Raw genomic sequence first — 1,139,212 nt, 5'->3', positions numbered from 1 at the left:
TGTCTAAAACTGTTCCTGTACAGAAATCCCCTGCGGATGAGGGACATGTCAGATGCTGCTGGGCATCACAGAGAGCTGAGGGAAGAGCTGAAATGGTTATTACACTGATCAAATGTTTAACTTTTGTTCGTTGGCAAGAAACCTTTCTGTGCCTCTGAGTGTCACCATCCCTGAGCCCAAAGGACACAAACCTGATGAGTTGTGGTTCCCACTGCAGGGGCTGCACTTGGACCTTGGCTCTGCACAGGAGAGCTCTTCATCCACTTTCCCTCTTTTCCTCCCTCTGGGCATGGAGGCAGCTCCTGACTTCAGCCTGTGACTTGTGTGTGCAAAGAGCAAATCTGGGCAGAATTGGGGCAGGGAAGGTTTTGGGGGACCTTGGGATCTGTGCTGGGCACAGAAGGTGTTTTCCACTGCTCTGAGACTGTCTGGATTTAATAGCCAGCAGAGGAATGACTTTTGCATTGGATGGAGCTGTGCCTTCCCCAGGCTTTGTTGGCTGGCAATAAATGAACATCCCTCTGTGTCTGGGGCAGCTCCTTCTCCAAGGAAAGCAGGTGGGAGTTGGAGCCAAGGAGCTGAAACCTGCAGGTGCAGCCTGGGCTGGAGGGAGCTCAGATTTGCACAAGGCTGCTCTGAGTGCCAGGGCTGGGATGGGGGAAATGGTGGGGTGAGGGTAGGGACAGAGTCTGATGGATTGTCAGCCATAAAGGGTCTTTATTTTCGTATCTATTCAAACTGCATGAGGAGGTACTTGGATTCAGTGTCAATTGGAGATTGCACATATCAATGTATTAACTAAAAAATCAAAATGGGACCTAAAAAATGGTTCCTCACTCCCTGTGTAAATAAAATTAATTCATTTCAATTACACTAATGGAATCCACCTAACCAACCACAAAGGATTTGAAAACATAAATCAAATTATTCCCAGAGGCTTGGCTTCTTAATGTGTTCTGAATGTTAATGAGCCCTGGAGCACTGAATTCCTGCACTGAAGAGCTGAAGGCTGAAGAAGCCTCTGGAGCAGGAAAATTCAGCAGCAGCCTCCAAGTGTCTGAGGATGTCAGCAGCCCCCACTGAGGCCATCCCTGCCCAGAGACCCTGGGGGAATGGGCAGACAAGGAGAGCGTCCCTGGGGCTGGGGCAGCAGAACTCAGAGGCACCAGCGGCTCCAGCTGGGAAATGGAGTGTGGGATGGGGCTGTGAAAGCCCTGCCTGGGCTGTGCCAAGCAGGACACACAAGCCCTGACCCCCATACAATAAAAAACTCTCTCAAGGTGACATTCAAAAGGAATGACAATTATTTCTGTCCTCTGAGTTGGATGGACTGGAGCAATACTATCAGGAGTTTCTCAGGAGCTCTAAACAACTAAACAGCCTTTACTAGGAAATTTAGAAAAATCAGAGAAACTTTGGCAAATGTTTTAATATGGCATTCAATCAACAAAAAAAACTTCTCAAGGCATTAACTTGGCCCATTCAACTTCACAAACTCTAAACCTGTTCAATTTTAAGATAATCAAAATTTGCAAGAGGACAGAAACAGAAGAAGTAGACACAGAAAGAGAGAAAAATAATACTTAGAGAAGCACACACAGAGCTACCAACTACTGGATTCCTGCAATGTTCAGCTGGAAATTCCAAGAGGAGGAAGGGTCAAGATGTGTGCTTGCCTTGTGGTCAGCCTTAAATCCCCCTTGGTGTTCCTGAGCCCTTCCCCCAAGTGGGACCTGGTGTCATTTGGTCACTCAGGAGCTGGGCTGGGGCTCCAGAGGTGGCTGTGGAGCATTGCCTGTGCTGTGCCAGGGACTGGCAGACACTGCTGGGCTGGGATAGAGGCTCTGGGGAGATTGGGGTTCCAGGGCAGGGCAGTGCTGGGGTTCCAGGGCAGGGCAAGGCTGGACCTGCCCCTTCCTCCCCCACACTGAAATGTTTCCAGCCAGCAATCTCCTCCAGTCTGTCACAACAGTCAATATTGGTGGTGAAATCCCAATATGGCCATTGACACCTGCAGGAGAAGGACAGTTGTTTTCTATAGGAAGGAAAGCCCCGAGCCCCAGTGAGAAGAGACCCTGCAGGTGCCAAGCTGTCAGGCAGCCCCTGGAGGTCAAACCAGCCAGACCTGTTCCATGTTCCCTTGGATCCTTGGGACCCCACAGTGTCCCAGGGGTCTCCGTGGTTCCCAGGCCCCAGAATGTCAAGTGACTCCTCTGTTCCATGAGGCCCAAAATGTCACGATGGACCTTTGGACCCTGGGGGTTTGTGGTGTCACAATGGTCTCCTTTGGCTCCTCAGTGTCACAATGGAACACTGATGACACGAGGCCCTGCAGTGTCACAATGGACCTTTGGTTCCCTGCAGCCCTGCAGTGCCACAAAGGCCTCTTGGTTTTTCGAGGCCCCACAGTGTCACAATGGTCCTCTTGGTTCTGTGGGGACACCCGGGGTCACAATGGTCTCACTGGTGCTGTGAGGTCTCACAGTGTCACAATGCTTTGCTTATTCCGTGGGGCCTCATAGTATCCCAATGGTCTCCATGATTCCATGGTGCCCCACAGTGTCACAATGGCCCCTTGGTTCCATGAAGCTGTGAAGTCTCTTAATGGTGTCTCCATGACTCCATGAGGCCTTGCAATGTCACAATGGACCTTTGGCTCCCTGGGGTCTCACCATGTCACAACTGTCCCTTGGTCCCATGACACCCCAAAGTGTCATAAGGGTCTCCACGGTTCTATGAGGCCCCACGGTGTCACATTGGCCCCTTGGTTCCATGGTTCCTGTGCTGGTGCATTCCCCCCTCCCCTTCTCAGGCCGCCCTGCCAGATGAGAAATGCTCGCTGGCCTCAGCCTTGGCCAGCAGCCCCTGGGCTCAGCTCCTCTGGAGCTCAGCACAAACACGCTCTGCTCCAGGCACTGCTGCTGCCCAGCCAGCTCCTGGCTGCTTTAGGAGCAGCCCTGGGAACTGTTTGTGTTCCCTCGGTGGCACAACATCCCTGTTCTCAGCCTGCCAAAGAAAGCTGCTGATGCCAAGTGCGGCCAGGGTGAAACATGGCTGGGACTGCAGCCCCTCTCTTGGGGCCCTACAAACAGCGCTCCAAAAGGAGCCCTTGGAGCTCTCCTGGGCCAGAGACTCCTTCTGAGTGGGGCCTCTCCGAGCCGGGAACTCTCCCGTTTGCTGCACTCGGGGATCCCCAACAACGAGGGAGCCTGGGCCGATCCCCCCACTCCTCCAGGCTCAACCCTTCCCTGCTGGGGAGATGCCAAAGCATCCCCAGGGAGCATTTCCCTGCCCTCAGGGGAATTTCTCACAGGTGCCTTGCACTGACTCTCTGTGTCTGTGTGCACACAGGAATGCCTGTGCTGGGGAAATGTGGCAGGAATGCTGCTCCCTGAGGGGTCTGACTGCCTTGGATAGCTGAGCCAGTCAGGCCTGTAGGTAAGGCTAAATCACGAGGTCTAAGCTAAGTTAAACGCTGCTAAGAGTTGTTCTTTTGCTAAGTTCATATGTTTAATATAAGTTATATGTTAAGTTAAATATTGTTAAATGTTATTCCTGTTTTAAATTGCATAGTTATAGTTTATAAGTTAGGTTAAATACTGTTAAGCTCTGTTCTTTTGCTAAATTGTTAAGTTTAATGTAGAAATTAAGGTAAAGGTATAAGGTAACTCCTATTAGGTTTTAGGTCTGTTAAGGTTTTGGGCCATATTCCTTTTATCCTTGCCCTCATTTTTTTTGTGTCACACACACAGGGACAGTTCTCGGTTCATTTCTGGTTTGATTGCCTGGATTTTGTTTGGTTTTGTTGTTGCTTTGTTTCCTTGCTGTGCCTGAAGTGTCCAGTCAGGAGCAGAGTGACTCTTGCCAAGGAACTTTGTGCTGCTGTCGCTTAATATTAAATCTGGTTTTTGCTGGGGATTTTTTCAGCACTCTCAAACCCTCATTGGTTACAGGGTGAAGGAGCCCTGGCCCAGGCTCTGGCCCTGGGGGACACGGGGACACTGCCGGGGGGTCCCTGTCCCCCTGTCCCACCCCCACAGCCTTGGCCCCCGTCCCCGTGTCAGGCTCTGGGGTCGATCTCGTGGAACATCCTCTGGGGGAGGCTGCGGCGCCAGGGGCAGGGGGACTTGGGGGGACAGGGGACCCTGCTGTGCACGAGCAGCGTTGGACTTCTCTGGGGGAACTGGGAGGGGGCTAGGGCAGAGTGACCTCCCCGGTGACCTCACACAGCCTCTCAGATGTCACATAGCCATCTCTGTGATGTCACACAGCCCAGTCTGTAATGTCATACAGGCCCTGTGATGCTGGGCAGTTCCGGTGCCATCCCAGCAGTGGCCTCTCCCTCCTGCCCCGTCCCTCAGCTGGTGCCACCCTTGGGGCTCTGGGCTATGGCTTCTTCTCCCTGGGCATCCCCTGCTGCCCGCCCAGGTTTTCCCGAGGAGCTGCTGCCCCTGAGCCAGAGGCTCTGCTCTGCTGCCCTGGGTACCCCGGGGCTCCCAAAGCACCCCACGGCCAGGCCGGGCCCAGAGTGTCACAATGTCCCCTTGGGTCCATCAGGCCCCACAGTGTCACAATGCTCCCTGCGCTCTCTGAGGCCCCACATCACCCAGGCCAGGCCATTGCTGTGGTTCCAGTCCCTCCCAGTATGATCCCAGTGATTCCCAGTCTCTCTCAGTATATCCCACTTGATCCCAGCATGCTCCCAGTCACACCCACTTCCTCCAAGTTGCTTCCAGCATAATTCCAGTTGCCCAGAACCACTTCTAGCCACCCTCAGTGCAGTACTAGTTGCTCCCAGTACATCCCAGTTGCACCGACCATGGTCCAAACTGCCCTCAGAATGTTCCTGGTCACTCCCAGTATGATCCCAGTCCCCCTCGGTGTTGTTCCAGTTCCACCCAGTATGTTCCCAGTTGCACCTAGTCACCCCTAGTACAGTCCCGCTCACTGCCAGTATGACCTCAGTGGCCCCCATTACAGACACAGTCACTCGCAGTTGCCCTCACTTGCCCCCAAAATGGTCCCAGCTGTTCCCAGTGTTGTCCCCTCCAGTATGGTGCCAGACACTTCCAGTATATTCCAATTGCCCCCAGCATGCTCGATCCCAGTCACCCCAGAGTCCCCAGTATGGTTCCAGTTGCCCCCAGGATGACCTCACTCATTCCCAGTATATCCCAGTTACCTCCAGCAGGCCCCCAAACCCCCTCCCAGCACCACAAATGGCCCCAAGAGCCACAACAGCCTCTCTCAGTCCCACCAGGAGTCCCTAAAACCCCTCCCAGCCCTCCATGGAGCTGAGCGGGAAAGGTTGGTGGACAGGAACATCCCCAGCAAGGGTCAGCTAGGACACTTCAGCAGCAATTTGGGCATTTTGTGGGGAACACTTGGACTGGGCAGACACAGGCCAGGGACTGGGACAGACAGCCGGAATTCCTGGAGAACAGATGAGGTTAGATGGACCCGTTCTGCTGGAACAACTACAAGAACATGGCCATGTCCCTTGGCTTGGATGGTCCCAGAAGAACCAAATCCTCCCCTTAACCTCGAATTCACATTCAAATCCCAGTAAAATGATTCAGCTTTAGATCTCTTTACTTGATTTCTTTATTTTTACCCCAATTCTAGGTGTTTTGATGGGATAAACAAGGAGATTATTCAGGTGGGAAAAGATCTCCATGATCATCCATTATTGCTTGATGCCACCAGAAGAAAAAGTGACACAGCAGGTAAGAATTTCTTGGGCTTTAAAGTCAAAGAAACAGCTCTTCCCAATTAATTTTCAATGTTGATCAGAGTCCCGATGGATTTTCCTGGTCTGTGTTCATCCAGGTGTCTATGGGCATCCAGGAGGATTTGAAGACCACTTTCCAGGTGTCTTCTCATCAGAGATCACAAGGAATGTGGGTCACCAGGGCTCTGACCAACATGGGTCTACTAAAGGGGGATGGAGTGGGAGCAGCGCATGAAGCTCTTCCTGCAGTCGGGGCAGTGACAGGGCTTCCCTTACCTGTGCCTAAGTTGGTGTCGAGTCAAGTGAAAGCTCCTGGAGAAGCTCTTCCCACACAGGGGACACTCATAGGGCCTCTGCCGGGTGTGGATGTGCCGGTGCCGGACAAGGTGGGAGTTTTGCTTGAAGCCCCTCCTGCAGTCGGGGCAGCGGAAGGGCCTCTCCCCGTTGTGAATCCGCTGGTGCTTGCAGAGAGCAGAGCTCCACCTAAACCTCTTCTGACACTCGGGACACTCATAGGGCCTCTCCCCAGTGTGGATGCGTTGGTGGATGATGAGTTCTGAGCTCCAGCCGAAGCCCTTCCCACACTCCCCACACTTGTAGGGCCATTCCCCGGTGTGGATCATCTGGTGGCGGATCAGGTGGGATTTCCGCCTGAAGCTCTTCCTACACTCCGAGCACTTGTACGGCTTCTCCCCATCATGAAGCTGCTCATGGACCACCAGCTCTGAGCTCTGGCTGAAGCTCTGCCCACCTTCCTGACACTGGGTGTGTCTTTCCTCCTCAGATGACCTTGGGCTGGTTTTGCAGCCCCTCCTCCTGTGGGATCTCTGGGGCTTTTCCTCCCCGTTGGGTTCCTGTGCTGTGGAGCCGCTCAAAATGGCCTCTTCCATGAGGTTCTGCTGCGGGGATTTGTCCTTCCTGGTCTCCATCTGCAGCTCCTGCTCTGGGGGAGGAAGGACAAGGAGAGGATGGGATTTGCCAGTGGGAAGGGCAGGGAGATCCCCCGAGTGCATCCCCAGCAGGAGGACACCGGTAGCGGGGCTGTCCTGCAGCTGGGAGCCAGGCTGGGCTGGGAGATGGAGCAGGAGAGAGGTGGAAAGGGGCACTGACTTCCTCCTCACCTGCCTGGGCATCCCAGGGCATCTTCCTCTTCCTTGCAGCCTCCTCCTCCATCTGGAAGATATTTGGAGATGGGAAATCCTGTTTTGAAAGGAAAACAAGGGATGAGCACAGAGAGTTTTGTACTGGTTTCAAAGCAAACCTGGGAGAGAGTCTAAGCCAGAAGGACAATTTAATAGGAAAATTAAGATCAAAGCTATGATACAGAAAGACTGGTTTAAACTCACAGAGTCAGGATATAACCTGACACCCTGATAATCAGGGTGGTGGTAGCAGGCTGATGAAATGGTGGCTGCAGTCCGGCTGGAGTGATGAACGTGATTCTGCCAAAGCAGTGATCCTGTAGAAGGGTCTGGTCTTCCTCTGAATGTCCAGTGATGCTTATGGAGCTCTTGTCCTCTGGGAATGCAGCAGGCAAGGTGATTGTGGTGTTGCAGAGGTGAGATTATATCCAGGTAGGAATGCTTGGTTCCTCCCCCTGGGCGGAGCATCCCACAATGGGATGATGTAATTTTATCAGTGCTGCAGTGATACTCAATGGCCCATTAAGAGAAGATGGCCCCTGAAGGGCGTTATCAGGGCTGAGCCATGGAAGAGATAAAGAACACTGCCCCACCTGTTGATAACAGTTTTTGGAGATGGGGACTGAAAACACTTTTGGTTACATCTGACATTGTAACCTGAAACAGTGAGGCAATCCCTGCTCGGGGTGGGGATGAACACCACCCCCCTTACCCAAACTGGCTCAGGTGTAAAACCCCCACCCTGGGAAGGCCACACACACAGGGGACAATGTCACACTTGCCCTGTCCCAGGGGAGACCTCTGTCCCTGTCAGTCCCTTGCTCTCCCCCCTTTTCTCTTTCTTTCAATCTATCTCTCTACATCACATTTACTGTCAATAAAATCCACTTTGGATTTTGTCTCCTTAGCAGCTTAATTGCGGCAGAGGCATCTCTCTAACAATTTTGTTAACCAGATTGTGACATTATTTTTGCACAGTGAGTTCAGGGCACTGTTGTCTGACCCCAAGCGTGTTTGACAGAAGCGTGGTTCCCTCCTCTGAGGAGTTTGTGGCTCTTTCTGGAGGAACTCTTGGAAACTTGGATGCAGCTTCCTCTGAGTGACTTTTGGGAGAATTTATGAGGAAAATGGCTCTTGTGGGTGGCCAGTGTAGAGAAAATATTTTGTTTTCCTTCTTTGAAAAGTCTGTTAAAATCACTGGAAGAAAGGGATAAAATCATACCAGCAAGACTGGCAAGGATCATTCACCACGCAGTGAGGAACAAAAGGTTACTAACGTCCCACAAGAAGTCCTGCTAAAGTAGCTAAATGCCAAATAACTCCTGAATACACAAGCTTTGGGGCTTTGCCAAACGTGAGAATCATTTTCTCTTGCTACCTGTCTCCTTTGTGACAGCTGCACTGAGCTTTCCCTCCCTTTTAATAACCTGTATTGGGCTAAATGTCCACTTTTATCACAACCTGCCAGCAGCTGAGCTGGAGTTGTGCTGGAAGTGGTGAAATTTGAAATTGCCACAGAATTGCTTCTATTGTCAGTTTATTAATGTTTGGGATTTGTTTGCATTTTCATCACAAGTGACTTGTGGGAAGAGCAAATATTCCTCAAGGCATTTTTTGTAGGGTTAAGTTTGATTTCTGGCAAGTTTGTTTAACCTGGTCCCCAGGGGATGCTCGAGTGGTCTCTGTGCTTCTCACCCTGGGGGATGCTTGGGAGGGGCTTGGATGGGTTGTCCCTTTCCCTGTCACTCCAGGCCATTCCCCAGGGGTGTCCCTGGCCCTGTTACCCCAGGGCATTCCCTGAGGGATTGTCCCCATCTCTTTCACCCCAGGCTATTCCACAGGGGCTGTCCCTGTCCCTATCCCTGTTACCCCAGGCCATTCCTGAGGAGGTGTCTCTCTCCCCGTCACCCCAAGCCATTCCCCAGGGGGTCTCCATCATTCTCACCCCTATGCCAGGGGAGTGCTCTGTCCCTCTCAGGCAAGATGTGCTTGGGCGTTGAAACAGGGTATTTTACAGGTTAAATTTAACAGGGTAGAAATCCATTTGGATTTAGGTGAAATGTGCTGTTTTGAAGTATTAGCAGCTTGCTAACATAGGTAAAATGTGCTGTTTAATCTGCTAGCTCTGTTGCTGAAACGCAGATAGAGAATCAATCCCCACAAATCCTGTAAGGAGTTGTATGGACGGTATGTTTATTGCAGCGCTGGATGCATGTGGGGATCGTTCCCCTTCAAAGGACATCAGCACCCTGTGTAAGAGACGGTCCCAAGTTCCCCTCATTTTTGCCTCATGTTTGCCGCAATGGCAGAGACTGAGATCCTGGAGACCCTGATTGGAGTTCCGGCTTGGAGAGGTGATTTTTGCAGGTGTATTTGCTGTACCACCACAGACCACTGCTTCGAGCAGGGCCTGGCAAGGACCTGGCAAGGAGTGGCTTGTTCTACGCGCTCACACCGGCTTCATGATACCTGCTGAACCCACGGATTTTCCCACCTCTTGGCCAAATGAACTTTGGGGTAACTCTGGTGATCTCTCATGGAAGACCCCTCATCTCTCTCGTGACCACTGTGACAGACAGAGATCGAAGCCCCTCCCAAGGACTGAGACTGAGACCCCCACCACAGAGAGGAGGGCTGGCCTGATCAATGTGAGATGTTTCCCAGGTGTGGTTGATGGACTAAGAAGACAATGTCTCTCACAGCTGAAAACATGACCTGTTCCTCCTCGGTGGCTTCAATGGACTTATTCTTCATTCTACCTGTTCCCCCTCAATTACTCCAATAGACTTTCATTTTCTTTTGCCTGTTTCCCCCACTTAGACAGAGGACCATGAAAGACCCCTGAGATTACCAAGATTTTGAGATTCTCCCTGACACAAGAAAATAGATTGTCATTGTCTGGACCAGAGAGGATTTTGTCTGCTTTGAAACTATAAACCTCTTTCCCCTCCTTTTCTTTCTATCCTTTATTTCCCTTCTGTCCCCTCCATTGCATTTGCTGTTGGCACTCTATAATTAAGATGCATTTGTTGTGATTAAAGTGATGGTCCCCTGCTGTTTGCCTTTTTGCATTTTCGGGATTAGTAAATGAAACATCATGACACCCTGCTCCTCCAAACGGATCTTGACACTCCCTCACGGGATTGGGACCTGCAGGCAGGGTCCCTTCCTACCCCAATAGTTCTGGGATTCTGTCAGGGACTCGCTTCCCTTTCCTTCTTCCCTCTGCTTCCAGCTGTGAATGTGTCAGAAAATGCCCAGCAAATCCACCTTTGCTGTGTGCTTTGGGAGCTCACACAGCTGCTGCACCTTGTCCCCTGCCCTGCACAGCTCCTTGGGAGGCACGGCAGGAGCAGCACCCTGAGAGCCTCAGGAATGCCCCTATGGGATCCATGTCACACACTCCCAGGGGCTGGAATTCCAGTTCCCAGCCAGGAAAAGATGTTCCTGCCCTTGAAGGAAAAGCTCTTAACAAGGACCCAAAAGCCAAGTGGAGCAAGATCCTACAGTGACATTTCACTGCCAGCCTTCATAACTTCACCCATGGTTGTTGTAGCTCATGGATTGGGAATGAAATCAGGGCAGGGTCTTTTGTAAGAGCTGCCCTGGGTCAAGGGAGACACTGAGAGAGAAACAGAGCAGGTGAAGGAAGGCAGGAGAGAAAGGAGGACACAAACACAATCAGCTGAGAAGGTGGCACTCTGAAAACAGAAATGCCATGGACTGAAAATGAATGGGATGAAAAGAAATAATTTTGTATCTTGTATTTCCAATCAAAACACAATTTCCTCACTTTTTCACCAGCCTCCTCCTGGTGTCATTCAGCAGGGCTGTCAGAAAGTTCTTCATTCTGAGCGGATGCTCCAGGCTGCAGCCACAAGGAAACAGGGAATGGGGATTTTCCTACTCCTGGGGAGTTTGACATCCTCAGCTGAGGAGAGAAGGAGGCAGCAGCAGAAAAGGACAGCTGGGCTTCACCCTTCCAGAAGAAAGAGGAGGGGAAAAATCTCTCATCATGTTTGCAGCTGCTCCCACAGGGATGTGAGGGCTGATCCCAGAGCCCCAAGGATCACATTCAGGGCAGCCCTCAGGGAATGTTCACCTGGTATTGGGGGGCTGCATGGGAGCACCTGGATCTTGGAGCACCCAGCTGCCCCCCATGTTTGGAGGTGCCTGAGGAGGGCTGGGACGATGCCAGGGACATCCTGCAGTGACATCCCCCCTGTCCCACTCTGTGTGTGCTCAGTCCCAACCCTGACCCTGATCCTGGTCTCAATCTCACTCCATGGTTAGACACACTCAGAGTTCCGTATTTAATCTCAGCCCAGTGCCAAACTTATCTAGGCCCAGACCCAATCCCAGCCTCAGCCCTAAAGCCAATCCCATGTTTTGCCTTAACCCCAATCCCAGCTCTAATCCAAATCTCAGCCCCAACTCCAACCCCAGACCCAATTCCAGCCCTTTCCTAAATCCTCAGCCCCAAACCAAATCCCAGGCTCAGCCCTTCTGGGGGTTTGGGGGTGTCTCTGTCCCTCTGACCCCAATGATGTTTGGGTGGGGTCACACCAGGGCTGAGAGGGACAGAGACGCCCCGGCCTCCCCAAGGATGAGAAGGTCGGAGAGCCCCCCCAGCCCCGAGCACCCTCAGCGGTGAGAGGGACACAGAGCCCCTGGTCCCCAGCCCTGCACAAACTTTCCCGGAGGTCAGAGGGATGAAGACCCCCTGAGCATCCCCCAGGGTGAGGGGACAGAGACCCCTTGAATATCCCCTGGGAACCAGACAAAATAAACTTGCAGAAATCAAACATAACTCTGCATAAAGTACTTTGATGAATATTTCATTTTCCCACAAGTCACTTGTGATGGAAACGCAAACAAATCCCAAACATTAATAAACCAAGAATAGAAGCGATTCTGTGGCAATTCCAAGTTTCATCAGTTCCCATGCAGCTCCAGCTCAGCTGCTGGCAGGTTCAAATAAAAGAAAAGTGAAAATTTGGCCCAATACAGATTATTAAAAGGAAGGGACTGCGCTGTGTAGCTATGACAAAGGTGACAGGGAGGAAAAAGATATTGATTCTCATATTTGGACAAAACGTCCAAACCTGTGAATTTGGGAGTTATTCAGGAATTTAGTGAGAGCTGGGCTTCTTGTAGGACTTGTCAGTCTTGCTGGTATCATTTGTTACCTTTCTTTCAGTGATTTTAACAGACTTTGCAGGGAAGGACAAGAAAATATTATCTTTACACTGGCCACCTACAACAGCCATTCTCCTCATAAGTTCTTCCATAAGTTGCTCAGAGAAAGATGCATCCAAGTTTCCAAGAGATCCTCCAGAAAGAGGCAAAACCTTCTCAGAGGAGGGAACCACGCTGCTGTCAAACACGCTTGGGGTCAGACAACAGTGCCCTGAACTCACTGTGCAAAAATAATGTCACAATCTGGTTAACAAAATTGTTGGAGAGATGCCTCTGCCGCAATTAAGCTGCTAAGGAGACCAAATCCAAAGTGGATTTATTGACAGTAAATGTGAGGTAGAGAGAGAGATGGAAAGAAAGAGAAAAGGGGAGAGAGCAAGGGACTGACAGGAACAGAGATCTCCCCTGGGACAGGGCAAGTGTGACATTGTCCCCTGTGTGCGTGGCCTTCCCAGGGTGGGGGTTTTACACCTGAGCCAGTTTGGGTAAGGGGGGTGGTGTTCATCCCCACCCCGAGCAGGGATTGCCTCACTGTTTCAGGTTACAATGTCAGATGTAACCAAAAGTGTTTTCAGTCCCCATCTCCAAAAACTGTTATCAACAGGTGGGGCAGTGTTCTTTATCTCTTCCATGGCTCAGCCCTGATAACGCCCTCCAGGGCCATCTTCTCTTAATGGGCCATTGAGTGTCACTGCAGGACTGATAAAATTACATCATCCCATTGTGGGATGCTCCGCCCAGGGGGAGGAACCAAGCATTCCTACCTGGATATAATCTCACCTCTGCAACACCACAATCACCTTGCCTGCTGCATTCCCAGAGGACAAGAGCTCCATAAGCATCACTGGACATTCAGAGGAAGACCAGACCCTTCTACAGGATCACTGCTTTGGCAGAATCACGTTCATCACTCCAGCCGGACTGCAGCCACCATTTCATCAGCCTGCTACCACCACCCTGATTATCAGGGTGTCAGGTTATATCCTGACTCTGTGAGTTTAAACCAGTCTTTCTGTATCATAGCTTTGATCTTAATTTTCCTATTAAATTGTCCTTCTGGCTTAGACTCTCTCCCAGGTTTGCTTTGAAACCAGTACAAAACTCTCTGTGCTCATCCCTTGTTTTCCTTTCAAAACAGGATTTCCCATCTCCAAATATCTTCCAGATGGAGGAGGAGGCTGTAAGGAAGAGGAAGATGCCCTGGGATGCCCAGGCAGGTGAGGAGGAAGTCAGTGCCCCTTTCCACCTCTCTCCTGCTCCATCTCCCAGCCCAGCCTGGCTCCCAGCTGCAGGACAGCCCCGCTACCGGTGTCCTCCTGCTGGGGATGCACTTGGGGGATCTCCCTGCCCTTCCCACTGGCAAATCCCATCCTCTCCTTGTCCTTCCTCCCCCAGAGCAGGAGCTGCAGATGGAGACCAGGAAGGACAAATCCCCGCAGCAGAACCTCATGGAAGAGGCCATTTTGAGCGGCTCCACAGCACAGGAACCCAACGGGGAGGAAAAGCCCCAGAGATCCCACAGGAGGAGGGGCTGCAAAACCAGCCCAAGGTCATCTGAGGAGGAAAGACACACCCAGTGTCAGGAAGGTGGGCAGAGCTTCAGCCAGAGCTCAGAGCTGGTGGTCCATGAGCAGCTTCATGATGGGGAGAAGCCGTACAAGTGCTCGGAGTGTGGGAAGAGCTTCGGGCGGAAATCCCACCTGATCCGCCACCAGATGATCCACACCGGGGAATGGCCCTACAAGTGTGGGGAGTGTGGGAAGGGCTTCGGCTGGAGCTCAGAACTCATCATCCACCAACGCATCCACACTGGGGAGAGGCCCTATGAGTGTCCCGAGTGTCAGAAGAGGTTTAGGTGGAGCTCTGCTCTCTGCAAGCACCAGCGGATTCACAACGGGGAGAGGCCCTTCCGCTGCCCCGACTGCAGGAAGGGCTTCAAGCAAAACTCCCACCTTGTCCGGCACCGGCACATCCACACCAGGCAGAGGCCCTATGAGTGTCCCCTGTGTGGGAAGAGCTTCTCCAGGAGCTTTCACTTGACTCGACACCAACTTAGGCACAGGTAAGGGAAGCCCTGTCACTGCCCCGACTGCAGGAAGAGCTTCGTGCGCTGCTCCCACTCCATCCCCCTTTAGAAGACCCATGTTGGTCAGAGCCCTGGTGACCCACATTCCTTGTGATCTCTGATGAGAAGACACCTGGAAAGTGGTCTTCAAATCCTCCTGGATGCCCATAGACACCTGGATGAACACAGACCAGGAAAATCCATCGGGACTCTGATCAACATTGAAAATTAATTGGGAAGAGCTGTTTCTTTGACTTTAAAGCCCAAGAAATTCTTACCTGCTGTGTCACTTTTTCTTCTGGTGGCATCAAGCAATAATGGATGATCATGGAGATCTTTTCCCACCTGAATAATCTCCTTGTTTATCCCATCAAAACACCTAGAATTGGGGTAAAAATAAAGAAATCAAGTAAAGAGATCTAAAGCTGAATCATTTTACTGGGATTTGAATGTGAATTCGAGGTTAAGGGGAGGATTTGGTTCTTCTGGGACCATCCAAGCCAAGGGACATGGCCATGTTCTTGTAGTTGTTCCAGCAGAACGGGTCCATCTAACCTCATCTGTTCTCCAGGAATTCCGGCTGTCTGTCCCAGTCCCTGGCCTGTGTCTGCCCAGTCCAAGTGTTCCCCACAAAATGCCCAAATTGCTGCTGAAGTGTCCTAGCTGACCCTTGCTGGGGATGTTCCTGTCCACCAACCTTTCCCGCTCAGCTCCATGGAGGGCTGGGAGGGGTTTTAGGGACTCCTGGTGGGACTGAGAGAGGCTGTTGTGGCTCTTGGGGCCATTTGTGGTGCTGGGAGGGGGTTTGGGGGCCTGCTGGAGGTAACTGGGATATACTGGGAATGAGTGAGGTCATCCTGGGGGCAACTGGAACCATACTGGGGACTCTGGGGTGACTGGGATCGAGCATGCTGGGGGCAATTGGAATATACTGGAAGTGTCTGGCACCATACTGGAGGGGACAACACTGGGAACAGCTGGGACCATTTTGGGGGCAAGTGAGGGCAACTGCGAGTGACTGTGTCTATATTGGGGGCCACTGAGGTCATACTGGCAGTGAGCAGGACTGTACTAGGGGTGACTAGGTGCAACTGGGAACATACTGGGTGGAACTGGAACAACACTGAGGGGGACTGGGATCATACTGGGAGTGACCAGGAACATTCTGAGGGCAGTTTGGACCATGGTCGGTGCAACTGGGATATACTGGGAGCAACTGGTACTGCACTGAGGGTGGCTAGAAGTGGTTCTGGGCAACTGGAATTATGCTGGAAGCAACTGGGAGGAAGTGGGTGTGACTGGGAGCATGCTGGGATCAAGTGGGATATACTGAGAGAGACTGGGAATCACTGGGATCATACTGGGAGGGACTGGAACCACAGCAATGGCCTGGCCTGGGTGATGTGGGGCCTCAGAGAGCGCAGGGAGCATTGTGACACTGCGGGGCCTGATGGATCCAAGGGGACATTGTGACACTCTGGGCCCGGCCTGGCCATGGGGTGTTTTGGGAGCCCCGGGGTACCCAGGGCAGCAGAGCAGAGCCTCTGGCTCAGGGGCAGCAGCTCCTCGGGAAAACCTGGGCGGGCAGCAGGGGATGCCCAGGGAGAAGAAGCCATAGCCCAGAGCCCCAAGAGTGGCACTGGCTGAGGGACGGGGCAGGAGGGAGAGGCCACTGCTGGGATGGCGCCGGAACTGCCCAGCATCACAGGGCCTGTATGACATTACAGACTAGGCTTTGTGACATCACAGAGATGGCTATGTGACATCTGAGAGGCTGTGTGAGGTCACTGGGGAGGTCACTCTGCCCTAGCCCCCTCCCAGTTCCCCCAGAGAAGTCCAACGCTGCTCGTGCACAGCGGGGTCCCCTGTGCCCCCAAGTCCCCCTGCCCCTGGCGCCGCAGCCTCCCCCAGAGGATGTTCCACGAGATCGACCCCAGAGCCTGACACGGGGACGGGGGCTGGAGCCATGGGGGGTGGGACAGGGGGACAGGGACCCCCCGGCAGTGTCCCCGTGTCCCCCAGGGCCAGAGCCTGGGCCAGGGCTCCTTCAGCCTGTGACCAATGAGGGTTTGAGAGCGCTGAAAAAATCCCCAGCAAAAACCAGATTTAATATTAAAGTGACAGCAGCACAAAGTTCCTTGGCAAGAGTCACTCTGCTCCTGACTGGACACTTCAGGCACAGCAAGGAAACAAAGCAACAACAAAACCAAACAAAATCCAGGCAATCAAACCAGAAATGAACTGAGAACTGTCCCTGTGTGTGTGACACAAAAAAAATGAGGGCAAGGATAAAAGGAATATGGCCCAAAACCTTAACAGACCTAAAACCTAATAGGAGTTACCTTATACCTTTACCTTAATTTCTACATTAAACTTAACAATTTAGCAAAAGAACAGAGCTTAACAGTATTTAACCTAACTTATAACCTATAACTATGCAATTTAAAACAGGAATAACATTTAACAATATTTAACTTAACATATAACTTATATTAAACATATGAACTTAGCAAAAGAACAACTCTTAGCAGTGTTTAACTTAGCTTAGACCTCGTGATTTAGCCTTACCTACAGGCCTGACTGGCTCTGCTATCCAAGGCAGTCAGACTCCTCAGGGAGCAGCATTTCTGCCACATTTCCCCAGCACAGGCACTCCTGTGTGCACACAGACACAGAGAGTCAGTGCAGGGCACCTGTGAGAAATTCCCCTGAGGGCAGGGAAATGCTCCCTGGGGATGCTTTGGCATCTCCCCAGCAGGGAAGGGTTGAGCCTGGAGGAGTGGGGGGATCGGCCCAGGCTCCCTCGTTGTTGGGGATCCCCAAGTGCAGCAAACGGGAGAGTTCCCGGCTCGGAGAGGCCCCACTCAGAGGGAGTCGCTGGCCCAGGAGAGCTCCAAGGGCTCCTTTTGGAGCGCTGTTTGTAGGGCCCCAAGAGAGGGGCTGCAGTTCCAGCCATGTTTTATCCTGGCCGCACTTGGCATCAGCAGCTTTCTTTGGCAGGCTGAGAACAGGGATGTTGTGCCACCGAGGGAACACAAACAGTTCCCAGGGCTGCTCCTGAAGCAGCCAGGAGCTGGCTGGGCAGCAGCAGTGCCTGGAGCAGAGCGTGTTTGTGCTGAGCTCCAGAGGAGCTGAGCCCAGGGGCTGCTGGCCAAGGCCGAGGCCAGCGAGCATTTCTCAGCTGGCAGGGCGGCCTGAGAAGGGGAGGGGGGAATGCACCAGCACAGGAACCATGGAACCAAGGGACCATTGTGACATTGTGGGGCACCATGGAACCAAGGGGCCATTGTGACACTGTGGGGCCTGTGGGACCAAGGGACCATTGTGACACCGTGGGGCCTCATGGAACCGTGGAGACCCTTATGACACTTTGGGGTGTCATGGGACCAAGGGACAGTTGTCACATGGTGAGACCCCAGGGAGCCAAAGGTCCATTGTGACATTGGAAGGCCACATGGAATCATGGAGACACCATTAAGAGACTTCACAGCTTCATGGAACCAAGGGGCCATTGTGACACTGTGGGGCACCATGGAATCATGGAGACCATTGGGATCCTATGAGGCCCCACGGAATAAGCAAAGCATTGTGACACTGTGAGGCCTCACAGCACCAGTGAGACCATTGTGACCCTGGAGGTCCCCACAGAACCAAGAGAACCATTGTGACACTGTGGGGCCTCGTGAAACCAAGAGGCCTTTGTGGCACTGCAGGGCTGCAGGGAACCAAAGGTCCATTGTGACACTGCAGGGCCTCGTGTCATCAGTGTTCCATTGTGACCCTGTGGAGCCAAAGGAGACCATTGTGACACCACAAACCCCCAGGGTCCAAAGGTCCATCGTGATATTTTGGGCCTCATGGAACAGAGGAGTCACTTGACATTGTGGGACCTGGGAACCACGGAGACCACTGGGACACTGTGGGGTCCCAAGGATCCAAGGGAACATGGAACAGGTCTGGCTGGTTTGACCTCCAGGGGCTGCCTGACAGCTTGGCACCTGCAGGGTCTCTTCTCACTGGGGCTCGGGGCTTTCCTTCCTATAGAAAAGAACTGTCCTTCTCCTGCAGGTGTCAATGGCCATATTGGGATTTCACCACCAATGTTGACTGTTGTGACAGACTGGAGGAGATTGCTGGCTGGAAACATTTCAGTGTGGGGGAGGAAGGGGCAGGTCCAGCCTTGCCCTGCCCTGGAACCCCAGCACTGCCCTGCCCTGGAACCCCAATCCCCCCAGAGCCTCTATCCCAGCCCAGCAGTGTCTGCCAGTCCCTGGCACAGCACAGGCAATGCTCCACAGCCACCTCTGGAGCCCCAGCCCAGCTCCCGGGTGACCAAATGACCCCAAGTCCCACCTGGGGGAAGGCCCAGGAAGACCAAGGGGTATTTAAGGCTGACCACAAGGCAAGCACACATCTTGACCCTTCCTCCTCTTGGAATTTCCAGCTGAACATTGCTGGAATCCAGGAGGTGGTAGCTGAGTGTGTGCTTCTCTCTTTGTATCTTATTTTTCTCTTTCTCTGTATCTACTTCTTCTATTTCTGTACTGTTGCAAATATTGATTAACTTAAAATTGAACAGGCTTAGAGTTTGTGAAGTTGAATGGGCCAAGTTAAAGAAGTTTTTTTTGTTGATTGAATGCCGTATTAAAACGTTTGTCAAAGTTTCTCTGATTTTTCTAAATTTCCCAGTAAAGGCTGTTTTGTTGTTTAGAGCTCCTGAGTATCTCTTGATAGTATTGCTCCAGTGCATCCAACTCAGAGGACGCAAATTATTGTCATTCCTTTTAAATATCTTCTTGAGAGAGTTTTTTAGTGGATGGGGGTCAGGGCTTGTGTGTCCTGCTTGGCACAGCCCAGGCAGGGCTTTCACAGCCCCATCCCACACTCCATTTCCCAGCTGGAGCCGCTGGTGCCTCTGAGTTCTGCTGCCCCAGCCCCAGGGACGCTCTCCTTGTCTGCCCATTCCTCCAGGGCCTCTGGGCAGGGATGGCCTCAGTGGGGGCTCCTGACATCCTCAGCAACTTGGAGGCTGCTGCTGAATTTTCCTGCTCCAGAGGCTTCTTCAGCCTTCAGCTCTTCAGTTCAGGAATTCAGTGCTCCAGGGCTCATTAACATTCAGAACACCTTAACAAGCTAAGCCTCAAGGAATAATTTAAGTTTTGAAATTTTTTGTGGTTGATTAGACAAGTTTCAGAAGCCTATTCAAAGTCAATACATTATATTTAAAAAGACAGTGAAAAAATATTTTGTAGATGCTGTTTAGTTGGGGTTTTTTTCTGTTAATTTATTGATATGTTCAATGTCCAGATGACACTGAATCAAACTTCGCATGCAGTTGGAATAGACATGAAAATCAAGACCCTTCATAGCTGACAATCAATCACACTTTGTCCCTACCCCATACCCACCAATTCCCCCATTCAAGCCCTGGCACTCAGAGCAGCTGAGGAATGGAGTCACATCCAGGGGTGTCCCCAGGGCACAGGACTGGGGCCAGGTCAGTGAAATCTCTTTGTTGCTGATCTGGACGAGGCCATTGAGGGCACCCTGAGGCAGTTCCAGGTGAGCCCAGGCTGGGTGGGAGTGTGGCTGTGCTGGAGGGCAGGAAGCTCTGCAGAGGGATCTGGACAGGCTGGAGCCGTGGGCCCAGGACAATGGGATGAGGTTCACCAAGGCCAAGGGCCGGGTCCTGCCCTGGGCTCACAACCACCCCAAATCCCTGGCCGTGCCCTGCCCCTGATCCCACAGTCTGTCCTGTTTCCTTCATCCCTGCATTACTAGGGACTTTCTGGGACAAGGGAGCTCTGCTCTTGGGATGGAGGGAGCTCCAAGTGCCACCACTGGAGTGGGAACCACAACTCATCAGGCTTGTGCCCTTTGGGGGTCAGGAACTGGTGAGAGCCAGAGGCACAGAAAGTTTCTCTCCATGGCCAAAGGACCATGGTTGAACAGGACACAATTGAATAACAACCATGCTCTGCCATGAGCTATGTGCAATGTTCTAGCAGCATCTGATGAGTCCACCATCCACTAATGATTTCCATGTTATAATGAATTTCAGACAAACGTGGTTCTGTGATAGATATAAACACAATTACATTCTTGTATCAGGATGCTCATCCTGAAGTGGGGGAAAAATAGCTCAAACAATTTCTGATTTGCAAAGCTGTCAGTGGTGGATGGAGAAGGGAGGTCAGGCTGCTTTTGGTGTTGAGGAAATGCTGAAACCAGCCTGACTCATTTCATCTCCTCCTGCCCTGGCTGATCTCCCCTCTTTCCCCTTCCACCCATTGGCTTCTGTCTCCCACCAGGCCCCCTGGTGAAGAGCCTGGCTCTGTGCTCTCCATCCCCTCCTCGCTGGCACTGCCAGGCTGGGATGAGGAGCCCCTCAGCCTTCCCTGCTCCAGGCTGGACAAGCCCAGCTCCCTCAGCCTCTGCTCACAGCCCAAGGGCTCCAGCCCCACTTTGGAGGCCCTTCCCTAATCCTGCTCCAGCTGCCAGACATCTTTCCTGCCCTGGGGAACCCAACCCAGGCCACAGGGACCTGGATAATCCACGTCCTTGATGTCCTGGTCACACAGCCCTGGCCCCTTGTCCTCATGTCAGACTCTGGGGTGGATCCTGTGGAACATCCTTTGGTGGAGGCTGTGGCTCCAGGGGGACTGGGGGGATACCAGGGGACAGGGACCCTGCTGGGGATGAACAGCATTGGACTTGTTGGGAGAAACTGTGAGGGGGAGCTGGGACGGAGTGACCAACCCAGTGACCTCACAGAGCCCGCCTGGGATGTCACACAGCCCCACTGTGATGTCACAGCCTGCTCTGAGATGTCACAGCCCATTCTCTAATTTCACACAGCTGGTCTCTGATGTCACATAGAGCTCTGTGATGTCATCACCTGCTCTGTGATGTCAGACCTCTGCCCTGTGATGTCACAGCCAGCTTTAATGTTACAGGGACAGTCTATGATGTTGTAGCTTCTCAATGACCTCACTCTGTGATGTCACAGCCCACTCTGTGACCTCTTGTTACCAGATGATAAATTGTCTCCACCAGGTGAGCTGACACCTGGAGCTTGTTCTCCAAACCCCAGGCCTATGGAAACCACACAATGCCCATTGTGTGAGAAGAGGAACTGGAAGTTCACCAGCCTCAGTGTCCTGCCAGCTCAGCCAGGCCCATAGGAACATTGGGGTTCACGACCACCAGGGACCACCAGAGAGAACCCCAGGACAGAAGAACACATGGGTAAAAGGGAGGGGAAATATGTTAATGATTCTGGGGAAATGATTATCAGATGTGTGTTTAGTCCAGAATAATCAATGAATATGTGTGCAAAATAGAGAATATGAACAGAAACTTTCCTGTACTCAGCATGCTCGGCTTTGGGAGGAGCTATCCCCTGTGCATCCAGCTGAATAAAGAATGCTGCTTCTTAATGCTGCACCGGTGTTAAGGAGTTTTCTGTTTTACTGAATTTTTGGTAACAGTCCACTCCCAAGGAAAGCTCTGTCTCCTGCTGACAAAGAGAGAAGGGCTGGTGGCAGCTGTGGGGTTCGGAGGCTGCCTGGGGCACAGTGACCATAAAATAATCAAGTTTTCAATGATCTGTGAAGGAAGGAGGTGCAGCAACAAAACTTCCACATTGGAATTAGGAAGGGCAGACTTTGGCCTATTTAGGATGCTGATTTGAGGAGTACAAAATCAGGTACTGATTATTTTAAAGGAAACAGCCCTTAAAAACAAAGGGATCCAGGGAGGATGGACACATTTCCAGAAAGTAATGTTAAGGGGGAAGGAGAAGCCTGTCCAAGTGTGGCAAAAGTTAATCTGGTGAGAAAAATTACTTCCCTGACTGCCCATGGAGCTTTTGTGGGAACTCAAGGGAAAAAAGAGAGTGTATCAATTTTGGACAGAAGGTCAGGCAACTTAGCAAATGTTTAAGGATGTTGTTAGGTTATGGAGAATAAGCTGAATGGTGAAATCTCAATTAGAGCTTAACCTGAACACTTTAGTGAAAAATATTAGAAAATATTTCTATAAATAACTCAGTAGCAAAATATGGGATAATGAGAACCTCTACTATTTATTGGATGCAGTGGAGAGTAGAGTTACTAGAGATAAGGAAAAAAGTGGAGTCACTTAACACCTTGTTTGTCTCAACTTTCAATATATGGAGAGATTTTCCTCAGGACAGGAGTTCTCCTGAGCTGCTAGATGGTCACAGGGAGCAGAACAGCGCCCTGTAATCCAGGAGGAAGCAGCTGCTGACCTGCTGAGCCACTCAGATGCTCACAGGTGTATGGGATCAGCTGGGATCCATCCTGGGGGATGAGGGAGCTGGTGGATGAGCTCCCCAAGCTGCTCCCCATCATTTACCATCAGTCCTGGCTCACCAGGGAGGTCCCAGAGCACTGGAGGTGCCAGTGTGAGCCCATCCCCAAGAAGGGCTGGAAGGAGGATCTGGGGAGCTCTAGGCCTGTCAGCCTGACCTCGGTGCCTGGCAAGGTTATGGAACAGATCACCTTGAGAGCCACCACAGGGCACCCACAGGATGGCCGACATGGATTTAAGAGGGGCAGGTCCTGCCTGAGCAACCTGATCTCCTTTTATAACCAGGTGACCCACCTGTGGATGCGGGAAAGGCTGTGGATGTGTCCATCTGGATTGTAGCAAAGCCTTGGACACTGTCTGTAACAGCATTCCCTGGAAAAGCTGCAGCCCATGGCTTGGGCAGGTTCCCTCCTGGCTGGGAGATGGAAGAGCTGGCTGGAGGCTGGGCCCAGAAGCTGGTGTCCAGTCCCTGGTGCTGTCCCCCAGGGATCTGTGTTGGTCCCAGTCCTGTTTAACATCTTCACTGATGATCTGGGTGAGGGGACCGAGCCCACCATCCCCAAATTTGCAGATGACACCAAGCTGGGTGTGAGTGCTAATCTGCTGGAGTGTAGGAGGGCTCTACAGACGGACCTGGACAGGCTGGATCCATGGCCCAAATCCAACAAGGTGAGGTTTAACAAGTCCAGGTGCCGGGTCCTGCACTTGGGCCACAACAACCCCTGCAGCGCTACAGGCTGAGGACAGAGAGGCTGGACAGCAGCCAGGCAGAAAGGGACCTGCAGGGACTGATGGACAGCAGGCTGGACGTGAGCCAGCCGTGTGCCCAGGTGGCCAAGAAGGCCAATGGCTCCTGGCCTGGATCAGGAATGGTGTGGCCAGCAGGACCAGAGCTGCTGTGCCAGCACTGATCTGCCCCAGCTCTGCACACAGACATTGTTGCCGCAGCTCCAGAGAAGGCATTAAATGGGCAACTCTGCAGAAAACTCTGTTGGGAGATCCTTTAGTTCCTTTAAAGCCACTGAGAGGACAGCCCTTCATTGACACAGTCTGTGGCCGCAGGAAAGGTGAAGAGAAACAAAATGAGAAATCACAAACAATGACATTTCTTTCTAATGTGGAAAACATTAAAATGTAAAACAAAGAAAAAGGACCTCTGTATGAAACCAACAAGAAGTATCAGAAGTGACTTTTATTACAAGTGATTTGCAGAAATTTGCAAGCAGTTTAATGTTTCTGAAAGCATCCAGTCATCAGTGTCCACACTGCAGCCTTGAGTTCCTGGTTCCTCAGGCTGTAGATGAGGGGGTTTAGGGCTGGAGGCACCACCGAGTACAGAACTGACAGGGCCAGATCCAGGGATGGGGAGGAGATGGAGGGGGGTTTCAGGTAGGTAAATACACCAGTGCTGATAAACAGGGAGACCACAGCCAGGTGAGGGAGGCAGGTGGAAAAGGCTTTGTGCCGTCCCTGCTCAGAGGGGATCCTCAGCACAGCCCTGAAGATCTGCACATAGGAGAAAACAATGAACACAAAACAACAAAATGATAAACTGCTAGTAACCACAAGAAGCCCAAGTTCCCTGAGGTGGGAATTGGAGCAGGAGAGCTTGAGGATCTGGGGGATTTCACAAAAAAACTGTCCCAGGACATTGCCCTGACACAGGGGCAGGGAAAATGTATTGGCCGTGAGCATGACGGCATTGAGAAAGCCACTGGCCCAGGCAGCTGCTGCCATGTGGGCACAAGCTCTGCTGCCCAGGAGGGTCCCATAGTGCAGGGGTTTGCAGATGGACACGTAGCAGTCATAGCACATGATGGTCAGGAGGGAAAACTCTGCTGAGATGAAAAAGACAAAAAAAAGAGAGCTGAGCAGCACATCCTGTGTAGGAGATGGTGCTGGTGTCCCGAGGGAATTGTGCATGGCTTTGGGGACAGTGGTGCAGATGGAGCCCAGGTCGCTGAGGGCCAGGTTGAGCAGGAAGAAGAACATGGGCGTGTGCAGGTGGTGGCCGCAGGCTACGGCGCTGATGATGAGGCCGTTGCCCAGGAGGGCAGCCAGGGAGACGCCCAGGAAGAGGCAGAAGTGCAGGAGCTGCAGCTGCCGCGTGTCTGCCAGTGCCAGCAGGAGGAAGTGGCTGATGGAGCTGCTGTTGGACATTTGCTGTGGCTGCACATGGGCACCTGCTCATGGTGAAAGGACAGGGACAAGTCAGGAAAAGCTGCTTGGAGCCAAACCTGGGCCATTCCCTGCAGCCTGTCCTGCTGGGACTCACCCACACTTGTTCCTGCTCTGGGAAAACCTTCACCCAGGTCCCTGCCTGAGCTCCAGTTGTGCTGGATGAGTGTGCCAGAAGCAGACAGGCCTGGGCGTGGGGGCTCTCGAGGAGCCATCCCTGCCCTGCTGCCCTGGGTTTGTGGCCATGTGGCACAGGGACAAGGCTGGATATTCAGGATTTTTCAGGTGAATCACTCCTGATGCAGAAAGGTTTGGTAGCATCTACATTCAGACTCCTAAAGTAATTTCACTTTATTTCTAAAGGAAATAGATGGCAGGAGTTGGTTTTAGGAATTGTTTTCCTACCCACTCATCATTCCTGGCTCCTGGAGGTCATAAATCTCCAGCATTCCTTCTGCGCTCAGAGTTTGCCACTGAGAGATGTGAGAGGCAAAGGATTCCCTGTGTCTGAGAGCAGGTGAGGGGCTGGATGGGTTTGTTCCCGCAGCACTGCTCTGTTCAGCCCCCTCTGCTTCCCTGATCATCTCCCTGGGCCTGGACATCCCCTCCTGAGAGGTGCCTTGTCCCTGCCAGCGCTCACAGAGCCCATCCCACCCTGTGTGCCCTCGGCCCAGCCCTACAGAAACCTGCCTGTGTGCAGGGCCCTGGCTGGGGCAGGCTCTGTGTGCAGCTGGGCAAGGGCAGCTCAGGAGAGCCCTGCTGGGCCCTGCAGAGGTGATGCTGCTGCTGCCCAGGGCTGAGGAGTGGCTGAAGGCCCTTTGGGAGGCTCCCAGCAGAGACACTGACCACCCAAAGTCACAGTTCTGGAGTCTCTGTAAATGTTCAAACATTCCTTTGATGATCCTGTGTGTCCCTTTCAACTCAGAATGTTCTGTCATTCTGGGATTACAATTCCTGTTCTGCTTCTCTCATCCCCCTGTTGTCTATAATCAAAAGAGAAAAAAAGAACCCTTGCAACAGTGTTAGAACAGTGAAGTTAAAACCAGAACTTCATTGGAACCTTCCAGGTGTCCCAGTGGGGATGAGGCACACCCAGCCCCTGATTTCAACAATTTGTTAATGTTGATTATTTAGGATATTTAACAGGAACATTCAATGGGAGATTCAGTACCCAGTTACACACCCCTGGCTCAACCCACTGGAATAAGTCCAGGGCCTTCTTTGTCCCAGTTTTTCTTATCACTGCTCACATTCAAAACCCAAAATACTCTTCTTGTGGGTTCTTTCTCTGATAAAAAGATTATATAGCACTTTAAAAATGTATTTAGACAGGTTATAGTTCTAAAATCTAAGAGAAGGTAAGGAAACATACTAGAGTTAATTAAGGATCATAAATATATTAAATATATAATAGTAGTTAAAAAGAGTTATTTAAGAGTTTAATAGAGTTAGTTAAGGATTATAATTTTAAAACTACATAACAGTAATTTACAGAACTATGAATATATGAAAAATATATAAAAAGCAAAAATATTTTTATCATCATCACAAATTTATCATCTTTCTCCAAGCAGAAAATTGAAAACACTCTCAGGAAAGCTCCTGACCTTTACAGCAAACCCAGGCTTACCTTCTTTGGGAAGTGCCCTCTGGAGCTGGTCTGGAGCTGGAGCAGCCCTGCCCCAGCCAGCCCCTCTCAGCAGCAGCACCTGCCCTGCTCAGGGTGGCTCCTTCCCCCCACAGCTCCTGGCCAGCGCTAGGAGCAGCTCCAGGGCCGGCTGAGAGCTGTCCCTGGCAGGCAGCAGAGTCCCTGGCCCAGCACAGCGCCCTGGGCTGCAGGACCCTGCTCTGCAGGACAGCCCTGGGCACCCCTGGCTGCTCTGCACAGGAGATGAGCAGAGAATGCACTCACAGGGTCTGTGGGCATTGGCATGTTCCAGCTTTAGGAGATCTCTGCAGGAGCTGCAGCTGCATTGTCCTGCAGCCAGAGGTTCCTGTGCCAAGGGCTGGCAGTGATTCTGCCCCAGGCACTTCTCAGCCCCTTCCCAGCCCTGACTGATTGAAGCTCTCTGTGCCTCTGTGCTGTGCCCGGGCTGGCTGCAGGCAGTGCCCCAGCCCTGCTGGGCTGGGAGAAGAGCTGCTCAGCAAGAGAAATGTGCTTTTGAAGCTCTCCTTGGTTACCAGCATCACCCTCTGTGCCAGGAGCCCGGCCCAGCTCAGCAGCACAGACACAGCACAAGGACTTTAATGACCCTCTGGGGCTTTGTGCTCAGGCCCTGAACATCCGGCCCTGAGAGGGAGCTGCAGAAACCTCTCCAGAGATCCAAGTCAGAATCCAACTCCAAAGTTTCTTGGACTTTTAATGGATCCCACTGAGGGACACGACTGAGAAAGTGTCCCCAGGCCCCAGGCAGAGCAGAGAACTGGAGGCACTGATGCCAGGTGGGGACAAAGAGAAGCCAAGTCTTGGTGCCCTGGGGCACAGCAGGGTCTGTGTCACCAAGAGCTGTGAGGAGACACCTTGTCCTGAGGCCCTGGGGCCTCCTGGCACAGCCCCAGCCAGGCTGGGCACTGTCAGCCCCTGGTCCTGCCCTCAGCATCCCCCCCTAGCCCACATCCCAGTGGCCTCAAGGATCTGCTGGAAGGAGTCCCTGGGGAGCCTTGGTCAGGAATGGCCCTGGGGGCTCCTTCATGCTCCCAGTGACTGCAGCTTTTTCAAAGGACTTTGGCTTTTTTCTTTTGCCTTGGAGTCTTTGAGAGGTTTCTGCAATCATGGCCCCAATTATCTGCTGTAATTAGTCCCTGGAGAGGCTTTGTACTCACAATCAGTTGGGCTCATTAATGCTTTGAGATACACAACTTTTTTCTGGTACTTTGGATTTTCCTTCCTACGTTGAGTGTTTTTTGTGCCATTTTGAGTCTCTGAGAGGTTTTTGTGCAATCCTGGACTCCAATTATCTCCTCCAAGGAGGCCAAGAGGAGCCTGTGTTAAGGATGGACTTCATGGGGACCCATTAATTCTTTGAGACACTTTTGGGTTTTCTTCTGATTTTGACACTTGGATAGGTTTGTGCAATCTTCTCTCAGGCTCTGAGGTTCCAGGTCTCAGCTCCAAATGCGCCACGGGGCTCATTAGGATCAAGCAAGTCCTGACAAACCATGGCTCTGCCTTGATTTCCCTCTTGTCTGGGGCAGTTCATCAGGAAGTTTCTGTAGTGGTTTTGCTTTGCCAATTTGAGATTTCTCGGCCAATGCATTCATTAATGTGGTGGTTTCAGTGTTGGCTAATTCCCAGTGCACTCACTAGAATATACTTACTCATTTCCTCCTCTGAGGTAGGATTAGGAGAAAGGCAAAGTGGGCTCAAAATTTTAAAAGTGTATAAAGAAAAGTTTATTAACAGCAACTAAAAGAGTGAGTGATGAGGATCAGAACAAAACTTTCAGAACACTTCCCCTCTCTATACAACTTGACAATGTAAAGCGACAAAACCTAAGATTTTCTGTCACTTTACCACCTCTACAATAGTCTGTCTTCAGTTCAGTTAGGGAGAGAAACTCCTCTTGTTAATGTTATGGAGGCTTATCCACAAGAAAACAGTTTTCTCATGGCTTTTCATTTCCAGAAATAGCAGCTGCCTGGAATAATCTGCAATTGTGAAGTCCCTCCAATTTTTTCACAGCCGTTCCCAGAGCTGTGTTCATGAGCCTTGCCAGCTTATGGGGTATTGGTTTAAAGATGAGCTGTTTAAGAGCAAAGGTTCTCTTCATCTATTTCTGAAATCATCTTCATCTCTGGGAACAGAGGTCTTCTTCTCTCCCTGGGGACACAGGGTCTCATCACTCTCCTCTTTCTCTGTTCAAACTTCTCATGGGATCACAGCTACTACAACATTTGCTTACTTTAGCATGGAGGCCTTTGCTGAAACAAGTCATCGCCCCATACTTTTCAATGTGTTATGGGGAAAAAGAGAGTTTGAGGTATCAATGACATCCTTCTCCATAGCTTTAGCAGAGGATTTCTGCCCCAAGATCAAGGCATCTCCTCATCCCTCCCATATGGGACTCAACTTCCTCTTCCCTGCCCTCGGTGTGTCCATGCTGCTCCTCTGTGTGCCTGCCCTGTGTCCTTTTCTCTCACTGGAGGGAGGATGGCAGCACTGGCAGAGTCAATATCTGCCCGGGGCTGAAGATGGTTCCGTGAGCCTGGCCGGGCTCAGTAGCCAACTTTAATTTTGGCCATGGTTCCTGGACATGAAGTCCAGTTCTTTTCCATAGGAATGAAGGGACAGATCCCCACTGTTTTAGGGGCAGATGAGAGGTGACCACAAGAGGAAAAGGCCAGCCTGAGATGGCAGGTTTTTGTCTGGGAGATACTCTTGCATATAGGGAATATTTTTGGGAGAGTACCAATTTTGGCAATGTGCATCTGAAAAGACAGATGGTTCTTTTCCATAGGAAGGAAAGCACGGAGCACCAGTGCTCCAGGAGCTGATGAGAAGCAGCCCTTGACATCCTAATAGCACCCTGACCTGTCAGGTGGCTCCTGGCAGGCCAAGCCAGCCAGACCTGGTCCATGTTCCCTCGCTTCCATGGGGCCCCACAGTGTCCCAATGGTCCCTTGCTTCCAGGAGGCCCTGAGGTGTCACAATGTCCCCTTGGTGACACCAGGCCCTGAAGGGTCGGAATGGTCTCCATGGTTCCATCAGGCCCCACAGAGTCATAATGGTCTCTGCGTCCATGAAGCCCCGCGGTGTCACCATGGCCCCTTGGTTCCATGGGCTCCAGTGGTGCCACAATGATCCCCTTGGTTCCATGAGGTGCCCACAGTGTCACAGTGATCTCCATGGGAAGGAAAGAACCGAGCCCCAGTGTGGCAGGGGCAGCCACATTAGACCAAGGCCAGCCAGACTTGATGGTACTGGCAGATTTTGTCTGGGAACAACCCTTGGATATAGGGAATTTTATAGGTGGAATCCCAGTTTCAGACATGGACACCCGAAGTAGAAGGATGGTTCTTTTCCACAGGAAGAAAAGCACGGAACACCGCTGTTTCAGGGACAGATGAAAGGCTTCCACCAGAGGCCTAAGGCAGCCAGACTTCTCTGTCCTGGTAGCTTTTGTCTGAAAGCAACCCTTGGATATAGGGAATTTGGGAAGTGGAACCCAAATTTCAGCCATTTCTGCATAGATAATAAGGATGGTTCTTTTCCATAGGAAGGAAAGCACAGAGCCCCAGTGTTTCAAAGGCAGAAATGAAGAGAGGTGGCTCTTGAGAGGCCAAGCCAGCCAGACCTGTTTGTTCTGGCAGCTTTTGTTATGGAGAGATCCTTGGATATATGGAATTTGGGAGAAGGTATCTCAATTTTGACCATGAACACCTTGAGAAGAAGGACAGGTCTTTTTCATTGGAAGGAAAGCACTGACCCCAGTGTTTTGAAAGCAGGTGAGAGGCATCCCCAAGAGGCCAAGGGCAGCCAGATCTGTCTGTCCTGGCAGATTTCACTGGGAGCAATCATTGGATGTACAGAGTTTTGGAGGTGGAATCCCAGTTCTGGCCATGGACGCCTGCTCAGGATGGATGTTTTTTTCCTATAGGAAAGAAAAGCACAAAATCCAAGTGTTCTAGAAGAAGATGAGATGTGGCCAGCCTTAGGCCAAGCCAGCCAGACCTCTCTCTCCTGACAACTTTCATCTAGGGGCTATCCTTGGACATAGAGCATTTTGGAGGTGGAATCTCGGTTTTGGCTGTGGACACCTAGACAGGAAGAAGAGTTATTTTCATTAGGAATGAAAGCACAGAGTCCCAGTGTTTCAGAGGCACATGAGTGCGAGCCCTCAGGAAGCCAAGGCCAGCCAGATTTGTGATTCCTGGCATCATTTTTCTGGGAGCTATCATTGGATATAGGGAATTCTGTAGGCAGATGCCCAATTTTGGCCATGGGTACCTGGTTGAAATGGATGTTTTCTTCCCATAATAAAGAAAAGCACATGGTCCCAGTGTTTGAAAGGCAGATGAGAGGTGGCCCCCAGGTGGCCAAGGCAGCCAGACTTGTTTCTCCTGGCAGATTTCATCTGGGAACAATCTTTGCAATATAAGCAAATTTGCAGAAGGAATCCCAATTTTGGCCCTGGGTCCCTGGAGGAGAAGGACAGTTCTCTCTCATAGGAAGTGAAGCCCAGAGACCCAGTGCTTCAGAGGAGATGAGAAGCAGCTCTAATCATACCAAGGTGTTCAGGTGGACCCCAGGAGGCCCAGCCAGCCAGACCTGTTCCATGTTCCCGTGGTTCTGTGGGACCACAGAGTGTCACAATGGTCTCCTTGGTTCCATCAGGCCCTGGAGTGTCACAATGTTCCCCTTGCTTCTGCAGTGTCACAATGGCTTTGTGCTTCCATGAGGCCTTGCAGTGTCACATTGGCTTTGTGGTTCCACAAAGCCCTGATGTGTCACAATGGCCCCTCAGCTTCGTGTGCCCTCGCTGTGTCACAGCAGCTCCTCTGTGACACTGCAGCTGCACAAGGTCACCATGGACCCTTAGTTCCTTGTGATCACTGAATTCCACGGTGGTTTCCTTGATTCCATGAGTCCCCACAGTGCCACAATGATCCCCTTGGTTCCAAAACTTCCCACAGTGTCACTATGGCCCCTTGGTTCCATGAGGATCTGCAGGGTCACACAGGTTTGTGACATTTGTCCTTGCTGCCCCTCACATTCCCCTGCCCCACAAACAGCCCCGAGCCACCCGTGAGGGACAGGCCCTGCTGTGCCAGGCTTGGCTCAGGGCTTGGCCTTTCTGCTTCCCCCAGCCAGCCCAGGCCTTGCTCAGAATTGCAGTTCCCTGCTCTGAGACTTGGGCTCCCTGCAGTCCTGGCCTCAAGGATCTGCTCTCAGCAGTCCCTGGTAGCCTTTGGCAGTCCCTGCCCTCAGTGGGGCCCAGTGATGCTCCAAGAGACTTGGACTTTTGCTTCTGACTCCTTGAGCAGCTTCTTCAGCCTTCTCTCAGTGACTGAGGGTCCTGGACTGAGTCTCAAATCCATGTTGGGGATAATCAAAATACAGAAAGCCCTCAGGGGAGCTTTGTCTTCATTCAATGGTCTGCAAATCTCCAGGGCTTGTGCAGCTGATTGGAGTCAGTTTGGAGTTCTTGTAAGGAGGAGGATTTCAAAGTGCACCTCATGACATTTTTCTTTAATTAAGTGAGTATTCTTAGTTTCCAGTTCAGAGAAGAGCTGATAGAAGTATTCCCCAGGTGATCTTGATGCTCAGTGTCTCCTTAGGAGGTCTGGGCATGTAGAAGAATGAGCCCACTGAGGGCTGATCCTGTTTGGACAAGCTGTTCCTCACCCCCAGCCTCACCATGTCTGACATCGCCCACCTGGCACTGACATCCCTGTGCCCTGCAGCAGAACCTTGTCCCTGAGCTCTGCAGCTCCATGTCCCAGCCCATTGCACCGTGTCCCACCTGCTCTCCTCAGGGCTCTGCCTGCACACAGGCCCAGGAGAAGTTTTGCTCTTGGGAAAGAAAGAATGGAAAAGCCTCAGCAGGTTTCCTAAACAACAAACCCCACTCAGGAGCCACCTGCTCAGTACAGGCTGCCTGGAATGGTGTCACCTTTCTACAAGGCACAGTGTGACCAGAAATGATCTCTGGAAGCAGAATTCTCTGAGTCTCCCAGCTGAATTCTCTGTCCCTGTCCTTTCCCTGGATCTCTGTTGCAGATGGAAGCTGCTGGTGCCATCCTCAACTTTAACCTCTCTTTGGAGTGCAAACAGATGTTCCCCGGTGTGTTAAGCAGGATTTTCTCAATGTTTCTATAAACCTTTTGTGTCCCCCATGGAACAAAGGGGCCATTTTGGAACTGAGGGAGTCACCTGGAAGCAAAGAGTGAATGGTGACCCTGGGGTCCCATGGAACCAAGGGGCCATGGTGACACAGCAGGGCCACGTGGATCCAGTGGTCCATTGTGACACTGTGGATCCAAGGAGACCATGGAGACACCCCCAGAACCTCATGGAACCAAGGAGTCCATGGTGACCCAGCGGGGCTGCATGGAGCCAATGGTCCATGGTGACACTACCCATCCAAGGAGGCCATTTGGACACTGTGGAAGCTCATGGAGCGAGGTGGCCATTGTGGCACTGAAGAACTTCATGACACCAAATATCAATGGGGACACAGCAGGGCATCATGGAACCCAAGAATCGCTCTTGACAGTGTGGAAACTCCTGGAACCAGGAGCTGTTGTGACACTGCAGCACCAACACAGCTGCTGCACCTTGTCCCCTGCCCTGCACAGCTCCTTGGGAGGCACGGCAGGAGCAGCACACTGGGAGCCTCGGGAATGCCCCTCTGGGATCCATGGCACACGCTCCCAGGGGCTGGAATTCCAGTTCCCAGCCAGGAAAAGATGTTCCTGCCCTTGAAGGCAAAGCTCATATGGAAGAGCCAAAAGCCAAGTGGAGCAAGATCCTACAGTGACATTTCACTGCCAGCCATCATAACTTCACCCATGGTTGTTGTAGCTCGTGGATTGGGAATTAAATCACGGCAGGGCCATTAGTGGGGGCTGCCCTGGGTCAAGGGAGGCAATGAGAGAGTAACAGAGCAGGCAATGGAAGGCAGGAGAGAAAGGAGGTGTTTTGGTTTGGAAACACAGGTGTCTGCTAAGAAAGGCATGGGCCTCCCCTGAAATGGAAAAATGAAGACTCTTTCTTTAAGAATTGTTATAAATTTGAAATTAAGGGCGGCTGTCAGGTAAAAATATGGAAGCAGGAATAACAGTTTTTTACTAGGGGAAAAAAAATAAAAGAAACAATGAAGTGAACTAAAACAACACTGACAGGGTCAGAATACAACCTGACACTCTGTTGGACAGGGTGTTGGCCGCAGTCCAATTGGAATTGTGGCTGCAGTCCTCCAGGAGTGTCAGGTGTGGTTCTGTTGGAGAAGTGATCCTGTAGGAATGGGTGTCTTCTTCTAAAGAGGCACTGGAAGAGGCAGCTGTTCCTCTGGGAAATCCAGCGCAGAAAAAGCTGTGTTGGTGCGCCAGAATCTCAAGACTAGATGCAGGTAGGAATGCTTGGCTCCTCCCCGTGGCGGGGCATCTCACAATGGGATGTTACAGTTCTTATCAGTCATGCTGTGACATTCAATAGCCCATTATCAACAGATGTCTCCCCTGAGGGAGGATTGATTGTGGAAGAGATAAGGAAAACTGCCCACTTAACACAGGACAACTGCCATACAGATGGCAAATAGAACACATCTTGCTTTTCAGTCTGTGGCAGGAGGACACAAACAAAATCAGCTGAGAAGGCAGCACTCTGAAAAGCAAACCAGAACTGACAGAAAAGGAATGGGACAGAAATCAATAGTTCTGGAAGTTTCATTTGCTATCAAAATAAATCACACCCACTCAGCCCCGCACAATCCTGATCCCACAACCTCAAATTTGGATCTCACTTCTCCTGATCTCCTTCCAACCCCATATCAACCTGGAGGCTGTGGAATTGAGTAATTTTGGCATGGGGCTGAGGTGGGAACCAGACATTTTGAGGTGGGATTCACCTATTTTGGGGTAAGATTTTGGGGTTTCGAGTGGGATTGAGTCATTTTGAGGTGAGAGACAAATCCACCTTGGCTTTTGGAGTGCAAAGATATGGAAAATACTACCAGATATCCCCCAAGAACCAACAGATCCTCCAGAATATGTTCCCAAAGGATAAATTCCACCTCAAATACCTCTAAAATGGTGGGACTTTTAACATCTCTGGTCAATACTCTTTTTAGTCATTTTTCAGGTGTTTTTAAGTGATAAAGACAAATCAGAAGAAAATTAGGGCCAAACCAAAACCAGAGACCCCTTGAGCATCCCCTGGGCACTGAACAAAACAAACTCAGAAGATATTAAACTTAACCCTACAGATAATGCCTTGAGGAAGATTTGCTCTTTCCGCAAGTCTCTTGTGATTGAAACGCAAACAAATCCCAAACATTAATAAACCAAAAACAGAAGCAATTCTGTGGCAATTCCAAATTTTATCAGTTCAAGCACAGCTCCAGCTCAGATGCTGGCAGGTTCCAAAAAAAGAAACACAGAAATTTGTCCCAATACAGATTATTAAAAGGAAGTTAAAGGTCAGTGTAGCTGTCACAAAGGTGACAGGGACCAAGAAAATAATGCTTCTTCTCCAAGACTGTGAATTCAGGAGATATTTGTAAAATAACTTGAGCTGGGCTTCTTGTAGGACTTTAGTAGCCTTGTGTTCCTCACCAGGTCATGAATGATCCATGTCAGCCTCACTGGTGTCATCTGCTCCCTTTCTTTCAGTGATTTTAACAAACTTAAGAGAGAGATGGAAAGAAAGAGAAAAGGGGAGAGAGCAAAGGAGTGACAGGGACAGAGATCTCCCCTGGGACAGGGCAAGTGTGACATTGTCCCCTGTGTGTGTGGCCTTCCCAGGGTGGGGGTTTTACACCTGAGCCAGTTTGGGTAAGGGGGGTGGTGTTCACCCCCCACCCCGAGCAGGAATTGCCTCACTGTTTCAGGTTACAGTGTCAGATGTAACCAAAAGTGTTTTCCGTCACCATCTCCATAAACTGTTATCAACAGGTGGGGCAGTGTTCTTTATCTCTTCCATGGCTCAGCCCTGATAACGCCCTCCAGGGGCCATCTTCTGTTAATGGGCCATTGAGTGTCACTGCAGCACTGATAAAATTACATCATCCCATAGTGGGATGCTCCGCCAGGGGGAGGAACCAAGCATTCCTACCTGGATATAATCTCACCCTTGCAACACCACGACCACCTTGCCTACTGGATTCCCAGAGGACAAGAGCTCCATAATCACCACTGGACCTTCAGAGGAAGACCAGACCCTTCTACAGGATCACTGCTTTGGCAGAATCACGTTCATCACTCCAGCCGGACTGCAGCCACCATTTCATCAGCCTGCTACCACCACCCTGATTATCAGGGTGTCAGGTTATATCCTGACTCTGTGAGTTTAAACCAGTCTTTCTGTATCATTGTCTTCATTTTAATTTTATTATTCAATTATTATGGCTTAGACTCTCCCCTGGTTTGCTTTGAAGCCAGTACAAAACTCACTGTGCTCATCCCTTGTTTTCCTCCCAAAACAAGATTTCCCGTACCCAAACATTCGCCAGATGGACGAGAAGGTTGCAAGGAAGAGGAAGATGCCCTGGGACACCGAGGCAGGTGAGGAGGAAGTCAGTGCCCCTTTCCCCCTCTCTCCTGCTCCATCTCCCAGCCCAGCCTGGCCCCCGGCTGCAGGACAGCCCCGCTGCCGGTGCCCTCCTGCCGGGGACACACTGGGGGGATCTCCTTGCCCTTCCCTCTGGCACGGAGGCAAATCCCATCCTCTCCTTGTCCTTCCTCCCGCAGATGAGGTGCTGAGGGTGGAGAGCAGAGAGGACAAATCCCCATGGCAGAACCTTGTGGAAGAGGCTGTTTTGAGTGGCTCCATGGTGCAGGAACCCAATGGGAGCTGCACAAGGAGGGACTGCAAACGCAGATCGAGGGGATCTGAGGAGGAAAGATGCACTCTGGTCCAGGAAGGTGGACAGAGCTTCAGCCAGAGCTCGGAGCTGGTGGTCCCTGAGCAGCTTCATGATGAGGAGAAGCCCCATAAGTGCTCAGAGTGTGGGAAGAGCTTCAGGTCAAACTCCAACCTGATCCAGCACCAGAGGATCCACACTGGGGAGAAGCCCTATGAGTGTGAGGAATGTGGGAAGAGCTTTTTGTCAAATTCCAACATGATCCAGCACAAGAGGATCCACACTGGGGAGAGGCCCTATGAGTGTGGGGAATGTGGGAAGAGCTTCAGGCGGATCTCCCACCTGAGCAGCCACAAGAGGATCCACACTGGGGAAAGGCCCTATGAGTGTAGGGAGTGTGGGAAGAGCTTCAGGCAGTGTGGTGCCCTGATTGTCCACCAGAAGATCCACACTGGGGAGCGACCCTACGAGTGTTCCAAGTGTGGGAAGGGGTTTCAGACTCGCTCCTATCTCCTCTTGCACTATCGAGCTCATACAGATGAGAGGCCCTTCCGCTGCCCTGACTGCGGGAAAGGATTCAAGCACAGCTCCAACCTTGTCAGGCACCGGCACATCCACACTGGGGAGAGGCCCTACGGGTGTCCCCAGTGTGGGAAGAGCTTCACCCAGAGCTCTCACTTGACCAAACACCAACGGAGGCACTAGTAAGGGAAGCCCCAAGAGTGTCCCGCCTGCAGGAAGAGCTACGTGCTCTGCTCCAGCTCCATCCCCCACTGCAGGACCCACATTGGGCACAGGTCTGGTGACCCACATTCCCTGTGATCAATGTTGGGAACACACCTGACTGGTTATCCTTTTGGTTTGGCCCTAATTTTCCTCTGATTCATCTTTTTTCTTCAAACACAGCCAAAACAGGGTTAAATTAAAGAAACTGATCAAAAATATCTGAAGTGTCACCATTTCACAGGAGTTTGAGGGGGAATTTAGGATTTGGGGACGCATTCTGTGTGGAGTGCCCCTGTTGCTAAGAGGCAGGAGTTTGATCTCACCCTTCTTGTGTTGCCAATAATTCCTCCCTTGACCCAAACCCAAACTCCACCCCTGGGATACCCTATACAAATCCCATGGCTCTGCCTTTGCCCTGTCTTTCGGTGATAAGAAATGGATTTTGGAGTTTTGTGAAACCAAGATACATCTCATTTGTTCCTGCCACCGGCAGCTGCACTCACCCTGGACACCATGAACTCAACTTCTGGAGGATTTGTGGGTTCTGGGATGATTTTGGGCAGTGTTCTCCATCTCTTTGCATTTCAAAAGCCAAGAGGGATGAATTTGTCACCACAAAAACACTCAACCCCACTGAAAATAACTGGATTTTAAACTATAAAGGCACAATCCCACCTCAAATTGCTTGTTCCCCCTCAAAAAAACCTCAATCCCACAAAGCTCACTCGATTCCACAGCTGACCGGGTGGGATGGGGTTGGGAGGAGATTGGGAGAATTGGGATCCCAGTTTGGAGTGGAGAGATTGGGATTGTGTGGGGCTGGGTGGCTGGGATGTATCTGATAGTGAATAAAACTTTCAGAGTTAATGATGTTTGTCCCATTCATTTTCAGTCAATTCTGTTTGCAGAGTGGCTCCTTCTCAGCTGTTTAAATTCCTATAAAAATCCTTTTTTAAAAATAATCTAACCCAAACAATCCAAAAAACAATATCCATATAAAACCACCCATCTGCAATTATATTTCTTAAAACTATTTAAATTTTTTTAGAGTGTTTAAGGGTGTTTTTAAAGTTTAATTGTTTGGTTAAATTGTATGAGACATTATAGTGGTGTTTGGTTTCGTGTTTAGTATATCTGTAGTATGAATTGTTTTACTAAGGTGTGTTCCATTGTATGTTTAGATTGGCCGGTGCTGCGAGAGGCGCTGGGCTCTGCCTGGCAACTGATGAGTCAGAGCCGTTCCGGGCGCTGATTGGCTGAAAATCGCCAGGCGGGACCAGCGCCGAGTTCCTGCCCGGGAACTGAATCGTCATCAACGCCGCGCGCTCTGATTGGCCAGGATCTGTTTCGGGGCGGGGCCGGGAGGAACTGGGGACCCCCAGGAGCCCCCCGGGTTTGGGGGTTTCCATCCCCCCTCGGCCCCCGGGGCGGCCTTGGGGCCACCCCAACACCCCAAAATGGGGAGGGTCCCCGGAGCCGCTTGGAAGTCCCAAAAATGGGCTGGAAGCGGCAGGAGCCGCCCCAAGAAGGGATTGAAGGGTCCGGTCCGGGAATGGCTCCGATCCGGATTGGGGCGGGCTGGGATTGAGGGAGGGTCCGGTCAGCGGCTGCGGAGGGGCTGGGATTGGGGAGGGGTCCGGGATTGAGGGGCTGGGTCCATTCCGGGACTGGGGCAGGATCGCTCCCTGGGGGTGGGCTCCATTATTGAGTCAGGGTCTCTCCCCTTCCTGATCCCAATCCCGTTCCCTGATCCTGTTCCCGATCCCAATCCCATTACCATTTCTGTTCCCGTTCCCGGGCGAGTTCCCGATCCCATTCCCGTTCCTGTTCTCGATCCCGATCCCACCGCTGTTTCCAGGGAATGGCTCCTACCCCAACCCCGACCCCAAACCCGGGGGGTCAAACACTGGGGTCAAACACCCCAAATCCCAACACTGGGAGGGGAGGGTCAAACATCCCCAGACCCAAACTCTGGGATGTCAACCTCCACCCTGCCCCAAACTCCAAATTTTAGGATCAAATCCCCCAAATCCCAGATCCTGGGGTGTCAAACACTCCTCAATTCCCAGACGTTGTTGCTAAATCTACCTGACTTGAAATCCTGGGGTTCAAAACATTTGGGGTGTCCAACACCCCCAATTCCCAAAGTCTGGGGTCAAATACCCCCAAATCCCAAATCCTGATGTGTCAAACACCCCCAGCCCCCAAAGTTTGGGGTTAAAACCCCCAATCCCCGACTCCTGGGGTTTGAAATACCTGGGTTGTCCAACCCTCCTCCTCTCCAAAGTTTGGGGTCAAACCCCTCAATTCCCAAACTTTGGGGTCAACCCCCCCCAATCCCAAACCCTGGGGTGTCAAATCCCCCTGATCTCCCCCACTTTGGGGTTAAATCCGCCCAAATCAGTTGGTCAATCCCCCCAGTTTCCAAATTTTTGGGTCTAAACCCCCAAACCCCAAATCCTGGAGGTTGAAACGCCTGGGTTGTCCAACCACCCCGATCCCAACGTTTGGGAGTGAAACCCCCTGATCCCCAAACTTTTGGAAAAAAAAAACCAAAATCCCAAATCCTGGGGTGTCAAACTCCCCCAGTTCCCAAAGTTTGGGGTCAAAAACTCCCAAAGCCCGAGGTGTCAAACCCCCCTAAACCCCAAATTTTAGGATCAATCCTCCCAGTCCCCAAAGTTTGGGGTCATGACCCCCCCAAATCCACTCCAGCCCTGGGGGACACAGTGGGGTTTGTTTGGGGTTATTTGGGGTTTGTTTGGGGTTATTTGGGGTTGGTTTGGGGTTATTTGGGGTTTGTTTGGGGTTATTTGGGGCAGCTCCAGGTGCAATGTCTGCAGAAAGATCCTGGGTACAACACTGGGAAAGAAAGGGGAATGGGTGGGAATTGGGGGATTCAGGATGGGGAAAGATCCTGGGTGGGAAAAGGGGATCTAGGGTGGACAGGGAAGGATTTGGGATGGGAAAAGGGGATTTGGGATGGGGAAAGGGGAACGAGGTGGGGAATTGGGGTGGAAAAGGGAGATTTTGGCATTGGGAAAGGGATTTGGGGACAGACAAAGGATGTGGGGAGGAAAAAGGAGAATTTGTCATGGGAAAAGGAGGATTTAGGTTGGGAAAAGAAGGATTTGGGGTCAAAAAGTCGTTAGGGATTAAAAGTGATTTTGAGTTGAAAAAAGGAGGATTTGGGATAAAAAATGAGGATTTGGGCTGGACTGAGCTGAATTTACCTGGGGGAGTGGGTGCATGCAGGGTGTTTGGGGCAGGGTCAGGACCATTTTTGGGGCAGTTTTCTGGGATTTTGGAGTATTTTCTTGGGATTTGGTGGCAGGCCTATGAGATTTGGGTGCAATTTTATGGGATTTAGGGTGTTTAGGTGTGGTTTTGAGGGATTTTTGGGTGTTTCTGTGGGATTTGGGAGCACTTTTATGGGATTTCAGGGTATTTCTATGGGATTTTGAGGTGGTCTGGAGGGACTGCAGGGTGTTTCTACGGGATTTTGGGGCAGCTTGAAGGCATTTGAGGTGTTTTGGGCATGTTTAGGGTATTCTGGTGCAGCTTTGAAGAATTTTGGGGTGGTTTGGAGGGATTTCAGGGCATTCCTCTGAGATTACAGGGTGGTTTGGAGGGATTTGGGGTGTTTGGGGGCAGATTTTGGTTATTTAGGGGCGGGTTTGAGGCAGTTTTTGAGGGGTATTTCAGGCCCATTTTTTGGGTGTTTGGGGTTATTTTGGTGGGGTTTGGGGTGTTCTGGGTCACTTTTTGGCAAAGGAGATCTCCATGGATGGCTCTGGGTGATGCTGAAGCCCTGCAGGGCCTCGCGGGCGGCGCCCGCCTGCACCTCGGTGTCCAACTGCAGCGAGGCGATGTCGCGGCGCCCGGGCACCAGCGCAGCTCCTGGAACCCCGGGAACCTGGGATGGGAACGGGGCCAGGAGAGCCCCAGACACCCGGGAACCTTCCCTAGACACCCGGGAACCTTCCCCAGACACCCGGGAACCTTCCCCAGACACCCGGGAACCTTCCCCAGATACCCAGGAATGTTCCCCAGACACCCGGGAACCTTCCCCAGACACCCAGGAATGTTCCCCAGACACCTGGGAATGTTCCCCAAAAACCCAGGAACATTCCTCCAGAAATCTGGGAATGTTCCCCACAAAACAGCAGAAATGCCATAAAAAAAAAAAAAAAATCCTGAAATATTCCCCCAGAAATTCAGAAATTTTCCCCAAAGAATTACAGAAATGATCCTCCATAGAATCTTGGAACATTCCCAAAAAACTAGGACCTTCCTCCAGAAAATCCAGAAATACTCCCCCCCAAAAAAAGCCAAGCCCAACTCCATTGCCCATCCAGCAACATTCCCAAAAAATGCAGAAACATTCCCAAAAATCCAGACATCCCCCTTCAAAAACTATCCAGAAACCCTCCCCAAAAAAATTCAGGAATTCCCCCCAAAAAATCCAGAAATTTGCCCCCCAAAATACAGAAATTTCCCAACAAAAATCCAGACATTTCCTCACTAAGAAGTCCTGAATTTCCTCCCCCTCAAATCCTGGTATTTTCCCCTCAAAATCCAGAAACTCCCCCCTAAAACCCCAGACATTCCCCCCAAAAATCCCAATATTGTGCCAGAAAAATCCAGCCCCAAGCCCCCCTCAGCCTATCACCCTCCAAGCCCCAAAATCCCGCAGTGCCCCAAAGCTGGGCCGGAATGCCGGAATGCCAGGATTGCCTCCATGTGGCCTCATGGAACCATGATGACACCAAGTTGTCTGGGAGTGTTGATCTGCTGGAGGGTAGGAGGGCTCTGCACAGGGCCCTGGACAGGCTGGATCCAGGGACCAAATCCAACAAGGTGAGGTTTAACAAGTCCCAGTGCCGGATCCTGCACTTTGGTCACAACAACCCCTGCAGCACTACAGGCTGGGGACAGAGTGGCTGGAGAGCAGCCAGGCAGAAAGGGACCTGCAAAGACTGATGGACAGCAGGCTGGACATGAGCCAGCTGTGTGCCCAGGTGGCCAAGAAGGGCAATGGCTCCTGGCCTGGATCAGGAATGGTGTGGCCAGCAGGAGCAGAGCTGCTGTGCCAGCACTGATCTGCCCCCAGCTCTGCACACAAACATTGCTGCTGCAGCTCCAAAGAAGGCAATAAAAGAGCATCTCTGCAGAAAACTCTGCTGGGAGATTCTTTATTTCTTTTAAAGCCACAAAGAGAACAGCCCCTCATTGACACAATCCACAGGGAAGGCGGAGACACACAAAATGACAAATGGCACAAAAATTATATTTATTGTGGATAATATGAAAAAAACTAAAACAAAGGAAAAAAAATCCCCACAACTAATTCAACAAGAAGTGTCAAAGATGACTTTTGTAACAAGTGACTACCAGAAATTGGCCAGCATTTTAATGTTCCTGAAAGCATCCAGCCATCAGTGTCCACACTGCAGCCTTGAGCTCCTGGTTCCTCAGGCTGTAGATGAGGGGGTTCAGGGCTGGAGGCACCACTGAGTACAGAACTGACACTGACAGATCCAGGGATGGGGAGGACATGGAGGGGGGCTTCAGGTAGGCAAACATTACAGTGCTGACAAACAGGGAGACCACAGCCAGGTGAGGGAGGCAGGTGGAAAAGGCTTTGTGCCGTCCCTGCTCAGAGGGGATCCTCAGCACAGCCCTGAAGATCTGCACATAGGAGAAAACAATGAACACAAAACAACCAAATACCAAACAGGCACTAACACCAATGAGCCCAAGTTCCCTGAGATAGGATTTGGAGCAGGAGAGTTTGAGGATCTGGGGGATTTCACAGAAGAACTGGCCCAGGGCATTGCCCTGGCATAGAGGCAGGGAAAAAGTATTGGCTGTGTGCAGCAGAGCATTGAGAAAGGCACTGGCCCAGGCAGCTGCTGCCATGTGGGCACAAGCTCTGCTGCCCAGGAGGGTCCCGTAGTGCAGGGGTTTGCAGATGGACACGTAGCGGTCGTAGCACATGATGGTCAGGAGGGAAAGCTCTGTTCCAAGGAAGAACAGAAGGAAAAAGAGCTGTGCAGCACATCCTGTGTAGGAGATGTTCCTGGTGTCCCAGAGGGAATTGTGCATGGCTTTGGGGACAGTGGTGCAGATGGAGCCCAGGTCGCTGAGGGCCAGGTTGAGCAGGAAGAAGAACATGGGTGTGTGCAGGTGGTGGCCGCAGGCTACGGCGCTGATGATGAGGCCGTTGCCCAGGAGGGCAGCCAGGGAGATGCCCAGGAAGAGGCAGAAGTGCAGGAGCTGCAGCTGCCGCGTGTCTGCCAGTGCCAGCAGGAGGAAGTGGCTGATGGAGCTGCTGTTGGACATTTGCTGTGGCTGCACATGGGCACCTGTTCATGGAGAAAGGACAGGGACAAGTCAGGAGAGGCTGCTTGGAGCCAAACCTGGGCCATTCCCTGCAGCCTGCCCTGCTGGGACTCAGCCACCCTTGTTCCTGCTCTGGGAAAACCTTCACCCAGGTCCCTGCCTGAGCTCCAGTTGTGCTGGCTGAGTGTGCCAGGAGCAGTCAGGGCTGTATGTGGGGGCTCTGGAGGAGCCATCCCTGCCCTGCTGCCCTGGGTTTGTGGCGATGTGGCAGAGGGACGAGGCTGGATATTCAGAATCTGTCAGGGGAATCACTCCTGATGCAGCAAGTCTTGGTACCATCTGCACTTACACTTCTAAGAGAAATTGATGGCAAAGGTTGGATTTAGGAATTGTTTTCCTACCCACACACGATTCCTGTCTCTTTGAGGTCAGAAATCCCCATCATTCCTGCTGCACTCAGAGTTTTCTACTGAGAGATGTGAGAGGCAAAGGATTCCCTGTGGCTGAGGGAAGGTGAGGGGCTGGATGGGCTTGTTCCCCCAGAACTGCTCTGCTCAGCCCCCTCTGCTTCCCTGAGCATCTCCCTGGGCCTGGACATCCCCTCCTGAGAGGTGCCTTGTCCCTGCCAGCGCTCACAGAGCCCATCCCACCCTGTGTGCCCTCGGCCCGGCCCTACAGAAACCTGCCTGTGTGCAGGGCCCTGGCTGGGGCAGGCTCTGTGTGCAGCTGGGCAAGGGCAGCTCAGGAGAGCCCTGCTGGGCCCTGCAGAGGTGATGCTGCTGCTGCCCAGGGCCGAGGAGTGGCTGAAGGCCCTTTGGGAGGCTCCCAGCAGAGACACTGACCAGCCAAAGTCACAGTTCTGGAGTCTCTGTAAATGTTCAAACATTCCTTTGATGGTCCTGTGTGTCCCTTTAAACTCAGAATGTTCTGTGATTCTGGGATTACAATTCCTGTTCTGCTTCTCTCATCCCCCTGTTGTCTATAATCAAAAGAGAAAAAAAAGAACCCTTGCAACAGTGTTAGAACAGTGAAGTTAAAACCAGACCTTCATTGGAACTTCCAGGTGTCCCAGTGGGGATGAGGCACACCCAGCCCCTGATTTCAACAATTTGTTCATGTTGATTATTTAGGATATTTAACAGGAACATCCAATGGGAGATTCAGTACCCAGTTACACACCCCTGGCTCAACCCACTGGAATAAGTCCAGGGCCTTCTTTGTCCCAGTTTTTCTTATCACTGCTCACATTCAAAACCCAAAATACTCTTCTTGTGGGTTCTCTCTGATAAAAAGATTATATAGCACTTTAAAAATGTATTTAGACAGGTTATAGTTCTAAAATCTAAGAGAAGGTAAGGAAACATACTAGAGTTAATTAAGGATCATAAATACATTAAATATATAATAGTAGTTAAAAAGAGTTATTTAAGAGTTTAATAGAGTTAGTTAAGGATTATAATTTTAAAACTACGCAAAAGTAATTTACAGAACTATGAATATATGAAAAATATATAAAAAGCAAAAATATTTTTATCATCATCACAACTTCATCATCTTTCTCCACGCAGAGAATTGAAAACACTCTCAGGAAAGCTCCTGACCTTTACAGCAATCTTAGGCTTACCTCCTTTGGGAAGTGCCCTCCGGAGCTGTGCCCAGGCTGGTCTGGAGCTGGGAGCAGCCCTGCCCCAGCCAGCCCCTCTCAGCAGCAGCACCTGCCCTGCTCAGGGTGGCTCCTTCCCCCCACAGCTCCTGGCCAGCGCTGGGAGCAGCTCCAGGGCCGGCTGAGAGCTGTCCCTGGCAGGCAGCAGAGTCCCTGGCCCAGCACAGCACCCTGGGCTGCAGGACCCTGCTCTGCAGGACAGCCCTGGGCACCCCTGGCTGCTCTGCACAGGAGATGAGCAGAGAATGCACTCACAGGCTCTGTGGGCATTGGCATGTTCCAGCTTTAGGAGATCTCTCCAGGAGCTGCAGCTGCATTGTCCTGCAGCCAGAGGTTCCTGTGCCAAGGGCTGGCAGTGATTCTGCCCCAGGCACTTCTCAGCCCCTTCCCAGCCCTGACTGATTGAAGCTCTCTGTGCCTCTGTGCTGTGCCCGGGCTGGCTGCAGGCAGTGCCCCAGCCCTGCTGGGCTGGGAGAAGAGCTGCTCAGCAAGAGGAATGTGCTTTTGAAGCTCTGCTTGGTTACCAGGATCACCCTCTGTGCCAGGAGCCCGGCCCAGCTCAGCAGCACAGACACAGCACAAGGACTTTAATGACCCTCTGGGGCTTTGTGCTCAGGCCCTGAACATCAGGCCCTGAGAGGGAGCTGCAGAAACCTCTCCAGAACTCCAAGTCAGAATCCAACTCCAAAGTTTTTCTGACTTTTAATGGGTTCCTCTGAGGGACACAACTGAGAAAGTGTCCCCAGGCCCCAGGCAGAGCAGAGGACTGGAGGCACTGATGATGCCAGGTGGGGACAAAGAGAAGCCAAGTCTTGGTGCCCTGGGGCACAGCAGGGTCTGTGCCACCAAGGGCTGTGAGGAGACACCTTGTCCTAAGGCCCTGGGGCCTCCTGGCACAGCCCCAGCCAGGCTGGGCACTGTCAGCCCCTGCTCCTGCCCTCAGCATCCCCCCCCAGCCCACATCCCAGTGGCCTCAAGGATCTGCTGGAAGGAGTCCCTGGGGAGCCCTGGTCAGGAATGTCCCTGGGGGCTCCTTCATGCTCCCAGGGACTGCAGGTTTTTCAAAGGACTTTGGCTTTTGCTTTTGACTTGGAGTCTCTGAGAGCTTTGTGCAATCATGGCTTCCAATTATCTGCTGTAATTAGTCCCTGGAGAGGCTTTGTCAGGAACAACACTCATTAATGCTTCAAGGTACTTCAGTTCTTTTAAGGTACTTGGTGTTTCCCTTTTGATACAGACTCTGTGGGAGGTTTGTGCAATCATGGCCCCAATAATCTGCTTTAAGGAGTCCCTTGAGAGCTTGGCACTGACACTCAGAGGAGCTCTTTAATGCTTTGAGATACTTAACTTTTGTAAGCTACTTTGGAATTTTCATTTCCAGACTGAGAAGTTTTTGTGCCATCCTGGCCTCCAGTTCTCTCCTCCAAGGAGTCCATGAGGAGCCTGTGTTGGGGATGGACCTAAGTAAGTCCCATTAGTACCTCGTGACACTTTGGGTTTTTCCTCTTGATTTTAACTTCTGGAAGGTTTTTTGCAATCTCCTCTCAGGCCCTGAGGTTCCAAGGCTCAGCTCCAAGTGCACCACGGGGCTCGTTAGGATCAAGCAAGTCCTGACAAACCACGCTTCTGCCTTGATTTGCCACTGTTGTAATGTAGTTCATCATGAACATTCCTTTACTGGTTTTGCTTCACCAATTTGAGATTTCCTGGCTAATGCATCGACTAGTGTAGTGGGTTCAGTGTTGGCTAATTATCAGTGCACACACTAGAATATACTTACTCAATTCCTGCTGTGAGGTAGGATTAGGAGAAAGGCAAAGGTCAAACTTTTAGAGTAAAAAGAAAAGTTTACTAACAGTAAATAAAAGAAGGAGCATTAAGGACCAGAACAAAACTTTCAGAACACTTCCTCTCTCCTGACAACCTGAAAATGTAAAAAGAAAAAACCAAATATTTTCAGTCAGTTTACCATCTCTAGAATTGTCTTTCTTCTGTTCACTTAGGTAGAGAAGTTCCTCTTGTTTATGTTATGGAGGCATCTCCACAAGAAAACAGTTATCACATGGCTTTTAGCTTCTACAAATAGCAGCTGCTCAGAAAAATCTGCAATTGTGAAGTCCCTCCAATTTTCTCACAGGCTTTCTCACAGCTGTGTTTATGGGCCATGTCAGTTTATGGGGTATTAGTTTAAAGAAGAGCTGTTAAAAGCAAAAGTTCTCTCCTTCTATTTCTAAAATCATCTTCATCTCTGGGAACAGAGGTCTTCTTCTCTCCCTGAGGGCACAATGTCTCATCACTGTGCTCTCTTTCTCTGTTCAAACTTCTCGTGGGATCACAGCTACTGCAACATTTGCTTACTTTAGCATGGCGGCCTTTGCTGAGCAAGTCATCTCCCCATAGTTTTCAATGCCTTATAGCCAAAAAGAGAGTCTGATGTATCAATGACATCCTTCTCCACAGCTTTAGCAGAGGATTTCAGCCCCAAGATCAAGGCATCTCCTCATCCCTCCCACCTGGGACTCAACTTCCCCTTCCCTGCCCTCGGTGTGTCCATGTTGCTCCTCTGTGTTCCTGCCCTGTGTCCTTTTCTCTCACTGGAGGGAGGATGGCAGCACTGGCAGAGTCAATATCTCCCGGGGCTGCAGATGGTTCCGTGAGCCCGGCTGAGCTTGGTGGCTAAGTCTTGTTTTGGCCATGGTCCCTGGATATGAAGACCAGTTCTTTTCCACATGAATGAAGAAACAGAGTGCCACTGTTTTAGGGGTGGATGAGAGTTGACCACCAGAGGCAAAGGCCATCCAGAGCTGCCTGATTGTGTTCTAAGAGATACCCTTACAAATAGGAAATTTTTTAGGGAGGGTACCAATTTTGGCAATGGACATCTGAAATAGCAGACAGTTATTTCCATACAGAGAAGAGCACTGAGCCCCAGTGCTCCAGGAGCTGATGAGGGGCAGGCCTTGACATTCCAAGATCAGCTAGACCGGTCAGGTGGCCCCTGGCAGGCCAAGCCAGCCAGACCTGGTCCATGTTCTCCTATTCCATGGGACCCCACAGTGTCCCAATGGTCCCTTGCTTCCAGGAGGCCCTGAGGTGTCACAATGCCCCCTTGGTGACACCAGGCCCTGAAGGGTCGGAATGGTCTCCATGGTTCCATCAGGCCCCACAGAGTCATAATGGTCTCTGGGTCCATGAAGCCCCATGGTGTCACCATGGCCCCTTGGTTCCATGGGCTCCAGTGGTGCCACAAGGATCCCCTTGGTTCCATGAGGTGCCCACAGTGTCACAGTGATCTCCATGGGAAGGAAAGAACCGAGCCCCAGTGTGGCAGGGGCAGCCACCAGAGGCCAAGGCCAGCCAGACTTGATGGTACTGGCAGATTTTGTCTGGGAGCAACCCTTGAATATAGGGATATTTAGAGGTGGCATCCTAGTTTCAGACATGGACACCCGGAGGAGAAGGGCTGTTCTTTGCAAGGGAAGAAAAGCACAGAACACCGGTGTTTGTGGGGCAGATGAAAGGTGGCCACTAGAGGCCTAAGGCAGCCAGACCTCTCTGTCCTGGTAGCTTTTTTCTGAAAGCAACCCTTGGATAGAGGGAATTTTGGAGATTTAATTCCATTTTTGGTAATTTCTTCATACATAAGTACAGTTCATTTCCATAGGAAGGAAAGCAGCAAGCCCCAGTGTTTCAAGGCAAGTGAGAGGCAGCCCCCAAGGGTCCAAGGGTAGCCAGACTTGTCTTTCCTGGCATTTCATTTGGGAGAAATCCTTGGCTGTATGTTGTTTTGGAGGTGGATTCTCAGTATTGGCCATGGGCGCCTGGTCAAGATGGATGGGTTTTTTTCCTATGGATAAGAGAAGCGTGAAGTCCAAGTGTTCTGGAAGAAGATGAGAGGTTGTCTTAGGCCAAGCCAGCCAGATCTGGCTCTCTTGGCCCCTTTTGTTTAGAGGCTATCCTTGGACATATGGCATTTTGGAGGTGGAATCTCAGTTTTGGCCATTTCTTTAGGAAGGAAAGCACAGAGCCCCCGTGTTTCTGAGGCAAATAAATGCCAGCCCTCAGGAAGACAATGCCAGCCAGACTTGTCAGTCCTGGCAGATTTTATCTGGGAGCTATCCTTGGATATAGGGAATTCTGGCGTCAAATGCCCAATTTTGGCCATGTGATCCTAGTTGAGGTGAATGTTTTTTTCCCATAAGAAAGAAAAGCACATGGTCCCAGTGTTTCATAGGCAGATGAGAATTGGCCCCTGGGTGGTCAAGGCAGCCAGACCTGTTCCATGTTCCCTTGGTTTCGTGGGATCCCCCAGTGTTGCAATGGTCTCCTTGTTTCCATGAGGCCCTGGAGTGTCACAATGTTCCTCTTGCTTCTGCAGTGTCACAATGGCCCCGTGCTTCCATGAGGCCTTGCAATGTCACAATGGCTTTGTGGTTCCACAAAGCCCTGATGTGTCACAACAGCCCCTTGGCTCTGTGTGCCCTCGCTGTGTCACAACGGCTCCTCTGTGACACTGCGGCTGCATAAGGTCACCATGGACCCTTGGTTCCTTGGGGTCTCTGAGTTCCACAATGGTCTCCTTGATTCCATGATGGATCATGGTGTCACCGTGGTTCCTTGGTTCCATGAAGTTCTGCAGTGTCACCGTGGTGTCCTTGGACCTGGACTGTCACAACTGACCCTTGGTTCCATGAGGTTCCCCAGTGTCCCCGTGGTCGCTGTCAGAGGCTGGATGAGATCCATGTCCCGAGACACCTTGGGATGCTCGGAATGCCCGTGCGGGGCCGGGGCCGGGTCAGGCCTTGGTTTGTGGTGGGACAGAGCCCCGTCCCCAGCCTGGCCTGGCAGAGCTGTCAATCACACAGCAGGGGCGGTGCTGATTGGCTGAGCTGTCAACCAATCACACACCAGCAGCTGGTGCCTACCCTGGCTCTGATTGGGCAATCACCTGGCAGTCCCACCCCAGGGGCGGGCCCATGGAGGCCCAGGGGGTTAAAAGCCGGAGCACGAGGCCAGCCCATGGTCTGGATCCTGCCTTCTCCTGGGGTTCCTCTGTTAGCGACGCTGGAACCCATGAGGTTGGTGCTTGTGTACATGTCTTTCTATAGATCTCCTGTCTTTCTGTTGTTCTCTATTTATCCTCTTTCTAATCCTACTTACCTGGAACATTTTTTGAAAAATTAACATATTAAGGGTTAAAGGTTTTTAGGTTATATTAATTAAGTTACTGAAGTTAATGCTAAGATAAGAGATTTATGTTGAAGAGGGTGTTGTATTAAAGCCGTAGGTAAAGTTCCATTCTTGTCTATATTTTGTCAGTAAAATTTTGTGTCATTTTGACCTCTTAGCTCCATTGGTTAGAGCATGGTGCTGGTACCACCAAGGCTGTAGGTTCAATCCCTGTGTGGGCCATTCACTAAAGAATTGGACTTGATGATCCTTGTGGGTCCCTTCCTACCAAGAATATCCTTTGCATCTGGCTATGGTGAGAATATCAGGTTGATGTTTCTCCTGTGCACCAAACTCAAGTAAAGGAACCTTTGGTGACCCCCAGCATTTCAGTGTTCTGGGGTGTTAAATCCTGCAGACTCACAATGGCCTCGTGTGTCCATGAGGCTCCACAGTGTCACCCTGGCCCCTTGGTTCCATGGGCCCAACACTGCCACAATGATCCCCTTGGTTCCACAATTTCCCACAGTGTCACACCGGCCCCTTGGATCCATGAAGATCTGCACGGTCACACAGATTTGTGACATTTGTCCTTGCTGCCCCTCACATCCTCCTGCCCCACAAACAGCCCCGAGCCACCTGTGAGGGACAGGCCCTGCTGTGCCAGGCTGGGCTCAGGGCTTGGCCTTTCTGCTTCCCCCAGCCAGCCCAGGCCTTGCTCAGCATTGCAGTTCCCTGCTCTGAGCCTTGGGCTCCCTGCAATCCTGGCCTCAAGGATCTGCTCTCAGCAGTCCTTGGGGAGCCTTTGGCAGTCCCTGCCCTCAGTGGGGCCCAGTGATGCTCCAAGGGACTTGGAGTTTTGCTCCTGACTCCTTGAGCAGCTTCTTCAGCCTTCTCTCAGTGCCTGAGGGTCCTGGACTCAACCCCAAATCCAGGGTGGGGATAATCAAAATACAGGAAGCCATCAGGGATGCTTTGTCTTCATTCAATTTTCTTCAAGTCTCCAGGGCTTCTGCAGCTGATTGGACTCAGTCTGGAGTTCTGTTAAGGAGGAATATTTCCAAATGCACCTCATGACCTTTTTTTCTTCAATCAAATGAGTATTTTTCTTATTTCCCATTTCAGAGAAGAGCTGATAGAAGCATTCCCCAGGAGACCTTGACACTGAAGTTCTCCTTAGGATGTCTGGGCATGTAGAAGAATGAGCCCATTGAGGGCTGACCCTGTTTGGACAAGCTGCTCCTCACCCCCAGCCTCACCATGTTTGACATCGCCCACCTGGCACTGACATCCCTGTGCCCTGCAGCAGAACCTTGTCCCTGAGCTCTGCAGCTCCATGTCCCAGCCCATTACACCATGTCCCACCTGCTCTCCTCAGGGCTCTGCCTGCACACAGGCCCAGGAGAAGTTTTCCTCTTAGGAAGGAAAGAATGGAAAAGCCTGAGCAGGTTTCCTAAACAACAAACCCCACTCAGGAGCCACCTGTTCAGTGCAGGCTGCCTGTAATGGTGTCACCTTTCTACAAGGGACAGTGTGACCAGAAATGATCACTGGAAGCAGAATTCTCTGAGTCTCCCAGCTGAATTCTCTGTTCCTGTCCTTTCCCTGGATCTCTGTTGCAGATGGAAGCTGCTGGTGCCATCCTCACCTTTAACTTCTCTTTGGAAGGCAAACAGATGTTCCCAGCTGTGTTAAGCAGGATTTGCTCAATGTTTCTATAAATCTTTTGTGTTTCCCAATGGAATGAAAGGGGCCATTTTGGCACTGAGGGGGTGACGTGGAAGCAAGAAGTCAATGGTGACCCTGGGGTCCCATGGAACCAAGGGGCCGTGGTGACACAGCAGGGCCATGTGGATCCAGTGGTCCATTGTGACACTGTGGATCCAAGGAGACCATGGAGACACCCCCAGAACCTCATGGAACCAAGGAGTCCATGGTGACCCAGCAGGGCTGCATGGAGCCAATGGTCCATGGTGACACTGCCCATCCAAGGAAGCCATTTGGATACTGCAGAAGCTCATGGAGCGAGGTGGCCATTGTGACACTGAAGAACTTCATGATACCAAATATCCATGGGGACACAGCAGGGCATCATGGAACGCAGGAACTGCTGTTGACAGTGTGGAAACTCATGGAACCAGGGGCTGTTGTGGCACTGCAGAACCAACACAGCTGCTGCACCTTGTCCCCTGCCCTGCACAGCTCCTTGGGAGGCACGGCAGGAGCAGCACCCTGGGAGCCTTGGAATGCCCCTCTGAGATCCATGGCACACACTCCCAGGGGCTGGAATTCCAGTTCCCAGCCAGGAAAAGATGTTCCTACCCTTGAAGGCAAAGCTCTGATGGAAGAGCCAAAAGCCGATTGGAGCAAATCCTACAGTGACATTTCACTGCCAGCCTTCCTAACTTCACACATGGTTGTTGTAGCTCGTGGATTGGGAATTAAATCTGGGCATGGTCTTTGCTGGGAGCTGCCGTGGCTCAAGGGAGACACTGAGAAAGAAACAGAGCAGGCAAAGAGAGGTGGAAGGGAAGGGAGGACACAAACACAATCAACTGAGAAGGTGGCACTCTGAAAAACAAAAGAGAACTGACTGAAAATTAATGGGACAAGAAGCAATAATTCTGAGAGTTTTATTTACTATTTAACTATATCCCATACACCCAGCTGCACACAATCATGGTCCCACACCCTTTAAATTTGGATCCCACTTCCTCCAATTTCCCTCCTACCCCATCTCACCCTGGAGGCTGTGGAATTGGGTGTTTTGTCATGGGTTAGAGTTTTTTGAGGTGGAAGAAAGCCATTTTGAAGTGGGATTATAGCATTTTGGGGTAAGACTGAGGTGATTTTAGTGAGACTGAGTCATTTTGAGGTGACAGATGAATCCATCTTGACTTCAGTAGTGCAAAGATATGGACAACACTGCCTGAAATCCCCCAAGAACCCACAAATCCTCCAGACTATGTCCCCAGACTATAAATTACTTCTCAAATACCTGTTAAAAGGTTGGACTTTAGAAATCTGTGAATAATTACTTTCTTTTCAGTCCTATTTCAGGTGTTTTAATTGATAAAGACAAATCAGAAGAATGTTAGGGTGCAACCAAAAAGATAACCAGTCAGGTGTCTTCCCAATATGGATCACAGGGAATGTGGGTCACCAGGCCTGTGCCCAACATGGGTCTTCCCATGGGGGATAAGGCTGGAGCAGTGTACAAAGCTCTTCAGGCAGTTGGGGGACTCACAGGACTTCCTTTACTAGTGCATCCATTGGTGTTTGGTCAAGTGAGAGCTCTGGGTGAAGCTCTTCCCACACCGGGGACACTCGTAGGGCCTCTCCCCGGTGTGGATGCGCCAGTGCTTGACAAGGGAGGAGTTGCACTTGAAGCCCTTCCTGCAGTTGGAGCAGCAGAAGGGCCTCTCCTGTCTGTGAATCTGCTGATGACAGAAGAGATTTGACCTGGTCTTAAACTTCTTCTGACACTTGGGACACATGTAGGGCCTCTCCCCAGTGTGGATCATTTGGTGGATGATCAGTTTGGACCTCTGGCTGAAGCCCTTCCCACATTGCTCACACTTGTATGGCCTTTCCTCAGTGTGGATGATCTGGTGGCGAATCAATGAGAACTTCTGGCTGAAGCTCATCCCACATTCCTCACACTCGTAGGGCCTCTCCCCAGTGTGGATGCACCGGTGGGTGACAAGGGTGGAGTTGTGCTTGAAGCCCTTCCCACACTCAGGGCAGCAGAAGGGCCTTTCCTCTGTGTGAATCTGCTGGTGGCAGAGGAGATCAGAGCTGGTGTGAAACCTCTTCTGACACTTGGGACATTCGTAGGGCCTCTCTCCAGTCTGGATGTGTTGGTGGGTGACAAGGGCAGAGCTGCAGCTGAAGCCCTTCCCACACTCCCCACACTCGTAGGGTCATTCCCCAGTGTGGATAATCTGGTGGCAGATCAGGGTGTTGCTCTTCCTGAAGCTCTTCCAATACTCCAACCACTTCTAGGGCTTCTCCCCATCATGAGGCTTCTCATGGACCAACAGCTCCAAGCTCTGGCTGAAGCTCTGCCCACCTTCCTGGCACAGGGTGGGTCTTTCCTCCTCAGAGCACCCTGGGCTGGGCTTGCAGTACCTCCTCCTGTAGGATCACCGAGGGATTTCCTCCCCGTTGGATTCCTGCACTGTGCAGCTGCTCAAAATGGCCTCTTCCACTAGGTTCTGCAGAGGGGATTTGTCCTCCCTCATCTCCATCCCCAGCGGCTTGTCTGGGGGAAGAAAGACATGGAGAGGATGGGGTTTGCCTCTGAGCCAGAGGGAAGAGGAAGGAGGTTCCCCCAGTGCTTCCCCAATAGGACAGCGTCGGCAGTGGGGCTGTCCTGCAGCCGGGGGCCGTGCTGAGTTGGGAGATGGAGCAGGAGAGAGGGGGAAAGGGGCACTGACTTCCTCCTCACCTGTCTGGGGGTCGCAGGGCATCTTCCTCTTCCTTGCAGCCTCCTCCTCCATCTGGCAAACTTTAAGGGATGGGAAATCCAGCTTTGGAAGGAAAACAAGGGGAGAGCACATTAAGTTTTGTACTGGTTTCAAAGCAAACCAGGGAGAGAGTCTAAGCCAGAATGACAACTGAGTAAGAAAATTACGATCAAGGCAATGATACAGAAACACTGGATTAACCTGACAGAGACAGGATATAACCTGACACCCCGTTGCTCAGAGTGGTGGTAGCAGTCTGATGAAATGGTGGCTGCATTTTGGCTCAAGTGATGAACATGATTCTGTCAAAGCGGTGATCCTGTAGAAGGGTCTGGTCTTGCTCCGAAGGTCCAGTGGTGATTATGGAGCTCTTGTCCTCTGGGAATGCAGTAGGCAAGGTGGTCATGGTGTTGCAAATGGTGAGATTATATCCAGGTAGGAATGCTTGGTTCCTCCCCCTGGGCGGAGCATCCCACAATGGGATGATGTAATTTTATCAGTCCTGCAGTGACACTCAATGGCCCATTAACAGAAGATGGCCCCTGGAGGGCGTTATCAGGGCTGAGCCATGGAAGAGATAAAGAACACTGCCCCACCTGTTGATAACAGTTTATGGAGATGGGGACTGAAAACACTTTTGGTTACATCTGACACTGTAACCTGAAACAGTGAGGCAATCCCTGCTCGGGGTGGGGGGTGAACACCACCCCCCTTACCCAAACTGGCTCAGGTGTAAAACCCCCACCCTGGGAAGGCCACGCACACAGGGGACAATGACACACTTGCCCCGCCCCAGGGGAGATCTCTGTCCCTGTCAGTCCCTTGTTCTCCCCCTTTTCTTTTTCTTTCCATCTCTCTCTCTACCCCTCATTTACTGTTCAATAAAATCCACTTTGAATTTGGTCTCCTTAGCACCTTAATTAGGGCAGAGGCAACTGTCTAATAATTTTATTAGCCAGACTGCAACATTATTTTTGCACAGTGAGTTCAGGGCTCTGTTGTCTGACCCCAAGTGCCTTTGACAACAGCCTGGTTCCCTCCTCTGAGGAGGTTTTGCCTCTTTCTGGAGGAACTCCTGGAAACTTGGATGCAGCTTCCTTTGAGTGACTTTTGGGAGAACATATGAGGAAAATGGCTGTTGTGGGTGGCCAGTGTAAAGAAAATAAATTCTTGTCCTTCCTTGAAAAGTTTGTTAAAATAATTGGAGGAAAGGGAGCAAATCATACCAGAGAGACTGACAAGGTTCATTCTCTCCAAGGTGAGGAACACAAGGCTACTAAATTCCTATAAGAAGCCCAGTTCAAGTAGATAAATTCCCAAGTAACTCCTGAATTCAGAGGTTTTGGGACTTTGCCAAATATGAGAATCATTATTTTCTTGGTCCCTGTCACCTTTGTGACAGCTACACTGAGCTTTCCCTTCCCTTTATTAATATGTATTGGGCCAAATTTCCACTTTCCTTTTTTTGGAACCTGCCAGCACCTGAGCTGGAGATGTGCTGGAACTGATGAAACTTGGAATTGCCACAGAATTGCTTCTATTTTCAGTTTATTCATGTATGGGATTTGTTTGCATTTCCATCACAAGTGACTTTTGGGAAGAGCAAATATACCTCAAGGCATTTTTTGGAGGGTTAAGTTTTATTTCTGCCGAGTTTGTTTTGTCCAGTGCTCAGGGGATGCTCAAGGGTTCTCTGTGCTTCTCGCCCTAGGGGATTCTTGGGAGGGGCTTGGGGTGGTTGTCCCTGTTCCCGTCACTCCAGGCCATTCCCTAGGGGTGTTCGTGTCCCTGTCACCCCAGGCCATTCCCCAGGGTGTCTCCATCATTCTCGCCCAGGGAATACCTGGGGGGTCTCCCACCCTCTCACCCCTGTGCCAGGAGGTGCTTGGGGCAGTCTCTGTCCCTCTTAGCCCAGGGGATGCTCAGGAGTCTCTGTCCCCTTGCCCTGGGGGATGCTCAGGGGGTCTCCATCCCTCTGGCCTCAGGGAATGCTTGTGCAGGGCTGGGGACCAGGGGCTCTGTGTCCCTCTCAGCACTGAGGGTGCTCGGGGCTTGGGGGGCTCTCCGACCTTCCCATCCCTGGGGAGGCCGGGGGCGTCTCTGTCCCTCTCAGCCCTGGTGTGACCCCACCCAAACATCATCGGGGTTGGAGGGACACAGACACCCCCAAACCCGCAGAAGGGCTGAACCTGGGATTTGGTTTGGGGCTGAGGATTTAGGAAGCGGCTGGAATTGGGGCTGGGGTAGGAGTTGGGGCTGAGATTTGGATTAGAGCTGGGATTGGGATTAAGGCAAAACATGGGATTGGCTTTAGGGCTGGGGCTGGGATTGGGTCTGGGGCTAGATGAGTCTGGCACTGGACTGAGATTAAATACAGAACTGTGAGTGTGTCTAAACATGGAGTGAGATTGAGACCAGGATCAGGGTCAGGTTTGGGACTGAGCACACGCAGAGTGGGACAGGGAGGATGTCACTGCAGGATGTCCCTGGCATCGTCCCAGCCCTCCTCAGGCACCTCCAAACATGGAGGGCAGCTGGGTGCTCCAAGATCCAGGTGCTGCCACGCAGCCCCTCAATACCAGGCGAACATTCCCTGAGGGCAGCCCTGAATGTGACCCTTGGGGCTCTGGGATCAGCCCTCACATCTCTGTGGGAGCAGCTGCAGACATGATGAGAGACTTTCTCCCACTCATTCCTGAGGAAGGGTGAAGCCCAGCTGTCCTTTTCTCCTGCTGCCTCCTCCTCTCCTCAGCTGAGGATGTGAAATCAGGAGCAGGAAATCCCCATTCCCTGTTTCCTTGTGGGTACAGCCTGGAAAATCCACTCAAAATGAAGAACGTTCTGACAGCCCTGCTGAATGACACCAGGAGGAGGTTGGTGAGAAAGGGAGGAAATTGTATTTTGATTGGAAATACAAGTTAAAAATTATTTCTTTCCATCCCATTCCTTTTCAGTCTCTTGCAGTTCTGTTTTCAGAGTGCCTCCTTCTCGGCTGATTGCGTTTGTGTCTCTCTGCCTCTCTTTGCCTGCTGTTTTTCTCTCTCTCTGTCTCCCCTGAGCCAGGGCAGCTCCCGCCAAAGACACCAAAGATAATCAAAATCTTGGTTATCTCAGAGGTCTTTTATAGTCCACTGTCAAAGCAGGGGAACAGGCAAAAGACATTGAAAGTCTATTGAAATCGTTGAGGGGGAACAGGTAGAATGAAGAATAAATCCATTGAAGCCACCGAGAGGGAACAGGTCATGTTATCAGCTGTGAATGAGAGCCATTGTTTTCATCATCCATTGACCACACCTGGGAAACATCTCACATTGATCAGGCCAGCCTTCCTCCCTGTGGTGGGGGTCTCAGTCTTGGTCCTTGGGAGGGGCTTCAATCTCTGTCTATCACAGTGGTCATGAGGCAGATGAGGGGTCTTCCGTGGGAGATCATCAGAGTTACCCCAAAGTTCATTGGGCCAAGAGGTGGGAGAATCTGTGGGTTGAGCAGGTATCATGAAGCCGGTGTGAGCATGTAGAACAAGCCACTCCTTGCCAGGTCCTTGCCAGGCCCTGTTAAAGCAGTGGTCTGTGGTGGTACAGCAAATACACCTGCAAAAATAATCATCCATCTCTCCAAGCTGGATCTCCAATCAGGGTCTGCAGGATCTCAGTTTCTGCCATTGCGGCAAACGTGAGGCAAAAATGAGAGGAACATGGGACTATCCCTTACACAGGGTGCTGATGTCCTTTGAAGTGGAATGATCCCCACATGCATCCAGCACTGCAATAAACATACCATCTCTGCAAATCCTTACAGGATTTGTGAGGATCAGTTTTTCATCTGTGTTTCAGCAGCAGAGCTAGCAGACTAAACAGCATATTTTACCTATGCTAGCAATCTACTAATAATTCAAATCAGCACATTTCACCTAAATCCAAATGGATTTCTACCATGTTAAATTTACCTTATTAAATACCCTGTTTCAACCCCCGATCACACCCTGGGCTGCGAGGGACAGAGTCTCCCCCGAGCACTCCCCTGGCACAGGGGTGAGAACAATGGAGACTGCCCTGGGGTATGGCTTGGGGTGACCGGGAGAGAGACACCTCCTCAGGAATGGCCTGGGGTAACAGGGATAGGGACAGGGACAGCCCCTGTGGAATAGCCTGGGGTGAAAGAGATGGGGACAACCCCTCAGGGGAATGCCCTGGGGTAACAGGGCCAGGGACACCCCTGGGGAATAGCCTGGAGTGACAGGGAAAGGGACAACCTATCCAAGCCCCTCCCAAGCATCCCCCAGGGAGAGAGGCACAGAGACCCCTTGAGCATCCCCTGAGCACTGGACAAAACAAACTTGGCAGAAATCAATTTAAACCCTCCACAAAATGCACTGAAGAATATTTGCTCTTCCCACAAGTCACTTGTGATGGAAATGCAATCAAATCCCAAATATGAACAAACCAACAATAGAAGCAATTCAGTGGCAACTCCAAGTTTCATCAGTTCCAGCACAGATCCAGCTCAGATGCTGGCAGGTTCCAAAAAAAGAAAAGTGGACATTTAGCCCAATACAGATAATTAAAAGGAAGAGAATGCGCTGTGTAGCTGTCACAAAAGTGACAGGGACGAAGGAGATAATGATTCTCATATTTGGCAAAACCCCCAAACCTGTAAATTTGGGAGTTATTCAGGAATTTAGGTAGAGCTGGGCTTCTTGTAGAACTTGTCAGTCTTGCTGGTATCATTTGTTCCCTTTCTTTCAGTGATTTTAGCAAACTTTGCAGGGAAGGACAAGAAAATATTATCTTTACACTGGCCACCCACAACAGCCATTTTCCTCATAAGTTCTTCTATAAGTTGCTCAGAGAAAGCTGCATCCAAGTTTCCAAGAGTTCCTCCAGAAGAGGCAAAACCTCCTCAGAGGAGGGAACCAGGCTGTTGTCAAAGGCACTTGGGGTCAGACAACAGAGCCCTGAACTCACTGTGCCAAATTAATATTGCAATCTGGCTAATAAAATTGTTAGAGAGATGCCTCTGCACCAATTAAGGTGCTAAGGAGACCAAATCCAAAGTGGATTTTATTGAACAGTAAATGAGGGGTAGAGAGAGAGATGGAAAGAAAAAGAAAAGGGGGAGAACAAGGGACTGACAGGGACAGAGATCTCCCCTGGAGCGGGGCAAGTGTGACATTGTCCCCTGTGTGCGTGGCCTTCCCAGGGTGGGGGTTTTACACCTGAGCCAGTTTGGGTAAGGGGGGTGGTGTTCACCCCCCACCCCGAGCAGGGATTGCCTCACTGTTTCCGGTTACAATGTCAGATGTAACCAAAAGTGTTTTCAGTCACCATCTCCATAAACTGTTATCAACAGGTGGGGCAGTGTTCTTTATCTCTTCCATGGCTCAGCCCTGATAACGCCCTGCAGGGGCCATCTTCTGTTAATGGGCCATTGAGTGTCACTGCAGGACTGATAAAATTACATCATCCCATTGTGGGATGCTCCGCCCAGGGGGAGGAACCAAGCATTCCTACCTGGATATAATCTCACCATTTGCAATACCACAACCACCTTGGCTACTGGATTCCCAGAGGACAAGAGCTCCATAACCACCACTGGACCTTCAGAGGAAGACCAGACCCTTCTACAGGATCACTGCTTTGACAGAATCACGTTCATCACTCCAGCCTGACTGCAGCCACCATTTCATCAGACTGCTACCACCACCCTGAGCAACGGGGTGTAAGGTTATATCCTGACTCTGTCAGATTAAACCAGTGTTTCTGTATCATTGCCTTGATCTTAATTTTCTTATTCAATTGTCATTCTGGCTTAGACTCTCTCCCAGGTTTGCCTGCAAACCAGTACAAAACTTAATGTGCTCATCCCTTGTTTTCCTTCCAAAACAGAATTTCCCATACCCAGACTTTGGCTGGATGGAGGAGGAGGCTGCAAGGAAGAGGAAGATGCCCTGGGACCCCCAGGCAGGTGAGGAGGAAGTCAGTGCCCCTTTCTTCCTCTCTCCTGCTCCATCTCCCAGCCCAGCATGGCCCCCGGCTGCAGGACAGCCCCGCTGCCGGTGCCCTCCTGCTGGGGACGCACTGGGGGGATCTCCTTGTCCTTCCCTGTGGCATGGAGGCAAATCCCATCCTCTCCTTGTCCTTCCTCCCCCAGACAAGGAGCTGAGGATGGGGACCAGTGAGGGCAAATCCCCGTGGAAGAACGTTGTAGAAGAGGCCATTTTGAGCAGCCCCACAGCACAGGAATCCAACGGGGAGGAAAAGCCCCAAAAATCCCCCAGGAAGAGAGGCTGCAAACCCAGCCCAGGGTGTTCTGAGCAGGAAAGATCCACCCTGGGCCAGGAAGGTGGGCAGAGCTCAAGCCAGAGCTTGGAGCTGGAGCTCCATGAGGAGGTTCATCATGGGGAGAAGCCGTACAAGTGCTCGGAGTGTGGGAAGAGCTTCAGGCAGAGCAACAATCTGAAACGACACCTGATGATTCACACCGGCGAATGGCCCTACGAGTGTGGGGAGTGTGGGAAGGGATTCAGCTGCAGGTCCCACCTCATCATCCACCAACGCATCCACACTGGGGAGAGGCCCTACGAGTGTCCCAAATGTCAGAAGAGGTTTCACACCAGCTCTGATCTCCTCTGCCACCAGCAGATTCACACAGAGGAGAGGCCCTTTCAATGCCCCGACTGCAGGAAGAGCTTCAAGCGCAACTTCCACCTCATCAGACACAAGCGCATCCACACTGGGGAGAGGCCCTATGAGTGCCCCACATGTGGGAAACGATTTCAGACCAGCTCAAATCTCCTCCTGCATGAGCGGATTCACACGGATGAGAGGCCCTTCCGCTGCCCCGACTGTGGGAGGAGCTTCCAGCATAACTCAACCCTTGTCAGGCACCAGTCCATCCATACCAGGGAGAGGCCATATGAGCGTTCCCAGTGTGGGAAGAGCTTCACCCAGAGCTCTCACTTGACCAAACACCAACGGAGCCACCGGTAAGGGAAGCCCTGCAAATTCCCCAGCTGCAGGAAGAGCTTTGTGCACTGCTCCAGCTTCATCCCCCATTGGAGGACCATGTTGGGAAGAGCCCTGGTGATCCATGCTCCCTGTGATCCATGCTGGGAAGACACCTGTCCCTTTTCCTGCCCCTGCCAATGACCTGATGTGGGATTGAAGAACATGAGGGTCTGGCCATGGCCCTGTCACTACATTCACTCCCACCTCAGGTCATTGCCAGGGGCAGGAAAGGGACTCTTTCTCTCTCCCTGAGGAGAAGGGTGTCCTTTCCATGCAGGAGGAAACATGTGGCCAGGAAGAGACAGTCACTGGTGATGTAGTTTTCTGTGGAAATAGTTTATCTTATCCCTTCTGTTATCAATATTCTTTCTGTTCCTGTTTGGTCCCGGTCTTGTTGCTGTTCCTAGTAAATTGTTCTTATTCCAGCCTGGAATCTTTGCCTTTTGTGCTTTCCATGGTAGGTGGGAGGGCAGCAAATGGCAGGGCGGTTTTAGCGGGAGCAGGAAATTGAGGAATCCCATTCCCAAACCCCAGTTCTTGGAAACCGAGCATCCCAGCTGGTGCCAGCCCTGGTTGCCATGGCAGCAGCCTTGGGAGCAGGTCCCTGGCTGGGGCTGAGGGAACCTCTTCACTCTGGTGCCCAGGGACAGGAGTGGAGGGAGCGGCTGCAGCTGAGTCGGGGCAGGCTGAGGTTGGATCTCAGGAAAAGGTTTTTGCCCAGAGGCTGCTGGGGCACTGCCCAGGCTCCCCAGGGAAGGGTCCCAGCTCCAGGGCTCTCTGAGCTCCAGCAACGTTTGGACAGCGCTGCCAGGCCCAGGCTGGCAGTGTTGGGGTGTCCTGTGCAGGGCCAGCAGTTGGACTCGAGGATCCTGATGGGTCCCTCCCAGCTCAGCCAATTCTGTGGTTCTGGGATCCATGACCCTGGGGATGGGAGTGCCAATGGTTGCCATGGCAACGGGCTCCAGGCCTGAGCTGGTGTCCATGGCAACCACCCCTGGCATGGGGTCTCCATGGAGCTGCCCAGGGACTGACCATAGCAACAGGGGCTGGGGATGGTTATGATGGAAACTGACTACAGCAACAGGGGCTGGGGATGGTTGCCATGGAAACTGACCATAGCAACAGGGGCTGGGGATGGTTGCCATGGAAACTGACCATAGCAACAGGGGTGGGGATGGTTGCCATGGAAACCGACCATAGCAACAGGGGTGGGGATGGTTGCCATGGAAACTGACCATAGCAACAGGGTTTCCTGGTGATGGTTGCCTCCTTAGGATGAGATTTGTCACAGGATCTCAGAGGGGTTCCATGGGGACTTTCCAAGGGTTTCCAGGCTGTTCAAGAGCTGGAATGTCACACACAGAGACAGGGGCTCCATGGAGCCCTCCCAAGGGTTTCTGGGGATGGCAAAGAGCCGTGTGGTCAGAGGCATTCACAGCCATTCCATGGTGACTTCCCAGGGCACCTTGGGCTGCAAAGGCACCGATCTGTCACAGGCACTCACGGGGGCTCCACAGTGACATCCCAGGGGTCCCCAGGCTGCCAAAGAGCTGGGATGTCACAGGTACTCACAGGGGTTCCTGTCATGGGCAGAGAGGGAGCTTCAGGCAAAAGCTTTATTTCATTATTGGAGAAACTCCTGCTGAGTCATGAGATGGAGACACCCAGCAGCCACCATGAGTTCTAAAAGCCCTGCAGAGCCCCCAGACTTCTAAAATTCCTTTTAAGAGAGGAGTCTGGGAGTGACTGGATCCAATCCCGGCCCCAGAATTTGTCAAAGGTTTATGTATAAACGATTGGACAGGTAGAATTGAACAATTTGTCAATGCAATTTTTCCTACAGGATTAATGATGGAATACCAGACATATTTATATAAATACAATCAGATCATGACTAGACAGTAAGCTCTAAACCAGAGTTATTTACTCCACAGTCCAGAAGCTACAACACCCATAGGATATTCTGCTCTAGGAAGCAATTTTGAAGTCAGCAGGGCCTTGCTGGAGTGGTTTGAGCCCATTGCAGGCAGAGCCTCCTGCTCCAGCAGGAACTGCCTTTCCTGTGCCAGGAGCAGGACAGGTCCCGCTGCAGGAACAGCCCCAGGCCAGCCCCAGCACAGGGAAGGCCTCGGGCACAAGGGCAGAGTGCCGTGCTGGGAGCTGTGCCAGGGACAGCCCGAGGCACCACAGGCACCTTGGCAGCAGCAGCTGCTTGCAGGGCATGGCCAGAAGCCTCCCTTGCAATCCGGCCTGGTGGCCAGCGCTGCAGAGCTGCTGCCTCAGGGCTCATTTCTGGATGGGCTCTGAAAAGCCACTTCTGCTCCAGGAGCCTGTCTGGGAAGCCATTGGCCCAGCACCTTGGGGACAAGATATTATCAACAAAACTCTTCATGCCAGCAGAGACAAGGCAGGGGCAGAGGAAAGGGGAGAGCCAAGCCCAGGGCACAGGGCTGCCATGGTGATGGCTGTGAGGTCACTGCCCTGCAGCAGCCTGGCTGCCCTCAGCAGACATTCTGGTCAGAAGTGTTGTGAGGGCACCCAGCACATCCGAGAACCCACACAACAGGAATTCCATCCTTGGGGAGGGGAGGGGATTTCACTGGGTCAGGTTGCACACATTCCCTGATTTTGGAGCATTCCTGGGATGGGGAATACATCTTTGTGGAAAAACAGTATCCATTTTGTGTCACTCTCATAATTATAAAATATTTCGTCCTTCTAACAAATGTAAATCCACCCTCATTCAGTTTAAATATATTGATCCTTGTTCTGTCACTGCAAGATTTTGAAGAAAATAACTTTGACTGTTTTTCAATTTTCACAGACCTTGTAGAGGGCCCAAAAATCTCCCAAGATGGGGTTTGGAGGCCTCATCACATAACCAGCAGGTAGAGGCTGCAGACTCTGGGGTCAGTGATATGGTGATTGAGGACAGAACAGGAGTAGCCTGGGAGGGATTGAAGGGTGGTTTCAGAGAGGATGGAGATTTTTTTCCTTGTATAAAAAAGTGAGAGAAAGAAATAATGGCATCAAGGACAGCTGGGGAGGCCCAGACTGAACACCAGGAGAAAGGAATTTCCCTCCCAGGGCAGGGCTGTGGTGCTACACATGCCCAGCAGGAGCCTGGAGCAGCCCAAGGCTTTGTGTGGCCAGGCAGGGGCAGCAGGAGGCAGAGCTGCCAGCAAAGGAAGGGCCAGCGAGGTGGGGCAGCCGGGGGTGACAACAGCCTGCAGGGACAGAGGCGCAGGGCAGGGACACCGTGGGACAGCCTGGGCTGCAGAGGGCTCAGGGATGTGCAGCAGCTGCAAGGCCCTGACAGAGCCAACCTGTGCAGCCCTTTGGCCATGGCTGCTGGCCCTGGGCCTGAGGCCACGAGGGGACAAGTGACCCTTGCAGCCCTGGGGCCTCAGTGCCTCCTTGTCCCTGCTCAGCAGCCTGGCAGGGGCCGCCCCATGGTCCTGCCCTTGGCACTGCACATCCCCACATGCCAGTGCCCATCCCGGGAAGAGCCCTGAGCAATGAGGGAGGGACAGGATCTGCCTTGCCAGGGGCTGGGGCTCTGGCCTGGGCCCTTTGCATTCCTGAAACACATCCAGGTTTGCTCAGCACCAGAGGCACCTTCCCCTTGCTTGTCCCCAGCTCTCATCACTGCCTCCAGTGTTCTGCCCTAACTGGAACCTGGGGACACTTTCTCAGTGTCCCTAACAGTGATCTCTTCGAAGTACAAGAAACTTCAATGTTTCAATGTAACTGAGATCCTGAGAGGTTTGTGACATCTCTGAGGGCGATGTGACATCACAAAGCTGGCTGTGATGTCCCAGAGTAGGGTGTGAGGCCATCGAGCAGACTCTGCCATCATCGAGGGTGGCTCTGTGGCATCAGAAAGTGTTGTAACATCATAGAGCAGGCTGTGACATCACAGAATGGACTGTGACTTCACATAGTGACTTTGTGACATCACAGTCTTCTGTGATATCAGAGCACTGCTGTATGGCATCACAGGGTGACATCATAGAGTTGGCTCTGTGACATCACAGGGAGATGTGTGACATCACAGGGGCTGTGTGAGGTCACTGGGGAGGTCACTCTGCCCCATTGCCCTCCCAGTTCCCCCAGAGAAGTCCAACGCTGCTTGTGCACAGCGGGGTCCCCTGTCCCCCCGGGTCCCCCTGCCCCCGGTGCCGCAGCCTCCCCCAGAGGATGTTCCACGAGATCGACCCCAGAGCCTGACACGGGGACGGGGGCCAAGGCTGTGGGGGTGGGACAGGGGGACAGGGACCCCCCGGCAGCGTCCCCGTGTCCCCCAGGGCCAGAGCCTGGGCCAGGGCTCCTTCACCCTGTGACCAACGAGGGCTTGAGAGTGCTGGAAAAATCCCCAGCAAAAACCAGATTTAATATTAAAGTGACAGCAGCACAAAGTTCCTTGGCAAGAGTCACTCTGCTCCTGACTGGACACTTCAGGCACAGCAAGGAAACAAAGCAACAACAAAACCAAACAAAATCCAGGCAATCAAACCAGAAATGAATCGAGAACTGTCACTGTGTGTGTGTGTGTGTGTGTGTGTGTGACAAAAGGGCAGTGAGGGCAAGGATAAAAGGAATATGGCCTAAAAGCTTAACAGAGTTCAAACTTAACAGGACTTACACCTTAACCTTAAATGATAGCTTCACAGTCACAATTTAGCAAAAGAAAAGAGCTTAACAATATTTAACCTAACTTATAACCTACAACTTAGCAATTTAACAGAGGAATAACATTTAAAAATATTTAACTCAGCTTATAACTTATATAAAACTTAGCAAAAGGACAACTCTTAGAAGCATTTCACTTAACTTAGACCTTGTGATTTAACCTCACTTACAGGCTTGACTGGCTCAGCTGTCCAAGGCACTCCAAGCCCTCATGGAGCAGCATTTCTGCCACATTTCCCCAGCACAGGCACTCCTGTGTGCACACAGACACAGAGAGTCAGTGCAAATCACCTGTGAGAAATTCCCCTGAGGGCAAGGAAATGCTCCCTGGGGATGCTTTGGCATCTCCCCAACAGGGAAGGGTTGAGCCTGGAGGAGTGGGGGGATCAGCCCAGGCTCCCTCGTTGTTGGGGATCCCCGAGTGCAGCAAACGGGAGAGTTCCCGGCTCGGAGAGGCCCCACTCAGAGGGAGTCGCTGGCCCAGGAGAGCTCCAAGGGCTCCTTTTGGAGTGCTGTTTGTAGGGCCCCAAGAGAGGGGCTGCAGTCCCAGCCATGTTTCATCCTGGCCGCACTTGGCATCAGCAGCTTTCTTTGGCAGGGTGAGAACAGGGATGTTGTGCCACTGAGGGAACACAAACAGTTCCCAGGGCTGCTCCTAAAGCAGCCAGGAGCTGGCTGGGCAGCAGCAGTGCTGGAGCAGAGCGTGTTTGTGCTGAATTCCAGAGGAGCTGAGCCCAGGGGCTGCTGGCCAAGGCCGAGGCCAGCAAGCATTTCTCAGCTGGCAGGGTGGCCTGAGAAGGGGAGGGGGGAATGCACCAGCACAGGAACCATGGAACCAAGGGACCATTGTGACACTGTGGGGCCTGTGAGACCAAGGGACCATTGTGACACTGTGGGGCACCATGGAACCAAGGGACCATTGTGACACTGCGTGGCCTCATGGAACTGTGGAGACCATTATGACACTTTGAGGTTTCATGGGACTAAGGGACCATTGTGACACTGCATGACTCCAGGGAGCCAAAGGTCCATTGTGACACTGGAAGGCCTCATGGGATCATGGAGACACCATTAAAAGACTTCACAGCCTCATGGAAACACGGGGCCATTGTGACACTGTGAGGCACCATGGAACCAAGGAGACCATTGTGACACTGAGGGGACTCATGGGATCATGGAGACCATTGGGACACTATGAGGCCCCACGGAATAAGCAAAGCATTGTGACACTGTGAGGCCTCATGGCACCAGTGAGACCATTGTGACCCTGGGGGTCCCCACAGAACCAAGAGGACCATTGTGACACTGTGGGGCCTCGTGAAACCAAGAGGCCTTTGTGACACTGCAGGGCTGCAGGGAACCGAAGGTCCATTGTGACACTGCAGGGCCTCGTGTCATCAGTGTTCCATTGTGACCCTGTGGAGCCAAAGGAGACCATTGTGACATCGCAAACCTCAGGGCCGAAAGGTCCATTGTTACATTGTGGCCTCATGGAACAGAGGAGTCCCATGTCATTGTGGGGCCTGGGGAACCACGGAGACCACTGGGACACTGTGGGGCCCCAAGGAACCAAGGGAACATGGAACAGGTCTGGCTGGTTTGGCCTCCAGGGGCTGCCTGACAGCTTGGCACCTGGAGGGTCTCTTCCCATCTGCTATTGAAGAACTGGGGCTCAGGGCTTTCCTTCCTATGGAAAAGAACTCTCCTTCTCTAGGCACACATGGCCTGAATTGGGATTTCACCTCCATTTCCTTATATCCAGGGATTGTTCCCATGAACATATTGCCAGGACAAATCTGGCAGATAGTTGTTTGGTAAGGGTCACTGCTTATCTGTCCCTAAAACACTGGGGAAGGCTCAATGCTTTCCTTCCTTTGGGAAAGAACTGTCCTGCTTCTCCAGGTGCCCATGGCCGAAATTGGGATTGTCTCCAAAATTCCCTAAATCCAAAGACTGCTCCCAGACAAAATCTGCTATTTCTGAAAAGTCTGGCTGGCCTTGGCCTAGTGAGGCTCTCACCTGCCTTCCAAACAGTGGGGCTCTGTGCTTTCCTTCCTATGGAAAAGAACTGTCCTTATCCTACAGGTGCCAATGGCCATACTGGGATTTCACCTCCAGCACTGCCTGACAGACTGGAGGAGATTGTTGGCTGGAAACATTTCATGTGTAGGGGAGGAAGGGACAGGTTCAGCCTTGCCCTGCCCTGGAACCCCAGCCTTGCCCTGCCCTGGAACCCCAATCCCCTCAGAGCCTCTATCCCAGCCCAGCAGTGTCTGCCAGTCCCTGGCACAGCACAGGCAATGCTCCACAGCCACCTCTGGAGCCCCAGCCCAGCTCCTGAGTGACCAAATGACCCCAAGTCCCACCTGGGGGACGGGCCCAGGAAAACCAAGGGGAATTTAAGGCTGACCACAAGGCAAGCACACATCTTGACTCTACCTCCTCTTGGAATTTCCAGTTGAACACCACTGGAATCCAGGAGCTGGTACCTTTGTGTGCTTCTCTGTATCTATTCTGTCTTTCTCTCTTTCTGTGTCTTAATCTTCTACTTCTCTCCTCTTGAACATTTTGATTAACTTAAAATAGATCAGGCTTAAAGTTGGTGAAGCTGAATCAAGATGCTTTGTGGCTGACAATCCATCAGACTCTGTCCCTACCCCCACCCCACCATTTCCCCCATCCAAGCCCTGGCAGTCAGAGCAGCCTTGTGCAAATCTGAGCTCCCTCCAGCCCAGGCTGCACCTGCAGGTTTCAGCTCCTGGGCTCCAACTCCCACCTGCTTTCCTTGGAGAAGGAGCTGCCCCAGACACAGAGGGATGTTCATTTCTTGCCAGCCAACAAAGCCAAGGGAAGGCACAGCTCCATGCAATGCAAAAGTCATTCCTCTGCTGGATATTAAATCTGCTTTGCACAGCAGACAGTCTCAGAGCAATGGAAAACTCCTTCTGTGCCCAGCACAGATCCCAAAGTCCCCCCAAACCCTCCCTGCCCCAATTCTGCCCAGATTTGCTCTTTGCACACACGAGTCACAGGCTGAAGGCAGGAGCTCCCTCCATGCCCAGAGGGAGGAAAAGAGGGAAAGTGGATGAAGAGCTCTCCTGTGCAGAGCCAAGGTCCAAGTGCAGCCTCTGCAGTGGGAACCACAACTCATCAGGTTTGTGTCCTTTGTGCTCAGGGACTGGTGACACTCAGAGGCACAGAAAGGCTTCTTGCCAACAAAGACAAATTGAACATTGGAACAGTTTAATAAACATCACAGCTCTTTCCTCAGCTCCCCGTGATGTCCCAGCAGCATCTGACATGTCCCCCATCCCCAAGGGATTTCTTTACAGAAACAGTTCTAGACAAAGACATAAGAAAGTGTAATTCTGTGATAGATATAAACAAAATTAGGATGCTGATTACTGATATATTAATATGAACTTCAGAAAGACAACTCCCTGAAACTCAAAGCATGAAAACAGTTAGTTGAGAGACACTTGAATGACCAGAGAGCACCTAGAGGAGGAAATCTGGGAACAACAGCTGGTCTAGTGGACAGATATCTTTTGACATGGCTTTTCAACAGAAGAGGTGGAAACAAGTGAAGGAAGCAGGAGACGAAGTAATACACTAAATATTGGTGACACATGAGGACAGGAAAATCAGTTTTTCTTCTCCTTCTGCCATCAGTACACCTCCAGGAAATTCCTGTTCAGGGAGGGAAAATTTTACTGTTTCTTAAAAGTACTCAAGTGGCCCAGATAATACTAATTGTGGGAGGTGGACCTGGGTAGGATTCTCCAGGAATGACACGGGAAACCACAGTGGTATAAGGAAAAGTATTGCCCCTGGATTGCGGCCTTCCCCATGCAGATGAATGTATGTCTGTCATGCACTGTACACTCCCCAGTTCATGTCTGTCATTGGCTGTACTATCCCCCCTGTTCTAGAAAGTTCTCTGTTCTCATTATTCCCAGTGGTTCTCTCTGTAAACCACTCCTTCCCTTTTTCCCTCATTGGCCCAGTTTATGTCACTCTACCCCTGCTCCTCCCTTACACCCCTTCCCTTTGGAGCTTTTGTACCCTAGCCACTCCCTCCCCTTTCCCAGTTTTATACTCTGGCCCCTCCTTCCCACTCACACTTGTAGCCTGCTTCCCCTGCGTGCAGGTGTCTCCCTGCTCCCGTTCCCGTCTCTTTTGTCCTCGTTCTACCCTCCATGAACTCACGTGGACTGCAGCAGCTCAAGAGCCCTTCCGTCTTTTGGTGGAGATTTTATTACGCTGTCCAGGCACCTGTAGATCAGCCAGCAGTGGACTGCACTGGGGACTTGATCCGAGGCCGCCTGTAATGAATGTCCTTGTATAATATGAAATGTACAAGTATTAAAACCTATGCCCCTTTCCAGGCAGACATCAGCTGTGTGCCCATGAACAGGCAGTGCCAATTGTGCCCTGAGGTGCTGAGCTGGGACTGGATCTCTCCGAGAGGAGCTGAGGGAGAGCAGAGCACCTTGCAAGATGCAGGTCCCTGCCAGCCCCGCAGTGCTCCTGTGCCATCAACATCAGCTCTGCTCCAGTCTGGAACAGGGCCCAGCACGGTGCTGGGATCATCAGAGAGCTGAGGTGTGTGCTGGAATTCTATGCCCTCCCCATGGCGCAGCAGCCCTGCATTTCCCTGCTCCAGCCTTGGTCTCCAGCACAGCCATGGAGGCTCTTTGGGCTCCTGAGTGTTCCTGCAGCCCCAAGGGCAGCTGAGCTCTGCCTTGGGCACAGGCAGCCCTGGCCAGCGCAGGCCATGCTCAGCAATTCCTTGTCTGTGCCCGGCCTTGCTGCCAGCCCCGGCAGCGGCTGCGTGGCCCCTCTGTGGCCCTGTGCTGGCCCAGCCATGGTGCCACAGCCCCTGTGCAGCCCAGCCCAGGACAGGAGCATTGCGGCTGTGAACGGCCCCTGTGCCGTGGGGCCCTGGGCAGCCTTGGGGCTCTGTGCCCCATGGCCTCCCTGCTGGGCAGCCTCTGCCAGCTCCTGCCGAGCCCGTGGCACCTGTGGGGCTGCACAGACAGCCCTGCCCGGGCTCTGCCGGCCTCTGGGCCAGCAGAGAGGCGGCCAGGGCTGGCCATGGCTGGGAACAGGCCCTGAGCCCCGCAGGAGGATGGAGCTGGGCCACAGCCAAACTCAGCCCAGGGCAGAGCTGGGCTCAGCAGCCAGGGCTGCCCAGGGCTGGCACAGACAGAGGCTGGCGCTGACAAATGTCCTGGGCCCCTCCCTGCTCTGTCCATGCCCAAAGGGCACAGAGCAGCCTCCTCTCTGGGGCTCTTGCCTGTTTTCAATGCCTGCCCAGGCGCTGGCCCTGCCCCACAAGGCCTGGGCTGAGTCCTGCCCCTGCCCGCTCAGCCAGGCTGAGATGGACACTGATGGTTTCTGTGCCAGGCTCTCCCAGCCCAGCCCAGCTCCCTGCCAGCTCTGCCAGCTGCCCTGAGCTCTGGGCAGCACCAAGGGCCTCTCCCCAGCACAGCCCAGCCGGCTCTGGCCCCACAGCTCTGCTCAGCCCAGGCTGCTCTGGGCACTGCCCCACGGCCTCAGCCCCTGCCAAGGGCACAGCAGCAGCTGCAGCTCAGCCAGGACTCAGCCCCACCATGGGGGAAGGGGCTTGGCCAAGGCCAAAGGAGCTCCCTGCCTGCCCTGCTCCCCTCTGCCTGAGGTGCTGAGAGCTCTGCAGCCCCTCCTGCCATCCCATCTGCCCAGGCCAGCACAAGAGCCCCGGCCCTGGGGCCCTCCAGAGCTGCTCCTGCTCCAGGCCCAGGGCCCATCCCAGAGCTGGGGCAGCCACAAAGCTGTGCCCATTTCTGCTCATTGCTGCTCTGATGGAGATGGATCCTCAGCCTTGATGATGAATTTTCCTACTCCAGAGGCTTCTTCTTTCTTGAGCTTTCAGCTCAGGAATTCCTTGAGAAAATCTCAAAACCATTTGTTCAAAACATCCAAAAAAGAAAAGCCCCTGAGAATAATTAAGTTTTCAATTTTTCTGTAGTGAATTAGACAGATTTCAGAGGTGTATTTAAAGTGAATATACTGTATTGAAAACAATGAAGATGGAATTGTTTTGTCCTGTTTTATTTTCCTGTTTATAGATTTCTATCAGCAATGTCCAATAGATACTTAGCCCCATCACCTCCAAATGCAGCCTGAACAGATATGAAAATCAAGACCCTTCATGGCTGACAAGCAATCAGATTTTGTCCCCACCATTTCCCCACCAATTCCCCCATCCAACCTCTGGCACTCAGAGCAGCTGAGGAATGGAGTCACATCCAGGGGTGTCCCCAGGGCTCAGGACTGGGGCCAGGTCAGTGAAATCTCTTTATTGCTGATCTGGACAAGGCCATGGAGGGCACCCTCAGGCAGTTCCATGTGAGCCCAGGCTGGGTGGGAGTGTGGCTGTGCTGGAGGGCAGGAAGCTCTGCAGAGGGATCTGGACAGGCTGGAGCCATGGGCCCAGGACAATGGGATGAGGTTCACCAAGGCCAAGGGCCGGGTCCTGCCCTGGGCTCACAACCACCCCAAATCCCTGGCCGTGCCCTGCCCCTGATCCCCACAGCCTGTCCTGTTTCCTTCATCCCTGCATTGCCAGGGACTTTCTGGGACAAGGGAGCTCTGTACTGGAGATGGAGGGAGCTCCAAGTGCCACCACTGGAGTGGGAACCACAACTCATCAGGTTTGTGTCCTTTGCGGTCAGGAACTGGTGAGACTCAGAGGCACAGAAAGTTTCTCTTCATGGCCAACAGACCATGGTTGAACAGGACACAATTTAATAACAATCACGCTCTTCCCTGAGCTATTTGCTACGTCCCAGCAGTGTCTGATGAGTCCACCATCCACAAGTGATTATCATACTAGAATGAATTTGAGACAAACATGGTTCTGTGATAGATATAAACACAATTAGGTTCTTGTATCAGGATGCTCATCCTGAAGTGAGGGCAAAACAGCTCAAACAATTCCTGATTTTCAAAGCTGTCAGTGGTGGATGGAGAAGGGAGGTCAGGCTGCTTTTGGTGTTGAGGAAATGCTGAAATCAGCCTGACTCATTTCATCTCCTCCTGGCCTGGCTGATCTCCCCTCTTTCCCCTTCCACCCAATGGCTTCTGTCTCCCACCAGGCCCCCAGTGAAGAGCCTGGCTCTGTGTTCTCCATCCCCTCCTTGCTGGCACTGCCAGGCTGGGATGAGGAGCCCCTCAGCCTTTCCTGCTCCGGGCTGGACAAGCCCAGCTCCCTCAGGCTCTGCTCACAGCCCAAGGGTTCCTGCCCCACCTTGGAGGCCCTTCCCTAAGCCTGCTCCAGCTGCCAGACATCTTTCCTGCCCTGGGGAACCCAACCCAGGCCACAGGGACCTGGATAATCCACGTCCTTGATGTCCTGGTCACACAGCCCTGGCCCCTTTTCCCCATGTCAGGCTCTGGGGTGGATCCTGTGGAACATCCTTGGGTGGCGGCTGTGGCTCCAGGTGGGCCGGGGGGATACCGGGGGACAGGGACCCTGCTGGGCATGAACAGCATTGGACTTGTTAGGAGAAACTGTGAGGGGGAGCTGGGGCAGAGTGACCAACCCAGTGACCTCACAGAGCCCTCCTGGGATGTCACACAGCCCCTCTGGGATGTCACACAGCCCCTCTGGGATGTCACACAGCCTCTCTGAGATATCACAGCCCATTCTGTAATGTCACACAGATGGTCTCTGATGTCACAGACAACTCTGTGATATCATAGTCTGCTCTGCAATTTCAGAGCTCTGTCCTGTGATGTCTAAGCCTGCTCTGTGATGTCACAGAGCTGGCCTATGATGTCATAACTTCTTGATGACATCACATTAACCATTCTGTGATGTCATGGACCATTCTGTCATAGATCACTCATGTGATGTCATAGCCCACTCTTTGACCTCATGTGACCAGATGATAAATTGTCTCCACCAGGTGAGCTAACATCTGGATCTTGTTCTCCAAAACCAACAGGCCTATGGAGACCACACAATGCCCATTGTGGGATAAGGGGAACTAGAAGTTCACCAGCCTCAGTGTCCTGCCAGCTCAGCCAAGCCCACAGGAACATTGGGGTCCCCGACCACCAGAAACCACCAGAGAGACCCCCAGGACAGAAGAACACATGGGTAAAGGGGAGGGGAAATATGTTAATGATTCTGGGCAAATGATTATCAGGTGTGTGTTTAGTCCAGCACAATCAATGAATATGTGTGCAAAATCCAGAATATGAAACAGAAACTTTCTTGCACTCAGCATGCTTGGCTTTGGGAGGAGCTATCGCCCGTGCATCCAACTGAATAAAGAATGCTGCTTCTTAATGCTGCACTGGTGTTAAGGAGTTTTTTGTTTTAGCGAATTTTTGGTAACACTCCACTCCCCAGGAGAGCTCTGTCTGCTGCTGTTCACAAACAGAGAAGGGCTGGGGGCAGATGTGGGAGTCGGAGGCTGCCTGGGGCACAGGGACCATGAAATAATCAAGTTTTCAATGATCTGTGAAAGAAGGAGGGGCAGCAACAAAACTTCCACACTGGAATTAGGAAGGGCAGACTTTGGCTTATTTAGGATGCAGATTTGGGGAGTAGTGAATCAGGTCCTGATTTTTTAAGGGAAACAGTCCTTAAAAACAAAGGAGTCCAGCAGGATGGAGATATTTCCAGAAAGTAACCTTAAGGGAGAAGGAGCAGTCTGTCCCAGTGTGGCAAATGATGAGCTGGTGAGGAAAATGACCGTCCTGGCTGCCCGTGAAGGTTTTGTGGGAACTCAGGGGAATAAAGAGGGTGCATCAACTTTGCACAGAAGGTCGGGCAACTTAGGAAGTATTTAAGGACGTTGTTAGGTCACGGAGAAAGAGAAGTTGAGTGGTGAAATCTCAATTAAAGGTTAACCTGGCCACTTCTGTGAAAAATAATAGAAAATGTTTCTATAAGCAAATTATTAGCAAAACATCGGATAAAGAGAACCTCTACTATTCTTTAATGGATGCAGTGGAGAATATAAGAACTAAAGATAAGGAAAAGGCTGAGCTACTTAAGACCTTGTTTGTCTCAATTTTCAATATTAGGATAGGATGTCCTCAAGACAAGGGTTCTCCTGAGCTGGTAGATGGGCACAGGGAGCAGAGCAGCCCTCTATAATCCAGGAGGAAGCAGCTGATGACCTGCTGAGCTGCTCAGATTCTCACAGGTGGATGGGATGGGATGGGATCCATCCCAGGGGGATGAGGGAGCTGGTGGATGAGCTCCCCAAGCTTCTCCCCATCATTTACCATCAGTCCTGGCTCACCAGGGAGGTCCCAGAGCACTGGAGGTGCCAGTGTGAGCCCATCCCCAGGAAGGGCTGGAAGGAGGATCTGGGGAGCTCCAGGCCTGTCAGCCTGACCTCGGTGCCCGGCAAGGTTTTGGAACAGATCACCCTGAGAGCCACCACAGGGCACCCACAGGATGGCCGAGGGGTCAGAGCCAGCCAGCGTGGATTTAAGAGGGGCAGGTCCTGCCTGAGCAACCTGATCTCCTTTTATAACCAGGTGACCCACCTGTGGATGTGGGAAAGGCTGTGGATGTGTCCATCTGGACTTCAGCAAAGCCTTGGACACTGTCTCTGACAGCATTCCCTGGAAAAACTGCAGCCCATGGCTTGGGCAGGTTCCCTCCTGGCTGGGAGATGGAAGAGCTGGCTGGAGGCTGGGCCCAGAGAGGGGTGGGGATGGTGCTGCACCCAGCTGGTGTCCAGTCCCTGGTGCTGTCCCCAGGGATCTGTGTTGGGCCCAGTCCTGTTTAACATCTTCACCAATGATCTCGGGGAAGGGATTGAACCCACCATCCCCAAATTTGCAGGTGACACCAAGCTGGGTGTGAGTGTGGATCTGCTGGAGGGCAGGACAAGAAGACACAGCCTTCAGCTGCACCAGGGGAGGTTTAGGCTGGACAAGAGGAAGAAGTTCTTCACAGAAAGGGTGAGTGGGCATTGGAATGGGCAGGCTAGGGGGGAGGTGGCAGAGTCACTGTCCCTCTCCAGTGGCACTCAGTGGCATGGTCTGGGTGACAAGGTGGTATTAGGACATTGGCTGGACTTGGTGATCCCAAAGGTATTTTCCAGCCTATTTGATTCTGTCATTCTGTGATGACTGGGACACTCTGGGGCTATTGTGACACTGCAGGGCCTCATGGAACTAAGAGGACCATGGTGACACTGTGCAGCCCCATAGAACCAGGGCTCCATTGTGGTGCTCTGGGGCCAAATGGAACCAGGGAGTCCCCGTGACACTGGGTCCTGGTGGAACCACAGAGGCCATGGTGACACTGCAGGGCCTCGTGTGACCAAGGGGTTTCACCACTGTGACACTGCCAAACCAAGGAGACCATTGGGAGAGGCCAGGGCCCAGGGGAACCAAGGGGCCCTTCTGACACTGCGGGGCCTCATGGAACCAAGGGGACACTGTGACACTCTGGGGCCTCAGGGAATTTGGAAGACCGTTGTGACACTGTGTGGCCTCGTGGAAACAAGGAATCCATTGTGACACTGAGGGGACTTGTGGAAGCACAGAGAGCATTGTGACAGTGTGGGACCTCGTGTGACCGTGGGGCCTTTGTGACACCCTGGGGCCCCATGGGACCAAGGGGCCACTGTGAAACTGCGGCACCAACGAGAACATTGTGACACTGTGAACCCCATGGAACCAAGGAGAACATTGTCACATTTTGGGACCCATGGAACCAAGGAGACCAGTGTGACAGTGCAGGGCCTGGTGTAACCAAAGGGACATTTTGACGCTGAGGGGCCCCTTGGAACCAAGGACATCTTGGCAGATGACACCAAGCTGGATTTGAGTGTTGATCTGCTGGAGGGTAGGAGGGCTCTGAACAGGGCCCTGGACAGGCTGGATCCAGGGCCCAAATCCAGCAAGGTCAGGTTTAACAAGTCCAAGTGCTGGGTCCTGCATTTTGGCCATAACAACCCCTGCAGTGCTACAGGCTGGGGACAGAGGGACTGGACAGCAGCCAGGCAGAAAGGGACCTGCAGTGACTGATGGACAGCAGGCTGGACATGAGCCAGCAAAGTGCCCAGGTGGTCAAGAAGGCCAATGGCTCCTGGCCTGGATCAGGAATGGTGTGGCCAGCAGGAGCAGAGCTGCTGTGCCAGCACTGATCTGCCCCAGCTCTGCACACAGACATTGCTGCTGCAGCTCCAGAGAAGGCAACAAAAGGGCATCTCTGCAGAAAACTTTGCTGGGAGATCCTTTAGTTCCTTGAAAGCCATCAAGAGCGCAGCCCCTGAAAGAAGTCTTTGGTCACAGGGAAAGTGGAGAGAATCAAGATAAGAATTGGCACACACCATGACATTTCTTTCTGGAGAATCTGAAAAACTTAAAGAAAAAGAACCTGAAAAATAAAGCCAACAAGAAATATCAAAGACATCTTTTATTACAAGTGATTTGCAGAAATTAGCCGTCAGTTTAATGTTCCTGAAAGCATCCAGTCATCAGTCTCCTCACTGCAGCCTTGAGCTCCTGGTTCCTCAGGCTGTAGATGAAAGGGTTCAGGGCTGGAGGTACCACCGAGTACAGAACTGAAAGGGACAGATCCAGGGATAGGGAGGAGATGGAGGGAGGCTTTAGGTGAGCAAACATAATAGTGGTGATAAACAGGGAGACCACAGCCAGGTGAGGGAGGCAGGTGGAAAAAGCTTTGTGCTGTCCCTGCTCAGAGGGGATCCTCAGCACAGCCCTGAAGATCTGCACATAGGAGAAAACAATGAACACAAAACAGCCAAATGCTAAAAAGATAGAAAACACAAGAAGCCCCAGTTCCCTGACATAGGATTTGGAGCAGGAGAGCTTGAGGATCTGTGGGATTTCACAGAAGAACTGGCCCAGGGCATTGCCATGGCACAGGGGCAGGGAAAATGTATTGGCTGTGTGCATGAGAGCATTGAGAAAGGCACTGGCCCAGGCAGCTGCTGCCATGTGGGCACAAGCTCTGCTGCCCAGGAGGGTCCCGTAGTGCAGGGGTTTGCAGATGGACACGTAGCGGTCATAGCACATGATGGTCAGCAGGAAATACTCTGTTCCAGTGAAGAAGAGAAAGAAAAAGAGCTGTGCAGCACATCCCTTGTATGAGATGTTCCTGGTGTCCCAGAGGGAATTGTGCATGGCTTTGGGGACAGTGGTGCAGATGGAGCCCAGGTCGCTGAGGGCCAGGTTGAGCAGGAAGAAGAACATGGGTGTGTGCAGGTGGTGGCCGCAGGCTACGGCGCTGATGATGAGGCCGTTGCCCAGGAGGGCAGCCAGGGAGATGCCCAGGAAGAGGCAGAAGTGCAGGAGCTGCAGCTGCCGCGTGTCTGCCAGTGCCAGCAGGAGGAAGTGGCTGATGGAGCTGCTGTTGGACATTTGCTCTGGCTGCACATGGACACCTGTTCATGGCGAATGGCAGTGAAGAGTTAGAGAAGATACCTGTACCCAAAATCAAAGCCATTTCCCATAGACACTCCTCTGTCACACACACGGACAGATTTTTGTATTTATGAGTTCTGGGGTTTTCTTTATAAGCTCCCCTATATCTGTCCTGCTATTCTTGGATATGAGAAACCCTCAGCATTTCTGCTGCACTCAGGGAGAACAGAGCAAGGTTTGTGAGGCAAAGTGATGAGTGGAGAGTGAGGGGAGATGCTCTGTCATTCTGACCTGTTCAGAATTTTTCTGGGCTTTAACCTTTCCCCAGGGAAGGATGATCAGCTTCCCACATTTTCCCTCAAAACCTCCAGGTACAGCTCAGAGCAGATAGATGCACCACAGCCTGGCTCCATATTTGCAGGCAAGGGCTCGCATTGCTCATTTCACCAACCCAGCAGCATTTTCAGGGTCACAACAGTTCTACATTTCCCCATCAATCTTACCTCTCAGAGATGCTCTAGGACATGTTTGCATCCTGGATTGAAGCTCCCAGCTTGGACTGAAATCTCAAGGAGACTTCCAAGTGTCCTTCTGATGGCACTGGATGAAGGGAGGTGCAGCTCCTTCCCTGGCTGCACTGCCAGCATTGCCCAGAGCCGGGCACTGGGGACAGCTGTGTCACCCTGAGCCATCTGTGCCCCTGCCAGAGCCCCCAATGCTGGGCAGCTGCTCCCAGCCCTGTGCTCTGCAGAGGGAACTGGCCCCGGGGCTGCAGAGCTGCCCCACGGCTCTGCTGCAGCTCTGCCTGCACAGGAGGGGCTGCACGCCTTGGAGCCCCGGCCCTGAGGGCAGAGGCTTGGCTGGGGCACAGGAGGGAGGGGGCTTGTGCAGAGGGAGGGGCTGCACTGGAGGGGATCCTCTGGACATCTCTAAACTCTCCCTGCCTCAGCATTTCTGGGTTTTGTTTTCTCTCCTTCCCTGATCTTCTCTCTGCTTCCTGGAGATTTTCCTCCTGCAGGTGTTTCCCTGTGCCTGATCTCTCCGTGCCAGCACTCCCAGACCCCAAATCTCTGTGCACTCTCCCTGGCCTGACAGAACCCTGCCTGTTTGCAGGGCACTGGCTGGGGCAGGTTCTGTTTGCAGCTTGGAGAAAGGACAGCTCAGACTGAGTCTGATGGCTCCAGCCAAGGTGATGCTGGTGCTGTCCATCGGCAGAGAGGCTGAAAGCATATTAGGGATCTCCTGTGAACCTATTGATCACTAAAATAACAGTTCTAATGTCTCATGCACTTGTCAAAATTCATAATCAACCTTTAATATTTATCTCCCCTCCCTGCCATACTTAAAAAGTAGGAAACTGAATAAAAAATCTCTGGAAATCTAATTTTTATCAAATCCTTGTCTTGGAAATATTCAGTGACTCATCAGAAGCCCTCAGCATTTCAGAGCTTCATGAGCATTTCACCTTCCCTGCTCCAGAAATACTCAGAGTTGTACTCACAGGATCTGTGGGCATTGGGATGTTCCAGCTTTAGGAGATCACTGCAGGAGCTGCAGCTGCATTGTCCTGCAGCCAGAGGTTCCTGTGCCAAGGGCTGGCAGTGATTCTGCCCAAGGCACTTCTCAGCCCCTTCCCAGCCCTGACTGATTGAAGCTCTCTGTGCCTCTGTGCTGTGCCCGGGCTGGCTGCAGGCAGTGCCCCAGCCCTGCTGGGCTGGCAGAAGAGCTGCTCAGCAAGAGAAATGTGCTTTCGAAGCTCTCCTTGGTTACCAGGATCACCCTCTGTGCCAGGAGCCCAGCCCAGCAGCACAGACACAGCACAAGGACTTTAATGAGCCTCTGGGGCTTTGTGCTCAGGCCCTGAACATCAGGCCCTGAGAGGGAGCTGCAGAAACCTCTCCAGAACTCCAAGTCAGAATCCAACTCCAAAGTTTCTTGGACTTTTAATGGGTCCCACTGAGGGACACGACTGAGAAAGTGTCCCCAGGCCCCAGGCAGAGCAGAGAACTGGAGGCACTGATGGCAGGTGGGGACAAAGAGAAGCCAAGTCTTGGTGCCCTGAGGCACAGCAGGGTCTGTGCCACCAAGGGCTGTGAGGAGACACCTTGTCCTAAGGCCCTGGGGCCTCCTGGCACAGCCCCAGCCAGGCTGGGCACTGTCAGCCCCTGCTCCTGCCCTCAGCATCCCCCCCTAGCCCACATCCCAGTGGCCTCAAGGATCTGCTGGAAGGAGTCCCTGGGGAGCCCTGGTCAGGAATGTCCCTGGGGGCTCCTTCATGCTCCCAGGGACTGCAGGTTTTTCAAAGGACTTTGGCTTTTGCTTTGGCCTTGGAGTCTCTGAGAGCTTTCTGCAATCATGGCTTCCAATTATCTGCTGTAATTAGTCCCTGGAGAAGCTTTGTAATTAAAAATACTCAGTGCACCTTATTAATGCTTCAAGGTACTTCAGTTTTATTAAGGTATTTGTTGTTTCCCTTTTGCTACAGACTCTGAGAGAGGTTTGTGCAATCATGGCCCCAATTATCTGCTTTAATGAGTCCCTTGAGAGCTTTGTACTGACACTCAGTGAGGCACAAAATTGCTTTGAGATACTGAACTTTTGTAAGGTACTTTGGATTTTCCTTTCCACATTGAAAATTCTTTGTGCCATTTTGAGTCTCTGATAGGATTTTGTGCCATCCTGGCCTCCAGTTCTCTCCTCCAAGGAGTCCATGAGGAGCCTGTGTTGGGGATGGACCTCACTGGGTCCCATTAATGCTTTGTGACATTTTGGGTGTTTCTTCTATCTCTGACTCCTGGAAAGTTTGTGCAATCTCCTTTCAGGCCCTGAGGTTCCAGGGCTCATCTCCAAATGCACCATGTGGGTCATTAGCGTCAAGCCAGTCCTGATAAACCATGGCTCTGCCTTGATTTCTCTCTGCTATAATGCAGTTCTTAAGGACGTTTTCTGCAGCAATTTTGGTTCACCAATTTGATATATCTCGGCCAGTGTGGTGGGTTCGATGTTGGCAAATTACCAGTGCACACACTAGAATATACTTATTCCTTTCCTGCTGTGAGATAAGATTAGGAGAAAGGCAAAGTAGCTCAAAATTTTAAGATTATAAAGAAAAATTTATTAACAGTAACTGAAAGAAAGAGTAATGAAAAACAGAACAAAACTTTCAGAACCCTCCCCCTCTCCATACAACCTGACACTGTAAAGAGACAAACCCTAAAATTTTCTTTCCATTTTCCCACCTTTAGAACAGTCTTTCTTCACTTCACTTAGGGAGAGAAGTTCCTCTTGTTAATGCTATGGAGACTTCTCCACAAAAAACCAGTTATCTCATGGCTTTTAATTTCCATGAATAGTATTTGCTTAGAAAAATCTGTAATCATGAAGTCCCTCCCATTTTTTCACAGCTTTTCCCACAGCTGTGCTTATGGGCCATGTCTACTTCTGGGGTTGTAGTTTCAAGATGAGCTGTTTAAGAGCAAAGGTTCTCTTCTTCTATTTCCGAAATCATCTTCATCTCTGGGAACAGAGGTCTCCTTCTCTCCCTGAAGGCACAGGGTCTCATCACTCTTTCTTTTAAAACTTCTCATGGGATCACAGCTACTGCAACATTTGCTTACTTTAGCACAGAAGCCTTTGCGGAACAAGTCATCTCCCCATACTTTTCAATGCCTTATTGGGAAAAAGAGAGTCTGATGTATCAATGACATCCTTCTCCATAGCTTTACCAGAGGATTTCAGCCCCAAGATCAAGGCATCTCCTCATCCCTCCCATCTGGGACTCAACTTCCCCTTCCCTGCCCTCGGTGTGTCCATGCTGCTCCTCTGTGTGCCTGCCCTGTGTCCTTTTCTCTCACTGAAGGGAGGATGGCAGCACTGGCAGAGTCAATATCTGCCCGGGGCTGCAGATGGTTCCATGAGCCCGGCCGGGCTCGGTGGACAATTCTAATTTTGGCCATGGGCCCTGGACATGAAGACCAGTTCTTTTCCTTAGGAATGAAGGAACAGAACTCCACTGCTTTTGGGGCAGATGAGAAGTGACCACCAGAGGCAAAGGCCAGCCAGAGCTCCCAGATTTTCTTCTGAGACATACCCTTGAATATAGGAAAGATTTTAGGCAGAGTGTCAGTTTCAGCAATGGGCATCTGAAAAGACAAATGGTTCTTTTCCATACAAAGGAAACAATGGAGCCCCAGTGCTCCAGGAGCTGATGAGAGGCAGACCTTGACACTCCAACATCAGCCAGACCTGTCAGGTGGCCCCTGGGAGGCCAAGCCAGCCAGACCTGGTCCATGTTGCCTCGCTTCCATGGGGCCCCACAGTGTCCCAATGGTCCCTTGCTTCCAGGAGGCCCTGAGGTGTCACAATGCCCCCTTGGTGACACCAGGCCCTGAAGGGTCAGAATGGTCTCCATGGTTCCATCTGCCCCACAGAGTCATAATGGTCTCTGGGTCCATGAAGCCCTGTGGTGTCACCATGGCCCCTTGGTTCCATGGGCTCCAGTGGTGCCACAATGATCCCCTTGGTTCCATGAGGTGCCCACAGTGTCACAGTGATATCCATGGGAAGGAAAGAACCGATCCCCAGCGTGGCAGGGGCAGCCACCAGAGGCCAAGGCCAGTCAGGCTTGACAATACTGGCAAATTTTGCTTGGGAGTAACCCTTGGATATAGGGAATTTTAGAGATGGAATCCCAATTTCAGACATGGACATCCGGAGTAGAAGGACGGTTCTTGTCCAAAGGAAGAAAAGCACGGAACACCGGTGTTTCAGACGCAGATGAAAGGTGGCCACCAGAGTCCTGGGCTAGCCATACCTCTCTGTCTAAAAGCAACCCTTGGACATAGGGAATTTCAGAGTTTGTATCCCAGTTTCGCCCATTCCTGCATGGACAAGGATGGTTCTTTTCCATAGGAAGGAAAGCACAGAGCCCCAGTGTTTCAAAGGCAAAGAAGAAAGAGGTGGCTCCTGGGCGTCTCAGCCAACCAGACCTCTTCTTCCTGGCAGCTTTTGTCATGGAGGAACCCTTGGCTATATGGAATTTAGGAAGAGGAATCTCAGTTTTGACCATAAACACCTTGAGAAGAAGGATGGTTCTTTTTTACTGGAAGGAAAGTGTTGCAGTCATGCTGGCATGGTAGCGTGGAGGGTTGTTTTAGAAAGGCCTTGGGAATGGTAAACTGAGGAAAAGGATACATTCATGTATGCCCCATTGTATTAGAAAGGCCTTGGGAATGGTAAACCGAGGTAAAAGATACATTTATGTATGCTCCACTGTTTCGGGAAAGTCCCGTTTCAGCATTCCTCTGTAGACCCCCTTCTCCCCACCCCTGAGCAGTTCCTATTGGACCTGGCCCCTGGGGTGGTTCTGATGTGCCTTAGCTGAACACTGTCTCTATTGTTTAAGACCTTATCTCTTAATTTTGCTGTATAAAACTGTATCTGGGCAATAGCCCAGGGCCTTTGGTCACTGCAACGCTTCAGGCAATACAATCTATCTGGACAAGCATACCATTGGTCTCTCTTGGTCTCTTTATCTCGAACCCTAGCGGCGACTGAGGCAACACCGCAGCTCGGACCGTGCTAACCCAGACGCTGCCTGGTAAGCCCAGGGCAGCGGGACCGTGAAAAACCCTGGCCCCGGAGGGGACAGCTAGCCAGAGGGTCCCGGGGGGCCAGGGAGGGGCGGGGGACAGCGGCGAGGAACCCCCGAGAGCAAGGGGGCGGTCGAAAGAGAAGCAACAAGTGGCGCACCAACGTTGGGCTTTGCACTGGTCTGAGCAAGCCTGCCCCAGCCGTTGTGGACAGTGCACTGGCTAGGAGCTTTTCCAGACGCTTTGCAGTGTCACCGCGAGCTACAGAGCGGAGAGCAGTGTGAATAAATCGCCACGCAGGCTGTCAGCTCCACGGGGAGAAGCTCTGGGATCACGCTGGTGGTGTGAGGCATTTGCCTCTCCACACAGCCCAGCGGGACTGTTGCCGTGGAGACAGACGCTGATTTCTGTCCGGCGAGGTCGCCACAGGTCGGACGGCACCTCTCCACACCTGGGAGAGCGCCCGGGGTTCGGGAACCGTTGCTGCAGTGGTGTCTAAAGGACGGTGGTGGGTGAGTCTTGGTACTGGGGGGCAGGGGCCCGGCCAGGAGACATCGGCTCCTGTGTGCCCGTGGGGGGACACGCCAGCACGCAGGCGTGACGGGAGTCTCCGTCGTAGCTTTAGAACTTTGGGTTTGCTGCAGTAATTGGTTGAGATTTGCTGTGAAGCCAGCCATGGGTGTCAGGCTGACTACACAGCAGAAAGAGATTTATAAACAAGTTCTGGAGCCCCTGCAGAGTGCAGGTGTCAAATTTCCTAAGAGCCTTGTGGAAGAGTTTGTCAGATGGTTATCAGTAAGTGTTCCGAAAGTAACAGAGCAAGTAGTGAGAGAAAGACAATTTTGGAAGCGTGTTGGTGCAGCGCTGAGTGAAAGGACAAAGGCAGGAGATCCCTCAGTGAAAGAAGGTTTTATGAGAATGTTTTTGGTCGTTTACGATGTTGTGAAAGAGAGTGCAGACACTCAGGGCACCCGGGGAGCAGAAAAGAGCCCCGTCGCGTCCCCAGTGCCCCCCCGCATCCCCCGCGGTGAGAAAACTAACCATGTAGATGTAGATTTCGTTTCTAACCCTTCTCCTCCTCCTGCTTTCGCTCCCGCAGCTGAAAATCCATGCTTTGCACTCCCCACCCCCCCCCCCGTGCAGCCTCCGCAAGATGGAGGCAGCCATGCTGTTTTCCCTTCTCTATCCCCGCATTCCCTGCTCCCTGTGCCAGCCCAGAACACGCCCCCAGCCCTCGCATTCCTCCCTTCACCCGTCCCCGATCCCAACCCCTCCTCCCTTGCGGCGATCCAGCCCACATTCCAGCCCACATTCCAGCCCACATTCCAGCCCCCGGTCCAGCCCTCAGCTCCTCCTCTCACAGTTGCCTCACCTCCCCCTGTCCCTGCCCCGCTCCACGCGGCCCCGCCGGCTGCGGCCACTCCCTCACAAGCCAGCCTTCCTCCGTCTCCCTCTCCCGGTCTCCCTGGCAACGGCAGCGCACAGGCTGTCAGCCGGGAAGTGCTCAGAGAGACTGAGCCTGCGTTCTTAGCCCCCATGATTTATAATACCAGGGGACAGAACGCCAAATGGGAGCCCCTTTCGTATGATAGTATTAGGGAACTTTGCAAAACGAAGCGTGAGTTTGGGGAAAGAAGTGAATTTTTTAAGAGCATTTTAAAAGCTACTCTATGCTCCAAGACATTTGTCCCCGCTGATTTGAGGCATCTTTTCAGTTGCTTGCTCCCTCAGTCTGAGTTTAGATTGTGGGAAAGAACGTGGAAAAGACTTGCAGCAGATCTCCTCCCAGAGATTCTGCAAAGTCCAAGCCTTTCCACAGATATAGAGGATGAGGAAATCACTTTAGAACATCTAGTGGGTGAGGGTGATTGGAGTCAAGCTGAAAAGCAAGCAGCAGGCATTCCCAGGGCAGTGTTAGACCTGTCAAGGGATGCAGCAGAACGTGCATTTTTTAACATGCCTTCTAAAGACCCTGTTGTCTCATATACCGCTTTAAGCAGTCTGTTTCAGAACCATTCATGGATTTTGTGGATCGAGTGCGAGCCTCTGTGGAAAAAAGGGTGCAAAATCCAGAGCTCCAAGACCAACTTACATTAGAACTGGTCACCACAAATGCAAATGAAGTCTGTCAGCGAATCATCCTAGCCCTTCCATCATCGCCTCCCCCCACACTCGATCAGCTCATCGAGGAGTGCACCAGGAAAGCCATGCTGATGAGAGAGGACTCAGTGATAAAACCATGGGAAAGGATGGTTGCTTCAGCAGCAGCAACCCCCAGGACTCCTGGGTCTGAAGGGCCTCCTCAACAAGGGGGGAAAGTGGGAGGGGGGAGAATCATTTTCCTTCATACTGGCAGAGCAAATTGTATATTTTTCAGAGTTAGTTCACTTTGTTGTATGATTTTATCTTTCTTTCAGAGTAGCAGAATGTCAATTTCCACATTCCTGCTCATCGTTTGGTTCCAGGGAATGGTCATCTACCCTTCCAAGGTGGATGCATGGATTGTTCCACAGCCCAAGAAAAATGTGTGGGTCACGCTAGCCCAAGCCTTGCAACAAGATCATATGTGTTTGTCCACTGCCTCAGCAGAAAATCCAATGTCCACATGTTTAATAGGGGTTCCAAGTAAGGAGGATGAGTTTCCAATTGATCTGGCCCGTTTGCAAAAGCAGGTGAACGAAAATAAAATACCTAAAGGTGCAGGACAAGTTGAAGCACAAGTGCGAAATCCCCTCATTTTGTGGCAAGGGTGGGTTTCACATTTGCCCACTGCTGAGGGGGAGCCCCAGGAATTAGAACTCCTAGGCTCTGCAAAAGCTGAATTTTGCATTCAATTTGATTTTTCCCCAACCAAAGAAGTAAAATTATATGAGCATGTCAAACAGTACAAGGTAGAATTCAGAGCAGGTCAATGGTGCACAGCTGTCTACAAGCTGAAATTTGCATCCACCACTGATTTCCGTCCACGCAAGCTGGACAAGGGAATGTTTCTTATCTGTGGGGACAGAGCGTACCCAGGAATCCCCTCTCGTCTTATTGGAGGTCCATGTACTTTTGGGCATCTGACCCTTGCTTCCCCCAACATGACCCAAATTCCAATTGGGCAAGCAAAAAGTGGGAAAAAAATTTACTAAGCGGAGTGCAAGCCAATTTGATGAACATTGTGATGCAGAAATTTATCATTGGGCAAAATCCAAAAGGGTTGCTGTCTCTGTGTTTTTACCATGGGTTGCAGCAGCCAAAGCATTGAGTGAATTAGGCAATCTAGAAGGCTGGGTGACCAAGCAGGCAAATTTAACATCAGCAGCCCTGAGTGACCTCCTAGAAGACGAGGAAATAACCAGAAAGGCTACCCTCCAAAATAGGGCAGCTATTGATTTCCTGCTGTTGGCACATGGTCACGGATGTAAAGAATTTGATGGGTTGTGTTGTTTTGATCTGTCATCTAAAGGACAGAGTGTCCACTCGTCCATTCAGGAAATGAGAAACCTCATTGGGAATGTGAAGCAAGAAAATGAGGATTGGTTTAAAAATCTGTTCAAAGACTGGGACCTTTCTGGGTGGGCAGTGTCTCTTTTAAAAGACATCTTTTACTTTCTAGTTGCATTGTTTTTAGTTCTGTTAGCATTTGGGATTCTGAAGCGGATCGTCTCCAAGGTCATCACCTCAAAGCCGAAGGCTTCCGCGCCGGTTTTCATCGCTGCTGCCGCCACGGAAAGCGATTGGTGGGAAGATGACAAGCAGAAAGACACTGCAGTTTAAGAGCCACAGTTTACCTTCTCCCAAGGCATCGTTCATCTTATTAATTGAAAAGCGGGGAATTGTTGCAGTCATGCTGGCATGGTAGCATGGAGGATTGTTTTAGAAAGGCCTTGGGAATGGTAAACTGAGGAAAAGGATACATTCATGTATGCCCCATTGTATTAGAAAGGCCTTGGGAATGGTAAACCGAGGTAAAAGATACATTTATGTATGCTCCATTGTTTCGGGAAAGTCCCGCTTCAGCATTCCTCTGTAGACCCCCTTCTCCCCACCCCTGAGCAGTTCCCATTGGACCTGGCCCCTGAGGTGGTTCTGATGTGCCTTAGCTGAACACTGTCTCTATTGTTTAAGACCTTATCTCTTAATTTTGCTGTATAAAACTGTATCTGGGCAATAGCCCAGGGCCTTTGGTCACTGCAACGCTTCAGGCAATACAATCTATCTGGACAAGCATACCATTGGTCTCTCTTGGTCTCTTTATCTCGAACCCTAGCGGCGACTGAGGCAGCGCCGCAGCTCAGACCGTGCTAACGCAGACGCTGCCTGGTAAGCCCAGGGCAGCGGGACCGTGAAAAACCCCTGTCCCTGGAGGGGACAGCTAGCCAGAGGGTCCCGGGGGGCCGGGGAGGGACGGGGGACAGTGCGAGGAACCCCCGAGAGCAAGGTGGCGGTCGAAAGAGAAGCAACAGTGTTTAAAAACAGATTATTAACAGGGAAAAGTGATCAAAATATCTATTTCCTCTTGTATTAACAACTGAAATATGACTGAAGAAGGGATCAACTCTGCAGTCCCCTGAACCAAACTCACAACTTCTTTAACAGCATGCTCAAAGTTTTCTATACTTCAAGCTTTTCTAGAAAATTCACTTTCTTAATTTCTGCTGTTTCTGTAGCCCCAGACCCTGTATAGTTTATACCAGCTGCATTCTACAGAAGGGATACCCAACTGAGGATACAAATTGCCTGCTGAATGGCCTTCTCTGACTCCATGCTGTTACTTTTGACTTCAGATGGCACAGAAAATGCTCTCCAGTTGACTTGCTTCCAAATGCCAAAAAACCCCAACCCCCAAACTTTTAAACATAAAACAGAAGGAAAGCTTAATTATTTGAGTTAAAATAGCACTGCAAAACAGTTATTCACAAATATAGCAATAAAAGTGTTATAAAAGATGTGCCTCCTGATACATAAAGATATCCTGAAGAATGATTTTGTATTGTTTATATACATTCAAAATTAGTTTTCATCTTTTTTATTGAAAACTGCGTTTTCATAGACAAACAGAATTTTTTCCTATAACTGGATATCTGCCTGGCAGACATAAATGTTTCTGTCAAATTCACCATTCTGCCATGGATATCAGAAGACATCTTGGAGTGACATGGACAGGGTTTTGCTTCCTTTATTAATGTTTCCATTCTTTGGTTCTCACGTGACCTGTGTCATTTCTTTATTTAAATTCAGAAGCTCTTGCCAGAATACTGTTTCAACTTTGTTTGTAGTCGCAATGCAAGAGGTCTGCAACTCTTGCTTTAATTTGGGACAGGATTTATTTCTTCTTGTAACTGAAGACTAATGGCAGACATCACCTTCCTCATTTCTCCTGAAGTAATGCCTCAATTCTCTGTCTGGGTTAGCTGGCTAAATTATTTCCTTTCTAAATAGTCAGGTTCTGCTGTGTATAGAGAACTGTGACTTTCAGTGCTTAATATAAGCAAGCACTGAGAGGAGGGATGTACTGAGAAGACTATTTTCTGCGAGATACATATAATACCCTTTCTGCTCCATGTGTTCCTGCTGCAGCCTCAGTTGTAGCTGCAGGTCCAGAGTTTGATAAGGATTTAAAAAATATTGGGCACCACTTAGGGTCGATTAGACTAGCAATGTCCAGGGGTTTAGAAATTGCATCCTGTAGAAAAGGGAGTTTTTCCTCAAAAGCCTGTAAAATGTACAGGGTCACATAGACCAGAAACCTGATCTTTCCCTTATGTCAAAATGGCTCCTAGCTAAATTTCTGGGACCCTCTATGCTAAAATAAGAGAAGTTTGTCAAAGTAAAGCTAATAGTGGCAAAATTCCTTAGCCCAACCAATCAATTGAAATGTCAAGTGCAAATTAAGGATCAGAAAGAAGAGAAAGAAAATAAGAGGTAAAAATAGTCTAACAGAGGCTCCTGACTTAATCATATCAACAGCTGAAGTTAAAAGGTTAACAGAGGTTGATCTGACTGTTAATGTTTTCTCATCATTTTGTTTATGAGAAAGAAGAAGGGAAGAAGGCTTCCATCCCTGGTATCAGGTTAAAGTTCCTCTGCTTGAGTGGAACAATTCAGTACTCCAAATATAAAAGCTCCAAAGAAGCTCACACAAGGATGTTTGTCTCGAACTGTAATTGGAGTAGATCCATTTGTTTGTGTATTTGCCACCATGGTGGAAATCTGTGCTTCTCTATTTGTGCAACTGCAAATATTTTCTAGGAATGAACCATCTGAATTTTAATATCCCATAGATTCAGTGCAATACAGAATATTACAATATCTTGACCTTTTCAGTGTTCCATAAATTGATTGTCTGGTTGTTCCTGTCCCCCCTTGTTTACAGGCCTGGAAACCTTAGAAGAAGAGGTAACATGGCTGTCTCTGAGTCGTATCTTTTATATTTATCAGCATTTCCAGAATCACACTTCTAGTGTCTTGAAGGCTTGACAGAAGTTACATACTGTGTGCCTGAGGTGCAGTAGCATATAAAATCATGCCAGAAAAGGCAGGGATGAGTGCCACAGGCGGGCTCACAAGGTTCACCACAGGTGGTCCTGTTGAAGGTCACATTGGTTGACCAGCATTGTTATAAAATTGTGATCTCTCCAGTGAGTTATTCTGACAGCCAGATAAACCTCCAGCTAAATAAATATCATGGGCAACCTTCAACCAACCAAATGCAACTGTTTAATTAATGTGCTTTTCCTAAGTAAATTAAAAAGCAGAGGGAAAAGGCTTCTGGTCTTTAAAGGATGCATAAAGCAGAAAATGAAAGATCTGAATATGAAAGGGAGAGAATCCTCTTAAAGCTGAGGATACAGTGGTAAGAAAAATTATTATTCATTTGCAGACATCACCTCAAACTGATGGACTAGTGAAAAGAAGATACAAATTTTAATAACTGCAAATGTTGGAGTAAGATGCAGAGAAAGAGCAATTGCCACTTTTTCATTGCTTGTCTTTCATCAAAGAAGGGAGAGGGGAAATTCACATTTGGTAGTGCTTATTACAATTATTATGCCCTCAAAAAAAAAAAAAGAAAAAAAAAAAAGCCGCCAACCCCAAAATTATAGAACAAAACAGAAATGCTCTGAGGTGGCTCAAATTCTTCCTCTGAGACTAAATGCAGATATTTTTTCTCAAGATGCTTTTTCACTTCCAGATGTGCCTTCAGGTCCAACATGTGCCTTGAGGTAAATTCCTCTGCCTAGTGAGTGTGCAGCTGAAGAGGCTATTACTGTTTTGGTAGCTTCCTACAAGCATAGCTCAAGCCATCTCATCTGCCCCTTCCAGCAGCAGCAGAAAGAGGTGTTGAGGTGTTTTGTCTCAAGCGCTGAACAGAACAGGATGCAGATGACATGCATCACCTTTTGAAGTCTCACATCCAGTCTGGGGTAGGGGGAGTGCTGTGTGGCTGTGAGACAAACTACATAAGAGAGCCTGAAATGCAAAAAAAGACTTCAGTTCCTTTCTTCTCTGCATCGGGGCCATGATGAGTTCCATGACCAGGCTGGGACGGCGGGCAGGGCTGGCCTGTGATGCGCTCTGGGCTCTGTGACAGCACAGGGGCCGTGTCACAATGGGGGCAACTATAAAAGGCCCCAGGCCGGTGCCGCTGCCCCAGTAGAGCCTCGGCAAGCGGTGAGTGCACAGCAGAGGGGAGAGGGGGCTGGAGGAGGGCTGGGACAGGAGCGCCGGTCCCCGGGGCTGCCCCGTCTCCAGGGCCCAGCGCCGGGCGCAGCGCCTTGCTGGGGGCGCGGGGCGCGCGGGGCAGCAGTGCAGCCTTGCCAGCTGCCGGGGGCCCTTTCCTTCCTGCCACCACATCCCTGCCGCTCCTGCCCCTCACTGTCTCCATTCCGGCCCCACTGAGCCCCTCCTGTGTGTCCTCCTGCAGACCATGGCTTTACTGTCACTGCTGTTTGTGCTTGTGCAAAGCCTGATCCAGTACCCCCAGCCAGCTGGGGATGGGCTGGATGAGGCCACGCACCAGAGAATGCGGGAGCGTCAGGAGCTGCTGGACCGTGAGATGGCCCGGCTGATGCAGGAGCTGGAGCAGGGGCCCCTGCAGCAGCAGGATGAGGGCTGGGGAGCCATGCACTTTGGTGCCCTGCAGCAGTGGCCATTCTGGGTTCTTGCTGGCATCCTGCTCCTCTTGGGCCTGTGGCTGGGCTGCAGGAGAAGGAGCTGTGAGGCCAGCAGCAGCAGCAAGGACCAGAGCTCCCGCAAGACCTTGGGAGATGAGAGAATAACTGAACAGGAAGAAGACACCGCTGATCCAGAGGAAGGTGAAGAAGACAGAGATATGACTCTGGAGGCAGAAAACAGCGGCACTGAAGATGACAGAGAAGGCAGTCCTGTGGCTGCAGATGATGGCAACAAGGATGATGCCACTGAAGACAATTATGATGTGAAGATGAAGGAGGACAGCGATGTCAACAGTGGCAATTATGATGTGAAGGAAGACAGCAATGTCGACAATGGCTATCACTTAAAGAAAGAAGGACAGAGTGATGGGGATATGCCAGGAGACACTACCACTGAAGGAAATGAAGAAGAACCTGGCAATGTTGCTGGAAATAAAGAAGATCTAGAGAAGCAAATGAAGAAAAAACCAAGGATGTACAGGTGGACCAAGACAAGGACACTGGAAAGGAAGAAGGAGAAGGAAATGAAGAAAAAAACAATAGTGTTACTATAAAGGCAGGCAAAAACACTGATGTAAATGAAGGTGAAGACAATGTAGATGGAACAGAAGAATACATGGATGTGAAGGTGCAGGAAAGCAGACGTGCCAATGACCAAAGAAGTAAAGACTGGACTGGGCAGGAAGATAGCAATCAATGTGGGAATGAAATTGCCCATAGTGGTTTTCCTGCACCTGAGGAAGTAAATAAGGATGTGATAGCAGAAGATGGCAATGATAGAAACAAGGATGAATAACAGGCTGATGTGAATGTGGAGGGAAACAAGAATAATGATAGACAAGAAGAGGAACAAGGTAATGTGGCTGCCAGTGAAAAAGGTGGCAGTGATGGTGGCAGGGAAGAAAATGCCAGTGGTGGAATTGAAAACAGAGAAGACACCCAAGATGCTGGGAATGAGAAGGACATCCTTTTAGTGGATGGTATAGAGTGGCCTGTGGAGGACCTGGAGAGAGGCTGCTCAGTGACAGCTGAGCTGATGGAGAGCTTCACGCGTGTCTTTGTGTACAGCGTGAGCAATAGCTTTGATCCGGTGCCTCAAGTAGCCATTGGGGTGGGCAGTGCCTTTGAGGGCTGGAGCCCCCATGAGTGGGATGGGGTGTACCGTGTGCTGGTCCCACTGAATCCCACCAGGGCACACCTTCCACCTAGAGCCAAGCAGTGCAGGGCAGACGGCAGCAAGGACCTTCAGCGTCCGTGTGGAGCTGGTGTGCACGTGTGAGAGCGAGCAGCTGGGCGAGAAGCTGTTGTGCCTCCTGCACCACTCGCAGGAGGAGCTGCAGCGGAAGCAGCAGCGCAGCCTCCTGGAGACACTCTGCACCGGCTCCTACCTGGATGTGGAGAAAACCTCCCGCTGGTTCTTCCAGATGGTGAGATGCTCGTGGCTGCATGTGCCTCAGTCATACTCATGGCACTTGGTGTTTCAGCCCTGCAGCCGGTCCTGCCAATTCCAGCTGAGCAGAGGCAAGAGGACCCTGTCGGTGGAGATGCTTTTTTGGGTGTGCCAAGGGGACTATGACATCTTTGTGGTCAACCAGCCCTTAGAGGCCCAGAAAGGCAACTCCGGTAACCTTGTGAGCAGTCAGCCCGCCAAGGCCAACATCCTCACAAGAACAGCATGGCCTGAGACATTCGCTGTGGCGGAGGCAAAATTCTTCCAGCACATTGCCAGGCAGATACCATGTAAGAGGTTGCACCTGAAATACCTGCAGCTCTTCACCTGCATGCTGAGCGGCACAGGTTTTTCCACCTCTAACTGGAAGACTCTGGTCATGCATGTGTTAAACATCTTACCACCGGTCTACTGGCGCAGGAAGGAATTTCCACTGCAGCTGTAGGACATCATGGCATACATGCAGCTCTGCCTGAAATGGAAACGCCTGGACCATTTTGTTCTAGGCAACGAGAAGCTTCCTGCAGAGATCAGCTTGCCGCCAGCAATGCAAAAGGTTGAGCCACTCAACCTCTTTGAGTACCTGGCCCGAGATCCGGATGCCCACAGAAAGGCAATGGAGGCTTATGCTCAGCTGCACTTTCGCCTCTGGATGATGCTCTCCAACACTGAGAAGAATTCCCTGCACAAAGCTCTGATGGAGAAGTTCGCAGCCAATTGCTGCGACGTCGACTCTTTGTGATTGTTGTATTTGTCCGTGGCAATCCTGAAGCTGCTTTCCTGCTCCTGTGAAAGGAAGATGGTGCAGCACATGGTTTCGTTGTGCAGACACTTCCATGAGTGGCCTTGCCCTTCACCTTCCATTTGCAACAGTGCTGTTGCCCAAGTCAAGGAGGCAGAAATGGGCTCCGCCTGCACATCCTTGCAGAAGAACAGTGAAGCTGATGGAGGTTGCTTGGAATACCTCGAAGACAGCAACCTAGCCTATTAGGGACTTAATGTAGTTATTTAGTGAGTTGTAGTTTTAATTAGACTTGTTTCTTAGCATTCATTCCAGAGGCCCTTTAGTGTTGGCAGTATATAACTATTTTGCAAAGCTACCCTTAGTGTAGAGAAATAGAGTTTAGACTAGATTAGTTTAAACCCTTAGTTTAGAGAATTCCCCCAGTTGCTTGTCTGCTTTTAAATAATACTTGAATATCTATGTTTGAGAAACTAATAAAAGAAGTAAAGTTTCTCAAATTGCCTGAAATGTGTCATGCTTTGTACGTAACCCTCTATATCTTTGAGAATGTCCTTCCTATACCTCTATCTGAAATAAAGACTCTTTGCAAACAGAGATGTTGGATATATTAAGTATGCTGTCTCTTGAGCATTTCCATAGAAATGCTTGAAGTTTGAAGTGAAAATGCCCTGAAATACCTGAAATTTTGCAGCAGAGTACTCTTGAATTTTTTTAGCAATCTTTGGAAAGATTGCTGAAGTTTTCTTTACACAGTCACTTTCACAACTCCTAGGGAACAATTTAGTCTTAAAAGATTGAGCTACCCTTCAGTAATAGCTGCCCTTCAGCAATATCTACATATATATGTGTGAAGAAATAGCAAAAGAAGAAAAATTTCTCAAATTGCCTGAAATCTGTCCTTCTTTTTATTTGACCCACCATTTATAGCAGAAAACAAAACAGGTCCCAATAGATGCAGCTAATTAAAGGAAGAAGAAAAAGCTTCAACTTCTGAGTAAAAAACTACAAATGAACACAGTGATAGTTACAGCATGGTCACACTGTCTAGGTGTGCTCTAACCCTTGAGCTGTAGTGTAGCAAATTTGAGTAAAGTAGCAGTGTCTTCCAAAAAACAATCTATTTTCCCTCCATATCCAAACTAAAGCTGTCAATGTACCTGCCATTAAAGCAGTTAGTCACTTACATGGGGCTGCAGGGTAAAACATTGCTTGATCTGCTCAAGTCCCCCAACTTTTTCTGTGGCATTTAAATCCTGAGAAGATATAAATAACCTATCTTTATCAATTTGGCTGATATTTAGCTTTGAGCAGCATACTAATTCATAGTAAGGAGCAAAGTGCAAGAAAAAACACTACAAACAGTAGAAATGAAAATAATATGCAGGAAAAGAAAGGCCAGTCATGAAGCAGGTGAGAGCAGCCACCCCACAGTTTCCTAAAGCCCACAAAGATTTGCTCTAGGTGGCCAATCAAGCTTTTTGGTTCTTTGGCATATCTCAATTCTTTCTTGCTTCAGGTACTCTGTTCTTCTCACCTCCTTCCACCAAGGCAGAAATAGGCTGTAATAAGTACTTCAACCCAAATCCTCTCAGTCCCCAAGTATTAGTGAATTACTATCCAAAATAAAAAGGCTGCTTTAACCCCAGCTTGCTCAATGACAGTGCCTTCAGTCTAAGGAGCAAGGTACACCCAGGAGGATTCACAGCAATGACACAAGGTTCAAATGTCGTCATGGGCAGTCAATCTTCGCTTTGTGCTCTGTGAAGCATGGCCAGTGGGCAGCGATTTAATCTCTTGAGTCACCCCTGGTTAAAAGTGCACTTGTTTCCTCTTCTTTTTTTGCCTTTCAAGGTCTTCCAAGCCAGAAGCAAGGCAGAAGCTCACAGAAATCTTGAGGTAAGAAGCAGTGTTCTTCCAAGGATTCTGACCTTGCTATGGCTCACATAGGAAGCAAATCAGCCCTGCAAAATAGGACTTCTCTGCATTTTCCATGTGGATCAGAATATTCAAAAATAACTGGAAAGCTTGCTCTTTCAGAGCCATGCAGGGCTTAGGCAATTTTTTCCATTAATGTATATTGACACTACTTACCATTTCATTATCTGTTCTCCTTGTAAAATAAGTTGTGTAGCTCTGAATTTGATTTCTACTGCTTATGCTTATTATGGCAGCATGGTTATGTCACAGTGTTTCCAAGAGAAGAGATAATTGTAGAGAAAAATTTATGAGAACAATAGAAACTCCTAGGATGGACAAGCTCTCAGGCTCTGTTTCTTCAGTTCTGGAAATATTTATTATGATTACAGTGCATTAAAGACACAGAATTGTATGAGTATAGGGGAAAATACCCATAAGTACTTTTGTCACCATCTTTAAAAAGCCATTGAAAGTCATCACCATTCAACTCAAACTCTTTAAAATGCTGGTTTGCATATTTTAATTGTTGCTGGCAAGGAAAGTTTAGTGCTCATGATTTTTCTGTAAGGCTGCATCCTGACCACAGCTCATATAATCAATTTTCAGGCTCCTCATAATGTTTTCCTGAAGTATCCAAAGAAAAGAAATGCACCTCATACAGAAATGATGTGAAATACAATCTGACATCAAAATGACCTGAGGTACTGTTGTTCCCTAGAAATGAAATAAAATTTAAAACAACATCAAATACTTAAAGTATAGAAATGTTTCTGTATCTGGCAGGGCAAAGTAGCACAACCATCCCAGGAGGTTTGTTCTCATTTTCATTATCACTACTGTATAGTCCACACTTCAGAAAAAATAGCTCTGTAAATTTTGGTTTTGTAGTTTTTAGCTTTAAACAATTCCAGAAAAATTGGGGGACAAAGTGGGGAGTGTTTATTTTTTATTCAGTCTTTTCAGTGGTTATTTTTTTGAGTCCATTATCCTACTGTGGCTACATTATGTTCTTATCCTCAAATTTCCAGATTTGACTACATGTATTTAAAAACAACAGCAGAGGATTTTTTTATTAAAAGCATTAAAAACAACCACTTGAACCATGAGCCATTTTACCCAGCTCTGATACTGAATTTCTTTCCTTTGTCAGCTCTATACATATGTCAGAGATTGAGGATTTTTCTTTTTATGCACAAACTCTGTACAGTAATTGCATCTTCTATGGAACATCAAATCTTTTGGCAAAAAGACCATCGTACTGAAGGAATACTTGGTTATATAACTGGGAGATATAATCCAGAATAAGTGCTTGGCCCATGCAATAGTGACTGATATCTCAACATGTCAGAGTAAATGATGGAATTTAATTGTTAAACTTTTTCAACATGGAAAAAAATCCCACTGACAGTGATTGCTGTTGGTTTGATCTGTATCTTGGCAAACCCCCAGATTTTTAGTCAAGCAAAAACAAGAACAAAAAATTTAGTTTCCCCTGCAAATATTTAAGGATTTTTACTGCTCACAGAATACTGGAAAGTGACAACAAAAAAAAAAGAGAGAAAAAGAAAAAAAAGTGAGAGACACCTGCTTCTGTTAGTGTCTCCTGCTTGCAAGTTTGTTACTCACACCATTGGAGGCAGGAGAGAATGAGCACCTGTCCCCAGGCTGAGGAACTTGTATGGCACTGCACAGTCCCTATCTCTGCACAGTGAGAAGGATGGCTGGGGCTGAAAAAAGCCCCATTCTATCTTTTTGAGGAAGAAAGGAAGGCAGCTGCAATAGTTTTAGGAGTGGGTGACAGCTGAAAGTATGTCTTGTGAAGATGCTCTTTGATGAATGTACAGCATATGTGGAGGAAAAATAAGAGTTTGCCAAGTGCAGACATCTTCTATTGTCTTATAGCTAAAGCTGCTTTGATCTCAACCTGACAAGCCATGTGTATATTATATCACTGAAACCACTTTAGTCTTTTCAACTCAAAAAACAAAAAGCCCAGGGACCTAAATGCGGGATGACCACACTCCAGCACGGTGTGGGTGGAGGGAGGCAGAGATCTCTGAAGGTTGCTCTTGGGGAAAGAGGTTTATTGGGGGTGTAGGAAGGTCCGAGCCTCGTGCTCTCAGGCGTAGCATGTGGCCGGGATTAAGAGGGCAGGGGAGGGGAGAGACAAAAGGAGGGTTTAGGAGAGGGGAAGCCCCAGGGGGGGAGGGAGAGGTTCTAAGAGGGGAGGAAGTTCTAAGAGAGGGGAGAGGTTCCAAGAGCGGGAAGAGGTTCCAAGTGGCCGCATGGCTTCTCGGAGCCCCCTTATCAGGGGCTCCTAGGTGGGCTGAGATAAGGCATGGGCCAATGGGGTTACAGACACTGATGTTTTAGGGGCAGGTACAGAGGTGTGGGATGAGCCACACATCTTCTGGGGGGTGAGATGGAACAGTCCATTTCACTCCAGGATTCATCCAAGGACAGAAGTGACATCCGGCTAGCTGGGAGAACTTTTCTCATCCTAGCTGTATTATTTATGAACAATCATATCTATCTATCATCTGCAACACTCTGAGTTGGATGCACTAGAGCAATACTATCAAGAGTTTCTCAGGAGCTCTAAGCAACAAAGCAGCCTTTACTGGGAAATTTAGAAAATCAGTGAAACTTTGGCAAACGTTTTAATATGGCATTCAATCAACAAAAAAAACTTCTCAAAGCATTGACTTGGCCCATTCAACTTCACAAACTCTGAGCCTGTTCAATTTTAAGTTAATAAATATTGGCAAGAGTACAGAAATAGAAGAGGTAGATACAAAAAGAGAGAAAAATAAGATACAGAGAAGCACACACTCAGCTACCAACTCCTGGATTCCAGCAATGTTCAGATGGAAATTCCAAGAGGAGGTAGGGTCAAGATGTGTGCTTGCCTTGTGGTCAGCCTTTAATACTCCCTGGTCTTCCTGGGCCCTTCCCCCAGGTGGGACTTGGGGTCATTTAGTCACTCAGGAGCTGGGCTGGGGCTCCAGAGGTGGCTGTGGAGCATTGCCTGTGCTCTGCCAGGGACTGGCAGACACTGCTGGGCTGGGATAGAGGCTCTGGGGGGATTGGGGTTCCAGGGCAGGGCAGTGCTGGGGTTCCAGGGCAGGGCAAGGCGGGACCTGCCCCTTCCTCCCCCACACATGAAATGTTTCCAGCCAGCAATCTCCTCCAGTCTGTCACAACAGTCAACATTCGAGGTGAAATCCCAATATGGCCATTGCTTTGTTCAGTTCCCATGGCAACCATCCCCAGCCCCTGTTGCTATGGTCAGTTTCCATGGCAACCATCCCCAGCCCCTGTTGCTATGGTCAGTCCCTGGGCAGCTCCATGGAGACCCCATGCCAGGGGTGGTTGCCATGGACACCAGCTCAGGCCTGGAGCCCGTTGCCATGGCAACCATTGGCACTCCCATCCCCAGGGTCATGGATCCCAGAACCACAGAATTGGCTGAGCTGGGAGGGACCCATCAGGATCCTCGAGTCCAACTGCTGGCCCTGCACAGGACACCCCAACACTGCCAGCCTGGGCCTGGCAGCGCTGTCCAAACGCTGCTGGAGCTCAGAGAGCCCTGGAGCTGTCACCCTTCCCTGGGGAGCCTGGGCAGTGCCCCAGCAGCCTCTGGGCAAAAACCTTTTCCTGAGATCCAACCTAAGCTGGCCCCGACTCAGCTGCAGCCGCTCCCTCCACTCCTGTCCCTGGGCACCAGAGTGAAGAGGTTCCCTCAGCCCCAGCCAGGGACCCGCTCCCAAGGCTGCTGCCATGGCCACCAGGGCTGGCACCAGCTGGGATGCTCGGTTTCCACAGGCTGGGGTTCAGGAATGGGATTCCCCAATTTCCTACTCCTGCTAAAACCCCGCTGGCACTCATTGCCCTCCCACCTTCCATTGAATGAAAAAAGGGAAAGATCCCTAGCTGGGATAAGAACAATTTACTGGGAACAGCAACGAGATAAGGAACAAAGAGAAACAGAAAAAATATTGACAACAGAAGGGATAAGAAAAACTATTTACAGGGAAAACTACATCACCATCAATTGTATCTTCCTGGCCACATGTTTCCTCCTGCATGGAAAGGACACCCGTCTCCTCAGGGAAAAAGAGAGAGAGTCCCTTTCCTGCCCCTGGCAATGACCTGAGGTGGGAGTGAATGTAGTGGCAGGGTCATGGCCAGACCCTCATGTTCTTCAATCCCACATAAGGTCATTGGTAGGAGCAGGAAAAGGGACAGGTGTGTTCCCAGCATGGATCACAGGGAACATGGATCACCAGGGCTCTTCCCAACATTGTCCTCCAATGGGGAATGAAGATGGATCAGTGCACAAAGCTCTTCCTGCAGCTGGGGAATTTTCAGGACTTCCCTTACCAGTGGCTCCGTTGGTGTTTGGTCAAGTGAGAGCTCCGGGTGAAGCTCTTCCCACACTGGGGACACAAGTAGGGCCTCTCCCCAGTGTGGATGCGTTGGTGGCTGACAAGAGTGGAGTTTTGCTTGAAGCCCTTGCCATAGTCAGGCAGAGGAAACGCCTCTCCTCAGTGTGAATCCGCTCATGCAGGAGGAGATTTGAGCTGCTGTGAAACGTCTTCCCACAAGTGGGGCACATGTAGGGCCTCTCCCCAGTGTGGATGCACTGGTGCCTGATGAGGTGGGAGTTTTGCTTGAAGCCCTTCCTGCAGTCAGGGCAGCGGAAGGGCCTCTCCTCTGTGTGAATCCGCTGATGTACAAGGAGATTGTAGCTGGTCTGAAAACTCTTACAACACTTGGGACACTCGTAGGGCCTCTCCCCAGTGTGGATGCGTTGGTGCCTGATGAGTTGGTAGCTCCAGCAGAAGCCCTTCCCACACTCCCCACACTCGTAGGGCCATTCCCCGGTGTGGATCATCAGGTGTCATTTCAGATTATTGATCTGCCTGAAGCTCTTCCCACACTCTGAGCACTCGTAGGGCTTCTCCCCATCATGATGCTGCTCAGGGACCACCAGCTCCGAGCTCTGCCTGGAGCTCTGGCTGAAGCTCTGTCCACCTTCCTGGCCCAGAGTGGGTCTTTCCTCCTCAGAGCATCCTGGGCTGGGCTTGCAGCCCCTCCTCCTGTGGTGTCGCTGGGGATTTTCCTCCCTGTTGGATTCCTGCGCTGTGGAGTTGCTTAAAACAGCTTCTTCCATAAGGTTCTGCTGCAGGGATTTATCCTTCCTGATCTCCATCCTCAGATCCTGCTCTGGGGGAGGAAGGACAAGGAGAGGATGGGATTTGCCTCCATGCCACAGGGAAGGGCAAGGAGATCCCCCCAGGGCATCCCCAGCAGGAGGGCACAAGCAGCGGGGCTGTCCTGCAGCCGGGGGCTGTACTGGGCTGGAAGATGGAGCAGGAGAGAGGGGGAAAGGGGCACTGACTTCCTCCTCACCTGCTTGGGGGTCCTGAGGCATCTTCCTCTTCCTCGCAACCTTCTCCATGTGGCGAACGTTTGGGTATGGGAAATCCTGTTTTGGGAGGAAAACAAGTGATGAGCACAGTGAGTTTTGTACTGGCTTCAAAGCAAACCAGGGGGAGAGTCTAAGCCAGAATGACAATTGAATAAGAAAATTAAGATCCAAACAATGATACAGAAACACTGGCTTAAACTCACAGAGTGAGGATATAACCTGACACCCCGTTGGTCAGGGTGGTGGTAGCAGTCTGATGAAATGGTGGCTGCAGTCCGGCTGGAGTGATAAACGTGATTCTGTCAAAGTGGCGATCCTGTAGAAGGGTCTGGTCTTCCTCTGAAGGTCCAGTGGTGGTTATGGAGCTCTTGTCCTCTGGGAATCCAGTAGGCAAGGTGGTCGTGGTGTTGCAAGGGTGAGATTATATCCAGGCAGGAATGCTTGGTTCCTCCCTCTGGGCGGAGCATCCCACAATGGGATGATGTAATTTTATCAGTCCTGCAGTGACACTCAATGGCCCATTAACAGAAGATGGCCCTGGAGGGCGTTATCAGGGTTGAGCCATGGAAGAGATAAAGAACACTGCCCCACCTGTTGATAACAGTTTATGGAGATGGTGACTGAAAACACTTTTGGTTACATCTGACACTGTAACCTGAAACAGTGAGGCAATCCCTGCTCGGGGTGGGGGGTGAACACCACCCCCCTTACCCAAACTGGCTCCGGTGTAAAACCCCCACCCTGGGAAGGCCACGCACACAGGGGACAATGTCACACTTGTCCTGCCCCAGGGGAAATCCCTGTCCCTGTTACTCCCTTGTTCTCCTACATTTTTCTCTTTCTTTTCATCTCTCTCTCTACCTCACACTTACTGGTCAATAAAATCCACTTTGGATTTGGTCTCCTGAGCTCCTTAATTGGGGCACAGGCATCTCTCTAACAATTTTATTATCTGGATTGCAACATTATTTTGCACAGTGAGTTCAGGGCACTGTTGTCTGACCCCAGGTGCCTTTGACAACAGCATGTTTCTCTCCTCTGAGGAGTTTGTGGCTCTTTCTGGAGGAACTCTTGGAAACTTGGATGCAGCTTCCTCTGAGTGACTTTTGAAAGAACTTATGAGGAAAATGGCTGTTCTGGGTGGCCAGTGTAAAGAAAATATTTTGTTTCCCTTCTTTGAAAAGTCTGTTAAAATCACTGGAGGAAAGGGACCAAATGATACCAGCAAGACTGACAAGGATCATTCACCCCAAAGTGAGGAACACAAGGCTACTTAAATCCTACAAGACGCCCAGCTCAAGTAGCTAAATTCCCAAATAACTCCTTAATTCACGGGCTTTGAGGGGAGAAGCATTATTTTATTGGTCCCTGTCACCTTTGTGACAGCTACACAGAGCTTTCCCTTCCTTTTAATTATCTGTATTGGGCCAAATTTCCATGTTTTGTTTTGGTTTTTTTTTGGAACCTGCCAGCATCTGAGCTGGAGCTGTGCTGGAACTGATGAAATTTGGAATTGCCAGAGAATTGCTTCTGTTTTTGGTCTATTAATGTTTGGGATTTATTTGTGTTTCCATCAGAAATGACTTGCGGGAAGAGCAAATATTCCTCAAGGCATTTTATGGAGGGTTACATTTTATTTCTGCTGAGTTTTCTTTGTCCAGTGTCTAGGGGATGCTCAAGGGGTCTCTGGTTTTGGTTTGGCCCTAATTTACTCCTGATTTGTCTTTATCACTTAAAAACACATGAAAAATGACTAAAAAGAGTATTGACCAGAGATCTCAGAAGTCCCACCAGTTAAGAAGTATTTGAGGTGGAATTTACTGTTTGGGAACATATACTGGAGGATTTGTGGGTTCTTGGGGCATATCTGGTAGTATTCTCCATATCTTTGCACTCCAAAAGCCAAGGTGGATTGGTCTGTCACCTCAAAGTGACTAAATCCTACCTCAAAATGGCTGTTTCCCACCTCAGACCCATGCCAAAATTACTCAGTTCCTCAGCCTCCAGGATGAGATGGGGTTGGAAGGCGATCGGGAGAAGTGAGATCCAAATTTGAGGGTGTGGGGTCAGGATTGTGTGGGGCTGGGTGGGTGTGATTTATTTTGATAATAAGTAAAACTATCAGAATTATTGATTTCTGTCCCATTCATTTTCTGTCAGTTCTGGTTTGCTTTTCAGAGTGCCGCTTTTTCAGCTGATTTTGTTTGTGACCTCCTGTCCCAGACTGAAAAGCAAGATGTGTTCTATTTGCCATCTGTATGGCAGTTGTCCTGTGTTAAGTGGGCAGTTTTTCCTTATCTCTTCCACAATCAATCCTCCCTCAGGGGAGACATCTGCTGATAATGGGCTATTGAATGTCACTGCATGACTGATAAGAACTGTAACATCCCATTGTGAGATGTTCTGCCCAGAGGGAGGAGCCAAGCATTCCTACCTGCATCTAGTCTTGAGATTCTGGCCCACCAACACAGCTTTTTCTGGGCTGGATTTCTCAGAGGAACAGCTGCCTCTTCCTCTTCAGAGGAAGACTCCCATTTCTACAGGATCACTTCTCCAACAGAACCACAGCTGACACTCCTGGAGGACTGTAGCCACAATTCCAATTGGACTGTGGCTGACACCCTGTCCAACAGGGTGTCAGGTTGTATTCTGATTCTGTCAGTGTTGTTTTAGTTCACTGCATTGTTCATTTTATCTTTTAATTTTCTTCCCTAATAAAAACTGTTATTCCTGCTTCCATATTTTTACCAGAGAGCCCCCTTAATTTCAAATTATAACAATTCAGAAAGAGTCTACATTTTTAAATTTCAGGGGAGACTCCTGCCTTCCTTAGAAGACACCTGTCTTTCCAAACTAAAACACCTCCTTTCTCTCCTGCCTTCCTTTTCCTGCTCTGTTTCTCTCTCAGTGTCTCCTTTGACCCAGGGAAGCTCTCACCAAAGACCCTGCCATGATTTAATTCCAAATCCATGAGCTACAACAACCATGGGTGAAGTTAGGAAGGCTGGCAGTGAAATGTTCCTGTAGGATCTTGCTCCACTTGGCTTTTGACCCCTTCTTAAGAGCTTTTCCTTCAAGGGCAGGAACATCTTTTTCTGCCTGGGAACTGGACCTTGAGAGCATGTGCCATGGATCCCAGAGGGGCATTCCCTAGGCTCCGAGGGTGCTGCTCCTGCCGTGCCTCCCAAGGAGCTGTGCAGGGCAGGGGACAAGGTGCGGCAGCTGTGTTGGTTCTGCAGTGCCACAACAGCCCCTGGTTCCAGGAGTTTCCACACTGCCAACAGCAGTTCCTGGGTTCCATGATGCCCTGCTGTGCCCCCATGGATACTTGGTGTCATGAAGTTCTTCAGTGTCACAATGACCTACCTCGCTCCATGAGCTTTTGCAGTGTCCAAATGGCCTCCTTGGATGGGCAGTGTCACCATGGACCATTGGCTCCATGCAGCCCCGCTGGGTCACCATGGACTCCTTGGTTCCATGAGGTTCGGGAGGTGTCTCTATGGTCTCCTTGGATCCACAGTGTCACAATGGGCCACTGGATCCACGTGGCCCTGCTGTGTCACCGTGGCCCCTTGGTTCCATGGGACCCCAGGGTCACTACTGACTCTTTGCTTCCATGTCACTCCCTCAGTGCCAAAATGTCCCCTTCGTTCCATGGGGGACACAAAAGATTTATAGAAACATTGAGGAAATCCTGCTTAACACAGCTGGGAATATCTGCCTGCATTCTAGAAAGAGGTTAAAGGAGAGGATGGCAGCAGCAGCTTCCATCTGCAACAGAGATCCAGGGAAAGGACAGGGACAGAGAATTCAGCTGGGAGACTCAGAGAATTCTGCTTCCAGAAATCATTTCTGGCCACACTATCCCTTGTAGAAATGTGACACAATTCCAGGCAGCCTGTACTGAGCAGGTGGCTCCTGAGTGGGGTTTTGCGGTGGTGTGTCTTTAATTTGATTTTTGTTCAATATCTGTTTCCCCCCCCGCCCCCATCCCTAATCTCCTCCTCTCCCCAGTTGTCAATCTTCCCTAGCTCTCCCCTAACCCCCTCATCTCCAAGTTGTCAATCCTCCCTTTCCCTGCCCCTTCCACTGGAACCTTCCCTGTCATTCATCCTAGCCCCCTCCTCTGCTTCCAGAGCATTCCCTGTCTGTTTAGTAAGACTCAAAACCCTATTGCTTATTTTGTGTTATTTCACTTCCCTGCTCCCCCTGATAGGTTTGTGATATGTTAGTTCTGCCCTAAACTCCTCCCCTCCTGTTCCCTCATTGGTTGCTGTTCCTACACCCGTCTCCCTGAATTCTTGTATAAAACCTCTGCTCCCGCCCCCGAGGGGGTCTTGGGGCTCACTGAATAAAACCATCCTGTTCACCCCCAAGTCCCGTGTCGCCTCCATCTGTTCCCACACCACCGACTGGGACTGCAGAGCTTCACCGGGGGAGCGGCCACCTGTTCTCTTCCCTCTCGCAGCCCAGCACGGCACCGCTCGGGGAATCGCAGCGAGGGGAGCGCATTGCCGCACTACAACAGGGTTTGTTGTTCAGGAAACCTGCTCAGGCTTTTCCATTCTTTCCTTCCCAACAGGAAAACTTCTCCTGGGCCTGTGTGCAGGCAGAGCCCTGAGGAGAGCAGGTGGGACACGGTGCAATGGGCTGGGACATGGAGCTGCAGAGCTCAGGGACAAGGTTCTGCTGCAGGGCACAGGGATGTCAGTGCCAGGTGGGCGATGTCAGACATGGTGAGGCTGGGGGTGAGGAGCAGCTTGTCCAAACAGGGTCAGTCCTCAGGGGGCTCATTCTTCTACATGCCCAGACCTCCTCAGGAGAACTTCAGTGTCAAGATCACCTGGGGAATGCTTCTATCAGCTCTTCTCCGAACTGGGAAATAAAAAATGCTCTGTTAAAATAAATAATTAATGTTTTATTAAATCTCTCTTCTTAAAGGATCTTTAAACTGACTCCAATCTGCTGTACAGGGCCTGAAAACTTGTAGAGAATTGCAGGAAGAGGAAGCCCACCCCAACGAGGGTTTTGTGTACTTTAATGAGCCCTACAATGGATCTTCAGCTGAGTCCAGGAGACTCAGGCACTGAGAGAAGACTGAAAAATCTGCTCAAGGAGTCAGGAGCAAAACTCCCAAGTCCCTTGAAGCATTACTGGGCCCCACTGAGGGCAGGGACTGCCAAAGGCTCCCCAGGGACTGGTGAGAGCAGATCCTTGAGGCCAGGATTGCAGGGAGCCCAAGGCTCAGAGCAGGGAACTGCAATGCTGAGCAAGGCCTGGGCTGGCTGGGGGAAGCAGAAAGGCCAAGCCCTGAGCCCAGCCTGGCACAGCAGGGCCTGTCCCTCACGGGTGGCTCAGGGCTGTTTGTGGGGCAGGGGGATGTGAGGGGCAGCAAGGACAAATGTCACAAACCTGTGTGACCCTGCAGATCCTCATGGAACCAAGGGGCCAATGTGACACTGTGGGCCTCATGGACACAAGAGGCCATTGTGAGTCTGCAGGGCTGTAATACCCCAGAACACTTTGGGGTCACCAAAGGTTCCTTTACTTGATTTTGTTGCACAAGAGAAACACCAGCCAGATATTCTCATCATGGCCAGATGCAAAGAATATTTTGGTAGGACGGGACCCACAAGCATCATCAAGTTCAGCTCTTAAGTGAATGACCCAAACTGGGATTAAACCCACAACCTGGGCGATACCAGCACCATGCTCCAACCAACAGAGCTAAGAGGTCAAAATGACACAAATTTTTACTGGCAAAATATAGACAATCAAGGAGCTTGAGCAAAGGGTTTCATACAACATCCACTTCAACATAAAACTCTTATCATAGCATTAACTTCATTAACTTTGCCCACTTTACCTAAAAACCTTTAACCCTCAAGATGTTAAATTACAAAAAAATGTTTGAGGTAAGCAGGATTAGAAGGAGAAGAAATAGAGAACAGCAGAAAGGCAGCTGATCTATAGAAAGACACACACACAGGCACCAACTACTCAGGTTCCAGAATCACCAACAGAGGAACCCCAGGAGAAGGCAGGATCCAGACCATGGGCTGGCCTCGTGCTCCGGCTTTTAACCCCCTGGGCCTCCATGGGCCCGCCCCTGGGGTGGGACTGCCAGGTGATTGACCAATCAGAGTCAGGGTAGGCACCAGCTGCTGGTGTGTGATTGGTTGACAGCTCAGCCAATCAGCACTGCCCCTGCTGTGTGATTGACAGCTCTGCCAGGCTGGGGGCGGGGCTCTGTCCCACCACAAACCAAGGCCTGACCCGCCCCGGCCCCACACAGGCATTCCGAGCATCCCAAGGTGTCTCGGGACATCGATCTCATCCAGCCTCTGACAGCAACCACGGGGACACTGGGGAACCTCATGGAACCACGGGGCCATGGTGACACTGGGCTGCCTCATGGAATCAAGGAGACCATTGTGAACTCAGAGACCCCAAGGAACCAAGGGTCCATGGTGACCTTGTGCAGCCGCAGTGTCACAGAGGAGCTGTTGTGACACAGCGAGGGCACACGGAGCCAAGGGGCCATTGTGACACATCAGGGCTCTGTGGAACCACGAAGCCATTGTGACACTGCAAGGCCTCATGGAAGCACGGGGCCATTGTGAGACTGTGGGGTCCCACAGAACCAAGGGAACATGGAACAGGTCTGGCTGGCTTGGCCTCCTGGGGACCACCTGACAGGTCCAGCTGACCTCGGCATGTCGAGGGCTGCTTCTCATCTGCCTCTGAAGCACTGGGACTCTGGGCTTTCCTTCCTATGGGAGAGAACTGTCCTTCTCCTTCAGGGACCTATGGCCAAAATTTGGATTCCTCCAAATTTCCTTATATGCCAAGATTGTTCCCAGATGAAATCTGCCAGGTCTGAGACAGGTCTGACTGCCTTGTCCACCCAGGGGCCACCTTTCATCTGCCTTTGAAACATTGGGACCATGTGCTTTTCTTTCTTATGGGAAAAATCATCCATTTTGACCAGGAGCCAAAGCCAAAATTGGGCATCTGCTTCCAGAATTCCCTATATCCAGTGATAGTTCCCAGAAAAATGATGCCAGGACTGACAAGTATGGATGGCCTTGGCTTCCTGAGGACTGGCACTCATGTGCCTCTGAAACACTGGGGCTCTGTGCTTTCCTTCCTAATCGAAAGAACTCATCTTCCTGTCCAGGCACCCACAGCCAAAATTGAGATTCCACCTCCAAAATGCCCTGTATCCAAGGATAGCCCCTAGACGAAAGGTGCCAGGCGAAACAGCTCTGCCTGGCTTGGCCTAAGGGTGGCCACCTCTCATCTTCTTTCAGAACACTTGGATTTCACACTTTTCTTATAGGAAAAAACCTTTCATCTTGACCAGGCACTCATGGCCAAAACTGGGATTCCACCTCCGAAACTCCATAAATCCACGAATTGCTTGCAAGTGTAATCAGCCAGGGCAGACAGGTCTGGCTGCCCTTGGCCTCTTGAGAGATGCATCTCATGTGCTTTTGAAACACTGGGGCTTGGCGCTTTCTGTCCAATGTAAATAGTTGTCCTTCTCAAGGTGACCATGGTCAAAATTGAGATTCCTCCTCCCAAATTCCATGTATCCAAGAATTCCTCTATAACAAAAGCTGCCAGGACAAACAGCTCTGGCTGGCTTAGCCCCCCAGGAGCCAACTCTCTCCTCTTCTGCCTTTGAAACACTGTGGCTCTGTGCTTTCCTTCCTGTGGAAAAGAACCATCCTTCTTGTCTTTGCAGAAATGGCCGAAGTTGGGGTTCCACCTCCCAGATTCCCTATATCCAAGGGTTGCCATCAGACAAAAGCTACTGGGAGAGAGAGGTCTGGCTGGCTTAGGCCGCTGGTGGCTGCCTTTCATCTGCCCCTGAAACACCGATGTTCTGTGCTTTCCTTCCTGTGGAAAAGAATTGTGTTTCTCCTCTGGGTGTCCATTGAAGAGAGCCTGACAGAGGAATGGTTGAACGACAAGGGACATGATACTGTAAAATTAATCCAAATAGGGAGGGCTACGTGACTGCTGCAAAGTTCGCATGGCCCTGAAGAATAGATGATGTGCAGAAAGCAGGATATTGAAATTGCTTAGTATGTAGAAGTAGATAGAGAAGAACAAAGGGGTACTAAGCTGTTCTAACTGCAAGGCCAGCTGGACAGGCATGTATCGATCATAAAGATACTTTTAAGATAATAGTACAAGTCACATAGCAACCAATCATGAGCTTGGCTTTTGCAATATGTATGAGCTAATTAACGAACATATATAAACTGTGTAATCTGTTACAATAAACTGAGACTTGATGATCATGATATCATGAGTCTTGTCTCCCGTGGCATTCCCTCTAACAACTGGCACCCGAAAGCAGGGACCTGATCCGAGCCTAAGGCGAGAGAGGTGCTGCGTTGGAGTGCGGGTCCTGCGGCTGGAAGGACGGCGAAAATAAAAAGAGGCGAAACGCTCCTCTCCACGCCCTGAGTGACCGTAGAAGCGGGCTCAGCCGATACGTGCTGCCGAAGCCTGAAGGAGCCAGCAACGGTACCGACGTAACCATGGAAAGGCAAGCAGCATATGATTTATTTAGTGCTTCTCTTAGAAAAAGGCAGATTAGGGGGATTGACTTAGATAAGGATCTCCCTTCACTATTGCATCATGCTGAGTCTTACGGCTTTTTCGTTAACCCCCATAGTGTTCATGAACTTTCCAAATGGAGGAAATATGGAGATAAGTTGGTGGAGTTAGTGTTAGATGAGGATAAAACGGGTAAGAAGATGGGAAAGCTTTGGCGGGTAGTTCATAGTGAATTGCTAATGTGTCAGGCAGAAAAGAAGGCGGTGGAAGGGATACGGACAGCCCGGGAGAAAAATAAGGAATATGAACCCTCGCTTTCTTCTAGTGAGCCTAACCCTCCGGTCCTTACAAATTTCCCTGTCCCCATCTCTGCTCCTGAAATGCCTGCACCGCCCACAGATACTCGTGGCATTGAGGTGCTGCCATCAGCTCCCTCTCTACCCCCACCATCGCGTCCCCCTCCGGTAATTCAAAATGTTACCGTAGCACCCTCCTCGCGGCATCCGCCGTCTCCCGGCCAGGCGCCTGTCCCTAGGGCAGATTCTGACCTCGTGGAGGCCATGGCTAAGGGAAGACGTGAGTTATGGGCTGCTATTGCACAGGAGGGCATGCAGACGGGGGACGCTGAGCTCTTCACGGCAGCACAGGAAACCCTTGCGTTTCCGGTGATATTTTCGCCGAATGGCAACGGGGGGTACACTGCGCAGGTCCAGAGCATGGACTGGAAACTGTTGACACAGCTGCGTGCCACTGTGGGGAGCTATGGTATCGCCAGTGAGCCTGCCAGGCAAATGCTTGATTTTATTTTTAATGCTCACACTTTATTGCCTTCCGATGTTAGGGGAATGGCCAAATTGATCTTCACGCCGCATCAACGCTTACTTTTTGAGGCACGCTGGAGAGAGGAAGCGGAGAGAAGTGCCAATTTACCAAGGGCTCAGGGGGATCCTTTGGCAGGGCTTACTGTAGCCGAACTCATGGGACAGGGTAATCATGTACGCTTAGAACAACAGGCGGCACTAGGACCTGACAAATTAAGAGAAGCCACAGTGGTGGCAAGAAGAGCCATAGACAAAGTCAAGACCCCGGGTGGAATTCCAATGTATATGGGGATTAAACAAGGCAGGGAGGAGCCTCTTGGCACATTCGTAGATAAATAATGGAGGCGTTGTCCAAAGCAGGGGTGGCTGATCATATGCAGGATGCCCTACTTAAGCAGTGCATACTCCAGAATAGCAATCCTACAACTAGAAATTTGATTACTTCTATCCCTGGGGATTGGACTGTCCAAGCATTGCTAGAAAAGGCTGCTTCAGTACCAGTTGGAACTCAGGCACTATTGGTTAATGCTTTGCAAGAGATAGGACAGGGATTACGAGAACAGGCAAGCTCTCAAAATCAGGTTTTAGCAGCCCTTGCTCCCCTTCAGGCTACGGCTGGGCGCCCCCATTCTAATACTACCGGGGGGGCACGTGTAAAATGCTACCGCTGTGGAAACTTAGGTCACACTCAAAGGGAATGCGGAGCAACAGGAGTCTGGTGTGGCAGATGCCAATCAAACACCCACAACTCTAACGCATGCAAAAAGAAGCAGAGAAACTTCAGGAGCAGCGCGATCAGCGGCCGCGCCGGGACACAAATAGCAGCTGCAGAAATGAAGCCACTCAGCAATTCCAGCCTGCCACCTGCGGGAGCCTCGGCCTGGACTTGGCAGCCGCAGTAGACACTGATCTCCTAACTTCAAGACCACATAAAATTCCAACTGGAATCCATGGCCCCTTGCGAATACACGGACAAGCTATGGGAGGACTCATTATTGGCCGCTCTTCAGCCTCTATTTTAGGCCTCTTTGTGGAACCAGGGATCATCGATGCCGACTGCTGCGGCGAAATCATGATCATTGCTCATACGCCATATCCCCCCGTGACAGTACCAAAAGGTCAAAGGATTGCTCAGTTAATCCCACTGCCACAAATGACCAAAGGATTGGAACCTATATCCCAAGTCCCCAGGACTCCAGAGGGATTTGGCTCAACAGGAGGTCTCGCATTGCTTACCTTGGATCTCAACACCCACCCCAGGAAATCCTGTCGCTTGATCCATCAGGGACACAGCATTGTGCTTAAAGGACTTCTGGATACGGGCGCAGATACCAGCATTATTGACCCAGGTCATTGGCCTGCGTCTTGGCCCACCCAGCCCACAGCAACCACGGTGAGCGGCATTGGCGGAATGACACTCGCAAGCCGCACCCCAGTGCTGGCTGTTGAAATTGAAGGGAGACAGGCGTCTGCAGCGCTCTCTATAACAACCTTACCACCTGCTGTTCAATGCTTGATTGGCCGTGATGTTCTAGCCCAGTTGGGCCTCGTCCTTACCGACGATCATTCTTTTCAGTGACGGCCATTGCTTGGATCTTCCCGCTACCACTTACATGGACTACTAACGAGCCTGTGGTAATTAAGCAATGGCCTTTGAAACGGGAAAGTCTGGAGCAGGCACATTTGTTGGTTGATGAACAATACAAGCAGGGACATCTTAGACCATCCACAAGCCCTTGGAACACTCCGATCTTTGTTATCAAGAAAAAGTCGGGCAATTACCGGCTCTTGCATGATCTCAGAGCAGTAAATGATCAGATGGAATCTATGGGAGCACTGCAACCTGGGATGCCGAATCCTGCTATGTTACCACAAGAATGGCCCATTTTAGTTATAGATTTGAAAGACTGCTTTTTTACTATTGCTCTGCACCCTGCAGATACTAAAAGGTTTGCCTTTACTCTCCCTGCCCTCAATCATGGCGAGCCAGCCAGGAGATTTGAATGGACGGTTTTGCCACAAGGAATGCGTAATTCGCCTACAATTTGTCAGCTATATGTGGATGCAGCACTTCAGCCACTGCGACAACGCATGCCCGATACTGTTGTGGCGCAGCATGCGCTCCTCGCCGCGGCACCCCGAGCGGTGCCGTGCTGGGCGGTGAGGGAAGAGAACGGGCGGCCGCTTTCCCCCGCAAGCTCTGCAGTTTCAGTTCGTGGCGCGCGGGGACAGACGAAGGCGACACGGGACTTGGGGGTGAACGAGATGGTTTTATTCCATGAGCCCCAAGACCCCGGCGGGCGGGGGGGCAAAGGTTTTATACAGAACTCAGGAGGAGGGGTGTAGGAACAGCAACCAATGAGGGAATAGCAGGGGAGGAGTTTAGGGCAGAACTAACATCTGGAAGCTGAGGAGGGGGCTAGAATGAATGACAGGGAAGGTTCTAGGGAAAGGGGCAGGGAAAGGGGGGTTGGGGGGGGGGAAACAGATATTAAACAAATATCAAATGAAAGAAAAACACACCACCGCATCTCCCTCTTTTCTTTTACAAAAAGAAGGAGAATTCTGTGGTTTAAGCAAATTAATAAAACATGCAAATAATATAAAATCATATGATAACATTGTAAATTATTTAAAGGACATGAAAGACACATTATTGCATTTATAGGGCAGGAAGAGTAGTAACAGCCTAAATTAGACACAAGACTGCACAAAACTTGCTGTTTTGCTGCTCTGAGTAACAATCTAAAATAATGTAAATAATGTAAATAATTGAAATAGAATGAAATAATTGACAGAAATTAAACTAAAAAATTTAATTAGAATGATTAAAATTACAACTATTTAATTTGAATAAAATAATTAAATGGAATTATTGGAATTAAATATAATAAAAGATCAACTAAATATAACTAATAAATTTTTTAAATTTCGCAGCAATGCAGCAAGCCTGAAGCGATATAGTAGCTGAGTGATTCCTGTAGCAATAATGGTTAAACACAGCCTTTAAGTTAAAAAATATCAGAAAAGACTGAATTAATTATAATTACAACAAAACAACTTAATATAAAATCAAATTGTAACATTACATATTATTAAAAAAACATAAATTGAAAGACATTAAAAAATGATAAACTAATTGTGATTACAACATATGAAATATATAAAAACTTCATCTGGAATATATAAAATTGACTTAAATGAAAGTCCAAATTAAGGGTACAAAGTACAGCAGGATTTGTGACTTCATCTGATTTAGAATTTGCTTCGTCGCGGCGCTTGCGATGTTTAGCTTCTCAAATTCTTAAAGCAGAGTTAGCGGATAACGGCGCTTGTCTTAAAGCAGAGTCAGCAGATAGCGATGTGGTTTGTTTAATTTGAATGTCCGTTTGAGAGGTGGGCATAATATCTTGAGTATTAATTAACTGGGATGATTTTTTTTTTTCTATAAAATATAACTCAACAAACAGATTATTCAAAAATAATCAAAAGCAAAAAGAGGAATTCGTAGTTAAATAAAAAGGAGTATTGGGTAGGGTACATTAAGGAATAGGATAGGGGAATCAGACAATCACTTAATTAGTGATTGCCATGATTAACAGGGGGTATCGGTAAGGGGTGGACCGGGGCGCCGCCATTTCAGGGGGAAGACAAAATGACGGATCCCCAGTCCCGGGTTTCGGCTCCATTTCCTCGGGAGAAGATCCCTCCCGACCCTCCCCCCGGAGGACGAGCCCGAAGAAGGATGGGGGAATATCCAACCCCGCCTCCCCACAATAGGGACTAGCCTCGTGCAGGGACGGTGCAGGGCTATTGGGGGAGAAATGGGACTGGCGGGAAACCAGGGGCGGAAAAGAAGGGTCAAGGCGGGAAATGGGTCCCGAGCGGCGTGGCCAGCGCCATCTTGGGAGGGGTGCCAGATACACTGCACTTGGCCTGAGCAGTGTCCGGCAGGGCACTTGGGGCGGCTCGGCCACAGCAATCCCCAAGGGAGGATAGGAAAGGGTTTTAGGAAAGTCCGAGGGGATGGGGATATAGGGAGCTTCACAGAAGCAAAAAGGGGAAATTTATAGGAGGGGGGGGGGGCCGCCCGACGCAGCTGGATGTCGGCGCAATGCGTGGGTGTAAAGGGCCCCTTTTAACAACGCTCCTATAGCTAACGTGTTGCCCTCTTAGCTGATCCTTACTGGTGTCTTTTCTACCCCCTCCGTCCAGCCCAGAATGGGGAGGGGAGGATAGAGAAGACAACTTTTTCGAGGAGAAGAAAAAGCGATCTAATCTAGGTCCCCACAGAAGACTAGGCGAAGGATAGCACTCAGTGCTAGCTTCCCCCAGAAAAAGAAAACCCACCCGCTTGCCAGGGACATGCAAGGCTACAGCCCCAGTCTGGGCGCAGACGGGGGTCAAAACGCAAGAAAAAAAAAAGTGGCAGACCCAGCCGCCCGTCGGGGCGATCCCCACCCCGTCTAGCCCACCTTACCTTGCAGGCTTGGACGGAGATGGCTTGAATCTTCTCCTCGACTCGATGGAAAAGTCGCGCTGAAAACTGGGGATGTTCCTTCCCGGTTTTGGCCCTTCCGGAAGCCTGGGTGTTCCCGTTAAACCAAGACTCGTCCCCGAAGCCTTGGTTTCGGCCACTATCAGCCTCCGGTGGTCTCGCTGCAGATGCTGACCGAGGAACCTCTTCTCGGTCAGTCCCTCTTCAGGCTCCCCCGAGCCGCTGCCAAAACCGCTCTCTGTGTCCTCGGGTAAGTCTGCCCGCCAAAAAGCTCTGCAGCCCGGCTGCCCGTGCAGCGCGGCTGCTCCCGGGCGGGAAGATGGAGAGAACAAAGAGGGTCCCGGAGCGTCAGTTTTTCGCTCGGCGCTCAGCTCCTCTTAGCATCAGGCAGAGCTTTTACGGCCGTAGATGTTCCTCTTCCCTCCTTCTTCTTCTGTGAGGCGGGCGCCCCCACGAATCTGCCCGTTTTTTTTACAAGACGAAGGAGGGAACCATCCTCTCGCTACCATATGTTGTGGCGCGGCATGCGCTCCTCGCCGCGGCACCCCGAGCGGTGCCGTGCTGGGCGGTGAGGGAAGAGAACGGGCGGCCGCTTTCCCCCGCAAGCTCTGCAGTTTCAGTTCGTGGCGCGCGGGGACAGACGAAGGCGACACGGGACTTGGGGGTGAACGAGATGGTTTTATTCCATGAGCCCCAAGACCCCGGCGGGCGGGGGGGCAAAGGTTTTATACAGAACTCAGGAGGAGGGGTGTAGGAACAGCAACCAATGAGGGAATAGCAGGGGAGGAGTTTAGGGCAGAACTAACATCTGGAAGCTGAGGAGGGGGCTAGAATGAATGACAGGGAAGGTTCTAGGGAAAGGGGCAGGGAAAGGGGGGTTGGGGGGGGGGAAACAGATATTAAACAAATATCAAATGAAAGAAAAACACACCACCGCACGATACCATCATCTATCACTACATGGATGATATTCTGTTCGCACAAGCAACCCCCTTTTTAGACTCTCAAATCCATGATATCCTGCATACCTTAGAGAAGTCTTCTCTTGTCATTGCACCCAACAAAATTCAATTTTCTGCTCCATGGAAATACTTGGGATGGACGATCACTCAACAGCGAATTACACCACAGAAGCTATCTATCCAGTCATCAGTCAACACCTTGCATGAAGCGCAAAGGCTTTTGGGCGACCTACAATGGCTCAAGCCAGTTACTGGAATTCCTAATATCCTTTTAGATAAACTGCGCCCACTCCTCAAAGGAACCGATCCCTGCACTCCAGTTCATCTGACGTCAGATCAACGTCGTGCTTTACACGACATTACACACTGCATCTCTACTGGTTTTGTGAGACGTCTTGATCCTGATCTTCCTTTACATTTGACCATTTGGAACACTGAGGACCACCTATTATGGGCTGTCACCCAGCATGAAAAGAAAACGGGGGAGACGGTGGTGCTAGAATGGATCTCACCCCCATTACAGCAAAAAAGAACAGTAACCTCCAAGGTCGACAGCCTGGCAACACTTATCAAGAAGGGACGTACTCGTATTTTAGAGATAAGTGGTTCAGAACCAGTAAAAATCAATATACCCATGGAAAAACCCACTTTGGACTGGTACCTTCTAAACTCTGCACCCCTTGCCGAAGCATTGCTTTCATCTGCAGCTACTGTTAGTACAGGACCCCTTACACCCAAACAATTACAATGGGTAGGAAAATGGACATGGATACAGAAACCCCTCAGAAAGGAGAAGCCTATCTCAAATGCCATTACAGCTTTCACAGACGCAGGCTGCAAATCACGCAGAGCGGCTGTGGTCTGGAAGACATAACAACAATGGCATTACCAGATACTGGAGGCAACATTTCAGGACAACTTACAGACATTGGAGTTAAGGGCAGTTATTTGGGCAGTGTCTCACTTGTTGGGGCCGCTGAACATTGTTTCTGACTCACTCTATGTCGTAGGAGTGGCATCAAGGATTGAAGATGCCGCCATCAAGGAGGTCCAAAATCAGCGCCTTTACGAGCTCTTTCTTCAATTAAAGCGCGCCTTAAGGAACAGAAGGGAGGCATATTCTATCATACATGTCCACAGCCACAAATGGAATGAAGGACTGGGAGCAGGCAATGCCAGAGCCGACAAATTAGTGTCAGTGTCAATTGCTCATCAAGTAGTACTTCCACGGCAAACAATGGCCCGAGAGAACCATGCTATCTTTCATCAGAATGCCAAAGGCCTATCACAGGAGTTCCGTATTCCACTACAAGAAGCTAGAGCTATTGTTAAGGCTTGCCCCATATGTAGCCATCACAACAGAGGAGTGGGCCTGGGAATAGGAGTAAATCCGCGAGGCCTGCAAGCTAATGAACTTTGGCAGATGGATGTCACCCATGTACCTAGTTTTGGTCGTTTGAAGTACGTCCATGTGACTATTGATACTTACAGCCATTACATATGGGCTACTGCTCAGACAGGATAACGGGCCCTTCATGTGGAGCGACATCTCAGCAGCTGTATCGCAGTCATGGGAGTGCCTCAGAAGATCAAGACTGATAATGGCCCTGCTTATTGCAGTAAACGTGTTGCCCGCTTTATGCAAACATGGAACATCACACACGTTACAGGGATTGCAAACTCCCCTACTGGACAGGCAATAGTAGAGAGAGCCAATGGAACTCTTAAACAATATCTGGAAAAATACATTGATACAGTCAGCGTGCAGGATAGGTTATTGAAATGCCTGTTTGTGCTTAATCACTTATGTATTTTTGGAGATGGGGGGTTACCCGCAGCAATTACTCATTTTGCCTCTAAAGCCCCTACCCCTCCGCAAATGGTAGGTATAGAGATCAAAAAACAGGGATTTGGCAAGGTCCAGCCAAAGTATTATACTGGGGCAGGGGCTATCTGTGTGTTTCTACACCAACAGGTACTGTGTGGGTCCCAGCTAAGTGGGTGCGGCCCACCAATGACCAGCCCGGAGCAGAGAAGGAGGCAGCGCCTACAGAGGACGATCTCCAGGATCCTGTATGAGCTAGAAGAAGAGTTTCAGACTAAATTCCTGTTTGACTCGGAGAGAGAAGTTGAAGACTGCCTCTTGCCTCATTTAGCTAGAGACTTTGACCGCTTTTGTCCACTTGCTTGCTTGACTTGCAATAGTTATGACCACCAATCTTGGGTAAAAATATATTGTGGAGGGTGCTCTCATCGTTGGTGGATTCATCAGCACCACCTTACCTCTGCATTCTGGTGTCTTACCTGTCAGCGCCAGTGGAGCTTTGACTCACCACAGCGCACTTTAACACGACTAACAGGTCAGCCTATCAGGGAGAGCCTGAGATTAATAGAAAATACAGAAGACCTGGAATTAAGAAGGCTAGCTTGGAGGGTACAGCACTTAGTAGAGAAAATTCTAGGTGTTAAAAGGACAGGGATTATAGATTCCTGTTGTCAGAATGGTATCGGCATCCCCATTCAGTGGCAAGTTGACCCAGAGGAATGGGACACGCAGTGTAGGAGGTTTCGTCGTCGCAGCCGTGCTGCTAAGCGTGCAGGCATACGTCCCACCTCAACCTAAAACAAATGTATGGGTCACAATGGCAAATCTAACAGGGCAAGAGTCCATCTGTCTTGCTTTATCTTCCCCAGGCAATCCGTTCTCCACCTGCCTAGTCGGTCTACCATTGGATACATGGCCATGTCCTACACGTGTTCCAACTTGTGATAATTTAAATTTGAATACTACTGTAGATAATTGGGACAGGTGGGTGCCCTACTTACCGATCACCCCAGCAGAACCCCAGGAGCTAGAGCTACTGGGGGCAGTTGGCATGGATTGCTGTTTGTACTTTAACTGGACAAGCAAGCAACAGAGAATCAATGGGTCTGCAATTGTCGTTAATTCCACTTTGCCAATTTACAGAAACAGTAGTATCTGGTGTCAGTACACGGCCAAAAAGGTTTCAAAGTCAACAAATAATCCGCTTTCTTTGCCCCGAGGAATATTCTTTATTTGTGGTGACAGAGCTTGGGCTGGCATACCTTCCAGAATAAAGGGAGGCCCTTGTTCGTTAGGAAGATTGTCATTGCTGACACCCAACACATCAATGATATTAGACATGGCTCGGCGTCATCATGGCAGCAGATTGCGACACAGTGTACATAACTTTGCCAGTAACTGTCAAGATAATGTTAGATTTTGGTCCCCTGAGGCGATTATTGCTGCCTCTTTCCTAGCGCCTGGTGTTACCTCAGCAGGAGCATTAGCTCAACTCAACAAGCTGGGATGCTGGCTAGCTAAACAGACGAATGCTACATCGAAGGCCTTAAGTGACCTGCTTTTGGATGTAGACTCAGTAAGACATGCCACACTGCAGAATAGGGCGGCTATAGATTTCCTATTGCTAGCCCAAGGTCATGGTTGTGAGGAATTTGAAGGAATGTGCTGCATGAACTTATCTGATCACTCTACATCTATCCATAAGCAAATACGAAAATTGACCGAGCTAACTCAAGAGTTGAAGGTGGAGGACGGATTGGGCTTAGAAGGCTGGCTGAAAGGATTGGGGATCGGACCATGGTTGAGGGACATCATCAAATATGGCATAATAGTTCTAAGCATAATTGTGATACTTTTGCTTGTTTTGCCCTGTGTGTTTACTTGCTTGCAAGGCTTGATGCAGCAGCTTTTGCAGAAAATGCTGAATGCACACCCTCTTGTTCAAAAGGAAAACGGGGGAGATGAAGAGAGCCTGACAGAGGAATGGTTGTACAACAAGGGACATGATACTGTAAAATTAATCCAAATAGGGAGGGCTACGTGACTGCTGCAAAGTTCGCATGGCCCTGAAGAGTAGATGGTGTGCAGAAAGCAGGATATTGAAACTGCTTGGTATGTAGAAGTAGATAGAGAAGAACAAAGGGGTACTAAGCTGTTCTAACTGCAAGGCCAGCTGGACAGGCATGTATCGATCATAAAGATACTTTTAAGATAATAGTACAAGTCACATAGCAACCAATCATGAGCTTGGCTTTTGCAATATGTATGAGCTAATTAACGAACATATATAAACTGTGTAATCTGTTACAATAAACTGAGATTTGATGATCATGATATCATGAGTCTTGTCTCCCGCGGCATTCCCTCTAACAAGGGTCCATTGTGATCCTGTGGCCCCAAGGAGACCCCTGTGACCCTGCAAGGCCCCATGGAAGCAAGGGACCATTGTGACACTATGGAGCCCCATGGAAACAAGAGGCCAGCGTGACACATCTGGGCCTCATGGAACCAAGGATCCAATATGACACCACCAGTGTGACACTGCAGGGCCCCATGGAAACAAGGGGCCGGTGTGACACTGCAGGGCCCTATGAATCCAAGGGAACAGGTCACAGGTCTGGTTGGCTTGGCCTGACTGGTCCAACTGCCCTTGGCATGTCGAGGGTTTCTTCTCATGTACCCCTGAAACAGAGCCCTGGGGCTCTGGGCTTTCCTTGAAATGGAAAGGAACTGCCCTTCTCAATCAAGCATCCATGGCCAAAATGGGATTCCCCTCTCAAAATTCCCAATATCCAGGGATTGCTCCTAAACAAAAGCTACCATTACCAACATGTCTATTTGACCTTGTCTTCCTGAGAGCTGGCTCTTACCTTCCTTCAAACACTGAGGCTCTGTGCTTTTCTTCCTGTGGAAAAGAACCGTCCCTCCTGCATAGGCAACCATGGCCAAAATTGACACTTTTCCTCCAAAATTCCCTATATGCAAGGGTTTCTCGCAGACAAAAGCTGCCAGGACAGACTGCTCTGGCTTGCCTTGGCCTCTGGTGGTCTCTCTCCCTATTCTGCCCTGTAACACTGGGGCTCTGTCCTTTCCTTCCTATGAAAACAACCATCCTTCTTCATCCTTCATCCATCTCATTCTTTCAGCCAGGTGTCCATGGCCGAAATTGGGATTCCACATCCAGAAATTCCATAGTCAAAGATTGCTCCTGCACAAAAGCTGCCATTACAGACAGGTCTGGCTGGCCTTGGCATCCTTAGGTGGGCTCTCACCTGCCTTCCAAACACAGGGGATCCATGCTTCCCTTCCTATGGAAAAGAACTGGCCTTCTCCTCCAGGCACAAATGGCTGAAATTGGGATTCAACATTCACAATTCCAAATATCCAAGGGTTGGTCACAGCAAACCTGCCAGGACAGACAGGTCTGCCTGGCCTTGGCCTCCGGTGAGTGCAGAGTTCATCAGATCCTGAAACACAGGGGCTCTGTGGTTTCCTTTCTGTGAGACCACTGTGACACTGTGGGGCCTTGTGGAACCCAAGGGCCATTGTCACCCTGGGGGCCTCATGGAAGGAAGGGGCCACACTTCAGAAGCAAGCAGAACATTGGGACACTGCAGAGTGCCATGAAACCAAGGGAACATGGAACAGGTTTGGCTGGCTTGGCCTCCCAGGGGCCACCTGACAGGTCCAGCTGATCTTGAAATGTTGAGGGCTGCCTCTCATCAGCCCCTGGAGAACTGGGGCTCTGTGTTTTCCCTCCTATGGAAAAGAACCATCCATCTTTCTAGGTGCCCATGGCCAAAATGGATACTCCTACTGAAAACTTTCATATATGCAAGAGTAATCCCACCCAAAATCTGCCAGGACAGACAGCTCTGGCTGGCATTGGCCTCGGGTGGTCACATCTCATCTCAAGAAAGCCCTGAGGAAAGTATTTGAAGAGGTTTGGCTGCTGGAACATCAATGAGTCTCTCATTCTCTGAAAAACGCAGATGCTCTTCTGATCCTATGTGTATTTTTTTCTCATTGTGCATTATGTGTGAAATATAATTTTCAGCTAAAAAATATTATTCTTATCACTCTCCCAGTGTTATCTGTCACTAAATAGCTCATCTACATATAGATCCAGGTCACCTGTATAAGCAAACCCAAGGAAGAGTCCACCAGGAATTATTTGTCTCTGATCCCATCTGTCACATCTCCTCTGGAGCTGGAGGTGCAGCCCCAGCACTTGGGAGGGCTCAGTGGGTCACAAGCTCAGCTCCCACACAGAGAACTTGTGGACCTTGGATGCTCTTCCTGCCCCTGCTCGCTCAGCCAGGCTGAGATGGACACTGATGGTTCCTGTGCCAGGCTCTCCCAGCCCAGCCCAGCTCCCTGCCAGCTCTGCCAGCTGCCCTGAGCTCTGGGCAGCACCAAGGGCCTCTCCCCAGCACAGCCCAGCTGGCTCTGGCCCCACAGCTCTGCTCAGCCCAGGCTGCTCTGGGCACTGCCCCACGGCCTCAGCCCCTGCCAAGGGCACAGCAGCAGCTGCAGCTCAGCCAGGACTCAGCCTCACCATGGGGGAAGGGGCTTGGCCAAGGCCAAAGGAGCTCCCTGGCTGCCCTGCTCCCCTCTGCCTGAGGTGCTGAGAGCTCTGCAGCCCCTCCTGCCATCCCATCTGCCCAGGCCGGCACAAGAGCCCCGGCCCTGGGGCCCTCCAGAGCTGCTCCTGCTCCAGGCCCAGGGCCCATCCCAGAGCTGGGGCAGCCACAAAGCTGTGCCCATTTCTGCTCATTGCTGCTCTGATGGGGATGCACCCTCAGCCACTTGAAAGCTGCTGCTGAATTTTCCTGCTCCAGAGGGCTCTTCTTTCTTGAGCTCTTCAGTTCAGGAATTAAGTGAGAAAAGCTCATAAATATTTGTTCAAAATGCGCGAAAAATAAAAGCTCCTTGGAATATATAAATTTTCAATACTTCTGTGGTTAATGGAACAGATTTCAGAAGTGTATTCATAGTGAATATACTGTATTGAAAACAATGCAGAGAGAGCAGTTTTGCCCTGTTTTCTTTTCCTGTTTATAGATTGATATCAGCCATGTCCAATTGATATTGACCCCCAGCACCTTCTAATGCAGTCTGAACAAATATGAAAATCAAGACTCTTCATGTCTGACAATCAATAACACTTTGTCCCCACTCCCTCCCCACAATATTCTGAGGCATTTCTGAGACCCACAGGAATCAAGGACTCTGAGAAGAGAGGGAAATATTGTTATTCTATGGTGCTCCATGGAACCAAGGGTTCCTCGTGACACTGAAGGATCTTGTGTCACCAGGGCTTCATTTTGACTCCGCAGCACCAAGGAATTACTTGTGGCACTCTGAGGCTGCATGGAACCAAGAGGCCACTGTGACCCTGCAGGGCCTTGTGGAACCATGCAGAGCTTTGTGACAGAGCAGGACCTCATGTCATGATGGGGCCATGGTGACACTGCAGGACCCCATGGAACCAAGGGGACAGTGCTGCTCCTCAGAGACTTGTGGAATGAAGGAAACACGTTGGACACCGTGGTGGCCCTTGGGACCAAGAGGCCATTGTGACACTGTGGGACCAAGGAGAGCATTGCTGCCCTACCAGACCTCATGGAACCAAGGATCCACTGTGACACTGCAGGGCCTTGGGGGACCACAGTGACATTGTGACACTGCGGGGCCCAAAGATCCAAGGGACTTTGTGACACCAAGGGGTCCCATGGAACCAAAGGGACATTGTGACACTGGGAGGCCTCATGGAATCATGGAGACCATTGGGACACTCTGGGGCCTCATGGAACCCTGGTGACACCAAGTTGTCTGGGAATGTTGATCTCCTGGAGGGTAGGAGAGCTTTGCACAGGGCCCTGAACAGGCTGGATCCAGGGCCCAAATCCAACAAGGTGAGGTTTAACAAGTCCAAGTGACGGGTCCTGCACTTTGGCCACAACAACCCCTGCAGTGCTATAGGCTGGGGACAGAGGGGCTGGACAGCAGCCAGGCAGAAAGGGACCTGCAGGGACTGATGGACAGCAGGCTGGACATGAGCCAGCAGTGTGCCCAGGTGGCCAAGAATGCCAATGGCTCCTGGCCTGGATCAGGAATAGTGTGGCCAGCAGGAGCAGGGCAGTGATTCTTCCCCTGTGCTCAGCACTGGTAGGGCAGCACCTCGAGAGCTGTGTCCAGTTCTGAGACCCCCAATTTAGGAAGGACATGGAGGGTCTGGAGCATGTCCAGAAAAGGGCAACAAGCCTAGGGAGGTGTCTGGAGAGAAAGTCCTGTGAGAAGCAGCTGAGTGAGCTGGGGTTGTTATCTGGGAGAAGAGGAGGCTCAGAGGAGACAAGGCAGTGTCAGGGCATAGCTTGAACTTGATGTTCTCCTAGGTCTTCTCCAACCTTGCTGATGCTGGGATTCTCTGAAACCACCCTAGGTACATTTCCAGGAGGAGCCCTGGGCCTCCTCTTCAGAAGCTCCAGCAGCCCAGATCCCTCAGCTTCTCCTCACAGCCTCAAAGCCCATCCTGTCAGTCCTGCAGAGCCTCTGCAGCTCCTCCTCACTGCCCAGAACAGGGAGCCCCACAGCCAGACACAGCAGCCCAGATGTGCCCCCCTGGCCTGGGGTGCCTCTGGCAAGGGAGCAGCACCAGGCACTGCAGGAGCCTGCAGACAATTCCTGCAGCATTTATGGGATGATCCTGCTCCCCAAGGGACGTTCCCATGGTGCCAAGTCAGGAACTGCAATGGGGAGTGGGGCCAGAGAGGAAAGGGAAAAACACAGATGGACTGTTTGCAGGGGAGGGAACAGGGGTGGGCAACAGGAAGAAATTGTATCAGAAAGAGTAAAGAAAGCAAAGGGGAAGCCAAGGAAATGCTCAGGGCAGTTTGGGGGTGGCTGCCAGGCAGCCCTGGCTCTGAGCAGCAGCGTCTGCAGTGGGACAGGAAACTCCCAGCTGATGAGAACAAACTTTCTGGCTGACTGCAGAGGCCAGGACAAAGCTGAGTGGTTTCCCTGGCATCCCCCAGCCCTTCCTGGCCCCAGGGGCTGATGGCATTTGTGCTGCCTCAGGTCCATGTCCCCACAGCACCAGCATGGGGGTGCTCCCGCCTGCTGTGTGCAATGCAAACAGGGGCTGCTGAGCCAGTGCTGCCGTGTCTGTGCCTGCAAGGATGCAGCACCTCTGTGAGCTGGGGGAGAGGCCAGGGCTGCAGAGGGGGGATGTTGTTGGCAGCTCCATGAGGACACTCTGGGACGCTGCCCTGGGCTGTGCAGCACTGGGGATGGATCAGCCCCTGCTCTGCTGCTCCTTCCCATCGCCCCCAGGGCCCTTGCAGAGCACCAGCCGTGCTGTTTGCCCCCAGCCTGCCCACGGCCAGCCTGGGGCTGCTCACGGGGGTTTTCTGTGCTGAGCATTGGCCTGGCCGTGTTCTTGAGAGAGCCTGGGCAAGGAGCCTGGAGCCCCCAGGCCCTGGCCTGAGGCGTCAGCGCTGCCCCAGCAGTGCCCATGGCCTGTCCCTGCTGCAGCCCCGGCACTGCCACCCCCAGGACTGTGCCCGGCCCCGAGAGCACTCAGGCCCTGCAGCAACACCAGGGCCACCAGGGCAGCGGGGCAGGGCCACGGGAGCAGCACTGGCAGCACCAAGTGCTGCTGCTCCTGGGCACAGCTGCTGTGCCAGCCCTGATCTGCCCCAGCTCTGCACACAGACATTGCTGCTGCAGCTCCAGAGAAGGCAACAAAAGGGCATCTCTGCAGAAAACTGTGCTGGGATATTCTTGAGTCTCTTGAGAGCACAGCCCCTCATTGACACGGTCTGTGGCCACAGGGAAGGTTGAGAGAAAGAAAATTAGAAATGGCACAAAAAAATTCATTTATTGTGGACAATATGAAAAAAAGTAAAACAAAGGAAAAGAACTTGCAAAATGAAACCAAAAACAAATATCAAAGATAACTTTTATTGTAAGTGATTTGCAGAAGTTGGCCAGCACTTTAATGTTCCTGAAAGAATCCAGTCATCAGTCTCCTCACTGCAGCCTTGAGCTCCTGGTTCCTCAGGCTGTAGATGAGGGGGTTCAGGGCTGGAGGCACCACAGAGTACAGAACTGACAGGGCCAGATCCAGGGATGGGGAGGACATGGAGGGGGGCTTCAGATTGGCAAACACTGCAGTGCTGACAAACAGGGAGACCACAGCCAGGTGAGGGAGGCAGGTGGAAAAGGCTTTGTGCCGTCCCTGCTCAGAGGGGATCCTCAGCACAGCCCTGAAGATCTGCACATAGGAGAAAACAATGAACGCAAAAGAACCAAATCCAACAGACACAGTAACAGTAATGATCCCAAGTTCTTTGAGGTAGGATTTGGAGCAGGAGAGCTTGAGGATCTGTGGGATATCACAGAAGAACTGGCCCAGGGCATTGCCATGGCACAGGGGCAGGGAAAATGTATTGGCTGTGTGCAGCAGTGAATAAAGAAAGGCACTGGCCCAGGCAGCTGCTGCCATGTGGGCACAAGCTCTGCTGCCCAGGAGGGTCCCGTAGTGCAGGGGTTTGCAGATGGACACGTAGCGGTCATAGCACATGATGGTCAGGATGGGAATACTCTGCTGAGATGAAAAAGACAAAGAAAAAGAGCTGTGCAGCACATCCTGTGTAGGAGATGGTGCTGGTGTCCCAGAGGGAATTGTGCATGGCTTTGGGGACAGTGGTGCAGATGGAGCCCAGGTCGCTGAGGGCCAGGTTGAGCAGGAAGAAGAACATGGGCGTGTGCAGGTGGTGGCCGCAGGCTACGGCGCTGATGATGAGGCCGTTGCCCAGGAGGGCAGCCAGGGAGATGCCCAGGAAGAGGCAGAAGTGCAGGAGCTGCAGCTGCCGCGTGTCTGCCAGTGCCAGCAGGAGGAAGTGGCTGATGGAGCTGCTGTTGGACATTTGCTGTGGCTGCACATGGGCACCTGTTCATGGAGAAAAGCACAGTGAAGTGTTAGAGGTGATACCTGTAAACAAAATCAAAGACATTTCCCAAAGCCCCTCCCCTGGTACACACATAGAAAGCCTTTTGTGTTCTACAGTTCTGGGCTTTTCTTCATAAACACCTTTATATCAGTCCTGGTGTTTCTGGAAATCAGAAACCCTCAGCATTTCTGCTGCACTCAGGGAGAACTGAATACGTTCTGTGTGGCGAAGTGATGAGAGGAGAGTGAGGTGAGATGCTCTGTCATTCTGACCTGTTCAGAATTTCTCTGGGCTTTAATTTTTCTCCGGGGAAGGATGATCAGTTTTCCACATTTTCCCTAAAAATCCCCCAGGTACAACTGAGAGCAGATGGATCCACCACAGCCCAGCTCCACATTTGCAGCCAAGGACTCACATTGCTCGTTTCACCAACCCAGCAGCATTTTCAGTCTCAGAACGCCTCTGCCTTTTCCCATCAATCTTATAACTTAGCAATGCTCTAGGACATGTTTGCATCCTGGATTGAAGCTGCCAGCTTGGACTGAAATCTCAAGGAGACTTCCAAGTGTCCTTCTGATGGCACTGGATGAAGGGAGATGCAGCTCCTTCCCTGGCTGCACTGCCAGCATTGCCCAGAGCCGGGCACTGGGGACAGCTGTGTCACCCTGAGCCAGCTGTGCCCCCTGCCAGAGCCCCCAGTGCCGGGCAGCTGCTCCCAGCCCTGTGCTCTGCAGAGGGAACTGGGCCCAGGGCTGCAGAGCTGCCCCACGGCTCTGCTGCAGCTCTGCCTGCACAGGAGGGGCTGCACGCCTTGGAGCCCCGGCCCTGAGGGCAGAGGCTTGGCTGGGGCACAGGAGGGAGGGGGCTTGTGCAGAGGGAGGGGCTGCACTGGAGGGGATCCTCTGGACATCTCTAAACTCTCCCTGCCTCAGCATTTCTGGGTTTTGTTTTCTCTCCTTCCCTGATCTTCTCTCTGCTTCCTGGAGATTTTCCTCCTGCAGGTGTCTCCCTGTGCCTGATCTCTCCGTGCCAGCACTCCCAGACCCCAAATCTCTGTGCCCTCTCCTTGGCCTGACAGAACCCTGCCTGTTTGCAAGGCACTGGCTGGGGGCAGGTTCTATTTGCAGCTTGGAGAAAGGACAGCTCAGACTGAGCCTGGTGGCTCCAGCAAAGGTGATGCTGGTGCTGTCCATGGGCAGAGTGGCTGCAAGCACATTAGGGATCTCCTGTGAACCTACTGATCACTAAAAGTAACAGTTCAGATTTCTCAGGCACTTCTCAAAATACAGAATCAACTGCTGATATTTATTCCTCCCTCCCTGCCATTCTGCAATGGTAGGAAACTGAATACAAACTTTTTGGGAATTTCTTCATTTTTATCAATATCCTTGTCTTGGAAATATTCTGTGACTGATCAGAAACCCTCAGCATGTCAGAACACCATGAGCATTTCACCTACCCTACACCAGAACACTCAGAGTTGTACTCACAGGGTCTGTGGGCATTGGGATGTTCCAGCTTTAGGAGATCTCTCCAGGAGCTGCAGCTGCATTGTCCTGCAGCCAGAGGTTCCTGTGCCAAGGGCTGGCAGTGATTCTGCCCCAGGCACTTCTCAGCCCCTTCCCAGCCCTGACTGATTGAAGCTCTCTGTGCCTCTGTGCTGTGCCCGGGCTGGCTGCAGGTAGTGCCCCAGCCCTGCTGGGCTGGGGGAAGAGCTCCTCAGCAAGAGAAATGTGCTTTTGAAGCTCTGCTTGGTTACCAGGATCACCCTCTGTGCCAGGAGCCCGGCCCAGCTCAACAGCACAGACACAGCACAAGGATTTTAATGAACCTCTCAGGGGCTCCTGTTGTTTTCATTAGTCTCAGTCCCAGAGAGTGTGCTCAAAAAACTTCTCAAAACTCAAAGTGAGATTGAAACATTGAAGTTTCTTGGACTTTTAATGGGTCCCACTGAGGGAAACGACTGAGAAAGTGTCCCCGGGTAGAGCATAATGCTGGAGGCAGAGCTAACAGCAGGGCACAAGCAAGGGAAACGTGTCTCTGGTGCTGAGCTAACCTGGATGTGTTTCAGGAATGCAAAGGGCCCAGGCCTGAGCCCCAGCCCCTGGCAAGGCAGATCCTGTCCCTCCCTCATTGCTCAGGGCTCTTCCCGGGATGGGCACTGGCATGTGGGGATGTGCAGTGCCAAGGGCAGGACCATGGGGCGGCCCCTGCCAGGCTGCTGAGCAGGGACAAGGAGGCACTGAGGCCCCAGGGCTGCAAGGGTCACTTGTCCCCTGGTGGCCTCAGGCCCAGGGCCAGCAGCCATGGCCAAAGGGCTGCACAGGTTGGCTCTGTCAGGGCCTTGCAGCTGCTGCACATCCCTGAGCCCTCTGCAGCCCAGGCTGTCCCACGGTGTCCCTGCCCTGCGCCTCTGTCCCTGCAGGCTGTCGTCACCCCCGGCTGCCCCACCTCGCTGGCCCTTCCTTTGCTGGCAGCTCTGCCTCCTGCTGCCCCTGCCTGGCCACACAAAGCCTCGAGCTGCTCCAGGCTCCTGCTGGGGACGTGTTGCACCACAGCCCTGCCCTGGGAGGGAAATTCCCTTCTCCTGGTGTCCAGTCTGGACTTCCCCAGCTGCATTTTGGGCATAATTTCTCTCCCTGCCTGATTCCCACTATGGAGAAAAGCTCCACCATTTCCACATCCACCCTTGAAGCCCTGCCAGGCCACTCCTGATCTGTCCTCAGTCTCTTCACAACTGAGCCCAGGCACATCAGCCTCCATACGTGGGTTATGTTCTTGAGGCCTGCAAAACCCAGCTCGGGAGATCTCTGGGTCCTGTCCAAGGTGTTTGCAAAGGAAAACATTCTGCTCATATCACCAGAGGCCAAGGCCAGGCAGAACTGTCTGTCCTGGCAGCTTTTGTCTGGGAGCAATCCTAGGATAGATGGAATTTTGGCAGCCACATTCCAGCTCCTGCCATGGCCCCTGCACAAGAGGGTCAGTTCTTTTCTGCAGGAAGGAAGGCACCGAGCCCCAGTGCTTCTGAGGCAACTGAGATGCGACCATCAGAGGCCAAGGCCAGCCAGAGCTGGCAGGTTTTTTTCTGGCAGATACCCTTGCATACAGGAAATTTTTTAGGGGAAATACCAATTTTGTCCATGGGTGTCTGAAAAAAGGGACAGATCTTTTCCATAGCAAGGAAAGCACGGAGCCCCAGTGGTTCATGGGCAGATTAGAAGCAGCCCTTGATATTGCAAGATCAGCCAGACCTGTCAAGTGGTCCCTGGGAGGCCAAGCCTGCCAGACCTGTTCCCTGTTCCCCTCATTCCATGGAGCCCCACAGTGTCCCAATGGTCCCTTGTTTCCAGGAGGCCCTGAGGTGTCACAATGCCCCCTTGGTGAAACGAGGCTCTGAAGGGTCGGAATGGTCTCCATGGTTCCACAAGGCCCCACAGAGTCATGGTGGTCTCTGGGTTCCATGGAGCTCCGCGGTGTCACCGTGGCCCCAGAGTGTCACAATGGACTCCATGTTTCACCAGGTCCTCACCGTGCCACCATGGTCTCCACAGGAAGGGAACAACCCAGCCCCAGCATTGCAGGGGCAGATGAGCCACAGCCACCAGAGGCCAAGGGCAGCCAGATCAGGTGGTGCTGGCAGATTTTGTCCTTGGATATAGGGAATTTTAGAGGTGGAATGCCAGTTTCAGACCTGGCTGCCTGGAGGAGAAGGACGGTTCTTTTCCATAGGAAGGCAAGGACGGAACACCGGTGTTTCAGGGGCAGATGAAAGGTGACCATCAGAGGCCAAGGGCAGCCAGACCCCTCCATTGTGGTATTTTTTTTCTCTGAAAGCAACCCTTGGATATAAGGAATTTGGGAGGTGGAACCCCAATTTCGGCCATTTCTGCATTGTTAAGAAGGACGGTTCTTTTCCATAGGAAGGAAAGCCCAGAGCCCCCGTGTTGCAGGTGCAGAAGCAGAGAGAGAAGGCTCCTGGGAGGCCAAGCCATTCAGACCTGTTTGTCCTGGCAGCTTTTGTCACTGAGAAATCCTTGGACCTAGGGAATTCTGGAGGAGGATTCCAAACTTTGGCCATGGGCATCTGGTCGAGATGGATGGTTTTTCCCATAGGAAAGAGAAGCGTGGAGCCCAGGTGTTTTGGAAGGAGATGAGAGGTGGTCACCATAGGCCAAGAGAGCCAGACCTGTCTCTCCTGGCACCTTTCATCTGGGGGAAATCCTTGGATATTCAGAATTTTGAAGGTGGAATCTCAGTTTTGGCCATGGGCACCTGGGCAGGAAGAAGAGTTCTTTTCATCATAAAGGAAGGCACAAAGCCCCAGTGTTTCAAAGGCAGATAAGGATCAGCTCTTTGGAGACCAAGGCCAGCCAGACTTGTCTCTCCTGGAAGCTTTCACCTGGGAGAAATCCCTGGATATAGGGAATCCTGGAGGCGGATTCCCAACTTTGGCCATGGGTGCCTGGATGTGAAAGGTGTTTTTTTCCCATAAGAAAGAAAAGCACAGGGTCCCAGTGTTTCGCAGGCAGATGAGAGGTGGCCCCCAGGTGGCCCAGCCAGCCAGGCCTTGATGCCTTGAGAGGCCACCTAGAGCAGAGGCTGGACAGTGTTACAGGAGTAAAGTGGGGATTTATTAAAAAGGCCTTCAAAGGATTCACTTGGGCAGTACAAGGGCCTGGCTGAGGGTACACCCAGGATGGACGCCAGGTCACGTGTTTACACACTTTTTTAAGATTTGGTTCATTTCCATATTGGGGTTAATTGTCCAATTATACCTTCAGGTTATGCAGCCCCACCCTCCCAGTCTGCTCTCCTCAATTCGCTGTTTTCAATTTTTGGGCCCGAAGCTGCAGCGGTGTCTATGGTTCTCGGGCAGGAAAAGGATTGTTTTGTCTGACTACACTGTAAAAGAACTTGCTGACACTCTGCATGAAGTTCAGAGTTACAGACTGATACAGCACAGAATTGGGAAAATATGGAAGCTAAAACTTAAGGCATCAGCCTGTCCCATGTTCCCTTGGTTCCATGGGAACACACAGTGTCACAATGGCTCCTCCGTGACACTCTGGGCTCCACAGTGTCACCCTGGGCCCTTGGATCCATGGGAGCTTCCCAATGGTCTCCTCTGATTCCACGAGGTCCCCACAGTGTCACAACTGATCCATGGCTCCATGAGGTTCCCCAGTGTCACCAGGGTGTCCTTGGACCTGCCTTGTCCCAACTGACCCATGGCTCCATGAGGCTCCATGAGGTTCCCCAGTGTCACCGTGGTCGCTGTCAGAGGCTGGATGAGATCAATGTCCCCAGACACCTTGGGCTGAGCTGTCAATCAGTCACACAGATGGGACAGCGCTGACCCAGCTCTGAACACCTGAGATATCAGAAGTCCCAGCTGGGGGGAGGCCCACGAAGGCCCAGGGGCTTAAAACCAAGGAGCACAAGGTCAGCCCCTGGTATGGACTCTGCCTTCTCCTGGGGTTTGTGTCTCACCCACACTGGAGCCCCGGGAGCTGGGAGCCACATGTGTGTCTTTCTGTGGAGCTTCTGTCTTCCTGTCTCTCTCTCTCTTTCCTCTCCTTCAAATGCTCTTTATATGGAACAGTTTTGGGTACCTCAACAACTTCAGTGTTTAGGGGTTTCCAGGTTAAATGGGCTGAGGGAATGAAGTTACAGCTGTGACAAGTGATTTAAGTTGGATTGGATTTGTATTGAACACTTTTCCAAAGTTCCTTGTTCTTTTGTACTTTGCCAGTAATATTTTGGTGGTCCCTAATGGGCGCTGAGGGCACTTGGGGGTCCCGGAAGGTCTGGGGGACACTGATGGGACAGATGGGGGCGGTACCGGGGTTCTGTGGAGCGCGGGGCATGACGGGCGTTGTAGTCCCGGCTTTAATGGGGCTCTATGGGGCCGCAGAGCATGACGGGAGTTGTAGGCAAAAGAAAATATGGCGCAGGCCCCAGGCCCCGCCCCCAAAGCCATGATCCCTGGCGCTGATTGGTTGGGGCCGTGATGGGCGGGAGACCTGGCCAATGGGAGGCGGTGCGGGCGGGAACAGCCCATTCAACCCCTCCAGTCCCTCCCAGTACAGCCCAGTTCATCCCCAGTACAGCCCAGTACAGCCCCAGTGCCCCTCCAGTCCCTCCCAGTACAGCCCAGTCCCTCCCAATACACCTGAGTTTATTCCCAGGCCCTCCCAGTCTCCCCAGTGTCATCCATATCCTGCTCCAGTGTCCCCCAGTCTTCCCCACAGCATTCCTGCCCATTGCGGGGCAGCGGCGCAGACGGAATGTCCTGCGGCCCAAACCTCCTGCTCCTGCCACACAGCGCCAGCCTTCTCCCCTCCTCCTCCTCTCCCAGCACGGCACAAATTGCAGCTCGGAGGAGGCTTCCCCAGACAGGGCTCCGGCTCCTGTCTCAGCCCAAGTGTCCCTGCAGAGGAACAGGGCATCTTTCAGGCACTTCCACAAGCTCAGGGTTCCCATTTCTTGGGGAATCTGGGATGAAAATGGCCTTTTTCTGAAAGACAAATGCAGAGGAGATGGATTAGAAATTATTTGGAAAAAGTGACCCTTCTTCCAGACAAAGTTCACCAAGTCATTGCCTGCATTTCTCCTTTTCAGATTCTTACAGTCATCTCCTGAAAGGTCCAGAATGTTCTGGTGCTTTTCATGAACTGATTGAAGTCTTGATATATATCAGTGCATGAGATGTGGAAGCTTCTAAACTGAACACAGAAACAAACTCCCTCTGTCAGTCCATTTTCATCTTCTACATCACTTTCAAGCTGTCCATGGGGATGTTGGAATGATTATCACACAGCTCTCCATTTCTGGCTGCAGGCTCTGGAGATTCTTTCTCTGCATTCAGTCAGGCTTGCATTCCCTGACAATTCCTGGTAGCCCATCATGGTTTCTTAGGGCAGAACAATAATAGTGAAAATCTCACCAATGGCCCAACTGCCCAGCCCACAAGGAAAAGAAAGAACAAGTTGTAAAGTTCTTCAACTATTTGTCCCACTTTTCTGCAAGAGTCGAGCTGCACACACGGTGTGGAAAGGCAAGAAAAGCTGCAGCTGGTGGCACATCTTGTGACAGAAGCTGCTCAAACCTTCCTCGTTCTCCAGCCAAGGTTCTTGGAAAACAGAAACAGCTTTTAAGAAATGAAATGAAAATGGAAAGAAACAATCCAATATGTTTTTCTCTGTTTGTTTTTATTCTACCCTTTTCTATCTTTCACTACTTCTCCTTCCCATTAATTGCAAGTAGATCTCACTTTTATGATCCACGACGTGGCAAGTTTTAGGCAGTGTAAAATACCATGAGCTACACACAGTTTGCCTTCCCCTGTTTTGTTTTGTTTTTCTTACTTTTTTTTGGAAATCAGTGCTGGGGACTAAGTGCAGTTCTTGGGTCAGGTACAAATTCAGCATTGAGGGAATGTGCTCCAAGAGTGTTTGATCCTCAGCAGGGACAATGCACAGCTGTGACCGAGGGGATTCCTGTGCCCCTGGGCAGGAGTCCAGGCTCTGGGTCTGGGCTGGACACGGCAAAGTTCCCGTGTTTGGACAGGCTCAGGGGCTGCCCCGGGGAGCGCGGGGCTGGGCGCGGGGGCAAGCGGGCAGCGGACACACGGACACGGGGACACACGGACAGGGGGACACAGGGACATGGGACACACGGACACGGGACACACGGACACGGGGACACACGGGCACGGACACACGGACATGGGGACACACGGACACGGGGACACACGGACATGGGGACACATGGACATGGACACACGGACACGGGGACACACAGACACGGGGACACATGGACAAGTACACACGGACACGGGGACACAGGGACATCGAGCTTAAGCTGCAGCGGCAGCAGCAGCAGCGAAAGCAGCGAAAGCAGCGAAAGCAGCGAAAGCATCCGGCACTGGGGCGAGCTGGTGATGAGCGGGGCCAGCGGCAGAAGCCGGGCCGTGCCGGGCGGGGCTGAGCCGGGGCCCGGCAGGGTGGGAGCTGCCAGGACGCCTGGAGGGAGAGCGGGCGTGGGGCCAGCGCAGGGCGCAGAGCATCCCGGGCTGGCTGAGGGGTTCCCGACCCCCGGCACGGCATCAGCCCCACTGACGGCATCGTGCTGCTCCCGCAGCCCCACGGCACCAGCGCAGCCCTGGAGATCGCGCTGCTGGACAAGGTCTCCTCTGGCTGTGCTGGTGTCATTCAGCTCCAGGAGTGGCTTCAGCTCCCCGACAGCTTTGTGCTGGTGCTGGAGCATCCGGAGCGGTGCCAGGACCTGTCGGGTTTCCTGGCGGAGCGGGGGTTCCTGCCGGAGGAGGAGGCACGGGGGCTGTTCCGCCAGGTGCTGGAGGCTGCAGCATCCCCCTGATGAACTGTGTCTGTGTTCCACAGAAACCCTGTCCTACAGCCCACCAGAGTGGATCCACCAGCAAGGCTACCACGGCGAGGCAGCGACGATCTGATCCCTGGGCCTCCTGCTGCACCACCTGGTCACGGGGAAGCACCCGTTCAGGAGGGGCCAGGAGATATCTGGGGGCAGATCTTGTTCCCAGGATGGCTCTCTCAAGGTGGATCCTCATCTCTGGGCAGAGGGGCAAAGCCAGGGCTGGGAGACAGCAGCAGCTCATGGGCGTCCTGCTCTGGCAGCTGCTGAGGAGGTGGCACATGTCCTCCTCTCCTGCTCTCCTCCAAACAGAAAATCCATGGGGAAGTTTAGGCCCAGCTCTGGGCACACCCAGCATGGCCTGGAAGTAGGGGGGCAACTTCTCCATCTGACTGGTGATTGCTGGTTTCTCTCCCCAGAGTGCCAGGATGTCATTAAGAGGGGTTTGTCCATGCAGCCCTTGAACAGGCCATCCTTAGAAGAGCTTTTCCGTGATCCTTGGGTGCAGGGTGTTCCTCTGCCCTAGAAGGTGGGAGAGATCCATGTGCACAGTTGGATCCAGGAGCCTGGCACGTAACAGCTCCACACATCTCTTGTCACTCAGTGGCAAAGCCAACCAGACAGGTTTTGTCCTGCCTGTAGCTCTGAGCAGGGGTCATCAGGAGGGAACACAGCTCATGGGCTGGAGCTGAGCTGGAGACCTGGTGTGGCAAGCACTGGGGGCCACCATCCCCCTGGTTTTGCTTGCCATGGTTCATGGATGGCTGTGGCCCTGGGCAGAGCCCTGACAGCCTGGTCTGGCCCAGGGAAGGAGAAGGAGCCCCTGGAGAAGCTGTCCCAGGTGGGGCTGCTGCTGCTGGGGACAGTGAAGATGATGTCAAGGATGACAACCTCTTGCACCACCTGGTCTCTGGCATGCTGAAGATGATGGACTTTGATTCTGACACCTTCTCCAAAGCCAGGTTCCACAGGGAGTTTGCAGATGAGTCCACACACTGGGGGATGCTCCCAGATTTGGGCATTGCACAGCCTGGCTGGGAACCAAAGGTTCCCCCTTTGCTGGGGCGGATGCAGCTGATCCTTCAGTCGGCTGCCAGGCTGCTTCTGGCAGGGCTGGGGGCATGGGCTGGGGTGGATATGAAATGGGAGTGGGCTCCTGGCCCTGCCAACAGCCCCCAGCACCCACCGTGCCTCGGGCTGGGGCTGGGCTGGGGCAGCCAGCCTGACACAAACAAACCCCCATGGTGGGAGCAGAGGTGGGACTCCAGACCCTGTGCAGGGGCTGCTTTGCTTTGCAGGCAAGGAAGGACTTGGGCTGCTCCACTGCCCTTGTTTGCTTTGGGATCACCATGGGGGCAGTGCAAGGGAAGGGAGAAAGCCTGGGATTCCCTCACCCATGGTGGGTTTTTCCCTGGCATGCAGGGGTTGGGCCTTCCTTAAGGCCCTGACAGAGGTAAGATCTTTGACCTTTTTTCTTGTTCTCCTTTTTGTCTGTAACCTATTTTCCATAATTTGATGTTTGTCTTTCTAGAGGAAGCGTTCCAGGTGGGGCCCAGTCTGGATCAGGACGTGCTTGGGAGCAGCTGTGGCGTGGATGGGCCGTGCCCTTGGAGAAGGCTGAGGGCATCGTTTGGGAGCAGCTTTTCTTCCAGCGGGGGATGGCGTGAGGTGGGTCCTGTCTGCTGGGGATGGTGGGATCAGAGCTTTGGGGAGATGGCAGCGAGCACAAGAGCATCCTGCTCTGGGCAGCTACTGAGGGCTGGAGGTGCCGTGGCTGGCTGCAGGCTGGGCACATGTCCTGCCCTCCTGCTCTGCTCCCAAAGGCAGCAGTGATGGGCAGCTCTGGGCACAGCTCTGGCACGGCCAGCATGGCCTGGGCACCGCGGGTGGCTGGGACAAGGGGACAGGAGCCTTCAGCTGACGGGGCTTTCTGGTTTCTCTCCTTGCAGCCGGGCTCTGTGGGTGCTGAGGCTGCTCTGGGCTCTGCCAGGGCCCTGCTGGAGCTCAGCACTGGGCTGCAATCAGCCAAAGGAGAAATGGGGTGACCTGCAGCACAGACTGGCTGGAGCATTTCAGCAACACAGCTCAAGTTTGCAGAGTGTACACCTCCAAGAGAAAACATGGCACCACCCAAAAAATAAACTTGTTCAATAACTTCTGAAATGAAATCAATCTGGGATGACCCCAAATGACTTTTTGCAGCTTGCTCAAGCAGTACCTCAGCCCTTCTCTGAACTGTTCTCTCCCCCACCTGTCTTTTACTTCCCAGCTGCTCCCTATTTTCCCTCAGTGAGTTCCCAGCCCATTCCAGTCTCCATCACACTGTTGCCTTCCCTGGTGCCCCTCACCATGAGGAAGGCCGAGCCCCAGACTTAAGGACTCATCCTGTCACTGGCTGAGGAGCAGCAATGTCTCAGATGTCCGGTGGGATTTTAGTGTCATTCAGAGCTGCTCTCCAGCCCCCAGCTCTCCTCACTGCTGAGTTCCCGCTCCCTTTTCCTCGTCCTTGCAGCAGAATGAGCTCTGTGAATCCCCTGGAGCCTCCCCACTCTTCCCAGCCCACAAACCCACCCCAGTTAGGCTGAAGCTGCAGCTTCTCTGTCTCCTCTGGCACACCAGTGCAGTCTCCTGTGTGGGGAGCCCCAGCCCCAGAGCACAGCACTCAGCAGTGCAGTCGGGGCTGGAGCAGCTGCCCTACAGCCCTGCCTTGGCTCTTTGTGGCAGGGAATGCTCCCTGTTTGCAGCTGTCCGTGCAGGATGGCCCCAGGGCAGAGCCCAGCCGGGCTCCCACTGCAGCCCCTGAAGCTTGGGGCAGACAGTGGTCCCAGAGCTGAGGTTCACGGGGAGCCCCCGGAGCTGTGCCTCGCACTCTGTTGCCGTGTCACCGTGCAGGCTGGCTTGTACGGGGTGAATGAACCAGCCCTGCTTTGACTGACAGGGGCCGGGCCCATCACATCTCTCCCAAGGCTGCAGGTATTGCCCAGGACAGAATCTGAAGGGGCACAGAGATCAGAGCAGTGAAATCATCCAGACTGGGTTTTCAAATGCCCTTCAGAAAGAAAGTCTTGAGAATAAAAGTGTTCTTTTTGCCACACAAACATCAGGGTGAGTGGTCTCTTTGGCTCCAACCCACTTTCCTCCCCGAGCCAACGTTACCCTCTCCCTCACACGTCCCCCCTGTGCCTTCCCACTGCCTCGTCCTGTCACGGCTTCTGCAGCCCCTCATCCCTTCGTGGCCCCGTCTCCTCAGGGTCTCCCCAGCCCGGCCAACCTGCCCGGCAGCAGCGCCGCAGCCCCACAGGAGCTCCAGAGGAGCCCCACCAAGAGGCACCTGGGAGCCCTCAGCAATCCAGCCAGCAACACACGGGCAGGAGGACACGGATGGCGCTTCCTGCCTGGGACAGGGCTTGTGGCCGTCTCCAGGCACCGCTCTCACAGAGATCCCCACAGCTCCAGCCCCTGCCCATCTGCTCTGTGGGCAGCACAGAGGCTTCAGCAGAACCACCAAAGGCCAAGGGGCTTCTGGCCATTTTCCCTGCAACCCTGCAAGCCTGAGCAGCTTGCTGAGCCCAGGAACCCTTTTCTCCCTCTTCCCCTCAGCCCTGCAGAGCCTGGGCAGCCAAAGAAAGATCCTGCGAGACTGTCTATAGCAACACATCCTATATTTATACGCTAAAGAAAAAAAAAGAAAGAAAAGAACAATCTTAAAGAAACAAAACATTCCTGCTGGCTCAGGTGGCCCCAGCAGACAGAGCCTCTGGAATCAGCTCTCTGCAGAGCTCCAGCAGCGCAGCCAGCCGAGCCCCGACAGACGAGGCCGTCTCCTCCATGCCCTGCAGAGCCGATCACGCAGGCTGTCAAAGATGGAATATGGAGCTCTCTCTGCTTCCTGGACGATGTATGGTGTTTGAACTGCCAGGCTTGCAACGGCGTCACTGTTGTCATTTTCCAAGCCTTCAAGGGCTGAAAGAGAGAGGAACAGAGCCATGGTCAGTTCCCACATCTGAGGGGACCCGAGGGGACTCTGTGCCAGGGCCATCCCAGCTGGCTCTGGCCATGGCCAGCAGGGAGCAGGGACCAGCCGGATCAGCCCGAAGCTGCTGGCCACGAATCCCCCAGGTGCCCTGAAAGCTCTGTGTGCTCTGCCCACGCCGGCCCTGGTCCGCACAGGGAGCAGAGCCCTCCGCAGCCGGGGCAGGGCTCGCAGCTCCCCCGGCAGCCCCCGCTGGCAGCCCGCTGCCCTTGGTCACCCTCAGAGAGGAGCTGGAGCTCTTCCTTCCTCCCCCTCAGGTACCGCCCGGCCGTCCCTGGGAACACAGAGCCTGTCAGGCCCAGGGCACAGCTCCCTGCCAGCGGCGCCGCCAGCCCTGTGCCCACACGCCCTCCTGGCCCGGCTCGTGGCTCACCCATGAACCTGACGGCCGCCTCTCGCAGGGGCTCCTGTGGGCTCTGCAGGTAGGGCAGGGCCTGGCGCAGGTGCTCGGCCACGCTGCTGCTGTCCTCTGCCAGCTGGAGAGAGCGACAGGAGGGAAGGGTTGGCCCCGCAGCCCCCCGGGCCGGGGCTCCATGGGCACCCGGCTGGGGCCGCAGGAGCCTGGAGCAGAGCCCGCGCGGCCTCGGGCTGCAGCAGCGGGCAGGGGCACAGCTGCCTGCCCGCACACCAAGCACCGCGCTCAGGGGCTGCTCCAGGCTGGGGCTGCGGCTTCCCGGCACTCCTTACCAGGCACTCGGTGAACTGCCACAGCTTCTGGTTCTGAACCATCTGTCCAAGATCCCTCCTCTTCAGGAACTCGGCCGCACAGAGCAGTGTTTCCTGAGAAGCCTGGAGAGCAGCAGAGACGCGGAGATGGCCCCACAGCCCAGGGCGCAGGACCCCGTCCCTGTGCCAAGGCCAGCAGGAGCTGCAGCCTGCGAGGCGCCAGGGCAGGGCCAGCCCAGCCCCTGCCAGGGGCCAGCGGCAGCTGCCGAGTCCTCACCTCTGCCACTCGCTGGTTCTCATCGTGGCAGTGGAAGAAGAGTGGTACCAGGCTCTGGTGCACATGTGCCTTGAGGACCTTTTTTTCCTCTTCCGGAAAAAAATCCAGCATCTCTTGGAAGATAAACAGGGAGCACAACTGCACCTCGCTGTCCTCCTGTATGAAAGGAAGGAAGAAAGACCTCAGCGTCAGCTGTTTCAGGCCCACCTGGGCACAGCCCGTGAGTGCACAGGGCACAAAGTGTGCGGGCAGCACCCGCTGGCCGTGGCTGGAGGCGCAGAGCCTTACGTTGTCAAAAAGTGGCAGGAGCGCCTCAGCCAGCTGCAGGGCGAGGGCGCTGGTTACTGGGGCACCATTGCAGAAAAATAACGCTCTGAGGAGAACTGTGGTCATCCTGAGCATGGTGCTGTCATCTTCGTGCAGGAGCTCCACGAGCCTTTCATGCAGGCTCCACATCCTTATGGCCATCTACTTGTGGAACACAAGTGTGTGAAACACCATCCTGCTGCCACAGGGCCCAGGGGCCCAAGGCCTGTGCCAAAGCCCTGGGGCAGCTGCAGCAGGAGGCAGGAGAGCTGGCAGCAGCTGCCCCAGTGCCCCAAGGCCAGGCAAGCCCCAGGGACTTCCTTCCCCAGCCCCACGCTGGCAGCACGGCTTCAGCCCCTGCGCTCTTCTCACCGAGACACTGGTGGTGCCGAGCGCCACGAGGCCTCGGAGTGCCAAGCGACGCCTCCCCCTGCACTCGCCCTGCAGGTGCTTGGACAGGAACTGCAGGACGCTGTCACGGCACTCACTCACATTCAGGTGCTCCAGGATCTGAAAGGCACAGGCCGGTGACGGGGGAGCGGCCGGCGGGAGCCCAGAACCGCCCAGGGCCGGGCCCAGGCAGCAGCACAGGGCGCGGGCTCCGTCCCAGGCACTGCGGCCAAGAGAGGGCAGAGAGCCGGGAGGCAGCTCAGCGAGGCAGCGCCGGCCTTCAGGCTCACCTCCACAAGGAACGCCAGGGTGGCCAAATCCCGGCACGGCGTGTCCTTGCTGAGCAGCCCGAGCAGGTGGAACGCGATCCCGGAACACGCGGCTTCGGATGCGCGGTGCATTTCTCTGACAGGAGGAAACACGAGTCAAAGCCCTCAGCCAGCGGAGGCAAACCTCTCCCAGGACTGCCTCACAGAGGTCTGGCCTTTCTCCACCACCCTGCAAGGGGCAGCTGAGCCCTCTGGGAGGTTGCTGCTCTTGGGCACGCTCCTCTCCCAGCCTTTTGCAGCCTCCTTGGCCGTCCCTTGGTGACAAGGCCTTCTGGCCCACGGCCACGGGGACTGTGTGGGGCACCTCGGGCACAGGGCACACATGCCGGGGACAGCTGGGGAGCAGGGGGTCTCACCTGGCCAGCACGCCCACAGCACAGTGGTGGGTGTCAGCACAGAGCAGTGTGTCCCAGCCACGCTTGTCTTCCATGGCCACCACCACATCCTCATAGTGCAGTCGGCAGAGCAGGGCCTTCAGGGTCTGCTCTGCAAAGCTGTGCACAGAGCAAAGCCCAGGTCACACTGGGAGCACTGGCCCTGCCCTGGGCACATGGCAGGGACAGGAGGACTGGCATGGAGCACCTGCTGGGGCTGGTGGCAAGGCCGTGTTGCTGCTGGCATCCCTTCCAGAAGGTATCGACCTCCTCTGGCACATCCAGAGTGCTGAAGAGCACTTGGAAGAGCAGATGCACAAAGAGGCCGGGGAAACACACGGTCACTACATGTGGCACACAGGGCAGCTGGAGGATCTTCCACATCACCACGGTTGCCTGCAAAGGACAGAGCAGCCCAAGACAGCGCTCAGTGCCGAGGTGTCCGTGTGGCAGGGCCCGAGCACGGGAGGGAGAGGCCCGGAGAGACACAGGGGGAGCACCGGGCCTGGTGGCCCTGGAGCTGCCCCGAGGCCAGGTTTCAGCCCAGCGCCTGAGGCAGGGAGACGCCGTGGGAGAGGGAGGATGGAGAGCTGCTGGAGAGGTGGCCTTGGGGCCAGCAAATGCAGGAACTCACAGCCAGGGCAAGGACAGCCGTGTGGTCCCCATCGGAGGTGCACGTGCTGTGCTCTGGCCAGCTCCCCAGCACATCGAGGAGTACGAGCATGGCCGGCTCTGCAGTCCTCAGCGAGCACATGATGTTCTTCCACATGGCCAGAGCAGATCTGTGGGGTCAGAGCTCTGTCTCAGAGGAGTCTGGGACACAGCAGCGTGGCCTGGGTGGCAGCAGGGAGCTGAGCTGCTCTGCCAGCCCTGCCTCTGCCCACTGCCCCTCACTGGCAGCACGCAGGCAGCCCAGCCCTGTGGGCACTGGCCCCTGAGGGGCAGGGGGGAAGCATGGCAGCACGCTGGGGGGCTGGCAGGGGCCAGGGCTGGCAAAGGGAGCAGCCAGAGTGCCCTGGAATTCTCTGTGTCAGACACCTGGGACAGGCTGCACAGGGGAAAGGCTGCTGAGCCCTGAGCCCTCTGGGCAGGTGGGCCCCGTACCTGTCACACAATGGGGCCACACGCAGGAGAGCCATCACCACGTCAGAGGGCTGTGCCTCTGTCAGATCCAGAAGGGGCCTGTACAGATTGTACTCAGGAAACTCATTGGCCACGAGCCACTGGTGGATGTACCTCACCATGGCGGGCACCTGGAGAAGGAAGGGGAGACTTGGAAAGCTGCTGGAGGAAGGAATGTGCCCAGCTGCCCCAGAGAAGTGCTTCCCTTGCCACCACACTGCTATGGCCTCAAAGGCTCCCAGGGAGCAGCAGGTGTGGCTTGGGAGGCCAAGCAATTGCTGGGAGAAGAATAGCCAGGCCACAGGCTGCTTACTTGCTTTGGGCTGGAAGGACCCTCCTCCACAAGCATATCCAGCAGGGCAGCGCTGGTCTTGGTTTTGAAGATGGGAGAGTACGCTCTGAGCACGGTGCCCATGGCGCTGCTCTCTTCCTCCCGAATCCTCTTCATGAATTTGCAAACCATCTGCAGCAGAAAGGCAAGAAGCCCGGGATGCTGCATGGAGTGCTCCGAGCACAGTGCTGGGCTGAGCGGTGCCAGCAGGCCCAGCCCAGGTGGGGATGGCTGCAGATACCTGCGCTGTTCTGCGGAAGCGGCCACGGGTGCGTTCCTGCTCTCGTGTGCGCTGCACAGCTGCACCTGGCAAAGAGCGAGCGCAGCCCGAGCTGAGGGGCTGCGGGAGAGGCCGGAGAACACAGCCCAGCCCTGCGCTGCCCAGGCAGGGACAGCCCCACGACGGCCCAGGGCACGGAGCACGGCTGTGGGGTGTCTGCCCGGCCCCTATTCCATCCTGTCCATGGGCATGGCCCCAGGGGATGGCATGGCATGGCATGGCATGGCATGGCATGGCATGGCATGGGGCCAAGCAGGCTGCAGGCACCAGCCCTGTGGCCCAGCTCTGCCACTCACCCTTCTGCCATGGCTGGAACTGCTCCAGCTTTTCAGGCTGCTGTGCTGGGGCAGCTCCAGGGCCTTCTTTCTCCTCCTTCCCCCAGGCCAGCTTGGGCACGCTCGCAGGTCTGTGCTCTACGACACTGCCTGGATTCATGGCTGCTTGCAGAAGGTGAAAAGGAAAAGGTCCGAGTCAGCAAGTGCTGCAGTCGTGCCTTGAGGGCACCTGCAAGAGTGAAGTCTTGGCAAGGCTACAGGACAGCAAGTCCTGCACTCTGCTCTTGGGGCTCCAGCCACAAGGACAGGAGGCTCCTGTCAAGGGCAGTGAAAAGCAAATGCCACAGTCTGCCCTCGAGGGCAGCTGCAGAAGATTTGCCTCGGGAAGGCCAGGGGTAACCAAGTGCTCTGGTCTGGCCACGAGCTCACCTGCAGGAGTAATACCTCTGGAAAGCTCTGGGTCAGCAAGGAACGAGTGTCTGTGCAAGGGCTCCTCACAGCACCGCTCTCTCGCGTCCTCTCTCGTTGAGTGCACTGAGCACTGTGGAGTGTAACTGTAACTTGTAACTGCCAACACCTCTGCCAGAGCGTGTCACCAAGGGCCCTTGGAATCCCTGCCCCGTTCCATTCCACGGTGACCATGCTGCACCGTGTCACCAAGGGCCCTTGGATCCCCAGTCCCGTTCCATTCCACGGTGACCATGCTGCACCGTGTCACCAAGGGCCCTTGCACTCACTGCCACCTGCCCTGGGGCCACCCCCAGCCCCCAGAGTGGCCCAGGGTGGAAGGAATGCCTTGCCCCAGGTGTGTCAGACAGCCCAACAGGATCTTTAGGAAGGGCTCAGACCATCAGCAAACGCTGCCCTGCTCTGCGGGCTCAGAGCAGCAGGAGCCCCCGCAGCTGCCGACGCAGCCGCGGCGGGAAGGGCACGGGGCCTCCACAGAAGCTGGCACGGCCTCCTCGGGACACGTCCCACATGGTGGCCATCCTGAGCACGGCCGTGGAACACAGACCAGGAACGTGTGGGCCAGGGCAGGAATGCTGCTCTGAGCCCTGGGGCCCGGGCAGCGCTGACAGCAGCAGGTGAGGCACAGTCCCCGCCCAAGCAGAGTTCCCCCAAGCCCTGGCAGCACCGGTGCCCGTCTCCTGCCCAGAAACCTGTGCCCCAAAAGGGCTTCTCTGCCCGAGGGCAGCCAAAGCTGGTGTGCACTGGGGGCTGTGCTCTGTCCTACAGGGGCTGTTGGTAGCAGCACCTGGAGCAACTGGGGGCAACATTTGGTGCGTGTCAGATGTTGTTGCTCCTTCCCAGAATGATTTTTTCATGGAAGGGATTAGCAGCAGCACAGAAACACCAACAACTACTGAACTTCACAGGACAAAGAGACTCCACTGAAACACTGTCATGTTTCCTTGTGCTTTTGCGTCTTTCTTGCACTCTGAAAGAAAAAGAATTGGCCCAAGCCCTGCTATTAAAATCTCCAGCTGCTGTGTGTCTTCCTGTGGCAGCTCACTGCAAACACAACTGGCTGCCTGCTCAGCTGGGCAATGGACGGCCACAAACAGGGAGGGCCCTGGTGAACATCTCTTTGGTCTCGTGGGGCAGCGAGGGCACAGGAGACAAAGACTGCTCCTCCCGAGTTCATGGGGCAACAGAGAGATTTTATTTCCCAAGCCCCCCCTTACACAGGGCATTTGAAAGACCAGGCCTGGAAGCTCTCATTGGTTTGAGCTCCACGCCCCTTCAGGTTCTGGCCCGTGAGGTGCCTGCAGTTTTGGGAGATATTTGATTGGTCAAGACCCCTGTCAATCATGGTAACACCTCACCCTTCTTTTCTTTATAAAATTCTGTGTATTGTTCTCTGTCACCCATCTGCAGGGGCCCTTTGCAAACATGGGGACAGAGGACAGCGTGCATCTAATTTACACTGGAGCTGCAGCATTCCCCTCCAGGAACTGTTAGGGGAGAACTCAGGCCACAGGCATAATGCTTCTTGGTTACAAATTGAACTTATCTCTAAAAGCAGAAAGCTATTTAACCCTGAGCCCTTACAAATTGAACTTATCTCTAAAAGCAGAAAGCTATTTAACCCTGAGCCCATTTAACCATTAGAGAAAAACCCAATTTTAAAAAACAACCTTTCAGCACTTGATCCCTTGGACAAATACTGAACTTCCAGAAAAGAGTCTGTAAACAGAAAAACTGTTTGCAAACATGAGAAATAATTTGTAAACAAGTAAAGTCCTTATATGAACTGTCCATGAGGCAGGTGATCATTTGTAATGTTGTCTGTGGTTTCCAGTGTCCATATTTTAGGCACCTGTATTGTACTGTTGTAGGATTTATTGTAAAACATGAGAACAGACTCAGAGGGGAGGAGGGTGTACCCTCAATCCAACCCCTTTCCCCTTTTTTCTTTGTCTAAGAAATAATAATAGGATTAGAACATGGATTTTGAATACTATTAACTTATGCAAAATTTCATCCACGTTTACTGATAATATTTTTCTTTACCAGCCAGGTTCACAGCGAAGAACTTGATTGGGAGATATTTTGATCAGGGCAAGGAACTTGGTTGGGAGACATTTTCTGTATTTCTATTTTTTCTAGTGCAAACCATATACTTTTTTCCCTTTGTTCAAAGTTAGAAATTTTGTTGTTGACTTTAATAGCTGACTTTTAAAATGATGACAAGTGGCAGAATTCAGTGAAAAAACTTTGCAACTGCAATTTGCTTATGATAAATCGATGTTCTATGTGTACCTCAGTGGATATTCTTTGAATCATACCAGTTTATCTTGAAACAATGCAAGAATAATTACTAGAATATTAAGAAAAGACACGTTAATGCACATACTAGGACTTCTTTAAGACAATGATTTACTAAAATATGAGTATCAATTTAATATCGATATCCAACTGAGATGGACAAAAACTCTCTAAGAGTTTAAAGTTAGAAAGTGTATGTTTATTGAGACAGCCAGGCAGTAAGTGGGATAATTCCCTAATGCACACTGCAAAAATCACAGGTATTACAAAGCTTTTTTATTTGCAGAAGTCTTGAATACACAAAATATGAATGCATATTCATATCCCTGTCACTTCCTCTGCTCCGCTTCATGTGCTAATTGGCAAAAAGGCAATTAAGCATGTGTGGTTCTGTTCCCTGAAATGAGTCGGGGGTCCATTTCGGGGAGGCGTCTCCAAAATGAAGAAGCAATATAAGCCTTCCTTGTTCTGACCTTTCTGCCTTTCCCATGGATACGTGACAAATGAAACCTTGCCGTTTTCCTGTGCTTAATGGATCCCTAAAGTATGGGAAGTCTGCAACTGTTTTTGTGCCCCTGAAATCTGTTTATCAGCAGGATTGGGGCTGGGATGTGCCCTGGTGCCTGGGACATCACCAGGAGCGGGGCTGGGATGTGCCCTGGTGCCTGGGACATCACCAGGAGCGGGGCTGGCTCTGATGCTCTCCGGTGCCTGGGACATGACAAGGGGCGGTGCTGGCTGGGGTTTGTTTGGTGCCTGTGCAATCCCAAGGGCAGTGTCACAGCGGGGCAGCTCTCAGTGTCCCCAGCAGGTCACAGTGTCCAGGGCAGCCCGTGCCAGCGGTCACTGCACACATGGGGCAGGCTGGGCTGGACAGGGGACGGGGCAGAAACGCTGCCCCGGGACTGGGGTCTCCCCCTGCCTCTGGGGCCCAGCCCCTGCTGGGAGCGCCTTGGGCAGGGCACGGGGCTGCTGCTGGGCCAGGGGGACAGGCCGTGCCCCCTGTCCCCTGCTGCTGGGCCAGGGGGACAGGCCGTGCCCCCTGTCCCCTGCTGCTGGGCCAGGGGACAGGCTGTGCCCCCTGTCCCCTGCTGCTGGGCCAGGGGACAGGCCGTGCCCCCTGCCAGCTGCCCAGGCCCCTCTGATGCCTGTCCCTCGTCCCTGTGGCTTCTGTCCCCACCACTCCCCACCACCTTCACTCCCTCTGTCAAAGCCCCACTCAACCCCTTCACAGTGACCTCTGGAAAGAAAGAATGAATGAAGGAAAGGAAGTGTTGGCTGTTCACCCTGGCTGGATGTCAGGCACCCACCAAAGCTGCTCTCTCACTCCCCTCCAGAGATGGACAGGAGGGAGAAAACAGAATGAAGGCTTCATGGGTTGAGCTAAGGACTGCGACAGATCACTCAGCAAATGCCATCATGGGCAAACCATTTTCAAAATTGGAGATATTAATGGAATTTTTGCTATCTGGATCAGGGCAGGATAGTGAGAAGTAAAACAAAGCTTTAAAAACACCTTCTGCCCTTTCCTCCCTCCTTCCCATCTCTACCTCCCCCTGCAGTGGGTGCAGGGAGACAGGGAATGGGGGCTCTGGTCAGTTCATCCCCTGTTGTTTCTCCTGCTGCTTGGGGAGAGGAGTCGTTCCCCTGCTGTGCCAGGGGTCCCTCCTGGAGACACTTCTCCATGAACTTCTCCACGGTGAGTTCATCCCACAGACAGCAGTTCTCCACAAGCTGCTGCAGCGTGGCTCGCTCCTCCATGGGCTCACAAGTCCTGGCAGGGCCCTGCTCCAGCGTGGGCTCCTCTCCAGGGGTTTGCAGGTCCCTGCCAGGTCCCTGCTCCAGCACAGGTTTCTCATGGGGTCACAGCCTCCGCTCAGGCATCCCCCTGCTCCAGCACGAGCTCCTCCAGGCGCTGCAGGTGCATCTCTGCCCTCCGTGCCCTCCACGGGCTGCAGGGCCCAGCTGCCTCCCCAGGGACTGACCAGGGAATCTCAGGGCAATCAGCTCCAGCAGCTGGAGCAGCTCCTGCCCCTCCTGCCCTGCCCTGCCCTGGGGGTGTGCAGAGCTGTTCCCCTCACAGGTCCTCACCCTGTTCCTCCCTGCTCACAGCCACAATTCCAGGATCACCCATTTCCTTAAATCTCTTATTCCAAAGGTGTTACCACCATTTCTAACTGGGCCAGCCTTGTCCAGCAGCCAGTCTGTCCTGGAGCCAGCTGGAATTGACTCTGTGGGACATGGAGGAACAGCTGCTCTCACAGAAGCTGCTCCTAGATCCCCTGCCTTACCAAAACCTGGCCATGCAAACCTGGTATAAGTATGGTAGGGTTTTTATTACCACTATTAATTCTTATTATTTCTATTCTCTCAAATTTTTGCTATTAATGGTACAGTTGTTATTATTATTACTAGTATTTTTAGTCTTTTGGACTCTATATTAATAGTGGCTAGATTAGAACTGGAAACAAAGGTACTTCATTGCAAGTAGCGGTTAGAGTTTTGTCAGCCTCTTGCCCTGCCCTGTTCTCTGTCATTGCTGTGTGTGAAGCTGCTGCTGCCAGGCCTCCCTATTTCCCTGGTTTGAGAAATTCCATGGCATTGCTCACATGTCAGAAAGAGAGGGGCTCATTCCATTCAAACACATGCTCTTAGCTCTTCGAGTCCCATTGTTGGAAGCTTGTTTTCTAACATTGTTGACTTTCTCAGCTTCTGTTAATATTTGTGATTTTATAACAAAATGTTCTTGGGTGTGATTGTGCAAGATTCTCTAATCAGCTTTCAGTTTGCTCTTGGGTTTCTTACCGGTGTGTCCGAGCTGAAGGCAGCATTTTGGGTGGGAGGCTTCAGTGGGAGGTGGGATTGCCTCGGCAGCAGCTGGTTTTGCAATGTGAGCAGCGCTGACAGAGATTCCGTGCGCTGAATATTCCGCCTGGTTGGAGCCGCAGTGCCCGGCTGGAGGGAGCCGGGCCGGGCGCTGCGGGTTGTGCCGGGCCGGGCAGCGGCCGCAGCCCCGGCAGGGCCCGGCCGTGGACACGGAGCCTTTGCTGGGCAGGGCTCGGCCCTGCGGCGCCGGGCGGGCGGTGCCGCTCCCGCCGGGAGCCTGCGGGAGCCGGGACAGCGAGAGAGCCCGGGCCGAGCATCAGCCCCGGGGCACGGCCCGGGAGGGGGCACAGCCCGGGGGTCCCGCAGAGCCTCCCTGCTCCAGAGCCGCGCCTGCCGCAGCGGGGCAGCTGCGGCACCTGCGGGGCACGGAGGAGCCGCAGGCGGCGTTCCGAGCGCTCCTTCGGGGCAGGATTTTGTCCCGCTGCGGGGAATTCCCGCGGGCCGGGCGGGCCGGGGCCGCTGCCGAGCGCCGCCGCCTTTCCCGGGAGCCGCCGGGCAGAGCTCTCTGCTCGGGGCTGGGAAAAACACCTTCACTGCCCTGGGAACATTTAAAAAGTTTAATACAGGACAAGAGGAGACAAGGGCCATAGAGCAAAGGTTCTTACGGCCGGGTGCATCTCGGCACTGAGCCAAGAGCACACGCTTATCTCCGGAGATACCCCTTGAATACCTTTTCCCTTACACCAGCCGGTTGCATATTCATAGTCCCTTATGCATAGTAAACTTTTTCCCAAGCTAGTTTACATATTCCAAGAACTGTTCAGCATGGCTCCTCCTCGGTTGCACCTTTTTAGGGCATGTGTATTCCTTGGTTGTGGTTTTGGTCCTTTTTTATCATCATCTTCAGTTTTGGCCCCGGCCCACACTGCCTTCAGACAGTGAGTGCTGATGGTTGGCAGATCTGTACAGGTGTCCTCATCCTGTGCTCACTGGATGTTATCCCATCCAAGCAGGAATTTTAACACAAGCATGCTTCTATCAGCTATGGCACTACTATGTCTGAGCTTAATCAATGAACAACAGAAATAAAAACTATATAACAAAGTTATTGTAACACCACACATATAAAATCCAGTGGAATATTTGCAAAAAGCCAATATTATAATATGTATCTATGACAGGGCCAAGGGCCGGGTGCCCGCTCGGTGGCCCCGGGACAGCAGAATTTTGGGGTCCCGGTGCTGGCTGCCGGCAGAGCCCCGGCGCTGGGCCGGGGATGCGTGGGACCCTCCCGCGGTGGGGTTGGGCTGCCCGGGGCAGGCGCTGCATCGTCAGCCCGGAGCCACCGGGGATCGCCCGGTACCGGCGGGGCGGGGCTGGGGAGCGGAGAAGGGCGGCACCGGAGCTGGGGGACCCTCTGCAGCCTGCGGGGTCGGACATACCGATAAGGGGGTCCCCGGGAGCCTGGAACGTTGTGAAAAACGCCAATCACTTGGTTTTTAAAATTTTAAACGTTTAATAATAATAAAATGGTTATAAAAATAGTAACACAATTAGAGTAATCAAATTTAGAGTTAGGACAATTACAAGACAATAAAAAGCAAAAAATTATAGACGTCCAGATGCTCTCGGACACTTAAGCCAGGACAAGCATGCCCTGTGAACAAAGGAATAACCTTAAAAGCAATAGCCTATTGCATATTCATGTATCTCATACATGATGCAGAAATTCCTTGCAAATTAGGAACTTTTCTGGATTTTGTCAACTTCTTTCCCTTAATCCTGGTGCTTCCATAAAGATGGAGACAAGATGGAAGAATGTTTGTCTTTTCTGATAAGGAGGTTGTAACTCTTTATGTGCCCCAAGTCACCGCCATCCCTGTGTGAAGAGTTTATTGATTATCTCATCTCTTGCTTGAGCAAGTAAAAAAATCCTACATCGCAGAGTTTCTATTTTAATATTGTTACCTAAAACTCTATTTAACACACTACTTAAGAGAATTAATACAGCATAACTTTCTAACATTACACATATAATATTCATTGTAACATTTGTGAAAAGCCAATCATAAAATAAGCATTCTACACAGAAAGTGTTGAAATGGTAAAACCAGTCAAAACCCCTTAGGAATTGGAAGGAAAACCAGAGGCAGTGGCAGCTAACACCTCAGAAACCCGTGGCTTTTGCTCCTCTCTTCGACCTGAGAGCTTCCTGGGCAGGGGCGACTCTTCCAATTGCACCAGCGTGGCCATGGCTGGGAAGGGCAGCGAGCAGATGGGTTGAGCTTCTCCTGCCAGCCCCTGAAGTGCCAGCTGTCATTTGTGTGCGCTGAGGATTCTGCTTCAGGCTCGGAGCTGGCGCAGCTGCTCCTGGGCGCTGCTCGCCCGCGGGCGCAGCGGTGCTGCAGCCGCTGTCCCGCACACAGGGAGGGCTCTGGAGCCTCCCAGGGCACCAAGGAGCGGAGCAGGGAACGTGCCGGGATCTGCTGCAGGACCGTGGGGCTGTGGGGGATCCTTCGGTCTCTTGGATGGGGCAGGGAGGGGGCAAATGGAATCAAGGTGAGACAGGGATCGGGCAGCCCCACGCCAGGCAGCGTTTTCTCCTCTGAGAGCTCCTCTGAGCTGAGCGAGCTGGTGAATCCTGCGGAGCAAATGAGACCCGGGAGCGAGGGAAAGGCTGGCTGGGAAGGAGTCAGATAAACCCAGTGGGTATTTCCCTTTCCAAGGGGCTCCTGGGGAGACAAAGGAGACAAGAAGGATTCCCCATCTCATGACATTCCCTTTTTTCCTTCAGTAGCCCTATTGCAGCCACTGCATACAAGAGTTTAGTTGATCCCTTTGATGCCAGGGAGCACCCAGAACTTGAACCTGGCTGGATCCAGCCCTGTCTGCCTATCACCGAGCAGAGGGAAAAGATAAAGAACCTGGGTGGGGGTTGAGCCAAAATGGCATTTTGCCACTTCTGATCTGCTCCCAGCTTTTGCAGCAGGGCAACAACCCCATCGCTGCAAACCACTCCCTTTTGCAAGGCACACGTGGACCTCGCTGGCAGCTCAGGGCTCCTGAAGGGGCTGCTGCAGTTGGCAACTGGAGCTGTTGTTGAACTTTTCACATTGCTTACCCCCCCCATCCAAATGCCATCAACTGTCTGAGGAAGGACACAAAAATATTACCCTGGAGGGGCCAAAAACTTGGAAAAGGATGAAAGAAATGTTCTGATGATGACAATGACAAAATAACACAATTTATTTTTGACAGCAAATGAGTAACCACAGCCCTCCAGCCCTCCCAGACTGGCAGGCCGAGTGGGGCCGTTTCCATGGCATGAGGAGCTGGCAGCCTGCAGAGAGAAACCAGAGAGCCACGGTCAGTCACAGAAGGCTCCTGTGCCCCTGTCCCACCACGGCCTGTGCCTGGGCCAGGCTGCTGTGTGCTCAGAGCCCAAACCTCCTGACCCATTCTCCGTTTTTAGAGAAGGGCAGAGTGGTAAGCCACATTCCATCTCCTCTGCTGAAGCACAGCCCAGCAGCCTCCTCAGCAGCTGGAAGGGCGGGATGCCCGTGTGCCTGGTTTCCTGGCTCCCCGGCAGACCAGGGGTTAAACGTTGGGTGTCTCCTGGATTGTCCCCAGAAAGAGCCCATCTCTGCACTGAGATACCTTTTTTCATTTGTAAATTAGGTCTTTCTTTCTCTGCCAACTGTGGTTTCTCCAGCCCCAGCTGCAGCCACTGGTCATATAAAACTTTAAGAATCTTTTTCTACAAGCACAACTGACTTGATGTATATTTTACATAAGCACAAATTATTCCATAACATATATTACAGTGGGGCTGCAGAGATCCCCTGCAGGTCCATGGGGATGCAGAGATCCCCCTGCAGGTCCATGGGGATGCAGAGATCCCCTGCAGGTCCATGGGGATGCAGAGATCCCCCTGCAGGTCCATGGGGATGCAGAGATCCCCTGCGGGTCCATGGGGATGCAGAGATCCCCCTGCAGGTCCATGGGGATGCAGAGATCCCCTGCAGCCCCTGGAGGAGCCGGGCTGGAGCTCGGCGATGCCTGAGAGGAGCTGTGAGCCCGCGGGCAGAGGGGCCCCTCTGGAGCAGCCTGTCCTGGCAGGACTGAGCCCGTGGCACAGTGACCCACGCTGCAGCACTCGGAGGGGGCTGTGCCCAGGGGATGGACTCCGCTCCGAGAAGTTCCTGGAGAAGTCTCGGCCGGGAGAGAGCGCAGGGTGCAGCAGGGAACGACTCCTGTCCCTGAGCAGAGGGAGAAGCCCCGGGGGATGAGCTGAGCATGGCCCCATTCCCTGTCTCCTGCCCTGCCGGGGGAGGAGGTGCAGCTGGGAGCAGGGAGGCGTGGGGAAAGCTGCATTTAAGGCTCTGCACTGACTTCTCCTGCTCCTGCTCCGAGTCTTTGGAGTTTTCTGCCAGAAATCTCTCCCCTGCCCCACCCACCCACAGGGCTTGGGGCAGGTTTCCCTTTTCGGGGGAAATCAAAGCGAAGCACTGATGCGCTAACGAGGGGCAGGAGAAGTGAGGCTCCTGGGCTTCCCGCAGAGGCGGAGGCACGGGAGGCGCAGGGCCGGGAAAGCCGTGGCGGGAGGCGCGGAGAAGTTTGTTTGTGTGGGCAGCTCAATCCCGGCTCGGGCCGGGCCCGTGCCGGGGCTGTTCCTCATCTCCGGCTTTCCCCTCACGCAGCCCGGGGGCGCCGAGAGCGCGGGGCGAGGCGGGGCCGTGCGCAGAGCCCGCCCCGAGCTCGCTGCCATTGGCCGCCGGTGCCGTCAGTCGCGGTCGCGGCGCGCTGATTGGTGGGAGCGGGGCGCGGCGCGGCCCCGGCGGCGGGCTGAGGGCGGCCGTGGCCGCGCAGCGCCGCCATTGGCCGAGCGGCTGTGCGGGCCCGGCAGCGGCGGCAGCGGCCGGAGCGCGGTGAGGCGGCGGCGGCGGAGCTCGGAGGCGGCCCCGGCGCAGGTGGGAGCCGCGCTGGGCTCTGCGGGGGCTCGGGGCCGGCTGCGGGCGGAGGGGGCGGCAGGGGGCTCCGGCGGCTCGCCGGTGCCGTGTCCGGCCCGTGCCGGCCCCGGGCTGAGGGCGCTGCGGGAGCGGCTGCCCGCGGTCTCCTTCCCGCCGGGGCCGGGCAGGAGCCGCTGCCGGAGCAGCGCTGGCTCGGCCCGGCTGCTGTGGGTAGGACAGAGGGGCTGCCCCGCGGCCGGGAGCGGGCGGGGAAATTCCCATCGCCGGAGGTTCGTGTGCCCGGCGGAGAGCGAGGAGTCCTGTCAAAGTGACTTTATTGCCGAGCAGGGGCAGAGGCCGTGGGGCATTTGCCGTGCGCTCTCTGCCGTGGCTGTAGTCCGCAGCCTCCTTTTTATCCTCATTTTCCCGGCCGATCTCCCTCTGCCTTTGCCCACCGGCTGAGTTCCTTGGAGGGTTCCGACTTCCCGATGCGCCTGCTGCCTGTCCTCGTTAATGTGCACCCTCCTTTTGTAGAACAGCCGATATTCATGGCTCTGTTAAGTCTTTGTTCTTCTCCTCGAAGTTCGGGAATGTAGCGGGACTTCGAGCAGCTGTCTGGGTCAATTTGAAACATTTATTGGACCTGATGGTTTCTCCCCTTATCTACATGTGCCTGGCCCTATCTCCAGGCAGATTCACTCCTTGACTCTGTTTTGTTCTTCCCGGGTCCTCTTTGGTTTTGGGATTATTCTCGGTGCCCTCATTCCCTGTCCTTTTGTCGCCGTTTGTGGATCAGGAGGCCTGGCTGCCACCTGCATGCCCTGGCTCAGCTGCTGGATGAGCTGCACTGCCAAGGTGTGGAGCATGGTAAAAAGATGAGAGTTGCTGCAGCACAGAAGAGGAGAAGCAGCATTCGTTTAACCCCTGGTCTGCCAGTGCACCACAAAATCGTGTCCCATTCCCATCCTTTCCACATTTGGGCCAGAACATGAGCTGCTTTCTTATTTCCTTTGTTAGCTTTTTCACCAGTTTTCCTTGGTCATCTCTGTGCCAACAGTAGTTTGAGTCACTGAGTTTTCCATAAACTCCTCCTTTTTCTGCTAACAGATAATCTGATCCCGTCCCCTGGTGAAATGTTGTGTTCCTCATTTCAGTGGCTTGGTCAGCAGGAAGGTCAGGAGTTGGAGTTGTCTGGTTGGTTCTTATTTGGAGGACAGCTTGTAATTTAATGATGCCATTGAAATGATAAACGGTTTATCTGTCTCCTGATAGGAATTGGTTTGGATTCTCAGGGGCTGGTCCGTGGTGTTGTAGGATTTGTTCTGGTGGCCCTTCATCTTTTCCCCATTTTGGGGTGCTCCCTTCAGCTGGGGCTCCATCAATTGGCTGATTTTCTCTAATGTAAACATCAAATACTTGTATTCTAACTGATTTTTCTGAACTTGTGGTAGCAAAAACCCCAATGCTCTAATCCACCCTATAAAACATAGACAGTGACAGCAGATGTTGGAGTGGGCAGAGGGATGATCCCCCCCTTATTTTAGTGAAGTTTTCCCAACATTCTCCATTTGCTGTTTCCCTTTGCAGCTTCAGCCATTTCTGTTGCAGTCAGAGATCCTCACCACGGGCTCTGCCTTCAGCTGTGCAAATTCCATCTGTGGGAGATGGCAGAGTTTGGGGTGAGGGGGCAGAGGGAATCAGCCAATTCCAGCCCCAGGCAAGAAACCCAAATACATTGTCCATGCTTTATCCCAGCACTGTCAATTTGCATTTCTTAAGCTCCTCTCCAGGCTGCTGGAAGGAAAATTCTCTTCCAGAGCAGCCATTGGATGACTCATATGTGGCCACCCCAGAATATGCTGCTTTTATTTTTTCTTTTTAAAGCATATTTTTAAACACACTATTAACTGTTAATGAGTTAAAGGATCACCTTTGTGATAAATGAATGCTCCAATTTATTAATTAATGAAAATTTATTAAATGATCAAAGTATAAATTTAGAGAAAAAAAAAAAAAGAAGAGCCACAATCCAGGCAAAAAGGGTCAGTGCAGAGCCTGGGTACCGGTGCTGGGCGAGACACAGGTCTGATCGCTACAGCAGAGGGTCTCCTCTGTTTCACACCGATTGTCCTGCCCGAGGCAGAGTCCCTTTCCTTCCTTTCAGGTCTGCACATATTCCTGTGGAGTTCTTTCTCTGCAAGGAGCTGAACAAAACCATGTCCGGGGAGTGATAAACATTCAGGATGTGTTCCCAGAATCCAGGAATCCAGTAATCCAGTATCGAGATGTATCTCACAGATGGCTCCAGCTATCTCAGTCTTAGATGTTTATCAGGTATTCATCATCCTGGTGGATCACCTTGGGGAACACCCATCTGTGGGCTGGCCACATTCATTCATTTGTAAATGAAGATCTCCTTCCTCTTGTCCAGGTGGTTTCAACACTGTGATGCAATCCCCGACACTGACTTGTGTGCTGAAAAATCTTTTTATAAGGGTATTTCTTACCAATACATACATAAAATATATATGGCAATTTTTATCTGCATGAATTATCCCATATACACAAAACAATCCCTCCCCTTCTACATAAACATAGTAATTCCTGCTTTCTAAACTTTCTACATAATTATGTGTGACTTTACTTCTACCCTGTACTACTATCCCATTTCCTAGTTCTTTATAAGGAGAGAAATCTCTTAGTTCCCTCAAGGCTTATTATCCCACTCTTGTCTTGGAATTCCCTGGTACAATTTGTAGACATCCCCTTCTCCCTGTATCTGCTCTTTGAATCTGGCCAAAGCATCTGCTGCCCTACCATGTAGATTTTCCTCCCCCAATTTCATTATTTTTGATACCTGATTTGTTTTTCCCATAGCACATTCTGGGTCTGTGGGCATGGCAGCCACCTGCATACCCTGCACTACTGAGTGTATCGACCTGATAAAGCATGGTATCAGGCAGGGTAGGAATATGATCCCAGCTATTGAACACAATATTAAAAAATATTACCTTTTTCCACCATGCTCCATCAAACAGATGATCCCACCAGGATGCTTGGAGTACGGAATTCCATTTTTGTACTGGGACATGTGCTACCCTTTTAATTTCTGTCACAGGCCTCTGATGGTTTCTCCATAGTCATCAATCTCTATAGAGCATTATGATTCATTAAACTTTCCACAGACCCCTACTCCCTCTGCTAGTAAATAGTCCAGGGCTATTCTGTTTTGATACACGAAGGCCCTCATTTGGGAGTGTTGTTTAGACAACAGCTCAAGGGCATTTGAGGTGTGGTTAGAGACCATGTCTACCACTGCCCAAAGTCTTATTAGTTGGTTTAACAGATAAATTGGGGTCCTATACCCCCAGCTTTCATCCTGGGCCCATGTTGCAGGACCATAATCCTCTATTATTCTTTCTGCTGGCCACTTCTCGCCCCAGGTCTGACCCCCACCAAAGATAGGGAATTTCTTTTTCAAATCCCTTCTTCTTCTGCTCAAAGTTTTGTATAAGGGGGCCCCTAGTGAGCTGTGTTCTGATTGAGGTAGGGTAAAGAAAACGTGTCTGATCAATTGAATAGTGCATGATCCTCTCCACCACTGAGGTAGTTTGCTGTATGCTTTCTTCCCACAAATCCAATATAAACCATTCAGGGCTTTCCACCTGACTTTTGTGTTTTTGGGTTTACTCCAGAATCCTCTCAATTCATCTAAGGATTGGTAAGGGTTAGCTCCAGAGCCTTTGTTCCAGCAGTGTTCAATTTTTTTCTCTCCATTCACATTTAGTGCCTTTTTCCCAGCTCCAGTACCCTACTAGGTACCTACTAGGTACTGGAGTACTCCAGTAGGGATTTCTGGCTGCCAGATTCTGCTTTTGTTAAGGGAATTTACTGTTGGAGTGGACAGACATGAAGTGTATCCCACCATTTCAGTGTGCTCCTTTCCCTCCCTGCTAATGCAAAATGTCCCAATTATAGCATTATCCCATTTCAGGAGTTGATCTAGAGCTAAGTTCTCACCTTTTCAAGGCCACTTCTCTGCAGACTTGAGCCCTCTGCAGATCCAGCAATTGGACAGCCCCAATTCTGTTGCAGTTTCTTGCATCAGATCCACAAATAGGTTTTGATCGGAGGCAGGGAAACTCCAACTGGTATATTGGTTTTTGAGCTGATCATATTGCTCGCTTAGGGTTCTCAGCCTTTCTTGCTCCATCCTTCTTTTTCTCATCTCTGCCTCTTGTCTTTTTAGTTCCTGTGATACCTGTTTAATTTTGCTCTCTGGGTCCACTCGCTCTTTGTTCTTGAAAAGCAGAACATCCTGTCATATTGCAAACAAACACGGTCATCCTAATCCTCTAAAAGGTCCAAGATAACTGGCTCATTTTTGAGGGACATCTTGGTCTCATATTTTAAGTTCTTCCTGACCCAGTATGTCTGTCCACCCATAACACACATTCCCAAGTGGTTATTGTCATAACACAATGGGTTAGCCTGAAAGTATGCTACAAACACTGACTCCATCCTTCCCCCAGTCCATACTGTGCAGTTACATTTATCACAGATCGGGACAGATATCTGTTCAACATTTCTTTTATGTTCCTTGTGCTCTGACTGCCCGTCCTTGGGGGTCGCCCTTTGTGAGTAACACCTTATTCTTTCTTTTAGCTTGCGTATCCCCTGCTGGGTGCCGTTTATGGGACAGTGCCCGCTTATCTTACCCTTGCCGCGGTTCCTTGGGGCTGGGGCTGTCGGAGCCTCCGATTCCCCGTGTGCTCTCCGGACAGTCTGTATGCAGAGCCCGCACCTTCACCGGGGCCTCACACCTCTGTGCTGGGCCAGTCAGTGCAACGCGTGCTGGTCTTGAGGCACATTGCTGGACTCAGATTGATCAGGATCCCCACGATTATTATTCCTCTGCCTTTGCCTGTGCCCACTGGGTTGACACCAGTGGTGAGGTAAACCATTTTCTCGGCAGCAAGAATAGTCTTCTGTGGTGTCATACCTGGACTGAGCTGCATACCTCCGTTTAAAGATGCTCCACCTTGGTAGTTTAACTGTATCTGCACTGCAGGGTACTTTATTTAACCTCCGGCACTCAACAGTAATGATTTGAGCTTTTGATCTCAATTTTCCCCTTAGCCTGTTTTGAAACAAATGAAAGCAGATCTCAGAGTCCGCTTCGATTATTCCTAGGCTTGTGGCAAGCTCTTGTTGCTGTCGAGGCAGGATGGGAATGAATAGACTTGACTCAGAAGGCTGCTGAGAGTAAAACTCCCATTTATTCAAAATACACACCTCTTTTATACAGAGCTTAGCAAGGATCAAATCTATTTGTTCTGAAGTGAAAACAACCCAGAGCATTGGTGCAAAGTGCTTGATGCACAGTGATAGAACTTAACTATAAACAACGTGAAAAACAAGAGAAATAAAGCATTATTTACATTCTTTCCCAGCTCTTTCCCAGCTTTTTGTCTGGCTAGAAACTCTCAGTTTCTTTCTTTGACTGAATCTGAGACCCACAGCTCTAAGATATGGCTAGTTCCCCTTCTAGGCACTTATCACATAAACCCTTTGGCCAATATTCCCTTCTACAGTGTGTGACCCAAACCTTGTTACAATACTCACATTTGAAATATACAAATGGATAACATTCACAATGAGGTTCAGTGCATCTTATCAGATCCCTGTCAGTCATTTACTTGGCCACCACAAGGTTATCTTCAAATCCCCAGGAGGAGAAGTGACTTTGCACTCTGGCATCTCTTCCTGGTGCTCAACCTTCTTCACTCGGGATGCGTGTGTCCACCCCTTTTCTGCTGTTTGTATTGCTGTATCTGTGGTTAAGAGGACGAGAAAAGGGCTTTCCCAGTCAGCTGTCAGTGGGGCTTCTCTCCACGTTTTTATGAGCACTTTGTCCCCAGGATGTACTTTATGTGTGGAAAAACCTAAAGGGGCACCTTGTGTTATTATTCCCTGCTTACGCAATTCCTGCAGATTCTTACTTATGGCTATGAGATGCGGCTGTGTCTTGTCCATCTTCTATCCTCAGATGCCCCACTGGCATACCATGTTCATATGGCATCCCATACAGCATTTTGAAAGGTGACACTCCAGTCTCAGAGTGAGGCATGGTCTGGATATTTAGCAAGGCTAAGGGGAGGCACTTTAACCAGGACATTTTTGTTTCCAAAATCAATTTTGCTAATTGAACCTTTAATGTTTGATTTATCCTTTCAACTTGTCAGAGCTCTGAGGCTGCCATGGGGTGTGGTATTCCCACTGGATCCCAACAGCATTGGCTTGTTGTCTAATAATTTTTGAGGGGAAGTGTGTCTCCTGGTCCGCATCTATGTATTTTACTAACCTATATCAGGGTATGATTTCTTCTAGTAGAAATTTTGATACTGTCTGAGCCATCACCTGAGAGCTCGGGAGGGCTTCTACCCTGTGGGTTAGTTTGTCCACTATTACCAATAAAAATTTATATCTCCCCACCTTAGGCAGATCAGTAAAATCTACCTGAATCATTTTGAAAGGTCTGTATGCCACTGGGTGACTTCCCAGTGCCAGCTGCCGTGTTTTTGCCTGATTAATCTTTTGACAAATCATACACCCCTGCACCTCTTGTTTTACCAGTTCATAAATCCCCTTGCACCCGAAGAATCCAGGGAATTGCTCTGCCAGGGCCTGGAATCCCCAGTGTGTTTGTTGATGTAATCTCCTCAGGATGTTTCTGCTGTAGTCTTTAGACAACAGCTCCCTCCCATCTGGCAATTTCCACTTACCTCCTTCTAGCTGGCCTCCTATCTTCTTGTACCCCTCGATTTCCTTCAGGAAGGGGTGGGGAGGATATTCCTGTACCTCCCCTTCTTCGATTCCTGGGGTACTTACCTTCATTAGAGGCATGCTTTTGGCCTCTTTGTCTGCTAAATTGTTCCCTTGGGTCCTGAACTGCATTCCTGTCTGGTGCCCTTTCACGTGGACTATGGCAACTGCCTCTGGCCCCCTTATAACCTTTAAGATTTGCCTGATTATTTCTTCATGCACTAGCCTCTTTCCCTGAGTATTGAGTAACCCTTGTTCTTCCCAAATCTTTCCAAATATGTGTACCACCCCAAATGCATAATTTGAATCTGTAAAAATTGTTCCTTTTTTCCCTTCTAATTGCCACAGGACCCTCAATACTGCGTACAACTCACAAGCTTGTGCTGACCATCCGGGATTCAGGGGTCCTGATTCCACTACCTCCCTGGTTTTGCCATCAGAAAATATCCTGATTTCCTTTTCCCATCTATGACCCTTGCAGAACCACCCACAAACCATTTTTCACCTTCTTCTACATCTGGCCTTATTTTGATCTGCAGCTCCACCACTTCTGCGCAGTCATGGGAAGGCACTCCTGCGGCTTCCCCAGCCAGGAATCGCGCGTGATTTTGCACCGAGGTAGTTCACAATTCCAAATCCCGGGAGTGGATTAATACAGCCTCATATTGTAGGAGCCTGGCGTCAGTTGGCCACTTGTCAGCCTTTTGCTGCAGAATGCCCCGACGGTCACCTGCGACCAGGGACCTCAGATAACGGGAAGCTGGACAGGACAGAACGCACATCCAACCAATATGATTAATGCAATGTTCTCCATTTATTCGAGAGAAGATGGCAGTTTTTATACACTTCTATATAGTTTATAGTTTACAAAGCACTCTCATTGGCAAGCTAACATTGTTTACCTTTGTCTTAAAGTGGCCTAAACCTTACACTATAAACCTATACTATTTCACACCCAGACAGCCCAGTGCTTTGCATCACACCTTAATACAATTTCTATCTGCACCACAAGCTCTTCATTTCTAACTGCGTCAGAGGCTGGAAGGCCTCACAAGCCCCAAATCTGTGGCCTAGACTGAGGGGAAGCTCAATTCTCACTCCAGACATAAATCATGCCCTCTCTCTCAGAAATTCTGAAACAGTCACCTTCTTAGCCTCCTCCACCAATACTGTCACTGCTACAATTGCTTGTAAGATCCCTGCTTACAGGATCTAAAAGCTTTGATACATACCCCACCAGCTTCTTGGCCCCTGCCCAATCCTGCGTTAAAACCCCATGGGCAGTGTGATTACTGATGTCTAGGAACAGCTGAAAAGGTTTCTTTACATCAGGGAGGCTCAACTCTGGAGCTGCCGCGAGGGTTTCTTTTAATTTCTTGAAACCCTCCTCATCCTGCTCTGTCTACTTTAGCTTGTCCGTGATAAGCTTTTCATGAAGAAACTTTTCCTTCTCACTATATCCCTCGATCCATTGCCTGCAGTATCCTGGAAGCCTCAGCAGCTGCCTGACCTCCTTTTTTGTTCATGGAGGGGGTAAAGTAATGATACCTGTTATCCTGTCCGGATCCAACTTCTTACCTTTTGTTAACCAATGCCCTAGGTACTTGACCTCAGGCTCTGTGAACTGTAATTTCAATTTGAGACCTTCAACCCTTTTTCCCCAAAGAAGTTTAATAGTGCTATGGTCCCACACATCCTCCTCCCTGAGTCCGGCTGCCAATAGGTCATCTACGTATTGTAGTAATTTGGTCCCTTTAACGGGCACAAACTCACTTAAGAGTTTTTCAAGGGCTTGTCCAAATAGGTTTGGTGAGTACACAGAATAGATTTACCACCCTCAAATCTTGCACCAGCCTGTAATTACCATCCGCCTTCTGTACTGCCAAGGTAGGAGTGTAATGTCTTGACATGCACAGTTCCAATGTGCCTTTCTTTATTAGATGTTCTATTACAGCCTTCAGTCCATTCCTGCCTTTCATGGGAATGCAGTACTGTTTAATCCTGATTGGATCCTCCGGTCTCTGGATCTCAGTGTGAATTGGCTCCATGTTTAACCTCCCCGCCTCTTCCTGAGTGGAGTGTTTAACCTCCCCGCCTCTTCCCAAATCACACTTTGGGATTTATCTCATTTTTGTCCTCAGCGGTTATTTTGTAATAACTTACTGTGAGGTGGGAGTCCTGTGCTATCAGGCTTATCCCAGAGCTACCATTAGATCCCCCCCCAGCAAATTATAATCTGCTTCTTCTACCAGTACTATGTTCCCCAGACAAAACTTATTTTCTATTTCCACATTTGTTAAAACCGGAACCTTAAAGGGTTCCCCTTTAGCCCCAATGACCACCATTGAATCCTTGCTTTTAGTACATCCAGGTGGCAGTCTCTGAACTGTAGCTCTTTCTGCGCCTGAATTGACCAAAAACACCAATTCTTGTTTTTGGGGTCTAATTTTTAATTTTATCAAGGGCTCTCCAGGTGTTCTGGACCCCAAATTATAAAGCCCCTGACACCTCTAATCCTCCTGGAAGATCTGTTCATCCTTCATTCTCTTCTTACAGTCTCTTTTAAAGTGCCCTTTCTGTTTACAGTAAAAGCACTCAGGGCTGCTTACCTGTTTGTTTATGCCTTTCTTCTGAGAGGGGTTAGGTTTTCCCTGGGGCTGTTGTGTTTGTGCCAGCTTTCCGGGATTTTGTATCTGCTCCTGTTTTTGCACTTCCCTTATTGGGCCACCAGTATCCTTGCCTGTGCTTTTTATTTTTCATCATTCCTTCTTATGTAAACCTTCTGTGTCTCCCTTAACAATTCTTGGAGGCTTTTCTCTTGACAAGTTTCTATTTTTTCTAGCTTTTTCCATATGTCCTCCCATGATTTAGCAACAAATTGTGTTTTAAACAGAATAGCCCCTGACAGGTGAATTAGGGTCGGTATCCGAATACATTTGGAGGCTCTTTCTCGGCCTCTCCAGCCATTTGGTGGGTATTTCATCCCTCCCCTGGCATTCCCCCAATGCTTTACTAATGTTCTGTCCCTTTGGTACCGTCCCCCAAATTCCCTGTATTACCATGTTCCTTAGCCCTATCATTTTAGACTGATCCTTCTCTGCCTGGGTGTTCTATGATGGCCTCTGTTCAGGCTTTCTCTCGTGCCACTCCCTCCTTGGGGATTCCTGTGTTCTCAATCATTTATTGCAGCCTGCCGTATCATGTCCTGTTCCTCGGCGTTGAATAACGACCTTAGAATGGTGCAGATGTCATCATATGAATAGATGATGTTCCCCAAAAATTCATCCAGCCTCTCTGCCACCCCTAGAGGATTATCCATTAATTTCTGCATTTCCTTGCTGAAAGCTCTTACATCTCCCATATTGATCGGCACATTTACGTACCCAATGACTCCGGGAGCAGTTGGTACTTCCCTTAGAGGGTAAAGACTGGGTCTGTCCCCTTCCTCCTCACTATCGTCATGGTTTTCTCTCCGTGTCTTGCACCGTGTTCTGCTAGCTGGAGGATAAGCAGTTTTCCCAGGGGGAGGTGTGTGCCCGGGATCGTCTGCCTGTTGTGGTGCAGGTGGGGCTGGGAGGGACCTGATGGGTCCGGCAGCAGCGGAGCCGAGGGCTGTGTGTTACACGGCGGTGCCTGTGCCTGTGCAGGCTGAGGCGGGTGCCCCGCTGGTGCAGGCACAGGGGCCTGAGCCTGGGGAGGAGAATTCAGGTACAGGGGTGGAAGATTGTCCAAGGGCTCTGTCTTGGTTTGAAAAGGCAGGAGTCTGTGAAGGAAGGCAAGAGCCTCCTGTGAAATGGAAAAGGTAAACTCCCTCTCTCCGAATTACCACAATTTCAAAAAAAGCTCTTAGGTAAAGATATGGGAATGGGAATAACAGTTCCTTATTAGGAGAAAAATTAAATAAAAATAATAACAATAAAAATGTAATTAGTACAAACAAAACTAGTGATAGAGTAGGAAACCTAACACCCTGAGGAGTTAGGGTGTTGGCAGTAGTCTAGTTAAATGGTGGCTGTTTTTCCTGGAGTGGCAGATGAAATGCTGCTGGATTGGTGATCTCTAGAAGGGTGGAGTTTTCTTTGGAGGTCTGGTAGTAGTTGGGCTTGGTCTTCCTCTGGGAATCCAGCAGAGAAATGAGCTGCTTTTCTGGAAATCCAGCTAATAGCTGCTCAGTGTCCCAAAAAGTGCTGATTTTATGCAGGTAGGGGTGCTTGGCTCCTCCCTCTGAGTGGAGCATCTCACAATGGGATGATGTAACTTTAGCGGTCATGCAGTGAGTCATTCAATGGTCCATGAACTGAAGATATCTCCCCAGAGGGAGACTTTGTTCTTGGAAGAGATAAGAAAACTGCCCAACCTCCAACAGACGGCAGATAGAATACCTGCTTATCTTACAAGTCAGGACAATTATTTCGGAAAGTTATTCTCATAGTGTAATCTTGTCTCTGAAACTGCAGGGAAAAAAAATTTCCAACAATATCTTTAGTGCTAGAGAGTCAAGGCATTCCTTGGTTCTGGCAAAGATGTGCAACAGAAATCATTTCATTCACACATAGGCTGGCTGTGCAGAGAAAATTATCCCATGACATGTGAGTTTTAGTAGATTTTCCTAAATTTATATAGTCTGAACCAATCTAAATCCATTGGTTTAATGTTCATTGCTTCCAAGTTGTGTAGTTTTTAGTATCTGGTTTCCTACTGGACCCAGATTTCTTTGCCTCTGATGTTAATTAGGTTCGAACTCCTGGATTTCCTTCTCAGCCTTTTGCAGACCAGGTGCCTCTAACTCTGCTGGGGGCAGTGTCTGGGGTAGGTGTTGGTTGCTGTTTGCTGCTGGGGTTGATGTTTTGTGGGTATCTTTTGGGGTATTCCCAGTGGGTTGAGATGTTAAACTCATCTCCACTGAGTGGTGTAACAGCCCTTAACAAAACCTTTAAAATTTCTTTCCCCAAGGCAAAGGCAAACCAAGCCTGAGTAGAAAAATAATTTTTTTTTTTTTAATGAAACTTGCTACATTTTCCACCAACCCAGCTAATGCAGTGTGAGTGTAACTGAGTGGAATTGTCCCGGTGTGTCCCCAGCAGCTGTGGCAGTGCAGGCCCAGAGATCACTGAAGCTGCAGCAGTGGCAGCAAGGGCTGGCCCCGGTGGCTGGAGCTGCCCAAGGAGGGTGGCCAGGCCGAGGATTTCAGCAGAGGAGGTGTGGGCAGGCCCAGGGCCTTGCCCCGCTGTGGAGCCCTGGCTGCTGCTGCGCTGCCTTCAGTGCAGGCTCAGGGGGGCCTCCCATCCTCCTGCTGCAGGCGGGAAGTGCAAATCTCCGGGGCTGCAGAGACCTGGAGCCCAGGCTGAGGGGTCCCCCCGTGTTCAGCTGTGCTGGCGGCTGTTTCTGGCCTCGGGGCCCCTTGGCATGGGCCACGCCACTTGGCCACCAGTGGTGCTGCTTTGCACTCCTTAGGCAGAGCCCATGACCTGCTTGGATGTTGGCAACAGCAAAGTGCCAAGGCAGGCTCTGTGCCAGCCCAGCTTCCTGGGAGAGATTGCACCAGAGACAGGATTCTGGCCACAGACTGCTTTAAATGTGCATCCCTTATCTCCACCCTGCACTGGGTGGAGAACTCCCAGGGTAAGGAATTCCCGAGATCAATTGCAAGGGAGAGAATTGAATATCTGCCCTGGCTCTGGCTCTTCTTCTTACCCAAGCCAATGGCAAAAGCCATACCCATGGCATCTTGGTCTCTATCACCAGCTTCCAAAGGTGTTTCTTTATTTCCCCTTTCATTCTTTGTACCCATCCTGAGCTCTGGGGCTGCCAGGGGTTATGGAGGTCCCATTGTATTCCTAAAGCTGCCATAACCCCCTGGAGGATTTTTCCTGTAAAATGAGTTCTGCTGTCTGAGTTTGTTGCTTCTACAATCCCTTTTATTGGAATGATTTCTTTTGGAAATACCTTAATAAGTGATCCAGTGGTTGCTGAGCAGTCAGAATTGCTTTTGCCCCCCTGTTAGGTGAGATGGTGTCACCAGAAGATATTGAAGCCTTCCTGCTCAGGGCGTTTCAGTGCCAGGCTCTTACAAGCACACACAGCTGTGCTGGTTGAGCTGACCATGGGGGTAACCTGCGCTTTGTCTGATTCCCTTTCCTCAATAACAGCGTGTCGTGGAACTCTTTTCCCTTCTGCTGCCCCTGAAGAGCCATCCACAAACACATTTTCTCCATTTTCAGACGAAGACTGAGCGTTCTCCAGGGCTCCAGTGTGGTGGGTCCCCGGTGGGATGGGAGCTCAGAGAGCCCTGACAATCCATGTCCATGCAGGGGTGGACTTGCTCCTGCTGAGGGTGCTGCTGTCTGTGCTTGCAGTGTCCTTGTGGGCTGCAGCTGGAGCCCTGACTCCTTCCCAGGGGCTGTTTGGGTGGGCTCTGCCCTGGCCAGGAGGGCAATGCCTCTGCCAGGTGCTTGTGGCCGACCCCGTCATGCCCTGGGTGCTGGGGCCCCCTTGGGCCCTGGGGTTGATCCCTCAGGGCTGAGGGAACTCTGCCGTGGCCTTTGCCTTCAGCTTGGCCTTTTGCTCATCCCTTCTTGCCTTCAGCTGCTGTGCCTTTGTGCCCAAGTGCTGCAGGGCTTCTTGTGCCACTCCTGCAGCCCGGGTCACTGCCTGTGGGTGCTCATCCTCTGAGAGCTGCTGAGCTTTCTGCAAAACCTTTCCTTTCTGCAGGGACCCAAAGCAAATCCTGAACAGCAAATCCTGATCCTTCATGTGCACTCTGCATTTCCCAGCTGTTCCTTTGTGTTCCCCCCTGTGCTCAGGGTCCCTGCCCAGCCCGTGTGGCAGAGCCGGTGCCTGTCCTGCCGCAGTGTCCAAAGGCGGCCCCCCCGGCGGGCAGGGCCGGCAGCTCCCCGGGGCCGGGCAGCGGCCGGGGCGTCCCGCAGCCTCCTGGGGGCCGGGGGCCACTGCCGGCCCTGCCCGGGGCTGGTGGGGTCAGGCAGCGCCCGGCGCTGAGCCCCGGCTGCCCCACAGCCCCGGCCCGGCCCCGCAGCTCCCCACAGGCCCCAGCCCGTGCTCCCGGTGCCGCACCTCTGCGCCCGGTGCTGCCGCTGCCACCGCAGAGAAACCCCTGCCATCCTGACCTCCTGCTTTTCCTGTCTGGGAAACTGGGGATACGAAGGATCTGGATCAGCTGGCAAATGTGAGGATAAGACCCTGTTGAAAAACATCTCAGTCCTCTGTATTTTTCTCTTTCTCCTCTTTTCCATCATCCTTTTTCTTACCACATAGATTCCTCCTGCTGCTTCTTACCTGAACAATATTCCTGCACACTCCTCTTCACCCGATCCCTTCCCAGCACACCAACCCCATCCATCCCCTGTTGTCCAAATCCCTTCTCCCCTTCCCTTATTGCCCCCCTGGGTGTCCATGTCCTTAATTACCTCTGGGGAAATATGCAAACTACCTCAACATTCTCCCAGGGGACCCTTCAGAGACATTTTGTGATAATCATCCCTTTGGCCAGGACCCTCCCTGGCTTTCCCTTTTCTCCCCTCCATGGGTGCCCTGCCATGTTCACTCCCCGAGGATCCCAGGGCACTCACTGATGAGATTTTCAGTGCTCTCTCCCTGCTGACTCTTCACAGACCCCCTGATGTGTCACTCGTCTGTCTCCTGGTCACTCCCGGGTCCCCAATCAATCTCTGGTGCCACCGCCAGCCAAGGGAGCCGATCACCCAAAGTGGGTGAGGCACCTTCAGCTGCACTCCCTGCCCGCCGCCCCGGATGGTGGAAGGAATTCGGGATGAGCCCCAGGGTGTGCGGGAAAATTGACATCACCAGACGATTCTGTCCACAAAGAATACAGAGGAGTACTGTAAAAGTAATTTCATTTCTAAAACTGGGAGAGGCCATGGGACATTTCCCATGGGATCTCTCCAATTGTTGAAGGACACAGCCCTCCTTTTCATCCTAATTCTCCTGGCCACATCTCACTCTCTCTTTCCTCATTGGCTGAAGTACTTGAGAGCTACAGATATCCCAGTCCACCTACTACATACACCATTAATATGCACCCCACTTTCATATAGCAAACGATATTAATGGCTCTTTAAGTCTTTGTTCTTCTTCTGGAAGTTCATGAATAGAGCAGGACCTTGGCTGAGCAGCAGTCTGTGTCATCAATTAATAAAATTTTCTGAAACCGATGTCTTCTCCTGTCACTTCCTTACATAAAAAAGTTGTCTGGCCCTATCTCCGAGCAGATTCAGAGCATCTGTTTGTAAAGACACTTTCCTGTTGTTCCTTCCATGGGGTCCCCCGTTTGTGGGACATCCCCCCTGGAGCAGGGTGTCCCCTCTGTGCTGCAGCCCCAGGGCTCGGGCCGAGCTCAGCCAATCAGAGCCCGCGGCGCTGATGACTCACCAGTTGCCAGGCAGACTCGCAGCTCCCCGCGTTCCCCGCCTGGACCCACCTGCGCCCCCCCTCGGCCCCATGGCCCCGCGAGGGGAATTTGGGGAGGTGGGAGTGGGGCAGCGCCAAGGCCGGGCCCCCCCGCGCTGTCCTGGCGGGAGCGGCTGCAGTGGGGACCGAGTGCGGGCGGGAGCGGCCGAGAGCCCAGCGCTGCCCCAGCCCGACCTGCCCCAGCTCCATCCCTGCCCCTGCGCTGGGATGCTGTGGGGCTGGGGGGAAGAGGGAGCCGGCAGTGGGTGCTGGGCCTGGGGGCAGGAGGAGAAGGGAAGGAGAAGTAGGCTTGAGGAACAAAATGGTCAAAGGATGCAGGTGGCAGGAGAGGGTGGGATTGTGCAGGAGAAGGAGGAATAGCAGGAGGAAGAGGAGTGTGAGGAAGAGTAGAGACACAAGAGGAGGAGGAGGCGGAGCAGAAAGAGGAAGCAGCAGAAGGTTCCACCAGCCCTTATAGGTGCAGCCTCCCCCCAGCCCCAGGAGTGCTGCTTCCCCCACATGCAGCAGGTGACTGTGGAGGGGGATCCACAATTTTCACGGGGTGAATCTTGGTGTTTCTGAGCTTTCTTGGGCTAAATGTTGGTGCTCTGGTTTTATGTGGCAGCTGAATCTTTATCTTTTGGAGGAGGTTTTTGCTGGCTTTTGATGTTTGGGGTGTTTTTGTTCTGTGTCTTGGAAGTTTACGGGATTTTTGGGCTGAATCTTGGTGCTTTGGAGGTTCTTACAGACACAAGATTCGCAATGACTTCCTGAGATGAACTTGGGCAAGGAGGAACCTCCAGTCCAAGGTGCTCTCCTCTTGTTCTTTCCCCAAACCAGGATTTGTCATTGCCAGGGCGTGGCTGGATGGAGGAGGAGAAAAAGCCCAGGAGATGCTGCAGGAGGAGGAGCTGCAAACCCAGCCCAGGGAGTTGCGGGGAGGAAAGAGCCCCCCTGAGCCAGGAAGGCGGGCGGAGATCCAGGCGGAGCTCGGAGCTGGTGGAGAAGCCTCATGGCAGGGAGAAGCCCCACAAGTGCTTGGAATGTGGGAAGGGTTTCAGCTGGAGCTCCAGCCTGATCCAGCACCAGAAGATCCACACTGGGGAGAGACCCTACGAGTGTGGAGAGTGTGGGAAGAGATTTCAGATCAGCTCCCATCTCCTCCTACATGAGCGGATTCACACAGAGGAGAGGCCCTACCGCTGCCCCGACTGCGGGAAGGGCTTCAAGCACAACTACAGCCTCACCGTGCACCGGCGCATCCACACTGGGGAGAGGCCCTACGAGTGTGGGGAGTGTGGGAAGAGCTTCACACAGAGATCAACCTTGACCAAACACCAACGGAGGCACCAGTAAGGGAAGCCCTGTGTGTGCCCCGAGTGAGGGAAGAGCTTGGAGTGAGGGAGGAGAGTGAGGGAAGAGCTTGGTGCGCTGCTGCAGCTCCATCCCCCATGGGAGGATCCGGGCTGGATGATCCCCAGTGACCCCCGTGGGGCAGAGCCCTGGTGTCCCCGCATGGGGAATAAAACAGAGAGTAAAGCAATGGAGCTGATAAAGGGGCCCGATATCTGAGGCCTGACTGAGCAGAAACTGGGAGACACAGACACAGTTTCAGTCTCCCTGGGCAAGAAGAGGGGACAGTGGGGGGTGGCAAGGGTGTGACAGAGGGGATGAGGGGGTGACAAAGGGACAGAGGACACAGCAGAGCCCTCCAGGGAGGGGACAAAGGGGACCCTGGGAGGACACAGAGGCCACTGCAGGAGGCCACAAGTGCCACCAGGTCTGTGACACCTCCCCTGTCCCTTCCACAGGTGTCCCCGTATCAGCTGGAGTCACGGGTGAACGTGGTGGCCACCCTGGGTGAGGTGGCAGCCACCGTGACCAGGTTACAGAAGGACGAGCAGCAGCTCATGTCCCCAGAGTCCCTGCACGGGAACCTGAGGAACTTCACCTGGAGTCTCTGTGAGACCCTGGAGCAGGGCGGTGTCACCTCCCTGGGCCACCGTGGTGTCCCCTCCCTGGGCGAGGCCCTGGCCGTGCTTGGGGCCACCCCAGGGGCCACCTGGGCCGATGTGAGAGCTGCGGCCTGGGCCTGGCAGGAGTTGGTGGTCAGGCTCGAGGACAGCCGGGCCCTGCTGGCCTGGGATGCCACCGAGCTCCATGACACCCGCTGGGACGCGGCCATCGCTGCCATCCGGGCCGGGGACCTGCAGAACGTGGCCACCCGCAGGAGGACAGCTGGGAGCAGCCTGGTGGCCACAGCCCAGCAGCTGAAGGTGGCCCTGGGCAGGGAAAAGAGGGCCTCGGCAGGGCCACGCACAAGGCCCAGGTGGCTGCGGCCACCAACAAGGCCGTGGGAGAGGCCGTGGTGGCCAGCAGCCAAGCCATGGTGGCCACCAGAAGGGGACATTGGGCACAGGTTGCCCTGGGGCCGCTGGAGCGCTTGGTGGAAGAGTGTGAAGGAGGCAGGTGGTTCCCCGAGGAGCTGCAGCGCTGGCTCGGGGACATCGAGGACATCCTGGAGGGGACAAAGAAGGCGTCCCCCGATGTCCCTGAGGCCTTGGTGGCCGAAGTGGCCGAGTTTGAGCAGCCGTGGGATGCCAGTGCCTGCCTGGGCAAGGATCACCTGCTGGGGACACTTGGGGACATCCACGACCTCCTCTTGAGTCCCTGTGGTGCTCCGGCGGCCCCGGTGGCCCCAGCAGGCGCGCCCTGGCCCAGCGGTGCCAAAAAGCCGTGGAGGATCTCCCCAGTCTGCTGCAGCGATGGCACCGCTCTGATGCCATCAGGGACAGTGACATCCTGGTGGACAGCGCTGGCGTCACCAGTCCCCTCCTCGCGCAGGATTTGAGACCAATTCGGAGAATTTTCTGGGAATTTTCATGGGCATTGTCCCACATGCTGATGGGAGTTTCTGGGATGACGTTACCAGCCGCACCTGGGGCCATTCTGAGAGGACTCAGAAGGCTTTTGCATTCCCCTGCTGCCTTTTGCATTTTTCTGCTTTTTCTGTTGGGTTTGGCATTTCTCTGTTGCCTTTTGTACGTTCCTATTGACCCCCAGCATTTTGCTCAGGTGCTCATACTGATACTGATTATTGATAATTCCTTGCAGCTGCTCGCTGGCACAATAAAATCTCAGAGTTTGCATGGACAAGTCCAAGGCAGTGTGAGCTTTCTGCCAGGATTTGGGAATCCTTTACGAATCTAATTCTCACATCCCTGGGCCCCCCCGTTCCCAGCGCTGTTCCCGGGGGTCCCGCGGCTCTGGGGGTCAAAGGGGAGGGGGAGGAACCCCCGTGATGGGTGGGGGGCACAAAGGGGGGTCCGGGCCCGGTGCTCGGGGGGTCGGGGGCACTGAAGGGGTGCGGGTGCGGTTTTTGGGGGGTCCCGGTGCTCGGTGAGGGGGGGTCAGTGCTCAGCAGCGGGGGCTGTCCAGGGACCCCCCCGGCCCCCCCAAATCCCAGCCGGGTGTGAAAAACAAAGTTCACTAAGGGATTACTAAACAAAGTTTAATCAGGGATAAAAAAGGGTTTTGGGGCTGGCCAAAGAACTTGCCCTCAACTTAACCCTTCGTTCTCCGGATCCGGTTCCACTGCAGGGCCACGAACACACTCCTGAGTTTTGACATTATTCAAACACTCCCGGGACGTTTGTGTGTCCCAGGAACTCGTGTTTGGGTCTCACCTCTGACTTGTCTGCAGGACATTCTGTAGATTAAGTCTATATTTTTGATTTCTTCTCATGGTTCCACCCTGTTGTTTCAGGCCCCCTGATAAATTCATAAATTCTTCTGAGCTTTGTGTCACTGGTATCACCTGGTGAGGCTGGTCCACAGATGTGGGAAACAACTGAATTGTTTTACACCTGAGTCAGTCACACAAAAGCATTTTAACATTGCATAGTCGCTATTTCAATGTTTATTATTGATCTATTTAATGTTTATCTATTTTTAATATATTAAGGCCTATGATATAATATCTGTTCATTACTCTAGCAGTAAATTTGTTATATGGTGCACACATAAATGGATCGATTTTGTTGTACCAGCGAGCAGCTGCAAGGAATTATCAGTAATCAATATCAAGTACCACAGCAAAATCCTCGTGCTCAATAACAACGTGCAGAAGGCAATACAGAATTTCAAAAGCTGATTATTCTATTGTCATTTATAACCCGGCTCTGCTGCAAGGCACCGAGGGGCTCATTCAGCCCCTGACCCACCGCCACCCCCATCAGTGTCCCCAGAGCGTCCTCAGAATGTCCCCAAGTGTCCCCAGTGACGTCACCCCAGGAATTCCCATCAGCATTTGGGACAATTGCAATGAAAATTCCCCGAATTCGTCTCAAATCCAGTGTGGTTTGGGGAGGGGGGAGAAGTGACAGCAGCGATGTCCCTGAGGATGTCACCGTCCCCGACGATGTCACAGCGGTGACATCGCTGTCCCTGCAGCAGCCTCGGGATGTCCTCTGTGAAAAATGCATATTTTATGGTTGGCTTTTGCAAGTATTAAATTGAATAGGATTTGTATTATGTTACATTGATTAGTAGTGCTGTATTAACATTTTAATGGCAGGGTAAATGCAGATTTGTGGTTAAAACGGAGCTTTTGTGGTTAAAATAGAAACTCTGTGCGTGGGAAGAAAGGAATGAGGTACTTGCACCGGGACAGCAGCCAAGGACACCGAAATCTTCCAGAGAAAAAGAATTTACAGTTTATTGTAAATGCAGGCGAGCCGGGGGGAAGAAATGACGATGCCTGACTCCAGCTCAGAAGGATGAATGGTTTCTTTATTACAACTATACTAATATAGATTAATATACTGTTTAAAGGAGACACTAAAACTACTAACCTGCTTTTTCTATTAATATATTGTTTAAAGGAGATACTAAAACTACAAACTGCTTTTTCTAACTCCCAAATGTAACTCCTCACAACTCGTGACCCTCTCTGAGATTCCAGCCCCAGGTGGGTTGGATTGGCCCCAGGCTCAAACGATCCTCACCAGAACCCAACCCAGCAACCACCCCACAACAATTTGGGTAACAAATTGTTAAACAATTCTCCAAACACGTTCCACATGCTAAAACAAGGAGCAGAAACAGAAATTGTTTTCTCTTTCGTTTCCCTCTGTGCTCCTCTGTGGAAAATGCTGGGAGGCAGAGCAATGTGCTGTCACAAGGGCTCCCTGATTAAAGGAAATTCACTCTCCGTGCCCCGCTCAGCCCTGCGGGCGCCGCGGGATGAGCAGAGGCTGCCACTGCTCCGGGTCTGTGGCTGGACAGGATTGATGCATCATGCATGAGATCGATGAATATGCAACAGGCTGCTGCTTTTGGGTTATTCCTTGTTCAAGGCGTGGCTTTGGCAGCTCAGTGCCCAAAACATCCGGACGTCCGTAATCCCTCGCTTTTTATTGTCTTGTCACTGTCCTGACCTCATTGTCCACATTGTTATTGCTCTGATTTTATCGCTGGTTTTTTACTAACTGTTTTATTACTAATAAACCTTTACAATTTTAAAAACCAACTGACTGGTGTTTTCCACAGTGCCCAAAAACATCCAGATGTCCAAAATTCTTCACTTTCTATTGTCTTGTCATCGTCCTGACCCTCATTGTCCAGATTCTTATTGCTCCAATTTCATTGCTATTTTTATAACTATTTTGTTACTAATTAACTTTTTGAATTTGTAAATTTTTAAATTTCAAAAACCAGCGAGTGGTGCTTTTCACAGTGCCCAAGAACTCCTGGATGTCCAAAATTCATTTTTTATCATCTTGTGGTGTTCTCATCCTCATTGTCCACATTTTTATAACTCTGATTTTATTTACTATTTTATTATTTTTTGGTTTGGTTTTTTTTTCACTATTTTATTACTAATAAACTTTTAAAATTTAAAAAACAACTTATTGTTATTTTCCACAGTGCCCAAAAACTCCTGGATATCTGAAATTCTTAATTTTTTATCCTCTCGTGGTGCCTGACCCTCGCTATCCACATTTTATTACTCTGATTTTATTTTTAAATTTTATTTTTTTTTTCTTATTATTTTATTTTTATTTTTTATATGTCTTAATAATTGTTTTATTACTAAGAAACTTTTAAAATTTCAGAAACAACTGATCTGTGTTTTCACAGTGCCCAAAAACTCCTGGATGTCCAAAATTCTTCATTTTTTATCATCTCATAGTGCTTTGACCCTCATTGTCCAAATTTTTATTACTCCTATTTATTGCTATTTTTATAACTATTCTATTACTAATTAACTTGTTTGAATCAGTAATTTTTAAAATATTTTAAAGAACCAGAACTGGCATTTTTCACGGTGCCCAAAAACATCCGGGCATCCAAAATGATTTTCTTTTTATCGCCTTGTGGTGGCCTAAATGTCATTGTCCAGATTTTGATAACTCTGATTTTATTTTGTATTTTAATTTTATTATTTTTATTATTTTAATTTTTTATTTTATATTTTTAATAACTATTTTATTATTAATAAATTTTTAACATTTCAAGAACAACTGATCGGTGTTTTCACAGTACCCAAGAACTCCTGGGTGTCCAAAATTCTTAATTTTTTATCATCTTGTGGTGTCCTGACCCTCATTGTCCATGTTTTTATTGCTCCGATTTTATCGCTATTATAATTATTATTTCATTACTAATTAACTTGTTTAGTTATTTATTACTAACTAACTTGTGTAATAATTAGTTTATTATTAATTAACTTGTGTAATTAGTGATTAGTTTGTGATTTTACAGACCCGCGATCGGCGCTTTCAGAGCTCGCCGCGAGCAGGAAACGTTACACAGGAACGAGCTTTGGATCGATTCCTGTGTGATACTGATCAATAATCAATAATCAATAACTAATGCTGGATCGATTCCTGTGGCATTGCTCAATAATCAATAATTAATAATTAATACTGGAACTATTAATTTGTGATATTGATTAATTAATAATAAATAATTGACATTGGATTGATTCCTCTGTAGCATTGATTAATAATAAATAATAATGAAGAGTGGATAAAAGTTTCTGTAATATCGAGTGATTAATAATTAATAATTACTAATATCTAATAACATTGATTCCTTTGTGATATTGATTAATAATTTATAATTTATATTGGATTATTTTATTTTTAACATTGATTAACACTATTGGATTTGTTACTTTGTAATATTAATAATAATAATATAGGATCGATTTCCTTGTAATATTGATTAATAATAAATAACTAATAACATAGGATTAATTTATGTGTAATATTGATTCTTAATAATCAATAATTAATAATTAATATCGGATAAATTTATCTGTAATATTGATTAATTAATCCTTAATAATTAATAATAGATCAACTTATTTTTAGTGTTGATTAATTAATAATCAATAGTTGATATTGGGTCTATTTCTTTGCAAAGCTGGTAATAATAAAGAATTAATAATTACTACTGAATTTATTTATCTGCAATATTGATTAATCAATAATCAATAGTTGATATCAGATAAATTTATTTGTAATGGTTAATAATAATCAATAATCAATAATCAATAATCAATAATCAATAATCAATAATCAATAATCAATAATTAATATTGGATTGATTTCTTTGTAATATTGTGGAAAATGCCAATTTAATGATGCACTGCTATTGATTATTGATAACTCCCTGATATTGATTATTGATAACACCCTGCTATTGATTATTGATAATCTGCTATCGATTATTGATAACTCACTGCTATTGATTATTGATCACTCACTGCTATTGATTGATAATCTGCTATTGATCATTGATAACTCCCTGCTATTGATTATTGATAATCTGCTATTGATTATTGACAACTCACTCCTATTGATTATTGATAATCTGCTATTGATTTTTTATAACTCACTGCTATTGATTATTGATAATCCGCTATTGATTATTGATAATCCGCTATTGATTATTGATAACTCCCTACTATTGATCATTGCTAACTCTCTGCTATTGATTTGGATGTGTGGAGATGAAGGAACAATGGGAAAGGAAATCTCCTTTTTTTTCCTTTTTTTCCCCATTTTTTTCTCCTTTTTTTGCCCCTCTCTCTCCCGTGACAAAAGCGAAGATTTGATGAAAAATCGATAAAATGGGAAATTGAACTTTTTTAAAATTGCTTTCTAAAAAAAATCCAGTGAACAATTGGAGCTGGGTAATTGGTTCTTTAAATTCTTTAAATTCGTGCTTTGGGTTTTTTAATCAATGCTTTAAAAAAGAACCTTAAAATCCAAACTGGAGCAATCTCCTCCAGTGCCACCAACCCCACCAGTGTCCCCAATGTCCCCAAACTCCCCAAATGTCCCCAAACCTCCCCAAATGTCCCCAAACTCTCCAAATGTCCCCAAATATCCCCAAACCTCCCCAAATGTCCCCAAACACCCCAAATGTCTCCAAACCTCCCCAGATGTCCCCAAACCTCCCCAGACCTCCCCAAATGTCCACCAGGCCCATCCCTGCCATGTCCTCCACGCTGGGCCTGGTGGCACCTGTGGGGACATTGGGGACGTGTCACCGACACCCCCGGGTGGCACCGACACCCCCGGGTGGCACCGAGCCCGTCCTGGTGGTACCGGCCACCCCCCGATGTCCCCAGCTCTGCTCCTGATGTCCCTTAGGAGATCCCAGTCCTGTCCCCAGTGTCCCAAACCCCATCCCCGGTGTCCCCAACCCCGTCCCAGCTGTCCCCAGCCGTATCCCAGCTGTCCCCAACTCCATTCCTGATGTCCCCAACCCTGTCCCCAGTGTCCCCAGGCATCTCTGCTGTCCCAAGACCCTCCAAACCCCATTCCCGATGTCCCCAGCTGTCCCCAACCCCACTCTTGATGTACCCAACTCCGTCCTGGTGTCCCCAGCTCTATCTTCAATGTCCCAAACCCCGTCCCAGGTGTCCCCAGCTCCAGTCCTGGTGTCCCAAGACCATCCACACCCCATCCCTGATGTCCCCAGGTGTCCCCAACCCCATCCCTGATGTTCTCAAGTGTCCCAAACTCCGTTCCTGATGTCCCCAGCTGTGGCCAAACCCTGTCCCTGATGTCCCCAGGTGTCCCCAAACCCCATCCCTGATGTCCCCATGTGTCCCTCACCTGCCACCACCACAGTGACCCGGTGTGGCACGTCCCAGCCGGGCCCCAGGGTGGTCACCAAGGTGTCCCCATCGGTGTCCCCCTCAGTGTCCCCCAAGCGTGGCCTGGGGTGTCCGTGGGCGCGGTGCTCCCAGCGGATCTCCACGTCCAGCGGGAAGAAGCCGACGGCGTCGCAGCGCAGCTCGGCCGGGAGCCCTGGGGACAGCGGGGATGGCAGCAGGGACACCCGGGGAGGGGCTGGGACACGGGACAGTGAGCTGGAGATACTGGGAGGGACTGGGAGGGTCTGGGACATACTGGGAGGGACTGGGACATACTGGGAGGGAACTGGGAGGGACTGGGATGGACTGGGAGGGACTGGGACATACTGGGAGGGACTGGGACATACTGGGAGCCCCGGCCCCGCCCATTCCCGGCACTGACCAATCAGGCACAGCCGCAGCACCTGCTGCACCTGCCCTGGGCGCGCTCACGGAGCAGACGAAGGCGCCGTCGTCCGACACCGAGAGCGGCGGCAGCTGCAGCGACACCTCCCTGGCGCCCCCGGCGGCTGGGAGGACCGAGGAAACGTTCAGCCTCAATGGTGCCCCCTAGCAGCTGGGAGGATCGTGGCCGTTCTGTGCCCAAAAACCCCCAGAACCGCCCCCCCAAAAAAAAACCAAAATGCTCCCAAAACCCACAAAAATCACCTGCTAAACCCTCCCAGAAACACACAAAAAAAGTCCCCAGAAATCACCCACAAAACTCCCCAAAAAAAACCCAAAAAATGCCCCCAAAACCCCCAAAAATCACTCACTGAACCCCCCCAGGACCTCCCAAAAAACCCCAAAAAATGCTCCCAAAACCTTCCAAAAAACCAATGCCCACAGCGCCCCCTAGCGGCCAGGAGGATCGAGGCTGTCCCGTGCCAGTAGCGCCCCCTGGTGGCCGGGAGGACTAAAACCACCCACTGCCAGTGGCGCCCCCTAGCGGCTGGGAGGAGCAAAGCAGTTCCATGCCTGCAGCGCCCCCTGGTGGCCGGGAGGACCAAGGCTGTCCATTGGCGCCTCCCAGTGGCCAGGAGGACTGAGGCCGCCCACTCCCAGCAGCGCCCCCTGGCAGCCGGGTGGACCTGACACCCCCCTGCTCGGTGGCGCCCCCCGCTGTCCCCGCAGGGCTCTGCAGCCCCTCCCCTCCCCTCACCTGCGCGGTGCCGGGGGGGCTCCCGTAGCCCCCCAGGAACAGCAGCACCCCCGGCATGGCCTCGGTGCGGTGGGCGGCAGCCGAGTCGAAGGCCAGCAGGTGCCGCATGGCGCCGTGGCGGTGCCGCAGCCGCTGCAGCGTGAAGGGCTCGGCCGGGGGCGCGAAGGCGCAGTGCAGCCGCCCCGGCGCCCCCAGCAGCGCCCGCGTCTGCGGCGTCCGTGTGGACACCAACAGGGACACTGAGGAGTGGGACAGGGCGTCATGGGGCGTGGGGACATCAGGGACAACGGGGGGACATTTGGGATGTGGGGACATCAGGGATGTGGGGGGACACTGGGGACATCGGGGACAATGGGGATGTGGGGGGACATCAGGGATGTGGGAACATCAGGGACATCAGGGATGTGGGGACAATGGAGAGACACTGGGGACATGGGGACAGTGCAGGGGCATAGGAGACATTGGGGGACATGGGGACAATGTGGGGACATTGGAGACATTGAGATATTTGGGCCAATGGGAAGGGGACACTGGGGACATCAGAGACATCGGGGATAATGGGTGGACACTGAGGACATGGGAACAATGCAGGAGCATAAGGGACAATAGGGGGACATCAGGGATGTGGAGACATTTGGGGGGACATCAGGGATAACGGGTGGACATTGGGGACATCAGAGACATCGGGGACATTGGGGACATCGGGACAGTAGGGGGACACTGGGGACAATGGGGATGTGGGGTGTCCTGGTTTGTAAGATAAGCATGTATTCTATTGCCATCTGTTGGAGGTTGGGCAGTTTTCTTATCTCTTCCAAGAACAATGTCTCCCTCCGGGGAGATATCTTCAGTTCATGGACCACTGAATGACTCACTGCATGACCAGTAAAGTTACATCATCCCATTGTGAGATGCTCCACCCAGAGGGAGGAGCCAAGCATTCCTACCTGCATAAAATCAGCACTTTTTGAGACACTGGCAGCCTCTTTGCTGGATTCCCCGAGGAGCAGCATCTTCTCTGCTGGATTCCCAGAGGAAGACCAGGCCCAACTACTACCAGACCTTCAGAGAAAACTCCACCCTTCTAGAGATCACCGCTTCAGCAGCATTTCATCAGCCACTCCAGGAGGAGCAGCCACCATTTTAACTGGACTATTACCAACACCCTGACTCCTCAGGGTGTCAGGTTTCTGACTCCATCACTAGTTTTGTTTGTACTAACTGCATTTTTTTAAATTTAGTTTTTTTTCCTAGTAAAGAACTGTTATTCCCATTCCCATATCTTTGCTCGAGAGCCTTTTAATTTTTAAATTGTGGTAATTCAGAGGGAGGGGGGTTTACCTTTTCCATTTCACAGGAGGGTCTTGCCTTCCTACACAGACTCCTGTCTTTTCAAACCAAGACATTGCATCAGCCCGTTCAGGGAAAATGGCTAAAGATGTCTCTAGAACTTCACTGCTGCTTTTGTAACTCTGGGTATACCACCTGAAGTAAAGGCAATGGCCCAGCTTATACTTCCTGCTGAGTTGCTACCTTTTTTGCCTTTGGGGAATTATGCACAAAACAGGTATTCCTCATTCCTCAAAAGGCCAATCTGTCACTGAACGGGCTCATGGCTCCCTCAAGCGTCTCCTGGTACAATAGAAAGGGGGGGCCAGAGAGGACAACCCTTCCGAGAGACTGCAGAAAGCCTTTTATGTGTTCAACTTCTTGAAATGATCTTTGATGGACCCCAACCCCTGATTGTTTGACATTTTATTTGTAATTCACAATTGCAACAAAAGGAAAAATCCCTTGCCTTAGTGAAGGATCCAGGATCTGGTAAGATACTGGGGCTTTATCCTTAGGTCACCTGATGTCACCTGGTGTCACCACTGAGTCAGGAACAAGAGTCAGGCGACACATAAAATCTAATTCTCTCCAGGAGACTAATACTAGTTTTATTAGGAACCCATTTCTTTTTATACACTGCTCCAACACCGGTAGACCTGACTGGTCCTTTAATCAACACACCTCACCTGATTGGCTAATTAAGGAAACACCCTTTAGTAAACATAAGAAAACAACTGTTCAAAACACCAGCTGCAAGATTGTTTTAATTCTTTCTCTCAGCCTTTTCAAAACTCCCCAGAACAATTCCTAGGAAAGTTTACCTGGCTTTCTCTCTGACCAGGCTGGGGTAGAGGTTTTGCTTGCATGTCCACAGAGAATGGTTCCAAGTGGATTCCAGCAAACAATGTGAAGGCGTTTTGAGATTCTTTGACTGCATCACTTGAAGATTCACCTTAAACATCAACATTGGAGGAGAACCCTTGTGAACAGGACCTTGCCACCACATCAGCACCTGTTTAACCTCTAGCAGACTTATGCCCTTGGGGAAATGGTTATGATTACCCAGTGGTATCAGGGTTTACAGGGCTAGATCAGCTTCTGGGGGATTGGAGACTTGGTGGATGGATAAGAAATTTAGTTAAAATAGGCTTATATGTATTAGGATTATATTATGTATTGTTATGCTTATTCCTTGTATTTTATATTGTGTGAAAAAATGAATAGAAAAATCACTTAAGAATGTATTTTTGTTTGAACAGATAGGGGGAGGTATAGGGAATAAAACAGAAAGTACAGTGGAACTGATAAAGGGGCCTGATATCTTCTTCTTCTTCTGCCTGACTGAGCAGAAACCATGGGAGAGACAGACACAGAGAAATTCTCCCTGGGCAAGAAGTGACCAAGAAACATATTGTGAGACATAGTGATAAAATAATGTTACCAGGTCATGTGATGTCATAAAGAAGTGTAACCAATGGGAAATTGTTACCAAAAACAGAGCCCTATATAAGCACCATACAAGTGAAACTCTATATAAACACCTGGTACACTCAATAAAATTGGCTTCTGATCCCAACTCAGATGCCCCCGACTCTCCATCATTGATAACCCCTGGTCTGGGTGATCCCTGTTGGGTGGGGGGAAGGTGTTGGAGAGATTTCTTTCCCTTCTCCTGCTGTGATTTGGATGGTAATAAATTCCCTCCCTGTGCCCGGGCTGGGACTGTTTTGCCAGTGCTGGTGCTCGGGGCGGGATCTCTCCCGATCCTTTTCCTACTCCCGCCTTCCCTCAGCCAATCAGAGACAGCGCGGCTGATGACTCACCAGTTGCTGGGCAGACCCGCAGCGACCAGCGGTCCCGGCCGGACCCGCCCCGCCACGGCCCAAATCCTCCCAAATCCTCCTGAATCCTCCCAAATCCTCCCCAAATCCTCCCCAAATCCTCCCCAAATCCTCCCCAAATCCTCCCAAATCCTCCCCAAATCCTCCCAAATCCTCCCAAATCCTCCCCGAATCCTCCCCGAATCCTCCCCGAATCCTCCCCAAATCCTCCCAAACCCTCCCCAAATCCTCCCAAATCCTCCCCAAATCCTCCCAAATCCTCCCAAAACCTCCCCAATCCTCCCCGAATCCTCCCGAATCCTCCCAAATCCTCCCAAATCCTCCCCGAATCCTCCCCAAATCCTCCCCAAATCCTCCTGAATCCTCCCCAATCCTCCCAAATCCTCCCCAAATCCTCCCCAAGTCCTCCCAAATCCTCCCAAATCCTCCCCAAATCCTCCCCAAATCCTCCCCAAATCCTCCCAAATCCTCCCCAAATCCTCCCCAAATCCTCCCGAATCCTCCCCGAATCCTCCCAAATCCTCCCCGAATCCTCCCGAATCCTCCCAAATCCTCCCAAATCCTCCCAAATCCTCCAAAATCCTCCCCGAATCCTCCCCGAATCCTCCCCGAATCCTCCCAAACCCTCCCCAAATCCTCCCAAATCCTCCCAAAACCTCCCCAATCCTCCCCGAATCCTCCCGAATCCTCCCGAATCCTCCCAAATCCTCCCCGAATCCTCCCCAAATCCTCCCCAAATCCTCCTGAATCCTCCCCAATCCTCCCCGAATCCTCCCAAATCCTCCCCAATCCTCCCAAATCCTCCCCGAATCCTCCCCAAATCCTCCCGAATCCTCCCCGAATCCTCCCCAAATCCTCCCCGAATCCTCCCAAATCCTCCCAAACCCTCCCGAATCCTCCCTGCCCCATCACAGGGGGTCCTGTGCAAGGCCACGGGGAGCGGCTGCGGCCGCCGCTGGCTCAGGAGCTCTGTGGGCAGGAAAGGGGGTGACACTGGGACTGGGGGTGCTCGCAGGGCTTCCCTTAATGGTGCCTCCTTCGGTATTGGGTCAAGCGAGAGCTTCTGGAGAATCTCTCCCCACACACAGGACACTCACCGGGCCTCTCCCCAGTGTGGATGTGCCTGTGGGTGACGAGGCTGGAGCTGTGCTTGAAGCCCTTCCCGCACTCAGCGCAGCAGAAGGGCCTCTCCTGTGTGTGAATCCACTGATGCACTGAAGCATGGACAGACAGCTCCTCAACTAATTAAAGCTGGAAAGAAGGGTATTTTATTGCAGTGCTGGACACACATGGAATCATTTCCAAATACATGTGCAAGGAGTTGCAGACTCCTGCTTTCTATTTATACAGGAAAGGTTTTACATATCCAAGCTGTTTCTAAGGACACATAATACATAATCATTACCTGCCCGCTTCGTATTATAATCAGCTGAATATCCATTACGGCTGTGCAATCGTGTTTCCTTAACTGGGTCTTTGGGATTTTGAAATAAGGGAGTGGGTGTAAGGGAGGAAGAAAGCTGTCTTCCTCAAGGTAAACTCTTCACCCATGGCCAGTTTGCAGGACTTTTTGATCTGCTGGTCACGGTAGCCTCTCCTAACTGCTGATTATTCTTAAGGCAAGATATTTCTATGGTCTCTGCTCCTTCACAATTCCTACATCTATCCCTGTCACTCCTAGCTTTACTTTTCTAATATATTTGCTACTCTTTAACTAAGGCATGTGATTTTTGCTAGCTAACTTGGCTTCTTAACTAATTTTAAAATCTTAACTAAAATACGAAATCTTCTACTATCTCAGTTATATTCCCAGCTGTCCCCTTGACTCATCCACAGTTTTCAATTATCCTAAATACATTTCCAGCTGATCCTTGGCTCATTACGATGAGATTGGAGCTTCTCAGAAACCACTTCCTACACTTGGGACACTCACAGGGCCTCTCCCTGGTGTGAATCTTGTGGTGCTGATGAACTTGGAGATCCACCCAAAGCCCTTCCCACACTCCCCACACTTGTAGGGCTGATTGATTCCCCATCTGGATCACCTGGTGCCAGATCAGGTCTGATCTCCGGAGCTCCAGCTGAAGTCCTTCCCACATTCCAAGCACTTGTGGAGCTTCTGACCGCCATGAGTCATCTCTACCATCTCTGAGTGCCAAATGGATCTCTGGCTGCCTTCTAGGCACAGAGGGGCTCTTACCTCCTCACAACTCCCAGGGCTGGGTTTGCAGCCCCTCCTTGTGTGGGATCTCCAGGGCTTTTCCTCCCCATTGGGTTCCCATGCTGTGGAGCTGCTCAAAAAAGCCTCAAAACAGAGGTTCTGAGCAGCGATTTGTCCTCCCAGGTCTCTGTCTGCAGCTCAGTGCCTGGGGTAAGGAAAGAAAAGAAGAGGAAGGGATGTGGAAGGAAGAAGGATAGAATGAGAAGAGAAAGGAGGGTGGACAAGGAGAGGATGGGATTTGCCTCCATGCCAGAGGGAAGGGGAAGGAGATCCCACCAATTCATCCCTGGCAGGACAGCGTTGGCAGCAGCGCTGTCCTGCAGCCAGGGGCAATGTTGGGCTGATAGGTGGAGCAGAGGAGAGGGGGAAAGGGGCAGTGACTTACTCCTCACCTGCCTCAGTGTTCCATGCTATCTTCCTTTTCCTCACAGCCTCCACCAGCTCCACCTGCACAAAGGTTGGGATGGACAAATCCTGGCTTGGGGGAAAAACAAAGGGTGAGCACCTTGGTCCTGCTGCCCAAGTCCAGCTCGAGAAGTCACCACCCTGTTCACAGTTGGATGGGCCCAGACTCTGCTCATCTCCAGAGTCCCCCACTCCTCCAGGCTGCTGGGATCCCCCAGCTCCAAGATTGGCCGTTGCTGCTCTCCCCACTCCGATGCCAATTGGAACCCCAAAACCAATGTCCCCCCCAAACTGTTACCACTGCCCCAGCCGGTACAGAGATCGCTAAAGGAACCCTTCACAAGTCTCCAAAGGGGCATCTGCATCTCACCTTTGGGGCAATGCAAGATCCAAATATCCCTTTCCCTGCAAAAAAAACTCCCAGAAATCCCCCAATGGATTTGGGGTGAGCTCCCCCTCCCCACTTACCTGCAGGATCTGGGCGAGTAAATGCTGCCATGACCAGGGGAGCTGCAGACTCAGCAGAAGGGCAGGCAAACCGTGTGGATCTGCTGCGGTTCCTCCTCTTCCTCCTCCTGTTCCTGTTCCTTCTTCTCCCTAACCTCCTCCTCATCTCTCTCTCCTCTTCCTACTGCTCCTCCTCCCTGACCACCCCAGATCCCCCTTTCCTACCCACCTCTCCCCCATGGCTGCAGCACCAGCGTTTGGGTAGAGGGAACCTCCCATGAGCCCCCCAGGTATGGGCAGGGGGCTTGGGGACCCACCCAGTGCAGATCCATTCCCCCCTCCCAGAGCCTCACGGAAATCACTCCAGGGATCAAGCGATGGGGACGCTAAGGGATCCCCATGGAACCACCCATTTTTGATCCCATCCCCACCCTTCCCTCCCCACTCCCATTGTTCCCCCAACCCAAAGACCCCTCCCAACTCAATCTGAGGGTCCCATTCCTCTCCTGGTCGGAATCCTCTTTTCCCCTGCTCTCCCACCCCTTCCCCATTGTGCCTCCAGCTCTATCTCTCACCCCTGGGCTTGGATTTGGGGATCCAGGCCCCTCCTGTTCAGTTTGGGGATCACATCCCCCCTTTCCCTCAATTCAGGCAGCTCCTGGCAGCTTTTTCCTGGGAGGAATCCCTGAGTTTTGGGACTTTTAGGATGTAGCTTAGGAGGAGAACAGCTCTGTCGGGCTTTCTCCTCCCTGTTGTGGCCCCTCAGCTGTTCCCGACACCCTGGGGGTGCTGGGATTTCCCTCCCAGGGACAAGGACCTTCATCCCCTTCCAGGAGCCCAGTGCCCAGCTGGGGCTCCAGGTCAGGGGTCCTTGAGCAGCTGCCCCAGAACCTCCACCAGGTTCTCCCAGCGCAGCCGGAGCTGCTCGGCCTGGGCTCCCCAAAGGCCTCAGCAAGGTCCAAGTCCTGCTCAGGAACCCTCAACTCCCTCAAACCCAGCATCCCCCTCATCCCCTGCAAGTTCCTCCCATGGCACCGGCCACGGCCATGTCCCCACTTGTCACTGGCCATGTCCCACCATGTCCTCAACCATGGCTGTCTCCCCACCATGTTTCCATCCCTGTCACTGTCCCCCATGTCTCCATCCATGCCTGTGTCTCCCCATGTCCCTAGGGATGGCCCTGTCCCCCTCCATGTCCATGCGTGCCCATGTCACTCTCCATGTCTAATGCTTTTTCTCTTTTTGAGCCTGGTCTTATAAGCTCTCAGAGATAAGCATTATACCCTTGATAGCTCAGCTACCTCAGGTGGCATAAAACAAGCAGGATGGCTCATGTGACAGTGTTGGGAATAAAAAGTTTTAATAAAAGGCAAAAATAAAAAAGCTTTTTACAGAGAAAAGCCAAGTCAGGGCAGAGGCTCTTGCTCTTGCTAAAACACTTCACTAAAGCAATTAACTTCTTTTGTTCTCTTCTTTTCTAGGGAATTGCTTAGGTGGGACTTTTTGGCTCCTGTCCAATTAGCTACCCTTAAGTTTGAGGTGAAGTCCCAGAGGTCCTATGAGGTGTCTTTCAACCAAATTGAGGAGAGAAACACCTGGCCTTTTGTCCTTTTTAAGGGAACAAAAGGTAACTTGTCTACTCTGTCAACAGAGGGCACATTCTTACACGTGTCCCACCATGTCTGTGTCCTACCATGGCCATATCCACTAACTTAGTTCAATGTCTATTTTTACTTCAATATTGGATATTTTAAAGGGATAAAGAGAAATGAAAACAAAATCAAGGCCAAAAGAAAAAGACTTCCATGTCCATGCCAGCTGAGGATCCACGTGCTTGGGTGGAGGGAAGAACCTTTTTGGTGGAGTTTCTACCCCATTGTCTCCAAAATCTTGGTCTTTTCCCCAGTTTTTCCACCATCTGGCTGCAGAAGACACCCTTGGGCAATAGGAAATCAAAATCGTGGAATCCCTGAAGTTGGAAAAGACCTTGTCCTGGTTCAGAGCAAATTTGGGAGAGAACCTCCAAAGGGATTCCTCTGGAAAGCAGATTCAATTGGCTCCTCCCCCAGCCAGTTTGGGAAAAGTATCTCCTTGGAGAACAGTGGAAAAAACTGTTTTTTAAAGAATAAAACCTAAACAATATTAAACAATAAAACCTCTTGCTGCTCTAAAAGAGAGACAAACTCAGGAAGTCCCTCCGTGGGTTGTAGCTCAGCTCACTCAGTCTCTTATCAGTCCCTCCAGTGCTGGAAATGCCACAGTCCAGGCCCGGCCCGCTGGGCCACAGGTGTGAGCTGCCGGTGCTCTTCTGGGTGTTCAGGCCAGAGCAGGTTTAAACAGGTCCAAAGAAAAGGGAAAAGCAGCCACAGTCCAGGGAACTTCTCTGCCACAGCTAGCTAAAACTAATTAACAGCAAAGGAGAGCTCTGTACCTCTGTCTGTCCATCTGCAGACAACCCGGCCCAGGAGCAAGAATGTGGAGGAGTGAGTGCAGTTTCTGAAAACAAACTCTGCCCTTCTCTCCCTCCTTTGTTCTCGGAACAAGTCTTAAAGGTGCAAAAATTATAATTCACTATAAACAGAACAGACAACTGGAGATACAAGCATCATATAGTCAACCTAGGACATACCTCCAAGACCATTCAGTATTCCTTGATGCCACCAGAATATAGGATTGAATGCAAAAGATTTTATGGAGTTGGAAGTCATTAAATCTGCTCTCCCCAAGGAATTCTCATTGTTGGTCTGTGCCCCAGTGGATGTTCCTGCCACTGGGTTTATCTAGGTGCCCGCAGGGAATGAGGAAGATGTGGAGCCTCCCAGCCAAGTGTCTTCCCAACACAGATGACCAGGCCCATAGATCACCAAGACTGCCCAATGAAGGTCACTGAGGATCATCCAACGTGGATCCTCCCATAGGGAATGGAGCTGGGAGGAGCATAAGAAGCTCTTCCCACCTTTGGGGAACTCACAGGGCTTCCCCCCTTAGTGGCGCCTCCGTTGGTGTTTGATCAAAACTGATCTCTGTGAGAAGCTCTTCCCACACTTCCCACACTCGTAGGGCCTCTCCCCGGTGTGGATGCGCCGGTGCACGGTGAGATTGGAGTTGTGCTTGAAGCCCTTCCCGCAGTCGGGGCAGCGGTAGGGCCTCTCCTCGGTGTGACTCCGCTGATGTACGAGGAGACTGGAGCTGATCTGAAACCTCTTCCCACACTGGGGACACTCGTAGGGCTTCTCCCCGCTGTGGATGCGCTGGTGCTTTCTCAGGTCTGAGTGCCACCCATAGCTCTTCCCACATTCCAAGCAGGTGTAGGGCCGTTCCCCAGTGTGGATCACCTGGTGCCGAATCAGGGCTGAGCTTTCTCTGAAACTCTTCCCACATTCCCCACACTTGTAGGGCTTTTCCCCAGTATGGATCTTTTTGTGTTCCGTAAGCTGGGAGTTGAGGCTGAAGCTCATCCCACACACCCCACACTCGTAGGGCTTTTCTCCAGTGTGGATCCTTTCATGTCTCCTCAGGCCAGAGCTCTGCCTGAAGCTCTTCCCACATTCCCCACACTCATAGGGTTTTTCCCCAGTGTGGATCCTCTGGTGTTGCATCAGGTAGCCCTTCTGGCTGAAGCTCATCCCACATTTCCCACACTCAAAGGGCTTTTCCCCAGTGTGGATTACCGAGTGCTGCATCAGGCTGCTCCTCTGGCTGAAGCTCTTCCCACATTCCCCACACTCAAAGGGCTTTTCCCCAGTGTGGATCCTCTGATGTTAGATCAGAATGGAGTTCTGGCTGAAGCTCCTCCCACACTCCCCACACTCAAAGGGCCTCTCCCCGGTGTGGATCCTCTGGTGAAGTCTCAGGTTGGAGCTCCAGCAGAAACGCTTCCCACATTCCTCACACTCGTAGGGCCGTTCCCCAGTGTGGATCACCTGGTGCTCGATCAGGGTGCAGCTCCAGCTGAAACCCTTCCCACATTCCAAGCACTTGTGGGGCTTCTCCCTGCCACGAGGTTTCTCCACCAGCTCTGAGCTCTGGCTGGATCTCTGCCCGCCTTCCTGGCTCAGGGGGGCTCTTTCCTCCCCGCAGCTCCCTGGGCTGGGTTTGCTGCCACTCCTTGTGCGGGATCTCCAGGGCTTTTCCTCCTCCTCCATTTCCTCCATTTTCATTCCTCCCCGGGAATGAAAAATCCTGGTCTGGGGGAAAAAAAAAAGAACAGAGCATCTTGGACTGGGAGTTCCTCCTGTCCCCACTTCATCTCACCAAGTCATTGGGCATTGTGTGTCTATAAGAACCTCCAAAACACCAAGGTTCAGCATAAAAATCCTCAAAACTTTAAGACACAGATCAAAACCTCCCCAAACATTAAGATTCAGTAAAAAATTCCTCCAAAACATAAAGATTCAGCCCCTAAAAAAAATAAAGCACCAACATTTAACCCAATAAAGCTGAGAAATGCCATGATTCACTCCTGTGAAAATCGTGGAACCCCTCAACAGTCACGTGCTGCATGTGGGGTGGAAATGCTCCTGGGGCTGAGGGGAGGCTATAGATACACGGAGGGATGGAACCTCGTGGTGATCCTTGTTTCTGCTCCTCCTCCTCCTCCTGTGTCCCTATTCTTCCTCACACTCCTCTTCCTCTTCCTATTCCTCCTTCTCCTGCACAATCCCACCCTTTCCTGCCACCTGCATCCTTTGACCATTCTGTTCCTCCACCCTGCTTCTCCTTCCCTTCTCCTCCTGCCCCCAGGCCCAGCACCCACTGCCGGCTCCCTCTTCCCCCCAGACCCACAGCATCCCAGCGCAGGGGCAGGGATGGAGCTGGGGCAGGTCGGGCTGGGGCAGCGCTGGGCTCTCGGCCGCTCCCGCCCGCACTCGGTCCCCACTGCAGCCGCTCCCGCCAGGACAGCGCGGGGGGGCCCGGCCTTGGCGCTGCCCCACTCCCACCTCCCCAAATTCCCCTCGCGGGGCCATGGGGCCGAGGGGGGGCGCAGGTGGGTCCAGGTGGGGAACGCGGGGAGCTGCGAGTCTGCCTGGCAACTGGTGAGTCATCAGCGCCGCGGGCTCTGATTGGCTGAGCTCTGCCCGAGCCCTGGGGCTGCAGCACAGAGGGGACACCCTGCTCCAGGGGGGATGTCCCACAAACGGGGGACCCCATGGAAGGAACAACAGGAAAGTGTCTTTACAAATAGATGCTCTGAATCTGCTCGGACATAGGGCCAGGGAGCTGTAAAAACGGAAATGACAGGAGACACCATCAGTTTCAGAAAATGTTATCAATTGATGACACAAACTGCTGTTCAGCCAAGGTCCTTCCCTATTCATGAACTTCCAGAAGAACAACAAAGACTTAACAGAGCCATGAATATCGTTTGCTATATAACAGCAGGGAACATATCAAGGTGGGTATGTAGTAGGTGGACTGGGAAGTCTGCAGCTCTCAAGTACTTCAGCCAGTGGGGAAAGCAGAGGGAGATGTGGCCAAGAAAGTTCAGATGAAAAAGAGACTGTGTCCTCCAACAATTGGAGATATCCCACGGGGAATGTCCCATGGCCTCTCCCATTTTTAGGAATGAAATTCCATTTACAGGACTCCTCTGTCTGCTCTGTGGACAGAATTCTCTGGTGATGTCAATTTTTCCGCACACCCTGAGGCTCATCCCGAATTCCTTCCACCCTCCGGGGCGGCGGGCAGGGAGTGCAGCTGAAGGTGCCTCACCCACTTTGGGTGATCGGCTCCCTTGGCTGGCGGCGGCACCGGGGATTGATTGGGGACCCGGGAGTGACCAGGAGACAGACGAGTGACACATCAGGGGGTCTGTGAAGAGTCAGCAGGGAGAGAGCACTGAAAATCTCATCAGTGAGTGCCCTGGGATCTTTGGGGAGTGAACATGGCAGGGCACCCATGGAGGGGAGAAAAGGGAAAGACAGGGAGGGGGCCTGGCCAAAGGGATGATGATCCCAAAATGTCTCTGAAGGGTCCCTTGGGAGAATGTTGAGGTAGTTTGCACATTCCCCCAGAGGTAATTAAGGACATGGACACCCAGGGTGGCAACAAGGAAAGTGGAGAAGGCATTTAGACAACAGGGGATGGATGGTGTTCGTGTCCTGGGAAGGAATCAGGTGAAGGGGAGTGTGCAGCAATATGGTTCAGGCAAGAAGCAGCAGGAGGAATCTGTGTGGTAAGAAAAAGGATGAGGGAAAAAAGGAGGAAGAGAAAAATACTCTGGATTGGGATGTTTTTCCACAGAGTCTTAACCTCACAATTTGCCAGCTAATATTTTGAATTCCCAGTTTCCCAGACAGGAAAAGCAGGAGGTCAGGATGGCAGGGGTTTCTCTGCGGTGGCAGCGGCAGCACCGGGCGCAGAGGTGCGGCACCGGGAGCACGGGCTGGGGCCTGTGGGGAGCTGCGGGGCCGGGCCGGGGCTGTGGGGCAGCCGGGGCTCAGCGCCGGGCGCTGCCTGACCCCACCAGCCCCGGGCAGGGCCGGCAGTGGCCCCCGGCCCCCAGGAGGCTGCGGGACGCCCCGGCCGCTGCCCGGCCCCGGGGAGCTGCCGGCCCTGCCCGCCGGGGGGGCCGCCTTTGGACACTGCGGCAGGACAGGCACCGGCTCTGCCACACGGGCTGGGCAGGGACCCTGAGCACAACGGGGAACACAAAGGAACAGCTGGGAAATGCAGAGTGCACATGAAGGATCAGGATTTGCTGTTCAGGATTTGCTTTGGGTCCCTGCAGAAAGGAAAGGTTTTGCAGAAAGCTCAGCAGCTCTCAGAGGATGAGCACCCACAGGCAGTGACCGGGGCTGCAGGAGTGGCAGAAGAAGCCCTGCAGCACTTGGGCACAAAGGCACAGCAGCTGAAGGCAAGAAGGGATGAGCAAAAGGCCAAGCTGAAGGCAAAGGCCATGGCAGAGTTCCTACAAGCCCCTGGGAAGGAGTCAGGGCTCCAGCTGCAGCCCACAAGGACACTGCAAGCACAGACAGCAGCACCCTCAGCAGGAGCAAGTCCACCCCTGCATGGACATGGATTGTCAGGGCTCTCTGAGCTCCCATCCCACCGGGGACCCACCACACTGGAGCCCTGCAGAACATTCAGGCTGGGTCTGCATCCAGAGGAGGCCTCTCCTGATGGACACAGGGGCCTCTCCATCCACTCTGAATCTTACACCTAAGGGGGGAAAATTGTAAAGGTATGTTTAATTATTAAGGGAATAAATGGGAAAGTTGAGCTGGTGTCATTTGTTCAATCACTATTAGGAGCTGAAGAGAATAGGTTTGAAATAAACTAATTTCTTTTTCTTCCTACTCTGATTGTTATTAACTAGGAAGGAATTTGATGGTGGCATTGTAATATTGTAAAAGGTGATACAGAGGCTATTACTGCTGTACCTTTGTGTCAAATGTCTGGGAAGGCCTGTGCTGAAGGGAACCCAGAGGTGTGGGCAGCCCCATGGAAAGATGGAAAATTTGATGTGGAGCCTCTCCAAATTACTTGGAAGCAACCAGGACAAGTGGTGTCTAAAAGCAACACCCTGTTCCAGGGGAGGGAAGGAAGGGCTCACAGCCTGGTATGGAGCCCCTGTTAAAGGCAGGGCTTTGAGAGCCAGGGATGTCTCCCTACAGCACTCCTATCCTGCACTCAAGGAATCAGATGGCTCCAATGAGGAGGACAAGAACAAGTGCTAGACAAAGCCCCTCTGAAATGGCTGAATTTTCTGGCTAAAAGTTGTATTTTGAGTATTTGAAAAAAAATTACAAATGGTGAAGAGAAAGGTTAAATATATGGGACATAATTTGACTGAAGGATTGATCCAGAGAGAGTCTAGGCAATTTCAGATGTAAAGAAGTAAACTAAAATAAGGAAAAGACCAAGACGAGCTGCAACAATTCTGAGAATTAAAACACAAATACACAACCTGGATTGAGGATTCTATGTTCCAGCCAGAACATTGTAGGACTTTTTAACCCAGACAGCTTTCATGCTGTGGTATGGACAGGAGAAAGTGAGCAAAACTTGAGAAAATGAACAACCAAAAATATTGATGCCTCAGCTCTGGCTCTTCCAGACTCAGAAAAGAAATTGGAATTGTAGGTGAATGTTCAACAGGGCCATGCCAAAGGAATCCTTGGGCCAAAATGTTTCACCCAGTGGCCAGAGTGGCCTCATTGCCTGCAGAATTGTGCAGCCACAGCTTCAATGGGAACCAAGGCCCAAAACCTGATGACAACAGGATCTCCAACTGTTCCAGTCTGCCATCAAGTTCAAGCTTTGATAACCAAAAGAGTCTCGCAATGGATGAGCAGTGCTCGGTTATTACAGTGTGAAACTTGTTCAGTGGCACAGGAGGATTCAGAACTGAGGACAGGGGAAGGGTTTAACCCAGCCTCCTGTTTGAACAGCCCACAGAGGGGTTGGGAAGAAACCCAGCACTGCATTCAAGTGACACAGCTCCAGACCCAGCCTGGGGGAGATTCAGGAGACATTGCCTGGCCTGAGGCAGAAAATGTCTTTGTGGATGGCTCTTCAAGGGCAGCAGAAGGGAAAAGAGTTCCAAGACACGCTGTTATTGAGGAAAGGGAATCAGACAAAGCGCAGGTTACCCCCATGGTCAGCTCAACCGGCACAGCTGTGTGTGCTTGTAAGAGCCTGGCACTGAAATGTCCTGAGCAGGAAGGCTTCAATATCTTCTGGTGACACCATCTCACCTAACAGGGGGGCAAAAACAATTCTGATTGCTCAGCAACCACTGGAACACTTATTAAGGTAACTGTAAAAGAAGTAATTAATATAAAAGGGATTGTGGAAGAAACAGACTCAGACAAGCAGAACTCATTCTCCAGGAAAGATTCTCCAGGGGCTTATGGAAGCTTTAGGAATACAGTGGGACCTCCAGAACCCCTGGCACCCCCAGAGCTCAGGCTGGGTACAAAGAATGAATGGGGAAAGAAAGAAACACCTTTGGAAGCTGGGGATAGAAACCAGGATGCCATGGGTACGGCTTTTGCCATTGGCTTGGGCAAGAAGAAGAGCCAGACCCAGGGCAGATACTAAATTATTTCCCTTGCATTTGATCTCGGGAATTCCTTACTCTGGTAATTCTCCACCTAGTGCAGGGTGGAGATAAGGGATGCACATTTAAAGCAGTCTGTGGCCAGAATCCTGTCTCTGGTGCAATCTCTCCCCCAGGAAGCTGGGCTGGCACAGAGCCTGCCTTGGCACTTTGCTGCTGCCAACATCCAAGCAGGACATGGGCTCTGCCTAAGGAGTGCAAAGCAGCACCACTGGTGGCCAAGTGGCGTGGCCCATGCCAAGGGGCCCCGAGGCCAGAAACAGCCGCCAGCACAGCTGAACACGGGGGGACCCCTCAGCCTGGGCTCCAGGTCTCTGCAGCCCCGGAGATTTGCACTTCCCGCCTGCAGCAGGAGGATGGGAGGCCCCCCTGAGCCTGCACTGAAGGCAGCGCAGCAGCAGCCAGGGCTCCACAGCGGGGCAAGGCCCTGGGCCTGCCCACACCTCCTCTGCTGAAATCCTCGGCCTGGCCACCCTCCTTGGGCAGCTCCAGCCACCGGGGCCAGCCCTTGCTGCCACTGCTGCAGCTTCAGTGCTCGCTGGGCCTGCACTGCCACAGATGCTGGGGAGACACCGGGACAATTCCACTCTGGCTCTCACTCACACTCACACACTGCCCTGCCTGCCAGTGCATCCACGGAAAATAGACCAGGTCATAGACTTGAACATTGTTAACCTTTGATTTCTCTACTCAGGCTTGCTTTGCCTTGGCCTTGGGGAAAGAAATGTTAAAGGTTTTGTTAAGGGATGTTACACCACTCAGTGGAGATGAGTTTCACATCTCAACACACTGGGAATGGCCCAAAAGAGACCCACAAAGACAACGACCAGCAGCAAAACATCAACCCCAGCAGCAAACAGCAACCAACACCTACCCCAGACACTGCCCCCGGCAGGGCTGCAGACACCTGGTCTGCAAAAGGCTCAGAAGGAAATCCAGCACTTCCCACCTCATTAACAGCACAAGCAAAGAAATCCGGGTCCAATAGGAAACCAAATACTAAAAACTGCACAACTTCAAACTACAGAACATTAAACCAATGCATTTAGACTCTATCAAGTTTGTGAAAAATCGACAAAAACCCACGTGTCATGGAACAATTTTCTTTGCACACTCGGGCTGTGTGGGGATGGAATGATTTTTGTTGCACATCCTGGCCAGAATCAAGGAATGCCTTGACTCTAACACTAAACATATTGGTGGAGTTTTTCTTTTTCCTGCAGTTCCAATGCAAAGTTTAGAGAATTAGAGTATTTTTTTGTAATAATCCCACTTCTATATTGCCAGTTATGTTTGGGTCAGGGATGTGAGAATTAATTATTACTCCAAGGAGAAGTAGAAAAGAACTGAATTGCCTTGGAATTTTTTTGTGTATGTTTCTGTAAGAGATACCAAAATTTTGGTGTGGGTTGGTCAACATTCACCTTTAGGCTGCACTTTGCAAAACTAGAAGAGATTTAAAGGTGACCCTTTAAGTCACTAATATTAAATGGATTACTTGAAGGAAAAAATAAATAAAGCAGCAGGTTGTGGGGGAGGCACATGTGAGGCTGCTGAAGCTCCTCTGGAAGAGAAGCTGCATTCCAGGCACCCAGAAGGAGCTTCAGAAATGCAAATTAACACTGCTGGGGCAAATTTGGGACAATGTACCTGGCTCTTCTTGCCTGGGGCAGGAATTGGCTGATTCCCTCTGCCCCTCACCCCAAGCTCTGCCTGCTTGCACAGGTGGAATCTGCAGAGCTGAAGGCAGAGCCCATGCTGAGGATCTCTGACTCTGCAACAGAAATGGCTGAAGCTGCAAAGGGAAACAGCAAATGGAGAATGTTGTAAAAACTTCACTAAAATAAGGGGGAGATCATCCCTCTGCCCACTCCAACACCTGCTGTCACTGCCTGTGCTGTACAGTTTGTATCAGAGCACTGGGGTTGTTGCTATAGCAAGTTCAGGGAAATTAGCTGGAATTCAAGTATTTGATGATGTAATTAGAAAAAAGGAGTCAAATGACGCAGCCCCAGATGGAGGGAACACCCAAAAACGGACAAAAGAATTGAAGGGCCACCAGCACAAATCCTACAACACCATGGACCAGCCCCTGGGAACTAGAACCAATTCATATCAGGAGACAGGGAACCCATTTATCATTTCAATGGCATTATTAGATTTCAAGCTGTCCTCGGAATTAAAACCAACCAGACAGCTCCAGCTCCTGACCTTCCTGCCGACGAAGCCACTGAAATGAGGAACACATCATTTCACCAGGGGATGGGATCGGATTATCTGTGTGCAGAAAAAAGCAAGAGTTCGTGGCAAACTAAATTTCTCAAACTGCTGTTGGCAAAGAGATGACAAAGGAAAAGTGCTGAAAAACATAAAAAAAGAAATAGGAGAGCACTTTATGTATTCTTAAAAAACACTGAAAGGATGGGAATGGGACAGGCTTTTGTGGCTCCCCAGAACACCAGGGGTTAAACGAATGCTGCTTCTCCTCTTCTGTGCTGCAGCAACTCTCATCTTTTTACCATGCTCCACACCTTGGCAGTGCAGCTCATCCAGCAGCTGAGCCAGGGCATGCAGGTGGCAGCCAGGCCTCCTGATCCACAAACGGCTACAAAAGGACAGGGAATGAGGGCACCGAGAATAATCCCAAAACCAAAGAGGACCCGGGAAGGACAAAACAGAGTCAAGGAGTGAATCTGCCTGGAGATAGGGCCAGGCACTTATAGATAAGGGGAGAAACCATCAGTTCCAATAAATGTTACAAATTGACCGAGACAGCTGCTCAAACTCCCGCTACATTCCCGAACTTCGAGGAGAAGCACAAAGACTTAACAGAGCCATGAATATCGGCTGTTATACAAAAGGAGGGTGCACATTAACGAGGACAGGCAGCAGGCGCATCGGGAAGTCGGAACCTTCCAAGGAACTCAGCCGGTGGGCAGAGGCAGAGGGAGATGCGGCCGGGAAAATGAGGATAAAAAGGAGGCTGCGGGCTACAGCCACGGCAGAGAGCGCACGGCAAATGCCCCACGGCCTCTGCCCCTGCTCGGCAATAAAGTCACTTTGACAGGACTCCTCGCTCTCCGCCGGGCACACGAACCTCCGGCGACGGGAATTTCCCCGCCCGCTCCCGGCCGCGGGGCAGCCCCTCTGTCCTACCCACAGCAGCCGGGCCGAGCCAGCGCTGCTCCGGCAGCGGCTCCTGCCCGGCCCCGGCGGGAAGGAGACCGCGGGCAGCCGCTCCCGCAGCGCCCTCAGCCCGGGGCCGGCACGGGCCGGACACGGCACCGGCGAGCCGCCGGAGCCCCCTGCCGCCCCCTCCGCCCGCAGCCGGCCCCGAGCCCCCGCAGAGCCCAGCGCGGCTCCCACCTGCGCCGGGGCCGCCTCCGAGCTCCGCCGCCGCCGCCTCACCGCGCTCCGGCCGCTGCCGCCGCTGCCGGGCCCGCGCAGCCGCTCGGCCAATGGCGGCGCTGCGCGGCCACGGCCGCCCTCAGCCCGCCGCCGGGGCCGCGCCGCGCCCCGCTCCCACCAATCAGCGCGCCGCGACCGCGACTGACGGCACCGGCGGCCAATGGCAGCGAGCTCGGGGCGGGCTCTGCGCACGGCCCCGCCTCGCCCCGCGCTCTCGGCGCCCCCGGGCTGCGTGAGGGGAAAGCCGGAGATGAGGAACAGCCCCGGCACGGGCCCGGCCCGAGCCGGGATTGAGCTGCCCACACAAACAAACTTCTCCGCGCCTCCCGCCACGGCTTTCCCGGCCCTGCGCCTCCCGTGCCTCCGCCTCTGCGGGAAGCCCAGGAGCCTCACTTCTCCTGCCCCTCGTTAGTGCATCAGTGCTTCGCTTTGATTTCCCCCGAAAAGGGAAACCTGCCCCAAGCCCTGTGGGTGGGTGGGGCAGGGGAGAGATTTCTGTCAGAAAACTCCAAAGACGCGGAGCAGGAGAAGGAGAAGTCAGTGCAGAGCCTTAAATGCAGCTTTCCCCACGCCTCCCTGCTCCCAGCTGCACCTCCTCCCCCGGCAGGGCAGGAGACAGGGAATGGGGCCATGCTCAGCTCATCCCCCGGGGCTTCTCCCTCTGCTCAGGGACAGGAGTCGTTCCCTGCTGCACCCTGCGCTCTCTCCCGGCCGAGACTTCTCCAGGAACTTCTCGGAGCGGAGTCCATCCCCTGGGCACAGCCCCCTCCGAGTGCTGCAGCGTGGGTCACTGTGCCACGGGCTCAGTCCTGCCAGGACAGGCTGCTCCAGCGGGGCCCCTCTGCCCGCGGGCTCACAGCCTCCTCTCAGGCATCGCCGAGCTCCAGCCCGGCTCCTCCAGGGGCTGCAGGGGATCTCTGCATCCCCATGGACCTGCAGGGGGATCTCTGCATCCCCATGGACCTGCAGGGGATCTCTGGCTCCCCATGGACCTGCAGGGGATCTCTGCAGCCCCATGGACCTGCAGGGGATCTCTACCCATTGTAATATATGTTATGGCATAATTCGTGATTTTGTAAAATATACATCAAGTCAGTTGTGCTTGTAGAAAATGATTCTTAAAGTTTTAAATGACCAGTGGCTGCAGCCCGGGCTGGAGAAACCACAGTTGGCAGAGAAAGAAAGACCTAATTTACAAATGAAAAACGGTGTCTCTGTGCAGAGATGGGCCCTTTCCGGGGACAATCCAGGAGACACCCAATGTTTAACCCCTGGTCTGCCGGGGAGCCAGGAAACCGAGCACACGGGCATCCTGCCCTTGCAGCTGCTGAGGAGGCTGCTGGGCTGTGCTTCAGCAGAGGAGATGGAATGTGGCTTACCACTCTGCCCTTCTCTAAAAACGGAGAATGGGTCAGGAGGTTTGGGCTCTGAGCACACAGCAGCCTGGCCCAGGCACAGGCCGTGGTGGGACAGGGGCACAGGAGCCTTCTGTGACTGACCGTGGCTCTCTGGTTTCTCTCTGCAGACTGCCAGCTCCTCATGCCATGGAAACGGCCCCACTCGGCTGCCAGTCTGGGAGGGCTGGAGGGCTGTGGGTACTCATTTGCTGTCAAAAATAAATTGTGTTTTTTTGTCATTGTCATTGTCATCATCAGAACATTTCTTTCATCCTTTTCCAAGTTTTTGGCCCCTCCAGGGTAATATTTTTGTGTCCTTCCTCAGACAGTTGATGGCATTTGGATGGGGGGGTAAGCAATGTGAAAAGTTCAACAACAGCTCCAGTTGCCAACTGCAGCAGCCCCTTCAGGAGCCCTGAGCTACCAGCGAGGTCCACGTGTGCCTTGCAAAAGGGAGTGGTTTGCAGCGATGGGGTTGGTGCCCTGCTGCAAAAGCTGGGAGCAGATCAGAAGTGGCAAAATGCCATTTTGGCTCAACCCCCACCCAGGTTCTTTATCTTTTCCGTCTGCTCGGTGATAGGCAGACAGGGCTGGATCCAGCGAGGTTCAAGTTCTGGGTGCTCCCTGGCATCAAAGGGATCAACTAAACTCTTGTATGCAGTGACTGCAATAGGGCTACTGAAGGAAAAAAGGGAATGTCATGAGATGGGGAATCCTTCTTGTCTCCTTTGTCTCCCCAGGAGCCCCTTGGAAAGGGAAATACCCACTGGGTTTATCTGACTCCTTCCCAGCCAGCCCTTCCCTCGCTCCCGGGTCTCATTTGCTCTGCAGGATTCACCAGCTCGCTCAGCTCAGAGGAGCTCTCAGAGGAGAAAACGCTGCCTGGCGTGGGGCTGCCTGATCCCTGTCTCACCTTGATTCCATTTTCCCCCTCCCTGCCCCATCCAAGAGACCGAAGGATCCCCCACAGCCCCACGGTCCTGCAGCAGATCCCGGCACGTTCCCTGCTCCGCTCCTTGGTGCCCTGGGAGGCTCCAGAGCCCTCCCTGTGTGCGGGACAGCGGCTGCAGCACCGCTGCGCCCGCGGGCGAGCAGCGCCCAGGAGCAGCTGCGCCAGCTCCGAGCCTGAAGGGAATCCTCAGCGCACACAAATGACAGCTGGCACTTCAGGGGCTGGCAGGAGAAGCTCAACCCATCTGCTCGCTGCCCTTCCCAGCCATGGCCACGCTGGTGCAATTGGAAGAGTCGCCCCTGCCCAGGAAGCTCTCAGGTCAAAGAGAGGAGCAAAAGCCACGGGTTTCTGAGGTGTTAGCTGCCACTGCCTCTCGTTTTCCTTCCAATTCCTAAGGGGTTTTGACTGGTTTTACCATTTCAACACTTTCTGTGTAGAATGCTTATTTTATGATTGGCTTTTCTCAAATGTTACAATGAATATTATATGTGTAATGTTAGAAAGTTATGCTGTATTCATTCTCTTAAGTAGTGTGTTAAATAGAGTTTTAGGTAACAACATAATATTAAAATAGAAACTCTGCTATGTAGGATTTTTTTACTTGCTCAAGCAAGAGATGAGATAATCAATAAACTCTTCACACAGGGATGGCGGTGACTTGGGGCACATAAAGAGTTACAACCTCCTTATCAGAAAAGACAAACATTCTTCCATCTTGTCTCCATCTTTATGGAAGCACCAGGATTAAGGGAAAGAAGTTGACAAAATCCAGAAAAGTTCCTAATTTGCAAGGAATTTCTGCATCATGTATGAGATACATGAATATGCAATAGGCTATTGCTTTTAAGGTTATTCCTTTGTTCACAAGGCATGCTTGTCCTGGCTTAAGTGTCTGAGAGCATCTGGACGTCTATAATTTTTTGCTTTTTATTGTCTTGTAATTGTCCTAACTCTAAATTTGATTAGTCTAATTGTGTTACTATTTTTATAACCATTTTATTATTATTAAACGTTTAAAATTTTAAAAACCAAGTGATTAGCGTTTTTCACAACGTTCCAGGCTCCCGGGGACCCCCTTATTGGTCTGTCCGACCCCGCAGGCTGCAGAGGGTCCCCCAGCTCCGGTGCCGCCCTTCTCCGCTCCCCAGCCCCGCCCCGCCGGTACCGGGCGATCCCCGGTGGCTCCGGGCTGACGATGCAGCGCCTGCCCCGGGCAGCCCAACCCCACCGCGGGAGGGTCCCACGCATCCCCGGCCCAGCGCCGGGGCTCTGCCGGCAGCCAGCACCGGGACCCCAAAATTCTGCTGTCCCGGGGCCACCGAGCGGGCACCCGGCCCTTGGCCCTGTCATAGATACATATTATAATATTGGCTTTTTGCAAATATTCCACTGGATTTTATATGTGTGGTGTTACAATAACTTTGTTATATAGTTTTTATTTCTGTTGTTCATTGATTACGCTCAGACATAGTAGTGCCATAGCTGATAGAAGCATGCTTGTGTTAAAATGCCTGCTTGGATGGGATAACATCCAGTGAGCACAGGATGAGGACACCTGTACAGATCTGCCAACCATCAGCACTCACCGTCTGAAGGCAGTGTGGGCCGGGGCCAAAACTGAAGATGATGATAAAAAAGGACCAAAACCACAACCAAGAAATACGCATGCCCTAAAAAGGTGGAACCGAGGAGGAGCCATGCTGAACAGTTCTTGGAATATGTAAACTAGCTTGGGAAAAAGTTTACTATGCATAAGGGACTATGAATATGCAACCGGCTGGTGTAAGGGAAAAGGTATTCAAGGGGTATCTCCGGAGATAACCGTGTGCTCTTGGCTCAGTGCCGAGATGCACCCGGCCCTAACAACCTTTGCTCTATGGCCCTTGTCTCCTCTTGTCCTGTATTAAACTTTTTAAATGTTCCCAGGGCAGTGAAGGTGTTTTTCCCAGCCCCGAGCAGAGAGCTCTGCCCGGCGGCTCCCGGGAAAGGCGGCGGCGCTCGGCAGCGGCCCCGGCCCGCCCGGCCCGCGGGAATTCCCCGCAGCGGGACAAAATCCTGCCCCGAAGGAGCGCTCGGAACGCCGCCTGCGGCTCCTCCGTGCCCCGCAGGTGCCGCAGCTGCCCCGCTGCGGCAGGCGCGGCTCTGGAGCAGGGAGGCTCTGCGGGACCCCCGGGCTGTGCCCCCTCCCGGGCCGTGCCCCGGGGCTGATGCTCGGCCCGGGCTCTCTCGCTGTCCCGGCTCCCGCAGGCTCCCGGCGGGAGCGGCACCGCCCGCCCGGCGCCGCAGGGCCGAGCCCTGCCCAGCAAAGGCTCCGTGTCCACGGCCGGGCCCTGCCGGGGCTGCGGCCGCTGCCCGGCCCGGCACAACCCGCAGCGCCCGGCGCGGCTCCCTCCAGCCGGGCACTGCGGCTCCAACCAGGCGGAATATTCAGCGCACGGAATCTCTGTCAGCGCTGCTCACATTGCAAAACCAGCTGCTGCTGAGGCAATCCCAGCTCCCACTGAAGCCTCCCACCCAAAATGCTGCCTTCAGCTCGGACACACCGGTAAGAAACCCAAGAGCAAACTGAAAGCTAATTAGAGAATCTTGCACAATCACATCCAAGAACATTTTGTTATAAAATCACAAATATTAACAGAAGCTGAGAAAGTCAACAATGTTAGAAAACAAGCTTCCAACAATGGGACTCGAAGAGCTAAGAGCATGTGTTTGAATGGAATGAGCCCCTCTCTTTCTGACATGTGAGCAATGCCATGGAATTTCTCAAACCAGGGAAATAGGGAGACCTGGCAGCAGCAGCTTCACACACAGCAATGACAGAGAACAGGGCAGGGCAAGAGGCTGACAAAACTCTAACCGCTACTTGCAATGAAGTACCTTTGTTTCCAGTTCTAATCTAGCCACTATTAATATAGAGTCCAAAAGACTAAAAATACTAGTAATAATAATAACAACTGTACCATTAATAGCAAAAAATTGAGAGAATAGAAATAATAAGAATTAATAGTGGTAATAAAAACCCTACCATACTTATACCAGGTTTGCATGGCCAGGTTTTGGTAAGGCAGGGGATCTAGGAGCAGCTTCTGTGAGAGCAGCTGTTCCTCCATGTCCCACAGAGTCAATTCCAGCTGGCTCCAGGACAGACTGGCTGCTGGACAAGGCTGGCCCAGTTAGAAATGGTGGTAACACCTTTGGAATAAGAGATTTAAGGAAATGGGTGATCCTGGAATTGTGGCTGTGAGCAGGGAGGAACAGGGTGAGGACCTGTGAGGGGAACAGCTCTGCACACCCCCAGGGCAGGGCAGGGCAGGAGGGGCAGGAGCTGCTCCAGCTGCTGGAGCTGATTGCCCTGAGATTCCCTGGTCAGTCCCTGGGGAGGCAGCTGGGCCCTGCAGCCCGTGGAGGGCACAGAGGGCAGAGATGCACCTGCAGCGCCTGGAGGAGCCCGTGCTGGAGCAGGGGGATGCCTGAGCGGAGGCTGTGACCCCATGAGAAACCTGTGCTGGAGCAGGGACCTGGCAGGGACCTGCAAACCCCTGGAGAGGAGCCCACGCTGGAGCAGGGCCCTGCCAGGACTTGTGAGCCCATGGAGGAGCGAGCCACGCTGCAGCAGCTTGTGGAGAACTGCTGTCTGTGGGATGAACTCACCGTGGAGAAGTTCATGGAGAAGTGTCTCCAGGAGGGACCCCTGGCACAGCAGGGGAACGACTCCTCTCCCCAAGCAGCAGGAGAAACAACAGGGGATGAACTGACCAGAGCCCCCATTCCCTGTCTCCCTGCACCCACTGCAGGGGGAGGTAGAGATGGGAAGGAGGGAGGAAAGGGCAGAAGGTGTTTTTAAAGCTTTGTTTTACTTCTCACTATCCTGCCCTGATCCAGATAGCAAAAATTCCATTAATATCTCCAATTTTGAAAATGGTTTGCCCATGATGGCATTTGCTGAGTGATCTGTCGCAGTCCTTAGCTCAACCCATGAAGCCTTCATTCTGTTTTCTCCCTCCTGTCCATCTCTGGAGGGGAGTGAGAGAGCAGCTTTGGTGGGTGCCTGACATCCAGCCAGGGTGAACAGCCAACACTTCCTTTCCTTCATTCATTCTTTCTTTCCAGAGGTCACTGTGAAGGGGTTGAGTGGGGCTTTGACAGAGGGAGTGAAGGTGGTGGGGAGTGGTGGGGACAGAAGCCACAGGGACGAGGGACAGGCATCAGAGGGGCCTGGGCAGCTGACAGGGGGCACGGCCTGTCCCCTGGCCCAGCAGCAGGGGACAGGGGGCACAGCCTGTCCCCTGGCCCAGCAGCAGGGGACAGGGGGCACGGCCTGTCCCCCTGGCCCAACAGCAGGGGACAGGGGGCACGGCCTGTCCCCCTGGCCCAGCAGCAGGGGACAGGGGGCACGGCCTGTCCCCCTGGCCCAGCAGCAGCCCCGTGCCCTGCCCAAGGCGCTCCCAGCAGGGGCTGGGCCCCAGAGGCAGGGGGATACCCCAGTCCCAGGGCAGCGTTTCTGCCCCGTCCCCTGTCCAGCCCAGCCTGCCCCATGTGCGCAGTGACCGCTGGCATGGGCTGCCCTGGACACTGTGACCTGCTGGGGACACTGAGAGCTGCCCCGCTGTGACACTGCCCTTGGGATTGCACAGGCACCAAACAAACCCCAGCCAGCACCGCCCCTTGTCATGTCCCAGGCACTGGAGAGCATCAGAGCCAGCCCCGCTCGTGGTGATGTCCCAGGCACCAGGGCACATCCCAGCCCCGCTCCTGGTGATGTCCCAGGCACCAGGGCACATCCCAGCCCCAATCCTGCTGATAAACAGATTTCAGGGGCACAAAAACAGTTGCAGACTTCCCATACTTTAGGGATCCATTAAGCACAGGAAAACGGCAAGGTTTCATTTGTCACGTATCCATGGGAAAGGCAGAAAGGTCAGAACGAGGAAGGCTTATATTGCTTCTTCATTTTGGAGACCCCTCCCCGAAATGGACCCCCGACTAATTTCAGGGAACAGAACCACACATGCTTAATTGCCTTTTTGCCAATTAGCACATGAAGCGGAGCAGAGGAAGTGACAGGGATATGAATATGCATTCATATTTTGTGTATTCAAGACTTCTGCAAATAAAAAAGCTTTGTAATACCTGTGATTTTTGCAGTGTGCATTAGGGAATTATCCCACTTACTGCCTGGCTGTCTCAATAAACATACACTTTCTAACTTTAAACTCTTAGAGAGTTTTTGTCCATCTCAGTTGGATATCGATATTAAATTGATACTCATATTTTAGTAAATCATTGTCTTAAAGAAGTCCTAGTATGTGCATTAACGTGTCTTTTCTTAATATTCTAGTAATTATTCTTGCATTGTTTCAAGATAAACTGGTATGATTCAAAGAATATCCACTGAGGTACACATAGAACATCGATTTATCATAAGCAAATTGCAGTTGCAAAGTTTTTTCACTGAAATTCTGCCACTTGTCATCATTTTAAAAGTCAGCTATTAAAGTCAACAACAAAATTTCTAACTTTGAACAAAGGGAAAAAAGTATATGGTTTGCACTAGAAAAAATAGAAATACAGAAAATGTCTCCCAACCAAGTTCCTTGCCCTGATCAAAATATCTCCCAATCAAGTTCTTCGCTGTGAACCTGGCTGGTAAAGAAAAATATTATCAGTAAACGTGGATGAAATTTTGCATAAGTTAATAGTATTCAAAATCCATGTTCTAATCCTATTATTATTTCTTAGACAAAGAAAAAAGGGGAAAGGGGTTGGATTGAGGGTACACCTTCCTCCCCTCTGAGTCTGTTCTCATGTTTTACAATAAATCCTACAACAGTACAATACAGCTGCCTAAAATATGGACACTGGAAACCACAGACAACATTACAAATGATCACCTGCCTCATGGACAGTTCATATAAGGACTTTACTTGTTTACAAATTATTTCTCATGTTTGCAAACAGTTTTTCTGTTTACAGACTCTTTTCTGGAAGTTCAGTATTTGTCCAAGGGATCAAGTGCTGAAAGGTTGTTTTTTAAAATTGGGTTTTTCTCTAATGGTTAAATGGGCTCAGGGTTAAATAGCTTTCTGCTTTTAGAGATAAGTTCAATTTGTAACCAAGAAGCATTATGCCTGTGGCCTGAGTTCTCCCCTAACAGTTCCTGGAGGGGAATGCTGCAGCTCCAGTGTAAATTAGATGCACGCTGTCCTCTGTCCCCATGTTTGCAAAGGGCCCCTGCAGATGGGTGACAGAGAACAATACACAGAATTTTATAAAGAAAAGAAGGGTGAGGTGTTACCATGATTGACAGGGGTCTTGACCAATCAAATATCTCCCAAAACTGCAGGCACCTCACGGGCCAGAACCTGAAGGGGCGTGGAGCTCAAACCGATGAGAGCTTCCAGGCCTGGTCTTTCAAATGCCCTGTGTAAGGGGGGGCTTGGGAAATAAAATCTCTCTGTTGCCCCATGAACTCGGGAGGAGCAGTCTTTGTCTCCTGTGCCCTCGCTGCCCCACGAGACCAAAGAGATGTTCACCAGGGCCCTCCCTGTTTGTGGCCGTCCATTGCCCAGCTGAGCAGGCAGCCAGTTGTGTTTGCAGTGAGCTGCCACAGGAAGACACACAGCAGCTGGAGATTTGAATAGCAGGGCTTGGGCCAATTCTTTTTCTTTCAGAGTGCAAGAAAGACGCAAAAGCACAAGGAAACATGACAGTGTTTCAGTGGAGTCTCTTTGTCCTGTGAAGTTCAGTAGTTGTTGGTGTTTCTGTGCTGCTGCTAATCCCTTCCATGAAAAAATCATTCTGGGAAGGAGCAACAACATCTGACACGCACCAAGTGTTGCCCCCAGTTGCTCCAGGTGCTGCTACCAACAGCCCCTGTAGGACAGAGCACAGCCCCCAGTGCACACCAGCTTTGGCTGCCCTCGGGCAGAGAAGCCCTTTTGGGGCACAGGTTTCTGGGCAGGAGATGGGCACCGGTGCTGCCAGGGCTCGGGGGATCTCTGCTTGGGCGGGGACTGTGCCTCACCTGCTGCTGTCAGCGCTGCCCGGGCCCCAGGGCTCAGAGCAGCATTCCTGCCCTGGCCCACACGTTCCTGGTCTGTGTTCCACGGCCGTGCTCAGGATGGCCACCATGTGGGACGTGTCCCGAGGAGGCCGTGCCAGCTTCTGTGGAGGCCCCGTGCCCTTCCCGCCGCGGCTGCGTCGGCAGCTGCGGGGGCTCCTGCTGCTCTGAGCCCGCAGAGCAGGGCAGCGTTTGCTGATGGTCTGAGCCCTTCCTAAAGATCCTGTTGGGCTGTCTGACACACCTGGGGCAAGGCATTCCTTCCACCCTGGGCCACTCTGGGGGGCTGGGGGTGGCCCCAGGGCAGGTGGCAGTGCGTGCAAGGGCCCTTTGTGACACGGTGCAGCATGGTCACCGTGGAATGGAACGGGACAGGGATTCCAAGGGCCCTTGGTGACACGGTGCAGCATGGTCACCGTGGAATGGAACGGGACAGGGATTCCAAGGGCCCTTGGTGACACGCTCTGGCAGAGGTGTTGGCAGTTACAAGTTACAGTTACACTCCACAGTGCTCAGTGCACACGACGAGAGAGGACGCGAGAGAGCGGTGCTGTGAGGAGCCCTCGCACAGCCACTCGTTCCTTGCTGACCCAGAGCTTTCCAGAGGTATTACTCCTGCAGGTGAGCTCGTGGCCAGACCAGAGCACTTGGTTACCCCTGGCCTTCCCGAGGCATCTCTTCTGCAGCTGCCCTCGAGGGCAGACTGTGGCATTTGCTTTTCACTGTCCTTGACAGGAGTCTCCTGTCCTTGTGGCTGGAGCCCCCAGGACCAGAGTGCAGGACTTGCTGTCCTGTAGCCTTGCCAAGACTTCACTCTTGCAGGTGCCCTCAAGGCACGACTGCAGCACTTGCTGACTCGGACCTTTTCCTTTTCACCTTCTGCAAGCAGCCATGAATCCAGGCAGTGTCGTAGAGCACAGACCTGCGAGCGTGCCCAAGCTGGCCCGGGGGAAGGAGGAGAAAGAAGGCCCTGGAGCTGCCCCAGCACAGCAGCCTGAAAAGCTGGAGCAGTTCCAGCCACGGCAGAAGGGTGAGTGGCAGAGCTGGGCCACAGGGCTGGTGCCTGCAGCCTGCTTGGCCCCATGCCATGCCATGCCATGCCATGCCATCCCCTGGGGCCATGCCCATGGACAGGATGGAATAGGGGCCGGGCAGACACCCCACAGCCGTGCTCCGTGCCCTGGGCCGTCGTGGGGCTGTCCCTGCCTGGGCAGCGCAGGGCTGGGCTGTGTTCTCCGGCCTCTCCCGCAGCCCCTCAGCTCGGGCTGCGCTCGCTCTTTGCCAGGTGCAGCCGTGCAGCGCACACGAGAGCAGGAACGCACCCGTGGCCGCTTCCGCAGAACAGCGCAGGTACCTGCAGCCATCCCCACCTGGGCTGGGCCTGCTGGCACCGCTCAGCCCAGCACTGTGCTCGGAGCACTCCATGCAGCATCCCGGGCTTCTTGCCTTTCTGCTGCAGATGGTTTGCAAATTCATGAAGAGGATTCGGGAGGAAGAGAGCAGCGCCATGGGCACCGTGCTCAGAGCGTACTCTCCCATCTTCAAAACCAAGACCAGCGCTGCCCTGCTGGATATGCTTGTGGAGGAGGGTCCTTCCAGCCCAAAGCAAGTAAGCAGCCTGTGGCCTGGCTATTCTTCTCCCAGCAATTGCTTGGCCTCCCAAGCCACACCTGCTGCTCCCTGGGAGCCTTTGAGGCCATAGCAGTGTGGTGGCAAGGGAAGCACTTCTCTGGGGCAGCTGGGCACATTCCTTCCTCCAGCAGCTTTCCAAGTCTCCCCTTCCTTCTCCAGGTGCCCGCCATGGTGAGGTACATCCACCAGTGGCTCGTGGCCAATGAGTTTCCTGAATACAATCTGTACAGGCCCCTTCTGGATCTGACAGAGGCACAGCCCTCTGACGTGGTGATGGCTCTCCTGCGTGTGGCCCCATTGTGTGACAGGTACGGGGCCCACCTGCCCAGAGGGCTCAGGGCTCAGCAGCCCTTCCCCCTGTGCAGCCTGTCCCAGGTGTCTGACACAGAGAATTCCAGGGCCCTCTGGCTGCTCCCTTTGCCAGCCCTGGCCCCTGCCAGCCCCCCAGCGTGCTGCCATGCTTCCCCCTGCCCCTCAGGGGCCAGTGCCCACAGGGCTGGGCTGCCTGCGTGCTGCCAGTGAGGAGCAGTGGGCAGAGGCAGGGCTGGCAGAGCAGCTCAGCTCCCCGCTGCCACCCAGGCCACGCTGCTGTGTCCCAGACTCCTCTGAGACAGAGCTCTGACCCCACAGATCTGCTCTGGCCATGTGGAAGAACATCATGTGCTCGCTGAGGACTGCAGAGCCGGCCATGCTCGTGCTCCTCGATGTGCTGGGGAGCTGGCCAGAGCACAGCACGTGCACCTCCGATGGGGACCACGCGGCTGTCCTTGCCCTGGCTGTGAGTTCCTGCATTTGCTGGCCCCAAGGCCACCTCTCCAGCAGCTCTCCATCCTCCCTCTCCCACGGCGTCTCCCTGCCTCAGGCGCTGGGCTGAAACCTGGCCTCGGGGCAGCTCCAGGGCCACCAGGCCCGGTGCTCCCCCTGTGTCTCTCTGGGCCTCTCCCTCCCATGCTCGGGCCCTGCCACACGGACACCTCGGCACTGAGCGCTGTCTCGGGCTGCTCTGTCCTTTGCAGGCAACCGTGGTGATGTGGAAGATCCTCCAGCTGCCCTGTGTGCCACATGTAGTCACCGTGTATTTCCCTGGCCTCTTTGTGCATCTGCTCTTCCAAGTGCTCTTCAGCACTCTGGATGTGCCAGAGGAGGTCGATACCTTCTGGAAGGGATGCCAGCAGCAACACGGCCTTGCCACCAGCCCCAGCAGGTGCTCCATGCCAGTCCTCCTGTCCCTGCCATGTGCCCAGGGCAGGGCCAGTGCTCCCAGTGTGACCTGGGCTTTGCTCTGTGCACAGCTTTGCAGAGCAGACCCTCAAGGCCCTGCTCTGCCGACTGCACTATGAGGATGTGGTGGTGGCCATGGAAGACAAGCGTGGCTGGGACACACTGCTCTGTGCTGACACCCACCACTGTGCTGTGGGCGTGCTGGCCAGGTGAGACCCCCTGCTCCCCAGCTGTCCCCAGCATGTGTGCCCTGTGCCCGAGGTGCCCCACACAGTCCCCGTGGCCGTGGGCCAGAAGGCCTTGTCACCAAGGGACGGCCAAGGAGGCTGCAAAAGGCTGGGAGAGGAGCGTGCCCAAGAGCAGCAACCTCCCAGAGGGTTCAGCTGCCCCTTGCAGGGTGGTGGAGAAAGGCCAGAGCTCTGTGAGGCAGTCCTGGGAGAGGTTTGCCCTCGCTGGCTGAGGGCTTTGACTCGTGTTTCCTCCTGTCAGAGAAATGCACCGCGCATCCGAAGCCGCGTGTTCCAGGATTGCGTTCCACCTGCTCGGGCTGCTCAGCAAGGACACGCCATGCCGGGATTTGGCCACCCTGGCGTTCCTTGTGGAGGTGAGCCTGAAGGCCGGCGCTGCCTCGCTGAGCTGCCTCCCGGCTCTCTGCCCTCTCTTGGCCGCAGTGCCTGGGACGGAGCCCGCGCCCTGTGCTGCTGCCTGGGCCCGGCCCTGGGCGGTTCTGGGCTCCCGCCGGCCGCTCCCCCGTCACCGGCCTGTGCCTTTCAGATCCTGGAGCACCTGAACTTGAGTGAGTGCCGGGACAGCCTCCTGCAGTTCCTGTCCAAGCACCTGCAGAGCGAGTGCAGGGGGAGGCGTCGCTTGGCACTCCGAGGCCTCGTGGCGCTCGGCACCACCAGTGTCTCGGTGAGAAGAGCGCAGGGGCTGAAGCCGTGCTGCCAGCGTGGGGCTGGGGAAGGCAGTCCCTGGGGCTTGCCTGGCCTTGGGGCACTGGGGCAGCTGCTGCCAGCTCTCCTGCCTCCTGCTGCAGCTGCCCCAGGGCTTTGGCACAGGCCTTTGGCCCCTGGGCCCTATGGCAGCAGGATGGTGTTTCACACACTTGTGTTCCACAAGTAGATGGCCATAAGGATGTGGAGCCTGCATGAGAGGCTCGTGGAACTCCTGAAGGAAGATGACAGCACCATGCTCAGGATGACCACGGTTCTCCTCAGAGCTTTATTTTTCTGCAATGGTGCCCCAGTAACCAGCGCCCTCGCCCTGCAGCTGGCTGAGGCGCTCCTGCCACTCTTTGACAACGTAAGGCTCTGAGCCTCCAGCCACGGCCAGCGGGTGCTGCCCGCACACTTTGTGCCCTGTGCACTCACGGGCTGTGCCCAGGTGGGCCTGAAACAGCTGACGCTGAGGTCTTTCTTCCTTCCTTTCATACAGGAGGACAGCGAGGTGCAGTTGTGCTCCCTGTTTATCTTCCGAGAGGTGCTGGATTTTTTTCCGGAAGAGGAAAAAAAGGTCCTCAAGGCACATGTGCACCAGAGCCTGGTACCACTCTTCTTCCACTGCCACGATGAGAACCAGCGAGTGGCAGAGGTGAGGACTCGGCAGCTGCCGCTGGCCCCTGGCAGGGGCTGGGCTGGCCCTGCCCTGGCGCCTCGCAGGCTGCAGCTCCTGCTGGCTTTGGCACAGGGACGGGGTCCTGCGCCCTGGGCTGTGGGGCCATCTCCGCGTCTCTGCTGCTCTCCAGGCTTCTCAGGAAACACTGCTCTGTGCGGCCGAGTTCCTGAAGAGGAGGGATCTTGGACAGATGGTTCAGAACCAGAAGCTGTGGCAGTTCCCTGAGTGCCTGGTAAGGAGGGCCGGGAAGCCGCAGCCCCAGCCTGGAGCAGCCCCTGAGCGCGGTGCTCGGTGTGCGGGCTGGCAGCTGTGCCCCTGCCCGCTGCTGCAGCCCGAGGCCGCGCGGGCTCTGCTCCAGGCTCCTGCGGCCCCAGCCGGGTGCCCATGGAGCCCCGGCCCGGGGGGCTGCGGGGCCAACCCTTCCCTCCTGTCGCTCTCTCCAGCTGGCAGAGGACAGCAGCAGCGTGGCCGAGCACCTGCGCCAGGCCCTGCCCTACCTGCAGAGCCCACAGGAGCCCCTGCGAGAGGCGGCCGTCAGGTTCATGGGTGAGCCACGAGCCGGGCCAGGAGGGCGTGTGGGCACAGGGCTGGCGGCGCCGCTGGCAGGGAGCTGTGCCCTGGGCCTGACAGGCTCTGTGTTCCCAGGGACGGCCGGGCAGCACCTGAGGGGGAGGAAGGAAGAGCTCCAGCTCCTCTCTGAGGGTGACCAAGGGCAGCGGGCTGCCAGCGGGGGCTGCCGGGGGAGCTGCGAGCCCTGCCCCGGCTGCGGAGGGCTCTGCTCCCTGTGCGGACCAGGGCCGGCGTGGGCAGAGCACACAGAGCTTTCAGGGCACCTGGGGGATTCGTGGCCAGCAGCTTCGGGCTGATCCAGCTGTTCCCTGCTCCCTGCTGGCCATAGCCAGAGCCGGCTGGGATGGCCCTGGCACAGAGTCCCCTCGGGTCCCCTCAGATGTGGGAACTGACCATGGCTCTGTTCCTCTCTCTTTCAGCCCTTGAAGGCTTGGAAAATGACAACAGTGACGCCGTTGCAAGCCTGGCAGTTCAAACACCATACATCGTCCAGGAAGCAGAGAGAGCTCCATATTCCATCTTTGACAGCCTGCGTGATCGGCTCTGCAGGGCATGGAGGAGACGGCCTCGTCTGTCGGGGCTCGGCTGGCTGCGCTGCTGGAGCTCTGCAGAGAGCTGATTCCAGAGGCTCTGTCTGCTGGGGCCACCTGAACCAGCAGGAATGTTTTGTTTCGTTAAGATTGTTCTTTTCTTTCTTTTTTTTTCTTTAGTGTAGAAATATAGGATGTGTTGCTATAGACAGTCTCGCAGGATCTTTCTTTGGCTGCTCAGGCTTGCAGGGTTGCAGGGAAAATGGCCAGAAGCCCCTTGGCCTTTGGTGGTTCTGCTGAAGCCTCTGTGCTGCCCACAGAGCAGATGGGCAGGGGCTGGAGCTGTGGGGATCTCTGTGAGAGCGGTGCCTGGAGATGGCCACAAGCCCTGTTCCAGGCAGGAAGCGCCATCCGTGTCCTCCTGCCCGTGTGTTGCTGGCTGGATTGCTGAGGGCTCCCAGGTGCCTCTTGGTGGGGCTCCTCTGGAGCTCCTGTGGGGCTGCGGCGCTGCTGCCGGGCAGGTTGGCCGGGCTGGGGAGACCCTGAGGGGACGGGGCCACAAAGGGATGAGGGGCTGCAGAAGCCGTGACAGGACGAGGAAGTGGGAAGGCACAGGGGGGACGTGTGAGGGAGAGGGTAACGTTGGCTCGGGGAGGAAAGTGGGTTGGAGCCAAAGAGACCACTCACCCTGATGTTTGTGTGGCAAAAAGAACACTTTTATTCTCAAGACTTTCTTTCTGAAGGGCATTTGAAAACCCAGTCTGGATGATTTCACTGCTCTGATCTCTGTGCCCCTTCAGATTCTGGCCTGGGCAATACCTGCAGCCTTGGGAGAGATGTGATGGGCCCGGCCCCTGTCAGTCAAAGCAGGGCTGGTTCATTCACTCCGTACAAGCCAGCCTGCACGGTGACACGGCAACAGAGTGCGAGGCACAGCTCCGGGGGCTCCCCGTGAACCTCAGCTCTGGGACCACTGTCTGCCCCAAGCTTCAGGGGCTGCAGTGGGAGCCCGGCTGGGCTCTGCCCTGGGGCCATCCTGCAGGGACAGCTGCAAACAGGGAGCATTCCCTGCCACAAAGAGCCAAGGCAGGGCTGTAGGGCAGCTGCTCCAGCCCCGACTGCACTGCTGAGTGCTGTGCTCTGGGGCTGGGGCTCCCCGCACAGGAGACTGCACTGGTGTGCCAGAGGAGACAGAGAAGCTGCAGCTTCAGCCTAACTGGGGTGGGTTTGTGGGCTGGGAAGAGTGGGGAGGCTCCAGGGGATTCACAGAGCTCATCCTGCTGCAAGGACGAGGAAAAGGGAGCAGGAACTCAGCAGTGAGGAGAGCTGGGGGCTGGAGAGCAGCTCTGAATGACACTAAAATCCCACCGGACATCTGAGACATTGCTGCTCCTCAGCCAGTGACAGGATGAGTCCTTAAGTCTGGGGCTCGGCCTTCCTCATGGTGAGGGGCACCAGGGAAGGCAACAGTGTGATGGAGACTGGAATGGGCTGGGAACTCACTGAGGGAAAATAGGGAGCAGCTGGGAAGTAAAAGACAGGTGGGGGAGAGAACAGTTCAGAGAAGGGCTGAGGTACTGCTTGAGCAAGCTGCAAAAAGTCATTTGGGGTCATCCCAGATTGATTTCATTTCAGAAGTTATTGAACAAGTTTATTTTTTGGGTGGTGCCATGTTTTCTCTTGGAGGTGTACACTCTGCAAACTTGAGCTGTGTTGCTGAAATGCTCCAGCCAGTCTGTGCTGCAGGTCACCCCATTTCTCCTTTGGCTGATTGCAGCCCAGTGCTGAGCTCCAGCAGGGCCCTGGCAGAGCCCAGAGCAGCCTCAGCACCCGCAGAGCCCGGCTGCAAGGAGAGAAACCAGAAAGCCCCGTCAGCTGAAGGCTCCTGTCCCCTTGTCCCAGCCACCCGCGGTGCCCAGGTCATGCTGGCCGTGCCAGAGCTGTGCCCAGAGCTGCCCTTCACTGCTGCCTTTGGGAGCAGAGCAGGAGGGCAGGACATGTGCGCAGCCTGCAGCCAGCCACGGCACCTCCAGCCCTCAGTAGCTGCCCAGAGCAGGATGCTTTTGTGCTCGCTGCCATCTCCCCAGAGCTCTGATCCCACCATCCCCAGCAGACAGGACCCACCTCACGCCATCCCCCGCTGGAAGAAAAGCTGGTCCCAAACGATGCCCTCAGCCTTCTCCAAGGGCACGGCCCATCCACGCCACAGCTGCTCCCAAGCACGTCCTGATCCAGACTGGGCCCCACCTGGAACGCTTCCTCTAGAAAGACAAACATCAAATTATGGAAAATAGGTTACAGACAAAAAGGAGAACAAGATAAAAGGTCAAAGATCTTACCTCTGTCAGGGCCTTAAGGAAGGCCCAACCCCTGCGTGCCAGGGAAAAACCCACCATGGGGGAGGGAATCCCAGGCTTTCTCCCTTCCCTTGCACTGCCCCCATGGTGATCCCAAAGCAAACAAGGGCAGTGGAGCAGCCCAAGTCCTTCCTTGCCTGCAAAGCAAAGCAGACCCTGCACAGGGTTTGGAGTCCCACCTCTGCTCCCACCATGGGGGTTTGTTTGTGTCAGGCTGGCTGCCCCAGCCCAGCCCCAGCCCGGGGCACGGTGGGTGCTGGGGGCTGTTGGCAGGGCCAGGAGCCCACTCCCGTTTCATATCCACCCCAGCCCATGCCCCCAGCCCTGCCAGAAGCAGCCTGGCAGCCGACTGAAGGATCAGCTGCATCCGCCCCAGCAAAGGGGGAACCTTTGGTTCCCAGCCAGGCTGTGCAATGCCCAAATCTGGGAGCATCCCCCTGCATGTGGACTCATCTGCAAACTCCCTGTGGAACCTGGCTTTGGAGAAGGTGTCAGAATCAAAGTCCATCATCTTCAGCATGCCAGAGACCAGGTGGAGCAAGAGGTTGTCATCCTTGACGTCATCCTCACTGTCCCCAGCAGCAGCAGCCCCACCTGGGACAGCTTCTCCAGGGGCTCCTTCTCCTTCCCTGGGCCAGACCAGGCTGTCAGGGCTCTGCCCAGGGCCACAGCCATCCATGAACCATGGCAAGCAAAAACAGGGGGATGGTGGCCCCCAGTGCTTGCCACACCAGGTCTCCAGCTCAGCTCCAGCCCATGAGCTGTGTTCCCTTCTGCTGACCCCTGCTCAGAGCTACAGGCAGGACAAAACCTGTCTGGTTGGCTTTGCCACTGAGTGACAAGAGATGTGTGGAGCTGTTACGTGCCAGGCTCCTGGATCCAACTGTGCACATGGATCTCTCCCACTTTCTAGGGCAGAGGAACACCCTGCACCCAAGGATCACGGAAAATCTCTCCTAAGGATGGCCTGTTCAAGGGCTGCATGGACAAACCCCTCTTAATGACATCCTGGCACTCTGGGGAGAGAAACCAGCAATCACCAGTCAGATGGAGAAGTTGCCCCCCTACTTCCAGGCCATGCTGGGTGTGCCCAGAGCTGGGCCTAAACTTCCCCATGGATTTTCTGTTTGGAGGAGAGCAGGAGAGGAGGACATGTGCCACCTCCTCAGCAGCTGCCAGAGCAGGACGCCCATGAGCTGCTGCTGTCTCCCAGCCCTGGCTTTGCCCCTCTGCCCAGAGATGAGGATCCACCTTGAGAGAGCCATCCTGGGAACAAGATCTGCCCCCAGATATCTCCTGGCCCCTCCTGAACGGGTGCTTCCCCATGACCAGGTGGTGCAGCAGAAGGTCCAGGGACCAGATCGTCGCTGCCTCACCGTGGTAGCGTTGCTGGTGGATCCACTCTGGTGGGCTGTAGGACAGGGTTCCTGTGGAACACAGACACAGTTCATCAGGGGGATGCTGCAGCCTCCAGCACCTGGCAGAGCAGCCCCTGCGCCTCCTCCTCCGGCAGGAACCCCCGCTCCGCCAGGAAACCCGACAGGTCCTGGCACCGCTCCGGATGCTCCAGCACCAGCACAAAGCTGTCGGGGAGCTGAAGCCACTCCTGGAGCTGAATGACACCAGCACAGCCAGAGGAGACCTTGTCCAGCAGCGCGATCTCCAGGGCTGCGCTGGTGCCGTGGGGCTGCGGGAGGAGCACGATGCCGTCAGTGGGGCTGATGCCGTGCCGGGGGTCGGGAACCCCTCAGCCAGCCCGGGATGCTCTGCGCCCTGCGCTGGCCCCACGCCCGCTCTCCCTCCAGGCGTCCTGGCAGCTCCCACCCTGCCGGGCCCCGGCTCATCCCGGCACGGCCCGGCTTCTGCCGCTGGCCCGGCTCATCACCAGCTCGCCCCAGTGCCAGATGCTTTCGCTGCTTTCGCTGCTTTCGCTGCTTTCGCTGCTTTCGCTGCTTTCGCTGCTTTCGCTGCTTTCGCTGCCACTGCTGCCTCTGCAGCTGAAGCTCCGTATCCATGTGTCCCCGTGTCCGTATGTCCCCGTGTCCGTGTGTCTCCGTGTCCGTGTGTCCGCTGCCCACTCGCCCCCGTGCACAGCCCCGCGCTCCCCGGGGCAGCCCCTGAGCCTGTCCAAACATGGGAACTTTGCCGTGTCCAGCCCAGATCCAGAGCCTGGACTCCTGCCCAGGAGCACAGGAATCCCCTCGGTCACGGCTGTGCGTTGTCCCTGCTGAGGGTCAAACACTCTTGGAGCACATTCCCTCAATGCTGAATTTGTACCTGTCCCAAGAACTGCACTTAGTCCCCAGCACTGATCTCCAAAAAAAAAAAAAAAAAAAAACAAAACAGCTCATGGTATTTTATTTTACACTTTCTAAAACTTTCCACATCGTGGATCATAGAAGTGAGATCCACTTGCAATTAATGGGAAGGAGAAGAGGACAAGTAGTGAAAGATAGAAAAAGGTAGCATAAAAACAAACAGAGAAAAACATCTTGGATTGTTTCTTTCAATTTTCATTTCATTTCTAAAAGCTGTTTCAGTTTTCCTAGAATCTTCTCCACAGTCCTGTTTGCTATTTCCAAGAACCTTGGCTGGAGAACGAGGAGGCTTTGAGCAGCTTCTGTCACAAGATGTGCCACCAGCTGCAGCTTCTCTTGCCTTTCCACACCGTGTGTGCAGCTCAACTCTTGCAGAAAAGCGGGACAAATAGTTGAAGAACTTTACAACTTGTTCTTTCTTTTCCTTGTGGGATGGGAAGTTGGGCCATTGGTGAGATTTTCACTGTTATTGTTCTACCCTAAGAAACCATGATGGGCTACCAGGAATTGTCAGGGAATGCAAGCCTGACTGAATGCAGAGAAAGAATCTCCAGAGCCTGCAGCCAGAAATGGAGAGCTGTGTGATAATCATTCCAACACCCCTATGGACAGCTTGAAAGTGATGTGGAAGATGAAAATGGGCTGACAGAGGGAGTCTGTTTCTGTGTTCAGTTTAGAAGCTTCCACATCTCATGCACTGATATATATCAAGAGTTCAATCAGTTCATGAAAAGCACCAGAACAATCTGAACTTCTCAGGAGATGACTGTAAGAATCTGAAAAGGAGAAATGCAGGCAATGACTTGGTGAACTTTGTCTGGAAGAAGGGTCACTTTTCCCAAATAATTTCTAATCCATCTCCTCTGCATTTGTCTTTCTGAAAAAGGCCATTTTCATCCCAGATTCCCCATGAAATGGGAACCCTGAGCTTGTGGAAGTGCCTGAAAGATGCTCTGTTCCCCTGCAGGTTTTAAGCCCCTGGGCCTTCGTGGGCCTCCCCCCAGCTGGGACTTCTGATATCTCAGGTGTTCAGAGCTGGGTGAGCGCTGTCCCATCTGTGTGACTGATTGACAGCTCAGCCCAAGGTGTCTGGGGACATTGATCTCATCCAGCCTCTGACAGCGACCACGGTGACACTGGGGAACCTCATGGAGCCTCATGGAGCCATGGGTCAGTTGGGACAAGGCAGGTCCAGAGACACCCTGGTGACACTGGGGAACATCATGGGACCATGGGTCAGTTGTGACAAGGCAGGTCCAAGGACACCCTGGTGACACTGGGGAACCTCATCGAGCCATGGATCAGTTGTGACACTGTGGGGACCTCGTGGAATCAGAGGGGACCATTGGGAAGCTCCCATGGATCCAAGGGCCCAGGGTGACACTGTGGAGCCCAGAGTGTCACGAGGAGCCATTGTGACACTGTGTGTCCCCATGGAACCAAGGGAACATGGGACAGGCTGATGCCTTAAGTTTTAGCTTCCATATTTTCCGATTCTGTGCTGTATCAGTCTGTAACTCTGAACTTCATGCAGAGTGTCAGCAAGTTCTCTTACAGTGTAGTCAGACAAAACAATCCTTTTCCTGCCTGAGAACCAAAGACACCGCTGCAGCTTCGGGCCCAAAAATGAAAACACCAGCGAATTGAGGAGAGCAGACTGCGAGGGTGGGGCTGCATAATCTGAAGGTGTAATTGGACAATTAACCCCAATATGGAAATGAACCAGAACTTTTAAAAGTGTGAAAACGCGTGACCTGGCGTCCATCCTGGGTGTACCCTCAGCCAGGCCCTTGTACTGCCCAGGTGAATCCTTTGAAGGCCTTTTTAATAAATCCCCACTTTACTCCTGTAACACTGTCCAGCCTCTGCTCTAGGTGGCCTCTCAAGGCATCAAGGCCTGGCTGGCTGGGCCACCTGGGGGCCACCTGACAGGTCCAGCTGACCTTGGCATGTCCAGGGCTGCTGCTCATCTGCCCCTGGAGCACTGGGGCTCGGTGCTCTCCTTCCTGTGGAAAGAACTGTCCTTCTCTTCCAGGTGCCCATGGCCAAAATCTGGATTCCTCTTCTTAGTTTGCTTCTATGCAAAGATTGTTCCCAGATGAAACCTGCCAGGACAGACAGACCTGGCTGGCTTGGGCACCCAGGGGCCACCTCTCATCTGCCTGTGAAACACTGGGACCCTGTGCTTTTCTTTCTTATGGGAAAAAAAGCACCTTTCACATCCAGGCACCCATGGCCAAAGTTGGGAATCTGCCTCCAGGATTCCCTATATCCAGGGATTTCTCCCAGGTGAAACCTTCCAGGAGAGACAAGTCTGGCTGGCCTTGGTCTCCAAAGAGCTGATTCTTATCTGCCATTGAAACACTGGGGCTTTGTGCTTTCCTTTCTGATGAAAAGAACTCTTCTTCCTGCCCAGGTGACCATGGCCAGAACTGAGATTCCACCTTCAAAATTCTGAACATCCAAGGATTTCCCCCAGATGAAAGGTGCCAGGTGAGACAGGTCTGGCTCTCTTGGCCTGTGGTGACCACCTCTCATCTTCCAAAACACCTGGGCTCCACGCTTCTCTTTCCTATGGGAAAAACCATCCATCTTGACCAGATGCCCATGGCCAAAGTTTGGAATCCTCCTCCAGAATTCCCTAGGTCCAAGGATTTCTCAGTGACAAAAGCTGCCAGGACAAACAGGTCTGGATGGCCCGGCCTCCCAGGAGCCTTCTCTCTCTGCTTCTGCCCCTGCAACAGTGGGGCTCGGTGCTTTCCTTCCTATGGAAAAGAACCATCCTTCTTAACAATGCAGAAATGGCTGAAACTGGGGTTCCACCTCCCAAATTCCCTATATCCAAGGGTTGCTTTCAGACAAAAAAATACCACAACGGAGAGGTCTGGCTGCCCTTGGCCTCTGATGGTCACCTTTCATCTGCCCCTGAAACACCAGTGTTCTGTGCTTGTCTTCCTATGGAAAAGAACCGTCCTTCTCCTCCAGGCAGCCAGGTCTGAAACTGGCATTACACCTCTAAAATTCCCTATATCCAAGGACAAAATCTGCCAGCACTATCTGATCTGGCTACACTTGGCCTCTGGTGGCTGTGGCTCATCTGCCCCTTCAGCGCTGGGGCTGGGTTGTTCCCTTCCTGTGGAGACCATGGTGGCACGGTGAGGACCTGGTGGAACCATGGAGTCCATTGTGACACTTTGGAGACATGGTGACACCGCGGGGCTCCATGGAACCCAGAGACCACCATGACTCTGTGGGGCCTTGTGGAACCATGGAGACCATTCCGACCCTTCAGGGCCTGGTGTCACCAAGGGGGATTGTGACACCTCAGGGCCTCCTGGAAACAAGGGACCATTGGGACACTGTGGGGCTCCATGGAATGAGGGGAACAGGGAACAGGTCTGGCAGGCTTGGCCTCCCAGGGGCCACCTGACAGGTCTGGCTGATCTTGGAATGTCAAGGGCTGCTTCTCATCTGCCCATGAACCACTGGGGCTCCATACTTTCCTTGCTATGGAAAAGAACTGTCCCTCTTTTTCGACACCCATGGACAAAATTGGTACTTCTCCTAAAAAATTTCCTGTATGCAAGGGCATCTTCCAGAAAAAAACCTTCCAGCTCTGGCTGGCCTTGGCCTCTGATGGTCGCATCTCAGTTGCCTCAGAAGCACTGGGGCTCTGTGCCTTCCTTCCTGCAGAAAAGAACTGACCCTCTTGTCCAGGGGCCATGGCAGGAACTGGAATTTGGCCCGCAAAATTCCATCTATCCTAGGATTGCTCCCAGACAAAAGCTGCCAGGACAGACAGTTCTGCCTGGCCTTGGCCTCTGGTGATATTAGCAGAATGTTTTCCTTTGCAAACACCTTGGACAAGGCCCAGAGATCTCCCGAGCTGGGTTTTGCAGGCTTCAAGAACATAACCCACGTATGGAGGCTGATGTGCCTGGGCTCAGCTGTGAAGAGACTGAGGACAGATCAGGAGTGGCCTGGCAGGGCTTGAAGGGTGGATGTGGAAATGGTGGAGCTTTTCTCCATAGTGGGAATCAGGCAGGGAGAGAAATTATGCCCCAAATGCAGCTGGGGAAGTCCAGACTGGACACAGGAGGAGAAAGGAATTTCCCTCCCAGGGCAGGGCTGTGGTGCAGCACGTCCCCAGCAGGAGCCTGGAGCAGCCCAAGGCTTTGTGTGGCCAGGCAGGGGCAGCAGGAGGCAGAGCTGCCAGCAAAGGAAGGGCCAGCGAGGTGGGGCAGCCGGGGGTGACGACAGCCTGCAGAGACAGAGGCGCAGGGCAGGGACACCGTGGGACAGCCTGGGCTGCAGAGGGCTCAGGGATGTGCAGCAGCTGCAAGGCCCTGACAGAGCCAACCTGTGCAGCCCTTTGGCCATGGCTGCTGGCCCTGGGCCTGAGGCCACGAGGGGACAAGTGACCCTTGCAGCCCTGGGGCCTCAGTGGCTCCTTGTCCCTGCTCAGCAGCCTGGCAGGGGCCGCCCCATGGTCCCGCCCTTGGCGCTGCACATCCCCACATGCCAGTGCCCATCCCGGGAAGAGCCCTGAGCAATGAGGGAGGGACAGGATCTGCCTTGCCAGGGGCTGGGGCTCAGGCCTGGGCCCTTTGCATTCCTGAAACACATCCAGGTTTGCTCAGCACCAGAGCCACCTTCCCCTTGCTTGTCCCTTGATGTCATCTCTGCTCCAGCATTATGCTCTACTTGGGGACACTTTCTCAGTCGTGTCCCTCAGTGGGACCCATTAAAAGTCCAAGAAACTTCAGTGTTTCAATCACACTTTGAGTTCTTGAGAAGTTTTTTGAGCACACTCTCTGGGAATGAGACTAATGAAAACAACAGCAGCCCCTGAGAGGGTCATTAAAGTCCTTGTGCTGTGTCTGTGCTGCTGAGCTGGGCTGGGCTCCTGGGACAGAGGGTGATGCTGGTAATCAAGCAGAGCTTCAAAAGCACATTTCTCTTGCTGAGCAGCTCTTCTGCCAGCCCAGCAGGGCTGGGGCACTGCCTGCAGCCAGCCCGGGCACAGCACAGAGGCACAGAGAGCTTCAATCAGTCTGGGCTGGTAAGGGGCTGAGAAGTGCCTGGGGCAGAATCACTGCCAGCCCTTGGCACAGGAACCTCTGGCTGCAGGACAATGCAGCTGCAGCTCCTGGAGTGATCTCCTAAAGCTGGAACATCCCAATGCCCACAGATCCTGTGAGTACTGAGTATTTCTGGTGCAGGGGAGGTGAAATGCTCATGAAGCTCTGACATACTGAGGGCTTCTGATTAGTCATAGAATATTTCCAAGACAAGGATTTTGATAAAAATGTGGAAATTTCCTAAGAATTTGTAGTCAGCTGTCTACTATTGAAGAGTGACAGGGAAAGAAGGATAAATATTAAAGGTTGATTATGAATATTGACAAGTGCATGAGACGTCTGAACTGTTACTTTTAGTGATCAGTAGGTTCACAGGAGATCCCTATTGTGCTTTCAGCCTCTCTGTCCATGGACAGCACCAGCATCACCTTTGCTGGAGCCATCAGGCTCAGTCTGCGCTGTCCTTTCTCCAAGCTGCAAACAGAACCTGCCCCCAGCCAGTGCCCTGCAAACAGGCAGGGTTCTGTCAGGCCAAGGAGAGTGCACAGAGATTTGGGGTGTGGGAATGCTGGCAGAGAGAGATCAGGCACAGGGAAACACCTGCAGGAGGAAAATCTCCCGGAAGCAGAGAGATCAGGGAAGGAGAGAAAACAAATCCCAGAAATGCTGTGGCAGGGAGAGTTTAGAGATGTCCAGAGGATCCCCTCCAGTGCAGCCCCTCCCTCTGCACAAGCCCCCTCCCTCCTGTGCCCCAGCCAAGCCTCTGCCCTCAGGGCCGGGGCTCCAAGGCGTGCAGCCCCTCCTGTGCAGGCAGAGCTGCAGCAGAGCCGTGGGGCAGCTCTGCAGCCCCGGGCCCAGTTCCCTCTGCAGAGCACAGGGCTGGGAGCAGCTGCCCATCACTGGGGGCTCTGGCAGGGGCACAGCTGGCTCAGGGTGACACAGCTGTCCCCAGTGCCCGACTCTGGACAATGCTGGCAGTGCAGCCAGGGAAGGAGCTGCACCTCCCTTCATCCAGTGCCATCAGAGGGACACTTGGAAGTGTCCCTGAGATTTCAGTCCAAGCTGGGAGCTTCAATGCAGAGTGCAAAGCTGTCCTAGAGGATCTCTGATTTATGAGATTTATGGGGAAAGGTAGAGGTGTTGTGACACTGAAAATGCTGCTGGGTTGGTGAAATGAGCAAGGTCAGTCCTTGGCTAGAAATGTGGAGCTGGGCTGTGGTGGATCCATCTGCTCTTACCTGTACCTGAGTGTTTATAAGAGAAACATGGGAGTGTGACCATCCTTCATGTGAGAAAAATGAAAGCCAAGCGAAGCTCCAAACATAATGAATAATCATCTCCTCTCAGTCTCCACTCATCATCTTTCCTCAGAAAACTCACTGTATTCATCAATGAGATGGAGATATGCTGAGGGTTTCTGATATCCAGGAATACCAGGAGAAACATGGAGGCAGCATAAAAAGAAAACCACAAAACTCTCAAATACAGAAGTGTATACATCTGTGTTACAGAGGAGAGTGTATGGGAAATGGCGTTAACTTTAATTACAGGCATCTCCTCTAACCCTTCACTGTCCTTTCTCCATGAACAGGTGCCCATGTGCAGCCACAGCAAATGTCCAACAGCAGCTCCATCAGCCACTTCCTCCTGCTGGCACTGGCAGACACGCGGCAGCTGCAGCTCCTGCACTTCTGCCTCTTCCTGGGCATCTCCCTGGCTGCCCTCCTGGGCAACGGCCTCATCATCAGCGCCGTAGCCTGCGGCCACCACCTGCACACGCCCATGTTCTTCTTCCTGCTCAACCTGGCCCTCAGCGACCTGGGCTCCATCTGCACCACTGTCCCCAAAGCCATGCACAATTCCCTCTGGGACACCAGCAACATCTCCTACACAGGATGTGCTGCTCAGCTCTTTTTCTTCATGTTCTTCATTTCAGCAGAGTATTTCCTCCTGACCATCATGTGCTATGACCGCTACGTGTCCATCTGCAAACCCCTGCACTACGGGACCCTCCTGGGCAGCAGAGCTTGTGCCCACATGGCAGCAGCTGCCTGGGCCAGTGGCTTTCTCAATGCTCTGCTGCACACAGCCAATACATTTTCCCTGCCCCTGTGCCATGGCAATGCCCTGGGCCAATTCTTCTGTGATATCCCACAGATCCTCAAGCTCTCCTGCTCCAATTCACACCTCAGGGAACTTGGGCTTCTTTTGGTTACTAGCAGTTTATTATTTTGTTGTTTTGTGTTCATTGTTTTCTCCTGTGTGCAGATCTTCAGGGCTGTGCTGAGGATCCCTTCTGAGCAGAGACGGCACAAAGTCTTTTCCACCTGCCTCCCTCACCTGGCCGTGATCTCCTTGTTCCTCAGCACTGCTATATTTGCTCACCTGAAGCCCCTCTCGATGTCCTCCCCATCCCTGGATCTGGCCCTGTCAGTTCTGCGCGATGAAATCCTGCTCAGCGTGGGCAACTAAGCCCTTGAAAGACTTAGGTCAAGGCTTGCTTTCCCTCCCAAAGCCTTCCCTTGGCAGCCTTGGGCAGGGGATTCATCCTCCCTCCCTCCTCCTTCCCACAGACCTTCTCGGAACCACTCTGTTGGCACTTTCCATTCTCTGTGTCTGTCCTCAAGTGCAGTGCCAACCTGGGTCAGTCCTGGCTCTGTCCTGAGCTCCCAGGAGTTCACAGGCTGAGATGGCAACGCTCAGCTACACCAGGGCCCTGCCCCTGCCAGCAGCACCCCCACAAGCAGCAGCAGTAGCAGCAGCAGCAGCAGCAGCAGCAGCAGCAGCAGCAGCAGCAGCAGCAGCAGCAGCAGCAGCAGCAGCTGCAGTCGCCTCTCAGCTGTTGGTGCCCTTGCACTGCAGCCACTCCTGCTGGCACCAACGTTCCCTTGTGGCCTTGGAGACAGTCCTGAATCCATCCATGGGGTCACAGAGCCATGGAATCCCAGAGTTCCATGTTCCTGGAAGCCTGGAGTAATTGAATCCTGAGAACCACACTCAGAGGAGGAGGAGGAGGAGGAGGAGCAGCAGGAGGAGGAGGAGGAGGACGAGGACGAGGACGAAGATGAGGAGGAGAAGGAGGAAGAAAAGCAGGAGGAAGAGAAGGAGGAGGAGGAGGAGGAGGAGGAAGAAGAGGATGAGGAGGACGAGAAGGACGAGGAGGACGAGGAGGAGGACGAGGACGAGGAGGAGGAGGAGGAGGAGGAGGAGGAGGAAGAGGAGGAGGAGGAGGACGAGGAGGACAGGAGGACAAGGACGAGGACGAGGACGAGGAGCAGGAGGAGGAGGACAAAGAGGAGGAGGAGGATGAGGAGGAGGAGGACGAGGAGGAGGACGAGGACGAGGAGGATGATAAGGAGGAGGACGAGGAGGAGGAGATCGAGGAGGAGGAGGACGAGGAGGAGGATGAGGAGGACGAGGAGGACGAGGAGGAGGAGGAGGAGGAGGAGGATGAGGAGCAGGAGGAGGAGGAAGAGGAGGAGCAGGAGGAGGAGGACAAGGAGGAGGAGGAGGAGAAGGACAAATAGGACGAGGACGAGGAGGACGACGAGGAGGAGGAGTAGGACGATGAGGAGGAGGACGAGGAGGAGGAGGAGGAAGAGCAGGAGAAGGAGGAGGAGGAGGAGGACGAGGACGAAGATGAGGAGGGGAAGGAGGAAGAAAAGCAGGAGGAAGAGAAGGAGGAGGAGGAGGAGGAGGAGGAAGACGAGGATGAGGAGGACGAGGAGGACGAGGAGGACGAGGAGGACGAGGAGGAGGACGAGGACGAGGAGGAGGAGGAGGAAGAGGAGGAGGAGGAGGACGAGGAGGACAGGAGGACAAGGACGAGGACGAGGACGAGGAGCAGGAGGAGGAGGACAAAGAGGAGGAGGAGGATGAGGAGGAGGAGGACGAGGAGGAGGACGAGGACGAGGAGGATGATAAGGAGGAGGACGAGGAGGAGGAGATCGAGGAGGAGGAGGACGAGGAGGAGGATGAGGAGGACGAGGAGGACGAGGAGGAGGAGGAGGACGAGGAGGAGGAGGACGAGGATGAGGACGAGGAGGAGGAGAATGAGGAGCAGGAGGAGGAGGAAGAGGAGGAGCAGCAGGAGGAGGACAAGGAGGAGGAGGAGGAGAAGGACAAATAGGACGAGGACGAGGAGGACGAGGAGGAGGACGACGAGGAGGAGTAGGAGGACGATGAGGAGGAGGACGAGGAGGAGGAGGAGGAAGAGCAGGACGAGGAGGAGGAGATTGAGGAGGAGGAGGATGAGGAGGAGGCTGAGGAGGACAGGAGGATGAGGACGAGGATGAGGACGAAGAGCAGGAGGACGAGGACAAAGAGGAGGAGGAGGACTAGGAGGAGGACGAGGAGGAGGAGGACGAGGAGGAGGAGGAGGAGGACGAGGAGGACGCGGAGGAGGAGGAGGACGAGGAGGAGCAGGATGAGGACGAGGACGAGGAGCAGGAGGAGGAGGACATAGAGGAGGAGGAGGATGAGGAGGAGGAGGACGAGGAGGAGGAAGAGGAGGAGGAGGAGGACGAGGAGGAGGAGGCTGAGGAGGACAGGAGGACGAGGATGAGGACGAGTAGCAGGAGGACGAGGAGGAGGAGGACGAGGAGGAGGATGAGGAGGACGAGGAGGAGGAGGAGGACGAGGAGGAAGAGGACGAGGACGAGGATGAGGAGGACGACGAGGAGGAGGAGGAGGAGAAGGAGGAGGAGGACGAGGAGGAGGAGGAGGAGGACAAAGAGGAGGAGGAGGACTAGGAGGAGGACGAGGACGAGGAGGACGAGGATGAGGAGGAGGACGAGGAGGAGGAGGACGAGGAGGAAGAGGACGAGGAGGAGGACGAGGAGCAGGAGGAGGACAAGGAGGAGGAGGAGGACGAGGAGGAGGAGGATGAGGACGAGGACGAGGAGCAGGAGGAGGAGGACATAGAGGAGGAGGAGGATGAGGAGCAGGAGGAGGAGGACAAAGAGGAGGAGGAGGACGAGGAGGAGGACGAGGAGGAGTAGGAGGACGATGACGAGGAGGACGAGGAGGAGGAGGAGGAGGAGGACAAGAAGGAGGAGGAGGAGGACGAGGAGGAGGACGAAGAGGAGGAGGAGGAGGATGAGGAGGAGGAGGAGGAAGAGAAGGAGGACGTGGAGGAGGAGGACGAGGAGGACGAGGACGAGGAAGAGGACGAGGATGATGAGGAGTAGGAGGACAAGGACGAAGAGGAGGAGGACGAGGACGAGGAGGACGAGGACAAAGAGTAGGAGGAGGAGGACGGGGAGGAGGAGATTGAGGAGGAGGACGAGGATGAGGAGGAGGAGGACGAGGACAAGGAGGAGGAGGAGGAGAATGAAGAAGATGAGGAGGAGGTGGAGGAAGAGGAGGAGGACGAGGACTAGTAGGAGGAGGACGAGGAGGAGGAGGAGGAGGACAAAGAGTAGGAGGAGGAGGACGGGGAGGAGGAGATTGAGGAGGAGGACGAGGATGAGGAGGAGGAGGAGGAGGACAAGGAGGAGGAGGAGGAGAATGAAGAAGATGAGGAGGAGGTGGAGGAAGAGGAGGAGGACGAGGACTAGGAGGAGGAGGACGAGGAGGAGGAGGAGGAGGACAAAGAGTAGGAGGAGGAGTACGGGGAGGAGGAGATCGAGGAGGAGGACGAGGACGAGGAGGAGGAGGAGGACGAGGACGAAGACGAGGAGGAGGATGAGGAGGAAGAGGCGGAGGAAGAGGAGGAGGAGAAGAATGAGGACGAGGGGGAGGCGGAAGAGGCGGAGGAAGAGGAATAGGAGGAGAAGGAGGACGAGGAGGAGAAGGAGGATGAGGATGAGGAAGAGGAGGACGAGGAGGAGGAGGACGAGGACGAGGAGGAGGAGGATGAGTAGTAGGAGGACGAGGACAAGGACGAGGACGAGGAGGAGGAGGAAGAGGAGGAGGAGGAGGAGGAGGATGAAGAGGAGGAGGAGGACAAGTAGGAGGAGGGCGAGGAGGATGAGGGGGAGGACGAAGAGGATGAGGAGGAGGAGGATGAGCATGAGGAAGAGGAGGAGGAAGACGAGGACGAGGAGGAGGACGAAATGGAAGAGGAGGAGGAGGAGGAGCAGGAGGAGGAGGAGGAGGAGGAGATGGAGCAGGAGGAGGAAGAGAATGGGGAAGAGGAGGAGGACGAGGAGGAGGACGAGGCGGAGGACGAAGAGGACGAGGCCGAGGAGGACAAGGATGAGGACGAGGAGGAGGAGGAGGACTAGGAGGAGGCGAAGGAGGACGAGGAGGAGGAGGACGAAGAGGAGGAGGAAGCTGAGGATGAGGAGGACGAGGTCGAGGATGAGCATGAGGAGGAGGATGAGGAGGAGGACGAGGACGAGGAGGAGGAGGACGAGGACGAGGACGTGGATGAAGTTGACTAGGAGGAGGAGGAGGAAGAGGAGGAGGAAGAAGAGGGGGTGGAGGAGGAGGAGGAGGAGTATTAGGACGAGGACGAGGATGACGAGGACGAGAAGGAGGAGGACGACGACCAGGATGAGGACGAGGATGAGGACGAGAAGGAGGATTAGGAGGAGGACGAGGAGAAGGACGAGGAGGACGAGTAGGACTACGAGGACGACGAGGAGGACGAGGAGGACGAGGAGGAGGAGGATGAGGAGGAGGAGGAGGAGAAAGAGGAGGAGGAGGAGGAGGAAGAGAAGAATGACGATGATGAGGAGGATGAGGAGGAGGACAATGACAAGGAGGATGAGGAGGTGTAGGAGAAAGGGGAGGAGCAGGAGGAGGAAGAGGAGGAGGAAGACGACAAGGACTAGGGCAAGTATAAGGAAGATGGGGAGGAGGAGGAGAACAAGGAAGAGGAGGAGGCAGAGAAGCATGAAGAGGAGGAATAGGAGGAGGAAGAGAGAGGACAAGGACAAGGAGGATGATGAGGTTGAGGAGGAGGAGGACAACGAGGAGGAGGAGGAGGAGAAGAAGGATGAGGACGAGGACGAGTAGGAGAAGGATGAGGATGAGGAAAAGGATGAAGATGCAGAGGACAATGAGGATGAGGAAGAGGAGGAGGAGGAGAAAGAAGATGAACAGGAGGAGGAGGAGGACAAGGAGGAGAATAAAGAGGAGGAGGACAAGGATGTAAATAATGACGGGAGACAAGTCCATTCTATAATGTCAACAAGTCTCAGTTTATTCCAAGCACACATGTACAGTTATACCCGTTATAATGAAGCTCATGCATATTGCAAAACTTAGGCTCATCATTGGTGTATTAAAAACAGGTCAACCCCGCCTTTGGAGCTTTCTGAGCTTGCTTTGTTTTCCCTTACATTTATCTTTTTGCTGACCATTCTACTGTTGGGAACCAGCTTACCCAAGGACATAAGATATTATTGCTACATCTGCTATTGCTGCACTGTGCAATTTTCACCTACTGCTTCACTAACTGCACGTAGTCATGTCTTTTCTCACGAAGCCATTCATCCACAAAACTCTCCACATTTCTTATCATTCATGCTGTGACATTCAATAGCCCATTATCAGCAAATGTCTGTCCTGAGGGAGGATTGATTGTGGAAGAGATAAGGAAAAACTGCCCACTTAACACAGGACAACTGCCATACAGATGGCAAATAGAACACATCTTGCTTTTCAGTCTGGGACAGGAGGACACAAACAAAATCAGCTGAGAAGGCAGCACTCTGAAAATCAAATCAGAACTGACAGAAAATGAATGGCACAGAAATCAATAATTCTGATAGTTTTACTTATTATCAAAATAAATCACACCCACCCAGCCCCAAACAATCCTGACCCCACACCCTCAAATTTGGATCTCACTTCTCCTGATCACCTTCCAACCCCATCTCATCCTGGAGGCTGTGGAATTGAGCAATTTTAGCATGGGACTGAGGTGGGAACCAGCCATTTTGAGGTGGGATTGAGTCACTTTGAGGTGACAGAAAAATCCACTTTGGGTTTTGGAATGCAAAGATATGGAGAATACTACCAGATATCCCCCAAGAACCCACAAATCCTCCAGAATATGTTCCCAAACAGTAAAGTCCACCTCAAATACCTCTTAAATGGTGGGACTTCTGACATCTCTGGTCAATACTCTTTTTAGTAATTTTTCAGGTGTTTTTAAGTGATAAAGACAAGTCAGAAGTAAATTAGGGCCAAACCAAAACCAGAGACCCCTTGAGCATCTCCTGGACACTGGACAAAACAAACTCATCAGAAATCAAATTTAACCCTACATAAAATGCCTTGAGGAAGATTTGCTCTTCCCACAAGTCATTTCTGATGGAAACACAAATAAATTCCAAACATTAATAGACCAACAACAGAAGCAATTCTCTGGCAATTCCAAATTTCATCAGTTCCAGCACAGCTCCAGCTCAGATGCTGGCAGGTTCCAAAAAAAAAAAACCAAACACGGAAATTTGGACCAATACAGATTATTAAAAGGAAGGGAAAGGTCTGTGTAACTTTCACAAAGGTGACAGGGACCAAGAAAATAATGCTTCTTCCCCCAAAGCCCATGAATTCAGGAGTTATTTGGGAATTTAGCTACTTGAGCTGGGCTTCTTGTAGGATTTAAGTAGCCTTGTGTTCCTCACCGGGTGGTGAATGATCCTTGTCAGTCTTGCTGGTATCATTTGGTCCCTTTCCTCCAGTGATTTTAACAGACTTTTCAGAGAAGGACAACAAAATATTTTCTTTAAACTGGCCACCCACAAGAGCTATTTTCCTCATAAGTTCTCCCTAAAGTCACTCAGAGGAAGCTGCATCCAAGTTTCCAAAAGTTCCTCCAGAAAGAGCCACAAGCTCCTTAGAGGAGAGAACCATGCTGTTGTCAAAGGCACCTGGGGTCAGACAACAGAGCCCTGAACTCACTGTGTAAAATAATGTTGCAATCTGGATAATGAAATTGTTAGAGAGATGCCTCTGCCCCAATTAAGGTGCTAACAAGATCAATTCCAAAGTGGATTTTATTGAACAGTAAATGTGAGGTAGAGAGAGATGGAAAGAAAAAGAGAAAAGAGCAAGGGAGTGACAGGGACAGAGATCTCCCCTGGTGCAGGGCAAGTGTGACATTGTCCCCTGTGTGCGTGGCCTTCCCAGGGTGGGGGTTTTACACCTGAGCCAGTTTGGGTAACGGGGGTGGTGTTCACCCCCCACCCCGAGCAGGGATTGCCTCACTGTTTCAGGTTACAGTGTCAGATGTAACCAAAAGTGTTTTCAGTCCCCATCTCCATAAACTGTTATCAACAGGTGGGGCAGTGTTCTTTATCTCTTCCATGGCTCAGCCCTGATAACGCCCTCCAGGGCCATCTTCTGTTAATAGGCCATTGAGTGTCACTGCAGCACTGATAAAATTACATCATCCCATTGTGGGATGCTCCGCCCAGGGGGAGGAACCAAGCATTCCTACCTGGATATAATCTCACCATTTGCAACAACACAACCACCTTGCCTACTGGATTCCCAGAGGACAAGAACTCCATAATCACCACTGGACCTTCAGAGGAAGACCAGACCCTTCTACAGGATCACTGCTTTGACAGAATCACGTTTATCACTCAAGCCGGGCTGCAGCCACCATTTCATCAGACTGCTACCACCACCCTGAGCAACGGGGTGTAAGGTTATATCCTCACTCTGTCAGGTTAAGGCAGTATTTCTGTATCATTGCCTTGATCTTAATTTTCTTATTCAATTGTCATTCTGGCTTAGACTCTCCCCCTGGTTTGCTTTGAAGCCAGTACAAAACTCACTGTGCTCATCCCTTGTTTTCCTCCCAAAACAGGATTTCCCGTACCCAAACATTCGCCAGATGGAGAAGAAGGTTGTGAGGAAGAGGAAGATGCCCTGGGACACCAAGGCAGGTGAGGAGGAAGTCAGTGCCCCTTTCCCCCTCTCTCCTGCTCCATCTCCCAGCCCAGCCTGGCCCCCGGCTGCAGGACAGCCCCGCTGCTGGTGCCCTCCTGCTGGGGATACACTTGGGGGATCTCCTTGCCCTTCCCTCTGGCACGGAGGCAAATCCCATCTACTCCTTGTCCTTCCTCCCCCAGAGCAAGAGCTGATCGTGGAGACCAGGAAGGACAAATACCTGCAGCAGAACCTCATGGAAGAATCTGTTTTGAGCAACTCCACATCGCAGGAATCCAACGGGGAGGAAAAGCCCTGGAGATCCCAGAGGAGGAAGGGCTGCAAGGCCAGTCCAGGATGCTCTGAGGAGGAAAGACCCACCCTGGGCCAGGAAGGTGGGCAGAGCTTCAGCCAGAGCTCAGAGCTGGTGGTCCCTGAGAAGCTTCATGATGGGGAGAAGCCCTACAAGTGCTCAGAGTGTGGGAAGAGCTTCAGGCAGAGCAACAATCTGAAACAACACCTGATGATCCACACCGGGGATTGGGCCTACGAGTGTGGGGAGTGTGGGAAGGGATTCAGCTGCAAATCCCACCTTGTCAGGCACTTACACATCCACACTGGGGAGAGGCCCTACAAGTGTGGGGAGTGTGGGAAGGGCTTCAGACAGAGCTCCGACCTCATCATCCACCAACGCATCCACACTGGGGAGAGTCCCTACGAGTATCCCGAGTGTCAGAAGAGGTTTCACAATAGCTGCAATCTCCTTGTACATCAGCGGATTCACAAGGATGAGAGGCCCTTCCGCTGCCCTGACTGCAGGAAGGGCTTCAAACACAACTCCACCCTCGTCACACACCAGCGCATCCACACTGGGGAGAGGCCCTACATGTGCCCCACTTGTGGAAAGAGGTTTCAGAGCAGCTCCCATCTCCTCCGGCATGAGCGGATTCACTCCGAGGAGAGGCGTTTCCTCTGCCCCGACTGTGGCAAGGGCTTCAAGCGCAACTGCCACCTTGTCAGCCACCAACGCATCCACACCAGGGAGAGGTCCTACTTGTGTCCCCAGTGTGGGAAGAGCTTCACCCAGAGATCTCACTTGACCAAACACCAACGGAGCCACCGGTAAGGGAAGCCCTGAAAATTCCCCAGATGCAGGAAGAGCTTTGTGCACTGATCCAGTTTCATCTACCATTGAAGGACCCTGTTGGGAAGAGCCCTGGTGATCCATGTTCCCTGTGATCCATGCTGGGAAGACACCTGTACCTTCTCCTGCCCCTGCCAATGACCTTACATGGGATTGAAGAAAATGAGGGTCTGGCCATGGCCCTGTCACTACATTCACTCCCACCTCAGGTCATTACCGGGGCAGGAAAGGGACTCTCTCTTTGTCTTTACCTGAGGAGAAGGGTGTCCTTTCCATGCAGAAGGAAACACGTGGCCAAAAAGATACAATTGATGGTGATGTAGTTTTCCCTGTAACTAGTTTTTCTTATCCCTTCTGTTAATATTTTTTCTGTTTCTGTTTGTTCCTTATCTTGTTGCTGTTCCCAGTAAATTGTTCTTATCCCAGCCTGAGATCTTTCCCTTTTTTCCTTCAATGGAAGGTGGGAGGGCAATGAGTGCCTGCAGGGTTTGAGCGGGAGCAGGAAATTGAGAAATGCCATTCCTGAACCCCGGCCTGTGGAAACCGAGCATCCCAGCTGGTGCCAGCCCTGGTGGCCATGGCAGCAGCCTTGGGAGCGGGTCCCTGGCTGGGGCTGAGGGAACCTCTTCACTCTGGTGCCCAGGGACAGGAGTGGAGGGAGCAGCTGCAGCTGAGTTGAGGCAGGCTTAGGTTGGATCTCAGGAAAAGGTTTTTGCCCAGAGGCTGCTGGGGCACTGCCCAGGCTCCCCAGGGAAGGGTCACAGCTCCAGGGCTCTCTGAGCTCCAGCAGCGTTTGGACAGCGCTGCCAGGCCCAGGCTGGCAGTGTTGGGGTGTCCTGTGCAGGGCCAGCAGTTGGACTCGAGGATCCTGATGGGTCCCTCCCAGCTCAGCCAATTCTGTGGTTCTGGATCCATGACCCTGGGGATGGGAGTGCCAATGGTTGCCATGGCAATGGGCTCCAGGCCTGAGCTGGTGTCCATGGCAACCACCCCTGGCATGGGGTCTCCATGGAGCTGCCCAGGGACTGACCATAGCAACAGGGGCTGGGGATGTTTGCCATGGAAACTGACCATAGCAACAGGGGCTGGGGATGGTTGCCATGGAAACTGACCATAGAAAAATGTTTCCTGGAGATGGTTGCCATGGAAACTGACCATAGCAACAGGGTTTCCTGGTGATGGTTGCTTCCTTAGGATGAGATTTGTCACAGGCCCTCAGAGGGGTTCCATGGGGACTTTCCAAGAGTCTCCAGTCTGTTCAAGAGCTGGAATGTCACACACAGAGACAGGGGCTCCATGGAGCCCTCCCAAGGGTTTCTGGGGATGGCAAAGAGCCGTGTGGTCAGAGGCAGTCACAGCCATTCCATGGTGACATCCCAGGGCACCTTGGGCTGCAAAGGCACCGATCTGTCACAGGCACTCACGGGGGCTCCACAGTGACATCCCAGGAGTCCCCAGGCTGCCAAAGAGCCAGGATGTCACACACACTCCTGTCATGTGCAGAGTGGGAGCTTCAGGCAAAAGCTTTATTTCATTATTGGAGAAACTCCTGCTGAGTCATGAGATGGAGACACACAGCAGCCACCATGGGTTCTAAAAGCCCTGCAGAGCCCCCAGACTTCTAAAATTCCTTTTAAGAGAGGAGACTGGGAGTGACTGGATCCAATCCTGGCCCCAGAATTTGTCAAAGGTTTATGTATAAACGATTGGACAGGTAGAATTGAACAATCTGTCAATGCAATTTGTCCCACAGGATTAATGATGGAATACCAGATATATTTATATAAATACAATCTGATAATGACTAGACAGTAAGCTCTTAACCAGAGTTATTTACTCCACAGTCCAGAATCTATAACAATTATAGGATATTCTGCTCTAGGAAGCAATTTTGAAGTCAGCAGGGCCTTGCTGGAGTGGTTTGAGCCCATTGCAGGCAGAGCCTCCTGCTCCAGCAGGAACTGCCTTTCCTGTGCCAGGAGCAGGGCAGGTCCCGCTGCAGGAACAGCCCCAGGCCAGCCCCAGCACAGGGAAGGCCTCGGGCACAAGGGCAGAGTGCCGTGCTGGGAGCTGTGCCAGGGACAGCCGAGGCACCAAAGGCACCTTGGCAGCAGCAGCTGCTTGCAGGGCATGGCCAGAAGCCTCCCTTGCAATCCGGCCTGGTGGCCAGCGCTGCAGAGCTGCTGCCCTAGGGCTCATTTCTGGCTGGGCTCTGAAAAGCCACTTCTGCTCCAGGAGCCTGACTGGGAAGCCATTGGCCCAGCACCTTGGGGACAAGATATTAATGACAAAACTCTTAATTCCAGCAGAGACAAGGCAGGGGCAGAGGAAAGGGGAGAGCCAGGCCCAGGGGACAGGGCTGCCATGGTGATGGCTGTGAGGTCACTGCCCTGCAGCAGCCTGGCTGCCCTCAGCAGACATTTTGGCCAGAACTGTTGTGAGGGCACCCAGCACATCCAAGAACCCACACAACAGGAATTCCATCCTTGGGGAGGGGATTTCACTGGGTCAAGTTGCACACACTCCCTGATTTTTGAGCATTCCTGGGATGGGAAATCCACTTCTCTGGAAAAACATTTGCCATTTTGTGCCACTCTCATCACTGTAAATATTTCCTCCTTCTAACAAATTTAAATCCACTCTCATTCAGTTTAGAGATATTTACCATTGTTCTGTCACTGCTAGACTTGGGAGAAAATAACTTTGATAACTATTTTTCCATTTTCACAGACCTTAGGGAGGACCCAAATATCTCCCAAGATGGGGTTTGAAGGCTTCATCACATAACGAACACGTAGAGGCTGCAGGCTCTGGGCTCAGTTGTGTGCAGACTGAGGACAGAACAGGAGTAGCCTGGGAAGGATTGAAGGGTGGTTCCACAGATGCTGGAGTTTTATTTCATTGCATAAAACAGCCGGAGAAAGAAATAATGGCACCAAAGGTGTAGAGTGCCCCTGCCCAATGAGGTGGGAATTTTACCCAGACACAGCATCCGGCGAGAGTGTGACTTAAAGAAGATTCCACCCCTCCACGCTGTGGGGTGTGCCCTTGAAATCCTGGGAAAAGACACTCTACCCTATCTGATCAAATGAGGAATGGCCCCAGAATGTTCTTATTTTTCTGTACCCTTATTGGCTTAAATTGTGCTGCAATGTCCCCACTGTAGTTTTTTCCATTGATTGTCCTCCTCGATCCACCCCTTTGCAGTCTCCTGCTCCTCTTAATATTGGACCTTGATCCTAAACTCCACCCCTACCCTGTAATATAAAAGTCTTGACCCTACCACCTCGTTTCTTGTGTATGTCCCTGGGAAAATGAAGAATCCTCAGTTTTCTAAACCAAGACCTGTCCTGTTGCCTTCCTTTCCCTGTTGGTCATTGGTGTCTGCCTGAGGTCTGAGACTCTGGGGCCTGGGGCAGTTGTTGTGCCTTTTGCTGCAGCAGAACACAACAGTGCTTTCCTCCCTATGGAAAAAAGAACCGTCCTTATCTATGCAGAAATTGCGGGAATTGGGCTTCCAACTCCCAAATTCCCTATATCCAAGGGTTGCTTTCAGACAAAAGCTACCAGGAAAGAGAGGTCTGGTTGCCCTTGGCCCCTGGTGGCCGCCTTTCATCTGCCCCTCTAACGCTGGTGTTCCATGCTTTCCTTCCTATGGAAAGAACCATCCTCCTCCAAGTGTCCATGTCTAAAATTGGGATTCCACCTATAAAATTCCCTATATCCAAGGGTTGCTCCCAGACAAAATCTGCCAGTACCATCAATTTTGGCTCCCATTGGCCTCTGGTGGCTGCCCCTGCCACACTGGGGCTCAGTTCTTTCCTTCCCATGGAGATCACTGTGACACTGTGGGCACCTCATGGAACCAAGGGGATCATTGTGGCACCACTGGAGCCCATGGAACCAAGGGGCCATGGTGACACCGCGGGGCTTCATGGGCCCAGAGACCATTATGACTCTGTGGGGCCTGATGGAACCATGGAGACCATTCCTACCCTTCAGGGCCTCATGTCACCAAGGGGGCATTGTGACACCTCAGGGCCTCCTGGAAGCCTGCAAGCTCTGGCTGTCCTTGTCCTCTGGTGGTCACCTCTCATTCCCCCAGGAAACATTGGCACACTGTTCCTTCATTCCTGTGGTAAAGAACCGGCCTTCATGTCCAGGGACCATGGCCAAAATTAGAATTTGGCCTCCCAATTTCCGTGTATCCAAGGATGCTCCTACACAAAAGTAGCCAGGACAGACAGGTCATGCTGGCCCTGTCATCTGGTGATTTTCTTAGACTCTGATCTGAATGTTTTCATTTGAAAACACCTTGGAGAGGGCCCAGAGATCTCCCAAGGAGGGGTTCTGAGCCCTTGGGCACATAGCCACTGCATATGGACAAAGGAGCTCTGTGCTCTGTGCTGCCATGGTGGTTTTGCATCATGGAAGGGATGTCCTGGGAGAAGCTGCTAGCAGTTTCCTCTGTGTCTGACAAAAACCAATCAGTAATTAGCTCTGAGAGCTGACAGTCTGTTAAAGCACTAAGGAAGCTGCAGACGCCTCTGTGCAGACACAAGTTACAGATGAGAAAGCCTGGCTGGGTCTCTCTCCCTTCTGGCCCCACAGAGGTGCCGAGGCCGGCCCAGCCCCGTCTCGGCCGTGGGGCCGGGCGGCTCCTGCCGTGGGGCCGGGCCCCTTCCCAGGGAGCTGCCAGGCGCCATCGGCTGCCGGGCAGGGCAGGGGAGGCCGCGGGGCCGAGGCCGGGCCGTGGCTGCGGGTGCTGACATCTGGCCCTGCCGAGCCCTGCCCCGCCGCCAGCCCGGGCCCGGCCAGGATCCGCCGGGCCCCAGGAGCAGCCCCGGGCCAGGCCGGCTCGGCCAAGGCTCTGCCGCCCTTGGGCTTCGCCCGCAGCCGGCGGGCAGGGCAGGAGAAGCCATCGGCCCCGGCCGTGCTGCTGCTGGGCTCTGGCCTGGCTGCTGAGATCCTGGCCCTGCCCCAGCGCGGCCCAGCCTGACACAGCCCCAGCGCAGCCGCTGCAGAAACCTCCATGGCAAAACAGCTCCGGCCGCAAGCACCGAGCCCGGCCGGGCTCACGGAACCATCTGCAGCCCCGGGAGATATTGACTCTGCCAGTGCTGCCATCCTCCCTCCTGTGAGAGAAAAGGACACAGGGCAGGCACACAGAGGAGCAGCATGGACACACCGAGGGCAGGGAAGAGGAAGTTGAGTCCCAGATGGGAGGGATGAGGAGATGCCTTGATCTTGGGGCTGGAATATTCTGGTTAAGCTATGGAGAAGGATGTCATTGATATATCAGACTCTCTTTTTCCCTGTAAGGCATTGAAAAGTATAGGGCGATGACTTGTTTCAGCAAAGGCCTCCATGCTAAAGTAAGGAAATGTTGAAGTAGCTGTGATCTCCCATGAGAGGCATGAACAGAGAAAGGGAGACCAGTGATGAGACCCTGTGCCCTCAGAGAGAGAAAAAGACCTCTGTTCCCAGAGATGAAGATGATTTCAGGAAGAGATGAAGAGAACCTTTGCTCTTAAACAGCTCATCTTTAAACTAATATCCCATAACTCGGCCTGGCCCATAAGCACAGCTGTGGGAAAAGGTGGGAAAAGATGGGAGGGACTTCTCGATTGCAGATTTCTCCAGGCAGCTGCTATTTGTGGAAATGAAAAGCCATGAGATAACTGTTTTCTTGTAGGGAAGTCTCCAAAACATTAACAAGAAGAACTTCTCTCCCGAAGTGAACTGAAGAAAGACTATTTTAGAGGTGGCAAAGTGACTGAAAATTCTAGGTTTTTTCTCTTTACATTGTCAGGTTGTATGGAGAGAGGAAGTGTTCTGAAAGTTTTGTTCTAATTCTTATTACTCGTTCTTTAGTTATTGTTAATACAATTTTATTTATACCCTTTTAAAATTCTGTGACTACTTTGCCTTTCTCCTAATCCTATTTCACAGCAGGAAATGAGTAAGTATATTCTAGTGAGTGCACTGGTAATTAGCCAACACTGAACCCACCACACTCATTGAAGCATTGGCCAAGAAATCTCAAAATGGTGAACCAAAACCACTACAGAAACTTCCTGACAAACTGCACGAGGGCAGAGAGAAATTGAGGCATACCCATGGTTTGTCAGGACTTGCTTGATCCTAATGAGCCCCGTGGTGCATTTGGAGCTGAGACCTGGAACCTCAGGGCCCGAAAGGAGATTGCACAAACCTTTCCTGGAGTCAAAGTCAGAGGAAAACCCCAAAGTGGTTGGAGTCTAAAGCATTAATGGGAACCACAAAGGTCCATCTATACCACAGGCTCTTCATGGAGTCCTTGGAGGAGAAACCTGGAGGCCAGGATGGCACAGAAACCTCTCAGAGACTGAAAATGGCACAAAGAACTCTCAATGTGGAAAGGAAAATACAAAGTACCTTAGAAAAGTTAAGAATCTCAATGTATTCATGAGCCCCACTGAGTGTCAGTACAAGGCTCTCAGGGGACTCATTAAAGCAGATAATTGGGACCATGATTGCACAAACCTCTCACAGTCTGTATCAAAAGGCAAACACCAAGTACCTTAAAAGAAATGAAGTACCTTGAAGCATTAATGGGCCCCACTAAGTGTTGTTACTGACAAAGCCTCTCCAGGGACTAATTACAGCAGAATATTGGAGGCCAGGATTGCAGAAAGCTCTCAGAGACTGCAAGACAAAAGCAAAACCCTTAGTCCTTTGAAAAACCTGCAGTCCCTGGGAGCATGAAGGAGCCCCCAGGGCCATTCCTGACCAAGGCTCCCCAGGGAATCCTTCCAGCAGATCCTTGAGGCCACTGGGATGTGGGCATGGGGGGGATGCTGAGGGCAGGACCAGGGGCTGACAGTGCCCAGCCTGGCTGGGGCTGTGCCAGGAGGCCCCAGGGCCTCAGGACAAGGTGTCTCCTCACAGCCCTTGGTGGCACAGACCCTGCTGTGCCCCAGGGCACCAAGACTTGGCTTCTCTTTGTCCCCACCTGGCATCAGTGCCTCCAGTTCTCTGCTCTGCCTGGGGCCTGGGGACACTTTCTCAGTTGTGTCCCTCAGTGGGACCCATTAAAAGTCCAAGAAACTTTGGAGTTGGATTCTGACTTGGAGTTCTGGAGAGGTTTCTGCAGCTCCCTCTCAGGGCCTGATGTTCAGGGCCTGAGCACAAAGCCCCAGAGGGTCATTAAAGTCCTTGTGCTGTGTCTGTGCTGCTGAGCTGGGCCGGGCTCCTGGCACAGAGAGTGATCCTGGTAACCAAGCAGAGCTTCAAAAGCACATTTCTCTTGCTGAGCAGCTCTTCTCCCAGCCCAGCAGGGCTGGGGCACTGCCTGCAGCCAGCCCGGGCACAGCACAGAGGCACAGAGAGCTTCAATCAGCCAGGGCTGGGAAGGGGCTGAGAAGTGCCTGGGGCAGAATCACTGCCAGCCCATGGCACAGGAACCTCTGGCTGCAGGACAATGCAGCTGCAGCTCCTGGAGAGATCTCCTAAAGCTGGAACATGCCAATGCCCACAGACCCTGTGAGTGCATTCTCTGCTCATCTCCTGTGCAGAGCAGCCAGGGGTGCCCAGGGCTGTCCTGCAGAGCAGGGTCCTGCAGCCCAGGGCGCTGTGCTGGGCCAGGGACTCTGCTGCCTGCCAGGGACAGCTCTCAGCCGGCCCTGGAGCTGCTCCCAGCGCTGGAGGACAAGATCTGGGGGGAAGGAGACAGCTGGTAAGTCTTGGAATGTTCTCCTTGTGTGGTGAGGATGCTGTATTGTTCAGGACTTTTCCCAGCATGGCATTTAACTCCAGAACTTTTCCAAATGGATTATACAGGGAGCATAGCAAGACAGGAACTGCATAAATAGGAAATTTCTTTTTTTCTTATGTACTAATCTTTGTTGCCTGGATGGGGAATTCCCCATAGGTATGCATCTCTCAGTTCATATTGAGAAAAAGAAAAGTTTTTTTTCACATCTGAATAAACCAGGCAGTAACAGAATTCAGCACAGGGCCCCTTAGATGCATCATCTTTGTGCTTTTTCCAGCCTGCTCAGGATTGCTCTGAGGTTGCCATCAGAGCTTGCAGAGCCAGAGCTGCCCCTGGGCAGTGCCTGAGCTGGGAGGGGTCTGCAGGGCAAAGCTGAGCCCCCAGGGCTGGGCTGGGCTCTGGCAGCTCTGGCAGGGCTCAGCCCTGTGTTATGATGCGGCAGGCACTCCCCTCGCCGCGGCACCCCGAGCGGTGCCATGCTGGGCGGCGAGAGGGAAGAGAACAGGTGGCCGCTCCCCCGGGGAAGCTCTGCAGTCCCAGTTGGTGGCGCGGGAACAGACGAAGGCGACACGGGACTTGGGGGTGAACAGGATGGTTTTATTCAGTGAGCCCCAAGACCCCCTCGGGGGCGGGAGCAGAGGTTTTATACAAGAATTCAGGAGGAAGGGTATAGGAACAGCAACCAATAAAGGAATAGCAGGGGACGAGTTTAGGGCAGGACTAACATATGACAAACCTATCAGGGGAAGCAAGGGAGTGGAATAGCACAAAGTAATCAATAGGGCGTTGAGCCTCACTAAATAGACAGGGAATGCTCTGGAAGCAGAGGAGGGGGCTAGGATGAATGACAGGGAAGGTTCCAGGGAAAGGGGCAGGGTAAAGGAGGATTGACAACTTGGAGATGAGGGGGTTAGGGGAGAGCTAGGGAAGACTGACACTGGGGAGAGGAGGAGATTAGGGATGGGGGGGGTGAACAGATATTGAACAAATAACAAATGAAAGAAAAACACACGGAGCTTTGACCTGCTCCGTCTCCGACCTGGGCCGGTTCACCCCTCCTTAGTCAGCCCTGGGCACAGGGAAGCAGCTGCTGGCAGGGACAGCTCCAGGCAGCAGAGCCCTGGGCAGTCAGTGGGGGGAAGATTCCCATAAGCTGTGCTGGGATATTTAAAGTCCTCTCCACACTCTACTATTCCATAATTCTTTTTCTTACAGATTCCCATGTGCAGCCACAGCAAATGTCCAACAGCAGCTCCATCAGCCACTTCCTCCTGCTGGCCCTGGCAGACACGCGGCAGCTGCAGCTCCTGCACTTCTGCCTCTTCCTGGGCATCTCCCTGGCTGCCCTCCTGGGCAACGGCCTCATCATCAGCGCCGTAGCCTGTGGCCACCACCTGCACACGCCCATGTTCTTCTTCCTGCTCAACCTGGCCCTCAGTGACCTGGGCTCCATCTGCACCACTGTCCCCAAAGCCATGCACAATTCCCTCTGGGACACCAGAAACATCTCCTACACAGGATGTGCTGCTCAGCTTTTTCTTTCTGTTCTTCCTAGGAGCAGAGTATTTCCTCCTGACCATCATGTGCTATGACCGCTACGTGTCCATCTGCAAACCCCTGCACTACGGGACCCTCCTGGGCAGCAGAGCTTGTGCCCACATGGCAGCAGCTGCCTGGGCCAGTGCCTTTCTCAATGCTCTGCTGCACACAGCCAATACATTTTCCCTGCCCCTGTGCCAGGGCAATGCCCTGGGCCAGTTCTTATGTGAAATCCCACAGATCCTCAGGCTCTCCTGCTCCAAATCCTTCCTCAGGGAAATTGGGCTTCTTGCTATTAGTACCTGTTTAACACTTGGCTGTTTTGTGTTCATTGTTTTCTCCTATGTGCAGATCTTCAGGGCTGTGCTGAGGATCCCCTCTGAGCAGGGACGGCACAAAGCCTTTTCCACCTGCCTCCCTCACCTGGCCGTGATCTCTCTGTTTGTCAGCACTGCAGTATTTGCCTACCTGAAACCCTCTTCCATCTCCTCTCGATCCATGGATCTGTCAGTGTCAGTTCTGTACTCCGTGGTGCCTCCAGCCCTGAACCCCCTCATCTACAGCCTGAGGAACCAGGAGCTCAAGGCTGCAGTGGGGAGACTGATGACTGGATGCTTTCAGGGACATTAAACTGTCGGCCAATTTCTGCAAAACACTTGTAATAAAAGTCATCTTTGATATTTCTTTTTGGTTTCATTTTGCAGGTTCTTATTCTTTGTTTTACTTTTTTTTTTATATTGTCCACAATAAATGAATTTTTTTGTGCCATTTCTCATTTTGTTTCTCTCCACCTTCCCTGTGGCCACAGACTCTGTCAATGAGGGGCTCTCAAACCACTCTCAGTGGCTTTCAGGGAACTAAAGGATGTCCCAGCAGTGTTTTCTGCAGAGATGCCCTTTTGTTGCCTTCTCTGGAGCTACAGCAGCAATGTCTGTGTGCAGAGCTGGGGCAGATCAGGGCTGGCACAGCAGCTGTGCCCAGGAGCAGCAGCACTTGGTGCTGCCAGGGCTGCTCCCGTGGCCCTGCCCCACTGCCCTGGTGGCCCTGGTGTTGCTGCAGGGCCTGAGTGCTCTCGGGGCCGGGCACAGTCCTGGGGGTGGCAGTGCCGGGGCTGCAGCAGGGACAGGCCATGGGCACTGCTGGGGCAGCGCTGACGCCTCAGGCCAGGGCCTGGGGGCTCCAGGCTCCTTGCCCAGGCTCTCTCAGGAACACGGCCAGGCCAATGCTCAGCACAGAAAACCCCCGTGAGCAGCTGCAGGCTGTTGGTGTGGGGACATGAACCTGAGGGAGCACAAATGCCATCAGCCCCTGGGGCCAGGAAGGGCTAGGGGATGCCGGGGAAACCACTCAGCTTTGTCCTGGCCTCTGCAGTCAGCCAGAAAGTTTTTTCCTTTCAGCTGGGAGTTTCCTGTCCTACTGGAGACGCTGCTGCTCAGAGCCAGAGCTGCCTGGCAGCCACCCCCAAACAGCCCTAGGAATTTCCTTGGCTTCACCTTTGCTTTCTTTACTCTTCCCTGGTCCAGATTTCTTCCTCTTGCCCAGCCCTGTTCCCTTCCCTGCACACAGCCCATCCCTGTTTGCCCTTTCCTCTCTGGCCCCACTCCCCATTGCAGTTCCTGACTTGGCACCATGGGAACATCCCTTGGGGAGCAGGATCATCCCACAAGTGCTGCAGGAATTGTCTGCAGGCTCCTGCAGTGCCTGGTGCTGCTCCCTTGCCAGAGGCACCCCAGGCCAGGGGGGCACATCTGGGCTGCTGTGTCTGGCTCTGGGGCTCCCTGTTCTGGGCAGTGAGGAGGAGCTGCAGAGGCTCTGCAGGACTGACAGGATGGGCTTTGGGGCTGTGAGGAGAAGCTGAGGGACCTGGGCTGCTGGAACTTCTGAAGAGGAGGCCCAGGGCTTCTCCTGCAACTGCTCCAAGGGTGTTTTCAGAGAATCCCAGAATCAGCAAGGCTGGAAAAGACCTTGGAGATCATCGAGTCCAACCTGTGCCCTGACACCACCTTGTCTTCCCTGAGCCTCCTCTTCTCCAGGATCAACAACCCCAGCTCCTTCAGCCACTCCTCACAGCACTTGTGCTCCAGATCCCTCACCAGCCTTGTTGCCTTTCTCTGGACATGCTCCAGCCCCTCCATGTCCGCCCTAAATTGGGGGTCCCAAACCAGACACAGCCCTCGAGGTGCTGCCCAACCATTGCCCAGCACAGGGGAAGAATCACTGCCCTGCTCCTGCTGGTCACACCATTCCTGATCCAGGCCAGGAGCCATTGGCCTTCTTGGCACCTGGGCACACGGCTGGCTCATGTCCAGCTTGCTGTCCATCAGACCCTGCTGTCCATCAGACCCTGCAGGTCCCTTTCTGCCTGGCTGCTGTCCAGACACTCTGTCCCCAGCCTGTAGCACTGCAGGGGTTGTTGTGGCCAAAGTGCAAGACCCGGCACTGGGACTTGTTAAACCTCACCTTGTTGGATTTGGGCCCTGGATCCAGCCTGTGCAGGGCCCTGTGCAGAGCCCTCCTACCCTCCAGCAGATCAATACTCCCAGCCAACTTGGTGTCACCAGGGTTAATGAGTCCCCAGAGTGTCCCAATGGTCTCCACGATTCTGTGAGGTCTCCCAGTGTCACAATGTCCCTTTGGTTCCATGGGACCCCTTGGTGTCACAAAGTCCCTTGGATCTTTGGGCCCCGCAGTGTCACAATGTCACCGTGGTCCCCCAGGGACCTGCAGTGTCACAGTGCATCCTTGGTTCCATGAGGTCTGGAAGGGCAGCAATGCTCTCCTTGGTCCCACAGTGTCACAATGGCCTCTTGGTCCCAAGGGCTACCATGATGTCAAACATGTTCCCTTAATTCCACAAGTCCCTGAGGAGCAGCAGTGGCCCCTTGGTTCCATATATTTTTAGACTGTATTAGAAGGTGCTGGGGATAAATATCAATTGGACATTGCTGATATCAATCGATAAACTGGAAAAGAAAACTTAACAAGACAAAACAATTCTTTCTGCATTGTTTTCAATATAGTATATTCACTTGGAATAAACTTCTGAAATCTGTCTAATTCACCACAGATGAATTGAGGACATGAATTTTCCCATAGGTTTTTCTTCTTCAGGTGTTTATAACATATATTTATGGGCCTTTTTCACGGAATTCCTGAACAGAAGAGCTCAAAAAAGCAGAGGCCTTTGGAGTAGGAAAATTCATCAGTAACCTCCAAGTGGCTGAGGATCAATCGCCATCAGAGCAGCAATGAGCAGAAATGGGCACAGCTCTGTGGCTGCCCCAGCTCTGGGATGGGCCCTGGGCCTGGAGCAGGAGCAGCTCTGGAGGGCCCCAGGGCCGGGGCTCTTGTGCTGGCCTGGGCAGATGGGATGGCAGGAGGGGCTGCAGAGCTCTCAGCACCTCAGGCAGAGGGGAGCAGGGCAGCCAGGGAGCTCCTTTGGCCTTGGCCAAGCCCCTTCCCCCATGGTGGGGCTGAGTCCTGGCTGAGCTGCAGCTGCTGCTGTGCCCTTGGCAGGGGCTGAGGCCGTGGGGCAGTGCCCAGAGCAGCCTGGGCTGAGCAGAGCTGTGGGGCCAGAGCCGGCTGGGCTGTGCTGGGGAGAGGCCCTTGGTGCTGCCCAGAGCTCAGGGCAGCTGGCAGAGCTGGCAGGGAGCTGGGCTGGGCTGGGAGAGCCTGGCACAGAAACCATCAGTGTCCATCTCAGCCTGGCTGAGCGGGCAGGGGCAGGAAGAGCATCCAAGGTCCACAAGTTCTCTGTGTGGGAGCTGAGCTTGTGACCCCCTGAGCCCTCCCAAGGGCTGGGGCTGCGCCTCCAGCTCCAGAGGAGATGTGACAGATGGGAGCAGAGACAAATAATTCCTGCTGGATTCTTTATTGTGTTTGTTTATACAGGTGGCCTGGATCCATATGTAGACGAGGTGTTTTGTGTCAGATAACACTGGGAGAGTGATAAGAGTAATATTTCTTTGCTGAAAATTATCTTTCACACATAATGCACAATGAGAAAAAAAAATACACATTTTATCAGAAGAGCATCTGAATTTTTAGAGGATGAGAGACTCATTGATGTTCCAGCTGCCAAACCTGTTCAAATATTTTCCTCAAGTCTTCCCTGAGATGAGCGGTGACCACCAGAGGCCAAGGCCAGCCAGAGCTGTCTGTCCTGGCAGCTTTTTCCTGGGAGAACCCTTGCATATAGGGAATTTTTCAGGGGGAGTATAAATTTTGGCTGTGGACACCTGGAAAAAATTGATGGTTCTTTTCTATAGGAAGGAAAGCACAGATCCCCAGTTCTCCAGGGGATGATGAGAGGTGGCCCTCAATGTTCCAAGATCAGCTGGACCTGTCAGGTGCCCCCTGTGTCATGGTTTGACACTGGCACAATGCCAGCGTCCCCATGAAAATGCAACCCCACAAATGACTGCTGTGAAATGCAATCAGGAACAGAGCACAGTAGGCCCAAGCTCAATAACAAAGGAGAAACTTTATTAAACTACTACTCCTATAAAATTAAAAAAGCAAGAAAAATTAAATCCAAAATTAAAACCTTCCAAAACACTCCTTCTTGCTCCCTCCAGTTCCAACAAACCACAGTGAGACACAACTTGGACCCCCAGTCAGTTTCCCACCCTTCAGAGGATCAATACTCAGTCCACCGAGGGAAGAGGAGTCTCTCCTGTGCCATAGACCCCCAAGAAACACAGCTGCCACCTCTTGTGTTTCCATGTCACACATGGCACCACCCGGAGAGAATCTGCCAGTGTGACACTCTCCTTTCCATGTCACAGTGCTCTCACCACCATGCATGGACAGACTGCTCCATGGACAGACTGCTCTTAGGATTTTTCTTTTCAAGGATGCTTTGCCAAGTGGAAAAAAAAAAAAAAAACCCCAACAGTTCTGTTTTTCATTTTTGGGACCGCAGTCCCGTCCCATTTCCCCCTGGGGCTGAAGGTCCAAGAACAGAGATCTTCTCTTCTTCTTCTCTGAAGACAGGGGGCATCACCACAACCCTCCTCAGCTCTTCTCTATTCACTCCACTCCTGTTTTTTCTCAGCTGCTGAAGCAGGTCTCTTGCCTCACCATGCATCCTCCTAAAATACAGTTTCTCTCTTGGAGGAGAAAATTGGTTCAGTCTATGGCTAACAAGAGAAAGTCCAGCCAAAAACCACTCCATCATCTCCTCCCACCTAGAATTTCTCCTTCTTACATCTCAGGCCCCAGACTGTCTCTTTTCTTCTCTTTCAAATCAAGGAGGAATAATGTTTCACAAAGCTTTCATCATCCAAGAAGGGGTTAAATGTCCAAATTCCCCGTCCAGCTGGCCGGGCTCTCTGCCCAGACCTCCAGCTCCCCCGCTGGGCACCTCCTGCTCCCCTTCCCGCTCTTGCTGTCTCTTTCTCTCTCTCTCCACAGAGACTCTGGAGGGGGAACGCACACATCCCAGATTTCTCCACCCTTCCATCTGCAGGGGGCCAGCCCGGTTCCATCCCCTCCACCCTTCAGCCAACCTCAGTCAGGCCATGGGGCTTCCCCTCCCCACCCAGCCAAGGGCTGGGCAGGGGAGAGGCTGCACTGCGCCCTGACCAGAACCAGAGAGAGCGAGTTCCCCTGGGAATTCTGCTTTTAACCCCTCTGTGTTCTCAGAGGCGTGTCCAGCCTCAATTGGTCACCCCAAGTGCCAATATTCAACCCCAATCACTGACTGGCTTGACCCTCTTCCTTCTGTGTTAAACCACAACACACTCCCAGGGTCTGGAATACCAATTCCCAGCCAGGAAAAAATGTTCCTGCCTTTGAATTTCCTTCCTATTATTTCAACAAATTATAATAAAATTATACATCAAAAAATTAGAATAAAAAATTAAATAGGAAAAAAATGAAATATAAGTATTTCAGCTCTTAATACAATACTCCAACAATGATTTAACCCAAAACAACAATAACTATTAATGTAACATTACAATAAATATAAATAAATAACTTATATACCAAGAAATACCTTTTGAAAGTTTCAACTCATTATCTAATAGACTTTAGATAAAAAATATCCAAAAAATATAAGATACAATCTAACACACCTTAGTAAAACAATTCAAATTACAAATTTACTAAACACAAAAAACCACACAACTATAATTTCTCATACATTTTAAGAAAATAATTAAACTTTAATAACATCCTTAACTACTCTAAAAAAATTAAATTATTTAAAAAAATTAATTGCAGATGGGTAGTTTTATTTGGATATTATTTTTTTGATTGTTTGGGCTAGATGGTTTTAAAAAAGGGATTTTTATAGGAGTTTAATCAGCTCAGGTGTCACTCTGCAAACAGAACTGACTGAAAATGAATGGGACAGGAATCAGTAAGTCTGAACGTTTTATTTGCTATCAAATACATCCCAGAAACCCAGCCCCACACAATCCCCATCCCACTGCTCCAAATTGGAATCCCACTGCTCTGAATCTCCTCCAACCCCATCTCACGCTGGCAGCTGTGGAATTGAATGAGCTTTGTGTGGGATTGAGTTTTTTTGAGGTGGAAACAAGCAATTTGAGGTGGGACTGTGCCTTTATAGGTTAAAATTCAGTTGTTTTCAGTGGGATTGAGTGGATTTGTGGTGACAGAACCATCCCTCTTGGCTTTTGAAATTCAAAGAGATGGAGAACACTGCCCAAAATCACCCCAGAACCCACAAATCCTCCAGAGGTTGAGTTCAGACTGTTCAGGGAGGGTGCAGCTGCTGGTGGCAGGAACAAATGAGACAGGTCTTGGTTCCAGAATCCATTTCTTACCCCCTGAAAGACAGGGTAAAGGCAGGGCCGTGGGGTTTGTATAGGGTATCCCAGGGGTGGAGTTAGGGTTTGGGTCAAGGGAGGAATTACTGGCAACACAAGAAGGGTGAGATCAAACTCCTGCCTCTTAGCAACAGGGGCACTCCACACAGAATGCGTCCCCAAATCCTAAATTCCCCCTCAGACTCCTGTGAAATGGTGCGACTTCCGATATTTTTGATCAATTTGTTTAATTTAACCCTGCTTTGTCTGTGTTTAAAGAATAAAGATGAATCAGAGGAAAATTAGGGCCAAATCAAAAGGAGAAGCAGCCAGGTTTGTTCCCAACATTGATCACAGGGAATGTGGGTCACCAGACCTGTGCCCAGTGTGGGTCCTGCAGTGGGGGATGGAGCTGGAGCAGAGCACAAAGCTTTTCCTGCAGTTGGGGTACTGGCAGGGTTGCCCTTACCGATGCCTCTGTTGGTGTTTGGTCAAGTCAGAGCCCTGGGTGAAGCTCTTCCCACACTGGGGACACTTGTAGGGCCTCTCCCCGGTGTGGATGCGCCGGTGCCTGACAAGGTGAGAGTTGTGCTTGAAGCCCTTCCCGCAGTCGGGGCAGCGGAAGGGCCTCTCATCTGTGTCAATGCGCTGGTGTTTGAGGAGATCAGAGCTGGTGTGAAACCTCTTCTGACACTCGGGACACTCATAGGGCCTTTCCCCAGTGTGGATGCGTTGGTGGATGATGAGTTCTGAGTTCCAACCAAAGCCCTTCCCACACTCCCCACACTCGTAGGCCCATTCCCCTGTGTGGATCATCTGGTGGCGGATCAGGTTGTTGCTCTTCCTGAAGCTCTTCCCACACTCCAAGCACTTGTAGGGCTTCTCCCCATCATGAAGCTTCTCAGGGACCACCAGCTTCGAGCTCTGGCTGAAGCTCTGCCCACCTTCCTGGCCCAGAGTGGGTCTTTCCTCCTCAGAGCATCCTGGGCTGGGTTTGCAGACCCTCCTCCTGTGGCGTCGCTGGGGCTTTTCCTCCCTGTTGGATTCCTGTGCTGTGGAGCCGCTCAAAACAGCCTCTTCCATAAGGTTCTGCCGTGGGGATTTGTCCTCTCTGGTCTCCATCCTCAGCTTCTTGTCTGGGCTAAGAAGGACAAGGAGAGGATGGGATTTGCCTCTGTGCCAGAGGGAAGGGCAAGGAGATCCCCCCAGAGTGTCCCTGGCAGGAGGGCACCGGCAGCGGGGCTGTCCTGCAGCCGGGGGCCAGGCTGGGCTGGGAGACAGAGCAGGAGAGAGGGAGAAAGGGGCACTGACTTCCTCCTCACCTGCCTCGGTGTCCCAGGGCATCTTCCTCTTCCTCATAGCCTTCTCCATCTGGCAAAGGGTTGGGGATGGGAAAATCTGTTTTGGGAAGAAAACAAGGGATAAGCACAGTGAGGTTTGTACTGGTTTGAAGGCAAACCAGGGAGAGTCTAAGACAGAATGAAAATTGAATAAGAAAATTAAAATCAAGGCAATAATAGAGAAACACTGGCTTAATCTGACAAAGTCAGGATATAACCTGACACCCCAATAATAAGAGTGGTGGTAGCAGTCTGATGAAATGGTGGCTGCAGTCCAGCTCAAATTATGAACGTGATTCTGTCAAAGCAGTGATCCTGTAGAAGGGTCTGGTCTTCCTCTGAAGGTCCAGTGGTGCTTATGGAGCTCTTGTCCTCTGGGAATCCAGTAGGCAATGTGGTCCTGGTGTTGCAAATGGTGAGATTATATCCAGGCAGGAATGCTTGGTTCCTCCCCCTGGGCAGAGCATCCCACAATGGGATGATGTAATTTTATCAGTCCTGCAGTGACACTCAATGGCCCATTAACAGAAGATGGCCCCTGGAGGGCGTTATTGTCCTGGGTTGTAAGATAAGCTTGTATTCTGTTGAAGGCAAACCTGTTGGGCAGGTTTGTTATCTTTTCCAAGAACCGGTTTTGCTCCTAAGAGGTAATGGTTTGTTAGTGGGCCATTCACTGATTCAATGCAGGGCTGGTAACATAACACAATCCTATTGTGAGATGTTCCACCCAGAGGGGGAAGCCAAGCACTCTTTTATTGGATATAAGGGGGTACCTTTTGGGGACAGAGCAGCTCTTTACTTTGGGGGATTGCCAGAGAAGCAGCTCTCTTTGGCGGCACTCGCAGCGAAGCAGCCGGAGCGCGCTGAGGCGACGGCGGCGGAGCTCGGAGGCAACCCCGGCGCAGAGGAAGACCGGCCCCACTGCCACCAGATCTTCAGAGGAAAACTATACCCTTCTAAAGATCACCACTGCAGCTGCAGTTCATCAGCCACTGCAAGGGGAGCAATCGTCCCAGCAGGACTGCTACTGGCACCCCGAATCCTCAGGTTCTGGACTTTTTTCACTGGTTTTGTTTGTACCAATTGCATTTGCCTTTTTAAATTGTTGTCTAGTTTTCTCCTAGTAAAGAATTGTTACTCCCATTCCCATATCTTTGCCTGAGAGCCTTTTGATTTAAAGCTCCTAGTAATTCGGAGGGAGGGGGTTTACCTTCTCCATTGCACAGGAGGCTTTAGCCCTCCTTCGCAGATTCCTGTCTTGTCGAACCAAGACAGATTTTGGCGATCAACGTGGGGCTCGAGGGCATTGAGAGGGAAAAAGGATTAACAGTTCTTAAGTAATTTGGTTTTTTGTTGCGTGTAAAAACATCTTCAGCATCACCATGTGGTCTAGTTTACCTTGGTTTGGGTGGCATGTGATCGTAGCTATACTTTTCCCATTTGCAGACCCTTATCTAAAAATGGGTCCTATAACTAAGGCTACGGTGTCTGTTATCAAGTTTGGCTTCTGGGTTAATTGGGTGAGGAATTCATGGATCTTTAATTTCCTCTGGAAGGCAGGTACATGGATTCATAACTATCACACACTAACTGTATGTTTTTGGGGATACTTTAATAACGGTACCTACTGTGAGGAAATAGCGCCTGGGAAAACTTTCTCCCAACCTTTTAACCATCTTTTTGGGTCTGCTCCACCAGTTCTCAAAGGGTTAAGATCCTTTCTAAGTGCTAATGATACCATACAATGGGTGGTGTTGCTGATAGTCCTGTTATATTTAGCATTCAGAGATAAGGGAAGATTAACGTGGATAACTACCCTCACACCTACACCACAGACTCGAGGTGCTGCTGCTCCAGAGCCTGACCCTGCCCCACAGCCCACCTCAGAAATGAACCACCCAGATTGGGTGAGGGCTCTGGTTAAGGAGATACGAGAGATGCTGAAGGAGTGCATTTCCCCAGCTGGTGAGAAAACGGCCCTTTGCCTTGAGGAGGGACAGTCTAATAGTACAGCTGTGGAACTCACAGATGTTACAACTGTCCAGGTTCCAGCTGAACCACAAAGGCAGTCACGGTCAGCAGCAGTTGCCCCGGTAGAAACAAGGAAGTCTAAGGTGAAAGCAGAGCACCCTGCAGATAGGGACAGGAATGGAGGAACCTCACAACCCACAGGGGAGCCAGAGATTGCTATCATCACCGAGTCCCTGACATACGAAAGTCTTCGTAATCTGCATAAAGACATTGTGCGACGAGGGCGTGAGGCTTATGCTACCTGGCTACTCCGGGTTTGGGATCTTATGGGTACAGGCATGCAGCTGGACGGTGGTGAGGCAAGGAACTTGGGACCCTTGACCCAGGACTCAGGTATAAATCAGGTTTTTGTAAGGGAACCAAGGTCCCTTTCTCTCTGGGAGCGGCTCTTAATGAGTGTCAGGGAGAGGTTTGTCCACAGAGAGAGAATGCAAGAGCACCATCATAGAATGTGCTGGAAGACCCTCGAGGAAGGGATCCAAGAGCTGAGGGAAGTGGCAGTATTGGAGGTACTCTTTGGGAGGGATGGACGACACAATAATGACCCCGACAAGGTCAGGTGTACGGGACAAATGCTGTGGAGTCTGGCAAATCTGGGGCCATCTCAATACACCACCTTCATTGCAACAATCAATGCTGACGCTCACCGAGAGACAGTGGGTTCTGTTGCCAACAAACTTAGGAATTATGAGAGTATGATTAATGGCCCAATGCAGGCTCATATCTCAGCTGTGATTAAGGAGTTTAAAGAGGAGATGAGGGAGGAGATAAGGAAGGTTAATACAGCACCTGTGAGAGTCACAGGCCCCAGAATCAGCGCCCAACAATCCCAGCTAGAGACAGAGGGTACACCCCAAGGGCTAATCTGTGGTTCTTCCTGCGTGACCATGGGGAAGACATGGGGAGGTGGGATGGGAAACCCACTTCTGTCCTGGCAGCACGGGTCCGTCAACTTAAGGAGGGAAACTCTAACCGGGGGAGTTCCACCAAAGTGAAGGTAGCCTCAACCTCCCGTGACCAAGCTTGTGGGTACGATCTGTCAGACCCCCTTGAAGGGACCTCTAGTATGTATGCCCAGGAAAGGAATGATAACCAGTGTTAGAGGGGCCCTGTCTCTAGCCAGGGAGAGGCACGGGAAAACCGGATCTTCTGGACAGTGTGGATCCGATGGCCTGGCACATCAGAGCCACAAAAATATGATGCTTTAGTTGATACTGGTGCACAGTGTACTCTGATACCATCGGGACATGTGGGGGCAGAGCCTGTTTCCATTGCTGGTGTGACAGGGGGATCACAACAATTGACTCTGGTGGAAGCCGAGGTGAGCCTGACTGGGAAGGAGTGGAAGAAACATCCTATAGTGACTGGCCCAGATGCTCCGTGTATTCTAGGCATAGACTTCCTCCGGAACGGCTATTACAAAGACCCAAAGGGACTCAGGTGGGCTTTTGGAATAGCCGCTGTAGAGGCAGAAGACATTCAGCAATTGAACACCTTGCCTGGACTGTCAGAAAACCCCTCTGCAGTAGGACTCCTAAGGGTGGAAGAACAACGCGTGCCAATTGCGACCTCGACAGTGCACCGCCGGCAGTATCAGACGGATCGAGATGCCGTGATCCCCATCCACAAAATGATTCGGGAGCTGGAGAGCCAAGGGGTGGTCAGAAAAACCCACTCACCCTTCAACAGCCCCATCTGGCCTGTGCGCAAATCTGACAAAGAATGGAGATTGACTGTGGACTATCGTGGCTTAAATGAAGTGACTCCACCGCTGAGCGCTGCTGTGCCGGACATGCTGGAACTCCAGTACGAGCTGGAGTCCAAGGCAGCAAAGTGGTATGCCACTATTGATATTGCTAATGCGTTTTTCTCCATTCCTCTGGCAGCAGAATGCAGGCCTCAGTTTGCTTTCACCTGGAGGGGCGTGCAGTACACCTGGAACCGACTGCCCCAGGGGTGGAAACACAGCCCCACCATCTGCCATGGACTGATCCAGGCTGCACTAGAAAAGGGTGAGGCTCCAGAACACCTGCAATACATTGATGACATCATTGTGTGGGGGAGCACAGCGGCAGAAGTGTTTGAGAAAGGTGAGAGGATCATCCAGATACTACTAGAAGCTGGCTTCGCCATCAAAAAGAGCAAAGTCAAGGGACCTGCCCGAGAGATCCAGTTCCTGGGAGTGAAATGGCAAGATGGACGGCGCCAGATTCCCACTGAGGTCATCAACAAGATCACAGCTATGTCCCCACCAACCAGCAAAAAGGAAACACAAGCTTTCCTGGGTGCCATAGGTTTCTGGAGAATGCACATTCCTGAGTATAGCCAGATTGTGAGACCTCTTTATCTGGTTACCCGAAAGAAGAATGATTTCCACTGGGGCCCTGAGCAGCAACAAGCCTTCACCCAGATCAAGCGGGAGATCGCTCATGCTGTAGCCCTTGGCCCAGTCAGAATGGGACCAGAGGTCAAGAATGTGCTCTACTCTGCAGCCGGGAACCATGGGTTGTCCTGGAGCCTTTGGCAGAAAGTGCCTGGGGAGACTCGAGGCCGACCACTGGGATTCTGGAGCCGAAGTTACAGAGGGTCTGAAGCCAACTACACTCCCACAGAGAAGGAAATCTTGGCTGCCTTTGAAGGAGTTCAAGCCGCCTCGGAGGTAATTGGCACAGAAACACAACTCCTCCTGGCACCCCGACTACCGGTGCTGGGGTGGATGTTTAAAGGAAAGGTTCCCTCTACCCACCATGCCACTGACGCCACATGGAGCAAATGGATTGCCCTCATCACTCAACGCGCCCGTATTGGAAACCTGAATCGCCCTGGGATTTTGGAGATAATTACGAACTGGCCAGAAGGTGAAAACTTTGGTCTCACTGATGATGAGGAGCAGGTACAAGTGACAAGGGCTGAAGAGGCTCCACCATACAACCAACTACCAGCAGAGGAGACCTGCTACGCTCTTTTCACTGACGGTTCCTGTCGCATCGTAGGGATGAACCGGAAGTGGAAAGCAGCCGTATGGAGCACCACACGACAAGTTGCACAAGCTACCGAAGGAGAAGGTGGATCGAGCCAACTCGCTGAACTCAAGGCCGTTCAGCTAGCTCTGGACATTGCTGAAAGGGAGAAGTGGCCAAAGCTCTACCTTTATACTGATTCATGGATGGTAGCCAATGCTCTGTGAGGCTGGCTGGGAAGGTGGAGGAAGGCCAACTGGCAACGTAGAGGAAAGCCAATCTGGGCTGCTGATATATGGAAAGACATTGCCTCTCGGGTGGAAAAGCTGACGGTGAAAGTCCGTCATGTAGATGCCCATGTCCCCAAAAGTCGGGCTAATGAAGAACACCGAAACAACGAGCAGGTAGATCAGGCAGCAAAAATAGAGGTGTCAAAGATAGACTTAGATTGGCACCATAAGGGGGAGTTGTTCCTGGCTCGATGGGCTCATGATGCCTCAGGTCATCAGGGCAGAGATGCCACCTACAAGTGGGCACGAGACCGAGGGGTGGATCTAACCATGGACAGTGTTGCCCAGGTTATCCATGACTGTGAGATGTGTGCTGCCATCAAACAGGCCAAGAGAGTGAAGCCCCTATGGTATGGTGGGCGGTGGTCCAAGTACAAGTATGGGGAGGCCTGGCAGATTGACTACATCACACTGCCCCAGACACGCCAAGGCAAGCGCTACGTGCTGACCATGGTGGAAGCCACCACTGGATGGCTGGAGACTTTCCCTGTACCTCATGCCACTGCCCGGAACACCATCTTAGGCTTGGAAAAGCAAGTCCTGTGGAGACACGGCACCCCTGAGAGAATTGAGTCTGACAACGGTACCCATTTCAAGAACAGCCTTATCAACACCTGGGCCAGAGAACATGGTATCGAATGGATATATCATATTCCCTATCATGCTCCAGCTGCCGGCAAAGTTGAACGGTGCAACGGACTCCTTAAGACTACCCTAAAGGCACTTGGTGGGGGAACATTTAGAAACGGGAAATTAACCTGGCAAAAGCAACCTGGATGGTCAAAACCCAAGGGTCTGTCAATCGAGCTGGCCCTGCTCAGTCAGAACCCTTACACGCAGTAGATGGAGATAAGGTCCCTGTAGTACAGATGAAAGGTATTTTAGGGAAAACTGTTTGGATTAATCCCACCTCAGGCAAAGACCAACCCATTCGTGGGATTGTCTTTGCTCAAGGACCTGGTTACACTTGGTGGGTAATGCAGAAAGATGGGGAGACCCGCTGTGTACCACAGGGAAACTTGGTCTTAAGAGAGAACTGGGTGTAAGATTTCATGGTGTGCAGATGGAAATAGAATAAGGGGTGGATAATGTCCTGGGTTGTAAGATAAGCTTGTATTCCATTTGCCATCTGTTGAAGGCAAACCGGTTGGACAGGTTTTTGTTATCTCTCTCAGAGACAATGGTTTGCCCCGTAGAGGCAATGGTTTATTTATACACCATTGACTGATTCAATGCAGGGCTGGTAAATGTAACACCGTGAGGGGTCCCACCCAGAGGGGGAAGCCAAGCACTCTATTATTGTTTAAAGGGGTAGCTTTTTGGGGAGAGGAGGCAGCTCTCTGGGCGGGACTCCGAGAGAAGCGGCTCGCTCTCTCTCTTCGCGGGATTCCCGGAGAAGCAGCTCTCTTCGGCGGCACTCGCAGCGAAGCAGCCGGAGCGCGTTGAGGCGACGGCAGTGGAGCTCAGAGGCAACCCCGGCGCAGAGGAAGACCGGCCCCACTGCCACCAGATCTTCAGAGGAAAACCATACCCTTCTAAAGATCACCACTTCAGTTGCAATTCATCAACCATTGCAAGGGAAGCAATTGTCCCAGCAGAACTGATACTGGCACCCCGACTCCTCAGGTTCTGGACTTTTTCACTGGTTTTGTTTGTACCGATTGCATTTGCCTTTTTAAATTGTTGTCTAGTTTTCTCCTAGTAAAGAATTGTTACTCCCATTCCCATATCTTTGCCTGAGAGCCTTTTAATTTAAAGATCCTGGTAATTCAGAGGGAGGGGGGTTTGCCGTTCTCCATTGCACAGGAGGCTTTGCCCTCTTTCACAGACTCCTGTCTTGTCGAACCAAGACAGTGACCTCACAGGGTCAGTGTGACATCACAGAGATGTCAGTGTGATGTCACAGAGATGTCCATGTGACATCGCAGAGATTTGTGTGACATCTCAGGAAGTTCTGTGACATCACAGAAATACCCATGTGACATCACAGGAAGGCTGTGTAATATCACCCTGCTGTTTTAAATGCATTAAACTTCTTTTAAGTTTTCGTTGCCTCCGAAGATTTATATATTTCTTCTAGAATTCTCATGCACTGTTCATGTAAATAATAATTGTTGTGCATTTTTCTTTATAAGAAGGGAGAATAAGTTAGAGAAGTAGCAATTTCATCCTCCAATCCAGTGCCACTTTGTAAATTTCATATATTATAGAAATAAAAAAAAAAAGTTATGTCCTTTTACTCTTTTAATCTTAATATGAGTGCGTGAGTTATTTTGTGTCCCTGTGCAACAGTTTAACATCAGAGGGAGCTGTGTGAGGTCATAGAGATGTGACATCACAGGGGCTGTGTGACATCTCTGGGGCTGTGTGAGCTCACTGGCGAGGTCACTCTGCCCCATTCCCCTCCCAGTTCCCCCAGACAAGTCCAACGCTGCTCGTGCACAGCGGGGTCCCCTGTCCCCCCGGGTCCCCCTGCCCCCAGCGCCGCAGCCTCCCCCAGAGGATGTTCCACGAGATCGACCCCAGAGCCTGACATGGGGACAGGGGCTGGAGCCATGGGGGGTGGGACAGGGGGACAGGGACCCCCCGGCAGCATCCCCGTGTCCCCCAGGGCCAGAGCCTGGGCCAGGGCTCCTTCACCCTGTCACCAACGAGGGCTTGGGAGCACTGAAAAAAAAACCAGGAAAAAACAGATTTAATATTAAAGTGACAGCAGCACAAAGTTCCTTGGCAAGAGTCACTCTGCTCCTGACTGGGCACTTCAGGCATAGCAAGGAAACAAAGCAACAACAAAACCAAACAAAATCCAGGCAATCAAACCAGAAATTAACTGAGAACTGTGTGTGTGTGTGTGTGTGTGTGTGTGTGTGTATGTGACAGAAGGGCAGTGAGAGCAAGGATAAAGGGAATATGGCCTAAAATCTTAACAGAGATCCAATTTAACAGGACTTAAAACTTACATCTAAACCTTGAATGACAGTTTCACAGCCACAATTTAGCAAAAGAGAAGGGCTTAACAGGATTTAACCTAACTTATAACCTACAACTTAGCAATTTAACAGAGGAATAACATTTAACAGTATTTAATTCAGTCTATAACTTATATTAAACATAACAACTTAGCAAAAGAACAACTCCTAGAAGCATTTAACTTAACTTAGACCTTGTAATTTAACCTCACTTACAGGCCTGACTGGCTCAGCTATCCAAGGCACTCAGACCCCTCCAGGAGCAGCATTCCTGCCACATTTGCCCAGCACAGGCACTCCTGTGTGCACACAGACACAGAGAGTCAGTGCAAGGCACCTATGAGAAATTCCCCTGAGCAAAGGGAAATGCTCCCTGCGGATGCTTTGGCATCTCCCCAGCGGGGAAGGGTTGAGCCTGGAGGAGTGGGGGGATCGGCCCAGGCTCCCTCGTTGTTGGGGATCCCCGAGTGCAGCAAACGGGAGAGTTCCCGGCTCGGAGAGGCCCCACTCAGAGGGAGTCGCTGGCCCAGGAGAGCTCCAAGGGCTCCTTTTGGAGCGCTGTTTGTAGGGCCCCAAGAGAGGGGCTGCAGTCCCAGCCATGTTTCATCCTGGCCACACTTGGCATCAGCAGCTTTCTTTGGCAGGGTGAGAACAGGGATGTTGTGCCACTGAGGGAACACAAACAGTTCCCAGGGCTGCTCCTAAAGCAGCCAGGAGCTGGCTGGGCAGCAGCAGTGCCTGGAGCAGAGCGTGTTTGTGCTGAGCTCCAGAGGAGCTGAGCCCAGGGGCTGCTGGCCAAGGCTGAGGCCAGCGAGCATTTCTCAGCTGGCAGGGCAGCCTGAGAAGGGGAGGGGGGAATGCACCAGCACAGGAACCATGGAACCAAGGGGCCATTGTGACACTGTGGGGCACCATGGAACCAAGGGACCATTGTGACACTGTGGGGCACCAAGGAACCAAGGGACCATTGTGACACTGTGGGACCAAGGGGCCATTGTGACACTGTGGGGCCTGTGAGACCAAGGGACCATTGTGACACTGTGGGGCCTGTGAGACCAAGGGACCATTGTGACACTGTGGGGCCTGTGAGACCAAGGGACCTTTGTGACACTGTGAGACCAAGGGACCATTGTGACACTGTGGGGCTCCATGGAACCAAGAGTCCATTGTGACACTGTGTGATTCCATGGAATGTCGGGATCACTGAGACACTGAGAGGCCCCATCAAACCAAGGGTACACTGTGACACTGTGCGGCCTCATGGAACTGTGGAGACCATTATGACTCTTTGGGGTGTCATGGGACCAAGGAACCATTGTGACACTGAGAGGCCCCATGGAGCCAAAGTTCCATTGTGACATTGCAAGGCCTCATGGAATCATGGAGACACCATTAAGAGACTTCACAGCCTCATGGAAGCAAGGGGCTATTGTGACACTGTGGGGCACCATGGAACCAAGGATTCCATTGTGACACTGAGGGAACTCATGGGATCATGGAAACCATTGGGACACTACGAGGCCCCATGGAATAAGCAAAGCATTGTGACACTGTGATGTGGCTGCAACTCTCTGGCCACAGAGCTGCAGGCACAACTTTCCCAGGCATCATCCTGGGGAAGGCTGTGAGAAGCTCAGAGAAAAGATTGAGAAACAATTCTTATCTTTTCTTGCTGTACCTGCTGTTGCGAACATGCGGAATGTGTTATGGAGATTTGTTACCAAAGGGTGATTTCTTAAATGGCCAGTGGTGCTGTTGTTTGCATTCAATGACCAATCTGGTCTGCGTGCATCGGACTGTCTGTAAGCACGATGAGTTTTTCTTAATAAGTATAGTATAGTATAGTATAGTATAGTATAGTATAGTATAGTATAGTATAGTATGATTAAGCGATTGATCAGCTTTCTGGAATCATGGAGTCAATGCTAACTATCACCACGATGGGGATATTATGCTACAATACTGTGAGGCCTCATGGCACCAGTGAGACCATTGTGACCCTGGAGGTCCCCACAGAACCAAGAGGACCATTGTGACACTGTGGGGCCTTGTGAAATCAAGAGGCTTTTGTGGCACTGCAGGGCTGCAGGGAACCAAAGGTCCATTGTGACACTGCAGGGCCTCGTGTCATCAGTGTTCCATTGTGACCCTGTGGAGCCAAAGGAGACCATTGTGACACCACAAACCCCCAGGGTCCAAAGGTCCATTGTGACATTGTGGGCCTCGTGGAGCAGAGGAGTCACCTGTCATTGTGGGGCCTCAAGGAACCATGGAGACCACTGTGACACTTGAGGGTCCCATGGAACCAAGGGAACATGGGACAGGTCTGGCTGGTTTGGCCTCCAGGGGCTGCCTAAAAGCTGATCTTGGCATTTTGAGGGTCTCTTCTCATCTGCTATTGAAGCACTGGGTCTCAGGGCTTTCCTTCCAATGGAAAAGAACTGTCCTTCTCCTCCAGGCGTCCATGGCCAGAATTCAGATTTCACCTCTGTTTCCTTATATCCAGGGATTGTTCCCATGGGAATATTGCCAGGATATATCTGGCTGGCAGTCATTTCATAAGGGTCACTGCTTATCTGTCCATGAAAGACTGGGGAAGGCTGCATGCTTTCCCTCCTATGGGAAAGAACTGTCCTGCTTCTCCAGGTGCCCATGGGCAAAATTTGGATTCTGTCTCCAAAATTCCCTATATCCAAAGGCTGCCTCCAGACAAAATCTGCCATTCCTGCCAAGTCTGGCTGGCCTTGGCCTAGTGAGGCTCTCACCTGACCCCCAAGCACTGGGGCTCTGTGCTTTTCTTCCTATGGAAAAGAACTGTCCTTCTCCTGCAGGTGGTAATGGCCAGAATTGGGATTTCACCTTCAAGTGCTGATTGTGACAGACTGGAGGCGAATGTTGGCTGGAAACATTTCATGTGTGAGGGAGGAAAGGGCAAGTCCAGCCTTGCCCTGCCCTGGAACCCCCTCTGCCCTGGAACCCCAATCCCCCCAGAGCCTCTATCCCAGCCCAGCAGTGTCTGCCAGTCCCTGGCACAGCACAGGCAATGCTGCACAGCCACCCCTGGAGCCCCAGCCCAGCTCCTGAGTGACCAAATGACCCCAAGTCCCACCTGGGGAAAGGGCCCAGGAAGACCAAGGGGTATTTAAAGCTGACCACAAGACAAGCACACATCTTGACCCTACCTCCTCTTGGAATTTCTGTCTGAACATTGCTGGAATCCAGGAGTTGGTAGCTGTGCATGTGCCTCTCTAAATATTTTTTGTCTTTCTCTCTTTCTGTCTTCTTGTTCTAATTCCATCCACTTGCAAATTTTGATTAACTTAATGCCGCGCTCCCGCCCCGGTTCCCTTTGTCTCAGCCCCGGCTAGCTCTTTTCTGGGGCGAGAGTGGGCGATGGAGGCACCCTCCGCCGCTCCCTGCTGGGGTTTGGAGAGTGCCTTTGTGGGTTCTGGGCAGCGCTAGCAAGCCTCGCGGTGGTAAATGAAGAGCGGATCCTGCTGGGGGCTAAGTCCAAGTTTATTGTAGCCCAACGGGGCCAAATATCCTAGAACGATGCCAGCCAACAGGAACAAGCACAAGGTGCTTGCACTGGCTTATAAACTGTAAGGGAGGGGTATCCAACGACCAATGGGGATAGGGATAGGGGGTGGCTCCGGGATGGGGGGGATATGATGGGGTCCAATGGGGGAAGGATATGGGGGGAGCCCCAGGTCCTCGCCCAATCACCCGGTGCCCTGAGTAGAAGCTTCTGGATGGATGGGAAGGGGCATCGAGTGATAGACAAGGCACCCGGGGGGGGGGGGTAAAATGCCTCTTTCAGGGTGATGGATAGATACTGGGAAGGCGGGAAGGGAGGACAAGGCGGGAAAACTGGGGATAAACCAAGTTGCACACGGGGGTACACAGGAATAAACCAATACATAATACAGGGATAATAAAACATCCAAATAACGCAACTCCACAACTTAAAATAGAACAATGTTAGTGTTTGTGAAGTTAAATGGGCCAAGATACTGCTTTGACAAGTGCTTTTGTTCTTTGAATGTCATATTAAATTTTACCAAAGTTTATCTGATTTTCTAAAGCTCCCAGCAAAGCCTGTTTTGTTGTTTGCAGCTCCCAAGAATCTCTTGTTGGTATTTCTCCAGGGAGTCCAACTCAGAGGACACAAATTATTGTAATTCTTTTTGAATGTTTCCGTGAGTTTTTTAGTGGATGGGTGTCAGGGCTTGTGTGTCCTGCTTGGCACAGTCCAGGCAGGGCTTTCACAGCCCCATCCCACACTCCATTTCCCAGCTGGAGCCGCTGGTGCCTCTGAGTTCTGCTGCCCCAGCCCCAGGGACGCTCTCCTTGTCTGCTCATTCCCCCAGGGTCTCTGGGCAGGGATGGCCTCAGTGGGGCTGCTGACATCCTCAGCAACTTGGAGGCTGCTGCTGAATTTTCCTGCTCCAGAGGCTTCTTCAGCCTTCAGCTCTTCAGTTCAGGAATTCAGTGCCCCAGGGCTCATTAACATTCAGAATATTTGAACAAGCCAAGCCTCTGGGAATAATGTAAGTTTTCAAATATTTTCTGGTTGATTAGACAGATTTCAGAAGCCAATTCAAAGTGAATATACTATATTTAAAAAGACCATGATAAGAGATTTTTCAGGTCCTGTTTAGTTTTTTTTTCTGTTAATACAATGATAGTTGCCATCTCCAACTGACACTGAATCCAAGTACCTTCCCATGCAGTTTGAATAGATATGAAAATCAAGACCCTTTGTGGCTGACAATCCATCAGACACTGTCCCTACCCCCACCCCACCATTTCCCCCATTCCAGCCCTGGCACTCAGAGCAGCCTTGTGCAAATCTGAGCTCCCTCCAGCCCAGGCTGCACCTGCAGCTTTCAGCTCCTGGGCTCCAACTCCCACCTGCTTTCCTTGGAGAAAGAGCTGCCCGAGACACAGAGGGATGTTCATTTATTGCCAGCCAACAAAGCCAAGGGAAGGCACAGCTCCATCAAATGCAAAAGTCATTCCTCTGCTGGATATTAAATCCACTTTGCACAGCAGACAGTCTCAGAGCAATGGAAAACACCTTCTGTGCCCAGCACAGATCCCAAGGTCCCCCCAAACCCTCCCTGCCCCGATTCTGCCCAGATTTGCTCTTTGCACACACCCGAGTCACAGGCTGAAGTGAGGAGCTCCCTCCATGCCCAGAGGGAGGAAAAGAGGGAAAGTGGATGAAGAGCTCTCCTGTGCAGAGCCAAGGTCCAAGTGCCCCTGCAGTGGGAACCACAACTCATCAGGTTTGTGTCCTTTGGGCTCAGGGATGGTGACACTCAGAGGCACAGAAAGGTTTTTTTGGCAGAAAACACAAGTTGAACATTGGAACAGTTTAATAACCATCACAGCTATTCCCTCAGCTCTCTGTGATGTCCCAGCAGCAGCTGACATGTCTCCCATCCCCAAGGGATTTCTGTACAGAGACAGTTTTAGACAAAGACATACCAAAAAGTAATTTTGTGATGGATGAAAATACAATTACGATGTTGAGTAATATGATATTTATTTGAACTTCTGAAAGAGTGAACAACTCCCTGAACTCATAGCATGAAGCCTGTGAATTGAGAGGCGCTTGAATGACCAGAGAGCACCTAGATGAGGAAATCTGGGAGCACCAGGAAGGACATAGATCCAGTTGGTTTAGTGAAGAGATGTCCTTAGACATGTCAATTTCAACAGGATACTGGAAAATCCTGAAGGAAGAGGGAGGTGATATAATAAATTGAATATTGGTGATGAAAATAGAAGACAAGATCAGTATTTCTCCTCATGCAATCAGTACACTTACAGGAAATTCCTGTTCCTGGTGGGAAAACTTTGCCATTTCTTAACCATTCTCAAGTGACCCAGATAAAAAAAAAAAAATAACCATGTATACTATGAAATGTACAAGTACTAACATCTGTGCTCCTTTCCATACAGACATCAGCTGTGTGCCCATGAACAGGCAGTGCCACTTGTGCCCTGAGGTGCCGAGCTGGGACTGGATCTCTCAGAGAGGAGCTGAGGGAGAGCAGAGCACCTTGCAAACTGCAGGTCCCTGCCAGCCCCCAGGGCTCCTGTGCCATCAACATCTGCTCTGCTCCAGTCTGGAACAGGGCCCAGCACGGTGCCGGGACCATCAGAGAGCTGAGGTGTGTGCTGGAATTCCATGCCCTCCCCATGGTGCAGAAGCCCTGCATTTCCCTGCTCCAGCCTTGGTCTCCAGCACAGCCATGGAGGCTCTTTGGGCTCCTGAGTGTTCCTGCAGCCCCCAAGGGCAGCTGAGCTCTGCCTTGGGCACAGGCAGCCCTGGCCAGCGCAGGCCATGCTCAGCAATTCCTTGTCTGTGCCCGGCCTTGCTGCCAGCCCCGGCAGCGGCTGTGTGGCCCCTCGGTGGCCCTGTGCTGGCCCAGCCATGGTGCCACAGCCCCTGTGCAGCCCAGCCCAGGACAGGAGCATTGCGGCTGGGAACGGCCCCTGTGCCGTGGGGCCCTGGGCAGCCTTGGGGCTCTGTGCCCCATGGCCTCCCTGCTGGGCAGCCTCTGCCAGCTCCTGCAGAGCCCGTGGCACCTGTGGGGCTGCACAGACAGCCCTGCCCGGGCTCTGCCGGCCTCGGAGCCAGCAGAGAGGCGGCCAGGGCTGGCCATGGCCAGGAACAGGCCCTGAGCCCCGCAGGAGGATGGAGCTGGGCCACAGCCAAACTCAGCCCAGGGCAGAGCTGGGCTCAGCAGCCAGGGCTGCCCAGGGCTGGCACAGACAGAGGCTGGCGCTGACAAATGTCCTGGGCCCCTCCCTGCTCTGTCCGTGCCCCAAAGGCACAGAGCAGCCTCCTCTCTCGGGCTCTTGCCTGTTTTCAATGCCTGCCCAGGCGCTGGCCCTGCCCCACAAGGCCTGGGCTGAGTCCTGCCCTTGCCCGCTCAGCCAGGCTGAGCTGGACACTGATGGTTTCTGTGCCAGGCTCTCCCAGCCCAGCCCAGCTCCCTGCCAGCTCTGCCAGCTGCCCTGAGCTCTGGGCAGCACCAAGGGCCTCTCCCCAGCACAGCCCAGCCGGCTCTGGCCCCACAGCTCTGCTCAGCCCAGGCTGCTCTGGGCACTGCCCCACGGCCTCAGCCCCTGCCAAGGGCACAGCAGCAGCTGCAGCTCAGCCAGGACTCAGCCCCACCATGGGGGAAGGGGCTTGGCCAAGGCCAAAGGAGCTCCCTGGCTGCCCTGCTCCCCTCTGCCTGAGGTGCTGAGAGCTCTGCAGCCCCTCCTGCCATCCCATCTGCCCAGGCCAGCACAAGAGCCCCGGCCCTGGGGCCCTCCAGAGCTGCTCCTGCTCCAGGCCCAGGGCCCATCCCAGAGCTGGGGCAGCCACAGAGCTGTGCCCATTTCTGCTCATTGCTGCTCTGATGGGGATGCATCCTTAGCCACTTGGGGGTTACTGATGAATTTTCCTACTCCAAAGGCCTCTGCTTTTTTGAGCTCTTCTGTTCAGGAATTCCGTGAAAAAGGCCCATAAATATATGTTATAAACACCTGAAGAAGAAAAACCTATGGGAAAATTCATGTCCTCAATTCATCTGTGGTGAATTAGACAGATTTCTGGAGTTTATTCAAAGTGAATATACTATATTTAAAACAATGCAGAAAGAATTGTTTTGTCCTGTTAAGTTTTCTTTTCCAATTTATCAATTGATATCTGCAATGTCCAATTGATATTTATCCCCAGCATCTTCTAATACAGTCTAAAAATATATGGAACCAAGGGGCCACTGCTGCTCCTCAGGGACTTGTAGAATTAAGGGAACATGTTTGACATCATGGTGGCCCTTGGGACCGAGAGGCCATTGTGGCACTGTGGGACCAAGGAGAGCATTGCTACCCTGCCAGACATCATGAAACCAAGGATCCACTGTGACATTGCACGGCCTTGGGGGACCACGGTGACTGTGACACTGCAGGGCCCAAAGATCCAAGGGACTTTGTGACACCAAGGGGTCCCATGGAACCAAAGGGACATTGTGACACTGGGAGGCCTCATGGAATCATGGAGACCATTGGGACACTCTGGGGCCTCATTAACCCTGGTGACACCAAGTTGTCTGGGAGTGTTGATCTGCTGGAGGGTCGAGGGCTCTGCACAGGGCCCTGCACAGGCTGGATCCAGGGCCCAAATCCAACAAGGTGAGGTTTAACAAGTCCCAGTGCTGGGTCCTGCACTTTGGCCACAACAACCCCTGCAGCGTTACAGACTGGGGACAGAGTGTCTGGACAGCAGCCAGGCAGAAAGGGACCTGCAAAGACTGATGGACAGCAGGCTGGCCATGAGCCAGCTGTGTGCCCAGGTGCCAAGAAGGGCAATGGCTCCTGGCCTGGATCAGGAATGGTGTGGCCAGCAGGAGCAGGGCAGTGATTCTTCCCCTGTGCTGGGCACTGGTTGGGAAGCACCTCGAGCGCTGTGTCCAGTTCTGGGCCGCCCAATTTAGGGCGGACATGGAGGGGCTGGAGCATGTCCAGAGAAAGGCAACAAGGCTGGTGAGGGATCTGGAGCACAAGTGCTGTGAGGAGTGGCTGAAGGAGCTGGGGTTGTTGATCCTGGAGAAGAGGAGGCTCAGGGAAGACAAGGTGGTGTCAGGGCACAGGTTGGACTCGATGATCTCCAAGGTCTTTTCCAACCTTGCTGATTCTGGGATTCTCTGAAAACACCCTTGGAGCAGTTGCAGGAGAAGCCCTGGGCCTCCTCTTCAGAAGCTCCAGCAGCCCAGGTCCCTCAGCTTCTCCTCACAGCCCCAAAGCCCATCCTGTCAGTCCTGCAGAGCCTCTGCAGCTCCTCCTCACTGCCCAGAACCGGGAGCCCCACAGCCAGACACAGCAGCCCAGATGTGCCCCCCTGGCTTTGGGTGCCTCTGGCAAGGGAACAGCACCAGGCACTGCAGGAGCCTGCAGACAATTCCTGCAGCACTTGTGGGATGATCCTGCTCCCCAAGAGATGTTCCCATGGTGCCAAGTCAGGAACTGCAATGGGGAGTGGGGACAGAGAGGAAAGGGAAAACAGGGATGGGCTGTGTGCAGGGGAGGGAACAGGGTTGGGAAAGAGGAAGAAATTTTTATCAGGAAGAGTAAAAAAAGCAAAGGGGAAACTAAGGAAATGCTCAGGGCAGTTTGGGGGTGGCTGCCAGGCAACCCTGGCTCTGAGCAGCAGCGTCTGCAGTGGGACAGGAAACTCTCAGCTGATGGGAACAAACTTTCTGGCTGTCTGCAGAGGCCAGGACAAAGCTGAGTGGTTTCCTTGGCATCCCCCAGCCCTTCCTGGCCCCAGGGGCTGATGGCATTTGTGCTCCCTCAGGTTCATGTCCCCACACCAACAGCATGGGGGTGCTCCTGCCTGCTGTGTGCAATGCAAACAGGGGCTGCTGAGCCAGTGCTGCCGTGTCTGTGCCTGCAAGGATGCGGCACCTCTGTGAGCTGGGGGAGAGGCCAGGGCTGCAGAGGGGGGATGTTGTTGACAGCTCCATGAGGACGCTCTGGGACGCTGCCCTGGGCTGTGCAGCGCACTGGGGATGGATCAGCCCCTGCTCTGCTGCTCCTTCCCGTCTCTCCCAGGGCCCTTGCAGAGCATCAGCCATGCTGTTTGCCCCCAACCTGCCCACGGCCAGCCTGGGGCTGCTCACGGGGGTTTTCTGTGCTGAGCATTGGCCTGGCCATGTTCTTGAGAGAGCCTGGGCAAGGAGCCTGGAGCCCCCAGGCCCTGGCCTGAGGCATCAGCGCTGCCCCAGCAGTGCCCATGGCCTGTCCCTGCTGCAGCCCCGGCACTGCCACCCCCAGGACTGTGCCCGGCCCCGAGAGCACTCAGGCCCTGCAGCAACACCAGGGCCACCAGGGCAGCGGGGCAGGGCCACGGGAGCAGCACTGGCAGCACCAAGTGCTGCTGCTCCTGGGCACAGCTGCTGTGCCAGCCCTGATCTGCCCCAGCTCTGCACACAGACATTGCTGCTGCAGCTCCAGAGAAGGCAACAAATGGGCATCTCTGCAGAAAACTTTGTTGGGATATCCTTTTTTCTTAAAAGGTACCAAAAGTGCAGCCCCTCCTTGACACAGTCTGTGGGCACAGGGAAAGTGGAGACAAACAAATTGAGAAATGGCACAAAAAATGATACTTTTTTGTGGACAATCTTAAAAACCTAAAATAAAGAAAAAAGCATCTTCAAAATGAAACCAACTAGAAATATCAAAGATTATTTTATTACAAGTGATTTGCAGAAACTGGCCAGCAGTTTAATGTTTCTGAAACCATTCAGTCATCAGTCTCCTCATTGCAGCCTTGAGCTCCTGGTTCCTCAGGCTGTAGATGAGAGGGTTCAGGGCTGGAGGCACCACTGAGTACAGAACTGACAGGGCCAGATCCAGGGATGGGGAGGAGATGGAGGGGGGCTTCAGATAGGAACATGTGCCAGTGCTGAGGAACAGGGAGACCACAGCCAGGTGAGGGAGGCAGGTGGAAAAGGCTTTGTGCTGTCCCTGCTCAGAGGGGATCCTCAGCACAGCCCTCAATATCTGCACATAGGAGAAAACAATGAACACAAAACAACCAAGTCCTAAAGAGGCACTAATTGCAATGAGCCAAAGTTTTCTAAAATAGGACTTGGAGCAGGAGAGCTTGAGGATCTGGGGGATTTCACAGAAGAATTGGCCCAGGATATTGCCATGGCACAGGGGCAGGGAAAATGTATTGGTCATGTGCATCAGAGCATAGAGAAAGGCACTGGCCCAGGCAGCTGCTGCCATGTGGGCACAAGCTCTGCTGCCCAGGAGGGTCCCGTAGTGCAGGGGTTTGCAGATGGACACGTAGCGGTCATAGCACATGATGGTCAGGAGATAAAATTCTGCTGACATGAAGAACAGAAAGAAAAAGAGCTGTGCAGCACATCCTGTGTAGGAGATGTTGCTGGTGTCCCAGAGGGAATTGTGCATGGCTTTGGGGACAGTGGTGCAGATGGAGCCCAGGTCGCTGAGGGCCAGGTTGAGCAGGAAGAAGAACATGGGCGTGTGCAGGTGGTGGCCGCAGGCTACGGCGCTGATGATGAGGCCGTTGCCCAGGAGGGCAGCCAGGGAGATGCCCAGGAAGAGGCAGAAGTGCAGGAGCTGCAGCTGCCGCGTGTCTGCCAGTGCCAGCAGGAGGAAGTGGCTGATGGAGCTGCTGTTGGACATTTGCTGTGGCTGCACATGGGCACCTGTTCATGGGGAAAGGACAGTGAAGGGTTAAAGGAGATATCTCTAACTAAAATCAAAGACATTTTGCATACATCCACCTCTGGAGCACACTCTGACTCACTTTTGTGTTTAAGAGTTTTGGGGTTTTGTTTTTAAGCTCTGCAGTATTTTTCCCAGTATTCCTGGATACCAAAATCTCTGCATTGCTGTTTTCCCCAAGGAGAACAGAGCAAGTTCTTTGAGGCAAAGTGAGGAGTGGGAAGTGAGGGGAGATGGTCTGTCGGTCTGACCTGTTCAGATTTCTCTGGAGTTTAGCCTTTTTTTTCGGGAGGGTTATCATCTTCCCACGCTTCCCCTAAAATGTCACCAGGTACTGCTGAGAGCAGATGGATCCACCACAGTCCAGCTCCACTTTTGGAGCCAAGGACTCACGTTGCTCATTTCACCAACCCAGCAGCATTTTCAGTGTCACAACACCTCTGCCCTTCCCCATCAATCTTATAACTCAGAGATGCTCTACGACATGTTTGCACCCTGCATTGAAGCTCCCAGCTTGGACTGAAATCTCAGGGAGATTTCCAAGTGTCCTTCTGATGGCACTGGATGAAGGCAGAAGCAGCTCCCTCCCTGGCTGCACTTCCAGCACTGTCCAGAGCCAGGCACTGGGGACAGCTGTGTCACCCTGAGCCAGCTGTGCCCCTGCCAGAGCCCCCAGTGCCGGGCAGCTGCTCCCAGCCCTGTGCTCTGCAGAGGGAACTGGGCCCGGGGCTGCAGAGCTGCCCCACGGCTCTGCTGCAGCTCTGCCTGCACAGGAGGGGCTGCACGCCTTGGAGCCCCGGCCCTGAGGGCAGAGGCTTGGCTGGGGCACAGGAGGGAGGGGGCTTGTTCAGAGGGAGGGGCTGCACTGGAGGGGATCCTCTGGGCATCTCTAAACTCTCCCTGCCACAGCATTTCTGGGTTTTGTTTTCTCTCCTTCCCTGATCTTCTCTCTGCTTCCTGGAGATTTTCCTCCTGCAAGTGTTTCCCTGTGCCTGATCTCTCCCTGCCAGCACTCCCAGACCCCAAATCTCTGTGCACTCTCCTTGGCCTGACAGAACTCTGCCTGTTTGCAGGGCACTGGCTGGGGGCAGGTTCTGTTTGCAGCTTGGGAAAAGGACAGCTGAGACTGAGCCTGATGGCTCCAGCAAAGGTGATGCTGCTGCTGTCCATGGACAGAGTGGCTGAAAGCACATTACGGATCTCCTGTGAACCTATTGATCACTAAAATAACAGTTCTAATGTCTCATGCACTTGTCAAAATTCGAATTCCACCATTAATATTTATCCCCCTTCCCTGCTACTCACCAATAATAGGAAACTTAATAAAAAGTCTTAAGGAAATTTCCTCCTTTTTATCAAAATCGCTGTCTTGGAAATATTCTATGACTTATCAGAACCCCTCAGTATGTCAGAGCTTCATGAGCATTTCACCTGCCCTGCACCAGAAATACTCAGAGTTGTACTCACAGGGTCTGTGGGCATTGGGATGTTCCAGATTTAGGAGATCACTGCAGGAGCTGCAGCTGCATTGTCCTGCAGCCAGAGGTTCCTGTGCCAAGGGCTGGCAGTGATTCTGCCCCAGGCACTTCTCAGCCCCTTCCCAGCCCTGACTGATTGAAGCTCTCTGTGCCTCTGTGCTGTGCCCAGGCTGGCTGCAGGCAGTGCCCCAGCCCTGCTGGGCTGGGAGAAGAGCTGCTCAGCAAGAGAAATGTGCTTTTGAAGCTCTGCTTGGTTACCAGGATCACCCTCTGAGCCAGGAGCCCAGCCCAGCTCAGCAGCACAGACACAGCACAAGGATTTTAATGAACCTCTCAGGGGCTGCTGTTGTTTTCATTAGTCTCATTCCCAGAGAGTGTGCTAAAAAAACTTCTCAAAACTCAAAGTGAGATTGAAACATTGAAGTTTCTTGGACTTTTAATGGGTCCCACTGAGGGACACGACTGAGAAAGTGTCCCCAAGTAGAGCATAATGCTGGAGGCAGAGCTAACAGCTGGAGACAAGCAAGGGAAAGGTGTCTCTGGTGCTGAGCAAACCTGGATGTGTTTCAGGAATGCAAAGGGCCCAGGCCTGAGCCCCAGCCCCTGGCAAGGCAGATCCTGTCCCTCCCTCATTGCTCAGGGCTCTTCCCGGGATGGGCACTGGCATGTGGGGATGTGCAGTGCCAAGGGCAGGACCATGGGGCGGCCCCTGCCAGGCTGCTGAGCAGGGACAAGGAGGCACTGAGGCCCCAGGGCTGCAAGGGTCACTTGTCCCCTGGTGGCCTCAGGCCCAGGGCCAGCAGCCATGGCCAAAGGGCTGCACAGGTTGGCTCTGTCAGGGCCTTGCAGCTGCTGCACATCCCTGAGCCCTCTGCAGCCCAGGCTGTCCCACGGTGTCCCTGCCCTGCGCCTCTGTCCCTGCAGGCTGTCGTCACCCCCGGCTGCCCCACCTCGCTGGCCCTTCCTTTGCTGGCAGCTCTGCCTCCTGCTGCCCCTGCCTGGCCACACAAAGCCTTGGGCTGCTCCAGGCTCCTGCTGGGGACGTGCTGCACCACAGCCCTGCCCTGGGAGGGAAATTCTTCTCCTGTGTCCAGTCTGGACTTCCCCAGCTGCATTTGGGGCATAATTTCTCTCCCTGCCTGATTCCCACTATGGAGAAAAGCTCCACCATTTCCACATCCACCCTTCAAGCCCTGCCAGGCCACTCCTGATCTGTCCTCAGTCTCTTCACAGCTGAGCCCAGGCACATCAGCCTCCATACATGGGTTATGTTCTTGAGGCCTGCAAAACCCAGCTCAAGAGATCTCTGGGCCCTCTCCAAGGTGTTTGCAAAGGAAAACATTCTGCTCATATCACCAGAGGCCAAGGCCAGGCAGAACTGTCCTTCCTGGCAGCTTTTGTCTGGGAGCAATCCTAGGATAGATGGAATTTTGGCAGCCACATTCCAGTTCCTGCCATGGCCCCTGGACAAGAGGGTCAGTTCTTTTCTGCAGGAGGGAAGGCACAGAGCCCCAGTGCTTCTGAGGCAACTGAGATGCGACCACCAGAGGCCAAGGCCAGCCAGAGCTGGCAGGTTTTTTTCTGGCAGATACCCTTGCATACAGGAAATTTTTGAGGGGAAGTACCAATTTTGTCCATGGGTGTTGAAAAAGAGGGACAGTTCTTTTCCATAGCAAGGAAAGCACGGTGCCCCAGTGGTTCATGGGCAGATGAGAAGCAGCCCTGGACATTCCAAGATCAGCCAGACCTGTCAGGTGGCCCCTGGGAGGCCAAGCCAGCCAGACCTGTTCCCTCTTCCCCTCATTCCATGAAGCCTGGTCCCTTGTTTCCAGGAGGCCCTGAGGTGTCACAATGCCCCCTTGGTGACACCAGGCCCTGAAGAGTCGGAATAGTCTCCATGATTCCACAAGGCCCCACAGATTCATGGTGGTCTCTGGGTTCCATGGAGCCCCGCAGTGTCACCATGGCCCCAAAGTGTCACAATGGACTCCATGGTTCCACCAGGTCCTCACCGTGCCACCATGGTCTCCACAGGAAGGGAACAACCCAGCCCCAGCGTTCCAGGGGCAGATGAGCCACAGCCACCAGAGGCCAAGGGCAGCCAGATCAGATGGTGCTGGCAGATTTTGTCCTTGGATATAGAGAATTTTAGAGGTGTAATGCCAGTTTCAGACCTGGCTGCCTGGAGGAGAAGGACGGTTCTTTTCCATAGGAAGGCAAGGATGGAACACTGGTGTTTCAGGGGCAGATGAAAGGTGACCATCAGAGGCCAAGGGCAGCCAGACCTCTCCGTTTTGGTATTTTTTTGTCTGAAAGCAACCCTTGCATATAGGGAATCTGGGAAGTGGAATCCCAATTTCGGCCATTTCTGCATTGTTAAGAAGGATGGTTCTTTTCCATAGGAAGGAAAGCACCGAGCCCCAGTGTTGCAGGGGCAGAAGCAGAGAGAGAAGGCTCCTGGGAGGCCGAGCCAGCCAGACCTGTTTGTCCTGGCAGCTTTTGTCACTGAGAAATCCTTGGACCTAGGGAATTCTGGAGGAGGATTCCAAACTTTGGCCATGGGCATCTGGTCAAGATGGATGGTTTTTCCCATAGGAAAGAGAAGCGTGGAGCCCAGGTGTTTTGGAAGAAGATGAGAGGTGGTCACCATAGGCCAAGAGAGCCAGACCTGTCTCTCTGGCACCTTTCATCTGGGGGAAATCCTTGGATATTCAGAATTTTGAAGGTGGAATCTCAGTTCTGGCCATGGGCACCTGGGCAGGAAGAAGAGTTCTTTTCATCAGAAAGGAAAGCACAAAGCCCCAGTGTTTCAGATGCAGATAAGAATCAGCTCTTTGGAAACCAAGGCCAGCCAGACATGTTTCTCCTGGAAGCTTTCACCTCGGAGAAATCCATGGATATAGGGAATCCTGGAGGCGGATTCCCAACTTTGGCCATGGGTGCCTGGATGTGAAAGGTGCTTTTTTCCCATAAGAAAGAAAAGCACAGGGTCCCAGTGTTTCACAGGAAGATGAGAGGTGGCCCCTGGGTGGCCAAGCCAGCCAGGTCTGTCTGTCCTGGCAGGTTTCATCTGGGAACAATCTTTGCATAGAAGCAAACTAAGAAGAGGAATCCAAATTTTGGCCATGGGCACCTGGAAGAGAAGGACAGTTCTTTCCACAGGAAGGAGAGCACCGAGCCACAGTGCTCCAAGGGCAGATGAGCAGCAGCCCTGGACATGCCAAGGTCAGCTGGACCTGTCAGGTGGCCCCCAGGTGGCCCAGCCAGCCAGGCCTTGATGCCTTGAGAGGCCACCTAGAGCAGAGGCTGGACAGTGTTACAGGAGTAAAGTGGGGATTTATTAAAAAGGCCTTCAAAGGATTCACCTGGGCAGTACAAGGGCCTGGCTGAGGGTACATCCAGGATGGACGCCAGGTCACACGTTTTCACAATTTTGTAAGACTTGGTTCATTTCCATATTGGGGTTAATTGTCCAATTACACCTTCAGATTATGCAGCCCCACCCTCCCAGTCTGCTCTCCTCAATTCGCTGGTGTTTTCACTTTTTGGGCCTGAAGCTTCAGCGGTGTCTATGGTTCTCAGGCAGGAAAAGGATTGTTTTGTCTGACTGCACTGTAAGAGAACTTGCTGACACTCTACATGAAGTTCAGAGTTACAGACTGATACAGCACAGAATTGGGAAAATATGGAAGCTAAAACTTAAGGCATCAGCCTGTCCCATGTTCCCTTGGTTCCATGGGGACCCACAGTGTCACAATTGCTCCTCGTAACACTCTGGGCTGCACAGTGTCACCCTGGGCCCTTGGATCCATGGGAGCTTCGCAATGGTCCCCTCTGATTCCACGAGGTCCCCAGAGTGTCACAATTGACCCATGGCTCCTTGAGGTTCCCTGGTGTCACCACGGTGTCCTTGGACCTGCCTTGTCACAACTGACCCACGGTCCCATGAGGTTCCCCAGTGTCACCGTGGTCGCTGTCAGAGGCTGGATGAGATCAATGTCCCCAGACACCTTGGGCTGAGCTGTCAATCAGTCACACAGATGGGACAGCGCTGACCCAGCTCTGAACACCTGAGATATCAGAAGTCCCAGCTGGGGGGAGGCCCACGAAGGCCCAGGGGCTTAAAACCAAGGAGCACAAGGTCAGCCCCTGGTATGGACTCTGCCTTCTCCTGGGGTTTGTGTCTCACCCACACTGGAGCCCCGGGAGCTCGGAGCCACATGTGTGTCTTTCTGTGGAGCTTCTGTCTTCCTGTCTCTCTCTCTCTTTCCTCTTCTTCTAATGCCCTTTATATGGAACAATTGTGGGTACCTGAACAACTTCAGTGTTTAGGGCTTTCCAGGCTAAATGGGCTGAGTTAATGAAGTTACTGCTATGACAAGTGATTTAAGTTGGATTGGATTTGTATTAAACGCTTTTCCAAAGTTTCTTGTTCTTTTGTACTTTGCCAGTAATATTTTGGTGGTCCCGAATGGGCGCTGAGGGGCACTTGGGTGTCCCGGAGGGTCTGGGGGACACTGATGGGACAGATGGGGGCGGAACCGGGGTTCTGTGGAGCGCGGGGCATGACGGGCGTTGTAGTCCCGGCTTTAATGGGGCTCTATGGGGCCGCAGAGCATGACGGGAGTTGTAGGCAAAAGAAAAGATGGCGGAGCCCCCAAGCCCCGCCCACAAAGCCATGATCCCTGGCGCTGATTGGTTGAGGCCGTGATAGGCGGGAGCCTCGGCAAATGGGAGGCAGTGCGGGCGGGAACAGCCATTCAACCCCTCCAGTCCCTCCCAGCACAGCCCAGTTCATCCCCAGTACAGCCCAGTACAGCCCCAGTGCCCCTCCAGTCCCTCCCAGCACAGCCCAGTCCCTCCCAATACACCTGAGTTCATTCCCAGGCCCTCCCAGTCCCCCCAGTGCCATCCATATCCCGCTCCAGTGTCCCCCAGCCTTCCCCACCGCGTTCCCGCCCATTGCGGGGCAGCGGCGCAGACGGAATGTCCTGCGGCCCAAACCTCCTGCTCCTGCCACACAGTGCCAGCCTTCTCCCCTCCTCCTCCTCTCCCAGCACGGCACAAATTCCAGCTCGGAGGAGGCTTCCCCAGAGAGGGCTCCGGCTCCTGTCTCAGCCCGAGTGTCCCTGCAGAGGAACAGGGCATCCTTCAGGCACTTCCACAAGCTCAGGGTTCCCATTTCATGGCGAATCTGGGATGCCGGGGGAGAACGCCGGGGCATGGCCGGCCCGGGGCGCTCGGGCGGCGCTCGGGGCCGCTCCTGGCCCGGGCCGAGCGCTGACAGCCGCGTCCCGCCCGCAGGGAAGGCGCAGGAGGCCCGGCAGGAGCGGCCCCGGCGGGTTCGCTGCTGGGCAGCGGCGGCTGCGGCGGCGGCTGCGCGGCCACGCGGCTCTCGGACGGCGCCCGGGGAGCGGCGGGGCCGGCGGCGGGCACGGAGGAGGGGAAGGAGGAGGAGGAGGGAGAGAAGGAGAAGGAGGAGAAGGATGGGGCTGTGCGGGGCAGGCGGCGAGCTCAGCCAGCTGCTGCCCTCGGCTCGCAGGTGGCCATCAAAAGGGTGCCAGGGAACCGCGTCCGGCGCCGGGGCGAGCTGGTGATGAGCGGGGCCAGCGGCAGAAGCCGGGCCGTGCCGGGCGGGGCTGAGCCGGGGCCCGGCAGGGTGGGAGCTGCCAGGACGCCTGGAGGGAGAGCGGGCGTGGGGCCAGCGCAGGGCGCAGAGCATCCCGGGCTGGCTGAGGGGTTCCCGACCCCCGGCACGGCATCAGCCCCACTGACGGCATCGTGCTCCTCCCGCAGCCCCACGGCACCAGCGCAGCCCTGGAGATCGCGCTGCTGGACAAGGTCTCCTCTGGCTGTGCTGGTGTCATTCAGCTCCTGCAGTGGCTTCAGCTCCCCGACAGCTTTGTGCTGGTGCTGGAGCATCCTGAGCGGTGCCAGGACCTGTCGGGTTTCCTGGCGGAGCGGGGATTCCTGCCGGAGGAGGAGGCGCGGGGGCTGCTCCGCCAGGTGCTGGAGGCTGCAGCATCCCCCTGATGAATTGTGTCTGTGTTCCACAGGAACCCTGTCCTACAGCCCACCAGAGGGGATCCACCAGCAACGCTACCACGGTGAGGCAGTGACGATCTGGTCCCTGGACCTTCTGCTGCACCACCTGGTCATGGGGAAGCACCCGTTCAGGAGGGGCCAGGAGATATCTGTGGGCAGATCTTGTTCCCACCATGGCTCTCTCAAGGTGGATCCTCATCTCTGGCCTTGGGAGCAATACCAGTGCTGGGAGACAGCAGCAGCTCATGGGCATTCTGCTCTGACAGCTGCTGAGGAGGTGGCACATGTCCTGTTCTCCTGCTCTCCTCCAAACAGAAAATCCATGGGGAAGTTTAGGCCCACCTCTAAGCACACCCAGCATGGCCTGGGTACGGGAAAAGGGGGCAACTTCTCCAAATGACTGGTGATTTCTGGTTTCTCTCCCCAGAGTGCCAGGATGTCATTAAGAGGTGTTTGTCCATGCAGCCCTTGGACAGGCCATCCTTAGAAGAGATTTTCCGTGATCCATGTTCCTCTGCCCTAGAAGATGGGAGAGATCCATGTGCACAGTTGGATCCAGGAGCCTGGCAGGTAACAGCTCCACACATCTCTTGGCACTCAGTGGCAAAGACAACCAGACAGGTTTTGTCCTGCCTGTAGCTCTGAGCAGGGGTCAGCAGGAGGGAACACAGCTCATGGGCTGGAGCTGAGCTGGAGACCTGGTGTGGCAAGCACTGGTGGCCAACATCCCCCTGGTTTTGCCTGCCATGGTTCATGGATGGCTGGGGCCCTGGGCAGAGCCCTGACAGCCTGGTCTGGCCCAGGGAAGAAGGAGCCCCTGGAGAAGCTGTCCCAGGTGGGGCTGCTGCTGCTGGGGACAGTGAGGACATCAAGGATGACAACCTCTTGCTCCACTTGACCACCGGCAGGCTGAAGATGGTGGACTTTGATTCTGACACCTCCTCCAAAGCCAGGCTCCACAGGGAGTTTGCAGATGAATCCACACACTGGGGGATGCTCCCAGATTTGGGCATTGGACAGCCTGGCTGGGAACCAAAGGTTCCCCCTTTACTGGGGCGGATGCAGCTGATCCTTCAGTTGGCTGCCAGGCTGCTTTTGGAAGGGCTGGGGACATGGGCTGGGGTGGATATGAAATGGGAGTGGGCTCCTGGCCCTGCCAACAGCCCCCAGCACCCACCGTGCCCCGGGCTGGGGCTGGGCTGGGGCAGCCAGCCTGACACAAACAAACCCCCATGGTGGGAGCAGAGGTGGGACTCCAGACCCTGTGCAGGGGCTGCTTTGCTTTGCAGGCAAGGAAGGGCTTGGGCTGCTCCACTGCCCTTGTTTGCTTTGGGATCACCATGAGGGCAGTGCAGGGGAAGGGAGAAAGCCTGGGATTCCCTCCCCCATGGTGGGTTTTTCCCTGGCACGCAGGGGTTGGGCCTTCCTTAGGGCCCTGACAGAGATAAGATTTTTGACCTTTTTTCTTGTTCCCCTTTTTGTCTGTAATCTATTTTCCATAATTTGATGTTTGTCTTTCTAGAGGAAGCGTTCCAGGTGGGGCCCAGTCTGGATCAGGACGTGCTTGGGAGCAGCTGTGGCGTGGATGGGCCGTGCCCTTGGAGAAGGCTGAGGGCATCGTTTGGGACCAGCTTTTCTTCCAGCGGGGGATGGCGTGAGGTGGGTCCTGTCTGCTGGGGATGGTGGGATCAGAGCTCTGGGGAGATGGCAGCGAGCACAGGAGCGTCCTGCTCTGGGCAGCTGCTGAGGGCTGGAGGTGCCGTGGCTGGCTGCAGGCTGGGCACATGTCCTGCCCTCCTGCTCTGCTCCCAAAGGCAGCAGTGAAGGGCAGCTCTGGGCACAGCTCTGGCATGGCCAGCATGGCCTGGGCACCGCAGGTGGCTGGGACAAGGGGACAGGAGCCTTCAGCTGACGGGGCTTTCTGGTTTCTCTCCTTGCAGCCGGGCTCTGCGGGTGCTGAGGCTGCTCTGGGCTCTGCCAGGGCCCTGCTGGAGCTCAGCTCGGGGCTGCAATCAGCCAAAGGAGAAATGGGGTGCCCTGCAGCACAGACTGGCTTGAGCATTTTAGCAATACAGCTCAAGAAAACATGCAGCCACCCAAAAAATAAACTTGTTCAATAACTTCTGAAATGAAATCAATCTGGGATGACCCCAAATGACTTTTTGCAGCTTGCTCAAGCAGTAGCTCAGCCCTTCTCTGAACTGTTCTCTCTTCTCCCTGCCTTTTACATCCCAACTGCTTCCTCTTTTCCCCCAGTGAGTTCCCAGCCCATTCCTGTCTCCATCACACTGTTCCCTTCCTTGGTGCCCCTCGCCATGAGGAAGGCCAAGCCCCAGGCTAAGGGACTCATCCTGTCACTGGCTGAGGAGCAGCAATGTCTCAGAGGTCTGGTGGGATTTTAGTGTCATTCAGAGCTGCTCTCCAGCCCCCAGCTCTCCTCACTGCTGAGTTCCTGCTCCCTTTTCCTCATCCTTGCAGCAGGATGAGCTCTGTGAATCCCCTGGAGCCTCCCCACTCTTCCCAGCCCACGCACCCACCTCAGTTAGGCTGAAGCTGCAGCTTCTCTGTCTCCTCTGGCACACTAGTGCAGTCTCCTGTGCGGGGAGCCCCAGCCCCAGAGCACAGCACTCAGCAGTGCAGTTGGGGCTGGAGCAGCTGCCCTGCAGCCCTGGCTTGGCTCTTTGTGGAAGGGAATGCTCCCTGTTTGCAGCTGTCCCTGCAGGATGGCCCCAGGGCAGAGCCCAGCCGGGCTCCCACTGCAGCCCCTGAAGCTTGGGGCAGACAGTGGTCCCAGAGCTGAGGTTCACGGGGAGCTCCCGGAGCTGTGCCTCGCACTCTGGTGCCGTGTGTCACCGTGCAGGCTGGCTTGTACGGGGTGAATGTACCAGCCCTGCTTTGACTGACAGGGGCCTGGCCCATCACATCTCTCCCAAGGCTGCAGGCATTGCCCAGGCCAGAATCTGAAGGGGCACAGAGATCAGAGCAGTGAAATCCAGACTGGGTTTTCAAAGGCCCTTTAGAAGGAAGGGCTTGAGAATAAATGTGCTCTGTTTGCCACATAAACATCAGGGTGAGTGGTCTCTTTGGCTCCAACCCACTTTCCTCCCCGAGCCAACGTTACCCACTCCCTCACACGTCCCCCCCGTGCCTTCCCACTGCCTTGTCCTGTCAGGGCTCCCACAGCCCCTCATCCCTTTGTGGCCCCATCTCCTCAGGTTCTCCCCACCCCGGCCAACCTGCCCGGCAGCAGCGCCGCAGCCCCACAGGAGCTCCAGAGGAGCCCCACCAAGAGGCACCTGGGAGCCCTCAGCAATCCAGCCAGCAACACACGGGCAGGAGGACACGGATGGTGCTTCCTGCCTGGGACAGGGCTTGTGGCCATCTCCAGGCACTGCTCTCACAGAGATCCCCACAGCTCCAGCCCCTGCCCGTCTTCTCTGTGGGCAGCACAGAGGCTTCAGCAATACCACCAAAGGCCAAGGGGCTTCTGGCCATTTTCCCTGCAACCCTGCATGCCTGGGCAGCTTGCTGAGCCCAGGAACCATTTTCTCCCTCTTCCCCTAGGCCCTGCAGAGCCTGGGCAGCCAAAGAAAGATGCTGGGAGTCTGTCTATTACAACACATCCTATATTAACATGCTAAAGAGAAACAAAAGAAGAAAAGAACAATGTTAAAGAAATAAAACATTCCTGCTGGCTCAGGTGGCCCCAGCAGACAGAGCCTCTGGAATCAGCTCTCTGCAGAGCTCCAGCAGCGCAGCCAGCCGAGCCCTGACAGACGAGGCCGTCTCCCCCATGCCCTGCAGAGCCGATCACGCAGGTTATTGAAGATGGAATATGGAGCTCTCTCTGCTTCCTGGACGATGTACAGTGTCTGAACTGCCAGGCTTCCGACGGCGTCACTGATGTCATTGGTCAGGCCTTCAAGGGCTGAAAGAGAGAGGAACAGAGCCATGGTCAGTTCCCAATTCTGAGGGGACCCGAGGGGACTCTGTGCCAGGGCCATCCCAGCCGGCTCTGGCCATGGCCAGCAGGGAGCAGGGACCAGCTGGATCAGCCCGAAGTTGCTGGCCACGAATCCCCCAGGTGCCCTGAAAGCTCTGTGTGCTCTGCCCATGCCGGCCCTGGTCCGCACAGGGAGCAGAGCCCTCCGCAGCCGGGGCAGGGCTCGCAGCTCCCCGGCAGCCCCCGCTGGCAGCCCGCTGCCCTCACTCACCCTCAGAGAGGAGCTGGAGCTCTTCCTTCCTCCCCCTCAGGTGCCGCCCGGCCGTCCCTGGGAACACAGAGCCTGTCAGGCCCAGGGCACAGCTCCCTGCCAGCGGCGCCGCCAGCCCTGTGCCCACATGCCCTCCTGGCCCGGCTCGTGGCTCACCCATGAACCTGACGGCCGCCTCTCGCAGGGGCTCCTGTGGGCTCTGCAGGTAGGGCAGGGCCCGGCGCAGGTGCTCGGCCACGCTGCTGCTGTCCTCTGCCAGCTGGAGAGAGCGACAGGAGGGAAGGGTTGGCCCCGCAGCCCCCCGGGCCGGGGCTCCATGGGCACCCGGCTGGGGCCGCAGGAGCCTGGAGCAGAGCCCGCGCGGCCTCGGGCTGCAGCAGCGGGCAGGGGCACAGCTGCCAGCCCGCACACCGAGCACCGCGCTCAGGGGCTGCTCCAGGCTGGGGCTGCGGCTTCCCGGCCCTCCTTACCAGGATCTCTATGAACTTCCACAGTTTCTCCTTCTTTACAGATTTTTCCAGATCTCTCCTGTTCAGGAATTTGGCCACACAAAGGAGGGTTTCCTGAGAAGCCTGGAGAGCAGTAGAGACACGGAAATCGCCCTACAGCCCAGGATCAGCATCCCTGTGCCAGGGCCAGGAGGAGGATCCAGCCTACTAGGTGCCAGGGTAGGAGGCAGCCAAGCCCTCTCCCAGGGGAACAGCAGCAGCCCGCGAGTCCTCACCTCTGCCACACTCTGATTCTCATCATGGCAGTGGAAGAAGAGTGGGAGCAGGCTGTGACACACTTGTGTCATCAGGAGCTTTTTTCCTTCCTCTTCTGCAGTAGACAGCAAGGTTCGAAATACAAACATGGAGATCCACTGCACATGCCTGTCATCCTGTGTAACAGGAAGGAAACAAGACCTTGGCATCATCTGATTCTGGCCCACGTTGGTGCAGGCCTGCATCTCCACAGGGCACCAAGTGTCTGGGCAGCAGCCAGTGGCCGTGGCTGAGGGCACAGAGCCTTACGTGTTCAAAGAGTGGCAGGAGCACCTTAGCCAGCTGCAGGGCGATGGGGCTGGGTATTGGGGCGTCATTATCCAGGAACAAATCACTAACTAGAACAATGGCCATCCTGACCACATCACTGTCATTTTCCTGCAGGAGCTCCCCGAGGCTTTCGGTCAGGCTCCACATTCTTTTGGCCTGTGCGGAGCAAAGGTGTGTGAAAGGCCACCCTGCTGCCACAGGGCCCAGAGGCCAAAGGCCTGTCCCGCAGCACTCGGGCAGCTGAAGTGGGAGGCAGGAGAGCTGGGAGCGGCTGCCCCAGTGCCTGAAGCCCAGCCAAGTTCCAGCGACTGCGTTCCCCAGCCCCACGCTGCCTGCACGGCTTCAGCTGCTGCCCCTCCTTACCAGCGAGGGATTATCCCTGAGCAAGAGGAGGGCCCTCAGAACCTGGCGGCGCATCTCTGTGCTCTCACTCAGCAAGTGCCTCGACAAGAGATCCATGATGCTGTCACTGCATGCGCTCAAGTCCAGGCAATGCAGGACCTGAAAGGCACAGGGCAGTGACAGGGGACCCGGCCGGCAGGAGCCCAGAACCGCACAGGGCGGGGACCAGGCAGCAGCACAGGGCGTGGGCACCGTCCCAGGCAGCTGCGGCTACGAGAGGGCAGAGAGCTGGGAGGCAGCGCCGGCCTTCAGACTCACCTCCACAAGGAATGCCAGGGCAGGGAAGTTCCAGTATGGCATCTCTTTGCGGAGCAACTGAAGGAGACAGTCTGAGATGCTTTTACACAAATCGATGGATTCATTGTGTATCTCCCTGGAAGGCGGAAAATGGCACTAAGATGTGGCAGCAGCTCTCTGGCCTCAGAGAGAAACAGACAACCTTCCCAGGCATCGCCTGAGAAAGTCTGAGAAGATCAGAGGAAAGAATGAAAAAACATTCTTATCTTAACATGCTGCACCTGGTATTGTGAACATCTGAATATGTTACGGAGATTTGTCTACCTAAGCGTGATTTTTTAATTAACTAATGGTGATAATGTTTAGACTTGAAAACCCATTAAATCAATCTATATCATAACTATCTATAAGAACACTGGGTTTCTTAATAATAATTATTATTGATCGGACCTCTGAAATATATGGAGTCAGTGATAATGATTACCCAGCTGGGGGCCTGCTCCTATGACACTAAGACCCTGAGCCGGGGGGGGAAGCCCCTCCCAGGACAGACTGATGCAGTTCTTGTCTTTACCCCCCACCCTGCAGGGGGACCTGGGCCCTTTGAGATGTGGCTGCTACTGGGCACCCTCCTCTCCCAGCCTTTCCCAGTCTGCTTGGCCGTCCCTCGTGCCTCTGGCCCACAGCCACAGGGACTGAGTGGGATACCCCAGACACAGAGCACAAATGCCGGGAGCAATGGGGAGAAGGGGGTCTCACCTGGCCAGCAGACCCACGGCATAAATGTGGGTGTCAGCACAGAGCAGCGTGTCCCAGCCACGCTTGCGTTCCATTGACAACACCACATCCTCATAGTCCATTTGGCACAGCAGGGACTTCAGGGTCCTCACTGCAAACCTGAGTGCAGAGCAAAGCCCGGGTCACACTGGGAGCACTGGCTCCTGCCCTGGCCATGTGGCAGGGACAGAAGGACTGGGATAGAGCACCTGCTGGGGCTGGTGGCAAGGCCGTGTTCTTCCTGGCATCCCTTCCAGAAGGTACCAACCGCCTCTGGCATCTCTTTGGTGCTGAAGAACACTTGGAAGAGCAGATGCACAAATAACTGCGGGAAATGCTCATCCACTATATCTGGGACACAGCGCTCCTGGAGGATCTTCCATATTACCACAGTTGCCTGCAAAGGACAAAGCCCCCCGAGACAGGGCTCAGTGCCGAGGTGTTCGTGTGACAGGGCCCGAGCGTGGCAGGGAGAGGCCCAGAGAGCCACAGGGGGAGCAGCGGGCCTGGTGGCCCTGCAGCTGTCCCTAGGCCAGCTTTCAGGCCCTGAGGCAGGGAGATGCAGTGGGGGAAGGAGGATGGAGAGCTGCTGGACAGGTGACCTTGGGGCCAGCAAAGGCCGCTGGCAGAAACTCACAGCCAGGACAAAGACACCCGTTTTGTCCCCATCGGAGGTGCACGTGCTGTGCTCTGGCCAGCTCCCCAGCACATCCAGGAGTATCTGCTGTGCCAGCTCTGCAGTCCAGGGCGTGCACATGATGGTCTTCCACATGGCCATGGCAGCTCTGTGGGGTTAGAGATCTGTCTCAGGGCATCTCAGACACAGCACCGTGGCCTGGGCATCTCTAGGGGCCCGGGTTGACCGACGGCTCTGCCTCTGCCCACTGCCCCTCTCCAGCAGCAGCCAGGCAGCCCAGCCCTGTGGGGACAGGCCCCTGTGGGGCAGCGAGGGAGCATGGCAGCAGGCTTGGGGCTGACATGCCAGGGCTGGCAGAGGGAGCAGCCAGAGGGCCCTGGTACTCTCTGTGGGTCAGACACCTGGCACAGGCTGTGCAGGGCGATGGGTTGGGGTGAGCCCTGAGCCCTGTGGGCAGGTGGGCCCCGTACCTGTCACAGGATGGGGCCACACGCAGGAGTGTCATTACTGCGTCATTTGGCTGCGCTTCTGTGAGATACAGCAGGGCGTTGTCCAGCCTGTGCTCAGCAGAATCATTGGCCATGAGCCAATGGTGGATGTATCTCACCATGGATGGCACCTGGAGAAGGCACAAGGAGACTTGGAAAGCTGCCAGAGGGAGCAGTGTTCCCAGTGTCCCCAGAGAAGTGCTTCCCTTCCCACCACAATGTGATGGCCTCAAAGGCTCACAGGGCCCAGCACCGTGGCTTGGGAAGACGTGTGACTCATGGGGAAATTGAAGCCTGGCCACAGCTGCCTACTTGCTCTGCTCTGGAAACACCCCTCTGCACAAGCAAATCCAGCAGGGCGGCACTGGTCTCATGTCCGAGGAGCTCTGAGTATGCTCTGAGCCCAGGGCCCATGGTGCTGGTCTCTTCCTGCCGAATTCTCTTGATGAATTTGCAAACGAGCTGTAGGAGAAGGGCAAGAAGCCATGGAGTGCTGCAGGCGTGCTGCTGGGCTGAGCAGTGCCAGCAGGCCCAGCCCAGGTGGGGATGGCTGCAGATACCTGCGCTGTTCTGCGGAAGCGGCCACGGGTGTGTTCCTGCTCTCGTGTGCGCTGCACGGCTGCACCTGGCAAAGAGCGAGCGCAGCCCGAGCTGAGGGGCTGCGGGAGAGGCCGGAGAACACAGCCCAGCCCTGCGCTGCCCAGGCAGGGACAGCCCCGTGACGGCCCAGGGCATGGAGCACGGCTGTGGGGTGTCTGCTTGGCCCCTATTCCATCCTGTCCATGGGCATGGCCCCAGGGGATGGGATGGGATGGCATGGCATGGCATGGCATGGCATGGCATGGCATGGCATGGCATGGCATGGCATGGCATAGCATGGCATGGAATGTCATGGCATGGGGCCAAGCTGGCTGCAGGCACCAGCCCTGTGGCCCAGCTCTGTCACTCACCCTTCTGCGGTGGCTGGAACTGCTCCAGCTCTTCAGGCTGCTGTGCTGCGGCAGCTCCAGGGCCTTCTTTCTCCTCCTTCCCCCAGGCCAGCTTGGGCACGCTCGCAGGTCTGTGCTCTACGACACTGCCTGGATTCATGGCTGCTTGCAGAAGGTGAAAAGGAAAAGGTCCGAGTCAGCAAGTGCTGCAGTCGTGCCTTGAGGGCACCTGCAAGAGTGAAGACTTGGCAAGGCTACAGGACAGCAAGTCCTGCACTCTGGTCCTGGGGGCTCCAGCCACAAGGACAGGAGACTCCTGTCAAGGTTGGTGCAAATGCCACGGTCTGCCCTCGAGGGCAGCTGCAGAAGAGATGCCTCGGGAAGGCCAGGGGTCACCAAGTGCTCTGGTCTGGCCACGAGCTCACCTGCAGGAGTAATACCTTGGGAAAGCTCTGGGTCAGCAAGGAATGAGTGTCTGTGCGAGGGCTCCTCACAGCACCGCTCTCTCGCGTCCTCTCTCGTCGTGTGCACCGAGCACTGTGGAGTGTAACTGTAACTTGTAACTGCCAACACCTCTGCCAGAGCGTGTCACCAAGGGCCCTTGGAATCCCTGTCCCGTTCCATTCCACGGTGACCATGCTGCACCGTGTCACCAAGGGCCCTTGGAATCCCTGCCCCGTTCCATTCCATGGTGACCATGCTGCACCGTGTCACCAAGGGCCCTTGGAATCCCTGCCCCGTTCCATTCCACGGTGACCATGCTGCACCGTGTCACCAAGGGCCCTTGCACGCACTGCCACCTGCCCTGGGGCCACCCCCAGCCCCCCAGAGTGGCCCAGGGTGGAAGGAATGCCTTGCCCCAGGTGTGTCAGACAGCCCAACAGGATCTTTAGGAAGGGCTCAGCCCATCAGCAAACGCTGCCCTGCTCTGCGGGCTCAGAGCAGCAGGAGCCCCCGCAGCTGCCGACGCAGCCGCGGTGGGAAGGGCACGGGGCCTCCACAGAAGCTGGCACGGCCTCCTCGGGACACGTCCCACATGGTGGCCATCCTGAGCACGGCCGTGGGACACAGACCAGGAACGTGTGGGCCAGGGCAGGAATGCTGCTCTGAGCCCTGGGGCCCGGGCAGCGCTGACAGCAGCAGGTGAGGCACAGTCCCCGCCCAAGCAGAGTTCCCCCGAGCCCTGGCAGCACCGGTGCCCGTCTCCTGCCCCAGAAACCTGTGCCCCAAAAGGGCTTCTCTGCCAGAGGGCAGCCAAAGCTGGTGTGTACTGGGGGCTGTGCTCCGTCCTACAGGGGCTGTGGGTAGCAGCACCTGGAGCAACTGGTGGCAACATTTGGTGCGTGTCAGATGTTGTTGCTCCTTCCTGGGATGATTTTTTCATGGAAGGGATTAGCAGCAGCACAGAAACACCAACAACTACTGAACTTCACAGGACAAAGAGACTCCACTGAAACACTGCCATGTTTCCTTGTGCTTTTGCGTCTTTCTTGCACTCTGAAAGAAGAAGAATTGGCCCAAGCCCTGCTATTCAAATCTCCAGCTGCTGTGTGTCTTCCTGTGGCAGCTCACTGCAAACACAACTGGCTGTCTGCTCAGCTGGGCAATGAACGGCCACAAATAGGGAGGGCCCTGGTGAACATCTCTTTGGTCTCATGGGGCAGCGAGGGCACAGGAGACAAAGACTGCTCCTCCCGAGTTCATGGGGCAACAGAGAGATTTTATTTCCCAAGCCCCCCCTTAGACAGGGCATTTGAAAGACCAGGCCTGGAAGCTCTCATTGGTTTGAGCTCCACGCCCCTTCAGGTTCTGGCCCGTGAGGTGCCTGCAGTTTTGGGAGATATTTGATTGGTCAAGACCCCTGTCAATCATGGTAACACCTCACCCTTCTTTTCTTTATCAAATTCTGTGTATTGTTCTCTGTCACCCATCTGCAAGGGCCCTTTGCAAACATGGGGACAGAGGACAGCATCCATCTAATTTACACTGCAGCTGCAGCATTCCCCTTCAGGAACTGTTAGGGGAGAACTCAGGCCACAGGCATAATGCTTCTTGGTTACAAATTGAACTTATCTCTAAAAGCAGAAAGTATTTAACCCTGAGCCCATTTAACCCTTAGAGAAAAACCCAATTTTATAAAACAACCTTTCAGCACTTGATCCCTTGGAAAAAAACCGAACTCCCACAAAAGAGTCTGTAAACAGAAAAACTGTTTGCAAACATGAGAAATAATTTGTAAAGAAATCAAGTCCTTCTATGAACTGTCCATGAGGCAGGTGATCATTTTTAATGCTGTCTGTGGTTTCCAGTGTCCATATTTTAGGCAGCTGCATTGTACTGTTGTAGGATTTATTGTAAAACATGAGAACAGACTCAGAGGGGAAGAGGGTGTGCCCTCAATCCAACCCCTTTCCCCTTTTTTCTTTGTCTAAGAAATAATAATAGGAACAGCACATGTATTTTGAATACTATTAACTTATGCAAACTTTCACCTAGGTTTACTGATAATATTTTTCTTTACCAGCCAGGTTCAGGGCAAAGAACTTGATTGGGAGATGTTTTGATCAGGGCAAGGAACTCGGTTGGGAGATATTTTCTGTATTTATATTTTATCTAGTGCAAACCATATACTTTTTTCCCTTTGTTAGAAGTTAGAAATTTTTTATTGACTTTAATAGCTGACTTTTAACTTTTAAAATGATGACAAGTGGCAGAATTCAGTGAAAAAACTTTACAACTGCACTTTGCTTATGAAAAATCCAATCTCTGTGTGTACCTCAGTGGATATTCCTTGAATCATACCAGTTTATCTTGAAGCAATGCAACAATAATTATTCGAATATTAAGAAAAGGCATGTTAATACACATACTAGGACTTCTTTAAGACAATGATTTACTAAAATATGAATATCAATCTAATATCGATATCCAACTGAGACAGACAAAAACTCTCTAAGAGTTTAAAGTTAGAAAGTGTATGTTTATTGAGACAGCTGGGCAGTACGTGGGATAATTCCCTAATGCACACTGCAAAAATCACAGGTATTACAAAGCTTTTTTATTTACAGAGGTCTTGAATACACAAAATATGAATGCATATTCATATCCCTGTCACTTCCTCTGCTCCGCTTCATATGCTAATTGGCAAAAAGGCTATTAAGCATGTGTGGTTCTGTTCCCGGGGCCATTTTGGGGAGGAGTCTCCAAAATGAGGAAGTAAAATAAGCCTTCCTCGTTCTGACCTTTCTGCCTTTCCCATGCATACGTGACAAATGAATCTTTGCCGTTTTCCTGTGCTTAATGGATCCCTAAAGTATGGGAAGTCTGCAACTGTTTTTGTGCCCCTGAAATCTGTTTATCAGCAGGATTGGGGCTGGGATGTGCCCTGGTGCCTGGGACATCACCAGGAGCGGGGCTGGGATGTGTCCTGGTGCCTGGGACATCACCAGGAGCGGGGCTGGGATGTGCCCTGGTGCCTGGGACATCACCAGGAGCGGGGCTGGGATGTGCCCTGGTGCCTGGGACATCACCAGGAGCGGGGCTGGCTCTGATGCTCTCCGGTGCCTGGGACATGACAAGGGGCGGTGCTGGCTGGGGTTTGTTTGGTGCCTGTGCAATCCCAAGGGCAGTGTCACAGCGGGGCAGCTCTCAGTGTCCCCAGCAGGTCACAGTGTCCAGGGCAGCCCGTGCCAGCAGTCACTGCGCACACGGGGCAGGGTGGGCTGGACAGGGGACGGGGCAGAAACGCTGCCCCGGGACTGGGGTCTCCCCCTGCCTCTGGGGCCCAGGCCCTGCTGGGAGCGCCTTGGGCAGGGCACGGGGCTGCTGCCAGGCCAGGGGGACAGGCCGTGCCCCCTGTCCCCTGCTGCTGGGCCAGGGGGACAGGCCGTGCCCCCTGTCCCCTGCTGCTGGGCCAGGGGGACAGGCCGTGCCCCCTGCCAGCTGCCCAAGCCCCTCTGATGCCTGTCCCTCGTCCCTGTGGCTCCTGTCGCCACCACTCCCCACCACCTTCACTCCCTCCTTCAAAGCCCCACTCAACCCCTTCACAGTGACCTCTGGAAAGAAAGAATGAATGAAGGAAAGGAAGTGTTGGCTGTTCACCCTGGCTGGATGTCAGGCACCCACCAAAGCTGCTCTCTCACTCCCCTCCAGAGATGGACAGCAGAGAGAAAACAGAATGAAGGCTTTATGGGTTGAGCTATGGACTGGGACAGATCACTCAGCAAATACCATTATGGGCAAAACATTTCCAAAATTGGAGATATTAATGGAATTTATTGCTATCTGGATCAGGGCAGGATAGTGAGGAGTAAAACCAAGCTTTAAAAACACCTTCTGCCCTTCCCTCCCTCCTTCCCATCTCTACCTCCCCCCGCAGTGGGTGCAGGGAGACAGGGAATGGGGGCTCTGGTCTGTTCATCCCCTGTTGTTTCTCCTGCTGCTCGGAGGGAGGAGTCGTTCCCCTGCTGTGCCAGGGGTCCCTCCTGGAGACACTTCTCCATGAACTTCTCCACGGTGAGTTCATCCCACGGACAGCAGTTCTCCACAAGCTGCTGCAGCGTGGCTCGCTCCTCCATGGGCTCACAAGTCCTGGCAGGGCCCTGCTCCAGCGTGGGCTCCTCTCCAGGGGTTTGCAGGTCCCTGCCAGGTCCCTGCTCCAGCACAGGTTTCTCATGGGGTCGCAGCCTCCGCTCAGGCATCCCCCTGCTCCAGCACGGGCTCCTCCAGGCGCTGCAGGTGCATCTCTGCCCTCCGTGCCCTCCACGGGCTGCAGGGCCCAGCTGCCTCCCCAGGGACTGACCAGGGAATCTCAGGGCAATCAGCTCCAGCAGCTGGAGCAGCTCCTGCCCCTCCTGCCCTGCCCTGCCCTGGGGGTGTGCAGAGCTGTTCCCCTCACACATCCTCACCCTGTTCCTCCCTGCTCACAGCCACAATTCCAGGATCACCCATTTCCTTAAATCTTTTATTCCAAAGGTGTTACCACCATTTCTAACTGGGCCAGCCTTGTCCAGCAGCCAGTCTGTCCTGGAGCCAGCTGGAATTGACTCTGTGGGACATGGAGGAGCAGCTGCTCTCACAGAAGCTGCTCCTAGAGCTCCTCCCTTACCAAAACCTGGCCATGCAAACCTGGTATAAGTATGGTAGAGCTTTTATTACCACTATTAATTCTTATTATTTCTATTACCTCTATTTTTGCTATTAATGGTACAGTTATTATTATTACTAGTATTTTTAGTCTTTTGGACTCTATATATATTAATAGTGGCTAGATTAGAACTGGAAACAAAGGTACTTCATTGCAAATAGCGGCTAGAGTTTTGTCAGCCTCTTGCCCTGCCCTGTTCTGTGTCATTGCTGTGTCTGTGTCTGAAGCTGCTGCTGCCAGGCCTCCCTATTTCTCTGGTTTGGGAAATTCCATGGCATTGCTCACATGTCGGAAAGAGAAAGCTCATTCCATTCAAACGCATGCCCTTAGCTCTTTGAGTCCCATTGTTGGAAGCTTGTTTTCTAACATTGTTGACTTTCTCAGCTTCTGTTAATATTTGTGATTTTATAACAAAATGTTCTTGGATGTGATTGTGCAAGATTCTCTAATGAGCTTTCAGTTTGCTCTTGGGTTTCTTACCGGTGTGTCCAAGCTGAAGGCAGCATTTTGGGTGGGAGGCTTCAGTGGGAGGTGGGATTGCCTCGGCAGCAGCTGGTTTTGCAATGTGAGCAGCGCTGACAGAGATTCCGTGCGCTGAATATTCCGCCTGGTTGGAGCCGCAGTGCCCGGCTGGAGGGAGCCGCGCCGGGCGCTGCGGGTTGTGCCGGGCCGGGCAGCGGCCGCAGCCCCGGCAGGGCCCGGCCGTGGACACGGAGCCTTTGCTGGGCAGGGCTCGGCCCTGCGGCGCCGGGCGGGCGGTGCCGCTCCCGCCGGGAGCCTGCGGGAGCCGGGACAGCGAGAGAGCCCGGGCCGAGCATCAGCCCCGGGGCACGGCCCGGGAGGGGGCACAGCCCGGGGGTCCCGCAGAGCCTCCCTGCTCCAGAGCCGCGCCTGCCGCAGCGGGGCAGCTGCGGCACCTGCGGGGCACGGAGGAGCCGCAGGCGGCGTTCCGAGCGCTCCTTCGGGGCAGGATTTTGTCCCGCTGCGGGGAATTCCCGCGGGCCGGGCGGGCCGGGGCCGCTGCCGAGCGCCGCCGCCTTTCCCGGGAGCCGCCGGGCAGAGCTCTCTGCTCGGGGCTGGGAAAAACACCTTCACTGCCCTGGGAACATTTAAAAAGTTTAATACAGGACAAGAGGAGACAAGGCCATAGAGCAAAGGTTGTTAGGGCCGGGTGCATCTCGGCACTGAGCCAAGAGCACACGCTTATCTCCGGAGATACCCCTTGAATACCTTTTCCCTTACACCAGCCTGTTGCATATTCATAGTCCCTTATGCATAGTAAACTTTTTCCCAAGCTAGTTTACATATTCCAAGAACTGTTCAGCATGGCTCCTCCTCGGTTGCGCCTTTTTAGGGCATGTGTATTCCTTGGTTGTGGTTTTGGTCCTTTTTTATCATCATCTTCAGTTTTGGCCCCGGCCCACACTGCCTTCAGACGGTGAGTGCTGATGGTTGGCAGATCTGTACAGGTGTCCTCATCCTGTGCTCACTGGATGTTATCCCATCCAAGCAGGAATTTTAACACAAGCATGCTTCTATCAGCTATGGCACTAGTATGTCTGAGCGTAATCAATGAACAACAGAAATAAAAACTATATAACAAAGTTATTGTAACACCACACATATAAAATCCAATGGAATGTTTACAAAAAGCCAATATTATAATATGTATCTCTAACAGGGCCAAGGGCCGGGTGCCCGCTCGGTGGCCCCGGGACAGCAGAATTTTGGGGTCCCGGTGCTGGCTGCCGGCAGAGCCCCGGCGCTGGGCCGGGGATGCGTGGGACCCTCCCGCGGTGGGGTTGGGCTGCCCGGGGCAGGCGCTGCATCGTCAGCCCGGAGCCACCGGGGATCGCCCGGTACCGGCGGGGCGGGGCTGGGGAGCGGAGAAGGGCGGCACCGGAGCTGGGGGACCCTCTGCAGCCTGCGGGGTCGGACAGACCGATAAGGGGGGCCCCGGGAGCCTGGAACTTTGTGAAAAACGCCAATCACTTGGTTTTTAACATTTTAAACGTTTAATAATAATAAAATGGTTATAAAAATAGTAACACAATTAGAGTAATCAAATTTAGAGTTAGGACAATTACAAGACAATAAAAAGCAAAAAATTATAGATGTCCAGATGCTCTCAGACACTTAAGCCAGGACAAGCATGCCTTGTGAACAAAGGAATAACCTTAAAAGCAATAGCCTATTGCATATTCATGTATCTCATACATGATGCATAAATTACTTGCAAATTAGGAACTTTTCTGGATTTTGTCAACTTCTTTCCCTTAATCCTGGTGCTTCCATAAAGATGGAGACAAGATGGAAGAATGTTTGTCTTTTCTGATAAGGAGGTTGTAACTCTTTATGTGCCCCAAGTCACCGCCATCCCTGTGTGAAGAGTTTATTGATTATCTCATCTCTTGCTTGAGCAAGTAAAAAAATCCTACATCGCAGAGTTTCTATTTTAATATTATGTTGTTACCTAAAACTCTATTTAACACACTACTTAAGAGAATGAATACAGCATAACTTTCTAACATTACACATATAATATTCATTGTAACATTTGTGAAAAGCCAATCATAAAATAAGCATTCTACACAGAAAGTGTTGAAATGGTAAAACCAGTCAAAACCCCTTAGGAATTGGAAGGAAAACCAGAGGCAGTGGCAGCTAACACCTCAGAAACCCGTGGCTTTTGCTCCTCTTTTCGACCTGAGAGCTTCCTGGGCAGGGGCGACTCTTCCAATTGCACCAGCGTGGCCATGGCTGGGAAGGGCAGCGAGCAGATGGGTTGAGCTTCTCCTGCCAGCCCCTGAAGTGCCAGCTGTCATTTGTGTGCGCTGAGGATTCGCTTCAGGCTCGGAGCTGGCGCAGCTGCTCCTGGGCGCTGCTCGCCCACGGGCGCAGCGGTGCTGCAGCCGCTGTCCCGCACACAGGGAGGGCTCTGGAGCCTCCCAGGGCACCAAGGAGCGGAGCAGGGAACGTGCCGGGATCTGCTGCAGGACCGTGGGGCTGTGGGGGATCCTTCGGTCTCTTGGATGGGGCAGGGAGGGGGCAAATGGAATCAAGGTGAGACAGGGATCAGGCAGCCCCACGCCAGGCAGCGTTTTCTCCTCTGAGAGCTCCTCTGAGCTGAGCGAGCTGGTGAATCCTGCGGAGCAAATGAGACCCGGGAGCGAGGGAAAGGCTGGCTGGGAAGGAGTCAGATAAACCCAGTGGGTATTTCCCTTTCCAAGGGGCTCCTGGGGAGACAGAGGAGACAAGAAGGATTCCCCATCTCATGACATTCCCTTTTTTCCTTCAGTAGCCCTATTGCAGTCACTGCATACAAGAGTTTAGTTGATCCCTTTGATGCCAGGGAGAACCCAGAACTTGAACCTCGCTGGATCCAGCCCTGTCTGCCTATCACCAAGCAGAGGGAAAAGATAAAGAACCTGGGTGGGGGTTGAGCCAAAATGGCATTTTGCCACTTCTGATCTGCTCCCAGCTTTTGCAGCAGGGCACCAACCCCATCGCTGCAAACCACTCCCTTTTGCAAGGCACACGTGGACCTCGCTGGTAGCTCAGGGCTCCTGAAGGGGCTGCTGCAGTTGGCAACTGGAGCTGTTGTTGAACTTTTCACATTGCTAAACCCCCCCTGCCAAATGCCATCAACTGTCTGAGGAAGGACACAAGAATATCACCCTGGAGGGGCCAAAAACTTGGAAAAGGATGAAAGAAATGTTCTGATGATGACAATGACAATGACAAAAAACCACAATTTATTTTTGACAGCAAATGAGTACCCACAGCCCTCCAGCCCTCCCAGACTGGCAGGCCAAGTGGGGCCGTTTCCATGGCATGAGGAGCTGGCAGTCTGCAGAGAGAAACCAGAGAGCCACGGTCAGTCACAGAAGGCTCCTGTGCCCCTGTCCCACCACGGCCTGTGCCTGGGCCAGGCTCCTGTGTGCTCAGAGCCCAAACCTCCTGACCCATTCTCCGTTTTTAGAGAAGGGCAGAGTGGTAAGCCACATTCCATCTCCTCTGCTGAAGCACAGCCCAGCAGCCTCCTCAGCAGCTGCAAGGGCGGGATGCCCGTGTGCTCGGTTTCCTGGCTCCCCGGCAGACCAGGGGTTAAACGTTGGGTGTCTCCTGGATTGTCCCCGGAAAGAGCCCATCTCTGCATCGAGCTACCTTTTTTCATTTGGAAATTAGGTCTTTCTTTCTCTGCCATCTGTGGTTTCTCCAGCCCCGGCTGCAGCCACTGGTCATATAAAACTTTAAGAATCTTTTTCTACAAGCACAACTGACTTGATGTATATTTTTCATAAGTACAAATTGTTCCATAACGTATATTACAATGGGGCTGCGGAGATCCCCCTGCAGATCCATGGGGATGCAGAGATCCCCCTGCAGGTCCATGGGGCTGCAGAGATCCCCCTGCAGGTCCATGGGGAGGCAGAGATCCCCTGCAGGTCCATGGGGATGCAGAGATCCCCTGCAGGTCCATGGGGCTGCAGAGATCCCCTGCAGCCCCTGGAGGAGCCGGGCTGGAGCTCGGCGATGCCTGAGAGGAGCTGTGAGCCCGCGGGCAGAGGGGCCCCGCTGGAGCAGCCTGTCCTGGCAGGACTGAGCCCGTGGCACAGTGACCCACGCTGCAGCACTCGGAGGGGGCTGTGCCCAGGGGATGGACTCCGCTCCGAGAAGTTCCTGGAGAAGTCTCGGCCGGGAGAGAGCGCAGGGTGCAGCAGGGAACGACTCCTGTCCCTGAGCAGAGGGAGAAGCCCCGGGGGATGAGCTGAGCATGGCCCCATTCCCTGTCTCCTGCCCTGCCGGGGGAGGAGGTGCAGCTGGGAGCAGGGAGCCGTGGGGAAAGCTGCATTTAAGGCTCTGCACTGACTTCTCCTTCTCCTGCTCCGAGTCTTTGGAGTTTTCTGCCAGAAATCTCTCCCCTGCCCCACCCACCCACAGGGCTTCGGGCAGGTTTCCCTTTTCGGGGGAAATCAAAGCGAAGCACTGATGCGCTAACGAGGGGCAGGAGAAGTGAGGCTCCTGGGCTTCCCGCAGAGGCGGAGGCACGGGAGGCGCAGGGCCGGGAAAGCCGTGGCGGGAGGCGCGGAGAAGTTTGTTTGTGTGGGCAGCTCAATCCCGGCTCGGGCCGGGCCCGTGCCGGGGCTGTTCCTCATCTCCGGCTTTCCCCTCACGCAGCCCGGGGGCGCCGAGAGCGCGGGGCGAGGCGGGGCCGTGCGCAGAGCCCGCCCCGAGCTCGCTGCCATTGGCCGCCGGTGCCGTCAGTCGCGGTCGCGGCGCGCTGATTGGTGGGAGCGGGGCGCGGCGCGGCCCCGGCGGCGGGCTGAGGGCGGCCGTGGCCGCGCAGCGCCGCCATTGGCCGAGCGGCTGCGCGGGCCCGGCAGCGGCGGCAGCGGCCGGAGCGCGGTGAGGCGGCGGCGGCGGAGCTCGGAGGCGGCCCCGGCGCAGGTGGGAGCCGCGCTGGGCTCTGCGGGGGCTCGGGGCCGGCTGCGGGCGGAGGGGGCGGCAGGGGGCTCCGGCGGCTCGCCGGTGCCGTGTCCGGCCCGTGCCGGCCCCGGGCTGAGGGCGCTGCGGGAGCGGCTGCCCGCGGTCTCCTTCCCGCCGGGGCCGGGCAGGAGCCGCTGCCGGAGCAGCGCTGGCTCGGCCCGGCTGCTGTGGGTGGGACAGAGGGGCTGCCCCGCGGCCGGCAGCGGGCGGGGAAATTCCCGTCGCCGGAGGTTCGTGTGCCCGGGGAGAGCGAGGAGTCCTGTCAAAGTGACTTTATTGCCGAGCAGGGGCAGAGGCCGTGGGGCATTTGCCGTGCGCTCTCTGCCGTGGCTGTAGCCCGCAGCCTCCTTTTTATCCTCATTTTCCCGGCCGCATCTCCCTCTGCCTTTGCCCACTGGCTGAGTTCCTTGGAAGGTTCCGACTTCCCGATGCGCCTGCTGCCTGTCCTCGTTAATGTGCACCCTCCTTTTGTAGAACAGCGGATATTCATGGCTCTGTTAAGTCTTTGTTCTTCTCCTCGAAGTTCGGGAATGTGGCGGGACTTTGAGCAGCTGTCTGGGTCAACTTGTAACATTTATTGGAACTGATGGTTTCTCCCCTTCTCTACAAGTGCCCGGCCCTATCTCCAGGCAGATTCACTCCTTGACTCTGTTTTGTCCTTCCCGGGTCCTCTTTGGTTTTGGGATTATTCTCGGTGCCCTCATTCCCTGTCCTTTTGTAGCCGTTTGTGGATCAGGAGGCCTGGCTGCCACCTGCATGCCCTGGCTCAGCTGCTGGATGAGCTGCACTGCCAAGGTGTGGAGCATGGTAAAAAGATGAGAGTTGCTGCAGCACAGAAGAGGAGAAGCAGCATTCCTTTAACCCCTGGTGTGCTGGGGAGCCAGGAAAGCGTGTCCCATTCCCATCCTTTCCATGTTTGGACCAATACATAAACTGCTCTCCTAATTCCTTTCTTATCTTTTTCAGCACTTTTCCCTTGTCATCTCTTTGCCAACAGCAGTTTGAGCCATTTAGTTTTCCACAAACTCCTCCTTTTTCTGTTCACAGATAATCTGATCCCATCTCCTGCTGAAATGTTGTGTTCCTCATTTCAGTGGCTTGGTCGGCAGGAAGGTCAGGAGCTGGAGCTGTCTGGTTGGTTCTTATTCTGAGGACAGCTTGTAATCAAATGATGCCATTGTAGTGATAAATGGGTTCTCTGTCTCCTTATTTGATTTTCTGAGAAACGCCAGTCACTTGGCTTTTAAAATGTTAGAAGTTTAATACTAGTAAAATGGTTATAAAAGTAGGAATACAATTAGGCTAATAAAAATTTAGGGTTAGGACAATTGCAAGACATTAAAAAGCAAAGACTTACAGATGTCTAGGTGCTCTCTTGGGCGCTTAAGCCACAACAAGAATACCTTGTGAATAAAGCAATCACCCCTAAAAAAATACACTATTGCATATTCTTATATCCTTCATGGTTATGCATACATTTTATTTAAAACAAGAAACTCTGTCTGTTGTATGTCAGCTATTTTTTTTAATCCCCACGGCATCCTCCAGTCTGAGCATGGCCTGAAGAAATTAACTTCTTCTAGTAAGAAAACCATAAATTCCTCTTGTCTGGAGAATTTAGGTGTTCCTAGAGGGAATTTAGGTGTTCTCATTCCTTAACCCCCCCCCCCCCACACACACACACACACATGCATATTTTCTCTTTTAACTACTAAAGCTTAATTTTATCTCCAAAGCTACGTTTACCATACTATTAAGATGTTCATACAGCACAAGTTATCATTATAACATAATACATGTAGTAACTATCTGCACAGAGCCATATAACATGCATTTTTCACAAAATCATTTTGGTTCCCAGGGGCTGGTCCATGGTGTTGTAGGATTTGTTCTGGTGGCCGTTCATCTTTTCCCCATGTTTGGGCGCTCCCTCAAGCTGGGGCTGCATCAATTGACCATTTTTTTTCTTACTCCTTCATCATATACTTGAATTCCAACTGATTTCCCTGAACTTGTTCTAGCAAAACCCCCAGTGCTCTGATACACCCTGTACAGCACAGACAGTGGCAGCAGATGTTGGAGTGGGCAGAGGGATGATCCCCCCCTTATTTTAGTGAAGTTTTCACAACATTCTCCATTTGCTGTTTCCCTTTGCAGCTTCAGCCATTTCTGTTGCAGTCAGAGATCCTCAGCATGGGCTCTGCCTTCAGCTGTGCAGATTCCATCCCTGCAAGCAGGCAGAGCTTGGGGTGTGGGGCAGAGGGAATCAGCCAATTCCTGCCCCAGGCAAGAAGAGCCAGGTACATTGTCCCCAGTTTGCCCCAGCAGTGTTAATTTGCATTTCTGAAGCTCCTCCTGGGTGCCTGGAATGCAGCTTCTCTTCCACAGCAGCCTTCAGCAGCCTCAGTTGTGCCCCCCCCCCACACCTGCTGCTTTTTTTTTTCCTTCAAATCATCTATTTATTGTTCATGAGTTAAAGGGTCACCATTAAATCTCATCTAGTTTTGAAAATTTTGAAAAACTCTTATCACTTGGTTTTTAAAATTTTAAAAGTTTAATAATAATAAAATGGTTATAAAAATAATAATACAATTAGAGTTAGGACAATTACAAGACAAAAAGAGCAAAGAATTACGGATGTCCAGATGCTCTCGGACTCTAAGTCAAGAAAAGCTTGACTTGTGAACAAAGGAATCACCCTTAAACCAAGACACTTGTTGCATATTCATACATCCTTCATGGTTATGCATACATTCTGTTCTAAACAAGAAACTCTGTTGTATGTCAACTGTTTCCTTTAATCCCCTGGAGTCTTCAAGTCTGAGCAAGGCCTGAAGAAATTGGCTTCTTCTGATAAGAAGCCATAAATTCCTCTCCTTTGGAAGATTTAGGTGTTCTTCAAAGTGAGTATCTCATTCCTAAAAGAAAACTCCCCCCACATACATAATCTCTATTTTAACATAATGTTGTAACCTAAAACTACACTTAACACAATACCTAAGGGAATTAATACAGCATAACTTTCTAACATGACACATATAATATTCATTGTAACATTTGCGAAAAGCCAATCATAAATATGCATTTTTCACAATCCCACCTCTTACTGCTCAAGCCAAATGATTTATAAAGAATATTTCCTGTCCTCTTGCATTCTTTGGACTCTGTTGGTAATCAAATAAAACATGGGATTAAACAAAGAAGAAATATCAAAACACTTGTAACACATAAAAGGAAGAATCCTAATTTCTTCCAGCATCCCATTCTCAATACATTACCCCACCTGCTAGTTTTTAACATTATTTTCCCATTTTTGGACTGATACCTAGGTCATAATTTTTTTCTGATATCCTTTGTTTTTTCCAGGATGACATCCTCATTGCCATCTATTTTCAACAATCTGTACACCCCATTCTTTAGCCAATAAATAGCGTAAAGCCAACCTATTTTAATGCACTGCAGGTGATGTTTCGCTTTGCTGACTCAATATTTATTCCAATGCCTGAGCAGCTTTGTTTATTATCTTCTCTATAACTGCTTGGAGTCATTTAATATGACTCAGGATATAATTTGGGGTTAACACAGAGCTAGACTGCTGTGCTTGTTTTACCTTTTCTTTACTAATTGTCTCTACTGAATCTTGGACTATATTTCTAAGATCAAATGTAAAACAAATCCATCTCTCTCCTTTTGGACATTCCATGCCCCAAGTATTACTACTTTTTCCTAAGTTCTTCGTAATGTGATAATTTTCCCCCTTTTTCTGCAGGTACTTAATTTGGATGGGTTATAACAGTGGCTGTTGACATGGGTGTGTGTAACAAAAAGGAACTTTGGTTTCTTTCCATGTGATACTTTCTGTAGCATTTGTGACACGATCTTGCTGCTATCTCAGAAGGGAAAAGACAACAAATGAGAGACAGAAACAGGAATGACAGAGGTCTGGCATGGCTTATACCCCCACCTCCCCTGCCTGTGGGGCTGCTGCCCACAGCAGGTACGTGTGATCTTCTCGCTGGTGAGTACAGTGCTCAATCCAGGCTTGCCCTCTGTTTTCCTTGTCACTCCTTTTTTACTCATTTCCAGGCAAATTGTTTTTGACACCTTTTAACAGTGGTTTTCCACCATTCCTCAGGTATCTCTCAGTCCACAGGCATTGATAATCCCCATCTACAAAAGCAATTTATTACTTCAGTTTTTGAGGTCTTTCTGTATAGGGGATTGATTCAGTACTCAATACTTCTTGCCACGAGAACATAGATTTTGTGAGCTACAATGCCAATTATTCTCATAATTTAAACATTCACTTATAACCCAGCTGCCATGTCCAATATGGGGATGAATCAAATAAAGTATACAGCATAGTATTAATGGTAATTTCCCTTTTTGCCTGTACAAGTCACAGGCTAAGGCCAGACTATCAGAACTCTTTGACTCAAACACTCCCGATCCTCCTGTTTGAAGTGGCAGTGTTCCTCTGCCAAGGAGGTGTCGGAGGCGTCTCAGGGCTTATTCAGGCAGGGCTTAGAACCAGTGATGCAAGCTTTGCCTTATTTCTCAGTTAGGTGTTATTCTTTGTACCTGCCTTGGATCATTTGGCTCTTCCCAAACCATTACCACCCAGTCCTGGTTGAAAGTCAATTTGGTATCACCTGGTTTTGATGTGATAGTCCATTCCTCACATTTCTTCACAAATTCTTTTATTTTGCTGGCATGAATTCACCCTCTTTTCCATGGTTGGGATTGCTGCTTTAGTAGTACCTGGAAAAGACTTCTTTATAACACAGTGTTAAAAGAAAAACAATACTGCATTAACTTTCACCATTAGTTTTCTTCAAAACTTTCTGGGTTTAACTAAAAACTTTTTCTGTAGCTGCTTCTTCTTCTTGTATCCAGCTTTGCTAATTGCTGCAGAGGCAAATTCTTCTTCTTGTGAGCTATAATTAGTTAAATAAAAAAAGACTAGCCCAAATTTAACACAAGATGTATCACATCTCTTGGTTTTTTGCTTTTTAGGCAACATCTGTTTTAGTCTTACAGACCCATTCTTCAGAACAAAAGCCTTCTCTTCTTAACAACAAAAATCAGAAGGAAAGAAAAGAAGTCTTGTTTAAAAAAATAAACCACTTTGTGAGAGTCAGCTATCTCTGCTTTGATCTTATCTCTATTGGCAGTCCCACTCTCCCTGTTTTTCACAGCTTTGGTTTTGACTCTGTCCTTGTCACTCCCCCTCCCCTTGTTGTCACTCTGTCTAGCAGGAATGGGGGAGAACTTACAAATAGCGACGGTATGGGGACTTTGGGGTGTATTTCGCTCTCCCTCTTTCCCGCTCCCTTTCTCTCTGTTTCGCCCTTTTTTTCTCTCTTCACATTTCAACATCCACATTCCAATATCAGTCCACTTTCGAACATTAGTCCTACATCCTGGAGAGGTGAGTCTGCCAATCACCTCTCCCCCCTTTTTCAACTTCCTTACAAATTTAATTACTTTTGTTTCGTCTATTCTGCAGGCCTGTAATTCACGGCACCCTCCACCAAGGGCTACCAGCTACCCACAGCTGACAGTGCTAAAACTAAAGACTTATTTTGCTGTCACAATTTTCCATTCACAAGCTTGAAAGGGTTGTAGGAACAAGGTAAACCACAACTTACTTCCAAAGTGACCTTGCCTGCACTAAAAAATTTAAGGCAATCCTTGTTCATGCAATATAATTTGCAAAGAAGCCAAGGTTTGATTTGGGAAGGGCATCTGAGGACACAGAGCATGAGTTTTGCAAATCTATAATTTGAAGAGGGAATAGACAAAATGTGGATACCGTGGGGGAGACGGCAAGTAAGGAATTTATCTCTGCAATACTCTCTTTTTGACTGCCAGGAGACACTCTCTGAAGAGGTTCTTACAGTACAAACAATAACTGGATGGAAAGAGGCACTCTTGAATTTAAGCTTTGGTGTCAAAGTAGGAAACTGCCCCTGAGCACTGCAGTGCTGGAGCACCCTGCCTGCAAACTCACCAGAGGCAAGCCACTGCTGCCACGCTGCAGGGCTGCCTGCAGCACAGAGGGAACCATGGCCAAGCCCTCCCTGCAGGCCTGGGTAATCCACACAAGGAATCACAATTGCTTCATAGCTCTCTAACTCATTCAAGAAATAGGAAACTATAGTAAACAGAGATCTCCCTCACCATCTTTTTCATATGTGTGTGTCACAAACCCACAGTGATGCTGAAAGTAAAAAATTAACAGTTTACATTAGAAGATACTGAAACTTTTACTTCATCTAGCTTTGTAGTTTCCCTTTTCTATATGTAGCCACCTCCCATTGTGGGAAAAAATGAGCCCTATTTTGTTACAAGTGTTTGGTATGCACAACTTGAATTGCTGTTCTAGATACACTGCAAGTAGTTAGCACTTCCAGAAAAACTAGCAAACAAACAAAACAAAAAAACTAAGAAAGCAAAACACATTTGGGTACATGAAAAAGGACTGGTTGGAAGGAAAAATGTTTCTCATTGACCTACCAAGCAGCTGGTGTTACCTTTAGTTTAACTTTACACACTGAGAACACTTGATTGAACAGCCTGCATTGACTCAAATTAATAGCAGGTTTTGCTATGTCACAGCTGTAAACTAGTTTTTCAATCCTAGAGTACAGTAAGTTACGTATTTCAAGATAAAAATCACAATGCAGATTGGAAGAAATTTAGTACTGCATGAGGTGTGCACACAATTAATTTACCTCCAAAAGTCAGTTTATGACTTTCCTCTACTAGGATTGCAGTAGCTGCTATAGCTTGAATACACACTGGCCAGCCTTGATTTACTGGATCCCACATCTTTGATAAATAAGCCACAGGTCTCTTTACTCCTCCCCACTCTTGAAACAAAACCCTATGAGCTACCCCTTTTTTTTCACTTACATACAAATTAAAGGGTTTGCTAGTGAAGGTAAGCTTAAAGTTGATACTGGGGCTAGTTTTAACTTCTTTTTTCTTAATTTTTTCATTATCCTTTTTGATCCATTTTATATCATCTCCCTCTGTCAATTTTTTTTATTCAAAAATTTTATTGCCTGTGTATATCCTTCAATCCACAATCTATAATATCCCAATAATCTGAGTATCTTTCTGATTTCCCCCTTTGAAGAGGGAGGGGGAAGGGATAGAATCCCTGTGTTTCAGTCAGGGTTGAGCTTCCAACTACCCTTTCTAAGCAAGTGTCCAAGATATTTTACCTCTGATTCTACAATTTGCAGCTTCCCTTTTGATACCCTTAATCCTTTTTCCCCAAGAAAATTCAAAAGCTTTATAGTAGCCTCTCTAACTTCAGCTTCAGCTTCCCCAGAAAGTAAAAGATTACCCACATATTGGATAATTTGTATTTCAGGGGGAGTGGGGAAAGTTTGTAATATTGTTTCTAAAGCTTGTCCAAATAAGTCTGGGGATTCCGTAAGCCCCTGTGGTAGTTTTGTCCATCTTAATTGCTGTTTTCTCCAGTTAGTGGGTCCTTCCATTCAAAAGCAAAGATAACTTGCTCTCCTGGGCTAATGGGCAAGCCCAAAAGGGATCTTTAAGGTCCACTACACTAAACCACTGATGCTGGGGAGGGACTTTACTGAAAAGAGTATAAGGATTTGGTACCACTGGATAGCAGGTCTGAGTTCCTTTGTTAACCTCCCTTAAAGCTTGTACCAGTCTATAGCTCCCGTCAGGCTTCTTTACTGGGAGTATTGGGGTATTATGGGGAGACATACAAGGTTCTAATGTCCCATCCTTTATTAGTCCTTCTATTACTGGCTTTAAACATTCCTGTCCTTCTAAAGATACAGGATACTGCCGTACATGTATGGGACAATTTTTTTTTCCTCAGTTGTAATCTTTATGGGGTCAATATTTAATCTTCCCCTATTTCCCTCCCAGCCCAAACTTCCTTGTTAATTCTTCTTCCATCCTCCTGGCCTAGTTTTAAAAGTCTAGCTGTCATCTTCCCATCTTCTGGAACAACCCCTATTCCTAATTTCACTTGTAAATCTTGTCCCAATAAATTGCTACCTGCCCCTGGGACCAAGAAAACATCCCTCATCCAAAATTTAGTTTCTCCCTCTATTACCACATTTTTAATAACGGGTACTGTGAAACTCTCTCCTTTTCCTCCTGTTACTATTACGGTATCTTTGCTTACACTATAACCTTTTGGAATATTTAACAGAAAGGTTCATTCTGCCCCTGTGTCTACCACAAATTCCAATTCTTCTTCTTGGGGTCCCACTCTTGAAATTATCTCAGCATTCCCCACCTGGACCCCACCTGCGCCCCCCCTCGGCCCCATGGCCCCGCGAGGGGAATTTGGGGAGGTGGGAGTGGGGCAGCGCCAAGGCCGGGCCCCCCCGCGCTGTCCTGGCGGGAGCGGCTGCAGTGGGGACCGAGTGCGGGCGGGAGCGGCCGAGAGCCCAGCGCTGCCCCAGCCCGACCTGCCCCAGCTCCATCCCTGCCCCTGCGCTGGGATGCTGTGGGGCTGGGGGGAAGAGGGAGCCGGCAGTGGGTGCTGGGCCTGGGGGCAGGAGGAGAAGGGAAGGAGAAGCAGGCTTGAGGAACAGAATGGTCAAACGATGCAGGTGGCAGGAGAGGGTGGGATTGTGCAGGAGAAGGAGGAATAGCAAGAGGAAGAGGAGTGTGAGGAAGAGTAGAGACACAGGAGGAGGAGGAGCAGAAAGAGGAAGCAGCAGAAGGTTCCACCCCTCCCTGTGTCTGCAGCCTCCCCCCAGCCCAGGAGTGCTGCTCCCCCCACATGCAGCAGGTGACTGTGGAGGGGAATCCACGATTTTCACAGGGTGAATCTTGGTGTTTCTGAGCTTGCTTGGGCTAAATGTTGGTGCTTTGGTTTTATGTGGGAACTGAATCTTTATCTTTTGGAGGAGGTTTTTGCTGACTTGTGATGTTCAGGGAGTTTTTGATTTGTGTCTTGAAGTTTGTGGGACTTTTGGGCTGAATCTTGGTGTTTTGGAGGTTCTTACAGACACAAGATTCCCAATGACTTCCAGGGATGGACTTGGGCAAGGCGGAACCTCCAGTCCAAGCAGTTCTTCTCTTGTTTTTCCCTCTAACCAGGATTTGTCATTTCCAGGGTGTGGCTGGATGGAGGAGGAGGAAAAGCCCCGGAGATGCTGCAGGAGGAGGAGCTGCAAACCCAGCCCAGGGAGCTGCGGGGAGGAAAGAGCCCCCCTGAGCCAGGAAGGCGGGCGGAGATCCAGACAGAGCTCGGAGCTCCTGGAGAAGCCTCATGGCAGGGAGAAGCCCCACAAGTGCTTGGAATGTGGGAAGGGTTTCAGCTGGAGCTCCAACCTGATCGAGCACCAGAGGATCCACACTGGGGAGAGGCCCTATGAGTGTGGGGAGTGTGGGAAGAGGTTTCAGACCAGCTCCCATCTCCTCAGACACGAGCGGAGTCACACAGAGGAGAGGCCCTTCCTCTGCCCCGACTGCGGGAAGGGCTTCAAGGACAACTCCCACCTCATCAGGCACCGGCACATCCACACCGGAGAGAGGCCCTACGAGTGTGGGAAGTGTGGGAAGAGCTTCATACAGAGGTCTAGCCTGTTCGAACACCAGGTGATCCACACTGGGGAACGGCCCTATGAGTGCTTGGAATGTGGGAAGAGCTTTGGGTGGAGATCCCAACTGAAAGCACACCAGCGCATCCACACTAGGGAGAGGCCCTACGAGTGTCCCCAGTGTGGGAAGAGGTTTCAGACCAGCTCCAATCTCCTCCTTCATGAGCGGATTCACACAGAGGAGAGGCCCTACCGCTGCCCCGACTGCGGGAAAGGCTTCAAGCACAACTCCAGCCTCACCGTGCACCGGCGCATCCACACCGGAGAGAGGCCCTACGAGTGTGGGAAGAGCTTCAAAGAGAGGTCTGGCCTGATTGAGCACCAGGTGATCCACAGTAGGGAACAGTCCTATGAGTGCTTGGAATGTGGGAAGAGCTTTGGGTGGAGCTCACACCTGATCCGACACCAGCGTATCCACACTGGGGAGAGGCCCTACGAGTGTCCCCAGTGTGGGAAAAGGTTTCAGACCAGCACCCATCTCCTCCTACATGAGCGGATTCACACAGATGAGAGGCCCTTCCGCTGCCCTGACTGCGGGAAGGGCTTCAACCGCAGCTCCAATCTCACTGTGCACCGGCGCATCCACACTGGGGAGAGGCCCTACGAGTGTGGGAAATGTGGGAAGAGCTTCACAGGCAGGTCTGGCCTGATCCAGCACCATGTCATCCACACCGGGGAACGGCCCTATGAGTGCTTGGAATGTGGGAAGAGCTTTGGGAGGAGCTCTGCCCTGAGAACACACCAGCGTATCCACACTGGGGAGAGGCCCTACGAGTGTGGGAAGAGCTTCTCCATGAGCTCAAACTTGACCAAACACCAACGGAGGCACCACTAAGGGAAGCCCTGTGCGTGACCCGAGTGAGGGAAGAGCTTGGAGTGAGGGGAGAGCTTGGAGTGAGGGAAGAGCTTGGAGTGAGGGGAGAGCTTGGTGCGCTGCTGCAGCTCCATCCCCCATGGGAGGATCAGGGCTGGATGATCCCCAGTGACCCCCGTTGGGCAGAGCCCTGCTGATCCATGGTCCTGGTGATCCCTGTTGGGTGTGGGGAAGGTTTTGGCTTCTTCTCCTTGTGCTGCTGTGATTTGGGTGGGTTCCCATGGATGGGGGATGGGAGGTGAGTGGGGGGTCCTGGTGCACTGGGGGGGCTCATGGCTGGGGGGGTCGGTGAAGGGGGGAAACAGTGAATGGAGGGGGTCCCAGTAAATTGGGGGGGCCCTGATGATAACAGGGGCTCCTGGGAGATAACGGCGAGGGGTGGGGGAAGGACCAAACCCTAAGGGACTCCCCTGGTGCTGCTGAACCCCCCCGTGCCTCCCCAGCGCTTGGGGTCCCCCCCAGTCCCAGCACTGTTCCTGGGGGTCCCGCAGCTCTGGGGGGTCAAAGGGGAGGGGATGGAACCTCCGTCATGGGTGGGGGACACAAAGGGGAATCCAGGCCCAGTGCTTGGGGGGGTCGGTGCACGAGGGGGGCCCGGTCCCTGTCCCTGTGAGGAACTGCATTGACTTGTTTGTTCATCAAAAGTATGAAATTAGGATAAAAGGGGGGGAAGTCGGGACATGGAATTTGAAGGCTTGACTGGTAACCACAAACAAAGATTGTGAAAGATTTTGCAGGACTGGCTGGAACTGATAACAGCAGTGGAAACCCATTGTTGCTGAAAACTGATAACCGCAGTAGAAGGAGACACACCACCCCCACTTGTGAAACCCATTGTGCTGGAACTGATAACCACAGTGGAACGAGACCCATCACCCCCACTTATGCAGGATAAAAAAGGACTGAGGAGAAGGAAAGGGTGTCAGCTTTTGGCGGAGCCAGGCTCCCAGCTGAACCCAGCGCTGTTTTGCTTGCTATCGCTTGCTGTAATTAATAAAATTATTAATTGATCTTAAAAGGCTGAATCAAATTATTCGCCTCAACTTATAACAAATTTGGTGCCGTGACTCAGATCGGAACACCCAGAGAGGAGGCCTTGCTGAGGAGGCACCCCACTGCCTTTGCTTTAACAGTGGCCTTACGGGGACACTCCTCCCCGGACTCCGACCGATGAACCTAAAATCCGATAGCAAGCAAGGAACTGCCGGCTACCCCCTTAATCTTTGTGCACGAAGCCCCAGGCGAAGACACCGGATGGTGTAAGTATTTTCCGAAGGACCTGGTGTCCAGAGGAGGCCTGTTCTGGGAGAACGGGACCGCCTGGTCGGGGGTTGGAGATCCTGGAGTGTGACGAGTGTGGTGTATGAGAGGGGAGCCGGCAGCTCGGACTCCCCAAGCAAGTGCGGACCTCATAGTAGTGCGGTTCCCATATCTGGCGACGGACTGGGCCACGAATTGAGGGAAGCAAGTGTGTGTGTGTTAGAAGGCACTCCAGAAGATGGGTCAGAGGAAAAGCAAGCCTGCTGAACCCATGGGTGGGGGAATCCCTGTAAAACTTCCCCATATTTCAGAGGATAGTCCATTAGGCTTAATGATTAAATATTGGAATGCCTTTCCTTCTAGGAAGGGAAAAGATAAAGTAAAAATGGCTCATTACTGCATGGAAGTTTGGGGGGAAAAACAAATAAGAGGGAATCAGTTATATTGGCCAGTATTTGGGTCTTCTGAGGATTGGATCTGTCAGGCCTTAAATGTCTACGTTAATTCAAAAGAACCCTTTAATCTAGAAGAAAGTGAATATGCAGCCCTCTGGATAAGAGGAGAGACAAGGGCAAAATTATTTGCTCTCAATACCGAGAGGAAGAAAAAGAGGTCAAAAGAAATTGAATTACCTCCAGGCGTTCCCCCTCCATACATATCGCCACCACCCCCACCTATTCCATTGCCACCTCCACCGCCACAACTTTTATACCCCCCCTCCCGGAACCTTCGCTAATCGACCACCCGGGTCCCTCGGCACCCACCCAAGAATTATCGGAGGATGAGGGACCAGCAGGTGAAAGGTTGGAGGAAAATATCCCTGAGGGTTCTCGGCGAGTAACTCGAAGCCAGACCCGACAAAAGGGAAAACAAGAATTGGGAATATTTCCCCTTAGAGAGCATGGAATGGGAATAGTGCCTAACCCGAATGCTGCGCAACCAGGACAGCCTGCTCAGATTCTGGGAATAGGGTACATATCCATCCCATTAAACTCAGGGGATGTTAGGGAATCTAAAAAGGAAATGGGACATTTGTTAGAAGATCCTTTAGGGGTGGCAGAGCAGTTGGATCAATTTTTGAGACCTAATATTTATACTTGGGAGGAGATGCAATCCATGTTAGGGATTTTGTTTTCTGCAGAAGAAAGAAGAATGATTAGAGAAATGGGCATGAGAATCTGGGATGATGAACATCAACAGGGACCATTAGCAGATATTAAATGGCCCCTACATAATCCCCAGTGGAATAATCAAGACACGTTACACCGTACCCATATGGGCTATTTGCGAAATATAATAATACAGGGAATAAGGAAGGCTGTCCCTCGTGGACAGAATGTACAAAAGGCATTCAAGGAACAACAAAAGAAGGATGAAGATCCAACTGAATGGTTGGAGAGGCTGAGAAAAGCCTTTCAGTTATATTCAGGGGTGGACCCTAACACTCCTGAAGGAGACGCATTGTTGAAAGTTCATTTTGTGGTAAATTCGTGGGTGGATATTCGAAAGAAGTTGGAAAAGTTAGAAGGGTGGCAAGCAAGGGGGCTGGATGAGTTACTGTGGGAGGCCCAGAAGGTTTATGTTAGGAGGGAGGATGAGAACTACAAGAAGCAGTCTAAGATTATGTTAGCAGCTGTAAGGGAAGGACAGAGGCAATCTCCCCAGAGAAGGGGTGGTGGTCACCCAGGAGGTTTGAGGGGAGCTGGTCGACAGGTGCATGAAGGAAGACAAGGTGGAGGAGATAGAATTGTTTGCTTTTATTGTGGGGAAAAGGAACATATGAAGCAGGAATGCTGACAAAGGATGGCTGATGAAGAGCAGTTTAAGGAAGATTACGGGTGTCAGGGGCTCTATCTGCTGGGGACAAGAGAAAGAACAAAGCCCCTGGTAAAATTTAAAAAAAAAAAAAAAAAAAAAAAAAAGTCCCCAGCAGCAAGAATATGAGTTCCTTGTGGACTCAGGGACGGAAAGATCGACTGTCCAGACCCTTCCCCAAGGGTGTAAGATTTCATCTGAAATAATACAGGTGATTGGAGCCAAAGGGGAACCCTTTGGAGTACCTATAATCAAGGATGTGCTCTTAAAAAGTAACTCCAAATTAAGAATTGGGTCGTTTTTATTAGTACCAGAAGCAGATTATAATTTACTGGGAAGGGATTTAATGATTGAATTAGAAACAGGGATAGAGATTAATAAGGGAGAACTGACAGTAAAATTGTGTCCTCTCCAGGCTGAAGATGAGAAAAAGATTAATCCAGAAGTTTGGTACACCCCTGATAGTATAGGAAAATTAAGTATTAAACCCTTTGAAGTAACTATTAGGAACCCGGAGATACCTGTCAGAATTAGACAATATCCTATATCTAAGGAGGGGAGGCAAGGACTGAAACCAGAAATAGAAAGGCTTTAAAAAAAAAAAAAAAAAAAAAAAAATAAACAAGCTTACAGGTGATAGTGGCCACTGCTCTCCTAGTAGAGGAAGCTGGGAAGATAACCTTTAGAAGTGAGCTAAAAACCTTATCTCCCTATAACATTCATGGAGTTTTGCAACAGAAGGCCGACAAATAGATAGCGGATGCCAGATTCCTAAAGTATGAAGGCATCCTAGTCTCCTCTCCTAAGTTAAGAAACAATGGGCCTGAAAAACCCAGCCCAGTTTTTTTTTATATAAAGAACCAATTACAGAACTAACACATGATTACCTCCAACAAATAAAAGAACAAACAAAAATAAGGCCAGATCTTGAGGAAGAAAAACTAAAAGAAGGGACTCAATTATATGTGGACAAGTTCTCTCAAGTTCTGAAAGAAAAAAAAAAAAAAAAAAAAAAAAAAAAAAATCCGGGTATGCTACAATAGATGAGAAAAACATTTAAGACAGTAGAATCTGGTCCCCTTAGCCCCAGCTGGTCGGCCCAAGCATGCAAATTATATGCTATGCTTAAAGCTCTAAATTTATTGAAAGGAAAAAGTGGGACTATTTTTACTAATTCTAAGTATGTCCATAAAGTAGTTCATACTTTTGGTAAAATTTGAGAAGAAAAGAAGACTACAAAAACTGCAATACGGATGGCCGAAAAAGAGTGGACGCATGCTAGTCGAGTTAAAAGTTCGGCCACCACGGATGACCAGTGGAAGGTAGACAGCCAGCCTGGGAATTTGAAGGTTACCATTAAGAAAAATCTATGAACTCTGTGTACATCATTTAAGTCGATCGCAAAAGAGAACAAAAAGGGATATAATTACCTACTTATTAGTAATTATTTAGTAGTTTATAATAAGGTAAATTATAATTATTATCCTTTTGTATGTGTTAGTAATTATTTTAACGATTATTTAATAATTTGTAATAAGGTAAATTGTGATTGTTGTCCTTTTAAGTGCTTTACATGTAAAATTTGCCAAGAACGGTGGCAGGTCCATTGCCAAGGGGGGAAGCCACCAACTGGGGTCTGAACAGAAATTGTGGTAAAATCAAGAAAATTGAAAAATCAGTAGATTTGTTTGGAGTCTGAGGACTGGTAAAAAAAAAAAAAAAAAAAAAAAAAAAAAAAATATATATATATATATATATATATATATATATACACCAAAAGAGTGCATCAGGAAACTTTTGTTTCCATATTAACAAACCCACTCCATTTGTTGCCCAAATTCTAAAAAGGTGTTGTCAGAGGGAACTAAAGGGGGTCCCGTGCCACCCACCCCGGGTCAAAGATAAAAATAGGGAACAGTACAAGGTTAGGCAGGAGCAGGGGAAGGGACGCCTAGGCAAGTACCGCTGCTGCCGAGAAGATAATTCACCTCGCGGCTCGAAGCAACCGGGTCGGCGAGCGAGGCAGAGGGGAAAAAGCCAGGTCCCCCCGCAATGGAATAATGCTGAAATGCTCCAACTATTGCCAACTGAGTACTAGGTTCCCCCAGACGACCGGTCTAATTTCCTCTGAAACACCAGAAAGGCAACAAACCCAAAAAGGGAAAACAGAATATCATGCCACAAATACAAAGTCAGGACCCCACCCTTATTGGCAAATTATAAGTATTTTAATGCTTTATATCATACATAAGGGGGAGAGTTCCCCGGTCCTGCACCAGCCCTTTAAGTGGACGCTAACCGGAATAGATGGCAGGGTAATTCGGAGTCAGATAACATCCAGACCCCCTAGTTTCACCCCACAGTTATGTGAACTAGCCCCTGTAGAGCCCTATTTTAATACCGCAGGATTTTACATGTGTCCAGCATCGAACCCAGGAAAGGGGTATTGCAATTACCCTGGAGAATATTTCTGTGGGTACTGGGGGTGTGAAACAATAGCCTCAGACTGGCAAGCAGCAGGAGATAAATTTCTTAAAGTATCATGGAGACCCTATGGGTGTACCCCTCCACAAAAGGATTCTAGTGGCGCCTTCTTGGGCGGGTGGAAAGGGAATTGCCAATTTGTACATTTAAACATAACTGAGCCCACAGACCCAGGATGGATGGTGGGAAGATCATGGGGCTTTCAGTATTGGGAACCTGGAAAAGACAGAGGGAGCGTATTTACCATAAAGAAAGGGCCTGTACCAGCAGACACACAGGCAGTGGGCCCTAATCCTGTAATAGTTGGGGATTTAACAGCTAGGAACCTGATAACGGATAACCAAACTACAACTCCTACAACATGCCAAGTGGGGATTCCCGGTTTAACACTCTCTGGAAATTAATGGAGGGAGTATATAAAGTCTTAAATGCTACTCAGCCAGAATTAACAGAACACTGTTGGTTCTGCTTTGATGTTAGGCCTCCGTTTTACGAAGCTGTAGGGATATCTGAAAAAGCGAGACGTCTTAATGGTAGCAATCCCCCGCAATGTAATTGGAAAGATTCCCAGGGTAAAGGAATGACTTTGGCTTCAATAACAGGGAGGGGACGATGTATTGGCAGAGTACCCACACACCTAGAATATTTATGTGAGACTGTTACTAAAGCTAAACGGGAAAATACTCCAGCTAAATGGCTAGTTCCCACTAAAAACACCAAGTGGATCTGCTCAAAAGGAAGATTCACCCCCTATATTTCCTTAGAAATATTTAACGAAACCTCTAACTATTGTATACAGGTGGCTGTGATTCCCAAAATTATCTATCACCCCAACGAATATATGTATAATGTACAAAACATCCCAGAACACCACATACAAAAATGAGAGCCTTTGACTGCACTTACAGTGGCAGTTTTAATGCTTACAGGGGGAGCAGGTATCGGTACAGGAGTAGCCTCCCTAGTAAAACAAACAAAGGAGTTTAATTCCCTGAGGATTGCTGTAGACGAAGATTTAGAACGTATAGAACAATCAATATCAGCATTGGAAAAGTCAGTAAGGTCCTTATCGGAAGTAGTTCTGCAGAATAGAAGAGGACTAGATCTTCTATTCTTACAACAGGGAGGACTGTGTGCGGCTCTCCGGGAAGAATGTTGTGTGTATGCAGATCACACTGGGGTGGTACGAGACACTATGACAAAACTGAAAGCAGGACTTGAGAAAAGGAAAAGGGAAAGGGAGGCCCAGCAGAGCTGGGATGAGACCTAGTTTAATCACTCCCCTTAGTTAACTACCTTGCTATCTACAATTGCGGGTCCTTTAATATTATTAGTGTTAAAATTAACATTTGGCCCATGTATATTCAACAAGGCAATTGAAATAGTAAAAAGAAGATTAAAAGCAGCACACCTGATGCTAATCAAAGCCAAATATGAAACTCTCCCTAGAGAACCTGAAGTAGAAGAGACTTTGATTCTAGCCCACCAAGAAATAAAACGATTTGATGAACAAAATGATAAAAAAATGAAATGGGGGACTGTGAGAAACTGCATTGACTTGTTTGTTCATCAAAAGTATGAAATTAGGATAAAAGGGGGGGAAGTCGGGACATGGAATTTGCAGGCTTGACTGGTAACCACAAACAAAGATTGTGAAAGATTTTGCAGGACTGGCTGGAACTGATAACCGCAGTGGAAACACATTGTTGCTGAAAACTGATAAACCGAAGTGGAAGAAGACACACCACCCCACTTGTGAAATCCATTGTTTTTGGGACTGATAACCACGGTGGAACGAGACTCACCACCCCCACTCATGCAAGATAAAAAGGGACTGAAGAGAAGGAAAGGGTGTCAGCTTTTGGCGGAGCCAGGCTCCCAGCTGAACCCAGCCCTGTTTTGCTTGCTATCGCTTGCTGTAATTAATAAAATTATTAATTGATCTTAAAAGGCTGAATCAAATTATTTGCCTCAACTTATAACAAGTACATACCCTGTGCCCCTCCAGTCCCTCCCAGTACAGCCCAGTTCATCCCCAGTACAGCCCAGTACAGCCCCAGTGCCCCTCCAGTCCCTCCCAGTACAGCCCAGTCCCTCCCAATACACCTGAGTTCATTCCCAGGCCCTCCCAGTTCCCCCCAGTTCCATCCATATCCCGCTCCAGTGTCCCCCAGTCTTCCCCACAGCGTTCCTGCCCATTGCGGGGCAGCGGCGCAGACGGAATGTCCTGCGGCCCAAACCTCCTGCTCCTGCCACACAGCGCCAGCCTTCTCCCCTCCTCCTCCTCTCCCAGCACAGCACAAATTCCAGCTCGGAGGAGGCTTCCCCAGAGAGGGCTCCGGCTCCTGTCTCAGCCCGAGTGTCCCTGCAGAGGAACAGGGCATCTTTCAGGCACTTCCACAAGCTCAGGGTTCCCATTTCATGGAGAATCTGGGATGCCGGGGGAGAACGCCGGGGCATGGCCGGCCCGGGGCGCTCGGGCGGCGCTCGGGGCCGCTCCTGGCCCGGGCCGAGCGCTGACAGCCGCGTCCCGCCCGCAGGGAAGGCGCAGGAGGCCCGGCAGGAGCGGCCCCGGCGGGTTCGCTGCTGGGCAGCGGCGGCTGCGGCGGCGGCTGCGCGGCCACGCGGCTCTCGGACGGCGCCCAGGGAGCGGCGGGGCCGGCGGCGGGCACGGAGGAGGGGAAGGAGGAGGAGGAGGGAGAGAAGGAGAAGGAGGAGAAGGATGGGGCTGTGCGGGGCAGGCGGCGAGCTCAGCCCGCTGCTGCCCTCGGCTCGCAGGTGGCCATCAAAAGGGTGCCAGGGAACCGCGTCCGGCGCCGGGGCGAGCTGGTGATGAGCCGGGCCAGCGGCAGAAGCCGGGCCGTGCCGGGCGGGGCTGAGCCGGGGCCCGGCAGGGTGGGAGCTGCCAGGACGCCTGGAGGGAGAGCGGGCGTGGGGCCAGCGCAGGGCGCAGAGCATCCCGGGCTGGCTGAGGGGTTCCCGACCCCCGGCACGGCATCAGCCCCACTGACGGCATCGTGCTCCTCCCGCAGCCCCACGGCACCAGCGCAGCCCTGGAGATCGCGCTGCTGGACAAGGTCTCCTCTGGCTGTGCTGGTGTCATTCAGCTCCTGCAGTGGCTTCAGCTCCCCGACAGCTTTGTGCTGGTGCTGGAGCATCCGGAGCGGTGCCAGGACCTGTCGGGTTTCCTGGCGGAGCGGGGGTTCCTGCCGGAGGAGGAGGCGCGGGGGCTGCTCCTCCAGGTGCTGGAGGCTGCAGCATCCCCCTGATGAACTGTGTCTGTGTTCCACAGGAACCCTGTCCTACAGCCCACCAGAGGGGATCCACCATCAATGCTACCACGGTGAGGCAGCGACGATCTGATCCCTGGGCCTCCTGCTGCACCACCTGGTCATGGGGAAGCACCCGTTCAGGAGGGGCCAGGAGATATCTGGGGGCAGATCTTGTTCCCAGGATGGCTCTCTCAAGGTGGATCCTCATCTCTGGGCAGAGGGGCAAAGCCAGGGCTGGGAGACAGCAGCAGCTCATGGGCGTCCTGCTCTGGCAGCTGCTGAGGAGGTGGCACATGTCCTGCTCTCCTGCTCTCCTCCAAAGAGAGAATCCATGGGGAAGTTTAGGCCCAGCTCTGGGCACACCCAGCATGGCCTGGGAGTTGGGGGGCAATTTCTCCAAATGACTGGTGATTGCTGGTTTCTCTCCCCAGAGTGCCAGGATGTCATTAAGAGGTGTTTGTCCATGCAGCCCTTGGACAGGCCATCCTTAGAAGAGCTTTTCCGTGATCCTTGGGTGCAGGGTGTTCCTCTGCCCTAGAAGGTGGGAGAGATCCATGTGCACAGTTGGATCCAGGAGCCTGGCAGGTAACAGCTCCACACATCTCTTGGCACTCAGTGGCAAAGCCAACCAGACAGGTTTTGTTCTGCCTGTAGCTCTGAGCAGGGGTCAGCAGAAGGGAACACGCAGCTCTTGGGCTGGAGCTGAGCTGGAGACCTGGTGTGGCAAGCACTGGGGGCCACCATCCCCCTGGTTTTGCTTGCCATGGTTCATGGATGGCTGTGGCCCTGGGCAGAGCCATGACAGCCTGGTCTGGCCCAGGGAAGGAGAAAAAGCCCCTGGAGAAGCTGTACCAGGTGGGGCTGCTCCTGCTGGGGACAGTGAAGATGATGTCAAGGATGACAACCTCTTGCTCCACCTGGTTTCTGGCAGGCTGGAGATGGTGGACTTTGATTCTGACACCTTCTCCAAAGCCAGGTTCCACAGGGAGTTTGCAGATGAGTCCACACGCAGGGGGATGTGAGGCTTCTGGGTCTCTGACCACTCTGCTTGTCAGAGAGCCGAGTCCTCGAAAGCCGGATAGCGTAATGAAATCTTCCTCTATGAAGGCGGGACGGCTCACAGGCGGCTTTATTTCCAGGAGCGTTTATTGAGGAACAGCAATTCAGGGAGCGAAGGGAAAACAACCTCTCCGGGAGGGAGCTCGCTCTGAGAGCGCCGAACAGGGGGCGGAATCGGGATTATAACTGGGACAAGAGAGGGAGGGTCCAGGCATGAAGCGTTCAGTGAAGGAAGGCTTCGGGGGCAGAGTCAGGGTCGAGTGGCAGGGTTATAACCAATGAGGGTAAGGGGAAAGAGCGGCTTCAGGGAAGGAACCAATGGAGGTATAAAGAACAAAGAATTTTCTAGCACCAAGGGATGACAGACATACTGATTGATAACAGGGGAGGCGGGGAACTACACACCTGTCACCTCCCAGGGTAATTCGGGGGGACAGTTTCCCAAGTCCCCTCCCACATCTCCCCCGTTCTTGTTAATTAAATAAATATTTGCCAAAGTCTTGGTAAGCGTCTTTTTGAAGATGGTTAAGGCAACTGAAATGAGAAGGATAATTATGAAAATCCAAAAGAGTCCTTTTAAAATGGAGGCTGCCCACCCGGGAATGCCCCACTGCATCAATAGTTTGTGGACGGGGTCCACAGCCGAAGTTTCCGTTTTGATGTCCTGTACTTCGGTCCGGATCCGCTGGATGTTGGCTTGGATGGAAGTGCTCCGTGATGTTAAATTGAAGCAACACAATCCTTCGAAGTCCTCGCAGCTGTGGCCATGGGCGAGCAGCAGGAAATCAATAGCCGCTCTGTTTTGTAATGTGGCTTGCCTGGTGGTTTGCTGGTCTGCCAGAAGATCAGAGAGGGCGGCAGACGAGGCGTTGGCATGCTTACTTATCCAACACTCCAGGTGAGAAAGCTCACCGAGGGCCTTAGCTGCTGCATACCATGGTAAAAAGATGGATACAGCGACCCTCTTTGTTTTTCCCCAATCGTAAATTTCGGAGTCACAATTTTCGTCGAATTGAGCATATGATCTTTTGGTGCGTGCTAATTGTCTTTCTTTTTTCCAATCTAGAATTTGAGTTCTGTTTGGAGTGAGGGTAGCAAGCTTGCCAAGGCTGCATGGGCCTCCCTGGAGCCGAGATGGAATTCCCGACCATACTCTGTCCCCACAGATAAGAAACATCCCCCTGGGCAATGTCTTGGGATGAGTGGATGAAACTGAAATCACCTGGCTAGTATAATTGCACCAGGTTTGGCTGTTATATTTTTTACTGATAGGTGTTACATCTTTCCGGTATGTGTTTTTGGCCAAGTCAATTCCGTGCCAATTTTGACTTGGCCTCCTATAATAGAATTTGACACAATACCTAGCTGTGGAGGACCCCAGTAAGTCCAATTCTTGGGGTTCCTCTTTGCTGTTGGGCAAAATTTTGGTCCACTCATCCCAAGTATCGACCGGGTTAGGCCTCCTACCCGTGGTTCGGAGCAGGTCGGAATTGGATACCGGCCAATCATCAGCTACCAAGGGGACCCCTACCAGGCAAGTGGACAGGGGATTGTCCACGTTGCCCATGGCCAGACATAGGTTATCCTGCTGCAAGGACTTTGCCAGCGTGATCCAGACGTTTTCTTTCGGCTGTGGTACCACCCAGCCATCTGCTACATGCAGCCACAGGAGGATGGAAAGCGTGGCTGCAACCAGCTGGGCGCAGTGGGACATCTTCTGTTGTTTCTTTTGGGTGAATGATGTTCTGGCAGCCATCCTAGTACTAAAATTAAACAAAACAATATTACCAACATACATTTGGTTCCCTCCCCTCCCCCAGCTCCCCCTTTTGGGTTAAAATAAAAATAAATTTCAGGACGGAGGGGTAAAGGGATGACGGGTTAGGTATGAGGGTAGAGGGAACGGCACAGGAGGGGATGGGGTGGCGGAAGTTGTTAAGTCTTGCAGAGGTAGGTATGTCCTTGTGATGAGGACCCGGGAGACGATGTTGGGTGGTCTTCCGGTCCTCTTCTTTTTTCTCCGTCGCCACGCCACTGCATTATCTGGTGGTGATTGTGATGGGGTCGCTGGGTTGCTCCTCGCTGGGGGGTCCGTGGTAGTGCTCTCCAGGTACGGTTTGACGTATTTTCCAGGAATCCATTTGGGACCCTGGGCTGTGGAAACACAAGCGTACCCTCTCCCCCACGTTATCAGAGGGTACGGCCCTGAGATGATTTTTGATTCTGGGTCTCTGATGAGGACTGGCGGACGCTCTTTCAAAACTGCTCTGGTGTTATTGCAAAAGTGTCTGAGTGCAGGGGGATTCGGCTCTCGGTCAGAACAATTTAAGAAATTAAGAACATAAAGTGCCTTGCATAATCTTTCAACTGGTGTCATGGCCAGAGCCGAATCGTGTTGTTGTTCTAGCAGCCTTTTTAACTCTTTGTGGGAGCGTTCCACTATTGCCTGTCCTGTGGGGTTATGGGGAATGCCGGTGGAATGGGCAATTCCCCATTGTTGTAGAAATTGTGCGAATCTTGTCGAGGTGAATCCAGGCCCATTGTCCGTTTTGATGGCTTTTGGGACTCCTAATGTGGCAAATGCCATGAATAGATGTTTGATGATATCTTTTGTTTTCTCACCAGTGTGGAGTGACGCGAACACGGCCCCAGAAAATGTGTCTATGGACACATGCAGGTATTTCAGGCGGCCAAAAGGATTATAGTGAGTGATGTCTGTTTGCCACAGCTCCAATGCTGCCAACCCTCGGGGGTTTATCCCCGTTGGCAGCGGTGGAAAGGCGAAGGACTGACAGCTTGGGCATGTGGCTAGTATGGCTTTGGCTTGTTCTTTTGATATTTTAAATTGTCGGGCAAGGGCAGGTGCATTTTGATGGAAAAACGCATGGCTGAGCCTTGCCTGTGCAAAGATGTCTGGTAAGGTTAATGAAAGTGCAGGTGCAGAGTAATGAGATGTCATTGCAATGAGGTCGGCCATCCGGTTCCCCTCTGCAATAGCTCCTGGCAGGTCTGTGTGAGCCCGGACGTGCATAATATAATAGAGTTGCTCTCGGTGGGAGATCAGCCAGATTAATTCCGTGAGCAAATCGAATAACTGTTTGTTTTGAACTTCTTTGAGCAGGGCGTGTTCTGCCCGTTCTGCTACCCCGGCAACATAAGCCGAATCTGTTACCAGATTGAAAGGTTGCTGAAATTTTTTGAATGCTCTCACGACCGCAGCAAGTTCTGCGATCTGGGGGGAACCCTCAACCAGTTGGATGTCAGACTCCCACTTCTGACTCTCCGGGTCCTTCCAAGTGATCACCGATTTGTGGGATTTTCCCGACCCATCGGTGAACACCGTGAGAGCACCTTTAATAGGTGTTTTATTTTTGAATGACTTTGGGGCCAAATATAACGTGTCTTTGAATATTTTATGTTTAGGGTAATGAATGGAAATCTGTCCAGGGTAACTGTCTAAAGCAATTTGCAAACTTTCGTTTGTCTGAAGCAGGGATTCCAATTGTTCCAAATTAAGAGGTAGGTAAATGCACGCCGGGTCACACCCTGCGAGGGTCCGGAGGCGTTGTCTGGCCTTTATTATTATTCTAGCCATTAACTCTGCAGGAGTTGAAATAGTTTTCGCTGGCTGGTGCGGGAGAAACAGCCACTCAATGATAAGGAGTGGGTCCTTCCGCCCAGCGTCCCATTGAAAAAGCAGACCGTGGAAGTTTGGGCACTTACCCAGTATGGCAAGGGTGACGGGAAGGAGCCGATCCACACGGTGGGCCTGACGGGATCGTATGGCCTCAGCGACTCTCTCCAGGGCTCCTTTGGCAGCAGGTGTTAGCTCGCGAGGGGAAGCTAGGTCGCCATCTCCTCGTAGCAGGTTGAAGAGCGGCGCCAGCTCCTCCGTGGTGAGTCCCAGGAGAGGTCGGATCCACGTGATGGTACCGCAGATCTGCTGGAGATCCCGCAGGGTCCGTGGGTCGTCTTTGACGGTGACAGATTGGGGCGCGACAGTCCTTCCCGTAATGTGAAAGCCTAAATACTTCCATGGCGCTGACAGCTGGATCTTTTCTTCAGCAATTTCAAACCCTGCAGCTTTAATGGCCTTAACAGTTTTGGAAAGTGTGATCTGCAGATAAGCTTGTGTTTCAGCGCAGATCAAGACATCATCCATATAATGCAGGATGATCGCTTCAGGGAACAGCTTTCTGATCGGCGAAAGCACCTGGGCCACAAAAGTTTGGCAGAGCACTGGAGAATTTTTCATTCCCTGGGGCAAAGTGGCCCATTGGTATCTCTTATAAGGCTCCGCCCTATTGATGGAAGGGACGGAGAACGCGAATCTGGGGGCATCTCCGGGATACAATGGGATGTTGAAAAAGCAGTCCTTGATGTCAATGACTGCAAGCTGCCAATCCCGGGGAAGCATGGAGGGTGAGGGAAGGCCAGGCTGCAGGGGGCCCATGTCCTCGATTACCTCATTGACCCTGCGCAGGTCTTGGAGCAGGCGCCATTTGTCTTTGCCAGGTTTTTTAATAACAAAGACAGGAGTGTTCCAGGGGCTGGTGGAGGGTATTAAATGCCCCAGGCGGACCTGCTCCTCTACTAATTCATGGAGCGCTTTTAATTTCTCCTCCACAAGGGGCCACTGGTCCACCCACACTGGAACATCGGTCTTCCAATTCAGCGGTGGGGAGGTGCGCTCCGCAGTGGCCCATACTAAAAATCCCATGCAGGGCTAGGGATATCGAGGCGGGCACCCCATTGGGACAAAACGTCCCTGCCTAATAACATGATGTTAGATGAAATAACAAAAGGCCGAATGGTGGCAATCTGTCCCTCAGGGCCCTCCACACTTACCAGGTGTTTGCTGCGCATGGAGTTGACAGCTCCTCCCACTCCGGAGATTGTGCCACAAGGGGGCACCAACTCCCAGTCGCGGGGCCACTTTGACCGGGGTATGATGGTGACGCCTGCCCCGGTGTCTGCCATCAGGTCCAGTTTGATGGACTTTCCCTGAAGCGATAAAACAGTCTCAATCATTGGTCTGGATTTGCAAACATTTTGTGTGAGGAAGACAAAATTGTCTTCCCCGGAGTCATGTCCAGCGAAATAGTCCTGTACTGGTGGATCGGTGAGGTCGGTCACGTCGAGGAGGTACATGGCAGCGAAGGGGAGCCCCTTGGTGATGGTGCAAGGTGGTTGATGGCAGACGACCGAGACGGTGACCTCGGACCCCGGCTGAAAACACACCACTTCAGGAACGACGGTAACACGGTCTGGTGTGAGCCTGCAATCTCCGAGTATTAACACTGTTACCTCACAATTACGGTAAGGGGGTTCCAGGAACCCAGCGGGAACTCTCACCAGGTCCTCATCCTGGAGAGTCACAGTGATGGAGCTTTTGAGGACCCGGTGAGTGTCTGAATCTAGGTTGCGGATTCTACGGAAGAGGCGGAGCCCGTCGTCGTGGCTCCGCCAACCCTCCGGAACTGTCCGCTGGGCCACCGGTCCTCCCGGATGGTGGGGAGGCCTGGGCGCTGTGAGGGGCCACTTGTTGTCCTTGCGCGGCCCCTCCCCGCGCTCCGCGACCCGTTTCCCGCCTGCTGATGGTAGGGCATCGGGTTCCTGGGTATTGGTCTTGGGGAGGGTGTGTACGAGTAGTGTGGTTGCTCCGGGGGCCAGTATGGGCAGTTGGCTTGTATGTGGCCCATCTGGCCACACCCGAAGCACCGGATGGTGTTCATCGTCAACATCGCCTCCCCAATCCCCTTACTTACTGCAAGGGCGACAGTGGTCTCGGTGGAGGCGGCTTTCGTGCAGGCCTCTACCATCTGTGCGATGGTGGGTTCGGGGTCCTGAGGTAAAGTCCTTAATATCTTCTTTGTCTCGGCTGTCGCGTTGGTCATGGCCATCTTTCTCAGGAGCTCTTCCCTCGCTGCAGGATGGTCTATCTGCCGGTCGATGGCCTCCCTCAGCCGGTCCACGAATTTTATGAAAGATTCCTCTGGGCCCTGGGTAATAGCTGAAAAGTTCTGGAGCGGGGTTTTCCCATCGGGGATTTTTAACAGTGCCGCTCGGCCAGCCTCCTTGATGTCATCTAGGACCTCCGTGGGTAACAGTATTTGGTCCTCTGGCTGGCTGAACTCCCCCTCCCCTGCCAGGGCTTCTATGGCTTCCTCTCCCTCTCCAATTGCCTCTGCTAAATTGTGTTTTTTCAGAAGAGGCTTGAGGAGCTTTCTCCATTGAATGTCCCACAATAAAAGCTCGGTGGGAGTGAGCAGGGACTTGGCAATATATTTAACGTCATGCTGGACCAATGTATGGCCCAAGAAAGTGAGGTCCAATACATTCTTAAAGAAAGGAGAGTCTCGACCATAGTCTTTGGCAGCCTTCCTCAGTTCTTTAATCTCCACATATGGGAGTTGCTCCCAGTGTGGCCGCTGACCCCTGGTCCTCACCACAGGTGCTGCGAACGGCCCCAGATCTTTTGCGAATTCTAAATCCCCATCCTTAATTGCCTCTGCCCTGATCCGGGCCCACCCACCTCCCGGCCTAGGTGTGGGCCGGGGGCTGTCGCTGTCCTCATCCTCATCGGAGGATGAGGCAGGACGAGCAAGGGCTCGGACCTTCCCCTTGGCCGGTGGGCTTCGGTGGCATGAAGCCCGGCAGGCCAAGATGGCCTGCTTCCGGCCAGGCCGACCTCTGGTTCCGGTGGCGTGGGAACCAGAAGAGGCCTGAGGGGAGGCGTGGCCAGGCTCACCCACCGGGGCGTGGCCTTCCTGCAGGGGGTTCCCTCCCACAGGGGCGTGGCCTTCCTGCAGGCCGGTCCCTCCCACCGGGGGCCCACCCAGGGGTGTGGCCATGGGGGCTGGAGGGGCGGGTCCCGACGACGTAACAATCGACGCGGTGGTAGGGGCGGGACCCGACGCAGGGGCGGCACTCGACGGAGGTGGAGCCTGAGGGGGACTGGCAGGGGCCCGAAGGGAGTGAGGAGGTGGAGAGGAGGCGCCATTTTGTCCCTCGGTGGCGGGCTGCTCGGCCATGTGGCCGGCGCCATTTTGTGAGGTGTGGTGACAGAGATCAGGAATCGAATAACATGGTTTTAAACTGGGTACAGGGGTTTGAGGGCTTTGGGGAGAGGAAAGAGTCGCACTGGGATGGCCAGTCCCAGGACGAGGAGAGGACAGAGTGGGGCGGGGAGCAGCAGGGAGACGGTAGCAGCCCTGTGCCTGGTTATGGCAGGATCTGCTGCCCGACCCACCCTTAGGGGAAACCGAGTTAGGAGTGGGGGGGGCGGAATGAGGGTTAGGAGAACTGGGGACCCAACTCTCACGCTTTTGTTTAAATAAAGTGTAAATAGAATGAAAAAGTGGAAAAAAATGCCCCACAGAAAAATTCCCCTTTACTTGTAATGCGTATAACAGTTTCCCAATATTTCCCCAGAAAATAAGAGAAGAAAAATCATCCCTGGAGGTGTCAGGGAAGTTATCGAAAATAAGATTAACAAAAGCCTTAAGGTCCCTCTTTTTAAAAGAAATGTTACCCAAAACAAGGGAGGATTTAACGTGGAGGTAAAAATCCCGCCGGGCAGGAGACAGGCGATTGCCCATTCTCACTGCAGAAAAAAGGAAATCCCCAAAGAGACAAAGAGAGAAACGAAAAGGAAAAGAGACAGGGTCGGGTGCCAGACAGGGCACCAGGAACTCACCACAAAGAAGACCACTGTCAAAACGAAAAAGCCTCTGAGGGGGAGAGGAAGCGCTGCAGGTCTCGTCCCGTTCGGAGTCTGCTCCCAAACTCGAAGTCGAACCAGGACGAGGTGTCTGCAGCCCGCGAGGTAGGCGATCTTCTTCAACGAAGAGCAGCCGCTCGTGGAACTGGCGGCGAACGGCGCTTTTCGTCCTCGGGCAGCCGGATCACAGAGCCGAGGCAGCCGAGGAGACGCTCTGCGGCTGACTCCTGAGAGGGGCCAGTCTGTTCGGGCGCCAGTTGAGGCTTCTGGGTCTCTGACCACTCTGCTTGTCAGAGAGCCGAGTCCTCGAAAGCCGGATAGCGTAATGAAATCTTCCTCTATGAAGGTGGGACGGCTCACAGGCGGCTTTATTTCCAGGAGCGTTTATTGAGGAACAGCAATTCAGGGAGCGAAGGGAAAACAACCTCTCCGGGAGGGAGCTCGCTCTGAGAGCGCCGAACAGGGGGCGGAATCGGGATTATAACTGGGACAAGAGAGGGAGGGTCCAGGCATGAAGCGTTCAGTGAAGGAAGGCTTCGGGGGCAGAGTCAGGGTCGAGTGGCAGGGTTATAACCAATGAGGGTAAGGGGAAAGAGCGGCTTCAGGGAAGGAACCAATGGAGGTATAAAGAACAAAGAATTTTCTAGCACCAAGGGATGACAGACATACTGATTGATAACAGGGGAGGCGGGGAACTACACACCTGTCACCTCCCAGGGTAATTCGGGGGGACAGTTTCCCAAGTCCCCTCCCACAGGGATGCTCCCAGATTTGGGCATTGCACAGCCTGGCTGGGAACCAAAGGTTCCCCCTTTGCTGGGGCAGATGCAGCTGATCCTTCAGTCGGCTGCCAGGCTGCTTCTGGCAGGGCTGGGGACATGGGCTGGGGTGGATATGAAATGGGAGTGAGCTCCTGGCCCTGCCAACAGCCCCCAGCACCCACCGTGCCCCGGGCTGGGGCTGGGCTGGGGCAGCCAGCCTGACACAAACAAACCCCCATGGTGGGAGCAGAGGTGGGACTCCAGACCCTGTGCAGGGGCTGATTTCCTTTGCAGGCAAGGAAGGGCTTGGGCTGCTCCACTGCCCTTGTTTGCTTTGGGATCACCATGGGGCCTGTGCAGGGGAAGGGAGAAAGCCTGGGATTCCCTCACCCTTGGTGGGTTTTTCCCTGGCATGCAGGGGTTGGGCCTTCCTTAAGGCCCTGACAGAGGTAAGATCTTTGACCTTTTTTCTTGTTCCCCTTTTTGTCTGTAACCTATTTTCCATAATTTGATATTTGTTTTTCTAGAGGAAGTGTTCCAGGTGGGGCCCAGTCTGGATCAGGACGTGCTTGGGAGCAGCTGCAGCGTGGATGGGCTGTGCCCTTGGAGAAGGCTGAGGGCATCGTTTGGGAGCAGCTTTTCTTCCAGCGGGGGATGGCGTGAGGTGGGTCCTGTCTGCTGGGGATGGTGGGATCAGAGCTCTGGGGAGATGGCAGCGAGCACAGGAGCGTCCTGCTCTGGGCAGCTGCTGAGGGCTGGAGGTGCCGTGGCTGGCTGCAGGCTGGGCACATGTCCTGCCCTCCTGCTCTGCTCCCAAAGGCAGCAGTGATGGGCAGCTCTGGGCACAGCTCTGGCACGGCCAGCATGGCCTGGGCACCGCGGGTGGCTGGGACAAGGGGACAGGAGCCTTCAGCTGACGGGGCTTTCTGGTTTCTCTCCTTGCAGCCGGGCTCTGTGGGTGCTGAGGCTGCTCTGGGCTCTGCCAGGGCCCTGCTGGAGCTCAGCATGGGGCTGCAATCAGCCAAAGGAGAAATGGGGTGCCCTGCAGCACAGACTGGCTTGAGCATTTTAGCAATACAGCTCAAGAAAACATGCAGCCACCCAAAAAATAAACTTGTTCAATAACTTCTGAAATTAAATCAATCTGGGATGACCCCAAATGACTTTTTGCAGCTTGCTCAAGCAGTACCTCAGCCCTTCTCTGAACTGTTCTCTCCCCCACCTGCCTTTTACTTCCCAGTTGCTCCTTCTTTTTCCCCAGTGACTTCCCAGCCTATTTCAGTCTCCATCACACTGTTCCCTTCCTTGGTGCCCCTCGCCATGAGGAAGGCCAAGCCCCAGGCTTAGGGACTCATCCTGTCACTGGCTGAGGAGCAGCAATGTCTCAGAGGTCCGGTGGGATTTTAGTGTCATTCAGAGCTGCTCTCCAGCCCCCAGCTCTCCTCACTGCTGAGTTCCCGCTCCCTTTTCCTCATCCTTGCAGCAGGATGAGCTCTGTGAATCCCCTGGAGCCTCCCCACTCTTTCCAGCCCACGCACCCACCTCAGCTAGGCTGAAGCTGCAGCTTCTCTGTCTCCTCTGGCACACCAGTGCAGTCCCCTGTGCAGGGAGCCCCAGCCCCAGAGCACAGCACTCAGCAGTGCAGTCGGGGCTGGAGCAGCTGCCCTGCAGCCCTGCCTTGGCTCTTTGTGGCAGGAAATGCTCCCTGTTTGCAGCTGTCCCTGCAGGATGGCCCCAGGGCAGAGCCCAGCCGGGCTCCCACTGCAGCCCCTGAAGCTTGGGGCAGACAGTGGTCCCAGAGCTGAGGTTCCCAGGAGCTCCCGGAGCTGTGCCTCGCACTCTGTTGCCGTGTGTCACCGTGCAGGCTGGCTTGTACGGGGTGAATGTACCAGCCCTGGTTTGACTGACAGGGGCCGGGCCCATCACATCTCTCCCAAGGCTGCAGGCATTCCCCAGGCCAGAATCTGAAGGGGCACAGAGATCAGACCAGTGAAATCATCCAGACTGGGTTTTCAAAGGCCCTTTAGAAAGAAGGGCTTGAGAATAAACGTGCTCTGTTTGCCACACGAACATCGGGGTGAGTGGTCTCTTTGGCTCCAACCCACATTCCTCCCTGAGCAAACGTTACCCACTCCCTCACACGTGCTCCCCGTGCCTTCCAACTGCCTTGTCCTGTCAGGGCTTCCACAGCCCCTCATCCCTTCGTGGCCCCATCCCCTCAGGGTCTCCCCAGCCCGGCCAACCTCCCCGGCAGCAGCGCCGCAGCCCCACAGGAGCTCCAGAGGAGCCCCACCAAGAGGCACCTGGGAGCCCTCAGCAATCCAGCCAGGAACACACGGGCAGGAGGACACGGATGGCGCTTCCTGCCTGGGACAGGGCTTGTGGCCATCTCCAGGCACCGCTCTCACAGAGATCCCCACAGCTCCAGCCCCTGCCCATCTGCTCTGTGGGCAGCACAAAGGCTTCAGCAGAACCACCAAAGGCCAAGGGGCTTCTGGCCATTTTCCCTGCAACCCTGCAAGCCTGGGCAGCTTGCTGAGCCCAGGAACCCTTTTCTCCCTCTTCCCCTAGGCCCTGCAGAGCCTGGGCAGCAAAAGAAAGATCCTGGGAGTCTGTCTATTATAACACATCCTATATTAACATGCTAAAGAAAAACAAAAGAAGAAAAGAACAATGTTAAAGAAATAAAACAGTCCTGCTGGCTTGGGTGGCCCTGCAGACAGAGCCTCTGGAATTAGCTCTCTGCAGAGCTCCAGCAGCGCAGCCAGCCGAGCCCCGACAGACGAGGCCGTCTCCCCCATGCCCTGCAGAGCCGATCACGCAGGTTGTCAAAGGTGGAATATGGAGCTCTCTCTGCTTCCTGGAGAATGTACGATGTTTGAACTGCCAGGTTTCCGACGGTGTCACTGATGTCATTGGCTGTGCCTTCAAGGGCTGAAAGAGAGAGGAAGAGAGCCATGGTCAGTTCCCACATCTGAGGGGACCCGAGGGGACTCTGTGCCAGGGCCATCCCAGCCGGCTCTGGCCATGGCCAGCAGGGAGCAGGGACCAGCTGGATCAGCCCGAAGCTGCTGGCCACGAATCCCCCAGGTGCCCTGAAAGCTCTGTGTGCTCTGCCCACGCCGGCCCTGGTCTGCACAGGGAGCAGAGCCCTCCGCAGCCGGGGCAGGGCTCGCAGCTCCCCCGGCAGCCCCCGCTGGCAGCCCGCTGCCCTTGGTCACCCTCAGAGAGGAGCTGGAGCTCTTCCTTCCTCCCCCTCAGGTGCCGCCCGGCCGTCCCTGGGAACACAGAGCCTGTCAGGCCCAGGGCACAGCTCCCTGCCAGCGGCGCCGCCAGCCCTGTGCCCACACGCCCTCCTGGCCCGGCTCGTGGCTCACCCATGAACCTGACGGCCGCCTCTCGCAGGGGCTCCTGTGGGCTCTGCAGGTAGGGCAGGGCCTGGCGCAGGTGCTCGGCCACGCTGCTGCTGTCCTCTGCCAGCTGGAGAGAAAGGCAGGAGGGAAGGGTTGGCCCCGCAGCCCCCCGGGCCGGGTCTCCATGGGCACCCGGCTGGGGCCGCAGGAGCCTGGAGCAGAGCCCGCGCGGCCTCGGGCTGCAGCAGCGGGCAGGGGCACAGCTGCCAGCCCGCACACCGAGCACCGCGCTCAGGGGCTGCTCCAGGCTGGGGCTGCGGCTTCCCGGCCCTCCTTACCAGGCACTCAGGGAACTGCCACAGCTTCTGGTTCTGCACCAGCTGTACAAGATCCCTCCTCTTCAGGAACTCGGCCACACAGAGCAGCGTTTCCTGAGAAGCCTGGAGAGCAGCAGAGACGCAGAGATGGCCCCACAGCCCAGGGCGCAGGACCCCGTCCCTGTGCCAAGGCCAGCAGGAGCTGCATCCTGCGAGGCGCCAGGGCAGGGCCAGCCCAGCCCCTGCCAGGGGCCAGCGGCAGCTGCCGAGTCCTCACCTCTGCCACTCTCTGGTTCTCATCGTGGCAGTGGAAGAAGAGTGGCACCAGGCTCTGGCGCACGTGTGCCTTGAGGACCTTTTTTTCCTCTTCTGGAAAAACATCCAGCATCTCCTTGAAGATAAACATGGAGCACAACTGCACCTCGCTGTCCTCCTGTATGGATGGGAGGAAGAAAGGCCTCAGCGTCAGCTGCTTCAGGCCCACCTGGGCACAGCCTGTGAGTGCACAGGGCACAAAGTGTGCGGGCAGCACCCGCTGGCCGTGGCTGGAGGCTCAGAGCCTTACGTTGTCAAAGAGTGGCAGGAGCGCCTCAGCCAGCTGCAGGGCGAGGGTGCTGGTTACTGGGGCACCATTGCACAGGAACAAACCCCTGAGGAGAACCGTGGTCATCCTGAGCATGGTGCTGTCATCTTCCTTCAGGAGTTCCACGAGCCTCTCATGCAGGCTCCACATCCTTATGGCCATCTACTTGTGGAACACAAGTGTGTGAAACACCATCCTGCTGCCACAGGGCCCAGGGGCCAAAGGCCTGTGCCAAAGCCCTGGGGCAGCTGCAGCAGGAGGCAGGAGAGCTGGCAGCAGCTGCCCCAGTGCCCCAAGGCCAGCCAAGCCCCAGGGACTGCCTTCCCCAGCCCCACGCTGGCAGCACGGCTTCAGCCCCTGCGCTCTTCTCACCGAGACACTGGTGGTGCCGAGCGCCACGAGGCCTCGGAGTGCCAAGCGACGCCTCCCCCTGCACTCGCTCTGCAGGTGCTTGGACAGGAACTGCAGGACGCTGTCCCGGCACTCACTCAAGTTCAGGTGCTCCAGGATCTGAAAGGCACAGGCTGGTGACGGGGGAGCGGCCGGCGGGAGCCCAGAACCGCCCAGGGCCGGGCTCAGGCAGCAGCACAGGGCGCGGGCTCCGTCCCAGGCACTGCGGCCAAGAGAGGGCAGAGAGCCGGGAGGCAGCTCAGCGAGGCAGCGCCGGCCTTCAGGCTCACCTCCACAAGGAACGCCAGGGTGGCCAAATCCCGGCACGGCGTGTCCTTGCTGAGCAGCCCGAGCAGGTGGAACGCAATCCTGGAACACGCGGCTTCGGATGCGCGGTGCATTTCTCTGACAGGAGGAAACACGAGTCAAAGCCCTGAGCCAGCGGGGGCAAACCTCTCCCAGGACTGCCTCACAGAGCTCTGGCCTTTCTCCACCACCCTGCAAGGGGCAGCTGAGCCCTCTGGGAGGTTGCTGCTCTTGGGCACGCTCCTCTCCCAGCCTTTTGCAGCCTCCTTGGCCGTCCCTTTGTGACAAGGCCTTCTGGCCCACGGCCACGGGGACTGTGTGGGGCACCTCGGGCACAGGGCACACATGCCGGGGACAGCTGGGGAGCAGGGGGTCTCACCTGGCCAGCACGCCCACAGCACAGTGGTGGGTGTCAGCATAGAGCAGTGTGTCCCAGCCACGCTTGTCTTCCATGGCCACCACCACATCCTCATAGTGAAGTTGGCAGAGCAGGGCCTTGAGGGTCTGCTCTGCAAAGCTGTGCACAGAGCAAAGCCCAGGTCACGCTGGGAGCACTGGGCCCTGCCCTGGGCACGTGGTAGGGATAGGAGGACTGGCATGGAGCACCTGCTGGGGCTGGTGGCAAGACCGTGTTGCTGCTGGCATCCCTTCCAGAAGGTATCGACCTCCTCTGGCACATCCAGAGTGCTGAAGAGCACTTGGAAGAGCAGATGCACAAAGAGGCCGGGGAAATGCACGGTGACTATATGTGGCACACAGGGCAGCTGGAGGATCTTCCACATCACCACGGTTACCTGCAAAGGACAGAGCAGCCCGAGACAGCGCTCAGTGCCGAGGTGTCCGTGTGGCAGGGCCCGAGCACGGGAGGGAGATGCCCGGAGAGACGCAGGAGGAGCACCGGGCCTGGTGGCCCTGGAGCTGCCCCAAGGCCAGGTTTCAGCCCAGCGCCTGAGGCAGGGAGACGCCGTGGGGGAGGGAGGATGGAGAGCTGCTGGAAAGGTGGCCTTGGGGCCAGCAAAGGCAGAAACTCACAGCCAGGGCAAGGACAGCCGCGTGGTCCCCATCGGAGGTGCACGTGCTGTGCTCTGGCCAGCTCCCCAGCACATCGAGGAGCACGAGCATGGCCGGCTCTGCAGTCCTGAGTGAGCACATGATGCTCTTCCACATGGCCAGAGCAGCTCTGTGGGGTCAGAACTCTGTCTCAGAGGAGTCTGGGACACAGCAGCGTGGCCTGGGCGGCAGCGGGGAGCTGAGCTGCTCTGCCAGCCCTGCCTCTGCCCACTGCCCCTCACTGGCAGCACGCAGGCAGCCCAGCCCTGTGGGCACTGGCCCCTGAGGGGCAGGGGGGAAGCATGGCAGCACGCTGGGGGGCTGGCAGGGGCCAGGGCTGGCAAAGGGAGCAGCCAGAGGGCCCTGGAATTCTCTGTGTCAGACACCTGGGACAGGCTGTGCAGGGGGAAGGGCTGCTGAGCCCTGAGCCCTCTGGGCAGGTGGGCCCCGTACCTGTCACACAATGGGGCCACACGCAGGAGAGCCATCACCACGTCAGAGGGCTGTGCCTCTGTCAGATCCAGAAGGGGCCTGTACAGATTGTACTCAGGAAACTCATTGGCCACGAGCCACTGGTGGATGAACCTCACCATGGCGGGCACCTGGAGAAGGAAGGGGAGACTTGGAAAGCTGCCAGAGGAAGGAATGTGCCCAGCTGCCCCAGAGAAGTGCTTCCCTTGCCACCACACTGCCATGGCCTCAAAGGCTCCCAGGGAGCAGCAGGTGTGGCTTGGGAGGCCAAGCAATTGCTGGGAGAAGAAAAGCCAGGCCACAGGCTGCTTACTTGCTTTGGGCTGGAAGGACCCTCCTCCACAAGCATATCCAGCAGGGCAGCGCTGGTCTTGGTTTTGAAGATGGGAGAGTACGCTCTGAGCACAGTGCCCATGGCGCTGCTCTCTTCCTCCCGAATCCTCTTCATGAATTTGCAAACCATCTGCAGCAGAAGGGCAAGAAGCCCGGGATGCTGCATGGAGTGCTCCGAGCACAGTGCTGGGCTGAGCAGTGCCAGCAGGCCCAGCCCAGGTGGGGATGGCTGCAGGTACCTGCGCTGTTCTGCGGAAGCGGCCACGGGTGCGTTCCTGCTCTCGTGTGCGCTGCACGGCTGCACCTGGCAAAGAGCGAGCGCAGCCCGAGCTGAGGGGCTGCGGGAGAGGCCGGAGAACACAGCCCAGCCCTGCGCTGCCCAGGCAGGGACAGCCCCGCGACGGCCCAGGGCACGGAGCACGGCTGTGGGGTGTCTGCCCGGCCCCTATTCCATCCTGTCCATGGGCATGGCCCCAGGGGATGGCATGGCATGGCATGGCATGGCATGGCATGGCATGGCATGGCATGGCATGGCATGGCATGGGGCCAAGCTGGCTGCAGGCACCAGCCCTGTGGCCCAGCTCTGCCACTCACCCTTCTGCCGTGGCTGGAACTGCTCCAGCTCTTCAGGCTGCTGTGCTGGGGCAAATCCAGGGCCTTCTTTCTCCTCCTTCCCCCAGGCCAGCTTGGGCACGCTCGCAGGTCTGAGCTCTACGACACTGCCTGGATTCATGGCTGCTTGCAGAAGGTGAAAAGGAAAAGGTCCGAGTCAGCAAGTGCTGCAGTCGTGCCTTGAGGGCACCTGCAAGAGTGAAGTCTTGGAAAGGCTACAGGACAGCAAGTCCTGCACTCTGGTCCTGGGGGCTCCAGCCACAAGGACAGGAGACTCCTGTCAAGGGCAGTGAAAAGCAAATGCCACGGTCTGCCCTCGAGGGCAGCTGCAGAAGAGATGCCTCGGGAAGGCCAGGGGTAACCAAGTGCTCTGGTCTGGCCACGAGCTCACCTGCAGGAGTAATACCTCGGGAAAGCTCTGGGTCAGCAAGGAACGAGTGTCTGTGCAGGGCTCCTCACAGCACCGCTCTCTCGCGTCCTCTCTTGTCGTGTGCACCGAGCACTGTGGAGTGTAACTGTAACTTGTAACTGCCAACACCTCTGCCAGAGCGTGTCACCAAGGGCCCTTGGAATCCCTGCCCCGTTCCATTCCACGGTGACCATGCTGCACCGTGTCACCAAGGGCCCTTGCACGCACTGCCACCTGCCCTGGGGCCACCCCCAGCCCCCCAGAGTGGCCCAGGGTGGAAGGAATGCCTTGCCCCAGGTGTGTCAGACAGCCCAACAGGATCTTTAGGAAGGGCTCAGCCCATCAGCAAACGCTGCCCTGCTCTGCGGGCTCAGAGCAGCAGGAGCCCCCGCAGCTGCCGACGCAGCCGCGGCGGGGAAGGGCACGGGGCCTCCACAGAAGCTGGCACGGCCTCCTCGGGACACGTCCCACATGGTGGCCATCCTGAGCACGGCCGTGGGACACAGACCAGGAACGTGTGGGCCAGGGCAGGAATGCTGCTCTGAGCCCTGGGGCCCGGGCAGCGCTGACAGCAGCAGGTGAGGCACAGTCCCCGCCCAAGCAGAGTTCCCCCGAGCCCTGGCAGCACCGGTGCCCGTCTCCTGCCCCAGAAACCTGTGCCCCAAAAGGGCTTCTCTGCCAGAGGGCAGCCAAAGCTGGTGTGCACTGGGGGCTGTGCTCCGTCCTACAGGGGCTGTGGGTAGCAGCACCTGGAGCAACTGGTGGCAGCACTTGGTGCTTGTCAGATGTTGTTGCTCCTTCCCGGAATGATTTTTTCATGGAAGGGATTAGCAGCAGCACAGAAACACCAACAGCTACTGAACTTCACAGGACAAAGAGACTCCACCAAAACACTGTCATGTTTCCTTGTGCTTCTGTGTCTTTCTTGCACTCTGAAAGAAAAAGAATTGGCCCAAACCCTGTTATTCAAATCTCCAGCTGCTGTGTGTCTTCCTGTGGCAGCTCACTGCAAACACAACTGGCTGCCTGCTCAGCTGGGCAATGGACGGCCACAAACAGGGAGGGCCCTGGTGAACATCTCTTTGGTCTCGTGAGGCAGCGAGGACACAGGAGACAAAGACTGCTCCTCCCGAGTTCATGGGGCAACAGAGAGATTTTATTTCCCAAGGCCCCCCATTATGTAGCATATTGCAGTGCGGAGGATCAAAAATGGGACATCATGCCATGATCAATATAATCAAAGGAAGCCAATTTTATTGTACAGAAGCCTGTATTTATAATAAGTTCTGCTGTCCATGCTCCTCTAGCTAATACATAATTGGTTAATCCTAACTGTCCCCGTGTCTAAAATTAAATGCTGATTGGATCACCTGATTCTTCAGGCATCCTGCTTTGGTCTGGCCCTGAGTTCTCTTTTGCATTTCTCAAATTTTGCTGACAACTTTGCTGACTCTTGCTTCCTGTTCTTCTTTTCCTGTCTTCAAGGATTCCCTGACCCCATTTCTTGAACTGGTTACTTGGTTACCAGAAGGCTGGATTGTGCATCTGCTGATTGTGTCCACTGTCCTGCAAAAAATCCTCAACAATTCCCCCTTCTTGTTTCTGCACAAGCCAGACTGAATTAATAGCATCATCAGTTATCTTTCACACACAGTGTAATAAGCAAGGAATAATAACAAAATTGCTACAAGAATTCAGAGTAGCATAACGCCAAAGCGTACTAAGTCCTTAAGCCAGCCCATTATGCCCCAAGGTTTTAGCCATTTGTCAAAAGTGTTCTCAACAACTGTGAGCGTTTTCATATTCTGCTTAAGCTGTGAAAGTTTCTTGTGAATGGATTCAGAGTGATCAGAGAAATTCACACAACACATTCCTTCAAAATCCTCACACCCATGTCCTTGTGCCAGCAATTAAAAAATCTGTGGCAGCTCTATCTTGTAACACAGCGTGGCATATGCCACCTACATCAGTGGCGAGTTCATTCAGTAGTGGATACATAATGCTAATTTGTTTTTTCTGCTCAATATGCTAATCGTTTCAATTGTGTAAGGACCTGAGAGAAGGCTACTCCTGGTGTAAAATTTGAGGCTAGGATAACTGATGCATGTGACCCACATGTTAGTTTGATGATCAATGTTATATAATCCCTGTGTTTCCCTGGTCATTGCACTGATTATCATTGTTATTACCTGGCAGACTATTGCGTTATCGCCATCATTGTTGATTGCACCCACACCTTGCCCAATAGTCTTTGGTCTCGTCCCACTGATTGTCAGGAACATGCTGTCATTGTGGTATTGCTATCCTTTCTCCACACTCAGTAATCTGATACTGCAATAAAATCTGATTTGCTATGGCTTGTCTGGCCAAGTGAAATTGAATACAAAGCAGGCCTCTTTGATCCTGTGTTTCTATCAAAGATAAATCTTGTCTAAAATTCCACTGTTGTAAAAATGCTCCCTCCAAAGGGACAGGAGGAGGCTGTCTTTGATGATTAGGCCCTAAAAATATGGAAAGTGCATTTTCTGGGGTAAGTGTGTTAAGTATGTTAAAGCATCTATTGCATGCTAAATTAGTGGACCTAAATCTCTGCTTTTTCTTTTAAGCCAAGATTAGATTGTTTTCTTGGCAAATTTGCCGCCAAGATTTCGAATTACATTTTACACAGTGAACCTGAAGCCATGGCTTATATGCATAGCTGTGCACAGGGCAAGCATTTTCAATCTGATTTACAATCTGTGATGGGAGTGGTGGTAAAGCATCAGTACCAGTTACAGTTACTTTAGGTCCAGGTGGCCATCCTGCTCCTGCAATTTCCAGCAGCTGTGGGAAAAATTCCGAGCGTTGATCAGCCGTCAGGTGTTGGAGGAGTGGATCCAGATGTATCCGGATTCAGTGTGATTGCCAACGTTCTGCCTCTGGGGATAGCATGGACTGATGTCTGTGTTTTCAAGTAGGGCTTTACCCACTTAGCTGGCACCCAGCTGTTCTGGTTTGAAAGGAAAACCAGCGAGAGACTCCAGGTCAGAAATACAATTTATTGGGAAAAGGGAAAAGAAACAAAACCATACAATAATATAAAAGAAAACCTACTCACAGAGTCAGAATAAAACCGGGCAACCCTTTGGCCAGGGTGTTGGTAGCAGCCCAAATTGGAGTGGCTGCAGTCCTCCTGGAGTGGCAGATGTTGTTCTGTTGGAGCAGTGGTCCTGTAGAAAAGGTGTAGTTGGTCCAGTGGAAAACCCCAGCTGTGTCCTCTTGGAAACCTGTGGGAAGGCTGCTCCTTTGTCTAGGAATCCCAAGATATATCTAGGTGGGAATGCTTAGCTCCTCCCCACTGGGCAGAGCATCTTACAATGGGCTGATGCCATTCTGAGTCAATGGATGGGTCCTTGATCCCCTGTTAAACAGAAATGGCTCTGGAGGGAGTTATCTCTGAGCCATGTGGGAGACATTGATGGGCCCATTCACAGGAGATAAGGAAAACAGTCCAGAGGCAACTGCTACAATAGAAAACATCTGGCCTCTCAATCTCAGACAACAAACGAACTGTAGGTTTACTGATAAATGAAATTGGATATTGAAAGATGAAAGAAATGATGGGGAAAAAAACATAGATTCCATGAAAATTAAAATCTAAAAGTGAGGGTCATAGATTAGAGGGGAATCTCTTGTATCAGGCATATCAGGAAGGCTGTACCGCTTAAGTGCCTCATCCAGTGTGGAAAGACAGAAGGGAAATTAGGATAAAAAGGAGGCTGCGTCCTCCAAAAATTGGAAAGACCTCAAGGGAATGCCCCATGGCCTCTCCCTTTATTTGAATAAAATAAAAGGACTTCTCTGTCTCTGTTTAGGACATAAACCTGTGGCAGCAGCTCTCTGGCCACAGAGAGAAACAACTTTCCCAGGCATTGTCCTGGGGGCAGGCTGTGAGAAGATCAGAGTAAAGAATGAGAAACTATTCTTATCTTCACTTGCTGCACCTGCTGTTGTGAACATGTGGAATGTGTTATGGAGATTTGTTTGCCAAAGGGTGTTTTTTTAATTAGCCAATGGTGGTGGTGTTTGGATTGGTGGACCAATTAGGTCCAGGTGTATTATAACTGTATAAAAGCAATGGGTTTCTTAATAATGATACATAATATAATGAAGAGGTTGATCAGCCTTCTGTGAATCATGGGGTCAATGCTAATTATTACCCAGCTGGGGGCCTGTGACAATGACATAAACCTCTGGTGTTTGTGGATTAATTTTCCTGACAAGTTCTTCCCAAACTGTTCCAGCGGGGATCACTCTTCCACACAGCACAGTCCTTCAAGGACAGCCTGCTCCAGCTCGGGTCCCCCCAGGATCACACGTCTGACCAGGAAACCTCCTCTGGGGTGGGCTCCTCTCTCCACAGGTCTGCAGGTCCCTGCCAGCAATCTGTTCCAGCACAGGCCTCCCACGGGCTCACAGCCTCCTCTCAGGCATCCTCCTGCTGGGGCATGTGCTTCTGCAGGGCTGCAGGGCAATCTCAGCATCCCCGTGCCCTCCCTGTGCTCAGGGCTCAGCTGCCTCCCCAGGGCTGCCCCAGGGCTGCAGGGCAATCTCAGCATCCCCATGCCTGGAGCACCTCCTGCCCCTCCTGCAGGGACCTGGCTGTCTGCAGGGCTGCTCCTCTCACACATCCTCGCTCCTTTCTGGACACAATTCCTTTGCTGCAATTGCTTTTCCCTTCTTCAGTGTGTTTACATATTCACAGCAATAACAGAGGCATCAGCACCATCCCTGGACGGGCCCCGCCCAGGCCAGTGTGCCTCTCCTGGAGCCGGCTGGCATTTGCTCTGTGGGCATGGGGGAGCTTCCAACAGCTTCTTACAGAAACCATTACTTCACCTACCAAAACCTTCCCATGCAATCCCAACAGACTTTCTTATCTAGTTCCCACCTCCTCACTACACTAAGAATTTAATTCTAGTGACGATAATCATCAAGTGGTGACCAAGAGAGAAATTTAATATGTAAGCCTGCAGGCACTGAAGTTCACACTACAGACTTAATGAAAAAATGTCTCAAACCTACTCATCACAGAGACTAGCTGCTGGCACATTTGTACATGTGCATTTATTCAATAAAACTCATAATTAGTTGTAATGATTAGGCTGAATACTAATTTCGCACCAAGACCCTCCTGCTTTTGGAAATATCCCAATTGAAAAGTATTGTAATAACCATTACATTTTTGTTAAAGACATGCCTGATCTACATCCCACTGGAGCCACAGGTGGCGCTGAATTTTAATGTTAAGGATTGGAACATACTACATTCCTGATCATGATTTAAATTGACAGCTCACACTTACTGCTTATGTGACAGCCCTCAGGTATCCATCTGACACTACAGACTGTCTTTCTCAGGTTCAACACCTACACAAACAGAGAAATGGCCTCCCATCACATCTACATAGGTAAGATGGGCAAGACGAGAAAAATTTCCCTTTCTGATATGAAATAAAGAGGAAAGCTGTCAGTCCTAACCCAAAGCCCTACAGAAGGCTCTGTGGGGAGCACACCTGACTTTATTGAAGTTGTGTGTTCAGCCCAGAGCCCTGGAAAGATGGGACTGGCCTGGCTGCCTCAGCCTGTTTGGCTCTGGCTCTTGCACTGTTTTGGCCCTGCTGGTACAGCACTCACTGCTTGCCCAGCTTCCCTGCCATGTGTTGTACATGTTCCTGACCCATAAATCCTGTGAGACTATTGCTGATGGAATTAGGGAGGAGTCACACTTTGAAAGAACCCTCTCCAGTTCTCCTTTGTTTGAACAGATGTACAACCTGGGCCATGCCTGGGAAGTGTTTCCTCACAGTCCGCAGTGCACCCTCCAATCCCTGGAAGTCTGAGGAGAGCACTAGGAATTCCAGCATCTGTTAATGCAGCTGAGGAGTGAAATCCTTTCTTACCTGAAGAGGGTAGGAAAATATATTGATACCACTTAAGAATGTAGCAGTCCTTCCCATAATGCTATGGGTTTGAGATTCAGTGTTCAGTTTAGGAAGGTTTTATCCCCATCACTGAAGTCCAGACATCATCACTAAACATGCTGAGGCCCTTTTCGCAGCTCCTCTGCCCCACCCTTCTTGCCAGCACTGGATGGCAGTGTCAGACTTCACTTGACACAAACTCCTCTGTGTGCTCCCCTCCTGCTGAAGGAAAGCTCGTGCCAAACTGTTCCTTCCCTGCTTTCCAGCCACAATGTCCACAGCCTCCTTCTGAAACATCCTCCCCTAAATGTCTGTCCCTTCAGAGGAGCACACACCCCTGGCTGTGCTTTGCACACTGGGTCTCTGTTTCTCTGGTGTTTGCATTTCAGCCTGTAAGGGGAGCACAGGGTGCAAGGAGAATGCCAGAGGCAAAAGATAACAGGAAGTCATCTGGTTGCAAACAAACAACTCTGAAAAGTTTATTCCTTTGCTTAAATCTATCTTATTAATGGAAGCCTAGTGTTTATAACAATGATTACAGAGAGTATTTCTAATAATCAATACAGAAATTATTTCTAACAATCAATGCAGAGTATAACAATCAATACAGATATAGCAATCAATACAGAGTATTTTTAACAATCAGTACAGAGTATTTCTAACAATATATGGTATATCTAACAATCAATAAGGAGTATTTTTAACAGTCAATTAAAAGTATTTCTAACAATGTAGAGTATTTCTAACAATCAATAAAGAGATTATAGCAATCAATACAGTATATTTAACAATCATTACAGAGAAATAAGAACATTCTTAACCTAAGGAACCTAAGGAATTTCAAGCAGCAAGTTTTTCTTACAGGAATGAAGCAATTGAAGAAGTAATTCAAGAAGTCTATCCACAAATGCTGGAAGATATCCTCCAGTTCTGCCCATGGAGATGCAAATGGCCCTGAGCAGCACAAGGGCTTTGTCGGGAAGGCCAATCCTTTCCAGGCTTTCCCCAGGAGCCCCGGGTCAGTCTTTTCTTCTCTGTGCTCCCCTCTGGCTCCATTCCTATGCTGCCTCCACATCATGAATGTGGCAGGGACAGCCAAGCAAACCACTGTGCATGTGTGCCAATGGATCTTTCCTCCAGTTCCCACAGGGGCCATGCCAGACACTCCTGTCTGGCTTCCAGGTCTGCAGTTTCCTTCTCCAAGTGCAGCTGGTGCTGCCAAAGGATCACCTCCTGCTCCTTCATCCTCTGGACAATTCCTTTATCATCCTCAGGAGAAATCCCATTCTTTCCAGAAGGCTGGTTGATGCTGACAATGGCCATCAGCACCAGGTACCTATGGAAGATTCCTTCAGCCATGGCTGATCCTTCCCTGAAAGAGAAAGGAGGACAGAGCCAAGATCCAGACTATATTGCCTCGGGAAGAGACAGGAAAGAGGCTCGCCCCTGGCAGGAAGGCTCTGGCCAGCCCTGCAGAAAGGCTGGAGGCCAGAGGTGCTCCTCAGGGCTCGCCTGCTGCTGCCAGTTCCAGTCCAGCTGCCCAAAGAGGCTCCATGAGCACGTGGTGAGGAAGAAGAGGAGGAAGGTGCGAGACACAGGGACACAAACCTGAGCAGCTGGGTTTGAGGAGAGAGAAGCTCAGCATTGCAGATGGCAGAAGAAACCAAGCCCAGACCCCCAAGCAGGACAAGGAGAGGAAGGGCCCCCCAAGCTGGCTGAAGGCAGACAATGGAGACCTTGCCCAGATGTTCCCAAATGGGCTGGGGGGAGGGAATACACGGCCCTGCTTTCCAGCTGCTCCCACCCCTTTTGACCCTGCCACTGCCTTGAGACAAAGCCCAATGAAATCCTGCTCAGCGTGGGCAAATGAGCCCTTGAAGGACTTAGTGTCAGGTCAAGGCTTCCTTTCCCTCCCAAAGCCTTTCCCTTGGCAGCCTTGGGCAGGGGATTCATCCTCCCTCCCTCCTCCTTCCCACAGACCTGCTCGGAACCACTCCATGGGCACTTTCCATTCTCTGTGTCTGTCCTCAAGTGCAGTGCCAACCTGGGTCAGTCCTGGCCCTGTCCTGAGCTCCCAGGAGCTCACAGGCTGAGATGGCAATGCTCAGCCACACCAGGGCCCTGCCCCTGCCAGCAGCACCCCCACAAGCAGCAGCAGCAGCAGCAGCAGCAGCAGCAGCAGCAGCAGCAGCAGCTGCAGTCGCCTCTCAGCTGTTGGTGCCCCTGCACTGCAGCCCCTCCTGCGGGCACCAACGTTCCCTCATGGCCTTGGAGACAGTCCTGAATCCATCCATGGGGTCATAGAGCCATGGAATCCCAGAGTTCCAGGTTCCTGGAATCCTAGAGTCATTGAATCCTGAGAACCACACTCAGAGGAGGAGGAGGAAGAGGAGGAGGAGGAGGATGAGGACAAGGAGGACGAGGAGGAGGAGGACAAGGAAGAGGAGGAGGAGGAGGAGGTGGAGGAGGATGAAGAGGAGGTGGAAGATGAGGAGGAGGAATAGGAGGAGGAAGAGAGAGAATGAGGACAAAGAGGATGATGAGGAGGATGAGGAGGAGGAGGAGGAGAACGAGGAGGAGGAGGAGAAGAAGGATGAGGAGGATGAGGACGAGGAGGAGGAGGATGAGGATGAGGAAAAGGATGAAGATGAGGAGGACAAGGAGGACGAGGATGAGGAGGATGAGGAGGAGAAGGAAAATGAACAGGAGGAGGAGGAGGACATAGAGGAGAATAAAGTAAAGCAGGAGGACAAGGATGAGGAGGACCATGAGGAGAAGGACAGGGAGGATGAGGATGAGCAGGATGGGGAGGACGAGGAGGAAAAGGAGGAGGAAGATGAGGAGGAGGAGAAGGAGGAGAATGAGAAGGAAGAGGAAGAGGAAGATGAGGAGGAGGAGAAAGAGGAGAATGAGGATGAAGAGGAGGACGATGAGGAGGAGGGGGATAAGGATGAGGAGGATAAGGAGGAGGAGGATGAGGAGGAGGACGATGAAGATGAGGAAAAGGACAAGGATGAGGAGGACAAGGAAGACAAGGAGGACAAAGAGGAGAAGGAGGAATAGGAGGAGGAAGAGGATGAGAATGAGGATATGGAGGAAGATGAGGAGGAGAATAAGGATGAGCAGGACAAGGAGGAGGAGGAGGAGGGGGAGGACTAGGATGACAAGGAGGACAAGGAGGAGGAGGAGGAGGAGAAGGAGGAGGAGGAGGAGAATGAGGACGAGGACGAGGACGAGGACGAGGACGAGGATGAGGATGAGGATGGGAACAAGAAGGAGAAAGATGAAGAGGATAAAGAGGAGGAGGAGGCGGAGAAGGGTTTGTTAAAAGAGCAGTTAAAGAATGAGGAGCTGGCAACCTGTCCCCATGGAGAACCCATCTCCCAGATGTGCTCCATGCCCTTAACAATGGACCCTGGGGAAATGGAAACCCCCTGGCTGTGCACGGCTGCTCCCAATGTGCAAATACAGCCCTGGGCAGTGAGACTGGGACTGCCTGGGAAATTGTTCTGGGTGTGATGGCCCTGGCAGGGCCAGCCCAGAGGCTGCAGGGCTGGACCTTCATGCACTGGAATTAGTCCGGATAATTCAGAAGCAAATGAGAGTTAACAATGTAGGAACAGGAATCCAGATTCCTCCAGGACACTTTGGTTTGGTAACTGCTCACTGGAGCTTGGCCTTGCAAAGTGCTCATGTCATGGGAGGAGGAACTGATGCAGATTATCAAGGGGAAAATGAAGTAATTTGGTTAAAGAATAGTGAACAAGATTGGATTATTCAAACCCATGACAAGGTAGCACAATTATTGATATTGTCAGGGTTTAAAACAATTGCGAAAAAAGTAGATCCACCTCAAATCACTGCTCTTGGTGGAGATAAAGGGTTTGGATCCAGCAGTGTTAATAATGTAGCCAGAGTGTGGCTCCAGAGGCCAAAAGGCCCTCCCGAGGCAGATGAAGAACAGCTCCTGGGAAGGACAGCAGTGTTGGAATCCTGAAACTGGGCAGGAACAATGGGAATGTGTCCCTGCAGCCAAGTGCTCTGTGTGAGAACAAGTAGATATTACAGGAGATTATTTTACACATCCTGCCAGACCAAATCCCCCTGTTTGCCCCAGTGAAAACTCGTGACCTGGACTCCATCTAGGATGGAGCCAGGGCCAGGCTCTTGTACTGCCCAAGGTGTATCCCTTGAAGGCCTTTTAATGAATACCTGCTTTATTCCTTTAACACTGCCTAGCTCTGTTCTAGGCAGCCTCTCAAGGCATCGCCACCAAACCAAGGGAACACGGACCAGGTCTGGCTGGCTGGGCCTCCTGGGGACCACCTGACCACCTTGGCATGTCGAGGGCTGCTTCTCACCTGCCCTGAAGCACTGGGGCTCTGGGATTTCCTTCCTATGGGAGAGAACTCTCCTTCTCCTCCATGGGCTATGGCCAAAATTGGGATTCCTCCTCCAAAACTCTGTACATCCAAGGATTGCTCCCAAGTGAAAGCTGCCAGGACAGACAGGTCTGGCTGCCCTTGGCCTCTTGGGAGCTGCCTCTCATCTGCTTTAGAAACACTGGGGTCAGTGCTTTCCTTCTAATGGAAAAGTACCTTCTTTCTTCTCAAGGTGTCTGTGGTCAAAGTGGAGATTCCATCTCACAAATTCCATATATCCAAGGATTCCTCCAAGACAAAAGCTGCCAGGACAAACAGGTCTGTTTGTCTGAGCCTCCCAGGAGTCACCTCTTTCTTCTTCTGCCTTTGAAATGCTTGGGCTCTGTGCTTTCCTTCCTATGGAAAGGAACTGACTTTCTTATCTATTCAGGAAATGGCCAAAATTGGGATTCCACCTATAAAATTCCCTATATCCAAGGGTTCCTCCCAGGAAAAATCTGCCAGTACCATCAAGTCTGGCTGGCCTTGGCCTCTGGTGGCTGCCCCTGCCACACTGGGGCTCGGTTCTTTCCTTCCCATGGAGATCACTGTGACACTGTGGGCACCTCATGGAACCAAGGGGATCATTGTGGCACCACTGGAGCCCATGGAACCAAGGGGCCATGGTGACACCGCAGGGCTTCATGGACCAGAGACCATTATGACTCTGTGGGGCCTGATGGAACCATGGAGACCATTCCGACCCTTCAGGGCCTGGTGTCACCAAGGGGCTTTGTGACACCTCAGGGCCTCCTGGAAGCAAGGGACCATTGGGACACTGTGGGGCTCCATGGGATAGGAGAACATGGACCAGGTCTGGCTGGCTTGGCCTCCCAGGGGCCACCTGACGGGTCTGGCTGATCTTGGAATGTCAAGGCCTGCCCCTCATCAGCTCCTGGAGCACTGGGGCTCAGTGCTCTTCTCTGTATGGAAATAACCATCTGTTTTTTCAGATGTCCATTGCCAAAATTGGTACCCTCCCTAAAAATTTCCTATTTGTAAGGGTATCTCTTAGAACACAATCAGGCAGCTCTGGCTGGCCTTTGCCTCTGGTGGTCAACTCTCATCCACCCCTAAAACAGTGGAGCTCTGTTTCTTCATTCCTTTGGAAAAGAACTGGTCTTCATGTCCAGGGACCATGGCCAAAATTAGAATTGGCCACCAAGCCTGGCCAGGCTCACGGAACCATCTGCAGCCCCAGGCAGATATTGACTCTGCCAGTGCTGCCATCCTCCCTCCAGTGAGAGAAAAGGACACAGGGCAGGCACACAGAGGAGCAACATGGACACACCGAGGGCAGGGAAGAGGAAGTTGAGTCCCAGATGGGAGGGATGAGGAGATGCCTTCATCCTGGGGCTGAAATCCTCTGCTAAAGCTATGGAGAAGGATGTCATTAGATACATCAGACTCTTTTTCCCTATACTGCATGGAAAAGTATGGGGAGATGACTTGTTCAGCAAAGGCCTCCATCCTATAGTAAGCAAATATTGCAGTAGCTGTGATCCCATGAGAAATTTGAACAGAGACAGAGAGAAGAGTGATGAGACCCTGTGCCCTCATGGAGAGAAGAAGAAGACCTCTGTTCCTAAAGATGAAGATGATTTCAGAAATAGAAGGAGAGAACCTTTGCTTTTAACAGCTCTTCTTTAAACTAATACCCCATAAACTGACATGGCCCATAAACACAGCTGTGAGAAAGGCTGTGAGAAAATTGGAGGGACTTCACAATTGCAGATTTTTCTGAGCAGCTGCAATTTGTGGAAGCTAAAAGCCATGCAATAACTGTTTTCTTGTGGAGACGCCTCCATAACATAAACAAGAGGAACTTCTCTCCCTAAGTGAACAGAAGGAAGATAATTCTAGAGATGGTAAACTGACTGAAAATATTTGGTTTTTTCTCTTTACATTTTCAGGTTGTCAGGAGAGAGGAAGTGTTCTGAAAGTTTTGTTCTGGTCCTTATTGCTCCTTCTTTTATTTACTGTTAATAAACTTTTCTTTTTACTCTAGAAGTTTGACCTTTGCGATTCTCCTAATCCTACCTCACAGCAGGAATTGAGTAAGTATATTCTAGTGTGTGCTCTGATAATTAGCCAACACTGAACCCACTACACTAGTCGATGCATTAGCCAAGAAATCTCAAATTGGTGAAGCAAAACTAGTAAAGGAATGTTCATGATGAACTGCATTACAACAGTGGCAAATCAAGGCAGAAGCATGGTTTGTCAGGACTTGCTTGATCCTAATGAGCCCCGTGGTGCACTTGGAGCTGAGCCTTGGAACCTCAGGGCCTGAGAGGAGATTGCAAAAAACCTTCCAGAAGTTAAAATCAAGAGGAAAAACCCAAAGTGTCACGAGGTACTAATGGGACTTACTTAGGTCCATCCCCAACACAGGCTCCTCATGGACTCCTTGGAGGAGAGAACTGGAGGCCAGGATGGCACAAAAACTTCTCAGTCTGGAAATGAAAATTCCAAAGTAGCTTACAAAAGTTAAGTATCTCAAAGCATTAAAGAGCTCCTCTGAGTGTCAGTGCCAAGCTCTCAAGGGACTCCTTAAAGCAGATTATTGGGGCCATGATTGCACAAACCTCCCACAGAGTCTGTATGAAAAGGGAAACACCTAGTACCTTAAAAGAACTGAAGTACCTTGAAGCATTAATGAGTGTTGTTCCTGACAAAGCCTCTCCAGGGACTAATTACAGCAGATAATTGGAGGCCATGATTGCACAAAGCTCTCAGAGACTCCAAGGCAAAAGGAAAAGCCAAAGTCCTTTGAAAAGCCTGCAGTCCCTGGGAGCATGAAGGAGCCCCCAGGGACATTCCTGACCAAGGCTCCCCAGGGACTCCTTCCAGCAGATCCTTGAGGCCACTGGGATGTGGGCTGGGGGGGATGCTGAGGGCAGGACCAGGGGGTGACAGTGCCCAGCCTGGCTGGGGCTGTGCCAGGAGGCCCCAGGGCCTCAGGACAAAGTGTCTCCTCACAGCCCTTGGTGGCACAGACCCTGCTATGCCCCAGGGCACCAAGACTTGGCTTCTCTTTGTCCCCACCTGGCATCAGTGCCTCCAGTTCTCTGCTCTGCCTGGGGCCTGGGGACACTTTCTCAGTCATGTCCCTCAGTGGGATCCATTAAAAGTCTAAGAAACTTTGGAGTTGGATTCTGACTTGGAGTTCTGGAGAGGTTTCTGCAGCTCCCTCTCAGGGCCTGATGTTCAGGGCTGAGCACAAAGCCCCAGAGGTTCATTAAAGTCCTTGTGCTGTGTCTGTGCTGCTGAGCTGGGCTGGGCTCCTGGCACAGAGGGTGAGGCTGGTAACCAAGCAGAGCTTCAAAAGCACATTTCTCTTGCAGAGCAGCTCTTCTGCCAGCCCAGCAGGGCTGAGGCACTGCCTGCAGCCAGCCCGGGCACAGCACAGAGGCACAGAGAGCTTCAATCAGTCAGGGCTGGGAAGGGGCTGAGAAGTGCCTGGGGCAGAATCACTGCCAGCCCTTGGCACAGGAACCTCTGGCTGCAGGACAATGCAGCTGCAGCTCCTGGAGAGATCTCCTAAAGCTGGAACATGCCAATGCCCACAGACCCTGTGAGTGCATTCTCTGCTCATCTCCTGTGCAGAGCAGTCAGGGGTGCCCAGGGCTGTCCTGCAGAGCAGGGTCCTGCAGCCCAGGGCGCTGTGCTGGGCCAGGGACTCTGCTGCCTGCCAGGGACAGCTCTCAGCCGGCCCTGGAGCTGCTCCCAGCGCTGGCCAGGAGCTGTGGGGGGAAGGAGCCACCCTGAGCAGGGCAGGTGCTGCTGCTGAGAGGGGCTGGCTGGGGCAGGGCTGCTCCAGCTCCAGACCAGCTCCGGAGGACGCTTCCCAAAGAAGGTAAGCCTGGGATTGCTGTAAAGGTCAGGAGCTTTCCTGATAGTGTTTTCAATTTTCTGCTTGGAGAAAGATGATGAAGTTGTGATGATGATAAAAATATTTTTGCTTTTTATATATTTTTCATATATTCATAGTTCTGTAAATTACTGTTACGTAGTTTTAAAATTATAATCCTTAACTAACTCTATTAAGCTCTTAAATAACTCTTTTTAACTACTATTATATATTTAATGTATTTATGATCCTTAATTAACTCTAGTATGTTTCCTTACCTTCTCTTAGATTTTAGAACTATAACCTGTCTAAATACATTTTTAAAGTGCTATATAATCTTTTTATCAGAGAAAGAACCCACAAGAAGAGTATTTTGGGGTTTGAATGTGAGCAGTGATAAGAAAAACTGGGACAAATAAGGCCCTGGACTTATTCCAGTGGGTTGAGCCAGGGGTGTATAACTGGGTACTGAATCTGCCATTGGATGTTCCTGTTAAATATCCTAAATAATCAACATTAACAAATTGTTGAAATCAGGGGCTGGGTGTGCCTCATCCCCACTGGGACACCTGGAAACTTCCAATAAAGGTCTGGTTTTAACTTCACTGTTCTAACACTGTTGCAAGGGTTCTTTTTTTTTTCTCTTTTGATTATAGACAACAGGGGGATGAGAGAAGCAGAACAGGAATTGTAATCCCAGAATCACAGAACATTCTGAGTTGAAAAGGAAACACAGGATCATCAAAGGCATGTTTGAACATTTACTGAGACTCCTTGCCCAGCTGCACACAGAGCCTGTCCCAGCCAGGGCCCTGCACACAGGCAGGTTTCTGTAGGGCCGGGCCGAGGGCACACAGGGTGGGATGGGCTCTGTGAGCACTGGCAGGGACAAGGCACCTCTCAGGAGGGGATGTCCAGGCCCAGGGAGATGCTCAGGGAAGCAGAGGGGGCTGAACAGAGCAGTGCTGGGGGAACAAGCCCATCCAGCCCCTCATCTTCCCTCAGCCATGGGGAATCCTTTGCCTCTCACATCTCTCAGTGGCAAACTCTGAGTGCAGCAGCAATGCTGGGGATTTCTGACCTCAGAGAGCGAGGAATGGTGAGTGGGTAGGAAAACAACTCCTAAATCCAACCTCTGCCATCAATTTCTCTTAGAAGTGTGAATGCAGATGGTACCAAGACTTTCTACAGTAGGGGTTTTTCCCCTGACAAATACTGAATATCCAGCCTTGTCCCTCTGCCACAGGGCCACAAACCCAGGGCAGCAGGGCAAGGATGGCTCCTCGAGAACCCCCACGCACTGCCCTGGCTGCTCCTGGCACACTCAGCCAGCACAACTGGAGCTCAGGCAGGGACCTGGGTGAAGGTTTTCCCAGAGCAGGAACAAAGGTGGGTGAGTCCCAGCAGGACAGGCTGAAGGGAATGGCCCAGGTTTGGCTCCAAGCAGCCTCTCCTGACTTGTCCCTGTCCTTTCTCCATGAACAGGTGCCCATGTGCAGCCACAGCAAATGTCCAACAGCAGCTCCATCAGCCACTTCCTCCTGCTGGCACTGGCAGACACGCGGCAGCTGCAGCTCCTGCACTTCTGCCTCTTCCTGGGCATCTCCCTGGCTGCCCTCCTGGGCAACGGCCTCATCATCAGCGCCGTAGCCTGCGGCCACCACCTGCACACGCCCATGTTCTTCTTCCTGCTCAACCTGGCCCTCAGCGACCTGGGCTCCATCTGCACCACTGTCCCCAAAGCCATGCACAATTCCCTCTGGGACACCAGGGACATCTCCTACACAGGATGTGCTGCACAGCTCTTTTTCTTCATGTTCTTCATCTCTGCAGAGTATTTCCTGCTGACCATCATGTGCTATGACCGCTACGTGTCCATCTGCAAACCCCTGCACTACGGGACCCTCCTGGGCAGCAGAGCTTGTGCCCACATGGCAGCAGCTGCCTGGGCCAGTGCCTTTCTCAATGCTCTCATGCACACAGCCAATACATTTTCCCTGCCCCTGTGCCATGGCAATGCCCTGGGCCAGTTCTTCTGTGAAATCCCCCAGATCCTCAAGCTCTCCTGCTCCAAATCTTTTCTCAGAGAGCTTGGGCTCCTTGCTGTTACTGCCTGTGTCCTCTTTGGTTGTTTTTTGTTCATTGTTTTCTCCTATGTGCAGATCTTCAGGGCTGTGCTGAGGATCCCCTCTGAGCAGGGACAGCACAAAGCCTTTTCCACCTGCCTCCCTCACCTGGCCGTGGTCTCTCTGTTCCTCAGCACTGGCATATTTGCCTACCTGAAGCCTCCTTCCATCTCCTCTCCATCCCTGGATCTGGCCATGTCAGTTCTGTACTCGGTGTTGACTCCAGCCCTGAACCCCCTCATCTACAGCCTGAGGAACCAGGAGGTCAAGGCTGAAGTGAGGAGACTGATGACTGGATAGTTTCAGGAACATTAAACTGCTGGCCAATTTCTGCCAATCACTTGTAATAAAAGTAATCTTTGATACTTCTTGTTGGTTTCCTTTTGGATATTTTTTTCTTTGTTTTACATTTTAATGTTGCACACAAAGGAATGTCAGGAGCCCCTGTCTGCATTGTACACAGCAGGCGGGAGCACCCCCATGCTGGTGCTGTGGGGACATGAACCTGAGGCAGTACAAATGACATCAGCCCCTGGGGCCAGGAAGGGCTGGGGGATGCCAGGGAAACCACTCAGCTTTGTCCTGGCCTCTGCAGTCAGCCAGAAAGTTTGTTCCCATCAGCTGGGAGTTTCCTGTCCCACTGCAGATGCTGCTGCTCAGAGCCAGGGCTGCCTGGCAGCCACCCCCAAACTGCCCTGAGCATTTCCTTGGCTTCCCCTTTGCTTTCTTTACTCTTCCTGATACAAATTTCTTCCTGTTGTCCACCCCTGTTCCCTCCCCTGCACACAGCCTAACCCTGTTTACCCTTTCTTCTCTGGCCCCACTCCCCATTGCAGTTCCTGACTTGGCACCATGGGAACGTCCCTTGGGGAGCAGGATCATCCCACAGGAGCTGCAGGAATTGTCTGCAGGCTCCTGCAGTGCCTGGTGCTGCTCCATTGCCAGAGGCACCCCAGGCCAGGGGGGCACATCTGTGCTGCTGTGTCTGGCTGCCCTGTTCTGGGCAGTGAGGAGGAGCTGCAGAGGCTCTGCAGGACTGACAGGATGGGCTTTGGGGCTGTGAGGAGAAGCTGAGGGACCTGGGCTGCTGGAGCTTCTGAAGAGGAGGCCCAGGGCTCCTCCTGCAACTGCTCCAAAGGTTGGTTTCAGAGAATCCTAGAATCAGCCAGATTGGAAAAGACCTTGGAAATCATCAAGTCCAAGCTGTGCCTTGACACCACCTTGTGTCTCCCCTGAGCCTCCTCTTCTCCAGGATCAACAACCCCAGCTCCCTCAGCCGCTCCTCACAAGACTTGTGCTCCAGACTCCTTACGACCTTACTGCCATTCTGTGGACACACTCCATCCCCTCCATGTCCTTCTAAATTGGGTGTCCCAGGACTGGATACAGCACTTGAGGCGCTGCCCAACCAGTCCCCAGCAGAGGGGAAGAATCACTGCCCTGCTTCTGCTGGCCACACCATTCCCGATCCAGGCCAGGAGCCATTGCCCTTCTTGGCCACCTGGGCACGCTGCTGGCTCATGTCCAGCCTGCTGTCCATCAGTCCCTGCAGGTCCCTTTTTGCCTGGCTGCTGTCCAGCCCCTCTGTCCCCAGCCTGTAGCACTGCAGGGGTTGTTGTGGCCAAAGTGCAGGACCCGGCACTTGGACTTGTTAAACCTCACCTTGTTGGATTTGGGCCCTGGATCCAGCCTGGCCAGGGCCATGTGCAGAGCCCTCCTACCCTCCAGCAGATCAACACTTCCAGACAACCTGGTATCCCCAGGGTTCCATGAGGCCCCAGAGTGTCCCAATGATCTCCATGATTCCATGAGGCGTCTCAGTGTCACAATGTCCCTTTGGTTCCATGGGTCTCCTTGGTGTCACAGAGTCCCTTGGATCTTTGGGCCCTGCAGTGTCTCAATGTCACTGTGGTCCCCCAAGGCCCTGCAGTGTCACGGTGGATCCTTGGTTCCATGAGGTCTGGCAGGGCAGCAATGCTCTCCTTGGTCCCACAATGTCACAATGGCCTCTTGGTCCCAAGGGCCACCACGGTGTCAAACATGTTTCCTTCATTCCGTGAGTTCCTGAGGAGCAGCTCAGGCCCCTTGGTTCCATGGAGCCCTGCAGGGTCACCATGGCCCCATCATGACACGAGGTCCTGCTCTGTCACAAAGCTCTGCATGGTTCCACAAGGCCATGCAGGGTCACAGTGGCCTCTTGGTTCCATGAGGCCTCAGAGTGCCACAAGGAATTCCTTGGTGTTGCAGTGTCAAAATGGAGCCCTGGTGATAAAAGATCCTGCAGTGTCACCAGGGAACCCTGGTTCCTTGGGGCACCACAGAATAACAATATTTCCCACCGTTATCAGAGTCCTTGCAATGGAGCAATGGCCCCTTGATTCTTGTAGGTCTCAGAAATGCCTCAGAATATTGTGGGGTGGGAGTGGGAACATAGTGTTATTGATTGTCAGACATGAAGAATCGTGATTTTCATGTCTGTTCAGACTTCATTAGAAGGTGCTGGGGGTCAATATCAATTGGACATTGCTGATCTCCATCTATAAACAGGGAAAGAACAATGGATAAAACAGTTCTCTCTCCATTGTTTTCAATATAGTATATTCACTTTGAATACACTTCTAAAATCTCTCATTAAACACAGAAGTATTGAAAACGTAATATATTCCCAGCAGCTTTTTTTCTTTTTTGTGCATTTTGAGCAAATATTTATGAGCTTTCCTCACTGAATTCCTGAACTGAAGAGCTCAAGAAAGAAGAAGCCTCTGGAGTAGGAAAATTCATCAGCAACATCCAAGGGGCTGAGGGTGCATCCCCATCAGAGCAGCAATGAGCAGAAATGGGCACAGCTCTGTGGCTGCCCCAGCTCTGGGATGGGCCCTGGGCCTGGAGCAGGAGCAGCTCTGGAGGGCCCCAGGGCCGGGGCTCTTGTGCTGTCCTGGGCAGATGGGATGGCAGGAGGGGCTGCAGAGCTCTCAGCACCTCAGGCAGAGGGGAGCAGGGCAGCCAGGGAGCTCCTTTGGCCTTGGCCAAGCCCCTTCCCCCATGGTGGGGCTGAGTCCTGGCTGAGCTGCAGCTGCTGCTGTGCCCTTGGCAGGGGCTGAGGCCGTGGGGCAGTGCCCAGAGCAGCCTGGGCTGAGCAGAGCTGTGGGGCCAGAGCCGGCTGGGCTGTGCTGGGGAGAGGCCCTTGGTGCTGCCCAGAGCTCAGGGCAGCTGGCAGAGCTGGCAGGGAGCTGGGCTGGGCTGGGAGAGCCTGGCACAGAAACCATCAGTGTCCATCTCAGCCTGGCTGAGCGGGCAGGGGCAGGACTCAGCCCAGGCCTTGTGGGGCAGGGCCAGCGCCTGGGCAGGCATTGAAAACAGGCAAGAGCCCCAGAGGAGGCTGCTCTGTGCCCTTGGGGCACGGACAGAGCAGGGAGGGGCCCAGGACATTTGTCAGCGCCAGCCTCTGTCTGTGCCAGCCCTGGGCAGCCCTGGCTGCTGAGCCCAGCTCTGCCCTGGGCTGAGTTTGGCTGTGGCCCAGCTCCATCCTCCTGTGGGGCTCAGGGCCTGTTCCCAGCCATGGCCAGCCCTGGCCGCCTCTCTGCTGGCCCAGAGGCCAGCAGAGCCCGGGCAGGGCTGTCTGTGCAGCCCCACAGGTGCCACGGGCTCGGCAGGAGCTGGCAGAGGCTGCCCAGCAGGGAGGCCATGGGGCACAGAGCCCCAAGGCTGCCCAGGGCCCCACGGCACAGGGGCCGTTCCCAGCCGCAATGCTCCTGTCCTGGGCTGGGCTGCACAGGGGCTGTGGCACCATGGCTGGGCCAGCACAGGGCCACAGAGGGGCCACGCAGCCGCTGCCGGGGCTGGCAGCAAGGCCGGGCACAGACAAGGAATTGCTGAGCATGGCCTGCGCTGGCCAGGGCTGCCTGTGCCCAAGCTGCCCTTGGGGGCTGCAGGAACACTCAGGAGCCCAAAGAGCCTCCATGGCTGTGCTGGAGACCAAGGCTGGAGCAGGGAAATGCAGGGCTGCTGCGCCATGGGGAGGGCATGGAATTCCAGCTCACACCTCAGCTCTCTGATGATCCCAGCACTGTGCTGGGCCCTGTTCCAGACTGGAGCAGAGCAGATGTTGATGGCACAGGAGCCCTGCGGGGCTGGCAGGGACCTGCAGCTTGCAAGGTGCTCTGCTCTCCCTCAGCTCCTCTCTGAGAGATCCAATCCCAGCTCGGCACCTCAGGGCACAAGTGGCAATGCCTGTTCATGGGCACACAGCTGATGTCTGCCTGGAAATGGGCATAGTCTTAAGATATCTTGTTATACAAGGAGATTTTTATTCTCTGGGTTAGTTCACTACTTTTAAGAAGTATCAAAGTTTTCCCCACCAGTAACAGGAATTCCCTGGAGGTGTACTGTTGGGGAAAGAGAAGAAATACTGATCTTCCCATCTTCTTGAGTCACCAATATTCTCTTTATAACACCTCCCCCATTTTCAGGGCTTTCCTGTTCTCCTGTTGAAATGGTCATGGGCATCACTTCACCAGACCAGCTGGTTCTATGTCCTAACTGTTGCCCCAGATTTCTTCCTCTACGTGCTCTCTGGTCATTCAAGGGCCTCTCAACTGACTGGTTTCATGCTTTGAGCAACACGGAGTGACCCAATCTTTCTGAAGTTCTAATAAATATGAATAATATCTTATTGTGTTTATATCCATCACAGAATTACCATTTCTTATGTCTTTGTCTAAAACTGTTCCTGTACAGAAATCCCCTGGGGATGGGGGACATGCCAGATGCTGCTGGGACATCACAGATAGCTGAGGGGAGAGCTGTGATGGTTATTAAACTGCTCAAATGTTCAACTTGTGTTGGTTGGCAAGAAACCTTTCTGTGCCTCTGAGTGTCACCATCCCTGAGCCCAAAGGACACAAACCTGATGAGTTGTGTTTCCCACTGCAGGGGCTGTACTTAGAGCTTGGCTCTGTACAGGAGAGCTCTTCATTCACTTTCCCTCTTTTCCTCCCTCTGGGCATGGAGGGAGCTCCTGCCTTCAGCCTGTGACTCATTGTCCTGGGTTGTAGGATAAGCTTGTATTCTATTTGCCATCTGTCGAAAGGTTGGGCAGGTTTTGTTATCTCTCCCAAAGACAATGGTTTGCCCCGTAGAGGCAATGGTTTGTTTATACACTATTGACTGACTCACTGCCGGGCTGGTAAATGTAACACCGTGAGGGGTCCCACCCAGAGGGGGAAGCCAAGCACTCTATTATTGTTTAAAGGGGTAGCTTTTTGGGGAGACGAGGCAGCTCTCTGGGCGGGACTCCGAGAGAAGCAGCTCTCTCTCTCTTCTTCACGGGATCTCGCAGCAAAACAGCCAGGGCACAGGGAGGCGGCGGCGGCGGAGCTCAGAGGCAACCCCGGCGCAGAGGAAGACCGGCCCCACTGCCACCAGATCTTCAGAGGAAAACTATACCCTTCTAAAGATCACCACTGCAGCTGCAATTCATCAACCACTGCAAGGGGAGTAATCGTCCCAGCAGGACTGCTACTGGCACCCCGAATCCTCAGGTTCTGGACTTTTTTTTTTCACTGGTTTTGTTTGTACCGATTGCATTTGCCTTTTTAAATTGTTGTCTAGTTTTCTCCTAGTAAAGAATTGTTACTCCCATTCCCATATCTTTGCCTGAGAGCCTTTTGATTTAAAACTCCTAGTAATTCGGAGGGAGGGGGTTTGCCGTTCTCCATTGCACAGGAGGCTTTAGCCCTCCTTCGCAGATTCCTGTCTTGTCGAACCAAGACAGATTTTGGCGCCCAACGTAGGGCTCGAGGGCATTGAGAGGGAAAAAGGATTAACAGTTCTTAAGTAATTTGGTTTTTTGTTGCGTGTAAAAATATCTTCAGCATCACCATGTGGTCTAGTTTACCTTGGTTTGGGTGGCATGTGATCGTAGCTATACTTTTCCCATTTGCAGACCCTTATCTAAAAATGGGTCCTATAACTAAGGCTACGGTGTCTGTTATCAAGTTTGGCTTCTGGGTTAATTGGGTGAGGAATTCATGGATCTTTAATTTCCTCTGGAAGGCAGGTACATGGATTCATATCTATCACACATTAACTGTATGTTTTTGGGGTTACTTTAATAACGGTACCTACTGCGAGGAAATAGCGCCTGGGCAAACTTTCTCCCAACCTTTTAACCATCTTTTTGGGTCTGCTCCACCAGTTCTCAAAGGGTTAAGATCCTTTCTAAGTGCTAATGATACCATACAATGGGTGGTGTTGCTGATAGTCCTGTTATATTTAGCATTCAGAGATAAGGGAAGATTAACCTGGATAACTACCCTCACACCTACACCACAGACTCGAGATGCTGCTGCTCCAGAGCCTGACCCTGCCCCACAGCCCACCTCAGAAATGAACCGCCCAGATTGGGTGAGGGTTCTGGTTAAGGAGATACGAGAGATGCTGAAGGAGTGCATTTCCCCAGCTGGTGAGAAACCGGCCCTTTGCCTTGAGGAGGGACAGTCTAATAGCACAGCTGTGGAACCCACAGATGTTACAACTGTCCAGGTTCCAGCTGAACCACAAAGGCAGTCACGGCCAGCAGCAGTGGCCCCGGTAGAAACAAGGAAGTCTAAGGTGAAAGCAGAGCACCTTGCAGATAGGGACAGGAATGGAGGAACCTCACAACCCACAAGGGAGCCAGAGATTGCTATCATCACCGAGTCCCTGATGTACAAAAGTCTTCGTAATCTGCATAAAGACATTGTGCGACAAGGGCGTGAGGCTTATGCTACCTGGCTACTCCGGGTTTGGGATCTTATGGGTACAGGCGTGCAGCTGGACGGTGGTGAGGCAAGGAACATGGGACCCTTGACCCAGGACTCGGGTATAAATCAGGTTTTTGTAAGGGAGCCAGGGTCCCTTTCTCTCTGGGAGCGGCTCTTAATGAGTGTCAGGGAGAGGTTTGTCCACAAAGAGAGAATGCAAGAGCACCATCATAGAATGCACTGGAAGACCCTCGAGGAAGGGATCCAACAGCTGAGGGAAGTGGCAGTATTAGAGTTACTCTTTGGGAGGGATGGACGACACAATAATGACCCTGACAAGGTCAGGTGTACGGGACAAATGCTGTGGAGTCTGGCAAATCTTGGGCCATCTCAATACACCACCTTCATTGCAACAATCAATGCTGATGCCCACCGGGAGACAGTGGGCTCTGTTGCCAACAAACTTAGGAATTATGAGAGTATGATTAATGGCCCAATGCAGGCTCATATCTCAGCTGTGATTAAGGAGTTTAAAGAGGAGATGAGGGAGGAGATAAGGAAGGTTAATACAGCACCCGTGAGAGTCACAGGCCCCAGAATCAGCGCCCAACAATCCCCAGCTAGAGAGAGAGGGTACACCCCAAGGGCTAATCTGTGGTTCTTCCTGCGTGACCATGGGGAAGACATGGGGAGGTGGGATGGGAAACCCACTTCTGTCCTGGCAGCACGGGTCCGTCAACTCAAGGAGGGAAACTCTAACCGGGGGAGTTCCACCAAAGTGAAGGTAGCCTCAACCTCCCGTGACCAAGCTTGTGGGTACGATCTGTCAGACCCCCTTGAAGGGACCTCTAGTATGTATGCCCAGGGAAGGAATGATAACCAGTGTTAGAGGGGCCCTGTCTCTAGCCAGGGAGAGGCACGAGAAAACCATGTCTTCTGGACAGTGTGGATCCGATGGCCTGGCACATCAGAGCCACAAAAATATGATGCTTTAGTTGATACTGGTGTACAGTGTACTCTGATACCATCGGGACATGTGGGGGCAAAGCCTGTTTCCATTGCTGGTGTGACAGGGGGATTACAACAATTGACTCTGGTGGAAGCCGAGGTGAGCCTGACTGGGAAGGAGTGGAAGAAACATCCTATAGTGACTGGCTCAGATGCTCCGTGTATCCTAGGCATAGACTTCCTCCGGAACGGATATTACAAAGACCCAAAGGGACTCAGGTGGGCTTTTGGAATAGCCACTGTAGAGGCAGAAGACATTAAGCAATTGAACACCTTGCCTGGACTGTCAGAAAACCCCTCTGCAGTAGGACTCCTAAGGGTGGAAGAGCAACGAGTGCCAATTGCGACCTCGACAGTGCACCGCCGGCAGTATCGGACGGATCGAGATGCCGTGATCCCCATCCACAAAATTATTCGGGAGCTGGAGAGCCAAGGGGTGGTCAGCAAAACCCACTCACCCTTCAACAGCCCCATCTGGCCTGTGCGCAAATCTGACAAAGAATGGAGATTGACTGTGGACTATCGTGGCTTAAATGAAGTGACTCCACCGCTGAGCGCTGCTGTACCGGATATGCTGGAACTCCAGTACGAGCTGGAGTCCAAGGCAGCAAAGTGGTATGCCACCATTGATATTGCTAATGCGTTTTTCTCCATTCCTCTGGCAGCAGAATGCAGGCCTCAGTTTGCTTTCACCTGGAGGGGCGTACAGTACACCTGGAACCGACTGCCCCAGGGGTGGAAACACAGCCCCACCATCTGCCATGGACTGATCCAGGCTGCACTAGAAAAGGGTGAGGCTCCAGAACACCTGCAATACATTGATGACATCATTGTGTGGGGGAGCACAGCCGCAGAAGTGTTTGAGAAAGGTGAGAGGATCATCCAGATACTACTAGAAGCTGGCTTTGCCATCAAGAAGAGCAAAGTCAAGGGACCTGCCCGAGAGATCCAGTTCCTGGGAGTGAAATGGCAAGATGGACGGCGCCAGATTCCCACTGAGGTCATCAACAAGATCACAGCTATGTCCCCACCAACCAGCAAAAAGGAAACACAAGCTTTCCTGGGTGCCATAGGTTTCTGGAGAATGCACATTCCTGAGTATAGGCAGATTGTGAGCCCTCTTTATCTGGTTACCCGAAAGAAGAATGATTTCCACTGGGGCCCTGAGCAGCAACAAGCCTTCACCCAGATCAAGCAGGAGATCGCTCATGCTGTAGCCCTTGGCCCAGTCAGAACGGGACCAGAGGTGAAGAATGTGCTCTACTCTGCAGCCGGGAACCATGGGTTGTCCTGGAGCCTTTGGCAGAAAGTGCCTGGGGAGACTCGAGGCCGACCACTGGGATTCTGGAGCCAAAGTTACAGAGGGTCTGAAGCCAACTACACTCCCACAGAGAAGGAAATCTTGGCTGCCTTTGAAGGAGTTCAAGCCGCCTCAGAGGTAATTGGCACAGAAGCACAACTCCTCCTGGCACCCCGACTACCGGTGCTGGGGTGGATGTTTAAAGGAAAGGTTCCTACTACCCACCATGCCACTGACGCCACATGGAGCAAATGGATTGCCCTCATCACTCAATGCGCCCGTATTGGAAACCTGAATCGCCCTGGGATTTTGGAGATAATTACGAACTGGCCAGAAGGTTAAAACTTTGGTCTCACTGATGATGAGGAGCAGGTACAAGTGGCAAGGGCTGAAGAAGCTCCACCATACAACCAACTACCAGCAGAGGAGACCTGCTACGCTCTTTTCACTGACGGTTCCTGTCGCATCGTAGGGATGAACCGGAAGTGGAAAGCAGCCGTATGGAGCCCCACACGCCAAGTTGCACAAGCTACCGAAGGAGAAGGTGGATCGAGCCAACTCGCCGAACTCAAGGCTGTTCAGCTGGCTCTGGACATTGCTGAAAGGGAGAAGTGGCCAAAGCTCTACCTTTATACTGATTCATGGATGGTAGCCAATGCTCTGTGGGGCTGGCTGGAAAGGTGGAGGAAGGCCAACTGGCAACGTAGAGGAAAGCCAATCTGGGCTGCTGATATATGGAAAGACATTGCCTCTCGGGTGGAAAAGCTGACGGTGAAAGTCCGTCATGTAGATGCCCATGTCCCCAAAAGTCGGGCTAATGAGGAGCACCGAAACAACGAGCAGGTAGATCAGGCAGCAAAAATAGAGGTGTCAAAGATAGACTTAGATTGGCACCATAAGGGGGAGTTGTTCCTGGCTCGATGGGCTCATGATGCCTCAGGTCATCAGGGCAGAGATGCCACCTACAAGTGGGCACGAGACCGAGGGGTGGATCTAACCATGGACAGTGTTTCCCAGGTTATCCATGACTGTGAGACGTGTGCTGCCATCAAACAGGCCAAGAGAGTGAAGCCCCTATGGTATGGTGGGCGGTGGTCCAAGTACAAGTATGGGGAGGCCTGGCAGATTGACTATATCACACTGCCCCAGACACGCCAAGGCAAGCGCTACGTGCTGACCATGGTGGAAGCCACCACTGGATGGCTGGAGACTTTCCCTGTACCTCATGCCACTGCCCGGAACACCATCTTAGGCTTGGAAAAGCAAGTCCTGTGGAGACACGGCACCCCTGAGAGGATTGAGTCAGAAAATGGGACTCATTTCAAGAACAGCCTTATCAACACCTGGGCCAGAGAACATGGTATCGAATGGATATATCATATTCCCTATCATGCTCCAGCTGCCAGCAAAGTTGAACGGTGCAACGGACTCCTTAAGACTACCCTAAAGGCTCTCGGTGAGGGAACATTTAGAAACTGGGAAATTAACCTGGCAAAGGCAACCTGGATGGTCAACACCCGGGGGTCTGTCAATCGAGCTGGCCCTGCCCAGTCAGAACCCTTACACGCAGTAGATGGAGATAAGGTCCCTGTAGTACATATGAAAGGTATTTTAGGGAAAACTGTTTGGATTAATCCCACCTCAGGCAAAGACCAACACATTCGTGGGATTGTCTTTGCTCAAGGACCTGGTTACACTTGGTGGGTAATGCAGAAAGATGGGGAGACCCGCTGTGTACCACAGGGAAACTTGGTCTTAAGTGAGAACTGGGTGTAAGATTTCATGGTGTGCAGATGGAAATAGAATAAGGGGTGGATAATGTCCTGGGTTGTAAGATAAGCTTGCATTCTATTTGCCATCTGTTGAAGGCAAACCTGTTGGACAGGTTTTGTTATCTTTTCCAAGAACCGGTTTTGCTCCTAAGAGGTAATGGTTTGTTAGTGGGCCATTGACTGATTCAATGCAGGGCTGGTAACATAACACCATGCTATTGTGAGATGTTCCACCCAGAGGGGGAAGCCAAGCACTCTTTTATTGGGTATAAAGGGGTAGCTTTTGGGGAGAGAGGCAGCTGGCTCTCTCTCTTCACGGGATTCCCAGAGAAGCAGCTCTCTTCGGCGGCTCTCGCAGCGAAGCAGCCGGAGCGCGCTGAGGCGACAGCGGCGGAGCTCGGAGGCAACCCCAGTGCAGAGGAAGACCGGCCCCACTGCCACCAGATCTTCAGAGGAAAACTATACCCTTCTAAAGATCACCACTGCAGCTGCAATTCATCAAACACTGCAAGGGGAGCAATTGTCCCAGCAGGACTGCTACTGGCACCCCGAATCCTCAGGTTCTGGACTTTTTCACTGGTTTTGTTTGTACCGATTGCATTTGCCTTTTTAAATTGTTGTCTAGTTTTCTCCTAGTAAAGAATTGTTACTCCCATTCCCATATCTTTGCCTGAGAGCCTTTTGATTTAAAACTCCTAGTAATTCAGAGGGAGGGGGTTTACCTTCTCCATTGCACAGGAGGCTTTAGCCCTCCTTCGCAGATTCCTGTCTCGAACCTAGACAAGCAGGTTGGATGGTATTCAGGAAAGGGAAAGGGAAAAGAAACAATGCAGGGAAAGAATTGGACTGCTTAACAAAACTAATTTTAAAAAGCAAAGGCAAAAGCAGAAGCAAGGAAAAAAAGCAAAGCAAATTAAGGAAAAGCCAGCAAGCAAAGCAAAGCAAGCCAGCCAGCACTGGCTTCTTCTAGACAGCAGAGCATGGGGGGAGGTGAGCCGGCTGATAACAAGGCAAAACAAACCTTCACTTTCTGAGTCAGTTCTGAAAGCACAGACCAGAATATCAAACATAAACAGAACACACGACTGGAGATACAAACACCATAATGTCACCCTTGGACATTCCACCCCTTACCTCCATATCTTCAACATCATGTAAAAACTCCATCAAGTTAAAACTTCCATCTTTCACTTACTCAAACCTTCAACACTTACACATTTCCTTCTATTTCACTTGCTCAAACCTTTGAGCCTTACACATTTCTTTCTGTCTCATGTCTGTGTTTTCATGTACAGACGCTGGCAGTAACATCCAGCAAACAGTGATATTTGCACATGAGTCTCACCCCACAATCAGATCTCCCTGAGGTACACATCATGTTGCTCCATCTCTCTGCATTATCCACCATGTACAACCTGGTCCCTGAGCAAAGACAATCCCACAAATGGGTTTGTCTGTACTCGAGGCAGAATTGATCCACACTGATTTCCCTAACAAACCTCTGGCATGTGCCACTGGGACTTTATCTCCATCTACTATATTCAGGGGCTCAGACTGGGCAGGACCTGCTCGATTGGTGGAACCTCAGCTGTTAACTAACCAGGTGGCCTTTGCTAAATGTTGCTCCCAAGTTTTGAAAGATCCTCCACCCAATGCTTTTAAGGTGGTTTTTAACAGTCCATTGTACCTCTCCACTTTGCCTGCAACTGGTGCATGGTTTGGGATGTGGTACACCCACTCAATGCCATGTTCCCTAGCCCAGGTGTTGATAAGGCTGTTCTTGAAATGAGTCCCATTTTCTGACTCAATCCTCTCAGGGGTACCATGCCTCCAAAGTACCTGCTTTTCAAGGCCCAGGATGGTGTTATGGGCTGTAACATGAGACACAGGGTCGGTTTCCAACCACCCAGTGGTGGCTTCCACCATGGTGAGCACGTAGCGCTTGCCTTGGCGTGTCTGGGGCAGTGTGATGTGGTCAATCTGCCAGGCCTCCCCATACTTGTACTTGGACCCCCGCCCACCATACCACAGGGGCTTCATCCGCTTGGCCTGTTTGATGGCAGCACAGGTCTCACAGTCATGGATCACCTGAGAAACACTGTCCATGGTTAGATCCACCCCTCGGTCTTGTGCCCACTTGTAGGTGGCATCTCTGCCCTGATGGCCTGAGGCATCACTGGCCCATTGTGCTCATAGCAACAGCCACTGGTTGAGGCTCACAGTCTGGTTTAGCTGCTGGCTTAGGCTCACAGTCTGGTTTAGCTGCTGGCTTAGGCTCAGTGTCTGGTTTAGCTGCTGGCTTAGGCTCACCGTCTGGTTTAGCTGCTGGCTTCAAGCCGGGGCTGTTGGCTGCAGCCTGAGTGACTGGGATCGCTGCTGATTTATGTCCCTGCCCCCCTTCCTCTATCTGCTGCCCTACAGTATCTAGCAGGGTGTGATAAGCACATGCCAGGGCCCAGCTTGCTGCAATGATCCCAAAACTGCTTCTCTTCATGGATATAGAGCTTGCCCTTCCTTTTCTCTTTCCCCCCTTGTTAGACTATGAGTAACACAGCAATTTTCCTCAGGGACCGGCTCTGGGATTTCTACCTCTTGGTTATCAAAATCTCCCCCTTGATCTAAATCGGGGTAGACTGCGGGTGGTGCTGGTGGGGGTGGAGGAGGAGGAGGTATGTATGGTAGAAGGGGTGCAGTTGGAACTTCCTCAGGCTTTTTATTTTTCTTTTTCCCTCCCTGGGTGCTTCAGGCAAAAAGTTTTGCTCTTGCTTCCCCCACTATCCAGAGAGCAGCATACTTGCTCTCTTCCATATCAAAAGGTTCTCTAGAGTTTACATAAATGTTTAATGCCTGGCAAATCCAGTCCTTGAAGTTTCCAAACACTGGCCAAAATAAATTATCACTACAGATTTGTTTTCCTCCCCATTCTTTTATACAATAATGTATCATTTTTGCCCTAGCCTTCCCTTTCCTTGAAGGATATTCATCCCAAGATTTTATCATTAGACCTAACGGACTGTCAGGGGGGATCTGGGGAAGCGTTACCGGGGTCCCCGTCCCCATGGAAGCAGAGGGCTTGCTTTTCCTCTGTCCCATCTCCCAGGACACCTTCAGGCACACACACACTCGCGGCCCCTGTTGGTGCCCAGCCCCTCGCGGGCTCTGCAAACCGCACTACTCAGAGCTCTGCCCGTGCCTCGTCCTACAAGGACATCTCATGAGTTATGTCCTGGGATCCCAGCCCAACCCAGCGGATCCCCACTTTTATATTCACGCTATCCTGCGTCTTCGCCCAGCTTTGTGCACAAAGATTACGGGGTTACCGGTATCCCTTGTGCTCAATACCGAATTTGGGTTCGTCGGTAAGGGCCTGGGAAGGAAAAGCCGGCACCAGGGCCGCTGCAGAGGCAGCGGGGTGCCTCCCTGATTAGGAATTCCCACCCGGTCGCCCTTATCCGAGTCACGGCACCAAATTTGTTATGGACAAATTCAATTGGGGAGGCTAATTATAGATAAATCAATTAACAAGAATTTATTAAGCAAGTGGTATTAAGCAAAAGAACAGCACTGGGCAGCCGGGGAGCCTCTGCTCTGCCACGGAGCACCTTCCCCCTTTGACCTTTTTGTTTTTATACGTCCCGGTTGACGTATTTTCTCTCGATGCACTCTGCGTCGGTGCAATTGGTTCCTGGGGGTCTTTTTTTCTGCCCTTGGAGGTCGCAGGAATGAAGGCTCCTCATCTTCCTTGCAGATTGTCCTTGGCCTAAAAGTTAACTTGTATATAATTAGTTACACAGTCTTCTATGCTAGTTGCATTCCCTACTCAGTTCAAATTCTTGTCTCCTTTAACACTCATTTTGATGAACAAAGACCATTTTATTTATTACACCCACTCTCTCCCAGTGCCCCCCAGCGTGTCCATCTCTCTGCTGCCCTCGAGCTCCCGGCCCAGCCCCGGCCGCCTACTCCCATCCAGCTGAGGTGGTTCCAGGGCCAGCAGGAGCTCTCTGTGGTGGCCACCAACGTGGTCCCCAACGGGGACTGGACCCACCAGCTCCTGGTGCTGCTGGAAACCCCAACCCAGGGTGGGCTCACCTCAGTCTGGAACACCCTGTGAGCCGGAACTGGGGTATGGGGGAGGAACTGAGGGTGCTCGGAGAGCCACTGGGATGTGCTGAGAGAACCTGGGAGGGAGTTGGAGAGAGCCTGGTTTCAACTGGGAGAGGAAGTTGGGGGTTTAGAAGGGCTAAGAAGGGGTTTGAAGGATACTGGGGAGGGTGGGATGAGGTTCTGGGGGTCCTGTTGGGCACTGGGAGGGAGTTTGGGGGCGCTAGGTTTAAGTGGGAGGGAATAGAGTGAGCCTGAAGGAGCTGGATGGAGATTGGGGATGGAAAAGCAGAGATTGGGATGAGGTTGGTTGTGCTGGGAAGAGACTGGGAGGGCTCTGGGTGAGTCCTGGTGGGGCTGGGAAGGGACTGGGATAGGCTTTAGGGGTCCTGGGGCAGTGGGGGACGACTGGAAGGAGGCTGTGGGATCCTGAGAGGGACAGGAGGGGCTTTGGTGGGTCCTGGGGAGGTCAGGAAGGGATCAAGAGGGAGGTTTCAGGGGATCCTGAGTGGGCTGGGAGAGACTAGGAAAGTGCTTGGAGGGGCTTGAGTGTCTGTGAGAGTTTTTGGGAGATCCTGACCCCTGCGGACCACCCAGAGATGTTGCTGGATGCTGCCGCAGCAAGATGCTGACAGGAACTGGAGACTCCCAAATTGGGCTTCGTCTTCCTGGCACTGGGGATCGGGTTCTACCTGTGCAAGAGAGTCTGGGGGGTCCCGTGTGTCGTGTCCCCCCTCCTCTGGAATGTGTGTGCTCCCCGGGGCCCCCAGCCTGGTGTCACCCCCTTTTCTCTGCCCACAGAGCTCCTGAGACACTGGCGGCCGCAGCCGCTCCCTGTGACCTCGGGCCCGGTCGGGACCCCCCGCTCCATCATGATGCTGATTTTGGGGGGATTGAGTGTCCCCCCAACCCTGCTGTCACTCTGCCCCTGCCCCCTGCTCCCAGTGTTCCCAGTAAAGCTTCCCAGTTAAACCCAGCCCAGTTCATGGGGGCACTGGGGAGGGACTTGGGGGGACCCCACGGCGGGGCCGGCCCTGGGCAGGGAGGGCGGGTCCAGGTGGGGAACACTGCCTGCTGCGGGTCTGCCCGGCAACTGGTGAGTCATCAGCCCCGCTCGCTCTCATTGGCTGACTCTTCTCCACCGCGTTCTCTCATTGGCTGAGGAGAGGCCCGGCAGTGCAGAGAAGGAACGGGAGAGATCCCGCCCCGAGCACCGGCACGGGGACAACAGACCCGGCCTGGGCACAGGGAGGGAATTTATTACCAACCAAACCACGGCAGCACCAGGAGAAGGGAAAGAAATCCCTCCAGCACCTTCCCCCACCCAACGGGGATCACCCACAACAGGGTTATCCACCATGGAGAGACGGGGACATCCGAGTTTAGACCACAGCCAATTTTATTGAGTGTACCAGGTGTTTATACAGGGATTTACTTGTATGGTGCTTATATAGGGCTCTGTTTTTGGTAACAATTTCCCATTGGTTACACATTCTTCGTGACATCCAGTAACCTGGGAACATTTATCTTATCACAAAGTCTCACACCATGTTGCCTGGTCACTTCTTGCCCAGGGAGACTTAAACTGTGTCTGTGTCTCCCACAGTTTCTGCTCAGTCAGGCCCCAGATATCGGGCCCCTTGATCAGCTCCATTGCTTTACTCTCTGTTTTATTCCCCATACCGGGGCACCAGGGCTCTGCCCCACGGGGGTCACTGGGGATCATCCAGCCTGGATCCTCCCATGGGGGATGGAGCTGCAGCAGCACACCAAGCTCTTCCCTCACTCTCTTGCCTCACTCCAAGCTCTTCCCAAACCCTCATCCCTCACTCAGGGCACTCACAGGGCTTCCCTTAGTGGTGCCTCCGTTGGTGTGTGGTCAAGGCTGAGCTCTGTGAGAAGCTCTTCCCACACTTCCCACACTCATAGGGCCTCTCCCTGGTGTGGATGCGCCGGTGCTTGGTGAGGTGGGAGTTTTGCTTGAAGCCCTTCCCGCAGTCGGGGCAGTGGAAGGGCCTCTCCTCTGTGTGAATCCGCTCATGGAGGAGGAGATTGGAGCTGGTCTGAAACCTCTTCCCACACTGGGGACACTCGTAGGGCCTCTCCCCAGTGTGGATGCGCTGGTGTGCTCGCAGGCCTGAGCTCCTCCCAAAGCTCTTCCCACATTCCAAGCACTCATAGGGCCGTTCCCCAGTGTGGAGCACCTGGTGCTGGATCAGGCCAGACATGTCTTTGAAGCCCTTCCCACACTTCCCACACTCGTAGGGCCTCTCCCCAGTGTGGATGCGCTGGTGGATGGTGAGGTTGGAGTTGTGCTTGAAGCCCTTCCCGCAGTCGGGGCAGCAGTAGGGCCTCTCCTCTGTGTGAATCCGCTCATGTCTGAGGAGAGTGGAGCTTCTCTGAAACCTCTTCCCACACTGGGGACACTCGTAGAGCCTCTCCCCAGTGTGGATCCTCTGGTGCTCGATCAGGTTGGATCTCCACCTGAAACCCTTCCCACATTCCAAGCACTTGTGGGGCTTCTCCCTGCCATGAGGCTTCTCCACCAGCTCCGAGCTCCGGCTGGATCTCTGCCCGCCTTCCTGGCTCAGGGGGGCTCTTTCCTCCCCGCAGCTTCCTGGGCTGGGTTTGCAGCTCCTCCTCCTGCAGCATCTCCGGGGCTTTTCCTCCTCCTCCATCCAGCCACGCCCTGGAAATGACAAATCCTGATTTGACAGAAAAACAAGAGAAAACCTCCTTGTACTGGAGGTTCCTCCTTGCCCAAGTTCATCTCAGGAAGTCACTGGGAATCTTGTGTCTATAAGAACCTACAAAACACCAAGATTTAGCTCAAAAATCCTGCAAACTTCAAGACACAGTACAAAACCTCCCCAAACATAACAGCTCAGCAAATCCACCTCCAAAACATAAAGATTCAGCTGCCACATAAAACCAAAGCACCAACATTTAGCCCAAGCAAGCTCAGAAACAAGAAGATTCACCCTGTGAAAATCGTGGATCCCCCTCCACAGTCACCTGCTGCATGTGGGGGGAGCACCGCTCCTGGGGCTGGGGGGAGGCTGCAGACACAGGGAGGGGTGGAACCTTCTGCTGCTTCCTCTTTCTGCTCCTCCTCCTCCTCCTGTGTCCCTATTCTTCCTCACACTCCTCTTCCTATTCCTCCTTCTCCTGCACAATCCCACTCTCTCCTGCCACCTGCATCCTTTGACCATTTTGTTCCTCAAGCCTGCTTCTCCTTCCCTTCTCCTCCTGCCCCCAGGCCCAGCACCCACTGCCGGCTCCCTCTTCCCCCCAGCCCCACAGCATCCCAGCGCAGGGGCAGGGATGGAGCTGGGGCAGGTCGGGCTGGGGCAGCGCTGGGCTCTCGGCCGCTCCCGCCCGCACTCGGTCCCCACTGCAGCCGCTCCCGCCAGGACAGCGCGGGGGGGCCCGGCCTTGGCGCTGCCCCACTCCCACCTCCCCAAATTCCCCTCGCGGGGCCATGGGGCCGAGGGGGGGCGCAGGTGGGTCCAGGTGGGGAATGCTGAGATAATTTCAAGAGTGGGTCCCCAAGAAGAAGAATTGGAATTTGTCGTAGACACAGGGGCAAAAAGAACCTTTCTGTTAAATATTCCAAAAGGTTATAGTGTAAGCAAAGATACCGTAATAGTAACAGGAGCAAAAGGAGAGAGTTTCACAGTACCCGTTATTAAAAATGTGGTAATAGAGGGAGAAACTAAATTTTGGATGAGGGATGTTTTCTTGGTCCCAGGGGCAGGTAGCAATTTATTGGGACGAGATTTACAGGTGAAATTAGGAATAGGGGTTGTTCCAGAAGATGGGAAGATGACAGCTAGACTTTTAAAACTAGGCCAGGAGGATGGAAGAAGAATTAACAACGAAGTTTGGGCTGGGGAGGGAAATAGGGGAAGATTAAATATTGACCCCATAAAGATTACAATTGAGGAAAAAAAAATTGTCCCATACATGTATGGCAGTATCCTGTATCTTTAGAAGGACAGGAATGTTTAAAGCCAGTAATAGAAGGACTAATAAAGGATGGACATTAGAACCTTGTATGTCTCCCCATAATACCCCAATACTCCCAGTAAAGAAGCCTGACGGGAGATATAGACTGGTACAAGCCTTAAGGGAGGTTAACAAAGGAACTCAGACCCGCTATCCAGTGGTACCAAATCCTTATACTCTTTTCAGTAAAGTCCCTCCCCAGCATCAGTGGTTTAGTGTAGTGGACCTTAAAGATCCCTTTTGGGCTTGCCCATTAGCCCAGGAGAGCAAGTTATCTTTGCTTTTGAATGGAAGGACCCACTAACTGGAGAAAACAGCAATTAAGATGGACAAAACTACCACAGGGGCTTACAGAATCCCCAAACTTATTTGGACAAGCTTTAGAAACAATACTACAAACTTTCCCCACTCCCCCTGGAATACAAATTATCCAATATGTGGATAATCTTTTACTTTCTGGGGAAGTTGAAGCTGAAGTTAGAAAGGCTACTATAAAGCTTTTGAATTTTCTTGGGGAAAAAGGATTAAGGGTATCAAAAGGGAAGCTGCAATTTGTAGAATCAGAGGTAAAATATCTTGGACACTTGCTTAGTAAGGGTAGTTGGAAGCTCAACCCTGACTGAAACACAGGGATTCTATCCCTTCCCCCTCCCTCTTCAAAGGGGGAAATCAGAAAGATACTCAGATTATTGGGATATTATAGATTGTGGATTGAAGGATATACACAGGCAGTAAAATTTTTGAATAAAAAAAATGACAGAGGGAGACGATATAAAATGGATCAAAAAGGATAATGAAAAATTAAGAAAAAAGAAGTTAAAACTAGCCCCAATATCAACTTTAAGCTTACCTTCACTAGCAAAACCCTTTCATTTGTATGTAAATGAAAAAAAGGGGGTAGCTCATAGGGTTTTATTTCAAGAGTGGGGAGGAGTAAAGAGACCCGTGGCTTATTTATCAAAGATGTGGGATCCAGTAAATCAAGGCTGGCCAGTGTGTATTCAAGCTATATCAGCTACTGCAATCCTAGTAGAGGAAAGTCATAAACTGACTTCTAGAGGTAAATTAATTGTGTGCACACCTCATGCAGTACTAAATTTCTTCCAATTTGCATTGTGATTTTTATCTTGAAATACATAACTTACTGTACTCTAGGATTGAAAAACTAGTTTACAGCTGTGACATAGCAAAACCTGCTATTAATTTGAGTCAATGCAGGCTGTTCAATCAACTGTTCTCAGTGTGTAAAGTTAAACTAAAGGTAACACCAACTGCTTGGTAGGTCAATGAGAAACAATTTTCCTTCCAACCAGTCCTTTTTCATGTACCCAAATGTGTTTTGCTTTCTTAGTTTTTTTGTTTTGTTTGTTTGCTAGTTTTTCTGGAAGTGCTAACTACTTGCAGTGTATCTAGAACAGCAAATAAAATTGTGCATACAAAACACTTGTAAAAAAATAGGGTTCCTTTTTTCCCACAATGGGAGGTGGCTACATATAGAAAAGGGAAACTACAAAGCTAGATGAAGAAAAAGTTTCAGTATCTTCTAATGTAAACAGTTTGTTACTTCCAGCATCACAGTGGGTGTGTGACACACACATATGAAAAAGATGGTGAGGGAGATCTCTGTTTACTACAGTTTCCTATTTCTTGAATGAGTTAGAGAGCTATGAAGCAATTGTGATTCCTTGTGTGGATTGCCCAGGCCTGCAGGGAGGGCTTGGCCATGGTTCCCTCTGTGCTGCAGGCAGCCCTGCAGCGTGGCAGCAGTGGCTTGCCTCTGGTGAGTTTGCAGGCAGGGTGCTCCAGCACTGCAGTGCTCAGGGGCAGTTTCCTATTTTGACACCAAAGCTTAAATTCAAGAGTGCCTCTTCCCATCCAGTTATTGTTTGTACCGTAAGAACCTCTTCAGAGAGTGTCTCCTGGCAGTCAAAAAGAGAGTATTGCAGAGATAAATTCCTTACTTGCTGTCTCCCCCACTGTATCCACATTTTGTCTATTCCCTCTTCAAATTATAGATTTGCAAAACTCATGCTCTGTGTCCTCAGATGCCCTTCCCAAATCAAACCTTGGCTTCTTTGCAAATTATATTGCACTAACAAGCATTGCCTTAAATTTTTTATTGCAGGCAAGATCACTTCAGAAGTAAGTTTTTGTTTACCTTGTTCCTACAACCCTTTCAAGCTTGTGAATGGAAAATTGTGACAGCAAAATAAGTCTTTAGTTTTAGCACTGTCAGCTGTGGGTAGCTGGTAGCCCTTGGTGGAGGGTGCCGTGAATTACAAGCCTGCAGAACACACATAACAACAGTAATTAAATTTGTAAGGAAGTTGAAAAAGGAGGGAGAGGTGATTGGCAGACTCACCTCTCCAGGATGTAGGACTAATGTTAGAAAGTGGACTGATATTGGAATGTGGATGTTGAAATGTGAAGAGAGAAAAAGAGAGCGAAAGAGAGAGAAAGGGAGAAGAGAGAAGAAGAGAGAAAAAGAGAAAGAGAGAGAAAGGGAAAGAGAGAGAAAGAGAAAGAGGGAGAGTGAAATACACCCCAAAGTCCCCATACCGTAGCTATTTGTGAGTTCTCCTCTCTGCTAGACAGAGTGACAACAAGGGGAGGGGAGTGAGGAAGTACAGTCAAAGGCAAAGCTGTGAAAAAGAGGGAGAGCTGGACCACCAATAGAGATAAGATCAAAGCAGAGATAGCTGACTCTCACAATGTGCTTTATTTTTTTAAACAAGACTTCTTTTTTTTTCCTTCTGATTTTTGTTTTTAAGGAAAGGAGGCTTTTGTTCCGAAGAATGGGTCTGTAAGACTAAAACAGTTGGATGTTGCCTCAAAAGCAAAAAACCAAGAGATGTGATACATCTTGTGTTAAATTTGGGCTAGTCTTTTTTTATTTAACTAATTATAGCTCACATGAAGAAGAATTGGCCTCTGCAGCAATTAGCACAGCTGGATACAAGAAGAAGAAGCAGCTATAGAAAAAGTTTTTAGTTAAACCCAGAAAGTTTTAAAGAAAACTAATGGTGAAAGTTAATGCAGTATTGTTTTTCTTTTAACACTGTGTTATTAAGAAGTCCTTTCCAGGTACTACTAAAGCAGCAATCCCAACCATGGAAAAGAGGGTGAATTCATGCCAGCAAAATAAAAGAATTTGTGAAGAAACGTGAGGAATGGACTATCACATCTAAACCAGGTGATACCAAATTGACTTTCAACCAGGACTGGGTGGTAATGGTTTGGGAAGAGCCAAACGATCCAAGGCAGGTACAAAGAATAACACCTAACTGAGAAATAAGGCAAAGCTTGCATCACTGGTTCTAAGCCCTGCCTGAATAAGCCCTGAGACGCCTCCGACACCTCCTTGGCAGAGGAACACTGCCACTTCAAACAGGAGGGTCGGGAGTGTTTGAGTCAAAGAGTTCTGATAGTCTGGCCTTAGCCTGTGACTTGTACAGGCAAGAAGGGAAATTACCATTAATACTATGCTGTATACTTTATTTGATTCATCCCCATATTGGACATGGCAGCTGGGTTATAAGTGAATGTTTAAATTATGAGAATAATTGGCATTGTAGCTCACAAAATCTATGTTCTTGTGGCAAGAAGTATTGAGTACTGAATCAATCCCCTATACAGAAAGACCTCAAAAACTGAAGTAATAAACTGCTTTTGTAGATGGGGATTATCAATGCCTGTGGACTGAGAGATACCTGAGGAATGGTGGAAAACCACAGTTAAAAGGTGTCAAAAACAATTTGCCTGGAAATGAGTAAAAAAGGAGTGACAAGGGAAACAGAGGGCAAGCCTGGATTGAGCACTGTACTCACCAGCGAGAAGATCACACGTACCTGCTCTGGGCAGCAGCCCCACAGGCAGGGGAGGTGGGGGTATAAGCCATGCCAGACCTCTGTCATTCCTGTTTCTGTCTCTCATTTGTTGTCTTTTCCCTTCTGAGATAGCAGCAAGATCGTGTCACAAATGCTACAGAAAGTATCACATGGAAAGAAACCAAAGTTCCTTTTTGTTACACACACCCATGTCAACAGGCACTGTTATAACCCATCCAAATTAAGTACCTGCAGGAAAAAGGGGGAAAATTATCACATTACAAAGAACTTAGGAAAAAGTAGTAATACTTGGGGCATGGAATGTCCAAAAGGAGAGAGATGGATTTGTTTTACATTTGATCTTAGAAATATAGTCCAAGATTCGGTAAAGAGACAGTTAGTAAAAAAAAGGTAAAACAAGCACAGCAGTCTAGCTCTGTGTTAACCCCAAATTATATCCTGAGTCATATTAAATGACTCCAAGCAGTTACAGAGAAGATAATAAACAAAGCTGCTCAGGCATTGGAATTAATATGGAGTCTGCAAAGCCAAACATCACCTGCAGTGCATTAAAATAGGTTGGCTTTACGCTATTTATTGGCTAAAGAATGGGGTGTACAGATTGTTGAAAATAGATGGCAATGAGGATGTCATCCTGGAAAAAACAAAGGATATCAGAAAAAAATTATGACCCAGGTATCAGTCCAAAAATGGGAAAATAACGTTAAAAACTAGCAAGTGGGGTAATGTATTGAGAATGGGATGGTGGAAGAAATTAGGATTCTTCCTTTTATGTGTCACAAGTCTTTTAATATTTCTTCTTTGTTTAATCCCATGTTTTATTTGATTACCAACAGAGTCCAAAGAATGCAAGAGGACAGGAAATATTCTTTATAAATCATTTGGCTTGAGCAATAAGAGGAAGGATTGTGAAAAATGCATATTTATGATTGGCTTTTCGCAAATGTTACAATGAATATTATATGTGCAATGTTAGAAAGTTATGCTGTATTAATTCCCTTACATATTGTGTTAAGTGTAGTTTTAGGTTACAACATAATGTTAAAATAGAGATTATGTATGTGGGGGGAGTTTTCTTTTTAGGAATGAGATGCTCCCTTCGAAGAACACCTAAATCTTCCAAAGGAGAGGAATTTATGGCTTCTTATCAGAAGAAGATAATTTCTTCAGGCCTTGCTCAGACTTGAAGACTCCAGGGGATTAAAGGGAACAGTTGAGATACAACAGAGTTTCTTGTTTAGAATAGGATGTATGCATAACCATGAAGGATGTATGACTATGCAACAAGTGCATTGGTTTAAGGGTGATTTCTTTGTTCACAAGTCATGCTTTTCTTGACTTACTACCGTAATTCTTTGCTTTTTATTGTCTTCTAATTGTCCTAACTCTAAACCGTATTACTCTAATTGTATTATTATATTTATAACCATTTTATTATTATTAAACTTTTAAAATTTTAAAAACCAAGTGATTGCCTTTTTTCACAATTTTCAAAACTAGATGAGATTTAAAGGTGACCCTTTAACTCATAAACAATAAAGAAATGATTTGAAGGGGAAAAAAAAGCAGCAGGTTGTGGGGGGGGGGCACAACTGAGGCTGCTGAAGGCTGCTGTGGAAGAGAAGCTGCATTCCAGGCACCCAGGAGGAGCTTCAGAAATGCAAATTAACACTGCAGGGGCAAATTGGGGACAATGTACCTGGCTCTTCTTGCCTGGGGCAGGAATTGGCTGATTCCCTCTGCCCCTCACCCCAAGCTCTGCCTGCTTGCACAGATGGAATCTGCACAGCTGAAGGCAGAGCCCATGCTGAGGATCTCTGACTCTGCAACAGAAACGGCTGAAGCTGCAAAGGGAAACAGCAAATGGAGAATGTTGGGAAAACTTCACTAAAATAAGGGGGTGATCTTCCCTCTGCCCACTCCAACATCTGCTGTCACTGTCTGTGCTGTACAGGGTGTATCAGAGCACCGGGGGTTTTGCTAGAACAAGTTCAGGGAAATCAGCTGGAATTCAAGTATATGATGAAGGAGTAAGAAAAAAAATGGTCAATTGATGCAGCCCCAGCTTGAGGGAGCGCCCAAACATGGGGAAAAGATGAACGGCCACCAGAACAAATCCTACAACACCATGGACCAGCCCCTGGGAACCAAAATGATTTTGTGAAAAATGCATGTTATATGGCTCTGTGCAGATAGTTACTACATGTATTATGTTATAATGATAACTTGTGCTGTATGAACATCTTAATAGTATGGTAAACGTAGCTTTGGAGATAAAATTAAGCTTTAGCAGTTAAAAGAGAAAATATGCAATGGGGGGGGGGGTTAAGGAATGAGAACACCTAAATTCACTCAAGGAACACGTAAATTCTCCAGAGAAGAGCAATTTATGGATTTCTTACTAGAAGAAGCTAATTTCTTCAGGCCTTGCTCAGACTGGAGCACACTGTGGGGATTAAAAAAAACAGCTGACATACAACAGACAGAGTTTCTTGCTTTAAATAAAATTTATGCATAAACATGAAAGATATATGAATATGCAACAGTGTATTTTTTTAGGGGTGATTCCTTTATTCAGAAGGTATGTTTGTTGTGGCTTAAGTGCCCAAGAGAGTATCCGGACCCCAGTAATTTTTTGCTTTTTATGTCTTGGAATTGTCCTAACTCTAAATTTTAATTAGTCTAATTGTATTCCTACTTTTAGAACCATTTCACTATTATTAAACTTCTAACATTTAAAAACCAAGTGATTGGCATTTCTCACAAATTCATATCAGGAGACAGAGAACCCATTTATAATTTCAATGGCATCATTAGATTACAAGCTGTCCTCAGAATAAAAACCAACCAGACAGCTCCAGCTCCTGACCTTCCTGCCGACCAGGCCACTGAAATGAGGAACACAACATTTCACCAGGTGATGGGATCAGATTATCTGTGAGCAGAAAAAGGAGGAGTTTGTGGAAAACTAAATGGCTCAAACTGCCGTTGGCAAAGAGATGACAAAGGAAAAGTGCTGAAAAAGATAACAAAAGAAATAAGAGAGCAGTTTATGTATTGGTCCAAACATGGAAAGGATGAGAATGGGACACGCTTTCCTGGCTCCCCAGCACACCAGGGGATAAAGGAATGCTGCTTCTCCTCTTCTGTGCTGCAGCAACTCTCATCTTTTTACCATGCTCCACACCTTGGCAGTGCAGCTCATCCAGCAGCTGAGCCAGGGCATGCAGGTGGCAGCCAGGCCTCCTGATCCACAAACGCTACAAAAGGACAGGGAATGAGGGCACCGAGAATAATCCCAAAACCAAAGAGGACCCGGGAAGGACAAAACAGAGTCAAGGAGTGAATCTGCCTGGAGATACGGTCGGGCACCTGTAGATAAGGGGAGAAACCATCAGTTCCAATAAATGTTACAAGTTGACCCAGAGAGCTGCTCAAAGTCCCGCCACATTCCTGAACTTCGAGGAGAAGAACAAAGACTTAACAGAGCCATGAATATCGGCTGTTCTACAAAAGGAGGGTGCACATTAACGAGGACAGGCAGCAGGCGCATCGGGAAGTCGGAACCTTCCAAGGAACTCAGCCGGTGGGCAAAGGCAGAGGGAGATGCGGCCGGGAAAATGAGGATAAAAAGAAGGCTGCGGGCTACAGCCACGGCAGAGAGCGCACGGCAAATGCCCCACGGCCTCTGCCCCTGCTCGGCAATAAAGTCACTTTGACAGGACTCCTCGCTCTCCGCCGGGCACACGAACCTCCGGCGACGGGAATTTCCCCGCCCGCTCCCGGCCGCGGGGCAGCCCCTCTGTCCTACCCACAGCAGCCGGGCCGAGCCAGCGCTGCTCCGGCAGCGGCTCCTGCCCGGCCCCGGCGGGAAGGAGACCGCGGGCAGCCGCTCCCGCAGCGCCCTCAGCCCGGGGCCGGCACGGGCCGGACACGGCACCGGCGAGCCGCCGGAGCCCCCTGCCGCCCCCTCCGCCCGCAGCCGGCCCCGAGCCCCCGCAGAGCCCAGCGCGGCTCCCACCTGCGCCGGGGCCGCCTCCGAGCTCCGCCGCCGCCGCCTCACCGCGCTCCGGCCGCTGCCGCCGCTGCCGGGCCCGCGCAGCCGCTCGGCCAATGGCGGCGCTGCGCGGCCACGGCCGCCCTCAGCCCGCCGCCGGGGCCGCGCCGCGCCCCGCTCCCACCAATCAGCGCGCCGCAACCGCGACTGACGGCACCGGCGGCCAATGGCAGCGAGCTCGGGGCGGGCTCTGCGCACGGCCCCGCCTCGCCCCGCGCTCTCGGCGCCCCCGGGCTGCGTGAGGGGAAAGCCGGAGATGAGGAACAGCCCCGGCACGGGCCCGGGCCGAGCCGGGATTGAGCTGCCCACACAAACAAACTTCTCCGCGCCTCCCGCCACGGCTTTCCCGGCCCTGCGCCTCCCGTGCCTCCGCCTCTGCGGGAAGCCCAGGAGCCTCTCTTCTCCTGCCCCTCGTTAGTGCATCAGAGCTTCGCTTTGATTTCCCCAAAAAGCGAAACCTGCCCCATGCCCTGTGGGTGAGTGGGGCAGGGGAGAGATTTCTGGCAGAAAACTCCAAAGACTCGGAGCAGGAGCAGGAGAAGTCAGTGCAGAGCCTTAAATGCCGCTTTCCCCACGCCTCCCTGCTCCCAGCTGCACCTCCACCCCCGGCAGGGCAGGAGACAGGGAATGGGGCCATGCTCAGCTCATCCCCCGGGGCTTCTCCCTCTGCTCAGGGACAGGAGTCGTTCCCTGCTGCACCCTGCGCTCTCTCCCGGCCGAGACTTCTCCAGGAACTTCTCGGAGCGGAGTCCATCCCCTGGGCACAGCCCCCTCCGAGTGCTGCAGCGTGGGTCACTGTGCCACGGGCTCAGTCCTGCCAGGACAGGCTGCTCCAGCGGGGCCCCTCTGCCCGCGGGCTCACAGCTCCTCTCAGGCATCGCCGAGCTCCAGCCCGGCTCCTCCAGGGGCTGCAGGGGATCTCTGCATCCCCATGGACCTGCAGAGGGATCTCTGCCTCCCCATGGACCTGCAGGGGGATCTCTGCATCCCCATGGACCTGCAGGGGGATCTCTGCATCCCCATGGACCTGCAGGGGATCTCTGCATCCCCATGGATCTGCAGGGGATCTCCGCATCCCCATGGACCTGCAGGGGTATCTCTGCAGCCCCATTGTAATATATGTTATGGAATAATTCGTGCTTATGTAAAATATACATCAAGTCAGTTGTGCTTGTACAAAAAGATTCTTAAAGTTTTAAATGACCGGTGGTTGCATCCCGGGCTGGAGAAACCACAGATGGCAGAGAAAGAAAGACCTAATTTCCAAATGAAAAAAGGTAGCTCGGTGCAGAGATGGGCTCTTTCCGGGGACAATCCAGGAGACACCCAATGTTTAACCCCTGGTCTGCCGGGGAGCCAGGAAACCAGGCACACGGGCATTCCGCCCTGGAAGCTTCTGAGGAGGCTGCTGGGCTGTGCTTCAGCAGAGGAGATGGAATGTGGCTTACCACTCTGCCCTTCTCTAAAAACAGAGAATGGGTCAGGAGGTTTGGGCTCTGAGCACACAGCAGCCTGGCCCAGGCACAGGCCGTGGTGGGACAGGGGCACAGGAGCCTTCTGTGACTGACCGTGGCTCTCTGGTTTCTCTCTGCAGGCTGCCAGCTCCTCATGCCATGGAAACGGCCCCACTCGGCTGCCAGTCTGGGAGGGCTGGAGGGCTGTGGGTACTCATTTGCTGTCAAAAATAAATTGTGTTTTTTTGTCATTGTCATTGTCATCATCAGAACATTTCTTTTTATCCTTTTCCAAGCTTTTGGCCCCACTTCCTCCAGGGTAATATTTTTGTGTCCTTCCTCAGACAGTTGATGGCATTTGGCAGGGGGGGGTTAGCAATGTGAAAAGTTCAACAACAGCTCCAGTTGCCAACTGCAGCAGCCCCTTCAGGAGCCCTGAGCTACCAGCGAGGTCCACGTGTGCCTTGCAAAAGGGAGTGGTTTGCAGATATGGGGTTGTTGCCCTGCTGCAAAAGCTGGGAGCAGATCAGAAGTGGCAAAATGCCATTTTGGCTCAACCCCCACCCAGGTTCTTTATCTTTTCCCTCGGTGATAGGCAGACAGGGCTGGATCCAGCGAGGTTCAAGTTCTGGGTGCTCCCTGGCACCAAAGGGATCAAGTAAACTCTTGTATGCAGTGACTGCAATAGAGCTACTGAAGGAAAAAAGGGAATGTCACGAGATGGGGAATCCTTCTTGTCTCCTTTGTCTCCCCAGGAGCCCCTTGGGAAGGGAAATGCCCACTGGGTTTATCTGACTCCTTCCAAGTGTGGGCCAGGGCCAAAAGTGAAGATGATAAAAAAAGTTGCAGACTTCCCATTCTTTAGGAATCCATTAAGCACAGGAAAACGGCATGGATTCATTTGTCATGTGTGCATGCGAAAGGCAGAAAGGTCAGAACGAGGAAGACTTATTTTACTTCTTCATTTTGGAGATCCCTCCCCAAAATGGACCCCTGAGTCATTTCAGGGAACAGAACCACACATGCTTAATTGCCTTTTTGCCAATTAGCATGTGAAGCGGATCAGAGGAAGTGACAGGGATATGAATATGCATTCATATTTTGTGTATTCAAGACTTCTGTAAATAAAAAAGCTTTGTAATACCTGTGATTTTTGCAGTGTGCATTAGGGAATTATCCCACGTAATCCCCGGCTGTCTCAATAAACATACACTTTCTAACTTTAAACTCTTAGAGAGATTTTCTCTGTCTCAGTTGGATATCGATATTAGATTGATATTCATATTTTAGTAAATCATTGTCTTAAAGAAGTCCTAGTATGTGAATTAACATGTCTTTTCTTAATATTCGAGTAATTATTCTTGCATTGCTTCAAGATAAACTGGTATGATTCAAAGAATATCCACTGAGGTATACACAGAGCTTGGATTTTTCATAAGCAAATTGCAGTTGTAAAGTTTTTTCACTGAAATTCTGCCACTTGTCATCATTTTAAAAGTCAGCTATTAAAGTCAACAACAAAATTTCTAACTTTGAACAAAGGGAAAAAAGTATATGGTTTGCACTAGAAAAAATAGAAATACAGAAAATGTCTCCTAACCAAGTTCCTTGCCCTGATCAAAACATCTCCCAATCAAGTTCTTCACCCTGAACCTGGCTGGTAAGGAAAAATATTATCAGTAAACGTGGATGAAATTTTGCATAAGTTAATAGTATTCAAAATCCATGTTCTAATCCTATTATTATTTCTTAGACAACAAAAAAAGGGGAAAGGGGTTGGATTGAGGGTACACCCTCCTCCCCTCTGAGTCTGTTCTCATGTTTTACAATAAATCCTACAACAGTACAATACAGCTGCCTAAAATATGGACACTGGAAACCACAGACAGCATTACAAATGATCACCTGCCTCATGGACAGTTCATATAAGGACTTGATTTGTTTACAAATTATTTCTCATGTTTACAAACAGTTTTTCTGTTTACAGATTGTTTTCTGGGAGTTCAGTTTTTCCCCAAGGGATCAAGTGCTTAAAGGTTGTTTTTTAAAATTGGGTTTTTCTCTAAGGGTTAAATGGGCTCAGGGTTAAATAGCTTTCTGCTTTTAGAGATAAGTTCAATTTGTAACCAAGAAGCATTATGCCTGTGGCCTGAGTTCTCCCCTAACAGTTCCTGGAGGGGAATGCTGCAGCTCCAGTGCAAATTAGATGCACGCTGTCCTCTGTCACCATGTTGGCAAAGGGCCCTTGCAGATGGGTGACAGAGAACAATACACAGAATTTTATAAAGAAAAGAAGGGTGAGGTGTTCCCATGATTGACAGGGGTCTTGACCAATCAAATATCTCCCAAAACTGCAGGCACCTCACGGGCCAGAACCTGAAGGGGCATGGAGCTCAAACCAATGAGAGCTTCCAGGCCTGGTCTTTCAAATGCCCTGTGTAAGGGGGGGCTTGGGAAATAAAATCTCTCTGTTGCCCCATGAACTCGGGAGGAGCAGTCTTTGTCTCCTGTGCCCTCGCTGCCCCATGAGACCAAAGAGATGTTCACCAGGGCCCTCCCTGTTTGTGGCCGTCCATTGCCCAGCTGAGCAGGCAGCCAGTTGTGTTTGCAGGGAGCTGCCACAGGCAGACACACAGCAGCTGGAGATTTGAACAGCTAGGCTTGGGCCAATTCTTCTTCTTTCAGAGTGCAAGAATGACGCAAAAGCACAAGGAAACATGGCAGTGTTTCAGTGGAGTCTCTTTGTCCTGTGAAGTTCAGTAGCTGTTGGTGTTTCTGTGCTGCTGCTAATCCCTTCCATGAAAAAATCATCCCAGGAAGGAGCAACAACATCTGACACTCACCAAGTGTTGCCACCAGTTGCTCCAGGTGCTGCTCCCAACAGCCCCTGTAGGACGGAGCACAGCCCCCAGTGCACACCAGCTCTGGCTGCCCTCTGGCAGAGAAGCCCTTTTGGGGCACAGGTTTCTGGGGCAGGAGACGGGCACCGGTGCTGCCAGGGCTCGGGGGAACTCTGCTTGGGCAGGGACTGTGCCTCACCTGCTGCTGTCAGCGCTGCCCGGGCCCCAGGGCTCAGAGCAGCATTCCTGCCCTGGCCCACACGTTCCTGGTCTGTGTCCCACGGCCGTGCTTAGGTTGGCCACCATGTGGGACGTGTCCCGAGGAGGCCGTGCCAGCTTCTGTGGAGGCCCCGTGCCCTTCCCGCCGCGGCTGCGTCGGCAGCTGCGGGGGCTCCTGCTGCTCTGAGCCCGCAGAGCAGGGCAGCGTTTGCTGATGGGCTGAGCCCTTCCTAAAGATCCTGTTGGGCTGTCTGACACACCTGGGGCAAGGCATTCCTTCCAACCTGGGCCACTCTGGGGGGCTGGGGCTGGCCCCAGGGCAGGTGGCAGTGCGTGCAAGGGCCCTTGGTGACACGGTGCAGCATGGTCACCGTGGAATGGAACGGGACAGGGATTCAAAGGGCCCTTGGTGACACGGTGCAGCATGGTCACCGTGGAATGGAACGGGGCAGGGATTCCAAGGGCCCTTGGTGACACGCTCTGGCAGAGGTGTTGGCAGTTACAAGTTACAGTTACACTCCACAGTGCTCGGTGCACACGACGAGAGAGGACGCGAGAGAGCGGTGCTGTGAGGAGCCCTCACACAGCTACTTGTTCCTTGCTGACCCAGAGATTTCCCAAGGTATTATTCCTGCAGGTGAGCTCGTGGCCAGACCAGAGCACTTGGTGACCCCTGGCCTTCCCGAAGCATCTCTTCTGCAGCTGCCCTCGAGGGCAGACCGTGGCATTTGCTTTTCACTGCCCTTGACAGGAGTCTCCTGTCCTTGTGGCTGGAGCCCCCAGGACCAGAGTGCAGGACTTGCTGTCCTGTAGCCTTGCCAAGACTTCACTCTTGCAGGTGCACTCAAGGCACGACTGCAGCACTTGCTAACTTGGACCTTTTCCTTTTCACCTTCTGCAAGCAGCCATGAATCCAGGCAGTGTCGTAGAGCACAGACCTGCGAGCGTGCCCAAGCTGGCCTGGGGGAAGGAGGAGAAAGAAGGCCCTGGATCTGCCCCAGCAGAGCAGCCTAAAGAGCTGGAGCAGTTCCAGCCACGGCAGAAGGGTGAGTGGCAGAGCTGGGCCACAGGGCTGGTGCCTGCAGCCAGCTTGGCCCCATGCCATGCCATGCCATGCCATGCCATGCCATGCCATGCCATGCCATGCCATGCCATGCCATGCCATGCCATGCCATCCCCTGGGGCCATGCCCATGGACAGGATGGAATAGGGGCCGGGCAGACACCCCACAGCCGTGCTCCGTGCCCTGGGCCGTCGCGGGGCTGTCCCTGCCTGGGCAGCGCAGGGCTGGGCTGTGTTCTCCGGCCTCTCCCGCAGCCCCTCAGCTCGGGCTGCGCTCGCTCTTTGCCAGGTGCAGCCGTGCAGCGCACACGAGAGCAGGAACGCACCCGTGGCCGCTTCCGCAGAACAGCGCAGGTACCTGCAGCCATCCCCACCTGGGCTGGGCCTGCTGGCACTGCTCAGCCCAGCACTGTGCTCGGAGCACTCCATGCAGCATCCCGGGCTTCTTGCCCTTCTGCTGCAGATGGTTTGCAAATTCATGAAGAGGATTCGGGAGGAAGAGAGCAGCGCCATGGGCACCGTGCTCAGAGCGTACTCTCCCATCTTCAAAACCAAGACCAGCGCTGCCCTGCTGGATATGCTTGTGGAGGAGGGTCCTTCCAGCCCAAAGCAAGTAAGCAGCCTGTGGCCTGGCTATTCTTCTCCCAGCAATTGCTTGGCCTCCCAAGCCACACCTGCTGCTCCCTGGGAGCCTTTGAGGCCATGGCAGTGTGGAGGCAAGGGAAGCACTTCTCTGGGGCAGCTGGGCACATTCCTTCCTCCAGCAGCTTTCCAAGTCTCCCCTTCCTTCTTCAGGTGCCCGCCATGGTGAGGTACATCCACCAGTGGCTCGTGGCCAATGAGTTTCCTGAGTACAATCTGTACAGGCCCCTTCTGGATCTGACAGAGGCACAGCCCTCTGACGTGGTGATGGCTCTCCTGCGTGTGGCCCCATTGTGTGACAGGTACGGGGCCCACCTGCCCAGAGGGCTCAGGGCTCAGCAGCCCTTCCCCCTGTGCAGCCTGTCCCAGGTGTCTGACACAGAGAATTCCAGGGCCTTCTGGCTGCTCCCTCTGCCAGCCCTGGCCCCTGCCAGCCCCCCAGCATGCTGCCATGCTTCCCCCCTGCCCCTCAGGGGCCAGTCCCCACAGGGCTGGGCTGCCTGCGTGCTGCCAGTGAGGGGCAGTGGGCAGAGGCAGGGCTGGCAGAGCAGCTCAGCTCCCCGCTGCTGCCCAGGCCACACTGCTGTGTCCCAGACTCCTCTGAGACAGAGCTCTGACCCCACAGAGCTGCTCTGGCCATGTGGAAGAACATCATGTGCTCGCTGAGGACTGCAGAGCCGGCCATGCACGTGCTCCTCGATGTGCTGGGGAGCTGGCCAGAGCACAGCACGTGCACCTCCGATGGGGACCACGCGGCTGTCCTTGCCCTGGCTGTGAGTTTCTGCCTTTGCTGGCCCCAAGGCCACCTCTCCAGCAGCTCTCCATCCTCCCTCCCCCACAGCGTCTCCCTGCCTCAGGCGCTGGGCTGAAACCTGGCCTCGGGGCAGCTCCAGGGCCACCAGGCACAGTGCTCCCCCTGTGTCTCTCCGGGCATCTCCCTCCCGTGCTCGGGACCTGCCACACGGACACCTTGGCACTGAGCGCTGTCTCAGGCTGCTCTGTCCTTTGCAGGCAACCGTGGTGATGTGGAAGATCCTCCAGCTGCCCTGTGTGCCACATGTAGTCACCGTGTATTTCCCTGGCCTCTTTGTGCATCTGCTCTTCCAAGTGCTCTTCAGCACTCTGGATGTGCCAGAGGAGGTCGATACCTTCTGGAAGGGATGCCAGCAGCAACACGGCCTTGCCACCAGCCCCAGCAGGTGCTCCATGCCAGTCCTCCTGTCCCTGCCATGTGCCCAGGGCAGGGGCCAGTGCTCCCAGCATGACCTGGGCTTTGCTCTGTGCACAGCTTTGCAGAGCAGACCCTGAAGGCCCTGCTCTGCCGACTGCACTATGAGGATGTGGTGGTGGCCATGGAAGACAAGCGTGGCTGGGACACACTGCTCTGTGCTGACACCCACCACTGTGCTGTGGGCGTGCTGGCCAGGTGAGACCCCCTGCTCCCCAGCTGTCCCCGGCATGTGTGCCCTGTGCCCGAGGTGCCCCACACAGTCCCCGTGGCCGTGGGCCAGAAGGCCTTGTCACCAAGGGACGGCCAAGGAGGCTGCAAAAGGCTGGGAGAGGAGCGTGCCCAAGAGCAGCAACCTCCCAGAGGGCTCAGCTGCCCCTTGCAGGGTGGTGGAGAAAGGCCAGACCTCTGTGAGGCAGTCCTGGGAGAGGTTTGCCCCCGCTGGCTGAGGGCTTTGACTCGTGTTTCCTCCTGTCAGAGAAATGCACCGCGCATCCGAAGCCGTGTGTTCCAGGATTGTGTTCCACCTGCTCGGGCTGCTCAGCAAGGACACGCCGTGCCGGGATTTGGCCACCCTGGCGTTCCTTGTGGAGGTGAGCCTGAAGGCCGACGCTGCCTCGCTGAGCTGCCTCCCGGCTCTCTGCCCTCTCTTGGCCGCAGTGCCTGGGATGGAGCCCGCGCCCTGTGCTGCTGCCTGGGCCCGGCCCTGGGCGGTTCTGGGCTCCCGCCGGCCGCTCCCCCGTCACCGGCCTGTGCCTTTCAGATCCTGGAGCACCTGAACTTGAGTGAGTGCCGGGACAGCGTCCTGCAGTTCCTGTCCAAGCACCTGCAGGGCGAGTGCAGGGGGAGGCGTCGCTTGGCACTCCGAGGCCTCGTGGCGCTCGGCACCACCAGTGTCTCGGTGAGAAGAGCGCAGGGGCTGAAGCCGTGCTGCCAGCGTGGGGCTGGGGAAGGCAGTCCCTGGGGCTTGCCTGGCCTTGGGGCACTGTGGCAGCTGCTGCCAGCTCTCCTGCCTCCTGCTGCAGCTGCCCCAGGGCTTTGGCACAGGCCTTTGGCCCCTGGGCCCTGTGGCAGCAGGATGGTGTTTCACACACTTGTGTTCCACAAGTAGATGGCCATAAGGATGTGGAGCCTGCATGAAAGGCTCGTGGAGCTCCTGAAGGAAGATGACAGCACCATGCTCAGGATGACCACGGTTCTCCTCAGGGGTTTGTTCCTCTGCAATGGTGCCCCAGTAACCAGCGCCCTCGCCCTGCAGCTGGCTGAGGCGCTCCTGCCACTCTTTGACAACGTAAGGCTCTGCCCCTCCAGCCACGGCCAGCGGGTGCTGCCCGCACACTTTGTGCCCTGTGCACTCACAGGCTGTGCCCAGGTGGGCCTGAAGCAGCTGACGCTGAGGCCTTTCTTCCTCCCATCCATACAGGAGGACAGCGAGGTGCAGTTGTGCTCCATGTTTATCTTCAAGGAGATGCTGGATGTTTTTCCAGAAGAGGAAAAAAAGGTTCTGAAGGCACATGTGCGCCAGAGCCTGGTGCCACTCTTCTTCCACTGCCACGATGAGAACCAGCGAGTGGCAGAGGTGAGGACTCGGCAGCTGCCGCTGGCCCCTGGCAGGGGCTGGGCTGGCCCTGCCCTGGCGCCTCGCAGGCTGCAGCTCCTGCTGGCCTTGGCACAGGGACGGGGTCCTGCGCCCTGGGCTGTGGGGCCATCTCCGCGTCTCTGCTGCTCTCCAGGCTTCTCAGGAAACGCTGCTCTGTGCGGCCGAGTTCCTCAGGAGGAGGGACCTTGAACAGCTGGTTCAGAACCAGAAGCTGTGGCAGTTCCCCGAGTGCCTGGTAAGGAGGGCTGGGAAGCCGCAGCCCCAGCCTGGAGCAGCCCCTGAGCGCGGTGCTCGGTGTGCGGGCTGGCAGCTGTGCCCCTGCCCGCTGCTGCAGCCCGAGGCCGCACGGGCTCTGCTCCAGGCTCCTGCGGCCCCAGCCGGGTGCCCATGGAGCCCCGGCCCGGGGGGCTGCAGGGCCAACCCTTCCCTCCTGCCGCTCTCTCCAGCTGGCAGAGGACAGCAGCAGCGTGGCCGAGCACCTGCGCCAGGCCCTGCCCTACCTGCAGAGCCCACAGGAGCCCCTGCGAGAGGCGGCCGTCAGGTTCATGGGTGAGCCACGAGCCGGGCCAGGAGGGCGTGTGGGCACAGGGCTGGCGGCGCCGCTGGCAGGGAGCTGTGCCCTGGGCCTGACAGGCTCTGTGTTCCCAGGGACGGCCGAGCGGCACCTGAGGGGGAGGAAGGAAGAGCTCCAGCTCCTCTCTGAGGGTGACCAAGGGCAGCGGGCTGCCAGCGGGGGCTGCCGGGGGAGCTGCGAGCCCTGCCCCGGCTGCGGAGGGCTCTGCTCCCTGTGCGGACCAGGGCCGGTGTGGGCAGAGCACACAGAGATTTCAGGGCACCTGGGGGATTCGTGGCCAGCAGCTTCGGGCTGATCCAGCTGGTCCCTGCTCCCTGCTGGCCATGGCCAGAGCCAGCTGGGATGGCCCTGGCACAGAGTCCCCTCGGGTCCCCTCAGATGTGGGAACTGACCATGGCTCTGTTCCTCTCTCTTTCAGCCCTTGAAGGCATGGAAAATGACATCAGTGTCGACGTCGCAAGCCTGGCAGTTCAAACACCATACATCGTCCAGGAAGCAGAGAGAGCTCCATATTCCATCTTTGACAGCCTGCGTGATCGGCTCTGCAGGGCATGGAGGAGACGGCCTCGTCTGTCGGGGCTCGGCTGGCTGCGCTGCTGGAGCTCTGCAGAGAGCTGATTCCAGAGGCTCTGTCTGCAGGGCCACCTGAGCCAGCAGGAATGTTTTGTTTCATTAAGATTGTTCTTTTCTTTCTTTTTGTTTTTCTTTAGCATGTTAATATAGGATGTGTTGCTATAGACAGACTCCCAGGATCTTTCTTTGGCTGTCCAGGCTCTGCAGGGCTGAGGGGAAGAGGGAGAAAAGGGTTCCTGGGCTCAGCAAGCTGCTCAGGCTTGCAGGGTTGCAGGGAAAATGGCCAGAAGCCCCTTGGCCTTTGGTGGTTCTGCTTAAGCCTCTGTGCTGCCCACAGAGCAGATGGGCAGGGGCTGGAGCTGTGGAGATCTCTGTGAGAGCGGTGCCTGGAGATGGCCACAAGCCCTGTCCCAGGCAGGAAGCGCCATCCGTGTCCTCCTGCCCGTGTGTTGCTGGCTGGATTGCTGAGGGCTCCCAGGTGCCTCTTGGTGGGGCTCCTCTGGAGCTCCTGTGGGGCTGCGGCGCTGCTGCCGGGCAGGTTGGCCGGGCTGGGGAGAACCTGAGGAGACGGGGCCACAAAGGGATGAGGGGCTGCGGGAGCCCTGACAGGACAAGGCAGTGGGAAGGCACGAGGGGGACGTGTGAGGGAGAGGGTAACGTTGGCTCGGGGAGGAAAGTGGGTTGGAGCCAAAGAGACCACTCACCCTGATGTTTGTGTGGCAAACAGAGCACGTTTATTCTCAAGCCCTTCCTTCTAAAGGGCCTTTGAAAACCCGGTCTGGATTATTTCACTGCTCTGATCTCTGTGCCCCTTCAGATTCTGGCCTGGGGAATGCCTGCAGCCTTGGGAGAGATGTGATGGGCCCGGCTCCTGTCAGTCAAAGCAGGGCTGGTACATTCACCCCGTACAAGCCAGCCTGCACGGTGACACACGGCAACAGAGTGCGAGGCACAGCTCCGGGAGCTCCCCGTGAACCTCAGCTCTGGGACCACTGTCTGCCCCAAGCTTCAGGGGCTGCAGTGGGAGCCCGGCTGGGCTCTGCCCTGGGGCCATCCTGCAGGGACAGCTGCAAACAGGGAGCATTCCCTGCCACAAAGAGCCAAGGCAGGGCTGCAGGGCAGCTGCTCCAGCCCCAACTGCACTGCTGAGTGCTGTGCTCTGGGGCTGGGGCTCCCTGCACAGGGGACTGCACTGGTGTGCCAGAGGAGACAGAGAAGCTGCAGCTTCAGCCTAACTGAGGTGGGTGCGTGGGCTGGAAAGAGTGGGGAGGCTCCAGGGGATTCACAGAGCTCATCCTGCTGCAAGGACGAGGAAAAAGGAGTGGGAACTCAGCAGTGAGGAGAGCTGGGGGCTGGAGAGCAGCTCTGAATGACACTAAAATCCCACCAGACCTCTTGAGACATTGCTGCTCCTCAGCCAGTGACAGGATGAGTCCCTTAGCCTGGGGCTCAGCCTTCCTCATGGCGAGGGGCACCAAGGAAGGGAACAGTGTGATGGAGACTGGAATAGGCTGGGAACTCACTGGGGGAAAAGAGGAAGCAGTTTGGATGTAAAAGGCAGGGAGAAGAGAGAACAGTTCAGAGAAGGGCTGAGGTACTGCTTGAGCAAGCTGCAAAAAGTCATTTGGGGTCATCCCAGATTGATTTAATTTCAGAAGTTATTGAACAAGTTTATTTTTTGGGTGGCTGCATGTTTTCTTGAGCTGTATTGCTAAAATGCTCAAGCCAGTCTGTGCTGCAGGGCACCCCATTTCTCCTTTGGCTGATTGCAGCCCCGTGCTGAGCTCCAGCAGGGCCCTGGCAGAGCCCAGAGCAGCCTCAGCACCCGCAGAGCCCGGCTGCAAGGAGAGAAACCAGAAAGCCCCGTCAGCTGAAGGCTCCTGTCCCCTTGTCCCAGCCACCCGTGGTGCCCAGGCCATGCTGGCCGTGCCAGAGCTGTGCCCAGAGCTGCCCATCACTGCTGCCTTTGGGAGCAGAGCAGGAGGGCAGGACATGTGCCCAGCCTGCAGCCAGCCACGGCACCTCCAGCCCTCAGCAGCTGCCCAGAGCAGGACGCTCCTGTGCTCGCTGCCATCTCCCCAGAGCTCTGATCCCACCATCCCCAGCAGACAGGACCCACCTCACGCCATCCCCCACTGGAAGAAAAGCTGCTCCCAAACGATGCCCTCAGCCTTCTCCAAGGGCACGGCCCATCCACGCCGCAGCTGCTCCCAAGCACGTCCTGATCCAGACTGGGCCCCACCTGAAACGCTTCCTCTAGAAAGACAAACATCAAATTATGGAAAATAGGTTACAGAGAAAAAGGGGAACAAGAAAAAAGGTCAAAAATCTTATCTCTGTCAGGGGCCTAAGGAAGGCCCAACCCCTGCGTGCCAGGGAAAAACCCACCATGGGGGAGGGAATCCCAGGCTTTCTCCCTTCCCCTGCACTGCCCCCATGGTGATCCCAAAGCAAACAAGGGCAGTGGAGCAGCCCAAGCCCTTCCTTGCCTGCAAAGCAAAGCAGCCCCTGCACAGGGTCTGGAGTCCCACCTCTGCTCCCACCATGGGGGTTTGTTTGTGTCAGGCTGGCTGCCCCAGCCCAGTCCCAGTCCAGGGCACGGTGGGTGCTGGGGGCTGTTGGCAGGGCCAGGAGCCCACTCCCATTTAGTACCCACCCCAGCCTATGTCCCCAGCCCTTCCAAAAGCAGCCTGGCAGCCGACTGAAGGATCAGCTGCATCCGCCCCAGCAAAGGGGGAACCTTTGGTTCCCGGCCAGGCTGTGCAATGCCTAAATCTGGGAGCATTCCCCTGTGTCCTCACTGTCCCCAGCAGCAGCCCCACCTGGGACAGCTTCTCCAGGGGCTCCTTCTTCCCTGGGCCAGACCAGGCTGTCAGGGCTCTGCCCAGGGCCCCAGCCATCCATGAGCCATGGCAGGCAAAACCAGGGGGATGGTGGCCACCAGTGCTTGCCACACCAGGTCTCCAGCTCAGCTCCAGCCCATGAGCTGTGTTCCCTCCTGCTGACCCCTGCTCAGAGCTATAGGCAGGACAAAACCTGTCTGGTTGGCTTTGCTACTGAGTGCCAAGAGATGTGTGGAGCTGTTACCTGCCAGGCCCCTGGATCCAACTGTGCATGTGGATCTCTCCCATCTTCTAGGGCAGAGGAACATGGATCACGGAAAATCTCTTCTAAGGATGGCCTGTCCAAGGGCTGCATGGACAAACACCTCTTAATGACATCCTGGCACTCTGGGGAGAGAAACCAGAAATCACCAGTCATTTGGAGAAGTTGCCCCCTTTTCCCGTGCCCAGGCCATGCTGGGTGTGCCCAGAGCTGGGCCTAAACTTCCCCATGGATTTTCTGTTTGGAGGAGAGCAGGAGAGCAGGACATGTGCCACCTCCTCAGCAGCTGCCAGACCAGAATGCCCATGAGCTGCTGCTGTCTCCCAGCACTGGTATTGCTCCCGAGGCCAGAGATGAGGATCCACCTTGAGAGAGCCATGGTGGGAACAAGATCTAACCCCAGATATCTCCTGGCCCCTCCTGAACAGGTGCTTCCCCGTGACCAGGTGGTGCATCAGGAGGCCCAGGGATCAGATCGTCGCTGCCTCGCCGTGGTAGCCTTGCTGGTGGATCCCCTCTGGTGGGCTGTAGGACAGGGTTCCTGTGGAACACAGACACAGTTCATCAGGGGGATGCTGCAGCCTCCAGCACCTGGAGGAGCAGCCCCCGTGCCTCCTCCTCCGGCAGGAACCCCCGCTCCGCCAGGAAACCCGACAGGTCCTGGCACCGCTCCGGATGCTCCAGCACCAGCACAAAGCTGTCGGGGAGCTGAGGCCACTCCTGGAGCTGAATGACACCAGCATAGCCAGAGGAGACCTTGTCCAGCAGCGCGATCTCCAGGGCTGCGCTGGTGCCGTGGGGCTGCGGGAGGAGCACGATGCCGTCAGTGGGGCTGATGCCGTGCCGGGGGTCGGGAACCCCTCGGCCAGCCCGGGATGCTCTGCGCCCTGCGCTGGCCCCACGCCCGCTCTCCCTCCAGGCGTCCTGGCAGCTCCCACCCTGCCGGGCCCCGGCTCAGCCCCGCCCGGCACGGCCCGGCTTCTGCCGCTGGCCCGGCTCATCACCAGCTCGCCCCGGCGCCGGACGCGGTTCCCTGGCACCCTTTTGATGGCCACCCGCGAGCCACGGGCAGCAGCGGGCTGAGCTCGCTGCCTGCCCCGCACAGCCCCATCCTTCTCCTCCTTCTCCTTCTCTCCCTCCTCCTCCTCCTTCCCCTCCTCCGTGCCCGCCGCCGGCCCCGCCGCTCCCCGGGCGCCGTCCGAGAGCCGCGTGGCCGCGCAGCCGCCGCCGCCGCTGCCCAGCAGCGAACCCGCCGGGGCTGCTCCTGCCGGGCCTCCTGCGCCTTCCCTGCGGGCGGGACGCGGCTGTCAGCGCTCGGCCCGGGCCAGGAGTGGCCCCGAGCGCCGCCCGAGCGCCCCGGGCCGGCCATGCCCCGGCGTTCTCCCCCGGCATCCCAGATTCGCCATGAAATGGGAACCCTGAGCTTGTGGAAGTGCCTGAAAGATGCCCTGTTCCTCTGCAGGGACACTCGGGCTGAGACAGGAGCCGGAGCCCTCTCTGCGGAAGCCTCCTCCGAGCTGCAATTTGTGCCCGGCTGGGAGAGGAGGAGGAGGGGAGAAGGCTGGCGCTGTGTGGCAGGAGCAGGAGGTTTGGGCCGCAGGACATTCCGTCTGCGCCGCTGCCCCGCAATGGGCAGGAATGCTGTGGGAAAGGCTGGGGGACACTGGAGCGGGATATGGATGGCACTGGGGGGAACTGGGAGGGCCTGGGAATGAACTCAGGTGTATTGGGATGGACTGGGCTGTGCTGGGAGGGACTGGAGGGGCACTGGGGCTGTACTGGGCTGTATTGGGGCGGTACTGGGCTGTGCTGAGGATGAACTGGGCTGTACTGGGAGGGACTGGAGGGGTTGAATGGCTGTTCCCACCCGCACTGGCTCCCATTGGCCGAGGCTCACGTCCATCACAGCCCCAACCAATCAGCGCCATGGATCATGGCTTTGGGGGCGGGGCCTGAGGCCTGCGCCATCTTTTCTTTTGCCTACAACTCCCGTCATGCTCTGCGGCCCCCTAGAGCCCCATTAAAGCCAGGACTACAACGCCCGTCATGCCCCGCGCTCCACAGAACCCCAGTACCGCCCCCATCTGTCCCATCAGTGTCCCCCTGACCCTCCGGGACCCCCAAGTGCCCTCAGCGCCCATTCGGGACCCCCAAAATTTTACTGGCAAAGTACAAAAGAACAAGGAACTTTGGAAAAGCGTTTAATACAAATCCAATCCAACTTAAACTACTTGTCATAGCAGTAACTTCATTCACTCAGCCCATTTAGCCTGGAAACCCCTAAACACTGAAGTTGTTCAGGTACCCAAAAATGTTCCATATAGAGCATTAGAAGGAGAGGAAAGAGAGAGACACAGGAAGAGAGAAGCTCCACAGAACGACACACATGTGGCTCCCAGCTCCTGGGGCTCCAGTGTGGGTGAGACACAAACCCCAGGAGAAGGCAGAGTCCATACCAGGGGCTGACCTTGTGCTCCTTGGTTTTAAGCCCCTGGGCCTTCGTGGGCCTCGCCCCAGCTGGGACTTCTGATAGTTCAGGTGTTCAGAGCTGGGTGAGCGCTGTCCCATCTGTGTGACTGATTGACAGCTCAGCCCAAGGTCTCTGGGGACATTGATCTCATCCAGCCTCTGACAGCGACCACGGTGACACTGGGGAACCTCATGGAGCCTCATGGAGCCATGGGTCAGTTGTGATAAGGCAGGTCCAAGGACACCCTGGTGACACCGGGGAACCTCATGGGACGATGGGTGAGTTGGGACAAGGCAGGTCCAAGGACACCGTGGTGACACTGGGGAACCTCATGGAGCCATGGATCAGTTGTGACACTGTGGGGACCTCGTAGAATCAGAGGGGACCATTGGGAAGCTCCCATGGATCCAAGGGCCCAGGGTGACACTGTGGAGCCCAGAGTGTCATGGAGGAGCCATTTTAACACTGTGTGTCCCCATGGAAGCAAGGGAACATGGGACAGGCTGATGCCTTAAGTTTTAGCTTCCATATTTTCCCAATTCTGTGCTGTATCAGTCTGTAACTCTGAACTTCATGCAGAGTGTCAGCAAGTTCTTTTACAGTGTAGTCAGACAAAACAATCCTTTTCCTGCCCGAGAACCATAGACACTGCTGCAGCTTCAGGCCCAAAAATTGAAAACAGCAGCGAATTGAGGAGAGCAGACTGGGAGGGTGGGGCTGCATAATCTGAAGGTGTAATTGGACAATTAACCCCAATATGGAAATGAACAAAATCTTAAAAAAGTGTGTAAACACGTGACCTGGCGTCCATCCTGGGTGTACCCTCAGCCAGGCCCTTGTACTGCCCAGGTGAATCCTTTGAAGGCCTTTTTAATAAATCCCCTCTTTACTCCTGTAACACTGTCCAGCCTCTGCTCTTGGTGGCCTCTCAAGGCATCAAGGCCTGGCTGGCTGGGCCACCTGGGGGCCACCTGACAGGTCCAGCTGACCTTGGCATGTCCAGGGCTGCTGCTCATCTCCCCTGGAGCACTGGGGCTCGGTGCTCTCCTTCCGGTGAAAAGAACTGTCCTTCTCTTCCAGGTGCCCATGGCCAAAATTTGGATTCCTCTTCTTAGTTTGCTTCTATGCAAAGATTGTTCCCAGATGAAACCTGCCAGGACAGACAGACCTGGCTGGCTTGGCCACCCAGGGGCCACCTCTCATCTGCCTGTGAAACACTGGGACCCTGTGTGTTGTGGCGCGGCATGCGCTCCTCTTGCCGCGGCACTCCGAGCCGTGCCAGGCTGGGCGGTGAGGGAAGAGAACGGGCCGCCGCTTCCCCCTGCAAGCTCTGCAGTTCAGTTCGTGGCGCGCGGGGACAGATGAAGGCGACACGGGAACTGGGGGGCGACCAGGATGGTTTTATTCAGTGAGCCCCAAGACCCCCTCGGGGGCGGGAGCAGAGGTTTTATACAGAACTCAGGAGGACGGGTGTAGGAACAGTAACCACTAAGGGAATAGCAGGGGAGGAGTTTAGGGCAGAACTAACATGACAGGGAAGGTTCCAGGGAAAGGGGCAGGGAAAGGGGGGTTGGGGGGGGGGGGGAAACAGATATTACACTAATATTAAATGAAAGAAAAACACACCACCGCATCTCCCTCTTTTCTTTTACAAAAGGAAGGAGAATTTTGTGGTTTAAGCAAATTAATACAACGTAAAATTATATGATAACTTTGTAAATTACTTAAAGGACATGAAAGACACATTATTGCATTTATAGGGCAGGAAGAGTAGTAACAGCCTAAATCAGACATAAGACTGTACAAAACTTGCTGTTTTGCTGCTCTGAGTAACAATCTAAAACAATGTAAATAATTGAAACTATTGAAATAGAATGAAATAATTGACAGAAATTAAACTAAAAAATTTAATTAGAATGATTAAAATTACAACTATCTAATTTAAATAAAATAATTAAATGGAATTATTGGAATTAAATATAATAAAAGATCAACTAAATATAACTAATAAATTTTTAAACTTCGCAGCAATGCAGCAAGCCTGAAGTGATACACTAGCTTTGCGATTCCTGTAGCAATAATGGTTAAAAACACAGCCTTTAAGTCAAAAAATATTAGAAAAGACTGAATTAATTATAATTATAACAAAACAACTTAATATTGAATTAAATTGTAACATTACATATTATTAAAAAAACATAAGTTGAAAGACATCAAAAAATGATAAACTAATTGTGATTACAACATATGAAACATATAAAAATCTCATCTGGAATATATAGAATTGTCCTAAACGAAAGTCCAAATTAAGGGTACAAAGCACAGCAGGATTTGTGACTTCATCTGATTTAGAATTTGCTTCGTTACGGCGCTTGCGATGTTCAGCTTCTTAAATTCTTAAAGCAGAGTCAGCGGATAACGGCGCTTGTCTTAAAGCAGAGTCAGCGGATAGCGATGTGGTTTGTTCAATTTGAATGTTTGTTTGCGAGGTGGGCATAATATCTTGAGTATTAATTAACTGGGATGATATTTCTTTCTATAAAATATAACTCAACAAATAGATTATTCAAAAAATAATTAAAAGCAAAAAGAGGAATTCGTAGTTAAATAAAAAGGAGTATTGGGTAGGGTACATTAAGGAATAGGATAGGGGAATAAGACAATCACTTAATTAGTGATTGCCATGATTAACAGGGGGTATCGGTAAGGGGTGGACCGGGGCGCCGCCATTTCAGGGGGAAGACAAAATGGCGGATCCTCAGTCCCGGGTTTCGGCTCCATTTCCTCGGGAGAAGATCCCTCCCGACCTTCCCCCCGGAGGAAGAGCCAGAAGAAGGATTGGGGAATATCCAACCCCGCCTCCCCCCCGATAGGGACTAGCCTCGTGCAGGGACGGTGCAGGGCTATTGGGAGAGAAATGGGACTGGCGGGAAGCCAGGGGCGGAAAAGAAGGGTCAAGGCGGGAAATGGGTCCCGAGCGGCGTGGCCAGCGCCATCTTGGGAGGGGGTGCCAGATACACTGCACTTGGCCTGAGCAGTGTCCAGCAGGGCACTTGGGGCGGCTCGGCCACAGCAATCCCCAAGGGAGGATAGGAAAGGGTTTTAGGAAAGTCCGAGAGGATGGGGATATAGGGAGCTTCACAGAAGCAAAAAGGGGAAATTTATGGGGGGGGGGGGCCCAACGCAGCTGGATGTCGGCGCAATGCGTGGGTGTAAAGGGCCCCGTTTTAACAACTCTCCTATAGCTAACGTGTCGCCCTCTTAGCTGTTCCCTACTGGTGTCTTTTCTATCCCCTCCGTCCAGCCCAGAATGGGGAGGGGAGGATAGAGAAGACAACATTTTCGAGGAGAAGAAAAAGCGATCCAATCTAGGTCCCCACAGAAGACTAGGCGAAGAATAGCACTCAGTGCTAGCTTCCCCCAGAAAAGGAAAACCCACCCGCCTGCCAGGGACATGCAAGGCTACAGCCCCAGTCTGGGCGCAGACGGGGGTTAAAACGCAAAAAAAAAAAAAAAGTGGCAGACCCAGCCGCCCGTCGGGGCGATCCCCACCCCGTGTAGCCTACCTTACCTTGCAGGCTCGGACGGAGATGGCTTGAATCTTCTCTTCGACTCGATGGAAAAGTCGCGCTAAAAACTGGGGATGTTCCTTCCCGGTTTTGGCCCTTCCGGAGGCCTGGGTGTTCCCGTTAAACCAAGACTCGTCCCCGAAGCCTTGGTTTCGGCCACTATCAGCCTCCGGTGGTCTCGCTGCAGATGCTGACCGAGGAACGAATTTCTTCTCGGTCAGCCTTTCTTCAGGCTCCCCCGAGCCGCTGCCAAAACCGTTCTCTCTGTTCTCGGGTAAGTCTGCCCACCAAAAAGCTCTGCAGCCCGGCTGCCCGTGCAGCGCGGCTGCTCCAGGGCGGGTAGATGGCGAGAACAAAGAGGTCCCAGAGCCTCAATCTTTTTCGCTCGGCGCTCAGCTTCTCATAGCATCCGGCAGAACTTTTACGGCCGTAGATTTTCCTCTTCCCTCCTTCTTCTTCTGTGAGGCGGGTGCCCCCACGAATTTGCCCATTTTTTTTACAAGACGAAGGAAGGAACCATCCTCTGCTACCATATGTTGTGGCGCGGCATGCGCTCCTCTCGCCGCGGCACTCCGAGCCGTGCCAGGCTGGGCGGTGAGGGAAGAGAACGGGCGGCCGCTTCCCCCTGCAAGCTCTGCAGTTCAGTTCGTGGCGCGCGGGGACAGACGAAGGCGACACGGGACTTGGGGGCGACCAGGATGGTTTTATTCAGCAAGCCCCAAGACCCCCTCGGGGGCGGGAGCAGAGGTTTTATACAGAACTCAGGAGGAGGGGTGTAGGAACAGTAACCACTAAGGGAATAGCAGGGGAGGAGTTTAGGGCAGAACTAACATGACAGGGAAGGTTCCAGGGAAAGGGGTAGGGAAAGGGGGGTTGGGGGGGGGAAACAGATATTAAACTAATGTTAAATGAAAGAAAAACACACCACCACAACTGTGCTTTTCTTTCTTATGGGAAAAAAGCACCTTTCACATCCAGGCAACCATGGCCAAAGTTGGGAATCCGCCTCCAGGATTCCCTATATCCAGGGATTTCTCCCAGGTGAAAACGTCCAGGAGAGACAAGTCTGGCTGGCCTTGGTCTCCAAAGAGATGATCCTTATCTGCCTTTGAAACACTGGGGCTTTGTGCCTTCCTTTATGATGAAAAGAACTCTTCTTCCTGCCCAGGTGCCCATGGCCAAAACTTGATTTTGAAGATTCCACCTTCAAAATTCTGAATATCCAAGGATTTCCCCCAGATGAAAGGTGCCAGGAGAGACAGGTCTGGCTCTCTTGGCCTATGGTGACCACCTCTCATCTCCTTCCAAAACACCTGGGCTCCACGCTTCTCTTTCCTATGGGAAAAACCATCCATCTCGACCAGATGCCCATGGCCAAAGTTTGGAATCCTCCTCCAGAATTCCCTAGGTCCAAGGATTTCTCAGTGACAAAAGCTGCCAGGACAAACAGGTCTGGCTGGCCCGGCCTCCCAGGAGCCTTCTCTCTCTGCTTCTGCCCCTGCAACACTAGGGCTCTGGGCTTTCCTTCCTATGGAAAAGAACCGTCCTTCTTAACAATGCAGAAATGGCCGAAATTGGGGTTCCACCTCCCAAATTCCCTATATCCAAGGGTTGCTTTCAGAGAAAAAAATACCACAATGGAGAGGTCTGGCTGCCCTTGGCCTCTGATGGTCATCTTTCATCTGCCCCTGAAACACCGGTGTTCCGTCCTTGCCTTCCTATGGAAAAGAACCGTCCTTCACCTCCAGGCAGCCAGGTCTGAAACTGGGGGTCCACCTCTAAAATTCCCTATATCCAAGGACAAAATCTGCCAGCACCATCTGATCTGGCTGCCCTTGGCCTCTGGTGGCTCATCTGCCCCTGCAGCACTGGGGCTGGGTTGTTCCCTTCCTGTGGAGACCATGGTGGCACGGTGAGGACCTGGTGAAACCATGGAGTCCATTGTGACACTCTGGGGCCACGGTGACACCGTGGGGCTCCATGGAACCCAGAGACCACCATGAATCTGTGGGGCCTTGTGGAATCATGGAGACCATTCCGACCCTTCAGGGCCTGGTGTCACCAAGGGGGATTGTGACACCTCAGGGCTACCTGGAAAAAAGGGACCATTGGAACACTGTGAGGCTCCATGGAATGAGGGGAACAGGGAACAGGTCTGGCAGGCTTGGCCTCCCAGGGGCCACCTGACAGGTCTGGCTGATCTTGGAATGTCAAGGGCTGCTTCTCATCTGCCCATGAACCACTGGGGCTTCGTGCTTTCCTTGCTGTGGAAAAGAACTGTCCCTCTTTTTCGACACCCATGGACAAAATTGGTACTTCCCCTCAAAAATTTCCTGTATGCAAGGGTATCTGCCAGAAAAAAACCTGCCAGCTCTGGCTGGCCTTGGCCTCTGATGGTCGCATCTCAGTTGCCTCAGAAGCACTGGGGCTCTGTGCCTTCCTTCCTGCAGAAAAGAACTGACCCTCTTGTCCAGGGGCCATGGCAGGAGCTGGAATGTGGCCGCCAAAATTCCATCTATCCTAGGATTGCTCCCAGACAAAAGCTGCCAGGACAGACAGTTCTGCCTGGCCTTGGCCTCTGGTGGTATGAGCAGAATGTTTTCCTTTGCAAACACCTTGGAAAAGGCCCAGAGATCTCCCGAGCTGGGTTTTGCAGGCCTCAGGAACATAACCCATGTATGGAGGCTGATGTGCCTGGGCTCAGTTGTGAAGAGACTGAGGACAGATCAGGAGTGGCCTGGCAGGGCTTGAAGGGTGGATTCCAAAATGGTGGAGCTTTTCTCCATAGTGGGAAACAGCCAGAGAGAAAAATTATGCCCCAAATGCAGCTGGGGAAGGACAGACTGGACACATGAGGAGAGGAATTTCCCTCCCAGGGCAGGGCTGTGGTGCAGCATGTCCCCAGCAGGAGCCTGGAGCAGCCCAAGGCTTTGTGTGGCCAGGCAGGGGCAGCAGGAGGCAGAGCTGCCAGCAAAGGAAGGGCCAGCGAGGTGGGGCAGCCAGGGGTGATGACAGCCTGCAGGGACAGAGGCGCAGGGCAGGGACACCGTGGGACAGCCTGGGCTGCAGAGGGCTCAGGGATGTGCAGCAGCTGCAAGGCCCTGACAGAGCCAACCTGTGCAGCCCTTTGGCCATGGCTGCTGGCCCTGGGCCTGAGGCCACGAGGGGACAAGTGACTCTTGCAGCCCTGGGGCCTCAGTGCCTCCTTGTCCCTGCTCAGCAGCCTGGCAGGGGCCGCCCCATGGTCCTGCCCTTGGCACTGCACATCCCCACATGCCAGTGCCCATCCCGGGAAGAGCCCTGAGCAATGAGGGAGGGACAGGATCTGCCTTGCCAGGGGCTGGGGCTCAGGCCTGGGCCCTTTGCATTCCTGAAACACATCCAGGTTTGCTCAGCACCAGAGACACCTTTCCCTTGCTTGTCCCCAGCTGTCATCTCTGCCTCCAGTGTTCTGCTCTGACGGGAACCTGGGGAAACTTTCTCAGTGCTGTTCCTCAGTGGGACCCATTAAAACTTCAAGAAACTCTGGAGTTTTAATTTAACGTTGAGTTCTTGAGAAGTTTTTTGAAGACACTCTCAGGGACTGAGTCTGATGTAAACAACACCAAAGCCCTGAGAGGGTCATTAAAGTTTTCCTATTCCAGTTGTGGAGAAAGATTTCAATGTGCTTGTAAGAAATACACATTCCTGTTTTAAAGAGTGTATTTTATTACATTTCTCTTTAGATCAGAGGTGATTGCAGCATTCTGTGATTGATATTGACCCAGGGTCTCCCCTCAGGAGCTCTGTCCTGCTCAGAGAAGCTGTGCCCTGAGCTCTGGCCCAGCGTGGACAACCTTGCTCCACATTGCCCCAGCCCATCCTGTCTGTCCTCACTCACCTGGGACCTGCTGTGCCTGCAGAGCTGGCTGCACCCAGCCTAAGAGGGGCTTTCCCTTTTTCTATGTTTGGAGCAATCTAAAACCCCTGAGTTTCCCCATGAAAACAGACACCCTCCTCAGGTGTTTGCCAGCCCAAAGTGCCACCAAAACCACTCCAGACCGGCCCTGGGCCAGCTGTGAGGGTGGATCATCAGCCCCAGCTGCACTGGGCACTGCAAGGGGCTGTGGCCATGGGCACTGCACTGACCCCACTGCTGGGTTTGGCTGCCACGGCAGCCCTGAGAAATTAAACTGTCCTTGGAAACACTGGGGAGGACTGGGACATACTGGGGAACACTGGGAATGCTGTTGGAGACACTGGGACATACTGGGAGTGATGCTGGGGAGGACTGGGACAGCCTGGAAACATGAGGAACGCTGAAGGGGAGTCTGGGTGGACTGGGACACACTGGGACATACTGGGAGTGAAACTGGGAGTGAAACTGGGGGATACTGGGACAAACTAGGGACATTGTGGGGAAGACTTGACAATACTGCAGCATACTGTGGATGACATTGGGAGAAACTGGGAGGGCCTGGGAATGAACTCAGGTGTATTGGGAGGGACTGGGCTGTACTGGGAAGGACTGGAGGGGAACTTGGTTTTTACTGGGCTGTACTAGGGATGAACTGGGCTGTACTGGGAGGGACTGGAGGGGTTGAATGGCAGTTCCCGCCTCCGCCGCCTCCCATTGGCCGAGGCTCCCGCCCATCAAAGCCCCTAGCTAATCAGCGCATGGGATCATCGCTTTGGGGGCGGTGCCTGGAGTCAGCGCCATCTTTTCTTTTTGCCTACAACTCCCATAATGCCACGCAGACCACTAGAGTCCCATGGGGTCGGGACTACAACGCCCGACATGCCCTGCGCTCCACAAAGACACACACACACACACACACACACACACACACACACACACACACACACACACACACACACACCCCCACAAACGCACACACGCACACAAGCACACACGCACACACGCACACACGCACACACGCCCACACACGCACACACGCACACACCCCGCCCCCCCCAGTATCCGCCGCCCATCTGCCCCATGCAAAAGTGTCCCCCGAGGCCTTCCCGGACCCCAAACGCCGCGTCCGAACCACTTCCGAGACTACAGCTCCCATCATGCTCCGCGGCGCACGGCCAGCGCTGTTCCAGCCGTGACTTCATCTCCCGTCATGCCCCGCGCCCCACCGAGTGCCGCTGCCGCTGTGCCTGGAACTCCCGTGATGCTCCGCGGCCCCATTACACCGCATTGTAACCGCGCCTACAACTCCCATCAGCCACCGCGCCCCAGCGAGCCCCGCCCGAGCCCCCCGAGTCCCCAATCAATAGCCAATAGTGGTCAATGAATTAATTGTGTTACTTAGAACCAATGACCAATAATTTTTTGGTTACAAGACACATATAGAGATTTTTTTATACAAGCATTAAAATGAAATAATAAAATATTGATCAATATTTTTATTCATAAGCAAAATAAAATTTTAATTGTTATTAAGCTAAAATTAATTAATTGAAATAATTTATTAAAATTTAATTAAATTTTATTTATGAAGAAAAATGCATAATTTTTAAAAAATGTTTTGGCATGTCAGTCTCAGGTGGGCAATATCTGTGGGTAAGGGGCATGTGGTAAATAGATGTGATTCATGCTGAATAAGTTGTGTCCTAGATTGCGAGGCAAGATGTATTCAATTGCCATCTGTTAGAGGTTGGTTCACTGCATTGTTTATTTTATCTTTTTATTTTCTTCCCTAATAAAGAACTGTTATTCCTGCTCCCATATTTTTGCCCGAGAGTCGCCCTTAACTTCAAATTTATAGCGATTTACAGGGAGGGGGTTCTACATTTATTTTTTTCCCCATTTCAGGGAGGCTCCTGCCTTCCTTAGCAGACTCCTATCTTTGCAAACCAAGACAGATTTTGGCACCCAACGTGCAGCTCGAAGGCAAAGAAACAAAAAAGGGAATAACAGTTCTTGAGTAATCCAATTTTTGATTTTTGTGTACTGCTACAGAAACCTTGTTCAGCGGCACCCTGTGCTCCAGCCTGCCCTAGTTGGGGTGACACGGAACTGTGGCTGCATTTCTCCATTTGCAGGCCCTGATCTAAACACGGCTCCTACAGCCAAGGCTGCTGTGGCTGTTCTTCGGTTTGTTTTATGGGTGAATAAGGGGAAGAATTCATGGATCTTTAACTTCCTCTGGGAAACAGGCACATGGATTCACAGCTGTCACACACTGACTGTGTGCTTTTGGGGTTACTTTAGTAGTGGCACCTACTGTGAGGAAATGACACCAGGGGAAATTTTCTCCCAAGCCTTTAACCATCTCTTTGGGTCTACCCCACCAGTTTGTGAAGGGCTCAGATCCACTCCAAATACCAATGATATCATACAGGGGCTGTGTTGCTGTTAGCCCTGTTCTATTTGTCACTGAGAGACGAGGGAAGATTAACCTGGATAACCACCCTGACACCCAGCCCAGAACCTGACACGGCCCCAGAGACCAGGGATGCTGCTGCTCCAGAGCCTGACCCTGCCCCACAGCCACCCCAGATATGAACCACCCAGACTGGGTGGGGTCTGGTGAGGGAGATGCAGGAGATGCTGAAGGAGTGCATTTCCCCAGCTGGTGAGAAGCCCTCCCCCTGCCCCAAAAAAGGAGAGTCTGATGGGGCAGCAGTGGAACCCACAGATGTTACAACTGTCCAGGTTCAGCTGAGCCACAAAGGCAGCCACAGCCAGCAGCAGTCGCCCCTGTAGAAACAAGGAGGTCTAAGATGGAATCAGAGCACCCAGATAAGGGAAGGCCCTCACAACCCACAGAGGAGCCAGAGGTTGTGATCATCACCGACTCCCTGACGTACAAAAGTCTCTGTAACCTGCACAAGGACATTGTACGATGGAGACGTGAGGCTTATACAACCTGACTGCTTCAAGTCTGAGACCTCATGGGTACAGGTGTCCAGCTGGATGGTGGTGAGGCAAGGAATTTGGGACCCTTGACCCAGGACTCAGGTATGAATCAGATTTTTGTAAGGGAGCCAGGGTCCCTTTCCCTCTGGGAACAGATTTTAATGAGTGTCAGAGAGAGGTTTGTCCACAGGGTGAGAATGCAGGAGCACCAGCACAGAACGTGCTGGGAAACCCTTGAGGAAGGGATCCAACAGGTGAGGGAAGTGGCAGCATTGGAGGTACTCTTTGGGAGGGATGGACAGCATGATAATGATCCCGACAAGGTCAGGGGCACAGGGCAAATGCTGTGGAGTCTGGCAAGGCTGGGGCCGTCTCAGTACACCACCTTCACTGCCACGATTAATGCTGATAACAGCCGAGAGACAGTGGGCTCTGCTGCCAACAGCTGAGAAATTGTGAGAGTATGATCCATGGCCCAGTGCAGGCTCATGGCTCTGCTGTGGGCAAGGAACTCAAAGAGGAGATGAGGGAGATGAGGGAGGAGGTGAGGAGGAACAGTTCCCACATTGCCCCAGTGCGAGTCACAGGCCCCAAAGTCAGAGCCCAACGTTCCCCAGCCAGAGAGAGAGGGTACACCCCACGGGCTGGCCTGGAGTTCTTTCTGCCTGACCATGGGGAAGACATGGGAAGGTGGGATGGGAAACCCATTTCTGTCCTGGCAGCGTGGGTGCGTCAGCTCAAGGAGGGAAGCACTGACCAAGGGAATTCCAGTGAAGTGAAGGCAGCCTCAACCTCCCATGATCGAGCTGCCGAGTATGATTTGTCAGATCACCTTGAAAGTACCTCTGCCATGTATGCCTTGGAAAGAAATAATAACCAGGGCTAGAGGGCCCCTGTCTCTAGCCAGGGAGAGGCACGGGAAAACCGGATCTTTTGGTCAGTGTGGATCCAATGGCCTGGCACATCAGAGCCACAGAAATATGAAGCCTTAGCTGATACTGGTGCACAGTGTACCCCAATGCCATTGGGACATGTGGGGACAGAACCTGTTTCCATTGCCGGGGTGACGGGGGGATCGCAGCAATTGACCCTGTTGGGAGCCGAGGTGAGCCTGGCTGGGAAGGAGCGGCAGAAACATCCATTGTGACCGGCCCAGAGGCCCCGTGTGTTCTGGGCATAGACTTCCTCCAGAATGGATGTTACAGAGACCCAAAGGGACTCAGGTGGGCTTTTGGCATAGCTGCTGCAGAGGCAGAGGACATTAAGCAGTTGAACACCTTGCCTGGACTGTCAGAGAACCTATCTCCAGTAGGACTCCTGAGGGTGGAAGAGCAACGAGTGCCAATTGCCACCTCGACAGTGCAGGGCCAGCAGTATTGAACGAATCGGGATGTTGTGATCCCCATCCACAGAATGATCTGTGAGCTGGAGAGTCAAGGGGTGGTCAGTAAGGCCCACTCACCCTTCCACAGCCCCATCTGGCCTGTGCACATGTCTGATGGAGAATGGAGATTGACTGTAGACTATTGTGGCTTGAATGAAGTGACTCCACTGCTGAGCGCTGCTGTGCTGGACATGCTGGAACTCCAGCACAAGCTAGAGTGCAAGGCAGCAAAGTGGTACGCCCCTGCTGACATTGCTAACGCGTTTTTCTCCATTCCTCTGGCAGCAGAATGCAGGCCTCAGTTTGCTTTCACCTGGAGGGGCGTGCAGTACTCCTGGAACTGACTGCCCCAGGGGTGGAAACACAGCCCCACCATCTGCCATGGGCTGATCCAGGCTGCACTGGAAAAGGGTGAGGCTCCAGAACACTTGCAATACATCAACGGCATCATTGCGTGGGGGAACACGGCAATGGAAGTGTTTGAGAAAGAAGAGAGGATTGTCCAAATTCTGCTGGAAGCTTTGCCATCAAGAAGAGCAAAGTCAAGGGACCTGCCTGAGAGATCCAATTCCTTGGGTAAAGTGGCAAGATGGACAGAGTCAGATTCCAACTGAGGTCATCAATAAGATCACCGTGATGTCTACCCAGCAGCAAGAAGGAAACACAAGCTTTCCTAGGTGCCATAGGTTTTTGGAGAATGCCCATTCTCAAGTACGGCCAGATTTTGAGCCCTCCCTACCTGGTCGCCCGCAAAAAAAAAACAATTTCCACTGGGGCCCTGAGCAGCAACAAGCTTTCACCCAGATCAAGCAGGAGATCACTCATGCTGTAGCCCTTGGCCCAGTCAGGACAGGACCAGATTTCAGAAGTGTCTTCAAAGTGGATAGACTATATTGAAAACAATGCAGAGATAATTGTTTTGTCCTTTTAACTTTTCTTACTTATATCTTGATATCAGCAATATCCAATTGATATTGACCCCCAGCACCTTGTTATACAATCTGAATACATATGAAAATCATGATCCTTCATGGCTGACAATCAATAACACTTTGTCCCTATGCTCCCCCCACCACTTCCCTCATCCAACCCCTGGCATTTCTATGGATCAGGAATGTTGTGGCCAGAAGGACCAGGGCAGTGATTCTTCACCTGAGAGACAGAGTGAAAATTTAACAGGGTAGAAATCCATTTGGATTTAGGTGAAATGTGCTGCTTTGAGCTTGCTAACATGAGTGAAATATTCTGTTTAGTCTGGTAACTGCAGCACTAGCAAAGTTGCCCCAGCTAAAGAGAAAGAATGCAAATTTCCACACTAAAAAGAGATAAGAAAGACTCCTCGGGCCTTTAAACAGACCACGCAGAGTGACCCAGGAGTTCTTTCTGTACTTTCTGACAAAAACAAGTGTAACTAGCTCTAAGTGTAACATGAAATCATCAGAATGAATACGCATGAACCTATTGTGAAATTCTATGCCTATGGAAATTAATTAAGGGTAATAAAAAAGTTTTGGGACTTCTTAGGGGTGTGCATGTCCATTGAAGGGCGATGAGTCCCTAAATGTGTCCAGCGCTGCAAATAAACATACCATTCCCTACAAATCTTTATTGGAATTGTGGGGTTTTTATTTTTCATCCATGTTTCACCTGTGCTGGGCACTGGTTGGGCAGCACCTTGAGTGCTGGGTCCAGTTCTGGGGTCCCCAATTTAGGAAGTGTCGGAGTCCAGGACACTGCAGCACCAAGGGAATCAACAGGGCACTCTGAGGCCTCATGGAACCAAGAGGCCACTGTGACCTTGCAGGCCCTTGTGGAACCATGCAGAGCTTTGTGACACAGCAGGATCTCGTGTCATGATGGGGCCACTACGACCCTGCAGAGCCCCATGGAACTGAGGGGCCAGTGCTGCCCCTCAGGAACTCACGGAATGAAGGAAACATGTTTGACACTGTGGTGGCCCTTGGGACCAAGAGGCCATTGTGGCACTGTGGAAGCAAGGAGAGCATTGCTGCCCTGCCAGACCTCATGGAACCAAGGATACACTGTGACACTGCAGGGCCTTGGGGACCACGGTGACATTGTGACACTGCAGGGCCCAAGGATCCAAGGGACTTTGTGACACCAAGGGGTCCCATGGAACCAAAGGGACATTGTGACACTGGGAGGCCTCATGGAATCATGGAGACCACTGGGACACTCTGGGGCCTCATGGAACCCTGGTGATACGAGGTTGTCTGGGAGTGTTGATCTGCTGGAGGGTAGGAGGGCTCTGCACAGGGCCCTGAACAGGCTGGATCCAGGGCCCAAATCCAACAAGGTGAGGTTTAACAAGTCCCAGTGCTGGGTCCTGCACTTTGGCCACAACAACCCCTGCAGCGCTACAGGCTGGGGACAGAGGGGCTGGACAGCAGCCAGGCAGAAAGGGACCTGCAGGGACTGATGGACAGCAGGCTGGACATGAGCCAGCAGAGTGCCCAGGTGGCCAAGACGGCCAATGGCTCCTGGCCTGGATCAGGAATGGTGTGGCCAGCAGGACCACAGCAGGGATTCTTCCCCTGTGCTGGGCACTGGTTAGGCAGCACCTTGAGTGCTGTGTCCAGTTCTGGGCCCCCAATTAAGGAAGGACATGAAGGGGATGGAGCATGTCCAGAGAAGGGCAACAAGGCTGGTGAGGGGTCTGGAGCACAAGTCCTGTGAGGAGCGGCTGAGGGATCTGGGTTTGTTGATATTGGAGAAGAGGAGGCTCAGGGAAGAAATGGTGGTGTCAGGGCACACGTTGGACTTGATGATATCCAGGGTCTTTTCCAACCTTGCTGGTTCTGTGATTCTCTGAAACCACCCTTGGAGCCGTTGCAGGAGGAGCCCTGGGCCTCCTCTTCAGAAGCTCCAGCAGCCCAGGTCCCTCAGCTTCTCCTCACAGCCCCAAAGCCCATCCTGTCAGTCCTGCAGAGCCTCTGCAGCTCCTCCTCACTGCCCAGAACAGGGAGCCCCACAGCCAGACACAGAAGCCCAGATGTGCCCCCCTGGCCTGGGGTGCCTCTGGCAAGGGAGCAGCACCAGGCACTGCAGGAGCCTGCAGACAATTCCTGCAGCACTTGTGGGATGATCCTGCTCCCCAAGGGATGTTCCCATGGTGCCAAGTCAGGAACTGCAATGGGGAGTGGGGCCAGAGAGGAAAGGGCAAACAGGGATGGGCTGTGTGCAGGGGAGGGAACAGGGGTGCGCAAGAGGAAGGAATCTGGACCAGGGAAGAGTAAAGAAAGCAAAGGGGAAGCCAAGGAAATGCTCAGGGCAGTTTGGGGGTGGCTGCCAGGCAGCCCTGGCTCTGAGCAGCACCATCTCACTGGGACAGGAAACTCCCAACTGATGGGAACAAACTTTCTGGCTGACTGCAGAGGCCAGGACAAAGCTGAGTGGTTTCCCTGGCGTCCCCCAGCCCTTCCTGGCCCCAGGGGCTGATGGCATTTGTGCTGCCTCAGGTCCATGTCCCCACAGCACCAGCATGGGGGTGCTCCCGCCTGCTGTGTGCAATGCAAACAGGGGCTGCTGAGCCAGATCTGCTGTGTCTGTGCCTGCAAGGATGCGGCACCTCTGTGAGCTGGGGGAGAGGCCAGGGCTGCAGAGGGGGGATGTTGTTGGCAGCTCCATGAGGACGCTCTGGGACGCTGCCCTGGGCTGTGCAGCACACTGGGGATGGATCAGCCCCTGCTCTGCTGCTCCTTCCCGTCTCCCCCAGCGCCCTTGCAGAGCACAAGCCGTGCTGTTTGCCCCCAGCCTGCCCACGGCCAGCCTGGGGCTGCTCACAGGGGTTTTCTGTGCTGAGCATTGGCCTGGCCGTGTTCTTGAGAGAGCCTGGGCAAGGAGCCTGGAGCCCCCAGGCCCTGGCCTGAGGCGTCAGCGCTGCCCCAGCAGTGCCCATGGCCTGTCCCTGCTGCAGCCCCGGCACTGCCACCCCCAGGACTGTGCCCGGCCCCGAGAGCACTCAGGCCCTGCAGCAACACCAGGGCCACCAGGGCAGCGGGGCAGGGCCACGGGAGCAGCACTGGCAGCACCAAGTGCTGCTGCTCCTGGGCACAGCTGCTGTGCCAGCCCTGATCTGCCCCAGCTCTGCACACAGACATTGCTGCTGCAGCTCCAGAGAAGGCAATAAAAGGGCATCTCTGAAGAACAATCTACTGGGAAATCCTTTAATTCCTTTAAAGCTGCTGAGAGTGCAACCCCTCATTGACACAATCTGTGGCCACAGGGAAGATGGAGAGAAACAAAATGAGAAATGGCACAAACAATTATATTTCTTTGTGGAAAATATGAAAAAAGTAAAACGAAGAAAAAGAACCTCCGCATGAAACCAACAATAAGTATCAAATTTGACTTTTAATACAAGTGATTTAAAGCAATTGGCTAGCAGTTTAATGTTCCTGAAAGCATCCAGTCATCAGTCTCCCCACTGCAGCCTTGAGCTCCTTGTTCCTCAGGCTGTAGATGAGGGGGTTCAGGGCTGGAGGCACCACCGAGTACAGAACTGACAAGGCCAGATCCAGGAATCGGGAGGAGATGGAGGGCGGCTTCAGGTAGGCAAATATTACAGTGCAGAGGAACAGAGCAACCACGGCCAGGTGAGGGAGGCAGGTGGAAAAGGCTTTGTGCCGTCCCTGCTCAGAGGGGATCCTCAGCACAGCCCTGAAAATCTGCACATAGGAGAAAACAATGAACACAAAACAACCAAATGCCAAACAAGCACTAACAGCAATAAGCCCAAGTTCCCTGAGATAGGATTTGGAGCAGGAGAGCTTGAGGATCTGTGGTATTTCACAGAAGAACTGGCCCAGGTCATTGCCATGGCACAGGGGCAGGGAAAATGTATTGGCTGTGTGCAGCAGTGAATAGAGAAAGGCACTGGCCCAGGCAGCTGCTGCCATGTGGGCACAAGCTCTGCTGCCCAGGAGGGTCCCGTAGTGCAGGGGTTTGCAGATGGACACGTAGCGGTCGTAGCACATGATGGTCAGCAGGAAATACTCTGTTGCACCACAGAAAACAAAAAAGAAGACCTGAGCAGCACATCCCGTGTAGGAGATGTTCCTGGTGTCCCAGAGGGAATTGTGCATGGCTTTGGGGACAGTGGTGCAGATGGAGCCCAGGTCGCTGAGGGCCAGGTTGAGCAGGAAGAAGAACATGGGTGTGTGCAGGTGGTGGCCGCAGGCTACGGCGCTGATGATGAGGCCGTTGCCCAGGAGGGCAGCCAGGGAGATGCCCAGGAAGAGGCAGAAGTGCAGGAGCTGCAGCTGCCGCGTGTCTGCCAGTGCCAGCAGGAGGAAGTGGCTGATGGAGCTGCTGTTGGACATTTGTGCTGCCTTGGCATGGGGATCTGTAAGAAAAGTAATCATAGAATAGTTAGGTTTAGAGAGGACTTTAAATATCCCAGCACAGCTTGGGGGCACTTTCCCCGACTGCCTGCCCAGGGCTCTGCTGCCTGGAGCTGTCTCTACCAGGAGCTGCTTCCCTGTGCCTAGGTTTGGGTCCTGCCAGTGTTGTCAGAAATCAGCCCAGCCCTGGGGACTCAGCTCTGCACTTCAGACCCCTCCCAGCTCAGGCAGTGCCCAGGGGCAGCTCTTGCTCTGCAGGCTCTGCTGGCAATGTCAGAGCAACCCTGAGGAGTCTGGAAAAGCAACACTGATGCTGCCTCTAAGGGGGCCTGTGCTGATTAATGTTACTCCCTGGCTTATTCACATTTGAGAGAATTTTTTTTAAATTTTGTAAACCTAAACTGAGAGATGAATATCTATGTGCAATTTCCCATCCAGGCAACCCAGAGCAGTCGATTAAAAGGCAGGATTTTCCCCTTTATGCATCCCCTGCCTTGCTGTGCTCCCATTATGATCTGCTTGGAAATGTTCTGCAGTTTAATGTCATGCTGGACGCAGGTTCGAAAAATCCAGCAACGTCACCACACAAGGAGAATATTTCCAAGCCTTACCAGCTGTCTCCATCCACCCACACCTTGTCCCCCAGCACTGGGAGCAGCTCCAGGGCTGGATGAGAGCTGTCCCTGGCAGGCAGCAGAGTCCCTGGCCCAGCACAGCGCCCTGGGCTTCAGGACCCTGCTCTGCAGGACAGCCCTGGGCACCCCTGGCTGCTCTGCACAGGAGATAAGCAGAGAATGCACTCACAGGGTCTGTGGCCATTGGGATGTTCCAGCTTTAGGAGATCACTCCAGGAGCTGCAGCTGCATTGTCCTGCAGCCAGAGGTTCCTGTGCCAAGGGCTGGCAGTGATTCTGCCCCAGGCACTTCTCAGCCCCTTCCCAGCCCTGACTGATTGAAGCTCTCTGTGCCTCTGTGCTGTGCCTGGGCTGGCTGCAGGCAGTGCCCCAGCCCTGCTGGGCTGGGAGAAGAGCTGCTCAGCAAGAGAAATGTGCTTTTGAAGCTCTGCTTGGTTACCAGGCTCATCCTCTGTGCCAGGAGCCTGGCCCAGCTCAGCAGCACTGACACAGCACAAGGACTTTAATGACCCTCTGGGGCTTTGTGCTCAGGCCCTGAACATCAGGCCCTGAGAGGGAGCTGCAGAAACCTCTCCAGAACTCCAAGTCAGAATCCAACTCCAAAGTTTCTTGGACTTTTAATGGGTCCCACTGAGAGACACGACTGAGAAAGTGTCCCCAGGCCCCAGGCAGAGCAGAGAACAGGAGGCACTGATGACAGGAGGGGACTAAGAGAAGCCAAGTCTTGGCGCCCTGGGGCACAGCAGGGTCTGTGCCACCAAGGGCTGTGAGGAGACACCTTGTCCTGAGGCCCTGGGGCCTCCTGGCACAGCCCCAGCCAGGCTGGGCACTGTCAGCCCCTGCTCCTGCCCTCAGCATCCCCCCCATGCCCACATCTCAGTGGCCTCAAGGATCTGCTGGAAGGAGTCCCTGGGGAGCCTTGGTCAGGAATGGCCCTGGGGGCTCCTTCATGCTCCCAGGGACTGCAGGTTTTTCAAAGGACTTTTGGTTTGGCTTTTGCCTTGGAGTCTCTGAGAGCTTTCTGCAATCCTGGTCTCCAATTATCTGCTTTAATTAGTCCCTGGAGAGGCTTTGTCAGTAACAACACTCAGTGGGGCCCATTAATGCTTCAAGGTACTTCAGTTCTTTTAAGGTACTTGGTGGTTCCCTTTTGCTACAGACTCTGTGAGAGGTTTGTGCATTCATGGCCCCAATTATCTGCTTTAATGACTCCCTTGAGAGCTTTGAAGTGACACTCAGTGGGGCTCATGAATACTTTGAGATTCTTAACTTTTGTAAGGTACTTTGGATTTTCCTTTCCACATTGAGAGTTCTTTGAGCCATTTTCAGTCTCTGAGAGGTTTTTGTGCCATCCTGGCCTCCAGTTCTTTCCTCCAAGGACTCCATGAAGAGTCTGTGGTATAGATGGACCTTTGTGGGTCCCATTAATGCTTTAGACTCCAACCACTTTGGGGTTTTCCTCTGACTTTGACTCCGGGAAAGGTTTGTGCAATCTCCTCTCAGGCCCTGAAGTTCCAGGTCTCAGCTCCAAATGCACCATGGGGCTCATTAGGATCAAGCAAGTCCTGACAAACCATGGCTCTGCCTCAATTTCTCTCTGCTCTCGTGCAGTTTGTCAGGAAGTTTCTGTAGTGGTTTTGGTTCACCATTTTGAGATTTCTCGGCCAATGCTTCAATTAGTGTGGTGGATTCAGTGTTGGCTAATTACCAGTGCACTCACTAGAATATACTTACTCATTTCCTGCTGTGAGATAGGATTAGGAGAAAGGCAAAGTAGGCTTAAAATATTAGAAGTGTATAAATAAAATTGTATTAACAATAACTAAAGAAAGAGTAATAAGAATCAGAGCAAAATTTTCAGAACACTTCCCCTCTCCATACAACCTGACAATGTAGAGACAAAACCTGAAATTTTCAGTCAGTTTACCACCTCTAGAATAGTCTTTCTTCACTTCACTTAGGTAGAGAAGTTCCTCTTGTTTATGTTATGGAGACTTCTCCACAACAAAACAGCTATCTCATGGCTTTTCATTTTCACAAATAGCAGCTGCCTGGAGAAATCTGCAATCATGAACTCCCTCCCATGTTTTCCCACCTTTTCCCACAGATGTGCTTATGGGCAATGCCAAGTTATGGGGTATTAGTCTCAAGATGAGCTGTTTAAGAGCAAAGGTTCTCTTAATCTCTTTCTGAAATCATCTTCATCTCTGGGAACAGAGGTCTTCCTCTCTTCCTGAGGGTGCAGGGTCTCATCACTCTTCTCCCTTTCTCTGTCCAAACCTCTCATTGGAGATCACAGCTACTGCAACATTTGCTTACTTTAGCATGGAGGCCTTTGCTGAAACAAGTCATCGTCCCATACTTTTCAATTCATTATAGGGAAAAAGAGAGTCTGATGTATCAATGACATCCTTCTCCACAGCTTTACCAGAGGATTTCAGCCCCAAGATCAAGGCATCTCCTCATCCCTCCCATCTGGGACTCAACTTCCTCTTCCCTGCCCTCGGTGTGTTCATGTTGCTCCTCTGTGTGCCTGCCCTGTGTCCTTTTCTCTCACTGGAGGGAGGATGGCAGCACTGGCAGAGTCAGTATCTCCCGGGGCTGCAGCTGGTTCCGTGAGCCCGGCCGGGCTCGGTGCTTGCGGCCGGAGCTGTTTTGCCATGGAGGTTTCTGCAGCGGCTGCGCTGGGGCTGTGTCAGGCTGGGCCGCGCTGGGGCAGGGCCAGGATCTCAGCAGCCAGGCCAGAGCCCAGCAGCAGCACGGCCGGGGCCGATGGCTTCTCCTGCCCTGCCCGCCGGCTGCGGGCGAAGCCCAAGGGCGGCAGAGCCTTGGCCGAGCCGGCCCGGCCTGGGGCTGCTCCTGGGGCCCGGTGGATCCTGGCCGGGCCCGGGCTGGCGGCGGGGCAGGGCTCGGCAGGGCCAGATGTCAGCACCCGCAGCCACGGCCCGGCCTCGGCCCCGCGGCCTCCCCTGCCCTGCCCGGCAGCCGATGGCGCCTGGCGGCTCCCTGGGAAGGGGCCCGGCCCCACGGCAGGAGCCACCCGGCCCCACGGCCGAGACGGGGCTGGGCCGGCCTCGGCACCTCTGTGGGGCCAGAAGGGAAAGAGACCCAGCCTGGCTTTCTCATCTGTAACTTGTGTCTGCACAGAGGTGTCTGCAGCTTCCTTATTGCTTTAACAGACTGTCAGCTCTCAAAGCTAATTACTGATTGGTTTTTTGTCAGACATGGAGGAAACTGCTAGCAGCTTCTCTCAGGACATCACTTCTATGATGCAAAACCACCACAGCAGCACAGAGCACAGAGCTCCATGTAGTGGCCATGTGCCCGAGGCCTCGAAACCCCCCCTTGGGAGATCTCTGGGCCCTCTCCAAGGTGTTTTCAAATGAAAACATTCATCTCAGAGTCTAAGAAAATTATGAGGGCATAGGGCTAGCCTGACCTGTCTGTCCTGACTACTTTTGTCTGGGAGCAATCCTTGGATATATGGAATTTGGAGGCCAAATTCTAATTTTGGCCATGGGCCCTAGACATGAAGGCCGGTTCTATTCCATAGGAAGGAAGGAAGAGAGCCCCAGTGAGTGTTTCATGGACAGATCAGGGGTGACCACCAGAGGCTAGATAGAGTGGCAGTTTTTTTTCTGCAAGATACCCTTGCATATAGGAAAATTCTTAGGGAGAATATCAGTTTTAGCAATGGGCATCTGAATAGGCAGAGCGTTTTTTTCCATAGAAAGAAGAACACAGAAAACCATTGCTTCAGGAGCTGATGAGAGGTAGCCCTTGACATCCCAAGATCACCCAGACCTGTCAGGTGGCCCCTGGCAGGCCAAGCCAGACAGACCTGGTCTATGTTCCCTCGCTTCCATGGGGCCCCACAGTGTCCCAATGGTCCCTTGCTTCCAGGAGGCCCTGAGGTGTCACAATGCCCCCTTGGTGACACCAGGCCCTGCAGGGTCAGAATGGTCTCCATGGTTCCATCAGGCCCCACAGAGTCATAATGGTCTCTGGGCCCATGAAGCCCCATGGTGTCACCATGGCCCCTTGGTTCCATGGGCTCCAGTGGTGCCACAATGATCCCCTTGGTTCCATGAGGTGCCCACAGTGTCACAGTGATCTCCATGAGAAGGAAAGAACCGAGACCCAGTGTGGCAGCAGCAGCCACCTGAGGCCAAAACCAGACAGATCTCTCAGTCCTGGTTGCTTTTGTCTAAAAGCAACCCTTGGATATAGGGAATTTTAGAGGTGGATCCCCAGTTTTTGCCATTTCTGTGTAGATAAGATGGACAGTTCTTTTCCATGGGAAGGACAGCACACAGCCCAAATGTTTCAAAAGCAGATGATAGGCGACCCCCAAGGGGTCAGGGGCAGCCAGATCTGTCTCTCCTGGATGATTTCACTTGAGAGCAATCCTTGGATGTATGAAGTTTTGGAGGTGGAATCCCAGTTTTTGCAATGGGTACCTGCTCAGGATGGATGTTTTTTTCCTATATGAAAGAAAAGTGTGAAGTCCAAGTCTTCTGGAAGAAAATGAGAGGTGGCCACCCTTCGGACAAGCCAAACAGACCTTGGCACCTTTCATCTAGAGGCTATCCTTGGACACAGGGCATTTTGGAGGGGGAATCTCAATTTTGGCCAAGAGCACCTGGACAGGAAGATGAGTTCTTTTTCATAAGAAGGAGAGCACAGAGGCCCAGTGTTTCAGAGGCACATGAGTGCCAGCCCTCAGGAAGCCAAGGCCAGCCAGACCTGTCAGTCCTGGTAGCTTTTTTCTGGGAGCTATCATTGGATATATGCTATTCCTGGGATATGAGAATCCACACACAAAATTGGCAGATGCCAAATTTTGGCTATGGGTGCCTGGTCAAGATGGCTGGTTTTTTTTCTTAAGACAGAAACACACATAGACGCAGTGTTTGAAAGGCAGATAAGAGGTGGTCCCCAGGTGCCCCAGCCAGACAGACCTGTTCCATGCTCCCTTGGTTCTGTGGGACCCCACAGTGTCACAATGGTCTCCTTTGTTCCATGAGACCCTGGAGTGTCTCAGTGTTCCCCTTGATCCTGCAGTGTCACAATGGCCCCGTGCTTCCATGAGACCTTGCAATGTCACAATGGCTTCGTGGTTCCACAGAGCCCTGATGTGTCACAATGGCCCCTCGGCTCCGTGTGCCCTCGCTGTGTCACAACGGCTCCTCTGTGACACTGCGGCTGCACAAGGTCACCATGGACCCTTGGTTCCTTGGGGTCTCTGAGTTCACAATGGTCTCCTTGATTCCATGAGGCAGCACAGTGTCACCATGGCCCCTTGGTTCCATGAGGTTCCGCAATGTCACCGTGGTCGCTGTCAGAGGCTGGATGAGATCCATGTCCCGAGACACCTTGGGATGCTCGGAATGCCCGTGTGGGGCCGGGGGCAGGTCAGGCCTTGGTTTGTGGTGGGACAGAGCCCCGCCCCCAGCCTGGCCTGGCAGAGCTGTCAATCACACAGCAGGGGCGGTGCTGATTGGCTGAGCTGTCAATCAATCACACACCAGCAGCTGGTGCCTACCCTGACTCTGATTGGTCAATCACCTGGCAGTCCCACCCCAGGGGCGGGCTCATGGAGGCCCAGGGGGTTAAAAGCCGGAGCACGAGGCCAGCCCATGGCCTGGATCCTGCTTTCTCCTGGGGTTCCTCTGTTAGCGACGCTGGGACCTGAGCAGTTTGTGCCTCTGTGCATCTTTCTATAGATCTTCTGTCTTTCTGATGTTCTCTATTTCTCCTCTTTCTAATCCTACTTACCTGGAAACTATTTGGGGTAACTTAGCATTCTAAGGGTTAAAGGTTTTTAGGTTAAATGGACTAAGTTAATGAAGTTAATGATATGATAAGATTTTATCTTGAAGTGGATGTTGTATGAAACCCTTTGCCAAACTTCATTGATTGTCTATATTTTGCCAGTTACGTTTTGTGTAATTTTGACCTCTTAGCTCTGTTGGTTAGAGCATGGGGCTGGTATCACCAAGGTTGTGGTTTCAGTTCCAAAGTGGGCCATTCACTTAAGAGCTGGACTTGATGATCCTTGTGGGTCCCTTCCTACCAAGAATATCCTTTGCATCTGCCTATGGTGAGAATATCAGGTTGATGTTTCTCCTGTGCACCAAACTCAAGTAAAGGAACCTTTGGTGACCCCCAGCATTTTCAATGTTCTGGGGTGTTACAGCACTGCAGGCTCACAATGGTCTCTTGTTTCCATGAGACCCCACAGTGTCACCCTGGCCCCTTGGATCCATGGGCCCAACAGTGCCACAATGATCCCCTTGGTTCCACAACTTCCCACAGTGTCACACTGGCCCCTTGGTTCCATGAGGATCTGCAGGGTCACACAGGTTTGTGACATTTGTCCTTGCTGCCCCTCACATACCCCTGCCCCACAAACAGCCCTGAGTCACCCGTGAGGGACAGGCCCTGCTGTGCCAGGCTGGGCTCAGGGCTTGGCCTTTCTGCTTCCCCCAGCCAGCCCAGGCCTTGCTCAGCATTGCAGTTCCCTGCTCTGAGCCTTGGGCTCCCTGCAATCCTGGCCTCAAGGACCTGCTCTCACCTGGGAGCCTTTGGCAGTCCCTGCCCTCAGTGGGGCCCAGTGATGCTCCAAGGGACTTGGCGTTTTGCTTCTGACTCCTTGAGCAGCTTCTTCAGCCTTCTCTCAGTGCCTGAGGGTTCTGGACTCAGCCCCAAATCCACCATGGGGATAATCAAAATGCAGGAATCCTTCAGGGGTGCTTTGTCTTCATTCAATTGTCTGCAAATCTCCTGGGCTTGTGTAGCTGATTGGAGTCAGTTTGGAGTCCTTGTAAGGAGGAAGATTTCCAAGTGCACCTCCTGAATTTTTTTTTTTTTAATCAAGTGAGCATTCTTAGTTTCCAGTTCAGGGAAGAGCTGATAGAAGCATTCCCCAGGTGACCTTGATGCTCAGTGTCTCCTTAGGAGGTCTGGGCATGTAGAAGAATGAGCCCCCTGAGGACTGACCCTGTTTGGACAAGCTGCTCCTCACCCCCAGCCTCACCATGTCTGACATTGCCCACCTGGCACTGACATCCCTGTGCCCTGCAGCAGAACCTTGTCCCTGAGCTCTGCAGCTCCATGTCCCAGCCCATTGCACCGTGTCCCACCTGCTCTCCTCAGGGCTCTGCCTGCACACAGGCCCAGGAGAAGTTTTCCTGTTGGGAAAGAAAGAATGCAAAACCCTGAGCAGGTTTCCTGAACAACAAACACAACTCAGGAGCCACCTGCTCTGTACAGGCTGCCTGGAATGGTGTCACCTTTCTACAAGGGACAGTGTGACCAGAAATGATCTCTGGAAGCAGAATTCTCTGAGTCTCCTAGCTGAATTCTCTGTCCCGGCCCTTTCCTTGTATCCGTGTTGCAGATGGAAGCTGCTGGTGCCATCCTCACCTTTTACCTCTCTTTGGAATGTAAACAGATGTTCCCAGCTGTGTTAAGCAGGATTTTCTCAATGTTTCTATAAATCTTTTGTGTTCCCCATGGAACGAAGGGGCCATTTTGGCACTGAGTGGGTGACATGGAAGCAAGGAGTCAATTGTGACCCTGGTGTCCCATGAAACCAAGGGGCCACAGTGACATAGCAGGGCCACATGGATCCAGTGGTCCATTGTGACACTGTGGATCCAAAGAGACCATGGAGACACCTCCAGAACCTCATGGAACCAAGGAGTCCATGGTGACCCAGTGGGACTGCATGGAGCCAATTGTCCATGGTGGCACTGCCCATCCAAGGAGGCCATTTGGACACTGTGGGAGCTCATGGAGCGAGGTGGCCATTGTGACACTGAAGAACTTCATGACACCAAATATCCATGGGGACACAGCAGGGCATCATGGGAACACACAAAACACTCTTGACAGTGTGGAAACTCCTGGAACCAGGGGCTGTTGTGGGAGTTCAGAACCAGCACAGCTGCTGCACCTTGTCCCCTGCCCTGCACAGCTCCTTGGGAGGCACGGCAGGAGCAGCACACTCGGAGCCTCAGGAATGCCCCTCTGGAATCCATGGCACACACTCCCAGGGCTGGAATTCCAGTTCCCAGCCAGGAAAAGATGTTCCTGCCCTTGAAGGCAAAGCTCTTGTGAAAGAGTCAAAAGCCAAGTGGAGCAAGATCTTAGAGTGACATTTCACTGCCAGCCTTCCTAACTTCACCTATGGTTGTTGTAGCTCATGGATTGGGAAATAAATCAGGGCAGGGTCTTTGGTGGGAGCTGCCCTGGGTCAAAGGAGGCACTGAGAGAGAAACAGAGCAGGCAAAGGAAGGCAGGAGAGAAAGGAGCTGTTTTGGTTTGGAATTGCAGGTGTCCGCTAAGGAGGGCAGGAGCCTCCCCTGAAATGGTAAAATGTAGACTCTTTCAGAATTGTCATAAATTTGAAATTAAGGGGGGGCTCTCAGATAAAAATATGGGAGCAAGAATAACTGTTTTTTATTAGGGAAGAAAATAGAACTATAAAATAAACAATGCAGTAAACTGAAATAACACTGACAGAGTCAGAATATAACCTGATACCCTTTTGGACAGGGTATTGCCACAATCCAATTGGATTTGTGGCTGCAGTCCTCCAGGAATGTCAGCTGTGGTTCTGTTGGAGAAGTGATCCTATAGGAAAGGGTGTCTTCCTCTGAAGAGGAAGAGGCAGCTGTTCCTCTGAGAAATCCAGCACAGAAAAATCTGTGTTGGTGGGCCAGAATCTCAAGACTAGATGCAGGTAAGAATGCTTGGCTCCTCCCTCTGGATGGAACATCTCACAATGGAATGTTACAGTTCTTATCAGTCATGCAGTGACATTCAATAGCCCATTATCAGCAGATGTCTCCTGAAGAGAGCCTGACAGAGGAATGGTTGAACAACAAGGGACATGATACTGTAAAATTAATCCAAATAGGGAGGGCTACGTGACTGCTGCAAAGTTCGCATGGCCCTGAAGAGTAGATGGTGTGCAGAAAGCAGGATATTGAAACTGCTTGGTATGTAGAAGTAGATAGAGAAGAACAAAGGGGTACTAAGCTGTTCTAACTGCAAGGCCAGCTGGACAGGCATGTATCGATCATAAAGATACTTTTAAGATAATAGTACAAGTCACATAGCAACCAATCATGAGCTTGGCTTTTGCAATATGTATGAGCTAATTAACGAACATATATAAACTGTGTAATCTGTCACAATAAACTGAGACTTGATGATCATGATATCATGAGTCTTGTCTCCCGCGGCATTCCCTCTAACAACTGGCGCCTGAAAGCAGGGACCTGATCCAAGCCTAAGGCGAGAGAGGTGCTGCGTTGGAGTGCGGGTCCTGCGGCTGGAAGGACGGCGAAAATAAAGAGAGGAGGCGAAACGGTCTTCTCCGCGCCCTGAGTGACCGTAGAAGCGGGCTCAGCCGATACGTGCTGCCGAAGCCTGAAGGAGCCAGCAACGGTACCGACGTAATCATGGAAAGGCAAGCAGCATATGATTTATTTAGTGCTTCTCTTAGAAAAAGGCAGATTAGGGGGATTGGCTTAGATAAGGATCTCCCTTCGCTATTGCATCATGCTGAGTCTTACGGCTTTTTCGTTAACCCCCATAGTGTTCATAAACTTTCAGAATGGAGAAGATATAGGGATAAGTTGTGGGAATTAGTGTTAGATGAAGATAAACCGGGCAAGAAAATGAGTAAACTTTGGAGAGTGGTTGATAACGAATTGTTAATGTGTCAGGCAGAAAAGAGGGCGGTGGAAGTGATACGGACAGCTCTGGAGAAAAATAAGGAATGTAAACCCTCGCTTCTCTCCAGTGAGCCAAACCCTCCAGTTCTCACAAATTTTCCCATTCCCATCTCTGCTTCTGAAATGCCTGTACCTCCCATAGACACTAGTAGCATTGAGGTGCTGGAAATTGAGATCCAAATTGCTTTATGCAACGGGACTGGGATCCCAAATTCACTTTGTGTGAACGGGAATCAGGTAGAACGGAGCGGGTGCGGGGCCAGACAGAGCGGGGCCGGCCAGCACCGAGCCGGAGGCGAGCCCGGGGCGGAGCGGACATCAGCCGAGAGACGGAAGGCTCCTTGCTGCCGAGCAGCAGCGCAAGGGGGGAGAGGGGCGTTCCTGGGGCTCAGCCGCGCTGGAGCCGGAGCAGGCGGGGCGCGGCCGTGGCGGGGGTGTCTCTTCTCCCATCCACAAGGTGACACAACAAGGACGGGAGCGAGGCGGCGCCGCCCCTCATCTCCCCGCAGCGCCCAGCAATGGCGGCGGAGATGGCGGCACAGTCCTGGTTGCCATGGCAGCGACAACGCCGAGAGCAGCAGCGCCACCGGTGGCGGGATCGCAACACTACAGCAAAAATTTCAACAGCATCTTCCCAATTTCTTACAAGAGTCAGAGACGTAATGAAAAAGTACAGCAGGACCGAGTGTTTTCCAAGATACCAAGAAGGATGAACGTTATGTGAATCAATGTTATTTCAAATATGATATAGATAAAAATCACTGTATAAAGATAGAAATGTTAGTAATGATTTAATTACCAAAAATGTCTCTGAAAACAAAGAGTTGAGAAAATGTCATCTGATGGAATTTTAGTATTGAGTTTGTAATCTCTGTCTTTGGGTTTTTATAGATAATAATATAAGTAATAGTGATTTTTAAGTTTTATAGATAATACGATAAATAGTGATTGTTAAGTTTTTGTAAGTAATGATAAGTAGTGATTGTTACTAATGTTATATGAGTGCTTTAAAAGGATTGTGTTAAACTATTTTAAACATTTCTTGTTAATAGGTTGATCATAAAATGCGAGTTGTCTGATTTTTGTGATAAGAATTATTATTAAGGTATTAAGGTATTAAGGTGTTGTTATAGTATTTACAGTCAGTTTTCATATGTTTTATTGTCTCTTTAGGTGATTGATTACAAGATATTTTTTCAGGATCCTGTGTTTTTGATTTTTTAACTACTCATGTGTTTTCTTTATCCAATCTTTTATGCAGCTGCAATTCATCTTCCTTTAAAAATTCATTGTCCAAATTTTAGTTCAAAATTTCAGACTTCAAATTTTCAGATTTCTAAAGAAAAGGTTTGTTGCATTTAGAGAATTTTTATCTTAAAAGAGATTTTAGACAGGTTCAATTATTTGTTAGTTTGATAAATTTTTAATAATAAGGTTTTTTACTTATAACTGTTATTTCTAGGACTTTTGTTTTATAATGTGTTAAAACATATCCTCCAATTAGAGTTTGAGCTCTGGCCAAGCTCTGGCTCTACGTGGATGGTGTGATTGACCCAGGTGTTTTCTGCATCAAAAAGTATTCAAGTCCTTTTGGCTTGACAATTTGACCATGTAGGGCAGCTGAGCCTCAAAGGGAGTTTTGGAGAGACATGATCCGGACATGTTTTATCCAAATCTCTGTTGTTTTAAGGTTTATCAGCTGCTGCAGACTCTGGGATGACAATTTGATAGTGTAGCACTTGGTAACTGTGATTTTATATGTAATATTAATTGTGTATTATCTGATTGATTTTTATTTGTTGTTAGTTTCTTTACTATATGCATTGTTTTGTTCTTGATGTTTTTTCATGTTTATGATAAAGATGTTGATATTTCCATTTCTTCATGCAAATTTTAAGAAACAGAATTGAGAGAGGACCCTCCAGTCCCTGTGGGGAGTGTTGAGTTTGTTTGTGTTTTAGCAGGTGCAGAATCTAGATAGATTTCATTGAAGAATATTAAACTTATCAATTTCAAGAGAACACTAATCTCTCCACAAGTAAATCAGAGGATGCACAGCAAAAGTGGATTGTGCAAAGATTTGTGTTTCACCCACAGAAGATTGTAGACTTTGGGTTTTTTCATAAGTGTGTTTTTAATTATGTTATAGACTTTTTTGCTAAGTTTTAATGAGTTTTAGTAATACCTGTGATTTTTCTGTTCATTTTACCATTGCTTTTCAATGGCAAAAGAAAAAGAGGGACAATCAATTAGATAATCAAAAGCATAACATTAAGTTTATCATAAATATAGTTTGTATTTAGAATTAAGTTTGTTCCTTTCATGTTAAACAGAACAATCAAAAACATGAGAAATATGAAGTGGGGTGCACTTCTGTAATACTAACCTCATTTTTCACCCCACGAGTTGCTTCAGTGCAAGCTCTCACACAATTAAAAATCCCAGCCTACTGGATAGAAAAATAAATTAATATTTCATCTAAAATGTTAAGTGAGCTTGCCACAAATATAGGTAGTATCTGTCATGCAGTTCTGCAAAACAGAGCAGCTGCCACTAATTTACTTCTTCTAGCCCAAGGTCATAGTTGTGAAGAATTTGAAGGAATGTGCTGTATGAACTTATCTGATCACTCTACATCTATCCATAAGCAAATATGAAAATTAACCGAGCTAACTCAACAATTAAAGGTGGAAGACAGATTGAGTCCAGAAGGCTGGCTGAATGGATTGGGGATCGGACCATGGTTGAGGGACATCATCAAATATGGCATAATAGTTCTAAGCATAATTGTGATACTTTTGCTTGTTTTGCCCTGTGTGTTTACTTGCTTACAAGGCTTGATGCAGCAGCTTTTGCAAAAAATGCTGAATGCACACCTTCTTGTACAAAAGGAAAACGGGGGAGATGAAGAGAGCCTGACAGAGGAATGGTTGAACGACAAGGGACACGACACTGTAAAATTAATCCAAATAGGGAGGGCTACGTGACTGCTGCAAAGTTTGCATGACCCTGAAGAGTAGATGGTGTGCAGAAAGCAGGATATTGAAACTGCTTGGTATGTAGAAGTAGATAGAGAAGAACAAAGGGGTACTAAGCTGTTCTAACTGCAAGGCCAGCTGGACAGGCATGTATCGATCATAAAGATACTTTTAAGATAATAGTACAAGTCACATAGCAACCAATCATGAGCTTGGCTTTTGCAATATGTATGAGCTAATTAACGAACATATATAAACTGTGTAATCTGTTACAATAAACTGAGACTTGATGATCATGATAGCATGAGTCTTGTCTCCCGCGGCATTCCCTCTAACAGTCTCCCCTGAGGGAGGATTAATTGTGGAAGAGATAAGGAAAAACTGCCCACCTAACACAGGACAACTGCCATACAGATGGCAAATAGAACACATCTTGCTTTTCAGTCTGGGACAGGAGGACACAAACAAAATCAGCTGAGAAGGCAGCACTCTGAAAATCAAATCAGAACTGACAGAAAATGAATGGGACAGAAATCAATAATTCTGATACTTTTACTTATTATCAAAATAAATCACACCCACCCAGCCCCACATAATCCTGACCCCACAATCTCAAATTTGGATCTCGCTTCTCCCGATCACCTTCCAACCCCATCTCATCCTGGAGGCTGAGGAATTGAGCAATTTTGGCATGGGACTGAGGTGGGAACCAGCCATTTTGAGGTAGGATTGAGTCACTTTAGGTGACAGACCAATCCACCTTGGGTTTTGGAGTGCAAAGATATGGAGAATACTACCAGATATCCGCCAAGAACCCACACATTCTCCAGAAGATTTTTCCAGGCAGTGGTTATTCGTGGAAATGAAAAGCCATGAGATAACTGTTTTCTTGTGGAGAATTCTCCATAAGATTAACAAGAGGCACTTCTCTCCTGATGTGAACTGAAGTGTTATAAATTGAAGTGAATAATTTGATTCAGCCTTTTAAGATCAATTAATAATTTTATTAATTACAGCAAGCAATAGCAAGCAAACAGCGCTGGGTGCAGCTGGGAGCCTGGCTCTGCCAAAAGCTGACGACCTTTCCTTCTCTTCAGTCCCTTTTTATCCAGCACAAGTGGGGGTGATGGGTTTCCTTCCACTGTGGTTATCAGTTCCAGCAGTAGTTGGTTTGACAAGTGGGAGTGATGGATCTCCTTCTGCTGTGGTTATCAGTTCCAGCCAGTCCTGCAAGATTTTTCACAATCTTTGTTTGCGGTTACCAGCCTTGCCCAAGCCTGCAAATTCCATGCCCCGACCCCCCAACCCTTTTTATCCTAATTTCATACTTTTGATGAACAAACAAGTCAATGCAGTTTTTCACACTTTAGTAGCCTTGTGTTCCTCACCTTGGGGTGAATGATCCTTGTCAGTCTCACTGGAATCATTTGCTCCCTTTCCTCCAGTGATTTTAACAAACTTTTCAGGGAAGGACGAAAAAATATTTTCTTTACAATGGACACCCACAAAAGCCATTTTCCTCATAAGTTCTCCCAAATGTTGCTCAGAGGAAGCTGCATCCAAGTTTCCAAGAGTTCCTCCAGAAAGAGCCACGAGCTCCTCAGAGGAGGGAACCAGGCTGTTGTCAAAGGCACTTGGGGTCAGACAACAGTGCCCTGAACTCACTGTGCCAAAATAATATTGTAATCTGGTTAACAAAATTGTTACATAGATACCTCTGCCCCAATTAAGGAGCTCAGGCGACCAAATCCAAAGTGGATTTTATTGATCAGTAAATGTGAGGTAGAGAGAGATGCAAAGAAAAAGAAAAGGAGGGAGAGCAAGGAGTGACAGGGACAGACATCTCCCCTGGTGCGGTGCAAGTGTGACATTGTCCCCTGTGTGCGTGGCCTTCCCAGGGTGGGGGTTTTACACCTGAGCCAGTTTGGGTAAGGGGGGTGGTGTTCACCTCTCCACCCCAAGCAGGGATTGCCTCACTGTTTCAGGTTACAATATCAGATGTAACCAAAAGTGTTTTCAGTCACCATCTCCATAAACTGTTATCAACAGGTGGGGCAGTGTTCTTTATCTCTTCCATGGCTCAGCCCTGATAACGCCCTCCAGGGGCCATCTTGTGTTAATGGGCCATTGAGTGTCACTGCAGCACTGATAAAATTACATCATCCCATTGTGGGATGCTCCGCCCAGGGGGAGGAACCAAGCATTCCTACCTGGATATAATCTCACCATTGCAGCACCACGACCACCTTGCCTACTGCATTCCCAGAGGACAAGAGCTCCATAACCACCACTAGACGTTCAGAGGAAGACCAGACCCTTCTACAGGATCACGGCTTTGACAGAATCACGTTCATCATTCCAGCTGGACTGCAGCCACCATTTCATCAGACAGCTACCACCACCCTGACCAACGGGGTGTCAGGTTATATCCTGACTCTGTCAGATTAAGCCAGTGTTTCTGTATCATTGCTGTGATCTTAATTTTCTTACTCAATTGTCATTCTGGCTTAGACTCTCCCACTGGTTTACCTTCAAACCAGTACAAAACTCAATGTGCTCATCCCTTGTTTTTTCCCAAAACAGGATTTCCCATTCCCAAACGTTTGCCAGATGGAGGAGAAGGTTGCGAGGAAGAGGAAGGAGCCCTGGGAAACCCAGGCAGGTGAGGAGGAAGTCAGTGCCCCTTTCTCCCTCTCTCCTGCTCCATCTCCCATCCTGGCCCCCAGCTGCAGGACAGCCCTGCTGCTGGTGCCCTCCTGCCGGGGATGCCCTGGGGGAATCTCCTTGCCCTTCCCTGTGGCACGGAGGCAAATCGCATCCTCTCCCTGTCCTTCCTTTCCCAGAGCAGGATCTGAGGATGGAGAGAAGGGAGGAAAAATCCCTGCAGCAGAACCTCATGGAAGAGGCCATTTTGAGTGGCTCCACAGTGCAGGAATCCAACGGGAAGGAAAAGCCCTGGAGATCCCACAGGAGGAGGGGCTGCAAATCCAGACCAGGGTGTTCTGAGGAGGAAAGATCCACTCTGGGCCAGGAAGGTGGGCAGAGCTCCAGCCAGAGCTTGGAGCTGTTGGTCACTGGGCAGCATAATGGTGGGGAGAAGCCCTCCAAGTGCTTGGAGTGTAGGAAGAGCTTCAGGCACAGCAAAACCCTGATCCGCCACCAGATGATCCACACCGGGGAATGGCCCTACGAGTGTGGGGAGTGCGGGAAGGGCTTCGGCTGCAGCTCTGCCCTTGCCACCCACCAACGTATCCACACTGGGGAGAGGCCTTACGAGTGCCCCGGCTGTCAGAAAAGATTTCACTCCAGCTCCAATGTCTTTGTACATCATCGGATTCACACGGATGAGAGGCCCTTCCTCTGCCCTGACTGCGGGAAGGGCTTCAAGCACAGCTCCAACCTTGTCAGGCACCGGCGCATCCACACCGGGGAGAGGCCCTACGAGTGTCCCCAGTGTGGGAAGAGCTTCTCAGACCACTCATTCTTTACCCGGCACCAGCAGAGGCACCAGTAAAGGAAGCCCTGTGAGAACCCCGCCTGCAGGAAGAGCTTCGAGTGCTGCTCCAGCTCCATCCCCATCAGAGGACCCACCCTGATCAGCATCCTGGTGACCACATTCCCTGTGATACACAGAGGGAAGTGGCTGATGTTCCTTTTATTTTTGCTCCAGTTATCTTTTATCTACCTCCATTCAAAACACAGAAAATTGGGGTTTAAATTAACAAATGCATCAAACACATCTAAAGCCTCACATCTTAGTTGTGTTTTGGGGAATCTTGGATTCCGGGAGATATCTGTGAGGATATGGGGGAGTTTGGGGGCTATTTGGTTTAGTTTTCTTTCTTTCTTGGCACTCCAAAAAATGAGAGGGACTGATCTGTCAGCTGAAAACCACTCAGTGCCACTAAAAACTACTGAATCCCACCCCAAAATTACTCAATTGCACCGCCTCTCAGGGTGAAATTGGGTTGCAAGGGGATTGTGCAAAGCAGGATGCAAATCAGGATGGGCATTGGGTGGGGTGGGATGGGTGGGATGGGGATTGGGAGGTGTGAAATGGGGGAGGTACAGCATGAGAAGGGATCATGATGTCCAGGAGGGGTGGGATGGGTTGGGATAGGGATTAGGGATGTGGTCTGGGGTCTGAAATGAGACAGCAAAAATTTGGGGATGATTAAGATAGGGGGAACCCATTACTGGGTGAGTTTTTTAACAGTCTCCCTTAATGAAGAGATGCTGGTGCGGTGGTGTGTTTTTCTTTCATTTAATATTAGTTTAATATCTGTTTCCCCCCCCCGACCCCCCTTTCCCTGCCCCTTTCCCTGGAACCTTCCCTGTCATGTTAGTTCTGCCCTAAACTCCTCCCCTGCTATTCCCTTAGTGGTTACTGTTCCTACACCCCTCCTCCTGAGTTCTGTATAAAACCTCTGCTCCCGCCCCCGAGGGGGTCTTGGGGCTCACTGAATAAAACCATCCCGTTCACCCCCAAGTCCCGTGTCGCCTTCGTCTGTCCCCGCGCGCCACGAACTGAACTGCAGAGCTTGCAGGGGGAAGCGGCCGCCCGTTCTCTTCCCTTACCGCCCAGCCTGGCACGGCTCGGAGTGCCACGGCGAGAGGAGCGCATGCCGCGCCACAACATATGGTAGCAGAGGATGGTTCCCTCCTTTGTCTTGTAGAAAAAACGGGCAAATTCGTGGGGGCGCCCGCCTCACAGAAGAAGAAGGAGGGAAGAGGAAAATCTACAGCCGTAAAAGCTCTGCCAGATGCTATGAGAAGCTGAGTGCCGAGCGAAAAAGATTGAGGCTCCGGGACCTCTTTGTTCTCGCCATCTACCCGCCCTGGAGCAGCCGCGCTGCATGGGCAGCCGGGCTGCAGAGCTTTTTGGCGGGCAGTCTTACCCGAGGACATAGAGAGCGGTTTTGGCAGCGGCTCGGGGGAGCCTGAAGAGGGGCTGACCGAGAAGAGGTTCGTTCCTCGGTCAGCATCTGCAACGAGACCACCGGAGGCTGATAGTGGCCGAAACCAAGGCTTCGGGGACGAGTCTTGGTTTAACGGGAACACCCAGGCCTCCGGAAGGGCCAAAACTGGGAAGGAACATCCCCAGTTTTTAGCGCGACTTTTCCATCGAGTCGAAGAGAAGATTCAAGCCATCTCCGTCCGAGCCTGCAAGGTAAGGTAGGCTACACGGGGTGGGGATCGCCCCGACGGGCGGCTGGGTCTGCCACTTTTTTTTTGCGTTTTAACCCCCGTCTGCGCCCAGACTGGGGCTGTAGCCTTGCATGTCCCTGGCAGGCGGGTGGGTTTTCCTTTTCTGGGGGAAGCTAGCACTGAGTGCTATTCTTCGCCTAGTCTTCTGTGGGGACCTAGATTGGATCGCTTTTTCTTCTCCTCGAAAATGTTGTCTTCTCTATCCTCCCCTCCCCATTCTGGGCTGGACGGAGGGGATAGAAAAGACACCAGTAGGGAACAGCTAAGAGGGCGACACGTTAGCTATAGGAGAGTTGTTGAAAGGGGCCCTTTACACCCACGCATTGCGCCGACATCCAGCTGCGTTGGGCCCCCCCCCCCCCATAAATTTCCCCTTTTTGCTTCTGTGAAGCTCCCTATATCCCCATCCCCTCGGACTTTCCTAAAACCCTTTCCTATCCTCCCTTGGGGATTGCTGTGGCCGAGCCGCCCCAAGTGCCCTGCCGGACACTGCTCAGGCCAAGTGCAGTGTATCTGGCACCCCCTCCCAAGATGGCGCTGGCCACGCCGCTCGGGACCCATTTTCTGTCTTGACCCTTCTTTTCCGCCCCTGGTTTCCCGCCAGTCCCATTTCTCTCCCAATAGCCCTGCACTGTCCCTGCACGAGGCTAGTCCCTATTGTGGGGAGGCGGGGTTGGATATTCCCCAATCCTTCTTCTGGCTCTTCCTCCGGGGGGAAGGTCGGGAGGGATCTTCTCCCGAGGAAATGGAGCCGAAACCCGGGACTGAGGATCCGTCATTTTGTCTTCCCCCTAAAATGGCGGTGCCCCGGTCCACCCCTTACCGATACCCCCTGTTAATCATGGCAATCACTAATTAAGTGATTGTCTGATTCCCCTATCCTATTCCTTAATGTACCCTACCCAATACTCCTTTTTATTTAACTACGAATTCCTCTTTTTGCTTTTAATTATTTTTTGAATAATCTATTTGTTGAGTTATATTTTATAGAAAGAAATATCATCCCAGTTAATTAATACTCAAGATATTATGCCCACCTCGCAAACAAACATTCAAATTGAACAAACCACATCGCTATCCGCTGACTCTGCTTTAAGACAAGCGCCGTTATCCACTGACTCTGCTTTAAGATAAGCGCCGTTATCCGCTGACTCTGCTTTAAGAATTTAAGAAGCTGAATATCGCAAACGCCGTAATGAAGCAAGTTTTAAATCAGATGAAGTCACAAATCCTGCTGTGCTTTGTACCCTTAATTTGGACTTTCGTTTAGGACAATTTTATATATTCCAGATGAAGTTTTTATATGTTTCATATGTTATAATCACAATTAGTTTATCATTTTTTGATGTCTTTCAACTTATGTTTTTTTAATAATATGTAATGTTACAATTTAATTCAATATTAAGTTGTTTTGTTATAATTATAATTAATTCAGTCTTTTCTAATATTTTTTGACTTAAAGGCTGTGTTTTTAACCATTATTGCTACAGGAATCGCATAACTAGTATATCGCTTCAGGCTTGCTGCATTGCTGCGAAGTTTAAAAATTTATTAGTTATATTTAGTTGATCTTTTATTATATTTAATTCCAATAATTCCATTTAATTATTTTATTTAAATTAGATAGTTGAATTTTAATCATTCTAATTAAATTTTTTAGTTTAATTTCTGTCAATTATTTCATTCTATTTCAATAGTTTCAATTATTTACATTGTTTTAGATTGTTACTCAGAGCAGCAAAACAGCAAGTTTTGTACAGTCTTATGTCTGATTTAGGCTGTTACTACTCTTCCTGCCCTATAAATGCAATAATGTGTCTTTCATGTCCTTTAAGTAATTTACAAAGTTATCATATAATTTTACGTTGTATTAATTTGCTTAAACCACAAAATTCTCCTTCCTTTTGTAAAAGAAAAGAGGGAGATGTGGTGGTGTGTTTTTCTTTCATTTAATATTAGTTTAATATCTGTTTCCCCCCCCCCCCCCAACCCCCCTTTCCCTGCCCCTTTCCCTGGAACCTTCCCTGTCATGTTAGTTCTGCCCTAAACTCCTCCCCTGCTATTCCCTTAGTGGTTACTGTTCCTACACCCGTCCTCCTGAGTTCTGTATAAAACCTCTGCTCCCGCCCCCGAGGGGGTCTTGGGGCTCACTGAATAAAACCATCCCGTTCATCCCCCAAGTCCCGTGTCGCCTTCATCTGTCCCCGCGCGCCACGAACTGAACTGCAGAGCTTGCAGGGGGAAGCGGCCGCCCGTTCTCTTCCCTTACCGCCCAGCCTGGCACGGCTCGGAGTGCCGCGGCGAGAGGAGCGCGTACCGCACCACAACATGCTGGGGTATCTCACATTCCTGAGGCAGTTTTGGGGCACTCCCCAACTCTTGGGGTGTTTCCTGACAGCAGTTCCATGGAGCCCCATGGCCAGGGGTGGTTCCCGTGGGCCTGAACTCAGTGCTGTGCCAGAGTCCATTGCCTCGGTGCTGGAGAGCAGAGAAATGATGAACGGCCCCTGACATCTCCTGTGTGTGTTTGTGGAGGCCTGTGAGCTTACTGGGGAAAGAACAGTGGCAATCCCCTGGAGAGATGTACTTCAGGCTCTGGACATTCCTCACAGCTCAGCGTGGGGAAAGAATCTTCCCCCATGGTGCTCTGCAGCACTGTGTCAATTTGTCACAGTTCTCTGATCCCCATTGGCTCGTTGGCCTTCCCTACCCTTTTACCCTTATCTGTCCAAGTTCTAGTGAGTTCTCCCTTCCCTGTTTTCCCATTGGTTTATGTCCCTACCAATGCACCCTGGCATTTCCTATTGGTCCCTTCCCTGTGTACCACCCCTGAGCCCTCCAACCATTGCATCCTTGATGTTCTTCTCTGCCCCCTCTTTTCCTGTATTTGAACCAGTTCAGGGAGAGCCTGAGCTCTTTTGTGGCTCTAGGCAGGAAGATGCTCAGGATCTCCCAGAGAGGCTCAGCAGGCAGTAGGATTGTGCCTGCATCTCGCTCTGGACATGCCAGTGGCTCAAGTGAGAGCTGTGGGAATGATTTAGAATGCACTGAGAGGGGCCACAGTCCTGCAAGGCTCTTACATCAGGAGCAAAGAGCAGCCTGGAGGCTGGGGAAGGCTGGAGCTGTTCCACTGTGTGCTCATCACTCACCTTCATGGGGAGCTGCCCCCAGAGTTGCTATGTATCACTTTGATGGTTCTCCCGTTGGGTGTATTTTGGAGCAGCTGTTATCTGTGTTTTTTTATGGTGATCCCGTGGAAAGCAGCCATTTGCCTGCTGTGATGAACTCAAAACTAATACTAATTCCTCATTCCCTTTGGTTTCATCTGGGCTATTTTAGTCTCTGTGTTTGATTGCTTTGCGTGGGTTTGTTTGCTTCTGGGTTTGGTCTGTTTTGGTTTGAGATTTCTGTTTGCTTTTTCATAAGACTCAGGTGAAGTTGGCATAGCCAAACTCAAGAAAATGTACACCAGGCTTGACTTTCCAGACATTACTTTTGGCTGGGTTTAATTGAATCTTCCAGACTCAGGATCACCAGTACATTGGCAGGTTTTGCTCTGCAACATCAGCTTGCCCAGACTCTGCTCGGTGTTTCACCAATGGAAAAGACAATGGATATTGTGCCAAGCTTCCTTTCAAACAGCCAAACCTGCATCAGCATGACAGAAAAAAAGAAAAAAACAGAGACTATATTCACCAATTAGAGCAGAACCAGTGTCCCACCATCTTGCCCTCCACTCTTATTAATTTTGAACATTGAGAGGCAAAGCTGGGCCTAAAGCTTCCATCTCTCAGTTCCTGATGCCATTTGACTCCAGCCTGGACTCCCCCTGATCACACTGCCTGCTGTCCACGTGGCGCTGGGGATGCTCAGCCTGGAAAGAGGAGACCCTGGGGAGGCCTCACTGCAGCTCTGCAGGACTGCAAGGGTGCCACAAGAAAGACTGGGACAGAGTGTTCCACAGGGCCTGTGGCACCAGGACAAGGGGGGACGGCTTTCAGCTGCAGGAGGCTGATTGAAGTTGGATCTAAGGAAGCTGCTCTTTGCCACTGAGGGTGCTGAGGCGCTGGCCCAGGCTGTTGATGCCCATCCTTGGGAACAAGGCTCTGAGCACCATGCTCTGGGGGAACGTTGCTAAGCATGGAAGCAAAGGCTCTCTAGCTCAATGGTCATGTCACAATCCATGTCCCATCTGGAACTGCCAGCAGCCAGCAAGCAGCACAACACAACCGTTGGCCCTGGGCTCAGCACACGCTGCACGCTGCTCCTGCTGCTCCTGTCACCCTTCTTTTTCCTGCCCCGAAACCTCATCTCATCAGTCTCCAAAGCTGCCTAAGGCCTGGATTGTGCCATCCATCCCTGCAGGATGCTGGCATTTGTCCTGAGGAAGGTAGGGTGCCATTCCATGGAGGTGGATCCCCCCAGCTGCCCAGGAGGGCTGGAGTTCTGGGTGGATGGGGTGGGACTGGGACCCCACTCTGAGGTTTTGCTACCTCTGCAGGCTGTGGCAGGCAGAGAGGACAAGATGGAGGTGGACACACAGGCTGATAGAGAGGAAAAGATGGAAGTGTATGGAGAAAAGACAGGAGAGGAAGAGATGGAGGTGGACACAGAAATTGATACGGAGGAGGAGATGGAGGTGGATGGAGAGCAGACTGGAGAGGAAGAGATGGAGGTGGATGTGGATGTGGAAGAGGAGATGGACATGGACAAGGAAGAGTACACCGAGGACATGGACATAGATGAAAAAGATGAAGAGGAGGCCATGGTCCTGGGATGAAGACCAATGCCAGCAGCAGGACAGGCATGTGGTCCACACAATGCAGAGTGGGTTCCCTGCAGCCAGGCTGGGGCGGGATTGGGCTGGGTGGTCCCTGCTCAGGCACGTGGTACCCAGTGCCTTGGGTTCTGCTGGCCATGCCCAGCCTGTCCTGTGCTTGCTTTGTGCCACACAAGCCCCATGGCAGTGCCTGGGGCCCAGCCCCCAGACCCAGCCAGCCTCAGCTCTGGCAGCAGTGTCCCACTGTGCCAGCCTGGGGACACACGGAAGAGCCCTCTGTGCCTGAGTGCAGTGACCATGGCACCTGCTTTTCTTCCTGACTGATGGAGATACCGGACAGAGATGCCACCCTTTTGTACATAGTTTTTACAGTTTGTTGTTGCCTTTAGGATATAGGTTTTAGGGCTTTGTTTTGTCTTCTGTAAATACATTTCAGATATTGTTGTTAGATATGTTCTTAGGTATATACCTTCTATAAACTGTTGTTAGTACAAATATTCTTACAAATCTAAATGTGTTCTGTGTTTTCATTGCTGTTCTTCTGTAAATAAACAACCGTGATTTTTCCCACCCCAGTTCTCTTTCCATTTGCTTCGGGCACAGGCAGTATTGGCCAAGTTGCAGTTTCCACTTGCTCCAGGTTCCCAGGGCTGGAGGTTCATGGAGGAGCTGGCACAGCCACCCACGGAGGGGTTGTTCCACTCAAAGGGTCCCGCTGACAGAGGTCACTGTCTCCTTGCAGTCTCTCTGGACACACTGGGTAGCTGCAGGGGCAAATCCCAGCGTGCCCTGTCCCATGGGATCCCATGTTGGGACTCAATGTCCCAGCCCGGGTGAGCACTGCTTGTGGCCCTGGGCTCAGCATGGCAGGCCTGGTGCTCACACCAGTGCAGACTTCAAGCTGGCCATGCACAGCTCCGTGTTTCTCCCAAAAATATCACTGCTGCAGCACCTGGGGTTCCCCAGTGTCGGCTTTTTATCCCTACTGCATGGAGGATCACATGGCAGGGCAAAGGATGGATCCCATGTGGCATCCAACCTGCCCTGATCCAGGCTGGGCACAGCCTGATGAACGATGAACACATCTCGCAGGGATATGGAAACCTCCCCTGAAAACCCAGTTCAGGGAGAGCCTGAGCTCTTTTGTGGCTCTAGGCAGGAAGATGCTCAGGATCTCCCAGAGAGGCTCAGCAGGCAGTAGGATTGTGCCTGCATCTCGCTCTGGACATGCCAGTGGCTCAAGTGAGAGCTGTGGGAATGATTTAGAATGCACTGAGAGGGGCCACAGTCCTGCAAGTCTCTTACATCAGGAGCAAAGAGCAGCCTGGAGGCTGGGGAAGGCTGGAGCTGTACCGCTGTGTGCTCATCCCTCACCTTCATGGGGAGCTGCCCCCAGAGTTGCTATGTATCACTTTGATGGTTCTCCCGTTGGGTGTATTTTGGAGCAGCTGTTATCTGTGTTTTTTTATGGTGATCCCGTGGAAAGCAGCCATTTGCCTGCTGTGATGAACTCAAAACTAATACTAATTCCTCATTCCCTTTGGTTTTATTTTGATTTCTAAAATCTATTTGTTTGATTGCTTTGCGTGGGTTTGTTTGCTTCTGGGTTTGGTCTGTTTTGGTTTGAGTTTTCTGTTTGCTTTTTCATAAGACTCAGGTGAAGTTGGCATAGCCAAACTCAAGAAAATGTACACCAGGCTTGACTTTCCAGAAATTACTTTTGGCTGGGTTTAATTGAATCTTCCAGACTCAGGATCACCAGTACATTGGCAGGTTTTGCTCTGCAACATCAGCTTGCCCAGACTCTGCTCGGTGTTTCACCAATGGAGAAGACAATGGATATTGTGCCAAGCTTCCTTTCAAACAGCCAAACCTGCATCAGCATGACAGAAAAAAAGAAAAAAACAGAGACTGTATTCACCAATTAGAGCAGAACCAGTGTCCCACTATCTTGCCCTCCACTGTTATTCATTTTGTACACTGAGAGGCAAAGCTGGGCCTAAAGCTTCCATCTCTCAGTTCCTGATGCCATTTGACTACAGCCTGGACTCCCCCTGATCACACTGCCTGCTGTCCACGTGGCGCTGGGGATGCTCAGCCTGGAAAGAGGAGACCCTGGGGAGGCCTCACTGCAGCTCTGCAGCACTGCAAGGGTGCCACAAGAAAGATTGGGACAGAGTGTTCCACAGGGCCTGTGGCAACAGGACAAGGGGGGACGGCTTTCAGCTGCAGGAGGCTGATTGAAGTTGGATCTAAGGAAGCTGCTCTCTTCCACTGAGGGTGCTGAGGCACTGGCCCAGGCTGTGGATGCTCCATCCTTGGGAATAGGGCTCTGAGCACCATGCTCTGGGGGAACGTTGCTAAGCATGGAAGCAAAGGCTCTCTAGCTCAATGGTCATGTCACAATCCATGTCCCATCTGGAACTGCCAGCAGCCAGCAAGCAGCACAACACAACCGCTGGCCCTGGGCTCAGCACACGCTGCACGCTGCTCCTGCTGCTCCTGTCACCCTTCTTTTTCCTGCCCCGAAACCTCATCTCATCAGTCTCCAAAGCTGCCTAAGGCCTGGATTGTGCCATCCATCCCTGCAGGATGCTGGCATTTGTCCTGAGGAAGGTAGGGTGCCATTCCATGGAGGTGGATGCCCCCAGCTGCCCGGGTGGGCTGGAGTTCTGGGCGGATGGGGTGGGACAGGGACCCCACTCTGAGGTTTTGCTACCTCTGCAGGCTGTGGCAGGCAGAGAGGACAAGATGGAGGTGGACACACAGGCTGATAGAGAGGAAAAGATGGAAGTGTATGGAGAAAAGACAGGAGAGGAAGAGATGGAGGTGGACACAGAAATTGATACGGAGGAGGAGATGGAGGTGGATGGAGAGCAGACTGGAGAGGAAGAGATGGAGGTGGATGTGGATGTGGAAGAGGAGATGGACTTGGACATGGAAGAGTACACCGAGGACATGGACATAGATGAAAAAGATGAAGAGGAGGCCATGGTCCTGGGATGAAGACCAATGCCAGCAGCAGGACAGGCATGTGGTCCCCACAATGCAGAGTGGGTTCCCTGCAGCCAGGCTGGGGCGGGGCTGGGCTGGGTGGTCCCTGCTCAGGCACGTGGTACCCAGTGCATTGGATTCTGGTGGCCATGCCCAGCCTGTCCTGTGCTTGCTTTGGGCCACACAAGCCCCATGCCAGTGCCTGGGGCCCAGCCCCCAGACCCAGCCAGCCTCAGCTCTGGCAGCAGAGTCCCGCTGTGCCAGCCTGGGGACACACGGAAGAGCCCTCTGTGCCTGACTGCAGTGACCATGGCACCTGCTTTTGTTCCTGACTGATGGAGATCCCGGACAGAGATGGCACCCTTTTGTACATAGTTTTTACAGTTTGTTGTTGCCTTTAGGATATAGGTTTTAGGGCTTTGTTTTGTCTTCTGTAAATACATTTCAGATATTGTTGTTAGATATGTTCTTAGGTATATACCTTCTATAAACTGTTGTTAGTACAAATATTCTTACAAATCTAAATGTGTTCTGTGTTTTCATTGCTGTTCTTCTGGAAATAAACAACCGTGATTTTTCCCACCCCAGTTCTCTTTCCATTTGCTTCGGGCACAGGCAGTATTGGCCAAGTTGCGGTTTCCACTTGCTCCAGGTTCCCAGGGCTGGAGGTTCATGGAGGAGCTGGCACAGCCACCCCAGGAGTGGTTGTCCCACTCAGAGGGTCCCGCTGACAGAGGTCACTGTCTCCTTGCAGTCTCTCTGGACACACTGGGTAGCTGCAGGGGCAAATCCCAGCGTGCCCTGTCCCATGGGATCCCATGTTGGGACTCAATGTCCCAGCCAGGGTGAGCACTGCTTGTGGCCCTGGGCTCAGCATGGCAGGCCTGGTGCTCACACCAGTGCAGACTTCAAGCTGGCCATGCACAGCTCTGTGTTTCACCCAAAAATATCACTGCTGCAGCACCTGGGGTTCCCCAGTGTCAGCTTTTTATGCCCACTGCATAGAGGATCACATGGCAGGGCAAAGGATGGATCCCATGTGGCATCCAACCTGCCCTTATCCAGGCTGGGCACAGCCTGGATGAACGATGAACACATCTCGCAGGGACATGGAAACCTCCCCTGAAAACCCAGTTCAGGGAGAGCCTGAGCTCTTTTGTGGCTCTAGGCAGGAAGATGCTCAGGATCTCCCAGAGAGGCTCAGCAGGCAGTAGGATTGTGCCTGCATCTCGCTCTGGACATGCCAGTGGCTCAAGTGAGAGCTGTGGGAATGATTTAGAATGCACTGAGAGGGGCCACAGTCCTGCAAGGCTCTTACATCAGGAGCAAAGAGCAGCCTGGAGGCTGGTGAAGGCTGGAGCTGTAGCACTGTGTGCTCATCCGTCACCTTCATGGGGAGCTGCCCCCAGAGTTGCTATGTATCACTTTGATGGTTCTCCCGTTGGGTGTATTTTGGAGCAGCTGTTATCTCTGGCTTTTTATGGTGATCCCGTGGGAAGCAGCCACTTGCCTGCTGTGATGAACTCAAAATTAATACTAATTCCTCATTCCCTTTGGTTTTATTTGGATTTTTAAAATCTATTTGTTTGATTGGTTTGCGTGGGTTTCTTTGTTTCTGGGTTTTGTCTGTTTTGGTTTGAGTTTTCTGTTTGCTTTTTCATAAGACTCAGGTGAAGTTGGCATAGCGAAACTCAAGAAAATGTACACCAGGCTTGACTTTCCAGAAATTACTTTTGGCTGGGTTTAATGGAATCCTCCAGGCTCAGGATCACCAGTACATTGGCAGGTTTTGCTCTGCAACATCTGCTTGCCCAGACTCTGCTCGGTGTTTCACAAATGGAGAAGACAATGGATATTGTGCCAAGCTTCCTTTCAAACAGCCAAACCTGCATCAGCATGACAGAAAAAAAGAAAAAAACAGAGACTATATTCACCAATTAGAGCAGAACCAGTGTCCCACCATCTTGCCCTCCACTCTTATTAATTTTGAACATTGAGAGGCAAAGCTGGGCCTAAAGCTTCCATCTCTCAGTTCCTGATGCCATTTGACTCCAGCCTGGACTCCCCCTGATCACACTGCCTGCTGTCCACGTGGCGCTGGGGATGCTCAGCCTGGAAAGAGGAGACCCTGGGGAGGCCTCACTGCAGCTCTGCAGCCCTGCAAGGGTGCCAGAAGAAAGACTGGGACAGAGTGTTGCACAGGGCCTGTGGCACCAGGACAAGGGGGGACGGCTTTCAGCTGCAGGAGGCTGATTGAAGCTGGATCTGAGGAAGCTGCTCTTTGCCACTGAGGGTGCTGAGGCGCTGGCCCAGGCTGTGGATGCTCCATCCTTGGGAACAGGGCTCTGAGCACCATGCTCTGGGGGAACGTTGCTAAGCATGGAAGCAAAGGCTCTCTAGCTCAATGGTCATGTCACAATCCATGTCCCATCTGGAACTGCCAACAGCCAGCAAGCAGCACAACACAACTGCTGGCCCTGGGCTCAGCACACGCTGCACGCTGCTCCAGCTGCTCCTGTCACCCTTCTTGTTCCTGCCACCATACCTCCTATCATCAGTCTCCAAAGCTGCCTAAGGCTTGGATTGTGTCATCCATTCTTGCAGGATGCTCACATTTGCCCTGAGGATGGTAGGGTGCCATTCCATGGAGGTGGATCCCCCCAGCTGCCCGGGTGGGCTGGAGTTCTTGGGGGATGGGGTGGGACTGGGACCCCACTCTGAGGTTTTGCTACCTCTGCAGGCTGTGGCAGGCAGAGAGGACAAGATGGAGGTGGACACACAGGCTGATAGAGAGGAAAAGATGGAAGTGGATGGAGAGCAGACAGGAGAGGAAGAGATGGAGGTGGACACAGAAATTGATACGGAGGAGGAGATGGAGGTGGATGGAGAGCAGACTGGAGAGGAAGAGATGGAGGTGGATGTGGATGTGGAAGAGGAGATGGACTTGGACAAGGAAGAGTACACCGAGGACATGGATGTTGATGAAAAAGATGAAGAGGAGGCCATGGTCCTGGGATGAAGACCGATGCCAGCAGCAGGACAGGCATGTGGTCCCCACAGGCAGAGTGGGTTCCCTGCAGCCAGGCTGGGGCGGGGCTGGGCTGGGTGGTCTCTGCTCAGGCCCATGGTACCCAGTGCATTGGATTCTGGTGGCCATGCCCAGCCTGTCCTGTGCTTGCTTTGTGCCACACAAGCCCCATGGCAGTGCCTGGGGCCCAGCCCCCAGACCCAGCCAGCCTCAGCTCTGGCAGCAGAGTCCCGCTGTGCCAGCCTGGGGACGCACGGAAGAGCCCTCTGTGCCTGACTGCAGTGACCATGGCACCTGCTTTTCTTCCTGGAGTGATGGAGATCCCGGACAGAGATGGCACCCTTTTGTACATAGTTTTTAGAGTTTGTTGTTGCCTTTAGGATATAGGTTTTAGGGCTTTGTTTTGTCTTCTGTAAATACATTTCAGATATTGTTGTTAGATATGTTCTTAGGTATATACCTTCTATAACCTGTTGTTAGTACAAATATTCTTACAAATCTAAATGTGTTCTGTGTTTTCATTGCTGTTTTTCTGTAAATAAACAACCATGATTTTTCCCACCCCAGTTCTCTTTCCATTTGCTTCGGGCACAGGCAGTATTGGCCAAGTTGTGGTTTCCACTTGCTCCAGGTTCCCAGGGCTGGAGATTCATGGGGGAGCTGGCACAGCCACCCCAGGAGGGGTTGTCCCACTCAGAGGGTCCTGCTGACAGAGGTCACTGTCTCCTTGCAGTCTCTCTGGACACACTGGGTAGCTGCAGGGGCAAATCCCAGCGTGCCCTGTCCCATGGGATCCCATGTTGGGACTCAATGTCCCAGCCAGGGTGAGCACTGCTTGTGGCCCTGGGCTCAGCATGGAAGGCCTGGTGCTCACACCAGTGCAGACTTCAAGCTGGCCATGCACAGCTCCGTGTTTCTCCCAAAAATATCACTGCTGCAGCACCTGGGGGTTCCCCAGTGCTGGGCTTTTTATCCCTACTGCATGGAGGATCACATGGCAGGGCAAAGGATAGATCCCATGTGGCATCCAAGCTGCCCTTATCCAGGCTGGGCACAGCCTGGATGAACGATGAACACATCTCGCAGGGACATGGAAACCTCCCTTGAAAACCCAGTTCATGGAGAGCCTGAGCTCTTTTGTGGCTCTAGGCAGGAAGATGCTCAGGATCTCCCAGAGAGGCTCAGCAGACAGTAGGATTGTGCCTGCATCTCGCTCTGGACATGCCAGTGGCTCAAGTGAGAGCTGTGGGAATGATTTAGAATGCACTGAGAGGGGCCACAGTCCTGCACGGCTCTTACATCAGGAGCAAAGAGCAGCCTGGAGGCTGGGGAAGGCTGGAGCTGTACCACTGTGTGCTCATCCCTCACCTTCATGGGGAGCTGCCCCCAGAGTTGCTATGTATCACTTTGATGGTTCTCCCGTTGGGTGTATTTTGGAGCAGCTGTTAGCTGTGGTTTTTTATGGTGATCCCGTGGGAAGCAGCCATTTTCCTGCTGTGATGAACTCAAAACTAATACTAATTCCTCATTTCCTTTGGTTTCATCTGGGCTATTTTAGTCTCTGTGTTTGATTGCTTTGCGTGGGTTTGTTTGCTTCTGGGTTTGGTCTGTTTTGGTTTGAGTTTTCTGTTTGCTTTTTCATAAGACTCAGGTGAAGTTGGCATAGCCAAACTCAAGAAAATGTACACCAGGCTTGACTTTCCAGAAATTACTTTTGGCTGGGTTTAATTGAATCTTCCAGGCTCAGGATCACCAGTACATTGGCAGGTTTTGCTCTGCAACATCAGCTTGCCCAGACTCTGCTCGGTGTTTCACCAATGGAGAAGACAATGGATATTGTGCCAAGCTTCCTTTCAAAAAGCCAAACCTGCATCAGCATGACAGAAAAAAAGAAAAAAACAGAGACTATATTCACCAATTAGAGCAGAACCAGTGTCCCACCATCTTGCCCTCCAGTGTTATTAATTTTGTACATTGAGAGGCAAAGCTGGGCCTAAAGCTTCCATCTCTCAGTTCGTGATGCCATTTGACTACAGCCTGGACTCCCCCTGATCATACTGCCTGCTGTCCACGTGGGGCTGGGGATGCTCAGCCTGGAAAGAGGAGACCCTGGGGAGGCCTCACTGCAGCTCTGCAGCACTGCAAGGGTGCCACAAGAAAGACTGGGACTGAGTGTTCCACAGGGCCTGTGGCAACAGGACAAGGGGGGACGGCTTTCAGCTGCAGGAGGCTGATTGAAGTTGGATCTAAGGAAGCTGCTCTTTGCCACTGAGGCTGCTGAGGCGCTGGCCCAGGCTGTGGATGCCCATCCTTGGGAACAGGGCTCTGAGCACCATGCTCTGGGGGAACGTTGCTAAGCATGGAAGCAAAGGCTCTCTAGCTCAATGGTCATGTCACAATCCATGTCCCATCTGGAACTGCCAGCAGCCAGCAAGCAGCACAACACAACTGCTGGCCCTGGGCTCAGCACACGCTGCACGCTGCTCCAGCTGCTCCTGTCACCCTTCTTGTTCCTGCCCCCATACCTCATCTCATCAGTCTCCAAAGCTGCCTAAGGCCTGGATTGTGCCATCCATCCCTGCAGGATGCTGACATTTGTCCTGAGGAAGGTAGGGTGCCATTCCATGGAGGTGGATCCCCCCAGCTGCCCGGGTGGGCTGGAGTTCTGGGGGGATGGGGTGGGACAGGGACCCCACTCTGAGGTTTTGCTACCTCTGCAGGCTGTGGCAGGCAGAGAGGACAAGATGGAGGTGGACACACAGGCTGATAGAGAGGAAAAGATGGAAGTGGATGGAGAGCAGACAGGAGAGGAAGATATGGAGGTGGACACAGAAATTGATACGGAGGAGGAGATGGAGGTGGATGGAGAGCAGACTGGAGAGGAAGAGATGGAGGTGGATGTGGATGTGGAAGAAGAGATGGACTTGGACAAGGAAGAGTACAGCGAGGACATGGACATAGATGAAAAAGATGAAGAGGAGGCCATGGTTCTGGGATGAAGACCAATGCCAGCAGCAGGACAGGCATGTGGTCCCCACAATGCAGAGCGGGTTCCCTGCAGCCGGGCTGGGGCGGGGCTGGGCTGGGTGGTCTCTGCTCAGGCCCGTGGTACCCAGTGCATTGGATTCTGGTGGCCATGCCCAGCCTGTCCTGTGCTTGCTTTGGGCCACACAAGCCCCATGGCAGTGCCTGGGGCCCAGCCCCCAGACCCAGCCAGCCTCAGCTCTGGCAGCAGAGTCCCCCTGTGCCAGCCTGGGGACACACGGAAGAGCCCTCTGTGCCTGACTGCAGTGACCATGGCACCTGCTTTTGTTCCTGACTGATGGAGATCCCGGACAGAGATGGCACCCTTTTGTACATAGTTTTTACAGTTTGTTGTTGCCCTTAGGATACAGGATTTAGGGCTTTGTTTTGTCTTCTGTAAATACATTTCAGATATTATTGTTAGATATGTTCTTAGGTATATACCTTCTATAAACTGTTGTTATTACAAATATTCTTACAAATCTAAATGTGTTCTGTGTTTTCATTGCTGTTCTTCTGGAAATAAACAACCGTGATTTTTCCCACCCCAGTTCTCTTTCCATTTGCTTCCGGCACAGGCTGTATTGGCCAAGTTGTGGTTTCCACTTGTACCAGGTTCCCAGGGCTGGAGGTTCATGGAGGAGCTGGCACAGCCACCCCAGGTGTGGTTGTCCCACTCAAAGGGTCCCACTGACAGAAGTCACTGTCTCCTTGCAGTCTCTCTGGACACACTGGATAGCTGCAGGGGCAAATCCCAGCGTGCCCTGTCCCACGGGATCCCATGTTGGGACTCAGTGTCCCAGCCAGGGTGAGCACTGCTTGTGGCCCTGGGCGCAGCATGGCAGGCCTGGTGCTCACACCAGTGCAGACTTCAAGCTGGCCATGCACAGCTCTGTGTTTCACCCAAAAATATCACTGCTGCAGCACCTGGGGGTTCCCCAGTGCTGGGCTTTTTATCCCTACTGCATGCAGGATCACATGGCAGGGCAAAGGATGGATCCCATGTGGCATCCAACCTGCCCTGATCCAGGCTGGGCACAGCCTGATGAATGATGAACACATCTCGCAGGGACATGGAAACCTCCCCTGAAAACCCAGTTCATGGAGAGCCTGAGCTCTTTTGTGGCTCTAGGCAGGAAGATGCTCAGGATCTCCCAGAGAGGCTCAGCAGGCAGTAGGATTGTGCCTGCATCTCGCTCTGGACATGCCAGTGGCTCAAGTGAGAGCTGTGGGAATGATTTAGAATGCACTGAGAGGGGCCACAGTCCTGCAAGGCTCTTACATCAGGAGCAAAGAGCAGCCTGGAGGCTGGGGAAGGCTGGAGCTGTACCACTGTGTGCTCATCCCTCACCTGCATGGGGAGCTGCCCCCAGAGTTGCTATGTATCACTTTGATGGTTCTCCTGTTGGGTGTATTTTGGAGCAGCTGTTATCTGTGGCTTTTTATGGTGATCCCGTGGAAAGCAGCCACTTGCCTGCTGTGATGAACTCAAAACTAATACTAACTCCTCATTCCCTTTGGTTTTATTTGGATTTTTAAAATCTATTTGTTTGATTGGTTTGCGTGGGTTTGTTTGTTTCTGGGTTTTGTTGGTTTCGGTTTGAGTTTTTTGTTTGCTTTATTATAAGACTCAGGTGAAGTTGGCATAGCCAAACTCAAGAAAATGTACACTGTTGCCTTCATGGAAGACAACGGTGGCCTGGTTGTAAGGAACAGCACGGCAGCCCAGTCTCCCCTGGGCCACTCGGGCTAACGACACACGCAGGCACCAGTGTGGTGGACGGTCGAAAGCGTTTATTATCTTATCTCATGGGTTTAAATAGTCTTGGGGGACTCTGCTACGTCGGGGGGGTGTTGGCAGGGTCTCTAGGGTTAGTCAGGAGTGGAAGACTACTGGATTATGTGTGGTTACATTCTTTGGGGTAATGGATAACATGTTGCAGGGTGAGAGGGGGATGGGGGTCTTTCTTTCCATCACGTCCCGAAATCTTCCGTTCACCTTTCCCTATCTACTACATCTCCCCCCTCCTTTTCATAATAAAAATGAGGTAGTCGTAGATATAGGCACTGGAGTGAGGTACAAACTTGTAACTTGTAAGGGAAAAGGGGTTTGGTAAACCTGAGTAAATCTCGCAAGGTGAGTTTTGAAGGCTTTTGCAACTGACTGTGTTCGCAGTTTTTGGTTTACAGCATTTGTTGCTGGCCCACGAACAGAATGTTCGCCCGTTCTAGACGGGCCTGAACAAACGAGACTAGCTTGTTCAGCAGGCATGGTCCTATGGTAACAGCTAAAAGCAGTATTGCCAGTGGACCTACTAGGGCGGAAATTAAGGTGGTGAGCCAAGGTGATTGATTGAACCAGGATTCGAACCAGCTCTGCTGGGTTTCCCTGTCTCTCTTTCTCTGAGCCAGTCTATCTCGGAGTTCTGCCATGGAGTCTTTAACGACTCCTGTATGATCTGCATAAAAGCAGCATTCCTCTTTCAAAGCTGCACACAGTCCTCCTTGTTGCATGAACAAGAGGTCCAGTCCTCGCCTATTCTGTAAAACTACTTCTGAAAGCAAAGAGACTGATTTCTCTAGATAGGAGATGGATTTCTCGATCCTCTGCAGGTCTTCATCAATGGTCATTTGCAGCTGAGAGAGTCCGTGCTGTTGGGTTGCGATGGCTGAGACACCTGTGGCTGTACCAGCTGCTCCCAGGCCGAGCAGCATTGCGATAGTTAAACCTGTGATTATTTCTCTTTTGTGGAGTCTGTCAGGTTCTTCGAAAAGGTGGTACACTTCTTCATCTGAGTGGTACAGGACCCTAGGAACAATCAGAACTTGGACACAGAAGTCAATAGAGTCATTAAATTTGGCAAGGAACACACAAGGACTCACTCCGGATCGCTGGCAAACCCACATCCCAGATGAGGATGGGACCACCCACTTATTGGTCTTTCTGTTGGGCTTGACAACTTTAGTGCAGAAGTTGCCTTTCTGCTTTGCTAAAGTTGCATTGCTAAAATACTTGCTTTGTCTTGTGATTTGACTCAGGGTGATTCCTCTGCGGGGAGTGTCCCATCTGCACTGGTGGGGGGCACTGGCTGTGGAGTAACTGAAGGGGGTGTCTAAAGCAATGCCTTCGTAGAAAGGGGGTTTAACATCATAACAAAGCCAACAGGAGTTAGTCAGGTTCGGTTTGGTTTCGTTTAGGGTTAGAAAGGTAGCTTCTAGCATACGAAAAATTGGGTTTGGATCGGACTCGGCTGTGCGGCTTATCTGGAATACATCTGCATGGCCAGCCGGGGTGTCGGTGACTTTTGGGGGCAAGGTTTTGGGGTGGGTTGTGTTTTTCCCTTTTATTTCTCCCCAGTCGGTAAACTGGGCTGGTTCGTATTGTGACTGCTTTTCGGTGCAGCTTAAAGCTTTACTTGGTTTTGTTTTAAATTGCGTTAGCTCTGTTCCCTTCATCTTAGAGTCCCAGCCGGATCCTGGCAGCTCTTCCGAGCTGCCGGAGCTGCTGCCGGACTCCGAGTCGGAAGTCGAATGCCAGCGCACTTCCGGGGCTCGGTGCCGTTTTGTGCGGCTCCAACCCCGCTCCTCCCCCCGGGGGTGGCGCCGCTGCCGCTCCCCGGGCTCGCCCTGCCTCCTGCGGGGGGGGGTTTCTCCCTTACATGGTAGCGGCGTCAGGCGCGGCTGCCGATCGGCTCCGAGCCCTCTGCCGCTCTCCTCCTCTTTCTCCCGCACACGCGCATTAGCGAAACTCCGCGCCTCTGGGCTCTTCGCACCGAGAATGCCCGCGCCCCGCCCCTCCCCTTGGCTGCCGGCGCCATTTTCAAAGGGGTATGGAGGTGGCGTGGGCAGCATCTCCTCCCGAGCCATGGCCTCCGCGCTTCTGGCTTCCCCCGCCAGCCTCCACCAACAGAACCCCGCGCGCCGCTGCACTTCTGGCAGCGGGTCACTGACTGGCGGCGGTGGGGCGGATGGGGAAGCCGCAGATTTTTGGGAAGGTTCCGTGGGGGGATTGGGGCTCTGGTCCGGGGAGGGGGGTGACGCGCTGGGCCCCCCCGGATCCCCGCTCCCGGGCTGTTTGCGTTGCCGCTCCTACGCCTAGCTTGGGTGTAACTAATAAACACGTATGCACTGCTCTCCATGTCTCTTGCTCTTCTATTGCTCTGCGTAGGGCTTTCTCGACTTTGCCCCATGCCTTAAGGCATTTGCCGCTGCCTGAGGATTTCATGTCCTCGGCCAGCAAGGCTGTGCATTTTTCCCATATCTCCGGATGCAAAACATCCACAGGGCGTTCAATTGCCCCAAGCTCAAGCAGCCTTGCTATAGCAAGATAAAAGTCTTTGAGCTTACACTCAATTCCCCATTGCTTATGAACCTCACTTACGACCCTGGCGATGGCGTCTATGACGATCGTGGGTCCAGGGACGTCTCCCCCGCCGAGAACACGGTTTCACTGGTTTGGCCGCTGCTCTTGTCCAGGCGACACCTGCTACCCGAGCGAATTTTTCCCGGGTTTCGGCACCAGATATCTTGCCTTCATGGGAGGCAACGGCGACCTGGTTGCAAGGAACAGCACGGCAGCCCAGTCTCCCCTGGTCCACTCAGGCTAACGACACACGCAGGACACCAATGTGGTGGACGGTCGAAAAGCCTTTATTATCTTATCTCATGGGTTTAAATAGTCTTGGGGGACTCTGCTACGTCAGGGCAGGTTGGTAGGGTCTCTAGGGTTAGTCAGGAGTGGAAGACTACTGGATTAGGTGTGGTTACATTCTTTGGGGTAATGGAAAACATGTTGCAGGGTGAGAGCGGGATGGGGGTCTTTCTTTCTGTCACATCCCGAAATCTTCCGTTCACCTGTCCCTATCTACTACAGGGCCACACTTAAGAAGCAAGCAGAACATTGGGACACTGCAGAGCTCCATGAAACCAAGGGAACATGGAACAGGTCTGGCTGGCTTGTCCTCCCAGGGGCCACCTGACAGGTCCAGCTGATCTTGAAACGTTGAGGGCTGCCTCTCATCAGCCCCTGGAGAACTGGGGCTCTGTGCTTTCCTTCCTATGGAAAAGAACCATCCACCTTTCCAGGTGCCCATGGCCAAAATGCATAATCCTCCTGAAAAATTCCATATATGCAAGGGTAATCCCACCCAAAATCTGCCAGGACAGACAGCTCTGTCTGGCCTTGGCCTCTGGTGGTCACGTCTCATCTCAAGGAAGCCCTGAGGAAAGTATTTGAACAGGTTTGGCAGCTGGAACTTCAATGAGTCTCTTGTCCCCTGAAAAATTCAGATGCTCTTTTGATCCTATGTGTGGTTTTTTTTCATTGTGCATCATGCATGAAATACAATTTCCAGTTAAAAAATATTATTCTTATCACTCCCCCAGTTTTATCTGGCACAAAACACCTTGTCTAGTGGATGTAGGTCACCTGTGTCTGCAAACCCAAGAAAGAGTCCAGCAGGAATTATTTGTCTCTGCTCCCATCTGTCACATCTCCTCTGGAGTTGGAGGTGCAGCCCCAGCACTTGGGAGGGCTCAGGGGGTCACAAGCTCAGCTCCCACACAGAGAACTTGTGGACCTTGGATGCTCTTCCCGCCCCTGCCCGCTCAGCCAGGCTGAGATGGACACTGATGGTTCCTGTGCCAGGCTCTCCCAGCCCAGCCCAGCTCCCTGCCAGCTCTGCCAGCTGCCCTGAGCTCTGGGCAGCACCAAGGGCCTCTCCCCAGCACAGCCCAGCCGGCTCTGGCCCCACAGCTCTGCTCAGCCCAGGCTGCTCTGGGCACTGCCCCACGGCCTCAGCCCCTGCCAAGGGCACAGCAGCAGCTGCAGCTCAGCCAGGACTCAGCCCCACCATGGGGAAGGGGCTTGGCCAAGGCCAAAGGAGCTCCCTGGCTGCCCTGCTCTCCTCTGCCTGAGGTGCTGAGAGCTCTGCAGCCCCTCCTGCCATCCCATCTGCCCAGGCCAGCACAAGAGCCCTGGCCCTGGGGCCCTCCAGAGCTGCTCCTGCTCCAGGCCCAGGGCCCATCCCAGAGCTGGGGCAGCCACAAAGCTGTGCCCATTTCTGGTCCAATCGCCACCACTGGAGTGGGAACCACAACTCATCAGGTTTGTGTCCTTTGGGGGCCAGGAACTGGTGAGACTCAGCGACACAGAAAGTTTCTCTTCGTGGCCAACTGACCATAGTTGAACAGGACAGAATTTAATAACAATCACGGTCTTCCCTGAGCTAAGTGCAATTAGACTCAGCAGAGTCTAATGAGTCCACCATCCACAAGTGATTTTCATGCTAGAATGAATTTCAGACAAACGTGGTTCTGTGATAGATATAAACACAGTTAGGTTCTTGTATCAGGATGCTCATCCTGGAGTGTGGGCAAAAACATCTCAAACAATTCCTGATGTGAAAAGCTGTCAGTGGTGGATGGAGAAGGGAGGTCAGGCTGATTTTGGTGTTGAGGAAATGCAGAAACCAGCCTGACTCATTTCATTTCCTCCTGGCCTGGCTGATCTCCCCTCCTTCCCCTTCCACCCACTGGCTTTTGTGTCCCACCAGGCCCCCTGGTGAAGAGCCTGGCTCTGTGTTCTCCTTCCCCTCCTCACTGGCACTGCCAGGCTGGGATGAGGAGCCTCTCAGTCTTCCCTGCTCCAGGCTGGACAAGCCCATCTCCCTCAGCCTCTGCTCACAGCCCAAGGGCTCCTGCCCCACCTTGGAGGCCCTTCCCTAACCCTGCTCCAGCTGCCAGACATCTTTCCTGCCCTGGGGAACCCCACCCAGGCCACAGGAACCTGGATAATCCACGTCCTTGATGTCCTGGTCACACAGCCCTGGCCCCTTTTCCCCATGTCAGGCTCAGGGGTGGATCCTGTGGAACATCCTTTGGTGGAGGCTGTGGCTCCAGGGGGACTGGGGGGATACCAGGGGACAGGGACCCTGCTGGGCATGAAGAGCATTGGACTTGTTGGGAGAAACTGTGAGGGGGAGCTGGGGCAGAGTGACCAACCCAGTGACCTCACAGAGCCCTCCTGGGATGTCACACAGCCCCTCTGAGATGTCACAGCCCATTCTGTAATGTCACACAGCTGGTCTCTGATATCACAGACAACTCTGTGATATCAAAGCCTACTCTGTGATATAACAGAGATGGCCTATGATATCACAACTTCTTGATAGCCTCACATAAACCACTCTATGATGTCATGGACCATTCTGTCATAGATCACTCCTGTGATGTCATAAATCACTCTGTGACCTCATATTTCCAGATGATAAATTGTCTCCACCAGGTGAGCTGACACCTGGAGCTTGTTCTCCAAACTCCAGGCCTATGGAAACCACACAATGCCCACTGCGGGAGAAGGGAAACTGGAAGTTCACCAGCCTCAGTGTCCTGCCAGCTCAGCCAGACCCATGGGAACACTGGGGTCCACGACCACCAGAAACCAACAGAGAGACCCCCAGGACAGAAGAACACATGGGTAAAGGGGAGGGGAAATATGTTAATGATTCTGGGCAAATTATTATCAGATGTGTGTTTAGTCCAGCACAATCAATGAATTAAGTGTGCAAAATACAGAAAATGAACAGAAACTTTCCTGCACTCAGCATTCTCAGCTTTGGGAGGAGCTATCCCCCGCGCATCCGGCTGAATAAAGAATGCTGCTTCTTAATGCTGCACTGGTGTTAAGGAGTTTTTTGTTTTAGCGAATTTTTGGTAACACTCCATTCCCAAGGAAAGCTCTGTCTGCTGCTGCTCACAAACAGAGAAGGGCTGGTGGCAGATGTGGGGGTCAGAGGCTGCCTGGGGCACAGTGACCATGAAATAATCAAGTTTTCAATGATCTGTGAAAGAAGGAGGGGCAGCAACAAAACTTCCGCACTGGAATGAGGAAGGGCAGACTTTGGCCTATTTAGGATGCTGATTTGGGGAGTACCAAATCAGGTACCGATATTTTTCAGGGAAACAGCTCTTAAAGGGATCCAGGGAGGATCCAGGGAGGATGGATACATTTCAGTAAAGTAATCTTAAGGGGGAAGGAGCAGCCTGTCCCAGTGTGGCAAAAGATGAGCTGGTGAGGAAAATCACTGCCCTGAATGCCCATGGAGCTTTTGTGGAAAATCAAGGGAAAAAAAGAGGGTTCATCAACTTTGGACAGAAGGTCAGGCAACTTAGGAATTGTTTAAGGATGGTGTTAGGTCACGGAGAATGAAAAGCTGACAGGTGAAATCTCAATTAGAGATTAACCTGGCCACTTCTGTGAAAAATAATAGAAAAAATGTCTATAAATAAATTAGTAGTAAAACATGGGATAAGGACACCCTCTAGTATTTATTGGTTGCAGTGGAAAATATAGTAACTAAAGATAAGGAAAAGATTGAGCTACTTAACATCTTGTTTGTATCAATTTTAAATATATGGAGAGGTGGTCCTCTGTACAAGAGTTCTCCTGAGCTGGTAGATGGGAACAGGGAGCAGAACAGGCCCCTGTAATCCAGGAGGAAGCAGCTGGTGTCCTGCTGAGACACTCAGATGATCACAGGTGGAGGGGATCAGATGCTAGGGGGATGAGGGAGCTGGTGGATGAGCTCCCCAAGCTGCTCCCCATCATTCACCATCAGTCCTGGCTCACCAGGGAGGTCCCAGAGCACTGGAGGTGCCAGTGTGAGCCCATCCCCAAGAAGGGCTGGAAGGAGGATCTGGGGAGCTCCAGGCCTGTCAGCCTGACCTCGGTGCCCGGCAAGGTTATGGAGCAGATCACCTTGAGAGCCACCACAGGGCACCCACAGGATGGCCGAGGGGTCAGAGCCAGCCAGCGTGGATTTAAGAGGGGCAGGTCCTGCCTGAGCAACCTGATCTCCTTTTATAACCAGGTGACCCACCTGTGGATGTGGGAAAGGCTGTGGATGTGTCCATCTGGATTTCAGCAAAGCCTTGGACACTGTCTCTGACAGCATTCCCTGGAAAAGCTGCAGCCCACGGCTGGGGCAGGTTCCCTCCTGGCTGGGAGATGGAAGAGCTGGCTGGAGGCTGGGCCCAGAGAGGGGTGGGGATGGTGCTGCACCCAGCTGGTGTCCAGTCCCTGGTGCTGTCCCCCAGGGATCTGTGTTGGGCCCAGTCCTGTTTAACATCTTCACCGATGATCTGGGTGAGAGGATCGAGCCCACCATCCCCAAATTTGCAGGTGACACCAAGCTGGGTGTGAGTGTGGATCTGCTGAAGGGCAGGTCAAGAAGACACAGCCTTCAGCTGCACCAGGGGAGGTTTAGGCTGGACAAGAGGAAGAAGTTCTTCAATGAAAGGGTGAGTGGGCATTGGAATGGGCAGGCCAGGAGGGAGGTGGCAGAGTCACTGTCCCTCTCCAGTGGCACTTAGTGGCATGTCTGGGTGACAAGGTGGTGTTAGGGCATTGGTTGGACTTGATGATCCCAAAGGTCTTTTCCAGCCTCTTTGATTCTGTCATTCTGTGATGATTGGGACACTCTGGAGCCATTGTGACCCTGCAAGGCCTTGTGGAACTAGGACGACCATGGTGACACTGTGCAGCCCCATAGAACCAGGGCTCCATTGTGGTGCTCTGGGGCCAAATGGAACCAGGGAGTCCCCGTGACACTGGGTCCTGGTGGAACCACAGAGGCCATGGTGATGCTGCGGGGCCTCGTGTGACCGAGGGGTTTCACCACTGTGACACTGCCAAACCAAGGAGAGCATTGGGAGAGTCCAGGGCCCAGGGGAACCAAGGGGCCGTTCTGACAATGCGGGGCCTCATGGAACCAAGGGTACATTGTCCCATTTTGGGGCCCCATGGAACCAAAGAGACCAGTGTGACAGTGCAGGTCCTGGTGTAACCAAAGAGACATTGTGACACTGAGGGGATTCATGGAACCAAGGACAACTTTGCAGAAGTTCAGCAAGTGGGATGTGAGTGTTGACCTGCAGGAGCACAGGAGGGTTCTGCAGAGGGACCTGGACAGGCTGTATCCAGGGCCCAAATCCAACAAGGTGAGGTTTAACAAGTCCAAGTGCCAGGTCCTGCACTTTTGTCACATCAACCCCTGCAGTGCTTCAGGCTGGGGACAGAGTGGCTGGACAGCAGCCAGGCAGAAAGGGACCTGCAGGGACTGATGGACAGCAGGTTGGACATGAGCCAGCTGTGTGCCCAGGTGGCCAAGAAGGCCAATGGCTCCTGGCCTGGATCAGGAATGGTGTGGCCAGCAGGAGAGGAGCTGCTGTGCCAGCACTGATCTGCCCCAGCTCTGCACACAGACATTGCTGCTGCAGCTCCAGAGAAGGCAACAGAAGGGCATCTCTGCAGAAATCTTTGCTGGGAGATCCTTTAGTTCCTTGAAAACTACTAAAAATTAAAAATGGCACAAACAATGACATTTATTTTGGACAATATGAAAAAGTAAACAAAGGGTAAAACAATCCATAACCAAACCATCAGGAATTATCAAAGATGACATTTATTACAAGTGATGGCAGAAACTGGACACTAGTTTAATGTTCCTGAAACCATGCAGTCATCAGTCTCCTCACTGCAGCCTTGAGCTCCTGGTTCCTCAGGCTGTAGATGAGGGGGTTCAGGGCTGGAGGCACCACCGAGTACACAACTGACACTGACAGATCCAGAGATGGGGAGGACATGGAGGGGGGCTTCAGGTGAGCAAATATGCCAGTGCTGACAAACAGAGAGACCACGGCCAGGTGAGGGAGGCAGGTGGAAAAGGCTTTGTGCCGTCTCTGCTCAGAGGGGATCCTCAGCACAGCCCTGAAGATCTGCACATAGGAGAAAACAATGAACACAAAACAACCTAGTCCTACACAGGCACTTACAGCAAGAAGCGAAAGTGCCCTGACTTTGGAATGTATGCATGAGAGCTTGAGGATCTGTGGGATTTCACAGAAGAACTGGCCCAAGGCATTGCCATGGCACAGGGGCAGGGAAAATGTATTGGCTGTGTGCAGCAGAGCATTGAGAAAGGCACTGGCCCAGGCAGCTGCTGCCATGTGGGCACAAGCTCTGCTGCCCAGGAGGGTCCCGTAGTGCAGGGGTTTGCAGATGGACACGTAGCGGTCGTAGCACATGATGGTCAGGAGGGAAAATTGTGATCCAATAAAGAAGGCAAAAAAAAATAGTTGTGCAGCACATCCTGTGTAGGAGATGGTGCTGGTGTCCCAGAGGGAATTGTGCATGGCTTTGGGGACAGTGGTGCAGATGGAGCCCAGGTCGCTGAGGGCCAGGTTGAGCAGGAAGAAGAACATGGGCGTGTGCAGGTGGTGGCCGCAGGCTACGGTGCTGATGATGAGGCCGTTGCCCAGGAGGGCAGCCAGGGAGATGCCCAGGAAGAGGCAGAAGTGCAGGAGCTGCAGCTGCCGCGTGTCTGCCAGTGCCAGCAGGAGGAAGTGGCTGATGGAGCTGCTGTTGGACATTTGCTGTGGCTGCACATGGGCACCTGTTCATGGCGAAAAGGACAGTGAAGAGATAGAGGAGATACATGTAACCAAAATCAAAGCCATTTCCCATACACCCTCCTCTGTAGCAGACATAGACACACTCTTTTGTTTAAGAGTCCTGGGCGTTTCATTATAAGCTCCCCAATATTTTTCCCAGTATTCTTGGATATCAAAATCTCCGCGTTTCTGCTTCCCCCAGGGACAACAGAGCAAGTTCTGTGAGGCAGAGTGATGAGAGGAGAGTGAGGGGAGATGGTCTGTCATTCTGACCTATTCAGTTTTCTCTGGACTATCCTTTCTTAGCTGGAGGGTGATCACCTTCCACGCTTCCCCTAAAACCCCCAGGTACTGCTGAGAGCAGATTGATCCACCCCAGCCCCGCTCCACATTTGGAGCCAAGGACTCACGTTTCTCATTTCAACAAGCCGGCAGTATTTCCAGTGTCACAACACCTCTGCCTTTTCCTGTGAATCTTATAACTCAGAGATACTCTACGACATGTTTGCACCCTGGATTGAAGCTCCCAGCATGGACTGAAATCTCAGGGAGACTTCCAAGTGTCCCTCTGATGGCACTGGATGAAGGGAGGTGCAGCTCCTTCCCTGGCTGCACTGTCAGCACTGCCCAGAGCCGGGCACTGGGGACAGCTGTGTCACCCTGAGCCAGCTGTGCCCCTGCCAGAGCCCCCAGTGCTGGGCAGCTGCTCCCAGCCCTGTGCTCTGCAGAGGGAACTGGGCCCGGGGCTGCAGAGCTGCCCCACGGCTCTGCTGCAGCTCTGCCTGCACAGGAGGGGCTGCACGTCTTGGAGCCCCGGCCCTGAGGGCAGAGGCTTGGCTGGGGCACAGGAGGGAGGGGGCTTGTGCAGAGGGAGGGGCTGCACTGGAGGGGATCCTCTGGACATCTCTAAACTCTCCCTGCCACAGCATTTCTGGGTTTTGTTTTCTCTCCTCCCCTGATCTTCTCTCTGCTTCCTGGAGATTTTCCTCCTGCAGGTGTTTCCCTGTGCCTGATCTCTCCCTGCCAGCATTTCCAGACCCCAAATCTCTGTGCACTCTCCTTGGCCTGACAGAACCCTGCCTGTTTGCAGGGCACTGGCTGGGGGCAGGCTCTGTTTGCAGCTTGGAGAAAGGACAGCTGAGACTGAGCCTGATGACTCCAGCAAAGGTGATGCTGGTGCTGTCCATGGGCAGAGGGGGTGAAAGCACATTAGGGATCTCCTGTGAATCTATAGATCATTAAAAGAAACAGCTCAGATGACTCAGGCACTTGTCAATATTCATAATCAACCTTTAATATTTATACTTCTTTTCCTGCTTCTCTTAAATAGTAGACAGCTGACTAAAAATTCTTAGGAAATTTCCACATTTTTATCAAAATCCTTGTCTTGGAAATATTCTATGACTAATCAGAAGCCCTCAGTATGTCAGAGCTTCATGAGCATTTCACCTCCCCTGCACCAGGAACACTCAGTACTCACCGGGTCAGTGGGCATTGGGATGTTCCAGCTTTAGGAGATCTCTCCAGGAGCTGCAGCTGCATTGTCCTGCAGCCAGAGGTTCCTGTGCCAAGGGCTGGCAGTGATTCTGCCCCAGGCACTTCTCAGCCCCTTCCCAGCCCTGACTGATTGAAGCTCTCTGTGCCTCTGTGCTGTGCTTGGGCTGGCTGCAGGCAGTGCCCCAGCCCTGCTGGGCTGGGAGAAGAGCTGCTCAGCAAGAGAAATGTGCTTTTGAAGCTCTGCTTGGTTACCAGCATCACCCTCTGTGCCAGGAGCCCAGCCCAGCTCAGCAGCACAGACACAGCACAAGGACTTTAATGAACCTCTGGGGCTTTGTGCTCAGGCCCTGAACATCAGGCCCTGAGAGGGAGCTGCAGAAACCTCTGCAGAACTCCAAGTCAGAATCCAACTCCAAAGTTTCTTGGACTTTTAATGGGTCCCACTGAGGGACACGACTGAGAAAGTGTCCCCAGGCCCCAGGCAGAGCAGAGAACTGGAGGCACTGATGCCAGGTGGGGACAAAGAGGAGCCAAGTCTTGGTGCCCTGGGGCACAGCAGGGTCTGTGCCACCAAGGGCTGTGAGGAGACACCTTGTCCTGAGGCCCTGGGGCCTCCTGGCACAGCCCCAGCCAGGCTGGGCACTGTCAGCCCCTGGTCCTGCCCTCAGCATCCCCCCATGCCCACATCCCAGTGGCCTCAAGGATCTGCTGGAAGGAGTCCCTGGGGAGCCTTGGTCAGGAATGGCCCTGGGGGCTCCTTCATGCTCCCAGGGACTGCAGGTTTTTCAAAGGACTTTGGCTTTTGCTTTTGCCTTGGAGTCTCTGAGAGGTTTGTGCAATCCTGGCCTCCAATTATCTGCTGTAATTAGTCCCTGGAGAGGCTTTGTCAGGAACAAACACTCAGTGGGGCCCATTAATGCTTCAAGATACTCAGTTCTTTAAGGAACTTGGCGTTTCCCTTTTGATACAGACTCTGTGAGAAGTTTGTGCAATCATGGCCCCAATTATCTGCTTTAATGAGTCCCTTGAGAGCTTTGTACTGACACTCAGTGGGGTTCATTAGTACTTTGAGATACTCACCATTTTTCAGGTACTTTGGATTTTCCTTTCCACACTGAGAGGTTTTTCGTGCCATTTTGAGTCTCTGAGTTTTTATGCCATCCTGGCCTCTAATTCTCTTCTCCAAGGAGTCCATGAGGAGCCAGTGTTGGGCATGGACCTCAGTGGGTCCCATTAATGCTTTGAGACACTTTGAGGTTTTCTTCTGACTTTGACTCCTGGAAAGTTGTGCAATCTCTTCTCAGGGCTCGAGGTTCCAGGTCTCAGCTCCAAATGCACCACGGGGCTCATTAGGATCAAGCAAGTCCTGACAAACCATGGGTCTGCCTTCATTTCTCTCTGCTCTAGTGCAGTTCATCAGGAAGTCTCTGTAGTGGTTTTGGTTCATCAGTTTCAGGTTTCTCAGCCAATGCATCTATTAGTGTGGTGTGTTCAGTGTTGGCTAATTACCAGTGCACTGACTAGAATATAGTTACTCATTTCCTGCTGTAAGATAGAATTAGGAGAAAGGCAAGGTAGGCTCAAAGTTAAGGAGTATAGAGAAAAGTTTGTTATCAGTAACTAAAAAAAAGAGAATAATAATTACAACAAAACATTCAGAACACTTCCCTTCTCCATACAACATTTTCTTACTTACTAACTATGTTAAGGGCCAAAACCTAAAATTTTCCATCAGTTTTCCAACTGTAGAATAGTCTTTCTTCAGTTCACTTAGGGAGAGAAGTTTTTCTCGTTAATGTTATGGAGACTTCTCTACAAGAAAACAGTTATCTCATGGCTTTTCATTTCCAGAAATAGCAGCTGCCTGGAGAAATCTGCAATCGTGAAGTCCCTCCCATTTTTTCACAGCTTTTCCCACAGCTGTGTTTATGGGCCATGGCAACTTATGCAGTATTGGTTTAAAGATGAGCTATTTAAGACCAAAAGTTCTCTTCATCTATTTCCAAAATCATCTTCAGCTCTGGGAACAGAGGTCTTCTTCTCTCCCTCAGGGCACAGGGTCTCATCACTCTGTACTCTTTGTCTGTTCAAACCTCGCATGGGATCACAGCTACTGCAACATTTGCTTACTTTAGCAAGGAGGCCTTTGCTGAAACAAGTCATCTCCCCATACTTTTGAATGCCTTATAGGGAAAAAGAGAGTCTGATGTATCCATGACATCCTTCTCCATAGCTTTAGCAGAGGATTTCTGCCCCAAGATCAAGGCATCTCCTCATCCCTCCCATCTGGGACTCAACTTCCTCTTCAGTGACCTCGGTGTGTCCATGTTGCTCCTCTGTGTGCCTGCCCTGTGTCCTTTTCTCTCACTGGAGGGAGGATGGCAGCACTGGCAGAGTCAATATCTCCCTGGGGCCTGCAGATGGTTATGTAACACTGGCCAGGCTTGGTAGCCAATTCTTATTTTGGCCATGGGCCTTGGACATGAAGACCATTTCTATTCCATAGGAATGAAGGAAGATACCTCAATATTTTGGGGACAGATGAGAGGTGACCACCAAAGGCAAAGGCCAGCCGCAGCGCCCCGATTTTGTTCTGAGAGAACCCCTTGAATATGGGGAATGTATTAGGCACTGTCAGTTTTGGCAATGGGCATCTGAAATGCCAGACAGTTCTTTTCCAAAGGAGAGCAGTAGGCCCCATGCTCCAGGAGCTGATGAGAAGCAGCCCTTGACATCCCAAGATCAGCCAGACCTTTCAGGTGGCCCCTGGCAGGCCAAGCCAGCCAGACCTGGCCCATGTTCCCTCGCTTCCATGGGGCCCCACAGTGTCCCAATGGTCCCTTGCTTCCAGGAGGCCCTGAGGTGTCACAATGCCCCCTTGGTGACATGGGGCCCTGAAGGGTCGGAATGGTCTCCATGGGTCCATCAGGCCCCACAGAGTCATAATGGTCTCTGGGTCCATGAAGTCCCGCGGTGTCACCATGGCCCCTTGGTTCCATGGGCTCCAGTGGTGCCACAATGATCCCCTTGGTTCCACGAGGTGGCCACAGTGTCACAGGGATCTCCATGAGAAGGAAAGAACCGAGCCCCAGTGTGGCAGGGGCAGCCACCAGAGGCCAAGGCCAGACAGGCTTGACAGTACTGGGAGACTTTGGCTAGGAGCAACCCTTGGATATAGGGAAATTGGGAGGTGGAACCCCAATTCCAGCCATTTTTGTGTAAATTAGAAGGAGGGCTCTTTTCCATAGGAAGGAAAGCCCAGAGCCCCAGTGTTTCAAATGCAGGTGAGATGCAGCCCCCAAGGGGACAAAGGCAGCCAGACCTGTCTCGCCTGACTGGTTTCACTTGGAAGCACTCCTTGTGTGAGAACCCCGGGTTTGGTTGGGGTTCTCGTGTGGTGGTAGAGCTTCTCCTCCAACCCGTGTTCCCAAAGGAAAACTCCACAGTCTCTTCTTGTTCGGTCTCAAGATGTTTTATTGCTAGTTATCTAACAGATTAAGTTCTCAGGCTGAGGCCCTTTGGTCAGCGGCCCAGGCAGAGAAGCACACACTCCTGACACCCTGACTGTCTGGTGTCTTCTTCTTCTCTCTCCCCGCCCAGGGCTGCTGCTATCTTTTATAAGATGTATTACGTATAGCATGTTTACAATTATTCCCCAATACCTATTACCTACGTTACCAAGTGTTTTTCTATTCTAAACCAATCTGTGAGTGCCAACATCACCAAGAACATGGAGGTAAGGAATAAGAAAGAAGAAGGATGGGTTCAGCCCACTTTCCTCCATCTTAGAACTTCTGACCCCCATGTACAAAGTAAAAACCCCCCTGTACATGCACTAAAACCCCCCCTGTACACTACCAAAAAATATTTCCCTCTACTTTGTGACTACATTTACTATACTATCTAGCACTTTGTGACTGCTTGTTCCACCTTCAAAGTTGGTAATTCATTCCATGGTTCAAACTCGAAATCACAGCTAAATCCAGCTGCCTGCTGGGGTCCAGACTGTGTCTGACCACGGCCTGGAACCTCCAAAAATGTCTGAGAGACATTTTGAGTTCCCACATCTCCCCTCCCTGTTTGAACCAAAAACACCTGCTTTGCCACTTTGTTCAAGGCCCTTCGAATACACATGAAAATGCATGGCATGACAAGCAGAAGAACTACAAGCCCTATAAGAATATAAGATATTACTTTCAAAATTTCTTTCCACACTGGTGAGAGATCAAAAAGGTTAAAGAAATCATCCCACCAGGATCCTGTAACCTTTTTCAACTTGGTGATACTACTTTCTATCTGTTTTATATTTTCAGGAATAGATTTTGAATGATCTGACAAGTTCATGCAGCACATCCCTTCAAATTCTTCACATCCGTGCCCATGTGACAGCAGCAAATAATTGCTGCCCGGTTTTGAAGCACTGCCTGTCTTGCACTGCTGATGTCTGTTAACATGTCACTTAGTGCAGACGAAATGGCACGACTGTGTTTGCTCAACCAGCAAGCTATGTGGTCCAATTGTGTCAAGGCCACCCCCGATGCTGTTTGGGGCGAGAAAATTGCAACTGCAATTCTCCGAGCCTTGTCCCAGGTATAAACATCATCATCACAATTCGGACTATATTGATCAAGGGATCTTTTTTCCCTGTGTGTCTGCTCCTTTAAAGTTTTCAAATCAGGTGTTATCAATGAGAGCTCCCCAATGCTGCATGGACTGCCCTTGATTTTTGCAGGGATAGCAGGCCAAACTCTTTCCCCGCAAATCAAAAACACTCCCTTTGGTAAAGTGACTGGGTGTTGAAGGGATGCTTTGCTTGTCACCTTGGTGTAATTGCACCAGGATGATGCATTTTTATAAAAAGATTGATTTGGAGTGACATCTATTGTATGATTATCTGTCTTTGCCACTCCCACTGGATCAAATTTAATGCAATATTTCATTTTTGTTGACCCAAAAATATCTAGCTCTGGAGGTTCCAGGTGAGCCACAGGAAGGTATGGTGTCCAAACATGCCACCCTTCCATAGGATCTGGAAAGGTTTTTAAAACCTTTGGAGGGATATTTTTTGGAATTGGCCACTCCTTCACTGGCACACCTACCAAACATGTTGAAAATGGTTTCCCTGGCTTTGAATGAGTCAGACAAATACTGTCCAGACACGCTGCCTTTGCCAAAGTTTCCCACACATTTTCCCTTGGTTGTTTCATGGGAAAGTCTGTCTCATTGTCCAAAGCAACGGACAAGAGAATGAGACACATGAACACTACCTGTCTAAACTCCATGTCCATGTCCCCAACCTCTGTGAAAAACCCTGCAATGCAGCAATGTTCAAATAACACTTAATTTCCCCGAAAAAACCCCAAGTCTCTGAATAATCAATCATTGTCTGACGAGACGTCTGCAGCGTCCTTGTCTGCCTCCGTCTGCGTGCTCTTTTCTTTGCTCCTCAGGTCTGCATCCACCTGCGTCTGCACCCGGAAAGGTTTCACGTGCCTCGCCGACACCCACTTCGGTCCTCGCTCTGTGGAAACACAAGCGAAACCCTTGCCCCAAGTTATTAATGTAAATGGACCTTCAATTTGTCCTGATTCCGGATTTCTGATCAAAACCAAATGATTTTCCCTTAACTTTGCTTGTGTACTGTTTGTAAAATGCCTAACAATTGGTGGTGTGGGCTCTGAGAAAGAACCATTTAAAAAAATTCAATACATACAGATTTTTGTTCAGCCGCATATAAGGTGTTGAGCCTGCCTCTCCCCTTTTCTGTTTATCCAAGAGGGATTTCAGGGTGTGATGTGTTCTTTCAATGATTGCTTGACCTGAGGGAGAATAAGGAATACCAAAAATGTGTTTCACTCCCCATTTTTTCAAAAATTTGTCAAGCACTTTGCCTGTATAAGTTGGACCATTATCTGTTTTTATTTCTTGTGGCACCCCGAGTGATGCAAAAGCTTGCAAAAAGTGTCTGCAGGCATGTTCTGCGGTTTCCCCTGTATGTAATGATGCAAAAATCGCCCCTGAAAATGTGTCAACTGAGACATGGATATTTTTGAGCCTCCCAAAAGATGGGTATTTTGTGACATCAGCTTGCCAGAGCTGAAGACTCTGCAATCCCCTTGGATTGACAGCTCCTGTAGACGCAGGAGGCTGCACAAGCTGACAGTCTGGACAAGCATTGATGATCTCCCTCGCCTGACTTTTGGAGAGGCGAAAGGATTCCATCAATGGCTGTGCATTCTGATGGAAAAATGCATGGCTCAATTTTGCCTGCTCAAAAATATCCGGCAATGTCTGAGATATGGTCATTGTGAGTCTGTCTGCTTGAGCATTTCCCTCTGCTAAGAACCCTGGGAGTGATGAGTGTGCCCTGATATGTGTAACAAAATATTTGTGTTCTCTATTTTCCAGAATTGTCCTCATGCATGACAAATATGAATATAAAATTTCATTGTCAGTGTGTTTCAAAAGTGACCCCTCCAACCGTTTGACCACATTTGCAACATATGCTGAATCTGTGACCAGATTGAGAGGTTCCTGAAACAAGTGAAAAACCCTGACAACTGCTGCCAATTCTACAATTTGTGGTGAACCCTGTACCATTCTTATGTCTGATTCCCACTCCCCTGTTTTTGAATTTTGCCATGTAACTACTGATTTGTGAGTTTTTCCTGAACCATCAGTGAACACTGCCACCCCATCCACTGGTTCCTGGCTTATTTTTGGTTTTTCCCTGAAACTTACTTTCGCATTCAGCATTCTGTGAGCTGGAAAATGAACAGTACAAATTCCTGGATAACCTAACAAAGCAATTGCAAAATCCTGTGACTTCTGCATCGCCCATTCAAAATATACTTTTTTCAAAGAACATGAATAACTGAGAAATCTCTGCCTGACATTGTCAACAACCTGGTTCTCGCCTTAATAATAATCTGTGCTACCATTTCTAGATCCGTGAGAATTGTTTTTGAGGGCCTGTAAGCTAAGAAAACCCACTCTATCAACAAAAGAGGGTCCATTTGAGACAAATCCCACTGAAAAATCAACCCATATAACTGTGCTGTTTCCCCCAACACTGCTAAATGAAAAGGCAATGATTCTACAAAGCGATGTGCTTGTCTCTGCTGAATCATGTCTGTGATCTTTTCAAGGTCTCTTTTTGCTTCAGGCGTCAGAGTTCTGGGAGATTTGATGTTATTGTCCCCTCTCAAAAGGTCGAGCAACGACGAGATGTCATCATTGGTAATTCCCAGGATCGGTCTCATCCAGTTGATCTCCCCCAAAAGCTGTTGCAAGTCCTGGAGATTGGTGACCTTTGTGTTGATTTCCAGTTTCTGTGGCCTTATTGTTTGTTTCGTGATCTTCCATCCCAGGTATTTCCAAGGTGCAATTTCCTGTATTTTTGGTGTACTAATTTCCAGTCCTGCTTTTTGCACCTGCGCAATCACACAGTCATGAACTTCTTGCACCTCCTGTTTTGTTGGTGCTGCAATAAGCAAATCATCCATATAATGGATAATTTTTGGTTTTGGATGTTTCTCTCATGCTGGATGCAAAGCTTGGGCCACGTACCATTGGCAAATGCTTGGAGAGTTTTTGAGTCCCTGAGGAAGAACCATCCAGTGGTATCTCTGCAAAGGTTCCTCTCTGTTGATGCTTGGGACAGAAAATGCAAAGCGTGGAGCATCATCTGGATGAAGTGGAATGCTGAAAAAACAGTCCTTGAGATCAATGATCACAAGCGACCAGTCCCTCTGGATCATCGAGAGAGATGGAAGCCCAAGCTGCAGTGGCCCCATGTCCTGATGACCTCGTTGATTTTCCTGAGATCGTGAAGCAGTCTCCAAGACCCTGAAGTTTTCTTGTGAATGACAAACACTGGGGAATTCCATGGGCTGTCTGTTGGCTTGATGTGTCCCTTTTGCAGCTGTTCTTGGACCAACTTTTTCAATGACTCAATTTTTTCCGCTCCAGGGGCCACTGATCCACCCAAACAGGATCATTTGTTTTCCAGGTCAATTTCAGAGTGGTGAGTGCCACAGTGACCCCTGTTAAAAATCCAATTCTAATTCCAGTCCCCATTGTGCCAAAAGGTCCCTTCCCCATACTGTGATGGGCTTTTGCACAATGAAAGGATGGATAACTGCTGTCTTTTTTCCCGGACCTGTGACAACAATTGCGTTCTCACTCTGCATGCACAGGGAACTCCCTCCTATGCCTGTGAGAGAACCCAAAGGTGCAACCAAGCCCCATTCCCAAGGCCAAAAAATGTATGAAATAACTGTAACATCCACTCATGTGTTGAGCATCCCTGTAATAGCAATTGTCTTTTCATTACAAGTCAACTGACAAGTAACGATGGGCTGATCCCGGCTCAAATGTTTCACCCAAGATGCATGCACCTCTGCTTGATCACCAGGAAAAGAGTCCCGTTTGTTGAACACCGGCATGGCTTGCCTTTCTGGATGAGATGGCAAAGCCATGGCTCGAGCAATCGGTGTGTTTTGTGGAATTGTCAGAGGTGGTCACAAGGCTTTTGCCGTGACCATCAACTCCTCATTACGGTTTGCTGAAATCAAAGATGGATAAACAACAAGTCCAAGGATACTGCTCCTGTCCCTGGCCATTATTAAAAAATCCTGTCTTTTCCAAGAAGTCCCTGTGACACCTGTAGGTATCACTGCATGGCTATTGTCCAAAAGACACGTCAATTTGGAGGTTGCCAAGACGCATTGGAATCCGGGTGGTACCAAGTCTGGGTCGCTGGGGATTTTGGAGATTGCTCTGCTGAGGGGTTCTGTTTGTTGCTTCCCGAGGATTGTTCCTGTTGGTTCTGTGTCACTGCCAGGATTTGTGTCTGAGCGCGCTGGCGTTGATTCGCGCTCTTTTTCCCGTTTCCCAGAATTGGAAGAAGTTTCCCATCCACATCTGTTTGTGAGTGACACTCACTTGTGAGATGTTTCCCCCTCCTGCATCGAGGGCAAAGGTCTGGTGGCTTGCTGGGCTTTGGAAGTTGTGGGCAGTTCCTTTTAATATGTCCTTGTGCCCCACATCCAAAGCACCGTCTTTCTGCATTAGGGTTGCGCTTTGTATAATTTGCAAGAACTTCCCTAACACGTTTTTCAATTTGATCCTTCAAGTGTTCCTCCATGATGGAAGCAACATGTTGTGGTGTCCCCACCTTGCTGCACGCCTCAATCATGTCTGCCAAAGTGGCCTGGTGCGCATCATTCTGATGATCCATCTGCACTCTGGATTGGCATTGGAGAACACGAGGCTTTTGACCAGGTGTGGTTTTGCTCCCTCCTCGGTCACCTGCCGCTCCACCGCCTGAGAAAGACGATCCACGAATGAAGAAAACGGCTCCAAAGGACCCTGTTTGATCTCGGTGTAGATGGTGTCCTGGACCCCCGCTGGAGCAATCTGAAGAATTGCCCTCCGTGCTGCCTCTTTGATGTCGCTGAGCACATGACACAGGAGCCTCACCGCCTGTTGAGTTGGATCGTCCTCAGGAGGATCACCAGCAAGCTGCGCCATGGTGAGGTTTGCATTTGGCCCACCCTGGTATCTGGCTCTCAGCTCCTCCAGGGATCTCCTCCACACCTTCTGCCACACAAGAGCTTGGGTGTCTGTAAGAACTGATGTTGCAAGATATTTAGGATCATATGGTGTTAAATCATACATGCCAAAAATGCTTTTTAACATCTGCTTGAAATATGGTGATGACAACCCATTGTCCCTAATGGCCTTAGATAAATCTTTGATTGCTCCACGGTCCAGACGTTCCCATCTCGGGTCTTGGCCCTGAGTGCCATAGTTCACTGGCATCATTATATTTCCCGAGCCCTGCAATAAACCTTTCTCTTTCTCCAACTCTGCTCGAATGTCCTGCCAGTCCACTTTTGCGCTCTGCAAAGCTGTAAATTCAGTGGGTACTTGCCTGTAGAGTGGAGTCATCTGCTGTGGCTGCAGTTCTGGTGCAGCAGCACTCACTGACACCAACGGCGTCTGCAGCATCTGCGAAGATGAAGGCTGGAAGTCTCTGGAGAAAAGTGAAGCATCTGCTGTGGAGGAGAACACACGACTGCCTTGCGTTATTTGAAAAATTTTTGGAAGATGAACCAACAGTTCTGGCTGTGACTCCAAGGCTGTGCTTAAATATCGTAAAAGAAATTCAACAACCACCTTTGATATTAAAATTGACTCTCCCTGCCCCGAAAGTTTGGCAGACCTTGATTTTGGAATTGTCCAAGCTGGGACACCCTCCGAAGCGGTGATGCGTATCGTTTCATCCCGTTGCTGCACCTCAGCAGAAGTGTCCTGAGTCCCGCACTGTTCCGGTGTCAGTGGAGGTTCCTGCTGCCGTGCAGATGTGACCTTTTTCACCCTGGAGTTTTTCTTATAAGAAACTGGAAAAAAGTCCTGCAATGTCACAGTCCCACCACTGGGTGGCGCAGTGCCTTGACCGGACAAGTTCTGCGAAGCCTGTTGCAATGTTGTGGTTCCGCCGATAGATGGCGCTGCCGCCTGACCAGCTGAGGTGGGAACCGCACTCTGCTCTTCAATCTGCACTTCGATAAACATTTGAGCATCTCTTCTGTCAACTGATTTAAATTTGCAAATCCCGCACTAATTCCTGATAAACCTTTGAGCATTTCTCCTAATAACTGATTCACGTTTGCAATCCCTGCAGTTGGTGAAACTGACTCTTGTTGTAACAACTGTTCTAATTTGGTCATGTCAGAAGCAGACAGGGTTTGACTGTGGGCTTGGGCTGTCTGTTGCCATGGGAACTGTGATGGAGCAGTGCCCTGAGGAATGTTTACCTCCTGGCCACGCCCCATCCCTGCCTGCGTCATCTCAGGGGAGTGATCGTTCCTGCTCTGACCCCGGCTATGCTTTGGCCTCGCTCCGCCCTGCACCGCCTCCGAATCAGAGCCACTGCCGTCCCCCACAAGGCTGACGCAACCACCCTCTTGTTTCCATTCTAGCCCTGATGTCTCCGTCTCGCTTTGCCCGTCTCCTGGCTCCATGCCAGCACCCACAGCCCGCGCGCGCCAGCTCCGCCCCCTGTGTGCCCGTCCCGCGCATTCGAAATGTGAGAAATCCCCTCCACCCGTGGCTGTCGGGTTTTGCTCGACCTTCACACACGTGCCCGCCGCCTGAGCTGCAGTGAGGAACGCCTCCCGCTGTCCCTCTGCCGCTTTCTCAGCAGCCCTGGCTGCCGTGGTCAGGAAGCCAAGTTCCCGCACCCTTTGGGCGGCCACTTCTGCGGCCTCACGGATTCTCGACACCGAACGCGTCCCCGGGCGCTCCGAGCGTACCACCGCCACACTCGCACCCCCCGCTTTCGCCCCGATCCGTCCTGCCCCCGCCGCTCTCCCCGGCCTCGCTTTCTGCGCGGGCTGTTTTGAACTCCCAGCCTGCGCAGATGTGGAGGCGCTTTCCTCTCCCTCCTCCCCCTGCTCTGCACTCACGTTCGCACCTTCCCCCACCGGAGCCGCCACCGCTGCCACCCCTGCCATGAGTTTGGATTTGGGCAATGTCTTCCTCCCACCGAGGGTGGCGGCTGTGCCTGGCTCGCCCGCCTCTGTCTGGGGAATTTCTGCATCGGAGGAGCTTAGGGACTCTTGGGAAACTGAGGAACAGTGAGAGCCCGGGGACACGGGACACGATGGGGTATCATCTCCCTGATGTTCCACAGGAAGCAATCCTGCCTGTCCTGTGTCTGTGGTGAGAGGGGCTGTCCCAAGCTGCTGGCTGGACTGTCCCCCGCTCTGTTTGTCACCAGGAGCCGTAGCTGCCTGGCTTGAGCTGCCGCGTTGTGAGAGTGACTCTAAAACTGTTCTTGCTGAAGATAAAAGTTTTGTGGCAAGCTTATTATTTCTTGTAGCCTGATAATATAATTGCTTATTAATTTCCTGCCAAAAATTTGGCTCAAATGATAAATCTGGATCTGAGTGTGGGAAGTTACACCTCACCCACAATAATAAATCTTTCATCTCCTTTTGAGCAATCTCCACCGGATGGGCAGAGATGATGCCCTGGAAGGCAGATACTATTTCTTTTTCCTCTTGGGAGAATTCCCCCCCATGTTCTTAATTTTGACCGTTCTCACCAAAAGCTGTGTCGGCTTGAGGTCAGTCCGGAGATGGCACTGATCACCGTCCAGCAGGTCACAGGTGAGAGATCCCAGGTACACTTCTGGGTCATCTCCTCCCTGGAAAGTCCCTGAGACAAGTTGTTTCAGTGAAGGTCAGGTTCTTATCTCGAGCTGTCTGCTCCCTCTCTTCTTGGAATTTGCTGCAAGTGTGTGTGCTCTGCTCTTCTCTTTTTTTTCTTCTCCGCTAATGCAGATTGGAGGTTGTTTGATGTTTCTTTTCGGTCTTCTTGCTGATGCCCGCACAGGGACGCCAGACGTGAGAACCCCAGGTTTGGTTTGGGGTCTCGTGTGGTGGTAAAGCTTCTCCTCCAACCCGTGCGTCCAAAGAAATACTCTGCAGCCTCTTGTTGTTCGGTCTCAAGAGGATTTATTGCTAGTTATCTAACAGATTATGTTCTTGGGCTGCGGCCCTTTGATCAGCGGCCTGGGTAGAGACGCACACACTCCTGACACCCTGACTGTCTGGTGTCTTCTTCTCTCTACCAGCCCAGGGCTGCTGCTATCTTTTATGAGATATATTATGTATTACATGTTTACAGTTATTCCCCGATACCTACTACATATATTACCAAGTGCTTTTCTACTCTAACCCAACCTGTGAGTGCCAACATCACCAAGAACATGGAGGCAAGGAAGAAGAAGGAGGAAGAATGGGATCAGCCCACTTTCGTCCATCTTAGAACTTCTGACCCCCATGTACAATAGAAAACCCCGCCCCTGTACATGTGCTAAAACCCCTCTGTACAATACTAACAAAAATTTCCCCTCTACTTTGTAACTACTTTTACTATTCTATCTAACCTTTTGTGACTGCTTGTTCCACCTTCAAATTTGGTAATTCATTCCATGGTTCAAACACAAATCACAGCTATTTCCAGCTGTCTGCCAGGGTCAAAAATGCTTCTGACCAAGGCCTGGAACCTCTAAAAATATCTGAGGGACATTTTGAGTTCCCACAACCTGGGAGCCTTTGGCAGTCCCTGCCCTCAGTGGGGCCGTATGCTCCAGGTCACTTTGAGTTTTGATCCTGACTCCTTGAGCAGCTTCTTCAGCCTTCTCTCAGTGCCTGAGGGTCCTGGACTCCGTCCCAAAACCACAGTGGGGATCATCAAAATACAGAAAGCCCTCATGGGTGCTTTGTCTTTATTCAATTGTCTGCAAGCCTCCAGGGCTTGTGCAGCTGACTGGAGTCAGTCTGGAGTTCTGTTAAGGAGGAAGATTTCCACGTGCACCTCATGACCTTTTATTCTTCAATCAAATGAGTGGGGTTTTTTATTTCCCAGTTTGAAGAAGAGCGGATAGAAGCATTCCCCAGGTGATCCTGACACTGAACTTCTCCAGAGGAGGTCTGGGCATGTAGAAGAATGAGCCCCCTGAGGGCTGACCCTGTTTGGACAAGCTGCTCCTCACCCCCAGCCTCACCATGTCTGACATCGCCCACCTGGCACTGACATCCCTATGCCCTGCAGCAGAACCTTGTCCCTGAGCTCTGCAGCTCCATGTCCCAGCCCATTGCACCGTGTCCCACCTACTCTCCTCAGGGCTCTGCCTGCACACAGGCCCAAGAGAAGTTTTCCTGTTGGGAAAGAAAGAATGCAAAAGCCTGAGCAGGTTTCCTGAACAACAAACCCCACTCAGGAGCCACCTGCTCAGTACAGGCTGCCTGGAGTGGAGTCACCTTTCTACAAGGGACAGTGTGACCAGAAATGATCACTGGAAGCAAAATTCTCTGAGTCTCCCAGCTGAATTCTCTGTCCTGGCCCATTCCCTAGATCCATGTTGCAGATGGAAGCTGCTGGTGCCAGCCTCACCTTTAACCTCTCTTTGGAATGCAAACAGATGTTCCCAGGTGCGTTAAACAGGATTTGCTCAATGTTTCTATAAATCTTTTGTGTTCCTCATGGAACGAAGGGGCCATTTTGGCACTGAGTGGGTGACGTGGAAGCAAGGAGTCAATTGTGACCCTGGGGTCCCATGGAACCAAAGGGCCATGGTGACACAGCAAGGCCACGTGGATCCAGTGGTCCATTGTGACACTGTGGATCCAAGGAGACCATGGAGACACCCCCAGAACCTCATGGAACCAAGGAATCCATGGTGACCCAGCGGGGCTGCATGGAGCCAATGGTCCATGGTGACACTGCCCATGCAAGGAGGCCATTTGGATACTGTGGAAGCTCATGGAGCGAGGTAAGTAATTGTGACACTGAAGAACTTCATGACACCAAATATCCATGGGGACACAGCAGGGCATCATGGAACCCAGGAACTACTGTTGGCAGTGTGGAAACTCCTGGAACCAGGGGCTGTTGCGGCACTGCAGAACCAACACAGCTGCTGCACCTTGTCCCCTGCCCTGCACAGCTCCTTGGGAGGCACGGCAGGAGCAGCACCCTGGGAACCTTGGGAATGCCCCTCTGGGATCCATGGCACACACTCCTTGGGCATGGAATTCCAGTTCCCAGCCAGGAAAAGATGTTCCTGCTCTTGAAGGCAAAGCTCTTGTGAAAGAGTCAAAAGCCAAATGGAGCAAGATCCTACAGTGACATTTCACTGCCAGCCTTCCTAACTTCACCCATGGTGGTTGGAGTTCATGGATTGGGAATGAAATCAGGGCAGGGTCTTTGGTGGGAGCTGCCCTGGGTCAAAAGGGACACTGAGAGAGAAACAGAGCAGGCAAAGGAAGGCAGGAGAGACAGGAGGACACAAATACAATCAACTGAGAAGGTGTCATTCTGAAAAGCAAAACAGAACTGACTGAAAATTAATGGGACAGGAAGCAATAATTTTGAATGTTTTATTTACTTTCAAAATATATCCCATACACCCAGCTGCACACAATCATGATCCTACGCCCTTTACATTTGGATCCCCCTTCTTCCAATTTCCCTCCTACCCCATCTCACCCTGGAGGTTGTGGAATTGGGTATTTTGTCATGGGTTATAGTTTTTTGAGGCGGAAACAAGCCATTTTGATGTGGTATTGAGCTCTTTTGGGATAAGATTGAGGTGTTTTCAGTGAGGCTGAGTCATTTTGAGGTGACAGATCAATCCATCTTGTCTTCAGGAGTGCAAAGATGTGGAGAACACAGCCTGAAATCCCCCAAGAACCCACAAATCCTTCAGAATATGTCCCCAGACTATAAATTTAATCTCAAATACCTGTTAAAGGGTTGGACTTTGGGAATATCTCTGAATAATTACTTTATTTTCAGTCCTATTTCAGGTGTTTTAATTGATAAAGACATATCTGAAGAACGTTAAGGCCAAACAAAAAAGATGACCAGTCAGGTGTCTTCCCAACATGGATCACAGCGAATGTGGGTCACCAGGCCTGAGCACAGCATGGGTCTTCCCATAGGGGATAAGGCTGGAGCAGTGTACAAAGCTCTTCATGCAGTTGGGGGACTCACCGGGCTTCCTTTACTAGTGCCTCCGTTGGTGTTTGGTCAAGTGAGAGCTCTGGGTGAAGCTCTTCCCACACCGGGGACACTCGTAGGGCCTCTCCCCAGTGTGGATGCGCCGGTGCTTGACAAGGGAGGAGTTGTACTTGAAGCCCTTCCCGCAGTCGGGGCAGCGGAAGGGCCTCTCATCCATGTGAATCCGCTGATGGCAGAGGAGATTAGAGCTGGTCTTAAACTTTTCCTGACACTCAGGACACTCATAGGGCCTCTCCCCAGGGTGGATCATTTGGTGGATGATGAGGTTGGACCTCTGGCTGAAGCCCTTCCCACATTGCTCACACTTGTATGGCCTTTGCCCAGTGTGGATGATCTGGTGGCGGATCAAGTTGGATCTTGTGCTGTAGCTCATCCCACATTCCCCGCACTCATAGGGCCTCTCTCCCTGGTGTGGATGCACCTGTGGGTGACGAGGGTGGAGTTGCGCTTGAAGCCCTTCCCACAGTCCGGGCAGCAGAAGGGCCTCTCATCCGTGTGAAGCCGCTGGTGCAGGAGGAGAGTGGAGCTGGTGTGAAACCCTTTCTGACACTTGGGACACTCATAGGGCCTCTCCCCAGTGTGGATGCGTTGGTGGGTGACAAGGGCAGAGCTGCACCTGAAGCTCTTCCCACACTCCAAGCACTTGTAGGGCTTCTCCCCATCATGATGCTGCTCAGGCACCACCAGCTCCGAGCTCTGGCTGAATCTCTGCCCACCTTCCCGGCACAGAGTGGGACTTTCCTCCTCAGAACACCCTGGGCTGGCCTTGCAGCCCCTCCTCCTGTGGCATCTCTGGGGCTTTTCCTCACTGTTGTATTCCTGCACCATGGAGCTGCTCAAAATGGCCTCTTCCAAGAGGTTCTGCTGCGGAGATTTATCCTCCCTGGTCTTTATCTTCTTCTCCTTGTCTGGGGGAGGAAGGACAAGGAGTAGGTGGGATTTGCCTCTGTGCCAGATGGAATGGCAAGGAGATCTCCCACAGTGCGTCCCCAGCAGGAGGGCAATGGCAGTGGGGCTGTCCTGCAGCTGGGAGCCAGGCTGAGCTGGGAGATGGGGCAGGAGAGAGGGGGAAAGGGGCACTGACTTCCTCCTCACCTGCCTCGGTGTCCCAGGGCATCTTCCTTTTCCTTGCAACCTTCTCCTCCATCTGGCGAATGTTTGGGTATGGGAAATCCTGTTTTGGGAGGTAAACAAGGGATGAGCACAGTGAGTTTGTTACTGGTTGGAAGGCAAACAAGGGGGACAGTCTAAGCCAGAAGGACAATTGAATAAGATAATTAAGATCAAGGCAATGATGCAGAAACACTGGTTTAAACTCACAGAGTCAGGATATAACCTGACACCCCGCTGGTCAGGGTGGTGGTAGCAGTCTGATGAAATGGTGGTTGCAGTCCAGCTGGAGTGATGAACGTGATTCTGTCAAAGTGGCGCTCCTGTAGAAGGGTCTGGTCTTCCTCTGAAGGTCCAGAGGTGCTTATGGAGCTCTTGTCCTCTCGGAATCCAGTAGTCAAGGTGGTTGTGGTGTTGCAAATGGTGAGATTATATCCAGGCAGGAATGCTTGGTTCCTCCCCCTGGGCGGAGCATCCCACAATGGGATGTTGTAATTTTATCAGTGCTGCAGTGACACTCAATGGCCCATTAACAGAAGATGGCCCCTGGAGGGTGTTATCAGGGCTGAGCCATGGAAGAGATAAAGAACACTGCCCCACCTGTTGATAACAGTTTATGGAGATGGGGACTGAAAACACTTTTGGTTACATCTGACACTGAAACCTGAAACAGTGAGGCAATCCCTGCTCGGGGTGGGGGGTGAACACCACCCCCCTTACCCAAACTGGCTCAGGTGTAAAACCCCCACCCTGGGAAGGCCACGCGCACAGGGGACAATGTCACACTTGCCCTGCACCAGGGGAGATCTCTGTCCCTGTCACTCCCTTGCTTTCTCCCCTTTTCTCTTCCTTTCCATCTCTCTCTACCTCACATTTACTGGTCAGTAAAATTCACTTTGGATTTGGTGTTGTTAGCACCTTATTTGGGGCAGGGGCATCTCTCTAACAATTTTATTAACCAAACTGCAATATTACTTTGCACAGTGAGTTCAGGGCACTGTTGGCTGACCCCAAGTGTCTTTGACAACAGCCTGGTTCCCTCCTCTGCAGAGGTTCTGCTTCTTTCCGAAGGAACTCTTGGAAACTTCGATGCAGCTTCCTCTGAGCAACTTTTGGGAGAACTTATGAGGAAAGTGGAAGCTGTGGGTGGCCAGGGTAAAGAAAATATTTTGTTTTCCTGCTTTGAAAAGTCTGTTAAAATCTCTGGAGGAAAGGGAACAAATGATACCAGCGAGACTGACAAGGATCATTCACCCCAAGGTGAGAAACACAAGGCTACTAAAGTCCTACAAGAAGCCCAGCTCAAGTTATTCCGAAATAACTCCTGAATTCACAAGATTGGGGGGAGAATCATTATTTTCTTCATCCCTGTCACCTTTGTGACAGCCACACAGACTGTTCCCTTCCTTTTAATAATCTGTATTGGGACAAATTTCAATGTTTTGTTTTTTGGAACCTGCCAGCATCTGAGCTGGAGCTGTGCTGGAACTGATGAAATTTGGAATTACCACAAATTGCTTCTGTTGTTGGTCTATTAATATTTGGGATTTGTTTGTGTTTCCATCAGAAGTGACTTGTGGGAAGAGCAAATCTTCCTCAAGGCATTTTATAGAGGGTTAAATTTGATTTCTGCTGAATTTGTTTTGTCCAGTGCTCAGGGGATGCTCAAGGGGTCTTGGGTTTTGGTTTGGCTCTAATTTTCTTCTGATTTGTCTTTATCATTTAAAAACACCTGAAAAATGCCTAAAAAGAGTATTGACCAGAGATGTCAAAAGTCCCACCATTTAAGAGGTATTTGAGGTGGAATTTACAGTTTGGTAACATATTCTGGAGGATTTGTGGGTTCTTGGGGGTTATCTGGGAGTATTCTCCATATTTTTGCGCTCTAAAAGCCAAGGTGGATTTGTCTGTCACACGAAAATGACTCAATCCCACCTCAAAATGGCTGGTTCCCACCTCACTCCCATGCCAAAATTACTCAATTCCTCAGCCTCCAGGATGAGATGGGGTTGGAAGGTGATTGGGAGAAGTGAGATCCAAATTTGAGGGTGTAGGATCAGGATTGTGTGGGGACGGGTGGGTGTCATTTATTTTGATAATAAATAAAACTTTCAGGATTACTGATTTCTGTCCCATTCATTTTCTGTCAGTTCTGGTTTGCTTTTCAGAGTGCCGCCTTCTCAGCTGATTGTGTTTGTGTCCTCCTGTCCCTGACTGAAAAGCAAGATGTGTTCTATTTGCCATCTGTATGGCAGTTGTCCTGTGTTAAGTGGGCAGTTTTTCCTTATCTCTTCCACAGTTAATCCTCCCTCAGGGGAGACATCTGCTGATAATGGGCTATTGAATGTCACTGCATGACTGATAAGAACTGTAACACCCCATTGTGAGATGTTCCGCCCAGAGGGAGGAGCCAAGCATTCCTACCTGCATCTAGTCTTGAGATTCTGGTCCACCAACACAGCTTTTTCTGGGCTGGATTTCTCAGAGGAACAGCTGCCTCTTCCTCTTCAGAAGAAGACACCCATTCCTACAGGATCACTTCTCCAACAGAACCACACCTAACACTCCTGGAGGACTGCACCCACAGTTCCCATTGGACTCCAGCCAACACCCTGTCCAACAGGGAGTCACATTGTATTCTCACTCTGTCATTGTTGTTTTAGTTTACTGCATTGTTTATTTTATAGTTCTATTTTCTTCCCTAATAAAAAACTGTTATTCCTGCTCCCATATTTTTTTACCTGACAGGCCCCCTTAATTTCAAATTTATAACAATTCTGAAAGATTCTACATTTTTCCATTTCAGGGGAGGCTCCTGCCTTCCTTAGAAGACACCTGTCTTTCCAAACTAAAACACCTCCTTTCTCTCCTGCCTTCCTTTGCCTGCTCTGTTTCTCTCTCAGTGCCTCCTTTGACCCAGGGCTGCTCCCACCAAAGACCCTGCCCTGATTTCATTCCCAATCCATGAGCTACAACAACCATGGGTGAAGTTAGGGAGGCTGGCAGTGAAATCTCACGGTAAGATCATGCTCCACTTGGCTTTTGGCTCTTCCATAAGAGCTTTGCCTTCAAGGGCAGGAACATCTTTTCCTGGCTGGGAACTGGAATTCCAGCCCCTGGGAGCATGTGCCATGGATCCCAGAGGGGCATTCTCGAGGCTCCCAGGGTGCTGCTCCTGCCATGCCTCCCAAGGAGCTGTGCAGGGCAGGGGACAAGGTGCAGCAGCTGTGCTGGTTCTGAACTCCCACAACAGCCCCTGGTTCCAGGAGTTTCCACACTGCCAACAGCAGTTCCTGGGTTCCATGATGCCCTGCTGTGTCCCCATGGATATTTGGTGTCATGAAGTTCTTCAGTGTCACAATGGCCACCTCACTCCATGAGGTTCTGCAGTGTCCAAATGGCCTCCTTGGATAGGCAGTGTCACCATGGACCATTGGCTCCATGCAGCCCTCCTGGGTCACCTTGGACTCCTTGTTTCCATGAGGTTCTGGGGGTGTCTCCATGGTCTCCTTGGATCCACAGTGTCACAATGGACCACTGGATCCACGTGGCCCTGCTGTGTCACCATGGCCTCTTGGTTCCATGGGACCCCAGGGTCACAATTGACTCCTTGCTTCCACGTCACCCCTTCAGTGCCAAAATGGCCCCTTCATTCCATGGGGAACACAAAAGATTTATAGAAACATTGAGCAAATCCTGCTTAACATAGCTGGAAACATCTGTTTGCATTCGAAAGAGAGGTTAAATATGAGGTTGGCACCAGCAGCTTCCATCTGCAACATGGATCCAGGGAAAGGACAGGGACAGAGAATTCAGCTGGGAGACTCAGAGAATTCTGCTTCCAGAGATAATTTCTGACCACACTGTCCCTTGTAGAAAGGTGACACCACTCCAGGCAGCCTGTACTGAGCAGGTGGCTCCTGAGTGGGGTTTGTTGTTTAGGAAATCTGCTCAGGCTTTTTCGGTCTTTCTTTACCAACAGGAAAACTTCTCCTGGGCCTGTGTGCAGGCAGAGCCCTGAGGAGAGCAGGTGGGACACGGTGCAATGGGCTGGGACATGGAGCTGCAGAGCTCAGGGACAAGGTTCTGCTGCAGGGCACAGGGATGTCAGTGCCAGGTGGGCAATGTCAGACATGGTGAGGCTGGGGGTGAGGAGCAGCTTGTCCAAACAGCGTCAGTCCTCAGGGGGCTCATTCTCCTACATGCCCAGACCTCCTAAGGAGACCCTGAGCATCAAGATCACCTGGGGAATGCTTCTCTCAGGTCTTCTCTGAACTCGGAAACAAAACAATATTGCTTTTATAAAAGAAAAAAATCAGGAGGTGCACTTGGAAATCTTCCTCCTTACAAGAACTCCAAACTGACTCCAATCAGCTGCACAAGGCCTGGAGATTTCCAGACCATTGAATGAAGGCAAAGAGCACCTGAGGGCTTTCTGTATTTTAATGATCCCTACGGTAGATTTGGGGCTGAGTCCAGGACCCTCAGGCACTGACAGAAGGCTGAAGGAGCTGCTCAAGGAGTCATAAGCAAAACTCCAAGTCCCTTGGAGCATCACTGAGGGCTGGGGCTGCCAAAGGCTTCCCAAGGACTGGGGGGAGCAGATCCTTGAGGCCAGGATTGCAGGGAGCCCAAGGCTCAGAGCAGGGAACTGCGATGCTGAGCAAGGCCTGGGCTGGCTGGGGGAAGCAGAAAGGCCAAGCCCTGAGCCCAGCCTGGCACAGCAGGGCCTGTCCCTCACGGGTGGCTCGGGGCTGTTTGTGGGGCAGGGGGATGTGAGGGGCAGCAAGGACAAATGTCACAAACCTGTGTGACCGTGCAGATCTTCATGAATCCAAGGGGCCGGTGTGACACTGTGGGAAGTTGTGGAACCAAGGGGATCATTGTGGCAGTGTTGGGCCCATGGAACCAAGGGGCCAGGGTGACACTGTGGAGCCTCAGGGACACACGAGGCCATTGTGAGTCTGCAGGATTTAACACCCCAGAACACTGAAATGCTGGGGGTCACCAAAGGTTCCTTTACTTGAGTTTGGTGCACAGGAGAAACATCAACCTGATATTCTCACCATAGCCAGATGCAAAGGATATTCTTGGTAGGAAGGGACCCACAAGGATCATCAAGTCCAATTCTTTAGTGAATGGCCCACACAGGGATTGAACCTACAGCCTTGGTGGTACCAGCACCATGCTCTAACCAATGGAGCTAAGAGGTCAAAATGACACAAAATTTTACTGACAAAATATAGACAAGAATGGAACTTTACCTAAGGCTTTAATACAACACCCTCTTCAACATAAATCTCTTATCTTAGCATTAACTTCAGTAACTTAATCAATATAACCTAAAAACCTTTAACCCTTAATATGTTAATTTTTCAAAAAATGTTCCAGGTAAGTAGGATTAGAAAGAGGATAAATAGAGAACAACAGAAAGGCAGGAGATCTATAGAAAGACATGTACACAAGCACCAACCTCATGGGTTCCAGCGTCGCTAACAGAGGAACCCCAGGAGAAGGCAGGATCCAGACCATGGGCTGGCCTCGTGCTCCGGCTTTTAACCCCCTGGGCCTCCATGGGCCCGCCCCTGGGGTGGGACTGCCAGGTGATTGCCCAATCAGAGCCAGGGTAGGCACCAGCTGCTGGTGTGTGATTGGTTGACAGCTCAGCCAATCAGCACCGCCCCTGCTGTGTGATTGACAGCTCTGCCAGGCCAGGCTGGGGGCGGGGCTCTGTCCCACCACAAACCAAGGCCTGACCCGCCCCCGGCCCCGCACGGGCATTCCGAGCATCCCAAGGTGTCTCGGGACATGGATCTCATCCAGCCTCTGACAGCGACCACGGTGACAGTGCGGAACCTCATGGAACCAAGGGGCCATGGTGACCTTATGCAGCCGCAATGTCACATAGGAGCTGTTGTGACACAGCGAGGGCACACGGAGCCGAGGGGCCATTGTGACACATCAGGGCTTTGTGGAACCACAAAGCTATTGTGACATTGCAAGGCCTCATGGAAACATGGGGCCATTGTGACACTGCAGAAGCAAGAGAAACATTGTGACACTCCAGGGCCTCATGGAACCAAGGAGATCATTGTGACAATGGGGGATCCCACGAAACCAAGGGAACATGGAACAGGTCTGGCTGCCTTGACCACCCAGGGGCCAATTCTCATCTGCCTATGAAACACTGGACCATGTGCTTTTCTTTCTTATGGGAAAAAAACATTCACCTCAACTAGGATCACATGGCCAAAATTGGGCATTTGACGCCAGAATTTCCTATATCCAAGGATAGCTCCCAGATAAAAGCTGCCAGGACTGACAAGTCTGGCTGGCCTTGTCTTCCTGAGGGCTGGCACTTATTTGCCTCAGAAACATGGGGGCTCTGTGCTTTCCTTCCTAAAGAAATGGCCAAAACTGAGATTCCACCTCCAAAATGCCATATGTCCAAGGATAGCCCCTAAACAAAAGGGGCCAAGAGAGCCAGATCTGGCTGGCTTGGCCTAAGGCAACCTCTCATCTTCTTCCAGAGCACTTGGACTTCACGCTTCTCTTACCCATAGGAAAAAACCCATCCATCTTGACCAGGCGCCCATGGCCAATACTGAGAATCCACCTCCAAAACCACATACAGCCAAGGATTTCTCCCAAGTGAAATGCCAGGAAAGACAAGTCTGGCTACCCTTGGACCCTTGGGGGCTGCCTCTCACCTGCCTTGAAACACTGGGGCTTGCTGCTTTCCTTCCTATGGAAATGAACTGTACTTATGTATGAAGAAATGACCAAAAATGGAATTAAACCTCCAAAATTCCCTATATCCAAGGGTTGCTTTCAGACAAAAGCTACCAGGACAGAGAGGTCTGGCTGCCTTAGGCCTCTAGTGGCCACCTTTCATCTGCCCCACAAACACCGGTGTTCCGTGCTTTTCTTACCATGCAAAGAACAGACCTTCTCCTCCGGGTGTCCATGTCTGAAACTAGGATGCCACCTCTAAATATCCCTATATTCAAGGGTTGCTCCCAGACAAAATCTGCCAGTACCATCAAGTCTGGCTGGCCTTGGCCTCAGGTGGCTGCCCCTGCCACACTGGGGCTCGGTTCTTTCCTTCCCATGGAGATCACTGTGACACTGTGGGCACCTCATGGAACCAAGGGGATCATTGTGGCACCACTGGAGCCCATGGAACCAAGGGGCCATGGTGACACCGTGGGGCTTCATGGACCCAGAGACCATTATGACTCTGTGGGGCCTGATGGAACCATGGAGACCATTCCGACCCTTCAGGGCCTGGTGTCACCAAGGGGGCATTGTGACACCTCAGGGCCTCCTGGAATCAAAGGACCATTGGGACACTGTGGGGCCCCATGGAAGCGAGGGAACATGGAACAGGTGAGGCTGGATTGGCCTCCCATTGGCCACCTGATGGGTCTGGCTGATGTTGGAATGTCAAGGGCTGCCTTTCATCAGCTCCTGGAGCACTGGGGCTCAGTGCTCTTCTCTGTATGGAAATAACCGTCTGTTATTTCAGATGTCCATTGCCAAAATTGTACCCTCCCTAAAAATTTCCTATTTGTAAGGATATCTCTTAGAACACAATCAGGCAGCTCTGGCTGGCCTTTGCCTCTGGTGGTCAACTCTCATCCTCCCCTAAAACAGTGGAGCTCTGTTTCTTCATTCCTTTGGAAAACAACTGGTCTTCATGTCCAGGGACCATGCCTGGCCAGGCTCACGGAACCATCTGCAGCCCCGGGCAGACTCTGCCAGTGCTGCCATCCTCCCTCCAGTGAGAGAAAAGGACACAGGGCAGGCACACAGAGGAGCAACATGAACACACCGAGGGCAGGGAACAGGAAGTTGAGCCCCAGATGGGAGGGATGAGGAGATGCCTTGATCTTGGGGCTGAAATCCTCTTGTAAATCTATGGAGAAGGATGTAATTGATACATCAGACTCTCTTTTTCCCTATAATGCATTGAAATGTATGGGGAGATGACTTGTTTCAATAATGGTCTCCATGGTAAATTAAGCAAATATTGCAATAGCTGTGATCGCATGAGAAGTTTGAAAAAAGAAAGAGAGCAGAGTGATGAGACCCTGTGCACCAGGGAGAGAAGATCTCTGTTCCCAGAGATGAAGATGATTTCAGAAATAGATTAAGAGAACGGTTGCTCCTAAATAGCTCATCTTTAAACCCATACATCATACACTGACATGGCCCATAAACACAGACGTGGGAAAAGCTGTGAAAAAATGTGAGGGACTTCGCAATTGCAGATTTCTCCAGGAAGCTGCTCTTTGTGGAAAATGAGAGACACAAGAGAACTGTTTTCTTGTGCAGAAGTGTCCATAGCAAGAAAGAGAGACTCCATTCCCTAAGTGAACTAAAGAAGGACTATTCTAGAGGTGGTAAAGTGACTGAAAATTTTTTGGTTTGTCTTTTTATATAATCAGTATGTAAGAAAAGGTTGTATGGAGAGGGGAGGTGTTCTGAAAGTTTTGTTCTGATCCTTATTACTCTTTCTTTTAGTTTCTTTTAACAAACTTTTCCTTATACTGTTAAAGTTTGAGCCTACTTTGCCTTTCTCCTAATCCTATCTCGCAGCAGAAAATGAGTAAGCATATTCTAGTGAGTGCACTGGTAATTAGCCAACATTGAACCCACCACATTAATTAATGTATTGGCCGAGAAATCTCAAATTGGCGAACCAAAACCACTACAGAAACCTTCCTGATTAATAGCCCCAGACAAGAGGGATATCAAGGCAGAGCCATGGTTTGTCAGGACTTGTTTGATTCTAATTAGCCCTGTGGTGCATTTGGAGCTGAACCCTGGAACCTCAGGGCCTGAGAGGAGTTTGCACAAACCTTTCCAGGATTCAAAGTCAAGAAGAAACACCCAAAGTGTCTCAAGGCATTAATGGGACCCACTGAGGTCCATCCCCAACACAGGCTCCTCATGGACTCCTTGGAGGAGGGAACCTCTCAGAGACTCAAAATGGCACAAAAACCTCTCAGTTTTGAAAGGACAATCCAAAATACCTTAAAAAAGCTGAGTATCTCAAAGCATTAATGAGCCCCACTGAGTGTCAGTACAAAGCTCTCAAGGGACTCGTTAAAACAGAATATTGGAGGCCATGATTGTAGAAACCTCTCAGAGACTCCAAGGCAAAAGCAAAAGCCAAAGTCCTTTGAAAAACCTGCAGTCCCTGGGAGCATGAAGGAGCCCCCAGGGCCATTCCTGACCAAGGCTCCCCAGGGACTCCTTCCAGCAGATCCTTGAGGCCACTTGGATGTGGGCTAGGATGGGATGCTGAGGGCAGGACCAGGGGCTGACAGTGCCCAGCCTGGCTGGGGCTGTGCCAGGAGGCCCCAGGGCCTCAGGACAAGGTGTCTCCTCACAGCCCTTGGTGGCACAGACCCTGCTGTGCCCCAGGGCACCAAGACTTGGCTTCTCTTTGTCCCCTCCTGCCATCAGTGCCTCCAGTTCTCTGCTCTGCCTGGGGCCTGGGGACACTTTCTCAGTCGTGTCCCTCAGTGGGACCCATTAAAAGTCCAAGAAACTTTGGAGCTGGATTGCAACTTGGAGTTCTGGAGAGGTTTCTGCAGCTCCCTCTCAGGGCCTGATGCTCAGGCCCTGAGCAAAAAGCCCCAGAGGGTCATTAAAGTCCTTGTGCTGTGTCTGTGCTGCTGAGCTGGGCCGGGCTCCTGGCACAGAGGGTGATGCTGGTAACCAAGCAGAGCTTCAAAAGCACATTTCTCTTGCTGAGCAGCTCTTCTGCCAGCCCAGCAGGGCTGGGGCACTGCCTGCAGCCAGCCCGGGCACAGCACAGAGGCACAGAGAGCTTCAATCAGTCAGGGCTGGGAAGGGGCTGAGAAGTGCCTGGGGCAGAATCACTGCCAGCCCTTGGCACAGGAACCTCTGGCTGCAGGACAATGCAGCTGCAGCTCCTGGAGAGATCTCCTAAAGCTGGAACATGCCAATGCCCACAGAGCCTGTGAGTGCATTCTCTGCTCATCTCCTGTGCAGAGCAGCCAGGGGTGCCCAGGGCTGTCCTGCAGAACAGGGTCCTGCAGCCCAGGGCGCTGTGCTGGGCCAGGGACTCTGCTGCCTGCCAGGGACAGCTCTCAGCCGGCCCTGGAGCTGCTCCCAGCGCTGGCCAGGAGCTGTGGGGGGAAGGAGCCACCCTGAGCAGGGCAGGTGCTGCTGCTGAGAGGGGCTGGCTGGGGCAGAGCTGCTCCCAGCTCCAGACCAGCCTGGGCACAGCTCCGGAGGACACTTCCAAAAGAAGGTAAGCCTGGGATTGCTGTAAAGATCAGGAGCTTTCCTGAGAGTGTTTCTATTTCCTGCTTGGATCAGGATGGGACAGTTGGTTTGGTGACAAAAAGATTTTTGCTTTTTATGTATTTTTCTTACATTCATAGCTCTGTTAATTACTATTTTATAGTTATAAATCTATAATCCTTACCTGACTCCATTAAACCTTTAATTAACTCTATTTAACTGCTATTATATACTTAAAATAGTTATAATCCTTAATTAACTTCAATATGTTTCCTTACCTTTCTCTTAGGTTTTAGAACAATAAGCTGTCTAAATATATTTTTAAATATAATATAGTCTGATTATCAGGAGGAGGACCTACAAGAAGTACATGTTGGTTTTTGAATGTAAGCAGAAATAACAAAAACTGGGGCTAAGAAGCCCTTGGACCTACTCCAATTGGTTGTGTAATTGGGGCAACTGAATCTCCTATTGGATGTTCCCGTTACACGTCCTAATTAATCAGCCTTAATGAATTGTTGAAATCAGGGGCCGGGCATTCCCCATTCCCCCTGGGACACATGGAGCCTTCCAATAAATGTCTGATTTTTCCTTTGCTGTTCTAACACTGTTGCAAGGGTTTTTTTTTTCTCTTTGGACTATAGACAACAGGGCGATGATAGAAGCAGAACAGGAATTGAAATCCCAGAATGACAGAACATTCTGAGTTGAAAGGGACACACAGGATCATCAATGGAATGTTTGAACATTTACAGAGACTCCAGAACTGTGACTTTGGGTGGTCAGTGTCTCTGCTGGGAGCCTCCCAAAGGGCCTTCAGCCACTCCTCAGCCCTGGGCAGCAGCAGCATCACCTCTGCAGGGCCCAGCAGGGCTCTCCTGAGCTGCCCTTGCCCAGCTGCACACAGAGCCTGCCCCAGCCAGGGCCCTGCACACAGGCAGGTTTCTGTAGGGCCTGGCCCAGGGCACACAGGGTGGGATGGGCTCTGTGAGCACTGGCAGGGACAAGGCACCTCTCAGGAGGGGATGTCCAGGCCCAGGGAGATGCTCAGGGAAGCAGAGGGGGCTGAACAGAGCAGTGCTGGGGGAACAAGCACATCCAGCCCCTCACTTGCCCTCAGCCACAGGGAATCCTTTGCCTCTCACATCTCTCAGTGGCAAACTCTGAGTGCAGCAGGAATGATGGGGATTTCTGACCTCAGAGAGCCAGGAATGGTGAGTGGGTAGGAAAACAATTCATAAAACCAACTCCTCCAATCCTTTTGATCTGGTAGTGCAGATGGTAGCAAGCCTTTCTGCAGTAGGAATGATTCCCCTGAAAAATCCTGAATATCCACCCTTGTCCCTCTGCCAAATGGCCACAAACCCAGGGCAGCAGGGCAGGGATGGCTCCTCAAGAGCCCTCATGCACTGGCCTGACCGCTCCTGGCACACTCAGCCAGCACAACTGGAGCTCAGGCAGGGACCTGGGTGAAGGTTTTCCCAGAGCAGGAACAAGGGTGGGTGAGTCCCAGCAGGACAATCTGCAGGGAATGGCCCAGGTTTGGCTCCAAGCAGCTTCTCCTGACTTGTCCCTGTCCTTTCTCCATGAACAGGTGCCCATGTGCAGCCACAGCAAATGTCCAACAGCAGCTCCATCAGCCACTTCCTCCTGCTGGCACTGGCAGACACGCGGCAGCTGCAGCTCCTGCACTTCTGCCTCTTCCTGGGCATCTCCCTGGCTGCCCTCCTGGGCAACGGCCTCATCATCAGCGCCGTAGCCTGCGGCCACCACCTGCACACGCCCATGTTCTTCTTCCTGCTCAACCTGGCCCTCAGTGACCTGGGTTCCATCTGCACCACTGTCCCCAAAGCCATGCACAATTCCCTCTGGGACACCAGAAACATCTCATACACAGGATGTGCTGCACAGCTCTTTTTCCTTCTGTTCTTCCTTGGAGCAGAGTATTCCCTCCTGACCATCATGTGCTATTACCGCTACGTGTCCATCTGCAAACCCCTGCACTACGGGACCCTCCTGGGCAGCAGAGCTTGTGCCCACATGGCAGCAGCTGCCTGGGCCAGTGCCTTTCTCAATGCTCTGCGGCACACAGCCAATACATTTTCCCTGCCCCTGTGCCATGGCAATAGCCTGGGCCAGTTCTTCTGTGAAATCCCACAGATCCTCAGGCTCTCCTGCTCCAAATCTTATCTCAAAGAACTTGGGCTTCTTGCTGTTAGTTCCTGTTTCCTATTTGGATGTTTTGTGTTCATTGTTTTCTCCTATGTGCAGATCGTCAGGGCTGTGCTGAGGATCCCTTCTGAGCAGGGATGGCACAAAGCCTTTTCCACCTGCCTCCCTCGCCTGGCTCTAGTCTCTCTGTTTGTCAGCACTGCAGAATTTGCTCACCTGAAGCCCGCCTCGATGTCCTCCCCATCCCTGGATCTGGCCCTGTCAGTTCTGCGCGATGAAATCCTGCTCAGCGTGGGACACTGAGCCCTTGAAGGACTTAGTGTCAGGTCAAGGCTTCCTTTCCCTCCCAAAGCCTTCCCTTGGCAGCCTTGGGCAGGGGATTCATCCTCCCTCCCTCCTCCTTCCCACAGACCTGCTCGGAACCACTCTGTTGGCACTTTCCATTCTCTTTGTCTGTCCTCAAGTGCATTGCCAACCTGGGTCAGTCCTGGCTCTGTTCTGAGCTCCCAGGAGCTCGCAGGCTGAGATGGCAACGCTCAGCCACACCAGGGCCCTGCCCCTGCCAGCAGCACCCCCACAAGCAGCAGCAGCAGCAGCAGCAGCAGCAGCAGCAGCAGCAGCAGCAGCAGCAGCAGCAGCAGCTGCAGTCGCCTCTCAGCTGTTGGTGCCCCTGCACTGCAGCCCCTCCCGCTGGCACCAACGTTCCCTTGTGGCCTTGGAGACAGTTCTGAATGCATCCATGGGGTCACAGAGCCATGGAATCCCAGAGTTCCAGGTTCCTGGAATCCTAGAGTCATTCAATCTTGAGAACCACACACAGAGGAGGAGGAAGAGGAGGAGGAGGGGGAGGAGGAGGAGGAGGAGGAGGAGGAGGAGAAGGATGAGGAGGAGAAGGACGAGGAGGAGGAGGAAGACGAGGAGGAAGACGAGGACGAGGAGGAGGAGGAGGACGAGGAGGAGGAGGACGAGGAGGAGGAGGATGAGGACGAGGAGGACGAGGACGAGGAGGACGAGGAGGATGAGGAGGACGAAGAGGATGAGGAGGAGGACGAGGAGGACGAGGAGGAGGATGAGGATGAGGACGAAGAAGAGGATGAGGAGGAGGACGAGGAGGAGGAGGAGGACGACGACGACGATGACGAAGAGGAGGTGGAAGATGAGGAGGAGGAATAGGAGGAGGAAGAGAGAGAACAAGGACAAGGAGGATGATTAGGATGAGGAGGAGGAGTACAACGAGGAGGAGGAGGAGAAGAAGGATGAGGACGAGGACGAGGAGGAGAAGGATGAAGATCAGGAAAAGGAAGAAGATGCAGAGGACAAGGAGGACGAGGAGGTCGAGGACGAGGAGGAGGGGGAGGAGTAGGACGAGGACGATGACGAGGACTAGGACGAGGATGAGGATGTGGACGAGGACGAGGACGAGGACGAGGACGAGGACGAGGACAAGGAGGAAGAGGAGGACGAGAAGGACGAGGAGGACGATGAGGAGGAGGAGGACGAGGACGAGGACAAGGAGGAAGAAGAGGAGGAGGAGGACGAGGAGGAGGAGGAGGACGAGGAGGAGGAGGAGGAGGAAGAGGAGGAGGAAGAGGAAGAGGAGGAGGGGGAGGACGAGGAGGACGACGAGGAGGACAATGACGACGACGACGAAGAGGAGGTAGAAGATGAGGAGGAGGAATAGGAGGAGGAAGAAAGAGAACAAGGACAAGGAGGATGATGAAGATGAGGAGGAGGAGGACAACGAGGAGGAGGAGGAGAAGAAGGATGAGGATGAGGACGAGGAGGAGAAGGATGAAGATGAGGAAAAGGATGAAGATGCAGAGGACAAGGAGGACGAGGAGGACGATGAGGAGGAGGAGGAGGAGGAGGAGGAGGAGGACAAGGTGGAGGACGAGGAGGAGGACGAGGAGGACGAGGAGGACGACGACGAGGAAGAGGAGGTGGAAGATGAGGAGGAGGAATAGGAGGAGGAAGCGAGGGAACGAGAACAAGGAGGATGATGAGGAGGAGGAGGACAACGAAGAGGAAGAGGAGAATGAGTATGAGGAGGAGGAGGAGGAGGAGGACAATGACAAGGAGGATGAGGAGGGGGAGGAGAAAGAGGAGGAGCAGGAGGAGGAAGAGGAGGAGGAGGACGACAAGGACTAGGGCAAGCACAAGGAAGATGAGGAGGAGGAGGACAAGGAAGAGAAGGAGGCAGAGAAGCATGAAGAGGAGGAATAGCAGGAGGAAGGGAGAGGACGAGGACAAGGAGGATGATGAGGATGAGGAGGAGGAGGACAGCGAGGAGGAGGAGGAGGATAAGAAGGATGGGGACGAGGACGAGGAGGAGAAGGATGAGGATGAGGAAAAGGATGAAGATGCAGAGGACAAGGAGGATGAGGAGGAGAAGGAGGAGGATGTGGTGGAGAAGGAAGATGAACAGGAGGAGGAGGAGGACAAGGAGGAGAAAAAAGTGGAGGAGGACGAGGATGAGGAGGACCAGGAGGAGAAGGACGAGGAGGATGAGGATGAGCAGGATGGGGAGGACGAGAAGGAGGAAGAGGAGGAAGATGAGGAGGAGGAGAAGGAGGAGAATGAGGATGAGGAGGACAATGAGAAGGATGAGGAGTATAAGGATGCGGAGGATAAGGAGGAGGAGGATGAGGAGGAGGACAAGGATGAGGAAAAGGACGAGGATGAGCAGGACAAGGAGGACGAGGAGGACAAGGAGGACAAGGACGAGGACGAGGAGGACAAGGAGGAGGACGAGGAGGAGAATGAGGAGGACGAGGAGGACGATGAGGAGGAGGACAAGGAGGAGAATGAGGAGGACGAGGAGGACGATGAGGAGGAGGACGAGGAGGAGGACGAGGAGGATGACGAGGACGAGGAGGAGGAGGAGGAGGAGGAGGAGGACGAGGACGAGGACAAGGAGGAGGACGAGGAGGATGAGGAAGAGGAGGAGGAGGAGGAAGAGGAGGAGGGGGAGGACGAGGAGGAGGTCGAGGAGGACGAGGAGGACCAGGAGGTCCAGGAGGACCAGGAGGACCAGGAGGAGGACAAGGAGGATGACGTTGTCCTCCTCCTCCTCATCATCCTCCTTGTACTCGTTCTCTCTCTTCCTCCTCCTATTCCTCCTCCTCATATTCCACCTCCTCTTCGTCATCGTCATTGTCGTAGTCCTCCTCCTCCTCCTCCTCGTAATCCTCCTCGTCCTCCTCGTCCTCCTCGTCATCCTCCTCGTCCTCATCCTCGTCCTCCTCCTCCTCCTTGTCCTCCTCGTCCTCCTCTTCCTCCTTGTCCTTGTCCTCGTCCTCCTCCACCTCCTCCTGCTCCTCGTCCTCATCCTCGTCCTCGTCATCATCCTCCTCCTCCTCCTCCTCCTTGTCCTCCTCCACATCCTCATTTTCATTCTCTTTATCCTCCTATTCCTCCTCCTCCTCCTCGTCTTCCTCGTCCTCCTCCTCCTTGTCCTCCTTGTCCTCCTCGTCGTCCTTGTCCTCCTCCTCCTCCTCCTCCTCCTCGTCCTCCTCGTCCTCCTTGTCCTCTGCATCTTCATCCTTTCCCTCATCTTCATCCTTCTCCTCCTCGTCCTCGTCCTCATCCTTCTTCTCCTCCTACTCCTCCTTGCTGTCCTCCTCCTCATCCTCATCATCCTCCTTGTCCTTGTCCTCTCTCTTCCTCCTCCTATTCCTCCTCTTCATGCTTCTCTGTCTCCTCCTCTTCCTTGTCCTCCTCCTCCTCCTCATCTTCCTTGTGCTTGCCCTAGTCCTTGTCATCCTCCTCCTCCTCTTCCTCCTCCTGCTCCTCCTCTTTCTCCTCCCCATCCTCATCCTCTTTGTCATTGTCCTCCTCCTCCTCCTCCTCCTCATCCTCATTCTCCTCTTCGTCCTCGTTCTCCTCCTCCTCCTCATCATCCTCCTTGTCCTCGTCCTATCTCTTCCTCCTACTATTCCTCCTCCTCATCTTCCACTCCTCTTCGTCGTCATCATCGTCGTCGTCGTCCTCGTCCTCCTCCTCGTCCTCCTCCTCGTCCTCCTCTTCGTCCTCCTCCTTCTCCTCCTCCTCATCCTCCTGGTCCTCCTCATCCTCCTCCTCGTCCTCCTCGTCCTCCTCCTCATCCTCCTCCTCGTCCTCCTCCTCGTCCTCCTCCTCGTCCTCTTCGTCCTCCTCGTCCGCCTCCTCGTCCTCCTCCTCGTCCTCCTTGTCCTCTGCATCTTCATCCTTTTCCTCATCCTCATCCTTCTCCTCCTCCTCCACATCCTCATTCTCATCCTCTTTATCCTCCTATTTTTCGTTCTCCTCCTCGTCTTCCTCGTCCTCCTCCTCCTTGTCCTCCTTTTCCTCCTCGTCCTCCTTATCCTCCTCATCCTCGTCCTTTTCCTCATCCTTGTCCTCCTCCTCATCCTCCTCCTCCTTATCCTCCACATCCTTATCGTCCTCATCCTCCTCATTGTCCTCCTCATCCTCATTCTCCTCATTCTCCTTCATCTCTTCCTCCTCCTCCTCATCATCCTCCTTGTCCTTGTTCTCTCTCTTCCTTCTCCTATTCCTCCTCCTCATCTTCCACCTCCTCTTCGTCGTCGTGGTCGTCGTGCTCCACCTTGTCCTCCTCCTCGTCCTCCTCCTCGTCCTCCTCGTCTTCCTCCTCGTCCTCCTTGTCCTCTGCATCTTCATCCTTTTCCTCATCTTCATCCTTCTCCTCCTAGTCCTCGTCCTCATCCTTATTCTCCTCCTCCTCCTCCTCGTTGTCCTCCTCCACCTCATCCTCATCATCGTCCTTGTCCTTGTCCTCTCTCTTCCTCCTCCTATTCCTCCTCTTCCTGCTTCTCTGCCTCCTCCTCTTCCTTGTCCTCCTCCTCATCTTTCTTTTGCTTGCCCTAGTCTTTGTCGTCTTCCTCCTCCTCCTCTTCCTCCTCCTGCTCCTCCTGTTTCTCCTCCCCTCCTCATCCTCCTTGTCATTGTCGTGCTCCTCCTCCTCCTCTTCCTCATCCTCATTCTCCTCTTCCTCCTCGTTCTCCTCCTCCTCATCATCATCCTCTTTGTCCTTGTTCTCTCTCTTCCTCCTCCTATTCCTCCTCCTCATCTTCCACCTCCTCTTCGTCATCGTCGTCCTCCTCCTCCTCCTCGTCCTTCTCATCGTCCTTATCCTCGTCCTCCTTCTCGTCCTCCTCCTCTTCCTCCTCTTCTTCCTCCTCCTCCTCATCCTCCTCCTCCTCCTTGTCCTCCTCCTCCTCCTCTGTGTGTGTTTCTCAGGATTCAATGACTCTAGGATTCCAGGAACCTGGAACTCTGGGATTCCATGGCTCTGTGACCCCATGGATGGATTCAGGACTGTCTCCAAGGCCACAATGGAACGTTGGTGCCAGCGGGAGGGGCTGCAGTGCAGGGGCACCAACAGCTGAGAGGCGACTGCAGCTGCTGCTGCTGCTGCTGCTGCTGCTGCTGCTGCTGCTGCTGCTGCTGCTGCTTGTGGGGGTGCTGCTGGCAGGGGCAGGGCCCTGGTGTGGCTGAGCGTTGCCATCTCAGCCTGCGAGCTCCTGGGAGCTCAGGACAGAGCCAGGACTGACCCAGGTTTGCACTGCACTTTAGGACAGACACAGAGAATGGAAAGTGCCAACAGAGTGGTTCCGAGCAGGTCTGTGGGAAGGAGGAGGGAGGGAGGATGAATCCCCTGCCCAAGGCTGCCAAGGGAAGGCTTTGGGAGGGAAAGGAAGCCTTGACCTGACACTAAGTCCTTCAAGGGCTCAGTGTCCCACGCTGAGCAGGATTTCATTGCGCAGAACTGACAGGGCCAGATCCAGGGATGGGGAGGACATCGAGGCGGGCTTCAGGTGAGCAAATTCGGCAGTGCTGACAAAGAGAGAGACTAGAGCCAGGTGAGGGAGGCAGGTGGAAAAGACTTTGTGCCATCCCTGCTCAGAGGGGATCCTCAGCACAGCCCTGAGGATCTGTACATAGGAGAAAACAATGAACACAAAAGAACAAAATGATAAACTGCTAGTAACTACAAGAAGCCCAAGTTCCCTGAGGTGGGAATTGGAGCAGGAGAGCTTGAGGATCTGTGGGATATCACAGAAGAACTGGCCCAGGACATTGCCATGGCACAGGGGCAGGGAAAATGTATTGGCTGTGTGCCGCAGAGCATTGAGAAAGGCACTGGCCCAGGCAGCTGCTGCCATGTGGGCACAAGCTCTGCTGCCCAGGAGGGTCCCGTAGTGCAGGGGTTTGCAGATGGACACGTAGCGGTCGTAGCACATGATGGTCAGCAGGAAATATTCTGTTGCAGCACAGAAAAGAAAAAAAAATCTTGTGCAGCACATCCTGTGTAGGAGATGGTGCTGGTGTCCCAGAGGGAATTGTGCATGGCTTTGGGGACAGTGGTGCAGATGGAGCCCAGGTCGCTGAGGGCCAGGTTGAGCAGGAAGAAGAACATGGGCATGTGCAGGTGGTGGCCGCAGGCTACGGCGCTGATGATGAGGCCGTTGCCCAGGAGGGCAGCCAGGGAGATGCCCAGGAAGAGGCAGAAGTGCAGGAGCTGCAGCTGCCGCGTGTCTGCCAGTGCCAGCAGGAGGAAGTGGCTGATGGAGCTGCTGTTGGACATTTGCTGTGGCTGCACATGGGCACCTGCTCATGGAGACAGGACAGTGAAGGGTTAGAGGAGATACTTGTAACCAAAATCAAAGCCGTTTCCCATGCACTCTTTTCTGGAGCACACTCAGACTCTGGAGCACACATTTTTATTTAAGAGTATATATTTGTTTATAAGGTCCACAATATTTGTCACAGTATTCCTGGATATCAAAATCTCTGCATTTCTAGTTCCCCCAGGGAGAGCAAAGCAAGTTTTCTGAAACAAAGTGAGGAGTGGAGAATGAGGGGAGGTGATCTCTCGGTCTGACCTGTTCAGATTTCTCTGGGCTTTAATCTCTGTCACCTTGACGGTGATCACCTTCTCATGCGTCCCCTAAAATGTCACCAGGTACTGCTGAGAGCAGATGGATCCACCACAGCCCAGCTCCACATATGGAGCTAAGGACTCATGTTGTTTATTTCACAAACCCAACAGCATTTGCAGTGTCACAACACCTCTGTCTTTCCCCATCAAACTTAAAACTCAAACATTCTCTAAGACAGGTTTGCACCCTGCATTGAAGCTCCCAGCTTGGACTGAAATCTCAGGGACACTTCCACGTCTCCTTCTGATGGCACTGGATGAAGGGAGATGCAGCTCCTTCCCTGGCTGCACTGCCAGCATTGCCCAGAGCCGGGCACTGGGGACAGCTGTGTCACCCTGAGCCAGCTGTGCCCCTGCCAGAGCCCCCAGTGCCGGGCAGCTGCTCCCAGCCCTGTGCTCTGCAGAGGGAACTGGGCCTGGGGCTGCAGAGCTGCCCCACGGCTCTGCTGCAGCTCTGCCTGCACAGGAGGGGCTGCACGCCTTGGAGCCCCGGCCCTGAGGGCAGAGGCTTGGCTGGGGCACAGGAGGGAGGGGGCTTGTTCAGAGGGAGGGGCTGCACTGGAGGGGATCCTCTGGACATCTCTAAACTCTCCCTGCCTCAGCATTTCTGGGTTTTGTTTTCTCTCCTTCCCTGATCTTCTCTCTGCTTCCTGGAGATTTTCCTCCTGCAGGTGTTTCCCTGTGCCTCATCTCTCCCTGCCAGCACTCCCAGACCCCAAATCTCTGTGCACTCTCCTTGGCCTGACAGAACCCTGCCTGTTTGCAGGGCACAGGCTGGGGGCAGGTTCTGTTTGCAGCTTGGAGAAAGGACAGCTCAGACTGAGCCTGATGGATCCAGGAAAGGTGATGCTGCTGCTGTCCATGGGCAGAGTGGCTGAAAGCACAATAGGGATCTCCTGTGAACCTACTGATCACTAAAAGTAACAGTTCAGACGTCTCATGCACTTGTCAATATTCATAATCAACCTTTAATATTTATCCTTCTTTCCCTGCCACTCTTCAATAGTAGACAGCTGACTACAAATTCTTAGGAAATTTCCACATTTTTATCAAAATCCTTGTCTTGGAAATATTCTGTGACTAATCAGAAGCCCTCAGTATGCCAGAGCTTCATGAGCATTTCACCTCCCCTGCACCAGAAACACTCGTACTCACAGGGTCTGTGGGCATTGGCATGTTCCAGCTTTAGGAGATCACTCCAGGAGCTGCAGCTGCATTGTCCTGCAGCCAGAGGTTCCTGTGCCAAGGGCTGGCAGTGATTCTGCCCCAGGCACTTCTCAGCCCCTTCCCAGCCCTGACTGATTGAAACTCTCAGTGCCTCTGTGCTGTGCCCGGGCTGGCTGCAGGCAGTGCCCCAGCCCTGCTGGGCTGGCAGAAGAGCTGCTCAGCAAGAGAAATGTGCTTTTGAAGCTCTGCTTGGTTAGCAGGATCACCCTCTGTGCCAGGAGCCCGGCCCAGCTCAGCAGCACAGACACAGCACAAGGACTTTAATGACCCTCTGGGGCTTTGTGCTCAGGCCCTGAGCATCAGGCCCTGAGAGGGAGCTGCAGAAACCTCTCCAGAACTCCAAGTTGCAATCCAGCTCCAAAGTTTCTTGGACTTTTAATGGGTCCCACTGAGGGACACGACTGAGAAAGTGTCCCCAGGCCCCAGGCAGAGCAGAGAACTGGAGGCACTGATGGCAGGTGGGGACAAAGAGAAGCCAAGTCTTGGTGCCCTGGGGCACAGCAGGGTCTGTGCCACCAAGGGCTGTGAGGAGACACCTTGTCCTGAGGCCCTGGGGCCTCCTGGCACAGCCCCAGCCAGGCTGGGCACTGTCAGCCCCTGCTCCTGCCCTCAGCATCCCCCCCATGCCCACATCCCAGTGGCCTCAAGGATCTGCTGGAAGGAGTCCCTGGGGAGCCTTGGTCAGGAATGGCCCTGGGGGCTCCTTCATGCTCCCAGGGAGTGCAGGTTCTTCAAAGGACTTTGGGTTTGGCTTTTGCTTTGGAGTCTTTGAGTGCTTTCTGCAATCCTGGCCTCCAATTAACTGCTTTAACAAGTCCCTTGAGAGCTTTGTACTGACACTCAGTGGGGCTCATTAATGCTTTGAGATAGTCAACTTTTTTTAAGGTATTTTGGATTGTCCTTTCAAAACTGAGAGGTTTTTGTGCCATTTTGAGTTTCCGAGAGGTTTTTGTGCCATCCTGGCCTCCAGTTCTCTCCTCTAAGGACTCCATGAGGAGCCTGTGTTGGGCATGGACCTCAGTGGGTCCATTAATGCCTCGAGAAACTTTGGGGTTTTTCTTCTGACTTTGACTCCTGGAAAGGTTTGTGCAATCTCCTCTCAGGCCCTGAGGTTCCAAGGCTCAGCTCCAAATGCACCACGGGGCTCATTAGGATCAAGCAAGTCCTGACAAACCATGGCTGTGCCTTGATTTCCCTCTTGTCTGGAGCAGTTCAACAGGAAGATTTCTATGGTGGGTTTCGTTCGCCTATTTGGGATTTCTCGGCCAATGCATCAATTAGTGTGGTGGGTTCAGTGGTGACTAATTACCAGTGCACCCACTAGAATATACTTACTCATTTCCTGCAGCAAGATATGATTAGGAGAAAGGCAAATTGGGCTTAAACTTAAGGAGTGTAAAGAAAAGTTTGTTGACAGTAACTAAAATAAGGAATAATAAGGATCAGAACAAAATTTCATAATACTTCCCCTCTCCATACAACCTTTTCTTACTTACTAACTATGTAAAGGGACAAAGCAAAATATTTTCAGTCACTTTACCACCTCTTGAATAGTCATTCTTTAGTTCACTTAGAGAGAGGAGTCTCTCTTTCTTGCTATGGAGACTTCTCCACATGAAAACAGTTTTCTTGTGGCTCTAAATTTCCACAAATACCAGCCACTCGGAAAAAGTGAAATCATGACACCTCTACCATTTTTTCACAGCCATTCATACAGCTGTGTTTCTGGGCCATCCAACTTATGGGATATTAGTTTCGAGATGAGCTGTTTAAGAGCAAAGGATTTCTTCATCTCTTTCTGAAATCATCTTCATCTCTGGGAACAGAGGTCTTCTTCTGTCCCTGAGGGCACAGGGTCTCATCACTCTGCTGTCCTTCTCTGTTCAAACTTCTCATGGGATCACAGCTACTGCAACATTTGCTTACTTTAGCATGGAGGCATTTGCTGAACAAAACATCTCCCCATACTTTTCAATGCCTTATAGGGAGAAAGAGAGTCTGATGTATCAATGACATCCTTCTTCATAGCTTTACAAGAGGATTCCAGCCCCTAGATCAAGGCATCTCCTCATCCCTCCCATCTGGGACTCAACTTCCTCTGCCTTGACCTTGGTGTATTCATGTTGCTCCTCTGTGTGCCTGCCCTGTGTCCTTTTCTCTCACTGGAGGGAGGATGGCAGCACTGGAAGGGTTAGTATCCCCCCGGGGCATAAAGATGGTTCCATGAGCCCAGCTGGGCTCGGTGGCCAATTCTAATTTTGGCCATGGACCCTGCACATGAAGACCAGTTCTTTTCCATAGGAATGAAGGAAGAGAGCCCCAATGTTTTAGGGGCAGATGAGAGGTGACCACCAGAGGAGAAGGCCAGCCAAAGCTGCCAGATTTTATTCTGAGGCATGCCCTTGTTTATAGGGCATGTTTTAGGTAGAATGTCAGTATTGGCTATGGGCATCTGAAAAATTGAGAGTTCTTTTCCATAGCAAGGAATGTGCAGATCCCCAGTGCTCCAGGATCTGATGAGAGGCAGCCCTTGACATCCTAACATCACCCTGACCTATCAGGTGGCCACAGGGAGGCCAAGCCAGCCAGACCTGGTCCATGTTCCCTCGCTTCCATGGGGCCCCACAGTGTCCCAATGGTCCCTTGTTTCCAGGAAGCCCTGAGGTGTCACAATGTCCCCTTGGTGACACCAGGCCCTGAAGGGTCGGAATGGTCTCCATGGTTCCATCAGGCCCCACAGAGTCATAATGGTCTCTGGGTCCATGAAGCCCCACGGTGTCACCATGGCCCCTTGGTTCCATGGGCTCCAGTGGTGCCACAATGATCCCCTTGGTTCCATGAGGTGCCCACAGTGTCACAGTGATCTCCATGGGAAGGAAAGAACCGAGCCCCAGTGTGGCAGGGGCAGCCACCAGAGGCTGAGGCCAGACAGACTTGATGGTACTGACAGATTTTGGCTGGGAGCAACCCTTGGATATAGGGAATTTTACAGGTGGAATCCCAAATTCAGACATGGACACTCGGAGGGGAACGGCTGTTCTTTCCATTGGAAGAAAAGTACAGAACACCGGTGTTTCAGGGGCAGATGAAAGGTGGCCACCATAGCCCTAAGGCAGCCAGACTTCTCCGTCCTGGTAGCTTTTGTCTGAAAGCAACTCTTGGATATAGGGAATTTGGGAGGTATGACCGCAAGTACGGCCATTTCTTTGTAGATAAGAAGGACGGTTCTTTTCCATAGGAAGGAAAGCACAGAGCCCCAGTGTTTCAAAAGCAGATGAGAGGCAGCCCATGTGTTTCAGAAGAGGCCAAGGGTATCCAGACCTTTCTGTCCTGGCTGCTTTCACTTGGGGCATCCTTGGATGTACAGAGTTTTGGACGTTGTCTAGGTTCGACAAGACAGGAATCTGCGAAGGAGGGCTAAAGCCTCCTGTGCAATGGAGAAGGTAAACCCCCTCCCTCCGAATTACTAGGAGTTTTAAATCAAAAGGCTCTCAGGCAAAGATATGGGAATGGGAGTAACTATTCTTTACTAGGAGAAAACTAGACAACAATTTAAAAAGGCAAATGCAATCGGTACAAACAAAACCAGTGAAAAAGTCCAGAACCTGAGGATTCGGGGTGCCAGTAGCAGTCCTGCTGGGACGATTGCTTCCCTTGCAGTGGCTGATGAACTGCAGCTGCAGTGGTGATCTTTTGAAGGGTATAGTTTTCCTCTGAAGATCTGGTGGCAGTGGGGCCGGTCTTCCTCTGCACCGGGGTTGCCTCCGAGCTCCGCCGCCGCCGCCTCCCCGGCTGTTTCGCTGCGAGATCCTGCGAAGAAGAGAGAGAGAGCTGCTTCCCTGGGAATCCCGCTAAGAGAGAGAGCGAGCTGCTTCTCTCGGAGTCCCGCCCAGAGAGCTGCCTCGTCTCCCCAAAAAGCTACCCCTTTAAACAATAATAGAGTGCTTGGCTTCTCCCTCTGGGTGGGACCCCTCACGGTGTTACATTTACCAGCCCGGCAGTGAGTCAGTCAATAGTGTATAAACAAACCATTGCTTCTACGGGGCAAACCATTGTCTTTGGGAGAGATAACAAAACCTGCCCAACCTTTCAACAGATGGCAAATAGAATACAAGCTTATTTTACAACCCAGGACATTATCCACCCCTTATTCTATTTCCATCTGCACACCATGAAATCTTACACCCAGTTCTCTCTTAAGACCAATTTTCCCTGTGGTACACAGCGGGTCTCCCCATCTTTCTGCATTACCCACCATGTGTAACCAGGTCCTTGAGCAAAGACAATCCCACTAATGGGTTGGTCTTTGCCTGAGGTGGGATTAATCCAAACAATTTTCCCTAAAATACCTTTCATAGGTACTACAGGGACCTTATCTCCATCTACTGTGTGTAAGGGTTCTGACTGAGCAGGGCCAGCTCGATTGACAGACCCTCAGGTGTTGAACATCCAGGTTGCTTTTGCCAGGTTAATTTCCCAGTTTCTAAATGTTCCTCCACCAAGTGCCTTTAGGGTAGTCTTAAGGAGTCCGTTGCACCGTTCAACTTTGCCGGCAGCTGGAGCATGATAGGGAATATGATATATCCATTCGATACCATGTTCTCTGGCCCAGGTGTTGATAAGGCTGTTCTTGAAATGGGTGCCGTTGTCAGACTCAATTCTCTCAGGGGTGCCGTGTCTCCACAGGACTTGCTTTTCCAAGCCTAAGATGGTGTTCCGGGCAGTGGCATGAGGTACAGGGAAAATCTCCAGCCATCCAGTGGTGGCTTCCACCATGGTCAACACGTAGCGCTTGCCTTGGCGTGTCTGGGGCAGTGTGATGTAGTCAATCTGCCAGGCCTCCCCATACTTGTACTTGGACCACTGCCCACCATACCAGAGGAGTTTCACTCTCTTGGCCTGTTTGATGGCAGCACACGTCTCACAGTCATGGATAACCTGGGAAACACTGTCCATGGTTAGATCCACCCCTCGGTCTCGTGCCCACTTGTAGGTGGCATCTCTGCCCTGATGACCTGAGGCATCATGAGCCCATCGAGCCAGGAACAACTCCCCCTTATGGTGCCAATCTAAGTCTATCTTTGACACCTCTATTTTTGCTGCCTGATCTACCTGCTCATTGTTTCGGTGCTCCTCATTAGCCCGACTTTTGGGGACATGGGCATCTACATGACGGACTTTCACCGTCAGCTTTTCCACCCGAGAGGCAATGTCTTTCCATATATCAGCAGCCCAGATTGGCTTTCCTCTACGTTGCCAGTTGGCCTTCCTCCACCTTCCCAGCCAGCCCCACAGAGCATTGGCTACCATCCATGAATCAGTATAAAGGTAGAGCTTTGGCCACTTCTCCCTTTCAGCAATGTCCAGAGCCAGCTGAATGGCCTTGAGCTCAGCGAGTTGGCTTGATCCACCTTCTCCTTCGGTAGCTTGTGCAACTTGGCGTGTGGGGCTCCATACGGCTGCTTTCCACTTCCGGTTCATCCCTACGATGCGACAGGAACCGTCAGTGAAAAGAGCATAGCAGGTCTCCTCTGCTGGTAGTTGGTTGTATGGTGGAGCTTCTTCAGCCCTTGCCACTTGTACCTGCTCCTCATCATCAGTGAGACCAAAGTTTTCACCTTCTGGCCAGTTCGTAATTATCTCCAAAATCCCAGGGCGATTCAGGTTTCCAATACGGGCGCGTTGAGTGATGAGGGCAATCCATTTGCTCCATGTGGCATCAGTGGCATGGTGGGTAGTAGGAACCTTTCCTTTAAACATCCACCCCAGCACCGGTAGTCGGGGTGCCAGGAGGAGTTGTGTTTCTGTGCCAATTACCTCCGAGGTGGCTTGAACTCCTTCAAAGGCAGCCAAGATTTCCTTCTCTGTGGGAGTGTAGTTGGCTTCAGACCCTCTGTAACTTCGGCTCCAGAATCCCAGTGGTCGGCCTCGAGTCTCCCCAGGCACTTTCTGCCAAAGGCTCCAGGACAACCCATGGTTCCCGGCTGCAGAGTAGAGCACATTCTTGACCTCTGGTCCCGTTCTGACTGGGCCAAGGGCTACAGCATGAGCGATCTCCTGCTTGATCTGGGTGAAGGCTTGTTGCTGCTCAGGGCCCCAGTGGAAATCATTCTTCTTTCGGGTAACCAGATAAAGAGGGCTCACAATCTGGCTATACTCAGGAATGTGCATTCTCCAGAAACCTATGGCACCCAGGAAAGCTTGTGTTTCCTTTTTGCTGGTTGGTGGGGACATAGCTGTGATCTTGTTGATGACCTCAGTGGGAATCTGGCGCCGTCCATCTTGCCATTTCACTCCCAGGAACTGGATTTCTCGGGCAGGTCCCTTGACTTTGCTCTTCTTGATGGCAAAGCCAGCTTCTAGTAGTATCTGGATGATCCTCTCACCTTTCTCAAACACTTCTGCCGCTGTGCTCCCCCACACAATGATGTCATCAATGTATTGCAGGTGTTCTGGAGCCTCACCCTTTTCTAGTGCAGCCTGGATCAGTCCATGGCAGATGGTGGGGCTGTGTTTCCACCCCTGGGGCAGTCGGTTCCAGGTGTACTGCACGCCCCTCCAGGTGAAAGCAAACTGAGGCCTGCATTCTGCTGCCAGAGGAATGGAGAAAAACGCATTAGCAATATCAATAGTGGCATACCACTTTGCTGCCTTGGACTCCAGCTCGTACTGGAGTTCCGGCATATCCGGTACAGCAGCGCTCAGCGGTGGAGTCACTTCATTTAAGCCACGATAGTCCACAGTCAGTCTCCATTCTTTGTCAGATTTGCGCACAGGCCAGATGGGGCTGTGGAAGGGTGAGTGGGTTTTGCTGACCACCCCTTGGCTCTCCAGCTCCCGAATCATTTTGTGGATGGGGATCATGGCATCTCAATCCGTCCGATACTGCCGGCGGTGCACTGTCGAGGTCGCAATTGGCACGCGTTGTTCTTCCACCCTTAGGAGTCCTACTGCAGAGGGGTTTTCTGACAGTCCAGGCAAGGCGTTCAATTGCTTAATGTCTTCTGCCTCTACAGCGGCTATTCCAAAAGCCCACCTGAGTCCCTTTGGGTCTTTGTAATATCCGTTCCGGAGGAAGTCTATGCCTAGGATACACGGAGCTTCTGGGCCAGTCACTATAGGATGTTTCTTCCACTCCTTCCCAGTCAGGCTCACCTCAGCTTCCACCAGAGTCAATTGTTGTGATCCCCCTGTCACACCAGCAATGGAAACAGGCTCTGCCCCCACATGTCCCGATGGTATCAGAGTACACTGTGCACCAGTATCAACTAAAGCATCATATTTTTGTGGCTCTGATGTGCCAGGCCATCGGATCCACACTGTCCAGAAGATCCGGTTTTCCCGTGCCTCTCCCTGGCTAGAGACAGGGCCCCTCTAACACTGGTTATCATTCCTTTCCTGGGCATACATACTAGAGGTCCCTTCAAGGGGGTCTGACAGATCGTACCCACAAGCTTGGTCACGGGAGGTTGAGGCTACCTTCACTTTGGTGGAACTCCCCCGGTTAGGAGTTTCCCTCCTTGAGTTGACAGACCCGTGCTGCCAGGACAGAAGTGGGTTTCCCATCCCACCTCCCCATGTCTTCCCCATGGTCACGCAGGAAGAACCACAGATTAGCCCTTTGGGGTGTACCCTCTCTCTCTAGCTGGGGATTGTTGGGCGCTGATTCTGGGGCCTGTGACTCTCACGGGTGCTGTATTAGCCTTCCTTATCTCCTCCCTCATCTCCTCTTTAAACTCCTTAATCACAGATGAGATATGAGCCTGCATTGGGCCATTAATCATACTCTCATAATTCCTAAGTTTGTTGGCAACAGAACCTATTGTGTCCCGGTGGGCATCAGCATTGATTGTTGCAATGAAGGTGGTGTATTGAGATGGCCCAAGATTTGCCAGACTCCACAGCATTTGTCCCGTACACCTGACCTTGTCAGGGTCATTACTGTGTCGTCCATCCCTCCCAAAGAGTACCTCCAATGCTGCCACTTCCCTCAGCTGTTGGATCCCTTCCTCGAGGGTCTTCCAGCGCATTCTATGATGATGCTCTTGCATTCTCTCTCTGTGGACAAACCTCTCCCTGACACTCATTAAGAGCCGCTCCCAGAGAGAAAGGGACCCTGGTTCCCTTACAAAAACCTGATTTATACCTGAGTCCTGGGTCAAGGGTCCCAAGTTCCTTGCCTCACCACCGTCCAGCTGCACGCCTGTACCCATAAGATCCCAAACCCGGAGTAGCCAGGTAGCATAAGCCTCACGCCCTCGTCGCACAATGTCTTTATGCAGATTACGAAGACTTTCATACGTCAGGGACTCGGTGATGATAGCAATCTCTGACTCCCCTGTGGGTTGTGAGGTTCCTCCATTCCTGTCCCTATCTGCAGGGTGCTCTGCTTTCACCTTAGACTTCCTTGTTTCTACCGGGGCCACTGCTGCTGACCGTGACTGCCTTTGTGGTTCAGCTGGAACCTGGACAGTTGTAACATCTGTGGGTTCCACAGCTGTACTATTAGACTGTCTCTCCTCAAGGCAAAGGGCCGGTTTCTCACCAGCTGGGGAAATGCACTCCTTCAGCATCTCTCGTATCTCCTTAACCAGAACCCTCACCCAATCTGGGCGATTCATTTCTGAGGTGGGCTGTGGGGCAGGGTCAGGCTCTGGAGCAGCAGCATCTCGAGTCTGTGGTGTAGGTGTGAGGGTAGTTATCCAGGTTAATCTTCCCTTATCTCTGAATGCTAAATATAACAGGACTATCAGCAACACCACCCATTGTATGGTATCATTAGCACTTAGAAAGGATCTTAACCCTTTGAGAACTGGTGGAGCAGACCCAAAAAGATGGTTAAAAGGTTGGGAGAAAGTTTGCCCAGGCGCTATTTCCTCGCAGTAGGTACCGTTATTAAAGTAACCCCAAAAACATACAGTTAATGTGTGATAGCTATGAATCCATGTACCTGCCTTCCAGAGGAAATTAAAGATCCATGAATTCCTCACCCAATTAACCCAGAAGCCAAACTTGACAATAGACACCGTAGCCTTAGTTATAGGACCCATTTTTAGATAAGGGTCTGCAAATGAGAAAAGTATAGCTACGATCACATGCCACCCAAACCAAGGTAAACTAGACCACATGGTGATGCTGAAGATGTTTTTACACGCAACAAAAAACCAAATTACTTAAGAACTGTTAATCCTTTTTCCCTCTCAATGCCCTCGGGCCTCACGTTGATGCGCCAAAATCTGTCTAGGTTCGACAAGACAGGAATCTGCGAAGGAGGGCTAAAGCCTCCTGTGCAATGGAGAAGGTAAACCCCCCCCCTCCGAATTACTAGGAGTTTTAAATCAAAAGGCTCTCAGGCAAAGATATGGGAATGGGAGTAACAATTCTTTACTAGGAGAAAAACTAGACAACAATTTAAAAAGGCAAATGCAATCGGTACAAACAAAACCAGTGAAAAAAAAAAGTCCAGAACCTGAGGATTCGGGGTGCCAGTAGCAGTCCTGCTGGGACGATTGCTCCCCTTGCAGTGGTTGATGAACTGCAGCTGCAGTGATGATCTTTTGAAGGGTATAGTTTTCCTCTGAAGATCTGGTGGCAGTGGGGCCGGTCTTCCTCTGCACCGGGGTTGCCTCCGAGCTCCGCCGCCGCCGCCTCCCCGGCTGTTTCGCTGCGAGATCCCGCGAAGAAGAGAGAGAGAGCTGCTTCTCTGGGAATCCCGCAAAGAGAGAGAGCGAGCTGCTTCTCTCGGAGTCCCGCCCAGAGAGCTGCCTCATCTCCCCAAAAAGCTACCCCTTTAAACAATAATAGAGTGCTTGGCTTCCCCCTTTGGGTGGGACCCCTCACAATAGGATGGTGTTACATTTACCAGCCTGGCAGTGAATCAGTCAATAGTGTATAAACAAACCATTGCCTCTACGGGGCAAACCATTGTCTTTGGGAGAGATAACAAAACCTGTCCAACAGGTTTGCCTTCAACAGATGGCAAATAGAATACAAGCTTATCTTACAACCCAGGACACAGGCCATCCTTAGAAGAGCTTTTCCATGATCCTTGGGTGCAGGGTGTTCCTCTGCCCTAGAAGATGGGAGAGATCCACATGCACAGTTGGATCCAGGGGCCTGGCAGGTAACAGCTCCACACATCGCTTGGCAAGCAATGGCAAAGCCAACCAGACAGGTTTTGTCCTGCCTGTAGCTCTGAGCAGGGGTCAGCAGGAGGGAACACGCAGCTCTTGGGCTGTAGCTGAGCTGGAGACCTGGTGTGGCAAGCACTGGGGGCCACCATCCCCCTGGTTTTGCTTGCCATGGTTCATGGATGGCTGTGGCCCTGGGCAGAGCCATGACAGCCTGGTCTGGCCCAGGGAAGGAGAAGGAGCCCCTGGAGAAGCTGTCCCAGGTGCGGCTGCTCCTGCTGGGGACAGTGAAGATGATGTCAAGGATGACAACCTCTTGCTCCACCTGGTCTCTGGCAGGCTGGAGATGGTGGACTTTGATTCTGACACCTTCTCTGTTAGGAAAATAAGGCCTTTTTGTTCATTATATAGAGTTTTTCTCACATCCATAGAATAGAGTTTTTACTTAGAGTTTTCACTTGTCTGAACATGTTCTCATTTTGCCAGGCATTCCAGTAAATATCTCTCAAGGACAATTCCGTTACAAACTTTTTAGGGAGTTGAAACTGTTTTGAGAAAGTTGCTGCTAGGCACCCAAACACCTAAGCGAGTAGATGTCTTTCAAGGACAGTTCCGTTACAGACTTAGAAAAACATGTAAACGTGCCTAGAGATAACATTTCTTGTTTTGAGAAAGTTTCCAGGTCGCAGAGACAACCTTGAGGAAGACCACTGGCGCCACCAAGAGGCAGAAAATGACCACCTAACAACAGGGTGCGCCTGCGCAGAAAAGACACCAGAACGTCACCAGAGCGTCACACATCCGGAAGAGAAGACCCAATAAGTGGGGGGGAAACGGGGAACTAAGCGCGGTAGTTGGAATGACTGCCACCCAGCGCGCGCTGGTTTGCTTTTGCTTTCTACTATTAATAAATCCTTTTAATTGGATTTGACAGCCTATTGTGCTCGTTTAAAACAATTTGGTGCCGTGACTCGGATCGGGATCTGGGGAACCTCTCTCTGAGAGGGGCGCCACGATTCCGCTCCTTTGAGCAGACTCAGACCGGGGTTTTTACCCTCATCCCGACCGACGAACCTAAAAGCATAGAGAGCGAAAGCAAAGAAAGGGAAGCGGGCCCAGGGTACCCCGTAATTTTTGTGCACAAAGTCCGGACGAAGACGCAGGACGCGTGAGTATAAACGGGATCCGTCCGGGCAGGGTTCGGGATCCCGGAGTACGGCAAGTGTGTGTGTGAATGAGAGGAGAACCGGCAGCCGGATTCTCCAAGCGAGTGTGGGCCTTAGTAGTGCGTTTTCCAGAGCCCGCGAGGGCCTGGGCCACGAACCAGGGGAAGCGATTGTGCTGTCGTGAGTGATTGAAGGTACTCCGGAGGACATGGGGCAGGGGAGAAGCAAGGATAAATCCCCCTCCCCGGTGGGGGTAAAACTTCCCCCAATTCCTAAGGATAGTCCCTTAGGGTTTATGCTGGCAAATTGGGAGCACTTTCCAGGGGCACCTGGGAAGGATAAGGCAAAGATGATACATTATTGCATAGAAGTATGGGGAGGACAAGAGATTTCTAAAGGTGTTTTTTGGCCCATCTTTGGGTCCTCAGAGGACTGGGTAAAGCAACTGTTGAATGGTTGGATACACACTAAACAACCTTCTAACCCTGAGGAGAGTGCCTATGCCCGAGTCTGGACAGAAAAGCCGGAGGTGCTCGTGTTTAAACTCTCGGGGTTTCAGGAGGAAAGAAAAAGAAGGGGCGAGCGGAAGAAGTAATTATTGCACCCCCGCCCTACATTCCCCCTGCGCCAGATGCACCCCCTCCTCCTCCACAATCGGATGGGGAAGAATCAGACTCAGACTCTGATCAACCCTCAGGCTCGCGTGGTCCTCTTACCCGAAGTAAGACGCAAGGCAAACTATTTCCTTTAAGGGAAATGCCGATGGGGGGACCACAGCCGGGGATTGGGTTTATTTCGGTGCCCTTGAGTTCGGGGGATGTTAGAGACTTTAAGAAGGAGATGGGAAATTTGTTAGAAGACCCCCTGGGCGTGGCAGAGCGGGTGGATCAATTTTTAGGTCCTAATATATACACTTGGGAGGAATTACAATCTATACTTAACATTTTATTCACGGCTGAGGAAAAGAACATGATAAGAACTGCTGGAATGCGGGCCTGGGATGCCCAACCCGCACATGCCCAGCACCCAGCCGATACCAAATGGCGTCTCCAGAATCCTAATTGGAATAACCAGGATGCGGCCCATAGAGCTAACATGCGGGACTTTCGGACCATATTAATTGATGGCATAAGAGAGTCCGTTCCTAGGGGCCAGAATATAAATAAGGCATTTAATGACAGACAAAAGAAGGATGAAACCCCCACTGAAGGAAAAGTTTTCAGCTGTACTCGGGGTTAGACCCGAATAACCCAATGGGACAGGCAATTCTTAAAGTCCAGTTTGTCTCTAAATCCTGGGATGATATTAGGAGAAAGATACAGAAAATGGATGATTGGCAGGACAGGGATTTAGCAGAATTATTGCGAGAGGCGCAGAAGGTTTATGTCCGAAGAGAGGATGAAAGTCAGAAGAGACAGGTGAAAATGATGGTTGCTGCAGTGAGGGAAAGCAGGCGGGCGGAGGAAGGACAGAAGAGAGTCACTCGGAATAGGGAGGGTGACAAGGGAAAGGTAGGAGAAAGGGTATGCTATTATTGTGGTAAGAAGGGACATTTCAAGAGGGAGTGCAGGAGGAGGCTAAGGGACGAGGAGGAGTTCAAAATCGAATAGGGGAGTCAGGGGCTCTACTTTATGGGGACCAGGAAACATCAAAAAGAGCCCTTGATAAAATTGAAGGTGGGTCCCCAGGGCCAGGAAATAGATTTCTTGGTCGATACGGGGGCAGAAAGATCTACTATTCAATTTCTGCCTCAGGGCTGTAATTTATCGAAACAGACAGCCACGGTAATAGGGGCTAAGGGGGAACCATTTGAAGTACAAATTATTAAAGGGGTGGTGGTAGAATCGGGAACTAAAATGGGGGTGGGTGACTTCCTATTAGTTCCTGAAGCAGACTACAATTTGTTAGGGAGAGACGTGATTGTTGAATTAGGAGTTCAAATTGAGGTGGTAGAGAAGGAGTTAAAGATCAGACTCTGTTCCCTCCGTTTAGAAGATGAAGAGAAAATAAACCCCGAAGTGTGGTATAATCCAGGGACCATGGGCAAATTAAATATAACCCCATTTACAGTAAAAATCAGAAATCCCGAGATCCCGGTAAGAATAAAACAGTATCCAATTTCACTAGAAGGGAGGAGAGGGTTAAAACCTGAGGTTGAAAGGCTGTTAAACCAAGGACTGCTAGAACCATGTATGTCGCCTTTTAACACCCCTATACTCCCGGTAAAAAAGGCAGACGGATCCTATCGGCTGGTGCACGACCTTAGGGAAATTAATAAGCGAACCGTGGCCCGATTCCCAGTAGTGGCAAATCCCTATACTCTTTTAAGCAAACTGGGACCTGAGAACGAGTGGTATAGTGTCATAGACCTGAAGGATGCCTTTTGGGCCTGCCCTCTGGACGAATCCAGTCGAGATTATTTTGCCTTTGAATGGGAGGACCCTGACACGGGGAGGCGACAGCAACTCAGGTGGGCTGTATTACCTCAAGGCTTTACGGAATCGCCCAATTTATTTGGGCAAGCCCTGGAACAAATTTTGCAAGATTATAAAACAGACCCAGAGGTAAAGCTAGTTCAGTATGTGGATGATTTGTTAATAGCAGGTAAAGAAGAAGACAGAGTCCGGAAAGAAAGTATCAAACTATTAAATTTCCTGGGACTGAAAGGATTAAAAGTTTCTAATGCAAAACTACAATTTGTAGAAGAGGAAGTTAGGTACCTGGGACATTATTTGAAAAAGGGAGAAAAGAGAATTGATCCAGATAGAGTACAAGCAATCCTATCCCTGCCTCTACCGCAAAATAAACGACAAATTCGTCAGATATTAGGACTTACAGGGTATTGTAGGCAGTGGATTGAGAACTATAGCGGGAAGGCAAGATTTCTGTATCAAAAACTTACCCAAGATGGGCACCTTAAGTGGACAGAAGAGGAAAAATCTAAATTCCAAGAATTAAAAGAAACTCTGGTCCATGCTCCAGTCCTAAGCCTCCCAGATTTAAAGAGGCCCTTCTTTTTATTTGTCAATATCACAGATGGGGTAACTTATGGAGTACTTACCCAGGACTGGGCGGGGGAAAAGAAACCTATTGCATATCTATCTAAAATTTTAGACCCTGTAAGTAGGGGATGGCCTGGCTGTTTACAAATAATTGCAGGCTGTGCGGAGTTAGTAGAAGAAGCAAGGAAGATCACCTTTAATGCCACTCTGAAGGTGTTAACTCCACATAACATACGGAGTGTGATGCAGCAAAAAGCAGACAAATGGATCTCTGATGCCAGGCTCCTAAAGTATGAGGGGATTCTATTAGAAACCCCTAATTTCACTTTAGAAACCACCTCATTGCAAAATCCAGCCTCCTTCCTCTTCGGAGAGCCCGAAACTGAATCACTGATGCATGACTGTGTAATCACTATAGAAGAACAAACCAAAATTAGACCTGACCTAGAGAAAGAGGAATTAGAGACTGGAGAAAAATTGTTTGTTGATGGATCATCCAGAGTAGTTGAGGGTCAAAGAAGATCAGGATATGCCATAGTGGGGGGGCCTGATTTAAGAGTAATCGAATCTGGAGCCCTAGACAAAACATGGTCAGCCCAAGCCTGCGAGATATACGCTATCCTAAGAGCCTTGGAACTATTAGAAGGAAAAGAGGGGACCATCTATACAGATTCTAAATATGGATACGGGGTGGTGCACACTTTTGGGAAGTTATGGGAAAAGAGGGGCCTCGTGAACTCACAGGGAAGGGACTTAATACATCAGAAACTAATAATAGCCCTCCTGAGGGCTTTGAGAGGCCCTACCAGGATAGCAGTGGTCCATTTAAAAGGGCATCAACGGGGAATGGATTACCGGAGTAGGGGTAACAATGCGGCAGATTATGAGGCAAAGAAGGCTGCAATTATTAAAACACTAACTTTAAGTGAGGGAATTAGGAAGGACCTTGTGGATACCCCAAAGGACCCTGAGTCGACTACCCAGGATAAGCTTATATTTACAATAGAAGAACAGGAGAAGCTTACAAAATTAGGAATAAAAGAGGAATCAGGGAAATGGCTGTTAAAGGATGGGAGGGAAGTTCTACCTAGAGCCATAGCCCAGCGGATGCTCAGTAAATTACACCAGAGAACACACTGGGGCGCTCAAGGACTGGTGGATCACTTTGCCACCCATTATATGACGGTGGGCCTACAAGACTTAGCGAAAGGGATTACTAGGAGTTGTCCAACCTGTCTACGGGTAAACAGGAAAAATCTAAGGAAACTACCCCTGGGTGGGAGGCCAGTGGCAAAGAAGCCCTTTTCAAATCTGCAAGTAGACTTTACTGAGCTCCCCAAGATAGGGAGACTAAAATATCTTTTGGTTATAGTGGATCATTTAACACATTATGTGGAAGTAATCCCCACTGCCAGAGAGACAGCTCGGACAGTAACAAAAGCCTTGCTGGAAGAAATAATACCTAGATATGGGGTCCCAGAGACAATAGACTCTGATAAAGGCCCCCATTTCACTTCAAAAATAACACAGATGCTAGCAGAAGCTCTGGGCATAAGATGGGAACAACATACTCCCTGGCATCCACAGAGTTCGGGGAGGGTAGAAAGAATGAATGGGGAAATTAAGAAACAACTCACCAAATTAGTACTAGAAACTAAATTATCCTGGATAAAATGTCTGCCGTTGGCATTATTAAATGTTCGAACTCAGCCACGAGCTGATATAGGACTGTCCCCATTTGAAATGCTGTATGGGATGCCCTATTCCCTAGAAAGAGTTCAAACCAATCCTAACATTACTGATCAAAGTATTAATAAATATTTAACTACTTTAATGAAATATAAAAAAACATTTATGGGAAAAGGGGATGTGGGCCCAAAGACCACCCCTAGATCTTGTGTTACACCAGGTACAACCCGGCGACTGGGTCCTCATCCGGAGCTGGAAAGAAGATTCAATCACCCCAAAGTGGGACGGACCATATCTGGTTTTAATCACCACTGACTCCGCAGTCCGCACAGCAGAGAAGGGATGAACTCATGCTAGCAGAGTAAAGGGGCCGGTGGATCCAACTCAATTCCATACAGCTTCCAGGGAAACGAGCTGGAAAATTGACGGGAAGCCGGGGGATTTAAAGCTAACAGTAAAAAGGACTTACAAATAATTTTCATGAACACTATCAGCTCTAGGGACATTTGGGTTGGAGATAACTGGGGACTGCAAGTACAACTAGTTGGAGAAACAAAGCCCCCAGGATACTGTAAACGTCTAGAGGATTCAGCCCAGCAGCCCTTCTATCGGTTCATCCGACTTGAAAAAGAACAGAGACCTTGGGAAGGGGAGGGCCATGCTGAACATCAAAGTATTAGAGTAAGGTGTAGCTGGTTAGATTGTCATTGTTACCCTTTTGCCTGTTCTTCCTGCAAAATCTGTAAAGGATTGTGGTGGGCTCACTGCAGAAAGGGGAGAGCTCCAAGAAGTGTATGTCAACGCTGCTGGCTGGAGCAGCGCAAATTGACATCTGAAGTACTAAATTACAAGGTTGCCACTCGGGAATTGACTAAAGGATCCCCTGAGTGGTGGGAGGTTTTCATAAAAGGAATAAACCCTGAATTCCACTGTTACCATTCCAATGAACCCCTGGGCCCATTCCTCACGGATATAGTCCAGGTCAAGTGTCGCAAATTAGTCAAAAGGCTCAGGTGCGACACTCCACAGTTGAATACGAAAAATTGGAACTCCCGGAGATCAAAGTGGGAGAGAGGGAACGATCCCACCCCTGAAGAATATCTCTGCTGTCGAGAAGATGGCTTGCCCTGTAACTTGTAGCAACCAAGTTGACAGGCGAGACAGAGAGGTAGGTAGTGGGGATGAGGGGCCCTCCCAAACCTTGAAAAAGAACGTAAATCATCATGAGTATGAGAATGGTGACAACGGAAGGAGGGAGAATGGGAATGTAAAACTGAGCATGATAAGTAACACCCTCCCCTGCAGTGTGTATCACTCAATCCTATGGGTTTTTATGTTTGTATGGCTTCCCCTTCAGAGTGCCACAGTTAATATACATGAACCCTTTAAATGGACCTTAAGCAGATGGGAAGATCACGATACCCGTCATATTTTACAGACAATAATGGGACCTGGAGCACCAAGCTTCAAGATTGGGATCTGTGATCTAACTCGAAATTTAAAATGCGGGCGACTGTTATATTTAACAAGCTTCTATATGTGCCCTGCTTCGAACCCAGGGAAGCAATACTGTAATTACCCTGAACATTATTACTGCGCCTATTGGGGCTGTGAAACAATAGCATCAGCGTGGGCTCCGGGTGGAGGATTAGACAAATATTTAAAAGTAGGACATGGACCAGCAGGGTGTAAACGACCACGAGAGTGGCCTTGGACTGGGAAAAACTTACTTGGGAACTGCACCTTTCTTTACCTAAATGTCACTCAACCAAGCGATTCTGGATGATTAATAGGCAAAACATGGGGGGTTAGGCATTGGATAGAAGGACATGATCCAGGGAATCTGATACAAATAAAAAAGGAGGTAGCGCCGCATGACCCTAGCCCTATAGGCCCAAATCCAGTAATAAGCAATGACTTAAAGGAGAGTAATAAAACCAGAGATAATGTTATAAAATCAAACAAAGGTAATCAAGAACCTCAGCTATTAGTGCAGAAGTATACAACCTTATGGAAAATTATGCAAGCTACTTTTGGAGTTTTGAATCATACCTATCCTAACCTAACTAAAGGATGTTGGCTTTGCTATATGATAAATCCACCCTTTTATGAAGCTATTGGGATTACATCTGAGGCAAGGGAAATAAATGGTACAAATCCAAAAGAGTGTCTCTGGAAAAAGGAAGGAGATAATGTTTCAGGCATTACCCTGTCCCAGGTTAGTGGACAAGGAAGGTGTGTAGGGAAAGTTCCAGCAGATATGCGACACCTCTGCAACACGACAATGAACATTAGCAGAACAGACAAGCCTTCTGATTGGCTTATACTAAGTGGGTATGTCAACAACTTGGAGTCACACCCTGCCTATCGGTAAGAGCCTTTGATAATTCAGACTTCTGCATTCAAGTTCTAATAATCCCCAGAATCGTATACCACCCAAAAGAATACGTATTAGAACATCAGAAGACCCCTGAACACTACCTGGTTAAAAGGGAACCACTTACAGCACTAACGGTAGCAATCTTGCTCAGCATAGGAGGAGCAGGAGTAGGAACAGGGGTCGCTTCCTTAGTAAGTCAAACCCAGGGTATGAAAGCTCTGCGCACATCTGTAGATGAAGATCTGAGTAGAATAGATAAAGCCATAAGTGAACTAGTTAAATCAATAAAATCCCTTTCTGAGGTAGTCCTCCAAAACCGAAGGGGATTAGATTTGTTATTCTTACAGCAAGGGGGACTGTGTGTTGCTTTGCAAGAAGAATGTTGTGCTATGTAGATCACACAGGTATTGTAAAAGACACGATGGCTGAATTACGCAAACAAATAGAACAACGAAGAAGAGAAAGAGAATCCCAGCAGAGTTGGTATGAATCCTGGTTCACCTATTCTCCCTGGCTAACCACTCTATTATCCACCCTTGCAGGACCAGTAATTTTACTAATTCTAATACTTACTTTTGGGCCATGTATTCTTAACAAGCTTATTACACTAGTGAAAAATAGGTTAGAAGCTGCACATTTAATGATGGTAAGACCAAAGTATGAGCCACTTAGCGGAGTAGAGACTGAAGATTATTTAGAATTGAGCAAAAGGGAATTAGAGCGCTTTAATGAACAAAAAGGGGGTTAAAAATAAAAAGGGGGGATATTGTTAGGAAAATAAGGCCTTTTTGTTCATAATATAGAGTTTTCTCACATCCATAGAATAGAGTTTTTACTTAGAGTTTTCACTTGTCTGAACATGTTCTCATTTTGCCAGGCATTCCAGTCAATATCTCTCAAGGACAATTCCGTTACAAACTTTTTAGGGAGTTGAAACTGCTTTAGGGAGTTGATGTTGCTAGGCACCTAAGCGAGTATCTTTCAAGGACAGTTCCGTTACGGACTTAGCAAAACATGTAAACGTGCCTAGAGATAACATTTCTTGTTTTGAGAAAATTCCCAGGTCACAGAGACAACCTCGAGGAAGACCACTGGCGCCACCAAGAGGCAGAAAATGACCACCTAACAACAGGGTGCGCCTGCGCAGAAAAGACACCAGAACGTCACCAGAACGTCACACATCCGGAAGAGAAGACCCAATAAGTGGGGGGGAAACGGGGAACGAAGCGCGGTAGTTGGAACGACTGCCGCCCAGCGCGCGCTGATTTGCTTTCGCTTTCTACCATTAATAAATCCTTTTAATTGGATTAGAAAGCCTATTGTGCTCGTTCATAACAGTGAGGACCTGGTGGAACCATGGAGTCCATTGGGACTTTGGGGCCATGGTGACACCGCGGGGCTCCATGGAACTGAAATAAGAGATTTTCCAAAGATCAATTGAGCTAACAAAATGAATTTATCCAAAATGAATGTATCAAAAATGAATGTATCAAAATGAATGTATCATGTTTGTAGAATCCTGTGTTGAATTTTAAGAAACCTCTGCCATGGCGCAAAAGACATAAAGAAAAAAAAAAATCTTTAAAGCTTCTTGCAAAAAGACAAATACCAAAAGAAGACCAGGAATGCAAAGAATTCAGACAAGGAAGCCCCTCTGTCGAGGATGATAAACTTACCCAGATAACAGAGCAGAAAGCCAAAAGCACACGCGCAGAGGAGAAGAGTTCAAAAGTTCAATGCAGAAGAAGGCTATGGTTTCAGCTTCAGAAGAACACCAGCGACCCCTGTAAAGACCACCACAAAAAACCACGCATGCCCAGAAGGGCGTGGACCTATTTAGCATGAGAGGCGAAGACAGGCGGGGCCAGGGGTTGAATATGCATAGAAAAGTTGTGTAATGTATTGCATATGGAACATCTTTGTGAATAAAATTGTGGGACAAACTCCAGCTCGGGGCACAAGATTTTGGAGAGCTATCTCACTTGTGCCAGGCACTGTCATACATACCCACTTCATAACTACATTAAGTTGTGGAGTCTATTTATTTATTCTGTGTATCGCTTCAGGGCTTTGGGAGTTTTTGACCCCAAACTTTGGGAACTGGGGGAGTTTGACACCCCAGGGTTTGGAATTTTGAGTTTTTTTCCCAAGATTTGGGGATCAGGGGGTTTCACCCCCAAACGTTGAGATCAGGGTGGTTGGACAACCCAGGTTGGACAACCCAGGATTTGGGGTTTGGGGGGTTAGACCCAAAAATTTGGAAACTGAAGGGATTGACCAACTGATTTTGGGAGATTTAACCCCAAAGTGGGGGAGATCAGGGGGATGTGACACCCCAGGGTTTGGGATTGGGGGGGCGTTGACCCCAAAGTTTGGGAATTGAGGGGTTTGACCCCAAACTTTGGCGAGGAGGAGGGTTGGACAACCCAGATATTTCAAACCCCAGGAGTCGGGGATTGGGGGTTTTAACCCCAAAATTTGGGAGCTGGGGGTGTTTGACACATCAGGATTTGGGCTTTGGAGGTATTTGACCCCAGACTTTGGGAATTGGGGGTGTTGGACACCCCAAATGCTTTGAACCCCAGGATTTCAAGTCAGGAGGATTTAGCAACAACATCTGGGAATTGAGGAGTGTTTGACACCCCAGGATCTGGGATTTAGGGGGTTTGATCCTAAAATTTGGAGTTTGGGGCAGGGTGGAGATTGACATCCCAGAGTTTGGGTTTGGGGATTTTTGACCTCTCCCCTCCCAGTGTTGGGATTTGGGGTGTTTGACCCCCCGGGTTTGGGGTCGGGGTTGGGGTAGGAGCCATTCCCTGGAAACAGCGATGGGATCGGGATCGAGAACAGGAACGGGAATGGGATTAGGATTGGGAATGGGAGTGTAATGGGGTTGGGAATGAGATAGGGATCGGGAACAGGATCAGGGAACGGGATTGTGATCGGGAAGGGGAGAGACCCTGACTCAATAATGGAGCCCACCCCCAGGGAGCGATCCTGCTCCAGTCCAGGAATGGACCCATCCCCTCAATCCCGGACCCCTCCCCAATCCCAGCCCCTCCGCAGGCGCTGACCGGACCCTCCCTCAATCCCAGCCCGCCCCAATCCGGATTGGAGCCATTCCCGGACCGGACCCTTCAATCCCTTTTGGGGGCGGCTCCTGCCGCTTCCAGCCCATTTTTGGGACTTCCAAGCGGCTCCGGGGACCCTCCCCATTTTGGGGTGTTGGGGTGGCCCCAAGGCCGCCCCGAGGGCCGAGGGGGGATGGAAACCCCCAAACCCGGGGGGCTCCTGGGGGACCCCAGTTCCTCCCGGCCCCGCCCCGAAGCAGATCCTGGCCAATCAGAGCGCGCGGCGTTGATGACGATTCAGTTCCCAGGCAGGAACTCGGCGCTGGTCCCGCCTGGCGATTTTCAGCCAATCAGCGCCCGGGGCGACTCTGACTCATCAGTTGCCAGGCAGAGCCCGGCAACTCTCACAGCGCTAGCCAATATAAAAAATTAACAATCAATCTAACATATCTTAGTAAAACAATTCATATTGTAAATATGATAAATACAAAACCAAACACCACTATAATTTCTCATACATTTTAGCCAAACAATTAAACTTTAGTAACACCCTTAAGTACTCTAAAACATTATTTTTAAAAATGTAATTGCAGATGGGTGGTTTTATATGGATATTGGTTTTTGGATTGTTTGGGTTAGATGATTTTTTAAAAAGGATTTTTATAGGAATTTAAACAGCTGAGAAGGAGCCACTCTGCAAACAGAACTGACTGAAAATGAATGGGACAAACATCATTAACTCTGAAAGTTTTATTCACTATCAGATACATCCCAACCACCCAGCCCCACACAATCAAATCTCTCCACTCCAAACTGGGATCACAATTCTCCCAATCTCCTCCCAGCCCCATCCCACCCGGTCAGCTGTGGAATCGAGTGAGCTTTGTGTGGGATTGAGGTTTTTTTGAGGGGGAACAAGCAATCTGAGGTGGGATTGTGCTTTTATAGTTTAAAATCCAGTTATTTTCAGTGGGATTGAGTGGTTTTGTGGTGACAAATTCATCCCTCTTGGATTTTGAAATGCAAAGAGATGGAGAACACTGCCCAAAATCACCCCAGAACCCACAAATCCTCCAGAAGTTGAGTTCATGGTGTCCAGGGTGAGTGCAGCTGCCAGCGGCAGGAACAAATGAGATGTATCTTGGTTTCACAAAACTCCAAAATCCATTTCTTATCACCGAAAGACAGGGCAAAGGCAGGGCCCTGGGGTTTGTATAGGGTATCCCAGGGGTGGAGTTTGGGTTTGGGTCAAGGGAGGAATTACTGGCAACACAAGAAGGGTGAGATCAAACTCCTGCCTCTTAGCAACAGGGGCACTCCACACAGAATGCGTCCCTAAATCCTAAATTCCCCCTCAAACTCCTGTGAAATGGTGACACTTCAGATATTTTTGATCAGTTTCTTTAATTTAACCCTGTTTTGGCTGTGTTTGAAGAATAAAGATGAATCAGAGGAAAATTAGGGCCAAACCAAAAGGAGAAGCAGCCAGGTCTGTTCCCAACATTGATCACAGGGAATGTGGGTCACCAGACCTGTGCCCAATGTGGGTCCTGCAGTGGGGGAGGGAACTGGAGCAAAGCACGAAGCTCTTCCTGCAGTTGGGGTACTCGCAGGGCTTCCCTTACTGGTGCCTCCGTTGGTGCCGGGTAAAGAATGAGCGGTCTGAGAAGCTCTTCCCACACCAGGGACACTCGTAGGGCCTCTCCCCGGTGTGGATGTGCCGGTGGGTGACAAGGTTGGAGTTGTGCTTGAACCCTTTCCCGCAGTCGGGGCAGCAAAAGGGCCTCTCATTTGTATAAGCTCGATAGTGCAAGAGGAGATAGGAGCGAGTCTGAAACCCCTTCCCACACTTGGAACACTCGTAGGGTCTCTCCCCAGTGTGGATCTTCTGGTGGACAATCAGGGCACCACACTGCCTGAAGCTCTTCCCACACTCCCTACACTCATAGGGCCTTTCCCCTGTGTGGATCCTCTTGTGGCTGCTCAGGTGGGAGATCTGCCTGAAGCTCTTCCCACATTCCCCACACTCGTAGGGCCTCTCCCCAGTGTGAATCCTCTTGTGCTGGATTATGTTGGAATTTGACAAAAAGCTCTTCCCACATTCCTCACACTCATAGGGCTTCTCCCCAGTGTGGATCCTCTGGTGCTGGATCAGGTTGGAGTTTGACCTGAAGCTCTTCCCACACTCCGAGCACTTATGGGGCTTCTCCTCATCATGAAGCTGCTCAGGGACCACCAGCCCTGAGCTCTGGCTGAAGCTCTGTCCACCTTCCTGGACCAGAGTGTATCTTTCCTCCTCAGATCCCCTCGATCTGCGTTTGCAGCCCCTCCTCGTGCAGCTCCCATTGGGTTCCTGCACCATGGAGCCACTCAAAACAGCCTCTTCCACAAGGTTCTGCCATGGGGATTTGTCCTCTCTGCTCTCCACCCTCAGCACCTCATCTGCGGGAGGAAGGACAAGGAGAGGATGGGATTTGCCTCCGTGCCACAGGGAAGGGCAAGGAGATCCCCCCAGTGCGTCCCCGGAAGAAGGGCACCGGCAGCGGGGCTGTCCTGCAGCTGGGGGCCAGGCTGGGCTGGGAGATGGAGCAGGAGAGAGGGGGAAAGGGGCACTGACTTCCTCCTCACCTGCCTCAGTGTCCCAGGGCATCTTCCTCTTCCTCGCAACCTTCTCCTCCATCTGGAAAATATTTGGAGATGGGAAATCCTGTTCTGAAAGGAAAACAAGGGATGAGCACATTGAGTTTTGTACTCCTTTCAAAGCAAACCTGGGAGAGCGTCGAAGCCAGAATGACAATGTAATTAGAAAATTAAGATCAAGGCAATGATACAGAAACACTGGCTTAATCTGACAGAGTCAGGATATAACCTGACACCCTGTTGCTCAGGGTGGTGGTAGCAGTCTGATGAAATGGTGGCTACAGTCCAGCTGGAGTGATGAACGTGATTCTGTCAAAGCAGTGATCCTGTAGAAGGGTCTGGTCTTGCTCTGAAGGTCCAGTGGTGGTTATGGAGCTCTTGTCCTCTGGGAATGCCATAGGTAAGGTGGTTGTGGTGTTGCAAATGGTGAGATTATATCCAGGTAGGAATGCTTGGTTCCTCCCCTGGGCGGAGCATCCCACAATGGGATGATGTAATTTTATCAGTGCTGCAGTGACACTCAATGGCCCATTAACAGAAGATGGCCCCTGCAGGGCGTTATCAGGGCTGAGCCATGGAAGAGATAAAGAACACTGCCCCACCTGTTGATAACAGTTTATGGAGATGGAGACTGAAAACACTTTTGGTTACATCTGACATTGTAACCTGAAACAGTGAGGCAATCCCTGCTCGGGGTGGGGGGTGAACAGCACTCCCTTTACCCAAACTGGCTCAGGTGTAAAACTCCCACCCTGGGAAGGCCACGCACACAGGGGACAATGTCACACTTGCCCCGCCCCAGGGGAGATCTCTGTCCATGTCACTCCCTTGCTCTCCCCCCTTTTCTCTTTCTTTCCATCTCTCTCTACCTCACATTTACAGTTCAATAAAATCCACTTTGGATTTGGTCTTGTTAGCACCTTAATTGGGGCAGGGGCATCTCTCTAACAATTTTATTAACCAGATTGCAACATTATTTTGGCACAGGGAGTTGAGGGCACTGTTTACTGACCCCAGGTGATTTTGACAACAGTCTGGTTCCCTCCTCTGAGGAGCTCGTGGCTCTTTCTGGAAGAACTCTTGAAAATTTGGATGCAGCTTCCTCTGAGCAACGTTTGGGAGAACTTACAAGGAAAATGGCTGTTGTGGGTGGCCATTGTAAAGAAAATATTTTTTTGTCCTTCCCTGAAAAGTTTGTTGAAATCACTGGAAGAAAGGGAATAAATGATACCGGTGAGACTGAAAAGGATCATTCACTCCAAGGTGAGGAACGCAAAGGTATTTAAATCCAACAAGAAGCCCAGTTCAAGTAGCTAAATTCCCAAATAACTCCTGAATTCACAGGCTTGGGGCTTTGACAAATATGAGAATCATTATTTTCTTCGTCCCTGTCACCTTTGTGACAGCTACACAGACCTTTCCCTTCCTTTTAGTAATCTGTATTTGGCCAAATTTCCATGTTTCTTTTTCTGGGACCTGCCAGCATCTGACTTGTGCTGGAACTGATGAAATTTGGAATTGCCACAGAATTGCTTCTGTTGTTGGTTTATTAATGTTTGGGATTTGTTTGCATTTCCATCACAAGTGACTTGTGGGAAGAGCAAATCTTCCTCAAGGCATTTTATGGAGGGTTAAATTTGATTTCTGCTGAGTTTGTTTTGTCCGGTGCCCAGAGGTTGCTCAAGGGGTCTCTGGTTTTGGTTTGGCCCTAATTTTCTTCTGATTTGTCTTTATCACTTAAAAACACCTGAAAAATTACTAAAAAGAGTATTGACCAGAGATGTCAAAAGTCCCACCATTTAAGAGGTATTTGAGGTGGAATTTACTGTTTGGGAACATATTCTGGAGGATCTGCTGGTACTTGGGGGATATCTGGTAGTATTCTCCATATCTTTATCTTCCAAAATCCAAGGTGGATTGCTCTTTCACCTCAAAATTATTCAATCCTACCTCAAACCCCCTCAATCTTACCCCAAAATGACTCAATCCCACCTCAAAATGGCTGGTTTCCACCTCAGCCCTGTGCCAAAATTACTCAATTCCTCAGCCTCCGGGGTGAGATGGGATTTGAAGGAGATCGGGAGAAGTGAGATCCAAATTTGAGGTTGTGGGGTCAGGATTGTGCGGGGCTGGCTGGGTGTGATTTATTTTGATAATAAATAAAACTTTCAGAATTATTGATTTCTGTCCCATTAATTTTTTGTCAGTTCTGATTTGCTTTTCAGAGTGCTGCCTTCTCAGCTGATTTTGTTGTGTCCTCCTGTCCCAGACTGAAAAGCAAGATGTCTTCTATTTACCATCTGTATGGCAATTGTCCTGTGTTAAGTGGGCAGTTTTTCCTTATCTCTTTCACAATCAATCCTCCCTCAGGGGAGACATCTGCTGATAATAAACCATTGAATGTCACTGCATGACTGATAAGAACTGTAACATCCCATTGTGAGATGCCCCGCCCAGAGGGAGGAGCCAAGCATTCCTACCTGCATCTAGTCTTGAGATTCTGGCCCACCAACACAGCTTTTCTGGGCTGGATTTTGATTTTCCCAGAGGAACAGCTGCCTCTTCTTCTTCAGAGGAAGACTCCCATTCCTACAGGATCACTTCTCCAACAGAACCACACCTGACATTCCAGGAGGACTGCACCCACAGTTCCAATTGGACTGCGGCCAACACCCTGTCCAACAGTGTCACATTGTATTCTGACTCTGTCAGTGTTGTTTTAGTTTACTGCATTGTTTATTTTATCTTTTAATTTTCTTCCCTAATAAAAAACTGTTATTTCTGCTTCCATATTTTTACTTGACAGGCCCCCTTAATTTCAAATTTATAACAATTCTGAAAGAGTCTACATTTTAAAATATCAGGGGAGGCTCCTGCCTTCCTTAGAAAACACCTGTCTTTCCAAACTAAAACATCTCCTTTCTCTCCTGCCTTCCTTTGCCTGCTCTGTTTCTCTCTCAGTGTCTCCTTTGACCCAGGGCAGCTCCCACCAAAGACCCTGCCCTGATTTCATTCCTAATCCATGAGCTATGACAACCATGGGTGAAGTTATGATGGCTGGCAGTGAAATATCACTGTAGGATCTTGCTCCACTTGGCTTTTGGCTCTTTCATAAGAGCTTTGCCTTCAAGGGCAGGGACATATTTTCCTGGCTGGGAACTGGAATTCCAGGCCCTGGGAGTGTGTGCCATGGATCCCAGAGGGGCATTCCCAAGGCTCTCAGGGTGCTGCTCCTGCCGTGCCTCCCAAGGAGCTGTGCAGGGCAGGGGACAAGGTGCAGCATCTGTGTTGGTTCTGCAGTGCCGCAACAGCCTCTGGTTCCATGAGTTTCCACACTGCCATCAGCAGTTCCTGGGTTCCATGATGCCCTACTGTGTCCCCATGGATATTTGGTGTCATGAAGTTCTTCAGTGTCACAATGGCCACCTCACTCCATGAGCTTCTGCAGTGTCCTTGGATGGGCAGTGTCACCATGGACCATTGGCTCCATGCAGCCCTGCTGGGTCACCATGGACTCCTTGGTTCCATGAGGTTCTGGGGGTGTCTCCATGGCCTCCTTGGATCCACAGTGTCACAATGGACCACTGGATCCACGTGGCCCTGCTGTGTCACCATGGCCCCTTGGTTCCATGGGACCCCAGGGTCACAATTGACTCCTTGCTTCCACGTCACCCCCTCAGTGCCAATATGGCCCCTTCATTCCATGGGGTACACAAAAGATTTATAGAAACATTGAGGAAATCCTGCTTAACACAGCTGGGAACATCTGTTTGCATTCCAAAGAGAGGTTAAATATGAGGTTGGCACCAGCAGCTTCCATCTGCAACAGAGATCCAGGGAAAGGACAGGGACAGAGAATTCAGCTGGGAGACTCAGAGAATTCTGCTTCCAGAGATCATTTCTGGCCACACTGTCCCTTGTAGAAAGGTGACACCATTCCAGGCAGCCTGTACTGAGCAGGTGGCTCCTGAGTGGGGTTTGTTGTTTAGGAAACCTGCTCAGGCTTTTCCAGTCTTTCTTTCCCAAGAGGAAAACTTCTCCTGGGCCTGTGTGCAGGCAGAGCCCTGAGGAGAGCTGGTGAGACACAGTGCAATGGGCTGGGACATGGAGCTGCAGAGCTCAGGGACAAGGTTCTGCTGCAGGGCACAGGGATGTCAGTGCCAGGTGGGCAATGTCAGACATGGTGAGGCTGGGGGTGAGGAGCAGCTTGTCCAAACAGGGTCAGCCCTCAAGGGGCTCATTCTTCTACATGCCCAGACCTCCTCAGGAGAACTTCAGTGTCAGGATCATCTGGGGAATGCTTCTATCCGCTCTTCTCCAAACTGGAAATAAAAAAAACCCCACTAATTTGATTGAAGAATAAAAGGTCATGACGTGCACTTGGAAATCTTCCTCCCTAACAGAACCGCAGACTGACTCCAATCAGCTGCACAAGCACTGGAGACTTGCAGACAATTGAATGAAGACAAACCGTCCCTGTGGGCTTTCTGTATTTTGATGATCCCCACCGTGGTTTTGGGACTGAGTCCAGGACCCTGAGACACCGAGAGAAGGCTGAAGAAGTTGCTGAAGGAGCCAGGAGCAAAACTCCAAGTCTCTTGGAGCATCACTGGGCCTCACTGAGGGCAGGGACTGCCAAAGGCTCTCCAGGGACTGGTGAGAGCAGATCCTTGAGGCCAGGATTGCAGGGAGCCCAAGGCTCAGAGCAGGGAACTGCAATGCTGAGCAAGGCCTGGGCTGGCTGGGGGAAGCAGAAAGGCCAAGCCCTGAGCCCAGCCTGGCACAGCAGGGCCTGTCCCTCACGGGTGGCTCGGGGATGTTTGTGGGGCAGGGGGATGTGAGGGGCAGCAAGGACAAATGTCACAAACCTGTGTGACCCTGCAGATCCTCATGGAACCAAGGGGCCGATGTGACACTGTGGGAAGTTGTGGAACCAAGGGGATCATTGTGACACTGTTGGGGCCCATGGATCAAAGGGTCCATGGTGACACTGTGGGGCCTCATGGACACAAGAGGCCATTGTGAGCCTGCAGGGCTGTAATGCCCCAGAACACTGAAATGCTGGGGGTCACCAAAGGTTCTTTTACTTGAGTTTGGTGCACAGGAGAAACACCAACCAGATATTCTCACAATAGCCAGATGCAAAGAATATTCTTGGTAGGAAGGGACCCACGAGGATCATCAAGTCCAGGTCTTAAGCAAATTGCCCACACAGGGATTGAACCCACAGCCCCAGTGATACCAGCACCATGCTCCAATCCACAGAGCTAAGAGGCCAAAATGACACAAAATTTTTCTGGCAAAATATAGACAATCAAGGAACTTCGGCAAAGGGTTTAATACAACATCCACTTCAACATAAAACTCTTATCATAGCATTAACTTCATTAACTTAGTCGATTTAACCTAAAAACCTTTAATCCTTAATACGCTAAGTTACCCAAAACAGTTCCAAGTAAGTAGGATTAGAAAAAGGAGAAATAGAGAACATCAGAAAGACAGAAGATCTATAGAAAGACGCACAGAGGCACAAAATGCTCGGGTTCCAGTGTTGCCAACAGAGGAATCCCAGGAGAAGGCAGGATCCAGACCATGGGCTGGCCTCGTGCTCCGGCTTTTAACCCCCTGGGCCTCCATGGGCCCGCCCCTGGGGTGGGACTGCCAGGTGATTGCCCAATCAGAGTCAGGGTAGGCACCAGCTGCTGGTGTGTGATTGGTTGACAGCTCAGCCAATCAGCACCGCCCCTGCTGTGTGATTGACAGCTCTGCCAGGCCAGGCTGGGGGCGGGGCTCTGTCCCACCACAAACCAAGGCCTGACCCGCCCCCGGCCCCGCACGGGCATTCCGAGCATCCCAAGGTGTCTCGGGACATGGATCTCATCCAGCCTCTGACAGCGACCACGGGGACACTGGGGAACCTCATGGAACCAAGGGGCCATGGTGACACTGTGCTGCCTCCTGGAATCAAGGAGACCATTGTGAACTCAGTGACCCCTAGGAACCAAGGGTCCATGGTGACCTTGTTGTCCTGGTTTGTGAGATAAGCTTGTATTCTATTGGCCATCTGTTGGAGGTTGGGCTGGTTTATTATCTCTTCCAAGAACAATGTTTTGCTCCGAAGAGGTAATGGTTTGTTAATGGGCCATTGACTGACTCACTGCAGGGCTGGAAACGTTACACCATCCCATTGTGAGACGCTCCACCCAGAGGGGGAAGCCAAGCACTCTTTTATTGGATAAAGTGGTACCTTTTGGGAGACAGAGCAGCTCTCTCTTTGCGGGATTTCCCAGAGAAACAGCTCCTTCGGCCCCGGCGCAGACAAGCAGCCGGAGTGCAGTGAGGCGGCGGCGGCGGAGCTCAGAGGCGGCCCCGGCGCAGAGCCCAACTGGCCAACTGCCTCCAGATCTTCAGAGGAAAACTATACCCTTCTAAAGATCACCACTGCAGCTGCAATTCATCAGCCACTGCAAGAGGAGCAGCTATCATTTCAACCGGACTGCTACCAACACCCCGAATCCTCAGGTTTTGGACTTTATCACTAGCTTTGTTTGTACCAATTGCATTTGCCTTTTTAAATTGTTATCTAGTTTTCTTCTAGTAAAGAATTGTTACTCCCAGTCCCATATCTTTGCCTGAGAGCCTTTTAAGTTAAAAATCCTGGTAATTCGGAGGGAGGGGGTTTACCTTCTCCATTGCACAGGAGGCTTTTGCCCTCCTTCACAGACTCCTGTCTTGTCAAACCAAGACAGATTTTGGCGCATCAATGTGGGGCTTGAGGGCATTGAGAGGGAAAAAGGATTAACAGTTCTTAAGTAATTTGGTTTTTTGTTGTGTGTAGAAACATCTTAAGCATCACCATGTGGTCTAGTTTACCTTGGTTTGGGTGGCATGTGATTGTAGCTATACTTTTCCCATTTGCAGACCCTTATCTAAAAATGGGTCCTATAACTAAGGCTACTGTGTCTGTTATCAAGTTTGGCTTCTGGGTTAATTGGGTGAGGAATTCATGGATCTTTAATTTCCTCTGGAAGGCAGGTACATGGATTCATAGCTACCACATACTAACTGTATGTTTTTGGGGTTACTTTAATAACGGTACCTACTGCGAGGAAATAGCGCCTGGGGAAACTTTCTCCCAACCTTTTAACCATCTTTTTGGGTCTGCTCCACCAGTTCTCAAAGGGTTAAGATCCTCTCTAAGTGCTAATGATACCATACAATGGGTGGTGTTGCTGATAGGCCTTTTATATTTAGCACTCAGAGATAAGGGAAGATTAACCTGGATAACTACCCTCACACCTACACCACAGGCTAGGTATGCTCCTGCAGAACCTGACACTGCCCCAGAGACTCGAGATGCTGCTCCAGAGCCTGACCCTGCCCCACAGCCCACCTCAGAAATGAACCGCCCAGATTGGGTGAGGGTTCTGGTTAAGGAGATACGAGAGATGCTGAAGGAGTGCATTTCCCCAGCTGGTGAGAAACCGGCCCTTTGCCTTGAGGAGGGACAGTCTAATAGTACAGCTGTGGAACCCACAGATGTTACAACTGTCCAGGTTCCAGCTGAACCACAAAGGCAGTCACGGTCAGCAGCAGTGGCCCCGGTAGAAACAAGGAAGTCTAAGGTGAAAGCAGAGCACCCTGCAGATAGGGACAGGAATGGAGGAACCTCACAACCCACAGGGGAGCCAGAGATTGCTATCATCACCGAGTCCCTGACGTACGAAAGTCTTCGTAATCTGCACAAAGACATTGTGCGACGAGGGCGTGAGGCTTATGCTACCTGGTTACTCCGGGTTTGGGATCTTATGGGTACAGGCGTGCAGCTGGACGGTGGTGAGGCAAGGAACTTGGGACCCTTGACCCAGGACTCAGGTATAAATCAGATTTTTGTAAGGGAACCAGGGTCCCTTTCTCTCTGGGAGCGGCTCTTAATGAGTGTCAGGGAGAGGTTTGACCACAGGGAGAGAATGCAAGAGCACCATCATAGAATGAGCTGGAAGACCCTCGAGGAAGGGATCCAACTGCTGAGGGAAGTGGCAGTATTGGAGGTACTCTTTGGGAGGGATGGACGACACAATAATGATCCCGACAAGGTCAGGTGTACGGGACAAATGCTGTGGAGTCTGGCAAATCTTGGGCCATCTCAATACACCACCTTCATTGCAACAATCAATGCTGACGCCCACCGGGAGACAGTGGGTTCTGTTGCCAACAAACTTAGGAATTATGAGAGTATGATTAATGGCCCAATGCAGGCTCATATCTCAGCTGTGATTAAGGAGTTTAAAGAGGAGATGAGGGAGGAATGAGGAAGGTTAATGCAGCACCCGTGAGAGTCACAGGCCCCAGAATCAGCGCCCAACAATCCCCAGCTAGAGAGAGAGGGTACACCCCAAGGGCTAATCTGTGGTTCTTCCTGCGTGACCATGGGGAAGACATGGGGAGGTGGGATGGGAAACCCACTTCTGTCCTGGCAGCACGGGTCCATCAGCTCAAGGAGGGAAACTCTAACCGGGGGAGTTCCACCAAAGTGAAGGTAGCCTCAACCTCCCGTGACCAAGCTTGTGGGTACGATCTGTCAGACCCCCTTGAAGGGACCTCTAGTATGTATGCCCAGGAAAGGAATAATAACCAGTGTTAGAGGGGCCCTGTCTCTAGCCAGGGAGAGGCACGGGAAAACCGGATCTTCTGGACAGTGTGGATCCGATGGCCTGGCACATCAGAGCCACAAAAATATGATGCTTTAGTTGATACTGGTGCACAGTGTACTCTGATACAATCGGGACATGTGGGAGCAGAGCCTGTTTCCATTGCTGGTGTGACGGGGGATCACAACAATTGACTCTGGTGGAAGCCGAGGTGAGCCTGACTGGGAAGGAGTGGAAGAAACATCCTATAGTGACTGGCCCAGATGCTCCGTGTATCCTAGGCATAGACTTCCTCCGGAACGGCTATTACAAAGAACCAAAGGGACTCAGGTGGGCTTTTGGAATAGCTGCTGTAGAGGCAGAAGACATTAAGCAATTGAACGCCTTGCCTGGACTGTCAGAAAACCCCTCTGCAGTAGGACTCCTAAGGGTGGAAGAGCAATGAGTGCCAATTGCGACCTCGACAGTGCACCGCCGGCAGTATCGGACGGATCAAGATGCCGTGATCCCCATCCACAAAATGATTCGGGAGCTGGAGAGCCAAGGGGTGGTCAGCAAAACCCACTCACCCTTCAACAGCCCCATCTGTCCTGTGCGCAAATCTGACAAAGAATGGAGATTGACTGTGGACTATTGTGGCTTAAATGAAGTGACTCCACCGCTGAGCGCTGCTGTACCGGATATGCTGGAACTCCAGTACGAGCTGGAGTCCAAGGCAGCAAAGTGGTGTGCCACCATTGATATTGCTAATGCGTTTTTCTCCATTCCTCTGGCAGCAGAATGCAGGCCTCAGTTTGCTTTCACCTGGAGGGGCGTGCAGTACTCCTGGAACTGACTGCCCCAGGGGTGGAAGCACAGCCCCACCATCTGCCATGGGCTGATCCAGGCTGCACTGGAAAAGGGAGAAGCTCCAGAACACTTGCAATACATCAACGGCATCATTGTGTGGGGGAACACGGCAATGGAAGTGTTTGAGAAAGGAGAGAGGATCATCCAGATTCTGCTGGAAGCTTCGCCATCAAGAAGAGCAAAGTCAAGGGTCCTGCCTGAGAGATCCAGTTCCTGGGGTAAAGTAGCAAGATGGACGGCGCCAGATTCCAACTGAGGTCATCAATAAGATCACCGTGATGTCTCTACCCAGCACCAAGAAGAAACACAAGCTTTCCTAGGTGCCATAGGTTTTCGGAGAATGCACATTCTCAAGTATGGCCATATTTTGAGCCCTCCCTACCTGGTCGCCCGCAAAAAAAACCAATTTCCACTGGGGCCCTGAGCAGCAAACAAGCTTTCACCCAGATCAAGCAGGAGATCGCTCATGCTGTAGCCCTTGGCCCAGTCAGGACAGGACCAGATTTCAGAAGTGTCTTCAAAGTGGATAGACTATATTGAAAACAATGCAGAGATAATTGTTTTGTCCTTTTAACTTTTCTTTTCCTACTTATATCTTGATATCAGCAATATCCAATTAATATTGACCCCCAGCACCTTGTTATGCAATCTGAATACATATGAAAATCATGATCCTTCATGGCTGACAATCAATAACACTTTGTCCCTATGCTCCTCCCACCATTTCCCTCATCCAACCCCTGGCACTCCTATGGATCAGGAATGTTGTGGCCAGCAGGACCAGGGCAGTGATTCTTCCCCTGCGAGAAAGAGTGAAAATTTAACAGGGTAGAAATCCATTTGGATTTTGGTGAAATGTGCTCCTTTGAGCTTGCTAACATGAGTGAAATATTCTGTTTAGTCTGGTAACTGCAGCACTAGCAAAGTTGGCCCAGCTAAAGAGAAAGAATGCAAATTTCCACACTAAAAAGAGATAAGAAAGACTCCTTGGGCCTTTAAACAGACCACACAGAGTGACCCAGGAGTTCTTTCTGTACTTTCTGACAAAAACAAGTGTAACTAGCTCTAAGTGTAACATTAAATCATCAGAATGAATATGCATGAACCTATTGTGAAATTCTATGCCTATGGAAATTAATTAAGGATAATAAAAAAGTTTTGGGACTTCTTAGGGGTGTGCATGTCCATTGAAGGGCAATGAGTCCCTAGTGTGTCCAGTGCTGTAAATAAACATACCATTCCCTACAAATCTTTATTGGAATTGTGGGGTTTTTATTTTTCATCTGTATTTCACCTGTGCTGGGCACTGGTTGGGCAGCACCTTGAGAGCTGGGTCCAGTTCTGGGGTCCCCATTTTAGGAAGTGTCAGATTCCAGGACACTGCAGCACCAAGGAATTCATTGTGGCACTCTGAGGCCTCATGGAACCCCAGAGGCCACTGTGACCCTGCAGGGCCTTGTGGAACCATGCAGAGCTTTGTGACAGAGCAGGACATTGTGTCATGATGGGGCAATTGTGACATTGCAGGGCGCCATGGCACTGAGGGGCCTGAGCTGCTCCTCAGGGACTCACGGAATGAAGGAAACATGTTTGACACTGTGGTGACCCTTGGGACCAAGAGGCCATTGTGACACTGTGGGACCAAGGAGAGCATTGCTGCCCTGCCAGACCTCATGGAACCAAGGATCCACTGTGACACTGCGGGGCCTTGGGGAACACGGTGACATTGTGACACTGCGGGGCCCAAGGATCCAAGGGACTCTGTGACACCAAGGGTTCCCATGGAACCAAAGGGACATTGTGACACTGGTAGGCATCATGGAATCATGGAGACCACTGGGACACTCTGGGGCCTCATGGAACCGTGGTGACACCAAGTTGTCTGTGAGTGTGGATCTGCTGGAGGGTAGGAGGGCTCTGCACAGGGCCCTGGACAGGCTGGATCCAGGGCCCAAATCCAACAAGGTGAGGTTTAACAAGTCCATGTGCTGAGTCCTGCACTTTGGCCACAACAACCCCTGCAGCGCTACAGGCTGGGGACAGAGTGTCTGGACAGCAGCCAGGCAGAAAGGGACCAGCAGGGACTGATGGACAGCAGACTGGACATGAGCCAGCAGAGTGCCCAGGTGGCCAAGAAGGCCAATGGCTCCTGACCTGGATCAGGAATGGTGTGGCCAGCAGGAGCAGGGCAGTGATTCTTCCCCTGTGCTGGGCACTGGTTGGGCAGCACCTCAAGTGCTGTGTCCAGTTCTGGGCCCCCCAATTTAGGAAGGACATGGAGGGGCTGGAGCATGTCCAGAGAAGGGCAACAAGGCTGGGGAGAGGTCTGGAGCACAAGTCCTGTGAGGAGCGGCTGAGGCAGCTGGTGTTGTTATCTGGGAGAAGAGGAGGCTCAGGGGAGACAAGGTGGTGTCAGGGCAGAGGTTGGACTTGATGATCTCCAAGGTCTTTTCCAACCTTGCTGATGCTGGGATTCTCTGAAACCACTCTTGGAGCAGTTGCAGGAGGAGCCCTGGGCCTCCTCTTCAGAAGCTCCAGCAGCCCAGGTCCCTCAGCTTCTCCTCACAGCCCCAAAGCCCATCCTGTCAGTCCTGCAGAGCCTCTGCAGCTCCTCCTCACTGCCCAGAACAGGGAGCCCCACAGCCAGACACAGCAGCCCAGATGTGCCCCCCTGGCCTGGGGTGCCTCTGGCAAGGGAGCAGCACCAGGCACTGCAGGAGCCTGCAGACAATTCCTGCAGCACTTGTGGGATGATCCTGCTCCCCAAGGGATGTTCCCATGGTGCCAAGTCAGGAACTGCAATGGGGAGTGGGGCCAGAGAGGAAAGGGCAAACAGGGATGGGCTGTGTGCAGGGGAGGGAACAGGGGTGGGCAAGAGGAAGAAATTTGTAGCAGGAAGAGTAAAGAAAGCAAAGGTGAAGCCAAGGAAATGCTCAGGGCAGTTTGGGGGTGGCTGCCAGGCAGCCCTGGCTCTGAGCAGCAGGGTCTGCAGTGGGACAGGAAACTCCCAGCTGATGGGAACAAACTTTCTGGCTGACTGCAGAGGCCAGGACAAAGCTGAGTGGTTTCCCTGGCATCCCCCAGCCCTTCCTGGCCCCAGGGGCTGATGGCATTTGTGCTGCCTCAGGTTCATGTCCCCACAGCCCCAGCATGGGGGTGCTCCCGCCTGCTGTGTGCAATGCAAACAGGGGCTGCTGAGCCAGTGCTGCCGTGTCTGTGCCTGCAAGGATGCGGCACCTCTGTGAGCTGGGGGAGAGGCCAGGACTGCAGAGGGGGGATGTTGTTGGCAGCTCCATGAGGACGCTCTGGGACGCTGCCCTGGGCTGTGCAGCGCACTGGGGATGGATCAGCCCCTGCTCTGCTGCTCCTTCCCGTCTCCCCCAGGGCCCTTGCAGAGCACCAGCCGTGCCGTTTGCCCCCAGCCTGCCCACGGCCAGTCTGGGGCTGCTCACGGGGGTTTTCTGTGCTGAGCATTGGCCTGGCCGTGTTCTTGAGAGAGCCTGGGCAAGGAGCCTGGAGTCCCCAGGCCCTGGCCTGAGGCGTCAGCGCTGCCCCAGCAGTGCCCATGGCCTGTCCCTGCTGCAGCCCTGGCACTGCCACCCCCAGGACTGTGCCCGGCCCCGAGAGCACTCAGGCCCTGCAGCAACACCAGGGCCACCAGGGCAGAGGGGCAGGGCCACGGGAGCAGCACTGGCAGCACCAAGTGCTGCTGCTCCTGGGCACAGCTGCTGTGCCAGCCCTGATCTGCCCCAGCTCTGCACACAGACATTGCTGCTGCAGCTCCAGAGAAGGCAACAAAAGGGCATCTCTGCAGAAAACTCTGCTGGGAGATCCTTTAGTTCCTTTAAAGTCACCATGAGTGCAGCCCCTCATTTACACAGTCTATGAACACAGGGAATGTGTAGAGAGGCAAAATGAGAAATGGCACAAAAAATGACATTTACTGTTGAAAATATGAAAAAAGTAAATTAAAAAAAAAACAGCAAATGAAACCAACAAGAAGTATCAAAAAAAACATTTATTAGGAGTGAATTGCAGAAATTGGCTAGCAGTTTAATGTTTCTGAAACCATTCAGTCATCAGTCTCCTCAATGCAGCCTTGAGCTCCTGGTTCCTCAGGCTGTAGATGAGGGGGTTCAGGGCTGGAGGCACCACTGAGTACAGAACTGACAGAGCCAGATTCAGGGATGGGGAGGAGATGGAGGGGGGCTTCAGGTGAGCAAATATGCCAGTGCTGAGGAACAGAGAGACCACGGCCAGGTGAGGGAGGCAGGTGGAAAAAGCTTTGTGCCGTCCCTGCTCAGAGGGGATCCTCAGCACAGCCCTGAAGATCTGCACATAGGAGAAAACAATGAACACAAAACATCCAAATAGGAAACAGGAACTAACAGCAAGAAGCCCAAGTTCTTTGAGATAAGATTTGGAGCAGGAGAGCCTGAGGATCTGTGGGATTTCACAGAAGAACTGGCCCAGGCTATTGCCATGGCACAGGGGCAGGGAAAATGTATTGGCTGTGTGCAGCAGAGCATTGAGAAAGGCACTGGCCCAGGCAGCTGCTGCCATGTGGGCACAAGCTCTGCTGCCCAGGAGGGTCCCGTAGTGCAGGGGTTTGCAAATGGACACGTAGCGGTCATAGCACATGATGGTCAGTAGGAAATACTCTGATCCAATGAAGAACATGAAGAAAAAGAGCTGGGCAGCACATCCTGTGTAGGAGATGTTCCTGGTGTCCCAAAGGGAATTGTGCATGGCTTTGGGGACAGTGGTGCAGATGGAGCCCAGGTCGCTGAGGGCCAGGTTGAGCAGGAAGAAGAACATGGGCGTGTGCAGGTGGTGGCCGCAGGCTACGGCGCTGATGATGAGGCCGTTGCCCAGGAGGGCAGCCAGGGAGATGCCCAGGAAGAGGCAGAAGTGCAGGAGCTGCAGCTGCCGCGTGTCTGCCAGTGCCACCAGGAGGAAGTGGCTGATGGAGCTGCTGTTGGACATTTGCTGTGGCTGCACATGGGCACCTGTTCATGGAGAAAGGACAGGGACAAGTCAGGAGAGGCTGCTTGGAGCCAAATCTGGGCCATTCCCTGCAGCCTGTCCTGCTGCAGGGAATGGCCCTGGTTCCTGCTCTGGGAAAACCTTCACCCAGCTAAGTGTGGGGGCTCTCAAGGAGCCATCCCTGCCCCGCTGTCATGGGTTTGTGGCCATGTGGCAGAGGGACAAGGCTGGAAATTCAGGATTTGTCAGGGGAATCACTTCTAAATGCAGAAAGTCTTGGTACCATCTGCACTTCCAGGTCTAAAGGATGGCAGGAGTTGGTTTTAGGAATTGTTTTCCTACCCACTCACCATTTCTGGCTCTCTAAGGTCAGAAATCACCAGCATTCCTGCTGCACTCAGACTTTGCCACTGAGAGATGTGAGAGGCAAAGGATTCCATGTGGCTGAGGGAAGGTGAGGGGCTGGATGGGCTTGTTCTCCCAGCACTGCTCTACTCAGCCCCCTCTGCTTCCCTGAGCATCTCCCTGGGCCTGAACATCCCCTCCTGAGACGTGCCTTGAGACTGACCAGCCAAAGTCACAGTTATGGAGTCTCTGTAAATTTTCAAACATTCCTTTAATGATCCTGTGTGTCCCTTTCACCTCAGAATATTCTTTAATTCTGGGATTACAATTCCTGTTCTGCTTCTCTCATCCACTTGTGTCTGTAATCAAAAGAGAAAAAAACCTCCTTGCAAAAGTGTTAGAACAGTAAGTTAAAAAACAGACCTTTATTGTAAGCTTCCAGTGTGGATGGGGCACACCCAGCCACTGATTTCAACAATTTATTGTGTTTGATTAATTAGGATATTTAACAGGGGAATCCAGGAGAAGATTTCGTTGCTCCAGTAGCCCACAATAGGTCAACCCATTGGAGTAGGTCCAAGGGCTTCTTTGCCCCAATTTTTGTTATGACTGCTCACATTCCGGTCAAAATGCAAAATGTTCTTCTTTCAGGACTGCTTCTTGATAATAAGACTATACAGTATTTCAGGAATGTATTTAGATAGTCAGCTTATTGTCCTAAATTCTAAGAGAAAGGTTAGGAAATGTACTAGAGTTAATTAAGGATTATAGTGATAGAAGTATATAATAGAAGCTTAATAGAGTTAATTAAGAATTTAATAGAATAAAATTAGGATTATAATTTTAAAAGTATATAATATTTTTTTACATAGCTATGGCTATATGAAAAATGTATAAATAGCAAAAATCTTTCTGCCAGCAACCTTGTCTTTCCCATCCTTCTACAAGCAGGAAATTGAAAACCCTCTCAGGAAAGCTCCTGATCTTTACAGCAATCCCAGGCTTACCTTCTTTGGGAAGTGTCCTCCAGAGCTGTGCCCAGGCTGGTCTGGAGCTGGGAGCAGCCCTGCCCCAGCCAGCCCCTCTCAGCAGCAGCACCTGCCCTGCTCAGGGTGGCTCCTTCCCCCCACAGCTCCTGGCCAGCGCTGGGAGCAGCTCCAGGGCCGGCTGAGAGCTGTCCCTGGCAGGCAGCAGAGTCCCTGGCCCAGCACAGCGCCCTGGGCTGCAGGACCCTGCTCTGCAGGACAGCCCTGGGCACCCCTGGCTGCTCTGCACAGGAGATGAGCAGAGAATGCACTCACAGGGGCTGTGGGCATTGGCATGTTCCAGCTTTAGGAGATCTCTCCAGGAGCTGCAGCTGCATTGTCCTGCAGCCAGAGGTTCCTGTGCCAAGGGCTGGCAGTGATTCTGCCCCAGGCACTTCTCAGCCCCTTCCCAGCCCTGACTGATTGAAGCTCTCTGTGCCTCTGTGCTGTGCCCGCGCTGGCTGCAGGCAGTGCCCCAGCCCTGCTGGGCTGGCAGAAGAGCTGCTCAGCAAGAGAAATGTGCTTTTGAAGCTCTGCTTGGTTACCAGCATCACCCTCTGTGCCAGGAGCCCGGCCCAGCTCAGCAGCACAGACACAGCACAAGGACTTTAATGACCCTCTGGGGCTTTGTGCTCAGGCCCTGAACATCAGGCCCTGAGAGGGAGCTGCAGAAACCTCTGGAGAACTCCATGTCAGAATCCAACTCCAAAGTTTCTTGGACTTTTAATGGGTCCCACTGAGGGACACGACTGAGAAAGTGTCCCCAGGCCCCAGGCAGAGCAGAGAACTGGAGGCACTGATGACAGGAGGGGACAAAGAGAAGCCAAGTCTTGGTGCCCTGGGGCACAGCAGGGTCTGTGCCACCAAGGGCTGTGAGGAGACACCTTGTCCTGAGGCCCTGGGGCCTCCTGGCACAGCCCCAGCCAGGCTGGGCACTGTCACCCCCTGGTCCTGCCCTCAGCATCCCCCCATGCCCACATCCCAGTGGGGTCAAGGATCTGCTGGAAGGAGTCCCTGGGGAGCCTTGTTCAGGAATGGCCCTGGGGGCTCCTTCATGCTCCCAGGGACTGCAGGTTTTTCAAAGGACTTTGGCTTTTGCTTTTGCCTTGCAGTCTCTGAGAGCTTTCTGCAATCCTGGCCTCCAATTATCTGCTGTAATTAGTCCCTGGAGAGGCTTTGTCAGGAACAACACTCATTAATGCTTCAAGGTACTTCAGTTCTTTTAAGGTACTTGGTGTTTCCCTTTTGATACAGACTCTGTGGGAGGTTTGTGCAATCATGGCCCAAATAATCTGCTTTAAGGAGTCCCTTGAGAGCTTGGCACTGACACTCAGAGGAGCTCTTTAATGCTTTGAGATACTTAACTTTTGTAAGCTACTTTGGAATTTTCATTTCCAGACTGAGAAGTTTTTGTGTCATCCTGGCCTCCAGTTCTCTCCTCCAAGGAGTCCATGAGGAGCCTGTGTTGGGGATGGACCTAAGTAAGTCCCATTAGTACCTCGTGACACTTTGGGTTTTTCCTCTTGATTTTAACTTCTGGAAGGTTTTTTGCAATCTCCTCTCAGGCCCTGAGGTTCCAAGGCTCAGCTCCAAGTGCACCACGGGGCTCATTAGTACCAAGCAAGTCCTGACAAACCATGCTTCTGCCTTGATTTGCCACTGTTGTAATGTAGTTCATCATGAACATTCCTTTACTGGTTTTGCTTCACCAATTTGAGATTTCTTGGCTAATGCATCGACTAGTGTAGTGGGTTCAGTGTTGGCTAATTATCAGTGCACACACTAGAATATACTTACTCAATTCCTGCTGTGAGGTAGGATTAGGAGAAAGGCAAAGGTCAAACTTTTAGAGTAAAAAGAAAAGTTTACTAACAGTAAATAAAAGAAGGAGCATTAAGGACCAGAACAAAACTTTCAGAACACTTCCTCTCTCCTGACAACCTGAAAATGTAAAGAGAAAAAACCAAATATTTTCAGTCAGTTTACCATCTCTAGAATTGTCTTTCTTCTGTTCACTTAGGGAGAGAAGTTCCTCTTGTTTATGTTATGGAGGCATCTCCACAAGAAAACAGTTATCGCATGGCTTTTAGCTTCCACAAATAGCAGCTGCTCAGAAAAATCTGCAATTGTGAAGTCCCTCCAATTTTCTGACAGGCTTTCTCATAGCTGTGTTTATGGGCCATGTCTATTTATGGGGTATTAGTTTAAAGAAGAGCTGTTAAAAGCAAAAGTTCTCTCCTTCTATTTCTAAAATCATCTTCATCTCTGGGAACAGAGGTCTTCTTCTCTCCCTGAGGGCACAGTGTCTCATCACTGTGCTCTCTTTCTCTGTTCAAACTTCTCGTGGGATCACAGCTACTGCAACATTTGCTTACTTTAGCATGGCGGCCTTTGCTGAGCAAGTCATCTCCCCATAGTTTTCAATGCCTTATAGCCAAAAAGAGAGTCTGATGTATCAATGACATCCTTCTCCACAGCTTTAGCAGAGGATTTCAGCCCCAAGATCAAGGCATCTCCTCATCCCTCCCATCTGGGACTCAACTTCCTCTTCCCTGCCCTCGGTGTGTCCATGTTGCTCCTCTGTGTGCCTGCCCTGTGTCCTTTTCTCTCACTGGAGGGAGGATGGCAGCACTGGCAGAGTCAATATGTCCCCTTGGCCTGCAGATGGTTCCGTGAGCCCGGCTGAGCTTGGTGGCTAAGTCTTGTTTTGGCCATGGTCCCTGGACATGAAGACCAGTTCTTTTCCACATGAATGAAGAAACAGAGTGCCACTGTTTTAGGGGTGGATGAGAGTTGACCACCAGAGGCAAAGGCCATCCAGAGCTGCCTGATTGTGTTCTAAGAGATACCCTTACAAATAGGAAATTTTTAGGGAGGGTACCAATTTTGGCAATGGACATCTGAAATAGCAGACGGTTATTTCCATACAGAGAAGAGCACTGAGCCCCAGTGCTCCAGGAGCTGATGAGGGGCAGGCCTTGACATTCCAAGATCAGCTAGACCGGTCAGGTGGCCCATGGCAGGCCAAGCCAGCCAGACCTGGTCCATGTTCTCCTATCCCATGGGGCCCCACAGTGTCCCAATGGTCCCTTGCTTCCAGGAGGCCCTGAGGTGTCACAATGCCCCCTTGGTGACACCAGGCCCTGAAGGGTCGGAATGGTCTCCATGGTTCCATCAGGCCCCACAGAGTCATAATGGTCTCTGGGTCCATGAAGCCCCGCGGTGTCACCATGGCCCCTTGGTTCCATGGGCTCCAGTGGTGCCACAAGGATCCCCTTGGTTCCATGAGGTGCCCACAGTGTCACAGTGATCTCCATGGGAAGGAAAGAACCGAGCCCCAGTGTGGCAGGGGCAGCCACCAGAGGCCAAGGCCAGCCAGACTTGATGGTACTGGCAGATTTTGCCTGGCAGCAACCCTTGAATATAGGGATATTTAGAGGTGGCATCCTAGTTTCAGACATGGACACCCGGAGGAGAAGGTCTGTTCTTTGCATGGTAAGAAAAGCACAGAACACCGGTGTTTGAGGGGCAGATGAAAGGTGGCCACTAGAGGCCTAAGGCAGCCAGACCTCTCTGTCCTGGTAGCTTTTTTCTGAAAGCAACCCTTGGATAGAGGGAATTTTGGAGGTTGAATTCCATTTTTGGTAATTTCTTCATACATAAGGACAGTTAATTTCCATAGGAAGGAAAGCAGCAAGCCCCAGTGTTTCGAGGCAGGTGAGAGGCAGCCCCCAAGGGTCCAAGGGCAGCCAGACTTGTCTTTCCTGGCATTTCACTTGGGAGAAATCCTTGGCGGTATGTAGTTTTGGAGGTGGAATTCCAGTTTTGGCCATGGGCGCCTGGTCAAGATGGATGGGTTTTTTCCTATGGGTAAGAGAAGCGTGAACTCCAAGTGTTCTGGAAGAAGACGAGAGGTTGCCTTAGGCCAAGCCAGCCAGATCTGGCTCTCCTGGCCCCTTTTGTTTAGGGGCTATCCTTGGACATATGGCATTTTGGAGGTGGAATCTCAATTTTGGCCATTTTATTAGGAAGGAAAGCACAGAGCCCCCGTGTTTCTGAAGCAAATAAGTGCCAACTCTCAGGAAGACAAGGCCAGCCAAACTTGTCAGTCCTGGCACCTTTTTTCTGGGAGCTATCCTTAAATATAGGGAATTCTGGTGTCAAATACCCAATTTTGGCCATGTGCGCCTAGTTGAGGTGAATGTTTTTTCCCATAAGAAAGAAAACTACATGGTCCCAGTGTTTCATAGGCAGATGAGAATTGGCCCCTGGGTGGTCCAGGCAGCCAGACCTGTTCCATGTTCCATTGGTTCTGTGGGACCCCACAGTGTCACAATGGTCTCCTTGGTTCCATGACGACCTGGAGTGTCACAATGTTCCCCTTGCTTCTGCAGTGTCACAATGGCCCCATGCTTCCATGAGCCCTTGCAATATCACAATGGCTTTGTGGTTCCACAAAGCCCTGATGTGTCACAATGGCCCCTCGGCTCCGTGTGCCCTCGCTGTGACACTGTGGGCTGCACCAGGTCACCATGGACCCTTGGTACCTTGGGCTCTCTGAGTTCCACAATGGTCTTCTTGATTCCATGATGGAGCATGGTGTCACCATGGCTCCTTGGTTCCATGAATTTCTGCAGTGTCACTGTGGTGTCCTTGGACCTGGACTGTCACAACTGACCCTTAGTTCCATGAGGTTCTGCAGTGCCACCGTGGTCGCTGTCAGAGGCTGGATGAGATCCATGTCCCAAGACACCTTGGGATGCTCGGAATGCCCGTGTGGGGCCGGGGGCGGGTCAGGCCTTGGTTTGTGGTGGGACAGAGCCCCGCCCCCAGCCTGGCCTGGCAGAGCTGTCAATCACACAGCAGGGGCGGTGCTGATTGGCTGAGCTGTCAACCAATCACACACCAGCAGCTGGTGCCTCCCCTGACTCTGATTGGTCAATCACCTGGCAGTCCCACCCCAGGGGCAGGCCCATGGAGGCCCAGGGGGTTAAAAGCCGGAGCACGAGGCCAGCCCATGGTCTGGATCCTGCCTTCTCCTGGGGTTCCTCTGTTGGCAACACTGGAACCTGAGAAGTTTGTGCCTCTGTGCGTCTTTCTATAGATCTTCTGTCTTTCTGATGTTCTCTATTTCTTCTCTTTCTAATCCTAATTACTTGGAACTATTTTGGGTAATTTAGCGTATTAAGGATTAAAGGTTTTTAGGTTAAATTGACTAAGTTAATGAAGTTAATGCTATGATAAGAGTTTTATGTTGAAGTGGATGTTGTATTAAACCCTTTGCCGAAGTCCCTTGATTGTCTATATTTTGCCAGAAAAATTTTGTGTTATTTTGGCCTCTTAGCTCTGTTGGTTGGAGCATGGTGCTGGTATCACTGGGGCTGTGGGTTCAATCCCTGTGTGGGCAATTCGCTTAAGACCTGGACTTGATGATCCTCGTGGGTCCCTTCCTACCAAGAATATTCTTTGCATCTGGCTATTGTGAGAATATCTGGTTGGTGTTTCTCCTGTGCACCAAACTCAAGTAAAAGAACCTTTGGTGACCCCCAGCATTTCAGTGTTCTGGGGTGTTACAGCCCTGCAGGCTCACAATGGCCTCTTGTGTCCATGAGGCCCCACAATGTCACAATGGCCCCTTTGATCCATGGGCCCCAACACTGCCACAATGATCCCCTTGGTTCCACAACTTCCCACAGTGTCACATCGGACCCTTGGTTCCATGAGGATCTGCAGGGTCACACAGGTTTGTGACATTTGTCCCTGCTGCCCCTCACATCCCCCTGCCCCACAAACAGCCCTGAGCCACCCGTGAGGGACAGGCCCTGCTGTGCCTGTCTGGGCTCAGGGCTTGGCCTTTCTGCTTCCCCCAGCCAGCCCAGGCCTTGCTCAGAATTGCAGTTCCCTGCTCTGAGCCTTGGGCTCCCTGCAATCCTGGCCTCAAGGATCTGCTCTCTCCAGTCCCTGGGGAGCCTTTGGCAGTCCCTGCCCTCAGTGGGGCCGAGTGATGCTCCAAGGGACTTGGAGTTTTGCTTCTGACTCCTTGAGCAGCTTCTTCAGCCTTCTCTCAGTGCCTCATGATCCTGGACAGGGGCCCAAATCAACTGTGGGGATCATAAAAATACAGAAAGCCCTTGGAGGCTCTTTTTCTTCCTTCAATCGTCTTCAGTGCTCCAGGCCTTGTGCAGCTGATTGGAGTCAGTCTGCAGTTCTGTTAAGGAGGAAGATTTCAAAGTACACATCATGATTTTTTTTTTCTTCAATCAAGTGAGTATTTTTTTATTTCCCAGTTTGGAGAAGAGCTGATAGAAGCATTTCCCAGGTGATCCTGACACTGAACTTCTCCAGAGGAGGTCTGGGCATGTACCAGAATGAGCCCCCTGAGGGCTGACTCTGTTTGGACAAGCTGCTCCTCACCCCCAGCCTCACCATGTCTGACATCGCCCACCTGGCACTGACATCCCTGTGTCCTGCAGCAGAACCTTGTCCCTGAGCTCTGCAGCTCCATGTCCCAGCCCATTGCACCGTGTCCCACCTGCTCTCCTCAGGGCTCTGCCTGCACACAGACCCAAGAGAAGTTTTCCTGTTGGGAAGGAAAGAATGGAAAAGCCTGAGCAGGTTTCCTGAACAACAAACCCCACTCAGGAGCCACCTGCTCAGTACAGGCTGCCTGGAGTGGTGTCACCTTTCTACAAGGGACAGTGTGACCAGAAATGATCACTGGAAGCAGAATTCTCTGAGTCTCCCAGCTGAATTCTCTATCCCAGCCCTTTCCCTGGATCTCTGTTGCAGATGGAAGCTGCTGGTGCCAGCCTCACCTTTAACCTCTCTTTGGAATGCAAACAGATGTTCCCAGCTGTGTTAAGCAGGATTTGCTCAATGTTTCTATAAATCTTTTGTGTTCCCCATGGAACGAAGGGGCCATTTTGGCACTGAGGGCATGACATGGAAGCAATAAGTCAATGGTGACCCTGGGGTCCCATGGAACCAAGGAGCCATGGTGACACAGCAGGGCCACGTGGATCCAGTGGTCCATTGTGACACTGTGGATCCAAGGAGACCATGGAGACACCCCCAGAACCTCATGGAACCAAGGAGTCCAAGGTGACCCAGCGGGGCTGCATGGAGCCAATGGTCCATGGTGACACTGCCCATCCAAGGAGGCCATTTGGATACTGTGGAAGCTCATGGAGCGAGGTAAGTAATTGTGACACTGAAGAACTTCATGACACCAAATATCCATGGGGACACAGCAGGGCATCATGGAACCCAGGAACTACTGTTGGCAGTGTGGAAACTCCTGGAACCAGGGGCTGTTGTGGCACTGCAGCACCAACACAGCTGCTGCATCTTGTCCCCTGTCCTGCACAGCTCCTTGGGAGGCACAGCAGGAGCAGCACCCTGGGAACCTTGGGAATGCCCTTCTGGGATCCATGGCACACACTCCCAGGGGCTGGAATTCCAGTTCCCAGCCAGGAAAAGATGTTCCTGCTCTTGAAGGAAAAGCTCTTATGAAGGAGCCAAAAGCCAAGTAGAGCAGGATCCTACAGTGACATTTCACTGCCAGCCTTCCTAACTTCACCCATGGTTGTCGTAGCTCATGGATTGGGAATGAAATCAGGACAGGGTCTTTGGTGGGAGCTGCCCTGGGTCAATGGAGACACTGAGAGAGAAACAGAGCAGGCAAAGGAAGGCAGGAGAGAAAGGAGGTGTTTTAGTTTGGAAAGACAGGTGTCTTCTAAGGAAGGCAGGAGCCTCCCCTGAAATGGAAAAATGTAGAATCTTTCAGAATTGTTATAAATTTGAAATTAAGGGGGCCTGTCAGGTAAAAAAATATGGGAGCAGGAATAACAGTTTTTTATTAGGGAAGAAAATAGAACTATAAAATAAACAATGCAGTAAACTAAAACAACAATGACAGAGTGAGAATACAATGTGACTCCCTGTTGGACAGGGTGTTGGCTGGAGTCCAATGGGAACTGTGGGTGCAGTCCTCCAGGAGTGTCAGGTGTGGTTCTGTTGGAGAAGTGATCCTGTAGGAATGGGTGTCTTCTTCTGAAGAGGAAGAGGCAGCTGTTCCTCTGAGAAATCCAGCCCAGAAAAAGCTGTGTTGGTGGGCCAGAATCTCAAGACTAGATGCAGGTAGGAATGCTTGGCTCCTCCCTCTGGGCGGAACATCTCACAATGGGGTGTTACAGTTCTTATCAGTCATGCAGTGACATTCAATAGCCCATTATCAGCAGATGTCTCCCCTGAGGGAGGATTAACTGTGGAAGAGATAAGGAAAAACTGCCCACTTAACACAGGACAACTGCCATACAGATGGCAAATAGAACACATCTTGCTTTTCAGTCAGGGACAGGAGGACACAAACACAATCAGCTGAGAAGGCAGCACTCTGAAAAGCAAACCAGAACTGACAGAAAATGAATGGGACAGAAATCAGTAATCCTGAAAGTTTTATTTATTATCAAAATAAATGACACCCACCCGTCCCCACACAATCCTGATCCCACACCCTCAAATTTGGATCTCACTTCTCCCAATCACCTTCCAACCCCATCTCATCCTGGAGGCTGAGGAATTGAGTAATTTTGGCATGGGAGTGAGGTGGGAACCAGCCATTTTGAGGTGGGATTGAGTCATTTTCGTGTGACAGACAAATCCACCTTGGCTTTTAGAGCGCAAAAATATGGAGAATACTCCCAGATAACCCCCAAGAACCCACAAATCCTCCAGAATATGTTACCAAACTGTAAATTCCACCTCAAATACCTCTTAAATGGTGGGACTTTTGACATCTCTGGTCAATACTCTTTTTAGTAATTTTTCAGGTGTTTTTAAATGATAAAGACAAATCAGAAGAAAATTAGAGCCAAACCAAAACCCAAGACCCCTTGAGCATCCCCTGAGCACTGGACAAAACAAATTCAGCAGAAATCAAATTTAACCCTCTATAAAATGCCTTGAGGAAGTTTTGCTCTTCCCACAAGTCACTTCTGATGGAAACACAAACAAATCCCAAATATTAATAGACCAACAACAGAAGCAATTCTGTGGTAATTCCAAATTTCATCAGTTCCAGCACAGCTCCAGCTCAGATGCTGGCAGGTTCCAAAAAACAAAACATTGAAATTTGTCCCAATACAGATTATTAAAAGGAAGGGAACAGTCTGTGTGGCTGTCACAAAGGTGACAGGGATGAAGAAAATAATGATTCTCCCCCCAATCTTTTGAATTCAGGAGTTATTTCGGAATAACTTGAGCTGGGCTTCTTGTAGGACTTTAGTAGCCTTGTGTTTCTCACCTTGGGGTGAATGATCCTTGTCAGTCTCGCTGGTATCATTTGTTCCCTTTCCTCCAGTGATTTTAACAGACTTTTCAAAGCAGGAAAACAAAATATTTTCTTTACCCTGGCCACCCACAGCTTCCACTTTCCTCATAAGTTCTCCCAAAAGTTGCTCAGAGGAAGCTGCATCAAAGTTTCCAAGAGTTCCTTCGGAAAGAAGCAGAACCTCTGCAGAGGAGGGAACCATGCTGTTGTCAAAGACACTTGGGGTCAGCCAACAGTGCCCTGAACTCACTGTGCAAAGTAATATTGCAGTTTGGTTAATAAAATTGTTAGAGAGATGCCCCTGCCCCAAATAAGGTGCTAACAACACCAAATCCAAAGTGAATTTTACTGACCAGTAAATGTGAGGTAGAGAGAGATGGAAAGGAAGAGAAAAGGGGAGAAAGCAAGGGAGTGACAGGGACAGAGATCTCCCCTGGTGCAGGGCAAGTGTGACATTGTCCCCTGTGTGCGTGGCCTTCCCAGGGTGGGGGTTTTACACCTGAGCCAGTTTGGGTAAGGGGGGTGGTGTTCACCCCCCACCCCGAGCAGGGATTGCCTCACTGTTTCAGGTTACAGTGTCAGATGTAACCAAAAGTGTTTTCAGTCCCCATCTCCATAAACTGTTATCAACAGGTGGGGCAGTGTTCTTTATCTCTTCCATGGCTCAGCCCTGATAACACCCTCCAGGGGCCATCTTCTGTTAATGGGCCATTGAGTGTCACTGCAGCACTGATAAAATTACAACATCCCATTGTGGGATGCTCCGCCCAGGGGGAGGAACCAAGCATTCCTGCCTGGATATAATCTCACCCTTGCCACACCACGATCACCTTGCCTATTGGATTCCCAGAGGACAAGAGCTCCATAAGCACCACTGGACCTTCAGAGGAAGACCAGACCCTTCTACAGGATCGCTACTTTGACAGAATCATGTTCATCACTCCAGCTGGACTGCAGCCACCATTTCATCAGCCTGCTACCACCACCCTGACCAGCGGGGTATCAGGTTATATCCTGACTCTGTGAGTTTAAACCAGTGTTTCTGCATCATTGCCTTGATCTTAATTATCTTATTCAATTGTCCTTCTGGCTTAGACTGTCCCCCTGGTTTGCCTTCCAACCAGTAACAAACTCACTGTGCTCATCCCTTGTTTACCTCCCAAAACAGGATTTCCCATACCCAAACATTCGCCAGATGGAGGAGAAGGTTGCAAGGAAAAGGAAGATGCCCTGGGACACCGAGGCAGGTGAGGAGGAAGTCAGTGCCCCTTTCCCCCTCTCTCCTGCTCCATCTCCCAGCTCAGCCTGGCTCCCAGCTGCAGGACAGCCCCACTGCCGTTGCCCTCCTGCTGGGGACGCACTGTGGGAGATCTCCTTGCCATTCCGTCTGGCACGGAGGCAAATCCCATTCTCTCCTTGTCCTTCCTCCCCCAGACAAGGAGAAGAAGATAAAGACCAGGGAGGATAAATCTCCGCAGCAGAACCTCTTGGAAGAGGCCATTTTGAGCAGCTCCATGGTGCAGGAATACAACAGTGAGGAAAAGCCCCAGAGATGCCACAGGAGGAGGGGCTGCAATGCCAGCCCAGGGTGTTCTGAGGAGGAAAGTCCCACTCTGTGCCGGGAAGGTGGGCAGAGATTCAGCCAGAGCTCGGAGCTGGTGGTGCCTGAGCAGCATCATGATGGGGAGAAGCCCTACAAGTGCTTGGAGTGTGGGAAGAGCTTCAGGAGGAGAAACAACCTGATCCACCACCGGATGATCCACACTGGGGAATGGGCCTACGAGTGTGGGGAGTGTGGGAAGGGCTTCAGCTGCAGCTCTGCCCTTGTCACCCACCAACGCATCCACACTGGGGAGAGGCCCTACGAGTGTCCTGAGTGTCAGAAGAGGTTTCACACCAGCTCCACTCTCCTCCTGCACCAGCGGCTTCACACGGATGAGAGGCCCTTCTGCTGCCCGGACTGTGGGAAGGGATTCAAGCGCAACTCCACCCTCGTCACCCACGGGTGCATCCACACCAGGGAGAGAGGCCCTATGAGTGCAGGGAATGTGGGATGAGCTACAGCACAAGATCCAACTTGATCCGCCACCAGATCATCCACACTGGGCAAAGGCCATACAAGTGTGAGCAATGTGGGAAGGGCTTCAGCCAGAGGTCCAACCTCATCATCCACCAAATGATCCACACTGGGGAGAGGCCCTATGAGTGTCCTGAGTGTCAGAAAAAGTTTAAGACCAGCTCTAATCTCCTCTGCCATCAGCGGATTCACATGGATGAGAGGCCCTTTCGCTGCCCCGACTGCGGGAAGGGCTTCAAGTACAACTCCTCCCTTGTCAAGCACCGGCGCATCCACACAAGGGAGAGGCCCTACGAGTGTCCCCGGTGTGGGAAGAGCTTCACCCAGAGCTCTCACTTGACCAAACACCAACGGAGGCACTAGTAAGGGAAGCCCGGTGAGTCCCCCAACTGCATGAAGATCTTTGTACACTGCTCCAGCCTTATCCCCCATGGGAAGACCCATGCTGTGCACAGGCCTGGTGACCCACATTCGCTGTGATCCATGTTGGGAAGACACCTGACTGGTCATCTTTTTGGTTTGGCCTTAACGTTCTTCAGATATGTCTTTATCAATTAAAACACCTGAAATAGGACTGAAAATAAAGTAATTATTCAGATATTCCCAAAGTCCAACCCTTTAACAGGTATTTGAGATTAAATTTATAGTCTGGGGACATATTCTGAAGGATTTGTGGGTTCTTGGGGGATTTCAGGCTGTGTTCTCCACAGCTTTGCACTCCTGAAGACAAGATGGATTGATCTGTCACCTCAAAATGACTCAGCCTCACTGAAAACACCTCAATCTTACCCCAAAAGAGCTCAATACCACATCAAAATGGCTTGTTTCTGCCTCAAAAAACTATAACCCATGACAAAATACCCAATTCCACAACCTCCAGGGTGAGATGGGGTAGGAGGGAAATTGGAAGAAGTGGGATCCAAATGTAAAGGGCGTAGGATCATGATTGTGTGTAGCTGGGTGTATGGGATATATTTTGAAAGTAAATAAAACATTCAAAATTATTGCTTCCTGTCCCATTAATTTTCAGTCAGTTCTGTTTTGCTTTTCAGAATGACACCTTCTCAGTTGATTGTATTTGTGTCCTCCTTTCTCTCCTGCCTTCCTTTGCCTGCTCTGTTTCTCTCTCAGTGTCCCCTTTGACCCAGGGCAGCTCCCACCAAAGACCCTGCCCTGATTTCATTCCCAATCCATGAACTCCAACCACCATGGGTGAAGTTAGGAAGGCTGGCAGTGAATGTCACTGTAGGATCTTGCTCCACTTGGCTTTTGACTCTTCCATAAGAGCTTTGCCTTCAAGAGCAGGAACATCTTTTCCTGGCTGGGAACAGTAATTCCATGCCCAAGGAGTGTGTGCCATGGATCCCAGAGGGGCATTCCCAAGGTTCCCAGGGTTCTGCTCCTGCCGTGCCTCCCAAGGAGCTGTGCAGGGCAGGGGACAAGGTGCAGCAGCTGTGTTGGTTCTGCAGTGCCGCAACAGCCCCTGGTTCCAGGAGTTTCCACACTGCCAACAGTAGTTCCTGGGTTCCATGATGCCCTGCTGTGTCCCCATGGATATTTGGTGTCATGAAGTTCTTCAGTGTCACAATGACCACCTCGCTCCATGAGCTTCCACAGTGTCCAACTGGGCTCCTTGGATGGGCAGTGTCACCATGGACCATTGGCTCCATGCAGCCCTGCTGGGCCACTATGACTCCTTGGTTCCATGAGGTTCTGGGGGTGTCTCCATGGTCTCCTTGGATCCACAGTGTCACAATGGACCACTGGATCCACGTGGCCCTGCTGTGTCACCATGGCCCTTTGGTTCCATGGGACCCCAGGGTCACAATTGACTCCTTGCTTCCACGTCACCCACTCAGTGCCAAAATGGCCCCTTCGTTCCATGAGGAACACAAAAGATTTATAGAAACATTGAGCAAATCCTGCTTAACACAGCTGGGAACATCTGTTTGCATTCCAAAGAGAGGTTAAAGGTGAGGATGGCACCAGCAGCTTCCATCTGCAACATGGATCTAGGGAATGGGCCAGGACAGAGAATTCAGCTGGGAGACTCAGAGAATTTTGCTTCCAGTGATCATTTCTGGTCACACTGTCCCTTGTAGAAAGGTGACACCACTCCAGGCAGCCTGTACTGAGCAGGTGGCTCCTGAGTGGGGTTTGTTGTTCAGGAAACCTGCTCAGGCTTTTCCATTCTTTCTTTCCCAACAGGAAAACTTCTCCTGGGCCTGTGTGCAGGCAGAGCCCTGAGGAGAGCAGGTGGGACACGGTGCAATGGGCTGGGACATGGAGCTGCAGAGCTCAGGGATAAGGTTCCGCTGCAGGGCACAGGGATGTCAGTGCCAGGTGGGCGATGTCAGACATGGTGAGGCTGGGGGTGAGGAGCAGCTTGTCCAAACAGGGTCAGCCCTCAGGGGGCTCATTCTTCTACATGCCCAGACCTCCTCTGGAGAAGTTCAGTGTCAGGATCACCTGGGGAATGCTTCTATCCGCTCTTCTCCAAACTGGGAAATAAAAAACCCCACTCATTTGATTGAAGAATAAAAGGTCATGAGGTGCACGTGGAAATCTTCCTCCTTAACAGAACTCCAGACTGACTCCAGTCAGCTGCACAAGCCCTGGAGGCTTGCAGACAATTGAATAAAGACAAAGCACCCGTGAGGGCTTTCTGTATTTTGATGATCCCCACTGTGGTTTTGGGACGGAGTCCAGGACCCTCAGGCACTGAGAGAAGGCTGAAGAAGCTGCTCAAGGAGTCAGGATCAAAACTCAAAGTGACCTGGAGCATCACACGGCCCCACTGAGGGCAGGGACTGCCAAAGGCTCCCAGGTTGTGGGAACTCAAAATGTCCCTCAGATATTTTTAGAGGTTCCAGGCCTTGGTCAGAAGCATTTTTGACCCTGGCAGACAGCTGGAAACAGCTGTGATTTTGTGTTTGAACCATGGAATGAATTACCAAATTTGAAGGTGGAACAAGCAGTCACAAAAGGTTAGATAGAATAGTAAAAGTAGTTACAAAGTAGAGGGGAAATTTTCGTTAGTATTGTACAGAGGGGTTTTAGCACATGTACAGGGGCGGGGTTTTCTATTGTACATGGGGGTCAGAAGTTCTAAGATGGATGAAAGTGGGCTGATCCCATTCTTCCTCCTTCTTCTTCCTTGCCTCCATGTTCTTGGTGATGTTGGCACTCACAGGTTGGTTTAGAGTAGAAAAGCACTTGGTAATATATGTAGTAGGTATCGGGGAATAACTGTAAACATGTAATACATAATATATCTCATAAAAGATAGCAGCAGCCCTGGGCTGGTAGAGAGAAGACACTGGACAGTCAGGGTGTCAGGAGTGTGTGCGTCTCTACCCAGGCCGCTGATCAAAGGGCCGCAGCCCAAGAACATAATCTGTTAGATAACTAGCAATAAATCCTCTTGAGACCAAATAACAAGAGGCTGCGGAGTTTTTCTTTGGACGCACGGGTTGGAGGAGAAGCTTTACCACCACACGAGACCCCAAACCAAACCCGGGGTTCTCACATCTGGCGTCCCTTTGCAGGCATCAGCAAGAAGACTGAAAAGAAACATCAAACAACCTCCAACCTGCATCAGCGGAGAAGAAAAAAAAGAGAAGAGCAGAGCACACACACTCGCAGCAAATTCCAAGAAGAGAGGGAGCAGACAGCTCAAGATTAGAACCTGACCTTCACTGAAACAACTCGTCTCGGGGACTTTCAGGGAGGAGACGACCCAGAAGCGCGCCTGGCATCTCTCACCTGTGAACTGCTGGACGGTGATCAGTGCCATCTCCGGACTGACCTCGGGCCGACTCAGCTTTTGGTGAGAACGGTCAAAATTAAGAACATGGGAAGGGAATTCTCCCAAGAGGAAAAAGAAATTGTATCTGCCTTCCAGGGCATCATCTCTGCCCATCCGGTGGAGATTGCACAAAAAGAGGTGAAAGATTTATTATTGTGGGTGAGGTGTAACTTCCCACACTCAGATCCAGATTTATCGTTTGAGCCAAATTTTTGGCAGGAAATTAATAAGCAATTATATTATCAGGCTATAAGAAATAATAAGCTTGCCGCAAAACTTTTATCTTCAGCAAGAACAGTTTTAGAGTCACTCTCACAACGTGGCAGCTCAAGCCAGGCAGCTACGGCTCCTGGTGACAAACAGAACGGGGGACAGTCCGGCCAGCAGCTTGGGACAGCCCCTCTCAACACAGGCACAGGACAGGCAGGATTGCTTCCTGTGGAAAATCAGGGAGATGATACCCCATCGCGTCCCGTGTCCCCGGGCTCTCACTGTTCCTCAGTTTCCCAAGAGTCCCTAAGCTCCTCCGACGCAGAAATTCCCCAGACGGAGGCAAGCGAGCCAGGCACAGCCGCGACCCTCAGTGGGGGGAAGGCATTGCCCGAGTCCAAACCCACGGAGGGGCGGCAGCAGCCGCAGCCCCAGTGGGAGAGGATGCGAACGTGAGTGCAGAGCAGGGGGAGGAGGGAGAGGAAAGCGCCTCCACATCTGCACAGGCTGGGAGTTCAAAACAGCCCGCGCAGAAAGCGAGGCCGGGGAGAGCGGCGGGGGCGGGACGGATCGGGGCGAAAGCGGGGAGTGTGAGTGCGGCGGTGGTACGCTCGGAGCGCCCGGGGACACGTTCAATGTCGAGAATCCGTGAGGCCGCAGAAGCGGCCGCCCAAGAGGTGCGGGAACTTGGCTCCCTGACCGCGGCAGCCAGGGCTGCTGAGGAAGCGGCAGAGGGACAGCGGGAGGCGTTCCTCGCTGCAGCTCAGGCGGCGGGCACGTGTGTGAAGGTCGAGCAAAACCCGACAGCCACGGGTGAAGGGGATTTCTCACATTTCGAATGCGCGGGACGGGCACACAGGGGGCGGAGCCGGCGCGCGCAGGCTGTGGGTGCTGGCATGGAGCCAGGAGACGGGCAAAGTGAGACGGAGACATCGAGGCTGGAATGGGAACAGGAGGGTGGATACGTCAGCCTTGGGGGGGATGGCAGTGGCTCTGATTCAGAGGCGGTGTGGGGCGGAGCGAGGCCAAAGCATAGCCAGGGTCGGAGCAGGGGCATCCACACCCCCATGATGGCGCAGGCAGGGATGGGGCGTGGCCAGGATGTAAACATTCCTCAGGGCGCGGTTCCATCATCGTTCCCAATGGCAACAGACAGCCCAAGTCCACGGCCAATCCCTGTCAGCTTCAGACATGGCCAAATTAGAACAGTTATTGCAACGAGAGTCAGTTTCACCGACTACAGGGATCGCAAACGTGAATCAGTTATTAGGAGAAATGCTCAAAGGTTTATCAGGAATTAGTGCGGGATTTGCAAATGTAAATCAGTTGACAGAAGAGATGCTCAAATGTTTATCGAAGTGCAGATTGAAGAGCAGAGTGCGGTTCTGACCTCAGCTGGTCAGGCGGCAGCGCCATCTAGCGGCGGAACCACAACATTGCACCAGGCGGCACAGAACTTGTCGAGGCACTGCGCCACCCAGTGGTGAGACTGTGACATTGCAGGACTTTTTTCCAGTTTCTTATAAGAAAAACTCCAGGGTGAAAAAGGTCACATCTGCACGGCAGCAGGAACCTCCACTGACACCGGAACAGTGCGGGACTCAGGACATTTCTGCTGAGGCGCAGCAACGGGAGGAAACGATACGCATCACCGCTTCGGAGGGTGTTCCAGCTTGGACAATTCCAAAATCAAGGTCTGCCAAACTTTCGGGGCAGGGAGAGTCAATTTTAATATCAAAGGGGGTTGTTGAATTTCTTTTACGATATTGAAGCACAGCCTTGGAGTCACAGCCAGAACTGTTGGTTCATCTTCCAAAAATTTTCCAAGTAATGCAGGGCAGTCGTGTATTCTCCTCCACAGCAGATGCTTCACTTTTCTCCAGAGACTTCCAGCCTTCATCTTCGCAGATGCTGCAGACGCCGTTGGTATCGGTGAGTGCTGCTGCACCAGAGCTGCAGCCACAACAGATGACTCCACTCTACAGGCAAGTACCCACTGAATTTACAGCTTTGCAGAGCGCAAAAGTGGACTGGCAGGACATTCGAGCAGAGTTGGAGAAAGAGAAAGGTTTATTGCAGGGCTCGGGAAACATAATAATGCCAGTGAGCTATGACGCTCAGGGCCAAAACCCGAGATGGGAACGCCTGGACCGTGGAGCAATCAAAGATTTAGCTAAGGCCATTAGGGACAATGGGTTGTCATCACCATATTTCAAGCAGATGTTAAAAAGCATTTTTGGCATGTATGATTTAACACCATACGATCCTAAATATCTTGCAACATCAGTTCTTACAGACACCCAAGCTCTTGTGTGGCAGAAGGTGTGGAGGAGATCCCTGGAGGAGCTGAGAGCCAGATACCAGGGCGGGCCGAATGCGAATCTCACCATGGTGCAGCTTGCTGGTGATCCTCCTGAGGACGATCCAACTCAACAGGCGGTGAGGCTCCCGCGTCACGTGCTCAGCGACATCAAAGAGGCAGCATGGAGGGCAATTCTTCAGATTGCTCCAGCGGGGGTCCAGGACAACATCTGCACCGAGATCAAACAGGGTCCTTTGGAGCCGTTTTCTTCATTTGTGGATCGTCTTTCTCAGGCGGTGGAGCGGCAGGTGACCGAGGAGGGAGCAAAACCACACCTGGTCAAAAGCCTCGTGTTCTCCAATGCCAATCCGGAGTGCAGATGGATCATCAGAATGGTGCGCACCAGGCCACCTTGGCAGACATGATCAAGGCTTGCAGCAAGGTGGGGACACCACAACATGTTGCTTCCATCATGGAGGAACACTTGGGGGATCAAATTGAAAAACGTGTTAGGGAAGCTCTTGCAAATTATACAAAGGGCAACTCCAATGCAGAGAGACAGTGCTTTGGGTGTGGGGCACAAGGACATATTAAAAGGAACTGCCCACAACTTGCAAAGCCCAACAAACCACCAGACCTTTGCCCTCGATGCAGGAGAGGGAAACATCTCACAAGTGAGTGTCACTCACAGACAGATATGGATGGGAAACTTCTTCCTATTCCGGGAAACGGGAAAAAGCGCGAATCAACGCTAGCGCTCTCAGACACAAATCCTGGCAGTGACACAGAACCAGCAGGAACAATCCTTGGGGAGCAACAAACAGAACCCCTCAGCAGAGCAATCTCCAAAATCCCCAGCGACCCAGACTTGGTACCACCCAGATTCCAATGCATCTTGGCAACCTCCAAGTTGACGTGTCTTTTGGACAATAGCCATGCAGTGATACCTACAGGTGTCACAGGGACTTCTTGGAAAAGGCAGGACTTTTTAATAATGGCCAGGGACAGGAGCAGTATCCTTGGACTTGTTGTTTATCCATCTTTGATTTCAGCAAACCGTAATGAGGAGTTGATGGTCACGGCAAAAGCCTTGCGACCACCTCTGACAATTCCACAAAACACACCGATTGCTCGAGCCATGGCTTTGCCATCTCATCCAGAAAGGCAAGCCATGCCGGTGTTCAACAAACGGGACTCTTTTCCTGGTGATCAAGCAGAGGTGCATGCATCTTGGGTGAAACATTTGAGCCGGGATCGGCCCATTGTTACTTGTCAGTTGTCTTGTAACAAGAAGACAATTGCTATTACAGGGATGCTTGACACAGGAGCGGATGTTACAGTTATTTCATACATTTTTTGGCCTCGGGAATGGGACTTGGTTGCACCTTTGGGTTCTCTCACAGGCATAGGGGGGAGTTCCCTGTGCATGCAGAGTGAGAACGCAATTGTTGTCACAGGCCCAGGAAAAAAGACAGCAGTTATCTGTCCTTTCATCGTGCAAAAGCCCATCACAGTATGGGGAAGGGACCTTTTGGCACAATGGGGACTGAAATTAGAATTGGATTTTTAACAGGGGTCACTGTGGCACTTTGAAACTGACCTGGAAAACAAATGATCCTGTTTGGGTGGATCAGTGGCGCCTGGAGTGGAAAAAATTGAGTGCATTGAAAAAGTTGGTCCAGGAACAGCTGCAGAAGGGACACATCAAACCAACAGACAGCCCATGGAATTCCCCAGTGTTTGTCATTCACAAGAAAACTTCAGGGTCTTGGAGACTGCTTTATGAACTCAGGAAAATCAACGAGGTCATCAGGACATGGGGCCACTGCAGCTTGGGCTTCCATCTCTCTCGATGATCCCAAGGGACTGGTCGCTTGTGATCATTGATCTCAAGGACTGTTTTTTCAGCATTCCACTTCATCCAGATGATGCTTCACGCTTTGCATTTTCTGTCCCAAGCATCAACAGAGAAGAACCTCTGCAGAGATACCACCGGACGGTTCTTCCTCAGGGACTCAAAAATTCTCCAAGCATTTGCCAATGGTACGTGGCCCAAGCTTTGCATCCAGCACGAGAAAAACATCTAAAACCAAAAATTATCCATTATATGGATGATTTTCTCATTGCAGCACCAACAAAACAGGAAGAGCAAGAGGTTCATGACTGTGTGATTGTGCAGGTGCAAAAATCAGGACTGGAAATTAGTACACCAAAAATACAGGAAATTGCACCTTGGAAATACCTGGGATGGAAGATCACAAAACAAACAATAAGGCCACAGAAACTGAAAGTCAACACAAAGGTCACCAATCTCCAGGACTTGCAACAGCTTTTGGGGGAGATAACTGGATGAGACCGATCCTGGGAATCACCAATGATGACATCTCGTCATTGCTCGACCTTTTGAGAGGGGACAATAACATCAAATCTCCCAGAACTCTGACGCCTGAAGCAAAAAGAGACCTTGAAAAGATCACAGACATGATTCAGCAGAGACAAGCACATCACTTTGTAGAATCATTGCCTTTTCATTTAGCAGTGTTGGGGGAAACAGCACAGTTATATGGGTTGATTTTTCAATGGGATTTGTCTCAAATGGACCCTCTTTTGTTGATAGAATGGGTTTTCTTAGCTTACAGGCCCTCAAAAACAATTCTCACAGATCTAGAAATGGTAGCACAGATTATTATTAAGGCGAGAACCAGGTTGCTGACAATGTCAGGCAGAGATTTCTCAGTTATTCATGTTCCTTTGAAAAAAGTGTATTTTGAATGGGCGATGCAGAAATCACAGGATTTTGCAATTGCTTTGTTAGGTTATCCGGGAATTTGTACAGTTCATTTTCCAGCTCACAGGATGCTGAATGCGAAAGTAAGTTTCAGGAAAAAGCCAAAAATAAGCCAGGAACCAGTGGATGGGGTGACAGTATTCACTGATGGTTCGGGAAAAACTCACAAATCAGTAGTTACATGGCAAAATTCAAAAACAGGGGAGTGGAAATCAGACATAAAAATGGTACAGGGTTCACCACAAATTGTGGAATTGGCAGCAGTGGCCAGGGTTTTTCAATTGTTTCAGGAACCTCTCAATCTGGTCACAGATTCAGCATATGTTGCAAATGTGGTCAAACGGTTAGAGGGATCACTTTTGAAACACACTGACAATGAAATTTTATATTCATATTTGTCATGCATGAGGACAATTCTGGAAAATATAGAACATGAATATTTTGTTACACATATCAGGGCACACTCATCACTCCCAGGGTTCTTAGCAGAGGGAAATGCTCAAGCAGACAGACTTACAATGACCATATCTCAGACATTGCCGGATATTTTTGAGCAGGCAAAATTGAGCCATGCATTTTTCCATCAGAATGCACAGGCATTGATGGAATGCTTTTGCCTCTCCAAAAGTCAGGCGAGGGAGATCATCAATGCTTGTCCAGACTGTCAGCTTGTGCAGCCTCCTGCGTCTACAGGAGCTGTCAATCCAAGGGGATTGCAGAGTCTTCAGCTCTGGCAAGCTGATGTCACAAAATACCCATCTTTTGGGAGGCTCAAAAATATCCATGTCTCAGCTGACACATTTTCAGGGGCGATTTTCGCATCATTACATACAGGGGAAACCGCAGAACATGCCTGCAGACACTTTTTACAAGCATTTGCATCACTCGGGATGCCACAAGAAATAAAAACAGATAATGGTCCAACTTATACAGGCAAGGTGCTTGACAAATTTCTGAAAAAATGGGGAGTGAAGCACATTTTTGGTATTCCTTATTCTCCCTCAGGTCAAGCAATCATTGAAAGAACACATCACACCCTGAAATCCCTTTTGGATAAACAGAAAAGGGGAGAGGCAGGCACAACACCTTATATGCAGCTGAACAAAGCTCTGTATGTATTGAATTTTTTAAATGGTTCTTTCTCAGAGCCCACACCACCAATTGTCAGGCATTTTACAAACAGTGCACAAGCAAAGTAAAGGGAAAATCCTTTGGTTTTGATCAGAAATCCAGAATCAGGACAAATTGAAGGTCCATTTACATTAATAACTTGGGGCAAGGGTTTCGCTTGTGTTTCCACAGAGCGAGGACCGAAGTGGGTGTCGGCGAGGCACGTGAAACCTTTTCGGGTGCAGACGCAGGTGGACGCGGACCCGAGAAGCAAAGAAGAGAGCACGCAGACGGAGGCAGACAAGGACGCTGCAGACGTCTCGTCGGACAACGATTGATTATTCAGAGACTTGGGGTTTTTTCAGGGAAATTAAGTGTCATTTGAACATTGCTGCATTGAGGGGTTTTTCACAGAGGTTGGGGACACGGACATGGAGTTTAGACAGGCAGTGTTCATGTGTCTCATTCTCTTGTCTGTTGCTTTGGACAATGAGACAGACTTTCCCATGAAACAACTGAGGGAAAATGTGTGGGAAACTTTGGCAAAGGCAGCGGGTCTGGACAGTATTTGTCTGACTCATTCAAAGCCAGGGAAACCATTTTCAACATGTTTGGTAGGTGTGCCAGTGAAGGAGCGGCCAATTCCAAAAAATATCCCTCCAAAGGTTTTGAAAACCTTTTCGGATCCTGTGGAAGGGTGGCATGTTTGGACACAATACCTTCCTGTGGCTCACCTGGAACCCCCAGAGTTAGACATTTTTGGGTCAACAAAAATGAAATACTGTATCAAATTTAATCCAGTGGGAGTGGCAAAGACAGATAATCACACAATAGATGTCACTTCGAATCAGTCTTTTTATAAAAATGCATCATCCTGGTGCAATTACACCAAGGTGACAAGCAAAGCATCCCTTCAACACCCAGTCACTTTACCAAAGGGAGTGTTTTTGATTTGCGGGGACAGAGTTTGGCCTGCTATCCCTGCAAAAATCAAGGGCAGTCCATGCAGCATTGGGGAGCTCTCATTGATAACGCCTGATTTGAAAACTTTAAAGGAACAGACACGCAGGGGAAAAAAGATCCCTTGATCAATATAGTCCGAATTGTGATGATGATGTTTATACCTGGGACAAGGCTCAGAGAATTGCAGTTGCAATTTTCTCGCCCCAAACATCATCGGGGGTGGCCTTGACACAATTGGACCACATAGCTTGCTGGTTGAGCAAACACAGTCGTGCCATTTCGTCTGCACTGAGTGACATGTTAACAGACATCAGCAGTGCAAGACAGGCAGTGCTTCAAAACCGGGCAGCAATTGATTATTTGCTGCTGTCACATGGGCACAGATGTGAAGAATTTGAGGGGATGTGCTGCATGAATTTGTCCGATCATTCAAAATCCATTCATGAAAATATAAAACAAATAGAAAGTAGTATCACCAAGTTGAAAAAAGTAACAGGGTCCTGGTGGGATGATTTCTTTAACCTTTTCGATCTCTCACCAGTGTGGAAAGAAATTTTGAAAATAATATCTTACATTCTTATAGGGCTTGTAGTTCTTCTGCTTGTCATGCCATGCATTTTCATGTGTATTCGAAGGGCCTTGAACAAAGTGGCAAAGCAGGTGTTTTTGGTTCAAACAGGGAGGGGAGATGTGGGAACTCAAAATGTCTCTCAGACATTTTTAGAGGTTCCAGGCCGTGGTCAGACGCAGTCTGGATCCGGCAGGCAGCTGGATATAGGTGTGATTTCGAGTTTGAACCATGGAATGAATTACCAACTTTGAAGGTGGAACAAGCAGTCACAAAATGCTAGATAGTATAGTAAATGCAGTCACAAAGTAGAGGGAAAAATTTTTTGGTAGTGTGCAGGGGTGTTTTAGTGCATGTACAGGGGGGTTTTTACTTTGTATATGGGGGGTCAGAAGTTCTAAGATGGAGGAAAGTGGGCTGAACCCATCCTTCTTCTTTCTTCTTCCTTACCTCCATGTTCTTGGTGATGTTGGCACTCACAGATTGGTTTAGAATAGAAAAACACTTGGTAACGTAGGTAATAGGTATTGGGGAATAATTGTAAACATGTTATATGTAATATATCTTATAAAAGATAGCAGCAGCCCTGAGCGGAGAGAGAGAAGAAGAAGACACCAGACAGTCAGGGTGTCAGGAGTGTGTGCCTCTCTGCCTGGGCCGCTGACCAAAGGGCCGCAGCCCGAGAACCTAATCTGTTAGATAACTAGCAATAAATCGTCTTGAGACCGACCAAGAAGAGGCTGCGGAGTTTTTCTTTGGGAACACGGGTTGGAGGAGAAGCTTTACCACCACATGAGACCCCAAACCAAACCGGGGGTTCTCACACGTGGGTCCCACTGAGGGACAGGACTGAGAAAGTGTCCCCAGGTTCCAGTCAGAGCACAACACTGGAGGCACTGATGACAGCTGGGGACAAGCAAGGGGAAGGTGTCTCTGGTGCTGAGCAAACCTGGATGTGTTTCAGGAATGCAAAGGGCACAGGCCTGAGCCCCAGCCCCTGGCAAGGCAGATCCTGTCCCTCCCTCATTGCTCAGGGCTCTTCCCGGGATGGGCACTGGCATGTGGGGATGTGCAGAGCCAAGGGCAGGACCATGGGGCGGCCCCTGCCAGGCTGCTGAGCAGGGACAAGGAGGCACTGAGGCCCCAGGGCTGCAAGGGTCACTTGTCCCCTCGTGGCCTCAGGCCCAGGGCCAGCAGCCATGGCCAAAGGGCTGCACAGGTTGGCTCTGTCAGGGCCTTGCAGCTGCTGCACATCCCTGAGCCCTCTGCAGCCCAGGCTGTCCCACGGTGTCCCTGCCCTGCGCCTCTGTCCCTGCAGGCTGTCGTCACCCCCGGCTGCCCCACCTCGCTGGCCCTTCCTTTGCTGGCAGCTCTGCCTCCTGCTGCCCCTGCCTGGCCACACAAAGCCTTGGGCTGCTCCAGGCTCCTGCTGGGGACGTGTTGCACCACAGCCCTGCCCTGGGAGGGAAATTCCTTTCTCCTCCTGTGTCCAGTCTGGATTTCCCCAGCTGCATTTGTGGAATAATTTCTCTCCCTGCCTGATTCCCACTATGGAGAAAAGCTCCACCATTTCGGAATCCACCTTTCAAGCCCTGCCAGGCCACTCCTGATCTGTCCTCAGTCTCTTCACAATTGAGCCCAGGCACATCAGCCTCCATACATGGGTTATGTTCCTGAGGCCTGCAAAACCCAGCTCGGGAGATCTCTGGGCCCTCTCCAAGGTGTTTGCAAAGGAAAACCTTCTGCTCATATCACCAGAGGCCAAGGCCAGGCAGAACTGTCTGTCCTGGCAGCTTTTGTCTGGGAGCAATCCTAGGATAGATGGAATTTTGGCGGCCACATTCCGGTTCCTGCCATGGCCCCTGGACAAGAGGGTCAGTTCTCTTCTGCAGGAAGGAAGGCACCGAGCCCCAGTGCTTCTGAGGCAACTGAGATGCGACCATCAGAGGCCAAGGCCAGCCAGAGCTGGAAGGTTTTTTTCTGGCAGATACCCTTGCATACAGGAAATTTTTTAGGGGAAATACCAATTTTGTCCATGGGTGTCTGAAAAGAGGGACAGTTCTTTTCCATAGCAAGGAAAGCACAGAGCCCCAGTGGTTCATGGGCAGATTAGAAGCAGCCCTTGACATTCCATGATCAGCCAGACCTGTCAGGTGGTCCCTGGGAGGCCAAGCCTGCCAGACCTGTTCCCCGTTCCCCTCATTCCATGGAGCCCCACAGTGTCCCAATGGTCCCTTGTTTCCAGGAGGCCCTGAGGTGTCACAATCCCCCTTGGTGACACCAGGCCCTGAAGGGTCGGAATGGTCTCCACGGTTCCACAAGGCCCCACAGAGTCATGGTGGTCTCTGGGTTCCATGGAGCCCCACGGTGTTACCGTGGCCCCAAAGTTTCACAATGCACTCCATGGTTCCACCAGGTCCTCACCGTGCCACCATGGTCTCCACAGGAAGGGAACAACCCAGCCCCAGCGTTGCAGGGGCAGATGAGCCACAGCCACCAGAGGCCAAGGGCAGCCAGATCAGATGGTGCTGGCAGATTTTGCCCTTGGATATAGGGAATTTTAGAGGTGGAATGCCAGTTTCAGACCTGGTTGCCTGGAGGTGAAGGACAGTTCTTTTCCATAGGAAGACAAGGACGGAACACCGGTGTTTCAGGGGCAGATGAAAGATGACCATCAGAGGCCAAGGGCAGCCAGACCTCTCTGTTCGGGTATTTTTTTGTCTGAAAGCAACCCTTGCATGTAGGGAATTTGGGAGGTGGAACCCCAGTTTTGGCCATTTCTGCATTGTTAGATGGTTCTTTTCCATAGGAAGGAAAGCCCAGAGCCCCCGTGTTGCAGGGGCAGAAGCAGAGAGAGAAAGCTCCCGGGAGGCCGAGCCAGACAGACCTGTTTGTCCTGGCAGCTTTGTCACTGAGAAATCCTTGGACCTAGGGAATTCTGGAGGAGGATTCCAAACTTCGGCCATGGGCATCTGGTCGAGATGGATGGTTTTTCCCATAGGAAAGAAAATCGTGGAGCCCAGGTGTTTTGGAAGAAGATGAGAGGTGGTCACCATAGGCCAAGAGAGCCAGACCTGTCTCTCCTGGCACCTTTCATCTGGGGGAAATCCTTGGATATTCAGAATTTTGAAGGTGGAATCTCAGTTTTGGCCATGGGCACCTGGGCAGGAAGAAGAGTTCTTTTCATCAGAAAGGAAAGCACAAAGCCCCAGTGTTTCAAAGGCAGATAAGGATCATCTCTTTGGAAACCAAGGCCAGCCAGACTTGTCTCTCCTGGAAGCTTTCACCTGGGAGAAATCCCTGGATATAGGGAATCCTGGAGGCAGATTCCCAACTTTGGCCATGGGTGCCTGGATGTGAAAGGTGCTTTTTTCCCATAAGAAAGAAAAGCACAGGGTCCCAGTGTTTCACAGGAAGATGAGAGGTGGCCCCTGGGTGGCCAAGCCAGCCAGACCTGTCTGTCCTGGCAGGTTTCATCTGGGAACAATCTTTGCATAGAAGCAAACTAAGAAGAGGAATCCAAATTTTGGCCATGGGCACCTGGAAGAGAAGGACAGTTCTTTCCACAGGAAGGAGAGCACCGAGCCCCAGTGCTCCAGGGGCAGATGAGCAGCAGCCCTGGACATGCCAAGGTCAGCCGGACCTGTCAGGTGGCCCCCAGGTGGCCCAGCCAGCCAGGCCTTGATGCCTTGAATGGCCACCTAGAGCAGAGGCTGGACAGTGTTACAGGAGTAAAGTGGGGATTTATTAAAAAGGCCTTCAAAGGATTCACCTGGGCAGTACAAGGGCATGGCTGAGGGTACATCCAGGATGGAGGCCAGGTCACGTGTTTACACACTTTTGTAAGATTTGGTTCATTTCCATATTGGGGTTAATTGTCCAATTATACCTTCAGGTTATGCAGCCCCACCCTCCCAGTCTGCTCTCCTCAATTTGCTGCTCTTTTCACTTTTTGGGCCCAAAGCTGCAGCGGTGTCTTTGGTTCTCGGGCAGGAAAAGGATTGTTTTGTCTGACTACACTGTAAGAAAACTTGCTGACACTCTGCATGAAGTTCAGAGTTACAGATACAGGACAGAATTGGGAAAATATGGAAGCTAAAACTTAAGGCATCAGCCTGTCCCATGTTCCCTTGGTTCCATGGGGACCCACAGTGTCACAATGGCTCCTCTGTGACACTCTGGGCTGCACAGTGTCACCCTGGGCCCTTGGATCCATGGGAGCTTCCCAATGGTCCCCTCTGATTCCACGAGGTCCCCAAAGTGTCACAACTGACCCATGGCTCCATGAGGTTCCCCAGTGTCACCAGGGTGTCCTTGGACCTGCCTTGTCACAACTGACCCACAGCTCCATGAGGTTCCCCAGTGTCACCGTGGTCGCTGTCAGAGGCTGGATGAGATCAATGTCCCCAGACACCTTGGGCTGAGCTGTCAATCAGTCACTCTGCTGGGACAGCGCTGACCCAGCTCTGAACACCTGAGATATCAGAAGTCCCAGCTGGGGGGAGGCCCACAAAGGCCCAGGGGCTTAAAACCAAGGAGCACAAGGTCAGCCCCTGGTATGGACTCTGCCTTCTCCTGGGGTTTGTGTCTCGCCCACACTGGAGCCCCAGGAGCTGGGAGTCACATGTGTGTCTTTCTGTGGAGCTTCTGTCTTCCTGCCTCTCTCTCTCTTTCCTCTTCTTCTAATGCTCTTTATATGGAACATTTTTGGGTACCTGAACAACTTCAGTGTTTAGGGCTTTCCAGGCTAAATGGGCTGAGTGAATGAAGTTACAGCTGTGACAAGTGATTTAATTTGGATTGGATTTGTATTAAACGCTTTTCCAAAGTTTCTTGTTCTTTTATACTTTGCCAGTAATATTTTGGTGGTCCCGAATGGGCGCTGAGGGCACTTGGGGGTCCCGGAGGGTCTGGGGGACACTGATGGGACAGATGGGGGCGGTACCGGGGGTCTGTGGAGCGCGGGGCATGACGGGCGTTGTAGTCCCGGCTTTAATGGGGCTCTATGGGGCCGCAGAGCATGATGGGAGTTGTAGGCAAAAGAAAAGATGGCGCAGGCCTCAGGCCCCGCCCCCAAAGCCATAATCCCTGGCGCTGATTGGTTGGAATCGTGATAGGCGGGTGCCTCGGGAAATGGGAGGCGGAAGGGGCAGGAACAGCCCATTCAACCCTTCCAGTCCCTCCCAGTACAGCCCAGTTCATCCCCAGTACAGCCCCAGTGCCCCTCCAGTCCCTCCCAGCCCAGCCCAGTTCATCCCCAGCACAGCCCAGTACAACCCCAGTGCCCCTCCAGTCCCTCCCAGTACAGCCCAGTTCATCCCCAGGAAAGCCCAGTACAGCCCCACTGCCCCTCCAGTCCCTCCCAGTACAGCCCAGTCCCTCCCAATACAGCTGAGTTCATTCCCAGGCCCTCCCAGTCCCCCCAGTGCCATCCATATCCCGCTCCAGTGTCCCCCAGTCTTCCCCACAGCATTCCTGCCCATTGCGGGGCAGCGGCGCAGACGGAATGTCCTGCGGCCCAAACCTCCTGCTCCTGCCACACAGCGCCAGCCTTCTCCCCTCCTCCTCCTCTCCCAGCACGGCACAAATTTCAGCTCGGAGGAGGCTTCCCCAGAGAGGGCTCCGGCTCCTGTCTCAGCCCGAGTGTCCCTGCAGAGGAACAGGGCATCTTTCAGGCACTTCCACAAGCTCAGGGTTCCCATTTCATGGGAAATCTGGGATGAAAATGGCCTTTTTCAGAGAGACAAATGCAGAGGAGATGGATTAGAAATTATTTGGGAAAAGTGACCCTTCTTCCAGACAAAGTTCACCAAGTCATTGCCTGCATTTCTCCTTTTCAGATTCTTACAGTCATCTCCTGAAAGTCCAGATTGTTCTGGCGCTTTTCATGAACTGATTGAACTGTTGATATATATCAGTGCATGAGATGTGGAAGCTTCTAAACTGAACACAGAAACAAACTCCCTCTGTCAGCCCATTTTCATCTTCTACATCACTTTCAAGCTGTCCATAGGGGTGTTGGAATGATTATCACACAGCTCTCCATTTCTGGCTGCAGGCTCTGGAGATTCTTTCTCTGTATTCAGTTAGGCTTGCATTCCCTGACAATTCCTGGTAGTCCATCATGTTTTCTTAGGGTAGAACAATAACAGTGAAAATCTCACCAATGGCACAACTGCCCAGCCCACAAGGAAAAGAAAGAACAAATTGTAAAGTTTTTCAACTATTTGTCCCACTTTTCTGCAAGAGTCGAGCTGCACACACGGCGTGGAAAGCCAAGAGAAGCTGCAGCTGGTGGCACATCTTGTGACAGAAGCTGCTCAAAGCTTCCTCGTTCTCCAGCCAAGGTTCTTGGAAACAGCAAACAGGACTGTGGAGAAGATTCTAGGAAAACTGAAACAGCTTTTAAGAAATGAAATGCAAATGGAAAGAAACAATCCAAGATGTTTTTCTCTGTTTATTTTTAGGCTGCCCTTTTCTATCTTTCATTACTTCTCCTTCCCATTAATTGCAAATGGATCTCACTTCTATGATCCACGAGGTGGCAAGTTTTAGACAGTGTAAAATACCACGAGCTACACAAAGTTTGCCTTCCCCTGTTTTAGTTTGTTTTTTTCTTTTTTTGGAAATCAGTGCTGGGGACTAAGTGCAGTTCTTAGGTCAGGTACAAATTCAGCATTCAGGGAATGTGCTCCAAGAGTGTTTGACCCTCAGCAGGGACAATGAACAGCAGCGACCGAGGGGATTCCTGTGCTCCTGGGCAGGAGTCCAGGCTCTGGGTCTGGGCTGGACACAGCAAAGTTCCCGTGTTTGGACAGGCTCAGGGGCTGCCCCGGGGAGCGCGGGGCTGGGCGCGGGGGCGAGCGGGCAGCGGACACACGGACACGGGGACACACGGACACGGGGACACACGGACATGGACACACGGACACGGGGACACACGGACATGGGGACACATGGACATGGACACACGGACACGGGGACACACGGACACGGGGACACATGGACATGGACACACGGACACGGGGACACAGGGACATCGAGCTTAAGCTGCAGCGGCAGCAGCAGCAGCGAAAGCAGCGAAAGCAGCGAAAGCAGCGAAAGCATCTGGCACCGGGGCGAGCTGGTGATGAGCCGGGCCAGCGGCAGAAGCCGGGCCGTGCCGGGCGGGGCTGAGCCGGGGCCCGGCAGGGTGGGAGCTGCCAGGACGCCTGGAGGGAGAGCGGGCGTGGGGCCAGCGCAGGGCGCAGAGCATCCCGGGCTGGCCGAGGGGTTCCCGACCCCCGGCACGGCATCAGCCCCACTGACGGCATCGTGCTCCTCCCGCAGCCCCACGGCACCAGCGCAGCCCTGGAGATCGCGCTGCTGGACAAGGTCTCCTCTGGCTGTGCTGGTGTCATTCAGCTCCTGGAGTGGCTTCAGCTCCCCGACAGCTTTGTGCTGGTGCTGGAGCATCCGGAGCGGTGCCAGGACCTGTCGGGTTTCCTGGCGGAGCGGGGGTTCCTGCCGGAGGAGGAGGCGCGGGGGCTGCTCCTCCAGGTGCTGGAGGCCGTGCGGCGCTGCCCCAGCTGCGGGGTCCTGCACAGGGACATCAAACCAGGGAACATCCTGCTCGACCTGGCTACCGGGCAGCTGACACTGATCGACTTTGGCTGTGGCACTTTCCTGCAAGACACAGCCTACACCCAGTTTGCAGGTGAGCCCTGCCAGGGGATGCTTCTGGGCATCTCATGGCCCAGCCGAGGTGCAGCACCCGGGCTTCCCCTATTGCAGCCAGGATGGGATTAATGCTGGAGCCAGGTTGATTTGAGTGGGGTGTGAGGGGGCCAACTCCCATCCCTGCCGACAGCCTTCAGCACCCACTGTGCCCTGGGCTGGGGCTGGAGCTGGGGCAGCCAGCCCGACAAAAACCCCCATGGGGGTAGCAGAGAGGGGGGTCTGACCCCATGCCCCAGACAGTTTAGTGTGCAGGTGAGAAAGGGCTTGGACTGCTCTGCTCCCCTTGTTTGCCTTGGCATATTAACATTTTGTGGGGCCATGCAAGCAGGGAGGAGAGGGGGTTTTCTCCACCACTGGGTGAGTTTCTTTTGTGTGTCATGGTTGTGCCTTCCCAGGGCTTCTACTGCCCTCTTCCAGCACCAGTGGCTTCTTTTCCAGGCCTCAGTCTGTACACAAGTCCCAGGTGCTGGCGAGAGGGCAGCGGTCACACCGTGTGCCACTGGGGCAGCCCCCACATGCCCAGGGGTACTGGGGCCAGGCTCTGGGAGCAGCAGCATCCCCCTGATGAACTGTATCTGTGTTCCACAGGAACCCTGTCCTACAGCCCACCACAGTGGATCCACCAGCAACGCTACCACGGCGAGGCAGCGACGATCTGGTCCCTGGGCCTCCTGCTGCACCACCTGGTCATGGGGAAGCACCCGTTCAGGAGGGGCCAGGAGATATCTGGGAGCAGATCTTGTTCCCAGGATGGCTTTCTCAAGGTGGATCCTCATCTCTGGGCACAGGGGCAAAGCCAGGGCGGGGAGACAGCAGCAGCTCATGCACATCCTGCTCTGGTAGCTGCTGAGGAGGTGGCACATGTCCTGTTCTCCTGCTCTCCTCCAAACAGAGAATCCATGGGGAAGTTTAGGCCCAGCTCTGGGCACACCCAGCATGGCCTGGGCATGGGAACAGGGGGCAACTTCTCCAAATGACTGGTGATTTCTGGTTTCTCTCCCCAGAGTGCCAGGATGTCATTAAGAGGGGTTTGTCCATGCAGCCCTTGAACAGGCCATCCTTAGAAGAGATTTTCCGTGATCCTTGGGTGCAGGGTGTTCCTCTGCCCTAGAAGATGGGAGAGATCCAAGTGCACAGTTGGATCCAGGGGCCTGGCAGGTAACAGCTCCACACATCTCTTGGCACTCAGTGGCAAAGCCAACCAGACAGGTTTTGTCCTGCCTGTAGCTCTGAGCAGGGATCAGCAGAAGGGAAGACGCAGCTCATGGGCTGGAGCTGAGCTGGAGACCTGGTGTGGCAAGCACTGGTGGCCAACATCCCCCTGGTTTTGCTTGCCATGGTTCATGGATGGCTGGGGCCCTGGGCAGAGCCCTGACAGCCTGGTCTGGCCCAGGGAAGGAGAAGGAGCCCCTCGAGAAGCTGTCCCAGGTGGGGCTGCTGCTGCTGGGGACAGTGAGGATGACGTCAAGGATGACAACCTCTTGCTCCACCTGCTGTCTGGCAGGCTGAAGATGGTGGACTTTGATTCTGACATCTTCTCCAAAGCCAGGTTCCACAGGGAGTTTGCAGATGAGTCCACACACAGGGGAATGCTCCCAGATTTAGGCATTGCACAGCCTGGCCGGGAACCAAAGGTTCCCCCTTTGCTGGGGCGGATGCAGCTGATCCTTCAGTCGGCTGCCAGGCTGCTTTTGGCAGGGCTGGGGACATGGGCTGGGGTGGATATGAAATGGGAGTGGGCTCCTGGCCCTGCCAACAGCCCCCAGCACCCACCGTGCCCCGGACTGGGGCTGGGCTGGGGCAGCCAGCCCGACACAAACAAACCCCCATGGTGGGAGCAGAGGTGGGACTCCAGACCCTGTGCAGGGGCTGCTTTGCTTTGCAGGCAAAGGAGGGCTTGGGCTGCTCCACTGCCCTTGTTTGCTTTGGGATCACCATGGGGGCCGTGCAAGGGAAGGGAGAAAGCCTGGGATTCCCTCCCCCATGGTGGGTTTTTCCCTGGCATGCAGGGGTTGGGCCTTCCTTAAGGCCCTGACAGAGGTAAGATTTTTGACCTTTTTTCTTGTCCCCCTTTTTGTCTGTAACCTATTTTCCATAATTTGATGTTTGTTTTTCTAGAGGAAGCGTTTCAGGTGGAGTCCAGTCTGGATCAGGACGTGCTTGGGAGCAGCTGCAGCGTGGATGGGCCGTGCCCTTGGAGAAGGCTGAGGGCATCGTTTGGGAGCAGCTTTTCTTCCAGCGGGGGATGGCGTGAGGTGGGTCCTGTCTGCTGGGGATGGTGGGATCAGAGCTCTGGGGAGATGGCAGCGAGCACAGGAGCGTCCTGCTCTGGGCAGCTGCTGAGGGCTGGAGGTGCCGTGGCTGGCTGCAGGCTGGGCACATGTCCTGCCCTCCTGCTCTGCTCCCAAAGGCAGCAGTGATGGGCAGCTCTGGGCACAGCTCTGGCACGGCCAGCATGGCCTGGGCACCGCGGGCGGCTGGGACAAGGGGACAGGAGCCTTCAGCTGACGGGGCTTTCTGGTTTCTCTCCTTGCAGCCGGGCTCTGCGGGTGCTGAGGCTGCTCTGGGCTCTGCCAGGGCCCTGCTGGAGCTCAGCACGGGGCTGCAATCAGCCAAAGGAGAAATGGGGTGACCTGCAGCACAGACTGGCTTGAGCATTTTAGCAACACAGCTCAAGAAAACATGCAGCCACCCGAAAAATAAACTTGTTCAATAACTTCTGAAATTAAATCAATCTGGGATGACCCCAAATGACTTTTTGCAGCTTGCTCAAGCAGTAGCTCAGCCCTTCTCTGAACTGTTCTCTCTTCTCCCTGCCTTTCACTTCCCAACTGCTCCCTCTTTTCCCGCAGTGAGTTCCCAGCCCATTCCAGTCTCCATCACACTGTTCCCTTCCTTGGTGCCCCTCGCCATGAGGAAGGCCAAGCCCCAGGCTAAGGGACTCATCCTGTCACTGGCTGAGGAGCAGCAATGTCTCAGAGGTCCGGTGGGATTTTAGTGTCATTCAGAGCTGCTCTCCAGCCCCCAGCTCTCCTCACTGCTGAGTTCCCGCTCCCTTTTCCTCATCCTTGCAGCAGGATGAGCTCTGTGAATCCCCTGGAGCCTCCCCACTCTTCCCAGCCCTCGCACCCACCTCAGTTAGGCTGAAGCTGCAGCTTCTCTGTCTCCTCTGGCACACCAGTGCAGTCCCCTGTGCGGGGAGCCCCAGCCCCAGAGCACAGCACTCAGCAGTGCAGTCGGGGCTGGAGCAGCTGCCCTGCAGCCCTGCCTTGGCTCTTTGTGGCAGGGAATGCTCCCTGTTTGCAGCTGTCCCTGCAGGATGGCCCCAGGGCAGAGCCCAGCCGGGCTCCCACTGCAGCCCCTGAAGCTTGGGGCAGACAGTGGTCCCAGAGCTGAGGTTCACGGGGAGCTCCCGGAGCTGTGCCTCGCACTCTGTTGCCATGTCACCATGCAGGCTGGCTTGTACGGGGTGAATGTACCAGCCCTGGTTTGACTGACAGGGGCCGGGCCCATCACATCTCTCCCAAGGCTGCAGGCATTGCCCAGGCCAGAATCTGAAGGGGCACAGAGATCAGAGCAGTGAAATCATCCAGACTGGGTTTTCAGAGGCCCTTTATAAAGAAGGGCTTGAGAATAAACTCAATGTTCTTTTTGCCACACGAACATTGGGGTGAGTGGTCTCTTTGGCTCCAACCCACTTTCCTCCCCGAGCCAACGTCACCCACTCCCTCACACGTGCCTCCCGTGCCTTCCCACTGCCTTGTCCTGTCAGGGCTCCCACAGCCCCTCATCCCTTTGTGGCCCCGTCCCCTCAGGGTCTCCCCAGCCCGGCCAGCCTGCCCGGCAGCAGCGCCGCAGCCCCACAGGAGCTCCAGAGAAGCCCCACCAAGAGGCACCTGGGAGCCCTCAGCAATCCAGCCAGGAACACACGGGCAGGAGGACACGGATGGTGCTTCCTGGCTGGGACAGGGCTTGTGGCCATCTCCAGGCACCGCTCTCACAGAGATCCCCACAGCTCCAGCCCCTGCCCATCTGCTCTGTGGGCAGCACAGAGGCTTCAGCAGAACCACCAAAGGCCAAGGGGCTTCTGGCCATTTTCCCTGCAACCCTGCAAGCCTTGGCAGCTTGCTGAGCCCAGGAACCCTTTTCTCCCTCTTCCCCTAGGCCCTGCAGAGCCTGGGCAGCCAAAGAAAGATCCTGGGAGTCTGTCTATTACAACACATCCTATATTTCTATGCTAAAGAAAAACAAAAATAAAGAAAAGAACAATCTTAAATAAATGAAACATTCCTGCTGGCTCGGGTGGCCCCAGCAGAGAGAGCCTCTGGAATCAGCTCTCTGCAGAGCTCCAGCAGCGCAGCCAGCCGAGCCCCGACAGACGAGGCCGTCTCCTCCATGCCCTGCAGAGCCGATCACGCAGGTTGTCAAAGATGGAATATGGAGCTCTCTCTGCTTCCTGGAGGATGTACGATGTTTGAACTGCCAGGCTTGCATCGGCAACGCTGATGTCATTTTCCATGCCTTCAAGGGCTGAAAGAGAGAGGAACAGAGCCATGGTCAGTTCCCACATCTGAGGGGACCCGAGGGGACTCTGTGCCAGGGCCATCCCAGCCAGCTCTGGCCATGGCCAGCAGGGACCAGGGACCAGCCGGATCAGCCCGAAGCTGCTGGCCACGAATCCCCCAGGTGCCCTGAAAGCTCTGTGTGCTCTGCCCACGCCGGCCCTGGTCCGCACAGGGAGCAGAGCCCTCCGCAGCTGGGGCAGGGCTCGCAGCTCCCCCGGCAGCCCCCGCTGGCAGCCCGCTGCCCTCGCTCACCCTCAAAGAGGAGCTGGAGCTCTTCCTTCCTCCCCCTCAGGTGCTGCCCGGCCGTCCCTGGGAACACAGAGCCTGTCAGGCCCAGGGCACAGCTCTCTGCCAGCGGCGCCGCCAGCCCTGTGCCCACACGCCCTCCTGGCCCGGCTCGTGGCTCACCCATGAACCTGACGGCCGCCTCTCGCAGGGGCTCCTGTGGGCTCTGCAGGTAGGGCAGGGCCCGGTGCAGGTGCTCGGCCATGCTGCTGCTGTCCTCTGCCAGCTGGAGAGAGCGGCAGGAGGGAAGGGTTGGCCCCGCAGCCCCCCGGGCCGGGGCTCCATGGGCACCCGGCTGGGGCCGCAGGAGCCTGGAGCAGAGCCCGCGCGGCCTCGGGCTGCAGCAGCGGGCAGGGGCACAGCTGCCAGCCCGCACACCGAGCACCGCGCTCAGGGGCTGCTCCAGGCTGGGGCTGAGGCTTCCCGGCCCTCCTTACCAGGAACTCGGTGAACTGCCACAGCTTCTGGTTCTTCACCAGCTGTTCAAGATCCCTCCTCTTGAGGAACTCGGCTGCAGCAAGCAGCGTTTCCTGAGAAGCCTGGAGAACAGCAGAGACACGGAGATGACCCCACAGCCCAGGGCGCAGGACCCCGTCCCTGTGCCAAGGCCAGCAGGAGCTGCAGCCTGCGAGGCGCCAGGGCAGGGCCAGCCCAGCCCCTGCCAGGGGCCAGCGGCAGCTGCCGAGTCCTCACCTCTGCCACTCGCTGGTTCTCATCGTGGCAGTGGAAGAAGAGTGGCACCAGTTTCTGGCGCACGTGTGCATTCAGGACCTTTCTCTCCTCTTCTGGAAAAAAATCCAGCATCTCTCGGAAGACAAACAGGGAGCACAACTGCACCTCGCTGTCCTCCTGTAGGAAAGGAAGGAAGAAAGACCTCAGTGTCAGCTGCTTCAGGCCCACCTGGGCACAGCCTGTGAGTGCACAGGGCACAAAGTGTGTGGGCAGCACCCGCTGGCCGTGGCTGGAGGCGCAGAGCCTTACGTTGTCAAAAAGTGGCAGGAGCGCCTCAGCCAGCTGCAGGGCGAGGGTGCTGGTTACTGGGGCACCATTGCACAGGAACAAACCCCTGAGGAGAACCGTGGTCATCCTGAGCATGGTGCTGTCATCTTCCTGCAGGAGCTCCACGAGCCTTTCATGCAGGCTCCACATCCTTATGGCCATCTACTTGTGGAACACAAGTGTGTGAAACACATCCTGCTGCCACAGGGCCCAGGGGCCAAAGGCCTGTGCCAAAGCCCTGGGGCAGCTGCAGCCAGAGGCAGGAGAGCTGGCAGCAGCTGCCCCAGTGCCCCAAGGCCAGCCAAGCCCCAGGGACTGCCTTCCCCAGCCCCACGCTGGCAGCACGGCTTCAGCCCCTGCGCTCTTCTCACCGAGACACTGGTGGTGCCGAGCGCCATGAGGCCTCGGAGTGCCAAACGACGCCTCCCCCTGCACTCGCCCTGCAGGTGCTTGGACAGGAACTGCAGGACGCTGTCCCGGCACTCACTCAAGTTCAGGTGCTCCAGGATCTGAAAGGCACAGGCCGGTGACGGGGAGAGGCCGGCGGGAGCCCAGAACCGCCCAGGGCCAGGCCCAGGCAGCAGCACAGGGCGCGGGCTCCATCCCAGGCACTGCGGCCAAGAGAGGGCAGAGAGCCGGGAGGCAGCTCAGCGAGGCAGCGCCGGCCTTCAGGCTCACCTCCACAAGGAACGCCAGGGTGGCCAAATCCCGGCACGGCGTGTCCTTGCTGAGCAGCCCGAGCAGGTGGAACACAATCGCGGAACACGCGGCTTCGGATGCGCGGTGCATTTCTCTGACAGGAGGAAACACGAGTCAAAGCCCTCAGCCAGCGGGGGCAAACCTCTCCCAGGACTGCCTCACAGAGGTCTGGCCTTTCTCCACCACCCTGCAAGGGGCAGCTGAGCCCTCTGGGAGGTTGCTGCTCTTGGGCACGCTCCTCTCCCAGCCTTTTGCAGCCTCCTTGGCCGTCCCTTGGGGACAAGGCCTTCTGGCCCACGGCCACGGGGACTGTGTGGGGCACCTCGGGCACAGGGCACACATGCCGGGGACAGCTGGGGAGCAGGGGGTCTCACCTGGCCAGCACGCCCACAGCACAGTGGTGGGTGTCAGCACAGAGCAGTGTGTCCCAGCCACGCTTGTCTTCCATGGCCACCACCACATCCTCATAGTGCAGGCGGCAGAGCAGGGCCTTGAGGGTCTGCTCTGCAAAGCTGTGCACAGAGCAAAGCCCAGGTCACACTGGGAGCACTGGCCCCTGCCCTGGGCACGTGGTAGGGATAGGAGGACTGGCATGGAGCACCTGCTGGGGCTGGTGGCAAGACCGTGTTGCTGCTGGCATCCCTTCCAGAAGGTATTGACCTCCTCTGGCACATCCAGAGTGCTGAAGAGCACTTGGAAGAGCAGATGCACAAAGAGGCCGGGGAAATTCACGGTCACTACATGTGGCACACAGGGCAGCTGGAGGATCTTCCACATCACCACGGTTGCCTGCAAAGGACAGAGCAGCCTGAGACAGCGCTCAGTGCCGAGGTGTCCGTGTGGCAGGGCCCGAGCACGGGAGGGAGAGGCCCGGAGAGACGCAGGGGGAGCACCGGGCCTGGTGGCCCTGGAGCTGCCCTGAGGCCAGGTTTCATCCCAGTGCCTGAGGCAGGGAAACGCCGTGGGCAAGGGAGGATGGAGAGCTGCTGGAGAGGTGGCCTTGGGGCCAGCAAAGGCAGAAACTCACAGCCAGGGCAAGGACAGCCGTGTGGTCCCCATCGGAGGTGCACGTGCTGTGCTCTGGCCAGCTCCCCAGCACATCCAGGAGTACGAGCATGGCCGGCTCTGCAGTCCTCAGCGAGCACATGATGCTCTTCCACATGGCCAGAGCAGCTCTGTGGGGTCAGAGCTCTGTCTCAGAGGAGTCTGGGACACAGCAGCGTGGCCTGGGCGGCAGCGGGGAGCTGAGCTGCTCTGCCAGCCCTGCCTCTGCCCACTGCCCCTCACTGGCAGCACGCAGGCAGCCCAGCCCTGTGGGCACTGGCCCCTGAGGGGCAGGGGGGAAGCATGGCAGCACGCTGTGGGGCTGGCAGGGGCCAGGGCTGGCAGAGGGAGCAGCCAGAGGGCCCTGGAATTCTCTGTGTCAGACACCTGGGACAGGCTGCACAGGGGGAAGGGCTGCTGAGCCCCGAGCCCTCTGGGCAGGTGGGCACCGTACCTGTCACACAATGGGGCCACACGCAGGAGAGCCATCACCACGTCAGAGGGCTGTGCCTCTGTCAGATCCAGAAGGGGCCTGTACAGATTGTACTCAGGAAACTCATTGGCCACGAGCCACTGGTGGATGAACCTCACCATGGCCGGCACCTGGAGAAGGCAGGGGAGACTTGGAAAGCTGCCGGAGGAAGGAATGTGCCCTGCTACCCCAGAGAAGTGCTTCCCTTGCCACCACACTGCCATGGCCTCAAAGGCTCCCAGGGAGCAGCAGGTGTGGCTTGGGAGGCCAAGCAATTGCTGGGAGGAGAAAAGCCAGGCCACAGGCTGCTTACTTGCTTTGGGCTGGAAGGACCCTCCTCCACAAGCATATCCAGCAGGGCAGCGCTGGTCTTGGTTTTGAAGATGGGAGAGTACGCTCTGAGCACGGTGCCCATGGCGCTGCTCTCTTCCTCCCGAATCCTCTTCATGAATTTGCAAACCATCTGCAGCAGAAGGGCAAGAAGCCCGGGATGCTGCATGGAGTGCTCCGAGCACAGTGCTGGGCTGAGCAGTGCCAGCAGGCCCAGCCCAGGTGGGGATGGCTGCAGGTACCTGCGCTGTTCTGCGGAAGCGGCCACGGGTGCGTTCCTGCTCTCGTGTGCGCTGCACGGCTGCACCTGGCAAAGAGCGAGCGCAGCCCGAGCTGAGGGGCTGCGGGAGAGGCCGGAGAACACAGCCCAGCCCTGCGCTGCCCAGGCAGGGACAGCCCCGCGACGGCCCAGGGCACGGAGCACGGCTGTGGGGTGTCTGCCCGGCCCCTATTCCATCCTGTCCATGGGCATGGCCCCAGGGGATGGCATGGCATGGCATGGCATGGCATGGCATGGCATGGCATGGCATGGCATGGCATGGCATGGCATGGCATGGGGCCAAGCTGGCTGCAGGCACCAGCCCTGTGGCCCAGCTCTGCCACTCACCCTTCTGCCGTGGCTGGAACTGCTCCAGCTCTTTAGGCTGCTCTGCTGGGGCAGATCCAGGGCCTTCTTTCTCCTCCTTCCCCCAGGCCAGCTTGGGCACGCTCGCAGGTCTGAGCTCTACGACACTGCCTGGATTCATGGCTGCTTGCAGAAGGTGAAAAGGAAAAGGTCCGAGTCAGCAAGTGCTGCAGTCGTGCCTTGAGGGCACCTGCAAGAGTGAAGTCTTGGCAAGGCTACAGGACAGCAAGTCCTGCACTCTGGTCCTGGGGGCTCCAGCCACAAGGACAGGAGACTCCTGTCAAGGATGGTGCAAATGCCACAGTCTGCCCTCGAGGGCAGCTGCAGAAGAGATGCCTTGGGAAGGCCAGGGGTCACCAAATGCTCTGGTCTGGCCACGAGCTCACCTGCAGGAGTAATACCTTGGGAAAGCTCTGGGTCAGCAAGGAACGAGTGTCTGTGCGAGGGCTCCTCACAGCACCGCTCTCTCGCGTCCTCTCTCGTCGTGTGCACCGAGCACTGTGGAGTGTAACTGTAACTTGTAACTGCCAACACCTCTGCCAGAGCGTGTCACCAAGGGCCCTTGGAATCCCTGTCCCGTTCCATTCCACGGTGACCATGCTGCACCGTGTCACCAAGGGCCCTTGGAATCCCTGTCCCGTTCCATTCCACGGTGACCATGCTGCACCGTGTCACCAAGGGCCCTTGGAATCCCTGTCCCGTTCCATTCCATGGTGACCATGCTGCACCGTGTCACCAAGGGCCCTTGCACGCACTGCCACCTGCCCTGGGGCCAGCCCCAGCCCCCCAGAGTGGCCCAGGTTGGAAGGAATGCCTTGCCCCAGGTGTGTCAGACAGCCCAACAGGATCTTTAGGAAGGGCTCAGCCCATCAGCAAACGCTGCCCTGCTCTGCGGGCTCAGAGCAGCAGGAGCTGGGAAGGGCACGGGGCCTCCACAGAAGCTGGCACGGCCTCCTCGAGACACGTCCCACATGGTGGCCATCATAAGCACGGCCGTGGGACACAGACTGGGAACGTGTGGGCCAGGGCAGGAATGCTGCTCTGAGCCCTGGGGCCCGGGCAGCGCTGACAGCAGCAGGTGAGGCACAGTCCCTGCCCAAGCAGAGTTCCCCCGAGCCCTGGCAGCACTGGTGCCTGTCTCCTGCCCCAGAAACCTGTGCCCCAAAAGGGCTTCTCTGCCAGAGGGCAGCCAAAGCTGGTGTGCACTGGGGGCTGTGCTCCGTCCTACAGGGTCTGTGGGGAGCAGCACCTGGAGCAACTGGTGGCAACACTTGGTGCGTGTCAGATGTTGTTGCTCCTTCCTGGGATGATTTTTTCATGGAAGGGATTAGCAGCAGCACAGAAACACCAACAGCTACTGAACTTCACAGGACAAAGAGACTCCACACTGTCGTGTTTCCTTGTGCTTTTGTGTCTTTCTTGCACTCTGAAAGAAAAAGATTTGGCCCAAGCCCTGCTATTCAAATCTCCAGCTGCTGTGTGTCTGCCTGTGGCAGCTCACTGCAAACACAACTGGCTGCCTGCTCAGCTGGGCAATGGACGGCCACAAATAGGGAGGGCCCTGGTGAACATCTCTTTGGTCTCATGGGGCAGCGAGGGCACAGGAGACAAAGACTGCTCCTCCCGAGTTCATGGGGCAACAGAGAGATTTTATTTCCCAAGCCCCCCCTTACACAGGGCATTTGAAAGACCAGGCCTGGAAGCTCTCATTGGTTTGAGCTCCACGCCCCTTCAGGTTCTGGCCTGTGAGGTGCCTGCAGTTTTGGGAGATATTTGATTGGTCAAGACCCCTGTCAATCATGGTAACACCTCACCCTTCTTTTCTTTATAAAATTCTGTGTATTGTTCTCTGTCACCCATCTGCAAGGGCCCTTTGCAAACATGGGGACAGAGGACAGCGTGCATCTAATTTGCACTGGAGCTGCAGCATTCCCCTCCAGGAACTGTTAGGGGAGAACTCAGGCTACAGGCATAATGCTTCTTGGTTACAAATTGAACTTATCTCTAAAAGCAGAAAGCTATTTAACCCTGAGCCCATTTAACCCTTAGAGGAAAACCCAATTTTAAAAAACAACCTTTAAGCACTTGATCCCTTGGGGAAAAACCGAACTCCCAGAAAACAGTCTGTAAAAAGAAAAACTGTTTGTAAACATGAGAAATAATTTGTAAACAAATAAAGTCCTTCTATGAACTGTCCATGAGGCAGGTGATCATTTGTAATGCTGTCTGTGGCTTCCAGTGTCCATATTTTAGGCAGCTGTATTGTACTGTTGTAGGATTTATTGTAAAACATGAGAACAGACTCAGAGGGGAGGAGGGTGTACCCTCAATCCAACCCCTTTCCCCTTTTTTCTTTGTATAATAAGTAATAATAGGAACAACACATGGATTTTGAATACTATTAACTTATGCAAAGTTTCATCCACGTTTACTGATAATATTTTTCTTTACCAGCCAGGTTCAGGGCAAAGAACTTGATTGGGAGATGTTTTGATATGGGCAAGGAACTCGGTTAGGAGAAATTTTCTGTATTTATATTTTATCTAGTGCAAACCATATACTTTTCCCTTTTTGTTAGAAATTAGAAATCTTTTATTGACTTTAATAAAAGCTGACTTTTAACTTTTAAAATGATGACAAGTGGCAGAATTTCAGTGAAAATCTTTGCAACTGCAATTTGCTTATGACAAATAGATGTTCTATGTGTACCCCCGTAGATCTTCTTTGAATCACACCAGTTTATCTTGAAGCAATGCAAGAATAATTACTAGAATATTAAGAAAGGGCATGTTAATACACATACTAGGACTTCTTTAAGACAATGATTTTCTGAAATATGAATATCAATCTAATATCGATATCCAACTGAGACAGACAAAAACTCTCTAAGAGTTTAAAGTTAGAAAGTGTATGTTTATTGAGACAGATGGGCAGTACGTCGGATAATTCCCTAATGCACACTGCAAAAATCACAGGTATTACAAAGCTTTTTTATTTGCAGAAGTCTTGAATACACAAAATATGAATGCATATTCATATCCCTGTCACTTCCTCTGATCCGCTTCACATGCTAATTGGCAAAAAGGCAATTAAGCATGTGTGGTTCTGTTCCCTGAAATGAGTCGGGGGTCCATTTTGGGGAGGGGTCTCCAAAATGAGGAAGTAAAATAAGTCTTCCTTGTTCTGACCTTTCTGCCTTTCCCATGCATACGTGAGAAATGAATCCTTGCCGTTTTCCTGTGCTTAATGGATTCCTAAAGTATGGGAAGTCTGCAACTGTTTTTGTGTCCCTGAAATCTGTTTATCACATTCTCATGATAAGCACAGCTACCCAAACAAAAAGCTGGCAAGCAATGAGTTAATAGATCCTGGATATCTTATCTAAGATCCAGCTACTGTTAACTATGAACAAAGTCGATTTATCTACTTCCAATAAGTCAGCAACATCCAATTTAACTATCATCTTAACTTTCCTAAAATTCTAAATTCTTCAAAATTAATGTCTCACCGGGAATGGGGACAGGGAATGGGAATGGGAATGGGGACAGGGAATGGGGAATGGGAATGGAGACAGGGACTGGGAGTGGTGACAGAGACAGGGAATGGGGACAGGGACCAGGAATGGGGACAGGGAATAGGACTGGGAATGGGGACAGGGACAGGGAATACGGTACAGGGATCAAGAACGGGGCCCGGATTGGGATGGGAACAGGATGGAACGGGACAGGGGGGACACGGGAACAGGCAGGGGCAAGGGGAGTATGGAAGGGGAGTAAGGAATGGGGCAGCTGCTGCAGGGGCACATGGGGACAGTTCCAGGGCAGAGGGTCCTTGACCAGCTGCCCAGAACCTCCACCAGGGTCTCCCAGGGCAACTGGAACCGCTCAGCCTGGGGTGCCCAAAGCCCTGAGAAACTCCCAGGTCCCTCCCAGGAACCCTCAAGTCCCTCAAACCCAGCATCCCCCACATCCCCTGCAAGACCCTCCCCATGTCCCCATCCTTGTCTTAGCTCAACATCTTTATTTTTACCTGCTTTTAAGAGTTTTGAAAGGGCAAAGAGAAATGAAAAGAAAATCCAGGCCACGGGGAGCCAGGAGGATGTTGAGCCCCCCAGCTGGGTGTCTTCCCAACATGGATCAGCAGCACCACGGGTCACCAGGACTCTGCCCACCGGGGCTCACTGGGGATCATCCAGCACGGATCCTCCTGTGGGGGATGGAGCTGGAGCAGCGCATGGAGCTCCTCCAACACTGGGGCACTCGCAGGGCTGCCCTTTGTGGTGCCTCTGCTGGTTTTGGGTCAAGGCTGAGCTGTGTGATGAGCTCTTCCCACACTGGGGACATTCATAGGGCCTGGAACTTCACCAGGAAGAGGGCTGGGATGTGCCCTGGTGCCTGGGACATCACCAGGAGCAGGGCTGGGATGTGCCCTGGTGCCTGGGACATCACCAGGAACAGGGCTGGGATGTGCCCTGGTGCCTGGGACATCACCAGGAACAGGGCTGAGATGTGCCTTGGTGCCTGGGACATCACCAGGAGAGGGGCTGGGATGTGCCCTGGTGCCTGGGATATCACCAGGAGCGGGGCTGGCTCTGATGCTCTCCAGTGCCTGGGACATGACAAGGGGCGGTGCTGGCTGGGGTTTGTTTGGTGCCTGTGCAATCCCAAGGGCAGTGTCACAGCGGGGCAGCTCTCAGTGTCCCCAGCAGGTCACAGTGTCCAGGGCAGCCCGTGCCAGCGGTCACTGCACACACGGGGCAGGCTGGGCTGGACAGGGGATGGGGCAGAAACGCTGCCCCGGGACTGGGGTCTGCCCCTGCCTCTGGGGCCCAGCCCCTGCTGGGAGCGCCTTGGGCAGGGCACGGGGCTGCTGCTGGGCCAGGGGGCAGGCCGTGCCCCCTGTCCCCTGCTGCTGGGCCAGGGGACAGGCTGTGCCCCCTGTCCCCTGCTGCTGGGCCAGGGGTGTTATGGACAAATTCAATTTGGGAGGCTAATTATAGATAAATCAATTACCAAGAATTTATTAAGCAAGTGGTATTAAGCAAAAGAACAGCGCTGGGTGGCCAGGGAGCCTCTCTTCCACCACGGCGCACCTTCCCCCTTTTACCTTTTTGTTTTTATAGTCCCTTTTTATTTCCTGTTGACGCATTTTCTCTCGATGCATTCTGCGTCGGTGCAATTGGTTCCTGGGGGGTCTCTTTTTCTGCCCTTGGTGGTCATAGGAATGAAGGCTCCTCATCTTCCTTGCAGATTGTCCTTGGCCTAAAAGTTAACTTGTACATAATTAGTTACACAGTCTTCTATGCTAGTTGTATTCCCTACTCAGTTCAAATTCTTATCTCCTTTATCGCTTGTTTGATGAGCAAAATAATTTTTATTTATTACAATTCCCCCTTTTTCTCTTTACCAATTTGTTCATTAAAACGCTTTAACTCTTGGTAGCTTAAGACCAGGGTTTCATCTACTTCTAAGTCCCTGGGCAATGTTTCCTACCTATCTCTAATAAGTGTTAGATGAGCTGCCTCTAATCTTCTGTTTACAATGTCGATGATTTTATTAAAAATGTAAGGTTTGAAAGTTAAACTTAGTAACAACAATGTTACGGGACCTGCAATACCCCTTATACAGAATTTCTCCTTGAGTGCCATACCCCGGAATTTTACACCCCTCAGGGTACCATGAGGTCTTTAAAAATTTATCTGGATGGGTGACAGCCTGGGCGGTTGCTATGGTTTCACAGCCCCAATACCCACACAGATATTCCCCAGGATAATGACAATATCCCCTCCCAGGATTGGAACTAGGACGCCAATAGGTAGCCTGGAGTTCAGGTTTACTCCATCCCCACATAGAGTTTATCAAGTCTTTGTTAGTAACAAAAAAATGGGAGCTACAGTGGTGGCATTATGCTTAACAACTTTCCCTTGGTCTGTTTTGGTCAGAGTCCAATTAAATGGCTGGTGTGCGTAGTCCCCTTGACCAGGCCAGGTACAACATATAACTAATATGCACAGAATTTGCCAGCAAGGGTGGAGTCTAAACTGCCCCAGGGTTTGATTATCATTATCTCCCCATTCCCAGTGTTTGTTTTGACATGTTATTGCCGGGCTCACCTTTACCCTTGGGAGATCAGTATCCTTGAGGCAGTTCTTGAAATACTTTGAATTGTCCCAGTCTGAGGGCTCTTTCCTCCACCGCTTCTCATCCCTCTGCCTCGCTCGCCGACTCGGTTGCTCCAAGCCGCGAGGCGCACCATCTTCTCAGCAGCAAGGATATTCTTCAGGAGGACCCTTACTCTGTTTTTGCTGCCTCTTTTTGAATGATTTCCAGTTTTTATCCTTCACTTGTGGTGAGTCACACTGAATCCCAGGTAAAGTTTTCCAGCAATTCCCTTTTATAATTTGAACAATTAAGGGAATTGGTTCATTGGAGTGGAAACAACAATTTTCAGGTCTGGCCCCCTTAGTAAACACCTCCCATCACTCTTGGGATTCCCTTGGTAGGGTCCCGTTCTCTTCTCCAATCCTTAGGACTGACTTTGTCAGTTCTCTTTCTAACTGATAACACCCTTAACAAATACACCTAGGAGGAGTGCCTCTGTAACTATGGACCCACCACCGTTCCTGGCAAATTTTACAAATATAGCATACAAAAGGGTAACAATCACAATCCTTATTTGTACAATATACTCTAAAATCATTAGTTATAGGATATCCATAGTCCAATATCTCACTCTACCAGCTGGTTCGTACAATTCTTACTGAGTCCACTCAGTCCATTTAAATGTGACCTTAAGGTCCCCGGGCTGGCTGGTTATTCTCCAGGGCTCTTTGGCAGCAGCAGGAATCGCTCCCTTTATTTGGCTCGCATGGGTCCACCCCTTCTCGGCGGTTCTGACTGCAGTTTCTGTAGTGAGTAAAACAACATAGGGGGCTTCCCAGTTTGGGGTTAGTGAGGTTTCTTTCTAGGTTTCTTATTAAAACCTTATCACCTGGATTTATATTGTGGATTGCTAGGTCTAAAGGAGGTTGTTGCACTAGTAACCCAGCTCTTCTAAGGCCTTCCTGAGCCTTCATAAGTTGCATGACATATTGGTTAATTTGTTGATTACTTATTTCAGGGTGATCTATAGGAGAATCCATGTCATAAGGCATCCCATAAAGCATTTCAAATGGAGAAATTCCAATATCGGTTCTGGGCAGAGTTCTTATATTTAACAAGGCTAAAGGTAAACATTTTACCCAAGATAACTGTGTTTTATACATCAATTTAGTTAGTTGTTTCGTAATTTTCCCATTTACCCTTTTCACTTTACCTGAGCTTTGTGGATGCTGGGGAGTATGATATTGCCACTTTGTTCCTAGAGCTGTAACTACTTCTTTAATTATTTTGGAGGCAAAGTGTGGCCCTCTGTCTGAGTCTAGTACTTCTGCTAGTCTGTAGCAGGGGATTATCTCTTCTAATAGTATTTTTACTACTGTTTGTGTACTTGCCCTGGAGGTAGGGAATGCCTCTACAAAGTGAGTCAAGTGATCTATTATCACCAATAAGTGTTTATACCTTCCTACTTCAGGCAAATCAGTAAAATAGATTTGAATGTGGGAAAACGGTCTATGTGCCAATTCCCGTCTCCCCCATTTCCCACACCACTCAGGATTTCTCACACCTGGGTCTACTCCTGGGTCAGGGGTCTCTTCAGCCCCTCTAGAAATCTCAGCCCTCATTCTAGAGAGACTGCAGACTGTATAGAGAAAGTTACCAGATTAAACACCAGGAAGATGGTCTCTTTAACAGTCAGGGGAAACGGAACATTCTCTAATAGGGAGCTAAGAGATTCAGAGGAGAAGAAGGAAAGCAAAGGTTTAAAAGCCTCATCCCTTGCTACTCCTCTAACAAACTGGCTGCACAACCATGACTATGAGCCATGCATTCCTGGAACAGACTTCAGCACCTTCATAAACTCCCTGCAAGCCATGACACCCAAGCCCAGCCTGATGGGTATTCTGGTCAGTGCTCTTCTACTCCAAAAACTACGTATTAGGGACAATACTGGAGCTATTCCTGGATAAAAAAATAAACCTAGGGACCATAGAGGGATTAAGATCTCAAAAAACCCTAGGGACCAGAGACACATGCAAGCCTTCACCCCAAGAGACACTATGAATTCAAACAACATAACCAGTAATTGCTCCATACCAACACAAAGTAATTGGAACCAAAATATGATTACAACAGGGTTTTTTTCCACTCTCTCAAGCCACAAGTTTTGCAGAAAAATACTTGTTCTAGTTTAGGGCAAATTTTAGATAAAATCTCTGAAAGGAGCCCGCAGAAAACAAACCCCCACAGCCCATCCCCACCCACCTGGTTCGGGAAGAATTTTCTCGGACAGAAATTGAAAAGAACCTGTTTATTTAACAAACAAAACCCTTCCCAGCACTAAAAAGATTAACAACATCAGATGACAACAAAACTCTTTCACCACTCTGAAGAGATGACAAATCCAGAAAGTCTCTCCTGGGGGTGGTCGCCCGGGTCTGGGCGCTGGGGATTGCTCTGGGCACTGGGGATGGCTGCTGCAGATCACAGAGCGCAGGCTCTGGGTGCTCCTCGGGGTTCCCAGGTCCCAGTCCAGAGCAGGTTGGATGGTATTCAGAAGAAGGAAAGGGAAAGAAACAGTCCAGGGAAAAAAATTGGACTGCTTAGCTAAACTAACTAACATGCAAAAGTAAAGGCAAAAGCAGAAGCAAGCAAGCAAAGCAAGCAAAGGAAAGCCAGCAAGCAAAGCAAAACCAAGCCAGCCAGCACCAGCCTCTTCTAGACAACAGACCATGGGGGGAGGTGAGCTGGCTGATAACAAGACAAAACAAACCTTCACTTTCTGAGTCAGTTCTGAAAGCACAGAACAAAATATCAAACATAAACAGAACACAGGATTGGGGATACAATCACCATAACGTCACCCTAGGACATTCCACCCCTTATCTCCATACTGTCAACATCATGTAAAAACTTAATCAAGTTAAAACTTCCATCTTTCACTTACTCATACACATTTCCTTCCATCTCACTTACTCAAACCTTTGACACTTACACATTTCTTTCTGTCTCATGTCTGTGTGTTTTCATGTACAGACACTGGCAGTAACACCCAGCAAACAGTGATATTTGCACATGAGTCTCACCCCACAATCAGATCTCCCTGAGGTACACATCGTGTTGCTCCATCTCTCTGCATTATCCACCATGTACAACCTGGTCCCTGAGCAAAGACAATCCCACAAATGGGTTTTTCTTACTTGAGGCAGAATTGATCCACACTGATTTCCCTAACAAACCTCTGGCATGTGCCACTGGGACTTTATCTCCATCTACTCTATTCAGGGGCTCAGACTGGGCAGGACCTGCTTGATTGGTGGAACCTCGGCTGTTAACTAACCAGGTGGCCTTTGTTAAATGCTGCTCCCAATCTTTGAAAGATCCCCCACCCAATGCTTTTAAGGTGATTTTTAACAGTCCATTGTACCTCTCCACTTTGCCTGCAGCTGGTGCATGGTAGGGGATGTGGTATACCCACTCAATGCCATGTTCCCTAGCCCAGGTGTTGATAAGGCTGTTCTTGAAACGAGTCCCATGGTCTGACTCAATCCTCTCAGGGGTACCATGCCTCCAAAGGACCTGCTTTTCAAGGCCCAGGATGGTGTTACGGGCTGTAGCATGAGACACAGGAAAGGCTAGGCTTCCAACCTTCCAGTGGTGGCTTCTACCATGGTCAGCACGTAGCGCTTGCCTTGGCGTGTCTGGGGCAGTGTGATGTGGTCAATCTGCCAGGCCTCCCCATAGCTGTACTTGGACCCCCGCCCACCATACCAGAGGGGCTTCACCTGCTTGGCCTGTTTGATGGCAGCACACGTCTCACAGTCATGGATCACATGATGGTGATGGAACACTGTCCATGGCTAGATCCACCCCTCAGTCTCATGCCCACTTGTAGGTGGCATCTCTGCCCTGATGGCCTGAGGCATCACGGGCACATCGTGCTAGGAACAACTCCCCCTTATGTTCCCAATCGAGGTCTATCTTTGATACCCCATCTTTGCAGTCTGATCTACCTGCTGATTGTTTTGCTGCTCTTCATTAGCTCTACTTCTGGGGACATGGGCATCTACATGGTGAACCTTCACAGGTAGCTTCTCTACCCGGGTAGCGATATCTTTCCTCTCTTCAGTAGCCCAAATAGGTTTTCCTCTACACTGCCAGTTAGCCTCTTTCCACCTCTCCAGCCACCCTCATAGAGCATTGTCTACCATCCATGAATCAGTGTAGAGGTAGAGCTTTGGCCACTTCTCCTTTTCTGCAATGTCTAGGGCCAGTTGAACGGCTTTGAGTTCAGCAAGCTGGCTTGATCCACCTTCTTCTTCAGTGGCCTCTGCAACCCATTGTGTGGGACTCCATACAGCTGCTTTCCACTTCCGATTCATCCCTACGATGCGACAAGAACTGTCAGTGAATAGAGCCTAATGTGGTTCCTCTGCTGGCAGTTGGTTGTATGGTAGAGCTTCTTCAGCCTGTGTCACTGGTTCTTCTTCTTCATCTGTGACACCAAAACTTTCACCTTCGGGCCAATTTGTAATTATTTCCAAAATCCCAGGGCGATTCAGTTTACCAATATGGGCACGCTGCATGATGAGAGCAATCCACTTGCTCCATGGAGCTCTGGTGGCATGGTGGGTGGAGGGAACCTTTGCTTTGAACATCCACCCCAGCACCGGCAGTCCGGGTGCCAGGAGGAGTTGTGCTTCCGTGCCAATCACCTCTGAGGTGGCCTGGACTCCTTCATAGGCAGCCAAGATTTCCTTCTCTGTTGGGGTGTAGTTGGCTTCAGACCCTCTGTAGCTCCAACTCCAAAATCCCAGTGGTCGGCCTCGAGTCTCCCCAGGCACCTTCTGCCAAAGGCTCCAGGACAACCCATGGTTCCCGGCTGCAGAGTAGAGCACATTCTTGACCTCTGGTCCCGTTCTGACTGGGCCAAGGGCTACAGCATGAGCGATCTCCTGCTTGATCTGGGTGAATGTTTGTTGCTGCTCAGGGCCCCAGTGGAAATCATTCTTCTTGCAGGTAACCAGGTAGAGAGGGCTCACAATCTGGCTATACTCGGGAATGTGCATTCTCCAGAAACCTATGGCACTTAGGAAAGCTTGTGTCTCCTTCTTGTTGGTTGGTGGGGACATAGCTGTGATCTTGTTGATGACATCTGTAGGAATCTGACCCCATCCATCTTGCCACTTCACTCCCAGGAACTGGATCTCTCAAGCAGGTCCCTTCACTTTACTCTTCTTGATGGCAAAACCAGCTTCCAGGAGGATTCGGATGATTTTCTCACCTTTCTCAAACACTTCTGCTGCTGTGTTCCCCCACACAATGATATCATCAATATATTGTAGATGTTCTGGAGCCTCACCCTTTTCTAGTGCAGTCTGGATCAGTCCATGGCAGATGGTGGGGCTGTGTTTCCACCCCTGGGGCAGTCGGTTCCAGGTGTACTGCATGCCCCTCCAGGTGAAAGCAAACTGAGGCCTGCATTCTGCTGCCAGAGGAATGGAGAAAAACGCATTAGCAATATCAATGGTGGCATACCACTTTGCTGCCTTGGACTCCAGCTTGTGCTGGAGTTCCAGCATGTCCGGCACAGCAGCGCTCAGCGGTGGAGTCACTTCATTCAATGCATGGTAGTCCACTGTCAATCTCCATTCTTTGTCAGATTTGCACACAGGCCAGATGGGGCTGTTGAAGGGTGAGTGGGTTTTGCTGACCACCCCTTGGCTCTCCAGGTCTCGGATCATCTTATGGATGGGAACCACAGCATCTCGAGTTGTTCTGTACTGTCAACGATGCACTGTTGAAGTGGCAATTGGTACCTTTTGTTCTCCTCCCTTCAAAAGTCCTACTGTAGTTGGATTCTCAGACAGTCCAGGCAAGGTGTTCAATTTCTGGATGCCCTCTGTCGCTACAGCTGCTCTCCCAAATGCCCACCTGAGTCCCTTTGGGTCTTTAAAATACCCCCTTCGAAGATAATCTATGCCCAAAATACATGGGGCCTCTGGGCCAGTCACAATAGGGTGTTTCTTCCACTCCTTTCCTGCCAGACTTACATCAGCTTCCACCAAGGTAAAGTCTTGTGATCCCCCTGTCACACTGGCGATAGAGACAGATTCTGCCCCTACGTGTCTTGATGGAATTAATGTGCATTGTGCACCAGTATCGACCAAAGCCTTACATCTTTGTGGCTCCGATGTGCCAGGCCAGCAAATCCACACAGTCCAGAAAACATGGTTTTCCCTCTCCTCTACCTGGCTAGAGGCAGGGCCCCTCTAAGCCTGGTTAACCTTCTTACCTTGGGCGTATGTCTTAGAGGTTCCTTCAAGGGGATCGGACATGTCATCATCATCATCATGCCTGGCAGTTTGGCTACGGGCAACTGGAGCTGCTCTCCTTTTGGTGTCACTTCCTCTCTGAGTCTTGCCTTCCTTCAATTCATGCACCCGTTGTGCCAGAGCAGCAGTAGATTTTCCGTCCCATCTCCTCATGTTTTCTCTGCAGTCACACAGGAAGAACCACAGCTCAGCTCTTGGGGTGTACCTTCTCTCACCATCTGAGGAACGTCTATGTTGGATACCAGAACCTCTGATCTGTACTGCTGAGATTTGGAAAAGGTCCTCCTTAATCTCCTCCCTGAGTCTCTTATGATTCTCCTCTATCTTATCTTCTAATTTCTGCAGACGTGTTTCCACTGCTGCAATTCTGGCATGGGTTGGGCCATGTACAGCATCTGCATATGCTCGGAGTTTCCTTGCCATGTCGAGCACGGTCTCATCCTTCTCCTCCCGTTTCATTATTGCTAAAGCAGAAGCGTATTCATGTGGCCCAAGCCGTACATGTTTTCACCACATCACAGATGTACATGGTGCCAAGCCTGGATTTCTAGTTATTTCATCTGAGAAGATAATCTCTGCCACTGCCATTTCTCTCAGACGTTGGATCCCATGTTCTATAGTCTTCCACTGAGTCTGCTGCACATAAAGATCATCTGCACACAGGTATCTTTGTGCTACACTTTCCAGAACCCGTGCCCAGAGGCTGTGAGGGTTAGCCCCCCTCATCATTCCTTGATCAATGACAGGAATCATGTGACAGGGATCCCAAATGTCTCGCTTCAGTGCCATCCAGAATTGTAGCCTCGCCTGCAGCATCCCAAGGACGGACCAACCAACTAATTACTGACCCCGTGGCTCTCCCAGTCCATCCCAGTCTCTCCCAGTGCCTCCCGGCTGTCCATCTCAGCCTGGCGTGGCGCTGCCGCCCCTCAGCCAATCAGAGCGCGAGTCTCTGATGACTCATCAGTTGCCAGGCAGACCCGCAGCGCCGCGTGCCCCGCACTGGACTCGGCCTCCCAGTGCCGCGCGCTTCATTCCCAGTTCCTCCCAGTGCCGCCCCAGTCCCTCCCATCTCTCTGAGTGACACCCCAATCCTTCCCAGTCCATTCCCAGTCTGCACCAAGGTCACACCTCCCCTCCCCTCTCTCTCCCAGTTCCCCCCAGCTGATCCCAGTGTGTCCCCGCTCTCTCCCAGTCACCCCCAGCGTGTCCATCTCGCTGGTGCCCTCGAGCTCCCAGCCCAGCTCCGGCCACCTGCTCTGCTCCTTGGTGGATTTCGACCCTGCCCACACCCAGCTGAGGTGGTTCCAGGGCCAGCAGGAGCTCTCTGTGGTGGCCACTGATGTGGTCCCCAGCGGGGACTGGACCCACCAGCTCCTGGTGCTACTGGAAACCCAAACCCGGGGCGAGTTCACCTGCAGCTGCCAGGTGGAGCACGTTAGCCTGGAGCACTCCCTGAGCTGGAACTGTGGTACAGGGGAGGAATTCGGGGTGCTGGGACAGCAACTGGGATGTGCTGGGAGCAACTGGGAAGGAGTTGGAGAGAGCCTGGTTTAAACTGGGAAAGGAGGTTGGGGTTTGGAAGGGCTAAGAAGGTGTTTGAAGGATACTGGGGAGGGTGGGATGAGGTTCTGGGGGTCCTGGTGGACACTGGGAGAGAGTTTGGTTGTGCTGGGTGTGACTGGGAGTGATGTGAGTGAGCCTGGAGGAGCTGGAAGGAGATTGGGGATGGAAAAGCAGAGATTGGGATGAGGTTGGTTGTGCTGGGAAGAGACTGGGAGGGGTCTGGGGGAACCCTGGTGGGGCTGAGAAGGGACTGGGAGAGAGTTTGGGGGTCCTAGGGCAGTGGGGGGTGACTGGAAGGAGGCTGTGGGATCCTGAGAGGGACAGGAGGGGCTTTAGTGGGTCCTGGGGAGGTTAGGACAGAATCAAGAGGGAGGTTTCAGGGGATCCTGAGTGGGCTGGAAGCGACCAGGAGGGTGCTTGAAGGGGCTTGGATACCTGTGAGAGTTTTTGGGGGGTCCTGACCCCTGCGGACGCCCCAGAGATGTTGCCGGATGCTGCCACAGCAAGATGCTGGCAGGAACTGGAGACTCCGAGTTCGGCTTTGTCTTCCTGGCTCTGGTACTCAGCTTCTACCTGTGCAGGAAAGTCAGGGGTGTCCCGGGGGTCGTGTCCTCCCTCCCCCAGTGTGTGGGTGCTCCCCTGGGGCCCCCAGTCAGGTGTCACCCCCTTTTCTCTGCCCACAGAGCTCCTGAGCCGCCGGCGGCCGCAGCCACTCCCTGTGGTTTTGGGCCCGGCCGGGACCCCCGCTCCATCCCCACGCTCATTTTGGGGGGGGGTCGAGTGTCCCCCAGCCCTGCTGTCCCTCTGCCCCTGCCCGCCTGCTCCCAGTGTTCCCAGTAAAGCTTCCCAGTTAAACCCAGCCCAGTTCATGGGGGCACTGGGGAGGGACTTGGGGGGACCCCACGGCGGGGCCGGCCCTGGGCAGGGAGGGCGGGTCCAGGTGGGGAACACTGCCTGCTGCGGGTCTGCCCGGCAACTGGTGAGTCATCAGCCCCGCTCTCGCTGATTGGCTGACTCTTCTCCACCGCGTTCTCTCATTGGCTGAGGAGAGGCCCGGCAGTGCAGAGAAGGAACGGGAGAGATCCCGCCCCGAGCACCGGCACGGGGACAACAGACCCGGCCTGGGCACAGGGAGGGAATTTATTACCAACCAAACCACGGCAGCACCAGGAGAAGGGAAAGAAATCCCTCCAGCACCTTCCCCCACCCAACGGGGATCACCCACAACAGGGTTATCCACCATGGAGAGACGGGGACATACGAGTTTAGACCAAAGCCAATTTTATTGAGTGTACCAGGTGTTTATACAGGGATTTACTTGTATGGTGATTATAGAGGGCTCTGTTTTTGGTAACAATTTCCCATTGGTTACACATTCTTTGAGACATCCAGTAACCTGGAAACATTTATCTTATCACAAAGACTCACACCATTTTTTCTGGTCACTTCTTGCCCAGGGAGACTGAAACTGTGTCTGTGTCTCCCACAGTTTCTGCTCAGTCAGGCCTCAGATATTGTGCCTCTTTATCAGCTCCATTGCTTTACTCTCTGTTTTATTCCCCATACGGGGGCACCAGGGCTCTGCCCAACGGGGGTCACTGGGGATCATCCAGCCCGGATCCTCCCATGGGGGATGGAGCTGCAGCAGCACACCAAGCTCTCCCCTCACTCCAAGCTCTTCCCTCACTCTCTTCCCTCACTCCAAGCTCTTCCCACACTCGGGGCACTCACAGGACTTCCTTTAGTGATGCTTCCGTTGGTGTCTGATCAACTTTGAGCTCATGGAGAAGCTCTTCCCACACTTCCCACACTCGTAGGGCCTCTCCCCGGTGTGGATGCGCTGGTGTGTTCTCAGGCCTGAGCTCCTCCCAAAGCTCTTCCCACATTCCAAGCACTCATAGGGCCGTTCCCCGGTGTGGATCACCTGGTGCACCATCAGGCCAGACATGTCTTTGAAGCCCTTCCCACATTTCCCACACTCGTAGGGCCTCTCCCCAGTGTGGATGCGCCGGTGCACAGTGAGATTGGAGTTGTGCTGAAAGCCCTTCCCGCAGTCAGGGCAGCGGTAGGGCCTCTCCTCTGTGTGAATCCGCTCGTGTCTGAGGAGATGGGAGCTTCTCTGAAACCTCTTCCCACACTGGGGACACTCGTAGGGCCTCTCACCAGTGTGGATCCTCTGGTGCTCGATCAGGTGGGAGCTCCGGCTGAAACCCTTCCCACATTCCAAGCACTTGTGGGGCTTCTCCCTGTCATGAGGCTTCTCCACCAGCTCCGAGCTCCGCCTGGATCTCCGCCCGCCTTCCTGGCTCAGGGGGGCTCTTTCCTCCCCGCAGCTCCCTGGGCTGGGTTTGCAGCTCCTCCTCCTGCAGCATCTCCGGGGCTTTTCCTCCTCCTCCATCCAGCCAAGCCCTGGCAATGACAAATCCTGGTTTGAGGGAAAAACAAGAGAAGAGCTCCTTGGACTGGAGGTTCCTCCTTGCCCAAGTTCATCTCAGGAAGTCATTGGGAATCTTGTGTCTGTAAGAACCTCCAAAACACCAAGATTCAGACCAAAAATCCCACAAACTTCAAGACACAAATCAAAAACTCCCCGAACATCACAAGTCAGCAAAAACCTCCTTCAAAAGATAAAGATTCAGCTGCCACATAAAACCAAAGCACCAACATTTAACCCAAGAAAGCTCAGAAACACCAAGATTCACCCCCTGAAAATCGTGGATACCCCTCCACAGTCACCTGCTGCATGTGGGGGGAGCAGCGCTCCTGGGGCTGGGGGGAGGCTGCAGACACAGGGAGGGGTGGAACCTTCTGCTGCTTCCTCTTTCTGCTCCTTCTCCTCCTCCTCCTGTGTCTTTCCTCTTCCTCACACTCCTCTTCCTACTGCTATTCCTCCTTCTCCTGCACAATCCCACCCTTTCCTGCCACTTGCATCGTTTGACCATTCTGTTCCTCAAGCCTGCTTCTCCTTCCCTTCTCCTCCTGCCCCCAGGCCCAGCACCCACTGCCGGCTCCCTCTTCCCCCCACACCCACAGCATCCCAGCGCAGGGGCAGGGATGGAGCTGGGGCAGGTCGGGCTGGGGCAGCGCTGGGCTCTCGGCCGCTCCCGCCCGCACTCGGTCCCCACTGCAGCCGCTCCCGCCAGGACAGCGCGGGGGGGCCCGGCCTTGGCGCTGCCCCACTCCCACCTCCCCAAATTCCCCTCGCGGGGCCATGGGGCCGAGGGGGGGGGCGCAGGTGGGGTCCAGGTGGGGAATGCTGAGATAATTTTAAGAGTGGGTCCCCAAGAAGAAAAATTGGAATTTGTGGTAGACACAGGGGCAGAATTAACCTTTCTGTTAAATATTCCAAAAGGTTATAGTGTAAGCAAAGATACCGTAATAGTAACAGGAGCAAAAGGAGAGAGTTTCACAGTACCCATTATTAAAAATGTGGTAATAGAGGGAGAAACTAAATTTTGGATGAGGGATGTTTTCTTGGTCCCAGGGGCAGGTAGCAATTTATTGGGACAAGATTTACAGGTGAAATTAGGAATAGGGGTTGTTCCAGAAGATGGGAAGATGACAGCTAGACTTTTAAAACTAGGCCAGGATGATGGAAGAAGAATTAACAAGGAAGTTTGGGCTGGGGAGGGAAATAGGGGAAGATTAAATATTGACCCCATAAAGATTACAACTGAGGAAAAAAAAATTGTCCCATACATGTACAGCACTATCCTGTATCTTTAGAAGGACGGGAATGTTTAAAGCCAGTAATAGAAGGACTAACAAAGGATGGGACATTAGAACCTTGTATGTCTCCCCATAATACCCCAATACTCCCAGTAAAGAAGCCTGACGTGAGCTATAGACTGGTACAAGACTCAAGGGAGGTTATCAAAGGAACTCAGACCCGCTATCCAGTGGTACCAAATCCTTATACTCTTTTCAGTAAAGTTCCTCCCCAGCATCAGTGGTTTAGTGTAGTGGACCTTAAAGATGCCTTTTGGGCTTGCCCATTAGCCCAGGAGAGCAAGTTATCTTTGCTTTTGAATGGAAGGACCCACTAACTGGGAGAAAACAGAAATTAAGATGGACAAAACTACCACAGGGGTTTACAGAATCCCCAAACTTATTTGGACAAGCTTTAGAAACAATACTACAAACTTTCCCCACTCCCCCTGGAATACAAATTATCCAATATGTGGATAATCTTTTACTTTCTGGGGAAGATGAAGCTGAAGTTAGAGAGGCTACTATAAAGCTTTTGAATTTTCTTGGGGAAAAAGGATTAAGGGTATCAAAAGGGAAGCTGCAATTTGTAGAATCAGAGGTAAAATATCTTGGCCACTTGCTTAGTAAGGGTAGTTGGAAGCTCAACCCAGACTGAAACACAGGGATTCTATCCCTTCCCCCTCCCTCTTCAAAGGGGGAAATCAGAAAGATACTCAGATTATTGGGATATTATAGATTGTGGATTGAAGGATATACACAGGCAGTAAAATTTTTGAATTAAAAAAACTGACAGAGGGAGATGATATAAAATGGATCAAAAAGGATAATGAAAAACTAAGAAAAAGGAAGTTAAAACTAGCCCCAATATCAACTTTAAGCTCACCTTCACTAGCAAAACCCTTTCATTTATATGTAAATGAAAAAAAGGGGTAGCTCATAGGGTTTTGTTTCAAGAGTGGGGAGGAGTAAAGAGACCCGTGGCTTATTTATCAAAGATGTGGGATCCAGTAAATCAAGGCTGGCCAGTGTGTATTCAAGCTATAGCAGCTACTGCAATCCTAGTAAAGTCATAAACTGACTTCTAGAGGTAAATTAATTGTGTGCACACCTCATGCAGTACTAAATTTCTTCCAATTTGCATTGTGATTTTTATCTTGAAATACATAACTTACTGTACTCTAGGATTGAAAAACTAGTTTACAGCTGTGACATAGCAAAACCTGCTATTAATTTGAGTCAATGCAGGCTGTTCAATCAAGTGTTCTCAGTGTGTAAAGTTAAAATAAAGGTAACACCAGCTGCTTGGTAGGTCAATGAGAAACATTTTTCCTTCCAACCAGTCCTTTTTCATGTACCCAAATGTGTTTTGCTTTTTTCGTTTTTTTGTTTTGTTTGTTTGCTGTTTTTTCTGGAAGTGCTAACTACTTGCAGTGTATCTAGAACAGAAATTAAAATTGTGCATACAAAACACTTGTAAAAAACATAGGGCTCATTTTTTCCCAGAATGGGAGGTGGCTACATATAGAAAAGGGAAACTACAAAGCTAGATGAAGAAAAAGTTTCAGTATCTTCTAATGTAAACAATTTGTTACTTCCAGCGTCACAGTGGGTGTGTGACACACACATATGAAAAAGATGGTGAGGGAGATCTCTGTTTACTACAGTTTCCTATTTCTTGAATGAGTTAGAGAGCTATGAAGCAATTGTGATTCCTTGTGTGGATTACCCAGGCCTGCAGGGAGGGCTTGGCCATGATTCCCTCTGTGCTGCAGGCAGCCCTGCAGCGTGGCAGCAGTGGCTTGCCTCTGGTGAGTTTGCAGGCAGGGTGCTCCAGCACTGCAGTGCTCAGGGGCAGTTTCCTACTTTGACACCAAAGCTTAAATTCAAGAGTGCCTCTTCCCATCCAGTTATTGTTTGTACTGTAAGAACCTCTTCAGAGAGTGTCTCCTGGCAGTCAAAAAGAGAGTATTGCAGAGATAAATTCCTTACTTGCTGTCTCCCCCACTGTATCCACATTTTGTCTATTCCCTCTTCAAATTATAGATTGGTAAAACTCATGCTCTGTGTCCTCAGATGCCCTTCCCAAATCAAACCTTGGCTTCTTTGCAAATTATATTGCACTAACAAGCATTGCCTTAAATTTTTTACTGCAGGCAAGATCACTTCAGAAGTAAGTTTTTGTTTACCTTGTTCCTACAACCCTTTCAAGTTTGTGAATGGAAAATTGTGACAGCAAAATAAGTCTTTAGTTTTAGTACTGTCAGCTGTGGGTAGCTGGTAGCCCTTGGTGGAGGGTGCCGTGAATTACAAGCCTGCAGAACACACATAACAACAGTAATTAAATTTGTAAGGAAGTTGAAAAAGGAGGGAGAGGTGATTGGCAGACTCACCTCTCCAGGATGTAGGACTAATGTTAGAAAGTGGACTGATATTGGAATGTGGATGTTGAAATGTGAAGAGAGAAAAAGAGGGCGAAAGAGAGAGAAAGGGAGAAGAGAGAAGAAGAGAGAAAAAGAGAAAGAGAGAGAAAGGGAAAGAGAGAGAAAGAGAAAGAGGGAGAGCGAAATATGCCCCAAAGTCCCCATACTGCAGCTATTTGTAAGTTCTCCCCCATTCCTGCTAGACAGAGTGACAACAAGGGGAGGGGAGTGAGGAAGTACAGTCAAAGGCAAAGCTGTGAAAAAGAGGGAGAGCTGGACCACCAATAGAGATAAGATCAAAGCAGAGATAGCTGACTCTCACAATGTGCTTTATTTTTTTAAACAAGACTTCTTTTTTTTCCTTCTGATTTTTGTTGTTAAGGAAAGGAGGCTTTTGTTTTGAAGAATGGGGCTGTAAGACTAAAACAGTTGGATGTTGCCTAAAAAGCAAAAAACCAAGAGATGTGATACATCTTGTGTTAAATTTGGGCTAGTCTTTTTTTATTTAACTAATTATAGCTCACAAGAAGAAGAATTGGCCTCTGCAGCAATTAGCACAGCTGGATACAAGAAGAAGAAGCAGCTATAGAAAAAGTTTTTAGTTAAACCCAGAAAGTTTTGAAGAAAACTAATGGTGAAAGTTAATGCAGTATTGTTTTTCTTTTAACACTGTGTTATTAAGAAGTCCTTTCCAGGTACTACTAAAGCAGCAATCCCAACCATGGAAAAGAGGGTGAATTCATGCCAGCAAAATAAAAGAATTGGTGAAGAAACGTGAGGAATGGACTATCACATCTAAACCAGGTGATACCAAATTGACTTTCAACCAGGACTGGGTGGTAATGGTTTGGGAAGAGCCAAATGATCCAAGGCAGGTACAAAGAATAACACCTAACTGAGAAATAAGGCAAAGCTTGCATCACTGGTTCTAAGCCCTGCCTGAATAAGCCCTGAGACGCCTCCGACACCTCCTTGGCAGAGGAACACTGCCACTTCAAACAGGAGGATCGGGAGTGTTTGAGTCAAAGAGTTCTTATAGTCTGGCCTTAGCCTGTGACTTGTACAGGCAAGAAGGGAAATTGCCATTAATACTATGCTGTATACTTTATTTGATTCATCCCCATATTGGACATGGCAGCTGGGTTATAAGTGAATGTTTAAATTATGAGAATAATTGGCATTGTAGCTCACAAAATCTATGTTCTCGTGGCAAGAAGTATTGAGTACTGAATCAATCCCCTATACAGAAAGACCTCAAAAACTGAAGTAATAAATTGCTTTTGTAGATGGGGATTATCAATGCCTGTGGACTGAGAGATACCTGAGGAATGGTGGAAAACCACAGTTAAAAGGTGTCAAAACCAATTTGCCTGGAAATGAGTAAAAAAGGAGTGACAAGGGAAACAGAGGGCAAGCCTGGACTGAGCACTGTAGTCACCAGCGAGAAGATCACACGTACCTGCTGTGGGCAGCAGCCCCACAGGCAGGGGAGGTGGGGGTATAAGCCACGCCAGACCTCTGTCATTCCTGTTTCTGTCTCTCATTTGTTGTCTTTTCCCTTCTGAGATAGCAGCAAGATCATGTCACAAATGCTACAGAAAGTATCACATGGAAAGAAACCAAAGTTCCTTTTTGTTACACACACCCATGTCAACAGGCACTGTTATAACCCATCCAAATTAAGTACCTGCAGGAAAAAGGGGGAAAATTATCACATTACTAAGAACTTAGGAAAAAGTAGTAATACTTGGGGCATGGAATGTCCAAAAGGAGAGAGATGGATTTGTTTTACATTTGATCTTAGAAATATAGTCCAAGATTCGGTGAAGAGACAATTAGTAAAAAAAAGGTAAAACAAGCACAGCAGTCTAGCTCTGTGTTAACCCCAAATTATATCCTGAATCATATTAAATTACTCCAAGCAGCTATAGAGAAGATAATAAACAAAGCTGCTCAGGCATTGGAATTAATATGGAGTCTGCAAAGCCAAACATCACCTGCAATGCATTAAAATAGGTTGGCTTTACCCTATTTATTGGCTAAAGAATGGGATGTACAGATTGTTGAAAATAGATGGCAATGAGGATGTCATCCTGGAAAAAACAAAGAATATCAGAAAAAAATTATGACCTAGGTATCAGTCCAAAAATGGGAAAATAATGTTATAAAACTAGCAGGTGGGGTAATGTATTGAGAATGGGATGGTGGAAGAAATTAGGATTCTTCCTTTTATGTGTTAGAAGTGTTTTGATATTTCTTCTTTGTTTAATCCCATGTTTTATTTGATTACCAACAGAGTCCAAAGAAATCAAGAGGACAGGAAATATTCTTTATAAATCATTTGGCTTGAGCAGTAAGAGGTGGGATTGTGAAAAATGCATATTTATGATTGGCTTTTCGCAAACGTTACAATGAATATTATATGTGTCATGTTAGAAAGTTATGCTGTATTAATTCCCTTACATATTGTGTTAAGTGTAGTTTTAGGTTACAACATAATGTTAAAATAGAGATTATGTATGTGGGGGGAGTTTTCTTTTTAGGAATGAGATGCTCCCTTCGAAGAACACCTAAATCTTCCAAAGGAGAGGAATTTATGGCTTCTTATCAGGAGAAGCTAATTTCTTCAGGCCTTGCTCAGACTTGAAGACGCCAGGGGATTAAAGGGAACAGTTGACATACAACAGAGTTTCTTGTTTAGAATAGGATGTATGCATAACCATGAAGGATGTATGACTATGCAACAAGTGTCTTTGTTTAAGGGTGATTCCTTTGTTCACAAATCATGCTGTTCTTGACTTAGGGTCCAAGAGCATCTGGACATCCGTAATTCTTTGCTTTTTTTGTCTTGTAATTGTCCTAACTCTAATTGTATTATTATTTTTATAACCATTTTATTATTATTAAACTTTTAAAATTTTAAAAACCAAGTGATTAGAGTTTTTCAAAATTTTCAAAACTAGATGAGATTTAAAGGTGACCCTTTAACTCATAAACAGTAAAGAAATGATTTGAAGGGGAAAAAAAAGCAGCAGGTTGTGGGGGGGGGGCACAACTGAGGCTGCTGAAGGCTGCTGTGGAAGAGAAGCTGCATTCCAGGCACCCAGGAGGAGCTTTAGAAATGCAAATTAACACTGCTGGGGCAAACTGGGGACAATGTACCTGGCTCTTCTTGCCTGGGGCAGGAATTGGCTGATTCCCTCTGCCCCTCACCCCAAGCTCTGCCTGCTTGCACAGATGGAATCTGCACAGCTGAAGGCAGAGCCCATGCTGAGGATCTCTGACTCTGCAACAGAAATGGCTGAAGCTGCAAAGGGAAACAGCAAATGGAGAATGTTGGGAAAACTTCACTAAAATAAGGGGGGGATCATCCCTCTGCCCACTCCAACATCTCCTGTCCCTGTCTGTGCTGTACAGGGTGTATCAGAGCACTGGGGGTTTTGCTAGAACAAGTTCAGGGAAATCAGTTGGAATTCAAGTATATGATGAAGGAGTAAGAAAAAAAATGGTCAATTGATGCAGCCCCAGCTTGAGGGAGCGCCCAAACATGGGGAAAAGATGAACGGCCACCAGAACAAATCCTACAACACCATGGACCAGCCCCTGGGAACCAAAATGATTTTGTGAAAAATGCATGTTATATGGCTCTGTGCAGATAGTTACTACATGTATTATGTTATAATGATAACTTGTGCTGTATGAACATCTTAATAGTATGGTAAACGTAGCTTTGTAGATAAAATTAAGCTTTAGTACTTAAAAGAGAAAATATGCATGTGTGTGTGGGGGGGGGGGGGTTAAGGAATGAGAACACCTAAATTCGCTCAAGGAACACCTAAATTCTCCAGACAAGAGGAATTTATGGATTTCTTACTAGAAGAAGTTAATTTCTTCAGGCCATGCTCAGACTGGAGGATGCTGTGGGGATTAAAAAAAACAGCTGACATACAACAGACAGAGTTACTTGTTTTAAATAAAATGTATGCATAACCATGAAGGATATATGAATATGCAACAGTGTATTTTTTTAGGGGTGATTCCTTTATTCACAAGGTATGCTTGTTGTGGCTTAAGTGCCCAAGAGAGCATCCGGACATCTGCAAGTCTTTGCTTTTTAATGTCTTGCAATTGTCCTAACTCTAAATTTTTATTAGTCTAATTGTATTCCTACTTTTATAACCATTTTACTAGTATTAAACTTCTAACATTTTAAAAACCAAGTGATTGGCGTTTCTCACAAATTCATATCAGGAGACAGAGAACCCATTTTTCATTTGAATGGCATAATTTGATTACAAGCTGTCCTCGGAATAAGAACCAACCAGACAACTCCAGCTCCTGACCTTCCTGCCGACCAAGCCACTGAAATGAGGAACACAACATTTCACCAGGGGATGGGATCAGATTATCTGTTAGCAGAAAAAGGAGGAGTTTGTGGAAAACTAAATGGCTCAAACTGCTGTTGGCAAAGAGATGACGAGAAAATTGCTAAAAAAGATAAAAAGGAAATAGGAGAGCAGTTTATGTATTGGTCCAAACATGGAAAGGATGGGAATGGGACACGCTTTCCTGGCTCCCCAGCACACCAGGGGTTAAAGGAATGCTGCTTCTCCTCTTCTGTGCTGCAGCAACTCTCATCTTTTTACCATGCTCCACACCTTGGCAGTGCAGCTCATCCAGCAGCTGAGCCAGGGCATGCAGGTGGCAGCCAGGCCTCCTGATCCACAAACGCTACAAAAGGACAGGGAATGAGGGCACCGAGAATAATCCCAAAACCAAAGAGGACCCGGGAAGAACAAAACAGAGTCAAGGAGTGAATCTGCCTGGAGATAGGGCCGGGCACCTGTAGATAAGGGGAGAAACCATCAGTTCCAATAAATGTTACAAGTTGACCCAGACAGCTGCTCAAAGTCCCGCTACATTCCCGAACTTCGAGGAGAAGAACAAAGACTTAACAGAGCCATGAATATCGGCTGTTCTACAAAAGGAGGGTGTACATTAACGAGGACAGGCTCCAGGCGCATCGGGAAGTCGGAACCTTCCAAGGAACTCAGCCGGTGGGCAAAGGCAGAGGGAGATCGGCCGGGAAAATGAGGATAAAAAGGAGGCTGCGGGCTACAGCCACGGCAGAGAGCGCACGGCAAATGCCCCACGGCCTCTGCCCCTGCTCGGCAATAAAGTCACTTTGACAGGACTCCTCGCTCTCCGCCGGGCACACGAACCTCCGGCGACGGGAATTTCCCCGCCCGCTCCCGGCCGCGGGGCAGCCCCTCTGTCCTACCCACAGCAGCCGGGCCGAGCCAGCGCTGCTCCGGCAGCGGCTCCTGCCCGGCCCCGGCGGGAAGGAGACCGCGGGCAGCCGCTCCCGCAGCGCCCTCAGCCCGGGGCCGGCACGGGCCGGACACGGCACCGGCGAGCCGCCGGAGCCCCCTGCCGCCCCCTCCGCCCGCAGCCGGCCCCGAGCCCCCGCAGAGCCCAGCGCGGCTCCCACCTGCGCCGGGGCCGCCTCCGAGCTCCGCCGCCGCCGCCTCACCGCGCTCCGGCCGCTGCCGCCGCTGCCGGGCCCGCGCAGCCGCTCGGCCAATGGCGGCGCTGCGCGGCCACGGCCGCCCTCAGCCCGCCGCCGGGGCCGCGCCGCGCCCCGCTCCCACCAATCAGCGCGCCGCAACCGCGACTGACGGCACCGGCGGCCAATGGCAGCGAGCTCGGGGCGGGCTCTGCGCACGGCCCCGCCTCGCCCCGCGCTCTCGGCGCCCCCGGGCTGCGTGAGGGGAAAGCCGGAGATGAGGAACAGCCCCGGCACGGGCCCGGGCCGAGCCGGGATTGAGCTGCCCACACAAACAAACTTCTCCGCGCCTCCCGCCACGGCTTTCCCGGCCCTGCGCCTCCCGTGCCTCCGCCTCTGCGGGAAGCCCAGGAGCCTCACTTCTCCTGCCCCTCGTTAGCGCATCAGTGCTTAGCTTTGATTTCCCCCGAAAAGGGAAACCTGCCCCAAGCCCTGTGGGTGGGTGGGGCAGGGGAGAGATTTCTGGCGGAAAACTCCAAAGACTCGGAGCAGGAGAAGGAGAAGTCGGTGCAGAGCCTTAAATGCAGCTTTCCCCACGCCTCCCTGCTCCCAGCTGCACCTCCTCCCCCGGCAGGGCAGGAGACAGGGAATGGGGCCATGCTCAGCTCATCCCCCGGGGCTTCTCCCTCTGCTCAGGGACAGGAGTCGTTCCCTGCTGCACCCTGCGCTCTCTCCCGGCCGAGACTTCTCCAGGAACTTCTCGGAGCGGAGTCCATCCCCTGGGCACAGCCCCCTCCGAGTGCTGCAGCGTGGGTCACTGTGCCACGGGCTCAGTCCTGCCAGGACAGGCTGCTCCAGCGGGGCCCCTCTGCCCGCGGGCTCACAGCCTCCTCTCAGGCATCGCCGAGCTCCAGCCCGGCTCCTCCAGGGGCTGCAGGGGATCTCTGCATCCCCATGGACCTGCAGGGGATCTCTGCATCCCCACGGACCTGCAGGGGGATCCCTGCATCCCCATGGACCTGCAGGGGATCTCTGCCTCCCCATGGACCTGCAGGGGGATCTCTGCAGCCCCATTGTAATATATGTTATGGCATAATTCGTGATTTTGTAAAATATACATCAAGTCAGTTGTGCCTGTACAAAAAGATTCTTAAAGTTTTAAATGACCAGGGCTGCAGAAACCACAGTTGGCAGAGAAAGAAAGACCTAATTTACAAATGAAAAAAGATGCCTCTGTGCAGAGATGGGCCCTTTCCGGGGACAATCCAGGAGACACCCAACCTATAACCCCTGATCTGCCGGGGAGCCAGGAAACCAGGCACACGGGCATCCCGCCCTGGCAGCTGCTGAGGAGGCTGCTGGGCTGTGCTTCAGCAGAGGAGATGGAATGTGGCTTACCACTCTGCCCTTCTCTAGAAACGGAGAATGGGTCAGGAGGTTTGGGCTCTGAGCACACAGCAGCCTGGCCCAGGCACAGGCCGTGGTGGGACAGGGGCACAGGAGCCTTCTGTGACTGACCGTGGCTCTCTGGTTTCTCTCTGCAGACTGCCAGCTCCTCATGCCATGGAAACGGCCCCACTCGGCCTGCCAGTCTGGGAGGGCTGGAGGGCTGTGGGTACTCATTTGCTGTCAAAAATAAATTTTGTTTTTTTGTCATTGTCATTGTCATCATCAGAACATTTCTTTCATCCTTTTCCAAGTTTTTGGCCCCTCCAGGGTAATATTCTTGTGTCCTTCCTCAGGCAGTTGATGGCATTTGGATGGTGGGGGTAAGCAATGTGAAAAGTTCAACAACAGCTCCAGTTGCCAACTGCAGCAGCCCCTTCAGGAGCCCTGAGCTACCAGCGAGGTCCACGTGTGCCTTGCAAAAGGGAGTGGTTTGCAGCGATGGGGTTGGTGCCCTGCTGCAAAAGCTGGGAGCAGATCAGAAGTGGCAAAATGCCATTTTGGCTCCACCCCCACCCAGGTTCTTTATCTTTTCCCTCTGCTCGGTGATAGGCAGACAGGGCTGGATCCAGCCAGGTTCAAGTTCTGGGTGCTCCCTGGCATCAAAGGGATCAACTAAACTCTTGTATGCAGTGACTGCAATAGGGCTACTGAAGGAAAAAAGGGAATGTCATGAGATGGGGAACCCTTCTTGTCTCCTTTGTCTCCCCAGGAGCCCCTTGGAAAGGGAAATACCCACTGGGTTTATCTGACTCCTTCCCAGCCAGCCCTTCCCTCGCTCCCGGGTCTCATTTGCTCCGCAGGATTCACCAGCTCGCTCAGCTCAGAGGAGCTCTCAGAGGAGAAAACGCTGCCTGGCATGGGGCTGCCTGATCCCTGTCTCACCTTGATTCCATTTGCCCCCTCCCTGCCCCATCCAAGAGACCGAAGGATCCCCCACAGCCCCACGGTCCTGCAGCAGATCCCGGCACGTTCCCTGCTCCGCTCCTTGGTGCCCTGGGAGGCTCCAGAGCCCTCCCTGTGTGCGGGACAGCGGCTGCAGCACCGCTGCGCCCGCGGGCGAGCAGCGCCCAGGAGCAGCTGCGCCAGCTCCGAGCCTGAATCGGAATCCTCAGCGCACACAAATGACAGCTGGCACTTCAGGGGCTGGCAGGAGAAGCTCAACCCATCTGCTCGCTGCCCTTCCCAGCCATGGCCACACTGGTGCAATTGGAAGAGTCGCCCCTGCCCAGGAAGCTCTCAGGTCGAAGAGAGGAGCAAAAGCCACGGGTTTCAGAGGTGTTAGCTGCCACTGCCTCTGGTTTTCCTTCCAATTCCTAAGGGATTTTGACTGGTTTTACCATTTCAACACTTTCTGTGTAGAATGCTTATTTTATGATTGGCTTTTCACAAATGTTACAATGAATATTATATGTGTAATGTTAGAAAGTTATGCTGTATTCATTCTCTTAAGTAGTGTGTTAAATAGAGTTTTAGGTAACAACATAATATTAAAATAGAAACTCTGCGATGTAGGATTTTTTTACTTGCCCAAGCAAGAGATGAGATAATCAATAAACTCTTCACACAGGGATGGCGGTGACTTGGGGCACATAAAGAGTTACAACCTCCTTATCAGAAAAGACAAACATTCTTCCATCTTGTCTCCATCTTTATGGAAGCACCAGGATTAAGGGAAAGAAGTTGACAAAATCCAGAAAAGTTCCTAATTTGCAAGGAATTTCTGCATCATGTATGAGATACATGAATATGCAATAGGCTATTGCTTTTAAGGTTATTCCTTTGTTCACAGGGCATGCTTGTCCTGGCTTAAGTGTCCGAGAGCATCTGGACATCTATAATTTTTTGCTTTTTATTGTCTTGTAATTGTCCTAACTCTAAATTTGATTACTCTAATTGTGTTACTATTTTTATAACCATTTTATTATTATTAAACGTTTAAACTTTTAAAAACCAAGTGATTGGCGTTTTTCACAACGTTCCAGGCTCCCGGGGACCCCCTTATCGGTATGTCCGACCCCGCAGGCTGCAGAGGGTCCCCCCGCTCCGGTGCCGTCCTTCTCCGCTCCCCATCCCCGCCCCGCCGGTACCGGGCGATCCCCGGTGGCTCCGGGCTGACGATGCAGCGCCTGCCCCGGGCAGCCCAACCCCACCGCGGGAGGGTCCCACGCATCCCCGGCCCAGCGCCGGGGCTCTGCCGGCAGCCAGCACCGGGACCCCAAAATTCTGCTGTCCCGGGGCCACCGAGCGGGCACCCGGCCCTTGGCCCTGTTATAGATACATATTATAATATTGGCTTTTTGCAAATATTCCATTGGATTTTATATGTGTGGTGTTACAATAACTTTGTTATATAGTTTTTATTTCTGTTGTTCATTGATTACGCTCAGACATACTAGTGCCATAGCTGATAGAAGCATGCTTGTGTTAAAATGCCTGCTTGGATGGGATAACATCCAGTGAGCACAGGATGAGGACACCTGTACAGATCTGCCAACCATCAGCACTCACCGTCTGAAGGCAGTGTGGGCCGGGGCCAAAACTGAAGATGATGATAAAAAAGGACCAAAACCACAACCAAGGAATACACATGCCCTAAAAAGGTGGAACTGAGGAGGAGCCATGCTGAACAGTTCTTGGAATATGTAAACTAGCTTGGGAAAAAGTTTACTATGCATAAGGGACTATGAATATGCAACCGGCTGGTGTAAAGGAAAAGGTATTCAAGGGGTATCTCCGGAGATAACCGTGTGCTCTTGGCTCAGTGCCGAGATGCACCCGGCCCTAACAACCTTTGCTCTATGGCCTTGTCTCCTCTTGTCCTGTATTAAACTTTTTAAATGTTCCCAGGGCAGTGAAGGTGTTTTTCCCAGCCCCGATCAGAGAGCTCTGCCCGGCGGCTCCCGGGAAAGGCGGCGGCGCTCGGCAGCGGCCCCGGCCCGCCCGGCCCGCGGGAATTCCCCGCAGCGGGACAAAATCCTGCCCCGAAGGAGCGCTCGGAACGCCGCCTGCGGCTCCTCCGTGCCCCGCAGGTGCCGCAGCTGCCCCGCTGCGGCAGGCGCGGCTCTGGAGCAGGGAGGCTCTGCGGGACCCCCGGGCTGTGCCCCCTCCCGGGCCGTGCCCCGGGGCTGATGCTCGGCCCGGGCTCTCTCGCTGTCCCGGCTCCCGCAGGCTCCCGGCGGGAGCGGCACCGCCCGCCCGGCGCCGCAGGGCCGAGCCCTGCCCAGCAAAGGCTCCGTGTCCACGGCCGGGCCCTGCCGGGGCTGCGGCCGCTGCCCGGCCCGGCACAACCCGCAGCGCCCGGCGCGGCTCCCTCCAGCCGGGCACTGCGGCTCCAACCAGGCGGAATATTCAGCGCACGGAATCTCTGTCAGCGCTGCTCACATTGCAAAACCAGCTGCTGCCGAGGCAATCCCAGCTCCCGCTGAAGCCTCCCACCCAAAATGCTGCCTTCAGCTCGGACACACCGGTAAGAAACCCAAGAGCAAACTGAAAGCTGATTAGAGAATCTTGCACAATCACACCCAAGAACATTTTGTTATAAAATCACAAATATTAACAGAAGCTGAGAAAGTCGACAATGTTAGAAAACAAGCTTCCAACAATGGGGCTCAAAGAGCTAAGGGCATGTGTTTGAATGGAATGAGCTTTCTCTTTCTGACATGTGAGCAATGCCATGGAATTTCCCAAACCAGAGAAATAGGGAGGCCTGGCAGCAGCAGCTTCAGACACAGACACAACAATGACACAGAACAGGGCAGGGCAAGAGGCTGACAAAACTCTAACCACTACTTGCAATGAAATACCTTTTTTTCCAGTTCTAATCTAGCCACTATTAATATAGAGTCCAAAAGACTAAAAATACTACTAATAATAATAACTGTACCATTAATAGCAAAAATAGAGGTAATAGAAATAATAACAATTAAGAGTGGTAATAAAAAACTCTACCATACTTATACCAGGTTTGCATGGCCAGGTTTTGGAAAGGGAGGAGCTCTAGGAGCAACTTCTGTGAGAGCAGCTGCTCCTCCATGTCCCACAGAGTCAATTCCAGCCGGCTCCAGGACAGACTGGCTGCTGGACAAGGCTGGCCCAGTTAGAAATGGTGGTAATGCCTTTGGAATAAGAGATTTAAGGAAATGGGTGATCCTGGAGTTGTGACTGTGAGCAGGGAGGAGCAGGGTGAGGACATGTGAGAGGAACAGCTCTGCACACCCCCAGGGCAGGACAGGGCAGGAGGGGCAGGAGCTGCTCCAGCTGCTGGAGCTGATTGCCCTGAGATTCCCTGGTCAGTCCCTGGGGAGGCATCTGGGCCCTGCAGCCCATGGAGGGCACGGAGGGCAGAGATGCACCTGCAGCGCCTGGAGGAGCCCGTGCTGGAGCAGGGGGATGCCTGAGCGGAGGCTGTGACCCCATGAGAAATTTGTGCTGGAGCAGGGACCTGGCAGGGACCTGCAAACCCCTGGAGAGGAGCCCACGCTGGAGCAGGGCCCTGCCAGGACTTGTGAGCCCATGGAGGAGCGAGCCACGCTGCAGCAGCTTGTGGAGAACTGCTGTCCGTGGGATGAACTCACCGTGGAGAAATTCATGGAGAAGTGTCTCCAGAAGGGACCCCTGGCACAGCAGGGCAACGACTCCTCCCCCCGAGCAGCAGGAGAAACAACAGGGGATGAACAGACCAGAGCCCCCATTCCCTGTCTCCCTGCACCCACTGCGGGGGGAGGTAGAGCTGGGAAGGAGGGAGGAAAGGGCAGAAGTTGTTTTTAAAGCTTTGTTTTACTTCTCACTATCCTGCCCTGATCCAGATAGCAAAAATTCCATTAATATCTCCAATTTTGAAAATGGTTTGCCCATGATGGCATTTGCTGAGTGATCTGTCGCAGTCCTTAGCTCTACCCATGAAGCCTTCATTCTGTTTTCTCCCTCCAGTCCATCTCTGGAGGGGAGTGAGAGAGCAGCTTTGGTGGGTGCCTGACATCCAGCCAGGGTGAACAGCCAACACTTCCTTTCCTTCATTCATTCTTTCTTTCCAGAGGTCACTGTGAAGGGGTACAGTGGGGTTTTGACAGAGGGAGTGAAGGTGGTGGGGAGTGGTGGGGACAGGAGCCACAGGGACGAGGGACAGGCATCAGAGGGTCCTGGGCAGCTGACAGGGGGCACAGCCTGTCCCCCTGGCCCAGCAGCAGGGGACAGGGGGCACAGCCTGTCCCCCTGGCCCAGCGGCAGGGGACAGGGGGCACGGCCTGTCCCCCTGGCCCAGCGGCAGGGGACAGGGGGCACGGCCTGTCCCCCTGGCCCAGCAGCAGCCCCGTGCCCTGCCCAAGGCGCTCCCAGCAGGGGCTGGGCGCCAGAGGCAGGGGGAGACCCCAGCCCCGGGGCAGCGTTTCTGCCCCGTCCCCTGTCCAGACCAGCCTGCCCCGTGTGCGCAGTGCCCGCTGGCACGGGCTGCCCTGGACACGGTGACCTGCTGGGGACACTGAGAGCTGCCCCGCTGTGACACTGCCCTTGGGATTGCACAGGCACCAAACAAACCCCAGCCAGCACCGCCCCTTGTCATGTCCCAGGCACCAGAGAGCATCAGAGCCAGCCCCGCTCCTGGTGATGTCCCAGGCACCAGGGCACATCCCAGCCCCGCTCCTGGTGATGTCCCAGGCACCAGGGCACATCCCAGCCCTGCTCCTGGTGATGTCCAGGCACCAGAGCACATCCCAGCCCCGCTCCTGGTGATGTCCCAGGCACCAGGGCACATCCCAGCCCTGCTCCTGGTGATGTCCAGGCACCAGAGCACATCCCAGCCCTGCTCCTGGTGATGTCCCAGGCACCAGGGCACATCCCAGCCCCACTCCTGGTGATGTCCCAGGCCCCACAAGTGTCCCAGGTGTGGGAATAGCTCATGACACGGCTCAGCCTTGACCCCAAACCAGCAGAGGCACCACGAAGGGCAGCCCTGCGAGTGCCCCAGTGTGGGAAGAGCTCCGTGTGCTTCTCCAGCTCCATCCCCCATGGGAGGATCCGTGCTGGTTGATCCCCAGTGAGCCCCGGTGGGCAGAGCCCTGGTGACCTGTGGTGCTGCTGATCCATGTTGGGAAGACACCCAGCTGGAGGGGCTCCACATCCTCCTGGCTCCCCGTGGCCTGGATTTTCTTTTCATTTCTCTTTGCCCTTTCAAAACTCTTAAAAGCAGGCAAAAATAAAGATGTTGAGCTAAGACAAGGATAGGGACATGGAGGGGGGGGTCTTGCAGGGGATATGGGGGATGCTGGGTTTGAAGGACTTGGGGGTTCCTGGGAGGGACCTGGGAGTTGCTCAGGGCTTTGGGCACCCCAGGCTGAGCGGCTCCAGTTGCCCTGGGAGACCCTGGTGGAGGTTCTGGGCAGCTGGTCAAGGACCTCCTGCCCAGGAACTGTCCCCATGTGCCCCCATCCCAACACGTCATCCCCCTGCAGCGGCTGCCCCATTCCTTACTCCCCTTCCATACTCCCCTTGCCCCTGCCTGTTCCTGTGTCCCCCCTGTCCCGTTCCCATCCTGCTCCCATCCCAATCCGGACCCCATTCTTTATCTTTGTACCGTATTCCCTGTCCCTGTCCCTGTCCCAGTCCTATTCCCTGTCCCCATTCCTGGTCCCTGTCCCCATTCCCTGTCTCTGTCACCACTCCCAGTCCCTGTCTCCATTCCCATTCCCCATTCCCTGTCCCCATTCCCATTCCCTGTCCCCATTCCCATTCCCTGTCCCCAATCCCGGTGAGACATTAATTTTGAAGAATTAAGAATTTTAGGAAAGTTAAGATGATAGTTAAATTAGATGTTGCTGACTTATCGGAAGTAGATAAATCGGCTTTGTTCATAGTTAACAGTAGCTGGATCTTAGATAAGATATCCAGGATCTATTAACTCATTGCTTGCCAGCTTTATGCTTGGGTAGCTGTGCTTATCATGTGAAACAGAATGTGATCAACAGATTTCAGGGACACAAAAACAGTTGCAGACTTCCCATAGTTTAGGAATCCAATAAGCACAGGAAAAACGGCAAGGATTCATTTGTCACGTGTGCATGGGAAAGGCAGAAAGGTCAGAACGAGGAAGACTTATTTTACTTCCTCATTTTGGAGACCCCTCCCCAAAAAGGACCCCTGACTCATTTCAGGGAACAGAACTACACATGCTTAATTGCCTTTTTGCCAATTAGCATGTGAAGTGGATCAGAGGAAGTGACAGGGATATGAATATGCATTCATATGTTGTGTATTCAAGACTTCTGTAAATAGAAAAGCTTTGTAATACCTGTGATTTTTGCAGTGTGCATTAGGGAATTATCCCAGGTACTGCCTGGCTGTCTCAATAAACATACACTTTCTAACTTTAAACCCGTAGAGAGTTTTTGTCCATCTCAGTTGGATATCGATATTAGATTGATATTCATATTTTAGTAAATCATTGTCCTAAAGAAGTCCTAGTATGTGCATTAACATGTCTTTTCTTAATATTCGAGTAATTATTCTTGCATTGCTTCAAGATAAACTGGTATGATTCAAAGAATATCCACTGAGGTACACATAGAACATTGATTTATCATAAGCAAATTGCAGTTGCAGAGATTTTCACTGACATTCTGCCACTTGTCATCATTTTAAAAGTGAAAAGTCAGCTATTAAAGTCAATAACAAAATTTCTAACTTCTAACAAAGGGAAAAAAGTATATGGTTTGCACTAGATAAAATATAAATACAGAAAATGTCTCCCAACCAAGTTCCTTGCCCTGATCAAAACATCTCCCAATCAAGTTCTTCGCCCTGAACCTGGCTGGTAAAGGCAAATATTTTCAGTAAATGTGGATGAAACGTTGCATAAGTTAATAGTATTCAAAGTCCATGTTCTGTTCCTATTATTATTTTTATACAAAGAAAAAAGGGGAAAGGGGTTGGATTGAGGGTACACCCTCCTCCCCTCTGAGTCTGTTCTCATGTTTTACAATAAATCCTACAACAGTACAATACAGCTGCCTAAAATATGGACACTGGAAACCACAGACAGCATTACAAATGATCACCTGCCTCATGGACAGTTCATAGATGGATTTGATTTGTTTACAAATTACTTCTCAAGTTTGCAAACAGTTTTTCTGTTTACAGATTGTTTTCTGGAAGTTTGGTTTTCCCCCAAGGGATCAAGTGCTTAAAGGTTGTTTTTTAAAATTGGGTTTTTCTCTAAGTGTTAAATGGGCTCAGGGTTAAATAGCCTTCTGCTTTTAGAGATAAGTTGAATTTGTAACCAAGAAGCATTATGCCTGTGGCCTGAGTTCTCCCCTAACAGTTCCTGGAGGGGAATGCTGCAGCTCCAGTGCAAATTAGATGCACGCTGTCCTCTGTCCCCATGTTTGCAAAGGGCCCTTGCAGATGGGTGACAGAGAACAATACACAGAATTTTATAAAGAAAAGAAGGGTGAGGTGTTCCCATGATTGACAGGGGTCTTGACCAATCAAATATCTCCCAAAACTGCAGGCACCTCACGGGCCAGAACCTGAAGGGGCGTGGAGCTCAAACCAATGAGAGCTTCCAGGCCTGGTCTTTCAAATGCCCTGTGTAAGGGGGAGCTTGGGAAATAAAATCTCTCTGTTGCCCCATGAACTCGGGAGGAGCAGTCTTTGTCTCCTGTGCCCTCGCTGCCCCACGAGACCAAAGAGATGTTCACCAGGGCCCTCCCTGTTTGTGGCCGTCCATTGCCCAGCTGAGCAGGCAGCCAGTTGTGTTTACAGTGAGCTGCCACAGGAAGACACACAGCAGCTGGAGATTTGAACAGCAGGGCTTGGGCCAATTCTTCTTCTTTCAGAGTGCAAGAAAGACACAAAAGCACAAGGAAACATGGCAGTGTTTCGGTGGAGTCTCTTTGTCCTGTGAAGTTCAGTAGCTGTTGGTGTTTCTGTGCTGCTGCTAATCCCCTCCATGAAAAAATCATCCCAGGAAGGAGCAACAACATCTGACACGCACCAAATGTTGCCCCCAGTTGCTCCAGGTGCTGCTACCCACAGCCCCTGTAGGACGGAGCACAGCCCCCAGTGCACACCAGCTTTGGCTGCCCTCGGGCAGAGAAGCCCTTTTGGGGCACAGGTTTCTGGGGCAGGAGACGGGCACCGGTGCTGCCAGGGCTCGGGGGAACTCTGCTTGGGCGGGGACTGTGCCTCACCTGCTGCTGTCAGCGCTGCCCGGGCCCCAGGGCTCAGAGCAGCATTCCTGCCCTGGCCCACACGTTCCTGGTCTGTGTCCCACGGCCGTGCTCAGGATGGCCACCATGTGGGACGTGTCCCGAGGAGGCTGTGCCAGCTTCTGTGGAGGCCCCGTGCCCTTCCCGCCGCGGCTGCGTCGGCAGCTGCGGGGGCTCCTGCTGCTCTGAGCCCGCAGAGCAGGGCAGCGTTTGCTGATGGGCTGAGCCCTTCCTAAAGATCCTGTTGGGCTGTCTGACACACCTGGGGCAAGGCATTCCTTCCACCCTGGGCCACTCTGGGGTGCTGGGGGTGGCCCCAGGGCAGGTGGCAGTGCGTGCAAGGGCCCTTGGTGACACGGTGCAGCATGGTCACCGTGGAATGGAACGGGACAGGGGATCCAAGGGCCCTTGGTGACACGGTGCAGCATGGTCACCGTGGAATGGAACGGGACAGGGGATCCAAGGGCCCTTGGTGACACGGTGCAGCATGGTCACCGTGGAATGGAACGGGGCAGGGATTCCAAGGGCCCTTGGTGACACGGTGCAGCATGGTCACCATGGAATGGAACGGGGCAGGGATTCCAAGGGCCCTTGGTGACACGCTCTGGCAGAGGTGTTGGCAGTTACAAGTTACAGTTACACTCCACAGTGCTCGGTGCACACGACGAGAGAGGACGCGAGAGAGCGGTGCTGTGAGGAGCCCTCACACAGACACTCGTTCCTTGCTGACCCAGAGCTTTCCCAAGGTATTACTCCTGCAGGTGACCTCATGGGCAGACCAGAGCACTTGGTGACCCCTGGCCTTCCCGAGGCATCTCTTCTGCAGCTGCCCTCGAGGGCAGACCGTGTCATTTGCTGTGCACCGTCCTTGACGGGAGTCTCCTGTCCTTGTGGCTGGAGCCCCAAGAGCAGAGTGCAGGACTTGCTGTCCTGTAACCTTTTTCTGTTCACCTTCTGCAAGCAGCCATGAATCCAGGCAGTGTCGTAGAGCACAGACCTGCGAGCGTGCCCAAGCTGGCCTGGGGGAAGGAGGAGAAAGAAGGCCCTGGAGCTGCCCCAGCCCAGCAGCCTGAAGAGGTGGAGCAGTTCCAGCCACGGCAGAAGGGTGAGTGGCAGAGCTGGGCCACAGGGCTGGTGCCTGCAGCCAGCTTGGCCCTATGCCATGCCATGCCATGCCATGCCATGCCATGCCATGCCATGCCATGCCATGCCATGCCATGCCATGCCATGCCATGCCATCCCCTGGGGCCATGCCCATGGACAGGATGGAATAGGGGCCGGGCAGACACCCCACAGCCGTGCTCCGTGCCCTGGGCCGTCGCGGGGCTGTCCCTGCCTGGGCAGTGCAGGGCTGGGCTGTGTTCTCCGGCCTCTCCCGCAGCCCCTCAGCTCGGGCTGCGCTCGCTCTTTGCCAGGTGCAGCCGTGCAGCGCACACGAGAGCAGGAACGCACCCGTGGCCGCTTCCGCAGAACAGCGCAGGTACCTGCAGCCATCCCCACCTGGGCTGGGCCTGCTGGCACTGCTCAGCCCAGCACTGTGCTCGGAGCACTCCATGCAGCATCCCGGGCTTCTTGCCCTTCTGCTGCAGATGGTTTGCAAATTCATGAAGAGGATTCGGGAGGAAGAGAGCAGCGCCATGGGCACCGTGCTCAGAGCGTACTCTCCCATCTTCAAAACCAAGACCAGCGCTGCCCTGCTGGATATGCTTGTGGAGGAGGGTCCTTCCAGCCCAAAGCAAGTAAGCAGCCTGTGGCCTGGCTATTCTTCTCCCAGCAATTGCTTGGCCTCCCAAGCCACACCTGCTGCTCCCTGGGAGCCTTTGAGGCCATGGCAGTGTGGTGGCAAGGGAAGCACTTCTCTGGGGCAGCTTGGCACATTCCTTCCTCCAGCAGCTTTCCAAGTCTCCCCTGCCTTCTCCAGGTGCCTGCCATGGTGAGGTTCATCCACCAGTGGCTCATGGCCAATGAGTTTCCTGAGTACAATCTGTACAGGCCCCTTCTGGATCTGACAGAGGCACAGCCCTCTGACGTGGTGATGGCTCTCCTGCGTGTGGCCCCATTGTGTGACAGGTACGGGGCCCACCTGCCCAGAGGGCTCAGGGCTCAGCAGCCCTTCCCCCTGTGCAGCCTGTCCCAGGTGTCTGACACAGAGAATTCCAGGGCCCTCTGGCTGCTCCCTTTGCCAGCCCTGGCCCCTGCCAGCCCCCCAGTGTGCTGCCATGCTTTCCCCCTGCCCCTCAGGGGCCAGTGCCCACAGGGCTGGGCTGCCTGCGTGCTGCCAGTGAGGGGCAGTGGGCAGAGGCAGGGCTGGCAGAGCAGCTCAGCTCCCCGCTGCCGCCCAGGCCACGCTGCTGTGTCCCAGACTCCTCTGAGACAGAGCTCTGACCCCACAGAGCTGCTCTGGCCATGTGGAAGAGCATCATGTGCTCGCTGAGGACTGCAGAGCCGGCCATGCTCGTACTCCTGGATGTGCTGGGGAGCTGGCCAGAGCACAGCACGTGCACCTCCGATGGGGACCACGCGGCTGTCCTTGCCCTGGCTGTGAGTTTCTGCATTTGCTGGCCCCAAGGCCACCTTTCCAGCAGCTCTCCATCCTCCCTCCCCCACGGCATCTCCCTGCCTCAGGCGCTGGGCTGAAACCTGGCCTCGAGGCAGCTCCAGGGCCACCAGGCCTGCTGCTCCCCCTGCGTCTCTCCGGGCCTCTCCCTCCCGTGCTCGGGCCCTGCCACACGGACACCTCGGCACTGAGCGCTGTCTCAGGCTGCTCTGTCCTTTGCAGGCAACCGTGGTGATGTGGAAGCTCCTCCAGCTGCCCTGTGTGCCACATGTAGTCACCGTGCATTTCCCTGGCCTCTTTGTGCATCTGCTCTTCCAAGTGCTCTTCAGCACTCTGGATATGCCAGAGGAGGTCAATACCTTCTGGAAGGGATGCCAGCAGCAACACGGCCTTGCCACCAGCCCCAGCAGGTGCTCCATGCCAGTTCTCCTGTCCCTGCCATGTGCCCAGGGCAGGGCCAGTGCTCCCAGCATGACCTGGGCTTTGCTCTGTGCACAGCTTTGCAGAGCAGACCCTCAAGGCCCTGCTCTGCCGCCTGCACTATGAGGATGTGGTGGTGGCCATGGAAGACAAGCGTGGCTGGGACACACTGCTCTGTGCTGACACCCACCACTGTGCTGTGGGCGTGCTGGCCAGGTGAGACCCCCTGCTCCCCAGCTGTCCCCGGCATGTGTGCCCTGTGCCCGAGGTGCCCCACACAGTCCCCATGGCCGTGGGCCAGAAGGCCTTGTCACCAAGGGACGGCCAAGGAGGCTACAAAAGGCTGGGAGAGGAGCGTGCCCAAGAGCAGCAACCTCCCAGAGGGCTCAGCTGCCCCTTGCAGGGTGGTGGAGAAAGGCCAGAGCTCTGTGAGGCAGTCCTGGGAGAGGTTTGCCCCCGCTGGCTGAGGGCTTTGACTCGTGTTTCCTCCTGTCAGAGAAATGCACCGCGCATCCGAAGCCGCGTGTTCCAGGATTGCGTTCCACCTGCTCGGGCTGCTCAGCAAGGACACGCCGTGCCAGGATTTGGCTGCCCTGTCGTTCCTTGTGGAGGTGAGCCTGAAGGCCGGCGCTGCCTCGCTGAGCTGCCTCCCGGCTCTCTGCCCTCTCTTGGCCGCAGTGCCTGGGACGGAGCCCGCGCCCTGTGCTGCTGCCTGGGCCCGGCCCTGGGCGGTTCTGGGCTCCCGCCGGCCGCTCCCCCGTCACCGGCCTGTGCCTTTCAGATCCTGGAGCACCTGAACTTGAGTGAGTGCCGGGACAGCATCCTGCAGTTCTTGTCCAAGCACCTGCAGAGCGAGTGCAGGGGGAGGCGTCGCTTGGCACTCCGAGGCCTCGTGGCGCTCGGCACCACCAGTGTCTCGGTGAGAAGAGCGCAGGGGCTGAAGCCGTGCTGCCAGTGTGGGGCTGGGGAAGGCAGTCCCTGGGGCTTGGCTGGCCTTGGGGCACTGGGGCAGCTGCTGCCAGCTCTCCTGCCTCCTGCTGCAGCTGCCCCAGGGCTTTGGCACAGGCCTGTGGCCCCTGGGCCCTGTGGCAGCAGGATGGTGTTTCACACACTTGTGTTCCACAAATAGATGGCCATAAGGATGTGGAGCCTGCATGAGAGGCTCGTGGAACTCCTGAAGGAAGATGACAGCACCATGCTCAGGATGACCACGGTTCTCCTCAGAGCTTTATTTTTCTGCAATGGTGCCCCAGTAACCAGCGCCCTCGCCCTGCAGCTGGCTGAGGCGCTCCTGCCACTTTTTGACAACGTAAGGCTCTGCGCCTCCAGCCACGGCCAGCGGGTGCTGCCCGCACACTTTGTGCCCTGTGCACTCACGGGCTGTGCCCAGGTGGGCCTGAAACAGCAGACGCTGAGGCCTTTCTTCCTCCCATCCATACAGGAGGACAGCGAGGTGCAGTTGTGCTCCCTGTTTATCTTCCGAGAGATGCTGGATTTTTTTCCGGAAGAGGAAAAAAAGGTCCTCAAGGCACATGTGCACCAGAGCCTGGTACCACTCTTCTTCCACTGCCATGATGAGAACCAGCGAGTGGCAGAGGTGAGGACTCGGCAGCTGCCGCTGGCCCCTGGCAGGGGCTGGGCTGGCCCTGCCCTGGCGCCTCGCAGGCTGCAGCTCCTGCTGGCCTTGGCACAGGGACGGGGTCCTGCGCCCTGGGCTGTGGGGCCATCTCCGCGTCTCTGCTGCTCTCCAGGCTTCTCAGGAAACACTGCTTTGTGCGACCGAGTTCCTCAAGAGGCGGGATCTTGGACAGCTGGTGCAGAACCAAAAGCTGTGGCAGTTCCCCGAGTGCCTGGTAAGGAGGGCCGGGAAGCCGCAGCCCCAGCCTGGAGCAGCCCCTGAGCGCGGTGCTCGGTGTGCGGGCTGGCAGCTGTGCCCCTGCCCGCTGCTGCAGCCCGAGGCCGCGCGGGCTCTGCTCCAGGCTCCTGCGGCCCCAGCCGGGTGCCCATGGAGCCCCGGCCCGGGGGGCTGCGGGGCCAACCCTTCCCTCCTGTCGCTCTCTCCAGCTGGCAGAGGACAGCAGCAGCGTGGCCGAGCACCTGCGCCGGGCCCTGCCCTACCTGCAGAGCCCACAGGAGCCCCTGCGAGAGGCGGCCGTCAGGTTCATGGGTGAGCCACGAGCCGGGCCAGGAGGGCGTGTGGGCACAGGGCTGGCGGCGCCGCTGGCAGGGAGCTGTGCTGCTGGGCCTGACAGGCTCTGTGTTCCCAGGGACGGCCGGGCGGTACCTGAGGGGGAGGAAGGAAGAGCTCCAGCTCCTCTCTGAGGGTGAGTGAGGGCAGCGGGCTGCCAGCGGGGGCTGCCGGGGGAGCTGCGAGCCCTGCCCCGGCTGCGGAGGGCTCTGCTCCCTGTGCGGACCAGGGCCGGCGTGGGCAGAGCACACAGAGCTTTCAGGGCACCTGGGGGATTCGTGGCCAGCAGCTTCGGGCTGATCCAGCTGGTCCCTGCTCCCTGCTGGCCATGGCCAGAGCCGGCTGGGATGGCCCTGGCACAGAGTCCCCTCGGGTCCCCTCAGATGTGGGAACTGACCATGGCTCTGTTCCTCTCTCTTTCAGCCCTTGAAGGCTTGGAAAATGACAACAGCGTCACCGTGGCAAGCCTGGCAGTTCAAGCATTGTATATCCTCCAGGAAGCAGAGAGTGCTCCATATTCCACCTTTGACAACCTGCGTGATCGGCTCTGCAGGGCATGGAGGAGACGGCCTCGTCTGTCGGGGCTCGGCTGGCTGCGCTGCTGGAGCTCTGCACAGAGCTGATTCCAGAGGCTCTGTCTGCTGGAGCCACCCCAGCCAGCAGGAATGTTTCATTTCTTTAAGATTGTTCTTTTCTTTATTTTTGTTTTTCTTTAGCGTATAAATATAGGATGTGTTGCTATAGTCAGACTCCCAGGATCTTTCTTTGGCTGCCCAGGCTCTGCAGGGCTGAGGGGAAGAGGGAGAAAAGGGTTCCTGGGCTCAGCAAGCTGCTCAGGCTTGCAGGGTTGCAGGGAAAATGGCCAGAAGCCCCTTGGCCTTTGGTGGCTCTGATGAAGCCTTTGTGCTGCCCACAGAGCAGATGGGCAGGGGCTGGAGCTGTGGGGATCTCTGTGAGAGCGGTGCCTGGAGATGGCCACAAGCCCTGTCCCAGGCAGGAAGCGCCATCCGTGTCCTCCTGCCCGTGTGTTCCTGGCTGGATTGCTGAGGGCTCCCAGGTGCCTCTTGGTGGGGCTCCTCTGGAGCTCCTGTGGGGCTGCGGCGCTGCTGCCGGGCAGGCTGGCCGGGCTGGGGAGACCCTGAGGGGACGGGGCCACAAAGGGATGAGGGGCTGCGGGAGCCCTGACAGGACAAGGCAGTGGGATGGCACGGGGGGGACGTGTGAGGGAGAGGGTAACGTTGGCTCGGGGAGGAAAGTGGGTTGGAGCCAAAGAGACCGTTCACCCTGATGTTTGTGTGGCAAACAGAGCACGTTTATTCTCAAGCCCTTCCTTCTAAAGGGCCTTTGAAAACCCGGTCTGGATGATTTCACTGCTCTGATCTCTGTGCCCCTTCAGATTCTGGCCTGGGCAATGCCTGCAGCCTTGGGAGAGATGTGATGGGCCCGGCCCCTGTCAGTCAAAGCAGGGCTGGTACATTCACCCCGTACAAGCCAGCCTGCACGGTGACACGGCAACAGAGTGCGAGGCACAGCTCCGGGAGCTCCCCGTGAACCTCAGCTCTGGGACCACTGTCTGCCCCAAGCTTCAGGGGCTGCAGTGGGAGCCCGGCTGGGCTCTGCCCTGGGGCCATCCTGCAGGGACAGCTGCAAACAGGGAGCATTCCCTGCCACAAAGAGCCAAGGCAGGGCTGCAGGGCAGCTGCTCCAGCCCCGACTGCACTGCTGAGTGCTGTGCTCTGGGGCTAGGGCTCCCTGCACAGGGGACTGCACTTGTGTGCCAGAGGAGACAGAGAAGCTGCAGCTTCAGCCTAACTGAGGTGGGTGCGTGGGCTGGAAAGAGTGGGGAGGCTCAAGGGGATTCACAGAGCTCATCCTGCTGCAAGGACAAGGAAAAAGGAGCGGGAACTCAGCAGTGAGGAGAGCTGGGGGCTGGAGAGCAGCTCTGAATGACACTAAAATCCCACCGGACATCTGAGACATTGCTGCTCCTCAGCCAGTGACAGGATGAGTCCCTATGCCTGGGGCTTGGCCTTCCTCATGGCGAGGGGCACCAAGGAAGGGAACAGTGTGATGGAGACTGGAATAGGCTGGGAACTCACTGGGGGAAAAGAGGAAGCAGTTGGGAAGTAAAAGGCAGGGAGAAGAGAGAACAGTTCAGAGAAGGGCTGAGGTACTGCTTGAGCAAGCTGCAAAAAGTCATTTGGGGTCATCCCAGATTGATTCAATTTCAGAAGTTATTGAACAAGTTTATTTTTTGGGTGGCTGCATGTTTTCTTGAGCTGTATTGCTAAAATGCTCAAGCCAGTCTGTGCTGCAGGGCACCTCATTTCTCCTTTGGCTGATTGCAGCCCCGTGCTGAGCTCCAGCAGGGCCCTGGCAGAGCCCAGAGCAGCCTCAGCACCCGCAGAGCCCGGCTGCAAGGAGAGAAACCAGAAAGCCCCGTCAGCTGAAGGCTCCTGTCCCCTTGTCCCAGCCGCCCGCGGTGCCCAGGCCATGCTGGCCGTGCCAGAGCTGTGCCCAGAGCTGCCCATCACTGCTGCCTTTGGGAGCAGAGCAGGAGGGCAGGACATGTGCCCAGCCTGCAGCCAGCCACGGCACCTCCAGCCCTCAGCAGCTGCCCAGAGCAGGACGCTCCTGTGCTCGCTGCCATCTCCCCAGAGCTCTGATCCCACCATCCCCAGCAGACAGGACCCACCTCACGCCATCCCCCGCTGGAAGAAAAGCTGCTCCCAAACGATGCCCTCAGCCTTCTCCAAGGGCACGGCCCATCCACGCCACAGCTGCTCCCAAGCACGTCCTGATCCAGACTGGGCCCCACCTGAAACGCTTCCTCTAGAAAGACAAACATCAAATTATGGAAAATAGGTTACAGAGAAAAAGGGGAACAAGAAAAAAGGTCAAAAATCTTATCTCTGTCAGGGCCCTAAGGAAGGCCCAACCCCTGCATGCCAGGGAAAAACCCACCATGGGGGAGGGAATCCCAGGCTTTCTCCCTTCCCCTGCACTGCCCCCATGGTGATCCCAAAGCAAACAAGGGCAGTGGAGCAGCCCAAGCCCTTCCTTGCCTGCAAAGCAAAGCAGCCCCTGAACAGGGTCTGGAGTCCCACCTCTGCTCCCACTATGGGGGTTTGTTTGTGTCAGGCTGGCTGCCCCAGCCCAGCTCCAGCCTGGGGCACGGTGGGTGCTGGGGGCTGTTGGCAGGGCCAGGAGCCCACTCCCATTTCGTACCCACCCCAGCCCATGTCCCCAGCCCTTCCAAAAGCAGCCTGGCAGCCGACTGAAGGATCAGCTGCATCCGCCCCAGCAAAGGGGGAACTTTTGGTTCCCAGCCAGGCTGTGCAATGCCCAAATCTGGGAGCATCCCCCTGTGTGTGGACTCATCTGCAAACTCCCTGTGGAACCTGGCTTTGAAGGAGATGTCGGAATCAAAGTCCACCATCTTCAGCCTGCCAGTGGTCAGGTGGAGCAAGAGGTTGTCATCCTTGACATCGTCCTCGCTGCCCCCAGCAGCAGCAGGGGCCCGACCCTGCTCAGCTCCCGAGATCAGACGAGACCGGGCGCTCCCAGGTCGGTGTGCCAGAGGCACCTGGCAGCCCCTCAGCAGCGTCCTTCAACACACCACAGAACCCTCCAGGCACAAGTCCTGAACATCTCGGGGGCTCCACACAGCCAACAGGGATGCCCCTGTGCACAAGAAAATCTAGAGACAGACCAGAGCTGTCCTAGTTTAGGGAAAATTTGAGGAAAACCCTCTGGAAGGAGCCCCCAGAAAACAAGCCCCCACGGCCCCTCCCCACCCACCTGGTTTGGGAAAAAATTTTCTCTGAGAGAATTGGAAAAGAACCTGTTTATTTAAGAAATAAAGCACTCCCCAGCACTAAAACAATAAACAACACCAGCTGATAACAAAACTCTTTCACCACTCTGAAGAGATGACAAATCCAGAAAGTCTCTCCTGGGAGTGGTCGCCCGGGTCTGGGCTCTGGGGATTGCTCTGGGCACTGGGGATGGCTGCTGCAGATCAGAAAATGCAGGCTTCTGGTGTTCCTTGGTGTTTCCCAGATCCCAGTCCAGAGCAGGCTGGATGGTATTCAGGAAGAGGAAAGGAAAATAAACAGTCCAGGGAAAGAACTGGACTGCTCAGCTAAACTAACTAGGAAGCAAAGGCAAAAGCAGAAGCAAGGCAAGCAAATCAAGCCAGCCAGCACTGGCCTCTTCTAGACAGCAGACCATGGGGGGAGGTGAGCCGGCTGATAACAAGGCAAAACAAACCTTCACTTTCAGAGTCAATTCTGAAAGCACAGAACAGAATATCAAACATAAACAGAACACACGATTGGAGATACAAACACCATAACGTCACCCTTGGACATTCCACCCCTTATCTCCATATCTTCAACATCATGTAAAAATTCCATCAAGTTAAAACTTCCATCCTTCACTTACTCAAACCTTCAACACTTACACATTTCCTTCTATTTCACGTGCTCACACCTTTGACACTTACACATTTCCTTCTGTCTCATGTCTGTGTGTTTTCTTTTACAGACACTGGCAGTAACATCCAGCAAACAGTGATATTTGCACATGAGTCTCACCCCACAATCAGATCCCCCTGAGGTACACATCGTGTTGCTCCATCTCTCTGCATTATCCACCATGTACAACCTGGTCCCTGAGCAAAGACAGTCCCACAAATTAGTTTGTCTGTACTCGAGGCAGAATTGATCCACACTGATTTCCCTAACAAACCTCTGCCACTGGGACTTTATCTCCATCTGCTATATTCAGGGGCTCAGACTGGGCAGGACCTGCTCGACTGGTGGAACCTCGGCTGTTAACTAACCAGGTGGCCTTTGCTAAATGTTGCTCCCAATTTTTGAAAGATCCCCCACCCAATGCTTTTAAGGTGGTTTTTAACAGTCCCTTGTACCTCTCCACTTTGCCTGCAGCTGGTGCATGGTTTGAGATGTGGTATGCCCACTCAATGCCATGTTCCCTAGCCCAGGTGTTGATAAGGCTGTTCTTGAAATGAGCCCCATGATCTGACTCAATCCTCTCAGGGGTACCATGCCTCCAAAGGACCTGCTTTTCAAGGCCCAGGATGGTGTTACGGGCTGTAGCATGAGACACAGGGTAGGTTTCCAACCATCCAGTGGTGGCTTTTACCATGGTCAGCACGTAGCGCTTGCCTTGGCGTGTCTGGGGCAGTGTGATGTAGTCAATCTGCCAGGCCTCCCCATACTTGTACTTGGACCACTGCCCACCATACCAGAGGGGCTTCATCCGCTTGGCCTGTTTGATGGCAGCACAGGTCTCACAGTCATGGATCACCTGAGAAATACTGTCCATGGTTAGAGCCACCCCTCGGTCTCGTGCCCACTTGTAGGTGGCATCTCTGCCCTGATGGCCTGAGGCATCATGGACCCTTCGTGCCAGGAACAACTCCCCCTTGTGTTCCAAATCGAGGTCTATCTTTGATACCCCTATCTTTGCAGCCTGATCTACCTGCTGATTGTTTTGCTGCTCTTCATTAGCTCTGCTTCTGGGGACATGGGCATCTACATGGTGAACCTTCACAGGTAGCTTCTCTACCCGGGTAGCGATATCTTTCCATTCTTCAGCAGTCCAAATTGGTTTTCCTCTACACTGCCAGTTAGCCTCTTTCCACCTCTCCAGCCACCCCCACAGAGCACTGGCTACCATCCATGAATCAGTGTAGAGGTAGAGCTTGGGCCACTTCTCCCTTTCTGCAATGTTGAATGGCTTTGAGTTCAGCAAGCTGGCTTGATCCACCTTCTCCTTCAGTGGCCTCTGCAACCCATCATGTGGGACCCATGCAGCTGCTTTCCACTTCCAGTTCATCCCTACGATGCAACAGGAACCGTCGGTGAAGAGAGCGTAGCGTGTTTCCTCTGATGGCAGTTGGTTGTATGGTGGAGCTTCTTCAGCCCATGTCACTGGTTCTTCTTCTTCATCTGTGACACCAAAACTTTCACCTTCGGGCCAATTTGTAATTATTTCCAAAATCCCAGGGCAATTCAGTTTACCCATATGGGCACGCTGCGTGATGAGAGCAATCCACTTGCTCCGTGTAGCTCTGGTGCCATGGTGGGTAGAAGGAACCTTTCCTCTGAACATCCAGCCCAGCACCGGCAGTCGGGGTGCCAGGAGAAGTTGTGCTTCCATGCCAATAACCTCTGAGGTGGCTTGAACTCCTTCAAAGGCAGCCAAGATTTCCTTCTCTGTGGGAGTGTAGTTGGCTCCGGACCCTCTGTAGTTCTGGCTCCAGAATCCCAGTGGTCAGCCTCGAGTCTCACCAGGCACCTTCTGCCAAAGGCTCCAGGACAGACCATGGTTCCTGGCTGCAGAGTAGAGTACGTTCTTGACCTCTGGTCCTGTCCTAACTGGGCCAAGGGCTACAGCATGAGCGATCTCCTGCTTGATCTGGGTGAAGGCTTGTTGCTGCTCAGGGCCCCAGTGGAAATCATTCTTCTTACTGGTAACCAGGTAGAGAGGGCTCACAATCTGGCTATACTCGGGAATGTGCATTCTCCAGAAACCTATGGCACCTAAGAAAGCTTGTGTCTCCTTCTTGTTGGTTGGTGGGGACATAGCTGTGACCTTGTTGATGACATCTGTAGGAATCTGACCCCATCCATCTTGCCACTTCACTCCCAGGAACTGGATCTCTCAAGCAGGTCCCTTCACTTTATTCTTCTTGATGGCAAAACCAGCTTCCAGGAGGATTCGGATGATTTTCTCTCCTTTCTTGAACACTTCTGCTGCTGTGTTCCCCCACACAATGATATCATCAATGTATTGCAGGTGTTCTGGAGCCTCACCCTTTTCTAGTGCAGCCTGGATCAGTCCATGGCAGATGGTGGGGCTGTGTTTCCACCCCTGGGGCAGTCGGTTCCAGGTGTACTGCACGCCCCTCCAGGTGAAAGCAAACTGAGGCCTGCATTCTGCTGCCAGAGGAATGGAGAAAAACACATTAGCAATATCAATGGTGGCATACCACTTTGCTGCCTTGGACTCCAGCTCGTACTGGAGTTCCAGCATGTCCGGTACAGCAGCACTCAGCGGTGGAGTCACTTCATTCAATGCATGATAGTCTACAGTCAATCTCCATTCTCCTTCAGATTTGCGCACAGGCCAGATGGGGCTGTTAAAGGGTGAGTGGGTTTTGCTGACCACCCCTTGGCTCTCCAGGTCTCGGATCATCTTATGGATGGGAACCACAGCATCTCGAGTTGTTCTGTACTGTCAACGATGCACTGTTGAAGTGGCAATTGGTACCTTTTGTTCTTCTCCCTTCAAAAGTCCTACTGTAGTTGGATTCTCAGACAGTCCAGGCAAGGTGTTCAATTTCTGGATGCCCTCTGTCGCTACAGCTGCTCTCCCAAATGCCCACCTGAGTCCCTTTCGGTCTTTAAAATACCCCCTTTGAAGATAATCTATGCCCAAAATACATGGGGCCTCTGGGCCAGTCACAATAGGGTGTTTCTTCCACTCCTTTCCTGCCAGACTTACATCAGCTTCCACCAAGGTAAAGTCCTGTGATCCCCCTGTCACACTGGCGATAGAGACAGATTCTGCCCCTACGTGTCTTGATGGAATTAACATGCATTGTGCACCAGTATCGACCAAAGCCTTATATCTTTGTGCCTCTGATCTGCCAGGCCAGCAAATCCACACAGTCCAGAAAACACGGTTTTCCCTCGCCTCTACCTGGCTAGAGGCAGGGCCCCTCTAAGCCGGGTTATCCTTCTTACCTTGGGCGTATGTCTTAGAGGTTCCTTCAAGGGGATCAGACATGTCATCATCATCATCATGCCTGGCAGTTTGGCTACGGGCAACTGGAGCTGCTCTCCTTTTGGTGGCACTTCCTCTCTGAGTCTTGCCTTCCTTCAATTCATGCACCCGTTGTGCCAGAGCAGCAGTAGATTTTCCGTCCCATCTCCTCATGTTTTCTCTGCAGTCACACAGGAAGAACCACAGCTCAGCTCTTGGGGTGTACCTTCTCTCACCATCTGAGGAACGTCTATGTTGGATACCAGAACCTCTGATCTGTACTGCTGAGATTTGGAAAAGGTCCTCCTTAATCTCCTCCCTGAGTCTCTTATGATTCTCCTCTATCTTATCTTCTAATTTCTGCAGACATGTTTCCACTGCTGCAATTCTGGCATGGGTTGGGCCACGTACAGCATCTGCATATGCTCGGAGTTTCCTTGCCATGTCGAGCACGGTCTCATCCCTCTCCTCTCGTTTCATTATTGCTAAAGCAGAAGCGTATTCATGTGGCCCAAGCCGTACAAGTTTTCACCACATCACAGATGTACATGGTGCCAAGCCTGGATTTCTAGTTATTTCATCTGAGAAGATAATCTCTGCCACTGCCATTTCTCTCAGACGTTGGATCCCTTGTTTTCTATAGTCTTCCACTGAGTCTGCTGCATATAAAGATCATCTGCACACAGGTACCTTTGTGCTACACTTTCCAGAACCCATGCCCAGAGGCTGTGAGGGTTAGCCCCCCTCATCATTCCTTGATCAATGACAGGATCATGTGACAGGAATCCCAAATGCCTCGCTTCAGTGCCATCCAGAATTGTAGCCTCGCCTGCAGCATCCCAAGGACGGACCAGCCAACTAATTACTGACCCCGTGGCTCTTCCAGTCCATCCCAGTCTCTCCCAGTGCCTCCCGGCTGTCCATCTCAGCCTGGCGTGGCGCTGCCGCCCCTCAGCCAATCAGAGCGCGAGTCTCTGATGACTCATCAGTTGCCAGGCAGACCCGCAGCGCCGCGTGCCCCGCACTGGACTCGGCCTCCCAGTGCCGCGCGCTTCATTCCCAGTTCCTCCCAGTGCCGCCCCAGTCCCTCCCACTCCTTCCCAGCCCATGCCCAGTTCCTCCCAGTGCCGCCCCAGTCCCTCCCACTCCTTCCCAGCCCATTCCCAGTTCCTCCCCAGTTCACTCCGAGATCTCCACGCTCTCTCCCTGTGCCCCCCATCCCCTCCCCTCTCTCTGGGTGCCACCCCAGTCTTCCCAGTCCATTCCCAGTATCTCCCAGTCAATTCCCAGACTGCCCCAAGGCCACACCAACCCTCCCTCCTCTCTCCCAGTGCCCCCCACCCAGCGTGTCCATCTCGCTGGTGCCCTCGAGCTCCCAGCCCAGCCCCGGCCGCCTGCTCTGCTCCTTGGTGGATTTCTACCCTGCCCACACCCAGCTGAGGTGGTTCCAGGGCCAGCAGGAGCTCTCTGTGGTGGCCACCGACGTGGTCCCCAACAGGGACTGGACCCACCAGCTCCTGGTGCTGCTGGAAACCCAAACCCGGGGCGAGTTCACCTGCAGCTGCCAGGTGGAGCACGTTAGCCTGGAGCACTCCCTGAGCTGGAACTGTGGTACAGGGGAGGAATTCGGGGTGCTGGGACAGCAACTGGGATGTGCTGGGAGCAACTGGGAAGGAGTTGGAGAGAACCTGGTTTAAACTGGGAAAGGAGGTTGGGGTTTGGAAGGGCTAAGAAGGTGTTTGAAGGATACTGGGGAGGGTGGGATGAGGTTCTGGGGGTCCTGGTGGACACTGGGAGAGAGTTTGGTTGTGCTGGGTGTGACTGGGAGTGATGTGAGTGAGCCTGGAGGAGCTGGAAGGAGATTGGGGATGGAAAAGCAGAGATTGGGATGAGGTTGGTTGTGCTGGGAAGAGACTGGGAGGGGTCTGGGGGAACCCTGGTGGGGCTGAGAAGGGACTGGGAGAGAGTTTGGGGGTCTGGGGCAGTGGGGGGTGACTGGAAGGAGGCTGTGGGATCCTGAGAGGGACAGGAGGGGCTTTGGTGGGTCCTGGGGAGGTGAGGAAGGGATCAAGAGGGAGGTTTCAGGGGATCCTGAGTGGGCTGGAAGCGACCAGGAGGGTGCTTGAAGGGGCTTGGATACCTGTGAGAGTTTTTGGGGGGTCCTGACCCCTGCGGACGCACCAGAGATGCTGCCGGATGCTGCCACAGCAAGATGCTGACAGGAACTGGAGACTCCGAGTTCGGCTTTGTCTTCCTGGCTCTGGTGCTCAGCTTCTACCTGTGCAGGAAAGTCAGGGGTGTCCCGGGGGTCGTGTCCTCCCTCCCCCAGTGTGTGGGTGCTCCCCTGGGGCCCCCAGTCAGGTGTCACCCCCTTTTCTCTGCCCATAGAGCTCCTGAGCCGCCGGCGGCTGCAGCCACTCCCTGTGGTCTTGGGCCCGGCCGGGACCCCCGCTCCATCCCCACGCTCATTTTGGGGGGGGGGTCGAGTGTCCCCCCAGCCCTGCTGTCCCTCTGCCCCTGCCCGCCTGCTCCCAGTGTTCCCAGCAAAGCTTCCCAGTTAAACCCAGCCCAGTTCATGGGGGCACTGGGGAGGGACTTGGGGGGACCCCACGGCGGGGCCGGCCCTGGGCAGGGAGGGCGGGTCCAGGTGGGGAACACTGCCTGCTGCGGGTCTGCCCGGCAACTGGTGAGTCATCAGCCCCGCTCTCGCTGATTGGCTGACTCTTCTCCACCGCGTTCTCTCATTGGCTGAGGAGAGGCCCGGCAGTGCAGAGAAGGAACGGGAGAGATCCCGCCCCGAGCACCGGCACGGGGACAACAGACCCGGCCTGGGCACAGGGAGGGAATTTATTACCAACCAAACCACGGCAGCACCAGGAGAAGGGAAAGAAATCCCTCCAGCACCTTCCCCCACCCAACGGGGATCACCCACAACAGGGTTATCCACCATGGAGAGACGGGGACATCCCAGTTTAGACCAAAGCCAATTTTACTGAGTGTACCAGGTGTTTATACAGGGATTTCCTTGTATGGTGCTTATAGAGGGCTCTGTTTTTGGTAACAATTTCCCATTGGTTACACATTCTTCGAGACATCCAGTAACCTGGGAACATTTATCTTATCACAAAGACTCACACCATTTTTTCTGGTCACTTCTTGCCCAGGGAGACTGAAACTGTGTCTGTGTCTCCCACAGTTTCTGCTCAGTCAGGCCTCAGATATCGGGCCCCTTGATCAGCTCCATTGCTTTAGTCTCTGTTTTATTCCCCATACCGGGGCACCAGGGCTCTGCCCCACGGGGGTCACTGGGGATCATCCAGCCCTGATCCTCCCATGGGGGATGGAGCTGCAGCAGCACACCAAGCTCTTCCCTCACTCCAAGCTCTTCCCTCACTCCAAGCTCTTCCCACACTCGGGGCACTCACAGGACTTCCTTTAGTGATGCCTCCGTTGGTGTCTGATCAACTTTGAGCTCATGGAGAAGCTCTTCCCACACTTCCCACATTCGTAGGGCCTCTCCCTGGTGTGGATGTGCCGGTGATTGGTGAGGCTGGAGTTCTGCTTGAAGCCCTTCCCGCAGTCAGAGCAGCGGAAGGGCCTCTCCTCTGTGTGAATCCGCTCATGTACGAGGACATCGGAGCTGGTCTGAAACCTCTTCCCACACTGGGGACACTCGTAGGGCCTCTCCCCAGTGTGGATGCGCTGGTGTGTTCTCAGGCCTGAGCTCCTCCCAAAGCTCTTCCCACATTCCAAGCACTCATAGGGCCGTTCCCCGGTGTGGATCACCTGGTGCTGGATCAGGCCAGACATGTCTTTGAAGCCCTTCCCACATTTCCCACACTCGTAGGGCCTCTCCCCAGTGTGGATGCGCCGGTGCACAGTGAGATTGGAGTTGTGCTGAAAGCCCTTCCCGCAGTCAGGGCAGCGGTAGGGCCTCTCCTCTGTGTGAATCCGCTCGTGTCTGAGGAGATGGGAGCTTCTCTGAAACCTCTTCCCACACTGGGGACACTCGTAGGGCCTCTCCCCAGTGTGGATCCTCTCGTGCCGGATCAGGGTGCAGCTCCGGCTGAAACCTTTCCCACATTCCAAGCACTTGTGGGGCTTCTCCCTGCCATGAGGCTTCTCCACCAGCTCTGAGCTCTGGCTGGATCTCCGCCTGCCTTCCTGGCTCAGGGGGCTCTTTCCTCCCTGCAGCTCCCTGGGCTGGGTTTGCAGCTCCTCCTCCTGCAGCATCTCCGGGGCTTTCCCTCCTCCTCCATCCAGCCACACCCTGGCAAAGACAAATCCTGGTTTGAGGGAAAAACAAGAGAAGAGCTCCTTGGACTGGAGGTTCCTCCTTGCCCAAGTTCATCTCAGGAAGTCATTGGGAATCCTGTGTCTGTAAGAACCTCCAAAACACCAAGATTCAGCCCAAAAATCCCACAAACTTCAAGACACAAATCAAAAACTCCCCGAACATCACAAGTCACCAAAAACCTCCTTCAAAAGATAAAGATTCAGCTGCCACATAAAACCAAAGCACCAACATTTAACCCAAGAAAGCTCAGAAACACCAAGATTCACCCCGTGAAAATCGTGGATCCCCCTCCACAGTCACCTGCTACATGTGGGGGAAGCAGCACTCCTGGGGCTGGGGGAAGGCTGCAGACACAGGGAGGGGTGGAACCTTCTGCTGCTTCCTCTTTCTGCTCCTTCTCCTCCTCCTCCTGTGTCTCTACTCTTCCTCACACTCCTCTTCCTCCTGCTATTCCTCCTTCTCCTGCATAATCCCACTCTCTCCTGCCACCTGCATCTTTTGACCATTCTGTTCCTCAAGCCTGCTTCTCCTTCCCTTCTCCTCCTGCCCCCAGGCCCAGCACCCACTGCCGGCTCCCTCTTCCCCCCACACCCACAGCATCCCAGCGCAGGGGCAGGGATGGAGCTGGGGCAGGTCGGGCTGGGGCAGCGCTGGGCTCTCGGCCGCTCCCGCCCGCACTCGGTCCCCACTGCAGCCGCTCCCGCCAGGACAGCGCGGGGGGGCCCGGCCTTGGTGCTGCCCCACTCCCACCTCCCCAAATTCCCCTCGCGGGGCCATGGGGCCGAGGGGGGGCGCAGGTGGGGTCCAGGTGGGGAATGCTGAGATAATTTCAAGAGTGGGTCCCCAAGAAGAAGAATTGGAATTTGTGGTACATACAGGGGCAGAAAGAACCTTTCTGTTAAATATTCCAAAAGGTTATAGTGTAAGCAAAGATACTGTAAAAGTAACAGGAGCAAAAGGAGAGAGTTTCACAGTACCCGTTATTAAAAATGTGGTAATAGAGGGAGGAACTAGATTTTGGATGAGGGATGTTTTCTTGGTCCCAGGGGCAGGTAGCAATTTATTGGGACAAGATTTACAAGTGAAATTAGGAATAGGGGTTGTTCCAGAAGATGGGAAGATGACAGCTAGACTTTTAAAACTAGGCCAGGAGGATGGAAGAAGAATTAACAAGGAAGTTTGGGCTGGGGAGGGAAATAGGGGAAGATTAAATATTGACCCCATAAAGATTACAACTGAGGAAAAAAAATTGTCCCATATGTGTACGGCAGTATCCTGTATCTTTAGAAGGACGGGAATGTTTAAAGCCAGTAATAGAAGGACTAACAAAGGATGGGACATTAGAACCTTGTATGTCTCCCCATAATACCCCAATACTCCCAGTAAAGAAGCCTGACGGGAGCTATAGACTGGTACAAGCCTTAAGGGAGGTTAACAGAGGAACTCAGACCCGCTATCCAGTGGTACCAAATCCTTATACTCTTTTCAGTGAAGTTCCTCCCCAGCATCAGTGGTTTAGTGTAGTGGACCTTAAAGATCCCTTTTGGGCTTGCCCATTAGCCCAGGAGAGCAAGTTATCTTTGCTTTTGAATGGAAGGACCCACTAACTGGAGAAAACAGCAATTAAGATGGACAAAACTACCACAGGGGCTTACAGAATCCCCAAACTTATTTGGACAAGCTTTAGAAACAATACTACAAACTTTCCCCACTCCCCCTGAAATACAAATTATCCAATATGTGGATAATCTTTTACTTTCTGGGGAAGCTGAAGCTGAAGTTAGAGAGGCTACTATAAAGCTTTTGAATTTTCTTGGGGAAAAAGGATTAAGGGTATCAAAAGGGAAGCTGCAATTTGTAGAATCAGAGGTAAAATATCTTGGACACTTGCTTAGAAAGGGTAGTTGGAAGCTCAACCCTGACTGAAACACAGGGATTCTATCCCTTCCCCCTCCCTCTTCAAAGGGGGAAATCAGAAAGATACTCAGATTATTGGGATATTATAGATTGTGGATTGAAGGATATACACAGGCAGTAAAATTTTTGAATAAAAAAAAAATTGACAGAGGGAGATGATATAAAATGGACCAAAAAGGATAATGAAAAACTAAGAAAAAAGAAGTTAAAACTAGCCCCAATATCAACTTTAAGCTTACCTTCACTAGCAAAACCCTTTTATCTGTATGTAAATGAAGAAAAGGGGGTAGCTCAAAATAGGGTTTTGTTTCAAGAGTGGGGAGGAGTAAAGAGACCCGTGGCTTATTTATCAAAGATGTGGGATCCAGTAAATCAAGGCTGGCCAGTGTGTATTCAAGCTACAGCAGCTACTGCAATCCTGGTAGAGGAAAGTCATAAACTGACTTTTGGAGGTAAATTAATTGTGTGCACACCTCATGCAGTACTAAATTTCTTCCAATTTGCATTGTGATTTTTATCTTGAAATACATATCTTACTGTACTAACTTTGAAAAACTAGTTTACAGCTGTGACATAGCAAAACCTGCTATTAATTTGAGTCAATGCAGGCTGTTCAATCAAGTGTTCTCAGTGTGTAAAGTTAAAATAAAGGTAACACCAGCTGCTTGGTAGGTCAATGAGAAACATTTTTCCTTCCAACCAGTCCTTTTTCATGTACCCAAATGTGTTTTGCTTTCTTCGTTTTTTTGTTTTGTTTGTTTGCTGTTTTTTCTGGAAGTGCTAACTACTTGCAGTGTATCTAGAACAGAAATTAAAATTGTGCATACAAAACACTTGTAAAAAACATAGGGCTCATTTTTTCCCAGAATGGGAGGTGGCTACATATAGAAAAGGGAAACTACAAAGCTAGATGAAGAAAAAGTTTCAGTATCTTCTAATGTAAACAGTTTGTTACTTCCAGCATCACAGTGGGTGTGTGACACACACATATGAAAAAGATGGTGAGGGAGATCTCTGTTTACTACAGTTTCCTATTTCTTTGATGAGTTAGAGAGCTATGAAGCAATTGTGATTCCTTGTGTGGATTGCCCAGGCCTGCAGGGAGGGCTTGGCCATGGTTCCCTCTGTGCTGCAGGCAGCCCTGCAGCGTGGCAGCAGTGGCTTGCCTCTGGTGAGTTTGCAGGCAGGGTGCTCCAGCACTGCAGTGCTCAGGGGCAGTTTCCTACTTTGACATCAAAGCTTAAATTCAAGAGTGCCTCTTCCCATCCAGTTATTGTTTGTACTGTAAGAACCTCTTCAGAGAGTGTCTCCTGGCAGTCAAAAAGAGAGTATTGCAGAGATAAATTCCTTACTTGCTGTCTCCCCCACTGTATCCACATTTTGTCTATTCCCTCTTCAAATTATAGATTGGTAAAACTCATGCTCTGTGTCCTCAGATGCCCTTCCCAAATCAAACCTTGGCTTCTTTGCAAATTATATTGCACTAACAAGCATTGCCTTAAATTTTTTACTGCAGGCAAGATCACTTCAGAAGTAAGTTTTTGTTTACCTTGTTCCTACAACCCTTTCAAGCTTGTGAATGGAAAATTGTGACAGCAAAATAAGTCTTTAGTTTTAGCACTGTCAGCTGTGGGTAGCTGGTAGCCTTGGTGGAGGGTGCCGTGAATTACAAGCCTGCAGAACACACATAACAACAGTAATTAAATTTGTAAGGAAGTTGAAAAAGGAGGGAGAGGTGATTGGCAGACTCACCTCTCCAGGATGTAGGACTAATGTTAGAAAGTGGACTGATATTGGAATGTGGATGTTGAAATGTGAAGAGAGAAAAAGAGGGCGAAAGAGAGAGAAAGGGAGAAGAGAGAAGAAGAGAGAAAAAGAGAAAGAGAGAGAAAGGGAAAGAGAGAGAAAGAGAAAGAGTGAAATACCCCCCAAAGTCCCCATACCGTAGCTATTTGTAAGTTCTCCCCCATTCCTGCTAGACAGAGTGACAACAAGGGGAGGGGAGTGAGGAAGTACAGTCAAAGGCAAAGCTGTGAAAAAGAGGGAGAGCTGGACCACCAATAGAGATAAGATCAAAGCAGAGATAGCTGACTCTCACAATGTGCTTTATCTTTTTAAACAAGACTTCTTTTTTCTCCTTCTGATTTTTGTTGTTAAGAAGAGAAGGCTTTTGTTCTGAAGAATGGGTCTGTAAGACTAAAACAGATATTCCCTAAAAAGCAAAAAACCAAGAGATGTGATACATCTCCTGTTAAATTTGGCCTAGTCTTTTTTTAACTAATTATAGCGCACAGGAAGAAGAATTGGCCTCTGCAGCAATTAGCACAGATGGATACAAGAAGAAGAAGCAGCTATAGAAAAAGTTTGTAGTTAAACCCAGAAAGTTTTGAAGAAAACTAATGGTGAAAGTAATGCAGTATTGTTTTTCTTTTAACACTGTGTTATTGAGAAGTCCTTTTCAGGTACCACTGAAGCAGCAATCCCAACCATGGAAAGAGGGTGAATTCATGACAGCAAAATAAAAGAATTTGTGAAGAAACGTGAGGAATGGACTATCACATCTAAACCAGGTGATACCAAATTGACTTTCAACCAGGACTGGGTGGTAATGGTTTGGGAAGAGCCAAATGATCCAAGGCAGGTACAAAGAATAACACCTAACTGAGAAATAAGGCAAAGCTTGCATCACTGGTTCTAAGCCCTGCCTGAATAAGCCCTGAGACGCCTCCGACACCTCCTTGGCAGAGGAACACTGCCACTTCAAACAGGAGGATCGGGAGTGTTTGAGTCAAAGAGTTCTTATAGTCTGGCCTTAGCCTGTGGCTTGTACAGGCAAAAAGGGAAATTACCATTAATACTATGCTGTATACTTTATTTGATTCATCCTCATATTGGACATGGCAGCTGGGTTATAAGTGAATGTTTAAATTATGAGAATAATTGGCATTGTGGTTCACAAATTCTATGTTCTCGTTGCAAGAAGTATTGAGTACTGAATCAATCCCCTATACAGAAAGACCTCAAAAAATGAAGTAATAAATTGTTTTTGTAGATGGGAATTATCAGTGCCTGTGGACTGAGAGATACCTGAGGAATGGTGGGAAACCACAGTTAAAAGGTGTCAAAAACAATTTGCCTGGAAATGAGTAAAAAAGGAGTGACAAGGGAAACAGGGCAAGCCTGGATTGAGCACTGTACTCACCAGCGAGAAGATCACACGTACCTGCTGTGGGCAGCAGCCCCACAGGCAGGGGAGGTGGGGGTATAAGCCACGCCAGACCTCTGTCATTCCTGTTTCTGTCTCTCATTTGTTGTCTTTTCCCTTCTGAGATAGCAGCAAGATCGTGTCACAAATGCTACAGAAAGTATCACATGGAAAGAAACCAAAGTTCCTTTTTGGTACACACACCCATGTCAACAGCCACTGTTATAACCCATCCAAATTAAGTATCTGCAGGAAAAAGGGGGAAAATTATCACATTACTAAGAACTTAGGAAAAAGTAGTAATACTTGGGGCATGGAATGTCCAAAAGGAGAGAGATGGATTTGTTTTACATTTGATCTTAGAAATATAGTCCAAGATTCGGTAAAGAGACAGTTAGTAAAAAAAAAGGTAAAACAAGCACAGCAGTCTAGCTCTGTGTTAACCCCAAATTATATCCTGAGTCACATTAAATGACTCCAAGCAGTTATAGAGAATATAATAAACAAAGCTGCTCAGGCATTGGAATTAATATGGAGTCTGCAAAGCCAAACATCACCTGCAGTGCATTAAAATAGGTTGGCTTTACGCTATTTATTGGCTAAAGAATGGGGTGTACAGATTGTTGAAAATAGATGGCAATGAGGATGTCATCCTGGAAAAAACAAAGGATATCAGAAAAAAATTATGACCCAGGTATCAGTCCAAAAATGGGAAAATAACGTTAAAAACTAGCAGGTGGGGTAATGTATTGAGAATGGGATGGTGGAAGAAATTAGGATTCTTCCTTTTATGTGTTACAAGTGTTTTGATATTTCTTCTTTGTTTAATCCCATGTTTTATTTGATTACCAACAGAGTCCAAAGAATGCAAGAGGACAGGAAATATTCTTTATAAATCATTTGGCTTGAGCAGTAAGAGGTGGGATTGTGAAAAATGCATATTTATGATTGGCTTTTCGCAAATGTTACAATGAATATTATATGTGTCATGTTAGAAAGTTATGCTGTATTAATTCCCTTACATATTGTGTTAAGTGTAGTTTTAGGTTACAACATTATGTTAAAATAGAGATTATGTATGTGGGGGGAGTTTTCTTTTTAGGAATGAGATGCTCCCTTCGAAGAACACCTAAATCTTCCAAAGGAGAGGAATTTATGGCTTCTTATCAGAAGAAGCTAATTTCTTCAGGCCTTGCTCAGACTTGAAGATGCCAGGGGATTAAAGGGAACAGTTGACATACAACAGAGTTTCTTGTTTAGAATAGGATGTATGCATAACCATGAAGGATGTATGACAATGGAACAAGTGTCTTGGTTTAAGGGTGATTCCTTTGTTCACAAGTCAAGCTTTCCTTGACTTTAGTGTCCGAGAGCATCTGGACGTCCGTAATTCTTTGCTTTTTTTGTCTTGTAATTGTCCTAACTCTAATTGTATTATTATTTTTATAACCATTTTATTATTAATAAACTTTTAAAATTTTAAAAACCAAGTGATTAGAGTTTTTCAAAATTTTCAAAACTAGATGAGATTTAAAGGTGACCCTTTAACTCATAAACAATAAATAGATGATATGAAGGAAAAAAAAAAGCAGCAGATTGTGGTGGGGGGCACAACTGAGGCTGCTGAAGGCTGCTGTGGAAGAGAAGCTGCATTCCAGGCACCCAGGAGGAGCTTCAGAAATGCAAATTAACACTGCTGGGGCAAACTGGGGACAATGTACCTGGCTCTTCTTGCCTGGGGCAGGAATTGGCTGATTCCCTCTGCCCCTCACCCCAAGCTCTGCCTGCTTGCAGGGATGGAATCTGCACAGCTGAAGGCAGAGCCCATGCTGAGGATCTCTGACTCTGCAACAGAAATGGCTGAAGCTGCAAAGGGAAACAGCAAATGGAGAATGTTGTGAAAACTTCACTAAAATAAGGGGGGGATCATCCCTCTGCCCACTCCAACATCTGCTGTCACTGTCTGTGCTGTACAGGGTCTATCAGAGCACCAGGGGTTTTGCTATAACAAGTTCAGGGAAATCAGCTGGAATTCAAGTATATGATGAAGGAGTAAGAAAAAAAATGGTCAATTGATGCAGCCCCAGCTTGAGGGAGCGCCCAAACATGGGGAAAAGATGAACGGCCACCAGAACAAATCCTACAACACCATGGACCAGCCCCTGGGAACCAAAACGATTTTGTGAAAAATGCATGTTATATGGCTCCACGCAGATAGTTACTATATGTATTATGTTACATTGATAACTTGTGCTGTATTAACATTTTAAGAGTATGGTAAATGTATCTTTGAAGATAAAATGAAGCTTTAGTAGTTAAAAGAGAAAATATGCAATGGGGGGGGGGGGTTAAGGAACGAGAACACCTAAATTCACTCAAGGAACACGTAAATTCTCCAGAGAAGAGCAATTTATGGATTTCTTACTAGAAGAAGCTAATTTCTTCAGGCCTTGCTCAGACTGGAGCACACTGTGGGGATTAAAAAAAACAGCTGACATACAACAGACAGAGTTTCTTGCTTTAAATAAAATTTATGCATAACCATGAAATATATATGAATATGCAACAGTGTATTTTTTTAGGGGTGATTCCTTTATTCAGAAGGTATGTTTGTTGTGGCTTAAGTGCCCAAGAGAGTATCCGGACCCCAGTAATTTTTTGCTTTTTATGTCTTGGAATTGTCCTAACTCTAAATTTTAATTAGTCTAATTGTATTCCTACTTTTAGAACCATTTCACTATTATTAAACTTCTAACATTTAAAAACCAAGTGATTGGCATTTCTCACAAATTCATATCAGGAGACAGAGAACCCATTTATAATTTCAATGGCATCATTAGATTACAAGCTGTCCTCAGAATAAAAACCAACCAGACAGCTCCAGCTCCTGACCTTCCTGCCGACCAGGCCACTGAAATGAGGAACACAACATTTCACCAGGCGATGGGATCAGATTATCTGTGAGCAGAAAAAGGAGGAGTTTGTGGAAAATTAAATGGCTCAAACTGCCGTTGGCAAAGAGATGACAAAGGAAAAGTGCTGAAAAAGATAACAAAAGAAATAAGAGAGCAGTTTATGTATTGGTCCAAACATGGAAAGGATGAGAATGGGACACGGTTTCGTGGCTCCCTGGCACACCAGGGGTTAAAGGAATGCTGCTTCTCCTCTTCTGTGCTGCAGCAACTCTCATCTTTTTACCATGCTCCACACCTTGGCAGTGCAGCTCATCCAGCAGCTGAGCCAGGGCATGCAGGTGGCAGCCAGGCCTCCTGATCCACAAACGGCTACAAAAGGACAGCGAATGAGGGCACCGAGAATAATCCCAAAACCAAAGAGGACCCGGGAAGGACAAAACAGAGTCAAGGAGTGAATCTGCCTGGAGATACGGTCGGGCACCTGTAGATAAGGGGAGAAACCATCAGTTCCAATAAATGTTACAAGTTGACCCAGACAGCTGCTCAAAGTCCCGCTACATTCCTGAACTTCGAGGAGTAGAACAAAGACTTAACAGAGCCATGAATATCGGCTGCTATACAAAAGGAGGGTGCACATTAACGAGGACAGGCTCCAGGCGCATCGGGAAGTCGGAACCTTCCAAGGAACTCAGCCGGTGGGCAAAGGCAGAGGGAGATCGGCCGGGAAAATGAGGATAAAAAGGAGGCTGCGGGCTACAGCCACGGCAGAGAGCGCACGGCAAATGCCCCACGGCCTCTGCCCCTGCTCGGCAATAAAGTCACTTTGACAGGACTCCTCGCTCTCCGCCGGGCACACGAACCTCCGGCGACGGGAATTTCCCCGCCCGCTCCCGGCCGCGGGGCAGCCCCTCTGTCCTACCCACAGCAGCCGGGCCGAGCCAGCGCTGCTCCGGCAGCGGCTCCTGCCCGGCCCCGGCGGGAAGGAGACCGCGGGCAGCCGCTCCCGCAGCGCCCTCAGCCCGGGGCCGGCACGGGCCGGACACGGCACCGGCGAGCCGCCGGAGCCCCCTGCCGCCCCCTCCGCCCGCAGCCGGCCCCGAGCCCCCGCAGAGCCCAGCGCGGCTCCCACCTGCGCCGGGGCCGCCTCCGAGCTCCGCCGCCGCCGCCTCACCGCGCTCCGGCCGCTGCCGCCGCTGCCGGGCCCGCGCAGCCGCTCGGCCAATGGCGGCGCTGCGCGGCCACGGCCGCCCTCAGCCCGCCGCCGGGGCCGCGCCGCGCCCCGCTCCCACCAATCAGCGCGCCGCAACCGCGACTGACGGCACCGGCGGCCAATGGCAGCGAGCTCGGGGCGGGCTCTGCGCACGGCCCCGCCTCGCCCCGCGCTCTCGGCGCCCCCGGGCTGCGTGAGGGGAAAGCCGGAGATGAGGAACAGCCCCGGCACGGGCCCGGGCCGAGCCGGGATTGAGCTGCCCACACAAACAAACTTCTCCGCGCCTCCCGCCACGGCTTTCCCGGCCCTGCGCCTCCCGTGCCTCCGCCTCTGCGGGAAGCCCAGGAGCCTCACTTCTCCTGCCCCTCGTTAGCGCATCAGAGCTTCGCTTTGATTTCCCCCGAAAAGGGAAACCTGCCCCAAGCCCTGTGGGTGAGTGGGGCAGGGGAGAGATTTCTGGCAGAAAACTCCAAAGACTCGGAGCAGGAGAAGGAGAAGTCAGTGCAGAGCCTTAAATGCAGCTTTCCCCACGCCTCCCTGCTCCCAGCTGCGGGATCTCTGCATCCCCATGGACCTGCAGGGGATCTCCGCAGCCCCATTGTAATATGTGTTATGGAATAATTTGTGCTTATGAAAAATATACATCAAGTCTGTTGTACCTCTAGAAAAAGAATCTTCAAGTTTTAAATGAGCAGTGGCTGCAGCCGTGGCTGGAGAAACCACAGTTGGCAGGGAAAGAAAGACCTAATTTACAAATGAAAAAAGGTGTCTCAGTGCAGAGATGGGCCCTTTCCGGGGACAATCCAGGAGACACCCAACGTTTAACCCCTGGTCTGCCGGGGAGCCAGAAAACCGTGTCCCATTCCCATCTTTTCCTTGCTTGGACCAATACAGAAACTGCTTTCCTATTTCCTTAATTATCTTTTTCAACACTTTCCCCTTGTCATCTCTTTGCCAACATCAGTTTGAGTAATTTAGTTTTCCACAAACTGCTTTTTTTTCTGCTAAGAGATAATCTGATCCCATCCCCTGGTGAAATGTTTTGTTCCTCTATCAGTGGCTTGGTCGGCAGGAAGGTCAGGAGCTGAAGCTGTCTGGTTGGTCCTTATTCCGAGGACAGCTTGTAATCAAATGATGCCATTGAAATGATAAATTTTTTCTCTGTCTCCTGATAGGAATTTGTGAAAAATGCCAATCACTTGGTTTTTAGAATTTTAAAAGTTTAATAATATTAAAATGGTGATAAAAATAGGAATATAATTAGACTAATAAAAATTTAGAGTTAGGACAATTACAAGACAATAAAAAGGAAAGAATATCTGAGGTCCAGATGCTCTCAGGCACTTAAGCCAAGAGGAATGTACCTTGTGAATGAAGAAATCACCCCTAAAACAATACACAGTTGCATATTCATATATCCTTCATGGTTATGCATACATTCTATTTGAAACAAAAAACTCTGTCTGTTGTATGTCAACTGCTTTCTTTAATTCCCACGGGGTCTTCGAGTCTGAGCAAGGAGTGAAGAAATCAGCTTATTCTAGTAAGAAAACCATAAATTGCTCTTCTCTGGAGAATTTGCATGTTCCTTGAAACGAGTATCTCATTCCTTAAACCACCCCCCAACACACACATACATAGTTTCTTTTTTACTACTAAAGCTTCATTTTATCTACAAAGCTACGTTTATCATACTGTTATATGTGGCAGATATAATTGGCGCCATTTCTAATATTATATATGTGACATTGAATATTTGTTAGATTTGTTAGAACACTCTAACACTCTACACGTTTGTATAAGGATTCCCCCCCACCCTCGCACGTGAGACCGGGTGTATATTGGAAACTGATTTACAAGTAAGAAGGTGTGGCTCCCCAGGAGATGGACCATGGCTGGGGAGATGCAGGAACCCCCGGTGCTGATCCTTGCCTGAAGAACCCGAGATGAATATCATGGAAATCCTTGGGCAGACACAGGTGAATGCAGCGTTCCCTCCCGTAAATTTCATCAAGGAATTCAACAAACTCCGGACACTGAATTGTTCTCCCTCATCACCAAAGCAGAAAATCTTATTAACATGTGGACTCTGAAGAGAACACTGACTGCCAAAATCTTGGCCTCAGGCAGAATTTTCCCTATAAAAACCGCTTGTGCCAGGATGGAGGTGTGTGGGCATAGAGGAAAACCTGTGCTGAGGCTGACCTCTTTGTTGCACACCCAGGGCCGACCCCGGGCTCGGCTCTGTTCTTTCCTTGTGGCTGGCCTAGATAGAATTTGATTGCAAAATAAATATTTTATTTTTTCATATTAATTTGGCTGGACAAATTTTCATTTATAACAGTTGTAACACATAAAAGGAAGAATCCCCATTTCTTCCACCATCCCAGCCTCAATACATTACCCCACCAGTTAGTTTTTAACATTGTTTTCCCATTTTTGGATTGGTGTCTGGGTTGTTTTTTTCTAGGATGACCTCCCCGTTGTCATCTATTTTCAACAGTCTGATATATTAAACTTTCCACAAACACCACCCTCATTAGCCAATAAATAGTCTAAAGCCAACCTATTCTGGTACACTGCAGATTTTCCCCATTTTCCCTGCAGGTACTTAATTTGGATGGGTTATAACAGTGGCTGTTGACATGGGTGTGTGTACCAAAAAGGAACTTTGGTTTCTTTCCATGTGATACTTTCTGTAGCATTTGTGACACGATCTTGCTGCTATCTCAGAAGGGAAAAGACAACAAATGAGAGACAGAAACAGGAATGACAGAGGTCTGGCATGGCTTATACCCCCACCTCCCCTGCCTGTGGGGCTGCTGCCCACAGCAGGTACGTGTGATCTTCTCGCTGGTGAGTACAGTGCTCAATCCAGGCTTGCCCTCTGTTTCCCTTGTCACTCCTTTTTGCTGATTTTTCTATGCAAGTCCTTTTCAACACTCCTTTGGTGTGTTTTGGTGTTGCCCATTTTAGATGTGATAGTCCATTCCTCACGTTTCTTCACAAGTACTCTGCCTCTGTTTCCCACTTTCTCTAACAACCTGAATACCACCTTCTTTCAACTACTCAGAAAGTCCTTTCTCTCACAATACCATTCAACATAATCCACCTGCCTCCAAGGAGATAAAGTAAAGCTCAAAATAAACAATCTACATTATATATACTTCCATTCATCTACATTTACTCACTTTTATTTTTCACTCACTTTCACATACAAGGTACCTTTTATTTTCAAACAGTCTACATTACATATCTACACCCTGAGTGCTCATGGAATGTTAATCCATCAACCCAGCAGGTTTAATCCTGGATGTCTCTCAACCCAGCAGAATTTTAGGTGTTACTGTTTTCCAACCCCAGATCCCCTTGGACATTTTTAACCTTCAGTCCTGCTGTGTTGTCCAACCCCAGATCCCCTTGGGCATAACCTCAATCCGCAACCCTGAGTGCTCTTGGAATGCAAATCCCCCAAATCCTCCTCTGGAAGGAGCCCCCAAAAAACAAACCCCCACAGCCCCTCCCCACCCAGCTGTTTTGGGAAGAACTTTCTCTGAGAGAAGTGGAAAAGAACCTGTTTATTTAACAAACAAAACACTCCCCAGCACTAAAAAAATGAACAACACCAGATGACAACAAAACTCTTTCACCACTCTGAAGAGATGACAAATCCAGAAAGTCTCTCCTGGGGGTGGTCGCCCGGGTCTGGGCGCTGGGGATTGCTCTGGGCACTGGGGATGGCTGCTGCAGATCACAGAGCGCAGGCTCCCGGTGCTCCTCGGGGTTCCCAGGTCCCAGTCCAGAGCAGGTTGGATGGTATTCAGAAGAAGGAAAGGGAAAGAAACAGTCCAGGGAAAAAATTGGAATGCCTAGTTAAACTAACTAACAGGAAAAAGCAAAGGCAAGAGCGGAAGCAAGAGCAAGCAAACAAAGCCAGCAAAAGCAAGCCAAGCCAGCCCACACAAGCCTCTTGTGGAGAACAGACCATGGGGGGAGGTGAGCCAGCTGATAACAAGACAAAACAAACCTTCACTTTCTGAGTCAGTTCTGAGAGCACAGAACAGAATATCAAACATGAACAGAACCCACGATTGGGGATACAAACACCAGAACCTCACCCTGGGACACCTGGGTTTCCACATCAGCAGGAGACAGTTCCTGACAGTCAAAGGGTCAGCGGCAGGGTCCTCAGCACACCCGTTCCTTAAATGTTATCTGGCCATACAGACGGTTTTAGCTACTTCCACAAGTATTTAAATCAACATTGGCTGTTTCACAAATACCTCTGAGTTATTACTGTCAGTTAGTTACAAAAATAAAAGCATTAGTTATTATTTCACAACTACAGCTATTTCTGCAAAAGTTAACATTCTAATGCATGACACATGGCATCCACTTCAATATTTTGCAATAGCCAAAACTAGTATGTATGTTTTTCACACTGTGCACAAACTAAACTATCATCCATGAATGATGTTCTGAGGATATGAGCTACACAGGGGCCAGGGCATTGGCAACAAAAAGCTGACAAATTATATTACAGCAAAAGCAGTTAAAAGTGATTACAAACTGTACTGTATCAAAATCGTTGTGATTAAGAATAAGTTGCAGAAGTCAAGACATAAGAGCAAAAGCCACCAACTACATAGTTCTCTATAACAAACCCAGGGCAGGTGTTTCCCTTGCAGGGAGCCCTGGGGCCTTCCCCGGGCCCCTTCTGCCCTCTGGCAGAGCCGGTGGCATTTTCCAGCACACGCAGTTTGTAACCAAGAGTCGGGTGCAGCCCAGAAGGCTCCGAGCGCCTCCTCCCAGGCTGACTCTGCAGATCCGAGGCTGCTCTGGGCTCTGCCAGGGCTCTGCTGGGGCTCAGCTCTGGGCCAGGCTGGGCCCGCTCTCCCCTCACATTGCTCCGGGCAGCCGAGTCACGGAGGGAGGAGGAAGGGACACCTCAAGGGACTTGAGGTTTAAAAGAGTTTTTATTCAAAAAACTGCCATACCAAACAGGCTGTCCTAACTACCATAACCAACTAGCACTGCTAACTACCATCACTAATCAGTTGTCCTAACTAACTACTGTAACTAAAAGCTGTCCTCAAGTGCTTCATCTCCTCCGCTGCTCCCTCAGTTGCTTTGCTGCGGTGATCAGAGGGGTCAGGCTGGAGAGAGGCTTGGCTGATGATAAAAACGGGTGCTGCCCAAAGGATAAAAAAGAAAGAAATGAACTGTTACTTTCTCACAGGCTCTGTTGCAACAGGACAAAGGGAAATGGTCAGAAACTCAGGAGAGGGAAGCAGGCTCAGGTTAGATCTAAGGCAGAATCTTTTTGCCAGGAGTGGGGAAACACTGACAGAAGGTGCCCAGGGATGTGGGAGGTGCCTCCTCCCTGGGAACATCCAAGCTCAGGCCAGGCAGGGCTCTGAGCACCGGACCTGCCTGAAGATGGCCCTGCTCCTTGTGGGGCACCAGGGGCAGATGCCCTCGAAAGGACCCTGCCAAGCCAAACCCGGCGAGGATTCTGCTTGCTTTGTGTGTGGAATGCAGCGAGGCTGGAGACTATCGGAGGGGCCCCAGCAGAAAACCCCTCCCTGGCGCTGCTGCTTCCCCTCAGCCGCTCGGCATTCACCTGCAGCAGCTCCTGGGCAGACCAGCGCTGCTCCTCATCCGGCTCCAGGCTGCACTCGAGGAAGTCCCGCAGCAGAGCCGACAGGCGCCGGGGCTCCTGCAGCTGCGGGGTCCCGTTGTGCCGGATCAGAGCGCGAGCCTGCAGGAAAAGCAAACTCAGCGCTCTGCCAGCTTCCTTCCCACCCACAGGTGCTCACAGCAACCCCGGGTTCTCAGCCCCAGCTCCAGGAGCACTTTCCTCCCTGGCAGAGATGCTGCTCACAGCTCATTTTCCTGTGCCAACAAAAAAACCCAAACCCTGGTGCTGCCACAGCCATTGGAAAGAGCTGATGCACTTGATTCACATTTTCAGGTCATCCTTACAGACAGAAGAGCTGGAACAGCATAAATCCCAAAGCAAATTGTTGTTGGAGACTGCAGAATATTTGTCTGTGTTGAGGTTCAAGTGCTCTGGGAATTCCCTTCCCCAGGTGCAGAAACCTCCAGCTGCTGCTCCCAGTGCAGGGTCACCCTGTGCTCACAGGGCTCTGCAGCCCCTGGAGAATTTGCCTCTTACCATGGCCCTCGTTTCCTTGAAGTAAGGAGGTTCTCCTTCCACCATCTCGATGGTCACAATGCCAAAGGACCAGATGTCCACCTTGGGGCCATAAGGAGAACTGGTCACAACTTCTGGGGCCATCCAGTGAGCAGTGCCCACCATGGAGCTGCACCGGTCCTGCTCAGAGCTGAGCTGAGCACAGAGGCCAAAATCAGCTGAGGACAGAAACAAACACTGTCAAGGGCAGCTGGAATGAGGAAACCAAGCACCAAGACTCCCCACTCTCAGTCTGAGAATGGAGTAGTGAAGTCAGCTGGAAAAGTGCTGAGGGCTGTAGCCAAGGGAAGGTGGAACTGGACCCTTAAAGAAACCCTCAGCTTTCATGCAGTGGCTTTTACTGATTCCCTTTAAGATTTAGATTCCAACTCCTGCCCTCTGGGAGGGCCATACCCAGAGCAAAGCCACCCCTGGCACCCTGCTGCTCTCCGGAGCTCTCTGCAGGGGCAGCCGCTCTCAGCTGGCAGCAGGGGCCGGGCAGTGCCCCCAGCAGCCCTTGTGGGGCTCTGGCCGGCACTGGGAAGCAGCCCCACAGCCGCACCCGGGAGCGCCGTGCCTGGCCAGGAACACCCACCCAGCTTGACAGAGCCGGCCATGCCCAGGAGGATGTTGGAGCTCTTCAGATCTCTGTGGATCACCCGGTTCGCATGCAGGAAATCCAGGCCCTGCAGGCACTGAGAGAGAACAAGAAACACCAGGACAAAAACCAATGGCCGGAATCTATCACACAAGAAAGGACAGTTCCGAATTCTGCCAGCAGCAGCTTTGCTGTGACAGGCCAGGAGTGCAGAGCAGACAGGCTCCAGGCAAACTGTTCAGGGCAAAGCTGAGAACAGCACATCAAATCCAGAACAGACAGAGAGTGCCACAACAGCAGGAAAGAGAGCAAGAACAGAGCAGAAGTGCAGCGATGCTGGCAGGCCATTCACTGCAGAGGCTCTTTCTTCTCCAGCTCATGAAACCAACAAACAGAGCCCTGAGCATGGAGCCACTCCTGTTCTCACGCCTGTATGGAAGGACCATCGTGTCCAAGCCGTGGCAGCCACAGGCAGGATCCCTCACCTCCCGACTGACAGCTGCCATCTCTCCTTCAGCCATGCGTGTCTGTCTGACAAGGAAGCTGGAAGAGGAAAGCAGTGGCATGGAGATGAATGTGCAGTGCTCAATTCCCCCATGGAAAAGCCTGGAGTGGAGTTTTGTTTCCAGGTCACTTGTCCATGAGGACAGAATCCCATGGAGAGACATTCCTGCGAGGCTGCAGAGTCCTTGGAATCTGCACAGTCTAAAGGAAGAGACACCTGTGAGAAAGGAGAGTCCTTAGATGGCAAGCAGGTGAAAAATGCAGTTTAGCAACAGCCCAGATCAGTGTGGAACCACAACACTGGCCCCCAGCTGGTTCAGCTTCTGAGCTCATCAGTTCCACCATTCCCTGCAGAACAAGGCAACACAACTCCCAGGGTTATCCAGGGGAGGAGGCCGTGCAGCACTTGGGACAAAAGCAATCAGAAAACCTTTCAGAAAGTCCCTTCAGAAACAGGCAAGGCCAGTGAAAAATGGGCAAATGAGGCATTTCTGGAAACAAGGACCTGGTCTTCCTGGCATCCGCAGCAATGGAAAAGGGCTGGGAAGAAGAAACCAAGGGAAATAATTTCTGCTGTGGTTTATCAGCACTTGTTGTAAGACACAGAAAACAGGGTCAGCTTGAAGGAAAAACCAAACCAAAGCAACCAAAGCACACGGAGGGAGCGAACTGCCAGGCTGTTGTTTTGGGAAAATACGGCTGGGTCAGGCATTTTCAAAACAGGCTACAGACTACGGGTGCCAGGAAAGGTTAAGGCAGGGCCCGTGCACGGGATGAGGCCTGGAGCACTCACCTGTCCAAAGAGTTGACAATGTTGGGGTTCTTCTTGTCCTTCAGGAGCAGGAGCTCATTCACAGCGCGTTCCCCGTTCTGCCCTCTGAGACTCATTTTCTTTATGGCCACCTGAGGGGACATTGCAGACCTTTAACTGGAGGAGTCTGTGGCAGGAGGCCACAGCCAACACGGGGCAAGGCTTTTTGGAGCGACGGAGCCGGGCTGTGCCAAACTGCCCTGGGATGGGCACCAGAGCTCAGCAAGGGCCACTCCTACAGCCCATTGCTCTGCTTGCTGGGGCTGCTTACAGGACACACGGCCAGAGACATTTGGCCTTGCAAGCTCTGCAGAAATGGCCCCTCAGCTGTCAGCCTCCCAGCTCTAACCACATTCTCTGCACCTACAGTCTTCTCAAATGGCCTCAACACTCTCATTATTATTCAAATACATTTTGCAAGCAGGAGGTAATTCTGGTTCTGTGAAAACAGAGCAAAACAGCCGGGAACCCTTTAGCAATTGCATGGGATTTGGTCATGATTTCAGATGCAGCTGCTCTGTTTGGGATTGCACAACAAAGCAAACACACACATCCATTGCTCAGGTGATCCCTGTCACAGGCTGTCACTGACCCCAGACCCAAACACAACTGCAGGGTTTAGGAAAGAGCTTTGCTCTGGACATCCATCTTCTCATTTCTCTCCTTCTCTCTCTGTGGACAGCTGAAGTGGAATTAAATCCCCAAATTGAGCCCAAGCAGGATCTCACCCTAATTAAGCCTTGAGGTACCCTTTGAAGATGAAAGGCAGGATGGAAAAACTGCTAAATAGTGCTCCTGTCTGCGGCTGGGGTGAAGATAAATTGGGCCTCAGTCTCCAGCCCTGATGCGTTCACACTTTTAGATATGAAGAGCAAGCCAGCATGTCCTGCTCTGACAGACACTGCTGCCCTCCTTGCATCCCTTTGGGCACTCCAGAAGGACCAAGTGTGTCCCAGCTGTGCTCTGCAGGCTGACACTGCTCTGCCTTCAGAGGAGCAGCCTGTGCAGGAAAGCTCTGCTGGCCCCCAGAGCTGCAGCCACAGCTCCCAGCAGAGGGGAGAGCCCTGGAGAGCTGCCAGACGTGCTGGGCGTGTTGGCACTGACCTCTCCTCCAGTGGCCCTGTCGAGTCCTTTGGAAACGGTTCCGAAAGCCCTGGAGACAAAACAGCAGAGAAGAAAGAAGCAGTGCTTAAGGCCCTGGGAGTGAAAGCCAGCCCAGACAGGAAATCTCTGCTGCCTGCAGCGCTCACAAACACCTGGGTGCATTGACCCTTGCAACAACAGCACAGCAGCCACCAGCCCTCTGCCATGCCAGGTGTGCAAGGGAAAACTGAGACCCAACACGAAGGAATTGGGCTGGAGCAAATCCCAAATGTCCACACTGAATTGCTTTAGTTCAAAACCTGAAGTGAGCAATGGGTGTCTAAAGAACTGGAAAAGAATGCATTTCATCCTTTTCCATTTCCTGCCTAAGACCTGCAGGATCCACAAGGGCCCTGCCATCAGGCAGGTGATGCATTTTCCCCCAGAGTGCATCAGCTCTGTGTCTGTTGCTGAATGTATGGGCTCTACGACCTGTGCTAGAATAGAGCACTTATTAGTTCATCTCCGGTTCCTGTTTCTAAACCTTTAGGTTGTTAATTCTGACCGGAAGATATTTTATGAAGCAAAATATTTGAAAGAAATCTCCTTGAGAGCTGTTGTCTGACAGTCTCCAGATGGTGAGTGGCTCTTTTAGGCAATCCAGTTCCAGACACAGAAGATCTCACAGGTCCTGCTCCTTGCTGCAGGCAGGACACTGCCGGCCTCAGGGGCCTGTGACGGCTCCTTCTGACCACAGTTCTCAATTCTGATCAGGACTGAGAGACAGCAGGATGGCACCCCAGTGTCTGAAGGTGTTTGGAGCTCTCCTGACTTCTCCCTTGATCCTGCACCAGCACAGCCCCTGGGCTGCTTGTGCAGAAGTAGCTGCCGTGCACTTACCCTTGGCCAATCTGCTCCACTTCCAGGTATTTCTCGGCAGGCTCCGCCACGCTCACGATGTTCCCTGAAAGAAACCACGTGGAAGAGGCTCCCTCCCAGAGCGAGACCCCACCAGAGCAGAGCCAGAATGCAGCCCCACTCCCTGGGGCCGTGAGCCCCTTGGTCTCAGCTGGGGAAGGACAATAAATGCCCCTGTGACATTCAGCTGCAGAGCAACGCTGGCTGCAGCTGATGCCGAGACACACACACAGCCCCTGCTCTGAACACAGGAACAGAGCAGACGTACTCAGCTGCACCAGGCACCACTCCCCTCTCCCCTCTGGCTGCAGGGCTGTGCTGCTGTCAGAACCTTCAGCCCAGGATCCCACAGCGGAGGGAGGTTCCGTGTCCTCTTCCCAAGCACAGGGAGGTTCAGTGTCCTCTTCCCAAGCACAGGGAGGTTCTGGGTCCTCTTCCCAAAATGCTGCAGGTTCGCCATCATCTTTCCAAGCCAGGGGATGTTCACTGTCCTCTTCCCATGCTGGGAGAAGTTCACCCTCCTCTTCCCAAGGCACAGGATGTCCTCTGTCCTCATCCCACAGCGGGAGATGTCCTCTGTCCTCATCCCACACCATGGGGGCTTGGCCATCCTCGTCCTGCACCAGGGGACATCCACTGCCCTTGTCCCACGCCGGGAGATGTCCACTGTCCTTGTCCCACGCCGCGGGAGCCTCGCCGCTGTATTCCCACAGCGCGGGATGTTCGCCCTCGTCTCCCAGAGCAGCAGGAAGTTCACTGTCATCCCCTGGCACCGAGGGAAGTTCACCAGCGTCCCCCAGAACAGCGGGGAGCTCACTGCTGTCTTCCTCCTCTTTGGCCTCCTCTTTGGGAGCAGAGGGAGCCAGAGGAGGGGCTGGTGCTGCTTTTGTGCCCTGTGGACAGATGGCAGCGTGAGGGACGGGAAGTTCTATCTCAGTGATCACCTTATTTACCTTCAGCTGCACATCCAGCTGCACAAAGCAGAAATTGGGTTTGGAGTCCTTCAAACTAACAATGGGCTAAAGTCGACATTGCCACTTATTGTTGGGAAAACGATATTCCACTGTGGCTAAAGCTAGCAAGCAATCCTCTGCCTGCAAATCCAGACCTGCAGCTCTTCAAAAGCTCAGCAGCAGAAAAGGAGAAATCTGCTGGGGATCCCTTTGCTGCTGCTGCTGCTGCTGCAAAGACTCTGACAGGAACTTTCCTTCAGCCTCCCAGGCTGGCACTCGGCTGCCACACTCCGAGCTCACAGCTTGCTGCACAATTCCAAACACCAAAGGTTCCTTTCCCACTCACCGGAGGAGGAGCTGCTCGGAATCCACACATGAGGTGCCCTGCAACAGGAGAGGGAACATGAACCAGATGCTGTCAGGAAAAAACTGCCTGTCGTGGGAAATGCCATGGAGCAAGGCAACCCCGAGAGAGCATTTTGCTTTCCCAGCGTCCCTCCAGGAGCCACAGTCCCTTCCCACAGCAAGAGAACAGCACAAAATGCTGGGCTGGGTCAGTTCTTGGCTGGGCAGGGAGTTCCCGGCTCTGCTGCCACAGACTCCCCGCTGGAGGGAACAGAACCCCCCAGGGCTCATTGCAAATGCTGTGCACGCCCCGCTGGCTGCAGACACCCCCTTTTTCAGCTGCAGCTGCTGGCAGGAGCTCTCCCAAAGCAATGGTGCCTTCATGGCCATTTGGTTACAAAGTCAGCTCGGGTCCAGAGGAAGAACAGAAAGCACACAGCAAGCCCAAAGCCACAGCACCGAGAGAAAACCTCGACTTACGTGCCAAGTGGGTTAAAAAATATCCCGAATAAGCCACAGAGTACAGCGTGCAAACTGCAGCAGCCACGTGCTGGATCATTCTGGCTGCGCTGCACACATCTGCAGACTGCAGGCCTGCAAGCACACAAGGACACCCGTCAGGGCTGGGCTGGTGCTGAGAATGCCTCGGGCAGGAGGATCCTCCGGCAAGGAGCAGTGCCCAGAGCCACTGGGGACACTGAGGCCTCCGTGTCCCACAGCCACGGGAGCACCTCGGGGACGTGGCAGTGCTCCTGTGACATCACAGCAGCAGCTCACGCAGAAACCGCCCGGAAGGTTCTCCTGGGTCACAAAGGAGCACAAAGAACCCTCCCAGGGCACAGCCTATTGCCCAAAGGCTCCAGGAGGAGCTCTGAAAATGCAGCAAACAGGGACACCCCATAGCCCAGCCTGAACACTGAGGAGGAACAAGGACGGGAGCACAGCAGAGGAAACAGGACCTTTAGTCACCGCTACTTCTGACTAAAGCCAGCAAGCCGTGTTCCCGCGGGGATCTTTGTTCTCGCTCTAAAAACAAGCAAGGTGCTGTACTCGAAATATACAGAAGGCAGGAACTGGGCAGGAGGTGGGATTAGGAAGGAGGAGGAGGAAGATGAGGATGAGGAGCAGGAAAAGGAGGAGAAACAGGAGGTTCCAGTGCCCCCTGAGGCCGCAGCACCCTTGGCCCCGGGACCATCGCCCCCAGCTCATCCTGCAGGTGAGGGGGGAGGGGGAGCTTGTCCCAAATATATCGGGGGGTCTCTGAGAGGGTTTTTTATTGGGGTGTGTTGGGAGCTTGCAGATTGTGGAATTGAGCCCCAGATGTTCGTCTGGGAGGCCCAAATAAACCCCGGGAGGTTTTTTTCTCTGTGTGTGTGTAGGTTTGGATCTTGCAGGACCCCAAAGCTGAGCCCCCTGGGGGATCTTTGGGAGTCCATGTGGCCCTTGCCCAGTGTCACCAGGGGGAGGACATTGTCCTGGGGACCCCCGGGGGAGCAGAGGAGGGGAACCCCTGGGACCCCCGGAGTGGGGAGAGCAGAGAGGGGCGATCCTGGAGCTGGGGGACCCCCGGCTGGCTGGAAAGGGGGGGAGCCTGGAGAGGAGGAACCCCTGGGACACCTGGGATCTCAGAGTAGAGCATCAGGGGAGAAGGGACCCCATGGAGCCCCAACAGCCCCTGGATCATCCCTAAGCAGGACACCTGAGAAGGGGGAACCCCTGGAGCCATTGGACCCCCATCATCCCAAGGAAAGGAAACCTCTGGAACCCCAAAAGTGGAGAGATCAGAGATAGGGAACTCCTGGGAGTGTTGTTTTGGGCTGAACCTTGAGACTGTGGAGATTTTCATGGACACAAGAGTCCTGCTGAGTTCTAGGGATGGACTTGGGCAGGAGGAGCCTCCAGTCCAAGGTGCTCGCCTCTTGTTTTTCCCCCAAACCAGGATTTGTCATTCCCTGGGTGTGGCTGGATGGAGGAGGAGGAAAAGCCCCGGAGATGCTGCAGGAGGAGGAGCTGCAAACCCAGCCCAGGGAGCTGCAGGGAGGAAAGAGCCCCCTGAGCCAGGAAGGCGGGCGGAGATCCAGCCGGAGCTCGGAGCTGGTGGAGAAGCCTCATGGCAGGGAGAAGTCCCACAAGTGCTTGGAATGTGGGCAGGGTTTCAGCTGGAACTCCCACCTGATGGAACACCAGAGGATCCACACTGGGGAGAGGCCCTACGAGTGTGAGGAATGTGGGAAGAGCTTCAGTGGGACCTCCGACCTCACCAAGCACCACAGGATCCACACTGGGGAACGGCCCTATGAGTGCTTGCAATGTCAGAAGAGCTTCAGGTGGAATTCAGAGATCATCACTCAGCAGCACTTCCACACCAGGGAGGCCCTGCGGGTGTCCTGAGTGGGGGCAGAGCTTCGTGCGCTGCTCCAGCTCCATCCCCATGGGAGGATCCGGGCTGGATGATCCCCAGTTGTTGCAGCCTGAGCTGCTACAAGGAGAGTCCACGGTAAAGAAGCAGAAAAGGCCTTTGCATGGTATCCACAGATGTCTGAATCAGCCATGCCGTGAGATGTTCAGGGTTTTCCCCAGCACGCCCATCCCCCTGCTCCAACTCTCAGCTCTCCCTGTCCTGAGGAGTCGGGGTGGGGGTGACCCTGGTCCCTGGGCAGTACAAAGATGAGGCCCAGTCAGGGAACAGGGAGGGAGTGGCCCAGGGACACAGGAACAGACACAGGAACAGGGCAAGGAGCAAACAGAGTCCAACAGCCCCTTGAGGGAAGCCTCCCGCGTCTCCCCAAACCAGGGAAATGCCCCCCAGGATCCCCACAATTCCCCTTTTTATATTATTAAGAAAGCTTCTCTGGAGGATCAACTGATTCAACACAAAATGACAAAAACAATCAAAAGCGCTCATACGACAATTTTCAAAATGCAAACAATTCTGAGTCTCTAATGTCCAAATAGATTTTCTTAGAGCTGGCAGGAGGGATGTGGGGTTTTCTTAGTCTGGTTTATCAGGAGATGGAATCAGGAGCCTTCAGTAGGGACTGGTTCTCTGGCCCCTGTGGCAGTGCTGCTGGCTGTGACAGACTCTGTACGAGGTAATGTAGGTGGTGGTGTGCCTGTTGGAAACTCCAAATAGAAATCATTACTTTTTAAGAAAAAGATGGTTAATTTAGGAAAACTTTCCTTTCTTCCCCCCCAATTACACTCCTTCAGGTATTATGAAGGAACTCTGGGGAAAGGGACTAGTGGAGGGAGGCCATGGAAAGGGGGAAAAGGAGGTAGGAATTTGTGGGAACATAAAAAAGGGGTAATAGGACAAGGGAAAGGAAACAGGGAAAATGGGAGGGGGGCAGGGAGGCCACAGGAACTGGGGAAGGGTATTAGAAGAAGTGGGACTTATCAGACAGGAAAGTTGTTTTGATATGGAGGTGGAGTCTTGGATGGAAGGTGGCTTATCGGTGTTCTGTGCTCTTTCAGCTTTTGGGCTGTTGCTGGGATTTGGCTGCTGGTTTTGGGTTTAATTTCCCCGGAAGGAGTGTGGAGGACTTCCATGACATGGGTAATATTTCGCAGGTTTGCAGTTTGGTGCATGTTTGCTACCTTGCACTGGAACTCCACCAGGTCCTGTCACATCTGCTGCTTGGGGGCTTTTTCTTCCTTGTATTATATTAAATTCCACAATTTCTACATCTCCTAGACTGTGGAGTTATTTCCTGCGGTTATTCTTTTTTATAGCAGTCTGTTGAACAAACACATCTTGTTTGTTATCATTCAGGGTTATGAAACCGTATCTGTTTTTGACATTGAACCATTTCCTGTCCCCAGAACGTTCATGGCAGGGACTTTTTTACCTTGGCCAGCGGGTTTGCGTGTGTGTTGGTGATGCTGGACGTGGCGCCGGTGCTGGGGCGCTGCCGTGCGGGGCTCGTCCCGCTCCCGGCGCTGGCGGCCACGCCGAGGCTCGGCCCCTTCTCCTTCCCGGGCTCTGTCCCGGCCGGTGCCCGCGGACGCTGCGGGCGCAGGAGCTCCGGAGCAGCAGCGGGGCGGGGGCGGCAGTTTCGCCCCAGGACTGCGGTTCTGAGCCGCCCCCGGCGGGGCTGCCCGCCCGCCGGCCTCGCCCGCCCGCCCTCGGCCCCGGGGCCGCGGCTGCCGCTCGTTGTCTCCGTGCGGGACCGCGCCGCGCTCCCCGCCCGTTTCCCGGACGCTGCGAGGGCTGATCATTTCTAGGTGTTCTGGAGAGGGCAGCGAGGTGAGTTAAAGTGCACAGGAGGCCAGTGAGGGCAGTTTGCTTGGAAATGGCCGAACTGGCCACAGTTCAAGCACCTCTCGTTGTTAATGGGCACCACTGCCTCCCCCACCCCTTTGCTCACGGCCAGGGCTAAAGCAGTTTCTGAAGAAGAGGCCTTAGTGCAGGTGTCGACCATCTGTGGGATGAGTGGCTCTGGATTTTGGGGAAGAGCTCCAAGAATCTTTTTGGTTTCTGGGTTGGCGTTAGACATTGCCATTTTTCCCAGGAGTTCATCCCTGGCCTCTACATTATCAATTTGGCGAACAATGGCCTCTGGGAGGTGGTCAACAAACTTAACAAATGTCTCTTCAACCCCCTGATGGATTGAAGAAAAGTTTTGGACAAGGGTGGTTCCATCAGGGATTTTTAAAAGAGCAGTCTTTGCAGCAGATTTGATGTCATCTAAGACATTGTTGGGCAGCATGACCTCATCCTCTGGTCTGCTAAATTCCCCCTCTCCTGCCAAAGCCTCAAGGCCTTCCTGGCCTTCGCCTAAAACTTCACTCAAGTCATACTTGGATAGGATTGGCTTTAAAAGTTTTTTCCACTGCAATAGTGCAGTGGTAATGTAATGGAAGGCATGGGGAATTAAGGTATGTCCTGTGAAAGTTTAGTCCAATACATTTTTAAAATATGGAGAATTGCGGCCGTAGTCTCTGGCCGCTTTTCTCAACTCCTTCCCCTCAGTGTGAGGAATCCGCTCCCATCGCGGCTCCTTTCCCCGTTTAATGACGACAGGCGCCACAAGGCAATCGAGATCTCTCACCAAGTCCAGGTCCCCATCCCGCAGGGCTCCTCCCTGATCCGTGTCCAGCCTCCTCCCGGCCTGTTGTTACTGCCGGGGTGCCGCCGTCCTCATCCTCTTCGGAAGGTGGGTCGGGGCGGGCTGGAGCGCGCAGCCTCCGGCGGAGCGGTGGGGCCCGGTGACTCGGGGCCTGCAGGCCAGCATGACGGGCTTCCAGCCAGGCCCGCGTTCGGTTCCGCGGCGTGGGAACCGGGATGGGCTGGAGAAGGAGGGAACCACCCTCAAGGGCCCACTCGGGGATGTGGGCAGGGGACAGAAGGGGCTGGTCCCGACGGTGACACCATCGACGCAGCTGCCAGCGCAGGGGAGGGACCCGAGGCGGGGCTGTACAACTGACATTCCTGGAGCTGGGGACCAAACTGGGGACAGGGCAGTCGGGGACAAGGGAGCGGGGAAGGCTCTGCTGGAGTGGCCAGGGCCAGCCCGAGAGAGGGACTGAGTGGGGCAGGAGGCAGCAGGGAGTAGGTGACAGCCCTGTGCCCGTGGGCAGGGTCTGGCTCCCATCCCACCCATAGGAGAAGCAGGGTTAGGATCAGGGAGGGAGTAACACGGGGAACAAGAACCAGGGACCCAACTTTCTCACTTAGGCTTTACTAATTTAAAAATCAAATTGAAAATAGGATTAAACTTGCCCACTTTATAATTTCCACCCACTTGTATATCATAAATGCATCACCCAACTTTCCCCCAGAATGAAAGTGACAAAACATCTTCCTGGGAAGCCTCAGGAAAGTGCTCAAACAAAAACTGAACAAAAGTTTTAAGATCCCTCTTTTTAAATGAAACATTCCCTAGTACTAAGGTTGCTTTAATCTGAATATAAATCTCTCGTTGAGCTGGGGATAAATGATTGTCCATGTTCCCCAAACAACCCAAAATTCCCCCCCACGAGGCAAAAGGATTAACTTAAGATAAATGTGTTCATGTGTGGAGCTCTCCCCCGGGCACCTGGCAGCCCACGCTGCGAGTACTCACCAATGCGAGGGACACAAAGGAAAAGCGAAACCTCGAGGGGGCTGGTGGGCTCCTGCCGGTCCTTTGGATTCTGAAAGCTTCCCTTCCAAAGCGGCAGCCTTCCCTCAGAATTCCAAAGGGGTGCCGACAGGCCAGGAGAAACAGTCCTCACAAAGCGAAGGAAGAAGCTGGTCCCAAACGACGCTTGAATTCCCAAAGATCCCAGATCCGATGACCTTCAGGAGACGCTCTCCGGGACTGGACAACTGCCCAAGGTCCCTGTTCTGGGAGCCATTTGTTCCAGCCTGAACTGCTACGAGGAGAGTGCAGGGTAAAGAAGCAGAAAAGGCCTTTGCATGGTATCCACAGATACCACGGGACAGATACTCCAGGGACAGCAGCCAGGTACTGCAACAGCGACCCACACGTTATGGAGCAAAGAAGGACTGCGGTGGGCTGGCTCTGCCGGTACAACCACGAGTATCTCAGGCCGTTCCTCACGGAGCGCCGAGGTGAGCGTGGGGCAGAGCGTGTCCCCTCGAGCCCTGCTCTGGCAATGACCCTGAGGCCCCTCAAAACCTCCCTGGGAATCGCCCCAGAGCCCTCAGCCCTCCTTGTGCCCATCCCCGAGACCTTCTGTCCCTGCCACTGACCCCGTGGCTCTCCCAGTCCATCCCAGTCTCTCCCAGTGCCTCCCGGCTGTCCATCTCAGCCTGGCGTGGTGCTGCCGCCTCTCAGCCAATCAGAGCGCGAGTCTCTGATGACTCATCAGTTGCCAGGCAGACCCGCAGCGCCGCGTGCCCCGCACTGGACTCGGCCTCCCAGTGCCGCGCGCTTCATTCCCAGTTCCTCCCAGTGCCGCCCCAGTCCCTCCCACTCCTTCCCAGCCCATTCCCAGTTCCTTCCCAGTGCTGCCCCAGTCCCTCCCACTCCTTCCCAGCCCATTCCCAGTTCCTCCCAGTGCCGCCCCAGTCCCTCCCACTCCTTCCCAGCCCATTCCCAGTCCCTCCCACTCCTTCCCAGCCCATTCCCAGTCCCTCCCAGTGCCGCCCCAGTCCCTCCCACTCCTTCCCAGCCCATTCCCAGTCCCTCCCACTCCTTCCCAGCCAATTCCCATTTCCTCCCCAGTTCACTCCGAGATCTCCACCCTCTCTGCCAGTGCCCCCCATCCCCTCCCATCTCTCTGAGTACCACCCCAATCCTTCCCAGTCCACTCCCAGTCTGCCCCAAGGCCACACCACCCCTCCCCTCTCTCTCCCAGTTCCCCACAGTTGATCCCAGTGTATCCCTGCTCTCTCCCAGTGACCCCCAGCGTGTCCATCTCTCTGCTGCCCTCGAGCTCCCGGCCCGGCCCCAGCCGCCTGCTCCCATCCAGCTGAGGTGGTTCCAGGGCCAGCAGGAGCTCTCTGTGGTGGCCACCGACATGGTCCCCAACGGGGACTGGACCCACCAGCTCCTGGTGCTGCTGGAAACCCCAACCCGGGCCGGGCTCACCTCCACCTGCCAGGTGGAGCACGTCACCCCGGAGCACCCTGTGAGCCGGAACTGAGGTACGAGGGAGGAATTGGGGGTGCTGGGAGAGCCACTGGGATATGCTGGGAGCAACTGGGAGGGAGCTGGAGAGAGCCTGGTTTCAACTGGGAGAGGAGATTGTGGGTTTGGAAGGGCTAAGAAAGTGTTTGAAGGATTCTGGGGAGGGTAGGAGGGTGGGATGGGGTTCTGGAGGTCCCTGGAGGGCACTAGGACGTGACTGGGAGAGGATTTGGGGGTCCTGGGGCAGTGGGGGCAACTGGAAGGAGGCTGTGGGATCCTGAGAGGGACAGGAGGGGCTTTGGTGGGTCCTGGGGAGGTCAGGAAGGGATCAAGAGGGAGGTTTCAGGGGGGATCCTGAGTGGGGTGGGAGCGACCAGGAGGGTGCTTGGAGGGGCCTGGGTGCCTGTGAGAGTTTTTGGGAGATCCTGACCCCTGTGGAAACCCCAGAGATGCTGCTGGATGCTGCCACAGCAAGATGCTGACAGGAACTGGAGACTCCTGAGTTGGGGTTTGTCTTCCTGGCACTGGGGATTGGGTTCTACCGGCGCAAGGAAGTCTGGGGGATCCCCTGAGTCGTGTCCCCCCTCCTCTGGAGTGTGTGTGCTCCCCGGGGCCCCCAGCCCGGTGTCACCCCCTTTTCTCTGCCCACAGAGCTCCTGAGCCGCCGGCGGCCGCAGCCGCTCCCCGTGGCCTCGGGCCGAGCCAGGACCTTCCCAGCTCCATCCCCACGCTGATTTTGGGGGGATTGAGTGTCCCCCAGCCCTGCTGTCCCTCTGCCCCTGCCCGCCTGCTCCCAGTGTTCCCAGTAAAGCTTCCCAGTTAAACCCAGCCCAGTTCCTGGGGGCACTGGGGAGGGACTTGGGGGGACCCCACGGCGGGGCCGGCCCTGGGCAGGGAGGGCGGGTCCAGGTGGGGAACACTGCCTGCTGCGGGTCTGCCCGGCAACTGGTGAGTCATCAGCGCCGCTCGCTCTCATTGGCTGACTCTTCTCCACCGCGTTCTCTCATTGGCTGAGGAGAGGCCCGGCAGTGCAGAGAAGGAACGGGAGAGATCCCGCCCCGAGCACCGGCACGGGGACAACAGACCCGGCCTGGGCACAGGGAGGGAATTTATTACCAACCAAACCACGGCAGCACCAGGAGAAGGGAAAGAAATCCCTCCAGCACCTTCCCCCACCCAACGGGGATCACCCACAACAGGGTTATCCACCATGGAGAGACGGGGACATCCCAGTTTAGAGCAAAGCCAATTTTATTGAGTGTACCAGGTGTTTATACAGGGATTTACTTATATGGTGATTATAGAGGGCTCTGTTTTTGGTAACAATTTCCCATTGGTTACACATTCTTCGTGACATCCAGTAACCTGGGAACATTTATCTTATCACAAAGACTCACACCATGTTGCCTGGTCACTTCTTGCCCAGGGAGACTTAAACTGTGTCTGTGTCTCCCACAGTTTCTGCTCAGTCAGGCCTCAGATATCGGGCCCCTTTATCAGCTCCATTGCTTTACTCTCTGTTTTATTCCCCATACGGGGACACCAGGGCTCTGCCCAATGGGGGTCACTGGGGATCATCCAGCCCGGATCCTCCCATGGGGGATGGAGCTGCAGCAGCACACCAAGCTCTTCCCTCACTCTCTTCCCTCACTCCAAGCTCTTCCCTCACTCGGGGCACTCACAGGGCTTCCCTTAGTGGTGCCTCCGTTGGTGTTGTGTCAGTTGAGAGCTCCTGGAGAAGTTCTTCCCACACTCCCCACACTCGTAGGGCCTCTCCCCGGTGTGGATGCGCTGGTGCACGGTGAGGTGGGAGTTTTGCTTGAAGCCCTTCCCGCAGTCAGGGCAGCGGAAGGGACTCTCCTCTGTGTGAATCTGTTCATGCTTGAGGACATCAGAGCTGGTGTGAAACCTCTTCCCACACTGGGGACACTCGTAGGGCCTCTCCCCAGTGTGGATGCGCTGGTGTATTCTCAGGGAAGAGCTCCACCCAAAGCTCTTCCCACATTCCAAGCACTCATAGGGCCTCTCCCCGGTGTGGATGCGCCGGTGCACGATGAGGTCAGAGTTGTGCTTGAAGCCCTTCCCACAGTCGGAGCAGAGGAAGGGCCTCTCCTCTGTGTGAATCCGCTCATGGAGAAGGAGATGGGAGCTTCTCTGAAACCTCTTCCCACACTCCCCACACTCGTAGGGCCTCTCACCAGTGTGGATCCTCTGGTGCTCGATCAGGTGGGAGCTCCACCTGAAACCCTTCCCACATTCCAAGCACTTGTGGGGCTTCTCCCTGCCATGAGGCTTCTCCACCAGCTCCGAGCTCCGCCTGGATCTCCGCCCGCCTTCCTGGCTCAGGGGGGCTCTTTCCTCCCTGCAGCTCCCTGGGCTGGGTTTGCAGCTCCTCCTCCTGCAGCATCTCCGGGGCTTTTCCTCCTCCATCCAGGCACACCCTGGGTATGACAAATCCTGGTTTGGGGAAAAAACAAGAGGAGAGCACCTTGGAATGGAGGTTCCACCTTGCCCAAGTTCATCTCAGGAAGTCATTTGGAATCTTGTGTCTGTAAGAACCTCCAAAACACCAAGATTCAGCCCAAAAATACCGCAAACTTCCAAGACACACATCAAAAACTCCCTAAACACCACAACTCACGAAAAACCTCCTCCAGGATATAAATATTTAGCTGCCACATAAAAGCAAAGCATCAATATTTAGCCCAAGCAAGCTCAGAAACACCAAGATTCACCCCATGAAAATCGTGGATCCACTTCCACAGTCACCTGCTGCATGTGGAGGGAGCAGCACTCCTGGGCTGGGGGGAGGCTGCAGTCACAGGGAGGAGTGGAACCTTCTGCTGCTTCTTCTTTCTGCTCCTCCTCCTCCTCCTGTGTCTCTACTCTTCCTCACACTCCTCTTCCTCCTGCCATTCCTCCTTCTCCTGCACAATCCCATCTTCTCCTGCCACCTGCATCCTTTCACCATTCTGTTCCTCAAGCCTGCTTCTCCTTCCCTTCTCCTCCTGGCCCCAGGCCCAGCACCCACTGCCGGCTCCCTCTTCCCCCCAGCCCCACAGCATCCCAGCGCAGGGGCAGGGATGGAGCTGGGGCAGGTCGGGCTGGGGCAGCGCTGGGCTCTCGGCCGCTCCCGCCCGCACTCGGTCCCCACTGCAGCCGCTCCCGCCAGGACAGCGCGGGGGGGCCCGGCCTTGGCGCTGCCCCACTCCCACCTCCCCAAATTCCCCTCGCGGGGCCATGGGGCCGAGGGGGGGCGCAGGTGGGTCCAGGTGGGGAACGCGGGGAGCTGCGAGTCTGCCTGGCAACTGGTGAGTCATCAGCGCCGCGGGCTCTGATTGGCTGAGCTCTGCCCGAGCCCTGGGGCTGCAGCACAGAGGGGACACCCTGCTCCAGGGGGGATGTCCCACAAACGGGGGACCCCATGGAAGGAACCACAGGAAAGTGTCTTTACAAACAGATGCTCTGAATCTGCTCGGAGATAGGGCCAAATAACTTTTATGTTAGGAAGTGACAGGAGAAGACATCGGTTTCAGAAAATTTTATTAATTGATGACACAGACTGCTGCTCAGCCAAGGTCTTACTAAATTCATTAACTTGGAGAAGAACAACGAAGCCTTAACAGAGCCATGAATATCATCTGCTATACAAAAGTGGGGTGCATAAGAAAGGGGTAAGTAGTAGGTGGATTGACAAGTCTGTAGCTCTCAAGTATTTCAGCCAATACAGAAAGGGAAAGGGAGATGCAGCTGGGAAAATCAGGATGAAAACGAGACTGTGTCCTCCAACAATTGGAGAGATCCCATGGGAAATGTCCAATGGCCACTCCCTTTTATTAGGAATGAAATTACTTTTATAGGACTCCTCTGTCTGTTCTGTGGACAGAATCCTCTGCCGATGTCAATTTTTCCACACACCCTGGGGCTCATCCCGAATTCCTTCCACCCTCCAGGGCAGCGGGCAGGGAGTGCAGCTGAAGGTGCCTCACCCACTTTGGGTGATCGGCTCCCTTGGCTGGTGGTGGGATTGATTGGGGACCCGGGAGTGACCAGGAGACAGACGAGTGACACATCAGGGGGTGTGTGAAGAGTCAGCAGGGAGAGAGCACTGAAAATCTCATCAGTGAGTGCCCAGGGATCCTCGGGGAGTGAACATGGCAGGGCACCCATGGAGGGGAGAAAAGGGAAAGCCAGGGAGGGTCCTGGCCAAAGGGATGATGATCCCAAAATGTCTCTGAAGGGTCCCTTGGGAGAATGTTGAGGTAGTCTGCACATTGCCCCGAAGGTAATTAAGGACATGGACACCCAGTGGGGCAATGAGGGAAGTGGAGAAGGGATTTGGACAACAGGTGATGGATGGTGTTGGTGTGCTGAGAAGGAATCAGGTGAAGGGGAGTGTGCAGCAATATGGTTCAGGCAAGAAGCAGCAGGAAGAATCTATGTGGTAAGAAAAAGGATGATGGCAAAGAGGAGGAACAGAAAAATACTCAGGATTGGTTTGTTTTCCAGCACCGTTTTTTGTTTTTTCCTCAGAATTTACCATCTCATACTTTCAATTCGCAGGAGAGTAAAAGCAGGAGGTCAGGATGGCAGGGGTTTCTCTGCGGTGGCAGCGGCAGCACCGGGCGCAGAGGTGCGGCACCGGGAGCACGGGCTGGGGCCTGTGGGGAGCTGCGGGGCCGGGCCGGGGCTGTGGGGCAGCCGGGGCTCAGCGCCGGGCGCTGCCTGACCCCACCAGCCCCGGGCAGGGCCGGCAGTGGCCCCCGGCCCCCAGGAGGCTGCGGGACGCCCCGGCCGCTGCCCGGCCCCGGGGAGCTGCCGGCCCTGCCCGCCGGGGGGGCCGCCTTTGGACACTGCGGCAGGACAGGCACCGGCTCTGCCACACGGGCTGGGCAGGGACCCTGAGCACAACGGGGAACACAAAGGAACAGCTGGGAAATGCAGAGTGCACATGGAAGGATCAGGATTTGCTGTTCAGGATTTGCTTTGGGTCCCTGCAGAAAGGAAAGGTTTTGCAGAAAGCTCAGCAGCTCTCAGAGGATGAGCACCCACAGGCAGTGACCGGGGCTGCAGGAGTGGCAGAAGAAGCCCTGCAGCACTTGGGCACAAGGGCACAGCAGCTGAAGGCAAGAAGGGATGAGCAAAAGGCCAAGCTGAAGGCAAAGGCCATGGCAGAGTTCCCACAGCCCTGAGGGATCAACCCCAGGGCCCAAGGGGGCCCCAGCACCCAGGGCATGACGGGGTCGGCCACAAGCACCTGGCAGAGGCATTGCCCTCCTGGCCAGGGCAGAGCCCACCCAAACAGCCCCTGGGAAGGAGTCAGGGCTCCAGCTGCAGCCCACAAGGACACTGCAAGCACAGACAGCAGCACCCTCAGCAGGAGCAAGTCCACCCCTGCATGGACATGGATTGTCAGGGCTCTCTGAGCTCCCATCCCACCGGGGACCCACCACACTGGAGCCCTGGAGAACATTCAGGCTGGGTCTGCATCCAGAGGAGGCCTCTCCTGATGGACACAGGGGCCTCTCCATCCACTCGGAATCTTACACCTAAGCGGGACAACTGCTAAAAATGTCTTTGAGTATTCAGGGGAGAAGTAGGAAAGAGGAGTGGCTTTATTCAACCACTTCTAGCATATGTGGGAAAGGGTTTGAAATGCAAGAATTTTTACTTGCCCCTAATTGTGACTATAGTTTACAGGGAAGGGATTTGATCGCTAAACTGGGAATGCAAATTAACATTATAAAAGCTGACACAGAGGCTCGTTCTGTTGTACCTTTGTGTCATATGTCTGGCAAGGCCTATGCTGAAGTGAACCAGAAGTGTGGGCAGCCTCAGGGAAATGGGGAAAATTAGATATGGAGCCTCTTCAAAGTACTTTGAAGCAACCAGCACAAGTGTTGTCTAGAAGCAACACCCTATTCCAAGGGAGGGAAGAATGAAAAATGCATATTATATGATTGGCTCATTGCAAATATTAAAATGAATACTATATGTGTTATGTTGGAAAGTTGTGTCCTAGTAATCTCTTTTAAGCAGTGCTGTATTAATCTCTTTTAAGTAGTGTGCTACATACAGTTTTTAGCCTATATCATGAGATTAAAATAGAAACTATGTGACATAAGATACTTTTTGTAACTAGCTCAAGGAATGGAAAAGATAATCAAGAAATTCTTTGCATTATTGACGCTGGATAGAGATCACAGCAACAGACAATTGGAACCCCAGAAAAGAATCATTGCCTCCTTTACAGAAAAGCTCAGACTTCCAGGAACCAAGAAGGATGATGTACAACATGGGGGGGAATCTAAAATTAAGCAGAAACACCCTGGTTTGAAAGGAATGTTTGAATCATGTATGAGATATATGAATATGCAATAGGCCATTGCTTTTAAGGGGTAATCCTTTATAAGCAAGGTGTGCTATTTGGTGGAGTGCCAGGCAACCGGACTCCATAATTGTTTACATTTATTGTCTCTTATTGTCCTAATTTTTATGACTATTTTCTTACTAATAAAGTTCTAAAATTTTAACAAAAGTGAATGGTGTTTTTCACAGGAAGGAAGGGGAATTAGACAAAGCGCAGGACAAACCCACAGAGCTGTGTGTGCTTGTAAGAGCCTGGCACTGAAATGCCCTGAGCAGGAAGGCTTCAATAGCTTCTGGTAACACCATGTCAGCTAAAAGGGGGCAAAATCAATTCTGACTTCTTCAGCAACCACTGGATCACTTATTAAGGTATTTCTAAAAGAAATAATTCCAATAAAAGGGATTGTGGAAGCAATAGAATCAGACAGTAGAACTCATTTTACAGGAAAAATCCTTCAGGGGGTTATTTCAGCTTTAGGAATACAATGGGACCTCCATAACCCCTGGCACCCCCACAGCTCAGGCTGGGTAGAAAGAATGAATAGGGAACTAAGGAAACACCTTTGGAAGCTGGGGATACAAACCAGGATGCCATGGGTACGGCTTTTGCCATTGGCTTGGGCAAGAAGAAGAGCCAGACCCAGGCCAGATATTCAATTCAATCTCCCATGGAATTGATCTTGGGAATTCCTTACCCTGGGAATTCTCCACCTAGTGCAGGGTGGAGATAAGGGATGCACATTTAAAGCAGTCTGTGGCCAGAATCCTGTCTCTGGTGCAATCTCTCCCCCAGGAAGCTGGGCTGGCACAGAGCCTGACTTGGCACTTTGCTGCTCCCAATGATATGTATGTTTGTTATAATTTGCACCAATGTAATATTGTTGTATTTGGTTAAGGGAAATATGATTTGACACGTATAATATTTTGTTATTGCAAAGCACACACGCCAGCACTGAGAACTGCCCCCCCCCCCCATATTGGTTACACCAATACCGGCTTTCTTGGACAAAGCCTCATTTACAATTTAACACATGTGGCTCGCCTGAAGATGGGGAGATGGGCTGCTCAGAAGGGCGATACTGGAATGCCTGGGCACTGATCATCCTGGTAACAACCCTAGATTGGGATTGCTGAACTCCTCCGGGCTGATACATCTGAAAGCCACGGCTCCATAACTCCATCAGAGGATCGAGGATCATCCACACCTGGACTTGGATTGTTCAACCTTGACTCAGAGAAAAGAACTTTATGAATATGTGGGACTTTGAATAGAAAGAAAAGGCAGATGGCTGAAATCCCAGCCTTGGGCAGAAAATTTCCTGTAAGAACTGCAGGGTCCAGGAGGGCGTGTGTGTGCCTAGGGTAGGGGAACCTCTGCCAAATGGCGTCCTTCCTGTCACACACCCAGTGCCGACCCCAGGCTCAGCACTGTCCTTCTCCTTGTGGCTGGCTCAGAGAGAATTTGATCCTAAATAAAATTTTCATTTTTCATTTTTATTTGGATGGACAAATTTTCATTTATAACACCAACATCTAAGCAGGACATGGGCTCTGCCTAAGGAGTGCAAAGCAGCACCACTGGTGGCCAAGTGGCGTGGCCCATGCCAAGGGGCCCCGAGGCCAGAAACAGCCGCCAGCACAGCTGAACACGGGGGGACCCCTCAGCCTGGGCTCCAGGTCTCTGCAGCCCCGGAGATTTGCACTTCCCGCCTGCAGCAGGAGGATGGGAGGCCCCCCTGAGCCTGCACTGAAGGCAGCGCAGCAGCAGCCAGGGCTCCACAGCGGGGCAAGGCCCTGGGCCTGCCCACACCTCCTCTGCTGAAATCCTCGGCCTGGCCACCCTCCCTGGGCAGCTCCAGCCACCGGGGCCAGCCCTTGCTGCCACTGCTGCAGCTTCAGTGCTCGCTGGGCCTGCACTGCCACAGCTGCTGGGGACACACCGGGACAATTCCACTCAGTTACACTCACACTGCATTAGCTGGGTTGGTGGAAAATGTAGCAAGTTTCATTAAAAAAAAAAAAAAAATTATTTTTCTACTCAGGCTTGGTTTGCCTTTGCCTTGGGGAGAGAAATTTTAAAGGTTTTGTTATGGGCTGTTACACCACTCAGTGGAGATGAGTTTAACATCTCAACACACTGGGAATACCCCAAAAGATACCCACAAAACATCAGTGCCCAGCAGCAAACAGCAACCAACACCTACCCCAGACACTGCCCCCAGCAGAGTTAGAGGCACCTGGTCTGCAAAAGGCTGAGAAGGAAATCCAGGAGTTCAAACCTAATTAACATCAGAGGCAAAGAAATCTGGGTCCAGTAGGAAACCAAATACTGAAAACTACACAACTTGGAAGCAATGAACATTAAACCAATGGATTTAGATTGGTTCAGTCTGTATAAATTTAGGAAAATCTAGTAAAACTCACATGTCATGGGATAATTTTCTCTGCACAGCCAGCCTATGTGTGAATGAAATGATTTCTGTTGCACATCTTTGCCAGAACCAAGGAATGCCTTGACTCTCTAGCACTAAAGATATTGTTGGAAATTTTTTTTTCCCCCGCAGTTTCAGAGACAAGATTACACTATGAGAATAATTTTCCGTAATAATTGTCCTGGCTTGTAAGATAAGCATGTATTCTATCTGCCATCTGTTGGAGGTTGGGCAGTTTTCTTATCTCTTCCAAGAACAATGTCTCCCTCTGGGGAGATATCTTCAGTTCATGGACCATTGAATGACTCACTGCATGACCGCTAAAGTTACATCATCCCAGTGTGAGATGCTCCACCCAGAGGGAGGAGCCAAGCACCCCTACCTGCATAAAATCTGCACTTTTTGGGACACTGAGCAGCTATTAGCTGGATTCCCAGAAAAGCAGCTCTTTTCTCTGCTGGATTCCCAGAGGAAGACCAAGCCCAACTACTACCAGACCTTCAAAGAAAACTCCACCCTTCTAGAGATCACCAATCCAGCAGCATTTCATCTGCCACTCCAGGAAAAACAGCCACCATTTAACTAGACTACTGCCAACACCCTAACTCCTCAGGGTGTTAGGTTTCTGACTCTATCACTAGTTTTGTTTGTACTAATTACATTTTTATTGTTATTATTTTTATTTAGTTTTTCTCCTAATAAGGAACTGTTACTCCCATTCCCATATCTTTACCTAAGAGCTTTTTTTGAAATTGTGGTAATTCGGAGAGAGGGAGTTTACCTTTTCCATTTCACAAGAGGCTTTTGCCTTCCTTCACAGACTCCTGCCTTTCCAAACCAAGACAGAGCCCTTGGACAATCTTCCACCCCTGTACCTGAATTCTCCTCCCCAGGCTCAGGCCCCTGTGCCTGCACCAGCGGGGCGCCCGCCTCAGCCTGCACAGGCACAGGCACCGCCGTGTAACACACAGCCCTCGGCTCCGGTGCTGCCGGACCCATCAGGTCCCTCCCAGCCCCACCTGCACCACAACAGGCAGACGATCCCGGGCACACACCTCCCCCTGGGAAAACTGCTTATCCTCCAGCTAGCAGAACACGGTGCAAGACACGGAGAGAAAACCATGACGATAGTGAGGAGGAAGGGGACAGACCCAGTCTTTACCCTCTAAGGGAAGTACCAACCGCTCCCGGAGTCATTGGGTACGTAAATGTGCCGATCAATATGGGAGATGTAAGAGCTTTCAGCAAGGAAATGCAGAAATTAATGGATAATCCTCTAGGGGTGGCAGAGAGGCTGGATGAATTTTTGGGGAACATCATCTATTCATATGATGACATCTGCGCCATTCTAAGCTCGTTATTCAACGCCAAAGAACGGGACATGATACGGCAGGCTGCAATAAATGATTGAGAACACAGGAATCCCCAGGGAGGGAGTGGCACGAGAGAAAGCCTGAACAGAGGCCATCATAGAACACCCAGGCGGAGGAGGATCAGTCTAAAATGATAGGGCTAAGGAACATGGTAATACAGGGAATTTGGGGGATGGTACCAAAGGGACAGAATATTTGTAAAGCATTGGGGGAATGCCAGGGGAGGGATGAAATACCCACCAAATGGCTGGAGAGGCTGAGAAAGAGCCTCCAAATGTATTTGGGCACCGACCCTAATTCACCTGTTGGGGCTATTCTGTTTAAAACACAATTTGTTGCTAAATCATGGGAGGACATATGGAAAAAGCTAGAAAAAAGAGAAACTTGTCAAGAGAAAAGCCTCCAAGAATTGTTAAGGGAGACACAGAAGGTTTACATGAGAAGGAATGATGAAAAATAAAAAGCACAGGCAAGGATACTGGTGGCCCAATAAGGGAAGTGCAAAAACAGGAGCAGATACAAAATCCCGGAAAGCTGGCACAAACACAACAGCCCCAGGGAAAACCTAACCCCTCTCAGAAGAAAGGCATAAACAAACAGGTAAGCAGCCCTGAGTGCTTTTACTGTAAACAGAAAGGGCACTTTAAAAGAGACTGTAAGAAGAGAATGAAGGATGAACAGATCTTCCAGGAGGATTAGAGGTGTCAGGGGCTTTATAATTTGGGGTCCAGAACACCTGGAGAGCCCTTGATAAAATTAAAAATTAGACCCCAAAAACAAGAATTGGTGTTTTTGGTCAATTCAGGCGCAGAAAGAGCTACAGTTCAGAGACTGCCACCTGGATGTACTAAAAGCAAGGATTCAATGGTGGTCATTGGGGCTAAAGGGGAACCCTTTAAGGTTCCGGTTTTAACAAATGTGGAAATAGAAAATAAGTTTTGTCTGGGGAACATAGTACTGGTAGAAGAAGCAGATTATAATTTGCTGGGGGGGGATCTAATGGTAGCTCTGGGATAAGCCTGATAGCACAGGACTCCCACCTCACAGTAAGTTATTACAAAATAACCGCTGAGGACAAAAATGAGATAAATCCCAAAGTGTGATTTGGGAAGAGGCGGGGAGGTTAAACACTCCACTCAGGAAGAGGCGGGGAGGTTAAACATGGAGCCAATTCACACTGAGATCCAGAGACTGGAGGATCCAATCAGGATTAAACAGTACTGCATTCCCATGAAAGGCAGGAATGGACTGAAGGCTGTAATAGAAGATCTAAGAAAGAAAGGCACATTGGAACTGTGCATGTCAAGACATTACACTCCTACCTTGGCAGTACAGAAGGCGGATGGTAATTACAGGCTGGTGCAAGATTTAAGGGTGGTAAATCTATTCTCTGTACTCACCAAACCTATTTGGACAAGCCCTTGAAAAACTCTTAAGTGAGTTTGTGCCCGTTAAAGGGACCAAATTACTACAATACGTAGATGACCTATTGGCAGCTGGACTCAGGGAGGAGGATGTGTGGGACCATAGCACTATTAAACCTCTTTGGGGAAAAAGGGTTGAAGGTCTCAAACTGAAATTACAGTTCACAGAGCCTGAGGTCAAGCACCTAGGGCATTGGTTAACAAAAGGTAAGAAGTTGGATCCGGACAGGATAACAGGTATCATTACTTTACCCCCTCCACAAACAAAAAAGGAGGTCAGGCAGCTGCTGGGGCTTCCAGGATACTGCAGGCAATGGATCGAGGGATATAGTGAGAAGGAAAAGTTTCTTCATGAAAAGCTTATCACGGACAAGCTAAAGTAGACAGAGCAGGATGAGGAGGGTTTCAAGAAATTAAAAGAAATCCTCGCGGCAGCTCCAGAGTTGAGCCTCCCTGATGTAAAGAAACCTTTTCAGCTGTTCCTGGACATCAGTAATCACACTGCCCATGGGGTTTTAATGCAGGATTGGGCAGGGGCCAAGAAGCTGGTGGGGTATGTATCAAAGCTTTTAGATCCTGTAAGCAGGGATCTTACAAGCAATTGCAGCAGTGACAGTATTGGTGGAGGAGGCTAAGAAGGTGACTGTTTCAGAATTTCTGAGAGAGAGGGCATGATTTATGTCTGGAGTGAGAATTGAGCTTCCCCTCAGTCTAGGCCACAGATTTGGGGCTTGTGAGGCCTTCCAGCCTCTGACGCAGTTAGAAATGAAGAGCTTGTGGTGCAGATAGAAATTGTATTAAGGTGTGATGCAAAGCACTGGGCTGTCTGGGTGTGAAATAGTATAGGTTTATAGTGTAAGGTTTAGGCCACTTTAAGACAAAGGTAAACAATGTTAGCTTGCCAATGAGAGTGCTTTGTAAACTATAAACTATATAGAAGTGTATAAAAACTGCCATCTTCTCTCGAATAAATGGAGAACATTGCATTAATCATATTGGTTGGATGTGCGTTCTGTCCTGTCCAGCTTCCCGTTATCTGAGGTCCCTGGTCGCAGGTGACCGTCGGGGCATTCTGCAGCAAAAGGCTGACAAGTGGCCAACTGACGCCAGGCTCCTACAGTATGAGGCTGTATTAATCCACTCCCGGGATTTGGAATTGTGAACTACCTCGGTGCAAAATCACGCGCGATTCCTGGCTGGGGAAGCCGCAGGAGTGCCTTCCCATGACTGCGCAGAAGTGGTGGAGCTGCAGATCAAAATAAGGCCAGATTTAGAAGAAGGTGAAAAATGGTTTGTGGGTGGTTCTGCAAGGGTCATAGATGGGAAAAGGAAATCAGGATATTTCCTGATGGCAAAACCAGGGAGGTAGTGGAATCAGGACCCCTGAATCCCGGATGGTCAGCACAAGCTTGTGAGTTGTACGCAGTATTGAGGGTCCTGTGGCAATTAGAAGGGAAAAAAGGAACAATTTTTACAGATTCAAATTATGCATTTGGGGTGGTACACATATTTGGAAAGATTTGGGAAGAACAAGGGTTACTCAATACTCAGGGAAAGAGGCTAGTGCATGAAGAAATAATCAGGCAAATCTTAAAGGTTATAAGGGGGCCAGAGGCAGTTGCCATAGTCCACGTGAAAGGGCACCAGACAGGAATGCAGTTCAGGACCCAAGGGAACAATTTAGCAGACAAAGAGGCCAAAAGCATGCCTCTAATGAAGGTAAGTACCCCAGGAATCGAAGAAGGGGAGGTACAGGAATATCCTCCCCACCCCTTCCTGAAGGAAATCGAGGGGTACAAGAAGATAGGAGGCCAGCTAGAAGGAGGTAAGTGGAAATTGCCAGATGGGAGGGAGCTGTTGTCTAAAGACTACAGCAGAAACATCCTGAGGAGATTACATCAACAAACACACTGGGGAGTCCAGGCCCTGGCAGAGCAATTCCCTGGATTCTTCGGGTGCAAGCGGATTTATGAACTGGTAAAACAAGAGGTGCAGGGGTGTATGATTTGTCAAAAGATTAATCGGCAAAAACACGGCAGCTGGCACTGGGAAGTCACCCAGTGGCATACAGACCTTTCAAAAGGATTCAGGTAGATTTTACTGATCTGCCTAAGGTGGGGAGATATAAATTTTTATTGGTAATAGTGGACAAACTAACCCACAGGGTAGAAGCCCTCCCGAGCTCTCAGGTGATGGCTCAGACAGTATCAAAATTTCTACTAGAAGAAATCATACCCTGATATAGGTTAGTAAAATACATAGATGCGGACCAGGAGACACACTTCCCCTCAAAAATTATTAGACAACAAGCCAATGCTGTTGGGATCCAGTGGGAATACCACACCCCATGGCAGCCTCAGAGCTCTGACAAGTTGAAAGGATAAATCAAACATTAAAGGTTCAATTAGCAAAATTGATTTTGGAAACAAAAATGTCCTGGTTAAAGTGCCTCCCCTTAGCCTTGCTAAATATCCAGACCATGCCTCACTCTGAGACTGGAGTGTCACCTTTCAAAATGCTGTATGGGATGCCATATGAACATGGCATGCCAGTGGGGCATCTGAGGATAGAAGATGCACAGACACAGCCGTATCTCATAGCCATAAGTAAGAATCTGCAGGAATTGCGGAAGCAGGGAATAATAACACAAGGTGCCCCTTTAGGTTTTTCCACACATAAAGTACATCCTGGGGACAAAGTGCTCATAAAAACGTGGAGAGAAGCCCCACTGACAGCTGACTGGGAAAGCCCTTTTCTCGTCCTCTTAACCACAGATACAGCAATACAAACAGCAGAAAAGGGGTGGACACACGCATCCCGAGTGAAGAAGGTTGAGCACCAGGAAGAGATGCCAGAGTGCAAAGTCACCTCTCCTCCTGGGGATTTGAAGATAACCTTGTGGTGGCCAAGTAAATGACTGACAGGGATCTGATAAGATGCACTGAACCTCATTGTGAATGTTATCCATTTGTATATTTCAAATGTGAGTATTGTAACAAGGTTTGGGTCACACACTGTAGAAGGGAATATTGGCCAAAGGGTTTATGTGATAAGTGCCTAGAAGGGGAACTAGCCATATCTTAGAGCTGTGGGTCTCAGATTCAGTCAAAGAAAGAAACTGAGAGTTTCTAGCCAGGCAAAAAGCTGGGAAAGAGCTGGGAAAGAATGTAAATAATGCTTTATTTCTCTTGTTTTTCACGTTGTTTATAGTTAAGTTCTATCACTGTGCATCAAGCACTTTGCACCAATGCTCTGGGTTGTTTTCACTTCAGAACAAATAGATTTGATCCTTGCAAAGCTCCGTATAAAAGAGGTGTGTATTTTGAATAAATGGGAGTTTTACTCTCAGCAGCCTTCTGAGTCAAGTCTATTCATTCCCATCCTGCCTCGACAGCAACAAGAGCTTGCCACAAGCCTAGGAATAATCGAAGCGGACTCTGAGATCTGCTTTCATTTGTTTCAAAACAGGCTAAGGGGAAAATTGAGATCAAAAGCTCAAATCATTACTGTTGAGTGCCGGAGGTTAAATAAAGTACCCTGCAGTGCAGATACAGTTAAACTACCAAGGTGGAGCATCTTTAAACGGAGGTATGCAGCTCAGTCCAGGTATGACACCACAGAAGACTATTCTTGCTGCTGAGAAAATGGTTTACCTCACCACTGGTGGCAACCCAGTGGGCACAGGCAAAGGCAGAGGAATAATAATCGTGGGGATCCTGATCAATCTGAGTCCAGCAATGTGCCTCAAGACCAGCACGCTGTGCACTAACTGGCCCAGCACAGAGGTGTGAGGCCCCGGTGAAGGTGCGGGCTCTGCATACAGACTGTCCGGAGAGCACACGGGGAATCGGAGGCTCCGACAGCCCCAGCCCCAAGGAACCGCGGCAAGGGTAAGATAAGCGGGCACTGTCCCATAAACGGCACCCAGCAGGGGATACGCAAGCTAAAAGAAAGAATAAGGTGTTACTCACAAAGGGCGACCCCCAAGGACGGGCAGTCAGAGCACAAGGAACAAAAAAGAAATGTTGAACAGATATCTGTCCCAATCTGTGATAAATGTAACCGCACAGTATGGACTGGGGGAAGGATGGAGTCAGTGTTTGTAGCATTCTTTCAGGCTAACCCATTGTGTTATGACAATAACCACTTGGGAATGTGTGTTATGGGTGGACAGACATACTGGGTCAGGAAGAACTTAAAATATGAGACCAAGATGTCCCTCAAAAATGAGCCAGTTATCTTGGACCTTTTAGAGGATTAGGATGACCATGTTTGTTTGCAATATGACAGGATGTTCTGCTTTTCAAGAACAAAGAGCGAGTGGACCCGGAGAGCAAAATTAAACAGGTATCACAGGAACTAAAAAGACAAGAGGCAGAGATGAGAAAAAGAAGGATGGAGCAAGAAAGGCTGAGAACCCTAAGCGAGCAATATGATCAGCTCAAAAAACAATATACCAGTTGGAGTTTCCCTGCCTCCGATCAAAACCTATTTGTGGATCTGATGCAAGAAACTGCAACAGAATTGGGGCTGTCCAATTGCTGGATCTGCAGAGGGCTCAAGTCTGCAGAGAAGTGGCCTTGAAAAGGTGAGAACTTAGCTCTAGATCAACTCCTGAAATGGGATAATGCTATAATTGGGACATTTTGCATTAGCAGGGAGGGAAAGGAGCACACTGAAATGGTGGGATACACTTCATGTCTGTCCACTCCAACAGTAAATTCCTTTAACAAAAGCCAGTACCTAGTAGGTACCTAGTAGGGTACTGGAGCTGGGAAAAAGGCACTAAATGTGAATGGAGAGAAAAAAATCGAACACTGCTGGAACAAAGGCTCTGGAGCTAACCCTTACCAATCCTTAGATGAATTGAGAGGATTCTGGAGTAAACCCAAAAACACAAAAGTCAGGTGGAAAGCCCCTGAATGGTTTATATTGGATTTGTGGGAAGAAAGCATACAGCAAACTACCTCAGTGGTGGAGAGGATCATGCACTATTCAATTGATCAGACACGTTTTCTTTACCCTACCTCAATCAGAACACAGCTCACTAGGGGCCCCCTTATACGAAACTTTGAGCAGAAGAAGAAGGGATTTGAAAAAGAAATTCCCTATCTTTGGTGGGGGTCAGACCTGGGGCGAGAAGTGGCCAGCAGAAAGAATAATAGAGGATTATGCTCCTGCAACATGGGCCCAGGATGAAAGCTGGGGGTATAGGACCCCAATTTATCTGTTAAACCAACTAATAAGACTTTGGGCAGTGGTAGACATGGTCTCTAACCACACCTCAAATGCCCTTGAGCTGTTGTCTAAACAACACTCCCAAATGAGGGCCTTTGTGTATCAAAACAGAATAGCCCTGGACTATTTACTAGCAGAGGGAGTAGGGGTCTGTGGAAAGTTTAATGAATCATAATGCTCTATAGAGATTGATGACTATGGAGAAACCATCAGAGGCCTGTGACAGAAATTAAAAGGGTAGCACATGTCCCAGTACAAAAATGGAACTCCGTACTCCAAGCATCCTGGTGGGATCATCTGTTTGATGGAGCATGGTGGAAAAAGGTAATATTTTTTAATATTGTGTTCAATAGCTGGGATCATATTCCTACCCTGCCTGATACCATGCTTTATCAGGTTGATACACTCAGTAGTGCAGGGTATGCAGGTGGCTGCCATGCCCACAGACCCAGAATGTGTTATGGGAAAAACAAATCAGGTATCAAAAATAATGAAATTGGGGGAGGAAAATCTACACGGTAGGGCAGCAGATGCTTTGGCCAGATTCAAAGAGCAGATACAGGGAGAAGGGGATGTCTACAAATTGTACCAGGGAATTCCAAGACAAGAGTGGGATAATAAGCCTTGAGGGAACTAAGAGGTTTATTTCCTTCTTATAAAGAACTAGGAAATGGGATAGTAGTATAGGGTAGAAGTAAAGTCACACATAATTATGTAGAAAGTTTAGAAAGCAGGAATTACTATGTTTATGTAGAAGGGGAAGGATTGTTTTCTGTATATGGGATAATTCATGCCGATAAAAATTGCCATATATATTTTATGTATGTATTGGTAAGAAATACCCTTATAAAAAGATTTTTAAGCACACAAGTCAGTGTCGGGGATTGCATCACAGTGTTGAAACCACCTGGACAAGAGGAAGGAGATCTTCATTTACAAATGAATGAATGTGGCCAGCCCAAAGATGGGTGTTCCCCAAGGTGATCCACCAGGATGATGAATACCTGATAAACATCTAAGACTGAGATAGCTGGAGCCATCTGTGAGATACATCTCAATACTGGATTCCTGGATTCCTGGATTCTGGGAACACATCCTGGATGTTTATCACTCCCTGGACATGGTTTTGTTCCCTGGATGTTTATCACTCCCCAGCCATGGTTTTGTTCAGCTCCTTGCAGAGAAAGAACTCCACAGGAATATGTGCAGTCCTGAAAGGAAGGAAAGGGACTCTGCCTCGGGCAGGACAATCGGTGTGAAACAGAGGGGACCCTCTGCTGTAGCGATCAGATCTGTGTCTCGCCCAGCACCGGTACCCAGGCTCTGCACTGACCCTTTTTGAATGGATTGTGGCTCTTTTTTTTTTTTTCTCTAAATTTATACTTTGATCATTTAATAAATTTTCGTTAATTAATAAATTGGAGCATTCATTTATCACAAAGGTGATACTTAAACTCATTAACAGTTAATAGTGTGTTTAAAAATATGCTTTAAAAAGAAAAAATAAAAGCAGCATATTCTGGGGTGGCCGCATATGAGTCATCCAATGGCTGACCTGGAAGAGAATTTTCCTTCCAGCAGCCTGGAGAGGAGCTTAAGAAATGCAAATTAACAGTGCTGGGGTAAAGCATGGACAATGTGTTTGGGTTTCTTGCCTGGGGTTGGAATTGGGCTGATTCCCTCTGCCCCCTCACCCCAAACTCTGCCATCTCCCACAGATGGAATTTGCACAGCTGAAGGCAGAGCCCGTGCTGAGGATCTCTGACTCTGCAACAGAAATGGCTGAAGCTGCAAAGGGAAACAGCAAATGGAGAATGTTGGGAAAACTTCACTAAAATAAGGGGGGGATCATCCCTCTGCCCACTCCAACATATGCTGACACTGTCTATGTTTTATAGGGTGGATTAGAGCAATGGGGTTTTTGCTACCACAAGTTCAGAAAAATCAGTTAGAATACAAGTATTTGATGTTTACATTAGAGAAAATCAGTCAATTGATGCAGCCCTAGCTCCCGAGGGAGTGCCAAAAATGGAAAAAACACAAACGGCTACCAGAATAAATTCTACAACACCACAGACCAGCCCCTGGGAACCCTATGAAACTCATATCAGGAGCCAGAGAACCCATTTATCATTTCAATGGCATAATTTGATTACAAGCTGTCCTCCAAATAAGAACCAACCAGACAACTCCAACTCCTGACCTTCCTGCTGACCAGGCCACTGAAATGAGGAACACAACATTTCACCAGGGGATGGGATCAGATTATCTGTGAGCAGAAAAAGGAGGAGTTTATGGAAAACTAAGTGACTCAAACTGCTGTTGGCAAAGAGATAACCAAGGAAAACTGGTGAAAAAGATGAGAAAGGAAATAAGAAAGCAGCTCATGTTCTGGCCCACATGTGGAAAGGATGGGAATGGGATGCGAATTTGTGGTGCACTGGCACACCAGGGGTTAAACAAATGTTGCTTCCCTTCTTCTGTGCTGCAGCAACTCTCATCTTTTTACCATGCTCCACACCTTGGCAGTGCAGCTCATCCAGCAGCTGAGCCAGGGCATGCAGGTGGCAGCCAGGCCTCCTGATCCACAAACGGCTACAAAAGGACAGGGAATGAGGGCACCGAGAATAATCCCAAAACCAAAGAGGGCCTGGGAAGGACAAAACAGAGTCAAGGAGTGAATCTGCCTGGAGATAAGGCCGGGCACTTATAGATAAGGGGAGAAACCATCAGTTCCAATAAATGTTTCAAATTGACCCAGAGAGCTGCTCACAGTCCCGCTACATTCCCGAACTTCGAGGAGAACAAAGACTTAACAGAGCCATGAATATCGGCTGTTACACAAAAGGAGGGTGCACATTAACGAGGACAGGCAGCAGGTGCATCAGGAAGTCGGAACCTTCCAAGGAACTCAGCCGGTGGGCAAAGGCAGAGGGAGATGCGGCCGGGAAAATGAGGATAAAAAGGAGGCTGCGGGCTACAGCCACGGCAGAGAGCGCACGGCAAATGCCCCACGGCCTCTGCCCCTGCTCGGCAATAAAGTCACCTGCCCGGATGGCGAATCCCGGAGCCGCCCGCAGCGCGCCCCGCACGGCGGGGGCGGGTCCCGGCCCTCGCAGCCCTCACCTGCCGCCCAGGTGAGCTGGTGCGGCTCGGCCGAGGTGTTTTGTGCCACTGCGGGAAGGCGTTCTCGCAGCGCAGCGCAAGCGGCGCCTGAACCCGCACCTGGGCCCGCGGCCTTCACCTGCGCGCAGCGCCGCGAGCGCTTCGGGATGAAACAGCGCTGCCGAGACATGGAACCCACCCCGGGCTGCGGCCCTGCACCCGCAGCACCTGCGAGCGCACCTTCCTGGGGAGGGACGGCTTCGTCAGGCACCGGGACACCTGTGCGGGGACAGCTGGCACACCTGAGTGACACCTGGGTGACACCTGAGCGATACCTGGCACACCTGAGTGACACCTGAGTGACACCTGGGTGACACCTGAGCGACACCTGACACACCTGAGTGACACCTGAGTGACACCTGGGTGACACATGACACACCTCAGTGACACCTGGGTGACACCTGAGTGACACCTGAGCGACGCCTGGCACACCTGACACCTGAGTGATACCTGAGTGACACCTGGCACATCTGAGTGACACCTGAGTGACACCTGGCACACCTGAGTGACACCTGGCACACTTGGACACAGGTACATCACACCTGAGTAACACCTGAGTAACACCTGAGTGACACCTGGGCACAGGTAATGTTACACCTGAGGACAGATGTCATACCTCGGCACGGGTGATGTCACACCTGGGTGGGTGCAGGGACACAGAGCCACCTGTGCAGGGACACGGTGATGTCACATGTGTGACATTATCAGAGCTGGGGGATGAGACACCTGGGGAGTGGGGGGGAACATCACAGCTGGTGAGGTGAAATCACACCTGGTGGTATTGGTGACATCACACCTGGTGGAGTTGGTAACATCACACCTGGTGGAGTGACATCACACCTGGTAGAGTTGGTGACATCTCACCTGGTGGGCTGGAGAGGTGACAGGGGAGGGGACAGCTGGGCATGACGGGATGTCACGCCAAGGTGAGCCTGGAGGTCACACACCTGGATGATGTCACAGCTGGGCAGGAGGGGTGTGTGGACAGGTGATGTCATGGCCAGGTGAGCTGGTGATGTCACACCTGGGTAGGTGGGTGATGTCATAACCAGGTGACATCACACCTGGATAACCAGGTCCCACCCACACCTGGGCACCTGGAACCCTCACACCTGTTTCCTCCCACCTGGATCCCTCATACCTGAGTCCCAGCCCACCCAGATGCTGGGGTTCCTGCATGTTGTGGCGCGGCATGCGCTCCTCGCCGCGGCACTCCGAGCCGTGCTGGGCGGTGAGGGAAGAGAACGGGCGGCCGCTTTCCCCCGCAAGCTCTGCAGTTTCAGTTCGTGGCGCGCAGGGACAGACGAAGGCGACACGGGACTTGGGGGGGAACGAGATGGTTTTATTCCATGAGCCCCAAGACCCCGGCGGGCGGGGGGGCAAAGGTTTTATACAGAACTCAGGAGGACGGGTGTAGGAACAGTAACCAATGAGGGAATAGCAGGGGAGGAGTTTAGGGCAGAACTAACATCTGGAAGCTGAGGAGGGGGCTAGAATGAATGACAGGGAAGGTTCTAGGGAAAGGGGCAGGGAAAGGGAGGATTGGGGGGGGGAAACAGATATTAAACAAATATCAAATGAAAGAAAAACACACCACCGCATCTCCCTCTTTTTCTTTACAAAAAGAAGGAGAATTTTGTGGTTTAAGTAAATTAATAAAACATGCAAATAATATAAAATCATATGATAACATTGTAAATTACTTAAAGGACATGAAAGACACATTATTGCATTTATAGGGCAGGAAGAGTAGTAACAGCCTAAATTAGACACAAGACTGCACAAAACTTGCTGTTTTGCTGCTCTGGGTAACAATTTAAAATAATGTAAATAATTGAAATAATTGAAATAGAATTGAAATAATTGACAGAAATTAAATTTTAAAATTTAATTAGAATGATTAAAATTGCAACTATCTAATTTGAATAAAATAATTAAATGGAATTATTGGAATTAAATATAATAAAAGATCAACTAAATATAACTAATAAATTTTTAAATTTCGCAGCAATGCAGCAAGCCTGAAGCGATATAGTAGCTGAGTGATTCCTGTAGTAATAATGGTTAAACACAGCCTTTAAGTCAAAAAATATTAGAAAAGACTGAATTAATTATAATTACAACAAAACAACTTAATATAAAATCAAATTGTAACATTACATATTATTAAAAAAACATAAATTGAAAGACATTAAAAAATGATAAACTAATTGTGATTACAACATATGAAATATATAAAAACTTCATCTGGAATATATAAAATTGACTTAAATGAAAGTCCAAATTAAGGGTACAAAGTACAGCAGGATTTGTGACTTCATCTGATTTAGAATTTGCTTCGTCGCGGCGCTTGTGATGTTCAGCTTCTTAAATTTTTAAAGCAGAGTTAGCGGATAACGGCGCTTGTCTTAAAGCAGAGTCAGCAGATAGCGATGTGGTTTGTTCAATTTGAATGTCCGTTTGAGAGGTGGGCCTAATATCTTGAGTATTAATTAACTGGGATGATTTTTTTTTTCTATAAAATATAACTCAACAAACAGATTATTCAAAAATAATCAAAAGCAAAAAGAGGAATTCGTAGTTAAATAAAAAGGAGTATTGGGTAGGGTACATTAAGGAATAGGATAGGGGAATCAGACAATCACTTAATTAGTGATTGCCATGATTAACAGGGGGTATCGGTAAGGGGTGGACCGGGGCGCCGCCATTTTAGGGGGAAGACAAAATGACGGATCCCCAGTCCCGGGTTTCGGCTCCATTTCCTCGGGAGAAGATCCCTCCCGACCTTCCCCCCAGAGGACGAGCCCGAAGAAGGATGGGGGAATATCCAACCCCGCCTCCCCACAATAGGGACTAGCCTCGTGCAGGGATGGTGCAGGGCTATTGGGAGAGAGATGGGACTGGCGGGAAACCAGGGGCGGAAAAGAAGGGTCAAGGCGGGAAAATGGGTCCCGAGCGGCGTGGCCAGCGCCATCTTGGGAGGGGGTGCCGGGCACACTGCACTTGGCCTGAGCAGTGTCCGGCAGGGCACTTGGGGCGGCTCGGCCACAGCAATCCCCAAGGGAGGATAGGAAAGGGTTTTAGGAAAGTCCGAGGGGATGGGGATATAGGGAGCTTCACAGAAGCAAAAAGGGGAAAATTATAGGAGGGGGGGGGGGCCGCCCGACGCAGCTGGATGTCGGCGCAATGCGTGGGTGTAAAGGGCCCCTTTTAACAACTCTCCTATAGCTAACGTGTCGCCCTCTTAGCTGTTCCCTACTGGTGTCTTTTCTACCCCCTCCGTCCAGCCCAGAATGGGGAGGGGAGGATAGAGAAGACAACTTTTTTGAGGAGAAGAAAAAGCGATCTAATCTAGGTCCCCACAGAAGACTAGGCGAAGGATAGCACTCAGTGCTAGCTTCCCCCAGAAAAAGAAAACCCACCCGCTTGCCAGGGACATGCACGGCTACAGCCCCAGTCTGGGCGCAGACGGGGGTTAAAACGCGAGAAAAAAAAAGTGGCAGACCCAGCCGCCCGTCGGGGCGACCCCCACCCCGTGTAGCCTACCTTACCTTGCAGGCTCGGCCGGAGATGGCTTGAATCTTCTCCTCGACTCGATGGAAAAGTCGCGCTAAAAACTGGGGATGTTCCTTCCCGGTTTTGGCCCTTCCGGAAGCCTGGGTGTTCCCGTTAAACCAAGACTCGTCCCCGAAGCCTTGGTTTCGGCCACTATCAGCCTCCGGTGGTCTCGCTGCAGATGCTGACCGAGGAACGAACCTCTTCTCGGTCAGCCTTTCTTCAGGCTCCCCCGAGCCGCTGCCAAAACCGCTCTCTCTGTCCTCGGGTAAGTCTGCCCGCCAAAAAGCTCTGCAGCCCGGCTGCCCGTGCAGCGCGGCTGCTCCCGGGCGGGAAGATGGCGAGAACAAAGAGGGTCCCGGAGCGTCAGTTTTTCGCTCGGCGCTCAGCTCCTCTTAGCATCAGGCAGAGCTTTTACGGCCGTAGATGTTCCTCTTCCCTCCTTCTTCTTCTGTGAGGCGGGCGCCCCCACAAATTTGCCCGTTTTTTTTACAAGACGAAGGAGGGAACCATCCTCTCGCTACCAGATGTTGTGGCGCGGCATGCGCTCCTCGCCGCGGCACTCCGAGCCGTGCTGGGCGGTGAGGGAAGAGAACGGGCGGCCGCTTTCCCCCGCAAGCTCTGCAGTTTCAGTTCGTGGCGCGCAGGGACAGACGAAGGCGACACGGGACTTGGGGGGGAACGAGATGGTTTTATTCCATGAGCCCCAAGACCCCGGCGGGCGGGGGGGCAAAGGTTTTATACAGAACTCAGGAGGACGGGTGTAGGAACAGTAACCAATGAGGGAATAGCAGGGGAGGAGTTTAGGGCAGAACTAACATCTGGAAGCTGAGGAGGGGGCTAGAATGAATGACAGGGAAGGTTCTAGGGAAAGGGGCAGGGAAAGGGGGGTTGGGGGGGGGAAACAGATATTAAACAAATATCAAATGAAAGAAAAACACACCACCGCACCTGCATACCTGGATCACCAGTTCCCAACACAACTGGGCATCTGCACCCCACTCAGACACACCTGGATCATCCCAGGACACCGGGATCCCTCCAAAAAACACCTGGAGCCATGGAGGAACACCTGGAACTGCCCCCGGGATACCTGAGACCCCTCCCAGGAACACCTGGATGCCTCCTGAACACAGCAGGAACCCCCAGGCACACCTGGATCCCCCCAGATAACACCTGGGACTCCCCCAAAACCACCTGGAAATGCCTCAGGGACACCTGGATCACCCCTGGGACATCTGAACCTCCCTCACGATACTTGGATCTCCTCAGAAACCACCTGGGCCCACCCAAAACCCACCTGGATATACCCAAAACCCACCAGGAGCCACCCAAAAGCCATCTGGACCCACCCAGGATCACATGGACCCACCCAGGGACAGCTGGACCTGCCCCCCAAACTCACTGGGACCCCTGGAACTCACTAGGACCCTGCTAAAACTCATCTGGATCCCCCCTAAATCCACCTGGGACTCCCTGAAAACCCATTTGGACCCACCCAGGAACACCAGGGACCCCCCAAACTCATTTGGACGCCCCCAAAGCCCACCTGGAAACCCCTAAAATCCCACCTGGCCTCTCCCTCGTGACATCACAGGTGTGGTCCTGCTCCCCCACTGCCCTGCGTTTGAATTTTTGGGTCGATTTGTGGCGATTCTTGGTTTCCATTGATAAAACTATCTACTCAGGGGCGGGGCCAAGGCTGATTGGGGCGGGGCCTCAGGAGGGGCGGGGCCAGAACGCGGAGCTGGGAATGGGGAGGGGCGGGGCCTGAGGGGGCGGGGCGCTCGGTGGGCGTGTCCAGCAGCGAGGGGCGGGGCTAAAACACGGGGCGGGGCCAAAGGGGGCGGGGTCCGTGTCTGGGGGTTCGTCCTGCCCCCACCCACCCCCCCAAATTCCTCCGTACCTTCCCTCACTGCCTCTCCCCCACCCATGGGACACACCCCGAAACCTCCCCAGCCCCTCCCCCCTCGGTCCCCCAGAGCTGTTTTCAGCTGGGAACCCCCAAATCTTTGGGAATTCTCACCTGGGACGTCCTAAAGCTCACCTGCACCCCTCCAAAATCTCCTCAGGACCCTGCAAACCTCACCTGAGACCCCCAAACCTCACCTGGAACCTCCCAAAGTCTCACCTGAGACCCCCAAACTTCTCCTGGGACCCCCAGACCTCACCTGGGCAGCTGGGAAACCACAAATCATTGGGAATTCTCATCTGGGACCCCCCCAAACCTCACCTGGGACCCCCTAAAGCTCACCTAGGACCTCCCCAAAATCTCCTCAGGACCCCCCAAAAGCGGCCAAAGGTGGGGCAGGGCCGGGGCGATGATGTCACCTCTTCCTGTTTCCCCTCCCCGGCCATGTTCCCGCGTGTCCCCAAGTGTCCCCGGCCGTGTCCCCTCCCCGGAGTGTCCCCAGCAGCCATGGAGCCCCACGAGGTGCGACAATCCCGGCGTGGGGGCGGGAGGGGACTGGGGGGACACAGGAGGGCCAGAGGGGTGGAGGGGACCGAGGGTGGCAGGAGGGGACAGTGGGGGATGAAGGGGTGGCAAAGGGACAGAGGGGACAGCAGAGCCCTCCAGGGAGGGGACAATGGAACCCTGGGAGGGCACAGGGGCCACTGTAGGAGGCCACAAGTGCCACCAGGCCCCTGACACCTCCCCTGTCCCCTCCCCAGCTGTCCCCCCACCAGCTGCTGGAGGTGATGGTGGCTGTGGTGGCCACACTGGGCGAGCTGGTGGCCACCCTGAGAGAACTGACGGCCACCGTGGCCAGGCCGCACAGGGATGTGCTGCTGGCTGTGTCCCCAGAGTTCCTGCAGGTGGCTGTGGGGACCTTGATCTTTCACCTCCAGGACGCCCTGCGCCACTACCGTGTCCCCTCCCTGGGCTGGACCCTGGCCCACCTCGGGGACACCCCAGGGACCACCTGGGCCTGTGTGAGAGCCCTGGCCAGCGCCAGGCGTGTGCTGGACAGGCTCATGGACAGCTGGGCCCGGCTGGCCAAGGGGGCCACCAAGCTCCGTGACGCCTGCAGGGATGCGGCCACCAGGAGGGGACAGTGGCTGGAGCTGCACCTGGGGCTGCTGGGGGACTTGGTGGCCGCGTGTGACGAAGCCACCGCGTTCCCCCGGGAGCTGCAGCGCCGGCTCGGGGACATCGAAGCTGCCCTGGAGGGGACAACAGAGGTGTCCCCCGATTTCCGTGCGGCCTTGGTGGCCACAGTGGCCGAGGCTGAGCAGCTGTGGGAGGCCAGTGCCCGCCTGGCCACACGTCACCTGCTGGGGACACTTTGGGACATCAACACCCTCTTCTTCTGTCCCTCTCCTGGCCACGGTGGCCGCGTGGTGGCTGAGCAGGGCCAAAGAGCCATGGAGGACATCCCGAGGCTGCTGTGCACAGAGCAACATCACCACTGGGCTGTCATCAGGCCGGTGTCACCTCTGCAGAGACTCGGGGACATCCTGAGGGCACTTTGGGAGCACTTGGGGACACTTTGGGAAGGCGTGTGGCGACGCTGGTGGGGGCAGGGGGGTGAACGAGCCTCCCCTCAGTGCCTTGCAGGAGACCCGGCTGGGATTTGGGGGCCGGGGGGGGTCCCCAGGCAGCCTGCGCTGCTGAGTACTGACCCTGCCCAGGGGGGTGCCAGGACCCCCCAAAAACCGCACCCGCACCCCCTTCAGTGCCCCAGATGCACCTCTAGCACTGACCCCCCTTCACCGGGCACTGGGACAAGTGGAGACCCCCCCCTTTGGTTTTCTGGTGGTCGAGATGACCCCGAGATTCTGAAAAGTCCTTTTCTCCCAGCCCGCGTGGGCAGAGAAGGAGTCGAGATGCGGAGCTTTGCTTCTCAGGGCCGTTTATTTTCCCTTGTCTCTAACACGCTTTGTCCCCTCTGCTGAGCTCTGTCTGGCAGCTCGGTCTGTGGCAGTCTCCCTGCCCTCAGGGCGCTATGTGCCTTTTACACTAAAAACTACCTCTACTGTGTTTACAATAACGTGCCAACATCTATCATTTATGTTGGACAGTGTGTCTCTACCTTCAACCAATAGAAAAGTGTCACCATCACAGCAAGACATGGAGGGCAAGAAGAAGAAGGTCAGGACACACCCAAATCCCTCCACCTTGTCCCCTTGAACCCCATATTTTAAAATGTTGCAATTCTACTTTTCCACCCTGTGTTAATTCACCTACCACGCTACTCAAACCCTTGTGCCTTGTAATTCCTCATACAAAGTTGGCAATTTTCTCCAGGGGCTAAAACCAAAGCCACCGGTGTTCTTGACACCATGTCAAGGTTTCCAAGCCCCCTGCCAGCGTCTTGAGCCATCCAGGCAGCCAGAGGGATGTCCTGGATTCTGACACCCCCCAATTACCGAGCAGTGGGAGCCCCCCAGGCACAGCCCCCCCCTCACCAAGCACCGGAATAAGGACCGGACCCCCCTTGAACCCTGGGAACCCCCCGGGCACCGGGACCCCCTGGGCAGCACCACCCCCGTGCACTGGGGCAGGGACCGGGCCCCGCTCGTGCACCGACCCCCTGAAGCACTGGGCCCGGACCCCCCTTTGTGTCCCCCACCCATGACGGAGGTTCCATTCCCTCCCCTTTGATCCCCCAGAGCTGCAGGACCCCCAGGAACAGTGCTGGGACTGGGGCGGACCCCAAGCGCCGGGGAGGCACGGGGGGGTTCAGCAGCACCAGGGGAGTCCCTTAGGGTTTGGTCCTTCCCCCCCCGCTCGCCGTTATCTCCCAGGAGCCCCTGTTATCATCAGGGCCCCCCCAATTTACTGGGACCCCCTCCATTCACTGTTTCCCCCCTTCACCGACCCCCCCAAAGTGCTGGGACCCCCCAAGCCATGAGCCCCCCGCAGTGCGCCAGGACCCCCCACTCACCTCCCATCCCCCATCCATGGGAACCCACCCAAATCACAGCAGCACAAGGAGAAGAAGCCAAAACCTTCCCCACACCCAACAGGGATCACCAGGACCATGGATCAGCAGGGCTCTGCCCAACGGGGGTCACTGGGGATCATCCAGCCCTGATCCTCCCATGGGGGATGGAGCTGCAGCAGCGCACCAAGCTCTCCCCTCACTCCAAGCTCTTCTCTCACTCCAAGCTCTTCCCTCACTGCAAGCTCTCCCCTCACTCCAAGCTCTTCCCTCACTCGGGGCACTCACAGGGCTTCCCTTAGTGGTGCCTCCGTTGGTGTTTGGTCAAGTTTGAGCTCATGGAGAAGCTCTTCCCACACTTCCCACACTCGTAGGGCCTCTCCCCGGTGTGGATGCACCGGTGCACAGTGAGACTGGAGTTGTGCTTGAAGCCCTTCCCACAGTCGGGGCAGCGGTAGGGCCTCTCCTCTGTGTGAATCCGTTCATGCTTGAGGACATCGGAGCTGGTCCGAAACCTCTTCCCACACTGGGGACACTCGTAGGGCCTCTCCCCAGTGTGGATGCGTTGGTGTGTTCTCAGGTGTGAGATCCACCCAAAGCTCTTCCCACATTCCAAGCACTCGTAGGGCCGTTCCCCAGTGTGGATCACCTGGTGCTGGATCAGGCCAGACATGTCTTTGAAGCTCTTCCCACACTTCCCACACTCGTAGGGCCTCTCCCCAGTGTGGATGCGCCGGTGCACAGTGAGATTGGAGTTGTGCTTGAAGCCTTTCCCGCAGTCGGGGCAGCGGTAGGGCCTCTCCTCTGTGTGAATCCGCTCATGAAGGAGGAGATTGGAGCTGGTATGAAACCTCTTCCCACACTGGGGACACTCGTAGGGCCTCTCCCCAGTGTGGATGCGCTGGTGTATTCTCAGGTGTGAGATACCCCCAAAGCTCTTCCCACATTCCAAGCACTCATAGGACTGTTCCCTACTGTGGATCACCTGGTGCTCAATCAGGCCAGACCTGTCTTTGAAGCTCTTCCCACACTTCCCACACTCGTAGGGCCTCTCCCCGGTGTGGATGTGCCGGTGCCTGATGAGGTGGGAGTTGTGCTTGAAGCCCTTCCCGCAGTCGGGGCAGAGGAAGGGCCTCTCCTCTGTGTGACTCCGCTCGTGTCTGAGGAGATGGGAGCTTCTCTGAAACCTCTTCCCACACTCCCCACACTCATAGGGCCTCTCCCCAGTGTGGATCCTCTGGTGCTCGATCAGGCTGGATCTCCAGCTGAAACCCTTCCCACATTCCAAGCACTTGTGGGGCTTCTCCCTGCCATGAGGCTTCTCCACCAGCTCTGAGCTCCGCCTGGATCTCCACCCGCCTTCCTGGCTCAGAGGGGCTCTTTCCTCCCCACAGCTCCCTGGGCTGCGTTTGCAGCTCCTCCTCCTGCAGCATCTCCGGGGCTTTTCCTCCTCCTCCATCCAGCCACGCCCTGGCAATGACAAATCCTGGTTTGAGGGAAAAGCAAGAGAAAAGCTCCTTGGACTGGAGGTTCCGCCTTGCCCAAGTTCATCTCAGGAAATCATTGGGAATCTTGTGTCTGTAAGAACCTCCAAAACACCAAGATTCAGCCCAAAAATCCCACAAACTTCAAGACACAAATAAAAAAATCCGCAAACATCACCACTCAGCAAAAACCTCTGCCAAAAGATAAAGATTCAGCTGCTACATAAAACCAAAGCACCAACATTTAGCCCAAGAAAGCTCAGAAACACCAAGATTCACCCTGTTAAAAGTCGTGGATCCCCCTCCACAGTCACCTGCTGCATGTGGGGGGAGCAGCGCTCCTGGGGCTGGGGGGAGGCTGCAGACACAGGGAGGGGTGGAACCTTCTGCTGCTTCCTCTTTCTGCTCCTCCTCCTCCTCCTGTGTCTCTACTCTTCCTCACACTCCTCTTCCTCCTGCCATTCCTCCTTCTCCTGCACAATCCCACCCTCTCCTGCCACCTTCATCTTTTGACCATTCTGTTCCTCAAGCCTGCTTCTCCTTCCCTTCTCCTCCTGCCCCCAGCCCCAGCACCCACTGCCGGCTCCCTCTTCCCCCCAGCCCCACAGCATCCCAGCGCAGGGGCAGGGATGGAGCTGGGGCAGGTCGGGCTGGGGCAGCGCTGGGCTCTCGGCCGCTCCCGCCCGCACTCGGTCCCCACTGCAGCCGCTCCCGCCAGGACAGCGCGGGGGGGCCCGGCCTTGGCGCTGCCCCACTCCCACCTCCCCAAATTCCCCTCGCGGGGCCATGGGGCCGAGGGGGGGCGCAGGTGGGGTCCAGGTGGGGAATGCTGAGATAATTTCAAGAGTGGGACCCCAAGAAGAAGAATTGGAATTTGTGGTAGACACAGGGGCAGAAAGAACCTTTATGTTAAATATTCCAAAAGGTTATAGTGTAAGCAAAGATACTGTAAAAGTAACAGGAGCAAAAGGAGAGAGTTTCACAGTACCCGTTATTAAAAATGTGGTAATAGAGGGAGAAACTAAATTTTGGATGAGGGATGTTTTCTTGGTCCCAGGGGCAGGTAGCAATTTATTGGGACAAGATTTACAGGTGAAATTAGGAATAGGGGTTGTTCCAGAAGATGGGAAGATGACAGCTAGACTTTTAAAACTAGGCCAGGAGGATGGAAGAAGAATTAACAAGGAAGTTTGGGCTGGGAGGGAAATAGGGGAAGATTAAATATTGACCCTATAAAGATTACAACTGAGGAAAAAAAAAATGTCCCATACATGTATGGCACTATCCTGTATCTTTAGAAGGACAGGAATGTTTAAAGCCAGTAATAGAACGACTAATAAAGGATGGGACATTAGAACCTTGTATGTCTCCCCATAATACCCCAATACTCCCAGTAAAGAAGCCTGATGGGAGCTATAGACTGGTACAAGCCTTAAGGGAGGTTAACAAAAGAACTCAGACCCGCTATCCAGTGGTACCAAATCCTTATACTCTTTTCAGTAAAGTTCCTCCCCAGCATCAGTGGTTTAGTGCAGTGGACCTTAAAGATGCCTTTTGGGCTTGCCCATTAGCCCAGGAGAGCAAGTTATCTTTGCTTTTGAATGGAAGGACCCACTAACTGGAGAAAACAGCAATTAAGATGGACAAAACCACCACAGGGGTTTACAGAATCCCCGAACTTATCTGGACAAGCTTTAGAAACAATACTACAAACTTTCCCCACTCCCCCTGAAATACAAATTATCCAATATGTGGATAATCTTTTACTTTCTGGGGAAGCTGAAGCTGGAGAGGCTACTATAAAGCTTTTGAATTTTCTTGGGGAAAAAGGATTAAGGGTATCAAAAGGGAAGCTGCAATTTGTAGAATCAGAGGTAAAATATCTTTGACACTTGATTAGGAAGGGTAGTTGAAAGCTCAACCCAGAATGAAACACAGGGATTCTATCCCTTCCCCCTCCCCCTTCAAAGGGGGAAATCAGAAAGCTACTCAGATTATTTGGATATTATAAATTGTGGATTGAAGGATATACACAGGCAGTAAAATTTTTGAATAAAAAAATTGACAGAGGGAAATGATATAAAATGGACCAAAAAGGATAATGAAAAACTAAGAAAAATGAAGTTAAAACTAGCCCCAATATCAACTTTAAGCTTACCTGCACTAGCAAAATCCTTTCATCTGTATGTAAATGAAGAAAAGGGGGTAGCTCATAGGGTTTTGTTTCCAGAGTGGGGAGGAGTAAAGAGACCCGTGGCTTATTTATCAAAGATGTGGGATCCAGTAAATCAAGGCTGGCCAGTGTGTATTCAAGCTATAGCAGCTACTGCAATCCTAGTAGAGGAAAGTCATAAACTGACTTCTAGAGGTAAATTAATTGTGTGCACACCTCATGCAGTACTAAATTTCTTCCAATTTGCATTGTGATTTTTATCTTGAAATACATAACTTACTGTACTCTAGGATTGAAAAACTAGTTTACAGCTGTGACATAGCAAAACCTGCTATTAATTTGAGTCAATGCAGGCTGTTCAATCAAGTGTTCTCAGTGTGTAAAGTTAAACTAAAGGTAACACCAGCTGCTTGGTAGGTCAAGGAGAAACATTTTTCCTTCCAACCAGTCCTTTTTCAAGTACCCAAATGTATTTTGCTTTCTTAGTTTTTTTGTTTTGTTTGTTTGTTAGTTTTTCTGGAAGTGCTAGCTACTTGCAGTGTATCTAGAACAGAAATTAAAATTGTGCATACAAAACACTTGTAAAAAAACAGGGCTCATATTTTCCCACAATGGGAGGTTGCTACATATAGAAAAGGGAACCTACAAAGCTAAATGAAGAAAAAGTTTCAGTATCTTCTAATGTAAACAATTTGTTACTTCCAGCATCACAGTGGGTGTGTGACACACACATATGAAAAAGATGGTGAGGGAGATCTCTGTTTACTACAGTTTCCTATTTCTTGAATGAGTTAGAGAGCTATGAAGCAATTGTGATTCCTTGTGTGGATTACCCAGGCCTGCAGGGAGGGCTTGGCCATGGTTCCCTCTGTGCTGCAGGCAGCCCTGCAGCGTGGCAGCAGTGGCTTGCCTCTGGTGAGTTTGCAGGCAGGGTGCTCCAGCACTGCAGTGCTCAGGGGCAGTTTCCTATTTTGACACCAAAGCTTAAATTCAAGAGTGCCTCTTCCCATCCAGTTATTGTTTGTACTGTAAGAACCACCTCAGAGAGTGTCTCCTGGCAGTCAAAAAGAGAGTATTGCAGAGATAAATTCCTTACTTGCTGTCTCCCCCACTGTATCCACATTTTGTCTATTCCCTCTTCAAATTATAGATTTGCAAAACTCATGCTCTGTGTCCTCAGATGCCCTTCCCAAATCAAACCTTGGCTTCTTTGCAAATTATATTGCACTAACAAGCATTGCCTTAAATTTTTTATTGCAGGCAAGATCACTTCAGAAGTAAGTTTTTGTTTACCTTGTTCCTACAACCCTTTCAAGCTTGTGAATGGAAAATTGTGACAGCAAAATAAGTCTTTAGTTTTAGCAGTGTCAGCTGTGGGTAGCTGGTAGCCCTTGGTGGAGGGTGCCGTGAATTAAAGGCCTGCAGAACACACATAACAAAAAGTAATTAAATTTGTAAGGAAGTTGAAAAAGGAGGGAGAGGTGATTGGCAGACTCACCTCTCCAGGATGTAGGACTAATGTTAGAAAGTGGACTGATATTGGAATGTGGATGTTGAAATGTGAAGAGAGAAAAAGAAAGCGAAAGAGAGAGAAAGGGAGAAGAGAGAAGAAGAGAGAAGAAGAAAGAGAGAAGAGAGAAGAAGAGAGAAGAAGAGAGAAGAGAGAAGAAGAAGAGAGAAAAAGAGAGAAAAAGAGAAAAAGAGAGAAAAAGAGAGAAAAAGAGAGAAAAAGAGAGAAAAAGAGAGAAAAAGAGAGAAAAAGAGAGAAAAAGAGAGAAAAGGAGAGAAAAAGAGAGAAGAGAGAAGAAGAGAGAAGAAGAGAGAAGAAGAGAGAAGAAGAGAGAAAAAGAGAGAAAAAGAGAGAAAAAGAGAGAAGAAGAGAGAAAAAGAGAGAAAAAGAGAGAAAAAGAGAGAAGAAGAGAGAAAAAGAGAGAAAAAGAGAGAAAAAGAGAGAAAAAGAGAGAAAAAGAGAGAAAAAGAGAAAGAGAGAGAAAGGGAAAGAGAGAGAAAGAGAAAGAGGGAGAGCGAAATACGCCCCAAAGTCCCCATACCGTCGCTATCTGAAAGTTCTCCCCCATTCCTGCTAGACAGAGTGACAACAAGGGGAGGGGAGCGAGGAAGTACAGTCAAAGGCAAAGCTGTGAAAAAGAGGGAGAGCTGGACCACCAATAGAGATAAGATCAAAGCAGAGATAGCTAACTCTCACAATGTGCTTTATCTTTTTAAACAAGACTTCTTTTTTTTCCTTCTGAGTTTTGTTGTTAAGGAAAGGAGGCTTTTGTTCTGAAGAATGGGTCTGTAAGACTAAAACAGTTGGATGTTGCCTAAAAAGCAAAAAACCAAGAGATGTGATACATCTTGTGTTAAATTTGGGCTAGTCTTTTTTAATTTAACTAATTATAGCTCACAAGAAGAAGAATTGGCCTCTGCAGCAATTAGTACAGCTGGATACAAGAAGAAGAAGCAGCTACAGAAAAAGTTTTTAGTTAAACCCAGAAAGTTTTGAAGAAAACTAATGGTGAAAGTTAATGCAGTACTGTTTTTCTTTTAACACTGTGTTATTAAGAAGTCCTTTCCAGGTACTACTAAAGCAGCAATCCCAACCATGGAAAAGAGGGTGAATTCATGCCAGCAAAATAAAAGAATTTGTGAAGAAACGTGAGGAATGGACTATCACATCTAAACGGGGTGACACCAAATTGACTTTCAACCAGGACTGGGTGGTAATGGTTTGGGAAGAGCCAAATGATCCAAGGCAGGTACAAAGAATAACACCTAACTGAGAAATAAGGCAAAGCTTGCATCACTGGTTCTAAGCCCTGCCTGAATAAGCCCTGAGACGCCTCCGACACCTCCTTGGCAGAGGAACACTGCCACTTCAAACAGGAGGGTCGGGAGTGTTTGAGTCAAAGAGTTCTGATAGTCTGGCCTTAGCCTGTGACTTGTACAGGCAAGAAGGGAAATTACCATTAATACTATGCTGTATACTTTATTTGATTCATCCCCATATTGGACATGGCAGCTGGGTTATAAGTGAATGTTTAAATTATGAGAATAATTGGCATTGTAGCTCACAAAATCTATGTTCTTGTGGCAAGAAGTATTGAGTACTGAATCAATCCCCTATACAGAAAGACCTCAAAAACTGAAGTAATAAATTGCTTTTGTAGATGGGGATTATCAATGCCTGTGGACTGAGAGATACCTGAGGAATGGTGGAAAACCACAGTTAAAAGGTGTCAAAAACAATTTGCCTGGAAATGAGTAAAAAAGGAGTGACAAGGGAAACAGAGGGCAAGCCTGGGTTGAGCACTGTACTCACCAGCAAGAAGATCACACGTACCTGCTGTGGGCAGCACCCCACAGGCAGGGGAGGTGGGGGTATAAGCCACGCCAGACCTCTGTCATTCCTGTTTCTGTCTCTCATTTGTTGTCTTTTCCCTTCTGAGATAGCAGCAAGATCGTGTCACAAATGCTACAGAAAGTATCACATGGAAAGAAACCAAAGTTCCTTTTTGTTACACACACCCATGTCAACAGGCACTGTTATAACCCATCCAAATTAAGTACCTTCAGGAAAAAGGGGGAAAATTATCACATTACAAAGAATTTAGGAAAAAGTAGTAATACTTGGGGCATGGAATGCCCAAAAGGAGAGAGATGGATTTGTTTTACATTTGATCTTAGAAATATAGTCCAAGATTCGGTAAAGAGACAGTTAGTAAAAAAAAAGGTAAAACAAGCACAGCAGTCTAGCTCTGTGTTAACCCCAAATTATATCCTGAATCGTATTAAATTACTCCAAGCAGCTATAGAGAAGATAATAAACAAAGCTGCTCAGGCATTGGAATTAATATGGAGTCTGCAAAGCCAAACATCACCTGCAGTGCATTAAAATAGGTTGGCTTTACGCTACTTATTGGCTAAAGAATAGGGTGTACAGATTGTTGAAAATAGATGGCAATGAGGATGTCATCCTGGAAAAAACAAAGGATATCAGAAAAAAATTATGACCCAGGTATCAGTCCAAAAATGGGAAAATAACGTTAAAAACTAGCAGGTGGGGTAATGTATTGAGAATGGGATGGTGGAAGAAATTAGGATTCTTCCTTTTATGTGTTACATGTCTTTTGATATTTCTTCTTTGTTTAATCCCATGTTTTATTTGATTACCAACAGAGTCCAAAGAATGCAAGAGGACAGGAAATATTCTTTATAAAGCATTTGGCTTTTCGCAAATGTTACAATGAATATTATATGTGTCATGTTAGAAAGTTATGCTGTATTAATTCCCTTACGTATTGTGTTAAGTGTAGTTTTAGGTTACAACATTATGTTAAAATAGAGATTATGTATGTGGGGGGAGTTTTCTTTTTAGGAATGAGATGCTCCCTTCGAAGAACACCTAAATCTTCCAAAGGAGAGGAATTTATGGCTTCTGATCAGGAGAAGCTAATTTCTTCAGGCCTTGCTCAGACTTGAAGAGGCCAGGGGATTAAAGGAAACAGTTGACATACAACAGAGTTTCTTGTTTAGAACAGAATGTATGCATAACCATGAAGAATGTATGAATATGCAACAAGTGTCTTGGTTTAAGGGTGATTCCTTTGTTCACAAGTCAAGCTTTTCTTGACTTAGGGTCCGAGAGCATCTGGACATCCGTAATTCTTTGCTCTTTTTTTCTTGTAATTGTCCTAACTCTAATTGTATTATTATTTTTATAACCATTTTATTACTATTAAACTTTTAAAATTTTAAAAACCAAGCGATTAGAGTTTTTCAAAATTTTCAAAACTAGATGAGATTTAAAGGTGACCCTTTAACTCATAAACAATAAATAGATGATTTGAAGGAAAAAAAAAAAAGCAGCAGATTGTGGGGGGGGGGCACAACTGAGGCTGCTGAAGGCTGCTGTGGAAGAGAAGCTGCATTCCAGGCACCCAGGAGGAGCTTCAGAAATGCAAATTAACACTGCTGGGGCAAACTGGGGACAATGTACCTGGCTCTTCTTGCCTGGGGCAGGAATTGGCTGATTCCCTCTGCCCCTCACCCCAAGCTCTGCCTGCTTGCACAGATGGAATCTGCACAGCTGAAGGCAGAGCCCATGCTGAGGATCTCTGACTCTGCAACAGAAATGGCTGAAGCTGCAAAGGGAAACAGCAAATGGAGAATGTTGTGAAAACTTCACTAAAATAAGGGGGGGATCATCCCTCTGCCCACTCCAACATCTGCTGTCACTGTCTGTGCTGTACAGGGTGTATCAGAGCACTGGGGGTTTTGCTAGAACAAGTTCAGGGAAATCAGTTGGAATTCAAGTATATGATGAAGGAGTAAGAAAAAAAATGGTCAATTGATGCAGCCCCAGCTTGAGGGAGCGCCCAAACATGGGGAAAAGATGAACGGCCACCAGAACAAATCCTACAACACCATGGACCAGCCCCTGGGAACCAAAATGATTTTGTGAAAAATGCATGTTATATGGCTCTGTGCAGATAGTTACTACATGTATTATGTTATAATGATAACTTGTGCTGTATTAACATTTTAATAGTACGGTAAACGTAGCTTTGTAGATAAAATTAAGCTTTAGTAGTTAAAAGAGAAAACATGCATGTGTGTGTGTGTGTGGCGGGGGGGGGTTGGGGGGTTAAGGAATGAGAACACCTAAATTCGCTCAAGGTACACCTAAATTCTCCAGAGAAGAGCAATTTATGGATTTCTTACTAGAAGAAGTTAATTTCTTCAGGCCATGCTCAGACTGGAGGATGCCGTGGGGATTAAAAAAAACAGCTGACATACAACAGACAGAGTTACTTGTTTTAAATAAAATGTATGCATAACCATGAAGGATATAAGAATATGCAACAGTGTATTTTTTTAGGGGTGATTCCTTTATTCACAAGGTATGGTTGTTGTGGCTTAAGTGCCCAAGAGAGCATCCGGACATCTGCAAGTCTTTGCTTTTTAATGTCTTGCAATTGTCCTAAATCTAAATTTTTATTAGTCTAATTGTATTCCTACTTTTATAACCATTTTACTAGTATTAAACTTCTAACATTTTAAAAACCAAGTGACTGGCGTTTCTCACAAAATCAAATAAGGAGACAGAGAACCCATTTATCATTTCAATGGCATCATTAGATTACAAGCTGTCCTCAGAATAAGGACCAACCAGACAGCTCCAGCTCCTGACCTTCCTGCCGACCAAGCCACTGAAATGATGAACACAACATTTCACCAGGGGATGGGATCAGATTATCTCTTAGCAGAAAAAGCAGGAGTTTGTGGAAAACTAAATTACTCAAACTGCTGTTGGCAAAGAGATGACAAAGGAAAAGTGCTGAAAAAGATAAGAAAGGAAATAGGAGAGCAGTTTATGTATTGGTCCAAACATGGAAAGGATGAGAATGGGACACGCTTTCCTGGCTCCCCAGCACACCAGGGGTTAAAGGAATGCTGCTTCTCCTCTTCTGTGCTGCAGCAACTCTCATCTTTTTACCATGCTCCACACCTTGGCAGTGCAGCTCATCCAGCAGCTGAGCCAGGGCATGCAGGTGGCAGCCAGGCCTCCTGATCCACAAACGGCTACAAAAGGACAGGGAATGAGGGCACCGAGAATAATCCCAAAACCAAAGAGGACCCGGGAAGGACAAAACAGAGTCAAGGAGTGAATCTGCCTGGAGATAGAGCCAGGGAGTTGTAGAGAAGGAAGTAACGGGAGAAAAGATCACTTCCAATAAATGTTACAAATTGACATAGAGAGCTGCTCAAAGTCCCGCTACATTCCCGAACTTCGAGGAGAAGAACAAAGACTTAACAGAGCCATGAATATCGGCTGTTATACAAAAGGAGGGTGCACATTAACGAGGACAGGCAGCAGGCACATCGGGAAGTCGGAACCTTCCAAGGAACTCAGCCGGTGGGCAAAGGCAGAGGGAGATCGGCCGGGAAAATGAGGATAAAAAGGAGGCTGCGGGCTACAGCCACGGCAGAGAGCGCACGGCAAATGCCCCACGGCCTCTGCCCCTGCTCGGCAATAAAGTCACTTTGACAGGACTCCTCGCTCTCCGCCGGGCACACGAACCTCCGGCGACGGGAATTTCCCCGCCCGCTCCCGGCCGCGGGGCAGCCCCTCTGTCCTACCCACAGCAGCCGGGCCGAGCCAGCGCTGCTCCGGCAGCGGCTCCTGCCCGGCCCCGGCGGGAAGGAGACCGCGGGCAGCCGCTCCCGCAGCGCCCTCAGCCCGGGGCCGGCACGGGCCGGACACGGCACCGGCGAGCCGCCGGAGCCCCCTGCCGCCCCCTCCGCCCGCAGCCGGCCCCGAGCCCCCGCAGAGCCCAGCGCGGCTCCCACCTGCGCCGGGGCCGCCTCCGAGCTCCGCCGCCGCCGCCTCACCGCGCTCCGGCCGCTGCCGCCGCTGCCGGGCCCGCACAGCCGCTCGGCCAATGGCGGCGCTGCGCGGCCACGGCCGCCCTCAGCCCGCCGCCGGGGCCGCGCCGCGCCCCGCTCCCACCAATCAGCGCGCCGCAACCGCGACTGACGGCACCGGCGGCCAATGGCAGCGAGCTCGGGGCGGGCTCTGCGCACGGCCCCGCCTCGCCCCGCGCTCTCGGCGCCCCCGGGCTGCGTGAGGGGAAAGCCGGAGATGAGGAACAGCCCCGGCACGGGCCCGGGCCGAGCCGGGATTGAGCTGCCCACACAAACAAACTTCTCCGCGCCTCCCGCCACGGCTTTCCCGGCCCTGCGCCTCCCGTGCCTCCGCCTCTGCGGGAAGCCCAGGAGCCTCACTTCTCCTGCCCCTCGTTAGCGCATCCTTGCTTCGCTTTGATTTCCCCCGAAAAGGGAAACCAGCCCCAAGCCCTGTGGGTGGGTGGGGCAGGGGAGAGATTTCTGGCAGAAAACTCCAAAGACTGGGAGCAGGAGAAGGAGAAGTCAGTGCAGAGCCTTAAATGCAGCTTTCCCCACGCCTCCCTGCTCCCAGCTGCACCTCCTCCCCCGGCAGGGCAGGAGACAGGGAATGGGGCCATGCTCAGCTCATCCCCCGGGGCTTCTCCCTCTGCTCAGGGACAGGAGTCGTTCCCTGCTGCACCCTGCGCTCTCTCCCGGCCGAGACTTCTCCAGGAACTTCTCGGAGCGGAGTCCATCCCCTGGGCACAGCTCCCTCCGAGTGCTGCAGCGTGGGTCACTGTGCCACGGGCTCAGTCCTGCCAGGACAGGCTGCTCCAGCGGGGCCCCTCTGCCCGCGGGCTCACAGCTCCTCTCAGGCATCGCCGAGCTCCAGCCCGGCTCCTCCAGGGGCTGCAGGGGATCCCTGCATCCCCATGGACCTGCAGGGGATCTCTGCATCCCCATGGACCTGCAGGGGATCTCTGCATCCCCATGGATCTGCAGGGGATCTCTGCATCCCTATGGACCTGCAGGGGGATCTCTGCCTCCCCATGGACCTGCAGGGGATCTCTGCAGCCCCATTGTAATATATGTTATGGCACAATTCGTGATTTTGTAAAATATACATCAAGTCAGTTGTGCTTGTAGAAAAAGATTCTTAAAGTTTTAAATGACCAGTGGCTGCAGCCGGGGCTGGAGAAACCACAGATGGCAGAGAAAGAAAGACCTAATTTACAAATGAAAAAAGGTAGCTGGGTGCAGAGATGGGCTCTTTCCGGGGACAATCCAGGAGACACCCAACGTTTAACCCCTGGTCTGCCGGGGAGCCAGGAAACCAGGCACACGGGCACCCCGCCCTTGCAGCTGCTGAGGAGGCTGCTGGGCTGTGCTTCAGCAGAGGAGATGGAATGTGGCTTACCACTCTGCCCTTGTCTAAAAACGGAGAATGGGTCAGGAGGTTTGGGCTCTGAGCACACAGCAGCCTGGCCCAGGCACAGGCCGTGGTGGGACAGGGGCACAGGAGCCTTCTGTGACTGACCGTGGCTCTCTGGTTTCTCTCTGCAGGCTGCCAGCTCCTCATGCCATGGAAACGGCCCCACTCGGCCTGCCAGTCTGGGAGGGCTGGAGGGCTGTGGGTACTCATTTGCTGTCAAAAATAAATTGTGTTATTTTGTCATTGTCATCATCAGAACATTCCTTTCATCCTTTTCCAAGTTTTTGGCCCCTCCAGGGTAATATTTTTGTGTCCTTCCTCAGACAGTTGATGGCATTTGGATGGGGGGGTAAGCAATGTGAAAAGTTCAACAACAGCTCCAGTTGCCAACTGCAGCAGCCCCTTCAGGAGCCCTGAGCTACCAGCGAGGTCCACGTGTGCCTTGCAAAAGGGAGTGGTTTGCAGCGATGGGGTTGTTGCCCTGCTGCAAAAGCTGGGAGCAGATCAGAAGTGTCAAAATGCCATTTTGGCTCAACCCCCACCCAGGTTCTTTATCTTTTCCGTCTGCTCTGTGATAGGCAGACAGGGCTGGATCCAGCGAGGTTCAAGTTCTGGGTTCTCCCTGGCATCAAAGGGATCAACTAAACTCTTGTATGCAGTGACTGCAATAGGGCTACTGAAGGAAAAAAGGGAATGTCATGAGATGGGGAACCCTTCTTGTCTCCTTTGTCTCCCCAGGAGCCCCTTGGAAAGGGAAATACCCACTGGGTTTATCTGACTCCTTCCCAGCCAGCCCTTCCCTCGCTCCCGGGTCTCATTTGCTCTGCAGGATTCACCAGCTCGCTCAGCTCAGAGGAGCTCTCAGAGGAGAAAACGCTGCCTGGAGTGGGGCTGCCTGATCCCTGTCTCACCTTGATTCCATTTGCCCCCTCCCTGCCCCATCCAAGAGACCGAAGGATCCCCCACAGCCCCACGGTCCTGCAGCAGATCCTGGCACGTTCCCTGCTCCGCTCCTTGGTGCCCTGGGAGGCTCCAGAGCCCTCCCTGTGTGCGGGACAGCGGCTGCAGCACCGCTGCGCCCGCGGGCGAGCAGCGCCCAGGAGCAGCTGCGCCAGCTCCGAGCCTGAAGGGAATCCTCAGCGCACACAAATGACAGCTGGCACTTCAGGGGCTGGCAGGAGAAGCTCAACCCATCTGCTCGCTGCCCTTCCCAGCCATGGCCACGCTGATGCAATTGGAAGAGTCGCCCCTGCCCAGGAAGCTCTCAGGTCGAAGAGAGGAGCAAAAGCCATGGGTTTCTGAGGTGTTAGCTGCCACTGCCTCTGGTTTTCCTTCCAATTCCTAAGGGGTTTTGACTGGTTTTACCATTTCAACACTTTCTGTGTAGAATGCTTATTTTATGATTGGCTTTTCACAAATGTTACCATGAATATTATATGTGTAATGTTAGAAAGTTATGCTGTATTCATTCTCTTAAGTAGTGTGTTAAATAGAGTTTTAGGTAACAACATAATATTAAAATAGAAACTCTGCGATGTAGGATTTTTTTACTTGCCCAAGCAAGAGATGAGATAATCAATAAACTCTTCACACAGGGATGGCGGTGACTTGGGGCACATAAAGAGTTACAACCTCCTTATCAGAAAAGACAAACATTCTTCCATCTTGTCTCCATCTTTATGGAAGCACCAGGATTAAGGGAAAGAAGTTGACAAAATCCAGAAAAGTTCCTAATTTGCAAGGAATTTCTGCATCATGTATGAGATACATGAATATGCAATAGGCTATTGCTTTTAAGGTTATTCCTTTGTTCACAAGGCATGCTTGTCCTGGCTTAAGTGTCTGAGAGCATCTGGACATCTATAATTTTTTGCTTTTTATTGTCTTGTAATTGTCCTAACTCTAAATTTGATTACTCTAATTGTGTTACTATTTTTATAACCATTTTATTATTATTAAACGTTTAAAATTTTAAAAACCAAGTGATTAGCGTTTTTCACAACGTTCCAGGCTCCCGGGGACCCCCTTATCGGTATGTCCGACCCCGCAGGCTGCAGAGGGTCCCCCAGCTCCGGTGCCGCCCTTCTCCGCTCCCAGCCCCGCCCCGCCGGTACCGGGCGATCCCCGGTGGCTCCGGGCTGACGATGCAGCGCCTGCCCCGGGCAGCCCAACCCCACCGCGGGAGGGTCCCATGCATCCCCGGCCCAGCGCCGGGGCTCTGCCGGCAGCCAGCACCGGGACCCCAAAATTCTGCTGTCCCGGGGCCACCGAGCGGGCACCCGGCCCTTGGCCCTGTCATAGATACATATTATAATATTGGCTTTTTGCAAATATTCCATTGGATTTTATATGTGTGGTGTTACAATAACTTTGTTATATAGTTTTTATTTCTGTTGTTCATTGATTAAGATCAGACATAGTAGTGCCATAGCTGATAGAAGCATGCTTGTGTTAAAATTCCTGCTTGGATGGGATAACATCCAGTGAGCACAGGATGAGGACACCTGTACAGATCTGCCAACCGTCAGCACTCACCGTCTGAAGGCAGTGTGGGCCGGGGCCAAAACTGAAGATGATGATAAAAAAGGACCAAAACCACAACCAAGGAATACACATGCCCTAGAAAGGTGCAACCGAGGAGGAGCCATGCTGAACAGTTCTTGGAATATGTAAACTAGCTTGGGAAAAAGTTTACTATGCATAAGGGACTATGAATATGCAACAGGCTGGTGTAAGGGAAAAGGTATTCAAGGGGTATCTCCGGAGATAACCGTGTGCTCTTGGCTCAGTGCCGAGATGCACCCGGCCGTAAGAACCTTTGCTCTATGGCCTTGTCTCCTCTTGTCCTGTATTAAACTTTTTAAATGTTCCCAGGGCAGTGAAGGTGTTTTTCCCAGCCCCGAGCAGAGAGCTCTGCCCGGCGGCTCCCGGGAAAGGCGGCGGCGCTCGGCAGCGGCCCCGGCCCGCCCGGCCCGCGGGAATTCCCCGCAGCGGGACAAAATCCTGCCCCGAAGGAGCGCTCGGAACGCCGCCTGCGGCTCCTCCGTGCCCCGCAGGTGCCGCAGCTGCCCCGCTGCGGCAGGCGCGGCTCTGGAGCAGGGAGGCTCTGCGGGACCCCCGGGCCGTGCCCCCTCCCGGGCCGTGCCCCGGGGCTGATGCTCGGCCCGGGCTCTCTCGCTGTCCCGGCTCCCGCAGGCTCCCGGCGGGAGCGGCACCGCCCGCCCGGCGCCGCAGGGCCGAGCCCTGCCCAGCAAAGGCTCCGTGTCCACGGCCGGGCCCTGCCGGGGCTGCGGCCGCTGCCCGGCCCGGCACAACCCGCAGCGCCCGGCGCGGCTCCCTCCAGCCGGGCACTGCGGCTCCAACCAGGCGGAATATTCAGCGCACGGAATCTCTGTCAGCGCTGCTCACATTGCAAAACCAGCTGCTGCCGAGGCAATCCCAGCTCCCACTGAAGCCTTCCACCCAAAATGCTGCCTTCAGCTCGGACACACCGGTAAGAAACCCAAGAGCAAACTGGAAGCTGATTAGAGAATCTTGCACAATCACATCCAAGAACATTTTGTTACAAAATCACAAATATTAACAGAAGCTTAGAAAGTCAACAATATTAGAAAACAAGCTTCCAACAATGGGACTCAAAGAGCTAAGGGCATGCGTTTGAATGGAATGAGTCCCTCTCTTTCTGACATGTGAGCAATGCCATGGAATTTTCCAAACCAGAGAAATAGGGTGGCCTGGCAGCAGCAGCTTCACACACAGACACAGCAATGACACAGAACAGGGCAGGGCAAGAGGCTGACAAAACTCTAGCCGCTACTTGCAATGAAGTACCTTTGTTTCCAGTTCTAATCTAGCCACTATTAATATAGAGTCCAAAAGACTAAAAATACTAGTAATAATAACAACTGTACCATTAATAGCAAAAATAGAGGTAATAGAAATAATAAGAATTAATAGTGGTAATAAAAACTCTACCATACTTATACCAGGTTTGCATGGCCACGTTTTGGTAAGGCAAGGGATCTAGGAGCAGCTTCTGTGAGAGCAGCTGCTCCTCCATGTCCCACAGAGTCAATTCCAGCCAGCTTCAGGACAGACTGGCTGCTGGCCAAGGCTGGCCCAGTTAGAAATGGTGGTAACACCTTTGGAATAAGAGATTTAAGGAAATGGGTGATGCTGGAGTTGTGACTGTGAGCAGGGAGGAGCAGGGTGAGGACCTGTGAGGGGAACAGCTCTGCACATCCCCAGGGCAGGGCAGGGCAGGAGGGGCAGGAGCTGCTCCAGCTGCTGGAGCTGATTGCCCTGAGATTCCCTGGTCAGACCCTGGTGAGGCAGCTGGGCCCTGCAGCCCGTGGAGGGCACGGAGGGCAGAGATGCACCTGCAGCGCCTGGAGGAGCCCGTGCTGGAGCAGGGGGATGCCTGAGCGGAGGCTGCGACCCCATGAGAAACCTGTGCTGGAGCAGGGACCTGGCAGGGACCTGCAAACCCCTGGAGAGGAGCCCACACTGGAGCAGGGCCCTGCCAGGACTTGTGAGCCCATGGAGGAGCGAGCCACGCTGCAGCAGCTTGTGGAGAACTGCTGTCCGTGGGATGAACTCACCGTGGAGAAGTTCATGGAGAAGTGTCTCCAGGAGGGACCCCTGGCACAGCAGGGGAACGACTCCTCTTCCCGAGCAGCAGGAGAAACAACAGGGGATGAACTGACCAGAGCCCCCATTCCCTGTCTCCCTGCACCCACTGGGGGGGGAGGTAGAGCTGGGAAGGAGGGAGGGAAGGGCAGAAGGTGTTTTTAAAGCTTGGTATTACTTCTCACTATCCTGCCCTGCTCCAGATAGCAATAAATTCCATTATTATCTCCAATTTAAAAAAAAAGTTTGCCCATAAGGGCATTTGCTGAGTGATCTGTCCCAGTCCTTAGCTCAACCCATGAAGCCTTCATTCTGTTTTCTCCCTCCTGTCCATCTCTGGAGGGGAGTGAGAGAGCAGCTTTGGTGGGTGCCTGACATCCAGCCAGGGTGAACAGACACTTCCTTTCCTTCATTCATTCTTTCTTTCCAGAGGTCACTGTGAAGGGGTTGAGTGGGGCTTTGACAGAGGGAGTGAAGGTGGTGGGGAGTGGTGGGGACAGGAGCCACAGGGACGAGGGACAGGCATCAGAGGGGCCTGGGCAGCTGGCAGGGGGCACAGCCTGTCCCCTGGCCCAGCAGCAGCCCCGTGCCCTGCCCAAGGCGCTCCCAGCAGGGGCTGGGCCCCAGAGGCAGGGGGAGACCCCAGTCCCAGGGCAGCGTTTCTGACCCGTCCCCTGTCCAGCCCAGCCTGCCCCGTGTGCGCAGTGACCGCTGGCACGGGCTGCCCTGGACACTGTGACCTGCTGGGGACACTGAGAGCTGCCCCGCTGTGACACTGCCCTTGGGATTGCACAGGCACCAAACAAACCCCAGCCAGCACCGCCCCTTGTCATGTCCCAGGCACCAGAGAGCATCAGAGCCAGCCCCGCTCCTGGTGATGTCCCAGGCACCAGGGCACATCCCAGCCCCGCTCCTGGTGATGTCTCAGGCACCAGGGCACATCCCAGCCCCACTCCTGGTGATGTCCCAGGCACCAGAGCACATCCCAGCCCCGCTCCTGGTGATGTCCCAGGCCCCACAAGTGTCCCAGGTGTGGGAAGAGCTCATGACACGGCTCAGCCTTGACCCCAAACCAGCAGAGGCACCACGAAGGGCAGCCCTGCGAGTGCCCCAGCGTGGGAAGAGCTCCGTGCGCTGCTCCAGCTCCATCCCCCTCGGGAGGATCCGTGCTGGATGATCCCCAGTGAGCCCCGGTGGGCAGATCTCCAGTGACCCATGGTGCTGCTGATCCATGTTGGGAAGACACCCAGCTGGGGGGCTTCACATCCTCCTGGTTCCCCGTGGCCTGGATTTTCTTTTCATTTCTCTTTGCCCTTTCAAAACTCTTAAAAGCAGGTAAACATAAAGATGTTGAGCTAAGACAAGGATGGGGACATGGGGGGGGTCTTGCAGGGGATATGGGGGGTGCTGGGTTTGAAGGACTTGAGGGTTCCTGGGAGGGACCTGGGAGTTTCTCAGGGCTTTGGGCACCCCAGGCTGAGCGGTTCCAGTTGCCCTGGGAGACCCTGGTGGAGGTTCTGGGCAGCTGGTCAAGGACCCCCTGCCCTGGAACTGTCCCCATGTGCCCCATCCCAACGCCTCGTCCCCCTGCAGCGGCTGCCCCATTCCTTACTCCCCTTCCATACTCCCCTGGCCCCTGCCTGTTCCCGTGTCCCCCCGTCCCGTTCCCATCCTGTTCCCATCCCAATCCGGACCCCATTCTTGATCCTTGTACCGTATTCCCTGTCCCTGTCCCTGTCCCAGTCCTATTCCCTGTCCCCATTCCTGGTCCCTGTCCCCATTCCCTGTCTCTGTCACCACTCCCAGTCCCTGTCTCCATTCCCATTCCCTATTCCCTGTCCCCATTCCCATTCCTATTCCCTGTCCCCATTCCCGGTGAGACATTAATTTTGAAGAATTAAGAATTTTAGGAAAGTTAAGATGATAGTTAAATTAGATGTTGCTGACTTAGCAGAAGTAGATAAATGGGCTTTGTTCATAGTTAACAGTAGCTGGATCTTAGATAAGATATCCAGGATCTATTAACTCATTGCTTGCCAGCTTTATGCTTGGGTAGCTGTACTTATCATGTGAAACAGAATGTGATAAACAGATTTCAGGGACACAAAACCAGTTGCAGACTTCCCATACTTTAGGAATCCATTAAGCACAGGAAAACGGCAAGGATTCATTTGTCACGTATGCATGGGAAAGGCAGAAAGGTCAGAACGAGGAAGACTTATTTTACTTCCTCATTTTGGAGACCCCTCCCCAAAAAGGACCCCTGACTCATTTCAGGGAACAGAACTACACATGCTTAATTGCCTTTTTGCCAATTAGCATGTGAAGTGGATCAGAGGAAGTGACAGGGATATGAATATGCATTCATATGTTGTGTATTCAAGACTTCTGTAAATAGAAAAGCTTTGTAATACCTGTGATTTTTGCAGTGTGCATTAGGGAATTATCCCAGGTACTGCCCGGCTGTCTCAATAAACATACACTTTCTAACTTTAAACCCGTAGAGAGTTTTTGTCCATCTCAGTTGGATATTGATATTAGATTGATATTCATATTTTAGTAAATCATTGTCCTAAAGAAGTCCTAGTATGTGCATTAACATGTCTTTTCTTAATATTCGAGTAATTATTCTTGCATTGCTTCAAGATAAACTGGTATGATTCCAAGAATATCCACTGAGGTACACATAGAACATTGATTTATCATAAGCAAATTGCAGTTGCAGAGATTTTCACTGACATTCTGCCACTTGTCATCATTTTAAAAGTGAAAAGTCAGCTATTAAAGTCAATAACAAAATTTCTAACTTCTAACAAAGGGAAAAAAGTATATGGTTTGCACTAGATAAAATATAAATACAGAAAATGTCTCCCAACCAAGTTCCTTGCCCTGATCAAAACATCTCCCAATCAAGTTCTTCGCCCTGAACCTGGCTGGTAAAGGCAAATATTTTCAGTAAATGTGGATGAAACGTTGCATAAGTTAATAGTATTCAAAATACATGTGCTGTTCCTATTATTATTTCTTAGACAAAGAAAAAAGGGGAAAGGGGTTGGATTGAGGGTACACCCTCCTCCCCTCTGAGTATGTTCTCATGTTTTACAATAAATCCTACAACAGTACAATACAGCTGCCTAAAATATGGACACTGGAAACCACAGACAGCATTACAAATGATCACCTGCCTCATGGACAGTTCATAGATGGATTTGATTTGTTTACAAATTACTTCTCAAGTTTGCAAACAGTTTTTCTGTTTACAGATTGTTTTCTGGAAGTTTGGTTTTCCCCCAAGGGATCAAGTGCTTAAAGGTTGTTTTTTAAAATTGGGTTTTTCTCTAAGTGTTAAATGGGCTCAGGGTTAAATAGCTTTCTGCTTTTAGAGATAAGTTCAATTTGTAACCAAGAAGCATTATGCCTGTGGCCTGAGTTCTCCCCTAACAGTTCCTGGAGGGGAATGCTGCAGCTCCAGTGTAAATTAGATGCACGCTGTCCTCTGTCACCATGTTGGCAGAGGGCCCTTGCAGATGGGTGACAGAGAACAATAAACAGAATTTTATAAAGAAATGGAGGGTGAGGTGTTCCCATGATTGACAGGGGTCTTGACCAATCAAATATCTCCCAAAACTGCAGGCACCTCACGGGCCAGAACCTGAAGGGGCATGGAGCTCAAACCAATGAGAGCTTCCAGGCCTGGTCTTTCAAATGCCCTGTGTAAGGGGGGGCTTGGGAAATAAAATCTCTCTGTTGCCCCATGAACTCGGGAGGAGCAGTCTTTGTCTCCTGTGCCCTCGCTGCCCCACGAGACCAAAGAGATGTTCACCAGGGCCCTCCCTGTTTGTGGCCGTCCATTGCCCAGCTGAGCAGGCAGCCAGTTGTGTTTGCAAGGAGCTGCCACAGGAAGACACACAGCAGCTGGAGATTTGAACAGCAGGGCTTGGGCCAATTCTTCTTCTTTCAGAGTGCAAGAAAGACACAAAAGCACAAGGAAACATGGCAGTGTTTCGGTGGAGTCTCTTTGTCCTGTGAAGTTCAGTAGCTGTTGGTGTTTCTGTGCTGCTGCTAATCCCCTCCATGAAAAAATCATCCCAGGAAGGAGCAACAACATCTGACACGCACCAAGTGTTGCCCCCAGTTGCTCCAGGTGCTGCTACCCACAGCCCCTGTAGGATGGAGCACAGCCCCCAGTGCACACCAGCTTTGGCTGCCCTCTGGCAGAGAAGCCCTTTTGGGGCACAGGTTTCTGGGCAGGAGACGGGCACCGGTGCTGCCAGGGCTCGGGGGAACTCTGCTTGGGCAGGGACTGTGCCTCACCTGCCGCTGTCAGCGCTGCCCGGGCCCCAGGGCTCAGAGCAGCATTCCTGCCCTGGTCCACACGTTCCTGGTCTGTGTCCCACGGCCGTGCTCAGGATGGCCACCATGTGGGACGTGTCCCGAGGAGGCCGTGCCAGCTTCTGTGGAGGCCCCGTGCCCTTCCCGCCGCGGCTGCGTCGGCAGCTGCGGGGGCTCCTGCTGCTCTGAGCCCGCAGAGCAGGGCAGCGTTTGCTGATGGGCTGAGCCCTTCCTAAAGATCCTGTTGGGCTGTCTGACACACCTGGGGCAAGGCATTCCTTCCACCCTGGGCCACTCTGGGGGGCTGGGGGTGGCCCCAGGGCAGGTGGCAGTGCGTGCAAGGGCCCTTGGTGACACGGTGCAGCATGGTCACCGTGGAATGGAACGGGACAGGGGATCCAAGGGCCCTTGGTGACAGGGTGCAGCATGGTCACCATGGAATGGAACGGGACAGGGGATCCAAGTGCCCTTGGTGACACGGTGCAGCATGGTCACCGTGGAATGGAACGGGGCAGGGATTCCAAGGGCCCTTGGTGACACGCTCTGGCAGAGGTGTTGGCAGTTACAAGTTACAGTTACACTCCACAGTGCTCGGTGCACACGACGAGAGAGGACGCGAGAGAGCGGTGCTGTGAGGAGCCCTCACACAGCCACTCGTTCCTTGCTGACCCAGAGCTTTCCCAAGGTATTACTCCTGCAGTTGAGCTCGTGGCCAGACCAGAGCATTTGGTGACCCCTGGCCTTCCCGAGGCATCTCTTCTGCAGCTGCCCTCGAGGGCAGACTGTGGCATTTGCTTTTCACTGCCCTTGACAGGAGTCTCCTGTCCTTGTGGCTGGAGCCCCCAGGTCCAGAGTGCAGGACTTGCTGTCCAGTAGCCTTGCCAAGACTTCACACTTGCAGGTGCCCTCAAGGCACGACTGCAGCACTTGCTGACTCGGACCTTTTCCTTTTTACCTTCTGCAAGCAGCCATGAATCCAGGCAGTGTTGTAGAGCTCAGACCTGCGAGCGTGCCCAAGCTGGCCTGGGGGAAGGAGGAGAAAGAAGGCCCTGGAGCTGCCCCAGCACAGCAGCCTGAAGAGCTGGAGCAGTTCCAGCCACCGCAGAAGGGTGAGTGGCAGAGCTGGGCCACAGGGCTGGTGCCTGCAGCCAGCTTGGCCCCATGCCATGCCATGCCATGCCATGCCATGCCATGCCATGCCATGCCATGCCATGCCATCCCATCCCATCCCATCCCATCCCCTGGGGCCATGCCCATGGACAGGATGGAATAGGGGCCGGGCAGACACCCCACAGCCGTGCTCCGTGCCCTGGGCCGTCACGGGGCTGTCCCTGCCTGGGCAGCGCAGGGCTGGGCTGTGTTCTCCGGCCTCTCCCGCAGCCCCTCAGCTCGGGTTGCGCTCGCTCTTTGCCAGGTGCAGTCGTGCAGCGCACACGAGAGCAGGAACGCACCCGTGGCCGCTTCCGCAGAACAGCGCAGGTACCTGCAGCCATCCCCACCTGGGCTGGGCCTGCTGGCACTGCTCAGCCCAGCACTGTGCTCGGAGCACTCCATGCAGCATCCCGGGCTTCTTGCCCTTCTGCTGTAGATGGTTTGCAAATTCATGAAGAGGATTCAGGAGGAAGAGAGCAGCGCCATGGGCACTGCGTTCAGAGTGTACTCTCCCATCTTCAAAACCAAGACCAGCGCTGCCCTGCTGGATATGCTTGTAGAGGAGGGTCCTTCCAGCCCAAAGCAAGTAAGCAGCCTGTGGCCTGGCTATTCTTCTCCCAGCAATTGCTTGGCCTCCCAAGCCACACCTGCTGCTCCCTGGGAGCCTTTGAGACCATGGCAGTGTGGTGGCAAGGGAAGCACTTCTCTGGGGCAGCTGGGCACATTCCTTCCTCCAGTAGCTTTCCAAGTCTCCCCTTCCTTCTCCAGGTGCCCGCCATGGTGAGGTACATCCACCAGTGGCTCGTGGCCAATGAGTTTCCTGAGTACAATCTGTACAGGCCCCTTCTGGATCTGACAGAGGCACAGCCCTCTGACGTGGTGATGGCTCTCCTGCGTGTGGCCCCATTGTGTGACAGGTACGGTGCCCACCTGCCCAGAGGGCTCAGGGCTCAGCAACCCTTCCCCCTGTGCAGCCTGTCCCAGGTGTCTGACACAGAGAATTCCAGGGCCCTCTGGCTGCTCCCTTTGCCAGCCCTGGCCCCTGCCAGCCCCCCAGCGTGCTGCCATGCTTCCCCCCTGCCCCTCAGGGGCCAGTGCCCACAGGGCTGGGCTGCCTGCGTGCTGCCAGTGAGGGGCAGTGGGCAGAGGCAGGGCTGGCAGAGCAGCTCAGCTCCCCGCTGCCACCCAGGCCACACTGCTGTGTCCCAGACTCCTCTGAGACAGAGCTCTGACCCCACAGAGCTGCTCTGGCCATGTGGAAGAGCATCATGTGCTCGCTGAGGACTGCAGAGCCGGCCATGCTCGTGCTCCTCGATGTGCTGGGGAGCTGGCCAGAGCACAGCACGTGCACCTCCGATGGGGACCACGCGGCTGTCCTTGTCCTGGCTGTGAGTTTCTGCCTTTGCTGGCCCCAAGGCCACCTCTCCAGCAGCTCTCCATCCTCCCTCCCCCACGGCGTCTCCCTGCCTCAGGCGCTGGGCTGAAACCTGGCCTCGGGGCAGCTCCAGGGCCACCAGGCCCGGTGCTCCCCCTGTGTCTCTCCGGGCATCTCCCTCCTGTGCTCGGGCCCTGCCACACGGACACCTCGGCACTGAGCGCTGTCTCAGGCTGCTCTGTGCTTTGCAGGCAACCGTGGTGATGTGGAAGATCCTCCAGCTGCCCTGTGTGCCACATGTAGTCACCGTGCATTTCCCCGGCCTCTTTGTGCATCTGCTCTTCCAAGTGCTCTTCAGCACTCTGGATGTGCCAGAGGAGGTCGATACCTTCTGGAAGGGATGCCAGAAGCAACACGGCCTTGCCACCAGCCCCAGCAGGTGCTCCATGCCAGTCCTCCTGTCCCTGCCATGTGCCCAGGGCAGGGGCCAGTGCTCCCAGTGTAACCTCAGCTTTGCTCTGTGCACAGCTTTGCAGAGCAGACCCTCAAGGCCCTGCTCTGCCAACTTCACTATGAGGATGTGGTGGTGGCCATGGAAGACAAGCGTGGCTGGGACACACTGCTCTGTGCTGACACCCACCACTGTGCTGTGGGTGTGCTGGCCAGGTGAGACCCCCTGCTCCCCAGCTGTCCCCGGCATGTGTGCCCTGTGCCCGAGGTGCCCCACACAGTCCCCGTGGCCGTGGGCCAGAAGGCCTTGTCACCAAGGGACGGCCAAGGAGGCTGCAAAAGGCTGGGAGAGGAGCGTGCCCAAGAGCAGCAACCTCCCAGAGGGCTCAGCTGCCCCTTGCAGGGTGGTGGAGAAAGGCCAGACCTCTGTGAGGCAGTCCTGGGAGAGGTTTGCCCCCGTTGGCTCAGGGCTTTGAGTCGTGTTTCCTCCTGTCAGAGAAATGCACCGCGCATCCGAAGCCGCATGTTCCGGGATTGCGTTCCACCTGCTCGGGCTGCTCAGCAAGGACACGCCGTGCCGGGATTTGGCCACCCTGGCGTTCCTTGTGGAGGTGAGCCTGAAGGCCGGCGCTGCCTCGCTGAGCTGCCTCCCGGCTCTCTGCCCTCTCTTGGCCGCAGTGCCTGGGACGGAGCCCGCGCCCTGTGCTGCTGCCTGGGCCCGGCCCTGGGCGGTTCTGGGCTCCCGCCGGCCGCTCCCCCGTCACCAGCCTGTGCCTTTCAGATCCTGGAGCACCTGAACTTGAGTGAGTGCCGTGACAGCCTCCTGCAGTTCTTGTCCAAGCACCTGCAGAGCGAGTGCAGGGGGAGGCGTCGCTTGGCACTCCGAGGCCTCGTGGCGCTCGGCACCACCAGTGTCTCGGTGAGAAGAGCGCAGGGGCTGAAGCCGTGCTGCCAGCGTGGGGCTGGGGAAGGCAGTCCCTGGGGCTTGGCTGGCCTTGGGGCACTGGGGCAGCTGCTGCCAGCTCTCCTGCCTCCTGCTGCAGCTGCCCCAGGGCTTTGGCACAGGCCTTTGGCCCCTGGGCCCTGTGGCAGCAGGATGGTGTTTCACACACTTGTGTTCCACAAGTAGATGGCCATAAGGATGTGGAGCCTGCATGAAAGGCTCGTGGAGCTCCTGCAGGAAGATGACAGCACCATGCTCAGGATGACCACGGTTCTCCTGAGAGCGTTATTTTTCTGCAATGGTGCCCCAGTAACCAGCGCCCTCGCCCTGCAGCTGGCTGAGGCGCTCCTGCCACTTTTTGACAACGTAAGGCTCTGCGCCTCCAGCCACGGCCAGCGGGTGCTGCCTGCACACTTTGTGCCCTGTGCACTCACAGGCTGTGCCCAGGTGGGCCTGAAGCAGCTGACGCTGAGGTCTTTCTTCCTTCCTTTCATACAGGAGGACAGCCAGGTGCAGTTGTGCTCCCTGTTTATCTTCCGAGAGATGCTGGATTTTTTTCCGGAAGAGGAAAAAAAGGTCCTCAAGGCACACGTGCGCCAGAGCCTGGTACCACTCTTCTTCCACTGCCACGATGAGAACCAGCGAGTGGCAGAGGTGAGGACTCGGCAGCTGCCGCTGGCCCCTGGCAGGGGCTGGGCTGGCCCTGCCCTGGCGCCTCGCAGGCTGCAGCTCCTGCTGGCCTTGGCACAGGGACGGGGTCCTGCGCCCTGGGCTGTGGGGCCATCTCCGCGTCTCTGCTGCTCTCCAGGCTTCTCAGGAAACACTGCTTTGTGCGACCGAGTTCCTCAAGAGGCGGGATCTTGGACAGCTGGTGCAGAACCAGAAGCTGTGGAAGTTCATTGAGATCCTGGTAAGGAGGGCCGGGAAGCCGCAGCCCCAGCCTGGAGCAGCCCCTGAGCGCGGTGCTCGGTGTGCGGGCTGGCAGCTGTGCCCCTGCCCGCTGCTGCAGCCCGAGGCCGCACGGGCTCTGCTCCAGGCTCCTGCGGCCCCAGCCGGGTGCCCATGGAGCCCCGGCCCGGGGGGCTGCGGGGCCAACCCTTCCCTCCTGCCGCTCTCTCCAGCTGGCAGAGGACAGCAGCAGCATGGCCGAGCACCTGCGCCGGGCCCTGCCCTACCTGCAGAGCCCACAGGAGCCCCTGCGAGAGGCGGCCGTCAGGTTCATGGGTGAGCCACGAGCCGGGCCAGGAGGGCGTGTGGGCACAGGGCTGGCGGCGCCGCTGGCAGGGAGCTGTGCCCTGGGCCTGACAGGCTCTGTGTTCCCAGGGACGGCCGGGCGGCACCTGAGGGGGAGGAAGGAAGAGCTCCAGCTCCTCTCTGAGGGTGACCAAGGGCAGCGGGCTGCCAGCGGGGGCTGCCGGGGGAGCTGCGAGCCCTGCCCCGGCTGCGGAGGGCTCTGCTCCCTGTGCGGACCAGGGCCGGCGTGGGCAGAGCACACAGAGCTTTCAGGGCACCTGGGGGATTCGTGGCCAGCAGCTTCGGGCTGATCCAGCTGGTCCCTGCTCCCTGCTGGCCATGGCCAGAGCCAGCTGGGATGGCCCTGGCACAGAGTCCCCTCGGGTCCCCTCAGAATTGGGAACTGACCATGGCTCTGTTCCTCTCTCTTTCAGCCCTTGAAGGCCTGACCAATGACATCAGTGACGCCGTCGCAAGCCTGGCAGTTCAAACACCGTACATCGTCCAGGAAGCAGAGAGAGCTCCATATTCCATCTTTGACAGCCTGCGTGATCGGCTCTGCAGGGCATGGAGGAGACGGCCTCGTCTGTCGGGGCTCGGCTGGCTGCGCTGCTGGAGCTCTGCAGAGAGCTGATTCCAGAGGCTCTGTCTGCTGGGGCCACCTGAGCCAGCAGGAATGTTTTGTTTCATTAAGATTGTTCTTTTCTTTCTTTTTGTTTTTTTTTAGCATGTTAATATAGGATGTGTTGCTATAGACAGACTCCCAGGATCTTTCTTTGGCTGCCCAGGCTCTGCAGGGCCAAGGGGAAGAGGGAGAAAAGGGTTCCTGGGCTCAGCAAGCTGCCCAGGCTTGCAGGGTTGCAGGGAAAATGGCCAGAAGCCCCTTGGCCTTTGGTGGCTCTGATGAAGCCCTTGTGCTGCCCACAGAGCAGATGGGCAGGGGCTGGAGCTGTGGGGATCACTGTGAGAGCGGTGGCTGGAGATGGCCACAAGCCCTGTCCCAGGCAGGAAGCGCCATCCGTGTCCTCCTGCCCGTGTGTTGCTGGCTGGATTGCTGAGGGCTCCCAGGTGCCTCTTGGTGGGGCTCCTCTGGAGCTCCTGTGGGGCTGCGGCGCTGCTGCCGGGCAGGCTGGCCGGGCTGGGGAGACCCTGAGGGGACGGGGCCACGAAGGGATGAGGGGCTGCGGGAGCCCTGACAGGACAAGGCAGTGGGAAGGCACGAGGGGGACGTGTGAGGGAGAGGGTAACGTTGGCTCGGGGAGGAAAGTGTGTTGGAGCCAAAGAGACCACTCACCCTTATGTTTGTGTGGCAAACAGAGCACATTTATTCTCAAGCCCTTCCTTCTAAAGGGCCTTTGAAAACCCAGTCTGGATTATTTCACTGCTCTGATCTCTGTGCCCCTTCAGATTCTGGCCTGGGCAATACCTGCAGCCTTGGGAGAGATGTGATGGGCCCGGCCCCTGTCAGTCAAAGCAGGGCTGGTACATTCACCCCGTACAAGCCAGCCTGCACGGTGACATGGCAACAGAGTGCGAGGCACAGCTCCGGGAGCTCCCCGTGAACCTCAGCTCTGGGACCACTGTCTTCCCCAAGCTTCAGGGGCTGCAGTGGGAGCCCGGCTGGGCTCTGCCCTGGGGCCATCCTGCAGGGACAGCTGCAAACAGGGAGCATTCCCTGCCACAAAGAGCCAAGGCAGGGCTGCAGGGCAGCTGCTCCAGCCCCAACTGCACTGCTGAGTGCTGTGCTCTGGGGCTGGGGCTCCCTGCACAGAGGACTGCACTGGTGTGCCAGAGGAGACAGAGAAGCTGCAGCTTCAGCCTAACTGAGGTGGGTGCGTGGGCTGGAAAGAGTGGGGAGGCTCCAGGGGATTCACAGAGCTCATTCTGCTGCAAGGACGAGGAAAAAGGAGCGGGAACTCAGCAGTGAGGAGAGCTGGGGGCTGGAGAGCAGCTCTGAATGACTCTAAAATCCCACCAGACCTCTTGAGACATTGCAGCTCCTCAGCCAGTGACAGGATGAGTCCCTTAGCCTGGGGCTTGGCCTTCCTCATGGCGAGGGGCACCAAGGAAGGGAACAGTGTGATGGAGACTGGAATAGGCTGGGAACTCACTGGGGGAAAAGAGGAAGCAGTTGGGATGTAAAAGGCAGGGAGAAGAGAGAACAGTTCAGAGAAGGGCTGAGCTACTGCTTGAGCAAGCTGCAAAAAGTCATTTGGGGTCATCCCAGATTGATTCAATTTCAGAAGTTATTGAACAAGCTTATTTTTTGGGTGGTGGCATGTTTTCTCTTGGAGGTGTACACTCTGCAAACTTGAGCTGTGTTGCTGAAATGCTCAAGCCAGTCTGTGCTGCAGGGCACCCCATTTCTCCTTTGGCTGATTGCAGCCCGGTGCTGAGCTCCAGCAGGGCCCTGGCAGAGCCCAGAGCAGCCTCTGCACCCACAGAGCCCGGCTGCAAGGAGAGAAACGAGAAAGCCCCATCAGCTGAAGGCTCCTGTCCCCTTGTCCCAGCCACCCGCGGTGCCCAGGCCATGCTGGCCGTGCCAGAGCTGTGCCCAGAGCTGCCCATCACTGCTGCCTTTGGGAGCAGAGCAGGAGGGCAGGACATGTGCCCAGCCTGCAGCCGGCCACGGCACCTCCAGCCCTCAGCAGCTGCCCAGAGCAGGACGCTTCTGTGCTCGCTGCCATCTCCCCAGAGCTCTGATCCCACCATCCCCAGCAGACAGGACCCACCTCACGCCATCCCCCGCTGGAAGAAAAGCTGCTCCCAAACGATGCCCTCAGCCTTCTCCAAGGGCACAGCCCATCCACGCTGCAGCTGCTCCCAAGCACGTCCTGATCCAGACTGGACTCCACCTGAAATGCTTCCTCTAGAAAGACAAACATCAAATTATGGAAAATAGGTTACAGAGAAAAAGGGGAACAAGAAAAAAGGTCAAAAATCTTATCTCTGTCAGGGGCCTAAGGAAGGCCCAACCCCTGCGTGCCAGGGAAAAACCCACCATGGGGGAGGGAATCCCAGGCTTTCTCCCTTCCCCTGCACTGCCCCCATGGTGATCCCAAAGCAAACAAGGGCAGTGGAGCAGCCCAAGCCCTTCCTTGCCTGCAAAGCAAAGCAGCCCCTGCACAGGGTCTGGAGTCCCACCTCTGCTCCCACCATGGGGGTTTGTTTGTGTCGGGCTGGCTGCCCCAGCCCAGCCCCAGCCCGGGGCACGGTGGGTGCTGGGGGCTGTTGGCAGGGCCAGGAGCCCACTCCCATTTCGTATCCACCCCATCCCATGCCCCCAGCCCTGCCAAAAGCAGCCTGGCAGCCGACTGAAGGATCAGCTGCATCCGCCCCAGCAAAGGGGGAACCTTTGGTTCCCGGCCAGGCTGTGCAATGCCTAAATCTGGGAGCATTCCCCTGTGTCCTCACTGTCCCCAGCAGCAGCCCCACCTGGGACAGCTTCTCCAGGGGCTCCTTCTTCCCTGGGCCAGACCAGGCTGTCAGGGCTCTGCCCAGGGCCCCAGCCATCCATGAGCCATGGCAGGCAAAACCAGGGGGATGTTGGCCACCAGTGCTTGCCACACCAGGTCTCCAGCTCAGCTCCAGCCCATGAGCTGTGTTCCCTCCTGCTGACCCCTGCTCAGAGCTACAGGCAGGACAAAACCTGTCTGGTTGGCTTTGCTACTTAGTGCCAAGAGATGTGTGGAGCTGTTACCTGCCAGGCCCCTGGATCCAACCGTGCATGTGGATCTCTCCCATCTTCTAGGGCAGAGGAACATGGATCACGGAAAATCTCTTCTAAGGATGGCCTGTCCAAGGGCTGCATGGACAAACACCTCTTAATGACATCCTGGCACTCTGGGGAGAGAAACCAGAAATCACCAGTCATTTGGAGAAGTTGCCCCTTTTTCCCGTGCCCAGGCCATGCTGGGTGTGCTTAGAGGTGGGCCTAAACTTCCCCATGGATTTTCTGTTTGGAGGAGAGCAGGAGAGCAGGACATGTGCCACCTCCTCAGCAGCTGCCAGACCAGAATGCCCATGAGCTGCTGCTGTCTCCCAGCACTGGTATTGCTCCCGAGTCCAGAGATGAGGATCCACCTTGAGAGAGCCATGGTGGGAACAAGAACTGACCCCAGATATCTCCTGGCCCCTCCTGAATGGGAGCTTCCCCGTGACCAGGTGGTGCAGCAGGAGGCCCAGGGATCAGATCGTCGCTGCCTCGCCGTGGTAGCATTGATGGTGGATCCCCTCTGGTGGGCTGTAGGACAGGGTTCCTGTGGAACACAGACACAGTTCATCAGGGGGATGCTGCAGCCTCCAGCACCTGGAGGAGCAGCCCCCGTGCCTCCTCCTCCGGCAGGAACCCCCGCTCCGCCAGGAAACCCGACAGCTCCTGGCAGCGCTCCGGATGCTCCAGCACCAGCACAAAGCTGTCGGGGAGCTGAAGCCACTGCAGGAGCTGAATGACACCAGCATAGCCAGAGGAGACCTTGTCCAGCAGCACGATCTCCAGGGTGCGCTGGTGCTGTGGGGCTGCGGGAGGAGCACGATGCTGTCAGTGGGGCTGATGCCGTGCCGGGGGTCGGGAACCCCTCAGCCAGCCCGGGATGCTCTGCGCCCTGCGCTGGCCCCACGCCCGCTCTCCCTCCAGGCGTCCTGGCAGCTCCCACCCTGCCGGGCCCCGGCTCAGCCCCGCCCGGCACGGCCCGGCTTCTGCCGCTGGCCCGGCTCATCACCAGCTCGCCCCGGCGCCGGACGCGGTTCCCTGGCACCCTTTTGATGGCCACCTGCGAGCCGAGGGCAGCAGCAGCTGAGCTCGCCGCCTGCCCCGCACAGCCCCATCCTTCTCCTCCTTCTCCTTCTCTCCCTCCTCCTCCTCCTTCCCCTCCTCCGTGCCCGCCGCCGGCCCCGCCGCTCCCCGGGCGCCGTCCGAGAGCCGCGTGGCCGCGCAGCCGCCGCCGCAGCCGCCGCTGCCCAGCAGCGAACCCGCCGGGGCCGCTCCTGCCGGGCCTCCTGCGCCTTCCCTGCGGGCGGGACGCGGCTGTCAGTGCTCGGCCCGGGCCAGGAGCGGCCCCGAGCGCCGCCCGAGCGCCCCGGGCCGGCCATGCCCCGGCGTTCTCCCCCGGCATCCCAGATTCGCCATGAAATGGGAACCCTGAGCTTGTGGAAGTGCCTGAAAGATGCCCTGTTCCTCTGCAGGGACACTCGGGCTGAGACAGGAGCCGGAGCCCTCTCTGGGGAAGCCTCCTCCGAGCTGCAATTTGTGCCGTGCTGGGAGAGGAGGAGGAGGGGAGAAGGCTGGCGCTGTGTGGCAGGAGCAGGAGGTTTGGGCCGCAGGACATTCCGTCTGCGCCGCTGCCCCGCAATGGGCGGGAACGCTGTGGGGAAGACTGGGGGACACTGGAGCGGGATATAGATGACACTGGGGAGAACTGGGAGGGCCTGGGAATGAACTCAGGTGTATTGGGAGGGACTGGGCTGTGCTGGGAGGGACTGGAGGGGCACTGGGGCTGTACTGGGCTGTACTGGGGATGAACTGGGCTGTGCTGGGAGGGACTGAAGGGGTTGAATGGGCTGTTCCCGCCCCCACGGCCTCCCATTTGCCGAGGCTCCCGCCCATCACAGCCCCAACCAATCAGCGCCAGGGATTATGGCTTTGGGGGCGGTGCCTGGGGTCTGCGCCATCTTTTTTTACTTACAACTCCCGTCATGCTCTGCGGCCCCATAGAGCCCCATTAAAGCCGGGACTACAACGCCCGTCATGCCCCGCGCTCCACAGAACCCCGGTACCGCCCCCATCTGTCCCATCAGTGTCCCCCAGACCCTCCGGGACCCCCAAGTTCCCTCAGCGCCCATTAGGGACCACCAAAATATTACTGGCAAAGTACAAAAGAACAAGGAACTTTGGAAAAGTGTTTAATACAAATCCAATCCAACTTAAATCACTTGTCATAGCAGTAACTTCATTCACTCAGCCCATTTAGCCTGGAAAGCCCTAAACACTGAAGTTGTTCAGGTACCCACAAATGTTCCATATAAAGAGCATTAGAAGGAGAGGAAAGAGAGAGAGAGACAGGAAGACAGAAGCTCCACAGAAAGACACGCATGTGGCTCCCAGCTCCTGGGGCTCCAGTGTGGGTGAGACACAAACCCCAGGAGAAGGCAGAGTCCATACCAGGGGCTGACCTTGTGCTCCTTGGTTTTAAGCCCCTGGGCCTTCGTGGGCCTCCCCCCAGCTGGGACTTCTGATATCTCAGGTGTTCAGAGCTGGGTGAGCGCTGTCCCATCTGTGTGACTGATTGACAGCTCAGCCCAAGGTGTCTGGAGACATTGATCTCATCCAGCCTCTGACAGCGACCATGGTGATACTGGGGAACCTCATGGAGCCTCATAGAGCCATGGGTCAGTTGGGACAAGGCAGGTCCAGAGACACCCTGGTGACACTGGGGAACCTCATGGAGCCATTCCTTTACAATTTTCCCCCCCTTAGGTGTAAGATTCAGAGTGGATGGAGAGGCCCCTGTGTCCATCAGGAGAGGCCTCTTCTGGATGCAGACACAGCCTGAATGTTCTGCAGGGCTCCAGTGTGGTGGGTCCCCGGTGGGATGGGAGCTCAGAGAGCCCTGACAATCCATGTCCATGCAGGGGTGGACTTGCTCCTGCTGAGGGTGCTGCTGTCTGTGCTTGCAGTGTCCTTGTGGGCTGCAGCTGGAGCCCTGACTCCTTCCCAGGGGCTGTTTGGGTGGGCTCTGCCCTGGCCAGGAGGGCAATGCCTCTGCCAGGTGCTTGTGGCCGACCCCGTCATCCCCTGGGTGCTGGGGCCCCCTTGGGCCCTGGGGTTGATCCCTCAGGGCTGTGGGAACTCTGCCGTGGCCTTTGCCTTCAGCTTGGCCTTTTGCTCATCCCTTCTTGCCTTCAGCTGCTGTGCCCTTGTGCCCAAGTGCTGCAGGGCTTCTTCTGCCACTCCTGCAGCCCCGGTCACTGCCTGTGGGTGCTCATCCTCTGAGAGCTGCTGAGCTTTCTGCAAAACCTTTCCTTTCTGCAGGGACCCAAACCAAATCCTGAACAGCAAATCCTGATCCTTCATGTGCACTCTGCATTTCCCAGCTGTTCCTTTGTGTTCCCCGTTGTGCTCAGGGTCCCTGCCCAGCCCGTGTGGCAGAGCCGGTGCCTGTCCTGCCGCAGTGTCCAAAGGCGGCCCCCCCGGCGGGCAGGGCCGGCAGCTCCCCGGGGCCGGGCAGCGGCCGGGGCGTCCCGCAGCCTCCTGGGGGCCGGGGGCCACTGCCGGCCCTGCCCGGGGCTGGTGGGGTCAGGCAGCGCCCGGCGCTGAGCCCCGGCTGCCCCACAGCCCCGGCCCGGCCCCGCAGCTCCCCACAGGCCCCAGCCCGTGCTCCCGGTGCCGCACCTCTGCGCCCGGTGCTGCCGCTGCCACCGCAGAGAAACCCCTGCCATCCTGACCTCCTGCTTTTCCTCTCCTGGAAACCGGGGATGGAAAGGATCTGGATCAGCTGGCAAATTGTGAGGATAAAACAGTGCTGGAAAACAAAACAATCCTGAATATTTTTCTCTTCCTCCTCTTTTTCATCATCCTTTTTCTTACCACACAGATTCCTCCTGCTGCTTCTTGCCTGAACCATATTGCTGCACTCTCCTTCACCCAATTCCTTCCCAGCACACCAACACCATGCATCCCCTGTTGTACAAATGCCTTCTCTACTTCCCTTGTTGCCTCCCTGGGTGTCCATGTCCTTAATTACCTCTAGGGGAATGTGCAAACTACCTCAGCATTCTCCCAAGGGACCCTTCAGAGACATTTTGGGATCATCATCCCTTTGGCCGGGACCCCTCCCTGGCTTTCCCTTTTCTCCCCTCCATGGGTGCCCTGCCATGTTCACTCCCCGAGGATCCCAGGGCACTCACTGATGAGATTTTCAGTGCTCTCTCCCTGCTGACTCTTCACAGACCCCCTGATGTGTCACTCGTCTGTCTCCTGGTCACTCCCGGGTCCCCAATCAATCTCTGGTGCTGCCTCCAGCCAAGGGAGCCGATCACCCAAAGTGGGTGAGGCACCTTCAGCTGCACTCCCTGCCCGCCGCCCCGGACAGTGTTGGAGGACACAGCCTCCTTTTCATCCTAATTTTCCTGGCCACATCTTCCTCTCCCTTTCCACATTGACTGAAGTACTTGAGAGGTACAGACTTCCCAATCCACCTACTACATACTCCCATAATATGCTCCCTGTTTTTATATAGCAAATGATATTCATGGCTCTGTTAAGTCTTTGTTTTTCTTCTGGAACTTCTGAGCAGGACCTTGGCTGAGGAGCAGTCTGTGTCATCAGTTAATAACATTTTCTGAGACAAATTGTGTCTGCTGTCACTTCCTTATGTACAGGTCCCTGGCCCTATATCCGAGCAGACTCACAGCATCTGTTTGTAAAGACACTTTCCTGTTGTTCCTCCCATGGGGTCCCCCGTTTGTGGGACATCCCCCCTGGAGCAGGGTGTCCCCTCTGTGCTGCAGCCCCAGGGCTCGGGCAGAGCTCAGCCAATCAGAGCCCGCGGCGCTGATGACTCACCAGTTGCCAGGCAGACTCGCAGCTCCCCGCGTTCCCCACCTGGACCCACCTGCGCCCCCCCTCGGCCCCATGGCCCCGCGAGGGGAATTTGGGGAGGTGGGAGTGGGGCAGCGCCAAGGCCGGGCCCCCCCGCGCTGTCCTGGCGGGAGCGGCTGCAGTGGGGACCGAGTGCGGGCGGGAGCGGCCGAGAGCCCAGCGCTGCCCCAGCCCGACCTGCCCCAGCTCCATCCCTGCCCCTGCGCTGGGATGCTGTGGGGCTGGGGGGAAGAGGGAGCCGGCAGTGGGTGCTGGGCCTGGGGGCAGGAGGAGAAGGGAAGGAGAAGCAGGCTTGAGGAACAGAATGGTCAAACGATGCAGGTGGCAGGAGAGGGTGGGATTGTGCAGGAGAAGGAGGAATAGCAGGAGGAAGAGGAGTGTGAGGAAGAGTAGAGACACAAGAGGAGGAGGAGGCGGAGCAGAAAGAGGAAGCAGCAGAAGGTTCCACCCCTCCCTGTGTCTGCAGCCTCCCCCCAGCCCCAGGAGCGCTGCTCCCCCCACATGCAGCAGGTGACTGTGGAGGGGGATCCACGATTTTCATGGGGTGATTCTTGGTGTTTCTGAGCTTGCTTGGGCTAAATGTTGGTGCTTTGGTTTTTTGTAGTAGCTGAATCTTTATGTTTTGGAGAAGGACGTTTTTGCATAGTTCTGACGTTTGGGGAGTTTTTGTTCTGTGTCTTGAAGTTTGTGGGATTTTTGGGCTGAATCTTGGTGTTTTGGAGGTTCTTACAGACACAAGATTCCCAGTGACTTCCTGACATGAACTTGGGCAATGAGGAACCTCCAGTCCAAGGTGCTCTCCTCTTGTTTTTCCCTCAAACCAGGATTTATCATTTCCAGGGCGTGGCTGAATGGAGGAGGAGCAAAAGCCCCGGAGATGCTGCAGGAGGAGGAGCTGCAAACCCAGCCCAGGGAGCTGTGGGGAGGAAAGAGCCCCCCTGAGCCAGGAAGGCGGGCGGAGATCCAGCCAGAGCTCAGAGCTGGTGGAGAAGCCTCATGGCAGGGAGAAGCCCCACAAGTGCTTGGAATGTGGGAAGGGTTTCAGGTGGAGCTCCAACCTGATCGAGCACCAGAGGATCCACACTGGGGAGAGGCCCTACGAGTGTGGGGAGTGTGGGAAGAGCTTTGGGTGGAGCTCAGACCTGAGAAAACACCAGCGCATCCACACTGGGGAGAGGCCCTATGAGTGTCCCCAGTGTGGGAAGAGGTTTCAGACCAGCTCCAGTGTCCTCAGACATGAGCGGATTCACACAGAGGAGAGGCCCTTCCGCTGCCCCAACTGCGGGAAGGGCTTCAAGCACAACTCCCACCTCACCGTGCACCGGCACATCCACACCGGGGAGAGGCCCTACGAGTGTGGGAAGTGTGGGAAGAGCTTCATACACATGTCTGGCCTGATCCAGCACCAGGTTATCCACACTGGGGAACGGCCCTATGAGTGCTTGGAATGTGGAAAGAGCTTTGGGTGGAGCTCTGCGCTGAGAATACACCAGCGCATCCACACTGGGGAGAGGCCCTACGAGTGTCCCCAGTGTGGGAAGAGGTTTCAGACCAGCTCCGATGTCCTCAAGCATGAACGGATTCACACAGAGGAGAGGGCCTTCCGCTGCCCCGACTGCGGGAAGGGCTTCAAGCACAACTCCAGCCTCACCGTGCACCGGCGCATCCACACCGGGGAGAGGCCCTACGAGTGTGGGAAGTGTGGGAAGAACTTCTCCAGGAGCTTTCACTTGACCCAGCACCAACGAAGGCACCAGTAAGGGAAGCCCTGTGAGTGCCCCGCGTGAGGGAAGAGCTTGGAGTGAGGGAAGAGAGTGCAGGAAGAGCTTGGTGTGCTCCTGCAGCTCCATCCCCCATGGGAGGATCTGGGCTGGATGATCCCCAGTGACCCCCGTGGGGCAGAGCCCTGGTGCCCCTGTATGGGGAATAAAACAGAGAGTAAAGCAATGGAGCTGATAAAGAGGCCCGATATCTGAGGCCTGACTGAGCAGAAACTGTGGGAGACACAGACACAGTTTAGGTCTCCCTAAGCAAGAAGTGACCAGGCAACATGGTGTGAGACTTTGTGATAAGATAAATGCTCCCAGGTTACTGGATGTCACGAAGAATGTGTAACCAATGGGAAATTGTTACCAAAAACAGAGCCCTCTATAAGCCCCATACAAGTAAATCCCTGTATAAACACCTGGTACACTCAATAAAATTGGCTTTGCTCTAAACTGGGATGTCCCCGTCTCTCCATGGTGGATAACCCTGTTGTGGGTGATCCCCGTTGGGTGGGGGAAGGTGCTGGAGGGATTTCTTTCCCTTCTCCTGGTGCTGCCGTGGTTTGGTTGGTAATAAATTCCCTCCCTGTGCCCAGGCCGGGTCTGTTGTCCCCGTGCCGGTGCTCGGGGCGGGATCTCTCCCGTTCCTTCTCTGCACTGCCGGGCCTCTCCTCAGCCAATGAGAGAACGCGGTGGAGAAGAGTCAGCCAATCAGCGAGAGCGGGGCTGATGACTCACCAGTTGCCGGGCAGACCCGCAGCAGGCAGTGTTCCCCACCTGGACCCGCCCTCCCTGCCCAGGGCCGGCCCCGCCGTGGGGTCCCCCCAAGTCCCTCCCCAGTGCCCCCATGACCTGCGTGGGGAAGGAGTGGGGGGGTCCTTGCCGGGCTCGAGGCCACGGGGAGCGGCTGCGGCCGCCGGCAGCTCAGGAGCTCTGTGGGCAGAGAAAAGGGGGTGACACCGGGCTGGGGGCCCCGGGGGAGCATTTACACTCCAGGGGAGGGGGGACACGACCCCTGGGACCCCCCTTTCCTGTGCATGTAAACTCGATCCCCAGTGCCAGGAAGACGAAGCCCAACTCGGGAGTCCCCAGTTCTTGTCAGCATCTTGCTGCGGCACCATCCAGCAGCATCTCTGGGTGGTCCGCAGGGGTCAGGATCTCCCAAAAACTCTCACAGACACCCAAGCCCCTCCAAGCACTTTCCTGGTCGCTTCCAGCCCACTCAGGATCCCCTGAAACCTCCCTCTTCATTCTGTCCTAACCTCCCCAGGACCCACTAAAGCCCCTCCTGTCCCTCTCAGGATCCCACAGCCTCCTTCTAGTCGTCCCCTACTGCCTCAGGACCCCTAAAGCCTATCCCAGTCCTTTCCCAGCCCCACCAGGACTCACCCATAGCCCCCCCAGTCTCTTCCCAGCACAACCAACTGTGGAGTTGCGTTATGTATATGTTTTATTATCCCTGTATTATGTATTGGTTTATTCCTTTGTACCCCCGTGTGCAACTTGGTTTATCCCCAGTTTTCCCGCCTTGTCCGCCCTTCCCGCCTTCCCAGTATCTATCCATCACCCTGAAAGAGGCATTTTACCCCCCCCGGGTGCCTTGTCTATCACTCGGTGCCCCTTCCCATCCATCCAGAAGCTTCTACTCAGGGCACCGGGTGATTGGGCGAGGACCTGGGGCTCCCCCCATATCCTTCCCCCATTGGACCCCACCATATCCCCCCATCCCGGAGCCACCCCCTATCCCTATCCCCATTGGTCGTTGGATACCCCTCCCTTACAGTTTATAAGCCAGTGCAAGCACCTTGTGCTTGTTCCTGTTGGCTGGCATCGTTCTAGGACATTTGGCCCCGTTGGGCTACAATAAACTCGGACTTAGCCCCCAGCAGGATCCACTCTTCATTTACCACCGCGAGGCTTGCTAGCGCTGCTCGGGACCCACAAAGGCACTCTCCAAACCCCAGCTGGGAGCGGCGGAGGGTGCCTCCATTGCCCGCCCTCGCCCCAGGATGAGAGCTAGCCGGGGCTGAGACAAAGGGAACCGGGGCGGGAGCGCGGCAGCTGGCGCCCAAAGAGTGGCCCCGTTTTCGCGGCGTTGGACCCTCGTTTGAGGATTTTAGGGTCGCGCAGACCTGAAGAATCGTCCTCCTGGCCGTCAGCTACCCCGGCGAGAGCAGACCCACGTTTTAGTGGGTGGCCCTCTTGGGGACAGGATCGGCAGCTCTGGAAAGCACCTCCGGAGTCGATTCTCTCGCGGAGAAGCCCTGCGATTGGTTTTTCTTTTCCACCCTTCCCTCTCGGACCCCTGTGGTTTGTGAGTATAGGGGCCCCTGGGGCTTTCCCGGTCCTTTTTTTGGTTGGTTCCTTTCCCCTAGGTTTTAGGGGAAGGATCCCTTTTTGGTGGGTTTCTTTTTCCCCAGGGTTCGGGGAAAAAATTCCTGTTTTTGGTGCTTCCCTTTCCGGGCGGGAAGCTTAAGGACCGCGACAAAGCCGGAAGTGTGGTCTTTTGTTTTTCGTTCGTGTTTTCCCAATCGTAGGCGCTGCGGCACGATTTAACATCTAACAGCATGGGTGCAAGGCTGTCCGTGCCGCAGAAGAGCATTTATTCCCAAGTTGTGGGTATCCTTTTAGTGGGGGGAATTAACGTTAAAAAATCTGAAGTAAAATGGTTCGTTCAGTGGTTGTCGCAAACTTTCCCTGACATTTCGCCAGCTAAATTATACCAAGCCCCTTTTTGGGAACAGGTAGCGGGGAAGATCCTGCGACAGTCATATCTCTCTCTCTCCATATTCACCCATTTGGCTCTCCAAATTCGCGATATAATTAAATATCGCTACGAAAGTCTGCCACAGCCAGCCGCAAACAAACCGATCCCCAGTTCGGCGGGTAGTTCATATAACCCTACTCCGCTTCCCTGTCCCTCAGCCCGGTCGCTGCAGTACGATGCGGCGCTCGCCGCTGCAGCGGGGCGCAGAGCAGCTGCTGTCGCTGCTCCCGAGGCTGCGGCTGCGGCGGGCGCTGCGGGAAAACTGCGGCAAAACTCTCCCTCTCTCCCGAAGTCGGGTATTATCAGACAGGCATCCCGGCATTGCCCGCAGGCAGATTCTGGCCCCTCTGAGGATACCCTAGACACCCCGCAGAGCGGTGCAGGCACTGTCTCTGCTTCTACCCGTTCCCCTTCTTCCCCGCGCTGTACAGCCCCGTCCCGTAGAGACTCCGTTCGTTTTCAGTTATCCCAGACCCCCGAAGATCCCTCATCCCCCATCCTCCATCCCCAAACCCCACGAAATGGCTCCCCTTCTTCCCCCTTCCCCAGGACACAAGATGGAGGTGACCGCGTGGGTTTTCCCGCCACTCGTGCTCCTTCTTCCCATGATCCCTGTCCTCCCCCCTCCCATAATCCCTTCCGGCAGACCAACCCCTTCTGCTCCCCGGATTTCTCCGCCCACCTCCCTCCTCCACCCCCCGTCAACTCCCCCTCCCTTGAATTATTCAACACCCCACCCCTCAGCTCCACCCCCGGGGAGGGGAGTCCCCAACATACCACTCCTCCTGCTCCAAACCACGCCTCGTCCCCTGGTTCCCACGACCCCACTTCCAGTTCCCACGCTTTTGGTTCCGGGGGGGGGGAGCGTGGGAACCCCGATCCACCCCAGTCCCTACCTGCCTTCTCGGCCGCACCTGTCACCTGTACCCCGCGGCAGGGGGGTAGGCCCCTTGCACAGTGGTCCCCCATCCCCCAGCAGACCATCAAAGAGCTCTGCAAGGCCAAGAAGGGGTTCGGGATGGAAAGCGAATACTTCCGAAGCTTATTAAAAGCAACCCTCTCCTCCAAAGAATATGTCCCAGCAGACATGCGAACTCTCTTCTCCTGTTTAATTACCCACGGAGAATTCCTCATCTGGGAGTCCGAGTGGAAGCGGGAGATCAGAGAGGTGTTACCTGACCTCTGGGCCAATGCAGATAGCTCTAGGGATGAGGATGGGGCTGTAATATCGCTAGACCACTTGTGCGGGGAGGGGGATTGGAAAATGGGGACCAAGCAGGCGGAAAAAATCCCCAGAGAGGCGCTGCAAGTCAGCACTAGGGCAGCAGAAAAGGCGTTTTTTAAGTTAAGACCCAGCGGTACGGTTATTAACTTCTTGTCCCTAAAGCAGGAACGCCTAGAACCTTTTGTCGCGTTCGTGGATCACTTGCATCACGCGATGGAGGCTCAGGTCCCGGACGAGAGGCTGCGAGAGGGGATGCTTGCCACAGTTGCGAGGCAGAACGCTAACGACGCGTGCCGGCAAGCAATCCTCAGTCTGCCCCTGGACCCTGAGCCTACCCTTCAAAGCATGCTGCAAGTCTGTGCGAGGAAGGTGACAGTTCCTGCTAAAGACATTCCAGAGACTCCTAAACCACCAACGAAGAGAGTAGCCTTCGTTAAAGCCGTGACACCGCCAGCCACCCCTTCTCCAGATCGCCGCCCTACAGGAGCACCCCCGAGGGGACAACAGCACCATCAGGCCTGCAATCTATGTAGGCAGAAGGGACATTGGGCTTCCCAATGCCCGCTGAGGGACGAGTTTTTTAGGTTTAAACAGCAGCGACAAGAAAAGAGTGCCCCCAACTCGGGGGGAAAACAAAAAAACTGAGTCATCAGCGCAGTCCCTCCCTGCGCGAGGACATAAATATGGTGGGTTCTATAACATCAGAGGAGGGGAGGGACGACTACCTGCAATGCCCACCTGAGGACATTTCACTGGACTTGACACACCAGATTATGGCTGACAAACCAGCCTATATGAGAGAAGATGTGGATTTCATTCCCACTGCTTGGCTGGGTCGAGGCCCGAACCAGCCCAAGCCGATACTTAACATCGTATCTGGTTTCTCCCCATATAGGTTGGCCCTGACTGAGGCTCTGCACCTAAGGGACAGCGACTGGCACTCCATCGCTGTCGACACAGAGGACCCAGGAACCTGGAGGAACCTCCACAGTAAGTGTATCGTTCTTGGGGACACAAAATTCACACCTCTCGAAGTCACTATTGCACCATCCCTGACATCCATGAACACCGAGCGATTAGTAGTGTGGCTGCACTGCCCCCATCCTCCAGTCTTCCTTCCCAAGGGCCAAATCATCGCCCAAGCCATTCCAGCATCTGGGCCTCCGGCACACCCTAAGGATCTATGGAAGAAGTCAGCGAAGAAGAGCTACCAGGTGTGCCAGGCCCAGGTCATAGGGAAGGAAAGACCAAAGCTCTCCTGCTATATGCGGAAGGATGGGGAGTACAAACACCTAAGCGGTCTCCTAGATACAGGAGCAGACGTGACAGTCATTCCCGCACGGGATTGGCCGTCACGCTGGGAATTGCAAAACGTGGTGGGAAAAATTCAAGGTGTAGGGGGTTCTCAATTGGCAAAGCAATCAAAAAACATCGTAAAATTTGAGGGGCCGAACGGACAATCGGCCTATTTACGCCCGTTCGTATTAGATTACACAGAACCCTTATGGGGGAGAGACCTGATGGCCCAGTGGGGGGTCACAATTAACATCCCGACCCCCCAGGTTTTTCGGGCAACAGTCACTGAAGAGCGTCCTACCCGAAAACTTAATTGGCTCACAGACACACCAGTGTGGGTAGAGCAGTGGCCGCTCAATAAACAGAAATTAAAAGCGCTTCGGGAGCTCGTGAAGGAGCAACTTGCCAAAGGGAATATCCAGGAAACAACATCCCCCTGGAATTCCCCTGTCTTTGTCCTGAAAAAACCTGGCAAAGACGAATGGCGCCTCCTTCATGACCTTCGCGCCATCAACAATGTAATAGAAGACATGGGTCCTCTCCAGCCAGGGATGCCATCCCCCACGATGTTACCAGAAAATTGGGAATTAGCTGTCATTGACATCAAAAATTGTTTTTTCCAAATTCCCCTACACCCTGATGACGCGCCACGGTTCGCCTTCTCGGTTCCTTCCATCAACCGAGAAGCCCCAATGGAGAGATACCACTGGAAAGTTCTTCCCCAAGGCATGAAAGTCAGCCCAAGCATTTGCCAGTGGTACGTCTCTTCATTGCTGTCCCCTGTGCGTGCAGCCACCGAGGGCGTGATCATCCAGCACTATATGGATGATATTCTTATTTGTGCCCCCAACAGCGATCTACTTACACACGCGCTTGAACTGACAACCAGTGCGTTGGTTGCTGTAGGGTTCGAGCTGCGAGAGGATAAGATTCAAAGAATGCCACCTTGGAAGTACCTGGGTTTAGAAATAAACAAGCGGACCATTGTTCCGCAGAAATTGGCCATAAAAAATTCAATTCGGACTCTAGCCGACATGCAGCAGCTGTGTGGGTCTTTAAACTGGGTGAGACCCTGGTTAGGTATTAACAACGAAGACCTAGCCCCTCTTTTCAATTTATTGAAAGGGGGGGAAGAGCCTAGTTCTCCCAGGGAACTCACTCCAGAGGCCAAAGCTGCTTTGCAGAAGGTTCAGGAGGCAATGTCTGCCAGGCAGGCCCACAGGTACGATCCGGGCCTGCCCTTCAGATTCATCATATTGGGCAGACTGCCACACCTCCACGGTGTCATCTTCCAATGGGCAGACACCCTAGGAAAGGGCAAGGATCAGGACAAAAGGGACCCACTCTCCATCATAGAGTGGGTATTCCTGAGTCATTCACGATCCAAAAGGTTGACACGGCCACAAGAGCTGGTGGCAGAGCTAATCCGCAAAGCGAGAACGCGGATTCGGGAGCTGGCGGGGTGTGACTTTGATCACATCCACATTCCTTTGAAATTAGAATCGGGCCAATTCACAAAGGCAATGTTAGAACACCTGCTGCAAGAGAATGAATCATTGCAGTTTGCACTGGACAGCTACACCGGAAAAATTTCTGTTTTGAGACCAGCCCACAAAATTTTCAATTCCGAAATCCAATTCACTCTGTCAACAAAACAAATTCAGAGCAAAAAACCCTTAAAGGCTCTAACAGTTTTTACGGACGCGTCCGGAGGGTCCCACAAGTCAGTAGTAACTTGGAAAGATCCTCAAACTCAGCAGTGGGAGGCAGATGTTGTTGAAGTAGAAGGATCCCCTCAAGTAGCTGAGTTGGCCGCAGTCGTTAGAGCTTTTGAGCGGTTCTCTGAACCTTTTAATTTGGTAACTGATTCGGCCTATGTAGCAGGTGTAGTGTCTAGAGCACAGGATGCAATCCTGCAAGGTGTCTTCAACGATGCCCTTAACAGGTTGCTCTCTAAGCTGATAAGGCTAGTCTCCCACCGAGAGCAACCGTTTTATGTGATGCATATCAGGTCACACACCGACCTGCCGGGGTTCTTGGCCGAGGGCAATCGCCGTGCCGATTCCCTCGCTGCCGCCCCCGCACAGCTGGCGCCGCTCCCGAACAAGTTCCAGCAAGCAAAGATCAGCCACCAGCTTTACCACCAAAATGCGCCTGGTCTGGTCCGGCAGTTCCATCTAACCCGGGACCAGGCCAAGGCCATTGTGGCCACATGCCCGTCCTGTAAGTCGCTCCCACTACCATCGGTGAGCGCAAGGGCTAACCCTAGGGGTCTAAAGTCCTGTGAGGTGTGGCAGATGGACGTTACTCATATCCCCTCCTTCGGGAGGATGAAGTACGTCCATGTCTCCGTGGACACCTTCTCTGGAGCAGTTTTCGCCTCTGCCCACACAGGGGAAAAGGCCAAGGAAGTAGAGAAACACCTGATACAAGCCTTCTCCATGCTAGGCGTCCCAAAACAGATAAAAACAGACAATGCCCCCGGGTACACATCCAAAGAATTCGCAGGCTTCCTGCAGCAATGGGAAATAGAACATAAAACTGGCATCGCCTATTCCCCGACAGGTCAAGCCGTGGTAGAGAGGACTCATCAAAGCATCAAAAGGATGCTTAAACAACAACAGTCGTCAGCTAAAAATGAGTCCCCCCAGGTTCAGTTAGCGCGGGCCTTTTTTACCATCAATTTCTTAAACTGTTCCTTCGAGTGCCTCAACCCCCCCATCGCGAGGCACTTTAATTCCTACGAGCAGAGCAAGGTCAGGGAAAAGCCGCCAGTTCTCATTAAAAACCCTGAGACCTGGCGGCAGGAAGGACCCTATGACTTGGTCACCTGGGGACGGGGGTACGCTTGCGTATCCACGCCCTCAGGCCTGAGATGGGTCCCTTCCAAATTCGTCAGACCATATGTCCCTAAGACCCAGAAGAGAAAACCGGACAGTCCTCAAGTTGGGTACGCCGCCCTCCGACGGCGGAAAAGGTCCCCCTCACCTGGTCCCCCCTCTTCCCTCCCTGGCTTCTGGGATTCTCTGTTCCCCTTTGAGTTAGACCTCCCCTACCTCGACTATTAATTTCAGTTGCTTTCTAAAGAAACAGGACTTTTGCTGCTGCTGGGACTCATTGTGTTTATTACAAGCTTTAACATAGTGATGAACTGAAACCCTTGAACAAAGAAGGGTTTCAAGAAGAAAAATTTCCAGAAAAAGGAAACATCTAGTTTCAAAATGAGCCCAGTAACTGTGAAGCCCCCGTTTAAAGACTTACTTTATCCTCTTCACCTTTCTTTCTTTTTAAACAAAAAAAGGAGGAGATGTGGAGTTGCGTTATGTATATGTTTTATTATCCCTGTATTATGTATTGGTTTATTCCTTTGTACGCCCGTGTGCAACTTGGTTTATCCCCAGTTTTCCCGCCTTGTCCGCCCTTCCCGCCTTCCCAGTATCTATCCATCACCCTGAAAGAGGCATTTTACCCCCCCCCGGGTGCCTTGTCTATCACTCGGTGCCCCTTCCCATCCATCCAGAAGCTTCTACTCAGGGCACCGGGTGATTGGGCGAGGACCTGGGGCTCCCCCCATACCCTTCCCCCATTGGACCCCACCATATCCCCCCATCCCGGAGCCACCCCCTATCCCTATCCCCATTGGTCGTTGGATACCCCTCCCTTACAGTTTATAAGCCAGTGCAAGCACCTTGTGCTTGTTCCTGTTGGCTGGCATCGTTCTAGGACATTTGGCCCCGTTGGGCTACAATAAACTCGGACTTAGCCCCCAGCAGGATCCGCTCTTCATTTACCACCGCGAGGCTTGCTAGCGCTGCTCGGGACCCACAAAGGCACTCTCCAAACCCCAGCTGGGAGCGGCGGAGGGTGCCTCCATCGCCCGCCCTCGCCCCAGGATGAGAGCTAGCCGGGGCTGAGACAAAGGGAACCGGGGCGGGAGCGCGGCAATGGGGCCTTTGTGACACCCTGGGGCCCCATGGAACCAAGGGGCCACTGTGAAACTGGGGCAACAACGAGAACATTGTGACACTGTGAAGCCCCATGGAACCAAGGAGTCCATTGTCACATTTTGGGGCCCCATGGAACCAAGGAGACCAGTGTGACAGTGCAGGGCCAGGTGTAACCAAAGGGACATTGTGACACTGAGGGGCCCCTTGGAACCAAGGACATCTTTGCAGATGACACCAAGCTGGATGTGCGTGTTGATCTGCTGGAGGGTAGGAGGGCTTTGCAGAGGGATCTGGACAGGCTGGATCTAGGGCCCAAATCCAAGAAGGTGAGGTTTAACAAGTCCAAGTGCCGGGTCCTGCACTTTGGCCACAACAACCCCTGCAGTGCTATAGGCTGGGGACAGAGTGGCTGGACAGCAGCCAGGCAGAAAGGGACCTGCAGGGACTGATGGACAGCAGGCTGGACATGAGCCAGCAGTGTGCCCAGGTGGCCAAGAAGGCCAATGGCTCCTGGCCTGGATCAGGAATGGTGTGGCCAGCAGGAGCAGAGCTGCTGTGCCAGCACTGATCTGCCCCAGCTCTGCACACAGACATTGCTGCTGCAGCAACAGATAAGGCAACAAAAGGACATCTCTGCAGAAAACTTTGCTGAGAGATTCTTTAGTTCCTTTAAAGCCACTGAGAGTGGTTTGAGAGCACAGCCCCTCATTGACTCAGTCTGTGGCCATAGGGAAGGTGGAGAGAAACAAAATGAGAAATGGCACAAGGAATGATACTTCTTTGTGGACAATCTGAAAAAAATAAAACAACAAAAAAGAACCTCTGAAATGAAGCCAACAAGAATTATCAAAGATGACTTTTATTACAAATGGTTGGCAGAAATTGGCCTGTAGTTTAATGTCCCTAGAAGCATCCAGTCATCAGTCTCCTCACTGCAGCCTTGAGCTCCTGGTTCCTCAGGCTGTAGATGAGGGGGTTCAGGGCTGGCGGCACCACTGAGTACAGAACTGACACTGACAGATCCAGGGATGGGGAGGAGATGGAGGGAGGCTTCAGGTGAGCAAACATAATAGTGCTGATAAACAGAGAGACCACAGCCAGGTGAGGGAGGCAGGTGGAAAAGGCTTTGTGCCGTCCCTGCTCAGAGGGGATCCTCAGCACAGCCCTGAAGATCTGCACATAGGAAAAAACAATGAACACAAAACAACCAAATGATAAAAAAATAGAAAACACAAGAAGCCAAAGTTCCCTGAGGTAGGATTTAGAGCAGGAGAGCTTGAGGATCTGTGGGATTTCACAGAAGAACTGGCCCAGGGCATTGCCATGGCACAGGGACAGGGAAAATGTATTGGCTGTATGCATGAGAGCATTGAGAAAGGCACTGGCCCAGGCAGCTGCTGCCATGTGGGCACAAGCTCTGCTGCCCAGGAGGGTCCCGTAGTGCAGGGGTTTGCAGATGGACACGTAGCGGTCATAGCACATGATAGTCAGCAGGAAATACTCTGCTGAGATGAAAAAAACAAAAAAAAAGAGCTGTGCAGCACATCCTGTGTAGGAGATGTTCCTGGTGTCCCAGAGGGAATTGTGCATGGCTTTGGGGACAGTGGTGCAGATGGAGCCCAGGTCGCTGAGGGCCAGGTTGAGCAGGAAGAAGAACATGGGCGTGTGCAGGTGGTGGCCGCAGGCTACGGCGCTGATGATGAGGCCGTTGCCCAGGAGGGCAGCCAGGGAGATGCCCAGGAAGAGGCAGAAGTGCAGGAGCTGCAGCTGCCGCGTGTCTGCCAGTGCCAGCAGGAGGAAGTGGCTGATGGAGCTGCTGTTGGACATTTGCTGTGGCTGCACATGGGCACCTGTTCATGGAGAAAGGACAGTGAAAAGTTTGAGGAGATACCTGTTACCAAAATCAAAGCCATTCCCCATACCCCCTCTCCCAAAACACACACGGACATTGTCTCTAGTGTTTTTGAGGTTTGTGGTCTTGCTTATTAGCTCCCCCATATCTCTGCTTGTATATCAGAAACCCTCAGCATTTCTGTTGCCATCTGGGAGAACAGAGTCAGTTCACTGGTGCAAGATAATGAGTGGAGAATCAGGGGAGATGGTCTGTTACTTCACTCTCCTTGGAGTTTCTCTGGGCTTTAGTATTTTTCAATTTGAGGATGTTCACACTCCCAAGATCTCTTTAAAGAACACCAGGTACTGCTGAGAGCAGATGGATCCACCACAGCCCAGCTTCACTTTTGTAGCCAAGGACTCTCCTTGCTCATTTCATCAACCCAGCAGCATTTTCAGTGTCACAACACCTCTGCCTTTTCCCATCAATCTTATAAATCAAAGATGCTCTAGGACAGGTTTGCACCCTGCATTGAAGCTTCCAGCTTGGACTGAAATCTCAGGGACACTTCCAAGTGTCCTTCTGATGGCACTGGATGAAGGGAGGTGCAGCTCCTTCCCTGGCTGCACTTCCAGCACTGCCCAGAGCCGGGCACTGGGGACAGCTGTGTCACCCTGAGCCAGCTGTGCCCCCTGCCAGAGCCCCCAGTGCCGGGCAGCTGCTCCCAGCCCTGTGCTCTGCAGAGGGAACTGGGCCCGGGGCTGCAGAGCTGCCCCACGGCTCTGCTGCAGCTCTGCCTGCACAGGAGGGGCTGCACGCCTTGGAGCCCCGGCCCTGAGGGCAGAGGCTTGGCTGGGGCACAGGAGGGAGGGGGCTTGTGCAGAGGGAGGGGCTGCACTGGAGGGGATCCTCTGGACACCTCTAAACTCTCCCTGCCTCAGCATTTCTGGGTTTTCTTTTCTCTCCTTCCCTGATCTTCTCTCTGCTTCCTGGAGATTTTCCTCCTGCAGGTGTTTCCCTGTGCCTCATCTCTCCCTGCCAGCATTCCCACACCCCAAATCTCTGTGCACTCTCCTTGGCCTGACAGAACCCTGCCTGTTTGCAGGGCACAGGCTGGGGGCAGGTTCTGTTTGCAGCTTGGAGAAAGGACAGCTCAGACTGAGCCTGATGGCTCCAGCAAAGGTGCTGCTGGTGCTGTCCATGTGCAGAGTGGCTGAAAGCACATTAGGGATCTCCTGTGAACCTACTGATCACTAAAAGTAACAGTTCAGATGTCTCAGGCCCTTGTCAAAATTCAAAATCAACCTTTAATATTTATCCCCCCTCCCCTGCCATTCTCCAACAGTAGGAAACTGAATATAAAGTCTTATGAAAATTTCCACATTTTTATCAAAATCCTTCACCTGTAAATATTCAGTGACTGATCAGAACCCCTCAGCATTTCAGAGCTTCATGAGAATTTCACCTCCCCTGCATCAGAAATACTCAGAGTTGTACTCACAGGGTCTGTGGGCATTGGGATGTTCCAGCTTTAGGAGATCACTACAGGAGCTGCAGCTGCATTGTCCTGCAGCCAGAGGTTCCTGTGCCAAGGGCTGGCAGTGATTCTGCCCCAGGCACTTCTCAGCCCCTTCCCAGCCCTGACTGATTGAAGCTCTCTGTGCCTCTGTGCTGTGCCCGGGCTGGCTGCAGGCAGTGCCCCAGCCCTGCTGGGCTGGCAGAAGAGCTGCTCAGCAAGAGAAATGTGCTTTTGAAGCTCTGCTTGGTTACCAGGATCACCCTCTGTGCCAGGAGCCCGGCCCAGCTCAGCAGCACAGACACAGCACAAGGACTTTAATGAACCTCTGGGGCTTTGTGCTCAGGCCCTGAACATCAGGCCCTGAGAGGGAGCTGCAGAAACCTCTCCAGAGCTCCAGTTCAGAATCCAACTCCAAAGTTTCTTGGACTTTTAATGGGCCCCACTGAAGGACACAACTGAGAAAGTGTCCCCAGGCCCCAGGCAGAGCAGAGAACTGGAGGCACTGATGCCAGGTGGGGACAAAGAGAAGCCAAGTCTGGGTGCCCTGGGGCACAGCAGGGTCTGTGCCACCAAGGGCTGTGAGGAGACACCTTGTCCTGAGGCCCTGGGGCCTCCTGGCACAGCCCCAGCCAGGCTGGGCACTGTCAGCCCCTGGTCCTGCCCTCAGCTTCCCCCCCATGCCCACATCCCAGTGGCCTCAAGGATCTGCTGGAAGGAGTCCCTGGGGAGCCTTGGTCAGGAATGGCTCTGGGGGCTCCTTCATGCTCCCAGGGACTGCAGGTCTTTCAAAGGACTTTGGCTTTTGCCTTGGAGTCTCTGAGAGGTTTCTGCAATCATGGCCCCAATTATCTGCTTTAACAAGTCCCTTGAGAGCTTTGTACTCACAATCAGTTGGGCTCATTAATGCTTTGAGATACACAACTTTTTTCTGGTACTTTGGATTTTCCTTCCTACATTGAGTGTTTTTTGTGCCATTTTGAGTCTCTGAGAGGTTTTTGTGCAATTCTGGACTCCAATTATTTCCTCCAAGGAGGCCAAGAGGAGCCTGTGTTAGGGATGGATTTCATGGGGACCCACTAATTCTTTGCGACACTTTTGGGTTTTCTTCTGATTTTGACACTTGGATAGGTTTGTGCAATCTCCTCTCAGGCCCTGAGGTTCCAGGGCTCAGCTCCAAATGCACCACGGGTCTCATTAGGATCAAGCAAGTCCTGACAAACCATGGCTCTGCCTTGATTTCCCTCTTGTCTGGGGCAGTTCATCAGGAAGTTTCTGTAGTGGTTTTGCTTTGCCAATTTGAGATTTCTCGGCCAATACATTCATTAATTTGGTGGTTTCAGTGTTGTCTAATTACCAGTGCACTCACTAGAATATACTTACTCATTTCCTGCTGTGAGGTAGGATTAGGAGAAAGGCAAAGTGGGCTAAAAATTTTAAAAGGGTATAAAGAAAAGTTTATTAACAGCAACTAAAAGAGTGAGTGATGAGGATCAGAACAAAACTTTCAGAACACTTCCCCTCTCTATACGACCTGACAATGTAAAGCAACAAAACCTAAAATTTTCTGTCACTTTACCACCTCTACAATAGTCTGTCTTCAGTTCAGTTAGGGAGAGAAACTCCTCTTGTCAATGTTATGGAGGCTTATCCACAAGAAAACAGTTATCTCATGGCTTTTCATTTCCAGAAATAGCAGCTGCCTGGAATAATCTGCAATTGTGAAGTCCCTCCCATTTTTTCACAGTCATTCCCACAGCTGTGTTCATGAGCCTTGACAGCTTCTGGGGTATTGGTTTAAAGATGAGCTGTTTAAGAGCAAAGGTTCTCTTAATCTATTTCTGAAATCATCTTCATCTCTGGGAACAGAGATCTTCTTCTCTCCCTGGGGACACAGGGTCTCATCACTCTCCTCTTTCTCTGTTCAAACTTTTCATGGGATCACAGCTACTGCAACATTTGCTTACTTTAGCATGGAGGCCTTTGCTGAAACAAGTCATCTCCCCATACTTTTCAATGCATTATAGGCAAAAAGAGAGTCTGATGTATCAATGACATCCTTCTCCACAGCTTTACCAGAGGATTTCTGCCCCAAGATCAAGGCATCTCCTCATCCCTCCCACCTGGGACTCAACTTCCCCTTCCCTGCCCTCGGTGTGTCCATGCTGCTCCTCTGTGTGCCTGTCCTGTGTCCTTTTCTCTCACTGGAGGGAGGATGGCAGCACTGGCAGAGTCAATATCTGCCCGGGGCTGCAGATGCTTCCGTGAGCCCGGCCAGGCTCAGTAGCCAATTTTAATTTTGGCCATGGTTCCTGGACATGAAGGCCAGTTCTTTTCCATAGGAATGAAGGGACAGAGCCCCACTGTTTTAGGGGCAGATGAGAGGTGACCATCAGAGGACAAGGCCAGCCAGAGATGGCAGGTTTTTGTCTGGGAGATACTCTTGCATATAGGGAACATTTTTGGGAGAGTACCAATTTTGGCAATGGGCATCTGAAAAGACAGATGGGTCTTTTCCATAGGAAGGAAAGCACGGAGCCCCAGTGTTCCAGGAGCTGATGAGAAGCAGCCCTTGACATCCTAATATCACCCTGACCTGTCAGGTGGCTCCTGGCAGGCCAAGCCAGCCAGACCTGTTCCATGTTTCCCTTGCTTCCATGGGGCCCCACAGTGTCCCAATGGTCCCTTGCTTCCAGGAGGCCCTGAGGTGTCACAATGCCCCCTTGGTGACACGAGGCCCTGAAGGGTCGGAATGGTCTCCATGGTTCCATCAGGCCCCACAGAGTCATAATGGTCTCTGGGTCCATGAAGCCCCATGGTGTCACCATGGCCCCTTGGTTCCATGGTCTCCAGTGGTGCCACAATGATCCCCTTGGTTCCATGAGGTGCCCACAGTGTCACAGTGATCTCCATGGGAAGGAAAGAACTGAGCCCCAGTGTGGTGGGGGCAGCCACCAGAGGCCAAGGACAGCCAGAGTTAATGGTACTGGCCGATTTTGGCTGGGAGTAACCCTTGGATGTAGGGAATTTTAGAGGTGGGATCCCAGTTTCAGATATGGACACCTGGAGAAGATTTTCCATAGGAAGGAAAGCACAGAACCCCAGTGTTTCAAAGGCAGAAGAAGAAAGAGGTGGATCCTGGGAGGCTGAGACAGCCAGACCTGTTCTTCCTGGCAGCTTTTGTCATGGAGGGATCCTTGCATACATGGAATTTGGGAGGAGGAATCTCAATTTTGATCACAGTCATCTTGAGAAGGACAATTCCTTTCATTGGAAGGAAAGCACCAAGCCCCAGTGTTTCAAAAGCAGATGAGAGGCAGCTCCCAGGAGGCCAAGGGCAGCCAGACCTGTCTGTCCTGGCAGCTTTTACTTGGGAGCTATCCTTGGATGTACAGAGTTTTGGAGGAGGAATCCCAGTTTTGGCCATGGCCCATGGAGGAGAAGGAGAGTTCTCTTCCATAGGAAGGAGAGCCCAGAGCCCCAGGGCTTCAGGGCAGGTGAGAAGCAGCCCTGGACATGCCAAGGTGGTCAGGTGGTCCCCAGGAGACCCAGCCAGCCAGACCTGGTCCGTGTTCCCTTGGTTTGGTGGTGATGCCTTGAGAGGCTGCCTAGAACAGAGCTAGGCAGTGTTAAAGGAATAAAGCAGGTATTTATTAAAAGGCCTTCAAGGGATACACCTTGGGCAGTACAAGAGCCTGGCCCTGGCTCCATCCTAGATGGAGCCCAGGTCACGAGTTTTCACTGGGGCAAACAGGGAGATTTGGTCTGGCAGGATGTGTAAAACAATCTCCTGTAATATCTACTTGTTCTCACACAGAGCACTTGGCTGCAGGGACACATTCCCATCGTTCCTGCCCAGGTTTCAGGATTCAAACCCTGCTGTCCTTCCCAGGAGCTGTTCCTTCAGCTGCCTCGGGAGGGCCTTTTGGCCTCTGGACCCACACTCTGGCTCCAATATTAGCACTGCTGGATCCAAACCCTTTATCTCCACCAACAGCAGTGTTTTGAGGTGGATCTCCTTTTTTCCCTACTGTTTTAAACACTGACAGTGTCAATAATTGTGCTACCTTGTCATGGGTTTGAATAATCCAATCTTGTACACTATCCTTTAACCAAATTACTTCAATTTCCCCTTGATAATCTGCATCAGTTCCTCCTCCCATGACATGAGCACTTTGCAAGGCCAAGCTCCAGTGAGCAGTTACCAAACCAAAGTGTCCTGGAGGAATCTGGATTCCTGTTCCTGTATTGTTAACTCTCATTTGCTTCTGATTTATCCTAACTAATTCCAGTGCATGAAGGTCCAGCCCTGCAGTCTCTGGGCTGGCCCTGCCAGGGCCATCACACCCAGAACAATTTCCCAGGCAGTCCCAGTCTCACTGCCCAGGGCTGTATTTGCACACTGGGAGCAGCCGTGCACAGCCAGGGGGTTTCCATTTCCCCAGGGGCCATTGTTAAGGGCATGGAGCACATCTGGAGATGGGTTCTCCATGGGGACAGGTTCCCAGCACTCATTCTTTAACTGCTCTTTTAACAACCCCTTCACCCGTTCAACCAATCCTGCAGCTTGTGGATTGTCTGGTACATGAAAACCCAGCACTCCTAATCACTGTATTTCTCATGTAACCCACAAAGCATTCCACACCACAGTATCAGCAAGCCCTATAAAAATAGCCAATTTCATGCATTCCTCTGGTATTTGTCGTACACAATCTTGCAGAGTTTACCACTGACATTTGGGTCTTGGCCAGTCCTTTACTGTAGGGTCTTCAGTGTCACAGTGGGCAGCCAAAGCTGACAAATTAGTATTGTCAGCATTATTTCACATTATCAATTTTTTATTATGTCAAAAAAAAGGATCATGTTATATTTTTATATAACTGCTATTATTAGTAATAATAATTATATTTCACTTGCACAAATGAACCTGTATCCCCAAATCCAACCAGAAACACCTGAATTCACCCAAATCCACCAAAGTTTCCCCTTCTATGACACTGTGAGAGAGAAATCCGAGCAGGAGTCCTGGAATTTTGGGAACAATCCTGAAATTCCAGGAAAAAAAAAGCCAAAATTCTTGGAAGAACCCCAAATCCAGCCTCAATTATCTCTAAAATCCACACTATAACCACCCAAAGCTTCCCCTTCTGGGACAAACCCATGATGAGAACAGAATCCTGGGGAAAATACCCAAATTCTGGGAAAAATCCTGACATTCTGGGGAAAAAAATCCCAAAATGCAGTTGAGAACCCACCCAAAATCCCATGGAAAACACCCAAATCCAGCCAGGAACCCCCCAGAATTCACACTGAATCTACCAAAGCTTCCCCTTCTACCCCGTAGTGATACCCAAATCCAGGGAAAAGTCCACAGATCCTTGAGAAAACAGGACATTTTGGGGAAAAAACCCAAAATCCTGTGAAGAAACATAAATCCAGCCAGTCCATCCCCAGTCCCCTGGGAAGGACTCCAAATCGCTGTTGGAACCTCCCCAATTCCTCTGAATTCCCCCAAAATTTCTCTGAAATTCCCCAAATTCCTTCTAGGACTTCCCCAGATCCCTCAATAACGTCCCAAATTGCTTTTGGAACTGCCCCAAATCCTTTCTGGAACCTCCCGAAATACCTCGGAAAATCCCTTGGAAAACCCCAAAATCCCTCTTGGAACTCTCCCAGATCCCTGAGAATTCCCCCAGATCCCTCAGAAAGCCCCAAATCCTCCCCAGATCCCCTCAGAATTCCCCCAGACCCCTCAGAAAGCCCCAGGTCCCCTCTGGAACCTCTCTCAGATCCCCCCAAAATCCTCGGGAACAACCCCAAACCCCCCGAGCCGTCCACAGCTCCCCCCGGACTGATCCCAAATCCCCCCGGAGCCAGCCCAGGTCCCCTCTGGAAGCTCCCCGAGTCCCTCGGGAAGCCGCAGATCCCGGGAGCCGCCGGGCAGCGCCGGGAAAGCCCAAAGCCCCGCGGCAGTGCCGCATCCCGGCCGGAGCTGCCCCGGGAGCCCCGCGGGGCCGGGGCCGGGGCCGGGATGCGCCGTCCCAGCGGATCCAGCGCGCCCGGCCGGGCTCGGCCAGCGCGGCCCAGGGCAGGGAGCGCTGGTGGGGCGGGAGCGGGAGCGGAGCGCGAACGGGACCAGCGCAGAGCCAAGGGGGGAGAGGCCCCGGCCCCACAGAGAGCGGGGCCGGAGCGCGGGGCCGGGCGGGGATGGCTCGGCGATTGTCCCGGGCGATTCGGGCACTCGCAGCGATCTCTGCGGGATTCTTGGGCTGCTTCTGGGAGGTTTGGCTGGGATTTTGAGGGAAGTTTTCGTGGGGATTTTTTGGGTGGATTTCCTCGCACTTCGGGTGGGATGTGATAGGACTTGGGGGCATTTTTTGGGGAATTTGAGAGGGGTTTGGTGGGATTTCGGCGCGGATTTTTGGAATGGATTTGGTGTGGATTTTGCGGGGGTTTAGGGAAATTTTGGTCGGATATTTTGGGTGATTTGGTGGGATTTTTTGTGTGGATTTTGTGTGATTGGGGGATTTTTGGCTGCATTTTTGTACAAATTTTTCTCTGTGGATTCTGTGGGATTTTCATGGGGATTTAGTGGGACTTTTTGTGGGATTTTTGTGTGGCATTTAAGGGGATTTTGGGGGCGATTTTTATGGGGATTTTGAGGGATTTCTGTGAGCCTTGGGGTGATTTTTTGTGGATTTTTTTGGGTGAGTTTTGTGGGCTTTTGGGTGGAATTTTTGTGGAGATTTACCTGGGATTTTGTGTGGTTTTTCTGGCATTTTCAAGGAATCTACAGTGGAATTTTTGTGGGAATTTTATGGTATTTTTGGTGGGATTTTTTGTGAGGATTTTGAGTCGATTTCTATTGGATTTTGGGGAGTTTTGGGGGATTTTTTAGGAAGATTTTAGTTGGGTTTTGGGTGTTTTGGGGGGGATTTTTATGGGATTTTGATGATATTTTTGTGAGGACTTTTGGTGATATTTTTGTGAGGGTGAGTGGTGCCTTTGGTTCCAACCAACTTTCCTCCCCGAGCCAACGTTACCCACTCCCTCACACGTCCCCCCCGTGCCTTCCCACTGCCTTGTCCTGTCTGGGCTTCCACAGCCCCTCATCCCTTCGTGGCCCCGTCCCCTCAGGGTCTCCCCCAGCCTGGCCAACCTGATCCATCAAGAGGCACCTGGGAGCCCTCAGCATTCCAGGCAGCAACACACGGGCAGGAGGACACGGATGGCGCTTCCTGCCTGGGACAGGGCTTGTGGCCATCTCCAGGCACCGCTCTCACAGAGATCCCCACAGCTCCAGCCCCTGCCCATCTGCTCTGTGGGCAGCACAAAGGCTTCAGCAGAACCCCCAAAGGCCAAGGGGCTTCTGGCCATTTTCCCTGCAACCCTGCATGCCTGGGCAGCTTGCTGAGCCCAGGAACCCTTTTCTCCCTCTTCCCCTAGGCCCTGCAGAGCCTGGGCAGCAAAAGAAAGATCCTGGGAGTCTGTCTATTACAACACATCCTATATTTCTATGCTAAAGAAAAACAAAAAAATGGAAAGAGCTATCTTGAATAAATGAAACATTCCTGCTGGCTCAGGTGGTCCCAGCAGACAGAGCCTCTGGGATCAGCTCTCTGCAGAGCTGCAGCAGCGCAGCCAGCCCAGCCCCGACAGACGAGGCCGTCTCCTCCATGCCCTGCAGAGCCGATCATGCAGGCTGTGGAAGCGGGAATATCGAGCTCTCTCTATTCCCTGGAGGACAGACAACGTTTGAACTGCCAGGCTCGCAACGGCGACACTGATGTCATTGGCCGTGTCTTCTAGGGCTGAAAGAGAGAGGAACAGCGCCATGGTCAGTTCCCGCATCTGAGGGGACCGGAGGAGATCCCTGTGCCAGGGCCATCCCAGCCGGCTCTGGCCATGGCCAGAGGGAGCAGGGACCAGCTGGATCAGCCCGAAGCTGCTGGCCACGAATCCCCCAGGTGCCCTGAAAGCTCTGTGTGCTCTGCCCACGCCGGCCCTGGTCCGCACAGGGAGCAGAGCCCTCCGCAGCCGGGGCAGGGCTCGCAGCTCCCCCGCCAGCCCCCGCTGGCAGCCCGCTGCCCTCACTCACCCTCAGAGAGGAGCTGGAGCTCTTCCTTCCTCCCCCTCAGGTACCGCCCGGCCGTCCCTGGGAACACAGAGCCTGTCAGGCCCAGGGCACAGCTCCCTGCCAGCGGCGCCGCCAGCCCTGTGCCCACACGCCCTCCTGGCCCGGCTCGTGGCTCACCCATGAACCTGACGGCCGCCTCTCGCAGGGGCTCCTGTGGGCTCTGCAGGTAGGGCAGGGCCCGGCGCAGGTGCTCGGCCACGCTGCTGCTGTCCTCTGCCAGCTGGAGAGAGCGACAGGAGGGAAGGGTTGGCCCCGCAGCCCCCCGGGCCGGGGCTCCATGGGCACCCGGCTGGGGCCGCAGGAGCCTGGAGCAGAGCCCGGGCGGCCTCGGGCTGCAGCAGCGGGCAGGGGCACAGCTGCCAGCCCGCACACCGAGCACCGCGCTCAGGAGCTGCTCCAGGCTGGGGCTGCGGCTTCCCGGCCCTCCTTACCAGGATCTCAATGAACTTCCACAGTTTCTCCTTCTTTACAAGTTTTTCAAGAACTCTCCTGTTCAGGAATTTGGCCACACAAAGCAGGGTTTCCCAAGAAGCCTGGAGAGCAGTAGAGACACGGAAATGGCCCCGCAGCCCAGGATCAGCATCCCTGTGCCAGGGCCAGGAGGAGGATGCAGCCTGCCAGGCGCCAGGGCAGGAGGCAGCCAAGCCCCCTCCCAGGGCGACAGCAGCAGCCCGTGAGTCCTCACCTCTGCCACACTCTGATTCTCATCATGGCAGTGGAAGAAGAGTGGGAGCAGGCTGTGACACACTTGTGTCATCAGGAGCTTTTTCTCTTCTTCCACTACAGTAGACAGCAAGGCTCGAAATACAAACATGGAGATCCACTGCACATGCCAGTCATCCTGTGTAACAGGAAGGAAACAAGACCTTGGCATCAGCTGATTCTGGCCCACCTTGGCGCAGGCCTGCATCTCCACAGGGCACCAAGTGTCTGGGCAGCAGCCAGTGGCCGTGGCTGAGGGCACAGAGCCTTACGTGTTCAAAGAGTGGCAGGAGCACCTTAGCCAGCTGCAGGGCGATGGGGCTGGGTATTGGGGTGTCATTATCCAAGAACAAATCACTAAGTAGAACAATGCTCATCCTGACCACATCACTATCATTTTCCTGCAGGAGCTCCCCGAGGCTTTCGGTCAGGCTCCGCATTCTTTTGGCCTGTGCGGAACAAAAGTGTGTGAAAGGCCACCCTGCTGCCACAGGGCCCAGAGGCCAAAGGCCTGTCCCGCAGCCCTCGGGCAGCTGAAGTGGGAGGCAGGAGAGCTGGGAGCAGCTGACCCAGTGCCTGAAGACCAGCAACTGTGTTCCCCAGCACCACGCTGCCTGCACGGCTTCAGCTGCTGCCCCCTCCTTACCATCGAGGGATTATCCCTGACCAAGAGGAGGGCTCTCAGAACCTGGCGGCGCATCTCTGTGCACTCACTCAGCAAGTGCCTCGACAAGAGATCCATGATGCTGTCACTGCATGCACTCAAGTCCAGGCAATGCAGGACCTGAAAGGCACAGGGCAGTGACAGGGGACCCGGCCGGCAGGAGCCCAGAACCGCACAGGGCGGGGACCAGGCAGCAGCGCAGGGCGTGGGCACCGTCCCAGGCAGCTGCGGCTACGAGAGGGCAGAGAGCTGGGAGGCAGCGCCGGCATTCAGACTCACCTCCACAAGGAATGCCAGGGCAGGGAAGTGCCAGTATGGCATCTCTTTGCGGAGCAACTGAAGGAGATAGTCTAAGATGCTTTTACACTCATCGATGGATTCTTTGCCCATCTCCCTGGAAGGCAGAAAATGGCACTAAGATGTGGCAGCAGCTCTCTGACCTCAGAGAGAAACAAACAACTTTCCCAGGCATCGCCTGAGAAAGTCTGAGAAGATCAGAGGAAAGAATGAAAAAACATTCTTATCTTAACATGCTGCACCTGGCATTGTGAACATTCGGAATATGTTACAGAGATTTGTCTACCAAAATGTGCTTTCTTAAGTAACTAATGGTATAGTGTTTAGACTAGAAAACACATTAAATCAACCTATATCATAACTATCTATAAGAACAATGGGTTTCTTAATAATAATTATTATTGATCGGACCTCTGAAATACATGGAGTCAGTGATAATTACTGGCCGGGGGCCCGCTCCTACGACACTAAGACCCTGAGTCGGGGGGGGAAGCCCCTCCCAGGACAGACTGATGCAGTTCTTGTCTTTACCCCCCACCCTGCAGGGGGACCTGGGCCCTTTGAGATGTGGCTGCTGCTGGGCACCCTCCTCTCCCAGCCTTTCCCAGTCTGCTTGGCTGTCCCTCGTCCCTCTGGCCCATGGCCATGGGGACTGAGTGGGATATCCCAGACACAGAGCACAAATGCCGGGAGCAATGGGGAGAAGGGGGTCTCACCTGGCCAGCAGACCCACGGCATAAATGTGGGTGTCAGCACAGAGCAGCGTGTCCCAGCCACGCTTGCGCTCCATTGACAACACCACATCCTCATAGTCCATTTGGCACAGCAGGGACTTCAGGGTCCTCACTGCAAACCTGAGTGCAGAGCAAAGCCTGGGTCACACTGGGAGCACTGGCTCCTGCCCTGGCCATGTGGCAGGTACAGAAGGACTGGGATAGAGCACCTGCTGGGGCTGCTGGCAAGGCCATGTTCTTCCTGGCATCCCTTCCAGAAGGTATCCACCTCCTCTGGCATCTCTTTGGTGCTGAAGAACACTTGGAAGAGCAGATGCACAAATAACTGCGGGAAATGCTCATCCACTATATCCGGGACACAGCGCTCCTGGAGGATCTTCCATATCACCACAGTTGCCTGCAAAGGACAAAGCCCCCCGAGGCAGCGTTCAGTGGCAAGGTGTCCGTGTGACAGGGCCCAAGCGTGGCAGGGAGAGGCCCAGAGAGACACAGGGGGAGCAGCGGGCCTGGTGGCCCTGCAGCTGTCCCTAGGCCAGCTTTCAGGCCAGTGCCTGAGGCAGGGAGATGCAGTGGGGAAAGGAGGATGGAGAGCTGCTGGACAGGTGGCCTTGGGGCCAGCAAAGTCCACTGGCAGAAACTCACAGCCAGGGCAAAGACAGTCATTCTGTTCCCATCGCAGGTGCTCATGCTGTGCTCTGGCCAGCTCCCCAGCACATCCAGGAGTATCTGCTGTGCCAGCTCTGCAGTCCAGGGTGTGCACATGATGGTCTTCCACATGGCCATGGCAGCTCTGCGGGGTTAGAGCTCTGTCTCAGGGCATCTCAGACACAGCACCGTGGTCTGGGCATCTCTAGAGGCCCGGGTTGACTGCCGGCTCTGCCTTTGCCCACTGCCCCTCTCCAGCAGCAGCCAGGCAGCCCAGCCCTGTGGGGACAGGCCCCTGTGGGACAACGAGGGAGCATGGCAGCAGGCTTGGGGCTGACATGCCAGGGCCTGGAAAGGGAGCAGCCAGAGGGCCCTAGGACTCTCTGTTGGTCAGAAACCTGGCCCAGGCTGTACAGGGCGATGGGTTGGGGTGAGCCCTGAGCCCTCTGGGCAGATGGGCCCCATACCTGTCACAGGATGGGGCCACACGCAGGAGTGTCATTACTGCCTCATTTGGCTGCGCTTCTGTGAGATACAGCAGGGCGTTGTCCAGCCTGTGCTCAGCAGAATCATTGGCCATGAGCCACTGGTGGATGTACCTCACCATGGCGGGCACCTGGAGAAGGCACAGGGAGACTTGGAAAGCTGCCAGAGGGATCAGCGTTCCCAGGGTCCCCAGAGAAGTGCTTCCCTTCCCGCCGCACTGCGATGGCCTCAAAGGCTCACAGGGGCCAGCACTGTGGCTTGGGAAGCCATGTGACTCATGGGGCAATTGAAGCCTGGCCACATCTGCTTACTTGCTCTGCTCTGGGAACACCACTCTGCACAAGCAAATCCAGCAGGGCGGCACTGGTCTCATGTCCGAGGAGCTCTGAGTATGCTCTGAGCCCAGGGCTCATGACACTGGTCTCTTCCTGCCGAATTCTCTTGATGAATTTGCAAACAAGCTGTAGGAGAAGAGCAAGAAGCCATGGGGTGCGGCAGGTGTGCTGCTGGGCTGAGCAGTGACAGCAGGCCCAGCCCAGGTGGGGATGGCTGCAGGTACCTGTGCTGTTCTGTGGAAGCAGCCATAGGCGGGTTCCTGCTCTTGTGTCTGGTCCAGGGCTGCTTCTGGGAAAGAGCGAGCGCAGCCCGAGCTGAGGGTCTGCGGGAGAGGCCGGAGAACACAGCCCAGCCCTGCGCTGCCCAGGCAGGGACAGCCCCGTGACGGCCCAGGGCATGGAGCACGGCTGTGGGGTGTCTGCCCGGCCCCTATTCCATCCTGACCATGGGCATGGCCCCAGGGGATGGGATGGCATGGCATGGCATGGCATGGCATGGCATGGCATGGCATGGCATGGCATGGCACGGCATGGCATGGCATGGCATGGCATGGCATGGCATGGGGCCAAGCTGGCTGCAGGCACCAGCCCTGCGGCCCAGCTCTGCCACTCACCCTTCTGCCGTGGCTGGAACTGCCCCAGCTCTTCAGGCTGCTGTGCTGGGGCAGTTCCAGGGCCTTCTTTCTCCTCCTTCCCCCAGGCCAGCTTGGGCACGCTCGCAGGTCTGAGCTCTACGTCACTGCCTGGATTCATGGCTGCTTGCAGAAGGTGAAAAGGAAAAGGTCCAAGTCAGCAAGTGCTGCAGTCGTGCCTTGAGGGCACCTGCAAGTGTGAAGACTTGGCAAGGCTACAGGACAGCAAGTCCTGCACTCTGCTCTTGGGGCTCCAGCCACAAGGACAGGAGACTCCTGTCAAGGACAGTGAAAAGCAAATGCCACAGTCTGCCCTCGAGGGCAGCTGCAGAAGATTTGCCTTGGGAAGGCCAGGGGTCACCAAGTGCTCTGCTCTGGCCACGAGCTCACCTGCAGGAGTAATACCTTGGGAAAGCTCTGGGTCAGCAAGGAACGAGTGGCTGTGCGAGGGCTCCTCACAGCACCGCTCTCTCGCGTCCTCTCTCGTCCTGTGCACCGAGCACTGTGGAGTGTAACTGTAACTTGTAACTGCCAACACCTCTGCCAGAGCGTGTCACCAAGGGCCCTTGGAATCCCTGTCCCGTTCCATTCCACGGTGACCATGCTGCACCGTGTCACCAAGGGCCCTTGGAATCCCTGCCCCGTTCCATTCCACGGTGACCATGCTGCACCGTGTCACCAAGGGCCCTTGGATCCCCTGTCCCGTTCCATTCCACGGTGACCATGCTGCACCGTGTCACAAAGGGCCCTTGGAATCCCTGTCCCATTCCATTCCATGGTGACCATGCTGCACGGTGTCACCAAGGGTCCTTGGAATCCCTGTCCCGTTCCATTCCACGGTGACCATGCTGCACCCTGTCACCAAGGGCCCTTGCACGCACTGCCACCTGCCCTGGGGCCACCCCGTGCCCACCCAAAGTGGCCCAGGTTGGAAGGAATCCCTGGCCCCAAGTGTCTGAGACAGCCCGACGGGATCTTTAGGAATGACTCAGACCATCAGCCAACGCTGCCCTGCTCTGCGGGCTCAGGGCAGCAGAAGGAGCCCCCACGGGCTCTGCAGGAGCTGGCAGAGGCTGCCCAGCAGGGAGGCCATGGGGCACAGAGCCCCAAGGCTGCCCAGGGCCCCACGGCACAGGGGCCGTTCCCAGCCCCAATGCTCCTGGCCTGGCCTGGGCTGCACAGGGGCTGTGGCACCATGGCTGGGCCAGCACAGGGCCACAAAGGGGCCCCGCAGCCGCTGCCGGGGCTGGCAGCAAGTCCGGGCACAGACAAGGAATTGCTGAGCATGGCCTGCGCTGGCCAGGGCTGACTGTGCCAAAGGCAGAGCTCAGCTGCTCTTGATGCCTGCAGGAAAAGTCAAGAGGCCAAAGAGCCTCCATGGCTGTGCTGGGGACAGAGGCTGGAGGAGGGAAATGCAGGGAAGCTGTGGCATGGGGAGGACATGCAATTCCAGCAGACACCTCAGCCTGCAAGGTGCTCTGCTCTACCTCAGCTCCTCTCTTAGATATGCCAATCCCAGCTCAGCACCTCAGGGTACTGGGGCCCAACAAGTAGAACATGCCTGTTCATGGAAAGGGGAGCAGGTTTCAATATCTCTCCGTTCCATAACATACAAGCAAATCTTTATTATCTGGCTCACTGGAGAACTTTGAAGAAATGGTAATGTTTTCCCACCCAGAACAGGAATTTCCTGGCTCTACTGCTTTCTTCTACTGATGGCAGGAGAAGAAATACTCATCTTCCCCTCTACCTCTGCCACCAACATTCAGTATAATATTTCATGACGCGCTTCCTTTGGGTGTTTCCAGGACTCCTGGTTAAATGGCCCTATCTAAGGACATCTCTTCATTTAGAGCAGCTGCATGTATGTCCTTCCCATTGCTCCCAGATTTCCTCCTGCAGCTGTTCTCTGGTCATTCCAATGCATCTCCTTTAAATGGCTTCATGCTTTGAGCTTTTGGGAGTTTCCCAATTTTTCAGAAGTTTAAATAACTCCTTACTCAGCATCTTATTGTAAGTTTTACCTATCACCTCTTCTTATGCCTTTGTCTAAAATCCTGCCTTTATGGCAATGCCTTGTAGATGGTGGACATGTCAGATGCTGCTGGGATGTCACAAGGAGCAGAGGGAAGGGTTTTGCTTGATTCAATTTATCATATTCACATTTTTTGATGTTGGCCATGAAGAGAAAGTTTTCAGTACCCTCCTACCCCTGCCTCTGTGCGAACTGGCCAAGGAGAGACCGGGCGGGGGCGGCAAAAGTCTGCAGGCGGTGCCAGGGAGTCTGATGGGGCAGGGCGGGGCGCTCCCAACCATGGCTGGGCGGGGGCCGCGACAGACAGGGGCAGGGGCAGGGGCAGGGGCAGGGGCAGGGGCAGGGGCAGGGGCAGGGGCAGGGGCAGGGCAGGGGCAGGGGCAGGGGCAGGGGCAGGGGCAGGGGCAGGGCAGGGGCAGGGGCAGGGGCAGGGGCAGGGGCAGGGGCAGGGGCAGGGGCAGGGGCGGGGAGAGAGGGGATGCGAGAGTGTGCGGCCGTGCGAGCGGGAGCGGCGGGGGCGGTGGGGAGCGGTGGTGTCTGAGGAGCCGGGCGTGTGTCCCTGTGTCTGTCTCTCTCTCTGTGTCAACGAGGCCCGAGGGCGGGCGGCTTCGTGCCGGCCCCGGGCGCCTCGGCACCGAGCCCCCGCGGCCCCCCAGGCTCCTTCCGAGCACCGAAGACCTCTGCGGGCCCTGAAGGAACCGGCCCCAAAGCGGCCGCCCGCTTGCCGGCGGTGCTGCCGGCGGCGGGCCGGGCCGGGCCGAGTCGCACCGGGGCCGGCGGCTGCGAGCTGATTTCCGCCGCACGGACGGGCTTCTCTTCCCCGCTGGCCCCGCTGACATTCTCTTCTGCGGGGCAGGGCTGTGTCGGCTCCCGGACGGGGGGCGGGGGGCACTGGGGACGCCGTTTCCACAGTTCTGCACCTCAGGAGACCCGAGCACAGGGCACGGGCTGCCCGTCGGCTCGCCTGCGAGTGCTCTGCATAATAAAGGAAACTGAACAAAATCTGCCAAGAAAATTTCTTTTTCGGCTAAGTTTCTCATACCAGGCAAATAGAAGAGCCATTCTTTCAAGAAAGGAGAAAATGGGGGGGAATAAAACCCTAAAGACAAACTGAATAAAACCCCAAACCAAAAAAATCTCAAAACAAAACACAAAACCCAAAGGAAAAAAACCCAAAAAATCCAAAACAAAACCAGAAAACCCAAAACAAAAGCCCTGCACCTCACCTGCCCTCCAAAAAACCACCCCAAAAAACGAAATACAACCCAGAAAAATACAAAAATATGTGTTGGTCTTGAAAGTGGGCGGTTTATGGGCTGGGATGGGGCTGCTAGAGCTGTCCGGCTCTGGGCTGTAAGGAGGCTGTGAGCTTCCCCTGGCTCCAGGGCCACCGGTGCTGGGTCGGCACCCTTGCGGCAAGCGTTGTCAGGGGGCAGCAGGTCTACTCTTGCTCCAGGCAAGCCTGGGGCAATCAGGTCTACCCGTCTCCGGAGCCATCAGGTCTACCAGGATCTGGGGACTCCCGGCTCTTGGCGGTGCCCGTGCCACGGGCAGTGACGGGTGACATCAGGTCATCCCCAACTCCGCGCCGGCCCAGGGTTATCAGGTCTACCCAGCTCCAGGGTCACCTGCTTCGTGGCAGGACCTTCATGGCCAGGGTCAACAGGTCTACCCCGATGCTGAGTGACCGTAAGGTGTTGTGGCCAGGACAACAGGTCTACCCTGGCTCCGGGGCTGCTGGGTTCATTGCAGTGCCCTGGATGTGAGCGGTGGCGGGGGACAAAAGGTCTACCCTGGCTCCGGGCCGGCCCGGGGCCATCAGGACTACCCCTCTCCACGGCCACCGTGCTCGTGGTTGCGCTCAAGCTGCGGGTGGGATTGACAGCTAGCAGAACAGAGTGGTTGGAAAAAGATCTGCCACCACCAGACACCAGACCACACCCAACAGGGTCACCCACCTCCTCTTGTATATGGACGGTAATTAGGGGACCAGAAGACTTAAAATTAATTTTAAAAAACTTGCTAGAAGCTGATATACAGTAAGGTAGTAGTAACCGTTTCTGAGATAAAGTACCACAGTAAAAGTTTAAACACTTTGTAATTGTTTAATAAGTGTCCTTTAGCCAAGCAAGTCAACTGAAGAAAGTTTTAGTTAGAATATTATTAAGTCTTACTTAGTTGCTAGGAATTAAGAGAATTACCCAAAGAAGCTAACCCGCAAAAGCCAGAGACTGTAAGTTGATGCGGGCTTAAGCCCGATCAAAGAAATAGTGGAGGGATTTATTATGAACAAAACAGCCTTGCTGAGACACTTCGGTTTGGGCTAAGTACTGACATTGAAATATTAATTAGCGAATTGCTCCTGGGAATCACCTACACCCCCACCCACACTACTATTCTAGGACTGGGATGCAAAATAGAGAGACCAGTGGAATCACGGGAGGGGGTTTTGGGGATGAAAACACCCCTAAATGGAAGGCTGGGCACAGTGGAGGGGGCTGGATGGGTGAGCTGCTTGGGGAAAAGGGAACCACATCCCTGGTCTGTGTCTGACCTGTCACCATAGCCTGCAGGGGACCAGACTGGACGGGGCTGTGGGAAGCAGGAACAAAGGAACAACTCTTCCTGGTGTTCCCAGGAGGGAAGGACAGGGGACAGCTGCTGCTGCACTTTGGCAGCAGGCTCTGCACATGCCCTCACCTTTCGGCGACCAGGACTTCAGACATAGACTGCACACCTCTTCACCTCCGGCTGCCAGTGTGCCACGGAGACTCCAGGGACAGACTCTGCAGCCTTCTCGCCCTTTGGCTACTGGGAAAAAGCTACAAAAGCGGGGGCAAGCTTCGTGTTGAGCTCCCTGCCCAGCTGATCTTTTTAATAAATAGCCGAACATTAATAAAGGCATGAGCCCTGTTTACTACATGAAGGCCCCCAAAATTCCACTAAAAAGCCCCAAAATCCCCTAAAAATCACCGCTGTTGTGCCCCCGTCCCCCGAATCCCCCATACCCCATTCAGGGTGGGCCTGGGACTGCCAGGATCTCCATAGGACCCCCTCCAGGAACCCCAATCCTCCCCAGAGCCCCCCCCAAAGTTGGCCCAGGACCCCCTGAGAGCCCCCAGACCCCAATTGCACCCAGCCCAGGATGCTCCCTGAGACCCTTCCCCAGACCCCACCCAGGACCCTTCCAGGACCCTGCAGACCCCGCCCCAAACCCAACCTGGGACCCGCCTGCCTCTCCCCAGATCCCTCCAGGACCTTTCCCGAAAACGCCCAACCGCCCCCCAGACCCTCTCTGGGACCTTTCCAGATGCCCCAAAGCCCCTCCCCAAAACCTCCAAAACCTCCTAGGATGCCCCCAGGACCCCCCAAACCGCTCCCCCAACTCCGCCCAGACCCTCCCAAGACCCCCACTCCAGGCCCCTCTCAGGACCCATGCCCACCCCCCAGGTCCCCCCACAATGCTCCAAGACCCCTCCCCAGACTCTCCCTGACACCTCCAGGACCCCTCAGGATCCCCCACCCAAGAGCCCTCCAGGACGCCCAGACTGCCCCGAGGACTCCTCCATGAGCCATCCAGGACCCCCCAGAGCCCTCCCTAAACTCCCCCCGGATCCCTCCCCAAAGGCCCCCGATCCCCCCAGGACCCCTCCCCAGCCCCCCCAGCCCCTCCCAGCCCCCGGCCCCTGTGCGGAGCCCCCTCCCCAGCGTTGCGGCCCCCGCGGCTCCCGCGGCTCCCGCCTCTCCCAGCGCCTCCCCCGCTCTGGCAGCGCCGCCCGCAGGGCCCGCCCGAGCCCGGGGGGCGGGGCCGCCGGGGGAGGGGCGCCGCTCCCGGCTCCCTCTGATTGGCTGCAGCCGCGCGCTGATTGGTTGGTTCGGCACGGGGCGCGCCGCTATTGGCTGGAGGAGCCCGCGCGCGCGGGGCAGGCGGGAAATTGTCAGGGGAGCGCGGCTGAGGAGGGGCTGAGGTGGGGCCGGGGAAACTGAACGGGGGGTTTGGGGCGGCTCGGGGAGAAATTGGGGATTTCTGGGGAACTGACAGGAAATAGGCGTGTGTCTGCTGGGTTTGGGGGAATGAGGGGGCTTTAGGGAGCTTTGGGGGGAGCTTGAGAGCTTCTGGAGCGTTCTCCGTTGGGTTTAGGGGGATCTGAGGGTAATTGCGGGGGTCCGAGGGGACTTTGGCGGAGTTGTGAGAGGAACTGGGGGGATCTGGGGGTTCTGAGGTGGCTCTGGGGTCAATTTTGGGGTAAAGTGGGGGGACCTGAGGGTAATTTGGGGGCTTTAGGTGGGTCTGGGGTGGATTTGAGGCTCTGGAGGCACCTAAAGGGGTGCCAGGGGGTGAAGGGGTCGCAGCCCCCCAGACGCCCCCTGAAGCCCCCCTGTCCCCACAGAGGGGTCCCGGCCCTGGCGGTGCAGGACCCCCGGCCCCAGCCCAGCATCTCCATCAACCACCTGAACCGGGACACCAAGGAGGACGGGGATGGCTGGGGGGTCCTGGGGGCTCTGAGAGTGTCCGTGCCTGTCCCCAGGGGCTCAGGCTGTCCCCTGGGTGTCCCCGAGCTGGAGAAGTCCCTCTGCGCCGTTTCCTCGCCGTTTGGGCAGATTTTGGACATTTTGGTGCGGCGCAGTCTCGGCCTGCGGGGCCAGGCCTTCCTCACCTTCAGGGAGATGAGCAGCGCCACCAACGCCCTGCGCTCCCTGCAGGGCTTCCCCTCCTGCGGCCAACCCGTGGGGAGACAGCGACTGGGGGAGTTCTGGCACTGGGGAAAGAACTGCAATGCTGGGGAAAAACCGCCAAACTCTGGCCTCAGATACCCCCAAAGTCCAACTTGGAATCCCACCAAACTCATTCACCCTGAGCACCCCAAAGCTTCCCTTTCTATGACAAGCCCATGGTAAGACAGAAATGCTGGGTGAAATCCTGGAATTCTCATGGAAAAAACCCAAAATCCTGAGGAAAAAAAACAAACCCAACCAGGATTCCCCCCAAAATCCCATCAAGAATCCCTGAAATTGAGTTGGAAACACCCCTAAATCCAACCAGGAACCCCCCAAAGCTTCCCCTTCTATGACAAGTCCATGGTGAGACCCAAATCCTTGGGAAAATCCTGACATTTTGGGAAAAAATCCTGAAATTCTGGGAGAAATCCTGAATTCCTGGGGGAAAAACTCAAAATGCAGCCTCAAATATCCCCAAAATCCAACCAGGAACCGCCCCAAAGCTTCCCCTTCTACCAAATGTCCATGGTAAGAGACAAATCAGAGTAGAAGTCCTGGGATTTTGGGAACAATCCTGAAATTCTGGGAAAAACTCCAAAATCCTTGGGAAAAAACCCAAATCCAGCCTCAGTTATCCCTAAAATTCACCCTAACGCCCCCCCCCCCCCCCCCCCACCCGCCAAAGCTTCCCCTTCCGGGACAAACCAGTGGTAATAGCAGAATCTTCAGGCAAATACCCAAATTTTGGGAAAAATCCTGAAATTCTGGGACAAAAGCACAAAATTCAATTGGGAACCCACCCAAAATCCGTCCAGGAGCCCCCAAGAATTCACCCTGAATCTCCTAAACCTTCCCCTTCTACCCCACAGTGAGACCCAAATTCAGGGAAAAATCCACAGATTCTTGAAAAAACAGGAAATCTTGGGAAAAAGCCTGAAATCTGGGGAAGAAACGGAAATCTCACCAGAAATCCACCCCCCAATCCCCTGGGAATGACCCCAAATCCCTGCTGGAACCTCCCCAATTCCTCTGAATTACCCCAAAATCCTGCTGAAATTCCCTGAATTCCTTCTAGGACTTGCCAAAATCCCTCAAAAACGTCCCTGATTGCTTCTGGAACTGCCCCAGATCCATTCTGGAGCATCCCCAAATCCCTCAGAACTTCTGAAAATCCCTTGGAAGACCCCAAAATCCCTCTTGAAACTCTCCCAGATCCCCTCTGAATTCCCCCAGATCCCTCAGAAAGCCCCAGATCCCCTCTGGAGCCTCTTCCAGATCCCCCCAAAATCCTCGGGAACAACCCCAAACCCCCCAAGCCGTCCCCAGCTCCCCCCGGACTGATCCCAAATCCCCCCTGAAATAAGTAGAAGATAATTTGTTCACTGTAATATGCTTGCTTGTCTTAGTTTGCATAAGAATGTACTGTGGTATGTTAACCTAATTTGTTTTGCATAAGATAGTGGCTAAGAATGTACTGGTGTGTCTTTGAAATGCTTATTTGCTTACAAGGTGATAAGGAGGTTGAGATTAAAGTCCTGGGCGTGTGTGTATCTGGTCTGCTTGCTGTATCTCAAAAGAAGAGACTTAGAAGCTATCACAACGACCAGACTCAGACTACATTTGGAGAGTCACGTCTGCAAGGAGAAAAGGGGGGATAAAAGGAAGGTTGGGACAGAACATTTTTGCGCGCCATTGGTGGAGCAGGAGACTCCCCGGCCGCCCAGCGCTGAATTTTTGCCTGCCTTACTTGCTTGCTAATTTTAAATAAAATTGCTTTATTGAATTAAGACACTTCAAATTGCCGTGTCACAATTTATAACAATTTGGTGCCGTGACTCTGATGGAGAAGTAGATCAGTCGCTACGGGATGATCGGGAGGCGCCCCGCCCTTATGGCGGCCCGGCTGCCCCAGGCTTTCTGATCACTCTCCACCGACGAACCTAAATTGAGTAACGGGCAAAGGAGAACCGGTTACCCCTGTAATCTTTGTGCACGAAGAACCAGCGAAGACGCAGGACGCGTGAGTATAGGCCGGTTTCCCGCTCGGTTTGGGGTGGTTTTCCCGGAGTGCTGTGTGTGAGAGGTCTCGTGGAGACCAAGTGAGTGCGGACTCTGTATTAGTGCGTTTTCCATTCCCCGCGAGGGGCTGGGCCACGAACCAGGGGAACACGTGTGTGAGAAATTGAGTGCACTCCGGAAGATGGGACAGAGGAAAAGCAAGCCCTCTGGTCCCATGGGAGAGGGGACCCATGCTAAGTTTCCCCAGATTCCCAAGCCCCTTGGGTTTGATGATAATTAATTGAGATGCTTTCCCATCTAGAAAAGGGAAAGACAAAGTTAAAATGATACATTATTGTATGGAAGTGTGCGGGAAGGGCCTAACCCTAATTCCCATGCAAGGAATGTAGATAGTGGATGAGAAGGCCTTTAAGGAAGATTAGGGGTGTGAGGCCCCAGGCCAGCAGAGAAGCAGCAAGGTCCCTTCACTGCCAGCCCCAGAGGTGGCAGTGGGGTTAGAAATGTCAACCTGATGGAGCTTATGGTGTAAACCACCCTTGTTTGGACAGCTGCACTCTTGCATTACTCTCCAGTGCCAAAATTTCTGCTTCCACCCACACTGCAGTGTAGCTGCTCAGCCTTTTCAAGATTTTGGGACATGCAGTGGAGCCTATATGGGGTGAGACGCTGGCAGTGCTTTTACTTACTTTTTAGAATGGACCACATTATCTTGCCCTCCTTAAGAAGCCTTTTGCTTCTGCAGCTTCAATTCTTAAATGCAAATGTATTGTTATTGTCATTTAATTGTACAGTTGTCACATAACTTACTGTTCAAACATGGTCCTACCTCCACCCTTTCAGGACACTTCCCACACTGCTGCTGCTACTGTCTGGGGGAACAGAAATTAAGGTTGGGAAGCCGCTTTTTGAAGTTCTTAGATTAGTCAATTCATTCTGAGCTCTGCTTAACTTGTTTTCTTAGGTACACAGTGAAGTAAGTATTGAAGTAAGTCTCCCTAGCAGGGAGCATGGTCCAGGGAAGTGTACTATAGAAAGAGCTCCCTTTCAATAACCAGTACTTTGATATCATCACTGAAAATCACTGTCTGCTAATGACAGATTATAGGGTTTTGTGCCTAGAGACATTGTAAACAACTGTTAGTTACAGCACAAATAACTTCTTCTAAGCAGTTCTTCCTTATTACTTTCAAAATACTGAAATTGCTATCAGCCAGAGCATTATGTCTATTTTAAGTAAGTCTGAGATTCAGGGAAACAATGTGTGCAAGAATAGTTTTCACAAGTAATTGCAGACATTGTCAGAACTGCATGTGTTGAAGCCTTGGTGCCTGCACTGGTAAAATCAGCCGGAGTGCAAAACATGACCTGAGTAATTCAGCTCATTTGCTTCTGAAAGGCAAAAAGCCCTTTCCTTTCAGATGTAAACACAGTTAATGAGCTTGTAACAACTTCTTAGTAAGGCTGTTCATTCGTTTGATACTTATTTTCTGCATTTAAGGGAAGACACTAAAAAAAAAAAAAAAAAAAAAAGTGTTCTTAAGCAGAAACTGGTTAATCCTTTGTATGATCTTCAAATGCGGTCTCTGCTTTCCTGCTGTATGCTGTGAAACCTCGTGCATTTAAAAATGACAGCAGCCACATCAATGATGTTGTAGACTCCATCCTCTCCCCCTAAGCTAGAATAATGCCAGAACAATCTAAACTTAGAAGAGTGAATTCCTGCCTCAGCTTATACAAATTCAGCTTAGTGTGCAGTCATTTTATGAAATGTCTACTACAAAAACTATTCTTCCCCCTTGCATTTCTGTGGAAGTAATTTGAAATCATTGTGTACACACTATTATTTAAGCTATGATACTTTAAAATAGGTGGGTTATTTACGTATGTAAAGAAACATCATAAGGAGCCCTTGGTAAAGCTTAAAGTGGGACCCCAACAACAAGAGATAGAATTTTTAGTGGATACCAGGGCTGAAAGATCCACAGTGCAAGCCTTGCCGCTTAGATGTAAAAAGTCATCTGACACTGTACATGTAATTGGGGCAAAAGGAGAGCCCTTTAAGGTATCTGTTATCAAGGATGTGATGGTAGAAACTAATTCCAAATGTGGTATAGGTTCTTTACTACTGGTACCTAAAGCAGATTACAATTTATTAGGAAGAGATCTGATAATAGAATTAGGTATTAATTTAGAAGTTGTAAATAAAGAATTACAGATAAAGCTCTGCCCTTTAAGAGTGGAGGATGAAAAGAAAATTAATCCTGAAGTGTGGTATACCCCAGAAACGGTGAGGAAATTGCAGATTAAGCCTTTCTCAGTAGAAATAAGTAATCCTGGCAAACCCATAAGAATAAAACAATACCCTATCCCTAGGGAGGAAAAATTAAGACTAAAACCTGAAATAGATAGGCTATTGGAAAAAGGGCTTTTTAGAGCCCTGTATGTCTCCCTTCAATACTCCCATCCTGCCTGTAAAGAAGTCAGATGGGTCCTACAGATTAGTGCACAATTTAAGAGAAATAAATAAGAGGACTTTGGCCCAGTTTCCAGTAGTTACAAATCCATAAAAAGATTTAAAAGTAATTGAATCCGGACCACTAAGTAACTCCTGGTCTGCACAAGCTTGTGAATTATATGCAGTACTCAGGGCTTTAAGGTTATTAAAAGGAAAAATTGGAACAATATACACAGACTCTAAATATGCATATGGGGTAGTGCACACATTTGGAAAAATTTAAGAAGGAAGGGGACTTATAAACTCACAGGGAAAAGATCTAATTCATCAAGAGCTAATTGTCCAAGTTTTAAATGCCTTAAGGGGCCCGGCTCAAATTGCTGTGGTCCACTTAAGGGGACACCAGAGAGGATTGGACTTTAGAAACAGAGGAAATAATTTAGCTGACCAAGAAGCCAAAAAAGCAGCCCTACGAACTCAGGGGAACATGGGGCAGAGCGACACTGTATCTGTGAACTCCCCCAAAGAAAAATGGCAAATATATAGTTTTACCACTCAAGAAAAGGAAAAATTACAAAAAAATGGAAATTGAGGAGGGGTCTGATGGACAATGGAAGCTCCCAGATGGGAGAACTGTTTTACCTAAAAGCAAGGCCTCAGAAATTTTGCAAAGATTGCATGACCAGACTCATTGGGGAACTCAGGCATTAGTAGATCAATTTGCCACTAAATATATGAGTATTGGAATCTATGATTTGGCTAAAAGAGTAGTGGGAGATTGTCTGATCTGTCAAAAAGTAAACAGAAAACATCTTAGAGAAAGACCCATGGGAGGAAGGGAATTAGCTCACAGGCCTTTTGCCAAAATACAAATAGACTTCACTGAATTGCCTAAAGTGGGTAGATATAAATATTTGTTAGTAATAGTAAATCATCTCACCCATTTTGTAGAAGCTTACCCCACTACTCGGACTACTGCTCAGACAGTGGTCAGAATATAATTAGAAGAAATAATCCCTAGATATGGGATAGTAGAAACAATAGATTCTGATAGGGGACCTCACTTTGTGTCCAAAATAACTGAGGATATCTCACATGCTCTGGGAATTAAGTGGGAATACCATACCCCATGGCATCCCCAGAGTTCGGGAAGAGTGGAAAGAATGAATGGGGAACTAAAAAAGCAATTAACCAAATTAATAATAGAAACAAAATTGACATGGGTCAAGTGTCTCCCTTTAGCCCTATTGTACATAAGAACAAGACCCAGAGCAGATGTTGGGATTTCCTCTTTTGAAATGCTATACGGGATGCCATATGATTTGGAAGAACCCCGAGACCACCCCCAGTTAAAAGACTATAAAATAACCTCATATATTATTGCTTTAATGAAACGCCGCAATGAACTTTGGGAAAAAGGAATCATTACGCAAAGACCCCCTTTAGATTTAAAAATACATAAAATACACCCAGGAAACTATGTGTTAATAAAATCCTGGAAAGAATCTACACTAACCCCACAATGGGAAGGTCCTTATCTTGTGTTACTCACTACAGAAACTGCAATTCGGACTGCAGAAAGAGGATGGACACATGCCAGTCGAGTAAAAGGACCAGTTAACAACACTGTGTAGCAAGTAACCAGTCCTCCCAGGAACCTGAAATTGAAGTTACAGAGAAACTAATGGACTCTTATCAGATTGAATACACATCAGACTTATATTACTTAGATAGTGAGCTAATTAGTAATTCAAGTGTTAGAGTAAAGTGTAAAAATCAAAATTGCAATTGCTATCCTTTTGTATGCTATATCTGTAAGGTGTGTGGGGAACGGTGGTGGTCACATTGCAACAGAGGGTATCCTCCACGAGGAACTTGCAATTCCTGTTGGAACATACAAAGAGAGATTACAGCTTGGATACTGACTTGTAAAGTGACTAGAGGGGAAATCCGATTGGAATCTAAAGAGTGGTGGGAAATTTTCTCAAATTACTGCTACCATACAAACGAGCCGAGCCCATTTGTGGCAGAGATCATAAAAGGCCTTTGTAAGAAAGACCTAAAAGGGGTCAGTTGTACCGCACCAGAGGTAAAAGATCAGAATTGGCATTCTTATTGTATGCGGCAAGGCACCAGAGGGCATAAATCCCCTCCTGAAGAATACTCTTGCTGCCGAGAAGATGGTACACCCTGTGGCTCGAAGCACCCGAGTCGACAGGCGAGGCAGAGGAGTAAACAGCTGTGGAGGAAGGAGCCCTCAGGATGGAATACGCAAGCAATATTTGCGGAACTACCCCGGGACTGGGAGTAACAAAGGCAGAAATAGTTTTTGGGCTCAAAGGTATAATTGTTGCAGTGTGAGAAACCAGACCCCACATACCATTTGCTTACTGCTTGTGATTTTCCTTTGTATATATTGTAATACTACGGAAGTAACTACTCATGAACCTTTCAAGTAGACTTTAGGAAGATGGGAGGATTCACGAGTTATAAGGAACAATACTAATAGGAGCTGGAACTGGGGTGGCATCCCTAGTAAATCAACAAAAGGAATTTAAAGCATTAAGAATTTCAGTAGATGAAGATCTGAGTAAAATTGAGCAGGCCATCGATAGATTGGTAAAATCATTAAGGTCCCTATCTGAGGTAGTGTTGCAGAACAGAAGGGGTTTAGACTTGCTATTATTACAACAAGGGGAATTATGTGTAGCCCTAAAAGAGGAATGCTGTGCATACACTGATCATACTGGAATTGTTACAGACACCATGGCAGAATTAAGGAGAAGATTAGAGCAGAGAAAGAGGGAAAGAGAGGCACAGCAAAGTTGGTATGAATCATGGTTCAATCAATCTCCTTGATTAACTACCTTGCTATCCACCCTTGCAGGACCTCTGATACTGATAATATTGGGACTGACCTTTGGGCCATGCATCTTCAATAAGGCAATAAAAATAGTAAAAAGACGATTAGAGGCAGCACATTTAATGCTCATTAGGGCAAAATATGAACCCATACACAATGTGGATAAGACCCTAATACTAAGTCACCAAGAGTTACAAAGATTCAGTGAACAAAATAAAGATGAACAAGAAAAGGGGGAAATTGAAATAAGTAGAAGATAATTTGTTCACTGTAATATGCTTGCTTGTCTTAGTTTGCATAAGAATGTACTGTGGTATGTTAACCTAATTTGTTTTGCATAAGATAGTGGCTAAGAATGTACTGGTGTGTCTTTGAAATGCTTATTTGCTTACAAGGTGATAAGGAGGTTGAGATTAAAGTCCTGGGCGTGTGTGTATCTGGTCTGCTTGCTGTATCTCAAAAGAAGAGACTTAGAAGCTATCACAACGACCAGACTCAGACTACATTTGGAGAGTCACATCTGCAAGGAGAAAAGGGGGGATAAAAGGAAGGTTGGGACAGAACATTTTTGCGCGCCATTGGTGGAGCAGGAGACTCCCCGGCCGCCCAGCGCTGAATTTTTGCCTGCCTTACTTGCTTGCTAATTTTAAATAAAATTGCTTTATTGAATTAAGACACTTCAAATTGCCGTGTCACAATTTATAACACCCCCGGAGCCAGCCCAGGTCCCCTCTGGAAGCTCCCCGAGTCCCTCGGGAAGCCGCAGATCCCGGGAGCTGCCGGGCAGCGCCGGGAAAGCCCAAAGCCCCGCGGCAGTGCCGCATCCCGGCCGGAGCTGCCCCGGGAGCCCCGCGGGGCCGGGGCCGGGGCCGGGATGCGCCGTCCCAGCGGATCCAGCGCGCCCGGCCGGGCTCGGCCAGCGCGGCCCAGGGCAGGGAGCGCTGGTGGGGCGGGAGCGGGAGCGGAGCGCGAACGGGACCAGCGCAGAGCCAAGGGGGGAGAGGCCCCGGCCCCACAGAGAGCGGGGCCGGAGCGCGGGGCCGGGCGGGGATGGCTCGGGGATTGTCCCGGGCGATTCGGGCACTCGCAGCGATCTCTGCGGGATTCTTGGGCTGCTCCTGGGAGGTTTGGCTGGGATTTTGAGGGAAGTTTTCGTGGGGATTTTTTGGGTGGATTTCCTCGCACTTCGGGTGGGATGTGATAGGACTTGGGGGCATTTTTTGGGGAATTTGAGAGGGGTTTGGTGGGATTTCGGCGCGGATTTTTGGAATGGATTTGGTGTGGATTTTGGGGGGGTTTAGGGAAATTTTGGTCGGATATTTTGGGTGATTTGGTGGGATTTTTTGTGTGGATTTTGTGTGATTGGGGGATTTTTGGCTGCATTTTTGTACAGATTTTTCTCTGTGGATTCTGTGGGGTTTTCATGGGGATTTAGTGGGACTTTTTGTGGGATTTTTGTGTGGCATTTAAGGGGATTTTGGGGGCGATTTTTATGGGGATTTTGAGGGATTTCTGTGAGCCTTGGGGTGATTTTTGTGGGGATTTTTTTGGGTGAGTTTTGTGGGCTTGTGGGTGGAATTTTTGTGGAGATTTACCTGGGATTTTGTGTGGTTTTTCTGGCATTTTCAAGGATTCTATGGTGGAATTTTTTTGGGATTTTTATGATATTTTTGGTGGGTTTTTTTGTGAGGATTTTGAGTCGATTTTTATCGGATTTTGGGGAGTTTTGGGGGATTTTTTAGGAAGATTTTAGTTGGGTTTTGGGTGTTTTGGGGGGGATTTTTATGGGATTTTGATGATATTTTTGTGAGGACTTTTGGTGATATTTTTGTGAGGGTGAGTGGTGCCTTTGGTTCCAATCCACTTTCCTCCCTGAGCCAACGTTTCCCACTCCCTCACACATCCCCCCCGTGCCTTCCCACTGCCTTGTCCTGTCTGGGCTTCCACAGCCCCTCATCCCTTCGTGGCCCCGTCCCCTCAGGGTCTCCCCCAGCCTGGCCAACCTGATCCATCAAGAGGCACCTGGGAGCCCTCAGCATTCCAGGCAGCAACACACGGGCAGGAGGACACGGATGGCGCTTCCTGCCTGGGACAGGGCTTGTGGCCATCTCCAGGCACCGCTCTCACAGAGATCCCCACAGCTCCAGCCCCTGCCCATCTGCTCTGTGGGCAGCACAAAGGCTTCAGCAGAACCACCAAAGGCCAAGGGGCTTCTGGCCATTTTCCCTGCAACCCTGCATGCCTGGGCAGCTTGCTGAGCCCAGGAACCCTTTTCTCCCTCTTCCCCTAGGCCCTGCAGAGCCTGGGCAGCAAAAGAAAGATCCTGGGAGTCTGTCTATTACAACACATCCTATATTTCTATGCTAAAGAAAAACAAAAAAATGGAAAGAGCTATCTTGAATAAATGAAACATTCCTGCTGGCTCAGGTGGTCCCAGCAGACAGAGCCTCTGGGATCAGCTCTCTGCAGAGCTGCAGCAGCGCAGCCAGCCGAGCCCTGACAGACGAGGCCGTCTCCTCCATGCCCTGCAGAGCCGATCATGCAGGCTGTGGAAGCGGGAATATCGAGCTCTCTCTATTCCCTGGAGGACAGACAACGTTTGAACTGCCAGGCTCGCAACGGCGACACTGATGTCATTGGCCGTGTCTTCTAGGGCTGAAAGAGAGAGGAACAGCGCCATGGTCAGTTCCCGCATCTGAGGGGACCGGAGGAGATCCCTGTGCCAGGGCCATCCCAGCCGGCTCTGGCCATGGCCAGAGGGAGCAGGGACCAGCTGGATCAGCCCAAAGCTGCTGGCCACGAATCCCCCAGGTGCCCTGAAAGCTCTGTGTGCTCTGCCCACGCCGGCCCTGGTCCGCACAGGGAGCAGAGCCCTCCGCAGCCGGGGCAGGGCTCGCAGCTCCCCCGCCAGCCCTCGCTGGCAGCCCGCTACCCTCACTCACCCTCACAGATGAGCTGGAGCTCTTCCTTCCTCCCCCTCAGGTACCGCCCGGCCGTCCCTGGGAACACAGAGCCTGTCAGGCCCAGGGCACAGCTCCCTGCCAGCGGCGCCGCCAGCCCTGTGCCCACACGCCCTCCTGGCCCGGCTCGTGGCTCACCCATGAACCTGACGGCCGCCTCTCGCAGGGGCTCCTGTGGGCTCTGCAGGTAGGGCAGGGCCCGGCGCAGGTGCTCGGCCACGCTGCTGCTGTCCTCTGCCAGCTGGAGAGAGCGGCAGGAGGGAAGGGTTGGCCCCGCAGCCCCCCGGGCCGGGGCTCCATGGGCACCCGGCTCGGGCCGCAGGAGCCTGGAGCAGAGCCCGCGCGGCCTCGGGCTGCAGCAGCGGGCAGGGGCACAGCTGCCAGCCCGCACACCGAGCACCGCGCTCAGGGGCTGCTCCAGGCTGGGGCTGCGGCTTCCCGGCCCTCCTTACCAGGATCTCAATGAACCTCCACAGTTTCTCCTTCTTTACAGGTTTTTCAAGATCTCTCCTGTTTAAGAATTTGGCCACACAAAGCAGGGTTTCCCAAGAAGCCTGGAGAGCAGTAGAGACACGGAAATGGCCCCACAGCCCAGGATCAGCATCCCTGTGCCAGGGCCAGGAGGAGGATGCAGCCTGCCAGGCGCCAGGGCAGGAGGCAGCCAAGCCCCCTCCCAGGGCGACAGCAGCAGCCCGTGAGTCCTCACCTCTGCCACACTCTGATTCTCATCATGGCAGTGGAAGAAGAGTGGGATCAGGCTGTGACACACTTGTGTCATCAGGAGCGTTTTTTCTTCTTCCACTACAGTAGACAGCAAGGCTCGAAATACAAACAAGGAGATCCACTGCACATGCCAGTCATCCTGTGTAACAGGAAGGAAACAAGACCTTGGCATCAGCTGATTCTGGCCCACCTTGGCGCAGGCCTGCATCTCCACAGGGCACCAAGTGTCTGGGCAGCAGCCAGTGGCCGTGGCTGAGGGCACAGAGCCTTACGTGTTCAAAGAGTGGCAGGAGCACCTTAGCCAGCTGCAGGGCGATGGGGCTGGGTATTGGGGTGTCATTATCCAGGAACAAATCACTAAGTAGAACAATGCTCATCCTGACCACATCACTATCATTTTCCTGCAGGAGCTCCCCGAGGCTTTCGGTCAGGCTCCGCATTCTTTTGGCCTGTGTGGAACAAAAGTGTGTGAAAGGCCACCCTGCTGCCACAGGGCCCAGAGGCCAAAGGCCTGTCCCGCAGCCCTCGGGCAGCTGAAGTGGGAGGCAGGAGAGCTGGGAGCAGCTGACCCAGTGCCTGAAGACCAGCAACTGTGTTCCCCAGCACCACGCTGCCTGCACGGCTTCAGCTGCTGCCCCCTCCTTACCATCGAGGGATTATCCCTGACCAAGAGGAGGGCCCTCAGAACCTGGCGGCGCATCTCTGTGCACTCACTCAGCAAGTGCCTCGACAAGAGATCCATGATGCTGTCACTGCATGCACTCAAGTCCAGGCAATGCAGGACCTGAAAGGCACAGGGCAGTGACAGGGGACCCGGCCGGCAGGAGCCCAGAACCGCACAGGGCGGGGACCAGGCAGCAGCGCAGGGCGTGGGCACCATCCCAGGCAGCTGCGGCTACGAGAGGGCAGAGAGCTGGGAGGCAGCGCCGGCCTTCAGACTCACCTCCACAAGGAATGCCAGGGCAGGGAAGTTCCAGTATGGCATCTCTTTGCGGAGCAACTGAAGGAGACAATCTAAGATGCTTTTACACTCATCGATGGATTCTTTGCCCATCTCCCTGGAAGGCGGAAAATGGCACTAAGATGTGGCAGCAGCTCTCTGACCTCAGAGAGAAACAAACAACTTTCCCAGGCATCGCCTGAGAAAGTCTGAGAAGATCAGAGGAAAGAATGAAGAAACATTCTTATCTTAACATGCTGCACCTGGTATTGTGAACATCCGAATATGTTACGGAGATTTGTCTACCAAAGGGTGCTTTCTTAAGTAACTAATGGTGATAGTGTTTAGACTAGAAAACACATTAAATCAACCTATATCATAACTATCTATAAGAACAATGGGTTTCTTAATAATAATTATTATTGATCGGACCTCTGAAATATATGGAGTCAGTGATAATGATTATCTGGCCGGGGGACCGCCCCTACGAAACTAAGACCCTGAGCCGGGGGGGGAAGCCCCTCCAAGGACAGACTGATGCAGTTCTTGTCTTTACCCCCAACCCTGCAGGGGGACCTGGGCCCTTTGAGATGTGGCTGCTACTGGGCACCCTCCTCTCCCAGCCTTTCCCAGCCTTTTCCATTTGGCACAGCAGGGACTTCAGGGTCCTCACTGCAAACCTGAGTGCAGAGCAAAGCCCGGGTCACACTGGGAGCACTGGCTCCTGCCCTGGCCATGTGTCAGGGACAGAAGGATTGGGATAGAGCACCTGTTGGGGCTGCTGGCAAGGCCGTGTTCTTCCTGGCATCCCTTCCAGAAGGTATCCACCTCCTCTGGCATCTCTTTGGTGCTGAAGAACACTTGGAAGAGCAGATGCACAAATAACTGCGGGAAATGCTCATCCACTATATCCGGGACACAGCGCTCCTGGAGGATCTTCCATATCACCACAGTTGCCTGCAAAGGACAAAGCCCCCCAATACAGCGCTCAGTGCCGAGGTGTCCGTGGGACAGGGCCCGAGCACGGGAGGGAGAGGCCCAGAGAGACACAGGGGGAGCAGCGGGCCTGGTGGCCCTGCAGCTGTCCCTAGGCCAGCTTTCAGGCCAGTGCCTGAGGCAGGGAGATGCAGTGGGGAAAGGAGGATGGAGAGCTGCTGGACAGGTGGCCTTGGGGCCAGCAAAGTCCACTGGCAGAAACTCACAGCCAGGGCAAAGACAGTCATTCTGTTCCCATCGCAGGTGCTCATGCTGTGCTCTGGCCAGCTCCCCAGCACATCCAGGAGTATCTGCTGTGCCAGCTCTGCAGTCCAGGGTGTGCACATGATGGTCTTCCACATGGCCATGGCAGCTCTGCGGGGTTAGAGCTCTGTCTCAGGGCATCTCAGACACAGCACCGTGGTCTGGGCATCTCTAGAGGCCCGGGTTGACTGCCGGCTCTGCCTTTGCCCACTGCCCCTCTCCAGCAGCGGCCAGGCAGCCCAGCCCTGTGGGGACAGGCCCCTGTGGGACAACGAGGGAGCATGGCAGCAGGCTTGGGGCTGACATGCCAGGGCCTGGAAAGGGAGCAGCCAGAGGGCCCTAGGACTCTCTGTTGGTCAGAAACCTGGCCCAGGCTGTACAGGGCGATGGGTTGGGGTGAGCCCTGAGCCCTCTGGGCAGATGGGCCCCATACCTGTCACAGGATGGGGCCACACGCAGGAGTGTCATTACTGCCTCATTTGGCTGCGCTTCTGTGAGATACAGCAGGGCGTTGTCCAGCCTGTGCTCAGCAGAATCATTGGCCATGAGCCACTGGTGGATGTACCTCACCATGGCGGGCACCTGGAGAAGGCACAGGGAGACTTGGAAAGCTGCCAGAGGGATCAGCGTTCCCAGGGTCCCCAGAGAAGTGCTTCCCTTCCCGCCGCACTGCGATGGCCTCAAAGGCTCACAGGGGCCAGCACTAGTGGCTTGGAAAGCTATGTGACTCATGGGGCAATTGAAGCCTGGCCACATCTGCTTACTTGCTCTGCTCTGGGAACACCACTCTGCACAAGCAAATCCAGCAGGGCGGCACTGGTCTCATGTCCGAGGAGCTCTGAGTATGCTCTGAGCCCAGGGCTCATGACACTGGTCTCTTCCTGCCGAATTCTCTTGATGAATTTGCAAACAAGCTGTAGGAGAAGAGCAAGAAGCCATGGGGTGCGGCAGGTGTGCTGCTGGGCTGAGCAGTGACAGCAGGCCCAGCCCAGGTGGGGATGGCTGCAGGTACCTGTGCTGTTCTGTGGAAGCAGCCATGGGCGGGTTCCTGCTCTTGTGTCTGGTCCAGGGCTGCTTCTGGGAAAGAGCGAGCGCAGCCCGAGCTGAGGGTCTGCGGGAGAGGCCGGAGAACACAGCCCAGCCCTGCGCTGCCCAGGCAGGGACAGCCCCGTGACGGCCCAGGGCATGGAGCACGGCTGTGGGGTGTCTGCCCGGCCCCTATTCCATCCTGACCATGGGCATGGCCCCAGGGGATGGGATGGCATGGCATGGCATGGCATGGCATGGCATGGCATGGCATGGCATGGCATGGGGCCAAGCTGGCTGCAGGCACCAGCCCTGTGGCCCAGCTCTGCCACTCACCCTTCTGCCGTGGCTGGAACTGCTCCAGCTCTTCAGGCTGCTGTGCTGGGGCAGCTCCAGGGCCTTCTTTCTCCTCCTTCCCCCGGGCCAGCTTGGGCCCGCTCGCAGGTCTGTGCTCTACGACACTGCCTGGATTCATGGCTGCTTGCAGAAGGTGAAAAGGAAAAGGTCCAAGTCAGCAAGTGCTGCAGTCGTGCCTTGAGGGCACCTGCAAGTGTGAAGTCTTGGCAAGGCTACAGGACAGCAAGTCCTGCACTCTGCTCTTGGGGCTCCAGCCACAAGGACAGGAGACTCCTGTCAAGGACAGTGAAAAGCAAATGCCACAGTCTGCCCTCGAGGGCAGCTGCAGAAGAGATGCCTTGGGAAGGCCAGGGGTCACCAAGTGCTCTGGTCTGGCCACGAGCTCACCTGCAGGAGTAATACCTTGGGAAAGCTCTGGGTCAGCAAGGAACGAGTGGCTGTGCGAGGGCTCCTCACAGCACCGCTCTCTCGCGTCCTCTCTCGTCGTGTGCACCGAGCACTGTGGAGTGTAACTGTAACTTGTAACTGCCAACTCCTCTGCCAGAGCGTGTCACCAAGGGCCCTTGGAATCCCTGTCCCGTTCCATTCCACGGTGACCATGCTGCACCGTGTCACCAAGGGCCCTTGGAATCCCTGCCCCGTTCCATTCCACGGTGACCATGCTGCACCGTGTCACCAAGGGCCCTTGCACGCACTGCCACCTGCCCTGGGGCCACCCCCAGCCCCCCAGAGTGGCCCAAGGTGGAAGGAATGCCTTGCCCCAGGTGTGTCAGACAGCCCAACAGGATCTTTAGGAAGGGCTCAGCCCATCAGCAAACGCTGCCCTGCTCTGCGGGCTCAGAGCAGCAGGAGCCCCCGCAGCTGCCGACGCAGCCGCGGCGGGAAGGGCACGGGGCCTCCACAGAAGCTGGCACGGCCTCCTCGGGACACGTCCCACATGGTGGCCATTCTGAGCACGGCCGTGGGACACAGACAGGGAACGTGTGGGCCAGGGCAGGAATGCTGCTCTGAGCCCTGGGGCCCGGGCAGCGCTGACAGCAGCAGGTGAGGCACAGTCCCTGCCCAAGCAGAGTTCCCCCGAGCCCTGGCAGCACCGGTGCCCGTCTCCTGCCCAGAAACCTGTGCCCCAAAAGGGCTTCTCTGCCTGAGGGCAGCCAAAGCTGGTGTGCACTGGGGGCTGTGCTCCGTCCTACAGGGGCTGTTGGGAGCAGCACCTGGAGCAACTGGTGGCAACATTTGGTGCGTGTCAGATGTTGTTGCTCCTTCCCAGAATGATTTTTTCATGGAGGGGATTAGCAGCAGCACAGAAACACCAACAGCTACTGAACTTCACAGGACAAAGAGACTCCACTGAAACACTGCCATGTTTCCTTGTGCTTTTGCGTCTTTCTTGCACTCTGAAAGAAGAAGAATTGGCCCAAGCCCTGCTGTTCAAATCTCCAGCTGCTGTGTGTCTTCCTGTGGCAGCTCACTGCAAACACAACTGGCTGCCTGCTCAGCTGGGCAATGGACGGCCACAAACAGGGAGGGCCCTGGTGAACATCTCTTTGGTCTCGTGGGGCAGCGAGGGCACAGGAGACAAAGACTGCTCCTCCCGAGTTCATGGGGCAACAGAGAGATTTTATTTCCCAAGCCCCCCCTTACACAGGGCATTTGAAAGACCAGGCCTGGAAGCTCTCATTGGTTTGAGCTCCACGCCCCTTCAGGTTCTGGCCTGTGAGGTGCCTGCAGTTTTGGGAGATATTTGATTGGTCAAGACCCCTGTCAATCATGGGAACACCTCACCCTCCTTTTCTTTATAAAATTCTGTTTATTGTTCTCTGTCACCCATCTGCAAGGGCCCTTTGCCAACATGGTGACAGAGGACAGCGTGCATCTAATTTGCACTGGAGCTGCAGCATTCCCCTCCAGGAACTGTTAGGGGAGAACTCAGGCCACAGGCATAATGCTTCTTGGTTACAAATTGAACTTATCTCTAAAAGCAGAAAGCTATTTAACCCTGAGCCCATTAAACACTTAGAGAAAAACCCAATTTTAAAAAACAACCTTTAAGCACTTGATCCCTTGGGGAAAAACCAAACTTCCAGAAAACAATCTGTAAACAGAAAAACTGTTTGCAAACTTGAGAAATAATTTGTAAACAAATCAAATCCATCTATGAACTGTCCATGAGGCAGGTGATCATTTGTAATGCTGTCTGTGGTTTCCAGTGTCCATATTTTAGGCAGCTGTATTGTACTGTTGTAGGATTTAGTGTAAAACATGAGAACAGACTCAGAGGGGAGGAGGGTGTACCCTCAATCCAACCCCTTTCCCCTTTTTTCTTTGTATAAAAATAATAATAGGAACAGAACATGGACTTTGAATACTATTAACTTATGCAACGTTTCATCCACATTTACTGAAAAGGTTCAGGGCAAAGAACTTGATTGGGAGATGTTTTGATCAGGGCAAGGAACTTGGTTGGGAGACATTTTCTGTATTTATATTTTATCTAGTGCAAACCATATACTTTTTTCCCTTTGTTAGAAGTTAGAAATTTTGTTATTGACTTTAATAGCTGACTTTTCACTTTTAAAATGATGACAAGTGGCAGAATGTCAGTGAAAATATCTGCAACTGCAATTTGCTTATGATAAATCGATGTTCTATGTGTACCTCAGTGGATATTCTTTGAATCATACCAGTTTATCTTAAAGCAATGCAAGAATAATTACTCGAATATTAAGAAAAGACATGTTAATGCACATACTAGGACTTCTTTAGGACAATGATTTACTAAAATATGAATATCAATTTAATATCGATATCCAACTGAGATGGACAAAAACTCTCTATGGGTTTAAAGTTAGAAAGTGTATGTTTATTGAGACAGCCGGGCAGTACCTGGGATAATTCCCTAATGCACACTGCAAAAATCACAGGTATTACAAAGCTTTTCTATTTACAGAAGTCTTGAATACACAAAATACGAATGCATATTCATATCCCTGTCACTTCCTCTGATCCGCTTCACATGCTGATTGGCAAAAAGGCAATTAAGCATGTGTAGTTCTGTTCCCTGAAATGAGTCTGGGGTCCATTTTGGGGAGGGGTTTCCAAAATGAGGAAGTAAAATAAGTCTTCCTCGTTCTGACCTTTCTGCCTTTCCCATGCACACGTGACAAATGAATCCTTGCCGTTTTCCTGTGCTTAATGGATTCCTAAAGTATGGGAAGTCTGCAACTGTTTTTGTGTCCCTGAAATCTGTTTATCACATTCTGTTTCACATGATAAGCACAGCTACCCAAGCATAAAGCTGGCAAGCAATGAGTTAATAGATCCTGGATATCTTATCTAAGATCCAGCTACTGTTAACTATGAACAAAGCCGATTTATCTACTTCCGATAAGTCAGCTACATCTAATTTAACTATCATCTTAACTTTCCTAAAATTCTTAATTCTTCAAAATTAATGTCTCATGGGAATGGGGACAGGGAATGGGAATGGGGACAGGGAATGGGGAATGGGAATGGAGACAGGGACTGGGAGTGGTGACAGAGACAGGGAATGGGGACAGGGACCAGGAATGGGGACAGGGAATAGGACTGGGACAGGGACAGGGACAGGGAATACGGTACAAGGATCAAGAATGGGGTCCGGATTGGGATGGGAGCAGGACGGGAACGGGACGGGGGGACACGGGAACAGGCAGGGGCAAGGGGAGTATGGAAGGGGAGTAAGGAATGGGGCAGCCGCTGCAGGGGGACGAGGCGTTGGGATGGGGCACATGGAGACAGTTCCAGGGCAGGGGGTCCTTGACCTGCTGCCCAGAACCTCCACCAGGGTCTCCCAGGGCAACTGGAGCCGCTCAGCCTGGGGTGCCCAAAGCCCTGAGCAACTCCCAGGTCCTTCCCAGGAACCCCCAAGTCCTTCAAACCCAGAATCCCCCATATCCCCTGCAAGACCCCCCCCTCCATGTCCCTATCCTTGTCTTAGCTCAACATCTTTATTTTTGCCTGCTTTTAAGAGTTTTGAAAGGGCAAAGAGAAATGAAAAGAAAATCCAGGCCACGGGGAGCCAGGAGGATGTGGAGCCCCTCCAGTCGGGTGTCTTCCCAACATGGATCAGCAGCACCACAGGTCACCAGGGCTCTGCCCACTGGGGCTCACTGGGGATCATCCAGCACGGATCCTCCCATGGGGGATGGAGCTGGAGCAGTGCACGGAGCTCTTCCCACACTGGGGCACTCACAGGGCTGCCCTTCATCTATGCCAGGCCAGGGGGACAGGCCGTGCCCCCTGTCCCCTGCTGCTGGGCCAGGGGTGTTATGGACAAATTCAATTGGGGAGGCTAATTATAGATAAATCAATTAACAAGAATTTATTAAGCAAGTGGTATTAAGCAAATGAACAGTGCTGGGCGGCTGGGGAGCCTCTGCTCTGCCACGGTGCACCTTCCCCCTTTTACCTTTTTGTTTTTATAGTCCCTTTTTATTTCCTGTTGACGCATTTTCTCTCGATGCACTCTGCGTCGGTGCAATTGGTTCCTGGGGGGTCTTTTGTTCTGCCCTTGGTGGTCATAGGAATGAAGGCTCCTCCTCTTCCTTGCAGATTGTCCTTGGCCTAAAAGTTAACTTGTATATAATTAGTTACACAGTCTTCTATGCTAATTGCATTCCCTACTCAGTTCAGATTCTTATCTCCTATATCGCTCGTTTTGATGAGCAAAACAATTTTTATTTATTACAATTCCCCCTTTTTCTCTTTACCAATTTGTTCATTAAAACGCTTTAACTCTTGGTAGCTTAAGACCAGGGTTTCATCTACTTCTAAGTCCCTGGGCAATGTTTCCTACCTATCTCTAATAAGTGTTAGATGAGCTGCCTCTAATCTTCCTTTTACAATGTCTATGATTTTATTAAAAATGTAAGGTCTGAAAGTTAAACTTAGTAACAACAATATTACGGGACCTGCAATCTCCCTTATACAGAATTTCTCCTTGAGTGCCATACCCCGGAGTTTTGCACCCCTCAGGGTACCATGAGACATTTAAACATTTACCTGGATGGGTGACAGCCAAGGCGGTTGCTATGGTTTCACAGCCCCAATACCCACACAGATATTCCCCGGGATAATGACAATATCCCCTCCAAGGATTGGAACTAGGACGCCAATAGGTAGCCTGGAGTTCAGGTTTACTCCATCTCCACATAGAGTCTGCCAAGTCTTTGTTAGTAACAAAAAAAATGGGAGCTACAGTGGTGGCATTATGCTTAACAACTTTCCCTTGGTCTATTTTGGTCAGAGTCCAGTTAAATGGCTGGTGTGCATAGTCCCCTTGACCAGGCCAGGTACAACATATAACTAATATGCACAGAATTTGCCAGCAAGGGTGGAGTCCAAACTGCCCCAGGGTTTGATTATCATTATCTCCCCATTCCCAGTGTTTGTTTTGACATGTTATTGCCGGGCTCACCTTTACCCTTGGGAGATAAGTATCCTTGAGGCAGTTCTTGAAATACTTTCAATTGTCCCAGTCTGAGGGCTCTTTCCTCCACCGCTTCTTATCCCTCTGCCTCTCTCGCCGACTCGGTTGCTCCAAGCCGCAAGGCGCACCATCTTCTCGGAGCAAGGATATTCTTCAAGAGGACCCAAACTCTGTTTTTGCTGCCTCTTTTTGAATGATTTCCAGTTTTTATCCTTCACTTGTGGTGAGTCACACTGAATCCCAGGTAAAGTTTTCCAGCAATTCCCTTTTATAATTTGAACAATTAAGGGAATTGGTTCATTGGAGTGGAAACAACAATTTTCAGGTCTGGCCCCCTTAGTAAACACCTCCCATCACTCTTGGGATTCCCTTGGTAGGGTCCCGTTCTCTTCTCCAATCCTTAGGACTGACTTTGTCAGTTCTCTTTCTAACTGATAACACCCTTAACAAATACACCTAGGAGGAGTGCCTCTGTAACTATGGACCCACCACCGTTCCTGGCAAATTTTACAAATATAGCATACAAAAGGGTAACAATCACAATCCTTATTTGTACAATATACTCTAAAATCATTAGTTATAGGATATCCATAGTCCAATATCTCACTCTACCAGCTGGTTCGTACAATTCTTACTGAGTCCACTCAGTCCATTTAAATGTGACCTTAAGGTCCCCGGGCTGGCTGGTTATTCTCCAGGGCTCTTTGGCAGCAGCAGGAATCGCTCCCTTTATTTGGCTCGCATGGGTCCACCCCTTCTCGGCGGTTCTGACTGCAGTTTCTGTAGTGAGTAAAACAACATAGGGGGCTTCCCAGTTTGGGGTTAGTGAGGTTTCTTTCTAGGTTTCTTATTAAAACCTTATCACCTGGATTTATATTGTGGATTGCTAGGTCTAAAGGAGGTTGTTGCACTAGTAACCCAGCTCTTCTAAGGCCTTCCTGAGCCTTCATAAGTTGCATGACATATTGGTTAATTTGTTGATTACTTATTTCAGGGTGATCTATAGGAGAATCCATGTCATAAGGCATCCCATAAAGCATTTCAAATGGAGAAATTCCAATATCGGTTCTGGGCAGAGTTCTTATATTTAACAAGGCTAAAGGTAAACATTTTACCCAAGATAACTGTGTTTTATACATCAATTTAGTTAGTTGTTTCGTAATTTTCCCATTTACCCTTTTCACTTTACCTGAGCTTTGTGGATGCTGGGGAGTATGATATTGCCACTTTGTTCCTAGAGCTGTAACTACTTCTTTAATTATTTTGGAGGCAAAGTGTGGCCCTCTGTCTGAGTCTAGTACTTCTGCTAGTCTGTAGCAGGGGATTATCTCTTCTAATAGTATTTTTACTACTGTTTGTGTACTTGCCCTGGAGGTAGGGAATGCCTCTACAAAGTGAGTCAAGTGATCTATTATCACCAATAAGTGTTTATACCTTCCTACTTCAGGCAAATCAGTAAAATAGATTTGAATGTGGGAAAACGGTCTATGTGCCAATTCCCGTCTCCCCCATTTCCCACACCACTCAGGATTTCTCACACCTGGGTCTACTCCTGGGTCAGGGGTCTCTTCAGCCCCTCTAGAAATCTCAGCCCTCATTCTAGAGAGACTGCAGACTGTATAGAGAAAGTTACCAGATTAAACACCAGGAAGATGGTCTCTTTAACAGTCAGGGGAAACGGAACATTCTCTAATAGGGAGCTAAGAGATTCTGAGGAGAAGAAGGAAAGCAAAGGCTGAAAAGCCTCGTCCCCTGCTTCCCCTCTAACAAACTGTCTGCACAACCATGACTATGAGCCATGCATTCCTGGAACAGACTTCAGCACCTTTATAAACCCTCTGCAAGCCATTACACCCATGCCCAGCCCAATGGATATTCTGGTTAGTGCCCTTCTACTGCAAAAACTACGTATTAGGGACAATACCAGAGCTATTCCTGAATAAGAAAATAAACCTAGGGACCATAGAGGGATTAAGATCTCAAAAAAATTTAGGGACCAGAAACACATACAGGCCTCCACTCTAAAAGACACTCTGAATTCAATCAACAAAGCCAGTAACTGCTCCATACTAACACAAAGTGATTGGAACCAAAATATGATTAGAATGGGGTTTGTTTTTTCACTCTCTCCAGCCACGAAATGGGCAGCAAAATATTTGTCCTCGTTTAGGGCAAATCTGGGGAAAACCCTCTGGAAGGAGCACCCAGAAAACAATCCCCCACAGCCCCTCCCCACCCACCTGAATCAGGAAGAATTTTCTCTGAGAGAAGTGGAAAAGAACCTGTTTATTTAACAAACAAAACCCTTCCCAGCACTAAAAAAATTAACAACACCAGATGACAACAAAACTCTTTCACCACTCTGAAGAGATGACAAATCCAGAAAGTCTCTCCTGGGAGTGGTCGCCCGGGTCTGGGCGCTGGGGATTGCTCTGGGCACTGGGGATGGCTGCTGCGGATCACAGAGCGCAGGCTCCCGGTGCTCCTCGGTGTTTAGAGGGTCCCAGTCCAGAGCAGGCTGGATGGTATTCAGGAAAGGGAAAGGGAAAAGAAACAGTCCAGGAAAAGAATTGGACTGCTTAGCTAAACTAATTTAAAAGGCAAAGGCAAAAGCAAAAGCAAGCAAAAAAGCAAAGCAAAGCAAGAAAAGCCAGCAAGCAAAGCAAAGCAAGCCAGCCAGCACTGGCCTCTTCTAGACAGCAGAGCATGGGGGGAGGTGAGCCAGCTGATAACAAGGCAAAACAAACCTTCACTTTCTGAGTCAGTTCTGAAAGCACAGAACATAATATCAAACATAAACAGAACAAACAATTGGAGATACAAACACCATAATATCATCCTTGGACATTCCACCCCTTATCTCCATATCTTCAACATCATGTAAAAACTCCATCAACTTAAAACTTCCATCTTTCACTTACTCATACACATTTCTTTTATTTCACTTGCTCAAACCTTTGACACTTACACATTTCCTTCTACTTCACTTGCTCAAACCTTTGACACTTACACATTTCTTTCTGTCTCATGTCTGTATGTTTTCGTGTACAGACACTGGCAGTAACACCCAGCAAACAGTGATATTTGCACATGAGTCTCACCCCACAATCAGATCCCCCTGACGTACACATCATGTTGCTCCATCTCTCTGCATTATCCACCATGTACAGCCTGGTCCCTGAGCAAAGACAATCCCACAAATGGATTTGTCTGTACTCGAGGCGGAATTGATCCACACTGATTTCCCTAACAAACCTCTGACATGTGCCACTGGGACTTTATCTCCATCTACTATATTCAAGGGCTCAGACTGGGCAGGACCTGCTCGATTGGTGGAACCTTGGCTGTTAACTAACCAGGTGGCCTTTGCTAAATGCTGCTCCCAATTTTTGAAAGATCCCCCACCCAATGCTTTTAAGGTTGTTTTTAAGTGTCCATTGTGCCTCTCCACTTTGCCTGCAGCTGGTGCATGGTTTGGGATGTGGTACACCCACTCAATGCCATGTTCCCTAGCCCAGGTGTTGATAAGGCTGTTCTTGAAATGAGTCCCATGGTCTGACTCAATCCTCTCAGGGGTACCATGCCTCCAAAGGACCTGCTTCTCAAGGCCCAGGATGGTGTTATGGGCTGTAGTATGAGACACAGGGTCAGTTTCCAACCATCCAGTGGTGGCTTCCACCATGGTGAGCACGTAGCGCTTGCCTTGGCGTGTCTGGGGCAGTGTGATGTGGTCAATCTGCCAGGCCTCCCCATACTTGTACTTGGACCCCCGCCCACCATACCAGAGGGGCTTCACCTGCTTGGCCTGTTTGATGGCAGCACAGGTCTCACAGTCATGGATCACCTGAGAAATACTGTCCATGGTTAGATCCACCCCTCGGTCTCGTGCCCGCTTGTAGGTGGCATCTCTGCCCTGATGGCCTGAGGCATCACTGGCCCATTGTGCTCATAGCAACAGCCACTGGTTAAGGCTCACAGTCTGGTTTAGCTGCTGGCTTAGGCTCACAGTCTGGTTTAGCTGCTGGCTTAGGCTCACGGTCTGGTTTAGCTGCTGGCTTAGGCTCACAGTCTGTTTTAGCTGCTGGCTTCAAGCCGGGGCTGTTGGCTGCAGCCTGAGTGACTGGGATCGCTGCTGATTTATCTCCCTGCCCCCCTTCCTCTATCTGCTGCCCTACAGTATCTAGCAGGGTGTAATAAGCACATGCCAGGGCCCAGCTTGCTGCAATGATCCCAAAACTACTTCTCTTCATGGATATAGAGCTTGCCCTTCCCTTTCTCTTTCCCCCCTTGTTAGACTATGAGTAACACAGCAATTTTCCTCAGGGACCGGCTCTGGGATTTCTACCTCTTGGTTATCAAAATCTCCCCCTTGATCTAAATCGGGGTAGACTGCGGGTGGTGCTGGTCGGGGTGGAGGAGGGGGAAGTATGTATGGTAGAGGGGGTGCCGTTGGAACTTCCTCAGGCTTTTTATTTTTCATTTTCCCTCCCTGGGTGCTTCAGGCAAAAAGTTTTGCTCTTGCTTCCCCCACTATCCAGAGAGCAGCATACTTGCTCTCTTCCATATCAAAAGGTTCTTTGGAGTTTACATAAATGTTTAATGCCTGGCAAATCCAGTCCTTGAAGTTTCCAAACACTGGCCAAAATAAATTATCACTACAGATTTGTTTTCCTCCCCATTCTTTTATACAATAATGTATCATTTTTGCCCTAGCCTTCCCTTTCCTTGAAGGATATTCATCCCAAGATTTTATCATTAGACCTAACGGACTGTCAGGGGGGATCTGGGGAAGCGTTACCGGGGTCCCCGTCCCCATGGAAGCAGAGGGCTTGCTTTTCCTCTGTCCCATCTCCCAGGACACCTTCAGGCACACACACACTCGCAGCCCCTGTTGGTGCCCAGCCCCTCGCGGGCTCTGCAAACCGCACTACTCAGAGCTCTGCCCGTGCCTCGTCCTACAAGGACGTCTCACGCGTTATGTCCTGGGATCCCAACCCAACCCAGCGGATCCCCACTTTTATACTCACGCTGTCCTGCGTCTTCGCCCAGCTTCGTGCACAAAGATTACGGGGTTACCGGTATCCCTTGTGCTCAATACCGAATTTGGGTTCGTCGGTAAGGGTCTGGGAAGGAAAAGCCTGCACCAGGGCCGCTGAAAAGGCAGCGGGGTGACTCCCTGATTAGGAATTCCCACCCGTTTTCCCTTATCCGAGTCATGGCACTGAATTTGTTATGGACAAATTCAATTGGGGAGGCTAATTAGAGATAAATCAATTAACAAGAATTTATTAAGCAAGTGGTATTAAGCAAATGAAAAGCACTGGGCGGCTGGGGAGCCTCTGCTCTGCCACGGCGCACCTTCCCCTTTGACCTTTTTGTTTTTATAGTCCCTTTTTATTTCTGGTTGACGTATTTTCTCTCTATGCACTCTGCGTCGGAGCAATTGGTTCCTGGGGGGTCTTTTTTTCTGCCCTTGGTCGTCATAGGAATGAAGGCTCCTCATCTTCATTGCAGATTGTCCTTGGCCTAAAAGTTAACTTGTATATAATTAGTTACACAGTCTTCTATGCTAGTTGCATTCCCTACTCAGTTCAAATTCTTGTCTCCTTTAACACTCATTTTGATAAACAACGACCTTTGTATTTATTACACCCACTCTCTCCCACTGCCCCCCAGCGTGTCCATCTCTCTGCTGCCCTCGAGCTCCCGGCCCGGCCCCGGCCGCCTGCTCCCATCCAGCTGAGGTGGTTCCAGGGCCAGCAGGAGCTCTCTGTGGTGGCCACCGACGTGGTCCCCAACGGGGACTGGACCCACCAGCTCCTGGTGCTGCTGGAAACCCCAACCCGGGCCAGGCTCACCTCCACCTGCCAACAACATCAGCCTGGAGCACCCTGTGAGCCGACACTGGGGTATGGGGGAGGAACTGGGGGTGCTGGGAGAGCCATTGGGATGTGCTGGGACCACCTGGGAGGGAGTTGGAGGGAGCCTGGTTTCAATGGGAGAGGAGGTTGTGGGTTTGGAAGGGCTAAGAAGGCATTTGAAGGATATTGGGGAGGGTGGGATGGGGTTCTGGGGGAACCCTGGTGGCACTGAAGAGGGACTGGGAGAGGCTTTGGGGGTCCTGGGGCAGTGCGAGCGACTGGAAGGAGGCTGTGGGATCCTGAGAGGGACAGGAGGGGCTTTGGTGGGTCCTGGGGAGGTCAGGAAGGGATCAAGAGGAAGGTTTCAGGGGATTCTGAGTGGGCTGGGAGCAACCAGGAGGGTGCTTGGAGGGCCTTTGGGTGTCTGTGAGAGTTTTTGGGAGATCCTGACCCCTGCGGACCCCCAGAGATGCTACCGGATGCTGCCGCAGGAAGATGCTGGCAGGAACTGAGACTCCCAAGTTGGGCTTTGTCTTCCTGGCACTGGGATCGGGTTCTACCTGTGCAAGAATGTCTGGGGGGGTCCCGTGAGTCGTGTCCCCCCTCCTGTGGAGTGTGTGTGCTCCCCGGGGTCCCCAGCCCGGTGTCACCCCCTTTTCTCTGCCCACAGAGCTCCTGAGCCGCCGGCGGCCGCAGCCGCTCCCTGTGACCTCGGGCCCGGCAAGGACCCCCCCACTCCTTCCCCACGCTGATTTTGGGGGGGTCGAGTGTCCCCCAGCCCTGCTGTCACTCTGCCCCTGCCCCCCTGCTCCCAGTGTTCCAGTAAAGCTTCCCAGTTAAGCCCAGCCCAGTTCATGGGGGCACTGGGGAGGGACTTGGGGGGACCCCACGGCGGGGCCGGCCCTGGGCAGGGAGGGCGGGTCCAGGTGGGGAACACTGCCTGCTGCGGATCTGCCCGGCAACTGGTGAGTCATCAGCCCCGCTCTCGCTGATTGGCTGACTCTTCTCCACCGCGTTCTCTCATTGGCTGAGGAGAGGCCCGGCAGTGCAGAGAAGGAACGGGAGAGATCCCGCCCCGAGCACCGGCACGGGGACAACAGACCCGGCCTGGGCACAGGGAGGGAATTTATTACCAACCAAACCACGGCAGCACCAGGAGAAGGGAAAGAAATCCCTCCAGCACCTTCCCCCACCCAACGGGGATCACCCACAACAGGGTTATCCACCATGGAGAGACGGGGACATCCGAGTTTAGACCAAAGCCAATTTTATTGAGTGTACCAGGTGTTTATACAGGGATTTCCTTGTATGGTGATTATAGAGGGCTCTGTTTTTGGTAACAATTTCCCATTGGTTACACATTCTTCGAGACATCCAGTAACCTGGGAACATTTATCTTATCACAAAGACTCACACCATTTTTTCTGGTCACTTCTTGCCCAGGGAGACTGAAACTGTGTCTGTGTCTCCCACAGTTTCTGCTCAGTCAGGCCTCAGATATCGGGCCCCTTGATCAGCTCCATTGCTTTACTCTCTGTTTTATTCCCCATACGGGGGCACCAGGGCTCTGCCCCACGGGGGTCACTGGGGATCATCCAGCCCTGATCCTCCCATGGGGGATGGAGCTGCAGCAGCACACCAAGCTCTTCCCTCACTCCAAGCTCTTCCCTCACTCTCTTCCCTCACTCCAAGCTCTTCCCTCACTCCAAGCTCTTCCCACACTCGGGGCACTCACAGGACTTCCTTTAGTGATGCCTCCGTTGGTGTCTGATCAACTTTGAGCTCATGGAGAAGCTCTTCCCACACTTCCCACATTCGTAGGGCCTCTCCCCGGTGTGGATGTGCCGGTGATTGGTGAGGCTGGAGTTGTGCTTGAAGCCCTTCCCACAGTCGGGGCAGCGGTAGGGCCTCTCCTCTGTGTGACTCCGTTCATGTTTGAGGACATCGGAGCTGGCCTGAAACCTCTTCCCACACTGGGGACACTCGTAGGGCCTCTCCCCAGTGTGGATGCGCTGGTGTGTTCTCAGGCCTGAGCTCCTCCCAAAGCTCTTCCCACATTCCAAGCACTCGTAGGGCCGTTCCCCAGTGTGGATCACCTGGTGCTGGATCAGGCCAGACATGTCTTTGAAGCCCTTCCCACATTTCCCACACTCATAGGGCCTCTCCCCAGTGTGGATGCGCTGGTGCATGGTGAGATTGGAGTTGTGCTGAAAGCCCTTCCCGCAGTCGGGGCAGAGGAAGGGCCTCTCCTCTGTGTGAATCCGCTCATGTAGGAGGACACTGGAGCTGGTCCGAAACCTCTTCCCACACTGGGGACACTCGTAGGGCCTCTCCCCAGTGTGGATCCTCTGGTGCTCGATCAGGTTGGAGCTCCGGCTGAAACCCTTCCCACATTCCAAGCACTTGTGGGGCTTCTCCCTGCCATGAGGCTTCTCCAGGAGCTCCGAGCTCTGGCTGGATCTCCGCCCGCCTTCCTGGCTCAGGGAGGCTCTTTCCTCCCCGCAGCTCCCTGGGCTGGGTTTGCAGCTCCTCCTCCTGCAGAATCTCCGGGGCTTTCCCTCCTCCTCCATCCAGCCAAGCCCTGGCAATGACAAATCCTGGTTTGGGGAAAAAACAAGAGAAGAGCACCTTGGACTGGAGGTTCCTCCTTGCCCAAGTTCATCTCAGGAAATCATTGGGAATCTTGCATCTGTAAGAACCTCCAAAACACCAAGATTCAGACCAAAAATCCCACAAACTTCAAGACACAAATCAAAAACTCCCCGAACATCACAAGTCAGCAAAAACCTCCTTCAAAAGATAAAGATTCAGCTGCCACATAAAACCAAAGCACCAACATTTAGCCCAAGAAAGCTCAGAAACACCAAGATTCACCCCGTGAAAATCGTGGATCCCCCTCCACAGTCACCTGCTGCATGTGGGGGGAGCAGCACTCCTGGGGCTGGGGGGAGGCTGCAGACACAGGGAGGGGTGGAACCTTCTGCTGCTTCCTCTTTCTGCTCCTCCTCCTCCTCCTCCTGTGTCTTTGCTCTTCCTCACACTCCTCTTCCTCCTGCCATTCCTCCTTCTCCTGCACAATCCCACCCTCTCCTGCCACCTGCATCGTTTGACCATTCTGTTCCTCAAGCCTGCTTCTCCTTCCCTTCTCCTCCTGCCCCCAGGCCCAGCACCCACTGCCGGCTCCCTCTTCCCCCCAGACCCACAGCATCCCAGCGCAGGGGCAGGGATGGAGCTGGGGCAGGTCGGGCTGGGGCAGCGCTGGGCTCTCGGCCGCTCCCGCCCGCACTCGGTCCCCACTGCAGCCGCTCCCGCCAGGACAGCGCGGGGGGGCCCGGCCTTGGCGCTGCCCCACTCCCACCTCCCCAAATTCCCCTCGCGGGGCCATGGGGCCGAGGGGGGGCGCAGGTGGGTCCAGGTGGGGAATGCTGAGATAATTTTAAGAGTGGGTCCCCTAGAAGAAGAATTGGAATTTGTGGTAGACACAAGGGCAGAATGAACCTTTCTGTTAAATATTCCAAAAGGTTATAGTGTAAGCAAAGATACCGTAATAGTAACAGGAGCAAAAGGAGAGAGTTTCACAGTACCCGTTATTAAAAATGTGGTAATAGAGGGAGAAACTAAATTTTGGATGAGGGATGTTTTCTTGGTCCCAGGGGCAGGTAGCAATTTATTGGGACAAGATTTACAGGTGAAATTAGCAATAGGGGTTGTTCCAGAAGATGGGAAGATGACAGCTAGACTTTTAAAACTAGGCCAGGAGGATGGAAGAAGAATTAACAAGGAAGTTTGGGCTGGGGAGGGAAATAGGGGAAGATTAAATATTGACCCCATAAAGATTACAACTGAGGAAAAAAAAATTGTCCCATACATGTACGGCAGTATCCTGTATCTTTAGAAGGACAGGAATGTTTAAAGCCAGTAATAGAAGGACTAATAAAGGATGGACATTAGAACCTTGTATGTCTCCCCATAATACCCCTATACTCCCAGTAAAGAAGCCTGATGGGAGCTATAGACTGGTACAAGCCTTAAGGGAGGTTAACAGAGGAACTCAGACCCGCTATCCAGTGGTACCAAATCCTTATACTCTTTTCAGTAAAGTTCCTCCCCAGCATCAGTGGTTTAGTGTAGTGGACCTTAAAGATGCCTTTTGGGCTTGCCCATTAGCCCAGGAGAGCAAGTTATCTTTGCTTTTGAATGGAAGGACCCACTAACTGGAGAAAACAGCAATTAAGATGGACAAAACGACCACAGGGGCTTACAGAATCCCCAAACTTATTCGGACAAGCCTTAGAAACAATACTACAAACTTTCCCCACTCCCCCTGAAATATAAATTATCCAATAAGTGGATAATCTTTTACTTTCTGGGGAAGCTGAAGCTGGAGAGGCTACTATAAAGCTTTTGAATTTTCTTGGGGAAAAAGGATTAAGGGTATCAAAAGGGAAGCTGCAATTTGTAGAATCAGAGGAAAAATATCTTGGACACTTGCTTAGTAAGGGTAGTTGGAAGCTCAACCCAGACTGAAACACAGGGATTCTATCCCTTCCCCCTCCCTCTTCAAAGGGGGAAATCAGAAAGATACTCAGATTATTGGGATATTATAGATTGTGGATCGAAGGATATACACAGGCAGTAAAATTTTCGAATAAAAAAAACTGACAGAGGGAGATGATATAAAATGGATCAAAAAGGGTAATGAAAAACTAAGAAAAAAGAAGTAAAAACTAGCCCCAATATCAACTTTAAGCTTACCTTCACTAGCAAAACCCTTTCATTTGTATGTAAATGAAGAAAAGGGGGTAGCTCATAGGGTTTTGTTTCAAGAGTGGGGAGGAGTAAAGAGACCCGTGGCTTATTTATCAAAGATGTGGGATCCAGTAAATCAAGGCTGGCCAGTGTGTATTCAAGCTATAGCAGCTACTGCAATCCTAGTAGAGGAAAGTCATAAACTGACTTCTAGAGGTAAATTAATTGTAATTGTGTGCACACCTCATGCAGTACTAAATTTCTTCCAATTTGCTTTGTGATTTTTATCTTGAAATACATAACTTACTGTACTCTAGGATTGAAAAACTAGTTTACAGCTGTGACATAGCAAAACCTGCTATTAATTTGAGTCAATGCAGGCTGTTCAATCAACTGTTCTCAGTGTGTAAAGTTAAACTAAAGGTAACACCAACTGCTTGGTAGGTCAATGAGAAACAATTTTCCTTCCAACCAATCCTTTTTCATGTACCCAAATGTGTTTTGCTTTCTTAGTTTTTTTGTTTTGTTTGTTTGCTAGTTTTTCTGGAAGTGCTAACTACTTGCAGTGTATCTAGAACAGCAAATAAAATTGTGCATACAAAACACTTGTAAAAAAATAGGGCTCATTTTTTCCCACAATGGGAGGTGGCTACATATAGAAAAGGGAAACTACAAAGCTAAATGAAGAAAAAGTTTCAGTATCTTCTAATGTAAACAATTTGTTACTTCCAGCATCACAGTGGGTGTGTGACACACACATATGAAAAAGATGGTGAGGGAGATCTCTGTTTACTACAGTTTCCTATTTCTTTGATGAGTTAGAGAGCTATGAAGCAATTGTGATTCCTTGTGTGCATTACCCAGGCCTGCAGGGAGGGCTTGGCCATGGTTCCCTCTGTGCTGCAGGCAGCCCTGCAGCGTGGCAGCAGTGGCTTGCCTCTGGTGAGTTTGCAGGCAGGGTGCTCCAGCACTGCAGTGCTCAGGGGCAGTTTCCTATTTTGACACCAAAGCTTAAATTCAAGAGTGCCTCTTCCCATCCAGTTATTGTTTGTACCGTAAGAACCTCTTCAGAGAGTGTCTCCTGGCAGTCAAAAAGAGAGTATTGCAGAGATAAATTCCTTACTTGCTGTCTCCCCCACTGTATCCACATTTTGTCTATTCCCTCTTCAAATTGTAGATTTGTAAGACTCATGCTCTGTGTCCTCAGATGCCCTTCCCAAATCATACCTTGGCTTCTTTGCAAATTATATTGCACTAACAAGGATTGCTTTAAATTTTTTATTGCAGGCAAGATCACTTCAGAAGTAAGTTTTTGTTTACCTTGTTCCTACAACCCTTTCAAGTTTGTGAATGGAAAATTGTGACAGCAAAATAAGTCTTTAGTTTTAGCACTGTCAGCTGTGGGTAGCTGGTAGCCCTTGGTGGAGGGTGCCATGAATTAAAGGCCTGCAGAACACACATAACAAAAGTAATTAAATTTGTAAGGAAGTTGAAAAAGGAGGGAGAGGTGATTGGCAGACTCACCTCTCCAGGATGTAGGACTAATGTTAGAAAGTGGACTGATATTGGAATGTGGATGTTGAAATGTGAAGAGAGAAAAAGAGAGCGAAAGAGAGAGAAAGGGAGAAGAGACAAGAAGAGAGAAAAAGAGAAAGAGAGAGAAAGGGAAAGAGAGAGAAAGAGAAAGAGCGAAATACACCCCAAAATCCCCATACCGCAGCTATTTGTAAGTTCTCCCCCATTCCTGCTAGACAGAGTGACAACAAGGGGAGGGGAGTGAGGAAGTACAGTCAAAGGCAAAGCTGTGAAAAAGAGGGAGAGCTGGACCACCAATAGAGATAAGATCAAAGCAGAGATAGCTGACTCTCACAATGTGCTTTATCTTTTTAAACAAGACTTCTTTTTTTTCCTTCTGATTTTTGTTGTTAAGGAAAGGAGGCTTTTGTTCTGAAGAATGGGTCTGTAAGACTAAAACAGTTGGATGTTGCCTAAAAAGCAAAAAACCAAGAGATGTGATACATCTTGTGTTAAATTTGGGCTAGTCTTTTTTTATTTAACTAATTATAGCTCACAAGAAGAAGAATTGGCCTCTGCAGCAATTAGCACAGCTGGATACAAGAAGAAGAAGCAGCTACAGAAAAAGTTTTTAGTTAAACCCAGAAAGTTTTGAAGAAAACTAATGGTGAAAGTTAATGCAGTATTGTTTTTCTTTTAACACTGTGTTATTAAGAAGTCCTTTCCAGGTACTACTAAAGCAGCAATCCCAACCATGGAAAAGAGGGTGAATTCATGCCAGCAAAATAAAAGAATTTGTGAAGAAACGTGAGGAATGGACTATCACATCTAAACCAGGTGATACCAAATTAACTTTCAACCAGGACTGGGTGGTAATGGTTTGGGAAGACCCAAATGACCCAAGGCAGGTACAAAGAATAACACCTAACTGAGAAATAAGGCAAAGCTTGCATCACTGGTTCTAAGCCCTGCCTGAATAAGCCCTGAGACGCCTCCGACACCTCCTTGGCAGAGGAACACTGCCACTTCAAACAGGAGGATCGGGAGTGTTTGAGTCAAGAGTTCTGATAGTCTGGCCTTAGCCTGTGACTTGTACAGGGAAGAAGGGAAATTGCCATTAATACTATGCTGTATACTTTATTTGATTCATCCCCATATTGGACATGGCAGCTGGGTTATAAGTGAATGTTTAAATTATGAGAATAATTGGCATTGTAGCTCACAAAATCTATGTTCTCGTGGCAAGAAGTATTGAGTACTGAATCAATCCCCTATACAGAAAGACCTCAAAAACTGAAGTAATAAATTGCTTTTGTAGATGGGAATTATTAGTGCCTGTTGACTGAGAGATACCTGAGGAATGGTGGAAAACCACAGTTAAAAGGTGTCAAAAACAATTTGCCTGGAAATGAGTAAAAAAGGAGTGACAAGGGAAACAGAGGGCAAGCCTGGATTGAGCACTGTACTCACCAGGGAGAAGATCACACGTACCTGCTGTGGGCAGCAGCCCCACAGGCAGGGGAGGTGGGGGTATAAGCCATGCCAGACCTCTGTCATTCCTGTTTCTGTCTCTCATTTGTTGTCTTTTCCCTTCTGAGATAGCAGCAAGATCGTGTCACAAATGCTACAGAAAGTATCACATGGAAAGAAACCAAAGTTCCTTTTTGTCACACACACCCATGTCAACAGCCACTGTTATAACCCATCCAAATCAAGTACCTGCAGGAAAAAGGGGGAAAATTATCACATTACGAAGAATTTAGGAAAAAGTAGTAATACTTGGGGCATGGAATGTCCAAAAGGAGAGAGATTCATTTGTTTTACATTTGATCTTAGAAATATAGTCCAAGATTCGGTAAAGAGACAGTTAGTAAAAAAAAGGTAAAACAAGCACAGCAGTCTACCTCTGTGTTAACCCCAAATTATATCCTGAGTCATATTAAATGACTCCAAGCAGTTATAGAGAAGATAATAAACAAAGCTGCTCAGGCATTGGAATTAATATTGAGTCTGCAAAGCCAAACATCACCTGCAGTGCATTAAAATAGGTTGGCTTTACGCTATTTATTGGCTAAAGAATGGGGTGAACAGATTGTTGAAAATAGATGGCAATGAGGATGTCATCCTGGAAAAAACAAAGGATATCAGAAAAAAATTATGACCCAGGTATCAGTCCAAAAATGGGAAAATAATGTTAAAAACTAGCAGGTGGGGTAATGTATTGAGAATGGGATGCTGGAAGAAATTAGGATTCTTCCTTTTATGTGTTACAAGTGTTTTGTTATTTCTTCTTTGTTTAATCCCATGTTTTATTTGATTACCAACAGAGTCCAAAGAATGCAAGAGGACAGGAAATATTCTTTATAAATCATTTGGCTTGAGCAGTAATAGGTGAGATTGTGAAAAATGCATATTTATGATTGGCTTTTCACAAATGGTACAATGAATATTATATGTGTAATGTTAGAAAGTTATGCAGTATTAATTCCCTTACATATTGTGTTAAGTGTAGTTTTAGGTTACAACATAATTTTAAAATAGAGTTTATGTATGTGGGGGGAGTTTTCTTTTTAGGAATGAGACGCTACCTTCGAAGAACACCTAAATCGTCCAAAGGAGAGGAATTTATGGCTTCTGATCAGGAGAAGCTAATTTCTTCAGGCCTTGCTCAGACTGGAGCACGCCGTGGGGATTAAAAAAACAGCTGACATACAACAGACAGAGTTTCTTGCTTTAAATAAAATTTATGCATAACCATGAAAGATATATGAATATGCAACAGTGTATTTTTTTAGGGGTGATTCCTTTATTCAGAAGGTATGTTTGTTGTGGCTTAAGTGCCCAAGAGAGTATCCGGACCCCAGTAATTTTTTGCTTTTTATGTCTTGGAATTGTCCTAACTCTAAATTTTAATTAGTCTAATTGTATTCCTACTTTTAGAACCATTTCACTATTATTAAACTTCTAACATTTAAAAACCAAGTGATTGGCATTTCTCACAAATTCTTACTAGGAGACAGAGAACCCATTTATCATTTCAATGGCATCATTAGATTACAAGCTGTCCTCAGAATAAGAACCAACCAGACAGCTCCAGCTCCTGACCTTCCTGCTGACCAAGCCACTGAAATGAGGAACACAACATTTCACCAGGGGATGGGATCAGATTATCTGTGAGCAGAAAAAGCAGGAGTTTGTGGAAAATTAAATTACTCAAACTGCTGTTGGCAAAGAGATGACAAAGGAAAAGTGCTGAAAAAGATAACAAAAGAAATAGGAGAGCAGTTTATGTATTGGTCAAACATGGAAAGGATGGGAATGGGACACACTTTCCTGGCTCCCCAGCACACCAGGGGATAAAGGAATGCTGCTTCTCCTCTTCTGTGCTGCAGCAACTCTCATCTTTTTACCATGCTCCACACCTTGGCAGTGCAGCTCATCCAGCAGCTGAGCCAGGGCATGCAGGTGGCAGCCAGGCCTCCTGATCCACAAACGGCGACAAAAGGACAGGGAATGAGGGCACCGAGAATAATCCCAAAACCAAAGAGGACCCGAGAAGAACAAAACAGAGTCAAGGAGTGGAGATAGGGCCGGGCACTTGTAGATAAGGGGAGAAACCTTCAGGTCCAATAAATGTTACTAATTGACCCAGACAGCTGCTCAAAGTCCCGCTACATTCCCGAACTTCGAGGAGAAGAACAAAGACTTAACAGAGCCATGAATATCGGCTGTTATACAAAAGGAGGGTGCACATTAACGAGGACAGGCTCCAGGCGCATCGGGAAGTCGGAACCTTCCAAGGAACTCAGCCGGTGGGCAAAGGCAGAGGGAGATCGGCCGGGAAAATGAGGATAAAAAGGAGGCTGCGGACTACAGCCACGGCAGAGAGCGCACGGCAAATGCCCCACGGCCTCTGCCCCTGCTCGGCAATAAAGTCACTTTGACAGGACTCCTCGCTCTGCCCCGGGCACACGAACCTCCGGCGACGGGAATTTCCCCGCCCGCTCCCGGCCGCGGGGCAGCCCCTCTGTCCTACCCACAGCAGCCGGGCCGAGCCAGCGCTGCTCCGGCAGCGGCTCCTGCCCGGCCCCGGCGGGAAGGAGACCGCGGGCAGCCGCTCCCGCAGCGCCCTCAGCCCGGGGCCGGCACGGGCCGGACACGGCACCTGCGAGCCGCCGGAGCCCCCTGCCGCCCCCTCCGCCCGCAGCCAGCCCCGAGCCCCCGCAGAGCCCAGCGCGGCTCCCACCTGCGCCGGGGCCGCCTCCGAGCTCCGCCGCCGCCGCCTCACCGCGCTCCGGCCGCTGCCGCCGCTGCCGGGCCCGCACAGCCGCTCGGCCAATGGCGGCGCTGCGCGGCCACGGCCGCCCTCAGCCCGCCGCCGGGGCCGCGCCGCGCCCCGCTCCCACCAATCAGCGCGCCGCAACCGCGACTGACGGCACCGGCGGCCAATGGCAGCGAGCTCGGGGCGGGCTCTGCGCACGGCCCCGCCTCGCCCCGCGCTCTCGGCGCCCCCGGGCTGCGTGAGGGGAAAGCCGGAGATGAGGAACAGCCCCGGCACGGGCCCGGGCCGAGCCGGGATTGAGCTGCCCACACAAACAAACTTCTCCGCGCCTCCCGCCACGGCTTTCCCGGCCCTGCGCCTCCCGTGCCTCCGCCTCTGCGGGAAGCCCAGGAGCCTCACTTCTCCTGCCCCTCGTTAGCGCATCAGTGCTTCGCTTTGATTTCCCCCGAAAAGGAAAACCTGCCCGAAGCCCTGTGGGTGGGTGGGGCAGGGGAGAGATTTCTGGCAGAAAACTCCAAAGACTCGGAGCAGGAGAAGGAGAAGTCAGTGCAGAGCCTTAAATGCCGCTTTCCCCACGCCTCCCTGCTCCCAGCTGCACCTCCTTCCCCGGCAGGGCAGGAGACAGGGAATGGGGCCATGCTCAGCTCATGCCCCGGGGCTTCTCCCTCTGCTCAGGGACAGGAGTCGTTCCCTGCTGCACCCTGCGCTCTCTCCCGGCCGAGACTTCTCCAGGAACTTCTCGGAGCGGAGTCCATCCCCTGGGCACAGCCCCCTCCGAGTGCTGCAGCGTGGGTCACTGTGCCACGGGCTCAGTCCTGCCAGGACAGGCTGCTCCAGCGGGGCCCCTCTGCCCGCGGGCTCACAGCTCCTCTCAGGCATCGCCGAGCTCCAGCCCGGCTCCTCCAGGGGCTGCAGGGGATCTCTGCATCCCCACGGACCTGCAGGGGATCTCTGCATCCCCATGGACCCGCAGGGGATCTCTGCATCCCCATGGACCTGCAGGGGGATCTCTGCATCCCCATGGATCTGCAGGGGATCTCTGCATCCCCATGGACCTGCAGGGGATCTCTGCATCCCCATGGACCTGCAGGAGGATTTCTGCATCCCCATGGATCTGCAGGGGATCTCCGCAGCCCCATTGTAATATATGTTATGGAATAATTTGTGCTTGTGTAAATATACATCAAGTCAGTTGTGCTTTAAAGTTTTATATGACCAGTGGCTGCAGCCAGGGCTGGAGAAACCACAGCTGGAAGAGAAAGAAAGACCTAATTTACAAATGAAAAAAGGTAGCTGGGTGCAGAGATGGGCTCTTTCCGGGGACAATCCAGGAGACACCCAACGTTTAACCCCTGGTCTGCCGGGGAGCCAGGAAACCAGGCACACGGGCACCCCGCCCTTGCAGCTGCTGAGGAGGCTGCTGGGCTGTGCTTCAGCAGAGGAGATGGAATGTGGCTTACCACTCTGCCCTTCTCTAAAAACGGAGAATGGGTCAGGAGGTTTGGGCTCTGAGCACACAGCAGCCTGGCCCAGGCACAGGCCGTGGTGGGACAGGGGCACAGGAGCCTTCTGTGACTGACCGTGGCTCTCTGGTTTCTCTCTGCAGGCTGCCAGCTCCTCATGCCATGGAAACGGCCCCACTCGGCTGCCAGTCTGGGAGGGCTGGAGGGCTGTGGGTATTCATTTGCTGTCAAAAATAAATTGTGTTTTTTTGTCATTGTCATCATAAGAACATTTCTTTTATCCTTTTCCAAACTTTTGGTCCCTCCAGGGTAATATTTTTGTGTCCTTCCTCAGACAGTTGATGGCATTTGGCAGGGGGCGTTAAGCAATGTGAAAAGTTCAACAACAGCTCCAGTTGCCAACTGCAGCAGCCCCTTCAGGAGCCCTGAGCTACCAGCGAGGTCCACGTGTGCCTTGCAAAAGGGAGTGGTTTGCAGCGATGGGGTTGGTGCCCTGCTGCAAAAGCTGGGAGCAGATCAGAAGTGGCAAAATGCCATTTTGGCTCAACCCCCACCCAGGTTCTTTATCTTTTCCCTCTGCTCGGTGATAGGCAGACAGGGCTGGATCCAGCGAGGTTCAAGTTCTGGGTGCTCCCTGGCATCAAAGGAATCAACTAAACTCTTGTATGCAGTGACTGCAATAGGGCTACTGAAGGAAAAAAGGGAATGTCATGAGATGGGGAATCCTTCTTGTCTCCTTTGTCTCCCCAGGAGCCCCTTGGAAAGGGAAATACCCACTGGGTTTATCTGACTCCTTCCCAGCCAGCCCTTCCCTCGCTCCCGGGTCTCATTTGCTCCGCAGGATTCACCAGCTCGCTCAGCTCAGAGCAGCTCTCAGAGGAGAAAACGCTGCCTGGCGTGGGGCTGCCTGATCCTGTCTCACCTTGATTCCATTTGCCCCCTCCCTGCCCCATCCAAGAGACCGAAGGATCCCCACAGCCCCACGGTCCTGCAGCAGATCCCGGCACGTTCCCTGCTCCGCTCCTTGGTGCCCTGGGAGGCTCCAGAGCCCTCCCTGTGTGCGGGACAGCGGCTGCAGCACCGCTGCGCCCGCGGGCGAGCAGCGCCCAGGAGCAGCTGCGCCAGCTCCGAGCCTGAAGGGAATCCTCAGCGCACACAAATGACAGCTGGCACTTCAGGGGCTGGCAGGAGAAGCTCAACCCATCTGCTCGCTGCCCTTCCCAGCCATGGCCACGCTGGTGCAATTGGAAGAGTCGCCCCTGCCCAGGAAGCTCTCAGGTCGAAGAGAGGAGCAAAAGCCACGGGTTTCAGAGGTGTTAGCTGCCACTGCCTCTGGTTTTCCTTCCGATTCCTAAGGGGTTTTGACTGGTTTTACCATTTCAACACTTTCTGTGTAGAATGCTTATTTTATGATTGGCTTTTCACAAATGTTACAATGAATATTATATGTGTAATGTTAGAAAGTTATGCTGTATTCATTCTCTTAAGTAGTGTGTTAAATAGAGTTTTAGGTAACAACATAATATTAAAATAGAAACTCTGCGATGTAGGATTTTTTTACTTGCCCAAGCAAGAGATGAGATAATCAATAAACTCTTCACACAGGGATGGCGGTGACTTGGGGCACATAAAGAGTTACAACCTCCTTATCAGAAAAGACAAACATTCTTCCATCTTGTCTCCATCTTTATGGAAGCACCAGGATTAAGGGAAAGAAGTTGACAAAATCCAGAAAAGTTCCTAATTTGCAAGGAATTTATGCATCCTGTATGAGATACATGAATATGCAATAGGCTATTGCTTTTGAGGTTATTCCTTTGTTCACAAGGCATGCTTGTCCTGGCTTAAGTGTCAGAGAGCATCTGGACGTCTATAATTTTTTGCTTTTTATTGTCTTGTAATTGTCCTAACTCTAAATTTGATTACTCTAATTGTGTTACTATTTTTATAACCATTTTATTATTATTAAACGTTTAAAATTTTAAAAACCAAGTGATTAGCGTTTTTCACAACGTTCCAGGCTCCCGGGGACCCCCTTATCGGTATGTCCGACCCCGCAGGCTGCAGAGGGTCCCCCCGCTCCGGTGCTGCCCTTCTCCGCTCCCCAGCCCCGCCCCGCCGGTACCGGGCGATCCCCGGTGGCTCCGGGCTGACGATGCAGCGCCTGCCCCGAGCAGCCCAACCCCACCGCGGGAGGGTCCCACGCATCCCCGGCCCAGCGCCGGGGCTCTGCCGGCAGCCAGCACCGGACCCCAAAATTCTGCTGTCCCGGGGCCACCGAGCGGGCACCCGGCCCTTGGCCCTGTTATAGATACATATTATAATATTGGCTTTTTGCAAATATTCCATTGGATTTTATATGTGTGGTGTTACAATAACTTTGTTATATAGTTTTTATTTCTGTTGTTCATTGATTACGCTCAGACATACTAGTGCCATAGCTGATAGAAGCATGCTTGTGTTAAAATTCCTGCTTGGATGGGATAACATCCAGTGAGCACAGGATGAGGACACCTGTACAGATCTGCCAACCATCAGCACTCACCGTCTGAAGGCAGTGTGGGCCAGGGCCAAAACTGAAGATGATGATAAAAAAGGACCAAAACCACAACCAAGGAATACACATGCCCTAGAAAGGTGCAACCGAGGAGGAGCCATGCTGAACAGTTCTTGGAATATGTAAACTAGCTTGGGAAAAAGTTTACTATGCATAAGGGACTATGAATATGCAACAGGCTGGTGTAAGGGAAAAGGTATTCAAGGGGTATCTCCGGAGATAAGCGTGTGCTCTTGGCTCAGTGCCGAGATGCACCCGGCCCTAACAACCTTTGCTCTATGGCCTTGTCTCCTCTTGTCCTGTATGAAACTTTTTAAATGTTCCCAGGGCAGTGAAGGTGTTTTTCCCAGCCCCGAGCAGAGAGCTCTCTGCCCGGCGGCTCCCGGGAAAGGCGGCGGCGCTCGGCAGCGGCCCCGGCCCGCCCGGCCCGCGGGAATTCCCCGCAGCGGGACAAAATCCTGCCCCGAAGGAGCGCTCGGAACGCCGCCTGCGGCTCCTCCGTGCCCCGCAGGTGCCGCAGCTGCCCCGCTGCGGCAGGCGCGGCTCTGGAGCAGGGAGGCTCTGCGGGACCCCCGGGCTGTGCCCCCTCCCGGGCCGTGCCCCGGGGCTGATGCTCGGCCCGGGCTCTCTCGCTGTCCCGGCTCCCGCAGGCTCCCGGCGGGAGCGGCACCGCCCGCCCGGCGCCGCAGGGCCGAGCCCTGCCCAGCAAAGGCTCCGTGTCCACGGCCGGGCCCTGCCGGGGCTGCGGCCGCTGCCCGGCCCGGCACAACCCGCAGCGCCCGGCGCGGCTCCCTTCAGCCGGGCACTGCGGCTCCAACGAGCCGGAATATTCAGCGCACGGAATCTCTGTCAGCGCTGCTCACATTGCAAAACCAGCTGCTGCCGAGGCAATCCCAGCTCCCACTGAAGCCTCCCACCCAAAATGCTGCCTTCAGCTTGGACACACCGGTAAGAAACCCAAGAGCAAACTGAAAGCTGATTAGAGAATCTTGCACAATCACATCCAAGAACATTTTGTTACAAAATCACAAATATTAACAGAAGCTGAGAAAGTCAACAATGTTAGAAAACAAGCTTCCAACAATGGGACTCGAAGAGCTAAGAGCATGTGTTTGAATGGAATAAGCCCTCTCTGACGTGAGCAATGCCATGGAATTTCTCAAACCAGGGAAATAGGGAGGCCTGGCAGCAGCAGCTTCACACACAGACACAGCAATGACAGAGAACAGGGCAGGGCAAGAGGCTGACAAAACTCTAGCCGCTATTTGCAATGAAGTACCTTTGTTTCCAGTTCTAATCTAGCCACTATTAATATAGAGTCCAAAAGACTAAAAATACTAGTAATAATAATAACAACTGTACCATTAATAGCAAAAAATTGAGAGAATAGAAATAATAAGAATTAATAGTGGTAATAAAAACCCTACCATACTTATACCAGGTTTGCATGGCCAGGTTTTGGTAAGGCAGGGGATCTAGGAGCAGCTTCTGTGAGAGCAGCTGTTCCTCCATGTCCCACAGAGTCAATTCCAGCTGGCTCCAGGACAGACTGGCTGCTGGACAAGGCTGGCCCAGTTAGAAATGGTGGTAACACCTTTGGAATAAGAGATTTAAGGAAATGGGTGATCCTGGAATTGTGGCTGTGAGCAGGGAGGAACAGGGTGAGGACCTGTGAGAGGAACAGCTCTGCACATCCCCAGGGCAGGGCAGGGCAGGAGGGGCAGGAGCTGCTCCAGCTGCTGGAGCTGATTGCCCTGAGATTCCCTGGTCAGTCCCTGGGGAGGCAGCTGGGCCCTGCAGCCCATGGAGGGCACGGAGGGCAGAGATGCACCTGCAGCGCCTGGAGGAGCCCGTGCTGGAGCAGGGGGATGCCTGACCGGAGGCTGCGACCCCATGAGAAACCTGTGCTGGAGCAGGGACCTGGCAGGGACCTGCAAACCCCTGGAGAGGAGCCCACGCTGGAGCAGGGCCCTGCCAGGACTTGTGAGCCCATGGAGGAGCGAGCCACGCTGCAGCAGCTTGTGGAGAACTGCTGTCCGTGGGATGAACTCACCGTGGAGAAGTTCATGGAGAAGTGTCTCCAGGAGGGACCCCTGGCACAGCAGGGGAATGACTCCTCTCCCCAAGCAGCAGGAGAAACAACAGGGGATGAACTGACCAGAGCCCCCATTCCCTGTCTCCCTGCACCCACTGCAGGGGGAGGTAGAGCTGGGAAGGAGGGAGGGAAGGGCAGAAGGTGTTTTTAAAGCTTTGTTTTACTTCTCACTATCCTGCCCTGATCCAGATAGCAAAAATTCCATTAATATCTCCAATTTTGAAAATGGTTTGCCCATGATGGCATTTGCTGAGTGATCTGTCGCAGTCCTTAGCTCAACCCATGAAGCCTTCATTCTGTTTTCTCCCTCCTGTCCATCTCTGGAGGGGAGTGAGAGAGCAGCTTTGGTGGGTGCCTGACATCCAGCCAGGGTGAACAGACAACACTTCCTTTCCTTCATTCATTCTTTCTTTCCAGAGGTCACTGTGAAGGGCTTGAGTGGGGCTTTGACAGAGGGAGTGAAGGTGGTGGGGAGTGGTGGGGACAGAAGCCACAGGGACGAGGGACAGGCATCAGAGGGGCCTGGGCAGCTGGCAGGGGGCACAGCCTGTCCCCCTGGCCCAACAGCAGGGGACAGGGGGCACGGCCTGTCCCCTGGCCCAGCAGCAGGGTACAGGGGGCACGGCCTGTTCCCTGGCCCAGCAGCAGGGGACAGGGGGCACGGCCTGTCCCCCTGGCCCAGCAGCAGGGGACAGGGGGCACGGCCTGTCCCCCTGGCCCAGCAGCAGCCCCGTGCCTTGCCCAAGGCGCTCCCAGCAGGGGCTGGGCCCCAGAGGCAGGGGGAGACCCCAGTCCCGGGGCAGCGTTTCTGCCCCGTCCCCTGTCCAGCCCAGCCTGCCCCATGTGTGCAGTGACCGCTGGCACGGGCTGCCCTGGACACTGTGACCTGCTGGGGACACTGAGAGCTGCCCCGCTGTGACACTGCCCTTGGGATTGCACAGGCACCAAACAAACCCCAGCCAGCACCGCCCCTTGTCATGTCCCAGGCACCGGAGAGCATCAGAGCCAGCCCCGCTCCTGGTGATGTCCCAGGCACCAGGGCACATCCCAGCCCTGCTCCTGGTGATGTCCCAGGCACCAGGGCACATCCCAGCCCTGCTCCTGGTGATGTCCCAGGAACCAGGGCACATCCCAGCCCCGTTCCTGGTGATAGATTTCAGGGGCACAAAAACAGTTGCAGACTTCCCATACTTTAGGGATCCATTAAGCACAGGAAAACGGCAAAGATTCATTTGTCACGTATGCATGGGAAAGGCAGAAAGGTCAGAACGAGGAAGACTTATTTTGCTTCTTCATTTTGGAGACCCCTCCCCAAAATGGACCCCCAACTCATTTCAGGGAACAGAACTACACATGCTTAATTGCCTTTTTGCCAATTAGCACATGAAGCGGAGCAGAGGAAGTGACAGGGATATGAATATGCATTCATATTTGTGTATTCAAGACTTCTGCAAATAAAAAAGCTTTGTAATACCTGTGATTTTTGCAGTGTGCATTAGGGAATTATCCCATGTACTGCCCGGCTGTCTCAATAAACATACACTTTCTAACTTTAAACCCTTAGAGAGTTTTTGTCCATCTCAGTTGGATATCGATATTAAATTGATACTCATATTTCAGTAAATCATTGTCTTAAAGATGTCCTAGTATGTGCATTAACATGTCTTTTCTTAATATTCTAGTAATTATTCTTGCATTGTTTCAAGATAAACTGGTATGATTCAAAGAATATCCACTGAGGTACACATAGAACATCGATTTATCATAAGCAAATTGCAGTTGCAAAGTTTTTTCACTGAAATTCTGCCACTTGTCATCATTTTAAAAGTCAGCTATTAAAGTCAACAACAAAATTTCTAACTTTGAACAAAGGGAAAAAAGTATATGGTTTGCACTAGAAAAAATAGAAATACAGAAAATGTCTCCTAACCAAGTTCCTTGCCCTGATCAAAACATCTCCCAATCAAGTTCTTCACCCTGAACCTGGCTGGTAAAGAAAAATATTATCAGTAAACGTGGATGAAATTTTGCATAAGTTAATAGTATTCAAAATCCATGTTCTAATCCTATTATTATTTCTTAGACAACGAAAAAAGGGGAAAGGGGTTGGATTGAGGGTACACCCTCCTCCCCTCTGAGTCTGTTCTCATGTTTTACAATAAATCCTACAACAGTACAATACAGCTGCCTAAAATATGGACACTGGAAACCACAGACAGCATTACAAATGATCACCTGCCTCATGGACAGTTCATATAAGGACTTGATTTGTTTACAAATTATTTCTCATGTTTACAAACAGTTTTTCTGTTTACAGATTGTTTTCTGGGAGTTCAGTTTTTCCCCAAGGGATCAAGTGCTTAAAGGTTGTTTTTTAAAATTGGGTTTTTCTCTAAGGGTTAAATGGGCTCAGGGTTAAATAGCTTTCTGCTTTTAGAGATAAGTTCAATTTGTAACCAAGAAGCATTATGCCTGTGGCCTGAGTTCTCCCCTAACAGTTCCTGGAGGGGAATGCTGCAGCTCCAGTGCAAATTAGATGCACGCTGTCCTCTGTCACCATGTTGGCAAAGGGCCCTTGCAGATGGGTGACAGAGAACAATAAACAGAATTTTATAAAGAAAAGGAGGGTGAGGTGTTCCCATGATTGACAGGGGTCTTGACCAATCAAATATCTCCCAAAACTGCAGGCACCTCACGGGCCAGAACCTGAAGGGGCATGGAGCTCAAACCAATGAGAGCTTCCAGGCCTGGTCTTTCAAATGCCCTGTGTAAGGGGGGGCTTGGGAAATAAAATCTCTCTGTTGCCCCATGAACTCGGGAGGAGCAGTCTTTGTCTCCTGTGCCCTCGCTGCCCCACGAGACCAAAGAGATGTTCACCAGGGCCCTCCCTGTTTGTGGCTGTCCATTGCCCAGCTGAGCAGGCAGCCAGTTGTGTTTGCAGTGAGCTGCCACAGGAAGACACACAGCAGCTGGAGATTTGAATAGCAGGGCTTGGGCCAATTCTTCTTCTTTCAGAGTGCAAGAAAGACACAAAAGCACAAGGAAACATGACAGTGTTTTGGTGGAGTCTCTTTGTCCTGTGAAGTTCAGTAGCTGTTGGTGTTTCTGTGCTGCTGCTAATCCCTTCCATGAAAAAATCATCCCAGGAAGGAGCAACAACATCTGACACTCACCAAGTGTTGCCACCAGTTGCTCCAGGTGCTGCTCCCAACAGCCCCTGTAGGACGGAGCACAGCCCCCAGTGCACACCAGCTTTGGCTGCCCTCAGGCAGAGAAGCCCTTTTGGGGCACAGGTTTCTGGGCAGGAGACGGGCACCGGTGCTGCCAGGGCTCGGGGGAACTCTGCTTGGGTGGGGACTGTGCCTCACCTGCTGCTGTCAGCGCTGCCCGGGCCCCAGGGCTCAGAGCAGCATTCCTGCCCTGGCCCACACGTTCCTGGTCTGTGTCCCACGGCCGTGCTTAGGACGGCCACCATGTGGGACGTGTCCCGAGGAGGCCGTGCCAGCTTCTGTGGAGGCCCCGTGCCCTTCCCGCCGCGGCTGCGTCGGCAGCTGCGGGGGCTCCTGCTGCTCTGAGCCCGCAGAGCAGGGCAGCGTTTGCTGATGGGCTGAGCCCTTCCTAAAGATCCTGTTGGGCTGTCTGACACACCTGGGGCAAGGCATTCCTTCCACCTTGGGCCACTCTGGGGGGCTGGGGGTGGCCCCAGGGCAGGTGGCAGTGAGTGCAAGGGCCCTTGGTGACACGGTGCAGCATGGTCACCGTGGAATGGAACGGGACAGGGGATCCAAGGGCCCTTGGTGACACGGTGCAGCATGGTCACCGTGGAATGGAACGGGGCAGGGATTCCAAGGGCCCTTGGTGACACGCTCTGGCAGAGGAGTTGGCAGTTACAAGTTACAGTTACACTCCACAGTGCTCGGTGCACACGACGAGAGAGGACGCGAGAGAGCGGTGCTGTGAGGAGCCCTCGCACAGCCACTCGTTCCTTGCTGACCCAGAGCTTTCCCAAGGTATTATTCCTGCAGGTGAGCTCGTGGCCAGACCAGAGCACTTGGTGACCCCTGGCCTTCCCGAGGCATCTCTTCTGCAGCTGCCCTCGAGGGCAGACCGTGGCATTTGCTTTTCACTGCCCTTGACAGGAGTCTCCTGTCCTTGTGGCTGGAGCCCCCAGGACCAGAGTGCAGGACTTGCTGTCCTGTAGCCTTGCCAAGACTTCACTCTTGCAGGTGCCCTCAAGGCACGACTGCAGCACTTGCTGACTTGGACCTTTTCCTTTTCACCTTCTGCAAGCAGCCATGAATCCAGGCAGCGACGTAGAGCTCAGACCTGCGAGCGTGCCCAAGCTGGCCCAGGGGAAGGAGGAGAAAGAAGGCCCTGGAGCTGCCCCAGCAGAGCAGCCTGAAGAGGTGGAGCAGTTCCAGCCACGGCAGAAGGGTGAGTGGCAGAGCTGGGCCACAGGGCTGGTGCCTGCAGCCAGCTTGGCCCCATGCCATGCCATGCCATGCCATGCCATGCCATGCCATGCCATGCCATGCCATGCCATGCCATGCCATGCCATGCCATGCCATCCCATCCCCTGGGGCCATGCCCATGGACAGGATGGAATAGGGGCCGGGCAGACACCCCACAGCCGTGCTCCGTGCCCTGGGCCGTCGCGGGGCTGTCCCTGCCTGGGCAGCGCAGGGCTGGGCTGTGTTCTCCGGCCTCTCCCGCAGCCCCTCAGCTCGGGCTGCGCTCGCTCTTTGCCAGGTGCAGCCGTGCAGCGCACACGAGAGCAGGAACGCACCCGTGGCCGCTTCCGCAGAACAGCGCAGGTACCTGCAGCCATCCCCACCTGGGCTGGGCCTGCTGGCACTGCTCAGCCCAGCACTGTGCTCGGAGCACTCCATGCAGCATCCCGGGCTTCTTGCCCTTCTGCTGCAGATGGTTTGCAAATTCATGAAGAGGATTCGGGAGGAAGAGAGCAGCGCCATGGGCACCGTGCTCAGAGTCTACTCTCCCATCTTCAAAACCAAGACCAGCGCTGCCCTGCTGGATATGCTTGTGGAGGAGGGTCCTTCCAGCCCAAAGCAAGTAAGCAGCCTGTGGCCTGGCTATTCTTCTCCCAGCAATTGCTTGGCCTCCCAAGCCACACCTGCTGCTCCCTGGGAGCCTTTGAGGCCATGGCAGTGTGGAGGCAAGGGAAGCACTTCTCTGGGGCAGCTGGGCACATTCCTTCCTCCGGCAGCTTTCCAAGTCTCCCCTTCCTTCTTCAGGTGCCCGCCATGGTTAGGTACATCCACCAGTGGCTCATGGCCAATGAGTTTCCTGAATACAATCTGTACAGGCCCCTTCTGGATCTGACAGAGGCACAGCCCTCTGACGTGGTGATGGCTCTCCTGCGTGTGGCCCCATTGTGTGACAGGTACGGGGCCCACCTGCCCAGAGGGCTCAGGGCTCAGCAGCCCTTCCCCCTGTGCAGCCTGTCCCAGGTGTCTGACACAGAGAATTCCAGGGCCCTCTGGCTGCTCCCTTTGCCAGCCCTGGCCCCTGCCAGCCCCCCAGCGTGCTGCCATGCTTCCCCCCTGCCCCTCAGGGGCCAGTGCCCACAGGGCTGGGCTGCCTGCGTGCTGCCAGTGAGGGGCAGTGGGCAGAGGCAGGGCTGGCAGAGCAGCTCAGCTCCCCGCTGCCGCCCAGGCCACGCTGCTGTGTCCCAGACTCCTCTGAGACAGAGCTCTGACCCCACAGAGCTGCTCTGGCCATGTGGAAGAACATCATGTGCTCGCTGAGGACTGCAGAGCCGGCCATGCTCGTGCTCCTCGATGTGCTGGGGAGCTGGCCAGAGCACAGCACGTGCACCTCCGATGGGGACCACGCGGCTGTCCTTGCCCTGGCTGTGAGTTTCTGACTTTGCTGGCCCCAAGGCCACCTCTCCAGCAGCTCTCCATCCTCCCTCCCCCACGGCGTCTCCCTGCCTCAGGCGCTGGGCTGAAACCTGGCCTCGGGGCAGCTCCAGGGCCACCAGGCCCGGTGCTCCCCCTGTGTCTCTCCGGGCATCTCCCTCCCGTGCTCGGGCCCTGCCACACGGACACCTCGGCACTGAGCGCTGTCTCAGGCTGCTCTGTCCTTTGCAGGCAACCGTGGTGATGTGGAAGATCCTCCAGCTGCCCTGTGTGCCACATGTAGTCACCGTGCATTTCCCCGGCCTCTTTGTACATCTGCTCTTCCAAGTGCTCTTCAGCACTCTGGATGTGCCAGAGGAGGTCGATACCTTCTGGAAGGGATGCCAGCAGCAACACGGTCTTGCCACCAGCCCCAGCAGGTGCTCTATGCCAGTCCTCCTGTCCCTGCCATGTGCCCAGGGCAGGGGCCAGTGCTCCCAGTGTAACCTCAGCTTTGCTCTGTGCACAGCTTTGCAGAGCAGACCCTCAAGGCCCTGCTCTGCCAACTGCACTATGAGGATGTGGTGGTGGCCATGGAAGACAAGCGTGGCTGGGACACACTGCTCTGTGCTGACACCCACCACTGTGCTGTGGGCGTGCTGGCCAGGTGAGACCCCCTGCTCCCCAGCTGTCCCCGGCATGTGTGCCCTGTGCCCGAGGTGCCCCACACAGTCCCCGTGGCCGTGGGCCAGAAGGCCTTGTCACCAAGGGACGGCCAAGGAGGCTGCAAAAGGCTGGGAGAGGAGCGTGCCCAAGAGCAGCAACCTCCCAGAGGGCTCAGCTGCCCCTTGCAGGGTGGTGGAGAAAGGCCAGAGCTCTGTGAGGCAGTCCTGGGAGAGGTTTGCCCCCGCTGGCTGAGGGCTTTGACTCGTGTTTCCTCCTGTCAGAGAAATGCACCGCGCATCCGAAGCCGCGTGTTCCAGGATTGCGTTCCACCTGCTCGGGCTGCTCAGCAAGGACACGCCGTGCCGGGATTTGGCCACCCTGGCATTCCTTGTGGAGGTGAGCCTGAAGGCCGGCGCTGCCTCGCTGAGCTGCCTCCCGGCTCTCTGCCCTCTCTTGGCCGCAGTGCCTGGGACGGAGCCCGCGCCCTGTGATGCTGCCTGGGCCCGGCCCTGGGCGGTTCTGGGCTCCCGCCGGCCGCTCCCCCGTCACCGGCCTGTGCCTTTCAGATCCTGGAGCACCTGAACTTGAGTGAGAGTCGTGACAGCGTCCTGCAGTTCTTGTCCAAGCACCTGCAGGGCGAGTGCAGGGGGAGGCGTCGCTTGGCACTCCGAGGCCTCGTGGCGCTCGGCACCACCAGTGTCTCGGTGAGAAGAGCGCAGGGGCTGAAGCCGTGCTGCCAGCGTGGGGCTGGGGAAGGCAGTCCCTGGGGCTTGGCTGGCCTTGGGGCACTGGGGCAGCTGCTGCCAGCTCTCCTGCCTCCTGCTGCAGCTGCCCCAGGGCTTTGGCACAGGCCTCTGGCCCCTGGGCCCTGTGGCAGCAGGATGTGTTTCACACACTTGTGTTCCACAAGTAGATGGCCATAAGGATCTGGAGCCTGCATGAAAGGCTCGTGGAGCTCCTGAAGGAGGATGACAGCGTCATGCTCAGGATGACCACGGTTCTCCTCAGGGGTTTGTTCCTGTGCAATGGTGCCCCAGTAACCAGCACCCTCGCCCTGCAGCTGGCTGAGGCGCTCCTGCCACTCTTTGACAACGTAAGGCTCTGAGCCTCCAGCCATGGCCAGCGGGTGCTGCCTGCACACTTTGTGCCCTGTGCACTCACAGGCTGTGCCCAGGTGGGCCTGAAGCAGCTGACGCTGAGGCCTTTCTTCCTCCCATCCATACAGGAGGACAGTGAGGTGCAGTTGTGCTCCATGTTTATCTTCAAGGAGATGCTGGATGTTTTTCCAGAAGAGGAAAAAAAGGTCCTCAAGGCACATGTGCGCCAGAGCCTGGTGCCACTCTTCTTCCACTGCCACAATGAGAACCAGCGAGTGGCAGAGGTGAGGACTCGGCAGCTGCCGCTGGCCCCTGGCAGGGGCTGGGCTGGCCCTGCCCTGGCGCCTCGCAGGCTGCAGCTCCTGCTGGCCTTGGCACAGGGACGGGGTCCTGCGCCCTGGGCTGTGGGGCCATCTCCGCATCTCTGCTGCTCTCCAGGCTTCTCAGGAAACACTGCTCTGTGCGGCCGAGTTCCTCAGGAGGAGGGACCTTGAACAGCTGGTGAAGAACCAGAAGCTGTGGCAGTTCCCCGAGTGCCTGGTAAGGAGGGCCGGGAAGCCGCAGCCCCAGCCTGGAGCAGCCCCTGAGCGCGGTGCTCGGTGTGCGGGCTGGCAGCTGTGCCCCTGCCCGCTGCTGCAGCCCGAGGCCGCGCGGGCTCTGCTCCAGGCTCCTGCAGCCCCAGCCGGGTGCCCATGGAGCCCCGGCCCGGGGGGCTGCGGGGCCAACCCTTCCCTCCTGCCTTTCTCTCCAGCTGGCAGAGGACAGCAGCAGCGTGGCCGAGCACCTGCGCCGGGCCCTGCCCTACCTGCAGAGCCCACAGGAGCCCCTGCGAGAGGCGGCCGTCAGGTTCATGGGTGAGCCACGAGCCGGGCCAGGAGGGCGTGTGGGCACAGGGCTGGCGGCGCCGCTGGCAGGGAGCTGTGCCCTGGGCCTGACAGGCTCTGTGTTCCCAGGGACGGCCGGGCGGCACCTGAGGGGGAGGAAGGAAGAGCTCCAGCTCCTCTCTGAGGGTGACCGAGGGCAGCGGGCTGCCAGCGGGGGCTGCCGGGGGAGCTGCGAGCCCTGCCCCGGCTGCGGAGGGCTCTGCTCCCTATGCGGACCAGGGCCGGCGTGGGCAGAGCACACAGAGCTTTCAGGGCACCTGGGGGATTCGTGGCCAGCAGCTTCGGGCTGATCCAGCTGGTCCCTGCTCCCTGCTGGCCATGGCCAGAGCCGGCTGGGATGGCCCTGGCACAGAGTCCCCTCGGGTCCCGTCAGATGTGGGAACTGACCATGGCTCTGTTCCTCTCTCTTTCAGCCCTTGAAGGCATGGAAAATGACATCAGTGTCGACGTCGCAAGCCTGGCAGTTCAAACACCATACATCGTCCAGGAAGCAGAGAGAGCTCCATATTCCATCTTTGACAGCCTGCGTGATCGGCTCTGCAGGGCATGGAGGAGACGGCCTCGTCTGTCGGGGCTCGGCTGGCTGCGCTGCTGGAGCTCTGCACAGAGCTGATTCCAGAGGCTCTGTCTGCTGGGGCCACCTGAGCCAGCAGGAATGTTTTGTTTCGTTAAGATTGTTCTTTTCTTTTTTTTGTTTTTCTCTAGCATGTTAATATAGGATGTGTTGCTATAGACAGACTCCCAGGATCTTTCTTTGGCTGTCCAGGCTCTGCAGGGCTGAGGGGAAGAGGGAGAAAAGGGTTCCTGGGCTCAGCAAGCTGCCCAGGCTTGCAGGGTTGCAGGGAAAATGGCCAGAAGCCCCTTGGCCTTTGGTGGCTCTGATGAAGCCCTTGTGCTGCCCACAGAGCAGATGGCAGGGGCTGGAGCTGTGGGGATCACTGTGAGAGCGGTGCCTGGAGATGGCCACAAGCCCTGTCCCAGGCAGGAAGCGCCATCCGTGTCCTCCTGCCCGTGTGTTGCTGGCTGGATTGCTGAGGGCTCCCAGGTGCCTCTTGGTGGGGCTCCTCTGGAGCTCCTGTGGGGCTGTGGCGCTGCTGCCGGGCAGGCTGGCCGGGCTGGGGAGACCCTGAGGGGACGGGGCCACAAAGGGATGAGGGGCTGTGGGAGCCCTGACAGGACAAGGCAGTGGGAAGGCACGGGGGGGACGTGTGAGGGAGAGGGTAACGTTGGCTCAGGGAGGAAAGTGGCTTGGAGCCAAAGAGACCACTCACCCTTATGTTTGTGTGGCAAACAGAGCACGTTTATTCTCAAGCCCTTCCTTCTAAAGGGCCTTTGAAAACCCGGTCTGGATTATTTCACTGCTCTGATCTCTGTGCCCCTTCAGATTCTGGCCTGGGCAATGCCTGCAGCCTTGGGAGAGATGTGATGGGCCAGGCCCCTGTCAGTCAAACCAGGGCTGGTACATTCACCCCGTACAAGCCAGCCTGCACGGTGACACGGCAACAGAGTGCGAGGCACAGCTCCGGGAGCTCCCCGTGAACCTCAGCTCTGGGACCACTGTCTGCCCCAAGCTTCAGGGGCTGCAGTGGGAGCCCGGCTGGGCTCTGCCCTGGGGCCATCCTGCAGGGACAGCTGCAAACAGGGAGCATTCCCTGCCACAAAGAGCCAAGGCAGGGCTGCAGGGCAGCTGCTCCAGCCCCAACTGCACTGCTGAGTGCTGTGCTCTGGGGCTGGGGCTCCCTGCACAGGGGACTGCACTGGTGTGCCAGAGGAGACAGAGAAGCGGCAGCTTCAGCCTAGCTGAGGTGGGTGCGTGGGCTGGAAAGAGTGGGGAGGCTCCAGGGGATTCACAGAGCTCATTCTGCTGCAAGGATGAGGAAAAAGGAGCGGGAACTCAGCAGTGAGGAGAGCTGGGGGCTGGAGAGCAGCTCTGAATGACACTAAAATCCCACCAGACCTCTTGAGACATTGCTGCTCCTCAGCCAGTGACAGGATGAGTCCCTTAGCCTGGGGCTTGGCCTTCCTCATGGCGAGGGGCACCAAGGAAGGGAACAGTGTGATGGAGACTGGAATAGGCTGGGAACTCACTGGGGGAAAAGAGGAAGCAGTTGGGATGTAAAAGGCAGGGAGAAGAGAGAACAGTTCAGAGAAGGGCTGAGCTACTGCTTGAGCAAGCTGCAAAAAGTCATTTGGGGTCATCCCAGATTGATTTAATTTCAGAAGTTATTGAACAAGTTTATTTTTTGGGTGGCTGCATGTTTTCTTGAGCTGTATTGCTAAAATGCTCAAGCCAGTCTGTGCTGCAGGGCACCCCATTTCTCCTTTGGCTGATTGCAGCCCCGTGCTGAGCTCCAGCAGGGCCCTGGCAGAGCCCAGAGCAGCCTCAGCACCCGCAGAGCCCGGCTGCAAGGAGAGAAACCAGAAAGCCCTGTCAGCTGAAGGCTCCTGTCCCCTTGTCCCAGCCACCTGCGGTGCCCAGGCCATGCTGGCCGTGCCAGAGCTGTGCCCAGAGCTGCCCATCACTGCTGCCTTTGGGAGCAGAGCAGGAGGGCAGGACATGTGCCCAGCCTGCAGCCAGCCACGGCACCTCCAGCCCTCAGCAGCTGCCCAGAGCAGGACGCTCCTGTGCTCGCTGCCATCTCCCCAGAGCTCTGATCCCACCATCCCCAGCAGACAGGACCCACCTCACGCCATCCCCCGCTGGAAGAAAAGCTGCTCCCAAACGATGCCCTCAGCCTTCTCCAAGGGCACAGCCCATCCACTCTGCAGCTGCTCCCAAGCACGTCCTGATCCAGACTGGACTCCACCTGAAACGCCTCCTCTAGAAAGACAAACATCAAATTATGGAAAATAGGTTACAGAGAAAAAGGGGAACAAGAAAAAAGGTCAAAAATCTTATCTCTGTCAGGGGCCTAAGGAAGGCCCAACCCCTGCGTGCCAGGGAAAAACCCACCATGGGGGAGGGAATCCCAGGCTTTCTCCCTTCCCCTGCACTGCCCCCATGGTGATCCCAAAGCAAACAAGGGCAGTGGAGCAGCCCAAGCCCTTCCTTGCCTGCAAAGCAAAGCAGCCCCTGCACAGGGTCTGGAGTCCCACCTCTGCTCCCACCATGGGGGTTTGTTTGTGTCAGGCTGGCTGCCCCAGCCCAGCCCCAGCCCGGGGCACGGTGGGTGCTGGGGGCTGTTGGCAGGGCCAGGAGCCCACTCCCATTTCGTACCCACCCCAGCCCATGCCCCCAGCCCTGCCAAAAGCAGCCTGGCAGCCGACTGAAGGATCAGCTGCATCCGCCCCAGCAAAGGGGGAACCTTTGGTTCCCGGCTAGGCTGTGCAATGCCTAAATCTGGGAGCATTCCCCTGTGTCCTCACTGTCCCCAGCAGCAGCCCCACCTGGGATAGCTTCTCCAGGGGCTCCTTCTTCCCTGGGCCAGACCAGGCTGTCAGGGCTCTGCCCAGGGCCGCAGCCATCCATGAGCCATGGCAGGCAAAACCAGGGGGATGTTGGCCACCAGTGCTTGCCACACCAGGTCTCCAGCTCAGCTCCAGCCCATGAGCTGTGTTCCATCCTGCTGACCCCTGCTCAGAGCTACAGGCAGGACAAAACCTGTCTGGTTGGCTTTGCTACTTAGTGCCAAGAGATGTGTGGAGCTGTTACCTGCCAGGCCCCTGGATCCAACTGTGCATGTGGATCTCTCCCATCTTCTAGGGCAGAGGAACATGGATCACGGAAAATCTCTTCTAAGGATGGCCTGTCCAAGGGCTGCATGGACAAACACCTCTTAATGACATCCTGGCACTCTGGGGAGAGAAACCAGAAATCACCAGTCATTTGGAGAAGTTGCCCCCTTTTCCCGTGCCCAGGCCATGCTGGGTGTGCTTAGAGGTGGGCCTAAACTTCCCCATGGATTTTCTGTTTGGAGGAGAGCAGGAGAGCAGGACATGTGCCACCTCCTCAGCAGCTGCCAGACCAGAATGCCCATGAGCTGCTGCTGTCTCCCAGCACTGGTATTGCTCCCGAGGCCAGAGATGAGGATCCACCTTGAGAGAGCCATGGTGGGAACAAGATCTGACCCCAGATATCTCCTGGCCCCTCCTGAACGGGTGCTTCCCCATGACCAGGTGGTGCAGCAGGAGGCCCAGGGATCAGATCGTCGCTGCCTCGCCGTGGTAGTGTTGCTGGTGGATCCACTCTGGTGGGCTGTAGGACAGGGTTCCTGTGGAACACAGACACAGTTCATCAGGGGGATGCTGCAGCCTCCAGCACCTGGAGGAGCAGCCCCCGCGCCTCCTCCTCCGGCAGGAACCCCCGCTCCGCCAGGAAACCCGACAGGTCCTGGCACCGCTCCGGATGCTCCAGCACCAGCACAAAGCTGTCGGGGAGCTGAGGCCACTCCTGGAGCTGAATGACACCAGCACAGCCAGAGGAGACCTTGTCCAGCAGCGCGATCTCCAGGGCTGCGCTGGTGCCGTGGGGCTGCGGGAGGAGCACGATGCCGTCAGTGGGGCTGATGCCGTGCCGGGGGTCGGGAACCCCTCGGCCAGCCCGGGATGCTCTGCGCCCTGCGCTGGCCCCACGCCCGCTCTCCCTCCAGGCGTCCTGGCAGCTCCCACCCTGCCGGGCCCCGGCTCATCCCCGCCCGGCACGGCCCGGCTTCTGCCGCTGGCCCCGCTCATCACCAGCTCGCCCCGGTGCCGGACGCGGTTCCCTGGCACCCTTTTGATGGCCACCTGCGAGCCGAGGGCAGCAGCGGGCTGAGCTCGCCGCCTGCCCCGCACAGCCCCATCCTTCTCCTCCTTCTCCTTCTCTCCCTCCTCCTCCTCCTCCTTCCCCTCCTCCGTGCCCGCCGCCGGCCCCGCCGCTCCCCGGGCGCCGTCCGAGAGCCGCGTGGCCGCGCAGCCGCCGCCGCAGCCGCCGCTGCCCAGCAGCGAACCCGCCGGGGCCGCTCCTGCCGGGCCTCCTGCGCCTTCCCTGCGGGCGGGACGCGGCTGTCAGCGCTCGGCCCGGGCCAGGAGCGGCCCCGAGCGCCGCCCGAGCGCCCCGGGCCGGCCATGCCCCGGCGTTCTCCCCTGGCATCCCAGATTCGCCATGAAATGGGAACCCTGAGCTTGTGGAAGTGCCTGAAGGATGCCCTGTTCCTCTGCAGGGACACTTGGGCTGAGACAGGAGCCGGAGCCCTCTCTGGGGAAGCCTCCTCCGAGCTGCAATTTGTGCCGTGCTGGGAGAGGAGGAGGAGGGGAGAAGGCTGGCGCTGTGTGGCAGGAGCAGGAGGTTTGGGCCGCAGGACATTCCGTCTGCGCCGCTGCCCCGCAATGGGCAGGAATGCTGTGGGGAAGACTGGGGGACACTGGAGCGGGATATAGATGACACTGGGGAGAACTGGGAGGGCCTGGGAATGAACTCAGGTGCATTGGGAGGGACTGGGCTGTGCTGGGAGGGACTGGAGGGGCACTGGGGCTGTACTGGGCTGTACTGGGGATGAACTGGGCTGTGCTGGGAGGGACTGAAGGGGTTGAATGGGCTGTTCCCGCCCCCACCGCCTCCCATTTGCCGAGGCTCCCGCCCATCACAGCCCCAACCAATCAGCGCCAGGGATTATGGCTTTGGGGGCGGTGCCTGGGGTCTGCGCCATCTTTTCTTTTGGCTACAACTCCCGTCATGCTCTGCGGCCCCATAGAGCCCCATTAAAGCCGGGACTACAACGCCCGTCATGCCCCGCGCTCCACAGAACCGCGGTACCGCCCCCATCTGTCCCATCAGTGTCCCCCAGACCCTCCGGGACCCCCAAGTTCCCTCAGCGCCCATTCGGGACCACCAAAATTTTACTGGCAAAGTACAAAAGAACAAGGAACTTTGGAAAAGTGTTTAATACAAATCCAATCCAACTTAAATCACTTGTCATAGCAGTAACTTCATTAACTCAGCCCATTTAACCTGGAAACCCCTAAACACTGAAGTTGTTCAGGTACCCACAAATGTTCCATATAAAGAGCATTAGAAGGAGAGGAAAGAGAGAGAGAGACAGGAAGACAGAAGCTCCACAGAAAGACACACATGTGGCTCCCATCTCCTGGGGCTCCAGTGTGGGTGAGACACAAACCCCAGGAGAAGGCAGAGTCCATACCAGGGGCTGGCCTTGTGCTCCTTGGTTTTAAGCCCCTGGGCCTTCGTGGGCCTCCCCCCAGCTGGGACTTCTGATATCTCAGGTGTTCAGAGCTGGGTGAGCGCTGTCCCATCTGTGTGACTGATTGACAGCTCAGCCCAAGGTGTCTGGAGACATTGATCTCATCCAGCCTCTGACAGCGACCACGGTGATACTGGGGAACCTCATGGAGCCTCATAGAGCCATGGGTCAGTTGTGACAAGGCAGGTCCAAGGACACCCTGGTGACACTGGGGAACCTCATGGAGCCATGGGTCAGCTGTGACACTGTGGGGACCTCGTGGAATCAGAGCAGACCATTGGGAAGCTCCCATGGATCCAAGGGCCCAGGGTGACACTGTGGAGCCCAGAGTGTCACGAGGAGCCATTGTGACACTGTGGGTCCCCATGGAACCAAGGGAACATGGGACAGGCTGATGCCTTAAGTTTTAGCTTCCATATTTTCCCAATTCTGTGCTGTATCAGTCTGTAACTCTGAACTTCATGCAGAGTGTCAGCAAGTTCTCTTACAGTGTAGTCAGACAAAACAATCCTTTTCCTGCCCGAGATCCAAGGACACCGCTGCAGCTTCAGGCCCAAAAAGTGAAAACACCAGCGAATTGAGGAGAGCAGACTGGGAGGGTGGGGCTGCATAACCTGAAGGTGTAATTGACAATTAACCCCAATATGGAAATGAACCAGAACTTTTAAAAGTGTGAAAACGCGTGACCTGGCGTCCATCCTGGGTGTACCCTCAGCCAGGCCCTTGTACTGCCCAGGTGAATCCTTTGAAGGCCTTTTTAATAAATCCCCACTTTACTCCTGTAACACTGTCCAGCCTCTGCTCTAGGTGGCCTCTCAAGGCATCAAGGCCTGGCTGGCTGGGCCACCTGGGGGCCACCTCTCATCTGCCTGCGAAACACTGGGACCCTGTGCTTTTCTTTCTTATGGGAAAAAAGCACCTTTCACATCCAGGCACCCATGGCCAAAGTTGGGAATCCGCCTCCAGGATTCCCTATGTCCAGGGATTTCTCCCAGGTGAAAGCTTCCAGGAGAGACAAGTCTGGCTGGCCTTGGTTTCCAAAGAGCTGATTCTTATCTGCCTTTGAAACACTGGGGCTTTGTGCTTTCCTTTCTGATGAAAAGAACTCTTCTTCCTGCCCAGGTGCCCATGGCCAGAACTGAGATTCCACCTTCAAAATTCTGAATATCCAAGGATTTCCCCCAGATGAAAGGTCCAGGAGAGACAGGTCTGGCTCTCTTGGCCTATGGTGACCACCTCTCATCTTCTTCCAAAACACCTGGGCTCCACGCTTCTCTTTCCTATGGGAAAAACCATCCATCTTGACCAGATGCCCATGGCCAAAGTTTGGAATCCTCCTCCAGAATTCCCTAGGTCCAAGGATTTCTCAGAGACAAAAGCTGCCAGGACAAACAGGTCTGGCTGGCCCGGCCTCCCAGGAGCCTTCTCTCTCTGCTTCTGCCCCTGCAACACGGGGGCTCTGGGCTTTCCTTCCTATGGAAAAGAACCATCCTTCTTAACAATGCAGAAATGGCCGAAATTGGGGTTCCACCTCCCAAATTCCCTATATCCAAGGGTTTCTTTCAGACAAAAAAAATACCAGAACAGAGAGGTCTGGCTGCCCTTGGCCTCTGATGGTCACCTTTCATCTGCCCCTGAAACACCGGTGTTCCGTCCTTGCCTTCCTATGGAAAAGAACCGTTCTTCACCTCCAGGCAGCCAGGTCTGAAACTGGCATTCCACCTCTAAAATTCCCTATATCCAAGGACAAAATCTGCCAGCACCATCTGATCTGGCTGCCCTTGGCCTCTGGTGGCTGTGGCTCATCTGCCCCTGCAGCACTGGGGCTGGGTTGTTCCCTTCCTGTGCGGAGCATGGTGGCATGATGAGGACCTGGAGGAACCATGGAGTGCATTGTGAAACTTTGGGGCCACGGTGACACCGTGGGGCTCCATGGAACCCAGAGACCACCATGACTCTGTGGGGCCTTGTGGAACCATGGAGACCATTCCGACCCTTCAGGGCCTGGTGTCACCAAGGGGGCATTGTGACACCTCAGGGCCTTCTGGAAACAAGGGACCAGGCTCCATGGAATGAGGGGAACAGGGAACAGGTCTGGCAGGCTTGGCCTCCCAGGGACCACTTGACAGGTCTGGCTGATCTTGGAATATCAAGGGCTGCTTCTAATCTGCCCATGAACCACTGGGGCTCCGTGCTTTCCTTGCTATGGAAAAGAACTGTCCCTTTTTTCAGACACCCATGGACAAAATTGGTACTTCCCCTAAAAAATTTCCTGTATGCAAGGGTATCTGCCAGAAAAAAACCTGCCATCTCTGGCTGGCCTTGGCCTCTGATGGTCGCATCTCAGTTGCCTCAGAAGCACTGTGGCTCTGTTCCTTTCTTCCTGCAGAAAAGAACTGACCCTCTTGTCCAGGAGCCATGGCAGGAACTGGAATGTGGCCACCAAAATTCCATCTATCCTTGCATTGCTCCCAGACAAAAGCTGCCAGGAAGGACAGTTCTGCCTGGCCTTGGCCTCTGGTGATATGAGCAGAATGTTTTCCTTTGCAAACACCTTGGACAGGGCCCAGAGATCTCCCGAGCTGGGTTTTGCAGGCCTCAAGAACATAACCCATGTATGGAGGCTGATGTGCCTGGGCTCAGTTGTGAAGAGACTGAGGAAAGATCAGGAGTGGCCTGGCAGGGCTTGAAAGGTGGATTCCGAAATGGTGGAGCTTTTCTCCATAGTGGGAATCAGGCAGGGAGAGAAATTATGCCACAAATGCAGCTGGGGAAGGACAGACTGGACACAGGAGGAGAAGGGAATTTCCCTCCCAGGGCAGGGCTGTGGTGCAGCACGTCCCCAGCAGGAGCCTGGAGCAGCCCAAGGCTTTGTGTGGCCAGGCAGGGGCAGCAGGAGGCAGAGCTGCCAGCAAAGGAAGGGCCAGCGAGGTGGGGCAGCCGGGGGTGACGACAGCCTGCAGGGACAGAGGCGCAGGGCAGGGACACCGTGGGACAGCCTGGGCTGCAGAGGGCTCAGGGATGTGCAGCAGCTGCAAGGCCCTGACAGAGCCAACCTGTGCAGCCCTTTGGCCATGGCTGCTGGCCCTGGGCCTGAGGCCACCAGGGGACAAGTGACCCTTGCAGCCCTGGGGCCTCAGTGCCTCCTTGTCCCTGCTCAGCAGCCTGGTAGGGGCCGCCCCATGGTCCTGCCCTTGGCACTGCACATCCCCACGTGCCAGTGCCCATCCCGGGAAGAGCCCTGAGCAATGAGGGAGGGACAGGATCTGCCTTTCCAGGGGCTGGGGCTCAGGCCTGGGCCCTTTGCATTCCTGAAACACATCCAGTTTGCTCAGCACCAGAGACACCTTTCCCTTGCTTGTCTCCAGCTGTCATCAGTGTCTCCAGTATTGTGCTCTGACTGGAACCTGGGGACACTTTCTCAGTCCTGTCCCTCAGTGGGACCCATGTGTGAGAACCCCGGGTTTGGCTGGGGTTCTCGTGTGGTGGTAAAGCTTCTCCTCCAACCTGTGTTCCCAAAGAAAAACTCCGCAGCCTCTTCTTGGTCGGTCTCAAGACGATTTATTGCTAGTTATCTAACAGATTAGGTTCTCGGGCTGTGGCCCTTTGGTCAGCGGCCCAGGCAGAGACGCACACACTCCTGACACCCTGACTGTCCAGTGTCTTCTTCTCTCTCTCCGCTCAGGGCTGCTGCTATCTTTTATAAGATATATTACATATAACATGTTTACAATTATTCCCCAATACCTATTACCTACGTTACCAAGTGTTTTTCTATTCTAAACCAATCTATGAGTGCCAACATCACCAAGAACATGGAGGTAAGGAAGAAGAAAGAAGAAGGATGGGTTCAGCCCACTTTCCTCCATCTTAGAACTTCTGACCCCCATGTACAAAGTAAAAACCCCCCTCTACATGCACTAAAACCCCCCTGTACACTACCAAAATTTTTTCCCTCTACTTTGTGACTGCATTTACTATACTATCTAGCATTTTGTGACTGCTTGTTCCACCTTCAAAGTTGGTAATTCATGCCATGGTTCAAACTCAAAATCACAGCTAAATCCAGCTGCCTCCGGGGGTCCAGACTGCGTCTGACCACGGCCTGGAACCTCTAAAAATGTCTGAGAGACATTTTGAGTTCCCACATCTCCCCTCCCTGTTTGAACCAAAAACACCTGCTTTGCCACTTTGTTCCAGGCCCTTCGAATACACATGAAAATGCATGGCATGACAAGCAGAAGAACTACAAGCCCTATAAGAATGTAAGATATTATTTTCAAAATTTCTTTCCACACTGGTGAGAGATCAAAAAGGTTAAAGAAATCATCCCACCAGGACCCTGTTACTTTTTTCAACTTGGTGATACTACTTTCTATTTGTTTTATATTTTCATGAATGGATTTTGAATGATCGGACAAATTCATGCAGCACATCCCCTCAAATTCTTCACATCCATGCCCATATGACAGCAGCAAATAATCAATTGCCGCCCTGTTTTGAAGCACTGCCTGTCTTGCACTGCTGATGTCTGTTAACATGTCACTCAGTGCAGACTAAATGGCACGACTGTGTTTGCTCAACCAGCAAGCTATGTGGTCCAATTGTGTCAAGGCCACCCCCGATGATGTTTGGGGCGAGAAAATTGCAACTGCAATTCTCCGAGCCTTGTCCCAGGTATAAACATCATCATCACAATTCGGACTATATTGATCAAGGGATCTTTTTTCCCCTGCGTGTCTGTTCCTTTAAAGTTTTCAAATCAGGCGTTATCAATGAGAGCTCCCCAATGCTGCATGGACCGCCCTTGATTTTTGCAGGGATAGCAGGCCAAACTCTGTCCCCGCAAATCAAAAACACTCCCTTTGGTAAAGTGACTGGGTGTTGAAGGGATGCTTTGCTTGTCACCTTGGTGTAATTGCACCAGGATGATGCATTTTTATAAAAAGACTGATTCGAAGTGACATCTATTGTATGATTATCTGTCTTTGCCACTCCCACTGGATTAAATTTGATACAGTATTTCATTTTTGTTGACCCAAAAATGTCTAACTCTGGGGGTTCCAGGTGAGCCACAGGAAGGTATTGTGTCCAAGCATGCCACCCTTCCACAGGATCCAAAAAGGTTTTCAAAACCTTTGGAGGGATATTTTTTGGAATTGGCCACTCCTTCACTGGCACACCTACCAAACATGTTGAAAGTGGTTTCCCTGGCTTTGAATGAGTCAGACAAATACTGTCCAGACCCGCTGCCTTTGCCAAAGTTTCCCACACATTTTCCCTCTGTTGTTTTATGGGAAAGTCTGTCTCATTGTCCAAAGCAACAGACAAGAGAATGAGACACATGAACACTACCTGTCTAAACTTCATGTCCATGTCCCCAACCTCTGTGAAAAACCCCTCAATGCAGCAATGTTCAAATGACACTTAATTTCCCTGAAAAAACCCCAAGTCTCTGAATAATCAATCGTTGTCCGACGAGACGTCTGCAGCGTCCTTGTCTGCCTCCGTCTGCGTGCTCTCTTCTTTGCTCCTCGGGTCCATGTCCACCTGCGTCTGCACCCGGAAAGGTTTCACGTGCCTCGCCGACACCCACTTCGGTCCTCGCTCTGTGGAAACACAAGCGAAACCCTTGCCCCAAGTTATTAATGTAAATGGACCTTCAATTTGTCCTGATTCTGGATTTCTGATCAAAACCAAAGGATTTTCCCTTAACTTTGCTTGTGCACTGTTTGTAAAATGCCTAACAATTGGCGGTGTGGGCTCTGAGAAATAACCATTTAAAAAATTCAATACATACAGAGCTTTGTTCAGCCGCATATAAGGTGTTGAGCCTGCCTCTCCCCTTTTCTGTTTATCCAAGAGGGATTTCAGGGTGTGATGTGTTCTTTCAATGATTGCTTGACCTGAGGGAGAATAAGGAATACCAAAAATGTGCTTCATTCCCCATTTTTTCAGAAATTTGTCGAGCACTATGCCTGTATAAGTTGGACCATTATCTGTTTTTATTTCTTGTGGCACCCCGAGTGATGCAAATGCTTGTAAAAAGTGTCTGCAGGCATGTTCTGCGGTTTCCCCTGTATGTAATGATGCAAAAATCGCCCCTGAAAATGTGTCAGCTGAGACATGGATATTTTTGAGCCTCCCAAAAGATGGGTATTTTGTGACATCAGCTTGCCAGAGCTGAAGACTCTGCAATCCCCTTGGATTGACAGCTCCTGTAGACGCAGGAGGCTGCACAAGCTGACAGTCTGGACAAGCATTGATGATCTCCCTCGCCTGACTTTTGGAGAGGCGAAAGGATTCCATCAACGCCTGTGCATTCTGATGGAAAAATGCGTGGCTCAATTTTGCCTGCTCAAAAATATCCAGCAATGTCTGTGACATAGTCATTGTGAGTCTGTCTGCATTAGCATTTTCTTCTGCTAAGAACCCTAGGAGTTATGAATGTGCCCTGATATGCATGTTCTCTACTTTCTAGGATCGTCCTTATGCATGACAAATATGAATATAAAATTTCATTGTCAGTGTGTTTCAAAAGTGACCCCTCCAACCGTTTGACCACATTTGCAACCTATGCTGAATCTGTGATCAGATTGATGGTTTCTGAAACAATTGAAAAACCCTGACCACTGCTGCCATATCCACAATTTGTGGTGAACCCTGTACTATTTTAATATCTGATTCCCACTCCCCTGTTTTTGAATTTTGCCATGTGACCACTGATTTGTGAGTTTTTCCCGAACCATCAGTGAACACTGTCACCCCTTCCACCAGTTCCTGGCTTATTTTTGGTTTTTCCCTGAAATTTACTTTCGCATTCAGCATCCTGTGAGCTGGAAAATGAACAGTACAAATTCCTGGATAACCTAACAAAGCAATTGCAAAATCCTGTGATTTTTGCATCACCCATTCAAAATACACTTTCTTTAAAGGTACGTGAATAACTGAGAAATCTCTGCTTGACATTGTCAGCAACCTGGTTCTCGCCTTAATAATAATCTGTGCTACCATTTCTAGATCCGTGAGAATTGTTTTTGAGGGCCTGTAAGCTAAGAAAACCCACTCTATCAACAAAAGAGGGTCCACTTGAGACAAATCCCACTGAAAAATCAACCCATATAACTGTGCCGTTTCCCCCAACACCGCTAAATGAAAAGGCAATGATTCTACAAAGTGATGTGCTTGTCTCTGCTGAATCATGTCTGTGATCTTTTCAAGGTCTCTTTTTGCTTCAGGCGTCAGAGTTCTGGGAGATTTGATGTTATTGTCCCCTCTCAAAAGGTCGAGCAACGACGAGATGTCATCATTGGTGATTCCCAGGATCGGTCTCATCCAGTTGATCGCCCCCAAAAGCTGTTGCAAGTCCTGGAGATTGGTGACCTTTGTGTTGATTTCCAGTTTCTGTGGCCTTATTGTTTGTTTCGTGATCTTCCACCCCAGGTATTTCCAAGGTGCAATTTCCTGTATTTTTGGTGTACTAATTTCCAGTCCTGCTTTTTGCACCTGTGCAATCACACAGTCACGAACTTCTTGCACCTCCTGTTTTGTTGGTGCTGCAATGAGCAAATCATCCATATAATGGATAATTTTTGGTTTTGGATGTTTTTCTCGTGCTGGATGCAAAGCTTGGGCCACGTACCATTGGCAAATGCTTGGAGAGTTTTTGAGTCCCTGAGGAAGAACCGTCCAGTGGTATCTCTGCAAAGGTTCCTCTCTGTTGATGCTTGGGACAGAAAATGCAAAGTGTGGAGCATCATCTGGATGAAGTGGAATGCTGAAAAAACAGTCCTTGAGATCAATGATCACAAGTGACCAGTCCCTTGGGATCATCGAGAGAGATGGAAGCCCAAGCTGCAGTGGCCCCATGTCCTGATGACCTCGTTGATTTTCCTGAGATCATAAAGCAGTCTCCAAGACCCTGAAGTTTTCTTGCGAATGACAAACACTGGGGAATTCCATGGGCTGTCTGTTGGTTTGATGTGTCCCTTCTGCAGCTGTTCTTGGACCAACTTTTTCAATGCACTCAATTTTTTCCGCTCCAGGGGCCACTGATCCACCCAAACAGGATCATTTGTTTTCCATGTCAGTTTCAAAGTGGCGAGTGCCACAGTGACCCCTGTCAAAAATCCAATTCTAATTTCAGTCTCCATTGTGCCAAAAGGTCCCTTCCCCATACTGTGATGGGCTTTTGCACGATGAAAGGACGGATAAGTGCTGTCTTTTTTCCCGGACCTGTGACAACAATTGCGTTCTCACTCTGCATGCACAGGGAACTCCCCCCTATGCCTGTGAGAGAACCCAAAGGTGCAACCAAGCCCCATTCCCGAGGCCAAAAAATGTATGAAATAACTGTAACATCCGCTCCTGTGTCGAGCATCCCTGTAATAGCAATTGTCTTCTCGTTACAAGTCAACTGACAAGTAACAATGGGCCGATCCCGGCTCAAATGTTTCACCCAAGATGCATGCACTTCTGCTTGATCACCAGGAAAAGAGTCCTGTTTGTTGAACACCGGCATGGCTTGCCTTTCTGGATGAGATGGCAAAGCCATGGCTCGAGCAATCGGTGTGTTTTGTGGAATTGTCAGAGGTGGTCGCAGGGCTTTTGCCGTGACCATCAACTCCTCATTATGGTTTGCTGAAATCAAAGATGGATAAACAACAAGTCCAAGGATCCTGCTCCTGTCCCTGGCCATTATTAAAAAATCCTGCCTTTTCCAAGAAGTCCCTGTGACACCTGTAGGTATCACTGCATGGCTATTGTCCAAAAGACACAACAGTTTGGAGGTTGGTAAGATGCATTGGAATCCGGGTGGTACCAAGTCTGGATTGCTGGGGATTTTGGAGATTGCTCTGCTGAGGGGTTCTGTTTGTTGCTCCCCGAGGATTGTCCCTGCTGGTTCTGTGTCACTGCCAGGATTTGTGTCTGAGCGCGCTGGCGTTGATTTGCGCTCTTTTTTCCATTTCCCGGAATAGGAAGAAGTTTCCCATCCATATCTGTCTGTGAGTGACACTCACTTGCGAGATGTTTCCCTCTCCTGCACCGAGGGCAGAGGTCTGGTGGCTTGTTGGGCTTTGCATGTTGTGGGCAGTTCCTTTTAATATGTCCTTGTGCCCCACACCCAAAGCACCGTCTTTCTGCATTAGGGTTGCCCTTTGTATAATTTGCAAGAGCTTCCCTAACACGTTTTTCAATTCGATCCCCCAAGTGTTCCTCCATGATGGAAGCAACATGTTGTGGTGTCCCCACCTTGCTGCAAGCCTCGATCATGTCTGCCAAAGTGGCCTGGTGCGGCATCACGCTGATGATCCATCTGCACTCCGGATTGGCATTGGAGAACACGAGGCTTTTGACCAGGTGTGGTTTCGCTCCCTCCTCGCTCACCTGCCGCTCCACCGCCTGAGAAAGACGATCCACAAATGAAGAAAACGGCTCTGCAGGACCCTGTTTGATCTCGGTGTAGATTGTGTCCTGGACCCCCACTGGAGCAATCTGAAGAATCGCCCTCCGTGCTGCCTCTTTGATGTCGCTGAGCACGTGACGCGGGAGCCTCACCGCCTGTTGAGTTGGATCGTCCTCAGGAGGATCACCAGCAAGCTGCGCCATGGTGAGGTTCGCATTCGGCCCGCCCTGGTATCTGGCTCTCAGCTCCTCCAGGGATCTCCTCCACGTCTTCTGCCACACGAGAGCTTGGGTGTCTGTAAGAACTGATGTTGCAAGATATTTAAGATCATACGGTGTTAAGTCATACATTCCAAAAATACTTTTAAACATTTGCTTGAAATATGGTGATGACAACCCATTGTCCCGAATGGCCTTAGCTAAATCTTTGATTGCTCCACGGTCCAGGCGTTCCCATCTCGGGTTTTGGCCCTGAGCGTCATAGTTCACCGGCATCATTATAATTCCCGAGCCCTGCAATAAACCTTTCTCTTTCTCCAACTCTGCTCGAATGTCCTGCCAGTCCACTTTTGCGCTCTGCAAAGCTGTAAATTCAGTGGGTACTTGCCTGTAGAGTGGAGTCATCTGCTGTGGCTGCAGTTCTGGTGCAGCAGCACTCACTGATACCAACGGCGTCTGCAGCATCTGCGAAGATGAAGGCTGGAAGTCTCTGGAGAAAAGTGAAGCGTCTGCTGTGGAGGAGAACACACGACTGCCCTGCATTATTTGGAAAATTTTTGGAAGATGAACCAACAGTTCTGGCTGTGACTCCAAGGCTGTGCTTCAATATTGTAAAAGAAATTCAACAACCCCCTTTGATATGAAAATTGACTCTCCCTGCCCCGAAATTTTGTCAGACCTTGATTTTGGAATTGTCCAAGCTGGGACACTCTCCGAAGCAGTGATGCGTATCGTTTCATCCCGTTGCTGCGCCTCAGCAGAAGTGTCCTGAGTCCCACACGGTTCCGGTGTCAGTGGAGGTTCCTGCTGCCGTGCAGATGTGACCTTTTTCACCCTGGAGTTTTTCTTATAAGAAACTGGAAAAAAGTCCTGCAATGTCACAGTCCCACCACTGGGTGGCGCAGTGCCTTGACCGGACAAGTTCTGTGCCGCCTGTTGCAATGTTGTGGTTCCGCCGCTAGATGGCGCTGCCGCCTGACCAGCTGAGGTGGGAACCGCACTCTGCTCTTCAATCTGCACTTCGATAAACATTTGAGCATTTCTTCTGACAATTGATTTACATTTGCAAATCCCGCACTAATTCCCGATAAACCTTTGAGCATTTCTCCTAATAACTGATTCACATTTGCGATCCCTGCAGTCGGTGAAACTGACTCTCGTTGCAATAACTGTTCTAATTTGGTCATGTCAGAAGCCGACAGGGATTGGCCGTGGGCTTGGGCTGTGTGTTGCTATGGGAACAATAATGGAATTATTGTTCCCTGAGGAATGCTTACATCCTGGCCACGCCCCATCCCTGCCTGCGTCATCTCAGGGGAGTGATCGCTCCTGCTCTGACCCCGGCTATGCTTTGGCCTCGCTCCGCCCCGCACCGCCTCCAAATCAGAGCCACTGCCGTCCCCCCCAAGGCTGACGTATCCACCCTCCTGTTCCCATTCCAGCCCTGATGTCTCCGTCTCACTTTGCCTGTCTCCTGGCTCTGTGCCAGCACCCACAGCCTGTGCGCACCGGCTCCGCCCCGTCTGTGCCCGTCCCGCGCGTTTGAAATGTGAGAAATCCCCTCCACCCGTGGCTGTCGGGTTTTGCTCAACCTCCGCTCCCGTGCCTGCTGTCTGAGCTGCAGTGAGGAACGCCTCCCGCTGTCCCTCTGCCGCTTCCTCAGCAGCCCAGGCTGCCGCGGTCAGGGAGCCAAGTTCCCACGCCCTTTGGGCGGCCGCTTCTGCGGCTTCACGGATTCTCGACACCGAATGCGTCCCCGGGCGCTCCGAGCGCACCACCGCCGCACTCGCACCCCCCGCTTTCGCCCCGATCCGTCCCGCCCCCGCCGCTCTCCCCGGCCTCGCTTTCTGCGCGGGCTGTTTTGAACTCCCAGCCTGCGCAGATGTGGAGGCGCTTTCCTCTCCCTCCTCCCCCTGCTCTGCACTCACGTTTGCACCTTCCCCCACCGGAGCCGCCACCGCTGCCACCCCTGCCATGAGTTTGGACTTGGGCAATGCCTTCCTCCCACTGAGGGTCGCGGCTGTGCCTGGCTCGCCCGCCTCCATCTGGGGAATTTCTGCATCGAAGGAGCTTAGGGACTCTTGGGAAACTGAGGAACAGTGAGAGCCCGGGGACACGGGACGCGATGGGGTATCATCTCCCTGATGTTCCACAGGAAGCAATCCTGCCTGTCCTGTGTCTGTGGTGAGAGGAGCTGTCCCAAGCTGCTGGCCGGACTGTCCCCCCCCCTCTTTGTCACCAGGAGCCGTAGCTGCCTGGCTTGAGCTGCCGTATTGTGAGAGTGACTCTAAAACTGTTCTTGCTGAAGATAAAAGTTTTGCAGCAAGCTTATTATTTTTTATAGCCTGATAATATAATTGCTTATTAATTTCCTGCCAAAAATTTGGCTCATACAATAAATCTGGATCTGAGTGTGGGAAGTTACACTGCACCCATAATAATAAATCTTTCAACTCCTTTTGAGCAATCTCTACCAGATGGGCAGAGATGATGCCCTGGAAAGCAGATACTATTTCTTTTTCCTCTTGGGAGAATTCCCCCCCCATGTTCTTAATTTTGACCGTTCTCACCAAAAGCTGTGTCGGCTCGAGGTCAGTCCGGAGATGGCACTGATCACCGTCCAGCAGGTCACAGGTGAGAGATCCCAGGCGCGCTTCTGGATCATCTCCTCCCTGGAAAGTCCCCGAGACGAGTTGTTTCAGTGAAGGTCAGGTTCTTATCTCGAGCTGCTCCCTCTCTTCTTGGAATTTGCTGCGAGTGTGTGCTCTGCTCTTCTCTCTTTTTTTTTTATTTTTTTCTCTTCTCCGCTGATGCAGGTTGGAGGTTGTTTGATGTTTCTTTTTGGTCTTCTTGCTGGTGCCCACCCACAGGGACGCCAGTTGTGAGAACCCCGGGTTTGGCTGGGGTTCTCGTGTGGTGGTAGAGCTTCTCCTCCAACCCGTGTTCCCAAAGGAAAACTCCGCAGTCTCTTCTTGTTCGGTCTCAAGATGATTTATTGCTAGTTATCTAACAGATTAGGTTCTCGGGCTGCGGCCCTTTGGTCAGTGGCCCAGGCAGAGACGCACACACTCCTGACACCCTGACTGTCCGGTGTCTTCTTCTCCTCTCTCCCTGCCCAGGGCTGCTGCTATCTTTTATAATATATATTACGTATAACATGTTTACAATTATTCCCCAATACCTATTACCTACGTTACCAAATGTTTTTCTATTCTAAACCAATCTGTGAGTGCCAACATCACCAAGAACATGGAGGTAAGGAAGAAGAAAGAAGAAGGATGGGTTCAGCCCACTTTCCTCCATCTTAGAACTTCTGACCCCCATGTACAAAGTAAAAACCCCCCTGTACATGCACTAAAACCCCCCTGTACACTACCAAAAAATATTTCCCTCTACTTTGTGACTACATTTACTATACTATCTAGCACTTTGTGACTGCTTGTTCCACCTTCAAAGTTGGTAATTCATTCCATGGTTCAAACTCGAAATCACAGCTAAATCCAGCTGCCTGCTGGGGTCCAGACTGCGTCTGACCACGGCCTGGAACCTCTAAAAATGTTTGAGAAATATTTTGAGTTCCCACACCGTGGCACCTGTGGGGCTGCACAGACAGCCCTGCCCGGGCTCTGCCGGCCTCTGGGCCAGCAGAGAGGCGGCCAGGGCTGGCCATGGCCGGGAACAGGCCCTGAGCCCCGCAGGAGGATGGAGCTGGGCCACAGCCAAACTCAGCCCAGGGCAGAGCTGGGCTCAGCAGCCAGGGCTGCCCATGGCTGGCACAGACAGAGGCTGGCGCTGACAAATGTCCTGGGCCCCTCCCTGCTCTGTCCATGCCCCAAGGGCACAGAGCAGCCTCCTCTGTCGGGCTCTTGCCTGTTTTCAATGCCTGCCCAGGCGCTGGCCCTGCCCCACAAGGCCTGGGCTGAGTCCTGCCCCTGCCCGCTGAGCCAGGCTGAGATGGACACTGATGGTTTCTGTGCCAGGCTCTCCCAGCCCAGCCCAGCTCCCTGCCAGCTCTGCCAGCTGCCCTGAGCTCTGGGCAGCACCAAGGGCCTCTCCCCAGCACAGCCCAGCCGGCTCTGGCCCCACAGCTCTGCTCAGCCCAGGCTGCTCTGGGCACTGCCCCACGGCCTCAGCCCCTGCCAAGGGCACAGCAGCAGCTGCAGCTCAGCCAGGACTCAGCCCCACCATGGGGGAAGGGGCTTGGCCAAGGCCAAAGGAGCTCCCTGGCTGCCCTGCTCCCCTCTGCCTGAGGTGCTGAGAGCTCTGCAGCCCCTCCTGCCATCCCATCTGCCCAGGCCAGCACAAGAGCCCCGGCCCTGGGGCCCTCCAGAGCTGCTCCTGCTCCAGACCCAGGGCCCATCCCAGAGCTGGGGCAGCCACAGAGCTGTGCCCATTTCTACTCATTGCTGCTCTGATGGGGATGCATCCTCAGCCACTTGGAGGTTGCTGATGAATTTTCCTACTCCAGAGGCCTTTTCTTTCTTGAGCTCTTCAGTTCAGGAATTCAGTGAGAAATGCTCATAAATATTTGTTCAAAATACCCAAACACTGCTTGGGTAGCACCTCGAGTGCTTTGTCCAATTCTGGGGTCCCCAATTTAGGGAGTGTCAGAGTCCAGGACATCCCTCTGGTTGTCCTGGCTGTCTTGAGACCCTGGCAGGGATCTTGGAGACCCTGGCAAGAAGTCAAAAAACATCTGTGGCTTCAATTTAAGCCTGTGGAAAGCTGTCAACTCTGGATGATGAATTACAAATCACAAGAGTTTTAGTAGTGTGATATTTGAACTAAGACAGGATGGAAAAATAGAATTTTGGGATCTTTAGAATGGGGTTCAGGGGACAACATGGAGGGATTTTGTCGTGTCCTAACCTTCTTGTTCTTCTTGTCCTCCATGTCTTGGTGTGATAGTGGCACTTTTCTATTGGTTTAAGGTAGAGATCCACTGTCTAATATAGGTGATGGGAATTGGTGAAGAAATTGTAAACATACACACATCGTTTTGAGTATATAATGTGGGAACTGCCCAGGATCCAGGCCAGACTGATATGGCTTCTGTACTAGGCAGACCACAGCAGTTCAGAGAAAGAATATACAGATAAGAAGAAATAAACAACTTGAAAAAAACAACTAAAAGCATTCCAAGACTCCTCATTTAACTGCGTTCGGGCTAGGGAAGCAAAGACTCTTGGACCTCTCTTGGGGTCACCCTGACCTTCAGGAACCACAAGAGAGAGAAATCCACAAGGAAGGACATGGAGGGGCTGGACTGTGTCCAAAAAAGGGCAAAAAGGCTGGGGAGGGGTCTGGAGCACAAGTCCTGTCAGAGCGACTGAGGGAGCTGGGGTTGTTGATCCTGGAGAAGAGGAGACTCAGGTGAGACCTCATCACTCTCTACAACTCCCTGACAGGAGGCTGCAGCCAGGTGGGACTCGGGGTCTTTTCCCAGGGAACAGGGACACGGCAAGAGGACACAGCCTTCAGCTGCACCAGGGGATGTTTATGCTGGACATCAGGAAATATTCTTCACACAAAGGGTGACTGGGCATTGGAATGGGCTGCCCAGGGAGGTGGGTGAGTCACCGTCCCTGGAAGTGTTTCAGAAAAGACTGGATGTGGCACTCAGTGCCATGGTCTGGGTGACAAGGTGGTCTTGGGTCCCAGGTTGGACTCAATGCTCTCCAAGGCCTTTTCCAGCCTGGTTGATTCTCTGATGATTGTGACACTGCACGGCCCAGGGGAAGCAAAGGGCCATTGTGACACTGCGGGGCCTGGTGGCACTGAAAGGACCATGGTGACACTGTGTACGACATGGCACCACAGAGCCAAGGGGTCATTGTGACACTGTGGGGCTGAATGGAAGCAAGGAGTGCATTGTGACAGTCTGGGTCCTGGTGGGACCACAGAGGCCACTGTGACCCTGCAGGGCCTGTGGAACCATGCAGAGATTTGTGACAGAGCAGGACCTCGTGTCATAATGGGGTCATGGTGACACTGCAGCGCCCCATGGAACCAAGGGGCCAGTGCTGCGCATCAGGGACTCCTGGAATGAAGGAAACATGTTTGACACCATGGTGGCCCTTGGGACCAAGAGGCCATTGTGACACTGTGGGACCAAGGAGAGCATTGCTACCCTGCCAGACATCATGAAACCAAGGATCCACTGTGACATTGCACGGCCTTGGGGGACCACGGTGACATTGTGACACTGCAGGGCCCAAGGATCCAAGGGACTTTGTGACACCAAGGGGTCCCATGGAACCAAAGGGACATTGTGACACTGGGAGGCCTCATGGAATCATGGAGACCATTGGGTCACTCTGGATCTGCATGGAACCATGGTGACACCAAGTTGTCTGGGAGTGTGGATCTGCTGGAGGGTAGGAGGGCTCTGCACAGGGCCCTGGACGGCTGGATCCAGGGCCCAAATCCAACAAGGTGAGGTTTAACAAGTCCAAGTGCCGGGTCCTGCACTTTGGCCACAACAACCCCTGCAGTGCTACAGGCTGGGGACAGAGGGGCTGGACAGCAGCCAGGCAGAAAGGGACCTGCAGGGACTGATGGACAGCAGGCTGGACATGAGCCAGCAGAGTGCCCAGGTGGCCAAGAAGGCCAATAGCTCCTGGCCTGGATCAGGAATGGTGTGGCCAGCAGGAGCAGGGCAGTGATTCTTCCCCTGTGCTGGGCACTGGTTGGGCAGCACCTTGAGTGCTATGTGCAGTTCTGGGCTCCCAAATTTAGGAAGGATATGGAGGGGCTGGAGCATGTCCAGAGAAGGGCAACAAGCCTGGGGAGGTTTCTGGGGAGAAAGTCCTTTGAGAAGCAGATGAGTGAGCTGGGGTTGTTGATCCTGGAGAAGAGGACGCTCACGGGAGAGAAAGTGGGGTCAGGGCAGAGCTTAAACTTGATGTTATCCAAGGACTTTTCCAACCTTGAGGATTCTGTCATTCACTGAAACCACCCTTGGAGCAGTTGCAGGAGGAACCCTGGGCCTCCTCTTCAGAAGCGCCAGCAGCCCAGGTCCCTCAGCTTCTCCTCACAGCCCCAAAGCCCATCCTGTCAGTCCTGCAGAGCCTCTGCAGCTCCTCCTCACTGCCCAGACCAGGGAGCCCCACAGCCAGACACAGCAGCCCAGATGTGCCCCCCTGGCCTGGGGTGCCTCTGGCAAGGGAGCAGCACCAGGCACTGCAGGAGCCTGCAGACAATTCCTGCAGCACTTGTGGGATGATCCTGCTCCCCAAGGGACGTTCCCATGGTGCTGACTCAGGAACTGCAATGGGGAGTGGGGCCAGAGAGGAAAGGGCAAACAGGGATGGGCTGTGTGCACGGGAGGGAACAGGGTTGGGAAAGAGGAAGAAATTTGTAGAAGGAAGAGGAAAGAAAGCAAAGGGGAAACTAAGGAAATGCTCAGGGCAGTTTGGAGGTGGCTGCCAGGCAGCCCTGGCTCTGAGCAGCAGTGTCTGCAGTGGGACAGGAAACTCCCAGCTGATGGGAACAAACTTTCTGGCTGACTGCAGAGGCCAGGACAAAGCTGAGTGGTTTCCCTGATGTCCCCCAGCCCTTCCTGGCCCCAGGGGCTGATGGCATTTGTGCTGCCTCAGGTCCATGTCCCCACAGCACCAGCATGGGGGTGCTCCCGCCTGCTGTGTGCAATGCAAACAGGGGCTGCTGAGCCAGTGCTGTCATGTCTGTGCCTGCAAGGATGCGGCACCTCTGTGAGCTGAGGGAGAGGCCAGGGCTGCAGAGGGGGGATGTTGTTGGCAGCTCCCTGAGGATGCTCTGGGACTCTGCCCTGGGCTGTGCAGCGCACTGGGGATGGATCAGCCCCTGCTCTGCTGCTCCTTCCCGTCTCCCCCAGGGCCCCTGCAGAGCACCAGCCATGCTGTTTGCCCCCAGCCTGCCCACGGCCAGCCTGGGGCTGCTCACGGGGGTTTTCTGTGCTGAGCATTGGCCTGGCCGTGTTCCTGAGAGAGCCTGGGCAAGGAGCCTGGAGCCCCCAGGCCCTGGCCTGAGGCGTCAGCGCGGCCCCAGCAGTGCCCATGGCCTGTCCCTGCTGCAGCCCCGGCACTGCCACCCCCAGGACTGTGCCCGGCCCCGAGAGCACTCAGGCCCTGCAGCAACACCAGGGCCACCAGGGCAGCGGGGCAGGGCCACGGGAGCAGCACTGGCAGCACCAAGTGCTGCTGCTCCTGGGCACAGCTGCTGTGCCAGCACTGATCTGCCCCAGCTCTGCACACAGACATTGCTGCTGCAGCTCCAGAGAAGGCAACAAAAGGGCATCTCTGCAGAAAACACTGCTGGGACATCCTTTAGTTCCCTGAAAGCCACTGAGAGTGGTTTGAGAGCCCCTCATTGACAGAGTCTGTGGCCACAGGGAAGGTGGAGAGAAACAAAATGAGAAATGGCACAAAAAAATTCATTTATTGTGGACAATATAAAAAAAAAGTAAAACAAAGAATAAGAACCTGCAAAATGAAACCAAAAAGAAATATCAAAGATGACTTTTATTACAAGTGTTTTGCAGAAATTGGCCGACAGTTTAATGTCCCTGAAAGCATCCAGTCATCAGTCTCCCCACTGCAGCCTTGAGCTCCTGGTTCCTCAGGCTGTAGATGAGGGGGTTCAGGGCTGGAGGCACCACCGAGTACAGAACTGACACTGACAGATCCATGGATCGAGAGGAGATGGAAGAGGGTTTCAGGTAGGCAAATACTGCAGTGCTGACAAACAGAGAGATCACGGCCAGGTGAGGGAGGCAGGTGGAAAAGGCTTTGTGCCGTCCCTGCTCAGAGGGGATCCTCAGCACAGCCCTGAAGATCTGTACATAGGAGAAAACAATGAACACAAAACAGCCAAGTGTTAAACAGGTACTAATAGCAAGAAGCCCCATTTCCCTGAGGAAGGATTTGGAGCAGGAGAGCCTGAGGATCTGTGGGATTTCACATAAGAACTGGCCCAGGGCATTGCCCTGGCACAGGGGCAGGGAAAATGTATTGGCTGTGTGCAGCAGAGCATAGAGAAAGGCACTGGCCCAGGCAGCTGCTGCCATGTGGGTACAAGCTCTGCTGCCCAGGAGGGTCCCATAGTGCAGGGGTTTGCAGATGGACACGTAGCGGTCATAGCACATGATGGTCAGGAGGAAATACTCTGCTCCTAGGAAGAACAGAAAGAAAAAGAGCTGAGCAGCACATCCTGTGTAGGAGATGTTTCTGGTGTCCCAGAGGGAATTGTGCATGGCTTTGGGGACAGTGGTGCAGATGGAGCCCAGGTCGCTGAGGGCCAGGTTGAGCAGGAAGAAGAACATGGGCGTGTGCAGGTGGTGGCCGCAGGCTACGGCGCTGATGATGAGGCCGTTGCCCAGGAGGGCAGCCAGGGAGACGCCCAGGAAGAGGCAGAAGTGCAGGAGCTGCAGCTGCCGCGTGTCTGCCAGTGCCAGCAGGAGGAAGTGGCTGATGGAGCTGCTGTTGGACATTTGCTGTGGCTGCACATGGGAATCTGTAAGAAAAAGAATTATGGAATAGTAGAGTGTGGAGAGGACTTTAAATATCCCAGCACAGCTTATGGGAATCTTCCCCCCACTGACTGCCCAGGGCTCTGCTGCCTGGAGCTGTCCCTGCCAGCAGCTGCTTCCCTGTGCCCAGGGCTGACTAAGGAGGGGTGAACCGGCCCAGGTCGGAGACGGAGCAGGTCAAAGCTCCGTGTGTTTTTCTTTCATTTGTTATTTGTTCAATATCTGTTCACCCCCCCCATCCCTAATCTCCTCCTCTCCCCAGTTGTCAATCTTCCCTAGCTCTCCCCTAACCCCCTCATCTCCAAGTTGTCAATCCTCCCTTTCCCTGCCCCTTTCCCTGGAACCTTCCCTGTCATTCATCCTAGCCCCCTCCTCTGCTTCCAGAGCATTCCCTGTCTATTTAGTGAGGCTCAACACCCTATTGATTACTTTGTGCTATTCCACTCCCTTGCTTCCCCTGATAGGTTTGTCATATGTTAGTCCTGCCCTAAACTCTTCCCCTGCTATTCCTTTATTGGTTGCTGTTCCTATACCCTTCCTCCTGAATTCTTGTATAAAACCTCTGCTCCCGCCCCTAGGGGGTCTTGGGGCTCACTGAATAAAACCATCCTGTTCACCCCCAAGTCCCGTGTCGCCTTCGTCTGTTCCCGCGCCACCAACTGGGACTGCAGAGCTTCACCGGGGGAGCGGCCACCCGTTCTCTTCCCTCTCGCCGCCCAGCATGGCACCGCTCGGGGTGCCGCGGCGAGGGGAGTGCCTGCCGCATCATAACACAGGGCTGAGCCCTGCCAGAGCTGCCAGAGCCCAGCCCAGCCCTGGGGGCTCAGCTTTGCCCTGCAGACCCCTCCCAGCTCAGGCACTGCCCACGGGCAGCTCTGGCTCTGCAAGCTCTGATGGCAACCTCAGAGCAATCCTGAGCAGGCTGGAAAAAGCACAAAGATGCTGCATCTAAGGGGCCCTGTGCTGAATTCTGTTACTGCCTGGTTTATTCAGATGTGAAAAAAAACTTCTCTTTTTCTCAATATGAACTGAGAGATGCATACCTATGGGGAATTCCCCATCCAGGCAACAAAGATTAGTACATAAGAAAAAAAGAAATTTCCCATTTATGCAGTTCCTGTCTTGCTATGCTCCCTGTATAATCCATTTGGAAAAGTTCTGGAGTTAAATGCCATGCTGGGAACAGTCCTGAACAATACAGTATCCTCACCACACAAGGAGAACATTCCAAGACTTACCAGCTGTCTCCTTCCCCCCAGATCTTGTCCTCCAGCGCTGGGAGCAGCTCCAGGGCTGGCTGAGAGCTGTCCCTGGCAGGCAGCAGAGTCCCTGGCCCAGCACAGCGCCCTGGGCTGCAGGACCCTGCTCTGCAGGACAGCCCTGGGCACCCCTGGCTGCTCTGCACAGGAGATGAGCAGAGAATGCACTCACAGGCTCTGTGGGCATTGGGATGTTCTAGCTTTAGGAGATCTCTCCAGGAGCTGCAGCTGCATTGTCCTGCAGCCAGAGGTTCCTGTGCCAAGGGCTGGCAGTGATTCTGCCCCAGGCACATCTCAGCCCCTTCCCAGCCCTGACTGATTGAAGTTCTCTGTGCCTCTGTGCTGTGCCCGCGCTGGCTGCAGGCAGTGCCCCAGCCCTGCTGGGCTGGGAGAAGAGCTGCTCAGCAAGAGAAATGTGCTTTTGAAGCTCTGCTTGCTTACCAGGATCACCCTCTGTGCCAGGAGCCCGGCCCAGCTCAGCAGCACAGACACAGCACAAGGACTTTAATGACCCTCTGGGGCTTTGTGCTCAGGCCCTGAACATCAGGCCCTGAGAGGGAGCTGCAGAAACCTCTGCAGAACTCCAAGTCGCAATCCAACTCCAAAGTTTCTTGGACTTTTAATGGGTCCCTCTGAGGGACACGACTGAGAAAGTGTCCCCAGGCCCCAGGCAGAGCAGAGAACTGGAGGCACTGATGCCAGGTGGGGACAAAGAGAAGCCAAGTCTTGGTGCCCTGGGGCACAGCAGGGTCTGTGCCACCAAGGGCTGTGAGGAGACACCTTGTCCTGAGGCCCTGGGGCCTCCTGGCACAGCCCCAGCCAGGCTGGGCACTGTCAGCCCCTGGTCCTGCCCTCAGCATCCCCCCCATGCCCACATCCCAGTGGCCTCAAGGATCTGCTGGAAGGAGTCCCTGGGGAGCCTTGGTCAGGAATGGCCCTGGGGGCTCCTTCATGCTCCCAGGGACTGCAGGTTTTTCAAAGGACTTAGGGTTTTGCTTTTGTCTTGCAGTCTCTGAGAGCTTTCTGCAATCCTGGCCTCCAATATTCTGCTGTAATTAGTCCCTGGAGAGGCTTTGTCAGTAACAACACTTAGTGGGGCCCATTAATGCTTCAAGGTACTTAATTTCTTTTAAGGTACTTGGTGTTTGCCTTTTGATACAGACTGTGAGAGGTTTGTGCAATCATGGTCCCAATTATCTGCTTTAATGAGTCCCCTGAGAGCTTTGCACTGACACTCAGTGGGGCTCATGAATACATTGAGATTCTTAACTTTTCTAAGGTACTTTGTATTTTCCTTTCCACCTTGAGAGTTCTTTGTGCCATTTTCAGTCTCTGAGAGGTTTTTGTGCCATCCTGGCCTCCAGGTTTCTCCTCCAAGGACTCCATGAAGAGCCTGTGGTATAGATGGACCTTTGTGGTTCCCATTAATGCTTTAGACTCCAACCACTTTGGGGTTTTCCTCTGACTTTGACTCCAGGAAAGGTTTGTGCAATCTCCTCTCGGGCCCTGAGGTTCCAGGTCTCAGCTCCAAATGCACCACGGGGCTCATTAGGATCAAGCAAGTCCTGACAAACCATGGGTATGCCTCAATTTCTCTCTGCCCTCGTGCAGTTTGTCAGGAAGTTTCTGTAGTGGTTTTGGTTCACCATTTTGAGATTTCTTGGCCAATGCTTCAATGAGTGTGGTGGGTTCAGTGTTGGCTAATTACCAGTGCACTCACTAGAATATACTTACTCATTTCCTGCTGTGAGATAGGATTAGGAGAAAGGCAAAGTAGTCACAGAATTTTAAAAGGGTATAAATAAAATTGTATTAACAATAACTAAAGAACGAGTAATAAGAATTAGAACAAAACTTTCAGAACACTTCCTCTCTCCATACAACCTGACAATGTAAAGAGAAAAAACCTAGAATTTTCAGTCACTTTGCCACCTCTAAAATAGTCTTTCTTCAGTTCACTTCGGGAGAGAAGTTCTTCTTGTTAATGTTTTGGAGACTTCCCTACAAGAAAAGAGTTATCTCATGGCTTTTCATTTCCACAAATAGCAGCTGCCTGGAGAAATCTGCAATCGAGAAGTCCCTCCCATCTTTTCCCACCTTTTCCCACAGCTGTGCTTATGGGCCAGGCCGAGTTATGGGATATTAGTTTAAAGATGAGCTGTTTAAGAGCAAAGGTTCTCTTCATCTCTTCCTGAAATCATCTTCATCTCTGGGAACAGAGGTCTTTTTCTCTCTCTGAGGGCACAGGGTCTCATCACTGGTCTCCCTTTCTCTGTTCATGCCTCTCATGGGAGATCACAGCTACTTCAACATTTCCTTACTTTAGCATGGAGGCCTTTGCTGAAACAAGTCATCGCCCTATACTTTTCAATGCCTTACAGGGAAAAAGAGAGTCTGATATATCAATGACATCCTTCTCCATAGCTTAACCAGAATATTCCAGCCCCAAGATCAAGGCATCTCCTCATCCCTCCCATCTGGGACTCAACTTCCTCTTCCCTGCCCTCGGTGTGTCCATGTTGCTCCTCTGTGTGCCTGCCCTGTGTCCTTTTCTCTCTCTGGAGGGAGGATGGCAGCACTGGCAGAGTCAATATCTCCCGGGGCTGCAGATGGTTCCGTGCGCCCGGCCGGGCTCGGTGCTTGCGGCCGGAGCTGTTTTGCCATGGAGGTTTCTGCAGCGGCTGCGCTGGGGCTGTGTCAGGCTGGGCCGCGCTGGGGCAGGGCCAGGATCTCAGCAGCCAGGCCAGAGCCCAGCAGCAGCACGGCCGGGGCCGATGGCTTCTCCTGCCCTGCCCGCCGGCTGCGGGCGAAGCCCAAGGGCGGCAGAGCCTTGGCCGAGCCGGCCCGGCCCGGGGCTGCTCCTGGGGCCCGGCGGATCCTGGCCGGGCCCGGGCTGGCGGCGGGGCAGGGCTCGGCAGGGCCAGATGTCAGCACCCGCAGCCACGGCCCGGCCTCGGCCCCGCGGCCTCCCCTGCCCTGCCCGGCAGCCGATGGCGCCTGGCGGCTCCCTGGGAAGGGGCCCGGCCCCACGGCAGGAGCCGCCCGGCCCCACGGCCGAGATGGGGCTGGGCCGGCCTCGGCACCTCTGTGGGGCCAGAAGGGACAGAGACCCAGCCAGGCTTTCTCATCTGGAACTTGTATCTGCACAGAGGCGTCTGCAGCTTCCTTAGTGCTTTAACAGACTGTCAGCTCTCACAGCTAATTACTGATTGGTTTTTGTCAGACACAGAGGAAACTGCTAGCAGCTTCTCCCAGGACATCCCTTCCATGATGCAAAACCACCATGGCAGCACAGAGCACAGAGCTCCTTTGTCCATATGCAGTGGCTATGTTCCCAAGGGCTCAGAACCCCTCCTTGGGAGATCTCTGGGCCCTCTCCAAGGTGTTTTCAAGTGAAAACATTCAGATCAGAGTCTAAGAAAATCACCAGATGACAGGGCCAGCATGACCTGTCTGTCCTGGCTACTTTTGTGTAGGAGCATCCTTGGATACACGGAAATTGGGAGGCCAAATTCTAATTTTGGCCATGGTCCCTGGACATGAAGGCCGGTTCTTTACCACAGGAATGAAGGAACGGTGTGCCAATGTTTCCTGGGGGAATGAGAGGTGACCACCAGAGGACAAGGACAGCCAGAGCTTGCAGGCTTCCAGGAGGCCCTGAGGTGTCACAATGCCCCCTTGGTGACATGAGGCCCTGAAGGGTAGGAATGGTCTCCATGGTTCCATCAGGCCCCACAGAGTCATAATGGTCTCTGGGTCCATGATGCCCCGCGGTGTCACCATGGCCCCTTGGTTCCATGGGCTCCAGTGGTGCCACAATGATCCCCTTGGTTCCATGAGGTGCCCACAGTGTCACAGGGATCTCCATGGGAAGGAAAGAACTGAGCCCCAGTGTGGCAGGGGCAGCCACCAGAGGCCAATGGGAGCCAAACTTGATGGTACTGGCAGATTTTGTCTGGGAGCAACCCTTGGATATAGGGAATTTTATAGGTGGAATCCCAATTTTAGACATGGACACTTGGAGGAGGATGGTTCTTTCCATAGGAAGGAAAGCACGGAACACCAGCGTTAGAGGGGCAGATGAAAGGCGGCCACCAGGGGCCAAGGGCAACCAGACCTCTCTTTCCTGGTAGCTTTTGTCTGAAAGCAACCCTTGGATATAGGGAATTTGGGAGTTGGAAGCCCAATTCCCGCAATTTCTGCATAGATAAGGACGGTTCTTTTTTCCATAGGGAGGAAAGCACTGTTGTGTTCTGCTGCAGCAAAAGGCACAACAACTGCCCCAGGCCCCAGAGTCTCAGACCTCAGGCAGGCACCAATGACCAACAGGGAAAGGAAGGCAACAGGACAGGTCTTGCTTTAGAAAACTGAGGATTCTTCATTTTCCCAGGGACATACACAAGAAACGAGGTGGTAGGGTCAAGACTTTTATATTACAGGGTAGGGGTGGAGTTTAGGATCAAGGTCCAATATTAAGAGGAGCAGGAGACTGCAAAGGGGTGGATCGAGGAGGACAATCAATGGAAAAAACTACAGTGGGGACATTGCAGCACAATTTAAGCCAATAAGGGTACAGAAAAATAAGAACATTCTGGGGCCATTCCTCATTTGATCAGATAGGGTAGAGTGTCTTTTCCCAGGATTTCAAGGGCACACCCCACAGCGTGGAGGGGTGGAATCTTCTTTAAGTCACGCTCTCGCCGGATGCTGTGTCTGGGTAAAATTCCCACCTCATTGGGCAGGGGCACTCTACACCTTTGGTGCCATTATTTCTTTCTCCGGCTGTTTTATGCAATGAAATAAAACTCCAGCATCTGTGGAACCACCCTTCAATCCTTCCCAGGCTACTCCTGTTCTGTCCTCAGTCTGCACACAACTGAGCCCAGAGCCTGCAGCCTCTACGTGTTCGTTATGTGATGAAGCCTTCAAACCCCATCTTGGGAGATATTTGGGTCCTCCCTAAGGTCTGTGAAAATGGAAAAATAGTTATCAAAGTTATTTTCTCCCAAGTCTAGCAGTGACAGAACAATGGTAAATATCTCTAAACTGAATGAGAGTGGATTTAAATTTGTTAGAAGGAGGAAATATTTACAGTGATGAGAGTGGCACAAAATGGCAAATGTTTTTCCAGAGAAGTGGATTTCCCATCCCAGGAATGCTCAAAAATCAGGGAGTGTGTGCAACCTGACCCAGTGAAATCCCCTCCCCAAGGATGGAATTCCTGTTGTGTGGGTTCTTGGATGTGCTGGGTGCCCTCACAACAGTTCTGGCCAAAATGTCTGCTGAGGGCAGCCAGGCTGCTGCAGGGCAGTGACCTCACAGCCATCACCATGGCAGCCCTGTCCCCTGGGCCTGGCTCTCCCCTTTCCTCTGCCCCTGCCTTGTCTCTGCTGGCATGAAGAGTTTTGTTGATAATATCTTGTCCCCAAGGTGCTGGGCCAATGGCTTCCCAGTCAGGCTCCTGGAGCAGAAGTGGCTTTTCAGAGCCCAGCCAGAAATGAGCCCTGAGGCAGCAGCTCTGCAGCGCTGGCCACCAGGCCGGGTTGCAAGGGAGGCTTCTGGCCATGCCCTGCAAGCAGCTGCTGCTGCCAAGGTGCCTTTGGTGCCTCGGCTGTCCCTGGCACAGCTCCCAGCACGGCACTCTGCCCTTGTGCCCGAGGCCTTCCCTGTGCTGGGGCTGGCCTGGGGCTGTTCCTGCAGCGGGACCTGCCCTGCTCCTGGCACAGGAAAGGCAGTTCCTGCTGGAGCAGGAGGCTCTGCCTGCAATGGGCTCAAACCACTCCAGCAAGGCCCTGCTGACTTCAAAATTGCTTCCTAGAGCAGAATATCCTATAGGTGTTATAGATTCTGGACTGTGGAGTAAATAACTCTGGTTAAGAGCTTACTGTCTAGTCATTATCAGATTGTATTTATATAAATATATCTGGTATTCCATCATTAATCCTGTGGGACAAATTGCATTGACAGATTGTTCAATTCTACCTGTCCAATCGTTTATACATAAACCTTTGACAAATTCTGGGGCCAGGATTGGATCCAGTCACTCCCAGTCTCCTCTCTTAAAAGGAATTTTAGAAGTCTGGGGGCTCTGCAGGGCTTTTAGAACCCATGGTGGCTACTGTGTGTCTCCATCTCATGACTCAGCAGGAGTTTCTCCAATAATGAAATAAAGCTTTTGCCTGAAGCTCCCACTCTGCACATGACAGGAGTGTGTGTGACATCCTGGCTCTTTGGCAGCCTGGGGACTCCTGGGATGTCACTGTGGAGCCCCCGTGAGTGCCTGTAACAGATCGGTGCCTTTGCAGCCCAAGGTGCCCTGGGATGTCACCATGGAATGGCTGTGACTGCCTCTGACCACACGGCTCTTTGCCATCCCCAGAAACCCTTGGGAGGGCTCCATGGAGCCCCTGTCTCTGTGTGTGACATTCCAGCTCTTGAACAGACTGGAGACTCTTGGAAAGTCCCCATGGAACCCCTCTGAGGGCCTGTGACAAATCTCATCCTAAGGAGGCAACCATCACCAGGAAACCCTGTTGCTATGGTCAGTTTCCATGGCAACCATCTCCAGGAAACATTTTTCTATGGTCAGTTTCCATGGCAACCATCCCCAGCCCCTGTTGCTATGGTCAGTTTCCATGGCAAACATCCCCAGCCCCTGTTGCTATGGTCAGTTTCCATGGCAACCATCCCCAGCCCCTGTTGCTATGGTCAGTTTCCATGGCAACCATCCCCAGCCCCTGTTGCTATGGTCAGTCCCTGGGCAGCTCCATGGAGACCCCATGCCAGGGGTGGTTGCCATGAACACCAGCTCAGGCCTGGAGCCCGTTGCCATGGCAACCATTGGCACTCCCATCCCCAGGCTCATGGATCCCAGAACCACATGCATGGAAAGGACACCCTTCTCCTCAGGTAAAGACAGAGAGAGTCCCTTTCCTGCCCCGGTAATGACCTGAGGTGGGAGTGAATGTAGTGACAGGGCCATGGCCAGACCTTCATTTTCTTCAATCCCATATCAGGCCATTGGTAGGGGCAAGGAAAGGGACAGGTGTGTTCCCAGCATGGATCACAGGAAACATGGATCACCAGGGCTCTTCCCAACATTGTCCTCCAATGGGGAATGAAGATGGATCAGTGCACAAAGCTCTTCCTGCAGCTGGGGAATTTTCAGGGCTTCCCTTACCGGTGGCTCCGTTGGTGTTTGGTCAAGTGAGATCTCTGGGTGAAGCTCTTCCCACACTGGGGACACACGTAGGACCTCTCCCTGGTGTGGATGCACCAGTGCCTGACAAGGTGGCAGTTGTGCTTGAAGCCCTTGCCACAGTCGGGGCAGAGGAAGCGCCTCTCCTCGGTGTGAATCCGCTCATGCCGGAGGAGATGGGAGCTGCTCTGAAACCTCTTCCCACAAGTGGGGCACATGTAGGGCCTCTCCCCAGTGTGGATGCGCTGGTGTGTGACGAGGGTGGAGTTGTGTTTGAAGCCCTTCCTGCAGTCAGGGCAGCGGAAGGGCCTCTCATCCTTGTGAATCCGCTGATGTACAAGGAGATTGCAGCTATTGTGAAACATCTTCTGACACTTGGGACACTCGTAGGGACTCTCCCCAGTGTGGATGCGTTGGTGGATGATGAGGTCGGAGCTCCGTCTGAAGCCCTTCCGACACTCCCCACACTTGTAGGGCCTCTCCCCAGTGTGGATGTGTAAGTGGCTGACAAGATGGGATTTGCAGCTGAAGCCCTTCCCACACTCCCCACACTCGTAGGCCCATTCCCCGGTGTGGATCATCAGGTGTCGTTTCAGATTGTTGCTCTTCCTGAAGCTCTTCCCACACTCCAAACACTTGTAGGGCTTCTCCCCATCAGGAAGCTTCTCAGGGACCACCAGCTCAGAGCTCTGGCTGAAGCTCTGCCCACCTTCCAGGCCCAGAGTGGGTCTTTCCTCCTCAGAGCATCCTGGGCTGGCCTTGCAGCCCTTCCTCCTCTGCGATCTCCAGGGCTTTTCCTCCCTGTTGGATTCCTGCGATGTGGAGTTGCTCAAAACAGCTTCTTCCATGAGGTTCTGCTGCAGGGATTTGTCTTTCCTGGTCTCCACGATCAGGTCTTGCTCTGGGGGAGGAAGGACAAGGAGTAGATGGGATTTGCCTCAGTGCCAGAGGGAAGGGCAAGGAGATCCCCCCAGTGCATCCCCGGCAGGAGGGCACCGGCAGCGGGGCTGTCCTGCAGCTGGGGGCCAGGCTGGGCTGGGAGATGGAGCAGGAGAGAGGGGGAAAGGGGCACTGACTTCCTCCTCATCTGCCTTGGTGTCCCAGGGCATCTTCCTCTTCCTCACAACCTTCTTCTCCATCTGGCGAATATTTGGGTACGGGAAATCCTGTTTTGGGAGGAAAACAAGGGATGAGCACAGTGAGTTTTGTACTGGCTTCAAAGCAAACCAGGGAGAGAGTCTAAGCCAGAATGACAATTGAATAAGAAAATTAAGATCAAGGCAATGATACAGAAACACTGGCTTAATCTGACAGAGTCAGGATATAACCTGACACCTCGTTGCTCAGGGTGGTGGTAGCAGTCTGATGAAATGGTGGCTGCAGTCCAGCTGGAGTGATGAACGTGATTCTGTCAAAGCAGTGATCCTGTAGAAGGGTCTGGTCTTCCTCTGAAGATCCAGTGGTGGTTATGGAGCTCTTGTCCTCTGGGAATCCAGTAGGCAAGGTGGTCGTGGTGTTGCAAGGGTGAGATTTTATCCAGGTAGGAATGCTTGGTTCCTCCCCCTGGGTGGAGCATCCCACAATGGGATGATGTAATTTTATCAGTGCTGCAGTGACACTCAATGGCCCATTAACAGAAGATGGCCCCTGGAGGACGTTATCAGGGCTGAGCCATGGAAGAGATAAAGAACATTACCCCACCTGTTGATAACAGTTTATGGAGATGGTGACTGAAAACACTTTTGGTTACATCTGACACTGAAACCTGAAACAGTGAGGCAATCCCTGCTCGGGGTGGGGGGTGAACACCACCCCCCTTACCCAAACTGGCTCAGGTGTAAAACCCCCACCCTGGGAAGGCCACGCACACAGGGGACAATGTCACACTTGCCCCGCCCCAGGGGAGATCTCTGTCCCTGTCACCCCCTTGCTTTCCCCCCTTTTCTCTTTCCTTCCATCTCTCTCTCTACCTCACATTTACTGTTCAATAAAATCCACTTTGGATTTGGTCTTGTTAGCACCTTAATTGGGGCAGAGGCATCTCTCTAACAATTTTATTATCCAGATTGCAACATTATTTTACACAGTGAGTTCAGGGCTCTGTTGTCTGACCCCAGGTGCCTTTGACAACAGCATGTTTCTCTCCTCTGAGGAGTTTGTGGCTCTTTCTGGAGGATCTCTTGGAAGCTTGGATGCAGCTTCCTCTGAGTGACTTTTGGGAGAACTTACGAGGAAAATAGCTCTTGTGGGTGGCCAGTGTAAAGAAAATATTTTGTTTTCCTTCTTTGAAAATTCTGTTAAAATCACTGGAGGAAAGGGACCAAATGATACCAGCAAGACTGACAAGGATCATTCACCCCAAAGTGAGGAACACAAGGCTACTTAAATCCTACAAGAAGCCCAGCTCAAGTAGGTAATTTCCCAAATAACTCCTGAATTAACGGGCTTTGGGGGGAGAAGCATTATTTTCTTGGTCCCTGTCACCTTTGTGATAGCTACACAGAGCTTTCCCTTCCTTTTAATAATCTGTATTGGGACAAATTTCCTTTTTTTTTTTTTTTTTTTTTGTTTTGTTTGTTTTTTATTTTTTTTGGAACCTGCCAGCATCTGAGCTGGAGCTGTGCTGGAACTGATGAAATTTGGAATTGCCACAGAATTGCTTCTGTTGTTTGTCTATTAATGTTTGGGATTTATTTGTGTTTCCATCAGAAATGACTTGTGGAAAGAGCAAATCTTCCTCAAGGCATTTTATGGAGGGTTAACTTTGATTTCTGCTGAGTTTGTTTTGTCCAGTGTCCAGGAGATGCTCAAGGGGTCTCTGGTTTTGGTTTGGCCCTAATTTTCTTCTGATTTGTCTTTATCACTTAAAAACACCTGAAAAATGACTAAAAAGAGTATTGACCAGAGATGTCAGAAGTCCCACCATTTTAGAGGTATTTGAGGTGGAATTTACTGTTTGGGAACATATTCTGGAGGATTTGTGGGTTCTTGGGGGATATCTGGTAGTATTCTCCATATCTTTGCACTCCAAAACCCAAAGTGGATTTGTCTGTCACCTCAAAGTGACTCAATCCTACCTCAAAATGGCTGGTTCTCACCTCAGTCCCATGCTAAAATTGCTCAATTCCTCAGCCTCCAGGATGAGATGGGGTTGGAAGGTGATCGGGCAAAGTGAGATCCAAATTTGAGGTTGTGGGATCAGAATTGTGTGGGGCTGGGTGGTTGTGATTTATTTTCATAATAAATAAAACTATCAGAATTACTGATTTCTGTCCCATTCATTTTCTGTCAGTTCTGGTTTGCTTTTCAGAGTGCTGCCTTCTCAGCTGATTTTGTTTGTGTCCTCCTGTCCCAGACTGAAAAGCAAGATGTGTTCCTTTTGCCATCTGTATGGCTGTTGTCCTGTGTTAAGTGGGCAGTTTTTCCTTATCTCTTCCACAATCAATCCTCCCTCAGGACAGACATTTGCTGATAATGAGCTATTGAATGTCACAGCATGACTGATTAGAAATGTGGAGAGTTTTGTGGATGAATGGCTTCGTGAGAAAGGACATGACTACGTGCAGTTAGTGAAGCAGTAGCTGAAAATTGCACAGTGCAGCAATAGCAGATGTAGCAATAATATCTTATGTCCTTGGGTAAGCTGGTTCCCAACAGTAGAATGGTCAGCAAAAAGATAAATGTAAGGGAAAACAAAGCAAGCTCAGAAAGCTCCAAAGGCGGGGTTGACCTGTTTTTAATACACCAATGATGAGCCTAAGTTTTGCAATATGCATGAGCTTCATTATAACGGGTATAACTGTACATGTGTGCTTGGAATAAACTGAGATTTGTTGACATTATAGAATGGACTTGTCTCCCGTCACTATTTACACAAGGAATGCATAAGAAAGGGGCAGGGTGAATGGGGGAAAGAAGGGAAAATTACAAACCCCTGCACTCCTCCTCGTCCTCATCCTCCATTTACTCGTCCTCCTCCTCCTCCTCCTCCTCCTCCTCATCCTCGTCCTCCTTGTCCTCCTTGTCATCCTAGTCCTCCCCCTCCTCCTCCACCTCCTTGTCCTGCTCATCCTTATCCTCCTCCTCCTCAATGTCCCCCTACACATCCTCATTCTCATCCTCTTTATCCTCCTATTCTTCCTCCTCCTCCTCGTCTTCCTCGTCCTCCTCCTCCTTGTCCTCCTTGTCCTCCTCGTCCTCCTTGTCCTCCTCATCCTTGTCCTTTCCCTCATCCTTGTCCTCCTCCTCATCCTCCTCCTCCTTATCCTCCGCATCCTTATCCTCCTCATCCTCCTCATTGTCCACCTCATCCTCATTCTCCTCCTTCTCCTCCTCCTCATCTTCCTCCTGTTCCTCCTCCTCATCCTCCCGATCCTGCTCATCCTCATCCTCCTCGTCCTTCTCCTCCTGGTCCTCCTCATCCTTGTCCTCCTCCTCTTTATTCTCCTCCTTGTCCTCCTCCTCCTCCTGTTCATCTTCTTTCTCCTCCTCCTCCTCTTCCTCGTCCTCATTGTCCTCTGCATCTTCATCCTTTTCCTCATCCTCATCCTTCTCCTACTCGTCCTCGTCCTCATCCTTCTTCTCCTCTTCCTCCTCCTCGTTGTCCACCTCCTCCTCAACCTCATAATCCTCCATGTCCTGGCCCTCTCTCTTCCTCCTTCTATTCCTCCTCTTCATGCTTCTCTGCCTCCTCCTCTTCCTTGTTCTCCTCCTCCTCCCCATCTTCCTTATACTTGCCCTAGTCCTTGTCGTCCTCCTCCTCCTCTTCCTCCTCCTCCTCCTCCCCTTTCTCCTCCCCCTCCTCATCCTCCTTGTCATTGTCCTCCTCCTCATGCTCCTCATCATCGTCATTCTTCTCTTCCTCCTCCTCCTCCTCCACGTCCTCCTCCTCGTCCTCCTCCTCGTCCTCCTCCTTGTCCTCCTCCTCCTCGTCCTCCTCCTCCTCTTTGTCCTCCTCCTCCTCCTCCTCCTCCTCCTCCTCCTCATCCTCTTCCTCCTCCTCGTCCTCCTCGTCCTCGTCCTCGTCCTCCTCGTCCTCGTCCTACTCCTCCTCGTCCTCTTCCTCCTCGTCCTCCTCCTCCTCCTCGTCCTCCTCATCCTCCTCCTCATCCTCCTCCTCCTCGTCCTCCTCGTCCACGTCCTCCTCCTCCTCGTCCTCCTCCTCCTCCTGGTCCTCCTCATCCTCCTCCTCATCCTCCTACTCCTCGTACTGCTCCTCCTCATCCTCGTCCTCCTCCTCCTCCTCGTCCAACTCATCCTCCTTCTCCTTGTCCTCGTACTCCTCCTCCTCCTCCTCTTCAGCCTCCTCCTCCTCGTCCTCCTGCTTCTCGTCCTCGTCCTCCTCCTCCTCCTCCTCCTCCTCCTTCTCCTCATCCTCGTCCTCCTCGTCCTCGTCCTCCTTCTCGTCCTCCTGCTCCTCCTCCTCCTGCTCCTTGTCCTCGTCCTCATCCTCGTCCTCCTCCTCCTCATCCTCCTCCTCCTCGTCATCCTCCTCCACCTCCTCCTCCTTGTCCTCCTGCTCCTCGTCCTCCTCCTCATCCTCCTCATCCTCATCCTCGTCCTCCTCCTCCTCGTCCTTGTCCTCCTCCTCCTCATCCTCCTCGTCCTCTTCCTCGTCCTCGTCCTCCTCATCCTCCTCCTCCACGTCCTCCTTCTCTTCCTCCTCCTCCTCCTCATCCTCCTCCTCCTCGTCCTCCTCTTCGTCCTCATCCTCCTCCTACTCCTCCTCCTCCTCCTCGTCCTTGTCGTCGTCCTCGTCTTCCTCCTCCTCCTCCTCCTCCGCCTCCTCCTCCTCGTCCTCCTCCTCCTCCTCCTCGTCCCCCTCCTCGTCCTCCTCCTCCTCGTCCTCCTCCTCCTCCTCCTCGTCCTCCTCCTCGTCCTTCTCCTCCTCGTCCTCCTCCTCCTCATCCTCGTCCTCCTCGTCCTCATCCTCGTCCTTCTCCTCCTCATCCTCCTCGTCCTCCTCATCCTCCTCCTCGTCCTACTCTTCCTGGTCCTCCTCCTCCTCGTCCTCCTCCTTGTCCTCCTCCTCCTCGTCCTCCTCCTCCTTGTCCTCCTCCTCGTCCTCCTCCTCGTGCTCCTCCTCCTTGTCCTCCTCCTCCTCGTCCTCCTCCTCATCCTCCTCCTCCTCATCCTCCTCCTCCTCGTCCTCCTCCTCCTCGTCCTCCTCCTCCTCCTCGTTCTCCTCGTCCTCCTCGTACGCCTCCTCGTCCTCCTCATCCTCGTCCTCCTCCTACTCATCCTCGTCCTCCTGCTCCTCGTCCTCCTCCTTGTCCTCCTCGTCTTCGTCCTCCTCCTCCTCCTCCTCGTCCTCCTCCTCCTCGTGCTCCTCCTCCTCGTCCTCGTCCTCCTCGTCCTCGTCCTCCTCGTCCTCGTCCTCGTCCTCCTCCTCCTCGTCCTCCTCCTCCTCCTCCTCCTCGTCCTCGTCCTCCTCATCCTCATCCTCGTCCTCCTCCTGCTCATCCTCATCCTCCTCGTCCTCTTCCTCATCCTCGTCCTCCACATCCTCCTCGTCCTCATACTCCTCCTCGTCTTCCTCCTCCTCGTCCTCGTCCTCCTTTTCCTCCTCCTCGTCCTCCTCCTCCTCATCCTCGTCCTCCTCGTCCTCCTCCTCCTCATCATCCTCGTCCTCCTCCTCGTCCTCCTCCTCCTCGTCCTCCTCCTCCTCCTCCTCATCCTCCTCCTCGTCCTTCTCCTCCTCGTCCTCCTCCTCCTCATCCTCGTCCTCCTCGTCCTCATCCTCGTCCTTCTCCTCCTCATCCTCCTCGTCCTCCTCATCCTCCTCCTCGTCCTACTCTTCCTGATCCTCCTCCTCCTCGTCCTCCTCCTTGTCCTCCTCCTCCTCGTCCTCCTCCTCCTCGTCCTCCTCCTCGTCCTCCTCCTCCTGGTCTTCGTCCTCCTCCTCCTCCTCCTCCTCCTCGTCCTCCACCTCCTCCTCCTCGTCCTCCTGCTCCTCCTCCTCCTCCTCTTCCTCGTCCTCGTCCTCGTCCTCCTCCTCCTCCTCCTTCTCCTCCTCGTCCTCGTCCTCCTCCTCCTCATCCTCCTCGTCCTCGTCCTCCTCCTCCTCCTCCTCGTCCTCCTCCTCCTCCTCCTCGTCCTCCTCCTCCTCCTCGTCCTCCTCCTCCTCGTCATCCTCCTCCTCCTCCTCCTGCTCGTCGTCCTCGTCCTCGTCCTCGTCCTCCTCCTCCTCGTCCTCCTCCTCCTGGTCTTCGTCCTCCTCCTCCTCCTCCTCGTCCTCCAACTCCTGGTCTTCGTCCTCCTCCTCCTCCTCCTCCTCCTCGTCCTCCACCTCCTCCTCCTCGTCCTCCTCCTCCTCGCCCTCCTCCTCCGTGTCCTCCTCCTCCTCGTCCTCCTCCTCGTCTTCCTCCTCCTCGTCCTCCTCTCCCTCGTCTTCGCCCTCCTCCTCCTCCTCCTCCTCGTCCTCCTCCTCCTCCTCCTGCTCCTCGTCCTCCTCCTCCTCCTCCTCCTTGTCCTCCTCCTCCTCATCCTCCTCCTCCTCGTCCTCCTCCTCGTCCTCCTCCTCCTCTTTGTCGTCCTCCTCCTCCTCTTCTTCGTCCTCCTCCTCCTCTTCCTCGTCCTCGTCCTCCTCCTCCTCCTCCTCCTCCTCCTCCTCCTCCACCTCCTCCTCCTCCTCCTCATCCTCCTCCTCCTCGTCATTCTCCTCCTCGTCCTCCTCGTCCTCGTCCTCGTCCTCCTCGTCGTCCGCCTCCTCCTCCTTCTCGTCCTCGTCCTCCTTTTCCTACTCCTCGTACTCTTTTTCCTCATCCTCGTGCTCCTCCTCCTCGTCCTCCTCCTCATCGTCCTCCTCCTCCTCGTCCTCCTCCTCCTGCTCCTCGTCCTCCTCCTCCTCGTCCTTCTCCTCCTCGTCCTTCTCCTCCTCGTCCTCCTTGTCCTCCTCATCCTCCTCCTCGTCCTCCTCCTCCTCCTCCTCCTCGTCCTCCTCGTCCTCGTCCTCCTCCTCCTCCTCCTCCTCCTCCTCCTCGTCCTCCTCCACCTCTCCTCCTCCTTGTCCTCCTCCTCCTCGTCCTCCACCTCCTGGTCTTCGTCCTCCTCCTCCTCCTCCTCCTCGTCCTCCTCCTCCTCCTCCTCCTCGTCCTCCTCCTCGTCCTCCTCCTCCTCTTTGTCGTCCTCCTCCTCCTCCTCGTCCTCCACCTCCTCGTCGTCCTCCTCGTCCTTCTCCTCATCGTCCTCCTCCTCCTCGTCTTCGTCCTCCTCCTCCTCTTCCTCGTCCTCCTCCTCCTCCTCCTCCTCCTCCTCATCCTCCTCCTCCTCGTCCTCCTCCTCCTCCTCGTCCTCCTCCTCCTCGTCATCCTCCTCCTCCTCCTCGTCCTCCTCCTCCTCGTCCTCCTCCTCGTCCTTCTCCTCATCGTCCTCCTCCTCCTCCTCATCCTCGTCCTCCTCGTCCTCCTCCTCGTCCTTCTCCTCCTCGTCCTCCTCGTCCTCCTTATCCTCCTCCTCGTCCTCCTCCTCCTCCTCGTCCTCCTCCTTGTCCTCCTCCTCCTCGTCCTCCTCCTCCTCGTCCTCCTCCTCGTCCTCGTCCTCCTTTTCCTCCTCCTTGTCCTCCTCCTCCTCATCCTCCTCCTCCTCGTCCTCCTCCTCCTCATCCTTGTCCTCCTCCTACTCATCCTCGTCCTCCTGCTTCTCATCCTCCTCCTCGTCCTCCTCCTCCTCGTCCTCCTCCTCCTCATCCTCCTCCTCTTCGTCCTCCTCCTCCTCGTCCTCCTCCTTGTCCTCCTCCTCCTCGTCCTCCTCCTCCTCATCCTCATCCTCCTCGTCCTCCTCCTCCTCGTCCTCCTTTTCCTCCTCTTCCTCCTCGTCCTCCTCCTCCTCCTCCTCCTCCTCCTCCGCCTCCTCCTGCTCCTCGTCCTCGTCCTCGTCCTCGTCCTTCTCCTCCTCCTCCTCCTCCTCCTCCTCCTCCTCCTCCTCCTCCTCCTGGTCCTCCTCCTCCTGGTCTTCGTCCTCCTCCTCCTCCTCCTCGTCCTCCTCCTCCTCGTCCTCCACCTCCTGGTCTTCGTCCTCCTCCTCCTCCTCCTCCTCGTCCTCCTCCTCCTCGTCGTCGTCCTCCTCCTCCTCGCCCTCCCCGTCCTCGTCCTCCTCCTCCTCGTCCTCCTCCTCCTCGTCTTCGTCCTCCTCCTCCTCCTCCTCCTCCTCCTCCTCCTCGTCCTCCTCCTCCTCCTCCTCGTCCTCCTCCTCCTCCTCGTCCTCCTCGTCCTCCTCCTCGTCCTCCTCCTCCTCGTCCTCCCTCCTTTTCCTCCTCCTCGTCCTCCTCCTCCTCCTCCTCGTCCTCCTCCTCCTCCTCCTCGTCCTCCTCCTCCTCCTGCCTCCTCCTCCTCGTCATCCTCCTCCTCCTCCTCCTGCTCGTCTTCCTCGTCCTCGTCCTCGTCCTCCTCCTCCTCGTCCTCCTCCTCCTGGTCTTCGTCCTCCTCCTCCTCCTCCTCGTCCTCCAACTCCTGGTCTTCGTCCTCCTCCTCCTCCTCCTCCTCGTCGTCCTCCACCTCCTCCTCCTCGTCCTTCTCCTCCTCGCCCTCCTCCTCCTTGTCCTCCTCCTCCTCGTCCTCCTCCTCGTCTTCCTCCTCCTCGTCCTCCTCCCCCTCGTCTTCGCCCTCCTCCTCCTCGTCCTCCTCCTCCTCCTCGTCCTCCTCCTCCTCGTCATCCTCCTCCTCCTCCTCGTCCTCCTCCTCCTCGTCCTCCTCCTCGTCCTTCTCCTCATCGTCCTCCTCCTCCTCATCCTCGTCCTCCTCGTCCTCATCCTCGTCCTTCTCCTCCTCGTCCTCCTCGTCCTCCTCATCCTCCTCCTCGTCCTCCTCCTCCTCCTCATCCTCCTCCTCGTCCTCCTCCTCCTCGTCCTCCTCCTCCTCATCCTCCTCCTCTTCGTCCTCCTCCTCCTCGTCCTCCTCCTTGTCCTCCTCCTCCTCGTCCTCCTCCTCCTCATCCTCATCCTCCTCGTCCTCGTCCTCCTCCTCCTCGTCCTCCTTTTCCTCCTCCTCCTCCTTGTCCTCCTCCTCCTCATCCTCCTCCTCCTCATCCTCCTCCTCCTCCTCCTCGTCCTCCTCCTCCTCCTCCTCCTCCTCCTCGTCCTTCTCCTCCTCGTCCTTCTCCTCCTCGTCCTTCTCCTCCTCGTCCTACTCGTCCTCCTCATCCTCCTCCTCGTCTTCCTCCTCCTCATCCTCGTCCCTCGTCCTGATCCTCGTCCTTCTCCTCCTCGTCCTCCTCGTCCTCCTCATCCTCCTCCTCGTCCTCCTCCTCCTCCTCGTCCAACTCCTCCTCGTCGTCGTCCTCCACGTCCTCCTCCTCGTCCTCCTCCTCGTCCTCGTCCTCCTCCTCCTCCTCGTCCTCCTGCTCCTCATCCTCCTCCTCGTCCTCCTCCTCCTCGTTGTCCTCCTCCTCGTCCTCCTCCTCCTCGTCCTCCTCCTCGTCTTCCTCCTCCTCGTCCTTCTCCTCCTCGTCCTCCTCCTCCTCCTCCTCGTCCTCCTCCTCCTCGTCTTCGTCCTCCTCCTCCTCCTCCTCGCCCTTGGCCTCCTCCTCCTCCTCCTCGTCCTCCTCCTCCTCCTCCTCCTTGTCCTCCTCCTCCTCATCCTCCTCCTCCTCGTCCTCCTCCTCCTCGTCCTCCTCCTCGTCCTCGTTCTCCTTTTCCTCCTCCTCGTCCTCCTCCTCCTCATCCTCATCCTCCTCGTCCTCGTCCTCCTCATCGTTTCCTCCTCCTCGTCCTCTTCCTCGTCCTCCTCCTTGTCCTCCTCCTCCTTGTCCTCCTCCTCCTCCTCCTCCTCCTCCTGCTCCTCGTCCTCGTCCTCGTCCTCGTCCTCGTCCTTCTCCTCCTGGTCGTCGTCCTCCTCCTCCTCGTCCTCCTCCTCCTCGTCCTCCACCTCCTGGTCTTCGTCCTCCTCCTCCTCCTCCTCCTCGTCCTACTCCTCCTCGTCGTCGTCCTCCTCCTCCTCCTCCTCGTCCTCCTCCTCCTACTCCTCCTCGTCCTCCTCCTCGTCCTCCTCCTCCTCTTTGTCGTCCTCCTCCTCCTCCTCCTCCTCCTCTTTGTCGTCCTCCTCCTCCTCCTCGTCCTCCACCTCCTCGTCGTCCTCCTCCTCCTCGTCTTCGTCCTCCTCCTCCTCTTCCTCGTCCTCCTCCTCCTCCTCCTCCTCCTCCTCCTCGTCCTCCTCCTCCTCCTCGTCCTCCTCCTCCTCGTCATCCTCCTCCTCCTCCTCGTCCTCCTTCTCCTCGTCCTCCTCCTCGTCCTTCTCCTCATCGTCCTCCTCCTCCTCATCCTCGTCCTCCTCGTCCTCATCCTCGTCCTTCTCCTCCTCGTCCTCCTCGTCCTCCTCATCTCCTCCTCGTCCTCCTCCTCCTCCTCGTCCACCTCCTCCTTGTCCTCCTCCTCCTCGTCCTCCTCCTCCCTCGTCCTCCTCCTCGTCCTCGTCCTCCTTTTCCTCCTCCTTGTCCTCCTCCTCCTCATCCTCCTCCTCCTCGTCCTCCTCCTCCTCATCCTCGTCCTCCTTCTACTCATCCTCGTCCTCCTGCTCCTCATCCTCTTCCTCGTCCTCCTCCTCCTCGTCCTCCTCCTCCTCATCCTCCTCCTCTTCGTCCTCCTCCTCCTCGTCCTCCTCGTCCTCCTCGTCCTCCTCCTCGTCCTCCTCCTCGTCCTCGTTCTCCTTTTCCTCCTCCTCGTCCTCCTCCTCCTCATCCTCATCCTCCTCGTCCTCGTCCTCCTCCTCCTCGTCCTCCTTTTCCTCCTCCTCCTCCTCGTCCTCCTCCTCCTCCTCCTCCTCCTCCTCCGCCTCCTCCTGCTCCTCGTCCTCGTCCTCGTCCTCGTCCTCGTCCTTCTCCTCCTCCTCCTCCTCCTCCTCCTGGTCCTCCTCCTCCTGGTCTTCGTCCTCCTCCTCCTCCTCGTCGTCCTCCTCCTCCTCGTCCTCCACCTCCTGGTCTTCGTCCTCCTCCTCCTCCTCCTCGTCCTCCTCCTCCTCGTCCTCCTCCTCGTCTTCCTCCTCCTCGTCCTCCTCCTCCTCGTCCTCGTCCTCCTCCTCCTCGTCCTCCTCCTCCTCGTTTTCGTCCTCCTCCTCCTCCTCCTCCTCCTCCTCGTCCTCCTCCTCCTCGTCCTCCTCCTCCTCCTCGTCCTCCTCGTCCTCGTCCTCGTCCTCGTCCTCGTCCTCGTCCTCCACGTCCTCCTCGTCCTCATCCTCCTCCTCATCCTCCTCCTCCTCCTCCTCGTCCTCGTCCTCCTTTTCCTCCTCCTCGTCCTCCTCCTCCTCATCCTCGTCCTCCTCGTCCTCCTCCTCATCCTTCTCCTCCTCGTCCTCCTCGTCCTCCTCGTCCTCCACCTCCTCCTCCTCGTCCTTCTCCTCCTCGCCCTCCTCCTCCTTGTCCTCCTCCTCCTCGTCCTCCTCCTCGTCTTCCTCCTCCTCGTCCTCCTCCCCCTCGTCTTCGCCCTCCTCCTCCTCGTCCTCCTCCTCCTCCTCGTCCTCCTCCTCCTCGTCATCCTCCTCCTCCTCCTCGTCCTCCTCCTCCTCGTCCTCCTCCTCGTCCTTCTCCTCATCGTCCTCCTCCTCCTCATCCTCGTCCTCCTCGTCCTCATCCTCGTCCTTCTCCTCCTCGTCCTCCTCGTCCTCCTCATCCTCCTCCTCGTCCTCCTCCTCCTCCTCATCCTCCTCCTCGTCCTCCTCCTCCTCGTCCTCCTCCTCCTCATCCTCCTCCTCTTCGTCCTCCTCCTCCTCGTCCTCCTCCTTGTCCTCCTCCTCCTCGTCCTCCTCCTCCTCATCCTCATCCTCCTCGTCCTCGTCCTCCTCCTCCTCGTCCTCCTTTTCCTCCTCCTCCTCCTTGTCCTCCTCCTCCTCATCCTCCTCCTCCTCATCCTCCTCCTCCTCATCCTCCTCCTCCTCCTCCTCGTCCTCCTCCTCCTCCTCCTCCTCCTCCTCGTCCTTCTCCTCCTCGTCCTTCTCCTCCTCGTCCTTCTCCTCCTCGTCCTACTCGTCCTCCTCATCCTCCTCCTCGTCTTCCTCCTCCTCATCCTCGTCCTCCTCGTCCTGATCCTCGTCCTTCTCCTCCTCGTCCTCCTCGTCCTCCTCATCCTCCTCCTCGTCCTCCTCCTCCTCCTCGTCCAACTCCTCCTCGTCGTCGTCCTCCACGTCTCCTCCTCGTCCTCCTCCTCGTCCTCGTCCTCCTCCTCCTCCTCGTCCTCCTGCTCCTCATCCTCCTCCTCGTCCTCCTCCTCCTCGTTGTCCTCCTCCTCGTCCTCCTCCTCCTCGTCCTCCTCCTCGTCTTCCTCCTCCTCGTCCTTCTCCTCCTCGTCCTCCTCCTCCTCCTCCTCGTCCTCCTCCTCCTCGTCTTCGTCCTCCTCCTCCTCCTCCTCGCCCTTGGCCTCCTCCTCCTCCTCCTCGTCCTCCCTCCTCCTCCTCCTCCTTGTCCTCCTCCTCCTCATCCTCCTCCTCCTCGTCCTCCTCCTCCTCGTCCTCCTCCTCGTCCTCGTTCTCCTTTTCCTCCTCCTCGTCCTCCTCCTCCTCATCCTCATCCTCCTCGTCCTCGTCCTCCTCATCGTTTTCCTCCTCCTCGTCCTCTTCCTCGTCCTCCTCCTTGTCCTCCTCCTCCTTGTCCTCCTCCTCCTCCTCCTCCTCCTCCTGCTCCTCGTCCTCGTCCTCGTCCTCGTCCTCGTCCTTCTCCTCCTGGTCGTCGTCCTCCTCCTCCTCGTCCTCCTCCTCCTCGTCCTCCACCTCCTCGTCGTCCTCCTCCTCCTCGTCTTCGTCCTCCTCCTCCTCTTCCTCGTCCTCCTCCTCCTCCTCCTCCTCCTCCTCCTCGTCCTCCTCCTCCTCCTCGTCCTCCTCCTCCTCGTCATCCTCCTCCTCCTCCTCGTCCTCCTTCTCCTCGTCCTCCTCCTCGTCCTTCTCCTCATCGTCCTCCTCCTCCTCATCCTCGTCCTCCTCGTCCTCATCCTCGTCCTTCTCCTCCTCGTCCTCCTCGTCCTCCTCATCCTCCTCCTCGTCCTCCTCCTCCTCCTCGTCCACCTCCTCCTTGTCCTCCTCCTCCTCGTCCTCCTCCTCCTCGTCCTCCTCCTCGTCCTCGTCCTCCTTTTCCTCCTCCTTGTCCTCCTCCTCCTCATCCTCCTCCTCCTCGTCCTCCTCCTCCTCATCCTCGTCCTCCTTCTACTCATCCTCGTCCTCCTGCTCCTCATCCTCTTCCTCGTCCTCCTCCTCCTCGTCCTCCTCCTCCTCATCCTCCTCCTCTTCGTCCTCCTCCTCCTCGTCCTCCTCGTCCTCCTCGTCCTCCTCCTCGTCCTCCTCCTCGTCCTCGTTCTCCTTTTCCTCCTCCTCGTCCTCCTCCTCCTCATCCTCATCCTCCTCGTCCTCGTCCTCCTCCTCCTCGTCCTCCTTTTCCTCCTCCTCCTCCTCGTCCTCCTCCTCCTCCTCCTCCTCCTCCTCCGCCTCCTCCTGCTCCTCGTCCTCGTCCTCGTCCTCGTCCTCGTCCTTCTCCTCCTCCTCCTCCTCCTCCTCCTGGTCCTCCTCCTCCTGGTCTTCGTCCTCCTCCTCCTCCTCGTCGTCCTCCTCCTCCTCGTCCTCCACCTCCTGGTCTTCGTCCTCCTCCTCCTCCTCCTCGTCCTCCTCCTCCTCGTCCTCCTCCTCGTCTTCCTCCTCCTCGTCCTCCTCCTCCTCGTCCTCGTCCTCCTCCTCCTCGTCCTCCTCCTCCTCGTTTTCGTCCTCCTCCTCCTCCTCCTCCTCCTCGTCCTCCTCCTCCTCGTCCTCCTCCTCCTCCTCGTCCTCCTCGTCCTCGTCCTCGTCCTCGTCCTCGTCCTCGTCCTCCACGTCCTCCTCGTCCTCATCCTCCTCCTCATCCTCCTCCTCCTCCTCCTCGTCCTCGTCCTCCTTTTCCTCCTCCTCGTCCTCCTCCTCCTCATCCTCGTCCTCCTCGTCCTCCTCCTCATCCTTCTCCTCCTCGTCCTCCTCGTCCTCCTCGTCCTCCTCATCCTCCTCCTCGTCCTCCTCCTCCTCCTCCTCCTCCTCCTCCTCCTCCTCGTCCTCCTCCTCGTCCTCGTCCTCCTCCTCCTCGTCCTCGTCCTCCTCCTCCTCGTCCTCCTCGTCCTCGTCCTCCTCCTCCTCCTCCTCGTCCTCCTCCCCCTCGTCCTCCTCCTCCTCCTCGTCCTCCTCGTCCTTCTCCTCCTCGTCCTTCTCCTCCTCGTCCTTCTCCTCCTCGTCCTACTCGTCCTCCTCATCCTCCTCCTCGTCTTCCTCCTCCTCATCCTCGTCCTCCTCGTCCTGATCCTCGTCCTTCTCCTCCTCGTCCTCCTCGTCCTCCTCATCCTCCTCCTCGTCCTCCTCCTCCTCCTCGTCCAACTCCTCCTCGTCGTCGTCCTCCACGTCCTCCTCCTCGTCCTCCTCCTCGTCCTCGTCCTCCTCCTCCTCCTTGTCCTCCTGCTCCTCATCCTCCTCCTCGTCCTCCTCCTCCTCGTTGTCCTCCTCCTCGTCCTCGTCCTCCTCCTCGTCTTCCTCCTCCCCGTCCTTCTCCTCCTCGTCCTCCTCCTCCTCCTCCTCGTCCTCCTCCTCCTCGTCTTCGTCCTCCTCCTCCTCCTCCTCGCCCTTGGCCTCCTCCTCCTCCTCCTCGTCCTCCTCCTCCTCCTCCTCCTTGTCCTCCTCCTCCTCATCCTCCTCCTCCTCGTCCTCCTCCTCCTCGTCCTCCTCCTCGTCCTCGTTCTCCTTTTCCTCCTCCTCGTCCTCCTCCTCCTCATCCTCATCCTCCTCGTCCTCGTCCTCCTCATCGTTTTCCTCCTCCTCGTCCTCTTCCTCGTCCTCCTCCTTGTCCTCCTCCTCCTTGTCCTCCTCCTCCTCCTCCTCCTCCTGCTCCTCGTCCTCGTCCTCGTCCTCGTCCTCGTCCTTCTCCTCCTGGTCGTCGTCCTCCTCCTCCTCGTCCTCCTCCTCCTCGTCCTCCACCTCCTGGTCTTCGTCCTCCTCCTCCTCCTCCTCCTCGTCCTACTCCTCCTCGTCGTCGTCCTCCTCCTCCTCCTCCTCGTCCTCCTCCTCCTACTCCTCCTCGTCCTCCTCCTCGTCCTCCTCCTCCTCTTTGTCGTCCTCCTCCTCCTCCTCGTCCTCCACCTCCTCGTCGTCCTCCTCCTCCTCGTCTTCGTCCTCCTCCTCCTCTTCCTCGTCCTCCTCCTCCTCCTCCTCCTCCTCCTCCTCGTCCTCCTCCTCCTCCTCGTCCTCCTCCTCCTCGTCATCCTCCTCCTCCTCCTCGTCCTCCTTCTCCTCGTCCTCCTCCTCGTCCTTCTCCTCATCGTCCTCCTCCTCCTCATCCTCGTCCTCCTCGTCCTCATCCTCGTCCTTCTCCTCCTCCTCCTCCTCGTCCTCCTCGTCCTCCTCATCCTCCTCCTCGTCCTCCTCCTCCTCCTCGTCCACCTCCTCCTTGTCCTCCTCCTCCTCGTCCTCCTCCTCCTCGTCCTCCTCCTCGTCCTCGTCCTCCTTTTCCTCCTCCTTGTCCTCCTCCTCCTCATCCTCCTCCTCCTCGTCCTCCTCCTCCTCATCCTCGTCCTCCTTCTACTCATCCTCGTCCTCCTGCTCCTCATCCTCTTCCTCGTCCTCCTCCTCCTCGTCCTCCTCCTCCTCATCCTCCTCCTCTTCGTCCTCCTCCTCCTCGTCCTCCTCGTCCTCCTCGTCCTCCTCCTCGTCCTCCTCCTCGTCCTCGTTCTCCTTTTCCTCCTCCTCGTCCTCCTCCTCCTCATCCTCATCCTCCTCGTCCTCGTCCTCCTCCTCCTTGTCCTCCTTTTCCTCCTCCTCCTCCTCGTCCTCCTCCTCCTCCTCCTCCTCCTCCTCCGCCTCCTCCTGCTCCTCGTCCTCGTCCTCGTCCTCGTCCTCGTCCTTCTCCTCCTCCTCCTCCTCCTCCTCCTGGTCCTCCTCCTCCTGGTCTTCGTCCTCCTCCTCCTCCTCGTCGTCCTCCTCCTCCTCGTCCTCCACCTCCTGGTCTTCGTCCTCCTCCTCCTCCTCCTCGTCCTCCTCCTCCTCGTCCTCCTCCTCGTCTTCCTCCTCCTCGTCCTCCTCCTCCTCGTCCTCGTCCTCCTCCTCCTCGTCCTCCTCCTCCTCGTTTTCGTCCTCCTCCTCCTCCTCCTCCTCCTCCTCCTCGTCCTCCTCCTCCTCGTCCTCCTCCTCCTCCTCGTCCTCCTCGTCCTCGTCCTCGTCCTCGTCCTCGTCCTCCACGTCCTCCTCGTCCTCATCCTCCTCCTCATCCTCCTCCTCCTCCTCCTCGTCCTCGTCCTCCTTTTCCTCCTCCTCGTCCTCCTCCTCCTCATCCTCGTCCTCCTCGTCCTCCTCCTCATCCTTCTCCTCCTCGTCCTCCTCGTCCTCCTCGTCCTCCTCATCCTCCTCCTCGTCCTCCTCCTCCTCCTCCTCCTCCTCCTCCTCCTCCTCGTCCTCCTCCTCGTCCTCGTCCTCCTCCTCCTCGTCCTCGTCCTCGTCCTCCTCGTCGTCCTCCTCCTCCTCCTCCTCCTCCTCGTCCTCCTCCTCCTCGTCCTCGTCCTCCTCCTCCTCATCCTCCTCCTTGTCCTCCACGTCCTCCTCGTCCTCTACGTCCTCGTCCTCCTCCTCCTCCTCCTACCGCTCCTCCTCCTCCTCCTCCTCCTCTGAGTGTCTTCTCAGGATTCAATGACTCCAGGCTTCCAGGAACCTGGAACTCTGGGATTCCATGGCTCTGTGACCCCATGGATGGATTCAGGACTGTCTCCAAGGCCACAAGGGAACGTTGGTGCCAGCGGAAGGGGCTGCAGTGCAGGGGCACCAACAGCTGAGAGGCAACTGCAGCTGCTGCTGCTGCTGCTGCTGCCGCTGCTGCTGCTGCTGCTGCTGCTGCTGCTGCTGCTGCTGCTGCTGCTGCTGCTGCTGCTTGTGGTGGTGCTGCTGGCAGGGGCAGGGCCCTGGTGTGGCTGAGCGTTCCCATCTCAGCCTGTGAGCACCTGGGAGCTCAGGGCAGAGCCAGGACTGACCCAGGTTGGCACTGCACTTGAGGACAGACACAGAGAATGGAAAGTGCCCATGGAGTGGTTCCGAGCAGGTCTGTGGGAAGGAGGAGGGAGGGAGGATGAATCCCCTGCCCAAGGCTGCCAAAGGAAGGCTTTGGGAGGGAAAGCAAGCCTTGACCTGACACTAAGTCCTTCAAGGGCTCAGTTGCCCACGCTGAGCAGGATTTCATCGCGCAGAACTGACAGGGCCAGATCCAGGGATGGGGAGGACATTGAGAGGGGCTTCAGGTGAGCAAACATAGCAGTGCTGAGGAACAAGGAGACCATGGCCAGGTGAGGGAGGCAGGTGGAAAAGGCTTTGTGCCGTCCCTGCTCAGAAGGGATCCTCAGCACAGCCCTGAAGATCTGCACATAGGAGAAAACAATGAACACAAAACAACAAAATAATAAACTGCTAGTAACCACAAGAAGCCCAAGTTCCCTGAGGTGTGAATTGGAGCAGGAGAGCTTGAGGATCTGTGGGATATCACAGAAGAATTTTCCCAGGGCATTGCCATGGCACAGGGACAGGGAAAATGTATTGACTGTGTGCAGCAGAGCATTGAGAAAGGCACTGGCTCAGGCAGCTGCTGCCATGTGGGCACAAGTTCTGCTGCCCAGGAGGGTCCCGTAGTGCAGGGGTTTGCAGATGGACACGTAGCGGTCGTAGCACATGATGGTCAGCAGGAAATACTCTGCTGAAATGAAGAACATGAAGAAAAAGATCTGAGCAGCACATCCTGAGTAGGAGATGTTCCTGATGTCCCAGAGGGAATTGTGCATGGCTTTGGGGACAGTGGTGCAGATGGAGCCCAGGTCGCTGAGGGCCAGGTTGAGCAGGAAGAAGAACATGGGCGTGTGCAGGTGGTGGCCGCAGGCTACGGCGCTGATGATGAGGCCGTTGCCCAGGAGGGCAGCCAGGGAGATGCCCAGGAAGAGGCAGAAGTGCAGGAGCTGCAGCTGCCGCGTGTCTGCCAGTGCCAGCAGGAGGAAGTGGCTGATGGAGCTGCTGTTGGACATTTGCTGTGGCTGCACATGGGCACCTGTTCATGGAGAAAGGACAGTGAAGAGTTAGAGGAGATGCCTGTAATTAAAGTTAACGCCATTTCCCATACACCCTCCTCTGTAACACAGATGTATACACTTCTGTATTTGAGAGTTCTGTGGTTTTCTTTTTATGCTGCCTCCATGTTTCTCCTGGTATTCCTGGATATCAGAAACCCTCAGCATATCTCCATCCCATTGATGACTACAGTGAGTTTTCTGAGGAAAGATGATTAGTGGAGACTGAGAGGAGATGATTATTCATTCTGTTTGGAGCTTCTCTTGGCTTTCATTTTTCTCACATGAAGGATGGTCACACTCCCATGTTTCTCTTACAAACCCTCAGGTACAGGTAAGAGCAGATGGATCCACCACAGCCCAGCTCCACATTTGTAGCCAAGGACTGACCTTGCTCATTTCACCAACCCAGCAGCATTTTCAGTGTCACAATACCTCTGCCTTTCCCCATCAATCTCATAAATCAGAGATTCTCTAGGACAGGTTTGCACTCTGCATTGAAGCTCCCAGCTTGGACTGAAATCTCAGGGACACTTCCAAGTGTCCCTCTGACAGCACTGGATGAAGGGAGGTGCAGCTCCTTCCCTGGCTGCACTGCCAGCATTGCCCAGAGCCGGGCACTGGGGACAGCTGTGTCATCCTGAGCCAGCTGTGCCCCCTGCCAGAGCCCCCAGTGCCGGGCAGCTGCTCCCAGCCCTGTGCTCTGCAGAGGGAACTGGGCCCGGGACTGCAGAGCTGCCCCACGGCTCTGCTGCAGCTCTGCCTGCACAGGAGGGGCTGCACGCCTTGGAGCCCCGGCCCTGAGGGCAGAGGCTTGGCTGGGGCACAGGAGGGAGGGGGCTTGTGCAGAGGGAGGGGCTGCACTGGAGGGGATCCTCTGGACATCTCTAAACTCTCCCTGCCTCAGCATTTCTGGGTTTTGTTTTCTCTCCTTCCCTGATCTTCTCTCTGCTTCCTGGAGATTTTCCTCCTGCAGGTGTTTCCCTGTGCCTCATCTCTCCCTGCCAGCACTCCCAGACCCCAAATCTCTGTGCCCTCTCCTTGGCCTGACAGAACCCTGCCTGTTTGCAGGGCACTGGCTGGGGGCAGGTTCTGTTTGCAGCTTGGAGAAAGGACAGCTCAGACTGAGCCTGATGGCTCCAGCAAAGGTGATGCTGCTGCTGTCCATGGGCAGAGTGGCTACAAGCATATTAGGGATCTCCTGTGAACCTACTGATCACTAAAAGTAACAGTTCAGATGTCTCATGCACTTGTCAATATTCATAATCAACCTTTAATATTTATCCTTCTTTCCCTGCCACTCTTCAATAGTAGACAGCTGACTACAAATTCTTAGGAAATTTCCACATTTTTATCAAAATCCTTGTCTTGAAAATATTCTATGACTAATCAGAAGCCCTCAGTATGTCAGAGCTTCATGAGCATTTCACCTGCCCCTGCACCAGAAACACTCAGTACTCACAGGATCTGTGGGCATTGGCATGTTCCAGCTTTAGGAGATCTCTCCAGGAGCTGCAGCTGCATTGTCCTGCAGCCAGAGGTTCCTGTGCCAAGGGCTGGCAGTGATTCTGTCCCAGGCACTTCTCAGCCCCTTCCCAGCCCTGACTGATTGAAGCTCTCTGTGCCTCTGTGCTGTGTCCGGGCTGGCTGCAGGCAGTGCCCCAGCCCTGCTGGGCTGGGAGAAGAGCTGCTCAGCAAGAGAAATGTGCTTTTGAAGCTCTGTTTGGTTACCAGGATCACCCTCTGTGCCAGGAGCCCGGCCCAGCTCAGCTGCACAGACACAGCACAAGGACTTTAATGACCGTCTCAGGGGCTGCTGTTGTTTTCATTAGTCTCATTCCCAGAGAGTGTGCTCAAAAAACTTCTCAAGAACTCAATGTATGATTGAAACACTGAAGTTTCTTGGACTTTTAATGGGTCCCACTGAGGGACAGGACTGAGAAAGTGTCCCCAAGTAGAGCATAATGCTGGAGCAGAGATAACAGCAAGGGACAAGCAAGGGGAAGGTGTCTCTGGTGCTGAGCAAACCTGGATGTGTTTCAGGAATGCAAAGGGCCCAGGCCTGAGCCCCAGCCCCTGGCAAGGCAGATCCTGTCCCTCCCTCATTGCTCAGGGCTCTTCCCGGGATGGGCACTGGCATGTGGGGATGTGCAGTGCCAAGGGCAGGACCATGGGGCGGCCCCTGCCAGGCTGCTGAGCAGGGACAAGGAGGCACTGAGGCCCCAGGGCTGCAAGGGTCACTTGTCCCCTCGTGGCCTCAGGCCCAGGGCCAGCAGCCATGGCCAAAGGGCTGCACAGGTTGGCTCTGTCAGGGCCTTGCAGCTGCTGCACATCCCTGAGCCCTCTGCAGCCCAGGCTGTCCCACGGTGTCCCTGCCCTGCGCCTCTGTCCCTGCAGGCTGTCGTCACCCCCGGCTGCCCCACCTCGCTGGCCCTTCCTTTGCTGGCAGCTCTGCCTCCTGCTGCCCCTGCCTGGCCACACAAAGCCTTGGGCTGCTCCAGGCTCCTGCTGGGGACGTGTTGCACCACAGCCCTGCCCTGGGAGGGAAATTCCTTTCTCCTGGTGTCCAGTCTGGACTTCCCCAGCTGCATTTGTGGCATAATTTCTCTCCCTGCCTGATTCCCACTATGGAGAAAAGCTCCACCATTTCCACATCCACCCTTCAAGCCCTGCCAGGCCACTCCTGATCTGTCCTCAGTCTCTTCACAACTGAGCCCAGGCACATCAGCCTCCATACATGGGTTATGTTCTTGAGGCCTGCAAAACCCAGCTCTGGAGATCTCTGGGCCCTCTCCAAGGTGTTTGCAAAGGAAAACATTCTGCTCATATCACCAGAGGCCAAGGCCAGGCAGAACTGTCCTTCCTGGCAGCTTTTGTCTGGGAGCAATCCTAGGATAGATGGAATTTTGGCAGCCACATTCCAGTTCCTGCCATGGCCCCTGCACAAGAGGGTCAGTTCTTTTCTGCAGGAAGGAAGGCACAGAGCCCCAGTGCTTCTGAGGCAACTGAGATGCGACCATCAGAGGCCAAGGCCAGCCAGAGCTGGAAGGTTTTTTTCTGGCAGATACCCTTGCATACAGGAAATTTTTTAGGGGAAATACCAATTTTGTCCATGGGTGTCTGAAAAGAGGGACAGTTCTTTTCCATAGCAAGGAAAGCACAGAGCCCCAGTGGTTCATGGGCAGATGAGAAGCAGCCCTTGACATTCCAAGATCAGCCAGATCTGTCAGGTGGTCCCTGGGAGGCCAAGCCTGCCAGACCTGTTCCCTGTTCCCCTCATTCCATGGAGCCTGGTCCCTTGTTTCCAGAAGGCCCTGAGGTGTCACAATGCCCCCTTGGTGACACCAGGCCCTGAAGGGTCGGAATGGTCTCCATGGTTCCACAAGGCCCCACAGATTCATGGTGGTCTCTGGGTTCCATGGAGCCCCGCGGTGTCACCATGGCCCCAAAGTGTCACAATGGACTCCATGGTTCCTCCAGGTCCTCATCATGCCACCATGCTCCGCACAGGAAGGGAACAACCCAGCCCCAGTGCTGCAGGGGCAGATGAGCCACAGCCACCAGAGGCCAAAGGCAGCCAGATCAGATGGTGCTGGCAGATTTTGTCCTTGGATATAGGGAATTTTAGAGGTGGAATGCCAGTTTCAGACCTGGCTGCCTGGAGGAGAAGGACAGTTCTTTTCCATAGGAAGACAAGCACAGAACACCGGTGTTTCAGGGGCAGATGAAAGGTGACCATCAGAGGCCAAGGGCAGCCAGACCTCTCTGTTCTGGTATTTTTTTTGTCTGAAAGAAACCCTTGGATATAGGGAATTTGGGAGGTGGAACCCCAATTTCGGCCATTTCTGCATTGTTAAGAAGGATGGTTCTTTTCCATAGGAAGGAAAGCCCAGAGCCCCCGTGTTGCAGGGGCAGAAGCAGAGAGAGAAGGCTCCTGGGAGGCCAGGCCAGCCAGACCTGTTTGTCCTGGCAGCTTTTGTCACTGAGAAATCCTTGGACATAGGGAATTCTGGAGGAGGATTCCAAACTTTGGCCATGGGCATCTGGTCGAGATGGATGGTTTTTCCCATAGGAAAGAGAAGCGTGGAGCCCAGGTGTTTTGGAAGGAGATGAGAGGTGGTCACCATAGGCCAAGAGAGCCAGACCTGTCTCTCCTGGCACCTTTCATCTGGGGGAAATCCTTGGATATTCAGAATTTTGAAGGTGGAATCTCAGTTTTGGCCATGGGCACCTGGGCAGGAAGAAGAGTTCTTTTCATCATAAAGGAAGGCACAAAGCCCCAGTGTTTCAAAGGCAGATAAGAATCAGCTCTTTGGAGACCAAGGCCAGCCAGACTTGTCTCTCCTGGAAGCTTTCACCTGGGAGAAATCCCTGGATATAGGGAATCCTGGAGGCGGATTCCCAACTTTGGCCATGGGTGCCTGGATGTGAAAGGTGCTTTTTTCCCATAAGAAAGAAAAGCACAGCGTCCCAGTGTTTCACAGGAAGATGAGAGGTGGCCCCTGGGTGGCCAAGCCAGCCAGGTCTGTCTGTCCTGGCAGGTTTCATCTGGGAACAATCTTTGCATAGAAGCAAACTAAGAAGAGGAATCGAAATTTTGGCCATGGGCACCTGGAAGAGAAGGACAGTTCTTTCCACAGGAAGGAGAGCACCGAGCCCCAGTGCTCCAGGGGCAGATGAGCAGCAGCCCTGGACATGCCAAGGTCAGCTGGACCTGTCAGGTGGCCCCCAGGTGGCCCAGCCAGCCAGGCCTTGATGCCTTGAGAGGCCACCTAGAGCAGAGGCTGGACAGTGTTACAGGAGTAAAGTGGGGATTTATTAAAAAGGCCTTCAAAGGATTCACCTGGGCAGTACAAGGGCCTGGCTGAGGGTACACCCAGGATGGACGCCAGGTCACGTGTTTACATACTTTTGTAAGATTTGGTTCATTTCCATATTGGGGTTAATTGTCCAATTATACCTTCAGGTTATGCAGCCCCACCCTCCCAGTCTGCTCTCCTCAATTTGCTGGTGTTTTCAATTTTTGGGCCCGAAGCTGCAGCGGTGTCTATGGTTCTCGGGCAGGAAAAGGATTGTTTTGTCTGACTACACTGTAAGAGAACTTGCTGACACTCTGTATGAAGTTCAGAGTTACAGACTGATACAGCACAGAATTGGGAAAATATGGAAGCTAAAACTTAAGGCATCAGCCTGTCCCATGTTCCCTTGCTTCCATGGGGACACACAGTGTTAAAATGGCTCCTCCATGACACTCTGGGCTCCACAGTGTCACCCTGGGCCCTTGGATCCATGGGAGCTTCCCAATGGTCTCCTCTGATTCCACGAGGTCCCCACAGTGTCACAACTGATCCATGGCTTGATGAGGTTCCCCAGTGTCACCAGGGTGTCCTTGGACCTGCCTTGTCACAACTGACCCATGGCTCCATGAGGCTCCATGAGGTTCCCCAGTGTCACCGTGGTCGCTGTCAGAGGCTGGATGAGATCAATGTTCCCAGACACCTTGGGCTGAGCTGTCGATCAGTCACTCTGCTGGGACAGCGCTGACCCAGCTCTGAACACCTGAGATATCAGAAGTCCCAGCTGGGGGGAGGCCCACGAAGGCCCAGGGGCTTAAAACCAAGGAGCACAAGGTCAGCCCCTGGTATGGACTCTGCCTTCTCCTGGGGTTTGTGTCTCACCCACACTGGAGCCCCAGGAGCTGGGAGCCACATGTGTGTCTTTCTGTGGAGCTTCTGTCTTCCTGCCTCGCTCTCTTTCCTCTCCTTCTAATGCTCTTTATATGGAACAGTTTTGGGCACCTGAACAACTGCAGTGTTTAGGGGTTTCCAGGTTAAATGGGCTGAGGGAATGAAGTTACTGCTATGACAAGTGATTTAAGTTGGATTGGATTTGTATTAAATACTTTTCCAAAGTTCCTTGTTCTTTTGTACTTTGCCAGTAAAATTTTGGGGGTCCCGAATGGGCGCTGAGGGAACTTGGGGGTCCCGGAGGGTCTGGGGGACACTGATGGGAGAGATGGGGGCGGTACCGGGGTTCTGTGGAGCGCGGGGCATGACGGGCGTTGTAGTCCCGGCTTTAATGGGGCTCTATGGGGCCGCAGAGCATGACGGGAGTTGTAGGCAAAAGAAAAGATGGCGCAGGCCTTAGGCCCCGCCCCCAAAGCCGTGATCCCACGCGCTGATTGGTTGGAATCGTGATAGGCGGGAGCCTCGGCCAATGGGAGGCAGTGCGGGTGGGAACAGCCATTCAACCCCTCCAGTCCCTCCCAGCACAGCCCAGTTCATCCCCAGTACAGCCCAGTACAGCCCCAGTGCCCCTCCAGTCCCTCCCAGTACAGCCCAGTCCCTCCCAATACACCTGAGTTCATTCCCAGGCCCTCCCAGTTCTCCCCAGTGCCATCCATATCCCGCTCCAGTGTCCCCCAGCCTTCCCCACAGTGTTCCTGCCCATTGCGGGGCAGCGGCGCAGACGGAATGTCCTGCGGCCCAAACCTCCTGCTCCTGCCACACAGCGCCAGCCTTCTCCCCTCCTCCTCCTCTCCCAGCACGGCACAAATTTCAGCTCGGAGGAGGCTTCCCCAGAGAGGGCTCCGGCTCCTGTCTCAGCCCAAGTGTCCCTGCAGAGGAACAGGGCATCTTTCAGGCACTTCCACAAGCTCAGGGTTCCCATTTCATGGTGAATCTGGGATGAAAATGGCCTTTTTCAGAAAGACAAATGCAGAGGAGATGGATTAGAAATTATTTGGGAAAAGTGACCCTTCTTTCAGACAAAGTTCACCAAGTCATTGCCTGCATTTCTCCTTTTCAGATTCTTACAGTCATCTCCTGAAAGGTCCAGATTGTTCTGGTGCTTTTCATGAACTGATTGAAGTCTTGATATATATCAGTGCATGAGATGTGGAAGCTTCTAAAATGAACACAGAAACAAACTCCCTCTGTCAGTCCATTTTCATCTTCTACATCACTTTCAAGCTGTCCATGGGGATGTTGGAATGATTATCACACAGCTCTCCATTTCTGGCTGCAGACTCTGGAGATTCTTTCTCTGCATTCAGTCAGGCTTGCATTCCCTGACAATTCCTGGTAGCCCATCATGTTTTCTTAGGGTAGAACAATAACAGTGAAAATCTCACCAATGGCCCAACTGCCCAGCCCACAAGGAAAAGAAAGAACAAATTGTAAAATTTTTCAACTATTTGTCCCGCTTTTCTGCAAGAGTTGAGCTGCACACACGGTGTGGAAAGGCAAGAGAAGCTGCAGCTGGTGGCACATCTTGTGACAGAAGCTGCTCAAACCTTCCTCGTTCTCCAGCCAAGGTTCTTGGAAACAGCAAACAGGACTGTGTAGAATATTCTAGGAAAACTGAAACAGCTTTTAAGAAATGAAATGAAAATGGAAAGAAAAAATCCAAGATGTTTTTCTCTGTTTATTTTTATGCTACCCTTTTCTATCTTTCACTACTTCTCCTTCCCACTAATTGCAAATGGATCTCACTTTTATAATCCACGACGTGGCAAGTTTTAGACAAGTTTTGAGGTTGTGTTTTTTTTTTTTTTTGGATATCAGTGCTGGGGACTAAGTGCAGTGCTTGGGTCAGGTACAAATTCAGCATTCAGGGAATGTGCTCCAAGAGTGTTTGACCCTCAGCAGGGACAATGCACAGCAGCGACCGAGGGGATTCCTGTGCCCCTGGGCAGGACTCCAGACTCTGGGTCTGGGCTGGACACGGCAAAGTTCCCGTGTTTGGACAGGCTCAGGGGCTGCCCCAGGGAGCGCGGGGCTGGGCACGGGGGCGAGCGGGCAGCGGATACACGGACACGGGACACACGGACACAGGGACACACGGATATGGACACACGGACACGGGGACACACGGACACGGGACAGATGGATACAGGGACACACGGACACGGGGAAACACAGACACGGGGACACACAGACACGGGGACACACGGACACGGGGACACACGGACATGGGGACACATGGACATGGACACACGGACACGGGGACACACGGACACGGGGACACATGGACATGGACACACGGACACGGGGACACAGGGACATCGAGCTTAAGCTGCAGCGGCAGCAGCAGCAGCGAAAGCAGCGAAAGCAGCGAAAGCAGCGAAAGCAGCGAAAGCATCTGGCACTGGGGCGAGCTGGTGAGCGAGCGGGGCCAGCGGCAGAAGCCGGGCCGTGCCGGGCGGGGCTGAGCCGGGGCCCGGCAGGGTGGGAGCTGCCAGGACGCCTGGAGGGAGAGCGGGCGTGGGGCCAGCGCAGGGCGCAGAGCATCCCGGGCTGGCTGAGGGGTTCCCGACCCCCGGCACGGCATCAGCCCCACTGACAGCATCGTGCTCCTCCCGCAGCCCCACGGCACCAGCGCAGCCCTGGAGATCGCGCTGCTGGACAAGGTCTCCTCTGGCTGTGCTGGTATCATTCAGCTCCTGCAGTGGCTTCAGCTCCCCGACAGCTTTGTGCTGGTGCTGGAGCATCCGGAGCGCTGCCAGGACCTGTCGGGTTTCCTGGCGGAGCGGGGGTTCCTGCCGGAGGAGGAGGCGCGGGGGCTGCTCCTCCAGGTGCTGGAGGCCGTGCGGCGCTGCCCCAGCTGCGGGGTCCTGCACAGGGACATCAAACCAGGGAACATCCTGCTCGACCTGGCCACCGGGCAGCTGACACTGATCAAATTTGGCTGTGGCACTTTCCTCCAAGACACAGCCTACACCCAGTTTGCAGGTGAGCCCTGCCAGGGGATGCTTCTGGGCATCTCATGGCCCAGCCGAGGTGCAGCACCCGGGCTTCCCCTATTGCAGCCAGGATGGGATTAATGCTGGAGCCAGGTTGATTTGAGTGGGGTGTGAGGGGGCCAACTCCCATCCCTGCCGACAGCCTTCAGCACCCACTGTGCCCTGGGCTGGGGCTGGAGCTGGGGCAGCCAGCCCGACAAAAACCCCCATGGGGGTAGCAGAGAGGGGGGTCTGACCCCATGCCCCAGACAGTTTGGTGTGCAGGTGAGAAAGGGCTTGGACTGCTCTGCTCCCCTTGTTTGCCTTGGCATATTAACATTTTGTGGGGCCATGCAAGCAGGGAGGAGAGGGGGTTTTCTCCACTACTGGGTGAGTTTCTTTTGTGTGTCATGGTTGTGCCTTCCCAGGGCTTCTACTGCCCTCTTCCAGCACCAGTGGCTTCTTTTCCAGGCCTGAGTCTGTACACAAGTCCCAGGTGCTGGCGAGAGGGCAGCGGTCACACCGTGTGCCACTGGGGCAGCCCCCACATGCCCAGGGGTACTGGGGCCAGGCTCTGGGAGCAGCAGCATCCCCCTGATGAATGTATCTCTGTTCCACAGGAACCCTGTCCTACAGCCCACCAGAGTGGATCCACCACCAACACTACCACGGTGAGGCAGCGACGATCTGGTCCCTGGGCCTCCTGCTGCACCACGTGGTCATGGGGAAGCTCCCGTTCAGGAGGGGCCAGGAGATATCTGGGGGCAGATCTTGTTCCCAGGATGGCTCTCTCAAGGTGGATCCTCATCTCTGGGCACAGGGGCAAAGCCAGGGCAGGGAGACAGCAGCAGCTCATGCGCATTCTGCTCTGGCAGCTGCTGAGGAGGTGGCACATGTCCTGTTCTCCTGCTCTCCTCCAAACAGAGAATCCATGGGGAAGTTTAGGCCCAGCTCTGGGCACACCCAGCATGGCCTGGGCACGGGAACAGGGGGCAAATTCTCCAACTGACTGGTGATTGCTGGTTTCTCTCCCCAGAGTGCCACAATGTCATTAAGAGGGGTTTGTCCATGCAGCCCTTGAACATGCCATCCTTAGAAGAGATTTTCCATGATCCTTGGGTGCAGGGTGTTCCTCTGCCCTAGAAGATGGGAGAGATCCAAGTGCACAGTTGGATCCAGGGGCCTGGCAGGTAACAGCTCCACACATCTCTTGGCACTCAGTGGCAAAGCCAACCAGACAGGTTTTGTCCTGCCTGTAGCTCTGAGCAGGGATCAGCAGAAGGGAACACGCAGCTCATGGGCTGGAGCTGAGCTGGAGACCTGGTGTGGCAAGCACTGGGGCCCACCATCCCCCTGGTTTTGCTTGCCATGCTTCATGGATGGCTGGGGCCCTGGGCAGAGCCCTGACAGCCTGGTCTGGCCCAGGGAAGGAGAAGGAGTCCCTCAAGAAGCTGTCCCAGCTGGGGCTGCTGCTGCTGGGGACAGCGAGGATGATGTCAAGGATGACAACCTCTTGCTCCACCTGGTGTCTGGCAGGCTGAAGATGGTGGGCTTTGATTCTGACACCTTCTCCAAAGCCAGGTTCCACAGGGAATTTGCAGATGAGTCCACACACTGGGGGATGCTCCCAGATTTGGGCATTGCACAGCCTGGCTGGGAATCAAAGGTTCCCCCTTTGCTGGGGCGGATGCAGCTGATCCTTCAGTCGGCTGCCAGGCTGCTTTTGGCAGGGCTGGGGGCATGGGCTGGGGTGGGTACGAAATGGGAGTGGGCTCTTGGCCCTGCCAACAGCCCCCAGCACCCACCGTGCCCCGGGCTGGGGCTGGGCTGGGGCAGCCAGCCTGACACAAACAAACCCCCATGGTGGGAGCAGAGGTGGGACTCCAGACCCTGTGCAGGGGCTGCTTTGCTTTGCAGGCAAAGGAGGGCTTGGGCTGCTCCACTGCCCTTGTTTGCTTTGGGATCACCATGGGGGCCGTGCAAGGGAAGGGAGAAAGCCTGGGATTCCCTCACCCATGGTGGGTTTTTCCCTGGCATGCAGGGGTTGGGCCTTCCTTAAGGCCCTGACAGAGGTAAGATCTTTGACCTTTTTTCTTGTTCCCCTTTTTGTCTGTAACCTATTTTCCATAATTTGATGTTTGTCTTTCTAGAGGAAGTGTTCCAGGTGGGGCCCAGTCTGGATCAGGACGTGCTTGGGAGCAGCTGTGGTGTGGATGGGCCCTGCCCTTGGAGAAGGCTGAGGGCATCATTTGGGACCAGCTTTTCTTCCAGCGGGGGATGGCGTGAGGTGGGTCCTGTCTGCTGGGGATGGTGGGATCAGAGCTTTGGGGAGATGGCAGCGAGCACAGGAGCGTCCTGCTCTGGGCAGCTGCTGAGGGCTGGGGGTGCCGTGGCTGGCTGCAGGCTGGGCACATGTCCTGCCCTCCTGCTCTGCTCCCAAAGGCAGCAGTGATGGGCAGCTCTGGGCACAGCTCTGGCACGGCCAGCATGGCCTGGGCACCGCGGGTGGCTGGGACAAGGGGACAGGAGCCTTCAGCTGACGGGGCTTTCTGGTTTCTCTCCTTGCAGCCGGGCTCTGCGGGTGCTGAGGCTGCTCTGGGCTCTGCCAGGGCCCTGCTGGAGCTCAGCACGGGGCTGCAATCAGCCAAAGGAGAAATGGGGTGACCTGCAGCACAGACTGGCTTGAGCATTTCAGCAATACAGCTCAAGAAAACATGCAGCCACCCAAAAAATAAACTTTTTCAATAACTTCTGAAATGAAATCAATCTGGGATGACCCCAAATGACTTTTTGCAGCTTGCTCAAGCAGTACCTCAGCCCTTCTCTGAACTGTTCTCTCCCCCACCTGCCTTTTACTTCCCAGTTGCTCCTTCTTTTTCCCCAGTGAGTTCCCAGCCCATTCCAGTCTCCATCACACTGTTGCATTCCTTGGTGCCCCTCACCATGAGGAAGGCTGAGCCCCAGGCTTAGGAACTCATCCTGTCACTGGCTGAGGAGCAGCAATGTCTCAAGAGGTCTGGTGGGATTTTAGTGTCATTCAGAGCTGCTCTCCAGCCCCCAGCTCTCCTCACTGCTGAGTTCCCGCTCCCTTTTCCTCATCCTTGCAGCAGGATGAGCTCTGTGAATCCCCTTGAGCCTCCCCACTCTTCCCAACCCATGCACCCACCTCAGCTAGGCTGAAGCTGCAGCTTCTCTGTCTCCTCTGGCACACAAGTGCAGTCCCCTGTGCAGGGAGCCCCAGCCCCAGAGCACAGCACTCAGCAGTGCAGTCGGGGCTGGAGCAGCTGCCCTGCAGCCCTGCCTTGGCTCTTTGTGGCAGGGAATGCTCCCTGTTTGCAGCTGTCCCTGCAGGATGGCCCCAGGGCAGAGCCCAGCCGGGCTCCCACTGCAGCCCCTGAAGCTTGGGGCAGACAGTGGTCCCAGAGCTGAGGTTCACGGGGAGCCCCCGGACCTGTGCCTCGCACTCTGGTGCCGTGTGTCACTGTGCAGGCTGGCTTGTACGGGGTGAATGTACCAGCCCTGGTTTGACTGACAGGGGCCGGGCCCATCACATCTCTCCCAAGGCTGCAGGCATTGCCCAGGCCAGAATCTGAAGGGGCACAGAGATCAGACCAGTGAAATCATCCAGACTGGGTTTTCAAATGCCCTTCAGAAAGAAAGTCTTGAGAATAAAAGTGTTCTTTTTGCCACATGAACATCGGGGTGAGTGGTCTCTTTGGCTCCAACCCACTTTCCTCCCCGAGCCAACGTTACCCACTCCCTCACATGTCCCCCCCGTGCCTTCCCACTGCCTTGTCCTGTCACGGCTTCTGCAGCCCCTCATCCCTTTGTGGCCCCGTCCCCTCAGGGTCTCCCCAGCCCGGCCAACCTGCCCGGCAGCAGCGCCGCAGCCCCACAGGAGCTCCAGAGGAGCCCCACCAAGAGGCACCTGGGAGCCCTCAGCAATCCAGCCAGCAACACACGGGCAGGAGGACACGGATGGCGCTTCCTGGCTGGGACAGGGCTTGTGGCCATCTCCAGGCACCGCTCTCACAGAGATCCCCACAGCTCCAGCCCCTGCCCATCTGCTCTGTGGGCAGCACAGAGGCTTCAGCAGAACCACCAAAGGCCAAGGGGCTTCTGGCCATTTTCCCTGCAACCCTGCATGCCTGGGCAGCTTGCTGAGCCCAGGAACCCTTTTCTCCCTCTTCCCCTAGGCCCTGCAGAGCCTGGGCAGCCAAAGAAAGATCCTGGGAGTCTGTCTATTACAACACATCCTATATTTCTACGCTAAAGAAAAACAAAAATAAAGAAAAGAACAATCTTAAATAAATGAAACATTCCTGCTGGCTCGGGTGGCCCCAGCAGAGAGAGCCTCTGGAATCAGCTCTGTGCAGAGCTCCAGCAGCGCAGCCAGCCGAGCCCCGACAGACGAGGCCGTCTCCTCCATGCCCTGCGGAGCCGATCACGCAGGTTGTCAAAGATGGAATATGGAGCTCTCTCTGCTTCCTGGAGGATGTATGATGTTTGAACTGCCAGGCTTGCATCGGCAACGCTGATGTCATTTTCCATGCCTTCAAGGGCTGAAAGAGAGAGGAACAGAGCCATGGTCAGTTCCCACATCTGAGGGGACCCGAGGGGACTCTGTGCCAGGGCCATCCCAGCCAGCTCTGGCCATGGCCAGCAGGGAGCAGGGACCAGCCGGATCAGCCCGAAGCTGCTGGCCACGAATCCCCCAGGTGCCCTGAAAGCTCTGTGTGCTCTGCCCACGCCGGCCCTGGTCCGCACAGGGAGCAGAGCCCTCCGCAGCTGGGGCAGGGCTCGCAGCTCCCCCGGCAGCCCCCGCTGGCAGCCCGCTGCCCTCGCTCACCCTCAGAGAGGAGCTGGAGCTCTTCCTTCCTCCCCCTCAGGTGCTGCCCGGCCGTCCCTGGGAACACAGAGCCTGTCAGGCCCAGGGCACAGCTCCCTGCCAGCGGCGCCGCCAGCCCTGTGCCCACACGCCCTCCTGGCCCAGCTCGTGGCTCACCCATGAACCTGACGGCCGCCTCTCGCAGGGGCTCCTGTGGGCTCTGCAGGTAGGGCAGGGCCCGGCGCAGGTGCTCGGCCACGCTGCTGCTGTCCTCTGCCAGCTGGAGAGAGCGGCAGGAGGGAAGGGTTGGCCCCGCAGCCCCCCGGGCCGGGGCTCCATGGGCACCCGGCTCGGGCCGCAGGAGCCTGGAGCAGAGCCCGCGCGGCCTCGGGCTGCAGCAGCGGGCAGGGGCACAGCTGCCAGCCCGCACACCGAGCACCGCGCTCAGGGGCTGCTCCAGGCTGGGGCTGCGGCTTCCCGGCCCTCCTTACCAGGCACTCGGGGAACTGCCACAGCTTCTGGTTCTGCACCATCTGTACAAGATCCCTCCTCTTGAGGAACTCGGTCGCACAAAGCAGTGTTTCCTGAGAAGCCTGGAGAGCAGCAGAGACGCGGAGATGGCCCCACAGCCCAGGGCGCAGGACCCCGTCCCTGTGCCAAGGCCAGCAGGAGCTGCAGCCTGCGGGGCGCCAGGGCAGGGCCAGCCCAGCCCCTGCCAGGGGCCAGCGGCAGCTGCCGAGTCCTCACCTCTGCCACTCGCTGGTTCTCATTGTGGCAGTGGAAGAAGAGTGGCACCAGGCTCTGGCGCACGTGTGCATTCAGGACCTTTCTCTCCTCTTCTGGAAAAAAATCCAGCATCTCTCGGAAGACAAACAGGGAGCACAACTGCACCTCGCTGTCCTCCTGTAGGAAAGGAAGGAAGAAAGACCTCAGTGTCAGCTGCTTCAGGCCCACCTGGGCGCAGCCTATGAGTGCACAGGGCACAAAGTGTGTGGGCAGCACCCGCTGGCCGTGGCTGGAGGCGCAGAGCCTTACGTTGTCAAAGAGTGGCAGGAGCGCCTCAGCCAGCTGCAGGGCGAGGGTGCTGGTTACTGGGGCACCATTGCACAGGAACAAACCCCTGAGGAGAACCGTGGTCATCCTGAGCATGATGCTGTCATCTTCCTGCAGGAGCTCCACGAGCCTTTCATGCAGGCTCCACATCCTTATGGCCATCTACTTGTGGAACACAAGTGTGTGAAACACATCCTGCTGCCACAGGGCCCAGGGGCCAAAGGCCTGTGCCAAAGCCCTGGGGCAGCTGCAGCAGGAGGCAGGAGAGCTGGCAGCAGCTGCCCCAGTGCCCCAAGGCCAGCCAAGCCCCAGGGACTGCCTTCCCCAGCCCCACGCTGGCAGCACGGCTTCAGCCCCTGCGCTCTTCTCACCGAGACACTGGTGGTGCCGAGCGCCACGAGGCCTCGGAGTGCCAAGCGACGCCTCCCCCTGCACTCGCCCTGCAGGTGCTTGGACAGGAACTGCAGGACGCTGTCACGGCACTCACTCAAGTTCAGGTGCTCCAGGATCTGAAAGGCACAGGCTGGTGACGGGGGAGCGGCCGGCGGGAGCCCAGAACTGCCCAGGGCCGGGCCCAGGCAGCAGCACAGGGCGCGGGCTCCGTCCCAGGCACTGCGGCCAAGAAAGGGCAGAGAGCCGGGAGGCAGCTCAGCGAGGCAGCGCCGGCCTTCAGGCTCACCTCCACAAGGAACGCCAGGGCGGCCAAATCCCGGCACGGCGTGTCCTTGCTGAGCAGCCCAAGCAGGTGGAACGCAATCGCGGAACACGCGGCTTCGGATGCGCGGTGCATTTCTCTGACAGGAGGAAACACGAGTCAAAGCCCTCAGCCAGCGGGGGCAAACCTCTCCCAGGACTGCCTCACAGAGCTCTGGCCTTTCTCCACCACCCTGCAAGGGGCAGCTGAGCCCTCGGGGAGGTTGCTGCTCTTGGGCACGCTCCTCTCCCAGCCTTTTGCAGCCTCCTTGGCCGTCCCTTGGTGACAAGGCCTTCTGGCCCACGGCCACGGGGACTGTGTGGGGCACCTCGGGCACAGGGCACACATGCCGGGGACAGCTGGGGAGCAGGGGGTCTCACCTGGCCAGCACGCCCACAGCACAGTGGTGGGTGTCAGCACAGAGCAGTGTGTCCCAGCCACGCTTGTCTTCCATGGCCACCACCACATCCTCATAGTGCAGTTGGCAGAGCAGGGCCTTGAGGGTCTGCTCTGCAAAGCTGTGCACAGAGCAAAGCCCAGGTCACACTGGGAGCACTGGCCCCTGCCCTGGGCACGTGGTAGGGACAGGAGGACTGGCATGGAGCACCTGCTGGGGCTGGTGGCAAGACCGTGTTGCTGCTGGCATCCCTTCCAGAAGGTATCGACCTCCTCTGGCACATCCAGAGTGCTGAAGAGCACTTGGAAGAGCAGATGCACAAAGAGGCCGGGGAAATGCACGGTGACTACATGTGGCACACAGGGCAGCTGGAGGATCTTCCACATCACCACGGTTGCCTGCAAAGGACAGAGCAGCCTGAGACAGCGCTCAGTGCCGAGGTGTCCGTGTGGCAGGGCCCGAGCACAGGAGGGAGATGCCCGGAGAGACACAGGGGGAGCACCGGGCCTGGTGGCCCTGGAGCTGCCCCGAGGCCAGGTTTCAGCCCAGTGCCTGAGGCAGGGAAACGCCGTGGGCAAGGGAGGATGGAGAGCTGCTGGAGAGGTGGCCTTGGGGCCAGCAAAGGCAGAAACTCACAGCCAGGGCAAGGACAGCCGTGTGGTCCCCATCGGAGGTGCACGTGCTGTGCTCTGGCCAGCTCCCCAGCACATCGAGGAGCACGAGCATGGCCGGCTCTGCAGTCCTCAGCGAGCACATGATGCTCTTCCACATGGCCAGAGCAGCTCTGTGGGGTCAGAGCTCTGTCTCAGAGGAGTCTGGGACACAGCAGCGTGGCCTGTGCGGCAGCGGGGAGCTGAGCTGCTCTGCCAGCCCTGCCTCTGCCCACTGCCCCTCACTGGCAGCACGCAGGCAGCCCAGCCCTGTGGGCACTGGCCCCTGAGGGGCAGGGGGAAAGCATGGCAGCACGCTGGGGGGCTGGCAGGGGCCAGGGCTGGCAGAGGGAGCAGCCAGAGGGCCCTGGAATTCTCTGTGTCAGACACCTGGGACAGGCTGCACAGGGGGAAGGGCTGCTGAGCCCCGAGCCCTCTGGGCAGGTGGGCCCCATACCTGTCACACAATGGGGCCACACGCAGGAGAGCCATCACCACGTCAGAGGGCTGTGCCTCTGTCAGATCCAGAAGGGGCCTGTACAGATTGTACTCAGGAAACTCATTGGCCATGAGCCACTGGTGGATGAACCTCACCATGGCGGGCACCTGGAGAAGGCAGGGGAGACTTGGAAAGCTGCCGGAGGAAGGAATGTGCCCAGCTGCCCCAGAGAAGTGCTTCCCTTGCCTCCACACTGCCATGGCCTCAAAGGCTCCCAGGGAGCAGCAGGTGTGGCTTGGGAGGCCAAGCAATTGCTGGGAGGAGAAAAGCCAGGCCACAGGCTGCTTACTTGCTTTGGGCTGGAAGGACCCTCCTCCACAAGCATATCCAGCAGGGCAGCGCTGGTCTTGGTTTTGAAGATGGGAGAGTACGCTCTGAGCACGGTGCCCATGGCGCTGCTCTCTTCCTCCCGAATCCTCTTCATGAATTTGCAAACCATCTGCAGCAGAAGGGCAAGAAGCCCGGGATGCTGCATGGAGTGCTCCGAGCACAGTGCTGGGCTGAGCAGTGCCAGCAGGCCCAGCCCAGGTGGGGATGGCTGCAGGTACCTGCGCTGTTCTGCGGAAGCGGCCACGGGTGCGTTCCTGCTCTCGTGTGCGCTGCACGGCTGCACCTGGCAAAGAGCGAGCGCAGCCCGAGCTGAGGGGCTGCGGGAGAGGCCGGAGAACACAGCCCAGCCCTGCGCTGCCCAGGCAGGGACAGCCCCGCGACGGCCCAGGGCACGGAGCACGGCTGTGGGGTGTCTGCCCGGCCCCTATTCCATCCTGTCCATGGGCATGGCCCCAGGGGATGGCATGGCATGGCATGGCATGGCATGGCATGGCATGGCATGGCATGGAGCCAAGCTGGCTGCAGGTACCAGCCCTGTGGCCCAGCTCTGCCACTCACCCTTCTGCCGTGGCTGGAACTGCTCCAGCTCTTCAGGCTGCTGTGCTGGGGCAGCTCCAGGGCCTTCTTTCTCCTCCTTCCCCCAGGCCAGCTTGGGCACGCTCGCAGGTCTGAGCTCTACGTCGCTGCCTGGATTCATGGCTGCTTGCAGAAGGTGAAAAGGAAAAGGTCCGAGTCAGCAAGTGCTGCAGTCGTGCCTTGAGGGCACCTGCAAGAGTGAAGTCTTGGCAAGGCTACAGGACAGCAAGTCCTGCACTCTGGTCCTGGGGGCTCCAGCCACAAGGACAGGAGACTCCTGTCAAGGGCAGTGAAAAGCAAATGCCACAGTCTGCCCTCGAGGGCAGCTGCAGAAGAGATGCCTCGGGAAGGCCAGGGGTCACCAAGTGCTCTGGTCTGCCCACGAGCTCACCTGCAGGAATAATACCTCGGGAAAGCTCTGGGTCAGCAAGGAACAAGTGGCTGTGCGAGGGCTCCTCACAGCACCGCTCTCTCGCGTCCTCTCTCGTCGTGTGCACCGAGCACTGTGGAGTGTAACTGTAACTTGTAACTGCCAACACCTCTGCCAGAGCGTGTCACCAAGGGCCCTTGGAATCCCTGTCCCGTTCCATTCCATGGTGACCATGCTGCACGGTGTCACCAAGGGCCCTTGGAATCCCTGTCCCGTTCCATTCCACGGTGACCATGCTGCACCGTGTCACCAAGGGCCCTTGGATCCCCTGTCCCGTTCCATTCCACGGTGACCATGCTGCACCGTGTCACAAAGGGCCCTTGCACGCACTGCCACCTGCCCTGGGGCCACCCCCAGCCCCCCAGAGTGGCCCAGGGTGGAAGGAATGCCTTGCCCCAGGTGTGTCAGACAGCCCAACAGGATCTTTAGGAAGGGCTCAGCCCATCAGCAAACGCTGCCCTGCTCTGCGGGCTCAGAGCAGCAGGAGCCCCCGCAGCTGCCGACGCAGCCGCACTGGGAAGGGCACGGGGCGTCCACAGAAGCTGGCACGGCCTCCTCGGGACACGTCCCACATGGTGGCCATCCTAAGCACGGCCGTGGGACACAGACCAGGAGCGTGTGGGCCAGGGCAGGAATGCTGCTCTGAGCCCTGGGGCCCGGGCAGCGCTGACAGCAGCAGGTGAGGCACAGTCCCTGCCCAAGCAGAGTTCCCCCAAGCCCTGGCAGCACCGGTGCCCGTCTCCTGCCCCAGAAATCTGTGCCCCAAAAGGGCTTCTCTGCCAGAGGGCAGCCAAAGCTGGTGTGCACTGGGGGCTGTGCTCCGTCCTACAGGGGCTGTTGGTAGCAGCACCTGGAGCAACTGGTGGCAACACTTGGTGAGTGTCAGATGTTGTTGCTCCTTCCTGGGATGATTTTTTCATGGAAGGGATTAGCAGCAGCACAGAAACACCAACAGCTACTGAACTTCACAGGACAAAGAGACTCCACCAAAACACTGTCATGTTTCCTTGTGCTTTTGTGTCTTTCTTGCACTCTGAAAGAAAAAGAATTGGCCCAAGCCCTGCTATTCAAATCTCCAGCTGCTGTGTGTCTGCCTGTGGCAGCTCCCTGCAAACACAACTGGCTGCCTGCTCAGCTGGGCAATGGACAGCCACAAACAGGGAGGGCCCTGGTGAACATCTCTTTGGTCTCGTGGGGCAGCGAGGGCACAGGAGACAAAGACTGCTCCTCCCGAGTTCATGGGGCAACAGAGAGATTTTATTTCCCAAGCCCCCCCTTACACAGAGCATTTGAAAGACCAGGCCTGGAAGCTCTCATTGGTTTGAGCTCCACGCCCCTTCAGGTTCTGGCCCGTGAGGTGCCTGCAGTTTTGGGAGATATTTGATTGGTCAAGACCCCTGTCAATCATGGGAACACCTCACCCTTCTTTTCTTTATAAAATTCTGTGTATTGTTCTCTGTCACCCATCTGCAAGGGCCCTTTGCCAACATGGGGACAGAGGACAGCGTGCATCTAATTTGCACTGGAGCTGCAGCATTCCCCTCCAGGAACTGTTAGGGGAGAACTCAGGCCACAGGCATAATGCTTCTTGGTTACAAATTGAACTTATCTCTAAAAGCAGAAAGCTATTTAACCCTGAGCCCATTTAACACTTGGAGAAAAACCCAATTTTAAAAAACAACCTTTCAGCACTTGATCCCTTGGGGAAAAACTGAACTCCCAGAAAACAATCTGTAAACAGAAAAACTGTTTGTAAACATGAGAAATAATTTGTAAAGAAATCAAGTCCTTCTATGAACTGTCCATGAGGCAGGTGATCATTTGTAATGCTGTCTGTGGTTTCCAGTGTCCATATTTTAGGCAGCTGTATTGTACTGTTGTAGGATTTATTGTAAAACATGAGAACAGACTCAGAGGGGAGGAGGGTGTACCCTCAATCCAACCCCTTTTCCCTTTTTTCGTTGTCTAAGAAATAATAATAGGATTAGAACATGGATTTTGAATACTATTAACTTATGCAAAATTTCATCCACGTTTACTGATAATATTTTTCTTTACCAGCCAGGTTCAGGGTGAAGAACTTGATTGGGAGATGTTTTGATCAGGGCAAGGAACTTGGTTAGGAGACATTTTCTGTATTTCTATTTTTTCTAGTGCAAACCATATACTTTTTTCCCTTTGTTCAAAGTTAGAAATTTTGTTGTTGACTTTAATAGCTGACTTTTAAAATGATGACAAGTGGCAGAATTTCAGTGAAAAAATTTTGCAACTGCAATTTGCTTATGATAAATCGATGTTCTATGTGTACCTCAGTGGATATTCTTTGAATCATACCAGTTTATCTTGAAACAATGCAAGAATAATTACTAGAATATTAAGAAATGGCATGTTAATACACATACTAGGACATCTTTAAGACAATGATTTACTGAAATATGAGTATCAATTTAATATCGATATCCAACTGAGATGGACAAAAACTCTCTAAGGGTTTAAAGTTAGAAAGTGTATGTTTATTGAGACAGCCGGGCAGTACATGGGATAATTCCCTAATGCACACTGCAAAAATCACAGGTATTACAAAGCTTTTTTATTTGCAGAAGTCTTGAATACACAAATATGAATGCATATTCATATCCCTGTCACTTCCTCTGCTCCGCTTCATGTGCTAATTGGCAAAAAGGCAATTAAGCATGTGTAGTTCTGTTCTCTGAAATGAGTTGGGGGTCCATTTTGGGGAGGGGTCTCCAAAATGAAGAAGCAAAATAAGTCTTCCTCGTTCTGACCTTTCTGCCTTTCCCATGCATACGTGACAAATGAATCCTTGCCGTTTTCCTGTGCTTAATGGATCCCTAAAGTATGGGAAGTCTGCAACTGTTTTTGTGCCCCTGAAATCTATCACCAGGAGCGGGGTTGGGATGTGCCCTGGTTCCTGGGACATCACCAGGAGCAGGGCTGGGATGTGCCCTGGTGCCTGGGACATCACCAGGAGCGGGGCTGGCTCTGATGCTCTCCAGTGCCTGGGACATGACAAGGGGCGGTGCTGGCTGGGGTTTGTTTGGTGCCTGTGCAATCCCAAGGGCAGTGTCACAGCGGGGCAGCTCTCAGTGTCCCCAGCAGGTCACAGTGTCCAGGGCAGCCCGTGCCAGCGGTCACTGCGCACACGGGGCAGGCTGGGCTGGACAGGGGACGGGGCAGAAACGCTGCCCCGGGACTGGGGTCTCCCCCTGCCTCTGGGGCCCAGCCCCTGCTGGGAGCGCCTTGGGCAGGGCACGGGGCTGCTGCTGGGCCAGGGGGACAGGCTGTGCCCCCTGTCCCCTGCTGCTGGGCCAGGGGACAGGCCGTGCCCCTGCCAGCTGCCCAGGCCCCTCTGATGCCTGTCCCTTGTCCCTGTGGCTTCTGTCCCCACCACTCCCCACCACCTTCACTCCCTCTGTCAAAGCCCCACTCAACCCCTTCACAGTGACCTCTGGAAAGAAAGAATGAATGAAGGAAAGGAAGTGTTGTCTGTTCACCCTGGCTGGATGTCAGGCACCCACCAAAGCTGCTCTCTCACTCCCCTCCAGAGATGGACAGGAGGGAGAAAACAGAATGAAGGCTTCATGGGTTGAGCTAAGGACTGCGGCAGATCACTCAGCAAATGCCATCATGGGCAAACCATTTTCAAAATTGGAGATATTAATGGAATTTTTGCTATCTGGATCAGGGCAGGATAGTGAGAAGTAAAACAAAGCTTTAAAACAACTTCTGCCCTTTCCTCCCTCCTTCCCAGCTCTACCTCCCCCTGCAGTGGGTGCAGGGAGACAGGGAATGGGGGCTCTGGTCAGTTCATCCCCTGTTGTTTCTCCTGCTGCTTGGGGAGAGGAGTCGTTGCCCTGCTGTGCCAGGGGTCCCTTCTGGAGACACTTCTCCATGAATTTCTCCACGGTGAGTTCATCCCACGGACAGCAGTTCTCCACAAGCTGCTGCAGCGTGGCTCGCTCCTCCATGGGCTCACAAGTCCTGGCAGGGCCCTGCTCCAGCGTGGGCTCCTCTCCAGGGGTTTGCAGGTCCCTGCCAGGTCCCTGCTCCAGCACAGGTTTCTCATGGGGTCACAGCCTCCGCTCAGGCATCCCCCTGCTCCAGCACGGGCTCCTCCAGGCGCTGCAGGTGCATCTCTGCCCTCTGTGCCCTCCATAGGCTGCAGGGCCCAGCTGCCTCACCAGGGACTGACCAGGGAATCTCAGGGCAATCAGCTCCAGCAGCTGGAGCAGCTCCTGCCCCTCCTGCCCTGCCCTGCCCTGGGGGTGTGCAGAGCTGTTCCCCTCACACATCCTCACCCTGTTCCTCCCTGCTCACAGCCACAATTCCAGGATCACCCATTTCCTTAAATCTTTTATTCCAAAGGTGTTACCACCATTTCTAACTGGGCCAGCCTTGTCCAGCAGCCAGTCTGTCCTGGAGCCAGCTGGAATTGACTCTGTGGGACATGGAGGAGCAGCTGCTCTCACAGAAGCTGCTCCTAGAGCTCCTCCCTTGCCAAAACCTGGCCATGCAAACCTGGTATAAGTATGGTAGAGCTTTTATTACCACTATTAATTCTTATTATTTCTATTACCTCTATTTTTGCTATTAATGGTACAGTTATTATTAGTAGTAGTATTTTTAGTCTTTTGGACTCTATATATATTAATAGTGGCTAGATTAGAACTGGAAACAAAGGTACTTCATTGCAAATAGCGGCTAGAGTTTTGTCAGCCTCTTGCCCTGCCCTGTTCTGTGTCATTGCTGTGTCTGTGTCTGAAGCTGCTGCTGCCAGACCTCCCTATTTCCCTGGTTTGAGAAATTCCATGGCATTGCTCACATGTCGGAAAGAGAAAGCTCATTCCATTCAAACACATGCCCTTAGCTCTTTGAGTCCCATTGTTGGAAGCTTGTTTTCTAACATTGTTGACTTTCTCAGCTTCTGTTAATATTTGTGATTTTGTAACAAAATGTTCTTGGATGTGATTGTGCAAGATTCTCTAATCAGCTTTCAGTTTGCTCTTGGATTTCTTACCGGTGTGTCCAAGCTGAAGGCAGCATTTTGGGTGGAAGGCTTCAGTGGGAGCTGGGATTGCCTCAGCAGCAGCTGGTTTTGCAATGTGAGCAGCGCTGACAGAGATTCCGTGCGCTGAATATTCCGCCTGGTTGGAGCCGCAGTGCCCGGCTGGAGGGAGCCGCGCCGGGCGCTGCGGGTTGTGCCGGGCCGGGCAGCGGCCGCAGCCCCGGCAGGGCCCGGCCGTGGACACGGAGCCTTTGCTGGGCAGGGCTCGGCCCTGCGGCGCCGGGCGGGCGGTGCCGCTCCCGCCGGGAGCCTGCGGGAGCCGGGACAGCGAGAGAGCCCGGGCCGAGCATCAGCCCCGGGGCACGGCCCGGGAGGGGGCACAGCCCGGGGGTCCCGCAGAGCCTCCCTGCTCCAGAGCCGCGCCTGCCGCAGCGGGGCAGCTGCGGCACCTGCGGGGCACGGAGGAGCCGCAGGCGGCGTTCCGAGCGCTCCTTCGGGGCAGGATTTTGTCCCGCTGCGGGGAATTCCCGCGGGCCGGGCGGGCCGGGGCCGCTGCCGAGCGCCGCCGCCTTTCCCGGGAGCCGCCGGGCAGAGCTCTCTGCTCGGGGCTGGGAAAAACACCTTCACTGCCCTGGGAACATTTAAAAAGTTTAATACAGGACAAGAGGAGACAAGGCCATAGAGCAAAGGTTGTTAGGGCCGGGTGCATCTCGGCACTGAGCCAAGAGCACACGGTTATCTCCGGAGATACCCCTTGAATACCTTTTCCCTTACACCAGCCGGTTGCATATTCATAGTCCCTTATGCATAGTAAACTTTTTCCCAAGCTAGTTTACATATTCCAAGAACTGTTCAGCATGGCTCCTCCTCGGTTGCACCTTTTTAGGGCATGTGTATTCCTTGGTTGTGGTTTTGGTCCTTTTTTATCATCATCTTCAGTTTTGGCCCCGGCCCACACTGCCTTCAGACGGTGAGTGCTGATGGTTGGCAGATCTGTACAGGTGTCCTCATCCTGTGCTCACTGGATGTTATCCCATCCAAGCAGGCATTTTAACACAAGCATGCTTCTATCAGCTATGGCACTACTGTGTCTGAGCGTAATCAATGAACAACAGAAATAAAAACTATATAACAAAGTTATTGTAACACCACACATATAAAATCCAGTGGAATATTTGCAAAAAGCCAATATTATAATATGTATCTATGACAGGGCCAAGGGCCGGGTGCCCGCTCGGTGGCCCCGGGACAGCAGAATTTTGGGGTCCCGGTGCTGGCTGCCGGCAGAGCCCCGGCGCTGGGCCGGGGATGCGTGGGACCCTCCCGCGGTGGGGTTGGGCTGCCCGGGGCAGGCGCTGCATCGTCAGCCCGGAGCCACCGGGGATCGCCCGGTACCGGCGGGGCGGGGCTGGGGAGCGGAGAAGGGCGGCACCGGAGCTGGGGGACCCTCTGCAGCCTGCGGGGTCGGACATACCGATAAGGGGGTCCCCGGGAGCCTGGAACGTTATGAAAAACGCCAATCACTTGGTTTTTAAAATTTTAAACGTTTAATAATAATAAAATGGTTATAAAAATAGTAACACAATTAGACTAATTCAATTTAGAGTTAGGACAATTACAAGACAATAAAAAGCAAAAAATTATAGATGTCCAGATGCTCTCAGACACTTAAGCCAGGACAAGCATGCCTTGTGAACAAAGGAATAACCTTAAAAGCAATAGCCTATTGCATATTCATGTATCTCATACATGATGCAGAAATTCCTTGCAAATTAGGAACTTTTCTGGATTTTGTCAACTTCTTTCCCTTAATCCTGGTGCTTCCATAAAGATGGAGACAAGATGGAAGAATGTTTGTCTTTTCTGATAAGGAGGTTGTAACTCTTTATGTGCCCCAAGTCACTGCCATCCCTGTGTGAAGAGTTTATTGATTATCTCATCTCTTGCTTGGGCAAGTAAAAAAATCCTACATCGCAGAGTTTCTATTTTAATATTATGTTGTTACCTAAAACTCTATTTAACACACTACTTAAGAGAATGAATACAGCATAACTTTCTAACATTACACATATAATATTCATTGTAACATTTGTGAAAAGCCAATCATAAAATAAGCATTCTACACAGAAAGTGTTGAAATGGTAAAACCAGTCAAAACCCCTTAGGAATCGGAAGGAAAACCAGAGGCAGTGGCAGCTAACACCTCTGAAACCCGTGGCTTTTGCTCCTCTCTTCGACCTGAGAGCTTCCTGGGCAGGGGCGACTCTTCCAATTGCACCAGCGTGGCCATGGCTGGGAAGGGCAGCGAGCAGATGGGTTGAGCTTCTCCTGCCAGCCCCTGAAGTGCCAGCTGTCATTTGTGTGCGCTGAGGATTCCCTTCAGGCTCGGAGCTGGCGCAGCTGCTCCTGGGCGCTGCTCGCCCGCGGGCGCAGCGGTGCTGCAGCCGCTGTCCTGCACACAGGGAGGGCTCTGGAGCCTCCCAGGGCACCAAGGAGCAGAGCAGGGAACGTGCCGGGATCTGCTGCAGGACCGTGGGGCTGTGGGGATCCTTCGGTCTCTTGGATGGGGCAGGGAGGGGGCAAATGGAATCAAGGTGAGACAGGGATCGGGCAGCCCCACGCCAGGCAGCGTTTTCTCCTCTGAGAGCTCCTCTGAGCTGAGCGAGCTGGTGAATCCTGCGGAGCAAATGAGACCCGGGAGCGAGGGAAGGGCTGGCTGGGAAGGAGTCAGATAAACCCAGTGGGTATTTCCCTTTCCAAGGGGCTCCGGGGGAGACAAAGGAGACAAGAAGGGTTCCCCATCTCATGACATTCCCTTTTTTCCTTCAGTAGCTCTATTGCAGTCACTGCATACAAGAGTTTAGTTGATCCCTTTGATGCCAGGGAGAACCCAGAACTTGAACCTCACTGGATCCAGCCCTGTCTGCCTATCACAGAGCAGACGGAAAAGATAAAGAACCTGGGTGGGGGTTGAGCCAAAATGGCATTTTGACACTTCTGATCTGCTCCCAGCTTTTGCAGCAGGGCACCAACCCCATCACTGCAAACCACTCCCTTTTGCAAGGCACACGTGGACCTCGCTGGTAGCTCAGGGCTCCTGAAGGGGCTGCTGCAGTTGGCAACTGGAGCTGTTGTTGAACTTTTCACATTGCTTACCCCCACCATCCAAATGCCATCAACTGTCTGAGGAAGGACACAAAAATATTACCCTGGAGGGGCCAAAAACTTGGAAAAGGATGAAAGAAATGTTCTGATGATGACAATGACAAAAAAACACAATTTATTTTTGACAGCAAATGAGTACCCACAGCCCTCCAGCCCTCCCAGACTGGCAGGCCGAGTGGGGCCGTTTCCATGGCATGAGGAGCTGGCAGCCTGCAGAGAGAAACCAGAGAGCCACGGTCAGTCACAGAAGGCTCCTGTGCCCCTGTCCCACCACGGCCTGTGCCTGGGCCAGGCTGCTGTGTGCTCAGAGCCCAAACCTCCTGACCCATTCTCCGTTTTTAGAGAAGGACAGAGTGGTAAGCCACATTCCATCTCCTCTGCTGAAGCACAGCCCAGCAGCCTCCTCAGCAGCTGCAAGGGCGGGATGCCCGTGTGCCTGGTTTCCAGGCTCCCCGGCAGACCAGGGGTTAAACGTTGGGTGTCTCCTGGATTTTCCCCAGAAAAGGGCCCATCTCTGCACCCAGCTACCTTTTTTCATTTGGAAATTAGGTCTTTCTTTCTCTGCCAACTGTGGTTTCTCCAGTCCCGGCTGCAGCCACTGGTCATTTAAAACTTTAAGAATCTTTTTCTACAAGCACAACTGACTTGATGTATATTTTACAAAATCACGAATTATGCCATAACATATATTACAATGGGGCTGCAGAGATCCCCTGCAGGTCCATGGGGATGCAGAGATCCCCCTGCAGGTCCATGGGGATGCAGAGATCCCCCTGCAGGTCCGTGGGGATGCAGAGATCCCCCTGCAGGTCCGTGGGGATGCAGAGATCCCCCTGCAGCCCCTGGAGGAGCCGGGCTGGAGCTCGGCGATGCCTGAGAGGAGGCTGTGAGCCCGCGGGCAGAGGGGCCCCGCTGGAGCAGCCTGTCCTGGCAGGACTGAGCCCGTGGCACAGTGACCCACGCTGCAGCACTCGGAGGGGGCTGTGCCCCGGGGATGGACTCCGCTCCGAGAAGTTCCTGGAGAAGTCTCGGCCGGGAGAGAGCGCAGGGTGCAGCAGGGAACGACTCCTGTCCCTGAGCAGAGGGAGAAGCCCCGGGGGATGAGCTGAGCATGGCCCCATTCCCTGTCTCCTGCCCTGCCGGGGGAGGAGGCGCAGCTGGGAGCAGGGAGGCGTGGGGAAAGCTGCATTTAAGGCTCTGCACTGACTTCTCCTGCTCCTGCTCCGAGTCTTTGGAGTTTTCTGACAGAAATCTCTCCCCTGCCCCACCCACCCACAGGGCTTCGGGCAGGTTTCCCTTTTCGGGGGAAATCAAAGCGAAGCTCTGATGCGCTAACGAGGGGCAGGAGAAGTGAGGCTCCTGGGCTTCCCGCAGAGGCGGAGGCACGGGAGGCGCAGGGCCGGGAAAGCCGTGGCGGGAGGCGCGGAGAAGTTTGTTTGTGTGGGCAGCTCAATCCCGGCTCGGCCCGGGCCCGTGCCGGGGCTGTTCCTCATCTCCGGCTTTCCCCTCACGCAGCCCGGGGGCGCCGAGAGCGCGGGGCGAGGCGGGGCCGTGCGCAGAGCCCGCCCCGAGCTCGCTGCCATTGGCCGCCGGTGCCGTCAGTCGCGGTTGCGGCGCGCTGATTGGTGGAGCGGGGCGCGGCGCGGCCCCGGCGGCGGGCTGAGGGCGGCCGTGGCCGCGCAGCGCCGCCATTGGCCGAGCGGCTGTGCGGGCCCGGCAGCGGCGGCAGCGGCCGGAGCGCGGTGAGGCGGCGGCGGCGGAGCTCGGAGGCGGCCCCGGCGCAGGTGGGAGCCGCGCTGGGCTCTGCGGGGGCTCGGGGCTGGCTGCGGGCGGAGGGGGCGGCAGGGGGCTCCGGCGGCTCGCCGGTGCCGTGTCCGGCCCGTGCCGGCCCCGGGCTGAGGGCGCTGCGGGAGCGGCTGCCCGCGGTCTCCTTCCCGCCGGGGCCGGGCAGGAGCCGCTGCCGGAGCAGCGCTGGCTCGGCCCGGCTGCTGTGGGTAGGACAGAGGGGCTGCCCCGCGGCCGGGAGCGGGCGGGGAAATTCCCGTCGCCGGAGGTTCGTGTGCCCGGGGAGAGCGAGGAGTCCTGTCAAAGTGACTTTATTGCCGAGCAGGGGCAGAGGCCGTGGGGCATTTGCCGTGCGCTCTCTGCCGTGGCTGTAGTCCGCAGCCTCCTTTTTATCCTCATTTTCCCGGCCGATCTCCCTCTGCCTTTGCCCACCGGCTGAGTTCCTTGGAAGGTTCCGACTTCCCGATGCGCCTGCTGCCTGTCCTCGTTAATGTGCACCCTCCTTTTGTATAACAGCCGATATTCATGGCTCTGTTCAGTCTTTGTTCTTCTCGGCGAATTTCGGGAATGTAGCGGGACTTTGAGCAGCTGTCTGGGTCAATTTGTAACATTTATTGGATCTGATGTATTCTCCTTCTTTATCTACAAGTGCCCGGCCCTATCTCCAGGCAGATTCACTCCTTGACTCTGTTTTGTCCTTCCCGGGTCCTCTTTGGTTTTGGGATTATTCTCGGTGCCCTCATTCCCTGTCCTTTTGTAGCCGTTTGTGGATCAGGAGGCCTGGCTGCCACCTGCATGCCCTGGCTCAGCTGCTGGATGAGCTGCACTGCCAAGGTGTGGAGCATGGTAAAAAGATGAGAGTTGCTGCAGCACAGAAGAGGAGAAGCAGCATTCCTTTAACCCCTGGTGTGCCAGGGAGCCACGAAACTGTGTCCTATATCCATCCTTTCCATGTTTGGACCAATACATAAACTGCTCTCCTATTTCCTTTGTTAGCTTTTTCAGCACTTTTTCCTTGTCATCTCTTTACCAGCAGCATTTTGAGCCATTTAGTTTTCCACAAACTCCTGTTTTTTCTGCTCACAGATAATCTGATCCCATCCCCTGGTGAAATGTTGTGTTCCTCATTTCAGTGGCTTGGTTGGCAGGAAGGTCAGGAGCTGGATCTGTCTGGTTGGTTTGTATTCCGAGGACAGCTTTTAATCAAATTATGCCATTGAAATGATAAATGGGTTCTCTGTCTCCTGAAATGAATTGGTTTGCAATCCCAGGGGCTGGTCCATGGTGTTGTAGGATTTGTTCTGGTGGCCATGCAATTTTTCCCCATTTTTGGGTGCTCCCTCCAGCAGGGGCTGCATCAATTGACTGCTTTTTTTGAATTACATCATCAATATTTGAATTCCAGCTGATTTTCCTGAACTTGTTATAGCAAAAAACCCAGTGCTGTGATACACCCTGTACAGCATAGACAGTGGCAGCAGATGTGGGAGTGGGCAGAGGGATGACCCCCCCCTTATTTTAGTGAAGTTTTCACAACATTCTCCATTTGCTGTTTCCCTTTGCAGCTTCAGCCATTTCTGTTTCAGAGTCAGAGATCCTCAGTATGGGCTCTGCCTTCAGCTGTGCAGATTTCATCTGTGCAAGCAGGCAGAGCTTGGGGTGAGGGGCAGAGGGAATCAGCCAATTCCTGCCCCAGGCAAGAAGAGCCAGATAGTTGCCCCACTCTGCCCCCAGCAGTGTTAATTTGAATTTCTAAAGCTCCTCTCTTGGCTGCCTGTTTATGAGTTAAGGGGTCACTTTTAAATCTCTTCTAGTTTTGCAAAATACAGCCAAGAGGTGAACATCGAAGAACCCAGACCAAAATTTTGGTACCTCTAAGAGCCACGCAGAAACATACATGAAAATATTCCAAGGCGATTCACATTTTTCTCCTTCTCCTCAGAATAGAAACTCATTCTCACATCTCTGACCCGAACATAACCGGCAATATAGAAGTGGGAGTAATACAAAATATACTCTAATGCTCTAAACTTTGCATTGAAACTGCACGAAAAAGAAAAGCTCCACCAATATGTTTAGTGTTAGAGTCAAGGCATTCCTTGATTGTAGCCAGGATGTGCAACAGATATCATTCTATCCCTACATAGCCCGGGTGTGCAGAGAAAATCGTTGCATGACACGTGGCTTTTACTCGATTTTTCGCTAACCTGATCCAGTCTGATCCAGTCTAAATCGATTGGTTTAATGTTCTGTAGTTTCAAGTTGTGCAGTTTTTACTATTTGGTTTCCTATTGGACCCGGATTTCTTTGCATCTGCTGTTAATGAGGTGGGAAGTGCTGGATTTCCTTCTCAGCCTTTTGCAGACCAGGTGTCTGCAGCCCTGCCGGGGGCAGTGTCTGGGGTAGGTGTTGGTTGCTGTTTGCTGCTGGGGTTGATGTTTTGCTGCTGGTCGTTATCTTTTTGGGTCTCTTTTGGGCCATTCCCAGTGTGTTGAGATGTGAAACTCATCTCCACTGAGTGGTGTAACATCCCTTAACAAAACCTTTAACATTTGTTTCCCCAAGGCCAAGGCAAAGCAAGCCTGAGTAGAGAAATCAAAGGTTAACAATGTTCAAGTCTATGAGCTGGTCTATTTTCCATGGATGCACTGTCAGGCAGGGCAGTGTGTGAGTGTGAGTGAGAGCCAGAGTGGAATTGTCCTGGTGTCTCCCCAGCAGCTGTGGCAGTGCAGGCCCAGCGAGCACTGAAGCTGCAGCAGTGGCAGCAAGGGCTGGCCCCGGTGGCTGGAGCTGCCCAGGGAGGGTGGCCAGGCCGAGGATTTCAGCAGAGGAGGTGTGGGCAGGCCCAGGGCCTTGCCCCGCTGTGGAGCCCTGGCTGCTGCTGCGCTGCCTTCAGTGCAGGCTCAGGGGGGCCTCCCATCCTCCTGCTGCAGGCGGGAAGTGCAAATCTCCGGGGCTGCAGAGACCTGGAGCCCAGGCTGAGGGGTCCCCCCGTGTTCAGCTGTGCTGGCGGCTGTTTCTGGCCTCGGGGCCCCTTGGCATGGGCCACGCCACTTGGCCACCAGTGGTGCTGCTTTGCACTCCTTAGGCAGAGCCCATGTCCTGCTTGGATGTTGGCAACAGCAAAGTGCCAAGGCAGGCTCTGTGCCAGCCCAGCTTCCTGGGGGAGAGATTGCACCAGAGACAGGATTCTGGCCACAGACTGCTTTAAATGTGCATCCCTTATCTCCACCCTGCACTAGGTGGAAAATAACCAGGGTAAGGAATTCCCGAGATCAATTGCAAGGGAGAGAATCAAATATCTGCCCTGGCTCTCGCTCTTCTTCTTACCCAAACCAATGGCAAAAGCTGTACCCATGGCATCTTGGTCTCTATCACCAGCTTCCAAAGGTGTTTATTTCAATTCCCCATTCATTCTTTGTACCCAGCCTGAGCTCTGGGGGTGCCAGGGATTATGGAGGTCCCATTGTATTCCTAAAGCTGCCATAAGCCCCTGGACGATCTTTCCTGGAAAATGAGTGCTGCTCTCTGAGTCTGTTTCTTCCACAATGCCTTTATTGAACTGATTTCTTTTGGAAATACCTTAATAAGTGTTCCAGTGGTTGCTGAGCAGTCAGAATTGCTTTTGCCCCCCTGTTAGGTGGGATGGTGTCACCAGAAGATATTGAAGCCTTCCTGCTCAGGGCATTTCAGTGCCAGGCTCTTACAAGCACACACAGCTGTGCCGGTTGAGCTGACCATGGGGGTAACCTGCGCTTTGTCTGATTCCCTTTCCTCAATAACAGCGTGTCGTGGAACTCTTTTCCCTTCTGCTGCCCCTGAAGAGCCATCCAGAAACACATTTTCTCCATTTTCAGATGAAGACTGAGCGTTCTCCAGGGCTCCAGTGTGGTGGGTCCCCGGTGGGATGGGAGCTCAGAGAGCCCTGCCAATCCATGTCCATGCAGGGGTGGACTTGCTCCTGCTGAGGGTGCTGCTGTCTGTGCTTGCAGTGTCCTTGTGGGCTGCAGCTGGAGCCCTGACTCCTTCCCAGGGGCTGTTTGGGTGGGCTCTGCCCTGGCCAGGAGGGCAATGCCTCTGCCAGGTGCTTGTGGCCGACCCCGTCATCCCCTGGGGGCTGGGGCCCCCTTGGGCCCTGGGGTTGATCCCTCAGGGGCTGTGGGAACTCTGCCATGGCCTTTGCCTTCAGCTTGGCCTTTTGCTCATCCCTTCTTGCCTTCAGCTGCTGTGCCCTTGTGCCCAAGTGCTGCAGGGCCTTCTTGTGCCACTCCTGCAGCCCCGGTCACTGCCTGTGGGTGCTCATCCTCTGAGAGCTGCTGAGCTTTCTGCAAAACCTTTCCTTTCTGCAGGGACCCAAAGCAAATCCTGAACAGAAAATCCTGATCCTTCCATGTGCACTCTGCATTTCCCAGCTGTTCCTTTGTTTTCCCCGTTGTGCTCAGGGTCCCTGCCCAGCCCGTGTGGCAGAGCCGGTGCCTGTCCTGCCGCAGTGTCCAAAGGCGGCCCCCCCGGCGGGCAGGGCCGGCAGCTCCCCGGGGCCGGGCAGCGGCCGGGGCGTCCCGCAGCCTCCTGGGGGCCGGGGGCCACTGCCGGCCCTGCCCGGGGCTGGTGGGGTCAGGCAGCGCCCGGCGCTGAGCCCCGGCTGCCCCACAGCCCCGGCCCGGCCCCGCAGCTCCCCACAGGCCCCAGCCCGTGCTCCCGGTGCCGCACCTCTGCGCCCGGTGCTGCCGCTGCCACCGCAGAGAAACCCCTGGCATCCGGACCTCCTGCTTTTCCTCTCCTGCGAATTAAAAGTATCAGATGATAAATTCTGAGGAAAAAACGGTGCTGGAAAACAAACCAATCCTGAGTATTTTTCTGTTCGTCCTCTTTGCCATCATCCTTTTTCTTACTACACAGATTCCTCCTGCTGCTTCTTGCCTGAACCATATTGCTGCACACTCCCCTTCACCGGATCCCTTCCCAGCACATCAACACCATCCATCCCTTGTTGTACAAATCCCTTCTCCACTTCCCTCATTCCCCCACGGGGTGTCCATGTCCTTAATTACCTCTGCGGGAATGTGCAGACTACCTCAACATTCTCCCAAGGGACCCTTCAGAGACATTTTGGGATCATCATCCCTTTGGCCAGGACCCTCCCTGGCTTTCCCTTTTCTCCCCTCCATGGGTGCCCTGCCATGTTCACTCCCCGAGGATCCCAGGGCACTCACTGATGAGATTTTCAGTGCTCTCTCCCTGCTGACTCTTCACAGACCCCCTGATGTGTCACTCGTCTGTCTCCTGGTCACTCCCGGGTCCCCAATCAATCCCCGGTGCCGCCGCCAGCCAAGGGAGCCGATCACCCAAAGTGGGTGAGGCACCTTCAGCTGCACTTGCTGCCCGCCGCCCCGGAGGGTGGAAGGAATTTGGAATGAGCCCCAGGGTGTGTGGAAAAATTGACATCAGCAGAGAATTCTGTCCACAAAGCAGACAGAGGAGTCCTGTAAATGGAATTTCTTTCCTAAAAATGAGAGAGGCCATGGGACATTCCCCATGGGATCTCTTCAATTGTTGGAGGACACAGTCTCTTTTTCATCTGAACTTTCCTGGCCACATCTCCCTCTGCTTTCCCCACTGGCTGAAGTTCTTGAGAGCTACAGACTTCCCAGTCCACCTACTACATACCCACCTTGATATGCTCTCTGCTGTTATATAGGAAATTATATTCATGGCTCTGTTAAGTCTTTGTTGTTCTTCTGGAAGTTCATGAATTTAGCAGGACCCTGCCTGAGCAGCAGTTTGTGCCATCAATTGATAACATTTTCTGAAACTGATGGTGTCTCCTGTCATTTCCTTATGTACAGGTCCCTGGCCCTATCTCTGAGCAGATTCAGAGCATCTGTTTGTAAAGACACTTTCCTGTGGTTCCTTCCATGGGGTCCCCCGTTTGTGGGACATCCCCCCTGGAGCAGGGTGTCCCCTCTGTGCTGCAGCCCCAGGCTCGGGCCGAGCTCAGCCAATCAGAGCCCGCGGCGCTGATGACTCACCAGTTGCCAGGCAGACTCGCAGCTCCCCGCGTTCCCCACCGGGACCCACCTGCGCCCCCCCTCGGCCCCATGGCCCCGCGAGGGGAATTTGGGGAGGTGGGAGTGGGGCAGCGCCAAGGCCGGGCCCCCCCGCGCTGTCCTGGCGGGAGCGGCTGCAGTGGGGACCGAGTGCGGGCGGGAGCGGCCGAGAGCCCAGCGCTGCCCCAGCCCGACCTGCCCCAGCTCCATCCCTGCCCCTGCGCTGGGATGCTGTGGGTGTGGGGGGAAGAGGGAGCCGGCAGTGGGTGCTGGGCCTGGGGGCAGGAGGAGAAGGGAAGGAGAAGCAGGCTTGAGGAACAAAATGGTCAAACGATGTAGGTGGCAGGAGAGGGTGGGATTGTGCAAGAGAAGGAAGAATAGTAAGAGGAGGAGGAGTGTGAGGAAGAGTAGAGACACAGGAGGAAGAGGAGGAGGAGCAGAAAGAGGAAGGACCACAAGGTTCCACCCCTCCCTGTGTCTGCAGCCTCACCCCAGCCCCAGGAGTGCTGCTCCCCCCACATGCAGCAGGTGACTGTGGAGGGGGATCCACGATTTTCACGGGGTGAATCTTGGTGTTTATGAGCTTTCTTGGGCTAAATGTTGGTGCTTTGGTTTTATGTGGCAGCTGAATCTTTATGTTTTGGAGAAGGAGGTTTTTGCATAGTTGTGACGTTTGGGGAGTTTTTGATCTGTGTCTTGAAGTTTGTGGGATTTTTGGGCTGAATCTTGGTGTTTTGGAGGTTCTTACAGACACAAGATTCCCAATGACTTCCTGAGATGAACTTGGGCAAGGAGGAACCTCCAGTCCAAGGTGCTCTCCTCTTGTTTTTTTCCCCAAACCAGGATTTGTCATTGCCAGGGCTTGGCTGGATGGAGGAGGAGGAAAAGCCCCGGAGATGCTGCAGGAGGAGGAGCTGCAAACCCAGCCCAGGGAGCTGCAGGGAGGAAAGAGCCCCCCTGAGCCAGGAAGGCGGGCAGAGATCCAGGCGGAGCTCGGAGCTGGTGGAGAAGCCTCATGGCAGGGAGAAGCCCCACAAGTGCTTGGAATGTGGGAAGGGTTTCAGGTGGAACTACCAAATGATCCAGCACCAGAGGATCCACACTGGGGAGAAGCCCTACGAGTGTGGGGAGTGTGGGAAGAGGTTTCGGACCAGCTCCCATCTCCTCAGACATGAGCGGATTCACACAGAGGAGAGGCCCTACCGCTGCCCCGACTGTGGGAAGGGCTTCAAGCACAACTCCAACCTCACCATCCACCAGCGCATCCACACCGGGGAGAGGCCCTACGAGTGTGGGAAGTGTGGGAAGGGCTTCAAAGACATGTCTGGCCTGATCCAGCACCAGGTGATCCACGCTGCGCAACGGCCCTATGAGTGCTTGGAATGTGGGAAGAGCTTTGGTTTGAGCTCACACCTGAGAACACACCAGCGCATCCACACTGGGGAACGGCCCTACGAGTGTCCCCAGTGTGGGAAGAGGTTTCGGACCAGCTCCAGTGTCCTCCTCCATGAGCGGATTCACACAGAGGAGAGGCCCTACCGCTGCCCCGACTGCGGGAAGGGCTTCAAGCAAAACTCCAATCTCACCGTGCACCGGCGCATCCACACCAGGGAGAGGCCCTACGAGTGTGGGAAGTGTGGGAAGGGCTTTGTACAGAGCTTAGCCTTGACCAAACACCAACGAAGGCACCACTAAGGGAAGCCCTGTGAGTGCCCCAAGTGAGGGAAGAGCTTGGAGTGAGGGAAGAGAGTGAGGGAAGAACTTGGTGCGCTGCTACAGCTCCATCCCCCATGGGAGGATCCGGGCTGGATGATCCCCAGTGACCCCTGTTGGGCAGAGCCCTGGTGCCCCCGTATGGGGAATAAAACAGAGAGAAAAGCAATGGAGCTGATAAAGGGGCCCGATATCTGAGGCCTGACTGAGCAGAAACTGTGGGAGACACAGACACAGTTTCAGTCTCCCTGGGCAAGAAGAGGGGACAGTGGGAGGTGGCAGGGGTGTGACAGAGGGGATGAGGGGGTGACAAAGGGACAGAGGACACAGCAGAGCCCTCCAGGGAGGGGACAAAGGGGACCCTGGGAGGGCACTGGGGCCACCGTAGGAGACCACAAATGCCTCCAGGTCCCTGACACCTCCCCTGTCCCCTCCCCAGGTGTCCCCTTACCAGCTGGTGTCACTGGTGAATCTGGTGGCCACCCTGGGTGAGGTGGCAGCCACCGTGACCAGGTTACAGAGGGACGAGCAGCAGCTCATGTCCCCAGAGTCCCTGCACGTGAACCTGAGGAACTTTACCTGGAGTCTCGGTGAGACCCTGGAGCAGGGCGGTGTCACCTCCCTGGGCCACCGTGGTGTCCCCTCCCTGGGCCAGGCCCTGGCCGTGCTTGGGGCCACCCCAGGGGCCACCTGGGCCGATGTGAGAGCTGCGGGCTGGGCCTGGCAGGAGTTGGTGGTCAGGCTCGAGGACAGCCGGGCCCTGCTGGCCTGGGATGCCACCGAGCTCCGCAACGCCCGCTGGGACGCGGCCATCGCTGCCATCCGGGCCGGGGACCTGCAGAACGTGGCCACCCGCAGGAGGACAGCTGGGAGCAGCCTGGTGGCCACAGCCCAGCAGCTGAAGGTGGCCCTGGGCAGGGAAAAGAGGGCCTTGGCAGGGCCACCCACAAGGCCCAGGTGGCTGCGGCCACCAACGAGGCCGTGGGAGAGGCCGTGGTGGCCAGCAGCCAAGCCATGGTGGCCACCAGAAGGGGACATTGGGCACAGGTGGCCCTGGGGCCGCTGGAGCGCTTGGTGGAAGAGTGTGAAGGAGGCAGGTGGTTCCCCGAGGAGCTGCAGCGCCGGCTCGGGGACATCGAGGCCATCCTGGAGGGGACAAAGAAGGCGTCCCCCGATGTCCCTGAGGCCTTGGTGGCTGAAGTGGCCGAGTTTTGAGCAGCCGTGGGATGCCAGTGCCTGCCTGGGCAAGGATCACCTGCTGGGGACACTTGGGGACATCCACGACCTCCTCTTGAGTCCCTGTGGTGCTCCGGTGGCCCCGGTGGCCCCAGCAGGCGCGCCCTGGCCCAGCGGTGCCAAAAAGCCGTGGAGGATCTCCCCAAGCTGCTGCAGCGATGGCACCGCTCTGATGGCATCAGGGACAGTGACATCCTGGTGGACAGCGCTGGCGTCACCAGTCCCCTCCTCGCGCGGGATTTGAGACCAATTCGGAGAATTTTCTGGGAATTTTCATGGGCATTGTCCCACATGCTGATGGGAGTTTCTGGGATGACGTTACCAGCCGCACCTGGGGCCATTGTGAGAGCACTCAGAAGGCTTTTGCATTCCCCTGCTGCCTTTTGCATTTTCCTGTTTTTTCTGTTGGGTTTGGCATTTCTCTATTGCCTTTTGCAGGTTCCTATTGACTCCCAGCATTTTGCTGAGGTGCTCATACTGATATTGATTATTGATAATTCCTTGCAGCTGCTCGTTGGCACAATAAAATCTCAGAGTTTGCATGGACAAGTCCAAGGCAGTGTGAGCTTTCTGCCAGGATTTGGGAATCCTTTACGAATCCAATTCTCACATCCCTGGGCCCCCCGGTCCCGGCGCTGTTCCCGGGGGTCCCGCGGCTCTGGGGGTCAAAGGGGAGGGGGCGGAACCCCCGTGATGGGTGGGGGGCACAAAGGGGGGTCCGGGCCCGGTGCTCGGGGGGGTCGGGGGCACTGAAGGGGTGCGGGTGCGGTTTTTGGGGGGTCCCGGTGCTCGGTGAGGGGGGGTCAGTGCTCAGCAGCGGGGGCTGTCCAAGGACCCCCCCGGCCCCCCAAATCCCAGCGGGGTGTGAAAAACAAAGTTCACTAAGGGATTACTAAACAAAGTTTAATCAGGGATAAAAAAGGGTTTTGGGGCTGGCCAAAGAACTCCCCCTCAACTTAACCCTTCGTTCTCCAGATCCAGTTCCACTGCAGGGCCAGAAACACACTCCTGAGTTTTGACATTATTCAAACACTCCCGGGAGGTTTGGGTGTCCCAGGAACTCGTGTTTGGGTCTCACCTCTGACTTGTCTGCAGGACATTCTGTAGATTAAGTCGATGTTTTTGATTTCTTCTCATGGTTCCACCCTGTTGTTTCAGGCCCCCTGATAAATTCATAAATTCTTCTGAGCTTTGTGTCACTGGTATCACCTGGTGAGGCTGGTCCACAGATGTGGGAAACAACTGAATTGTTTTACACCTGAGTCAGTCACACAAAAGCATTTTAACATTGCATAGTCTCTATTTCAATGTTTATTATTGATCTGTTTAATATTTATCTATTTTTAATATATTAAGGCATATGATACAATATCTGTTTATTACTCTAGCAGTAAATTTGTTATACGCTGCACACATAAACAGATCGATTTTATTGTACCAGCGAGCAGCTGCAAGGAATTATCAGTAATCAATATCAAGTACCACAGCAAAATCCTCGTGATCAATAACAATGTGCAGAAGGCAATACAGAATTTCAAAAGCTGATTATTGTCATTTATAACCCGGCTCTGCTGCAAGGCACCGAGGGGCTCATTCAGCCCCTGGCCCACCGCCACCCCCATCAGTGTCCCCAGAGCGTCCTCAGAATGTCCCCAAGTGTCCCCAGTGACGTCACCCCAGGAATTCCCATCAGCATTTGGGACAATTGCAATGAAAATTCCCCGAATTCGTCTCAAATCCAGTGTGGTTTGGGGAGGGGGGAGAAGTGACAGCAGCGATGTCCCTGAGGATGTCACTGTCCCCGAGACGTCACAGTGGTGACATCGCTGTCCCTGCAGCAGCCTCGGGGTGTCCTCTGTGAAAAATGCATATTTTATGGTTGGCTTTTGCAAGTATTATATTGAATAGGGTTTGTATTATGTTACATTGATTAGTAGTGCTGTATTAACATTTTAATGGCAGGGTAAATGCAGATTTGTGGTTAAAACGGAGCTTTTGTGGTTAAAATAGAAACTCTGTGCGTGGGAAGAAAGGGATGAGGTACTTGCACCGGGACGGCAGCCGCAGGACACCGAAATCTTCCAGAGAAAAAGAATTTACAGCTTATTGTAAATGCAGGCGAGCCAGGGGGAAGAAATGACGATGCCTGACTCCAGCTCAGAAGGATGAATGGTTTCTTTATTAGAACTATACTAATATACATTAATATACTGTTTAAAGGAGACACTAAAACTACTAACCTGCTTTTTCTATTAATATATTGTTTAAAGGAGATACTAAAACTACAAACTGCTTTTTCTAACTCCCAAATCTAACTCCTCACAACTCGTGACCCTCTCTGAGATTCCAGCCCCAGGTGGGTTGGATTGGCCCCAGGCTCAAACGATCCTCACCAGAACCCAACCCAGCAACAATTTGGGTAACAAATCGTTAAACAATTCTCCAAACACGTTCCACATACTAAAACAAGGAGCAGAAACAGAAATTGTTTTCTCTTTCGTTTCCCTCTGTGCTCCTCTGTGGAAAATGCTGGGAGGCAGAGCAATGTGCTGCCACAAGCGCTCCCTGATTAAAGGAAATTCACTCTCCGTGCCCCGCTCAGCCCTGCGGGCGCCGCGGGATTGAGAAGAGGCTGCCACTGCTCCGGGCTCTGTGGCTGCACAGGATTGATGCATCATGCATGAGATCGATGAATATGCAACAGGCTGCTGCTTTTGGGTTATTCCTTGTTCAAGGCGTGGTTTTGGCAGCTCAGTGCCCGAACCATCCGGACGTCCGTAATCCCTCGCTTTTTATTGTCTTGTCACTGTCCTGACCTCATTGTCCACATTGTTATTGCTCTGATTTAATTGCTGGTTTTTTACTAACTGTTTTATTACTAATAAACCTTTACAATTTTAAAAACCAACTGACTGGTGTTTTCCACAGTGCCCAAAAACATCCAGATGTCCAAAATTCTTCACTTTTTATTGTCTTGTCGTCGTCCTGACCCTCATTGTCCAGATTCTTATTGCTCCGATTTCATTGCTATTTTTATAACTATTTTGTTACTAATTAACTTTTTGAATTTGTAAATTTTTAAATTTCAAAAACCAGCGAGTGGTGCTTTTCACAGTGCCCAAGAATTCCTGGATGTCCAAAATTCATTTTTTATAATCTTGTGGTGTTCTCATCCTCATTGTCCACATTTTTATTACTCTGATTTTATTTACTTTTTTTTTTTACTCACTATTTTATTACTAATAAACTTTTAAAATTTAAAAAACAACTGATTGTTATTTTCCACAGTGCCCAAAAACTCCTGGATGTCTGAAATTCTTAATTTTTTATTGTCTCATGGTGCCTGACCCTCGCTATCTACATTTTATTACTCTGATTTTATTTTTAAATTTTATTTTATTTTATTTATTATTATTTTATTTTTATTTTTATATGTCTTAATAATTGTTTTATTACTAAGAAACTTTTAAAATTTCAGAAACAACTGATCAGTGTTTTCACAGTGCCCAAAAGCTCCTGGATGTCCAAAATTCTTCATTTTTTATCATCTCGTGGTGCTTTGACCCTCATTGTCCAAATTTTTATTACTCCTATTTATTGCTATTTTTATAACTATTCTATTACTAATTAACTTGTTTGAATCAGTAATTTTTAAAATATTTTAAAGAACCAGAACTGGCATTTTTCACGGTGCCCAAAAACATCCGGGCATCCAAAATGATTTTCTTTTTATCACCTTGTGGTGGCCTAAATGTCATTGTCCAGATTTTGATAACTCTGATTTTATTTTGCATTTTAATTTTATTATTTTTATTATTTTAATTTTTTATTTTATATTTTTAATAACTATTTTATTATTAATAAACTTTTAACATTTCAAGAACAACTGATCGGTGTTTTCACAGTGCCCAAGAACTCCTGGGTGTCCAAAATTCTTCATTTTTTATCATCTTGTGGTGTCCTGACCCTCATTGTCCACGTTTTTATTGCTCCGATTTTATCACTATTATAATTATTATTTCATTACTAATTAACTTGTTTAGTTATTTATTACTAACTAACTTGTGTAATAATTAGTTTATTATTAATTAAATTGTGTAATTAGTGATTAGTTTGTGATTTTACAGACCCGCGATCAGCACTTTCAGAGCTCGCCGCGAGCAGGAAACGTTACACGGGAACGAGCTTTGGATCGATTCCTGTGTGATACTGATCAATAATCAATAATCAGTAACTAATGCTGGATCGATTCCTGTGGCATTGCTCAATAATCAATAATTAATAACTAATACTGGAACTATTAATTTGTGATATTGATTAATTAATAATAAATAATTGACATTGGATTGATTCCTTTGTAGCATTGATTAATAATAAATAATAATGAAGAGTGGATAAAAGTTTCTGTAATATCGAGTGATTAATAATAATTACTAATATCTAATAACATAGATTGATTCCTTTGTGATATTGATTAATAATTTATAATTTATATTGGATTATTTTATTTTTAACATTGATTAACATTATTGGATTTGTTACTTTGTAATATTAATAATAATAATATTGGATCGATTTCCTTGTAATATTGATTAATAATAAATAACTAATAACATAGGATTAATTTATGTGTAATATTGATTCTTAATAATCAGTAATTAATAATTAATATTGGATAGACTTATCTGTAATATTGATTAATTAATCCTTAATAATTAATAATAGATCAACTTATTTTTAGTGTTGATTAATTAATAATCAATAGTTGATATTGGGTCTATTTCTTTGCAATGCTGGTAATAATAAAGAATTAGTAATTACTACTGAATTTATTTCTCTGCAATATTGATTAATTAATAATCAATAGTTGATATCGGACAAATTTATTTGTAATGGTTAATAATTAATTATCAATAATCAATAATCAATAAATAATATTGGATTGATTTCTTTGTAATATTGTGAAAAATGCCGATTGAATGATGCACTGCTATTGATTATTGATAACTCCCTGCTATTGATTATTGATAACACCCTGCTATTGATTATTGATAACTCACTGCTATTGATTATTGATAATCTGCTATTGATTATTGATAACTCACTGCTATTATTGATAATCTGCTATTATTGATAACTCCCTGCTATTGATAATTGATAACTCCCTGCTATTGATCACTGATAACTCCCTGCTATTGATTATTGATAATCTGCTATTGATTATTGACAACTCACTGCTATTGATTATGGATAATCTGCTATTGATTTTTTATAACTCACTGCTATTGATTATTGATAATCTGCTATTGATTATTGATAACTCACTATTGATTATTGATAACTCCCTACTATTGATCATTGCTAACTCTCTGCTATTGATTAGGATGTGTGGAGATGAAGGAACAATGGGAAAGGAAATCTCCTTTTTTTTCCTTTTTCCCCCCATTTTTTTATCCTTTTTTTGCCCCTCTCCCGTGACAAAAGCGAAGATTTGATGAAAAATCGATAAAATGGGAAACGGAACTTTTTAAAAATTGCTTTAAAAAAAAATCAGTGAACAATTGGAGCTGGGTAATTGGTTCTCTAATGACTTTAAATTCGTGCTTTGGGTTTTTTAATCAATGCTTTAAAAAAGAACCTTAAAATCCAAACTGGAACAAAATCCCCAAGTGTCACCAACCCCACTGGTGTCCCCAATGTCCCCAAATGTTCCCAAATGTCTCCAAACCTCCCCAGATGTCCCCAGATGTCCCCAAACCTCCCCAGATGCCCCCAAATGTCCACCAGGCCCATCCCCACCTTGTCCTCCACGCTGGGCATGGTGGCACCTGTGGGGACATTGGGGACACGTCACCGACACCCCTGGGTGGCACCGGCACCCCTGGGTGGCACCGAGCCCATCCTGGTGGCACCGGCCACCCCACGATGTCCCCAGCTCTGCTCCTGATGTCCCTTAGGAGATCCCAGTCCTGTCCCCAGTGTCCCAAACCCCATCCCCGGTGTCCCCAACCCCGTCCCAGCTGTCCCCAGCCGTATCCCAACTGTCCCCAACCCCATTCCTGATGTCCCCAACCCTGTCCCCAGTGTCCCCAGGCATCTCTGCTGTCCCAAGACCCTCCAAACCCCATTCCCGATGTCCCCAGCTGTCCCCAACCCCACTCTTGATGTCCCCAACTCCGTCCTGGTGTCCCCAACTCTATCCTCAATGTCCCAAACCCCGTCCCAGGTGTCCCCAGCTCCAGTCCTGGTGTCCCCAGACCATCCACACCCCATCCCTGATGTCCCCAGGTGTCCCCAACCCCATCCCTGATGTTCTCAAGTGTCCCAAACTCCGTTCCTGATGTCCCCAGCTGTGGCCAAACCCTGGCCCTGATGTCCCCGGGTTTCCCAAACTCCATCCCTGATGTCCCAAGGTGTCCTCAAACCCCATCCCTGATGTCCCCATGTGTCCCTCACCCGCCACCACCACAGTGACCCGGTGTGGCACGTCCCAGCCGGGCCCCAGGGTGGTCACCAAGGTGTCTCTCTCGGTGTCCCCCTCAGTGTCCCCCAAGCGTGGCCTGGGGTGTCCGTGGGCGCGGTGCTCCCAGCGGATCTCCACGTCCAGCGGGAAGAAGCCGACGGCGTCGCAGTGCAGCTCGGCCAGGAGCCCCGGGGACAGCCGGGATGGCAGCAGGGACAGCCGGGGAGGGGCTGGGACAGGGGACAGTGAGCTGGGGATACTGGGAGGGACTGGGAGGGACTGGGAAGGGATTGGGAGGGACTGGGGGGACTGGGACATACTGGGACATATTGGGAGGGACTGGGAGGGAACTGGGAGGGACTGGGACATACTGGGACATATTGGGAGGGACTGGGAGGGAACTGGGATGGACTGGGAGGGACTGGGACAGCTGCAGCGACATCTCCCTGGCGCCCCCCGGCGGCTGGGAGGATCGAGGAAACGTTCGGCCTCAGTGGCGCCCCCCGGCGGCTGGGAGGATCGTGGCCGTTCTGTGCCCAAAAACCCCCAGAACCCCCCCAAAAAAACCCACCAAAAATGCTCCCAAAACCCACAAAAATCACCCGCTAAACCCTCCCAGAAACACACAAAAAGAGCCCCCAGAAATCACCCACAAAACTCCCCCCAAAAAACCCAAAAAATGCCCCAAAACCCCCAAAAATCACCCACCGAACCCCCCAGGACCTCCCAAAAAGCCACAAAAAATGTTCCCAAAACCTTCAAAAAACCATTCAATGCCGACAGCGCCCCCTAGCGGCCAGGAAGATCGAGGCTGTCCCGTGCCAGTAGCGCCCCCTGGTGGCCGGGAGGGCCAAAACCACCCACTGCCAATGGCGCCCCCTAGCGGCTGGGAGGAGCAAAGCAGTTTCATGCCTGCAGCGCCCCCTGGTGGCCGGGAGGACCAAAGCAGTTCCATGCCCACAGCGCCCCCTGGTGGCTGGGAGGACCAAGGCTGTCCATTGGCGCCTCCCAGTGGCCAGGAGGACTGAGGCCGCCCACTCCCAGCAGCGCCCCCTGGCAGCCGGGAGGACCCGACACCCCCCCTGCTCGGTGGCGCCCCCCGCTGTCCCCGCAGGGCTCCGCAGCCCCTCCCCTCCCCTCCCCTGCGCGGTGCCGGGGGGGCTCCCCTGGCCCCCCAGGAACAGCAGCACCCCCGGCACGGCCTCGGTGCGGCGGGCAGCGGCCGAGTCGAAGGCCAGCAGGCGCCGCGTGGCGCCGTGGCAGTGCTGCAGCCGCTGCAGTGTGAAGGGCTCGGCCGGGGGCGCAAAGGCGCAATGCAGCTGCCCCGGCGCCCCCAGCAGCGCCCGCGTCTGCGGCGTCCGCGTGGACACTAACAGGGACACTGAGGGGTGGGACAGGGCGTCATGGGTGTAGGGACATCGGGGACACTGGGGACATCGGGGATGTGGGGGATATCAGGGACATTGTGGGGTGGGACAGGGCGGTCATGGGGTGGGGGGGCATCGGTGACACTGGGAGAACATTGGGGATTTAGGGACCTCAGGGATGTGGGGGGACATTGGGGACACCAGAGACATTGGGAACAATGGGGATGTGGGGGGACATCAGGGATGTGGGGACATCAGGGAAAATGGGGATGTGGGGGGACATTGGGGACATTGGGGATGTGGGAGTAATGGGAAAATCGGGGACAATGGGGGGACATCAGGGCCATCAGGGACATTGGGGATGTGAGGACAATGGGGACATCAGGGATGTGGGGACAACGGAGGGACACTGGGGACGTGGGGACAGTGTGGGGGCATACGAGACATTGGGGGACATGGGGACAATGGGGGACATTGGGGACAATGTGAGGACATTGGGGACATTGAGATATTTGGGCCAATGGGGGACATTGGGGACATCAGAAACATCAGGGACAATGGGCGAACACTGAGGACATGGGGACAATGCTGGAGCATCGGGGACAATGGGGGAACATTGCGGGGACATCAGGGACATCAGAGACATCAGGGACATTGGGGACATTGGGACAGTGGGGGGACAATGGGGACAATGGGGATGTGGGGTGTCCTGGCTTGTAAGATCAGCATGTATTCTATTGCCATCTGTTGGATGTTGGGCAGTTTTCTTATCTCTTCCAAGAACAATGTCTCCCTCCGGGGAGATATCTTCTGTTCATGGACCATTGAATGACTCACTGCATGACCAGTAAAGTTACATCATCCCATTGTGAGATGCTCCACCCAGAGGGAGGAGCCAAGCATTCCTACCTGCATAAAATCAGCATTTTTGAGACACTGGCAGCCACTTCGCTGGATTCCCAGAGAAGCAGCTTCTTCTCTGCTGGATTCCCAGAGGAAGACCAGGCCCAACTACTACCAGACCTTCAGAGAAAGCTCCACCATTCTAGAGATCACCACTTCAGCAGCATTTCATCAGCCACTCCAGGAGGAGCAGCCACCATTTAACTGGACTATTACCAACACCCTGACTCCTCAGGGTGTCAGGTTTCTGACTCCATCACTAGTTTTGTTTGTACTAACTGCATTTTTTTAAATTTAGTTTTTTTCCCAGTAAAGAACTGTTATTCCCATTCCCATATCTTTGCTTGAGAGCCTTTTAATTTTGAAATTGTGGTAATTCAGAGGGAGGGGGGTTTACCTTTTCCATTTCACAGGAGGGTCTTGCCTTCCTACACAGACTCTTGTCTTTTCAAACCAAGACATTGCATCAGCCCGTTCAGGGAAAACAGCTAAAGATGTCTCTAGAACTTCACTGCTGCTTTTGTAACTCTTGGTATACCACCTGAAGTAAAGGCAATGGCCCAGCTTATACTTCCTGCTGAGTTGCTACCTTTTTTGCCTTTGGGGAATTATGCACAAAACAGGTATTCCTCATTCCTCAAAAGGCCAATCTGTCACTGAACGGGCTCATGGCTCCCTCAAGCGTCTCCTGGTACAATAGAAAGGGGGGGCCAGAGAGGACAACCCTTCCGAGAGACTGCAGAAAGCCTTTTATGTGTTCAACTTCTTGAAATGATCTTTGATGGACCCCAACCCCTGATTGTTTGACATTTTAATTGTAATTCACAATTGCAACAAAAGGAAAAATCCCTTGCCCTAGTGAAGGATCCAGGATCTGGTAAGATACTGGGGCTTTATCCTTAGGTCACCTGATGTCACCTGGTGTCACCACTGAGTCAGGAACAAGAGTCAGGCGACACATAAAGTCTAACTCTCTCCAGGAGACTAATACTAATTTTTTTAGGAACCCATTTCTTTTTATACATTGCTCCAACACCGGTAGACCTGACTGGTCCTTTAATCAACACACCTCACATGATTGGCTAATTAAGGAAACACCCTTTAGTAAACATAAGAAAACAACTGTTCAAAACACCAGCTGCAAGATTGCTTTAATTCTTTCTCTCAGCCTTCTCAAAACTCCCCAGAACAATTCCTAGGAAAGTTTACCTGGCTTTCCCTCTGACCAGGCTGGGGTAGAGGTTTTGCTTGCATGTCCACGGAGAATGGTTCCAAGTGGATTCCAGCAAACAATGTGAAGGCGTTTTGAGATTCTTTGACTGCATCACTTGAAGATTCACCTTGAACATCAACATTGGAGGAGAACCCTTGTGAACAGGACCTCGCCACCACATCAGCACCTGTTTAACCTCTAACAGACTTATGCCCTTGGGGAAATGATTATGATTACCCAGTGGTATCAGGGCTTACAGGGCTAGATCAGCTTCTGGGGGATTGGAGACTTGGTGGATGGATAAGAAATTTAGTTTAAATAGGCTTATATGTATTAGGACTATATTTTGTCTTGTTATGCTTATTCCTTGTATTTTATATTGTGTGAAAAAATTAATAGACAAATCACTTAAGAATATATTTTTGTTTGAACAGATAGGGGGAGGTATGGGGAACAAACCAGAGAGTACAGTGGAACTGATAAAGGGGCCTGATATCTTCTTCTTCTTCTGCCTGATTGAGCAGAAACCATGGCAGAGACAGACACAGATAAAGTCTCCCTGGGCAAGAAGTGACCAACAAACATATTGGGAGACATAGTGATAAAATAATGTTACCAGGTGATGTGATGTCACAAAGAAGTGTAACTAATGGGAAATTGTTACCAAAAACAGAGCCCTATATAAGCACCATACAAGTGAAACTCTATATATAAACACCTGATACATTCAATAAAATTGGCTTCTGATCCCAACTCAGATGCCCCCGACTCTCCATCATTGATAACCCCTGGTCTGGGTGATCCCTGTTGGGTGGGGGAAAGGTGTTGGAGAGATTTCTTTCCCTTCTCCTGCTGTGATTTGGATGGTAATAAATTCCCTCCCTGTGCCCAGGCTGGGACTGTTTTGCCAGTGCTGGTGCTCGGGGCGGGATCTCTCCCGATCCTTTTCCTACTCCCGCCTTCCCTCAGCCAATCAGAGACAGCGCGGCTGATGACTCACCAGTTGCTGGGCAGACCCGCAGCGACCAGCGGTCCCGGCCGGACCCGCCCCGCCACGGCCCAAATCCTCCAAAATCCTCCTGAATCCTCCCAAATCCTCCCCAAATCCTCCCCAAATCCTCCCCAAATCCTCCCCAAATCCTCCCAAATCCTCCCCAAATCCTCCCAAATCCTCCCAAATCCTCCCCGAATCCTCCCCGAATCCTCCCCGAATCCTCCCAAATCCTCCCAAATCCTCCCAAATCCTCCCAAATCCTCCCCAAATCCTCCCCGAATCCTCCCCGAATCCTCCCCAATCCTCCCCGAATCCTCCCAAATCCTCCCAAATCCTCCCAAATCCTCCCCGAATCCTCCCAAATCCTCCCCAAATCCTCCCAAATCCTCCCAAATCCTCCCAAATCCTCCCCGAATCCTCCCCGAATCCTCCCCGAATCCTCCCCAAATCCTCCCAAACCCTCCCCAAATCCTCCCAAATCCTCCCAAATCCTCCCCGAATCCTCCCAAATCCTCCCCAATCCTCCCAAATCCTCCCCAATCCTCCCAAATCCTCCCCAATCCTCCCAAATCCTCCCCAAATCCTCCCCAAATCCTCCCAAATCCTCCCTGCCCCATCACAGGGGGTCCTGTGCAAGGCCACGGGGAGCGGCTGCAGCCGCCGCTGGCTCAGGAGCTCTGTGGGCAGGAAAGGGGGTGACACTGGGACTGGGGGTGCTCGCAGGGCTTCCCTTAATGGTGCCTCCTTCGGTGTTGGGTCAAGCGAGAGCTTCTGGAGAATCTCTCCCCACACACAGGACACTCACCGGGCCTCTCCCCGGTGTGGATGTGCCTGTGGGTGACGAGGCTGGAGCTGTGCTTGAAGCCCTTCCCGCACTCAGGGCAGCAGAAGGGCCTCTCCTGTGTGTGAATCCACTGATGCACTGAAGCATGGGCAGACGGCTCCTCAACTAATTAAAGCTGGAAAGAAGGGTATTTTATTGCAGTGCTGGACACACATGGAATCATTTCCAAATACATGTGCAAGGAGTTGCAGACTCCTGCTTTCTATTTATACAGGAAAGGTTTTACATATCCAAGCTGTTTCTAAGGACACATAATACATAATCATTACCTGCCCGCTTCGTATTATAATCAGCTGAATATCCATTACAGCTGTGCAATCGTGTTTCCTTAACTGGGTCTTTGGGATTTTGAAATAAGGGAGTGGGTGTAAGGGAGGAAGAAAGTTGTCTGCCTCAAGGTAAACTCTTCACCCATGGCCAGTTTGCAGGACTTTTTGATCTGCTGGTCACGGTAGCCTCTCCTAACTGCTGATTATTCTTAAGGCAAGATATTTCTATGGTCTCTGTTCCTTCACATTCCTACATCTATCCCTGTCACTCCTAGCTTTACTTTTCTAATATATTGGCTACTCTTTAACAAAGGCGTGTGATTTTTGCTAGCTAACTTGGCTTCTTAACTAATTTTAAAATCTTAACTAAAATATATAATCTTCTACTATCTCAGTTATATTCCCAGCTGTCCCCTTGACTCATCCACAGTTTTCAATTATCCTAAATACTTTTCCAGCTGACCCATTGGCTCATTACAATGAGATTGGAGCTTCTCAGAAACCACTTCCTACACTTGGGACACTCATAGGGCCTCTCCCTGGTGTCAATCTTGTGGTGCTGATGAACTTGGAGATCCACCCAAAGCCCTTCCCACACTCCCCACACTTGTAGGGCTGACTGATTCCCCATCTGGATCATCTGGTGCCAGATCAGGTCTGATCTCCGGAGCTCCAGCTGAAGCCCTTCCCACATTCCAAGCACTTGTGGAGCTTCTGCCCACCATGAGTCATCTCCACCATCTCTGAGTGCCAAATGGATCTCTGGCTGCCTTCTAGGCACAGAGGGGCTCTTACCTCCTCACAACTCCCAGGGCTGGGTTTGCAGCCCCTCCTTGTGTGGGATCTCCAGGGCTTTTCCTCCCCATTGGGTTCCCATGCTGTGGAGCTGCTCAAAACAGCCTCAAAACAGAGGTTCTGAGCAGCGATTTGTCCTCCCAGGTCTCTGTCTGCAGCTCAGTGCCTGGGGTAAGGAAAGAAGAGGAAGGAATGTGGAAGGAAGAAGGATAGAATGAGAAGAGGAAGGAGGGTGGACAAGGAGAGGATGGGACTTGCCTCCATGCCAGAGGGAAGGGGAAGGAGATCCCACCAATTCATCCCTGGCAGGACAGCGTTGGCAGCAGCGCTGTCCTGCAGCCAGGGGCAATGTTGGGCTGATAGGTGGAGCAGAGGAGAGGGGGAAAGGGGCAGTGACTTCCTCCTCACCTGCCTCAGTGTTCCATGCTATCTTCCTTTACCTCACAGCCTCCACCAGCTCCACCTGCACAAAGGTTGGGATGGACAAATCCTGGCTTGGGGGAAAAACAAAGGGTGAGCACCTTGGTCCTGCTGCCCAAGTCCAGCTCGAGAAGTCACCACCCTGTTCACAGTTGGATGGGCCCAGACTCTGCTCATCTCCAGAGTCCCCCACTCCTCCAGGCTGCTGAGATCCCCCAGCTCCAGGATTGGCCATTGCTGCTCTCCCCACTCCGATGCCAATTGGAACCCCAAAACCAATGTCCCCCCCAAACTGTTACCACTGCCCCAGCCAGTACAGAGATCGCTACAGGAACCCTTCACAAGTCTCCAAAGGGGCATCTGCATCTCACCTTTGGGGCAATACAAGATCCAAATATCCCTTTCCCTGCAAAAAAAACTCCCAGAGACCCCCCAATGGATTTGGGGTGAGCTCCCCCTCCCCACTTACCTGCAGGATCTGGGGCAGTCAATGCTGCCATGACCAGGGGAGCTGCAGACTCGGCAGAAGGGCAGGCAAACCGTGTGGATCTGCTGCGGTTCCTCCTCTTCCTCCTCCTGTTCCTGTTCCTTCTTTTCCCTAACCTCCTCCTCATCTCTCTCTCCTCTTCCTACTGCTCCTCCTCCCTGACCACCCCAGATCCCCCTTTCCTACCCACCTCTCCCCAATGGCTGCAGCACCAGCGTTTGGGTAGAGGGAACCTCCCATGAGCCCCCCAGGTATGGGCAGGGGGCTTGGGGACCCACCCAGTGCAGATCCATTCCCCCCTCCCAGAGCCTCACGGAAATCACTCCAGGGATCAAGTGATGGGGACACTAAGGGATCCCCATGGAACCACCCATTTTTGATCCCATCCCCACCCTTCCCTCCCCACTCCCATTGTTCCCCCAACCCAAAGACCCCTCCCAACTCAATCTGAGGGTCCCATTCCTCTCCTGGTCAGAATCCTCTTTTCCCCTGCTTTCCCACCCCTTCCCCATTGTGCCTCCAGCTCTACCTCTCACCCCTGGGCTTGGATTTGGGGATCCAGGCCCCTCCTGTTCAGTTTGGGGATCACATCCCCCCTTTCCCTCAATTCAGGCAGCTCCTGGCAGCTTTTTCCTGGGAGGAATCCCTGAGTTTTGGGACTTTTAGGATGTAGCTTAGGAGGAGGACAGCTCTGTTGGGCTTTCCCCTCCCTGTTGTGGCCCCTCAGCTGTTCCCGACACCCTGGGGGTGTTGGGATTTCCCTCCTAGGGACAAGGATGTTCATCCCCTTCCAGGAGCCCAGTGCCCAGCTGGGGCTCCAGGTCAGGGGTCCTTGAGCAGCTGCCCCAGAACCTCCACCAGGTTCTCGCAGCGCAGCCGGAGCCGCTCGGCCTGGGCTCCCCAAAGGCCTCAGCAAGGTCCAAGTCCTGCCCAGGAACCCTCAACTCCCTCAAACCCAGCATCCCCCTCATCCCCTGCAAGTTCCTCCCATGGCACCGGCCATGGCCATGTCCCCACTTGTCACTGGCCATGTCCCACCATGTCCTCACCCATGGCTGTCTCCCCACCATGTTTCCATCCCTGTCACTGTCCCCCATGTCTCCATCCATGCCTGTGTCTCCCCATGTCCCTAGGGATGGCCCTGTCCCCCTCCATGTCCATGCGTGCCCATGTCACTCTCCATGTCTAATGCTTTTTCTCTTTTTGAGCCTGGTCTTACAAGCTCTCAGAGATAAGCATTATACCCTTGATAGCTCAGCTACCTCAGGTGGCATAAAACAAGCAGGATGGCTCATGTGACAGTGTTGGGAATAAAAAGTTTTAATAAAAGGCAAAAATAAAAAAGCTTTTTACAGAGAAAAGCCAAGTCAGGGCAAGAGGTTCTTGCTCTTACTAAAACACTTCACAAAAGCAATTAACTTATTTTGTTCTCTTCTTTTCTAGGGAATTGCTTAGGTGGGACTTTTTGGCTCCTGTCCAATTAGCTACCCTTAAGTTTGAGGTGAAGTCCCCAAGGTCCTATGAGGTGTCTTTCAACCAAATTGAGGAGAGAAACACCTGGCCTTTTGTCCTTTTTAAGGGAACAAAAGGTTAACTTGTTTACTCTGTCAACAGAGGGCACATTCTTACACGTGTCCCACCATGTCTGTGTCCTACCATGACCACATCCACTAACTTAGTTCAATGTCTATTTTTACTTCAATATTGGATATTTTAAAGGGATAAAGAGAAATGAAAACAAAATCAAGGCCAAAAGAAAAAGACTTCCATGTCCATGCCGGCTGAGGATCCACGTGCTTGGGTGGAGGGAAGAACCTTTTTGGTGGAGTTTCTACCCCATTGTCTCCAAAATCTTGGTCTTTTCCCCAGTTTTTCCACCATCTGGCTGCAGAAGACACCCTTGGGCAATAGGAAATCAAAATCGTGGAATCCCTGAAGTTGGAAAAGACCTTGTCCTGGTTCAGAGCAAATTTGGGAGAGAACCTCCAAAGGGATTCCTCTGGAAAGCAGATTCAATTGGCTCCTCCCCAAGCCAGTTTGGGAAAAGTATCTCCTTGGAGAAAAGTCGAAAAAACTATTTTTTAAAGAATAAAACTTAAACAATATTAAACAATAAAACCTCTTGCTGCTCTAAAAGAGAGACAAACTCAGGAAGTCCCTCTGTGGGTTGTAGCTCAGCTCCCTCAGTCTCTTATCAGTCCCTCCGGTGCTGGAAATGCCACAGTCCAGGCCTGGCCCGCTGGGCCACAGGTGTGAGCTGCCGGTGCTCTTCTGGGTGTTCAGGCCAGAGCAGGTTTAAACAGGTCCAAAGAAAAGGGAAAAGCAGCCACAGTCCAGGGAACTTCTCTGCCACAGCTAGCTAAAACTAATTAACAGCAAAGGAGAGCTCTGTACCTCTGTCTGTCCATCTGCAGACAACCCGGCCCAGGAGCAGGAATGTGGAGGAGTGAGTGCAGTTTCTGAAAACAAACTCTGCCCTTCTCTCCCTCCTTTGCTCTCGGAACAAGTCTTAAAGGTGCAAAAATTATAATTCACCATAAACACAACAAACAACTGGAGATACAAGCATCATATAGTCAACCTAGGACATACCTCCAAGACCATTCAGTATTCCTTGATGCCACCAGAATATAGGATTGAGTGCAAAAGATTTTATGGAGTTGGAAGTCATTAAATCTGCTCTCCCCAAGGAATTCCCATTGTTGGTCTGTGCCCCAGTGGATGTTCCTGCCACTGGCTTTATCTAGGTGCCCACAGGGAACGAGGAAGATGTGGAGCCTCCCAGCCAAGTGTCTTCCCAACACAGATAACCAGGCCCATAGATCACCAAGACTGCCCAATGAAGGTCACTGAGGATCATCCAACGTGGATCCTCCCATGGAGGATGGAGCTGGAGCAGCACATGAAGCTCTTCCTGCACTCAGGGCACTTACAGGGCTTCAACCCATTAGTGGCGCCTCCGTTGGTGTTTGATCAAGGCTGATCTCTGTGAGAAGCTCTTCCCACACTTCCCACACTCGTAGGGCCTCTCCCCGGTGTGGATGTGCCGGTGCTCGGTGAGGTGGGAGTTGTGCTTGAAGCCCTTCCCACAGTTGGGGCAGCGGTAGGGCCTCTCCTCGGTGTGACTCCGCTGATGTACAAGGAGACTGGAGCTGATCTGAAACCTCTTCCCACACTCAGGACACTCGTAGGGCTTCTCCCCGCTGTGGATGCGCTGGTGCTTTCTCAGGTCTGAGCACCACCCATAGCTCTTCCCACATTCCAAGCAGGTGTAGGGCTGTTCCCCAGTGTGGATCACCTGGTGCCGAATCAGTGCTGAGCTTTCTCTGAAACTTCCCACATTCCCCACACTTGTAGGGCTTTTCCCCAGTATGGATCTTTTTGTGTTCCATAAGCTGAGAGTTGAGGCTGAAGCTCATCCCACACACCCCACACTCGTAGGGCTTTTCTCCAGTGTGGATCCTCTTGTGTCTCCTCAGGCCAGAGCTCTGCCTGAAGCTCTTCCCACATTCCCCACACTCATAGGGCTTTTCCCCAGTGTGGATCCTCTGATGTTGGATCAGAATGGAGTTCCGGTTGAAGCTCCTCCCACACTCCCCACACTCAAAGGGCCTCTCCCCGGTGTGGAATCTCTGGTGAAGTCTCAGGCTGGAGCTCCAGCGGAAACGCTTCCCACATTCCTCACACTCGTAGGGCTGTTCCCCAGTGTGGATCACCTGGTGCTGGATCAGATCCAAGCTCCGCCTGAAACCCTTCCCACATTCCAAGCACTTGTGGGGCTTCTCCCTGCCACGAGGCTTCTCCACCAGCTCTGAGCTCTGGCTGGATCTCTGCCTGCCTTCCTGGCTCAGGGGGGCTCTTTCCTCCCTGCAGCTCCCTGGGCTGGGTTTGCTGCCACTCCTTGTGCGGGATCTCCAGGGCTTTTCCTCCTCCTCCGTTTCCTCCATTTTCATTCCTCCCCGGGAATGAAAAATCCTGGTCTGGGGGAAAAAAAAAGAACAGAGCATCTTGGACTGGGAGTTCCTCCTGTCCCCAGTTCATCTCACCAAGTCATTGGGCATTGTGTGTCTATAAGAACCTCCAAAACACCAAGGTTCAGCATAAAAATCCTCGAAACTTTAAGACACAGATCAAAACCTCCCCAAACATCAAGATTCAGTAAAAAATTCCTCCAAAACATAAAGATTCAGCCCCTAAAAAAAATAAAGCACCAACATTTAACCCAATAAAGCTGAGAAATGCCATGACTCACCCCTGTGAAAATCGTGGAACCCCTCAACAGTCACCTGCTGCATGTGGGGTGGCAATGCTCCTGGGGCTAAGGGGAGGCTATAGATACAAGGAGGGATGGAACCTTGTGGTGATCCTTGTTTCTGCTCCTCCTCCTCCTCCTCCTGTGTCCTATTCTTCCTCACACTCCTCTTCCTCTTCCTATTCCTCCTTCTCCTGCACAATCCCACCCTCTCCTGCCACCTGCATCCTTTGACCATTTTGTTCCTCAAGCCTGCTTCTCCTTCCCTTCTCCTCCTGCCCCCAGGCCCAGCACCCACTGCCGGCTCCCTCTTCCCCCCACACCCACAGCATCCCAGCGCAGGGGCAGGGATGGAGCTGGGGCAGGTCGGGCTGGGGCAGCGCTGGGCTCTCGGCCGCTCCCGCCCGCACTCGGTCCCCACTGCAGCCGCTCCTGCCAGGACAGCGCGGGGGGCCCGGCCTTGGCGCTGCCCCACTCCCACCTCCCCAAATTCCCCTCGCGGGGCCATGGGGCCGAGGGGGGGCACAGGTGGGGTCCAGGTGGGGAACGCGGGGAGCTGCGAGTCTGCCTGGCAACTGGTGAGTCATCAGCGCCGCGGGCTCTGATTGGCTGAGCTCTGCCCGAGCCCTGGGGCTGCAGCACAGAGGGGACACCCTGCTCCAGGGGGGATGTCCCACAAACGGGGGACCCATGCAAGGAACAACAGGAAAGTGTCTTTACAAACAGATGCTCTGAATCTGCTCGGACATAGGGCCAGGGAGCTGTAAAAAAGGAAATGACAGGAGACACCATCAGTTTCAGAAAATGTTATCAATAGATGACACAAACTGCTGTTCAGCCAAGGTCCTTCCCTATTCATGAACTTCCAGAAGAACAACAAAGACTTAACAGAGCCATGAATATCGTTTGCTATATAACAGCAGGGAACATATCAAAGTGGGTATGTAGTAGGTGGATTGGGAAGTCTGTACCTGTCAAGTGCTTCAGCCAGTGGGGAGAGCAGAGGGAGATGTGGCCAAGAAAGTTCAGATGAAAAAGAGACTGTGTCCTCCAACAATTGGAGATATCCCGTGGGGAATGTCCCATGGCCTCTCCCATTTTTAGGAATGAAATTCCATTTACAGGACTCCTCTGTCTGCTCTGTGGACAGAATCCTCTGGTGATGTCAATTTTTCCGCACACCCTGAGGCTCATCCCGAATTCCTTCCACCCTCCGGGGCGGCGGGCAGCAAGTGCAGCTGAAGGTGCCTCACCCACTTTGGGTGATCGGCTCCCTTGGCTGGCGGCAGCACCAGGGATTGATTGGGGACCCGGGAGTGACCAGGAGACAGACGAGTGACACATCAGGGGGGTCTGTGAAGAGTCAGCAGGGAGAGAGCACTGAAAATCTCATCAGTGAGTGCCCTGGGATCTTCGGGGAGTGAACATGGCAGGGCACCCATGGAGGGGAGAAAAGGGAAAGACAGGGAGGGGGCCTGGCCAAAGGGATGATGATCCCAAAATGTCTCTGAAGGGTCCCTTGGGAGAATGTTGAGGTAGTTTGCACATTTCCCCAGAGGTAATTAAGGACATGGACACCCAGGGTGGCAACAAGGAAAGTGGAGAAGGCATTTAGACAACAGGGGATGGATGGTGTTCGTGTCCTGGGAAGGGATCCGGTGAAGGGGAGTGTGCAGCAATATGGTTCAGGCAAGAAGCAGCAGGAGGAATCTGTGTGGTAAGAAAAAGGATGAGGGAAAAAAGGAGGAAGAGAAAAATACTCTGGATTGGGATGTTTTTCCACAGAGTCTTAACCTCACAATTTGCCAGCTAATATTTTGAATTCCCAGTTTCCCAGACAGGAAAAGCAGGAGGTCAGGATGCCAGGGGTTTCTCTGCGCTGGCAGCGGCAGCACCGGGCGCAGAGGTGCGGCACCGGGAGCACGGGCTGGGGCCTGTGGGGAGCTGCGGGGCCGGGCCGGGGCTGTGGGGCAGCCGGGGCTCAGCGCCGGGCGCTGCCTGACCCCACCAGCCCCGGGCAGGGCCGGCAGTGGCCCCCGGCCCCCAGGAGGCTGCGGGACGCCCCGGCCGCTGCCCGGCCCCGGGGAGCTGCCGGCCCTGCCCGCCGGGGGGGCCGCCTTTGGACACTGCGGCAGGACAGGCACCGGCTCTGCCACACGGGCTGGGCAGGGACCCTGAGCACAAGGGGGAACACAAAGGAACAGCTGGGAAATGCAGAGTGCACATGAAGGATCAGGATTTGCTGTTCAGGATTTGCTTTGGGTCCCTGCAGAAAGGAAAGGTTTTGCAGAAAGCTCAGCAGCTCTCAGAGGATGAGCACCCACAGGCAGTGACCGGGGCTGCAGGAGTGGCACAAGAAGGCCTGCAGCACTTGGGCACAAGGGCACAGCAGCTGAAGGCAAGAAGGGATGAGCAAAAGGCCAAGCTGAAGGCAAAGGCCATGGCAGAGTTCCTACAAGCCCCTTGGAAGGAGTCAGGGCTCCAGCTGCAGCCCACAAGGACACTGCAAGCACAGACAGCAGCACCCTCAGCAGGAGCAAGTCCACCCCTGCATGGACATGGATTGGCAGGGCTCTCTGAGCTCCCATCCCACCGGGGACCCACCACACTGGAGCCCTGGAGAACATTCAGGCTGGGTCTGCATCCAGAGAAGGCCTCTCCTGATGGACACAGGGGCCTCTCCATCCACTTGGAATCTTACACCTAAGGGGGGAAAATTGTAAAGAAGTGTTTTCATTATTAAGGGAATACATGGGAAACCTGAGCTGGTATAATTTTTCAATCATTAGGAGCTGTGGGAAATAGGTTTGAAATAAACTAATTTCTTTTTCTTCCTACTGCGATTGTTATTAACTAGGAAGGAATCTGATGGTGGCATTGTAATATTGTAAAAAGTGATACAGAGGCTATTGCTGCTGTACTTTTGTGTCAAATGTCTGGCAAGGCCCGTGCTGAAGGGAACCCAGAGGTGTGGGCAGCCCCAGAGGGAAAATTTGATGTGGAACCTCTCCAAACTACTTGGAAGCAACCAGGACAAGTGGTGTCTAAAAGCAACACCCTGTTCCAGGGGAGGGAAGGAAGGGCTCACAGCCTGGTATGGAGTCCCTGCTAAAGGCAGGGCTTTTGGAGCCAGGGATGTCTCCCTACAGCACTCCTATCCTGCCAGTCAGGGAATCAGATGGCTCCAATGAGGAGGACAAGAACAAGTGGTAGACAAACCCTCTGTGAAATGGCTGAATTTCCTGTCTAAAACTCATCTTTTAGTTTTTGAAATTAAAAAAAGGCAAATGACGGAGAAAAAGGTTAAATATTTGGGACATATTGGGACTCAAGATTCCTGGTGGATTGACCCAGAGAGGGTCTGGGCAATCACAGAAGTAACATTTCCCAGTACCAAAAAGGAGCTGGACAATTCTGAGGATTAATAGGAATTACACAACATGGATTAAGGATTCTCTGTTCCAATCAGAACCTTGTAGGACTTTTTAACCCCACACAGCCTCCATGCTGTGGTAGTGACAGGAGAAAGAGAGCAAAACCTGAGAAAATGAACAACCAAAAATATCAATGCCTCAGCTGGGGCTCTTCCAGACTCAGAAAAGAAATTGGAATTGTAGGTGAATATTCAACAGGGCCATGCCAAAGGAATCCTTGGGCCAAAATGTTTCACCCAGTGGCCACAGTGGCCTCATTGTCTGCAGAATTGTGCAGCCACAGCTTCCACGGGAACTGAGGCCCAAAAACTGATGACAACAGGATCTCCGACTGTTCCAGTCTGCCATCAAGTTCAAGCTTTGATAACCAAAAGAGCCTCGCAATGGATGAGCAGTGCTCGGTTATTACAGTGTGAAACTTGTTCAGTGGCACAGGAGGATTCAGAACTGAGCACAGGGGAAGGGTTTAACCCAGCCTCCTGTTTGAACAGCCCACAGAGGGGCTGGGAAGAAACCCAGCACTGCATTCAAGTGACACAGCTCCAGACCCAGCCTGGGGGAGATTCAGGAGACATTGCCTGGCCTCAGGCAGAAAATGTCTTTGTGGATGGCTCTTAAAGGGCAGCAGAAGGGAAAAGAGTTCCAAGACACGCTGTTATTGAGGAAAGGGAATCAGACAAAGCGCAGGTTACCCCCATGGTCAGCTCAACCGGCACAGCTGTGTGTGCTTGTAAGAGCCTGGCACTGAAATGTCCTGAGCAGGAAGGCTTCAATATCTTCTGGTGACACCATCTCACCTAAAAGGGGGGCAAAAGCAATTCTGATTGCTCAGCAAACACTGGATCACTTAATAAGGTATTTCCAAAAGAAATAATTCCAATAAAAGGCATTGTGGAAGCAACAGATTCAAAGAGCAGCACTCATTTTACAGGAAAGATCCTCCAGGGGCTTATGGCAGCTTTAGGAATACAATGGGACCTTTTCACCCAGAGCTCAGGCTGGGTACAAAGAATGAATGGGGAAAGAAAGAAACACCTTTGGAAGCTGGGGATAGAAACCAAGATGCCATGGGTACGGCTTTTGCCATTGGCTTGGGCAAGAAGAAGAGCCAGACCCAGGGCAGATATTCAATTATTTCCCCTTGGAATTGACCTTGTGAATTCCTTACCCTGGGAATTCTCCACCCAGTGCAGGGTGCAGATAAGGGATGCACATTTAAAGCAGTCTGTGGCCAGAATCCTGTCTCTGGTGCAATCTCTCCCAGGAAGCTGGGCTGGCACAGAGCCTGCCTTGGCACTTTGCTGTTGCCAACATCCAAGCAGGACATGTGCTCTGCCTAAGGAGTGCAAAGCAGCACCACTGGTGGCCAAGTGGCGTGGCCCATGCCAAGGGGCCCCGAGGCCAGAAACAGCCGCCAGCACAGCTGAACACGGGGGGACCCCTCAGCCTGGGCTCCAGGTCTCTGCAGCCCCGGAGATTTGCACTTCCCGCCTGCAGCAGGAGGATGGGAGGCCCCCCTGAGCCTGCACTGAAGGCAGCGCAGCAGCAGCCAGGGCTCCACAGCGGGGCAAGGCCCTGGGCCTGCCCACACCTCCTCTGCTGAAATCCTCGGCCTGGCCACCCTCCCTGGGCAGCTCCAGCCACCGGGGCCAGCCCTTGCTGCCACTGCTGCAGCTTCAGTGCTCGCTGGGCCTGCACTGCCACAGCTGCTGGGAGACACCGGGACAATTCCACTCAGTTACACTCACACTGCATTAGCTGGGTTGGTGGAAAATGTAGCAAGTTTCATTAAAAAAAAAAATTATTTCTCTACTCAGGCTTGGTTTGCCTTTGCCTTGGGGAAAGAAATGTTAAAGGTTTTGTTAAGGGCTGTTACACCACTCAGTGGAGATGAGTTTCACATCTCAACACACTGGGAATACTCCAAAAGATACCCACAAAACATCAGTGCCCAGCAGCAAACAGCAACCAACACCTACCCCAGACACTGCCCCCGGCAGAGTTAGAGGCACCTGGTCTGCAAAAGGCTGAGAAGGAAATCCAGGAGTTCGAACCTAATTAACATCAGAGGCAAAGAAATCTGGGTCCAGTAGGAAACCAAATACTAAAAACTACACAACTTGGAAGCAATGAACATTAAACCAATGGATTTAGATTGGTTCAGACTGTATAAATTTAGGAAAATCTAGTAAAACTCACATGTCATGGGATAATTTTCTCTGCACAGCCAGCCTATGTGTGAATGAAATGATTTCTGTTGCACATCTTTGCCAGAACCAAGGAATGCCTTGACTCTCTAGCACTAAAGATATTGTTGGAATTTTTTTTTTCCCTGCAGTTTCAGAGACAAGATTACACTATGAGAATAACTTTCCGAAATAATTGTCCTGGCTTGTAAGATAAGCAGGTATTCTATCTGCCATCTGTTGGAGGTTGGGCAGTTTTCTTATCTCTTCCAAGAACAATGTCTCCCTCTGGGGAGATATCTTCAGTTCATGGACCATTGAATGACTCACTGCATGACCGCTAAAGTTACATCATCCCATTGTGAGATGCTCCACCCAGAGGGAGGAGCCAATCATTCCTTCCTGCATAAAATCAGCACTTTTTGGGACACTGAGCAGCTATTAGCTGGATTCCCAGAAAAGCAGCTCTTTTCTCTGCTGGATTCCCAGAGGAAGACCAAGCCCAACTACTACCAGACCTTCAAAGAAAACTCCACCCTTCTAGAGATCACCAATCCAGCAGCATTTCATCTGCCACTCCAGGAAAAACAGCCACCATTTAACTGGACTACTGCCAACACCCTAACTCCTCAGGGTGTTAGGTTTCTGACTCTATCACTAGTTTTGTTTGTACTAATTACATTTTTATTGTTATTATTTTTATTTAATTTTTCTCCTAATAAGGAACTGTTATTCCCATTCCCATATCTTTACCTAAGAGCTTTTTTTGAAATTGTGGTAATTTGGAGAGAGGGAGTTTACCTTTTCCATTTCACAAGAGGCTTTTGCCTTCCTTCACAGACTCCTGCCTTTTCAAACCAAGACAGAGCCCTTGGACAATCTTCCAATCTTCTGAATTCTCCTCCCCAGGCTCAGGCCCCTGTGCCTGCACCAGCGGGGCGCCCGCCTCAGCCTGCACAGGCACAGGCACCGCCGTGTAACACACAGCCCTCGGCTCCGGTGCTGCCGGACCCATCAGGTCCCTCCCAGCCCCACCTGCACCACAACAGGCAGACGATCCCGGGCACACACCTCCCCCTGGGAAAACTGCTTATCCTCCAGCTAGCAGAACATGGTGCAAGACACGGAGAGAAAACCATGACGATAGTGAGGAGGAAGGGGACAGACCCAGTCTTTACCCTCTAAGGGAAGTACCAACCGCTCCCGGAGTCATTGGGTACGTAAATGTGCCGATCAATATGGGAGATGTAAGAGCTTTCAGCAAGGAAATGCAGAAATTAATGGATAATCCTCTAGGGGTGGCAGAGAGGCTGGATCAATTTTTGGGGAACATCATCTATTCATATGATGACATCTGCACCATTCTAAGGTCGTTATTCAACGCCGAGGAACAGGACATGATACGGCAGGCTGCAATAAATGATTGAGAACACAGGAATCCCCAGGGAGGGAGTGGCACGAGAGAAAGCCTGAACAGAGGCCATCATAGAACACCCAGGCAGAGAAGGATCAGTCTAAAATGATAGGGCTAAGGAACATGGTAATACAGGGAATTTGGGGGATGGTACCAAAGGGACAGAATATTAGTAAAGCATTGGGGGAATGCCAGGGGAGGGATGAAATACCCACCAAATGGCTGGAGAGGCTGAGAAAGAGCCTCCAAATGTATTTGGGCACCGACCCTAATTCACCTGTTGGGGCTATTCTGTTTAAAACACAATTTGTTGCTAAATCATGGGAGGACATATGGAAAAAGCTAGAAAAAAGAGAAACTTGTCAAGAGAAAAGCCTCCAAGAATTGTTAAGGGAGACACAGAAGGTTTACATAAGAAGGAATGATGAAAAATAAAAAGCACAGGCAAGGATACTGGTGGCACAATAAGGGAAGTGCAAAAACAGGAGCAGATACAAAATCCTGGAAAGCTGGCACAAACACAACAGCCCCAGGGAAAACCTAACCCCTCTCAGAAGAAAGGCATAAACAAACAGGTAAGCAGCCCTGAGTGCTTTTACTGTAAACAGAAAGGGCACTTTAAAAGAGACTGTAAGAAGAGAATGAAGGATGAACAGATCTTCCAGGAGGATTAGAGGTGTCAGGGGCTTTATAATTTGGGGTCCAGAACACCTGGAGAGCCCTTGATAAAATTAAAAATTAGACCCCAAAAACAAGAATTGGTGGTTTTGGTCAATTCAGGCGCAGAAAGAACTACAGTTCAGCGACTGCCACCTGGATGTACTAAAAGCAAGGATTCAATGGTGGTCATTGCGGCTAAAGGGGAACCCTTTAAGGTTCCGGTTTTAACAAATGTGGAAATAGAAAATAAGTTTTGTCTGGGGAACATAGTACTGGTAGAAGAAGCAGATTATAATTTGCTGGGGGGGGATCTAATGGTAGCTCTGGGATAAGCCTGATAGCACAGGACTCCCAGCTCACAGTAAGTTTATACAAAATAACTGCTGAGGACAAAAATGAGATAAATCCCAAAGTGTGATTTGGGAAGAGGCGGGGAGGTTAAACATGGAGCCAATTCACACTGAGATCCAGAGACCGGAGGATCCAATCAGGATTAAACAGTACTGCATTCCCATGAAAGGCAGGAATGGACTGAAGGCTGTAATAGAACATCTAATAAAGAAAGGCACATTGGAACTGTGCATGTCAAGACATTACACTCCTACCTTGGCAGTACAGAAGGCGGATGGTAATTACAGGCTGGTGCAAGATTTGAGGGTGGTAAATCTATTCTCTGTACTCACCAAACCTATTTGGACAAGCCCTTGAAAAACTCTTAAGTGAGTTTGTGCCCGTTAAAGGGACCAAATTACTACAATACGTAGATGACCTATTGGCAGCCGGACTCAGGGAGGAGGATGTGTGGGACCATAGCACTATTAAACCTCTTTGGGGAAAAAGGGTTGAAGGTCTCAAACTGAAATTACAGTTCACAGAGCCTGAGGTCAAGTACCTAGGGCATTGGTTAACAAAAGGTAAGAAGTTGGATCCGGACAGGATAACAGGTATCATTACTTTACCCCCTCCATGAACAAAAAAGGAGGTCAGGCAGCTGCTGGGGCTTCCAGGATACTGCAGGCAATGGATCGAGGGATATAGTGAGAAGGAAAAGTTTCTTCATGAAAAGCTTATCACGGACAAGCTAAAGTAGACAGAGCAGGATGAGGAGGGTTTCAAGAAATTAAAAGAAACCCTCGCAGCAGCTCCTGAGTTGAGCCTCCCTGATGTAAAGAAACCTTTTCAGCTGTTCCTGGACATCAGTAATCACACTGCCCATGGGGTTTTAATGCAGGATTGGGCAGGGGCCAAGAAGCTGGTGGGGTATGTATCAAAGCTTTTAGATCCTGTAAGCAGGGATCTTACAAGCAATTGCAGCAGTGACAGTATTGGTGGAGGAGGCTAAGAAGGTGACTGTTACAGAATTTCTGAGAGAGAGGGCATGATTTATGTCTGGAGTGAGAACTGAGCTTCCCCTCAGTCTAGGCCACAGATTTGGGGCTTGTGAGGCCTTCCAGCCTCTGACGCAGTTAGAAATTAAGCGCTTGTGGCGCAGTTAGAAATTGTATTAAGGTGTGATGCGAAGCACTGGGCTGTCTGGGTGTAAAGGAGTATAGGTTTATAGTGTAAGGTTTAGGCCACTTTAAGACAAAGGTAAACAATGTTAGCTTGCCAATGAGAGTGCTTTGTAAACTATAAACTATATAGAAGTGTATAAAAACTGCCATCTTCTCTCGAATAAATGGAGAACATTGCATTAATCATATTGGTTGGATGTGTGTTCTGTCCCGTCCAGCTTCCCGTTATCTGAGGTCCCTGGTCGCAGGTGACCGTCGGGGCATTCTGCAGCAAAAGGCTGACAAGTGGCCAACTGACGCCAGGCTCCTACAATATGAGGCTGTATTAATCCACTCCCGGGATTTGGAATTGTGAACTACCTCGGTGCAAAATCACGCGCGATTCCTGGCTGGGGAAGCCGCAGGAGTGCCTTCCCATGACTGGGAAGTGGTGGAGCTGCAGATCAAAATAAGGCCAGATGTAGAAGAAGGTGAAAAATGGTTTGTGGGTGGTTCTGCAAGGGTCATAGATGGGAAAAGGAAATCAGGATATTTCCTGATGGCAAAACCAGGGAGGTAGTGGAATCAGGACCCCTGAATCCCGGATGGTCAGCACAAGCTTGTGAGTTGTACGCAGTATTGAGGGCCCTGTGGAAATTAGAAGGGAAAAAAGGAACAATTTTTACAGATTCAAATTATGCATTTGGGGTGGTACACATATTTGGAAAGATTTGGGAAGAACAAGGGTTACTCAATACTCAGGGAAAGAGGCTAGTGCATGAAGAAATAATCAGGCAAATCTTAAAGGTTATAAGGGGGCCAGAGGCAATTGCCATAGTCCACATGAAAGGGCACCAGACAGGAATGCAGTTCAGGACCCAAGGGAACAATTTAGCAGACAAAGAGGCCAAAAGCATGCCTCTAATGAAGGTAAGTACCCCAGGAATCGAAGAAGGGGAGGTACAGGAATATCCTCCCCACCCCTTCCTGAAGGAAATCGAGGGGTACAAGAAGATAGGAGGCCAGCTAGAAGGAGGTAAGTGGAAATTGCCAGATGGGAGGGAGCTGTTGTCTAAAGACTACAGCAGAAACATCCTGAGGAGATTACATCAACAAACACACTGGGGATTCCAGGCCCTGGCAGAGCAATTCCCTGGATTCTTCGGGTGCAAGGGGATTTATGAACTGGTAAAACAAGAGGTGCAGGGGGGTATGATTTGTCAAAAGATTAATCAGGCAAAAACACGGCAGCTGGCACTGGGAAGTCACCCAGTGTCATACAGACCTTTCAAAAGGATTCAGGTAGATTTTACTGATCTGCCTAAGGTGGGGAGATATAAATTTTTATTGGTAATAGTGGACAAACTAACCCACAGGGTAGAAGCCCTCCTGAGCTCTCAGGTGATGGCTCAGACAGTATCAAAATTTCTACTAGAAGAAATCATACCCTGATATAGGTTAGTAAAATACATAGATGCGGACCAGGAGACACACTTCCCCTCAAAAATTATTAGACAACAAGCCAATGCTGTTGGGATCCAGTGGGAATACCACACCCCATGGCAGCCTCAGAGCTCTGAACAAGTTGAAAGGATAAATCAAACATTAAAGGTTCAATTAGCAAAATTGATTTTGGAAACAAAAATGTCCTGGTTAAAGTGCCTCCCCTTAGCCTTGCTAAATATCCAGACCATGCCTCACTCCGAGACTGGAGTGTCACCTTTCAAAATGCTGTATGGGACGCCATATGAACATGGCATGCCAGTGGGGCATCCAAGGATAGAAGATGCACAGACACAGCCGTATCTCATAACCATAAGTAAGAATCTGCAGGAATTGCGGAAGCAGGGAATAACACAAGGTGCCCCTTTAGGTTTTTCCACACTGTCCTGGGTTGTAAGATAAGCTTGTATTCCATTTGCCATCTGTCGAAGGCGAACCGGTTGGACAGGTTTTTGTTAACTCTCTCAGAGACAATGGTTTGTCCTGTAGAGGCAATGGTTTGTTTATACACCATTGACTGATTTAATGAAGGGCTGAAAAAATGTAACACCGTGAGGAGTCCCACCCAGAGGGGGGAAGCAGCTCTCTCTCTTCTTCGCGGGACTCCGAGAGAAGCAGCTCTCTCTCTCTGCGCGGGATTCCCGGGGAAGCAGCTCTCTCTCGCTCTCTCTTCGGCGGCACTCGCAGCGAAGCAGCCGGCGCGCAGAGGCGACGGCAGCGGAGCTCAGAGGCAACCCCGGCGCAGAGGAAGACCGGCCCCCACTGCCACCAGATCTTCAGAGGAAAATTATACCCTTCTAAAGATCACCACTTCAGCTGCAACTCATCAACTATTGCAAGGGAAAGCAATTGTCCCAGCAAACCTGATACTGGCATTCCTCAGGTTCTAGACTTTTTCTTTCACTGATTTTGTTTGTACCGATTGCATTTGCCTTTTTTAAATTGTTGTCCAGTTTTCTCCTAGTAAAGAATTGTTACTCCCACTCCCATATCTTTGCCTGAGAGCCTTTTAATTTAAAGATCCTGGTAATTCAGAGGGAGGGGGGTTTGCCGTTCTCCATTGTACAGGAGGCTTTGCCCTCTTTCACAGACTCCTGTCTTGTCTAACCAAGACAGAATTTGGCGCATCAACGTGAGGCCCGAGGGCATTGAGAGGGAAAAAGGATTAACAGTTCTTAAGTAATTTGGTTTTGTTGTGTGTAAAAACATCTTCAGCATCACCATGTGGTCTAGTTTACCTTGGTTTGGGTGGCATGTGATCGTAGCTATACTTTTCCCATTTGCAGACCCTTATCTAAAAATGGGTCCTATAACTAAGGCTACGGTGTCTGTTATCAAGTTTGGCTTCTGGGTTAATTGGGTGAGGAATTCATGGATCTTTAATTTCCTCTGGAAGGCAGGTACATGGATTCATAGCTATCACACGTTAACTGTATGTTTTTGGGGTTACTTTAATAACGGTACCTACTGCGAGGAAATAGCACCTGGGCAAACTTTCTCTCAACCTTTTAACCATCTTTTTGGGTCTGCTCCACCAGTTCTCAAAGGGTTAAGATCCTTTATAAGTGCTAATGATACCATACAATGGGTGGTGTTGCTGATAGTCCTGTTATATTTAGCATTCAGAGATAAGGGAAGATTAACCTGGATAACTACCCTCACACCTACACCACAGACTCGAGATGCTGCTGCTCCAGAGCCTGACCCTGCCCCACAGCCCACCTCAGAAATGAACCGCCCAGATTGGGTGAGGGTTCTGGTTAAGGAGATACGAGAGATGCTGAAGGAGTGCATTTCCCCAGCTGGTGAGAAACCGGCCCTTTGCCTTGAGGAGGGACAGTCTAATAGTACAGCTGTGGAACCCACTAATGTTACAACTGTCCAGGTTCCAGCTGAACCACAAGGGCAGTCACGGTCAGCAGCAGTGGCCCCGGTAGAAACAAGGAAGTCTAAGGTGAAAGCAGAGCACCCTGCAGATAGGGACAGGAATGGAAGAACCTCACAACCCACAGGGGAGCCAGAGATTGCTATCATCACCGAGTCCCTGACGTACGAAAGTCTTCGCAATCTGCATAAAGACATTGTGCGACGAGGGCGTGAGGCTTATGCTACCTGGCTACTCCGGGTTTGGGATCTTATGGGTACAGGCGTGCAGCTGGACGGTGGTGAGGCAAGGAACTTGGGACCCTTGACCCAGGACTCGGGTATAAATCAGGTTTTTGTAAGGGAACCAGGGTCCCTTTCTCTCTGGGAGTGGCTCTTAATGAGTGTCAGGGAGAGGTTTATCCACAGAGAGAGAATGCAAGAGCACCATCATAGAATGCGCTGGAAGACCCTCGAGGAAGGGATCCAACAGCTGAGAGAAGTGGCAGTATTGGAGGTACTCTTTGGAAGAGATGGACGACACAATAATGATCCTGACAAGGTCAGGTGTACGGGACAAATGCTGTGGAGTCTGGCAAATCTTGGGCCATCTCAATACGCCACCTTCATTGCAACGATCAATGCTGACACCCACCGGGAGACAATAGGTTCTGTTGCCAACAAACTTAGAAATTATGAGAGTATGATTAATGGCCCAATGCAGGCTCATATCTCAGCTGTGATTAAGGAGTTTAAAGAGGAGATGAGGGAGGAGATAAGGAAGGTTAATACAGCACCCGTGAGAGTCACAAGCCCCAGAATCAGCACCCAACAATCCCCAGCTAGAGAGAGAGGGTACACCCCAAGGGCTAATCTGTGGTTCTTCCTGCGTGACCATGGGGAAGACATGGGGAGGTGGGATGGGAAACCCACTTCTGTCCTGGCAACACGGGTCCGTCAACTCAAGGAGGGAAACTCTAACCGGGGGAGTTCCACCAAAGTGAAGGTAGCCTCAACCTCCCGTGACCAAGCTTGTGGGTACGATCTGTCAGACCCCCTTGAAGGGACCTCTAGTATGTATGCCCAGGGAAGGAATGATAACCAGTGTTAGAGGAGCCCTGTCTCTAGCCAGGGAGAGGCACGGAAAAACCGGATCTTCTGGACAGTGTGGATCCGATGGCCTGGCACATCAGAGCCACAAAAATATGATGTTTTAGTTGATACTGGTGCACAGTGTACTCTGATACCATCGGGACATGTGGGGGCAGAGCCTGTTTCCATTGCTGGTGTGACAGGGGGATCACAACAATTGACTCTGGTGGAAGCTGAGGTGAGCCTGACTGGAAAGGAGTGGAAGAAACACCCTATAGTGACTGGCCCAGATGCTCCGTGTATCCTAGGCATAGACTTCCTCCGGAACAGATATTACAAAGACCCAAAGGGACTCAGGTGGGCTTTTGGAATAGCCGCTGTAGAGGCAGAAGACATTAAGCAATTGAACACCTTGCCTGGACTGTCAGAAAACCCCTCTGCAGTAGGACTCCTAAGGGTGGAAGAACAACGCGTGCCAATTGCGACCTCGACAGTGCACCGCCGGCAGTATCGGACGAATCGAGATGCTGTGATCCCCATCCACAAAATGATTCGGGAGCTGGAGAGCCAAGGGGTGGTCAGCAAAACCCACTCACCCTTCAACAGCCCCATCTGGCCTGTGCGCAAATCTGACAAAGAATGGAGATTGACTGTGGACTATCGTGGCTTAAATGAAGTGACTCCACCGCTGAGCGCTGCTGTGCCGGACATGCTGGAACTCCAGTACGAGCTGGAGTCCAAGGCAGCAAAGTGGTATGCCACCATTGATATTGCTAATGCGTTTTTCTCCATTCCTCTGGCAGCAGAATGCAGGCCTCAATTCGCATTCACCTGGAGGGGCGTGCAGTACACCTGGAACCGACTGCCCCAGGGGTGGAAACACAGCCCCACCATCTGCCATGGACTGATCCAGGCTGCACTAGAAAAGGGTGAGGCTCCAGAACACCTGCAATACATTGATGACATCATTGTGTGGGGGAGCACAGCGGCAGAAGTGTTTGAGAAAGGTGAGAGGATCATCCAGATACTACTAGAAGCTGGCTTTGCCATCAAGAAGAGCAAAGTCAAGAGACCTGCCCGAGAGATCCAGTTCCTGGGAGTGAAATGGCAAGATGGACGGCGCCAGATTCCCACTGAGGTCATCAACAAAATCACAGCTATGTCCCCACCAACCAGCAAAAAGGAAACACAAGCTTTCCTGGGTGCCATAGGTTTCTGGAGAATGCACATTCCTGAGTATAGCCAGATTGTGAGCCCTCTTTATCTGGTTACCCGAAAGAAGAATGATTTCCACTGGGGCCCTGAGCAGCAACAAGCCTTCACCCAGATCAAGCAGGAGATCGCTCATGCTGTAGCCCTTGGCCCAGTCAGAACGGGACCAGAGGTCAAGAATGTGCTCTACTCTGCAGCCGGGAACCATGGGTTGTCTTGGAGCCTTTGGCAGAAAGTGCCTGGAGAGACTCGAGACCGACCACTGGGATTCTGGAGCCGAAGTTACAGAGGGTCTGAAGCCAACTACACTCCCACAGAGAAGGAAATCTTGGCTGCCTTTGAAGGAGTTCAAGCCGCCTCGGAGGTAATTGGCACAGAAACACAACTCCTCCTGGCACCCCGACTACCGGTGCTGGGGTGGATGTTTAAAGGAAAGGTTCCCTCTACCCACCATGCCACTGACGCCACATGGAGCAAATGGATTGCCCTCATCACTCAACGCGCCCGTATTGGAAACCTGAATCGCCCTGGGATTTTGGAGATAATTACGAACTGGCCAGAAGGTAAAAACTTTGGTCTCACTGATGATGAGGAGCAGATACAAGTGGCAAGAGCTGAAGAAGCTCCACCATACAACCAACTACCAGCAGAGGAGACCTGCTACGCTCTTTTCACTGACGGTTCCTGTCGCATCGTAGGGATGAACCGAAAGTGGAAAGCAGCCGTATGGAGCCCCACACGCCAAGTTGCACAAGCTACCGAAGGAGAAGGTGGATCGAGCCAACTCGCTGAACTCAAGGCCGTTCAGCTGGCTCTGGACATTGCTGAAAGAGAGAAGTGGCCAAAGCTCTACCTTTATACTGATTCATAGATGGTAGCCAATGCTCTGTGGGGCTGGCTGGGAAGGTGGAGGAAGGCCAACTGGCAACGTAGAGGAAAGCCAATCTGGGCTGCTGATATATGGAAAGACATTGCCTCTCAGGTGGAAAAGCTGACGGTGAAAGTCCGTCATGTAGATGCCCATGTCCCCAAAAGTCGGGCTAATGAGGAGCACCGGAACAACGAGCAGGTAGATCAGGCAACAAAAATAGAGGTGTCAAAGATAGACTTAAATTGGCACCATAAGGGGGAATTGTTCCTGGCTCGATGGGCTCATGATGCCTCAGGTCATCAGGGCAGAGATGCCACCTACAAGTGGGCACGAGACCGAGAGGTAGATCTAACCATGGACAGTGTTTCCCAGGTTATCCATGACTGTGAGACGTGTGCTGCCATCAAACAGGCCAAGAGAGTGAAGCCCCTATGGTATGGTGGGCGGTAGTCCAAGTACAAATATGAGGAGGCCTGGCAGATTGACTACATCACACTGCCCCAGACACGCCAAGGCAAGCGCTACGTGCTGACCATGGTAGAAGCCACCACTAGATGGCTGGAGACTTTCCCTGTACCTCATGCCACTGCCCGGAACACCATCTTAGGCTTAGAAAAACAAGTCCTGTGGAGACACGGCACCCCTGAGAAAATTGAGTCTGACAACGGCACCCATTTCAAGAACAGCCTTATCAACACCTGGGCCAGAGAACATGGTATCGAATGGATATATCATATTCCCTATCATGCTCCAACTGCCGGCAAAGTTAAACGGTGCAACGGACTCCTTAAGACTACCCTGAAGACACTCGGTGGGAGAACATTTAGAAACTGAGAAATTAACCTGGCAAAAGCAACCTGGATGGTCAACACCCGGGGGTCTGTCAATCGAGCTGGCCCTGCTCAGTCAGAACCCTTACACGCAGTAGATGGAGATAAGGTCCCTGTAGTACATATGAAAGGTATTTTAGGGAAAACTGTTTGGATTAATCCCACCTCAGGCAAAGACCAACCCATTCGTGGGATTGTCTTTGCTCAAGGACCTGGTTACACTTGGTGGGTAATGCAGGAAGATGGGGAGACCCGCTGTGTACCACAGGGAAACTTGGTCTTAAAAGAGAACTGGGTGTAAGATTTCATGGTGTGCAGATGGAAATAGAATAAGGGGTGGATAATGTCCTGGGTTGTAAGATAAGCTTGTATTCCATTTGCCATCTGTCGAAGGCGAACCGGTTGGACAGGTTTTTGTTAACTCTCTCAGAGACAATGGTTTGTCCTGTAGAGGCAATGGTTTGTTTATACACCATTGACTGATTTAATGAAGGGCTGAAAAAATGTAACACCGTGAGGAGTCCCACCCAGAGGGGGGAAGCAGCTCTCTCTCTTCTTCGCGGGACTCCGAGAGAAGCAGCTCTCTCTCTCTGCGCGGGATCCCCGGGGAAAGCAGCTCTCTCTCGCTCTCTCTTCGGCGGCACTCGCAGCGAAGCAGCCGGCGCGCAGAGGCGACGGCAGCGGAGCTCAGAGGCAACCCCGGCGCAGAGGAAGACCGGCCCCCACTGCCACCAGATCTTCAGAGGAAAATTATACCCTTCTAAAGATCACCACTTCAGCTGCAACTCATCAACTATTGCAAGGGAAAGCAATTGTCCCAGCAAACCTGATACTGGCATTCCTCAGGTTCTAGACTTTTTCTTTCACTGATTTTGTTTGTACCGATTGCATTTGCCTTTTTTAAATTGTTGTCCAGTTTTCTCCTAGTAAAGAATTGTTACTCCCACTCCCATATCTTTGCCTGAGAGCCTTTTAATTTAAAGATCCTGGTAATTCAGAGGGAGGGGGGTTTGCCGTTCTCCATTGTACAGGAGGCTTTGCCCTCTTTCACAGACTCCTGTCTTGTCTAACCAAGACACACACATAAAGTACATCCTGGGGACAAAGTGCTCATAAAAACGTGGAGAGAAGCCCCACTGACAGCTGACTGGGAAAGCCCTTTTCTCGTCCTCTTAACCACAGATACAGCAATACAAACAGCAGAAAAGGGGTGGACACACGCATCCCGAGTGAAGAAGGTTGAGCACCAGGAAGAGATGCCAGAGTGCAAAGTCACTTCTCCTCCTGGGGATTTGAAGATAACCTTGTGGTGGCCAAGTAAATGACTGACAGGGATCTGATAAGATGCACTGAACCTCATTGTGAATGTTATCCATTTGTATATTTCAAATGTGAGTATTGTAACAAGGTTTGGGTCACACACTGTAGAAGGGAATATTGGCCAAAGGGTTTATGTGATAAGTGCCTAGAAGGGGAACTAGCCATATCTTAGAGCTGTGGGTCTCAGATTCAGTCAAAGAAAGAAACTGAGAGTTTCTAGCCAGGCAAAAAGCTGGGAAAGAGCTGGGAAAGAATGTAAATAATGCTTTATTTCTCTTGTTTTTCACATTGTTTATAGTTAAGTTCTATCACTGTGCGTCAAGCACTTTGCACCAATGCTCTGGGTTGTTTTCACTTCAGAACAAATAGATTTGATCCTTGCTAAGCTCTGTATAAAAGAGGTGTGTATTTTGAATAAATGGGAGTTTTACTCTCAGCAGCCTTCTGAGTCAAGTCTATTCATTCCCATCCTGCCTCAACATCAACAAGAGCTTGCCACAAGCCTAGGAATAATCGAAGCGGACTCTGAGATCTGCTTTCATTTGTTTCAAAACAGGCTAAGGGGAAAATTGAGATCAAAAGCTCAAATCATTACTGTTGAGTGCCGGAGGTTAAATAAAGTACCCTGCAGTGCAGATACAGTTAAACTACCAAGGTGGAGCATCTTTAAACGGAGGTATGCAGCTCAGTCCAGGTATGACACCACAGAAGACTATTCTTGCTGCCGAGAAAATGGTTTACCTCACCACTGGTGGCAACCCAGTGGGCACAGGCAAAGGCAGAGGAATAATAATCGTGGGGATCCTGATCAATCTGAGTCCAGCAATGTGCCTCAAGACCAGCACGCGTTGCACTGACTAGCCCAGCACAGAGGTGTGAGGCCCCGGTGAAGGTGCGGGCTCTGCATACAGACTGTCCGGAGAGCACACGGGGAATCGGAGGCTCCGACAGCCCCAGCCCCAAGGAACCGCGGCAAGGGTAAGATAAGCGGGCACTGTCCCATAAACGGCACCCAGCAGGGGATACGCAAGCTAAAAGAAAGAATAAGGTGTTACTCACAAAGGGCGACCCCCAAGGACGGGCAGTCAGAGCACAAGGAACATAAAAGAAATTTTGAACAGATATCTGTCCCGATCTGTGATAAATGTAACCGCACAGTATGGACTGGGGGAAGGATGGAGTCAGTGTTTGTAGCATACTTTCAGGCTAACCCATTGTGTTATGACAATAACCACTTGGGAATGTGTGTTATGGGTGGACAGACATACTGGGTCAGGAAGAACTTAAAATATGAGACCAAGATGTCCCTCAAAAATGAGCCAGTTATCTTGGACCTTTTAGAGGATTAGGATGACCGTGTTTGTTTGCAATATGACAGGATGTTCTGCTTTTCAAGAACAAAGAGCGAGTGGACCCGGAGAGCAAAATTAAACAGGTATCACAGGAACTAAAAAGACAAGAGGCAGAGATGAGAAAAAGAAGGATGGAGCAAGAAAGGCTGAGAACCCTAAGTGAGCAATATGATCAGCTCAAAAAACAATATACCAGTTGGAGTTTCCCTGCCTCCGATCAAAACCTATTTGTGGATCTGATGCAAGAAACTGCAACAGAATTGGGGCTGTCCAATTGCTGGATCTGCAGAGGGCTCAAGTCTGCAGAGAAGTGGCCTTGAAAAAGTGAGAGCTTAGCTCTAGATCAACTCCTGAAATGGGATAATGCTATAATTGGGACATTTTGCATTAGCAGGGAGGGAAAGGAGCACACTGAAATGGTGGGATACACTTCATGTCTGTCCACTCCAACAGTAAATTCCCTTAACAAAAGCAGAATCTGGCAGCCAGAAATCCCTACTGGAGTACTCCAGTACCTAGTAGGTACCTAGTAGGGTACTGGAGCTGGGAAAAAGGCACTAAATGTGAATGGAGAGAAAAAAATTGAACACTGCTGGAACAAAGGCTCTGGAGCTAACCCTTACCAATCCTTAGATGAATTGAGAGGATTCTGGAGTAAACCCAAAAACACAAAAGTCAGGTGGAAAGCCCTGAATGGTTTATATTGGATTTGTGGGAAGAAAGCATACAGCAAACTACCTCAGTGGTGGAGAGGATCATGCACTATTCAATTGATCAGACACGTTTTCTTTACCCTACCTCAATCAGAACACAGCTCACTAGGGGCCCCCTTATACGAAACTTTGAGCAGAAGAAGAAGGGATTTGAAAAAGAAATTCCCTATCTTTGGTGGGGGTCAGACCTGGGGCGAGAAGTGGCCAGCAGAAAGAATAATAGAGGATTATGGTCCTGCAACATGGGCCCAGGATGAAAGCTGGGGGTATAGGACCCCAATTTATCTGTTAAACCAACTAATAAGATTTTGGGCAGTGGTAGACATGGTCTCTAACCACACCTCAAATGCCCTTGAGCTGTTGTCTAAACAACACTCCCAAATGAGGGCCTTTGTGTATCAAAACAGAATAGCCCTGGACTATTTACTAGCAGAGGGAGTAGGGGTCTGTGGAAAGTTTAATGAATCATAATGCTCTATAGAGATTGATGACTATGGAGAAACCATCAGAGGCCTGTGACAGAAATTAAAAGGGTAGCACATGTCCCAGTACAAAAATGGAACTCCGTACTCCAAGCATCCTGGTGGGATCATCTGTTTGATGGAGCATGGTGGAAAAAGGTAATATTTTTTAATATTGTGTTCAATAGCTGGGATCATATTCCTACCCTGCCTGATACCATGCTTTATCAGGTCGATACACTCAGTAGTGCAGGGTATGCAGGTGGCTGCCATGCCCACAGACCCAGAATGTGCTATGGGAAAAACAAATCAGGTATCAAAAATAATGAAATTGGGGGAGGAAAATCTACATGGTAGGGCAGCAGATGCTTTGGCCAGATTCAAAGAGCAGATACAGGGAGAAGGGGATGTCTACAAATTGTACCAGGGAATTCCAAGACAAGAGTGGGATAATAAGCCTTGAGGGAACTAAGAGATTTCTCTCCTTATAAAGAACTAGGAAATGGGATAGTAGTACAGGGTAGAAGTAAAGTCACACATAATTATGTAGAAAGTTTAGAAAGCAGGAATTACTATGTTTATGTAGAAGGGGAGGGATTGTTTTGTGTATATGGGATAATTCATGCAGATAAAAATTGCCATATATATTTTATGTATGTATTGGTAAGAAATACCCTTATAAAAAGATTTTTAAGCACACAAGTCAGTGTCGGGGATTGCATCACAGTGTTGAAACCACCTGGACAAGAGGAAGGAGATCTTCATTTACAAATGAATGAATGTGGCCAGCCCAAAGATGGGTGTTCCTCAAGGTGATCCACCAGGATGATGAATACCTGATAAACATCTAAGACTGAGATAGCTGGAGCCATCTGTGAGATACATCTCGATACTGGATTCCTGGATTCCTGGATTCTGGGAACACATCGTGAATGTTTATCACTCCCTGGACATGGTTTTGTTCAGCTCCTTGCAGAGAAAGAACTCCACAGGAATATGTGCAGACCTGAAAGGAAGGAAAGGGACTCTGCCTCGGGCAGGACAATCGGTGTGAAACAGAGGGGACCCTCTGCTGTAGCGATCAGATCTGTGTCTCGCCCAGCACCGGTACCCAGGCTCTGCACTGACCCTTTTTGCCTGGATTGTGGCTCTGCTTTTTTTTTTTTTTCTCTAAATTTATACTTTGATCATTTAATAAATTTTCATTAATTAATAAATTGGAGCATTCATTTATCACAAAGGTGATCCTTTAACTCATTAACAGTTAATAGTGTGTTTAAAAATATGCTTTAAAAAGAAAAAATAAAAGCAGCATATTCTGGGGTGGCCACATATGAGTCATCCAATGGCTGCTCTGGAAGAGAATTTTCCTTCCAGCAGCCTGGAGAGGAGCTTAAGAAATGCAAATTGACAGTGCTGTGATAAAGCATGGACAATGTACTTGGGTTTCTTGCCTGGGGCTGGAATTGGGCTGATTCCCTCTGCCCCCTCACCCCAAACTCTGCCATCTCCCACAGATGGAATTTGCACAGCTGAAGGCAGAGCCCGTGGTGAGGATCTCTGACTCTGCAACAGAAATGGCTGAAGCTGCAAAGGGAAACAGCAAATGGAGAATGTTGGGAAAACTTCACTAAAATAAGGGGGGGATCATCCCTCTGCCCACTCCAACATCTGCTGTCACTGTCTATGTTTTATAGGGTGGATTAGAGCATTGGGGTTTTTGCTACCACAAGTTCAGAAAAATCAGTTAGAATACAAGTATTTGATGTTTACATTAGAGAAAATCAGTCAATTCATGGAGCCCCAGCTGAAGGGAGCACCCCAAAATGGGGAAAAGATGAAGGGCCACCAGAACAAATCCTACAACACCACGGACCAGCCCCTGAGAACCCAAACCAATTCCTATCAGGAGACAGATAAACCATTTATCATTTCAATGGCATCATTAAATTACAAGCTGTCCTCCAAATAAGAACCAACCAGACAACTCCAACTCCTGACCTTCCTGCTGACCAAGCCACTGAAATGAGGAACACAACATTTCACCAGGGGATGGGATCAGATTATCTGTTAGCAGAAAAAGGAGGAGTTTATGGAAAACTCAGTGACTCAAACTACTGTTGGCACAGAGATGACCAAGGAAAACTGGTGAAAAAGCTAACAAAGGAAATAAGAAAGCAGCTCATGTTCTGGCCCAAATGTGGAAAGGATGGGAATGGGACACGATTTTGTGGTGCACTGGCAGACCAGGGGTTAAAGGAATGCTGCTTCTCCTCTTCTGTGCTGCAGCAACTCTCATCTTTTTACCATGCTCCACACCTTGGCAGTGCAGCTCATCCAGCAGCTGAGCCAGGGCATGCAGGTGGCAGCCAGGCCTCCTGATCCACAAACGGCTACAAAAGGACAGGGAATGAGGGCACCGAGAATAATCCCAAAACCAAAGAGGACCCGGGAAGGACAAAACAGAGTCAAGGAGTGAATCTGCCTGGAGATAGAGCCGGGCACTTGTAGATAAGGGGAGAAACCATCAGTTCCAATAAATGTTACAAACTGACCCAGAGAGCTGCTCAAAGTCCCGCTACATTCCCGAACTTCGAGGAGAAGAACAAAGACTTAACCGAGCCATTAAATATCGGCTGTTATACAAAAGGAGGGTGCACATTAACGAGGACAGGCAGCAGGCGCATCGGGAAGTCGGAACCTTCCAAGGAACTCAGCCGGTGGGCAAAGGCAGAGGGAGATCGGCCGGGAAAATGAGGATAAAAAGGAGGCTGCGGGCTACAGCCACGGCAGAGAGCGCACGGCAAATGCCCCACGGCCTCTGCCCCTGCTCGGCAATAAAGTCACTTTGACAGGACTCCTCGCTCTCCCCCGGGCACACGAACCTCCGGCGACGGGAATTTCCCCGCCCGCTCCCGGCCGCGGGGCAGCCCCTCTGTCCTACCCACAGCAGCCGGGCCGAGCCAGCGCTGCTCCGGCAGCGGCTCCTGCCCGGCCCCGGCGGGAAGGAGACCGCGGGCAGCCGCTCCCGCAGCGCCCTCAGCCCGGGGCCGGCACGGGCCGGACACGGCACCGGCGAGCCGCCGGAGCCCCCTGCCGCCCCCTCCGCCCGCAGCCGGCCCCGAGCCCCCGCAGAGCCCAGCGCGGCTCCCACCTGCGCCGGGGCCGCCTCCGAGCTCCGCCGCCGCCGCCTCACCGCGCTCCGGCCGCTGCCGCCGCTGCCGGGCCCGCACAGCCGCTCGGCCAATGGCGGCGCTGCGCGGCCACGGCCGCCCTCAGCCCGCCGCCGGGGCCGCGCCGCGCCCCGCTCCACCAATCAGCGCGCCGCAACCGCGACTGACGGCACCGGCGGCCAATGGCAGCGAGCTCGGGGCGGGCTCTGCGCACGGCCCCGCCTCGCCCCGCGCTCTCGGCGCCCCCGGGCTGCGTGAGGGGAAAGCCGGAGATGAGGAACAGCCCCGGCACGGGCCCGGGCCGAGCCGGGATTGAGCTGCCCACACAAACAAACTTCTCCGCGCCTCCCGCCACGGCTTTCCCGGCCCTGCGCCTCCCGTGCCTCCGCCTCTGCGGGAAGCCCAGGAGCCTCACTTCTCCTGCCCCTCGTTAGTGCATCAGTGCTTCGCTTTGATTTCCCCCAAAAAGGGAAACCTGCCCAAAGCCCTGTGGGTGGGTGGGGCAGGGGAGAGATTTCTGGCGGAAAACTCCAAAGACTCGGAGCAGGAGAAGGAGAAGTCAGTGCAGAGCCTTAAATGCAGCTTTCCCCACGCCTCCCTGCTCCCAGCTGCACCTCCTCCCCCGGCAGGGCAGGAGACAGGGAATGGGGCCATGCTCAGCTCATCCCCCGGGGCTTCTCCCTCTGCTCAGGGACAGGAGTCGTTCCCTGCTGCACCCTGCGCTCTCTCCCGGCCGAGACTTCTCCAGGAACTTCTCGGTGCGGAGTCCATCCCCTGGGCACAGCCCCCTCCGAGTGCTGCAGCGTGGGTCACTGTGCCACGGGCTCAGTCCTGCCAGGACAGGCTGCTCCAGCGGGGCCCCTCTGCCCGCGGGCTCACAGCTCCTCTCAGGCATCGCCGAGCTCCAGCCCGGCTCCTCCAGGGGCTGCAGGGGATCTCTGCATCCCCATGGACCTGCAGGGGGATCTCTGCATCCCCATGGACCTGCAGGGGATCTCTGCATCCCCATGGATCTGCAGGGGATCTCTGCATCCCCATGGACCTGCAGGGGAATGTCCGCAGCCCCATTGTAATATACGTTATGGAACAATTTGTACTTATGAAAAATATACATCAAGTCAGTTGTGCTTGTAGAAAAAGATTCTTAAAGTTTTATATGACCAGTGGCTGCAGCCAGGGCTGGAGAAACCACAGATGGCAGAGAAAGAAAGACCTAATTTAGAAATGAAAAAAGGTAGCTGGGTGCAGAGATGGGCTCTTTCCGGGGACAATCCAGGAGACACCCAACGTTTAACCCCTGGTCTGCCGGGGAGCCTGGAAACCAGGCACACGGGCATCCCGCCCTTGCAGCTGCTGAGGAGGCTGCTGGGCTGTGCTTCAGCAGAGGAGATGGAATGTGGCTTACCACTCTGCCCTTCTCTAAAAACAGAGAATGGGTTGGGGGGTTTGGGCTCTGAGCTCACAGGAGCCTGGCCCAGGCACAGGCTGTGGTGGGACACGGGCACAGGAGCCTTCTGTGACTGACCGTGGCTCTCTGGTTTCTCTCCGCAGGCTGCCAGCTCCTCATGCCATGGAAACGGCCCCACTCGGCCTGCCAGTCTGGGAGGGCTGGAGGGCTGTGGGTACTCATTTGCTGTCAAAAATAAATTGTGTTTTTTTTGTCATTGTAATCATCAGAACATTTCTTTCATCCTTTTCCAAGTTTTTGGCCCCTCCAGGGTAATATTTTTGTGTCCTTCCTCAGACAGTTGATGGCATTTGGATGGGGGGGTAAGCAATGTGAAAAGTTCAACAACAGCTCCAGTTGCCAACTGCAGCAGCCCCTTCAGGAGCCCTGAGCTACCAGCGAGGTCCACGTGTGCCTTGCAAAAGGGAGTGGTTTGCAGCGATGGGGTTGTTTCCCTGCTGCAAAAGCTGGGAGAAGATCAGAAGTGGCAAAATGCCATTTTGGCTCCACCCCCACCCAGGTTCTTTATCTTTTCCCTCTGCTCGGTGATAGGCAGACAGGGCTGGATCCAGCGAGGTTCAAGTTCTGGGTGCTCCCTGGCATCAAAGGGATCAACTAAACTCTTGTATGCAGTGACTGCAATAGGGCTACTGAAGGAAAAAAGGGAATGTCATGAGATGGGGAATCCTTCTTGTCTCCTTTGTCTCCCCAGGAGCCCCTTGGGAAGGGAAATGCCCACTGGGTTTATCTGACTCCTTCCTAGTGTGGGCCAGGGCCAAAACTGAAGATGATAAAAAAAGTTGCGGACTTCCCATACTTTAGGAATCCATTAAGCACAGGGAAACAGCAAAGATTCATTTGTCACGTATGCATGGGAAAGGCAGAAAGGTCAGAACGAGGAAGACTTATTTTACTTCTTCATTTTGGAGATCCCTCCCCAAAATGGACCCCTGACTCATTTCAGGGAACAGAACCACACATGCTTAATTGCCTTTTTGCCAATTATCATATGAAGCGGAGCAGAGGAAGTGACAGGGATATGAATATGCATTCATATTTTGTGTATTCAGGACTTCTTTAAATAAAAAAGCTTTGTAATACCTGTGATTTTTGCAGTGTGCATTAGGGAATTATCCCACCTACTGCCCAGCTGTCTCAATAAACATACACTTTTGAACTTTAAAATCTTAGGGAGTTTTTGTCTGTCTCAGTTGGATATCGATATTAGATCGAGATTCATATTTTAGTAAATCATTGTCTTAAAGAAGTCCTAGTGTGTGTATTAACATGCCTTTTCTTAATATTCTAGTAATTATTTCTGCATTGCTTCAAGATAAACTGGTATGATTCAAAGAATATCCACTGAGGTACACAAAGAGCTTGGATTTTTCATAAACAAATTGCAGTTGTAAAGTTTTTTCACTGACATTCTGCCACTTGTCATCATTTTAAAAGTGAAAAGTCAACTATTAAAGTCAATAACAAAATTTCTAACTTCTAACAAAGGGAAAAAAGTATATGGTTTGCACTAGATAAAATATAAATATAGAAAATGTCTCCCAACCGAGTTCCTTGCCCTTATCAAAACATCTCCCAATCAAGTTCTTTGTCCTGAACCTGGCTAGTAAAGAAAAATATTATCAGTAAACGTGGATGAAACTTTGCATAAGTTAATAGTATTCAAAATCCATGTGCTGTTCCTATTATTATTTATTATACAAAGAAAAAAGGGGACAGAGGTTGGATTGAGGCTACACCCTCCTCGCCTCTGAGTCTGTTCTCATGTTTTACAATAAATCCTACAACAGTACAATACAGCTGCCTAAAATATGGACACTGGAAAGCACAGACAGCATTACAAATGATCACCTGCCTCATGGACAGTTCATGGAAGGACTTGATTTATTTACAAATTATTTCTCATGTTTACAAACAGTTTTTCTGTTTACAGGCTCTTTTCTGGAAGTTCAGTTATTCTCCAAGGATCAAGTGCTGAAAGGTTGTTTTTTAAAATTGGGTTATTCTCTAAGTGTTAAATGGGCTCAGGGTTAAATAGCTTTCTGCTTTTAGAGATAAGTTCAATTTGTAACCAAGAAGCATTATGCCTGTGGCCTGAGTTCTCCCCTAACAGTTCCTGGAGGGGAATGCTGCAGCTCCAGTGCAAATTAGATGCACGCTGTCCTCTGTCCCCATGTTGGCAAAGGGCCCTTGCAGATGGGTGACAGAGAACAATACACAGAATTTTATACAGAAAAGAAGGGTGAGGTGTTACCATGATTGACAGGGGTCTTGACCAATCAAATATCTCCCAAAACTGCAGGCACCTCACAGGCCAGAACCTGAAGGGGCGTGGAGCTCAAACCAATGAGAGCTTCCAGGCCTGGTCTTTCAAATGCCCTGTGTAAGGGGGGGCTTGGGAAATAAAATCTCTCTGTTGCCCCATGAACTCGGGAGGAGCAGTCTTTGTCTCCTGTGCCCTCGCTGCCCCACGAGACCAAAGAGATGTTCACCAGGGCCCTCCCTATTTGTGGCTGTCCATTGCCCAGCTGAGCAGGCAGCCAGTTTTGTTTGCAGTGAGCTGCCACAGGAAGACACACAGCAGCTGGAGATTTGAACAGCAGGGCTTGGGCCAATTCTTTTTCTTTCAGAGTGCAAGAAAGACGCAAAAGCACAAGGAAACATGACAGTGTTTCAGTGGAGTCTCTTTGTCCTGTGAAGTTCAGTAGCTGTTGGTGTTTCTGTGCTGCTGCTAATCCCTTCCATGAAAAAATCATTCCGGGAAGGAGCAACAACATCTGACACGCACCAAATGTTGCCCCCAGATGCTGCAGGTGCTGCTCCCCACAGACCCTGTAGGACGGAGCACAGCCCCCAGTGCACACCAGCTTTGGCTGCCCTCTGTCAGAGAAGCCCTTTTGGGGCACAGGTTTCTGGGCAGGAGACGGGCACCGGTGCTGCCAGGGCTCGGGGGAACTCTGCTTGGGCGGGGACTGTGCCTCACCTGCTGCTGTCAGCGCTGCCCGGGCCCCAGGGCTCAGAGCAGCATTCCTGCCCTGGCCCACACGTTCCTGGTCTGTGTCCCACGGCCGTGCTCAGGATGGCCACCGTGTGGGACGTGTCCCGAGGAGGCCGTGCCAGCTTCTGTGGAGGCCCCGTGCCCTTCCCGCCGCGGCTGCGTCGGCAGCTGCGGGGGCTCCTGCTGCTCTGAGCCCGCAGAGCAGGGCAGCGTTTGCTGATGGGCTGAGCCCTTCCTAAAGATCCTGTTGGGCTGTCTGACACACCTGGGGCAAGGCATTCCTTCCACCCTGGGCCACTCTGGGGGGCTGGGGGTGGCCCCAGGGCAGGTGGCAGTGCGTGCAAGGGCCCTTGGTGACACGGTGCAGCATGGTCACCGTGGAATGGAACGGGGCAGGGATTCCAAGGGCCCTTGGTGACACGGTGCAGCATGGTCACCGTGGAATGGAACGGGACAGGGATTCCAAGGGCCCTTGGTGACACGCTCTGGCAGAGGTGTTGGCAGTTACAAGTTACAGTTACACTCCACAGTGCTCGGTGCACACGACGAGAGAGGACGCGAGAGAGCGGTGCTGTGAGGAGCCCTCGCACAGCCACTCGTTCCTTGCTGACCCAGAGCTTTCCCGAGGTATTACTCCTGCAGGTGAGCTCGTGGCCAGACCAGAGCACTTGGTGACCCCTGGCCTTCCCGAGGCATCTCTTCTGCAGCTGCCCTCGAGGGCAGACTGTGGCATTCGCTTTTCACTGCCCTTGACAGGAGTCTCCTGTCCTTGTGGCTGGAGCCCCCAGGACCAGAGTGCAGGACTTGCTGTCCTGTAGCCTTGCCAAGACTTCACTCTTGCAGGTGCCCTCAAGGCACGACTGCAGCACTTGCTGACTTGGACCTTTTCCTTTTCACCTTCTGCAAGCAGCCATGAATCCAGGCAGTGTCGTAGAGCACAGACCTGCGAGCGTGCCCAAGCTGGCCTGGGGGAAGGAGGGGAAAGAAGGCCCTGGAGCTGCCCCAGCACAGCAGCCTGAAGAGCTGGAGCAGTTCCAGCCACGGCAGAAGGGTGAGTGGCAGAGCTGGGCCACAGGGCTGGTGCCTGCAGCCAGCTTGGCCCCATGCCATGCCATGCCATGCCATGCCATGCCATGCCATACCATGCCATGCCATGCCATGCCATGCCATGCCATGCCATCCCCTGGGGCCATGCCCATGGACAGGATGGAATAGGGGCCGGGCAGACACCCCACAGCCGTGCTCCGTGCCCTGGGCCGTCGCGGGGCTGTCCCTGCCTGGGCAGCGCAGGGCTGGGCTGTGTTCTCCGGCCTCTCCCGCAGCCCCTCAGCTCGGGCTGCGCTCGCTCTTTGCCAGGTGCAGCCGTGCAGCGCACACGAGAGCAGGAACGCACCCGTGGCCGCTTCCGCAGAACAGCGCAGGTACCTGCAGCCATCCCCACCTGGGCTGGGCCTGCTGGCACTGCTCAGCCCAGCACTGTGCTCGGAGCACTCCATGCAGCATCCCGGGCTTCTTGCCCTTCTGCTGCAGATGGTTTGCAAATTCATGAAGAGGATTCGGGAGGAAGAGAGCAGCGCCATGGGCACCGTGCTCAGAGCGTACTCTCCCATCTTCAAAACCAAGACCAGCGCTGCCCTGCTGGATATGCTTGTGGAGGAGGGTCCTTCCAGCCCAAAGCAAGTAAGCAGCCTGTGGCCTGGCTATTCTTCTCCCAGCAATTGCTTGGCCTCCCAAGCCACACCTGCTGCTCCCTGGGAGCCTTTGAGGCCATGGCAGTGTGGAGGCAAGGGAAGCACTTCTCTGGGGCAGCTGGGCACATTCCTTCCTCCGGCAGCTTTCCAAGTCTCCCCTTCCTTCTTCAGGTGCCCGCCATGGTGAGGTACATCCACCAGTGGCTCGTGGCCAATGAGTTTCCTGAGTACAATCTGTACAGGCCCCTTCTGGATCTGACAGAGGCACAGCCCTCTGACGTGGTGATGGCTCTCCTGCGTGTGGCCCCATTGTGTGACAGGTACGGGGCCCACCTGCCCAGAGGGCTCAGGGCTCAGCAGCCCTTCCCCCTGTGCAGCCTGTCCCAGGTGTCTGACACAGAGAATTCCAGGGCCCTCTGGCTGCTCCCTCTGCCAGCCCTGGCCCCTGCCAGCCCCCCAGCGTGCTGCCATGCTTCCCCCCTGCCCCTCAGGGGCCAGTCCCCACAGGGCTGGGCTGCCTGCGTGCTGCCAGTGAGGGGCAGTGGGCAGAGGCAGGGCTGGCAGAGCAGCTCAGCTCCCCGCTGCCGCCCAGGCCACGCTGCTGTGTCCCAGACTCCTCTGAGACAGAGCTCTGACCCCACAGAGCTGCTCTGGCCATGTGGAAGAACATCATGTGCTCGCTGAGGACTGCAGAGCCGGCCATGCTCGTGCTCCTCGATGTGCTGGGGAGCTGGCCAGAGCACAGCATGTGCACCTCCGATGGGGACCACGCGGCTGTCCTTGCCCTGGCTGTGAGTTTCTGCCTTTGCTGGCCCCAAGGCCACCTTTCCAGCAGCTCTCCATCCTCCCTCCCCCACGGCGTCTCCCTGCCTCAGGCGCTGGGCTCAAACCTGGACTCGGGGCAGCTCCAGGGCCACCAGGCCTGGTGCTCCCCCTGCGTCTCTCTGGGCCTCTCCCTCCCGTGCTCGGGCCCTGCCACACGGACACCTCGGCACTGAGCGCTGTCTCAGGCTGCTCTGTCCTTTGCAGGCAACCGTGGTGATGTGGAAGCTCCTCCAGCTGCCCTGTGTGCCACATGTAGTCACCGTGCATTTCCCCGGCCTCTTTGTGCATCTGCTCTTCCAAGTGCTCTTCAGCACTCTGGATGTGCCAGAGGAGGTCGATACCTTCTGGAAGGGATGCCAGCAGCAACACGGTCTTTCCACCAGCTCCAGCAGGTGCTCCATGCCAGTCCTCCTGTCCCTGCCATGTGCCCAGGGCAGGGGCCAGTGCTCCCAGTGTAACCTCAGCTTTGCTCTGTGCACAGCTTTGCAGAGCAGACCCTCAAGGCCCTGCTCTGCCAACTTCACTATGAGGATGTGGTGGTGGCCATGGAAGACAAGCGTGGCTGGGACACCCTGCTCTGTGCTGACACCCACCACTGTGCTGTGGGCGTGCTGGCCAGGTGAGACCCCCTGCTCCCCAGCTGTCCCCAGCATGTGTGCCCTGTGCCCGAGGTGCCCCACACAGTCCCCGTGGCCGTGGGCCAGAAGGCCTTGTCACCAAGGGACGGCCAAGGAGGCTGCAAAAGGCTGGGAGAGGAGCGTGCCCAAGAGCAGCAACCTCCCAGAATGCTCAGCTACCCCTTGCAGGGTGGTGGAGAAAGGCCAGAGCTCTGTGAGGCAGTCCTGGGAGAGGTTTGCCCCCGCTGGCTGAGGGCTTTGACTCGTGTTTCCTCCTGTCAGAGAAATGCACCGCGCATCCGAAGCCGCGTGTTCCAGGATTGCGTTCCACCTGCTCGGGCTGCTCAGCAAGGACACGCCGTGCCGGGATTTGGCCACCCTGGCGTTCCTTGTGGAGGTGAGCCTGAAGGCCGGCGCTGCCTCGCTGAGCTGCCTCCCGGCTCTCTGCCCTCTCTTGGCCGCAGTGCCTGGGACGGAGCCCGCGCCCTGTGCTGCTGCCTGGGCCCGGCCCTGGGCGGTTCTGGGCTCCCGCCGGCCGCTCCCCCGTCACCGGCCTGTGCCTTTCAGATCCTGGAGCACCTGAACTTGAGTGAGTGCCGGGACAGCGTCCTGCAGTTCCTGTCCAAGCACCTGCAGGGCGAGTGCAGGGGGAGGCGTCGCTTGGCAGTCCGAGGCCTCGTGGCGCTCGGCACCACCAGTGTCTCGGTGAGAAGAGCGCAGGGGCTGAAGCCGTGCTGCCAGCGTGGGGCTGGGGAAGGCAGTCCCTGGGGCTTGGCTGGCCTTGGGGCACTGGGGCAGCTGCTGCCAGCTCTCCTGCCTCCTGCTGCAGCTGCCCCAGGGCTTTGGCACAGGCCTGTGGCCCCTGGGCCCTGTGGCAGCAGGATGGTGTTTCACACACTTGTGTCCCACAAGTAGATGGCCATAAGGATGTGGAGCCTGCATGAAAGGCTCGTGGAGCTCCTGCACGAAGATGACAGCACCATGCTCAGGATGACCACGGTTCTCCTGAGAGCGTTATTTTTCTGCAATGGTGCCCCAGTAACCAGCGCCCTCGCCCTGCAGCTGGCTGAGGCGCTCCTGCCACTCTTTGATAACGTAAGGCTCTGCCCCTCCAGCCACGGCCAGCGGGTGCTGCCCGCACACTTTGTGCCCTGTGCACTCACAGGCTGTGCCCAGGTGGGCCTGAAGCAGCTGACGCTGAGGTCTTTCTTCCTTCCTTTCATACAGGAGGACAGCCAGGTGCAGTTGTGCTCCCTGTTTATCTTCCGAGAGATGCTGGATTTTTTTCCGGAAGAGGAAAAAAAGGTCCTCAAGGCACACGTGCGCCAGAGCCTGGTACCACTCTTCTTCCACTGCCATGATGAGAACCAGAGAGTGGCAGAGGTGAGGACTCGGCAGCTGCCGCTGGCCCCTGGCAGGGGCTGGGCTGGCCCTGCCCTGGCGCCTCGCAGGCTGCAGCTCCTGCTGGCCTTGGCACAGGGACGGGGTCCTGCGCCCTGGGCTGTGGGGCCATCTCCGCGTCTCTGCTGCTCTCCAGGCTTCTCAGGAAACACTGCTTTGTGCGACCGAGTTCCTCAAGAGGCGGGATCTTGGACAGCTGGTGCAGAACCAGAAGCTGTGCCAATTCACCGAGTGCCTGGTAAGGAGGGCTGGGAAGCTGCAGCCCCAGCCTGGAGCAGCCCCTGAGCGCGGTGCTCGGTGTGCGGGCTGGCATCTGTGCCCCTGCCCGCTGCTGCAGCCCGAGGCCGCGCGGGCTCTGCTCCAGGCTCCTGCGGCCCCAGCCGGGTGCCCATGGAGCCCCGGCCCGGGGGGCTGCGGGGCCAACCCTTCCCTCCTGCCGCTCTCTCCAGCTGGCAGAGGACAGCAGCAGCATGGCCGAGCACCTGCGCCGGGCCCTGCCCTACCTGCAGAGCCCACAGGAGCCCCTGCGAGAGGCGGCCGTCAGGTTCATGGGTGAGCCACGAGCCGGGCCAGGAGGGCGTGTGGGCACAGGGCTGGCGGTGCCGCTGGCAGGGAGCTGTGCCCTGGGCCTGACAGGCTCTGTGTTCCCAGGGACGGCCGGGCGGCACCTGAGGGGGAGGAAGGAAGAGCTCCAGCTCCTCTCTGAGGGTGACCAAGGGCAGCGGGCTGCCAGCGGGGGCTGCCGGGGGAGCTGCGAGCCCTGCCCCGGCTGCGGAGGGCTCTGCTCCCTGTGTGGACCAGGGCCGGCGTGGGCAGAGCACACAGAGCTTTCAGGGCACCTGGGGGATTCGAGGCCAGCAGCTTCGGGCTGATCCAGCTGGTCCCTGCTCCCTGCTGGCCATGGCCAGAGCCGGCTGGGATGGCCCTGGCACAGAGTCCCCTCGGGTCCCGTCAGATGTGGGAACTGACCATGGCTCTGTTCCTCTCTCTTTCAGCCCTTGAAGGCACAGCCAATGACATCAGTGACGCCGTCGCAAGCCTGGCAGTTCAAACACCGTACATTCTCCAGGAAGCAGAGAGAGCTCCATATTCCATCTTTGACAGCCTGCGTGATCGGCTCTGCAGGGCATGGAGGAGACGGCCTCGTCTGTCGAGGCTCGGCTGGCTGCGCTGCTGGAGCTCTGCAGAGAGCTGATTCCAGAGGCTCTGTCTGCTGGGGCCACCTGAGCCAGCAGGAATGTTTTGTTTCGTTAAGATTGTTCTTTTCTTTCTTTTTGTTTTTTTTTAGCATGTTAATATAGGATGTGTTGCTATAGACAGACTCCCAGGATCTTTCTTTGGCTGCCCAGGCTCTGCAGGGCCAAGGGGAAGAGGGAGAAAAGGGTTCCTGGGCTCAGCAAGCTGCCCAGGCTTGCAGGGTTGCAGGGAAAATGGCCAGAAGCCCCTTGGCCTTTGGTGGCTCTGATGAAGCCCTTGTGCTGCCCACAGAGCAGATGGGCAGGGGCTGGAGCTGTGGGGATCTCTGTGAGAGCGGTGCCTGGAGATGGCCACAAGCCCTGTCCCAGGCAGGAAGCGCCATCCGTGTCCTCCTGCCCGTGTGTTCCTGGCTGGATTGCTGAGGGCTCCCAGGTGCCTCTTGGTGGGGCTCCTCTGGAGCTCCTGTGGGGCTGCGGCGCTGCTGCCGGGCAGGCTGGCCGGGCTGGGGAGACCCTGAGGGGACGGGGCCATGAAGGGATGAGGGGCTGCGGAAGCCCTGACAGGACAAGGCAGTGGGAAGGCACGAGGGGGACGTGTGAGGGAGTGGGTAACGTTGGCTCGGGGAGGAAAGTGGGTTGGAGCCAAAGAGACCACTCACCCTGATGTTTGTGTGGCAAACAGAGCACGTTTATTCTCAAGCCCTTCCTTCTAAAGGGCCTTTGAAAACCCGGTCTGGATGATTTCACTGCTCTGATCTCTGTGCCCCTTCAGATTCTGGCCTGGGCAATGCCTGCAGCCTTGGGAGAGATGTGATGGGCCCGGCCCCTGTCAGTCAAAGCAGGGCTGGTACATTCACCCCGTACAAGCCAGCCTGCACGGTGACACACGGCAACAGAGTGCGAGGCACAGCTCCGGGAGCTCCCCATGAACCTCAGCTCTGGGACCACTGTCTGCCCCAAGCTTCAGGGGCTGCAGTGGGAGCCCGGCTGGGCTCTGCCCTGGGGCCATCCTGCAGGGACAGCTGCAAACAGGGAGCATTCCCTGCCACAAAGAGCCAAGGCAGGGCTGCAGGGCAGCTGCTTCAGCCCCGACTGCACTGCTGAGTGCTGTGCTCTGGGGCTGGGGCTCCCTGCACAGGGGACTGCACTGGTGTGCCAGAGGAGACAGAGAAGCTGCAGCTTCAGCCTAACTGAGGTGGGTGCGTGGGCTGGAAACAGTGGGGAGGTTCCAGGGGATTCACAGAGCTCATCCTGCTGCAAGGACGAGGAAAAGGGAGCAGGAACTCAGCAGTGAGGAGAGCTGGGGGCTGGAGAGAAGCTCTGAATGACACTAAAATCCCACCGGACCTCTGAGACATTGCTGCTCCTCAGCCAGTGACAGGATGAGTCCCTAAGCCTGGGGCTCAGCCTTCCTCATGGGGAGGGGCAACAAGGAACGCAACAGTGTGATGGAGACTGGAATGGGCTGGGAACTCACTGCGGGAAAAGAGGGAGCAGCTGGGAAGTAAAAGGCAGGTGGGGGAGAGAACAGTTCAGAGAAGGGCTGAGCTACAGCTTGAGCAAGCTGCAAAAAGTCATTTGGGGTCATCCCAGATTGATTTCATTTCAGAAGTTATTGAACAAGTTTATTTTTTGGGTGGCTGCATGTTTTCTTGAGCTGTATTGTTAAAATGCTCAAGCCAGTCTGTGCTGCAGGGCACCTCATTTCTCCTTTGGCTGATTGCAGCCCGGTGCTGAGCTCCAGCAGGGCCCTGGCAGAGCCCAGAGCAGCCTCAGCACCCGCAGAGCCCGGCTGCAAGGAGAGAAACCAGAAAGCCCCGTCAGCTGAAGGCTCCTGTCCCCTTGTCCCAGCCACCCGCGGTGCCCAGGCCATGCTGGCCGTGCCAGAGCTGTGCCCAGAGCTGCCCATCACTGCTGCCTTTGGGAGCAGAGCAGGAGGGCAGGACATGTGCCCAGCCTGCAGCCAGCCACGGCACCCCCAGCCCTCAGCAGCTGCCCAGAGCAGGACGCTCCTGTGCTCACTGCCATCTCCCCAGAGCTCTGATCCCACCATCCCCAGCAGACAGGACCCACCTCACGCCAGCCCCCACTGGAAGAAAAGCTGGTCCCAAACGATGCCCTCAGCCTTCTCCAAGGGCACGGCCCATCCACGCCACAGCTGCTCCCAAGCACGTCCTGATTCAGACTGGACTCCACCTGAAACGCTTCCTCTAGAAAAACAAACATCAAATTATGGAAAATAGGTTACAGACAAAAAGGGGAACAAGAAAAAAGGTCAAAAATCTTACCTCTGTCAGGGCCTTAAGGAAGGCCCAACCCCTGCATGCCAGGGAAAAACCCACCATGGGGGAGGGAATCCCAGGCTTTCTCCCTTCCCTTGCTCGGCCCCCATGGTGATCCCAAAGCAAACAAGGGCAGTGGAGCAGCCCAAGCCCTCCTTTGCCTGCAAAGCAAAGCAGCCCCTGCACAGGGTCTGGAGTCCCACCTCTGCTCCCACCATGGGGGTTTGTTTGTGTCAGGCTGGCTGCCCCAGCCCAGCCCCAGCTCGGGGCACGGTGGGTGCTGGGGGCTGTTGGCAGGGCCAGGAGCCCACTCCCATTTCATATCCACCCCAGCCCATGCCCCCAGCCCTGCCAAAAGCAGCCTGGCAGCCGACTGAAGGATCAGCTGCATCCGCCCCAGCAAAGGGGGAACCTTTGGTTCCCAGACAGGCTGCACAATGCCCAAATCTGGGAGCATCCCCCTGTGTGTGGACTCATCTGCAAATTCCCTGTGGAACCTGGCTTTGGAGAAGGTGTCAGAATCAAAGTCCACCATCTTCAGCCTGCCAGACAGCAGGTGGAGCAAGAGGTTGTCATCCTTGACGTCATCCTCACTGTCCCCAGCAGCAGCAGCCCCACCTGGGACAGCTTCTCGAGGGGCTCCTTCTCCTTCCCTGGGCCAGACCAGGCTGTCAGGGCTCTGCCCAGGGCCCCAGCCATCCATGAACCATGGCAAGCAAAACCAGGGGGATGGTGGGCCCCAGTGCTTGCCACACCAGGTCTCCAGCTCAGCTCCAGCCCATGAGCTGCGTGTTCCCTTCTGCTGATCCCTGCTCAGAGCTACAGGCAGGACAAAACCTGTCTGGTTGGCTTTGCTACTGAGTGCCAAGAGATGTGTGGAGCTGTTATCTGCCAGGCCCCTGGATCCAACTGTGCACTTGGATCTCTCCCATCTTCTAGGGCAGAGGAACACCCTGCACCCAAGGATCACGGAAAATCTCTTCTAAGGATGGCCTGTTCAAGGGCTGCATGGACAAACCCCTCTTAATGACATCCTGGCACTCTGGGGAGAGAAACCAGAAATCACCAGTCATTTGGAGAAGTTGCCCCCTGTTTCCGTGCCCACGCCATGCTGGGTGTGCCCAGAGCTGGGCCTAAACTTCCCCATGGATTCTCTGTTTGGAGGAGAGCAGGAGAACAGGACATGTGCCACCTCCTCAGCAGCTACCAGAGCAGGATGCGCATGAGCTGCTGCTGTCTCCCCGCCCTGGCTTTGCCCCTGTGCGCAGAGATGAGGATCCACCTTGAGAGAGCCATGGTGGGAACAAGATCTGCTCCCAGATATCTCCTGGCCCCTCCTGAACGGGTGCTTCCCCATGACCAGGTGGTGCAGCAGGAGGCCCAGGGACCAGATCGTCGCTGCCTCGCCATGGTAGTGTTGGTGGTGGATCCACTCTGGTGGGCTGTAGGACAGGGTTCCTGTGGAACACAGACACAGTTCATCAGGGGGATGCTGCTGCTCCCAGAGCCTGGCCCCTGCACCCCTGGGCATGTGGGGGCTGCCCCAGTGGCACACGGTGTGACCGCTGCCCTCTCGCCAGCACCTGGGACTTGTGTACAGACTCAGGCCTGGAAAAGAAGCCACTGGTGCTGGAAGAGGGCAGTAGAAGCCCTGGGAAGGCACAACCATGACACACAAAAGAAACTCACCCAGTGGTGGAGAAAACCCCCTCTCCTCCCTGCTTGCATGGCCCCACAAAATGTTAATATGCCAAGGCAAACAAGGGGAGCAGAGCAGTCCAAGCCCTTTCTCACCTGCACACCAAACTGTCTGGGGCATGGGGTCAGACCCCCCTCTCTGCTACCTCCATGGGGGTTTTTGTCGGGCTGGCTGCCCCAGCTCCAGCCCCAGCCCAGGGCACAGTGGGTGCTGAAGGCTGTCGGCAGGGATGGGAGTTGGCCCCCTCACACCCCACTCAAATCAACCTGGCTCCAGCATTAATCCCATCCTGGCTGCAATAGGGGAAGCCCGGGTGCTGCACCTCGGCTGGGCCATGAGATGCCCAGAAGCATCCCCTGGCAGGGCTCACCTGCAAACTGGGTGTAGGCTGTGTCTTGGAGGAAAGTGCCACAGCCAAATTTGATCAGTGTCAGCTGCCCGGTGGCCAGGTCGAGCAGGATGTTCCCTGGTTTGATGTCCCTGTGCAGGACCCCGCAGCTGGGGCAGCGCCGCACGGCCTCCAGCACCTGGAGGAGCAGCCCCTGCGCCTCCTCCTCCGGCAGGAACCCCCGCTCCGCCAGGAAACCCGACAGGTCCTGGCACCGCTCCGGATGCTCCAGCACCAGCACAAAGCTGTCGGGGAGCTGAAGCTACTCCAGGAGCTGAATGACACTAGCACAGCCAGAGGAGACCTTGTCCAGCAGCGCGATCTCCAGGGCTGCGCTGGTGCCGTGGGGCTGCGGGAGGAGCACGATACCGTCAGTGGGGCTGATGCCGTGCCGGGGGTCGGGAACCCCTCGGCCAGCCCGGGATGCTCTGCGCCCTGCGCTGGCCCCACGCCCGCTCTCCCTCCAGGCGTCCTGGCAGCTCCCACCCTGCCGGGCCCCGGCTCAGCCCCGCCCGGCACGGCCCGGCTTCTGCCGCTGGCCCCGCTCGCTCACCAGCTCGCCCCAGTGCCAGATGCTTTCGCTGCTTTCGCTGCTTTCGCTGCTTTCGCTGCTTTCGCTGCTTTCGCTGCTGCTGCTGCCGCTGCAGCTTAAGCTCGATGTCCCTGTGTCCCCGTGTCCGTGTGTCCATGTCCATGTGTCCCCGTGTCCGTGTGTCCCCGTGTCCGTGTGTCCATGTCCATGTGTCCCCATGTCCGTGTGTCCCCGTGTCCGTGTGTCCCCGTGTCTGTGTTTCCCCGTGTCCGTGTGTCCCTGTATCCATCTGTCCCGTGTCCGTGTGTCCCCGTGTCTGTGTGTCCGCTGCCCGCTCGCCCCCGTGCCCAGCCCCGCGCTCCCCGGGGCAGCCCCTGAGCCTGTCCAAACACGGGAACTTTGCCGTGTCCAGCCCAGACCCAGAGCCTGGAGTCCTGCCCAGGGGCACAGGAATCCCCTCGGTCACGGCGGTGCATTGTCCCTGCTGAGGGTCAAACACTCTTGGAGCACATTCCCTGAATGCTGAATTTGTACCTGACCCAAGCACTGCACTTAGACCCCAGCACTGATATCCAAAAAAAAAAAAAAAACACAACCTCAAAACTTGTCTAAAACTTGCCACGTTGTGGATTATAAAAGTGAGATCCATTTGTAATTAGTGGGAAGGAGAAGTAGTGAAAGATAGAAAAGGGTAGCATAAAAATAAACAGAGAAAAACATCTTGGATTTTTTCTTTCCATTTTCATTTCATTTCTTAAAAGCTGTTTCAGTTTTCCTAGAATATTCTACACAGTCCTGTTTGCTGTTTCCAAGAACCTTGGCTGGAAAACGAGGAAGGTTTGAGCAGCTTCTGTCACAAGATGTGCCACCAGCTGCAGCTTCTCTTGCCTTTCCACACCGTGTGTGCAGCTCAACTCTTGCAGAAAAGCGGGACAAATAGTTGAAAAATTTTACAATTTGTTCTTTCTTTTCCTTGTGGGCTGGGCAGTTGGGCCATTGGTGAGATTTTCACTGTTATTGTTCTACCCTAAGAAAACATGATGGGCTACCAGGAATTGTCAGGGAATGCAAGCCTGACTGAATGCAGAGAAAGAATCTCCAGAGTCTGCAGCCAGAAATGGAGAGCTGTGTGATAATCATTCCAACATCCCCATGGACAGCTTGAAAGTGATGTAGAAGATGAAAATGGACTGACAGAGGGAGTTTGTTTCTGTGTTCATTTTAGAAGCTTCCACATCTCATGCACTGATATATATCAAGACTTCAATCAGTTCATGAAAAGCACCAGAACAATCTGGACCTTTCAGGAGATGACTGTAGGTATCTGAAAAGGAGAAATGCAGGCAATGACTTGGTGAGCTTTGTCTGGAAGAAGGGTCACTTTTCCCAAATAATTTCTAATCCATCTCCTCTGCATTTGTCTTTCAGAAAAAGGCCATTTTCATCCCAGATTCCCCATGAAATGGGAACCCTGAGCTTGTGGAAGTGCCTGAAAGATGCCCTGTTCCTCTGCAGGGACACTCGGGCTGAGACAGGAGCCAGAGCCCTCTCTGGGGAAGCCTCCTCTGACCTGGAATTTGTGCCGTGCTGGGAGAGGAGGAGGAGGGGAGAAGGCTGGCGCTGTGTGGCAGGAGCAGGAGGTTTGGGCCGCAGGACATTCCGTCTGCGCCGCTGCCCCGCAATGGGCAGGAACACTGTGGGGAAGGCTGGGGGACACTGGAGCGGGATATGGATGGAACTGGGGGGAACTGGGAGGGCCTGGGAATGAACTCAGGTGTATTGGGAGGGACTGGGCTGTACTGGGAGGGACTGGAGGGGTACTGGGGCTGTACTGGGCTGTACTGGGGATAAACTGGGCTGTGCTGGGAGGGACTGGAGGGGTTGAATGGCTGTTCCCACCCGCACTGCCTCCCATTGGCCGAGGCTCCCGCCTATCACGATTCCAACCAATCAGCGCGTGGGATCACGGCTTTGGGGGCGGGGCCTAAGGCCTGCGCCATCTTTTCTTTTGCCTACAACTCCCGTCATGCTCTGCGGCCCCATAGAGCCCCATTAAAGCCGGGACTACAACGCCCGTCATGCCCCGCGCTCCACAGAACCCCGGTACCGCCCCCATCTCTCCCATCAGTGTCCCCCAGACCCTCCGGGACCCCCAAGTGCCCTCAGCGCCCATTCGGGACCCCCAAAATTTTACTGGCAAAGTACAAAAGAACAAGGAACTTTGGAAAAGTATTTAATACAAATCCAATCCAACTTAAATCACTTGTCACAGCTGTAACTTCATTCCCTCAGCCCATTTAACCTGGAAACCCCTAAACACTGCAGTTGTTCAGGTGCCCAAAACTGTTCCATATAAAGAGCATTAGAAGGAGAGGAAAGAGAGAGAGGCAGGAAGACAGAAGCTCCACAGAACGACACACATGTGGCTCCCAGCTCCTGGGGCTCCAGTGTGGGTGAGACACAAACCCCAGGAGAAGGCAGAGTCCATACCAGGGGCTGACCTTGTGCTCCTTGGTTTTAAGCCCCTGGGCCTTCGTGGGCCTCCCCCCAGCTGGGACTTCTGATATCTCAGGTGTTCAGAGCTGGGTGAGCGCTGTCCCATCTGTGTGACTGATTGACAGCTCAGCCCAAGGTGTCTGGGGACATTGATCTCATCCAGCCTCTGACAGCGACCACGGTGACACTGGGGAACCTCATGGAGCCTCATGGAGCCATGGGTCAGTTGTGACAAGGCAGGTCCAAGGACACCCTGGTGACACTGGGGAACCTCATCGAGCCATGGATCAGTTGTGACACTGTGGGGACCTCGTGGAATCAGAGGGGACCATTGGGAAGCTCCCATGGATCCAAGGGCCCAGGGTGACACTGTGGAGCCCAGAGTGTCATGGAGGAGCCATTTTGACACTGTGTGTCCCCATGGAAGCAAGGGAACATGGGACAGGCTGATGCCTTAAGTTTTAGCTTCCATATTTTCCCAATTCTGTGCTGTATCAGTCTGTAACTCTGAACTTCATACAGAGTGTCAGCAAGTTCTCTTACAGTGTAGTCAGACAAAACAATCCTTTTCCTGCCCGAGAACCATAGACACCGCTGCAGCTTCGGGCCCAAAAATTGAAAACACCAGCGAATTGAGGAGAGCAGACTGGGAGGGTGGGGCTGCATAACCTGAAGGTATAATTGGACAATTAACCCCAATATGGAAATGAACCAAATCTTACAAAAGTATGTAAACACGTGACCTGGCGTCCATCCTGGGTGTACCCTCAGCCAGGCCCTTGTACTGCCCAGGTGAATCCTTTGAAGGCCTTTTTAATAAATCCCCACTTTACTCCTGTAACACTGTCCAGCCTCTGCTCTAGGTGGCTTCTCAAGGCATCAAGGCCTGGCTGGCTGGGCCACCTGGGGGCCACCTGACAGGTCCAGCTGACCTTGGCATGTCCAGGGCTGCTGCTCATCTGCCCCTGGAGCACTGTGGCTCGGTGCTCTCCTTCCTTTGGAAAGAACTGTCCTTCTCTTCCAGGTGCCCATGGCCAAAATTTGGATTCCTCTTCTTAGTTTGCTTCTATGCAAAGATTGTTCCCAGATGAAACCTGCCAGGACAGACAGACCTGGCTGGCTTGGGCACCCAGGGGCCACCTCTCATCTTCCTGTGAAACACTGGGACCCTGTGCTTTTCTTTCTTATGGGAAAAAAGCACCTTTCACATCCAGGCACCCATGGCCAAAGTTGGGAATCCGCCTCCAGGATTCCCTATATCCAGGGATTTCTCCCAGGTGAAAGCTTCCAGGAGAGACAAGTCTGGCTGGCCTTGGTCTCCAAAGAGCTGATTTTTATCTGCCTTTGAAACACTGGGGCTTTGTGCCTTCCTTTATGATGAAAAGAACTCTTCTTCCTGCCCAGGTGCTCATGGCCAGAACTGAGATTCCACCTTCAAAATTCTGAATATCCAAGGATTTCCCCCAGATGAAAGGTGCCAGAGAGACAGGTCTGGCTCTCTTGGCCTATGGTGACCACCTCTCATCTCCTTCCAAAACACCTGGGCTCCACGCTTCTCTTTCCTATGGGAAAAACCATCCATCTCGACCAGATGCCCATGGCCAAAGTTTGGAATCCTCCTCCAGAATTCCCTAGGTCCAAGGATTTCTCAGTGACAAAAGCTGCCAGGACAAACAGGTCTGGCTGGCCTGGCCTCCCAGGAGCCTTCTCTCTCTGCTTCTGCCCCTGCAACAGTGGGGCTCGGTGCTTTCCTTCCTATGGAAAAGAACCGTCCTTCTTAACAATGCAGAAATGGCTGAAACTGGGGTTCCACCTCCCAAATTCCCTATATCCAAGGGTTGCTTTCAGACAAAAAAATACCAGAACAGAGAGGTCTGGCTGCCCTTGGCCTCTGATGGTCACCTTTCATCTGCCCCTGAAACACCGGTGTTCTGTGCTTGTCTTCCTATGGAAAAGAACTGTCCTTCTCCTCCAGGCAGCCAGGTCTGAAACTGGCATTCCACCTCTAAAATTCCCTATATCCAAGGACAAAATCTGCCAGCACCATCTGATCTGGCTGCCTTTGGCCTCTGGTGGCTGTGGCTCATCTGCCCCTGCAGCACTGGGGCTGGGTTGTTCCCTTCCTGTGCGGAGCATGGTGGCATGATGAGGACCTGGAGGAACCATGGAGTGCATTGTGAAACTTTGGGGCCACGGTGACACCGTGGGGCTCCATGGAACCCAGAGACCACCATGAATCTGTGGGGCCTTGTGGAACCATGGAGACCATTCCGACCCTTCAGGGCCTGGTGTCACCAAGGGGGCATTGTGACACCTCAGGGCCTTCTGGAAACAAGGGACCAGGCTCCATGGAATGAGGGGAACAGGGAACAGGTCTGGCAGGCTTGGCCTCCCAGGGACCACCTGACAGATCTGGCTGATCTTGGAATGTCAAGGGCTGCTTCTAATCTGCCCATGAACCACTGGGGCTCTGTGCTTTCCTTGCTATGGAAAAGAACTGTCCCTCTTTTCAGACACCCATGGACAAAATTGGTATTTCCCCTAAAAAATTTCCTGTATGCAAGGGTATCTGCCAGAAAAAAACCTGCCAGCTCTGGCTGGCCTTGGCCTCTGATGGTCACATCTCAGTTGCCTCAGAAGCACTGGGGCTCTGTGCCTTCCTTCCTGCAGAAAAGAACTGACCCTCTTGTGCAGGGGCCATGGCAGGAACTGGAATGTGGCCGCCAAAATTCCATCTATCCTAGGATTGCTCCCAGACAAAAGCTGCCAGGACAGACAGTTCTGCCTGGCCTTGGCCTCTGGTGATATGAGCAGAAGGTTTTCCTTTGCAAACACCTTGGAGAGGGCCGAGAGATCTCCCGAGCTGGGTTTTGCAGGCCTCAGGAACATAACCCATGTATGGAGGCTGATGTGCCTGGGCTCAGCTGTGAAGAGACTGAGGACAGATCAGGAGTGGCCTGGCAGGGCTTCAAGGGTGGATGTGGAAATGGTGGAGCTTTTCTCCATAGTGGGAATCAGGCAGGGAGAGAAATTATTCCACATATGCAGCTGGGGAAATCCAGACTGGACACAGGAGGAGAAAGGAATTTCCCTCCCAGGGCAGGGCTGTGGTGCAACACATCCCCAGCAGAAGCCTGGAGCAGCCCAAGGCTTTGTGTGGCCAGGCAGGGGCAGCAGGAGGCAGAGCTGCCAGCAAAGGAAGGGCCAGCGAGGTGGGGCAGCCGGGGGTGACGACAGCCTGCAGGGACAGAGGCGCAGGGCAGGGACACCGTGGGACAGCCTGGGCTGCAGAGGGCTCAGGGATGTGCAGCAGCTGCAAGGCCCTGACAGAGCCAACCTGTGCAGCCCTTTGGCCATGGCTGCTGGCCCTGGGCCTGAGGCCACCAGGGGACAAGTGACTCTTGCAGCCCTGGGGCCTCAGTGCCTCCTTGTCCCTGCTCAGCAGCCTGGCAGGGGCCGCCCCATGGTCCTGCCCTTGGCACTTCACATCCCCACGTGCCAGTGCCCATCCCGGGAAGAGCCCTGAGCAATGAGGGAGGGACAGGATCTGCCTTGCCAGGGGCTGGGGCTCAGGCCTGGGCCCTTTGAATTCCTGAAACACATCCAGGTTTGCTCAGCACCAGAGGCACCTTTCCCTTGCTTGTCCCCAGCTGTCATCAGTGCCTCCAGTGTTCTGCTCTGACTGGAACCTGGGGACACTTTCTCAGTGTCCCTAAAAGGGATCTCTTTAAAGTACAAGAAACTTCAATGTTTCAATGTAACTGAGATCTTGAGAGGTTTGTGACATCACCGAAGGGGATGTGACATCACAGAGCTGGCTGTGACATCACAGAACAGACTGTGACTTCATAGGGTGACTTTGTGACACCACAGTCTTCTGTGACATCACAGCACTGCTGTATGGCATCACAGGGTGACATCATAGAATTGGCTGTGACATCACAAGGGCTGTGTGACATCACTGGGGCTGTGTGACATCACAAAGGCTGTGTGACATCACAAGGGCTGTCTGAGGTCACTGGGGAGGTCACTCTGCCCCATTGCCCTCCCAGTTCCCCCAGAGAAGTCCAACGCTGCTCGTGCACAGCGGGGTCCCCTGTCCCCCCGGGTCCCCCCGCCCCCGGCGCCATAGCCTCCCCCAGAGGATGTTCCACGAGATCGACCCCAGAGCCTGACACGGGGACGGGGGCTGGAGCCATGGGGGGTGGGACAGGGAGACAGGGACCCCCCGGCAGCATCCCCGTGTGCCCCAGGGCCAGAGCCTGGGCCAGGGCTCCTTCACCCTGTGACTAACGAGGGCTTGAGAGCGCTGGAAAAATCCCCAGCAAGGGAGCAGCAAAAACCAGATTTAATATTAAGCAACAGCACCACAAAGTTCCTTGGCAAGAGTCACTCTGATCCTGACTGCACACTTCAGGCACAGCAAGGAAAAAAACAACAACAAAACCAAACAAAATCCAGACAATCAAAGCAGAAATTAAACACAAATTGTCCCTGTGTGAGTGTGACACAAGGACAGTGATGTCAAGGATAAAAGGAATATGGCCCAAAAGCTGAACACCTCAAACTTAACAGGACTTAACCTTAACTTCTACTTTAAATTTCACAATTAAGCAAAAGAAATGACCTTAACAGTATTTAATGTAACTTATAACCTATGACTTTGCATTTTAACAGAGGAATAAGATTTAACAATATTCAACTTAGCTTATAACTTCTATTAAGTGTAACAACTTAGCAAAAGAACAACTCTTAGCAGCATTTCACTTAGGTTATTCCTCATGACTTAACCTCACTTACAGGCCTGACTGGCTCAGTTATCCAAGGCACTCAGAGCCCTCAGGGAGCAGCATTTCTGCCATATTTGCCCAGCAGAGGCACTCCTGTGTGCACACAGACACAGAGAGTCAGTGCAAGGCACCTGTGAGAAATTCCCCTGAGCAAAGGGAAATGCTCCCTCTGGATGATTTGGCATCTCCCCAGCAAAGAAGGGTTGAGCCTGGAGGAGTGGGGGGATCGGCCCAGGCTCCCTCGTTGTTGGGGATCCCCGAGTGCAGCAAACGGGAGAGTTCCCGGCTCGGAGAGGCCCCACTCAGAGGGAGTCGCTGGCCCAGGAGAGCTCCAAGGGCTCCTTTTGGAGCGCTGTTTGTAGGGAACCAAGAGAGGGGCTGCAGTCCCAGCCATGTTTCACCCTGGCCGCACTTGGCATCAGCAGCTTTCTTTGGCAGGGTGAGAACAGGGATGTTGTGCCACTGAGGGAACACAAACAGTTCCCAGGGCTGCTCCTAAAGCAGCCAGGAGCTGGCTGGGCAGCAGCAGTGCTGGAGCAGAGCGTGTTTGTGCTGAGCTCCAGAGGAGCTGAGCCCAGGGGCTGCTGGCCAAGGCCAAGGCCAGTGAGCATTTCTCAGCTGGCAGGGCAGCCTGAGAAGGGGAGGGGGGAATGCACCAGCACAGGAACCATGGAACCAAGGGACCATTGTGACACTGTGGGGCCTGTGAGACCAAGGGACCATTGTGACACTGTGGGGCACCATGGAACCAAGGGGCCATTGTGACACTCTAGGGAATGTCGGGATCATTGTGACACTGAGAGGCCCCATCAAACCAAGGGTCCATTGTGACACCACTGGGCCTCATGGAACTGTGGAGATTATTATGACACTTTGGGGTATCATGGAACCAAGGGGCCATTGTGACATGGTGAGACCCCAGGGAGCCAAAGGTCCATTGTGACACTGGAAGGCCTCATGGAGTCATGGAGACACCATTAAGAGACTTCACAGCCTCATGGAACCAAGGGGCCGTTGTGACACTGTGGAGCACCATGGAACCAAGGAGACCATTGTGACACTGAGGCAACTCATGGGATCATGGAGACCATTGGGACACTATGAGGCCCCATGGAATAAGCAAAGCATTGTGACACTGTGATGCCTCATGGCACCAGTGAGACCATTGTGACCCTGGAGGTCCCCACAGAACCAAGAGGACCATTGTGACACTGTGCGGCCTCGTGAAACCAAGAGGCCTTTGTGGCACTGCAGGGCTGCAGGGAACCAAAGGTCCAGTGTGGCACAGCAGGACCTCGTGTCATCAGTGTTCCATTGTGACCCTGTGGAGCCAAAGGAGACCATTGTGACATTGCAAACCCCCAGGGTCCAAAGGTCCATTGTGACATTGTGGCCTCATGGAACAGAGGAGTCACGTGACATTGTGGGGCCTCAAGGAACCATGGAGACCATTGTGACACTTGAGGGTCCCATGGAACCAAGGGAACACGGAACAGATCTAGCTGGTTTGGCCTCCAGGGGCTGCCTAAAAGGTGATCTTGGCATTTTGAAGGTCTCTTCTCATCTGCTATTGAAGCACTGGGGCTCGGGGCTTTCCTTCCAATGGAGAAGAACTGCCCTTCTCCTCCAGGCATCCATGGCCAGAATTCAGATTTCATCTCTATTTTCTTATATCCAGGGATTGTTACTATGGGAATATTGCCAGGAAAAAACAGGCTGGCAGTCATTTCATAAGGGTCACTGCTTACCTGTCCACGAAAGACTGGGGAAGGCTCCATGCTTTCCCTCCTATGGGGAAGAACTGTCCTGCTTCTCCAGGCGCCCATGGGCAAAATTTGGATTCTGTCTCCAAAATTCCCTATATCCAAAGGCTGCCCCCAGACAAAATCTGCTATTGCTGCCAAGTCTGGCTGGCCTTAGCCTAATGAGGCTCTCACCTGACTTCCTATGCACTGGGGCTCTATGCTTTCCTTCCTATGGAAAAGAACAGTCCCTCTCCTGCAGGTGGTCATGGCCAGAATTGGAATTTCACCTCCAAGTGCAGATTGTGACAGACTGGAGGAGATTGTTGGCTGGAAAAATTTCATGTGTGAGGGAGGAAAGGGCAGGTCCACCCTTGCCCTGCCCTGGAACCCCAATCCTCCCAGAGCCTCTATCCCAGCCCAGCAGTGTCTGCCAGTCCCTGGCACAGCACAGGCAATGCTGCACAGCCACCTCTGGAGCCCCAGCCCAGCTCCTGAGTGACCAAATGACCCCAAGTCCCACCTGGGGGAAGGCCCAGGAACACCAAGGGGTATTTAAGGCTGACCACAAGGCAAGCACATGTCTTCACCCTACCTCCTTTTGGAATTTCCATCTGAACATTGCTGGAATCCAGGAGTTGGTAGCTGTGTGTGTGCTTCTCTGTATCTTTTTTGTCTTTCTCTGTCTATCTTGTTCTATTTCAGTCCTCTTGCAGATGTAGATTAACTTAGAATTGAACAGGCTTAGAGATTGTGAAGTTGAAAGAGCCAAGTTAATGCATTGAAAACTATCTTTTGTACACTGAATATAATTTTAAAACTTTTGCCAAAGTTTCTCTGATTTCCTAAAGTTGCCAGTAAAGGCTGCTTTGGTGTTTGTTTTGAGCTCCTGAGAAAATCTTGATAGTATTGCTCCAGTGCATCCAACTCAGAGGACACAAATTATTGTCACTCCATTTAAATGTCTCCTCGAGAGAGTTTTTTAGTGGATGGGGGTCAGGGCTTGTGTGTCCTGCTTGGCACAGCCCAGGCAGGGCTTTCACAGCCCCATCCCACACTCCATGTCCCAGCTGGAGCCGCTGGTGCCTCTGAGTTCTGCTGCCCCAGCCCCAGGGACGCTCTCCTTGTCTGCCCATTCCCCCAGGGTCTCTGGGCAGGGATGGCCTCAGTGGGGGCTGCTGACATCCTCAGCAACTTGGAGGCTGCTGCTGAATTTTACTGCTCCAGAGGCTTCTTCAGCCTTCAGCTCTTCAGTTCAGGAATTCAGTGCCCCAGGGCACATTAACATTCAGAACACCTTAACAAGACAAGCCTCTGGGAATAATTTGATTTAAGCTTTCAAATCCTTTGTGGTTGGTTAGGCAGATTCCATTAGTGTAGTTGAAATAAATGACTTTTATTTACACAGGGAGTGAGAAACCATTTTTTAGGTCCCATTTTGATTTTTTAGTTAATACATTGTTATATGCAATCTCTAGCTGACACTGAATCCAAGTACCTCCTCATGCAGTTTGAATAGATACGAAAATCAAGACACTTTATGGCTGACAATCCATAAGACTGTCCCTACCCCCACCCCACCATTTCCCCCATCCCAGCCCTGGCACTCAGAGCAGCCTTGTGCAAATCTGAGCTCCCTCCAGCCCAGGCTGCACCTGCAGGTTTCAGCTCCTGGGCTCCAACTCCCACCTGCTTTCTTTGGAGAAGAAGCTGCCCCAGACACAGAGAGATGTTCATTTCTTGCCAGCCAACAAAGCCAAGGGAAGGCACAACTCCATCCAATGCAAAAGTCATTCCTCTGCTGGCTATTAAATCCACTGTGCACAGCAGACAGTCTCAGAGCAATGGAAAACACCTTCTGTGCCCAGCACAGATCCCAAGGTCCCCCCAAACCCTCCCTGCCCCAATTCTTCCCAGATTTGCTCTTTGCACACACGAGTCACAGGCTGAAGTCAGGAGCTCCCTCCATGGCCAGAGGGAGGAAAAGAGGGAAAGTGGATGAAGAGCTCTCCTGTGCAGAGTCAAGGTCCAAGTGCAACCCCTGCAGTGGGAACCACAACTCATCAGGTTTGTGTCCTTTGGGCTCAGGGATGGTGACACTCAGAGGCACAGAAAGGTTTCTTGCCAACAAACAGGAGTTGAACATTGGAACAGTTTAATAACCATCACAGCTCCTCCCTCAGCTCTCTGTGATATCCCAGCTGCATCTGACATGTCCCCCACACCAAAGTGATTTCTGTAGATAAACAGTTTTATACAAAGACATAAGAAAAGGCAATTATGTGATAGATAGAAATCTAAGTAAGTGGTTGACTAATGTGAAATTTATTTCAACTTCAGAAAGATTGGGCAACTCCCTAAATCTCAAATCATGAAACCAGTCAGTTGAGAGGCTCTTGAATGACCAGAGAGCACCTAGAGGAGGAAATTTGGGAGCAAAAGGAAGAACATAGATCCAGCTGGTCAAGTGAAGAGATGTTGTTAGACATGGCAATTTCAACAGGAGAGCTGGAAACCCCTGAAGGAAGAGGGAGATGATGTAATAAACAGAATATTAGGGACACAAGAAGATGGAAGATCAGTATTTCTTGTCCTTTTCTCATCAGTACCCTCCCAGGAAATCCGTGTTCCTGGAGAGAAAACTTTTGTGTTTCTTAAATGACACAGATAATAAAACTGTCCTTCTATAAAGTGAAATGTACGAGTAATAACACCTGTGCTCCTTTCCAGGCAGACATCAGCTGTGTGCCCATGAACAGGCAGTGACACTTGCGCCCAGCTGCTGCGCTCTCGCCCCGGTTCCCTTTTCCTCCGCCCCGGCTAGCTCTCAGTCTGGGGCGAGAGTGGGCGATGGAGGCACCCTCCGCCGCTCCCAGCTGGGGTTTGGAGAGTGCCTTTGTGGGTTCCGGGCAGCGCTAGCACGCCTCGCGGTGGTAAATGAAGAGCGGATCCTGCTGGGGGCTAAGTCCAGTTTATTGTAGCCCAACGGGGCCAAATGTCCTAGAACGGTGCCAGCCAACAGGAACAAGCACAAGGTGCTTGCACTGGCTTATAAACTGGAAGGGAGGGGTATCCAACGACCAATGGGGATAGGGATAGGGGGTGGCTCCGGGATGGGGGGATATGGTGGGGTCCAATGGGGGAAGGATATGGGGGGAGCCCCAGGTCCTCGCCCAATCACCCGGTGCCCTGAGTAGAAGCTTCTGGATGGATGGGAAGGGGCACCGAGTGATAGACAAGGCACCCGGGGGGGGGGTAAAATGCCTCTTTCAGGGTGATGGATAGATACTGGGAAGGCGGGAAGGGAGGACAAGGCGGGAAAACTGGGGATAAACCAAGTTGCACACGGAAGGAATAAACCAATACATAATACAGGGATAATAAAACATACAAATAATGCAACTCCACATCTCCTCCTTTTTTTGTTTAAAAAGAAAGGGGAAATGGGCAAAAACGCAACTCCACACCCTGAGGTGCCGAGTTGGGATTGGATCTCTCAGAGAGGAGCTGAGGGAGAGCAGAGCACCTTGCAAGCTGCAGGTCCCTGCCAGCCCCGCAGGGCTCCTGTGCCATCAACATCTGGTCTGCTCCAGTCTGGAACAGGGCCCAGCACGGTGCCGGGACCATCAGAGAGCTGAGGTGTGTGCTGGAATTCCATGCCCTCCCCATGGCACAGCAGCCCTGCATTTCCCTGCTCCAGCCTTGGTCTCCAGCACAGCCATGGAGGCTCTTTGGGCTCCTGAGTGTTCCTGCAGCCCCCAAGGGCAGCTGAGCTCTGCCTTGGGCATAGGCAGCCCTGGCCAGCGCAGGCCATGCTCAGCAATTCCTTGTCTGTGCCCAGACTTGCTGCCAGCCCCGGCAGCGGCTGCGTGGCCCCTCGGTGGCCCTGTGCTGGCCCAGCCATGGTGCCACAGCCCCTGTGCAGCCCAGCCCAGGACAGGAGCACTGCGGCTGGGAACGGCCCCTGTGCCGTGGGGCCCTGGGCAGCCCTGGGGCTCTGTGCCCCATGGCCTCCCTGCTGGGCAGCCTCTGCCAGCTCCTGCTGAGCCCGTGGCACCTGTGGGGCTGCACAGACAGCCCTGCCCGGGCTCTGCCGGCCTCTGGGCCAGCAGAGAGGCGGCCAGGGCTGGCCATGGCCGGGAACAGGCCCTGAGCCCCGCAGGAGGATGGAGCTGGGCCACAGCCAAACTCAGCCCAGGGCAGAGCTGGGCTCAGCAGCCAGGGCTGCCCAGGGCTGGCACAGACACAGGCTGGCGCTGACAAATGTCCTGGGCCCCTCCCTGCTCTGTGCATGCCCCAAGGGCACAGAGCAGCCTCCTCTCTGGGGCTCTTGCCTGTTTTCAATGCCTGCCCAGGCGCTGGCCCTGCCCCACGAGGCCTGGGCTGAGTCCTGCCCCTGCCCGCTCAGCCAGGCTGCGATGGACACTGATGGTTTCTGTGCCAGGCTCTCCCAGCCCAGCCCAGCTCCCTGCCAGCTCTGCCAGCTGCCCTGAGCTCTGGGCAGCACCAAGGGCCTCTCCCCAGCACAGCCCAGCCGGCTCTGGCCCCACAGCTCTGCTCAGCCCAGGCTGCTCTGGGCACTGCCCCACGGCCTCAGCCCCTGCCAAGGGCACAGCAGCAGCTGCAGCTCAGCCAGGACTCAGCCCCACCATGGGGGAAGGGGCTTGGCCAAGGCCAAAGGAGCTCCCTGGCTGCCCTGCTCCCCTCTGCCTGAGGTGCTGAGAGCTCTGCAGCCCCTCCTGCCATCCCATCTGCCCAGGCCAGCACAAGAGCCCCGGCCCTGGGGCCCTCCAGAGCTGCTCCTGCTCCAGGCCCAGGGCCCATCCCAGAGCTGGGGCAGCCACAAAGCTGTGCCCATTTCTGCTCATTGCTGCTCTGATGGGGGTGCATCCTCAGCCACTTGGAGGTTCCTGATGAATTTTCCTACTATGGAGGCCTCTTCTTTCTTGAGCTCTTCCGTTCAGGAATTCACTAAAAAAATTTCAAAACCATTTGTTCAAAACACACAAAGAAGATAAACTGCTGAGAATATCTTATATTTTCATTTCTTCTGTGGTTATATAGACAGATTTTGGAAGTGTCTTCAAAGTGAATATACTATATTAAAGACAATGCAGAGAGGACTGTTTTGTCCTGTTTTCTTTTCCTGTTTATAGATTGATATCAGCAATGTCCAATTGATATTGATCCCCAGCACCTTCTAATGCAGTCTGAACACATATGAAAATCAAGACTTTTCATGGCTGACAATCAATATTTTGTCCCCACCCCCTCCTCACCATTTCCCTCATCCAACCCCTGGCACTTCTATAGATCAGTAATGATGTGGCCAGCAGGATCAGGGCAGTGATTCTTCCCCTGTGCTCAGCACTGGTTGTGCAGCACCTTGAGTGGTGTGTCCAGTTTGGCCCCCTGATTTAGGAGGAACATGGAGGGCTGGAGTGTGTCCAGAGAAGTTCAACAAGGCTGGTGAGGGATCTGGAGCACAAATCCTGTGAGGAGTGGCTGAGGGAGTTTGGATTGTTTATCCTGGAGAAGAGGAGGCTCAGGGGAGACCTCATCACTCTCTGCAACTCCCTGACAGGAGGGTGCATCCAGGTGCGGGTCAGGCTCTTTTCCCAGGGAGCAGTGACAGGTCAGAGGACACAGCCTTCAGCTGTACCAGGGGATGTTTCGGCTGGACATCAGGAAATATTCTTCACACAAAGGGTGACTGGGCATTGGAATGAACTGCCCAGCGAGGTGGGTGAGTCACTGTCCCTAGAAGTGTTTAAGCAAAGACTGGATGTGGCACTCAGTGCCATGGTCTGGGTGACAAGGTGGTGTTGGGTCCCAGGTTGGACTTGATGCTCTCCAAGGCCTTTTCCAGACTGGTTGATTCTCTGGTGATTGTGACACTGCAGGGCCCTGGGGAAGCAAGGGGCCATTGTGACACTGCAGGGCCTGGTGGCACTAAGAGGACCATGGTGACACTGTGTACGACATGGCACCACAGAGCCACAGGGACACTGTGACACTGTGGGGCTGAATGGAAGCAAGGAGTGCATTGTGACAGTCTGGGTCCTGGTGGGACCAGAGAGGCCATCGTGACCCTGAAGGGCCTTGTGGAATCAAGAGGCCATTGTGCCACTGTGGAACCAAGGAGACCCTTGGGAGAGCCTGGGGATAATGGAATCAAGGGGCCATTGCTCCATTGCAAGGACTCTGGGAACTGAGGGAACAGTTGTGATGCTGTGGTGTCCCATGAAACCAAGGGTCCTGGGTGACACTGCAGGATCTTGTGTCACCAGGACTCAATTGTGACACTGTAGCACCAAGGAATTCCTTGAGGCACTCTGAGGCCTCATGGAACCAAGAGGCCACTGTGACCCTGCAGGGCCTTGTGGAACCATGCAGAGCTTTGTGACAGAGCAGGACCTCATGTCATCATGGGACCGTGGTGACATTGCTGGGCCCCATGGAACTGAGTGCTGCCCCTCAGGAACTCATGGAATGCAGGAAACATGTTTGACACCGTGGTGACCCTTGGGACCAAGAGGCCATTGTGACACTGAGGGACCAAGGAGAGCATTGCTGCCCTGCCAGACCTCATGGAACCAAGGATCCACTGTGACACTGCAGGGCCTTGGGGACCACAATGACATTGTGACACTGCAGGGCCCAAGGATCCAAGGGACTTTGTGACACCAAGGGGTCCCATGGAACCAAAGGGACATTGTGACACTGGGAGGCCTCATGGAATCACGGAGACCATTGGGACACTCTGGGGACTCATGGAACTCTGGTGACACCAAGTTGTCTGGGAGTGTTGGTCTGCTGGAAGGTGGGAGGGCTCTGCAGAGGAACCTGCACAGGCTGGATCCAGGCCCCAAATCCAACAAGGTGAGGTTTAACAAGTCCAAGTGCCGGGTCCTGCGCTTTGGCCACAACAACCCCTGCAGTGCTTCAGGCTGGGGACAGAGGGGCTGGACAGCACCCAGGCAGAAAGGGACCTGCAGGGACTGATGGACAGCAGGCTGGACATGAGCCAGCAGTGTGCCCAGGGGGCCAAGAAGGCCACTGGCTCCTGGCCTGGATCAGGAATGGTGTGGCCAGCAGGAGCAGGGCAGTGATTCTTCCCCTGTGCATAGCACTGGTTGGGCAGCACCTCGAGTGCTGTGTCCAGTTCTGGGCCCCAAATTTAGGAAGGACATGGAGGGGCTGGAGCATGTCCAGAGAAGAGCAACAAGCCGGTGATGCATCTGGAATAGAAGTCCTGTGAGGAGAGGCTGATGTTGATCCTGGAGAAGAGGAGGCTCAGGGGAGACAAGACGGTGTCAGGGCACAGCTTGGATGTGATGATCTCCAAGGTCTTTTCCAACCTTGCTGATGCTGGGATTCTCTGAAACCACCCTTGGAGCAGTTGCAGGAGGAGCCCTGGGCCTCCTCTTCAGAAGCTCCAGCAGTCCAGGTCCCTCAGCTTCTCCTCACAGCCCCAAGGCCCATCCTGTCAGTCCTGCAGAGCCTCTGCAGCTCCTCCTCACTGCCCAGAACAGGGAGTCCCACAGCCAGACACAGCAGCCCAGATGTGCCCCCCTGGCCTGGGGTGCCTCTGGAAAGGGAGCAGCACCAGGCACTGCAGGAGCCTGCAGACAATTCCTGCAGCACTTGTGGGATGATCCTGCTCCCCAAGGGATGTTCCCATGGTGCTGAGTCAGGAACTGCAATGGGGAGTGGGGCCAGAGAGGAAAGGGCAAACAGGGATGGGCTGTTTGCAGGGGAGGGAACAGGGGTGGGAAAGAGGAAGAAATTTGTAGCAGGAAGAAGAAAGAAAGCAAAGGTGAAGCCAAGGAAATGCTCAGGGCAGTTTGGGGGTGGCTGCCAGACAGCCCTGGTTCTGAGCAGCAGTGTCTGCAGTGGGACAGGAAACTCCCAGCTGATGGGAACAAACTTTCTGGCTGACTGCAGAGGCCAGGACAAAGCTGAGTGGTTTCCCTGGCATCTCCCAGCCCTTCCTGGCCCCAGGGGCTGATGGCATTTGTGCTGCCTCAGGTTCATGTCCCCACAGCACCAGCATGGGGGTGCTCCCACCTGCTGTGTGCAATGCAAACAGGGGCTGCTGAGCCAGTGCTGCCGTGTCTGTGCCTGCAAGGATGCGGCACCTCTGTGAGCTGGGGGAGAGGCCAGGGCTGCAGAGGGGGAATGTTGTTGGCAGCTCCATGAGGATGCTCTGGGACGCTGCCCTGGGCTGTGCAGCGCACTGGGGATGGATCAGCCCCTGCTCTGCTGCTCCTTCCCGTCTCCCCCAGGGCCCTTGCAGAGCACCAGCTGTGCTGTTTGCCCCCAGCCTGCCCACGGCCAGCCTGGGGCTGCTCACGGGGGTTTTCTGTGCTGAGCATTGGCCTGGCCGTGTTCTTGAGAGAGCCTGGGCAAGGAGCCTGGAGCCCCCAGGCCCTGGCCTGAGGCGTCAGCGCTGCCCCAGCAGTGCCCATGGCCTGTCCCTGCTGCAGCCCCGGCACTGCCACCCCCAGGACTGTGCCCGGCCCCGAGAGCACTCAGGCCCTGCAGCAACACCAGGGCCACCAGGGCAGCGGGGCAGGGCCACGGGAGCAGCACTGGCAGCACCAAGTGCTGCTGCTCCTGGGCACAGCTGCTGTGCCAGCCCTGATCTGCCCCAGCTCTGCACACAGACACTGCTGCTGCAGCTCCAGAGAAGGCAACAAAAGGGCATCTCTGCAGAAAACTGTGCTGGGACATCCTTTAGTTCCTTTAAAAACACTGAGAGCACAGCCCCTCAATGACACAGTCTGTGGCCACAGGGAAGGTGGGGAGAAATAAAATGAGAAATGACACAAATAATGACATTTCTTTGTGGACAACATTAAAATGTAAAACAAAGAAAAAGAACCTCCAAGAGGAAAACAACAAGAAGTATCAAAGATAACTTTTATTACAAGTGATTTCCAGAAATTGGCCTGCACTTTAATGTTCCTGAAAGCATCCAGTCATCTGTCTCCACACTGCAGCCTTGGGCTCCTGGTTCCTCAGGCTGTAGATGAGGGGGTTCAGGCCTGGAGGCACCACTGAGTACAGAACTGACAGTGCAAGATCCAGGGATGGGGAGGAGATCAAGGGGGGCTTCAGGTGAGCAAACATCATAGTGCTGACAAAAAGGGAGACCACAGCCAGGTGAGGGAGGCAGGTGGAAAAGGCTTTGTGCCGTCCCTGCTCAGAGGGGATCCTCAGCACAGTCCTGAAGATCTGCACATAGGAGAAAACAATGAACACAAAACAACCTAGTCCTAAACAAGCAGTAACTTCAATGAGCCTGAGTTCCCTGATGTAGGATTTAGAGCAGGAGAGCTTGAGGATCTGTGGGATTTCACAGAAGAACTGGCCCATGGCATTGCCATGGCACAGGGGCAGGGAAAATGTATTGGCTGTGTGCATGAGAGCATTGAGAAAGGCACTGGCCCAGGCAGCTGCTGCCATGTGGGCACAAGCTCTGCTGCCCAGGAGGGTCCCATAGTGCAGGGGTTTGCAGATGGACACGTAGCGGTCGTAGCACATGATGGTCAGCAGGAAATACTCTGCTGTGATGAAGAAGAGAAAGAACAAGACCTGTGCAGTACATCCCTTGAATGCGATGTTCCTGGTGTCCCAGAGGGAATTGTGCATGGCTTTGGGGACAGTGGTGCAGATGGAGCCCAGGTCGCTGAGGGCCAGGTTGAGCAGGAAGAAGAACATGGGCGTGTGCAGGTGGTGGCCGCAGGCTACGGCGCTGATGATGAGGCCGTTGCCCAGGAGGGCAGCCAGGGAGATGCCCAGGAAGAGGCAGAAGTGCAGGAGCTGCAGCTGCCGCGTGTCTGCCAGTGCCAGCAGGAGGAAGTGGCTGATGGAGCTGCTGTTGGACATTTGCTGTGGCTGCGCATGGGCACCTGTTCATGGAGAAAGGACAGTGAAGAATTAGAGGCAATGCCTGTAACCAAAATCAAAGACATTTCCCATACCCCCTCCCCTAGAACACACATAGACAGTCTTTTGTGTTCTACAATTCTGGGGTTTTCTTCATAAACACCCTTATATGAGTACTGCTGTTCCTGGAAGTCAGAAATCCTCAGCATTTCTGCTTCACTCAGGGAGAAATGAATAAGTTCTGTGCAGCAAAGTGATGAGAGGAGAGTGAGGGGAGATGCTCTGTCATTCTGACCTCTTTAGAATTTCTCTGGGCTTTAACCTTTCTCTGGATTAGGATGATCAGCTTCAAACATTTTCCCTAAAAAACCCCCAGGTACTGCTGAGAGTAGATGGATCCACCACAGCCCAGCTCCACATTTGTAGGCAAGGACTCACATTGCTCATTTCACCAACCCAGAAGCATTTTCAGTCTCAGAACACTTCTGCCTTTCCCCATCAATCTTATAACTCAGAGATGCTCTAGGACATGTTTGCACCCTGGATTGAAGCTCACAGCTTGGACTGGAATCTCAGGGAGACTTCCAAGTGTCCTTCTGATGGCACTGGATGAAGGGAGGTGCAGCTCCTTCCCTGGCTGCACTGCCAGCATTGCCCAGAGCCGGGCACTGGGGACAGCTGTGTCACCCTGAGCCAGCTGTGCCCCCTGCCAGAGCCCCCAGTGCCTGGCAGCTGCTCCCAGCCCTGTGCTCTGCAGAGGGAACTGGGCCCGGGGCTGCAGAGCTGCCCCACGGCTCTGCTGCAGCTCTGCCTGCACAGGAGGGGCTGCACGCCTTGGAGCCCCGGCCCTGAGGGCAGAGGCTTGGCTGGGGCACAGGAGGGAGGGGGCTTGTGCAGAGGGAGGGGCTGCACTGGAGGGGATCCTCTGGACATCTCTAAACTCTCCCTGCCTCAGCATTTCTGGGTTTGGTTTTCTCTCCTTCCCTGATCTTCTCTCTGCTTCCTGGAGATTTTCCTCCTGCAGGTGTTTCCCTGTGCCTGATCTCTCCCTGCCAGCACTCCCAGACCCCAAATATCTGTGCCCTCTCCTTGGCCTGACAGAACCCTGCCTGTTTGCAGGGCACTGGCTGGGGGCAGGCTCTGTTTGCAGCTTGGAAAAAGGACAGCTCAGACTGAACCTGATGGCTCCAGCAAAGGTGATGCTGGGGCTGTCCATGGGCAGAGGGGCTGAAAGCACATTAGGGATCTCCTGTGAATCTCTAGATCACTAAAAGTAACAGTTCAGATACCTCAGGCAATTCTCAAAATTCCTAATCAACCTTTAATATTTATCCCCCATCCCTGCTATTCTCCAATAGTAGAAAACAGAATACAAAGTCTTTGAAATGTCCTCATTTTTATAAAAATCCTTGTCTTGGAAATATTATATGGAGGATCAGAAGCCCTCACCATGTCAGAGCTCCATGAGCATTTCACGTCCCCTGCACCAGAAATACTCAGTACTCACAGGATCTGTGGGCATTGGCATGTTCCAGCTTTAGGAGATCTCTCCAGGAGCTGCAGCTGCATTGTCCTGCAGCCAGAGATTCCTGTGCCAAGGGCTGGCAGTGATTCTGCCTCAGGCACTTCTCAGCCCCTTCCCAGCCCTGACTGATTGAAGCTCTCTGTGCCTCTGTGCTGTGCCCGGGCTGGCTGCAGGCAGTGCCCTGTTATAGGGAATGCCGCGGGAGACAAGACTCATGATATCATGATCATCAAGTCTCAGTTTATTGTAACAGATTTCACAGTTTATATATGTTCGTTAATTAGCTCATACATATTGCAAAAGCCAAGCTCATGATTGGTTGCTATGTGACTTGTACTATTATCTTTAAAGTATCTTTATGATCGATACATGCCTGTCCGGCTGGCCTTGCAGTTGGAACAGCTTAGTACCCCCTTTGTTCTTCTCTATCTACTTCTACATACTAAGCAATTTCAATATCCTGCTTTCTGCACATCATCTATTCTTCAGGGCCATGCGAACTTTGCAGCAGTCACGTAGCCCTCCCTATTTGGATTAATTTTACAGTATCATGTCCCTTGTCGTTCAACCATTCCTCTGTCAGGCTCTCTTCATCTCCCCCGTTTTCCTTTTGGACAAGAAGGTGTGCATTCAGCATTTTCTGCAAAAGCTGCTGCATCAAGCCTTGTAAGCAAGTAAACACACAGGGCAAAACAAGCAAAAGTATCACAATTATGCTTAGAACTATTATGCTGTATTTGATAATGTCTCTTAACTATGGTCCGATCCCCAATCCTTTTAGCTATCTTTTTAAACCTAATCTATCCTCTACCTTTAACTGTTGAGTTAGCTCAGTCAATTTTCGTATTTGCTTATGGATGGATGTAGAGTGATCAGATAAGTTCATACAGCACATTCCTTCAAATTCTTCACAACTATGACCTTGGGCTAGAAGAAGTAAATTAGTGGCAGCTGCTCTGTTTTGCAGAACTGCATGACAGATATTACTTATATTTGTGGCAAGCTCACTCAACATTTTAGATGGAATACTAATTTACTTTTTTGTCCAGTAGGCTAGGATTTTCAATTGTGTGAGAGCTTCCACTGAAGCAACTCGTGGGGTGAAAAATGAGGTTAGTATTACAGAAGTGCACCCCACTTCATATTTCTCATGTTTTTGATTGTTCTGTTTAACATGAAAGGAACAAACTTAATTCTAAATACAAACTATATTTATGATAAACTTAATGTTATGCTTTTGATTATCTAATTGATTGTTCCTCTTTTTCTTTTGCCATTGAAAAGCAATGGTAAAATGAACAGAAAAATCACAGGCATTACTAAAACTCATTAAAACTTAGCAAAAAAGTCTATAACATAATTAAAAACACACTTATGAAAAAACCCAAAGTCTACAATCTTCTGTGGGTGAAACACAAATCTTTGCACAATCCACTTTTGATGTGCATCCTCTGATTTACTTGTGGAGAGATTAGTGTTCTCTTGAAATTGATAAGTTTAACATTCTTCAATGAAATCTATCTAGATTCTGCACCTGCTAAAACACAAACAAACTCAACACTCCCCACAGGGACTGGAGGGTCCTCTCTCAATTCTGTTTCCTAAAATTTGCATGAAGAAATGGAAATATCAACATCTTTATAATAAACATGAAAAAACATCAAGAACAAAACAATGCATATAGTAAAGAAACTAACAACAAATAAAAATCAATTAGATAATACACAATTAATATTACATATAAAATCACAGTTACCAAGTGCTACACTATCAAATTGTCATCCCAGAGTCTGCAGCAGCTGATAAACCTTAAAACAACAGAGATTTGGATAAAACATGTCCGGATCATGTCTCTCCAAAACTCCCTTTGAGGCTCAGCTGCCCTACATGGTCAAATTGTCAAGCCAAAAGGACTTGAATACTTTTTGATGCAGAAAACACCTGGGTCAATTACACCATCCACGTAGAGCCAGAGCTTGGCCAGAGCTCAAACTCTAATTGGAGGATATGTTTTAACACATTATAAAACAAAAGTCCTAGAAATAACAGTTACAAGTAAAAAACCTTATTATTAAAACTTTATCAAACTATCAAATAATTGAACCTGTCTAAAATCTCTTTCAAGACAAAAATTCTCTAAATACAACAAACCCTTTCTTCAGAAATCTGAAAATTTGAAGTCTGAAATCTTGAACTAAAATTTGGACAATGAATTTTTAAAGGAAGATGAATTGCAGCTGCATAAAAGATTGGATAAAGAAAACACATGAGTAGTTAAAAAATCAAAAACACAGGATCCTGAAAAAATATCTTGTAATCAATCACCTAAAGAGACAATAAAACATATGAAAACTGACTGTAAATACTATAACAACACCTTAATACCTTAATACCTTAATAATAATTCTTATCACAAAAATCAGACAACTCACATTTTATGATCAACCTATTAACAAGAAATGTTTAAAATAGTTTAAGACAATCCTTTTAAAGCACTCATATAACATTAGTAACAATCACTACTTATCATTACTTACAAAAACTTAACAATCACTATTTATCGTATTATCTATAAAACTTAAAAATCATTATTACTTATATTATTATCTATAAAAACCCAAAGACAGAGATTACAAACTCAATACAAAAATTCCATCAGGTGACATTTTCTCAACTCTTTGTTTTCAGAGACATTTTTGGCAACTAAATCATTACTAACATTTCTATCTTTATATAGTGATTTTTATCCATATCATATTTGAAATAACATTGATTCACATAATGTTCATCCTTCTTGGTATCTTGGAAAACACTCGGTCCTGCTGTACTTTTTCATTACGTCTTCTGACTCTTGTAAGAAATTGGGAAGATGCTGTTGAAATTTTTGCTGTAGTGTTGCGATCCCGCCATCGGCGGCGCTGCTGCTCTCGGCGTTGTCGCTGCCATGGCAACCAGGACTGTGCCGCCATCTCCGCCGCCATTGCTGGGCGCTGCGGGGAGATGAGGGGCGGCGCCGCCTCGCTCCCGTCCTTGTTGTGTCACCTTGTGGATGGGAGAAGAGACACCCCCGCCACGGCCGCGCCCCGCCTGCTCCGGCTCCAGCGCGGCTGAGCCCCAGGAACGCCCCTCTGCCCCCTTGCGCTGCTGCTCGGCAGCAAGGAGCCTTCCGTCTCTCGGCTGATGTCCGCTCCGCCCCGGGCTCGCCTCCGGCTCGGTGCTGGCCGGCCCCGCTCTGCCTGGCCCCGCGCCTGCTCCGTTCTACCTGATTCCCGTTCACACAAAGTGAATTTGGGATCCCAGTCCCGTTGCCATAAAGCAATTTGGATCTCAATTTCCAGCACCTCAATGCTACTAGTGTCTATGGGAGGTACAGGCATTTCAGAAGCAGAGATGGGAATGGGAAAATTTGTGAGAACCGGAGGGTTTGGCTCACTGGAGAGAAGCAAGGGTTTACATTCCTTATTTTTCTCCAGAGCTGTCCGTATCACTTCCACCGCCCTCTTTTCTGCCTGACACATTAGCAATTCATTATGAACTACCCGCCAAAGCTTTCCCATCTTCTTGCCCCGTTTGTTATCATCTAACACTAATTCCCACAACTTATCCCTATATCTTCTCCATTCTGAAAGTTCATGAACACTATGGGGGTTAATGAAAAAGCCATAAGACTCAGCATGATGCAATAGCGAGGGGAGATCCTTATCTAAGTCAATCCCCCTAATCTGCCTTTTTCTAAGAGAAGCACTAAATAAATCATATGCTGCTTGCCTTTCCATGATTACGTCGGTACCGTTGCTGGCTCCTTCAGGCTTCGGCAGCACGTATCGGCTGAGCTCGCCGCTGCGGTCACTCAGGGCGCGGAGCAGAGCGTTTCGGCTCTTTCGCCGTCCTTCCAGCCGCAGGACCCGAACCCCAACGCAGCACCTCTCTCGCCTTAGGCTCGGATCAGGTCCCTGCTTTCGGGCGCCAGTTGTTAGAGGGATGCCGCGGGAGACAAGACTCATGATATCATGATCATCAAGTCTCAGTTTATTGTGACAGATTACACAGTTTATATATGTTCGTTAATTAGCTCATACATATTGCAAAAGCCAAGCTCATGATTGGTTGCTATGTGACTTGTACTATTATCTTAAAAGTATCTTTATGACCGATACATGCCTGTCCGGCTGGCCTTGCAGTTAGAACAGCTTAGTACCCCTTTGTTCTTCTCTATCTACTTCTACATACCAAGCAGTTTCAATATCCTGCTTTCTGCACACCATCTACTCTTCAGGGCCATGCGAACTTTGCAGCAGTCACGTAGCCCTCCCTATTTGGATTAATTTTACAGTATCATGTCCCTTGTTGTTCAACCATTCCTCTGTCAGGCTCTCTTCACTTATTGTGCTTATATCTATCAAAGAACTACCTTTTCTTATGTCTTTATCTGAAGCTGTTCCTGTATGGAAATCCCTTGAGGATTGGGGGACATGCCAGATGCTGCTGGGACAACACGAGAGCTGAGGGAAGAGCTGTGATGGATATTAAACTGTTCAAATGTGCTACTTGTGTTTGTTGGCAAGAAACCTTTCTGTACCTCTGAGTGTCACCATCCCTGAGCCCAAAGGACACAAACCTGATGAGTTGTGGTTCCCACTGCAGGGTCTGCACCTGGACCTTGGCTCTGCACAGGAGAGCTCTTCATCCACTTTCCCTCTTTTCCTCCCTCTGGGCATGGAGGGAGCTCCTGACTTCAGCCTGTGACTCGTGTGTGCAAAGAGCAAATCTGGGCAGAATTGGGGCAGGGAGGGTTTGGGGGGACCTTGGGATCTGTGCTGGGCACAGAAGGTGTTTTCCATTGCTCTGAGACTGTCTGCTGTGCAAAGTGGATTTAATATCCAGCAGGGGAATGACTTTTGCATTTGAGGGAGCTTTGTTGACTGACAAGAAATGAACATCCCTCTGTGTCTGGGGCAGCTCCTTCTCCAAGTAAAGCAGGTGGGAGTTGGAGCCAAGGAGCTGAAACCTGCAGGTGCAGCCTGGGCTGGAGGGAGCTCAGATTTGCACAAGGCTGCTCTGAGTGCCAGGGCTGGGATGGGGGAAATGGTGGGGTGGGGGTAGGGACAGAGTCTGATGGATTGTCAGCCACAAAGGGTCTTGATTTATCTTCACCAACTTAAAGCCTGTTCTATTTTAAGTTAATCAAAATGTTCAAGAGGAGAGCAGTAGAGGATGAAGACACAGAGACAGAAAGACAAAATAGATACAGAGAAGCTCACATACAGCTGCCAACTCCTGGATTCCAGCAATGTTCAGATGGAAATTCCAAGAGGAGGTAGATCCAAGATGTGTACTTGCCTTCTGGTCAGCCATAAATACCCCTTGGTCTTCCTGGGCCCTTCCCCCAGGTGGGACTTGGGGTCATTTGGTCACTCAGGAGCTGGGCTGGGGCTCCAGAGGTGGCTGTGGAGCATTGCCTGTGCTCTGCCAGGGACTGTCAGACACTGTTGGGCTGGGATAGAGGCTCTGGGGGGATTGGGGTTCCTGGGCAGTGGTGGGGTTCCAGGGCAGGGCAAGGCTGGACCTGTCCCTTCCTCCCCGACACATGAAATGTTTCCAGCCAGCAATCACCTCCAGTCTGTCACAACAGTCAACATTGGAGGTGAAATCCCAATATCAACATTGGCACCTGCAGGAGAAGGACAGTTCTTTTCCATGGGAAGGAAAGCACAGAGACCCAGTGTTTGGAAGGCAGGTGAGAGCCTGACTAGGCCAAGGCCAGCCTGAATTTTCAGGAATGGCACAGCCAGCCTGGGGCTCACACCCGTGCAGATTTCAAGCTGGCCATGCACAGCTCCGTGTTTCTCCCAAAAATATCACTGCTGCAGCACCTGGGGTTCCCAGTGCTTGGCTTTTTATGCCCACTGCATGGAGGATCACATGGCAGGGCAAAGGATGGATCTCATGTGGCATCCAACCTGCCCTGATCCAGGCTGGGCACAGCCTGATGAATGATGAACACATCTCGCAGGGATATGGAAACGTCCCCTGAAAACCCAGTTCAGGGAGAGCCTGAGCTCTTTTGTGGCTCTAGGTAGGAAGATGCTCAGGATCTCCCAGAGAGGCTCAGCAGGCAGTAGGATTGTGCCTGCATCTCGCTCTGGAGATGCCAGTGGCTCAAGTGAGAGCTGTGGGAATGATTTAGAATGCACTGAGAGGGGCCACAGTCCTGCAAGGCTCTTACATCAGGAGCAAAGAGCAGCCTGGAGGCTGGGGAAGGCTGGAGCTGTACCACTGTGTGCTCATCCCTCACCTTCATGGGGAGCTGCCCCCAGAGTTGCTATGTACCACTTTGATGATTCTCCCGTTGGGTGTATTTTGGAGCAGCTGTTATCTGTGGTTTTTTATGGTGATCCCGTGGAAAGCAGCCATTTGCCTGCTGTGATGAACTCAAAACTAATACTAATTCCTCATTCCCTTTGGTTTCATCTGGGCTATTTTAGTCTCTGTGTTTGATTGCTTTGCGTGGGTTTGTTTGCTTCTGGGTTTGGCCTGTTTTGGTTTGAGTTTTCTGTTTGCTTTTTCATAAGACTCAGGTGAAGTTGGCATAGCCAAAGTCAAGAAAATGTACACCAGGCTTGACTTTCCAGAATTTACTTTTGGCTGGGTTTAATTGAATCCTCCAGGCTCAGGATCACCAGTACATTGGCAGGTTTTGCTCTGTAACATCAGCTTGCCCAGACTCTGCTTGGTGTTTCACAAATGGAGAAGACAATGGATATTGTGCCAAGCTTCCTTTCAAACAGCCAAAACTGCAACCGCATGAGAGAAAAAAAGAAAAAAACAGAGACTATATTCACCAATTAGTGCAGAACCAGTGTCCCACCGTTTTGACCTCCACTCTTATTAATTTTCTACATTGAGAGGCAAAGCTGGGCCTAAAGCTTCCATCTCTCCGTTCCTAATGCCATTTGACTCCAGCCTGGACTCCCCCTGATCACACTGCCTGCTGTCCACGTGGCGCTGGGGATGCTCAGCCTGGAAAGAGGAGACCCTGGGGAGGCCTCACTGCAGCTCTGCAGCACTGCAAGGGTGCCACAAGAAAGACTGGGACAGAGTGTTCCACAGGGCCTGTGGCAACAGGACAAGGGGGGACGGCTCTCAGCTGCAGGAGGCTGATTGAAGTTGGATCTGAGGAAGCTGCTCTCTTCCACTGAGGGTGCTGAGGCACTGGCCCAGGTGTGGATGCTCCATCCTTGGGAACAGGGCTCTGAGCACCATGCTCTGGGGGAACGTTGCTAAGCATGGAACCAAAGGCTCTCTAGCTCAATGGTTATGTCACAATCCATGTTCCATCTGGAACTGCCAGCAGCCAGCAAGCAGCACAACACAACCGCTGGCCCTAGGCTCAGCACACGCTGCACTCTGCTCCCGCTGCTCCTGTCACCCTTCTTGTTCCTGCCCAGATACCTCATCTCTTCAGTCTCCAAAGCTGCCTAAGGCCTGGATTGTGTCATCCATCCCTGCAGGATGCTGACATTTGTCCTGAGGAAGGTACGGTGCCATTCCATGGAGGTGGATCCCCCCAGCTGCCCGGGTGTGGGCTGGAGTTCTGGGGGGATGGGGTGGGACAGGGACCCCACTCTGAGGTTTTGCTACCTCTGCAGGCTGTGGCAGGCAGAGAGGACAAGATGGAGGTGGACACATAGACTGATAGAGAGGAGAAGATGGAAGTGGAGGGAGAAAAGAGAGGAGAGGAAGAGATGGAGGTGGACACAGAAATTGATACGGAGGAGGAGATGGAGGTGGATGGAGAGCAGATTGGAGAGGAAGAGATGGAGGTGGATGTGGATGTGGAAGAGAAAATGGACGTGGACATGGAAGAGTACACCGAGGACATGGACATAGATGAAAAAGATGAAGAGGAGGCCATGGTCCTGGGATGAAGACCGATGCCAGCAGCAGGACAGGCATGTGGTCCCCACAGGCAGAGTGGGTTCCCTGCAGCCAGGCTGGGGCGGGGCTGGGCTGGGTGGTCTCTGCTCAGGCACGTGGTACCCAGTGCCTTGGATTCTGGTGGCCATGCCCAGCCTGTCCTGTGCTTGCTTTGGGCCACACAAGCCCCATGGCAGTGCCTGGGGCCCAGCCCCCAGACCCAGCCAGCCTCAGCTCTGGCAGCAGAGTCCCGCTGTGCCAGCCTGGGGACACACGGAAGAGCCCTCTGTGCCTGACTGCAGTGACCATGGCACCTGCTTTTCTTCCTGGAGTGATGGAGATCCCGGACAGAGATGACACCCTTTTGTACATAGTTTTTACAGTTTGTTGTTGACTTTAGGATATAGGTTTTAGGGCTTTGTTTTGTCTTCTGTAAATACATTTCAGATATTGTTGTTAGATATGTTCTTAGGTATATACCTTCTATAAACTGTTGTTATTACAAATATTCTTACAAATCTAGATGTGTTCTGTGTTTTCATTGCTGTTCTTCTGTAAATAAACAACCGTGATTTTTCCCACCCCAGTTCTCTTTCCATTTGCTTCAGGCACAGGCAGTACTGGCCAAGTTGTGGTTTCCACTTGCTCCAGGTTCCCAGGGCTGGAGGTTCATGGGGGAGCTGGCACAGCCACCCCAGGAGTGGTTGTCCCACTCAGAGGGTCCCGCTGACAGAGGTCACTGTCTCCTTGCAGTCTCTCTGGACACACTGGGGAGCTGCAGGGGCAAATCCCAGCATGCCCTGTCCCATGGGATCCCATGCTGGGACTCAATGTCTCAGCCAGGGTGAGCACTGCTTGTGGCCCTGGGCTCAGCATGGCAGGCCTGGTGCTCACACCAGTGCAGACTTCAAGCTGGCCATGCACAGCTCCGTGTTTCTCCCAAAAATATCACTGCTGCAGCACCTGGGATTCCCCAGTGCTCGGCTTTTTATCCCCACTGCATGGAGGATCACATGGCAAGGCAAAGGATGGATCCCATGTGGCATCCAAGCTGCCCTGATCCAGGCTGGGCACAGCCTGATGAACGATGAACACATCTCGCAGGGATATGGGAACGTCCCCTGAAAACCCAGTTCAGGGAGAGCCTGAGCTCTTCTGTGGCTCTAGGCAGGAAGATGCTGAGGATCTCCCAGAGAGGCTCAGCAGGCAGTAGGATTGTGCCTGCATCTCGCTCTGGAAATGCCAGTGGCTCAAGTGAGAGCTGTGGGAATGATTTAGAATGCACTGAGAGGGGCCACAGTCCTGCAAGGCTCTTACATCAGGAGCAAAGAGCAGCCTGGAGGCTGGGGAAGGCTGGAGCTGTACCACTGTGTGCTCATCCCTCACCTTCATGGGGAGCTGCCCCCAGAGTTGCTATTGACCACTTTTATGGTTCTCCTGTTGGGTGTATTTTGGAGCTGCTGTTATCTGTGTTTTTTTAAGGTGATCCCGTGGAAAGCAGCCATTTGCCTGCTGTGATGAACTCAAAACTAATACTTATTCCTCATTCCCTTTGGTTTCATCTGGGCTATTTTAGTCTCTGTGTTTGATTGCTTTGCGTGGGTTTGTTTGCTTCTGGGTTTGGCCTGTTTTGGTTTGAGTTTTCTGTTTGCTTTTTCATAAGACTCAGGTGAAGTTGGCATAGCCAAAGTCAAGAAAATGTACACCAGGCTTGACTTTCCAGAAATTACTTTTGGCTGGGTTTAATTGAATCCTCCAGGCTCAGGATCACCAGTACATTGGCAGGTTTTGCTCTGTAACATCAGCTTGCCCAGACTCTGCTCGGTGTTTCACAAATGGAGAAGACAATGGATATTGTGCCAAGCTTCCTTTCAAACAGCCAAAACTGCAACCGCATGAGAGAAAAAAGGAAAAAAACAGAGACTATATTCACCAATTAGTGCAGAACCAGTGTCCCACCGTTTTGACCTCCACTCTTATTAATTTTCTACATTGAGAGGCAAAGCTGGGCCTAAAGCTTCCATCTCTCCGTTCCTAATGCCATTTGACTCCAGCCTGGACTCCCCCTGATCACACTGCCTGCTGTCCACGTGGCGCTGGGGATGCTCAGCCTGGAAAGAGGAGACCCTGGGGAGGCCTCACTGCAGCTCTGCAGCACTGCAAGGGTGCCACAAGAAAGACTGGGACAGAGTGTTGAACAGGGCCTGTGGCCCCAGGTCAAGGGGGGACGGTTTTCAGCTGCAGGAGGCTGATTGAAGTTGGATCTGAGGAAGCTGCTCTTTGCCACTGAGGGTGCTGAGGCACTGGCCCAGGCTGTGGATGCCCATCCTTGGGAACAGGGCTCTGAGCACCATGCTCTGGGGGAACGTTGCTAAGCATGGAACCAAAGGCTCTCTAGCTCAGTGGTCATGTCACAATCCATGTCCCATCTGGAACTGCCAGCAGCCAGCAAGCAGCACAACACAACCGCTGGCCCTGGGTTTAGCACACGCTGCACGCTGCTCCCGCTGCTCCTGTCACCCTTCTTGTTCCTGCCCAGATACCTCATCTCTTCAGTCTCCAAAGCTGCCTAAGGCCTGGATTGTGTCATCCATCCCTGCAGGATGCTGACATTTGTCCTGAGGAAGGTACGGTGCCATTCCATGGAGGTGGATCCCCCCAGCTGCCTGGGTGGGCTGGAGTTCTGGGCGGATGGGGTGGGACAGGGACCCCACTCTGAGGTTTTGCTACCTCTGCAGGCTGTGGCAGGCAGAGAGGACAAGATGGAGGTGGACACACAGACTGATAGAGAGGAGAAGATGGAAGTGGAGGGAGAAAAGAGAGGAGAGGAAGAGATGGAGGTGGACACAGAAATTGATACGGAGGAGGAGATGGAGGTGGATGGAGAGCAGACTGGAGAGGAAGAGATGGAGGTGGATGTGGATGTGGAAGAGAAAATGGACGTGGACATGGAAGAGTACACCGAGGACATGGACATAGATGAAAAAGATGAAGAGGAGGCCATGGTCCTGGGATGAAGACCGATGCCAGCAGCAGGACAGGCATGTGGTCCCCACAGGCAGAGTGGGTTCCCTGCAGCCAGGCTGGGGCGGGGCTGGGCTGGGTGGTCTCTGCTCAGGCACGTGGTACCCAGTGCCTTGGATTCTGGTGGCCATGCCCAGCCTGTCCTGTGCTTGTTCTGGGCCACACAAGCCCCATGGCAGTGCCTGGGGCCCAGCCCCCAGACCCAGCCAGCCTCAGCTCTGGCAGCAGAGTCCCGCTGTGCCAGCCTGGGGACACACGGAAGAGCCCTCTGTGCCTGACTGCAGTGACCATGGCACCTGCTTTTCTTCCTGGAGTGATGGAGATCCCGGACAGAGATGACACCCTTTTGTACATAGTTTTTACAGTTTGTTGTTGACTTTAGGATATAGGTTTTAGGGCTTTGTTTTGTCTTCTGTAAATACATTTCAGATATTGTTGTTAGATATGTTCTTAGGTATATACCTTCTATAAACTGTTGTTATTACAAATATTCTTACAAATCTAGATGTGTTCTGTGTTTTCATTGCTGTTCTTCTGTAAATAAACAACCGTGATTTTTCCCACCCCAGTTCTCTTTCCATTTGCTTCAGGCACAGGCAGTACTGGCCAAGTTGTGGTTTCCACTTGCTCCAGGTTCCCAGGGCTGGAGGTTCATGGGGGAGCTGGCACAGCCACCCCAGGAGTGGTTGTCCCACTCAGAGGGTCCCGCTGACAGAGGTCACTGTCTCCTTGCAGTCACTCTGGACACACTGGGGAGCTGCAGGGGCAAATCCCAGCGTGCCCTGTCCCATGGGATCCCATGTTGGGACTCAGTGTCTCAGCCAGGGTGAGCACTGCTTGTGGCCCTGGGCTCAGCATGGCAGGCCTGGTGCTCACACCAGTGCAGACTTCAAGCTGGCCATGCACAGCTCCGTGTTTCTCCCAAAAATATCACTGCTGCAGCACCTGGGATTCCCCAGTGCTCGGCTTTTTATCCCCACTGCATGGAGGATCACATGGCAAGGCAAAGGATGGATCCCATGTGGCATCCAAGCTGCCCTGATCCAGGCTGGGCACAGCCTGATGAAGGATGAGCGCATCTCGCAGGGACATGGAAACGTCCCCTGAAAACCCAGTTCAGGGAGAGCCTGAGCTCTTCTGTGGCTCTAGGCAGGAAGATGCTGAGGATCTCCCAGAGAGGCTCAGCAGGCAGTAGGATTGTGCCTGCATCTCGCTCTGGAAATGCCAGTGGCTCAAGTGAGAGCTGTGGGAATGATTTAGAATGCACTGAGAGGGGCCACAGTCCTGCAAGGCTCTTACATCAGGAGCAAAGTTCAGCCTGGAGGCAGGGGAAGGCTGGAGCTGTACCACTGTGTGCTCATCCCTCACCTTCATGGGGAGCTGCCCCCAGAGTTGCTATGTATGATTTTGATGGTTCTCCCGTTGGGTGTATTTTGGAGCAGCTGTTATCTGTGGCTTTTTACGGTGATCCCGTGGAAAGCAGCCACTTGCCTGCTGTGATGAACTCAAAACTAATACTTATTCCTCATTCCCTTTGGTTTCATCTGGGCTATTTTAGTCTCTGTGTTTGATTGCTTTGCGTGGGTTTGTTTGCTTCTGGGTTTGGCCTGTTTTGGTTTGAGTTTTCTGTTTGCTTTTTCATAAGACTCAGGTGAAGTTGGCATAGCCAAAGTCAAGAAAATGTACACCAGGCTTGACTTTCCAGAATTTACTTTTGGCTGGGTTTAATTGAATCCTCCAGGCTCAGGATCACCAGTACATTGGCAGGTTTTGCTCTGTAATATCAGCTTGCCCAGACTCTGCTTGGTGTTTCACAAATGGAGAAGACAATGGATATTGTGCCAAGCTTCCTTTCAAACAGCCAAAACTGCAACCGCATGAGAGAAAAAAAGAAAAAAACAGAGACTGTATTCACCAATTAGTGCAGAACCAGTGTCCCACCGTTTTGACCTCCACTCTTATTAATTTTCTACATTGAGAGGCAAAGCTGGGCCTAAAGCTTCCATCTCTCCGTTCCTAATGCCATTTGACTCCAGCCTGGACTCCCCCTGATCACACTGCCTGCTGTCCACGTGGCGCTGGGGATGCTCAGCCTGGAAAGAGGAGACCCTGGGGAGGCCTCACTGCAGCTCTGCAGCACTGCAAGGGTGCCACAAGAAAGACTGGGACAGAGTGTTGCACAGGGCCTGTGGCAACAGGACAAGGGGGGACGGCTCTCAGCTGCAGGAGGCTGATTGAAGTTGGATCTGAGGAAGCTGCTCTCTTCCACTGAGGGTGCTGAGGCACTGGCCCAGGCTGTGGATGCCCCATCCTTGGGAACAGGGCTCTGAGCACCATGCTCTGGGGGAACGTTGCTAAGCATGGAACCAAAGGCTCTCTAGCTCAATGGTTATGTCACAATCCATGTTCCATCTGGAACTGCCAGCAGCCAGCAAGCAGCACAACACAACCGCTGGCCCTGGGCTCAGCACACGCTGCACTCTGCTCCCGCTGCTCCTGTCACCCTTCTTGTTCCTGCCCAGATACCTCATCTCTTCAGTCTCCAAAGCTGCCTAAGGCCTGGATTGTGTCATCCATCCCTGCAGGATGCTGACATTTGTCCTGAGGAAGGTACGGTGCCATTCCATGGAGGTGGATCCCCCCAGCTGCCTGGGTGGGCTGGAGTTCTGGGCGGATGGGGTGGGACAGGGACCCCACTCTGAGGTTTTGCTACCTCTGCAGGCTGTGGCAGGCAGAGAGGACAAGATGGAGGTGGACACACAGACTGATAGAGAGGAGAAGATGGAAGTGGAGGGAGAGCAGACAGGAGAGGAAGAGATGGAGGTGGACACAGAAATTGATACGGAGGAGGAGATGGAGGTGGATGGAGAGCAGACTGGAAAGGAAGAGATGGAGGTGGATGTGGATGTGGAAGAGAAAATGGACGTGGACATGGAAGAGTACACCGAGGACATGGACATAGATGAAAAAGATGAAGAGGAGGCCATGGTCCTGGGATGAAGACCGATGCCAGCAGCAGGACAGGCATGTGGTCCCCACAGGCAGAGTGGGTTCCCTGCAGCCAGGCTGGGGCGGGGCTGGGCTGGGTGGTCTCTGCTCAGGCCAGTGGTACCCAGTGCCTTGCATTCTGGTGGCCATGCCCAGCCTGTCCTGTGCTTGCTTTGGGCCACACAAGCCCCATGGCAGTGCCTGGGGCCCAGCCCCCAGACCCAGCCAGCCTCAGCTCTGGCAGCAGAGTCCCGCTGTGCCAGCCTGGGGACACACGGAAGAGCCCTCTGTGCCTGACTGCAGTGACCATGGCACCTGCTTCTCTTCCTGGAGTGATGGAGATCCCGGACAGAGATGCCACCCTTTTGTACATAGTTTTTACAGTTTGTTGTTGACTTTAGGATATAGGTTTTAGGGCTTTGTTTTGTCTTCTGTAAATACATTTCAGATATTGTTGTTAGATATGTTCTTAGGTATATACCTTCTATAAACTGTTGTTATTACAAATATTCTTACAAATCTAGATGTGTTCTGTGTTTTCATTGCTGTTCTTCTGTAAATAAACAACCGTGATTTTTCCCACCCCAGTTCTCTTTCCATTTGCTTCAGGCACAGGCAGTACTGGCCAAGTTGTGGTTTCCACTTGCTCCAGGTTCCCAGGGCTGGAGGTTCATGGGGGAGCTGGCACAGCCACCCCAGGAGTGGTTGTCCCACTCAGAGGGTCCCGCTGACAGAGGTCACTGTCTCCTTGCAGTCTCTCTGGACACACTGGGGAGCTGCAGGGGCAAATCCCAGCGTGCCCTGTCCCATGGGATCCCATGCTGGGACTCAATGTCTCAGCCAGGGTGAGCACTGCTTGTGGCCCTGGGCTCAGCATGGCAGGCCTGGTGCTCACACCAGTGCAGACTTCAAGCTGGCCATGCACAGCTCCGTGTTTCTCCCAAAAATATCACTGCTGCAGCACCTGGGATTCCCCAGTGCTCGGCTTTTTATCCCCACTGCATGGAGGATCACATGGCAAGGCAAAGGATGGATCCCATGTGGCATCCAAGCTGCCCTGATCCAGGCTGGGCACAGCCTGATGAACGATGAACACATCTCGCAGGGATATGGGAACGTCCCCTGAAAACCCAGTTCAGGGAGAGCCTGAGCTCTTCTGTGGCTCTAGGCAGGAAGATGCTGAGGATCTCCCAGAGAGGCTCAGCAGGCAGTAGGATTGTGCCTGCATCTCGCTCTGGAAATGCCAGTGGCTCAAGTGAGAGCTGTGGGAATGATTTAGAATGCACTGAGAGGGGCCACAGTCCTGCAAGGCTCTTACATCAGGAGCAAAGAGCAGCCTGGAGGCTGGGGAAGGCTGGAGCTGTACCACTGTGTGCTCATCCCTCACCTTCATGGGGAGCTGCCCCCAGAGTTGCTATTGACCACTTTTATGGTTCTCCTGTTGGGTGTATTTTGGAGCTGCTGTTATCTGTGTTTTTTTAAGGTGATCCCGTGGAAAGCAGCCATTTGCCTGCTGTGATGAACTCAAAACTAATACTTATTCCTCATTCCCTTTGGTTTCATCTGGGCTATTTTAGTCTCTGTGTTTGATTGCTTTGCGTGGGTTTGTTTGCTTCTGGGTTTGGCCTGTTTTGGTTTGAGTTTTCTGTTTGCTTTTTCATAAGACTCAGGTGAAGTTGGCATAGCCAAAGTCAAGAAAATGTACACCAGGCTTGACTTTCCAGAAATTACTTTTGGCTGGGTTTAATTGAATCCTCCAGGCTCAGGATCACCAGTACATTGGCAGGTTTTGCTCTGTAACATCAGCTTGCCCAGACTCTGCTCGGTGTTTCACAAATGGAGAAGACAATGGATATTGTGCCAAGCTTCCTTTCAAACAGCCAAAACTGCAACCGCATGAGAGAAAAAAGGAAAAAAACAGAGACTGTATTCACCAATTAGTGCAGAACCAGTGTCCCACCGTTTTGACCTCCACTCTTATTAATTTTCTACATTGAGAGGCAAAGCTGGGCCTAAAGCTTCCATCTCTCCGTTCCTAATGCCATTTGACTCCAGCCTGGACTCCCCCTGATCACACTGCCTGCTGTCCACGTGGCGCTGGGGATGCTCAGCCTGGAAAGAGGAGACCCTGGGGAGGCCTCACTGCAGCTCTGCAGCACTGCAAGGGTGCCACAAGAAAGACTGGGACAGAGTGTTGCACAGGGCCTGTGGCCCCAGGTCAAGGGGGGACAGCTTTCAGCTGCAGGAGGCTGATTGAAGTTGGATCTAAGGAAGCTGCTCTTTGCCACTGAGGGTGCTGAGGCGCTGGCCCAGGCTGTGGATGCCCCATCCTTGGGAACAGGGCTCTGAGCACCATGCTCTGGGGGAACGTTGCTAAGCATGGAACCAAAGGCTCTCTAGCTCAATGGTCATGTCACAATCCATGTCCCATCTGGAACTGCCTGCAGCCAGCAAGCAGCACAACACAACCGCTGGCCCTGGGCTCAGCACACGCTGCACGCTGCTCCTGCTGCTCCTGTCACCCTTCTTGTTCCTGCCCCAAAACCTCATGTCATCAGTCTCCAAAGCTGCCTAAGGCCTGGATTGTGTCATCCATCCCTGCAGGATGCTGACATTTGTCCTGAGGAAGGTACGGTGCCATTCCATGGAGGTGGATCCCCCCCAGCTGCCCGGGTGGGCTGGAGTTCTGGGCGGATGGGGTGGGACAGGGACCCCACTCTGAGGTTTTGCTACCTCTGCAGGCTGTGGCAGGCAGAGAGGACAAGATGGAGGTGGACACGCAAACTGATGGAGAGGAGGAGATGGAAGTGGAGGGAGAAAAGAAAGGAGAGGAAGAGATGGAGGTGGACACACCAATTGATAAGGAGGAGGAGATGGAGGTGGATGGAGAGCAGACTGGAGAGGAAGAGATGGAGGTGGATGTGGATGTGGAAGAGGAAATGGATGTGGACATGGAAGAGTACACCGAGGACATGGACATAGATGAAAAAGATGAAGAGGAGGCCATGGTCCTGGGATGAAGACCAATGCCAGCAGCAGGACAGGCATGTGGTCCCCACAGGCAGAGTGGGTTCCCTGCAGCCAGGCTGGGGCGGGGCTGGGCTGGGTGGTCTCTGCTCAGGCCTGTGGTACCCAGTGCCTTGGATTCTGGTGGCCATGCCCAGCCTGTCCTGTGCTTGCTTTGGGCCACACAAGCCCCATGGCAGTGCCTGGGGCCCAGCCCCCAGACTAGCCGGCCTCAGTTCTGGCAGCAGAGTCCCGCTGTGCCAGCCTGGGGACACATGGAAGAGCCCTCTGTGCCTGACTGCAGTGACCATGGCACCTGCTTTTCTTCCTGACTGATGGAGATCCTGGACAGAGATGGCACCCTTTTGTGCATAGTTTTTACAGTTTGTTGTTGCCTTCAGGATATAGGTTTTAGGGCTTTGTTTTGTCTTCTGTAAATACATTTCAGATATTGTTGTTAGATATGTTCTTAGGTATATACCTTCTATAAACTGTTGTTATTACAAATATTCTTACAAATCTAAATGTGTTCTGTGTTTTCATTGCTGTTCTTCTGTAAATAAACAACCGTGATTTTTCCCACCCCAGTTCTCTTTCCATTTGCTTCAGGCACAGGCTGTATTGGCCAAGTTGTTGTTTCCACTTGCTCCAGGTTCCCAGGGCTGGAGGTTCATGGAGGAGCTGGCACAGCCACCCCAGGAGTGGTTGTCCCACTGTCTTGGTTTGACAAGACAGGAATCTGTGAAGGAGGGCTAAAGCCTCCTGTGCAATGGAGAACGTAAACCCCCTCCCTCCGAATTACTAGGAGTTTTAAATCGAAAGGCTCTCAGGGAAAGATATGGGAATGGGAGTAACAATTCTTTACTAGGAGAAAACTAGACAACAATTTAAAAAGGCAAATGCAATCGGTACAAACAAAACCAGTGAAAAAGTCCAGAACCTGAGGATTCGGGGTGCCAGTGGCAGTCCTGCTGGGACGATTGTTCCCCTTGCAGTGGTTGATGAACTGCAGCTGCAGTGGTGATCTTTAGAAGGGTATAGTTTTCCTCTGAAGATCTGGTGGCAGTGGGGCCGGTCTTCTTCTGCGCCGGGGTTGCCTCCGAGCTCCGCTGCCGCCGCCTCACCGGCTGTTTCGCTGCGAGATCCTGCGAAGAAAAAGAGAGAGAGCCGCTTCTCCGGGAATCCCGCGAAGAGAGAGAGCGAGCTGCTTCTCTCGGAGTCCCGCCCAGAGAGCTGCCTCGTTTCCCCAAGAAGCTACCCCTTTAAACAATAATAGAGTGCTTGGCTTCTCCCTCTGGGTGGGACTCCTCACGGTGTTACATTTACCAGCCCGGCAGTGAGTCAGTCAATAGTGTATAAACAAACCATTGCCTCTACCGGTCAAACCATTGTTTTTTGGGAGAGATAACAAAACCTGCCCTACCTTTCGACAGATGGCAAATAGAATACAAGCTTATCTTACAACCCAGGACATTATACACCCCTTATTCTATTTCCATCTGCACACCATGAAATCTTACACCCAGTTCTCTCTTAAGACCAAGTTTCCCTGTGGTACACAGTGGGTCTCCCCAGGCACTTTCTGCCAAAGGCTCCAGGACAACCCATAGTTCCCAGCTGCAGAGTAGAGCACATTCTTGACCTCTGGTCCTGTTCTGACTGGGCCAAGGGCTACAGCATGAGCGATCTCCTGCTTGATCTGGGTGAAGGCTTGTTGCTGCTCAGGGCCCCAGTGGAAATCATTCTTCTTTTGGGTAACCAGATAAAGAGGGCTCACAATCTGGCTATACTGGGAATGTGCATTCTCCAGAAACCTATGGCACCCAGGAAAGCTTGTGTTTCCTTTTTGCTGGTTGGTGGGGACATAGCTGTGATCTTGTTGATGACCTCAGTGGGAATCTGGTGCAGTCCATCTTGCCATTTCACTCCCAGGAACTGGATTTCTCGGGCAGGTCCCTTGACTTTGCTCTTCTTGATGGTGAAGCCAGCTTCTAGCAGTATCTGGATGATTTTCTCTTCTTTCTCGAACACTTCTGCCGCTGTGCTCCCCCACACAATGATGTCATCAATGTATTGCAGGTGTTCTGGAGCCTCACCCTTTTCTAGTGCAGCCTGGATCAGTCCATGGCAGATGGTGGGGCTGTGTTTCCACCCCTGGGGCAGTCGGTTCCAGGTGTACTGCACGCCCCTCCAGGTGAAAGCAAACTGAGGCCTGCATTCTGCTGCCAGAGGAATGGAGAAAAACGCATTAGCAATATCAATGGTGTCATACCACTTTGCTGCCTTGGACTCCAGCTCGTACTGGAGTTCCAGCATATCCGGTACAGCAGCGCTCAGCAGTGGAGTCACTTCATTCAAGCCACGATAGTCCACAGTCAATCTCCATTCTTTGTCAGATTTGCGCACAGGCCAGATGGGGCTGTTGAAGGGTGAGTGGGTTTTGCTGACCACCCCTTGGCTCTCCAGCTCCCGAATCATTTTGTGGATGGGGATCACGGCATCTCGATCCGTCCGATACTGCCAGCGGTGCACTGTCGAGGTCGCAATTGGCACGCGTTGTTCTTCCACCCTTAGGAGTCCTACTGCAGAGGGGTTTTCTGACAGTCCAGGCAAGGCGTTCAATTGCCTAATGTCTTCTGCCTCTACAGAGGCTATTCCAAAAGCCCACCTGAGTCCCTTTGGGTCTTTGTAATATCCGTTCCGGAGGAAGTCTATGCCTAGAATACACGGAGCATCTGGGCCAGTCACTATAGGATGTTTCTTCCACTCCTTCCCAGTCAGGCTCACCTCGGTTTCCACCAGAGTCAATTGTTGTGATCCCCCTGTCACACCAACAATGGAAACAGGCTCTGCCCCCACGTGTCCCGATGGTATCAGAGTACACCGTGCACCAGTATCAACTAAAACATCATATTTCTGTGGCTCTGATGTGCCAGGCCATCGGATCCACACTGTCCAGAAGATCCGGATTTCCCGTGCCTCTCCCTGGCTAGAGACAGGGCCCCTCTAACACTGGTTATCATTCCTTTCCTGGGCATACATACTAGAGGTCCCTTCAAGGGGGTCTGACAGATCGTACCCACAAGCTTGGTCACGGGAGGTTGAGGCTACCTTCACTTTGGTGGAACTCCCCCGGTTAGAGTTTCCCTCCTTGAGTTGACGGACCCGTGCTGCCAGGACAGAAGTGGGTTTCCCATCCCACCTCCCCATGTCTTCCCCATGGTCACGCAGGAAGAACCACAGATTAGCCCTTGGGGTGTACCCTCTCTCTCTAGCTGGGGATTATTGGGCGCTGATTCTGGGGCCTGTGACTCTCACGGGTGCTGTATTAACCTTCCTTATCTCCTCCCTCATCTCCTCTTTAAACTCCTTAATCACAGCTGAGATATGAGCCTGCATTGGGCCATTAATCATACTCTCATAATTCCTAAGTTTGTTGGCAACAGAACCCACTGTCTCTCGGTGAGCGTCAGCATTGATTGTTGCAATGAAGGTGGTGTATTGAGATGGCCCCAGATTTGCTAGACTCCACAGCATTTGTCCCGTACACCTGACCTTGTCGGGGTCATTATTGTGTCGTCCATCCCTCCCAAAGAGTACCTCCAATACTGCCACTTCCCTCAGCTCTTGGATCCCTTCCTTGAGGGTCTTCCAGCGCATTCTATGATGGTGCTTTTGCATTCTCTCTCTGTGGACAAACCTCTCCCTGACACTCATTAAGAGCCGCTCCCAGAGAGAAAGGGACCCTGGTTCCCTTACAAAAATCTGATTTATACCCGAGTCCTGGGTCAAGGGTCCCAAGTTCCTTGCCTCACCACCGTCCAGCTGCACACCTGTACCCATAAGATCCCAGACCCGGAGTAGCCAGGTAGCATAAGCCTCACACCCTCGTCGCACAATGTCTTTATGCAGATTACGAAGACTTTCGTATGTCAGGGACTCGGTGGTGATAGCAATCTCTGGGTCCCCTGTGGGTTGTGAGGTTCCTCCATTCCTGTCCCTATCTGCAGGGTGCTCTGCTTTCACCTTAGACTTCCTTGTTTCTACCAGGGCAACTGCTGCTGACCGTGACTGCCTTTGTGGTTCAGCTGGAACCTGGACAGTTGTAACATTTGTGGGTTCCACAGCTGTACTATTAGACTGTCCCTCCTCAAGGCAAAGGGCTGGTTTCTCACCAGCTGGGGAAATGCACTCCTTCAGCATCTCTCGTATCTCCTTAACCAGAACCCTCACCCAATCTGGGCGGTTCATTTCTGAGGTGGGCTGTGGGGCAGGGTCAGGCTCTGGAGCAGCAGCATCTCGAGTCTGTGGTGTAGGTGTGAGGGTAGTTATCCAGGTTAATCTTCCCTTATCTCTGAGTGCTAAATATAACAGGACTATCAGAGACACCACCCATTGTATGATATCATTAGAACTTAGAGAGGATCTTAACCCTTTGAGAACTGGTGGGGCAGACCCAAAAAGATGGTTAAAAGGTTGGGAGAAAGTTTCCCCAGGTGCTATTTCCTCGCAGTAGGTACCGTTATTAAAGTAACCCCAAAAACATACAGTTAGTGTGTGATAGCTATGTACCTGCCTTCCAGAGGAAATTAAAGATCCATGAATTCCTCACCCAATTAACCCAGAAGCCAAACTTGATAACAGACACAGTAGCCATAGTTATAGGACCCATTTTTAGATAAGGGTCTGCAAATGGGAAAAGTATAGCTACGAACACATGCCACCCAAACCAAGCTAAACTAGACCACATGGTGATGCTTAAGATGTTTCTACACACAACAAAAAACAAATTACTTAAGAACTGTTAATCCTTTTTCCCTCTCAAATGCCCTCGAGCCCCACATTGATGCGCCAAAATCTGTCTTGGTTTGTCAAGACAGGAGTCTGTGAAGGAGGGCAAAAGCGTCCTGTGCAATGGAGAAGGTAAACCCCCTCCCTCCGAATTACCAGGATTTTTTAAAGTAAAAGGCTCTCAGGCAAAGATATGGGAATGGGAGTAACAATTCTTTACTAGGAGAAAACTAGATAACAATTTAAAAAGGCAAATGCAATCGGTACAAACAAAACTAGTCATAAAGTCCACAACCTGAGGATTCGGGGTGTCGGTAGTGTTGCAGTCATGCTGGCATGGTAGCGTGGAGGAAGGTTTTAGAAAGGCCTTGGGAATGGTAAACTGAGGAAAAGGATACATTTATGTATGCTCCACTGTTTCGGGAAAGTCCCGCTTCAGCATTCCTCTGTAGACCCCCTTCTCCCCACCCCTGAGCAGTTCCCATTGGACCTGGCCCCTGGGGTGGTTCTGATGTGCCTTAGCTGAACACTGTCTCTATTGTTTAAGACCTTATCTCTTAATTTTGCTGTATAAAACTGTATCTGGGCAATAGCCCAGGGCCTTTGGTCACTGCAATGCTTCAGGCAATACAATCTCTCTGGACAAGCATACCATTGGTCTCTCTTGGTCTCTTTATCTCGAACCCTTGCGGCGACTGAGGCAGCGCCGCAGCTCGGACCGTGCTAACCCAGACGCTGCCTGGTAAGCCCAGGGCAGTGGGACCGCGGAAAACCCCGGCCCCGAGAGGGGACAGCTAGCCGGAGGGTCCCGGGGGGCCGGGGAGGGACGGGGGACAGTGGCGAGTAACCCCCGAGAGCAAAGTGGCGGTCGAAAGAGAAGCAACAGGTAGCAGTCCGGTTGAAATGATAGCTGCTCCTCTTGCAGTGGCTGATGAATTGCAGCTGAAGTGGTGATCTTTAGAAGGGTATAGTTTTCTCTGAAGATCTGGTGGCAGTTGGGCCGGTCTTCCTCTGTGCCGGGGTTGCCTCCGAGCTCCGCTGCCGCCGCCTCACCGCGCTCCGGCCGCTTCTCTCGGGAGTCCTGCCGAAGGAGCTGCTTCTCTGGGAATCCCGCAAAGAGAGAGCAAGCTGCTCTGTCTCCCAAAAGGTACCCCTTTATACAATAAAAGAGTGCTTGGCCTCCCCCTCTGGGTGGAGCATCTCACAATGGGATGATGTTACGTTTACCAGCCCTGCAAGTGAGTCAGTCAATGGCCCATTAACAAACCATTACCTCTTCGGAGCAAACCATTGTTCTTGGAAGAGATAACAAACCTGCCCAACTTCCAACAGATGACAAATAGAATACAAGCTTATCTTACAAACCAGGACAACTTTGAAAAGATCCCTATCAGGGACATGACTGAAACACTGTCCCCAGGTTCCCGTCAGAGCAGAACACTGGAGGTAGTGATGACAGCTGGGGACAAGCAAGGGAAAGGTGTCTCTGGTGCTGAGCAAACCTGGATGTGTTTCAGGAATGCAAAGGGCCCAGGCCTGAGCCCCAGCCCCTGGCAAGGCAGATCCTGGCCCTCCCTCATTGCTCAGGGCTCTTCCCGGGATGGGCACTGGCATGTGGGGATGTGCAGTGCCAAGGGCAGGACCATGGGGTGGCCCCTGCCAGGCTGCTGAGCAGGGACAAGGAGGCACTGAGGCCCCAGGGCTGCAAGGGTCACTTGTCCCCTCGTGGCCTCAGGCCCAGGGCCAGCAGCCATGGCCAAAGGGCTGCACAGGTTGGCTCTGTCAGGGCCTTGAAGCTGCTGCACATCCCTGTGCCCTCTGCAGCCCAGGCTGTCCCACGGTGTCCCTGCCCTGCGCCTCTGTCCCTGCAGGCTGCTGTCATCCCCCTTCACATGAGTCTTTTCTTTCTCTGGCTGTTCTCTGCCATGTCAAAGGTTCCACCATCTCTGAAATCACCCTTCAGTCCTTCCCAGGGCTCTCCTCTGCTGTCCTCAGCCTCCACCCCACTGGGCACCGAGCTCCTGTGTCCCTCTAGAGTGGTCAAGTGCCTGAGGCCAAGAGCACCTGGACAAGAGGGACAGTTCTTTTCTACAGGAAAGAAACCACAGAGCCCCAGTGCTGCATCTCACCATTGAATCCACGGGGACAGATTCCCTGTGGAGCCCGGCCAGCTGGGCAGTGGGGCGAGGCGGGCAGAGGGAAGGAACTTCTCCTTGGATCCCGGGAGGCATGGAGAAGCTCCCACGTGAGTCCAAAGACGAGCTGGTCCCACAAGCAAAGGAAAGAGGTGCTCTCCCTCAGGATTAGTTCCAAAGTTTAATGAGGGCCTGGAGAGATCCCAGGCCACATCTGACCTCGAAGGGCCTCCGGAGCAAGAGAGAGCGGGCCCCGCCCAGAGCAGCCAGGTATAGGGGTGCGGGGAAAACCAAACAGCCAGCGGGGGAAGGACATGGGAGCGGCTCTCGGGGGGCAAGGCCTCAGAGTGACCACTGAGGAGGGGGTCGGGGAGGAGTCCCAGCCAGGGTCCAGCTACCTGGTGACCCTGGGGGAAGGATCTGGACAAAGGGGAAGGGTCACCAGGTGATGGACACATCACCTGGGAGGAGACAGGGGTGTGGGTTGGGGTTTGATGCACATACAGGTACTGATGGGAAAGCTGGGATGAACCAAACAGGTACAAAGAGGGGATATGGAGGAACAAAGCATTATGAGGGGATATACAGTGCAAACACAACTCTACAGGGGTCAGCCTGACAAAGGACAGGTTTAGGAGAGTGGGAAGAAATTCTTTTTTGTGAGGTTGGAAAGACCCTGGAACCGACTGGCCAGAGAAGCTGTGGCAGCCCCATCCCTGGAGGTGTTACAGGCCAATTGGATAGGGCTTAGAGCAACCTGGCACAGTGGAAGGCAGGGGACATGGAATGAGATGGTCATTAGTTCCTTCCTAACCCAAGCCATTCTAGGATTCTATAACTGGGCTGATGAACTTGGCCAAAAGAAGAGCCACGTTGCCCAGGTTAAGTGAGCAGGGGGATTAGAGCCACCTGTGTTTGCCCTTTAAATCCCTTCCAGCATCAATTAAGATTGTTCTGATAAAGACCCGGTAGTGCTCAAACAGTTGCTGAAAGCTGTTCTGGGCTCTGTCTCTGGGTATGGGCACAAAGGAGCCTTTGTTGTTCTTCAGTTGGGCTGAAATCTAAATCTCAGCCAGTGCAGCTCAGAGGGTGACACGTGCCGGCCACTGGGGCCACTCTGTGGACTTGTTTTCAGAAAAATGGGAGATGCAGAGGAGAGGTTCCTGGATACAGTAACTCTACCTACACCTGGAACTGAAGCATCTGCCCAGGGATTTCATATTCACCATCTGGGAAGGAAATCAAATCAGGGCTTGCTAATTTTCGTGAAGTCAAACACCTGGGACTCACTTCAGACTTGCATTTTCCTGGAATAATTCAACACAAGCACTGCATATTTATACACAGGCACTGGACTTTTCTGTTGTTTGATGAGACTACAATTTGTCTTCCTCTTGTGGTTCCTGCAATCCTTCCTCTCCTGAGGTTTGCAGTTGAATCACCAACCTCTACCCCAGGAATATTTATCTGACATGTTTTGGATATTGTTGTTCTTCAAAGGAAAGCAAGCAATGTGAGTTTAAGCCAGGCCTCTTCCCCGAAAGATTTTATTGGAACCAAGTCCTGCCTCAAACCAGAATCCAATCTCATCTCCATTGCTGTGTAGGTCTATTAATTTTCTCATCATTGCTTTTCCATTTCTTATTACTATGCAGCTCAGTCTTGAGCAACATCATTCAGAAGTACACAGAAGTCACATAATGTTGCTTTCCTATTCATATCTGCTTGTTACATAATCCCACACAGCTCACTATTGAACATTTGCTTTTACCTGGGCAGACAGGTATGATTTTTAGCTGCAAATACTGCAAATCGGGGATGCAGAATTTCTCCTTGCTCTGTGAATCTGATCAGGGCTGTTCCATGTGTCACCGAACATGTGAATTCTCCCTTTCTCCCAACAACCCCCAGTGCTGGTTTTGGCTAAGATAAATCAGAGACTGCTGTTTGGAGTCGCTTCCCACCTGTTTTCGCCTCTCATCCAGTGGCTGGGGTAGGATGGCTGCTTGGGTTGTGCAGACATTGCACTGCACCTTCCCCTGCTGGTGCCCAGGCTGGATCAGGGTAGGTTGGATGCCACATGGGATCCATCCTTTGCCCTGCCATGCCCCCATATGCAGTGGGGATAAAAACCCAGCACTGGGGAACCCCAGGTGCTGCAGCAGTGATATTTTTAGGAGAAACACAGAGCTGTGCATGGCCAGCTTGAAGTCTGCACTGGTGTGAGCACCAGGCCTTCCATGCTGAGCCCAGGGCCACAAGCAGTGCTCACCCTGGCTGAGACACTGAGTCCCAACATGGGATCCCATGGGACAGGGCACGCTGGGATTTGCCCCTGCAGCTACCCAGTGTGTCCAGAGAGACTGCAAGGAGACAGTGACCTCTGTCAGTGGGACCCTCTGAGTGGGACAACCACTCCTGGGGTGGCTGTGCCAGCACCCCCATGAACCTCCAGCCCTGGGAACCTGGAGCAAGTGGAAACCGCAACTTGGCCAATACAGCCTGTGCCTGAAGCAAATGGAAAGAGAACTGGGGTGGGAAAAATCACGGTTGTTTATTTACAGAAGAACAGCAATGAAAACACAGAACACATCTAGATTTGTAAGAATATTTGTAATAACAACAGTTTATAGAAGGTATATACCTAAGAACATATCTAACAACAATATCTGAAATGTATTTACAGAAGACAAAACAAAGCCCTGAAACCTACATCCTAAGGGCAACAACAAACTGTAAAAACTATGTACAAAAGGGTGCCATCTCTTTCCGGGATCTCCATCAGTCAGGAACAAAAGCAGGTGCCATGGTCACTGCAGTCAGGCACAGAGGGCTCTTCCGTGTGTCCCCAGGCTGGCACAGTGGGACTCTGCTGCCAGAGCTGAGGCTGGCTGGGTCTGGGGGCTGGGCCCCAGGCACTGCCATGGGGCTTGTGTGGCCCAAAGCAAGCACAGGACAGGCTGGGCATGGCCACCAGAACCCAAGGCACTGGGTACCACGTGCCTGAGCAGAGACCACCCAGCCCAGCCCCGCCCCAGCCTGGCTGCAGGGAACCCACTCTGCCTGTGGGGAACACATGCCTGTCCTGCTGCTGGCATTGGTCTTCATCCCAGGACCATGGCCTCCTCTTCATCTTTTTAATCAACATCCATGTCCTCGGTGTACTCTTCCATGTCCATGTCCATCTCCTCTTCCACCTCCACATCCACATCCACATCCATCTCTTCCTCTCCAGTCTGCTCTCCATCCACCTCCATCTCCTCCTCCGTATCAATTTGTGTGTCCACCTCCATCTCTTCCTCTCCTGTCTTTTCTCCCTCCACTTCCATCTCCTCCTCTCTATCAGTTTGTGTGTCCACCTCCATCTTATCCTCTCTGCCTGCCACAGCCTGCAGAGGTAGCAAAACCTCAGAGTGGGGTCCCTGTCCCACCCCATCCGCCCAGAACTCCAGCCCACCCGGGCAGCTGGGGGGATCCACCTCCATGGAATGGCACCCTACCTTCCTCAGGACAAATGTCAGAATCCTGCAGGGATGTATGGCACAATCCAGGCCTTAGGCAGCTTTGGAGACTGATGAGATGAGGTTTCGGGGCAGGAAAAAGAAGGGTGACAGGAGCAGCAGGAGCAGCATGCAGCGTGTGCTGAGCCCAGGTCCAGCGGTTGTGTTGTGCTGCTTGCTGGCTGCTGGCAGTTCCAGATGGGACATGGATTGTGACATGACCATTGAGCTAGAGAGCCTTTGGTTCCATGCTTAGCAACATTCCCCCAGACCATGGTGCTCAGAGCCCTGTTCCCAAGGATGGGGCATCCACAGCCTGGGCCAGTGCCTCAGCAGCCTCAGTGGCAAAGAGCAGCTTCCTTAGATCCAACTTCAATCAGCCTCCTGCAGCTGAAAGCCGTCCCCCCTTGTCCTGTTGCCACAGGCCCTGTGCAACACTCTGTCGCAATCTTTCTTGTGGCACCCTTGCAGTGCTGCAGAGCTGCAGTGAGGCCTCCCCAGGGTCTCCTCTTTCCAGGCTGAGCATCCCCAGCGCCACGTGGACAGCAGGCAGTGTGATCAGGGGGAGTCCAGGCTGGAGTCAAATGGCATCAGGAACTGGGAGATGGAAGCTTTAGGCCCAGCTTTGCCTCTCAATGTAGAAAATTAATAAGAGTGGAGGGCAAGATGGTGGGACACTGGTTCTGCTCTAATTGGTGAATACAGTCTCTGTTTTTTTCTTTTTTTCTGTCATGCTGATGCAGGTTTGGCTGTTTGAAAGGAAGCTTGGCACAATATCCATTGTCTTCTCCATTTGTGAAACACCAAGCAGAGTCTGGGCAAGCTGATGTTACAGAGCAAAACCTGCCAATGTACTGGTGATCCTGAGCCTGGAGGATTCCATTAAACCCAGCCAAAAGTAATTTCTGGAAAGTCAAGCCTGGTGTACATTTTCTTGAGTTTGGCTATGCCAACTTCACCTGAGTCTTATAATAAAGCAAACAGAAAACTCAAACCGAAACAGACAAAACCCAGAAACAAACAAACCCACGCAAACCAATCAAACAAACAGATTTAAAAAATCCAAATAAAACCGAAGGGAGTTAACATTAATGTTGAGTTCATCACAGCAGGCAAATGGCTGTTTTCCACGGGATCACCATAAAAAGCCACAGATAACAGCTGCTCCAAAATACACCCAACAGGCGAACCATCAAAGTGATACATAGCAACTCTGGGGGCAGCTCCCCATGAAGGTGAGGGATGAGCACACAGTGGTACAGCTCCAGCCTTCCCCAGCCTCCAGGCTGCTCTTTGCTCCTGATGTAAGAGCCTTGCAGGACTGTGGCCCCTCTCAGTGCATTCTAAATCATTCCCACAGCTCTCAGTTGAGGCACTGGCATTTCCAGAGCGAGATGCAGGCACAATCCTACTGCCTGCTGAGCCTCTCTGGGAGATCCTGAGCATCTTCCTGCCTAGAGCCACAAAAGAGCTCAGGCTCTCCCTGAACTGGATCAAATACAGGAAAGGAGGGGGCAGAGAAGAACATCAGAGATGCAATTTTTGGAGGGCTCAGGGGTGGTACATAGGGAAGGGACCAATAGGGAATGCCAGGGTGCATTGTTAGGGACATAAACCAATGGGAAACAGGGAAGGGAGAACTCACTAGAACTTGGACAGATAAGGGTAAAAGGGTAGGGAAGGCCAACGAGCCAATGGGGAGCACAGAACTGGGACAAATTGACACAGTGCTGCAGAGCACCATGGGGGAAGATTGTTTCCTCACCCTGAGCTGTGAGGAATGTCCAGAGCCTGAAATGCATCTCTCTAGGGGATTGCCACTGTTCTTTCCCCAGTAAGCTCACAGGCCTCCACAAACACACACAGGAGATGTCCGGGGCCATTCATCATTTCTCTGCTCTCCAGCACCGAGGCAATGGACTCTGGCACAGCACTGAGTTCAGGCCCATGGGAACCACCCTAGCAGTGGGGCTCCATGGATCTGCTCTCAGGAAACCCTCCAGGAATTGGGGAGTGCCCCAAAACTGCCTCAGGAATGTGAGATACCCCAGCATCTCTTCATTAATGGAGACTATTAAAAAACTCACCCAATAATGGCCTCCCCCTATCTTAATCATCCCCAAATTTTTGCTGTCTCATTCCAGACCCCAGACCACATCCCTAATCCCTATCCCAACCCATCCCACTCCTCCTGGACATCATGATCCCTTCTCAAGCTGTACCTCCCCCGTTTCACACCTCCCTATCCCCATCCCACCCATCCCACCCCACCCAATGCCCATCCTGATTTGCATCCTGCTTTGCCCAATCCCCTTGCAACCCAATTTCACCCTGAGAGGCGGTGGAATTGAGTAATTTTGGGGTGGGATTCAGTAGTTTTTAGTGGCACTGAGTGGTTTTCAGCTGACAGATCAGTCTCTCATTTTTTGGAGTGCCAAGAAATAAAGAAAACTAAACCAAATAGCCCTGAAAGTCCCCCATATCATCACAGATATCTCCCGGAATCCAAGATTCCCCAAAATACAACTAAGATGTGAGGCTTTCGATGTGTTTGATGCATTTGTTAATTTAAACCCCAATTTTCTGTGTTTTGAATGGAGGAAGATAAAAGATAACTGGAGCAAAAATAAAAGGAACATCAGCCACTTCCCTCTGTGTATCACAGGGAATATGGTCACCAGGGCTCTGATCAGGGTGGGTCCTCTGATGGGGATGAAGCTGGAGCAGCGCACGAAGCTCTTCCTGCAGGCGGGGTTCTCACAGGGCTTCCCTTACTGGTGGCACCGCTGGTGCCGGGTAAAGAATGAGTGGTCTGAGAAGCTCTTCCCACATTGGGGACACTCGTAGGGCCTCTCCCCAGTGTGGATGCGCCGGTGCCTGACAAGGTTGGAGCTGTGCTTGAAGCCCTTCCCACAGTCAGGGCAGAGGAAGGGCCTCTCATCCGTGTGAATCTGATGATGTACAAAGACATTTGAGCTGGTGTGAAACCTCTTCTGACAGTTGGGCCACTCGTAAGGCCTCTCCCCAGTGTGGATGCGTTGGTGGGTGGCAAGGGCAGAGCTGCAGCTGAAGCTCTTCCCACACTCCCCACACTTGTAGGGCCATTCCCCGGTGTGGATCATCTGATGGCAGATCAGGGTTTTGCTGTGCCTGAAGCTCTACCCACACTCCAAGCACTTGGAGGGCTTCTCCCCACCATTATGGTGCCCAGTGACCAACAGCTCCAAGCTCTGGCTGAAGCTCTTCCCACCTTCCTGGCCCAGAGTGGGCCTTTCCTCCTCAGAGCACCTTGGGCTGGCCATGCAGCCCCACCTCCTGTGAGATCTCCAGGGCTTTTCCTTCCCGTTGGATTCCTGCACCATGGAGCCGCTCAAAACAGCCTCTTCCATGAGGTTCTGCAGCAGGGATTTTTCCTCCCTGCTCTCCATCCTCAGATCCTGCTCTGGGGGAGGAAGGACAAGGAGAGGATGGGATTTGCCTCCATGCAACAGGGAAGGGCAAGGAGATCCCCCCAGAGCGTCCCCGGCAGGAGGGCACCGGCAGCGGGGCTGTCCTGCAGCCGGGGGCCGTGCTGGGCTGGGAGATGGAGCAGGAGAGAGGAGGAAAGGGGCACTGACTTCCTCCTCACCTGCCTCAGGGTCCCAGGGCATCTTCCTCTTCCTTGCAATCTTCTCCTCCATCTGGCAAACGTTTGGGTATGGAAAATCCTGTTTTGGGAGGAAAACAAGGGATGAGCACAGTGAGTTTTGTACTGGTTTGAAGGTAAACCAGTGAGAGAGTCTAAGCCAGAATTACAATTGAGTAAAAAAAAATAAGATTAAGGCAATGATACAGAAACACTGGTTTAATCTGACAGAGTCAGGATATAACCTGACACCCCGTTGCTCAGGGTGGTGGTAGCAGTCTGATGAAATGGTGGCTGCAGCCCTGTTGGAGTGATGAATGTGATTCTGTCAAAGCAGTGATCCTGTAGAAGGGTCTGGTCTTCCTCTGAAGGTCCAGTGGTGGTTATGGAGCTTTTGTCCTCTGGGAATGCAGTAGGCAAGGTGGTCGTGGTGTTGCAAGGGTGAGATTATATCCAAGCAGGAATGCTTGGTTCCTCCCCCTGGGCGGAGCATCCCACAATGGGATGATGTAATTTTATCAGTGCTGCAGTGACACTCAATGGCCCATTAACAGAAGATGGCCCCTGGAGGGCGTTATCAGGGCTGAGCCATGGAAGAGATAAAGAACACTGCCCCACCTGTTGATAACAGTTTATGGAGATGGAGACTGAAAATACTTTTGGTTACATCTGACACTGTAACCTGAAACAGTGAGGCAATACCTGCTCGGGGTGGGGGGTGAACACCACCCCCCTTACCCAAACTGGCTCAGGTGTAAAACCCCCACCCTGGGAAGGCCACGCACACAGGGGACAATGTCACACTTGCCCTGCACCAGGGGAGATCTCTGTCCCTGTCACTCCCTTGCTTTCCCCCCTTTTCTCTTTCCTTCCATCTCTCTCTCTACCTCACATTTACTGTTCAATAAAATCCACTTTGGATTTGGTCTCATTAGCACCTGAATTGGGGCAAAGGCATCTCTCTAACAATTTTATTAACCAGATTGTGACATTATTTTGGCACAGTGAGTTCAGGGCACTGTTGACTGACCCCAGGTGTCTTTGACAACAGTCTGGTTCCCTCTTCTGAGGAGCATGTGGCTCTTTCTGGAGGACCTCTTGAAAACTTAGATGCAGCTTCCTCTGAGCAACTTTTGGGAGAACTTATGAGGAAAATGGCTGTTGTGGGTGGCAAGTGTAAAGAAAATATTTTGTTGTCCTTCCTTGAAAAGTTTGTTAAAACCACTGGAGGAAAGGGAATAAATGATACCAGAGAGACTGATAAGGATCATTCACCCCAAGGTGAGGAACACAAGGCTACTTAAATCCTACGAGAAGTTCAGCTCAGGTAGCTAAATTCCCAAGTAAATCCTGAATTCACAAGTTTGTGGGCTTTTCCAAATATGAGAATCATTATTTTCTTGGTCCCTGTCCTTTGTGACAGTTACACAGACCTTTCCCTACCTTTAATAATGTGTATTGGGCCAAATTTCCACATTTCTCTTTTTGGAACCTGCCAGCATCTGAGTTGGAGCTCTGCTGGAACTGATGAAATTTGAAATTGCCACAGAATTGCTTCTGTTGTTGGTTTATTAATGTTTGGGATTTATTTGCATTTCCATCACAAGTGACTTGTGGGAAGAGCAAATATTCCTCAAGGCGTTTTATGAAGTGTTAAGTTTAATTTCTGATGAGTTTGTTTTCTCTAGTGCCCAGGACATGTTCAAGGGGTCTCTGGTTTTCATTTGGCCCTAATTTTCTTCTGATTTGTATTTTTCACTTAAAAACACCTGAAAAATGACTAAAATTATTTTTGATCAGAGATGTCAAAAGTCCCACCATTTAAGAGGTATTTGAGGTGGAATTTACTGTTTGGGAACATATTCTGGAGGATCTGTTGGTTCTTGGGGGATATCTGGTAGTATTTTCCATTTCTTTGCACTCCAAAAGCCAAGGTGGATTTGTCTGTCACCTCAAAATGACTCAATCCCACTCGAAACCCCAAAATCTTACCCCAAAATAGGTGAATCCCACCTCAAAATGGCTGGTTCCCACCTCAGTCCCATGCCAAAATTACTCAATTCCACAGCCTCCAGGGTGATATGGGGTTGTAAGGAGATCAGGAGAAGTGAGATCCAAATTTGAGGTTGTGGGGTCAGGATTGTGCGGGGCTGAGTGGATGTGATTTATTTTGATAGCAAATGAAACTTCCAGAACTATTGATTTCTGTCCCATTCCTTTTCTGTCAGTTCTGGTTTGCTTTTCAGAGTGCCGCCTTCTCAGCTGATTTTGTTTGTGACCTCCTGTCCCAGACTGAAAAGCAAGATGTGTTCTATTTGCCATCTGTATGGCAGTTGTGCTGTGTTAAGTGGGCAGTTTTTTCTTATCTCTTCCACAATCAATCCTCCCTCAGGGGAGACATTTGCTGATAATGGGCTATTGAATGTCACTGCATGACTGATAAGAATTGTAACATCACATTGTGAGATGTTCAGCCCAGATGGAGGAGCCAAGCATTCCTACCTGCATCTAGTCTTGAGATTCTGGCCCACCAACACAGCTTTTCTGTGCTGGATTTCTCAGAGGAACAGCTGCCTCTTCCACTGCCTCTTCAGAAGAAGACTCCCTTTTCTACAGGATCACTTCTCCAACAGAACCACACCTGACACTCCTGGAGGACTGCAGCCACAATTCCAATTGGACTGCGGCCAACACCCTGTCCAACAGAGTGTCAGGTTGTATTCTGACCCTGTCAGTGTTCTTTAATTCACTTAATTGCTTCTTTTATCTTTTTATTTTCTTCCCTAGTAAAAAACTGTTATTCCTGCTTCCATATTTTTACCTGACAGCCGTCCTTAATTTCAAATTGATAACAATTCTGAAAGAAAGAGTCTACATTTTTCCAATTCAGTGGAGGCCCGTGCCTTTCTTAGCAGAAACTGTGTTTCTAAACCAAAACACCTCCTTTCTCTCCTGCCTTCCTTTCCCTGCTCTGTTTCTGTCTCATTGCCTCCCTTGACCCAGGACAGCTCCCTCCAAAGACCCTGCCCTGATTTCATTCCCAATCCATATGCTACAACAACCAGGGGTGAAGTTACGAAGGCTGACAGTGAAATGTCACTTTAAGATCTTGCTCCATGTGGCTTTTGGCTCTTCCATATGAGCTTTGCCTTCAAGATCAGGAACATCTTTTCCTGGCTGGAAACTGGAATTCCAAGCCCTGGGAGCATGTGCCATGGATCCCAGAGGGGCATTCCTGAGGCTCCCAGGGTGCTGCTCCTGCCGTGCCTCCCAAGGAGCTGTGCAGGGCAGGGGACAAAGTGCAGCAGCTGTGTTGGTTCTGCAGTGTCACAACAACCCCTGGTTCCAGGAGTTTTTGCACTTCCAACAGCGGTTCCTGTGTTCCATGATGCCCTGCTGTGTCCCCATGGATATTTGGTGTCATGAAGTTCTTCACTGTCACAATGGCCACCTCGCTCCATGAGCTTCCACAGTGTCCAAATGGCCTCCTTGGATGGGCAGTGTCACCATGGACCATTGGCTCCATGCAGCCCCGCTGGGTCACCATGGACTCCTTGGTTCCATGAGGTTCTGGGGGTGTCTCCATGGTCTCCTTGGATCCACAGTGTCACAATGGACCACTGGATCCACGTGGCCCTGCTGGGTCACCGTGGCCCCTTGGTTCCATGGGACCCCAGGGTCACAATTGACTCCTTGGTTCCACATCACCCCCTCAGTGCCAAAATGGCCCCTTCGTTCCATGGGGAACACAAAAGATTTATAGAAACATTGAGCAAATAGTGCTTAACATATCTGGGAACATCTGTTTGCATTCCAAAGAGAGGTTAAAGGTGAGGATGGCACCAGCAGCTTCCATCTGCATCAGAGATTCAGGGAAAGGTCAGGGACAGAGAATTCAGCTGGGAGACTCAGAGAATTCTGCTTCCAGAGATCATTTCTGGTGACACTGTCCCTTGTAGAAAGGTGACACCATTCCAGGCAGCCTGTACTGAGCAGGTGGCTCCTGAGTGGGGTTTGTTGTTCAGGAAACCTGCTCAGGCCTTTTCCATTCTTTCTTTCCCAGGGAAAAACTTCTCCTGGGCCAGTATGCAGGCAGAGCCCTGAGGAGAGCAGGTGGGACACGGTGCAATGGGCTGGGACATGGAGCTGCAGAGCTCAGGGACAAGGTTCTGCTGCAGGGCACAGGGATGTCAGTGCCAGGTGGGCGATGTCAGACATGGTGAGGCTGGGGGTGAGGAGTAGCTTGTCCAAACAGGGTCAGCTCTCAAGGAGCTCATTCTTCTACATGCCCAGACCTCCTAAGGAGACAGTGAGCATCAAGGTCACCTGGGGAATGCTTCTTTCAGCTATTCTCTGAACTGGAAACTAAGATTACTCACTTGATTAAAGAAAAAAATTCAGGAGGTGCACTTGGAAATCTTCCTCCTTACAAAGACTCCAAACTGACTCCAATCAGCTGCACAAGCCCAGGAGATTTGCAGACTATTGGATGAAGACAAAGCGCCCCTGAAGGATTCCTGCATTTTGATGATCCCCATGGTGGATTTGGTGCTGAGTCCAGAACGCTCAGGCACTGAGAGAAGGCTGAAGAAGCTGCTCAAGGAGTCAGGAGCAAAACTCCAAGTCCCTTGGAGCATCACTGGACCCCACTGTGAGCAGGGACTGCCAAAGGCTCCCCAGGGACTGGTGAGAGCAGATCCTTGAGCCAGGATTGCAAGGAGCCCAAGGCTCAGAGCAGGGAACTGCAATGCTGAGCAAGGCATGGGCTGGCTGGGGAATGCAGAAAGGCCAAGCCCTGAGCCCAGCCAGGCACAGCAGGGCCTGTCCCTCACGGGTGGCTCGGGGCTGTTTGTGAGGCAGGGGGATGTGAGGGGCAGCAAGGACAAATGTCACAAACCTGTGTGACCCTGCAGATCCTCATGGAACCAAGTGGCCATTGTGACACTGTGCTGCCTCATGGAATCAAGGAGACCATTGTGAACTCAGAGACCCCAAGGAACCAAGGGTCCATGGTGACCTTGTGCAGCCGCAGTGTCACAGAGGAGCCGTTGTGACACAGCGAGGGCACACGGAGCCCAGGGGCCATTGTGACACATCAGGGCTCTGTGAAACCATGAAGCCATTGTGACATTGCAAGGCCTCATGGAAGCACGGGGCCATTGTGACACTGCAGAAGCAAGGGGAACATTGTGACACTCCAGGGCTTCATGGAACCAAGGAGACCATTGTGACACTGTGGAGTCCCAGGAAGCCAAGGGAACATGGAACAGGTCTGGCTGGCCGGGCCTCCTGGGGACAACCTGACAGGTCTGGCTGACCTTGGCATGTCGTGGGCTGCTTCTCATCTGCCCCTGAAGCACTAGGGTATTGCCCTGATTTTTTAAGATTTTCTAAAACCTTCTGAGTTTACATTCTTGTAGCAAATTTTCTCACACAACTTTCTGTAAATAAATTATTGTTTTGCATTCCTTCATAGAGGAGGAGAAATTTGATGGACGGTAGTTTTGTCCAGTGTCATTGGAGAGGTGGCACTTTCACCCTCCAATCCACTGTCACCTTTGGAAAACTATAAATGTTGGAGTCAGAAATAAATTTCATTTCTTTTACCGTCACAAACCCAAAGGTGCCCATGTTTTCTCATGTCCCATAGTGACACTGGGGCTTTGAGCTTTCCTTCCTATGGGAGAGAACTATTCTTCTCCTCCAGGGGCCTATAGCCAAAACTGGAATTCCTCCTCCAAATTTCCTTATATTGCAAGGATTGTTTATCGATGAAATCTGCCAGGAGAGACAGATCTGGCTGCCTTGGCCACCCGGGGGCCACCTCTCATCTGCCTTTCAAACACTGGGACCATGTGCTTTTCTTTATTATGGGGAAAAAACATCCATCTCAACCAGGTACCCATGGCCAAAATTGGGCATCTGCCTCCAGAATTCCCTATATCCAATGATAGCTCCCAGAAAAATGATGCCAGGAATCACAAATCTGGCTGGCCTTGGCTTCCTGAGGGTTGGCACTCATGTGCCTCTGAAACACTGGGACTCTGTGCTTTCCTGCCTAATGAAAAGAACTCTTCTTCCTATCAAGGTGTCCACGGCCAAAACTGAGATTCCACCTCCAAAATTCCCTGTGTCCAAGGATAGCCCCTAGATGAAAGTTGTCAGGAGAGAGAGGCCTGGCTGGCTTGGCCTAAGGCTGGCCACATCTCATCTTCTTCTAGAACACTTGGATTTTGTGCTTTTCTTTCCTATAGGAAAAAAACATCCATCCAGAGCAGGCGTCCATGGCCAGAACTGGGATTCCACCTCCAAAACTCTGTATATCCAACGATTGCTCCCAGTGAAATCTGCCAGGACAGACAGATCTGGCTGCCCTTGGCCTCTTGGGGATGCCTCTCACCTGCTTTCAAAACACTGGGGTCAGTGCTTTCCTTCCAATGAAAAAGACCTGTCCTTCTTCTCAAGGTGTTCATGGTCAAAATTGAGATTCCTTCTCCCAAATTCCATATATCCAAGGATCTCTCCATGACAAAAGCTGCCAGGACAAACAGGTCTGGCTGGCTTGGCCTCTCAAGAGCCACCTCTCTTCATTTCTGCCTTTGAAACACTGGGGCTCTGTGCTTTCCTTCCTATGGAAAAGAACCATCCTTATTATCTATGCAGAAATGGCTGAAATTGGGGTTCCACTTCCCAAATTCCCTATATCCAAGGGTTGCTTTCAGACAAAAGCTACCAGGACAGAGAAGTCTGGCTGCCTTAGGCCTCTGGTGGAAGCCTTTCATCTGTCCCTGAAACACCGGTATTCTGTGCTTTTCTTCCTATGGAAAAGAACCATCCTTCTACTTTGGGTGTCCAAGTCTGAAATTGGGATTCCACCTCTAAAATTCCCTATATCCAAGGGTTGTTCCCAGGCAAAATCTGCCAGTACTGTCAAGTCTGGCTGGTCTTGGCCTCTGGTGGCTGCCCCTGCCACACTGGGGCTCAGTTCTTTTCTTCCCATGGAGATCACTGTGACACTGTGGGCACCTCATGGAACCAAGGGGATCATTGTGGCACCACTGGAGCCCATGGAACCAAGGGGCCATGGTGACACCGTGGGGCTTCATGGACCCAGAGACCATTATGACTCTGTGGGGCCTGATGGAACCATGGAGACCATTCTGACCCTTCAGGGCCTCGTGTCACCAAGGGGGCATTGTGACACCTCAGGGCCTCCTGGAAGCAAGGGACCATTGGGACACTGTGGGGTCCCATGGAACCAGGGTAACATGGACCAGGTCTGGCTGGCTTGGCTTCCCAGGGGCCACCTGACAGGTCTGGCTGATTTTTGGTTGCCAAGGGCTGCCTCTCATCAGCTCCTGGAGCAAAGGGTCTCTGTGCTTTCCTTGCTTTGGAAAAGAACTGTCCCTCTTTTCAGATGCCCATTGCCAAAATGGTACTCTCCCTAAACAAGTTCCTGTATGCAAGGGTATGTCTTAGAAAAAACAGCCAGCTCTGGCTGGCTTGCGCTGTGGTGGTCACCTCTCATCTGCCCCTGAAACACTGGGGCTCCGTTCCTTCTTTCCTGTGGAAAATAAATGGTCTTCTTGTCCAGGGTCCATGGACAAAATTAGAATTTGGCCTCCTAAATTCTGTATAACCAAGGATTGTTCCTAGACAAAAGTAGCCAGGACAGACAGGAGGGGTCGCCCTGTCCTCTGGTGATTTTCATAGACCATGAGCTGAATATTTTTATTAGAAAACACCTTGGAGAGAGCCCAGAGATCTCCCAAGGAGGGGTTCTGAGGCCTCAGGCACATGACCACTGCATATGGACAAAGGAGCTCTGTGCTCTGTGCTGCTGTGGTGGTTTTGCATCACAAAAGTGATGTCCTGAGAGAAGCTGCTAGCAGTTTCCTCCGTGTCTGACAAAAACCAATCAGTAATTAGCTTTGAGAGCTGACAGTCTGTTAAAGCACTAAGGAAGCTGCAGACGCCTCTGTGCAGACACAAGTTCCAGATGAGAAAGCCTGGCTGGGTCTCTCTCCCTTCTGGCCCCACAGAGGTGCCGAGGCCGGCCCAGCCCCGTCTCGGCCGTGGGGCCGGGCGGCTCCTGCCGTGGGGCCGGGCCCCTTCCCAGGGAGCCGCCAGGCGCCATCGGCTGCCGGGCAGGGCAGGGGAGGCCGCGGGGCCGAGGCCGGGCTGTGGCTGCGGGTGCTGACATCTGGCCCTGCCGAGCCCTGCCCCGCCGCCAGCCCGGGCCCGGCCAGGATCCGCCGGGCCCCAGGAGCAGCCCCGGGCCGGGCCGGCTCGGCCAAGGCTCTGCCGCCCTTGGGCTTCGCCCGCAGCCGGCGGGCAGGGCAGGAGAAGCCATCGGCCCCGGCCGTGCTGCTGCTGGGCTCTGGCCTGGCTGCTGAGATCCTGGCCCTGCCCCAGCGCGGCCCAGCCTGACACAGCCCCAGCGCAGCCGCTGCAGAAACCTCCATGGCAAAACAGCTCCGGCCGCAAGCACCGAGCCCGGCCGGGCTCACGGAACCATCTGCAGCCCCGGGAGATATTGACTCTGCCAGTGCTGCCATCCTCCCTCCAGTGAGAGAAAAGGACACAGGGCAGGCACACAGAGGAGCAACATGGACACACCGAGGGCAGGGAAGAGGAAGTTGAGTCCCAGATGGGAGGGATGAGGAGATGCCTTGATCTTGGGGCTGAAATCCTCTGCTAAAGCTGTGGAGAAGGATGTCATTGATACATCAGACTCTCTTTTTCCCAGTAAGGCATTGAAAAGTATGGGGAGATGACTTGTTTCAGCAAAGGTCTCCGTGCTAAAGTAAGAAAATCTTGCAGTAGCTGTGATCTCCAATGAGAAGTTTGAACAGAGAAAGGGAGAACAGTGATGAGACCCTGTGCCCTCAGGGAGAGAAGAAGACCTCTGTTCCCAGAGATGAAGATGATTTCAGAAATAGATGAAGAGAACCTTTGCTCTTAAACAGCTCATTTCGAAACTAATACCCCGTAACTTGCATGGCCCATAAGCACAGCTGTGGGAAAAGATGGGAGGAAGTTCACAATTGCAGATTTCTCCAGGCAGCTGCTATTTGTGGAAATGAAAAGCCATGAGATAACTGTTTTCTTGTGGAGAATTCTCCATAACATTAACAAGAGGTACTTCTCTCCTGATGTGAACTGAAGAAAGATTAGAATATTCTAGAGGTGGTAAACTGACTGAAAATTTCAAGTTTTGCCTCTACATTGTCAGGTTGTATGGAGAGGGGAAGTGTTCTGAAAATTTTGTTCAGATTCTTATTACTCTTTCATTTAGTTTCTCTTAACAAACTTTTCTTGACACTCTTTTAAGGTTTTGAGCCCACTTTGCCTTTCTCCTAATCCTATCTCACAGCAGGAAATGAGTAAGAATATTCTAGTGAGTGCACTGGTAATTAGCCAACACTGAACCCACCACACTAATTGAAGCATTGGCCAAGAAATCTCAAATTGGTGAACCAAAACCACTACAGAAACTTCCTGATAAACTGCACGAGAGCAGAGAGAAATTGAGGCAGAGCCATGGTTTGTCAGGATTTGCTTGATCCTAATGAGCCCAGTGGTACATTTGGAGCTGAGCCTTGGAACCTCAGGGCCTGAGAGGAGATTGCACAAACCTTTCCCGGAGTCAAAGTCAGAGGAAAACCCCAAAGTGGTTGGAGTCTAAAGCATTAATGGGAACCACAAAGGTCCATCTATACCACAGGCTCTTCATAGAGTCCTTGGAGGAGAGAACTGGAGGCCAGGATAGCACAAAAACCTCTCAGAGACTCAAAATGGCACAAAGAACTCTCAAGGTGGAAAGGAAAATACAAAGTATCTTACAAAAGTTAAGAATTTCAAAGTATTCATGAGCCCCACTGAGTGTAAGTACAAAGCTCTCAAGAGACTCATTAAAGCAGATAATTGGGGCCATGATTGCACAAACCTCTCACAGAGTCTGTAGCAAAAGGCAAACACCAAGTACCTTAAAAGAACTGAAGTACCTTGAAGAATTAATGGGCCCCACTGAGTGTTGTTCCTGACAAAGCCTCTCCAGGGACTAATTAAAGCAGATAATTGGAAGCCATGATTGCAGAAACCTCTCAGAGACTCCAAGGCCAAAAGCAAAAGCCAAAGTCCTTTGAAAAACCTGCAGTCCCTGGGAGCATGAAGGAGCCCCCGGGGCCATTCCTGACCAAGGCTCCCCAGGGACTCCTTCCAGCAGATCCTTGAGGCCACTGAGATGTGGGCTAGGGGGGGATGCTGAGGGCAGGACCAGGGCCTGCTGTGTCCAGCCTGGCTGGGGCTGTGCCAGGAGGCCCCAGGGCCTCAGGACAAGGTGTCTCCTCACAGCCCTTGGTGGCACAGACCCTGCTGTGCCCCAGGGCACCAAGACTTGGCTTCTCTTTGTCCCCACCTGGCATCAGTGCCTCCAGTTCTCTGCTCTGCCTGGGGCCTGGGGACACTTTCTCAGTCGTGTCCCTCAGTGGGACCCATTAAAAGTCCAAGAAACTTTGGAGCTGGATTCTGACTTGGAGTTCTGCAGAGGTTTCTGCAGCTCCCTCTCAGGGCCTGATGTTCAGGGCCTGAGCACAAAGCCCCAGAGGGTCATTAAAGTCCTTGTGCTGTGTCTGTGCTGCTGAGCTGGACCGGGCTCCTGGCACAGAGGGTGATCCTGGTAAGCAAGCAGAGCTTCAAAAGCACATTTCTCTTGCAGAGCAGCTCTTCTCCCAGCCCAGCAGGGCTGGGGCACTGCCTGCAGCCAGCCCAGGCACAGCACAGAGGCACAGAGAGCTTCAATCAGTCAGGGCTGGGAAGGGGCTGAGAAGTGCCTGGGGCAGAATCACTGCCAGCCCTTGGCACAGGAACCTCTGGCTGCAGGACAATGCAGCTGCAGCTCCTGGAGAGATCTCCTAAAGCTGGAACATGCCAATGCCCACAGACCCTGTGAGTGCATTCTCTGCTCATCTCCTCTGCAGAGCAGCCAGGGGTGCCCAGGGCTGTCCTGCAGAGCAGGGTCCTGCAGCCCAGGGCGCTGTGCTGGGCCAGGGACTCTGCTGCCTGCCAGGGACAGCTCTCAGCCGGCCCTGGAGCTGCTCCCAGCGCTGGCCAGGAGCTGTGGGGGGAAGGAGCCACCCTGAGCAGGGCAGGTGCTGCTGCTGAGAGGGGCTGGCTGGGGCAGGGCTGCTCCCAGCTCCAGACCAGCCTGGGCACAGCTCCGAAGGACACTTCCCAAAGGAGGTAAGCCTGGGATTGCTGTAAAAGTCAGGAGCTTTCCTGAGAGTATTTTCTATTTCCTGCTTGGTGCAGGATGGGAATGTTGGAGTGGTGACATAAAGATTTTTGCTTTTTATACATTTTTCATATACTGTAGCTCTGTAAGTTACTATTTTATAATTATAAAATTATAATCCTTACTTAGCTCCATTAAACTCTTAATTAGCTTTATCAAACTACTATTATGTACTTATGTAACTGTAATCTTTGCTGACACTAGTAAGTTTCCTACTTTTCTCTTAGATTTTAGTACAATAAATTGACTGTCTAAATACATTCCTGAAATACTGTATAGTCTTATTATCAGGAAGAGTGTCTACAAGAAGAATATTTGGTTATTTGACCACAATGTGAACAGTCATAACTAAAACTGGGGCAAAGAAGTCCTCGGACTTACTGGAATGTGTTGATCCAGGGGTGTGGAATTGGGGCAACTGAATCTCCTACTGGACGTTGCTGTTAAATATCCTAATTAATTAACCTTAATGAACTTTTGAAATCAGGGGCTGGGTGTTCCTCATCCTCACTGGGACACCTGGAAACTTCCAATAAAGGTATGGTTTTTACTTTACTGTTCTAACACTGTTGCAAGGGTTCTTTTTTTGTCTTTTGATTATAGGCAGCAGGGGGTTGTGAGAAGCAGAACAGAAATTGTAATCCCAGAATCACAGAACATTCTGAGTTGAAAGGGACACACAGGATCATCAAAGGAAAGTTTGAACATTTACAGAGACTCCAGAACTGTGACTTTGGCTGGTCAGTGTCTCTGCTGGGAGCCTCCCAAAGGGCCTTCAGCCACTCCTCAGCCCTGGGCAGCAGCAGCATCACCTCTGCAGGGCCCAGCAGGGCTCTCCTGAGCTGCCCTTGCCCAGCTGCACACAGAGCCTGCCCCAGCCAGGGCCCTGCACACAGGCAGGTTTCTGTAGGGCTGGGCCGAGGGCACACAGGGTGGGATGGGCTCTGTGAGCGCTGGCAGGGACAAGGCACCTCTTAGGAGGGGATGTCCAGGCCCAGGGTGATGCTCAGAGAAGCAGAGGGGGCTGAGCAGAGCAGTGCTGGGGGAACAAGCCCATCCAGCCCCTCACCTTCCCTCAGCCACAGGGAATCCTTTGCCTCTCACATCTCTCAGTGCCAAACTCTGAGTGCAGCAGGAATGCTGGGGATTTCTAACCTCAGAGAGCCAGGAATGGTGAGTCGTTAGGAAAACAATTCATAAAACCAACTCCAGCCATCTATTTCCCTTAGAAATGTGAGTGCAGATGGTACCAAGCCTTTCTGCTTTAGGAGTGATTGCCCTGACAAATCCTGAATATCCAGCCTTGTCCCTCTGCCACAGAGCATCAAACCAACGGCAGCGGGGCAGGGATGGCTCCTCGAGAGCCCCCACACACAGCCCTGACTGCTTCTGGCACACTCAGCCAGCACAACTGGAGCTCAGGCAGGGACCTGGGTGAAGGTTTTCCCAGAGCAGGAACAAGGGTGGGTGAGTCCCAGCAGAACAGGATGCAGGGAATGGCCCAGGTTTGGCTCTAAGCAGCCTCTCCTGACTTGTCCCTGTCCTTTCTCCATGAACAGGTGCCCATGCGCAGCCACAGCAAATGTCCCAACAGCAGCTCCATCAGCCACTTCCTCCTGCTGGCACTGGCAGACACGCGGCAGCTGCAGCTCCTGCACTTCTGCCTCTTCCTGGGCATCTCCCTGGCTGCCCTCCTGGGCAACGGCCTCATCATCAGCGCCGTAGCCTGCGGCCACCACCTGCACACGCCCATGTTCTTCTTCCTGCTCAACCTGGCCCTCAGCGACCTGGGCTCCATCTGCCACTGTCCCCAAAGCCATGCACAATTCCCTCTGGGACACCAGGAATATCTCCTACAAGGGATGTGCTGCTCAGGTTTTTCTGCTTATCTTCTTCATGGGAGCAGAGTTCTATCTCCTGACCATCATGTGCTATGACCGCTACGTGTCCATCTGCAAACCCCTGCACTACGGGACCCTCCTGGGCAGCAGAGCTTGTGCCCACATGGCAGCAGCTGCCTGGGCCAGTGCCTTTCTCACTGCTCTGCTGCACACAGCCAATACATTTTCCCTGCCCCTGTGCCATGGCAATGCTCTGGGTCAGTTCTTCTGTGAAATCCCCCAAATCCTCAAGCATTCTTGCTCCTATTCCCACCTAAGGGAACTTGGGCTCATTGTTCTTAGTGTGTGTTTTGGACTTGGTTGTTTTGTATTCATTGTTTTCTCCTATGTGCAGATCTTCAGGACTGTGCTGAGGATCCCCTCAGAGCAGGGACGGCACAAAGCCTTTTCCACCTGCCTCCCTCACCTGGCCGTGCTCTCCCTCTTTGTTAGCACTGTAATGTTTTCCTACCTGAAGCCCCCCTCATTCTCCTCCCCATCCCTGGATCTGGCCCTGTCAGTTCTGTACTCGGTGGTGCCTCCAGCCCTGAACCCCCTCATCTACAGCCTGAGGAACCAGGAACTCAAGGCTGCAGTGTGGAAACTGATGACTGTATGGTTTCAGGGACATTAAACTCCTGGCCCATTGCTGCAAATCATTTGTAATAAAAGTCATCTTTGATATTTCTTTTTGGTTTCATTTTGCAGGTTCTTATTCTTTGTTTCACATTTTTTCATATTGTCCACAATAAATGAATTTTTCTGTGCCATTTCTCATTTTATTTCTCTCCACCTTCCCTGTGGCCACAGACTGTGCCAATGAGGGGCTGTCCTCTTGGTGCCTTTAAAGTATCTAAAGGCTCTCCCATCACAGTTTTCTGCTGAGGTGCCCTTTTGTTGCCTTCTCTGGAGCTGCAGCAGCAATGTCTGTGTGCAGAGCTGGGGCAGATCAGGGCTGGCACAGCAGCTGTGCCCAGGAGCAGCAGCACTTGGTGCTGCCAGTGCTGCTCCCGTGGCCCTGCCCCGCTGCCCTGGTGGCCCTGGTGTTGCTGCAGGGCCTGAGTGCTCTCGGGGCCGGGCACAGTCCTGGGGGTGGCAGTGCTGGGGCTGCAGCAGGGACAGGCCATGGGCACTGCTGGGGCAGCGCTGACGCCTCAGGCCAGGGCCTGGGGGCTCCAGGCTCCTTGCCCAGGCTCTCTCAAGAACACGGCCAGGCCAATGCTCAGCACAGAAAACCCCTGTGAGCAGCCCCAGGCTGGCCGTGGGCAGGCTGGGGGCAAACAGCATGGCTGGTGCTCTGCAAGGGCCCTGGGAGAGATGGGAAGGAGCAGCAGAGCAGGGGCTGATCCATCCCCAGTGCGCTGCACAGCCCAGGGCAGCGTCCCAGAGCGTCCTCATGGAGCTGCCAACAACATCCCCCCTCTGCAGCCCTGGCCTCTCCCCCAGCTCACAGAGGTGCCACATCCTTGCAGGCACAGACACGGCAGCACTGGCTCAGCAGCCCCTGTTTGCATTGCACACAGCAGGCGGGAGCACCCCCATGCTGGTGCTGTGGGGACATGAACCTGAGGCAGCACAAATGCCATCAGCCCCTGGGGCCAGGAAGGGCTGGGGGACGCCAGGGAAACCACTCAGCTTTGTCCTGGCCTCTGCAGTCAGCCAGGAAGTTTGTTCCCATCAGCTGGGAGTTTCCTGTCCCACTGCAGATGCTGCTGCTCAGAGCCAGGGCTGCCTGGCAGCCACCCCCAAACTGCCCTGAGCATTTCCTTGGCTTCACCTTTGCTTTCTTTACTCTTTCTGATACAAATTTCTTCCTCTTGCCCACCCCTGTTCCCTCCCCTGCACACAACGCATCCCTGTTTGCCCTTTCCTCTCTGGCCCCACTCCCCATTGCAGTTCCTGACTTGGCACCATGGGAACATCCCTTGGGGAGCAGGATCATCCCACAAGTGCTGCAGGAATTGTCTGCAGGCTCCTGCAGTGCCTGGTGCTGCTCCCTTGCCAGAGGCACCCCAGGCCAGGGGGGCACATCTGGGCTGCTGTGTCTGCCTGTGGGGCTCCCTGTTCTGGGCAGTGAGGAGGAGCTGCAGAGGCTCTGCAGGACTGACAGGATGGGCTTTGGGGCTGTGAGAAGAAGCTGAGGGACCTGGGCTGCTGGAGCTTCTGAAGAGGAGGCCCAGGGCTCCTCCTGCAACTGCTGCAAGGGTGTTTTCAGAGAATCCCAGATTCAGCAAGTTTGGAAAAGACCTTGGAGATCATCGAGTCCAACCTGTGCCCTCACACTGCCTTATCTCCCCTGAGCCTCCTCTTCTCCAGGATAAACAACCCCAGCTCCCTCAGCCATTCCTCACAGGACTTGTGCTCCAGACCCCTCACCAACCTTGTTGCCCTTCTCTGGACATGCTCCATCCCCTCCATGTCCTTCCTAAATTGGGGGCCCAGGACTAGACACAGCACTCGAGGTGCTGCCCAACCAGTGCCCAGCACAGGGGAAGAATCCTTGCTGTGGTCCTGCTGGCCACACCATTCCTGATCCAGGCCAGCAGCCATTGGCCTTCTTGGCCCCCTGGGCACTCTGCTGGCTCATGTCCAGCCTGCTGTCCATCAGTCCCTGCAGGTCCCTTTCTGCCTGGCTGCTGTCCAGCCACTCTGTCCCCAGCCTGTAGCACTGCAGGCGTTGTTGTGGCCAAAGTGCAGGACCCGGCACTGGGACTTGTTAAACCTCACCTTGTTGGATTTGGGCCCTGGATCCAGCCTGTCCAGGGCCCTGTGCAGAGCCCTCCTACCCTCCAGCAGATCAACACTCCCCGACAACTTGGTGTCACCAGGGTTCCATGAAGCCCCAGAGTGTCCCAATGGTGTCCATGATTCCATGAGGCCTCCCAATGTCACAATGTCCCTTTGGTTCCATGGGACCCCTTGTTGTCACAAAGTCCCTTGGATCCTTGGGCCCTGCAGTGTCACAATAATCACTGTGGTCCCCCAAGGCCCTGCAGTGTCACAGTGGATCCTTGGTTCCATGAGGTCTGGCAGGGCAGCAATGCGCTCCTTGCTCCCACAGTGTCATAATGGCCTCTTGGTCCCAAGGGCACCATGGTGTCCAACATGTTTCTTTCATTCCAGGAGTCCCTGAGGCGCAGCACTGGCCCCTCGGTTCCATGGGGCCCTGCAGTGTCACAATGCCCCCATCATGACACGAGGTCCTGCTCTGTCACAAAGCTCTGCATGATTCCACAATGCCCTGCAGGATCACAGTGGCCTCTGGGGTTCCATGAGGCCTCAGAGTGCTCCATTGAATTCCTTGGTGCTGCAGTGTCACAATGGAGCCCTGGTGACACAAGATCCTGCAGTGTCACCAGGGACCCTGGGTTCCATGGGGCACCAGAGTGTCACAATTGTTCCCTCAGTTCCCAGAGTCCTTGCAATGGAGCAATGGCCCCTTGGTTCCATTGTCCCCAGGCTCTCCCAAGGTTCTCTCTGGTTCTGCAGTGCACAATGGCCCCGTGGTCCCCCAAGGCCCTGCAGGGTCATGGTGGCCTCTGTGGTCCCACCAGGACCCAGACTGTCACAATGCACTCCTTGCTTCCATTCAGCCCCACAGTGTCACAGTGTCCCTGTGGCTCTGTGGTGCCATGTCGTACACATGTCACCATGGTCCTCTCAGTGCCACCAGGCCCTGCAGTGTCACAGTGGCCCCTTGCTTCCCCAGGGCCCTGCAGTGTCACAATCACCAGAGAATCAACCAGGCTGGAAAAGACCTTGGAGAGCATCAAGTCCAACCTGGGACCCAACACCACCTTGTCACCCATACCATGGCACTGAGTGCCACATCCAATCTTTGCTTAAACACCTCCAGGGATTGTGACTCACCCACCTCCCTGGGCAGCCCATTCCAATGCCCAATCCCCCTTTGTGTGAAGAATATTTCCTGATATCCAGCCGACATATCCCCTAGTGAAGCTGAAGGCTGTGTCCTCTTGTCCTGTCTCTGTTCCCTGGGAAAAGAGCCTGACCCCAAACTGGCTGCACCCTCCTGTCAGGGAGTTGTAGAGAGTGATGAGGTCTCACTTGAGACTCCTCTTCTCCAGGATAAACAACCCCAGCTCCCTAAACCACTCTGCATAGGACTTGTGTTCCAGACTCCTCACCAGCCATGTTGCCCTTCTCTGGACATGCTCCAGCCCCTCCATATCCTTCCTAAACTGGGAGCCCAGAACTGGACACAGCACTCAAGGTGCTGCCCAACCAGTGCCCAGCACAGGGGAAGAATCACTGCCCTGGTCCTGCTGGCCACACCATTCCTGATCCATAGGAGTACCAGGGGTTAGATGAGGGAAATGGTGGGGAAGGAGTGGGGACAAAGTGTGATTGATTGCCAGCCATGAAGCGTCTTGATTCTCATATATTTTAAGACTGTATTAGAAGGTGCTGGGGACCAATATCAATTGGACATTGCTGATATCAATTGATAAACAGGAAAAGAAAACCTAACAGGACAAAACAATTCTCTCTGCATTGTTTTCAATATTGTATATTCACTTTAAATAAACTTTAGAAATCTGTCTAATTCACCACAGAGGAATTGAAGACTTGAATTATTCACTGAGTTTTTTCTTGTTCGGTTGTTTTGAACAAATATTTATGGGCCTTTCTCATGGAATTCATGAACTGAAGAGCTTAAGAAAGAAAAGGCCTCTGGAGTAGCAAAATTCATCAGCAAACTCCAAGTGGCTGAGGATCAATCTCCATCAGAGCAGCAATGAGCAGAAATGGGCACAGCTTTGTGGCTGCCCCAGCTCTGGGATGGGCCCTGGGCCTGGAGCAGGAGCAGCTCTGGAGGGCCCCAGGGCCGGGGCTCTTGTGCTGGCCTGGGCAGATGGGATGGCAGGAGGGGCTGCAGAGCTCTCAGCACCTCAGGCAGAGGGGAGCAGGGCAGCCAGGGAGCTCCTTTGGCCTTGGCCAAGCCCCTTCCCCCATGGTGGGGCTGAGTCCTGGCTGAGCTGCAGCTGCTGCTGTGCCCTTGGCAGGGGCTGAGGCCGTGGGGCAGTGCCCAGAGCAGCCTGGGCTGAGCAGAGCTGTGGGGCCAGAGCCGGCTGGGCTGTGCTGGGGAGAGGCCCTTGGTGCTGCCCAGAGCTCAGGGCAGCTGGCAGAGCTGGCAGGGAGCTGGGCTGGGCTGGGAGAGCCTGGCACAGAAACCATCAGTGTCCATCTCAGCCTGGCTGGGCGGGCAGGGGCAGGACTCAGCCCAGGCCGTGTGGGGCAGGGCCAGCGCCTGGGCAGGCATTGAAAACAGGCAAGAGCCCCAGAGAGGAGGCTGCTCTGTGCCCTGGGGGCACGGACAGAGCAGGGAGGGGCCCAGGACATTTGTCAGCGCCAGCCTCTGTCTGTGCCAGCCCTGGGCAGCCCTGGCTGCTGAGCCCAGCTCTGCCCTGGGCTGAGTTTGGCTGTGGCCCAGCTCCATCCTCCTGCAGGGCTCAGGGCCTGTTCCCGGCCATGGCCAGCCCTGGCCGCCTCTCTGCTGGCCCAGAGGCCGGCAGAGCCCGGGCAGGGCTGTCTGTGCAGCCCCACAGGTGCCACGGGCTCGGCAGGAGCTGGCAGAGGCTGCCCAGCAGGGAGGCCATGGGGCACAGAGCCCCAAGGCTGCCCAGGGCCCCACGGCACAGGGGCCGTTCCCAGCCGCAATGCTCCTGTCCTGGGCTGGGCTGCACAGGGGCTGTGGCACCATGGCTGGGCCAGCACAGGGCCACCGAGGGGCCACGCAGCCGCTGCCGGGGCTGGCAGCAAGGCCGGGCACAGACAAGGAATTGCTGAGCATGGCCTGCGCTGGCCAGGGCTGCCTGTGCCCAAGGCAGAGCTCAGCTGCCCTTGGGGGCTGCAGGAACACTCAGGAGCCCAAAGAGCCTCCATGGCTGTGCTGGAGACCAAGGCTGGAGCAGGGAAATGCAGGGCTGCTGCGCCATGGGGAGGCCATGGAATTCCAGCACACACCTCAGCTCTCTGATGGTCCCGGCACCGTGCTGGGCCCTGTTCCAGAATGGAGCAGAGCAGATGTTGATGGCACAGGAGCCCTGTGGGGCTGGCAGGGACCTGCAGCTTGCAAGGTGCTCTGCTCTCCCTCAGCTTCTCTCTGAGAGATCCAATCCCAGCTCGGCACCTCAGGGCACAAATGGCACTGCCTGTTCATGGGCACACAGCTGATGTCTGTATGGAAAGGGGCACAGATGTTAGTACTTGTACATTTCATAGTATACATGGTTATTTTTTTTTTTTTATCTGGGTCACTTGAGAATGGTTAAGAAATGGCAAAGTTTTCCCACCAGGAACAGGAATTTCCTGTAAGTGTACAGATTGCATGAGGAGAAATACTGATCTTGTCTTCTATTTTCATCACCAATATTCAATTTATTACATCACCTCCCTCTTCCTTCAGGATTTTCCAGTATCCTGTTGAAATTGACATGTCTAAGGACATCTCTTCACTAGACCAACTGGATCTATGTCCTTCCTGGTGCTCCCAGATTTCCTCATCTAGGTGCTCTCTGGTCATTCAAGTGCCTCTCAATTCACAGGCTTCATGCTATGAGTTCAGGGAGTTGTTCACTCTTTCAGAAGTTCAAATAAATATCATATTGCTCAACATCGTAATTGTATTTTTATCCATCACAAAATTACTTTTTGGTATGTCTTTGTCTAAAACTGTCCCTGTACAGAAATCCCTTGGGGATGGGAGACATGTCAGCTGCTGCTGGGACATCACAGAGAGCTGAGGGAATAGCTGTGATGGTTATTAAACTGTTCCAATGTTCAACTTGTGTTTTCTGCCAAAAAAACCTTTCTGTGCCTCTGAGTGTCACCATCCCTGAGCCCAAAGGACACAAACCTGATGAGTTGTGGTTCCCACTGCAGGGGCACTTGGACCTTGGCTCTGCACAGGAGAGCTCTTCATCCACTTTCCCTCTTTTCCTCCCTCTGGGCATGGAGGGAGCTCCTCACTTCAGCCTGCGACTCAGGTGTGTGCAAAGAGCAAATCTGGGCAGAATTGGGGCAGGGAGGGTTTGGGGGGACCTTGGGATCAGTGCTGGGCACAGAAGGTGTTTTCCATTGTTCTGAGACTGTCTGCTGTGCAAAGTGGATTTAATATCCAGCAGAGGAATGACTTTTGCATTTGATGGAGCTGTGCCTTCCCTTGGCTTTGTTGGCTGGCAATAAATGAACATCCCTCTGTGTCTCCGGCAGCTCTTTCTCCAAGGAAAGCAGGTGGGAGTTGGAGCCCAGGAGCTGAAAGCTGCAGGTGCAGCCTGGGCTGGAGGGAGCTCAGATTTGCACAAGGCTGCTCTGAGTGCCAGGGCTGGAATGGGGGAAATGGTGGGGTAGGGGTAGGGACAGTGTCTGATGGATTGTCAGCCACAAAGGGTCTTGATTTTCATATCTATTCAAACTGCATGGGAAGGTACTTGGATTCAGTGTCAGTTGGAGATGGCAACTATCATTGTATTAACAGAAAAAAAAACTAAACAGGACCTGAAAAATCTCTTATCATGGTCTTTTTAAATATAGTATATTCACTTTGAATTGGCTTCTGAAATCTGTCTAATCAACCAGAAAATATTTGAAAACTTACATTATTCCCAGAGGCTTGGCTTGTTAAAGTGTTCTGAATGTTAATGAGCCCTGGGCCACTGAATTCCTGCGCTGAAGAGCTGAAGGCTGAAGAAGCCTCTGGAGCAGTAAAATTCAGCAGCAGCCTCCAAGTGTCTGAGGATGTCAGCAGCCCCCACTGAGGCCATCCCTGCCCAGAGACCCTGGGGGAATGGGCAGACAAGGAGAGCGTCCCTGGGGCTGGGGCAGCAGAACTCAGAGGCACCAGCGGCTCCAGCTGGGACATGGAGTGTGGGATGGGGCTGTTAAAGCCCTGCCTGGGCTGTGCCAAGCAGGACACACAAGCCCTGACCCCCATCCACTAAAAAACTCTCTCAAGGAGACATTTAAAAGGAATTAAAATTGGTGTGTCCTCTGAGTTGGATGCACTGGAGAAATACCAACAAGAGATTCTCAGGAGCTCAAAACAAACACCAAAGCAGCCTTTACTGGCAACTTTAGGAAATCAGAGAAACTTTGGTAAAAGGTTTAAAATTATATTCAGTGAACAAAAAATAGTTTGCAATGCATTAACTTGGCCCATTGAACTTCACAAACGCTAAGCCTGTTCAATTTTAAGTTAATCAACATCTGCATGAGGACTGAAATAGAACAATGTAGACAGAGAAAGACAAAAAAGATACAGAGAAGCACACACACAGCTACCAATTCCTGGATTCCAGTGGTGTTCAGATGGAAATTCCAAGAGGAGGTAGGGTCAGGATGTGTGCTTGCCTTGTGGTCAGCCTTAAATACCCCTTGGTCTTCCTGGGCCTCTCCCCAGGTGGGACTTGGGGTCATTTGGTCACTCAGGTGCTGGGCTGGGGCTCCAGAGGTGGCCGTGGAGCATTGCCTGTGCTGTGCCAGGGACTGGCAGACACTGCTGGGCTGGGATAGAGGCTCTGGGGGGATTGGGGTTCCAGGGCAGGGCAAGGCTGGGGTTCCAGGGCAGGGCAAGGCTGGACCTGCCCCTTCCTCCCACACACGTGAAATGTTTCCAGCCAGCAATCTCCTCCAGTCTGTCACAACAGTCAACATTGGTGGTGAAATCCCAATATGGACATTGACACCTGCAGGAGAAGGACAGTTCTTTTCTATAGGAAGGAAAGCCCCGAGCCCCAGTGAGAAGAGACCCTGCAGGTGCCAAGCTGTCAGGCAGCCCCTGGAGGTCAAACCAGCCAGACCTGTTCCATGTTCCCTTGGTTCTTTGGGACCCCACAGTGTCACAGTGGTCTCCGTGGTTCCCCAGGCCCCACAATGACACGGGACTCCTCTGTTCCATGAGGCTGCAATGTCACAATGGACCTTTGGACCCTGGGGGTTTGTGGTGTCACAATGGTCTCCTTTGGCTCCACAGGGTCACAATGGAACACTGATGACACGAGGCCCTGCAGTGTCACAATGGACCTTTGGTTCCCTGCAGCCCTGCACTGCCACAAAGGCCTCTTGGTTTCACGAGGCCCCACAGTGTCACAATGGTCCTCTTGGTTATGTGGGGACCCCCGGGGTCACAATGGTCTCACTGGTGCTGTGAGGCCTCACAGTGTCACAATGCTTTGCTTATTCCGTGGGGCCTTATAGTATCCCAATGGTCTCCATGATTCCATGGTGCCCCACAGTGTCACAATGGCCCCTTGGTTCCATGAAGCTGTGAAGTCTCTTAATGGTGTCTCCATGATTCCATGAGGTCTTGCAATGTCACAATGGACCTTTGGCTTCCTGGGGTCTCACCATGTCACAACGGTCCCTTGGTCCCATGACACCCCAAAGTGTCATAAGGGTCTCCATGGTTCCATGGTGCCCCTCAGTGTCGCAATGGTCCGTGGGTCTCACAGGTGCCACAGTGTCACCATGGTCCCTTGGTTCCATGGTTCCTGTGCTGGTGCATTCCCCCCTCCCCTTCTCAGGCCTCTCTGCCAGATGAGAAATGCTCGCTGGCCTCGGCCTTGGCCAGCAGCCCCTGGGCTCAGCCCCTCTGGAGCTCAGCACAAACACGCTCTGCTCCAGGCACTGCTGCTGCCCAGCCAGCTCCTGGCTGCTTTAGGAGCAGCCCTGGGAACTGTTTGTGTTCCCTCGGTGGCACAACATCCCTGTTCTCACACTGCCAAAGAAAGCTGCTGATGCCAAGTGCGGCCAGGATGAAACATGGCTGGGACTGCAGCCCCTCTCTTGGGGCCCTACAAACAGCGCTCCAAAAGGAGCCCTTGGAGCTCTCCTGGGCCAGCGACTCCCTCTGAGTGGGGCCTCTCCGAGCTGGGAACTCTCCCGTTTGCTGCACTCAGGGATCCCCAACAACGAGGGAGCCTGGGCCGATCCCCCCACTCCTCCAGGCTCAACCCTTCCCTGCTGGGGAGATGCCAAAGCATCCCCAGGGAGCATTTCCCTTTGCTCAGGGGAATTTCTCACAGGTGCCTTGCACTGACTCTCTGTGTCTGTGTGCACACAGGAGTGCCTGTGCTGGGGAAATGTGGCAGAAATGCTGCTCTCTGAGGGGTCTGAGTGCCTTGCACAACTGAGCCAGTTAGGCCTGTAGTTAAGGCTAAATCATGAGGTCAAAGCTAAGTTAAACGCTGCTAAGAGTTGTTCTTTTACTAAGTTCATATGTTTAATATAAGTTATATGTTAAGTTAAATATTGTTAAATGTTATTCCTGTTTTAAATTGCATAGTTATAGGTTATAAGTTAGGTTAAATACTGTTAAGCTCTGTTCTTTTGCTAAATTGTTAAGTTTAATGTAGAAATTAAGGTAAAGGTATAAGGTAATTCCTATTAGGTTTTAGGTCTGTTAAGGTTTTGGGCCATATTCCTTTTATCCTTGCCCTCATTTTTTTTGTGTCACACACACAGGAACAGCTCTCAATTCATTTCTGGTTTGATTGCCTGGATTTTGTTTGGTTTTGTTGTTGCTTTGTTTCCTTGCTGTGGCTGAAGTGCCCAGTCAGGAGTAGAGTGACTCTTGCCAAGGAACTTTGTGCTGCTGTCACTTTAATATTAAATCTGGTTTTTGCTGGGGATTTTTTCAGCGCTCTCAAGCCCTCGTTGGTCACAGGGTGAAGGAGCCCTGGCCCAGGCTCTGGCCCTGGGGGACACGGGGACACTGCCAGGGGGTCCCTGTCCCCCTGTCCCACCCCCCATGGCTCCTGCCCCTGTCCCCGTGTCAGGCTCTGGGGTCGATCTCGTGGAACATCCTCTGGGGGAGGCTGCGGTGCCAGGGGCAGGGGGACCTGGGGGGACAGGGGACCCGCTGTGCATGAGCAGCGTTGGACTTCTCTGGGGGAACTGGGAGGGGGCTAGGGCAGAGTGACCTCCCCAGTGACCTCACACAGCCTCTCAGATGTCACATAGCCATCTCTGTGATGTCACACAGCCCAGTCTGTAATGTCATACAGGCCCTGTGATGCTGGGCAGTTCCGGCGCCATCCCAGCAGTGGCCTCTCCCTCCTGCCCCGTCCCTCAGCCAGTGCCACCCTTGGGGCTCTGGGCTATGGCTTCTTCTCCCTGGGCATCCCCTGCTGCCTGCCCTGGTTTTCCCGAGGAGCTGCTGCCCCTGAGCCAGAGGCTCTGCTCTGCTGCCCTGGGTACCCCGGGGCTCCCAAAACACCCCACGGCTAGGCTGGGCCCAGAGTGTCACAATGTCCCCTTGGATCCATCAGGCCCCGCAGTGTCACAATGCTCCCTGCACTCTCTGAGGCCCCACATCACCCAGCCCAGGCCATTGCCGTGGTTCCAGTCCCTCCCAGTATGATCCCAGTGATTCCCAGTCTCTCTCAGTATATCCCACTTGATCCCAGCATGCTCCCAGTCACACCCACTTCCTCCCAGTTGCTTCCAGCATAATTCCAGTTGCCCAGAACCACTTCTAGCCACCCTCAGTGCAGCACCAGTTGCTCCCAGGATATCCCAGTTGCACCGACCATGGTCCAAACTGCCCTCAGAATGTTCCTGGTCACTCCCAGTATGATCCCAGTCCCCCTCGGTGTTGTTCCAGTTCCACCCAGTATGTTCCCAGTTGCACCTAGTCACCCCTAGTACAGTCCCGCTCACTGCCAGTATGACCTCAGTGGCCCCCATTACAGACACAGTCACTCGCAGTTGCCCTCACTTGCCCCCCAAATGGTCCCAGCTGTTCCCAGTGTTGTCCCCTCCAGTATGGTGCCATGCACTTCCAGTATATTCCAACTGCCCCCAGCATGCTCGATCCCAGTCACCCCAGAGTCCCCAGTATGGTTCCAGTTGCCCCCAGGATGGCCTCACTCATTCCCAGTATATCCCAGTTACCTCCAGCAGGCTCCCAAACCCCCTCCCAGCACCACAAATGGCCCCAAGAGCCACAACAGCCTCTCTCAGTCCAACCAGGAGTCCCTAAAACCCCTCCCAGCCCTCCATGGAGCTGAGCGGGAAAGGTTGGTGGACAGGAACATCCCCAGCAAGGGTCAGCTAGGACACTTCAGCAGCAATTTGGGCATTTTGTGGGGAACACTTGGACTGGGCAGACGCAGGCCAGGGACTGGGACAGACAGCCAGAATTCCTGGAGAACAGATGAGGTCAGATGGACCCGTTCTGCTGGAACAACTACAAGAACATGGCCATGTCCCTTGGCTTGGATGGTCCCAGAAGAACCAAATCCTCCCCTTAACCTCAAATTCACATTCAAATCCCAGTAAAATGATTCAGCTTTAGATCTCTTTTATTGATTTCTTTATTTTTACCCCAATTCTAGGTGTTCTGATGGGATAAACAAGGAGATTATTCAGGTGGGAAAAGATCTCCATGATCATCCATTATTGCTTGATGCCACCAGAAGAAAAAGTGACACAGCAGGTAAGAATTTCTTGGGCTTTAAAGTCAAAGAAACAGCTTTTCCCAATTAATTTTCAATGTTGATCAGAGTCCCGATGGATTTTCCTGGTCTGTGTTCATCCAGGTGTCTATGGGCATCCAGGAGGATTTGAAGACCACTTTCCAGGTGTCTTCTCATCAGAGATCACAAGGAATGTGGGTCACCAGGGCTCTGACCAACATGGGTCTTCTAAAGGGGGATGGAGTGGGAGCAGCGCATGAAGCTCTTCCTGAAGTGGGGGCACTCACAGGGCTTCCCTTACCTGTGCCTAAGTTGGTGTCGAGTCAAGTGAAAGCTCCTGGAGAAGCTCTTCCCACACAGGGGACACTCATAGGGCCTCTGCCTGGTGTGGATGTGCTGGTGCCTGACAAGGTGGGAGTTTTGCTTGAAGCCCCTCCTGCAGTCGGGGCAGCGGAAGGGCCTCTCCCCGTTGTGAATCCGCTGGTGCTTGCAGAGATCAGAGCTCCACCTAAACCTCTTCTGACACTCGGGACACTCATAGGGCCTCTCCCCAGTGTGGATGCGTTGGTGGATGATGAGTTCTGAGCTCCAGCCGAAGCCCTTCCCACACTCCCCACACTTGTAGGCCATTCCCCGGTGTGGATCATCTGGTGGCGGATCAGGTGGGATTTCTGCCTGAAGCTCTTCCCACACTCCGAGCACTTGTAGGGCTTCTCCCCATCATGAAGCTGCTCATGGACCACCAGCTCTGAGCTCTGGCTGAAGCTCTGCCCACCTTCCTGACACTGGGTGTGTCTTTCCTCCTCAGATGACCTTGGGCTGGTTTTGCAGCCCCTCCTCCTGCGGGATCTCTGGGGCTTTTCCTCCCCGTTGGGTTCCTGTGCTGTGGAGCCAGTCAAAATGGCCTCTTCCATGAGGTTCTGATGCGGGGATTTGTCCTTCCTGGTCTCCATCTGCAGCTCCTGCTCTGGGGGAGGAAGGACAAGGAGAGGATGGGATTTGCCAGAGGGAAGGGCAGGGAGATCCCCCGAGTGCGTCCCCAGCAGGAGGGCACCGGTAGTGGGGCTGTCCTGCAGCTGGGGGCCAGGCTGGGCTGGGAGATGGAGCAGGAGAGAGGGGGAAAGGGGCACTGACTTCCTCCTCACCTGCCTGGGCATCCCAGGGCATCTTCCTCTTCCTCGCAGCCTCCTCCTCCATCTGGAAGATATTTGGAGATGGGAAATCCTGTTTTGAAAGGAAAACAAGGGATGAGCACAGTGAGTTTTGTACTGGTTTCAAAGCAAACCTGGGAGAGAGTCTAAGCCAGAAGGACAATTTAATAGGAAAATTAAGATCAAAGCTATGATTCAGAAAGACTGGTTTAAACTCACAGAGTCAGGATATAACCTGACACCCTGATAATCAGGGTGGTGGTAGCAGGCTGATGAAATGGTGGCTGCAGTCCGGCTGGAGTGATGAACGTGATTCTGTCAAAGCGGTGATCCTGTAGAAGGGTCTGGTCTTCCTCTGAAGGTCCAGTGGTGCTTATGGAGCTCTTGTCCTCTGGGAATGCAGCAGGCAAGGTGATCGTGGTGTTGCAAGGGTGAGATTATATCCAGGTAGGAATGCTTGGTTCCTCCCCCTGGGCGGAGCATCCCACAATGGGATGATGGAATTTTATCAGTGCTGCAGTGACACTCAATGGCCCATTAAGAGAAGATGGCCCCTGGAGGGCGTTATCAGGGCTGAGCCATGGAAGAGATAAAGAACACTGCCCCACCTGTTGATAACAGTTTTTGGAGATGGGGACTGAAAACACTTTTGGTTACATCTGACATTGTAACCTGAAACAGTGAGGCAATCCCTGCTCGGGGTGGGGGGTGAACACCACCCCCCTTACCCAAACTGGCTCCGGTGTAAAACTCCCACCCTGGGAAGGCCACGCACACAGGGGACAATGTCACACTTGCCCTGTCCCAGGGGAGATCTCTGTTCCTGTCAGTCCCTTGCTCTCTCCCCTTTTCTCTTTCTTTCCATCTCTCTCTCTACCTCACATTTACTGTCAATAAAATCCACTTTGGATTTTGTCTCCTTAGCAGCTTAATTGCGGCAGAGGCATCTCTCCAACAATTTTGTTAACCAGATTGTGACATTATTTTTGCACAGTGAGTTCAGGGCACTGTTGTCTGACCCCAAGCGTGTTTGACAGCAGCGTGGTTCCCTCCTCTGAGAAGGTTTTGCCTCTTTCTGGAGGATCTCTTGGAAACTTGGATGCAGCTTCCTCTGAGCAACTTATGGAAGAACTTATGAGGAAAATGGCTGTTGTAGGTGGCCAGTTTAAAGATAATATTTTCTTGTCCTTCCCTGCAAAGTTTGTTAAAATCACTGGAAGAAAGGGATAAAATCATACCAGCAAGACTGACAAGTCCTACAAGAAGCCCAGCTCTAACTAAATTCCTGAATAACTCCTGAATTCACAGGTTTGGAGGTTTTGTCCAAATATGAGAATCAATATCTTTTTCCTCCCTGTCAGCTTTGTCATAGCTACACAGCGCAGTCCCTTCCTTTTAATAATCTGTATTGAGCCAAATTTTCACTTTTCTTTTATTTGAACCTGCCAGCAGCTGAGCTGGAGCTGCATGGGAACTGATGAAACTTGGAATTACCACAGAATCGCTTCTATTCTTGGTTTATTAATGTTTGGGATTTGTTTGCATTTCCATCACAAGTGACTTGTGGGAAAATGAAATATTCATCAAAGTACTTTATGCAGAGTTATGTTTGATTTCTGCAAGTTTATTTTGTCTGGTTCCCAGGGGATATTCAAGGGGTCTCTGTCCCCTCACCCTGGGGGATGCTCAGGGGGTCTCCATCCCTCTGACCTTAGGGAAAGTTTGTGCAGGGCTGGGGACCAGGGGCTCTGTGTCCCTCTCACCGCTGAGGGTGCTCGGGGCTGGGGGGGCTCTCCGACCTTCTCATCCTTGGGGAGGCTGGGGGGTCTCTGTCCCTCTCAGCCCTGGTGTGACCCCACCCAAACATCATTGGGGTCAGAGGGACAGAGACACCCCCAAACCCCCAGAAGGGCTGAACCTGGGGATTTGGTTTGGGGCTGAGGATTTAGGAAAGGGCTGGAATTGGGTCTGGGGTTGGAGTTGGGGCTGAGATTTGGATTAGAGCTGGGATTGGGGTTAAGGCAAAACATGGGATTGGCTTTAGGGCTGAGGCTGGGATTGGGTCTGGGCCTAGATAAATTTGGCACTGGGCTGAGATTAAATACGGAACTCTGAGTGTGTCTAACCGTGGAGTGAGATTGAGACCAGGATCAGGGTCAGGGTTGGGACTGAGCACACACAGAGTGGGACAGGGGGGATGTCACTGCAGGATGTCCCTGGCATTGTCCCAGCCCTCCTCAGGCACCTCCAAACATGGGGGGCAGCTGGGTGCTCCAAGATCAAGGTGCTCCCATGCAGCCCCCCAATACCAGGTGAACATTCCCTGAGGGCTGCCCTGAATGTGATCCTTGGGGCTCTGGGATCAGCCCTCACATTCCTGTGGGAGCAGCTGCAAACATGATGAGAGATTTTTCCCCTCCTCTTTCTTGTGGAAGGGTGAAGCCCAGCTGTCCTTTTCTGCTGCTGCCTCCTTCTCTCCTCAGCTGAGGATGTCAAACTCCCCAGGAGTAGGAAAATCCCCATTCCCTGTTTCCTGTGGCTGCAGCCTGGAGCATCCGCTCAGAATGAAGAACTTTCTGACAGCCCTGCTGAATGACACCAGGAGTAGGTTGGTGAAAAAGTGAGGAAATTGTGTTTTGATTGGAAATACAAGATACAAAATTATTTCTTTTCATCCCATTCATTTTCAGTCCATGGCATTTCTGTTTTCAGAGTGCTACCTTCTCAGCTGATTGTGTTTGTGTCCTCCTTTCTCTCCTGCCTTCCTTCACCTGCTCTGTTTCTCTCTCAGTGTCTCCCTTGACCCAGGGCAGCTCTTACAAAAGACCCTGCCCTGATTTCATTCCCAATCCATGAGCTACAACAACCATGGGTGAAGTTATGAAGGCTGGCAGTGAAATGTCACTGTAGGATCTTGCTCCACTTGTCTTTTGGGTCCTTGCTAAGAGCTTTGCCTTCAAGGGCAGGAACATCTTTTCCTGGCTGGGAACTGGAATTCCAGACCCTGGGAGTGTGTGACATGGATCCCAGAGGGGCATTCCGGAGGCTCCCAGGGTGCTGCTCCTGCTGTGCCTCCCAAGGAGCTGTGCAGGGCAGGGGACAAGGTGCAGCAGCTGTGTGAGCTCCCAAAGCACACAGCAAAGGTGGATTTGCTGGGCATTTTCTGGCACATTCACAGCTGGAAGCAGAGGGAAGAAGGAAAGGGAAGCGAGTCCCTGACAGAATCCCGGATCTATTGGGGTAGGAAGGGACCCTGCCCGCAGGTCCCAATCCCGTGAGGGAGTGTCAAGATCCGTTTGGAGGAGCAGGGTGTCATGATATTTCATTTACTAATCCCCAAAGTGCAAAAAGGCAAACAGCAGGGGACCATCACTTTAATCACAACAAATGCACCTTTATTATAGAGTGCCAACAGCAAATGCAATGGAGGGGACAGAAAGGAAATAAAGGATAGAAAGAAAAGGAGGGGAAAGGGGATTATAGGTTCCAAGGCAGACAAAATCCTCTCTGGTCCAGACAATGACAATCTATTTTCTTGTGTCAGGGAGAATCTCAAAATCTTGGTAATCTCAGGGGTCTTTCATGGTCCTCTGTCTAAGTGGGGGAAACAGGCAAAAGAAAATGAAAGTCTATTGAAGTCATTGAGGGGGAACAGGTAGAATGAAGAATAAGTCCATTGAAGCCACCGAGGAGGAACAGGTCATGTTTTCAGCTGTGAAAAAGAAACATTGTCTTCTTAGTCCATCAACCACACCTGGGAAACATCTCACATTGATCAGGCCAGCCCTCCTCCCTGTGGTGGTGGTCTCAGTCTCAGTCCTTGGGAGGGGCTTCGATCTCTGTCTGTCACAGTGGTCACGAGAGAGATGAGGGGTCTTCCATGAGAGATCACCAGAGTTACCCCAAAGTTCATTTGGCCAAGAGGTGGGAAAATCCGTGGGTTCAGCAGGTATCATGAAGCCGGTATGAGCGCGTAGAACAAGCCACTCCTTGCCAGGTCCTTGCCAGGCCCTGCTCGAAGCAGTGGTCTGTGGTGGTACAGCAAATACACCTGCAAAAATAACCTCTCCAAGCCGGAACTCCAATCAGGGTCTCCATGATCTCAGTCTCTGCCATTGCGGCAAACATGAGGCAAAAATGAGGGGAAGTTGGGACCGTCTCTTACACAGGGTGCTGATGTCCTTTGAAGGGGAACGATCCCCACATGCGTCGAGCACTGCAATAAACATACCATCTCTGCAACTCCTTACAGGATTAGTGGGGATTGATTTTCTATCTGCGTTTCAGCAGCAGAGCTAGCAGACTAAACAGCACATTTTACCTATGTTAGCAAGCTGCTAATACTTCAAAACAGCACATTTCACCTAAATCCAAATGGATTTCTACCCTGTTAAATTTAACCTGTAAAATACCCTGTTTCAACGCCCAAGCACATCTTGGCTGAGAGGGACAGAGCACTCCCCTGGCACAGGGGTGAGAATGATGGAGACCCCCTGGGGAATGGCTTGGGGTGACGGGGAGAGAGACACCTCCTCAGGAATGGCCTGGGGTAACAGGGATAGGGACAGGGACAGCCCCTGTGGAATAGCCTGGGGTGAAAGAGATGAGGACAACCCCTCAGGGAATGCCCTGGGGTAACAGGGCCAGGGACACCCCTGGGGAATGGCCTGGAGTGACAGGGAAAGGGACAACCCATCCAAGCCCCTCCCAAGCATCCCCCAGGGTGAGAAGCACAGAGACCACTCGAGCATCCCCTGGGGACCAGGTTAAACAAACTTGCCAGAAATCAAACTTAACCCTACAAAAAATGCCTTGAGGAATATTTGCTCTTCCCACAAGTCACTTGTGATGAAAATGCAAACAAATCCCAAACATTAATAAACTGACAATAGAAGCAATTCTGTGGCAATTTCAAATTTCACCACTTCCAGCACAACTCCAGCTCAGCTGCTGGCAGGTTGTGATAAAAGTGGACATTTAGCCCAATACAGGTTATTAAAAGGGAGGGAAAGCTCAGTGCAGCTGTCACAAAGGAGACAGGTAGCAAGAGAAAATGATTCTCACATTTGGCAAAGCCCCAAAGCTTGTGTATTCAGGAGTTATTTGGCATTTAGCTACTTTAGCAGGACTTCTTGTGGGACGTTAGTAACCTTTTGTTCCTCACTGCGTGGTGAATGATCCTTGCCAGTCTTGCTGGTATGATTTTATCCCTTTCTTCCAGTGATTTTAACAGACTTTTCAAATAAGGAAAACAAAATATTTTCTCTACACTGGCCACCTACAACAGTCATTTTCCTCATAAGTTCTCCCAAAAGTCACTCAGAGGAAGCTGCATCCAAGTTTCCAAGAGATCCTCCAGAAAGAGGCAAAACCTTCTCAGAGGAGGGAACCACGCTGCTGTCAAACACGCTTGGGGTCAGACAACAGTGCCCTGAACTCACTGTGCAAAAATAATGTCACAATCTGGTTAACAAAATTGTTGGAGAGATGCCTCTGCCGCAATTAAGCTGCTAAGGAGACAAAATCCAAAGTGGATTTTATTGACAGTAAATGTGAGGTAGAGAGAGAGATGGAAAGAAAGAGAAAAGGGGAGAGAGCAAGGGACTGACAGGAACAGAGATCTCCCCTGCGGCAGGGCAAGTGTGACATTGTCCCCTGTGTGCGTGGCCTTCCCAGGGTGGGGGTTTTACACCTGAGCCAGTTTGGGTAAGGGGGGTGGTGTTCACCCCCCACCCCGAGCAGGGATTGCCTCACTGTTTCAGGTTACAATGTCAGATGTAACCAAAAGTGTTTTCAGTCCCCATCTCCAAAAACTGTTATCAACAGGTGGGGCAGTGTTCTTTATCTCTTCCATGGCTCAGCCCTGATAACGCCCTCCAGGGGCCATCTTCTCTTAATGGGCCATTGAGTGTCACTGCAGCACTGATAAAATTCCATCATCCCATTGTGGGATGCTCCGCCCAGGGGGAGGAACCAAGCATTCCTACCTGGATATAATCTCACCCTTGCAACACCACGATCACCTTGCCTGCTGCATTCCCAGAGGACAAGAGCTCCATAAGCACCACTGGACCTTCAGAGGAAGACCAGACCCTTCTACAGGATCACCGCTTTGACAGAATCACGTTCATCACTCCAGCCGGACTGCAGCCACCATTTCATCAGCCTGCTACCACCACCCTGATTATCAGGGTGTCAGGTTATATCCTGACTCTGTGAGTTTAAACCAGTCTTTCTGAATCATAGCTTTGATCTTAATTTTCCTATTAAATTGTCCTTCTGGCTTAGACTCTCTCCCAGGTTTGCTTTGAAACCAGTACAAAACTCACTGTGCTCATCCCTTGTTTTCCTTTCAAAACAGGATTTCCCATCTCCAAATATCTTCCAGATGGAGGAGGAGGCTGCGAGGAAGAGGAAGATGCCCTGGGATGCCCAGGCAGGTGAGGAGGAAGTCAGTGCCCCTTTCCCCCTCTCTCCTGCTCCATCTCCCAGCCCAGCCTGGCCCCCAGCTGCAGGACAGCCCCACTACCGGTGCCCTCCTGCTGGGGACGCACTCGGGGGATCTCCCTGCCCTTCCCTCTGGCAAATCCCATCCTCTCCTTGTCCTTCCTCCCCCAGAGCAGGAGCTGCAGATGGAGACCAGGAAGGACAAATCCCCGCATCAGAACCTCATGGAAGAGGCCATTTTGACTGGCTCCACAGCACAGGAACCCAACGGGGAGGAAAAGCCCCAGAGATCCCGCAGGAGGAGGGGCTGCAAAACCAGCCCAAGGTCATCTGAGGAGGAAAGACACACCCAGTGTCAGGAAGGTGGGCAGAGCTTCAGCCAGAGCTCAGAGCTGGTGGTCCATGAGCAGCTTCATGATGGGGAGAAGCCCTACAAGTGCTCGGAGTGTGGGAAGAGCTTCAGGCGGAAATCCCACCTGATCCGCCACCAGATGATCCACACCGGGGAATGGCCTACAAGTGTGGGGAGTGTGGGAAGGGCTTCGGCTGGAGCTCAGAACTCATCATCCACCAACGCATCCACACTGGGGAGAGGCCCTATGAGTGTCCCGAGTGTCAGAAGAGGTTTAGGTGGAGCTCTGATCTCTGCAAGCACCAGCGGATTCACAACGGGGAGAGGCCCTTCCGCTGCCCCGACTGCAGGAGGGGCTTCAAGCAAAACTCCCACCTTGTCAGGCACCAGCACATCCACACCAGGCAGAGGCCCTATGAGTGTCCCCTGTGTGGGAAGAGCTTCTCCAGGAGCTTTCACTTGACTCGACACCAACTTAGGCACAGGTAAGGGAAGCCCTGTCACTGCCCCGACTGCAGGAAGAGCTTCATGCGCTGCTCCCACTCCATCCCCCTTTAGAAGACCCATGTTGGTCAGAGCCCTGGTGACCCACATTCCTTGTGATCTCTGATGAGAAGACACCTGGAAAGTGGTCTTCAAATCCTCCTGGATGCCCATAGACACCTGGATGAACACAGACCAGGAAAATCCATCGGGACTCTGATGAACATTGAAAATTAATTGGGAAGAGCTGTTTCTTTGACTTTAAAGCCCAAGAAATTCTTACCTGCTGTGTCACTTTTTCTTCTGGTGGCATCAAGCAATAATGGATGATCATGGAGATCTTTTCCCACCTGAATAATCTCCTTGTTTATCCCATCAGAACACCTAGAATTGGGGTAAAAATAAAGAAATCAATAAAAGAGATCTAAAGCTGAATCATTTTACTGGGATTTGAATGTGAATTTGAGGTTAAGGGGAGGATTTGGTTCTTCTGGGACCATCCAAGCCAAGGGACATGGCCATGTTCTTGTAGTTGTTCCAGCAGAACGGGTCCATCTAACCTCATCTGTTCTCCAGGAATTCCGGCTGTCTGTCCCAGTCCCTGGCCTGCGTCTGCCCAGTCCAAGTGTTCCCCACAAAATGCCCAAATTGCTGCTGAAGTGTCCTAGCTGACCCTTGCTGGGGATGTTCCTGTCCACCAACCTTTCCCGCTCAGCTCCATGGAGGGCTGGGAGGGGTTTTAGGGACTCCTGGTTGGACTGAGAGAGGCTGTTGTGGCTCTTGGGGCCATTTGTGGTGCTGGGAGGGGGTTTGGGGGCCTGCTGGAGGTAACTGGGATATACTGGGAATGAGTGAGGTCATCCTGGGGGCAACTGGAACCATACTGGGGACTCTAGGGTGACTGGGATCGAGCATGCTGGGGGCAGTTGGAATATACTGGAAGTGCATGGCACCATACTGGAGGGGACAACACTGGGAACAGCTGGGACCATTTTGGGGGCAAGTGAGGGCAACTGCGAGTGACTGTGTCTGTAATGGGGGCCACTGAGGTCATACTGGCAGTGAGCGGGACTGTACTAGGGGTGACTAGGTGCAACTGGGAACATACTGGGTAGAACTGGAACAACACCGAGGGGGACTGGGATCATACTGGGAGTGACCAGGAACATTCTGAGGGCAGTTTGGACCATGGTCGGTGCAACTGGGATATCCTGGGAGCAACTGGTGCTGCACTGAGGGTGGCTAGAAGTGGTTCTGGGCAACTGGAATTATGCTGGAAGCAACTGGGAGGAAGTGGGTGTGACTGAGAGCATGCTGGGATCAAGTGGGATATACTGAGAGAGACTGGGAATCACTGGGATCATACTGGGAGGGACTGGAACCACAGCAATGGCCTGGGCTGGGTGATGTGGGGCCTCAGAGAGCGCAGGGAGCATTGTGACACTGCGGGGCCTGATGGATCCAAGGGGACATTGTGACACTCTGGGCCCAGCCTAGCCGTGGGGTGTTTTGGGAGCCCCGGGGTACCCAGGGCAGCAGAGCAGAGCCTCTGGCTCAGGGGCAGCAGCTCCTCGGGAAAACCAGGGCGGGCAGCAGGGGATGCCCAGGGAGAAGAAGCCATAGCCCAGAGCCCCAAGAGTGGCACTGGCTGAGGGACGGGGCAGGAGGGAGAGGCCACTGCTGGGATGGTGACAGAACTGCGCAGCATCACAGGGCCTGTATGACATTACAGACTGGGCTGTGTGACATCACAGAGATGGCTATGTGACATCTGAGAGGCTGTGTGAGGTCACTGGGGAGGTCACTCTGCCCCAGCCCCCCTCCCAGTTCCCCCAGAGAAGTCCAACACTGCTCATGCACAGCGGGGTCCCCTGTCCCCCCAAGTCCCCCTGCCCCTGGCGCCGCAGCCTCCCCCAGAGGATGTTCCACGGGATCGACCCCAGAGCCTGACATGGGGACGGGGGCAGGAGCCATGGGGGGTGGGACAGGGGGACAGGGACCCCCCGGCAGCGTCCCCGTGTCCCTCAGGGCCAGAGCCTGGGCCAGGGCTCCTTCACCCTGTGACCAACGAGGGCTTGAGAGCGCTGAAAAAATCCCCAGCAAAAACCAGATTTGTTGCTTCTCTTTCGACCGCCACTTTGCTCTCGGGGGTTTCTCGCCGCTGTCCCCCGTCCCTCCCCGGCCCCCCGGGACCCTCCGGCTAGCTGTCCCCTCCGGGGCCGGGGTTTTCCGCGGTCCCGCTGCCCTGGGCTTACCAGGCAGCGTCTGGGTTAGCACGGTCCGAGTTGTGGCGCTGCCTCAGTCGCCGCAAGGGTTCGAGATAAATTAGAGACCAAGAGAGACCAATGGTATGCTTGTCCAGAGAGATTGTATTGCCTGAAGCATTGCAGTGACCAAAGGCCCTGGGCTATTGCCCAGATACAGTTTTATACAGCAAAATTAAGAGATAAGGTCTTAAACAATAGAGACAGTGTTCAGCTAAGGCACATCAGAACCACCCCAGGGGCCAGGTCCAATGGGAACTGCTCAGGGGTGGGGAGAAGGGGGTCTACAGAGGAATGCTGAAGCGGGACTTTCCCGAAACAGTGGAGCATACATAAATGTATCTTTTCCCTCAGTTTCTCATTCCCAAAGCCTTTCTAAAACAATGGGGCATACATGAATGTATCCTTTTCCTCAGTTTACCATTCCCAAGGCCTTTCTAAAACAATCCTCTATGCTACCATGCCAGCATGACTGCAACAATTCCCCGCTTTTCAATTACTAAGATGAACGATGCCTTGGGAGAAGGTAAACTGTGGCTCTTAAACTGCAGTGTCTTTCTGCTTGTCGTCTTCCCACCAATCGCTTTCCGTGGTGGCAGCAGCGATGAAAACCGGCGCGGAAGCCTTCGGCTTCGAGGTGATGACCTTGGAGACGATCCGCTTCAGAATCCCAAATGCTAACAGAACTAAAAACAATGCAACTAGAAAGTAAAAGATGTCTTTTAAAAGAGACACTGCCCACCCAGAAAGGTCCCAGTCTTTGAACAGATTTTTAACCAATCCTCATTTTCTTGCTTCACATTCCCAATGAGGCTTCTCATTTCCTGAATGGACGAGTGGACACTCTGTCCTTTAGATGACAGATTAAAACAACACAACCCATCAAATTCTTTACATCCATGACCATGTGCCAACAGCAGGAAATCAATAGCTGCCCTATTTTGGAGGGTAGCCTTCCTGGTTATTTCCTCATCTTCTAGGAGGTCACTCAGGGCTGCTGATGTTAAATTTGCCTGCTTGGTCACCCAGCATTCTAGATTGCCTAATTCACTCAATGCTTTGGCTGCTGCAACCCATGGTAAAAATACAGAGACAGCAACTCTTTTGGATTTTGCCCAATGATAAATTTCTGCATCACAATGTTCATCAAATTGGCTTGCACTCCGCTTAGTAATTTTTTTCCCACTTTTTGCTTGCCCAATTGGAATTTGGGTCATGTTGGGGGAAGCAAGGGTCAGATGCCCAAAAGTACATGGACCTCCAATAAGACGAGATGGGATTCCTGGGTACGCTCTGTCCCCACAGATAAGAAACATTCCCTTGTCCAGCTTGCGTGGACGGAAATCAGTGGTGGATGCAAATTTCAGCTTGTAGACAGCTGTGCACCATTGACCTGCTCTGAATTCTACCTTGTACTGTTTGACATGCTCATATAATTTTACTTCTTTGGTTGGGGAAAAATCAAATTGAATGCAAAACTCAGCTTTTGCAGAGCCTAGGAGTTCTAATTCCTGGGGCTCCCCCTCAGCAGTGGGCAAATGTGAAACCCACCCTTGCCACAAAATGAGGGGATTTCTCACTTGTGCTTCAACTTGTCCTGCACCTTTAGGTATTTTATTTTCGTTCACCTGCTTTTGCAAACGGACCAGACCAATTGGAAACTCATCCCCCTTACTTGGAACCCCTATTAAACATGTGGACATCGGATTTTCTGCTGAGGCAGTGGACAAACACATATGATCCTGTTGCAAAGCTTGGGCTAGCGTGACCCACACATTTTTCTTGGGCTGTGGAACAATCCATGCATCCACCGTGGAAGGGTAGATGACCATTCCCTGGAACCAAACGATGAGCAGGAATGTGGAAATTGACATTCTGCTAGTCTGAAAGAGAGATAAAATCATACAACAAAGTGAACTAACTCTGAAAAAGATACAATTTGCTCTGCCAGTATAAAGGAAAATGATTCTCCCCCCTCCCGCCTTCCCCCCTTGTCGAGGAGGCCCTTCAGATCCTGGAGTCCTGGGGGTTGCTGCTCCTGAAGCAACCACCCTTTCCCGTGGTTTTATCACTGAGTCCTCTGTCATCAGCATAGCTTTCCTGGTGCACTCCTCGATGAGCTGATCGAGTGTGGGGGGAGGCGATGATGGAAGGGATAGGATGATTCGCTGACAGACTTCATTTGCATTTGTGGTGACCAGTTCTAATATAAGTTGGTCTTGGAGCTCTGGATTTTGCACCCTTTTTTCCACAGAGGCTCGCACTCGATCCACAAAATCCATGAATGGTTCTGAAACAGACTGCTTTAAAGTGGTATATGAGACAATAGGGTCTTTAGAAGGCATATTAAAAAATGCACGTTCTGCTGCATCCCTGGACAGGTCTAACACTGCTCTGGGAATGCCTGCTGCTTGCTTTTCAGCTTGGCTCCAATCACCTTCACCCACTAGATGTTCTAAAGTGATTTCCTCATCCTCTATATCTGTGGAAAGGCTTGGACTTTGCAGAATCTCTGGGAGGAGATCTGCTGCAAGTCTTTTCCACGTTCTTTCCCACAATCTAAACTCAGACTGAGGGAGCAAGCAACTGAAAAGACGTTTCAAATCAGCGGGGACAAATGTCTTGGAGCATATAGTAGCTTTCAAAATGCTCTTAAAAAATTCACTTCTTTCCCCAAACTCACGCTTCGTTTTGCAAAGTTCCCTAATACTATCATACGAAAGGGGCTCCCATTTGGCGTTCTGTCCCCTGGCATTATAAATCACAGGGGCTAAGAACGCAGGCTCGGTCTCTCTGAGCACTTCCCGGCTGACAGCCTGGGCGCTGCCCTTGCCAGGGAAACCGGGAGAGGGAGAGGGAGGAGGGCCGGCTTGTGAGGGAGTGGCCGCAGCCGGCGGGGCTGCGTGGAGCGGGGCTGGGACAGGGACAGGGGGTGGTGATGGAACTGCGAGAGGAGGAGCTGAGGGCTGGACCACGGGCTGGAATGTGGGCTGAACCGCCGCAAGGGAGGAGGGGTTGGGGTCAGGGACAGGCGGAGGGGGGAATGCGAGGGCTGGGGGCATGTTCTGGGCTGGCACAGGGAGCAGGGAATGCGGGGATAGAGAAGGGAAAACCGCGTGGCCGCCTCCATCTTGTGGGGGCTGCACAGGAGGGGGAATGGGGGGTGCAAAGCATGGATTTTCAGCTGCGGGAGCGAAAGCAGGAGGCGGAGAAGGGTTAGAAACTAAATCTACATCTGCACAGTTAGTTTTCTCACCGCAGGGGGTGCGGGGGGGCACCGGGGACGCGACAGGGCGCTTTTCTGCTCCCTGGGCGCCCTGAGTGTCCGCACTCTCTTTCACAACATCGTAAACGACCAAAAACATTCTCATAAAACCTTCTTTCACTGAGGGATCTCCTGCCTTTGTCCTTTCACTCAGCACTGCACCAACACGCTTCCAAAATCGTCTTTCTCTCACTACTTGCTCTGTTATCTCCGGAATACTTACTGATAACCATCTGACAAACTCTTTTACAAGGCTCTTAGGAAATTTGACACCTGCACTCAGCAGGGGCTCCTGAACTTGTTTATAAATCTCTTTCTGCTGTGTAGTCAGCCTAACACCCATGGCTGGCTTCACAGCAAATCTCAACCAATTACTGCAGCAAACACCAAAGTTCTAAAGCTACGACGGAGACTCCCGTCACGCCTGCGCGCTGGCGTGTCCCCCCGTGGGCACACAGGAGCCGATGTCTCCTGGCCGGGCCCCTGCCCCCCAGTACCGAGACTCACCCACCGCCGTCCTTTAGACACCACTGCAGCAACGGTTCCCGAACCCCGGGCGGTCTCCCGGGTGTGGAGAGGTGCCGTCCGACCCGTGGCGACCTCGCCGGACAGAAATCGGCGTCTGTCTCCACGGCAACAGTCCCGCTGGGCTGTGTGGAGAGGCAAGTGCCTCACACCACCAGCGTGATCCCAGAGCTTCTCCCCGCGGAGCCGACAGCCTGCGTAGCGATTTATTCACACCGCTCTCCGCTCTGCAGCTCGCGGTGACACTGCAAAGTGTCTGGAAAAGCTCCTAGCCAGTGCACTGTCCACGACGGCTGGGGAACGCTTGCTCAGACCAGTGCAAAGCCCAACGTTGGTGCGCCACTTGTTGCTTCTCTTTCGACCGCCACTTTGCTCTCGGGGGTTTCTCGCCGCTGTCCCCCGTCCCTCCCCGGCCCCCCGGGACCCTCCGGCTAGCTGTCCCCTCCGGGGCCGGGGTTTTCCGCGGTCCCGCTGCCCTGGGCTTACCAGGCAGCGTCTGGGTTAGCACGGTCCGAGTTGTGGCGCTGCCTCAGTCGCCGCAAGGGTTCGAGATAAAGAGACCAAGAGAGACCAATGGTATGCTTGTCCAGAGAGATTGTATTGCCTGAAGCATTGCAGTGACCAAAGGCCCTGGGCTATTGCCCAGATACAGTTTTATACAGCAAAATTAAGAGATAAGGTCTTAAACAATAGAGACAGTGTTCAGCTAAGGCACATCAGAACCACCCCAGGGGCCAGGTCCAATGGGAACTGCTCAGGGGTGGGGAGAAGGGGGTCTACAGAGGAATGCTGAAGCGGGACTTTCCCGAAACAGTGGAGCATACATAAATGTATCTTTTCCCTCAGTGTCTCATTCCCAAAGCCTTTCTAAAACAATGGGGCATACATGAATGTATCCTTTTCCTCAGTTTACCATTCCCAAGGCCTTTCTAAAACAATCCTCTATGCTACCATGCCAGCATGACTGCAACACAGATTTAATATTAAAGTGACAGCAGCACAAAGTTCCTTGGCAAGAGTCACTCTACTCCTGACTGGGCACTTCAGCCACAGCAAGGAAACAAAGCAACAACAAAACCAAACAAAATCCAGGCAATCAAACCAGAAATGAATTGAGAGCTGTTCCTGTGTGTGTGACACAAAAAAAATGAGGGCAAGGATAAAAGGAATATGGCCCAAAACCTTAACAGACCTAAAACCTAATAGGAATTACCTTATACCTTTACCTTAATTTCTACATTAAACTTAACAATTTAGCAAAAGAACAGAGCTTAACAGTATTTAACCTAACTTATAACCTATAACTATGCAATTTAAAACAGGAATAACATTTAACAATATTTAACTTAACATATAACTTATATTAAACATATGAACTTAGCAAAAGAACAACTCTTAGCAGCGTTTAACTTAGCTTAGACCTCGTGATTTAGCCTTACCTACAGGCCTGACTGGCTCTGCTATCCAAGGCAGTCAGACCCCTCAGAGAGCAGCATTCCTGCCACATTTCCCCAGCACAGGCACTCCTGTGTACACACAGACACAGAGAGTCAGTGCAAGGCACCTGTGAGAAATTCCCCTGAGCAAAGGGAAATGCTCCCTGGGGATGCTTTGGCATCTCCCCAGCAGGGAAGGGTTGAGCCTGGAGGAGTGGGGGGATCAGCCCAGGCTCCCTCGTTGTTGGGGATCCCTGAGTGCAGCAAACGGGAGAGTTCCCGGCTCGGAGAGGCCCCACTCAGAGGGAGTTGCTGGCCCAGGAGAGCTCCAAGGCTCCTTTTGGAGCGCTGTTTGTAGGGCCCCAAGAGAGGGGCTGCAGTCCCACCCATGTTTCACCCTGGCCGCACTTGGCATCAGCAGCTTTCTTTGGCAGGCTGAGAACAGGGATGTTGTGCCACTGAGGGAACACAAACAGTTCCCAGGGCTGCTCCTAAAGCAGCCAGGAGCTGGCTGGGCAGCAGCAGTGCCTGGAGCAGAGCGTGTTTGTGCTGAGCTCCAGAGGAGCTGAGCCCAGGGGCTGCTGGCCAAGGCTGAGGCCAGCGAGCATTTCTCATCTGGCAGGGCGGCCTGAGAAGGGGAGGGGGGAATGCACCAGCACAGGAACCATGGAACCAAGGGACCATTGTGACACTGTGGGGCACCATGGAACCAAGAGGCCATTGCGGTGGTGTGTTTTTCTTTAATTTGATATTTGTTTACTATCTGTTTTCCCCCCCCATCCCTAATCTCCTCCTCTCCCCAGTGTCAGTCTTCCCTAGCTCTCCCCTAACCCCTTCATCTCCAAGTTGCCAATCCTCCCTTTCCCTGCCCCTTTCCCTGGAACCTTCCCTGTCATTCATCCTAGCCCCTTCCTCAGCTTCCAGACCATTCCCTGTCTATTTAGTGAGGCTCAACACTCTATTGATCCATTTGTACTATTCCACTCCCCTGTTTCCCCTGATAGGTTTGTGATATGTTAGTTCTGCCCTAAACTCCTCCCCTGCTATTCCCTTAGTGGTTACTGTTCCTACACCCGTCCTCCTGAGTTCTGTATAAAACCTCTGCTCCCGCCCCCGAGGGGGTCTTGGGGCTCACTGAATAAAACCATCCTGTTCACCCCCCAAGTCCCGTGCCGCCTTCGTCTGTCCCCGCGCGCCACGAACTGAACTTCAGAGCTTGCAGAGGGAAGCGGCCGCCCGTTCTCTTCCCTCACCGCCCAGCATGGCACCGCTCAGGGTGCCGCGGCGAGAGGAGCGCATGCCGCGCCACAACAAGGCCATTGTGACCCTGTGGGGCACCATGGAACCAAGGGGCCATTGTGACCCTGTGTGGCTCCATGGAATGTAGGGATCATTGTGACGCTGAGAGGCCCCATCAAACCAAGGGTCCATTGTGACACTGTGTGGCCTCATGGAACTGTGGAGACCATTATGACACTTTGAGGTTTCATGGGACTAAGGGACCATTGTGACACTGCGTGACCCCAGGGAGCCAAAAGTCCATTGTGACACTGGAAGGCCTCATGGAGTCACGGAGACACCATGAAGAGACTTCACAGCCTCATGGAAACACGGGGCCATTGTGACACTGTGAGGCACCATGGAACCAAGGAGACCATTGTGACACTGAGGCAACTCATGGGATCATGGAGAGGATTGGGACACTATGAGGCCCCATGGAATAAGCACAGCATTGTGAACTGTGAGGCCTCATGGCACCAGTGTGACCACTGTGACCCTGGGGGTCCCCACAGAACCAAGGGGACCATTGTGACACTGTGGGGCCTCGTGAAACCAAGAGGCCTTTGTGGCACTGCAGGGCTGCAGGGAACCAAAGGTCCATTGTGACACTGCAGGGCCTCGTGTCATCAGTGTTCCATTGTGACACTGTGGAGCCAAAGGAGACCATTGTGACACCACAAACCCCAGGGCCCAAAGATCCATTGTGACATTGTGGCCTCATGGAACAGAGGAGTCCCATGTCATTGTGGGGCCTGGGGAACCACGGAGACCACTGGGACACTGCGGGGCCCCAAGGAACCAAGGGAACATGGAACAGGTCTGGCTGGTTTGGCCTCCAGGGGCTGCCTGACAGCTTGGCACCTGGAGGGTCTCTTCCCATCTGCTATTGAAACACTGGGGCTCGGGGCTTTCCTTCCTATAGAAAAGAACTCTCCTTCTCCTCTAGGCACACATGGCCTGAATTGGGATTTCACCTCCATTTCCTTATATCCAGGGATTGTTCCCATGGACATATTGCCAGGACAAATGTGGCAGGCAGTCGTTTGGTAAGGGTCACTGCTTATCAGTCCCCAAAACACTGGGGAAGGCTCCATGCTTTCTTTCCTTTGGGAAAGAACTGTCCTGCTTCTCCAGGTGCCCATGGATGAAATTGGGATTGTCTCCAAAATTCCCTATATCCAAAGACTGCCCCCAGACAAAATCTGCCATTCCTGAAAAGTCTAGCTGGCCTTGGCCTAATGAGGCTCTCACTTGCCTTCCAAACACTGGGGCTCTGTGCTTTCCTTCCTATGGAGAAGAACTGTCCTTCTCAGCCAGGTGCCCATGGCCATATTGGGATTTCACCACCAATGTTGACTGTTGTGACAGACTGGGGGAGATTGTTGTCTGGAAACATTTCATGTGTGGGGGAGGAAGGGACAGGTCCAGCCCTGCCCTGCCCTGGAACCCCAGCACTGCCCAGGAACCCCAATCCCCCCAGAGCCTCTATCCCAGCCCAGCAGTGTCTGCCAGTCCCTGGCACAGCACAGGCAATGCTCCACAGGCACCTCTGGAGCCCCAGCCCAGCTCCTGAGTGACAAAATGACCCCAAGTTCCACCTGGGGGAAGGGCCCAGGAAGATCAAGGGGTATTGATGGCTGACCACAAGGCAAGCACACAGCTTGACCTTACCTCCTCTTGGAATTTCCAGCTGAACACCACTGTAATCAAAGAGCTGGTACCTTTGTGTGCTTCCCTGTATCTATTCTGTCTTTCTCTCTTTCTGTGTCTTCATCTTCTACTTCTCTCCTCTTGAACATTTTGATTAACTTAAAATAGAACAGGCCTAAATTTGGTGAAGCTGAATCAAGACCCTTTGTGGCTGACAATCCATCAGACTCTGTCCCTACCCCCACCCTGCCATTTCCCCCATTTAAGCCCTGGCACTCAGAGAAGCCTTGTGCAAATCTGAGCTCCCTCCAGCCCAGGCTGCACCTGCAGCTTTCAGCTCCTTGGCTCCAACTCCCACCTGCTTTCCTTGGAGAAGGAGCTGCCCCAGACACAGAGGGATGTCCATTTATTGCCAGCCAACAAAGCCAAGGGAAGGCACAGCTCCATCCAATGCAAAAGTCATTCCTGTGCTGGCTATTAAATCCACTGTGCACAAGCAGACAGTCTCAGAACAATGGAAAACGCCTTCTGTGCCCAGCACATCCCAAGGTCTCCCCAAACCCTCCCTGCCCCGATTCTGCCCAGATTTGCTCTTTGCACACATGAGTCACAGGCTGAAGTCAGGAGCTCCCTCCATGCCCAGAGGGAGGAAAAGAGGGAAAGTGGATGAAGAGCTCTCCTGTGCAGAGCCAAGGTCCAAGTGCAGCCCCTGCAGTGGGAACCACAACTCATCAGGTTTGTGTCCTTTGGGCTCAGGGATGGTGACACTCAGAGGCACAGAAAGGTTTCTTGCCAACAAACATATGTTGAATATTTGACAGTTTAATAACCATCACAGCTCTTCCCTCAGCTCTCTGTGATGTCCCAGCATCTGACATGTCCCCATCCCCAAGGGATTTCTGTACAGGAACAGTTTTAGACAGAGATATAAGAAAATGTAATTCTGTGATAGATATAAATCTAAGTAAGATGTTGACTAATGTGATATTTATTTGAACTTTGAAAAGAAACTTTCAAGCTCACAGCATGTAACCAATCAGTTGAGAGGCCCTCCAATGACCAGAGAGCACCTAGAGGAAGAAATCTGGGAGTAACAGGAAGTACATAGATCCAGCTGATCTAGTGAAGAGATGTCCTTAGACATGGCCATTTTAAAAGGAGAGTGGGAAACACCTGAAGGAAGAGGGAGATGATGTAATAAACAAAATATTGGTGACTCAAGTAGACAGGAAGTTCAGTATTTCTGTTCCTTCACCGATCAGCACGCTTCCAGGAAATTTCTGTTCCTGAAGGGAAAACTTTGGTCTTCCTTAAAATCAGTGATGTGACCCAGATAATAAAAATGTCCTTGTATAACACAAAATGTACAAATATTAAAACTGGTGCCCCTTTCCAGGCAGACATCAGCTGTGTGCCCATGAACAGACAGTGCCACTTGTGCCCTGAGGTGCCGAGCTGGGATTGGATCTCTCAGAGAGGAGCTGAGGGAGAGCAGAGCACCTTGCAAGCTGCAGGTCCCTGCCAGCCCCACAGTGCTCCTGTGCCATCAACATCTGCTCTGCTCCAGTCTGGAACAGGGCCCAGCACGGTGTCGGGACCATCAGAGAGCTGAGGTGTGAGCTGGAATTCCATGGCCTCCCCATGGCGCAGCAGCCCTGCATTTCCCTGCTCCAGCCTTGGTCTCCAGCACAGCCATGGAGGCTCTTTGGGCTCCTGAGTGTTCCTGCAGCCCCAAGGGCAGCTGAGCTCTGCCTTGGGCACAGGCAGCCCTGGCCAGCGCAGGCCATGCTCAGCAATTCCTTGTCTGTGCCCGGCCTTGCTGCCAGCCCCGGCAGCGGCTGCGTGGCCCCTCGGTGGCCCTGTGCTGGCCCAGCCATGGTGCCACAGCCCCTGTGCAGCCCAGCCCAGGACAGGAGCATTGCGGCTGGGAACGGCCCCTGTGCCGTGGGGCCCTGGGCAGCCTTGGGGCTCTGTGCCCCATGGCCTCCCTGCTGGGCAGCCTCTGCCAGCTCCTGCCAAGCCCGTGGCACCTGTGGGGCTGCACAGACAGCCCTGCCCGGGCTCTGCCGGCCTCGGGGCCAGCAGAGAGGCGGCCAGGGCTGGCCATGGCCGGGAACAGGCCCTGAGCCCCGCAGGAGGATGGAGCTGGGCCACAGCCAAACTCAGCCCAGGGCAGAGCTGGGCTCAGCAGCCAGGGCTGCCCAGGGCTGGCACAGACAGAGGCTGGCGCTGAAAAATGTCCTGGGCCCCTCCCTGCTCTGTCCATGCCCCAAGGGCACAGAGCAGCCTCCTCTCTCGGGCTCTTGCCTGTTTTCAATGCCTGCCCAGGCGCTGGCCCTGCCCCACAAGGCCTGGGCTGAGTCCTGCCCCTGCCCGCTCAGCCAGGCTGAGATGGACACTGATGGTTCCTGTGCCAGGCTCTCCCAGCCCAGCCCAGCTCCCTGCCAGCTCTGCCAGCTGCCCTGAGCTCTGGGCAGCACCAAGGGCCTCTCCCCAGCACAGCCCAGCCGGCTCTGGCCCCACAGCTCTGCTCAGCCCAGGCTGCTCTGGGCACTGCCCCACGGCCTCAGCCCCTGCCAAGGGCACAGCAGCAGCTGCAGCTCAGCCAGGACTCAGCCCCACCATGGGGGAAGGGGCTTGGCCAAGGCCAAAGGAGCTCCCTGGCTGCCCTGCTCCCCTCTGCCTGAGGTGCTGAGAGCTCTGCAGCCCCTCCTGCCATCCCATCTGCCCAGGCCAGCACAAGAGCCCCGGCCCTGGGGCCCTCCAGAGCTGCTCCTGCTCCAGGCCCAGGGCCCATCCCAGAGCTGGGGCAGCCACAGAGCTGTGCCCATTTCTGCTCATTGCTGCTCTGATGGGGATGCATCCTTAGCCACTTGGGGGTTACTGATGAATTTTCCTACTCCAAAGGCCTCTGCTTTTTTGAGCTCTTCTGTTCAGGAATTCCATGAAAAAGGCCCATAAATATATGTTATAAACACCTGAAGAAGAAAAACCTATGGGAAAATTCATGTCCTCAATTCATCTGTGGTGAATTAGACAGATTTCTGGAGTTTATTCAAAGTGAATATACTATATTGAAAACAATGCAGAAAGAATTGTTTTGTCCTGTTAAGTTTTCTTTTCCAATTTATCAATTGATATCTGCAATGTCCAATTGATATTTATCCCCAGCACCTTCTAATACAGTCTAAAAATATATGGAACCAAGGGGCCACTGCTGCTCCTCAGGGACTTGTAGAATTAAGGGAACATGTTTGACATCATGGTGGCCCTTGGGACCGAGAGGCCATTGTGGCACTGTGGGACCAAGGAGAGCATTGCTGCCCTTCCAGACCTCATGGAACCAAGGAACTGTGACACTGCAGGGCCCTGGGGGACCACGGTGACATTGTGACACTGCAGGGCCCAAAGATCCAAGGGACTTTGTGACACCAAGGGGTCCCATGGAACCAAAGGGACATTGTGACACTGGGAGACCTCAAGGAATCATGGAGACCATTGGGACACTCTGGGGCCTCATTAACCCTGGTGACACCAAGTTGGCTGGGAGTGCTGATGTGCTGGAGGGTCGAGTGCTCTGCACAGGGCCGTGGACAGGCTGGATCCAGGGCCCAAATCCAACAAGGTGAGGTTTAACAAGTCCCAGTGCCGGGTCCTGCACTTTGGCCACAACAACCCCTGCAGTGCTACAGGCTGGGGACAGAGTGTCTGGACAGCAGCCAGGCAGAAAGGGACCTGCAAAGACTGATGGACAGCAGGCTGGCCATGAGCCAGCTGTGTGCCCAGGTGCCAAGAACGGCAATGGCTCCTGGCCTGGATCAGGAATGGTGTGGCCAGCAGGAGCAGGGCAGTGATTCTTCCCCTGTGCTGGGCACTGGTTGGGAAGCACCTCGAGCGCTGTGTCCAGTTCTGGGCCGCCCAATTTAGGAAGAACATGGAGGGGCTCGAGCATGTCCAGAGAAAGGCAACAAGGCTGGTGAGGGATCTGGAGCACAAGTGCTGTGAGGAGTGGCTGAAGGAGCTGGGGTTGTTGATCCTGGAGAAGAGGAGGCTCAGGGAAGACAAGGTGGTGTCAGGGCACAGGTTGGACTCGATGATCTCCAAGGTCTTTTCCAGCCTTGCTGATTCTGGGATTCTCTGAAAACACCCTTGGAGCAGTTGCAGGAGAAGCCCTGGGCCTCCTCTTCAGAAGCTCCAGCAGCCCAGGTCCCTCAGCTTCTCCTCAGAGCCCCAAAGCCCATCCTGTCAGTCCTGCAGAGCCTCTGCAGCTCCTCCTCACTGCCCAGAACCGGGAGCCCCACAGCCAGACACAGCAGCCCAGATGTGCCCCCCTGGCTTTGGGTGCCTCTGGCAAGGGAACAGCACCAGGCACTGCAGGAGCCTGCAGACAATTCCTGCAGCACTTGTGGGATGATCCTGCTCCCCAAGAGATGTTCCCATGGTGCCAAGTCAGGAACTGCAATGGGGAGTGGGGACAGAGAGGAAAGGGAAAACAGGGATGGGCTGTGTGCAGGGGAGGGAACAGGGTTGGGAAAGAGGAAGAAATTTTTATCAGGAAGAGTAAAAAAAGCAAAGGGGAAACTAAGGAAATGCTCAGGGCAGTTTGGGGGTGGCTGCCAGGCAACCCTGGCTCTGAGCAGCAGCGTCTGCAGTGGGACAGGAAACTCTCAGCTGATGGGAACAAACTTTCTGGCTGTCTGCAGAGGCCAGGACAAAGCTGAGTGGTTTCCTTGGCATCCCCCAGCCCTTCCTGGCCCCAGGGGCTGATGGCATTTGTGCTCCCTCAGGTTCATGTCCCCACACCAACAGCATGGGGGTGCTCCTGCCTGCTGTGTGCAATGCAAACAGGGGCTGCTGAGCCAGTGCTGCCGTGTCTGTGCCTGCAAGGATGCGGCACCTCTGTGAGCTGGGGGAGAGGCCAGGGCTGCAGAGGGGGGATGCTGTTGGCAGCTCCATGAGGACGCTCTGGGACGCTGCCCTGGGCTGTGCAGCGCACTGGGGATGGATCAGCCCCTGCTCTGCTGCTCCTTCCCATCTCTCCCAGGGCCCTTGCAGAGCACCAGCCATGCTGTTTGCCCCCAGCCTGCCCACGGCCAGCCTGGGGCTGCTCACGGGGGTTTTCTGTGCTGAGCATTGGCCTGGCCGTGTTCCTGAGAGAGCCTGGGCAAGGAGCCTGGAGCCCCCAGGCCTGGCCTGAGGCGTCAGCGCTGCCCCAGCAGTGCCCATGGCCTGTCCCTGCTGCAGCCCCGGCACTGCCACCCCCAGGACTGTGCCCGGCCCCGAGAGCACTCAGGCCCTGCAGCAACACCAGGGCCACCAGGGCAGCAGGGCAGGGCCACGGGAGCAGCACTGGCAGCACCAAGTGCTGCTGCTCCTGGGCACAGCTGCTGTGCTAGCCCTGATCTGCCCCAGCTCTGCACACAGACATTGCTGCTGCAGCTCCAGAGAAGGCAACCAAAGGGCATCTCTGCAGAAAACTCTGCTGGGAGATCCTTTAGATACTTTAAAGCCACCAAGAGTACAGCCCATCATTGACAGAGTCTGTGGCCACAGGGAACATGGAGAGAAACAAAATGAGACATGGCACAGAAAAATTCATTTATTGTGGATAATATGAAAAAAAGTAAAACAAAGAATAAGAACCTGCAAAATGAAACCAAAAAGAAATATTAAAGACAACTTTTATTACAAATATTTGCAGAATTTGGCCTGGAGTTTAATGTTCCTGAAAGCATCCAGTCATCAGTTTCCACACTGCAGCCTTGAGCTCCTGGTTCCTCAGGCTGTAGATGAGGGGGTTCAGGGCTGGAGGCACCACGGAGTACAGGACTGACAGGGCCAGATCCAGGGATCGGGAGGAGATGGAGGGGGGCTTCAGATGAGCAAATATGGACGTGCTGACAAACAGGGAGACCACGGCCAGGTGAGGGAGGCAGGTGGAAAAGGCTTTGTGCCGTCCCTGCTCAGAAGGGATCCTCAGCACGGCCCTGAAGATCTGCACATAGGAGAAAACAATGAACACAAAACAACCAAGTCCTACACAGGCACTTAGAGCAAGAAGCGAAAGGGCCCTGACTTTGGAATGTATACATGAAAGCTTGAGGATCTGTGGGATTTCACAGAAGAACTGGCTCAGGGCATTGCCATGGCACAGGGGCAGGGAAAATGTATTGGCTGTGTGCAGCAGAGCAGTGAGAAAGGCACTGGCCCAGGCAGCTGCTGCCATGTGGGCACAAGCTCTGCTGCCCAGGAGGGTCCCGTAGTGCAGGGGTTTGCAGATGGACACGTAGCGGTCGTAGCACATGATGGTCAGGAGGTAGAACTCTGCTGAGATGAAGAACATGAAGAAAAAGAGCTGTGCAGCACATCCTGTGTATGAGATGTTCCTGGTGCCCCAGAGGGAATTGTGCATGGCTTTGGGGACAGTGGTGCAGATGGAGCCCAGGTCGCTGAGGGCCAGGTTGAGCAGGAAGAAGAACATGGGCGTGTGCAGGTGGTGGCCGCAGGCTACGGCGCTGATGATGAGGCCGTTGCCCAGGAGGGCAGCCAGGGAGATGCCCAGGAAGAGGCAGAAGTGCAGGAGCTGCAGCTGCCGCGTGTCTGCCAGTGCCAGCAGGAGGAAGTGGCTGATGGAGCTGCTGTTGGACATTTGCTGTGGCTGCACATGGGCACCTGTTCATGGAGAAAGGGACAGTGAAGAATTAGAGGCGATGCCTGTAACCAAAATCAAAGCCATTTCCCATACCCCCTCCCCTGGAACACACATAGACAGTATTTTGTGTTCTACAATTCTGGGGTTTTCTTCATGAACACCCTTATATCAGCCCTGGTGTTCCTGGAAATCAGAAATCCTCAGCATTTCTGGTGCACTCAGGGAGAAATTAATAAGTTCTGTGCGGCAAAGTGATGAGAGGAGAGTGAGGGGATATGCTCTGACATTCTGACCTCTTTAGAATTACTCTGGGCTTTAACCTTTCTCTGGGTTAGGATGATCAGCTTCCCACATTTTCCCTAAAAAACCCCCAGGTACAGCTGAGAGCAGATGGATCCACCACAGCCCAGCTCCACATTTGTAGCCAAGGACTCACATTGCTCATTTCACCAACCCAGAAGCATTTTCAGTCTTAGAACACCTCTGCCTTTCCCCATCAATCTTATAACTTAGAGATGCTCTAAGACATGTTTGCACCCTGGATTGAAGCTCCCAGCTTGGACTGAAATCCCAGGCACATTTCCAAGTGTCCTTCTGATGGCACTGGATGAAGGGAGGTGCAGCTCCTTCCCTGGCTGCACTGCCAGCACTGCCCAGAGCCGGGCACTGGGGACAGCTGTGTCACCCTGAGCCAGCTGTGCCCCTGCCAGAGCCCCCAGTGCCTGGCAGCTGCTCCCAGCCCTGTGCTCTGCAGAGGGAACTGGGCCCGGGGCTGCAGAGCTGCCCCACGGCTCTGCTGCAGCTCTGCCTGCACAGGAGGGGCTGCACGCCTTGGAGCCCCGGCCCTGAGGGCAGAGGCTTGGCTGGGGCACAGGAGGGAGGGGGCTTGTTCAGAGGGAGGGGCTGCACTGGAGGGGCTCCTCTGGACATCTCTAAACTCTCCCTGCCTCAGCATTTCTGGGTTTTCTTTTCTCTCCTTCCCTGATCTTCTCTCTGCTTCCTGGAGATTTTCCTCCTGCAGGTGTCTCCCTGTGCCTCATCTCTCCCTGCCAGCACTCCCAGACCCCAAATCTCTGTGCACTCTCCTTGGCCTGACAGAACCCTGCCTGTTTGCAGGGCACGGGCTGGGGGCAGGTTCTGTTTGCAGCTTGGAGAAAGGACAGCTCAGACTGAGCCTGGTGGCTCCAGCAAAGGTGATGCTGGTGCTGTCCATGGGCAGAGTGGCTGCAAGCACATTAGGGATCTCCTGTGAACCTACTGATCACTAAAAGTAACAGTTCAGATTTCTCAGGCACTTCTCAAAATACAGAATCAACTGCTGATATTTATTCCTCCCTCCCTGCCATTCTGCAATGGTAGGAAACTGAATACAAACTTTTTGGGAATTTCTTCATTTTTATCAATATCCTTGTCTTGGAAATATTCTGTGACTGATCAGAAACCCTCAGCATGTCAGAACACCATGAGCATTTCACCTACCCTACACCAGAACACTCAGAGTTGTACTCACAGGGTCTGTGGGCATTGGGATGTTCCAGCTTTAGGAGATCTCTCCAGGAGCTGCAGCTGCATTGTCCTGCAGCCAGAGGTTCCTGTGCCAAGGGCTGGCAGTGATTCTGCCCCAGGCACTTCTCAGCCCCTTCCCAGCCCTGACTGATTGAATCTCTCTGTGCCTCTGTGCTGTGCCCGGGCTGGCTGCAGGCAGTGCCCCAGCCCTGCTGGGCTGGGAGAAGAGCTGCTCAGCAAGAGAAATGTGCTTTTGAAGGTCTGCTTGGTTACCAGGATCACTCTCTGTGCCAGGAGCCCAGCCCAGCTCAGCTGCACAGACACAGCACAAGGACTTTAATGACCCTCTCAGGGACTGCTGTTGTTTTCATTAGTCTCATTCCCAGAGAGTGTGCTCAAAAAACTTCTCAAGAACTCAAAGTGTGATTGAAACACTGAAGTTTCTTGGACTTTTAATGGGTCCCACTGAGGGACACGACTGAGAAAGTGTCCCCAAGTAGAGCATAATGCTGGAGCAGAGATGACAGCAAGGGACAAGCAAGGGGAAGGTGTCTCTGGTGCTGAGCAAACCTGGATGTGTTTCAGGAATGCAAAGGGCCCAGGCCAGAGCCCCAGCCCCTGGCAAGGCAGATCCTGTCCCTCCCTCATTGCTCAGGGCTCTTCCCGGGATGGGCACTGGCATGTAGGGATGTGCAGTGCCAAGGGCAGGACCATGGGGCGGCCCCTGCCAGGCTGCTGAGCAGGGACAAGGAGGCACTGAGGCCCCAGGGCTGCAAGGGTCACTTGTCCCCTGGTGGCCTCAGGCCCAGGGCCAGCAGCCATGGCCAAAGGGCTGCACAGGTTGGCTCTGTCAGGGCCTTGCAGCTGCTGCACATCCCTGAGCCCTCTGCAGCCCAGGCTGTCCCACGGTGTCCCTGCCCTGCGCCTCTGTCCCTGCAGGCTGTCGTCACCCCCGGCTGCCCCACCTCGCTGGCCCTTCCTTTGCTGGCAGCTCTGCCTCCTGCTGCCCCTGCCTGGCCACACAAAGCCTTGGGCTGCTCCAGGCTCCTGCTGGGGACGTGTTGCACCACAGCCCTGCCCTGGGAGGGAAATTCCTTTCTCCTGGTGTCCAGTCTGGTCCTCCCCAGCTGTCCTTGGTGCCATTATTTCTTTCTCTCACTGTTTTATACAAGGAAGAAAATCTACATCCTCTCTGAAAACACCCTTCAATCCCTCCCAGGCTACTCCTGTTCTGTCCTCAATCACCATATCACTGAGACCAGAGCCTGCAGCCTCTACCTGCTGGTTGTGTGATGAGGCCTCCAAAACCCATCTTGGGAGTTTTTTGGGTCCTCTACGAAGTCTGTGAAAATGGAAAAACAGTCAAAGTTATTTTTTCCAAAATCTTGCATTCACAGAACAAGGATCAGTATCTTTAAACTGAATGAGGGTGGATTTACATTTGTTAGAAGGACAAAATATATTATAATTATGAGAGTGACACAAAATGGCCACTGTTTTTCCAGAGAGATGTATTCCCCATCCCAGGAATGCTCCAAAATCAGGGAGTGTGTGGAACCTGACCCAGTGAAATCCCCTCCCCTCCCCAAGGATGGAATTCCTGTTGTGTGGGTTCTCGGATGTGCTGGGTGTCCTCACAACTCTTCTGACCAGAATGTCTGCTGAGGGCAGCCAGGCTGCTGCAGGGCAGTGACCTCACAGCCATCACCATGGCAGCCCTGTCCCCTGGGCCTGGCTCTCCCCTTTCCTCTGCCTCTGCCTTGTCTCTGCTGGCATGAAGAGTTTTGTTGATAATATCTTGTCCCCAAGGTGCTGGGCCAATGGCTTCCCCGTCAGGCTCCTGGAGCAGAAGTGGCTTTTCAGAGCCCAGCCAGAAATGAGCCCTGAGGCAGCAGCTCTGCAGCGCTGGCCACCAGGCCAGGTGCCAAGGGAGGCTTCTGGCCATGCCCTGCAAGCAGCTGCTGCTGCCAAGGTGCCTTTGGTGCCTCGGGCTGTCCCTGGCACAGCTCCCAGCACGGCACTCTGCCCTTGTGCCTGAGGCCTTCCCTGTGCTGGGGCTGGCCTGGGGCTGTTCCTGCAGTGGGACCTGCCCTGCTCCTGGCACAGGAAAGGCAGTTCCTGCTGGAGCAGGAGGCTCTGCCTGCAATGGGCTCAAACCACTCCAGCAAGGCCCTGCTGACTTCAAAATTGCTTCCTAGAGCAGAATATCCTATAGGTGTTATAGATTCTGGACTGTGGAGTAAATAACTCTGGTTAAGAGCTTACTGTCTTATAATGATCAGATTGTATTTATATAAATATATCTGGTATTCCATCATTAATCCTGTGGGACAAATTGCATTGACAGATTGTTCAATTCTACCTGTCCAATCGTTTATACATAAACCTTTGACAAATTCTGGGGCCAGGATTGGATCCAGTCACTCCCAGTCTCCTCTCTTAAAAGGAATTTTTGAAGTCTGGGGGCCCTGCAGGGGTTTTAGAACCCATGGTGGCTGCTGGGTGTCTCCATCTCATGGCTCAGCAGGAGTTTCTCCAATAAAGAAATAAAGCTTTTGCCTGAAGCTCCCATTCTGCCCATGGCAGAAGTGTGTGTGACATCCCAGCTCTTTGGCAGCCTGAGGATGCCTGGGATGTCACCGTGGAGCCCCCGTGAGTGCCTGTGACAGATCGGTGCCTTTGCAGCCCAAGGTGCCCTGGGATGTCACCATGGAATGGCTGTGACTGCCTCTGACCACACGGCTCTTTGCCATCCCCAGAAACCCTTGGGAGGTCTCCATGGAGCCCCTGTCTCTGTGTGTGACATTCCAGCTCTTGAACAGACTGGAGACTCTTGGAAAGTCCCCATGGAACACCTCTGATGTACAGTGACAAATCTCATTCTAAGGAGGCAACCATCACCAGGAAACCCTGTTGCTATGGTCAGTTTCCATAGCAACCATCTCCAGCCCCTGTTGCTATGGTCAGTTTCCATGGCAACCATCCCCAGCCCCTGTTGCTATGGTCAGTTTCCATGGCAACCATCCCCAGCCCCTGTTGCTATGGTCAGGCCCTGGGCAGCTCCATGGAGACCCCATGCCAGGGGTGGTTGCCATGGACACCAGCTCAGGCCTGGAGCCTGTTGCCATGGCAACCATTGGCACTCCCATCCCCAGGGTCATGGATCCAGAACCACAGAATTGGCTGAGCTGGGAGGGACCCATCAGGATCCTCGAGTCCAACTGCTGGCCCTGCACAGGACACCCCAACACTGCCAGCCTGGGCCTGGCAGTGCTGTCTAAACGCTGCTGGAGCTCAGAGAGCCCTGGAGCTGTGACCCTTCCCTGGGGAGCCTGGGCAGTGCCCCAGCAGCCTCTGGGCAAAAACCCTTTCCTGAGATCCAACCTAAGCCTGCCCCGACTCAGCTGCAGCTGCTCCTTCCACTCCTGTCCCTGGGCACCAGAGTGAAGAGGTTCCCTCAGCCCCAGCCAGGGACCCGCTCCCAAGGCTGCTGCCATGGCCACCAGGGCTGGCACCAGCTGGGATGCTCGGTTTCCACAGGCCGGGGTTCAGGAATGGCATTTCTCAATTTCCTGCTCCCGCTCAAACCCTGCAGGCACTCATTGCCCTCCCACCTTCCATTGAAGGAAAAAAGGGAAAGATCTCAGGCTGGGATAAGAACAATTTACTGGGAACAGCAACAAGATAAGGAACAAACAGAAACAGAAAAAATATTAACAGAAGGGATAAGAAAAACTAGTTACAGGGAAAACTACATCACCATCAATTGTATCTTTTTGGCCACGTGTTTCCTTCTGCATGGAAAGGACACCCTTCTCCTCAGGTAAAGACAAAGAGAGAGAGTCCCTTTCCTGCCCCGGTAATGACCTGAGGTGGGAGTGAATGTAGTGACAGGGCCATGTCCAGACCCTCATTTTCTTCAATCCCATGTAAGGTCATTGACAGGGGCAGGAGAAGGTACAGGTGTCTTCCCAGCATGGATCACAGGGAACATGGATCACCAGGGCTCTTCCCAACAGGGTCCTTCAATGGTGGATGAAAATGGATCAGTGCACAAAGCTCTTCCTGCAGCTGGGGAATTTTCAGGCCTTCCCTTACCGTTGGCTCCGTTGGTGTTTGGTCAAGTGAGAGCTCTGGGTGAAGCTCTTCCCACACTGGGGACACATGTAGGACCTTTCCCTGGTGTGGATGCGCCAGTGCCTGACAAGGTGGCAGTTGTGCTTGAAGCCCTTGCCACAGTCGGGGCAGAGGAAGCGCCTCTCCTCAGTGTGAATCCGCTCATGCCGGAGGAGATGGGAGCTGGTCTGAAACCTCTTCCCACAAGTGGGGCACATGTAGGGCCTCTCCCCAGTGTGGATGCGCTGGTGTGTGACGAGGGTGGAGTTGTGTTTGAAGCCCTTCCTGCAGTCAGGGCAGCGGTAGGGCCTCTCATCCTTGTGAATCCGCTGATGTACAAGGAGATTGCAGCTATTGTGAAACCTCTTCTGACACTCGGGACACTCGTAGGGACTCTCCCCAGTGTGGATGCGTTGGTGAATGATGAGGTCAGAGCTCTGTCTGAAGCCCTTCCCACACTCCCCACACTTGTAGGGCCTCTCCCCAGTGTGGATGTGTAAGTGCCTGACAAGGTGGGATTTGCAGCTGAAGCCCTTCCCACACTCCCCACACTCGTAGACCCAATCCCGGTGTGGATCATCAGGTGTTGTTTCAGATTGTTGCTCTGCCTGAAGCTCTTCCCACACTCTGAGCACTTGTAGGGCTTCTCCCCATCATGAAGCTTCTCAGGGACCACCAGCTCTGAGCTCTGGCTGAAGCTCTGCCCACCTTCCTGGCCCAGGGTGGGTCTTTCCTCCTCAGAGCATCCTGGACTGGCCTTGCAGCCCTTCCTCCTCTGGGATCTCCAGGGCTTTTCCTCCCCGTTGGATTCCTGCGATGTGGAGTTGCTCAAAACAGATTCTTCCATGAGGTTCTGCTGCAGGTATTTGTCCTTCCTGGTCTCCACGATCAGCTCTTGCTCTGGGGGAGGAAGGACAAGGAGTAGATGGGATTTGCCTCCGTGCCAGAGGGAAGGGCAAGGAGATCCCCCAAGTGTATCCCCAGCAGGAGGGCACCGGCAGCGGGGCTGTCCTGCAGGTGGGGCCCAGGCTGGGCTGGGAGATGGAGCAGGAGAGAGGGAGAAAGGGGCACTGACTTCCTCCTCACCTGCTTGGGAGTCCTGAGGCATCTTCCTCTTCCTCGCAACCTTCTTCTCCATCTGGTGAATGTTTGGGTATGGGAAATCCTGTTTTGGGAGGAAAACAAGTGATGAGCACAGTGAGTTTTGTACTGGCTTCAAAGCAAACCAGGGGGAGAGTCTAAGCCAGAATGACAATTGACTAAGAAAATTAAGATCAAGGCAATGATAGAGAAACACTGCCTTAACCTGACAAAGTCAGGATATAACCGGACACCCCGTTGCTCAGGGTGGTGGTAGCTGTCTGATGAAATGGTGGCTGCAGCCCGGCTTGAGTGATAAACGTGATTCTGTCAAAGCAGTGATCCTGTAGAAGGGTCTGGTCTTCCTCTGAAGATCCAGTGGTGCTTATGGAGCTCTTGTCCTCTGGGAATCCAGTAGGCAAGGTGGTTGTGGTGTTGCAAATGGTGAGATTATATCCAGGTAGGAATGCTTGGTTCCTCCCCCTGGGTGGAGCATCCCACAATGGGATGATGTAATTTTATCAGTGCTGCAGTGACACTCAATGGCCCATTAACAGAAGATGGCCCCTGGAGGGCGTTATCAGGGCTGAGCCATGGAAGAGATAAAGAACACTGCCCCACCTGTTGATAACAGTTTTTGGAGATGGGGACTGAAAACACTTTTGGTTACATCTGACACTGTAACCTGAAACAGTGAGGCAATCCCTGCTCGGGGTGGGGGGTGAACACCACCCCCCTTACCCAAACTGGCTCAGGTGTAAAACCCCCACCCTGGGAAGGCCACGCACACAGTGGACAATGTCACACTTGCCCTGCTCCAGGGGAGATCTCTGTCCCTGTCACTCCCTTGCTCTCTCCTCTTTTTCTTTCCATCTCTCTCTCTACCTCACATTTACTGGTCAATAAAATCCACTTTGGATTTGGTCTTGTTAGCACCTTAATTGGGGCAGAGACATCTCTCTAACAATTTTATTATCCAGATTGCAACATTATTTTACACAGTGAGTTCAGGGCTCTGTTGTCTGACCCCAGGTGCCTTTGACAACAGCAGGGTTCTCTCCTCTGAGGAGAGTTTCTGGAGGAACTCTTGGAAGCTTGGATGCAGCTTCCTCTGAGTGACTTTTGGGAGAACTTACGAGGAAAATGGCTCTTGTGGGTGGCCAGTGTAAAGAAAATATTTTGTTTTCCTTCTTTGAAAATTCTGTTAAAATCACTGGAGGAAAGGGAACAAATGATACCAGCAAGACTGACAAGGATCATTCACCTCAAAGTGAGGAACACAAGGCTACTTAAATCCTACAAGAAGCCCAGCTCAAGTAGGTAAATACCCAAATAACTCCTGAATTCACGGGCTTTGGGGGGAGAAGCATTATTTTCTTGGTCCCTGTCACCTTTGTGATAGCTACACAGACCTTTCTCTTCCTTTTAATAATCTGTATTGGGACAAATTTCCATGGGGTTTTTTTTTGGTTTTTTTTTGGTTTTTTTTTGGTTTTTTTTTTTTTTTTTGGAACCTGCCATCATCTGAGCTGGAGCTGTGCTGGAACTCATGAAATTTGGAATTGCCAGAGAATTGCTTCTGTTGTTGGTCTATTCATGTTTGGGATTTATTTGTGTTTCCATCAGAAATGACTTGTGGGAAGAGCAAATCTTCCTCAAGGCATTTTATGTAGGGTTAACTTTGATTTCTGCTGAGTTTGTTTTGTCCAGTGTCCAGGAGATGCTCAAGGGGTCTCTGGTTTTGGTTTGGCCCTAATTTACTTCTGATTTGTCTTTATCACTTAAAAACACCTGAAAAATTACTAAAAAGAGTATTGACCAGACATGTCAGAAGTCCCACCATTTAAGAGGTATTTGAGGTGGACTTTATCGTTTGGGAACATATTCTGGAGGATTTGTGGGTTCTTGGGGGATATCTGGTAGTATTCTCCATATCTTTGCACTCCAAAACCCAAAGTGGATTTGTCTGTCACCTCAAAGTGACTCAATCCTACCTCAAAATGGCTGGTTCTCACCTCAGTCCCATGCTAAAATTGCTCAATTCCTCAGCCTCCAGGATGAGATGGGGTGGGAAGGTGATCGGGAGAAGTGAGATCCAAATTTGAGGGTGTGGGGTCAGGATTGTGTGGGGCTGGGTGGGTGTGATTTATTTTGATAATAAGTAAAACTATCAGAATTATTGATTTCTGTCCCATTCAGTTTCTGTCAGTTCTGGTTTGCTTTTCAGAGTGCTGCCTTCTCAGCTGATTTTGTTTGTGTCCTCCTGTCCCAGACTGAAAAGCAAGATGTGTTCTATTTGCCATCTGTATGGCAGTTGTCCTGTGTTAAGTGGGCAGTTTTTCCTTATCTCTTCCACAATCAATCCTCCCTCAGGACAGACATTTGCTGATAATGGGCTATTGAATGTCACTGCATGAATGATAAGAAATGTGGAGAGTTTTGTGTATGAATGGCTTCATGAGAAAGGACATGACTACGTGCAGTTAGTGAAGCAGTAGCTGAAAATTGCATAGTGCAGCAATAGCAGATGTAGCAATAATATCTTATGTCCTTGGGTAAGCTGGTTCACAACAGTAGAATGGTCAGCAAAAAGATAAATGTAAGGGAAAACAATGCAAGCTCAGAAAGCTCCAAAGGCAGGGTTGACCTGTTTTTAATACACCAATGATGAGCCTAAGTTTTGCAATATGCATGAGCTTCATTATAACGGGTATAACTGTACATGTGTGCTTGGAATAAACTGAGATTTGTTGACATTATAGAATGGACTTGTCTCCCGTCATTTTTCCACACCTTGGCACAGGAATCCAACAGGGAGGAAAATCCCCAGAGATCCCACAGGAGGAAGGGCTGCAAACCCAGCCCAGGGTGTTCAGAGGAGCAAAGACCCACCCTGGGCCAGGAAGGTGGGCAGAGCTTCAGCCAGAGCTCAGAGCTGGTGGTCCCTGAGAAGCTTCATGATGGGGAGAAGCCCTACAAGTGCTCAGAGTGTGGGAAGAGCTTCAGGCAGAGCAACAATCTGAAACAACACCTGATGATCCACACTGGGGAATGGCCCTACGAGTGTGGGGAGTGTGGGAAGGGATTCAGCTGCAGCTCTGCCCTTGTCACCCACTAACGCATCCACACTGGGGAGAGACCCTACGAGTGTCCCGAGTGTCAGAAGAGGTTTCACACCAGCTCTGATCTCCTCCTGCACCAGTGGATTCACACGGATGAGAGGCCCTTCCACTGCCCTGACTGTGGGAAGGGCTTCAAGCGCAACTCCACCCTCGTCACCCACCGGCACATCCACACTGGGGAGAGGCCCTACAAGTGTGAGGAATGTGGGAAGAGCTTCAGGACAAGATCCCACTTGCTCTGCCACCAGATCACCCACACTGGGGAAAGGCCATACAAGTGTGAGCAATGTGGGAAGGGCTTCAGCCAGAGGTCCAACCTGAACATCCACCAGAGGATCCACCCTGGGGAGAGGCTCTATGAGTGTCCTGAGTGTCAGAAGAAGTTTAAGACCAGCTTAAATCTCCTCTGCCATCAGCGGATTCACACCGAGGAGAGGCCCTTCCGCTGCCCCGACTGCAGGAAGGGCTTCAAGTGCAACTCCACCCTTGTCAAGCACCGGCGCATCCACACCGGGGAGAGGCCCTACGAGTGTCCCCTGTGTGGGAAGAGCTTCACCCAGAGCTCTCACTTGACCAAACACCAACAGAGGCACTAGTAAAGGAAGCCCTGTGAGTCCCCCAACTGCATGAAGAGCTTTGTACACTGCTCCAGCCTTACCCCCATGGGAAGACCCATTTTGGGCACAGGCCTGTTGACCCACATTCCCTGTGATCCATGTTGGTAAGACATCTGACTGGTTATCTTTTTGGTTTGGCCCTAATGTTCTTCTGATTTTTCCTTATCAAATAAAACACCTGAAATAGGACTGAAAAGAAAGTAATTATTCAGAGATTTCCAAAGTCCAACCCTTTAACAGGTATTTGAGAAGGAATTTATACTTTGGGCACATATTCTGGAGGATTTTTGGGTTCTTGGGGGATTTCAGGCAGTGTTGTCCATATCTTTGCACTCCTGAAGTCAAGATGGATTGATCTGTCACCTCAAAATGACTCCGTCTCACTGAAAAAACCAATTTTTACCACAAAAGGTTACAATCCCACCTCAAAATGGCTTGTTTCCACCTCAAAAAATTCTAACCCATGACAAAATATCCAATTCCACAGCCTCCAGGGTGAGATGGGGTAGGAGGGAAATTAGGAAAAGTGGGATCCAAATTTTAATGGTGTGGGATCATGATTGTGTGCAGCTGGGTGTATGGGATATATTTTGATAGTAAATAAAACTCAGAATTATTGATTTCTGTCCCATTAATTTTCAGTCAGTTTTGTTTGGCTTTTCAGAGTGCCACCTTCTCAGTTGATTGTGTTTGTGTCCTCCTTTCCCTCCCACCTCTCTTTGCATATTCAGTTTCTCTCTCAGGGCCTCCCTTGACCCAGGGCAGCTCCCACCAAAGACCCTGCCCTGATTTCATTCCCAGTCCATGAGCTACAACAACCATGGGTGAAGTTAGGAAGGCTGGCAGTGAAATGTCACTCTAAGATCTTGCTCCACTCAGCTTCTGGCTCTTCCATAAGAGCTTTGCCTTCAAGGGCAGGAACATCTTTTCCTGGCTGGGAACTGGAATTCCAGCCCCTGGGAAAGTGTGCCATGGATCCCAGAGGGGCCTTCCCGAGGCTCCCAGGGTGCTGCTCCTGCCGTGCCTCCCAAGGAGCTGTGCAGGGCAGGGGACAAAGTGCAGCAGCTGTGTTGGTTCTGCAGTGCCACAACAGCCCCTGGTTCCAGGAGTTTCCACACTGCCAAAAGCGATTCCTGGGTTCCATGATGCCCTGCTGTGTCCCCATGGATATTTGGTGCCATGAAGTTCTTCGGTGTCACAATGGCCACCTCACTCCATGAGCTTCCACAATGTCCAAATGGCCTCCTTGGATGGGCAGTGTCACCATGGGCCATTGGCTCCATGCAGCCCTGCTGGGTCACCATGGACTCCTTGGTTCCATGGGACCCCAGGGTCACAATTGACTCCTTGCTTCCACATCACCCCTTAAGTGCCAAAATGGCCCCTTCGTTCCATGGGGAACACAAAAGATTTATAGAAACATTGAGGAAATCCTGCTCAACACAGCTGGGAATATCTGCCTGCATTCTAAAAAGAGGTTAAAGGTGAGGATGGCACCAGCAGCTTCCATCTGCAACAGAGATCCAGGAAAAGGACAGGGACAGAGAATTCAGCTGGGAGGCTCAAAGAATTCTGCTTTCAGAGATCATATCTGGTCACACTGTCCCTTGTAGATAGGTGACACCATTCCAGGCAGCCTGTACTGAGCAGGTGGTTCCTGAGTGGGGTTTGTTGTTCAGGAAACCTGATCATGCTTTTCCATTCTTTCCTTCCCAAGAGGAAAACTTCTCCTGGGCCCGTGTGCAGGCAGAGCCCTGAGGAGAGCAGGTGGGACACGGTGCAATGGGCTGGGACATGGAGCTGCAGAGCTCAGCGACAAGGTTCTGCTGCAGGGCACAGGGATGTCAGTGCCAGGTGGGCGATGTCAGACATGGTGAGGCTGGGGGTGAGGAGCAGCTTGTCCAAACAGGGTCAGCCCTCACGGGGCTCATTCTTCTACATGCCCAGACCTCCTAAGGGGAACTTTAGCGTCAAGATCACCTGGGGAATACTTCTAACAGCTCTTCTCTGAATTGGGAAATAAAAAAATATTACATTGATAAAAGAAAAGAAGTCATGAGGTGAACTTGGAAATCTTCCTCCTTAACAGAACTCCAAACTGGCTTCAATCAGCCGCACAAGCCCTGGAGACCTGAAGACGATTGAAGGAAGACAAAGCGTCCCTGAGGGTTTTCTTTGTTTTGATGATCCCCACGGTGGATTCGAGCCCCTGTCCAGGATCATGAGGCACTGAGAGAAGGCTGAAGAAGCTGCTCAAGGAGTCAGGAGCAAAACTCCAAGTCCCTTGGAGCATCACTGGACCCCACTGAGGACAGGGACTGCCAAAGGCTACCAGGGACTGGTGAGAGCAGATCCTTGAGACCAGGATTGCAGGGAGCCCAAGGCTCAGAGCAGGGAACTGCAATGTTGAGCAAGGCATGGGCTGGCTGGGGGAAGCAGAAAGGCCAAGCCCTGAGCCCAGCCTGGCACAGCAGAGCCTGTCCCTCACGGGTGGCTCGGGGCTGTTTGTGGGGCAGGGGGATGTGAGGGGCAGCAAGGACAAATGTCACAAACCTGTGTGACCCTGCAGATCCTCATGGAACCAAGGGGCCATTGTGACACTGTGGGAAGTTTTGGAACCAAGGGGACCATTGTGGCACTGTGGGGACTCATGGAATCAAGGAAACCACCGTGGAATTCAGTGATCACAAGGAACTAAGGGTCCATGGTGAGCTTGTGCATCTGCAGTGTCACAGAGGAGCCGTTGTGACACAGCGAGGGCACACAGAGCTGAGGGGCCATTGTGACACATCAGGGCTTTGTGGAACCACAAAGCCAATGTGACACTGCAAGGCCTCATGGAAGCATGGGGCCATTGTGACACTGCAGAAGCAAGGGGAACATTGTGACACTCCAGGGCCTGATGGAGCCAAGGAGACCATTGTGACTTTGTGTGGTCCCACAGAACCACGGGAACATGGAACAGGTCTGGCTGGCTGGGCCTCCTGGGGTCCACCTGAACACCTTGGTATGATTAGAGCTGCTTCTCATCTCCTCTGAAGCACTGGGTCTCTGGGCTTCACTTCCTATGAGAGAGAACTGTCCTTCTCCTCCAGGGACCCAGGGCCAAAATTGGGATTCCTTCTGCAAATTTGCTTATATTGCAAAGATTGTTCCCAGATGAAATCTGCCAGGAGAAACAAGTCTGGCTGCCTTGGCCACCCGGGGGCCACCTCTCATCTGCCTTTCAAACACTGGGACCATGTGCTTTTCTTTATTATGGGAAGAAAACATCCATTTCAACCAGGTACCCATGGCCAAAATTGGGCATCTGCCTACAGAATTCCCTATATCCAATGATAGCTCCCAGGAAAATGATGCCAGGAATCACAAATCTGGCTGGCCTTGGCTTCCTGAGGGCTCGCACTCATGTGCCTCTGAAACACTGGGACTCTGTGCTTTCATTCCTAATGAAAATAACTCTTCTTCCTGTCTAGGTGCCCATGGCCAAAACTGAGATTCCACCTCCAAAATGCTCTATGTCCAAGGATAGCCCCTAGATGAAAGTTGTCAGGAGAGAGAGGTCTGGCTGGCTTGGCCTAAGGCTGGCCACATCTCATCTTCTTCTAGAACACTTGGATTTTGTGCTTTTCTTTCCTATAGGAAAAAACCATCCATCCTGAGCAGGCGTCCATGGCCAGAACTGGAATTCCACCTCCAAAACTCTGTACATCCAATGATTGCTCCCAGTGAAATCTGCCAGGACAGACAGATCTGGCTGCCCTTGGCCTCTTGGGGATGCCTCTCACCTGCTTTCAAAACACTGGGGTCAGTGCTTTCCTTCCAATGAAAAAGACCTGTTCTTCTTCTCAAGGTGTTCATGGTCAAAATTGAGATACCTTCTCCCAAATTCCATATATCCAAGGATCTCTCCATGACAAAAGCTGCCAGAACAAACAGGTCTGGCTGGCTTGGCCTCTCAAGAGCCACCTCTCTTCACTTCTGCCTTTGAAACACTGGGGGTCTGTGCTTTCCTTCCTATGGAAAAGAATTGTCCTTCTTATCTACACAGAAATGGCTGAAATTGGGGTTCCACTTCCCAAATTCCCTATATCCAAGGGTTGCTTTCAGACAAAAGCTACCAGGACAGAGAAGTCTGGCTGCCTTAGGCCTCTGGTGGAAGCCTTTCATCTGTCCCTGAAACACCGGTGTTCCGTGCTTTTCTTCCTGTGGAAAAGAACCATCCTTCTACTTTGGGTGTCCATGTCTGAAATTGGGATTCCACCTCTAAAATTCCCTATATCCAAGGGTTGTTCCCAGACAAAATCTGCCAGTACCATCAAGTCTGGCTGGCCTTGGTCTAATGTGGCTGCCCCTGCCACACTGGGGCTCGGTTCTTTCCTTCCCATGGAGATCACTGTGACACTGTGGGCACCTCATGGAAACAAGGGGATCATTGTGGCACCACTGGAGCCCATGGAACCAAGGGGCCATGGTGACACCACGGGGCTTCATGGATCCAGAGACCATTATGACTCTGTGGGGCCTGATGGATCCATGGAGACCATTCCGACCCTTCACGGCCTGGTGTCACCAAGGGGGCATTGTGACACCTCAGGGCCTCCTGGAAGCAAGGGACCATTGGGACACTGTGGGGCCCCATGGAAGCAAGGGAAACATGGACCAGGTCTGGCCGGCTTGGCCTGCCAGGAGCCACCTGACAGGTCAGGGTGGTATTAGGATGTCAAGGGCTGCTTCTCATCAGCTCCTGGAGCACTGCGGCTCCGTGCTTTCCTTCCTATGGAAAAGAACCATCTGTCTTTTCAGATGCACATTGCCAAAATCGGTACTCTCCCAAAAATGTTCCCTATATGCAAGAGTATCTCCCAGACAAAAACCTGCCATCTCAGGCTGGCCTTTTCCTCTTGTGGTCACCTCTCATCTGCCCCTAAAACAGTGGGGATCTGTCCCTTCATTCCTATGGAAAAGAACTGGACTTCATGTCCAGGAACCATGGCCAAAATTAAAGTTAGCTACTGAGCCCGGCCGGGCTCACGGAACCATCTTCAGCCCCGGGCAGATATTGACTCTGCCAGTGCTGCCATCCTCCCTCCAGTGAGAGAAAAGGACACAGGGCAGGCACACAGAGGAGCAGCATGGACACACCGAGGGCAGGGAAGAGGAAGTTGAGTCCCGTATGGGAGGGATGAGGAGATGCCTTGATCTTGGGGCAGAAATCCTCTGCTAAAGCTATGGAGAAGGATGTCGTTGATACCTCAAACTCTCTTTTTCCCCATAACACATTGAAAAGTATGGGGAGATGACTTGTTTCAGCAAAGGCCTCCATGCTAAAGTAAGCAAATGTTGTAGTAGCTGTGATCCCATGAGAAGTTTGAACAGAGAAAGAGAGCACACTGATGAGACCCTGTGTCCTCAGGGAGAGAAGAAGACCTCTGTTCCCAGAGATGAAGATGATTTCAGAAAGAGATGAAGAGAACCTTTGCTCTTAAACAGCTCATCTTTAAACCAATACCCCATAAGCTGGCAAGGCTCATGAACACAGCTCTGGGAACGGCTGTGAAAAAATTGGAGGGACTTCACAATTGCAGATTATTCCAGGCAGCTGCTATTTCTGGAAATGAAAAGCCATGAGATAACTGTTTTCTTGTGGATAAGCCTCCATAACATTAACAAGAGGAGTTTCTCTCCCTAACTGAACTGAAGACAGACTATTGTAGAGGTGGTAAAGTGACAGAAAATTTTAGGTTTTGTCGCTTTACATTGTCAAGTTTTATAGAGAGGGGAAGTGTTCTGAAAGTTTTGTTCTGATCCTCATCACTCACTCTTTTAGTTGCTGTTAATAAACTTTTCTTTATACACTTTTAAAATTTTGAGCCCACTTTGCCTTTCTCCTAATCCTACCTCACAGCAGGAAATGAGTAAGTATATTCTAGTGTATGCACTGGTAATTAGCCAACACTAAACCCGCCATACTAATTGATGAATTGGCTGAGAAATCTCAAATTGGCAAAGCAAAACCACTACAGAAACTTCCTGATGAACTGCCCCAGACAAGAGGGAAATCAAGGCAGAGCCATGGTTTGTCAGGACTTGCTTGATCCTAATGAGCCCCGTGGTGCATTTGGAGCTGAGACCTGGAACCTCAGGGCCTGAGAGAAGATTGCACAAACCTATCCAAGTGTCAAAATCAGAAGAAAACCCAAAAGTGTCTCAAAGAATTAATGGGCCTCCATGAAGTCCATCCTTAACACAGGCTCCTCTTGGCCTCCGTGGAGGAGATAATTGGAGTCCAGGATTGCACAAAAACCTCTCAGAGACTCAAAATGGCACAAAAAACACTCAATGTAGGAAGGAAAATCCAAAGTTCCAGAAAAAAGTTGTGTATCTCAAAGCATTAATGAGCCCAACTGATTGTGAGTACAAAGCCTCTCCAGGGACTAATTACAGTAGATAATTGGGGCCATGATTGCAGAAACCTCTCAAAGACTCCAAGGCAAAAGGAAAAGCCAAAGTCCTTTGAAAAACCTGCAGTCCCTGGGAGCATGAAGGAGCCCCCAGGGCCATTCCTGACCAAGGCTCCCCAGGGACTCCTTCCAGCAGATCCTTGAGGCCACTGGGATGTGGGCTAGGGGGGGATGCTGAGGGCAGGACCAGGGGGTGACAGTGCCCAGCCTGGCTGGGGCTGTGCCAGGAGGCCCCAGGGCCTCAGGACAAGGTGTCTCCTCACAGCCCTTGGTGGCACAGACCCTGCTGTGCCCCAGGGCACCAAGACTTGGCTTCTCTTTGTCCCCACCTGGCATCAGTGCCTCCAGTTCTCTGCTCTGCCTGGGGCCTGGGGACACTTTCTCAGTCGTGTCCCTCAGTGGGACCCATTAAAAGTCCAAGAAACTTTGGAGTTGGATTCTGACTTGGAGTTCTGGAGAGTTTCTGCAGCTCCCTCTCAGGGCCTGATGTTCAGGGCTGAGCACAAAGCCCCAGAGGGTCATTAAAGTCCTTGTGCTGTGTCTGTGCTGCTGAGCTGGGCCGGGCTCCTGGCACAGAGGGTGATCCTGGTAACCAAGCAGAGCTTCAAAAGCACATTTCTCTTGCTGAGCATCTCTTCTGCCAGCCCAGCAGGGCTGGGGCACTGCCTGCAGCCAGCCTGGGCACAGCAGAGGCACAGAGAGCTTCAATCAGTCAGGGCTGGGAAGGGGCTGAGAAGTGCCTGGGGCAGAATCACTGCCAGCCCTTGGCACAGGAACCTCTGGCTGCAGGACAATGCAGCTGCAGCTCCTGGAGAGATCTCCTAAAGCTGGAACATCCCAATGCCCACAGAGCCTGTGCGTGCATTCTCTGCTCATCTCCTGTGCAGAGCAGCCAGGGGTGCCCAGGGCTGTCCTGCAGAGCAGGGTCCTGCAGCCCAGGGCGCTGTGCTGGGCCAGGGACTCTGCTGCCTGCCAGGGACAGCTCTCAGCCGGCCCTGGAGCTGCTCCCAGCGCTGGCCAGGAGCTGTGGGGGGAAGGAGCCACCCTGAGCAGGGCAGGTGCTGCTGCTGAGAGGGGCTGGCTGGGGCAGGGCTGCTCCAGCTCCAGACCAGCTCCGGAGGATGCTTCCCAAAGAAGGTAAGCCTGGTATTGCTGTAAAGGTCAGGAGCTTTCCTGAGAGTGTTTTCAATTTTCTGCTTGGAGAAAAATGATGAAGTTGTGATGGTGATAAAAATATTTTTGCTTTTTATATATTTTTCATATATTCATAGTTCTGTAAATTACTGTTACATAGTTTTAAAATTAAAATCCTTAACTAACTCTATTAAACTCTTAAATAACTCTTTTTAACTACTATTATATATTTAATGTATTTATCATCCTTAATTAACTCTAGTATGTTTCCTTACCTTATCTTAGATTTTAGAACTATAACCTGTCTAAATACATTTTTAAAGTGCTATCTAATCTTTTTATCAGAGAAAGAACCCACAAGAAGAGTATTTTGGGATTTCAATGTGAGCAGTGATAAGAAAAACTGGAACAAAGAAGGCGCTGGACTTATTCCAGTGGGTTGAGCCAGGGGTGTGTAACTGGGTACTGAATATCCCATTGGATGTTCCTGTTAAATATCCTAAAAAATCAACATTAACAAATTGTTGAAATCAGGGGCTGGGTGTGCCTCATCCCCACTGGGACACCTGGAAGCTTCCAATAAAGGTCTGGTTTTTACTTTACTGTTCTAATACTGTTGCAAGGTCTTTTTTTCTCCTTCAATTATAGACAACAGGGGGTTGAGAGAAGCAGAACAGGAACTGAAATCCCAGAATGACAGAACATTCTGAGTTGAAAGGGATACACAGGATCATCAAAGGAATGTTCGAACATGTCCAGAGACTCCAGAACTGTGACTTTGGGTGGTCAGTGTCTCTGCTGGGAGCCTCCCAAAGGGCCTTCAGCCACTCCTCGGCCCTGGGCAGCAGCAGCATCACCTCTGCAGGGCCCAGCAGGGCTCTCCTGAGCTGCCCTTGCCCAGCTGCACACAGAGCCTGCCCCAGCCAGGGCCCTGCACACAGGCAGGTTTCTGTAGGGCCGGGCCGAGGGCACACAGGGTGGGATGGGCTCTGTGAGCGCTGGCAGGGACAAGGCACCTCTCAGGAGGGGATGTCCAGGCCCAGGGAGATGCTCAGGGAAGCAGAGGGGGCTGAACAGAGCAGTGCTGGGGGAACAAGCCCATCCAGCCCCTCAGCTTCCCTCAGCCACAGGGAATCCTTTGCCTCTCACATCTCTCAGTGCCAAACTCTGAGTGCAGCAGGAATGCTGGGGATTTCTGACCTCAAAGAGACAGGAATCGTGTCTGGGTAGGAAATCAATTCCTAAATCCAACCCCTGCCATCAATTTCTCTTAGATATGTAAGTGCAGATGGTACCAACCCTTTCTGCAGTAGGAGTGATTCCCCTGACAGATCCTGAATATCCAGCCTTGTCTCTCTGCCAAATGGCCACAAACCCAGGGCAGTGGGGCAGGGATGGCTCCTCGAGAGCCCCCACGCCCAGGCCTGTCTGCTTCTGGCACACTCAGCCAGCACAACTGGAGCTCAGGCAGGGACCTGGGTGAAGGATTTCCCAGAGCAGGAACAAGGGTGGGTGAGTCCCAGTAGGACAGGCTGCAGGGAATGGCCCAGGTTTGGCTCCAAGCAGCCTCTCCTCACTTGTCCCTGTCCTTTCTCCATGAACAGGTGCCCATGTGCAGCCACAGCAAATGTCCAACAGCAGCTCCATCAGCCACTTCCTCCTGCTGGCACTGGCAAACACGCGGCAGCTGCAGCTCCTGCACTTCTGCCTCTTCCTGGGCATCTCCCTGGCTGCCCTCCTGGGCAACGGCCTCATCATCAGCGCCGTAGCCTGCGGCCACCACCTGCACACGCCCATGTTCTTCTTCCTGCTCAACCTGGCCCTCAGCGACCTGGGCTCCATCTACACCACTGTCCCCAAAGCCATGCACAATTCCTTCTGGGACACCAGGAACATCTCCTACACAGGATGTGCTGCACAATTTTTTTTTTCTTTTCTGTGCTGCAACAGAATATTTCCTGCTGACCATCATGTGCTACGACCGCTACGTATCCATCTGCAAACCCCTGCACTACGGGACCCTCCTGGGCAGCAGAGCTTGTGCCCACATGGCAGCAGCTGCCTGGCCCAGTGCCTTTCTCAATGCTCTGCTGCACACAGCCAATACATTTTCCCTGCCCCTGGGCCATGGCAATGCCCTGGGCCAGTTCTTCTGTGATATCCCACAGATCCTCAAGCTCTCCTGCTCCAATTCCCACCTCAGGGAACTTGAGCTTCTTGTGGTTACTAGCAGTTTATCTTCTTGTTGTTTTGTGTTCATTGTTTTCTCCTATGTACAGATCGTCAGGGCTGTGCTGAGGATCCCTTCTGAGCAGGGACGGCACAAAGCCTTTTCCACCTGCCTCCCTCACCTGGCTGTAGTCTCTCTCTTTGTCAGCACTGCAGAATTTGCTCAACTGAAGCCCGCCTCGATGTCCTCCCCATCCCTGGATCTGGCCCTGTCAGTTCTGCGCGACGACATCCTGCTCAGCGTGGGCAACTGAGCCCTTGAAGGACTTAGTGTCAGGTCAAGGCTTCCTTTCCCTCTCAAAGCCTTCCCTTGGCAGCCTTGGGCAGGGGATTCATCCTCCCTCCCTCCTCCTTCCCACAGACCTGCTCGAAACCACTCCGTGGGCACTTTCCATTCTCTGTGTCTGTCCTCAAGTGCATTGCCAACCTGGGTCAGTTCTGGCCCTGTCCTGAGCTCCCAGGAGCTCACAGGCTGAGATGGCAACGCTCAGCCACACCAGGGCCCTGCCCCTGCCAGCAGCACCACCACAAGCAGCAGCAGCAGCAGCAGCAGCAGCAGCAGCAGCAGCTGCAGTCTCCTCTCAGCTGTTGGTGCCCCTGCACTGCAGCCCCTCCCGCTGGCACCAACGTTCCCTCATGGCCTTGGAGACAGTCCTGAATCCATCCATGGGGTCACAGAGCCATGGAATCCCAGAGTTCCAGGTTCCTGTAATCCTAGAGTCATTGAATCCTGAGAACCACACTCAGAGGAGGAGGAGGGGGAGGAGGAGGAGGACGAGGAGGAGGAAGAGAAGGAGGAGGAGGAGGAGGACCACGACGAGGACGAGGAGGACGAGGAGGAGGAGGAGGAAGAGGAGGAGGAGGAGGATGAGGAGGAGGAGGACGAGGAGGAGGATGAGGAGGACGAGGAGGACGAGGAGGAGGAGGAGGACGAGGAGGAGGAGGACGAGGACGAGAAGGATGAGGACGAGGACGAGGAGGAGGAGAACAAAGAGGAGGAGGAGGACTGGGAGGAGGACGAGGAAGAGGAGGAGGAGGAGGACGAGGACGAGGAGGACGAGGAGGAGGAGGAGGATGAGGAGGAGGAGGATGATGAGGAGGATGAGGATGAGGAGGAGGAGGACGAGGAGGAGAACGAGGACGAGGAGGACGAGGAGAAAGAGGAGGAGGACGAGGAGGAGGAAAAGGAGGACGAGGACGAGGAGGAGGAGGACGAGGAGGAGGAGGACGAGGAGGAGGATGAGGAGCAGGCGGAGGAGGACAAAGAGGAGGAGGAGGACGAGGAGGAGGACGAGGAGGAGGAGGACGAGGAGGAGGAGGAGGAGGACGAAGATGAGGAGGAGGAGGACGAGGAGGAGGATGAGGAGCAGGCGGAGGAGGACAAAGAGGAGGAGGAGGACGATGAGGAGGACGAGGAGGAGGAGGACGAGGAGGAGGAGGAGGAGGACGAAGACGAGGAGGAGGAGGACGAGGAGGAGGAGGATGAGGAGGAGGATGAGGAGGACGAGGAGGAGCAGGACGAGGACGAGGACGAGGACAAGGACGAGGAGCAGGAGGACGAGGAGGAGGAGGAGGCTGAAGAGGAGGAGGAGGAGGACGGGGAGGACGAGGAGGAGGACGAGGAGGAGGAGGACGAGGAGGAGGAAAAAGAGGACAAGGACGAGGAGGAGGACGAGGAGGAGGAGGACGAGGAAGAGGAGGATGAGGAGGAGGAGGACGAGGAGGAGGAGGACAAGGAGGAGGACGAGGAGGAGGAGGAGGAGGAGGACGAAGATGAGGAGGAGGAGGTCGAGGAGGGGGAGGACGAGGAGGAGGAGGAGGAGGACGAGGAGGAGGAGGACGAGGAGGAGGAAAAAGAGGACAAGGACGAGGAGGAGGACGAGGAGGAGGAGGACGAGGAAGAGGAGGATGAGGAGGAGGAGGACGAGGAGGAGGAGGACAAGGAGGAGGACGAGGAGGAGGAGGAGGAGGAGGACGAAGATGAGGAGGAGGAGGTCGAGGAGGGGGAGGACGAGGAGGAGGAGGACGAGGAGGAGGAGGACGAGGAGGAGGAGGAGGAGGACAAAGAGGAGGAGGAGAACGAGGAGGAGGATGAGGAGGAGGAGGAGGAGGAGGAGGAGGATGACGAGGAGGTGGAGGACGAGGACGAGGAGGAGGAGGACGAGGAGGAGGAGGACGAGGAGGAGGAGGACGAGGACGCGGAGGAGGAAAATGAGGACGAGGACGAGGAGGAGGACGAAGAGGAGGACGAGGAGGAGGAGGAGGCTGAAGAGGAGGAGGAGGAGGACGAGGAGGACGAGGAAGAGGACAAGGAGGAGGAGGACGAGGATGAGGAGGAGGAGGACGAGGAGGAGGAGGATGAGGAGGAGGATGAGGATGAAGAGGAGGAGGACGAGGACGAGGAGGAGGAGGACGAGGAGGAGGAGGAGGGTGAGGAGTAGGAGGAGGAGGACGAGGACGTGGATGAAGTTGACTAGGAGGAGGAGGAGGAAGAGGAGGAGGAAGAGGAGGGGGTGGAGGAGGAGGAGGAGGAGGATGAGGACGAGGATGAGGAGGAGAAGGACGAGGAGGAGGAGGAGGAGGAGGAGGACGAGGAGGAGTATGAGGACGAGAAGGAGGAGGACGAGGATGAGGACGAGAAATAGGATGAGGAGGAGGACGAGGAGAAGGTCAAGGAGGATGAGTAGGACTACGAGGACGACGTGGAGGACGAGGAGGACGAGGAGGAGGGCCAGGAGGAGGACGAGAATGAGGAGGACGAGGAGGAAGACAAGGAGGAGGAAAAGGAGGACGAGGACGAGGAGGAGGACGAGGAGGAGGAGGATGAGGAGGAGGAGGACGAGGAGGAGGAGGATGAGGAGGAGGAGGACGAGGAGGAGGAGGAGGAGGATGAGGAGGAGGAGGACGAGGAGGAGGATGAGGAGGACGAGGAGGACGAGGAGGAGGAGGAGGACGAGGAGGAGGAGGACGAGGACGAGAAGGATGAGGACGAGGACGAGGAGGAGGAGAACAAAGAGGAGGAGGAGGACTGGGAGGAGGACGAGGAAGAGGAGGAGGAGGAGGACGAGGACGAGGAGGACGAGGAGGAGGAGGAGGATGAGGAGGAGGAGGATGATGAGGAGGATGAGGATGAGGAGGAGGAGGACGAGGAGGAGAACGAGGACGAGGAGGACGAGGAGAAAGAGGAGGAGGACGAGGAGGAGGAAAAGGAGGACGAGGACGAGGAGGAGGAGGACGAGGAGGAGGACGACGAGGAGGAGGATGAGGAGCAGGCGGAGGAGGACAAAGAGGAGGAGGAGGACGAGGAGGAGGACGAGGAGGAGGAGGACGAGGAGGAGGAGGAGGAGGACGAAGATGAGGAGGAGGAGGACGAGGAGGAGGATGAGGAGCAGGCGGAGGAGGACAAAGAGGAGGAGGAGGACGATGAGGAGGACGAGGAGGAGGAGGACGAGGAGGAGGAGGAGGAGGACGAAGACGAGGAGGAGGAGGACGAGGAGGAGGAGGATGAGGAGGAGGATGAGGAGGACGAGGAGGAGCAGGACGAGGACGAGGACGAGGACAAGGACGAGGAGCAGGAGGACGAGGAGGAGGAGGAGGCTGAAGAGGAGGAGGAGGAGGACGGGGAGGACGAGGAGGAGGACGAGGAGGAGGAGGACGAGGAGGAGGAAAAAGAGGACAAGGACGAGGAGGAGGACGAGGAGGAGGAGGACGAGGAAGAGGAGGATGAGGAGGAGGAGGACGAGGAGGAGGAGGACAAGGAGGAGGACGAGGAGGAGGAGGAGGACGAAGATGAGGAGGAGGAGGTCGAGGAGGGGGAGGACGAGGAGGAGGAGGAGGAGGAGGAGGAGGAGGAGGACGAGGAGGAGGAAAAAGAGGACAAGGACGAGGAGGAGGACGAGGAGGAGGAGGACGAGGAAGAGGAGGATGAGGAGGAGGAGGACGAGGAGGAGGAGGACAAGGAGGAGGACGAGGAGGAGGAGGAGGAGGAGGACGAAGATGAGGAGGAGGAGGTCGAGGAGGGGGAGGACGAGGAGGAGGAGGACGAGGAGGAGGAGGACGAGGAGGAGGAGGAGGAGGACAAAGAGGAGGAGGAGAACGAGGAGGAGGATGAGGAGGAGGAGGAGGAGGAGGAGGAGGATGACGAGGAGGTGGAGGACGAGGACGAGGAGGAGGAGGACGAGGAGGAGGAGGACGAGGAGGAGGAGGACGAGGACGCGGAGGAGGAAAATGAGGACGAGGACGAGGAGGAGGACGAAGAGGAGGACGAGGAGGAGGAGGAGGCTGAAGAGGAGGAGGAGGAGGACGAGGAGGACGAGGAAGAGGACAAGGAGGAGGAGGACGAGGATGAGGAGGAGGAGGACGAGGAGGAGGAGGATGAGGAGGAGGATGAGGATGAAGAGGAGGAGGACGAGGACGAGGAGGAGGAGGACGAGGAGGAGGAGGAGGGTGAGGAGTAGGAGGAGGAGGACGAGGACGTGGATGAAGTTGACTAGGAGGAGGAGGAGGAAGAGGAGGAGGAAGAGGAGGGGGTGGAGGAGGAGGAGGAGGAGGATGAGGACGAGGATGAGGAGGAGAAGGACGAGGAGGAGGAGGAGGAGGAGGAGGACGAGGAGGAGTATGAGGACGAGAAGGAGGAGGACGAGGATGAGGACGAGAAATAGGATGAGGAGGAGGACGAGGAGAAGGTCAAGGAGGATGAGTAGGACTACGAGGACGACGTGGAGGACGAGGAGGACGAGGAGGAGGGCCAGGAGGAGGACGAGAATGAGGAGGACGAGGAGGAAGACAAGGAGGAGGAAAAGGAGGACGAGGACGAGGAGGAGGACGAGGAGGAGGAGGATGAGGAGGAGGAGGACGAGGAGGAGGAGGATGAGGAGGAGGAGGACGAGGAGGAGGAGGATGAGGAGTAGGAGGAGGAAGAGGACGAGGAGGAGGAGGACGAGGAGGAGGAGGACGAGGAGGAGGAGGAGGATGAAGAGGAGGAGGAGGAGGACGACGAGGACGAGGAGGAGGAGGACGAGGAGGAGGTGGACGAGGAGGAGGAGGAGGACGAGGAGGAGGAGGAGGAGGACGAGGACGAGGATGAGGAGGAGGAGGAGGGGGATGAGGAAGAGGGGGAGGCGGACGAGTAAGAGGAGGAGGAGGAGAAAGGAGATGAACAGGAGGAGGTGGAGGACAAGGAGGAGAATAAAGAGGAGGAGGACAAGGATGAGGAGGAGGAGGAGGAGAAGGACGAGGAGGATGAGGATGAGCAGGATGGGGAGGACGAGGAGAAGGAATAGGAGGAAGATGAGGAGGAGGAGAAGGAGGAGAATGAGGATGAGGAGGACAATGAGGAGGATGAGGAGGATAAGGATGCGGAGGATAAGGAGGAGGAGGATGAGGAGGAGGACAAGGATGAGGAAAAGGACAAGGATGAGGAGGAGAAGGAGGACGAGGAGGACAAGTAGGACAAGGAGGAGGAGGACGAGGAAGACGAGGAGGAGGAGGAGGAATAGGAGGATAAAGAGGATGAGAATGAGGATGTGTAGGGGGAAATTGAGGAGGAGGAGGATAAGGATGAGCAGGACAAGGAGGTGGAGGAGGAGGGGGAGGACTAGGATGACAAGGAGGACAAGGAGGACGAGGATGAGGAGGAGGAGGAGGAGGAGGAGGAGGAGGAGGAGGAGGAGGAGGAGGAGGAGGAGGAGGACGAGTAAATGGAGGACGAGGACGAGGAGGAGTTTGGGGGTTTGTAATTTTCCCTTCTTCCCCCCATTCACCCTGCCCCTTTCTTATGCGTTCCTTGTGTAAATAATGACGTGAGACTAGTCCATTCTATAATGTCAACAAGTCTCAGTTTATTCCAAGCACACATGTACAGTTATACCCGTTATAATGAAGCTCATGCATATTGCAAAACTTAGGCTCATCATTGGTGTATTAAAAACAGGTCAACCCCGCCTTTGGAGCTTTCTGAGCTTGCTTTGTTTTCCCTTACATTTATCTTTTTGCTGACCATTCTACTGTTGGGAACCAGCTTACCCAAGGACATAAGATATTATTGCTACATCTGCTATTGCTGCACTATGCAATTTTCAGCTACTGCTTCACTAACTGCACGTAGTCATGTCCTTTCTCACGAAGCCATTCATACACAAAACTCTCCACATTTCTTATCATTCATGCTGTGACATTCAATAGCCCATTATCAGCAAGTGTCTGTCCTGAGGGAGGATTGATTGTGGAAGAGATAAGGAAAAACTGCCCACTTAACACAGGACAACTGCCATACAGATGGCAAATAGAACACATCTTGCTTTTCAGTCTGGGACAGGAGGTCACAAACAAAATCAGCTGAGAAGGCGGCACTCTGAAAATCAAATCAGAACTGACAGAAAATGAATGGGACAGAAATCAATAATTCTGATAGTTTTACTTATTATCAAAATAAATCACACCCACCCAGCCCCACACAATCCTGACCCCACACCCTCAAATTTGGATCTCGCTTCTCCCGATCACCTTCCAACCCCATCTCATCCTGGAGGCTGAAGAATTGAGCAATTTTGGCATGGGACTGAGGTGGGAACCAGCCATTTTGAGGTGTGATTGAGTCACTGTGAGGTGACAGACAAATCCACATTGGGTTTTGGAGTGCAAAGATATGGAGAATACTACCAGATATCCCCCAAGAACCCACAAATCCTCCAGAATATGTTCCCAAACAGTAAAGTCCACCTCAAATACCTCTTAAATGGTGGGACTTCTGACATCTCCGGTCAATACTCTTTTTAGTCATTTTTCAGGTGTTTTTAAGTGATAAAGACAAATCAGAAGTAAATTAGGGCCAAACCAAAACCAGAGACCCCTTGAGCATCTCCTGGACACTGGACAAAACAAACTCAGCAGAAATCAAAGTTAACCCTACATAAAATGCCTTGAGGAAGATTTGCTCTTCCCACAAGTCATTTCTGATGGAAACACAAATAAATCCCAAACATGAATAGACAAACAACAGAAGCAATTCTCTGGCAATTCCAAATTTCATCAGTTCCAGTACAGCTCCAGCTCAGATGCTGGCAGGTTCCAAAAAAAAATAAAAAACAAACAAACAAACAAAAAAAAACCCATGGAAATTTGGCCCAATACAGATTATTAAAAGGAAGGGAAAGGTCTGTGTAGCTATCACAAAGGTGACAGGGACCAAGAAAATAATGCTTCTCCCCCCAAAGCCCGTGAATTCAGGAGTTATTTGGGAATTTACCTACTTGAGCTGGGCTTCTTGTAGGATTTAAGTAGCCTTGTGTTCCTCACTTTGAGGTGAATGATCCTTGTCAGTCTTGCTGGTATCATTTGTTCCCTTTCCTCCAGTGATTTTAACAGAATTTTCAAAGAAGGAAAACAAAATATTTTCTTTACACTGGCCACCCACAAGAGCCATTTTCCTCGTAAGTTCTCCCAAAAGTCACTCAGAGGAAGCTGCATCCAAGCTTCCAAGAGTTCCTCCAGAAAGAGCCACAAACTCCTCAGAGGATAGAAACATGCTGTTGTCAAAGGCACTTGGGGTCAGACAACAGAGCCCTGAACTCACTGTGTAAAATAATGTTGCAATCTGGATAATAAAATTGTTAGAGAGATGCCTCTGCCCCAATTAAGGTGCTCACAAGACCAAATCCAAAGTGGATTTTATTGAACAGTAAATGTGAGGTAGAGAGAGATGCAAAGAAAGAGAAAAGGGGAGAGAGCAAGGGAGTGACAGGGACAGAGATCTCCCCTGGGGCAGGGCAAGTGTGACATTGTCCCCTGTGTGCGTGGCCTTCCCAGGGTGGGGGTTTTACACCTGAGCCAGTTTGGGTAAGGGGGGTGGTGTTCACCCCCCACCTCGAGCAGGGATTGCCTCACTGTTTCAGGTTTCAGTGTCAGATGTAACCAAAAGTGTTTTCAGTCCCCATCTCCAAAAACTGTTATCAACAGGTGGGGCAGTGTTCTTTATCTCTTCCATGGCTCAGCCCTGATAACGCCCTCCAGGGTCCATCTTCTGTTAATGGGCCACTGAGTGTCACTGCAGGACTGATAAAATTACATCATCCCATTGTGGGATGCTCCGCCCAGGGGGAGGAACCAAGCATTCCTACCTGGATATAATCTCACCCTTGCAACACCACGATCACCTTGCCTACTGCATTCCCAGAGGAGAAGAGCTCCATAAGCACCACTGGACCTTCAGAGGAAGACCAGACCCTTCTAGAGGATCACTGCTTTGACAGAATCACATTCATCACTCCAGCTGGACTGCAGCCACCATTTCATCAGCCTGCTACCACCACCCTGACCAACGGGGTGTCAGGTTATATCCTGACTCTGTCAGATTAAGACAGTGTTCCTGCATCATTGCCTTGATCTTAATTTTCTTATTCAATTGTCATTCTGGCTTAGACTCTCCCCCTGGTTTGCCTTCCAACCAGTAACAAACTCACTGTGCTCATAACTTTTTTCCTCCCAAAACAGGATTTCCCATCCCCAAAAATTCGCCAGATGGAGGAGGAGGCTGCAAGGAAGAGGAAGATGCCCTGGGACACCGAGGCAGGTGAGGAGGAAGTCAGTGCCCCTTTCCCCCTCTCTCCTGCTCCATCTCCCAGCCCAGCACAGCCCCCGCCTGCAGGACAGCCCCGCTGCCAGTGCCCTCCTGCCGGGGACGCACTGGGGGGATCTCCTTGCCCTTCCCTGCGGCACGGAGGCAAATCCCATCCTCTCCCTGTTCTTCCTCCCCCAGACAAGGAGAAGAAGATAAAGACCAGGGAGGATAAATCCCCGCAGCAGAACCTCATGGAAGAGGCCATTTTGAGCAGCTCCATGGTGCAGGAATACAACAGTGAGGAAATGCCCCAGAGATGCCACAGGAGGAGGGGCTGCAAACCCAGCCCAGGATGCTCTGAGGAGGAAAGACCCACTCTGGGCCAGGAAGGTGGGCAGAGCTTCAGCCAGAGCTCGGAGCTGGTGGTGCCTGAGAAGCTTCCTGATGGGGAGAAGCCCTACAGGTGCTTGGAGTGTGGGAAGAGCTTCAGGAAGAGCAACAGCCTGATCTGCCACCAGATGATCCACACTGGGGAATGGGCCTACGAGTGTGGGGACTGTGGGAAGGGCTTCAGCTGCAGCTCTGCCCTTGTCACCCACCAACGCATCCACACTGGGGAGAGGCCCTATGAGTGTCCTGAGTGTCAGAAGAGGTTTCACACCAGCTCCACTCTCCTCCTGCACCAGCGGATTCACACGGATGAGAGGCCCTTCCACTGCCCGGACTGTGGGAAGGGATTCAAGCGCAACTCCACCCTCGTCACCCACCGGCACATCCACACCAGGGAGAAGCCCTATGAGTGTAAGGAATGTGGGATGAGCTGCAGCACAAGATCCAACTTGATCCGCCACCAGAGGATCCACACTGGGGAAAGGCCATACAAGTGTGAGCAATGTGAGAAGGGCTTCAGCCAGAGGTCCAACCTGATCATCCACCAAATGATCCACACTGACAAGAGGCCCTATGAGTGTCCTGAGTGTCAGAAGAAGTTTAAGACCACATCTAATCTCCTCTGCCATCAGCGGATTCACATGGATGAGAGGCCCTTCCGCTGCCCCGACTGTGGGAAGGGCTTCAAGTACAACTCCTCCCTTGTCAAGCACCGGCGCATCCACACTGGGGAGAGGCCCTACGAGTGTCCCCAGTGTGGGAAGAGCTTCACCCAGAGCTCTCACTTGACCAAACACCAACGGAGGCACTAGTAAAGGAAGCCCTGAGAGTCCCCAAACTGCATGAAGATCTTTGTGCCCTGCTCCAGCCTTATCCCCCATGGGAAGACCCATGCTGTGCAAAGGCCTGGTGACCCACATTCCCTGTGATCCATGTTGGGAAGACACCTGACTGGTCATCTTTTTGGTTTGGCCTTAACATTCTTCAGATATGTCTTTATCAATTAAAACACCTGAAATAGGACTGAAAAGAAAGTAATTATTCAGAGATTCAAAGTCCAACCCTTTAACAGGTATTTGAGATGAAATTTATAGTCTGGGGACATATTCTGAAGGATTTGTGGGTTCTTGGGGGATTTCAGGCTGTGTTCTCCACATCTTTGCCCTCCCAAAGTCAAGATGGATTGATCTGTCACCTCAAAATGACTCAGTCTCACTGAAAACACCCAAATCTTACCCCACCTCAAAATGGCTTATTTCCACCTCAAAAAACTCTAACCCATGACAAAAGAACCAATTCCACAGCCTCCAGTGTGAGATGGGGTAGGAGGGAAATTGGGAGAAGTGGGATCCAAATTTAAAGGGTGTGGGATCACGATTGTGTGCAGCTGGGTGTATGGGATATATTTTGAAAGTAAATAAAACATTCAGAATTATTGCTTCCTGTCCCATTAATTTTCAGTCAGTTCTGTTTTGCTTTTCAGAGTGCCACCTTCTCAGTTGATTGTGTTTGTGTCCTCCTTTCTCTCCTGCCTTCCTTTGCCTGCTCTGTTTATCTCTCAGTGTCTCCCTTGACCCAGGGAAGCTCCCACCAAAGGCCCTGCCCTGATTTCATTCCCAATCCATGAACTACAACCACCATGGGTGAAGTTATGAAGGCTGGCAGTGAAATGTCACTCTAAGATCTTGCTCCACTTGGCTTTTGACTCTTCCACAAGAGCTTTGCCTTCAAGGGCAGGATCATCTTTTCCTGGCTGGGAACTGTAATTCCATGCCCAAGGAGTGTGTGCCATGGATCCCAGAGGGGCATTCCCGAGGCTCCCAGGGTGCTGCTCCTGCCGTGCCTCCCAAGGAGCTGTGCAGGACAGGGGACAAGGTGCAGCAGCTGTGTTGGTGCTGCAGTGCCACCACGGCCTCTGGTTCCATGAGTTTCTGCACTGCCAACAACGGTTCCTGGGTTCCATGATGCCCTGCTGTGTCCCCATGGATATTTGGTGTCATGAAGTTCTTCAGTGTCACAATGGCCACCTCACTCCATGAGCTTCTGCAGTATCCAAATGGCCTCCTTGGATGGGCAGTGTCACCATGGACCATTGGCTCCATGCAGCCCTGCTGGGTCACCATGGACTCCTTGGTTCCATGAGGTTCTGGGGGTGTCTCCATGGTTTCCTTGGATCCACAGTGTCACAATGGACCACTGGATCCACGTGGCCCTGCTGTGTCACTGTGGCCCCTTGGTTCCATGGGACCCCAGGGTCACAATTGACTCCTTGCTTCCACGTCACCCCCTCAGTGCCAAAATGGCCCCTTCATTCCATGAGTGGCACAAAAGATTTATAGAAACATTGAGCAAATCCTGTTTAATGCACCTGGGAACATCTGTTTGCATTCCAAAGAGAGGTTAAAGATGAGGATGGCACCAGCAGCTTCCATCTGCAACATGGATCTAGGGAAAGGACAGGGACAGAGAATTCAGCTGGGAGACTCAAAGAATTCTGCTTTCAGAGATCATATCTGGTCACACTGTCCCTTGTAGATAGGTGACACCATTCCAGGCAGCCTGTACTGAGCAGGTGGTTCCTGAGTGGGGTTTGTTGTTCAGGAAACCTGATCATGCTTTTCCATTCTTTCCTTCCCAAGAGGAAAACTTCTCCTGGGCCCGTGTGCAGGCAGAGCCCTGAGGAGAGCAGGTGGGACATGGTGCAATGGGCTGGGACATGGAGCTGCAGAGCCCAGGGACAAGGTTCTGCTGCAGGGGACAGGGATGTCAGTGCCAGGTGGGCGATGTCAGACATGGTGAGGCTTGGGGTGAGGAGCAGCTTGTCCAAACAGGGTCAGTCCTCAGGGGGCTCATTCTGGTACATGCCCAGACCTCCTAAGGAGACATTCAGTGTCAGGATCACCTGGGGAATGCTTCTATCTGCTCTTCTCCAAACTGGGAAATAAAAAACCCCACTCATTTGATTGAAGAATAAAAGGTCATGAGGTGCATGTGGAAATCTTCCTCCTTAACAGAACTCCAGACTGACTCCAGTCAGCTGCACAAGCCCTGGAGGCTTGCAGACAATTGAATAAAGACAAAGCATCCGTGAGGGCTTTCTGTATTTTGACGATCCCCACCGTGGTTTTGGGACAGAGTCCAGGACCCTCAGGTACTGAGAGAAGGCTGAAGAAGCTGCTCAAGGAGTCAGGAGCAAAACTCAAAGTGACCTGGAGCATCACTGGGCCCCACTGAGGGCAGGGACTGCCAAAGGCTCCCAGGTTGTGGGAACTCAAAATGTCCCTCAGATATTTTTAGAGGTTCCAGGCCTTGGTCAGAAGCATTTTTGACCCTGGCAGACAGCTGGAAACAGCTGTGATTTTGTGTTTGAACCATGGAATGAATTACCAAATTTGAAGGTGGAACAAGCAGTCACAAAGGGTTAGATAGAATAGTAAAAGTAGTTACAAAGTAGAGGGGAATTTTTTTTAGTATTGTACAGGGGGGTTTTAGCACATGTACGGGGGGGGTGTTTCTATTGTACATGGGGGTCAGAAGTTCTAAGATGGAGGAAAGTGGGATGATCCTGTTCTTCCTCCTTCTTCTTCCTTGCCTCCATGTTCTTGGTGATGTTGGCACTCACAGGTTGGTTTAGAGTAGAAAAGCACTTGGTAATATATGTAGTAGGTATCGGGGAATAACTGTAAACATGTAATACATAATGTATCTCATAAAAGATAGCAGCAGCCCTGGGCAGGGAGAGAGAAGAAGACACCAGACAGTCAGGGTGTCAGGAGTGTGTGCGTCTCTACCCAGGCCGCTGATCAAAGGGCCGAAGCCCAAGAACATAATCTGTTAGATAACTAGCAATAAATCCTCTTGAGACCAAATAACAAGAGGCTGCGGAGTTTTTCTTTGGACGCACGGGTTGGAGGAGAAGCTTTACCACCACACGAGACCCCAAACCAAACCTGGGGTTCTCACATCTGGCGTCCCTTTGCGGGCATCAGCAAGAAGACCGAAAAGAAACATCAAACAACCTCCAACCTGCATTAGCGGAGAAGAAAAAAAAGAGAAGAGCAGAGCACACACACTCGCAGCAAATTCCAAGAAGAGAGGGAGCAGACAGCTCGAGATAAGAACCTGACCTTCACTGAAACAACTCGTCTCGGGGACTTTCCAGGGAGGAGATGACCCAGAAGCGCACCTGGGATCTCTCACCTGTGACCTGCTGGACGGTGATCAGTGCCAACTCCGGACTGACCTCGAGCCGAAACAGCTTTTGGTGAGAACGGTCAAAATTAAGAACATGGGGGGGGAATTCTCCCAAGAGGAAAAAGAAATAGTATCTGCCTTCCAGGGCATCATCTCTGCCCATCCGGTGGAGATTGCTCAAAAGGAGATGAAAGATTTATTATTGTGGGTGAGGTGTAACTTCCCACACTCAGATCCAGATTTATCGTTTGAGCCAAATTTTTGGCAGGAAATTAATAAGCAATTATATTATCAGGCTATAAGAAATAATAAGCTTGCCGCAAAACTTTTACCTTCAGCAAGAACAGTTTTAGAGTCACTCTCACAACGCGGCAGCTCAAGCCAGGCAGCTACGGCTCCTGGTGACAAACAGAGCGGGGGACAGTCCAGCCAGCAGCTCGGGACAGCCCCTCTCACCACAGACACAGGACAGGCAGGATTGCTTCCTGTGGAACATCAGGGAGATAATACCCCATCGCGTCCCGTGTCCCCGGGCTCTCACTGTTCCTCAGTTTCCCAAGAGTCCCTAAGCTCCTCCGATGCAGAAATTCCCCAGACAGAGGCAGGCGAGCCAGGCACAGCCGCGACCCTCGGTGGGAGGAAGACATTGCCCAAGTCCAAACTCATGGCAGGGGTGGCAGCGGTGGCGGCTCCGGTGGGGGAAGGTGCGAACGTGAGTGCAGAGCAGGGGGAGGAGGGAGAGGAAAGCGCCTCCACATCTGCGCAGGCTGGGAGTTCAAAACAGCCCGCGCAGAAAGCGAGGCCGGGGAGAGCGGCGGGGGCGGGACGGATCGGGGCGAAAGCGAGGGGTGCGAGTGTGGTGGTGGTACGCTCGGAGCGCCCGGGGACGCGTTCGGTGTCGAGAATCCGTGAGGCCGCAGAAGTGGCCGCCCAAAGGGTGCGGGAACTTGGCTCCCTGACTGCGGCAGCCCGGGCTGCTGAGAAAGCGGCAGAGGGACAGCGGGAGGCGTTCCTCGCTGCAGCTCAGGCGGTGGGCACGTGTGCGAAGGTCGAGCAAAACCCGACAGCCACGGGTGCAGGGGATTTCTCACATTTCGAATGCGCGGGACGGGCACACAGGGGGCGGAGCTGGCGTGCGCGGGCTGTGGGTGCTGGCATGGAGCCAGGAGACAGGCAAAGCAAGACAGAGACATCAGGGCCGGAATGGGAACAGGAGGGTGGTTGTGTCAGCCTTGTGGGGGACAGCAGTGGCTCTGATTCGGAGGCGGTGCGGGGCGGAGCGAGGCCAAAGCATAGCCGGGGTCGGAGCAGGAGCGATCACTCCCCTGAGATGACGCAGGCAGGGATGGGGCGTGGCCAGGAGGTAAACATTCCTCAGGGCACGGTTCCATCACAGTTCCCATGGCAACAGACAGCCCAAGCCCACCGTCAAACCCTGTCTGCTTCTGACATGACCAAATTAGAACAGTTGTTACAACAAGAGTCAGTTTCACCCACTGCAAGTATTGCAAACGTGAATCAGTTATTAGGAGAAATGCTCAAAGGTTTATCAGGAATTAGTGCGGGATTTGCAAATGTAAATCAGTTGACAGAAGAGATGCTCAAATGTTTATCGAAGTGCAGATTGAAGAGCAGAGTGCGGTTCCCACCTCAGCTGGTCAGGCGGCAGCGCCATCTAGCGGCGGAACCACAACATTGCACCAGGCGGCACAGAACTTGTCCGGTCAGGGCACTGCGCCACCCAGTGGTGGGACTGTGACATTGCAGGACTTTTTTCCAGTTTCTTATAAGAAAAACTCCAGGGTGAAAAAGGTCACATCTGCACGGCAGCAGGAACCTCCACTGACACCGGAACAGTGCGGGACTCAGGACACTTCTGCTGAGGCCCAGCAACGGGAGGAAACGATACGCATCACCGCTTTGAAAGGTGTCCCAGCTTGGACAATTCCAAAATCAAGGTCTGCCAAACTTTCGGGGCAGGGAGAGTCAATTTTAATATCAAAGGTGGTTGTTGAATTTCTTTTACGATATTTAAGCACAGCCTTGGAGTCACAGCCAGAACTGTTGGTTCATCTTCCAAAAATTTTCCAAATAACACAAGGCAGTCGTGTGTTCTCCTCCACAGCAGATGCTTCACTTTTCTCCAGAGACTCCCAGCCTTCATCTTCGCAGATGCTGCAGACACCGTTAGTATCGGTGAGTGCTGCTGCACCAGAGCTGCAGCCACAACAGATGACTCCACTCTACAGGCAAGTACCCACTGAATTTACAGCTTTGCAGAGCGCAAAAGTGGACTGGCAGGACATTCGAGCAGAGTTGGAGAAAGAGAAAGGTTTATTGCAGGGCTCGGGAAACATAATAATGCCGGTGAGCTATGACGCTCAGGGCCAAAGCCCGAGATGGGAACGCCTGGACCGTGGAGCAATCAAAGATTTAGCTAAGGCCATTAGGGACAATGGGTTGTCATCACCATATTTCAAGCAGATGTTAAAAAGCATTTTTGGCATGTATGATTTAACACCATACGATCCTAAATATCTTGCAACATCAGTTCTTACAGACACCCAAGCTCTTGTGTGGCAGAAGGTGTGGAGGAGATCCCTGGAGGAGCTGAGAGCCAGATACCAGGGCGGGCTGAATGCGAACCTCACCATGGTGCAGCTTGCTGGTGATCCTCCTGAGGACGATCCAACTCAACAGGCAGTGAGGCTCCCGCGTCGTGCTCAGCGACATCAAAGAGGCAGCATGGAGGGCAATTCTTCAGATTGCTCCAGCGGGGGTCCAGGACACCATCTACACCGAGATCAAAAAGGGTCCTTTGGAGCCGTTTTCTTCATTTGTGGATCGTCTTTCTCAGGCGGTGGAGTGGCAGGTGACCGAGGAGGGAGCAAAACCACACCTGGTCAAAAGCCTCGTGTTCTCCAATGCCAATCCGGAGTGCGGACGGATCATCAGCATGATGCCGCACCAGGCCACCTTGGCAGACATGATCAAGGCTTGCAGCAAGGTGGGGACACCACAACATGTTGCTTCCATCATGGAGGAACACTTGGGGGATCAAATTGAAAAACGTGTTAGGGAAGCTCTTGCAAATTATACAAAGGGCAACTCCAATGCAGAGAGACAGTGCTTTGGGTGTGGGGCACAAGGACATATTAAAAGGAACTTCCCACAACTTGCAAAGCCCAACAAACCACCAGACCTTTGCCCTCGATGCAGAAGAGGGAAACATCTCACAAGTGAGTGTCACTCACAGACAGATATGGATGGGAAACTTCTTCCTATTCCGGGAAACGGGAAAAAGCGCGAATCAACGCTAGCGCTCTCAGACACAAATCCTGGCAGTGACACAGAACCAGCAGGAACAATCCTCGGGGAGCAACAAACAGAACCCCTCAGCAGAGCAATCTCCAAAATCCCCAGCGACCCAGACTTGGTACCACCCGGATTCCAATGCATCTTGGCAACCTCCAAGTTGACGTGTCTTTTGGACAATAGCCATGCAGTGATACCTACAGGTGTCACAGGGACTTCTTGGAAAAGACAGGATTTTTTAATAATGGCCAGGGACAGGAGCAGTATCCTTGGACTTGTTGTTTATCCATCTTTGATTTCAACAAACCATAATGAGGAGTTGATGGTCACGGCAAAAGCCTTGCGACCACCTCTGACAATTCCACAAAACACACCGATTGCTCGAGCTATGGCTCTGCCATCTCACCCAGAAAGGCAAGCCATGCCGGTGTTCAACAAACGTGACTCTTTTCCTGGTGATCAAGCAGAGGTGCATGCATCTTGGGTGAAACATTTGAGCCGGGATCGGCCCATTGTTACTTGTCAGTTGACTTGTAACGAGAAGACAATTGCTATTACAGGGATGCTCAACACAGGAGTGGATGTTACAGTTATTTCATACATTTTTTGGCCTCGGGAATGGGACTTGGTTGCACCTTTGGGTTCTCTCACAGGCATAGGGGGGAGTTCCCTGTGCATGCAGAGTGAGAACGCAATTGTTGTCACAGGCCCAGGAAAAAAGACAGCAGTTATCCGTCCTTTCATCGTGCAAAAGCCCATCACAGTATGGGGAAGGGACCTTTTGGCACAATGGGGACTGGAATTAGAATTGGATTTTTAACAGGGGTCACTGTGGCACTCGCCACTTTGAAACTGACCTGGAAAACAAATGATCCTGTTTGGGTGGATCAGTGGCCCCTGGAGCGGAAAAAATTGAGTGCATTGAAAAAGTTGGTCCAGGAACAGCTGCAGAAGGGACACATCAAACCAACAGACAGCCCATGGAATTCCCCAGTGTTTGTCATTCACAAGAAAACTTCAGGGTCTTGGAGACTGCTTCATGATCTCGGGAAAATCAACGAGGTCATTGAGGACATGGGGCCACTGCAGCTTGGGCTTCCATCTCTCTCTATGATCCCGAGGGACTGGTCACTTGTGATCATTGATCTCAAGGACTGTTTTTTCAGCATTCCACTTCATCCAGATGATGCTCCACGCTTTGCATTTTCTGTCCCAAGCATCAACAGAGAAGAACCTTTGCAGAGATACCATTGGACGCTTCTTCCTCAGGGACTCAAAAATTCTCCAAGTATTTGCCAATGGTACGTGGCCCAAGCTTTGCATCCAGCACGAGAAAAACATCCAAAACCAAAAATTATCCATTATATGGATGATTTGCTCATTGTGGCACCAACAAAACAAGAAGTGAAAGAAATTCGTGACTGTGTGATTGCGCAGGTGCAAAAATCAGGACTGGAAATTAGTACACCAAAAATACAGGAAATTGCACCTTGGAAATACCTGGGATGGAAGATCACAAAGCAAACGATAAGGCCACAGAAACTGGAAATCAACACAAAGGTCACCAATCTCCAGGACTTGCAACAGCTTTTGGGGGAGATCAACTGGATGAGACCGATCCTGGGAATCACCAATGATGACATCTCGTCATTGCTCGATCTTTTGAGAGGGGACAATAACATCAAATCTCCCAGAACTCTGACGCCTGAAGCAAAAAGGGACCTTGAAAAGATCACAGACATGATTCAGCAGAGACAAGCACATCGCTTTGTAGAATCATTGCCTTTTCATTTAGCAGTGTTGGGGGAAACAGCACAGTTATATGAGTTGATTTTTCAGTGGGATTTGTCTCAAATGGACCCTCTTTTGTTGTTAGAGTGGGTTTTCTTAGCTTACAGGCCTTCAAAAACAATTCTTACAGATTTAGAAATGGTAGCACAAATTATTATTAAGGCGAGAACCAGGTTGCTGACAATGTCAAGCAGAGATTTCTCACTTATTCATGTACCTTTAAAGAAAGTGTATTTTGAATGGGTGATGCAAAAATCACAGGATTTTGCAATTGCTTTTTTAGGATATCCAGGAGTTTGTACAGTTCATTTCCCAGCTCACAGGATGTTGAATGCAAAAGTAAGTTTCAGGGAAAAACCAAAAATAAGCCAGGAACTGGTGGAAGGGGTGACAGTGTTCACTGATGGTTCAGGAAAAACTCACAAATCAGTGGTCACATGGCAAAATTCAAAAACAGGGGAGTGGGAATCAGATATTAAAATAGTACAGGGTTCACCACAAATTGTGGAATTGGCAGCAGTGGTCAGGGTTTTTCAATTGTTTCAGGAACCATCAATCTGATCACAGATTCAGCATAGGTTGCAAATGTGGTCAAACGGCTAGAGGGATCACTTTTGAAACACACTGACAATGAAATTTTATATTCATATTTGTCATGCATGAGGACAATCCTAGAAAGTAGAGAACATGCATATCAGGGCACATTCATCACTCCTAGGGTTCTTAGCAGAAGAAAATGCTAATGCAGACAGACTCACAATGACTATGTCACAGACATTGCCAGATATTTTTGAGCAGGCAAAATTGAGCCACGCATTTTTCCATCAGAATGCACAGGCATTGATGAAATCCTTTCCCCTTTCTAAAAGTCAGGCAAAGGAGATCATCAGTGCTTGTCCAGACTGTCAGCTTGTGCAGCCTCCTGCGTCTACAGGAGCTGTCAATCCAAGGGGATTGCAGAGTCTTCAGCTCTGGCAAGCTGATGTCACAAAATACCCATCTTTTGGGAGGCTCAAAAATATCCATGTCTCAGCTGACACATTTTCAGGGGTGATTTTTGCATCATTACATACAGGGGAAACCGCAGAACATGCCTGCAGACACTTTTTACAAGCATTTGCATCACTTGGGATGCCACAAGAAATAAAAACAGATAATGGTCCAACTTATACAGGCAAGGTGCTTGACAAATTTCTGAAAAAATGGGGAGTGAAGCACATTTTTGGTATTCCTTATTCTCCCTCAGGTCAAGCAATCATTGAAAGAACACATCACACCCTGAAATCCCTCTTGGATAAACAGAAAAGGGGAGAGGCAGGCTCAACACCTTATATGCAGCTGAACAAAGCTCTGTATGTATTGAATTTTTTAAATGGTTCTTTCTCAGAGCCCACACCACCAATTGTCAGGCATTTTACAAACAGTGCACAAGCAAAGTAAAGGGAAAATCCTTTGGTTTTGATCAGAAATCCAGAATCAGGACAAATTGAAGGTCCATTTACATTAATAACTTGGGGCAAGGGTTTCGCTTGTGTTTCCACAGAGCGAGGACCGAAGTGGGTGTCGGCAAGGCACGTGAAACCTTTTCGGGTGCAGACACAGGTGGACACAGACCCGAGGAGCAAAGAAGAGAGCACGCAGACGGAGGCAGACAAGGACGCTGCAGACGTCTTGTCAGACAACGATTGATTATTCAGAGACTTGGGGTTTTTTCAGGGAAATTAAGTGTCATTTGAACATTGCTGCATTGAGGGGTTTTTCACAGAGGTTGGGGACATGGACATGGAGTTTAGACAGGCAGTGTTCATGTGTCTCATTCTCTTGTCTGTTGCTTTGGACAATGAGACAGACTTTCCCATGAAACAACCGAGGGAAAATGTGTGGGAAACTTTGGCAAAGGCAGCGGGTCTGGACAGTATTTGTCTGACTCATTCAAAGCCAGGGAAACCATTTTCAACATGTTTGGTAGGCGTGCCAGTGAAGGAGTGGCCAATTCCAAAAAATATCCCTCCAAAGGTTTTGAAAACCTTTTCGGATCCTGTGGAAGGGTGGCATGCTTGGACACAATACCTTCCTGTGGTTCACCTGGAACCCCCAGAGTTAGACATTTTTGGGTCAACAAAAATGAAATACTGTATCAAATTTAATCCAGTGGGAGTGGCAAAGACAGATAATCATACAATAGATGTCACTTCGAATCAGTCTTTTTATAAAAATGCATCATCCTGGTGCAATTACACCAAGGTGACAAGCAAAGCATCCCTTCAACACCCAGTCACTTTACCAAAGGGAGTGTTTTTGATTTGCGGGGACAGAGTTTGGCCTGCTATCCCTGCAAAAATCAAGGGCGGTCCATGCAGCATTGGGGAGCTCTCATTGATAACGCCTGATTTGAAAACTTTAAAGGAACAGACACGCAGGGGAAAAAAGATCCCTTGATCAATATAGTCTGAATTGTGATGATGATGTTTATACCTGGGACAAGGCTCAGAGAATTGCAGTTGCAATTTTCTCGCCCCAAACATCATCGGGGGTGGCCTTGACACAATTGGACCACATAGCTTGCTGGTTGAGCAAACACAGTCGTGCCATTTCGTCTGCACTGAGTGACATGTTAACAGACATCAGCAGTGCAAGACAGGCAGTGCTTCAAAACAGAGCGGCAATTGATTATTTGCTGCTGTCACATGGGCACGGATGTGAAGAATTTGAGGGGATGTGCTGCATGAACTTGTCAGATCATTCAAAATCCATTCATGAAAATATAAAACAAATAGAAAGTAGTATCACCAAGCTGAAAAAAGTAGCAGGGTCCTGGTGGGATGATTTCTTTAACCTTTTTGATCTCTCACCAGTGTGGAAAGAAATTTTGAAAGTAATATCATATATTCTTATAGGGCTTGTAGTTCTTCTGCTTGTCATGCCATGCATTTTCATGTGTATTCGAAGGGCCTTGAACAAAGTGGCAAAGCAGGTGTTTTTGGTTCAAACAGGGAGGGGAGATGTGGGAACTCAAAATGCCTCTCAGACATTTTTAGAGGTTCCAGGCCGTGGTCAGACGCAGTCTGGACCCGGCAGGCAGCTGGATTTAGCTGTGATTTCGAGTTTGAACCATGGAATGAATTACCAACTTTGAAGGTAGAACAAGCAGTCACAAAGTGCTAGATAGTATAGTAAATGTAGTCACAAAGTAGAGGGAAATATTTTTTGGTAGTGTACAGGGGGGTTTTAGTGCATGTACAGGGGGGTTTTTACTTTGTACATGGGGGTCAGAAGTTCTAAGATGGAGGAAAGTGGGCTGAACCCATCCTTCTTCTTTCTTCTTCCTTGCCTCCATGTTCTTGGTGATGTTGGCACTCACAGATTGGTTTAGAATAGAAAAACACTTGGCAACGTAGGTAGTAGGTATTGGGGAATAATTGTAAACATGTTATACGTAATATATCTTATAAAAGATAGCAGCAGCCCTGGGCGGAGAGAGAGAAGAAGACACCAGACAGTCAGGGTGTCAGGAGTGTGTGCCTCTCTGCCTGGGCCGCTGACCAAAGGGCCGCAGCCCGAGAACCTAATCTGTTAGATAACTAGCAATAAATCGTCTTCAGACCGAGCAAGAAGAGGGTGCGGAGTTTTTCTTTGGGAACACGGGTTGGAGGAGAAGCTTTACCACCACACAAGACTCCAAACCAAACCCGGGGTTCTCACACATGGGTCCCACTGAGGGACAGGACTGAGAAAATGTCCCCAGGTTCCCGTCAGAGCAGAACACTGGAGGCAGAGATGACAGCTGGAGACAAGCAAGGGGAAGGTGTCTCTGGTGCTGAGCAAACCTGGATGTGTTTCAGGAATGCAAAGGGCACAGGCCTGAGCCCCAGCCCCTGGCAAGGCAGATCCTGTCCCTCCCTCATTGCTCAGGGCTCTTCCCGGGATGGGCACTGGCATGTGGGGATGTGCAGTGCCAAGGGCAGGACCATGGGGCGGCCCCTGCCAGGCTGCTGAGCAGGGACAAGGAGGCACTGAGGCCCCAGGGCTGCAAGGGTCACTTGTCCCCTGGTGGCCTCAGGCCCAGGGCCAGCAGCCATGGCCAAAGGGCTGCACAGGTTGGCTCTGTCAGGGCCTTGCAGCTGCTGCACATCCCTGAGCCCTCTGCAGCCCAGGCTGTCCCACGGTGTCCCTGCCCTGCGCCTCTGTCCCTGCAGGCTGTCGTCACCCCCGGCTGCCCCACCTCGCTGGCCCTTCCTTTGCTGGCAGCTCTGCCTCCTGCTGCCCCTGCCTGGCCACACAAAGCCTTGGGCTGCTCCAGGCTCCTGCTGGGGACGTGTTGCACCACAGCCCTGCCCTGGGAGGGAAATTCCTTTCTCCTCCTGTGTCCAGTCTGGATTTCCCCAGCTGCATTTGTGGAATAATTTCTCTCCCTGCCTGATTCCCACTATGGAGAAAAGCTCCACCATTTCGGAATCCACCTTTCAAGCCCTGCCAGGCCACTCCTGATCTGTCCTCAGTCTCTTCACAGCTGAGCCCAGGCACATCAGCCTCCATACATGGGTTATGTTCCTGAGGCCTGCAAAACCCAGCTCGGGAGATCTCTCAGCCCTCTCCAAGGTGTTTGCAAAGGAAAACCTTCTGCTCATATCACCAGAGGCCAAGGCTAGGCAGAACTGTCTGTCCTGGCAGCTTTTGTCTGGGAGCAATCCTAGGATAGATGGAATTTTGGCGGCCACATTCCAGTTCCTGCCATGGCCGCGGGACAAGAGGGTCAGTTCTTTTCTGCAGGAAGGAAGGCACAGAGCCCCAGTGCTTCTGAGGCAACTGAGATGTGACCATCAGAGGCCAAGGCCAGCCAGAGCTGGAAGGTTTTTTTCTGGCAGATACCCTTGCATACAGGAAATTTTTTAGGGGAAATACCAATTTTGTCCATGGGTGTCTGAAAAGAGGGACAGTTCTTTTCCATAGCAAGGAAAGCACAGAGCCCCAGTGGTTCATGGGCAGATGAGAAGCAGCCCTTGACATTCCAAGATCAGCCAGACCTGTCAGGTGGCCCCTGGGAGGCCAAGCCTGCCAGACCTGTTCCCTGTTCCCCTCATTCCATGGAGCCTGGTCCCTTGTTTCCAGAAGGCCCTGAGGTATCACAATGCCCCCTTGGTGACACCAGGCCCTGAAGGGGCGGAATGGTCTCCATGGTTCCACAAGGCCCCACAGATTCATGGTGGTCTCTGGGTTCCATGGAGCCCCACGGTGTCACCGTGGCCCCAAAGTGTCACAATGGACTCCATGGTTCCACCAGGTCCTCACCGTGCCACCATGGTCTCCACAGGAAGGGAACAACCCAGCCCCAGTGCTGCAGGGGCAGATGAGCCACAGCCACCAGAGGCCAAAGGCAGCCAGATCAGATGGTGCTGGCAGATTTTGTCCTTGGATATAGGGAATTTTAGAGATGGAATGCCAGTTTCAGACCTGGCTGCCTGGAGGAGAAGGACAGTTCTTTTCCATAGGAAGACAAGCACAGAACACCGGTGTTTCAGGGGCAGATGAAAGGTGAACATCAGAGGCCAAGGGCAGCCAGACCTCTCTGTTCTGGTATTTTTTTGTCTGAAAGCAACCCTTGGATATAGGGAATTTGGGAGGTGGAACCCCAGTTTCAGCCATTTCTGCATTGTTAAGAAGGACGGTTCTTTTCCATAGGAAGGAAAGCACCGAGCCCCACTGTTGCAGGGGCAGAAGCAGAGAGAGAAGGCTCCTGGGAGGCCAGGCCAGCCAGACCTGTTTTTCCTAGCAGCTTTTGTCACTGAGAAATCCTTGGACCTAGGGAATTCTGGAGGAGGATTCCAAACTTTGGCCATGGGCATCTGGTCGAGATGGATGGTTTTTCCCATAGGAAAGAGAAGTGTGGAGCCCAGGTGTTTTGGAAGGAGATGAGAGGTGGTCACCATAGGCCAAGAGAGCCAGACCTGTCTCTCCTGGCACCTTTCATCTGGGGGAAATCCTTGGATATTCAGAATTTTGAAGGTGGAATCTCAGTTCTGGCCATGGGCACCTGGGCAGGAAGAAGAGTTCTTTTCATCATAAAGGAAAGCACAAAGCCCCAGTGTTTCAGATGCAGATAAGGATCAGCTCTTTGGAGACCAAGGCCAGCCAGACTTGTCTCTCCTGGAAGCTTTCACCTGGGAGAAATCCCTGGATATAGGGAATCCTGGAGGCGGATTCCCAACTTTGGCCATGGGTGCCTGGATGTGAAAGGTGCTTTTTTCCCATAAGAAAGAAAAGCACAGGGTCCCAGTGTTTCACAGGAAGATGAGAGGTGGCCCCTGGGTGCCCAAGCCAGCCAGGTCTGTCTGTCCTGGCAGGTTTCATCTGGGAACAATCTTTGCATAGAAGCAAACTAAGAAGAGGAATCCAAATTTTGGCCATGGGCACCTGGAAGAGAAGGACAGTTCTTTCCACAGGAAGGAGAGCACCGAGCCCCAGTGCTCCAGGGGCAGATGAGCAGCAGCCCTGGACATGCCAAGGTCAGCTGGACCTGTCAGGTGGCCCCCAGGTGGCCCAGCCAGCCAGGCCTTGATGCCTTGAGAGGCCACCTAGAGCAGAGGCTGGACAGTGTTACAGGAGTAAAGTGGGGATTTATTAAAAAGGCCTTCAAAGGATTCACCTGGGCAGTACAAGGGCCTGGCTGAGGGTACATCCAGGATGGACGCCAGGTCACATGTTTTCACAATTTTGTAAGATTTGGTTCATTTCCATATTGGGGTTAATTGTCCAATTACACCTTCAGATTATGCAGCCCCACCCTCCCAGTCTGCTCTCCTCAATTCGCTGCTGTTTTCACTTTTTGGGCCTGAAGCTGCAGTGGTGTCTTTGGTTCTCGGGCAGGAAAAGGATTGTTTTGTCTGACTACACTGTAAGAGAACTTGCTGACACTCTGCATGAAGTTCAGAGTTACAGACTGATGCAGGACAGAACTGGGAAAATATGGAAGCTAAAACTTAAGGCATCAGACTGTCCCATGTTCCCTTGGTTCCATGGGGACACACAGTGTTACAATGGCTCCTCCGTGACACTCTGGGATCCACAGTGTCATCCTGGGCCCTTGGATCCATGGGAATTTCCCAATGGTCTCCTCTGATTCCACGAGGTCCCCACAGTGTCACAGATGACCCATGGCTCCATGAGGCTCCATGAGGTTCCCCAGTGTCACCATGGTCGCTGTCAGAGGCTGGATGAGATCAATGTCCCCAGACACCTTGGGCTGAGCTGTCAATCAGTCACACAGATGGGACAGCGCTGACCCAGCTCTGAACACCTGAGATATCAGAAGTCCCAGCTGGGGGGAGGCCCACGAAGGCCCAGGGGCTTAAAACCAAGGAGCACAAGGTCAGCCCCTGGTATGGACTCTGCCTTCTCCTGGGGTTTGTGTCTCACCCACACTGGAGCCCCAGGAGCTGGGAGCCACATGTGTGTCTTTCTGTGGAGCTTCTCTCTTCCTGTCTCTCTCTCTTTCCTCTCCTTCTAATGCTCTTTATATGGAACATTTTTGGGTACCTGAACAACTTCAGTGTTTAGGGGTTTCCAGGCTAAATGGGCTGAGGGAATGAAGTTACTGCTAGGACAAGTAGTTTAAGTTGGATTGGATTTGTATTAAACACTTTTCCAAAGTTCCTTGTTCTTTTGTACTTTGCCAGTAAAATTTTGGGGGTCCCGAATGGGCGCTGAGGGCACTTGGGGATCCCGGAGGTTCTGGGGGACACTGATGGGACAGATGGGGGCGGTACCGGGGTTCTGTGGAGCGCGGGGCATGACGGGCGTTGTAGTCCCGGCTTTAATGGGGCTCTACGGGGCCGCAGAGCATGACGGGAGTTGTAGACAAAAGAAAAGATGGCGGAGACACCAGGCCCCGCCCCCAAAGCCATGATCCATGGCGCTGATTGGTTGGGGCCGTGATGGACGTGAGACTCGGCCAATGGGAGGCAGTGCGGGTGGGAACAGCCATTCAACCCCTCCAGTCCCTCCCAGTACAGCCCAGTTCATCCCCAGCACAGCCCAGTACAGCCCCAGTGCCCCTCCAGTCCCTCCCAGCACAGCCCAGTTCATCCCCAGTACAGCCCAGTACAGCCCCAGTGCCCCTCCAGTCCCTCCCAGCACAGCCCAGTCCCTCCCAATACACCTGAGTTCATTCCCAGTCCCTCCCAGTCCCCCCAGTGCCATCCATATCCCGCTCCAGTGTCCCCCAGTCTTCCCCACAGCGTTCCTGCCCATTGCGGGGCAGCGGCGCAGACGGAATGTCCTGCGGCCCAAACCTCCTGCTCCTGCCACACAGCGCCAGCCTTCTCCCCTCCTCCTCCTCTCCCAGCACAGCACAAATTCCAGCTCGGAGGAGGCTTCCCCAGAGAGGGCTCCGGCTCCTGTCTCAGCCCGAGTGTCCCTGCAGAGGAACAGGGCATCTTTCAGGCACTTCCACAAGCTCAGGGTTCCCATTTCATGGCGAATCTGGGATGCCAGGGGAGAACGCCAGGGCATGGCCGGCCCGGGGCGCTCGGGCGGCGCTCGGGGCCGCTCCTGGCCCGGGCCGAGCGCTGACAGCCGCGTCCCGCCCGCAGGGAAGGCGCAGGAGGCCCGGCAGGAGCGGCCCCGGCGGGTTCGCTGCTGGGCAGCGGCGGCTGCGGCGGCGGCTGCGCGGCCACGCGGCTCTCGGACGGCGCCCGGGGAGCGGCGGGGCCGGCGGCGGGCACGGAGGAGGGGAAGGAGGAGGAGGAGGAGAGAAGGAGAAGGAGGAGAAGGATGGGGCTGTGCGGGGCAGGCGGCGAGCTCAGCCCGCTGCTGCCCTCGGCTCGCAGGTGGCCATCAAAAGGGTGCCAGGGAACCGCGTCCGGCACCGGGGCGAGCTGGTGATGAGCGGGGCCAGCGGCAGAAGCCGGGCCGTGCCGGGCGGGGCTGAGCTGGGGCCCGGCAGGGTGGGAGCTGCCAGGACGCCTGGAGGGAGAGCGGGCGTGGGGCCAGCGCAGGGCGCAGAGCATCCCGGGCTGGCCGAGGGGTTCCCGACCCCCGGCACGGCATCAGCCCCACTGACGGCATCGTGCTCCTCCCGCAGCCCCACGGCACCAGCGCAGCCCTGGAGATCGCGCTGCTGGACAAGGTCTCCTCTGGCTGTGCTGGTGTCATTCAGCTCCTGGAGTGGCTTCAGCTCCCCGACAGCTTTGTGCTGGTGCTGGAGCATCCGGAGCGGTGCCAGGAGCTGTCGGGTTTCCTGGCGGAGCGGGGGTTCCTGCCGGAGGAGGAGGCGCGGGGGCTGCTCCTCCAGGTGCTGGAGGCTGCAGCATCCCCCTGATGAACTGTGTCTGTGTTCCACAGGAACCCTGTCCTACAGCCCACCAGAGGGGATCCACCAGCAAGGCTACCACGGCGAGGCAGCGACGATCTGGTCCCTGGGCCTCCTGCTGCACCACCTGGTCACGGGGAAGCACCCGTTCAGGAGGGGCCAGGAGATATCTGGGGAAAGATCTTGTTCCCACCATGGCTCTCTCAAGGTGGATCCTCATCTCTGGCCTCGGGAGCAATACCAGTGCTGGGAGACAGCAGCAGCTCATGGGCATTCTGCTCTGGCAGCTGCTGAGGAGGTGGCACATGTCCTGTTCTCCTGCTCTCCTCCAAACAGAAAATCCATGGGGAAGTTTAGGCCCACCTCTAAGCACACCCAGCATGGCCTGGGCACGGGAAAAGGGGGCAACTTCTCCAAATGACTGGTGATTTCTGGTTTCTCTCCCCAGAGTGCCAGGATGTCATTAAGAGGTGTTTGTCCATGCAGCCCTTGGACAGGCCATCCTTAGAAGAGATTTTCCGTGATCCATGTTCCTCTGCCCTAGAAGATGGGAGAGATCCACATGCACAGTTGGATCCAGGGGCCTGGCAGGTAACAGCTCCACACATCTCTTGGCACTCAGTAGGAAAGCCAACCAGACAGATTTTGTCCTGCCTGTAGCTCTGAGCAGGGGTCAGCAGGAGGGAACACAGCTCATGGGCTGGAGCTGAGCTGGAGACCTGGTGTGGCAAGCACTGGTGGCCAACATCCCCCTGGTTTTGCCTGCCATGGTTCATGGATGGCTGGGGCCCTGGGCAGAGCCCTGACAGCCTGGTCTGGCCCAGGGAAGAAGGAGCCCCTGGAGAAGCTGTCCCAAGTGGGGCTGCTGCTGCTGGGGACAGTGAGGATGATGTCAAGGATGACAACCTCTTGCTCCACCTGACCACCGGCAGGCTGAAGATGGTGGACTTTGATTCTGACACCTCCTCCAAAGCCAGGCTCCACAGGGAGTTTGCAGATGAGTCCACACACAGGGGGATGCTCCCAGATTTAGGCATTGCACAGCCTGGCTGGGAACCAAAGGTTCCCCCTTTGCTGGGGCGGATGCAGCTGATCCTTCAGTCGGCTGCCAGGCTGCTTTTGGAAGGGCTGGGGACATGGGCTGGGGTGGATATGAAATGGGAGTGGGCTCCTGGCCCTGCCAACAGCCCCCAGCACCCACCGTGCCCCGGGCTGGGGCTGGGCTGGGGCAGCCAGCCTGACACAAACAAACCCCCATGGTGGGAACAGAGGTGGGACTCCAGACCCTGTGCAGGGGCTGCTTTGCTTTGCAGGCAAGGAAGGGCTTGGGCTGCTCCACTGCCCTTGTTTGCTTTGGGATCACCATGGGGGCAGTGCAGGGGAAGGGAGAAAGCCTGGGATTCCCTCCCCCATGGTGGGTTTTTCCCTGGCACGCAGGGGTTGGGCCTTCCTTAGGGCCCTGACAGAGATAAGATTTTTGACCTTTTTTCTTGTTCCCCTTTTTCTCTGTAACCTATTTTCCATAATTTGATGTTTGTCTTTCTAGAGGAAGCGTTTCAGGTGGGGCCCAGTCTGGATCAGGACGTGCTTGGGAGCAGCTGCGGCGTGGATGGGCCGTGCCCTTGGAGAAGGCTGAGGGCATCGTTTGGGACCAGCTTTTCTTCCAGCGGGGGATGGCGTGAGGTGGGTCCTGTCTGCTGGGGATGGTGGGGTCAGAGCTTTGGGGAGATGGCAGCGAGCACAGGAGCGTCCTGCTCTGGGCAGCTGCTGAGGGCTGGAGGTGCCGTGGCTGGCTGCAGGCTGGGCACATGTCCTGCCCTCCTGCTCTGCTCCCAAAGGCAGCAGTGATGGGCAGCTCTGGGCACAGCTCTGGCACGGCCAGCATGGCCTGGGCACCGCGGGTGGCTGGGACAAGGGGACAGGAGCCTTCAGCTGACGGGGCTTTCTGGTTTCTCTCCTTGCAGCCGGGCTCTGCGGGTGCTGAGGCTGCTCTGGGCTCTGCCAGGGCCCTGCTGGAGCTCAGCACGGGGCTGCAATCAGCCAAAGGAGAAATGGGGTGCCCTGCAGCACAGACTGGCTTGAGCATTTTAGCAATACAGCACAAGAAAACATGCAGCCACCCAAAAAATAAACTTGTTCAATAACTTCTGAAATTAAATCAATCTGGGATGACCCCAAATGACTTTTTGCAGCTTGCTCAAGCAGTACCTCAGCCCTTCTCTGAACTGTTCTCTCTTCTCCCTGCCTTTTACATCCCAACTGCTTCCTCTTTTCCCCCAGTGAGTTCCCAGCCTATTCCAGTCTCCATCACACTGTTCCCTTCCTTGGTGCCCCTCGCCATGAGGAAGGCCAAGCCCCAGGCTAAGGGACTCATCCTGTCACTGGCTGAGGAGCAGCAATGTCTCAGAGGTCTGGTGGGATTTTAGTGTCATTCAGAGCTGCTCTCCAGCCCCCAGCTCTCCTCACTGCTGAGTTCCCGCTCCTTTTTCCTCGTCCTTGCAGCAGGATGAGCTCTGTGAATCCCCTGGAGCCTCCCCACTCTTCCCAGCCCACGCACCCACCTCAGTTAGGCTGAAGCTGCAGCTTCTCTGTCTCCTCTGGCACACCAGTGCAGTCCCCTGTGCGGGGAGCCCCAGCCCCAGAGCGCAGCACTCAGCAGTGCAGTCGGGGCTGGAGCAGCTGCCCTGCAGCCCTCGCTTGGCTCTTTGTGGCAGGGAATGCTCCCTGTTTGCAGCTGTCCCTGCAGGATGGCCCCAGGGCAGAGCCCAGCCGGGCTCCCACTGCAGCCCCTGAAGCTTGGGGCAGACAGTGGTCCCAGAGCTGAGGTTCACGGGGAGCTCCCGGAGCTGTGCCTCGCACTCTGTTGCCGTGTCACTGTGCAGGCTGGCTTGTACGGGGTGAATGTACCAGCCCTGGTTTGACTGACAGGGGCCGGGCCCATCACATCTCTCCCAAGGCTGCAGGCATTGCCCAGGCCAGAATCTGAAGGGGCACAGAGATCAGAGCAGTGAAATAATCCAGACCGGGTTTTCAAAGGCCCTTTAGAAGGAAGGGCTTGAGAATAAACGTGCTCTGTTTGCCACACAAACATAAGGGTGAGTGGTCTCTTTGGCTCCAACCCACTTTCCTCCCTGAGCCAACGTTACCCTCTCCCTCACACGTCCCCCCCGTGCCTTCCCACTGCCTTGTCCTGTCAGGACTCCCACAGCCCCTCATCCCTTCGTGGCCCCATCCCCTCAGGGTCTCCCCAGCCCGGCCAGCCTGCCCGGCAGCAGCGCCGCAGCCCCACAGGAGCTCCAGAGGAGCCCCACCAAGAGGCACCTGGGAGCCCTCAGCAATCCAGCCAGCAACACACGGGCAGGAGGACACGGATGGCGCTTCCTGCCTGGGACAGGGCTTGTGGCCATCTCCAGGCACCGCTCTCACAGAGATCCCCACAGCTCCAGCCCCTGCCCATCTGCTCTGTGGGCAGCACAAAGGCTTCATCAGAGCCACCAAAGGCCAAGGGGCTTCTGGCCATTTTCCCTGCAACCCTGCAAGCCTGAGCAGCTTCCTGAGCCCAGGAACCCTTTTCTCCCTCTTCCCCTCAGCCCTGCAGAGCCTGGACAGCCAAAGAAAGATCCTGGGAGTCTGTCTATAGCAACACATCCTATATTAACATGCTAAAGAAAAACAAAAAGAAAGAAAAGAACAATCTTAACGAAACAAAACATTCCTGCTGGCTCAGGTGGCCCCAGCAGACAGAGCCTCTGGAATCAGCTCTGTGCAGAGCTCCAGCAGCGCAGCCAGCCAAGCCCCGACAGACGAGGCCGTCTCCTCCATGCCCTGCAGAGCCGATCACGCAGGCTGTCAAAGATGGAATATGGAGCTCTCTCTGCTTCCTGGACGATGTATGGTGTTTGAACTGCCAGGCTTGCGACGTCGACACTGATGTCATTTTCCATGCCTTCAAGGGCTGAAAGAGAGAGGAACAGAGCCATGGTCAGTTCCCACATCTGAGGGGACCCGAGGGGACTCTGTGCCAGGGCCATCCCAGCTGGCTCTGGCCATGGCCAGCAGGGAGCAGGGACCAGCTGGATCAGCCCAAAGCTGCTGGCCACAAATCCCCCAGGTGCCCTGAAAGCTCTGTGTGCTCTGCCCACGCCGCCCCTGGTCCGCACAGGGAGCAGAGCCCTCCGCAGCCGGGGCAGGGCTCGCAGCTCACCCGGCAGCCCCCGCTGGCAGCCCGCTGCCCTTGGTCACCCTCAGAGAGGAGCTGGAGCTCTTCCTTCCTCCCCCTCAGGTGCCGCCCGGCCGTCCCTGGGAACACAGAGCCTGTCAGGCCCAGGGCACAGCTCCCTGCCAGCGGCGCCGCCAGCCCTGTGCCCACACGCCCTCCTGGCCCAGCTCGTGGCTCACCCATGAACCTGACGGCCGCCTCTCGCAGGGGCTCCTGTGGGCTCTGCAGGTAGGGCAGGGCCCGGCGCAGGTGCTCGGCCACGCTGCTGCTGTCCTCTGCCAGCTGGAGAGAGCGGCAGGAGGGAAGGGTTGGCCCCGCAGCCCCCCGGGCCGGGGCTCCATGGGCACCCGGCTCGGGCCGCAGGAGCCTGGAGCAGAGCCCGCGCGGCCTCGGGCTGCAGCAGCGGGCAGGGGCACAGCTGCCAGCCCGCACACCGAGCACTGCGCTCAGGGGCTGCTCCAGGCTGGGGCTGCGGCTTCCCGGCCCTCCTTACCAGGCACTCGGGGAACTGCCACAGCTTCTGGTTCTTCACCAGCTGTTCAAGGTCCCTCCTCCTGAGGAACTCGGCCGCACAGAGCAGCGTTTCCTGAGAAGCCTGGAGAGCAGCAGAGACGCGGAGATGGCCCCACAGCCCAGGGCGCAGGACCCCGTCCCTGTGCCAAGGCCAGCAGGAGCTGCAGCCTGCGAGGCGCCAGGGCAGGGCCAGCCCAGCCCCTGCCAGGGGCCAGCGGCAGCTGCCGAGTCCTCACCTCTGCCACTCGCTGGTTCTCATCGTGGCAGTGGAAGAAGAGTGGCACCAGGCTCTGGCGCACATGTGCCTTCAGGACCTTTTTTTCCTCTTCTGGAAAAACATCCAGCATCTCCTTGAAGATAAACATGGAGCACAACTGCACCTCGCTGTCCTCCTGTATGGATGGGAGGAAGAAAGACCTCAGTGTCAGCTGCTTCAGGCCCACCTGGGCACAACCCACTGAGTGCACAGGGCACAAAGTGTGCGGGCAGCACCCGCTGGCCGTGGCTGGAGGCTCAGAGCCTTACGTTGTCAAAGAGTGGCAGGAGCGCCTCAGCCAGCTGCAGGGCGAGGGTGCTGGTTACTGGGGCACCATTGCACAGGAACAAACCCCTGAGGAGAACCGTGGTCATCCTGAGCATGGTGCTGTCATCTTCCTGAAGGAGCTCCACGAGCCTTTCATGCAGGCTCCACATCCTTATGGCCATCTACTTGTGGAACACAAGTGTGTGAAACACCATCCTGCTGCCACAGGGCCCAGGGGCCAAAGGCCTGTGCCAAAGCCCTGGGGCAGCTGCAGCAGGAGGCAGGAGAGCTGGCAGCAGCTGCCCCAGTGCCCCAAGGCCAGCCAAGCCCCAGGGACTGCCTTCCCCAGCCCCACGCTGGCAGCACGGCTTCAGCCCCTGCGCTCTTCTCACCGAGACACTGGTGGTGCCGAGCGCCACGAGGCCTCGGAGTGCCAAGCGACGCCTCCCCCTGCACTCGCTCTGCAGGTGCTTGGACAGGAACTGCAGGACGCTGTCCCGGCACTCGCTCAAGTTCAGGTGCTCCAGGATCTGAAAGGCACAGGCCGGTGACGGGGGAGCGGCCGGCGGGAGCCCAGAACCGCCCAGGGCCGGGCCCAGGCAGCAGCACAGGGCACGGGCTCCGTCCCAGGCACTGCGGCCAAGAGAGGGCAGAGAGCCGGGAGGCAGCTCAGCGAGGCAGCGCCAGCCTTCAGGCTCACCTCCACAAGGAACGCCAGGGCGGCCAAATCCCGGCACGGCGTGTCCTTGCTGAGCAGCCCGAGCAGGTGGAACGCAATCCTGGAACACGCGGCTTCGGATGCGTGGTGCATTTCTCTGACAGGAGGAAACACGAGTCAAAGCCCTCAGCCAGCGGGGGCAAACCTCTCCCAGGACTGCCTCACAGAGGTCTGGCCTTTCTCCACCACCCTGCAAGGGGCAGCTGAGCCCTCTGGGAGGTTGCTGCTCTTGGGCACGCTCCTCTCCCAGCCTTTTGCAGCCTCCTTGGCCGTCCCTTGGTGACAAGGCCTTCTGGCCCACGGCCACGGGGACTGTGTGGGGCACCTCGGGCACAGGGCACACATGCTGGGGACAGCTGGGGAGCAGGGGGTCTCACCTGGCCAGCACGCCCACAGCACAGTGGTGGGTGTCAGCACAGAGCAGTGTGTCCCAGCCACGCTTGTCTTCCATGGCCACCACCACATCCTCATAGTGAAGTTGGCAGAGCAGGGCCTTGAGGGTCTGCTCTGCAAAGCTGTGCACAGAGCAAAGCTGAGGTCACGCTGGGAGCACTGGCCCCTGCCCTGGGCACATGGCAGGGACAGGAGGACTGGCATGGAGCACCTGCTGGGGCTGGTGGCAAGACTGTGTTGCTGCTGGCATCCCTTCCAGAAGGTATCGACCTCCTCTGGCACATCCAGAGTGCTGAAGAGCACTTGGTAGAGCAGATGCACAAAGAGGCCGGGGAAATGCACGGTGACTACATGTGGCACACAGGGCAGCTGGAGGATCTTCCACATCACCACGGTTGCCTGCAAAGGACAGAGCAGCCTGAGACAGCGCTCAGTGCCGAGGTGTCCGTGTGGCAGGGCCCGAGCACGGGAGGGAGATGCCCGGAGAGACACAGGAGGAGCACCGGGCCTGGTGGCCCTGGAGCTGCCCTGAGGCCAGGTTTCAGCCCAGCGCCTGAGGCAGGGAGACGCCGTGGGGGAGGGAGGATGGAGAGCTGCTGGAAAGGTGGCCTTGGGGCCAGCAAAGGCAGAAACTCACAGCCAGGGCAAGGACAGCCGCGTGGTCCCCATCGGAGGTGCACGTGCTGTGCTCTGGCCAGCTCCCCAGCACATCGAGGAGCACGAGCATGGCCGGCTCTGCAGTCCTCAGCGAGCACATGATGCTCTTCCACATGGCCAGAGCAGCTCTGTGGGGTCAGAGCTCTGTCTCAGAGGAGTCTGGGACACAGCAGCGTGGCCTGGGCGGCAGCGGGGAGCTGAGCTGCTCTGCCAGCCCTGCCTCTGCCCACTGCCCCTCACTGGCAGCACGCAGGCAGCCCAGCCCTGTGGGGACTGGCCCCTGAGGGGCAGGGGGGAAGCATGGCAGCACGCTGGGGGGCTGGCAGGGGCCAGGGCTGGCAAAGGGAGCAGCCAGAGGGCCCTGGAATTCTCTGTGTCAGACACCTGGGACAGGCTGCGCAGGGGGAAGGGCTGCTGAGCCCTGAGCCCTCTGGGCAGGTGGGCCCCGTACCTGTCACACAATGGGGCCACACGCAGGAGAGCCATCACCACGTCAGAGGGCTGTGCCTCTGTCAGATCCAGAAGGGGCCTGTACAGATTGTATTCAGGAAACTCATTGGCCATGAGCCACTGGTGGATGTACCTCACCATGGCGGGCACCTGGAGAAGGAAGGGGAGACTTGGAAAGCTGCCGGAGGAAGGAATGTGCCCAGCTGCCCCAGAGAAGTGCTTCCCTTGCCTCCACACTGCCATGGCCTCAAAGGCTCCCAGGGAGCAGCAGGTGTGGCTTGGGAGGCCAAGCAATTGCTGGGAGAAGAATAGCCAGGCCACAGGCTGCTTACTTGCTTTGGGCTGGAAGGACCCTCCTCCACAAGCATATCCAGCAGGGCAGCGCTGGTCTTGGTTTTGAAGATGGGAGAGTACGCTCTGAGCACGGTGCCCATGGCGCTGCTCTCTTCCTCCCGAATCCTCTTCATGAATTTGCAAACCATCTGCAGCAGAAGGGCAAGAAGCCCGGGATGCTGCATGGAGTGCTCCGAGCACAGTGCTGGGCTGAGCAGTGCCAGCAGGCCCAGCCCAGGTGGGGATGGCTGCAGGTACCTGCGCTGTTCTGCGGAAGCGGCCCCGGGTGCGTTCCTGCTCTCGTGTGCGCTGCACGGCTGCACCTGGCAAAGAGCGAGCGCAGCCCGAGCTGAGGGGCTGCGGGAGAGGCCGGAGAACACAGCCCAACCCTGCGCTGCCCAGGCAGGGACAGCCCCACGACGGCCCAGGGCACAGAGCACGGCTGTGGGGTGTCTGCCCGGCCCCTATTCCATCCTGTCCATGGGCATGGCCCCAGGGGATGGCATGGCATGGCATGGCATGGCATGGCATGGCATGGCATGGCATGGCATGGCATGGCATGGCATGGCATGGCATGGGGCCAAGCTAGCTGCAGGCACCAGCCCTGTGGCCCAGCTCTGCCACTCACCCTTCTGCGGTGGCTGGAACTGCTCCAGCTCTTCAGGCTGCTGTGCTGGGGCAGCTCCAGGAACTTCTTTCTCCTCCTTCCCCCAGGCCAGCTTGGGCACGCTCGCAGGTCTGTGCTCTACGACACTGCCTGGATTCATGGCTGCTTGCAGAAGGTGAAAAGGAAAAGGTCCGAGTCAGCAAGTGCTGCAGTCGTGCCTTAAGGGCACCTGCAAGTGTGAAGACTTGGCAAGGCTACAGGACAGCAAGTCCTGCACTCTGCTCTTGGGGCTCCAGCCACAAGGACAGGAGACTCCTGTCAAGGATGGTGCAAATGCCATGGTCTGCCCTCGAGGGCAGCTGCAGAAGAGATGCCTTGGGAAGGCCAAGGGTCACCAAGTGCTCTGGTCTGGCCACGAGCTCACCTGCAGGAGTAATACCTCGGGAAAGCTCCGGGTCAGCAAGGAACGAGTGGCTGTGCGAGGGCTCCTCACAGCACCGCTCTCTCGCGTCCTCTCTTGTCGTGTGCACCGAGCACTGTGGAGTGTAACTGTAACTTGTAACTGCCAACACCTCTGCCAGAGCGTGTCACCAAGGGCCCTTGGAATCCCTGTCCCGTTCCATTCCACGGTGACCATGCTGCACCGTGTCACCAAGGGCCCTTGGAATCCCTGTCCCGTTCCATTCCACGGTGACCATGCTGCACCCTGTCACCAAGGGCCCTTGGATCCCCTGTCCCGTTCCATTCCACGGTGACCATGCTGCACCCTGTCACCAAGGGCCCTTGGATCCCCTGTCCCGTTCCATTCCACGGTGACCATGCTGCACCGTGTCACCAAGAGCCCTTGCACGCACTGCCACCTGCCCTGGGGCCACCCCCAGCCCCCCAGAGTGGCCCAGGGTGGAAGGAATGCCTTGCCCCAGGTGTGTCAGACAGCCCAACAGGATCTTTAGGAAGGGCTCAGCCCATCAGCAAACGCTGCCCTGCTCTGCGGGCTCAGAGCAGCAGGAGCCCCCGCAGCTGCCGACGCAGCCGCGGCGGGAAGGGCACGGGGCCTCCACAGAAGCTGGCACGGCCTCCTCGGGACACGTCCCACATGGTGGCCCATCCTAAGCACGGCCGTGGGACACAGACCAGGAACGTGTGGGCCAGGGCAGGAATGCTGCTCTGAGCCCTGGGGCCCGGGCAGCGCTGACAGCAGCAGGTGAGGCACAGTCCCTGCCCAAGCAGAGTTCCCCTGAGCCCTGGCAGCACCGGTGCCCATCTCCTGCCCCAGAAACCTGTGCCCCAAAAGGGCTTCTCTGCCAGAGGGCAGCCAAAGCTGGTGTGCACTGGGGGCTGTGCTCCATCCTACAGGGGCTATTGGTAGCAGCACCTGGAGCAACTGGTGGCAACACTTGGTGCGTGTCAGATGTTGTTGCTCCTTCCTGGGATGATTTTTTCATGGAAGGGATTAGCAGCAGCACAGAAACACCAACAGCTACTGAACTTCACAGGACAAAGAGACTCCACCAAAACACTGTCGTGTTTCCTTGTGCTTTTGTGTCTTTCTTGCACTCTGAAAGAAAAAGATTTGGCCCAAGCCCTGCTATTCAAATCTCCAGCTGCTGTGTGTCTGCCTGTGGCAGCTCCCTGCAAACACAACTGGCTGCCTGCTCAGCTGGGCAATGGACAGCCACAAACAGGGAGGGCCCTGGTGAACATCTCTTTGGTCTCGTGGGGCAGCGAGGGCACAGGAGACAAAGACTGCTCCTCCCGAGTTCATGGGGCAACAGAGAGATTTTATTTCCCAAGCCCCCCCTTACACAGGGCATTTGAAAGACCAGGCCTGGAAGCTCTCATTGGTTTGAGCTCCACGCCCCTTCAGGTTCTGGCCCGTGAGGTGCCTGCAGTTTTGGGAGATATTTGATTGGTCAAGACCCCTGTCAATCATGGTAACACCTCACCCTTCTTTTCTTTATAAAATTCTGTGTATTGTTCTCTGTCACCCATCTGCAAGGGCCCTTTGCAAACATGGGGACAGAGGACAGCATGCATCTAATTTGCACTGGAGCTGCAGCATTCCCCTCCAGGAACTGTTAGGGGAGAACTCAAGCCACAGGCATAATGCTTCTTGGATACAAATTGAACTTATCTCTAAAAGCAGAAAGCTATTTAACCCTGAGCCCATTTAACCCTTAGAGAAAAACCCAATTTTAAAAAACAACCTTTAAGCACTTGATCCCTTGGGGAAAAACTGAACTCCCAGAAAACAATCTGTAAACAGAAAAACTGTTTGTAAACATGAGAAATAATTTGTAAACAAGTAAAGTCCTTATATGAACTGTCCATGAGGCAGGTGATCATTTGTAATGTTGTCTGTGGTTTCCAGTGTCCATAGTTTAGGCAGCTGTATTGTACTGTTGTAGGATTTATTGTAAAACATGAGAACAGACTCAGAGGGGAGGAAGGTGTACCCTCAATCCAACCCCTTTCCCCTTTTTTCTTTGTCTAAGAAATAATAATAGGATTAGAACATGGATTTTGAATACTATTAACTTATGCAAAATTTCATCCACGTTTACTGATAATATTTTTCTTTACCAGCCAGGTTCACAGCAAAGAACTTGATTGGGAGATGTTTTGATCAGGGCAAGGAACTTGGTTGGGAGACATTTTCTGTATTTCTATTTTTTCTAGTGCAAACCATATACTTTTTTCCCTTTGTTAGAAGTTAGAAATTTTGTTGTTGACTTTAATAGCTGACTTTTAAAATGATGACAAGTGGCAGAATTTCAGTGAAAAAACTTTGCAACTGCAATTTGCTTATGATAAATCGATGTTCTATGTGTACCTCAGTGGATATTCTTTGAATCATACCAGTTTATCTTGAAACAATGCAAGAATAATTACTAGAATATTAAGAAAAGACATGTTAATACACATACTAGGACATCTTTAAGACAATGATTTATTGAAATATGAGTATCAATTTAATATCGATATCCAACTGAGATGGACAAAAACTCTCTAAGGGTTTAAAGTTAGAAAGTGTATGTTTATTGAGACAGCTGGGCAGTACCTGGGATAATTCCCTAATGCACACTGCAAAAATCACAGGTATTACAAAGCTTTTTTATTTGCAGAAGTCTTGAATACACAAATATGAATGCATATTCATATCCCTGTCACTTCCTCTGCTCCGTTTCATGTGCTAATTGGCAAAAAGGCAATTAAGCATGTGTAGTTCTGTTCCCTGAAATGAGTTGGGGGTCCATTTTGGGGAGGGGTCTCCAAAATGAAGAAGCAAAATAAGTCTTCCTCGTTCTGACCTTTCTGCCTTTCCCATGCATACGTGACAAATGAATCCTTGCCGTTTTCCTGTTCTTAATGGATCCCTAAAGTATGGGAAGTCTGCAACTGTTTTTGTGCCCCTGAAATCTATCACCAGGAACGGGGCTGGGATATGCCCTGGTGCCTGGGACATCATCAGGAGCGGGGCTGGGATGTGCTCTGGTGCCTGGACATCACCAGGAGCAGGGCTGGGATGTGCTCTGGTGCCTGGGACATCACCAGGAGCGGGGCTGGGATGTGCCCTGGTGCCTGGGACATCACCAGGAGTGGGGCTGGCTCTGATGCTCTCCAGTGCCTGGGACATGACACGGGGCGGTGCTGGCTGGGGTTTGTTTGGTGCCTGTGCAATCCCAAGGGCAGTGTCACAGCGGGGCAGCTCTCATTGTCCCCAGCAGGTCACAGTGTCCAGGGCAGCCCGTGCCAGCGGTCACTGCGCACACGGGGCAGGCTGGGCTGGACAGGGGACGGGGCAGAAACGCTGCCCCGGGACTGGGGTCTCCCCCTGCCTCTGGGGCCCAGCCCCTGCTGGGAGCGCCTTGGGCAGGGCACGGGGCTGCTGCTGGGCCAGGGGGACAGGCCGTGCCCCCTGTCCCCTGCTGCTGGGCCAGGGGGACAGGCCGTGCCCCCTGTCCCCTGCTGCTGGGCCAGGGGGACAGGCCGTGCCCCCTGTCCCCTGCTGCTGGGCCAGGGGGACAGGCCGTGCCCCCTGTCCCCTGCTGCAGGGCCAGGGGGACAGGCCGTGCCCCCTGTCCCCTGCTGCTGGGCCAGGGGGACAGGCTGTGCCCCCTGCCAGCTGCCCAGGCCCCTCTGATGCCTGTCCCTCGTCCCTGTGGCTCCTGTCCCCACCACTCCCCACCACCTTCACTCCCTCTGTCAAAGCCCCACTCAACCCCTTCACAGTGACCTCTGGAAAGAAAGAATGAATGAAGGAAAGGAAGTGTTGTCTGTTCACCCTGGCTGGATGTCAGGCACCCACCAAAGCTGCTCTCTCACTCCCCTCCAGAGAAGGACAGGAGGGAGAAAACAGAATGAAGGCTTTATGGGTAGAGCTAAGGACTGCGACAGATCACTCAGCAAATGCCATCATGGGCAAACCATTTTCAAAATTGGAGATATTAATGGAATTTTTGCTATCTGGATCAGGGCAGGATAGTGAGAAGTAAAACAAAGCTTTAAAAACACCTTCTGCCTTTTCCTCCCTCCTTCCCATCTCTACCTCCCCCCGCAGTGGGTGCAGGGAGACAGGGAATGGGGGCTCTGGTCAGTTCATCCCCTGTTGTTTCTCCTGCTGCTTGGGGAGAGGAGTCATTCCCCTGGTGTGCCAGGGGTCCCTCCTGGAGACACTTCTCCATGAACTTCTCCACGGTGAGTTCATCCCACGGACAGCAGTTCTCCACAAGCTGCTGCAGCGTGGCTCGCTCCTCCATGGGCTCACAAGTCCTGGCAGGGCCCTGCTCCAGTGTGGGCTCCTCTCCAGGGGTTTGCAGGTCCCTGCCAGGTCCCTGCTCCAGCACAGGTTTCTCATGGGGTCACAGCCTCCGCTCAGGCATCCCCCTGCTCCAGCACGGGCTCCTCCAGGCGCTGCAGGTGCATCTCTGCCCTCCGTGCCCTCCATGGGCTGCAGGGCCCAGCTGCCTCACCAGGGACTGACCAGGGAATCTCAGGGCAATCAGCTCCAGCAGCTGGAGCAGCTCCTGCCCCTCCTGCCCTGCCCTGCCCTGCCCTGGGGGTGTGCAGAGCTGTTCCCCTCACAGGTCCTCACCCTGTTCCTCCCTGCTCACAGCCACAATTCCAGGATCACCCATTTCCTTAAATCTCTTATTCCAAAGGTGTTACCACCATTTCTAACTGGGCCAGCCTTGTCCAGCAGCCAGTCTGTCCTGGAGCCAGCTGGAATTGACTCTGTGGGACATGGAGGAACAGCTGCTCTCACAGAAGCTGCTCCTAGATCCCCTGCCTTACCAAAACCTGGCCATGCAAACCTGGTATAAGTATGGTAGGGTTTTTATTACCACTATTAATTCTTATTATTTCTATTCTCTCAATTTTTTGCTATTAATGGTACAGTTGTTATTATTATTACTAGTATTTTTAGTCTTTTGGACTCTGTATTAATAGTGGCTAGATTAGAACTGGAAACAAAGGTACTTCATTGCAAGTAGCGGTTAGAGTTTTGTCAGCCTCTTGCCCTGCCCTGTTCTCTGTCATTGCTGTGTGTGAAGCTGCTGCTGCCAGGCCTCCCTATTTCCCTGGTTTGAGAAATTCCATGGCATTGCTCACATGTCAGAGAGGGCTTATTCCATTCAAACACATGCTCTTAGCTCTTTGAGTCCCATTGTTGGAAGCTTGTTTTCTAACATTGTTGACTTTCTCAGCTTCTGTTAATATTTGTGATTTTATAACAAAATGTTCTTGGGTGTGATTGTGCAAGATTCTCTAATCAGCTTTCGGTTTGCTCTTGGGTTTCTTACCGGTGTGTCCGAGCTGAAGGCAGCATTTTGGGTGGAAGGCTTCAGTGGGAGCTGGGATTGCCTCGGCAGCAGCTGGTTTTGCAATGTGAGCAGCGCTGACAGAGATTCCGTGCGCTGAATATTCCGCCTGGTTGGAGCCGCAGTGCCCGGCTGGAGGGAGCCGCGCCGGGCGCTGCGGGTTGTGCCGGGCCGGGCAGCGGCCGCAGCCCCGGCAGGGCCCGGCCGTGGACACGGAGCCTTTGCTGGGCAGGGCTCGGCCCTGCGGCGCCGGGCGGGCAGTGCCGCTCCCGCCGGGAGCCTGCGGGAGCCGGGACAGCGAGAGAGCCCGGGCCGAGCATCAGCCCCGGGGCACGGCCCGGGAGGGGGCACAGCCCGGGGGTCCCGCAGAGCCTCCCTGCTCTAGAGCCGCGCCTGCCGCAGCGGGGCAGCTGCGGCACCTGCGGGGCACGGAGGAGCCGCAGGCGGCGTTCCGAGCGCTCCTTCGGGGCAGGATTTTGTCCCGCTGCGGGGAATTCCCGCGGGCCGGGCGGGCCGGGGCCGCTGCCGAGCGCCGCCGCCTTTCCCGGGAGCCGCCGGGCAGAGCTCTCTGCTCGGGGCTGGGAAAAACACCTTCACTGCCCTGGGAACATTTAAAAAGTTTAATACAGGACAAGAGGAGACAAGGCCATAGAGCAAAGGTTCTTACGGCCGGGTGCATCTCGGCACTGAGCCAAGAGCACACGGTTATCTCCGGAGATACCCCTTGAATACCTTTTCCCTTACACCAGCCGGTTGCATATTCATAGTCCCTTATGCATAGTAAACTTTTTCCCAAGCTAGTTTACATATTCCAAGAACTCTTCAGCATGGCTCCTCCTCGGTTCCACCTTTTTAGGTTGTGGTTTTGGTCCTTTTTTATCATCATCTTCAGTTTTGGCCCCGGCCCACACTGCCTTCAGACGGTGAGTGCTGATGGTTGGCAGATCTGTACAGGTGTCCTCATCCTGTGCTCACTGGATGTTATCCCGTCCAAGCAGGAATTTTAACACAAGCATGCTTCTATCAGCTATGGCACTACTATGTCTGAGCGTAATCAATGAACAACAGAAATAAAAACTATATAACAAAGTTATTGTAACACCACACATATAAAATCCAGTGGAATATTTGCAAAAAGCCAATATTATAATATGTATCTATGACAGGGCCAAGGGCCGGGTGCCCGCTCGGTGGCCCCGGGACAGCAGAATTTTGGGGTCCCGGTGCTGGCTGCCGGCAGAGCCCCGGCGCTGGGCCGGGGTTGCGTGGGACTCTCCCACGGTGGGGTTGGGCTGCCCGGGGCAGGCGCTGCATCGTCAGCCCGGAGCCACCGGGGATCGCCCGGTACCGGCGGGGCGGGGCTGGGGAGCGGAGAAGGGCGGCACCGGAGCTGGGGGACCCTCTGCAGCCTGCGGGGTCGGACATACCGATAAGGGGGGCCCCGGGAGCCTGGAACGTTGTGAAAAACGCCAATCACTTGGTTTTTAAAATTTTAAACGTTTAATAATAATAAAATGGTTATAAAAATAGTAACACAATTAGAGTAATCAAATTTAGAGTTAGGACAATTACAAGACAATAAAAAGCAAAAAATTATAGATGTCCAGATGCTCTCAGACACTTAAGCCAGGACAAGCATGCCCTGTGAACAAAGGAATAACCTTAAAAGCAATAGCCTATTGCATATTCATGTATCTCATACATGATGCATAAATTCCTTGCAAATTAGGAACTTTTCTGGATTTTGTCAACTTCTTTCCCTTAATCCTGGTGCTTCCATAAAGATGGAGACAAGATGGAAGAATGTTTGTCTTTTCTGATAAGGAGGTTGTAACTCTTTATGTGCCCCAAGTCACCGCCATCCCGGTGTGAAGAGTTTATTGATTATCTCATCTCTTGCTTGGGCAAGTAAAAAAATCCTACATCGCAGAGTTTCTATTTTAATATTATGTTGTTACCTAAAACTCTATTTAACACACTACTTAAGAGAATGAATACAGCATAACTTTCTAACATTACACATATAATATTCATGGTAACATTTGTGAAAAGCCAATCATAAAATAAGCATTCTACACAGAAAGTGTTGAAATGGTAAAACCAGTCAAAACCCCTTAGGAATTGGAAGGAAAACCAGAGGCAGTGGCAGCTAACACCTCAGAAACCCGTGGCTTTTGCTCCTCTCTTCGACCTGAGAGCTTCCTGGGCAGGGGCGACTCTTCCAATTGCACCAGCGTGGCCATGGCTGGGAAGGGCAGCGAGCAGATGGGTTGAGCTTCTCCTGCCAGCCCCTGAAGTGCCAGCTGTCATTTGTGTGCGCTGAGGATTCCGCTTCAGGCTCGGAGCTGGCGCAGCTGCTCCTGGGCGCTGCTCGCCCGTGGGCGCAGCGGTGCTGCAGCCGCTGTCCCGCACACAGGGAGGGCTCTGGAGCCTCCCAGGGCACCAAGGAGCGGAGCAGGGAACGTGCCGGGATCTGCTGCAGGACCGTGGGGCTGTGGGGGATCCTTCGGTCTCTTGGATGGGGCAGGGAGGGGGCAAATGGAATCAAGGTGAGACAGGGATCAGGCAGCCCCACGCCAGGCAGCGTTTTCTCCTCTGAGAGCTGCTCTGAGCTGAGCGAGCTGGTGAATCCTGCGGAGCAAATGAGACCCGGGAGCGAGGGAAAGGCTGGCTGGGAAGGAGTCAGATAAACCCAGTGGGTATTTCCCTTCCCAAGGGGCTCCTGGGGAGACAGAGGAGACAAGAAGGATTCCCCATCTCATGACATTCCCTTTTTTCCTTCAGTAGCCCTATTGCAGTCACTGCATACAAGAGTTTAGTTGATCCCTTTGATGCCAGGGAGAACCCAGAACTTGAACCTCGCTGGATCCAGCCCTGTCTGCCTATCACAGAGCAGACGGAAAAGATAAAGAACCTGGGTGGGGGTTGAGCCAAAATGGCATTTTGCCACTTCTGATCTGCTCCCAGCTTTTGCAGCAGGGCAACAACCCCATCGCTGCAAACCACTCCCTTTTGCAAGGCACACGTGGACCTCGCTGGTAGCTCAGGGCTCCTGAAGGGGCTGCTGCAGTTGGCAACTGGAGCTGTTGTTGAACTTTTCACATTGCTTACCCCCCCATCCAAATGCCATCAGCTGTCTGAGGAAGGACACAAAAATATTACCCTGGAGGGGCCAAAAACTTGGAAAAGGATGAAAGAAATGTTCTGATGATGACAATGACAAAAAACCACAATTTATTTTTGACAGCAAATGAGTACCCACAGCCCTCCAGCCCTCCCAGACTGGCAGGCTGAGTGGGGCCGTTTCCATGGCATGAGGAGCTGGCAGTCTGCAGAGAGAAACCAGAGAGCCACGGTCAGTCACAGAAGGCTCCTGTGCCCCTGTTCCACCACGGCCTGTGCCTGGGCCAGGCTCCTGTGAGCTCAGAGCCCAAACCTCCTGACCCATTTTCCGTTTTTAGAGAAGGGCAGAGTGGTAAGCCACATTCCATCTCCTCTGCTGAAGCACAACCCAGCAGCCTCCTCAGCAGCTGCAAGGGCGGGGTGCCCGTGTGCCTGGTTTCCTGGCTCCCCGGCAGACCAGGGGTTAAACGTTGGGTGTCTCCTGGATTGTCCCCGGAAAAAGCCCATCTCTGCACCCAGCTACCTTTTTTCATTTGTAAATTAGGTCTTTCTTTCTCTGCCATCTGTGGTTTCTCCAGCCCCGGCTGCAGCCACTGGTCATTTAAAACTTTAAGAATCTTTTTCTACAAGCAGAACTGACTTGATGTATATTTTACAAAATCACGAATTGTGCCATAACATATATTATAATGGGGATGCAGAGATCCCCTGCAGGTCCATGGGGATGCAGAGATCCCCCTGCAGGTCCATGGGGATGCAGAGATCCCCTGCAGCCCCTGGAGGAGCCGGGCTGGAGCTCGGCGATGCCTGAGAGGAGGCTGTGAGCCCGCGGGCAGAGGGGCCCCGCTGGAGCAGCCTGTCCTGGCAGGACTGAGCCCGTGGCACAGTGACCCACGCTGCAGCACTCGGAGGGGGCTGTGCCCAGGGGATGGACTCCGCTCCGAGAAGTTCCTGGAGAAGTCTCGGCCGGGAGAGAGCGCAGGGTGCAGCAGGGAACGACTCCTGTCCCTGAGCAGAGGGAGAAGCCCCGGGGGATGAGCTGAGCATGGCCCCATTCCCTGTCTCCTGCCCTGCCGGGGGTGGAGGTGCAGCTGGGAGCAGGGAGGCGTGGGGAAAGCGGCATTTAAGGCTCTGCACTGACTTCTCCTGCTCCTGCTCCGAATCTTTGGGGTTTTCTGACAGAAATCTCTCCCCTGCCCCACCCACCCACAGGGCTTGGGGCAGGTTTCCCTTTTCGGGGGAAATCAAAGCGAAGCACTGATGCGCTAACGAGGGGCAGGAGAAGTGAGGCTCCTGGGCTTCCCGCAGAGGCGGAGGCACGGGAGGCGCAGGGCCGGGAAAGCCGTGGCGGGAGGCGCGGAGAAGTTTGTTTGTGTGGGCAGCTCAATCCCGGCTCGGCCCGGGCCCGTGCCGGGGCTGTTCCTCATCTCCGGCTTTCCCCTCACGCAGCCCGGGGGCGCCGAGAGCGCGGGGCGAGGCGGGGCCGTGCGCAGAGCCCGCCCCGAGCTCGCTGCCATTGGCCGCCGGTGCCGTCAGTCGCGGTTGCGGCGCGCTGATTGGTGGGAGCGGGGCGCGGCGCGGCCCCGGCGGCGGGCTGAGGGCGGCCGTGGCCGCCCAGCGCCGCCATTGGCCGAGCGGCTGTGCGGGCCCGGCAGCGGCGGCAGCGGCCGGAGCGCGGTGAGGCGGCGGCGGCGGAGCTCGGAGGCGGCCCCGGCGCAGGTGGGAGCCGCGCTGGGCTCTGCGGGGGCTCGGGGCCGGCTGCGGGCGGAGGGGGCGGCAGGGGGCTCCGGCGGCTCGCCGGTGCCGTGTCCGGCCCGTGCCGGCCCCGGGCTGAGGGCGCTGCGGGAGCGGCTGCCCGCGGTCTCCTTCCCGCCGGGGCCGGGCAGGAGCCGCTGCCGGAGCAGCGCTGGCTCGGCCCGGCTGCTGTGGGTAGGACAGAGGGGCTGCCCCGCGGCCGGGAGCGGGCGGGGAAATTCCCGTCGCCGGAGGTTCGTGTGCCCGGCGGAGAGCGAGGAGTCCTGTCAAAGTGACTTTATTGCCGAGCAGGGGCAGAGGCCGTGGGGCATTTGCCGTGCGCTCTCTGCCGTGGCTGTAGCCCGCAGCCTCCTTTTTATCCTCATTTTCCCGGCCGCATCTCCCTCTGCCTTTGCCCACCGGCTGAGTTCCTTGGAAGGTTCCGACTTCCCGATGCGCCTGCTGCCTGTCCTCGTTAATGTGCACCCTCCTTTTGTAGAACAGCCGGTATTCATGGCTCTGTTAAGTCTTTGTTCTTCTCCTCGAAGTTCGGGAATGTAGCGGGACTTTGAGCAGCTGTCTGGGTCAATTTGTAACATTTATTGGAACTGATGGTTTCTTTAGTTGCTTCCTTATCTACAAGTTCCCGGCCCTATGTCCAGGCAGATTCACTCCTTGACTCTGTTTTGTCCTTCCCAGGTCCTCTTTGGTTTTGGGATTATTCTCGGTGCCCTCATTCCCTGTCCTTTTGTAGCCGTTTGTGGATCAGGAGGCCTGGCTGCCACCTGCATGCCCTGGCTCAGCTGCTGGATGAGCTGCACTGCCAAGGTGTGGAGCATGGTAAAAAGATGAGAGTTGCTGCAGCACAGAAGAGGAGAAGCAGCATTCCTTTAACCCCTGGTGTGCCGGGGAGCCAGGAAAGCGTGTCCCATTCCCATCCTTTCCATGTTTGGACCAATACATAAACTGCTCTCCTATTTCCTTTTTATCTTTTTTAGCAGTTTTCTCGTCATCTCTTTGCCAACAGCAGTTTGAGCCATTTAGTTTTCCACAAACTCCTCCTTTTTCTGCTAAGAGATAATCTGATCCCATCCCCTGGTGAAATGTTGTGTTCCTCGTTTCAGTGGCTTGGTCGGCAGAAAGGTCAGGAGCTGGAGCTGTCTGGTTGGTTCTTATTCCGAGGACAGCTTGTAATCAAATTATGCCATTCAAATGAAAAATGGGTTCTCTGTCTCCTGATATGAATTTGTGAGAAACGCCAATCACTTGGTTTTTAAAATGTTAGAAGTTTAATATTAGTAAAATGGTTATAAAAGTAGGAATACAATTAGACTAATAAATATTTAGAGTTAGGACAATTGCAAGACATTAAAAAGCAAAGACTTGCAGATGTCCGGATGCTCTCTTGGGCACTTAAGCCACAACAACCATACCTTGTGAATAAAGGAATCACCCCTAAAAAAATACACTGTTGCATATTCTTATATCCTTCATGGTTATGCATAAATTTTATTTAAAACAAGTAACTCTGTCTGTTGTATGTCAGCTGTTTTTTTTAATCCCCACGGCATCCTCCAGTCTGAGCATGGCCTGAAGAAATTAACTTCTTCTAGTAAGAAATCCATAAATTGCTCTTCTCTGGAGAATTTAGGTGTTCCTTGAGCTAATTTAGGTGTTCTCATTCCTTAACCCCCCCCCGCCACACACACACATGCATGTTTTCTCTTTTAACTGCTAAAGCTTCATTTTATCTACAAAGCTACGTTTACCGTACTATTAAAATGTTCATACAGCACAAGTTATCATTATAACATAATACATATAGTAACTATCTGCACAGAGCCATATAACATGCATTTTTCACAAAATCATTTTGGTTCCCAGGGGCTGGTCCATGGTGTTGTAGGATTTGTTCTGGTGGCCGTTCATCTTTTCCCCATGTTTGGGCGCTCCCTCAAGCTGGGGCTGCATCAATTGACCATTTTTTTTCTTACTCCTTCATCATATACTTGAATTCCAACTGATTTCCCTGAACTTGTTATAGCAAAACCCCCGGTGCTCTGATACACCCTGTACAGCACAGACAGTGGCAGCAGATGTTGGAGTGGGCAGAGGGATGTTCCCCCCCTTATTTTAGTGAAGTTTTCCCAACATTCTCCATTTGCTGTTTCCCTTTGCAGCTTCAGCCATTTCTGTTGCAGAGTCAGAGATCCTCAGCATGGGCTCTGCCTTCAGCTGTGCAGATTCCATCCCTGCAAGCAGGCAGAGCCTGGGGTGAGGGGCAGAGGGAATCAGCCAATTCCTGCCCCAGGCAAGAAGAGCCAGGTACATTGTCCCCAGTTTGCCCCAGCAGTGTTAATTTGCATTTCTGAAGCTCCTCCTGGGTGCCTGGAATGCAGCTTCTCTTCCACAGCAGCCTTCAGCAGCCTCAGTTGTGCCCCCCCCACAACCTGCTGCTTTTATTTTTTCCTTCAAATCATCTATTTATTGTTTATGAGTTAAAGGGTCACCTTTAAATCTCATCTAGTTTTGAAAATTTTGAAAAACTCTAATCACTTGGTTTTTAAAATTTTAAAAGTTTATTAGTAATAGAATGGTTATAAAAATAATAATACAATTAGAGTTAGGACAATTACAAGACAAAAAGAGCAAAGAATTACGGATGTCCAGATGCTCTCGGACCCTAAGTCAAGAAAAGCTTGACTTGTGAACAAAGGAATCACCCTTAAACCAAGACACTTGTTGCATATTCATACATCCTTCATGGTTATGCATACATTCTGTTCTAAACAAGAAACTCTGTTGTATGTCAACTGTTCCCTTTAATCCCCTGGCATCTTCAAGTCTGAGCAAGGCCTGAAGAAATTAGCTTCTTCTGACCAGAAGCCATAAATTCCTCTCCTTTGGAAGATTTAGGTGTTCTTCAAAGGGAGCATCTCATTCCTAAAAAGAAAACTCCCCCCACATACATAATCTCTATTTTAACATAATGTTGTAACCTAAAACTACACTTAACACAATATGTAAGGGAATTAATACAGCATAACTTTCTAACATGACACATATAATATTCATTGTAACATTTGTGAAAAGCCAATCATAAATATGCATTTTTCACAATCCCACCTCTTACTGCTCAAGCCAAATGCTTTATAAAGAATATTTCCTGTCCTCTTGCATTCTTTGGACTCTGTTGGTAATCAAATAAAACATGGGATTAAACAAAGAAGAAATATCAAAACACTTGTAACACATAAAAGGAAGAATCCTAATTTCTTCCACCATCCCATTCTCAATACATTACCCCACCTGCTAGTTTTTAACGTTATTTTCCCATTTTTGGACTGATACCTGGGTCATAATTTTTTTCTGATATCCTTTGTTTTTTCCAGGATGACATCCTCATTGCCATCTATTTTCAACAATCTGTACACCCCATTCTTTAGCCAATAAATAGCGTAAAGCCAACCTATTTTAATGCACTGCAGGTGATGTTTGGCTTTGCAGACTCCATATTAATTCCAATGCCTGAGCAGCTTTGTTTATTATCTTCTCTATAACTGCTTGGAGTCATTTAATATGACTGAGGATATAATTTGGGGTTAACACAGAGCTAGACTGCTGTGCTTGTTTTACCTTTTTTTTTACTAATTGTCTCTTTACCGAATCTTGGACTATATTTCTAAGATCAAATGTAAAACAAATCCATCTCTCTCCTTTTGGACATTCCATGCCCCAAGTATTACTACTTTTTCCTAAGTTCTTTGTAATGTGATCATTTTCCCCCTTTTTCCTGCAGGTACTTAATTTGGACGGGTTATAACAGTGGCTGTTGACATGGGTGTGTGTGACAAAAAGGAACTTTGGTTTCTTTCCATGTGATACTTTCTGTAGCATTTGTGACACGATCTTGCTGCTATCTCAGAAGGGAAAAGACAACAAATGAGAGACAGAAACAGGAATGACAGAGGTCTGGCATGGCTTATACCCCCACCTCCCCTGCCTGTGGGGTTGCTGCCCACAGCAGGTACGTGTGATCTTCTCGCTGGTGAGTACAGTGCTCAATCCAGGCTTGCCCTCTGTTTCCCTTGTCACTCCTTTTTTACTCATTTCCAGGCAAATTGTTTTTGACACCTTTTAACTGTGGTTTTCCACCATTCCTCAGGTATCTCTCAGTCCACAGGCATTGATAATTCCCATCTACAAAACCAATTTATTACTTCAGTTTTTGAGGTCTTTCTGTATAGGGGATTGATTCAGTACTCAATACTTCTTGCCACGAGAACGTAGATTTTGTGAGCTACAATGCCAATTATTCTCATAATTTAAACATTCACTTATAACCCAGCTGCCATGTCCAATATGGGGATGAATCAAATAAAGTATACAGCATAGTATTAATGGCAATTTCCCTTCTTGCCTGTACAAGTCACAGGCTAAGGCCAGACTATCAGAACTCTTTGACTCAAACACTCCCGATCCTCCTGTTTGAAGTGGCAGTGTTCCTCTGCCAAGGAGGTGTCGGAGGCGTCTCAGGGCTTATTCAGGCAGGGCTTAGAACCAGTGATGCAAGCTTTGCCTTATTTCTCAGTTAGGTGTTATTCTTTGTACCTGCCTTGGATCATTCGGGTCTTCCCAAACCATTACCACCCAGTCCTGGTTGAAAGTTAATTTGGTATCACCCGGTTTAGATGTGATAGTCCATTCCTCACGTTTCTTCACAAATTCTTTTATTTTGCTGGCATGAATTCACCCTCTTTTCCATGGTTGGGATTGCTGCTTTAGTAGTACCTGGAAAGGACTTTTTAATAACACAGTGTTAAAAGAAAAGAAAAACAATACTGCATTAACTTTCACTATTAGTTTTCTTCAAAACTTTCTGGGTTTAACTAAAAACTTTTTCTGTAGCTGCTTCTTCTTCTTGTATCCAGCTGTGCTAATTGCTGCAGAGGCCAATTCTTCTTCTTGTGAGCTATAATTAGTTAAATAAAAAAAGACTAGCCCAAATTTAACACAAGATGTATCACATCTCTTGGTTTTTTGCTTTTTAGGCAACATCCAACTGTTTTAGTCTTACAGACCCATTCTTCAGAACAAAAGCCTCCTTTCCTTAACAACAAAAATCAGAAGGAAAAAAAAGAAGTCTTGTTTAAAAAGATAAAGCACATTGTGAGAGTCAGCTATCTCTGCTTTGATCTTATCTCTATTGGTGGTCCAGCTCTCCCTCTTTTTCACAGCTTTGCCTTTGACTGTACTTCCTCACTCCCCTCCCCTTGTTGTCACTCTGTCTAGCAGGAATGGGGGAGAACTTACAAATAGCTGCGGTATGGGGACTTTGGGGTGTATTTCACTCTTTCTCTTTCTCTCTCTTTCCCTTTCTCTCTCTTTCTCTTTTTCTCTCTTCTTCTCTCTTCTCCCTTTCTCTCTCTTTCGCTCTCTTTTTCTCTCTTCACATTTCAACATCCACATTCCAATATCAGTCCACTTTCTAACATTAGTCCTACATCCTGGAGAGGTGAGTCTGCCAATCACCTCTCCCTCCTTTTTCAACTTCCTTACAAATTTAATTACTTTTATTATGTGTGTTCTGCAGGCCTTTAATTCACGGCACCCTCCACCAAGGGCTACCAGCTACCCACAGCTGACAGTGCTAAAACTAAAGACTTATTTTGCTGTCACAATTTTCCATTCACAAGCTTGAAAGGGTTGTAGGAACAAGGTAAACAAAAACTTACTTCTGAAGTGATCTTGCCTGCAATAAAAAATTTAAAGCAATCCTTGTTAGTGCAATATAATTTGCAAAGAAGCCAAGGTATGATTTGGGAAGGGCATCTGAGGACACAGAGCATGAGTTTTGCAAATCTATAATTTGAAGAGGGAATAGACAAAATGTGGATACAGTGGGGGAGACAGCAAGTAAGGAATTTATCTCTGCAATACTCTCTTTTTGACTGCCAGGAGACACTCTCTGAAGAGGTTCTTACAGTACAAACAATAACTGGATGGGAAGAGGCACTCTTGAATTTAAGCTTTGATGTCAAAATAGGAAACTGCCCCTGAGCACTGCAGTGCTGGAGCACCCTGCCTGCAAACTCACCAGAGGCAAGCCACTGCTGCCACGCTGCAGGGCTGCCTGCAGCACAGAGGGAACCATGGCCAAGCCCTCCCTGCAGGCCTGGGTAATCCACACAAGGAATCACAATTGCTTCATAGCTCTCTAACTCATTCAAGAAATAGGAAACTGTAGTAAACAGAGATCTCCCTCACCATCTTTTTCATATGTGTGTGTCACACACCCACTGTGATGCTGGAAGTAACAAATTGTTTACATTAGAAGATACTGAAACTTTTTCTTCATCTAGCTTTGTAGTTTCCCTTTTCTATATGTAGCCACCTCCCATTGTGGGAAAAAATGAGCCCTATTTTTTTACAAGTGTTTTGTATGCACAATTTTATTTGCTCTTCTAGATACACTACAAGTAGTTAGCACTTCCAGAAAAAACAGCAAACAAACAAAACAAAAAAACGAAGAAAGCAAAACACATTTGGGTACATGAAAAAGGATTGGTTGGAAGGAAAATTTTTTCTCATTGACCTACCAAGCAGCTGGTGTTACCTTTAGTTTAACTTTACACACTGAGAACACTTGATTGAACAGCCTGCATTGACTCAAATTAATAGCAGGTTTTGCTATGTCACAGCTGTAAACTAGTTTTTCAATCCTAGAGTACAGTAAGTTATGTATTTCAAGATAAAAATCACAAAGCAAATTGGAAGAAATTTAGTACTGCATGAGGTGTGCACACAATTACAATTAATTTACCTCTAGAAGTCAGTTTATGACTTTCCTCTACTAGGATTGCAGTAGCTGCTGTAGCTTGAATACACACTGGCCAGCCTTGATTTACTGGATCCCACATCTTTGATAAATAAGCCATGGGTCTCTTTACTCCTCCCCACTCTTGAAACAAAACCCTATGAGCTACCCCCTTTTTTTCATTTACATACAAATGAAAGAGTGTTGCTAGTGAAGGTAAGCTTAAAGTTGATATTGGGGCTAGTTTTAACTTCTTTTTTCTTAGTTTTTCATTACCCTTTTTGATCCATTTTATATCATCTCCCTCTGTCAGTTTTTTTTATTCAAAAATTTTACTGCCTGTGTATATCCTTCAATCCACAATCTATAATATCCCAATAATCTGAGTATCTTTCTGATTTCCCCCTTTGAAGAGGGAGGGGGAAGGGATAGAATCCCTGTGTTTCAGTCTGGGTTGAGCTTCCAACTACCCTTACTAAGCAAGTGTCCAAGATATTTTACCTCTGATTCTACAAATTGCAGCTTCCCTTTTGATACCCTTAATCTTTTTTCCCCAAGAAAGTTCAAAAGCTTTATAGTAGCCTCTCCAGCTTCAGCTTCCCCAGAAAGTAAAAGATTATCCACATATTGGATAATTTGCATTTCAGGGGGAGTGGGGAAAGTTTGTAGTATTGTTTCTAAAGCTTGTCCGAATAAGTCTGGGGATTCTGTAAGCCCCTGTGGTAGTTTTGTCCATCTTAATTGCTGTTTTCTCCCAGTTAGTGGGTCCTTCCATTCAAAAGCAAAGATAACTTGCTCTCCTGGGCTAATGGGCAAGCCCAAAAGGCATCTTTAAGGTCCACTACACTAAACCACTGATGCTGGGGAGGAACTTTACTGAAAAGAGTATAAGGATTTGGTACCACTGGATAGCGGGTCTGAGTTCCTTTGTTAACCTCCCTTAAGGCTTGTACCAGTCTATAGCTCCCATCAGGCTTCTTTACTGGGAGTATTGGGGTATTATGGGGAGACATACAAGGTTCTAATGTCCCATCCTTTGTTAGTCCTTCTATTACTGGCTTTAAACATTCCCGTCCTTCTAAAGATACAGGATAGTGCCGTACATGTATGGGACAATTTTTTTTTCCTCAGTTGTAATCTTTATGGGGTTAATATTTAATCTTCCCCTATTTCCCTCCCCAGCCCAAACTTCCTTGTTAATTCTTCTTCCATCCTCCTGGCCTAGTTTTAAAAGTCTAGCTGTCATCTTCCCATCTTCTGGAACAACCCCTATTCCTAATTTCACCTGTAAATCTTGTCCCAATAAATTGCTACCTGCCCCTGGGACCAAGAAAACATCCCTCATCCAAAATCTAGTTTCTCCCTCTATTACCACATTTTTAATAACGGGTACTGTGGAACTCTCTCCTTTTGCTCCTGTTACTATTACGGTATCTTTGCTTACACTATAACCTTTTGGAATATTTAACATAAAGGTTCTTTTTGCCCCTGTGTCTACCACAAATTCCAATTCTTCTTCTTGGGGACCCACTCTTAAAATTATCTCAGCATTCCCCACCTGGACCCCACCTGCGCCCCCCCTCGGCCCCATGGCCCCGCGAGGGGAATTTGGGGAGGTGGGAGTGGGGCAGCGCCAAGGCCGGGCCCCCCGCGCTGTCCTGGCGGGAGCGGCTGCAGTGGGGACCGAGTGCGGGCGGGAGCGGCCGAGAGCCCAGCGCTGCCCCAGCCCGACCTGCCCCAGCTCCATCCCTGCCCCTGCGCTGGGATGCTGTGGGTGTGGGGGGAAGAGGGAGCCGGCAGTGGGTGCTGGGCCTGGGGGCAGGAGGAGAAGGGAAGGAGAAGCAGGCTTGAGGAACAGAATGGTCAAAAGATGCAAGTGGCAGGAAAGGGTGGGATTGTGCAGGAGAAGGAGGAATAGCAAGAGGAAGAGGAGTGTGAGGAAGAGCAAAGACACAGGAGGAGGAGGAGAAGGAGCAGAAAGAGGAAGCAGCAGAAGGTTCCACCCCTCCCTGTGTCTGCAGCCTCCCCCCAGCCCAGGAGTGCTGCTCCCCCCACATGCAGCAGGTGACTGTGGAGGGGGATCCACGATTTTCACGGGGTGAATCTTGGTGTTTCTGAGCTTTATTGGGCTAAATGTTGGTGCTTTGGTTTTATGTGGGAACTGAATCTTTATCTTGTAGAGGAGGTTTTTGCTGACTTGTGATGTTCAGGGAGTTTTTGATTTGTGTCTTGAAGTTTGTGGGATTTTTGGGCTGAATCTTGGTGTTTTGGAGGTTCTTACAGACACAAGATTCCCAATGACTTCCAGGGATGGACTTGGGCAAGGCGGAACCTCCAGTCCAAGCAGCTCTTCTCTTGTTTTTCCCTCTAACCAGGATTTGTCATTTCCAGGGTGTGGCTGGATGGAAGAGGAGGAAAAGCCCCGGAGATGCTGCAGGAGGAGGAGCTGCAAACCCAGCCCAGGGAGCTGTGGGGAGGAAAGAGCCCCTCTGAGCCAGGAAGGCGGGCAGAGATCCAGCCAGAGCTCAGAGCTGGTGCAGAAGCCTCATGGCAGGGAGAAGCCCCACAAGTGCTTGGAATGTGGGAAGGGTTTCAGGTGGAGCTCCAGCCTCATCCGGCACCAGAGGATCCACACTGGGGAACGGCCCTACGAGTGTGGGGAGTGTGGGAAGAGGTTTCAGAGAAGCTCCAGTCTCCTCAGACACAAGCGGAGTCACACAGAGGAGAGGCCCTTCCTCTGCCCCGACTGCGGGAAGGGCTTCAAGGACAACTCCCACCTCATCAGGCACCGGCACATCCACACCGGGGAGAGGCCCTACGAGTGTGGGAAGTGTGGGAAGAGCTTCATACAGGGGTCTAGCCTGTTCGAACACCAGGTGATCCACACTGGGGAACGGCCCTATGAGTGCTTGGAATGTGGGAAGAGCTTTGGGTGGAGATCCCAACTGAAAGCACACCAGCGCATCCACACTGGGGAGAGGCCCTACGAGTGTCCCTAGTGTGGGAAAAGCTTTCAGACCAGCTCCAATCTCCTCCTACATGAGCGGATTCACACAGAGGAGAGGCCCTTCCGCTGCCCCGACTGCGGGAAGGGCTTCAACCGCAACTCCAGCCTCACTGAGCACCGGCGCATCCACACTGGAGAGAGGCCCTACGAGTGTGGGAAGTGTGGGAAGAACTTCTTCGGGAGCTCTCAACTGACACAACACCAACGGAGGCACCACTAAGGGAAGCCCTGTGAGTGCCCCGAGTGAGGGAAGAGCTTGGAGTGAGGGAAGAGAGTGAGGGAAGAGCTTGGTGCGCTGCTGCAGCTCCATCCCCCATGGGAGGATCCGGGCTGGATGATCCCCAGTGACCCCCATGGGGCAGAGCCCTGGTGTCCCCGTATGGGGAATAAAACAGAGAGTAAAGCAATGGAGCTGATAAAGGGGCCCGATATCTGAGGCCTGACTGAGCAGAAACTGTGGGAGACACAGACACACTTGAAGTCTCCCTGGGCAAGAAGACTGACCAAGCAACATGGTGTGAGTCTTTGTGATAACATAAATGTTCCCAGGTTACTGGATGTCACGAAGAATGTGTAACCAATGGGAAATTGTTACCAGAAACAGAGCCCTCTATAAGCACCATACAAGTCAATCCCTGTATAAACACCTGGTACACTCAATAAAATTGGCTGTGGTCTAAACTGGGATGTCCCCGTCTCTCCATGGTGGATAACCCTGTTGTGGGTGATCCCCGTTGGGTGGGGGAAGGTGCTGGAGGGATTTCTTTCCCTTCTCCTGGTGCTGCCGTGGTTTGGTTGGTAATAAATTCCCTCCCTGTGCCCAGGCCGGGTCTGTTGTCCCCGTGCCGGTGCTCGGGGCGGGATCTCTCCCGTTCCTTCTCTGCACTGCCGGGCCTCTCCTCAGCCAATGAGAGAACGCGGTGGAGAAGAGTCAGCCAATCAGCGAGAGCGGGGCTGATGACTCACCAGTTGCCGGGCAGACCCGCAGCAGGCAGTGTTCCCCACCTGGACCCGCCCTCCCTGCCCAGGGCCGGCCCCGCCGTGGGGTCCCCCCAAGTCCCTCCCCACTGCCCCCATGAACTGGGCTGGGTTTAACTGGGAAGCTTTACTGGGAACACTGGGAGCAGGGGGCAGGGGTAGAGTGACAGCAGGGCTGGGGGGACACTCAATCCCCCCAAAATCAGCGTGGGGCTGGAGCAGGGGGTGCCGGCCGGGTCCGGGGCCACGGGGAGGGGCTCTCACTGCCAGTGGCTCAGGAGCTCTGTGGGCAGAGAACGGGGGGTGACACCGGGCTGGGGTCCCCGGGGGGACCATTCACATTCTGGGGGAGGTGGGATACGACTCACGGGACCCCCCTTTCTTGTGCAGGTAGAACCAGATCCCCAGTGCCAGGAAGATGAAGCCCAACTCGGAGTCTCCAGTTCCTGCCAGCATCTTGCTGTGGCAGCATCCAGCAGCATCTCTGGGGTCTCCGCAGGGGTCAGGACCCCCCAGAAACTCTCACAGGCACCCAGGCCCCTCCAAGCACCCTCCTGGTTGCTCCCAACCTACTCAGGACCCCTGAAACCTCCCTCTTGATCCCTTCCTCACCTTCCCAGGACCCACCAAAGCCCCTCCTGTCCCTCTCAGTATCCCACAGCCTCCTTCCAGTTGCCCCCCACTGCTCCAGGACCCCCAAACTCTCTCTCATTCCCTTCCCAGCCCCACCAGGGTTCATCCAGACCCCTCCCAGTCTCTTCCCAGCACAACCAACCTTGTCCCAATCTCTGCTCTTCCATCCCCAATCTCCATCCAGCTCCTCCAGGCTCACTCACATCCCTCCCAGTCATACCCAGCACACCCAAACTCCCTCCCAGTGTCCACCAGGACCCCCAGAATCCCTTCCCACCCTCCCCGGTATCCTTCAAACCCCTTCTTCGCCCTTCCAAACCCACAACCTCCTCTCCCAGTTGAAATCAGGCTCTCTCCTACTCCCTCCCAGTTGCTCCCAGCACATCCCAATGGCTCTCCCAGTGCCCCCAATTCCTCCCCTGTATCCCAGTGCTGGCTCAAGGGGTGCTCCAGGCTGACGTGCTGCACCTGGCAGGTGGAGGTGAGCCCGGCCCGGGTTGGGGTTTCCAGCAGCACCAGGAGCTGGTGGGTCCAGTCCCAGTTGGGGACCATGTCGGTGGCCACCACAGAGAGCTCCTGCTGGCCCTGGAACCACCTCAGCTGGACGTGGGCCGGGTAGAAATCCACCAAGGAGCAGAGCAGGCGGCCGGGGCCGGGCTGGGAGCTCGAGGGCACCAGCGAGATGGACACGCTGGGGGTCACTGGGAGAGAGCGGGGACACACTGGGATCAGCTGGGGGGAACTGGGAGAGAGAGGGGAGGGGTGGTGTGGCTTTGGGGCAGACTGGGAATGGACTGAGAGGGACTTGGAATGAACTGGGAAAGACTGGGATGATACTCAGAGAGAGGGGAGGGGATGGGGGGCACTCGGAGAGGGTGGAGATCTCGGAGTGAACTGGGGAGGAACCGGGAATGGGCTGGGAAGGAGTGGGAGGGACTGGGGCGGCACTGGGAGGAACTGGGAATGAAGCGCGCGGCACTGGGAGGCCGAGTCCAGTGCGGGGCACGCGGCGCTGCGGGTCTGCCTGGCAACTGATGAGTCATCAGAGACTCGCGCTCTGATTGGCTGAGGGGCGGCAGCACCACGCCAGGCTGAGATGGACAGCCGGGAGGCACTGGGAGAGACTGGGATGGACTGGGAGAGCCACGGGGGTCAGTGGCAGGGACAGAAGGTCTCGGGGATGGGCACAAGGAGGGCTGAGGGCTCTGGGGCGATTCCCAGGGAGGTTTTGAGGGGCCTCAGGGTCATTGCCAGAGCAGGGCTCGAGGGGACACGCTGTGCCCCACGCTCACCTCGGCGCTCCGTGAGGAACGGCCTGAGATACTCGTGGTTTTACCGGCAGAGCCAGCCCACCGCAGTCCTTCTTTGCTCCATAACGTGCGGGTCGCTGTTCCAGTACCTGGCTGCTGTCCCTGGAGTATCTGTCCCCTGGTATCTGTGGATACCATGCAAAGGCCTTTTCTGCTTCTTTACCCTGCACTCTCCTTGTAGCAGTTCAGGCTGGAACAAATGGCTCCCAGAACAGGGACCTTGGGCAGTTGTCCAGTCCCGGAGAGCGTCTCCTGAAGGTCATCGGATCCGGGATCTTTGGGAATTCAAGCGTCGTTTGGGACCAGCTTCTTCCTTCGCTTTGTGAGGACTGTTTCTCCTGGCCTGTCGGCACCCCTTTGGAATTCTGAGGAAAGGCTGCCGCTTTGGAAGGGAAGCTTTCAGAATCCAAAGGACCGGCAGGAGCCCACCAGCCCCCTCGAGGTTTCGCTTTTCCTTTGTGTCCCTCGCATTGGTGAGTACTCGCAGCGTGGGCTGCCAGGTTCCCGGGGGAGAGCACCACACATGAACACATTTATCTTCAGTTAATCCTTTTGCCTCGTGGGGGGAATTTTGGGTTGTTTGGGAAACATGGACAATCATTTATCCCCAGCTCAATGAGAGATTTATATTCAGATTAAAGCAACCTTAGTACTAGGGAATGTTTCATTTAAAAAAACTTTTGTTCGGTTTTTGTTTGAGCACTTTCCTGAGGCTTCCCAGGAAGATGTTTTGTCAGTTTCGTTCTGGGGGAAAGTTGGGTGATGCATTTATGATATACAAGTGGGGGGGAATTATAAAGTGGGCAAGTTTAATCCTATTTTCAATTTGATTTTTAAATTAGTAAAGCCTAAGGGAGAAAGTTGGGTCCCTGGTTCTTCTTCCCTGTGTTCCTCCCTCCCTGATCCTAACCCTGCTTCCCCTATGGGTGGGATGGGAGCCAGACCCTGCCCACGGGCACAGGGCTGTCACCTACTCCCTGCTGCCTCCTGCCCCACTCAGTCCCTCTCTCGGGCTGGCCCTGGCCACTCCAGCCCGAGCCTTCCCCGCTTCCTTGTCCCCGACTGCCCTGTCCCCAGTTTGGTCCCCAGCTCCAGGAATGTCAGTTGTACAGCCCCGCCTCGGGTCCCTCCCCTGCGCTCGCAGCTGCGTCGATGGTGTCACCCTCGGGACCAGCCCCTTCTGTCCCCTGCCCACATCCCCGAGTGGGCCCTTGAGGGTGGTTCCCTCCTTCTCCAGCCCATCCCGGTTCCCACGCCGCGGCACCGAACGCGGGCCTGGCTGGAAGCCCGCCATGCTGGCCTGCAGGCCCCGAGTCACCGGGCCCCACCGCTCCGCCGGAGGCTGCGCGCTCCAGCCCGCCCCGACCCACCTTCCGAAGAGGATGAGGACGGCGGCACCCCGGCAGTAACAACAGGCCGGGAGGAGGCTGGACACGGATCAGGGAGGAGCCCTGCGGGATGGGGACCTGGACTTGGTGAGAGATCTCGATTGCCTTGCGGCGCCTGTCATCATTAAACGGGGAAAGGAGCCGCGATGGGAGCGGATTCCTCACACTGAGGGGAAGGAGTTGAGAAAAGCGGCCAGAGACTATGGCCGCAATTCTCCATATTTTAAAAATGTATTGGACTAAACTTTCACAGGACATACCTTAATTCCCCATGCCTTCCATTACATTACCACTGCACTATTGCAGTGGAAAAAACTTTTAAAGCCAATCCTATCCAAGTATGACTTGAGTGAAGTTTTAGGCGAAGGCCAGGAAGGCCCTGAGACTTTGGCAGGAGAGGGGGAATTTAGCAGACCAGAGGATCAGGTCATGCTGCCCAACAATGTCTTAGATGACATCAAATCTGCTGCAAAGACTGCTCCTTTAAAAATCCCTGGTGGAACCACCCTTGTCCAAAACTTTTCTTCAATCCATCAGGGGGTTGAAGAGACATTTGTTAAGTTTGTTGACCACCTCCCAGAGGCCATCGATCGCCAAATTGATAATGTAGAGGCCAGGGATGAACTCCTGGGAAAAATGGCAATGTCTAACGCCAACCTGGAAACCAAAAAGCTTCTCGGAGCTCTTCCCCAAGATCCAGAGCCAACCATCCCACAGATGGTTGACACCTGCACTAAGGCCTCTTCTTCAGAAACTGCTTTAGCCCTGGCCATGAGCAAAGGGGTGGGGGAGGCAGTGGTGCCCATTAACAACGAGAGGTGCTTGAACTGTGGCCAGTTCGGCCATTTCCAAGCCAACTGCCCTCACTGGCCTCCTGTGCACTTTAACTCACCTCGCTGCCCTCTCCAGAACACCTAGAAATGATCAGCCCTCGCAGCGCCCGGGAAACGGGCGGGGAGCGCGGCGCGGTCCCGCACGGAGACAACGAGCGGCAGCCGCGGCCCCGGGGCCGAGGGCGGGCGGGCGAGGCCGGCGGGCGGGCAGCCCCGCCGGGGGCGGCTCAGAACCGCAGTCCTGGGGCGAAACTGCCGCCCCCGCCCCGCTGCTGCTCCGGAGCTCCTGCGCCCGCAGCGTCCGCGGGCACCGGCCGGGACAGAGCCGGGAAGGAGAAGGGGCCGAGCCTCGGCGCGGCCGCCAGCGCCGGGAGCGGGACGAGCCCCGCACGGCAGCGCCCCAGCACCGGCGCCACGTCCAGCATCACCAACACACACGCAAACCCGCTGGCCAAGGTAAAAGAGTCCTTGCCATGAACGTTCTGGGGACAGGAAATGGTTCAATGTCAAAAACAGATACGGTTTCATAACCCTGAATGATAACAAACAAGATGTGTTTGTTCAACAGACTGCTATAAAAAAGAATAACCGCAGGAAATAACTCCACAGTCTAGGAGATGTAGAAATTGTGGAATTTAATATAATACAAGGAAGAAAAAGCCCCCAAGCAGCAGATGTGACAGGACCTGGTGGAGTTCCAGTGCAAGGTAGCAAACATGCACCAAACTGCAAACCTGCGAAATATTACCCATGTCATGGAAGTCCTCCACACTCCTACCGGGGAAATTAAACCCAAAACCAGCAGCCAAATCCCAGCAACAGCCCAAAAGCTGAAAGAGCACAGAACACCGATAAGCCACCTTCCATCCAAGACTCCACCTCCATATCAAAACAACTTTCCTGTCTGATAAGTCCCACTTCTTCTAATACCCTTCCCCAATTCCTGTGGCCTCCCTGCCCCCCTCCCACTTTCCCTGTTTCCTTTCCCTTGTCCTATTACCCCTTTTTTATGTTCCCACAAATTCCTACCTCCTTTTCCCCCTTTCCATGGCCTCCCTCCACTAGTCCCTTTCCCCAGAGTTCCTTCATAATACCTGAAGGAGTGTAATTGGTGGGGAAGAAAGGAAAGTTTTCCTAAATTAACCATCTTTTTCTTAAAAAGTAATGATTTCTATTTGGAGTTTCCAACAGGCACACCACCACCTACATTACCTCGTACAGAGTCTGTCACAGCCAGCAGCACTGCCACAGGGGCCAGAGAACCAGTCCCTACTGAAGGCTCCTGATTCCATCTCCTGATAAACCGGACTAAGAAAACCCCACATCCCTCCTGCCAGCTCTAAGAAAATCTATTTGGACATTAGAGACTCAGAATTGTTTGCATTTTGAAAATTGTCGTATGAGTGCTTTTGATTGATTTTGTCATTTTGTGTTGAATCAGTTGATCCTCCAGAGAAGCTTTCTTAATAATATAAAAAGGGGAATTGTGGGGATCCTGGGGGGCATTTCCCTGGTTTGGGGAGACGCGGGAGGCTTCCCTCAAGGGGCTGTTGGACTCTGTTTGCTCCTTGCCCTGTTCCTGTGTCTGTTCCTGTGTCCCTGGGCCACTCCCTCCCTGTTCCCTGACTGGGCCTCATCTTTGTACTGCCCAGGGACCAGGGTCACCCCCACCCCGACTCCTCAGGACAGGGAGAGCTGAGAGTTGGAGCAGGGGGATGGGCGTGCTGGGGAAAACCCTGAACATCTCACGGCATGGCTGATTCAGACATCTGTGGATACCATGCAAAGGCCTTTTCTGCTTCTTTACGTGGACTCTCCTTGTAGCAGCTCAGGCTGCAACAACTGGGGATCATCCAGCCCGGATCCTCCCATGGGGATGGAGCTGGGGCAGCGCACGAAGCTCTGCCCCCACTCAGGACACCCGCAGGGCCTCCCTGGTGTGGAAGTGCTGGTGAGTGATGATCTCTGAATTCCACCTGAAGCTCTTCTGACATTGCAAGCACTCATAGGGCCGTTCCCCAGTGTGGATCCTGTGGTGCTTGGTGAGGTCGGAGGTCCCACTGAAGCTCTTCCCACACTCCCCACACTCGTAGGGCCTCTCCCCAGTGTGGATCCTCTGGTGTTCCATCAGGTGGGAGTTCCAGCTGAAACCCTTCCCACATTCCAAGCACTTGTGGGACTTCTCCCTGCCATGAGGCTTCTCCAGGAGCTCCGAGCTCCGGCTGGATCTCCGCCCGCCTTCCTGGCTCAGGGGGGCTCTTTCCTCCCTGCAGCTCCCTGGGCTGGGTTTGCAGCTCCTCCTCCTGCAGCATCTCCGGGGCTTTTCCTCCTCCTCCATCCAGCCACACCCAGGGAATGACAAATCCTGGTTTGGGGGAAAAACAAGAGGCGAGCACCTTGGACTGGAGGCTCCTCCTGCCCAAGTCCATCCCTAGAACTCAGCAGGACTCTTGTGTCCATGAAAATCTCCACAGTCTCAAGGTTCAGCCCAAAACAACACTCCCAGGAGTTCCCTATCTCTGATCTCTCCACTTTTGGGGTTCCAGAGGTTTCCTTTCCTTGGGATGATGGGGGTCCAATGGCTCCAGGGGTTCCCCCTTCTCAGGTGTCCTGCTTAGGGATGATCCAGGGGCTGTTGGGGCTCCATGGGGTCCCTTCTCCCCTGATGCTCTACTCTGAGATCCTAGGTGTCCCAGGGGTTCCTCCTCTCCAGGCTCCCCCCCTTTCCAGCCAGCCGGGGGTCCCCCAGCTCCAGGATCGCCCCTCTCTGCTCTCCCCACTCCGGGGGTCCCAGGGGTTCCCCTCCTCTGCTCCGCCGGGGGTCCCCAGGACAATGTCCTCCCCCTGGTGACACTGGGCAATGGCCACGTGGACTCCCAAAGATCCCCCAGGGGGCTCAGCTTTGGGGTCCTGCAAGATCCAAACCTACACACAGAGAGAAAAAAACCTCCCGGGGTTTATTTGGGCCTCCCAGACGAACATCTGGGGCTCAATTCCACAATCTGCAAGCTCCCAACACACCCCAATAAAAAACCCTCTCAGAGACTCCCCGATATATTTGGGACAAGCTCCCCCTCCCCTCTCACCTGCAGGATGAGCTGGGGGCAATGGTCCCGGGGCCAAGGGTGCTGCGGCCTCAGGGGGCACTGGAACCTCCTGTTTCTCCTCCTTTTCCTGCTCCTGATCCTCCTCTTCCTCCTCCTTTTCCTCTCTCCCTCCTCCTCCTCCTTCCTAATCCCACCTCCTGCCCAGTTCCTGCTTTCTGTATATTTAGAGTGGAGCACCTTGCTTGTTTTTAGAGCGAGAACAAAGATCCCCGCGGGAACACGGCTTGCTGGCTTTAGTCAGAAGTAGCAGTGACTAAAGGTCCTGTTTCCTCTGCTGTGCTCCCGTCCTTGTTCCTCCTCAGTGTTCAGGCTGGGCTATGGGGTGTCCCTGTTTGCTGCATTTTCAGAGCTCCTCCTGGAGCCTTTGGGCAATAGGCTGTGCCCTGGGAGGGTTCTTTGTGCTCCTTTGTGACCCAGGAGAACCTTCCGGGCGGTTTCTGCGTGAGCTGCTGCTGTGATGTCACAGGAGCACTGCCACGTCCCCGAGGTGCTCCCGTGGCTGTGGGACACGGAGGCCTCAGTGTCCCCAGTGGCTCTGGGCACTGCTCCTTGCCGGAGGATCCTCCTGCCCGAGGCATTCTCAGCACCAGCCCAGCCCTGACGGGTGTCCTTGTGTGCTTGCAGGGCTGCAGTCTGCAGACGTGTGCAGCGCAGCCAGAATGATCCAGCACGTGGCTGCTGCAGTTTGCACGCTGTACTCTGTGGCTTATTCGGGCTATTTTTTAACCCACTTGGCACGTAAGTCGAGGTTTTCCCTTGGTGCTGTGGCTTTGGGCTTGCTGTGTGCTTTCTGTTCTTCCTCTGGACCCG

General features: G+C 52.7%; 18 protein-coding genes and 5 pseudogenes across 18 annotated transcripts in view; 9 read left to right on the top strand and 14 right to left on the bottom strand.

Annotated features, from left to right (window-relative positions):
• Positions 1 to 9,339, top strand: part of LOC144248797 (olfactory receptor 14C36-like) — a 14,685-nt gene extending 5,346 nt beyond the window's left edge. Inside the window, exons 2-6 of the mRNA XM_077790785.1 lie at positions 5,053 to 5,125; positions 5,169 to 5,307; positions 5,626 to 5,726; positions 9,076 to 9,126; positions 9,281 to 9,339. Coding sequence (XP_077646911.1) covers positions 5,053 to 5,125; positions 5,169 to 5,307; positions 5,626 to 5,726; positions 9,076 to 9,126; positions 9,281 to 9,339 — 423 coding nt within the window. The remainder of the gene's footprint in view (positions 1 to 5,052; positions 5,126 to 5,168; positions 5,308 to 5,625; positions 5,727 to 9,075; positions 9,127 to 9,280) is intronic.
• LOC110484634 (uncharacterized) overlaps positions 1 to 61,593 on the top strand; it is a 164,290-nt gene extending 102,697 nt beyond the window's left edge. Inside the window, exons 7-9 of the mRNA XM_077790796.1 lie at positions 13,660 to 14,079; positions 36,233 to 36,868; positions 60,934 to 61,593. Of these exons, the coding sequence (XP_077646922.1) occupies positions 13,660 to 14,079; positions 36,233 to 36,868; positions 60,934 to 61,532 (1,655 nt within the window). The 3' untranslated portion in view covers positions 61,533 to 61,593. The remainder of the gene's footprint in view (positions 1 to 13,659; positions 14,080 to 36,232; positions 36,869 to 60,933) is intronic.
• Positions 23,699 to 24,631, bottom strand: LOC144248796 (olfactory receptor 14J1-like; annotated as a pseudogene).
• Positions 42,310 to 42,897, bottom strand: LOC144248795 (olfactory receptor 14J1-like). The gene has a single exon (XM_077790784.1). The coding sequence runs from the start codon at positions 42,895 to 42,897 to the stop codon at positions 42,310 to 42,312; it is 588 nt and encodes a 195-aa protein (XP_077646910.1).
• Positions 61,594 to 77,714: 16,121 nt separating the features above from the next.
• Positions 77,715 to 78,687, bottom strand: LOC144248807 (olfactory receptor 14J1-like). The gene has a single exon (XM_077790794.1). The coding sequence runs from the start codon at positions 78,645 to 78,647 to the stop codon at positions 77,715 to 77,717; it is 933 nt and encodes a 310-aa protein (XP_077646920.1). The 5' UTR covers positions 78,648 to 78,687.
• Positions 78,688 to 126,628: 47,941 nt separating this feature from the next.
• Positions 126,629 to 161,864, bottom strand: LOC144248806 (olfactory receptor 14C36-like; annotated as a pseudogene).
• Positions 161,865 to 184,668: 22,804 nt separating this feature from the next.
• Positions 184,669 to 199,219, bottom strand: LOC144248805 (uncharacterized). Its single transcript, XM_077790793.1, is given in 6 exon segments — positions 184,669 to 184,881; positions 185,529 to 185,611; positions 185,614 to 185,665; positions 188,385 to 188,400; positions 189,713 to 190,905; positions 199,149 to 199,219. Coding segments are annotated over 5 exon segments (1,530 nt in total). The 5' UTR covers positions 190,879 to 190,905; positions 199,149 to 199,219.
• Positions 199,220 to 234,222: 35,003 nt separating this feature from the next.
• LOC144248810 (uncharacterized) lies at positions 234,223 to 309,417 on the top strand. The gene is made up of 4 exons (XM_077790797.1): positions 234,223 to 234,476; positions 234,552 to 234,878; positions 235,497 to 235,499; positions 307,988 to 309,417. The coding sequence occupies exons 1-4, from the start codon at positions 234,280 to 234,282 to the stop codon at positions 309,144 to 309,146; spliced, it is 1,686 nt and encodes a 561-aa protein (XP_077646923.1). The 5' UTR covers positions 234,223 to 234,279; the 3' UTR covers positions 309,147 to 309,417.
• On the top strand, positions 244,238 to 244,825 carry LOC144248794 (olfactory receptor 14J1-like). The gene has a single exon (XM_077790783.1). It carries the CDS (start codon positions 244,238 to 244,240, stop codon positions 244,823 to 244,825), a length of 588 nt encoding a protein of 195 aa, XP_077646909.1.
• Positions 260,232 to 271,439, bottom strand: LOC144248793 (olfactory receptor 14J1-like). The gene is made up of 2 exons (XM_077790782.1): positions 270,868 to 271,439; positions 260,232 to 260,262 (listed from the first exon to the last, which is right to left on the bottom strand). Exons 1-2 carry the CDS (start codon positions 271,437 to 271,439, stop codon positions 260,232 to 260,234), a joined length of 603 nt encoding a protein of 200 aa, XP_077646908.1.
• Positions 309,418 to 351,056: 41,639 nt separating the features above from the next.
• Positions 351,057 to 352,045, top strand: LOC144248815 (olfactory receptor 14J1-like). The gene has a single exon (XM_077790801.1). It carries the CDS (start codon positions 351,128 to 351,130, stop codon positions 352,043 to 352,045), a length of 918 nt encoding a protein of 305 aa, XP_077646927.1. The 5' UTR covers positions 351,057 to 351,127.
• A 58,519-nt stretch (positions 352,046 to 410,564) lies between these two features.
• Positions 410,565 to 411,497, bottom strand: LOC144248813 (olfactory receptor 14A16-like). The gene has a single exon (XM_077790799.1). It carries the CDS (start codon positions 411,495 to 411,497, stop codon positions 410,565 to 410,567), a length of 933 nt encoding a protein of 310 aa, XP_077646925.1.
• Positions 411,498 to 517,250: 105,753 nt separating this feature from the next.
• On the bottom strand, positions 517,251 to 518,309 carry LOC110468045 (uncharacterized). The gene is made up of 2 exons (XM_077790792.1): positions 518,258 to 518,309; positions 517,251 to 518,071 (listed from the first exon to the last, which is right to left on the bottom strand). The coding sequence occupies exons 1-2, from the start codon at positions 518,307 to 518,309 to the stop codon at positions 517,251 to 517,253; spliced, it is 873 nt and encodes a 290-aa protein (XP_077646918.1).
• A 13,513-nt stretch (positions 518,310 to 531,822) lies between these two features.
• Positions 531,823 to 536,508, bottom strand: LOC144248804 (olfactory receptor 14J1-like). The gene is made up of 2 exons (XM_077790791.1): positions 536,501 to 536,508; positions 531,823 to 532,621 (listed from the first exon to the last, which is right to left on the bottom strand). The coding sequence occupies exons 1-2, from the start codon at positions 536,506 to 536,508 to the stop codon at positions 531,823 to 531,825; spliced, it is 807 nt and encodes a 268-aa protein (XP_077646917.1).
• An 8,143-nt stretch (positions 536,509 to 544,651) lies between these two features.
• Positions 544,652 to 1,083,467, top strand: LOC144248803 (uncharacterized). Its single transcript, XM_077790790.1, is given in 11 exon segments — positions 544,652 to 544,663; positions 545,477 to 545,610; positions 650,379 to 650,546; positions 683,674 to 683,695; positions 720,497 to 721,151; positions 757,670 to 757,686; positions 892,320 to 892,869; positions 1,035,871 to 1,036,014; positions 1,036,017 to 1,036,121; positions 1,063,024 to 1,063,768; positions 1,082,704 to 1,083,467. Coding segments are annotated over 11 exon segments (3,291 nt in total). The 3' UTR covers positions 1,083,443 to 1,083,467.
• Positions 653,452 to 655,845, top strand: LOC144248792 (class II histocompatibility antigen, B-L beta chain-like; annotated as a pseudogene).
• Positions 731,334 to 732,089, bottom strand: LOC144248791 (olfactory receptor 14J1-like). The gene has a single exon (XM_077790780.1). It carries the CDS (start codon positions 732,087 to 732,089, stop codon positions 731,334 to 731,336), a length of 756 nt encoding a protein of 251 aa, XP_077646906.1.
• On the bottom strand, positions 828,576 to 829,520 carry LOC144248812 (olfactory receptor 14A16-like). The gene has a single exon (XM_077790798.1). It carries the CDS (start codon positions 829,518 to 829,520, stop codon positions 828,588 to 828,590), a length of 933 nt encoding a protein of 310 aa, XP_077646924.1. The 3' UTR covers positions 828,576 to 828,587.
• Positions 968,850 to 969,782, bottom strand: LOC144248790 (olfactory receptor 14C36-like). The gene has a single exon (XM_077790779.1). The coding sequence runs from the start codon at positions 969,780 to 969,782 to the stop codon at positions 968,850 to 968,852; it is 933 nt and encodes a 310-aa protein (XP_077646905.1).
• Positions 1,015,155 to 1,028,432, top strand: LOC144248788 (olfactory receptor 14C36-like; annotated as a pseudogene).
• LOC144248814 (olfactory receptor 14J1-like) lies at positions 1,052,480 to 1,053,412 on the bottom strand. The gene has a single exon (XM_077790800.1). It carries the CDS (start codon positions 1,053,410 to 1,053,412, stop codon positions 1,052,480 to 1,052,482), a length of 933 nt encoding a protein of 310 aa, XP_077646926.1.
• A 48,000-nt stretch (positions 1,083,468 to 1,131,467) lies between the features above and the next one.
• Positions 1,131,468 to 1,134,368, bottom strand: LOC144248802 (class II histocompatibility antigen, B-L beta chain-like; annotated as a pseudogene).
• Positions 1,134,369 to 1,137,171: 2,803 nt separating this feature from the next.
• LOC110480644 (uncharacterized) overlaps positions 1,137,172 to 1,139,212 on the top strand; it is an 8,980-nt gene continuing 6,939 nt past the window's right edge. Inside the window, exons 1-2 of the mRNA XM_077790802.1 lie at positions 1,137,172 to 1,137,246; positions 1,137,590 to 1,137,674. Coding sequence (XP_077646928.1) covers positions 1,137,172 to 1,137,246; positions 1,137,590 to 1,137,674 — 160 coding nt within the window. The remainder of the gene's footprint in view (positions 1,137,247 to 1,137,589; positions 1,137,675 to 1,139,212) is intronic.

Source organism: Lonchura striata, unplaced genomic scaffold (assembly GCF_046129695.1).
Source record: "Lonchura striata isolate bLonStr1 unplaced genomic scaffold, bLonStr1.mat Scaffold_91, whole genome shotgun sequence".
Classification (NCBI taxonomy): domain Eukaryota; kingdom Metazoa; phylum Chordata; class Aves; order Passeriformes; family Estrildidae; genus Lonchura; species Lonchura striata.
This window is presented reverse-complemented; position numbering and strand designations above follow the sequence as displayed.

Coding starts and splice junctions, on each gene's coding strand:
- LOC144248795 (XM_077790784.1), bottom strand. CDS start 42,897: ATGTGCTACGACCGCTACGTGTCCATCTGCAAACCCCTGCACTACGGG.
- LOC144248807 (XM_077790794.1), bottom strand. CDS start 78,647: ATGTCCAACAGCAGCTCCATCAGCCACTTCCTCCTGCTGGCACTGGCA.
- LOC144248810 (XM_077790797.1), top strand. CDS start 234,280: ATGATCCACACCGGGGATTGGGCCTACGAGTGTGGGGAGTGTGGGAAG. Junction 234,477..234,551: donor ACTGGGGAGAGTCCCTACGA/GTATCCCGAGTG, acceptor CAAGGATGAGAG/GCCCTTCCGCTGCCCTGACT.
- LOC144248794 (XM_077790783.1), top strand. CDS start 244,238: ATGTGCTATGACCGCTACGTGTCCATCTGCAAACCCCTGCACTACGGG.
- LOC144248793 (XM_077790782.1), bottom strand. CDS start 271,439: ATGTGCTATGACCGCTACGTGTCCATCTGCAAACCCCTGCACTACGGG. Junction 260,263..270,867: donor AGGAGACTGATGACTGAATG/GTTTCAGAAACA, acceptor TTTTTTTTTCAG/TGCTCCCAAGCCCTCGTTGG.
- LOC144248815 (XM_077790801.1), top strand. CDS start 351,128: ATGTCCAACAGCAGCTCCATCAGCCACTTCCTCCTGCTGGCACTGGCA.
- LOC144248813 (XM_077790799.1), bottom strand. CDS start 411,497: ATGTCCAACAGCAGCTCCATCAGCCACTTCCTCCTGCTGGCACTGGCA.
- LOC110468045 (XM_077790792.1), bottom strand. CDS start 518,309: ATGGAGGAGAAGGTTGCGAGGAAGAGGAAGATGCCCTGGGACACTGAG. Junction 518,072..518,257: donor GCCCTGGGACACTGAGGCAG/GTGAGGAGGAAG, acceptor TTCCTCCCGCAG/ATGAGGTGCTGAGGGTGGAG.
- LOC144248791 (XM_077790780.1), bottom strand. CDS start 732,089: ATGTTCTTCTTCCTGCTCAACCTGGCCCTCAGCGACCTGGGCTCCATC.
- LOC144248812 (XM_077790798.1), bottom strand. CDS start 829,520: ATGTCCAACAGCAGCTCCATCAGCCACTTCCTCCTGCTGGCACTGGCA.
- LOC144248790 (XM_077790779.1), bottom strand. CDS start 969,782: ATGTCCAACAGCAGCTCCATCAGCCACTTCCTCCTGCTGGCACTGGCA.
- LOC144248814 (XM_077790800.1), bottom strand. CDS start 1,053,412: ATGTCCAACAGCAGCTCCATCAGCCACTTCCTCCTGCTGGCACTGGCA.